Source organism: Pelodiscus sinensis, chromosome 12 (genome assembly GCF_049634645.1).
Source record: "Pelodiscus sinensis isolate JC-2024 chromosome 12, ASM4963464v1, whole genome shotgun sequence".
Lineage (NCBI taxonomy): Eukaryota > Metazoa > Chordata > Testudines > Trionychidae > Pelodiscus > Pelodiscus sinensis.
In genome coordinates, this window is record NC_134722.1 from 27403793 (window position 1) to 28539888 (window position 1136096).

A 1136096-nucleotide genomic window follows, 5' to 3' on the forward strand; every position below is an offset into this window, starting at 1 on the left:
CAACACTCCCAACTCTTTTTAGGGCTAAAGAATGAATCACCTTTCTAATAAATTATATCTATCAATGTGACATTATGTAACTTCATGTATTGCAGCCCAATTTTAATGAATGGGTTTTGAATTAATTTGTTAATCTGTTAAGAATCACCTTTGGGGGAATCTGTTATTGTAACTTTTTTTGTAACTTTTTTATATATTGTAACTGAAACCCCATTGTAACTAAAATAACTCCATATTGTAATTGAAACTCCATTTCAAACTTTCTGCCATACTGCCTTATCTCTGTTTAAAATTAGGTGTGTGCCTAATGTGAGTGTGTATGTGTAAAGGAGTCAATCCCCAAAGCCAGTCTGTCTGGACAACCTGCTGTCTACACCACCTTGATGGTCGAAAAGCAACATGAGGGAGTGCTGCAAAAGGGCACACCCAAGAAAGAAAGGCAAAAGCCCCATGAAAAAAAATCAAAGTACCATCTGCCATTGACTTATGACTCATGGTCATACAGCATCCTGGGGAATGGAACAGGGCAGACTCTATAGTCTAAATTCTAAAACATTTAAAACATATAAAAAGATGGGTGCAAAATTATAGAATTGGGTCTTTCAGATCTATAATCATCCTCCAAGAGCATTAGCACACACTGAAATTACCCAGCACTTCTCGGGTCTAGACCACCTGGCCAATGGAATAGCATGGACAACTGAGGATACGTCTACGTTGCATGCCTCCGGTATCCCAAAATAGCTACCCCGAGTCTACACAAGCTGCTCAGTATTTTGAAATATTTTTCAAAATAATGGGCACACTATTTTGCCATCCAGGTAAACCTTGTTGCACGAGGGCTAAGGGATAGCTCGAAATAGCACGATATTCAAAAATTTGGTGCTGTGTAGATGTGCCAAATTTCAAAATAAGCTACTTTGAAATAGATTCAAAATAAGGTAGCATAAATTGCATAGCTCAAATTGCATATGTTAGTTCAAGTTTAGAGTGCTGTGTAGATACATCCCGAGGCTGGTAATTATATCCCATCTGTAGAACTGTGTGTATGAGTGTGTATGTATAGTGGAAGCAAAATGCAGGACAATGTAGCACTTTAAAGACTAACAAGATGGTTTATTAGATGATGAGCTTTCGTGGGCCAGACCCACTTCATCAGATCAAATAGTGGAAGAAAGTAGTCACAACCATATATACCAAAGGATACAATTAAAAAAAATGAACAAATATGAAAAGGACAAATCACATTGCAGAACAGAAGGGGGATGCGGGGGGGTGGGAAGGGGGAGGAAGGAAGGTAAGTGTCTGTGAATTGCTGATATTAAAGGTAGGGAGAGTGGGATGTTTGTGAGTTAATGGTATTACAGGTGATAATTGGGGAAACTGTCTTGGTAATGGGTGATTGTAGTAGCTAGGGATAGTAAATGAGTTTTGCCTTCACAGTACATGTGGTATATTGCTTATCCCCCAAATAAGATTCTGCTAGCTGTATTTCTACAAGTCTGACATCTGTATCCCTAATATCTGTTTCTTTTTCTTTCACTTCATGCATCTGATGGAGTGAGTTGCAACTCACAAAAGCTTATACCATAATAAAATAAGGTGTCTTTAAGGTGCCACTGGACTCCTTGTTACAATTATTTGCCTCATTCCCATTGATGCTAATGGAAACTGCATGCTTCAGTCAATTCATGTAAATCTAGAATATCCCAAAATGTGGTGGGTGGAATTTGCTTGGACTTTTGTATTTACTATAAACAGAAAATGGATCTGAACTCTACAATTCTGCTAGCATTGGTTTTATGAACTCTCTAGCACAAATCTATTATAATAACACTTCAGCTTCTATAAAAGGCTTTCATCTCCATATGCTCATCAAGTGTAAACATCCTGTCAAATAACTGGAAACAAGTTTAAAGACTGAATGATTGTCCTAGATTCCCTGTCTATGGTAGAGCCAAGAACAGAGCACAGGTCTCACAGTGCCCACTTCTATACTTTAATATTTCCTCTGGAATTAATTAAAACCATGTTTTATGGACTTTGCATACATATTTTAAATTAGGGTCTGATTCAAAATACATTGAAGTCAATGAAAATCTTAAGGTTATAAATAGTTATAAATTGTGGATTTAGATTTATAGCTATGACTGCCGCCTTGTAAATTTCATTGCCAGGTATAATTGTGAGCTTACTGCTGATCTTTTGTTTCTGATGCATAATGGACTACTTACATTGTTCTTATATTTTTATCTTTTAATAATTCTGAGTAGGTTTTCTTGTGATATGGTAAGGATCCTAGGTTTATTTTGCTTTGATGAGAGAAAATAAAGAGACACTGAGCTACAGTATTATTCAATACAAATCAAATGATGATACAGGTTTTCTTAATTTACCTTAAATATAATATGTTCATCAATTTAGATTGAAAAGTAAACATTTGAGACACATGAGATCAGCTGAATGCAAATATTAACGTAATTAGATGTACTCCGTGATATTATACGTGTTAAAAATTCTTTCCTTATAATCACTGACATTTGGAATAAACAACAGGTGACTTCCTGGGCTTGGTCAGACATATTTGTTTCAACAACAGAGTGTGTCAATATTTATTTGATTCCCATTTACTGTACTTTCAACTGGTAAAATATTAACAACGTAAGGTTTGGGGTTCAACCATCAGTAATTTGGAGCAAAGCTGGAGAGTACCAAACATATCTAAAAACCTTTGTACAGTACAGGCACATGCTCAGTAAGCACAAATAATTGCATGCAGACTGAGCATCAACTTCCAGAAAATAAGACCCTTTCACTTAAAGTTTTATGCCAGATCTGAAATAAAAGAAAGTTGGATCTAATGTTTTAAACAGAGGCTGGGAATCACAGCTCTTGGTTTCCATCTCACCATGTAACTGGCTTGCTGCATATCCTATGACAACTTATTTTGCTTCTCTTTGCCTCAATATATAGGAAATAATGTAATTTTTTTTCACTGAAAAACAACTCACACCGTAAGGAACATTGTGGAAACAGCTTTCATATGAAACAATTCATAACAAAGGTTATACAGACTGGAAGTGAGAGTCAGACCCTCACTTGGTGCAAACTGCACAGCTCCATTAGCTGCCACAGAAACATTAAAGGGGAGTAGAATAACAAAAAAAGAAGAAAGCTGGACCTTTGTATATAATACCTGCCAATAAGCCTGGGAAACTGCCCTTTTACATCCTCTATTCTATAAAGCAGGAGTGGGCAATAATTTTTGACTGGAGACCACTCCAAGATTTTGGAAAGTGGTTGAGGGCCACATTCTTTCATGATAATAATGGAGAAGGTGCCGGTTTGGGGATGGAGGTTGGGTGGCGAAGAGAGCTTGGGGTAAGGGATTGGGTTCCAAGAGGGAGAATGGAGTCTAGGAGAGAGTTTGGGTGAAGGAGGTAGTTGTGACATAGTGCAAGGGTTTGGGATGTGACCTAGGATGAGAGGGGATTGTGATCTGGGGCAAGAGATTGGGGTGCCAGATCTGGGAGGGGGTATGGATGCAAGAGTGAGGCAAAGGGTTTGACTATCTTGAGTGGAGGGGCAGAGGGTTGATGAAGAGATGGGCTGGGGTGCCAGAGTCAGGCTCCAGCCAGGAAACTTACCAGCCAGCAGTCAAACAAGCCTGCCAGCCTGCAGAACTAAGGCTTACAAAGCTTAAAATGTTTCCCAGCCAGCCAGCCTGCCTGCCCCGCCATATGTTTGTATGAATAACTGAGCCAAGGAGTGAGGGTGTGGTTCTTCTTGGCTGCCTGTTATTCAGACAGGCTACTCCCATTGGCCAGTTTTCTGGCCAGAAATCAGCCAATGGGATTGTGCTGGGGGCAGGGGCCACTCCTGCAGCTTTCCCCCATTCCGTCCAGTTTTTAAACAGAAATGGGTCTAGCAGCCATGTTTCTGAGAGGTGTGCGGAGCTGTAAGGCAAGCCAGGGAGCCTGTCTGGGGCTCCCTGCTGCCTCTGTGGATCAGATCTGGTGGCTTGGCAGGCCGGATTCAGCCCGCAGGCTGGATTTTGCCCTGGCCTGTTATAAGGCATGATTCATCCTCTCTGCGAGGATAAACAGAGAATTAAAATATTTGTTCCCATATAACACATAGTAGAGATGAATAGATAATGGGGTAAATATTGTCCAACAAAAGCCAGATAAAATATTCATAAGTAATAATTCACCTGGATCTGATGCACAGACATTTCCCCAAGGTTCCACTGTCTGCATGTTCATTTGTCTCTGCCCCCATGAGAACTCTAAACTTCTAATAATTCTTTCTCCCTTTATTTCCTTTTTGTCTTGATATAAAGTTTCCAGATCGATTTCTTCTTGCTGATGATAAATCTGTGTTGAAAACACATCTAACCCACCAGGGAAACAAGGTTGCCTATTTCTTTTGTAGTTTTTGTTGTTTTTCTTTCTCTGTGGTTAGTATTGGAGCTATAAACTAATGAATCATGTCAATGATTTAATCTCCTAAAAGGTGTTGATTTTCCTTGTGGGAAAAAAGCCTTTCTTCATTACACCTTTTCATCTTATTGGTATCTCTGCATGGAAAAAAAACCAAGAGTTAAATTAAATTGGGAGGGATCATTCTAACCTGATTTTGACAGTAACTACAGTCGTAAAGCCTTTTAAGGTTAAAAGTGAATTCATAGACAGACACACAGCAGTTTCATTCTGACAGGATTATAACTACCTTATCATCATGAGACATACTTGGGATTTGGTGTGGGAGGGATTGATGTCAGAGCCTGCACTTGTTTGCATTTGCAGTGGACTGCATCTGCTACATTGAATATATTTATCCCAATTGGCTGTTATGTCCTTTCCCTTGTTGTCTTCTGTGCTTTTTATTTTTAATGTCTCTCTGATGTCTATACTGGAACATGGTGTTTTCCCCTTAGCCAGATCCAGCTTCAGTGTTCATCTCATATTTTGATGCTTGTCAATGTTTCTGCAAAAAAAATCCAGTCAAGCTGTCTTAGCCCTGAAACTTCCTCAAACATAAAACACATCTCTCTAACCAACTTCCTCACTGTCTTTTCTCAGTGTAATTCATTCTGCTTATGTATTACTCCTTGGGTAACACAGTACTGTCTGAATTCAAAGTGTCCTTGTTTTTTTTCAATATTCCCTATCTTTCCCCACGTCAAGTGTGATCAATGCATTTTTGTCAGCTCTATAAGCTTCACACAAAATCTTTACCCTCCTAGCCTGTCACTCACTCTCCTTCCTGTTTCACGTAAAAGAGAAAATGTGAAAGCCCAGACCATAAATTCTTGAGCCTTCCAAGTGCACATAAAAATAATAACACTAAATAGAACTGGCATGCCGTCTCTTAGTACAATGTGGCACAGGGAGATCTGAAGCACTAGATAGAGCTTTTTACATTATGTCAAGTTAAGTTGAGCTGAATTTTATAAAATCATGAAGGTGGATTGAGAAAACAATATATAGGGTAAAATCATGTATTAATAGTATAATAGTTATGTCTCAGCCTTGCGAGAAAGCATGGATAAAGCTAATTGAACTATTGATTGGAAACAAAAGGATCTTGTTTCAGAATAGGCCAGCATTCCACGAGTCAACTCTCTCTAACTTCTCTAAATCCATCTTGTGTTGCCAATGCACTCATGCTTATCTGAAATTAGCATGCTGCCATTCTAACATACAGACATATGCATTAACAAGCCAAAAAAAAAAAAAAGCAAATGTGAGCACAACCTGATCTCACTCAGTACTGCGAACCACAGTTCCGGAAAACAATATCCATGGAATATCCATGGACAGCTTAGGAACATACAAGTCTGAAGGAAAGAACATTTTCCATGCCTGCTTAGAGCTGGAAAGTCTCTGAATTTCAACTCTTGATGCTACAAACAGAGAAGATACATTTTCAGTGAAGCTGGCAGGGGAGAGCATATTAAATATCTGTTCATGAGCAGTTCTCTGTGGAAAAAGAGCCTGCTAGTTTGGGGAAATAAAAATGTGGAAATCAGAATGAGTTTGTAGCTCATTTCTGGAGAATACCAACTACAGAATGAAAGGACTTGTTTCAGAATTGCACGTGAATGTTGGAATTCCTGGTTTGCTGGTTACACTGTATTGTCAGTTCTGCTTCTTAGAATGCTTAGAATCACAGAATCATAGGATCAGAAGGGACTGCAAGGGTGATCTAGTCTAACCTCCTGCCAAGTTGATGCAGAATTTGTGTCTGAACCATCCAAGACAGATGGCTATCAGTCTCCTTTTGAAAGCCTCCGGTAAAGATGGTTTCACAACTTCTCCGGGCAGTCTGTTCTATTGTCCTACTGTTCCCACAATGAAAGAGCTTTTCCAGATATTTCATCTGAATCTGCTATACTGTAGTTTGAACCCATTGTCTCTTTCCTGCCCTCTGTGGCAAAAAAGAACAACGTTTCTCCATCTTTTTTACAGCAGCCTTTCAAGTATCTGAAGCCCCTATTAGTCTTCTCTTTTCCAAACTCAACATATCCAGTTCCTTCAGCCTTTGCTTATATGGATGGCTTGCATTCCATCCCTTTAATCATCTTTGTTACTTGCCTCTGGATCCTTTCCAGTTTCTCTATATCCAAAGGCAATTGGTCAGGTGGGACCTAGGGGGTCACCAACCCTGTGACCACCTCCCCTCTAGGGAAGGTCCTGGTCAACCCAGGTCCACCTTAGGCCCCGCCTCACCTTTCCTCTGCTCCACCTCTTCCCCACTCTTTCCTCACCCTCTCTACCCCCGCCCTGCCTCTTCCACCAGCCTAGGTAGCCCAGGGAACCAGTGGTGCTGGTGATAGCAGCAAGAGTCCTCAGCTCCCCTACACACTCACCAGCAGCAGCAGCGTAAGCTGAGCAAGGCCGCCCCAGATGCTTTGCTCTACTGACCACATTGCTCCGCTTCCTGTCAGGGAGTGTAGGGCAGCTCCCATCACTTCCCCCAGAGCAGCACAGCCGGAACAGCAAAACAGCTGGGGCCGCCTTTCTCCAGTTCCCCTGCCACTGCTGGTAATTACGGGGAGCGGGGCGGGATATAGACAGGCTGACATGAAGGGGGCATGAGAGGTCACATGAATCCAAATGGCAATGGTGGGAGAAGCCAGCCAGCATCTGGCACCCCCCACCACTAGTACCCCTGCCAGATCCTGGCTAGTCCCTCCCGCCCTTGCCATTTGGATGCATGTGACCCCTTGTGCCCCCTTCATGTCACCCCGTCTATATCCTTTCTATAAATTGGTGAACAAAATTGAACACAATATTCCAGCTAAGGCCTAACCAGTCCCAGGTTGTGCAATACTATTATTCCCCCATGACTTGTATACCATGTCTCTGTTAATGCAACCTAAAGTTACATTTGTGGGTTGGAGTAGGGGGTGTTTGGGATGTTTGCTTGTTTTTGTTTATTTGTTTGCTTGCTTGCTATGGTATCTCATTGCTGGCTCCTATTGTGGTTGTGATCCAACATAACTCCAAGATTCCTCTCAGCAGTGCTGATGCCACGCCAGTTTCCCCACGTTCTGTATTTGTGCATTTGTTTTTTCTTTTCATAATGAATGTTCTATACCAGGGCTATTCAACATGTGGCCCATTTGTTTGCGGCCCCTGGGTAGGAGCCAAATCAAAAAAGTAGTCAATATAATGGTCTTCTGTTGATATGAGTTTTAGTAGTGAAATTCCTGGACTGTCATTGCTCATTAAAAGTGCTGTCATATGGGTGGAAATTGGGTAAATATTGCATTTTATTAATATCAGCGGAACTGACTTAAATGTGGCCTGTGTGTTGTGTAGTCTTGCCTTAATCTTTGTACTCATGCCCATCAGTGTGAAAGAAGCTATTAGCATATATTTGCATATATATTTGCATGTATATGCAACCACACTTAAGTTGCGGCCCTTGGCATGTGCTGAGAGTATCACTGTGGTCCCTGGGGCTTCCAAAGTTTAGTAGCCCTGCTCTGTAGATTGCTCTGGTAGCTTTGCAGGTATTTCCCAGCTCCTCCTTCCCTCCCCACTTTTTAAAGATGGGCACCATATTAGCCCTTCTCCAGTCTTTTGAACCTCTCCTGCCATGCATGAGTTCACAAATATTGTTGCCAATGACTCTGAGATTTCTTCAGCTAATTCCTTCTATACCCTCAGGTGAATAGTATCCAGTGCCACTGATTTGAATTCATTCAATTGGTCAGACGATTTCTGATGTCTTCTTTACTTATCCCACTCTGCAACCCTTCCCCTTTATTGTCTACTACAATTTCCCTAGTCATCCAATCACATGGGTCTATGATTCATAAGACTAGATCAGTGGTTCTCAACCAGTGGTTCTTATACCCTTGGAGGCAAGCAGAGGTTTTCCAAGGGCTACATCAACTCATCTAGATATTTGCCCAATTTTTACAAAAGCACTAGGGTTATAAAGTAAAAAGTAAAACTTAAAGTATAAAGTAAAACTTCATATAAACAATCACTTGTTTATTCTGCTCTATATAAAATACATTGAAATCTAAGTACAATATTTATATTCCATTCTAAGTTCTCTCCCACACAGGAGCTCAGGGGTGTGGCAGGGACAGGCCCCTCATTCCGTCATCCCCAACCCAGGCCTGCTCCATACTTGCCATGGATAGGGGAGAGATGCCCTGCCCTTATATCCATCCCAGCTGTTTCTTGGACCTGCCACAGCCAGGGAGACAGGCACCCCCCCCCCCCCCCCCAATACCCATGCAGACTATCCTGGATGTACCACAGCCACGGAATACCATCCGTGGGATATTTAAATCCCGGGCTTCATTTGCAAGTTCGAATGCCTACATTAGCCACTCTAGTTTGAACTAGGGGACTAGTGTAGACATACCCTCAGAGTTAATGTCTGTCATCTCCGACATCTTACCTGAAAGTTGGTTTTCTAAATGTTTTGGTTTAATTTTACTCCTACTCTGAAAAATATTAATCAAAATAGTATTTAAGACAAATCAGAGCTTTCTTGAAGATGGAATTATTGATAGACAGCCATTAAAACAACCAAACAAAACAGAGGGAATCTCATGAGCATGGAATTTGATAGAATTCTCCCCATCTCAGCTTGTAACATAAGAACCCTGTGCCTTTGAATGTGAAGAGCATTATACTCCTGATAGGCTCTTTCCCTTTAACTGAACACAGTTGGACTTCTACTTTGTTATATGCAAAATAGAACCTTGCCAAATCATGAACATGAGAATGGATCTGAGAGCTTGCAGATGCCAAGACCAATGAGATTATGCTGCTGTGGCTATGCCAGAATCTGAACTAGCATGGGTGATTTCATACTCCCAGAAAGTACAGGAGGACATACCATGTCACCTCTTCACCGTACCCTGACTTTATTAACGCATTGTAACAGGACTAGGAGGACACTTGTAAATGGTCAGTGGTGCTCATATTGTTGCCCACTCCCAACTCCCACCAGTCTGCAGATTACTGGGGTTCTACTGTATATTTGTTCAATGCTGAATTTAAAAAAAATTGTGTGCATTTGCATGCTCATTAAACAGTAAGATTCAGTAATCTGTGTTGGGTCCCCTTGCTTGCAGCACAGATCAGAGAGGTTCTACTTCCCTACACATGTGAGAGTGAGAAAAATAATATTTTAAATTAAAAGAAATCATGCTATTTGTCTAGAATGATGGGAAAGCATCAAACAAAAACACCTGAATACATGTGGAAGTGAAACACTGATTTTCCAAAGTGAAAAAAAATATTAGGAAATGAGTATGACAGAATTCAATTTCCCCACACTCATTTAATTAGGACCAGATTTATCTAATAAAAGCTTTCCATTTATTTAGTTGAAAAATCTATGCATACGTTCTTTCAAGCAGCTCAAAAACCTTCTTTGTTTGCCACTGACAAAGAAAATGCTTTCTCCAGTACTGAACTCTTATTATTCTCTGTTGTTAGCATATACAAGAAGAAAGCTGTCACCTGTCTGCACAATCTGAAATGGGGCTATTAACATGCTACAACTGAAAAGTTGCTTTTATATAAGAAAAGACTTTCTGCACTGTGTCTGTATCTTCTGTAAGAAATGTTACAAATAATACCACCAGTTACATTTCAATGCTGTCACCAACAGACGGCCTAGTATGGTCCAGACTCTAGTCACATCCAGAGTTTAGAACACCATGTCAGTTAGTTCCAATTAGAGATGTTTTGCATTTTCACTGTTTCAGATTCCTGTATTTGGAATCCATTGAATAGACAGAATAGCCAACAGCTGATGCTAAATGAAGAGGTTTATAGAAAGTTTTGCTCCTTGAGATCCTCTATTTCAGAAATAATACGACATCTTGGTCTATTAGAGGTGTGCATAGAATATGTATGAATAATTTGATGTCATCTTTTTCTTTTTTATAATTGCTTTTGAATAGACTGTGAGTGTCAAAAGTACTGGTTATTCAAAATTAGTTACTTAATCATTTCTGCATATTATTCTTGGGTATTGCTCAGTTGCAAAGAGACAGTTGTGGTAACCACTTGAAAATCAAAGTGGCTTGACTGGTTATGTAACTTACATAGTGTGTCTCACTAAACAGTGAACAGATTGAATGTGTTTGTGATTACAAATTCAGAATTCCTGTCCTGTAAATATTCTACAATATTCACATAAAATGTGCTTGTGTCAATAAATGCTCTTACTGGCAAACTCACTAATACATTCACAGTGAACAAAAAAAAGGAACACAAACTGTCAAAATTGATTCATTTAAAAGTTCAAATGATTAATAATGAGATCTTTTGTAGTTTTCTCCCAGCTATAAAAAAAAAACCATAAACTGGCCACAGCTGTAATATAAGTTTCATAAGGTATCAATGCCTTTTAGTGGCAATAATTTAACAAAGAGCATCAAAATGCCCTCATAAAACATTTGTGACAAAGGTTAGAAGAACCCACCACTCTGGACTTATTTTCCATTTGATTCTAGAGTGTCTATTTTTTAAACTTGGAACTCTGGAGACTTTTGAAGTAGCCCAAATTTGGCAACTTTCAGAGAATGCTGCAAAAAATATCAGCTTAATAGACTCAGGTTTGGTTTCTTAGATGATGTAATGGCTGGGTGGCTACCTATCAAGTTACGTAAGTGGAACTGGATTAATGTTGTTGAAGTTTAATTCATAGCTGTCTTTGGTGTTCATTTGAAAATTAAATAAATAAATTTCAAAGCAAATGGCTAAGTGGCTCTTTTATTGTTTGTTTATCCATTTCCAGTGGTAAACTCTATTTTATATGAGTTTGTTACATTGAGAGAGTCTAGTTTTCAAAAAGAGATCAGTGTCCAAAAGCTCTAACTGGGAACAGTAGGAACAATGGCAGCATCTGGGTCCTGAGCCCTTTTGAAAATCTGGACTTGAGTTTATTGTGAACTGTGAAGTATAGTTGTAAGTTATATTGTTCTGCATTTGTCTGAACCTATATTCGATTGTGTGCTGCCTGAAAGCCTTTCTATCTGAATTTTAACTGTGCTAAAAATATTAACCCTTGAATTTCAATGTTTCATAGTGATGAGGGCTTGAAAGTAGCTATGTTAATAGAAATACACATTACAGACAGCTAATTCTACTATATATTTGAGAGAGTTCGTAAGTCTGTCTGTGTATTTGTTAAAGAAATCTTCCTAAATGTTAAGAGCTAGGACCACCACATTAGGTATACAGCGTCTTTTTATTCTAAATTAAAGCAAGATAAGGGTTTGGTTGTTTCAGGAAAATGGGTTGTGCCTAGAATGGGATTATGTCTCATAAAACCATACAGAAAAGAGGCACAATTACCAGGCAAGTAAAAGGAGCTGGATGGGTGTACACCATTCCCCTCATGGGACTGCTGCAGCCCTCAGTTTCCCAACCCGACACCCTTGAGCAGGGACAGAAGCTCCCTCCCTGTTCATACGGGAACATTGCTTGCTGTTCCCCTTTGTGAGGGAGCAAGGAAAAAGTGCACAAATTTGCTGCATTCCTCGCTCTTCCGGTAGCGTAATATTTCAGTAATCACCAGTCCCTAATAATTTGATATACAGAAACAATCACTATAATTTTACAATAAAAATGTCCAATAAAACAACATAACCAGGAAAATGTTACTACAATGTACACATGAAACAATTAAAATACACATTAAGTTTCCAGTTTGTCACAAAAGACCTTAATGTTCTTGTCATTCAGATGCCTGTAAGAATCCATCATATATGTCACTAAAACCTATTTTTATTTCTAAGCTGACAGAAATGTAAGAAGTAAATAAACAGCAGGAAAAGTGAAAAGTAAATTGCATTTTTAAAAAAATTGTTCAGGTTTAACTGGACTTGTGAACAGAGTAATTGATGAGAATAGCTTCGCATGTAGACACTATTACAGAATAAGACACTATCACCAAATAATGAGAATAGCTTCGCAAGTGGAATAATTATTTTTAAATAAAATCATTTTTATTCTAAATATTTTATGCTAATATTTAGATGGGGAGCTATTCTGGTCAATTTCCCCTTAGTGGAAAGCTAGCTAGTAATCCAAGCTATTATTAGTCACATAAGAAAGGAAATGTGCTTAAAATATGTTTTAAATTGCCCATAACTATACTATTAATGCACATCAGTAGAGCCCTGCATAGCTGCTTCAGATCCCTAGATAGTGGAGCTGATACCCGCAAAGGGCTCTCCCCCACCCCAGACAAGGCAGAGGTAGGGGTGCCAGGGCAGGGAAAGAATGCAACAAGCTCTATCCTAAATCTCCCTGCAGGAAGGGCTGAATGCCAGCCCTCCCTGACTCTCCTACCCCCTCCACCTGGTGAGCACTGACCTGCAGAGCCCTAGCCCCCAGTCCCTACTTTCATGCTGCCTGCCTCTTCCCAGAATGACCCTGCCCCCTAATCACTCGTCTGTGCTCCCTCCTCCTCCCCTTCAGATGGTTTGCTGTGTGTATGCAAGAAAAATCCAGATTGTGGGTTGTGGATAGGATGATGAGTGATTTTCAAAAATATCAAAATATTCAAAATTTCAAAAATATTCAATCAAAAAATCATGGAAGTTTTTGAAATATTCAGGACTTGGAGGAATGAAAATGCCTTGAAATTTTTGAATTTTTTAAAATAAATGTTATTTTTCAACCAGATATAATAAACTAGACCTTGAGGGTTTAGAAAGAATTTGTTCCCAAGTCTTAATCTAAGGAATCTACAATTCAGTCCTTTCTCAAACAATTAAGAAAGATTCTGTACTTCCTTTGCCTTTCTCCCCATTTTTGCCATGCTTCTTAACTCATCCTAGAGCGGTGTTTCTCGTCCAGAGGTACGAGTACCCTTAGGGGTTCCCCTTGAGAAGTCCGGGGGATATGTCAACACAACTGAAATTTGGAGAAAACTGAAGTTGGTTTTACATTTACAGTTTTATTATTTGTGTACTTTTTACAGCCAAAAATGTCATTGCTCGCCCAGCTCTGAGTGTGTCTGAAAAATGTAGGTATCGGAGGTACTTTTTTTTTTAAGGGGTACTTTATGAAAAAAAGGTTGAGAAACACTGCTCCAGATGATTGGCAGTATATATTCTAGAATAAAACAAAGTTGTTTTCCCAACAATTGATTGGTATTATTAAAGGAAAAAAAGCAGTGTGTATCGGTAACAGGTAAGGTAATACAGTTTAAAACACACTACACATGGGAGACAACCTTTCCATTTACAGGAAAATGAGAAAGTGTTTGTAATCTTTATTAGCAAAATCTGCCAATCTGAGAATGCTGACCATCTTGCGTGTTTTTGTTCTTACTTCAGGCAACATTATGCTTTAAAAAACCTCTATGCTCAGCAAAAAATGTGAAGTGATACTTCACTTTTCTAGGAAAAATCTTTCATAGCTGTGGCCATTATATCTCTTTAGACTGTTAGTACTAAGAGAGAATCAGGACATAATCAAGATGGGAACCAGTGAGAATCTCAAAAAACTGACTGCAAGTTGCACACTACAGAAACCTCTTGAAATGTGCACTGATCTAGCTGCACAATATGAAAATCAAGGTATGTATGATGAGTTTAAGAATACAAAAAATCCTTCTCTTTTCCTTATAACCAAGAATCTAGTTTTCTCTTCTTCATACCTTTGTGCTGTCTCCCTGTATTTCATGCCAAATGGCATAATCAGCTGAAATTATCAATTGGCTTGATCTCAATGGAAAATTCCCATTGGTGCTAATGAAAATAGGAGCCAAGCAGGCCCATTATCAAGTAATAATCTTGATTAAAACAATTTTATTTATAAATTCATCAAATTTAATTTCAGAGGGGACTATTACATCATCTTGTTTAAACTTATGTATATCACAGGCCATTTTATGTCACCCCAGAGCCCCTGTATTGAACTCAACAACTCATATTTAATTAAAATATAAATTGGTGTTTTGCTAAAGCATACCGTCAAGAAAATCATTTCAGTCTTCATTTGAAAATAAAGCAGTGGAGAAACCACCATTGCTTTGGTAGTTTGTTTCACAGTCAGTCATTTTCACCATTAAAAATGTATCCCTTATTTCTAAAGTGTATTTGTCTGTCTTCAGTTTCCAGCCCTTAGTTCTTCTTAGACTTTTCCATTCTAGAGCGTACATCTTTTAAAATAAGCTTTTCCAGAAGATATCTTCCAGAAAAGATTATTTTGAAATAGAGCATCCACACTACAGGGAAGCCTCAAAATTCGTCAGCGGCAGGCTCCCCTAATGTGGGCGCTCTATCTCAACTTAGAGCCCCAGGAGGCACTGAGGACGAAAAACTTTAGAATGGCCCTGGTGAGGACTATTTCAACATAGCAGCAGTGGAGCGTCCACACACATCCTCTTCCGAAAAAGCTTTTTTGGAAGAGGCCTTATTCCTCGTGGAATGAGGTTTACCAATGTTGGGAAAAGCTCTCTGTAATTTCAATTTTCTTTCAAAATAACGCATTTGCAGTGTGAATGCTAGTATTGTTTTTCCAGAATAATGGCCATTATTCTGGGGAAATGGTGCAATGTAGATGCACTATAGATTAAAGATTCCATTGATACCTGACGGGGAAGCCAACAGACTTGCCTGGTTCCAGGACAAGGTGGGAGAGGCTCAACTCCGTGCTCCCAGCAGGGGCAGAGCCTTGGGCAGAAGGGTTGGGGCTGGGAGCAGCCAGTCCTCATGCTGCCCAGAGTATACCACACTACAGCCCTCCAATGGAGCCCTGAGAGCCACCCAGAGTGTGCCACAAAGTGCTCCTGCAGTGATTTAAAAGGCCTGGAGTTTCAGTTGCCACTGCCACAGTAGCAGTGGCGGCCAGGAGCCCCAGACCTTTTAGAATCATTTCCCCATCTTTCAGCGGGCCTGATACCTGGCTTTTCTCCCTATAAAGGTACTCTTACACCATAATCAATCTCTTAGGCTATGTCTACACTACAGAGTTTTTTCGGAAAAATGGCTGTTTTTCTGAAAAAACTTCACTTACATCCACACTGCAATCACATTCTTTGGAAAGAAAATGAAAAGAATGGAGGGGGGTTTCCGCCTGAGGAAGATGCCTTTTTCCAAAAGAGTGTGTGTGGACAGGGAAGAGGGTTTTCTTTCAAAAGAGGCCTTCAGGAAAAAGCACAGGTGCCCTGGTGGCCACTCCATCCAAAGTAATCATAACTTTATAGTTCCTGTCTCCTGTCCCCTCTTAAAGCTGCAGGCACCCAGGACAAACCTTGTGGCAGGAAGCCCGCCCTGGGAGCAGCACCTGACTGCGCAGCTTTCCCTGCTACCCAGAAATTCAGCAATGGCCGAGCCACAAGCCCCCCGCAACTCCCCTGGCCTTCACAGGAAGCAGCTCCAGGGCTCCCTGGACCCACCCAGGGGGACCAAGAGGTGGGCACCCTCCTGGTCTAGAGTGGAGATCTTGTCCCCCCTTGAGCTATGGGGCAAGGAAGAGACACTGCAGGATCTCTGCTCCAAGCAGCGTAATACCTACATTTTTGGGTGCATGGTTGGTGGAGCCTTGCTTCCACCCCGGACCTTGCTTCCCCTGATATCTATATGAATAGCTTGCTCTTCAGTGTCAGTGCAATTGCTTTTGAAATGTGTTATTGCAAATTTTATTTTATATTGCATAAATATCTTTTTTATAAAAAAAACTAGAAGATTTACCCAGTGTCGCTCAGGTCCTTAACTCAATTATTTATTTATTTTTGGTGGGGATGGGGTTGGAAAATAAAATGAAAATGTACATGCTTATTTAAATCATTGCTCTGGGGTGGGGATAAGGATGAAGGGTTCAGTATGCAAGCTGACCTGGGGAGAGAGGAGTACCCAGGAGTACTTTAGCAGCTTAGGACCAGGTGCCTCTCCATTGCTGCTGCAGTTCTACTGGGCACAATTACACAAGGGATTCATGCCCTCAGCTGGGGGAAGTCCAGATTCATCTGCCCGCTCTGCTCCCCAGCCAGAGTGAGAAATGCAGCAAACTGTGCACTTTCCCAACGCTCCTTGATGAAGGGGAACAGCCAGCAATGTTCCCATATGAATCGGGAGGAGCATTTGCCCTCTGCCCTTTCTAAAGAGTGCTAGGGAGGGGAGGAGAGGGGAGAGGAGAGGCTGAGGGCTGGGGTAGTCCTGGGAGGGCACTCCCCATCCAGTCCCTCTCGCATGCCAGGTGATTCTGTCTCTTTTCTGTATAGTTTTATGAGAAGCAATTCTATTCCAGTCACATCCTAATTTACTAGCACAACCAAACTCTTAGCTTGCTTTAAGTTATGATGAGGAATCTGTATAGTGAATTTCAAAGGAATTTGGCTGTCCTATCTCTTGTCATTTAGATAAACTCATTCAAATATGTAATAGAAGACAGTTATGTATGCAATGTGCAATCATGGTTGAATTGTAGGAGGAATAAGTGCCTCCAATAATTCTCTTTGGCCATACACTGCTTACTTTAATTACAAAGATTGTCCCACTAAAGTCAAAGGGACAAAAGCTAATCTTTGAAAAGTGTGTAACTCTCACTGACTGAAAGCGAGGTTGTAAGCACGTATCTTAGGGCAGTGGAACAACTCACATGAGTTAGATGAGTAGGATTTCACCCATTGCAAGCACAGATACATTCAATCATAGTTGACTTCAGTAGATGTTGTGGGTTCTCTAAAGCAGTCACATTCATTTCAGTGAGAGCTGGATTGGACACTTAAACAGACAGTGCTGTCTAAAACATTTCCAATTACAATATGTTTTGTAACAAAGTGCAATGTAAAACTAATTGTCAAATAAAAAGTGTTTTGCAAACAATAATTGCTCCTGGTTTCCCGAAGTGTCAGCTCTGGAATTTTTTATTTCCTTTCTTCCTGGTTTATTTTCTCTTTTGTGTACAAATAAATCATTTTTGCACATTTTCCTTTTTCATTGCCAGAGAAATTGGAAGGGCTTTAGCAAGGTATATTGTATGGGGAAATGACCAAAAGTGTTAGTTCAATGTCATATTTCAAACACCTTTTCAGTGGCTACTTAAATCACTAGCCTTGTATAAACAGAGTTGCTGGCAATTCAAAAGCCCTTGAAAAGATTGTTCCATGTTGCTATTTGACAGTATTGAAGAGCAAACAAATTAAGTATTGTGAAAGAGTTAAAACAGGAGAAAAAGTCACATACCCCAGAATTTGACAAGCTTTTTTTCTGGGCACATTAACTATTCTTTGAAGAAATTTGCTTACTGGCTACCTAACTTTTGTGGATAGCTGGATATGTTGCCTGTATAGAATAGAAGGGACTGGGGTTCCAAGATAAAGGCAATGACAGGGTGCATCTACACAGCAGCGCTAGCTCAAACTAAACTATGCAAGTTGAGCTATGCAAATAGCACAGCTTATTTCAAGATAGTCTATTTCGAAATTTGGTGCTGTCTACACAATGCCAAATTTTGAAATAACCAGCTATTCCAAAACATCCCTTACTTCTCCTGGAATGAGTTTTACAAGGAGGTGGGACTAGGTGGCTTGCTGTTAAGATGCAGTATAGCTATTTTGGGGTACCCCGGTATCCTGAAATAGCCTTTCACTGTAGATATAGCTACAGGGGGACCACAGTGTGTCTAATGAAACTCGCTGTCATTCCCCCCACACTAACCAGCACCATGGGATGCTAGTAAGGTCGGGGTCGGCTTTAAAAGTGTGTGAGGCCAGGAATCTGAAGGGAACCTGTCTGGGCAGCGTCTGGCCGGTGCTTTTCTATAGCTCAGGTGGCGGGTGCCCCAAGCAAGACCCATGAAAGGGGTTTGACTTTAGAAAGTCTTGAGCATCTGCCCCCTCTAAAACCATGCGTCAAGTGCCTCAGGCTGGCACCTACCGTCCCTAGCGACTCCCGAAAGCCGGGGCCGGCCCCTGGCTGCACTAGGGCGTGGAAGAGACATAGGAGGGGCTGGCATGTGAGGCGCAGGCAACCCAGCCTCAGGCCCAGCGGCTCGGCTGCTTCCCGCCCCCGCCAGTCCCCGCCTCTCCCCACCCCCTGGCCGGCCGGGGCCCCGCGCCCAGGGGAGGGGCCGGGGGACGCAGCCCGCCCCGGAGTTCCTCCGGAGTGGCTCCGGCTCGGTGCGCAGAGCGCGACTCGCCCTCCAAGCAGACGGCGCCCAGCGAGTGGCTGCCCGCCCGACGGGCAGGGATGGCGCGTCCCTGAGCCCCTTCCGCGCCCTCCGCCCAGCGCAGCAGCCATGCCCGGAGACCTGCCCGGGCTCAACCTCTCCAGCCGCTCGGGCGCGGGGCAGCTGCTTCAGCACCACGGCCAGTTCTCCGCCGGCCTCTCGGCGCTGCTGGCCGCGCTCATGGGGCTGCTGGTGGTGGCCACCGTGCTGGGCAACGCCCTGGTCATCCTGGCCTTCGGGGTGGACCGCAGCCTCCGCACGCAGGGCAACTTCTTCTTCCTCAACCTGGCCCTGGCCGACCTGCTAGTGGGTGAGTTCTGCGGCAGCCGGGCGGGCCGCTGGGGACGGCCAGGGGCATGGCCCGGGCCAGGCTGAGCGCGCGGGGGGCGCGGCGGCGCCCCCAGGACCGGGCAGCACCGGGCCCAGGTGGGTCTGTCCTCGGGCTGGACCAGGCTAATTCCCCCGCGTTAGCAGCTGCTTCAGCACCACGGCCAGTTCCCCGCTGGGCGCTGCTGGCCGCGCTCGTGGGGCTGCTGGGGGGGAGCAGGGCTAGCGAGGGCCCGAGCCCGCCTTTCCCGAGGTCATAGGGACCCAGGCTGGGTCCCGCACCGCGGGCCTGCCCCGCGTTCATCCCCGCTGAGCTCTCTGTCCGCAGGTGGCTTCTGCATCCCCCTCTACATCCCCTACGTGCTGACGGGCGAGTGGAAGTTCGGGAAGGGCTTGTGCAAGCTGTGGCTGGTGGTGGATTACCTGGTGTGCACCGCCTCCGTCTTCAACATCGTCCTGATCAGCTTCGACAGGTTCATCTCCGTGACCCAGGCGGTAAGGGACAGAGCCTGCTCGCCTCAGCCCCGGCCGGGACTGGGGCTCTGCAGCCGCGGCGGTGGGACCCGCTCACACATGCCAGGAGAATGGGGGCGGGGGGTTGAGACTGTGGTGGGTCGGCACGGTCCACAGCCCGGCTGCCTGACAAGTGCGCTCCAGGGGCCGGGCGCGACTCAGCCAAACGAAGCGAGAGGTCGGTAGGGTTGGGGCTCCAGTTTAGCGGGAACTGATCTGTAAGAGGTCGCGGGAGAGTTGCTGCGCGTCCTGGCTAGTCTGACTCGGTACAGAAACTAGAGTTGAGTAGACCACGAGAGGTACAGTCACAGCCACAAAGCAGCAGCAGAATTTGCCCGTGAAAGGCAAACCACAACTGTTAATTAACGGGCACAGCAGGCATGTCTTTCATTTACAGCAAGTCCAGAGCCAGTATAGGATTACAACTCAATCGCTGACCCCCACGTCTTTTAGCAGTTAGGCAGTCAGTGAAACAGCCGTTGTTTCAGAGCAAGCGTTTTGCGGAGACTGCAGCGCACAAAGTGCAAGCTCTGAGTTTGTTCTTTATCTTTCATGTCATTGACTTTGGCTCGCAGTAAGATTTCCTAAAATATTGATTTTAATATTCCCTGTTACTGGTTAGAGACTGCTGCAATAATGCCTGGCGGGAAGACATACAGCATCCACTAATTTTGGTGATCAGAACCTGTCATCCCAAAATTAAACTCTACATACTTTCCAGACAGTTTAGTGTTTATGAAGGTGTTCTACTAACTCAGTTCCTGTTAGAAACGTAATTTACTTAACTAATGCCACAGGATCAAATATAATAATCAAGACATCAACCTATATTCCTACCATATCCCACAAGCAGGCACAATCCCTGGAAGGGAGGACTTGCACTACTAGAACATTCTTTGTGGCTCATTTCCTCCAGAACTCATGTTTTGTGCAATTCACAATAACCTTAAGGAACCACACAAAGTGCAATTTTTTGTCCACTGAACACCCACAAGCAAGCAAGGTGTTGCTTGGGAGGGTGTTTATTTTACTAAATAGTGGGTATTGGAAAGAGTGTGGCAAGGAGGGCTTTTGTTTGTTAGTGTGTGTAGGAAAAAAGGTTCATTTTCATAAGTGTTTCTCCCCTCTTCCCCCCCCCAAAAAAAAAACCCAATATAAACAAGAAAAGAAAATAAAGGAATCTTTAATACTGTAGCTAATCTACTGAATTGTTCTAGGGAGCATGCATATAATTTGTTACTTTTCTTATTGCTTTAGGTGAACTACAGAGCTCAGAAAGGGATGACTAGAAATGCCATATTGAAGATGATAATTGTATGGATTGCAGCTTTTCTTCTCTATGGCCCAGCCATCATCAGTTGGGAGTATATTGCTCAAAAAAGTATCCTCCCTGAAGGAGAGTGCTATGCTGAATTCTTCTACAATTGGTATTTCCTAATGATTGCTTCTACTGTTGAATTCTTTACACCTTTCATTAGTGTTACATACTTCAACTTAAGTATTTACATCAACATTAGGAAGCGCACTCCCCCAAGAAATGAAATCCTAGCCCCTGGTCAAGAGGACTGTGAAATGAGTTTTCAAGGGAAAAAAAGGGAGCATATATTTTTTGTAAAACCTACTGCTAGACAGAGCGATAAGAAAAAGAGAACAAGTAGCCTTTCACCTTCTCGACCCTGTGGTTCAAGACTAAGCCTACATAAACTTGATAGCCAGTCCTTAGATTTTAATGTTGGTCAAGATTTACCACCCTTACAGGTAGATGTTGAGACTAAACAACTGAGGGGCAGTTTTTACAAAGCTATAGAAAATGTTTGCAACACCACAAGGAGAACAGATATTGCCAGCAGCATGGCAAACAGAGTTAGACTTTCCCGGGACAAACGAGTAGCTAAGTCTTTAGCCATTATTGTCTGTGTGTTTGGTTTGTGTTGGGCTCCTTATACACTTCTGATGATCATTAGAGCAGCTTGTCATGGGCAATGTGTGCATCATTCTCTCTATGAGATTTCATTTTGGCTGTTGTGGCTGAACTCAGCCATTAATCCTGTTTTATACCCACTGTGCCACATGAGTTTTAGAAAAGCTTTTATAAAACTACTGTGTCCTGGTAAAGCTAAAATTCATCCCCATATTTTTATGTAAAAAAAAAGCAAGCTTTTTATGAGAGAAACACTACTTCTAAAAGGAACCTACTCATGATGGATTGGTGTAGGACCATGAATTTGGACTACTACTGGTTACTCTTAAGTCAGTGTAAGCTTAAGAGATCAATTAAAATACACAGAGAAAGATACCAATGCTAAAGCACTACAACAAGAAAATAACTAAGTTTTTCCATTCAAAGCAGAATGACATGCAAAAAAGGCAAAGTGGCATTTCTATTAAAAGTGACATAAGAGATCCCAAAGTCTTTCACCTTTAATACTTTCAGGTGTTAATATATTAGGATTTTTATGTAACCTCAGAGTGTAGATGACTTCTGCAGGCCACAAAGTACAAACAATAAATATACTGCAAGAATCAAAGTTAAAATCTAACTTGAAATTGATTCAATTTACAGTATTTACTGTAAAATCTCAAGTATAATGCACCCCAATGTATGACGACTTTGGAAGCTTAGCATAATGAAAAAATCTGAACTCCTATTTATAATGCGCCCTGGGGTTTGAAGCCATCAAGCTTAGCAGCCCCACAACTTCTGCCAACAGATGGCTGTCCCACAGCCAGGAGCAGATCTGCCAACACCAAGCCCAGCCTCATCCACTTCCTGGAGACGGCCCCGGGCTGCAGGAGAGTGGGAGGGAGGGACACACTGCTCCCACCTGCAGGCTCACCCTGGAGGTTCTGGCTGCACAGCCTCTTCCCTCCCTAGTGCTCGCTGAGCTTGCGCACGCTGTGGGGACCCGAGTACAGCCTGAAGGAGCACCGGGCAGGCAGCGAACCAGGGCACTGCCGCCTGGCAGTGCCGCCGGCTCCTCACCTTGTCCAGGAGCCTGGTGGGGCAGCAACCCCCGCACCGCGCTGCAGTGGGAAAGTTTCCAGGCACAGCCTAAAGGAGCACTGGGCAGGCAGCGAGCCAGGGCACTACCAAAATAAAGCTTTAAAAAAACCCAACACCTATGTATAATGCGCACCCCGACTGACCCAAAAAAAGTCGGAAAAAAGTGCGCATTATACTCGAGATTTTACAGTATCCATTCAGTGATTCATCCCTCAATTTACAAATTTTATAAAGTTTAACCTAAGTTATACATGCATTTTATCAATGTGTAAGCAATATTATACCGCCAAATTACTAAATATACAATTACACACTAGAGATGATCCAAGTGTCTGTCCCTCAGCTGAACTGAGTTTCATATAGGAGCAGAATATGGTGTTTTATAGAGTATGATACCATACTTTCTTGGTCTTGCTTGTATATAATGCCATAGTTAAAAAAAACAGCAGCCTACCTATTTTATACCTGTGCATGTCTATAAAACAGTTAACTGAATGAATTCACAACAATCACAAATGAATAAAATATATTTGTTAAGTAACTGGAAGGTTTAACAACTATTAACAAGGGAGGGATATATAGAAATGTGTACTGCTCCAAATATGAATGTTGTTAATGTGGGCTTATTACTGTTGAAGGAAGAGATCAGCAGAAGGAAGAAAAATATGAACTAGTAAGGGTCTAAGTTTAATTTTTCATTTGTGACCAGTCTGTTCAGTCAGGCATTTCAACAATGGCTATTAGGATCATAGTTGCAGAGAAATATAAAGGCATGCTCCAATTATGTGTGGTAGCACAGAAGTATATTTTTCAACTATTAATCCACATGGGCATCTTTTTTTAATCCATGAACAGTGCTTACAATCTTATGTTTTTATGCATATCACTATCCACAATCATTGTTTCAACTAAAAATTAGTATTAAATTAAATTGCAAAGTTTTAAGTCTAGCCATGTGTCTACACTAGAAAATTATTTTGAATTTACTACATTCGACTTATGGATTCCCAATTTAACAGTTTCAAACTTGTGTGTCCTGAAACTTATGAAAGGTGCTATTTCTTAACTTCCAGGAGAACATCTCTGCCACACACACACACACACACACACACACACACACACACACAATGATCTTCCTTTGCATTGTTTTGCAACCACTTCCTCATTCAAAGCAGACAAAAATTTAGTTGGTTAATAATTGTATTTGTCCATTACATAGCAGACAATCAGCTGTTATGACCCATCTTGTGTTACATGCAGGCTGTGAACCACTGTTTTGAAATGTTACTTTGTAAAACTTCTATTAAAATAAATTGAAAAGACTTGTGTAAGCATCATAAAATAGATGATTTCCTTAATATTCATAGCAGCATCCTGGCTCCAGCATATATACAAACTTACTATAAAAGATGACTCACTAAACTTTTTAGAGTGGAGACTCGTTAGAGATATGGAGAAGCTAAGTTTATACCTTTCTAGCATAATAGCAATCTGCAGAATAGTTCGTAGAAAGAAAGACCGAAAGATGCCAACAGTAAACTTTTCAGCTGGCATATCTAGCAATTTGCAAACTGTGAATCTATTGCAAATGTTAAAGCATAGTGTACAGCATCTTTTTCAGAGATCCACTATTACTACAATTAATAAAGGCACCATCACCATAACATATAATGTGCTGTATTGAACCAGTTGCTTGGATCATCAGATTTCTAGGTATTCTCCACCAGCATTTACATGTCAACACGGACTTCTATAGTCATTGCCCATACGGGTTCCCTTCTATTTGTACGTAACACATACAATAGAGTTTTATTCGTTATTAGTCCTTTAGCGGAGTTAGGACCAGGCAAGACACAGCGTTTAGCCAACTGTTTTCAGTGGTAGAATTCTTCTGCAGAATGAGATCAGCAAGCTCCAATTTTGTGAGACTCCCATCCCTTACTAGATGGAATGTTTTGGCTGAAAGCAATTTCCTTTAGATCCATGGAGAGCTAAGGGGGTTATTATATGACAGATCTCAAAATTTTCGTTACACACACACTGGCCCCAACACCATTCAGCCAGATGCTAGTAAGTGAACATATGAGTATTTGGCTGAATTCTGATGTTAGGTAGCCGTTTTGTAATCCATCTGCATTCACTGGAACACCAAATGTACCCCTCTCCCATTAATCTGAGTTAGATAATTAGATTTTATGACACCACCTATAATTCAAGAAATTTATTTATTGTAAGAAATATTAAATCCAACAAACATTAGACATAAAACCAGAGTTAATAGCAACTTTATTGTTCTGATGGTGCAAAATCAGGATACTGAATAAACTTGTGTAATGCATTTTCCCCTAAATTTACAATAATGGTTATACATATACTCTATAGATCACAATTTCTCTATTTTTTAATACTATTTGGAACAAAATTATCTCGATAAATACGCCCTGTGCACAGTACTGGCCCCTCACTGAATGTCACAGAGCCCTAATATGCAAAATATAACTTTTGTTTCTGAGCATGGTGTTTTAAAACTCTCCAAACATGCATTAATATATTCTAGTTTTTAGGGAAAATATTACACTTAGACTTAACTTGCACTAAAAGAAAAGCTCAAGCAGAATCCAACCAACAATAGCCCCCAAAATCATATGTTCTATTAAAGAAAAAAACAGAAATCAGATTACTTTGAGATGGATAGCTACTGCCAGATTAAAGTTCCATAGTGCTACAGAAGCGACAATGAACATGGACTGAAAAAGATAGGCTAGCACTTGGAATAAAAGAGCCCTAACATGTCACAATTTTAAACAAACAAGTCCAGTCATGCTAATTCATGATCCAATCAATAGCTGCTGGTCCAATCTGAACACCTTTTAAATTTGCTAACATATTAAATGTAAGTGTTTGGAAGTGCTGAACTGAACACATCACATTTAAATGTATTGTAACTTAACTTGGCATTTCTGAAAGGCACAGTCTATTAAATCTATCGTAATAAAAAGACAGTGTAAATGGAAGGACAGAAATAAGTACAGTGTGTGCATGTCTGTGCAAGTTTATCTTCTTTAAAGAACAAGACCTTCGTAAATTGGCCCTTCAGATTCTGGTGATTCCCTCCTCAAACGCAGGTGCTCCAGTGTGTTATGAAAATGTTTGTTAATTTGTTCTGTTTCTTCAGTAGATTCAAGGTTTGGAAGGTCTTCTCGTATCTTTTGTATGAGCTGATTCAAAACCTGAATTGTCACCTATAATAAATATATATATATACAGCTATTTGTAAATGACAACTCTGCACATTTAAACAAATCTTAGTTCTTTTCACCCACAGACTTGCCTCCAAGCAAAATTAGAGCACAAGAGTCGTAGTCTCGCAGCTCTACCACAAATTTGTGTGACAACATCCTTATTGCCTCCATTTACCCATCTTTAATATAGGTACAATACTTCTTACCTCATGTGAGTCTGCAAAGACTAATTCATCAATGTTAAAATACTTCAAAATCCTTTGTAAAAAAATCATAGAAATGAATAAACTTGGCACTATTAACCTTAGAATTAGAACAGCTTCCATTATAAATACATGCTTCAGGGACTGCTTTATCTCTATATTACAATTATTTAGCATATAGTTATAGGTAAATGTGAAAATTTATTTTCTCAACAAGATTTACTGTGAGCATCAATGCAGGTTTGGCAAGGCAGAGGAAAGCACTTCAAATATATCACGCAGAAAAAAAAATAGGACCTCGGAAACTGAGTTTTGAAGTTGTGCATCTTGGAAGGGCATGTTAAATACAAAGCAGCCTCTGAAGTATATTAACCACTGAAACCTAATTAGGCAATAAACCCCTGCAATCTTATTTCACAGTAGCATTATCAGGAAACATACAAGTGCTGAAGTTACCCCAGACTCTTTACCCAAATCACATACCTTATTGCATCTGAAATCCATTTTCATTAAGTACAATGACATGTTCCCTCTAACATTTTCTGTCCTTGGACAGGTTGAAATTTCTTATGTGCACCACCAATATTAAGGTAGTGTGTGTGTGGATTAGGGATGTAAGCAACTAATCGACTATCCAATAAGCAAACACTTATCCACTAGCTGACACAATAGTCGACTACTAGTTGTAGATGTAGTTAGGTCAACCTACTCTTCACTATGAAAAATAATAGAGAGGTAGCCATGTTAGTCTGATCTTAGTAAAACAAAAGGAAAAAAATAGAATAGAGTTCTATAGAATTCTTTCAGTGATCTAGCTACTCTCTCTCAGGGAAATCAACTACCTACATCAACCAAGAATCCCCTTCTGTCAGTATAGGAAAGTCTACACCATAGCAGCACAGCTCTTCCCCCACAACCCACACCAAGCAGCTAGGAGACAAATGGCAACTGTATTAATTTAGAAAAGGGGGGGATATCTTTCACATACACAAAACTGATTCACTACTTCGTCAAAAGGACCAAGAAAAGGCAATATCAAATAAGTAGTGTTGTGGGATGCAATCAACTCATGTCACTAGGACAGCTGAGCATAAAGTCTAATGTAAGGAACAAACTTCAAAATAGGACTATTTTCAAGACAATCCTATGGTTCTATAAGAGATCTTCACTTACCGCATCATTTTCCTTTTCATAAAAATAGATATATCTGTTCAGAATTTCTATAAAAAGCTGAACTTGGAGTGAAGGATCCATGCACTGATTTGCTATCTTTAAAGCTTTTTTCAAGCATTCCATCACTCTCTTTCCTCCATGAAGCTAGAGAAAATAAAGTGTTATATGTAAGCCTCTAACATTCCAACCAATACCTGAGCAGCAAACAGTCAAACACACCTGTGTATCAAGAATCTTGCTCACTTGGAGCACAGGGACATGCAAAAACTTACCTAAATTCACTATCCTAGTAAGAGCATTCAAGCACTCCTTGAAATTTAACCATGAACGCACCCAATACTTATTTCATGTGGCAAAAGTTTTCATTGTTAAATCTATTTTGAGTTTTTACTATACTAAACTTTCTGAAAGATTCACTATTTTGGCAGAAGTTTGTTGTGTGATCTTTGCAGAAAGGAGCCTTTAAAATTTAATTTGAGAAAAATCCCTTCAGCAACAGATTAAAAAGGTTCAATTTTTCCCTTTTAAAAATCTGATTACAATGTTTCTACCTATGACACAGGACTGCTTTGAGTTTGAAAAAAATTAGTTTGGAATCCACTTGGTCATTTTGAAAGTTACCTGCATAATAACTTCAGTAAACCTATAAACAAGACATTTCAATATGTGGCTAATTTATTATTCATTTCAACTTGCATTCAATAGTTTTTTTCCTATTCAAATTAGTCAACACTGGGTCTGTCCTTAAATGCATGCTTTTCAAAAACTGCACTATTCAGCTGTTTATAGTTAGAGCTTATTTTATTTACTTTGTCGTTCTCATCAAGCCAAGTTTTAGGAAAGTCAAATTTAGTTGTTTTGTAATAGATGCTTTTTTTTTTGTTAACTGATGATCCTGTCATCCTCTGTCTGAGACAGGAGAAAAAAAAATATGATCACATCAAGACTTCCTTAAAGCACATGTGTACGGAAAAAGCAGCACACATTTTAAACATTGACTTAAGCATTTCTTAATAGTGCAAACTTAGTATTGCATCAGTTGCTTGTGTACTATTTTACACACGGTCTTCTAGCATCATGCACTCAGTATAGATATAGTCAGATCTAAGTATTTCAGTTGCTGTGATTTTGAACCTATATGAACCTTATGAAGCTGTTTTACATTTACTTCTATCTTTCTGTAGTGTTTTCTCTACTGCATTTTAAAAGTTTAATATGTAAATGACAACCTTCAATTAAACCTACAGCACATGTATGAAACCAAAAACACTCCTAAAAAAGGAGTCAGACATCCAAACTGTGGAAAGATACGTCACATTTTTTGTGAATATGCCCCCCGTACCTCCTCTCCATTTTTGTCAGTGTTTCGGCCAGACCAAAACAGATGGGCACAAGTGCTTACAGCCCGGCACTGGTCTGGCTTCTTAAGAAGCTTTGAAGCTGCCAGTGCACATTGAGTCCTCAAAGGCTCATGGTTCTCCTCACTGAAGCATTTCATCCTTTCAAACGTTCCAATTATCAAGGTGATTGCAGCCAGCTGTGCTTTTGAATCACTGATTTCATCTTCATACAGAGAGAATGCCTAATGCAACAAAAGAGATTAAACAAAATTACAATTATTGTTCTTTATACCAATATTAGCAAAGGCAATGTAAGTGTATTCTAAAGGCTCTGGAATTCTGCACAGTTTTAGGCTGAATACTTAGTAAACAGGATAGATGAATTCTTGTGTTGTTAGAAGCAAGTCAGAAACAGGAAAAAGCCTGTACACAAAAAAAGCGCAAACCTGTTTTAAGAAGCCACCTACCAAAACAAAAAAATCCAGTAGCCTACTATAAAAATCTTTAAAATCCTCTCAGAAGCTTTAGTAAAGCTTTGTTTAGCCTTCAATTGAAATGGCTGCTTTAAGACAAGGCACTTCCTATTAGAGATGGCCCTTGGTGTAGATTCCACACTATAACCAGAATGTGAAATGATTCAGGGGTAGATAAAGCCAATGAAGGATAAGTTAGTGATCCAAGGTAATAAAGCCCACTAGTATGTATGTCCAGCATAAACATATTTGTAAAGTACCAATGCAAGTGTCTCATAAGGCATGAAGAAAATGCCCTCTTTTTTAAAAAAAACCTGCTCACATACACGCCCACACACACCTGACTATGGTCTCAATTTCATGGAACAAGAATCTATAAGTGACTTTTTAAAAATCCTACACCACCCACAACTAGAAAGTTAAACATAGCACATGTTCCATGTCTCAACTGTCCAGACTTGGCTTTGGAGACACAAGGCAATGTGGGGGAGGGCACATCTTTCAAAAGGTTATCAGCTAGGGAGACAGAGGTGTTAAGTAGAAGGAACAGGTTGACCTTTACACTGTTTTCCAGTAATCTGGTCAAATGTGAAGTAAGCTTAACCCAAGGAGTTACTTAACACAGATCTATTAAATAAATGAGGTTGACTTTCAGATAAAAGAATTGTTTAATGTAAGTTTTGAGAATTTTAGCAAGACCCAGCATTGCAACTTCTGAAGCTTACTGTAAACATCTTGAGGTTACATGAGACAGGCAGCTGGAGCTTTGAACTAAGCCTAGAAATTCTGCTGAAGTAACATTTAAGATCAGAAGAAGCCACATTCTCCAATGAAAGGAATGGTGATACAGCAAGTGGCATTGCTGTGCTCCAGAAGTTGTGACACTGAAGCACTTGTTCAGGCAGGGAGAAGCTAGACTTAATATGTGTCTTAAAAACAAGAATCACACCTTCAGTGATTTTGCAGTTAAATATCAGATTTAATTTCATAACCAAACTAGCTAAATCAAGTTTTTAAAGCAATGCAGGTGAAGAAAAATATTCTGAAACGTTACCTGGGACATAAATTCATAGGCCACTGTTTCATGGTTTTCAAAACCAATTTCTCCAGCAGCCAGTGCTCCTTGGAGAAAGAGCCGCAGAGGCAGCTCTGCTAATTCTGCCTTGATCAAAGCACTGATGGTCTGATGTGCAAACGAGAAGATCTTCTGGCATTTCTTTTCCCATTTGTCATCCTAACAGAAAGAAGGTTAAGTCAAAGCTTGGACTAAACCATTGCAACAGCAAGAAGGGTAAGACTCAGGAGAACAAAATAATCAAAACATGCTTATTCTCTTCCTCTCTCAACTGATCTCAGAAAGCAGAATGATTGATCACATTAGAGTAGGTTGCCACACAAAATTTGACTGCACTACTGTGAAAGACCATTAAGAATTCTAGACCAGGACATAGACAACCTTCAAGTTCAAAAGTAGCACAAAATATCACCTTCCCCATTCTGGAGCTTCACTTTCAGAAATATACACCCAATTTTAGCACGCAGTTACCATGATTATACTTAAGCAAGCCAGCCCAACCACGCAAAGGGGCATTTGCACATGATCCTGTAAACAGGGGTCACTATAAAATACAATCTTTAGTACATAAGAGATTTTGATGCTCACCCGGAAAACATTTTGATGAGGAATGTATTAACATCTCTAATACCAATTAGCATATAAAGTGTAGAACAAACATTTTTGCTAGTTTTCAAGGGGCCAGATTGGAGTGAACTCTACAGAATTCTGAGAGTAACTACCACAATCTGAGAAAAATTATTTGCCTTCAAAAGGCCTAACATTTTTAAAGATAGCTTATTTTAATTTTATGCACTTTTAGAGCTACAGATATCTAGCTTGATTTTCAGTAGCAATTTCACTTAAGTCACCTGAAGTATGCTCCCTTAATAATTAGCTGCATGATATAACATTGAAGTCAGCCACCTTTATTCTCAGAACATAATCTAGAACTATCCAAGCTTCTATCCAATTTTTGTTTCATAAAATGTTGGGCAAACAGTATTAGATGGGAACCTGAATGGGGGGGGGGGGGGGGGGAGACAAAAAAAAACCTTCTCTTGATTGCATGAGAAATTGATTTGCTATATATAAATCTATCCAGACAGAGAGTTTGTGTCTGCTCATTCAAGAATTCCTCCTAAATGGTAAGAGCCAGGCCTACAAAATTTACTATGCAGCTTCCTCTTAACTTTAAGGAAGACAAGGGTTTGGTTGTGCCAGGGCTGTGATTGTTTCTCATAAAAAGGAAAAAGGAGGGGTTTACTAGTAGGGATAGAGTTATAGTGTATAATGATCACAGAGAGGCAGCAGTGGCCAGATATGGGGATTGGGACAGCCTTTGGGGCAGTAGGCGGCAAGAACGGAGAAAGGGACAGCTTCCTACTATATATTTCAGCAAGTTGGTCTGTCTGTCCACCCCCAGCCAGGGAATATGCACCCCACCTCTAGCTGTGCCTGCTGCAGCAGCAGCAATGGAAAGGTGCTTCTCACCTGGCTACAAGTTGCTGTTATGACAAGAGAGCTGGGGTTGTCCTCTCTCAGTGGAGAAGCCTGTATACTAAACCTCTGATCCCCAGCCCACCCCAAAGCAATGGATTTAAATGAGGAAAAACGAATTATTTCAGTCAAGGACCTGAGCAATGCCAGGTAAATCCTCTAGTATTTAATATCTGCTTTAAAAAGATGAAGAATTCAGATTTTTAATTCCCGGTATGAAATTTTTAACTACACAAACTTTAGCCAAACAGAAGGCATTTTTAGAGGGCAGGACTAGCATCAAGTTCACAAAATGTCCATAACTCACCACTTTGGAATTCTCCTTATAGCGAAAGGCAAGCTGATACGCAGCAAAAACCAAGGGAGCAAGTGTGAAACGAATACGTTGGTTCCCTCCAGCGCCAAAGTGTTTCCTGGCAGTGTTTAAAATCTAAAATGAAAGCACTCAAATTATTTTCATAAATCTAAAGATATTTCCATGTTTGCCTTTTGGACCATGTAATATCTTGTGCTTTTAAGCATTAGGGAACTCTTTTCAAGGAATCAATACAAACTGGCTTTAGATTTCTCAGATCAAATCACTAATAAATACCCTCAAAAGGTACACCTGAAGAGATTCCAGAGAGCAATTTAAAATGTTAATTAAAAAACGTGAACATACTTGCACAGCTGTACTGAATGTGCAGTCCCTTCTGACAAGACTGCTGATTCGAATGAGTATTAAGAGTTGAGAATCCAAGGTTGTGAGCATGTTTTAAGTACAACACATACATAAGCTTAAAGAGTGGGATCAGAAAACAGCTTGCATATTCATACAGAAAGCAGTTTTGACTGCATATTGAGAATTACTTTCAGGTTGCTTTTCTTGTATGTAGTTTTTGTATAGAACTCCAATCCTAAACATTTGTAGATTACTTTCCATTTCTTGAAGTGCTGATAATTGCTTAAGGTGTCAATATTTTCACAGCCAGATCACTCAATACTAAGGATACGTCTACACAGAAGCGTTTTTTCCAGAATAACTGACGTTATTCTGTAGTAACATAGTATAAGCATCTATACTACAAGCCTTATTTCAAAATAATGTCGCGCTAGAGGACTTCTTACTCTGACTCACTGTAACCCTCATTTCACAAGGAGTAAGGGAAATTGAAGGAAGAATGTTCTTCCCTCAACTTCCTGCTGTATAATCAGCGTCAAAAGCCGAATTAAGCTATTTTGACATAAGTTATGCAATTAATGTCACAAAAGCTGTGTATCTAAATTCAACTTTAGCTCTGCTGTGTAGACATATGCTAGGTGTCATTGTCAGTCTCAGAAGTTGACCCAGAAGTTGACCCTGGAATTGTGCAGGATCATTTTGTGGCCTCATCTTCTTTGCAAGAATTGTTTGATTTGAGGTTAGTAACTCAAGATAGAGAGCCCAAGTTGCAAACTCTCAGCATACAGAACTATTGGATAAGCAGCTGCTGAAATTCTAATGAATTGTGTCCTGTAGTTGCATCCCTGCTGCATTATATACTTCAAGCATCAGGAGCAACAGAACTTCAATCCACACACAAACTGACCAGCTACAGTAAAACTCCATTGGTCCGGCATCTGACGGTCCGGCACTCCTGATGGTCCGGCACCATAAGGAACCCAGAAGTGCTCCGCAACCGGACCATTGGAGCTGCTCTGCCCCCGGCTTCCCCTATTCAGCAGCTGCTAAAACTGACCAGCAGCTGAATCGGGGAAGCCGGAGGCAGAGCAGCTGGGGCGCTGCCGGGTAGGTCCCCTAGTGCTGCCCCTGGGGACTGCAGGACCAACCCAGCAGCACCCTAGGCGTCCTGATTCAGCCGCTGCTGAAATTGACCAGCAGCTGATTCCAGGAAGCCCGAGGCAGAGCTGCTCTGCCTCAGGCTTCCTGGAGTCAGCTCTTGGTCAATTTCAGCAGCGGCTGACTTGGGGACACCTGAGGCAGAGCAGCTGGGGTGCTGCTGGGTTGGTCCCGCACGGCCGCTCCTCAGCGCTACTGGATCAACCCGACAGCACCCCAGCTGCTCTGCCCCAGGCATCCCCAAGTCAGCCGCTGCTGAAATTGACCAAGAGCTGACTCCAGGAAGCCTGAGGCAGAGCTGCTCTGCCCCGGGCTTCCCTGCCTCAGGCGTCCCCAAGTCAGACATTGCTGATACTGATCAGCAGCTGACTCCAGGAAGCCCGAAGCAGAGTTGCTCTGCCCCGGGCTTCCTGGAGTCAGCTCTTGGTCAATTTCAGTAGCTGCTGACTTGGGGACGCCTGAGGCAGAGCAGCTGGGGTGCTGCCGGGTTGATCCAGTAGCGCCAAGGAGCGGCGCTGCGGGACCAACCCAGCAGCACCCCAGCTGCTCTGCCCCAGGCGTCCCCAAGAGCAGCTAGGGTGCTGCCTGGTTGGTCTCGCCACGCCAAGGGTCGGCATTACCCCGACCAACCTGGCAGCACTCCAGCTGCTCTGCCCCAGGCATCTCCGATTCAGCTGCTGCTGGTCAGTTTCAGCAGCGGCTGAATCAGGGACGCCGGGGGCAGAGCCGGACTATCGGAAGGGGGGGCTATGAGGGGTCTGGGGTGGCACCCCCCCCACCCCAGACCCCTCATAGCCCCTCCTTCTGATAGTCCGGCATATCTGATAATCCGGCACCCCCTGGGTCCCAAAGGTGCCGGATTATCGGAAGTTTACTATAGTTAAGGTTAAAGCACCACTACACTCTGAAATGGTGTGTGTACAAGAGTAAGAACAACATTTGATCTATACCTTGAGTTAACACTGTAGTGAAGACAAACATCAACCTGGCATTACAACAGAAAGACAAGATACTATTCAAGAATGGTTATTTCCTTTTAACAACTACAAAAGCTTTTTCATTTTGCTCTTAGCCTGAGTCCAAGTCCGCTGGTCTGGGTTAACTGTGGTATAGACATATCTTTCATCTTTTCATGACCATCCTCATACTGTGACCAGCAGAAAAACTAAAAAATAAACCGTCATAAGAAAAAAAATTGTTCTAGTTAAAGATGATCATTTGTCAACTCAATATGTTTCAATGTACCTAATGAAGGAGAATACTGAAAGTATAAAGCAAGGTTAGCTATCAGAAAGACGACAAATAAAACCTGACTGGTTAATATCCTCAAGGGGAAGAGCTTATACTGTTGAAGCTTTCTAGAACTTTTGAAGAAAGAAACTCAGGATCTCTTTTTATTTTAAAATAAACTTGTAGCGCCACATCTACTCTCTGTATCTGTGTCATGGTAATTACCATAACTGTAATTAACTAATCAACTAGTCAACAGATTTTCCATTGATAAAATGGGATAAGCAGGGGAGCCGCAGCATGGTTAGCGTCCAGCCCCACTGAAATGCAGCACGGAACTTGGGATCAACTGGGGAGTCCCCAGCTGATCCCAGGTTCCACGGAAATGCTGCATGGAGCCCAGAATCAGCTGGGGAGGCCCCACGCAGCATTTCAAAGTGGCAGTGCAGCACAGAGCCTGGGGACAGTGGGGGACTCTGTGTCCCCCGCTGACCCCAGGCTCCATGCTGCACTGAAATGCACAAGAGTCCCTGTTGGGGACTCTTGTACATTTCAAAGCTGGCACACTGCATGCAATCCGAAGTTAGCAGGACTTCCCGCTTGCCCCGGCTGCACGTGGAATTCCACATTCCTCCACATTTCTTCCCACTGGGGCTCTTGTACATTTCAAAGGAGGAATGCAGAAGTGCGTATCGACTAGTCAATGGAAATTCCATCGACTACTCAACTAGTAAAATAACCGATAGTTAACATCCCTATTTGAAAAGCATAGTCACAGTGTCTGGGAATAGGCACGAGTTGGCCATCAGCTGATTCCTGGCTCACACCTGTTCCCCGCTACTCTTCTGTCCCATGCAGAGACAGTGCTGGGGAGAACCAGCTTTTAAGTTCTTTAACAGATCCTATTGTAACTGGAAACTGAAGTGATATTTTAAAATCACAATGCATTTTTAAAAAAAATATTAAAAATTGTTGCTAAGCCCCATTGAGGGCTTAGAACTAACGTGTCAAAGTTACTCTAGCCACTGAGCTCTCAGTATGCCATAACCCTAATATGATTTTGCAGAATTTGACATAAGCTGTTTTCAGTACAAGAGATGAATTCATATATTACATGCAACAAATTATCAGCATCCCTGACTATCTCATGAGGCACTGAGTAGTTCTTCCCTACAATTCAAGGAAATGCTGATTATGTAAGTTTCCTTGATGTGCATCAATAAGTCATTAACCTCTCTGGCCCTTAATTCTCTGTATTCTTTCTAACAGCTTTGGAAAAAAGCAATTTACAGATCAAAAAAAAGAAGCTATTTTAAAGAAGTGCTTCAAGGACTACTTTATTGGTCAGTGTGATCGAGGACAAATTTTTAGAGGAGGAAGAAAGGATTACCTATATTTAAGATTTCAGCTTCAGTTAAAGTGGACTGAAAAGTGTTTAGTGCAAATCATTCAATTAATGAAAAGTTTAGTGAAATCAATCCAATTGTATCCTAAAAACATTTATATTGATATATGAATTATATTGTTTTCTGTTATCAAGTCTTATCTGGCGGCTTCTTAAAAGCATAAAAAATTACCTTTAAAGGCTCAAAGCCAAGGTCACTTGAAACCTATCAGAGATAAGATCTAGCAACATCTAGAAACCAGCATTTTTACCTCAGCCTCCTGAAGACTTTTCCTGGTTATTCCCCATGCTTCTGCTTCCTACAGTTTATCTTTTTCCAGCTCCTCTAATTACAGCAGAGGGTACACTGGTAAAAGTGGGTTAGTGCCATTGTTTAACATGTATATTTGACACTCATCCCTGCCCAACTAACATTAAGACAGTGAATTAGTGAAGAGAAAGATACAGTTAAAACACTATTTCCTATACTAGAGGAGAATTCTTCCCTCCTGGAAATTAAAAAAAAAAAAAGCCTCAAGCTTTAGCAGCTATAGAGGCTTGACACTATAATAGTGGCGGCCTTCTGTAAAAAGTTTTTAGGTGTACAAGTTAACACCACACAGGGTCAATTAATATAGGTTGCAATACCTCCCTCCAGGCATATAAGTTTGTCAGTCCTATATACAGGCATTGCTAACATGTGTTTTTAAAGTCTCTCACTAGAAAGAGTAGGTGCGAAAACAGAAAAGATAAATGAGAACCACACCACAATGTCCCAAAATAAGACCAAGCCATCATCTAAGGCAGTGTTTCTCACAGTAGTCCACAAAACCACTTTGAGAAACCTGCCAACTGGCCACACCATGTGTTCACTTACTGGTGCAGCAGTCACAGGTGCCAATGGGAGCCATAAGGCTCTGTGGCTGCAGTGTCACTGATCTAAGGATATGTTCTGCTTCTCTCCTGGAGCATGACTATTCAAGGTAAAGGTAGAGTCCTCCCAGTTGACTATACAGCCAATCAATATTAAATATACTGTTATTCAGAGAAAGTAGCCAATTCACAAGAAAGCTCTATTCCTTGACTGGATCAGCTTCTGCCACTGACACTTAAAAATGGAATCCTTTTCTCCAAAAGTGTTATGGGAAGTTCAGTTCAAGACTTCATGTGCTGGACATGATCGTTACTTTTCTATACTATCCTGGTCCATCTATAGGGATGTAAGCCACTGGTAGGCTTGTGAGTGAAGGAGCTGTGCATTGTCTAGCTACAGCCACAAGCTACTTACCAGATCAAGATCACAGCCAGAGTATTGATAGTCTTTTTTAAAAACCCATGACTTTATGTAGTATTTTTCAGCCACATATTTAAAAGCATTTCAGGAAAAGCAGGTTAAGTACCATTAGCTCCATTTTACTAACAAGGAAACTGAGGCACATATTGCAACACTTTAATGAAATAGCAAAAGAAAAAGCAGCATGTAATTTTTTTTCCCCCAAACACACTTACTCTTAAAACCTCAGACAAAATCCTAAAGTACCCTTTTAGTATAATCCAGCATTCTACCTTCGGCCTAAAGCTCAGAATGAAAACTAAAGCTGATCATAGAATAGAAGAATTGAAAGGAACCCCAAGAGGTCATCAAGTTCAGTCCCCTGCACTCATGGGCAGGACCAAGCACCATCTAGACCATCCCTGACAGGTGTTTGTCTAACCTACTGTTAAAAACCTCCAATTATGGAGATTCCACAATCTCCCTAGGCAATTTATTACAGCTTTTAATGTACTCCAGATTCAGTTTACTGCTTACTAGCTACATGGCTTTATTAAATAAAACTGCTGAGTAGAAACACCACACCACTTGAATCATCTGTACCAATTCACATGCCACTGTACAAGCAAAAATAAATCAAGAGATTATTACCTTTTTGCCTATCTCTTATATTAATGGTATTTCATACACACAAAGGTAAAGAGCATTATTGTTGCAAGTTGGAGCATTCATAAGTTTCCTGGGCAGTTTTATTGACAACCACATGGCTCATCAGTAGATTTATATGGCTTTATATGGCTAGCACAGTGTTTTTTAAACTGTGTACTGTGGCAGACTGTTGTGCAGCGAGGCAGTCGGAGGTGTGCCAACAGAACAACAGAGTTCAAAATGGCCACCCTTAAAGGGGCAAGAGACCTTCCCCCCTCCCCCAGTAACTCCTCTCCCCCAAATCTTTTTTTTTTGGGGGGGGGGGGGGGGGGCCTCAACAAAAAATCCTTGGTGTTCCTCATTTAAAAAAATTGTTTGGTTTTCCTAGGTTTTAAAAATTTTAAGAAACACTGGGCTAGCAGATACCACTACCACTTGAACTAGTTGAGAAAACTGGCCAAGAAGGCCAATCTACTACACGTAAGCAAGCTAACAGAGGGAGAGAAGATGCACATTTTGTTAGTGGGTTTTACAAATACTGATCGCAGAAGATTGAGGAAACTCAGGAAATCAGGGCTCCAGACCAATTTCTGGGAGCATGCACTAGTCAACTACTTTGTTTCCTGTTTTAAAATTTAAGAACACTGCTTATGTCTATATTTATAGTAAATGTCTAACCCATACAGATTTGGCAATATTGCAGGTTGCCTATGACTAGGATGGCTCAAGGAAATATATTCTCCAATTGCCTCTACGTGAATGTATACCCAGCATACACTTGCACATGCAAGATGGTGCACAACGTATCTTCAATTTCAAAAACAACACTGAAGGCCACTTCAGACGAGCTGGACTATATGATAGAAATATTAACAGTTGTAAATCACTCTTGGACTTGCACAGCACCACGTTTCACACAAGTCAATTTGCATATGGGGAAATGTAAGTGCTCTGCACTCTAATCCGTTTTAACACACACTAAGAACAAAAAATTAGTACCCTTGCTTCTAGCTGCATTAAAATGCACCTTATGAACAAGTGATATTCTAATCACAGGTGGCATTCTGAAGAGCATGTGACAGTATTAAAAGCATACCAGATACTGTTGATCGGGGTCATCGGAACGTAGAAGATGAATAAATCTTCCCACAAGGCTCTGCTCATCAGCAAAGTCTTCAGGGTCAGGGTCTTCAGCAGGCTGATCTGGTTGGTCCTGGATCAGTGTTGATACCAGATTCATAATTGCATCAACCTGTAAGGAAGGCAAAACAAAACACATCCAGCCACCTTAGGCTCTTAATTACTCTTTAAAATAGTACTATAATCAGCATCCAAAGCACACTGGGAAAAGAGAGACCATTATTGTTTTAAAATTCCTTTGTTTATTTAGTTTAGCCTGCTCTGAAGCATGCCCCTCATAATACAATATCATTCCCTGTGCATGAACAGCTCTCATCTCTTCAAATGTGTAAGGCACGGCAAAAAAACTTGTTTAAACACCTTTGATTAAAACCAACAAAATCAGTGACAGCTAGAGAAACTATGTAATCACCCCCCTTCCTCAACTCCCACTCAGTAATTAGGAGATTTCCTCTGATCACATCTTGGAGGCCAAGATGCAATGCACCAGGGAGATGCATGAAGCTGAACTAGATCATTTTGGAGGGGAGCATAATTTGGTCAAGAAAATCATGTGCTAATTAAATTGTTAGACTGCAGTTTTGAAAAACACACATATACCCCCAAACCCAACAGGTCAATTAGTGTTAGTTTCCAAGGCATCACATACACACAGAAAAATCATTAGAAATACTGAAAGTTGTGGTGGTTAATATTTAGCTGTATTCTTTCATACCTGTTCTTGGGAGACAATTTCTGTGTTATAATCCAGTACATTGCTAAGCACGTAGCAACTCATGCTTTTTCTGGACTCATAATCAAAGTACTCGAAGAGCGGATGGAAGTGCTTTAGTTTCAGAACGGTCAAAATATTGTTGTAGGTATCAACTGGGATCTTTAAAAGTCTAGTTAGCTCTTTTGAAACAGCACTACTTGTTGCTATACTAGAATATAAACATTAAAAACAAAGTTAAATTCAGTCCACATATAAAAAGGAATCAATTCCACCGTACCTAAGCATGGGGAGCAAGGTTTCTCCATAGATTGCCTATTTACCAGCAAGGAAGAGAGAACTTCAGAAGCAGTATTTGAAACCCCAACACTATGACCTGAGCTAACAAAGCAGAAGCATCTGGTTCAATTTAGTATGCCTCAGATAATAGGAACACAAGAATGCAAATACATGTAATTTTTAGAAATTAAGATCTGTTGACTTTAATACTGTATAGTATGAAGTGTTTCTTCAACTCTAGGAAGAGCTGCACTGGTTTATGTTCTTCAGAAACCAAAAGACAACCTTGAAGATCATATCACAGATCTTTCGGGAATAAGCCAGCATTCCTACAATGCAACTTGAATGCTGTTCACCAGGGATGTCTTACGAAAGAACTGAATTGTGTATCCAAGATAAAGGTCAGCACCAATTAACAACCTAATTTATTCAGGGTCTCTTTGCTACTTGGTCTTCATCAGTAATTTCAGAAGGTCTAGACTGCATTTAGACACCCATAGTCGACCCTTACCAACTGACTTGGGCCAAGGGGCTGCTAAATTGCAGAACCCCTTTAGGCTCTGAGATCCCAACTTATTAGGAGGACCCCAGAGCCCAGGCTCCAGCCCAAGTTCAAATGTCTACACTGCAAATGAACAGTCCACTTAGCCTGAGCCCCATAAGCTGGGTGTCTAACTGCACTGTAGACAAACCCTTAAAGGACAATAATTACCTTTAAAGAGTGAGGTCTTCATTGACCCTTAGAATACTATCTTACAATCTAGCAAATAAACAAATACTTAAGGTAACATCAAATTCCTTTTTCGGTAGGGGGCTGGATAATGTGGTTTTAAAAAGCTAAACACGGTTGCTTCCAGGAAAAATACCATGCATCATAAGAAAATTAGTGTTCACTTACTGCTCCAGATTAAGTTTATTAAAGATTTCCACAGTTGTCTCCAACACTTTATCAACATAGTCAACACGATCTGGATAGCATTTCATAGCTAGGTTAATGAGCGATACTTGCAATGACACCACATCCTCAGAAGGCATATCTTGTCTAGACTGAAATTTGAGACCGCACAAGTTAGAGTTGAGAGAAACTACTAATTCTTTATAAAGACCAACTTTGTATCTTATATTCAGAACACACCTGTATAACAGTGGCCACCTGCTGTGAAAAGATGTCAAAAAGCTTAATATCTGCTGGGATCCCTGGTCCATCTTCACGGTGAGCAAACAGAGCTAACCTGTGAACAGGGAAAGAAGCTCATTTACATTAGATTCTCTATTTTAGGGAGACAAAGCATTAAATGAACAGAGAGATGAAGTCATGTACTTAGACCCGGTGTATTAATACCTACCCGATATGAGTTGGAAGTTGTGACAGAAGTCAGAAAGCACAGCTGACTGCATAGTAAACTAGCCCCAAGAGAAAAAATAAACTGAAGGAAAGGAATGAGAAGCCTCCAGTATGTTTCTGAATTCATGTTCCTAAACACAGAGCATATATCTTCACCTCTGCAAAGGACAGTTGCAGTGGTCATATCTGATGTAGCCACAATTATTTCATGTTATTTTCTGAGTAAACATTTACTACATCTCTGTACTGGTCTCAAGAAAAAGGTGAATTGAAGATAAAGAAATATTGACAGTTAGCTGTATGCTCATGAAAAAAAAATTGTATCAGCAAGTCCAGGACCTCCACTGCTTACACATGGCAAAATTATGGAGAAAAGACTATGGTTGGAAGCAGTGATCAATTTCTTTCAGTGTTATGGAGAGAATGCACAGCTGCTGAGAATGCAAGCAAGACTGGAGGGGATGTTCATCTGTTTTGTGTGTCTCAATCAGCTAGAACTATGCACAGCAGTTACAATTATAGGAAACCATTCATGCTCACAGCACTGTTTCAATATCTAAAAAGTTACAAGGGAGAACAGGATGTGTTAGAGGGGGAAAAATACATTTTGAAAGAACAGGAAGCCAATAACATTTGCTTGGATGTTCCATAATACAGACTGCCAAGCTCCAAGCAATGGCATTTAATTCCTTTCTAACCACAGTGCCTTAAGTGTTCTTCCCCTGCCTCAACAGAAGCCTTCATAAAAAAACAAACCCACGACCACACAACACATCCTCACTGAGTGGAACCAGCTTTAAACAAGTTACTCATCTGCAGTACTTGTAATGTCTGGAACAGGATTTCTAAGTTTGCTGAGATAATAGAATGGGCAGATGAGAAAGAGAATGGCAAACTCGCCTGTTTCCCAATCTGGGGAAGGGAGAACGGCCCCAATGATTTAGTGTAGAGTTTCTAAGTCTATATGAGCCAGGATCAACCCATCCTCACACTTCACAGAGGTAAGCCAAAACATCTTCCCTTCCTGTTCATACACTGGCCACAAGGTAGCTGGCAATAACTGTAGAATATATTATGACAGGGGTGGCCAACCTATTCTGGGAAAAGAGCCAAGATACCAGTGGATCCAGCACAAAGAGCTGGGGCAAAGTGTTATGGGTTTTTTTTTGTTGGTTGGGTTTTTTTGGCTCAACAAGACTGTCCCTTTAAAAGGAGCCCCCAGTCGCGTATGGCCACATCAGGCTCCCGCCAGCTGACGCCATCTTTAGTTCTACATCTTTAATGGCCACGCCAGATGACTCCCTTGCCCAGGTCAGCACAGGAGGAGGGAAGCGTTTTTGGGGGACACACGGGAGGCTTAAGAGCCACTGGGGGGGGGGGGCGTGCCTCATGAGCCACACCCTGGGGGAGGGGGAAGAGCCACATGCGGCTCACAAGCCTCGGGGTGGCCACAGCTGTATTATGCACAGTCAAGAATCAGAGCAAAGAAACAGTCTGACTGCACAGGACACAATATCCTGGCCAGGACCAAAACAGAAGGCAGCATTTTTCTGTACACTGTGGACAGAGACAATGATAAGTCAAGAACCACCCCAAAACTACAAACCAACTTGACCATTCATGGGAAAAAACCCCAGAGGGTTCTTTAAGTACAGTGGTAAGATTTTTTAAAAATAGATAACTAAAGTGTTGGGGGTTTTTTTTTGGGGGGGGAGGAGGTGTTGTTTTGTTTTTTTAAAACAAGGCAGCTCTTCTAAAAACAGAAGTAAAGCTTTGCTGGTAAACCATGAAGTTAAGAACAAGAGATACTTGTACCTCAATGTTATGAAGAGAAGAAGGAATTAGTTTTTGCATATTTTGTAGGTCATCATTTTGCACATAAAAACAAAGTATTAGATTTTACAAAGGCTCCAAACAAGAGACTGCACAGATAGTTTCTGACATGCAGCCACTCTGAAGTAGCTGCTACTATGTTTCATGACTTCACATAATCACAATAATTAAGAGCTCTTAAGTTCATTAATTTGTTTCCGCAGAGACAGACCAAAAAAAAAATCCCTCAATTAGATTCACAAGTCACCAATTCTCCAGGATGGAAATTGCAAAATTAAAAAAAGAGCAGGCACAGTTAGTTCTTTAAATAATTTATCTATGATGAAAGAAATTAATATAGGCAACATGAGGCTAGCACATGCTTATCTAGTAACATGAACTCATTAAAGACCAATTATTCATGAATTATAATTGAAACTAAAATGTGGAAGATACAAAAATAATGAATTAAATCAAACTGCAGGAGAAATCAAAGAAACAAAAAACTACCACACCCTCCACTGCTTGTGTTTCAGATACTTAGTAATGTAAATTATATTTAGTTGATATTTATTCCAAGTAAATCCTTCCTCATACTCACCTGTCAATTAAAGCAATGATAATGTTTTTCACATTGACATTTTGGTGTAATTCTGCACAGGCTCGAAGAAAAGGGTTCAGGGTCTGGAGATGAAATTCATCTGGGAAAACCTAAAACCCACATCAAGAATGATCAAGATTCACAGCAGGATACAATGTTACTCACTCATCTCTCTGGATAAAACTGCTAATAGTTTAAAGACTATAGCTGCATGATAACTGCACTTTACGCTATGCAAGAGAAGTGTTGATGTCACTTCATGGCAACAGACAAAAAGCAAAGAAGTGGACTGGCCATGAAATGTAGATGAGAACTGCACAGCTCACAAGCAAAACTGTTATCCCTCGTTTTTACTGCAGACATGCCCGCCCTGAATAAATTACAAAACTTCATAACAGAAAATGAAGAGGAGAGAGGAGGAAATGGGATACACCAGCTGCATCTTTAAGAATCATACACAGCTTTCCTCACAAGCTGCAGACTCAGCAATCAAAACCTGCTGCTAGTAACAGAAGATTAAGAGGGCAGCATATGGGAAAAAGGTCAAGCCAGTACACGATCCTCCCAAAACTACGAAACAAGAACTGTTAAATTGCCTATGAGAAAGGAGTGACAGAAGCTATGGCTCTATTAAAAGAATGAAATCTGGAAAATTAAGTGGCCTAATGCTCAAGAAGCAGCATGCAGATTTATCCAGTTGACCAAGATGCACATTTTGACTAAGGATGTTAAGAGGCAGGTAAATGGCTAATTGTGTAGTTGATACAATTTGTATCGACTACACGATCAGATGATAAGGGAAGGTGCTCAGACCCAGCTCATGCTAGGTCCAGGAGTTACCCTGCTGCAGTTTAAATGTAGTAGGAGTCAGGTGGCTCTTACTACATTTAAAATGCAAAGCTGCAGCAGGGGTAGGTCCTGGACCTGGGGCTAGGAACCCCCGCAAACACAGGCTGCTCCAGCAGCAATCCCTGGCCACAGGATGTAGAGCAATCTCTCCACCCCCACACCTGTACTGCTGCCTCTGACAGAGTGGAGGGCAGGTAGCACCTAGGAGACTGTGCTGGGGGGAACTGGCTTTTAAGCCAGCCTTCCCTAGCACCAATGCCCCTCCCCCAGCTGCCTCTGATGCATTCCCCCTTTGCTGCCTCTGTAAGTAGTCAACTGTACTACCTGATAACTACTCAACTACTTGCTTACACCCTTAGTTTTGACAGCTATTATACTTTGTGTTGAAGTACTACTGCAGGGGTGGGGATCCTGAGGCCCAGGAGGGGGTGGCCCCAGGCTTGTCTGGATCCAGCCCCTGGGGCTCCCCCCAGCATTGGAGAGCCCACAATGGCACTCCACTCCCCTGCAATCTCCCCACAGGGCTGGAGCACACAATCTACTAACCAGGGCACCCCCCCAGCTCTGGTGTGCAAGGGGAATGTCTCTCACCTTGTCAATCAGTGAGGGCTTTGTTTGGTTTTCTTTTTTCCTTTGCTTCTCACTTGTATGGCCCCCCAACTGATTTTTCTATGGGCCGGTGGTCCCCGATCCAAAAAAAAAAAAAAAAAAAAAAAAAGGTTCCCTACCCCTGTACTACAGTATTTAAAAACTTCTTCCCAGTGTCAATGATATGAACTAAAACAGAAACCCAGGGAAATTTAGTTAAGCAATTGACTTTTTTTAAAAAAAAATATTAATGCCCTACCCCCTTCACTTGCCACCAAACCAACCAAACAAAAACAAAAAAAATCAGGCCAACCATAGCACACATTTTACAAGCTATTTTTATTTTTAAAAAATATTGTCACCCAACAACTGTCAAATGAAGCTACTTTTGTGCCTTTCTGCAGCTTACCTGAATAATACATTCCATGAGATACTCCTGTGCTAGAGCATCTCTGCAGTTTACTACTTGCTCCAATATTCCAGGCAAAACAATCTGTAAAGAAAGAAGTTGCAATATTTTCCCTGTTAACTCTCGAGTTCCACAAATCTTGAATGCGATTTTTAAAGTGTTAGAAAGTTTGTCTTCCTATGCATGTACAAAATTTAGAATTTAAGAGCAACTGTCAGATCCACTATCACTAGTCAAATATTGATCTCAATCACAACTATATACAGACACTAAAATAATAATGAATGAAATTAGCGAATTCCATTCTTAGTGAAAACACACAATGACATTTTTTAAAAACAGGTTCATGCACGTGCTCACTTGCCATCTCTCACTCACCCCCTTCACTCAGCAGATTACAAATGGGTATTTCCATTTTAAATAAATAACTGTCCTCAGTGGCATTTGCCATGGTTGATACTAAGCATGTCTCTTACTTTAGACCAATAGTTCTTAAACTTTTGTATTGGTGACCCCTTTCACACAGCAAGACTCTGAATGCAACTCCCCTTATAAGCTTTCAAAAAGAACACACACAAATACATTTAACGCTATTAGAAATACTGGGGTTAAAGTGGAATTTGAGGATGGAAGCTGACTGCTTGTAACTTTTTGCAAACCTCTCAAAAGGTTATAGCACCCATTTTGAGAACCCCTGGTTTAAACTATCCAGATAAAAGAAGGGACATTTCAAATTTTTAAATCGTTTGGTTTCACTGGTTTCTTGAATGCTTTGAAAGGCATCATTTCATTGATCTTTTTGACTCCTTTCCTTGCATACGTGCATTGCATGTATACATATAAAGGGAACAAGTACTAACTAGCACACAGATTAGGGGACTGAGAGACAGAACTTCAAAGCTGAATGGTCAGTTCTGCCACCAACTGTGTGATTCTGTGCATATTGCTCTGTGTTGTTGCAACTCTTAATTAAATAAATCCACTTATAGGTAGATTACCTAATGGAACATTATGAGGTTTTATTAGTGTGTTGAGAACTTCAACTAAATAGCTACAGAGCCACCAAACATTGATTTTTATGAAGCTATAACAACTTTCAGAGACAATGGAACTCTTGATTTATGTTTCATTCATCTGGTAAATATGGACACAGTTCAGTGTTAGATGAAAAATCTCACCTGTTTATATCTCTCCACATTAACACCTTCCAGCTGACTAAGGCGAACCAAGTTTGTTCCCACTAGGATTCTCAGTTCCTGCCTTTCCCGCTCCCTCTTTTCTCGATCTCGACTGTGTCCTTGGTGCTGCATTCGCACCCAGAGTTTGTTCATCTCAGCAAAGTTCAGAAGCACAAAGTCCATGGAATCACTGATGTCGCCAGTGGTTTCTTCACTGAAATTAGGTCAGTGGTTAAAAATAAGGAAGTTTTGGCATTAATCATAGAAGGGTTTTTTTGGGGGGGGAGGGACAGAGTTTCAAAACTAGGATACATGTTACAACCTCCCTTTGAAAAGGGAAAGACATTTTCACCATGAATTTTAAAGTGAGATTAGTTTTAGGAGAATGTGGTTGTATTCTCTTACATCAACCACCCAAATAAAATAGAGATTCAATCTACACTGGCATTTGAAAAATGTCAGAAAAAACTGGGATGGGCAAGTCAGTAGCAGACTACTATAGATGTTTTGTTTACTTTATCCCCATCCACAGTGATCAGAAAGCATGTTGTATATCAGAGATATATTTACAAACAAAGTATTCTCTACTCTATAAAGTTCATAGTCTACACGTTCAAAATGAGAGCCCATTTTATCCTCAATTCCTCTTTTAAGAGTAAAAAACATAAAAAGCTTACATTCCAATCTTAAAAGCAATAAATTGGCTGTTATTGACCAAGTTCTACAAGTATCTTTGGAAAGCCTGAAAGAGGTGGTTATGTTAATTTTAGTGAAAAATGAAGTTATGTTGGTTGTAACCAATGAGATCATTTTCAATCTTTATTTATGTTGATGAATTGGGGGGGGGGGGGGGGCGGGGAGAGATTGACCATGCATACACAGCATCTCTTAAGATCACATTCCAGGAATTAATCCATCAGATCTTCACGAGAGAGGACTTGCATAGTCTGCCCCCAAAAAATAAAAACATAAAAAATAAAAATCTGTTCAACATATGCACCTATTTCAAGCCTTACAAGACAATAGAGAATAAACATTCAGGTATTCCTTCGCTGCACTTGCATCACATTTCTCTTACTCTGTCTGTTCGCCTTCATCTGGTAAGATATTCCTGGTACACTGAAGAAGGTAGTTTCGAAGAAACAAGCCTCTTAGAGGATGCTGGACACCACGGCACATTTCTACCAGATCTTTCAAGATATCTTTCCTGGACTGAGGAAAGGACTTTACATAGACAACACCTACTGTTATCAGCAGATAGCTAAGTTAACAAAAACAAAAAACAAAGAAATTTTGATTAAAATGATACATTAAGTATTAAATTAGAAAAAAGATGTATTGATATATGAATACATTATGGTAGCCTGTTCACAAGTAGGTCTGTCCCTCATCTCATAAGATACTTGTAAAGAATGAGAAGGAATTCAATGATTTATAGTGGGTATGGAAAGAAAATCTTTCATCTAAATTTGGGCAGTAACAAACGCTATTATACATGTTGCACCTCTGAAAACTGGTATTCCCTAGTGTCGGACCACTGATGCTCCTGGACCAGAGAGCCCGGGAGCCTGATGGCAGGCAGGCCAGCAGCCCTGCTGGGACTGGGGACAGTGCAGTGGGAGGAGCTCCACAGGAGTACTGGGGCAGGGGACCAGAGGATCCTGGTAGGCCACAGCAGTACTGAGGCCAGGGAACCTCAAGTTCCCACGGCAGAGCGGGATCGGGATCCGGAGAAGTCTGAATGCCCATGGCAGTACAGGGTTGGGGAAATTAACTACACGCAGCAGCACTGGCCAGGGCTGGAGAACCCCAGCTACCTATGGCAGCCAGGGAGAGGTTAGAGAAAGCCAGAAACAGGGGCCCAGCTGGCTCAGCCGATGGCAGGGAACACCTCTGGCAAATTTTATCGTTCGGGACCAGTGAGATCCCGACAGTGCCAGACCAGGGAGGTCCAACTTGTAATACTTTATAAATTAAAAAAATATTGTACAAACATTAATTAGTGCTCATAATGTACATCCCTGCTTGACTGGTGGGTAAGAATTACCTCCCATTTACAATAGTGAAACTAAGAAAAGTGATGTGCCTTGCTCAAGGCCATAGAATAGTCTAGTTGCAAATTAGGAATGAAATTCAGGTCCTTTTAACTCCCCAGCCCTGTACTCACTTGAAGCATTACTGTCCTTCTATGTTCTATTTAACACCAACAAGGAGACGTGAGGATTTACTACCATAAAACATTAACACAACTATGGGACCACTGTTTATGATTTTCAAGCACCCACAATTCCCATTGTCTTGGAAGGGAACTTCAAATACAGAAGACTCTGCATGAGCACAGGGCTCCACCCACAAAGAGTTGCTAGCAGGATCAGAAACTAAATTAACAAGAGATTAAGGAATGCTATATATTTAGGGCAATTAATGAAGCTAAAACTTAAAGTCTCAAGTGTACTGCATCTGATTTCAGTTACTGAATCACTGTATACATTGACCGCCTACCCTTCTTACCTGTCTCTTAAGAGAAGTACAGGTCTAAAAATCAGAAATTTACTTCTAACTATTCAAGAAAGGGAAGTGGAATTCTTAAACTCAAGTTCTTCTAGCCCCGTGTGATATTTGCTTTTTAATATTAGTTTTTCGATACTGAGTTTGTTGTGAATTGATTTAAGAGCTTTTAATAAGAAGATACTATTAAAAAGGAATTATACAGAGAGATTCCACAGTTCTCTCTCAAAAAGAATGTAAAATATATTCTATTGTCCCCTAACTTTTAAAGTGCTTTTTTATTCCTTGGACCAATAACTGAACATAAGCAGCTGAGAAATGAAATGATTCATTTATGGGGCATATATGGCCAGATCCTCAGCTGTGTGCAAATTGATACCAGCTAAGATTTGGCACTTAGCATGTCAATTATGACTACTAAGATTAGTGAGAGATATCTGGAAGAAGAGCTAAATAAAAAACAGATTTATATTAGAGTAAGCAAAACTTTTTTTTTTTGCACTATTTCACTAAGTTGTTTATAAAAATCAAGTACTTGAGTGGAAGAATCCAATTACTAGTTTCAGAAGCTGCACTTGTAGCCTTGAAAAAACCACCAGTAATTGGGAGCTCCTGCATTACTAGATACAGAGATTTTCTTTAGGGTACTATGAATTCCTGCTCTAAAGCAGGAGACAAGAACACAAAATCCAAGACAAGACTTGCCCCCAAGCCAGAAGTTTTAGAAAACATCATTTATTAGTAAATAAAGTTAAAGCACTCATTTACTTACAGTCTTGGGATAATATTTCCAGCATACTGTACTAGTTCATAAAGATCCGCCACTTTCCTTCCCTTGGCAAATTCATCTGTTAGATATACCTCTAAGTAATGTAACTCATCAGAAATAGCCATATCTTTTCCCTTATGGTTAAGGATTAAACATTATTACCACCGCCACAAGTATGCCTGGCTATTTACTGAACAGTACCAAAGAGCTTACAATCAAAAGCAGACAGAAGCAGTAAGAGTCAAACACAGAGAATTAAGTATATTTCTCAGAGCATTTCTCAGAGCATTTACAAGCTGAAATATTTTGAGGAGAAAGATGTTCAAATCTGCGTGGAGAGAAGAGTGAATACTGGGGGCCAAAGCAGTGCAGTAGGTGGTAGATGCAAAGACACAAAGGGGAAAATAAAGAGTGACAGGGAAGAGCAAAGGTCATGGCTTTCACAGAGAGGTCTTGCCAACCTAAGCAGTATAGAAAGTAGGGATATTAGATGCTGTGTAACTGAATAGTTGTGTAACTGCATGTAATCACTAAGATTTCATGCGGTTACACAACTATTCAATTGTCCCCGGGGCAGGGCTGGCAGCCAGTGCACTCCCAGCCCCACTGCCTGCTGCCATTCCTCTTGACCTCCCTCCCCCCATGGCAGGAGATGCTGACACTTGGCACCTCTGCCTCTGTATCAGAAGCAGAAGCGCAGGGTGGCAAGTGGAGCTGATCCACGAGGGGAGCCAGTTGAAAACTAGCTCCCGTCGTGGACCAGATGCCTGTTGCCCTGTGCTGCTACCTCTGATACAGGGGCAGCAGCACCAAGTGGCAGCAACCCCTGCCCATGGTGGACCGAGCTCCCCATAGACAGGGGCTGCTCTGTGGGATGCTCTTCACAGCAGCCTCCCCTGCCCCCCCAAACTCCCTGAGTTGCTGCCTCTATTAGAGGCAGCAGTGTGGAAGGGGGAGGGGAGGAAAGGAGGCAGCACTGTGGAGCTACGGAGCTAGTACGGGGGTGGGGGGGAGGGGGCGGGACAGATTTTAAGCTGACTCCCCCAGCACAGGTTCCTGCCCGCTCCCCCATCCCCCACTGCCTATGTAGGAGGCAGCAAGGGAGACCAGGAGAGGCAAGTTCACAGAGCCAGTATACAAGGGGAGCCTGCCTGAAAGATGGCTCCCCACACATTGGCTCCAGTTTGCCCCCCTCACCTTCCACACTGCTGCTTCTCTCAGAAGCAGCGGAAGGGTGGGGGCCAGCTTTTAAGCTAGCTCATCACAGACACCAGCTCCCACCCCTTGCTGCTTCTGACAGATAGCAAGAGCAGGGAAGGGGAAGAAATGCAAGAGCAAGAGGAGGATAAATGTGTGTAGTTGACAAGATTAACTGATAAACCCAGGCTTATTGGTTAATCGTGTTGTCATCTACATAATGACATCCCTAATGGAGAGGGAAAGCTTCTGCATGTCAACAGCATGCCCACTGCGGCTGTGTCTACACCGGCGCGATCTTGCACCAAAGCCGCCACTCTTGCGCAAAAACTTGCTGCCTGTCTACACTGGCCATGTGTTCTTGAGCAAGTAAACTGACATTCTACTGTATAAAATCAGGGCTTCTTGCGCAAGAACTCTGATGCTCCCACTCAGGAATAAGCCCTCTTGTGCAACCGTTCTTGCACAAGAGGCCACTGTAGACAGGCAACATGAATTTCTTGCGCAAGAAAGCCCAATAGTTAAAATGGCCATCAGAGCATCTACACTTGCATGGATGCTCTTCCGCAAAAGCACATGCCAGCGTAAACGCTCTCTTCTGGAAGAGTTTTTGCACAAGAAGCTGCCAGTGTAGATGAAGCCTGCGTGAAAAGTTATTAGATGTTCCCTCAATTGATATAATCACATCAAAGGAAAGTAATGCTCTAGCCTCTCAGCTTTTAGAAACAAGAAGCTGAAGCACACAGGAGCCAAAAAAGACAGCTAATGTCTTCAGTATGTTCTTGTGGAGTAGACATGATTTATGTACTGATCTTAAAAGAGACTCCCTAGCTATCTGGACAAAACTAGGAACTCCATAGTTCTATCTCCCAGCCCCACTGGCATTAATAAAAACTACAATAGTGTCATACAGGATCTTTAAGGGATAGATCTATGGAGTCCTGAAGTGATAATGGATTACTTAATATTATACATCAAGAATTAATGATCTCTTACAGTGAATCAGAGTGTTTCCTTCTTCAGAATATCTGAATAGAGAGCAGTTCTAGCAGAAATAAAGAAAACTAATAAAACACTTAGGAGGAAGAGGCCAAAGGGATAACATGTTACTATTAGGCACACAACTACACAGATTCCAGTACACAATACTGGAATATTTTCCCCTCAACCATTCAAAAGATACAGAGTTCATAATAGCTCTTGGGAGATAGCATAGACGTCCGCAGCTCACCAAGCATGTTGGAGGCATGTTTCAGAGCATCCATGAGCTTGTTTTTGTCCTAGACAGTGAGTAAGAACAAACATAAGCAGTGATCACTTGTAATTCCCCAGCCTACATAAGTGCAGTTTGATTTCTGAAGCAAGTTAATTTTCTATAATACATTAAAAACAATTTAGAGAAAACTCAAGTGGGGTAAATTAATTATTTTTTTTTACCTCAAATCCAATTTTAAGTAACCTGTTTACCACCTACACAGAGAAGTACTAAATGCTTAACAAGATAATGACGGTAAGTTTTGTTCTGAGTCTCTTTCTATGGCAATGTAGTATACCTGGGCTAATACATGAAATACTGACGAAACAGAGAAACAGCTTTTTATTTACATTAGTGTGGAAATCCTTCCCTCCCCACTTCTCCAAACACACATGATCCCACACTGGAGATCAAAGCAAGACAACTTTACAACTTTTTAAAATTCTACAAATCCACCTCTGCTTTCCAGCTAGTGACAAAGCCTAGATAAAAATATCAGGCAACTCACATTATTAGTGGAAAACTGAAAGAATTTGGATAAGATTCTCCAGTCCCCCCTCATGACAAAAATAAAAATACAGCATTTTATGGAAAGTCACATTTTATTAGTTTGTCAAGAACAAGGGGCATATTTAGAGAATTCCAAATAATTATCTAGATGATGAACCTAAACACTTTTTGTACAAATCCCTATAAAAACAGGACATGGTGGGTAGGTATAAAGTCTTATGTCCACAGAGTTTATGTGCATAGGATTTCAAAATGTTTTAATAGAGAGCCAAGTTCTACTTTAAGCAATAATGATTAAGTCTAGTTTGACGTCTCTGTGGGCTGTTCTTGGAGATGTCCAACACATCAAGATATAAACAGAGAAAATTCATAATTCTGCTAGTGCTACTGTCCATCCTTTTTGGCTGCAAGCACATAATAGTTGTCTGAGAACTACTATGAAGTTTCATAGACTCAAAGCATTTCACACTCATTTTAAATTCAGCTTTAAGTTTTATTCATTCTTTTGGAGATAAAGCTGAATTCCTCCCATATGCTAGGTTTAGTGCTGTTGATGTTCATCTTCCCTCCAACTATATCTTCAAGTTTCATCCAGCAGAGGTAGCGATGAAGGGAGATCTCTGTGCAATATCATCCATTACTGCTTTGTACAGTAAACTTCCGATAATCTGGCACCTTTAGGACCCAGGGGGTGCCAGATTATCAGATATGCCGGACTATCAGAAGGGAGGGCTATGAGGGGTCTGGAGTGGGGTGGGAGGAGATGCCACTCCAGACCCCTCATAGCCCCCCCTTACGATAGTCCGGCTCTGCCCCAGGCATCCCTGATTCAGCCGCTGCTGGTCAGTTTCAGCAGCAGCTGAATCGGGGATGCCTGCAATAGAGCAGCTGGGGTGCTGCCGGGTTGGTCCCGCAGCACAGAGGGGTGGCGCTACCGGACCAACCCCGCAGCACCCCATCTGCTCTGCCCCAGGCGTCCGGATTCAGCCTGCTGCTGAAACTGACCAGCAGCGTCAGTTTCAGCAGTGGCTGAATCCCAACGCCTGGGGCAAAGCAGCTGGGGTGCTGCCGGGTTGGTCCTGTAGCGCCGCCCCTCGGCGCTGCGGGACCAACCCAGCAGCACTCTAGCTGCTCTGCCCCAGGGGTCCCCAAGAGCAGCTGGGGTGCTGCCGGGTTGGTCCCACAGCCCCGAGGGGCAGCGCTACGAGACCAACCTGGCAGCACCCCAGCTGCTCTGCTCCCGGCTTCCCCGATTCAGCTGCTGGTCAGTTTCAGCAGCAGCTGAATGGGGGAAGCCTGTCCGGCTGCCCCAGAACTTCCGGGTTCCTGATGGTGCCGGACCATCAGGAGTCCCGGAGCATTGGATGCTGGACTAATGGAGTTTTACTGTATTCATAGTACTATCCACCCTCCACCCCGTGGCATGCCATCTCTGAGGATGTGGCCTTGGAGATTAATGGGTAGGGCCTGGTGTGGCAGTGGTTGGGCCCCCTCACACTGCCTGTGGCTCCCTTGAAGGCTGTAGTTGTAATGATGTTACATCACGGGTCTCAAACTCACGGCCTGCGGACCAGCCCTGGCCGGAGAAGTTGCACAATGTGGCCCAAGAGGCCCCACCCTGAGCACAATCCCACTGGATGATTTCTGGCCAGAAACCAGAAAATGGGAGCTGCTTGCTGGAATAACAGGCAGCCAAGAAGAACCACACCCCCTCTCCTCGGCTCGTTTATTCAATGAAGCACATGGCCAGGCAAGCAGGCAGGCTGGCAGGGAAACGTTTTAAGCTCTGCAAGCATTAGCTCTGCAGGTAGGCAGGCACGTTTGGCAGCTGGCAGGGAAATCTCTTGGCCACAGCATGTTTCTGGCACCTCAGCCCTTTCTTGCCCCAACTCTCTGCCCCCCCCCCCCCCCCACTCAACATACCCAAACCCTCTGTCCCCCTCTTGCACCTACACCCCCTTCCAGATCTGGCATCCCAATCTCCTGCCCCAGATCACAATCCCCTCCAACCCTAGGTCACATCCCAAAACCCTGTACTCCAGTACCCTGTCCTAGGTCACAACCACCTCCTTCTGCCAAACTCCCTTCCAGACTCCAGTCTCTCCTGCACCCCAATTCCTTACCCCAAGCTCCCTTCTGCACTCAACCTACATCTCAGACCCCGCATTGCCTCCATTAATATAACAGAAGAGCACGGCTCTCAACCACTTTCCAAAATCTGGGAGTGGCCACCCATCAAAAAATATGTCCACCCTCTAGCATAACAGCACACAGAGGACTGCCATGCTGAGAATACAGTCAGCAAAATTTCACTGGAAGGAAGAGATGTGAAAGCACTGTGGAAAAACACTCAACATACTGAAAGCAAGTGAAACACATGAGGTGTTCTTCCCATGTCATGGTCTACTTAGTTTCACAAAGAAGGAAAAAGCTGCATTACAAACCTTTGTGAAGGTTTAATATAAAAAAAGAGTTGCCAGGTTGTAGGCACTTGCAGATTTCCACATAAGAATATCATCTATTCCCTCATTAGTTGCATGGAACAGCAGGTACGCTGACACGGTTACATTTTGCTGAGGAAAACCAAGCCAGTAAAACTTCTGGCCTAAGAAATTGGAAAAATATTCCTTCTGTTGATTTCAGCAAGCAGTAGCATTAAAAAGTGATGCAGTTTCAGCTTTTGCTAGAAGTGTCATTTCTATTGGATATGAGGTGTTTGCCAGCAACCTTCATAGCATGCTCATTTTTTCGACAAGAGAGTCAGTCAAAACTGGTGTACTCAAAGCAGATTATGCTTCTGAGTGAATCCAGTCAACTTTACAATGAATCACACTGCAGCTCATGAGGGGGGAAAGAAAATTTCATCCAGCTTTAAGAAATTCCATTCCACTATCTAAAAAAAACAAACAAAAAACCCCACACAACTTACCAAGCATCTCTTCATCTGGAAAGACTGGACCTTTACAGCCTGAATAGCTTCATCCAGGAGCTTCTCCTGCTCATCTTGAGGAGACTGCTGTGTTGTTGGCTAAGGGAAGAAAGAAAAGGGAAAAAAATGCCAAGTGTAACTATTTATGGTTCTTGTCAAAACTGGATTCTTATTTTGACCATGAATGTCCTCTGGGCTTCTACAAACAGAAAAATATTTCTGAATTGGGATTTATCACAGTCCTTCACTTAGGGATTGTCTGCAATTCTGAGACTATGCTGGCACAGATATGCTGGTATAGGCCAGTGAACCAAACTGAAACAGGTGCAGAAAGGCTAACTAAGATAACCAGAAAAATGGAAAAATCTACCTTATGAGTAGGCATTATCAAATTCACAGACATGAAAAATGTGTCATTAATCCAAAATCTATTCTGTGTGTGTTTTCACCATTATTATTATACAGGATTCACAGAGAAGACAATGTTTCCTAAATTGTAGGTCCTGACACCAAAGTGAGTTGCAAAGGGGTCACATGATTACTGTAGGGGGGGTCACATTGCCACCCTTACTTCTGCATTGCATCCAGAACTGGGCAGCAGGAAAGGAACAGCTGTCGGTGAGTCACTCAGCTCTGAAGGCAGCACCCAGCCAGCAGCAATGCGAAAGTAAGGGTGGCAACACCAGACCATGCCACTTTTGCAGAACCGCCTTCAGGGCTGGGCAGCCAGGGAGTGGCAGATGCTGACTAAGGGCTCATCTCTACAGGCAGCAGTACAAAAGTAAAGGTGGCTATCCCATGCCATGCTTACTTCTACGCTGCTGCTGGCAATGGCTCGGTCTTCAGAGCTGGGCTCCTGACCAACAGCTGCCACTCTCCAGCTGCCCAGCTCTGAAGGCAAGGCTGCCATCAGCAGCAGTGCAGAAAGGTAGCAATCCTAAGATCTCCCCATACACACCCAACTCCTTTCTGGGTCAGGATGGCTACAATTACAACACTGTTCAATTGCAGATTTAAAAAGTTCACAGCATGAAATGTACTATTTTGTTTTAAAAAACCTATGACTATGAAACTGACCAAAATGGACCATGAATATGGTAGAGCTCTACTCATGAGAGGAGACCCAAAGACCTTGGGTTGTTCAACCTAAGCTAAAAAGTCTGAGAGGAGACAGGATTGTTCTCTATAAACAGATAAGAGAAATAAATCCTCTCCCTCCCTGGTATTTATTTAAGTTTATATCCAACTGTTCTTGTGTCCACACTGGTACTAAACTGTCCATCAACAAATTTAGGCTTGAAATTAGACAAAAGGTTTCTTATCAAAGGAATATAGCTCTTGAGCAATTTTCCAAAGGGAGTAGGTGGGGTAAAAAAATGGCTTCAAGATTGAGTGTGATACGTTTATGAAGGGGATGTGTAAGACTGTCTACGATGGCATACAAGGCAATCTGCAACTGCTAGCAGATATTTGCAATGGCTGATGATCGGACACCAGACGGGAATGGCACTGAGTTATTACAGAGAACTCAATCCAATAGCCAGACCCTTGGGAAACTGTTCACAAGCTCAAGATCTAACAATGACATATTTGGGACAGGAAGGAATTTTCATCTGGTTGGACTGGCAAACACCTCAAGGGGTTTTGCCTTCTTTTCTGATGTATGAAGCATGGTTGATTTGCAGGTTTAAAATAGTGTAAATCAGGGGTGGCCAACTTGCAGCTCTTTGATTACAAAAATGCAGCTCCTGCAAGTACCGCTCAGCCCAGCCACTCTGCGCAAGGTGCACCAGCACCTACTTATGGCTGGGCTGCTCTGAGCCACATTCCAGCACAAGCTCACGGCCAGGCCGCTCTGCGCACACGCCCCAGCCAGCACATGCACAGCCCCTGCCAGCCCCGGAGCATCTTGTGTTGCTTCCCCCGACACAACTCCCACTGCCCCAGCACCTCCTTATGGCCAGGCTGCTCTGTGCTGCATTCACACCCCAGCCAGCACATGCTCAAGGCCAGATGCTCAGCACATGCGCCCAGGGCCTGGAGGGAGACACGCATGGCGGTAGCAGCGGCTCTGGGACTCAGGCATAAGGTTGGGGGGGGGGGGGGGGAGGAGTGTTCCTGGCTCTGGGGGAAGGGAGTAGGAATCCCACGACTGCATGCCCACTCAAACTTCAGGAAGCATGCAGCTGTCATGGGGAGCAGAGTAAGAGCATACACTTTCTGAGAAGTTGAAGCAGACATTCTCTCCCAGGAGACAGACAGACAGACACACTCACTATGCAGGCAGGGGGAAAGAAGTCCCCAGCTGAGCGACTGACCCAGCATTTCAGGAAGTGTGCCAGCTGTTTAGAGAGGCGGGGAAGAGCAGCCTGTGCACTTCCTGAGATCTGGGATTCCCATGTACCGGCCAAGCTGTCCCGGTCTCCTCCCCATTGCCAGACCTGCCTTCCCCCCCCCCCCCCCCCGAGCACCCTGCCACCTGCCCCAGCAGCACCCATCAGCAGAGTTGGGGCTTGCGGGCCGGGGGGGGGGGGGAATTGAGGGGTTGGTTTTTTGCATCTCACTTGTGGCCCCAACTAACTTTTCTGTTGGTCAGTGATCCTTGACTCAAAACAGGTTCCCTGCCCCTCTCATAAAGGCAGACAATGCTGAAACATGTTGTGTTTGACATGTAAAAAGGAAGCCTGGACAACAAGCCCCCAACTGGGGCCAAGCCCCCCATCTGGCTGCAGCATCATAACACTCTTCCACCCCATCCCGGACCCCAAACCTGAGCCTATCATACACTGGAATACCGTCCTGAAAACTCTCATTCCAAAAACTCTTGCACTCCCACATCCACAAGCCTGCATCTTGCTCAGCACCCCAACCCTCCATCTGACCCCATTATTCTCCATCCTGGAGCCCCCTCCCCAAACCAGCATCCCCCTTATCTACTTTCTCTTGCACCCAAATCCCCTCTCAGAGCTTGCACCTCTTACCCCTTGACACACCCAAATCCTTCATTCCCAACCCAGAGCCTGCACCTCCTGTTTCAACCCAGTGAGAGTGTCTCTTGTCCAAAATGTCCTGTAATGTTATTTTTATCACTATATTTTGTGTAATACACACACACACACACACACACACACACACACACACACACACACACACACACACACAGTGCTTTCTTTGTGATGGTACGCCCCGGACCAGCATCCTGGCACCTATTTCCCTTGCATAACTTTAATGAATTGCATTCCCTTCGGGAGTACCAGTTGGGGAAATGCAGGTATTAATGCGTGCCCCCAGTGCGGCACTTTTTGGGGGGAGGGAGGCAGGGGCTCAACCACTCCCCTCCTCCCCCCCACCCACCCATGGCTCTTCTCACTTTATCCACTGCTATTTTGTCTCTTTGTCTCTACCAGATTGGCCACCCCGGATGTAAATGGTGGAGAGACTGCAATTTGAAGTCTTTAAATCTTTTCAGTAACTAAGCCAGAGTTTAGGGGTCCATGATGGGGGGGGGAGGGGAGGGAAGAACAGCAGAAGGTAAGGTTCTGTGGCCCACAATGTGAAGGATAACAGATTAAGTGATCATGATAGTGCCTTTTAACTTTGAAGTCTATAAATCTGTGAGCACAAATAGCAGCCTACACCAACATAAGGAGATTTTTGTTTTATGCAGGAACTAGGGATGTTAAATTTAGTTTAATCAACTAATAACTAGTTGATGGATTTTCTATTGACTCATCGATAAGTAGGGGAGCCGCAGCAGGGTTAGCTCCTGGGCCGGATACTAACTCTGCTGAGGCTCTGCCTTTTAAAATGTATTAAGAGTCTACTGGCTCTTCATACATTTAAAAGGCTAAAGAGCAGCAGGGGGGACCCAGCATGAGCCAGGAATCAGCTGTCACAGCTTGCACCAGGTCCCGCCCCGCTGCACTTCTGATTTTTAAACGTATTAACAGTCGGCAAGAATCAGCTGATTCCTGGTTCACACCCAGTTCCCGCTATAACCCCTGCCACTCCTGCGCCCTGCAGAGACGGTGCTGGGAGGAGCCAGCTTTTAAGCCATCTCCCCCCAGCACCGGCTCCTGCTCCCCACATTGCAGCAAGGTGGGTAGGGGAAGCAAGTAGTCAAGGGACTAGTCGATTATCCAATAAGATTTTGCTTATTAGATAATTGACTAGTCACTTCCCTCCCACATAGGAACACTACTTCCCTGAGCAAAGCTGGCTATATTGATGGAAGCTCTACTGTTTGGTGGGTTCTCTCACAGATGTAACTGTGTAATATAGTGCAACTTTTCAGTGTAGAACAGACCTTAGAATAAGCCCGTGGAAGTTTTACCTTCTTCACATGCCCACATCTGAGAGGTAGTCATTACACTGAGGAGGTAGTAAAACAGAGCTCTGGTTGAGTAACACCACCAAATCACCTGCCAAAAGGAACATGTGGTTTTGCCTGCTTTGTTAGGCCTCCCCTTATGCATTGTGATGTCCATTTTTTTCCAGCCATAGGCTTTTTTAAAGGTAACAACAGGCCAGTGATCTACTGTTGTGAGATGGGAAACAGCCTTACATGAGTTGGCTGCTTTTAAAAGAAAAGTAGACTGATCAAGTGCTAAAAAAGATTTTTACTTTTGCCGCACCAGAAGACTCTTTAGGGTTCTACTATTACATGTAATACACAAATGAATAGCACTTTTCCTTGTCAAATTTAAGTTCCACTCAGAGATGTGATTTTCTCCATGGCACAATATTGCCTATGCAACTTGGAACTAGGGATGTTAAAAAGCAGTTAATCAGGTAACCGCATAATCACTGAAAATAACTATAAAATTGCTGAAAATTTCAGTACCCATACGCTCTGAAGTATAAGCTTTGAATGGCAGTGTCCACAGCACAGTCGGTGCGGATTCAGAGGCAGCAGAACAGGGCAGCAGCCAGCTCCTGGTGCATTAATGGCTCCCAGCAAAATACAACGTTTCAAAAACACATTACGGTACAATCTGCCTAGTGAACAACCTCCATCTCTCCTCCCTCAACTGCAGGACAAGGATTTTGCCTCAAGAATGATCAGTGGAGTAGAAGTGTCCATTGACTAAGAGCTTCCTTCAGAAGTGAAGCCACCTGTAGTTGGTGCAGCAACACCCACTCTCACAAACCTGATCCGTGTACAAGTTAGGAGTGCTTCTAAACAGGGAAGAAAAACACAAAAAGTATGTTGCTACATTAATATTAGCATTCGCCATAATCTTACAGCTATAGCCACATATAACCTTCTTCACCTTGTAAAAGTGAGTCCAGCTCAGAACAGAGGAAGAGTTTTGGGTTATGTAGGGCCATTTTTGGAGGTACTGCCAGCACAATGGAAGAACATCCACCCACTTTACTTCTCCACAGCAAAGCCATTGGATACAATGGAAACAAGCCTAATGTTCACCTAAGACAAGCAGGTGCTGGGCGCTTTGTGAAACAAACATTTGGCCAGAATAAAGCATGGCAAGGCTATTGGCTGCACCCCTACTGCCATCCACGACACATTCAGAGGTAGCGTATGGCTGCTCCCCTCTCCAGAGCATTAAGATCAAAGACGCACTCAAAATCACAGCATTTGTCTCTGTGCAGAATTACAAGCTGTTACTAAGGATGTGACAATCCCATTTTAATAGGTAAGCAGTTAAAGTTTAAGTGGTTAACCTATTAAATGGGACCTGCGGGACTGGAGCAGCTCCTACCTGTTAAGAGTAACAGGCAAGCCTCACCGTAAAGGATGAGGTTACAGGTGTCATTAGAATGTTCAGCTCCTTCAGTAAGTGACCCCAAAATATGTTTCTCCTGTGTTCTATTACTTCTGTTCTCCTGCTTTATAGCTCTTAGCCCTGATGAATCCAGTACGCTTCAGCTTTTAAACTAATTTAGGTCCTTCTCATGGATTTAGATGCCAGACAGCCTTCAGAAACTGTTCACAGTCTAAGCAGAGACCAAACAATCTTTTCACTGACACCAACATTAATAGGATTGTGCCATATCCATGGAGACACAGAAATTCACTGTATCAGTAATGTGCAGTCAAGATGACACACTTAAATTACAGTATCACAAGCACATCCACCGCAAGGAAACAGATACAAGTACGTACTCCATAACTCTACCTCAAATAAAGTCTTTTTCTTTGCCCACACACTAAGCAGGGGACTGGAGACAACACTCCAGCCACAAGGAAGCTGTAAGGCTAGGAGACTTGCAACAAAGCTAAAGTGCCAGCACACCCCTAGTTCCACAGGCCAGCAGGAGGAAGCAGCTCAGCAAGGCAGCACAGAGAAGTTCCATCCCTGTGCTCGCTTACAGAGGTCAACCCTGTCGCTCCAATTGTCCACTATTCCTAGCCAATGGAAGTGGTGGCAAGGATGGTACCTGCAAGTGCAGGGTGATGTGGAGCCATCTGTGATCCCCAGAAGCTGTGCCAAGTAGGTGCCCTACTCCCAATGCCTCCCACCTAGACTCTCACCCCTATTCCCCCAGCCCATTCCCTGGCAGCCTGCTCCAGCACACTGAATAACTCATTTTTGGGCCCCACCTCTGAGCTTCAAGGGGGCCTCAATCTACTAGCCCCAGTTCCTCAGAAAAGTTAATCCAGCTCTAAGCCTGATGCACTCCAGCACATGAAGGAAGGGAGAGTGGGGGTGGTGAGTAAGGGGAGTGAGGTGAGTGTCTTTTTTCTACATCTCAATTGGGGACCTCATCTGTTAGGGGCTTCTCTCTCTCTCACTTAGGGTCAGGTCAGTGAGGGGTAGGGAGAGTTGTGCATGATTCTCACTTGTGTGGCCCCAACTCATTTTTCTGTGGTATGGTGGACCTGACCAAGAAGATTCCCCATCCCTGTTTTAGGATAAAGCCTCATTTCATTCACATACGAGTAAGCCTTAGTTTTGATTATGTAAGATTTTTACCCAAATTCTGTGCCTATAGACAGTTTTAAACAAGGCATTGCCATCTCTAAGCACAGAATGCATGCTGGTGTAACATCTATCCATAGCTTGGTCCTGGCCCAGGTCCTTGAACAAAGCAGCATGACACAAACTACAAAACACAAACAATCGAATTTGTTTAAGGAACAAGACATACGTAATTGCAAGAACTCCTATTTTCCTCCCTCACTCAAGTGTTTGGGTATAAAAACCACATAATTATCTTCACTCCTTTCAGCTGAAAAAGGAAAAAACAAATTATGTACTAGTTACAAAAATGTAGTGCTTAAGTGTATAGTGCTAAAACAACAGCTGCAGAGGGATATGGCTGGGCTGCCTATACAAAAGAAAGCACATGAAAAACTACATTCAAATAATCACATTCAAAAGTATATATTTGATGCCATCACAATTTCTTGCTAACATTATAGTTCTATTGTTTTCTTATACTAACACATGAGTTATTTTATTTTAAAAGACAGACCATGGTGAAAATCACTTCCCAGCACAGTCAAGTTACTACTACTATTCAACTTATAATGTCATCAAAATTAATTTACAGTCAGAGATTCACATCACATTTTATGCCCATTCCCAAACTGAAGAACAAAGATTACTCCCCAGGGTATAGTGCAGTCTCCAGTACTAAAGAAAGATGATGATGTAGTACTAGCAAGTGCACTAAAGAAAGGCACTTCTTTAGTGTGATTAACACCTAGGTCCTGTTCATGCTGAAAGGAAAACCTATACTAGCGATCACTATGTTTAAATATGGGATGTTGCAGTGGTATAGCGAGGTAGGAGGATGGTAAGTGACTCAGGTGCGCAGAACAGAGGAGGGAGGAGACAACAGAGCAGGTCAGATTTCCCTTGAAGAGACAAAGCGTGGTTCCTCTCAAACTTACCCAGGCGCAGCCAGTACACTCACTCTGTGTCAGTCATACACTCCCAGTCTGTGCCACACTATCTCTGTGCCCCACACAGTCACATACACACTGCCACACACACTTAATCTTTGTTACAAAGTCTGTTTCACGCACAAAGCAACTCTTTCATACTCACACACACTCAGCCTCTCTCTGTAGCCCCCACCCATTCTGGGGGGCCAAGAGCTGGCTCACAATCACAACCAAGATCAAGGTTTGGTTATACCAGAAAAACCAGAAGTGCTGGGAATAGGACTGTTTTCCGTAACATGGAAAGGGAAGAGCTGTTTGGAGGGACACTCTAATCACAGTGGCCACTGGGAACAGTGAGGCCCCAGGGGAAAAGCTGTAATGCAGAATGACCACTGAGAGCTGCCCTACCACCAACGGAGTGGGCAGTAGGGCTGGGGCTTCGCCATCATGCCGGTCATGAGACTGAGTAAGTGGGAAACCCCTGCCCAGGAGAAAGGGGCAGCGAAGAGGAAGACAGCCCCCACGGGCACTCAGGGACAAACTGGTGGATGGGGTGTAAAACCCTTGCTGCCCTGGTCTGCCCCCAAGGAGAAGCCAGACGCCACCTGTCGCATGCCCTGACCCTCCCCCTTCTCCCAAACTCCTGCCCTGACTCCTGCACTCCCATTCCCATCCTGAGCCCCTGCTCACCACCCAACCCTCATTCTTGCACCCCCACCTCACATTTCCAAGTCCTTGCCCTGACTCCTGCACCCCCTACATTGCCAGCCCCCTGCTCTGAAGGATCTGGGCAACATCAGGTAAGTCTTCTAGTGAAAAGTTCCAGAGAGAGTTGGTTGTGGAAAGCAAATGAGTGGAGACTGTCCTTCAGAGATTGCAAATTTAGGGCAGGTTGTTCATAAGAAAATACAGCCAATCAGGAAAGTATTGAGTTATTTTCTCAGCCAAGCTCATCCCTCTTTGTATTGCCCATGTCCAGTGATGCCTTCCAGATAGATGTCCCTTGATCATCTGATGGCATCAAACATGTACTGCTGCATCAGCTGACATAGCATTGACCAATTCCACATTTGCTCAACCCTCACTTGTTTCGGTTCCCAAATACCTAGCACTCCAACGATCAGTGCATGAGCATGGTAGACCCTGGCTTTCAAGATACTGTACACAAGGATGTATTTCTCTAGTTTTTGAGATCAGGCACCACGGAATGACTGGGTCCTGTTCTCAAAGGGCACTGCTGTGACATCCTCCATGATGATATCCTTCCCAGCCTCACTGGTGACGACTATGCCCGGTTGCAGTTGGCTGTGCATTGTGGAAATGCTGGAGTTCATAATCTTCCCCAGAGGTAGTAGGATGGCTCTGACAAGTTGATCTGGACGGCACCGTATCACAGCAGCCAGGCTCTGGAGCGGGGCTTTCAGCTACACAAGATATGGCATCACATCTCATTGGCATCACCACGTTTCTTGCATCACTTGTCCCAATTCCCATTGCAGATGGCTCTGGATGCAGTTGAGCCAGGCCTGTTAAACAAACCTTCAGTTGGCAAGTCAGGTGAAGCTGCCCCGGGGAGCAAGTAGTTGCCAGTGTTTCACTTGCATGTCATCACAAACCCTTTTGTCCTGGTCCAGCTTCTGTTTCAGGTTTTCTATGTACTGGCACTGGATGGCATCTTCCACGGTTCTCTCTTGCTTGGTTCTGATTCTCAAAGTAATGAATGTGCACTCTGTGTGCGTCACCTATGGTACTAGGACTCCCAGCTCCTAGCATTCCTAGCACTATGTCCAGCAGCAGCTGATAAGCTTCTCCAATCATGTAAAATTGCTAGCACTAGACCAGAGTGACGCAAAGTCTCCCTCCCTCTTCCGATTCATCTTCCAGATCAACTCCCTCTGTTATTGTAGTGTCTGTTCTACAGCAGCATAGCTGCAGCACCCGTGGAGAACATGTCCTAAATACACATTTTGAACTAGTCTCCAAATGATCATATACTGTTTCTCAAGTTCCATACATACTTTTCCACTGCCTGACTAGGTAGCATTTTTTTTGTCCTTGCATGTTCATGATTGTCATAATGGTCACTATCTAGTATATATTTGACTGATAGTGTCAGTCTGTCCATTAAGAACTCCGCAACGGTAAGAGCTAGAACCACCAAATTCTGTAGGCAGCTTCCTCTTATCAAAACAAAGCAAGGTCAGGTTCTGGTTGTCAGGAAACTGATGCCTGGAATGGGTTTGCTTTGCATAAAACTATACAGAATGACAAGACAGGTGAAAGGGGCTGGTGGGTGGCATCCCTGCCCCCCCTCCCCCCAGGCACCCTTCAGGGAGGGCTGAAGCTCCCTCTTCCCTCCCAATTCATCTGGAAACATTGCTGGCTGTTCACCCACGGGGAAGTGCACAGTTTGCTAGATTCCCTCACTCTAGCTGTGGAGGTGGGGGGGAGAGTAGAGAAAGAGAAAAAGAGAGAGACAGACAGACGAACCTGCACCTGCCCCACTCAGGTGGCATGCACACCTCCCCTGGCTGTCACCAACGTAGTTGTCATGGAGAGACATTTCTCCCTCCGCCCCAAGCTGCTGTGGTAAGGACTACCCCAACCCTCTCTTTCCCCAGGGAAGCCTGCATACTGAACCCCTTCCTCCTAGCTCCACCAATTATTTAAAGGAAGGAAAACAAATTAAGTTAAGAATCAGAGCAATTCCAGCTAAATCTACTAGTGAATTTATAAAAGAAAGTTATGAGCATTCTCTCCTTTCTAAATTACTGGTGTGTATTTTGTTAGTTTTGTCACTGAGGGCGTACAATACAATCACCTTTTCAACCTGCATCTACTACAGGTAGCATTCAGGGAGTCAAACGAATTAGAGAGTCATCCTGAATAGGAAGGATATAAATGATTACACAAACACACTACAGATGAATCTAAGGACAACTTACTGTGTACTTGATTTTTAGCAGACTGTTTGGCATAAGCAGATTAGTGGAAAGCGTGATGAGCTACTGAATGATCCAGAAAAGGTAGGTCAGGAACATCAGCTCTCTCTCTCCCATATAACACAAGAGTAACAGAATATTCAGTGGGGAATTTTAAGTGTAGCATTCACTGCCACAAGAAGCCACTAATGTCAATAAGCTAACAAGATTCAAAACATGATTGGCTATTTATTTGGCTATTAAGAATATCTATAGTTAACACAATTTTACCGAAGTGATAGTAAACCATTTGATTTAAGGCTTAAACCAATCTCCAAATATTAGGGATCGTAAAGGGGAGCAGATTATCCCATATCTTCCTACTGCAGAATTCTTACACTTTCTCTGAACCCTATTAAAATAGTATACTCAACTAGATGAAAATCAGATCTGATCTAGCATGGCACTTCTAGCAGGGATGTGAATGTGTACCCATGGTACACCATTAATCAATGAGCCTGGGCATTACCCAATGAGCTCCTGGTTACATGAAGCTCCACCTGCCTCATTCCATGCTGCTGCATCTTTATCCCATAAGGCAGGGGAGGGGGGGAGGAGAAAGAGGGGGAAGAGACAAGCGGAGCACTGGATCCCACAGAGTTGCCTGCCTCATATGCTGCTGCCTCTGATAAATGCATTTTAACATCCCTACTTCCTAGGTGCTAAAAATATAAGAAAGGTTGTAAGAACTTGCAACTATTCAGTTAACAACTACCACAATGCATTTTTAGAAGGATAGAGATAAGATTAAACATTGAACTTCATGTTGTCATCGCCTTACTTGACTATTTAGCCACACAATGCCAAATCCTGTTTTTTCCCCTCTTTTGCAAAGTTTCAGAGCTAAACAGCTTTTACTTTACAAGATGTGTGGTAAGTAAGAGAAGATATTTGCCTCATTCACTGCATGCCATCACTAGTTTTTTCCATATCTCCTTGTCAAATTTCAGGTTTGGCTCCCTAGTTGTTCCAACAGTAAGGCTGTCTGAAAACTAGGGCTGTAAGTGACTAGTCAGCTACCCGATAAGCTTAGGCTTATCAGGTAGTCAAGTTACTATTCAACTACAGGCAGTCCCCGGGTTACATGGATCCAACTTACATCAGATCCCTACTTACAAACGGGGTGAGGCAACTCCGCACTAGCTGCTTTTCCCCCTAGCAGACCAGGGAGACGCGAAGCTAGCGCCCCACCCAGCAGACCAGGGAGACGCGGAGCGGCTTTTCTCAGCAGACACCTCAGCTTGAGAATAAAGGACTGAGGGAAGTGAGGTGTGGGAGAATAAAACTGAGCTCTGGAGAAATGTTTGGCTAGAGTTTCCCCTACAATATGTACCAGTTCCGACTTACATACAAATTCAACTTAAGAACAAACCTACAGTCCCTATCTTGTACATAACCCAGGGACTGCTTGTAGTTGCTTCCCCCCATCCCTTGCGCATTGGGGAACCCAGGGGCACAGGGCAGGGAGAGCCAGCTTAAAAGCCAGCTCCCCCCTGCATTCTCTCTGCAGGGATGGCAGGGAAGGCAGAGGTGCAGCCAAGAATATGGGGTGAGCGGAGACTGCGCTGGGTCACAACTGCTGCACCGCCATCCTGAGGCACAGCAGTCAGGATCTGGGGCTAGAAGGTACTGCTTGAGTCCCCCCTTGCTCCGGGTTCTCCACTGCACCTCTTCCTTTTAAATGCTGTAAAAACCCTGCAGGCAGCTCTTACTACATTTAAAAGGCAGAGGCACAGCAGGGATAGCGAGTGCCCCGCCCCACCCCACCACCCCTTATCCACTACTCATTACTTGATTAATCAAAATTTAACATCCCTACTGAAAACAAGACTAAACTTAACAATGCTTTTAGTATCCGTGTCCTTCAAATGCTGAACTGTTTTTGATCAAACTATGCCAAAGAAAATTCAGTTTTAGTTAGAGACCTAGACTGCAAGTGATCAGCCTAAACAAATAATTGAGTGATTGTAGAGAGCACATTGGAATGAGAACAGTAGTGCCATCCTAATCATACCTTAAGTATTACCAATACTTTTACTGTGCCACTCCTGCTACTAGCAAGCAGCACTTAAAACTTCAACCACGAAAGCATTATTAGGGAACCACAATGATAAAATACATACATCCAAAGTACATTCAAATATTTTGTTGTCAAATTCAACAGTACCTAGATAATTATTAGTGGATTAGTGGTTATAATGTGCACTGACAATTTACATGTTAGTCAAGAAACTCAGAAAGATTTATGAACATGCATTAACCCCAAGGAGGACAGCAAACATTCTTCTGCCCATTTCACAGATAGGCAAAGAAATAATGGGCCACATTTTCTCCTTAAACATCTTTGCATCAAAGTTAGCCACTGTAGTTTCAGGAGATTCCCTACATTTCCACAGCAACCTAGCTAAGGACTGAACTGGACCAGACCCAGTAACATCAAGATAAAGGAACGTCAGCCTTAACAACACCAACACCAACACCACCACCACCCACCCACCCACACACACCCCACCACGCTTAGAGATTACTGCGCCTCATCCAAAGCATAAACAAGGTCTCAGCCTCCACACAAGCGAGCTCAGCGCCTCCAGCTACAGGCTGAGCAGAGCACGGTGAAGGGAACGAGCTGCCTAATGCAACAGTGACATTGCCGCAGGAGAGGGGCAGTTACACGCTAGCCCTTGCCGTGGTTTGCCCAGCAGCGGTGCCTGAGCACGGATAACGTTTTACGGCACTTGCCCGTGCCCAGGGCACGCGGACACCGACCGCCCCTGCACAGGAACCGCCCTACCCCCCACTCCCGCGGCGCAGACCCCTCCCGGATCATCCTACCCCGCAGAGAGGGGGCCTGTGGGCGAGACCGCCCCTCCCACCTGGGAGCCCGGGCCCTGAACGATAAGGCGCCTGCCCCTCACCCCAGCGCAGCAAGGCCAACCGCCTCCCCCGGGCCGGGCCCGGCCCCACGCAGCGCTGCAGCCCCCGCCTGCAGCCCGCGGCCCGCCTGAGCCTCGAGCCGCCACCTCCCAGCCCAGCTCCTGGCTCGCAGCCCAGCCCCGCTCACCATGATCGCCTGCAACCCGCGGCCAGCACCAGCCCTAGCCCAGCCAGCGTCCCTCAGTCATGTGACTCCGCAGCCCCCTCTGCAAGCCCCGCCTCGCCACCACAGCGGTCCCTCGTCATTGGCCGCCTCCGAGGAAGTCAAAGGATCAAGGCTGATTGGTTCTCAGTGAACCACGATTGACGCGCGGGGCAGCCAATCCGCTTCAGGAACGCTCCCCGCCAAGGCGGGGGCTCACCCCCCCGCGCTGGGCGCGCACGTCGCGCTTTCCAGACACGAGCGGAAAGGGCGGGGCCAGCTGTGGCGGGCGGCGCGCGGGCATGCAGCCCATGGAGCCCGGCGTGATCCAACGGCTGGCCCCCAAGCTGGGCATCGCTGAGCCTGGAGTCCTCAGGTAGCGGGCGCTGGGCACGTGACCCCAGTGCCCGGCCCGGCCCGGCCCCAGCGCCCGCGCGCCCCCTGAGTGTCCTGGGCTGGAATGGGAGCCCGGGGCTGTAGCCCGTTCCCGTCGTCCCCAGCGAGGGGGCGGGTTAGCGCTGCGTCCCGGAGGTGGCGGGGTTGTGGGGAGGGGGGACAGGTCCCTGTGTGAGGGGAAGTCCCTTGGGAGCGACGGGAGCCAGCCTGTTAAATAGTACCGGGGATGTTAGCCTGGCGCGTTTACACTGTAATTACACTAATTCGGAGCGGCGCGATTCGATTGGTCTTTATCACGTCAGCAGGCCTGGGTTTGTTTTTAAATAAAAACGCTTAGACTGTGACAGTGGCACAAAATTATGCGTTTTAAGCTTGGTTTAGATTAAGTTTTCACAGTTGCAAGAAATTATGCTGGGATCACCTGGGTCAGACAGTCACTTAATGACAGGAGGAGTTGATTCAAAAAATGAAAGCTTCTGTAACCATTGGAAAACATTGGCAGCATCACATATCACAATATCCAAAGTAAATCAAATGGAAGTTATCAAGCAGCATTTTTCATACAGCCATCTGGAAATGTTGATTGTTGGTGGAAATGTGTTCAGTCAATTTGCATGTGTACAAAAACCAAAACCTGTTTTCACTTGTTTTAAACTTTTTTTAAAAATCACTACAAAACTTTATTTTAAAATTGATCTTTATTCATCGTAAGTGAAATCAATGTTTACCAATAAAATGCAGTCCTTCCCAAGCCCAGTTTTAAAACTTAACTTCATGGTCTACATCATGACAGCTCTTCCATTAATGCAAGGGACTGGACTTGATGACCTCTTGAGGTCCCTTCCAGTCCTCTGATTCTATGATTAGTAGATCTCAATATGCTTTATAAAGGTTCAATACTTTCCCATCTGTAAAATGGAGATAAGACAGAGTAATGTCTGACTGAGTCTGTAGAGAGCCTGGTATTTATATCTCTGATGTGTCAAATGCCCTATTTATTTCAGTGAATGATAACTTAAAGATGACTAATAGCAGGGGTGGGGAAATACCCGCTCATAGGCCAATCCAGTCTCCAGGGTTAGCCCATAGCAAGCCCCCACAGTACATATTTACCTGCCGCAGCTTCTATTGGCCACAGATCTCTGCTTCCAGACAATGAAAGCTGTGATTGCCTGTACCCAAGGAGGCTCTGGTCAATATAGCAGCAGCAGCCCACCAGGGGATAACCCTGGTGAACCGCTGCTGTTTTATTGCCCACCCCTGAATAACAGTGTTGAAATTTAAAATATCTGACTGGTCAGAACATTTAAGAATGAGGAAGAAGTATGCTACTATGACAATAAACATGTTGGCTACGTCTACACTGCAGGCTTTTTGTGCAAGAACAGCCATTCTTACGCAAGAACTTGCAGAGAATCTACACTGCACGCATGTTCTTGCGCAAGTAAATTTATAGTAAAGCATCAGAAGAGAAGGCTTCTTGCGCTAGAGTTATTCCTCTCCCAGAGAGCTCTTGTGCAAAAAGGCAGTGTGGACAGGCAATAGGGGTTTCTTGCACAAAAAAACCCTATGGCTAAAATGGCCATCAGAGCTTTCTTGTTTAAGAGAGTGTCCACACTGCCATGGATGCTCTGGCACAAGCACATCTCTTGTGCAAAAGTACATGACAGTGTGGACGTGCTCTTGCGCAAGACCTTTTACACAAGAACTCTTGCACAAAATAGTTCTTGTGCAAGAAGCCTGCAGTGTAGACGTAGCCATTATGTCTAAACAGACCACAAAACCTCACTAACCCACTCATAGACCCCAACCTCTGGCTAAGTTACTGAAGTCCTCAAATCATGGCTTAAAGACTTCAAGTTACAAAGAGTCAACCATTTGCACTAGTTTAAACCTTCAAGTGACCAGTGTCCCATGCTGCAGAGAGAGCCTCCTCCCCTCCCCCAGAAAAAGAAAAAAGCAGGGTCTACCAATCTGACCTAGTAGAGAATTCCTTCCTGACCAATGTTCCCTTGTTTTTTTTTTCATCCATGTGCAAAATCATTTGATGTGCACCACGGCATATGTGAATGTGCACCACCAGTAGAAACAAAACCTATTTGTGGAGTTCTCCTAATCAGCTAGACAGTATTTTAATCTCTCCTGAGCAGCTGCACGATCACACAGCCTGGAGGAACACCGTTCCTGACCCCCAGAATATGATGATAAGTTAGACCTTGAGCATGTGGGTAAGACCCACCAGCTAGATACCTGGGAAAGAATGTTTGTTGCCAAGTTTTAAAGAAAGTCATACTGCTGAACTGATGGAAGTCATTGGCTAAGCACATGGAATCAGAATTTGTTGAAGTGCTAAATCAGCTTTTCACAGCTGTAATTTCTGTTTTCTTCATTTCCGTTTATTGAACTAGTTTAATTCAATAATGAGTGCATTTTAAAGCTAAGACACCAGTTGGGAATTAAGCAGGAAAGCTTTTTTGCTCTTCCAATCTCTGAATGAAAATGAACTGAGAACATCAGGTCTTGTAATTCTAAAGTCTTGAAGGACATAGTGACCAGCAATGTCAGTTAAAGTAACTATGGATAATTCTTCCTTTATTTACCGTAATAAGTTTTCAATGCAAAACAGTTTTGATAAAAGTTCTGGACACACAAATTTGTTAGTTTTACTTAATAAAAACATTGAAAATGCTGGTTTTGTGCAACTTTAGCTGTTCTGAATTTCTGTTCAAATATAATTTGACCCAATCACAAGTAAAAATGTATCACAATTTAATTTGAAATGAGACAGTTCATGCATAGAGTGGCCCTGAAATAACGAGGGGCATGAATTATAACAGATTTAGTTACTTCAGTTCCAGTTTGTGAGTAGACTAGTCTGTCTAGTCTGTTCATATCCCCCTCTCCTCCCTCAAAATAAAAGGTTCTTTAGATTATAGCCAGCTGGCAGAGTTAGAATAAAGATGAATTGTTGCTCTAACTTAATTATGAAGTGGCTCAAAGTTCTGCATGTGTGTAATGGTTATTATTGTTAAATCAAAGTGTGTGTGTGTGTGTGTGTGTGTGTGTGTGTGTGTGTGTGTGTGTGTGTGTGTGTTTTCCCCTGTTACATTTGATTATCATAAGATCTATGATTAAACCCAGTCTCTTGACATTCCTCCATTGCATAATCCAGGTGAAGGGGTATATTTTAAATGCTACTCAAAATTACTTTTAATTTGTTTTAACTAATGTTTACCGTTATCCATAGGCTACAGGATGCTACAGCACATACAATTATGCAAACCAAGCTGCTAGTGCTTCCAGACACATGTCACTGACATCCCATTTATCTCAATCTTGATTTAAAGCAGACAGTCCTGGATGTGCGTGTTTTAATTCTTGCAGATGTAAATGCCACAAATCTGTAACCTCGGTGGTATTAACAAATGGTATTTTGTGTGTGCTCATGTGGGGATGTTTTACAGAAAAGCAGAAGAATATATGCGACTGTCGCAGGTGAAGTGTACAGGATTATTGGCTCAGATGACAGCAACAAGCAATGCGGTGATGTGCCTGGAACTAGCAGCTGGCTATATGCAACATCCAGTGGACAAAGTAGGATACGATACATGACACAGTTCTTTGTTTGTTCTTCCTAACCCTTGCTAATGCCAATAAAACTCCCATAGTGTTCGGTGTATATCAGTGGTTCCCAACCTGTGGTCCGGGTCCATGGAAAGTTTAAAACAGAAATTAAAATAAATGTACAGAGCTTTTCATAGCTAGCACATCCTTCAACTCACATTGCTTCCTACAGCTCGGGAAGCAGCGTTGGCTGAGGGACATAATAGCTGCCAGCAAGGAGCCTCTCAGCTCCCAGCCATGGGAGCACAGCTTAGAGGTTCCATCCCAGCACCTAGCAAGTCCCTCAGCCCGAGCTGCTTCCTAAGTGGGCTGAGGGACATGGCTCGAGAAGCATTGCGGGCTGAGGGACATGGCTCGAGAAGCATTGCGGGCTGAGGGACGTGGCTCGAGAAGCAGTGCAGACTGGGGACGTGCAGGCTGCAGGCACAGCTATATTGTTTGGGGGGGGGTCCATGCAATTTTAATAGATTGAAAAGGAGTCCTTATGCTCATAAAGGTTGGGAGCCACTGGTGTATATGATGAGGCAGCAAGGAAAGACTACTAAATTCCTGTTTTTCACCATATGGACCAGTCTACAATACAGATGCAACAGTATAGTCAATTAACCAATAAGCCAAAGTTTATCAGTTAATACTATAGACTACACGCATCCTCCTGCTAGTACATTTTTTAGTAGGCTGGCCAGCAGCCTGGTTCAGTCTGGGACCTACCCCTGCTGCGGGTCTGCATTTAAATTGTATTTGGACCCAGGCGGGCAGGCAGCTGGCTCAGTTCTGGCTTGCACTGTGTCCGGGAGCTCAGAACCTCTCCCCACCCCCAGACAGGGGCTGCTGCTACCCGGCACTGCTGCTTCTGTATCAGAGGCAGCAACACAGGGCAACAAATAGCTGGTCCATGAGGGGAGCTGGGTTTTAAACTGGCTCCACTCGCAAACCAGCTCCCGCCTGGCACCTAGAGTGGCAGGGGGCTTCTCGGGAGTGGGGCTGGAGTACACTGGCTGGTTGCCCCACTCCCATGGACTATAGAATAGTCGAGTAACTGATAAGAATTCACGAGGTTAATGGACTATTCGATTAACCGATATTTAACATGCCTAGTCTGCAACTGGGTCCTTCCAACAATCCAGTGTTGTTCCATTTTTCATCAGAGATTAACAATGGAAAATTAGACTAGAGTCTCCCTTACATTCTGGTGTGAATTGACTTCTGCTACCCCTGACTGAGGGTTCTATAAGGGTGGCAAACCATAAGTCTGTATGCTCATTTATTGTGCAAAGTGATGCAAGGAGGCTCTTAAAGCTACCAGAAGGGAGCGATGATTTTACATATATCCGTCTGCCTCCTGGAAGCCTGTGGAATGTCAAGCAAGACATTGTTCCCACCATCCCCAAAAACCAAAAGGACAGAAGATATAGCTGATTTTTCATATAATCTTTAGTAGATTCCTCCTCCGTACATGAGGGAAGTTTCCATTGCTAGATTCTGATGAGTAGTACTGACTTTTCATACAAATGCTCACTGATCCTGGTATCTTAGCTCTCTAAAAGGCAGTTAAAAGGGCCAAGTCATTTTCCAAACAGCCTCACCATTGTAACTTCTAAAGGTACCTCTCTGTTGAAATGTGGAGTTCCTTTGCCAATGTGTATTTTTTCCTTTTAGGCTCAAATTTGTAACAGATGTAACCAAAGAGCAAACAATAACAAAACTATTTAAAACAAAATAGAAGATGGCTTAACTAACCTATTCTACTTAGATAAAATACCAGAAGAGAAATTCTGCTTACACGTGTGGTTTTGTTTTGTTTTGTTTTGTTTTGGCAAAGAACTACTTAGTTAAACTCTCCGGTTTAAACAAGAGGACTTACCAGAGCTGTATGAAGTCTTTTGAATGTTTGCTAGGTTTGAACTCCAATCTGGGAATCCGAGATCTTGCGGTACAGTTCTGCTGTATGGAGGCAGTGAATACCGCTTCAACAATACTGCAAAGGTATGGCATGTAACCTTTTATTGACATCAATTCTATTAAGGGGGAAATGCATTCTTTGTGTTTACATAAGACGGCTCTTTAAGTGTTAAAAGCCTGATTTTCAGAGTTACTGAGCTCCCATTGATTCAGTGAGTGTTGAGTGGTAAACACTTCTGAAAATTAGACCATTTATTTAGAAACCTATGTGTGAAAAATTTAAACTACAGGCAGTCCCCGGGTTACGTACAAGATAGGGACTGTAGGTTTGTTCTTAAGTTGAATTTGTATGTAAGTCGGAACTGGTACATATTGTAGAGGAAACTCTAGCCAAACATTTCTCCAGAGCTCAGTTTTATTCTCCCACACCTCACTTCCCTCAGTGCTTTATTCTCAAGCTGAGGTGTCTGCTGAGAAAAGCCGCTCCACGTCTCCCTGGTCTGCTGGAGGGGGGGGCACTAGCTTCGCGTCTCCCTGGTCTGCTGGGGGGAAGCAGCTAGTGCGGGGTTGCCTCACCCCGTTTGTAAGTAGGGATCTGATGTAAGTCGGATCCATGTAACCCGGGGACTGCCTGTATCTGGGAACGAACTACAGGATTCCTGACTCCGACTTAAGTTTCCTACCCATGCTGACTCTTATTTGATCCTGTCTGTAGCCCTTCTTCAGTCAACTCTGCAATTCCATGAGATACATACTGTGCAAAAGAAATTACATGTCTAGAGAAATGTAACTATTCAAAAGTTATTGCTTTTTTTTTTTTTTTTTTTTTTTTGAAGCTGTTGAGTAAAAAACTTTACAAGATTAAGAGTCCTTTCACATAAAACCCTTTTCCCTGTGTAATATCCACATAAGCAATTATGGAGAAAAGGGGAGAATAATGGAGAAAAGGGGAAGCCAACACTAATGGATATCTATCAGAAAATAGAAATAGAAAATTGATCAAGGGACACAAGGAGAAATCTATTGCCAGCCGAATTAAGGAGGTTTTTTTTTAAATATATTAGGAACAAAAGGAATCCTAACTATGAGTTTGGTCCATTGGAAAATGGTAAAATCATCAACAATAATGCAGCAAAGGCAGAAGTGTTCAATAAATATTTGTTCTGTATTTGGGAAGTGGGAACAGATTATGTAGTCATACCTTCTACTTAGCATATGTGCTACATGCCAGTGTTTAACTTCTTGCTGAGCTACTAGTGGAATAAAAAGCTATATCATATATAGGGCCCTACCAAATTCACAGTTCATTTTCATAGGATTATAAAAATGGTACATTTTGCCTATTTAAATCCGAAATGTCATGGTGTTGTAATTGTAGGGGACCTGGCACAAAAAGGAGTCATATGAGGGTTGCATGTTTATTGTGGGGTGGGGGGGGGGGGGGAGGAAGAGTTGTGGTATTGCTATCCTTATGTCTGTGCAGCTGGCAGCAGCAGCATTGCCTTTAGAACTGGGAAGCTGGAGAGTGGCAGCTGCTGGTCAGGAATTGAGCTCTGAAGGTAGGGCCTTCGCCAGCAGCAGCACAGAAATAAGGATGGTAGGTCATAGAATGGTGTTACTACCTTTACCTCTATGCTACAGAGCTGGCCCTCAGTCAGCAGCAGCTGCCATTCTCTGGCCACCCAGCTCTGAAAGCAGCAGTACAGAAGTAAAGGTGACACGGGTATGCTGTTCCCACCTCAACTTCTGTGCTGATTCTAGCAGGGCGCTGTCTTCAGAGCTGGGCACCCTGCCAAAATTACAGCCACTGCTCTCTGAAGGCAGCGCACAAGTACAGGTAGCAATACCGTGACTCTCCTAAAATAACCTTGTGATCCCCATGTAAATCCCTTTTGGATCAGAATCTCCTGTGGGAGAAACACTGGTCTCCCCCATGAAATCTGTATAGTATAGGGTAAAAGCACGTAGAAGGCCAGATTTCACAGGAGAACACCAGATTCACGGTCTGTGACACATTTTGCATGGCTGTGAATTTGGTAGGGATTCATATGACATGACAAAAGCAGCATGGATCAGGTTTCATATTGCACTCCCCCATCAGAACCCGGCCTGAGCTAGAAAAATTATTGATCCAACCAGCATACCAAATGTGTGGCCACCAAAGGTAGCATATAACAAGAATTCAGCACCAAATTTGATCCCCTGACTGGACCATGTACCATTTTGTTTAAAAAATGTAGAATTAACATGTTACACTTCAAATGGATTAACAGCTAGCTAACTGATAGGTTTCAAAATGTAATTGTAAACAGGAAAACATTATCAAGTAGGTGGGTTTTCAGTAGGTCCCACAGGGATCTGTTTTTCACCTTTGCTTTATAACTTTTTTATTAATGGCCTGGAAGAAAACAAAATCATCCATGATAAAGTATGCGGATGACACCGATAAAAGGAATGTTAAATAAGGAAGCGAACAAGTCAGTAACACAGAGCAATCTGGATCACTTGGTAAACTGGGTGCAAGCACACGCATTTTAATAAGGCTAAATGTAAATGCAGAAGTCTAGGAATAAAGTAGGCAAGACTTACATGATGGGAACTGTGTCCTGGGAAGCGTGATGCTGAAAAAGATATAGGGGTCATGGTGGCTAGTCAGCTGAGTTCCCAGCATTACACTGTGGCCAAAAGGACTAATACAATCTTTGGATGCTTAAAGGAATAGAGAGAAAATTTTACTTCTTTATTTGGCACTGGTATAGCTGCTGCTGGAACACTGTGCCCAGTGTTCAGTGTGGTGCCCACAATTCAAAAAGGACGATCAAAACTTGGTGCTCAAAGAAGAGCCATGAGAATGATTAAAGGACTAGGAAGCCTGCCTTCTAGTGGCAGGCACATGGAGCTCAATCTATTTACGTTAACAAAAGAAGGTTAAAGGGTATCTTGACTAGGGATGTTAGCATATAATTGAACAGTCGTGTAATCGCATAAAATATTATCAGTTAGACTATTATCAGAAGACTATTCGTTAATCCTCTGGAGCAGAGGCAGCAGTGCAGAGTGGCAGGTGGAAGCTTGTCCACAAGGGGAGTCAGTTTAAAAACCAGCTCTCCTCGTGGACAGGTTGCATGCCGCCCTGTACTGCTGCCTCTAATACAGAGGCAGCCATCCCTGTCCGTGGGGTGTCCGAGCTCCCCGCGGACACAGGTTGCTTCACGACAGTATCCCCAACCCTCCCACCGGCCCTGCGTTGCTGCCTCTGATAGAGCAGTGGGGGAGGGCAAGTGGCATGGTGGAGCTGTTGCTGTAGGGAACCAGCTTTTAAGCCAGCTCCCCCCAGCACGCACTTCTGCCTGCCTACCCCTCTCCCCCGCTGCTGCCTTTCTATGAGGCAGCGGGGGGGGGGGGGGGAGGGCAGGCAGGCAGATACACAGGAGTTGATATGCACGGGGAGCTGGCTTGAAAGCCTGTTCCCCACGCATATTTGCATCTGCCTGCCCCCCTCACCCTCTCCATCATAGGCGGGGGCAGGGAGCAGGTGAATCCGGTGCTCATGGGGAGCCTGCTTGAAGCCAGCTCTTCAAGGGCACCGGCTCTCCTCCCCACCCCCATCCTCCATGCTACTTCTGACACAGTGCCTGTAGTCAATAGATTAACCAGTAAGCCTAGGTCTGGATGGTGGTTGGGTGCAGAAGAGAATTTGAGGTAAGAGACTGGGGTAAGATATGCATGAAAGGGGCTGGGGTCTGAGAGGAAGCTTGGGTGAAGGAGGGGGTTGTGACCTGAGACAGGGACTTGGGGTGCAGGGTCCAGGAGGGGGTATGGGTGCAGGAGAGGAGTCTGACCTGGAGGAGGAGTGTAGGAGGAGGTGCAAGGTCTGGGAGAAAGTTGAGGTGTGGAAGGGGTTGAGGTGCCTGAGGCAGGCTCTGGCTGGGAGGTGCTTACTTAAGCAGCTCCCAGTCAGCAGCCCAGTGAGTTCCTTAGGCAGGTTTCACTCAAAGTAGCTGGCTGTTCCATGTGGCTCTCTGCTCGGGGTGGGAGGGAGGGCGGGCAGGGAATAGTCCTTACCCCCAGCACAACCTTTTAGCTCCTGTTGGCTGGAACAGAGAGATTGTGCTGTTCCATGAAGCTTTGCCCCCTCCCACGCACGGTGAGCCACAGAGAGGAGTCAGCCACTTCGAATGGTGCGGAGCTGCTAAGTGAGTCACTGCTAAGTGAGTCAGGCTGGATTAAAAGGCTTTTCAGGACAGATCTTGCCCATCCTTGGACTAAATAATCATAGTGATCCCATCAGGCCTTGGAATCTATGAATCCTGGGCTACATAGAACAGTCTTCACTTATGTCGCTGGCATTTTTCATGGCTGCATCATATTTAAAGATTAAGGCTATTGAAACTTATCTATAGATATTTCCTTGTATAAACAATACACCTTTCTTTCTGACAACAATAGATTTAAAATAAATGATCTGTTAGGCTGTTTCAGTAATCAAGTTCGCAGACTTTGTTTTGAAGCAAACTAGCTGTGACACTGCTGCTTTCTTTTAGGTATGAATCCAGTCTCTCAGAAGTGCAACAGATGGATCTTGATTTATCAAAACCCTTGTTCACAACAGCTGCATTGTTCACAGCCTGCAGGTATGCTCTTCATGCGGTTACATGCTGGGTGACATTATATGCTTGGATTTCCCCCCACTCAGGCTTGCTAGAGATGTTAAAGAAAGTTTTCACAAGTGTGAAATTGCTGTTACAATATAAACAGCTGCTCCATTCTCCAGTATTCTTTAATATCCCAAAGCACCTCTAGGTGGTCAAATGTATCTTGTAGCAGTACTCTCAAAACCCCAGAAAATCTTGACAGCCTGCTAAGGCTAATGTCTTCCTTGTAATGAAGTATTGAACTTAGATTGTGTTTTTCCTTGGAGAAAGAAAATGTTAAACACCTAAACTGGTAGCCCAAGGACATATCACAACACCCTACCTCCCATCCAGACCCCCACCATCACCCTTCCTGCACCTCCATCCATATCCCTCTCCCTGGCATCCCCATCCTGCACACAGAACCTCTTATGTTTGGCCTCACCGCAGAGCCTAGGAGGGGCGGGGCTAAAAAAATCTAACCCCAGAACCCCAAAAGAGTTAATCTGCCTGTGGGAAGCCCTGAACCTTGGTCCTCCCTAAACCCTATTCCACCCCTACCTCTTCCCTTGGGGCTGGAGTACAAGGGGAGTGATGTGTCTCAGCAGGGGGTCACATCAGTGAGGGTTGGGGCTTTTGTTTTTTTGGGGGTGGTTGCTTCTCACATTTGTGTCCCCCCCTCCCCCCCAACTGATTTTTCCTGAATAAGTGGCCCCCCACCAAAAAAAAGGTTCCCCACTCCTGCCATAAATAAAGACAATGTTGAAACCTTTTGTTTTGGACATAAATTAGTATTTTACTTTAACAAATTTCATTTTACATATAGTTAAAGCATTTAATCTGTTTAATTATTTTGATTTTTTTATTAATAATATTTACTTTCTTAACGGTTATATATGCCCCTTATGCTATAGCTTCAGTAGCCTAATATGAACAATTAGTATTTAAGGTATTTAGAAATAAGTGAAGGCATTTTGTCATTATGGGTGATTGGCTGATGGTCCACGTAAAGATTTGCATTGAGCAGGGTAAGCAATTGGCTAAAAAGCTTGAGAGCCACTGCTGCACATGAATCTTCTTCCAATCTGTGTGTTGTACAATTTAGAAATCTTATGAACCAGTGTGGTGTTGGGGGGTAATGTGCAATTTGTCAGATTAGCTTTCAAAATGAACATCTGTCTGTGGAGTGAGTCACATTTGGCTTATTGCAGGAGTAAGATTGTTTATCCAGTGTTCTGGGCAAATTACAACTTTCATCCCATTTAAATTTCCCCTCGTAATTTCAGGAGGGTGTGACATTTTTCACTTTTTGTTTCAAATTGTTAAATACATTTAAGATTAATTGATCATCACGGCTTCTCTGTAAGGCAGATGGGCATGGCTTATTTCAGGGGAAACTGAGGCAGGGAGGAAGTATCTTGAGCAAGATTACACTGTTGCCGAGTTGTTCTATAATTCTGGAATTCCAGGCTCCTGCTTTCTGCTTATTCCCCCCAAGCAGCGCTACATATAAATGTGTTGATCAACCAGCATTCTGTATGTTTGAATGTTCCTTCCTTCAGAAAATAAACTAACCTCCTGTTTTAGGTGCTTGAAACTAAAAGTGGATAAGAAGAAAATGGTGGATACCTCTGGAGTGAAGAAGGCAATATTCGATCGGCTCTGTGGCCAGCTGGAGGTGATTGGCCAGCAGATCAGCAGTAAGTGTTCAGCATGTGCTCTGGAAGGCAGGTGAAATAGCCACATTGTTGGGTCTCACTGGGCAACATCCTTCTCTCTTTGCTCCCTTTCTGACAGTGGTCATTTAAATGGTCTCCTCTGCTCATTTAATTTCAGCTATTCTCTTTGTGCTGGCTGCTCTGCCCACTCTTGTCTTCTTCAGTCCAGTCTCTGATTGCTGCCTGTCTCAGTCCTCAGGGATGTCATGTCAGTCTGTCATCTTTTTTCCCTGACACAAGAGCCATCGCTGACTCCTCCCTTGTGCTTGCCCCACACATGGGAGCAATCCAAACTGATGGCTCTTCCTCTGTAATGTCTCAAGCACTGGCCTTTTCTTTACTGCCTCACAGCTAAACCCTCTTCTCCTGCCTTGAATAGTGCAGCTGCTACCTCTGACTCACTTCCATTCAATTTTATGCAGTATGCAACCGCCAAGGTCACCTTTCTTGTGTGTCACAGAGCCCTTGTTAGAAGCCCTCTGTCTCATCCTTCTCCAGTCATCAAGGTGGTGTCCTCACCTTTCTTGCATAATGCTGCCCCATCCCAGCTTGTGCGCTTTTTCCTCATACTCCACCATTGACGCCTTCAAAGCCCACACTCTGCCATTGCGTCTCCTACCATAGTGCTCATCATGCAGAGAATGCCCAACCTGAACACATCCATAAAGCCTCTGCCCTCTCCTCCTTGAAACCCCTTCAAACCACATCTGTTGCTGCTTCTACAAGAAATTAGCCCAGTGCTGAAACAGCTAGGAACGGCTCAGATTATTCTTTTAAAGCCGCCCTCTGTTGCTGCCTTCAGCTGGGAAGCTTGCCAGGGAAGATATTGTTCTTGTTTGTGTGGCTTGCACCCAGCCCATTGCAGATGCTGCTGTAATACAAATACTTTGATTGAAGTGATGGAGAAATGGGAAACAAGGGAGAGTCCTGCCAGAGTTATCAGTAAGGGTAGAGGGAAGTGGAGGTGGAGACGACATAAAGGTATTCATGTCACCTATCAGGTGCTCTACTACCCCAACATCCATCCAAAATTAAATACATAAAGCAGCTTTCTCTTCTTTAAAAGGAGACTGTGCTTCATTGGCTCCTCAGCCAGCCCAAAGTCAGACGACCTTGTTGGGGTACATGCAAAAGGAAGAAGGTAAGTTGTATCTTAACTATGAAATTAAGTTGTTTTCTTCTGCAGTTGCCTAATAACGGTTTAGCTAGATAACTTTGTTATATATAGTCCAGTATGGCTTGAGGCTCTTTTCTCAATAACCCACTCCTTCCACATATGGCCAGATGTTGGAAATTCTAAGAGGGCCTATTGCAGTGGTCCCCAAATTGTGGCATGAAGGAGTATTAAGTATGGCATGTGTTTGTGCCCAGGCCAGCCCTCTAGGGTGGGGCACGGGGAAGGAGGGCCACCCAGTCCACTCTACCCAATCCAGCCACAGCCCCATTTTGCCCACTTCTCTGACCCTGGCCACAACTCCACTCCACCCTGTCCCCAGGCCAGCTCCACCCCCGCCGCAGCTCCATTCCATCTCCTGCCCCACTCCCAGACCAGCTCTGCTCCAGCCTGCCCCTCCCTCTGCTCTGCCCTCCACTCCATATACAGCTCCACTCTGCCCTGTGCTCTGCCCCGCAGCCTAACTCTGCCCCCCTTCCCTCTCTGCCCCAAGCCAAGCACTGCCTCTGTCCCACATTTCTTCCCCATCTCCAGCTCTGCCATAAGCCCAAGCTTCTCTGCTTAGGAAGTTTTAACTGTGCAGCAATGGAGGTGTGGGCATGGATGGAGAAATTCTGTTTCTGGTAAGGAAGGGGGCATGACTGGAGAAGCTTTGGGCATCACTGCCCTTTTGGAAGCACCAGTGCAGTTTTGTGGAGCAAGTCTATTGGAACTAGGGTGGCCTTTGCCACTCAAACAAGGATAAATAAATACAGGTAGGTGTTAAACAAAACTATAGCTTGATTTTAAAAAAATTGATAGCCTGTGCATGAAATACACTCGCATGTGTACATTCCAGGGGTCTGAGACTTGACATTAGGTGGTCTCCTTAAGCAAAATACTGAACATGAGGGAGTGTGTCCTGAAAGCTTTTTTTTCCTGCCCCTATAGACCATGAACATGAAATTGCAACCCCTTGCAAGCGAAAGAAAAGTGAAACTGAAGCAAAACAAGATTATGAAGAATGGAAAAAGAGAATCCTGGAAAATGCTGCTAACGCAAAAGTGGCTAGTGTCTGACTTCAGTCCCTGGAGTGCCACCGAGCAATGTCCGTGCCTCTAGTTTGTAATGTTAAATTCTTCTTCACACTGGTTCAACTCAGCATGAGAATTGATGGATGGTAACCAGCACTCTTCTTTGACTGGCAAGGATTTAAGTTGTTAAGCCTGTCATTTTACTATGAGGGACCTGCATTATGGTGACACACTTGAAGAACATAGTTGGCTGAAGTTTAAAAGTTGGTCCAGTGATACCTTCCTCTCGACCAGTGCAGACCTCAACTCTAAAACATGGAGTAGATGCGCTACTTTTAAGCAACAAACAGGCCAAGTAATGGTGCAGTATTAAATGATCTCTGAGAAGGCTGCACAGCCTTGAATTCTGAACTGAAGCTTAAGTCATGGTTACTAAAGTCTAGGGGCTGGGTCTACCCAGGAGGAAACAACTTGTCATCGGCAAAACAAAACTGAGAAGTCAGACTGTTAAACTTTTTTATAGCCGTATATCTGATTAAATAAAGTTTTTACTGTTATATGGAACATAAATTTTTTTTAACAAACAAAGATTCTTTTTCTACATCTTGATCTTTGGTTTAAGAATTTTTACATGGTTCTAGGATTGCTTCTTTGACCTGATTATCACTTTCATTGTATAAATACCACCAGAATCAAAATCAGAATAGGTTTAAAGAAACTTCCTGTACTTAGTTGAAAAATTTCCTTTCATCAAGTAATAAGGTCTACAGATCACGACAAGAGATACTTCAGTCTGCTTGCAGCTTGGGAACAGACTCAACAGCAGAAGAATGCCTGGTCTCCTGACGCTGTCTCCATTGGAGACCACTTCCACAGCCAGCATATTTCATTTTTTTTCCTCCTACAATAGATTATGCTTTGATGAGAGAGCACAAGTTTATCCTCTGGCAAAGCATGGGGTTCACTTCTAACAGAATAAACCTAAATCTTTAGTACCTTAGAGACTAGCAAAAATATATGTATAGTATGAGCTTTCATGGGCAAAACCCACTTCTTCAGATGAGATGATCTTGAGTGGAGAAAAAAAAATTCCCTCAGAATAAGAAGGGAGAGAGGAAAAAAATTACGTGTCAATTGTAGACCTGATGCTAATGAGGCTAATTGAGTGGGCTTGAAGTGTCCCATTCTTAGCTTTTGATGTCAATAGGGTGTTGAATATATATATGTTAACCAATTCAAGTCTTTGTTCAAACCAAATAAGACAGTGTCAATTTTGCAGAGGTCAATACTGTCCAGTTTGGCCAATATATATGGTGAGCATTGATGGCATATAGCACATTAGAGGATGTGCAGTTGTATGAGCCCCTAATGTGGTGGCTTATGTGATTAGGTCCTGTGATGGTGTCACTAGTGTGGACAGTTGGCCCACAAGGCAAGCCCAACAAGGAAAATAAAAGAACACCACGGATCATCACCTACAGCTCCCACCTCAAACCCCTTCAGCCTATCCTGGAAAATGATCCCTCACTCTCACAGGCCTTGGGAGACAAATGCCAGAACAGGACATACACTGAGCAGTCTCAACTCCTTAAGAATTGCATTAAAATGAGATTCCAGAACTTTTCTAAATCAGATTTCATAATATGGAAGGAGAGTTCAAATTCTGGTGTAAAGGGCTCACCAATGCTGCCTTATATATTAGACCAATTACTGTATTTCAGACTCGAGAGGCTAATTACATTCATTTGAGCTTTATTAATATTAATTTCATAACTGCATACTAACAAAGTAATTATTTACCATGCAATGTCACTGGGAAGAGAACATGTGAACAAATATAGGCCTTCATAGAAGGTGAATCTATTGTCAGGATTCTTTCATGTAACTTTTGTTGCACTCTGACATAATGCCAAAAGTGCTGCACAAGTCCAGTCTATCTGGAAAAGAAGGGAGAAGTTCTAGAACTCTAAAGCTAGACAAACTTAATATTAAGATCTTTGGAGGCTGGTAGCATCAACCCTGTTAGGCAATTTTTAAGCTAAGACTAAATGGGAATATAATTGTGATTTGATTAGGCTCTTACTGTGTGGGTTTAAGCAGCTACAGTTAGTGATAAATTATTTTAATAAGCTCACAGAGTGGTACGGCCTCTAGGTTAACAAAGGAAACCATGCCAGCCTCCTCTACAAAAGTGCCTGATAAACACTAAGAAAACACGATTGGTACTGAGCCTGAATTATACAAAGTGAATGTAACTTTAGAAGAATTGGGGGGGAGGGGAAATCTTTGGTTCTCAAACATTAACCTTTTTTTCCACAATACTTATTTTTGTTTTTAAACAATCAGAAAAGGGATAACAGCTCCCATGTGAACAAAACAAAGTCAAAGGCTGGCAATTCACTGATCCTCCCCTCACAGCAGCCGAGTAGAAAAAGAAAAACAGTTCATCAGTTGCAAAGCAGTAGCTTTTCTGATACACTTCATGACATTTGGAAAAAGTGTTGAACTAAATTACCAGCTTAAAAACTAAGTGTTCATGTCCCAGCTACAGAGAAGGCTTGATGTGTTTAAAATGAACACCCTGATGCTCACACCCAGGAGGAGCAAATAAAATAATTTTGGTTCCTGAGGAGGAGGGGACAACCAGCTCTACAGTTTTGCATCCCCCTGACAGTCATCGCAATTGTTTCTCATTTGTGGCAGTTGAACCTAGATTCATACCTATGTAAAGAGCTATTTAATCATATTTGACCTCTTATAATGATATAGCAATAGGGAACAATCTGCACCAGGTTATATATACTTCCAAAAGCAGTAGGTTTTGTTTTATTGAATAAGGTGGAAGACACTTTGTCTTTCTACTCTACTTGCCATGCATTACTGTGAAGCTTTTGTGCAAAAAAAAAAAAAAAAGTGGATGAAGGGGGAGGCAGAAAAATTGAACTCTTTTAGAAGAAATGTATAAAAACTTCTACCTCAGTTTTGTCCTTGGGTATTTTTCTTTGAGGAACAATTATCGCCAGGGGAAATGGAGCACTATTACCCTCCAAATCTATCATCACTGTGGTAATGCCCTGATAGTACAGCACTTCATTAACACAGAAATTCTTCAGGTATCCCACTAAGTAGTTGCTGCTATAATCCATGCTTTGGATTCATATGAATAATCAGATGTCAAAAAGAAATGGGCCCACTCACAGAACTTAGCTGCTATTTATGAGCATATTGAAAGTATAAATGGAGTTCTATCAGAATAGAACTATGGAAAACTCTGTTTTATAAAGATTAATAAAATTCATTCTATGTTGTTGTGCTCTGAGGCAGTTCTGATACCTAAACACACTCATGATACATAACATGAGGATGACAGTAGTGGCAGAAGAAGAGAGAAAAACATCCAGTTCTTTTCTCTCTGCTTCATCTCTAGCTCTAAGGCCTATAGGTCTTCTGCAACAGCTTATGCAAGGTTGACAGACATGCTCGGAAACCTCCTCAGCCGATTGGCAGCAGCTACCACGTAGAAATGTTTCTGTGAACCAAACAGAAAAACTTAAAAGTGAGTATAATTGAGCACAAGCATACTTTGTGATTAATAAGGTACTCTGAACAGTAAATGCTGATTTTTTTTCTAGCTCCCAGACCTCTGCACTGAATATTATACAACACAGCCTTGTGTTTTGTCACTCCAGTACTTTCCACAAAATAAAGACAGGCTAATACAACTATGCCAACTGAAAACTAGTGGAGTTGAAAGTTCATGACGTTTTGGGGATACATTTGTAGCCGTAGTGAAATTGGGGAACTAATCAGCACCGGTTCTCACAATTTCTGTCACACCTGTCAGCCTTGGGGAAACCAGTTAGGTCTAAGTATACCTCCATTCTTCTGCAGCTCCTAATTAAGTCAAGGTTGTATTTATAATAACATAGTCCCCTTCCTCACAGGGGTGTCCTGTAAATAAACACTCATAGGAACAGCCATAATGAATCAAATAAGTTAATCTCTTGGGATATGTCTATACTAGCTCGTTAATTCGAGCTAGGTAGGTAAATCAGGCAATCGGAGTTGCAAATGAAGCCCAGGATTTAAATATCCCGGGCTTTATTTGCATGTTCCCGTTCGGCATTTTTAAATCCCCCTTAGTTTGAACAAACTGCCCGCGGCTACACGCAGCAGTTTAAAGTTAATCTGAACTAAGTCCTTAATTCAGATTAACTGTTACACCTCATTCCTTAACGAGCTAGTGTAGACATACCCTTGTTTCTGGATAATAGCTCATTTATTACCAGCTCACATGCAACAGACATTAATTACAGAACTTTAGGACCCCAAAGTGTCCACATGGTCAAAGGAAAAGCAGCTATCTATGATTAGTGTCGTGTTAACAATGCTGGAGGAGTGCTATTTCAATCTTCTCCATAGAGAATACTCTGTAGCTGTAAAACCGTGTTTATATAATGAATAAAAGGCTGTGTAGCTCTCTTAGCAAATGTATAATAGACTAGCTTGAGATAAAGACATTTTTTAAATGCAACAAATACCAGTAATTGTGGAGCCTGGCCAAATAAAGGGTCTAACTCATTAGCAAATTTTTGTTACTCTCAGGTGTGTCTAGGCCTGACAGGGTTTTGTCAACAAAAGTTGCCATTTGTCGACAAAACTATACCTGCGTCTACACTACCACTGCATTCTGTCGACAGTAAGTCGACAGAACGCGGCAGTTTTGTTGACTGCGGTAAACCTCGTTTTACAAGGAATAACGCCTTTTTTTGAAAGTACTCTTTCGAAAAAAGGCGCTATTGCATGCAAACTGCCTTTTCCACAGAACTAGTTGTAGTCTAGATGCTCTTTTTCAACAGAAGCTTTATCAACAGTATGTGTTGACAATGCCTCTGTCGAAAAAGGCGTGAAGTCTAGACATAGCCTCACTTGTGAGTAAAAACTGGCTTGGATTTCATCTTCTTCCTATAGATTAAATGTTCTGGAGTTGTGTCCCTCCTTTGCAGAATATGATTATTGATCACCTTTTATAGAAATTCCTCCATATTTACTAAAAATGGTTCCAGAATTAGCATGAGCTTAATTGTGGTCCTGAAAGTATGTCATTTTCCATCTGGCTGGATGGTGATACAAGAAGGTCAAGTAACTTCCCCCAAGGTTGTACAGTGGAAGAGCGACCCAAAATGAATTTGAACCTAGATTTTTCTTAGTCCTAGACTTTTGTATTGAATACTACACTAAATAGCCTTCTGTTATGTCATTCTAATACTTCATATACATTGAAGGCAGGCTAATGCAACTATGTCAATTGAAAAGTAATTGCTTTTGCTTAAAAGGTTACATGTTTAATATCAAATAGTGTCTGAAGTTTCTAAATCTCTGAAATTTTACGTGTTCTTTTTTTGAAAGAACAATCGGAAATGAGAATAAAAATTTAGGATCCCAGTACGTAAACTCAGAGATGCCATGACTTAAAAGGGGAAGTGAACACTCAAATCTATAACTGCCAAAATAATTCCCACTTTCAAATTGAAGGAAAGATCTCCACATTTAGAAGAGACCATGACAAAGAAGGATTAAGGGCTCTGCCTCATTAAATTCAGGGGTGGGCAAGAGAGCTTCTATGGGCCGAATCTGGCCCGCAAAATGGGTTGATCTGCCTCACTGCCACTCCCCCACCCCCAGGCCAATCAAGACCTGGGAATAAGGGAGTACAGCTGGTGGTTCACTCTAGGTGCTGCACATCCCTTACAGAGTGGAGGCAAGGGGCAAGAGACTTCGCACACTCTCCCACTCCCAGGCCTGATTGGCCTGGGGGTAGGAGGGGAGCACACAAAATCTCCCCCTGCCCTTCAAGGGGCACACGACATTTAGAGTGAATCTCCAGCTGTTCAGAACAGCTGGCGGTTATCTCTAGGCTCTGGGGGGTGGGGAACAAAGACTTTACGTGCTCCCTCTGTCTCCAGGCCAATTGGTCTGTGGGCAGGGGAACACGGAAGTATCCTGGCCCTGCTCCTTCTGCCTGAGATCCTAAACTTTCTGCTGTGGCCTGGGGCCACTTCAAAAATCTGTGAAGTGGCTCCCCTTCTAAAATTATTGCACACCCCGATAAACTAGTACAATCACTCTTCTTTGGAAATAAAGGTGACAGACTTTGTGTATTTACCTTCCATTTTCTATGAGCCACGTAATGCTGTAGCAGCAACTGTGACTTCAGTCGAAGCTTGGATTTCTTGGCTTTGCCTGGTAGATCATTTAACCACTCGTGTTTCAGACACTGGGCTGCGCTCATCCTGCAACTGGAAAATAAAATTTGTAAAGTGCTATGATGTAACTGTTGCTGCCGATATTATGATTTACACGGAATCCCCTAGTCTGCTTGCAATGGAACACTTTGGCTGCTCTTCATTCATATCACAAGTGAAAGGCTGTTTTTTCTAAATGAAAATAAAAAATAAACATACAAAAAAGATGGAGGAAGGCCCTTTAAAGCTGCCAATAAGCTCAGTGCAGAGAAGCTGTATGAAAAGCAATTCTCACTTCTTCTCTCCAGAAGGGACTAAATGGTGCTTGAGAGGAGTGTCAGGTTCTTCTGTGTTTGGGTTTATACCTGAGTATTGGGTAGCCTTGTTGCTCTATTATTTGGAAGTCATTTTGGAATGTGAACGGTAGAATACAAGACATTTTTGTAGGTCTGTGCCAACATCATCAAAGAACACAGATACTAACTTGTGGTGGTTTTAGTCCATCTCCCCTGACAATGCAAGAACCTTCCTTACTGTTTATTTAAGGAGTCACACCAATGCCTACAGAAATCAATTAACACTAATGAGAACATCTAAGCATGAACAAAAGGTATGGCTTTCAAGTCATCCTCCTTGAAACTGACTGGAAATGTATAGGTTCTGTTTCAGATTCAATTAGCTGCACATAGCTTGCCTTTGGGATCAGTACTTTGGAGATGTGACAACCAAAAGGCTGATTTTTAACTGAAACATAATTTAATTGCAATATAATAGCTACAGTATGTAGACAATCAATAAGAGGCTCAATAGATCACTTCCACGGGCCTCTGAAAACACATAGAGTGCAAGAAAATCCTGGGTTTTGTCTTTTTGTGGGTCATTTGTGCTTTTTTTTCTCCCCCAAAATTTGGACTTGCATGTGAATAAACAGAGCTAAGTCCTGCCTTTGGCTCAGTTGCCACTCAAGGAAAAAGATGTTAACAAAACTGATGGGGTGCGTCTAGACTGGCAAGATTTTGCGCAAAAGCAAATGCTTTTGCGCAAAAACTTGCCAGCTGTCTACACTGGCCGCTTGAATTTGCGCAAGAGCACCGACTTTGTAATGTACAAAATCAGTGCTTCTTGCGCAAATACTTTCACGCTCCCGCTCGGGAAAAAGCCCTCTTGCGCAAGAATACTTGAGCAAGAGGGCCAGTGTAGACAGAGAAGAACTGTTTTGTGCAAAAAAGCCCCGATGGCTAAAATGGCGATCGGGGCTTTCTTGCACAAAATCATGTCTAGACTGGCCATGGATGATTTTGCGCAAAAGCACTTTTTGCACAAAAGCATCCGTGTCAATCTAGACACGCTTTTGTGGAAATAATTTTAACGGAAAAACTTTTCCGTTAAAAGTATTTCCGCAAAATCACGCCAGTCTAGACGCAGCCATGTTTAGCAGCCTTGCACAAAATGAGAGCAGCCAGCCAGAAACCCTCCTAGTGAACAAAAATGTGTTAAGAGTTAGGACAAGCCGTTGCACCAGGACATCCCCAGCTGTCTCTAGAGGGCAGGGTTTGCTGTAGATAGACTATGTCTCCTCTTTCTTCAAGAAAGTGAGAGACTTACAGCCTGCCACTGTGGCTAGTGAGCAGCTGGCAGATCCAACAAGTATCTGATTCCCTCTGCTCTCTGACTCCCACCTCCCTTCCTTTTCCTTCCCTCCCCTTCCCCTCTCTTATTTATTTTGGGCATGCACATCCTAAACTCATAACTCTGGTCATCTGAAGAAGCGGGCTGTGCCCACTAAAGCTCATGATACCATCTACATGTTTTGTTAGTCTATAAAGTGCTACCAGATCATTTATTGTTTTTTTTTCTGTAACAGACTAATTCGGCTACCCCCTGAAGTCTGGAAAAAGTTAGTGTTCTAAGGGCTCCTGTCAGCAATTTTCCCCTAGAACAGTATGAAACATTCCCATTACTGTTAGGAGATGTCACTGAACACATGTTCATCAAGGGAAGACTAAGCCCCTGTGTCTTTATTTGGCATCAGTATTTGACAAGCTGGGCCACATTCTGTCCTGCAAAACAATGGGTACAGCTCCCTTTGACTTCAATGAGAGCTGAGCATATGGCTACAAGAGTAGAATTAAGCGTCAAGTGATTATTTGTACCTGTCTAATATACAGATGGGCTGTGTCTACATTGGCACGATCTTGCGCCAAAGCGGCCACTTTTGCGCAAAAACATGCTGCCTGTCTACACTGGCAGGGAGTTCTTGCGCAAGAACACTGATGTTCTAATGTGTGAAATCAGTGCTTCTTGCGCAAGAACTATGATGCTCCAGCTCAGAAATAAGCCCTCTTGCGCAACTGTTCTTGCGCAAGAGGCCAGTGTAGACAGGCAACATGAATTTCTTGCACAAGAAAGCCCGATGACTAAAATGGCCATGGGAGCTTTCTTGCGCAGGAGAGCATCTACACTGGCACAGATGCTCTTGCGCAAAAGCACATCTCTTGTGCAAAGGCACATGCCAGTGTAGATGCTCTCTTACGCAAATACTTAACGCAAGAACTCTTGCGTTAAAGAATATTTGCGCAAGATCATGCCAATGTAGACGTAGCCATGGCATTTGGATTGGGAATTATGTAGCATTCTAAACTGCAACTGCTACTTATCACTCTTTGTATTTTCAGAGATACGTTTGCAGTTTGCATTAATGCTTATAAAAAAGCCAAAGTGAAGACAGAACTAGCTCCTGGACATATGTGAAAGGTTCTTCTTAAAATAATATAAATGATTCCACATTTCCTGCACTTCACTTTCCCTGCAACAGACCCAGTCACTTGGAGATATTTTATCGTGTTTAAAATACACTGACATTTTTATTTTTAAAATGAGGTTTGTGTCACTGCTGAACTGCCTGGTACACACAACATGGCAGAAGAAAAGTCATAGTACTAACTTCCGTCATGGGCTACCATACATACATTTAGCCAGGAAGGATTTATTCTAAGTGGTAGGACTGCAGTGGCAAACATGAAAAAAATACCTCTTCTCCTTCACAAGCAGTTTGGAAATGAAGTCTTTTGCCTCTTCTGAGAGTTGTTCAAATGCTTCTGCATCAAAATCCCAGCTGCAGTTCACTATGTAATTCATTGTCTCTGCATCTGTTTCTCCTAGGAATGGCGATAAGCCACTGAGCCTTTAAGAGAGAGAGAAAGAGAGAGATGGGCAGCTAATAATAGGAAATGTATTTTTCCTATGTATCCTCACTGTGCTCCCCACTGCTTCAGAATTAGGGTTACCAGATTGTTTCAAAAAAATACCAGACACACTTGATCTCAGATCGGGGGGGAGGGGGAGGAAAAACCGGTCAGGAGGGGAGCGGGGCTGGCTGGGGGAGATCGGGGGAAGTGGGGGAGAACCAGCCGGCGGGAAGCAGGGCTGGTCGGGAGGAACCGGCCGAAGGGAATGGGGCTGGCCGGGGGGGGGAGGTGGTCAGGGGGAATGGGGCTGACTGGGAGGGGAGCGGGGGGGGGGAACTGTCCTGTCCTGCATGTGGTCCCGGCAGGGTGCACGGGCGAGTCTGGCCCTGGGGATTCCATCCCACCCCAGCCCCGCCCCTCTCCTCTCTACTGTGTAGTTGCATACTGCCTAGCTGTTAGACACACTCATGCAGTGTGAGCGTGTCTACCAGCCACGTAGTATGCAATTACTTACTGATACTCATGATAATAATAAAAATTACTTAATTAGAAAATACCGGACATTTACATGTCTGGTATTTTCTCAATCTGTTTCAGAAAGCTCAAATACCGGACTGTCCGGTTCAAAACTGGACACCTGGCAACCCTATATAGAATCACAGCAGTCACACAGAAAAGTGGATTCCAGCTAGATACTGTCTCAAAGGCCCATGCCATTCTTAGGATTTTGAGGGCCCTGAACAATACTATTATACTGGTTTCCCAAGGCCCAATGAAAGCTGGGGGGAGGGACAGTTTTTTAGAGCTGCAATTTTATAATCTTCAGCACACACTAATGAAATATTTTTAAAGCATGTTTTAAACAAAGGTCCTATTGACAAACAGTAAATTCAGAAACTGACAGTATATACCTGGGGTTGGCAAATGCCTGTTACATGGCTTCATTGCCACTTGAACAGCTCTTTCATGGGTTCATTGTTAAGCTAATAGGTCCGGCAACCTTTTTCACTTTTAAGTCAACTAGATCCTTTCCCAAGGAAGCAGAGCCACAGTACAGGGATAGGAAGAGGCAGATAGGTGGTCAGTAAGACCTAGTGGTACCCCATATTTTCAGGTGCCCAACACAACTGCATATTCTGTGTATGGGTAAGGGCAGCACTGCAAAAGCCAGTGCAACATCTGCTGTGGTAGGGCTTGGGTACCTGGCTTATTCTGTAACTACTTGGGCCAGTAGGGTTGGGAGCATGGAAGAGCAATAAAACTCAGCAATGGGGAAGGAATGCTTCACATCACCCACTTGCAACTCACTCAGCTAAGACTAGGGTCAGAGTTAATGGATGCCCAAGGAATTGAATTCAGTAGGATGCTCAATTGCTTCATGCTCAACTGTTTTATCAGACAGGAACAGAACTGCGTGCTTACCTGCCTAAAGCTAAGCATGCACACAAGGGCTTTGCTGAATTGAGGCCTAAATCCAGATTTATTCAGGATTAAAATACTATTTGAACAATACAATATTTTCTTCAATTAGTCTCTAAGCCCAGATCTGTTTCTTCTATAATTTATGACTGGATTCACGTACAATTTTTTTCTGGCTTCTACGTAAACTTAAATACAAAATGACCTAGATCATGGAAGACAACTACAAAAAATGTTGTGATGTTGTGCAGGTGGACAGCTTGTAAAGATGAGCCATCCGTGGCCCACTACCTAAATTCCAGGTAAGAAATTTTCATACCGGATATGGCTGTGAAGTGAATTTTTCAGGCCCAAGGAGTAAGTCTACACAAAGCAGGAATAACTCCCCTGCTTTGAGGGCAACAGTCCTGGTCTGTTGAGAGCAGAAGTTCTGTTAAGTTTCAGGTCATTACACCATGTCTGAGTAAATGTAATTTTATTTGTTTTGTTTTTATTAACTAACTGGACAGCGAGAAGGTAAAAGAAAACAGGAGGTTAAGTATTTAGATGAAAAGATTCATTGTTTTTGGGGTATTTAAAGTTGTGTGGCAGTGATATCTCCTTTCATTGGCTCTCTCTTTTGGGAAATGAAGTGAGTGCAATAAGGAAGACACACTCCCTAGATGGGAATCTCTGAGTCGGCTGCATTCCAGCTCTGCAAATACCTTCCACTGGCCTTTCTTACAGAGCCATGACCCACACAGAGGCTTACTCACAGCATGTACGTGATGACGCCTACACTCCACATGTCAGTTGGGAACGAAACAAAGTCATAGTTCACCACTTCGGGAGCCAAGAATTCAGGAGTGCCAAAATTAACTTTCAGCTTCTCACGAGGTTTGTACCTTCATCAGAAACAAGAAGGGGCATCAGCACTGCAGCGACTAAGAACATGCACTGCACACCAGCAAAAAGAACAGTCACATTGTCCATACTACAGCAAAACTGGACAGGTACATTCTATAGCTAAAACTTTAAAGATGCAGAATGTCAGCCCTTGCATCCCCACAGAGAGATTTATACATATATATGTGTATCATTCACAGCACTTCCATTCAGTTTGACCAAATGCTTAAATGAAGCAACCATTTAAATCTGAACAGAATCAAAGAAACTAAATTATTTGTTTTGACTTTTTGAATTTAGTGAATCACGCTTATGATGCATATTCTAACTTTGGCATTCTGCTTCAAATCAGAAAGCCACAGTTAAAAACTGCTCATTATCCATCATTTAATTTTACTAAATTAGGTAAGTGCCTAGAAAAAGCCTGTGAAAGACTCATGATAATAAAAATAAAAATGAAATAAATAAAAATAAAAATAGGTGCCACTAACAGTTGCATGATTACATATTAGACATCAAGAACGCTAACAGAAAAAACAGTAGGAGAGCAGTTTACCTTCTTGGATACACAGTTATAGATACACTAGCACATAAAGAAGTATATATATAATACTTTTCCTGCAGAACAACAGAGTGACATCATCACGTCACTCTGTATGCCGCCTGCCTCCCCTCTCTCTTCCCCCTCCCCTTTCCTCAGTGCGCAGCTGCCGCATGGAGTCTGCAAGGCCTCAAAGTGGCTCTCTGCTCACCCAGCGGGCAGCGGGACAGCAGGGGGCTTGCGAGGCCTCAGGACACTCCTCCCGGAAGCCGGGGCAGAGCCAGGCCTGACATGCCACAGCTGGGAGAGGGGGGAGATTAGGGTTAGGTCACAGCTGGGCGGGGAGGAGGGGGAAGAGGGGAAGGAAAAAGGGCCCAAGCTGGTGGGGCCAGAGAGGAGAGGAGAAGGGGCCTAGGCTGGCGTGGCCAGGGGAGGGAGAAGGGGCCTGGGCTAGCAGGAGGGGAAGAGAGAAGGGGCCCAGAGTGGCACAGCCACAGCCTGGCCCTCCTCAGTGACTGGGGGGAGAGGGGTTGTCCAGTGTAGCAAGCAGAGGGAGCAGCCCCCTAGTGTGTGTGTGGATAGAGGTAGATCTATCCCTACCAGTGTTCCCTCTAAGCTGTGTGGCAGCACAGCTTCACAGGTGATTAATCAGCCCCAGTCAGTCAGCTCCATGAACAGAGCCCTGAGCCTCTGACTGGGTGGGGCTGATTAATCACCTGTGAACAGAGGTGGATATAGGGCAGGGCGAGTGGGGTGGCCACCCCGGGCCCAGTGCATGCACCGTGTCAAAGAGGGGGCCCCACGAAATTGTGCTGCCCTTGGCCCCGCAAAATCGTCATCTGCCCCTGCCTGTGAATCTGTGCTGTCCAGCGGCGTAGAGGGAACACTGATCCCTACGGGTATGTCTACACTACCCCCCTAGTTCGAACTAGCGGGGTAATGTAGGCATACCGCACTTGCAAATGAAGCCCGGGATTTGAATTTCCCGGGCTTCATTTGCATAAGCGGGGAGCCGCCATTTTTAAAACCCCGCTGGTTCAAACCCTGTGCAGCGCGGCTACACAGGGCTCGAACTAGGTAGTTCGAACTAGGCTTCCTATTCCGAACTACCGGTACACCTCGTTCCACCTATTCCGAACTACCGGTACACCTCATTTCACGAGAAGTAACGGTAGTTCGAACTAGGAAGCCTAGTTCGAACTACCTAGTTCGTGCCCCATGTAGCCGCGCTGCACGGGGTTCAAACGAGCGGGGTTTTAAAAATGGCGGCGCCCCGCTTATGCAAATAAAGCCCGGGAAATTCAAATCCCGGGCTTCATTTGCAAGTGCAGTATGCCTACATTACCCCGCTAGTTCGAACTAGCGGGGTAGTGTAGACATACCCTATGTCTTTAAAGTGCCACAGGATTCCTCCTTGTTTTCACAGATACACACTAACATGACTACCCCTCTGAGATAGGATCACCTGCCATTTTTTTCTGCAAGCTGCTGTATGCCCCTTTTTGGTGATATGGCTCATAAAATCAATCCAACTCACAGGAATAGGGGTGGATGAAACAACAGGCTGGGGGCCTGCATTATAGTACAATTTCTTTTTTGGTTTTCTGCATTATAGTAGAAAAAAATCCAATTGGAATAGCTAACATTCAGGGCACATCTAACCAATTTCCATCACTTTTCTCACTCAAATGTCTGGCACAAGTTCTAAACAAATCATCAAACTAGAGAGACAAGGTGAGTGGGGTATTATCTTGCACATGACCAATTTCTGTTGGTGAGAGAAAGAAATTCCAACCCCAATCCCCAAATTGGCATATACACAGCTTAATACATGTTTCAAGTACATGGGAGTGTAACCTACATGCACCCCTGTGGCAACAAGCTTTCCACAAAGAAAGGGCAGCTTTAAACTCTTCCTGGGCTCCAGAGGAGACTCCCGAGTAGATGTTGTCCAACAGATGCACTGAATCAACTTCAATTTTAAAGCAAGTTTGTAGATAATTTGCTCAGCAGGATCCCAAACCATAATTCATTGTGTAAAAATGTTCAGGTCACAGAGTTAAGAGCACAGTATAAATACCTAGATGTAATCCTGAGAATGGATCATTATTTGATTTTAGTAACCAGCAGGATGGTTTTACTGTAACTGAAAGATGTTAATAATGTGCTATTTAATATAAGGAAGGGCACAATCTTGCAGGCATCTCTCAGGAATAACTCCAATTAAAATTAATGGGAATTTTGTCAATGTAATGAGTAAGATCAGGCTATAAATAGTGGTTGTTTTTAAAACACTATTTCTTGAAGGGCTACTACCTTTAATAAAACTTTTCTATTAGGAACCTCTTTCCCTAAAGCTCTAGTTTTATCTGTGTATATTTATTATTATTTTTATAGAGTCCTTTAAATAAAAAGCTCCATGAGCTGAAATACATTAGTTTGTATGAGGACCCAACAATGTTTAGACAATAAATTTTGGCTAAATATTATTATTATACTACCATAAGATGTTGCTTTTCTTCTCTGGAGGGACTAACTCATCATGCTCACACCTCAGTACCTCCTGTTTTCACTCAAATATCCTTTTCACCTTTTCCATGAGCTCAGAGGATCAGACTTGATAGTTGCTTATGCTTCCCCCACCATATTCTTATTTTTTCTGCATATACAACTCAGTATCCTTGTTTCTGGTCATTGCAAATATGTAACAATAGTTATAATGAAGTTATAATGAAGAGGAAAAAGATGAATTCTTGACATAATCCACTAGGATGAAAACATTGTTTATATCACTAAATCAGTTACAGAAAACTCTGTAGGGGTCTGAAAAGAAATCAAAATCCTTGAAAAATGAAAGAATAGCACATGGATTGAGATGTAATTTTTCATAAAATTTCCATTGGCACCACAGCTACATGTCCTCTGATCAAAGCAAGGCTAATGCTGATAATATTTCATAAGGTGAAACATAAAAGGTCAAAAATTTATTTCATAACTGTTCAGTGAAATCCTGGTTCCACTGAAGTTGATGGAAATTTTGCCATTAATTGCAATGGAGCCAAGATTTTTCCTACTGGCTTTCCTCCAATTTAGTGCAAGTAAGGGCAAAATATAGCTACAATGTTAACAACAAGGTCTGTCAAGCCCCTGAGGACCTTCAAAGAAAAATGGGTCTGAGTTTTCATTTAAGTTGGAGTAGTCAGAATATAAGCAATTCTGCAAGAGAACTGGGTCAGCATAGAATTGATGTAAGCCATGACCTGTTTTTACCTAATCAAATCACCACTCTCTATAGGAACAAGTTAATATTTCCTTAGGATTCAACTATTATTCTGTTATTACAAAATTGTGGTCACTTTACATTGTAATGCCAGAATCTCAAAAGGGCTCTGCTCCTTTTAGATGTTGTTTCATATTAACTGGATAGAAAGACTTTTTCCCAGATTACATGGCTATTTTGCAGAGACCTTCGCTATGGTATGGGACCCATACTCATACCCAGGATATCACTGGCCCTTTACAAATTATAAGTAACAGCTCTGCTGTCCCCTCCTAGTCCTGGGGAAAGTATGTGACATGACAATCGGAATACTTCCCCCACATGCCTAGTATTAAGTAAAACACCTGTGCACACATGGGAACAACAAGGACTCCCTCTGTTCACGTCCACATGAGAGTTGCTAGATCCCATACTATCTGGCCGATGTAAATGGCCAATGTAAAAACTGGACCCCGGCTCACATATGATGCTGTCTATATGTTGCACAGCCTTTAAATACTGAACCATGTTAAACCAGAGCAATAGAATGTGAGCATTGGTGCATCTCTTGCTCGACTCACATTCATGGGAGTTCGACAAAGAAAACATTAGTCAATTCTCCTGTTGGTTCCTCTCCCTGCTCTTGCAGGAGTGTTCTAAAGCATTTGCTAGTAATCTGTGGCCTTCCTACAACTCAGTATTCCTCACTGTTTGGGTCAGGCTGAACATGCCTTCTCCTCCCATTAATTGCATTCCATTACTCCAGATTCCATCGCTGTTTCCTAGACCAGCTAATTCCTTCCTTGCTGTTTACACTCTAAATATGCATAAGTGGTTGTGGATCACCTTAGCTATCCTTTAGCCAAGTTGTCCATATTAATCTTTTTCACCTTTCTTCTTAAGTTTAGTACCCTGATCCTTTTTATTGCTCTGCTCTCAGTTTCCACCAATTAAACAACATCTTTCTGGAAATATGAAAACAATATTCCAGGTGCAATTGTAACCACCACCAAGGTGGATTTGAACCTGCGATCTGGGGAGCTGACTCTAGGAGCCTCTACCCTCTGAGCTAAAAGCCAGCTCTCTTCTAGCCCATGCTGTAGAGGTCTCTTGATCTTAACTGTTGCAGTGGTCTAAGGTGCTACTTGCAGTATTCAATAACCACACTAGGTGTATGTGGGTTATACAATCACACAATAATTACTGCCCTGCTTTGTGATATCTTGGTAAAGGTGCTGGAACTGAGGCTGTGGGTGTGGGGTGGGGTGGGGTGGGGTGGGTGGGTGGGGGGGTGGGGGAGAGGTTGCCATCACATATAGGATTTATAGTTTGATCCCATGTTTCACAGCACCTCCACAATAAACATTGTTTCAGCATCCCTGTACCTTGGTGAATAAAGGCCAAAACGGCATTCTCCATATTGTGTCCATTTCAGATTGTAAACTCACGGCTCATTTCCTAAACACACACACCCTTACCCCCATCCGTGAGAAGCAGATACTATGTCAGATGAGGCTATGGGGAGAGAGCTGATCCATTGTATTCCTCTTCCAAATGGGATAGTTTTGTCAGGCATTTTATTTTGCGGACAACCATCTGTCTCAGGGGTTTTACACTGAGGCCCACCTCTGTAGAATCTGAGTACTTTCAATATAAAATCAATAGCAAAGGTGATGTCTCCCTAATGGACTTCATAGAGTCGCTAGAGTAAAACCTCTATTTGAGGTATTACTGTGAGTAAATTAGAAAACTAGTACAACATTAGCTGGCAAAATATCTTCAGAAAAGACAACATGACTGTTAGCATGCTAAGATGCAAATTCATGCCTGAAGGAGTGTATTTGCTTTGCTCATTCATATTTCAAAATCACTTTAGAGTCACTGAAATGTGTGAACAAATATATCACAAGAATGAAAGAAAAATAGTCAATGTATTCTGAGTGGCTCATAACTGAACCGTCTTACCTCCTCGCTAAACCAAAGTCAATAATTTTAATCTGGTTTCCAGTGTGATTTATACATAATATGTTTTCAGGCTAGAAAAAGAAAAGAGTATATTTTTAGTTAAATAAATGACAGTAAAATTGCACATGAAACACACTAAGAAAATTAGCCAAAAGTATTACCTGAAGTGCAAAGATATAAACAGTTTTAGGGAAAGATTTTTAAAACAATGCTAGATTACATCTTTGATGGTTCACAGCAGTGGACGTATCAATCACATACAGTACATCAATCTCACCTTCATGTGATTAACTACAATGGTGGCTATACTTTTCCCATTCATTTCCTAACATTCTGTTCTATCCTAGTACCATGTGCAGAATTCCATTATAGGGTTGCAAATATATATTTGAGACCAATTGTTGTGAAGGTCAGCATAGTCCATGGTCTGGCTATGCTAACTGGGGACAAAAGAGTGTTTGGAGCACTTGTGTTGGAAAAACAATTCTACAAATCTAGTTGGGAATGCTACACATAGATCACTTGTTGAAATAGTCCTTTTATTTTCACCCATTTTAAGAGGAGAAAATCAATGATGTGGCAAAAGAAGCAGGGGAAAATATTCAGAGGTCTATTGAGATCATTTTTCCCCTCAGTTTGTTATTACTATGTAAGGGTGATTTGGGAGACCCTACTATTCTCCTAACTGACTCAGTAAAATGTGTGGGCTTGGCTCTCTCCTGCAGGGATTTCATTCCTTACTGCTGCCATGGGAAGTAACTATTCTTCCCACATTTAGCTGTAGCAGAGGTATCACATAACATAATTTAAAGGGGTCCTTTTTAAGGGAGGAATGAATGGACATCTTTGCATGGAATGGTTTAGCAAGCCAAGTGGCAGACACTTGTAATACTAGGTTTATCCAAGAAGTGCAGTATTTGAGAGACCAGAATGCAAACAAGGAATGAGCCTATTACAGCTAAATTGCTTTTCCATCAAAATTAACTTTTTATGTTCTTTTTTGAGACATTTCAGTTTCATTTTTCAAAGCATTAAGGAAGAGTTTCTGAGAAATCACCTAGCTATGTATGACTGAGTACCTCACAAGACCAGGTTCTCAATCTAATTATTATAATTATTATAAATATTACAGTTATTTAACATGTGGTTGAGGCATTTGGCAAATTTTCTACTGAAGCAGTTTTTGTAAAGAAAATTGGATTTTCAATTAAACAAAATTGTCAATGGAAGTGGCTCCTTTTTGCAAAAAAAAAATCAGCTTTTCACTGAAATATCAAAAACGATGTAAAAGATTTTCAAGTTTGGGGTTTTTCAACAACAAAACACATATTTTTCTACAAACCAAAACACCCACAATACTTTCCAACCAGCTACAAGTACAATAACAACTGTGCACCAACCACATATGGCTACCATTGTGCTCGACACTTTATAAACATGTAGAGAATGACAGTCCCTATGCACAAAGAAATAGTGGAGAATTGACCCCAATGCATGTTATTTTACAATGGCTCAGCTCCAGGAAGTCAGCAGGAGACATAGATAAGGATGAACATGAGAAGAAGCAAAAGTAATACAGTAATACAAATGTAGAGGGACAGAGAAAAGATTAAACTTTAAAGAAAGATCTGTAATTACTTACCTTCAGATCTAAATGGAGAATATACTGCTGATGTATGTAGTGGACTCCTTCACATATTTGTTTGGTGAAAAGGATTGCATCCATCTCAGTTAGATGGTAATTTTCATCTGTGATTCGGTCAAATAATTCACCACCATCAACACTAACATATTGACAAAAAAATGTGAATAAAATACACATATTCCTCATTAGATTGGGCATTAGATATCAAGGCACACTGGAAAATCCCTCTAGGTCCCTATCTGCATCTTTAGAAATATAGCCCTTTACTTCTGTTCTGACCCCATGAGGTTCCCGGGGCCCTATGGGGAAGTAAGAATAGGACCTCTGTACCCTTCCAAGCATGTTGTAAGAGATGACTAAAGAGGGTTGGGCATGGGGCTAGCAACCCCATCCTGTAAGAACAAACATATTCTACAAAAACATCAACAATTTCAATGAATAGCAAGCCAGCCTTCCTTGACTAAAAAAAGGCCCTTGAAGAGGGATTACGATGCAGGGCAGCCAAACCCAAAAGGAAGAACAGTTGGAGAAGAGACCTGGATGTGAATGTGCGGAAAACGGGCAAAAGCTGGAGAGAATTAGAAAAGGTGGCTCAAGACAGAGAGACTTGGAAAGAAATTATTGATGGCCTATGCTCCTATAGGAGCTAAGGGCAAAGAAGAAGAAGATCTCTGTCCTGCTACTGTTTTCCACACTACCTCTTGTTCATTCAGCCTGTGGTGTCTCCAAATTACTAGTGGTGCTCACTGCTAGTGGTGCAGAGGCAGCTCCTGACTTTTGGAGCAGCATTAATGAACCTTTCTGTCAAAATTAGTCCTTTTCATTTCTAACTTCTCCAAAACCCACACAGTTTTCTCTCTTTTGCTTCTCTCGGGTTCCTTCTCTCTCAGCTATTTTCTGTTTAACTCTTGTATCTTTGTATAATGTGCTAGATACATTTCATACAGAAAATGCAGCTGTGTTGTATGTATGGGCCAGACCTCCACTAACGAAAAGTAAAACATACTGACACTTTTCTCTTAAAAACAGACCAGTATGAAATCCTTGTGCTCTCTGGGATACAGCTAGTAATCTTACCACTGGTTTAATATTGGCAACTATTTCATTAACTCTTAAAGAGAGTTTGTTTCTAAATGCACATTTTTTTCTTTAGAAAATGAAAGAATCTTTCATTCAAGTTACAAAACACTCAGGCTACGTCTACACTGGCACCCTTTTCCAGAAATGCTTAAAACGGAACAGTTTTTCCGTTATAAGTATTTCCGGAAAAGCGCGTCTACATTGGCAGGATGCTTTTCCGGAAAAGCACTTTTTCCGGAAAAGCGTCCATACCAATGTAGACGCGCTTTTCCGCAAAAAGGCCCCGATCGTCATTTTCGCGATCGGTGCTTTTTTGTGGAAAAGACTAATGTGCTGTCTACACTGGCCCTTTTCTGGAACAGTTTTCCTGGAAAAGGACTTTTGCCCGAACGGGAGCAGCATAGTTTTTCCGGAAAAACAATGACGATTTTACATTAGATCATCATTGCTTTTCCGTAAAAGCAAGCGGCCAGTGTAGACAGCTCGCAGCTTATTCCAGAAATGCGGCTGCTTTTCCTGAATAAGTGGCCCAGTGTAGACACAGCCTCATAGTATCCCCCTCCCCCCCCATCCCATTTCTACTACTGGCTTGAGCAACCACTGAGTTCAAAAGAACTGACAATTCCCCATATCATTGTAACTTACTATTCCATGATCAAGGTGAGGTTGTTCTTGCATTCAAAAGCATCATAAAGCTGGATCAGATTCACATGGTTTAACTGATTCATTATGTTTATTTCATTTTTCACTTCCTCCTGAAACATCACAAACAGGAAGATAAAGCTGTAAATAGCAAAAAGCAAATGCTCCTATTGGAGCATGATCATGAACACTTTTGATTTTGTTATATTTGATACAATGTTCAATGGGAAAATACTTTACCAAGGAAAGGGAAATGTGGGTGTTTTTAATTAGCCAGATTTACAGTGTCTACCCATAGAGATTCATAAAATGATAGTTACCCTTTCCTTTGCTCCTTTCGCTTTTATTATTTTGGCTGCCAGATTAAGACCCGTTGACAACTCTGTGCACTTGTGAACTTGACCAAAGCGCCCCCTGTTGGTACAGAGAAATACATGGTAAAATGGGCTAGAGTAACTTGTTGTAGAAGACTTTCAAGCAACTATTCTTATCATTGATTAAAAATAGCCTGGTACAAAGTGAACAGAATCAGATGATCAGTAGCATGAATCTCCTCTTGCTCCCAGCTTATAAAGGATTAGTTTAATCTTTCCAGCCAGTTGTTCAATTCTTACATTAAAATATTATGCCCCATTTGTATTACTACATTACACAATGACGTGGTAACTTGCTGATATTCTTTGTCGGTTCTGTAACTGTACACTGCTAGTGTCCTTCAGTGATACATTAGTGGAGAATATTAACAAAGATATTTCTGGTCTGATCTCATAACTTTTTAAATAACGTTAAAGCCAATAAGTACAGGGCATGATGTAAATTGTCTCCTGCCTCACCTATACATGCTGAGATCTCTAGAAATGATTTTTAAGAACCATCTCTTCTGCAATTGCATCACCATCAGGCCTAAGCCTATTAGGCCATATTTGTACTTAACTCCATTTGGAAATCATAGTCTCCCAAATAACCAATAAGGGAAGAAAAGTTTAAAGACTGAAGAGAAGTGCTGACCTCATGAGTGAAACCCAGATTCAAAGTCAACATAAGGGTAATTTGAAAATTCAGCCATTAATAACCTGTAATGTGTTGTTCAGCTCTGAAAAACAATTCTAGAAACAACATAAAGGTGTTCTGCATTCAGCAACTCTATGTCAAATCTAATCATTGTACCAATAATGGCCTCGTCTTTTGAAAAAAAAAAAACACCCTCTTCCCCACCCACACATTCCTTTTTCCAAAAGAGCTCTTTCGAAAAAAGGCTTCTTCCTCGTAGAAACTGGTTTACCACTTTTGGAAAAACCCCTGCATTCTTTCAACTTTCTGTCAAAAGAATGCAATTGCAGTGTGGACGTAAGTGTAGTTTTTCCAGAAAAACTTTGCAGTGTAGACATACCCTCAGTGTTCTGTACTGTTATTTAGCTCTAATTTAGCCCTAGATGTCTGCTAAGAGCCCAGTAAGCAGTGGAAGTGTTAGTAATGCTGCTAGACAATATTGACCTCTCATGGTTCAGCAAAATCTCTGGTTCAGCACCCATCAGGTCCTGAGGCTGCCAGACGAGAGAGGTTCAACCTGTATTTTGAAGTCAGCGATTCTCACACATCCCTGGGAAGTTTTCTCCATTGGTCAAACTGCAAGACTGGACAGGATTATGAAGTTATCTGCCAAGTCTGAAATGGTGACTATACAGAGTAGGTAGAACAACACAAATTATAGAAAACTTCAGCGAGCATGAAAGAGAGCTGAAAAAGAGAGAAGAGACCAAGAGATTTTCTTTGAAAATCTGGTCCCACAAGCAAGAGAAGCCAAAAAGGAGGTAAACTGTTATTTGCAAGCCTGATGGGACATTGACAGTTTTGTTTTTATTAAACATTGGGCCACTTTCCAGAGGGAAAGAAGGGCTCTATGAATGGCATGTCCTGCATTTCTCAGAGAGAAGGCATTATAGTCCTCATGGACAGAAACCAGCTGGAGCAGCAAGAAAGATGTTAAAAACCACAATAGAGGTGCTATGGCAGCAAATACATTACAAATTTAAACTCAGTGAGTTGTGAACAATTGAACTACTGGCACAAAGAACGTGAAGAGAAGAACATTTTCAGATGCTTAGATACCACTGCTGGAGACTCGATTACAAGCAAGAGCAATGGGAAATTCTCAGTGATGTGAAGAAATGTCATATAACTGCCATTACTGATTCTCAGGGAGACAAGGGTAAAAATCACAGGTTATAACCAATATTCACTTTAAACTTTTCCATCCATGTGTGGAACACATTTTTTATGTGTAGTGAGGCATGTACAAATGTGCATCACCAGTAGAAAAAAAACTAGCTGTGGGCACTCTGCTAATCAGCTAGGCAGCATTTGAATCTCTCCTGAATAGCCACTCAAGGGCACAGCTTACAAGGAACACTGGTAATAACAGTGGTTCCCAACTGGCGGGCCACAGACTGGTGCTGGGCCATGAAACTCTGGCATGCTGCCTAGCCACACCCATGCCTTCATGATTGGCTCAGCAGGACTCTAGAACAAGGCCCAGTCTGCTCAGAAAACCCCCTTCTCCTCTCCCCAGGGAGATTGTCTCTTCTCCCTGCGCCCAGCTCTGCGTTGGCTTCTCTGCATGACACTGCCTTGATGCAGGGAATGCTGCCCAAACCCAGGGGCAAGAGGGCCCCCCCAAGGGCAGGCCTGCAGCATAGTGGGTTGCTTGCTAGGACCCAGCAGCAGCAACAGGCAGGAGTTCTGGGATCCAGTGCTGGGCTCGACCCCTCAGCAGGAAGCCACCTGCTCGTGGTGATGCTAGGGCCAGGCTCTGGGCCAGAACCCCGAGTCCCGGTTGGGGCTGCTGCTGGGCTCCCAGAACCCAGGCTGCAGCCAGGAGAGGGAATCTCCAGCAGGGCCAGTCTCACTGCTCGCTAGGAGCCTCTCCAAGGGCAGCAAGCCCCTGTTTGGCCCAGCGCCTACCCCAGTGTGGGCAGCACTTGGGGAGAAGGTAAGAGAGACCCCTTGCACCTCCGGGGGAGGGTTTGGACCCAGGCTGCTCCCAGTGGAAGTGGCTGTGATCTCTGCCAGGGACCCAGGGAAGCTGCTGCCAACTCCCAGCATGTGGGGGGCAAGGGGAGCCAGCCTTGGAGGGGGATCAGCAGGGGGATGAAGAGGGGCAGGGGCAGATAAGGGGGGTGAGGAGGAACAGGGATGTTTAAGGGGGACAGGAGGGGGATGCAGGAGGCACTGATGGGAGGTTGGGGGGATTTAGGGGAGACTTATGAGGCAGATGGGAGCAAGGGTGCAATGGAGGGAAACTCTGAGAGGGGTTACAGGGAAGGAAAGGGGGGATATAGGGAGGTGCTGTGGGAGCAAGAGCATACTGTCTGGGGAACGGAGAGACACAGGGCAGGAGTTGTACAGAAGGGAAGGGGGAGATACAATGGCAGCTGCCCCACAGCATGTGGCAGGAGGCGGAGAGGGCAGAAGTGACTGGTTGTAGCACTTGGGGGCACCAGCTCCCATGCCTTGGACAAAATTTCAGTTGCTAAATAGGGTGCCTCACATACCTCCTGCCCCTGTGGGTCGTCCTGCCCCCCTCTCCCCATCTGTGCAGGCACCAGTCGCCCCTGGGAGAAGGGCTGCCCTACGCAGCAGCCAGAGGGGAATTCTTTCTGTGAATTTTTTTTTAGTGTTGTAGATATCTGAAAACTCTGATCTATTACGACATGTATTGTGTGTGTACAGATGCAATGTAAAATAACACACGACCTCTTAAAATTAATTAACATAATGATATGCAGATATGCAAATAAAATTTTATCGGTCCACCAAAAGTTTGTGAATGGGTTTGCCAGTCCGCAGTATGAAAAAGGGTGGGAACCACTGCTCTATAGGAAGGACAGAGTGGGCAAAAGAGGGCAGGCGGCTGGCTCTCTAGACTGAAGACACCATTATCAAAGTTATTGATAAAGCAGAAACACGGGATCTTGAATGCATATGGATCAATATGCTAATTAACAAAACCCAGGAAGAGTTACTGGTGGAGGTCTGTTATAAACCACCAAGCCAAACCAGAGAACAGGATAAGCACCAAGGCTGAAAGCCACTGTGGGCCTTAGGGCAAGGTGGGGTGGGGAACACCACACCCCCTGGAGAGACAGGGCCTTGTGTGGATAGGGCAGAGCTGGGGGAGGCAGCATTCAGCACCACCCAGACCGTGGCGCATCCTCCTTCCCAGCCGTCAGAACTATGTGGAGCAGCGCTATGGTGCTCCAGCAGCAATTCAAAGGGGCCCAGGTTCTGGCTGCTGCCACAGCAGCTGGGAACCCCAGGCCCCTTTGAATCACCAGGCCCTGGAGCAACTGCCTCTTTCTCCCCCTCCCCACCCGTCAGCAGGCCTGAGGATAAGTTACTGCTTAAGTACTTGTCCATAATGTGTAGAAAGAAACATCATGTTGTTATGGGGAACATCAATTTGGCAGAATATTCTGGAACAATTTTTATAGTGAGGGTGCTGACAACCACTGACCCAAACTGTAAACCCTGTATATAATGGAAACCACTTCAAGCCAGGGGTTTCTGTAACACCCCCTTCCCTGCACTCCTACTTCTTGCACCTATGCCTAGAAGTAAAAAGTCATCATTAGAATTTCCAAAATTAATAGATGATTATTTTCTGACATAACAGATATTGCACCCTCCACGAGGTAATTCTAAGTTGGATGTCATTATGCGGGATAAAGATGAATCAATCACTGCATTTGAAGCTGATGGCAGACTAGGGACTAGTGATCACGACCTGATTATATTCATTAAGGGAAGACAAAGAATAGTCTGGTGCTTCAAAAGAGAAGTTTTCCCAAATTTGAGAAAAAGATTAATGAAACTGATCAGGAGGAAAAGTTTAGACACACAAATGGGAATGAAAACTGGAAGTTCTTTAGGAAGAGTTTATTTTACTGGATGGCCAAAAATCCATGATTCCACAATCAAGTAAGGGGAGAACTTTGGCTAGAAGCTCGTCCAGGTTCCATGGTGAAGTAAGGGCCACAGTTATAAATAAAAAAGCAATGTAAAACAAGTGTAAAAGAGGAGAAACAGATAGCTCTAAATATAAATGATACGTTATGAAATATAGAAAATTAATAAGGAAGCCACAAATGCCAGAATCAATGGGTGGCAGGAGTAAGGACCAGCTGAAGGAGTTTTTTATTAACACAAAAAATCCTAGCAATAATATAGACCCAATACTAGATGCAGAGGGTAAAATTCTTAATAATGATGCAGAAAAGATAGAAGTATTTGATAAATATTTCTGTTGTATTTAGAAAGAAGCAAGATGATGTTCTCTTTTACATAATGATCATAAAGTATCTTTCAGTCCATCAGTAACTAAGGAGGATGTTGGACAACAGCAATTAAAATAGACATTTTTAAATCAGCAGATCTGGATAATTTGCACAGAAGTCCTAAAATAGTTGACACAAGAGATCTCCAGCCCATGCCATTAATGTTTAATAAATCTTGGAATAGTGGGAAATTCCTGAAGGCTGGAAAGGTGATAATAGCTGTGCCATTATCCAAGAAAAAGCAAGCAGGATGACTCAGGTAATTACATGCAAATTAACCTGATATCAGTCCTTGGTAAAACAATAAAAAGATGGTACATGATTCAAGTAATAAAAATTAATGGACAAAAAATGTAATTAATGCCAGTCAACATGGTTTTATGAAAACAGGCTTTATCAAACAAAGCTTATTTCATTCTTTGAGATTCTAAATTTGGTGGATAAAAGTAACTGTTTAGATGTAATACAGTTAGACTTTTATAAGGCAAATGACTTAGCACTGCATGACATGCTGATTAAAAAATTAGTTCCTTGCAATACTAATAGTTCACACTTTCAATGGAGTGAGACCTAGCTAGCTCCCAAGCATTTCTAGAGGAATTCAGTAGTAGGCCAAGACTATTCAATATTTTCATCAATAATCTTGAAGCAAATAGAAAAATCACTGCTCATAAAATGTTTGGATGGCAAAGATTGGTGGGGTGGTACATAACAACGAGAGCACAGCACTCACACAGACACACTGTCTGGATCACTGGTGTCCAGTCACGCAAATGCATTTTGATACATCCAAATGCAAAGTTACACATACAGGAACAAGAAAGGCAGGCCATACACACTGAATAGGGGACTGTGTACTGGAAAGGAGTGATTGAAAAGGAGTTAGGGGTTCTAGTGAACAAGCAACTCGATTTGAGTGCCCAATGTGATTCAATGTCAAAAAGAGCTAATGTGATCCTTTGATGTATAAACATGGGAGTTGTGAGGAAGGAGGTGATTTCACTACTGTCTATAGCACTGGTGAGACCAATACTGAAATACTGCATGCAGTTCTGGTGTCCATGTTTTTTAAAAAACGTGAAAAAAATTGGAGAATAAAGGCTTAGGAGTTTGATCTGTTGAAGCTTAGCAAACAGAAGATTGAGGGGTAATTTGATTACAGTACATAGCTACCTTCGCAAGAAGAAGACATCGGGCATTAAAGGGCAGGTTGGGCTAGCAGAAAATGGAATAACAAATTGCAGTGTCTGGAAGCTAAAACTGGACATTCCAATTAGAAAAAAGGCACACCATTTGAACTATGAGGGTGATTAATCATTGAAACAAACTACCAAGGGAAGTAGCGGCTTCTCCATCTCTTGATAGCTTTAGATCAAGACTGGATGTCTCTCTGGAAGATATGCTTTAGTCAAACAACAGTTACTGCACTCCATATGGGTGAAATGTAAAGGCCTGTGGTATACAGATTGGAGCTGATGATCTCATAATCTGTTCTGGCCTTAAACTTTATGAATATATGTGTTTATCTGGTCACCTATGACCTGCATACTACAGATGTTGCCAAGAGCATCCAATGACAACTATGTATTTGTAGATATTCTGTGGGCAATTGATAACTATAAACATCAATCTCTCTTTTTCTGTGTATTTCAGCTCCTGCAGAGTTGTTGCTAATTGCACCATTCACAGCACAGCATTAAAGAGTGACAGGCTTACCCTCCTAACACTTCATGCCGACACACCGAGTAGCACGTGGTCACATCTGTTTGTTTGATGCTCACTATGCGATGTTCGAAAGGAGCAGGAGGGGGAGGGCTGTCATCTATACAGGAGACAGTTCATTCATTGATTTGGTTTTCCACAAATCACTGCACATTTCTTTCAGCATCCCCACCCCCATTTTTTTCACTCCCTAGGATACAGCTGTATCAAGATGTCAGCCAAGGGCAATCGAATAGGATAGCTAACTATAAACAGACTAGTAGCACCTTGGAAGTGGGAGTATGTCTTTTGACACCTCATTCATTCTACATCTCAACAAAAGTAACGTTCATCATGAACCCACCACCTCAGATATCACTGTCGCTCAGAGAGTCCCCCAAAACCAATCTGACCACTGAGAATGGCACAACCATCGCTTTCTGGAGCAGATGCAAACACAAATGTGATTCTCCCCCGTAATAGAGTTGTTCAGCACAGCTGTGGGGAAGCAGCGTGGATGGGGAAGTATTAGAGGGCAGCCCAAGCACTCAGGATAACTTAGGTCCAGCCAGGCAATTGTTAACAATTTGCTTTTACCAACATTCACAGCAGAATTTAATAAGGCTTCCGTCTTTCACCTCTCCTCTTTATTAGATCCCCCATCCAGAAAAGCACTTGAGCGTATGAATAGCCTCATTGTCTCCAGAGTAGTAGGAGTGAGGCACCTATCAACTCACAACCAGTACTCATTTAGTATCAGGCGAATGCCTCTCTGAGTAGCCACAATTACTGCCATTATCATTGGTTGTAATCAGTTCCAGGGGAGCTGTCCCAATAAAGTTGCTCCTCCAATTTTGCCTGACCCAAATAAAGGCCAAATCCTGAATTCAATTCATGTGTAGAACACCCTTTGACATCACTGGGCATTCTTTGTGCAAATCTAGGGAGAGTCTGGGCCATAGGTACCACTGATTAATTGAATACATGCTCATGGTAAAACAGCTGCACAGTGCATATTACACCTTCAATTCCATTTGTGCATATTTGTGCAGATTTGCATATTTGTCCATTTGTGCATCTTTGCACCCATCAGCCACTACAGTAGAACCCAAATCTTGATCAGCATGTCTGTGGGGGCATGCGCCATCCATTGAAGGCAAAGACTACTCCTGTTCTTGCAGCAACTGGAGAAGTGCTGCCCAGAAAGAGGCTTATGGCCAGTGGGTATAGTGAGGGCCAAGATGAGACCTTTGCTGCAATATTTTACACTCTCTTTGCCTGCTATTATTATTGCCTGGTTTGCACACCCCTTATCTAATGTTCTAATAAAAACTTTTATTCAAAGAAACAAGCTTTAAAAGTATCTCTCCTTTCTCAAATACATACATTTAATCTCATTTTATTTTAAACAGATTATTATTCCCAGACTGCCTTTAAGTAGAATCCAAAAGAACATTTATTCTGAGACTGCCACTGAACAGGAACATTAGAATAAAAAGTCCCATGAATTTGAATACAATTGTTATCTGATGTAGTCAAGTGTATGGTTGGTTCCTGAATAAAAGCTCTCAAACTATGAAGATAGCACTAATGAGCATTATTTTATCTATTATAGTGCATTATATATAGAGGTAGACTAGAATTCTTGGTGTAAAAGTCTTCAGGTATAATTGTGAGCTACTTACCAATAATTACTTCATCCTGCTTGACAAATGCTTTGCTGGCTTCTACTGATGTACTGTTTTCTGGAGTCTTTCCCATACATTGATTTGCATGGTTTCCTTTTTGTCCTGCATATGCGCTTTCTAATTTCGCACATTCTAATTCAGATCTATCATCCTTTGTAGATTCTTTCATTGCCCTTGCTGTTTCTTCCTGGCTTTTCACTGTGGTTCCAACATCTTTTTTGGTATCCTTTTCAGTTGTACTTTGAGAGGACATAGACTTGCAATTTAGCTCTGATCTCTCAAGGGACTTTTTATCAGTCGAGACTTTATTCAACAGCATCTGTGGCTTCCCTAGTTTGGGTGCCTGTTCGTTTTGTTTATTAACAAGCTTTACCCCTTTTACTTCTGGAATAGGGTCAGTTCTGGCATTTGGGTGGCATGGGTTATGTTTAAATTTGTCAGTCAGATGTTTAACTCTTTCAGCTTCTAATGGTGACGAGAAAGCAGATTTTACTTTGGAACTTGTACCTCCATGATCACGTAGGCTTCCTTCGTTGGCCACTTCAATCTTTTGTTGGGTGTCAGTCATCTGCACATTGATGGAAATCCTGCAGAGCAAACATTTCCCTTTTATGCAGATCAATAGCCTTGCTAGATTAGCAGAAAATGTTTGTACACTTTGTTTAAATTCCAGTTCTGTAATAATTTCCCTACTACAAATGTCAGATACTGGCATTGCTATGAATAAAAAGCAAATGCAATACTTCAGCAATACTTATATTGAACATATACAACTACAACATATTGAAGAGCCTCCATTCCCAGAAAAATCTTATTTGAATAGTTATTTTAACATGCTAGATTGTACAGATGTCTGCCCTCTGCTGGACACAAATATTTCATACCCAAGGCTCAAATTTTGTCATGGATATTTAAAAAAAAATCACAGACAGATCTTGGGCAATAAACAAAAATTCACAGAAGCCTGTGACCTGTCCATGTCTATTACTAAAAATATCTGACAAACGGGAGGGAGGAGAGTCCAGCAGCCACAGCTGCTGGAGGCTCTGGAGTCCCCTTGCCACCTGCCACGGCTGGGCAGTTGTGCAAAGCGGGGCTGGGAAGCTATGGGATCCCCTTGAGGTCCACCATGGCTGGGAGGTTGAGGTCCCCTTGCCATCTGTGGGGGCTGAGAACTCCAGGGTCCCCCTGCTGTAGTCAGGATCTGGGAGCTGCTGGGGGCCTGCCACCAACTGCAGCTGAGAGCTGCAGGCTGCATGCTGACAGTTCCAGCCCTGGGGCACAAAAAGCCCCAGCAGTCTCTGTAATCTCCCTGACATAATCTTAGCCTTAATCATACCTACTCCAGCATTAACCAGAGTCACTGGGTGGGAAGCCTTTGTATTTAGTATTAAACATTGTGGCTGGATTTTTAGAATTATGCGCTAGTTCTTAAAAACCGGGGAGGGTATGTTCTTGGCCCTCTGCCATTAGCTGAGAGCTGAAGTATGAGAATCTGCTTTAGGAATGTAATAAGTGTAGCCAGTTAAACGATTAACCGATAAATAAATGATTAGCAAACCTCCTATGCCCTCCCAGCTCTGCCAGTAAATTTTTTAGTGGGCTGGCTGGCAGCCTTGCTCAGTCCCAGCTCATGCTGAGTCCCTCAAGGCACCCCCTCTGTGGATCAGGACTGAGTCAGGCTGCCAGCCCACAGGCTCTTAAATGACTTTGCGTGCAGAGCCACAGCAGGGTTAGCTCCCGGACCTGGCACAAGCCGGGACTGAGTGCTTGCAGTGCTAACCCTTATCGATTAATCGTGTAGTCAACAAATTTTGTTGATTACATGATTAATGAATTACACGCTTCATTACAGATTAGCATCCCTAATCTGCCTTCCTCGGGCATGATAGAATATTACTCTTCTAACAGTCTGCTATTGAAAATGTTATGTTTTAAACCTAGGGTTCTTTTCACTCCTCTGTTTTGTTAATATTATTTCCTTTAACATTCCTGCCACTGGGAACTTTTAAACATTGTCATTAAGTTTATGTTGTCTGGAGATAATTGAATTATAAAGAACCTGCTATATTCTGAAGTTCTGGCAGAGATATTCATATAAATAATAAACTTAGTAACAACAGTAATAGATCAGGCTCTTCAAGGGAAATTTTGGAATCCCTGTAATTGGGTTTTTTTAAGAATACCTTGGACAAATACCTGTCAGAAATGGGTTAGGTATACTTAATCCTTCCTCACCACTGGGGTGCGGTTTAGATGCCCTCTGATGGTCTCTTCCTGCCATACATTTCTATGTGTACTGCTATTGACTTTAATGGGGCTTCTGGACATCAGTAAGAGCTATGAAGTTGGGCCCTAAGGATTATAAAATTATAAGCAGAGAATGTCTCTGGTATTTAGAAAAGGAAACACCTATCTAGTGTCCTCAAATGTGTTGTACCTTCTGTAACAAAAATGTTGGAGAAAAAAAAACTTTTTCTACCTTTTGCCTAACTAGTCTGTAATTCTGTTCTCACTTTTAGCATCTCACTGTCATTAGAAGCATGATCCCTTTATAATGTATTGAGAATCTGTAGTTCAGTGGTATTGAGCTAAGTAGTCGGCAGATGCCAGCTTAGACCAAACACAGCTATGACTATCTAGAGAAGTCTAAACTTGGCAGGGAATTCTGGGCATTTCTCTAACAATTCCAGGCATTGGAACTCTTGTCTTTTTTATGTCTCTGTACAGACCTATTGACGTCGGTGAGAGCTGCACTCGTGTAACTGAACATAGAATCTGGCCCACTTATTCAGACTTCACATATAAAAAATATCTATATAGGCACTCTGACCAAACAACTCCATGAACAAAGTGTAGGAAGAGTCATGTTCTTTTCACATTGTTATTTATGAATAAAAATGCAGAATAAGTTTTAAAACTGATTTTAAATTAAATTTTGTGTGACATTTTTATATCAAACCAATACAGTTCCTATATACTTTAGACAGTTCTTGTGTTCAAGGGAGAGGTGGGTCTGCTTTGGAATTGTGCTGGAATAATGTCTCTGCAATATTCTTTTACTTAGCCACACAACTGGTTATGACAATGCAAGCTCCCCCTATTCTTCCCTGCTACATCCTTACTCTGGACCACAGCTCAACGTTTATTCTAAGGGTGGCAATTACTGCCATTTGCAGTGGTGGTTTTTCACATGTGGAGCTGTATGTCGTGATAAATAGACCAAGACCACTTCCATTCAGTTTGTTAATGTGGTTCTTCAGTCCCCATATGCTTGTATTACATTCATTTGGGAATACTCCAGTACCTCAAAATACCTGTAAATTGCATAAATAACTAAAGACTACCTAGAGAATAAAGTGCCTGTCTTTTATTTAAGGCACCAGAATGCATTCAAATCCTTTATGTTAAAAGGAACATATTCAAATGCACGCATACAAAAAAGCAGGCATTTTTTTGTCTGTGTTCAAATGCTGATTTGTGCACCTGCACATTGGAATAACTCTGTATTCACAAAAATACATAGGAGCCTACACTGAACATGCACGAAACTTTCAGAGGGATAGCCGAGTTAGTCTGTAACTGGAAAAACTTAAAAAACAACAAATAGTCTTGTAGCACCTTAGAGACTAACAAAAATGTAGATGGCATCATGAGCTTTTGTGAGCATAACCCACTTCTTCAGATGAATGGTCATGCATGGACATGTTTTAATAATTGGACCTCCATTTTCATTATTTTCCACAATATAATTGCAGGTTAAATCACAGAACTTTTCTAAAGTCCTAACTTAATAAAAAGCACAAAAAAGTTGTCAGATACTAAATATATCATATGTTAAAAAGATAAAAAGCTACATTAGAAAGATAAATGTCTGCTTACATCTTTGGATGGCCAATATTTAAAATTGGTTGGGTGATGTGCTTGCAGACCTAACCAAAAATATTGACTTGTTCTGAGGTGGGCAACGGACTATTACACATTGGATTGAACAAGCTGCCTGAGCCCTGAAATTTTTATCAATTCTATCCTCAGTCAATTGCAGACTTTTCTTGCAGATCTATTAAGCCTCGTATATGATATTTATAGAAATATCCATTTATAAAGAAGTCAGCCATTTACAAGGTTCAATGAAATGAGACACAATTAGAGCAAACCCATTTCAAATCTTCTTGACTCAGAACAGATATGTAAGATTAATGATTAGCACTTACCTAGCACTTTCTATCTACAAACATTATCTTTGCATACATTTATAAGCCACAAAGCAGGCTCCAATTCTTCCTCAGATTGGCAGTTTACGTAGTTCCCTATGCTCCTTTTCTAACATGGCTTTTTTTCTACTGTATCACATAAGAGCAAGACTGAATAGCCCTGTTAATAATTTGCCTGTTTTTAACACTTGAAATGTTTCAGATCACATAGCCAATTACTAACTAGATCATTACCTTGTGCATATTGCTTCATGCTCTGTTCTGGATACAGACTTTGACATTGATGGCACAGCTTCCGTGGGTATAGCGGTGAGTGCAGCGGGTTTGTTTTCACTGTCTTTTGATTTCTGATTAACAGATTTTCTGTGATGTTCTTCCAGTCCTGATGCTCTGTCCATATCAGTTGCTTCAGCAGTAACATTCTTGTTCCCCCTAGAGCCATGATTTATGAAGGGAAGACTGCTGTTTGGAATCAAAGCTTTCATTCCAGTGTCTTTTTGTGGTTGGTGATTCTTAGCACTATTTGTTTTGCCAGAACCTGCCATTGTTTGCGGCTGCATTGTCCTTTCTTTAACTTGCAGACTGGAGTCAACTTTGGAGACTACAGCATCGAAAGAGTTTACAGTTTCACCTGCTCCATTTTTTTCATCCAACTTTCCTTCTGTTTTGGGCTCTAAATAAGAAATAGTATTATTCATAATGTCACAGCCTTTCTTTGATACAAAAAAAATATTGCATAGTGGTATAGGTTGCAAAAAATAGGGAAGTTGCTGGGAATATTGGGTATCAAAACCTACCATCATAGTAAAACTAGGAAATGATGCGCATGTGAAAGGGCTAAAAGTCGCACAAAAAATACTTAAGCTTATTAGAAACATATTTGACATTTCTGACACCAGCACATGCAGGTTAATACATTACGTACTTGCATTGCTAGCTTTTCAGCAACAGTAAAAACAGAAGCTGGATTTTTGAATAACTAAAAAAACAAGTCGATTAAAGAGAGACAAAATGGGTGAGGTGATTAATATATTTTATTGGCCCAACTTCAGTTGGTGGAAGGGATGAGCTTTCGAACTCCGCAAAGCCCTTTCTCAGCTCTGGGGAAGGTAACCAGTGTCCAGGCTAAACACAAGGTAGGACAGGTTGTTAAGCATACACATGTTGTGGGGGATGACTTAAAATGACATAGGTAATTACCACTTCTGCAGCCCTAGGGCCACCTGACTGACCTGAGGAAGAGCTCTGCAAAGATCAAAAGGTCCCCCTTCTACCAACAGGAGTCGATGCAAAAAAAGACATTATTTCACCTGCCCTGTCTCTCTCAGACCATGGTACCAAGAGAATCACAACAACACTACAAACAGAACATTGTAAGAGTCAATTGAAGGGCATTCAAGACTGACATGTGGGTCAACATGACACGTGGTTCAGACTCTGAAATCCCAATAGGCTCACCCATCCCAGTATCCATACTCTAGGGAGAAACACTGACGTTGCAAAGTGGGACGCAGAGCTCTGGGAGACACTGACTCTGAGCCCTCCATCTCTTCCTGGAGTTTCTTGACCCCATTGGAGCTATTCCAATAATAGCAACTGTTTTTAATTATTAATGACGGTGCATATAAAGTAAGGGCAGTGTAGAAAAAAAATTACTTCCATTTCCTCCAAGTTTTACTTGTGCAGGCCCTGGAAATCAATGTGATTTTTGTTCAATTTTCAGTCTGTTTAACACTCAGCCCAAGCCCACTGTTGGTGCTTTTGAGTGAGAATTCTGAACAGCACATTCTTTAGTATTTGTTAATTTTTAAGTCAAGAATCCAAGGCAATTTTTGGTCTTGCTCGAAAGGAGTCTCTGGTGACAGATGTGGAGAAGACTCTACCTGACTACTGTTCCCAGTCACATTCACCACCCGTGAACTCCATTGATGGCAACGGATACAATGGATGACAGAAAGGTATGAGGTCTGAATCTGTTTTCTAACCCCACCCCCTCTGACTTGTTGATATCTTCACTGGTCACATGAGAAATTCCCAGTTCAAAACCAAATCTGTATTTCTGCTTCTTCATATGCCTTTTTCCTCTATGATTCTACAAATTTTTCATGTGTTCTTGCAATTGTATCCTTAGTATTTTCCAAACATACATTGCTCTTTTAATTAAACTAAATACAACTGCAAAAGCAACGAAATACAGCATTACCAAACAAAAGTAATGGTTGCTATTCATTTTAATAAAGTACTACTGTTGGATTTGGTTTGGGGGTAGGGTGTAGTTTGTTGGTTTTTTTGTGCTGGTATTAAACATCCAACAAACATTTTTCTGAGTACTTGATAGATCCTGGTACTTAGTCACAACTGGCTAATTCAAAAGAACCTACACATATAGGAAAATATTTGATCTTTTCTTTCTAAGCTATTTCAGATCCCCAGCAGATATGTTTATCATACATACAGGCTTACATATACCTTCCAAAGACTTCTTGCTTTCAGCCTGGGCTCCTCTGTTGCTAGGAACATGCTTTGGTTTTGCACCCTTCTCTTCAGGCTTATCTTTCGTCTAAAAATACATTGAATGCACAATTAATTGTCAAGATTAAATATGTCCATTTCTCATTGGGTCTGTCTAATTCTTTGCCAGTGGAGGCAGTTACATGCTATGAATCTGGCAGTAACAACTCAGCTTCATTGCATTCTCAGTGTGTTACTGCTTCTCTATTTCCCCCACTGCGAGGCTTCCTGGGGGTTCCAGGATTATGAGGCATTTCTCTACAATCTGCCCTTTGCATGAGGAAGTCTTGCTTGGGTCAACTTTCCAACTCTGCTAGCAATCCCCGCTAGTTTTCGCAGGCCCTACTGTCAGGCTACAAGTTAGCAATTGCTACACTCCAACCCTAATGCTCTCTGAATGTCTCCCTTGAGTATCCAGCCCCAGTCCACTGGACATTCACAGAATTTAGATTTAGTGCCTCAAAAGAAACACCACACTTTATTGCCACATCGTCTCTTTGTGACAAACAACCTTTCTTTTGGGAAACCAACATGCTGTGAGCTTGCCTTCTAAGCGAAGGATTCAGTGTGAACAATCCTTTTTCTTTTTTCATAAACAGCACACTCTCCTGCTGTTGGGTTTCATCTTGCAGTTTTTAGTCTCTCATTTCCCCTGTGGCTCAGAATACAAATAGGTATACATTGTGATTCATTCAGTATACGCTACACAAACAACCAGATAGGGAAACAGGTGTCCATTACTTCTTGCCTGAAAGGAACAGTTCCAAAATATGTCACCTCCTGAAGACCTGCCTAAATTCCAAGACCTACAGACAGCATGTTTTAGAGTGGACACATAATTTCTCAATATTATCCATGCATACATTACCAATGATTGCTTTCAGTAGCCACCACATATGCCACCATCCTGTAAAGTATTATGAATATATCTGACTCTATTATATTCCCCGTGTCCTAAGCTAGTTGACATCAAGGGCTCCCTGAGTCACAGCCACAAATTTTAAAAATCTTTTTTCTAAAGCAAAATCTTGTAGAATAACAAATTAACTCATAGGTCTCAAAACATGTTACTTCCCAAGACTATGTCCAGGGTGATTTTTTTTCTTCAATACACAGTTCTACCACATATTTTTAAATATAAGACAGGGGAGGCACAAGATGAAGGAAATATTCATCTCTCCTGGCTACTTGTGGAGAGACAACAGCACAGCTTTACATATTTCATGTTGTTTTACCCAGTAACATCTAAAAGCATCCTCCATTCATTGAGCCACAGTGAATTCACATAGACAGGTGGCTATCCTATTGGGTGCCAGTCTTGCCAAACATTCTCCCATGTGCTCCATCCCATTGATCTGAATCCTGGGTACTAACAAATCTGGATCCAAATCTTTTTTGGCTTGGGTTCATCTCTTTCTCTGGTTGAGGAGAGATCAATCTCAAGTGGGGAATGTGTGTTAAATGCTTTCTGGGTGATACACAATCCTTTCTGTAACAAATGACTCATTGGAACTACGTCCACATCCATGTTCATCCTATCTGTAATATTTAGACAATGATTATGCAGAACACAGGAAAACCACAAAAAGTAGTGAAAAGATATGTATTGGTGGGGAAGATACTAATATTTGAGTCAGAGAAAAGTTAATTTAGAGCAGAGAATTGGTCTCTACTCCTACCCTACTCAACTACTGAATGTGGCAACAAGCAAGGGTTTCTGAACCACCTTAATATTCATATATCCTAGTACATGCCTTTTGAAAATTAGATCTCATTAATATTAGTGTAAGGGGTTATGGTGCTATGAGTGTTGACCTTGTATGCTCCAATGTTGCCTTATAGTATAATAAGCATTATTTTCCTCCCCCTTTCCCTCCCCCCGCTCCACACTAAAAAAGTGTTTAAATGTCATTGTCACTTTTAATTAAAATGCTCAGTATGACTGTGACAACGGTGACATTGTGGAGATTTTTATTCTTGTTGAATCCCCATCCACAAGAGTCTGGAGTGAACCACACACTCCAGCACTGCTTTGTAAGTTAAAAGTCAGATGTTTGAGACTGAAGCTTTCAATTCAGATATAAAATTCAATTTTATGAATTTGAGGCCAACCCTGCAAAGTCTCACACACAAACTGTCCTGCAGAAGTCACTGCATCCTATTTTTGTTTCAATAAACAGCTGCTTACAAAAATAAAAATGTAAGACATTCCCCCTTCATTGAGTCATAAATTCTATGTCCAGAAAGGACCATTGTGATCTTCTAGTTTGATCATCTACACAACAGAGACCAAAACAACTTCCCCAAAATAATTCCATCTTTTAGAAAAACATCCAATCTTGATTTTTAAAAGTTTCAGTTGATAGAGAGTCTAATGGTTAATTGGTTCCAACAGTTAATTACCCTCACCAGTAAAATAAAATGTATACCTTACTTTCAGTACCTTTCTCTACTAAATTGCAGAGCCAGTTATCAAATATTTGTTCCACATGTAAGTACTAATACATTGTAATCAGGTTACTCCTAAACCTTCTCTTAGTTCTGCTAATTAGGTTGAGCTCATTGAATTCATCATTAGAAGGCAAGTTTTCTAATCCTTTAATCATTCTTCTGGCTCTTCTCTGAACCCCCTCCAATTTTTCAACATCAGTCCTGAACACGTACCACACTGGCTAGATTTCTAGAACCACTGCTCTAGTATAAGAGCACTATTATAACAAGATGGGCAGGAAACAGAAACAAGCAAGTAATTGGTTCTTTTTATTTGCAACTATAATGTAATAAAGCCTTCTGGAACCCTTTAGATTTTAAATTAAATTTGTTATATGCCAGTTTTATAAAGTTTACAGCAACAAATAAATGAATGGGTGTTGTTGGTTAATTGTTAGTCATTAAGCTACCCACCTGGCCAACATGTATTTGCTTTCGTATAGTCCACTATAACCACATATGAGCTGTCTCTTGTGCATCACACATCTTTACTGCCTTTTTACAAATCCCTCCTAAAATATCTCTTTCAGAGAATCTAGCAAATAAAGAAATTTTAAAACTAGTTTACTATTCTGAAGTTGTTCTTTACCTGGTTATCTAGTGTACTATGTACCGGTTTGTCCAATTTGTAGAATAAGGCCTATGAGGCAGGATCCTATCTGTCTCCAGGTATCACATAGTATTGCAGGTGATGGTAATAATCATATCTTTAAAAGCGGCGAGGAGTCCTGTGGCATGCATCTGACAAAGTGGGTCTTTGCCCACAAAAGCTTATGCTCCTACACTTCAGTTAGTCTATAAGGTGCCACAGGACTCCTCACCGCTTTTGCAGATTCAGACTAACACGGCTACCCCTCTGATACTTTACATATCTTTAAAGCACATCAATATTTAGAAAGCTTTTTTCATGTCTGCTATTATTGTAACACATTTAAGATGGAACAGATTGCAAGTCCAGTACCATATTAATATCTGACAGGAATTTTCAGTGATCTCAACCCAGTTCCCACTAGAAATTTAATAGACACACACAGATCTCAAAATCTGGTTCAAATGTCAGTCTCCAAAAGAACAGTGGTTCTGCATATCTGTACAGAGATGGACTGTTACAGTTGTATCTGAAAATCTGCACAACAGCCTCCTGATCTATGCTGAGATGTATTACAGTCTTGTTTTTGGAAGAAGTCAAATGCACATTCCACCCATATATTTTACTTATTGTTTTTTTCAAGTTATTTTGATTTGTTTGCCAATATATCATTCAAAGAGTACTCAAATAAGTCCTTTGCAAGAAAAGTAATTCCTAATGAAATAATGTTTTACATCCCTCTTTTTTCCCCTCCCTTGATATGAGACAATGTCTCACATATGCCTCATTGTGTAACTTATTCTTTGTTTCCCTGGAATGGACACAAACAGTAATGAATGATGGCAAACAAGACTCAACATTACAACAGCAGATAAGTCATTATAGGTGCCAGCTCATCTTAAAAAAAAGGCCAATGGCTTTAAAAATAACCTGCTGACACTAGAAACTATTTCCCACACATTATCCTTCATAATTAACAAATGGTTATGAGTTCATGTCCTGCACTCACAGCCCTATTGCTCTGATGGCTGGATGAAATCAATAAAGCTGCAGAGATGTAATTGGGCCCTTGTTCCATTGAAGTCATTGAAACTGTCTGAACATAAATGAGGGAAGATTTTGGCCCTCAATGCCTAAATTGTCTTGGTCCACCATAAAACAGAATCCCAGTAACTTCTAGGGTTTCCAGATAGTTTCACAAAAAATACCGAACATGGGGGAGGGGAGGGGAGGAAAATTGGCTGAGCAGAAAAAAAAAGGCACACACAAAAAAAAGAGTCACAGCGCCTTTAAATCTCCACGCTCCTCCTGCCCCCACCAGATGCGGCATGGGAAGAATGTCCCTAGTGGCCTTCCATCTGAGAAAAACAGAAAATACCAGACATTTTACATGTCTGGTATTTTCTGGGGAGTTTTACCGGACAGAAGCTGCAAATACCATACTGTCCGGGCCAATACCAGACACCTGGCAACCCTAGTCACTTCACGGTACGTTAATTATTTTTTATTCTCATTCTAGAGCTGGATTCCAAAAGCATCTTGAATGTCATTGACATGAGCGTAACAGACAGCAAATTTTGGCCCTTAAATTGTCAACGTCTCAGTACAGAGATCTAGTCTTTACACCTGTTTGAAATCATCCTAGCATGTTTTCTACACTATACCATTCATTCTTATGCCTAATGCTGAGAGAAGAAAGTCTGAATACACACATTCATTATGTAAGAAATTAATGGGAAAGCATAGAGCCTTTCTCCTTAACAAGACAAGGATCATGAACAATAAAATAAAACCAACCTCCACTAGGATTTCAACCAGACTCCCTTTCTTCCAAGGTACAATGCCTCTCAGAATGAAATCCACTACTTGAGAATTTTTGAATGTCTCTCCCACAAATGCAATGACTTTATCCACAGTATCAAACATTTTTTCTATCTCTTCCAGCCTCTCCCTATGTTTTAAAGCATCTTGTTGTGCAGCTCTCATCAGCTTCAACATTTCTGAGCACACACTTTGGGTCTCAGATGGGTGAATATTGTCCCCAGGTTTTAGGCCTCTTTTTGTTGTCTCAGTCTGAGCAGCAGTTGCTTGGGATGCTGTTAGCTTGTCAATGTTCTTTCCAATGTCATCAATGCCTCGGTTCACTTTTTGTAGTGTGCCATTCAGGCCTTCTTGGAAACTCAACAATTTATCTACCTTTTCATTCAAAAGATTCAATTTTTTGTCCAACGTGCTTAAGTTGTTCCGTCTTGCAGGGTGCAACCTAGCCACTGCATTTCCAGCCCCCTCTGCATATTCCATGTTATCCTCAGACATTCTGCCCAGACAACAAGTCAATGGCAGCACAAATTTGATTGGCTCCTCATTAAAGGTGTAAATTAGAGGATGATTCTCTGAAAGCTCCTCTTCCTTAGTCACTTCCTTACCCTACAACCAAGGATGAATTCTTTGGCTTATTAGAGATGAGAGGAGCGCGTCATTGGTCAGCCATTGTGTGAAAAGGTTTCATTTTTGTGTTATCTGTTCCTTACTATGTGCTTTCAAAGAGGGAGTTAATTTGGCAAGGGACTGTTTTTTCTTGGGCCCCCTTGACGTCACAAAACCATTTAAAATTCTTTCTTGAGAGGCTGTTGATAAGCAAGCTTCTTAACAATTGACGATGCCCACAGCAGACCTCTTTGGGGAGGGTGGGGGAGCAGGGAGAATTTTATGCCAAACTTTGTTTTATGCTGTTGAAAAATACCCTTTAAAATATTTCTCTTTTGCTGCAGCAGAGAAGTATAAAAGTGAATTTAGCTGTATTGTGCTAAGGTTGGGGAGATTTTAGCTGGGTAGTGCTTGTGCATAACACCCTGCACAGACGTAAGTTGTGCTCTTTAGGTTGGCTGGCACTTGGACTTAAAAATAGAGCACAATGACAATGATCTGAAATACGTATCTGGCACCAGCACGTCTCTGTCAACTGAAACATCTAAAATTAAATTCTTTCTACAGTGCCATGAAAGTGCACAGTATAAAAAAACCCTACAGTGAGGCATGTCACAATTGCTTTCATAATTGGCAGCAACATAATTAGTCAGGAGTGCTTTATAAAGTGTTTGCTATTGATGCTTTTTTTTTTCTGTGTTGACATCGCAAAACCAGCAATTAGAAGAGAAACATCTGCTTAGGTTCATGGATAGCACCCCCACTCCACCACAGCAGTGCTGAGCTCCTCACAAATAACGAGTTTAACCTCACAGCAGCCCTGTGAGAAATGGAACTACAATTATTCCAGAGTCACAGATGAGGAACTGAGGCACCAACAGCTTAAGCAACAGAGGAAGTGCAAGGAAAAAAGCATTAACCAAACCCAGATCTCCTCAATCTCAGTTTTGTGTGTCAGAGTAACCTTTTCTCTTTTGATACACGAGTTCTGGTCTTTCACACCAACCAATGCTCTATTATCCTTGGGCCTGACCCCAAGGATAATAGAGCAACATAATTCCATTAAAATCATTGAGGCTGGAAGTGCTTAAAACCATTTCAGATATGACTTGGGGAAGAGGGGACAAGGGATAATCTTTTAGGTGAATTAATTTTTTCATGAGAGGTCTTTTTGGAAAGTAAACTCTTCTATTTATCTACAGGAAAGATAAACCAGGAGCAATAACAATAGATGCATCCCCAACTATCTTAACAACATGACACAACCTGTGTTATGGAGGGATCCCCTGTTCAAGTAAGAAAGTAAGTCCATGTGATATGGTGTGTTTGTGATGTCCACTAGGACCTGTAGATACCACAGAAGGATTTTCTGCCAGATAGCCTGGGCTGGATTGAACACCAAGGCTATGTCTAGACTACATGGCTCCTTTCGACAGAGCCATGTAAAATAGTTTATTCGGCATAGTCAAAGAAGTGGGGATTTAAATAATCCCCACTTCATTAAAATAAAAATAGCCGCCGTGCTGTGATGACAATCAGCTGATCCAGTCTAGACACAGCGCGGTCGACAAAGGAAGTCTTTGTTGACCGCTCCGGTATGCCTCCTTTGTCGACCGCACTGCATCTAGACTGCCGCACTGTGCCGGATCAGCTGATCGTCGGCACAGTGCGGCGGCCATTTTTATTTTAATGAAGCGGGGATTATTTACATCCCCACTTCTTTGACTATGCCGAATAAACTATTTTACATGGTTCCGTCGACGGAGCCATGTAGTCTAGACATAGCCCAGAATAAGACATTGTGTGAACGTGCTCCTTTGAAAGTCTATGGGAGTTTTACTATTGATTTCAGCAGTCAGGATTTTACTGTTTCCAGTCCTGATCAAGCTGCTCCCACCCCACACACATTATTTTTTCACTGTAGTCTGCAATGATATGGAATAAGGCAACAATTTAGTATGTAATGGAGTTTTCCCCTGAATCGCATGAGCGCCTCACTGTTTGACAAAGGTCTCAGTCTCTGACATCATGAGGCACGGCAAATCAGAAAAGCAATAAAGTCTAGCTTAGCGGCACAAAGAAATTTGCACAGCACAGTGCATTCCTATAGTATGTTTGACTTCAGTTAGTGATGTCAACATCGCACTTGCAAGAGGACACCTAGGCTACGTCTACACTGCGGCACTATTTTGGGATACTGGAGGTATCCTGAAATAACTATCCCATGTCTTAACAGTGCACCCATTATTTCAAAATATAATGGGCTTGCTATTCTGACATCCCTATAAACTTCATTCCATGAGGATTAAGGGATATTTCAGAATAGTAGGTTATTTTGAAATTTGGTGCTGTGTAGACAGCGCCAAATTAGAAATAAACTATTTCAAAATTGACTTGACATAAGCTACACAATTTGCATAGCTCAAATTGCATAGTTTATTTCGAGTTACGGGCACAGTGTAGATGCACCCTTACAATTTAAAATGAGGGTAATAATTAGAGTGAAATAACTGCAGAGGAAGTTGGAATTTTACTGACTATGGTATATTTTTCTATGACTAATCAGTCAGATTCCAGAATCACCTACTTTCCAATCAAACCCACCTTTTGAATTCACTTTAAATATTTATGATGTGAAAATTTCATCTCCCAATATGAGTCAAGTCAGTTTCCAAGAGCAATTAAAATGGATGTTTAAAATGATACACTATAAAGTACCTACAAATCTAATTATGAGATTGTTTTAATTTAGTGATAGTGCAAGAAAAATTTATTCTATGGTGAAAAAAACAAAAATAGGACTTACAGGTATACACACCATCAACTCCCAATGCCATTAACTGAAGTTACATAACAAAAGAGTTTGCAATTCTATTTGTTAATGTAATCATGCTGTTCAAGCAACAGAGCCTCAGAAAATCAAAGCCCAAACCGTAACTTAATCATCACATTTAAATGTTGTCATATTGATTTTCGTGTCTTTATTATTTTTTTTTTTAAATAACCAAAGACTGGAAAGAGAACATAATGATTAATGAACAAAGTTGTTTTGTTCACGGGTCAAAGAAAAAAGCAATTAAGTTCAATACCATACTCCCAGCAGACATTTTTACTGTTACTAGATAAAAACACACAGAAGTAAGAAAAGCTTCTTCTTTTGTTCAAATAAGGGGTTGCTATAGTTCCCTTAACTGAGGTGACATTAAAGTTACCAATGGAAGTATGATTTAGCTCCAATCTAAAGTAAATACTGTGACAGAGCTCCTTAGCCACGATGGTGGGTCCCACGCTTTTGGGTAGATTGGTCATCTCAGAGGCTCACAGCAGCTCTTGGTTTAGACTCTTTCCTTAGGGTGCAAACTGTACACTTATTTAGCTACTTTCACCATTGGCTATCACAGCACAGGGGAGAGAGAAGAGAACAAATTCCATAATCTCTGCTGCCCCTCACTGTGGTTTAGGGACAGAACAGACCCTTTTCCAAATTGGTCTTTCTCCAATGGTGCATCCCACTATCCAGATCAACTCTCCCATGGTGAATAGGGAGTTGGAGATGGAGGAAACCCCGTCCTGTCCTCTACTCTGGATTCCAGCCTATGGACCCTGTGATAGCAGCTATCTATAATGTCACCAGTATTAGCTGCATGACAGCTACAATTCCCTGTGCCATTTTCCCAGCCATTGGCCCTTCTTCCTGGTATCTAAGGGTATGTCTACACTACCACCCTAGTTCGAACTAGGGTGGTAATGTAGGCAACCGGAGTTGCAAATGAAGCCCGGGATTTGAATTTCCCGGGCTTCATTTGCATATTGCCGGGCGCCACCATATTGCATAGGCTTCCTATTCCGAACTACCGTTACTCCTTGTTCCACGGCACGAGGAGTAACGGTAGTTCGGAATAGGAAGCCTAGTCCGAACTACCTAGTCCGTGCCGCGTGTAGCCGCGCGGCACGGAGTCCGCACTAGCGGACATTTAAAAATGGCGGTGCCCGGCAATATGCAAATGAAGCCCAGGAAATTCAAATCCTGGGCTTCATTTGCAACTCCGGTTGCCTACATTACCACCTTAGTTCGAACTAGGGTGGTAGTGTAGACATACCCTAACAGTGATTGTTCCTCCAAGACTTTCCATGGCATCTTCTCATCACCATCTCCAGCCCCTAAGCACACAGTGAACTAATGTAACACCAACAGGCAGAACCAAACTAGGGACCTCGAGCTTAGCACATGAGCCTCTGCCAGTGCAGCCATAAAGCCAGCCAGCTAAGGCTATTGGACATACTCATTCTTTCTCTCTTCCTGAAGAACGGCTCTTGCACAAGAGGTGGTTTTTGAGCATAAAGGAGCTGTCTACACACCTCCTTTTTGTGCAAAAGCCTCTTGTGCAAAAGCAGCTGCTAATTACTTATCAAATGAAGCGTGGCGAAATTCCACACTGCACTTCATTTGTATAAGCTTTTCTGGAAGAAGACTACAGTGTAGACGTAGCCTGTAAGTGATCTCAATGCAACCACATGAGACAGTGAAGCACACCCAATAGGTGTGTGGATTGTACTAGCAGAAGGGAAACATTTTTAACCAATACCAGCTGGTTCTTAATTGGCTCCACGTGCCCTGATCAGCCTATCTGAAGTGGTTCTAGAAAGTTCCTGATTCACTTCAGGTGTCTTAATTGGCCTGTCTGCCTTAATTGATTCTGGCAAATTCCTGCTGGATTAGCCCTTTTTATTTTACCCAAGAAAAGGAAACTCATTTAATCTGGAGCTAATATCTTTCCCCCCACTTCTCTCCTATGTCCCTCAATGCCTTCCCTAGTGGGCACTGTCCAGGACTCTCTGCTCAGTGTCCCCTTCCGGTTCCTTTGTTTTGGCACTTGACCTTCACACCTAGCCCTGTTTTTCTTTCTGTTTGTCTCTGGTAATCAATTGGATTCCATGGTTCAGTGGATCCTCTCCGTAGGCTGGGGGAGAGTCCTTCAGATGTGGGTGGGTGCTTCCTGGTGTCCAATAGGTCTACTTTCCTGTATCCCTCAATGCCTTCAAGGAGCAGTAGGTGCTGCCCAGGGCTCTCTTCCTGGTATCCACTTCTAGTTCCCTTGTTTTGACCCTTTGACTGTCACACTTGCCCCTGTTTTTCTTTTATTTTGTCCCAAGTAGTCATGTGAATTCCTGGGCTCAGTTTATCCTCCCCATAGGCTGGGGAGGATCCTTTACTGTGGGAGGGCTTATGCCCACCCACTTCCCAGAGCCTAAAAAGATTACTTTCCTATAGCCATCTGGCCTGACCCTATCACAACACATACTGTATCTCAGAAAATTATGGAGGTTCCCAAACAGTGAGGGCACGTCTACACAGCAGCATTATTTCAAAATAATTTTGAAATAACAGGCATCTTATTTCGAATTCTGTAACCCTGCTTTTACGAGACATAATGCCTATTTTGAAATAATTATTTCCAAATTGGGTGTGTGTAGACAGGGAAGCTGTGGTTATTTTGGAATAAGTGGCCTCCAGGGATTCCCACAGGTGCCCATATGCATCAGAACTCATTCCCCTTCCCCTGCAGCTCTTAAAGCCACAGCCACAGGGGAAGAGTCTTGTGGCACAAAACAGGTCCTGCTAACCCTGTGCCACACTGCTGCGCCCAGATCTGCTTTCCCTTCTGCCAAGGCAGACCCCAGCACACCTCTTGAGTCCTCCACAGCCGCTAGCACTGCTGCAGGAAGCTCCCAAGCCCCTGCCCAGGGGCAAAGGAGGCAGGTCCCATCCTAGACCGGTGCAGAGATTCTGGATCTCATTGAGACATGAGGAGATGAGGTCAACCTCCATGATCTCCATACCAGGTGCAGGAACACCAAGATCTATGGCCAGATGGCCAAAGGCCTGGGCCAAAGGGGCCACATTCACACTCAGGAGCAGGTGTGCATGAAAGTCAAGTTGCTCAGGCAGGCTTATACTAAGGCCAGGGAGCGCAGCACTAGCTCAGGGTTAGCACCCCAGACTTGCCCCTACTTTGACCAGCTCCAATGCTGGGAGGGGTGTCAGTCCCTCCCCTCCCTTGTTGCAGACTCTGGGCTGGAGATACCCAGTGTCACCCTCCCGGAGGGCAGGCCTGTGGCCGAGGAGGAGGAGAACAAGGAAGATCAGGCCAGTGAAGCCACAATGCCCACCAGCCAGAAAGCTCAGCCAGTCCCTGGAGCCAGTACCACCCTCCTAGGATGTTGCCCATGGATCGGACGAAGCCAGAGAAGGCCCATCAGGTGAGCTCCATTTCTTTCTCTAGACATACACGAGGGGAGGTGGCAGGCAGTGAGGGCTGCATGCTCCTTGCTCCGCCTTCCCATTGCACAGCAGCCTGTACACATGGATGCACGTGGAGTGCCAGTCCAGAGCTTGAGGACCCTGGTGCTCCTGCTCACAGGGTTTCTGGAGAGGCCTGCTTTACTCTCAACTCCCTGGTGGGACACCTTCCCACCACAAGGCACCACACTAAGGAGGATGGGGTCAGCGACACACACACACACGCAGCAGTGCTGCACACAGCACACAGGCATGCCTACTTCTTTGGGGCAGCATGTGCTCCGGGCTGTGCTGTATGAGCAGCATGTGAAGAGAGGAGAGGTTGTGTCCCACAGGGAGCTGAGAGTCCAGATTCTACAGTGCCACAAGGGCAGCCTGAAAAAAGTGTACCAGTAGGTGCATCATGAGGTTCAGGAGCTGGAGACTGGTTGGAGGCAGGTCTGGTTCCATGGCAGAAGTGTTGTGATATCCACAAGGGCAACCAGAACAGGCAGTGAAAAGGCTTTGCTGTCCCGCAAAGAAGTAAGTAAAGGAGAGGCGCCTGAGTCAGAACTGTACAGGGCCTTTAAGCACGAGCCTCAGGGCCTTTAAGCACAGCTACGGGAAATGTGTGCTGATTTGATGACCTGCTCAAAGTGCTTCGAGGGGGCTTTAAATGCGATTGAGGAGCCAATCAGTGTAGATGATCTATTTCAAAAGGGGTCAGCGCTATTTTGATGGGCATTTTGAAATAAGCTATTTCGAAATAAGCTATTCAAAATAAGCTATTTCAGAGTTTTTATTCCAAAACAATGCTGCTGTGTAGACATACTCTGACTGAATAATTAAAATGACTGAGATCTAATATAAAATGCTATTTCTGTAACCCAATCATTTATTTATTCGGTAAAGCAGTCCCAACTTCATTTAAACATATATGAGATTTTGAACATAAAAATTCTATCCAGCCTAGTAACTCTGCCCATGTGTTAAATATTTTAGACGCTATGAATTAAACACATTTATGCAGCAGACTTCCAGCAAAACACATTTCCAGATTATATTCTATCCAGCGTACAGTTTTGATTAGAAATTTCCTTACAGATAACACTTAACACTGTACTATTACGTAAGAAAGCACTAAAGCTTTCAGCATGCCATTGTTTTAATATATTTAACTCAGACAATAATACTTGTGTTGTGAGGGATTTTTGTAAGAATTGTAGTTATGTATTGTTATTTGGAAGTGAATGGATTTTAAATCATAAGACTCCATTTTGAGAGAACAGACTCCATTTTGAAAGGTGCCTGATAGGTTAGGCAGAGCTAGGTCAATCTGGCTGTAACTGGATTTTGCCACCACAAGCTCCTCAAACATTCTTTTACCTCAGGAATTGTGTGCCACAGGGCTGTCAGTCATGGGAACTTTCACGCCACTGAGTTAATAAAAGCCCTGCACCTGTCAGTCAAACTCAGTGTCTCTGCCCCTCAACCCATCTGACTCCTCAGGCAGCCCAGGCCTCTAGCACTGAGGAATTCCATCAGTGCTATAGTGAAGGAACAAGACAGAACTATGTAGCACTTTAAAGACTAACAAGATGATTTATTAGGTGATGAGATTACTAGGAATGGTCAGTCTGGCTGAAATGGCAAGACAAGATCAAGCACACGTATTCCTGTTCATCCAGAAATATAATTTATGCCATCATGTGCCTAAAGCGTCCATCTGCTATGTACATTGGACAAACTTCTCAGACAAAGAATCAATGCACACAAAACAGACATAAGACTCTCTCAGGGTATGTCTACACTACAAAGTTAGTTCGAACTAATGGACGTTAGTTTGAACTAACTTTAATAGGCGCTACACTAGTGCTCCGCTAGTTCGAATTTAATTCGAACTAGCGGAGCGCTTAGTTCGAACTAGGAAAACCTCATTTTACAAGGATTAAGCCTAGTTCGAACTAGCTAGTTAGAATTAAGGGGTGTGTAGCCCCTTAATTCGAACTAGTGGGAGGCTAGCCCTCCCCAGGTTTCCCTGGTGGCCACTCTGGCCAACACCAGGGAAACTCGTCTGCCCCCCTCCCGGCCCCGGACCCCTTAAAGGGGCACGGGCTGGCTACGGTGCCCGTGCCAGGTGCAAGCCTGCCAGCACCCAGCCAGCAGACCCTGCACCTGGCACGGATCGAGCCACCCACCTGATGCCCTCCAGCCCTCCCCCTCTTCCCGGGACCAGGCTGGCGGCTCCTGGGAGCTTGCCCGGGACCGCAAGAGGTGGGCACCCGCCTGGGCTAGTGCGGACATTGTGGACCTCGTCCACGACCTCCGCACTAGGCACAGGAAAGTGGCTGGCTAGGGTAGGAGAGCTGCCAGCCTGGCCACCCAGGAGCAGGTGTGCATGAAAATCAAGGTGGTCCACTGAGACCCCCGACCCTGAGCCCTGAGCTTACAATGGCTGTCCTGGGTCAGACCAAAGGTCCATCTAGCCCAGTAGCCTGTCTGCCGACAGCGGCCAACCCTAGGGACCCTGGAGGGGATGAACCGAAGACAGTGACCAAGCCATTTGTCTCGTGCCATCCCTCTCCAGCCTTCCACAAACCTTGGGCAGGGACACCACTCCTAGCCCCTAGCTAATACCACTCCATGGACCCAACCTCCATGACTTGATCTCACTTCCAGTTCTAGCCTTCACAGCCTCCTGCAGCAAGGAGTTCCACCCGTTGACTCTTCGCTTTGTGAAGAACAACTTTCTGTTACTAGTTTGAAGCCTGCTACCCATTCCTTTCCTTTGGTGTCCTCTAGTCCTTCTTTATGGGAACTAATGAAGAACTTTTCTGTATGCACCCTCTCCACCCAACTCCTGCTTTTAGAGACCTCTATCCTGTCCCCCCTCCGTCTCCTCTTTTCTAAGCTGAAAAGTCCCAGTCTCTTTAGCCTCTCTTCATATGGGACCTGTTCCCAACCCCTGATCATTTTAGTTGCCCTTCCCTCTCCCAGCCTCTCTCTTCCCCTCTCCCACCTCCTTTTCCCAGTCTCCCCCAGTTTTGTTCAATAAAGACAGATTCCATTTTTGAACACAATTGTCCTTTATTTTGTACATCAAGAAGAGGGGCTAGGGAAGGGTAAGTGGAAGGAGGTGAGGGAGGAATGGGGTATGCGCCCCCGATGGGGAGGACTGGGCTGGCTCTGCGGGCTTCTGGGGGTGGAAGCTCTCCTGCAGCCCCCCAATTGCCCCCTCTCCCCAGATGGCAGCCTGCGGCAAGTGCAGCCGGGCTGATGGCTGAGTGCTGTGATGTGCCCAGTGTGGGTACTCCGGGCAATCCAAGCCAGGACTGCTTTGCAAGCGGGACACCCCTGAGAACTGTCTGTCTGGGGTGGGGGTCGGGACCCTTTAAGCACAGCCCTCGGCTAGCCTGAGACAGCATCTCCACGCTCTAAGTCCTCCTCTGATGCTCTGCCGGCACTGCTTCCGGCCATCCTTAAGCCTGGTTCAGGGTCCACTTAATGTGGACATGCTAGTTCGAATTAGCAAAATGCTAATTCGAACTAGTTTTTTAGTCTGTATCCGTTAGTTCAAATTAGCTTAGTTCGAATTAACTAATTCAAACTAAGTTAGTTCGAATTAACGTTGTAGTGTAGACGTACCCTCACAGAGAGAAACCTGTTGCTTGCCATTTCAGCCAGACTGACCATTCCCTCAATGACCTTAAAACATGCATATTACTTCAAAGAGATTTTAACACCAGACTTCAAAGAGAAGCTTCAGAATTGTCATTCATGCTTAAATTTGACACTTTATGTATGGGTCTCAACAAAGATTCTAATTATCTCACCCATTACGAAGATAGCTTCCCCAATTATCACCCCTAATGTCATTACCTCACAGACACTAACCTTTCCGTCACCCCCACTCTGTTCTAAAATTTGATTTGTCAATTTCATATGTGTTCATTTTTTGATTGTATCACTTTGGTATATATGGTTGTGCCAATTTTCTTCCACAAATTGATCTGAGGAAGTGGGACTGGCCCATGAAAGCTCATCACCTATTAAACCATCTTGTTAGTCTTTAAAGTGCTACATAGTCCTGTATTTTGTTTCAGCTAGACCAGACTAACATGGCTGCATCTCTATCACTATAGTGAAGGAAGGTGCGTATGTATACTTACCGTCACAGGATCCAGTTCTCACCTATCTCTCTGCTGGGATCTCCCTGGTGTTCCTCCTAACGAGCTTTCAAATAGCTCAGCCTTTGAGGTCCCAGGCTTCACATTGTACTTCACTTCCATTGACACCATAATATAAACTTCCTCATTGTCCGGGGTTTGTACTATCATTCTTTTCTTCCTTTTACCACCTGGGATATTGTGGGTTCTAGGCTTCATGCCTGACTAATAGTTCCTGTACTATGGTTTAAGGTGTTATACTTTATGGATGTTGGCTGTTTATTATTGATTGTTTAATCATTTTCCCCATTTTCCCTAATTATTGTTAATTATCCCTCAATACATGTGTTAACTTATTTTAGTGTCTGTTTTTAATTTACACTAATTGGGTAAAAGCCTTGCCTGTGATTGATATGGTATTTGCCAGGAGGCTTGAACTTCTGAGACAGGGATAACCCAGACTCAGGGTTTGCTTCATTTTTATAGTTGCCTTTGTCCCTGAGTAACACTCAAAAATGGAGGTCTAGGGGGATCCAGACACGTGCCATTACATACCTGCCTTTTTGCATAAGTACACATAATTGCATACACATAAGTGCACAAAAACTTATACTTGCATTATCACAGACTCCTGATAGGGGAGGAGGTTGGAGAACATGGGGCAAAAGCAGAATTTGTTGGATAACTTCAGAGTGAAAGCAGAATTTCTACCGTACAGTGAGAAATTTAAAATGTCTGTCATGTCAGAGCTATTGAATTCAGCTCAGTCGATCAATGTAAGAGCATCATACATGCAGTAGATTCAGTAGGTAACAGCACATCCAGGTCTGAAATTATTTTTCAAAAAACTATATGCACAAATTGAATTAAAAATTTATGAAAAAAGAAAATGAATTGAACCAATGGATTTGACTGACTATTTTTGTCTTTGGAAGGACAACATGTTCAGGCACTGGTAGGACTCCTTCATTCTTTCAATCAGAATGACAATATTTTTTATTCAGAAATTTGGTTCAGTGCTGATTTTTGCATGTGGCTTCAGTTCAGCTAGGAAGCACTCACTTCCACTAAGGCCATGTGTACAGTACACTTTTGTCAGAATACCTCTTGTTGCTCAGGAGTATGAAAATACAGAGCCATGAGCAATGCAAGTTACACAGACAGAAGTGCCAGTGTGGACCGTGCTAGGTCAATAGACAAGCTTCTCTTACCAACACAGCTACTGCCACTTGTAGTCGTGGTTTTATGTCAGTGGGAGAGCTCTCTCCCACTAGCATAGAGCAGCTACACAAGCAATCTCACAGAGGCACAGCTGTGTCATTTGTCAACTCACTAGTGCAGACATTAAAAAAAAACTTCAACACATTTTTTAAAGATAAAATTAAATCACTGTACTTCATATTGTAAAGCATTACATGACCATTTTTTGGAAAGTGCAGGTACTATCAAAGGCTGAGTTATAGTTAATTAAAAACTCACTTTGCCATTGGCAGGGTCCACTGCTAAATAGAAATAATATTTTTCTTTAAAAAATTGCCATTATATGATGACAACCCTCCCCCAAAGTGACTCATCTTAAAGTGACATACTAATGATTAACAATGATGAAGAGTCCAGTACTTGTGTATTGTAGTTCCCTGCTTACCTGCAAGTCAAGTATATGACCAGCAGTGAACCAAACTGCTTCACCAGTGTGCTGTACCTTAACCCAGAAGAACTATTTAACTTCCTGCTCGTACCTGCCATCCTGATCAGCCTCTAATGACATTTGTCCTGAAAGGCAACAAGTGAGCACCATGATTTTGCAGAGTAGCCTCTGACCTCCTTCCATTAAAAGCTGAACTAAAAAGACCTTTACGGTACTTTCTAAAGATTTCCATGTCAAAACCACTTTCTTGGAAGTGGCAGTCAGGTAGAACAACTGAATGGGAAGAAACCATGGAGCCTGAGGATACCAAAGATATTCCTGTTCTCTAGGGGGTATCAGAACCTATGCCATTTTGGTTTTGGCCATACACTAAACTAAGCCTTCCAATAAGGAATGAACAGGGTCATATGTAGACAGAGCAAAAATTCAGCCCCAACAGAGACCAATGAGCAGCCATCAGATTATTTTAACTTTAATTCATTATTGACAGGGGCTGACTAATTAATTAATTTAGTTCAATAATTATTAGGAACTGTGGACACTTTTGGGAGAGGGGGAGCCTATACAGGAAGGATGGGCTCACCTAAACCAGGGTGGAACCAGACTGCTGGCACTAAACATTAAAAAGGCCATAGAGCAGTTTTTAAACTAAAAGATGGGGGAAAGCCGATTGGTGCGGAGATGCACATAAATCGGACGGAGACTTCTCTTAGAGGAGAATCCATTGATAGAGATTCTCTAAGCTGTAGTCAGAAAGAGAGGAGGGGAGAGGACAAACCATGGGCCAGAGCAGACAAACATATAAAGGAATCCAATGCATCAGGGAAGGGCAGACAAATAAGCAATGGCAAATTTTTAAAGTGCTTCTACACAAATGCTAGGAGTCTGATTAATAAGATAGGTGAACTAGAGTACCTCGTATTAAAGGAGGAGATTGACATAATAGGCATCACTGAAACCTGGTGGAATGAGGAAAATCTGTGGGACACAAGGTTACCGGGATATAAAATATATCAGAAGGATAGATCAGGCCGGGTGGGTGGCGGAGTGGCACTGTATGTGAAGGATAATGTAGAATCAAATGAAATAAAAATATTAAATGAATCAACATGTTCAATAGAATCGCTATGGATAGTAATTCCATGCTCCAATAATAAGAAATTAGCAGTAGGGATATATTACTGACCACCTGACCAGGACAGCGACACTGACATTGAAATGCTGAGGGAGATTAGAGAGGCTACCAAAATAAAGAACTCTATAATAATGGGGGATTTTAATTATCCCCATATTGACTGGGTACATGTCACCTCAGGAAGAGAAGCAGAGATAAAATTTCTCAATGGCTTAAATGACTGCTTCTTGGAGCAGCTGATACAGGAACCCACAAGGGGAGAAGCAATTCTCTATTTAGTCCTGAGTGGAGCACAGGATCAGGTCCCGGAGATAACCGTTACAGGACCGCTTGGGAATAGTGACCATAATATAATAACATTTAACATTGCTGTGGTGGGAAAAACACCTCAGCAGTCCGGCACCCTGGCATTTAATTTAAAAAATGGGAATTACACAAAAATGAGGAGGTTAGTTAAACGGAAATTAAAAGGCACAATGACTAGAGCCAAATCCCTGCAAGCTGCATGGAAAAGTTTTAAAGACATCATAATAGAGGCCCAACTTAAATGTATACCCCAAATTAAAAAACATAGCAAGAGACCTAAAAAAGAGTCACCCACCGTAGCTTAACTACCATGTAAAACAAGCAGTGAGGGACAAAAAAGCATCTTTAAGAAGTGGAAGTCCAATCCTAGTGAGATAAATAGAAAGGAACATAAACACTGTCAAATCAAGTGTAAAAATGTAATAAGAAAGGCAAAAAAAGATTTTGAGGAACAGCTAGCAAAAAACTCAAAAAGAAATAACAAACTGTTTTTTAAGTACATTAAAAGCAGGAAGCCTGCTAAAAAACCTGTGGGTCCCCTAGACGATTGAGATATAAAAGGAGCAATCAAGGACAATAAAACCATTGCGGATAAACTAAATGATTTCTTTGCTTCAGTCTTCACGGCTGAGGACATTAGGGAGATTCCCAAATCTGCACTGTCCTTTCTGGGTGATGAATCTGAGGAACTGTCCTGGATTGAAGTGTCATTAGAGGAGGTTTTGGAACAAATAGAAAAACTTAATGTTAACAAATCTCCAGGACCGGATGACATTCATCCAAGGGTTCTAAAAGAACTCAAATGGGAAACTGCTGAACTATTATTAGTGGTTTGTAACCTTTCCTTTAAATGGGCTTCCGTACCTAATGACCGGAAGGTAGCCAACGTGACACCAATATTTAAAAAGGGCTCTTGAGGCGATCCTGGCAATTACAGACCAGTAAGTCTAACTTCAGTACCGGGCAAATTAGTCGAAACAATAGTAAAGAATAAAATTGTGAGGCAAGTAGAAGAACATAATTTGTTGAACAAAAGTCAACATGGTTTCTGTAAAGGGAAATCCTGTCTTACTAATCTATTAGAGTTCTTTGAAGGGGTTAATAAACATGCAGGCAAGGGGGATCCTGTAGATATAGTATACTTAGATTTTCAGAAAGCCTTTGACAAGGTCCCTCACCAAAGGCTCTTGTGTAAATTACATGGCCATGGGATAAGAGGGAAGGTCCTTTCTTGGATTGAGAACTGGTTAAAAGACAGGAAACAAAGAGTAGGAATAAATGGTACATTTTCAGAATGGAGAGGGGTAACTAGTGGTGTCCCCCAAAAGTCAGTCCTGGGACCAATCCTTTTCAACTTATTCATAAATGATCTGGAGAAAGGGGTAAGCAGTGAGGTGATAAAGTTTGCAGATGATACCAAACTGTTTAGGATAAGTCAAGACAGAAGCAGACTGTGAGGGACTCCAAAAAGATCTCACTAAATTGAGTGTTTAGGCAACAAAATGGCAAATGAAATTTAACGTGGATAAGTGTAAAGTAATGCACATTGGGAAAAATAACCCCAACTATACATACAGCATGATGGGGGCTAATTTGGCTACGACAAATCAGGAAAGAAATCTTGGAGTTATCGTGGGTAGTTCTCTGAAAACATCCACGCAGTGTGCAGCGGCGGTCAAAAAGGCAAATAGGATGCTAGGAATTATTAAGAAAGGGATAGAAAATAAGACACAGAATATCTTACTGCCCCTGTATAAAACTATGGTATGCCCACATCTTGAATACTGTGTATAGATGTGGTCTCCTCACCTCAAAAAAAGATATTTTGGTCTTGGAAAAGATTCAGAAAAGGGCAACTAAAATGATTAGGGGTTTGGAATGGGTCCCATATGGAGAGAGGTTAAAGCGACTGGGACTTTTCAGTTTAGAAAAGAGGAGGCTGAGGGGGGATATGATAAAATCATGAGTGGTATGGAGAGGGCGGATAAAGAATGAAATTAATAGGTAGCAGGTTTAAAACTAATAAAAGAAAGTTCTTCTTCACACAGCGCATAGTCAACCTGTGGAACTCCTTGCCGGAGGAGGCTGTGAAGGCTAGGACTTTAAAGTTTAGAGTTTAAAGAGAAGCTAAATAATTTCATGGAGGTTAGGTCCATAAAAGGCTATTAGCCAGGGGATAGAAATGGTGTCCCTGGCCTCTGTTTGTCAGAGGCTAGAGACGGATGGCAGGAGACAAATCGCTTGATCATTGTCTTCGGTCTACCTTCTCTGGGGCACCTGGTGCTGGCCACTGTCAGCAGACAGGCTACTGGGCTAGATGGACCTTTGGTCAGACTCAGTATGGCCATTCTTATGTTCTTATGTTCTTATGATTTAAACCAACAGTCTAACAATAAAAGGATTTTTATGACATTACCAATCATCAGAGCAGTAGTGGACAACCTGCAGCCCATCGAGGTTCTATATGCATCCCACACAATCCTCCTTTGTTCCCTCCCCTCGCACTTCTTGTACACTGAGGGCCCTGCACTTACCTACTCCTCACCCTCCCTCCCAGAATTTCCAGGGTTCTGTGAATCTTCTGATTCCCAGAACTCCAGAAATGCTGGGTAGGCAGGGAGGAAAAGGGACGGGGCATGGTTGGGGAAGGAGACAGGGAAAAGTCCAGGTGGGGGTTTGAGGGACGGGGGGGAGTGGGCCCTGTAGTTCAGAGGAGAGTCAAGGAGCCTTTGACAAATAAAGCAAGGGTACATGTGAGGTGCGTGCTAATTGCACACAACATTGTGAAAGCCATGGGCTCTCTCTGATTATTTATGTTACTTTTGCCAGCAATTTAAATTTGCCCCCAATAATGGCTAACTTTGTGTGGAAAAGGCATGATAAAGAAGGAAAATCAAGTGCAATGTATTTAATCTTGTTCTTGTGGTCATGGTTAGTGCATGTGCCCAATTTCAATCTTGCAGCCCACCAAGATGAAGGAGGACCACTTATGCGGCCCACTCACTAGCCTTTGTTTCCAACTGCTGCATCAGAGCCATCCTGGTATGATACACTCTAAGTATTTTGTAATGCACTCATGCATAAGGTGAAGTCTGACTTTCTCTAGTTATGTCTCTTTAATCTATGTGGAACACAAGGCTTTCACTGCTGGCTCGCATCTTTGAAGTCTTAGCTTCTACCTATGTCATTTTAATAGCTTTCAGTTCTGTTTCTGTTAGCTGTGGCCATTGCTATGCCTTTCCAAACAAATGAACCTTAAGTGTAATGATACTAGGTGCTGGCCCATCTAGGTACATATATTATCTCAGAATCATTAACAATATTTTAAAATAAATGCGTTATTTGGAAGCTCCTGAAAATTAAGATTATCTTAACAGTTGATTTATGATGTCTTGACTACACGTAAATCTACAGGAGGTGATTAGATATTTCTAAATAACACTGTTTAGCATTTTTCACACATGACTGAAAAATATATTCTAATGCTTTCCTCTAGGTTATTTTGCTCTCAGAATATGACCCGCCTGTTCCTGGGTCATATTCACTGACTTTGCTCTAGAGGTTATTCTCACACAGGAGTCCAATATCAACAGCAAGCTGGAGGAGTAATGTATCTTTCATTTTCAGCTTTTTCATTTTTTTCCAGACAGCTGCACTAATATTCACTGAAAAAATTCAAGACAGCATGTAATGTTCTTTTTCAGTTGGATACATTTATATTCTCCTGCATTTTCACATTTCAGTTACATTGTCATTCAAGTGAATCTCGTCTGAAACAGGAATGTAAAAATGACACTGTTGGGTTCCAGCATTTATTATTTTCCAGTGACTCCATATCAGATGTGGTCAGTTTACAGTTTATATCAAAAAAATACCTAATCAAACTGGCAGCCATGCAAATTCAATCTGGGAATTATAAGGTGATCTGGGTTCTTTTCTAGCTCATAACTAATAAGAATTCTGCCAGCTACATTAAGGCCTCTGTCACCTCTATGACAACCTGTTGTGCCTTTGTGGGTTTGCAAAGGTGTAACTAATTGGAAGCCATTAAACACTGCTACTGGTCATGCACAAGAAGAAATATGATACTTCTCAATCCAGTCACTCTGCAGAAAGGCCAACAGAAGTAAAAGCAATGAAAGCTTATGCTGGTCACTGAAGGCCTTGTATGCACACAGAGAGCATGTCTGTTGAGTAAGAAGGTTAGTTATATTTAGATGGTTACTTTTCAGAATAAAATAAACACTTAAATATCTAAGGATACGTCTAGACTACAGGCTTCTTTCGAAAGAAGCTTTTTCGGAAGAGATCTTCTGAAAAACTTCTTCCAAAAGAGAGCATCCACACTTAAAAAGCGCATCGAAAAAGCAATCTGCTTTTTCAAAAGAGAGCGTCCACACTGATTGGACACTCTCTTGCATGTAAGCTGTAATTACTATGGGCAGAATGGCCACTAGGGTACTTGTGCTTTTTCCTGGAGTCCTCTTCTTTCAAAAAAACTCCCTCTTCTGCGTCCACACACACCGTTTTCTGAAAGAGCTATTTTGTTGAGTGATTAGGCAAAAAAATGTCAAATGAAGTTTAATACGGATGCACATTGGAAAAAATAACCCCAACTATACATATAATATGATGGGGGCTAATTTGGCTACGACAAGTCAGGAAAGAGATCTTGGAGTTATCGTGGATAGTTCTCTGAAAACGTCCACGCAATGTGCTGCGGCGGTCAAAACGGCATATAGAATGTTAGGAATTATTTAGGAAGGGATAGAAAATAAGACACAAAATATCTTACTGCCCCTGTATAAAACTATGGTATGCCCACATCTTGAGTACTGTGTACAGATGTGGTCTCCTCACCTCAAAAAAGATATTTTGGCCTTGGAAAAGATTCAGAAAAGGGCAACTAAAAGGATCAGGGGCTTGAAACAGGTCCCACATGAGGAGTGGCTAAAGTGACTGGGACTTTTCAGTTTGGAAAAGAGGAGGCTGAGGGGGGATATGATAGAGATATATAAAATCATGAGTGGTGTGGAGAGGGTGAATAAAGAAAAGTTATTCATTAGTTCCCATAATATAAGGACTAGAGGACATCAAGTGAAATTAATAGGTAGCAGGTTTAAAACTAATAAAAGAAAGTTCTTCTTCACACAGCGCATAGTCAACCTGTGGAACTCCTTGCCGGAGGAGGCTGTGAAGGCTAGAACTATAACAGAGTTTAAAGAGAAGCTAGATAAATTAATGGAGGTTAGGTCCATAAAAGGCTATTAGCAAGGGGGTAGGAATGGTGTCCCTGGCCTCTGTTTGTCAGAGGCTGGAGACAGATGGCACGAGACAAATCACTTGATCATTGTCTTTGGTCCACTCCCTCTGGGGCACCTGGCATTGGCCACTGTCAGCAGACAGGCTACTGGGCTAGATGGACCTTTGGTCTGACCCAGTACGGCCATTCTTATGTTCTTATGAAAAGGCATTCTTCCTCGTAGAATAAGATTTACCAATGTCGGAAAAACCATGCTGTTTTTTCAATTTTCTTTAGAAAGAACGCAATTGCAATGTGGACATAGTTGACGTTTTTTTGGAAAAATGGCCATTTTTCTAAAAAAAACTTCTGTAGTCTAGATGCACCCTTTGTGTTGCTCCAAGCCCATGGAAGTTAATGCAAAAACTTTCACAGACTTAAACGAGCTTTGGATCAGATCACTGAGAAAGGTCTCCAAATTGCCAACAACATATTAATCACTAAAATGGCTAGAAACAACCAGATTTGCATTGCATTTGGTATTATGACATTTTTACCTTCTTATCTGGAGAAAACAACTAGGTACAGTAGACTTCCGATAATCCGGAATCTATGGGACCTAGGTGGTGCCGGATTATCAAATATGCCAGACTATCAGGAGGTACTATAAACTGGTTATATATATATATATATACTGTATGTATTATATACTCTATATAAAGTGTTCTTAACCCTTTTTATTGTACATACTGTATACAGTATACTGTGATATTTTAGTTTTTTTAAGCCTTTTTTATCCTTTTAGCTCAGTTCAGCTGCTGCCGCTGTTACCTTGTGACTCATTTTTTGTCGAAGCTCACTCACTAGGCTCTTGCCATTTATGATGCCGGACTATCAGGAGTGCCAGACTATTGGATGCCGGACTATTGGAGTTTTACTGTATCTGCATTTCATCTTATATGCACATTTAAATTCAGAAAGTTTAAAATCAAGCTCATTAGTGTTTGAATTTAATACTGCTCTATGCAATTTTTCTAGAAAGTGACATGGATCGTCCTATGTGACATCTCCATTACAGGATGTATGCAACCACAATCTTCTGTCAATCTGTTTGTGGCAATGTTTCCAATATTTAGCAAACTCTACACTACAGGCAGGTTTTATCGGTTCCAAGACAGCTGTTGACACATTACTATGTGAATACACTATCTGAATCATGATTCTTTCTTATCCATTTGGGGTTTTTCTAGTAAAGGTAGAAGGTAGAAGGAATTGCTACAGCATCACCAGATCCTCTTCCAACTATAGTTCCTGAGAAATCTCTGTAACCACTTCGATACACAATTTGATGTAAGTTTAAATTTCTGAAGTGTACATGCGTTCTGGGTACTTAATCTGAGACATTCAGGGCCTGATTTTCAGAAATAATGACCAACACTGACCACTTCTACTGACCTCCAAATCAGGTTCATTATGTGTCTCAAGTTGAGCACTAAAAATGGAAGCTCCCAAAGTTAGTGCCCAATTTTGAAAACTTGAAAATGTTATACTTCAATTCATGGTGCAAACTCTAATATCAGACCACTCTAATGCCAGACTCTACATCCTATTAGGTTAATAATGTGCTCAATATCACCCATAAAATGGTGGGCGTATTCAAATGGTTACTTCTCATAATTGGACTATACTTGGGAGTGCTAGTACATGGTTCTGGAAAAGCTTCCCAATAGACTCATTTTAATATGGAGGTTAATTCCAAGCTGCACCATAACTTGAGCAATCTTGTATCAGATTGCCTCTTCTTCAATTTCCATCCAGCACATAGAAGTGCCATTTGGCATTACTACTGTAGCTTTTTTTATTTTAACTTGAGTCTTTGATACAGAAATGCATGAATTTTACTCTTCTCCCCAATAACCAGAGTATCTATATACTACTGAAACCACAGAGGAAGTGTCTCAAACTTGTCATCTCTTCTATAATGATTTTTTTTTATTCTGTGGCATGTTCATATTCTGGCTTAGAGCTTCATGGCAATTTGATCAGACATCATTCACAAGTACAGGAATAGTTGATCAATTGGGGCTTAGTCTCAATAGTGCATGAGTAACAAACTGTAAAGAGGGTTGGGAGTAAGAGGCTTAACACGGGTGGATTTTGCAAGCTTCTCCCTAGCACAGAGAAAAAACCCTTGAGCCACTGACTATCACCATCAGTGAAGGTTAAAAAGTCTGGTATTGTATCTGCTTTGAAATACAAAATGCTGTATCTATTCCTGAGGACCGGGAAATGTTCTGGCGTTAATTTCACAATCATTTTGAGCAAGTAAAAACAAAAAGAATAAAGTCATAGAAAATATAACAATGGTATCTTTAGAAAAAAACAAACACATCCACCAGTCTCCTACCTTTACCATACCAACAGCAGGGAAGGCAGTGCCTAGGATGTTGCTCAGATGCTCTAAAAACCTTTGGCCATGACATGGGCTTTGAATTAGAGCTCCAGTGATATGTGTCGGAGCATCACAATTCTTTTATTCATTCCCATTTGACGTTATTATCTGACTGAAGTTGAACAACAAATACTATCAGTTAAAACAGAAACCCCTATTAAAGACGAGTCATTGTGGGACATATTATCACAGTTTACAGGAGAGAGTATTGAAACACACAGCTCTAACCCTACAGAAATGTCTCTAAATAGGAAGGGCAGCTGAACTGTCTACAGAATGGATCAAAACAAGAATGGCAACTTGTGCAACCAAGAACACAGGGTCAAGTTCAAGGAACCAGGAAGTAGGACAGAAACAGAGTGACTGAGAGTGCAGGTATGATAGTCTAGTGCATATGCAACATGAAAGACATAAAGAAATATTCCAGCAGTGGTATGAGGAGTGGGGGAAACGGAACCATTTTGAAGTATTGCAGCTCTCCCAGAGGCTATGTGTACACTACAGGGTTTTTGCGCAAAAACAGCTGTTTTTGCACAAGAAAATGTACAGTAAAGCGGCAGAACAGAGAGCTTTTGCAGTGTAGGTATACCTCTTTCTACAAGGAATAACTTCTTTTTGCGCATGAGTTCTTGAGCAAAAAGGTGTATGTGGACGCTAAACAGGGGTTTCTTGAGCAAAAAGAGCCTATCAGAAAAAGCACAGGTGCACTGATGGCTATTCTGTGAATGACAATCAGAACTTTCTTGCACAAGAGTGTCCATGCAGTGTGGATGCTCTCTTGCTCAAAAGCACATCGCTTTTGCGATGCGCTTTTGAGGTGTGGACATGCTTTTGTGCAAGATCTCTTCCGCAGAAAGCTTCTTGAGCAAAAACCCTGCAGTGTAGACAAAGCCAGAAAGGAAAAAACAGCAGTACATCCAGTGATGAAGGATACAGGAGGAGGAGCAGGAGGAGAGCACCAATCCATGGCTGCTCCAGGGCTGGAGCAGAGAAGTGGTCAAGCACTCCACATCTAGAGGGGAAGTCGGTGCCTAAGGGCAGGGCCTCAGAGAAGGGGCAGGGCAGGGGCAGAGACTTGGGGAAAAGGCAAGGAAGCCCAAGCCCAACTATTCTTTATAAAGAATAGTTCAGTGTTTGGAACCTGGAGTTCTCATGTTATTACCTTGCTGGCAGTACATACAAACATTTTTCACTGCACATCTATGTGCAGTAGCAAGAATTTGCAGGTGCTTTGTAAACACACTCTGGTGCTGTAAATCCTATCATAACACATTGGTCACAACAATCCTCTGAGCTGTCCACTTATTTGAGCTGCAGTTAGGCAAACTACAACACACTAAGTTAGAAAGAGACAGTCTTTTGACAGTTAGACACCAACAGTAAGCTTGATCCTGTAACCACTGAAGTCAATTGCAAAACCCGCACTGGCTTCAACATGTGTCAGAGCAGACCCAAAAGTTACAAGCTACTGTGTATTGTATTGGCTGAGATCCGGTTAGCATTAATATCAATCTATGGGTCAAATCCTACCTTCAGATCAGTTCTCATTCACTGTAATAAAACCTGTGTGCATAAATCCAAGGGCAGAGGCTGGCACTGTGTTTCCCACGTAGGTTTGTTGTGTGGGGGAATGGAGTCTATTAACCTTTCCCCATATGCAGAAATACCTTATAGCATCTCATGAATTCAAGTGTGAAAGTCCTTAAATCAATGACTGTAGGGGAGTATGACTTTAGATTACCAGTGGTCCTGAGTGATGTAGTCAAGTCTTCTACAGACAAAAAAATCAATTTACTTTGATTCTTGGTTCAGTTTAGGATGCATGAAAGGCATGATAACAATACCTAGCAGTGGTATAGTTCTTCCATCTGCAGCATTCAATTAATTTTAAAACAGAAGTAAGTATTATTATCCCAGTTCTAGGGACGCGGAAACTAAAGCACAAAAGTGGTGAAGATCACCCAGCAGTCCAGTGCCACAACTGGGGATAGAATGCAGGTATCCTGAATCCAAGCCTGTGATTTGTCCACTATACCACCCTGCCTATAAGCAACAAAAATCCAAACAACAAAAAAATCTCAGGAAAGCATATCACTGCATCTCCAGAATTTAACTTTTACTCAGCACAAACCTATGTGCAATTTCCTTCGATAAATAAAAACCTAGATTATACCGGCCTCCACTAACATATTTCACATTACATATTAACTTCAGAAACATACAACTTAATTCCTCCAAAATCTAGCTTAATTTAATTGCATTTCTTTTTGATGAAGTAATTTTTAAAACACATGGGCTGCGTCTAGATTGGCATGATTTTCTGGAAATGCTTTTAACTGAAAAGTTTTCCATTAAAAGTATTTTTGGAAAAAAGCGTCTAGATTGGCACAGATGCTTTTCTGCAAAAGCACTTTTTGCAGAAAAGCGTTCGTGCCAATCTAGATGCGCTTTTCTGCAAAAAAGCCCCGATCGCCATTTTCGCGATCGGGGCTTTTTTGCGGAAAACAAATCTGAGCTGTCTACACTTTTGCCTGAACAGGAGCAGAATAGTATTTCCGCAAGAAGCACTGATTTCTTACAGTAGGAAGTCAGTGCTTTTGCAGAAATTCAAGCGGCCAGTGTAGACAGCTGGCAAGTTTTTCCGGAAAAGCAGCTGATTTTCCAGAAAAACTGACCAGTCTAGACACAGCCTGCATCTTTAATGTAGTGTCATTGTTCAACATGTATTTTACTGAAAGAGAAATCAAAACAAGACTATTAACAGAAAATTATCTCAAATATTACCATGGACAAGTTAAAGATAGTCATTCCTCATGAAAAAACAATTAGGTAGTTTATGCCATTAAAATAAAGGGCAAATTCCACTTTCAGTTACTTGGGGTAATTCTTCTAGCTCTTTAGCAATTAAGAACACCAAATCCTCTTTGTCATTCTTTGATTATTAAGTGACTCAATGACAAAAACATTTCACAATAACTCTGGCTACATTAAAATCATTATTCATTATACACAGTCAGTGGATTCCCTTAAGATCTTCATGGAAAATCTTGATTCCCTTACAGTCAATGGAAGTTTTGCCATTGACTTAAATAGGGTCGTAATTTGTCCTCCAGTATTAAACATATATATGCTATTTGTAATATTTACTTTATTTAGGTTAGGGTATTCTCTCAAATGTCATGTCACCTGCTGAAACAGTTAACTGAGATACATGAAATATTTTAAAAAATGTTTTCTGAAGGAAATTATTTGGGCAAAATAAATGAATTACTTCTTCCAAATAGTCTGAAGAAATGTCCAAAATGATTCTAGATTCTGTTAGATTTCCATATAAACAGTAACCCCTGCAATGTTTTAGAGAGTTTCTTAAATATATATATATATAATCTGTACATTCTATTTCCATTCTGAGGACGATAGGGATATTTTCAGTGAAAGAGACACTGACTGACTATGCATGGAGATAGCACTATCAATATAATCATTTTTACTATAAAATGTTTCAAGTATAAAAACCCATGCAAACTAAAATACTATTTTCCCATTCACTTCCTTCTATTATAATAATCTAAGTGTTACATGTAACTGTAGAGCTAGTATTGAGAGGCAGCATAGTCCAATGGAGAGGTTATTGGACTGGGAGTCAGGTACGTTTGTTCCACTTCCAGCTCTACCATCAACCTCCTGTGTGACCTTGGCAAGTCATTTCAACACACTGTGCCCACTCCTCTCACCTTTGGTCTGACCTGCCTATTTAGATGGCAAGCTATTTAGGGCAGGAACTGCTTCTTCCTACAGTGTTCGTACAGTACCTAATACAGTGAGGCCCTGATCTCAGTTAAGAGGTACACATTTTGCAGACATTCAATATGTGACATTCAAGTTAACCATTCCCTTTTAACAGCATGACAAATAAGCAGACACAATTTGGCTGCTTATAAAATTGCCCCAGTAAGAGCCTGATTGTGCTCTTATTTAATTCCAAGGTAAAACCATTCTTTGATTTCAGCTGAAATAAGGGGCCAGGTCCACTCACTGTTACTGACAAGCTTGCCTCAATTTATGAGTATTTAGCTTATACTAAGGGGGGAAAACCCTCAATCATGATGCCTACCAAGTCTGTGATTAGTTTATCTTTTCCCTCACGCGATTATGTCAGGCTCTTGTAACTTTTTGCAAATGTGTTTAGGTTTTATGAGAAACTTCTTTACTCTAAAATCTCAGACATTTCTGACATCCATTCTAAAACAAATCACACCCACATAATTTCATGGCTTCTCAGCATATGCTTGTTACTTAGATCTTTGCAACATATACAGTATCTCAGCGCTATTCCCATGGACTTCAGTGAGAGTCATTCCTATAAAACGATTGCAGTGTTTGGAAGATAGTGTCAGACTTACACACGACTTAAGAAAATGACCATCCCGGTGGTGACTAATGTTACTTCAAAACTAAATTTAAAAAATTTAAAAGTCCCTTACCGTAAATCTTTTTATGTAATCAGAGACACAAAATCCTCCCATGCTCAAACGAAGGGATCTGTGCAGTGAAGATTCCTGATACAAAGTTCCCATTTTTTTCTCCTGTATGGCAGCAACCCAGGTAGCCTAAAGCCTTTTACTGAATTTAGCAAAGCCTTCTTGGATCTTGCTAGAATTCTGTGTGTGTGATAAACTAAGCAGTTCATCTTATCTAACACTACACCAGGCATTTCAATCATTTCACTTCCTTATCTGTAGTACTAGGTTCTATCTGTATCCTTACAGCTCATTTCCTGAATCACCGACAAGAGCGGAAACAAACTCAGCAGAAGACAATGGCCAAAATCACTTGAAGTCAGTCAAGAGTCTTCTCTAGACTTTTCTGTCAGTGTTATTTGTCTCCCTTATTTATGTCCAATTTAATTTTTTGTTCATATATTTAAGAAATGCAATTTTGGTTCCAACTGTCATTCACTGGCTTTGTTCCCACATTCAGTGAAGGCCACTAATGCAGCATTCACATCAATGTGATTATGTCAGTATATGTGAACATTTTGCTCTCAGATTTTAGAAGGCAACAAATGTGATAGGACTTGAGGAAAGAAGGGTAAATGGTCAACCTCTATTACTCACAGAATTCCTCACACAGGTAGATGCACCTGTATACCTGGTTTCCATAATTTAACACCTGTGCTCAAACAAGTATAAATTTGCACCTGCAAAATCCCTCTTGATCAATGGGTTTTACAGGTATACATTAACATGGAATTGCACACAGGTGATGAACAATTTAAAGCGCATTGAACCCATAAAGCATGATCCTCTATGCATCACGCAATTTTGTGCACACATAGCTGGTGCCCCATAAAGGCTCATTTAAACATTTTCCCCAAAACTGAAGTGACAAGTCCATTTAAACTAATACACACAGGCTGAACCCCCAGTATTAGGCCCCAGTAAATGACTGCACCTATATTTTGTCTTAGTAAGAATTTAATAAAATTTTAGATGGCAAGTTTTTTGGAGAAAGGACTGGTCTTTTTCATGTTTTTGAACAGTGCTCACACAATGATCCTGATGGGTCCTATGAATATTACTGTTTCATAAATGTTAAAATGCCTCTACTGCCACATTTTCATATAAAGAAAAAAAGGCATTAGAAGACCTGAAAAGAGAAGTAAGTTCTGCAGAAGTAATGACTGAATTCTACATCCCGTTCTCTTCTGTACTGTGGCTTCCTTTCCCCCCATTAATGCAATAAATGATAGTAACTTTATTAGCTCTTTGATAATAAGATAGTCACTTATTAAAGTTTTAGCTCTTTGTAAACAGTTAACTCCAGTTGGATGAGTGTGTTGTAAGAAACAACTTGCCTTAGATTATGCCAGGAAAGAGTAAAGTAGGATCCTGATAAACAAAGTGACAGTCTTTCACTTAGGGCTAGTGACTCCAGTGGAGATGCATGAGTGTCACTGAATGCAGCTTTTGGAATTAGCACAAGCTATGACTTCACTGACAAAAAAAGACGTGTTTTACTGTGGATAATTGATGCGTGTTAGCTATCCCACTGTAAAAACATAGCGTAGAAAAGGCACTGTACTTTTATCATGAGGACAACCATAGGTGGTGGAAATCATCTAACTAGCTTGTGGTAAAATTTAGAATTTTCCAGTGTGGTAACTATTGTGCATTACAGGCAGTCCCCGAGTTACGCGGATCCGACTTATGTCGGATCCGCAGTTACGAACGGGGCTTTTCTCGCCCCGGAGGACGGGAGCGGCGGGACACCCAGATGCGCCGCGGTCTGCCGCCCCCGTCCTCCGGGGCAAGAAAAACTGCTCCCAGTCTCCCTGGTCTGCAGGGAGACAGGGAGCGAAGCCTTGGAGCACGCCCGCAGTGGGACAACCCGGGCGCGCTTGAGCTGTCCCCCTGCGGGCGTGCTCCAAGGCTTTGCTCCCCGTCTCCCGACCAGCAGACCAGGGAGATGGGGAGCAAAGCCTCGGAGCACGCCTGCAGTGGGACAGCCGCGGCACGCCTGGGCTGTCCCGTTGGGGGCGTGCTCCAAGGCTTTGCTCCCTGTCTCCCTGAAGACCAGCAGACCAGGGAGATGGGGAGCAAAGCCTCGGAGCACGCCAGCAGTGGGACAGCCCCAGCGCGCCTGGACTGTCCCACTGCCCGCATGCTCTGCGGCTTTACTCCGTGTCTCCCAGGTCAGCAGACCAGGGAGATGGAGCAAAGCCATGGAGGACCTGGCCGGTCCCGCCACCCCCGTCTCCCTGGTCTGCTGGGGGGGTGCAGCTAGTGCCCCTCTTCCCCAGCAGAGCAGGCTTTTCTTGCCTACCCGTGGGGTAGAGCAGCTGGGGGCTGCCAGGTTGGTCCCGCAGCGCTGCTCCGGACCAACCCGGCAGCACCCCAGCTGCTCTGCCCCAGGCGTCCTGATTCAGCCGCTGCTGGTCAGTTTCAGCAGCAGCTGAATCAGGACGCCTGGGGCAGAGCAGCTGAGGTGCTGCTGGGTTGCTCCAGTAGCGCCGAGGAGCTGCGCTACTGGAGCAACCCAGCAGCACCCCAGCTGCTCTGCTCCAGGCGTCCCCAAGTCAGCCGCCGCGGAAACTGACCAGCGGCTGACTACAGGAAGCCCGAGGCAGAGTTGCTCTGCCCCAGGCTTCCTGGAATCAGCCGCTGATCAGTTTCAGCAGCAGATGACTTGGGGACGCCTGGGTTTCTTAAGTTGAATCTGTATGTAAGTCAGAACTGGCGTCCAGATTCAGCCGTGGTTGAAACTGATCAGTTTCAGCAGCGGCGGACGCCAGTTCCGACTTACATACAGATTCAACTTAAGAACAAACCTACAGTCCCTATCTTGTACAAAACCCGGGGACTGCCTGTAGTTATCTCACTGTATTAAAAATCACCTTAGCATCAGGGCAGTGAACAGGTGAAGGAATGATAATTGTGTGTTTAAAACCAAGGGATGAACTGGTCCAGATTGCTCGATATGCTCAAAGAACCACTGCATGCCTTGAAATGGTCTATATTTTGACCTTGCTAGGTATGTTTTTCAATTGGGCTCAGCTATGTCAGAATACAGACCTTTTTTAAAAATTCAGGTGAAGGGGACAGAGGAGACTGCAACTGGAGAAATCTTCTTAGGGCTTCAGATGGTGTAATATAAGCTCATTTACAATACAGCATCTTGACTTGTGATCCAGGCAGCTTACTCCTGATTTAATCACGCACCCTAAGAGTTAGGAAATACTGGCTTTGTCTTTGGATCTTTCATAGACTGTGTGACTTTGTACTTTATCTCTGTGCCTCGTTTTTCTCATTTGTAAATCTGGGTTATTAATACCTTCCTATCTCACAGGAATGTTTACAAAGCTTCTGGAAATCCCGGGATTTAGTATCTATTAGTATTATACATTATTCTTATTACTATGATTACAGATAGCACTAGGCTAAAAACTCAGAACTGAAACACCACCAAATTTCAGGAGCTTCAAAACCCAAACCAGAACCCAAGTACATATTTTGCAATTTGGGAAAAATCCAGCTCTTAGTCCTCTGCTCTATGGACCCTAGGATAGCACACTCAGCAACATTACTTATATTTGCTCAAATAAGCCTCAAAGTATGCTGACCCACCTCCAGTGTCTGTTGCCAGACACCACTAGGCACTCAGGAGCCAAGGAGTTCAATACAGCCCTTTTCTAGATCTTAGGAAAGTGACAGATCACAACTTTCATAACTTACAGGTATCTAGTGCAGGTTCTCATTTGATAGGGGGCCCAGCTCCCTGATATATCAGGGCTAGGAGTGGATTTAGGAGAAGGCATGACATTAAAAAGTTGGGGGGATAGGATTGAGGCTCCTAATGTCTGGTTCAGTGATGAAACACCCCCTTTTCTTGCCCTACTAGCCCTCATATTAAGAGAGGGCAGTTGGATCCCAGAAATGGGCTAGCAACAGCTGTAGGGAGGTAGGGGACAGTGACTGATGGCATACCCCTACCTAGTAGAATTGACTATGGAAGGAATGATAACATGCACGTATGAGTTGTGTAGGATAGTTCCCAGAGGAGTTAAGTTAATAAATCTGCATCCTAGTTAAGCTACATCCCTTGAATCTTGTGTTTCTTCACATATGTCCAGGACAAATGCATGATGCTTTGTTCCTGATTGGGTCCACTGAGAAAAGGTTCCCTGCATCTACACAGGAGAGGACAAGGTTTTCTTCATACAAGGCAAGTTGTGTTCTATAGCATCACAAACGATACACAAGGAAAATTAAAACACAAGTAATTTTGAGAGGGTACAAACAATTGCATTGTTACTCTGTATTTTACAAAGAGATTATATTACTTAATGTGGCACCAAAAGCATGTGGAGCATGTAAGCATCAAGCCAACTGGGCAAGCTTGCACAACAAAGAGAATCCGTTAGGAAATTTGGCAGAGAGACTGGAACAAGCAGTGTTCAGCCTGCAACCTTCCATTAGCAGATCTAAATACGGACGGGTAGCGTAAAATGACACCTTACTGCGGTATTTTTATTAATAATTAAGAATATAATTATGATGGTCAGATCCACCAGATTTCCACTCTCTCCTTTTTAACATTTGTAAAGATGGAACATGAACCTTACTTTTCACCTTCTATTTGGCTCCTGTGATTCAGACTGTTGAATACTTTATACAAGGATGCTAAAAGCAATTAACAAAGGAAGAGATATAACAAAAGAAAATCAAATGAACCAGTTTTGTCAGACAAACATTTCCTTTTAACATGTTGTTTGAGATCAGCTAACAGGATAACAGACTCTGGACCACATTTCTCTCTCAGTTACACCTATATAAATCCACAGTAACTTGTCTTGACTTACACCAGTATAAATGAGAACAGAAGCAGCAATCAAAGGTAGCTATTCTAAGAGTTTAATTGCAAAAAGCCACTATTTTAAATGAATTGTTCAGCGTGCAGCTAGACAGTATGTCTAGAATAAATGCAAAGTTATTATAAAAATAATGACAGTGGACTAAAACCTTGATGTGTTGCATACAAGTTCCTACTACTATGTGAAATATGAAAACAAAAGTGACAAAGAAAAATCTAGTTATTACTCTAAAAATATGCGGCCTTCAGCTTTCCAAGATGCAAATAGACTCTGCTATTCTTAAACTCTGCAACTTATTTATTTCATACAAGATATCAGATATTTTCTTCTGTTGTTGAAATATGCGGACATTGGTTATCTGAATTAGGACATGCAGACCGAAAATTAAAACAGGACAAAAAAATAGATTAGGGGGGTTTTTTATTTTTAAGAGCCAGATGCTCTGGGGTGCTTAGTAAGCAAATCCCACTGAAGACCATGAGAAATGAAAGAGAATTCCACATATGTTGACAATGTGCTCAGTGCTCCATGGAGTGATCAGAAGCTATGGTCCCTGTCTCAAAGAATTTATAATCTATTATCATTCTTTATCTACAGCAAGTTTTAATTAATTGTAATTCAGAGAGCATATAACTTACTTTCTTGGAAAGAAATATACAAGAACAAGTTTCCATTCTTTTGCCCATATTCTGTCTCACAATTCAAGGTACGGACCATGGGCAGGTGAGCTTTCCCCCCAGCCCAAAAACTCAAGCAGTGATAAATTCTCTGAAGCGCATATCAAATTCAGCTTCCAAATCCTAACGCCACTTACCCTTTCATTCTGCTTACATCCATGCAGACTAGAATTGGATACCAACATATAGCAGCGTTACCAGGACAGACCCAAGGAAACTCAAACTGGTGCAACAAATGAAGAACTGTGCAGCAAAAAAACTTTAAAAAAAAAAAAAAAGAGGGAAGGAGAGAGAGAGGGTACCAGTATCTGGTCAGAGCAACGACTCAGGAGGTTGTGAAAAGTTTTTGCAGATGACACAAGCTCTAAGAGCAAATGATTCCTGGATGTCAGAGTCTCACTATGAGCATATTTCTATAGCTACTTCACTCAGAATGGATTAATGTTAAAGGTCAGGTCTGAAAGCGTCCCCAACTAATTAATATTTATTTTACACCGCGGATCCCCTTACATAAGGAACTCTTCCCTCAGGGCAGAAGACTCACATTTTATTCCATTTTTAAACCTGCAGTACCCTGCTGTATTTGCTAAACAAAGAAAACACATTAAATAGTGACAGCTTCAGTGGAGCTGCTTCTATTTAAGTAGCTGATACTTATGCAGATTTCTCCTGGTGTAACTATTAGCTCATGCAACTTTACACCAGAGGTGAATTTGTCTTGTAGCCTACTAATAGTTGCTGGCAGTTCTCATTCTTGAATTACTTTGCCAGTGCTCTGGATGCCAAAATGGCATTATGTCTGCAGCTAAGTAAATTAGGGAAAGCCCCTCAAGTTAAAAAAATTAACTCCAAGCATGCAAGCCATAAAAGCAGATCAAAAGCATCATAAAGGCCATATTTTCACACCTACTTTGCTCTAATTAAACATGTGCAGCGACTTATACATGTTGCAAAGCAGACTTTACAAAGCATTTCCTGCCCATATGGCCACGGAGAGACTTCTGGAAGCAGAACCAGTGCAATTTCACTGAGCAAGGATGGAGGGCAGAATTTAGGAAACCATGGCTCAGTTCTGTGTCGCCAAATGGCACACAGCCCTACTCTGTAGGAGTAGTCCTCACAGCAGCAGGTAGAGGACTAAAGGCAAATGAGATCAGGGCAGGCTAGGGAAACAGAAATGACTTGAGAGGGGTAAGGCCAAATATTATGCCACTGCAATTCTCTCATCCTCCACTCTATAGCAGAAATACAGATGCTATCAGCTCAGGTTTTTTAGGTGGTGGACGGGTGATGTTGGTTTGTTTTTTAAATCAGTCCATTATTAGTGACTGCTGAAGAAAAAATTATTTAAAAAAATAAAAGGTTTTCCCCCTTTCTACGAGTGCTGTTCAAGTGTAAACTTGGAATAGTGCTATGTATTATGTGTCTCATTGATTGTAATGCAATTTGTTGGACCAGGTACATTCTGGGAACTGTATGTTATTAGATGACCTGCTGCTTGTATTCTGAGGTTAAGTCACAGCATTTACAGTATGTGTTCTGGTCCTGCTACCCCAGGTGAAATCAGGGAGGATAGTATACTCTGACCACACATTGATCAGGACCCAGGTATGATAGGCAGGCCAAGCAGCTGCTTTCAGCTGTCACCTGTGTGGAGCTGTAAAAAGTGACACCAAAAGCTGTTCCGATGTGTTCAGTACAGCATATGAAAAAAGGGGCAAAGACCTTTATAGATTGGGTAAGGTTTACTGAAAAAGATTCAGTGCATTGTGGGCCTGGGGGTGGAGGACTATTGAAACTTTATTCCCATCCACACTGCAAATTGGCATGGGGATAGGGCTGTGCCACAATCTAATCTAAGGCATATACTTACCCACAGCCCTCAGGCATGCGAGTTTACTTACCTTCAGACATATGCTTATGAGGTATAAGTCTGGATAATAGTGTGGTACTGTGCAATTACATGCTTGGACATTCAAAGTCATCAGTGTAGATGTGGCAAAGTATGTTATTTCTAGGGTTATCAATTAATCACAATTAACTCAAAAATTAATCAGATTTAAAAAATTAATTGTGATTAATTGCTGTTTGAATTGCACTTTTAAACAATAATCATAGCACGCTAGAACTGGAAGGAAACTCGAGAGGTCATCAAGTCCAGTCTCCTGCCCTCATGTCAGGAGTAAGCACCATCTAGATCAGGGTTACTCAACTTTGGAAGCCCGAGGGCCACAATGATACTCTCAGCACACGCCGAGGGCCGCAACTTAAATGTGGTTACATATACATGCAAATATATATATGCAAATAGCTTCTTTCACACAATGCCCTGGCGCTCCGGGCACCTCCTCCATGGAGGCTAGAAACGCTGACACCCTGTACAGGCAGTCCCCGGGTTACATACAAGATAGGGACTGTAGGTTTGTTCTTAAGTTGAATCTGTATGTAAGTCGGAACTGGCGTCAGCCGCTGCTGAAACTGATCAGTTTCAACCACGGCTGAATCTGGACGCCAGTTCTGACTTACATACAGATTCAGCTTAAGAAACCCAGGCGTCCCCAAGTCATCTGCTGCTGAAACTGATCAGCGGCTGATTCCAGGAAGCCTGGGGCAGAGCAACTCTGCCTCGGGCTTCCTGTAGTCAGCCGCTGGTCAGTTTCCGCAGCGGCTGACTTGGGGATGCCTGGGGCAGAGCAGCTGGGGTGCTGCTGGGTTGCTCCAGTAGCGCGGCTCCTCGGCGCTACTGGAGCAACCCAGCAGCACCTCAGCTGCTCTGCCCCAGGCGTCCTGATTCAGCCGCTGCTGAAACTGACCAGCAGCGGCTGAATCAGGACGCCTGGGGCAGAGCAGCTGGGGTGCTGCCGGGATGGTCCGGAGCGGCGCTGCAGGACCAACCCGGCAGCCCCCAACTGCTCTACCCCACGGGTAGGTAAGAAAAGCCTGGTCTTCGGGGGGGGGCACTAGCTGCACCCCCCCCCCGCCAGCAGACCATGGAGACGGGGGTGGCGGGACCGCCCAAGTCCTCCACGGCTTTGCTCCGCCTCCCTGGTCTGCTGACCTGGGAGACGCGGAGCAAAGCCGCAGAGCACGCGGTCAGCGGGACAATCCAGGCGCGCCGCGGATGTCTCACTGCTGGCATGCTCCGAAGCTTTGCTCCCCATCTCTCTGGTCTGCTGGTCGGGAGATGGGGAGCAAAGCCACAGAGCACGCCCGCAGGGAGACAGCTCAAGCGCACCCGGGCTGTCCCGCTGCGGGCATGCTCCAAGGCTTTGCTCCGCATCTCCCTGAAGACCAGGGAGACGGGGAGCAGCTTTTCTCGCCCCGGAGTACGGGAGCGGCGGACCGCGGCGCATCTGGGCGTCCCGCCGCTCCCATCCTCCGGGGCGAGAAAAGCCCCGTTCGTAACTGCAGATCCGACATAAGTCGGATCCACATAACTCGGGGACTGCCTGTACCTGTCTGTTCCAGCCAGCCATCTGCTAGCGTCTCTCAGTGCTCACCCTGCCTGGGAGATGCCTCGCTGTTGTGGAGCGTGTTCCCAGTGGAGGCCATGTTCAAAGGATCCCACCCGTGGGCTGCATGTTGAGTAGCCCTGACCTAGATCATCCCTGACAGATGTCTATCTAACCTGCTCTTAAATATCTCCAGTGATGGAGTTTCTACAACCTCCCTAGACAATTTATTCCAGTTTTTAATCATCCTGACAGGAAGTTCTTGTCCTATCATTAAAACAGCAATACTGGGTCAGAGCAAAGATCCATCTAGCCCAGTATCCTGTCTGCCCACAGTGACCAATACCAGATGCCCCAGAGGGAGGGAACACAACAGGTAATAATAATGTGATCCCTCTCCTGTTAACCATTTCCAGACAAACAGAGGCTGGGAACACCATTCCTATCCATTCTGGCTAATAGTCATTCATGGACCTAACTTCCATGAATCTATCTAGCTCTTTTTTGAACCCTGTTAAAAGTCCTGGTCTTCACCACATCCTCTGGCAAGGAGTTCCACAGGTTGACTGTGTGCTGAGTGAGGAAAAACTTCCTTTTGTTTGTTTTAAACCTGCTGCCTGTTAATTTCATTTGGTGACCCCCCTAGTTCTTATACCGTGGGAATGAGTAAATAATTTTTCCTTATTCACTTTTTCCACATCAGTCAAGATTTTATAGACCTCTATCATATCCCCCTTAGTCCTCTCTTTTCTAAGCTGAAAAGTCCAAGTCTTTTTAATCCTTCTTCATATGAGACTCATTCCAAACCCCTAATCGTTTTTGTTGCCCTTTTCTGAACCTTTTCTAATGCCAATATAACTTTTTTGAGATGAGGCTAAGGAGAACAAATTTTCTCCCTCCTTCTAACACCCTTTTAGATGCTTGAAAACTGCTATCACGTCCCCTCTCACTTTTCTCTTTTCTAAACTAAACAAGCCCTATTCTTTCACTCTTCCCTCATAGGTCATGTTTTCTAGACCTTGAATCATTTTTGTTACTCTTCTCTGAACCTTCCCCAATTTCTCCACATTTTTCTTGAAATGTGGTGCCCAGAACTGGACACAATACTTCAGCTGAGGCCTAATCAGTGCAGAGTAAAGCAATAGAATTATTTCTTATGTCTTGCTCATAACACTCTTGTTAATGCATCCCAGAATCATGTTTGCTTTTTTTTTAAAACAGTGTCATACTGTTGACTCATATTTAGCTTGTGGTCCACTATGATCCCTAGATCCCTTTCTGCAGTACTCCTTGCTAGACAGTGGCTTCCCAGTCTGTATGTAAGCTTTCTGTATATTCTATATAATATAATAACTGAAATATTTTAGATGTGCAGATTTTCAAATATATTGATTTCCATTAGAAACAGCATACAAAGTGAACACTGCTCACTTTATATTAATATTGATTACAAATATTTTCAGTGTAAAAATTATGAATAAAAGAAATACAGGTTGGATCTCCCAAAACTTGGACTCTCTGGTCTGGCAACATCCATGGTCCAGTAGGACCACAGATGTTCCTAAACCAGAGAATCCTGACTAGGAGCTACAGTAGCAAGAGAGCTGGTGGCTGGGAGCCTAGTGGGGCTGAGGCTGGGACCAGGGCTGGAGCCCCTGTAGTGCAACGAAGGTCACGGCAGACACAGCAGTGAGGCTGGGACTAGCGATGAGTCAGCCCCAGAAGAAGGGATGGGGTGGCAATGCAGCAGCCCCAATAGTAGGGCTGAGCCAGGGATGTGGCAGCTGCAGAAGCACTGGTAGCGAGGCTGGGGCTGCAGCAGCACTGTAGCCTGGCAAGGGGTGGCTGGGGCTGGCAGCTGAGGGCTGCAGGGCCAGTAGCAGGGGACCTCCTCTGATCTGGCAAATTCCCTCATTCGGGACGGGTCAGGTCCCGAGGGTGCTGGACTAGAGAGGTCCAACGTGTAGTATTTTTCAATTCTCGTCATACAAGCACTCTTTATAGTTAAAGTGCAACTCACAAATGTAGATTTTTTTTTATGTAACGGCGCTCAGTTCTATTTCTTCTTTAGCCAATTGCTAAGACCCAAATACATTTGTTTACATTTATAGGAGATAATGATGCTCATTTATTTACAATCTCTCCAGAAAGTGAGACTGGGCATTTGCATGGCACTTTTGTAGTCAACATTGCAAGGCATTTATGTGCCAGACATGCTAAACATTTGTATGCCCCTTCATGCTTTTACCGCCATTTTAGAGGACATGCTTCCAGGCTCATGACACTGGTTAAAAATACGTCCATTAAATTTGTGACTGAATTCCTTAGGACAAAACTGCATGTCTTCTGTTCTGTTTTATCTGCATTCTGCCATATATTTCATATTATAGCACTTTCAGCTGATGATCCAGAAGGTGTTGTTCATTTTAAGAATACTTTCACTGCAGATCTGACAAACTACAGAGAAGGACCAATGTAAGAGTTTTATAGCTACAGAACTCAATCCAAGGTTTAAAAATCAGAACTGTCTTCCAAAATCCAAGGGGGACAAGGTGTGAAGCATGCTTACAAAGGTCAATGCAGAAACTACAGAACCCAAACCACCAAAAAAGAAAATCAGCCTTCTGCTAGTGGCATCTAACTCAGGTGATGAAAATGAACATGTATTGGTCCACACTGCTTGGATCGCTATCAAGTACAACCTGTTATCAACATGGACAAATGTCCCCAGAATGGTGGTTGAAGCATGAAGGGACATATGAATCTTTAGTGCATCTGGTACATAAATATTCTGCGATACCAGCTAGAAGAGGGCCATGAAAAACACTTGTGCTCACTTTCAGGTGATATTATAAACAAAAAACAGGCAGCGTTATCTCCTGAAAATATAAACAAACTTGTTTGTCCAAGCGATTGGCTGAACAAGAAGTAGGACTGAGTGGACTTGTAGGCTCTAAAGTTTTACATTGTTTCATTTTTTGATGCAGTTATTTTTGTACATAATTCTATATTTGTAAGTTTGCATTACAGTACTTTTAAGTGAACTGTTTTTTATAGTGCAAACATTTGTAGTAAAAACATGTGTAGTAAAAATACATATAATGTGAGCATTGTCCACTTTGTATTCAGTATTGTAAAAAAATCAATATATATGAAAATGTAGAAAATATCAAAAAATAAATGGTATTCTATTATTCTTGAATATCACAATTAATTGTGCAATTAATTTTAAACACTTGAGAGCCATAGTTATTTCCTGTAATCCATGTAACCTGGACAAATTATAAAATAGCCAGTTATTTTTGAATGTCACAAGCTATGGAAACTTCACTTGCCCCTGTAAAATATGAAACTAAACAAAATCTGTGATACACCAAAAACAAAATAACGTGTCCCACAGTGAAAGGATAGAGACCAGCCTTTTCACATGCTATGATATTTTAGATCAAAGTGCAGCTGCTCTTCCTGGCCTTGTAGCAGGTTTTTCTAGTGATAGTAAAGAAGAAAGGGAAATGAACCAGTTGTCATTGATGTATAATACATTTTCTCAGACTCTCAACTCTCACTTGGACTACCCTGTTCCTCATTAGCTAATTATTTAATTGACACAGTCTTCTTTGACTCTGGCCAGAATAACAGCCTCCACAGCAATATACTTGTTAATGAGTTCCTCTATCTCAAACAGTCGATCAACCAGAGAACCAGTAGTTCTTGTGAATGAGATGCACAGAAGAATGTGTGAAATGCCAAAGTTTGTGCAAAGCTGTAGGTGTCGGTAGAATTAGCTTCATTAATCTCTTTACATTTGAAGCTGAACTTTAGAATCGTACATACTAGGTGTGCAGAAAGATACACAGTCTCACATCCTTGACTACCAGTTATAAGGTATTTAAATGAGTAAGAAGATACATGGTTTAGAGGAATGCAGAAGATACTAATGAGGAAAGCTGGCTGTCTTTCCTGTCACGTTACAGTCTCCTCACCAATCTAGCGCCCACACGATTGCTGTCTGGCTTTTTCTAAGACTGGACTATTGAAATGAGAAATTGTATCTCCTCAGAATGGAACAAGGCAGCAGAAAAGGTGATATCTAATTTTCCTGGCTCTGCATCCACAGCGGAGGTGTAAAGTCATTCATTTCCTTTGCAGGATAGACCATAGGAGAAGGTGTGATACGCCGTGTTATGGCTGGAGTAGTGTGTAATTGATTTTGGTACTGTAGGGCAGCTGGATATCTATTCAAAGGAGAACATCGTTAACTTTGTTCACTCTAGTCCTTGGAAAACTTCCTAGCAAGCTGTGTTTTTTCGCTCTAAACTGTGAGAAGTATTTAGGGATCCATTTTAATTAAGATGAGCACTTCTTGGCTCCCCATGGGTGGTGTGTGGTCATCCCAGCCACCTGTGAGATGCTGAAGCTGCATTAACTTATCTGTAGCCTTCTCTGCACAGGGGAAGTCCCTTTTGGGGGGCATAGGATGCTCAAAAGACAATGGTACTCAAGAAAGCTTAGACTGTTCAGTGGCTAGGAGCCAACAAATGTGGGAAGTCCTGGAGATATTAGGAAGACACAGTATCTCCATCCAGATGGACACAGTATCGCCACTCAGATTACATAGGGTTTTGGGAAGGAACTGCTGCTCAATCTATAGGGAAGAACCCTGCCTTCCTTTCAACTCATTCTATCCTGCCCATCCCTAATTATTTCCTCCAAAATCTCATAGGATTTCCTCTCTTCCCAAATATCCCTCTTCTATTTGTCCTTCTGAGTTCCTTCTGACAACCCTCCTCCCTCCAAACATACTTCTGCCTGTAGTAAGTTGAGGGTCAGTAACATGGAGTCAGCAGGCCTAAATAGAGGCCTGTAACATGAAAATAGCAACGAGCCTGCAATCTAATGAACAAGACTTTGGTTCAATAACCGGAGCCAAGAAAGAGGCCCTACTGATAACTGTGTAATTGTGTAAGTTAGGTCGAGCATGGAAGGACACAGGAAGGCACTGGGTACAAACTGTAAGCCAAAGGGAAGTAACGGAACATCTTAATAAGAAATGTCTTGGTACAAAGACTCCCTAAAAACTAATGCACATACTGACCTAGGTTCAGGACCAGGTCGGAATTGGCATCATGAAGGATAGTAAGTAAGCCCCCCTTCTGTAAGGTGAGGGGTCATAACTAGGCAACGGAGGGTGGTAACCTGGTATGTAAAGAAATGATGTAAGTTGTTTGTACCTGTCTATAAAAGGACACCGCAGAGGGTGCTCTCCAGCCGACCTTGGGGGGGGTGCACTAGGCACCTGAACGGCAGGTGTCATTGCCTAAACTTACAGAATACATAGTAGCTTAACTTTGACTAACTGCTGTTAATATCTGTTATATGGCAATAGGCCTGCCCGGTGTTGGTACCTTGTCAACGTGGACCATGGTGCCCAGTGGTGTAACATTGTACTGATCTCTGTTACCAACTGGTAGAGCTTCGCATTTGACAATAAACCTGCTTGATTGATTTCAAACCTTGCCTGCATCTGTCGTTTCCGGGGCCTCTCAGAGATCTCCTGTGTTGACCAAAGTGCACGGGGTCTAACACTCTAGATAAAGGGAGTACCAATTGTTAAGCGCGCAGCTGAAAGTTTATCATCACCGACGGAGTAGAGATCCTGTCAGGAGCGCGCCAGGACGACCCTGACCAGACGACGCTGACACTGAGAAGTTCAGACCACCGAAGGTACCGAGGTACGAAGACACTGAGGTACGACACTGCCATAGAGACCTCTGAAATGTACATATTGTGGCCCCTGCTACTCCACCTTACCCGAAGTCCCCACTTGTCTCAGCATCCTTCATCTTCCCATCTCTTCCCCCTTACATTTTCCTGATCTCCTCTCATCATCTGCCTTCACACTGCAAGTTCACCCTAGCTCTTGGGTCTACCCCAAATCATCCCAGAATGGTTCTCTCAGTTCTCCATATCAATTCGTCCTTGATCTCACCTTGCCTCTTTCTCCCAAGCTCCTGACTACTGTCTGGTCCCCTCTTCACACCCCAGCTCTCACTCATCCCCCACTCTATTCCACACAGCTCTCCCCTTATGCCCTCTGTCTCTCTAGTTCCCCAGAACCCCTACTACATAAGGAAATTCCACAGCAAGTCATCCTGGCAAACAGTGAGAACTGACCCCATGAAATCCCACAATCACTCATTTTATTTAGACACAGAGATATCTCAATAGCTGTTACACAGTTTTAATCTCTCCATAGCCCTTCAAGTCAAAGTGTTTGCTTTAAGAGTTGCTGAGGTCATAAAACAAAGAACTAAGTAACAAACAATTAATATTCCCTTTAAAATACCATAAACTGATGCAAAGTAATCCCAAAACCAACCACTGAACAACAGCAAAGAAAACGAACAACTAGAAATTGGAAGAAAGCAAGCATGGTAAGAAAGGTGGTAGGAACATGACAAATAGCATAAAGTAATAATTACAGCTCAAGAAAAACAAATTAGTATTATACCTCATACTTTCAATTAGTTACTAATTGAAACTAACTTTCAATAATCTCTCTTGATATATTATTAGTGCCCCATTTTTGTAATTTTCCCCAAATTCTAAATTTTCAAAGTCATTTGGTAACCAAGACGTTTAAGTGATCTTAGATGATCAAAATGAAATATTTTTCCCTTACCCTTTCCATTTAAAGTGTTTTTTTACTTTTAATATTTTAAAAATTAGACTTTTCATAAAGTTCTCTCATATCAAATTTCAAACATCTAATAAAATTAGTAGAAATTAACAGTTTCACACACCACATTCTCCAATGTGTAATTGCCACCAGTTTTGATCTGTGCAAATGCAAACATCCCGGTTACCAAGTAACAAAGTATCTCTCTAGCTGGTAGATAGCACAGTGAATGTTGTAAGCAATATGACACAAGTTGCCAGCTTCATAATTTGGCCAGTGCCAAGACATGTAAGCTAAACATTTTGGTTATCATGCCTTTTAGATCTTTGTAAAACAAATGGGAGTGACAATGACAGACAAATACATTGGCTTGTGACCAAACACCTGGTTAATTCTTCAGCCCTCTGGGGAAGGCTTCTTCCATATCAGGACTGCTACTGAGTATTACTGAGGATTAACATATCCCTGAATATTTAGTTGTGTCCACTACACTTCCCCTAATTTTCACCTTCTAACCAAACTCCTCTTCACTGCTTTCTAGCTGCCAATTTTATATGCTTCTATCTATTTAAATTGTAGGGTCATAGCATGAAAAAACAGTTATACAGTCAAGTATCAATGTACTTTTTTTAAAAATTAAAAAGCAAACAATGTCCCACCCTGACAAATCAAAAAATACCAATTTTGGCCAATTTTTTCACGCTAGTTTTCAAGAGATGAAAATTCACCCTGAGTAAAACTAATGGATCAAGGGACCTAAATCAGTCCTGGTGTGATTAAATCTATTACACAAATACAGCCAAAAAGGGGTTTAATGACCTCTTCGAAGATGCGGTTAGTAGATGCAAGCAAAATCTACCTCACGGCCTAATGGGAGTCTAGTTTGGAATCAATAAACTGGCTTAATCAGAGTTAAAGAAACTAGGTTTAGTCCCACACACACAAAAAATCACAAGCAGATGTTCTGGTAAAGCAACAGTTCCTAGGGGCACAACACAGGAGAAATCTGATGTAAAGAAGAGCCATACATCTCATGTCTAAAATGACACATCCAGGAAATGAGAACTTGCTTCTCCAGATAAAGCAGAGATCCCCAAATACCCCACCCCCAGCTCTGCTCTGGTCCTGCCCCCAGCTGTGTCCCCTGCTCCCATCCTTGTCCCCAAACTCAGTGCAGCTCTGTTCCTAACACAGGGCCAAATCTGGAGGCAAGGCTGGGAATAGAGCCACACCTGGTGGAGGCCTGGCTGCTGGCCCTCACCACAGCCTGGCTGTGGCTCCACACCTGCCTGCAACCTTTGCCCCAGCAAAACCCTGTTCCTGGCCCCTGACTCATCCCCAGCTGCAGCCCTAGCACCCTACTACCCAGAGTCATGGCCCAGCTTCCAATCATGGCTGCGTGGGCAGTGCAGGAGGAGCTGACAGGCATGGGGGGGGGGGGGGTGCAATCTTCAAAAGTTTGGGAACCACTGAGGAAGATTCCCATTGTTTCCTTTAATGTTAAAAGCTCTCTGTATCACCAGAACAAGACCCTCCATTAAGACCATGTACACCTACAGGCCTTTCCCAGTAGCTAGGGTTGCCAGGTGTCTGGTATTCACCCGGACAGTCCGGTATTTTCGCCTCCTGTCCGGTAAAAAATTCAGAGAATACCAGACACCTGAGATGTCCGGTATTTTCTGAAATTTTCCCTGACCAAGAGGCGAAAATGCTGGCAGCTGGCAACCCTACAAACACTCAGCGCCCAACCTCCCCTTCCACCCCCCAAGTCCCCAACAACCTCAGCCCTGGTTGTGTGCCAGAGGACCTAGTTCCTATCATGCTGTTTTATTTTTAAAAACTTTTTTTTTGGCTTAAAGTCCTTGGAGTCCTTTCTTTTTTTTCTTTTTCTTTTTTTCTGAATAATTTTGGTTCTCTTTTCTTTTCCTTTCAACAGAATTTTTTCCTATTGTTTGTTTTTGGGTATTTTTGTGGGGGAGGGTGTTCAGTATTTTTGTTTCGACCATCTGGCAACCCTACCAGTAGCTGCTAGTAACAGAGGTTAAGAACCTTTCAAATTGCAGGTGGGCTGGATCCAGACTCTGAAATCTGTGCCCCTTCACATTTCTGAGACTTGGTAACTAGATTTAAATCCCTGAGCCCACATGCTATTGCCTTCATCAGGAAGCCAGTTGGCAATATAGCTGCACAGCAGAAGGTGGGAGCTGAGTTCATTAGACTAATAACTCTTCAAATTACTCAGAAGATTTGTGTACCAACTAATCTAAATCCTAATTTGTCTGATATCTGAAAGCTGAACCATTGCTAAAACCTAATCTGAATTCACATTTGAACTCCACTTCCTTGTCTTATCCATAATTGTAATGTTTGCATTTTTTCTGCAGTTATCCAAAGCATAGAAGTTACTTAGATAAAACTAACAATAATATCACTCCATAATTTGTAACCCTAGAATTGACATTGTTAGGAAAGAAAAGCAGTATCTCTTGAAAAACAAAACAGTAATTTTTTCCAGCTGCCTTCTCTTCAGCAACTAGTCCAACAGACACATCACATAGCAATAACACATCAAGATTTAGCACAAGTTAATCATTGTTTGAATATAATATAATCTATATTTTAATTCATTTCTGTTTGACATATAGCTATGTGTATTCCTGTAAAGAACAGGAGTAGTTTCCTAAGAATGCAGAGGGTAATTGTATATGCAGGATTTTCACTTTACTCTGTTATAAAGATACTAAGATACTCTCAGTTTAATTTCACTTATTTTTAAGTTGTTGACTTGCAGTCTGCCCAAATTGCTTAGTGGGTTTTAAAAAACAAGCTTAGCATTTCAAACTACATTCCTTTAACTGTAGACATTGAGTAATTTTAATGAAAGCCCCAGCTGTCGCAAAACTATGTACAATAGACAGCTGTTCTTTCTTTCAACAGTTTCTTATGTTCATGTGTTATAATTTCAGTCACCCCTTGTGTTAAAGAAACAAACAATTGACATTATGAGTGTGACACATGGTGCAGCTACTCAACACAGATTAACATTCTCCTGTACCCAATGTATCTTTTGTGACAAAGCTATAGCTGTAATTCATGAACAATGCTATGAGTAAGGATAAAACTAACTTATCTCTCTAGAAATTCTGATTGTTAATAGAAATATATCTTTAAATGTTTTAATTTTTTAAGAAAACCAAACTACTTTAACAAAAAAGTTACCTTCCAATTTAGTGTGACCATAGTAAAGTGCTGCGAGGGCCATAAACAGCAGTAATGGACCTGCTGATGGCACAGTAGCATTCATTGCAAGGACTGGTAGTACAAGATGGCCCAAATAAATAATTGTTTATTCTCAGAGCATGAGAGAGACAAGGTAGGCATTTCATCTGCCTTGTCTCTCTCAAAGAAATATCTGGAATTGAGAATGAACTCTCTTCTATTCTTCAGGTTGGAGAAGCATGGAGAGAGCTTACACAATCAGGTTTTGTCTACACTACTTTTTTTGTGGAAGAGGCAGTGCAAATGAGGCGCTCATTAGCATTTTCTCGCACTTCATTTGCATAGTCTCTTCCGATCCTTTTTGCGCAAGGCTTTTGAGCAAAAATAAGCAGTGTGGACGTGTCCATTTTGCGCAAAAAACCCTTTTTGCGCAAGAACGTTTTGCCTCTATTTTATCTATAAATAAAATAAAACTGTGCTAGTGCTGTCAACTGGTACCTTTTCTTCAAGAACTATAACCCAGGTGTTCAGATCATTTTTTCTCTCACACTGGACCTGCTTCTGGTGGTGCCCAGTATAACTGGTTGGAACGTTTTAAACTAAATTAATTTTTGCCAAAACATGCCGTTCCATCAAAGCCGAAACTTTTCACAGAGACATAGTGGTTCTGGTGATGTTTTCGCTGGGCAGGTTGAGAGCAAGCACGCACACCTTGAATGTCAGAGACACAAGTACCAGTCCCTACTTTGCTTGGTTCAGTGATCTGAAATGAAAAAAACTCTTCTCAAAATCAGACAACAGAGCAGGGAGTTAAACATGGCTGTCTCATATCCCAGGCCAATGCCTTAGCCCCAAACTATAGCTACACAGATATGCACATCTCTCCCTCCCTACATTGAAAATAGGCATGTGAAAGTGTAACGGATTACATGGTTAACCAATGAACCTAGGTTCATTGGTTAATGTGCATGGTTACATGGAACTGCCCCCCATCCTATCCTGCTACCTCCGTATCAAAGGCAGCAGCACGGGAGCAAGAGGGGAAGCAGGCAGGAGCCGGTGCATGCAGGGAGCTGGATTTTCAGTGGATATATGATTAGATAATTATATGCATTTTAACATCCCTAATTGAAAAGCTCAGATTTTGTTCCAAAAGAGAGACTGACAATTCAATTTTTGCAAAAATTTGCAACAAATTGTGGTTTTGTTCCACTGCAGAAGGATAAAAAATTTCAAAACCTCAAGAATTGCCATAAAATAGAATCATCGTCCACTAGTCAGCTCTCATGCTCAGCACAAGTAATGGTCATTCTCAATAGAAGACATGGGTGTTCCTTCCTTTCTAGGACTAGGCCCAATAGGAAGCCACACCAAAAAATAAATATAAAATATTTTAAAATAAAGTATTAAAGGCTAAGGAGAAGTGAGACAGAAACAATTGCACAAGAATATGGCATTAAAGACAGCGAAGGGTCTTTGCAAGGAAGACAGCACTGAGCCTCTGGACCCTAATTATCACTTTTAGTAGCATAAGCCCTGGATTAAAAAATTGTGGCCCTCTCCCTACTTGTGGATAAACTGAATAGGTGGCAGAGGAAAAGCGGAAGGAGATTGAAAAATAAACCTATGATTATAGTACAGTTGCAGGCTCAAATCTGCGTGCAAATATGTTTGCTCAAATTAGATCTTACATTTTTCTAACCACTTCAGTCTTTGGGGAGTGGCCTGTGTCTTGCCTGCTGTCTGAGTGGCATTGATTGCCTTCTAGTTGGGGTCCAGATCTAGTTTCAACAACAAACAACTACATTAAGCAACACTTTGTTAAAAAAAAAAAAGCAGCAGAAAAAAACCTGACCTTTTCTCATGGTAATTATTGTATTTATGGATTGTAGTCAGCTCCATCTATATTTCATAATGCCAGACACAAAATATGGTACATATTCCTGAGATATCTAAGCATTATTGGAGGAAATTAGTCAAGTCTCAACATGTGCTGCTTCATAATGATGGAAGCAAACAATTAGTCATTAGAGTAGTCAGAAGCCATGTTCAAAGTAGACAAGTCAAAGTTAAGACAGAAACAAAGTCATCCTCTTGGATATCATCTTTGATGTTCTGCTATCCCTATATGCTTGAAACGTGCCAGGATGTTTAATGTGAATTCTAAAGAGGAAGGAAGAGCAGAACACTGCAGTCAAACTCAGCTGTGTGGATGTGAAAGGAGAATTTGCCCGAAAATAGCCTGAAAACTTAAGAAAGTAAATGGAATCTATACAGTCTAAATAAAAGTACTTATAGAGCATTGATAGTGGAAAAGTAATTACACACAGAGAGAATGAAACAAAATGCTTTAACGTTCCATATACTAGTTTAGTGAAAGGAAACCTTCACAATGTGATGTAAGGCATAATTAATTACCTGAAGCGGGGAATATGAAGTAACCAGCCATGTAAATTCACCAGCCTTAGTGAGGGATCATAGGAAAAAATAGTACTGCTGTGCCATTTTGGGAAAGATGGATAGGGTTTTTTTCTGTTTGTTTTGTTTTTTAAAAGAGGAAGTTAGTCTAAAAACCCTGAGTGAAGAAATTAAAACCCTCAGACACAGTGTACAGAAAACGTAATGAAATATAACTGAATCGCAGAAAGCAAATCAAAACAAAGCAGGAAGGCAAGAAAAAGCAGCACTGTAAAGTGATACAAGATCTAGACTAAAAACAACGAGGAACTTCAGAGGGAGTTGGGGACCTAGTAAAACGAAGAGAATGGACAGCATGACAGATTAAATTCAGTGCAGATAAAAATGAGGTATTACAAGTTCAAATTACTAGTTTGAACTACATACAGATTCCTGAATTCTGAGTTCTTTGAAACTACAGTGATGCCCATGCCTTTTCCCTAAGTGGACATTAAACATTTCTGCTCAATGCACAGTAATAGTCATAACATCTAATTTACTTTTTTGAAAATGATGGGATAAAAAAAATAAGCCATCATAACAGATATGGCAATTTCTTCCAATATTTTTGGGAGCTGTACTATATGAACTTTATATATCATTGTGGGCCAAGGACTGTATGTAATTCCATGAAGGTGGATGACCGCAGATCATTCAGAAACAAAGAACTATGGAGAGGTAGAGGTAAATTCATGCTAATTATAACACCTCTAGAGAAGTACCACCCTCACTTCAAAAGGGCTTGCCTATACTTGTTCAAGCTGGATTCAAGAGAACAACAAAGAAAGAACTTTTGGATAAATAGCCTGAGTTTAAACAGAATCAGAGTCTTCTTTCTGATCTAACAAGCTAGCAGGATCTCCTGTCCATGAAGTGTCTGAGTCCTTCCTAGGAAGGGTTGGAAGGATTTGGACCTATTGAGGTCCTATAAGACTGATGGGTGACTTCTGGTAAGCTTTTAGCATGTGCATAGAAACTTTTATTTTTATATATGTTGTCTCTATTGTAGGCAGACCTCCTGGAAATAGTAATCAATAATGTAAATATGTCAATTATAAGAATTGTATGTTTATTTGATAATGTTAAATGAAATTTCTGGGCTGTTCATGAAAAACAAAATGGAGTCTGTATATCAGGTGACCTCAGAGCAGGAAGGGTTTCTCCTCCTCAGAGTGGTAAACAAGAACTGGCACCGACTGGAGTTTCCCACCTTTTTCCATTTACCTCAGAACTGGTCCCCGCTGAGGAGTCACATGGTAAAAATCACCTCAGGGGTTTCCCGCCCTCGAGGCTTTGTAAGTCCGGACACAGCCCATAAGGGGGGCTGTCCATCTGAGTGGCAATGCTTGCATGGGTTGTCAGCTCTCTCCTGAAACCACAGAGGGATCTGTTCCAGCTGCAAACCAGTCAGAGGAAGAGAAGAGGACATCCCATACGCTACCTACCATCAGCACCAGGATCATCTACCTGCAGTCCTTTCCAGGGTTCTTGTACCATCTGTGAGGGACTCCCCAGCCTTCCCTCCTGCAGGCTCTCAATCAGCCCAAAGGTTGCGGGTCCTGGGCAACACAGCTCTGGCTCAGCCACTCCAATCCAGAAGAGTAAAGTAACCATTTGTATTTAGGGTATAACTTACATTTATTTCTGTGCAGTCCTGTTGAGACATTAAGGGTCCTGGTAATTGTTTTACTGTTCATTTCCACTGTTTTGTTAAATGTTATTAGTGTCAGGTCTCTTCCCAGTTTTCCCCTTGATATTGTATAAAATCCCTACTACAGTTTCCTTTTGTTTTCACTCTTACCTTGAGTCTGTTTTTATCAGCCTAATTCACAGGTGATAGACCCTGAGGGAGGGGGCGGATCTCTTTTCTTTTGACTGGGGGTTCACTAACAGGTTATATTTGAATGTTATCCAGGCCCCAGGGATAATACTATAACATTTTCAACATAAGAATAAGGGCTAAAGGCTGTGCAGTACCTTATGACTCTGGTCATCTGCAGAAGTGGGCTGTGCCCACGAAAGCTCATGATACCATCTACATGTTTTGTTAGTCTATAAAGTGCTACCAGACCATTTGTTGTTTTTTTAAGTTTATCCTGTACAGATTAATTCGGCTACCCCCTGAAGCTTATAACTGCTGGCATTTATATTGTTCATAGTAGTCATGATAGACCACAGAAGGAACACAGATGTAGATTGGGTAAATACTTTCCTTTGGGACCTAAACCAAGTTTGTAGCAACATCATAGAATCTAGGTTTCTTGATTTTAAATTTTGTCTCCTCACCATGAGACCACCCTAGCATGTGAAATATTTTCTGTTTTCTGGATCTGTCCTATTTTCAACTCCTTTCCTATTATAACACAAGCTAATGAGTAGATGTTTGTGAGAATAAAACAAAATATCTCTTAGCATCTGCATTTGTAAGCCCTTTTTGAAAGTTAGAAATGCACTCCTTTTATCTGTGATATTGATGGTCAGCAGACAATAGACATGAGCAATGATTGTCTAGTCAGGTATATCTACATTGAAATAAAACACCAGTGGCTGGCCTATGTCAGCTGACTCAGGCTCATGCTTCAGGGCTATAAAATTGCAGGATAGTTGTCTGGGCTCGGGCAGGGTCCCTTAGCCCAAGCTCTAGATTGCAATGAGCCTGAATTGGCTGACAAAGGCCACCTGCAGTTTTATTGCAGTGTAGACAGACCCTCTGTGACATAACATCACTGAAACAGTTGGTGACAGTCACTCATTTTCAGTTTGGAAAGCCACTAATAATTCCCATTTGCAGTATTTCCAGCTCTAAAACTTACAGCTGAGATAAGCAAGTGTTGTTTTTTTAATGAACATTTTTAGTGAACTTGCACTGAAAAAGCAAGCAAGCTAAAATAATTATGTCTAGTTCTAGTAGCAAGTATCCATGGATTTGCATTACTTTTCTAGAATTATGCTGCCATCTAGCAACAGAATAAGGTATATGCAAAGAAATCATGAACTCAAATTGGAATTGTGGATCCATTCTACTTGATATTATAACACAGTAATACTGTAATATCTCTAGGAACATAAGGCAAAAAGGGCCAGATTTCAAAAAGGTATTTAGGCATTCTTCCATTCAATATTGAAATGCCCAACTGAAAATTGGGCAGAGATTGAGTGAGGCATTGTGCTGTTATCTATATGTCCTAAACATCTCTGTCTGGGAGTCTGCTTGTTCAGGAACTCTTCCTAAATGGTAAGAGCTAGGGCCATGAAATTTGGTATGCAGCTTCCTCTTATCCTAACTTAAAGCAAGGTCAGGGTTTGATTATGCCAAGAAAATGGGCAGTGCCAGGAATGGGACTGTTTTCCATAAAATGGAAAGGGAGGGGCACAAAGAGGAGGGATGTGATACTGAGAGTGGCTCCTGGGGGTCCACAAGACCACAAGTGAAAGCTGTACTGCAGACACACCACTGGTGGCAGCCCACCCCAAGAGAGTGGCCAGCAAGGATGGGGTTCCGCCATGTTGCCGGCTACCAGACTGGATAAGTAGCCCCCCCTGCTCCAAACCCATTCTTCTTTTCCCTTCCCTCAACCCCAGCCCCTGCCCCTGGGATGCAGTGCCAGAGGTAGAGAGAGAAAAGGCCCCTGGTGGCTGTAGGGGGCTGGGAGCAGACAGAAGGCCCTTGGTGCCCGGAGGCAGACAGAAGGTCCATGGAAGCCAGGAAGGCTGAAGGAGAAAGAAGGCCTGTACTGGCCAGGGGGTTGGGGGAAGAGATAAGGCCTGTACCAGCGAGGGGGAGATTCCCCACCCAGAGCCCCTCCTTACTACCCAACTCTCACAGTCTCCTGCCCTGCCCCCCCCCCAAATTCCCAAGGCTCTGCCCTGACTCCTACACCTCCCCCTGCCCCCCTCCCCCACACACATTGTCAGCTCCCTGCCCTGAAGTCTTCTAGTACTTTTATAAATCTAAGCCAAAATGTCTTATTTTAAAGCACATAAAGGTATAATATTGGTTTGGATTTCAGAGTTTGGTCTAACTTTTCAATTACACTGTAATAGTTTGGAACAGAAAAAGATCAATAACTAACTGAGTAATGGTAAGTGAAGGAATTAAAGGAGATGTTAAAACAATGTTTTCCATGACAAGTTTGGCAGCGACCATACCTACTTAAATTGGCTTAGCTGAACATCACAGCAAAAGGGAGATAATCAATGGAAACACGTTAAACTAATATTATTATACTAGAATACTTTTTGGAGTTTGATAGATGGAATAGTATTAAAATGTTTTCCATTCCTGTTAATGCTCTTACCACAGGAATATTTATTGATGTAATACTATACTTAAAGCAAAGACTTTAAGTATTAAGTATATTATATATTATATTCGTACTCCCAATTTGTTACAACATGTATTTATTATCTTATATAAATATAACAGCATTGAAGTCACAAAAAGAATTCTATTAAGAGTAAAAAGAACTATTCATTTTAAAGGGCAAAACAAAGAACTTCATTTAATAATGTTAGCATATTATAAGAAAATAAACATTTTTCTCTCAGTGGGAATGAGGACCACAATAGAATGAAAGAGAATTAACTCAAACTGGGTTCAAAAAGTAGACAATTATAAAAATAAACTGAAGTCCAATAGAAATCCTTCCATTTTTAATTCAAATTAATTAGTTAAGGCTTTTCTATAGCAACTACAACCAAAGTATAGAATCGGAAAGTGAAATGCACTGTAATCAAAAGTGAAACTAACTTAATGAAGATGAGTTGTCCAAACTAGAACAAAAAGTTAGAAGTGGTGAAAAATAAACTGAATATACAAAATTGCAGATTTAATTATATGTTAATCTAAATTCTCGACATTTAACGGCTATGTGACCTTGAGCAAATCACTTAATCTCTATGCCTGTATCCCAATTTGTAAACTTGGTGTTACAAATTGAGGTGTTTTAAGGATGAATTTGCATTCTGTAAAGTGTTTTGCCCATGGACAATACTAAGTAGTATTTTCATCCTTACTGTGAAATAAATATATGAGTTTGGATAAAAAAACTGTTGCCTTAAAGATCAGGGTATGCTCAGTGGAAAGAGGATCATTCTTAAATTAGCACTGTCATCATTAACCTGTCCTGAAGATGGCTTTACTTGGAGATCTATGATTTAAATTACAGGTCATTGCTGATTCTTTGTCAAATAACACTCTCTACTGAAGTGAGGATTTAACATTTATTTAGTAACTGTATAAAGATAAGAAACAAAAAACAATCCAAAAGGGCAAAGTTTCTTAGATTTCGAACAGAACATTTAACAGTCAGGAAAGATGGTTCTTTATTTATTTTGGTCACTGATATGATCAATGCTACTGACATCAAGATAAGAATACATAGCACTATTATATAAACCAATAATTAAAATGACTTATATAACAAAAAATATTCGGGTCATCTAAAGAAGTGAGCTGTGCCCACAAAAGCTCAGGATACCATCTACATGTTTTGTTAGTCTATAAAGTGCTACCAGACCATTTGTTGTTACATAACAACAGTGATTCATAGGTTTCATACACTCTCACTCAGAGAGATATGTCTTTGTACAAAAAAAAAAAAAAAATCTAAATCTAACAAAAAGGGAGGTTAAAGACAAGGCAAATAAAGTATTTCCTGTTTTCTGCTCCAAGCTATAATTGCACTGTAAGTATTTTCTGAAGTAGAAACAGAAAAAACAGTCACTTTTTTAAAGAGTCAAATCAACTCATTCAATGATTTGCAAAAAAGTGAGAACAAAGAAAATTTCTTGCAAGCTTGAGGGGCTAAGACATCAGCTATATGACTCGCCAATAGTCCAATGACATAATCATGTGAACAGACGAAAAATGGGATAAAGTGTGAATTTCTAGTTTCATATTACACCCCATAGGGCCCACAACATGTTTGTTTGTTAATGATTTTCCAATGTAACAAAACACAATGACAACCTCAATAAATAATTCTGGTGTTCTTAGACATTCAAACTATTTTCCAGAATGAAAAAAATATTGTATCAAATACAGCTTTAAATGAGCTTTTATGCCAGGTTATTTGAACAGACTATTGATATAGCTGCCCTAAATGTGGTGAGATTTCATGAGCAAATTCATAATGCATAATTTAACAGACTAACTTCCTCCACTTTGTAATTAAACCTTTTTCTTTTTAATTCCTTAATTATGAATAGTTTTGTGAGCATCTTACATACACTGCATGTACTGTCCATTACTCTGTCTGGTCAGGTAAATTACATAGCATTGCTACAGCTTTCCAATTAGACGAGAATTCAACAATAATGGGCAACCTATGCTAGTGAGTGGGCCGTCTAAGTGGCCCTTCATCTCAGTGGTTTGCAAGATTGTTGTAACCAAGATGGTCTCCAGGGATAGGGTAGTTTTGCTAACTGCATTCACAGAATTTGTGGGGTGTACCAATTGAACCGTCGCAGCACTTTGGATGTAGAGGGCGCTCACAGCTCTCATTGCATTGTACGCAATCAACATGCACCTCATTTCATGTGCCCTTGCTTCAATTGTGTGTCACTTTTGTAACACTGATAGGAAAAAAACTATGCAAATGAAAACCATAAGAATCTGGCAACCCTGTATGTGGGCAACAGTAAACAAAATAATGTCTCACACAAAGGGCCACAGATTGCCCACCACTGATTTGAAATGTTCTCGTATTTAGTAGTATATGGACAAACTTGAATGATCTGTACAATTTGACAGCCATGCACCATTATGTCTCACTTTACTGTGGCCAGTGCATGGACATCACAATTCTGGTTAGTAAGATTTTGTAGTTTCTTGGAATGAGAAGAAGTAATGCATACATTCTTGCAGTTCCTATTCGATTACTCACTAGTCTGTCAAGATGCCAGATAACTGAATGAACAGAGCTTAGTCTCCAGCACTGGTTTCATTGTAAGCACACATACTTTCACTTGTATTTGCAGCTAGCGATGATACCTACACTAAGCAATCTTACTGAGAGCGCTTGAGAATTTAATAGGCCACAGCTGAAACTATTAAAGCTTTAATTTGTGATGTGTGTCAATTTTTCAGTTTTCAGGTTTTTTTATTTTATAACACAAGAAGCTTAAGATTAGGTCATTTTTAAGGATTTCTGACACATCTAGACAACCTATGGCCCACGGTCTGTATGTGGCCCATCTGGGTTGTGTGTGCAGTCCAGGCACCTCTCCTCTGTCTTCTCCCCTCATACTTCTCACATGCTGGGGGCCCTGCACATACCTATTCCTCTCCCTCTCTCCCAGCACTTCCAGAGTACCATGAATAATAATCCTGTGAGTTCTTGCAAGATTGTGGGCTATGTTGTTATTATTGATGACAACACGATTCCCTGTAAGCTGCAAGCTCTTTCAGCCGTTTTCTAACCTCTGCTCAGAAGTTCAAAGGTCCCACACAGCAGGGAACTCAGCTGTTTTGTGGGGGGAGGAACCTCTCACTGGCAAGTAGCTAAATGAAGCTAGCTACTTGATTGAATTGAGCTCATTGAGAGCCAGTAAAAATGGAGATAAGGAGACAATTAGTGGCTGGGAAGATGGGGAGTAATTAATTAGCTGATGAGTTAGAGGGGAGGAAAGTTTAGAGCATCCCTCTTCAGGAGTAAGAGAGAAGTAGCTATGTTAGTCTTTAAAGTGCTAGATATTTTTTCCTTTTGTTTTACCAAGATCAGACTAACAAGATAGGTGATTAATAATAATACTAAAACTATCTTGTTAGTTTTTAAAGAGTTAGATATTTTTTCCTCTTCAGGAGGAGAGAGAAGCAGAAACTCAGTACTCTCAAGCTTCCTGGGAAGGGGAAGGTAAGGGGCTGGCTGCATGGTTTATGTTGGGAAAAGAGAGAGTTTGTGGGTGCTGGCATCTGTGCAGTGAGGTGGAGGCAGGGGCAGTTTGTTTGGGATGTCTGACTAGCTGCAGTCCTCTCTGTCTGACTGGGTTGCCGGGGAGCAGGGTGTAAGGGAAGCATGTGTATGCCAGGACATTTGCATGATTGCATTTCAAACAAAGTTTGCATAAGGTGTTAACAGCTTAAGATAAGAAAAAAGATTCTTTTAACTGAACTGTTGTGGAGTGTTGCAAATATCTAAAACTCTGAACTTAATGTTTTTTTAAAAATCTGTGTTACTAGTTAATACACGGTATATTGTATTACATTAAGGCCAGATCTTTGCTATTTGGTAGAGTTGTGGCTGTTATGCATTAGAAGCTGCAAGTACTAGCTTGACCTGTTAGAAAGGTGGATATGTACTCTAAGGGTAGTGGATTTTTTTTTATTTAATCATATTAAATATTGTATGCATTGCTCCATGTTAAATATCCCTTGTTTTAATATTTTCTTCCACACATATGGACTGCTTATAATCATGTGTGTTTTGTTTGCATTGGTGATGCACATCCACCCACACACAACCTCAATATGGGTGGCACACAAACTTAAACCTGCCCAAAAGAAAATTCAACCTGCACAAGGAAAGAAAATGTTAGAGGGAACGCATGATACTGAGTTATTGATTGTCATCTAATCTCATCTGAAAAGAACAGATTATACCAGACACAATCAGTCCCTTCACACATTCTCAAGATGCTGCTAAGGCAACAAATGCCAGATGAATGATTAAGTCCTCAACATTTCCTTTGTACTCTGCAAACTAATACTGTATAGCAATATATCAGACAGCATTAAATTAGTGAATAGCATTCAGCCTAATTGCATTGAATGAAATTAAAGGATAATTCACTTTTGTTTTGTGTGTTGCCATTTAAAAACTGTAGACAGTAAATAAAATGCTGAGGAAAATTTTAGACTCCTAGATTAATCCAAAGAATTCTGCTTCCAGGACCTTATTGTTTCTCTCATTGTTTTAAGAGACAATTGTGGCAATGCTTCCATTTACTTTCACCTGAAAAAAAATCTGTTTTTAATATGAAAATGAAGCTAAAATATCCATAACTAAAGAACACAAGAAATACAAATCTGGGTATTTAGTATTTTCTGAAGATTCAGGAGGAGGACCTATAACACTACACTGGAAGAAGAGATGTACTTCTCAGAAGTAGATGTTTTCTGTTAAGTCAGTTATTTTAAATAAACAGTTACATTTAAAAGACATTGCATTTCCCCCTTTTTCTTCCTCATTATTTGGCAGTCACTGGCCTTAGGTTATTCTATGATGATTACTACTTTGATTACTTCAATGCATTTAGATTGCAATGCACTTTAAAGTGCATTTGCTTCAGCTACCAGCCCTAACAGTCATCCTATCATATGGAATTCTGTTCTGCCAGTCTCTCTCTCACTCTCCTTACCACTTGTCATCTGTTACCGTACATTTAGATTTGGAAAGCAGAAAAACCACATGTTAAAAGTGAAGAACATTGTCTTGTTTGTGATTACAGTATAGATAAGCAGGTTGTGTTCTTATCCATACCCTCCTTTAAAAGGAACACCACCATTTTATAACAAACAATTTACTATTAATTTTCTGGTTTTTCCACTTACACTTCCATTTCACCTCCTCCTTGTGGTTCAATCGAACTTACGTTAACATACTTTTTCCCTTTGAATCATGTACTGATATTAAAAAAACATCAGCAGAATTTGGAAATGCTTTTTGTTAATAAATCTTTGCTCCCCTGCATTGACTAGTTCTACAGCAAGGCTCATTAGCTGTTCTTTGGTATAAAATAATAGTGAAATTTTATTTAAAAAGCATTTTGGTAACTTTCTCTGAGACTAACAATATTGAGAGGTCTAATCTGAGATCTAAGATATTTGACTGTATCCCTGGAAGTATCATCTTCAGTAACACTGAATGAAAGGTGCAAAAAAATTGAAGAGTTATTTAACATTTCACAAAGACTGTCACAGGTGGCAGACAGTCAATTTACTAGCTATGTTACTCCTGCAGCAATTCTGCACCAAAACATTTTGTGCAGAATATTTTCAAATTCTGCAAAATTCTGCATTTTATTTGTCAAAATAACACAATCACACCAGTTTCAATTATTTTTGGTCATTTATTTCAAAATACCTTGTCAGCAAGTGTGTCTGTAACAATTCAGACAAAAGATTCGGGTTGTTTGTTTTTTTTTAAACAAATAGATTCCTTAGTAGGCATATTAATACAGAATTCTGAGTAATAATTCATTTGTTACAATACAATTCCATATTTTCCACGCCCCTTAGAACCAGTGTCAAGGCTTAGGAGAATCAGAAGATATGGAGGAGCTGAAAAAAGGCAATTGGTGGGAAGGAGCCTGGGTATGAACTTGGGAGTGTTGTTGCGTGTGGGTGGGAGGAGTATAGAACAGGTTTTTTTTGGTGGTAGGGGGAAAAGGAATTGTTAGGAAGCTTCCCCCATACAGACCGTGAGCCTCTCCAAGTCAGGCATAGCTGCCCTGTCCCCATGTATCCTTGCACTCCTGTCAACATGTCCCTCCACCCCCATACCAATTCTCTCCACTAAATACTAATTCCCCATCTCTATGGGGCCCTGCACTCCCTACTCAGCCACCTTGTCCTTAGGCCCCGGCACCCTCTCTACCGATCACCATGTGGTCCTGCACATCCGCTAACATTCAAACCCTGCTCTAGCCTATCCTCCTCCATTAGTCCTTATGACCCCCTATCTAACTCCACAGCAGCTCCACGTCTGTCTTCACATAGCCCATCTCCTGACCTAGCTTGACAGGTGTTCTGAAGAAAGCAGACTCTTTTCCTTCCCTAGCTGGCCAGAAGCTGCTGCTCTGTTCTAGTGCCACACCACCTGCAGCTGGGCAAAAGGCAAAACTGCAGCATCTTTCCAGCAAAAGTTTTTTTTCTGCTAAACCGTTAAATGTGTAGCTCATTAATTAAGCATGTGCTCAGTGGTACAGAATTCTCCTAGGTGTACTATGTGTGAAATATGAGCTGCAACTACTCATGTTGCACTGTAATATTTCAGTGAAACAGTCTGTACTCAAATATCAATATAAATTGGATGTTTGCCCAAAATCTATTTTTGACTCTCAAGTTCATAGACTTTAAGGCCAGAATGGACCATCACAATCATCTAGTCTGACTTCCTGCAACCTCAGCCACCTGCTCCTATAATAGACTCCTAACCTCTGGCTGGGTTACTGAAACCCTCAAAGACTTAAAGAGAATCCACCATTTACACTCGTTTAAATCTGCAAGTGACCCAGGCCCTACTCTGCAGAAGAAGGGGGAAAAAAAATCTGCCCCAGGACAAAATTCCTTCACAATCCCAGATATGGCAATCAGACCCTGAGCATGCTCACAAGACCCAGCAACAGCCTAACACCTGGGAAAGAATTCTCTGTAATCATTAGGATCCTTCCCATCTAGTGTTTATCACTAGCCATTGGGGATATTTTCTGCTAGCGGTTGCAGATTGGCTTTGAGACTGAGCTTCATAAATTTATTCAGGGGATGGTATGATGAGACCATGTACAATGATATGTTGCCAGTTTGATTTTTTTGTCCCCATACTCCACTTGTAAGGCTGCTCCAGAACTTCATGTCTCTGACAGTTTGAAACATTCCTCTAATTTGAAGCCTAAAATTATTAATAGTAGTTTATATCCATTTGTTCTTGTGTCAACATTAGTGCTTAACATGATTAGTTTCTACAGATTCATGTGGATCAACATTCAGATGTGAAAGTTACAGCTAGAAACTGAGCAGTCAAATGACTGACTAAATTATATTTTTATACTCTGGTAAAAGATACCAGCTTACGATAAGAGTGATTCTGTTCATTCCAGAATGCAGTGTTGTAGTAGCAGTGTTGGTCCTAGGATATTAAACACACAAGGTAGAAGTTGGTCCAATAAAAATTACCACCTCACCCACCTTGTCTTGGTTCAATCTAGACATACAAATGAAAGAGAATCTAGTGGTTTGCCTGCACCACAGAATACCTATACTCTCCTCAGCAATAGCAAGAAAGGTGAAAGGGTGAAAGATCAGTACAGTGGCACCAGAACAAGGGAGGCCACAGTGCCATAGCTCTCCCACTTTTTAGAAGTGGATGGGCCTGTCCTGTCCACATTTCCCTACAGCGGACCTTGCCTCCTTTTCCTTCTTCCCCCTGAGACCTTATTCCCTGGCCAGACCAGCAGCTGGTGGAGTCTGATTGCTTTTGGCCCCGCCCCACTTTAGGTAAGGGAAGTGCCTCTGGAGAAATGGGTGGCACTTTGGGAGAAAAGGTGGAACAGGACCTAAGGGACACCTGGCCCCTTGTCTTCTATCCCCCCAGCATACGCACACACTTTTGGGAAGGCTTCAATGCCCTAGGATCTTTACTAATTAAAGGAAATGCAGCTGACAGTTACCTGGTACAAATGGTTTCTTTAGGACTTCAGCTGCTTAATTCTGCCAAATTTAAGGAGTCAAGCCCACAAAGGCATATCCAGGATAAAAAGAAAATACTATATAAAGTGAACCCAGTACTAAGGAGAGTTCATATGGAACATGAGTCACCATGCAAGGTGATCCTGAGAAACCCTGCATGCTAATCCCTACTATACCACATTTATAAAATGAAGAACCAGATCCACTGATCAAAATAACTGTCCAGAACCATCTTCAAAAAGCATAGTGCTTCTATCAAAAGGAGAATAAGATCAAGACACCTTAAATAAGTCCTGTACAAATGTACTAGCCAATTCAATAAAGTATCAGAATATCAATTTATTAAAAGGTAAGATGAACTATACAGAAGTAAACTGTAATATAGCTGAAAAATCTGAAATATATTTAATTTTAAAAAGAAAATCATTCTTTCAGAAAATATTTAAAATATTGCATTTCTGGGCAGCAAATCTAATGAAGTGCTCTGGAAATGGTGCATTCTCTCTGTGCATTAGTCTTCAAGGTATAAAAGAACTAAAATGCTGACAACATTGCTTCTTGCTGATGTGTAGACACACAAGTCTGTGAGCTCCAAACCAGCAGCACAGATTTAACAGAGAAAGCTATGATCCTGGTTGATGAACATGCCTCCTGGGAGTCCATGACACCTTGGAAATATGCTAGTCATACTGCATACAATTACATCAGATTGTGCTGATAAGTTAGAGAATAAGTCTTTGATTGATAATTTTTCTGTTTATTTCTGCCAAGGCCACTGAAAACACGAAAGCCTTTTCATCTGAAAGGTTAGCATACATGTCAACTTCTTTTTCTTGTTTCTCTGTAGAAGAAGAAGAAAAGTCATTATGAAACAAAAGCTTTTCTCTAGCTCCTGTATCAGAAGTTTGTACATCAGTTACGCAGCTGTTAAATTATTATAATATAGGACAACACATAAGTAATGAAAAGTTGTATTCAAAACAATCAGCTCCCATCAGAAAAAAAAGCTGCAGAATCAACCATCTGAAAATAAGGCAAGTCTACACTGTCACTTTACTGTGAAAACACACACACGTGTCCAACTGCTGCAAGTTAAAGTGTCAGAGTAAACATGCTCCCAGCACCGTTAAGCCATCTCCATAAGGGGACAGGCTAACTAGAGTACTATGAGAGTTCTCTCCCAGCATTCCTACTGAAGCCATACCACCACATTCAAGAACAGCCATTGGCTGCACTTGAAACCTTCAAGTGTAGACAAAGCCTTAGATTCAAAAACCTAGTCTTCAGTGAAGTTGACTCAGTACCTTCCCTTGCAACAAACCCCGTTGCCAGCTTTGTCCACATATTCATTCTGCTGATACCATTATTGGACCTAACCAAGTGAGTTATAAGATCAAGAACACATATTCCTGTGCATCCAGAAATATAATCTATGCTATCGTGTGCCGAAAGTGTCCGTCTGCTATGTACATTGGACAAACATCTCAGACACTTCGCCAAAGGATTAATGCCCACAAAACAGATATCAGACAAGATCACAAAGAGAAAACAGTTTCTTGCCATTTTAACCAGAAAGGACACTCTCTCAATGACTTAACCACCTGCATTCTGCTACAAAGACCTTTTACATCTGCACTTGAAAGGGAATCCTCTGAACTGTCATTCATGTTAAAATTCGACACTTTACAAAAAGGACTTAAACATTTGAACTATCTCACCCATTACCAAGACAGTTTCCCCAATTATCACCTCTAATACCATTAACTCACAAACATCCCACTCTCCCTACCTCTAATATCATCAATTCACAGACACTTACCTTCCTTCCTTCCTCCCTCCCCCCCCCCCCCCCCCCCGCATCCTCCTCCTGTTCTGCAATGTGATTTGTCCTTTTCATATTTGTTCATTTTTTTAATTGTATCCTTTGGTATATATGGTTGTGACTATTTTCTTCCACTATTTGATCTGAGGAAGTGGGTCTGGCCCACGAAAGCTCATCATCTAATAAACCATCTTGTTAGTCTTTAAAGTGCTACATTGTCCTGCATTTTGCTTTAACATCATATGGAAGATTCTTAGCACACAATTAGGAGAGTAGCTAATGTAGCTAATGGTGCCTAATGCTTCTTCCTCCAAATGAAAGGCAACTCTTTACACTTTGCACTGAAATAGCACCTTTCAGCAGAGGACATAAAAATGTATTGCAAAATGAAGGCTTCCATACCTGTAAGAAATAGGATAGTCCTTTCCCTATGGCATAGGTCCAAAGGGGGCGGTGGAAGGGAGGCAGTCCCGCGGGAGCTGGTATGTGCGGGACCTAGCTTAAAAGCCAACTCTCCGTGTGCTCCTGCCTGCCCCACACACACTGCTGCCTCTGATACAGAGGCAATAGCATGCTGAGGTGAAGTGGGATACTGTGTATTATTGTTAAGGCTAACCCATGAGACCAGGCTCATTGGTTAACCATGAACACGTTTACACTCACATCCATAGTTCACAGTGAAAATGACAGTGAGGGCAAATCCTTAAACACCAAGATTTGGCCCTCAGTGGCTGAACATTATACATTTTGTGAAAAGCTATTTAGCAACCTCAAACCACTTATAAAACTATGCTTCCCACATTCACTGGACAGCAGCTTGCTTAGTGAGGTATTTGAAATATTAAAAACCAGCACAGCTGTTCTAATGCAAAGCTATGAGAAGGCTGTTTTAGTTAAGTATGGAAATTTGAAACCCATTCAATCTTGGGAATACAAGTCACTTGGGCAATGTCCAGATTTACCACTTCAGAGATGCATCTGGTATTTGATTTAGCAGGTTTAGGAAGGACCCATTAAATCAAACATGGAGAGCAAAGTCAGGAGTTAAGAACCATAGATATGCCAACAGCTCTTCCTTCCACACACTCTCCCCCATAAAGCTTTGGAGGAGCAATTTTCTCTCTTCCTACCTTAATTCCTTGCTCCCCCACCCCCATTTATAAAATGACAGATCACAGGAACACCCCAACTATTTTTGTATACTGTTCAAGAAAAAAAGGACTGTAAGTGCTAATTATTCTGTATGAAACACTTTGCAAAGTTCTGGCTCAAAGCTATTTTTTTTCCCCTGTATCACATTACGCTAAGCAAATGAGCTCAGCCATCTAAAATTGTCAGAAAAGCTTTTTGGGGTTTCTTCCAACTCCTTTTCACAAAGCATGGCAGGAGATTTGGAGTATTAGAAATATATAAAGTAAAATGTACTCCCTTTTCTCCATGAACATTCACTTGGAATTCAAAAGATTAACAAATTAATTTTACTAAATTACTGTCATCTATTCACAAGCTTCTTAACCAAGCAAACTTATTTTCCAAAATGTTTTCAAATGAATAGCTATTCCCAGGGGCTACGTCTACACTGCAGGCTTCTTGCGCAAGAAGCTTTTTGCAGAAGAGTTCTTCTGCAAAAACGTCTTGTGCAAGAGCGCGTCCACACTACAAAATTGGAAAAGTGCATTGGAAAAGCGCATTGGAAAAGCAATGCGTTTTTGTGCAAGAGTGTGTCCAAACTGCATGGACGCTCTTTCGCAAGAAAGTTCTGATTGCCATTAACAGAATGGCCACCAAGGCACCTGTGCTTCTTTTGATAGGCTGTTTTTGTGCAAAAAAACCCATTTCCCATCCACACACACCTTTTTGCCAATAGCTCTTGCACAAAAAGGAGTTATTCCTCATAGAAAGAGGAATACCTATATCGCAAAAACCTCTCTTTTGTTGATTCACTGTAAATTTTCTTGAGCAAAAATGCACTTGAGGTGTGCACGCTCCACAAGTTTTTGCACAAAAATGGCCTTTTTTGTGCAAAAACTCTGCAGCGTAGACATAGCCATGGAAATATAGTTCTGAAGAACTTAACTGAAAAATATTGCTAGATGATGCTACCATGCAGCAGTATCAATCATTAACGCAGAACTAGTAAGCTACAGTCATTCTTACTGCAGTTTCATCTTTCTCAGCTGTAACTATTGCTCATTTTATAGCTGGTTGAACTTTTCCAACGTGCTATGCATAGCCTCTGATTTAGAAAAACATCTATTAAAACCTTCCTCATCTGAAGTCAGTCTGACTCAGTTCTCTATTATTCACATTTGAGACTTCTCTGCAGGCACGCACAACTATTTTTGTAAGACACCAGAAATGAGAAGTCTTTTGCTGCTAAAATAGAAGATTACACATATCGGTATTTCAGCAACAAAACAAAAAAAAAGAGAACAAAATAACAACCTCTATCCTAGCTAATACAGGTTGAACCTCTCTTGTCTGGGACTCTTTGGTCCAGCAACATCTGAGGTCTGGTAGGACCACAGATGTTACTAGACCAGAGAGCCCCTGCCACAGAGGTTGAGTGTGGCTGGGGGCAGAGCTGCTCCAGTGATCTGGGGGCCATGAACCCCAGGAGCAACTGCCACCTTGCATGCAGGGCCAGGAAACCCCAGAGCAGCTGCCCTCCCCCCCACATGCAGGGTTAGAGGCAGGGAGCAGAGCTTCGAGAGTGGGCTGGGGGCAGCAGAGCCAGGCAACTGGGCCAGAGGAGGTCAGGAATCCGGGTTGTCCTGGGGTAGCAGCCAGGAGGGGAGCCATAGGAAAGCTTGGACGCCTAACCAGCCCTGTCTGGCAAATTCCCTTGCTTGGGACCACTCCAGTCCCAAGGATACCGGACCAAGGAGGTTCAACTTGTAGTTACCATTTAGTGAGGGGTGAAAACTGAGTAGGCCTACCACACCACCTCAGTAGCAACCTGAAAAGTTTTTTAAAATGCGAAGAAACATATCAATCACACAATTAGCAGGGTCAAGCAAACACAAAAAATGGCCTGCCATTTCTAGAATCAAAACTAGTGAGTTTTGGATAAGGAAATAAAAAGCCACCAGTAAAAATCACTATGAAAAAGAAGTTATTTTGTTTTACAGTGAAGACAAAATATTTTAGTTTGAAAAGACCTAAAATGATCTATTGTATAATATGGATAAATGTTCACTTTTATTTCCCCCTCCAAAAACTCAGATAAAAGATTTTGAAGTTACAACAGCACAGAAAAACAGCTCAACATGGTAAACTTCTTAAAGTTCTCTTTAAATTTCATTAATTTTAAATTAAAGTTATGGATGTATGGAAAAATTTGTTCTTTCTTCCCTAAGTCCTTAAAACTGTATGCCAAACTTCAGGATGACATTTATATGGCCCAATTAAAATCCTCTAAAAATAAAAGGTTAAAAAGAATTAGGGATGTTAGCAACTAATCGACTCTCCAATAAGCAAATGCTTATCGGATAGTCGAGTATCGACTCAACTAGTCACGCCCCTCCCTCCCTTGTGGCTTCCATCAGAGAGAGGCAGCAAAGCGGGGAGCAGGAGCCAGTGCTGATATGCCACAGTACTACTTGTTTTTAAAGTTATGAACTAACACGGCTACGCCTCTGAGATTTACTTCTGTCCAACTGCTCCTTAGCAATTCTGACTTTTTTATTGCAATTAATCAGAGAACTAAATTGTTATTGAGGAATATAAAGAGTTGGTATGTGTTTTGCTCAAACATAGGAAATACTATAAAACCATAATACCAATTCATTTGGCACCCTCTTATCTTAAGTACTATGTGAAACAGGAGAACTAGCTGTGAAATGCTTTACAGTCTACACTCTCAGTATTAAGGAGTGTGAGAATCTCTGACATAGCCCAGTATCCTACTTCTAACAGTGACTTACACCTGTTGCGTCAGAGAAAAATGAAACCAAACCACTGTCAGATGTGTAAAGGTTGATCAGAGACAGAGGAAGAAGGAGGAAATCATCTCTGACCCCTGCAGACAATTGGTTTATGCCTACGAGAGACCTTTTCAAAAGCAAATATCTGAAACAGTTCTTGCTTCCACAAAGAAAATGAGTTAGCCTTCCCATACATAACAATGTTGCTCTGGACAGAAAAACTAAGTCTCTACAGCATGAGACACTTCTTCCTCCTCATAGACTCTCAAACTTTAAAGGTCAAAAGGGACCATCATGATCAGGGTTTGACAAAGAATGCAATCTACTCACCCGTGGAAAGTAGATTACAACCCGGAAGAGCTGGGTTTGGGAGATCTGCGCATGTGCAGATCGCCGGACAGCACGGCTGGCGAGCCCGGATCATGATTATATTTTAGTCTGACCTCCTGCACCCTGCAGGCCACAGAACTTCACCCACCCACTCCTGTAATTGACCCCTAATCTCTAGCAGAGTTTGACATCCTCAAATCATGATTTACAAATTCACATTACAGGGAATATGCAGTTTACCTTAGTTTACATAAGACTACGTCTACACTTCACCCCTTACAATGGCACAGCTGTGCCACTGCAGACACCCTGTTGGCCACTCTTTGTCACTGAGGGTTCTCTTGGAAACAAAACAAAACCATCCCAAAGGAGGGGTGGTAGCTTATCACCAGGAGAGGTTCTCCTGCCACTAAAGCACGGTCTATACATGTGCATATCATCACTATTACTTTTGTCATCTGGGGCAAGAGGGTGGTTTCACACTCCTGAGCAACACAAGTTTTAACAATGAAAGGGCAATTTAGACAAAGCCTAGAACATGTCACCAGTTGAGTTAATGCCAGCACACCATTAAAAAAATTAAAATAACTTCCCCCAACGAGGTTTTGTAATTCTCATACCTCTTTCTTCCTCATGCTTTTTGGCTGAGACACTCTTAGGTCTTCCTCTTCCCCGTCTGTTATGGTCTGAGTGGCTGTTAGATCTGGACCTTTTTCTGTTTTCTAAGTCTTTATTTACTGCTGAATTTATCTTCTCTCTCTTAACTCTCTCTGTTCGTCTCCTTTTGGCCTCACTCTTGTTTTCTGTATAAATGAATAAAGAGAACGTTTTAGGGTTACTTTTATGTCTTTTGAGTCACTTAGTCTCAGGTTTTTTCCCCATCCCACCTCTTTCCTTAGATCTCTTAACAAGAACGATGAATTGCCTGCACAGTAAGTCACCTCTCAAGCAGCTCACAACATGTGACTGAATATGCACAACATTCTCTGAGCAGAGTTGAGCAAGTTGTTCGAGGCAAAGGCATGGGCATACCCCATTTTTTTTATCACAAGGATCAAATCAAAATTGTGATGACATTCACATAGCATTTTACAACAAATAAGCAGCATCTATAAGCCATACAGTGCATAGGAAATGTTTAGCTCTTTCACTAACTACACAGATCACAGTTTTCAAGTGTTCCTGGTGCACCACTTCTGGTAACTGCTCTCATGCCAGGTTTTCCAAATTATTATCAAGAGATGAATAAAGAGACAAACACTAAATCTTCATATTTGTGTTTTTGTTTTGCCATCACTCCTGAAACCATTCTCATATTATAAAATTCAATGTACGACACCATTTAATCTGTACATTCAGTATTTACTACAGCAACACCTAGGCTCCAACTACTATCACTACAGCAACACCTAGGCTCCAACTACTATCAAAGGCCCATTCTATTAGGGGCTCTACAGACACACATATGGCGCTGCTAGTGCAGAAGATAATCTAAGCCCATGGTCACCAACCCGTCAATCACAATCGACTGGTCGATCAGGAAGGCCCGTGGGGTCTCCCTATTTTCCCCCACCCCCAAGAAGCCCCACTACCTACCTCCAGCGACAATGGAGGTAGCATCAGCTTCCAGCGGGGTGGATGGAAGTCCCGCAGCTGCGCACCACTTCCAGGGTTTCAGGAAGTGCGCTGGCTGCTCCCCATCCCCCAAACAGCCAGCACGGTACCTGAAAGGCCAGGTCTGTGGCTTGCCGGGGACATCCCCTGGGGGGGAGGAGGGGAAGGCCTGAGCCAGGACATCCTTCCCCTGCGGGGCGGGGGAGGGGTAGAAATCCCGGGAGGAGGCACATGTGGGGACTCCCTGTTCCCTGCCCCCCACCAACAACCTGTCCCCTACCGCAGCACCCACTGGCACCCTGTCCCCTGCTTCAGCACCCACTGGCACCTTGTCCCCTGCCCCAGCACTCACTGGCACCCTTCCCCAGTACCATGTCCCCTGCGTCCACCAGCACAGTTGGGGCTACATTAGTGAGGCTTGTGGGTTGTGGAGGAGGTTTTTTTTTTTTTTTTTTTTTTTTTTTGGTCTCTCACTTGTGTGGCCCCAACTGACTTCTCTGTGGGTCAATGACCCCCTGACTCAAAACAGATTCCCCACCCTTCTCATAAATAAAGACAATGCTGAAACTTTTTGTGTTTGACATATTTTATTTAAAAATGAAGCCTGGCCAACATACCCCAATTGGGGCCAAGCCCCCATCTGGCCGCAGCATCATTACACTCCAACCCTCTGCCTAGAGTTCCCTCCCCGAACCAGTATCCCCTGCTCCACCTCCTCCTGCATCCAAATTCCCTCCCAGAGCTTGCCCCTCTCACCCCTTCCCACACCCAAATCCTTCATTCCCACTCCAGAGCCCACACATCCTCTCTCAACCCAGGGAGGGTATGGCTAGACTACAAGTGTGTTTCTGGGATACCAGAGGTATCCCTGAAAAACTCTTCCACGTCCAGGGATGTGCTGGTTCTTCCACTTTTTTTAGTGGAAGAGCAAACATGCTCTTTCGGCAACCCCTGTATTCCTCGTTCCACGAGGAATAAGGAGCCTTCCAAAAGAAGGGTTTTTTTTACATTTGGCCCAGTCTAGACCGGCCAAATGTTGGAAAAACCTCTTCCTGCAAGAAGAATCGAAAAAAAAGCAGCAGTGTAGCTGTACCCTGAGAGTGTATAAGGGCTGGGGATAGCAAGTGATGGAGAAGAGAACAAAGAGGGCAGGGCTTCAAGGAAGGGGTGTGGTCTTAGGGAAGGGATAGGGTAGATCTTGGCTTGTTCTGACATTTAAAAACTGAGCCTGGGCGTAAAAAGGTTGGAGACCACTGATCTAAGCCAACAGGAAAGTGCACTCCTGTCAATTACTCCAGCCCCTGTGAGTAGTGGCAGCTATGTTGGCGAGAGAAGTGCTTATGTTACTGTAACTTATGTTGCTCAGGGGGATGGCTTACACACACCTCTTGGTGAGGGAACTTATTCCAATGTAATGTGTAAGTCAGTGCATACACAGCTTTAGTCAAGCTGCCTTTACACTTCTCACAGGCCAGTTTTGGGGGAAAGCTTCCAAATTTTGCACCTGAGAATTTTTGGTATTTACCTTTGGACCTGGTTCTATTACTTTCCTTGTGTCCCCACCTTCCAATTAGCTATAGACTGGGCATATGCCACAACTAGATGGCTCGATATAGTTTGTGACTATATTAGACAGGAGAACAAGACGCATTCACTTTCACACTGGAAGTACACAAGAGCCTTGCATAATCATCATAAAGCCTTTAACATATATAACTTGGTTAGGAACTAGTTTAATTAATCAACCATTAGCTAAACAATGGAAGGCAATTGCTGTTTTTTCCAGAACAAGTTCCACAGTTATTTCCCCACTGCTTCCACACTGCAAATCAACGTCTGACATCACCACTTTATTTTTTCCTACAGTTGACAACTGTAACGTTTTCTCATCAGATTAAATTAAGATACTCTCTAAGCTGATCCTTTGAATCTTGTAAGTCAAGAAATTCTACAATTCTAAATCAGATACTTTTGGGATTTTCCCTCAAGGGGATTTGTTCTGAGTAATGACCTATTAATGGTGGACAAAGCATTAATACAAATATAAGAGAGAAAATGAATCATGCTAGAAAGCATATCTGACTGATTCCTTTTGTATACATCTACAGAAAGATTTGCATTTAAGATAGTTTATTTTACCACATACTTTAAAGAGATGAACATTTTAATAGCTTTCAAAATATCATTTGTTACACAAAGTATTAAATGACATGCTGCTATTTCAGGACGGAGTAAATAAAATCAATATAATATTTAAAACATTAATAAAACAAGCTTCAGTCATCAAATACTATGAAATCTGGCTTCTTTGGACATTTATCTTCAAAGTAGGATTAACAGAAAGCTTTCTTTAGGCAGTTATATTTTCATGGTGATTAAGCAAGCAGCTACAGGATAAACAATGAATAAAATGTCCACTAACACCCCTATACAGGAAGCAAGGCTGTAAAAACACCACTTTTTGTCTTAGTTTGTGGAAGATTAACTTACATTCAAAGTTTCCCTTTCCTGACTGCATAAAAGAAAGAAGTGACAAAAGTCACAGTTTATAACACAAGAGGCCACATGCTCTTCATTTTTTCCCCAAAGCAGAAATATGAAAGGGAAAGCCCCTCAGTAACGTTTACCTGCAGTTGGTGGTGATTTCTCAGCACGTTTGGCATGCAAGAGCTTTCGACTAATAAATATGTAGCCACAAGGACATGATTTACATGCAACAGGAACCTGAAAGCAAAGGGGAAAAATACGATTTTGAAGTATCACAAGAGTTTTTCTGTTCCAAATATAAGCATGTGCTCTCCAAGATAGTCATCACATTTTGTTTCATCATTAAAGTTCCATAGTAGGTGTAGAAGTTATAAATGCAATTGCGGTGGAACTAAGCGCTCAGAATCCTCATTCAATTCAGCCCTGATATTTACTAGCAATAAGTTTAAAAATGTGAGGGGTGCAGGGTAGGGATGTAAAAGGTTAGAATGTAACCCCCTCCCTGCGGATTACATGCTGGCTTCAGGAGCTGTTGGCCCCCTTCCCTTGGCAGAGCCCACAGCAAAGCCTCCCCTGGAGCAGGGCTGGCAGCAGCCCTCGTGGTCCCTGCTCCTGGAGAGTGGCTTCACTGAGGCTGCAAAGCTACTTCCCCGGGAGCATGGCTAGCAGCAGCCCTGGACCCGTTCCTGGGGAAGCTTCGCTGTGGGCTATGAAGTACAAAGCTTATTTATGCTGCATTGCCCGCAGCGCACGTAACTGCTTTTATTTATAGTGGTTACACAATTACATTAACTGCATTTGTACTTCTTTAGTGCAGGGTACATTATAGAAGTATACTTTAGGATGTCACATATGTTTGGTATTAGTGCTCTGTCCCTCCAGACCCTTAGAAAGAAGGGGATATTGCGGAGCAATGCCAAATAGAAGCAGGCTGGGTAAATTCTAGAGGAAAACCTGCACTACCCCTATCTGGCAGAACAATGCTTGCAATGTGGAAGAATTGATGAGACTGTTCTAGAACACTTGGGACAAAAGCATATTCTTTCCTTATTTAAAAGAAGTTAACAAAAATTCTTTCTTTGAACAATTAAAAAAAAACCACACACATAAAAGTTACCAAAGCTCTACATCTACATTAAGCATTTTGCAAACCATGGCTTTAAAAGGCAACAAGGAATGCATTGTGCTGCTCTGTTTTGATAGGTAAAGGACTAAAAAACAGAAAAAACTAAACAAAGATTTGGAACAAACAGAACAATGTTAATGCAGGACAGTACAGAACACTCTCCCCTCCTCCCCCTCCAAAAAAGGCATAACCATATCAAAAACATTGAGACAAGTAGCTTCAGGTTTGCTGCTGTTTATTAAGATCATGCAATAATGAAAGTGTAACTCAAATTTACTGTTTACTCTTTACCAGACGCACAGGAAACCAATTTAATTATTTTAGTAGAAGAAACGCCACAAACTGGTACATTCTAAGGAAAACTTTCTTGCTATACAGACCATGCAAACTGTGTTATTGATTTCTGTAGTACAGATATATTTTCTGTGTTTTGCTTCACAGGTTTAAAAGGACATCATATTTAACAAAAGCATTTTTTCATAACCAAAACTTGAAGCATTCACAATGCAATTTAAAACAGTTCATTGCAATGCAAAAATGAGAAGTCTTGTGGCACCTTACAGACTCTCAGATTGATTAGGGCATTCACTTTAATGGGTAAAACCTACTTCATCAGATGAATTGGAGTGGAAATTACAGAAACAGGAGTATATATAAAAGGAAGAAGTTGCTTGTGTGAATTAAGCTACTTAAGTCAGTTTGGAAGTGGGTCATTCACAGCATTTGGTGTGGAGATGTGACTATCTAGAGTAGGGAAACCCATTACAAAGGCCATTTCTCCTCTGGATATCCACATCTCCACTTCAAATTGAATGACTCACTTCCAGTACTGGCAGCCAGCAGGGGAGGGAGGAAGGCAGTGGCAGCCAGCAGCCCCAAGCAGGGAGAGAGGGGGCACAGAAAGGGATCCTGCCTAATCTGTCAACTGGTTAAATTTAAGGTTTAACAGGTTAACTGATTAACCAAGATTTTACATCCCTACCAAAGAAAAGACTACATCTTCATTTCATAAGCTCAATGCCAGACAAATGTGCTGCAAAACAAAAACAAACTACTATATTTATTTTTAAATATAGATGAATGATTGGTATTTGAAGTTATAATTAAAGTGGCATAGAACTTCCCTTCTACCCTGTTTATTACTTTCAACTATCTTGATAGTCACCTTTTCAGACTCAGTCTTTGCCTAACAAACTATGGGGAAAGGGGAGGAAGGAAGGCAGGAGAGCTTAAAGGGCAAACAATACCAGACAATTTTGAATATAAATACAGGTTGAATTTTTACATAGTCACTCTTCCAACAAATGCAGGGTCCACATCTTTGAAAAGAAAATGCTATAAAATGTAAAATATGGGTTAAAATGTTGTGAATGCCTACTAATAACAGGCAGTGATCTTCTCGCAGTAATAGTAAGAGTTTGCAGGATCATACCCACCTATTCTTCTATGCAAGATTTTCATTTAAATCATTTGCACAACCCATGAAAAATTAATGTTCTTTATTTCATGCTAATAACACCATGTGCCTTGGGCTCCTTGATTTACTTAACTACATGGTTTGATGTTGTTTTCACTGTGAATGTGAAGATTGAACCAGTAAGCCCTACCCTTAACAGGTTAAGGTTAACCAGTGAGGCTGGCACAGCTCCCTGCTTGCCATGGGCAAGCCATGGGCTCCAGCCTGTGGAAGGCCTGCCGCAGACAGGGACTGCTCCATCCGATTGAGATGCCGGACCAGCCCCTGTGTATGGCAGCGGGGGTAGGGAGGGATTTCCAGCCCAATAGTGGGTGGGACCACCCTGACAGCCCCCTTTAATTAGTTAACCAGTTAAACAATATGTTTAACTGGTTGGCCAATTAAATGGGATTTTACATTTCTAGTTTTAACACCATATACGGTGAGTGGTTCTAAGTGAGCTCTTACACTTAAGCTGTATTCAGTAGGTATGTAAAATTTCAATTAGCTAATTGAATAGTCAATGCAATTTGCATCAACTATTCGATTAGTCAATAAGGGAGTCTCCGCCTGTGAAGTATAGCAACAGCCCCGTGCTCCCTGTGGCGTTTCAAAGTGGCAGCCCTGTTTGGAGCCCAGGGTTAGCTGGGTCTCTGAGTTACCAGCTGACCCCAGGCTCCATACAAGGCTGCTGCTTTGAAATGCTGCAGAAAGCCTGGCATCAGGCTCCACGTGGCGTTTCAAAGCAGCAGTGCTGCATGGAGCCAGAGTCAGCAGGAGAGACCCCAGCTGACCCAAGGCTGCATGCGCCGTTTCAAAGCAACAGATCACACAGCCCGGGCTCCCAGATGGCTCCAGGATGCACCTGGCATTTCAAAGCAGCAGAGCCACATGGAGCCTAGCCCCGGGTCCAAGCAGCACTGCCACTTTTAATGTGGCTCCTCCTCTCCCCTGCCCTTGCTGCCTCTTTCTGATGGAGGCAGCGGGAGGGGGGGGAGCAATTAGTCAGCTAGTTGTTCACATCCTTAGTATGCAGTTAATATACTAAAATCACCTCAAGAGTTTGAGTTAAACTATTTCCGTGGAAGTTCTCCACACACATTATTGGTAGCACAAAATTCTGATCATGTTCCTCAACACCCCTGTTCCGAGAGAATTTCAGAATTCATACTACAGTCTGACTACCCATCAATGCCCCAACGTGAGAACTTACTCTATAGAAGGAACAAAAAACAGGACTATGTAGCACTTTAAAGACTAACAAGATGGTTTAATAGGTGATGAACTTTCATGGGCCAGACCCACTTCTTCAGATCAAATAGTGGGTCTGGCCCACGAAAGCTCATCACCTATTAAACCATCTTGTTAGTCTTTGAAGTGCTACATAGTCCTGTTTTTTGTTTCAGCTACACCAGACTAACACGGCTACATTTCTATCACTATTCTATAGAAGGACTGACAGATAATCATGGGTGACTATTCTGGGAAATTTATATAATCTAGCCACTTACATCAAAAGCTGTCTGTTCCAATAATGTTAAAGCAAGAATTTAGTTTCTTCTACTGTGTGGCACAAGAATCCCAGGGAAAAATAATCAGGCCACACTAGAAGCCTTTGTGCTGGGACAGCACATATGCATGTAATTCCATGCTAGCAGCAGGAAGAGCTACTAGTACAGAAATTCTATTCAGATATATGCATACTAGGGATATCAATGCGTAGTCAACCATATGATTAACCGATAAGCCTAGGCTTCTCAGTTAATCTTGTCAACTACATGCATTTCCTTCCACCCTTTCTGGCTCTTCTGTATCAGAGGTGGCAGGGGGAGGCAAGAGCTGGTACTAGAGGGAGCTGGCGTAAAAGCCAGTTCCTCCCAGCACCCACTTCACAGTGCTGCCTGCCCTCTCCCTCCCACACCACCGGCATTGCTGACTATCAGAGGCAGCAATTGAGGGGAGGAGGGGACGCTGCCACGAAGCAACTTCTGTGCACCGCAAGCCTGGGATCACCGGGGATCTAGGCAGCAGCTGATACAGAGGCTGATAGAGAGGCAGCAGCATCGGGTGGCAGGGGGCTCACCGGGAGTGGGGCCAGAATACACTGGCTGCCAGCACCCCTAGGACTATCAAATACTCGTGTAACCAATAAGTATTCATGCGGTTACACAAGTATTCAATTACCGATACCTAACATCCCTAATGCATACCATTTACTTTAGGCTGAATGAGCAGAATGAATTAGCAGCACCTTTAAAAACAACAATTTTACTTGCTCGCTCTGTATCATCAGCTCCGATATTTTTATTCATTTTAATTTCTTCTTTTATCACCCAGGATGAGATCTAAGAAGAACTTGCTACTCTCACCCTCCAAAATAATGTCAATTTAAACATATAAGCATTTGCAATGGATAATATTTAAAAAAAATTAACAACACTATTGTAAAAATTATATAATACACAGGTTGAAGAGTGACTTTACACCTAGGTATTGTGCTTAGCTTACCCAAATGCATAAAACATATTTATCTTCTGATTCTTAAACCAAGGTTATTGCAGATTGTGTAGTATATTTTATGTTAATACATTTACCAATACAGTTTAGATACTAGAATCCCAATATTCAAGTACATCACTCATGAAAAGTTATATAGAGTTGGTTATAGAAAGCAAATCTAATTTGTAGATTTAATAAGTTGTAGATTTTCCTTCAGTAATTAAGCATTTAGGATAGATTGTCCTTCAGTAAATATAATCCACCAGATAAGTATTTCAGTTACTTTCCGATTTCACCTAACATGAAAGCATATCCCCCAAAGCCTAGCTTTCCACACAAATATAGAGGATGAACAGAAATGCCTTACAACTAATATAAGTCTATTGCAAGTAGAAGCCAGGCAAGAATAAGCAAATCAACATTTTATGTCAAGCTAAGGATGTTAAATTTAGATTAATCAACTAATTGAATAGTCGATGCAATTTGCATCGACTATTCGATTAGTCCATAAGGGCGTCTCTGCCTTTGAAATGTAGCAAGAGTCCTGCTGGCTCTGGCTACTTTCCCAAGGCAGAAGCACTGCAAGGAGCATGGGGCCAGGGGGAGACCCAAGCAGTCTCCTGCTGGCCCTGTGCTCCCTGCTTGTGCTTTGCTTTTGAAATGTACAAGAGCCAGGGGCTTCTCAAAAGCAAAGCGCGAGCAGGGAGCCAGCAGGGGACTGCTTGGGTCCCCCGCTGGCCTCATGCTCCCATCTTTGAAATGTAGCAAGAGCCCCTACATTTCAAAAGGTGGAAACACTGCCAGTTCCCTACTGCACCCCTGCTTCCCTCCCCCTGCCCCGCCCAGAGATGGCAGTACCAACTCCTGCTCCCCCCTTGCTGTCTTTCTCCGATAGAGGCAGTAGGGGTTGAAGAAAGCTTCTAGTTGAGTCACTAGTCGACTATCCGATAAGCACATGCTTATAATTTATAAAAGTTTATTTATTTTATTTATTAAAGGCAGAACACATCTGGTAATAGACAAATATTTTTAGAGTTGTACAGCATGTAATATTAAACAAACATTTTTCAATAAGTTAAAATTACTTTGAGGTGAATGTTCCAGTGTAGTGCTGTGCCATTTTCCTGTGAATTATGAGACTGAAAATGACTAGTCATTTTCATTGTTCAAAATTAGTGATACATAAACGATAAATAGCATAAAGTTAGTTAAAAATAAAATTATTAATATACAATTTGATTGTTTTTGCTATGTAATTTTTAATGCTGTTGCAATAGTCCATCCACATGGCAATACACCAGTAACAGCTTATCAACACGTGGAGCAGCAGCTCACAAAACTCCCTACAGATTTGACTCACACCACATTAGCAGCTAGGACTCCTGTGTCACTTTAAAGACCAATACATTTATTAGGGCATAAGCTTTTGTGGGATGATGCATCTAACAAAATGAGGTACAGCCCATAAAAGCTTATGCCCTCATAAATGTGTTAGCCTTTTAGATGCCACAGACTCCTTGTTGTTGTCACTGAAACTATCACAGCTACATCTCTGACACCACACTCGAAAGTGTTCTGATTAAGGTCCAAACCTGGTAAACTGCAGCAAAGGGAGAGACAATTACTCAATCAGTATCACACATTTGCTATTATGATTCCAAAGGTAAAGTTGTATTTTAATCCATTTATTAACCCAACAAATACAGCAATTACTCGTTTAACAAGTGCCTGCTTAACACATTTTCGCAATAGCACAATTTTTTATTTTAAGGAAAGTTTTTCAAATAACACAACCTTCCTCGAAATAACACGAAAATAATCAAGTCGCAGACTACTTTGCGCGGTGGTTTAGGTTGGTGAAAACAAAGATAATACGCATGAGCGGATGAATACACGTGGTCACAGTGCTCCTCCACTCACTCACGTTTATCTTTGTGTTTTAACAAACAGCAGCGACTTGTGTTGCTAGTTATTTTGTGTTGCTAGATAACTAATGTTGATGACCCAGCACCAACAAAAAATTGATTTTGCCACCACCACCTGAAACGCAACCCCCACCTTTTCCATTATTTTTAATGGGAAAATTGACCTCGCATAGCACGTTTCCGCTTAACACAAACATTTTCAGAAACGCATCTATTGTGTTAAATGAGAAATTACTGTACTAATACCGTCCGCATAATTCTATAGTGCTAATAAATGTCTCAAAACATTCCGACTGGATTCCAAACAAAGACTAGACAGGCAAAGGCCATATTGCACTTGAACACTGGCTCAGAATTAAGCAATGTTTATAAGAGTTCTATTTTAAATTCAGGAAGCTAGCTTATCTTTTTTCACAACTTGAATACATCTGAGCCAAAGAGAAACTTCCTGAATTAACCTTGTAAAGGTTCAACACCCAGGCAATGCTGTAACTCCAGAAAATCAAGTACTAGCTATCAAGAAGTAGAGAGTGGACTGAAGCAACAGAGGGCATTAAAAGCACTATGTTCAGTTAGGCAGTGGTGTAGTGACACACAACACACAGCCAAGGAAAGTGAAAGCAGCCTATGGAAATGGGCTCTGACCTTCTGAATCCAGTCCAACTAAGAGGGCTGAATAAGCACACTGAACATACCTCGTGCCACGCAAGGACAGGGCAAAGCAGACTTTCAATGGGATTTCTGAATGATGATGAATTAGGAAGTTAGAAGCCATTACTGAATAATAAATAAGAGTTTTGTTAAGAAAGCTGAACCACGAGATTCTTGTGGTATGAGAAGCCTTTTCCCCCCACCACCTAACCTGCATTGCGTTACTAACATTTTCATGCTGTCTTGCACTTCCACAGAAAAACATTCTGTAACGGTACAAAAAAGTTTTTTCAACCTCTCTTCTCCAGCCTCACTGTAACCCCCAGCTCTCCTCGGGTCTCCTCAAAGCCATTCGTCAGAGCTCCCAGAGCACAGCACTCCAGAGAGCTAGCAAAGTAAAGGCATGCCCCTTCCCAAAACAACCTTGCAACTCCCAGAATGGGCTTTTATTAATTAAATAGAAGCGAACAGAGGGTTGCAAAGGTGAGTCTCTCCTCCCCTCCCACCCCGTGGAGGGGCACGTGCAGGGTGCTGCAGAACTTTGGGATGGAGAAAGCAACTCTGCCCAGGCTTGGCCTTCAGTGGGGCTGAGCTGGTCCGGCTCAGTGCCCCATGCCCAGCAGGGGCCTCACCTGCTGGTCGCACTCCGGACAGGACTTGGTGGCCATCTTCACTTTCTTGGCCCTACTCGAGGACATGCTCTTTGCTGCTGCTGCTACTGCGGGAAGGGTGGGGGGGGGGAGAGTGACTGCCGGCCGGCTGGCCGGCGGCCCCGCCCCCGAGAGACGCGATGGAACGCGGAGCTGGCCGGCCTGGCGCGCGCCACACACCTCACGCGGCCGCCCGGAGCAAGTACACGCTCGCTCTCGCCTCGCCCGCGCGACCTCAGGACCCAGCTCGCGCCCGAGCCCGCGCCCACTGCCGCGAATTCGGCCCCAACGCGCCACCGCGTCACTCTCCCCGCCGTCACCAAGCCCCGCCCCTTCCGAACGCAGCGGCAGGGCGGGATGTAGCGAGACACCGCCCAGGGAAGGGATTGGCCGGCGGCCTCAGGCAAGCGGGCCTCGGGCGGGGAGGGTTGGTGGCGACTGTTACCGGGTGAGGGGGACAGCGAAGGCTGAGCCCGGGCACGCGCGGGCTGGTCCCCCCCCCCCATGCCCCATCTGGTTGCGGGTTCCGCGCCGGGCCCGGGAGGCCGCCTTGGGGCCGGGGTGAAGAGCCCACGCTCCGCCGCCGCCCCCTTCGCTCGGCTCCCGGCCGCCGCCGCCCACTAAGAGGGCCCCGCTCGGAACAGGAGCGCTCCGGACATTTGCCGCTCCTGGCGCTGTGGGGAGCTCCCTTGGGAGGGCTCCCGCGTGGGGCTGCAGGCGCCGGGGACTTGTGGTAGCCCCGCTCCTGAGGAGCCCGCTGCCGCTCTGCGCTGCTGCCTCGGAAGCAGCCGCAGCGGCCCGGGCTGCCAGGTGGAAGCTGGTCCGCGGGGGGAGTCGGTTTACAGGCCAGCTTCCCTTGTGGATAGGCTGAGACAGGCCGCGGCGTGAGGTGGCAGCCACCCCTGTCCAGGCTGAGGGAGAGCGCTTAGCTGCCTGCCTGGCTCCTAATACACTCTAGGTCCCAGACTTGGCCTGAGCCAGGCTGCTAAAAAAAAATGACTGGGCGTGTGTGTAAATGTACGGGCTGCCTCTGCACTGCCAACTGGACCTTTAGGGGCTCTGTGGGCATTGCCAAACAGAGCTGCCAGGATCCCTTTTCAACCGAGTGTTCTGGTTGAAAACCAGACTCCTGGCAACCCACCTTATGGCTCCAAAATCACTGCTGCAACGTGCTCAGCACAAAGCAGAGGGAGAGAACAGAGCACTGGAGCTGGGGTCTGTAGCCAAAGAGAATTTCAGAGCTGACAAATAGGGTCTATAACCTAGCCTTATTGGGTAGTCCAATTGACTACTTGCTCTTCTTCTCTTCCCCCCCCTCCCCCCATCAGAGGCAGCAAGGGGGGGGGGGGGGAAGGAGGCTCTGGTGCTGCCTTTTCCCTCTGGGTCCCCTACTGCTGCAGCTCTGGCTTTTAAATATACTAAGAGGATTAGCTGGCCGGGGCTACTTAGTCCTGGCTAATGCCGCACAAGGAGCTAACCTTGTTGCAGCGCTGCAGTTTAAATATAGTAAAATATGGGCTGCTGTGTTCCTGGTTCCTACTACATTTAAACTGGAAAGCTGCAGCTGGGGTAGCTAGAGTCCCCCCTTATCAACTAATTAAGTAGTTGATGAAAATTCCATCAATTTCTTCATTAGCTGATTAATCACAATTTGAGATCCCTACTCATAAGTATCATTGTAAAATTTCTTTTTCATGTAGCTAGCTCCTGTAGTTGTTCAGGAAGGTGTGGAATTGGAACTAGGAAACTGGGTCACCAAGAAGATTGTTTTCTAAAGTGGCTGAAGCAAAATTATTTAGAAAAATCAAAGCACTGTTTTTATAAAACCATCAGTGCTAAGGGTTATCTCTTCTGATCAATGTTACAAGCAATGTTACTCAAGGATTGTCACAGTTGGCATCTTTCTTTACCAGTTGAGTGTCCCATATATAAGCAGCAGTCATAAAAAGACAGAAATTAAAATATAACCTTACTCTTATTTCCAGTGTTTTAAAGTAAAGGCTAACTATGAATAAGAAGAACTGGAGTAATAAAATGGAATTGGAGTTACAGACACATCTTACTGAATTAGAATATATTTTACATTCAGCAAAAACATTTTTACAGTGAGATTTTAAAACAGATACTATACAAGTCATTTGTATCAGGAAATCCAGAAGAAGAAAACTCTGGGGGTGAGAAATTTTTTGTTTTGCTCAATTTTGTTTTAGTTTGATGTTTGTTTATGTTTGGGTACCTAGTGCTTCAACCTCAGTCATGCACATACATGCTATTATACACTTGCAAATTCAAAATAGTTTCTTCTAATCCATTTCAGTCTTTTTTTTCTAACTAATGTGTTTGGTATCTTTGCCAAAGATACCAAAGTTTGATTTTTTTTCCTGTTAATGTCCAGCAACTTGTTTTTATACATTAGCATTTTCTTCTCTCTTTTTTTTTTTTTAAAGGGGAGAAATATAGGTAACTAGCAAGTGAGGCTCATCATTGATTGGGCTAAATCATTTTGTGTAGATTACACTTTTAGGAAAGTTCAAGAAATTAAATATGTAACAATTTTTTTAAGGGAAATACAAGAACAGTTTTAAATATGTAAAATTTCAACTTCAAACATAATTCATTTTATTGAATAATACCATATATAGTAAATTGGAATCAGAAACTTGTAAAGCTTCCATTACTCTTTCCTTAGCTAATTTGAATTATTTTGTGATTTGTAACAGTAAAAATTTTCTTTGTTAAAATGACAGTTGAATAGGTGACTCAGTTTTAATTTTATTAGCAAATATTTATGAACGCTAATCATAATAGTAATGACTTTTTTCTAATGAAAAATAAAATTATGTAAACCTTTCAGCATATTATTGTGAAAAAGTAGTATTTTAGCTAATTTAAGTGGCAGGATTGTTTATGCAAAATTTGGTATCTATTGGTCAGGGGTGGGGAACCTTTTTTGGGTCGGGGGCTGTTGACCCACAGAAAAATCAGTCGGGGGCCACACACAAATGATAAGTAAAGCAAGAAGCCCCTGACTGAGAAGAAGAAAGACATTTCCCACATTCCCCTTGCACACCAGAGTCTAGAGGGGCCCATGCTTGTAGATTTTTATGTGGATGGGCGGCAGGGGGCTGGAGCGCCAGCACAGGCTCCCCAATGTTGCCCCTCAAGGCCTGGATCCATGCAAGCAAGCTGGGGGCCGGATCCAGCACCCAGGCCTGAGGTTCCACACCCCGAGGTAGATAATTGTGAATTATGACTTTAGTTTGCACAAACAGCAACAAACACACTCTCCAAAATATATAACACTTTTTTATACCATAATATAAACTTGTTGCTGACCAAATTTCTTTTTTAATAGACTTTCTAAAATAATGACATAAATTTAAATATTTCATGTTTGAAAATTTATTTTAAGAAATGGCTTTGTCTGAATCTATTGAATTGTAAAGGGCATTTTTCCCTAAAAATGGTTTATAGGTGAGATCAACCTCTGGAGAGAAAAAAGAGGATAATAGTGGACAGTACTGACAACCTTAAGTATAGCCTTGGATGAACTCTCTAAAGGGAAAGGGGAGAAAAAGGGTCTTTGGAAAATTCATTTTGAAGATTATTGTTTAAGACAGACTGAAGTAGAGCTGCCAACGATATTAAAGAATTGTACTGGGACTGAAATGTTTCCACATGGGTGGAAGTCCATGTATTATAAGGCTGGCTCTGCACACAATGCAACACAAGACATTTGAAGTTACATCTCTGTTTTGGACTAATTAATTTTGTATTGTCTAGATAAAGACACTGAAGAAAATCTTATGATAAAAGGTGATCTTACTAAGAATCGTATCTGTGTTTTTCTTTGAGGCAGAGAAACATAGGGCAAACTGGAGGATATACTTTTTAAAAGCCAGTCTCTTATTATTGCTAATTTATTGCTCAGTTTAAGTTGATGCAGTCATTTAGTTCCTGGTGGAAAAGAATAGGGAGTGAGGTATTTACCAAGACAGCAAAGTTTGTTTTTTCCACTAGTCAAAAAGATACTATTCTTTCTTCAGCCAAAACTTTATGCTCCAATAAATCTGTTAGTCTTTAAGGTGCCACAGGACTTCTCGTTGTTCATGCAGATTCAGACTAACACGGGTACCCCTCTGATACCTGATTATAAAATCATAGATCTGGAAGAGACCTCAGGAGGTCATCAAGTCCAGCCCCTGCTCAAGGCAGGACCAATCCCAACTAAATCAACCCAGCCAGGGCTTTGTGAAGCCTAGACTTAAAAACCTCTAGGGTTGGAGATTCCACCACCTCCTTAGGTAACCCATTCTAGTGCTTCACCACCCTCCTACTGAAATAGTTTCTCCTAATATCCATCTTAGACCTCTCACTGTTTATTGGTTCCTATTAATGGTTAAACTCAGGGCTGGGGGCAGTCGGTAGGTCAGCAGCCAGGAGCAACTGGCAGCCTCATGGTTATTGATTACATGGTTACTAATTTATAATATTTTACATCCCTAGGTATAACCAAACATTGCTTTAAGTTATGATAAGAGGAAGCTGTTGATCAGACAGGCAAACTCTCTCCAATATATACAGGCAGTCCCTGGGTTACGTACAAGATAGGGACTGTAGGTTTGTTCTTAAGTTGAATTTGTATGTAAGTCGAAACTGGTGCATTTTGTAGGGGAAACTCTGGCCAAACATTTCTCCAGAGCTCAGTTTTATTCTCCCACGCCTCACTTCCCTCAGTCCTTTATTCTCAAGCTTAGGTGTCAGCTGAGAAAAGCCGCTCCGCGTCTCCCTGGTCTGCTGGGGGCGGCGCTAGCTTCGCGTCTCCCTGGTCTGCTGGGGGGAAGCAGCTAGTGCGGGGTTGCCTCACCCCGTTTGTAAGTAGGGATCTGATGTAAGTCGGATCCATGTAACCCGGGGACTGCCTGTAGTAGATTGATTGATTGATTTATATAGCAGAATTTTTTTGTTTTACAAGATTTCAGAGTCTTTAATAAAAACAATGGAGTGTCCTGCTTTGCATTAATCTAGTGGAGAATAAAAATCTATTAAAATATCATTCCTTTTCTGTTAGAAGAAAGCATTAGTGAATGACATACAAGATGCTGATAATGTTCAGTTTATGGTTCAACTATATTGTTACAAGCAAAACAAAAAATTGTTTCTCTACATGTAAAGCTGCTAGTATTTTTTAGGCAATTATTAATTACTGAGATCATCTGAATAATACATGTAGTTTTCAAACATTTTCATTACTTTCTGGCTTTCTTCCCTTTTTATGATTGTTTCCCTTAATATACTCAACTGTTTAACTTTCAAAGAGAGTGTCTTGTTTGATACATGGTCTAGCAGATGCTGTCTACAGCTAAGACAGCTCTAAGGTCTAAAAGTCAAATATAACGAAGACAACTCTAAGCTTTGAAGTCAAATATTTATTTTGCACCATGTCATATAGCAGCCATGGGCTCAGTCCAGCAGCCAGAATGACACTAAGGACATCCCCGAAGGTTTCAGAACCTTTAGTCTTCAATAGGATTTAATTAATGGCACGCAACATCTCAGTGGAAATGCTAGGCCCTTTGATAGATTAAGACTGATATGAGAAGTGCTTTACAAGAAGTTGAAATAGAAAGTGAAAACGTGATGACACCTTTTTCATCTCATTTCACATTTTGTATGAAAAGTCTTTTTATCCTTGCCTGTTCTTCATGGCTACATCTAGACTGGCATGATTTTCCACTAATGCTTTTAACAGAAAAGTTTTTCCGTTAAAAGCATTTGCGGAAAGAGCGTCTAGATTGGCACGGATGCTTTTCTGCAAAAGCACTTTTTGCGGAAAAGCGTCTGTGCCAATCTAGACGCAGTTTTGCGCAAGAAAGCCCCGATCGCCATTTTCACCATCAGGGCTTTTTTGCGCAAAACAGTTTTTAGCTATCTACACTGGCCCTCATGCACAAAAACATTTCTGGAAAAGGGCTTTTGCCCGAACGGGAACATCAAAGCATTTGCACAAGAAGCACTGATTTCAGACAGTAGAACGTCAGTGCTTTTGCGCAAAATCAAGCGGCCAGTGTAGACAGCTGGCAAGTTTTTGCGCAAAAGCGGCCACTTTTGTGGAAAACTTGCTAGTCTAAACGCAGCCAATGTGTGTCTAGTATTTAGAAAGCATGGCATAATAAAGGTGTTTGGGGATTTAGAATTTTTCCTACCTTTGATTTATTAGAATGCTTTTATATAGAAATTTATTAAAGAAGCTTTTGCTACACTACAGAATCTCCCAAGATTAAAAGTACTGAGAACAAGAAAAATCTAATTATAAGATTAAATTATCTAATCCACAGGTTAGGAAGAAGAACCACAATATACATTTAAATAAAAAATGCCACTTTCCCCTTCCCAGCCAGCTTCGGCATTGTGCTCATAGCGAGAGGTCGACAGGAGAAACGCTCCCATTGACTTCCCTTATTCCTCATGAGGAGAAGTAGTTCTGGCATCGATGGGGGCGCCCACAGTGTTTGATTCCATGGGTCCTAACTAGACCTGCCAGATCGACCACCACAGCATCAATCTTCTCTGTAGTCTAATGTGGCAAAACAGTAATTCACCTGGCAGTGGGTTGAAACCCACAGCTATGAGATTAAAGGGCAGTTACAGTTTTCTCCTAACCCTCACTTTGAAGGGAAGGAGTATGGAGGAAAGGGAAGGGGTCAGTTATCCTTTTCATACCCCTAACCACTGCTAATGAATCACAGTTTTGAAGGAGATTAACTCTTCGCCTGCTTCATTCCCCAGCTTCCTGGTGTCCCGGAGAGATTCCCCTTCCTTGCTGTTTCCCATGTCAATACAGGAAGTGGGCTTATTTCTGGACTAGGGATAGACATTTCCCAGGGGCTCTAAGTATCCCCCACATTTAAGCTAACGGGACATGCACATTCTTGACATTTCTGTAAATCAGGCCACTTGATCAGATGCCTAAATACAGATTTTGAGGCCTAACAGAAGGTTTGTTATAATACTTGGTGTAAGTGTCTCCATGGCTGTGTCTACACTTATTCTGGAAAAGCAGCCACTTTTCCAGAATAACTTGCCAGCTGTCTACACTGGCCGCTTGCTTTTCCGGAAAGCAATGACGATCTACTGTAAAATTGTCAGTGTTTTTCCAGAAAAACTATGCTGCTCCCTTTCGGGCAAAAGTCCTATTCTGGAAAAGGGCCAGTGTAGACAGCACAGTAGTCTTTTCCGCAAAAAAGCCCCGATCGTGAAAATGACGATCAGGGCTTTTTTCCGGAAAAGCACGTCTACATTGGCCATTGACGATTTTCCGGAAAAAGTGCTTTTCTGGAAAAGCATCCTGCCAATGTAGATGCGCTTTTTCCGGAAATACTTGTAACGGAAAACTGTTCCGTTTTAAGCATTTCCGGAAAAGGGTGCCAGTGTAGACGTAGCCCATGTGTCCTCATTTCACAGGGTATCATTTGTTACCATTAATAAAGCACTTTCCCATTCTTGTTTGGAAAACAAACAAACAAAAACAAAATGAGGAAGAACGGCTCATGCTCAAGAGGGTGTTTTTGCGCAAATAGGAGCTGTGTAGATGGCTTCTTTTTGCACAAAAGCCTCTTACGCAAAAACAGTCCCTAACTAATTATGCAAATGAAGTGTGGCAATATGCTAATCCATGCTTCATTTGCATAGGCTTTTGCACAACAGGGATGCAGTGTGATGTAGCCCTGGAGAGAAAGAGGAGGAAGAAGTCTAGGAGACAGGAGCACGGGGCCCTATTATTAGCAGGGGCACAGAGCTCTTCTGGTTTTGGGCCAGGGAGAGTGCATTCCTCTAGCTCTGGGGCTGCACTGGGGGCACAGAATGTGTCTTTCAAAAAGCGGTCAAATTTTTATTCCTGCATAAGCAAGTGTGTCAGACAGTCAGACTATGCACTCTGACAAGTCCCTGAGAAGGATGAAACAGCCCCAGAGAGCAGAAATAGCTCTGATGGTAACCCAGAGCAGGATGGGCGCTAAAGAAGAAAGAGAGGAAGCAGCCCAAGGAAAAAGAAATGTAAATTAATAAACATGTTAATTTACAAGTCAGTACAGCATTTTATAACATCTTAGAGGTATGCTTTCTGTATTTTTAGATTAGTTGGTATTTATTCATTTAGAAAATAGTACATAATACTCATACCTGTGTCAAACTTCAGATGCAATAGCAGTACATTAGGAATGGTAAGACACGTGGGCTGCGTCTACATTGGCCCCTTTTCCGGAAGGGGCATGGTAATTTTTGAAATCGCAATACGGAAATGCGCGGGGGATTTAAATATCCCCCGCGGCATTTAAATAAAAATGTCCGCCGCTTTTTTCCGGCTTTTAGAAAAGCCGGAAAAGAGCGTCTACACTGGCCCCGATCCTCCGGAAAAAAGCCCTTTTCCGGAGGATCTTATTCCTTCGAAGTAGGAATAAGATCCTCCGGAAAAGGGCTTTTTTCCGGAGGATCGGGGCCAGTGTAGACGCTCTTTTCCGGCTTTTCTAAAAGCCGGAAAAAAGCGGCGGACATTTTTATTTAAATGCCGCGGGGGATATTTAAATCCCCCGCGCATTTCCGTATTGCGATTTCAAAAATTACCATGCCCCTTCCGGAAAAGGGGCCAATGTAGACGAGCCCACAGAGAGAGAGAGAGAGGAACTTATATTTTATTAAACTAAATTGCCCCAAGAAGCCAGCAATTCAAAAGGGCCCAGGGCTCTTAGCCACTGCTGCCACTACTGCAGCATTTGCAGAGGCCAGAGCCCTGGGCAGTGCTAAGGACTGGCAGAGGGACGTAGCATGGTCCAAGCAGCAATGAGGGCTGGTTGCTCCCAGTCCCATCCCTTCAGAAGAATAAAAGAAATATCCCTATTCACATAAACCATGTGCTTTGCCGGGACCCTTCTGCCATCTGCTCTCATATCCCAACAAGGGCATGGAAAGCAGAGGACATCTCTACCTCTGTTTATCTACTTCTATGAGAGCAAAAGATACTGAATCAATGTTGGTTGTGTAATAGAACTGCCATAGTACTGTTCAAGAATTAGATTTTAATTTACTTCTTAACTTCTTATTTTCTCACAATATACCAGTAAAGCATTTGTCTTGGTCACTTGGGCATGGGCTGAGTGCCATCTTTAAATGGTAGATGGAGAAATAGAGTATTCTATGATTTTAGGATTCATCAGTATGCTTATCTCCACTCACCTTGGTGGTGTGGATAAATCTCTGTAACATTTCCATATAACCATATATCATTCTCATATAACTTTGTATTAAGAGAAAGTTTGTAAGTCCTTTTATATATATAGATCTTGTCCTTTTAGATATATCTTTATGTTAAACCTTCTTATAGAATCCCTTGTATTAAGAGAAACTTTGTATCCAGTCTTTTCCATAGAAACTTTGTATCAAGCTCTTTATGTTATAGGTCTTAGGAATAGTTAAGGTAAAGAAAAATGTCTTTTTCTAGGAGTAGAATAGATCTCTCCCCTTTCATGGATTGTCCTGTTGTAATGAATGAGGTGTGAATGGAGAAGCCTTGAAAGGTTAGCACCTCCAGCAGCAGTTGCAAGGGTGGAGAAGGGCTGGGAGCCAGATCAAAGACAATACCTGTGAAGTGAGCTCATTGAAAAGAAGACTGGATATATAGATGGCTTTGGGAGTTAAGCAGCAAGTGCCTGCCCTTGAAAGGACTCTCTTTGAAGTAGCATTAAAAAAGGTGAGGTGATGACTAACTGGCTACATGAGAAGGATAAATATGAGGCATGTTGCAGAGGGACCCTGGGTTTTCCTCTTGTCAGCATTGGAGCATTGATCCAGATTGGCAGAAGCCCAGCTCCACCCCTCTCCCATCTAACTCACCTGGTCAGTGCAGTTAGGGGGAGCAACTATTGGTAACAACAAGACAGAGTGTGCGTGTGTGTGTGTGAGAGAATACATGAGTGTAAAAGTATTGATTGATCTATGTAAGCTCAATAAATGTGGCATGTTGCCTTATCCCCCTGAAAAAGATCCCAGGTGCTTCTTTTAAGCACAACAGTGGGACTGGCTAGACTGCTGGAGAGTTTCCAACAGGTCTTGGTTAACAACATGGTTGATGTATGTGTTCCCCTCCTCCTTTTGATTCATTGCAAGATTGTGCCTGTCTTAAATGCCTCTTCTATATCCATAGTCGTCTTCAAGGTGCCAGTCCACCACTGGAAAACATGGCAAACAGCAGGTTTTCAGGCAACATTGATTTCTTCCTGCTTCCCTAGCCTTGTGATATCCCTACTACAGTTCTTCCTCTTTCACACAGCACTGCTGATGATTGCTGTTGTAGTCTTTTTCCTGTGACAGTTTGTAGCCTTATCTTTACTGCTTTTACAATACTATGATAAAACTTGTTCAAAGTATGTGTTGTGAAGTATCATTTGAAAACTCATAATCTACTGATCATTATTGTCTTGGTAAAATGTGTGTGGCAACTTTTACATACAAAGTTATAAGATTCCACTTTGTGGCATTGCTGGGACATGCTCCAAGTTTAGAAAAGCAAGTACAGACCACTTGTCAGGTATCAACAAAATTAACTGAACAATCACCTGGTTAAGTGGCCAATTTTTGGCAGGAAGAAAGATGTGAGAAAGAAATTTACTTCTTGGCAGACAAACTTGCTGTCACCTGAACCCCACTGGAGATGATTCTCAAGAAAAAAAGATATAAAAATGAAGAACAGGGACCCAAAATTACCTCTCTTCCCTCTTTTCTACTCTCAACATCAACATTTGAAAGATTAAGGAAGGCTTATTGAACTGAGACACCTCAGGAGATCACAGACTCCAACCCCCTCTGCCCAAATCAGGACCAACCCTAACTAAATCATCCCAACCAGGGCTTTGTCAAGCCACAACTTAAAAACCTCCAGCGATGGAGACTCTACCACCTCCCTAGGTAAACCATTCAAGTGCTTCACCACCCTCCTAGTAAAATAGCTTTTCCTTATATCCAACCTAGACCTCCCCCAACTTGAGACCAGTGCACCTTGTTCTGCCATCTGTTACTACTGGGAACAGCCTCTCTCCATCCTCTTGGGAACCTCCCTTCAGGTAGTTAAATCCCCCCTTCATGCCCTGAACATGCCCAAATCCCACAGCCTCTCCTCATAAGTCTTGCGCTCCAGCCCCCAATCATTTATGTTGCCCTCCACTGGACTTTCTCCAATGAGTCCATATCCTTTCTGTAATGAGGAGCTGCAGCCCAGTCGGGCTCTGGGAAGGGATCCTCCCCCTCTGGGTCAGTGGGCAGCCACTTTGCCCCACTACATGTTCAGTTTCTCTAGGGGAATCAATTGTGCTGGGTTTTGGCTTCAGGTCAGTCCACAGCCACAGATAGCAGGCCCAGTCCTGGGTTCAGGGCAGGGCAACAAACAATTCAGTTTGCAATCACTAGACCAGGGGGTGGGCAAAAGGGCCTTCATGGGCTGGATGCAGCCCGCGGAGGTCCTGCTGCTCCCCCACCCCCAGGCCAATTAGGGCCTGGGGGCAGGGGAGCGCCCAAAGCCTTCTCCGCTCTTCTCCCACCCTGTGAGCAGGGAAGTGCACTGCGCTGCAAGTAGGGGAGTGGAGAAGGCGTCGCATGCTCCCCGCACCCAGGCCTTAATTGGCCTGAGGGTGGAGGAGCGCACGAAGCCTCCTCCCGCCCTTCCAGGAGCACGTGGTGCTTCGAAGCGCTGCTCGCAGGGCAGGGTGGGAGAGTGAAGAAGGCTGTGTGCACTCCCCAGATCCCAGGCCAGTCAGGGACTGGGGGCGGGGGGACTGCATGAAGCTTCCTTCAAAGTGACACATGCTCCTTGCAGGGTGGGAGGAGGCTTCCCGTGCTCCCCGGGCCCTGATTGGCCTGGGAGTGGGGAAGCGTGCCAAGCCTCTTCCATGGCATGGGTGCCTAGTGGGAAGAGGTAGCCCTGCCCCCTTACCATTTAGGCACCACCCATTCCTGTTTAGGACCAACCTCTTCTGGGGTGGGCCAGGGCTACTTCAAGAACTTTTGAAGTGGACCCCAGGCAAAAATTATTGCCCACCCCTGCACTAGATATAGGCCCTGGTCCAGGGCAGGGCTACAAACAAACAGTTCATGGATAGCAGTCACTAGGCCCAGGGCAAGGCAACAAACAGTTCACAGTTCCAAACTGAAGCAACCCCAGTCATATCCCCTTGCTTGGGTAGAGGTCTGACAAATGCAGGCTGTCATTGGACAGCCAAGGTGGAGACTGCCACCCAGGAGTGAGGTGGCAAAGGGGATGCAGGCCCACCCACTCCACTGGATCCTAGCTTAGGGCCCTAACAGCAGCAGAGCGGGAATCCTGACTGCAACATGCTGACCCTGGCTCTGCCTCAGCCAGACTACTGGCAGCTATCCCTAAGCAGTTCTTCCAGACCATAGTCCAACTGTGGGTGGCAGTCTGGGCTGGTCCTCAGTTTCCCAAAGGTCCCGCTCCCTGTTTGGGAGTGCAGGAAAGGCCTCTGGTTCCTCTGGTGGCTGACTGGCCTTTTATAGTCCTAGTTCCACCACCTCACTTCTAGTCAGGAGGTATGCTGGGGCCAGGCACTACCCACCAGGGCTTTAGGAGGGGTTCCTCCCCTTATGGGTCAGTGGGTGCCTACTCCACCCCACTACAGGGGCTCAGAACTGGATGCAGTACTCCAGATGTGGCCTCACCAGTGCCGAATAAAGGGGAATAATCACTTGTCTAGATCTGCTGGCAGTGCTTCTCTTAATGCATCCTAATATGCCATTAGCCTTCTTGGCTATAAGGGCACACTGTTGACTCATACACTTCTCATCCACTGTAATCTCCAGGTCTTTTTCTGCTGAACTGCTGCCTAGCCTGACTCAGTTCCAGGTGCACCTGACTTTTTTGATAAGCTGGGTATTTGTGCTCCTACCAGCTGCTCAGCTAGCAAGAACAAATAGGACCAATGCTCATTTCTGTTAAAAAAGTCAGGATGGTTAGACCAAGCTTAAAAATGGGATATATGGTCTCCCTATCTCCAGGCAAGTGGTCCTGAGGGAGCCCAGACCCTAGCCTCACTGGTCGCAGCACTCCCAAGAAGCTGGAGTGATTCCCTGGCACCAGCCCTGCCTGGACTCACTGCTAGCTGTCTGATAGGTGCAGTCACCTCCCAGTAGGGCTGATGAGTGCAGCTAGGGAGTGAGGCGTGCGGGAGTGGGTCAGGGTGAGAGGTGTTGGGCAGTGGGGGAGCTTTGGGTATTTTGAGTTCTAGTGGTGGGTCCTGGGGAGACAGGGAAAGTTTTGTGTGCTGTGTTGCTGTGTAGTTTGGGGTCTGTGTGGGATATTGTGTAGTTATGGGACTGCCAGGAAGGGCACTAGGAGTGAGAGAGATGTGTGTGTCTTGGGGCACTGAGGATTGAGGGTTGTGTATGAGATACTGAGCAGTTGTAGGGGTGGGCTTGGCCATAGTGGTGGAGCTGTGGGGAGTGGGTGCTGGGCAGGAGTGGTGGTTTGCAGCGTGTTGTGCATTTGTGGCAGAGGACTTTGAGGGGCACTGGGCATAGCAGGTTCAGGAGTGCTGGGCATAGGAGGTCAGGGAATATTGTGAGGGACGGACAATGTGGCACACAAGGGCCAACCCCTGAGCAGAAGGAGCATGCTGGCAGCATAAGGCTGGGTGGGCCAGTGTATATCTGGCAACTGCTTGTTTGTAAACAGTGCTGTCATACGGTATGTCTACACTACAGTGTTATTTTGAAATAACTTATTTCGAATTAACTATTTTGAAATAAGATATTTCAAAATAACGCGTCTACACACAAAATGCATTTTGAAATAGCGTTTTGCTATTTCGAAATAGCACGTCTTCACTGAGTGGATGCTGAATCGCATTTAAGGCCGGCCAGAACCAGGTCTGGCAGGGCATCAGGTCAGGAGTTACTTTGTGTGGCTGCTACCTGAGGCTATCTGAGGCCTGTGCTTAAAAGGACCCTCCCCCCCGGACAGCTGGTTCTCAGCTTTCCCTGCTTGCTTGCCTACCTCCACGAGAGACAGCAAAGCATTTTGTCTCTGTGTGCTCTGGTTGCCCTCACTCGGGACACCACAGCACTCTGCCACATGGAAACAGGGCTGCCCTTGGGCACTCTGGTGCTTCTCGTGGACATGTTGTTGCAAGACTGGCTGTACTTTCTGCAGGCTGCCATCCAGGAGGTCCATCAGGTATCCAGGCGGCCCTGCGGGAGAGCTTCCACTCTGAGGAGCACTAAGAGCCTCTCTGGTTTGCCCCCATTGGGGGCTTGTGCCTCATTCCTCCTTCACATCCTTCCACTTACCCCTCTCTAGCCCCCCTTCTTGATGTCAAACAAAATACATGTATTTTCATGAACACAAACGCTCTTTATTTAACAAAACTGGGGGGCGGAGGGGGCAATGAAACTGGACACTGCGGAAAGGAGGTGGGAGAGGGGAGAAGAGAGGGTGGGAGAGGGGAGGGGGAACCTGGGAGGAGGGAGCTGGAAGGGGGAAGCAAGGGGAAGAAGGGGGAGCAGAAGCTCAGGGCTCAGGATCTCGCCAGACCTACTTTATTTTCATGTAAACCTGCCCCTGGGTTCACATGTGGCCTTTGGTGGCCACGCTGGCAGCTATCCTCTGTCTAGTGTGGAGATCATGGATGTTGAGGGCATCCCCCCCAAACCTGAATAAGGCGCCCACCTTCTCTGGACCCTGGCAGGCTTCTGGGAGCTGGCAGACTGCTCCTGGTTGTGGTTTTAAGTAAAAAGTTCGGAAATGTGGCTAGTCCCAGGGAGGCGCAGAAACAGGCAAACTATTACTAAATATCTTTTAAACTTTTATTAGAATACTTCCAATTATAGTTTTTCTTTATTAGTCTCTTACATGCGTGGCTGCCAAATAACTATTAGTTGGAGCAATAAGCAAAGTGCAATACAATAAATTAAAATTCCCTGAGCTTTTTCTAAGTCCCAATAGTTGTCAATAAGGGACCAGGATTATCAACAGTTATGTTTACATCAATCTTACTCATAAGTCTAATTATTTATCTAAAACTCTTAACAATACTACTTAACAAAACTCTTAACTAAGTTTAGATAGCAATACTCACACTTAAAAAAAACCACAAAGTACAACAGCAACAACAGCATAGCTGGTATACGTTACGCTCTACAGGAACTCTGGTTCGGTGAGCGGGAGGTGGCCTTCGGGTGATCAGTCCTTGGGCCTGGCTCGTATTCTGCCATCCAATGTTTATTCGGGATTCCTCAATTTGATATAGGAGGGATAGCTGTTTTATAGAGAGCTTTTGTGCACTTTTTGTGATAGGCTAGCAGACCCGGTCTGTTAAGTGACAGGAGTAAGGGGGTGAGATGGTTTCCTGTTTTTCCTTTTCTGCCTTATCCAGGCATGGCATAGTCAGCACAACCAGCATGAACTTTACAGGTCTGGTTTTGGTTCCTGTTCGTCGCTGACCTTTAAGTTACATAGTGTAAGGGTTTTCATCAGGGGGAAGTTGACCTTTTGCTTGGATAGCAATACGCGCGAGAGGCCTGGCCAGCAAAGAGCCTGCTTCCACACTGGGGAGTGGTGGAGGGCTGGCTGCCAGTGGCTTGCTGGCTCATGTTTTGGGGCCACTGGGTATGGGGCAGTGACTGTTGGCTCTGGGCTGGCAGGTTTGGAGCTGTGGCCAGAGTCAACCCCTTTAAGGACTCTGGGGAAGGGGAGGGGAGGAGTGTTCTTGGTTGAGGCTGGAGTGGCCACCAGGGCACCCTGGGAAGGCTGGAGGCCTCCTATTTCAATATAAGTGTCCACACAGCACTTATTTCGAAATAGCTATTTCAAATTTGGCGTTATTCCTCGTGGAATGAGGTTTACCAAATTCGAAATAAGCACTCCGCTATTAATTTCAAAATAGCGGTTTGGCTGTGTAGACGCTAGTAAAGTTATTTTGAAATAATGGCTGTTATTTCGAAATAACTTTGCTGTGTAGACACACCCATACTGGGCTGGGAAGAATAGAGCTGCCCTTGCCATGCTTCATTGCTCTTGGCTGGCCCCTTGCTCCGGTGACTGACCTACCTACACTATGCTCCATTGCTCTCATGGGGGCCCACAAAAGGTTAATCCAGATCTGTTTCTGTAGTTAATAAATGTGTTTTATTGTTCTATTTAAACCAGTGTGAGTTTGGGTTGAAGTGTTCGGGAAACTGCACTTGATAAGATTTCTGCATATTATTTTCTATTAATAAAATTGCATACTTTCTATAAGCTTGTATTGTCCAGAACGAACCAGCTGTGCAGAACAAGACACACATTTCTGGAAATAAGTTTGAGACTAGGAATTTGCTGATGACACTGCAATACAATTCAGAAGTGGCTGGCGCTAAGCACTCATAACCCATCTTGGAGTAATTTACACGTTAGAAGCTATATGTGAACAAGGCCAGGAGTGGTTGCTCTCACAGCACGGCCATGTAAAAGGTACTCCACATTGTAAATTGAAGGGCTCACAGCTTTTCAATAGTCCAGACTGTTCCTTAGGGAATGTGACAGGCTGCATCATCTGTGAAATCTATTTATTGATGCCTACATTTCTATATGTTCCATAGCTGTGCTTGCATAGCTTTTTCTCAACACAGGTCGAGGAAACCTATTCTTCTTGCCTGCTCCAGGCAGGAGTGCATCTTTTCATATGCATGCAGTCATAGTGAGTTGGACATGGCACAAGTGAGCTGCTTGGTTCACTTACCAAAGGCATTTTAAAAAATATGGATTTTTTAAGAAGCATAGACCAATGATCTCTGGTAAAAGTGTGATCAGAGCAATCATGTTGCAGAGATTGGGGCATTGGGGGACAATGTCTTTAGAACTGTTAGGGTCAATACAGGCCCTATAGTGTCTAGACTCACACTGTGCCAATCAAAGTAAGTCAATCATCCATTTTAGGGAGGTGGCTTTACTGTCTTGCCGTAATAGGGATGTTTATATCAGCCAGAGACAAATGTGAGCATGGACATGTGTATAAATGCATGCCATCTTATGTTGACCTAACTTTGTAGTGTAGACTAGGTCTTAGTGACAGCAACAGACCATGCACGCAGTTTTCATGAATGATGCTATGCAAAGCAATGTTGCATTATTTCTGTAAAACACCATTGTTGTTAATGTTTAAACAAAATGGGAAATTATTTTGTATTCCATCTCTTCTGGGTTTAGAGTCAGTAAACAATAAGAGATGGAACTAATGAACCGCACATTTACAGCCTGATTAAAAGCCATTGAAATCAATAAGAATCTTTTCCATTGACTTTGGAGCAGCAGAACTGTAAGGCGCCTAATGTTCTGAATGGCACTCTGCTCACATTCATCATGTTCCAAGATGTCATCAATGGTGGCATCCCACAGGAGGATGTCTTCTTTCCCATTTGTGCTGCTTGTCCAATAAAGAACCAGTATTCTCAGTAAAGACAGTTATCAAAGCATTGTGCTCTATTCGTTAAGATTTAAAAAAATAAAATAAACCTTAAAAACATTTCCAATCTGGAGTACGCTTAATGACTCAGTAATGCAAATTGAGTTTAAATACTTTATTTAAACATCTTCTTTAAATTAAATTTGTTAATTTGTAAAAGCATTAATTTAATCACTATTTTATTTAGTGCATGTATTTAAATACAGAAGAGCATGACATACATAAATGCTAAACTATCTATATACCATTATTTTAAGCATGTGATTTGAACTATACAGCTCTTTATAGTATTTGGTAGAGGCCATCATATGACAGCATGTACTAGATGTGGCTGGCTATTCTGCACATCAAGGCTTTTTTCTAAAATTCACTGTCCAGTCTGATATAGTTATTTATGTGTTGTTGCTGTTTGATCTTTCCATCTAAGCACCAGTTTAAAATGTTATTCTTTAGCTTCTTTTAACTTCAAGAGAAACAAATTATGTCTCTTACCAATATGAATATATGGAGGAATAAAGGAATCAATGTAGAATGACCCTTTGTTAACCACCACTTCCACTTACTCCTCTATATGCTCTACCAAGGAAACTTATGTTCATATGATTTCCACAGAGTACACAAATTGCTGGTCATGCCAGTCAGTCACATGCTGACCAATCTGCAAAAAGCAGTTACAGCTGACATACATTGAATTTGAGTGACTTGCCCAAGATCACAAATCAAGTCAGTACTGACTACCAGGGTGAATGTCTGATTCAACCTGTCACTGTAGTTTTGTCATGACTCATTAACATCAAGAGAGTCAGAATTTCAAACCAAGACCACATATTTGATAGACAACACCACCTCTCCTAAGATAAAAGGTTTATATTTAAAAATACATTAATAAGGATGTATTATAGGTAGATGAAGATATATTTATAATCTTAAATTATAATCCCAACACTTTCTCCTATAGTATAAAATTTTATAATTAAATCTAAAGGAATTTTAAGATCTTTTTACTATTCCTTTAATTTTTTGATATTTTGCTTTTCTCATCTTGGAGAATAAAATGAAGCTCTTTGTTTTCACATCATGTACATTCAAGTACAAATTATTTTCACTGTCAGGTTAACAAGCCCTATTCCAATGCTATAGTGCATGTTACAAATATAGAAGATAGTATTTATTATTTTAAAATCACCTACTGGAATTTTAAACATTTGAAACATTTCAATTTGTTTGATGAAAGGTATTTTAAGTCACTTTTTATTTTTATGCATCAAATTTGACCTTACTGTCTTTCAATTTCAAACCTTTTATTTTATAAAGTTATATTAATTCAGGAACAAACTATTAATACTTGGATTTTTTTCATGAATAGTCAAAAGCAAGCTTCAAGAAATGTTCATTTTTGGCTATGTTAGTAAGTTACTGCTTCAAAGGAATGTTATCAAAGCCAGCTAAAGGTGAACCCTGCTCTTTCAAAAAAATAAAAATAAAAAAATAAAAAAAGCATTATCATACTTTTAAAAGTCATTCTCCGGTATGGAAGAGGCCATCAGCCTGAACAAGACAGGCAGTAATTATCTTGAAACATGAATTTTTGTTTGGACAACCAAATAAAACCTACTTCCCAGGAATCTGAATTCCTAACACATGGTGCTCCTCTGGTCTCTTGTTGATTTTGGTTTTTGTGGGGGAAAAGCAAAGACTGTGCTTGTTAATCCTAACCTCATAGAGAATGCAAACAAAGATTATAAAAAGTGTACAAAAGAACACAGCTAAATAAGGATTGGAGGAGTGAGTGTATTGTAGGGATGTGATAAGGATCTCAAGGAGGAGAGTACAGATACAAAGAGAGTCTTTGCAGTGCATAAAGAATGAACCAAAAGAAAATTTAAGCTTACAAAATTACATTGCACATAAAACTAAATAGCCCTGGTGATGTGGAGAGAGTGAGAGAATGAATTAACAGATACCTCTATCCTATGGGACAGGGGCAGCAAAGGCAACTAAGGCAAAAAAAAAAAAATCCCTCTTCCCCAGGAGCTTGGAAAGAAGGCTGTAATCCATACCTCTGAGCCAGGACAAATGAGAAAAGGCCTCCTACCATAGCCTGGAGAGGGACCAAAGAGGAGACCACATGCATATACACACCTGTCCACTTCCCTCTAGAAAGCTCTTTCCTACTCTTGCTCCCCATGAAGTAAAGTGACATAACTCGAGCTAAGAAAAGAATCTTGCCCTTTCCATCAGCTAGGAAGAATAAGGAGAAAGAAATATTTTTGGTATTTTTGCTGCAGTTTCATAGCTAGGGGGTGCTAATCTCTGAGAAAATACCAGAATGGCAAAATGAGTGCAACAAATTATATGGCTAGTGTTTCCTGGAGCACCTACTGTAATTAAACGTTTGTTTAACCTATGAGCTGGCTAATCAGCAGCAGCACCAGACAGCTGTGGTGATATATAGATGAAACAAGAAAAACTAGAAAGTCAAATTAAAATTGAAATTTCAAGGAGATAGGAAACAAAGGCAGGAGAGAGAGGATCTGTTTTAACCAAATGGACAGGGACAAAAATCAGCAAAACAACATAATTGAAAGAAAAGAAAGAAGTAGCATTAGGGTTTTAGGAGCCAAGACTTGTGAAGACTATTCCAGCTTCATTAGACTTGTTTTGTAATTTAAGCTCTTATTATCTCAGTTTCCATATCTGTGAACTGGGAATAATACTCTCTGCCAGCTGGAAGCTATTTAAAGGGCTGGCAGAGATCCGGGTTGCAATAGGACAGTTACCTATAAGAATTTTCAAGTTACTTTCACCCCTGCTTACCCTTAAAGTCTGTGTAGCTCAACGAACATCTGTAAGGAGCATTGAGACTTTCAGGTGACAAATGCTAAATAATGGTTTTTCTAAAATGTTCAGCTGCTGCCTTACTCGGTCCTTGGTACAGGATGATGCAGCAAAGGCTAGCAACCAGCCTTCAAACCTGGGGGCTGTACCAGCTCTCCTGGAGGATACTGGCTAGCTATGCTGTTTTTCTCTAATGAGTGATGGCAGAAAGGAAATAGCTCCATTATTTATTCAGCAGCTCCCACTTTTACTTAATACTCTACGGCATCTTTAACATGATTCGCCTCCCTCCACCCTTCGATTGCTTTGCAGCCGACAGCCGAGACAATGAAGATACATGATGTACCCGGCCGTGCTTTGACGGAACTCTGGGTATGGTAGTTTTCTGGCCCATCACCTGATGCTGCGGAGAGTTTGTAAGAACTACAAACCCCACCAGACCGCGCGACTGCGCCCTGGCTGGTGCAAGCTCTATTACTTTTGCATGCTGAGAAAGCGGGCTACTAGTAGCAGGGATCTGTGCGTGCGTCGGCTGCAGCTCTCAGCTGAATAGCTTTCCCCGGGACCCTGCCAAAGTATTAATGCAGATATCTTTTTTGTTTTTATTTTTTCCAAAGGTTGTGGCAATGGTGGGATTTATTGATCATCTGATGGCATTGCAGCCTTGCAAGATCAGTTGTGCCTACTGCAATTAAGTTTCCAGAATCTGGATGTGGGGGAGACTGCAGAGAACTGAGCATGCACTTGTAACTGCCTGTCCACCGGAATCTCTTCTGGTCACACCTTGTGTGTGTGAAATTGTTACCACTTCCAATTTGTAAAAATAATTTATTATTCTTTGGAAGCGGCTACGCGCCAGGAGCATGCATCGGTTCGCAGTGCTTGCCAAGCAGACTGCGGCAAGCTCGGGCTGTAAAGGGCCAGGGTCCTGCAGGAATGGAAGGAGAGACGTGGCTTTGCGGTGCATTGCCTCGCTGGCGGCGGAGAAACAACACCGGCAGCGCTTTACCCAGCTTACTCGCTCGGGGAGAGAAGGACTCGTGCGTTGGAACAGCGCTGCCAAGGCCTCTGCGGTGAAAATCAGCGAGAAGACGAGCAGGGAGAAAATCCTGACGCTGGAGTCCATGAACCCGCAGGTCAAGGCGGTGGAATACGCCGTGCGGGGCCCCATTGTGCTGAAAGCGGGTGAGATCGAGAAGGAGCTGCGGAAGGTGAGGCGCGTGGCGCGAGGGGGTGGAGCGCTCGGGCTGGCTCCCGACAACTTCCCTGCAGGGCTGGGCGCCCAGCAGCGGGGCAGATGGGCGCGCCCCTGCCCTGTTCGTCTGGCCATTCTGCCGGGCGCTGCTCGCTGCGCGCCGGGGCCAAGCCCCGAACACTCCCCCGCTGCAGCGGCTCCTCCTTGGGGCTGGGGAACCCAGCGCGGAGAGCACGTTCCTGCCCGGCCCCTCCTGCACCGCTCGGGAAGCGGCGGCAGAGCTAGCAAAATAGAACGTGGCAAATGTCGGACCCTCCCGGTGCTGTCCCTAGCGCCCCGCGTCCCCTAAAGTTTTAGGAAATGGTTTTGTAGCCACGTCTAGAGAAAGTGCAAGTGGGAGTTGGTGAAGTTGTGTCTAAGCGGGCAGTCTGGGTAAGAGTGATACTGAAAACAGGTGTTGTTTTACCTCTGTTAGACTCCGACTTTTAAACTTAACTAATTTTCGCCATTTACCACTTTGTGTCAGCAGCTGAGTTCGGGTCCTGAATGAATCCAAGTTTTTGTCATCACCCATTTTGGTTTTTCTGTAACTTCAAAATATCTAGCTTAATGTAGCTCTCAGACAATACAAATCAATATTCAATTAACTGTCATTGTCCTTTTAAATCTTAATTGTGGTAGTGTGGCATTTATATGCACAAGTGTTCATAATCGTTAAAAAACTAGTCAGGCCTCTTTGGGGATGGGGGGGAAGACGGCAAATTCTCTCTCCGGGAACATTTGTTACCATTTATTGTGTGCACATGTCAACTGATGTATACACTGCAACAATAATCTTTACTTTTCTGCCTCTACCACTCCTTGGTTTAATCCAGTGCTCCTTTGTGTTTACACAAAAAAGTAGTTGTTATACAGTGGGTGCACTTGAAATATTTACTCTGATTTTAGAGCTACTATATCTTTAAGTTGTGTTTCCTGTTTTAAATATAGGGAATATTTCTGCCAAATATGTTCTTTCTAGAACTGAAAAGGTGTTAACTGGGTCTGCTGTACTTCTCATAGTTTTGAATAAAGTCCCTGCTACTTCCCCTTTTTTTGCCCAAACTGCGGTTGTTAAGGCACTGTCTCCACTGTACCTTATGTCAGCACAATTTGTCAGAGGTGTGAGTAAACCAACTCCCTGGGCAACACAAGTTACAGGTCATGAATTACAGACTAACTTGGCTACCCCTCTGAAGCATAAGTTACACTGACATAGAGCTGTCCAAACCAGTACTTATGTGGCTAGGGGAGCCTCAGCTAACTGCTCATGGGAGTTGAAGTAGTTAAAGCCATCTGAAGTGCTCTCTCCCATTAGCTTAGAGAGACTACATTACAGAGCATACAACACCACAGCTGGACCAAAGTAAGCTCTCTAGTGTAGCAACTAGCCATAGCTTTAGACTCAAATCTTCTAAAGTGATCATGGAGGTTGTGTGGCTTCACATTTATGTATTTTATTTATTCATTCATTCATTCAGATATGCCCAATGTGAGACTTTGGGTCTGAATATTTGGGAGTTGTGAATCATTCATGCATCTGAAGACCAGCTCAGAGGGTTCCAAATTAGATACCAATATCAGTCTTTGCTTTTGAAAACTTTGACCGTGACACTTTGGCCTCAGATTCCTCATTTATAGACTCTCTACTGAGGTTAAAAACATTTTAGTGATTTAGGCATGGTTTATTACTAGCAGTGTGTACAATGCAGTTTTCCTGATCAGTGTGAAGACTTTTATAATGTATGACATATAATTCCAACTTGAGGAAAAGTTCTGAATAGCTTCCTTGAACAGAACCTGGGCTAATAAAATATATTACCTCTGGTTTTGGTTTGTGGAGGATCTCAGTGAGGAGCCTTGCGAAGACTGACTGGTAAATATGTGTAGAAGAATATTGTAGAAGGACTAAATGCAACATATAATTGCATACTTTGCCTCTCCACATTATTTGGTTTGTTGCTGTTGTGGAGATGATCAATTCAGAGAAGTTGAGCTTTGCACAAATCATTTTTCTGTGTGTAATTCGGTAAAGCTAAAGAGAAACTTTTCAAAAGCCCCTTAAATGTAAACTGTCACTTAGTGATGGAGGGAGCTATAAGAGAGTTTTTAAGACTGTGGTATTGTTTAGGGATGTCAGTGTATAGACGTTTACATGATTAACTGACAAGTCTGTGCTCATTGGTTATTCAAAACTAGTACACGTAACCCCTCCCTCCCTTGCTGCCTCTATTAGAGGCAGCAAGTGGGGAAGGCATGAGCTAGTGCCTGGGGGGGCTGGCTGGCTGCATGCCAGTTCCTGCCTGTCCCCTCCCTGTGCTGTTGCCTTTGTATCCGAGGCACCAGTGCAGGGAGGGTGGGGCAGCGGAGGCTGTCAAAGAACAGTCTCTGTCTGCGGCAGGTCTGGGCTCTCTATGGACAGAAGCTGCTCCGTGACGTGGTGAAGCAGCCTATATCCACCCGGAGCTTGGGCCCCCTGCAGACAGGGGCTGCTGCTGCCCTGTGCTGCTGCCTCTGTAATAGAGGCAGCAGGGTGGAGTAGAAGGGGGCTTCCCGGGAGTGGGGCATGTAGCACTCTGGCTGCCGGCCCTGCCCCTGGGACCATTTTAGTAACCATGTAACCGATAACATTTGTTGTGGCTACACGATTACTAAAAAAACCCACGTTATCTAACATCCCTTGTATTGTTTGCTTGTTTTTAATTTCACATCTAAATTGAAATGAGTCCCATATGAAGAGAGACTAAAGAGACTAGGACTTTTGAGCTTAGAAAAGAGGAGACTAAAGAGGTATATGACTAAAGGGGTATGATAGAGGTATATAAAATCATGAGTGGTGTGGAAAAAGTGAATAAAGAAAAGTTATTTACTTGTTTCCATAATATAAGAACTAAGGGCCACCAAATGAAACCAATGGGCAGCAGGTTTAAAACAAATAAAAGGAAGTTCTTTTGCACACAGCACACAGTCAACCTGTGGAACTCCTTGCCTGAGGAGGTTGTGAAGGCTAGAACTATAACAGGATTTAAAAAAGAGATAGATAAATTCATGGAGGTTAAATCCAGTAATGACAATTAGCCAGGATGGGTAAGGAATGGTGTCCCTAACCTCTGTTTGTCAGAGGTTGGAGATGGATGTCAGGAGAGAGATCGCTTGATCATTACCTGTTTGGTTCAGTCCCTCTGGGGCACCTGGCATTGGCCACTGTCGGCAGAAAGGATACTGGGCTGGATGGACCTTTGGTTTGACCCAGTATGGCCATTCTTATGTTCTTATGTGATGATTTCTCCACCTCTTATGGATTTTGCTTCCTCTGTGGATGTCATTTCTCCCATGCATTACATTTAAAAACTTTTCTTGAGGATTGCTCTCCAAGGGTACGTCTAGACTACAGGGTTTTGTTGACGGAAGTTTTGTCGACAGATACTGTCGACAAAACTTCTGTCGACATAGAGCGTATAGACACATTCAGTTCTGTCGACAAAGCAAGCTGCTTTGTCGACAAAACCCTGTAGTCTAGACGCAACCCTACAGGCAATAACATCTTCTGTCGACAGAACTCTGTCAACAGAAGGTGTTATGCCTCGCAAAATGAGGTTTACCAGCGTCGACAAAACAGCTGAGTTCTGTCGACATTATGTCGACAGAACTCAGCGGTAGTGTAGACGCAGGTATAGTTTTGTGGACAAAAGTCCACTTTTGTCGACAAAACTCGGTAGTCTAGACACAACCCTATACTCACTTGTGGTGTTGTCACTGTCACTTTGTCATGCAATGAAACTCCATGCTAGCTATGATTTTAGGAACAAAATATAAACACTTTTCCAGCATAGTCTTTGACTGTTTATTTTGTTGTCCTTTGCCTTGATTATGGTTGGAAAAAGCCTTTTTGTGTAACCTGGAAAACAGATTGCATCCACAATACACAAGCAACCTAACTGGCCTTAGGGGGTAATCTTTTGAGAGTCCTTTGATAACATAAGAAAACATCACTGCTAATGGTTTTTATAAAATGGTATTTTTAGCTGTTTGGTTTCTGCTTATGTGTCAGTTTTTTCCGTGTAAAAAAACTAGGTTTTTCTTTCCCAAAACAGCAGAAGGGACTATTATCAATGGCCATTTGTATTTAGGTCCACATGACTATGCACTGTCTGAAGACAAACAAAGCAAACATAGTTTACTGAGCCAACTAATGGCCAGTGGGAAGAGATAGGAGGAGGAGATGTGAGAAAGCTGAGTGAATGTATCTGCAAAGAATGTTCTGAACCACCTAAATATGAAAAAGCAGCTGCACTCAACGTTTTCCCCTCTCGCTGCACTCCTTCTTGCCTTGAATCCTTAATAGCTTTCTGGGAAGCACAATTATACTTTGAACATCTGTTCTTTAAACAAAATCCCAGCTAGTAGAATGCTATTCTATATAAGCAGTGGGTTGCTTTTCATGAAAAGAATGATAAAATCCAAGTATTATAATTTATAGCCGAAATATCTTGTGTCAGGTGTCTATTCTAAGTCTATATTGGACTGCAGTTTTGTCTATATGTGGTTGGATAACTCTCAGTTCTGTTTCCTTTTCACAAAAAACAGACAGTATGTGTTCTGGCCAATTTTAGTGGCATGGCTGAGGAAAATTGGCTAATCCATATTGCGGACAGAAGTGATGGTGGAGATTAAAAAGCTCAGAGGATGTGGCATATGGAGTGTCTACGCTCTTTGTTAAAAGGGTTCCCAACCCCTTGTCAGTGAGGTGCATACCCCCAGAAGTTGGGAGAAGTAAGTTGTAGATGTTGAAGGCCTTCCTCTGAAAGTACACTGTTTCCTGCCCTGAAATTCCAACCTACCAGAGGGACTAGTAAAAGAAGGATCTCCGTTAATCTCAGTTGTCACAATGGCACTAAAATAGAGAAGGGATTTACAGTGTAGCCAGGACCCAAATCATGGAAATTTTATCTTGTAGCTGGTCAGAAAATGAGGTATTTCCTGTGGATAATGTTGGTCAATTGGAAAATCTTCTATTTGAAGATACTATTGCAGTGTCTCATGAGAGCTGTATTTCACGTGCCTCATGGCCCATTTCTCTCTATGGCTTTGTCCTCCTGGCTGACATTTCTTATGATGCAACACCTTCTTCTCCTTTTGCTAAGTCACCATGGTGTATCATGGGAGACAGCCCACATGGGGAACTCAGACCATAAAGAACTGGGAAATAAAGCACCCAGATTACAAAACCCCTGAGAGATCATGGTGGCATCTCTGAACAAAAATTCAGTTTTCAGTAAAAGTTTTCTGAGGCATAGGCACTGACTTCCCCTCTAATTGGGGAGGGGAGATGCTTGACTCACCCTCTGCCCCCATTCCACTCCTTCCCTCAAGCCCTCCCTCTCTTTCCCTGGGCTTCCTGACTGCTGCAACGCAGCTGTATGTGGTGCTCTGGAAGTGGTAGGAGGGTCAGTGGATTGAAGGAAACTGTGAGGAGAGGAACAGAGTGGGGGCTTGGCTGCTGGTGCGTAGTCGGCACCCACTTATTTTTCCCCATAGGTGCACCAGTCCCAGAGCACCCACAAAGTGGGTGCTTAAGTTCTGGGGTGTACAGTTTTTCAACAAAAGTAAAAATATTTTGCAAAACCCACAATTTTTGCACCAAAACAAAGTCTTTTAGTCAAAAACCAAATTAACATTTCAGCAAAGTCATTTTCTAGAGATTAAAAATATGATTTTTTTCCCACTGGATTCCAGTATAAACCTTACAGTTCACGTATAGTATGCTCCACCTGCACAACTAAGCAAGCAATCTTATTCTATTCTAGCTGGTGTTGTAAAGTGACCTTCAGAACAAGACTTACCTATATTACAGCGGTTCTCAAGCTTTTTGGGCTCCGGAGCCCTTTACATGCATAAAAATTTCTGTGGAGCCCCAGTGGTCCACTGATTGTGTGTATTGTACCTATCGATGTTGGCCGCATTAGATTTTCACATTTTGTGAAATGTTGAACATATATTTATCAACTCGTGTGTTTTATTCATAAATAATAACAATCACATCATTTACTTATACAATACTTTTTTATTCAGATTTTAAAACACAACATTTTTTATAAGAAAAATTACTGCATTTTGCCCAAAATGTTGCTATATTTAGTTTTGGTTGAAGCATATGAAGAAAATCCAGCCTCGCACAGATAAGTAGTGGCAAATGGAAGGAGTATTTTAACAGCTTTCTTCGATAACTGTGGATATTCTCCTCTGATACGGCACCAAAATTCCAGACGTGGTAGTTTCTCAAAGGTTGCTTGTATTGAGGAATCCAAAATTGTGTAAATGAAAATTTTGTACTCTGTTATAGTGAATTCTCCTGGCCTTTCCCTAACTATGAACGGATTTTTAACCGATGAATCATTTTTCAATTTCTCGTCTTGGTCATCTGGGAAATAAGGCTTGACCGAGTTATATATATCTTCCAAATGTTGATGAATTTCGTCACACAACATCAACATATCACATTCTTCAATGTCGCCATCAATCTTGTGAAAGAAGTCCTTAAGTTTTGGGAAGCTGTCAAGTTCATGGTGGCGGATGCAAGTGGTCCAAAATTCCAATTTCCTCTTAAAAGCTCGAATTTTGTCATTGGCTGTGAACACTGTTACCTGTATTCCTTGAAGTGACAGATTCACTTTGTTTATTTTTGTGAAAATGTCTGTCTGCTAAGTATCCAAGCCGGAACAACCATAGCTTGTCTGTCAGTCGTTCTTCCAGGTCAAACCGGTATTCCATGAAGAGAGCAGCCAGTTCAGCCCGCAGCTCAAACAGTTGCACAAGGGTTTTCCCTTGAGACAGCCATCACACTTTGGCATGAAGTTGTAAGGCTTTATGAATGTTTCCCATGTCGTCGCACAAAACATTGAAAAGCTGTGTTTTCAGGGGTCTAGATTTAACAAAATGTATTATTTTTACAGCCTCGTCAAGGACATTTCTGAGCGAGACTGGCATTTTTTTTACTGCGAGTGCTTGGCAGTGAAGAATGCAATGGTGTTAATTGAATCCGTTTGAGGTGATTCTCTATTATGCTTTGAAGGTTTTCCAGTTTGTCAACCTCACAGAGCCCCTGGAGATGTCTCGCGGAGCCCTGGGGCTCCGTGGAACAGTTTGAGAAACACTGCTATATTACATTGCAGGAGAAACTTAAAAATATAAACCCACTCCAGTGTTCATATAGGAGGGAGTTCAAGAAAAAATCATTTATTTAAATTATCAAAAATAAATCAAAACCTCTTCAATCAAGAATTGAGGGAAAATGGTGTAGCTCTGAAATGAAGTAATGATACTACAAAGCACTGAGGATACCACTGGCTGTTGTGTCAGAAAAGTACAATAAAATAAAATGTCAAAAAAGTACAATAAAATGAAGACACAGTGGATTCCTGTCCCGGTCAGATTGCCAAAGTATAAAATAAAAAGCCTCTCCTACAGGCAATGTGTGCTGCTTCATGTGCCAATATGAAATGTAATTGGACTGAAAAAATTGAGATTGTTGGTCATCTTTTAATAACTATGGCATAGTTTATATTAGAGAGATGTTGGAACCTCTTATGGAAAAGAAGATGGTTAGAGAGGAGGGAGACTACTTTGAACACATCCACGTCTGAAGAATGAGGAGTAGTCATGAATATGGATGTGCCAATTTTTGAGGCTTGGTGCAAAGTTCATAGCTGCACTTTGGCTTTTTGACAAGGGGAAGATTAAGCAGTACATGGTGATGGTATAGTGATTGGAGGAGGCAGAATAGGAGGATTCTTTTTTATTGCCCCTTTTTAGTGCTGATTTTAAAATGGATTTTAATAAGATATTATGGTAATATTTTAAAATAAAAAATTAAACAATATATTGAAGAGCAAAATATTTGTTGTAGAAATACATACATATTGTTGACCGCTCCTACATTTCAAATCAACACATTATTGGGATAGAATTTTCCTGGATCAGTTACAAAAATTGATTTAATATAAATGCCATTGTATTCTGAGGGATTGAGCTCAAAATACTTCAGCTGCTGAGAGAGTTTCATCATTGCCACTACCCAAGAACTCTTATTTGCAATATTTGTAGGAAGCAGGTTCAGATGAGGATGACTAAAGTTCATCCCATTGAACGGCACAATAGGATCTGTAATCACTCATCTCTGAATAGTGTTCCATCTTCTGAGCACTCAGTACAATGTGCTCCATTTTAATGCTATTTTATTGCCACTATCAAGCAATTGCCAATGTACTTCTCCCAGCCTCAAATACACCTCCCTAGTAAGTTTCAGTGCTCCTTTGTAAATCTTTAATGTTCATTAAAAATGTTATTTCAGTTCAGGAATTAAGTACCAACTCCCCTCCATGTCTCGTGTCATCCATTGTTTTTTTTCTTGTGAATTCACCATCTTGCTATTTGTTTAAACCCCAACTTTTCCTTTTTTTAGTTGCTAAATGTGAGTTACTGTACTTAAAACCTACATACATTCTTTTTTAGAGTGAAGGAATGGGCTTTCTACTACTAACCCAACATCTCTAATATTCTGTTAATTGTGTGAAAGCGGTCACCTTCCAGTGCCAAACCAATTAAAAACCTTTCAGTAATCTCTTAAAAGCCCACACATTACGTTCCTTTTGATTTGTAATTTTTAAAGCCTCCAGGTTTCATCTATATTGTGCCTTAATAGTAGCAAATGGGATAAAGAAATAATATTCTTTCTGTTTTTAATTGTTGAACAGACATCACTGGCTTCCTTTTTTCTTCTCCTCTCTTATTCCGAGATCACTTTTGATCAACGACAAAGCTTTGGGATGGGGACCACATAGCTCAAGAGACTGTTAAATCTTAAATCTTTTCATTTGTGAGATGTTGGTTTGGGTTAGTAGCATTGGTGTGCACACAGGGTGTGCCGGGTGTGCCTAGGCACACCCTAATGCAGGGACGGACTGGCCCGGTGGGACGGAGCCACTGGGCTCCGCACCCCTGCACGGGAGCCAGTAGGGGAGCCGGCAAGGTGGCCAGCAAGCTGACCCTGGCTGGGGAAGGTACCGGGCAGGGGAAGGGAAGCCGTCAAGCCAAGTTGCAGCGTCGGGAGGAGCTGGGGCTGCGCCAGGGGTGGGGTCACACGCAGTGCACTGGAGGGGGTGGTGCCATATCGGCGTGGTGTTGCAGCGCCGTTTTTAAAAACAGCCAAGCCGTGGATTGTGGAAGGAGACACGCTGAGTAGGGTGTGGGGAGCACAGCCTGGCTAGAGGCGGGGCGGCAGCTGGGCCGGGGCTGTGAACGCCGAGCAGCCCAGCTCCAGGTCCGATATGTGGTCTGGCGCCTGGGCTGTGGTGACTTCTGGGGTCCAATCGCAGCAGACTTCAGCCCTGCAAACTGTAAGGCAGAAGGTAGGCGAGGGGAGGGGAGGGTAAGGGGGAAAAATAGGAAAAAGGGGTGGGAGAGGAAGGGGCTTGTGCTGATGGAAGGGGGGCAGGTCAGGAAAAGAAAGGGGAAGGCACCAAGGGACAGGGTGGAGGAGAGACAAATGCGGGGGTGGTGGTGGTAAGTGGAGACAATGAGGAAAAGGGCAGGAGCCAGGAGGGGAGGTGTCAGTGGGAGGGGGACAGGGTGATGCTGGGAGAGGAGAGAGTAAGGGCATTGGAGGCTAGAGGGGGGGAGGTGCTGGGAGAAGGCTTGAAAGAAGGGGTGGGCATGAGGAAGGTGGGGATGGAGAAAGGCATGTGTGAGGGCACAGGGGCATGATGGGAACGGGGGAGGAGGTTGGTGAGGGGGTGAGTATCAGGGGAAAAGAGGGCAAAGGGGGCAGGGGCAGTGAGGGAAGGGGGAGGCACTGGGAAGGTGCAGGTGCTAGGGGATTCTGGGGGTGAAGCAGAAGGGCAGACACCTGCAGGGGAGGGACCAGCACCAGAGAGAGGCAGGGCGGGTGTGTAGAGGGAGGTGTTAGGAGAGGGGATGAGGAGAGGTAGCTCCCATGATCAGAGTGGGGCTACTGGAGGAGTGGGTGCAGAAGGGAGAGAAGGGCTGGTGGAGGGGGGCAGTTCTCAGGAAGGCTGAGGGCAGTGAGAAGGCGGAGGGGGGAAGGCATCAGGACAGCAGAGGAGGGTGAGGTGTTGGGGGCAGCAGGCACCAGGGTAGCTGATGGAGCAAGCGGAGGAGACCTGGCAGCAGAGGGAAAAGGTAGACATTTATAAGATATTCATTAATAACTTGGGTGCCACAGTGGCACATCCAAACAAGCCACATGAACTCAGTACTGGTGCACAACACAAAATTCATTCTGCTCATGGGAGCAGACTCTTAGAGGGAACACTTCCCCCAGCCTCTCCGCCCCCGAGTTAATGTCACACACATTGGGTTAATGCAATTGCAGAATAGTTGCATGCGGGAGGCTTGGTGGGGCCAAACTAATCCCTGTTGGTAGGAGGATGGTGGGAAAAGTCGATGGGGGATGGGGAAATCACGTGACACCTTTTACTTCGGGTCATGTGTCCATCTTGCCCCGAGAGTGTTGCCTCCAGAGGTGTGGCTAATGGGGGGGTCAGGGGTGTGGCTAATGGGGGGTCAAAGAGTACATTTAAAAAAAATTCTTTGGGTGCACACCCTAATGAAATGTGCTGCGTACGCCTGTGGTTAGTAGCGATTGCAAGTAGCTACCCTCCACTGAATGTTCATTGGCTAATATGAAATAAGCAAGTCCATATCCCAGTAAATGTGTCCCCATCACAAAAACACCAGCCTCTTTGGCATTAACTGGTAGGCAAAGAACTAAATGGGTCTGGAGATTGATGTGTTTTTGAGAGAGAAGATCTACAGGTTAGAATTGAAACCTATAATCTGGTATCTTCTAAAGCGACACTGTCAAATTAAGTCATACATTATATGCAAATAAAAACAATTTTTAAAAAATTGTATGCAAATGACTTTCTTTATATGTTGTCCGTAACAACTTATATTGGTTCAAATTAAAATTTTATATTAATTTTACTTTCCACTATTTAAGCCATTGGTTTACTTTTTGCACTTATCTCTGCTTGGACTATAGCAGTGATGAAATCATTTTCACTTTAATAGTCCTAATTTCAAGTTTCATGTGCTGTAGTGTTTGGATTAAAAATACTGGTGGGAGTGTTTGTTTGGTCACGCCTCCTTTTTTTCCTTTGAGGTTTTTAAATTGCATAGAAACATCTCTTCTGACTTACTAGCCAATATTAAGGCTAAAGATGACTTGACAGTGGCCTGGAGCTATGGAAAGTTACAAAAAGAAACAGGTTAGACCCTGACATGCAGCAATATGATTTGACATACATGAAAAACCACAAATGATACTTGATTTATTAATCACACCCAAAACCAAGAGGGCTAATTTAATATGAAAAGTGATGTCTAGCTTAGTATGTCCTAAGCGGGGCGGGGTGGAGGGAGCGATAGTCTGACATCTCCTGGGAGATAGCTGTTGACCAAGCAGGACAGTCAGAATGGTTCTTCCTCATTTGCCCGGCATATTATATAATAGGAAGATATAGTAGTGAAATCTTGCTTTCTGTAACAGTGGTGAAAACAGATGCAGATTAGGATGAGAAAGCTGAATCATTTTATGATTTTGGCAAACATTCTTTCTTTGATGTTTTTCTGCATAAAATCACATTGTTAGTGAAGAGAATGTTATGCCGTGTGCGGTTAGTTTTTTAATTTGTGTAGATTACTTATTTCCCCTGTTTTGATAGGGAAGTGGAAAAACATTTTTCAGAAGCAGATGCAACTTTTAGAAAAGTCCCCTAAAATTCTAATTTATTTTTCAAGGGTAATTGCAAAAGGCCAGGGCATATTGTAATATATTCCTGTTGTTTAGTTTAGCCACTGGTTCTTAGTGCCACCAAATACCTCAGGCTAGTCCAGGCGACATTAGGGATAGAAAATCCTGTTTAAAATGTGAATGGATTAAACTATATGTTTAACCGTTTAATCAGGCCACTGTGCCACGGGTGGGGGCCGCTCTGGCCGGGCTAGATGCCAGTTAGCTGATTACCCATTTACATCCCTAGGGGACATTAAAGCTCATCATTGCTATTTTTCAAGTTAGAATTCAAACTCCTCATTCTTCTTCCCAATCATTTACAGTTCTTGTCATCTTGAATTATACATGCATAACACAGACTTAAAGCTATGCTCTGTGGTAAGCAGGTCAGGTTTATTTTGCTGCCAAGAGCTGGTTTAATAACCAAACATTACAATGCTAATTCAGGCCTTGAAGTTCCTATTAGGTGCCCAAGGCTGGTGCTTTTAGATTATTTTAAAAAAAAATGTACTTAGCTTCTGGGATATCCAACTCATTTATGGTGAATTTTTTTTGGTCTTCTCTGCACATTAATTACATAGTCTTCTCTTATTTGTGCAACCCACAAGACAGACAGGCTTCAGACAGGCTTGGTTTATGTAAGGAATTTTAAAAAAATAGTTCCCTAATGTGGGCATAGCCGGAGAGCTGAGACCTGAGATGAAGATGAAGGTGAAACAGTGAGAAATAGTTATGAATGAGCCAAGAATGAAAATAAATAGCATTTTCTGATCTGGTTTCTTAAAGGGTTAGTGGGGATTTCAATCAAAAGAGGAGAGCCCTGGGGGAAAATGAGGCAAACTGAACATATTCCAAAGGAGATGAGACACAGACTGGGAAAAGGGAGTGTTTAACAGGGATGTTGAAATATTTTGTCTCCAGGTTGCTAGTTGAAATCCAGTCCAAAAGATAGCAACTGAAATTTACTGCCTGTAATAATTTCAGTCCTCTCCAGTCCTAGCCCTTATCCCTCTTGCTGACAATCTCAACAGATGGGCCAGTGAGTGTGTCTTTCATCCAAAGATTTGAGGTGAAGCACTTGGACACTTGCACAGTTTATGGTGTTCAGTGGTTCTTAATCTCTCCCTGTACCCTCATTTGCTCTCTCTCCCCTCAGTCTTCAGTACCCTGAGCTGTCAATGCAGCATCTATTTCAAGACCTTGACTTGCACAACTTTGTCACTTTCTTCATTTTTTTTAAAAAAGGGAGGAGGGAACCTTGAAGGAGAAATAGAAAAGATTACAGTTGTTTTGTGTAAATTCATTCCTATTTCTGACATTCCTCTGAAAAATTCCCACTGCTCTGTTTACTCCAGAATGAGGAAAGGTGAGGGCGTGTGTGGCAGACACGTTCCAACGAATTGATGCTTTTTGTTGGTTAACTTACTAGGGCTCTATCTTTACTGCTAAAGAAAGGTAGTTTTTTTTTACTGTGCATTAGCCACCCAGTTGTGAAATCCCAGTGGAGACAGAGCTCTATAGCTTTACCATAATATAGGCTAGGTCATGAGCTAGTCATGGGTAAGGCCAGGAGAGGGTATAGTGCTGACCTTGCCTAGATATCTCACAGTAAAAATTACAGGTATCTTGTCTCTGCTGGGATTTTACAGTGAGAGAACTATTATGCTTAAAACCCAAACCAACTCCCCTCCCCACCTTTTGGACATGGAAATCATAGCCTAGATTTAAGGGGCAGGTACCGTACTTTAGCGAATATAACCCGCGGGTTATACAAAGTTTTACTCCCCTTCCCCCCGTCAGCCGACGGTCAGGGCAGTGAGTGGTGTGTGTGTGTGTGTGTGTGTGTGTGTGTGTGTGTGTGTGTGTGTGTGTGTGTGTGTGTGTGTGTGTGTGTGTGTGTGTGTGTGTGCGCGCGTGCGCGCGCGCTATACACCCGAGACTTCAACTGCTGAGACCGGGGTCCCTTGCAGCGGGCAACCTGGAGGAGGTTGACGAGCGCCCCAATTCTGCCAACTGATGGTCAGGGCAGTGAGTGGTGTGTGTGTGTGTATACTATACACCCGAGACTTCAACTGCTGAGACCGGGGTCCCTTGCATGGGCAACCTGGAAGAGGTTGACGGGCGCCCCAATAAGTTTACAGGGAGAGCTTATTAGACTTCAGATTTTAGCTGCTAGAATCCGTGATTCCTTCGCAGCGGGCAGCCTGGGGGAGGCTGAGAAGTGCCCCAATGGATCTGCCACCTGGGAGTGACACAAATCCAAACGCCCAAGCTCTCCCTATATCTGTCCCTTAAGACCGGCTGAAGTTCTTTTAAATTGTGCCTGGTTCTGTTACGGCAACTGAAGGAGTCAGGTTAAAGCTTAAACAGTTACTATTTTATTGTTACAGGGTAAACTTAGTTGTTAAATGCTACTGCTGTGTTACAGATAACACAGCCACTACAAAGGACAGGACAGAAATTACACTAAGAAGTCACTTATAGGTACCATGAAACCCCTTTGGTTCTCTGAGCTCTTATTAAATGCATGCAAAATAGACACCTAGCAGGTATATATACTCACCCCTGCGTTCCAGACTTGGCGTGGCCAGCATCTTTTTCTCAATCCCTCGGGAAGAAGTAGGGCGAGGTTGAGCGTCCCACAGACCTCGGGAGACAATCAATACCTGCCAGCAGGTATAGATGATTGGAGCTCAAATGGGGTGGGCTTCTGAACCTCTTTTTATACCCCTTGGGTCATGTAGGCTTCTTCCTGGTCTCAAGTGGCCAATTAGGAAAAATGGCTTTGAACACCAAGTTTCCCACGAAGGGTGCAAAGCATAATTTACACCTGGGAAAATGCAGACATTGGGCACCTCTGGTATGTGATGGGCGAAGATTCCTCTCCTGGGACAGTGCAGGCGTGTCAATTACTGGTACTAGCCATCAGGGCGACAGGAGGTCCCGGGTCGTCAGCTAGCCCATTTACTGTCTGGTTTCTGTTTATGGTAGAATCAGGGACAGGCAGCACACCTGCGTTCCCAGGGCATCAAAGGCTGACTGCCTTTCTCTTTCTCTCTGGGGGGGAGGGGCGGAAACCAAGATGGGGTTCATGTCTGGCTACACCCCCCGACAAGTTATACTCGTCTGCGTGTAATACAGGTTGTTTTTTTTACTGAAAGGAAGATAAGACTGACTCTTACTTGAGAGAAGCAGCATATTTTAATTTAATAATAGGGGCAGTTATATTAAAATACATTAAAATTAATTAGTTTACTGTGCAACTAGTAAAAGAATAAGTTTAAAAAGTTTAAAATACAACTTAAAAACACTGGAGGAATAAATTAATAAAGCGGTGTGGTTCAAAGGGGTTCTATACCAGCGATAAGGGTTGTAGCCTGCTCAGTGCTACTTAGCGGCTCATTAACACTTGATTACAGGTGCTTTGCATTAACAATACCCGCAGTCCATCTCGCGCTGACTATACATGTGCGTGGGGTATATAAGACTTTTTTTACTCAATCGGGGAAAACCGCGGGTTATACTGAGGTGCGGGTAATACTAGTGCGCGGGTTATATGCACTAATTTACGGTAGTACAGGCAGTCCCCGGGTTACGTACAAGATAGGGACTGTAGGTTTGTTCTTAAGTTGAATTTGTATGTAAGTCGGAACTGGTACATATTGTAGGGGAAACTCTAGCCAAACATTTCTCCAGAGCTCAGTTTTATTCTCCCACACCTCACTTCCCTCAGTCCTTTATTCTCAAGCTGAGGTGTCTGCTGAGAAAAGCCGCTCCGCGTCTCCCTGGTCTGCTGTGGAGGGGGGGGAGCGCTAGCTTCGCGTCTCCCTGGTCTGCTGGGGGGGAGGGGGAACGCTAGCTTCGCGTCTCCCTGGTCTGCTGGGGGGGAAGCAGCTAGTGCGGGTTGCCTCACCCCGTTTGTAAGTAGGGATCCGATGTAAGTCGGATCCATGTAACCCGGGGACTGCCTGCATATTTACATTTCTGCAGTTCAGGCCCTTCATGCCATGAGATTGGATAGACCCCATTACGTTAATCTCTTCCCCTCCCCCCTTTAAAATCTAAGATGGGAGCCCTTGCCTCACATGAGGAAAGGTTAGTCTCTTGTACTTCACTACATGGAGAAGTGGCTTCTGTATACCTCCTTTTTTTTAAAAAAACAAGGAATGTGGTAACATTCATGGATGAAAAGCGGGGAAAGCTGCATGGCTTTTTGTGTGTTGATCATTTGTCTTGTTTGTCAGGAAGCTTCTGTTCCAGTTTTGTTAATATATGGGTGGGGAGTGGTTACATGGTTCCTTTTGAACTGTGTTTTACAGCTCAGAACAAGCAGGCAAAATTCCATCCTCCAACACAGTGAACCAAATCCAGCCTTGTTGTAAGCTAGAGCAACTGCTACCACTGTCAACTGAAGTTTTGGCTACATTTGCCACAGTTGATTTTGGCCATTTCTTTGTGCCTTTTTGTATTCATTTGATTTTTAGTTTAAAATTACAGGTGGCCTTTGTTCTCAGTGGACCTCCATCTTATTTGAAGAATGCATATTTAGTCAGAAATGATACTTGATGCTGAGGAACAGAAATGAATGCAATTCAGATACAATAAAACTACTGAACCCTAAAAATCAGATTTTGAATTATGAGGGATCTGTAATTCATTCCAAGCACTTCTCCTGACAGCATTAATAAACCGAGAAGGCTCTCTTGACAAGCAAAAAGGGCGTGTCTTTTAAATTGTTTTGGCTTAATATTTTGAAAAACACATTCTTTGAGTCTATTGCATGCACCTAAGGTAAGACCTTCCAGCTGTGTCTTGCCTCTACTTGCTCAGTTCCAAAGGAAGCTTGAATGTTATTTGCCTGAATGGCATCATCTGCAATAACAGAAATTGACAAAGATCTCACCCATGGCCATCATTGTTACCTTTTACTACATCCAGTCTTTCTGTTGCTATCCATTGACTTCTTGATAAAGAAATGTAATAGTAAGTCCTGTTCAGAACACTGGAGGCAAACAAAAGAAGGCAGTCACATTGCCTGGTCCTACTGATCAATGCAGTTAGTGCTCCCTCCCCCTTCTTTTTTCTTTCTTTTTCTTTTAAAGAGAGCTCTGATTACAAGCTCGTGTTCAAGTGCTTTCCCTCTAGTCTGATAATTAGGGGTTTGGAACAGCTCCCATGTGAAGAGATTAGGGGTTTGGACGGATCCCATATGAAGGATTAAAAAGACTTGGACTTTTCAGCTTAGAAAAGAGGAGACTAAGGGGGGATATGATAGAGGTCTGTAAAATCATGACTGGTATGGAAAAAGTGAATAAGGAAGAGTTATTTACTTATTCCCACAATAAAAGAACTAGGGGTCACCAAACGAAATTAATAGGCAGCAGGTCTAAAACAAACCAAAGAAAGTTTTTCTTCACTCAGTGCACAGTCAAGCTGTGGAACTCCTTGCTAGAGGATGCAGTGAAGGCTAGAACTTTAACAGGGTTCAAAAAAGAGCTAGATAAATTCATAGAGGTTAGGTCCATCAATGGCTATTAGCCAGGATAGGTAGAAATGGTGTCCCTAGCCTCTGTTTCTCTGGAGGTGGGTGACAGGGGAGGGATCACATGAGGATTATCTGTTGTGATCCCTCCCTCTGGAGCACTGGTATTGGCCACTGTCAGCAGACAGGATACTGGACTGGATGGACCATTGCTCTAACTCAGTATGGCCGTTCTTATGTTTTTATGTTCTAGTCTCATAGTGGATTCAGTTCCTCACATGAGAAGTATGGCTAGAAAAAAACAGCCAGTTTTTTAGATTTCATAGATCAAGCATTTTAAATGCTAGTGCTGTTACTATTAACATTAGTCAGTACCTAAAATTTCCAGTCAAGGTCACGTTGTCCTAGTATCTGTGCAAACACATAATAGAGTATGACACATTTTCTAGCCATAGAGCTTGCAGTCTAACTAGACAAGACACAAACATTAATAAGGAGGCATAAACAAGTTGTCAAAAGAACTAAACTTGTTTAACATTTTTTCTATTTTTTCCTCAAGTCATTCTGCTTCTCCTCCCTTCCCTCTTTCCTGTTCAGGTACTCCAGCCAACCCTGCTGAGCCCAAAACCCCTCCTTTCATCCTGCCTACCTGTCTGATGTAGTTTCAGGTCCTGTTTGGAGAGGAAGAAGGGGGTACGAAAGAAATTACAGACTGGTTAGAAATGTATAAAGGCTTTGTTGTGGGGGATCTCAAGGTACAGAGGGAGCATTATGGTCTCCCATTGCATCATCTGGCTTCTCTTTCCTCATGGCCTACCATCAGATTCTAGAACTATTCTTTTATCTCAGATTATATTAAGGGATAGATGTGTAAGACTTTTGTTGCATTTGGGCAGGGTGAGAAGTGCAGGTGGCTATGTCTGTGCAATTTAAGATTAACTGTGTTCTGGTGTATTAGACTACTTGTTTCTGGTCATTTGCAGTATGCCCCTGCAAATATAGCTGCAATAGATGCAAAACCCTGAACCCAAATGCTCAGTGTGGCTCTCAGCTTGGTTCTTTATGAGGCCTGTTTAAAGCTGGCTGTGGCTGAGCTAGGTTCTTATTATGACCTGGGGCTTCACTGATTACTCAGAAAAGAAGTGTTAGAGTGAGAAGTGTGTAGTTGGCATTATGACTGAGCTGGAGAGTGTGGGTGGGCCAGATGGAAGTGAAATCCATTTAAAAAGTGAATTGCAACCTTGGTATCTACTAACGTCTCCATTTAAACTTGATTTCACCATGATTTTAGCCCTATCCATAGAGGCTGGATCAAGCTTTAGCTAAAACAGGGGTCTCAAATGCCCGGCCTATGGGCCATCACTCGCTGGGGCAATTGTGCAGTCTGTCCCGATGGGCTGGGGAGGGTTGTCCATTCCCATTCCCCAAGCCTCACCCCTTCCCCCCATTGTCCTGCCCTTTCTCCCTCATGGCAGTTCATCCCCTGACGATGCGGCTTTGGGGATCACCAAGGAAACCTGGTGCAATGCAGCAACAGCAGCAGCAGGTGGACCCTCTGCATACCCTGTGGCAGCAGGAGCCATAGGGAAGGGGGGGAGGCTTGGTGAACAGTAAGACAGCCCCTCCGCCCCCCCCCCCCGCCAAGATTCTTGGGACAGATTTTGCATAATTGCTGCAGTGGGGGATGGCTTGGGTGCCTGGGAGTTTGACACTCCTGACCTAAAACCCTATTGGATCATGATAGAATCTAGCAACTATTCCTAATTCTGTTTTTCATAGCGCAGGAAAGGTTCTCTTTAACTTTCAGGCATTGTTGGTAGCAGGGTTCTTTAAACTTGGGTCAACACCTGTATCAACAAAGCCTGGAAATATTTATAAAATATTTCTAAAGTCATAAGAAAATAAGAAGGACCATACTGGGTCAGACCAAAGGTCCATCCAGCCCAGTATCCTGTCTGCCGACAGTGGCCAATGCCAGGAGCCCCAGAGGGAGTGAACCAAACAGGTTATGATCAAGCGCTCTTTCTCCTGCCATCTATCTCTACCCTCTGACAAACAGAGGCTAGGGACACCATTCCTTACCCATCCTGGCTAAAAGCCATTAATGGACTTAACCTCCATGAATTTATCTAGTTCTCTTTTAAACCCTGTTATAATCCTAGTCTTCACAACCTCCTCAGGCAAGAAGTTCCACAGGTTGACTGTACGCTGTATGCAAAAGAGCTTCCTTTTATTTGTTTTAAACCTGCTGCCCATTAATTTCATTTGGTGACCCCCTAGTTCTTATATTATGGTAACAAGTAAATAACTTTTCCTCCTAAACTGGTATGTAATCACCTGAAATTTGTGCTTAAAGTATTTCTTTTACTAGAGTTTGTACTTACTATACAAGTGTAACAATAAGGTGTTTTACCCAAACCATTAAGGATCTGTGTCATCACCTGTCATGTGCCGTGGGTGCTTCCGTGTTTGCAGCGTTGATTCAGAGCCCTGATACTATGCAGAAAGCACAGTGACGTCAGCATGGCTTCTATCAGCCTGGTTACTTCTTGCAGTGAGAGACCAAGAACCTTTCCAGTTCTGAGTCTCCCCAAAACCATTTTCCTGGCAGTGTACATTCTCTTACTGGATGCTGAAGTTAAGTTTGCTACACCCACAGAGACAGATCATGCAGCCTGTTAATTTTAAGGATGTTAGATAAGGTGTAATTGAACTGACATGTAACTGTATAAAAATGTTAGCGGTTTAAAAACCAGCTTCCTGTGCAGACCAGCTCCTGCCTGCTGCCCCACGCTGAGCACAGGGTGGCAGCAGCCCCTGTCTGTGGGATGCCAAAGCTCAGACCCCCCCCCACGGACAGGGCCTGCTGCTGCGGTGGGCCTCGACACGCAGTTGTCAGAGGCTGCTCCATGGGATGCACAGCAGCCTCTGTTCCCAGGGAGCTCGGACCCCTTGTGGCAGGGGCACGATAGAGACAGCAGCACAGGGGGAGTAAGGCAGGAGCCAGTGCTGAGGACGAGCTGGTGCTGTGGAAGGCAGCAAGGGAGGCAGACAGGTCCAGGAAGCCAGCACACGTAGAGAGCTGTCTTGAAAGCTGGCTCCTCGTGTGTATCGGCTCCCTCCTGCCCCCCTTGCCTATCAGAGGCAGCAGCATGAGGGGCAGGGGAAGGTGGCTCTGGTGCTCGTGGGGGCTGGCTTTAAAGCTTACTTCCCATGGGCACCAGCTGCCTCCCCCCTCCATGTAACTCGTGTCATCGTCTACACATTGATATCCAATTTAGCCAAGGACTTCACCCTTCACTTTAATGTACAAAACTGAGATAGTTTTGTATTAAAATAAGAATGTTTATTAACAAAGATCTATCTATCTAATCAGAGATTTCTGTCTGTCTGTGGGTACATTTGTTCAAGAACTCCTCCTAAATGGTAAGAGGCTAGGGGCACCAAATTTGGTATGCAACTTCCTCTTCTAACTGAAAGCAAAGTCAGGGTTTGGTTGTGCCAGGCAGGAATGGCCTGAGGCCGGCTGCGGCAGCTGGCGCCCCAGGCAGAGTGTGTGATCGGAGCCCCCGCCTGCAGGGCCGTCAATGGCCTGACATCATCGGCGGGTGTCCCGGGTGCCCCCGTGATGTCATCATCGGGCGACCCGGGCAACAGCACCCTAGGCGGCAGCCGAGTCTGCCTGTAAGCCACAGGCTGCCCCTGGTGCCAGGACAACCAGAAGTTCCAGGAAAAGGACTGTTTTCTATAACATGGAAAGGGAGGGGCTGTTTGGAGGGACATAGTACTGAGAGTGAGGAAAGCGAGCCCACGGAGGAGGGCTATCCTGCGTAGTGGCCATTGGGGACAGCTGTACCACCATGGGAGTGGCCATCAGGGCAGGGACTCGGCCATATTGCATGCCAGCACACCAGGTAATTAGCTTCCCTGCCCCAAAACCTTCACCCCGCCCCTGCTTCTGGCCCTTGACTGCAGTCTGGTCCTTGACCACAGTGCCAACTGGGCACAGATTTATGTGGGGTTCTAGTCCTTTTGAGGCTGTGAACCTGGGTCCTGTGGAAAGTCCCTGTGATGAGCCTTTCCAGGGCTGATCTGATCTGGTCTGTGTCTGTATCTGTATTAATCTGCTGTGAACACAGTGCTGGAGGGGGCGGGAGAGCCAAGCTCAGCAGGACAACGGGCTGGGATGTCCCAAAAGACAAGTAGGGGTGGGCTCAGTGCCGTCTTTAGCCCACCTGCCGGGGGCACCGCGAGGCAGAAAGGGAGGCGAGTGGAGCAGGGAGTGCCGAGGCTGCAGGGCTGGGGCTACGCAACAGGGTGGAGAGCTGTGGGCTGGAGGAGGCAGGGTTGGGGCTCCCAGGTGAAGGCGGCAGAGGGGATGGAAGGTGGTTCTGCACCACCTGCCCTCCTCCGAAGCAGGAAAACAGTGCCCCAGAGCAAGCCCTCCCCTTCTCCCACAGCTACCGCACCCTAGCCCAGCTCCAGCCTGCCTCCAGCAGTCAGTTCTTTGCCTTTATTTATACTTCCCAAAGTCTACTGTCTTCATTTCAAGAGCCTGGAAGTTTTCCTGGGGATGCAGGATCCATCCCCCATCATGATCACTAAAATGTTTTTCCCTGCTCATTGAGTTCTGTGCCTTACATTGCAGATGTACCTTTTGTTGTCCTCTGATGTGTTGTTACCTGGTTCAATTTACATTGTAGACATAGGAAAGGAGGCAAAATAACATTCCTTTGTGTAGGGCAGGCTGCGTTTATGTGTTACTTGCAGAGTATCTTTTAACAACATATTTTCACTAGACATTGATAATTATTTATAAATCACTCCTACATATATTATGTGATAATACTAATGGCCTGCATGTTACTGGTTGCATATGACATCTTAAGTGTAACTTTTTATAAAAACAAGGTGTTGGGTCAATGAAAGTGTCAGACCTAATGGGAGTTATTTTATGTGTGCCCTTTGCCATTGGTATTGAGGGCCTCCTAGGATCATAGCAGTTTAAGGGACATTTTTCCTTAACTAAGCATAACCACTGTTCTATCTTCATGTTTGTTTGTTCATTAGTGGTAAAAGAGGGAAAAAATGTAAGGGCCTCAAATTGCACCTGTACCCAGAAATACACACACATACCCATTCAAATTCATCTTTTGCATTTATATTGCAATTGTGTGGGTAAAATTAGAGGCATGTGTTGAAAATGTGTCTTGTTTTTCCTTTGCAAAATGCTTTGAGATCTGTTGATGGAAAATGTAGTGAAAAGTTACATATTACTAATTTATTATTATTGAATTATAAGAAATAAACTATACCAATGTTAACACCTTTACATCAGTCTAACTCTGCCGCTATTCTGTTGTTGTACTGCTTTAATTATATCTGTTTTTAAACTAATGCAGTTAAGTGGTAAAATAAAAACAGATTATAGAAACACTTGGTCTACTTCAGAACTAACAGTGCATTGTGAATTGTCTCACTTCAGGGAATCAAAAAGCCTTTTACTGAGGTCATTAAGGCTAACATTGGTGATGCACATGCAATGGGACAGCAGCCCATCACCTTCCTTCGTCAGGTAATGGTTTTATAAAACAATATTGTTTCTATATCTGGTATAGCCATGGTGTTAGCCAGTAGCCATATGTGGCTATTTGGTCGTTTGAGTATGGCTAGTTAGTGGCTACAGTTTCAGAACTGGTTGGACACCATGACTCTATGGAATATCACACAATTTCAGACCCTGTGATTTTCTGGAGAAACTTGTTGCAGCTAAGTGCTTGATTGCCCCCAATATGACAGTAATGCACAACAACCCAATTGTTTTATCACTATTATCAGTTGTGCTTTATAGCCTATGCATGTTTCATGTTTGTTTGCTTGCTTGTGTGAACGGATGGATTTTATTTGTATACATACACAGGGTGTGATACATGGAGCTGCCAGTATAGCTTCTCCAGTAGTGCCTTTATCATCAAAATGCTAATAGTTTGCCTTCTAGTAGTCCCCACTGTGGCTCTCTTTTGCATGTGAGCCTAGTCTAGAGTATTCTTTCTCCCTGTTTTACGCCCCTGAAATGTCCCAGCCTGCTCTCACCTGCTACTTTACTCACATTTTCAGCCAGCAAACCAGTTATTGGTAATATAGGTAAGGGAAAAATAGACTGTTTTAAAATCAACAGTGTTCTTTTAGGGCCTTGCTTTTCTAAAGTGTGTACAAACAGTATGCATCCAATTACATGTGCCTGATTTATGTGTTCAAATATTGCTTTTGAGCCTGCTGACTAAATATTTGCATATGCATGAGGGAAATGAAATGCATAGCAGATCTCAGTTTACAGCAGTCAGTCTTAGCAGGTACAATTTCAGTTGCATGCATCTTTTAAGGTCCTTAATATCTTAACATGTCTGGGCTAGTTTTGAAGAATGCTTGGATGCTAAATACATGGGTTCTGTTGTAGAAACTATACCAAAGCAAGAACAACTGAATACTTGTAGCTACAATACATTTTTAAAGAACATCTTATGCATTTACGCATGTAAAATCCTCAAATTCCATTTTATTTATGAATATTATGGCATCACTCGAAGGTCCCAATTGGAATCAGGGCCACATTGTATAGTTGCTGTACAAACACAGATGATAAAAGCAGTGTGGCTCACAATTTTTTATATATATATATATACAATTTTTTAAAAGTCCATTTAGCAAACTCCATTACCTTTCATAAAGATACAACTCATTATAGCAAATTAACTTTGATCAGCTAAAATATCAAATAACAGCTCTGAGCTCAGGGTCCCTTCTCCCTGTGATACACATACATGCATTAATTCTACTTCCATTGCTGCCCAGCAAGAATACTATGACTTATCTATGTCATCGTGGCGAATGAATGCAAAATGAGACAGAGATTGAAACAAATGGAAGCTCCTTTCAGCAGGGACCTCTTGATTTCCCTCACAGTGGCTTAAATTTTCTTCACCACAGTTTATTTCTTTTAGCGCAGGGCTCTGCTTTGACCCTCTGCTCTCCCTTCATTTTTTATTTAAATATTTTTAGCAATTTCATATTGGTAAAATAAAGATGCAAAAGTTATTTGAGAGACCTGTGATAGGGCTGGGACTCAGGAGACTGAGGTTCTTTTCCCACTTCTTCCTCAGACTTTCTGTGTGACCTTGGACAAGTCATCTTCTGTTCTGATCCTTATATTTAAACTGGTGCTAGAAATAACTATTCCTTCAGTCCTTTTTCTATTGAGATTGTACATTTCTCAGAACAGGAATCTCTTGATATCTGATTATACAGTGTTTAGCCCAGTGGGGCCCCAATCTCGATCAACTGTATTACAACAAGAAAAAAAGACATTTGCTGCTCTCAGTATTTTTAATTGGGTTCCAAACTCTGATGGCAAATATTTACATTATTATGTTTTGGAGAGAAGGGAGAATATATATATATATATATATATATATATATATATATATATATATATATATATATATATATATATATATAGAAGATCAAGAGTTTGAGACCTAATTTATTTATATTCTTTAGCTTACTTTCATATTAACAACTTCAAAATAGCTAGTGGCAATGAGCAGTCAATAGCAATAGTCAGTTTACAAAGATTTTCTTGATACTGTAGGTGGTTGCACTTTGTACATACCCAAACTTGTTGGACAGCCCAAGCTTTCCTGAAGACTCTAAGAAGAGAGCCAGACGGATCTTGCAAGGGTGTGGCGGGAATAGCTTAGGTAAGATGTTTATTTGCATAATTTGTTTGTAATTATAGATCTGTTATTTCCTGTTTTACCATCTTAAGACTGTGCAGTTATGGGCCTTTTAGAAAGGATATAATTATATGAATGTGGGCGAGGAGGTAGTGGTCTGTGGAATGGTGTATGTGGAGGTGTTTACAGCATTCTCTACTATCAAGGTAGGGTTGAAACTGAAAATGGTAGGCAACCACTGGTGTTTGTTGTTGAGAAGTCAAGCAGTAAGCAAACTTCTCAGCAAGACGCTTACTATAAATACATTTCTAGGTAACCCGTTACAAAGTTCCCTGTCCTTTATAATGCAGAGCAGCAGCAGGGGAAGTGGAGGTTGTGCTGACTAACCAGAGACCTTCCAGAGACCAGGGACTGCCCCAGTAACAGCTCTGGCTTCCCCATCCTTTATAATGCAAAAACTTATAAAACAACAAATAGTTTAGTAGCACTTTAAAGACTAACAAAACATGTAGATGGTATCATGAGCTACTCAGGTCATCTGAAGAAGTGGGCTGTGCCCATGAAAGCTCATGATACCATCTACATGTTTTGTTAGTCTTTAAAGTGCTACTAAACTATTTGTTGTGTTTTAAGTTTTTCCTGTTACAGGCTCCCCCTCTGAAACTTTATAATGTAGAATGGCGAGGGGGAAGGGGAGAAGGCTGTGACTAATCAATAGTGCAAACCGATACATTTCTGTCAACTAACCGCTTACATCTCTAATTGGCACAGCTGCGTTCTCCAGTCAAACTGTTCAGTTTCAAAGATCTTGAGGCATTTCTTTGAGTGTATATTGTTAGGGATTTCTGTCATTACAATAGTTTACATTAAAATGAAAAGGAATCATGCACAGTCTTTGTTTACAGTGTTAGAGTTTATGTAATTATTAAAATTAATTTTCCTCAAGATGTCAGTAGTGGGGTGTTGTACCTATTGGAAAAAAGTTTGAGAGCCTGTGGTCTAAGGTGTATAAATTGCATGTCCACATGGTTGAAAAATGTATTCTGCCATTATCCATATAGTCATCTTAATGATGGCTGCAATCAACCATGTTTGCAAGATAAAGTATCCCTAAGAACATACTCAGGTTCCAAAATAGTTGTCTTCAGCCTACTGTCCAATATATATTTACCTATTGAGGGGGACAGGTCCTTTTTGTCCATCCAGCAACTTAGCCCCTTGATTGTATCTGGGAGCTCCTATTTGAGTTACTACTCTAAATATAGTGCTTTAGCCACGGGGTAGTATTGCACAGTACCTGAACAATCTGACAGACCTGATAAACTCCTTTCCAATATGAAAAGAGACTAGGGGTGACATTTCAAAGTACATATTAGGGTAACTGATGCATCTCCTAATTTTTGTGATTGCAGTGCCTCGTTGTTGTGGTAGTCGGTCCTATAAAATTGAATATAATTAGTGGTTTGGTTAGCAGTCAGGCACATTCAGAGGAAGTCAAACAATTCATCCAGTGTCAGTTCAGCTTTCATTTTTATCTTTTTGTTTACACATAGTTCATAAGTTCATCTTTTTTTGTATTGGTTTTTATGTGGTCATGTGAACTGGTCTGAGCACTTCCTAGTGGTTCATGGAGAAGAGTTTGGACGTATGGTGCTGGCTCTCCTTATTTCAACTTTTAAATTGCAGTAAAATAAAAATACTTGAGTCCTTTTCTATTAGGGGTCTCTCAATCTCTTTTAAACGGTGAGCCACACTACAAAAAATAATAGCGAACCCATGAATTAAACTGACCTTTTTGTACAACATGCCTATGCCTATGTCTAAACCACAAGCTGTGGAAACAGTTGTTCTGTTCTGTGGCTCATAGGTTGCAGTCATGGAGGTCGCAGAAGTCATGGCCATGGCTTCCAGGGATCTCTGGGACTTCAGCTTGCAGTGGTCGTGAGCTGTAGAGTACCCTGGCAGGGAGCCCAACAGTTTCCCAGCTGCTGCAGGTAGCAGGGGCACCCTACAGCCCTTGCCTGCCACTGGTGGTAAAGGAACCCCGTAGCTCCTGCTCCCGTGACCTGCAGGGGAACCTCCAAGCTCCTATAGCAGGGGCCCCTGCAGTTCCCAGCTGTGGGCAGTGAGGGAACTGGCGCTCCCACACCCAACCCACGGTGGACGACCCCAGACCAGCAAACAGTATGAGGACCTGCAGACCCTATTACGTCAGATATTTTTAGCAAGTCACTGATGGGTCACAGATTCCATCAGTTTCTCTTTATTGCCTGTGACTTGTTCATGATTTTTATTTAAAATATCCATGGCAAAATCTTAGCCCTACTGAGGGGTAGCAACAAGGCTAGTTCAGCTCTGTTATATACTACAGAGAAGCTGATGCTGCACAGAAATAATACTTAGTATAACCCCCACACCTAGTGTGGTTACTGAGTACTGCAAGTGGGACCTAGACCACTGCAACAGTTAAGATCAAAGAGACCTCTACAGCATGGGCTGGGAGCCAGCTGGCTTTTAGCTCAGAGGGTAGAGGCTCCTATAGTCAGCTCCTGAGGTCCCAGGTTCAAATCCCGCCTTGGTGGTCATTACATTAGCACACACAATACTTCATGGGCTCGTCTACATTGGCCCCTTTTCCGGAAGGAGCATGTTAATTTCAGCGATCGTAATAGGGAAATCCGCGGGGGATTTAAATATCCCCCGCGGCATTTAAATAAAAATGTCCGCCGCTTTTTTCCGGCTTTTAGAAAAGCCGGAAAAGAGCGTCTACACTGGCCCCGATCCTCCGGAAAAAGCGCCCTTTTCCGGAGGATCTTATTCCTACTTTGGACGGGGATCTTTCGGAAAATAAAGCCTTTTCCGAAAGATCCCTTATTCCTGATTTTAAGAGGAATGGTTTATTAGGTGATGTGCTTTTGTGGGCCAGACCCACTTCCTCAGATCAAATTGTGGAAGAAAAGATGTTAGCGTACTGTGGGGCCATCCATGTTCTTTATGGCTGACTTAGAACAACGTTTCCTCAGATCCTGTCCCCTTTTATCCCTTCTCTACTTACGCTACATCGATGACATCTTCATGATCTGGACCCATGGCCAAGAAACACTGGAGACATTCCACAGAGATTTTAACAACCTACACCCCACCATCAATCCCAGCCTGGACCATTCTACACGAGAGATCCATTTCCTGGATATCACAGTACAATTCACCAATGGTAAATTAGACACCACTCTCTACAGAAAACCCACCGACTCGTACAGTTACCTACATGCCTCCAGTTCCCATCCAGAACACACCATACGATCCATCGTCTATAGCCAAGCCCTTCGATACAACCGCATCTGCTCTAATCCCACTGACAGAGACCAGAAACTCCAGGATCTTTACCAAGCATTTATAAACCTCAATTACCCACCCGGAGAAATAAAAAAACAAATTGAAAGAGCCAGACAAATACCCGGAAATCATCTACTTCAAGACAGACCCAAGAAAACCAACAATAGAACACCACATGTCATCACCTGCAGCCCCCAACTTAAACCCGTCCAATACATTATCAATAAACTACAACCTATATTGGAACAGGATACTAAACTCCGAGAGGCTATGGGAGACAGACCCATAGTCTCCTATAGACAACCACCTAACCTCAAGATGATTCTTACCAACAACCACAGCACATACCACACTAATACCAACCCTGGTTTCCCTTGCAACAAACCCCGTTGCCAGCTTTGTCCACATATTCACTCTGCTGATGCCATTATCGGACCTAACCAATTCAGTTATAAGATCAAGAACACATATTCCTGCTCATCCAGAAATATAATTTATGCTATCATGTGCCGACAGTGTCCGTCTGCTGTGTACATTGGACAAACGTCTCAGACACTTCGCCAAAGCATCAATGCACACAAAACAGATATTAGACAGGATCACAAAGAAAAAACCGTTTCTTGCCATTTCAGCCAGAAAGAGCATTGTCTCAATGACTTGATTACCTGCATCCTGCTTCAAAGACATTTTAACACCAGACTTGAAAGAGAATCCTCTGAACTGTCATTCATGCTTAAATTTAACGCTTTACGCCAAGGTCTCAACAAAGATGCTAATTATCTTACCCATTATAAAGATAGCTTCCCCAATTATCACCTCTAATATCATTAGCTCACAGACATTTACCTCCCCCCTCATCCTCCCTCTGTTCTGAAATTTGATTTGTCCTTTTCATATGTGTTCACTTTTTTTTTTATTGTATCCCTTCGGTATATATGGTCATGCCAATTTTCTTCCACGATTTGATCTGAGGAAGTGGGTCTGGCCCATGAAAGCTCATCACCTAATAAACCATCTTGTTAGTCTCTAAAGTGCTACATAGTCCTGTTTTTTGTTTCAGCTAGAGTAGACTAACACGGCTACATTTCTATTATGTGGATAAACAGACATTCTGTACTTTACAGACTGGAATGTACTTCTGTAGTATTGTAAGTGGTAATGAGCAACTATCCTTCTGATTAACTGTAACAATCTCTCTCTATATATAAATTTATTTTCTTGCGGGACAACAGAGTGACATCATTACATCACTCTGTGTCCCCTGGAGCCAAGTGCCACTCACTCCCAGCCTGGCCCTCCTCAGGGCTCACGTGGAGAGCTGGGGCTGCCTGTGGCCACGGCCTAGCCCTCCCCTCCCCAGCAGGTGGGGACAGGCATGGCCACAGTCTGACCTTCCCCAGTGGCTGGGGGGGAAGGAGGGTGGAGAGCCGGGGCTGGCACAGTCTTGGCCTGCCCCCCCTCCCCCAGGCACTGGGCAGAGAGCCGGGGCTGGTGCGCTGCAGCTCAGCCATCAGGGGAGTACTGGGGCCAGCTCGGGTAGGGAGCAGGAGCCAGGGTCCGGCCTTCCCTGGCAGCAGGGGAGCGGGGAAGACCTGGGGCTGGCCAGGGGAAGGAGATCTGGGGCCATCGGGAAAGCGGGGGGGTGGGAGAACTGGGGCAGCCTGGCCCACTGAGACCCCGTACCTCCAACCTGCTCCTGCCCCCTCCCCTTGGCCGGACACCTACCCCCAGAGTGAGGGGAGTTGGCAAGCATAGTGAGCAGGTCGTGCAGCTCCCTAGTAAATGTATAAAAACTGGCAGCATATATGGAAAAAGTGTGACGGTCATGTATGTGTTTTCAAAATAGTGCACCAGTCACCAATCTGATTAGCCCCCCAAACGGCCCACTGTGAATATTTGTCTAAGATGAGGTGTGTACATTTTCTGACTGGGAGCTGTCATTACCATAGTGCTAAGCGTTCAGCATTTCTTGTTTTTTGTAAACATAGCACTTCCTCACATACTTTTATGACGGGGTGGGCAATAAAACAGCAGCAGTTCACCAGAGTTAGCCCCTGGTAGGCCGCTTCCACTATATTTACCTGCACCTCCACAGGTACAGGTGATTGCACTCCCATTGGCCAGGAATGGTGATCCGCAGCCAACAGGAGCTGTGATCCCTGTACCTGCAGATCCCCCATACTTGCAGGTAAATACATTAGTGTGGGGGCCACCAGGGGTTAACACTGGCACACCGGATCCGGCCCGTGGGCCGGTGCTTATCCACCCTGGTGGTGCTTTGTGGTGTGATGAACTGTGTTAAAATTATAGCTACAATAAAACTGGTGTCTTGAACAGGCTTGGCAGACCAACATGGAAATTGCCAAACTGTATTTTAAAATCAGTTTAGCTATATCAGGACCAATGATTCTAATTCTCTAAGGGTATGTCTACACAGCAAAGTTATTTCGAAATAACTTTCCTAGCATCTACACAGCCAAACCACTATTTCGAAATAAATTCGAAATAGCGGAGGGCTTATTTCAAAAGTGGTAAACCTCATTCCACAAGGAATAACGCCAATTTCAAAATTGCTATTTCGAAATAAGCGGTGTATAGACACTTATTTTGAAATAGGGGGCCTCAAGCCTTTCCCAGGGTGCCCTGGTGGCCACTCTGGGCACAACCAAGAAAACGCCTCTCTTCCCCGCCTACCCACAGCCCTTAAAGGGGGTAGACTCTGGCCACTGTGCCTGTGCCAGCTCCAAGCCTGACAGCCCAGAGCCAGCAGTCACTGCACCTGACCCAGTGGCCCCAGCATGAGCCAGGCAGCCTGTGCCAGCCAGCCCTCCACCACTCCCCAGGACCAGTCTGCCAGCTCCCAGGAGCCTGCAGGGGCTGGAAAAGGTGGCGCCTGCCTGGTCCAGTGCAGAGATCAGGGACCTAATTCAGGTTTGGGGGGATGCTTCCAACGTCCATGATCTCTGCACTAAATGGAGGAACGCAACTGTCTACAGGCGGATGGCTGCCAGCCTGGCCACCACAGGCCACATGCGAACCCAGGAGTAGGTTCGCATGAAAATAAAGGAGCTGCGGCAGGCGTATGCCAGGGCCACGGGGGCAGCTCCCAACCAGGGGCAGACCCAGCCACTGCCCCTATTTTGATGCCATGGAGCGCATCCTGGGGGGCAGGATGGTCTGTGCCCCCCCAGGTGGTCATCGACCCTGGGGCAGAGCTTGCTGCATCCTGCTGCTCCAGCCCCTGCTGCCTCTCCAGCTACCGCTCCTCCTTCCACTCCTTCTCTCCCTCCCGCTTCTTCCTCCCCACACCCCCAGGGATGCCGAGGCCCCTGCACCTGCGGAGCTGGGAGACAGTTGGGCTGGCGAGAACCCCAGCCCTGAGCGTCTCCTCCCCCTTCCTCCCCTGGCCACCCCCTGCCAGCTCCCTCCTCCCAGGTTTCCCCCTCCCCTCTCCCACCTCCCCTCTTCCACCTTCTTTCCCCAGTCTCACCTCAGGTTCATTCCCCCCCACCCCAGTTTTGCTCAAGAAAGAGGCTTTGTTGTAATGAACACACGTGTCTTTTATTGTATAGCAGGAAGGGGGGTTAGGGAAGGGTAAGTGCAAGGACGTGAGGGAGGAATGAGGCACAAGCCCCCAGTGGGGCACACCAGGGAGACTGTTACTACCTGCAGAACGTGCTGCCAGGCTCGCAGCAACACATCCAGGAGAAGCACCCAAGTGCCCAGGGGCGGTTCTGGCTCCATGCTGCAGAGTTCTGTGGTGTCCTGAGTGAGGGCAACGAGAGCACGCAGAGAAAAAAATGTTTTGCTGTCCCTCAGCGAGGTAGGCAAGCAAGCAGGGAAACCTGAGAACTGGCTTTCCGGGGGTGTCCCTTTAAGCACAAGTCTCAGATACCTTGTGTGGCTGCTGCCTGAGGCTAACTCCTGACCTGATGCCCTGCCAGAACTGGTTCCGGCCAGCCTTAAATACGATTCAGCGTCCTATCAGTGTGGATGCACTATTTTGAAATAGCAAAATGCTATTTCGAAATGCATTTTGTGTCTAGACGCGTTATTTAAAAATAAGATATTTCAAAATAGCTATTTCAAAATAAGATATTTCAAAATAACGCTGTAGTGTAGACATACTCTAACATTTTCCGTTGTTGCTACAATTGTAGGGAGACTTCAGGGTTGTTGGTAATTTATAATAGCTGTTGACTTACCTTGCTCAAAGTAGGTATAAATTACATGGTAGTTAAGAATGTTGTTTGCAGTGCATTGTGGGTGAAACCAAATAATTGCTACACTCTTGAATGAACTCTCACAGAAAAACAATAGAAACAAAAACCAAAACCCACCATATTGTCCCTTAGGTGAAGGTTTTCACAATCCTTAAAGGAAACCTTCACCACACCCTCAGAAGGTGAGCCACGTCCACCTACATCCATCAATCTACCTAAAGCCAAAAATGTCCTGCAGCTTCATGGCATGGTGCTAAATTAGCTGTGCACTTGTCACTTCAGCCTCCATCAGCCCTAGGCCTTATACCTTGAATTTATGTTGCAGTTTGCTGCAGGTTTATTTTTGTGCATACTTAGCAATGGCATTTATAAAACTCAATGCACTGCCTTTTTAAGACTGTTACAGCTATGATTCTAAACTGCTTCAGAAACTTGTGTACCATAATCTTACACAGCACTTTTGGTCACCCTGGCTGCTTCTGCTACAATTGAAAAGCGATTTAGATTGGAAAGCAGTATGATTGTGTGCTGCCACAGTATAAGCTGAAATGAAACTCTTACAAGTTTCAGAATGTTTTAAAAACCCTTTATGTTATTATTCCATTCAGACAGGTTCCATCCATCCTCTTGTTATTTAAACAGCAGATCCTTTTTTAAAATTAAATTGGTTGACTTTTTAGGTGACTTGGATTGGGTGAGGATTAAAGGGAAGAATTGGGTTGCTACTTCTATGGCAAGGCAAACTTTTAGATAATTTGTATTGGCAATCCAATGTCTTCGTATTTATTTTGTCTTTCAGAAATATTTATTTCAGGTTTGCAGCCCTGGCTGTGTTTCTCTTACAATGCTGTGAATGTATTATTTCATTTTCTGCTTTAGAAAATTGCTGTACTGGGAAAATAATAAAACTCTCATATATCCAAACTACCTCATACACCACAAACTTTGGAATTTTAATGCCCAAAAATGGGCATTTAAGGATTTACGATTGTGTACATTTGAATATCTGCTCATGTTCTCTATTTCTCACAGGATCATACAGCGCCAGTCAAGGTGTAAATTGCATCCGTGAAGATGTTGCTGCGTACATTGAAAGACGAGATGGAGGAGTTCCTGCAGATCCAGACAATATATACCTTACTACAGGAGCTAGTGATGGAATTTTTGTAAGTGTTAAAAGTTAATGTGTGTATGTATATATTTTGCGCATAAATAAACTCTGTAGTACATTAGACGTATCCCTTAAGAAATATAGTCCTATAGAGCATGATTCTGATCTTCTTTTGCACAATTGTATGTCTGATCTATCACATACTCCAGTGTTTCTGATCTGACTTTCATTCTCACATAACTGACCAATGTAAGAGACAGGATTTCAGAAACTCCATGGACACTAAAATCTTTATAAAGACATCTAAAGCATTTTATGTGCCTAAATATGGATGTAGGCAACTAGCATTAGCTGTCTTAGGTAGAAAAATTTGCCATACAGGATTAAGAGTTTGGCTATACTGGATATGCACTGCTGCAGTGATTCACTGAAAAACACTTCTGCGGAAGAGAGGGGTATCCTGTTGTCATACATAACCCACTTTTGCAAGAGGCAGTAGCTAATAGCTGTATATGTTGGATGCTAGGTCATCTTAACTGTGCCACTCAGGGTATGGATTTTTCACACTCCTGAGCAATGTAGTTAAGCCATCTTAAATCTCCAGTATAGCCCAGCCTAAAATATGTAGACACTAAGTCTTAGAAAATGTTGCTTGAGCCCCACAGACTGAGAATTCTTGGAGAGCCATTGCTCTTATTGAATACTTTAAGAAAACCATGTGTTAGGTAGAGTCAGTGAAACCTGCACTAAGGGTCACCTTCAATTAGCCAGCCTCCTTATATTAAGCATTTCACTTTAAAATGTTCCCAAAGCAGTTTTTGTTTGTTCTTCAGCTGAAGATCATCTCTACTAGATAACTAGTATATGTTGATTCTTTGCATGCTTACTGAAGATAGATGTCCTCCCGTTTGCTTTGCTGTAGCTCTATTTTTACTTTTTTATGTAGTTTGTAAATCATTTTCTGAAATTATATCTTGTGGCATAGTCTAGTATTTCAATTCTCTGCTTTACAGCAGTTTCATTGATTCACCCTGAGTAATGGGTTCCCTGGACTTTGCAATTCCAAGAGCTCTCTTGGCAGTGTCATCACGTTTTTTCATAAAACTTTCTCAGATATAATGCATCTCTATGTATATTTTAGAGGTTTGTCTGTCAGTGTGTCTATCTGTCTGTGTCTGTCTGCAAGTTCATTTGTTCAAAAACTTCTAAAGGACAAGAGCTAGGACCACCAACTTTGGTATTCAGCTTATCCTTACTTAAATCAAGGTCAGGGTTTGGTTGTGCCAGGAAAATAGGAAGTGCCAGGAATGGGACTGTTTTCCATAACATGGAAAGAGAGGGGCACAAAAAGGAGAGACATGAAACTGAGAGTGGCCACTGGGGGGCACCGAGCCCACAAGTGAGAGCGATATGCAGAGTGACCACTGGGGTTAGCCATACCCCCGAGAGAGTGACCAGCAGGGCTGAGGCTTTGCCATTTTACGTGCCACCAAACTGGATAAGTGGCCCCACTTAGGAGCCCCGTCCCCCAAGAGAGGCCAGGGGCAGGAACCATGGCCCGGCCCCAGACAGGCTGCAGGTATGCAAGCTAAGGGGGTGGGGCCACTGCAGGCTGGGGCAGCCCCTGGCCTCCTGCCCTCCTTTCAGACAGCCTGTAGACCAGCGACAGCTGCTGGAGCCTGTTCCCCCTCAATCCCTTGGATAGGCCACGGGTAGCTCCTGGAGCCCTGGCCCCCGGGAGGAGTTGCCATCCAGGGAGTGTGGCACTGGCTACCAAAGCAGCACCACCCTCACCCCCATGGGTGGCCCCAGTAAGCTCTGCCCCCCAGCATCTCAGCCCCTTGCCCTGAGTCCTGTACCCCCACCCATTGTCCTGAGCTTCTATTCCATGTCCTCATTTCAGTGCCCCCATTCTCTGCCTTCACTTCTTTACCCCCATACCTTTCCCTAGACCTCCCACCCCCTGCCCTAACTCTGGCACCCTCCACCTCCTGTCCTAAGGCCCCTCCACATGGAACCCTGTGTCCTCAGCCCCCCAACCCCTGCCTTCACTCAAGTATCCTCCATCCTCTTCCCTAAGTCTCCCAATTCTCCTAGCTCCGTGCCCTGACCTCTGCACCTCCACCCCCTCACCTGACCTGAACCTCCTCACCAAACCCTGGGCCCCCACACCCTGCTCTCGTTCCAGCACCCTCCACCCCAAGGACACTAAGTAGCAAGTAAATGACTAATCGTGTACTTGATACAATTTGTATCGAGTGCACAGTTAGTCAATAAGGGGCTGCTGCGGCTCTGTAATGTGCAAGCAGCCTGGCTTCTACTACATTTAAACTGCAGAGCTGCAGTGGGGGTAGGTCTGGGGCCTGGTGCAAGACGGATCCAAACCACTGGCCTCTGCCTTTTAAATGTGCGGCTCTTACAACATTTAAAAGGCAGAGCCACAGTGCTGCTACGCCTCTGCCTCCCTGATCCTCTACTCCCGCACCGTGGAGATGGTGCTGGGGGTAACCAGCTTTTAAACCGGCTCCCCCTGGCACCAGCTCCTGCTTCGCTCCCATCTAGGTGCCTCTGATATAGAGGCAGCAAGGTGGGAGGGAAATGTGAGTGGTCTACTCAACTACCCAGTAAGTCTAGGCTTATTGAGTTGTCGAATAATCAACTACTCTTTTACATCCCTACTCCACCTCCTGTCATGAGCACTCCCAGCCCACTGCCTTCACTCCTGCACCCACCCCCTTATTAGCTAAATTGCAAATACCGTCTGTCAACAAGTTCTATTTGTTGTTTAAATCACTTTCCTTCCCATATTAATAAAAACTTATTTTTCCTTCATTTTTTAAAAATACAATAATTTAACTAAAGCATGTACATTTTCCTTTTATTTTCCACACAAACCCCGAAACCCATTACTTCACTTAAAGATCCGAGCAACACTGAGTGCATCTGCGTAGTACAGCCATACTTGGTTATAGCAGTACTGCGTTTGTGGCGTCTTTTGAATTTGCCAGTGAATAAGCTGTAGTTAATGGGTTTCAGCTCCAGCTGGCAGTTACAGCATGAGGGCAGTTGTTGGTTATTTTTAAAGAACTCTTGGTGTTGTATTGTGGCATTGTTAAGTTCTGTGTAATTTTTGTTATAAAAGTCCTTAACGTTCTCTCTCTCTAACGGTGTGAAATGTAGAACTACTAGTGTCACTGTCATAAAGGCTTGTTGTGACTTTGTACCTCTTTAACTGAAATTTGCCAAGGGCCTTGAATTCCATAGAGCAGAAGAAAGTCACACAGCAAGTTTTTTCTAGCAGAATATACTCTAAATTGTTCTGTCATCTTTTCTTCTTCTTCGTCTTCTTTTAATTCCTCAACTTTCCCAGACTATTCTAAAGATTCTGGTCTCAGGAGGAGGGAAATCCCGAACTGGAGTGATGATCCCAATCCCACAATACCCCTTGTATTCAGCAGCCATATCTGAACTAGATGCCATTCAAGTGAACTATTACCTGGATGAAGAGAATTGCTGGGCACTAGATGTGAATGAACTTCGTCGTTCCTTGAATGAAGCCAAAGCCTACTGTAATCCAAAGGTCCTTTGCATCATCAACCCAGGAAATCCCACTGGTCTGTAATTGTTTCATTTAAACGTTTCAAAATTTATTTTGTTCACCCCCCTCTTTTTTTTTTACTGTACATTTTTAGGGTTTGCTTGTGACTTATTAGATATGTATGGCCAAGTTTCAGTGATAAAATTAGGGATTTCTACCATATGAACAATTTGTCACCCTGAAACTTAGTTAGACATGTTTTAATTTACTGAAATAATTTACCAGCTAAGCCAGCAAGCCTAACCTCAGAGAACTTATTTCAAGTTTAAGTATTTTGTGAGAGGTTTGGGCATACCTCATGTGTGAGAGGTTTTTCACACATGTAAAAGAATGTGTGAACTGTAGTAAAAAACATATATAAAGAAGACTAATTTGTTGACAAGTCTGAAAATTAACATCTCATAAATTCACTGTTGTCTTCTATAATTTAGACAATATACCTGAAGCGTTTGTGGCTGAGGATTTCCCCTCCCTCATCATATTGTGTAGCGTATATAAGGGATTGTAATGAGTTTTATGTCCCACCTTCCATCGTTTTTTTTTTTTTATTTTTATTTTTTATTTAACGGAAAGAGGGACAACTTATTGAAAAGGTAGTAACCTTCCTGGTTTTAGACCGAAAGACTTTACATGTTCTCTATTAATTAACCTGAATTGCAATTTTTCTTCTCTCATTTTAAATTATAGGTCAGGTTCAAAGTAGAAAGTGTATCGAAGATGTTATACATTTTGCTTGGGAGGAACAACTCTTTCTTCTGGCTGATGAGGTAGTAGAGCATTAAAACTACATACCTTTTTGAAGTGAACACACCTTGAGTACAGCAAAAACACTAAGTGCTCTAGTATCAGAGGGGTAGCCGTGTTAGTCTGAATCTGCATAAACAACAAGAAGTCCTGTGGCACCTTATAGACTAACAGATTTATTGGAGCATAAGCTTTTGTGGGCAAAGACCCACTTCGTCAGGTTTGACGAAGTGAGTCTTTGCCCACAAAAGCTTATCTTGCAATAAATCTGTTAATCTATAAGGTGCCACAGGATTTCTCGTTGTTTACTAAGTGCTCCTGGTGGGGCTGCCAGTGGGCGGGATGTGCTGAGAGTGGTGGTGGGGAGATGATCAGGGCTGGTGATTGGGTGGAAGTGAGACGGGTTCCAAGCTGGGTGGTTTTCAGGGTGGGTGGGTTGCACCTTGTTAAACTAAAACAAGATACTAAAACAAGGTCATGCACCTTGTTAATCATTCCTTGTTTTAGTATCTTTTCTTACATAACAATTTAATATTTATTTTTATACATACATACATACATTTTGTAGTAACCAAGGGCTGCCATGGTGGCACACATTCTAACTAGCGCACCTGATGTCAATATTGGTGCACAAAACAAAACTCACTCTGCTCATGGATGGAAAATGTTAGAGGGAACACTGTTCTTGACCTACACAATACTGGCTGACAACCATCGGTTTAGATAATTTAAAGGAGAGAAACTGGAGCACAGGTGCCATGGGGATTGGGAATTGAGTACGCAGATTAAAAAACAGAAAAAGTTATGGAAAAGCAGAGTTCAGTACTCTTCTTGCAAGGCCTACTCAATTAAATATAGGACAAACCAGGGCTGGGCAATTGCCTGTCAGCAGGTCAGGTCTGGCCTGCCAAGCACTTTGATCCAGCCAACAGCAGCTTCCGGTTCCGCCACTAATGCATTGCTTGGGAGCCACTGGGTAGGCGTGAGCCTTTTCAATTGCTGCTATTTAAAGGGCTCGCGCCTTCTGGGTGGCTGCCAGGCAATGCGGTAGGAACCGCCCAGAAAGCATGAGCCATTTAAATAGCAGCAATTGAAAAGGCTCGGGCCTCCCCATTAGTGGCAGAGCCTGGGAAGCGCGAGCCCTTCAGTTGCTTCCATTTAAAGGGCTTGTGTCTGCCAAGTGGCTGCCAGGCCACGTGGTAACAGTCATTCAGAAAGCTCAGGTCCTTTAAATTGTTGCTATTTATAGGGCTCACAACTCCTGAAGCTGGAGCCAGGAGCCTTTTAAATAGCAGCAGTTGAAAGGGCTCCTGGCCCCCAGGCCAATCGAGACCAGGGAACAGGGGAGCGCACAAAGTCTCTTCACCCTGCAAGGGGCACATGGTACTAGAGCGAACGGCCAGCTGTTCAAAACTCTCTCTAGGCGCTGCTCGCCCCTTGCAGGGCTAAGGTGGTGGTGGGGGCTAAGACTTCACGTGTTCCCCCACCTGCAGGCCAATCAGGATTGGTAGGCTGTGAAGTCTCCTGGCCCCATCCCTTCCACCGGAGGCCCCGCCCCTTCTGGGGCAGCCCACGACCACTTCAGAAATTCCAAAATTCCTTCAAAAATTATTGCCCACCCCTGGTATAAGCTATATTATACATTTTTGTGCTTGAAGTAATTGTAACAAATTTCTGTTTTGTAAATGCTTTTAAGCTTTCTTTAGAGACTTCTGTTCTGTGTAACATGCTGTCATTTATTCACATTTGGACATAGTGTAATTCTCTTATTGTGTAGGTTTATCAAGATAACGTTTATTCAGAAGAATGTCAGTTTCATTCCTTCAAAAAGGTTCTGTATGAGATGGGTCCAGAGTACTACAACAACGTAGAGCTAGCATCTTTCCATTCCACCTCCAAGGGATACATGGGCGAGTACGTCCATCTTCATTTCTTTATTGTATCACCCCGGCATAGTATTTAGTAGAGTAGCCTCCTCTTGTCAAGCAAGCATAGTGCACTGTCATCTTGTGTCTTCTGTTACCGTTACTGAACAACTAGTAAATAAGGAAAATGCAGTTTATATATGGAACCTGACTTATGGGCTAGTCCAGTGGTTTTGCAGACTTTTTATTTAGTGGAGTACTTGCTCAAAAAGAGAGCACCTATCGCAGACTTGCCTCCCCTCCAGGCCTACACTAATACGTTTGCAAAATAGTTACGTGTGCACAGTGGGGTGACAGACTCACTGGGCCCCTGGGGAAGGTGGGGAGAGGCCCCTGCTCCATGCCCTCAGGCAGAAGGGATGAGCTGGGAGCAGCCAGCCCTCAATGCTGCCCAGACTGCAGTTCCTCCCTTCCCTCCTCTAGACCTCCAAGCTGCTCAGAGTCCACTGTGCAGCACTCCAGGAGTGATTTAAAGGGCCCGAGGCTCCAGCCACAGCTGGGGTGGCTGGGAGCGCTAGGCCCTTTTGTATTGCCAGGCCCTGGGGAAAATGCCCCACCACCACCACCATCAGCGGGTCTGCATATGCAGCCTACTATGGACAGCACAATGGACCTCTGGTCTACTGACCAGTTGAAGATTGACTGGATCAGCCTGATTCTATAGAGGGGGTGGATATATGTGTTTGTTTCTTTTTTGGAGGTGCCGGGGGATAAGAGTAGGGGAGAGAAATGCCAGTTTCCTGATCAGCTTCTGCTGTATGCTCCACTCTGAAGAATAAACATCCATGGCTGTGTCTAGACTGCATCCCTTTTCAGTAAAGGGGATGCAAATTAGACACATCGCAATTGCAAATGAAGCGGAGATTTAAAAAAGGAATAAAGGATCTTTCGGAAAAGGCTTTATTTTCCGAAAGATCCCCGTCTAGACTGGCGCTTTTTTCCAGCAAAGCCCCGAGCCGGAAAAAAGTGGCACCCATGTTTATGCAAATGAAGCGGGGGGGGATTTAAATCCCCGCTTCATTTGCAATTGCGATGTGTCTAATTTGCATCCCCTTTACAGAAAAGGGATGCAGTCTAGACATAGCCCATGTGTATAGCTAGACTAACCCCACACTGAAGCTGCATTGATTAATAGCTAAACCTCACACCCATTGCTTTATTCACTGGTTTGCAGCTTACCCAATACAAAAGGGCTGTGTTTAGACTGGCCAGTTTTTCCGGAAAATCAGCCGCTTTTCCGGAAAAACTTGCAGGCTGTCTACACTGGCCGCTTGAATTTCTGCAAAAGCACTGACTTCCTACTGTAAGAAATCAGTGCTTCTTGCGGAAATACTATTCTGCTCCTGTTCAGGCAAAAGTCCCTTTTGTGCAAAGCTTTTGTGCAAAGGGGCCAGTGTAAACAGCTCAGATTTGTTTTGCGCAAAAAAACCCCGATCGTGAAAATGGCGATTGGGGCTTTTTTGCGGAAAAGCGCGTCTAGATTGGCACGGACGCTTTTCCGCAAAAAGTGCTTTTGCCGAAAAGCGTCTGTGCCATTCTAGACGCTCTGTTCCGAAAATGCTTTTAATGGAAAACTTGTCCGTTAAAAGCATTTCTGGAAAATCATGCCAATCTAGACGCAGCCAAGATGTTTACAAATGCAGGTTACATGTATTGGTGCTAAGCAAGACACTATAATTAATATCAGATGGATGCTCCCTCTTTTTCCTTTTTTGGAGTTGTTTTCAGTAATTAATATTCCAGATTATATTTATTTTTATCTCTCTCTCTCTCTCTCTCTCTCTCTGTGTCTACTGTATCCTCAGGTGCGGCTACCGAGGGGGTTATATGGAGGTGATTAACTTGCATCCGGAGATTAAAGGACAACTAGTTAAACTTCTCTCTGTTCGCCTCTGTCCTCCAGTCTCTGGACAGGCGGCTATGGATATTGTAGTGAATCCTCCAGTACCTGGGGAAGAATCTTATAAACAGTTCATCAAGGTCAGCTCTAACATGATTTGTAGTTTTCTTACCCTGTCCCATTTATATTACATGGTGTGATGAAAATATACAGAAAGATACCAACCCTCTCAACCTTCCTTATGATAGAGCCCTACAACAACACTGGCCAACAGGACTATAGTAATTTCAAATACTCTTTGTATTAGCAGCTTAACAATCTTTGTTAAAGAGCCACAGCACTTCCATCACATGCTTGTGGCTTTTCACTGAAGTCATCTTCTTTTAAAAATATCTTTTCCCCCCTGTGGCTTCCGTGGCAAATGAGGGCATCTGCTCAGTGAAGCTGGTTTCTGTGAAAAAGAGCACAGGAGAAATTCAGCTACTAAATGAGAGTGATTATATAAGCGAAGATATATAATACCTTTATATACTGAATTCTTATTTGAACAAAGAATAGAATCTTCTAATTTGTGCTAGGGATGTAAGTGACTAATCGATCAGTCGACTGTCCAATGAGCAAAAGCTTATCAGATCATCAACACACTAGTCGACTAGTCACTTCCCTCCCTTGTTGTCTTTATCACAAAGAGATAGTAAGCGGGGAAGAGGAGGGGGGGTTGGAGGGACCCAGCTTAAAAGCCGGTTCCCTCCAGTTCCAGCTCCATGGGAGGGGGCAGGGGCGCAGCAACGGCTGACTTTGAAATGTTGTACATTTCAAAGGGGAAGCACCCACATGGAGCTTGGGGCCAGCGCAGGACACTGAGTCCTCTGCTGAGCCCAGGCTCCATGTGGCGCTTCCACTTTGAAATGCACAAGAGCCCCCACTGCGGATTCTTGCACATTTCAAAGTGGAAGCTCCCGCGTAGAGCCTGGGGTCAGCAGGACTCCTCCCTGGCCCCGGGCTTCATGGCACGTTCAAACTTTTAAAAGGCAGAACGTGGACGTTATTATTGAATAGTTGATGGAAATCTCATTGACTATTCGAGTAGTTAATTAATTGACATTTAATATCCCTAATTTGTCCAAATGCTCAACCAAATTCAGCTCCTGGAGTTAAAAATGGATAAATGTGGCCCACTATTTTAAAAAGAAAGGGTTTTCACATTATATGCAAAGTCAATCCTTCCGTTAGGAGTATTAGAGATCTTTCCAACAACATATGAGTAGCTGGTCTTAGTAGTTTTAGTGAATGTCTGTGTGTACTTTAAAGTATTTTTAAAGACCGCTCTTTTTAGCTCAGGGTTGGGCAAATACTGGCCTGCAGCCTGGATCTGGATCACCAGGGTTAGCTCTTGGCAGGCTGCTGCTGATATATTTAGCTGCGCCTCCCAGGTCTGGGCGATTGCAGCTCTTGTTGGCCATGAGTTGCAATATTTGGCCAATGGGAGCTGTGGGAAGCGGCGTCCTGATCTGCGCTGCTTCCCACAGCTCCCATGGGCTAGGAATGTCAATCCGTGGCCAACAAGTGCTACAATCGCCCATATTTGTGGAGGTGTAGGTAAATATAGTGGTGGCAGCCTGCCAGGGGCTAACCATGGCAAACTGCCACCATTTTAATTGCCCAGCCCTGTTTTAGCTCCTAACTACTGCCTGTTGGGTGGCCTGAATAGCGCAATATATTAATTAGACAACCCTGTTTTGCCTTAGGATCACCAGCCCACATTGACGATGACTGAAAGTCATCATCATCTGAAGAATGCTATTGAGCGAGCTTTTGAAAGGAGTTTCGCAGTGTTGTTCCAAATGGACAAGTGTTCCCCTCACAAAGGCTACAGTCGTCACCCTTGTAGGTAGTCTCGGCAGAAGTGCCACAAACTGAATGAATTTGGGGACTGAACTACTCTCTCATCCCTGGAAATTGTTTTTTCCAGGTCATACTTGAGGCGTATTGAAAATATAGTTTGAAAAGGTTGACCTACTTATTCTGTGTATAAATAGAGAATTCCAGGAATGTCCCCCCAGAAGTATTGTTTCAGAACTCTTCACAAATGCTCAATTCACAATGGCACTTCCTTAAAAATATCACCTCTCCCCCACACATTTCCACTGGACTAGAGCTCGCACTTGAATTCTGGGCCTTGCAAGGCTAGTGTCTGTAGCAGTGACTTAGTATCTGCTTTGCTACACATGCAGAACTCCCTCTTGGCCACAGAACCCAAGAAGATCCAGGGTTTTGGGGCATTTTGATTGTGTAGCACATATCTGCAGAAAATGGCACTGAAATTAAAATGGTTTTATTCTGTGGGGGGAAAAATTATATATGACAAAACTAGCCCAGGCTAGAACCCTGTTAAACCTTTAGGTTTGCATCCAGTGTTGCACCACAGTGATAGGAAATACATACTCTTTTGTCATTTTCCTGCAGCAGGTATTTAAGATGGAGTATGCTAGATTTGACTGCTCCATTATGATTGACATCACTTGGTCCATTGCCGTTTGTCTAGAGTGTTTGTTATATAGTCTTATTTAACTCTCATCTAGTAAGGAGTGAGTTTAAGAAAACTTTGTTGAACTAACTTACTATCACAATTAGTTATTTAAGAAACAATTCAACCCTTTTCTATTCCCCTTCCCCTCCTTTTTTTAACAGGAAAAGGAGTCTGTTTTGAACAATCTTGCCCAAAAAGCCAAGCTAACAGAAGATATGTTTAATAAAGTGCCAGGAATTCATTGCAATCCACTTCAAGGAGCTATGTATGCTTTCCCAAGGATATTTATACCTTCCAAAGCCATTGAGGCAGCAAAGGTCAATCAGCCTTTGTCTTCTTATTCTGTTACTGGTTGCTATCAATGAGGAATTTGTATATCTTAGAATAAAACAAGTGCTTTCCAGCTACAAGGACTGACTATTGCAAAGAGATTAATTCACTAATAAACATGTGGCACCTTAATTTTCTAATTTATTTCTGATTGGGGCTTAGGTATGCTCTCAGCTAAACAAATGCAAATTTTAATTGGCTTTAATAGGTATACCTGTGTTACTGAGACCAAAAATGGAGTTTTTTGTGAGCGGTCTGATCTGAAATAATGTCTCTGAATCATGCCTATAGCTTTGACAGGTTGATTTGACTAACTTAAAATATAAGAATTTCCTCCAAATTATTATTAAGATGATTTACTACTCAGCAGATGTTTTGGGAAAATCCAATGTGAATGTCTATGGGTATGTCTACATTACCCCCCTAGTTCGAACTAGGGGCGGGTAATGTAGTCATACGGAGTTGCAAATGAAGCCCGGGATTTGAATTTCCCGGGCTTCATTTGCATAAAGCCAGCCGGCACCATTTTTAAATGCCGGATAGTTCGGACCCCATGCCGCGCGGCTACACGCGGCACGGACTAGCTAGTTCGGATTAGGATTCAAATCCCGGGCTTCATTTGCAACTCCGTATGACTACATTACCCCCCTTAGTTTGAACTAGGGGAGTAGTGTAGACATATCCTATGTATCTGTATTCTGGGCAATATTATAAGAATGGGAATGTATGAGTTAATTCATCACATATTAAAATATCTTTAATCTGTTAGACACTTTGGTAAAATTATTTATAACACCAAAAAATCTGTTGCTAGAAATCTCAAGGGTGCAGTCAATCAAAGAAGGGAATAATTATGTAAAAACAGAGTAATTGGCTAATTCTGTTCTGCTGAACCCTGGGATCCTCCAGTGGGGAGTGGATTCATTTCACCACCAGTGGGAGTTACTGTTAATCCATTTAGTGAAGAAAATGTTGTAAGCAGTCAGAAAATGCAAGAGAAATATTTTGAAAGAAAAATGAACATAAGAAGTGTATCTTGTGCAGTATGATTTCATGTTATAATCTGAAAATGAAGAATTACTCCAAAATTCCAACTCTTCTCAGGCTCATAAAATGGCACCTGATTTATTCTACTGTATGAAACTTTTGGAAGAGACTGGAATCTGTGTGGTACCTGGCAGTGGATTTGGCCAAAGAGAAGGAAGTTACCACTTCAGGTGCAGTATCTGTTGAATAGCAAATTACAGTGTATTGTGAGAATCAACTTTTTACAGTCTCTCTTTACTAAATAAATAAACTGTTAATACGTTTATGCAGTGTAGACGCGCGACAAGTTTTGCGCAAGAACAACTGTTCTTGCACAAAAAGCCTGCAGTTTAGACGTAGCCTGTGAGAGTGACTTGGGGTAAGCAGTACCTCAGCTTATTTCAAATTTGGATCGCAGGGCTGCCAGATCAAGCTGCTGGCAGGCCTGCTCCACTACTTAACGTGTTCGTTGCCACAGAGCCTTGTAGCTCCCATTGGCTGTGGTTCTCCAGGTCAGCCAAAACCACAATATGGTATGTACACTGTAACTGTAGCTGTAACATAAATGCAGAAAATAACAAAATCCTTTTCAAAGTGGATTGCAGGAAGTTAAAGTTCTACCTACCTTCTCTGCACCATTTGGAAACTATATCTGGTGTGTGTGTGTCTCTTTCTGGTTTCCATTTCTTAAATTAATGATGTTTATTACAAATGTATCGTATCCAATGTTTTACACTACCGTTTTTCTCCTCTTTCCCAGAATGACCATTCTCCCTCCAGTAGAGAAGCTGAAGATTGTACTGGAGAAAGTGAAAGACTTCCACATACAGTTTCTTGAAGAATATGCATGAAAAAGATGCAGAGTCCTTGCTCCCCCCTCCCCCAAAGCAAATATAGAAAATGAACAAATGTGAGCTGAGAATGAGCTGTTCATCTAGTTGATTGAATTACTACAGATTGAGCCCATATGTGGGTAAAACTTACACTTCTTCCTGAACAATTAAACCTAATATCTGGTGTGGAAGATATTGCTACCTTTTAATGTTTTGGAGAGGCGGTTGGGAGGGGGAATGTCTAGCAGACTACTTTGTGCCTTGATTGGAAATTATATTCTTGATTTACACTTCTGGCCTAGTTGAGGAGGAAAGTCACCTATGAAAACTATTCATATCATCACCTTTTACAAAGTAGAATTGCAGATAGCCTACATTTGCTTAGAAATATCCATTTCCCCTCTTAGATTTTACCCCCCAAATCCTAAAATGTACATTCTGGGTGTGGTTGGATTGTTGTTGGTTATGAGAATACACTAAAGCTGTTACCCAGATCTGATCAAACTGGCAGCTGTTAGAATGTTCATAAAAATCTTTTGCAGATCATTTTGTGTGGCTAAGTTCTATTGCATTTGAACTTTATATTATTTCTAAATAAAATCTGAGTGGACCATCACCAGTTCTGAAGGCAGAGACAGTGCATACAATATATTGTGTTTTTTCAGTCTTGGTTTATTAAGTTGAAACTCGGTTAATTATGATGACAAGCTAGTTTATCTACACACAATTCAAAATAAAGTAGACCAGTATTAGAGAACAATAGCATTGAGTATTTCCATCTCATAACCACTTTATTCAGAAAACAATAAATCTGAGGAGACGGTCCACGTATGCCATTTGTGTATATTGCCTATTGTAAGCAACCATCTTCAGAGCCAATGTGAACACTGTTAAGTCTTAAAAATGATAAGGTCCAGCACAAAAATAGTTAAAATTGCAGCACCTCTTGATCTTTGGACAATGATTCTTTGGATGATTAGTTATGGGAGTAAGACTCTTTCATTTTTCTGGTTATTGGTTTGAATCTAGCCCAACGCTGTAAAGACTAAAAGAAGCTTCCATCAGACAAATGTTTATATGTAGCTTAAAGGAAATGAATTGTTGGTTTCAGTTTTGTTCCTAGCAGAAGTGTCCATAGCATATAAACTACTATTTCCGACATCTTCAGCAGGGAGGGTAAAGGCTGAATGGACATGAAGGTTTTGGCACTCTGAACTCCAGAGAGGGTTCTTCCAGAACAGGATGAGGTACGATGGCACAGTATTACGGAGATGCTGGCTCTGATTGTGCCATTCTCATTTAGCAGACAAACATACAAAAACAGTTAGGCTGTCAGTTTGGCACCTTTTGTCAGCACATACACACAACCGAAAACTCCCACTACCAGTCATGGAGGTACTAAGTCACCGTGGCAAGTTTTGCATGAGTACTTTGTATAGATCACACTTTAGCAACAGCATCTCATGTATTCACATCATTAATTTAGAACTTAGGAGTAAATTAGAAATCTTATTTGCTTACTACCATTGTTTCATTGGGGTTTTTTGTTTTGCTTTTTAATACCTGGCTCAGCATGTGGTGCTAATAAAGAAGTTACAGTTTTGGAAGTTGACTCGAGTACAGGGATGTGTCAGTCTAGAGCAGTGGTCTCTAACCTTTTTAACCACAAGATCACTTTTTTAATTTAAGTGCAATGTAAGATCTACCTCAAACCCAAATACCCTTGCCCCACTTCCTTCCTGCCCCTTCTCTGAGGCCTCACCCTGCTCAGTCCTTCCTCCCCTATCCTAACGCACTTTCACGAGGGTTGGTGTGCAGGCTCTGGTCTTGGGCCAAGGAGTTTGGATTATGGGAGGGGCTCTAGGCTTAGCTCAGGATGGGGGATTGGGGTCCAGGAGGGGCTTCAGAGTGCAATCTCTAGGAAGGCATTTGGGTGCATGGGGACTCATGTCTGAGGCAGGATGCTGGGTGTTGGAGAAGATTCAGGGCTGGGACAGGGATTCAGGAAGCAGGCTCTGGCTGGGCACCGTTTAACAGATGGCTGCTGGGTGGTGAAGCAATGGGATTAAGGCAGGCTTACTCCTGCCCTGGCCTTGCACCACTCCTGAAAACAGCTGGCATGTACAGCCGTGGCTCCATGGTGCCATGTGCTGCCCCTCGTCTACAGCACTGAGCCCACAGCTTCTACTGGCCACCATTTCCCATTACTGATCAATGAGAGCTGCAGGAGTGGTGTCTGCAGGCAAGGACAGCATGTGGAGACCCCCTGCTCTGCCTTTCTCAGGGGCTGCAGGGACATGCCAGCTATGTCCAGCAACAGCAGTTACCACAGGGATAATGACTCGAGCCACAACAGTTTAGTCATTTTAGAACTCACTACTCAAAGAATTAAATTTAAGCATGAGAGAAATGAAAATAATGAAATGCACAGACCAGTCAAAAACCTAAAATACCCCACTTTCCAGGCAGTAAAAGAATTAACAACCCCCCACGTATGTGTTGGGTCTGGAGATGAAATGAGAGAGAGAGAGAGAGAGAAAAAAAATGACAGCGACACACACAGGGTGTGAGAGTGACAGAGATTTTCATTGCCAAGCTCCCTCCATCCTCTTCTCTCTATGTGGAGATGGGGGGGGGGGGGAGAGACACCCTAACATCAGAGCCCCCATCCTTTTCCCTCCCACACTCTGCACAGCAAGCAAGAGGCTCCCAGAGGGGCAGCTCCAAGGCAGAGGGCAGGAGCAGCATGATAGTGGGTGGAGGGGCAGCACATGATAGCTTCCTGGCCAAACCAGTCAGGATCACCTGTCAGAGGCTTCAAGATCTACCAGTAGATCCCAACCTATGGGGGAGGGTGTCCACTGGTTGAGTGTATTAAGGATAAAGATAATTATTTGCTACATATCTTACAACAGCATTTACTGGCCTTTACAGTAGTATTGGAACAGACTGCACTTAGGAACTGTGAAAATGTCAAAAACATGCCCTATAGGGAATGAATCAGTGGCCTCCTTTCAATGTCTAGTGGACGGATGTCCACAATGCAACCTCAGTCAAAAATGGTACGCTGGTGGGCAGTGTTGTCAAAGAGTCCTGGAGACTAAACTAAACTTTTACCTTTGGAGAGATGTTCATTATATCACTGGGAGGGTAGTCTGGGAACACTTGTGTTGCTATGCATGGATAAACAAAACACTTCATTTACCAGCTCTCTGGCACTTTTCATAAGTTCTAACAACAGAACAGAAATTTAAAAATAAAAATGCAAGAGGCCAAAACATTCACATTTAAAGAAAAAAAATACTAAAATTATCAAAGAAATTACACTTTTTTGCTGTTGGAATTAGTCTCCAAGTCAAATCTGATTTGGGGCTCGCTGCTTGGAAGTGGCTGCCAAAAAAAACATGTCTGAAAATTCTACAGTCTAATAAAAGGAAGTTAGTATATTTTTTTACACTTTTGTAACAGCAGCAGCTTTTCATGGAGTAGAATTTGTAGTCTAAACAGACCAATAGATTTTATATTTACCTTGTGTTTACACATGATATTCCTAAAAACAATTCAAGGTTTACAATATACAGGAGACATTCTATATGGGTGTTGAAAGCTGCTTTTTCCCCCAGTCAGAGCAGCAATCCTTACAGGTAACTTTTAAATCAAAGATACTGATCAAATTTGAGTTTTCTAAACATCATATGATGGTGCCTTTTATGTTTCTGACACTGCAAGGGAGAATATATGTTTTGTTTTGTTTTGATACATCTCCTAGAGAAGGGTGTGGGGTTTCTACTGTTGATCCACAATATTAGTATGTACTGTGGTAAGCTACAGTTTACAGATATGTTTTTGTGAGACATACCTAAAAATCTAAGAAGCAAAGGCATATATTTTCATTGTATTCAATGTTTGTTTAATAGACAATCTACTTTTTAATGCATGTTTCTAGGTTTGGTTTATCTACAGGTGCTCCTTAATACTGTACTAAGATTACCTTAGATGTATCCAAGACTTCAGAACAATAAAATAGATGTAAAAGTTGTAGTAGTACTTAATCTTCTGGGTCATTTGAAACCAAATGTCCAGTTTGTATGGTGAAATATTTATTAACTACGTAGGCTCACTATATAATATAATAAATCATTACATCAACATAATGTATGGTTGATTTCATACTTCTTCCAGTACATCATTCAGTGCATTTGTCATTAACATCAGTTAACAGAGTTCCCTCTTTCCCATGCACATAAAGCAGCAATGCACTCCTCTAGATTGCCTGAATTCATTCAAAACGGAAGGGGGCTGATATCAGAGGATGGGACTGAAGTCAATTGGTATGCAAAATTGTGCTCATTGATAGGAGAAAAAAATCTATACAAGAATTTTTTTAAATACCTTTTTGAAATACAAGACCTGGACAGCATTTTATTACATATAAAACTGAAAGAAGCAAGAGGAGGATCCTGCCCAGCTTCTCAGTGACTTCTGGTTACACTAAGTGCTGTTCCTGGAGCTGGAGGGAAAAAAAGGGGGGCTAGATCCTGTCGAGTTGGTAGAAGGCTCCAAGATGTCTTTTCTCCTCCTTAGGCACAAATCCAGCCCTTATTTCCCTAAATACTTACATGTAAGTCAGGCAATGACGTTTTAGTTTGCTATGATCTATAGCAGTGTTTCTCAACCAGTGGTACGAGTACCCTTAGGAACACTTGAGAAAAGTCTGAGGGGTACATCAACACAACTTAAATTTGGAGAAAGCTGAATTTTTAAGTTTTACAGTGTTTTATTATTTTTGTACTTTTTACACCCAAAAATTTTATCGCCCGCCTGGCTACGATTAAGTTGTTTAAACAAATGTGTTGCAATGGTAGAAAAAAAAAATTGTGTCTGAAAACTAGTTACTGGGGGTATTGTAATTTTTTTAAAGGGGTACTTTATAAAAAAAAAGGTTGAGAAACACGAAGCTCTTCTTAGAAATGATGTAACGACTTTTGAAGTAGAAATTATGCTTATCTATTTGTAGTGGAGTAGCATAACAGCACTCTGTTTCTAATTAAATGAATTTTTGAGCAAGCAGTTCAAACCATCATGTAGTTAGATGACGAAGCTTTGAAAGAAAAAAAATCCCTGCCTTGATCATACACTATAATGCGATAGAAAGGATTTCCTTCTCCTGTACAGGGACTATGTATTCCTTTCTAAAGGGTACAGCTACACTGCAGGCTTATTTTGGAAAAAGCAATTCTGGAATAGATAATTTTGAAATAGAGCCTCCACACTACAGGAAAGCTTCAAAATTAGTCAGAGGCAGACTCCCCTAATGTGGCTGCACTATCTTGATTTAGAGCCCCAGGAGGCACTGGGGAGGAATAACTTAGAATGGTCCTAATGAGCTATTTTGGAAGAGGCATTATTCCTCGGAGAATGAGGTTTACTAACGTTGGAAAAAGCCCTCTTATTTTGATTTTCTTTCAAAATTACACAGTTGCTGGCTGGATGCTAGTATTGCTTTTCCGGAATAACGGCACAGTGTAGATGCACCCTTAATCCTTGCTCTAAAGAACCTATAAGCATGCTGTTAACCACATGGTATAGTCCAGCATGTTAACACATAACAGTTCTCTATTTTCCTTTCTCCTATTTTGCTGAATACAGAGAAAGCTGCCCTTACGGCTGCAGATGGAAGTCTATGAGTGTTGTAAGATGTATTAAGTCAAAGAGGGTAAGGGGGAAGCAAAATGCAGGACAATGTAGCACTTTAAAGACTAACAAGATGGTTTATTAGATGATGAGCTTTCGTGGGCCAGACCCACTTCCTCAGATCAAATAGTGGAAGAAAGTAGTCACAACCATATATACCAAAGGATACAATTAAAAAAAAATGAACAAATATGAAAAGGACAAATCACATTGCAGAACAGGAGGGGGATGCGGGGGAGGGGGGAGGAAGGAAGGTAAGTGTCTGTGAATTGATGATGATAGAGGTAGGGAGAGTGGGATGTTTGTGAGTTAATGGTATTAGAGGTGATAATTGGGGAAACTATCGGGGTAAGGGGGGAAAGAACTAGGTTAACATGTTTGAATGAGACCATTAGCTGGGTCCCAGATTCATACCATTAAATGAACACGTGTCCAGGCACACACCTTTCTTTACATTACATTAAAATATAAAGGGCGGGGCGGGCGAATGATCCTCTCCTAGCCCGGGGGCAGCGGGTTGATTCCCAGCGTGATCCCTCCTCTCGGCCCCGGCAGGGGGCGCTCCCCAGGGCCGAGCGAGCCCCGCGGCCCGGCGTGGGCGCGTCCCGCCCCGCGGCTATAAGCGGGCGGCGGGCGGCCGGGCGGGGTGCTCGCAGCCATGCCGCCCAAGAAGTGCGCTGCCGCGGGCAAGAAGCGCAGCGCCGACTCCGGGGTGGAGACGGGCCGGGCCGCGCTGGCCCAGGAGCAGAAGGGCCAGCGGATCGGCCTCTTCCTCCGGGGCTTCGACCAGCAGGGTGAGGCGGCGGGCGGGACACGGGCTGCACAATGTTGGTGCCCTGCCCGTCCCCAGCCTCATCCCGCCTGTGGCTCTGGGATGGCGCTAGGGGGCAGATCCTGGGCTGGGGCAGGGGTGCAGGCTGTGAGCTGGGACTGGGGTGCAGGTGGGGGCGCAGGCTTTGGGAGGGGGTCTGAATTGCAGGCTCTGGGCTAGGGCAGGAGACTGGGGTGCAGGAGGGGGTGGGGGTGCAGGTTTTGGGAGGGGGTCTGGATTGCAGGCTCTGGGCTAGGGCAGGAGACTGGGGTGCAGGAGGGGGTGGGGGTGCAGGTTTTGGGAGGGGGTCTGGATTGCAGGCTGTGGGCTGGGGACTGGAGTGCGGGAGACTGGGGTGGGGGTGCAGGTTTTGGGAGCAGGTCTGAATTGCAGGCTGTGGGCTGGGGCAGAGGGTGAGGGGTTAAGGGCTGTGGGCTCTGGGAAGGAGTTAAGGGGCTGCAGAAGGGCATTTGGAGGGGTTGGGAGTACAGGCTCTGGGAGAGAGGGATGGGGATGGGGGTGGGGTTGTGGCACTTACCCGGGACACCCCCCTATGGCAGTGGCTAGTAGGATGAGGGGGATTTTTGTGTTCTGCTGTCTGCAGGCACTATCCTGCTGCTTCCCATTGGCTCTTAGGGTGGGGGCAGCAGGCAGCTGTCCCCTCCCACACAGGGACCACAGTGATATGCCAGCGGCTGCTCTAGCCGGGCTGTTTTAGATAGCCTGGGGCAGCAGGTGGGCTAGGGGATGCACTAGGAGGAGTGGAGGGCAGCAGTCTGGTGGTTACTGAGTCTGGGCTCCTGATACCAATTAATTGGTAATACGAAGAGGGGTAATTATCACTTACCAAGTGAATCCTTGCTTTTGTTGTGGGATGCTGCCTGTTGTATTCGCTCAATGCCCCACTTCCTATCTTCCACTTGAAGTGGAGGTACGTAGCAAAGAAAAACATTATTTCCCGTTAGACTGTACTACTTACATTTTTGGCTTGTTGTCTTTATCATCCTGTCCTATACTTAATTCACTAAGGCTGGTGCTTTAAAAGGGGAAAATGGAGAGAAACTTGCAGGAGAGACTCCATGATAAATGGAAACTCATTTAAAAAAAAACACCAAAAAACCTAAAGCTTGTGGGCCCTAATAAATGAAGTTTGGATTTATGCAAAGAGACTGTGGGTAATGGGCATTAGCATCTTCATAGAATTAATGTCTGTTCATCTTGTTAAGAATGTGGAAACTTCAGTCTGCATTTTAAACCTAATAATTGGTTTACAGACTACCTTGTTAAACTTCGATTGGGATAACTGTTGTCTGCAGAACTAACAAATGTGCATTTACATTTGATTTCTAACTACATGAATTATAATCAATATTTAGTTCAAAAAGAAAACCTCATGTGACATTGGTCCGGATATTTAAGATTCCTATTGATGTTGTCACAGGAAATTGAACTAGAAATGTAATTGAACTAGACTTTTTGGAACTATTTTATTAAAAGTCAACAGAGCCCTTCTAATATTTACTGATCAGTTGCACTGAAATGGACAAGGAAATGGCTGCTGAAGTCTACATTTGATCAGATGAGTCTGGCAATTCAAACAGCTTTGCAATACAATAAAAAGGCACTTTTGTAAATTCACGTCTTATTAAAGGTTAACTTTTGATATTGTAAAGTGCCTGACAAGGCACCGAATGGCTAACTGCCATTGAGAAATAGTTTTCCAAAGATGCTAAACTAGGTTAAGTTGCTGGACAGCCATAGATTTGTGCAGCACATTTGAAAAATCAATCCTTAAGTTTGTGGGTGTGACTCTACAAATTGGTTTGCTAGCTCAAATGAGGTAATGATAGCTTCATATCCATGGGTATCTGCATCCATGGATGTGGATGCAGATATCTGTGGCTCACTTTTGTGGATACCAATTTTGAATCTATGCAGACCTCTATTATTCCTTTAAATAAAAGAATACATTAATAACACTTCAGGTCACTAAATCAAATTTTAGGCAATCTTTCCTTCCCTCTATTTAAGGGCTAGTCTAGGGCTCTTCTCTCCAGGAAAATCATTTTTAATGTCTAAAGCACTGGACTAGAACTTAGATATGTTTTCAGTTTCTGTGTAACCTTGGGGAAGGCAGATAATAATCTCTTCTTTCATCTATCTGTAAAATAGGATGGTATTTTTGTACCTTTCAGGGGTGTCCTGAGGCCTAATTATTAACAGAGACGCTTGACAATTAAGATGATGAGGTCATCTAAAGATAATGTTTTAAAATGTTGAACTGTTGACCAGTTTGAGAACTGACCGATTCTAGGAACATGTGACACTAGATAATTCATAGTCTACTTGGTATTACATTTAACTTCTAATCAAACTGACTGATCCCTGTAAATCATGATCTTAACTTGGCCTAGAACAAACATGCCATCCAAAAGGCAAACTATTAATCTACTTGGCAGTGCTTTGTACACTTAGTAACAGGGGTCTTTTTTTTTTCTTTTTTTAAGCCAAAGAGAATCTTCAAGAAATGAAGAAAGAAATTGATTCACTTTTGCAAACTGCTGAGAAAGCGTTTAGAGTGGAGTTGCTGAAGATGCCAGTTGCTGTCAGAAAAATGAAAAGAAAAGACTTGCTTAGTAAGTGTGGGTTTTCTTGGAATGCACGCAGCATGCATAACACTACTTTCATGTCGTAAGTGTAGCTGTGCACCTCCTTGTAGACTGTTTGCCATTGGCTTTTGATAAGCTACTTTGTTGATTGACTTCACATGTTAAATTTTAATTGTGATGCAATCATTAAGAATAGAACTTATGATCAGCTGGTGTGACTGTGCATCACAGGCTCTAGAACGTCACCTAATAATTCCTGCAACCCACCCAGAACTTCTGGGTGGCTTTCTATATATTAGAGCAGTGGTCTCCAACCTTTTTAAGCATGAGATCACTTCTTGAATTTAAGTGCAATCCAAGAGCTACCTGAAATCCAAATACCCTTGCCCTGCCTCTTTTGTGCCCCTTCTCCGAGGCCCCACCCCTGCTTGCTCAGTCCTCCCTCATTTTCACCAGGGGCAGAGGCTTGGGCTGCAGGCTCTGGCCTTAGATTAAGGGATCTGGATTGTTAGAGGGGCTCTGAGCTGAGCCTGGGGCAGGCAGTTGGCGTGCCAGAAGGGGTTTGGAGGCAGGGATGCTCAGGACGAGGGCAGGGGCTTGTGGTCTGGGGGGGAGGGGGGGAATCATGACTGGGGTAAGGTTTTAGGATGTGGGCACTAGCTGGGCACTGCTTACCTCAGGTGGCTGCTGGGTGATCGTGCAGTGGGGCTAAGGCAGTCTCACCCCTGTCCTGGCCCTGCAGCACTCCCTAAAGCAGCCAGCAAACTCCATTCCCAGTCCTGTTGTGCCCCCTCTCCGCTCTGTGGAGATAGGATGGAGAGGGGACACCTTGTGACATCAGCGTTCCCTCCTCTCCCTCTCCTGCCCTGCACAGCAAGCAGGAGGCTCCTGAGGGAACAACTCCAAGGCAAAGGGTAGGAAATGTGCAGCAGTCTTGTGGGGTGGCAGGTGAAGTGCTGGGCTTGATAACCTATTGGCCAAACCAGTCAGGATCACCTGTCAGAGGCACCAAGATCTAACAGTAGATCCTGATCTACTGGTTGGTGAACACTGTATTAGACGCTTTTTGGATTTGAAGCCTCTAAGCAATGGAACGCCTTATGCTATTAAGTCTTTTCACCATGTTAGTAATTAGGTTTAAGACTATTTTGATCCCAGCTTGCACTTGCAAAATAATAGAAGCAGTTCAATCTGTGATAGCCAACAGCAGTTATTTGCTGCTATTAGAATATTGGTTTCAGAAGTTTCTCTTCCAAAGTGAAATTCTTGTAGGGGACCAAATTAAGACCAAAATGGGAAGTGCTTATTGAATCTAGGGTTAATCAAAGTGGATTTAGATGCTTCGCTTCTGTCAAAATTTTAGTGTAAAATAGTTAACTGTGACAAGTGCCTTAAATACAAGCTGCCCTTCCCTTTCAGTTACGAACATGTCTTGTGGGACTATATTTAGCTCCTCCAGAGATGTCAGCACCCTAGAGCTATCAGCACCCTAGAGTAGTAAGGAAAGCTAGTATCTGAGCTGTCAGACTTCATTTCATGATTGAATTCTTAAGGGCTTGTTCATATGTTGAATTAGTGTGAGGTATTTGGGGGTATAAATCTACAGTGCACAAGCTTGCTGCCTACTAACTGTCCATGCGGACGTTGTTGCCATGTACTAAAAGTTCCTTAGCCTGGTGTACTTTGACCTATTCCTATGCAGCATCAGAGCCCACATGGATGGGGAGAGCATGGCATACTAGTGCTCTGTAGATTCACGTTCCAGCTTGCTTATGCATTCATTGAGTTGAGACAAGCTTTTACCTTCTTTCTTACAAGACTAAAATTGTACAAATGACATACTAACCCAGGCCAGAGCAATTTCTTGCGACACTTGTGCACCATAATTTTGTCTCCAGCTGTATCACTTGGTCTATTCCAGGCTCTCTCCATCTAGAACAGTGGTTCTGAAACTGTTGGTCAGGACCCCAGAGTAGGTTGGGTCCAATGTTCCTTGCAAGCGGTGAGATTGGGGGGCCACCCAGGAGAGATCCAAATGCTGGTCAGCTGATTAGCACAGCGCCCATAGCATCATGTGTTTCTACTGGTGATGCATAGTCACAATGCCTTCATGCATGTAACAACATTTATTCAAAATATGAATTGAATAAATTAAAGGAAACATTGGTCAGGACACCATTTTAATAGGGTTGCCTGGACTGACTTGCTGGGACTCAGGGCTGAAGTCTGATCACCACTGCCCTACACGGAAAAGTTGAAGCCCGAGGGTTTTAGCCCTTGGTAGCAGGACTCAGGTTACAGGCCCCCAGTCTTGGGCAGAGAAGCTCAGGCCTTGGCCCCACCCCTATCCCCCGGGATCATTAATGTTACCTAATTTCACTGGAGACAAGCCCAGGGTTACACTTACATTTATTTATTCAGTGCTGCTATTGGATCAAGCAATAAGGGAATGGAACTCTTTTGGAACACACATTCAGACTAAGGATGTTAAGTATTGGGTAACTGACTAATTACATTTTGCATTGAATATTTGATTAGTCTATAGGGTGCCTCCACCTTTGAAGTGCAGCAAGAGCCCTAGAGATTCACCAGCAGATCCTGGGCTGCACGTGGCATTTCAAAGTGGCAGCATCGCGTGGAGCCTGGGGTCTGGCCCCAGGCTTCAAGCATCTCTGCCACTTTGAAGTACTCCTACTTCCCCCTTGCTGCCTTTCTTTGATAGAGGTGGGGGGGGAAGCGACTAGTCGTTCACATCCCTAATTCAGACACTTATGCACGCGACTAGTTGTGCAGAGAGAGCAGAAGAAGCCAAACGTGGTGGGTCCAGTGTGCCTGCCTGCAATCACCAATGTGGGTTAGCTAGCTGATTGTACAACCCATGGTCTGCATGCTCTCTCTTTATTGAGCTGGGCAGCCCCTGTCACAGACACTGAGTTCTTGCTCTGTCTCTCTCACCGAGAGGCCCACCCAGACTTCATTTTCCTCATGCATATTAATTCCTTCCCATCTTCGCTGCCCCTCCATTTCTTATCTTTCTCATGTGCAAGCGAAGATTACATCAGACCCCACCTAGCCCCTAGCTTCTCTCTGTAGCCTTGCAGTTCCTCTCTACAAAGGCGTAGATGTTACCCTACACACGCCATTTACACTACCCACTCATTCCTCTGTCACAGGATAGACTGTTACAGCGCTTAAAGATTGTACTGTACTAGCAATAGCTGGAAGTTACAGAACTTGAAACATTACATGAAAGTTACATGGCTTACAATAAAACTACATGTCAGATTCTATTGTAAGACATAACCTGGAACAGAGTTACGTGGCTTACAATAGCTGAGAGCTGCCTGACTTGCAATGGCTTAAACTGACATGACTTCTAATACGAAAAGATAAATGTCTTACATTCACATTATACTGGATTGGGTGGAGGCTTTACACAAGTGTCGTAATTTTTGTTGTAAAAAGGGGTTCTGGTGCAATGAAGTTTGAGAATCCAACCTAGAAATGCATAGACCCTAGTTAAACAAATAGTAGTTACTATAAACAGGGTACTTTTTTTTTTTCTTCTGTTGCAGACCTGCAAGGAGGAGAGGAAGCCGCTGTTGTAGCTGCTGCTGTTGTAGCGGTAAGTGTTTGTAAATTGTAGCAGAAATTTTAAATATGGAAAGTCTCTTAAATCCTTACCAATGACATAAAGAAATCTTAAAAGGAACATTCTTTTCTATTAGCTTATTTTAAGGGAAAAAAGCCAAACCAAAAAAATGGCAGGGCACAATGGCCTATAATAGTGAAAGTGACCCTTTTAGAGTAACTTACAGATATTATTGACTAGGGATGTGAAAGTGTAAATGGTTAACTGATGAGCCTGCACCCTCCCTTGTATATATGAAACTGTTGAAGTTTTCAGCAGTTAGGTGTTTACCTAAATACATGCATTTTAACAACCCTATTGTTGAGAGAACTTCAAGTTTAGTTATTCACTCGTATCTTGTCTTGTGCATGTGGCTGAAAATGGCTTTGCTAAGCATAATTTTTCCCTCTATGCTGGAAAATTTCTGAAGATATCTTGTATCCATTTTCTTTACAAACTCAGTCACCTTCTCCCTAGGTTAACGAATACATATCTTGGGGAAGTTTACTGATTGTATAGCTCTCCGTTTTATTTAAATATCTTATAGAATGACTGCTCTGTAGAGGACATTCCAAATACCAAAGTGGTGAGAAACTGCAGCAGAAAAGGTGAATAAATTCTTGTTGGGGACTTTAGTATCTGATTTTTTTTAAAGAAATTATTATATATATTTAATGACGGGAAAAGTAGTATTGTTAGGATTCTCTTTGGTACACTGACTGTATAATTTACTATAGTAAAGCCTGCATAAGAACAGCCATACTGGGTCAGACCAAAGTCCATATAGCTCAGCATTCTTTCTTTCAATAGTGGTCAATGCTATGTGTTGTAGAGGTGATCTATTCCCAGTTTTTGGCAAACAGATGCTAAGGACATCATGCCTGCTTAGCTTGGGTAATAGCCATTGCTGGACCTGTCTTCCATGAACTTACCTCGTTCATGTTTTTTTGTTTTGGGTTTTTAATTTAAACCATTTTAGCCTTGGCTTTCAATCTTTTTTGGCAAAGAGTTCCACAAATTGACTGCATTGTGTGGAAAAAATAATTCCTTTCATTTGTTTTAAACCTGCTGCCTATTCATTTCATTTGAGGACTCTAGCGCTTCATGTACTTTCTCTGCATCAGCCATGATTTTATAGAACTCAATTTTATCTTTTCCAAACTAAAAAAGTCTCTTTTAAAAAGTCCCAATAGATATTAGGGAGTGGAGGAAGAGAGGTGGAGTGGTACAACATGGCACTGGGCATTGAGTAAAATCTGCTCATCTTCTGCTATATATTTGAGAGAGTGTCTGTCTGTCCAGGAGTCTGTTCAAAAACTCGTAAATGGTAAGAGCTAGGGACACCAAATGTGATATGCAGCTTCCTCTCATCATAACTTAGTGAGGCAGGGGTTTGATTGTGCCAGGACAATGGAATGTGCCTGGAATGCAGTTGTTTCTCATAAAATGGAAAGGGAAGGCTCTGCTAGCAGGGATAGTTATACTGAGTAATGACCATGGGGAGCAGCAAGGGGTCAGATGGGGACCAGGACATCTATAACCCCATTGGGGTTGAAGGGATGGAGAAAAGGACTATTCTATACGAGTGTGTCTGTCCTGCAGCCTCCCCTAACAGCATGCTGCTGCAGCCAGAGACAGGTGTCTCACCTGGCTCCAAGCTGCTGCTGCTGAGAGGGCTGGGCTTGTCCACTCCCTGGGGCTGCCTGCACACTGAACCCCTCATCCCAGCCCCACCTTAGAGCAGTTATTTAAATGAAGAAAAACAAAACTTATTTCAGTGAAGGCCCTGAGCAATGCCGGGTAAATCCTCTGTGTTCCCTTTATTGTAAAACGAGGTGAAATAGGTTTCCTGAGGTCACACAAGTCAGAGGCAGAGCTGAGTGTAGAATGCAAGTCTCTTGGAGTCTCATTCCAATCCCCTATTTTATGAGCCATTCTGTGAGAATTAGCAATCCCTGTGGACTTCTTGTAGTCCTTCTCTTCAAAGGAAACAGGCAGATGCTCAAAAGATGAGTAGGAGTTTAAATTACAAACTCTCTAAACCTCATGACTCTTAGTATGGGGGAAAGATGCTGACTTTATGGATTATGACAACAATTGGTACCTCACTAACTCCTTTGTCCTCTGCCTCTACAGGTGTTAGTGGGCCACTTCACCCTGTATGGTGTCTTAAAATATGTGCATGCCAACTTGTGCTGAACTTTGTCTGACTTAGTATTTAGCTGTGGTGCTCCTAGTACCTTTCCAAGTCTTGAGCTCTGGATGGCTTAAAACCTTATTTCTCTCAGCTTTTATTAGACCAATTTTTGTTATGGTCTCACCTGCCTTGTCTCTCAAAGAAATAGTTTACTCTTTAATCTCAGAACAGGCACTGTAGGAAGGGTGCACCTCTGTCAGTGCACTGAACCTTCTTCAGAGGCGGTCACCTTTAAGGGTGACTTGATATTCTTCCCTCCCAGCATGTCATTGAGGGTGGTCATCCATATGTCATAGCTATGATGGTGGGTACAGGTGAATTCCACTTAAGCACTGAACTGAGTGCCAAATGTCTATCAAATGGTGAATCAATTGCTACTTGTCTACTAACAGTCAATATATAGCTAAATACATTTGTTGTGTGTCCATTGCTGGAGCTATTAACGTTCCCTGTATTTCTATTCCTGTTTGGGTTTTTTTTAGTTAAAGTAACTACAATTGTTGAATATAAAGATGAGGAGACTGTGCCTGCCAAGAAAGCTTCTCAAAAGGTAAGTTTTCAAGGAAAACTTCCTCAGCTTCTAGGACAGATCTCAGCAGATCCTTGGCCAGTTGCCTGCTTTCCATCTTAAAATAAACTATTGAATTTGTTTATTAAAAAAAATCTCTTGAACTATTCTTAATTCAGAATTGGTTGCAGTTCAATATTCTTATCTTAATAAATTAGTTTATATAAATTCCTTTTGTGAACTAGTTTGGTAGTAAACAGATAACGAATTAATAAAAGTGTACAGCAGTCATTGGCTATGAATTCAGTGCTGTTTTTCTTAAGTCTTCTCCTGAAATCGAGTAACTCTGGTGGTAGTTTACCCTGCTGAATCATTAGGAGATATGTGGGACTTCAAAGTCCAAACCTGGTTTTTGTTTTGGTTATGTTTCAACAGGGGAAAAAAAATGCCCACCTTGTGTTGAGTAGTTACCTTGCCATATTTGAGTAAATTGTTTGTTTGTTTTTAGAGACCAAAAGTAAGAACAAGCATTGCATCTGCCTCAGTTTACCAGTCTTAACTCACTTTTGCTCTGTGGCTTACAAATTTTGGCTGAGCACTGTGACATGGGTACACCCACACTCCCATCCATCCAGCAGAGACTTGATCAGTAGTACAAGCATGTGGGTAGATGTGCCAAAATGGCTCTTTCAAAAAAGTGTTGTGTGGTGTACGGCACTGTTAGGACAAGACAGACAAGTAAACAATAAACATTTTACAATGGAGCCATAACATGGGGATTTCATGTGCCTCAGTTTACTCATCTAAACAGTAGCCTATTCACCAGGCTATTAGAAGGTTTAAGTCTTCTTCATCAGTCTGTCTTACTATATTGTCATTTATTCTAACAATGCTTAACTTTGTTTTTTAAGGTATCTAAAACAAAATCACTCACTACTTTAGCATCTGGCATACACGTAAACAATAACCACACTCTTTCTAGGTAAGAACATGACCTTCAGTAACTCTTGTAATTAATCTAGACTGAGTGGATTTTCAAATAAATTGCAGTGTGACTTTTTTTTAAAGTGCTAAGAATAAAGAACTTAACAAACGTTATCCAAGTTAGACTTCCAGTTATATACTCTACTGCAGTAAATTGAATCTGATGATTCACCCCTTAAAATGGTGTGGCTGCTAAAGGAACATAGCGCAAATCATTTGACTGTATATACTGATGCAACCAATTGTGTGTGTGTGTGTGTGTGTGTGTGTGTGTGTGTGTGTGTGTGTGTGTGTGTGTGTGTGTGCGCGCAATATAAAAATATCTAGTTAATGTTTAATTGAAGACCGCATGTAATGGAGGAAAGTAGCCTTTAGTAAGTAGTAATCTGAAATGCTTCTTTTAACAAGAACAGTAACCTGTAGAGTAATACTTCTTGCCAATCTTAACTGTAGAAAAGGAATTGGGATTTGCATGAGTATTTGTGTATTGGAATTTCTATTTGAGCTACTTACAGCAAAATCTGCTTTTTCTTTGAGGAACTGAGGTCTCCAGACAAATTGGCATAAAAATCTGTGCAATTGTTCTTTTTAAGAATCTGAAATATGTCTACTAGCTTAATCTACACTGTTTGTCTTCCTTTATTGAGGTGTACTCCAGATGTTGAATCAACTCAAACTGTACAGGAGAGAATGAGAGAGCCTAAACCTAGTTAAGCTGTGTCTATACTTGCAGAGGTTTTTGTACTGTCAGTTTAACCTGTGATAGGGAACCAGTAAAAGATGCATTGGCTTAGGTATTCGCTTACTTCTGTGGGCATCGATGAATATTCACATTTGCAGCACTTCCGTTGCTGATGCAAGCAGCACCTTTAGGGCAGCCTATCCCAAAGTGCACCTCTCTCCATTTTGACAATAGGTCTTGTGGAAAGGGGGTGGAGTGTAATCGCAGGGCATCCTGAATCTCTACCCAGACCTCTCTGGGGGTTCCAAAAAGAGCTAGATAAATTCATGGAGGATAGGTCCATGAATAGCTATTAGCCAGGATGACTAGGAATGGTATCCCTAGCCTCTGTCAGGGAATGGGTGATGGGGAGGGATCCCTTGACCACCTGTTCTGTTCACTCCCTCTGGGGCATCTGGCTGTGGCCACAGTTGGAAGGCAGGATACTGGGCTAGATGGACCTTTGGTCTGAGCCAGAATGGTGGCAGTTAAGTTCACTAAACACTGATCAGCTCCAGTAGTTCTGCATGGCTGCAAATAGGGGATCGTTTGCTCTATGGAACAGGCATTGTCACCTGGCTAGATAAGTGAGCATTTGGCAAGAAAATAGGAAGGGGAGTTTCAAAGTTGCTTGGGATTTACAGGGGGAGGGACAGATATCCATGAACCTAGCATCAGGCAGAGGTGTTGGCTGGAGTGGTCACTTGAACACTGGGCCATCTTGCAGAGGCGAAAAGCTGTAAAAGAGCAAGACCTGGTTATCACTGGTAAGAGCTGTACACTTCTTGTAGAGGTGGCTTTCTTTTTTGCAGTGAAACTTCTGAGTCACTGCAAAAAGCCTTTGGCAAGTGGTCACTTCCACAGTTTTTGTGCAAAAGGACTTTTTTGCTTTAAATGACAAGTGTAGACATGCCCTAAGTGATATGGATTCCTAATTTAGGATTACAGATAATGTTCTGGTCTACAGAACTGACCTGGTAAAACTAGTCAGCTCTAGGCAAAACCTCTTTGTCAGTCTCAAGTATGTGGCTTTTCCCTACATTTCAGTAGCATTTTGCTCACATCAGCTCTCCTGAAGTGAACTCAATTCTGTGTTTGTGAAGGGCTTTAATAGCTATCTTGAAATCAAACTTCATGGGCCCATGAGAGGAGGATCCAAAATTGGAAGTACCCATTCTCTGGCTCAGGTGTGGCTTCTCAAGAATTCTCATGGGAACTGATCTTAGGAAAAACTCACTCCTCTTTTGATTAAAAACTGCCAGGAGGCTGAATAGGAATCTCAGCTTAACTGTGTCAAGGTCACAGTCCTTTCTCAGACACAAACGATCCTGTATTGCTTCTACAGGCAGTCCCCGGGTTACGTACAAGATAGGGACTGTAGGTTTGTTCTTAAGTTGAATCTGTATGTAAGTCGGAACTGGCGTCCAGATTCAGCCGCTGCTGAAACTGACCAGTGCTGACTACAGGAAGCCCGAGGCAGAGTTGCTCTGCCCCGGGCTTCCTGGAATCAGCCGCTGATCAGTTTCAACAGGCTGAATCTGGACGCCAGTTCCGACTTACATACAGATTCAACTTAAGAACCCCAGGCGTCCCCAAGTCAGCTGCTGCTGAAACTGATCAGCGGCTGATTCCAGGAAGCCCGGGGCAGAGCAACTTTGCCTCGGGCTTCCTGTAGTCAGCGCTGGTCAGTTTCAGCTGCAGCTGACTTGGGGACGCCTGGGGCAGAGCAGCTGGGGTGCTGCTGGGTTGCTCCAGTAGCGCGGCTCCTCGGCACTACTGGACCATCCCAGCAGCACCCAAGCTGCTCTGCCCCAGGCGTCCTGATTCAGCCGCTGCTGGTCAGTTTCAGCAGCGGCTGAATCAGGACGCCTGGGGCAGAGCAGCTGGGGTGCTGCCGGGTTGGTCCAGTAGCGCCCAGAGCAGCTGCTCTACCACAGGCGTCCGGAGAAAAGCCTGGTCTGCTGCGCGGGGGCGCACTAGCTGCACCCCCCCCCCCCCCCCAGCAGACCAGGGAGACGCAGGTGGCAGACCGAGACGCACCGCGGTCCCGCTTCCTGGGTCCTTCGCAGCTTTGCTTCCCCCCCCAGCAGACCAGGGAGGCGCAGAGCAGCTTTTCTCTCCTCGGGAGGACGCGGGCAGCGGGACCGCGGCGCATCTGGGCGTCCCGCCGCTCCCGTCCTCCGGGGTGAGAAAAACCCCGTTCGTAATTGCGGATCCGACATAAGTCGGATCCACGTAACTCGGGGACTTCCTGTATTTGAAACCAACTCTATACTTGCATGGGCTAGATTCTGGTGGATGAAACTTTGCTGTGTAGAGGAATTCACCTTTTCAGTGCCCTCTTAAACACTAGAGAACTAAAGTACCGTACACTCTTCTACTTATGACATTTAAAATGTCTGCTTTGTAACTGGTACACTCTAGACTAAAAGCTGTGTGCTGTGTAAAAGCAAATGCTGTTTTTCTGGCAGATCTGCATGTTCTACTCCAAACGTGAGACACATTAAGGCTCTTCCATCTGATCGTACAGCTGCAAACTATAAATCTGCTCCACGGGTTTCTAGAAGGTAAAGCTTTTAGGTCATAGAATGACTGATCTCTTAAATTCTTATTACCACCCATATCTGGATTCCACCTAAGGAATGCTCCTTTGAATGAGACAATGCGAAGATCTTTTTAAGTACGGTGTCTGCCACTTCAGGAATATAGGAAAAGGGTCATGGAGGGGAACCTGAAGTGGGTGACTGATGTGGATATGTGCAACTAAACTCTTGTGCCAAAATTCTAGCGGTATGGCTGTGCTTTTGTAGTTAAGGCTACCTTCTGAAGCCAGCTTAATGGAGCACAAGCTACTAACTTTGTCTGCATGTGTTGACTTGGCTTACAGAAACAATACAGTTTAGAAACTAGCTTTCAGGGCTCTAATATAACTGAAATAATTTTGTTTGTTGAAAGTACTTTCAACATTTAGTGTGAATTCAAACAAGTATGTCTAGCCAGATAAACTATATAGTATAGCTGAGCTGGAAAGGTTCAAAAACTGGTAATTGTGAACTTATTTCTGGCAGACAACCTGCTAAAGTGATATCCTTTACATTGAGGCTACATCTACACTACGAGGCTCTTGCAGAAGAGCAAATGCAAATAGACCATGTGTCGTGCTCTCATTTGCATTTCTTCTTTCTTTCCCTTTTGCGCAAAAAAGCATTGTGTAGACTGCACTTTTTTGTGCAAAAACCTCCTTTTGCACGAGCTGTTTTCTCATTTTTTGAGACTGGCTCTTGCGCAAAAGGGGTTTTTGTGCAAAAAAGCGCTATCCACACAGCACTTCTTTGCACGAAAGGAAATGCAAATGAGAATGTGACACTTGCAAATGGAGCGCTCATTTGCATTTGCTCTTCTGCAAGAGGCTCATAGTGCAGACATAGCCTACGACAGCTCAAATAAGTCCTGAAGCCACACAGTGGTTCATAGCACAATGGCTTAATAGCAGGCCAGTGTAATGCTAAGAATCTTGTTTTTCAGGTTAAAGAAACCCAAAGTATCCTACTTTCTCTCAAATATTGCACCTTGTCTCTGACTGTTACTTGTGGTGCCAATAAACACTTACAGCATTAAGATGTTTGGGTTTTCTTTAGTGTTGATTCCAAACAGCTTGTAGAATAAAGTAGAAAATGAAGCTTTTCTCATGAAGTGCATATGTGAATCTGGCTGTTACTAAATCATGCAGGCCCTAATGGCTGGCACACATGAAAAGGCAATTTATTATCAGTGAAACTTATCATATTCTATTTCTAGACTAGCACAAATGGCGGTCTCAAGAACTGTACCTATGAGAGACAGAGTCCAACCCATGTCACTAAGAAGTAACTCAGTGCCTCGGGAAAAAGCTGTTCCATTTGTTAACATACCTCTGACTGATGGGAAGGTAGTACACCAACTTTTTAGTTTCACCTGCTTTAGATCAATATGTTTCTTGCAGATATATAAAAGGCGCATTTGGAAAATGTGTTATCTGTTTTTGCTAGCAAAATGGCATTTCAAAATCATAACTTTCTGAAGTAGCCACTTAACTTTCTGTATTGCTTTAGTGCCATTCTAATACATGACTTATAACAAGATTCTAACACTGGAATATATGATAGTCTCTAGGTATCATGCCAATGAATGTACTCATCAGCATTGGTGATGTGAAATAAGCATTTGATATATTTTCACTGGGCTGCACACTCTAAAGTAACTGAACTAAACACTCTGCAAATAACTTGGGCTACTGAAACTCTGTGAAACACTTGTTTCAGCCTGTACTACGGCTGACTTTGAAACATGGGATTCTGGCTGTGACAGCTGATGGATATTGGTTAGCTAATAAGAATGATATCTCTGTGCTCTTGGTGTGCTGAAAACTCTTGTTTCTTGAATTAACTACTTGACCAGTAGTAACACTAGTTTAATGGGTCATTAGCTTATGATTGATATTTATGAACATTAAAGCCAATGATGAATTAGAAGACGACATGCAGACTTTAACACTTTTTGGGCAGAATGTTCTTTGAGCCAGTAAAGCTGTTACAGATATTGAGTGGAGGTGTATATTTAAGGAAAATGGATATAGTGATTCATATAAAACATACTGAATAGCCTTATCTCTAACTTTCTGATTTATGCTTAGACTCTCTGTTCTGCTAATGAAGACCTTCATAACATCAATGTTGAGTTGCTTAATGATGACACAGTTCAACATATTCATAATCTAGTGGTAAGTTTAAAGAACCAGAAACTTGTAAGCATTCTATAGGCTAATGGCACTGAAGTCCTGGTACTTAGCCTTCAAATCTAAGGAACAAACAATTTCTAGTAAGGGAGAAAAGTTTCAAGTTTAAACTACTTGAAATAGCACTTTTTTCCTTACTAGAAATAGACTTTGTATAGGACTAATTTTATTCAGTCCTAACAGCGACCTTTCAAAGAAAGGGCAGAAGTCTTCCTTCTCCCCTGTGTACCCTGATCTGAGAAGACACTGTTAGTGAGAAGAACAGTGTCTCAATCTGCAGAATTAAAACCAAGACAACTGAGTTTCACATCCTATACAAGCCCTCTAGTCTACATCAATCTGCATAAAAACTATAGGGGTCCCATCAAATCTGTACTTACTTTGGATTCTTCCTCCTCCTACTATACTCTCTCCTGGACACCCCTACTAATTCTTTGCCAACTAGTGGCTCTCCAAGAGGTTATTGTGATGGGCACTCTTAAGATTTAACTACTGTTAGCAATAACTAATATATCCATAGGTAGTGAGTATTACGTAGAAAAGTGACCAATATTATAATGGGTGAGACCTTACTTTAAATTATATGAATTGTAGCAGGCTGAAGATTTGGCAGCTACAATATAGCATTCTCTCTGCCTGTATTGCAATCAGGGTGGGGAAGTGTGTCTAAAGCTAAATACTAGGCAGCAGCGGAGATGCTCTGCCTCCTCTGCTAATCTGTGCTATATCCTACTATTGAAGACTTGCTTGTCAGTTTTGCTGTCTTGCAGAGTTGAAACAACTCTAGTTTTAATATTTGCCAGCGAGGTTGGTCTAAAATAGCTTTCTTTCCCTCCCAGAGCCAGTTGACTGTTTTATGTGGGAAAGCGACAGTTAAACCAAGTTAACGGAGTCTACATGGAAAATCTCATTTTCTCAATTGCACAGAATATTTTTATAAAAATTACTGTTTGTCTGTTTTTTAAATATTTACATAGCACTTAATATATTTTAATAAAAGTTTAATACTGCATATTAAACTTTTGTCTCGAAAGACTTAATGAACACATATTGACTGTAAAATTAGTATGTTTTACAAGCTCAAAGCCATGTTACCAGTTGCTTCCTTAACTGAAATTTAAGACTGTTTTCTACTCATGTTAGTTTAATGAAAGGATAATTTTATATCCTTTCCAGATTGCTCATTTATTTTTGATCCCCTGTGATCAGTAAATTATACATAAGAATATAAAATAAAATACATCTGTTACATCAGAAGCTATTTTCCCATCATTCTGGTGGTAGACTGCATCAGTGCTAAGCACCATTTAAAAATCATGTAAAGTGACAAATTGGTCTAAACAGGTTTAAAAGTGAGTTTGTAGCAGTCTCATTTGTAACTTGTATGCTGCGAAGTAGGTAGAGAATATAATGTAGAGGGGGTAGAATCACTCTAAAAATCTTAGGCGATCTTGGTATTTTATTTTTTTAGTCTAACTCTTAATCATGTGCCTAAGACCAGGCAAAAAAGCTTAAAGTCTTGCCTATCTGAGGAGTTTAGATCAAATTTAGCTGCATAAGGTTGGGGGCAGGAGGGGAAGGTGTGAGTCCACACTACCAAGGCCATTCTGTCAACTTTAAGGGCCACTGAAGTTGATTTTTGGATACTCCTGCTTTTACGAGGAGTAATGCAAACTTTGATCTTCCATGGATGAACTTATGGTAGCGTAGACCCAGCGTTGCCATGGTCCGGGTTCTTGCACTCTGGGAGGCATCCCACAGTGCCCTGCTCTTGCCAGAACTTGCACCTCTACTACTCCAAGAGAATAGGAAAAGCACCAGGAAAGTTTGAATTTCATTTCCCATGTGACCAGCATTGTTAGTACATCTCAGAGTAGGCAGCACACCTGAGTAGGCCATGAGCTCCAGTTCCCTGGGGCGCAGAGTGTCAGCATGGAGTACAGAGGAGATCTTGGACCTCATGGAAGTGTGTGTGGGGGAGGAATCTGTTCTTTTGGAAGTCAAAAAACAGCAAAAGAAACACCAATATCTCTGCAAAGTGCCTGGTGGAGCAAGGATGCTCCAGGGATGCCCAGCAGTGACGAGTTAAAGGAGCTGAGACCATCCTATTTTATCACAAAACAAAGGAGGCAAATGGATGGTCTGGGGCATTACCACAAACATGCTGCTTCTACAACCAACTGCATGCAATTCTGTGTGGGGGACCCATCCAGCTTCCCAAGCCAGGTCATGGAGTCTGTCCAAGATGCAGAGGGCAGCAACATGGAGGGGAAGGAGAATGGCCAGCCAATGAGCATCAAGAGCCAAGAATTTTTCATCACTTGGGAGCCAATCCCCTCCTCCCAGGCCATCTCCCAATCAAGCACTGATCCTGGGGAAGGCGCTTCTGGTGCATTCACAATTTTTCCTTGCTACAAGGCAGTTGGGTGTGATGTCTGGCACACTCTGTGCCTACACAGCATGTGAGGGCCAAGTAGAAGCTATTAATGTGTCTGGAGGAGGAGTGGGAATCCTCCCTACCTGTCTCATAAAGCTCTTATAGGAACTATTTGATCCTTCTCTCAAGGTTTCTGGAGAGGCCACCTTATTCCATCCTCCATGGCAGGACACCTTCCCATGCCAAGCCAGCAGTAAGTGGTCTGGTGTCATTGCAGCACAAAGCATAAGGCCCAGGTTTCTGGCCACATTCAGTTAGTATCAGCTCCCTATCACTCTGATTCAGAGAAGACTGATATTTCGCATGACAACCTGGAGAAAGGAGGATGGGAAGCTATTAACTGCTGCCTCTGCTGCTATTGTGGCTTCAGCCTCCCTCTCCCATCCCACAGGCACGTGGGTAGGATGGAGGGAGAAAGTAGCACACTCCTGGGGAAGAGGGGTGTGATGGACACCGAGGAGGAAAAGTGTGAGAGCCTCCACCCTGCGCCCATCCTGACTGCAGGATTGTGCCTTGACAGGTCCCTTACTCTGCCTGCCTCCAAATGGCCCCTTGAACTCTGTTGTGTACTTGTTGTAGAGTGGCTGCTTTAAAGCATAACTTCGGCCATACACAGACACATCTCTATTGTCTCTATAGGGCCCTTTGCTGTATGTTAAGAGTGCAGCCTAAAACCTAATGTAGTGTGTACCCTTGTAACTCTGTTACAGCAGGGAACTTGCTAGGCACTGCTCCAGCAGTTTTCTGGCTCTCACAAATCCGCAGGTGAAAACCGACAAGGGAAGACATGTTTAAGGAGCAAATGGAGGGGAGGAATACATGCCTGGAGCAGATGTGCATGGACTGACAGGGTGAGATAGCAGAGCATGCAGGGAACTGCAAGCCAGGCAACAGGAGCCGGTCTTTTCCTCCTTGACAGCGGTGATGGAGTGTCTGGCTGCCTGCCTAGAGAATACCCTTCCCCTGCCGAAACTTCCTCCTCTCTTCACCCTATTGCATAGTTTCTAGCCCCAAGACACAAGGGGGGGGGGGGGGGAGAGAGGAAGATCAAGGGCAGCCTCACACTCAACCTCCAGGGCCTTGGGAGGCAAAAGGCTGTCCTCCTCTTTCTGGTTCTCTTCTTCCCCCTTGCTCTGCATGGTCTCTGAACAAGGCTCTGCAGTGCTTGTATTGCAGTGGTGGGGTGAGGGGTTGCAGGCAAACACACTGAAGGCAGGGACAGCACCTGGAGAGCAACATGCATGTCTCTGAACTGGCCATTCATAAAGCTTTCTTTCAAGGTCTCTCTGACTTGTGCTGTGCTCTTGTGGTGATCACCCTGGGGTCTGGCTGCTACAACTGTCTAGGCACTCTGCCTCAGGCCCCCATCCCGCTGGGTAACTTCCCCCTGGCACTCTTGTATATTATGGAGCACACAGCAGGATGCCGCTACAAAAGGAAAGTTGCGTTCATTGAGGTCCAACCTAGTCAGACTCCTAAAACTTTCCTTTAAAAGTCCAGAAGCACATTCAACCACCATTCTGCACTTGCTCAGTCTGTAGCTGAACTGTTCTGTAGTGGGCTGCCTGTGTATGGCTTTATGGGCACAAGGGGTAGCCTGTGTTGCCAAAGATCGCTATTGGTATTTACACCTCTCCAATTCTAATTTTCCTATCTTGCGGGGGGGGGGGGGGGGGGAGCAGGAGGAGGAGGAGGAGAGGAGTTCCAGCATGCATCTCCTAAAGCTATGCATGCCATGCACCTTTCCTGACCATCCCATGATGTCAGTGAAACAGCCCTTGTGGTCCACCACTGCCTGTGCACCCTGGAGAAGTATTGCAAGCTTCCACAGGACAACTGCCCCATGCTTCAGCATGGTCTCATTTGGGAGTCCTTCAGCTTCAGGCCAGGGGAAAGCCATTCACACAGTTCGATGAAAGTGGCCTTGTGCATTTGGAAGTTTTGCAGCCACTGCTGATCATCCCGTACCTGCAGCACTATGCTCTCCCACTACTCTGGTGCCAGAAAAGGGAGTTTACTCACCTTGTGCAGTAACTGGTGTTCTTCAAGGTGGGGGTGTCTGTGGGTGCTCCACAACCTACCCCTCCCCCCTGCTTTGGAAATGTAACACCTTCCACAGTGGAGAAGGAACTGATGCAACAGTTGATGCCCCATGTGCATCGGCATGTTTGCTCCGGCACTGTGGCGCATGCACGATGCCACCCTGGGAGTACTGCTGCCAAAAAGTTGTGATACAGAAGCATTAAACACCTAGAAACGAGTGTCCAGAGGGACACTCCTCAAAGAACCAGCATTCCACTGTGTCCAGAAAATTGCTTGCCAGCTGCATTTCAATCAGTGCAAGGGCTTATCTGAACAGCGTGTCGACGGGATCCTGAGATTTGTGCTCGTCCTTTTCCTGGCAGAATGACATGTATATTCTCTGGAAATATTGACCATTAGCTGTACCACGATAGACCTCAACCTCACAATGGTTTGATGCAAAATGGGATCCATGCTTGGGCTGCTATGGTGTCTGTGTGGATTACCAGGGCCAAAAGGGCTGCAAGAAACCTGTTTCCCATTGGTCTCAAACAAGGGGGGGAAGAAAGTTGATGAGTGCATTATGCATTACATGAATCCAGGACTAACCACTGCACAGTTTTGGTCCCAGTATTCACCAGGAGCATAACCCAGAATGAAAGCGGAACAGGTACTGAGGGATAGCTACCCACAGTGCATTGCTCTCAAAGTCAATGGCAGTCTGTCTCATGGATATGTGCTACTTTGAACTACACTGAATTCTTATGCACAGTGGGGACATGGACCTTGGACTTTGCAAAATCAGGTGACTAGCAATCAACCTTAATAGATTTGACCTTAGCTCATAGTGTAGCAGGTCAAGAATAAAGTAGACCAGTGGTCCCCAACATGGTGCCCATGGGTGCCATGGCGCCCGCCAGGGCATTCATGGGTGCCTGCCGACAACCTGGGCCGGCCCCGCCCCGGGCGCACGGGAGGCGCGGGCTCCAGGCGCGCGACACGCACTGGCGCTGGGTGCGTGGTGCTCGGGCGGCCCCAGCCCCGGGGCACATGCGGGCGCTCGGGCGCGTGGTGCTCGAGCGGCGCCAGTGCCGGCCCCAGGCACGTGGCTCGGGTGGCAGCACCGGCCCCGGGCCCACGGCATAAGGCGCTCAGGCGGCCCTAGCCCCGGCCCATGGGCACACTCCAGCGCCAGATGCAAGGGCATCCCAGTCCCCTGGCATGCCCCCGGATACGCGGCCCCGCCCCCAGGCGCCCGGCGCGTGAGTGGCCCCCATCTCCCGGGTGCCTGGCGCGTGAGTGGCCCCACCTCCCGGGCGCCCGGGAGCCTCTAAAGGTTGAGGACCACTGAAGTAGACAAACCTTCTGAACAGTTATTTGACAATCTAGGTGTTAAAACTTTACACTTGAGTTGACTTTCAACCCATCCCCCCAGTAGGCTGTCCTGTCATGCCCATTGACGTCTGGAGCATAATTTATTGAAGTGTAGATCATACTAGCTAAACGATAATATTGTTTCTCACAATAATCTAAGCTGCTGAGGTATCTTGGGTGCAAGGACAAACTGGGGCTCAACACAAGGGTCTGTTGAGAGGGGCTGCAGCCTAGTCAGTGTTATGATAACTCTTGACTCGTTTACACCTCCCTTTTCTTTTTAGCAACAGTCTGTGCTATCTTTTTAGGCTGGTTTCCCTGAAATGTACACTTACGTTGCATGTTTGCCACAGTGAGTCCTTAACTGCAGTAGATACAGGTTTAAGAATGATGAGAGGCAAAGGTGTGCTGCTAGATTAACTTTTTAAAATGAGGGGATTTTCCTAGTATCCTACCTCTGATCTCTCTTTCCTCTTGTAGCAATTAGGAATGGAAAGGCTGAGTTAGTGTCTCTGTAACTTCAGGATCTGGTCTCATGATCCTTTATCTCTTGCAAGAGCGTGGGACATTTGTCTCCTTCATAGTGCAGCTTTTGGTGGTTCTCCATCACTAGTCACCCTTTCCCAGTAGACTGTCTACTAAAAAGGCATCTACTGTGTCTGTTTTTTCCCTTCGCGTTACGGCTCCAATTAAAGAAATTAGAATTTTACACTGCAGAAAGTAAACATGAAAATAAGGCAATTATCATTTAAGGGTAACAATGCTTCCAGACTCTCAAACCATAACGAAGGAGAATGTAATGTTGGGAAGATAAGGAAAATATATAAAAATGTCTTAGCCTGGATGTGATTACCATGGTATCAGGGGGAAGAGTTTATAACTTACTATTAAGGTTGATGTTCTCCTCCAGAGCCTGAGTAAAATTTGCAAGCGGTTCATCCTTGGTCAAACTTCCTAGAGTTAGTCATGACTCTTTGTATTACCGTTTCACTCCTTCTAAGAGTTTTCTTACACCTTTTGAGGGCTGTTTTCAGTTTGAGGGCTGATGGAGACTTTCCTGATGCGCCCTGGATGTGGTTGCTCCTACTCTGGAAATAAATGAGGAATAATTCCAAGTGCAGACAAGACCTAAAGTAAAAGTGGGTGAACTCTTTTGGAAGTCAGAGTTTTGGTACTTGTAATCTGCCAAAACAATGCTACAGTTATTGAGTACCCTATTCAATACAGGTACAAACCAAAAGTCCCATGTCCTGGCTTGCAAGATGCTCCACAGGACAATCTAAGTCAGTGTTTTTCAACCTTTTTTTATAAAGTACCCCTTTAAAAAAAATAAGTCCCCCCCAGTCTAACCCAATGCCCTCCCCCCCCACACAGCCAAGCACCTCCAGCCCCCCTCCCCACTCCAACCCAATGCACCCACCCGCTCCCCCAGAGCCAGGCACCTCCCAGATTCGTTTAACAACACCCTGGGTCTCACTGGAGCCACGCACTTCTCCCTCCAGGCTCTAGGGCATGTGCAGAGTGGCATGAACTGTCCAGGCGCGTGGCTCCCAAAGACAGACGACGGCAGGTGCTGCTGCCCTCTCCCCGAATCCCGGACATTTTTTGTGTTTTAAAAAAGCTGGCTGGGTGGCAATTTAACATGGAAAAATGAGGCCATGTCTGGAAAAACGGGACCAATAGTAACCCTGCCTTTGAAGTGCCCCCTCCCGCCCCTGCCTCAGTAGCTTGTTTGCAGGGAGCAAGTGGCCTGCCAGTGCTGGGCTCACCATGTGGGGCTGTGCGCTCCCACCTTAGCCTAGCACCCCCCCCCCCCCCCCCCCCCCGCTGTGGCGGCCGGGGGTAACTGTTCCCCTGTGGCCACCTCCCCCACTCCTTTTTGCTATGCCTCTGGCCAAACCCGCCCTCCCCAACTTGGAACTGCCCTGGGTCTCACTGGAGCCATCGCAGCTGCGCGTGTCTCCCTCCAGGTGCTGGGGCATGTGCATTAAGTGGTTGTTTGTGTCCAGGCATGTGGCTCTGAACATTGTTTGACAGGCACATGCCACTGCCCCCTCTCTGATCCCCTTTGCAGGGCAAAACCCCAGACATTTTTTGCCAAATTTCACTTGTGTTGACGTACCTCCCCGACTTCTCTTGCGTACCATCGGTTGAGAAACACTGATCTAAGCCATGTCAATGCCACCTCCACAAGAAGCGTAGAGCCAACAAGAGATGATGTAAGTAAGTTGGGGTGCAGCTTTCCTTGTAGCTGTTCTACAGCTGTAGGAGTCCTGACATACTATCACACATCTTGCTACTAATTTCAGAAGTGCTGGACTTCCTTTCTTTGAAAGTTCTCCAATCCAGAAATCACAGCTCTATTTTACATGGTGTTGATAGGGCAATGCAGTAAGATGAAGAGGAAGATCGATTAAAATCATTTTCATAGCGGGGTGGGAAAGGAGTTAAAGTGAATAGCTAGGACAGTTCATTTTGGATCAGTCTTGGTAACCTCCTAGGTGCTCAAATATGGCAGTGATATACAGTGTACATGAATAAAATAACTACCCCCTTTCCCAGAATAATGGTGAAAGTTTCTTTTCAAGTTGAATTAAGTCCCTCTGTATTTGGCAGCAACACTCTAAGTCCTAGTGTGCACTAGGAATATTGATCAGAATCATTTTCTGCCTCAGGAGTGTGAAAAATCCATATGCCTGAGACATAGCTGATGTAAATTGTTAGTGCAAATGCTAGATCAACAGAAGAAGTCTTCTATTGGCACAGGTGCCTTTTGGGGAGGTAGATTGCCTATAGTTGATGGAAGAAGCCCTTATGTTGGTGTAAGTAAATCTATTACTGAAGGGTTGTTATGGTCTATGCTTACTGACTGTATGTGGCAGCTGGGCAAGATTAATAACTTGGCATCAATGGTCAGTAGGTATCTAAAATTAACACACTGCCCTCCAGGCTGTTTAATCATAGTGGAGCCAAATAATTCTGAAGAATCAAATTAAATGGCATTGTCCCAATAAGCTTGATGAAGTATTCTACAGCCCTTAGTGTCTCCCCTCAACCTATTTCTTTTGCAAGTCATTACCAAAACCCATATAAGCAAAATGCTGCTCAACTGTTGCTAGGGAAATATGTTTACACATTTATGCATGATGTACTCAAACAAGCTAAGGCATGTGTTACAAACAAGCACTGCTGGGAGAGAAGCTGTAGGGAAGAGTCAAGTGCAGGCCAGTGCATTCCACATAGCCTGCTAATTTAAACTAACCATCATGAGAATTACTCATACTTCCCTTTCTACTTTAGCAACCACAATGATCAATACCTATTCAATTGCATGGGTGGGACTCTAGACACTTGAATTGTGGTTTTGTTCTTTCCTTGTGCTGATTATTTTAATTATGCGGCATTATCTTGGTTCCAGTGAGCGAGCATAACATCACTAACATGAAACAAACAGCATGAGCAACATCTTTAGAATTAGGAAGATGATTATTATAACTCACTGTAAGTGCCTTGATGGAAATACAAGAGTACAGTAAGGACCAAAGGAACTGCTTTGTCCTGTCCTACTTTTCTCATCACTCCTTCAGAGTATACTGTGGAGAATCCTTCCCCCCAGTGTTTTTGTAAGAGAAGTTTCTACAAGGGTATTACATGTCTTCTTGCAGTAGTCATTCAGAAATACCAATTCAACCACCATTTCTACTCTAGCTGTCTAAAGTAACATCTCAGCCTGACATCTCCTCATGGAAGGCTAGCTGTCATCTATGAGAAGATATCATGGATGTGCACTCAACATAGCTAAAAGTGGAATCTTTCTCCCGCTTCCTATTAATCACCATGCTCTTGCCTGTCACATGGGTGTCATCTTTCACTTGAATGACTCTAGCACCTTGCATCTGGACTGAGTCTTAGTCTTACTGTTTCTTTCTACATAGCCCATGTCGTCTTAGTCACACAGCCAGAAATCTTGCCCAAGCTCTGATCTTACAGCTTGATTACTGCAACCTCCTCCTTACTGACCATGACAAATAAAGTCTAACTCTGGCTCATGTCCATTCAGCATGATGCTGCAAAGATTAATTTCCCTAAGCAGACATTCTGACTACATCACACCTGTCTGCATTGCTCCACTAGTTTCCTCCATCTCTGTTGCATAAAACAAACTGCTTGTCTTTAAAGGTCATGCTATCTGTCATCTTCCTGTTATTGAGGTGTTGACTCCTACCTCTGACCTGCAGCATTAGCCCCCATCACATTTTCAAACAAGCACTTCCATGCTCCTATTGACCTTGGGAGTTCCCTCTAAACATCTGCAAAACTAATTATTCTTTGCCCTTCTCAGTAATGGCTACACTAAAACAGCTTGCTGTTATGTTGAGATACTGTCTGTCTAGCTCTTTTGAAATCAGTCCCTGCTGCCAGGAACATAAATGCATTTGTAGTAGCTTAGCATAGTTCACTCCTGGTCTTTGTACAGAACTCTTGACTACTAAGCTTCATTTATTGATATTACCAATCACAAACTTTAATTTATTCCACTGTATCCGTTACATTTTACTTTACCTCTGTCCACATGAAGACTGTTCTGCAAGTAAAAGTGATACACACTGAAAGTGTTAGAAGGGGAATTGTTTTAATTTTCATCAGGTGATTCAGATGCTTCCCTCCTTCCCACCCTTACAGAAATGGAGACTACAGCCTAGTTGTAGCAGTGTCAGTCTAAGGGTATTAGATACAAGATGAGTGAGGTAATATCTTTTATTGGCCTAGGTTAAAATGTGTAATTAACCATTTCACTGCTGAAATTTTCAGCAGTTACATAATTACATGAGGGGCAGCAGCCAGCTCCCTAGGAGCCACTGTGCGCTTGCCACCTCAACCCTAGGGAGCCAGCTGCTGCCTCTGATACAAAGACAGCAGCATGGGGCTGGCCACAGGCAGCTCCCTGGGAGCCACATGTAATCATTTGGGTAACGGGTAAGCTCATGCTTAGCACTTTCCCATTTAAATGGCTACACGCTTACATCCCTATACTGAACCATCTTCTGTTGATAAGATTACATCTATACTTATGTGCCAGAGATTGAGCTTCTGGAGCTCAATTTAGAGGGTCTAGTTAAAACCCGCTAAAATCAAATGCTGAGGGGACCTCCAGTCGGCACCATTACTCCTCACAATCACAAGGACAAAAGGAAATCGATGGGAGAGTTTGCTCCCGTCAACCTTCCACTATGAATATGGTGCCAAACTACATTATTTACATAGCTGGAGTTACATATGTGAAGCTGAACTTCTGGGTCTAGTGTAACCCATGTCTAAGACAGACAGGCTACGTCTACACTGGCAGCTTCTTGTGCAAGAACAGCCGTTCTTCCGCAAAAACTTGCCGGCTGTCTACACTGCATGCCTGCGTCTAGACTGGCAAGCTTTTCAGCAAAAGCAGTTGCTTTTGCACAAAAACTTGCCAGCTGTCTACACTGGCCGCTTGATTTTGCGCAAAAGCACTGACGTTCTACTGTCTGAAATCAGTGCTTTTTGCGCAAATGCTTTGACGTTCCCGTTCAGGCAAAAGCCCTTTTTGGGAAATGTTTTTGTGCAAGAGGGCCAGTGTAGACAGCTAAAAACTGTTTTGCGCAAAAAAGCACCGATGGTAAAATGGCGATTGGGGCTTTCTTGCGCAAAACCGCGTCTAGATTGGCACGGACGCTTTTCCGCAAAAAGTGCTTTTGCAGAAAAGCGTCCGTGCCAATCTAGACGCTCTTTTCCGCAAATGCTTTTAACGGAAGAACCTAGAGTGTTCTTCCAGAAGTAAATTTACAGTACAGCATTGTAAAACAAGGCTTCTTCCAGAAGAGTTATTCTTCTCCCCATGAGAAATATGCCATCTTGTGCAAGAGCTCTTCCAGAAGAGGGCAGTGTAGACAGGCAGCATGAATTTCTTAAGCAAGAAGCCACTATGGTGAAAATGGCCATTAGAGCTTTTTTGTGAAAGAGAGCGTCCATACTACCATGGATGCTCTTGTGCAAAAGCACATGGCAGTGTAGATGCTCTCTTGTGGAAGAGTTTTTGCACAAGAACTCTTCCGTCAAAGAGTTCTTGCACAAGAAGCTGCCAGTGTAGACATAACCACAAGTTGTGGTGCCCCACAAAGCTCTACTTCAGGTCTAGGAAAGATATTTGTTTCACAGATAAATACAAGGTGGAACTAATAGTTTAGCAGAAGTAGGTAATACATGGTGCAAGGACTTATGAGAGGAGCTAGACTAGATGACTATATACATTGTCTTCAGGTCTTGGTCTGAAGTTCTTGAAAGTTACCCATCTTCAATTCTGGAAGAAAATCAAAGCCCTGTTGCTAAAGGACAGCAGATCAAAGACACATCCCAAGAGTTGTGTTCCAGTTTCCATATTACATAAGAACGGCCGGACTGGGTCAGACCAAAGGTCCATCTAGCCCAGTAGCCTTTCTGCCAACAGTGGCCAGCACCAGGTGCCCCAGAGAGGGTGGACTGAAGACAATGATCAAGCGATTTGTCTCCTGCCATCCATCTCCAGCCTCTGACAAACAGAGGTGAGGGACACCATTTCTATCCCCTGGCTAATAGCCTTTTATGGACCTAACCTCCATGAAATTATCTAGCTTCTCTTTAAAACTCTGTTATAGTCCTAGCCTTCACAGCTGCCTCTGGCAAGGAGTTCCACAGGTTGACTACACGCTGTGTGAAGAACTTTCTTTTATTAGTTTTAAACCTGCTACCTTTAATTTCATTTGGTGTCCTCTAGTTCTATTAGGGAAACTAATAACTTTTCTTTATCCACCCTCTCCACACCACTCATGATTTTATAGACCTCTATCATCTCCCCCCTCAGTCTCCTCTTTTCTAAACTGAAAAGTCCAAGTCACTTTAACCTCTCTTCATAAGGGACCCGTTCCAAACCTCTAATCATTTTAGTTGCCCCTTTTCTGAACCCTTTCCAAGGCCAAAATATCTTTGAGGAGAGACCACATCTGTACACAGTATTCAAGATGTGGGCGTACCATAGTTTTATACAGGGGCGGCAAGATATTCTGTCTTATTTTCTATCCGTTTCTTAATTCCTAGCATCCTATTTGCCTTTTTGACCACCACTGCACACTGTGTGGAAGTTTTCAGAGAACTATCCACGATAACTCCCAAGATCTCTTTCCTGATTTGTCGTAGCCAAATTAGCCCCCATTATACTGTATGTATAGTTGGGGTTATTTTTCCCGATGTGCATTACTTTACGCTTATCCACATTAAATTTCATTTGCCATTTTGTTGCCCAATCTCAGTTTGGTGAGATCTTTTTGGAGTCCCTCACAGTCTGCTTCTGTCTTGACTATCCTAAACAGTTTGGTATCATCCACAAACTTCACCACCTCACTGCTTACCCCTTTCTCCAGATCATTTATGAATAAGTTGGAAAGGATTGGTCCCAGGACTGACTTTTGGGGGATACCACTAGTTACCCCTCTCCATTCTGAAAATGTACCATTTATTCCTACCCTTTGTTTCCTGTCTTTTAACCAGTTCTCAATCCAAGAAAGGACCTTCCCTCTTATCCCATGGCCATGTAATTTACACAAGAGCCTTTGGTGAGGCACCTTGTCAAAGGCTTTCTGAAAATCTAAGTATTCTATATCTACTGGATTCCCCTTGTTTGCATGCTTGTTAACCCCTTCAAAGAACTCTAATAGATTAGTAAAACATGATTTCCCTTCACAGAAACCATGTTGACTTTTGTCCAACAAATTATGTTCTTCATGCCTCACAATTTTATTCTTTACTATTGTTTCAATTAATTTGCCCGGTACTGAAGTTAGACTTACCGGTCTGTAATTGCCAGGATCGCCTCAAGAGCCCTTTTTAAATATTGGTGTCATGTTGGCTACCTTCCAGTCTTTAGGTACGGAAGCCGATTTAAAGGATAGGTTACAAACCACAGATAACAGTTCAGCAGTTTTCCATTTGAGTTCTTTTAGAACCCTTGGATGAATGCTATCCGGTTCCGGAGATTTGTTAACATTAAGTTTTTCTATTTGTTCCAAAACCTCCTCTGACACTTCAATCCGGGATAGTTCCTCAGATTCATCACCCGCAAAGGACGGTGCAGATTTGGGAATCTCCCTAACGTCCTCAGCCATGAAGACTGAAGCAAAGAAATCATTTAGTTTCTCCGCAATGGCTAATCGTCCTTGATTGCTCCTTTTATCTCTATCGTCTAGGGGACCCACAGGTTTTTAGCAGGCTTCCTGCTTCTAATGTACTTAAACATTTTATTTCTTTGAGAGTTTTTTGCTAGTTGTTCCTCAATTTTTTTTGCTTTTATTACATTTTTACACTTGATTTGACAGTGTTTATGTTCCTTTCTATTTATCTCACTAGGATATTAGGCAAGAGCTGTGAAACTTTCAAAGTCTTAACTTTGAAAATGAGCAGGATTTAGTTTTGGATGTCAAAGCTCTTTCCTGGCATTTTCATATTGAGGTGTGAAATCTTTTCACATTTAAGATTTAGAAGATGGAATTGTACTGAAAGATCAGTCTGCACAAATGTTAAATTCAAAAATACTTGATTAATAAGGAAAGCTGCATATGAAGGTATTAGTATTTGAACACTTAATTTTCTTAAATGAGTTTTCACTTGATTATGAACTCTAGAGCAGAGATGAAAGTTATACAGCATTTAGTCAAGTACAAGAATACCATTGTACTAGTACTTCTAGTATAGTATAACAAATACAAAGGAACTAGCCAAGTAGAATAGTGTATCCTTTTAGATAAATAAAAGTGTGACAAGGGGAAGGGAGTATATTATACACCAACGGCTTTTATTTACTTTCGGAAACCTCACAAGATGGTAAAAAACTTTTACAACCACTTCTAATTTAATCTTCCGTTGTTCCCAGTCAGCTCTAAACCCACTATGTGTAAAGCCCATTTATTTACCATGCATCTAAAATGATAGATACAGGCTATGAAATTCTTTATTCTATTTGTAGCAGCTTACGCAGGTGCAGCCAAATACCAAGCCTCAGGACAAGTTGTACACAAACTTTACAATGTAGAATTTGAATTTAAAATATGAAACTTAAAATCTACACAACTGGTAAAAATCAAGCACAGATACGAGGACTGAAACTTAAAACCCATGTGAAAAGGAGTCTCGTCTTCCTTTCAAGTGCTTTATTCTGCTACAGAACAGTCAAAATGAAGATGTAAGCTTTGTGGTTAGTTTAAATTATACACTCTGTAGATACTATAGACCAATTTAAAAGTTACACATACAGCAATAGATGTCCATCGGTTCATCTGGATTGCTTATACAATCCAGCTGGATTGCTGAAAACAAGTCAGGCAAAACTGGAAAGAATCCTTGTGCAACTTTTTAGACAAATGTTTACTGATGGGCACACTGTACCCCAGGTCCATGATGAGTGCTTTCTTCATCAGAACTATCATTGTAGGCTTCACGCCTCTGGCCACCACCTGATCCACGAGTAGTATCGAATTCCTGAAGATCCACTTCTTCTGTATCACCAATTACACTGGGAACTTCTGGTCTAGCTGGCAGAAGATCTTCAAGTTCCTGCCAATAAACGGAGTACCGTTAATGTTGTGTGAGAAAGCACATGTCGATATTTGGCATATCTCCCCTTCATTCTTAGACCATCTCTGCATGATTAAGTTGCACCAATTTAACTAAAGGTGTGTTTTAAAGCCAGTTGCAAGTCCCATTAGGGACATTCATGTTTGATAACTGTGTAAGACTCTTAAGATTGCTAATCTGTTAGGTTAAAATTAAACAGGTTTGCAGCACTAATTTGCATTGGTTAAAATCAGTCCTCTAACTGGTCCAACTTTCTCATATCGATAAGGTCATAGGAAGCAAGAAATGAAAATCAAATCAAAACAACAGCTGCCTTCTTGTCTTCTCAATATAGTAGCTATTACAAGAAGTTTTCAAGCACTTTTTTATTATCCCCCTTCCCACAATCTTACAGGAGGGTTGCTGTTCAAGAGCTTTTTTTAATATAAACTGACATTTAAATGGAAGGTTTTAAAATCACTTGTGCACTGTAAATTATACTGAAAGAACAATTTGGCTGTACTCAAATCCAAAAAAACTACTGGAAAGGAAGTGTGTGGGCACAAAACAATTAGCCCTTAAGACACCACATATCAAAACATTTTTGACCAAACAGAAGGAATACTCACTGAGAGTTTTTCTGGGCTAATCCAGTTATTTTCAGGAAACTGCACATCAAACTTTATGTAAAGATCTCCTTTTTCAAAGGGATTGCGATATTGTGGCATTCCTTCACCTCGAACTACACGAATACAACCTATAGTAAGAAAAGACAAAAAGACTTATCAGTTTAAGGTAGCCTGTTCTGTAACAGCTTTCCATCTGATGAAGTCATATCCCTGCATTTCTGCAACAAAGGCTGCAAGTTACAAGAGCATGAGAAGAATTTGATACAACAGTTCAAATGTATCCAAATAAGTTCTTGTATAAAAATCAAGATTACCTGGTTCAATTACTTTTCCAGGAGGATATTTTACCATAATCTGACGTCCATCCAAGTGTTTAAATGTGAACTGAAATCCACACAGTGCTTCAACAAGTCCTATCTTATGTGTCATGTGCAAGTCATTTCCATCCCTCTGGAAGACCTAAGAATGAGACATTTATCATCACCATCTGCATTCTATTACTTATTATTGCCAGTTATCCACCTACCCACACCTTGGTTTCCCCAACAGTTCACTATTGTTATATCCCCACAAAAAAAGTCAAAAGTACTCTATTTAGTTCTGCTTACAGAAGTCTTTGGATACAATGAAGTGTTTCTTAATACAATCCTGCAGTAATAAACTCCATGGCTGCGTCTAGACTGGCAAGTTTGGAAAACTGGAAAAACTTGCCAGCTATCTACACTGGCCGCTTGACTTTCCGCAAGAACACTGACGATCTCATGTAAGATTGTCAGTGTTTTTGCAGAAATACTATGCTGCTCCTGTTCGGGCAAAAGCCCTCTTGTGCAAATGCTTTTGCGCAAGAGGGCCAGTGTAGACAACGCAGTATTGTTTTGCGCAAAAAAGCCCCGATTGCGAAAATGGCTATAGGGGCTTTCTTGTGCAAATCTGCATCTAGATTGGCACGGACACTTTTCTGCAAAAAGTGCTTTTGCGGAAAAGCATTTCCGTTAAAAGCATTTGTGGAAAATCATGCCAGTCTAGATGTAGCCAACAAGTTATAAAATCACTGCCTTTAAAAATTAGCACTTGTAAAGGATAAAACTCCACATAATTGTTTTCCACAATTAAGCAGGTTCTAAAAGATGCATATTGTGCAACATGCAATAATGTATAGATGTTTACTTCTGTGATTTTGGTTCCATATTCATTAGAAGCAAACCAGTGCTGTATAACTCTACAACAGACTATTTTCCTGACTGAAAGATCTAAAGACAAAAATCACAACAGTGGAGACCAGGAAATAAAATTATACATTAAAGACTATTTCACTTAGCCTCAAAATGTTCATATTAAAGCTGGCTGTTGATACTGTCACTATTTTCCCAATTAAACAAAAACAAACAAACAAAAAATGGGGGAAGGGCACAAACCTGTTTCAGATAGTTGTATTCTACTGGACAGTTCAGTTTTTGCACCCTCTGTCTGGTAAAAAAATTCAGAAAATACCAAACATGTGCAATGTCCGGTATTTTCTGTTTTTCCGGCTGGGCGCCGGACAGAGGCCTGGCGGTGGCGGGGAGAGTGGCTAGGAGGCAGGGCCACGATCAGCACTGGGAGCTTGTGGTAGCATGCAAAAGCTTGGCTGGGGCAGTGGCTGAGAGCCCTCAGCTGACTGCATCTGAGGAGGAGTGACGCCCTGGGGAGGAGAAGCGCCATCCCTGCTCTTGAGCACTGTTCAAACGCATTGTGGCGCCATAGTCCAGGAGAGAAGCCTGCAGGTGCTTTGTAGTTGCCTTTAGGAGCCTTCCACGGGCTCTCAGCCAAAACTGACTTGCATTGAATTTCTGCTTCTTCCCACTGGGACACCCAAAAACCTGGCTATGGGGGAAGTCACCTTCCTACCCATGGTCATGCCACTCCCCTCCCCCCCCCCGCTATTGCCTCGGGAGCTGCCTCTCTCCACCTTTGGTAGCAGGCGGGTGCCTTGAAGAGCAAGTTCTGCTGCCTCCCCCTTTGTTCCCAAGCTTGGTGGCTCTTGGTAGTAGCCACACAGGATGTGTGTTCGGTGTGGGTGGGTTTTTTTGTTTTTGTGGGGGGGGGGGGGGGGGGGGGGCTCAACAAATTTTTAGCCCGGGCATTCGGTATTTTTTGGGAGACCATCTGGCAACCCTATCTATTGCATAGACCTGAAGTTCACTACTTGCTTGCAGAGACACACAGATATTTAGTGTAACAGCATATAAAACTTGGTTCATGATTTCATCCTCAAAGTTGTTCTTTCACAGCTAGAAGAGACTTGAATAAAGGTTTTTTCATCCAGCATTAATGTCTGTGCTTGAAAATAAAATATGGCAACAGTTCTATGCTGATTTGTGAGAAGACAAGTTTCTCCCCATCAGCAAGTAGTTTTTGGAACCAGGAAATACATCTCCACTGGCATATCAAACATGACAACAATTGTAATAGTTTCATGCTACCTGTGGCCTCAAATACATTCAGATAAAAGTCATTCTCAGCTGCTAAACCAAATTTAACAACCTGCCAATGTCTTAGTTTTTCCCATCCAAATGCATTTAGCTGCAAGGCTTTTACTTAGAGTCAAATGGCAACAGGAGACCTTTCCTCAAGCTTTTAAGTACATGGAAGTTTTGGTATCAAAATGATTTAATGTTTGAGGAAAAACTTAAACCACAACAAATAGTCTAGTAGCACCTTAAAGACTAACAAAATATGTAGATGGTATCATGAGCTTTCATGGGCATAACCCACTTCTTCAGATGACCTACAGAATTACTAGTAAACATGGTCGTAGCAAAAAAGAAAAGTCCACAGTGTTTTATCATATAGGACAGTACCATAGTAGACCTAGCTAGATCAAAAAAAAGGCCAAGACTGAGATGGCCCCTGCTTCAAATTTCTAACCTGTCATTTCTGCTAGTGGTACCTGAGACTTCAAGTCACACTATTTCTCCTTGTAGCCTCTCTTTCCGTTCACCCAAAAGACAGCCAAGAAATTGGGAGAAGCACAAAAGTTACAATTGAGCACATAGGGAAACCATACCAACAGCTGTAGGAGAAACTGGGTCAAGTGCTTTGATGTTGGAGTGCAACTGCAGCATGAATCATTTTGAAGATTTTTCAGATACCTCTATTTCAGTTTTTAATTCAAAGCTTTCGTACATATGAACTTAGTCATTGTCCAGTATTTCATTAATCAAATTCTAAATTCACAATACTGAATTGTGTATATGGAATACCAGAAAAGAAACAGCTTGCATTCTACAGTTTCCCAAAGTAGTTTCACATGCTGTTATCATAATACTGAACCATCACTTATTTTACTGCACCTACTATTCTGAATTTTACCAAAAATAGTTACTATATTAAAGCATGGAAACATTCTCCTGGATTTTACTGTATACTGCAACTTTCTTAATTCACATGTTCAAAAAATTTAGCGAAGTGTGTCAGAATGAATTTCATAGTACTTAGTTCAAAATAATATTCTCCAAAGTACCTAGTATATAGAAAATATGTCAAGATAAAATAAAAAATGCAATTAGCCAAATTTAAATGTCTACAGTTTAGACCGAAACGAAGAGCAGTCCTATGATCAGTGCAACATCAACATGACCATGCTACTTATCTGGGTTAATATTTCCAAACCCATTTGTCACGCTTCCTAGGTCAAACAGAAGCATAACAGTTTACAGCTAGTGAAGATTAAGGGAGAATTCCCCATTTTCATCAACAGCCTTTGGGGGAAACAGCTAGCTTTAGACTCAAGTTTTACTTACTGCATGCCAGGGCTGAAGCAGGTGCATAACAAGGACTGTATATTCATAGTGGTAAGTATTGGCAAGGGTCACCCTGCTTCTGTTAAGAGAGTAACTTCTGACCATATTGACACAGTGGGATTCTTGGTGTGCTCCTCTCCAGGTCTACAGACAAAGCCTTCTAACTCAGCATTTCTCAAATTGGAGTCCGGAAGGGAACTCCAGGGTTTTCTGCAGGTCCCACTGATCAACTCTTCCCCCCTCCAGAGGCTAAGGCAGGCTCCCTATCTGCCCTGGTTCAGCTCTTAGGGTACGTCTAGACTACATACCTCTGGCACCAGAGGCATGTATATTAGACTACCCAACATAGGAAAATGAAGCGGCAATTTAAATAATCGCTGCTTCATTTAAATTTAAATGGCTGCCGCGCTGAGCCGATCGGCTGTTTGTCGGCTCAGCGTGGTAGTCTGCACACTCCGCGGTTGACATCAAAGGCATCCCTCCTGGGATGAGGCATACCTGGGAGGTCGACAAATGCCTTTGATGTCCACCGCGGAGTGTCCAGACTACTACGCTGAGCCAACAAACAGCTGATCGGCTCAGCATGGCAGCCATTTAAATTTCAATGAAGCGACGATTATTTAAATTGCCGCTTCATTTTCCTATGCTGGGTAGTCTAATCTACATGCCTCTGTCGCCAGAGGCATGTACTCTAGACGTACCCCTAGAAGTAGCTGCCAGGTCCCTGCTACCCCTAGGTGATTGGGTAGCCAGAGAGCTGTGTGCTGCACCTGCAGCTCCCACTGGCCAGGAACCGTGGACCAATGGGTGCTATAGGGTCTGTACGTGTAAGCATGTGGGCAGCTCTTAGGGGAGGCAGGGAACTGGTGGCTGCTTCCAGGGAGCTTGTACCCCAAGCCCTTCCCCCTGCCTGTACTACAAATCTCTCATCTCTAGCCTCATCCCAGAGCCTGTACCTCCATAGGCAGAGCCCTCTTCCTTCACACTAGAGATGTGAAGAAGCATATAATTCATTAATTGTGTAGTTGACAAAAATTTTGTTGACTACATGATTAATTGATAAGGGGTAGCACAGCTACCACTTAATTCCAGCTCCTGCCTGTCTGGCAACTTCCCCTAGTGCAGCTCTGCACAAGCACTACAGAGCTGCAATGGGGGTTGATGCTGAGTCTTGGCACTAAGAGTTAGCAACTAAGAGTTAGCAATGGGGGTTGATGCTGAGTCTTGGCTCATCCCAGCTTGCACAGGGGCCCGGCAGCTACCCCCAGTGCGGCTCTGCACTACAAGCACTAAGAGCCAGTTCAGAGGTTGATGCTGGGTCCCGGTGTGAGCAGGGACCGAGCCAGCTTATCAGCTGGACAAAATTTACTTGCAGGTGTGTGGCGTGTAGTTGATAATGTTAAAGCATAAGCACCTGTTTATTGGTTAATCTATTAGTCAACTACACTATTACATCCCTACCCCACACACTCCTCCATCACCCAACCCAGAGTCCCCTCACATACTCCAACCCTCTCATCCCTGGCCATTACCTTAAAGCCAACACCCCAACACTCTTGCCCCAACCAAGTGAAAGCGAGCAAGGGTGGGGAGATCAAGCAACAGAGGAAGAGAGGGATAGAGTGAGTACAGGTAGGTCTCAGTGAAGGGGTGAGGCAGAGGATTCATGAAAAATTTTAAATCAAAATGGGGATCCTCAGGTTGCTAACATTTCCCAACTGCTGTTTTAGCTCAAAATTATAGCAGTTACCGCTAGGAACAAGCTGTACATGTGTGAATTCAGTTTCGATCTCAAAATGTTCACTTAAAATAATATAGGCAATCACTAGATTGTCTGTACTCTATCCTCCAGTTAGAAATATTTAAGGAGTATTAAAAAACCCATCAACTTTACTTTACCTATCAAGTCAAGTTACCTCATTCTCCTTTTCCTGGAGTAGGAGGACAATGTCTCCCGGTTCCACTCCTGGGGCCTGATCTGCTTCTCCAGTAAAGGTAATCCTCTGCCCATGTTTCATGCCTTTATCTACATGGACTTCAAGAATCTTTACTTCTTTGATCACCTTCTTCCCTTCACATTTTTTACAACGGTCTTTTTCATTAATAACTTCACCTAGAGAGAGAGGATTGTTAGTTTTTCAATGCCTGAGGATACAGTCCCACCCCACTTTTTTACTGTACATTGGGAATGTGTTCAAGAGACCAAATCCCAAATCGCTTTGGAAGAATTTTTTGCTTTTAGTGTTGTGTCCTATTGTATAGGATATACTTTTAAAGGGCAGATATTTAATAAGGAACTGCCTTGATTAGAGTAGAATAACCAGAAAGTACTAGGTAACTATCTTGTACAATTCTATCACTTCAGATGCCAGTACAGTTCCTACTAAGCCATAGTTCCATGAAACATAAGTGTACAGAACATTAGAATGTATCAGATGTGTCCAGTTCTACTACTAGAACTATGCATTTACATTAAATTGGGCAAAGTACAAAGTAGCTAAAAAAACCTGGAAACCATACGGTATTTCAATTCTTTGGTAAAAAGTTTGGTTAAAAACGTAAGAGCAAAAACCAAGTTTTTATTGAGGCTCAGCACTCAGAATTTTCAGCTATTACATCATCAAGAGTATAAGCACAAGATTTCAGACAAATTAGTGTTGTGTAAATTAAGAGCCAGGAAATATATTTAAGACAGAGGATGTTTAATTTATTACCACAGATGTGCCCAGAATAGGGAAAGTACTGTAGAATGTAACACTATTATTGCCATCTTTCAGAAAGTGAACAATTTAAATACTGTATGGAATTCAACATTTGTTTCAGAAGAAATAAACTGATAATATTTCGGGAACCTGAGAAGATTGGATAAAAATAATCAGTGATTTAAAAAATAAAATTAATTTAAAAATTATTTAAAATTAAATTTGAGATGACACGTAAATTTAGGCCTAAATTTATTATCATTTCAAATAATTTAAAATAAAAAAATATTAAGCAGTGCATATTTGATACCTAGTTTGAAGGAAAGCTTGGTTTTCTTCTTGTAAACTATGAATAAAATTAGGTGAAAGGAAGAAATGTACTAGTTCGAAAATTTTGAAGGATACTTCTGGACCTATAATTCAGTTATTAGCTACAGATAATACTTCCTTTGTTTAATGAATAATTTTAATGCAAAACTGCTTCTGTAAGTTTTTGTTACATTTCCAGCATACTGCAGGTAATGTTATTTAATAAAACCATTTAACATATTCAACTGAATTCAAATGTTCATCTAGACAAAAAATACAAGTAAAAAATTAATTTAGGAAATGAGATGATCATTCACCATTTTTTAAAATCATAAAAATGTTAGCATTGAATTCAAATTTGTATGTGAAGCTTCCTAATTGCTTCAGTGTACACATACAGTACGCACACGTGCTGGTTAACCAGAAGCAACACCCAATTTAATGTCAAGGCTATATATATTTGCCGAACCAATGTGTTGCAGTGATTACAAATACATGACAATCACACTCTATTTAGGAAAAATAATTCAAATGAACAAATGTAAAACTTTAAGCCTGATACAGAGCGTCCCCTCTATAAGTCACCCCGCTATACAACCGTTCCACACTAAAGTCGTTGACATTTGTAGGAACTGATGCATGATAAGTCCTCCAATTCCCTGCTATAGTGTGAAACACTCCCCCTAATTTGCTTAAATGGAAGTCATGCATGGGAAAAAAATTCCCTGCTTTAAGTTGTTTTGCTATAAGTTTTTTGGACGTATCTTGGACTTATAGTGAGGATGGCTTGTAATTTAAAAATCAGTATATTCTGATGAGTTAAATTTATCTCATAACAGTAAAATTTTTGTAGTGTAATGCAGCTAAACACTGAGGTAAGCATATCCAAATATTTCCAAGCAGTAGCACTTGCTATTCAGGTTCCAATAATCCCTCAAGCAGACTGCAAACTTTGCCAAATTGTGTTTGTTCTGATATACAAAAAAATCTCACAGACTGAGATCAAACTGCACTAAATTACAAACAAAATCTAATTCAAAGATACTCCAGGTTAGATGAGTTGTGACCGTTTACTACTGAACCTAGATTCTAACCACTTTCAACATTTTTAAAAGTACAGCACACAGTTGGCTTACCTTCTCCATTGCAATCAGAGCACACAGACTGCATCTGTTGAACCATCCCAGGAGCCAGCTGTCTGATCATGATACGCACACCTCTACCTCGACAAGCACTACACTTCTGAACAGCTCCGGACTTCCCACCTTGACTAAATTGGAAAGTGCCAGTTAGATTAAAATTGAAGTTATTTTGAGAAATGTGGAAAATAAAAACCAAATTTAAGTTTTACATCTCCAATTCCATTGACAGTGTCAGTTGCAGTTAGGCTAATCACTAAGATACAGAGGATGTTTTTTCACGGTTTCACAAAGAGCACCATCAATTGCATTATAGGTTAGATTTTTATATCTTTTATTTTGGTGATTTTGCTTCAGTACTTCAACCTGTTCCTAGCTTACATGTGAAGAACTACACTTCCTGCTAGATACCAGGGAAGTTAAATATAGTTTTGATCAACTAATTGACTAGTAGATGGATTTTTCCATCGACTAGTTGATAAGCAGGGGAGCTACAGTGGGGTTAGCTCTTGATCCCCGCAGCAGCTCTGCACAGCAAGGGGGACCCCAGCGCGAGCTGGGACAGCTGACTTGCGCTGGGTGTGTCTGCTGAGCTTCTGATTTTTAAATGTATTAAGATCGGACAGGCTCTTAATACATATAAAGGGCTAAAGCACAGCAGGGGGGACCTGGCGCAAGCCAGAAATCAGCTGGCCTGGCTCACGCCCGGTCCTCCCCACTGCACAACAGCTCTTTACATGTATTGAGAGCTTGCTGATTCTTAATACATTTAAAAAGCAGAGTCGCAGCCTCTGGGACCTGGCGCAAGCTGGGAATCAGCTTGCACCAGGTCTCCACTACTTCCCTGCGGAGACAATGCTGCAGGGGAGGGTGGGAGCTTCTCACAGCACTGGCTCCTGCTCCCCCGCTTTGCTGCCTCTGCTAGAAGCAGCAAGGGGGGCAGGAGCGACTAGTCAAGGAACTAGTTGACTATCTGATAAGCTTTTGCTTATTGGATAGTTGACTTGTCACTTACATCCCTACTAGATATCAATTTAAAGTAACAGTTTAATGCATTTAAGAGTAAGAAAGCAGTCAAAAATTTTAGCACTGTTAATGAAAATTATTGAACTTACCCATTACATGAACTACAAAGGACATTCTTGCTAAGCTGTAGTTTAGTTGTCTTTCCATTATATAGATCTTCTAAAGACACTCTAGAAAATAAAATAAGTTCTCCAGTATTAGTGTTCCAATAATTACTTTGGGATAAAGTGACTTTAACAGTCTAGCTTACGTATAAGCCACTATCTAACAGGGATGTTGAAATGCATTTAATTGTGTAACTGCTGAAAAGTTCAGCGGTTATATGCGGGGTGCAGGTACTTCCATGGGTGCAGGTAGGTGTAGGAATACTAGCTCTCACCTAACCCCACCAGTGTGTGGGTGGGTGGGTTGGGGAGAGGAGGGGAGGTAGCTCTCTGGGAGCCAGTGTGTGCAGGGAGCTGGCTTTTAAGCCACATTTCTCCTCCCCCACTCCCTTGAATACCAGGAGCCTGTATGTAACCATGAACGTTAACTGATGAGCCTGGGCTCATCAGTTAACCATGTACATGGCTACACTTTCACATCCCTACTAAGACAATTTTTGGTAAAACTTAAAAAAGTCACAGCAAACTTGACCCTTGTTTACACATTGTTCTTGGGAAAAAACACACACAGAAAAGATGTTAAACACGAAGTTTTTGAACAAGTAAAATTCTATATACTGACATTGTATCAAAAGCTACAATAAGATAAGCTGTAATTAAAAATACAGAATCCTCCTCTTTCATGATTTTAAAACAGACTTTGAAGAACAGTTTCAGACCTGGAGAAATCTCATTTAAAAACAATGCACCTGAAAACATACATACTTCAAGGAAAAGCTCTAAATTAATCAGAAGCCAAGCTGAAGTTAGCTGTCTAGCAGAGGCCAACAGGAAACAAATTAGTTTAGTCTTCTGAAGAATTAACAAGGAATTTACAAGCTATCTAAAACAAGTCTCTCAGATGCAATACAATTCCTACCAGTTCTGAATAATAGTTATAGTTTAATATTTTCCTTAGGAATTCACACTAGGAGTTTGTTTTATTTCCACTGGAACAGTGTTGTGTTGCTATATTATGGTATGTTCCCATGACCACATCAGCAGTAAGATTTACTAACATTGGACTACAAGATATCTAATGCATGAGAAAAAAACTGGATTGTTCTTTTAACTTTACAGTTTAGCTACTTAAAAGTAGCTGTCTAAAAAAATGTGTGTGTGTATATATTTGTGGGTTGGGACACAAGTTCAGTGTTACATTTTAAGTCACAGAAAAACAGATTTAGGGTTTTTTTTTTTTTTTTTAAATCAAACATTTTTTAATTACCAACAAGTAGGATATCTGAAGAGGAGTTGTTGCAACTGATTTGCTGGCAGTAATTTCTGCTGTACATAATTAATGGAAAATAATCAGAAACATGCCCTTGTTCCCATGCTGGTCCCAGGGTAAGAATATAAATACCTTAAAACCTAACTCCACAACATACTAACAGCTCTATTTCCCAAAAACATTGAACTAGTGAATACTAAGTAATTTCATGCATTCTGAAGGTCAGAACATTTGACTAATTATGTTAATACAACCAGGGAAAATAATTCTAATCAATCTGTTATTAACAGTGATGAATGGGGCTGCAGAAATTCCTATCAATAGAGGATCCCCCCAGCCCCCCAAAAAAACCATCCATAGACTCCCAGTGGAATGAAAAACAGTCATTATCAAATCTAAGGGAGCCAATTTTCCATAGACCAAACTTCTAGTTTTGAATAAAACATTCAGGTTGGATGATCAGAGATTATTAGGAGGCTGGAAGGCTAACAGATCCCACTGTACAACTTTAGGCCATTTATGTTCAAATAATTAAAGCAGTTTGTGTAAACCAGTCAAGAATACGCAAGATTTAAATGTTTATAAAAATAAGCAGGGTTTACACACTAATAAAATATGTATCTTAACACTTGAAGTTTCAGCCACATATATTCTTCTAAAACACAATTTCTAAATGCAAACTTTTAGAGCAGGAAGATCGGTTTCTTTTAACTGTTGTGGAAATCTAGAAGTAACTCTTTTCAATGAATTTGAGTTGGTTGTGCCCACACAAAAACAGACTTTGAATGAACTGACACCCACTAGAGCATCAACAATTAGCAGACCATGTTCACCTTCACTGTATCTTTTCAGAAATTTAAGGGAGAAGAATTACAGTATCAAAATACTCACTTAAGTGGATGCATCATATCTTCTCCTCTTCTTCTACCATTGCGACTTCTGCTCTGACTACCCATGAAACTGAACAATCCACCACCAAAAATGTGGGAGAAAATATCGTCCATTCCACCACTTCCACTGCTGCCTTCTCGAAGGCCCTGTTCTCCATATCGATCATATAATTCACGTTTCTCAGGATTTGACAGAACTTCATAAGCAAAGCTTATTTCTTTGAACTGAAAAAGCAGTCAAGAAAAAATCCCTTAAGTTATTTACACACCCAAAAACAGATTTACTTTGAAGGTGTTCCACAAAGGAAATACCAGCATAGCGCCACTTCATCCTTTCTTGCACAAGGTAGTGCACAACCCTAAAAAAAAAAAATCTTCCACATCAGAACATTCCATTGCAATCTACATTTTGTCCTTTAGAACAGGTAGATTTGGCTGTGCTTGCATGCTTCCAACTTTTCTCCTGTTTTACCATGACAGACTAGGCTGGCCACAGATAGAAGCTTATTTGTGGCAGCAGCCCCTATCCACGTGCGGGGTGGGTGAGCTACCTGCAAACAGAGGCTGCTCCACCTCTCACGGACAGAGGCTGGTCCAGCAGCAGCCCCTGTCTACAGGAAGATCAGATCCCCTGCACACCAGCCTGTCCACAGTGAGCTCGGGCTGCCACAGACAGAGGCAGCAGCGCAGGGAGGTGGTGGCACCCCGGAGCTGGTGCTGGGGGAAACCGGCTTTTAAACTGGCTCCTGCCTCTCCCCCCTCCCCCCCGCCCTTGCTGCCTTTGTAGAATACAGCGTAGGGAGGAGGGGGAAAGAGGCAGGTTCACACTGCAGGCACACACACAGAGCCAAAAGCTGGCTCCCCACAAGTACTGGGAGGAAGATCTGGTGTTCACGGGAGCCGGCTTAAAGCCAGCTCCTCAGTGCATGTAGTAGATAATATTAACCAATAAGCCAAGGCTTATCGGTTAATCGTGTAGTGGACTACATTCCTAATCTTTACCTACAAGGCCTTGTCAGGACTAGGATTTAAGTGTGTTACTATATTAGCTAACAGTTAAGTATTAATATTACTCTTAAAATTGTGATCCAGACAAGGTCTAAGATCTTGTCTTGATGGACGAAAAAGGATAATCATGTTAGCTTAACAACTTAAAGAAACACTCACCAGTTATAGTCCACTTGGCTAACTAACATGGCTTCAGATGTTAATTTCTTTAATTATTAAGAGGGCTTTTCCATCGTGTTAATCCACCACATTTGAGACATCATTGAAACATCTCTCTCTCTAGACAGGTCATTTAACGGAGCCCTGAATATCCAATCTAGTTTACCTTGAAGGTGACAAGCATTTTGTTTGCATCTCTTTCAAACACCTCCACTTCCATCTCTTATGAATAGAAAACACTTGATCTGCAAAACTTCTGCCTTATTTTCAGGCCCATCCTAAACATTCACTTCTCCCATGTTGCCTCAAAGCCACACCCAGCTGACTCCAGGTGGTGAATAGAGGCTTTTGTTTACTATCCAATAACTCATTTTGATGTTACTTTGTCCGAGGCCCCATTTGTCTCATCTACTTCAGAGACTGTTTCATAAAGTAGAGCAGTGATCTCCAAATTTTTAATATCTAAGATCTACCCAGCCCCTTCCCCCAAAGCTCCACCCACTCGACCCCCCCCATTTAATCTGGCTGGTGTAGGGGCTGGGGGTTCAGAAGGGAAAAGGGTTGCAGGCTCTAAGATCATTTGCCCAAGCCTAGATTCCCTCCTACACCCAAACTCTTTCCCAGACCTTGCACTCCTCATTCCTGCCTCTACAACACTTTGGTGCAGGGGAGCTCCAAGCTGGGGCACAGTGTCAGGTGCAGGATAGGGCAAGGGCTGTAGGCTCTAGGAGGGAGTTTGTGTGCAGGCTCAGGGCTCACACTGGAGGCAGGGTGCAGACTGCCGCTGGAAAGTACTTACAACAGGTGGTAGCAAACAGGGCTCTGCCTGGCCCCACTCTGCTCATGGAAATTGGCAGAGTGCAGGCACCCTCTGTGTGCAACCACTGAGGCTGGGAAGAGGTTTTCATGTGCTGCGCTGCTGCCGGTTCCCACAATTGGTGCCCCCAATGGCCAATTCTCAGCCAACAGAAGCTGCTTGGAATGTGCTAGGGGCAAGGGCAGCATGAAGCTGCGCCCCCCAGGGCTGCAGAGATTGCCTGCACTCAGCCAACAGGCTGCTTCCAGTAGCAGATGGGGCCAGGCAGAGGCAGCCTACCTGAGGTTTACAACTGACTGGCAGAGGCTCCAGGATCTACCAGTTGATCGAGATTGACAGGTTGGTGACCAGTGAGCTAGATCATCATTTCTTTGGGTCACTCTTTTTGTTACTGCGTATGCAAGTCCTAAGACAATAGTGCCCCGAGTCTCCTTATGATGCCCCTAGATTCAATGGCAAAACAAATAAATACATTTCAAGATTAAAAAAAGAAGCTTACTTTGTCTCCTGCATTTGGATTCTTATCAGGGTGGTACTCCTTGGCCAGCTTTCTGTATGCCTAATTGACAAAAAAAAAAAAAAAAAAAAAAAAAATTACGAAAGTGATTAAGTCTGTGATGGATTCCAGGTTTCAAAATACATCAGGTTGATTAACTGAACCTGTACTTGTTAAAGAATGATATAAAGGTCTCTTGTAAATGTGCAACCAGCACCTATTTAAGTCAATACTGCAAGATTAGAATTTGGCCATAAAGCAAAAGTCCATTAGAATAAAACAAATGAGTTTAGTCCATTTATACCTCCAAAATAAAATCAAGTACCTGATGTTTTATTTTACTGCAGGAGAGGGCAATCATTTTAATGGGAGGCTACCCCAAGATTTTGGTAAGTGGTCAAGGGCCACACTTCTGCAGAGAGGGTGCGGGGTCTGGGATGGAGGTTGGGTTCAGAAGGGAGCTTAGGGTAGGAGCCTGGGGTGGAGAGGGTGTGGGGTTTGAGAAGGAGTTTGGGTGAAGAAGGTGGTTGTGATATGGGTAGGGCTTGGGGTGCAGGATTCAGAAGGAGGTACGGATATAGAAGAGGATTCTGATCTGGAGGAGGAGGGGGTTTCAGGGTGTGGGAGGGAGTTGTGCCCTAGGAGAAGGGGATGCAGAGGGTTTGAGTGGTAACCTGGGGCAGAGGAATGGGGTGCAAGATCAAGGAGGGGGTATGGGTGCAGGAGAGGGGTCTGGCCTGGGGGAGGGATGTAGGAGCAGCTGCAGGGTCAGGGAGGAAGTTATGACCTGGAGCAGGTGGTGAAAGAGGGTAGAGTGTTGGCGACCTGGTGGTTGGAGGAGAGGGGGAGTGGAGTGCCAGAGGCAGGCTCTGGCTGGGAGGCTCTTACTTAGGTGGCTCCCAGCCAGCAGCCCTGCAGGAACCTAAAAACTGCCTATCTGCTGCATCTCCAGACTGGTATGCTGCCCCTACCCCCGGCAAAATCTCAGCTCCTATTGGGCAGAAACTAGTTCCAGTAAGGAAGCTATAGGCTGGATCCAGCCTTCGGGCGACATCTTGCCCTGCCCTGTTTTACTGAGTTAACAACTACCCATTTGTTGATTTGGCACATTAATGCATGCACAGAGTAAATGAAGTACTACAAAAACTAGCATTTAACTGTTGATTTTCTGTATTCTGGTTCAGGTATTACACTGAACTAAACCATTTCTCTGTACAGCATTCACTACTGACAAAACTAATTTCCATATGTGAACAAGGGCCGAGGATTATCATTAGCTAGAAGGAATGGATTCACATACCATAGTTATTAAACCATCATGTTGAATACAAATCATCCCCTGATTTGACATGTCCCTCAGGAGTCCATCAACATATTCATAACAAAATGGCTGCCTCAGGTTCTCACCCAAACCAATCAATCCATCCATCCACACTGACAGTTTCTTCATTTTCTTCCATATATAACTCTCCGGGAAGATTTAGCTACACTTTGAATTAAGTACATCGACAGAAGTACGTGGACTCTAGTCTTATAACTCAATTGTTCTGTGACAGTATCACAAGAAAGTAAAGTAAGGACTGTAAGTGGTTTTCAAACTGCTTCTTTCTGTTTGTACACTTCTGGATGTACCTAAGCAACAATATTTCTATGCAGCTTAGCATAACGTACTTTCCTGTGACCACTTCATAGTGGTGGAGCTGAATTTAGTTGGAAAGTTTTCACTACGTTGTCTCAAATCAGTTACTTGTGATGTAGAGGGAAGACTTCTCAAGAACAAGAAAAAGCAGAGTATTGAGAAGGGTTTACACATGGTTTTTCATTTCTACAGTATAGTAGTATTACATAAAGTCTCCACATCATTTTCAACTGACCTATTTACCCAAAATGCTGCATTTGAACAATATTTGTATTATTTTCATTGAAAACAAAGTTCTATAGATAGAACACACCTTCTTTTGTGTAGGGATAACTAGAATGATGTTGGTTTATAATTACAAACCCATCTTTTCACTACATAATTACAAAATAATCTGCATTCATGCATGTAAACAAGGGATAGGAATGTTTACTGTAAAATTTAGCCACAGTAACAACACAGAACCCCGATTATAACCTAGTGTATTCTAGAATACACTGAAAAACTGCAAAATTCCCAGGTCCTGCCAACACTGAGTATGCCAACATACTGCGTGAACACTTATTTGGGTGAGTTGTATGTGACATAAGCAAAACCAAACTTTTATTCTGGCTTATAAGAATGTCCATGTAAGGGTTATACTGGTATAGTTATCAGTTAAAAAACAAACACACAAACACACACACTTTAGCTCATACTACTTCCTGTTTAGACAAATCTTTGGCCAGGGATGTGGCTATACTGCAGCTAAGAGCAAGCATTCCGGCCTGGGGAGACAGACTCACTAGTGCAGGGGTGGCCAACCTGTTACGGACAAAGAGCCAAAATAGTTGTGGATACAGCGCAAAGAGCTGAGGGAAAAAAGTTGTTGAGCAAAACAGACAGACAGAAACATGCTGCCCCTTTCAGGGCCGAGAGTGTGGGAGCCGCAATTTCTTCTTTGAAGAGCCGCATGTGGCTCACGAGCTGCGGGTTGGCCACTCCTGCGCTAGTGTGAAGATAGCTGTGTGGACATAGCTACTTGAGCCCAACCAACCTCTTAGGTCTGAGCTTGGGTGGCTAGCCTGAGTTTTGCTGGAGCCACAACTGCCAGACTGCTGTTTTTAGCATGCCAGTTTGAGCCTCACTACTTTGCTCCCAGCTGCAATGCAGACATACCCTAGAGCCCAAATCCTACAAGTAAATATGCACCACAGCAGTCCACATTTAGCTGAATGGAATTACTCAAATACCCAGTTATTTTCAGATAAGTATTTTCAGGATCTGGGCCTATATTAGCATTCTACTGCAGCCCTAGAAGATAAAAAAAAATAGTACTTAGTACAAATTAATACGGATCAAAAATAGCTTTGCCATCTCATCAGCATCATAATGATAAAACTGTTTTGCTTCGATTTGTTTTAATTTTTCCTTTCTGCTTTGGTGTAAGGACTAGACATCAGATTAAAAGTGTCTCCCTATATTGTCTCAGTTTCATTAGAGTAGCTTGTAAGTATGTTACAAAAGAACGGCCATACTGGGCCAGACCAATGGTCCATCTAGCCCGGTAGCCTGACTGCTTATAGTGGTCAATACCAGATGCCCCAGAGGGAGGGACCACAACAGCTAAACCTTACATGATCCCTCTCCGTCATCCATTTCCAGACAAACAATAGGCTAGGGACACCTTTCCTACCCATCCTGGCTAATAGCCATTGATGGATTTAACCTCCATGAACTTACCTAGTTCTTTTTTGAACCCTGTTAAAGTCCTAGCCATCACTACATCCTCTGGCAAGGAGTTCCAGAGGTTGACTATGCCCTGAGTGGGAAAAAAAAACCTTCCTTTTGTTTGTTTAAACCTGTTCCCTATTAATTTCATGTGGTGACCCCCTACTTCTTATATTGTGGGAATAAGTAAATAACTTTTCCTTATTCACTTTTTCCATACCAGTCATGATTTTATAGACCTCGATCATACTCTCCCACCCTTAGTCTTCTCTTTTCTAAGCTGAAAAGCCCAAGTCTTTTTAACCTCTCTTCATATGGGACCTGTTCCAAACCCCTAATCATTTTTGTTAGCCATTTCTGAACCTTTTCCAATGCCAATATATCTTTTTTGAGATGAGGCAATCACATCTGTATGCAGTATTCAAGTGGTAGGCATACCCTGGGTTTATATAGAGGCAATATGATATCCTTTGTCTTATTCTCTATCCCTTTCTAAATGACTCCTAACATTGTTTGCTTTTTTTTGACTGCTGCTATACATTGAGTAGATGTTTTCAGAGAATTATCCACAATGACTCCAAGATATCTCTCTTGAGTAGTTGTAGCCAAATTAACCCCCATCAAATTTTTATGCATAGACAGGATAATTTTTTCTAATGTGCATTACTTCGCATTTATCAACATTAAAATTAATTTCCCATTTTGTTGTCCTATCACTTAGTCTGGTGACGTCTTTTTGAATCTTTTCACAGTCTGCTTTGGTCTTAAATATCTTGAGCAGTTTGGTATTATCTACAAATTTTGCCACCTCACTGTTTACCCCTTTCTCTTAAAACCCCCCCCCACAAAAACAAACAAAACAAAAAAACACCTTAAAAAGCAATGAATAGCCTTTAAGATGCTATTAGACTAACAAAACATAACTTACTAACAAGTGGATGATGCCCATGAAAGCTCATGATACCATCAACATGTTTTGTTAGTCTTTAAGGTGCTACTAGACTATTTTTTTTAAGTTTTTCTACTTACAGACTAACTTGACTACCCCTCTGAACCCTTTCTCTAGATCATTTATAAATACATTGAATAGGATTGGTCCCAGGACAGACCCTTGGGGACACCACTAGTTCTCTCTCTCCACACTGAAAACTTACCATTTATTCCTATCTTTTGTTTCCTGTCTTTTAACCAGTTATCAATCCATGAAAGGACCTTCCCTCATATCCCTTGACAACTTACTTTGCTTAAGAGCATTTAGTGAGGGATCTTGTCAAAGGCTTTCTGGAAATCTAAGTACACTATATCCACTGGATCCCCCTTGTTCACATGCTCGTTGACTCCCTCAAAGAACTCTAGCAGATTAGTAAGGCATGATTTTTCTTTACAGAAACCATGTTGACTTTTCCCCAACAAATTATGTTCAGCTACGTGTCTGATAATTTTATTCTGTATTATAGTTTCAACTAATTTGCTTGGTACTGACATTAGAATTACACGTTCTCAGTATTTAGACACCCAGTTAGGTCCAAATTAATTAACGAGAGATTACGTGCTTGGCACTGAGAGATAGCTGGCAACTTTACCATTAACTATTTAAGTATACTTTGGACTATGTACTTGTTTTGTTTTATAGGTATTAAACAATTGCGTTTCCAAGACCACCATTCATACAACAAACAAGATGCCCCAAACAAGGTTTCTTTCTGTAGACAGTATGATCATACTTGGCTGCCATCATTTCATAGCTTCCTTTTATCAACACGTATTGGACATATAGTTTCATAACAATTAATGCCCACCCCAAACAAATTTGGCTATCACGTGCAGATACCTAGTTCACTGCAGCAGCACCACCATTATTCCAAGGGATCACAGGCGGTGACCAGTAAATACCTAACCAAGGCTATGATGTACTTTTAAGTGCTAGGTGATGCAGTTGGGAAGTGGGTAAGGAGTGGCTGGCATACTAGAAGATTAATACAACCAATACACGTTTAGAGGTCAGTGATGGGTATAGGGTAATGAGGATCCCAAAACACTGGGCTCTAATGCTCAGCTTCCTTGTTTATTTTCCCTAGGTGCTTTCAGCTTGGGAAAGACCAGCTCCACAGGGACGGGCCGGGGAGACCCAAAGGGGGCCCATGCTGCTGCAGTCAGACAATGGCAGTGGCTGGAACGCCACTTTCAGCAGGTTTCAGGGCTGAAGCCTCCAATCGCGATGGGATCGGCCCCCAGGGCACCACGGAGAGCAGGCGACGCTCCCTCAGCGCACGGGGCACGCAGTGAGGAGACACGCGCAGGCGGCTCCGGGCAGGGAACCCGGTCGACCCCCTCACGTTAGGCGGAGACCCCCCCCCCCCAGCGCCCGGCCAGGATCCCCTCCCCCACCCGCGGCCCCGCTCCCTCCAGCGCCTCCCCGCGGCCTACTCGCCTTCCCCGGCGCCGGCCAGGCAGGCCCCAAGCGGCTTCGCGGCGCGGCCTCGCCTGGAAGCCGCTTGGGGCCTTCCGCTCGGCCTGACCCCCGCCAGCCCGGCCCGGGGCCTCCCCGCCTCATCGTGACCTCCCGGCTGCCCAAGCGGGGCCTGCCCGGCGCGGCGCCTCCCCGGCCGGTACCTTCTTCAGCTCGTTGTCGGAGGCCCCGGGCGGCACCCCCAGGATGTCGTAGAGCTTGGTGTCGGCCACGTTCGCCATGGCGCAGGGACGGGGCGGGCTGGCGGCGCGCGCGGGACAGGCCGAGGGGGCAGCGGGGCCGGCAGCGAGGACGAGACCGGGACCAGAATGAGAGAGGCCGCCGCGGCGTCACCCACGCACGCGCGACGTCACCGCGCCGCCCGACGCCACCATTCGCCTTCTGCGGCAGAGCCCCGCCCCTGCGTGTCCTTCGGGCGCACGCCCCCCGAGCGGGGAGGGGCGCCGGCCGCCCGAGGCCACGCCCCCTCCCCGCGTTGGCCCTGGGCCCGGCTCGCGGAGCAAAGTTGGGGGAGGGCGGTGCTCTGCCTCGCTGCTGCACTTCCCTCCCTTGCTTTGCACAGAACAGGTCGGGCCAAAGGTCCACCTAGCCCAGTAGCCTGCCTGTCAGCAGTGGCCAATGCCAGGTGCCCCAGAGGGAGTGAACAGAACAGCAAAATACAGGACTATGTAGCACTTTAAAGACTAACAAGATGGTTTATTAGATGATGAGCTTTCGTGGGCCAGACCCACTTCCTCAGATCAAATAGTGGAAGAAAATAGTCACAACCATATATACCAAAGGATACAATAAAAAAAATGAACAAATATGAAAAGGACAAATCACATTGCAGAACAGAAGGGGGATGCAGGGGGGTGGGGGTGGGAAGGGGGAGGAAGGAAGGTAAGTGTCTGTGAATTGCTGATATTAAAGGTAGGGAGAGTGGGATGTTTGTGAGTTAATGGTATTACAGGTGATAATTGGGGAAACTGTCTTGGTAATGGGTGAGAAAGTTCAAAGACTTGTTAAGTCCTTGTTGGCAAGTGTCGAATTTTAACATGAATGACAGTTCAGAGGATTCCCTTTCAAGTGCAGATGTAAAAGGTCTTTGTAGCAGAATGCGGGTGGCTAAGTCATTTAGAGAGTGTCCTTTCTGGTTAAAGTGGCAAGAAACTGTTTTCTCTTTGTGATCTTGTCTGATATCTGTTTTGTGGGCATTAATCCTTTGGCGAAGTGTCTGAGATGTTTGTCCAATGTACATAGCAGACGGACACTTTCGGCACATGAACAGAACAGGTAATGGTCAAGCGATCCCTCTCCTGCCATCCCTTTCCAGCCTCTGACAAACACAGGTTAGGGGGGCACCACTCCGGCCCACCCTGGCTAATAGCCATTAGTGAACCTAACTTCCATGAATTTATCTAGCTCTTTTTTTTAACCCTCTTAAAGTCCTGGTCTTCACAACATCCTCAGGCAAGGAGTTCCACAGGTTGACTGTACACTCTGTGAAGAGAAACTTCCTTTTTTTTTTTTGTTTTAAACCTGCTGCCTATTAATTTCATTTGGTGACCTTTAGTTCTTATGGGAACCAGTAAATAACTTTTCCTTATTCACTTTGTCCATATCTGTCATGATTTTGTAAACCCATAGTCTCCTTTTTTCTCTACTGAAAAGCCCCAGTCTTTTTAATCTCTCTGTATATGGCATCCATTCCAAGCCCCTAAAATTTTTTTGCCCTTTTCTGAACCTGTTCCAATGCCAATATAGCTTGCTTTTTTTGAGATGAGACGATCACATTTGTATACAGTATTCAAGATGTGGGCACACCATGGATTTTTAAGGCAATAAGATATTTTCTGTCCCTTTTAAAGTTATTCCTAACATTCTCTTTGCTTTTTTGCCGGCTGCTGCACATCGAGTGGATGTTTTCCAGGCCTGTACGCAGGGTGTGTGCAAAAGGTGCAAAAGCACTCTCCTATGCTCCCCCAAGTAAGCATGATCCAGCTATTCATGGAAAGGGAGTGGCATGCTACCTGAGCCTCCTTCCCCCATGCTCTGGCTGGCTGGGGGAAGGCTGGGGCTGATTTCCCTGCTTACTTGGGAAACCATGGGAGGGGGGTGTATTTAAACTCTTGCAGTCCACATTTACAAAAAAATCACCCCCACACAAATTCCTGTGTACAGGCCTGTTTTCAGAGAACTATCCACAGTGACTCTAAGATCTCTCTCTTGAGTGGTAATAGTGATAGAAATGTAGCCGTGTTAGTCTGATTTAGCTGAAACAAAAAACAGGACTATGTAGCACTTTAAAGACTAACAAGATGAGGTGATGAGCTTTCTTGGGCCAGACCCACTTCCTCAGATCAAATAGTGGAAGAAAATTGTCACAACCATATATACCAAAGGATACAATTAAAAAAATGAACACATCTGAACATATTTCCTTTTCATATGTGTTCATTTTTTAATTGTGTCCTTTGATATATATGGTTGTGACAATTTTCTTCCACTATTTGATCTGAGGAAGTGGGTCTGGCCCACGAAAGCTCATCACCTAATAAACCATCTTGTTAGTCTTTAAAGTGCTACATAGTCCTGTTTTTTGTTTGAGTGGTAATAGCTAAATTAGTCCCCATCATTTTGTATGTATAGTTGGGATTATTTTTTTCCAATGTGCATTACTTTGCATTTAACAACATTAAAATTCATTTGCCATTTTTTTCCCCTAGGGACTGTTTTAGTTGAAAATGCATTTCTCAAGCTTTTCCCTTTCTATACAACATTACCCATATTCACCCAGCCCCGTTTGCTTCCTTCCACAGCTTCAGAAGCTTTATTTGAGTTTCCCCTGAGATTTGTTTTGATTTACCTCTGCCCCACATAGGCTGGGTGTCCTCTCACAATAAATAACCAGCCTGAAAATTGCTGAGTCATGGAGCAGAGGTTCTAGGAAACTCTCTGTAATGTTAAAAAACGAAACTAATATCACTTCTGCTTTTTTTAAAAAAAATCTTCATTATAGTTAGGTTGTGTTCGTGCAGTTTGTGTCTTGATCATGCATTTTAAAGGAAGGGGTCACTTGTTAGGCTTTTAGTAAGTTGAACGCTATACAGTAGTTACTGTGTTATGTGTGAATAAGTGGTAAACAATGCCTGCTATTCTCGGGACTTTTCTGAGTTAACTAGCTTATTCTGGCACATGAAACACAATTTAGAATGGGGTTTAATCATGATATTTGAAACCAGATCTGAGCTTTTCCAGAGTAAAGAGGGTTTGGATAGGATGTTGATACACATGCATTTTACAAAGATAGGTCAGTCTCTCCTGCATTGTGGTCCAAATTTCTCCAAAATACAAGAAGCGTATGCATCACTACATACATATTATAAATAATTATATTGGATTATTATTATTTGGACCAGTGGATTTAATTTTTTTGGCTCTAAGATGTACTTACTGCTTTAGAAACATCTTGCTAATATTTTGGTAATTACAATAACACATTTGTTTTGGCACCTTGTGGAAACATTAGGCATTATGTGAGGCTGCACTGGCCCATAGGGGCACAGAGTAATCTCCTGTGTGGTTCTTGGCCCAAGCCAGCCAGATCTTTATATATATATATATATATATATATATATATATATATATATATATATATATATATATATATATAAAGGTTTAGGAGGAGATCCTGGTTGTATTTAATAATAAGAGACTTCTCTCTTTAAATCTTGCATAAAGAGCAGCCTCTCACCCTTCTGCCCAGGTGAACCCCTTTAACTATTAACAAATATAGTATCATAAGCTTTTGTGGGCAAAATCCACTTCCTCAGATGAGATGAGAGGAAATCTCTAAGGTGCCTTAGGACTACTCATTGTTTTTAAAGTTACAGACTAACACAGCTACCTGTCTGAGCTCTTTGCCTACATGTGCCTCATTAAAGTGCTCTAGAATGCAGTATACATAGTTTCAGGATAGGGAGGCAATTGTCTTCATGCATTTATGCAGAAAGAATAAATCTTCCCCACTCTGTTGCTGTCCAAGTACTTCTGAGCCTTGTGAAGAATGATCTACCTGCTATAGGTGAGTCATGGTAGCACTCAGAAGATGCACTGCCCTCCTATGCCGACATTTTAATTGCTAAATGGGATGCACCTCTGCCCAGCCCTTCCTGTACCCCTTCCTGTTGCAGGCACCAGTCACCCCTGCCATTAGCCCTTCTCTTGCTCAAGATTTGGGGGAAGAGAGTTGGTTAAAACTTGGAGTTCAACCAGTGTGAAACCTGAGGTGAAAATGTTCCCACTGATACTGCCTGTACTGCCTGGAAAGATCACACAGTGACAGATACTTGAAAGTGAGGCTGATGGTAGCTTTGGTGAGGGGGACAAAAAGTAAAGAGAGGCCTGTTAATGCACATTTGAAAGAGACATGCTTCTGCCTAAAGGTATTTCCCTTCTCCACCTGTATGTCAGCCCACCATTCTGCAGACTATGCATTTTCTTTCCTGAGAGACCCTTGTTGCCTCAATCCAGTGCCGCATTATGCTATGTATAACCAAAAATGTTAAACTACCACATAACCCACCAGAAAATACATAAAGTAAGAAAATAATGTTGAAAGATGAAAGTGTTCTGAGCCTGCTTTGAAATAGAGTAAAGAATCAACAGCCAGGATGAGTTAGGTTTTACCAAACCGAGATAATATAAGCAAAGGTCAAATACTGAGAAATAGAAAAGAAGGATTTCCTTCTCTGGCATTATTGCCAGCATCTATCCATCCAGTATCTAGGTAAAATATAAGCCATGAAAATATACCCCTTATATTTACCCCTTTTTTTGGTTCTGTTTCTATCCATCCCTTCTGTCATCATGTTCCTTCCATCTTCTCCTTCTCAACCACCCCGACAAATTGATAGTAAACAAAAGTAATAATGTACTGGAAGGGAATTGCATTTAAAACTTCAGCAGCTGCTACATCAAGTAGCTGAGGAATTAGTATTATCTTTAAAAGAAATAATATAGTCTTTATTACTACCAAATATGTTGTTTTCTCTAGGTTGTTTATTACTACCAATTTTTTAAGTTTTTCCAGTTACAGACTAATTCAGCTACCCCTCTGAAGCTTTCAAATATATTGTGTATAGCAAGATTTAGTTAAAGTGAATGATACAATTCAAATCTCTTTCAGCTGTTATTTTGGGCTGCCTGCAGACTATAGGTAGATGCACTTTTTTAAATTAAAGATGAGATTCCCATTTCATCATGTGACTCCAGAAGCTACTTATGCCTTAATCTGACCTTGGTTAGTACCCAGATGATCTTGCCTGGATTTCTGTCTGAGCCCATTGACTGGGAAGAACTTTGTGAATGTAGAGTGTATGATGTGAAGGCTCAAGTGCTATGAACACGATGATCTATAAGAATCACTTTTGCAATTATATATTGCACTGTTGAGTGTCACTGATGTGGATTAAGAAGCTCTCTGAAGTGAGGGTTCACAACACATAGCACTTTGCAGGATGCATCCATCATCTTGGAGGATCCCTAAGTGGTGGCATGATAAGGGCCTAATGAATAAAGGACTGTTTTCATGAGATAAATTATTTGCAATGAATGTTTCAACTAGCCTTGTTGGATGTCTGGATGGTCGGATCCCCATAGCGCTTTAAACCCTGTATCAAGTTCATTTGCATTTTCCTTCGCACGGTTTACATTACCAATGTGGATTATACTTATCAAAAAGTCTTAAATAAGGTTATGGTGGGAACTAAATAACATTTTAGTTTATTAAGACTTACAGTATGAAACAACTGAAAACACTAGTAATAGATCTAACAAGACTCAAAATTATCCATGCAAAATTTTTGTATTTTTTTAAGTTATCACGTCGAGCAGTTTTAAATGGGATTTTCTCTTAATCACTTTTCTGTATAAACTCTGTTCTTTTATCTTTTCAGAGTTTGCAACAACAACCTTTTCCTTTTGTTAAGGAAATCCACTAGCATTCCCACACTATATAAACATTTGAATGGTAAGTACCCAATCTTTTAATGTTTTCAAAAGGTTGTGATTACACTTGTCTGCAGCTTTGGACCACTGTATTTTAACCTAATGTCCTGTAGGTCCAATTGCAACTTTTTCCTTTTAATTTTAAGTAGGGGTATGTGATGTGGCATCTGCCCTGCACTGGCCCAGCAAGGGTAAAACTCAGCCCTGGGAGAGGGCTGCAGATTGTGGAGCTGAGGCACTTATCAGCCAATTAGGGCCCATCCGAGGGATGTATAAATGAGGGCTCCCGGAAGGGAGGAAAGAGACACTCCTGTTCCAGATGTGGAGCAGGAGGGACCTGGCTGCCAGGGAAGCTAGAGAGCAGGGCATGTGGCCTGTGGGCCAGATCCGGCCTTCCTAACATTTAGATCCGGCCCTTGGACTACATCTGGCCACTTTGTATTTATATATTTCCTGCTGCCCATGTCACTGAATTTCCAGGCAGTGTCTCGGGCAGCAGGATCCTATTTAAATGGCTCAAGGCTGCTGAATACAGCACTACCCTGGCAGGGTAGTACAACCCCAGGCAGCTGCTTGGCAATGCGGTAGTGGCAGGGCTGGAAGCCGTTAGCTGTGTTTTTAATTCAAAATCTCCAGCCCCAGACAACTCTATGGGAAGGCTAGTCCCCAGGCCTGCCACTTTTGTCCCAGGCCCCACCCCTTCTGGGGTGGAGCCAGTCCGCAACACGTACCAAAATTCATTAAGTGGCCTCCTTGTGAAAACTATTGCTCACATCTGCTGTAGAGGCTTCCTGACACAGAGTAGGGCTGGGGAAAGGCAGGCATGCAGCACTGGAGAGCGTTGGCCAGGCAAATTCCCAGACTAAGGTCTTGCTCTCAAGGCCTGAGCATACTAGGGCTCCAGGGAGGCAGCAGGTCCAACCCCTTGCCAATGATGCGTGGCCATTTCAGACTGCAGTTTGCCACTGAGGCAGGAGCCAGATGATGACTGGCAGCAGGGTCACTGAGGCAAGGTGAATACAGGGGATTTGGGGTTCTTTGAGGAGGACCCAAAAGTGTGGGGGCACTGTGGGAGGGCAGTACCCTGAAGGAGGGGGTCCACAGTCCGGGAGGGACACAAGTCCTGATACGAGGTAGAGAATAGACAAACAGGTAAAGCAGGTGAGACTCTGTCCAGAAGGGGGTGCGGAGTTGAGCTAATTCCCATGTGACAAGCAGGCGGCACGATGGTAGTGAGTCACACTGTGTTACAGGGTATCACTGTTTCCATCCCTAAAAGAAGAATTTTAGATTGTCATCAGATGCTCAGTTTTGAAGTATATAGAAACTCAGTGCAAATACATGGCCCCTGATTTGCATGTGGACAAATACCAGAGTTACATAAATATTAGAGTTTGCAGACGTGGACTCCTGTATCAGCAGAACACAATAATGCTTGCCTTTTTTTTAATGTACACTTTTGAAAATCTATGCTATTCGATACTGTATTTTGTAGACCATAAACTAGTTAAACTATGAAAGGAGATATTCTCATTGTTTACTACTCCTGAGGTTTATTTTGTTTATTGTTTAAAATCTAGCTGAAAGCATATTCTGAACAAATAATTTTCTGTGTTCCAGAGAAGCAAATCAAGGATATTTTCCAATGATAAAAGGGAGTGTCAGCAATAATGACATTTCACATGTATCTAGCTTCATGTCACAGCTATATAATACTGTATCAACTGTAGCTACATTGATGTTTGCAGTGTTGTAACTGTTGATCCCAGTATATTAGAGAAACGTTGATCCCAGTATATTAGAGACGCCGCTTTGCTCAGCGTCTCCCTGTTCTGCTGGGGGGGGGGGGACGCAGCTAGTGCCCCCCCCCCAGCAGACCAGGGAGACGTGGAGCAAAGCCCGGGGCCTAGGGTAGAGCAGGTGGGGTGCTGCCGGTTGGTCCCGCAGCACCGCTCCTTGGCGCTACTGGACCAACCCGGCAGCACCCCAGCTGCTCTGCCCCAGGCGTCCTGATTCAGCCACTGCTGATCAGTTTCTGCAGCGGCTGAATCAGGACGCCTGGGGCAGAGCAGCTGGGGTGCTGCTGGGTTGGTCCAGTAGCTCCGAGGAGCGGCCGCGCTACTGGACCAGCCCAGCAGCACCCGAGCTGCTCTGCCCCAGGCGTCCCCAAGTCAGCCGCTGCTGAAACTGACCAGCGGCTGACTACAGGAAGCCCGAGGCAGAGTTGCTCTGCCCCGGGCTTCCTGGAATCAGCTGCTGATCAGTTTCAGCAGCAGCTGACTTGGGGACGCCTGGGGTTCTTAAGTTGAATCTGTATGTAAGTCAGAACTGGCGTCCAGATTCAGCCGCTGTTGAAACTGATCAGTTTCAGCAGCGGCTGAATCTGGATACCAGTTCCGACTTACATACAGATTCAACTTAAGAACAAACCTACAGTCCCTATCTTGTACTTAACCCGGGGACTTCCTGTAGTCTGGGCACAGCCCGTTTAATATTGGGGTATTTTTCCATTGGTACAGTTTTCCAGAACACAAGTGTGCTTTCCTTTAGAAAAGACTTCACTCTATTGTCCTCTGACAGCTCAGTCATCTCAGTCTGAGAAGCTGCTTTATCTGTGACTAATGGGGCTTTCAAACAGTCAGCCTCTGCAGTGAAAGGGTGGACCAAGAATCTTATCTGTGGCCTTTTCAATTGTAGATCATAGAATCTTTCCATGAAACTATCCTGAAGTTTTTCGTGTGGTGGTTTTTTTCAAGGCTTCAGCTGCTTGTTAACATTTCCCTGCATTTAACAATGAGGGAAAAAGCGTTAGTTCCTGCCTTTGAAGTTGTACTTTGAACAGCTTGAGTTTTTTGACAAATGCAAATACACTTTGCACCAGGTCAGGCAGCATCTTCAATTTTCCTTGTAGGTCTAAGTTGAGTCTGTCCAGATGATGCAGCATGTCCACCAGAAATGCCAAATCTAAAACCCAGTGTGGATCTGAGAACTCGGGATATTCTTTATGCTTCTCTTCCATGAACAGTTTCACAGCGTCCAAAAGTTCAAAAAAACGAAACAGCACTTGGCCCTTTGAAAGCCACCTTACAGTACAGTGCAGTGGCAGGTCTCCTGGAAGATCTTGGTCAAGCTCAGAAATTATATTCTTGAATTGTCTGTAGTTAAGAGCATCTGTGCGAATATACCTGACAATTTCTAGCACAGTTTCATTACATGGTCTAAATTCAGGTTTTTAGACACCAGTTGCTCCCAATGGATGTTGCAGTGAAACATCCAGAACTCAGGGAACCTGTCATCAGCTCTACATAGCCCCACAAGTCCATTCACAGATCCAATCATAGACAGCGCCCCATCCATTGCTATTGCTGCAAGTTTCGGTAAAGGCAGATTTGTTTTTGCAAACACTTCCATCAGTGTTTCTTTCACATCAGTGCCGCAGATTCTGTATTTTAATGGTACAGTATCTGGGAGTTCTTCGTTGATTACACAATCCTCTGTACAAATATTGCCAATTGAGGTTTGTCCTGTACATCATAAGACTCATCCAGTGCAATACTGAGGTACTCACATTTCTGAAGATCTGAATACAAATGTGATTTAAGTGCATCATTTATGTCAGATATTCTGTGTTTGATTGTGTGGCGTAAGAGTTGAAGGCCTGAAACCATTCTTTTTAGATTGTCATTTTCTGGAGACAAGATGGAAACAACATCTACAAGGCATTTTTTTAACAAACTCGCCTTCGTTGTAAGATTTTTTAGTGCGGGCAATGAGTCAAGTGTAACTTTCTGAGAATGCTTGGAAAATTTACGGAACCCTCCAGTCTGTTTTTCTATTTGACTTTTCCAAGTTTTAGTTTGTGATTGCGAAGTTCAGTACCTTTTGGAAATTCCCAATCGATGTTAGCATAGTGTGTTATGAAATGGCGCTGGAGATTTGGACACTTGAAATGTGCTAACAAAGTCTGGCATATCAGACAGAGTGGTTTGCCATTGCATTCAATGAAAAAATATGAATTTTCCCACTCTGTTAAGAATGTTCTATGTTCTTTATATTTGTGCTTATTTTTACATTTTCCTTCCATATTGAAAGAGGATTACCACATGCTGCAAATTATAAAGAAAATATCAGACACTGCTAAACATCTCACCAACAAAATGTGTTCCCCTCTCTGTTCCCTTCCTCTCCATCATTAGCTGTCCCCAGCCCTTGCTCACTCTCACTGGGTTGAAACAGAAGGGCTACATCTAGACTGGCATGATTTTCTGCAAATGCTTTTAACGGAAAAGTTTTTCCGTTAAAAGCATTTGCAGAAAAGAGCATCTAGATTGGCACAGATGCTTTTGCGCAAAAGCACTTTTTGCGGAAAAGCATCCATGCCAATCTAGACGCGGTTTTGCACAAGAAAGCCCGATCGCCATTTTCGCCATTGAGGCTTTTTTGCGCAAAACAATTTTTAGCTGTCTACACTGGCCCTCTTGCGCAAAAGCATTTGCGCAAAAACACTGACAATCTTACATTAGATCGTCAGTGTTCTTGCGCAAATTCAAGAGGCCAATGTAGACAGCTGGCAAGTTTAGCCGCTTTTGCGGAAAAACTTGCCAGTCTAGACGCAGCGAAGGTGTGGGCTCTCGGGTGGGAATGAAGGATTTGAATGTGGGAAGGGGTGAGAGGTGCAAGCTCTGGGAGGGAATTTGGGTGCAGGAGGAAGTAGAGAAGGGGATGCTGGCTCAGGGAGGGCGCTCCAGGCTAGAGGGTATTGGGGTCAGGTGGAGTGTTGTGGATGTGAGGGTGCAGGAGTTTGGGTTGGGGTGTACAAGTGGCTCAGGGCAGAGAGGCTTGGTGTATGCTGGGCTCAGGACACAGATTTACGGTGTGTGGATGGTGCAAGAGTGTTGTGGCAGAAGACTGAGGATGTGAGAAGCTCAGGACAAGTGGTTCCAATGTATGATAGGCTCAGTTTTGGGGTCTCTGTGTGTGGTGTGTATGTGTTTGTGTGTGCGCGCGCAAGAGTGTTATGATGCTGCGGCCAGATGAGGGCTTGGCCCAAATTGGGAGCTTTTTGGCCAGGCTTCATTTTTAAATAAAATATGTCCAACACAAAATGTTTCAGTGTTGTCTTTATTTATGAGAAGGGCAGGGAACCTGTTTTGAGTCAGGGGTCACTGACCCACAGAAAAATTAGTTGAGGCCACACAAGTGAGATGCAAAAAAACCCAAACAAAACAAAAAACAAAAAAAACCTCCAACCCCCCCCCCAAGCCTCTCTAATATGGCCCCAGCTGAAACACCTCACTCCCCTGGCACTCCAGCCCCAGGCCAGATGAACTCTTCTGGGGTTCCAGGGTTAGTGGAATTTGTGGGCCCCTTTACAATCTGAGGCGGGGCAAATGAGGGATCTAGTGTGTGGGACAAGGCTTCCAGTGAGTGGGATAGGGATGGGGGTGCAGAATCTGGGTGGAAAAAAGGGTACAGGAGCAAGCTGGGGATAGATGTCTGGCCAGGAGGGAGGGGGCAGGAGCAGGGTGCTGGTGGGAGTCTGGCCAGGGGGCAGAAGCAGGGTGCTATTGGGGCTTTGGCCAGGGGGCAGGGTACTCGTGGGGATCTCGCAAGGGGGAGGGGACAGGGACAGCTCGGTACCTGGGGATCCCAGGTCTCAGGAAGCGTGTGGGCTGCTCTTCCACTCCACTCCCCTAAACAGTGAGGCCGTGTCTAGACTGCATCCCTTTTCCGGAAAAGGGATGCAAATTAGACACATCGCAATTGCAAATGAAGCGGGGATTTAAATCCCACCCGCTTCATTTGCATAAAAATGGCTGCCACTTTTTTCCTGCTCGGAGCTTTGCCAGAAAAAAGCGCCAGTCTAGATGCGGATCTTTCAGAAAATAAAGCCTTTTCCGAAAGATCCCTTATTCCTCTTAAAATAAGGAATAAGGGATCTTTCGGAAAAGGCTTTATTTTCCAAAAGATCCGAGTCTAGACTGGCGCTTTTTTCTGGCAAAGCTCCGAGCCGGGAAAAAGCGGCAGCCATTTTTATGCAAATGAAGCGGGGGGCGGGGATTTAAATCCCCGCTTCATTTGTAATTGCGATGTGTCTAATTTGCATCCCTTTTACGGAAAAGGGATGCAGTCTAGACACAGCCTGAGTGTGCTTCCTGAAATGCTGGGTCTGTTGCTCTGCCAGGGACTTCCTTCCCTCTGGTGTGTGTGTGTGAGAGTGTGTGTGTGTTTGTGTCCCAGGACTGTGCACCAGGTCCAACTTCTCAGGAAGTGTGCACTCTTCCTCTGCTCCCCATGACAGCTGCGTGCTTCCTGAGAAGTTGAGGCTGGCATGCAGTCCTGGGCCTCCTATTCCCCCCCACCCCCGTGCAGGCAAGCAACAGGGGGAAAAGTCCCCGGTGTCGTGACAGACTCGGCATTTCGGAAGCGCATCAGCTAATTAGAGGAGGGGAAAAGCAGCCCGCACACTTCCTGAGACACAGGCCCTATCTTGTAGCTGCGGGAATTCTTCCTCCCCCACCCCCTGCTGGAAGCCGGCATGCTACCTCCATTTTCGCTGGAGGTAGCATCAACGTAGGCTTCTTCTTGGAGGTGGGAGGGAATGAGGGGGGGCTGGAACGCCTCGTGATCAACTGGTCATGCCCCTGCAATTGACCAGTTGATCACGATAAACAAGTTGGTGACCACAGCTCTAACCCAATCTCCCTCCTTTCCCCCAGAGCCAGGCACCCCCGTCCCTGTTCTAGCACAATCCCCATCCCCTTCCCCAGAGCCGGGCACCCCCCAATCTCCCTCCCCTCCCCTAGAGCCAGGCACCTGCCCCCCCCACCAACCTAATGCCTGGGTCCCAGAGCTGCTACCACCACGTCTCCCTCCAAGTGCTGGGGTATGTGCGCTGAGCAGCCAACCTTGAACATGTGCTGGCTGGGACACCGTGTGCAGAGTGGCAGGCCCTAAGCATGCGCTGTAATGCGGTGCAGAGTGGCCTGGCCGTGAGCAGGCACTGGGGTGCCTTGTGCAGAGCGGCCTGGCCGTGAGCAGGCTTTCGGGCGCCTTGCGCAGAGTGGCCTGCCCGTGAGCAGGCTCTCAGGTGCATGCACAGAGAGGCCTGGCTGTGAGCAGGTGCTGGGGCATCTTGTGCAAAGCGGCTGGCCTGAGCGGTACCAGCAAGAGCTGCATTTTTTTAATCAAAGAGCTGCATGCATCTTGTGAGCTGCGGGTTGGCCACCCCGATAAATTTGATAAAGCATACTTGGTTGCTAGGCGTTATAGAGCAACTGAGAAAAGAGCAGATTAAAACACAGAAAAATGGTCTCTCTGGCACATCTTAGGTATAGTGAATGGGGGAGAGGGAGGCACATAGATTTCACACACAGATATTTAATCAAACAGCAAAATTAAAAAAAATACCCTGATCGCGACTAAACATACATTTCTCAGTCTACTCACAATCTGTACTGATCCATACTTTAAAGCCCAATCCATTCCCATGCCCAATATTTTTTGTAATTCCGTTTGATTACTTTATCTTGCTTCCTCCAGATCCTAACTTAAAACTCACATGAAGAGAGCAGGCAGCAGGTAAATATATTTACAATTTACATTTTGGCAATGTATCCCATTGGGTCTTCTGGCTCCCTGCCAACACCCTTAGTTTAACCCTTTAGTCACAGAGTGCTTGGCAGCACTCCTCCTATCCATCACAATGGGTTATGTCAGGGTACATGGTTATACGTTAGTCCTACACAATATGGTTCTACAAGACATTCTGCAGCCCTTAAGAATCGGTATTGTTATACAAGTAGTTTGCATGTATTGTCATATTCAGTGATAGTAAGATAATAGCAATGTATGCTTTAGATAACATCAAAATATATTTTTTTACAATTAAGGGTAGGTCCTTATCTACATAACTTTATAAAAATAGCAGACAGACTCTTCTTAAATCAGTACAGCCTGCAAATTCCAAATATTTTTATGTATTATATGGTACAAAAACTACAAATATGCTCAGAGTGTCTTTTGACTACAGACTTTTGCTTTAATTTCAGACATAGAAGTAGGGGAAAATGCAGAAAGTATGTCAGCTGAGGCTAAATATTTCCCAAACAGTACCATTTTGAGATGATAGCTGCATTATCAATAGCAGACACTTTCTGCTAATTTTGGTCAAAATTAAACTTTCTGTGAAATATAACCCTTTTTGTAATTTTTTAACAGATTGGATGTCTGATGTTTAAACATTATGTGATATCGGAAAATTCAGCTAGAGATGTATATACGGGCCAAATTTCAGAAAAGCCTCTTACGACAAAACTGAGCACAATTTGCGTACCTTTTGCCGAAAAAAGCGGCAGTCTAGACATAGCCTTAATGTGCACAGTTACACGCAATGCTCCCCCTCCCGCTGCTTGCACCAGCTCCCAGGGAACCAACTGACCCCTCATGTTGCTGCCTCTGATACCGAGGCAGCAGTGTGGTGGGGGGAGCAGGTGGGAGCCAGTGCACATGGGGAGCCAGCTTAAAAGCTGTTTCCTTGTGCGTGCCAGCTCCTGGGGAGTTGCTTCCCCCCACCATGTAAACGTACAATTGCTGAAATTTTCTGTATAAATGCATTTTAACATCCCTACTTTCAGCATCTCCAGTCACCCTGGTGCTGACCATCAGATATGTGCCTCATGAAGTAACAATCACATTTTCTAGCTGATGGCACCGCTTAGTGCCCAAAATGGATTCAGGCTGGTGGACTAAAATAATATGCAGAAAAGTGGATAGATGCTCCTTGGTGGTAATGGGGTCCTGTGACTATACACATTAGAGATGCCTTTTACAATATTTTTTGTACCAGTCTACAGGACTTCCCAGGCTCAGTTTACAGAGCGTTTTTCTAACCAAAAAGGAATTTCTTACTGCTGGGGGATGGGAGTGGAGGGGAAAATTCAAGGCAAACACAAAATATTTCATGATTTTGAAAGATCCCAATTTATTGCTGCTTTCACGTGCATGGTTGTACTGCTAGAACATTCTTCATAACGTTTGCTGATAGGGTATGAGAAATTAGTAACCAATTTATTAGAAATTGAAAGACATCAGTTAGTAATTAGGAACCATTCAAATCTTTTGTCATGAAACTTTTCCGAGGCGTACTGTCTGTCAAAATCCTCGGACTTCGGTATTCTTTATTGATAATGTAGTTAAGGCCCAAACAGTTTACTTAAATTTATGTAATTCAGGGAATTCAGTCAGTTCCAGACTATTGTCAGGAAAAGTTGCTTTACTGGTTTGTGAAAATGAGCAGAGAGCATTTTTGCTGTCTTCCTTCAGTCACAAAGCAACAGTTTTGACTTCTAGTGTTTTATTATTTTCTGGTGAGATGATCCAATAAAAGTCCTATATTAGATACTGAGCTCCATGTACTGCTACCTTAATGTAGTGTATAGTAACTTTGTAAGACAGTTCTACTCTGAGACAGTTGAAGACAGGGGCCGCATTTCTCTAACCAATTGAGAAGCTGTGCCCTAAAGGGCAAGTGAAGGCTCATACTTGAATTCTTTATAAGCTTATTGAACCACCACTGCCCTCCTGCCCCACACCTTATTGTCATTATTTGTGTTAGCTCTAAAGGTTACATTGTGAGTGGGACTTCAGCAGGAGCAAGACTGTATCCCATGCCAATTTTGGTACCAACCTCAACAGGAGCAGGAGCTGACACTTTAAGGTGTGTTTCCTGGGTTTGCAGAAGTTCAGAAATACTTTTTAATAACTAATATTAGAATGAGAATAAGGGTACATCTAAACTACATCCCTTTTTCAATAAAGGGATGTAAATGAGATGCATCGAAATTGTAAATGAAGCTGGGATTTTAATTTCCTGTGCTTCATTTACATAATGGTGGCCAAAAGCCGCTTTTCAAAAAAAAAAAAAAAAAACGCAGTCAAGACGGGGATCTTTTGACAGAACTGCCCCATTTTGATCCTGTAACAGGATCTTTTGAAATGGGGCATTTCTGTCGAACGATCCCCGTCTTGACTGTGGTTTGTTTTTTTTGTTTTTTGAAAAGTGGATTTTTGGAAAAAAGCTGTGGCTGCCATTATGCAAATGAAGTGCAGGAAATTCAAATCCCAGCTTCATTTACAATTTCGATATGTCTCATTTACATCACTTTATCAAAAAAGGGATGTAGTTTAGATGTACCCTAAATGATCTGCCATTTATTTAATAGTATGGGCCAGGTATCTAAAGCATTAAAAGTTACCCCCTTTCTCTTAATTGCCCCCATACCTCATAGCCTTTGGGAGCAATACATAACTTATTTTAAAAATCTTTACTACTAACCCTCCAGGTAAAACAAAATAAGCCTGCTGGTATTCTTTATAATTTAAAAATGGACTGGTTCACACATCTATTCCCTTTGTTTTCTCTGAAAACAGAAAAAAATAACAGAGTTAACTTGTGTGTATATCCTCACGCTTTTACTGGACTAATGAAAGTCATTTTTAACCTATAGTGCATTAAAAAAGCCAGAACATAAAGTCTGGTTTCTACTTTAATGACCTTCTCGGCAGTTCCAGAGGGAAAAGGCCTGCAGCAGAAATAAAATAAACCCTGTTTCCCCACCAACACACAACACAATAAACTTTAATAAGGTCAGATAGCTCTCTTTTCAAATAGGTAACACAGCTTGGTTTTCAGACCCATAGTTTGTTGCATTCTTCATTTCAATGGATGAGAAAAGACGACTGAGGGGATGCAATGAAATGGTTCTTTCAGAAGGTCAGGGATTTAGGAGATTTGCTGTCTACAACAGGCTGGTTTCATTCACTGTCAATGCTGCCAATGATGAGTTTTGAAAATTCTTATTCTAAAGCAGTGATGGTCTGTGATCCGGGATATTTTTAGGACCATTTAGGCAGAAGAAAGTGCTCTGGGGGATTTTCCCCAATCATTGCCTCTGCTGGATGTTGGACGTGTTAATTTTAAAACCCTAAAAATGATCCTCTTTTCACTACAGTATTATAGTGGCTGCAGTCTGGGCCATGCCATGACGTGTAGGAAGGGTAGATGAGCCCAGAAAGAAGATGACAAAGGTTTCCTTTTCTTGCTAACAAGACTTCTGCCTCATAGTTAACCTGCAGCCAGGCGCATTAACAGGGTTGCAAGCTAATCTGTTTGTTTTAGTTGCTGCTGGTCAGGCAAAGAAGTTTCCTTTCTCCTTTGTTTCACAAGTCTTAAGACTGCCCAGCGGCATTTTGGTAGCTGGTGTTCCTGATCATAGGCCTCGTCTCCCACATTTGCCTCCTAGGCCATGGGATAATTTCAGCCAAAGCTGAGGCCCTACACATATACCTGAAGCTCCCACCAATCTCCTGGCCCTGCACCCTCTAAACTTGGTTAACTGTTTGGCTCGGTTACCATTTTTGCTTGAGATCCTGCTAAACTGGAGACCTATTCTTGTGGAGTCCACTCAGAGTTCCTTATGTCTTCTGGATTCCTATGGCCTGAGCATGGTGGTCCTCTGTGTGGGCCATCTTTGTGGGCCAGAACATCTGGATTCCCTAGTTACAGTTCTCAAGGCAACAGAAGTGAATGCTGGGGGGCAGGCACCATAAAGAAATGCTACACCTCATTCCCTGCAGTTAAAGTGCAGCCAAGCCCCTAAGCTTCCAGCAGTTAGTTTCATTATCACGAGAAAAGAGATCCCAAAAGACTAGATAAAATACGAGTAAAAATATCAGCCCTCCTAAACAGTGGTAATGTATCTCCCCCACCCCTTCCTCCATTTCTAAGGCTTAGCCAGAGGACTCAGTTTGAGGAAAAGCTGCCCACTGTCACTCTAATTAGGAAATGCTCCACAAAGGGTGAGGGTGGTCTTTGTTCATGGATTTCTGAAGCTGGTGATGTGACACTGTTTAAAGTGAGTAATTACTATAAACCATATATGTGTGATAATGGTTGGTAATATTTCCTCACACTTATCTTATTCAAGTCTGTTGCCTCACAGTGATGGGTAGGGATGTCAGCATATAGTCAAGTAAACAATTAACTGATAAGCCTAGTTTTATCATAGAATCATAGGACTGGAAGGGACCTCGAGAGGTCATCGAGTCCAGCCCTCCACCCTCAAGGCAGGACCAAGCTCCGTCTACACCATCCCTGACAGATGTCTATCTAACCTGTTCTTAAATATCTCCAGAGAGGGAGATTCCACCACCTCCCTTGGCAATTTATTCCAATATTTGACCACCCTGACAATTAGGAATTTTTTCCTAATGTCCAATCTAAACCTCCCTTGCTGCACTTTAAGCCCATTACTCCTTGTCCTGTCCTCAGTAACCAAGAGGAACAAATTTTCTCCTTCCTCCTTGTGACACCCTTTTAGATATTTGAAAACCGCTATCATGTCCCCCCTTAATCTTCTTTTTTCCAAACTAAACAAGCCCAGTTCATGAAGCCTGGCTTCATAGGTCATGTTCTCTAGACCTTTAATCATTCTTGTCGCTCTTCTCTGTACCCTTTCCAATTTCTCCACATCTTTCTTGAAATGTGGCGCCCAGAACTGGACACAGTACTCCAGCTGAGGCCTAACTAGTGCAGAGTAGAGCGGCAGAATGACTTCACGAGTTTTGCTTACAACACACCTGTTGATACAACCTAGAATCATATTTGCTTTTTTTGCAGCAGCATCACACTGTTGACTCATATTCAACCTGTGGTCCACTATGACCCCTAGATCCCTTTCCGCCATGCTCCTTCCTAGACAGTCGCTTCCCATCTTGTATGTATGGAACTGATTGTTCCTTCCTAAGTGGAGCACTTTGCATTTCTCTTTATTAAATTTCATCCTGTTTACCTCTGACCATTTCTCTAACTTGCTAAGGTAATTTTGAATTATGTCCCTATCCTCCAAAGAAGTTGCAACCCCACCCAGTTTGGTATCATCTGCAAACTTAATAAGCGTACTCTCTATCCCAATATCTACATCATTGATGAAGATATTGAACAGTACGGGTCCCAAAACAGACCCTTGCGGAACTCCACTTGTTATCCCTTTCCAGCAGGATTTAGCACCGTTAACAACAACTCTCTGACTACGGTTATCCAGCCAATTATGCACCAACCTTATCGTGGCCCTATCTAAGTTATATTTGCCTAGTTTATCAATAAATTATCAGTTAATCCTGTCGACTACACCCATTCCCCCATCTTGCTGCCTCAGTATCAGAGGCAGCAAGGGGTGGGGAGAGCGGAAGCCTGTGTTCGTGAGGAGCTGGCTTTAAGCAGGCTCCCCATGAGCACTGGATCTGCCTCCTCCCCCACCCACACTGCTGCCTCTGATAGAGAGGTGGCAGCACAGAGAATGAGGGGGGCAGGCCGGAGCCAATACATGTGGGGTTGCCATCTTTAAAGCCAGCTCCCCATGCATATCGACTCCTGTGGACCTGCCTTCCCCCCCCCTTCTTGCTTTCTACAGAGGCGGGGGAGGAAGGGGCAGGCAGAAGCCAGTGCTAGGGGAGCTAGCTTAAAAGCTGGTTCCCCGCAGCACCAGCTCTAGTGAGCCTCTATTAGAGGCAGCAGTGTGGGGTGGGGGTGGAGGGCAGGGGAAGCTGCCACGAAGCAGCCTCTGTCCACAGAGGTCCAAACTCCCCACGGACAGAGGCTGCTGCTACCCCATTCTGCTGCCTCTGTATCAGCCAGTCCATGAGGGGAGCAGGTTTATAAACTGGCTCCCCCTCATGGACCAGCTCCCGCCTGCCATTCCACGCTGTTGTATTTGATAGAGAAGCAATGGCCTGGGTGGCAGGGGGCTCCCCAGGAGTGGGACCGTAGCGCACTGGTTGTTGGCCCCACCCTCGGGGACTATCAAATAGTCGTGGAACTGATAATAATTTGTGCAGTTATACAACTATTCAATTACATGGTATCTAACATCCTTAGTGATGGGCTCTTATCTCCCCTTTACTATCATGCTTTTCTTTTCTCCCTGTCTTTCTTCTCTTGTCACAAAAAGGGTGACTTTCCCTCTGTCTGTAGTCTTGAAACTGACTTGAGGGAAAAGCTGAATCAGAAAATACTGTAATTTGCTCTTTGATTTTTATCTAGATGGTGGTTGTCAGTGTTCCCTTGGTCTTGCCACTAGATGGAGCTTTTGTTTGCTAAATAATTTTCTACGCACTTGTGTGTGTGCACACACCCTTTCATATCAAAAAAGAGGGAAAGCTCAGAAATTATTTATCTGATGAAATTCAGTATTCTGATATTTTTGGCATAACTGATAAATTGTCTCTGCAGTAATTTTAAATCCCTCCCCGGCAGCCCACATACACCTAAGAATGAAATTTCCTCTTTTACCACAAATTAACTCTGTAGTCATTCCACTGAAATCAGTGGGATTTCTCTTTGTTTAGTAAAGTGAATCAGGCCCATGCTGACTGGCCAAGTAGCTCGGGCAGTACATTACATTGCACCATGCAGAAAGCCTGTGTTTAGGTGCAATCCATCATTCACGCCTTTGAGCTGGAATGGACAATAGCAGCAAGAAGAATAAGGTCAGAACTTCAAAGAAATCTAAAGAATACAAGCTAGACCCCCTATAGCTAAAATGTAGAAGGAGAAATTTTTTTTACTGAATGTCAAAAGATTTGAACCGGGGATCCGCAATTGACTGATGGATCTTTGGTTTATATTTTGCAATAAAACACAAATTCAGAAATGTGCAGGTGCAGTAGCATACTGTACAAGGGTGCCACACTTTGGGTATCATTGGTTAAGCTGCTGATGCTTTATATATTTTGTTTTAGTTTAGTACCCGGTGAAATGTAACTAGGGATGATGTTTCAAGAGTGTAACCAGAGCATACAACATCCCATCCCCAGAGAGCTTTGTTAGACCCTATTCTTATACAGGTTGCACCTCCCAAATCCAGGATTCTGTCATCTAGCAACATCCGGGGTCTGGCATAATGCTCCTGGATGAGACAGCCCCAGAGCAGGAGGGCCAGAAGCTGGGAGTCTGGTGCAGCGCTGCGAGTTTGCTAGCATTGGGGCTGTAGCAGCCTGGGCGGAGCACGATTGGGGCTGTCTGCCACTCAGTAGTGGGCCCGGGACCACAGCAGCCCACGAGGGGAAGCCTGAGAGGCTGCCGGGTCACAGCAGCCTGGGTGGCAGTGGCAGCGGCAGCAGTGTGAGTGGAGCTGCCTGCTGTCCAGCAGCAGGGCCAGGCATGGAGCCACAGCAGCCTGGGAGGGGAAACCAGCTGCGGCAGCCAGGCATAATCAGCACGCCTGAGGCCATGTGCCACCTGGCAGTGGCGTTGGGGCTGTGGCCGCCCGATTGAGCAATGTTCAGCAGTGGGGCTGGAGCTGCCTGGCTGGCCAGCAGCAGAACCAGGGCTGGGGCTGGCCTGTAGGCAGCCCAGTGGGGCTGAAGGAGCCAGCAGTGGGGAGGAGCAGCAGGCTGAGAGACTGGTGTCAGGGGCCTCCCGTGTCCAGCAAATTCCCTCATCTGGGACTGGTCAGGTCCCAAGGGTGTTGGACAAGAGAGGTCCAACCTGAACACACAAAACTTTGCTCCTCTTTAATTCCAATTCAGTCACTTTGGGAGCAGGGGGAAGATTTGTCAGCCACTGTCACTTGAGCAGAAAAAACTAACATCTAGGGCAGGGGGGGCAACTCCAAGTTTCTGGTAAGTGGTCAAGGGCCGCATTTGGTGCAGGCTCTGGGACAGAGTTTGGGTGCAGAAAGGAGCTCTCAGGGTAGAGTGCAGGAGGTCAGGTCTGGGGAGGGGCGGTTTGGGTGCAGGAATCGATTCTGATTGGGGGAGGGGTGTACGAGTGGGTGCAGGATCTGGGAGGGAGTTGTGACTAGGGGCAGGAGTGCAAAGGGTTTGGGTTGTGACCTGGGGGAGGGAGGTAGGATGAGGGAGGGTGTGTGGTGCCAGGTGCAGGCTTTGGTTGAGAGGCGCTTACCCCAGGTAGCTCCTGGCCAGCAGCCCAGTGGGACTCTCTGGTAGGCTCCCTACTTGCTGCACTGTGCACGCAGCTCAAAGCCACCAGCTGCTGGGGCCATGTGCATCTGTGTGCAGCATGACATAGGAGGCGGGGGGGGGTTCAGCAAGTTGCTTTTAAGCACAGCTCAGGCAGGTCAAACCCCCCCACACACTCATGGGGCGCATGCTGTTCAGAGAAGCACAGGCTAGCCCCAGAATCCAGCGACTTTGAGTGATGTGTGGGGCGCTAGGCTCCCACTGAGCCATGCGACACTGGTGGCCCAGATGAGTGTGGTGGGCTGGATCTGAAGCTTTGGCAGGCTGGATTTGGCCCGTGGGCTGTATTTTGCCCACCTCTGATCTAGGGGATAAGGAAAGCCCCTAAGAGGAAGAGTTTAGGCTTTTGCAACTTAAAGGGCTACATTGGGCGCTACTCGTTCAGGGTCAGTGTGCCTAAACTCAAACCCATCAATCAGAACACATCAAACCAGTCTCTATTCCATCTACGCCTGTCTTTGATTACAGAAATCCCAAATTTCCTTCCTGCTTAGAATGCTGCTCTCATGCTCTGTTTTTTGGAGGCAGGAGGTTGTCAGAATTTGAGGAGACTCCCAAAGTCAGGCTGGGAAAAGCCATAGCCCGGGCAGCCAGTAGGCACCTCAGGGAGTTGGCAAATCCTGAATGGAGAAGAGAGAGGTCCTGGATGTTTTTCTTTGCATAAGATTGGCCCTTCTAAAAGAGGCATATTTCTTGAGGGATTCTGTTACTTTATTTCCCCTTGATAGTGAACCTGAACCTTTCTGTAGACTTTATTCCAGGGCCAATACAGGCAATGAATAGTTTAGCCCCATAGAGCTTCCGCAACTACAACTGCTCTAAACATTTTAAAGCAAGAATAAATGAGTCAGGAGGATTATCACATATGGGGAAGGATTATGGCAGCTAACATGCATATGAATCACATTCTAATTCCTTTGGCTGCGTGTTGTGGTGTTTTGAGGTTTATTTTCCCCTGGTTAAAAACCAAGAGGCACATTAAAAATTAAGGAATGAAATATCCATTCCCCAAAAAGGAGAAAGATTTATCAACGGTTTCATTACAAGGTGGATGAAACCTTGCTGCTAGTTGTAGAAACATCCTCTACCAGCTGGTTGAGCTACTGTGAGAATGAAGACTGGTTCCATTCTGCCATCCTAGTGTCTGGGGAAATACCTTTTGAAGGGCCTCTGACTTTAATTACATAAAGGGGAGTGCGAAGGGTCTGGTGAATGGAAGGCTGGGATAGAAAGTAAATTTCACACTGAGAACTAAAAGCTTTGACCCAGGCAGAGAGGCCGACAGACTTGCCAGGCTCCTGGGCAAGGTGGAGGGGCGGCTTCATGCACTTGGAAGGGACAGGGCTGGAGGCAGCCAGGCCTTCAGCACTGCCTGGAGTGCACTGCGCTGGCTCTCCTACCTCAGCAAGCCCCCAGAGCTACACGTCACTCCAGTGGTGATTTAAAGGGCCCAGGGCTCTGGCCATGGCAATGGCTAGGAGTCCTGTGTCCTTTCAATCACTGGGCCATGGGACAACTGCCTCCTTTTCCCCCTCCCTTCCCTGTTGGTGGGCCTGGGCACAGGAGACCCAAGCTCAGAAATGATGCTAGTTTGCTAGACCACAGACAGAATTTGGTTTGTGAGCTAGTGAGGCAGGTGTGAGAAATGAGAGAGAAATGGTCCTACAGGTTGGACCTCTCTGGTCCGGCACCCTGGGGAGTTTGCTGGACCAAGGCAGGTCAATTCCATCCCTCTGCTGATGGAATTACAGGCTTTCCTGGGGTCCATAAGCAGACCCCATGGAGCTTCCTTGCCCCCAATCTGTAGTAGCCCCAGAAAAAAAAATGGCAGGGGGCAGGGCGGGCGGACGAGAACACCACTTTCTGGAAAGTAAAGTTTGGGATCATAGAATTCAAGGAGCTACAGAGTTCTGCTCTTTCTGTTAGGATACTGAGCAACCAGCTTGAAAATAACGTTTCTTGCAAGTGTTATTTCTGAAGTTGTTAGTAAAACTAGTTGATCTTAATGTGCCACTAAATTTTATCATATCAAGAGTGATCTAAAAAAAAAACCAGTTTGAAACACAATAAATGCAGTATAATAGCCTTTTTACTCTTCTCTCCATATTGAGTAATGGCTTGTAAATATTTTCTGTTTTCAAGGAAAAACAATGTAATTCCTTAATTGTCGATATCAGTCTTATTTGTTGCTGACTTTTTACCTCACAGTTAAACTAATTATGGCTTTTGATTTATCACCGATAGATCCCTGACAAAGAGGAACAACCAGTATTGTCTGTATGAATCGGGGCAGGAGGCGGAAAGGGACGACTTCAGCCCCCTTCCCTAAAGGGTGCCTCGGGAGGTGGGAGGCTTGGGGCTGGGTCAGTCTCATATGGGGGTGGTACCACCCACCGCCTTCCTTTCAGCTGCCTTGTGATTCTGTCTGTCTTCTATATGGTTTTATGAGAAGCAATCACATTCCAGCCACATTCCATTTTCTTGGCACAACCAGCCCTTTATCTTGCTTTGTTATGATAGGATGCTGTACACTGAATTTGGTGGTCCTAGCTCTTACCATTTATGAAAAGTTCTTGGACAGACAACAGACACTTTCTCAAATAAATAAATAAATAAATAAATAAATAAATATGCATAAAGAAGACTGGGCGAATCCAAACATTGCAGTTGTAATTTCAAAAATTCTAATGAAACAGTATCTTTTATCTAGGTGCTCAACCAGCAAAGGACTATGATCAGTGTCATTGAGACTTGAGTGCCTGAGATGTAAATACATTATCAATCTTCCTCAACAGAATGGTGCAGCTGGACTTGTGGAAGGAATTATTAAGAACACAATAATTGTTTGCCTATGTCTAAACTCAAGATTTTAACCCTTAGTAACTCCATTTAAATCATTGTGGTAGTGTCCACTGGGGTCAGTGGTGAACTTTCAATTTAAAATCTACCTTTTGGAGTATCATTACATGATGACGAGCAATCTACTGAGCACATTTTGGTTCATACATAAGCAGGTTAGTGAGGTCACACTAGATGCATTATAATTGCAAAGGGCTTGGGGTGTTATGTTCAGTCAGTCAAAAAGAAAGTTATCTTAGTTGATCCAATGAGCTAGAAAACTCTCTGCATTTTATAATTCTCTCTGGGATTGCTACAAGATGAGGAGGAAATTCAAGGACTAGTCTTTCATCCCTAGTAGTTTGTCAGCTGAAACCTGACTGAAGTGAATTCTGTGATTGAACTTTAGCTTTGATGGCCCTTTTTAAATATCCTGAACCACATAAGTTTGTCAGATGTTTTAAACTCTATGCAAGAAAAGTGTACAACTGGTGTAGCAGACAAGTTATAGATCAGGCCCTTACCTATGCATATAGAACTGTGAGGAAGGATCCTGGTTAGCCCACAGATTGTTGCTTTTTATCTGCATTGCAATTAATTTATTACCTTATTAAACTTTAATATAGGCTGGCTGCTAATGTAACAGGAAAAACAACAGAGTGCCAACAGCCTCTAATTCATTCAGTTCTATTAGTTAAAACCAAAAACAATCACATTTAATCAACAAGCTGATTTTGTTCAGTCAATGCAATTACTGTACATGGATTTGGCACACAGTCAATTAACACAGCAGCTGGCCTACAATGACTGTATTGATAATCTCTCAAATAAGATGCCCTGGCAGAGGTAAGGCCTCATAACAATAAGTATACTGCTTCCAGATGGTGAAATGAGTAATGAGCCCAGATGCCCTCCAGCACTGCTGAAGATTGCAAAAGCTGTACCTTCAGCATTGAGCTTTTTTCAACTGGGGGAACCTATGGACAGTATTAGCTAAATGCTTCTAAAAGGAAGCATCTAAGCTAATAATATGTGACACAGAAAGGTTATAGACAGGCCCTGGTATAATCCCTCTCCTTCCCGGCAGTTCCACTGCCAGTATCAAGCTAACAGGGCAAAGAGCTTAGCTGCAGTGCAGCATCAAAGTGAGGAAAATCAAATAATTTCATCCTCTTGCTGGCAGAGTCTGTGGCAAAAGACGTGTGATGTGACTAGGAGAGATCAGTGGAAGAAGGTAGAGCTCTGTGTGGAGACAAAATTTGTATCCACATCCACAAAAATGATCCACGGATATCTGCATTCACATCTACCAATGCGGCTACCTACCGATATAAAGTGGATATCTGTGAATTTGCAGCATTCTAGAAGAAGGAACTGTCCCTGATGAAATGTTTTAATATTTCTTAGGCAAGGAAATTTATAAGTTCAGAGAATTTTATTAAAAATGGTAGCAAAAAATCAGAGGGTATTTTTCTGATAAATATTTGCTCACCTTCAGTGCTCACTATAAAGTGAAAACCTTGCAAGTTGGCGGAGGTGCCGGTCCAAGCTTCCCTACACATATACAGTACTTGCCAGTACTACAGGCAGTCCCCGGGTTACGTACAAGATAGGGACTGTAGGTTTGTTCTTAAGTTGAATTTGTATGTAAGTCGGAACTGGTACATATTGTAGGGTAAACTCTAGCCAAACATTTTTTTTAGTTTTGGATAGCATAGGGAAAGGTTAACTCCCCTCTAATGTTTGTTTTGCTGTCTGTTCCCCTGTTCAGAAGATTTCACATCTATTTCTGTCCCTGTGACAAACTCAGGACTAAAGGAGTAACTCATCAAATACCAAACAGCTCTGCACCATGCTTTGAGCTAATAGCTTTATTTCCACACACCACCCAGGGTTCTAGGAGGAGGGTCCTTTTTTTGCTAACACAATGAGGCCAGCACTTTGTTTGTTTTGGTGGAGTCTTTGTTTGCCCAGGGAGCCCAGCATGTATAGGGGGAGGAGGGGCGGAGAGGCTGCTTTTGTCTGCTGTTCCGCAGCCTGTTGCTCAGGGGAGGGGGCAGCCTGTTGCTGGCAGGGGGAGAGGGGGGAGGCGTGCAGGATGCGAGGCCGCGGGGGCAGGGGGGGGCAGCGGGCGTGGGGAGGCACTTTTCCTCTGCCCCGCAGCTCTGCGGGATCCCTGTCCCTGTGGCCAGCTGCTGCAGGCAGAGGCCAGTTGGAGCCGGCCGAAGAGGAGGAGGAGGTGGATTCTAGGACCCAGGTGAGCGAGCCCCGGGGACGCTGCTGCGCTCCGGGAGCCCGGCATGTATAGAGGGGAGGAGGGGCAGAGAGGCTGCTTTTGTCTGTTCGGCAGCCTGTTGCTCAGGGGAGGGGGCAGCCTGTTGCTGGCAGGGGGGTGGGGGGGGCAGCGGGCGTGGGGAGGCACTTTTCCTCTGCCCGGCAGCTCTGCGGGACCCCAGTCGGAGCCGGCCCGAGGAGGAGGAGGATCCTAGGACCCAGGTGAGCGAGCCCCGGGAATGCTGCTGCGCATGTGTGGGAGTTGCCTCACCCCGTTCGTATCTAGGGATCCGACGTAAGTCGGATCCACGTAAGTCGGGGACTGCCTGTACTTCGCTGGTCTGCAATAACTTTGCTTTCCTAGTTTTGTGCATGTGCTGAGCAGGGATAACATATGCATAGAGTTCTGCATTGATACAAATTTTGTATATACATCCACATCCATATCCACAAAAATGAGACACTGATATCTGCATCCACATCCGGAGATGTGGATATCAGCTGGTATTTGCAGATTTGCATGGCTCTACCTATACAACCAACTTGCAGTGGTTCTAAAATGTGGGCCAGATTTAGGGGTTCCAGTCTAGGTTATCTTACATCTCCTGAATTAATATACTAATGAATTTGCCAGCTGTTCAAAGAGTACTTGTTCAAATGGTTTTTAGAGTGATTCAGTAGTAAGAAGACTTGAGGCTTTCTAAAGTATAAACTAACATCTCCCCATCAGATTCTTGGGTTTACTAGAAAGGAAAGAGAGCATAGGGAGACTGTTCCATCTGTGCAATAGCAAGAGAGAATTCTAAACTCAGTGCTTATTAGAGCCAAGATGGATAAAAAATGGATGATTCTTAAAAATAATATTTTTATAAGATAAATTAGATACAGGTTTATTTTTTTGTAAAATGTGCATATTTTAAATTTGAAACTGACAGCCTGTGCTAAGCTCTACATTTAGTATAATGTATTTAATATCATTTAAATTAAACTTGAATTATAATACTAAGCAATACATGTTTACTGCCAAGTTTTAAAGAAAGTCAAACAATGGAGCTGTTAGAAATCACTGACTGAGCGCCTGGAACTAGAGTTTGTTGAATGCTAAAATAGCTTTTGATAGCAGTGATCTTTGCAGACAGAATATTTTCTTAATTTTAATTTATTCAGCTAGTTCAGTTCAATAATGACTTCATTCCAAGTTAAGAAATCAACTGAGAGCTGAAAAAGCAGGAAAGTTTTTCTCTCTGCTATGCATAAAGACCATGTATGAGAGGATAAGATCTATTAGCTCTAAAATTTTGAAGAACCTGGTGACGAGAAAATAATCAATTCACTAATTACAGTTAAGGCTTCATTTCTTTTAATTTAATTTTAAATTTAAAACATGCTTTAGTAAACTTTTTGATAACTTTTTTCTTGTGTATCAAACATATTTAAGGTAGTTTAGATTGATAAAATATTTAAAATGCTGGGTTTGTGCATTTTTAATTTTATTTGAATTTCAATGCAAATGTTTACTACCACACATTCTTAAAATAAGTAGTCTAGTAAGAAGAAATGTATCATTCACCATTTTGTAACATAATAAAAATGTAAAAATCAAAAATCTGAGTGCATGTTTGTTATTCAATTGCTTAAATAAACATGTATAGCTATAGTGCAGGGATGGGCAATAAAAAACAGCAGCCTGCAGAGTTAGTCCCTGGTGGGCTGCTGATGCTATGTTTACGTGCGCCTCCCTCTGCAGGTATTGGAGGAACACAGCTCTTGTGGGCCAAATTCATTGTTCACAGCCAATGGGAACAGCAGGAAGCATTGTGAACCAGGACAATGCAAAACAAGTGCAAACCATGATTAAAATCAATTATTTAGATCAAGGGGTTTCTTGCTTACTGTTTAAAATCATGATTACAATCAGTAATTTAAATCTTTTTAATATAAATCCAATCTTTACCCTGAGTTGATGAGAAATGACTGTCAGTGTAATAAAAGTCACAGAGTTTAGGCAGAAGGGATCACCAAAGCATCTAGTCTGACCTCTCGTGTATCACAGGCTTCCAATACTCAGCACCTGCACACTAAAGCTAAAAACCAGGAAAATGACAATAAGGAGAAACCCTTAAATCCTAAATATTCTGGCTTGTCTGGAGCTATTCCTTTTAAAGCAGACCCATTGTATTGAATAGAGTTCAAGTACTGGGGTGATGTACAGGCTACGGCAGCAGAGGGGAGGTTCGAGCAGCCCCTGGCAAAATGAGAAGTGATATACGTTTAAAGTAAAGGCTCGTGTGAGGTGCACGCTGATTGCACACAACATTGTGAGAGCCGTGGGCTCCCTCTGCTTCTTTACATTACTTTTGCTGGCAATTTAATTTGCCTCTAATAATGAATCACTTTGTGTTGAAAAGGAACAATAAGGAGAATCAAGTGTGATGTCTTTAATCTTATTCCTGGAGTCCTGTTTAATGTTCATGCCGGATTTCAATCTTGTGTCCCACTTGGGTGAAGGAGGGGCACTCATGCGGACCACTCACTAGCCTTGGTTGCCCATTGTTGGAGCATAAAAGCTCCCTTAGTTCCTTTTATGCCTACTGTGGTTTAAATCACCAGTCAAAATTCAGTACACAAACTTCACGAAAACAAAATGAAAATGGCCATGTCAGGTTTAAATCCACCCAGAAATCAAATTAAAATGAATCAATAACAGATGGCTCTAAAATGTGCCAGCCATCTTGCATTAGCCACTTTCATAGCACACAGATGCATACTTATATACCTCAGCTTGCTCTAGGATGCTCTGGGACTCCAGTCAAGAAATACCAGGAATGTGCCTTTTATGAACTCTAATAATACTGAACATTTTAACTAAAAATATAATTAAAATTTGTGAAAACTAAAATTCATATTATATAAATGAAGGCTTTCCATCAATACTGTCCTATGAATCACTAAACTTAAAATGCTATGTCTCCCACAGCAATAAGCTGCTTTTCTCTTAAATTATTCTATATATTAAGTATTTATGCTATTCCTGGCAGGAGGGATCTGTGTTTACAATATACACTACTTTAAGGCTTGTTAATAGTCTTAATTATAGAGTCTGCTTTCCTCTCATAAAAAAGGCAGACTTAATTATAGGGCCAGATTGTGAAAAGTGATATAACTACCTCTCTGTTTTTTCCCATACATGTTTTTTTTAACCATGCTGCTTATTTCACTTATAAATAGATACTGTCAGCTCTGTGCATAAGTAATTAATCTTTTGCTTAAGTGTAAAACAGTTTTGGACATTTAAAAATCTCAATGTATTCCATTTCAATATATTATGATATGCCCCTATTTTGTAAAATCTTTCAAGCAATGTACAGTTCAAATGTTACTTGATCATTGTTGTATTAATTGTATTAATCTTAAAAAATTAAGGAACTCTGAAAAACAAAAAACCTAAGCTATGGTGCTTTATCATCTGTTCACAGAAATAACTTGGAAACAAATCATCACACAGACAGCAAAGCCATGGAGAAAATTCATTAATAGATCATATTTTATATAATTTGAAAAAGGGCATTAGCAGAGTGAGTCTTTCCCATACACTGCTATATTGACCTGTAGATAAATATTACAAAAGGTTTATACACAGCTCCTGGCTACTGCTTACATTTGGGGAATCTGCTTTCCTCTCATAAAAAGGGAAAAAGCTGAGCTTGATTCTTTTCTTTTGTCAATAAAATAGGGGTTTAAAATAGGGGAGAGGGAGGGAGGCACATGCCCAGCACTACAATGTGTATTATGTTCTTGGTCTTGTACTGAGGGAAATAGAATAATCTTTACATCAAACATTTTGTTGTTTGGGTATAAAATGGACAGCTGAGGGGGCAATTCAACTCTCCCAGACCCAAACAATTGCAATGCTTATTCTGTGTTACTAATAATTGTAAACTGTTTTTTGCTTTTCTATGTTTCAAAAACCCTTTATCTAGCAAATTTAGCTCTGCCAGATGGGACAGAAGACATGGTCACCTCCAGCAGCAAAGTATTTAGGGCCTAAAAATTGCATATTCAAAAGTGTGTGTGTGACTATATGCTGAATTTACATTATTTATATTATTACTGCAATTGTTCCTGCAAACCTGATGTAAATAATACTCATTATTAATTTAAACATATTTAAATGAGTGAAGATTAAGCGACTATAATGATCAGATTGAGTTTTCCCTGAATGTTACATTTTGTCTTCAAATACTATGGAATAGTCATTCATTCTTAGTAGTTGTGCTTTATACCTTTAAGGTGAAATTCATTCCTAAGCAGAAAGTTAGCTCAAAATTTATGCACCACTTAAATCCAACATAAGCTCTGTATATTACATGTGCCTTATTCTGGCAGCCTGCAAAGGACCTGATTCTGCCAATCTTAATTTGAAGTCAGTGAGCTCCTTGAGATGTAAAGTATTACTTTATGTGAATAAAGGTGACAGATTCAGACTCTATAGATGATTTCACATTAAGTCTGTTAAGATTTTTAGTAGCATACACCATACAACTAAATGATGCCTATAGATGTCAATTATTCCCTGAATGAATTCCACATAAAGCAACCATGACAGACCATACTGAGCTAGGTAGATATCACATAGAAAATAGTTGCAACTAGTATCTGTCCCCAATATCCATAAATTCATTATAGTTTATGAGCCTTTACATATAACTTAGCCTGTCTATGCCCACATAAGAGGTAAAAATCATTATGTCCTAGGGCTAATAAACAGACTTATATGGGATTTACAATACGAGATCAGATCTCTGGTCCGTCTAGCCCAGTGTTTCATCTCTGACAGTAGCCAGCACCCAATACTACAGAGGTAGGTAGCTGTGAAAAACCCGATAATAGGCAGATGTGGGATAATGAAAAGAGTAATTATAATCTCAATTATAATTGCTCAAAATCTCTTTCTCAGGGTTGCACTACAAGAGCTTCTCTTTCTGTCTCTTTGGCTTTCTGCTTCTCTGCAGTTGTTTCCAGCTCACACACAAAAAGATGCACAGCTGCAATCAAATCAATACACAGCCTGCATTAGCACTTGGTCCTGCAGAGAAACTCCTTAGACCTCTTGGCTCATCCACTCCCCAATTCTTACATATGGGTCTAGTCTATGGGAGATAGCACTGTTTGAGCTATCATTAAATGAAGGACATTTAATTGTTCCCTCATTTAGCTTGAACAGAAGGTGGCTCTCAAGCTCAACAGCTGCAGTGAGATAGTGTGATTGCCTACAAATTAAAACATGCTTGTGGAGAGCTACCCAACCTTACTAACTGTTAAGAATATAATCAGTGACATTTTTGATTTACTACTTATCTCCCTCCCCTCATAGTTTGTCAAGCTGCAGTTAGGGCCAAACTAGAATTAATTCAATTAAAATAGAATTTTAATATTGTTTTATGTAAATAAAACTACCTTAAATGTGTTGCATATGCAATGAAAAATAACCTTATCAAAACATGACTTACATTTAAAATTAATTAATTTCTTAAACTAAGGCAATATTAACTGTAGTTAATGAACCAATGGTTTTTTATCACTATGGGTCAGATTTTCAAAGATATTTAGGTGCTTAAAAATAAAAGTTGGTGCCTAGTGGGATTTTCAGAAGCACTTAATGAGTTTACATGTCTAATTTTCTTTCCATTTAACTTCTTCAGGTGTTCTTTAAAATCTCACTAGATCATAGAAGCATAGAGCTGGAAGAGACCTCAGGAGGTCATCAAGTCCAGTCCCCCTGCCCAAGCTAGGACCAATCCCAACTGAATCAACCCATCTGGGGCTTTGTCAAGCCTAGACTTAAAAACCTCTAGGGATGGAGATTCCACCACCTCCCTAGGTAACCTATTCCAGTGCTTCACTACCCTCCTAGTGAAATAGTTTTTCCTAATATCCAACCTAGACCTTTCCAACTGTAACTTGAGACCATTGATCCTTGTTCTGCCATCTGTCACTACTCTGAACAGCCTTTCTCCATCCTCTTTTGAACCTCCCTGCAGGAAGTTTAAGGTTGCAATCAAATCCCCCCTCATTCTTCTCTTCTTCAGACTAAACAAACCCAAATCTTTCAGTCTCTCCTCATAGATCATGTGCTCCAGTCCCCTAATCATTTTGGTCGCCCTCCGCTGGACCCTCTCTAATGCGTCCACATCCTTTCTATAGTAGGGGGCCCAGAATTGGACACAATATTCTATATGTAGAAGAGCTGAATAAAGGGGAATAATCACTTCTCTGGATCTGCTGGCTATGCTCCTCCTAATGAACCCCAATATGCCATTAGCCTTCTTGGCTACAAGGGCATACTGTTGACTCATATCCAGCTTCTCATCCACTGTAATCCCCAGGTCCTTTTCTGCAGAACTGCTACTTAGCCATTCAGTCCCCAGCCTGTAACAATGCTTGGGACTCTTCCATCCCAAGTGCAGGACTCTACACTTGTCCTTGTTGAACCTCATCAGATTTCTTTTGGCCCAATCCTCTAATCTGTCCAGGTCACTCTGGACCCTATCCCTGCCCTCCAGTGTATCTACCTTCCCCCCTACCTTAGTGTCATCTGCAAACTTGCTGAGGATGCAATCCATCCCCTTATCCAGGTCATTAATAAAGATGTTGAACAAAACCAGTCCAAGAACAGATCCTTGGAGCACTCCACTAGAAACCAACCGCCAACCTGACATTGAGCTGTTGATCACTACCCGTTGGGCTCGACAGTCTAGCCAGCTTTCTATCCATCTTACAGTCCATTTATCCAATCCATATTCCCTTAACTTGCTGGCAAGAATATTGTGGGAGACCTTATCAAAAGCTTTGCTAAAGTCAAGGTATATCACATCCACTGACTTTCCCATATCTACAGAGTCAGTTACCTCATCATAGAAGCTAATCAGATTGTTCAGGTACAACTTACCCTTCATGAATCCATGTTGACTATTCCTGATCACTTTCCTCTCTTCTAAGTGCTTCAGAATGGATTCCTTGAGGATCCCCTCCATGATTTTTCCAGGGACTGAGGTAAGGCTGACTGGTCTGTAGTTTCCTGCATTGTCCTTCTTCCCTTTTTTAAAGATGGGCACTGCATTTGCTTTTTTTCCAGTCAACCGGGATCTCTCCCGATCTCCACGAGTTTTCAAAGATAATGGCCAAAGGCTCCACAATGACACTTGCCAACTCCCTCAGTACCCTCGAATGCATTAAATCTGGGCCCATGGATTTGTGTATGTTTAGCTTTTCTAAATAGTTCCTAACTTGTTCTTTCCCCACCAAGAGCTGACCACTTCCTTCCCATACTGTGTTGCCTAGTTCATTTGTCTGGGACCTGACCTTGCCTATCTGCATCTTCAGGTGCCTAAATAGCTTTGGAAATCTGATCCCATATCCTTCAAATTTTTAGAATTAATAGATCTCATCCTCTTCCAACTGATCTTTATTCCCAGATTGGAGAAGCTTTTCAACTACCAACCAGTGTCTCAATTTTGAACAAACTTGCCCAAATGAAGAAAATGTTGTCTCTGCATCTGTTAATTAAACTGAAATTCAAAATAATTAAGACAAAAACTTTTCTGCACAAAACAAACTAAAAGTACTTGCAGTTGGAAAAATATAAATACCAGTGCTGGCTCTGTTGTAAAGACTTAATGCAGTGTATATGATATTGTGACATATTTATAAAGCTTGAGTTGACTTCAATAGATAAAAGACAGTTCTGTACATAATTTAAAAAGCAGCCACCTTTAACACACTGACATTTGGAGGAGGACTCAGTGTGCTATTTTTTTTAATGTATTTAAATTATTTCAATAAAACTAAGTCTAGGCCTTGAAATAAATTTTAAATGGAAAATCTGTTTTTAAAAATAACATTTTATTTATTTTTAAAAATTAAATATTTTAAAATCATGGATTTTTATCCATTCTGGCATCACTTTATACTATTGAACTAAATCTGCAAGTGCTTTTAATTACCTTACATCAAGGCCTTCAGAGAGCATTTCTTATGGTTAGCTATGTGTGCCTGAGTTTACTTGATAAAACTTAGTATGGTTCCCTACATGTTGTTCTTTCTGCAAGTCTTCTCAGTATTTTTTCATATGAAATAAAAAGAACTATACAGGCAATTCAGCAGTTTTATAGGGCATAGAAAGAGATTGAGAGTTCGCTTACTGAGGTTCCAGAAACAAAAACAAAAGTTTGCATTAGCCTCCCCAACCAGAAATTCTATACTTGGGCAACTGCAATTTATTTTGTATGGAAATGGTAACATTTTATAGACACTCAAAACCAAAGTGCCCCAGAGGTAGGAAGAGAAGGAACATACTGTATACCTATCTTTTTTTATTCTTTCCAAACTAATTTGTTGTGAAGACACTTAGCTCCCTCAGGAGGTCACACAAGAGGCTATTAAAGGACCACTCTGCAAATATGAACTAGAAGACAATTGAGAACACTGGCACTGTGGCAGAATTCTCACTGCATACCTGAATATTCAGACTAACAGGTTTTCACATAGGACTGGAGAGGGATGACAACTATCTGTTGGTCTTTGGAGAGATTTTCCAAGGCAATATCCACTGATGTTAGAGCAGCTCAGAATTAAATTGTAATCTGCTGTCTCGGGATTTCTATTTGTACCTACAAATCAGACACTTCCCTGACATAGTCTCAGAAAGGTAACCCAGAAACTAGGGACATAACCAATTAGTAGAAACATGACAGTGGCCTAACCCAAGTAAGCTCCTCTCTTGTACAGCTTGTGCAAACCTCCCAGATGTATACTTAAGGTTTTTACATTTTAGATCTGAAATCAATGGCACAAAGCACTCAAATATCCTTTTGAAGCCTCCATTTGCAAGAATTACAGATGGAATAGTTGGTGTTATATAGACTGCACAATTCTTTAATGCTGACCAAAATGAATCCAGATCTACATTGAAGATGCTCTAAATATGATTAAAAGCAATGAGTAGTCCTGTGGCACGGCACCTATCTATCTATCTATCTTGTTAGTCTCTAAGGTGCCACAGGACTACACAATTGTTTTTAAAGTTGCAGATTAACATGGCTACCCCTCTGAGACTTTTAAATATGATTATTATTTTCACCTGTCCTTTGCTTATGGAGCTGCCATTACAAACACTGAATCACCAATTCATATGTTCCAAGTTGGCAATTGACTTAGTTTTGAATCCTATATTATATATTATACCAACAGGATTAATTCTCTGGTACTGATCTAAGAGCACAGAACTGTACTGGTTCAACCCCGGGTTTGGGAATACTGGTGTTTTTTGGCCCAACTAGTCCATGGGGCAGCTATGGGCCAGTTGGCCTCTAGCATGTCTAGTGATGGCTCCAGTAACCTATGATGGCATCGTTCTGCCTTATCTCCTCTACCACCACACTTGCTCCAGAACAACACTTGAGCTTGGGAATGCTAGGAACATGTAGCAGAGGTGAGATAGGACATCTAGAAAATCTGCAATGCAAGATGAATCCCTGGCTACCCCGATTAAGGGAGCTTTCCAACTGCTTTGCATTGACTATGCAATGTACTACAGGGCTGAGAATCTTACCCAAAGACTATGCTGGGCAAAAACCAAACAACTGACCCTTTTTAATCTACTGATTTACTACCATTGCCCCACACAGATAGCATTGTGAAAACTAAACCTATCCTACTCTACACAACAGCAAAGGGAATCAACACACCCAAAGAATGCATCTATAAACTGTGAGTTGCATATATAAATATTTTAGGAGTACAATGCATGGTAAATTAATTGATTGCCACTCTAGAATTTAGATACACTTGACTTATGTCCATGGTAATTTGTCTAATGCCCAAAATGTTGTTAGCTCATCATTACATTTTTAATGAAGATTAGATGGATACGCAGAAAAAATTATTTATATTTTAATTACTATGTTAAATGTTATCAAATCATATAAAGAATGTAACTAAAAAACCAATACTGAGTATTATATGAGGTAATACAGTTTTCCTTTTCAGCACTATGAGTTGCTCTTCTTTCACTTATTTTGAGTGTCCTCAAAATAAAATTTGGGAGAGGGGAAAACAGTCAGCCTAAGAAAAGCAAATGTGACAAAGTATCTGGTATCAGACCACTCTCCCATTTCTATAGGATTTTTCATGGGAACAATTGGAAGCAGCACTTACGACAGAGTAAGACCAAATAATATTTTAAAGCATGTATTACATCAGTGAGGCTAAATCCAGAGATATTGATTCAGTTTTTTACTCAGCAAAACTCCCATTGGCTTCACTTGAAATTTTGCCTAATTGAATAAACACTGAGCCAGCACTTCGACATTTGGCACATGGGCTTTTAGACTGCATGTAGAATTAACAAGCCAGTCAACTGGGATAACTTCTGTCATCACTCTCATCTTTGTGACCACAATGACATTACTGGTATCACATGGCCCACTGATCTGATGCTTCATGGGAAGCATACGTCAAAAGGTGAGATACTAAAGAAGCAAATCATAGTGGGTTGTGTTCACCCCGATGTAACTTCACTGGTTTCAGTAGTGTCACAGAGGGGATGACTTTTACTCATTTTACCCAAAATGTTACTTTCAGCTGAGGTCATTTATGTCTTTAAGGCATCGGCCCACAGTGGGGCAGGGTAGAGCTACAATGGTAGGAGCTCCAGGAGGCATGCATGAGGTTGCAGAGGTGTTGGCAAAGAAAGCTTCTTCAAAGTTTCTCCCCCACTTTGGTCACTTGCCTAGGTGCTATTCACTGCTTTACCCTGAATAGAGAGCGGAAAAGTCCTTTGAGTCAAGGACATCCCTGTAGAGTTTTGTATGAGTAGCACCAGACAAGGGATACAATTGTGCTGCTGAACGGGAAGATGCCTCTGGAGTTCTCCCCGTACAAAGTGATGTGCTCACTGATCCTGGCTCCAGCGAGCATTCTGGCAGGGGTCTTCTTCCCAAGCAGCCTGATGCCTGGTATGACAGCAATCTGACTATGGGTGAAAGCGTATTAGGTCTGATTGTTCTAAATGGAAAACAAATAATAGTTTGTAAGCAGAAGTGCCTGATAGGGAGAATCACAGATTTATGACTTTGGATACGTCTAGACTACAAAGAAAAGTCGGAAAAAGAGATGCAAATTGCAAAACCATAATTTGTGTATCTTTTTCCGCTTTTCTTTCAAAAGAGACTTTTCTGAAATTTGGTGCATCTACATGGTGCCAAATTTTGGAAAAACCTGCTCTTTCGAGCCATCCCTTCTTCCTCGTACAACAAGGTCTTCAGGGATGGCGAAAGAACGCATCTGCTTTTCTGAAATTTTTTTCGGTAAAGCGGATGCTTTCCTTGGACACGGCATTGCTTTTCTGGGATACCAGAAGTGCTGCAGTCTAGATGTAGCCTTAGTAAACAACAAAGCTCAGAGATGATTGCAAAGGAGAATATCACCACTACCAAAAGAAAGAGCCCAGAAATATATCCAGTCCTCAGAGAGAGACTTGTCAGCCTTTAACTTAAGAAAAATCATAGAAAGACTGATGTTATGACAAGAGGACAAAGTAGGCTGTTATACGGTTTGCAGATGTTTAAGCCTTACCATGGCAGCAGTGGCATGTTGATAGTGGTGACCATCACACTGCCAGCGAGAGCATATAAATGTAATTTAAAAAAAATTCAGGAAAGCAGAACCTGGATGTTGAGAAAAATAAGACTTAATATAATGCAGCTCCAAATAGGATTTTCAATTGCTGCCATCGTTATATGAAACCGATCCAAAAAACAATGGAGAAAATACAAACCAGAGTAATGGATCATATGTATGACACTGTTGACTTGCACAAAAGTAGTTTCCATTTTATGAGCCTAACAGTCACAAGACTGGAATCAGTCAAGTAGATCATTAGACAGAAGCCACTCTCAAAGCCATACTATAGCTCCTAGAAAATCTTTGTTTAAGAAGATCATTATATTGGCTGGTAACAAGATAGTAAACATCCTTGGATGTTTGTAAATTACTACTGCCACCATCACCGCAGTTAGAGAACCCTGTTTTGAGAACGGGAGACATCACACTACCAAGGAATGCAGGTGTTTGCACAAGGTCTCACCCAACATTATCCATCTCCACATTAGAATCAGAGGTGGAAGAACTGACACATCAACACAAAAGGTAATTTTCTAACCTAGCTCATTAAGTGGAATTCACACTGATCGCTACAATAAAAACACTGCACTTAATAGCTCCATCCACTGATGATCTTCAACCATGCACAGTATGAACACCAATACATAAAACGACAGTCTGTAAAACAGGCATTTGTGCACAGATGGGGAAAAGTTAAGTGACCTTTGCAAAATCACATAGCCAGTTGGGTAATGCTGGGATTATATCCAGATATTCTCAGTGCTCTTGTTATGAGAAAACACTCACATATACAATATTTCAGCAACCAGGAATAACCAAGGTATACAAACACCTCAGCCTCACACCCTCCCAACATGTCTCTTGCACCCAACATGGTGTTATCAGATAGCTACACTGACTATGCATGCCAGAAACTTCCCATATGTCAGGAGACTTTCCAAACGAAGGCCTTATGGTAGCTTTTCAGCTAATTTATGCCAGGACAATCAGTGTAAAGTGGCTGCAGAACAAAGATGAATTAGAGTCATAGTAATTAACTCACAAACATCCCACTCTCCCTACCTCTAATATCATCAATTCACAGACACTTACCTTCCTTCCTCCCCCCCCCCCCCCCGCATCCCCCTCCTGTTCTGCAATGTGATTTGTCCTTTTCATAATTGTTCATTTTTTTAAATTGTATCCTTTGGTATATATGGTTGTGACTATTTTCTTCCACTATTTGATCTGAGGAAGTGGGTCTGGCCCACGAAAGCTCATCATCTAATAAACCATCTTGTTAGTCTTTAAAGTGCTACATCGTCCTGCATTTTGCTTCAGTCATAGTAACTGTGTCATTCCTGAAAAGTAAATCTGTAACAAAACCTTATGTTTTTTGAGTCACCACGTTTTCTTTTTTTCTATTATATACACGTCTACATTAAAAAAAAAACAGAATACCTAAGGCAAGAGCTTTAAATATCTGTCTTATTGTCTTAAGAAGGGTAAATTGGTGATAAAAATGGAGTTTAAGAAGGATGCATTATAATCTTAGTGCTACAAGAAATGAGCAAACAGAAAGAATAAACCACAGGCAGGGATCAGTGGGAAAAAATGAGGACAGGCTTAAAATTTGCAATGCAAGAAACAAAAGAATGTGAAATATTGCAAAGGATATTTAGAGATGATAGAACAATTTAGAGATGAGACAAATAAGAAAAGTCTGAAATTAGAAACATACAAAATAACGAACGGCAGACAATGGAATTCAACTCTACTGGTTTTTCACTCTTGTAATACAAAAATAGGCGACACTGACTGAAATCAGAAGGTACCAAATTTAAAATTGATGGAAAGAAACAAATTTTAACACAACGTGTAGAACTCATTGCCATATTGAGGGTAATATGCTGATAGGATTTTAAATTTTTTTAATACAGATAATGAAAACATCCACGTCTACAAAAGACATCATTGGATTTCAGACATCAACCATATTAACAAAAGAAAGAAGTAATCCAATAAAATTTAGAAACTAGGTTTTCCTCCATTTTTTTTTCTTCTGGAAAATAATTCACAAAATCAGCTTTCTGGTACAACCGAGAGTCTTGAAAAGGGACACTTTCTAGTTTTTTTTAAATCTTAAAAATCCAGTCTTCTAAAGGTCAACATAGTGGGATACAAAATCTTAATATAACATAGACATATTAAGCATATATACTATTACCTCTGTAAACCACAATATGATTACAAAAACATTAAGGGAATTCAATATTTAATGAAAAGGAAAATAGCTCCCTGTAATTTAAAATAACTTACTTGCAGTGAACTCATTTGGTAGCAGACAAAGCTGCTAAATTAAAGAGATATTCATAGAAGGCTACCATTTCAATTTGTAGGCATAAATGTGTGCAATCACAGTGGGAATCTAGCCAATTTTTGTAATTAATAGAGAGATTTCTCATTAATTAAATATTAATTACATAGATTTTCCTAGCAGGATAAAGATTTAGACCGCAGAAGTTGTTCTTAGGAAGTTTTAATTTTCAAGTCATGGGACTCAGATTATTTGCTAATAAAAGCAAATATTCATCATGAAAGGTAGGGATGGATTGCTAAATATATTGTAACCCTAGCTTTTGGCAGCCCTAAAAATAAGACACTCCAAAGGAAATACATGTTTTAAAATAAAATTTTGTAAATAATAAACAACAAATGTCCCGGATCTCCAAATTTGGCAGCAGCCCTACTCTCTTTATTTAGTGTGTACACAGATCTGCTTTCCTTGGGTAATAATGTTCACTTTCAGTTGTAACACAGTCAAAATAATGCTGGTTTTTGGAAGATACTTTTGCAAGAAGAGAGGGATCGCAGAAGCATGCACCTGGAATTGTGTGTGAAGTCTTGATAAAAACCCAGCATGGGAGTAAGATAAACATATATTGGCAAAGTAGATATATGATCTTAACTGCTAATCTGCTAATCATTAATCTGCCCTTTTAAAGCTTTGCAAATCCTATTATGATTTAAGATGAAAATATGTCCACTTCTTCCAATACTGAGTAAAACTACAGAGCTTCTTATCCACAGTTCAGCTACCAGTCAAAATGCTCATGACAGTAATAACATTGAATAAGCTTTCAAGGATTTCTATTATTTCCTGCATTAACCTGAACCATTTTAACATACAATCCATTTTTATAACACAAATATATACAATGTTTTGAGAGGCCTTTGTTATTTAATAAAACAGCTGTAGACACAGGATTGTCTTACAGGTGAAGACAGATAAATAGTAACCCGGTACCCAGCCACTAGCAGCAGTGTGGCAATTTTGAGAATGAAGATCTAGTATAAAACATTCTTTTGCATCACCTGTGGTGCTGCATGCGTGATGTGGACATGTGTCCACTAGGAGCCACAGTGAATGACCATGAGATGAAGTGGGAATTTTCTGTAATATTTATACGATGCTTGAGTGTATCTCAATTTCCTTTATGTTGCTTGGTCACCAATGGGTGGGAAAGGACAGCATGTTTTCTGCGTATAAGGGGGAATGTCACCTTGTCTGAAGCTTGAATGGGTCACTTCAAAAATGACTGGAGAGGCATGAAGTAGGGAATAAGAGTTAGCCACTAGGAGGAGTCGGGGATCTTGCCTGGAGTCTGACCCAGGAGGTTAGGCTAACCCCTGGTCTACACTAGGGCGTTATTTCGAAATAAACCCCGTTAGGCCAAATTTATAAATGGAGCGTACCAAGCCCGTTATTTCAAAATAATGGGCCGCTTATTTAGAAATCTGTACTCCTGCTTTTCTCGGGGAATAACACTAATTTCAAAGTAGTTTATTTAGAAATAATGTTAGTATGGATGCTCTGGTGCTGCTATTTTGAAATAATGGGCTGACGGAGGCTTCTTGCAGCTGCAGCTCTGACTGTTCTGGCCACATCTGGCATCTCAGGTTGGCACTCACATCCCCATCCTGGCCCCTAACCACCGTGCCTTGGACTTTATCAACAGGAGGGGGTACTTCACCAGGGTGCTGCAGGCCCTCGGCAGTCACCAGGGGCGCTTCACCAGCTTCAACGCAGGATGGTCGGGAAAGACGCACGACACTTAGGTTGGACATTAGGAAAAACTTCCTAACTGTCAGGGTGGTTAAACACTGGAATAAGTTGCCTAGGGAGGTTGTGGAATTTCCAACTCTGGAGATATTTAAGAGCAGGTTAGATAGACATCTGTCAGGGATGGTATAGATGGTACTGGGTCCTGCCATGAGGGCGGGGGACTGGACTCGATGATCTCTCGAGGTCCTGTCCAGGTCTAGTGTTCTGTGATTCTATGATCTTCTCTGCTCCCCTCCTCCTGCAGAGCTTAAAAGTCCTGGGAGCAGGAGAAGGGTTTCTCACACATAGCCAGCTTTCAACCCCAGCATGGACCGCAGGCCCTGCTCACCCAGGTCCTGATGCTCCTGCTGCTGCGCATGCCCCTCAATCCCCTGGGCACCACAGAAAAACGCTTCTGGCAGCAGGAGATTGTGGTGGGATCACATCGTCCTGCAGGGATGGGATGACCAGCAGTTGCAGCTGGAAACTTCTGCATGTAGAAAGTCACCTTCCTCGAACTCTGCGAATGGCTCGCCCCTGCCCTCAGGTGACAGGACACCTGCATGCGACCAGCCATTCCCATGCAGAAACGTGTGTGGCCATTGCCCTCTGGAAGCTCGCCACACCAGACAGCTACCGCTCTTTTGGGATCCAGTTCAGCATGGGGAAATCTACAGCTAGGGCTGTGCTCCTGTAGATAGCGAAGGCCATCAACCTTGTGGGTCGTCACTCGGGGGAATGTGAACACCATTTACAGCTTTGCTGCCATGGGCTTCACCAACTGGGGGCAGGCATAGATGGCACTCACATCCCCATCCTGGCCCCCAGCCACCGTGCCTTGGACTTTATCAACAGGAGGGGGTACTTCACCAGGGTGCTGCAAGCCCTCAGCGATTACAAGGAGCGCTTCACTGACATCCACGCAGGCTGGTCAGGAAAGGCGCACGATGCCCGCAACTTCCGGAACTCCTGCCTATTCTGAAAGATGCACACCGGCATTTTTTTCCCTAAGCCAGGACAACAGCCATTTCATGCCATCCACCAAAACTTACTGATGTGGCTTTGTTTCTTTAGCAAAAGTTGGGACTGCAGAAGTGAAATCATCACAAAATATATTCCTCTTTCACACTTAGGTCCTACACATAATATAGGTGTGATCAGCAGTGAGCCCATACTACAAATTTGGATTAGGTCAAGGTCTGGATTTTGAAAATGCCCTTACCTTGCTTTAAGTTATGATAATAGGAAGCTGCATACCATATTTGTTGATCCTAGTTTTTACTGTTTAGGAGGAGTTCTTGAACAAACGGACAGACAGACAGACTCACTCGCTTGCTCACAAATCCTCTCAAATATATAGTAAATTTTATTACAATATTTTCACTGTGAAAATGATAGAAGAAATAGTATTTTTCAATTCAAGTACTCATACAAGTACTTTAGTGCAATCTCTGTATCATCAAAGTGAAATTTACAAATGGAAATTTTTTTCTTACAAAACTGCACTAAAAAAACTAGTGTGAAACTTTAGAGACTGCAGACCCACTCAGTTCTAATTCTTGTTCCGCTAATTTCTAAGACAAATTTATTCACCAGCATTGCAAGATATTTATGTGCCAGATATGCTAAATATGAATATGTCCCTTCAAGCTTCAGCCACCCTTCCAGAGGAAATGTTTCCATGTTCATGACACTTATGAAAAAATAATGCATTAATTAAATTTGTGACTGAAGTCTTTGGGGGAGAATTGTATGTCTCATGCTCTGTTTTACCCACATTCTGCCATGTATGTCATGTTATAGCAGTCTTGGATGTTGACCCAGCAGATGATATTCTTTTTAAGAACACTTTCACTATAAAAGGTACCAATGTGAAATTTCTAAAGACAACTACCGCACTCAAACCAATGTTTAAGAATCTGAAGTGCCTTCCAAAATCTGAGAGGGATGTGAGGTACGAGGTGTGCGGCACGTATTTAGACATCTTAAAAGAGCCACATTCCAATGCAGAAATTACAGGACCCGGACCACCAAAAAAGAAAATCAATCTTCTGCTGGTGCCATCTGATTCAGATTATGAAAATAAACGTACATTGGATCCACACGGCTTTAGATCATTATCGGGCAGAACCTTTCAGCAATGCAAATGCATGTCCTCTGAAATGATGGTTGAAGGGACATATGAATCTTTTTTACACCTAGCACATAAATGCCTTGCAAAGCTGGCTACAACAGTGCCATCCAAACACCAGCTCTCACTTTCTGGTGCATTGTAAACAAAGAGGCAGCATTATCTTCTCAAAATGTAAAACTTGCTGAGCAACTGTCTGAATAAAAGTAGGACCAAGTGGACTCTCAGACTCTAAAGTTTTACATTGTTTTATTTCTGAAAGCTGGGGTTTTTGGTCTTAATTATATATTTATAAGTTCAACTTTCTTGATAAAGAGAATGAATGCTCTACAGTCTTATAATGGGGGAATTGAAAAATATTATATATTTTGTTTAGCACAGTGCAAATATTTGTAATTAAAAAATAAATATAAAGTGAGCACTGTTCACTCTGTGTATTCTGTGTTGTAACTGAAATCAATGTATTTGAAAATGTAGAAAATACCCAAAGTATTTAAATAAATGGTAACTTATTATTGTTTAATAGTGTGATTAATCACACCATTGATTGTGATTAATTTTTTAAATCAGTTGGCAGCCCTTGAATGTAGCATTAAGCCTGAAATGAAATGTTTAATTACATTGTTTTAATAGTCTAATACCTGGGACTTCACATATTTATTGTCTTTATAACCTGAAAACCCAATAAAAGAGTCACTGTGGGTAGAAATAAGACCCACTCAATTTAGCAGCGTTGTTTATGTTGTAGGGAGAAAGGGAAAGTGACGGGAGGTTCTTGTCTATTTAAGGATCATTATGTAGCTAGTGAGCTGTCCTTAAATGCTTCTCGAGCCAAATACACTAAAAGTGAGAAATTGGCTCAAAATAAATTGCAGAGACATAGACTTTATTTTAATTAGCTAATTGGTAAATAGCTGAACTGAACTTCTCTTTTTTTTTTCAGTAATCGAAGTCCTTGGTTAGCCATGTTATTTCTAAACTTCCATAAGCTAATAGGCTATATTTGAGGGAACCTTGTCAAACAAAGCTTATTTCTAAGTAAATAGCTTTAAAAACATAAACCGTTTCTGTTCTGATAAGAGGTTCTTTTTTTCTGTTGGACCTTGGAATCTGTCTAGTTTTCTTCTCTGGAATTCAGTACTTATTTTAGAATGATTAGGTCAGAAATTCAGCATGTTGTGCTTCTTGCAATGTGTTCGCTTCATAGAGTGGGCCTTAATTTGCTTACAGATATTTCATTTGATGCAGAGCACAAAATTCAATCCCAGTGTAATTTCACTGCTCACAATCAAAACCCTACTCAGTCTCTGTTAAGAAATTTGTCAATCAAATAGGGCAAATGCCTACATATCTTTTTAAATGAGAGCAGGAGTTATTTACGCAGAGAACCAGCATCTATCATACCTAGCATTTAAACCTTCCAATTAAAATACCTGACAGAAAGCAAAGTCATTAATAATTTTTTGGACAGGAATTTTTTTCCAAAGTACTTATTCAAGTATGTTATAGCAGTGCATACATTTACAGAAAACCCATCTCTGCCTAGGAAGCAAATTCATTTAATTGGCCAAATTCGTCCCTGACATAACATCTGAGAATTTACATGGGAGATCATGCATATTTAAGTTATCTTTCCATGCCCTCATTTACATTCTTGCATATTTATAAAATTAGAACAGTTGGTATTTAACTGAAGCATTGTGTTTAAAATGAGTCATTACATTTCCTTTTTTCCAGTTCATGGCATCTCTTTGGGTCCTAACTTTGGCTCCCACTGACTCCAGAGTGAGCATGCAGCGCGATGCTTTCTGCTTGAGGCTATCTTTACTGATATAATCCCCAAGACTCCTGTCATTCCACAAGGAGACAGGGCAAGGGCAGACCAGAGAAAGAGGCTGTTCCTCATCTCCACCTACTTCTGCATGTGGCATCAGTACCTTTTCCGGGAGATTGCACATGGAGGTGCTACTGCATACTCTGAAAACAGAGGAAAATATGCAGTTTCAGACATGCATCTGACAAAGTGGATCTTTGCCCATGAAAGCTTATGATCCAATAAATCTGTTAGTCTATAAGGTGCCCCAGGACTTCTCATTGTTTATGCACATTCAGACTAACACGGGTACCCCTCTGATACTTTTCTTCTCCCAGCAATTTTAGGGCATTTTTGCCCCATACTATTGTTTTGTTTTCTTCTGTGCCTCCCAGTGCAGAGGAGTGCCAATGTTACCACTATTTGAATTGTGCCATGTTGAGACTTCACTGATATGACTATTTTGCTGTCTGCTCCTCCACAGGAGTTTACAGAACCCAGCAATTATAACAACATGAAAACACTTGGGATAAATGTGACAAAATGGGAACTGCTAATGGCATTGCCAACAACTGAGGATTCCAGATAATCTTGTAATTATAATGTCTGCTTAATGGCTATCCAAGAAACCATTATGAAGACGGTAACAGCAGGTGGCAAATACCCACAGCAGGTATCTGGATTGATTTTTTTTAAAAGGAGGAGCTTGTGAAGTAGAGAATTATCTTCTTTACTTTTTGGTTTTGCTTCAGGGTTGGAGTTCCTTGTTTTACCATAGTATTTATTGTGCTATGACAGGGCTGTAATTTTATGTACTTGCTATAAAACCAGAAGCTGAATTTAGAACAGATTTACATTGTACCCTTCTGATGAACTGTGACTCAGGAACCTACTTAAGAATTAGTGCCAATAGGCACTGGATGCTAGAGTTCACCTCTATGCTGCTGTTATGCTTATAAGAAGCAGACCGGATCTTTATAGGGGAAAAGGCAATACGCTGTGTTTATTAAGAATACAATAGTAAAGCAGCTAGCATATGCTTACATAGACAAAGACATGTGCACTATCCCACTAATTGATGTTATATTTACCAGTCCATAGTCCGTATCTCTCTGGTGGCTAACCAGATTGGTCACAAATAGGAAAGACCAAGGCTCTACTGGTCCAGACCGATGCTCCAGAATCTTGGCAAGACATACCCCAAAACTGTGATAAAATAGCCTCTTTTTATAGCAGTTTTCCTTCATCGGGACCAGTAAATTTTGCACCATCAAGCTGAACTCAGTCACTGTTTGCCGAGTGTTTGTTTTCTGAAATTGTTCTTATAGCACAACTATCTTGTCCCATTTGATAGGTGCTCACTTTATCTTTTAGAGTCTTCAATCTGCCCTTCATCCGCAAAGCGCTAGGGATATATAGCAATCTCCTGGCCCTTTTGCATCTGTCCTCAGCTTCTCCCTAGAACATCTGATCAGCTGATGGTTTTCATTCTTATCTTCTAACACATATTCCTCATTCACACACAGAACAGAATTGATTTATTTGTTATTCAGACATAATATTAATATTTTAAGCCGGAACATCAAATTACAATTTAAAGAAAACAATCATCATACCCTTTTACTTATTTCACAATACTAATTTTAAAACTTAAAGCAAAAACCATAAGGATCTATTCCTGCCTTGGAATCGGCTTCAAAATTCTGGCTAGTGCACCTTTACCAATGGCACGGTAAGGGTTCTTTCTGGTTTCAGAAAGGGTGGCTGGCAGGGTATAACAAATCATAATCCTAAAATACATCAATACATTTAATACCTAAACTACTAAATTATTATTTTTCTTATTCTAATATATACATAACCTAAAATAGGTGGTATTTCTGTGAGTAAAACATCTTTACTACACTTCTCAAATACATTGTGGAATTGATCCTCAGCTCCAGACACATTCCTCTAAGTCACTCATCCAAGAGAAGAAAGGAAGGCAAAGGGGACATTATGGCACTTTTATATCCTCTGTTACTGGGGTCTAAGTTACAGCAGCCACTCATGCCAGCTATGACATGAACTGAGGATTACTGGAATGCAGCACCAGAGCCCTGAAACATCTCCTGTGTTCGAGACCGTAGGGACGGTAATGAGAATGAACACAAAAGCTCTACCTCGCCCCAGGGAGTCCTACATGTGACTGAAGTGGATCCTCCACTAATTGGGTAAGAAGCTTTACACAGGGGCCATAGTGAGGCTCAAGATTTGGGCTTGTATGTTCAGAATTGAAATCAGATTAAATACAAAGCCAGGAAGCTTGAATGTATCCAACCCCATAGCAGGGGGAGATCACAGAATCTTAACAACCCTGGCACCATGTCAAGGACTGTACAGTCAAAAGAATTAACTGCTCATTTACTCCTTTACCAAAACCTTTGGTACAAATACCCACCCCCCAACATTCTGGGCTCTGATACTCCAGTCACTTGGGTTACATCTACACTGCAGCACTATTTCATGTTTTTTGAGTGCTCCCGTTATGTCGAAATATAACAGGCTCGCCATTCCTATGTTCCTGTAAACCTCATTCCACAAGGAGTAAGGGACGTTTTGGAATAACGATTATTTCAAAATAAGTGCTGTGTCGACAGCTCCAAATTTTGAAATAAGCTATTTTGAAATTAACTCGAAATAAGCTATGCAATTTGCGTAGCTCAAATTGTGTAACTTATTTCGAGCTCCAGGTGCAGTGCAGCTGCACCCTTACAGTACAGGATCTCAAACTTCACTGCACTATCATAACCAGTCGCATAAGCAGCTTCAAAGTAGCTATTATTAAGACAGCACTGAAAGCATACGTGGTGCATTGCAGACAAAAACAGTCTGCTGCCTAAATAGATAATGAGGAGACAAGAGATGCAAAATGGAATGAACCCAAAGTATATGAGATGCGGCCAGCAGCTCATTAGCAATGAGTATTTGGTTTGCTTTTTTCATTTATTATTTTTAAAAAGAGAGGCAGCGTCTAGAATTTTTATGCTACTCTGGAAGAAATGTGCTTTCAAGTGTGACTTGGAGGAAAAGGCAGGACACATGGCAGACAGACTCAGGGAGGACTAGGGATGTAAAAACTTGGTTAAAAAGTTAACCGGTTAACTGGTGGGCCCAGCCGAGTTGGAGCAGCACCCTGCCTGCTGGTTGACCCTTTTCATCCCTAGGGAGAACATACCATAATCACCATCCGCTCAGAAGCAAAAAGATACAAAAATCTTCATCCTCTGGGATATTCAGTTGGTCTGAATTTTTTGTTTAAATAGAGAAAGTGAATTTTTCCTTTGTTATCTTTTAACTTGTATCTTTTTATTTTGTTTTATAAGATTTGAAAGATAACAGTACACACAATCTCAAGAGACAAGGTGGGTGAGGTATTATCTTTTATTGGGCCAACTTATGTTGGTGAAAAGGACAAGCTTCTTGAAGAACTCTCTGTAGCTCAAAAGTGTGTCTCTTTCACTCATGGAACTTGGTTCAATAAAAGATATCCATTATCTCTCTACTATGCTGGGACCAACACACCAACAATAATACTGCAAAACCACATTATCTAAAACCAGACAAAAGGCAGGCAGGTGCTAAATAAGCTTCCCCTGCAAGCTAGCTGTGCTCATGCATCTTCAATCTGGATCTGCAACATCCACATTATTATAGATCCCAGAGCTCTGATACAGAGCTGCCGACCGTACAAGCAGAGACTGCCAATTACACAAGACTGTTCCAAACAACCAAATGATTTTGTGATGTGAGCAAATATTTTTCCCTGCTAGGAACAAGGATGTATAAGCCAGCCAAATCCACATTCTTTTGTGACATAGATTTGACCTCACATTTCTAGAGTGAAAAGCCAGGACACTGAGACACTGAACTCTCATCAAACAAATGTTAATGTGTAAGACGGAATGAAGTGCTGTTGCTCTGAAAATTCTAGAATGATAACACTGGAGGGTTGCAGAGGTCAACACAGTATGCAGATTTTGCATCTTTGAGCTAGCTATCGAGTGACATGGGGTCGCACTGAGGTCCACGTAGCACCAAGTCAGCTCAGAGGGTGTGTCTAAACTACATGGCTCCGTCGATGGAGCCATGTAGATTAGGCTGATCGGCAAAGGGAAATGAAGCCGCGATTTAAATAATCGCGGCTTCATTTAAATTTAAATGGCTGCTGCACTGAGCCGACAAACAGCCGATCAGCTGTTTGTCGGCTCAGCGCACTAGTCTGGACGCTTCCGCGCCGACCTGAAAGCCCTTTATCGACCTCCCCATTATGCCTCGTAGGAGGAGGTTTACTGGGGAGGTCGATAAAGGGCTTTCATGTCTACAGGGGAGTGTCCAGACTAGCGCGCTGAGCCGACAAACAGCTGATCAGCTGTTTGTCAGCTCAGCGCGGCAGCCATTTAAATTTTAATGAAGCTGCGATTATTTAAATCGTGGCTTCATTTCCCTTTGCTGAACAAACAAATCTACATGGCTCCGTCGACGGAGCCATGTAGTCTAGACATACCCAGAGAAATGGCAAAGAGAAGAAAGAGGTTTGGAAAACCAAGAGAATCACCTAAAAGAAGCAGGAGAAATCTGTTAGACATCAGTCCTTTGGGAGCCCTAGAGAAAGCAGCAGTTTCTCGGAGTTGAGACAAGGAGCGAAGGACAGACAGGAAGTCAGTCAGATTGCCCAGAGAAATATTTAATGTGGGAAAAGATGACAAGTCAATTACTTTCACTTGCAGTTAGCATTTTAGGCAATGTTATGGACCAGTTAGTGCAGCCTTATGCACTAGAATAAGGAATATTAGTTTACTTTAGAAGATTAGTTTATTTTACTAGAATTCTCCTGTTTAGTATGGATCTGAGGATTTAATTTTCAAATAATTGTGCAAATTCACATAAAAATGTGCTTGCAGTTGCCTAAATTTACCTGTATAGTTACTGCCATTGTTTAGTGCTTATTCTCACAGTGACCAATTGGGGCATTTGTGCATGAAATCACATATGCAAATAAGGCTTGCATACACATATGCATGCCTAAAGTTTTAAAAATCAGGGTCCTGTTTTGTTTCTTTGCTTGATATTGTACACAAGACTCAGGCATGGCATAGGCTGAGGGCCCTAGAACTAACCAATGTCATGTTATTGCTTTAGGGCACAATTTATTAGTCAGACAGAATACTCAGGAGTAACACCAAAACAAAGCAATTCCCCTGCCTTGCATGGACTGCAGTCCCTAGAGGCTTTTCTCTGACTTTTGTCTATGTTTATTGGAGGAAGGACAATAGACCTTTCCCATAAATCCCCTTCTGGGTCATGTGGCAGGTACACAATCATTAATCACACATTTATATACACATGTAATATTTTTTGCTCTCACCTGCATGCAAGTAATAGAAGCATAAACTATCTGCAGACAAACTGAGCAGAATACGCAAATAAGGATTGTTTGTGTAAATTATTTCAGTTTCTTACACAAAGTGAGTTGGCATTTACAAAATGCATGCCACGAATAGAGATCATATTTGAATTTTTGACCCTAAGATCTTTCAGACATAGTTTGTTCTTTTACTTAGGGTTGCCAGGTGTCCAGTATTGAACCAGACAGCCCGGTATTTGCGGCATGTGTCCGTTAAAAAAAAACAGAAAATACCAGACATGTAAAATTCCTGCTGAGACTTCCTTGAAGCCATGCTGCCAAGGAAACAATGGGACCAATGCTCTGAGGCATGTGCCAGGTTGGGGGTGGCTTTTCAGGGGAGAATCAAACCTGAGCTCCCAACATGACAAACATCCTCACAAAGACTTCTGTTTTGAATGTTCTTACCCTATGCCTTTCCCAAAAGATGATCAGGCCATCTACTATCAAAACCAACTTGGAAGTACAATTAGAATTGGGTCAAGTCAACATCCCAACCTGTTTTTCGGATGCACCCAGGATTGCAGTGCACCCACCACATCATCATCTTCCCTCAGCCAGCTCTGAAGTTCCTCCTTCCAATGAGTCCAAACTAGGGAAGTGAACGACTCATTGACCGATAAGCAAATACTTATGGGATAGTCGTCAGGCTAGTTGACTAGTCACTTCCCGCCACCTTGCTGTCTCTGTCAGAATGAGGCAGCAAAGGTTGGGAAGCGGACGGGGTACTTCAAAGCGGCAGTGCCACATGGAGTCTGGGGCCAGACCCTGGGCTCTGTACAGGGCTGCCATTTTGAAACATCGCATGCAGCCCATGTGGTGTTTCAAAGTGGCAGCACTGCGTGGAGCCTGGGATCAGGTGGGGACTCTCCCACTGACCTTTGGCTCTGTGCAGCACTGCCACCTTGAAATACTGCGGGCAGCCTGAAGACATCCCAGCTGGCCCCGGGCTCCCTGTGATGTTTCAAAGCAGCAACACCACTCGGAGCCTGGAGTCAGCAGAGGAGTCCTCAGCTGATCCCAGGCTCCACACTGTGCTGCCTCTTTGAAACACCACAAGGAGCCTGATGCCAGTCTCCCCACAGCATTTCAAAGTGGAAGTGCCACATGGAGCCTTGGGTCAGCAGGGGAGTCCCCAGCTGATCCTGGGTTCCACGCGGCTCTTTCCCTTTGAAATATAACAACAGCCCTAGGGCTTTTGCTACACTTCAAAGGTGGAGGTGCCCTATCGACGAACCGAATAGTCGATGCAAAATGCATCGACTATTCGATTAGTAAATTACTCAATATTTAACATACATTAATAAATTACTCAATATTTCACAGAGATGTCCAAACATCTTCAACTTTCTGCTACTCCATTAAACATGTAGCTGTAGCTTCTCTCCTGTGCCAACTAGCCACCATTGCAACTATGAGAGTTGTGCTAGAAGGGGTCTCCCTGCATCTCTGACTTCCCCTGTTATGGTCTGCTCATCACTCCTAAAGAGCAGGCTCAACATCGCCTACCCCTAGTCTAGGGTTTTGGATCTTGTTCATTAATGCCACCATGGATACAATAACAGGGTCTAAAACAAAACCCACCACATTCATGTTCTTCCTCAAAGACAACTTGCATTTACCAAGATCAAAGGAGAGTTCTACTGACTGAAACTTGTTGTTCTCAGCCACTCAAGATTTGAGATTGCAGTGGAAAATGATCATCTTCATCAACACACTGGAGAAGGTCAGCAAATGGCAGACAAACCTTTGCATAAATGTAACTGCAAAAGCATTACCTATTTTCCTTTTCCTTCTAAGTGGTAGGAATATTTTGTTTGTTTTCATTGGGGGGAGTCAGGTGTGTTTCTGGGAAGGGCAGAATAATTGCACTAATTATAAATATTAATAGTTAGAATTGGCTTACAACGTGAAGGCTTTGAACTGTGAACGAAAAATGCCTCCTGTTGTTTGAGTCCCATTGTGTTCAGGGAAACAGGACTTTTTATTACAAAGAATGTACATAGAGGATTGGATCACAGAAATAGCTAATCCTTATCAATTTCTCTTAATAGAAGCCCAATGTAAGGCCCACAAAATTGGTTAACCTCTCAGGCCAAGTAGGGAGTAAAAATAAAAAACAAATACAACATCTGAATAAATGTATGTTAATCTAATTGCATAAATAAAAGTGTACAGATATAGCCTCCTGGTTAGCAAAAGTACCTAATTTAGTGTGACGCTTAGATAAGCTGCAAATCAACATATTTTGTTGGTTACACCAATGAGAATGAGCCTTTCCTTAGGAATATAAAAAGGACAAATGCAAACCCAAGATTAAAATTAATAATTCAAATAAAGATAATTTAAATTGCTTTAATTTAAATCCGCTCTGGATGATATATGTACTTGAGGTATTATTCCTCTCATTGTTCCCTGGTGTGAATTGATTTGAAGTCCTTTCACCCTTTCATTTAGTTGTTCTGCGGAGATTTGCAAAGATCCTTTGATTCCTGAAAATGTCCATTATTGTGGTCTAATTTAAGAAATCTTGGAGATCAGATCATTGAGTTTTACACATAACTTGACTGAGTTCTGATATGGGCCTATTCATTTAGATGGATGAGTTTTGATACCATAGACAGCATTTATCTTCAGAAAGGATTCCATAGTGTGTTCAGAAAGTTATTTCTGTGGTGTAATGCTTGGGTATGAAAAACTAGCACATGAAATAAAGGTCGTAAAATAATTTAGCTTGGAGCTTATTGAGACATTGCTTAGAAGGCCTGCTGCATTATATGACCTCCCAAGTTGAATCCCTTACATTTTTGTTTAGTTCTCTGTGGTTTTTTTTTATTATTGAACCCTTTTTACTTTCCTAGAACAAGAGCACAGCTACAAAAGTGATTCATCTTACTGCACCTCCATCTACAGACTTTTTTTGAGTGTGATCTTGTCCATATTGTTTATCTTTTGTACATTCAGTGCTTGAGCTACTTTCCTTTGTGTAGGATTTTCTTTTGTGCAGCTACATTAAACTGATAGTCCATGAGTGATCCTTTTATTGGAATAATTGAATATAGGAAAGACAAGTTCCCTGAATCACAGCCCCTTAACAAATCTAGGAAAAACAGAGAGTGAATTGTGCAGGATGTTATCTCAGTTTCCATTGGTTTGAACATCTACTAGGTTCAAGACCTTGATAAGGAAGAATAATACCTTAATAACTATGGCCGTGTCCAGACTCAGGGGTTTTTTCGGGAAAAGTAGCCTTTTCCCGAAAAAACTTCCCCTGCGTCCAGACTCAAGCCACGTTCTTTCGAAATTATTTCGAAAGAACGCGGCTTTTCTTTCGATGGCGGTAAACCTCGTTTCACGAGGAAGAACGCCTTCTTTCGAAAGTTCCTCTTTCGAAAGAAGGCGTTCTTCAATGTAAAGAGGCCGTCTTCGAAAGAGAGCATCCAGACTCGCTGGGTGCTCTCTTTCGAAAAAGTGGATTTCTCTTTCGAAAGATCCGCCTGCAGTCTAGACGCGATCTTTTGAAAGAGGCTCTTTCGAAAGATGCTTTCGAAAGAGCCTCTTTCGAAAGAAGCCTGCAGTCTAGACATAGCCTAAGGGTATGTCTACACTTGCAGCCTATTTCGGAGTAGGGCTGCAAATGCAGGCATTCGGAGTTGCAAATCAAACCCAGGATTTAAATATCCTGCGCTTGACTTGCATCTTCCCGGCTGAGCGCCATTTTTGAAATTTACAAGCCCGGAATAACTGCCCACGTCTACTCGCGGCAGTGAAACAGGCGTTTGAAACAAAGCCCTATTTCGAACTACCTGTTAAACCTCATTGCAGGAGGAATAACAGGTAGTTCAAAATAGGATTTTATTTCGAACACCCGTTTCACTGCCGCATGTAGACGCGGGCAGTTATTCCGGGCTTGTAAATTTCAAAAATGGTGCCTGGCCGGGAAGATGCAAATCAAGTGCAGGATATTTAAATCCCAGGCTTGATTTGCAATTCCGAATGCCTGCATTTGCATCCCTATTCCGAAATAGGCTGCAAGTGTAGACATACCCTAACTTTCAGGGAAGTTTCTTCTTTATCGCACATTTGTTCTTTATTTACACCTCAGTCCTTAAAATTGAGGTCCTGTGGCACTTTTGAGACTAACAAATAAATATATGGTATCATGAGCTTTTGTGGGCAAACTCACTTCTTTAGATTCCACTGAAGCTCATCTGAAGAAGTGCATTTTGCCCAGGAAAGCTATGTATAGTTTTGCTGGTCTCTAAGGTGCCACAAGACTACTCGTTTTTAAAGTTACAAACTAACATGGCTACCCCTCTGAGATTCTTCAATCCGTGTTTTTAATTCTGATTGACAGAGTCTTTGGTCACTGTAATCCGAAAGGAGCACACTGGTCTCTTGTTATTTATTAATCTCCTCACAATTCTCCTTTCACCTGTGGTATCTCTTAATGTAACTAAGTGGAAAGATATGAATTCAGAGCTCAATATGTTGAGCTATTTTTCTGTGTTTCCCAAGCTTTGCTAAGAGAATAGTTCTTAGACTTGGAGCATTTTCTGTTTTCAATACAAAGGATCACCTAGAATTTCTTGGATTTTCTGTGTTGTTGCTAAAAGAAAAATCTTATTTTATGTAGAATTTAATTAAATAGGACTTCCCATAGGAGTTGTCCTCACATCTGAGGGTAGAATTTGGACCTAACTATCTAACAGACTTACATGATGTTTCTAGCATTCCTGTAGCATCTGTGAAATAGTAATAGAAATGTAGCCATGTTAGTCTGGTGTAGCTGAAGCAAAATGCAGGACTATGTAGCACTTTAAAGACTAACAAGATGGTTTATTAGATGATGAGCTTTCGTGGGCCAGACCCACTTCTGTGAGCCTCACAATCTTTCACATATTTATCCTCCTTATATAACTTTGAAACTTCCATTTTTCGTGGAAGCATAGAGGTACAGAGGATAAGTGACTTGCCCAAGGTCACATAAAGAGCATGCAGTGGATCAGGGAATTGGACTTGGGTCTCTTAAATCTCAGTCAAGTGCTCTGTACACTGGACCATCCTTGCATTGATTGCATTGGAGCTTGACTGCACTTTGATTAAACCCATAGCCTTTTTCACTTGCTGTTTTCTTTAGATGCCGTGGTGCAGCAGTGTAATGTTACTGAAAGAGCAATGAAACCTGAGTTCTGATTCCAGCACTGACATATACTTATTGTGTGATCTTTAAAAAGTCTTTGCCTCAGTTTCCCCATCTGTAATATGGGAGTGATCATACTAGTTTTACCTTAAAGGTGGATTGCAGGGGAGCTGACAGAATTGTTGGGCTTATGGGCAAGGTTGGGGCGGGAGGAGGCAGGGTCTCAGGCAGAAGGGGTGGGTCTGGGGGCTAGGCTCTCACCCCAGCTCTTCAGCACTGCCTGGAGCACATGGCCTAGGCCTCCAGCAGCGATTTAAAGGTCCCAGGGCTCTGGCTGCCTCTGTTGATGCAGTAGTGCTGGTGGCCTGAGCCTTCTTGAATTGCAGGATCCCAGGGGAGTTGCCCCCTCCCTCCATCAGTGGGCCTGGTGGATTATGAAGCTTAATGGGTTAGAGCTCACTTCCTCATGCAGTTTCACTGAGAGCAATGGAGAGCAATGGGGGGAATACTCATGAACATATCTGCTCAACCGTATATGAAAAATCATAATAAAACCCTAGAGTGTATGAAGCATGTTGAGCTCCTCCACCGGAAGGTGCTATAGAAGTATTACAGGTTGGACCTCCCTGTCCAGTGCCATCAGGACCTGAGCCGTCTTGGACCAGGGAGTTGGCCAGATCAGAGGCGACCAATGCTCCACTGCTGGCTGCCCTGCTGCCAGCTACTCTCCCTGGGGCTCTCAAAACTGGGGTGCCCCACCCTCCCACTGCCCCACTAACTCTGACCCAGCTGAGGTTCCCCACCTGTTGTCACTGGGGGTTCCTCAGCCAGAGCCACCCGGCTGCCACCTGCCTCACTGCCACGGAATGGCTCCATTGCCCCCGGGGGGTTCCTGGCCAAGGCCACTGAACTCGCTGCTGCTGGGAGGTTCCCCTGCTGCGGCTGGGAGTCCCAGCTACCGTTTGGCCCTGCTGCCGGGGTTCCCAGGATGCTGTGTAGCCCTGCTGCCACCGGGGAGATCATAGGGTTTCCCAGCTGGGGCCACTCCAGCCGCTTGACCCCACTGATGCCGGGGGTTCTCTGGCTGGGACAGACATTCCCAGAGCCGTCTGGCCAGGCTGTCACCAGGGTTCCCCTGCCTAGCTGCTGCCAGACCAGCCAGTACTCCGCAAATCCTGCTCTCCCAGGGCTCTTTGGTCCGGCAACATCTATGGCCTTCAACCTGAATTATGATTATTATGTACCCCACATGTGAACATTTTAATCACCTTTCATTATTAATTCTTCCATCAATAGCAATGAATGCAGCACAGGGGTTGGAGAATTAAGGGCGCATCTTGCATTGCATGTGCTATAATGCTACGTGAACTGCTTTCTTCTTTTACTACCTTGTTCCTCAAATGTACATGGTATGGGAGACCATTAGAAACCTTTCATATGCTAACCGAGTCACCTGTAGAGCCCTGCAAATCCACAGCTACGCACTGGTGCAGCAGTGTGATATTATATTTGCAGGTATCTATGGACCGTTTTTACAGATGCAGATACAAATTTTGTATCTGCTCCCAGCTCTGTTAATCTGCCATTTTATTAAAGTATGTCTGTTGTCAAACCTCCTGTTGAAAGGATTGGGGGAGCATCTATTTATTTTAGAACGTCTGGTCTCTCTTTTCCTCTTTCTCACATTCAGAGTAAAAATGCATTTATAACCTTTTGAGCTTCCCATCCTGTCATGGCTCAGAATGATCAAAAATGGAGCTTGCAGCCTTTGATCTCTCTCTCTATCTCCCTTCCTGATTCTGTATCCGCCAGGTATAAATGAAGTCTCTGTTTCCATTTTCTGTAATTTTCTGCCTAGTTTTCATCAAAGCTGACATCTCCTAGAGGCTTTAAACAAGCTATTATTTTGGTGATGTTTTTTCTAAAAACATGTCATAGGTTTTGTTTCATCAAGAAATGGTTTGGGTGCATTTATCTTGTACAGCTCTGTAACTCTGGCCTTGCAAATTGCCTTCTCCCGGACATTGTTCCTTTCACTTTCCACCTGTACACGAGTCACTGTTCATATGCAGACAGCATTTTTCAAGCTCATAATACACAATTCCGAAGCATTGGTACCTCATGCTTTTGTGACAGTTGCTCTAAGCGCCACATCTTATCTGGGGCTTTCTCAAGAAACCTTGGGAACGGTCTCTTCCAGTATGGAACTTAGGTTTCTCCAGATTTCAATTTCATGATGAGACTTGAGATCACAAGTTTGAGGTTTGGAAGAGCTCAACCTCCATGATGAGACCGAGCTTACTTAATTAAATGGGAGTTGGGCACCAACTGTTAGAGCAGCGAGTGGGCCGCATGAGTGAGGTAGCTTTGCTAACTGCACTCGTGCACCTAAAATTTGCAGGATGTACCCATTGAACTGTAGCAGTGCTTTGACGGGCTCACATGGTCAATGTTGTGTGCAATCGGCGTGCCCTTCGCTTTGCATGCCCTTGCTTTGTGTGTGTGACATGTTAGCAATACCAGTAGGAAAACCACCAAGGTGCCTGGAAACCAGCAGAATCTGGGAGCCCTACATGTGGGCAAAGGGAACCAGAATGTTTCATGAGCCACCCGTAGGCTCCCCATGCCACACAGGCTGCCCCCCTCTGTGTGGAAGTATTACTCTTATGAACTAATGTTGCCTGGGGAAGTTTGGAACCACTGTCTTAATAGACAATAAATAACAGATATTGCCCTGAACCAAAACTTTAAACTCAAACATTCTTAGATCTGGGGACATACTAATCTAGATTAGAACTTTCCAGTGAATACTGAAGCAAGATTATGATCACACATACGTTCCTGCAAAAGATGTGAATGGTTAACCAGTATACATCACCTTTAATGGATGGTGCGTTCCAGTTAACTGGTGGGGGCAGGAGCACCTGCCTGCGGTGGGGAAAGGTGGGGGACTCCATGCAGCTGGGCTGGAGCAGCCCCTCCATCTGCCCATCCCTTTAAACCAGTTAACTGGTTAAACATTACATTTAGCTGGTTAACCAATTAAACAGGATGTTGCATCCCTAGCTCCCGCAGTATTTGCTGCACACTATCGTAGAGTTTGGTTCCAATGATCTATGCAGCAGAAGCAGATTTCACTCTAAGTTAAAAACAAGCTAACAGACATAAAATAGCTTGTATAAATAGAATGCACAGGCCTACCATCCCCAACATCTTCAGTCCAAGGCTGGTACTGACCTGTTCCTTTCTTTTTGTGTTTGTAGCTGCTTAAATAAAATTCACAATTGATGTAAAGCCACGCTGGTGCTTCACAGGGTGTCTTGTCTGCCTTCCCCTTCCTCCTTATGGGTATGTCTACACTACCCCGCTAGTTCGAACTAGCGGGGTAATGTATGCATACCGCACTTGCTAATGAAGCCCGGGATTTGAATTTCCCGGGCTTCATTAGCATAAGCGGGGAGCCGCCATTTTTAAATCCCCGCTGCTTCGAACCCCTACCCCTTCGAACTACCTAGTTCGAGCCCCGTGTAGCCGCGCTACACGGGGTTCGAAGCAGCGGGGATTTAAAAATGGCGGCTCCCCGCTTATGCTAATGAAGCCCGGGAAATTCAAATCCCGGGCTTCATTAGCAAGTGCGGTATGCATACATTACCCCGCTAGTTCGAACTAGCGGGGTAGTGTAGACATACCCTATTTTACTCTTCACCAATTCCTGCTGCCCTGCCCTTTCTGGAGCTTCCTCCTCTTTAAAAAAACAAAGGGAATTTGTTTATCTTTTTGTAGGCTACATTTCCAGCTCCTCCTCCTTTCAGTGTGACGAGCGTTTCATCTGTTTTCTGTGGCACCACCGAAGCATTATTTTCGATAGGGACAATGGGGCATGTGCACACCTTTCAGTGGGAGGAGTGGTGCCTCAAGGAGTTCACCATTGCCCTCTTTCTACCAGGAAAGAGCCGCTTAAACTTGGCATCTGAACTCCATGAGGCACCTATTGTCAGACACTGCTGATGGCTATGCTGAATCCTCACCAGGTCACTCTGAAAACAGGCCTGTGCTAGTTCGCACCTCCAACTTTTGAGGCTGCTCTGTCCTCCTATGGGACACTTGTGCTATATCTACACTGGCAGCTTCTTGCACCATAAATATGCAAATGAGGTTAAGCGTGGAATATCGCCGAGCTTCATTTGCATACCTAATGAGCCACCATTTTTGCAGACGAGGCACTTGCACCAGAAGGAGCATCTACACTGCCCCTTCTTGCACAAGAAAACCCTTCTTGCGCAATGCCGCTATGCTGATTATTTTCAGGAATAACAGCATTGCGCAAGAGGGGTTTTCTTGCGCAAGAAGGGGCAGTGTAGATGCTCCTTCTGGTGCAATAGCCTCTACTGTAAAAATGGTGGCTCATTAGGTAGCAAATGAGGCTTGGAGATATTCCATGCTTAGCCTCATTTGCATGTTTCTGGTGCAAGAAGCCGCCAGTGTAGACATAGCTTTGGTGGCCTGTGAGTTGTGTGCCAATGAAACTTCCCTCTGGGCAGGCTTTTTGCCGGTGCATGTATTGTTCCCTTTACTACTGGTTCTAAATGTACAGTACTGCCATTTAATCAAATATGCCCTTACTTTTCATAGTAAGAGATGTGGGCAAAGGAGGAAGAATAGACTTAGACAGGATAGAAGACTTTTCTGTTTTTATGCCTTAGTATCCCTCTAACATTTTCTTTTTCCTGGATCATTTGTCCTAGCCTTGGTTGTAAAGGAATCCCATCATCTTTCTTACTGTTTTCTTTGTTTTTGACTGAACTTCTTCAATCTAATGGAAAGAGCTTGTGTTGATTGAATCCTACATTTTTTTCCCCTGCTGGAATCTGTCAGTTGTGACCTTGACATCTAAGTTAGTAATATGTGGCAGGCTCCCATCACAGCATCAGTAAAGGCGCTGAGTAGCAAAGTCTTTGTCCCATTTCCTGCCACCCGCACCTTGCCACATGGTAGAAAGCTTTTTGTAGCAGAAAGGAGTGAGGAAGTGACAGCACTTACCCCAGTGACAGAAGCACATCCTCTGGTATGTTACCAGAAAAGAACTGTTTTTATACATATGGGGAATTATATTTTTGTCCTACTTTTCCGTTGGTGTCAGTAAAGCGGGGAAAGTTATTTTGAACATGCTCCCAAATTCACCATTTCCCCCTTTGTGTTTTTCTTTGGTACTGAAATAGTGTTGGGTAGTCCAAGATCAGTGTGTTTCTGAGGATAATTTTTTTAAATGATGTGAATGCTCTTTCCAGGAGCATGAGACATACTAAAACTGGCGAAAACAAGTAGAATCCTTAAGCATTTCTAATGTAATGTGTGAAAGGAGGCCTGCATTGCTCAGGAAATGTCAAGTGCTGTCAAATGATTTGTAAAGTACAGGGTATGTACACAGTGACAGTTAACATTTTAACACTGCATCTTGAAAACATAATTATGACTTTTCGTGTGGGACCAAACATCTGCTTTAAATGTCAGCACAACAATAAATCTAGCATTTTGAGATTAGGTTTAAAATATGAATCAAAGCTGTAAACACAATGGCTTTAAAATGTTCTCTTCGCATGAGAAATTTGCAACCAAATGCTTCATTGTACTATGCCATTTAGTGGTGCTGTTTATAAAGTGTGTTGTTACATATGGACAAAATGAAAATAACCATGAAATCTAAGCTGAGCAATGTGTTTAATATTATTTATATGGTAGTAAATGAGTATGAAGAAAATAACTGAATGTACAAAAACAAATGAGATCATTTGTTGTTTCATCTAAGAATATTATTATTACTAGCCCAAGGTCACAGAGTGAGTCAGTGGCCGAATGGGCAGTAAACCCCAACTCTCCATACAGCAAGTATGGTGCCCTAATCGAATAGATCTTGGCTACCTCCATCCAGCTCTGTTCAACCAGAGCTACCTTGTGATATGTTTGCAGGACAGCTTTTATAGATCAATTCTGTTGTGCACACAGAGCTGAATTTGAAACAGATGCACCCTTTGCTTAAAAACAATGCACCCGCCTGCTGGGCGGATAGAGGTGAATTTCTAGACTTCATTGATGTTACAGAATTCCTGGGGGGGTCACCCTCACTGTCCATTCACTCACTCGGTGCTGTGGGTAGGTGCCAGTAATTCCATGAGCTTCACAATGCGTCACAATGTATCCGTCCTGTCTGTCCCCTGCTTATTGCCACAGGGGAGCCCAAGGTTGTGAGGTGCCTCACTTCTACCGGCCAGTTGTATGAAGAAAGTCCTATCTGTGCTCCCCTCCACGCCTATGCAGGCTGCAGCCCCTGAGCCTTCCCAGCATCTCCCTGGAGTGCTCAGCCCCTGGTCAAGTGGACACTGCCAGTGTTGACAGATTTGCTGCTCCAAAGAAGCCGTATACCCCAGCTTGCCAGCTACATTGGAGATCTCTGCTCTGCTGCCCACACAGCCCTATGAAATAAAACTGTAAGATGCATTCTAGAACTGAGACTGATTTCACTAGATACTTTCATGTGTTATAAAGCCAAGCTCCTCCAAAGTCCTTCCAGCATTGTACAGCCAGTTCACCTGAGATTCTTCCAGTCAGGAGACAAGTCACATGGTCAGTTTGTCTCTTCAGTGTCTGTCTGTTCCCCTAAATTATAGCAGAACAATCCAGTTCCCTTAGTCATAAATAAGATGCCTTCTTGCAGGTTGTGTTTTCCTGTATGTTCTTTTCATAGCTATTCCCCCATCTCTGAATCAGCTTCTGGCTCAGTCTGTAAATAGGCCTCATAGCCAGGCTTGCTGATAAGAGCGGGCAAAAGGGGCAGTTGCCCCGGGGCCCAGCAGTTCAAAAGGGCCCAGGGATCCTGGTTGCTGCTACTGTGGGAGCAGCCAGAGACCCAGACCCTTTAAATCACTGCTAGAGCATTGGGCAGCATGGAAGGGCTGGTGAGGGGAAGCTAGCCCTAGTCCCGCCTCTCTGCCTGTAGCCCTGCCTTTTCCAGCAGCGTGTAGCCACTGGAGTGTAGTGCAGCATGCTCCAGGGGCCTCTGAGGGCAGGCTGGGGGTGTGTGGTGCAATTCCTGCCGCACCCCTTCTAAGAGTGCAGCCATCCCCCACCTTTATCAGGGGCCCGGTGATTCTGCTGGCCATCCCACCCTAATCAGAGTTGACACATTTCCCCGTGTGTTTGAAAAGATGGGTTATCCAAACTGACCTGCTGGGTTATTAATTTCCTGGATATTCAACTATGTCAGCCTTTAATTCAGACAATAGACTGTTTACAAAACATTGTTACTTCCTTCAGGAGGACATTTGTATCTCCTTTGGCAGATTTCACACTGTTAAGAGAATGTCTGTTCTGACTTCCCCCAGCAGTAGCTGTGGCTGTGGATTTTAGGCACTTAAAGGAATCCCTGCTTCAGAACTTACTTTCATTCCTGTTAGAAAATACATTACAAGAGATTGAAAAAGGGTTAATCTATCTATATACTTTTAGAAATGTGCATCTGTCTGTTTGTCTAACTGTGAGTCCATTTGTTCAATAACTCGTCTTAAATGGTAAGAGTTAGGACCACCAAATTTGGTAGGCAGCTTCCTCTTCTCATAACTTACAGCAAGGTCTGGATTTGGTTGTGCCAGGAAAATGGGAAGTGCCTGGAATGGCGTACCATGAAAAGGGAGGGGGCTGTTTGGAGGGCTGCTATACTGCAGAGTGACCACTGGGGGCAGTGAGCATGGGGGAGAGCTATACTGCAGACTGACCATTGGGGGAAGATGCACCAGCAAGAGATGCACTTTTAAGCCAGCTCCCCCCAGCACTGGCTCCTGCTCCCCCCTTGCGGCCTCTGATATAGAGGCAGCAAGTGTGGGGCAAGGGAAATGTGAATAGTCTTCTTGACTATCCAATAAGCCGAGGCATATCGGATAGTGGACTATTCGACTGCTCTTTTACATTCCTAGTGTGCAGCCCCCCGCTCCTCCCCATCACCATTCCATGGACAAGCTGGTGGGCAGGGTGTGTGGTCCCACTCCACTCCTGGCCAGCTCTGGGAGAAGCTGGTGGGCAGAGTGAACAGCCCCTCCCACCTTGGGGATTAGCTGACAGGCATGGTGCCTCCCCCCACCCAAACACACTGTCTAGGGCCATCCCTGGGGAGAAGCTGGTGGCGACTCCCATCCATTTCTCTGAAGCTCCCTGTCTTCCTCCCCTCAATCCACTGCCCTGACACCGGCGCCTCTTTACCCCCTTCCTTGAACCTCTCCTCAGTCCCTGACCCTGACTTCTTTCCCCTCACGCCTCCAGTCTCCTGTCCTCCCCAAGGCCCTGCCCTGACTCCAACATCTCTCACACCACCTTCATCCACTCATGTAACCCTCATTTCATGAGGAGTAAGGGAAGTCGAAGGAAGAGCATTCTTCCTTCAACTTCCTGCTGTGTAGACAGTGCCAAAAGCCGAAATAAGCTATTTCAACTTCAGCTCTGCAATTGATGTAGCTGAAGTTACGTATCTTAATTCGACTTTTGCCCTGCTGCGTAGACGTGCTCTTGGAGGGCAGGATCAGACTTTGGCAGAATAAAAGCTAGCAGCTGTGTGGGATCTGCAAGTTGGCCCTGTCTCCTCTCTGGGGATGGGACTGGTGTGGAAGGCAGCTAATGGCCTGATCCTTCCCTCTAGCTGTATGGGCTTGTTAAGTACACCATGATCCAGGACAAGTGAGAGTGTTGGCCTCTGCTCAGATAAGCAAGGAGCAGAGACAGGAAAACTCTGTTATGGGTAGCAAAGACATCAGACCTGTTCCCAGGGACAGCAGGAAGCTAAGAGCAACCAGGCTTGGGTAGAAAACTGAATCTGATATTTATGTTCTGTTTTTTGAGATATCTATAATGTCAAACTCCATGCAGAGAAAAGTTTAGTCATATACATCATAGGTAGACGTCATTGGATGCAACATCCTACTTGGTCACATGGACTTATTTATTTAAATCTCTTTTTAAGAACAGAAAGTCAAAGGAAGTAATTTATCTATAGAAGAAGACTTGTCTAGGACTATGGTGACTAGATGTTCCTATTTTGTAGAGACAGTCCTGATATTTGGGGCTTTATCTTATATAGACTCTTATTTCCTTTCACCCCCTGTCCCAATTTTCACAATTGCTATCTGGTCACCCTATCTATAACTGCAAGGAAAATACTTTTCAAAATATGTGATCCTGGTGTCTCATCCCTTCATCTTTTCTAAATAACATCAAAATCCCAAATGACATCAATTCTTCAGTCGCGTGTCACTAAATAAAACCTTTCAATGGCATCAATATAAGAAAATTAGTTCGTTAGATGGCTGATAAACTCCACTGATAACAAATGTGGCAAACATTGCTGTAAAACAGTGCAGTGTTTCAATGACACTGAAGTTATTTGAGCTGTAGCAAAAGAAGCCTGCAATTTCCAATTTTCAGCTTTATATTGATGCTAGTAAGACTTAGAGGAGTATTGCCTTGGGTTATAACTACAATTGGATTTTTCACCTCTTTCATGGTGTCATTGTGTGGCTATCTGCTCAGATAGGTTTGTAATTTAAACTTCTCCCTCAAATGCAACTATGCTCCAGCTGAAAGGGTTCTACACAGTAGAAATAAACCACAAGATTAGAAGTGGCATTTTGCTCACACAGCCTTCCTGTGGCTGCTGGGAAAAAGAGAACCTTGTTTAATTTGGTTTGCTGAATTGCCCCTTCAGTGAGGAATGCTGCAGTGCTGGACATTAGCTATTAATAGTGAGACAAGGTCTTCCTTTAAGAAATCAATAAACACATCTAACCTTAATAATTGGGTCTGCTTGGTAATCAATACGGGCACTTACATAATGTATTACTGCTCATGACAGCAGTGCGGATGGCCAAACTTGTCTGGAAATCTCTGAGCGTGGGTGTGGATTCTAGTTGGAGAGTACTTTTTGTTATGCTCTATGCAGCTACTCTCTGACCCTAACGCTCACAAAGGGCCCAGTTCTTCTCTCAAAGTCAATAAAAGTTTTGCCAGTGATTTCAGTAAGAGCAGGAACTAGGTACTATTGCTATAAGTGTAATACACAATACAGTAAATACTGAATAAAATTACCATAAAAAGAAAACAACCATTTTAGAATAATAAGAAAAGAGAGATCACAGAGCTAGAATGAAAGATGCAAGTGTGACACTATGCCCCCATATTTTTTTAATGGAAATTTTTTTGAATATGTATAACTCAAATATACCTTAAGCAAAATGGGGCAAGTGATTTATCATTCAAGAACTTGTAATCCCCTGAATGTGCATATTTTCTTTGTGTGCATGTATCTTTCTTGTATGTGAAGTTAGAAGTATGAAATGTAAACCTGTCTATTAATCAAAGTCTTTGAGAAAGCCAGGAGTGGTACTTAATAGCCCGGTGCTCAAGGCAAATGATCTGTGGTGAATAGTTTTGTTTTTCCTGTAAACGTATACTGTAGTTGATTCAATCAAGACATGTGACCATCCCACCTTGTTCTGGAATCCATCTTGAATCTGGTATTTTTCCAGTAGGGTGATGAGAATAGAACAAAGACCTCCTGCCCTGGGGAAATTCTATTTAAGGAATGGGAAGCAAACAATGATTGTCTTCAGTTGGCTTCACAGACTACTCCCCATCACAAGAGGACACATGAAGAGACCTTGAAATAAAGAACTCTAATGGATGGGGGAGAGTAGCTAGGCCCACGTCAGAAAAATTTCAGCTCTGGCCTGAAAGACTTCACCTGAAATAAAGAATAGGGTGAGAAATTATTATTTGTAACAATTCCTTTAGTGTATTTGGCTTAGCTGGCATGTTTTGTTTCTTTTAGCTTAGTAACTTACTTTGATTTGCCTGTCATCACTTACAACCACTTAAATCCTCCTTTTTATACTTAATAAAATAACCATAATTTATTATGAGACCCAGTGTAAATAATTGTTACTAGAGTGAGGATGGAGAACAGCAGCTGTGCATCTCTCTCTTTAATTGATAAAGAAAGCTGATTCTATGAGCTTTCTCTGTGTAAAACTTTTTTTATACAAAGTCAGATGGATTTATTTGGGGTTTTGGTCCCTATAGGGGGCTGTGCTCCTGGGTGCTTGCAGGTCCCTGTAACTGAGCCCTGCCAGAGCTGAGCTGTTTGCATTGCTTTGCTGGGGAGCTGTTACCTCAATTCTGTGCCTTTTCTGAGGGAGACCAGAGCTTCTGGCTCAGCAGAACAGAGGGCACCCTAGAGACAGGTAGGAAGGCTCAGTATTATGCTCAGCACAGTGGGTGACAGTCTCAAGGGGATCTCTGTGGCCCAACCTGTCTCAGAAGAGATCAGTTCCTCCTAAACTTTTAGGAAGTGCCCAGTGTAGCCATTTTTTATTTTCTGTGGTGTTTGTGTGTCAGTGACTGCGCTCTTTCATCATGGCTGTGTCACACAGTAGCCTCTTTGAAACTTGTCCTCTTTATGAATACCCAAGGCAAAACAAATATCCGTTTAAATGTCTGAGGAAAAACACCAACTTTCATACCAAATACATCTTGGAGTGGATGCCTGCAGTGCAGAACTATCCCACTCCTTTGCCATTTCTTGGTCACATTTGCACCTCCCATTTAGTTTCCAGACGTGTTCTGCCCCACTGATGTTCTTTTACCATCAGCGTTTTGAATATTACGGTAGCACTCAAAATACAGTGCAAGATTTGTATTTTCCTTCTAGCTGAAAGGCACCATACTGTACATTCTTCTCTAATTATACTCTCCAGTCACAAAAACTTCATCTGTTAATTACATGGATCTACGAAAGATCATCAGTTGTGTACAACAGCACTGGACTAATCAACCCAATTTCTGTTCTCACTTGCTGCGTTTAAATATGGGGTTAGTTCTGACTAACATTGGTTTGAATGAAGTCAAAGTCAGGCTGATTATCTCTACTTCTACTGGAAAAATAGAGTTCTCTCTGGACATACTTTTTCTTAGCAGTCCACCACAATCATTAATATTCTTTATGGAATGTCTTTATTACTACTTATTTTTCCTCCTTTGCTAAAAATTTACAAATATTGATCTACTGCAGAGCTTATTTTTCCATCTCCTCACCCTTTACTTGTCTGTCAGGGTTCTAACACTTTTAATTTTCACATTGCTGTTGCTTGAAGCTATTAAATGCTGCACATACAGGCATTATCCTCTTGGAGATGCCAGTGATGTAAATTAGCTAGGATAGCGATAGTTTCTAAAAGCTCTTATGCTCAACAGGGCATGTGCTGCCCTGGGAAGGTGTCATTTCTTAACTCACTAAAGACAGTTAGCGTTGCCATTTGTGATATAATTCATGTGCATCATTGCATTATCCCAGTATGACACACAGAGTATGTCGTGTCCTATTGCTTAAGTGACAGCAATTATGATGATACAGAGTTCATTTTAGGACTCTATGTAGTGTTGTTTTCTGGTTATTGCAATCTAAAAAAAGGGTAAAAAAATCTGTAAACGTTGTGTTTCTATTGGTGTATTCATATATTAGAAGATTTACCTGGTGTGGCTCAGTTCTTAACTCAGGGCTGAGCATAATATGGCCCAGGGGCCGGATCCAGCCTGCCAAGCCACAGGACCCAGCCCGTGGATGCAACGGAGAGCCTCAGGCAGACTCCCAGCTTGCCCCACGGACCCCCCCCCCCCCACTGCTTAGAAAAGCGGCTGCCACTGCTGTTGCGCTTTCTCAGCTGTGAGCTCAGGGCAGAGGGAGTGGTGCTTACGCGTTTCTCCCATCCCCAGCACAATCCCATTGGCTGATTTCTGGCTAATGGGAGCTGCCTGTTTGAAGAACAAGCGTGTGTGAAGCACCACTCTCCCCTCCCCTCAGGCTCTTAGTCACCAATGCACATGGCCCCTGCAGGGGTGGGGCAGGCAGGCTGCCAGAGAAACATGCTGGACTGCTGGCCGGGAGTCACCCAGGTAAGTCTCCTTTCCAGAGCCTGCCTCTGGTACCCCAGCCCTTCCCTCCCCCAACCCTCTGCCACCCCACATAACCCATACCCTCTTTCCCCCTCCTGATCCCATGCCCCCTCCCATACCCTGGACCCCAATTCTCTGTCCAAGGTCACAACCTCTTCCTGTTCTAGGTCATATCCCAAACCCCTGCACCCCAATACCCTGCCCAAGGTCACAACAGCCTCCTTCACCCAAACTCCCTTCCAGACCACACCCCCCTCCTGCATCCCAAATCTTTACCTCAAGCTCCCTTCTGCACCCAATCTCCATCCCAGACTCCATACTTCCTCCATTCATATCATGTAAGAGTGCAGCCCTTGACCACTTTCCAAAATCATGGAGTGGCCCCCATCAAAAATTATTGCCTACCCCTGGCTTAACAATTAATTTTTGTTTTTTGTTTAAATCACTGCTCTGGAGTGGGGCTGGGGATGAGGGGTTCAGTACGCAGGCTGCCCCAGGGACAAGACTACCCCAGCCCTCTGTCACTGCAGCAGCTTGGGGCCAGGTGAGAAGCGCCTCTCCATGGTCACTGCAGCTTCAGCAGGCACAGCCAGGGGAGGGAAGTACATGTCCCCCAACTGGGGCAGATCTAGGTTAGTCTGCCTCCTGTATTCCGCAGCCAGATTGAGGGAATGGAGCAAACTGTGCAATTTCCCCTCACTTTCTGATGAAGGGGAACAGCCAGTGACATTCCCATATGTGGCTTGGGCCTGGGGCTGAAGCAGTTCAGGATGGCAGAGGAAGCACACCCCCATCCTGCGCCCTTCAGCTGCTTGGTGACTGTTTCTCTTCTGCATGGTTTAAGGCGGGGGAGAGGGGAAGAGGAGGAAAGGGAGGAACTTTCATCCACCGCCTCCTCCCCGCCATCCTTACAAACAAACCCTTACCTTGCATTAAGTTAAAAGAAGCTGCATACCGAATTTGGTGGTCCTAGTTCTTACTATTTAGGAGGAGTTCTTGAACAAATGTATGGACAGACAGACTCGCTCACAAACTCTCTTAAATACATACAAATGTTTTTGATATTCAAATAGTTCAGTTTGAACAGCTGTTAGCAAGAATGGAACAAGAGCCATTTTTCTTAGCTTACTTTCAGATTTGTTTTATACATTTCATTTCTGTCCCTTTTTCTGCAAACTGTAGCACCGGATCCTTGTGTTTGACTGAGCTACACAAAGCTCTAGGAGGAGGTTAAAGTCGTTTCAAGTAACTTTTGTGACCTTTGAATGTGGAGGCCAGTCTGTACTGGTCCTTGTCATGGTACAAATCAGAGCAGGCTTCTCTGAGAAATGCCAGCTACTTGCAACCCTGTCAAGGTCTTTCCAGCTACCTGGGATCACCAGGGTTGGGGATAGTCTGCTCCCTTAACACACCTGCTTCACTGAGGGTGGTATAGAACAACTCTGTTGGCTGTGTGCAATTAGAATAATAGAATCGTAGAATCGTAGAACACTAGAACTGGAAAGAACCTCGAGAGATCATCGATTCCAGATTTCTCAGCACAGAAGGTATACAGAAGGGGCCAGTTCAGCTGGCCTTACTGCTCCTTTGTGCCACCATAGCAGCATAAAGCAGCTGGAGTAGAGCAAAGACTAAAGGGTAACATTTTGAACAGCGCCTAAGTGACTTAGGGTGTGTCTAGACTACATCCCTCTGTTGGCAGAGGGATGTAAATGAAGCATTTCGAAAGTGCAAATGAAGCCGGGATCTAAATATCCTGTGCTTCATTTGCATATTCACGTAATGGCACTCTTTCAAAAAAGCGCTCTTTCAAAATTGAAACCGCAGTCTAGACGCGGTACTTTAAAAAACGGGGCACTTTTTTTAAAGATCCCGTAAACCTTCAGGTTTACAGGATCTTTCGAAAAAGCATCCCATTTTTGAAAGTACCGCGTCTAGACTGCGGTTTTAATTTCAAAATAGTGCTTTTTTGAAAGAGTGCCATTACGTGAATATACAAATGAAGCACGGGCTATTTAAATCTCAGCTTCATTTGCACTTTCGAAGTGCTTCATTTACATACCTCTGCCAACAGAGGGATGTAGTCTAGACATAGCCTTAGAGGGAAATACCTAAATCCCTTTTGAAAAGGGGCTTTTAAACTCCTAAGTCATGTAGGGGATTTTGAAAAATTCTACTTACAACAATAAAAAGCAAAAGAAGGAAGGGGAAACAGGAGTATTATGAAAACAACACTGATGATATTTCTGATCAGCTTTTATTTTATGACTCTTTAAAATAAAAACATCTTCAGACAGAAAAATTTCTCTCTCATTAAGCTGCACTGAATCTTGGTAGAATCTAGTAACATGCTGCACTTATATAGAATCTTCTATCTGATTATCTCAGAGACCTCGACACGTATTTATTACATTAATCACCCTACGTTCCCTGAGGTAGGTAGGTAGGAGGGTATGATTATTGAAATAGAACTCAAAGTGTATGCATCACTCTATGTTTTATTTTACACCTGGAGAAACAGAGACAGAGAGTACGGGGCCTAAGGGAATTAAGAACCAAAATATCAATAAAAATCAATGAGAATATCTTAACCACAGTGATTAAGTGACTTGTGCAAGGTCACGTGAGAAATATGTCAGAGATAGCATTAACACTTCAGATCTTCTCTCTCCCATTCCTGAGTCTTCACTACGAGATCACTCTTCTTTCCAAATAATTATATAGAAGTTTACAGACCTATTGCAATCAACATTTCTGGATGTGTGCTTGTTGTGTATAGCACAGGTATAAGGCATTTTTACATGACAGAATAGAATATCTGTGTAAGTTACATGACTGTGGTACAGATTTGTATCTCTCAAGTAAATGATACACAATGATTAGATCTGTGTCCCTGTTCCTGGCTTGCATCACCTCTCCTCTTTCTGACCCTTGTTACTCTTTTTCTACTGTATTTATTTCTGTATTATAAAAATGAATTATTTGTCTTAATGAAGGATGTTTCAAAGTTTGAAATATTGTATGTCTCACTTATAGACATCCAGTCCTTTTTGCATCAGCCAGATAACTTTACCGTGATTAAAAGAATGTATTGAATATGAATTAACAGGTCAATTATTCTATTCTGCATGGTTCTCCATTTACCAAACACATCGTCTGCTTGATTCTCCATCTGTTCATGCAAAAGTGTGAACAACATTCAGAACATGATCACAGAACAGTGTAGACATAAGCCATTTCAAGAAGGCAAAGGCATTCCCAAATATGGAATGTACACTGTTAGGGACATTCAAGTAGGAATAAGAAATCCTCTGGAAAAGGGCTTATTTTCTGGAGAATCGTGTCTAGACTGGTGCTTTTCTCCGGCTTATCCCCAAGCCGGAAAAAAGCGGCAGCCATGTAAATGCAAATGCCGCGGGGGATATTTAAATCCCCCGCAGATTTGCAATTCCAAAGTGTCACATTAGCATCCCTTTTCCGGAAAGGGATGCCAATGTAGACACAGCCTTACAGTCCTCAAATAAAATGCAGCAAATATCTGTGTTCTGTCAGTGATAAAGGACCAGCTATTAACAAGAGAAAAGGTGTACTTAATAAATACTCTCTTTTCTTTAAAAAGTTCTGGTTTCCATCTCTTTCTAGGGGAGAGATCCTTTCTTTCAGGCCTTTTGGACCTTCTTTTATTTCATTACACCTAAATAGATGGAAAATGGTTTCAGATGAAAAATATCCAATTTCTTACAGATGTGGCAGACTTGACTGAAGTTTATTTTCTTTAATATGTCTTTTTTGATCCTCTGAAAAGCAATATGTAAGTGCAAAATAATAATATTAATATATGTTATTTTTACCAAGGAGCAACATTACTGAGCAACTAGAGAAGAGGTAGGAAATCAATACCCTCAGGAATTGTATTCTGGAATTAGCTGTTGATTTACTGTGAGACCTTGGACACACCCGGTAGCCTTTTGTCTCATTTTGCATAGCTATAAAATAGTGATGATAATTCATTCCTAACTTGCAGGAGTATTGTTAGTTTTTAATATTTAGAAATAAGGTCCTGTAAACTTTTTGAAGACTACACTGTTGTGTATGGGAGAGGGAATGTTTGAAAAGTACATGCAGGATTCGATTTTCAACCATGGCCCTTTGTAAACATAGGCTTGCCAAGTTTATACAGATTGAACCTCTCTAGTGTGACACCCTCGGGACCTGACTGGTACCAAACCAGAGAATTTCCCAGACCATATAGGAGGTCACTATTGTCTGGCAATATTACCAACATTTACACTGCTTACGGGGCTCTTAGAAGACCTTTAGGGGTAAATTAGAGCTAAATAACAGCACAGAACACTGAGATCCAAGACTGGTGGCTGTAAACAAATTTTATGGGACTGCAGGAAACTTGTCTACAACTAAAATCCTGACGGACCACAGATGTTGCTGCACCAGAGGGTGCCAGAGTAGAGGGTTTCAACCTGTGATCACACAGAACTGAACACCCCAGCCCTGCCCCTTCCCTGAGCTCCCCCATCATTCTTCCCCACCCTTACTTACTTTCACCAAGCTGGGGAAGGGGCTGGGATACAGAAAAGGATGCAGAGTTTTGGAAAGACTTATTATGGCTCCCTGGAAGCAGCCACCAGGTCCTAGGCGCTTGGGTAGCAGGGATGGTCTGCATGCTATTCTCTTGCCTGCTGGTGCCATGCACAGCTCCCACTGGTCATGGACCTGTCACTGGGAGCTGCAAGGGCCACATCTGTAGGCATGAGGGCAGCACATGGAACCTCCCTGGCTGCTTAGGGTACGCAGGGACTTGGCAGCTGTTTCTAGAAGCTGGAGAGAGCCAGACCAGGTAGGGAACCTGCCTTAGCCCCAGACCCCCAATGGCACCACGGATGTTCCAGTCAGAAAACAGACATCTGGAAACTCTATGTAAACAGCAGAGCCAATCATCGCAGGGGGAGCATTGAGAAGCATTCTGCCTCATAGAGGAAAAATGTATCCTGAGCTCCCTAGCTTCATAATGGGGAGAGTAATTTGGTACAGTCATTTTGAAGAGTGCAGAATACTCCTCCCTGCATGACTGGCCAGTTTTACTAGCTGGATTCTTGTGAGAGAGGAAGGAAACTGAGTCAGGTTTCCATGCCACCTGCTCCTTGCTCCATATTTGATGAGCTGCTCATCTGGGGAACAACTTAGTCTCAAGCCTTATGCAAACCTTAGCAAAAAGGCTGCCATTTTGGGCATCCCTCATGTTAGCTGCACAACAGGGTATCCTTCCTCCTACTGTGTGGACACATCTACATCCCTCTGTCTTCCTTCTGGACTTTGACATAGGGTTTCCCAGAGAAAGAGTTCTGAAACATTATATAAAATAGGAGCTTTATAAAAATAATGGGTCTATTTCTATTTTCAGATGCACCAATGTAAATCTGAAGTAAATCCTTTACACCAGCCAACCTGAGAGTAAAATTTGGCCCAATGTTCTTTTAGAAACATCTTGGGCACGTCTAAACTACATTACTCTGTCAAAAGAGGACTGCAAATGAAGCACAGATTTAAATATCCCACACTTCATTTGCATATTTGTGTCCAAGCGCTTTTTCGAAAAAGGGATTTTCGAAAGTGAAAGCTCAGTATAGATGGGGTACTTTCGGGAAAAAAACCCTTTTTCGAAAGAACCCATACTCCTCATTTTTTCAGGAGTACAGGTTCTTTCGAAAAAGTTTTTTTTTAAGAACTGCGTCTAGACTGCACTTTCACTTTCAAAAAATTCTTTTTCAAAAAAGCGCTCAGACACGAATATGCAAAGGAAGCATGGGATATTTAAATCCACGCTTCATTTGCACTTTCAATTTGCTTCATTTACATTCTCTCTTTCAACAGAGGAATGTAGTCTAGACATAGCCCTTGTCTTCACATTTTCAAACAGTTTAGCATTAAAGAAAATTCACCTATATTCAGGTAATACTAGTTTTATGGCCAAAATAGTATCTCTTGAAGTTTCCTTTTTCTGTCCCATGGTCCAAAAAAGGTAAGCACCTTTATTTTCACGGATCTATTTAGCATTTTTTGGAAAAAGTTTGGAACTACCACTAGAACTTACTCGTCTGAGGAAGTAGGTTTTGCCCACAAAAGCTCATGATATTATATGGCTAGATATACACTAGGGGATAAGTTCGAATTAAGATACACAACTCCAGCTACGTTAATTGCGTAACTTGAGTTGAATTATCTTAAATCGAATTTTGGTGCGATCCACACTGCAGGAAATTGAAGGGAGCACACTCTCCCTTTGACTTCCCTCACACCTCATAGGAGCAGGACTACTGGTGTCGATGGGAGTGCTGTCTCAGTTCGAATTAGCGTGTCTTCACTAGATCCACTAATTCAAACCACGGAAGATTGATTGTGGCAGCTTCAATCTTCTCTGTGCTGTAGACCTGGCCTAAGGTGCTACAGGACTACTCATTGTTGATAATTATGAGGTTTACTATACATGCTATACTGAACATTTTAAAACTTCATTTTGGTTTGGCCTACACCTAAAAATTAGATCAGTCTAGTTACATCTAGTTACTTAACCCCCACTGTAGATGAACATATACAATTCTTCTGTTGACCTAGCTACCATCTAGATTAACCATATTGATGGAGAAACCTCTTTTGCCAGGGTATGTCTACACTGCAAAGTTAATTCAAAATAACAGCTGTTATTTCGAATTAACTTTAATAGCGTCTATACATGCAAACCGCTATTTCAAATTTAATTCGAAATAGCAGACCCCTTAATTCCAATTTGGTAAACCTCATTCTGCGAGGAGTAACGCCAAATTCGAAATAGCTATTTTGAATTAAGTGCTCTGTAGATACTTAATTCGAAATAGGGGGCCGCCAGCCCTTCTCAGGGAGCCCTGGTGGCCACTCTGGGCACAACCAGGAAAACTTACTCTCCTCTCCCCCAACCCCGGAGCCATTAAAGGGGTAGACCCTGGCCACAGCACCTGTGCCAGCTCCAAGCCTGCCAGCCCAGAGCCAACAGTGGCCACCGAGGCCCTTGATCCAGTGGCCCCAAAACATGAGTCAGCAAGCCACTGGCAGCCAGCCCTCCACTGTTCCCCAGGAGCAGTCTGTCAGCTCTCAGGAGCCTGACAGGGGCTGGAGAAGGTGGGCGCCTTCCTGGTCCAGGGTGGAAATCATGGACCTTATTCAGGCTTGGGGGGGGTGCCCCCAACGTCCATGATCTCTGCACTAGATGGAGGAACGTGGCCGTCTATGGCAGGATAGATGCCAGCCTGGCCACCAAAGGTCACATGCAAACCCAGGAGCAGGTTTTCATGAAAATCAAGTTGGTCTGGCGAGATCCCCAACCCTGAGTTTCCCCTTCCCCTTCTTCCCCTTGCTTCCCCCTTCCAGTTCCCTCCTCTCCTCCTCTCTTCAACCCTCTCTTTTCCCCTCTCCCACCTCCATTTCCCAGTCTCCCCAGAGGTTCGTCCCTCCCCCCCACTTTTGTTCAATAAACCCAGTTTCTATTTTTGAACATACGTGTCTTTTATTTGACATCAGGAAAGGGGGCCAGGGAGGAGTAAGTGGAAGGACGTGAGGGAGGAACGAAGCACGAGCCCCTGGTGCAGAGGACTGGGGAGGCTCTGAGGGCTCCTCGGGGTGGATGCTCTCCCTCAGGTCCTCCTGGATCCTGACAGCCACCTGATGGACCCTCCGGATGGCGGCCTGCAGCAAGTGCAGCCGGGCTGATGGCAACGACCCCATGAGACGCACCAGCATGCCCAGGGGCAGTTCTGGCTCCATGTCGCCGAGTGCTGTGGTGTCCCAAGTTCAGGCACTCAGGGCACTCCAAGACAGGACTGCTTTGCTGTCCCTCATCGAGGTAGACAAGCAAGCGGGGAATCCTGAGAACTGTCTGTCTGGGGTGGGGGTAGGGTCCCTTTAAGCACGGAGCTTAGTTAGCCTCAGGCAGCAGCCCCACACACTAAGTCCTAGCCTCATGCCCTGCTGGCACTGGTTCCGGCCAGCCTTAACTTCGGTTCAGGGTCCACTCAGTGTGGACGTGCTATTTCGAAATAGCAAAACGCTATTTTAAAATAATTTTTGTGTATAGATGTGTTATTTCGAATTAGCTTAATTTGAATTAACTAATTAAGGGTAGACATACCCTCAGGGTAGATTGGTGTCCATGCTACTGCTGTGCAACTGTAGCCACTGTATTGTAGACATATTCTTTTGGTTAAAAATGATGTTCTTTTAAGGTCTGAATAATCTGCTTGTTACACATCTATGATGACCCTTAAAGGATCTGGACACCTGTTTAATGTTTATAAAAATATTTACATTGTTTTATATCTTCAACGTACTGTGCAGACATTTTAAATAACAAAAACTTCACACTCCTAACAAGTGTAAGGGTTGTTATTCCAATTTGTAGACAAAGAAACTGATACCGGAAGCTGCCCAAGCTCTCACAGTATGGCAGCGTGAGAGCTGGGATTTGAATGCTCAACCTTGTGATCATTCCTGCCTTTCTCTTAGGCTATGTCTAGATTGTAGCCTTCTTCCGGAAAAGCTTATGCAAATGTAGCACGGCATGGAATATCACTGCACTTCGTTTGCATAATTAATTAGCCCCTTTTGCACAAGAGGCTTTTATAGATGGCTCCGTTTTGTGCAAAAATCCCCTCTTGTGCAAAAGCCATTCTTCCTTATTTTCTCAGGAAAAATGGCTTTTGTACAAGAAGGGGTTTTTGTGCAAAAAGGAGCAGTCTACACAGCTCCTTTTTGCGGAAAAGCCTCTTACGCAAAAGCGGCTTCTAATTAAGTATGTAAATGAAGCACGGCGATATTCCACTCCATGCTTTATTTGCATAAGCTTTTCCAGAAGAAGGATACAGTGTAGACATAGCCTTACTGATGAGCTTTCTTATGGAGAAAAAGAATGAGAGAAAAGATGACTGAGGTATTAGTGGAATAAAAATTGCTTTATGGACTTCTAGCTGCCCTCGGCCAAGGGGATCACAGTTTTTTATCTATATTGTTTTGATCACCTTTGAGTAAAATGTGTGTGTGTGGTGAGGGATTGGTTTCTTTTAATAAGGCAAAGCTCTAATGCAGGGATTGGTGTAGGGAAAGAAGTGTGCATGGAGACAAGACTGGAGAACCTTATCACTGACACCCCAAGGAATTGGTGATAAAGATATTTTCCTTCAGCAACTAGAGGAACATTTCATTGGGGGTGGATATATGATTCTCATGAAGCAGAAGGCGAGGAAGATGGCCTCAGCAGTGTCAGCTGAATTGTAGTGAGATAAAGCTTGGGAATCTGTGGAATCTGAATAAAGAAAACTGAGTTAAAGACCTTAAGGTTTGTCCGATGAGAAGTAAAAGCAATATGATTTTATTTCTGCCTATAAAGTTAGCATATAGATTTTGAAATCCACTTGGAATTAAGTAAAATGGAAAGATACACTTTTTTTTCTGATTATTTGGGTATCTGTTCCTGTCTTCCTACAAACCTTTTCCTGTCTCGCTCCTTATCTCTAACCTCTTTGCCCTCATACCTCTTGGGAACTACATGGTTGTGGCTTTCAAAGATGTTTTCCAACTGTTATACAATGTATGACTCAAACCTTCTATTTTATGAAATGATGTGACATGTCCATACATGCCGTGCTAAGTTCTCTTCAGGGCATTTGCCAAGCAGGCTTTGTGGTCCCTTTGGGTAAGTCTACACAGCAGCATTATTTTGAAATAACATAGTCCACATCTACACAGCAGGCAGTTTTTCTGAAATAATGCTGAAATGCTGTCAAGCTGGAGGACTTCTTACTCCGACTCCTGTAACCGTCATTATATGAGCAGTAAGGGAAGTCAGAGGAAGAGTGCTCTATTTCGATATGAGTGCTGTGCAGACACTCCCAATTTCAAAATAAGCTATTTCGAAATAAGCTACACAATTGATGTAGCTCAATTTGCATGGCTTATTTCGAGTTAAGCCCTGCTGTGTAGGCAGACCCTTTGTGATGCCAGAACATCGCAAAGGAGCCATAGCAGGGCAAAGACTCTGGCCCAGGAGGTCTGTTCCCACTTTGCAATGAGGTAAATCACTTCAACTCCCTGAGCTTCAGCTTCTCCAGCTGTAAGATAGATATTAACATGCTTACCCTTCTTTATTAAAGCACCTGGGGAGTCGCAGATGAAAAACATTATGCAAATGCTAAATATTATTCTTATTATATATTAAGTTACACTGTTGGTTTTTAAAAAGGGAAAAATCTCTCCCAAGTAATGCAGATAGTGTGGCTCAGGGGAAATCATGGTGATGATGATGAAGTTAAGGTTGTCAGTAAGTAGCCTGTCTTAATGCAGGTCTGGGCTATTCCTAGCAATTTTTTACCGCACTCCAAATTTGTTGGTTTGCTATTAATAGATTGTAGGCCTGATTAGCAAAAGCAACTTATGGTTCTATTACACCTTAGAGACTAACAAAAAATATGCAACCAGGAGGATTTTGTATGTGACAGTACCTGTCAGAGAAGATAGGATGGCACCCTATAGCCATTTAAACATTTGGGTAGTATATCATGGGATGAGAGCTTTAATAACTGTTGACTGGCCAAACCAATACTATATTTATCTGAATAGTTGTAAAAAAATGCTTTGTGGCTCTTTGCTAAATTAATGTTTTTCTTTTAGTAATGCTTATCTTTTTATTCGTTTTTTGCAAGCATGTCACATCATTTTAGTAGGCATGCAGAGAGCATAATTGCATATGTTACAGTAACTGTTCCACTTTAAAAAAATTAGTGTTAAAATATTTCAGCAGCACATGGTGTTTGTGGTAAAGTTGTATCTTGTACTTCTGAAAATAAATTGACTATATTTCTTATAGTATATCCTATACTATCTATTTTATTTCTTCCTGGTTCTTTGTCATATTTCTCCACCCTGCCATTGGTGTGCAGACGTGGGAGGGAATTAACTGATCTTAGCATTTGTCCGAGAGTGCCAGTTGTTGTGCACCGAGTTAAAAAAAGGCTGGATTGATGATAATGATGGCAATTGTTTTGCAGTAGCACCTGGGAACCAGTCATTGCGCTAGGTGCTGTACACACACAGAACAAAAACACAGTTTCTTTCCTGATGTTAGTTCTTTATCAACCAGGAAAGGATTAAGACAGTATTTCTCAGGACCCCTCTAGAGCAGTGAGTTGGCAGTAGGAGGCAACTGTTTGCTGCCAGCATAGGTCACCGGGAGGAGGCAGAACACACTGGATTGATGGCATTTCTTTAATTTTTTCCAGTTGTGTCATTATACGACCAAGAGACGGGGAGATGGTGAGTCAGCCAGGATGCCTAAAGGGTCAGAGTTTTGGCAGATCTAAGTTTTTAATATAGTCTGAAAGAATCCCTGCTTTTAATGAGGTTCCACTTGGGTCACCTTTCCCTGGTTCTCGCTAATCTCATCCCATTTTTGGCTCTAAAGCACTCTCTTTGGCTGGGTAGCCCATATGAATGACCAAGTGGTCTAGGGCAGATGGTCTCTGAACCATACACATCATTGCATATCAACCTTCTCGAGCTGAGGGCAGTAAGAAATGCTTGTGCATATTTTGCGGCCAGAATTCTCAGTCGTACAGTCCGCATCCTGACGGACAACATCTCCACGATGTTTTATATAAACAGACAAGGTGGCGCCCACTCCCACTCCCTATGCACAGAAGCTATCTGCCTATGAAACTGGTGAATTCACAACCAGATCACACTTGTAGCATTTTACCTACCTAGGGCCAGCATCACCAAAGCGGATTCCCTGAGCTGCAACTTCACCATGGACCACGAATGGAAATTACATACAGAGGTCACCAACTCAATATTTGACCAATGGGGTAGCCATCAATAGACCTCTTCACTTCTTCCCAGAATACAAAATGCCCCTGATTCTGCTCCTGAGTGGGACTTGGCAAACACTCCCTACGAGATACATTTCTGATCAAATGGACAGCCCCTCTGCATTATGCTTTTCCCCCTATGCCTCTTATTCCCAAAGTCCTACACAAAATCCACATGGATTGGGCTCTTGTCATCCTGATAGAGTAGAGCAGGGGTGGGCAAAGGCCTCTAAGCGGGCTGGATTCAGCCCGCCTAAGGCTTTGATGTAGCCCACAAGGCAGTTCCAGGAGGTGCCTTGAAGCCAGAGATGCGCAAGCCCTTTCAGCAGCTTCTATTTAAAGGGCTCGCATTTGCTGGGCAGCTGTGTTGCCTGGCAGCCACCTAGCAGGTGCAAGCTCTTTAAACAGAAGCAATTGAAAGGGTTCACAACTCTCGGTCCCACTGGCCCGTTGCCTGGCAGCTGCCTGGGAGTCATGAGCCCTTTCAACTGCTTCTCTTCAAAGAGCTTGTGCCTGCTGGGCATCTGCCAGACAACAGGTTAGCAGTGACAACAGGAGCTGAGAGCTGTGTTATGTGAATCCTAAGTCTCCACCCCAGACAACTCTGGGAGGATGCTAGGTCCTACCCTCCCATCTGGTCCAGATCCCTTCCATTGGCCAGAAGTCAGGGGGCAGGGACCCTACGCCAAGCAAAGCTCCTGGTAGGGTAGCTCTCAACCCCGTCCCTTGCACCCACGGCCCCACCCCTTCCGGGCTGGCCTGCAGCCACTTCCTAAATTTGTGAAGTGGCCCTCCCCCATCAAAAATTATTGCCCACCCCTGTAGTAGAGGATTCTTGAACTCTACTGTTGTAAAAGGAAAAGGAAGGGCCAAATCTTTCTCATATGACTCAGGAATGGTTACTGGTAAACTTCTAATGTGTTAGGTTGCTTAGACTGTAATTGAGTGCAGAATTTAGTGTTAGCTGTTTCCATTGTGCCATGTTTGGACTGTATAGGAAATTCTTCCCTGAAGTAAATTGTGCAAGATCTTAGGCAGTAGGTACATCTTATTCTGCTGACCCAGTGAATGCCTGAGTAATGGCTGAACAGGATTTACATTCCCAAAACAGATTATTCATGCATCACCTCAAAAAATCAAGCTAGCTGCTGTAATCTGTCAATCATTCTTGTGAATGACATGCTGATATAAACTATTGATGAATTCTTCATCCTTGGCTAGCATTCAGACTAGGTTTATTGTCTGTGGTGAAAGAGGTGCTTCTTTTTCACAGGTTTGAACTGCTTTCTGAAATGATGTAGCTGGGTCTGGCTTGCATTCTGTTGTTGGATGTACCTTTGGTTGAATGCTGCAACCAACCATCTGCCTACTATGCAACAGGCATGTGAGAAAATAATACAGGTATGAAGGACAAAAGTCACAGCAGAGTTCTTGATAGAGAGTGTATTTTAATTAACTTGTTCGGTACTTAAGCAGTGCAGATTCAGTAACATGAAGCTTTTCCTTTTACTCTTTAATCCTGGTTGATAATTATTATGCTAATAGATTTTTTTTAAGAGCCAGTATTTTTTTTATATAAATCTTTCTGGTTAAAACGAATCATTTAAGAACAAGATATCAAAGAGCATAGCTGGCAGCAATCTTACAGAGATCTTACAGAGTTCTGGTTCCGGTAAGCCCCAAAGGCCATATTAAGATTAAAAAAAAGGTGCTAGACCACATTAAATGTAAAAAGTGTCCATAGCAGCAGTTCAGTGAAGGCTGCTATTCTACTGTTTCCCAGCCCTAACTTCTGTTTTGAGCCACAACTCATTGTTTAAAAGGAATACAGCAGCAGCTAACACTTCTCACCAAGGAGACCCTGCTGCTTTTTTTCCCCTAGCTGCCTCTCCTAGTGACAGCTCTTTTCAAACTTGTTTAGTTCACAGACACAGGGCTTGATCTTTCAGTTGGGAGCTGAGGGGGCCCTGTATCTCATTGGAGACATTGCACATCTCACAGGATTAGGCATTGCCTTTCTGTGTCTGTGGTGTCAGATATCCTATGTAGTGATTGACGTAACTGGATCCACTTAAGTGTTCCGTAAATGCTTCTCAACTGATCAGCAGCTACAAGGCTTTACAATTATTAATAATTAATAAATTATACACCCTTTCCACTGTTCAGCTTTTCAAATACTTGAAATGTGGCTCAGCATCTGAAGTTCTGAAAACTGAGCTCCTCTCTGATAAAATAACCACAGAGTAAGAGCTACATGGGTGTAAGCCTTCCCCTTCAAAGAGCCCAAGGTACATAAACATATTGTACAGCTCACAAAGCAGCCCTAACCTACCACACTGCTTGGAAGAAAGCAAATCCAAGAAAGGAAGAGGAGGAGGGGGAGAAAAACCGACACCCGTTTTTAGGTGGCATTCTGATGCCATCTCCCTTCCTAGATGGATTTGATGGCCACACAAAGGGGCACAGGGAGCTAATTGTGTGGCACCAAAAGGATCTGTGAGGAATCATGGCTCCAAGTCTATGGAGAGCTAAATAGTCCTTATCTACATGAGAAAATTTGGTTGGTTTAATTACATGGGGGAGAGGGGGAGTTTGAAAAATCCACGACCCTGAGCGAGGTAGTTAAGCCGACTTAAGTCCCCATGTAGATAATGAAGAACTCTTCCTTCAACTAGTTACTGCCTCTTGAGGTGGTGGATTACTTACTCGGAAGAATCCCTCCCATTGGCATAGGCAGTATCTATACTGAAGCACTACAGCTTTGATACTGACTCGATTTAAGTGTAGACAAGCTCATAGAGTTTACTGCTCTGCCCTTCTCTGCTACTACAGGTAATTAAGGATGTTAAATAGTGACTAATTGATTAATCAGTTAGTCAATAGGGCAATTCTGCCTTTGAAGTGGGGCCGTTGCTACACTTCAAAGGCGAAAGTGCTGCGTGTAGCCTGGGATCCGCTGGGGACTCCAGGCTCCCCGCAGTGTTTCAAAGTGGCAGTGCTGCATGGAGCCTGGGGTCAGTGGAGGACATCCCAGCTGGCCTCAGGCTGCATGCAGCGTTTCAAAGCAGCAGCGCCGTGTGGAGCCCAGGGTCTGGCCCCAGGCTTCAAGTGGTGCTGCCGCTTTGAAGTATCTCCTCCTCTACCCCCTTGCTGCCTCTTTCTGATAGAGGCACCAAGGGGGGAAAGCGACTAGTCTACTAGCATGTCAACTATCTGAAAAGCATTTACTTATCGGATTGTTGACTAGTCCTTCACATCCCTATAGCTGATTTTACTTCCAAGGTGCAGGTGGCCCTTGCTCTGTGTTTACTCACCACTGACTACAGTGGACTCTGTGTTAGCCTCTAGCACTCCCTTCCAAGAGATGGTAGTTGAATCCATATTTTTAACAGAATTATGACTTTGGTTATTTCTGCTATGGCTACCCAAGGCTTATAGGCAAGGTTGTCAATCAGTTAACTGATTGCAATAAATATCGGTTTTGTAATTCAGATGTCTGAATAATTCATTCCTTTAGACATACAAGGGTGGGTCATGACCTGCGGGGGTCTTAGGTAAAATTCTCCATTGACTTCAATGAGGAATTCTCCCTGAGTGAAGCCTGCACTATCTGGCTCTGCTTAAATTCACATATGTAGTTTTCTTAGAAAGAAGATGATGAATCTGGAAATACTTTTTTAGTCTGTTCCCCATTATTCTTCACAAAAGAAGCAAAATCTTGCAGGCTGCTTTTTAACTTCAGCTTCTGTATCTCATGATGTTGCTAAGGAACAGTTAGTTGCCTTTAGTCATGTTTCCTTAGGGGAAAAAAGGTTATTGAAAAGGAAGTGTCTTTGTGTTTTTGTTTCTCTTGTTGTTGGGCATTAGCATTCACCTACTGTACTGCACTAGCTCTGCTGAAATGTTGTCATTAATTCCTCCTGGTGCTACGCATTTGGCATTCTGCCTAAATGCAGCAATGTGTGGAAGTGCAGACTTCAGTGACAAACCAGCTATATAAATCAACATTTGAAAACAGGGCTTTTATAAATACAATCATAAACAGTGCACAATACTTTAAATCAACCTGACCTTTTTGTGTGTAGGTTTTTGTGACTGAGAAATGCATACATTCGCTTTCACAAAAGGCTTTCCCTTTTTATTTGAGCTGATGTCAAGACTACAACAAAGTCATTTTAAATGTCAACATATAGAATGAATTCTTGTATGTGTTATAAAAAAAATTCTGGAAATTTCACTTTACTAGTTTTATAAAATACTATATTTACCAAACACAACTGCCTGACTCCAATTCCACCGTGATGAGCAAAACCGCAGGCTTTCAAAGCTTGCAGCATTGATCACTGCTCCTGAATCTTTAAAAAAAAAAAAAAAAAAAAAAAAGGTGCAACTCAGCTTTCTGTTATCACTGCATTATTCTAACCAGTTTAGAATCTTGATTGTTAGCATACAAGTGCCTGGGAGAAAGTCATAACTCCTGGGCTAGAAACTGGATTTTTTTAAAGCCCTACATGAAATTATTTCATGCCCAAGATACTTTTTAATTAATTTTTGATTCATTTGATATTTACATAGATCTCCTATATTGTCATTGTGGCTTGTGAAGTTCCATTCACAATCAGCAGTAAATGTTATGAGGACTAGAGAAGATTTTAAAAGGCCTGTGCCATTTCTGTTCCCTCTAGTATGAGCAAAAGGAACAGAATGTCTTTGCTCTACCAAATTTATTTGTTTTCTATCACAACAAGAAAAATAAAAATGATTTGGCTTCACCCTGATGCCCTGACCTAATCCATTGGCTTATTAAACATATAGCAGACCCACGGAACAAGTGCTAATGGGTATGTACCCACCCTTCACTTTAACTACAAATTTCACGACCATGTTTTGAGACCTGGGATTTATTTATTAAGAATCTGTTTTTTATCCAGCTAGATGTTTTTCATGGGTCTTTCTTCCCCCACAAATCAATCTTTGAATCATCTATTCAGGTATTAATCCAACAGTAATTGAGACTGTCTTTATCTGGTATCTGGGATGGTGTTCTGAAATCTGAATATGAGTACTATGGCTTTTAAATAAACACCTGAAAAGCTGTGGCTGTGATGTGTTAAGGGAAGAGTGTACCAGAACAGGGGTTACGGCTTGTGAGCGCAATCCATGACTTTTTAACATGTATATCTTGAATCTGTCTTCAACCACTGCCCATCCTTCCAGGTCAGATGGAGGAGTAATGTGTAGGTAGAGATGGGTATAGGGGGACTGGTGTTGTGCAGGAGCCTTTGGCCTGGCCAGAATAAGGGTATAATGTAATACTTCAAGCTTAGAGAAATTATCAGAACGTGTGTTTTCGAGTCCAGGGAATGGAAATTCAGAGAGCCTGCATGTTGCTCGTTAGCTTTATAACTGTTGGCAGCATTGTTAGCCTCAAGCATTCAAATTTCTTGTCAGACTTCAAAGTACAAGATTATTTTAAAATTATGAATATTATAAAAATGATAGGTGTTTTATTTTTTATATTAGCTCTAGGTTTTCAGTGTCTTTTAAGAGGAGGCTTTCTTCCTTCGAATTATACAAGAGCATTTCAGATTCAACCAAAATAACACACACAGATGTTGGGCCTTTTTTGTAACTGCTGCATGGGGGATCCATTAACCCTCTACTAAGCCAAGAGAGGTGGGAGCTGTATTCCCTTTCCTTTCCTTCTCCCTCATCACTGTCATTCATCTCTCCCTTTCCCACCTACTCTTCTGCCACACTGAATTCTTCTTCTATGTTCCCCCTGCTTTGTTCCTAGCCCATCCTTTACATTCACAAACTTCCATGTTTTTTCCCCTTTTACCTTTCCCTGGATACTATTCCTCACATTCCCCTCTGGCCCCCTTAGGGTATGTCTACACTACAGAGTTAGTTCAAACTAACGGACATTAGTTCAAACCAACTTTCATAGGCGCTACACTAGCACTCCGCTAGTTCGAACTTAATTCGAACTAGCGGAGCTCTTAGTTCGAACTAGGTAATCCTCATTTTACGAGGATTAAGCCTAGTTCGAACTAGCTAGTTCGAATTAAGGGGTGTGTAGCCCCTTAATTCAAACTAGTGGGAGGCTAGCCCTCCCCAGGTTTCCCTGGTGGCCACTCTGGCCAACACCAGGGAAACTCTATTGCCCCCCTCCCGGCCCCGGACCCCTTAAAGGGGCATGGGCTGGCTACGGTGCCCGTGCCAGGTGCAAGCCTGCCAGCACCCAGCCAGCAGACCCTGCACCTGGCACGGCTCGAGCCAGCCACCCGATGCCTCCCAGCCCTCCCCTTCTTCCCGGGACCAGGCTGGTGGCTCCCGGGAGCTTGCCTGGGACCGCAAGAGGTGGGCACCCGCCTGGGCTAGTGCGGACATCATGGACTTCGTCCACGATCTCTGCACTAGGCACAGGAAAGTGGCCGTCTAGGGCAGGAGAGCTGCCAGCCTGGCCACCCAGGAGCAGGTGTGCATGAAAATCAAGGGGGTCCAGTGAGACCCCTGACCCTGAGCTTACAATGGCCGTCCTGGGTCAGACCAAAGGTCCATCTAGCCCAGTAGCCTGTCTGCCGACAGCGGCCAACCCTAGGGACCTTGGAGGGGATGGGCCGAAGACAGTGACCAAGCCATTTGTCTCGTGCCATCCCTCTCCAGCCTTCCACAAACCTTGGGCAGGGACACCACTCCTACCCCCCGGCTAATAGCACTCCATGGACCCAACCTCCATGACTTGATCTCACGTCCCTTTAAATTCTGTTCCAGTTCTAGCCTTCACAGCCTCCTGCAGCAAGGAGTTCCACAGGTAGACTCTTTGCTTTGTGAAGAAGAACTTTCTGTTACTAGTTTGAAGCCTGCTACCCATTCCTTTCCTTTGGTGTCCTCTCTTCCTTCTTTATGGGAACTAATGAAGAACTTTTCTGAATGCACCCTCTCCACCCAACTCCTGCTTTTAGAGACCTCTATCCTGTCCCCCCCCCTCCGTCTCCTCTTTCTAAGCTGAAAAGTCCCAGTCTCTTTAGCCTGTCTTCATATGGGTCCTGTTCCCAACCCCTGATCATTGTAGTTGCCCTCCCCTCTCCCAGCCTCTCTCTTCCCCTCTCCCACCTCCTTTTCCCAGTCTTCCCCAGTTTTGTTCAATAAAGACAGATTCCATTTTTGAACACAATTGTCCTTTATTTTGTACATCAGGAAGGGGGGCTAGGGAAGGGTAAGTGGAAGGAGGTGAGGGAGGAATGGGGTACGAGCCCCCGATGGGGAGGACTGGGCTGGCTCTGCGGGCTTCTGGGGGTGGAAGCTCTCCTGCAGCCCCCCAATTGTCCCCTCTCCCCAGATGGCAGCCTGCGGCAAGTGCAGCCAGGGTGATGGCCGAGTGCTGTGATGTGCCCAGTGTGGGCACTCCGGGCACTCCAAGCCAGGACTGCTTTGCAAGCAGGGCACCCCTGAGAACTGTCTGTCCGGGGTGGGGGTCGGGTCCCTTTAAGCGCAGCCCTGGGCTAGCCTGAGACAGCATCTCCACGCTCTAAGTCCTCCTCTTATGCCCTGCCGGCACTGCTTCCGGCCATCCTTAAGCCTGGTTCAGGGTCCACTTAATGTGGACATGCTAGTTCGAATTAGCAAAACGCTAATTCGAACTAGTTTTTAGTTCTAGACGCGTTAGTTCGAATTAGCGCTGTAGTGTAGACATACCCTGAGTTCCCTCTGCTCCGTGTCTTTCTGGCAGGATAGAGTGTGAGCTATTTTCAGACCCTTTAGAACTGACCCAGCTAAGACACAGCAGTTCTAAAGTTGAAGTAAAACCTGAGAGAACTGCTTCTAAAATGTGACTCAATTGAAGTGGTTTTTGGAAACAACCCTTTTGGGTCAGACTGAGTTTTCAGGAGCAGAGCTAAAGTAACCTGGCCTATAACAGTAAAGAGAAATGCCATGTGTCTACCATCTTTTCAGACTGATGCAAGTCTCCACTCTCTGAGTATTCCTGGAGGACTGTGGGTGAGGGGGCAGTACTTGCTGCTTCCTTCACTCCTTGCTCCAGAAGTGCGGTGCAAAGAGGGTTGAACAGGAAGAGAATCTGGCCTCATGCATTTATGTATCTATTATAGGCAGTAGTTAAGCAACAACTTGTAGATACAATCCCCCTTATAGTTATGGAAGAGGAGCCAGGAGTTATACCTGACTGCATATGGGGCAGCAGTCAACCAAAACCCAGCATCTGTTAACATTTATCTTGGAATGTGTATGTACCTGTTTGTAGGTTTGTCACTGCACTTTGCTTTCCCTGTTCAGATCTGGCCCGTAAACAGTATGCATTTCTTTGATTAAAATCACTAGTAGAAATGACACATTGATAATAGAAAAACATACATAGACATCAGGTCTTTGCTTTGTTTGTCTCCAAGCTTGACTGTACAGGATCAAATAGGCTTACGGAAATTAAGCTGTTTTATCTGCTGTATTTTGGATTATCAACAGTGGCTGGATAAAGAATAACACATTGAGAATTCAGAAATTATTGTTGTTAGTAGTGATATATAAAGGCAGATGGGAAACAGATTTAGTTAAGCTGATTCTACAAAATGGAGTGAAGCAAACGAAACCGAATGAAAATAGCCTTTCACTTTCATGGATAGACTGATCTCCTACTACATACAAACTACATAGTGTACTGGACTCCTTTTTTTTCTGCATTTATCCACTTTAGCAACAGTTAGGGGAGAGAAAAGATCATCACAAAAGCAAAACCTTGTAGCTCTCTCTCTCTCTGTATTACAAGCTCACAAACTGATGACAAATAATCACATTCAAAGTAGGAATAGACAGATGAGAGTTTTTTATAGATACATGTATATAGTATTAAAATATGTAAATTACTTAACTGTTCCAACGGGTCACATTTAGAACATGTAAAACTTGTGTAGAGTTTATTAGAGACTAGAAACTTTTATTTGGCAAAAGCATGGTTTCATTTGCTGACGCATGGATGTGTGTCAAAACCATATGAGCGAAAGTGTCTTTGTCTAAATTTTGGCTTGAGTGCATCTGAATCTGATAAGTAGGGTTGAAAATAAAGGAGGATCAAAGTTGAATAAAATATTTGCTTGAGGCCTTCTGAACTGAAGTCTGAATTTCACACTGCTCTAGTCCCAACTTTGTTCTGGCTTGTCAGGTACCAGGAAGAATCACTACTTGGATGTTTGTGGAACATATAATCATTAGAGAATGTATGTGTCATAGCACTTTATCTAAATAGGAAAGTTGAGCAATCCATCAGTGACACAATGTATGACTTAAAAGAATAAATGTGTTTTAGAATACAGTGTCTTTTCCTTGAGTGAACAGAAGCTGTACTGCTGATATATAGAGGGGACTCTCTTAACTGTCCAGATGGATAAAATGTGCTTTTCAGCACATAGGAATGATGTGAATTTTGGCATGAATGTTGTTAAAGAATATTTTTGTATGCAAATGATAGTTTTTCCATCACTTTTGGTTTGGAGTGTGTTGAAGGCATTTGACAATATGGATACTGGTCCCTTGTACTTAGTATACAGGAAGAATGTGGTCTTCATATTGTAAAGAATGACTCACACTTTTACCTTGTACTAATTAAGATTTCTGTGGTCCTGGAAATGCTGCAGCATTTAAGAGCCAATCTCTGTGTCAAATTGGAGTTAATCCTGTGGCACTTCAGCATCAGTGTCATGATGAATCATAGCTATACACTTCCCTGTACCCCTTTCAGTGGATGACTGCTGAATGTCTGGAGAAACATTCGTATTTGGCCAAATGATGACCCTGTTTGTACATGACACACATACGGAGGAGAAAAAAAAATAGTGCAGGCACAGGTAAAGAGGAGAGAGGGTGAGAATAGTAATTATGGGATCTTAGAGCTCTTAAACACCCAGAAAGTTGCTTTTCTACTAAAGCCAAAAGCAGCTTCTGAAATGCTTATTGTTAACTACCTCTAAGTCTAAAATCTTAACCCAAGAAGGTGGATTCTCTTTTCCAAGGGCTGTTCTCAGCATTCTGAAGGATACCACCCAATCTCCGCACTTAACATTTTTCTTTAGTGCTAGTGTTTTGTTTCATGAGAAATTGAATTCAGGATGATATAAATACTGTTATTTTCTTAAGACAGCTGAAAATCATAGAGATAACATTTCAATGAATATCTGCACACTTTCATTTACTGTCAGTCTATGTTAAGTAAATTAAGCCCAATTGCATTGCATTGCTTTGATAGCTTGACAAATACCATTTCTAACCAATGTTCTCATTCTTGGGTTCAGTATCAACTTCAACCTACTTGTAACAAGCCAAACAGAGAATTAGTGTTCCTAACAAAATAAACCTCCATTGCAATAAGGGGACAGAAATAATAGTTTTATTCCCCACCATCAAATTGTACCCTATCAGGATTAAAAGACAGTACTGTTGTTATCACCACATTATGGTTTGATCCCGCTTCCACTGGAATCAGGGGTAGATTCTCCATTAACTCTAGAGGAAAGCTGGAGACACTCTAAGGCCCAGATTCTATTGTTTTGTTGTGCTGTTTTGAATCAGAAATGGGGATGAATAGGGGAATAATGTGACTTTGTCACCTTTGCAGCTCCCTGCTTCAGGACCCAGTTCATTTTTTGTTTGGAAAGTTACAGCAGGATGCTCATAGGCATAAGGGTCTGGAAATGGAAAGACATTCATGCACTTCAGGATGACCTTTAGGAGAAGTCACTTCTCCTCCAGATGGGTATTTTGGGATGTCTTCACAACTAGTCTCTGCTGTCAGAGTGGTACAAAGCCATCAGCCTATAGGGGAGACGTTCACATATAGCCAAAATAATTTGACATGCTGCTGCAACCCTTGTTTACATAAATAATCCTTAGTCATGTCATTAATTCTCATTTAAAAATCAGACTGCTTGGTGATGGTTTGGTTCCCAAATGGCCCTATCATGCCATTGACCATTGCAAAGTATTTCTTACTGCAGAAAATGGAGAAGCCAGTTAATAATTTTGTTGGATTTTATGAAAAAGCTCAGAAAAATATCTTCAAAAAATTTCAGTGAGAATTGGGTTTTTTTGGGGGAGAAAAAGGGTTTTGGCACAAATTTATTTAACTAATGATGGGATAGGACCTTAAAAGTCTGCTGCTGCAAACTGCTCAGCAAGTTCTTTCAAAGGGCCAAATGCCCTTTAATCTCTGCAGTCAATGGGAGCTGAAGCCACACAATTCTTTTGTATACTTTACACATTATGCTCTAAGCACGATAGTAGCATTTTGCTTCTCACTTACCCTTACCGGAAGCCAGCAATTACAATTGCAGTTTGTTTTAATCTTAAAAAGGAAAAAGTCTGTTTTACATACATTCCCAGCAACTGATATGTCCTTGTAGTGCAGAAACCTCCAGTAACTGAATTAAATTTCATTGCAGATTGCAGTCAGCACAACAAAAAAAAACTTATGATAATTTGTCTTTATGTACATTTCTTAATACAGGATATGTCCAGTAACAGAGTTGTAAGGTCACATTTAGTGAAATAGTAACAGTTCCTGTAAACAAACAAAAACAAAAAGTAAACCCAAACAAATCATGGATTAAAATGGCTAATGCATGTCATTAAGTATTCTTTACAAGTTACAATGTGCACACCACTCACTGACTGTTGTTATTCAGTGCTGCTAATGGGGACACTGAAAGAGGCTCACTGTACAGGCGTTGCATCTTGATTTAATAAACAGTTTGTATAGTATCAAATTATATCAAAAGTCTAAAAAAACCCATGAGAACTGTTATTTTACAAGCTGTCTTGTGCTGAAAAAACAAAACGAGTTCTAACCTGCAGTTTAAAAAAAAGTTTTGAAGTAGGCAATTTTGCAGCATGGAAATAAGTGCTAGAAAAATGTGATAGTCTCAAGTAAGAAGCCTTAAGTAAGAAGCCTTAAAAGGCTCTTTCAGTTATTTTCAGATTTCTCTTTGTCCCCAGGGCCTTTTCATACACCTTAGTTATCACATAGATCTCAAAGTGTAACATATAGCAGGTTTCATTCTGTACTTTTCATGCAATTAAGATACCAACTGATACTATCAATCATGGATTTCAACAGGGGGAATACAGGATTAGGATCACTACAGGAGACAAATGTACAAAACACTCAATGGAGTTTCTTTATGCAAGTAGTAGGAAAAAAACCCAGAGGTTTAATTACAGATCTATGAAATCAATGGAATTGCATGGCTGTAACATGTCAGAATTTGGCCCACCCTATACTTTTGAAAACTGACATCTTCCTGAAAGAAGCCATTGTGTAAAGTCAGTGTCTAAAAATCGAAAGACATACTTGTGAATTACTTAAATTTTATCCACAAGTTGAAAAGACGATACACAGCCGGTTCCCAACTTACGAATGAGTTACATACCAAACACTTGGTCGTAATTCGATCTGTTCGTAAGTCGGACCCCATTCATTTAAAGACGGCCACGCTGTTTGTAAGCGTGGATCGCATTCGTAACTCTGGGACTGGCTGTAATGCGCTTAATGGGAGTTGGTCGTAACTACGAACGGTCGTAAGTTGATGCGTTCGTAACTTGGGGACTGGCTGTATTCCAAAAAATGTTAAAATGAATATAGCTAAGATAAAACACTAACTATTAAAAGACAATAGACTATTTCACTTATTTCTCACAGAACACTGTATAAGGGAGCCAATAATTAAAAGGCAGTAATAGAAAAACTAGTCAAGATGCAACAGATGGATGCAGCATAACTTGTCTTAATTGGCACTTGCCATAGTAACTCTAGCTGCAATTTGATAAGTATGATAAGACATCTGTGTCAAAATATGTAAGCTCATTAAAACTATTGGTCTGAAAACTATTTAAGAAAGTGAAAGGAAAAATAATTCTAAAGGGAGGGAAGAAAAATCTAGTCATTTTTAGATTTAGAAAAAATATTTTTAATAGTTCCATGCAAAACCTTCTGGCTTGTTGTTCAACCAAAGTGGCCATTGCAACGGTTATTGGTTATGAAGATTTTTCTTTTAAAAAATGAACTGGATACAGTAAGCTAAAAAGTGTGTATACCTATACACACTACATATGGTATATTTTTATATATACACATTGTGTGTCAGATATACACATACCAATTTCACCTTTAGCAGGAGACTAAAAGTCAATGGATAATGAGCCTTGTGCAGTATCCTCTCGTCCTCTCACATAAATTTCACAAGGAATCTCCTCCATCACCCTGTCTTCTATTACCTGCTCAGGGCAGTCATGGGCCTGTTTAAATGTGTAACTACTTTTCTTGAAGGTGCTATTAAATGTTTTCATCGGCTGAGGCTGTGCAAAATCATTGCGGAAAGGAAGTTCCATGGAACTGAGGTTGGTCCTGCTTTGTTTTATACAGGAGGCTTGAGAGCCACAGTGATGGTCATGAATACATCTTGAAGCAGTAGAGGAACGTCTCATTTTCTGATAGTTCTCAAGTTCTTCAGATAAGTCAGCCAAGTCTGTAGAAATCTCTTTATCCCTTAAGGAGAACAGTTCATAATGTGGAGGATCAAATACTTCTTGGAAGCCAGTTTTATTAAAAGCAGTTTTGCAAGCCATAACCTTTTTGCGAGGCTGCTTTACTTGCACCAGAATTGAAATTATGAGAAGAACCAAAACTATCCCTGAAGTAATTCCGATGATGGTTCCATGAGTTTTGGTGATTTGTTCAAACAGTCCAGTTTTTCTCTTCTCTGGAAAAAAAAAAAAGAGAGAGAAAGGGTGGGCTTTTGAGTCTGTCTACAATAGCTGATCAAAAATAATTTGGTAAAATTTTAGTTTTGACTTTGTATGTAAAGATTTAAGTTAATGAGAAGTGTAAATGGCAGAGCAGGTCATATTCTGTGATGTCACTCATGTGTGTGCAAATGTTTATTAATTAAGAATAGGCTTCTTAATGGACACTGAGATCCCTAGGAGTCAGAGCAGAATTTGGCCCTGTATGTTTGAAGTATTAGTCCTTCCTCAGATGAAACTCACTAGTCGGAATTAAGTTTTGTTTCACAAGAGCCGAGCAAAGACTGTAGAACTGAGCTAATTTCACAGTGTGCAATTTCTGACAAGTTTTCCATGCTCTGCCCTCAGATAAATGTGTGCAGTTTTCCCTGAGATTCACACAAACATTGAAGAGCAGTATATGGCTCTATTTTTAGGAAAGAAGTTATATTAGAACATTAATGAATGTATAAGTTTTGTGGGCTTTTCCATATTAAAATCAGCACAGCGTTTCAGCTTTCAGCAGTAGAAAACCTTCAGAGGCTGGTGGGACCCCTCTAATTCAGCCACATACCTACTTTGTTGAGGTGTGAGTTCCTTCCTGACCCTTGTGGTAATGAGTTTACATTCTGAAATCTAAAATTTGATTAAACTGCATATCATTACTTTATTTTGCATAACTACAAATGCTCATATACAAAGGGCCCAGGTCTACTCCCATTGTTGCCAATGGCAAAATTCTCATTTTAATGGAGGAAAAATCAGGCCCCAAACTTAGTCCTTTAAAATAACAACAAAATCAATATACAAAAATCCCACCATACTCTTTATCTTGACTCCACTAAATGGCTTCGTGACTGGACTGAACAGTACCTACATATTGAGTTGCAAGTTATTTAACAGGCCATGATGTCATAAGATCAGTTAAAAATTACTTGATAGCAGCTCCTATGAAAGTACAGAAGATGGCAGTATCTGCTTACAGCAGGTTTCCCACACTTTTAGAGACAAGCCTCAAAGGGAAGCAGAGCTAAATCTGCAAAATAACGAGGAGTACACAGAAGTCACCTACTTCAGGACAGGCTCAACAAGAAAATAACAGAATACTCCTGCTTAGTCCCATCAATCCCAGGTAAAATCCCTCCAGTGGATCATTGACAATCTATAACATATCCTGGAAAATGATCCCTCGCTCTCACGGACCTTGGAAGAGAGCTGGTCCATGGCTATAGACAGCCCTCCCCCACCAACCTCAACCAAATTCTCACCAGCAACCACACACTTACCCAGGAACCTATTCCTGCAACAAACTCCATTGCCAATTCTGTACACATCTATTCAAGTAACACCATCACAGGACTGAACCACATAAGCCACACCATCGTGGCTCATCTACTTGCACATATGCCAGCAAAGTCCTTCTGCCCTGTATATTAGCCAAACTGGACAGTCTGTGCCTCACGGATAAATGGACACAAATCAGATATCAAGAAAGGCAACATACATAAAGTATTCTCCTAGTGGTTTAATCTTCCTGGACATTCAGTAATGGATTACAAAAAAAACCAAAAAACAAAAACCCCACCCAAACAACAAAAAATGTTTCAAAACCGGCCTACAAAGAGAAACAGCAGAGCTGCAATTCACTTTCAAATTCAATACAATCAAATTAGGACTAACTAAGGATTTAGATTTGTAATCTCACTACAAAGGCAATTTACTCCTCTCTTTTATATTCACACCACTCCATCAGCTGCTGTGAGTAAGCCATATCCACCCTGACTGAATTAGCCTGGTTAACACTGGTTCTCCACTTGTATAAGAAAGGAAGGGATATATTTATCTAGTACTTTTAATATAATACATACACACACCTGCCTTTGTTATTTCCATTCCAATTCATCCGATGAAGGGGGGGTTTCCCACAAAAGCTTGTGCCCTAATAAATGTTAATCTCTAAGGTGCCACTTTTAGAGACAAATGTTTTGCTCTGGAAGAAGTACATGTCCCTGAATGACTAAAAGATGTGTATGAATAGAACATAATATTCATTAGAAAACAGTAAAAATATTTATTACATTTTGGGTTTTCTTTTGAGGGTGGGAGAGGTGATGTTAGGTACAAACAATTCTGTTCATGTCTAAAGCTAAAATGAACCATAATGGCCAATTTAGTACACATGTAAATGCTGAGCATGGTAGCATCAATTTGTTGCCATATATTTAATAAATAAGTCTCACACAGTGCACTGGGTTTATAAAGGATTCTAGGAAAGGTGCATATTTCAGAAAACAATCTTCAGTTAAGGCAAACATTTCAGAAACCCCTTTCTGTTGGGAATGTGTACAATACTAGCATAGACAGTGCTTCAGATGGAGCAGGCTTTATGATGGAAACTTGCAAGTGACTAATTAGTTTTGTTAATTAGAATAAATAAAACAAATATTCTGTGAAAAGATACATTTTAGCTTGGTAATTACATTTTCACACTAACAAAGGGGACTCTTTCAAAAAACAAGGATTTTCCTGCACAAGGCATCAAGATTTAGGAATGGACAGTAACAGTAGAAACCAGGCAAATACAGTAGGCTAGTGCTCTGTTTACAGTTTAAAATACCCTTTGTGAAGGGCATGAGATATTTCAACTATAGGGCAGGTACATCCTTCAACCCTGCTCATGGACTTCTTCATTTTTAATTAAATAGCTGTCTTCCACACATTTGCAAGAAAAGACATTTTATTAATGTTTTTCTTAAATGAAAGGCAAACTGACCATCCTGGTCATTAAGGTTGTGTGTTGAACTATATTCACCTTTGCAGTGATTTTCATCCCAAGGGTATGCACAGTTTTGAATGCCATTGCAGACCAAAGAATTATTGATGCACATGTTGCTATGGCAAAAGTAAGTGCTGCCTGAGCATGGAGCTGCAGGAGAAAAGAAAAAACAAGTTAAGGGTGGTTGCCAAGCTCTCAGAGTGCACAAAGTCTGTGAAGAAACTTTGCATTACTCAAAATACATATTTATTTCTTCACTTACTGATTTGAATATTTCAAATGAAGTGTGTTTTCCTGCATGTCACTTAAGTAGTTTACTATATGCCTATTGGGGTTGCTTTTAGATGCACAACAGACACTATAATCAAAACATTGCTGATCAAATTGGCTACCATAAGAGTCATATATTGGTTGGTCTCCAAATGCACATGATGGAGAAAGTTTATATAGTCTGAGTGTCTGTCATAAAGCATTATATTGCATTCTGAATTACCTACTGATTATATTACACTGGTGACCAAAATGTGCCATATGCTTTCCAAACACACAGGACATCAGTTTCTTCACTGAAGAGTATATTTTCCTCCAGTACAGAACGTCATGGAGGCATTGTGATTTACAGATGAACGCAACATGAACATGACACATTCCTGCTCGGAAACTCTAAAAATCTAAGAGATGCTGTGTAGGTCAGAGGCAGCTAAAGTTCCTACCCATCTTCCAGCAGATATTCAGTATTTCCAAAACCTTGGCTGTTACATGGAGGTAAAATTCCAGTTCCTGGAGACTTTTGGAGGAAACAAGTTCCTCAGTGGAGGACCTTTCCCTAAAAACTCCTCTCTTCACGCCTCAGGAATTCAAATCTTGGTATTTTCAAATAGACTATCCTTGCTGCCATCAGCCATTGAGACAGTCCATAGGAAGAGAGATATAAGCTTGGCCTGAAGCCCTGTAGGGCTTTGTATATTAAAGGAGACATCATGAATAGAATCCAAAATCAACCAAAAAGCTGGTACAAAAAATGTATTACATTGGTAACAATGTAGTAGCAATCAGCCCTCCTACAGTGCATTCCCCCGAGCTCAAAGTGCATTACAGACATTTAGGAATGGCTATCATATGGGCACCAGTAGTGTAAGCACAATAACACACCTGCAACCTGGGACTTCATGGCTGTTGCTATATTGTACTCAGCAGCCATTTGGAACTTCATGGTGAAAGAGGTGAACTGCTCATGAACATGCCCTATTTATTAGCAATAATAGAAGGTGCATGGGAGACAAGCCTTTAGTTGGCAGCTGTTTATGTACAGAAAACTGAAGAAATAAATACTATGCAGTCTCTCTAAAGAGAATTTAAAATTTCTTTATATTACATGCCCTTGATATTAGATCAATGTCAAAGCATCCATTTTCAGTATATATGTAGCATAGTCTTTCTGCTGCAGGACATTGCTTTTGATTTTCTATTCAATATACAGTGTTCCATTTCTCTACATCAATAATGTAGTATTTACACACGAGAGATTTCTGTATTGCTCAAAGTCAGTTATATACCAGTAGATTTGCGTACTGTTAGGATAGAAGTGTACAGCTGACAAGTTCTTACTCTGTCCAGGAGAAGATAATGGTTCAAGGTTCTGATTTTTTCTATTTTCATGTTATCAATCGATTGCTATATATTGGTAAGTATAGAGCCTCTGTTTGTAGCCTCAATTCTTTGGATCATAAAGCTTTTGTCCTACATAATTTAGGAATCTCCTAGAATATGCATATGTTATCCAATTTTTATCTTAGTAATTTCAATATTTCTAAATATCATTATAATTGTTTCATGTACCCAGGACCGGATTAAGGGGGGCGGGGGGCTAGCCGGGCAGCTGCCTGGGGCGCCAACTTATGAGGGGGTGCATGATTGAAGTTGTAAGGGGTGCTGCACGCCTGGGGGCGGAGCCATGCATGTGCTACGTGCCCAGGGCCGGGCTGTGCATGCGCCGTGTGCCTGCTGTTCGGGGTGCAACTATGGCTCGGTCCGGCACTGAATGTACCTTCCTTGCTTGGGTGTTGTAAAAATGTAAATATTTGGAAAGTTTGAGGTCCTTTGAAGAACAGTATCTTTAGCGTTATTAATTCATGAGAAGTTGTGGAGAAGCACTGTATGAATTAACAATGAGAGGCCTAAGGCAGTAGAGGAGGGAGGGAACTTTTGAGGCATTGCTTTTTCAAACGAACTTCCACTTTTTCATTTAACTTCTTTTCACTATTTAGTTTGAACTCAGAGATGCAAAAGAGGTGAGCCTTCATCCAGCATCCAAATAAATGGTCAAATTCTCAAGAAAGCTTTGCTCCCATTAGATTAATAAATTACGGCCAGTTTGTTCTCAGGGAGAATTGGAATGGGAGCTCAAAGGTGATGCTGAATCCTGAGCTTTTTTGAAAATCTGGCCATTCATTTACTTTAAGTGCCAATAGGGAAGAATAAGGTCCTCAGGTTTTTTGCCTGATCAAACTCTGATTACTTTTTTAAACTACGGTAGAACCTCAGCATTACAAACACCAGAGGTATGAACTGACCAGTCAGCCAAACATTACATTTGGAGAGAGAAGAATGCAATCCAGTAGCAGCAGGAGTGACCCTATGTCTAAACTGCAGGCTTCTTTCACAAGAAGCTTTTCCGGAAGAGAGCTTCCGGAAAAACTTTTCGAAAGTGAGTGTCAGCACAGCAAAAGCGCATTGAAAAAGTGATCTGCTTTTTCAAAAGATAGCATCCATTCAGTGTGGACGCTATCTCACATTTAAGCTGTGATTACTATGGATGGAGTGGCCACCAGGGCACCTGTGTTTTTCCTCTTCCCTCTTCTTTCAAAAGAACTCCCTCTTCCCCATCCACATATGCCTTTTCCTGAAACAGCTCTTTCGGAAAAAGGCTTCTTCCTCATAGAAAGAGGTTTACTGTTGTCGGAAAAACCCCTCCGTTCTTTTGACTTTTTGTGGAAAAAATGTGATTACAGTGTGGACGTAAGTGAAGTTTTTCTGGAAAACCGGCCATTTTCCCAAAAAACCTCTGCAGTGTAGACATACCTCCTCTCCCACCAAAACCGAATACAGTATCATACTATGTTAAATTTAATCTGTTCAAAAATAAATGGAAAGTTTTTTTTTGTAATTTTGACAAGGCAGGGAAACCATTTCTGTGCTTGTTTAATTTAAATTAAGAAGGAGTAGCACAAACAGAAAAGGATCTTAAGTGATTCAGCCTGAGAAACGGGTGTTTATCCAGCATTTTGTGTAGCATGTATAAAGAAAAAAATATGCCAATTAGTGTGGAAATGTTGGAGACACGGATCAAAGCTAACATGATTAAGAATCTTTGACTGAAAGCACAGCTGTATAGAAGAACTGGCTAGATTTTTCTTAACTTAAGAAACAAGGTATAAAATTGATTGCCTATTCCTGCAAGATGTAATTTCTGGAAAGCCAAAGAAACAGTAGTTGTTGGGTAGAACAAATGTGGAATGAACAGCTATGGGACATAGGATCAAACCAGGAATTTGATGAAAGCTGGTTTTGGTTTTTCGGTAGTACTTTCTCTGTAGCCATGTCATTTTGAGGTTCATTGTTAGGTATGAAATTTGACTGTTTGAAATATATCTGGGTAACATTTAAAAACATTTTTTCCTTCCCTAGATTCTTTTGTAAAAGATTTTGGTTTTGAAATATGTGCATTACCAAGAACTGAGAATTTGAATCCTGGCAAAAGAATCTAAACTCTTTATTCTTCCACATAGCTCGTTTGAGTACCATACAGTTTACTGCAAATGGAGAAGAGGGAGAATCTTTTGAATGAAAATTTAAAAATTGAGGTTGTGTGGACACTGAAGATGAACACATATGAAAAGGACAAATCACATTTCAGAACAGAAGGGGGAAGGAAGGTAAATGCATGTGAGTTACATTAATTAATTACATTCATGTTACAGACATTAGACAGGATCACAAAGAAAAAACAGTTTCTTGCCATTTCAACCAGAAAGGACACTGTCTCAATGACCTAATCACATGCATCTTACTTCAGAAGACTTTCAAATCTGCACTTGAAAGGGAATCCTCTGAACTGGCATTCATGATAAAATTCGACACTCTCTGCGGGGGACTGAACAAAGACCCCAACTACCTTACCCATTACAAAGATAGCTTCCCCAATTATCACCTCTAATACCATTAACTCACAGACATCTATCCTTCCCCACCTCTAATATCATTAACGCACAGGCATTTACCTTCCTTCCCCCCCCCCGCATCCCCCTTCTGTTCTGAAATGTGATTTGTCCTTTTCATATGTGTTCATTTTTTTTTAATTATATCCTTTGATATATATGGTTGTGACTATTTTCTTCCACTATTTGATCTGAGGAAGTGGGTCTGGCCCACAAAAGCTCATCATCTAATAAACCATCTTGTTAGTCTTTAAAGTGCTACATAGTCCTGTATTTTGTTTACTAAAAGAGGATGTTGTCTGGGTATTTGTTTGTGTACTGAATATTGTAATGAAAATGCCTTCTGTCCCTTTCACAAACTTAAGCCCAGATTGTGACTTGGGTGGTAAATAGCCATCTAACCTCTTGGAAGCTAAAAGAATTATGCCTCAGAAAGTTCAGTCCCCCTCTCTTAGCTTCCTGATGTTAAGATGAAGTTTTTCTGCACCCACTCAGCTTCATGGAGTGGTACAGAGAAGAAGTAAGGCTTTGACTTCTCTCTGTTGCCTCTTCCATTCCAAGAGGAGGTTTGCAAGTATCACATCTATCTGGATGAAAGGCATGTGTGCACTTCCTGCATCACTTATATAGGAAACTTGTCAAGAAGGGAAAGAAAGGGGCCAAGAATTGGGAAGCTCCTTGCAACCTCCCTTTGCTGCACAAGGGGAAAGAGCCAACTAGCCCCATCAATATTTTCTCTTTTGTAATAGAGAAGTATTAAATGTGGTGCTGGTAGCACCACCTATTTAGGTTGCCCAACATTTCCCATTGTAGGGCTCTGTTTTCAGTAGTATCTAACTGCAAAACAAACCATCTGGGCTGAAGTTTTTTATGCTGTGTGTCTGCCATAGGCTGAATTTTTTGAAATGTCAGCCAAAATGGTTTGGCTGGTTCCAAGAACATGACTAGGTAAAATATATAATTTGTTAAGTTTTTGAGATTTGAAATGCTCCAGTATTCCCATACCTTGGAACAAAGTGCTGGCTGACAAGTCTTTGAAAAACACAGACCCAATTCATACATACTCAGTAGAAACTTAGATTAAGGCTACGTCTACACTGGCCCCTTCTCCGGAAGAGGCATGCTAATTTAGAACTTTGGAATAGGGAAATCCGCGGGGGATTTAAATAAACATGGCCGCCACTTTTTTTCCGGCTTGGGGAAAAGCCGGAAAAAAGCATCTAGACTGGCGTGATCCTCCGGAATAAAGCCCTTTTCTGAAGGATCTCTTATTCCTACTTACAAGTAGGAATAAGAGATCCTCCGGAAAAGGGCTTTATTCCGGAGGATTGCGCCAGTCTAGATGCTTTTTTCCGGCTTTTCCCCAAGCCGGAAAAAAGCGGCGGCCATGTTTATTTAAATCCCACGGGGGATATTTAAATCCCTGTGGATTTCCCTATTCCAAAGTTCTAAATTAGCTTGCCTCTTCCGGAGAAGGGGCCAGTGTATACGTAGCCTAACAGTTTAAGTTTCTAAAGGTTCTGTCCTTACTGGGCATGCTTACAACTCCTAGCTTCTAGTACAGGGGTAGGCAAAAGGGCCTCCCCGGACCGGATCCGGCCCACCAAGCAAGTTGATCAGGCCTGGGGAAGCCCTGTTGCAAACCCCACCTCCATGTCAATTAGGGTCTGGGGGCAGGGGGAAGCACGCAAAGTCTCCTCCCACCCTGCCCCCGCCCCACAAGCAGTGCACTGCGTGTTCCTGGCAGCGCGGGAGAAGACTTTGTGCATTTCCCCTGTCCTCAGACCCCTGATTGGTTTGGGGGCAGGGAGAGCACGTGAAGTCTCCTCCTACCCTGCAAAGGGCTCAGCATTTAAAGTCAGCTGCTAGCTGCTGCTCAGCTGGCTGTTGACTCTAAGCAGGGCACTCCCTTGCAGGGTGGGCAGGGAGCAAGAGACTTCACGTGCTTCCTCTTCCCAGGCCCTGATGGACCTGAGGGCAGCAGGGGCAAGAATGTGAAGTCTCCTCCCACTGCCAGGGGCACAGGTAACTAGAGCTGGCGGTTCTCTCTGCGGGAGGTAAAGACTTTGCGCACTCTCCCACCCCCAGACCAATCAGGGTCTGTGGGTGGGGAAGCATGGAAGTATCCTGGCCTCGCCCCTTCTGCCTAAGGCCCCACCCCTTCCAGGGCAGCCCAGGGCCACTTCAAAAATTTCTAAAGTGGCCCCCGGTCAAAAATTGTTGCCCAGTCCTGTTCTAGTAGCTGACTGGACTGCATATGCACCATTTCCACAGTGTGACTGAGGATTCTTCAGTCCAAGGCTATGGGGGAAACTGGACTTTCCTGGTAATTGCTGCTTCTGGCTTCAAAGCAGTCAGCTACTAGAACTGAAGGCAGGGAGCCATAAGAACACTGCTACACATAACTACATTGAAATAATGTTATTAAGGTTATAAAACCAAGCACTCAAAAGATAGGAAATTCCAGAATATAAGTTTCCTGTGCACAATACAATCTTTAATTACAAAGATCACCCTATTTTTTTCCATAAGACCTCTTCTCTGGGGTTGTATAAGAGTTGTGCTGTTAATAAAAAAAAAAGAAAGGCTTTTTGCTGTAGAAGCATCTTTCTCGATTGTTGAAGAAGTTGGAAGATATGTAGTGAATGAAGAGGAAACTGCAGTAAAAGAAAGGAGGGTTTTGTGGTTAAGGGAAACAACATGCCATCCTGGTGAACTGGATTTGATCTCTTCTTGTGTGATGCTATCATATAAGCCAGAACTATTCACAGAGAGGTCAGTAATTAAGAATTCATTTTCTGGATGCCCCACTTGCGGTCCTGGGGCCTAATTTACAGAAGTGCTGCACATTCACAGCTGCAACTGAAGTAAATGAAAGCTGTGCGTGAGTAAGTGCTTTATAATGTTAAGCACTCTTTAAAAAAATCTGCTCTCAGAATTAGTGGCTATTTTGACCTTCATCTCAGCGCCTCAGTTCCCCATCTGCAGAATGTGAAACATGCTATGCCTTCTCTTCCCAGAGGCGTTCTGAAGATAATTATTTGTAAAATACTCAGACACTATAGTGATGAGCACCACAGAAGAATTCATGAAGAAATAAACTGAAGTAATAAGGCTTAGAGCCACATATTGAACACTGAGGAGAACACAATATTGAGATATAATAATTAAGGGAGCACCAGCCACTGCACTGAATAAGTCAAAGCACCTGTGGAAAAAAAATTTAATCAATTACGATTATACATATGCACAATTAGGCTAAATTCAGGTGTCACAGGCAACCTTACTTCTGGCATTTCCTTATTTTTGAGTGTTTGACTCTGCAAACTTATTAAGGTTCTTTTAATGTAAGTAGTTGTGATTATATATTATACAAAGGAAGAAACCAAAACACATTCTATTTCAGCTCACCCGTTAGCTGACTTATACTATTTCAGTCACATCTGCAATGGGTAGGCGTGAACTGAATATGTCATGTAGAATTAGTTCATTTATGTAAACCTCTTCAGAAATATTGATTTATTTCATGGATGGATTCATACAATTACAAATCAGTAGTTAGGTAGAAGAGGAAAAAATGTGCTCAATGATCTGAGTAAAGAATAAGCACATAATTTCACTATTTTGAGCACTGAAGTTTGCTTATAACAAGAATATATTAAAAATGAAAATATGTTTTAAAAAATACACAAAATGCTCTGTTTCCTTGGCATTTTATTTTGACTCACCTTTCTCCTTTTCCTGTGGCATCAAACCTCAAGCTGGGAGACATGAATAGTTGTTCTTGCCTATTTTTTACAGATCTCCTTTTGGCAATGATTTTTTGATTTTCTCTTATAAAGAAAAAAGTCTAAACAGATATCTGTATACCTGTTCATCATTTTAGCTTGTTGGGAAAGCAAGAATGGAATAAAAATCAATAGCCTCACCAGAGCTACCATTATTATTCATCATTGTAGCGGAGGAAGAAATAAACTGAAAAAAAGCTTTTGTAATTTTGATTAGCAACCAGTACTTCGAAGTGATAGTTATAGAAAAGGAATGTTAAAGTATGAAAAGTGTACTAAAACCCTAGACAAGCTTCTGCAATATCAATAGTTATTTTTTAATTTCATATCCATAAAGTAGCAGTATCATATTGTACTTCAAATTAACCAAAGATTATTTTATGGCAAGTAAATTTGAATACAACTTGAATTCTTTTTTATGAAACTGTGATAAAACACACTCATTTAAATTTTTTTTTTAAGAAACCCAATCCTGTAAGATGTTGAACAGAATCATTTCCAGGATGAGGCAAAGTAACAGTTGCATTGCCAATTAATTTTGCTTTTTTTTTTTTAAACACCCAAACCTATACAATTTCTATTATTCAGGTCACATTTGCTGTAAAATCAACATTAGGAAAAATGCAAGAATGTTTGCACTGGAGTGACATAGCAGGCATAGAGTCTGAAAGCTTTGCACTAGCTTTCCTATATTGGTCTTCCAACATATCTCATGCCTGCTCTACGGTTCCATGCTCAGACCTCTCCTATAGTGACCCTGCCAACTGTTTCAAATTATGTGGCGTGATATGGATATGTATACACATGGGAATAGATTAAAGCTATAAAACTCAGCCATATCTGGGGTAAAGTACACAGAAGGGGTAGCATATTAAACTATTAAATGCAGTCCCACATAAAATGTCCTTTTAAATAATAAGCCTTGTGAGCATCATTAACTTTTGAATACAAAATTCATACAAAATCTCAGAACAGCGTTCACAGTTCTTGTCTTAACCTATGGAGTCCTTGACAGATTGGGACCTGACTCATTCAAAGGCTGCCTCACCACCCACAGGCAACATAGCAGGGGGAATATAGATTTACATGATTATGTGCTGGGGCAGAGAATTCTCAGTAGCATGACCCTAGCTATGCAACTCCTGGTAAGAAAAGGCTTGGAGTCTGAGATTGACTATTACTAGGTTCAGATATAAGGCAGACCTTTATAAGAGAATCTTTCCCCAGGAACAGTGCCCATGAACATTAAAGTGAGTACTTTGTTCTCTCTGAATTGAGAGAATTGTGTGAATTGAGAAGCAACATTTTTTGTTATGCTTGGTGCTCTGCTCATAACACAAAGCTGATGCTTTTTCTTAAATACATGCAGTACTTGGACACTAAGATAACAACTGAGAATGTACTTACGATCAACAAATGAAGTGAACAACATTCTGAATCTGCTGAGTCTGCTACCCTCATCTGCCCACATCCGTATAACTCCTGTTCCAGTCCGCAGCATCACATCATTTGCTACTGTGCTGCAAAACTTTGCCTTCAGGTTTTCAATGGAACTGCTTCCATCATACACAGCTACAAAGTTTCTCTTGCATTCATTTGAGTGCTCCATTTGGTAGTCCAGGAATCTCAAATAAATCTATTTAAAACAAACCCCCACAACCTTTAAGAAAATTAAAGCAGAAATCTTAGCAATAAAGACTGCAGAATTTTTCTTAGTCTCCTAGTGGACCCTGATTACAGTATTCTGTCCTCCTTATAGAATCATGGAACTCCCAGTTTACAAACTCTTGTTGGATGCTTACAATTACATAACCCATGAATCCCTCACAAAATGGCATGTCATTATGGAATATTATTTGTGATTATTTTTATCCTAAGTATCATTAAATGACAGTAAATTTTAATTGGAATGTTCTTGTTTTACCTCTCTAAGCTTACAGGAAAAGCCAAGCTAATAATACAAAATGGTACAGGCTATAGAATGCATGCAAGGACTATACATGAAGAATGCAAGGATTTATCAGAATTTTGGGAAAGGCCTTTTCCTGTAGTGGGTTTCTGAACTTCAGAATGACAGATTTAAAGAACAAAGCAAAACAGAGAAATCTAGTTGAAGAGGCCCTAAAGTAAAAAGTAAGGAAGCAAAAGTCCTTACTCTCAGCATGGAGGCTATTTAATGAATCATAGCAGAGTCACTGAAGGCACAAACAACCCAACTAAAGCAGGAACACAAAACAAAAACAAAAACAAAACAAACTAGGGTTAAAGGGCAAGATTCAAGAGGCCATGTGAGCCAAACTGGTATCCCTCAGAGGCTTGGAAATCCAACTCAAAGACAAGTGTGAAGCCCATATATTACAGCAGACCATACACAACCATGAATTTAGGAAGACTAAGGTGCCATTTGAAGTGCAAATAGACAAATATAAAGCTATTTGCTTTTTGATGCAAGGGAACAACTGAGAGACTTGAGTTAACCTCTATTTGATGGGGGAGAAGGGGTTAGAAATAAGCTTCTCATATGGGCAAGCTATTTCAGAACAGCCCACTCCAGGTTGCCAGCTTTCTCCAAGTCTTCTACTGTGACAGACAGTTTACTGGACTCAGATCCATGCTTTGATCTGGTAAAACAATCTTACTTTTCCTAAAATGAGTTTGACATGATTAAGTAAAGAAAAAAAACTCAGTGGTTTCCGTTTTCATATAAATGTATTACATTTTTATGTTAGAATGACAATACTGTGGGGGAGGGATTCTCAAATATACTTAAGTGAGAGTCAGTACAATTTGTGCTCCTTACATATGATTTATATGGTTTATGGATGATGTTTTCAAAAGCACTAAACTGAAGAGCCTATCTCAGAGACATAGTAAGCAGCAAGCCAGGGTATGACTGTACACAGGCCCACTGACAGGGGGTGGGCAAAGGGGACTGTTGCCAGGACCTGGCAATTCAGCAGCAGTGGCCAGAGCCCCAGACCCTTTAAATCGCTGCTAAAGCATACTGCAGGGCCCTAGACAGCGATGGGGAGGGTGGAGTGGTACTCCAAATGGCACTATGGGTAGGATGCCCCCACCCCACCCTTCTGGGAGCATAGAACCACTTCCACTCCTCTCCCCCCAACCCTCTACCCCAGGCCCTGGCAAGGATGCTGACTCACCTGAATGTAAAGGACACTAATTTGCCATGCATTAAGTTGATATGTGGACCCTGCCACTGAAAGTTCTATAGTGTCCTTTGATGAACGGAAAAGATGTCTATGTGCACTACAAAATATTTAGTTAATTAATTACAATTAATAGGTAACTGCTTTTGCTGTTGTACGTATCTTGGATTCTGCTATTTCTACTCCAACTTATCTGATGAAGTGGGTTTTACCCACAAAAACTCATGATCCTATATATTTTTGTTAGTCCTGAAGTGCCACAGGATTACTCATTTTTAAAGTTACAGACTAACATAGCTACCCTTCTGAAAATTTTTAGTGTATGTCTACACTTCAGTAAAGCACCAATGGCTGACCTTTGTGAGCGGCCTTGGGTTTGGAGTATGAGGCTATAAAATTGCCATGCAGATTTCAGGCTTGGGTTGGAGCCTGTGCTTTGTGGATCTCTTTTTGTGCTGCAATTTTATAGTTCTATGACCTGAGTCAGCTGACACAGTTGAAGGTGTCTAGTTGAAGGTGTCTTCTTGGAATCTAGACATACCCTTAGTACAGAGCAGCAAGGCCCACAGGCAACTTAATGGATAGCAGGCTAGTACATATTCTCCCTAGTAGTTCCACTACCCCAAGGCATTGTACCTACCAATGTCCTCCATAGTCAAGAGGCTGGAAGTATGTCCCTTACACACCATGTCTGTGTCTACATTGGCACCCTTTTCCGGAAAAGGGATGCTAATGAGACCAGTCGGAATTGCAAATGCCGCGGAGGATTTAAATATCCCCCGCGGCATTTGCATGAACATGGCTGCCGCTTTTTTCCGGCTCGGGGTTTTGCCGGAGAAAAGCGCCAGTCTAGACGGGATCTTGCGGAAAATAAGCCCTTTTCCGGAAGATCCCTTATTCCTACTGGTCTCATTAGCATCCCTTTTCCGGAAAAGGGTGCCAATGTAGACACAGCCCATATGTTTGAAAGCTAGGTTGTCATCTGATATTATTTTTCCCCTTCATCTGAGAAAATACTCTAATAGTTTACAGCTGAATCTTTATTCACTTGCTTCAGTCTGCACCAAGTATTGCAGATTGTGGCGTACCATTTACACGAGTGTTTGTTTTCCTGTCTCCATTATTACTGCACCTTAGCTTTTGTTGACTTCATACCTCCCTGAAGTCAAAGAGTTGCAGCTGATCAACATTTATCCTGAAATATACAACTCTTATAACTATTGCTTAATTGTATTTTTACTCCTGGTGTGGATCTATAAGGAAAGGAATACAACATTAATAGTCAATCTAACACTCATATTGCACCCTTGCTGTGTACACAAATCTAGGGCACAATTTTACCAAAAAGTTTCAACTAGTGAAAGATACATCATGTTTTAGGCACTAATGAGAATAATTTTAAGGATTTCTGCAGCCTGCAGATAAGATAATAGTATCAGGGACTTCCTCTTTAGAATGCTGATTAATTTTCTGAATCCCTGAAGGCTGTCCAGAATTTCAATGATGCACAAATTTTGTTTAGTCTTCCATCACTCTCAATTTTCAGATTCATTTTTATTACAAAAAAAATCTAATTTGAGAAATTGAAAAAAATCTTTCCCCTCCATAAAAGGATAAAACACCCATGGCTGCACTATCTGACTGTTCAATTTTGAACAAAGTCACAGCCCTGTCAAAAATGGAACTCAGGAGACCGATTATAGAGTGTGTGAACTGCAATCATTTAGGAAGATAATCTAATCTCAATAACCACTCAGCTACAGAACTGGCTTCAAGCAACATTTAATAATATTTATTAAACTAATTTAGGCATGGAACACTAAATAGAAAACAAATAATTTTTTTGTAAAATTATTTTTAGAAGGACTTCTATAACTCATTCTAGAAAAGAGCTCTAAGTCACTCTCTCAAAACATGCAATAAAGTTTTTATTTTGCTATAGTTAGATCTATAGATACCTTACTCTTTGGTGCTGGTTCAGGTACAGATTGGACTTCCCTGGGCCACCACCCTTTCCCTACATTTTTCCCTTACCTCATTCGATTTTATATTGTATTGTATGATAAGCAGACATAGAAAGACATGTGACACAAGCAGCTATTACTTAGCCTATAAGAACTGTAGTTCAAGATGTAGTCAGTGTGAATTCCAGAGTAGATGTGCTTGAGGATTATTTCAAAGTGCAAATGGAGGATGAGTTGTGAGAGACACACTGCCTACATTATCTCAAAGAACCACAATTATTGTTTGGTAATTAACTGTTCTTTCTTTTTAGAGTATGTGAAAGCCTGGACCCCCACTGTAGATGACTTAAGCAGTATCCCTTTTCCCCTCAGGGTGAAGTCACTGCTGCATCCCTTGAATAGCAAGTGTTATACTGCTTTCTTGAATTGGGCATCTGACCTGACAACTAAATCCAACGTCTAACATTTCACAACAGCCAGTGGTTTTCACCACATCACTACTTTGCAGATAAGTTTCTGATACAGATACATTTCTGAAGCAGGTGGAGTGAGTGTTGATGTTTGGTGGGTGAGGTACACCAGCTGGATAACAGTGAGATTCAAAATTCAGTGTAAGGCATTTTGATTAGATTACCTTGTCTATAGCCAGTAAGATGGGACAATGGTCTGATTGCTTCGTTACATTGACAAGACTAAACCAAAGTTCTGCACACATCTAGTGTGTGGCTTTTCTCTCAGTGCTGTGTGTGGTTTTGGGGAGAAGACAAATAGATGGGTTGACTTGGTTTAAATGAAAATCTAAGACCACTGTGAGAATGAATTTTGAGGATGTCTTAGTAGCATCACTTTGCTCTGAAAAGTGGAGTTGGGTGGTGTCTAACCATAAGCTCACTTACTCTGCAGACTGAAGTCATAACTATAAGCAAGACAATCTTCTGAGTGAAGTGTTGCAAGGTGCATGTTGTGGGCTCAAAGTGACTCTCGTGGACTGATCTAGCAAGTGTAGCATGAGCCAAATGTACCCAGATTTTAAATCTGGAAGAAAAGGGCATACATGGAATATGCCTCTCTGAGATGTGGATTGCGTCTATGCAAAACAGGCATTAGCCTTAATGGACATCGCTCAGTTGCATGATGGGCAGGGTTTGAAGTCCACCATGAAGCATGGCAGTTGGCACAATGTACTTTGCCCCACTGCATAGGATTTAAATAAACTTCCATGTTTTGGAAGTGTGAAGATAAGATTTCTTTATAAATTTGGTGGAAGTAATCTTGAGAGAATTGCAACTTGGACAGTCACTGGGTTCTGTCTCATTGCCATGTTGGCTATGAGAGTGAGGAAGGATCACAGCCACTCTATCCTTTATGCCTCTTATGGGAGGACAAGGAGGCAGAGGGCATGTGCTTGACCCTGACTGCTACTGCTATTCAAAGAATCCAGTCTTGTGTGCATTAGCCACACTCCTCCATGCTGACATATACTTGGAGAAGAATCTAAGAAATAGTTACTTTTTGTTAGTGCCTAAGATAGTAAAATTGTAGTGACACGCTCATACATAGTAATCTATAAAATGGATATATAAGACTCCCACACACTACAAATGTGACCATTTCAGAAAGGAAGTTCAATAGTGGTGTCCGAGGCAGAACATCAGAAATGGCTGCCCGTCGCAGGGAGCCATAGCCTGTAATACCTCTGAGGCTGGTATAGGGAGCTCTGTCTGTGAGGTGGAGTGTTTTCCATATAAGGGCATGTAAATTAATAATCTTCCCCTGCTCGCTCCACCCATTGCAGTAACAGATCAGCCAGTGGGCTGACTGGTGCTCAGGCCTGCTACTCCACCCACTGCAGCAAAAACCAACCTATGGGGTGATAAGTTCACAGGCAATAAAACAGGCAGGCAGCCCCTCTCTCACTGGGGATTCGCATTGAGTGAACGCCTGGCCTGATCACCCAGACGCCTTGCACCCCCCGCTCTTGAGACTTACTGAGCGTACTCCGAGTTGGTCGACCCAAGTGGAGACAGTTTATGAGCGTGTGACCGGTACTTGTGTTCCTGCTGACTCCAGAACTGGTATAACACCCCCCTCCCCCACCATCATCCCTATCCTAATTGATTTTTTAGTTGTCCTTATTGCTTGCCAAGTGACAGTGGCTAAAAAGTTACTAAGTTAGTTTATAAATAGTTGTGGTTTAGGTTTTTTACTGTTTCCTTGTATAAAGTTGTGTAAATAATCAGCCCTATGGACAATACCAGTGTTAATTCAACTGTTCCTAACCCCTGGGCAGTTATTGGGAATTATTGTGATTTAGAAAAGCCTCAGGGAATTGTTTTGTGTTGTCTGGCAATTTGTTTAATTTTTGTTCTGATGATTGTCTGGCGCCATCAAAATAAAATCAGTTTGTGCTTTTTGAAACCCCTAGTTGTGGTCTCATCCTTTCCGGCATCCCTTCGAACCTCGTGTATTACGGGGACTGACAAGTGGTATATGTCTGAGTTAGCAGGACTGATCCTTTTCTTCCCAAATCCCATGGTGAAGTTCCCACTGACTTTAACTGGAGTGGAATAGGACTCTGTTTCTATATACAGACTCCAGTTCTGTACACACAGGTATAGAGGTTAATATTTAGATATCCAAGTACAGGCAGTCCCCGGGTTACGTACAAGATAGGGACTGTAGGTTTGTTCTTAAGTTGAATCTGTATGTAAGTCGGAACTGGCATCCAGATTCAGCCACTGCTGAAACTGATCAGTTTCAACAGCGGCTGACTCTGGACACCAGTTCCGACTTACATACAGATTCAACTTAAGAACCCCAGGCGTCCCCAAGTCAGCTGCTGCTGAAACTGATCAGCAGCTGATTCCAGGAAGCCCGGGGCAGAGCAACTCTGCCTCGGGCTTCCTGTAGTCAGCCGCTGGTCAGTTTCAGCAGCGGCTAACTTGGGAATACCTGGGGCAGAGCAGCTCGGGTGCTGCTGGGCTGGTCCAGTAGCGCGGCCACTCCTCGGCGCTACTGGACTAACCCAGCAGCACCCCAGCTGCTCTGCCCCAGGCATCCTGATTCAGCCACTGCTGAAACTGATCAGCAGCGGCTGAATCAGGACTCCTGGGGCAGAGTAGCTGGGGTGCTGCCGGGTTGGTCCAGTAGCGCCAAGGAGCGGTGCTGCGGGACCAACCGTCAGCGCCCCACCTGCTCTACCACAGGCCCCGGGCTTTGCTCCACATCTCCCTGGTCTGCTGGGGGGGGGGGCACTAGCTGCGTGCCCCCCAGCAGACCAGGGAGACGTGGAGCAAAGCGGCGGAGGACCCGGGCCGGACCCGCGGGCTTCCAGATCAGCTGGAAGCGCCGCGGTCCGGCCCGGGTCCTGCGCGGCTTTGCTCAGCTTCTCCTGGTCTGCAGACCAGGGAGACACTGAGCAAAGCCGCGCAGGACCCGGGGCCGGACCTGCGGCGCTTCCAGCTGATCTGGAAGCGGCCGCGGGTCCGGCCCGGGTCCTGTGCCGCTTTGCTCCCCGTCTCCCTGGTCTGCTGGCTCCCGCAGCAGACCAGGGAGACGGGGAGCAGCTTTTCTCGCCCCGGAGGAGGCGGGCGGCGGGACCAGGCGTCCTGCCGCTCCAGTCCTCCAGGGCGAGAAAATCCCTGTTCGTAACTGCGGATCCGACATAAGTCGGATCCGCGTAACTCGGGGACTGCCTGTAACTGATTTTGCTCACTTATCAGGTGACGGACATCCTAAGATTATTTGTCTGCAGCTAACTACACTCATTAAACTTGAGGTCAAGTTGAAGGCCCTTTAAACATGTGACCCATAAAATTATCAAAGTGGCTGAACATTTTAAATTTCAGGCTATGGAAAAGTAGCTGCATTACTATGGATTTGCAATTAGAAACTTGTTTCTGAAATAAATTTGTCTTAATTTTCTTAAATGCCAATAGCTAAATAAATGAAAGTGAAACATTTTGTAAATAATTACTTATGACCATTCTTTATCACTAATGAGCTGGAAGCCCATTATATATCAAATGATACAAATGAACTTACCTTAGCATTTGGAGTAGCCTTAATGGTCCATATGCAGTCAATTGCTTGTCCAGGTTTTGTTTTCTCTTCTTGTTCTACTTGACTGGACCGTACTATTCCATCAGCTCCTGAAAGCTCAAACTGGCAATCTAGAAAGGACATACAACTTGCTGTCAAATGCAAGATAAGATTGATTACAAATTTAATGTACAAATAAATTGTTATTTTAATACTAGACCTGGGATGGGATTTAAAATACCTCCTAGGTAAGTGAAGTCTGGATCTGCAACAGAAGAAACCACAAGTCATTGGGGCTAGCAACTGAGAGTCACTTCAAGATTTAAAACAATCTAGAGACAATATTTTCTAATACACCAGAAAATACCATATGCTAGAACATAAATTTAATCAGTGGAAAAAAGATGATCCTCATGTTACCTGATGTTGGAGTCCATGAAAACTGACTGTACCTTGCTAAGATGGCTAAATATTTCTAATATAATAGAGGTGGTGAAAACCACACTAGAATTTCCTTTCAATTTTGTACTTCTACCTAATCTGCACTGATAGATCCCTGTACTGGATAGCACTGAAATCAGAAAAGCTCCACAAGGGCACATGAGTTTACCTGTGCACATCAGACTTCAGGATCAACAGGTATATAAGTAACTCTATATAGCCTAAGTGGGAGAGGTTTACTAGTGCAATCTGATGTTTTGGAATTACTAGTGTACTCAGGTACATTTCAACAAAAGGTAAACAAGCAACAAGGACCAACATTTCACTGGTAGTCACGTACATTGATCTAATTAGAGCCCTGCACGGATATAAAATTGGTATCCTAAATGAGCCGCGGATATCATTGAAAGCAGGGTTTGGCCCAAAACGAGCATGTAGCATTGCATGTACAAGCAATCACATTTTCATGAGGAGTTTAGTTTTTTTTGCACATACACTTACCCCTCAACAGGTGAGCCTTGCAGGTTACATGTACCTTTGCTGCACAGGAAAAAACCTGAATTTTTGTATACCAGTGCTCCAGTACACCAACAATTACACAAATGATGTGAACAAATGCTAATCTGCCTATTATTATTGTGTCGTGTTTGCCCATGCAATGGCTGCATGTCCATAGTGGACCAAATCTTGGCCCCACTGGACTCAAGCTGCAGGATTTGGATCTTTGTGTAACCCTTTATCTATAAAAAGGGATTTACAGTTTATAAAAAAAAGCATAAATCCTGAGCTGACAAATATTCAAGATGGTTCAGAAAACTCCATCCTTAGCCTGCTTTCATTTAGGTACACAGTCCGGCATCTATGTTCACTATGTTGAAATCTCTGTAAGTCAGAATTTCAACCGCCTTTCTGAATTCACTCTCCTGTGTGAACCTAACTCAAGCATTTAGTGTCATTTAAGTATTTTGTGAGCCTCAATTTCTTTTTCTGTTTTTTTGTTCATTGGCACTGGTACTTAATATATGTTAAACATCTTGTGAGAATGGAAAAGAAACAAAATGTAACTGTTCTTTCACAGCCATTACAGTCAACCACAAAAAATAAATATCTGTATTATAAATCTGCCACACAAGCACGAGCCTTTCTAGCATTAAGCTAACTTGGTTATGAAAATGACATATTGGTTAAATTGCTCTGAAAATTAGCTTGGCACACATATCAGTACAAACCCTACAGGAACATTTTAGCACATCCCACACAGTTCCCAAAGGGTTAGTGACCCATGCTAATCCAAACAATTTGAGAGACTAAATCCATAGCAGAGTGCAAACATTTCTGTTGAATACTTGCACTAATATATAATAATATTGTCCTATGATTCTGGAGGTGGAGGCATGTCTTAGAAAGAGCAGGAACATAAAACAGTTACACTTGTGTATACAACATTTGCAGTAATAGGTGACATTTATAGATTGCTTTTTGTCCCAAAGGATCCTAAAATGCTTATAACTGTATTTGTACATTATCTAAAATACAGCCAGCTGGAGTATAGCATTCTGCACAAGGACATCAGGTCAAATCCTCTCACCAAAAGTGCCATAGGAGCTTTAGTATCCTCACAGAGCAGACCTAAGCTCATTAAAAGCAAACAAAACAAACTCCCTGAGGTTGCAACCAAAATATTCCTCCTCTAACCCTAATAACCTGCTTAGTGTTTAATGTGCCTCAGCAGAATGAAGAGCTGAATCAACACTCTCAGGATTTGAATTCATGGTTCCAGAGAAACTAGGTATTTCAAAAGCTGATGCTTAGCCCAGTTAAGCCATTTCCTCCAACTTTCCATGCCTGAGATTATACTCCAATTGATACATTTAGAACCAGATTCTGTCTCTAGTGAGAGGCACACAGCTCAGGATCAAAGAGGGTGCAGGGAAGATGCACTGTCACAAGGAGATGGCAGAATCCATATTCTTGAGCTCGAATGCAAGCTGCACGCTGCAGTAATCCTGTCACTTAATAGGGAAGGGGAGGGGACTATGGCCCACTGCACATAGATTGAGATACTGGTCTGATACCTGCACTTAGGGAATACAAACTACACATTAAAGATGTGGCAAGTAGGAGCATGCATCTCCTAGCACCTTCAGAAACATTGTCTCATCATGGCAGCTGCCTTATCAACATAGTCCTAGCTTTTGATTAATATGATGGATATTGAAGACTGTAGCACAATTTAAATGCAAACACTTGCTACTCTTTTAAGCCATATTAAATTTTTTTATCGTTTTCGGTTTCTTAAACCATGTTTGAGAAGCTATTTTCAAGACTGAGTTAGCTTAAAGCTAGTGACCATGTATAGAATCCTGTGTGTATACAAAATGTGTCTGCATCCCTATTGTACCTGCAAAAATGAGCAGCCAATATCTGCACTGATCTCCACGGATTTGGATACGAAGTGGATATCTGAACATTCGCAGGGCTCCAAATGTGTGGTAATTAAAACTCTTACCGTTTTTAGAATTGTTAGTATAGGCTGTATACAAAGGCTGTGAATCAGCAACTATGCTCTTTTGTTTCCACTTCTTTAACACGATTTACAATTGGTAGTGTAGATAGGGCAAGGAACTAATGCCTTCCTCGGCATGTTGTCCTCTTTAGGAAAAAAAAACATATTTACACTATTTTACAAATGTTCTTTTTACTTCACAGATTTAAAAGGCCCTAGAAAAGACCACCAATTCACCAACTCAGGCACCTTCTGAATGTGGAATTTTGATCAAATATTAAGAACTCCTTAGTTCTTAATGAAACATATGAAAATGTGTCAGTCTTTATTATGAAGCTTTGAAATTACCAATAGTGATAGATGGTTACCAATTTTAATTGTGTTTAAATACACTCTGTAACCAGTTTTCAGTAGTTAGTAGGCCAGTCAATTCAGTATTTCTTAAAAACAAAACAAAACAAAACCCCACACGAAACAGGTTTAGTCTACATCACAATCTAAAGCAGCGTTTCTTAAACTGTGTTCCCAGGCACACTGGTGTGCCACGAGGCAGTCAGAGGTGTGCTGTGGAGAACAACAGAATTCAAAATGGCTTTCCTTATAGGGGCAGGTGACTTTTTTCCCCTCAATAACTTTTCCCTGACCCATTTCTTTTCTCAATAACTCTCCCCCCCCCAACAAAAAATCCTTGGTATTCCTCATTAAAAAAAATTGTTTCGTGTTCCTCGGTCTTAAAATGTTTAACACTGATCTAAAGGTCCTAAATCTGTCAGGTGCTATGCAACCACTGTGATGTGTTGAGCATCCTTCACCCCCAGAATGGTTATGCGGAGGATTCTTAGGGCATTCCTTCAGTACTGTTCTAGCCTCTATGCTAAAAATACTGAAATGGTAGCAGACTGGCTGCTAATGTTTTTGACATCACATCATGCTAACATAGATAAAATGGTGGAGTACATTGCCAGCAGGAGGTTTATATTAAGATTCCTACTGCTACAGCTAGAGCTATAGTGGTCATAGAGCAACTGTGGGGAGAATTCTCTAAAATCCTCAGCACTGACCTCTTTACTTGGAAAACTAGGGACTGTAAATTGCCCCTAGTTTGGATTCCCCAGCTTTAGCAGCAGAGGAATCTGTAAAGTTGACAGTGCTAAGATGTTTTTAGCCACCATGTTATCTAACTCTGCTCACAGCTATTCCAATAATCATGAAATACAGCTCCAAATTGCCTGTACAGATGCACCTGATGAGTTCATAGGAGTATAGGGAACTGTGTCCCTCAAAGCATCTCACCAGTACTGAGCCCTAACTGCTGCAAAATGACCATTTAAAGTCTTGAATTTGAACCTTTAGATTAGTTTGAAATTCTGAGCAAACAACAACAACTAGCAATGTAAGCAGCTACTGAATAAATAGCTTTACCTGGTATAAATGAGTATTTTGCTTGAAATCCCTCTCCTTCTAGCTCCTCATCTGAAGTAAACTTTATCCACATAAACCTCCCTGTTGATCTAATTAGTGCAGGACTTTTCAGACCACAGTAGCGATCGATGAGAGGAGAAAAACCAAAAGGCCCATCTCGAACTTCAAGATGATCAAATCGACATTCAAATGAGGGTTCTATGTAATAAGGTTCATCAAAGGTCAACTCAATTCTTTGGCGTGGAGCAGCTACAACACAATAAAATTTTCAGCATAGTATTAATCAATAAATAGGATGTGTAAAACACAGTGAAATGAGATCCACATGGTGCAACCTGGGATCCTAGCCTGGACTGTCTCTCTCAATGCTTTGCTAGTGACAAGCAGCAAACCTCTCCTGGAGCTGTTATTACTCAGCACAACAACATGTGGAACCTCACATAGAGCTAGATTGCATGAATGCTCCCCAAGCCACTCACGAATCATACAGAGGAAGTGAGCAACCAAATCCCTCCGGCTCCCAGCCTTGTTCCTCAAGAATATGCCATTTTGCACTGCTAAAGAAAAGCAGAGCAATTTTATTAACTGGTTCACCACTTCAGATATACACCAGTCTTTGTAAACCTGAGCAGATTTATCAAACACTTCAAGGAACTTCATTGATAAGGTTAAATTCTATCTTTTGTAGTCCACAAGCCAGTTTTACTGTTTAAGTGATTGTAAATGATAGGCACAAAAATCAGAGTGGTTACCAAAAGCAAAGAAAATATAAGCACGCAGTCTAAAGGCTCAACCCTATTAGACTGGGCAACATTTAGACTAAGCAGCTTTTTCTCTTTCCACTGGATGGTGTAATTCATTGTACAGTTTGGACCTTCCTAGTCTGGCTCCCTCAGGACCTGACCAGTCCTGAAAGAGGGGATTTGCCAAACCAGGAGAGGTCTCTTCCCTCATGACCCATGCTGCCCCTGGGCTTGGGATCCAGCCTGGTCCAACTGCTACCAGTCTACAGTCCCAGCCCCTGACTCCTGATATGTGCCCAGACAGGACTGCCTGGGCGGGAGCTCCCTGGCTGCTACAACCGGGGCCAGAGTCAGAGCTCACTGCCTGCCGCTGGAGCTGCACAGCTGGGGCTGAAACTCCCTAGCAGTCACTGGAGGGAGCTTGCTGGACACTGCTGGAGCACCATGGCTGGAACTGGAGCTCCACAGCCACTGCCAGTTCCACTAACGCCAGGCTGGAGCTCCACGTTTCCTAGGACTCTACTATGCCACCCGCTCCTCCTGACATAGGGCTCTGGGAAGAGTCACTGCCCCCCACATTGCTTCCTATGCAAGTCCTCCCTGTTCCTGGGCTCTGTGGTCCAGGAACATTCGTGGTCCTATCAGACTACAGATGTTGCTGTACCAGAGAGTCCTGGTTTAGGGGGTACAACATGTGCACAGGTTTCACCCTTGAAGCTTAGTCCAGTCTCCCCTGTTGGAGTCTTCAGTTTTTCCTCTGAATTCTTGTTGGCTGCAGTGTAGGTAGGCAGGTCAGGAGGTAGAGGAGAAAGCAAAACATGGCACTATTGTGTTATGTTTTATACCTTAGGTCCACATGCTTGGAGAACATAAGTCCAGGCATGTCTGTCAGGCATTGCAGAGGCCTCAGTGTGGAGCAGGGTGTCTCCTGTGAGTGAGTAATTGAAGTGTAACTCCTCTGCTGGACAATGGCTGGTGACGTCTGTTGAGCACCGACACAGGTATTGGTTACCTCCCTTATCACTGTCTCTGGAGTGCTAGTATCTGAGCATATTCCTAACCTACAGCATACTTTGTGACAATGGGTACGTCTAGACTACATGCCTCTGGCGACAGAGGCATGTAGATTAGGCTACCCGACAGAGTAAAATGAAGTGGCGATTTAAATAATCGCCGCTTCATTTAAATTTACATGGCTGCCGCGTTGAGCCGACAAACAGCTGATCAGCTGTTTGTCGGCTCAGCGTGATAGTCTGGACGCTCCCCTGCCGACATCAAAGGGAGCTGTCGACAACCCAGGTATGCCTCCTGGGATGAGGCATACCTGGGTTGTCGACAGCTCCCTTTGATGTCGGCAGGGGAGCGTCCAGACTATCGCGCTGAGCCGACAAACAGCTGATCAGCTGTTTGTCGGCTCAACGCGGCAGCCATGTAAATTTAAATGAAGCGGCGATTATTTAAATCGCCACTTCATTTTACTCTGTCGGGTAGCCTAATCTACATGCCTCTGTCGCCAGAGGCATGTAGTCTAGACGTACCCAATGATACACAGATTTCCTAACTTCATATTTCATATTTATAATGATATACATATTTAGACGCTACAGTAGGTTTCAAGAGATCATAACGTCTCTCATGATACCTTACCCTAAGTTTGCAAAAGAACAGGCTATATGACAGTCAGATGTGTTTCAACCTGCTGATATAGGTGAGGTATGAAGTCAGTACTGAGGTTCTATGTGACACAGAAGTGGATGAACATGGGGATATATGCTACATTTTTGAAGTATTGAAGATGGCAGAGTCCCTTTTGAAATGCATTTAGTACTGTAGATGATACAACAGTGGCAAGAAAAGCTGAAAACCTCTCCTTTAACACTTATTATTTCTGTACTTTCAAGTATTTGGGTGGGACCAAATACATCTCTAGCTGTCACTAAAAAACCTCTCACTCTCAGAGGTCTTGGGGGAAGGTCAATTCTCGCCTACAGACAACCCCCTAACCTCAAACAAATTCTTTCCAGTAACCACAAAACATACCTCCATAATAATCATCCAGGAACTCACCCCTGCAATACGCCCCATTGCAACTTTGCCCACACATCTACACTTGCAATTTCATCACTGGACTCAACCACATCACCCACCAAATCAGAGGTTCATTTAACTGTATATCCACTAATTTGATCTGTGTCATCAAATGCCAGCAATGCCCACTGCAACGTATACAGGCAGTCCCCGGGTTACGTGGATCCGACTTATGTCGGATCCATACTTACGAACGGGGCTTTTCTCACCCCGGAGGATGCGGGCGGCGGGACCGCCCAGACATGCCGCGGTCCCACCGCCCGCGTCCTCCAAGGTGAGAAAAGCTGCTCCACATCTCCCTGGTCTGCTGCGGGGGGGGGGGAAGAGGGGGGAGAGGCCAGCAGACCAGGGAGACGCGGAGCAAAGCCGCAGAGGACCCGGGCGGCGGGACTGCCCAGACGCGCTGCAGTCCCACCGCCCGCGTCCTCCGCATCTCCCTGGTCTGCTGGGGGCCCCCAGGCGGTGGGAGACGTGGAGCAAAGCCACGGCCCCCAGGCGGTGGGAGTCGCGGAGCAAAGCCACGGAGGACACGGGCGGCGGGACCGCGGCGCGTCTCGGTCCCACCGCCCGTGTCTCCCTGGTCTGCTGGGGGAGGGGGGCGCAGCTAGTGCCCCACCCAGCAGACCAGGCTTTTCTCGCGGACGCCTGGGGCAGAGCAGCTGGGGCGCTGCCGGTTGGTCCCGCAGCGCCACTCCTCGGCGGTACTGGACCAACCCGGCAGCACCCCAGCTGCTCTGCCCCAGGCGTCCCCAAGTCAGCCGCTGCTGAAACTGACCAGCGGCTGACTACAGGAAGCCCGAGGCAGAGTTGCTCTGCCCTGGGCTTCCTGGAATCAGCCGCTGATCAGTTTCAGCAGCAGCTGACTTGGGGACGCCTGGGGTAGAGCAGCTGGGGTGCTGCCGGGTTGGTCCCCGCAGCGCCCGGCGCTGCGGGGACCTACCCGACAGTGCCCCAGCTGCTCTGTCCCAGGCGTCCAGATTCAGCTGCTGTTGAAACTGATCAGCAGCTGGTCAGTTTCAGCAGAAGCTGAATCTGGACGCCAGTTCCGACTTACATACACATTCAGCTTAAGAACAAACCTACAGTCCCTATCTTGTACGTAACTCGGGGACTGCCTGTATTGGCCAAACTGGACAGTCTCTACAGGAAAGAATTAATGGACACAAATCAGATATCTGAAAAGGTAACACACAGAAACCTGCTGGAGAACACTTTAGCCTGCCCAGGCACTCATTAATGGATCTCCAAGTCACCGTTTTGTTTCAGGCCAATTCCACAAGCCAAATACACAGAGAAGGATTGGAACTTAACTTTAATTTTTTAATTCAAGTTTAATTCTTATGCAAACGGTATGAACAGAGATATTGGCTGGCTCGCACACTACCTTCCACATCCTAATGACTTAACCAATCAATCAACCAATGGATATGCTAATTGTTCTTATCAGCCTCTTGTAACTATTTGAACGGTCTACTCACTGTCTCTCTTTTTTCTTCCCCCCCCTTCTTTTTTCTCTTTTTTCTGTCCTTTTCCTCCTCGCTCTTTCCCTTATTTATTCTTGGATCTGGACTTCTAATACTCCTGTCATCTGAAGAAGTGGGTTGTGCCCACGAAAGCGCATGCTATCATTTACATTTTGTTCTATTTGTTGTTTAAGTTTTTCCTATCACTAAATAAACATGAATTAACAAAATAAAACCCTTCAGCGTTCCAGAAATGTATAGTAACTGTTTTGCAGCCCAATTGCGTCCCCTTCTTACTCAGCTCAATATCTGCAGAAGTTAATCAATATATTATCAATTTTGCCCAAGTCATATTGCTTAATATAACAGAATAGTACAACAGTTCTACTTCTACACTTTCAACAGTAACAATACAATACACCAACGAAGGAAGAGGATGTTAGTACCTTCTAAAATGTAGATACACTCTTGGTTTGGTGGGTACAAGCTAGGATAGTTTGGTGAAGCAAAATGACCTCCATTGCTTGTCCGAACCCAGTTGTCACACTGGGTAGATGGTATATGGTTCACTCCAATATTCTGCCCACCTTTAAAAAGAAAAAAACCCCACATGTACTATAAACGTCAAATAAAATTTAACAATAAAAACCACCTACTTGAACAGTATACCCTAGAGCAGTAGTTCCAACCTTCTATACTGGGGACTTACAAACCCATTCACCTTTTGTTGGACCAGTAACATTTTATTTGCATATTTATTATGCAAATAATGAATATAAAATCAACTGGTACTGGTTTGCCAAAATATGGACTCCAGCCCCATCATACACTCCAAACCTGACTCCCACATCCCCCCACATTATGTTATTCAGCCGCCCGCCAGGCGGGCTTGACCACTGGAACAGGCCTCAGCTGCCACATGGCCACAGCAGATCCGAGTCCCCCCACACTCGCCATGCAGCAGGTCTTGGCCCTCTATCAGAGCAGGCTCTGACCTCCCCATCACATGACAGGTCCCAGGCCCCCTGCCAGAGCAGGCCCCCAGTCCCCTTCTGGAGCAAACCCCGCCCCCCCCCCCCCGCCACATGGCTGTGGCAGGCCTGGTTCCCAGATCTAGCTGCAGCACGCTCAGCTGCTAGCCGCCCCTCTCACTCTGCTGCTGCCTAGGAAAGTGGGTGGGAAGGGAATTCCCTTACGGGGAATCCCAGCAATTGGGCTAATTAAAAGCTGGGGGTGTGGTCTGGCAATGTGCCAAAGCCCAGCAGGCAGGGGTTTGCAGCCTGCTGCCAGTCCACAGACTGGTGGTTGGGAACCGCTGCCTTCGGGTGTGGCACTAACTCAAAAGGAAGAGATAGCTTGCACGGATCTTCTTATACTAGCCAGCTGCCCCTATTTATGGGGATTTTATTTCTGTAAAAAGCACATTATAATTTATAGGAATGACACATCTGGACCACTATTTTGGAATATCAAACCTGAATAATTACTACTGACGCGTGGTAGGGAACTTGGGATGAGAGTTAGAAACTTGAGAACATTCTTTTCTCGTCAGTCACCATGGCATGCAACACTGTTTTACACCTTTATAATGAACTAAAATGCTACAGAAAAAACATACTCAATGCTATCACCAAATCCTCTCGCACCACTCACTTGAAAATTTGACCCATTGAAGTTAAATGGCAAGGCTTAGCAGGACTGGACCCCTGATTCTTTTTATTCACATTACTGCTGTTGGTCTGATTCACCAATGCACTCGAGCACATGCACTTGAATTAAGCCCTTCTTCTTCAGAATGTGGTTCATTACAACAATTACACTGTTTAAAATAATTACTGGTAAACATGTTAGCATTAATGAAACAAGTAATATTGCATTAGCATCCAGAGGCCCTTGTCAGGAACAGAGATCTATATAGAGCCTGTGGTGTCCAGCCAGTTCTGAAGCAGTAGCCACTATAGTAGCCTCTGCTCTCATGAACTAGCCACACTCAAGCAGCCAAATAGCCACATTTGGCTAGTGGCTAGCATGTTGGACAGCATGGGATAGACATATAGAAACTATAATCCTTGCCCAGAGATTAATTGGTTTGATAAATTAAGACATCATACCAGATCACTCCCGGGCACCATCCGTACAAAGGGGCTTCTCCCATTACAGATTTTCCTGCCATCTGTCCACCATTTTAACATGATGGATATTCCTTGGTGGAGTTTAAGATGTGCAGGTTTGCAAAGGGTAGTTCAGGAAAACTGGCTTCTGCTAGATTCTCCCATTCTAATAGTGGAAACAACCATAATGCACTTATGCAACTTTCTCTTATACAATGAAGAACTGGGCCTTTGAGATGGGGTTTCATGGTGAAAGGAATTCCGAGAAGCTTCTAGAGGATCCCCCCCTCCCAAAATAAACATGCATTTTAGGAGAGTTCTGGATCTCTTGAGTAGGACTATCTGCAAAGAAGAAATTCTGCAAGTGTCAACTGAAGTGAGTGTTCTCTCTACTATGTAGGTTATTCCAACATAAGAGAGAGTCACTGGCTTGTAAAACTATTTATCTATTCCCCACCCCCAAAAAGGGATGGTCTCTTAACATTTTTGGGGAAATCATAGAAAATTAGAACTGGAAGGGACCTCAATACTCACAGCAGGACCAAACACCCTAGATAATCCCTGACAGGTTCCACAACCTCCCTAGGCAATTTATTCCAGTGCTTAACCATGCTGATAGTTAGGAAGTTTTTCCTAATGTCCAACCGAAACCTCCCTTGTGCAATTTAAGCTCATTGCTTCTTGTCAGACAGTAAGAATAATTTTTCTCCCTCCTCCTTATAACATCCTTGTTGATACTTGATAGCTGCTATCATGCCTCCTTTCACTTTTGTCTTTTCCAAACTAAACAAACCCAGTTCTTTGAGTCTTCCCTCAGAGGTCATGTATTCTAGTTCTTTTAATCATTTTTGTTGCTCTTCTCTGGACCGTCTCCATTTCTCCACAGCTTTCCTGAAACATGGTGCACAGAACTGGACACAATACTCCAGTTGAGGCCTAATCAGTACAGAGCAGAGTGGAAGAATAACTTCTTGTGTCTTGCTCATGATACTCCTGTTAATGCATATCAGAATAATGTTTGCTTTTTTTGCAACAGTGTCACATTGTTGACTCATAGCTTGTGGTCCACTACGACAGCTACATCTCTTTCTTCAGTGCTCCTTCTTAGACAGTCACTTCCCATTTTTTATGTGAGAAGCGAATTATTCCTCCTTAAGTGGAGTACTTTGCATTTGTCTTTATTGAATTTTATCCTATTTACCTCAGATCATTTCTCTAATTAGTCCAGATCATTTTTAATTATAAGAGCATCCTCCAAAGTTCTTGCAACCTCTCCCAGCTTGGTATCATCTGCAAACTTTATAAAGGTACTCTTTTGCAGACCTATACAAAATCTGGAAAGGCTTTCTGACATAGGCAGAAAATGTTTTTTTCCTTATCTGTAAAGGCTGAACTGATCAGGATATGAAAAAGATAACTGAAAATAACAAATTTTTTATTTGCATTAAGAGTTGTATTCACTCTCTCTATATATAAGAAGACTGAAGTAAATCTTAGTACAGGCAGTCCCCGGGTTACGTACAAGATAGGGACTGTAGGTTTGTTCTTAAGTTGAATTTGTATGTAAGTCGGAACTGGTACATATTGTAGGGGAAACTCTAGCCAAACATTTTTTTTAGTTTTGGATAGTATAGGGAAAGGTTAACTCCCCTCTAATGTTTGTTTTGCTGTCTGTTCCCCTGTTCAGAAGATTTCACATCTATTTCTGTCCCTGTGACAAACTCAGGACTAAAGGAGTAACTCATCAAATACCAAACAGCTCTGCACCATGCTTTGAGCTAATAGCTTTATTTCCACACACCACCCAGGGTTCTAGGAGGAGGGTCCTTTTTTTGCTAAACACAATGAGGCCAGCACTTTGTTTGTTTTGGTGGAGTCTTTGTTTGCCCAGGGAGCCCAGCATGTATAGGGGGAGGAGGGGCGGAGAGGCTGCTTTTGTCTGCTGTTCGGCAACCTGTTGCTCAGGGGAGGGGGCAGCCTGTTGCTGGCAGGGGGGAGGGGGGAGGCGTGCAGGATGCGAGGCCGCGGGGGGGGGGGGGGGGGGCAGCGGGCGTGGGGAGGCACTTTTCCTCTGCCCGGCAGCTCTGCGGGATCCCTGTCCCTGTGGCCAGCTGCTGCAGGCAGAGGCCAGTTGGAGCCGGCCGAAGAGGAGGAGGAGGTGGATTCTAGGACCCAGGTGAGCGAGCCCCGGGGACGCTGCTGTGCTCCAGGACATGTATAGAGGGGAGGAGGGGCAGAGAGGCTGCTTTTGTCTCTTCTGCAGCCTGTTGCTCAGGGGAGGGGGCAGCCTGTTGCTTGCAGGGGGAGGCACTTTTCCTCTGCCCGGCAGCTCTGCGGGACCCCAGTCGGAGCCGGCCCGAGGAGGAGGAGGATCCTAGGACCCAGGTGAGCGAGCCCGGGAATGCTGCTGCGCATGTGCGGGAGTTGCCTCACCCTGTTCGTATCTAGGGATCCCACGTAAGTCGGATCCATGTAAGTCGGGGACTGCCTGTAAATACTACGAGTGTCAGTAAAATACATGAACCAGAAAGAATGTCTGTTTTCCTATATCCATCTGGCTTACTTTTTTAAAATTACAAAACTTTTAAATTTCTTTGAAAGAAAATCTTGTCAGCACTGTACCTTGTGTCTTCTGTGCCACAGCAATCCCTTCCACTACAAGGATTGTTATTAATAGCACTGGTGAGAGAAACAATACAGGTAAGACATCAATAATGGAACCAAAAGTCATTTTCTGCAGTACTTACTCATGCAACATCCAAATGAATCCAAATCACCACAGACAAGATACATATGAAAAGCAAATCAGTGATTTTAATTCTTAGGAAACTCAGTGCTTATGAGAAGTAGTGCTGGATTTACAGTCCTGAAGATTGAAGTCCTCTAGCTACTTAATAGCGTTGCCCCTTTTTGACCCAAAGAAGCAGCTACTCGAAATTCTGCTAGGTAATTATGCTCCAGATAGAAGTAGAAACTGAAGGCATATGGTATTTTCTTTCACAAAATCTTATTTACAAGGATGCAAAATCCTTTATAAAATCCTGCTCCTCAGAATGCAGGGGGAGCCAAGAACAAAAGCAGCAGCTTCTTAGCTCACAAACCTTAAGCCTCTGTTGCCGATATCAGACCCATAGCGCTCTATCCAACTCTCCCCAGGTTATTGTGTTTACAAGCTACAGCTCGGCTTTCTTGTCTCATTCTGTTTGTCTGTTCTCATTCTGTTTTCTCTAAGACTACGTCTAGACTGCAGGCTTCTTTCGTAAGAAAGCTTTTCCAGAAGAGATCTTCTGAAAAAACTTCTTCCAAAAGAGAGCATCCACACTGCCAAAGCGCACTGAAAAAGCAATCTCTTTTTCGATAGATAGCATCTACACCGAATGGACGCTGTCTTGCATTTAAGCTGTCATTATTATGGATGGAGTAGCCACCAGGCCACCTGTGCTTTTTCCTCTTTCCTCTTCTTTCAAAAGAACTCCCTCTTCCCCGTCCACAGATGCCTTTTTCCGAACAAGCTCTTTTGGAAAAAGGTTTCTTCCTCATAGAAAGAGGTTTAACAATGTTGGAAAAACCCCTCTGTTCTTTTGATTTTTTTCCCCCCAAAGAATACGATTGCAGTGTGGACGTAAGAGACGTTATTTTAGAAAAACAGCCATTTTTCTGAAAACTCTGTAGTATAGATATAGCCCCCCCCCCCCCACACACACACACACACACACACACCCTTAGTAGCTATGGACTAGTTTCTGGGAAGTCGCTAAGGGTATGTCTATACTGCAAAGAAAAGTCTGTAGCACCAATTCACCTCTGCTTTGTTGTTTTTAGCTTCACAATCATGTAGATGTTCCCACTCCAACTGGTGCTTGGGCTCCGACACCTTCTGTTGATTTCATAGTCCAGGCGCCAACCGGAGTGGGAACATCTACATTACTATTTAAGTCCTGCAGCTCATGAGCCCACCTCAGTTGACCAAGGCCCAAGAGTCAGTGTTCCAGGTTTTCTTTGACTTGTTACACACATAGCCTAATAGGCCTGTTTCGGGTATGGCACCCTACCTGTTTTACAATTAAATTAAGTACCCAATTGCTCACTCTCTGGAACAAGGTTTCACTCAACAATAGGGTCAGCTCAGATAGCAATAGCTCAGGCTTCCGATATGGACTTGCCAATGTATTTCATTACTAAGCTTGAGAACCACTTTTAAGAGTGAGAAAGTAGCTTAGGATATGTCTATACTACGCAGCTTTTAGTGACAAGGCTGTGTTGACACAACCCTGTCACTAAAAGTTGGCATGTGTAAATGCTTTATATTGGCACTTTTGCTGACAAAATACTTCCACCCACAACAAGCAGATTTCACTTTGTCAGCAGAAAAGCGATCCTACTGACAAAGCAGCATTAACATGTCCACTTGCTGCAGCAAAATCTTGTTCATTTTGGCTGGGGAGTGCGTTTATGCACCCATGAAGGACAAAAGTTGTATCGAGCAACTGCAAGAGTAGACACAGCCTTAGTTTCTATGTCTATTCAAATCTCACATCTGTGAGGAAACTTCCAATAAAGGTATCAGTTGTGGTGGCAGACTCATGAGTCCTTTAGGAATTGCACAAAAGCTATCATGTCTACATCCTGATTATGTTACAGAATTGTACTTTTACAAGTAATTATAGCAACTTGCAGCAGTGACTCAGATACATGTTTACTGACCTAGTTTATATAAATCCATTTAACATGTCCACATACATTTCTCTCTCCAACCACTGCAGTACTATTGTATTTTTGTACCAATACCACAGGTCCTTGAAAAGGTCTTCATGGGAACAGCAATCATCTCTAGACAGGGGCAGATGACCGTTTTGTGGGGCTCGGGCAGCATAACTCCGCGGGGCCCCCCTTTTGCCACAGCGCATGTGCGGGGCTTTTTTAAGCGCGGGGCCCGGGGCGGCCGCCCCGTTCTCCCTGCCCTATATCCGCCCCTATCTCTAGAGAAGTTATTTTTGAAAATGGTAACAGTATACAATTATAAGATAGATATTTTGAAAAGTATCAGCACCACGCAGCATTTCAAACTGTGAAGAGCCCGGGGTTAGCAGGGGACTCCTGTACATTTCAAAGCTGGCACGCCCACGTGGAGCCTGGAGTTAATGGGACTTCCTGCTGGCCCCGAGCTGCACACAGAGTTCTGAATTCCTCCTTTCAAAGGAAGAATGCAGAAGTGCCTATCGACAAGTTGATGGAAATTCCATCGACTACTTGACTAGTAAATTACTTGATATTTAACATCCTTATCATCATCATCATCAACCTCAGTAGAATTAACCATGTATCAGTGCTGCTTGAAGAGGTGGCATTACTGTGTCACTGTAATGGGGACTTACATCAGTGGCAGACAAGTTTCAGCTTAGACATGTGCTACAACTAGGTTGACACATCGCAGCTTATGTCAAACTAACTTTGTAGCATGGATCTGGCCTCAGTCCTAACCCTGTGTGGTAGTTCAGTCAGCCAAGGCATAATTTCACAATTGTAGAACAATGAATTGCATTTCCTCTGAAGACTGTCAACTTTCAAAATCATGAGATTCTCCCCACCACCTTCATGTCAGCATACTAGCAGCTGAGTGGGTCACACTGAAACAGCATTTCCTCCTAAACTGAGAGCCTTGTAGAAAGCAGTTATTAGCTTTGAGCTCCTAGACATGATCAAGGTGGGCTTGCATTGGCATGTAAGCTAGGGAGTACTAGACCATATTCACACAGATATCACCTTAATGTTTGCACAGGTGCACTATTTTGGGCATCACTGTATTATGTCCCCCAAAGCCTCATTATAGATTCTGACTTTATTCAGTGTTATATGCATCTCTGTGCTTCACTTATTACTTCACATAAAGCCTTAAAATACAGAAATACCTGCCTTTCCTCACAGACAATAGTTTTCTCCCCTGCTGGGCTGGACCATTATTGTAAGTTACCTTGCGTGTCCCAACTGATTCATGAATCTTTCAAATAAGGGTAACATTCCTACAGGCATCTCTGTCTTCCGTGGATTAATTCAGCTTTCAAATTCCCATGTGTAAGGTGATTCTACATTTTCATTAAGATTAATCTATAACAAATATAATTTTCCAGCAGACGGTATCCCATCTGTTACAGATGATAATAGCTCTACATCACGACCAATCTGCCTTGGACTTGGAAGAGGACTTCTAGAGAAGAGAGTGTAGAGCTCATTACTGATCTCCAGAGCCAAGTTTTTCCATTTGTTAATTATTTTAAAAAATAAATTCTCTCACACACAAAAAAAGCTATATTTTTGACATCTTAGTTTTCAGAGTCTGAGTTGTCTATTTAACAGTATTTACTACCTCTTGTATAAGACAAATTCTATTCAATTTTCTTATTATTTGGGTCTTTTTTTGTAATATATTTTTAAATTGTGAAACTCAAGGACATGTAAAAACTCTACAAAAAGACTAATGATAATTCATATTTTTGTTTCAGAGATATATTGAACTCTAATCTATTACAATATTTTCCCAAAAGAAGCTTGATCGCTGCTATAAAATTATCTTGATTTTGATCTGTTTTTTCCTATGTTGTCTTTAGGAGAAGGAATGCTAAACTGAACTTGGCTTGTGTCTCTGAATCAAGTGCAATTCCATGATTCCATGTTAATAATGTTTCCATGTTGTGCTACTGAATTTATGGTCTCCACTAAAAAATGCAGCATGTCTGAGCTTCTGATAGCTGTATCCTTCCTTACCAGTCTCAGAGAAATCAATTTACCCCAGTTTTTATAGCTTTGTGATGTTTTCTACTATGCAAAAACTGGACCAATTTTTTCAAACAGAATGAATTACAGATAAATTAGGGAAAAAAATACAGACTTTTCATGATAACCTAATTCAGTATTTCAGACAGCTAGATTCTCTCTTTATAGATAAAGATATCTACTATGGTTGTCATTTCTGTTATACACCTTCCTCCAACCTTTAAAAAAGATTCGGGGGTGTCAGTTTATTTCAGTGGTACCTATTCAGAGCCTCACATGCATTCTGAATGAAGACAAAACCAGGCTCTATATTTCAGTGCCACTATTCAGCGATTTCCTTTCTCTAAAGGGCGCTGTTACAGAAACAAACCTCCTGGAGGATTTAAAAAGTCTGATTGGTTTTCACTACAGCTCATGCTGATTCTATAAATAGTTGACAGCTCTCTGTGCATGTGCCTGTAAGAGAACAGGGCACATATCCTGCAGAACAGCATGAATAAGTAGCAGATAAGCAGGCAATTACAGCAGAAAAGTAGGTTAGATCAGGGTTTTCAAACTTTGAGCTGAGCCCTCCCTTTGAGTTCCAATTTTGGGTTGCATTATCCTCCTGATCTCCGGATAAAACAGACCCACTGCCAGGGTGGCCCACAAACATAAGTTGGGTGGATGCGGCTCTTCCTTCCCAAGCCTCACATAATATTTCCCTATGCCCTTTTAGAGGGATGCACCCCACAGTTCAAAAGTCTCTGAACTACATAGACATGTTTGTTTATATTTAATGTAGGGCCACACTTCCTCTTTCCATTCATTCCTTAGCCCTCCCTCTTCTCTTTTCTGCTTACCTTTTTCCTTTTTACCCCTATTCCTTCCTTTTCTTGATATCAGGGATTCTCAATCTTTGCAGATATTTACAAGGTTTCCTTTGACTGTTTCTCCTACCTCTGGTAATAATATGATAAGGGAGAAGGGGGTCTCAGAAATGGAACTGCATCAGCATCTGGTAAGTTCCAGTTCTCTACCTGGGCTCCACAGCCCCCTGGGGATTTGCGAGCTGTTTTTTTTTTTTTTTTTTTGGCGAAGCAGGGTCAGTGTCAGACTGGCCTGGGCCCAAGTCAGAAGCCCCAAGGCTACCCCGTCTGCAGGGCAGAAGCCCAAACCCCCTTCTCCTCTCAGGCCCTGGAATCTTTATAGCATTTTGGAGGGACCACAGAAAGAAAAGTGTTGAGAACTGATGCTCCATGGTATGGATAATATAGCTATGAAGAAGCTATGAAGCGTAACTGTCTTGCTGGAAGTGGGGAAAGTCAGAGGGTGCACAAGATGAGAAACAACAAAATCATGCAGAAACTATTTTATCCTTTTGTAGTTTCAGTGTTACCTACAGAAAGCCATATTTTGTGCACAATTGATATGTTTTTAAGGTAACATAGGAATCATGTGTTCCAAAGCCTCACCACCTTCTTGACAGTCTTGTCAGACGTCAAATGCTAATCAGGACCATGCCAATCAGTAAATGGATTGGTGAAGGGTATCCTTCAGAGAAACTCCAGCTTGCTGTTGGAAAGGGCATTGGTGAAGTAGATATTCCTGAACTAGTCTCCCAGGATGGCATTTAGGGGCACAAGAATTTGGAGAGCTGAAGATGTCTTGACTACTTTCATTAAAGGTCTCATGGCATCTTCAAAAAAAAAAAAAAAAACACAACAACAACAACAACAACATAAAAAAAAGAGTTAATCTGGTTATCTTGATTAGAATGTCATGATTTAAATTCAAATTTATCTGACTAAAGTGCCCTGCTTTTGAAATATAACAATATTATTCCTTTCTTCCTTTTTAAAAACCTATTAAATAGAGTTGCTGTGCACCAGTAACAGCTGCATTTCAGTGTGATTGCAAAATGAATTTGTTATGGTGTATAATACCAAATTCTACTCTGATGCATATTGTAGAAGCGTGTAACTATCTTCAAATATTGGCTGTATCTGACTAGTGCATATTATTAGTCTTGCCACACCAATTCAACACCACATTAAAAAAAAGGGACAAAAACTAATCCTGTAGATCTGTGCAGAGAATCGAATTTGGTTGTGGGAGACCTATTGGAAGAAGCTATGGGATGGGAGGCAGCTGGGATGGGAGGCAGCTGGTTTAGGGCATGCTCCTGAGAACCCTTCAGACCTTCGGTCAGTAAAAGTAAGGGAAATTAATGCAGAAGTGATGCTGTTTCAAAGTAGCTCCATGATATGTAGACCCCAAAAGAGGCTGCTGGAGAAATCAGTGGCAGCATAGGCACTTCCCACACTTCCATTGGGAAGAAATGATTGCAAAGACACTTCCATTACTACTATGCATGGATGTAGCATTTGCTGCAAATCTCACTTCCGTGGTTGTGAAAGGCCATGTTGCCTGCTCTTTCTACAGCAAGAGTCATGCCATTACCAAAGGCAACGACAAAGTAATTTTAATATTTAAGTACATCAGAAGTAGAAAGCCTGATAAATAACCAGTGGGGGGCCACTGGATGATTGAGTTACTAAAAGAGAATTCAAAGATGATAAGGTCATTGTGGAGAAACTATATGAATTCTTTGCTTTGGTCTTCATGGCTGAGGATGTTAGGGAGATTTCCAAACCTGAGCCATTCTTTAAGGCAACAATTCTAAGGAACTGTCCCAGATTGAGGTTTCATGAGAGGAGGTTTTGGAACAAACTGATAAACTTAACAGTTACAGCTCACTGGAACCACATGGCATTCACCCAAGAGTTCTGAAAGAACACAAATGTGAAATTGCTGAACTATTAACTGTGGTTTGTAACCTATCCTTTAAATCAGCTTCTTTACCTAACGACTGGAAGACAGCTAATGTGATGCCAATATTTAAAAAGAGCTCTAGAGGCAATCTTGGCAATTACAGACCAGTAAGTCTAACATCAGTACCAGGCAAATCAGTTGAACCTATAGTAAAGAATACAATTGTCAGACACATAGATGAACATAATTTGTTGGGGAAAAGTCAACATGGTTTCTGTAAAGGGAAATCACGCCTTACTAATCTACTAGAGCTCTTTGAGGGGGTCAGCAAGCCTGTGAACAAGGGGGATCCAGTAGATATAGTGTATTTAGATTTCCGGAAAGCCTTTGACTTTCCAAAGGCTATTAAGGAAAGTAAGTTGTTATGGGATAAGAAGGCCCTTTCGTGGACTGATAACTAGTTAAGAGACAGGAAACAAAGGATAGGAATAAATGGTCAGTTTTCAGACTAGGGAGTGGTAACTATTGATGTCCCCTAAGGATCTGTCCTGGGACCAATCATATTCAACTTATTGATAAATGATCTGGAGAAAGGGGTAAACAGAGAGGTGGCAAAATCTGCAGATGACACTAAATTGCTCAAGATAGTTAAAAACAAAGCAGACAGTGAAGAGCTTCAAAAAGATCTCATAAAACTAGATGACTGGGCAACAAAATGGGAAATGAGCTTTTATGTTGATAAATGCAAAGTAATGCACATTGGAAAAAAATAATCTCATTTATACATACAAAATGATGGGGACTAATTTAGCTATAACCACTCAAGAGACAGATCTTGGAGTCATTGAGGATAGTTCTCTGAAAACATCTATTCAATATGCAGTGGCAGTCAGAAAAAGCAAACAATGTTAGGAATCATTTAAAAAGGGATAGAGAATAAGACAAAGGATATCATATTGCCTCTATATAAATCCAAGGTACGCCCACATCTTGAATACTGCATATAAATGTGGTTGCCTCATCTCAAAAAAGATATATTGTACTGGAAAAAGTTCAGAAATGGGCAACAAAAATGATGAGGGGGTTTGGAGTAAGTGCCATATGAAGAAAGATTAAAAAGACTGGCACTTTTCATCTTAGAAAAGAGGAGACTACGGGGGGATATGACAGAGGTCTATAAAATCATGACAGGTATGGAGAAAGTGAATAAGGAAAAGTTATGTATTTGTTCCCATAACATATGAACTAGGGGGTCATCAAATTAAATTAATATGTAGCAGGCTTAAAAAAAAACAAAAGGAAGGTTTTTTTCATACAGTGGACAGTCAACCTATGGAACTCTTCGCCAGAGGATGTCATGAAGACAAGGACTTTAACAGGGTTCAAAACAGATCTAGATAAGTTCATGGAGGTTAGAGGTCTACCAATGCTTATTAGCCAGAATGGGTAGGAATGGTGTCCCTAGCCTCTGTCTGTCAGGGGCTGGAAATGGGTGATAAAAGAGGGATCGCTTGGTGATTGCCTGTTCTGTTCACTCCCTCAGAGACATCTGACATTAACAACTGTCAAAAGACAGGATACTGGAGTAGCTGGACCTTTGGTCTGACCCAGCATGGGCACTCTTATATTATGTTTTTAGGTTCTAATTTTGCAATTTTTTTTTATAAAGAGGCATGACTGTAAGCTTTTATTCTGTTTTCTTAACATCATCACTTCCATGGAATAATTTATCCACTATAGCTTTAGGATTCTTCAGCAGCAAAGGGATTATGATAAATATATAGTCATTATTACTACTCAGGTTTTTTAAATAGTCCTGTGTTGTGTTAAAATATTCATCTGAAACCATAAAAAATGCATTGTTTGTGCATCTGTATGGGAGGGTGTTAAATGGCTTTGTTGCTGACACTATGAATCATTTTAGAAAATATATAAGATGAAAAATAAAATACTAGTTTCTTTATTGAAATCTCAGTTTTGCTCTAAAATAGATTGCAAGACTAAACTGAGTACTGAAGTACTTTGCTTAAAAAGAGTTATGAGTGCTTTGGCCACTTGATTTGACATATGCCTGTACCTATCTGATGAGAAACCTCCTGATCTACAGGCACAGTTCTGCTCTTAAATTTGCATGGCAGATCTCACCTCTACTCTTTTTGTGTGCTCTGGGGATCTGTACATACAGAGAGAGCAAAGAACAGAGATGTGACTCTACCATGTGGCTGAGAGCAGCATCTAACATCAGTGATGTCAACAAGAGATCTGCACATGCAGGGAAAGCTAAATATCAAACTTCAAAGCAACCATGCAGACCTGAGAAACAGCAAAGAAAAATTGTATTTTTAAAATAAACACAGGGTCACTTAAAGAGTATTATATATAAACAGTGGTCCTCAGGATCCCAGGGAAAAGGGTGATACGGACTTTGTTTATTTCAGAATTCAGTTTTATCTCCATACTATATCTACTGACTTCAGAAGTACCAGATTCACATATAACCCAAAAACACAGTAAAAGGGAGATCATACATGTTTCAGAGAGTAGCAGACATCCTGACAGGACTCTCTGTAAGAGACAGCAAATAGCACATCCTTGAGCCTAATGGAAACTACTACTCCCTTTTTGGGAGCAAATCCTTTTACATATGCATAAATCTAGGTAAACTGTTCTGTGAAACTAATATTAATCCTAGCATGCTGTAATGTAATTGCTAAAAGGACTCTCATAGCATATGTATCTATTGATTTTCTGTATTCGTCCGACATTAATTTTAGCTGTTAAAGTAGTGGGGACATTTGCTGCACCCTATCTTGTCTCCTAGTAGTAGCTTCTAGAAGCCCTAACTATCATCTGTCCCAAGGTACTATGCACTGTACAGATACCCAGTAAGACAGTCTCTACCCTGGAGAGAATACAGTCTAAACAGAGAATAGTACAGGGAAAATTAAACTGACAGTGTGGAATTTGATGAACAGACATCTTAAACAGAGGGTCATCTCTCTTTCTTTGAGAAAGTTGATTTGCACACAAATGGCCTGATTCAGGCTATGTCTAGTTCATAAAATGGATAAGTGGTAACATCTTGGGTAGTGATAATTCTCACTCCTTTGCTGTCTATTGCTGGCATCTTTGAACTTGTTAGTGGGTCAAAGGAACATTGAACCCATACTGTTGCTTTTTCATATGTTCTCAAAGCTACTGGTTGTGATGAAAGTCACAGCAGATTATCAGTTACACCTCCCCATGATCACACTGATTCTTGTTGTTAACATAATGCAGGTTCTCCATTTTTGTGGTCTCAGTGTACTGCAGGAGGTTGAATGAATAGTTGTTGAAGCTGGTGGATAGACTTTACCCCATATGCAAAATGCTCCAATAGTTTAAAATAGGTTTTTATGATGCACAGCTTTGTGTGGCAAGGGAATTACAGAATATAGTAGTAGTTGTGCAGGTGGGAACCAGAGGAAGATAAATCTTAGCTTGTCACCATCAGTCATTTCTGCTCAGAGCATGCCAATCAAATTACCAAACTTGTTTATTTTATTTTATTTTATTTTATTTTATTTTATTTTATTTTATTTTATTTTATTTTATTTTATTTTAATGCTGTATATCAAATGTGAACTTCAGGAAGCTTGGAAAGCTGCTAGTATTTTTCCAAAATGCAAACTTCAGCAAGAATAAGTGCCAATGAGATGTCATGTTGCAGGCACATGTCATTCGAGCCGTTTCTAGGATGATTCCTCTCTCAAGATTGCTAGAGAAGCAAGTGGACACTCAGAGATTTGCACTGAAAGCAAGTTAACCGGTTTCAGGGAGAAAATACAGTTCTCCCAATCTCCTTTACTCAAAACTAGAGGCAGATCAAGTTGTACCTGAAAGAGTAGTCTAATTCACATTTCTAACAGTCACCTCCAGGTTTCCTCTAAAGGGCCAGCAACATTTCTCATGCACTTCTTACCCAGAAATACACAAGCAACTGTAATGTGCCTTGTTATTTCAGTCAATCCAGATCATGTTTATCCTTGACACATTTCTGGGTACATCTGCAAGCATCTTCTCTGCTGGAAAGAACATGGGCTCTTCTTTGTGAAAGCATTTTTGTTCATTGGTTCTTCAGTCTGCCTATGGCAGTGAGCTGCTGGGAAGGCTTCATGTACATGATGTGCTGGCAAAGGGCCTCCAGAAAATCACTTGTTAAAATTGTGCCGTCAGATTAAAGAGCTATCTGTGTGGCTTCCTTGCTGTTGACAGAGTTTACTAGCTCTCTGGCTATTGCTAGAGAGGACTTATTCCTGGGATTCCTAAAAATGCTTCTGAAGAGCATATGTTTGATTTATGATATACAGCTGGATTAGAGCAGATGTACCAAATGACAGGTATTTAAAGACTAACAATGGCTAGCTGCATCCTCAAACTTTATTTACTTTCAATATAGTCAATACGTTTTTCAGGGGAGAAATACTTTAACATGTTTCCAGCAAAACCATGTGAATATATATGTTTGGCAAGTGCTATTGCCTCCCACTTTTTTTTTTAGAACACAAAATTTGCCTAAATAGAAAAACAAATGATTTTTTCCAGTCCCCAGCTCCTCCTCTCCGTGAGCAGACACTGGTCCTGGTTCTTGGGTTTTATGGGCAAAGGAGGGAATGTGTTACAGGCACTTATTAAAACATGGGTAGCCCCTCTCTGCCACATATCAGAGGAGGGACACACAGGGTCTGTCTGTAATAACCAGGAACTGGAGAGGATTATAGAAACAGTTGTATAAATAGGAAAAATCTTCACAAAAATATAGTTTTTTTTGCTGAAAAATTCATTTTTAATTTTTATTTATATTTTACCCATTCCAAATAAGATAGTCTTCAAATCTTAAGATTGAGTACCCATAGTTGCTGTTAATACATCAAAACAGACCAGTTACATGGTATTCTATTTAACTCTGCAGGTGCTTTGAGAAGAGCAAATTGGTGGGAAGTTACACTCCTCCATACAAAGCAGCAGCAAGGCTATTTATAAGGCTCCCATCCCGATAGTATTTAGGGCACCAGATATAAAAAGAGCATGTTTTATTCCAAGATAACCATACCCTGAATTACATGCATCATTTCCTTAAAAGAGATGATTCTGTAAATTAGATTTTGCAATTTTAAGAACAATGATACAGTTTTCGGTAATAACTATCTTCTACTGCACTTAGCCACACATTTGTGATAGGTGAAGACTAGACAGACAGATTGAGAAGCTGCATTTTTTAATCCTTCTGTAACGTCTCTCTTCATAAAATTAATTGGGGAAAGAAATAGAAAATCAGGGATTTTTCATTAGTTAAGTGGTTATTTTGACTACATATTTCAAAGTCTCCCTTAGTATTGATGCTAAATCATCTCAGTTCTCACTGTAATTCTGGGGGCCATGGATCAGCATTCATGTCACATTCCACACTAGCCGGCCTGGGCCAGGTTGGAAGCTAATAATCCAAAAAGTGGACCAAATTCAATGATGAATGCTGGTCATGTGCCCCCTGAGGCACATTGTGCATATGCTGAGAAGACTACAATTTTTCAACCAAGTCACACATTTAACTTTCTAAAAATATAAAAATAGTTTCGCTGTAAGATTTTTAAAAAGTGCCTGTGCAGTCTTAGAGAAATTAGTAAATCAAAAAACCCTAAAATTAACTTAAACTACTTTAACAGAGAGCAGTGTTCTTCACATACTTTCAAGTTTACAAGTGTGTGAACAACAAGAGTGCAAAATGAACATTACCAGGCACATGCTGGCACAAATAAAGCTGCTTCTAAGGCCCAATCCTGTAATTCATTCATATCTGAATTCTCCTGCTGCTGAACTCAATGGGAGCTGCTTGGTACTCAGCATTTTAAGCATTGCTGCTGAGATCATATACAGTTCTCATATATTAGTTAAAAATAAAGTTCTTATAGTTCTGTGGCTGCTCTCATTCTGAAGTTTCCTTCATTTAACTTCATTGGGCCCGTGTAGCTTTTACTTTGGTTTATAACTGGACAAACAACAGCCTCTATATTTTTAAAAATTCTTTTGTCTCCTAACTTCAACTTCATTGGCTCATTATAGCACCTTTTGAATCGAAAAGCAACTAGGTGGGGTTATTTTACAATAAAGCATTAAATCTGTTTGAGGAATTAGGAACTAACAATTATGCAAGAATGCAAATGATGGGCAGGAGAGATTGGCAATGGTAATTATTCTGATGTGGCGTTAAGGTCTATGGTCTTGCAGCCTGCCAGAGAGATTGATGTTAAATAATGTACATCATTGGAAAGCAGGGAATGCTCTTACTTCTAGCTTTGCTGTTTGAGAAATATCTGACCAGAAAAATTTCTGGAGCCCTCTGGTTAGCAGGCTTTTTCCCATAATATTCCAGGATTTAAATTTATCATGCGTCTATCAATTCCTAATCTTGTCAGTATTTACTTTTGGATTTTTTTACTTTGTTTGTAGAGAGTGTGTGGGAATGGGGGGGGAGGAGGGAGAAAGAGATGCATGGGCTGGACAAGGGAACAAAACCAGTCATTCTTCTTCCTTTCAGGGAAAATAAGAGATGCACTAAAGAGAGATATTATTCAGATACAGGTTCTGAAAGATGAAGGAAGCATAACCTTATGTATAAAAAGTGGCTTACTTCTCCCTCCTATATGCTACTTATGTTTCTTACACCTGGCCAACTATGTTCCACAAACTGCATGCCAATCCACACAGTTATAGCAGAGTGTTTGAAGATCTCATTGAGATATGGGGAGGGGAAAGCATGTCACTTTCTCAAGCTAGTGGAGTATATAGGCTCTCAGATAAAAATCACATTGGGAATTGTACTATGGTTGCTCACACAGAAATAATGTGCATCACTAAGAAAACAGATTGGCTGGGCTCCACGTTAGCAAAGACTGCAATGGTCAAAACATTAGCAGTATCCTGCTCTACCATTTCTTCCAGTAAGTATTGACTATCACTTTGGTAGAGCAGGATGACAGCAAATTAATACTAGCTGCTCCAACATACATAAGAAGAATCTTTAAATCTTTTACTCAGTATTGTGTGCAAGTGGCATTAAAAATCAAAATTTTGGGGTTATTTAGGTCATAGTCTGCAACTGTGCTTTACTCGTGGGCTGTGTCTACACTGGCATGAATTTCCAGAAATGCTTAAAACGGAATACTATTCCGTTTTCAGATTTTCCGGAAAAGGAGTGTCTACATTGGCAGGCTGCTTTTCCAAAAAAGCCCTTTTTCCGGAAGAGCGTCTGTGGCCAATGTAGATGCGCTTTTCCGGAAAAGAGCCCCGATCGCCATTTTCGCGATTGGGGCTTTTTTCCAAAAAAGACTACTGGGCTGTCTACACTGGCCCTTTTCCGGAACAGTGTTCCGGAATAAGGACTTATGCCCGAGCAGGAGCAGAATAGTTTTTCCGGAATAGCGGCTGATTTTGTACAGTAGAGCATCGTTGCTTTTCCGGAAATTCAAGGGCCAGTGTAGACAGCTCGCAGCTTATTCCGGAAAAGCGGCTGATTTTCCGGAATAAGTGGCCCAGTGTAGACACAGCCATAGTGAAGGAAGTCCATACAGTAACTCTGAACAATCAGAATAAGGTAATAACTAAAAACTGAATGATGATCCTGATTCTGTTCTCAGATTTGCAACCCAAAATATATTCCTCATGCTTGACAGTAGAATACTTGTATATTTCACAACACTAGGATCCAAAGAGCAAAATGCTCCTGAATGTTAGAGAGACTGATTTGCCAGACCAATACACTCAGATCTAATGGAAGATACTAGTGATTAATATATGAACAAAACAGGACTCTCCCTCAATTTCAATAGTCAGGAATTCTCACCAATGCAAGTAAATATCTTGCAAGCTTCCAAATTTCCTTACAACACGCAACTTGAAATATTAAACGATTAATTTGAAAAATGTTCATAATAGTTCACTTAAAAATCAAAACTAGGTGTCTGTTTATAGGAACCACATTTTTACTTTGTATCAGATATAATAGTCTGGCTATAGAAAGATTTCTTGTGGAGAGGACAGAAGAGAACATATGATTTTAAATAATCAGTGGCTATTTCTGGAGTCTGGGATGAATGGAGTATTTAAAATTAAGAGCTCACTAACATTTCAATTATTTGTACAGTTTATGTATTTGAACTGAGGATATTCAAGTCACAGATATCAAATAAAACAAACTCACAAAAGAAACCAAAAACTATCTTAAGGAAATTTTAACTCAATCTACTGGAGACTATGAAGCATGGTTATAGAAGAGATTGTAGACATACAGACATTTCTTAGCAGACAGTTTACACCCACACACACAAATATACAGTAGCACAGCTACTCAACACATGCAGGATTAATTGCACTTGGAGACTATAATTCAAGCAGCATTTATCCCAACTGTACTGTTGGAATACAACTGTCTTTTGGAGAGAATTTAAAAAAAAATTGTAGATTAAGCACACCTTACTCTCCTTTGATATCTAGCAACAGCAAAATATTAATGTAATCATTAAAGAAAATACATTACATTAAAAATAAATCATAATATTTGCAATATACACTTAGATGTAGAGGAAAAGTAAACAAGAAATCATTTCATTTTATTTTGCCAAAACAACTCTGTAGTGTAATATAATGGACTGAATGAGCTACGGATGCATTTTGGGTTTAAAGTTGACTTTTTTTGCAACTTTCATACCACAGAAAATCATCACTACACAAGAGATACTGCAGGTGAAAAGCAGTATTTGCCTTTGTGTTTAATGCTGTTTCATGTGAGCTAGGTGTCCTAAACAGTATTTCCTATCAGAATGTTCTATCATTTAAATAAAGGATCAAAGGCACCCTGATAGTTCAAATTAGATATTTCTACAAAAGAAATTTGTTCCCAATGCAACAAATTATGTGTGAGACACAAAGTTAACCATCAAGTCTGGCTTCATATAAAATAAACCTTCCTCCCCACTGTCAAAGTATGCAAGCCAATCTATCACAAGATGCTCAGAGAAGAAGCCTGGTACTAACCCTTTACCTGTGAACATGGATGAGTAAAACTGAAGAGAAAGCCAAAACAAAGGTGGATCAGGAGGCAGGCAGGTCTGGGTAGTTTGAGACACTCTATTAATTCTGTATTATTTTGCTAAAAGCAGATCTCCATGTGCCTAACAAGAATGATAAATAGCTGACCACAGCCACACACCCCTTATGGGAGTATTAGTAGCAACGAGTAATTTAGAGGCAGAAGGAGAAATATAGAGCTCTTGATTTTCCTCAGAGCCACTGTGCATTTCAGTAGTCACTGTTACTGGGACCCTCCTTCTTGTCACCCCAAACCCACTTCCTTAGCCGAATAAGAACAGGCAGCATCTGGCAAGGCTTCTGGATAGGACCCTTTCCTGTTTTCATATAGCCACGTATTCAGAAGTGGTCGCCCCTTTAGGGTTCGGGGCACCCAAGCTCCGACATCAGGGCCGATTTTCAGAGCTACTGAATACCCAGAGCCGCCCCAAGCTTCACCCGGAACTGCAGGCACTCAGCACCCCGAAAAGCCAGGCTCTGGAGTCTCCCTCCAGCCCCGGGCACTCAACATCAATAGCCATTGGGCTGGGGGTGCCCGGAGTGCTCAGCTCTCCGTCCACCTGGGCTCAAGACGAAGCCTCAGCCCCACCTAGCTGCCTGGCTCCGAAGACAGGGGGTTAACCAAACGCTCGGGCACTGTCCAGCGCCTGGAGCAGGGTCCTGCTTTAGCAGCCGCCCAAACCTGAACGCTGCTCCCCAAGAGGCGCAGGGTGGAAGGGGGGGCGCAGCCCGGACAGCGAAGGGAGAGGGCGCCGTCGCCGCCCGCCCCCCGCCAGCAGAGCACCTACCTTCCAGCACCGAGCAGAGTTTGTCCAGGGCCATCTTCTCTCTCGCGCGGAGCGGGGGCGGCACGTCCCTGCCGCTCCTGGCCCAGGACCGAGCGCCGGGGCGGCAGCGAGTCAGAGGCGAGGCATAGCCACGTCCGCCACAACCGGGAGCGCCCGAGCGCAACGGCGGCTCCCGCGCCCGCTGCCGTCCGGCGGGGGAGCAGCTGGGCGGGCTCAGGTCTCCCCCCTGGCCATGCCCGGCGCCCCGGGCTCAGGGGAGCCGCCCCTGCATCGCCCAGCGGAAGGGAGCGATGGGGAGCGCTCCGCTAGCAGCACGCTCAGCCAAACCCCTCCGAGCCTGGAGCCTTCGCGTCCGCCGCGTTCAGTCCCATCTAGCGGGGGGCGTGGGTGGGGGGCTGCCCGCTTCCCCCACCCCAGGCAGCAGGGAGGAGCCGCGACCGTCGCCCGGGGAGCGCTGCTCCGCCACGGCGGCTCCCAGCTCGGCTGCCGCTCACTGAAGCTCATTTAAGATGTGGGGGGGTGTTCGCGGGAACAAGCCGCTTGTACGCATGTGCCCTCCCCCCGCAGCCTCGCCAGCGGGGCCGCTCCCCGCCGGGGCAGAGGGCGCCTCAGGCAGCGCTGAGGAGAGCAGCGTGAGGGGCGGGAACGGGGGAAGGCGGCAAACTGCCCCGGGGACCGGGCCCAGCCCCGCGGCGCGCACACGGGCCGGTGTAACGGTAACGGCAACGGCGCTACACCGGCAGCGCTGCCGCCGCTCCCAGGGATTCCCCTTCCCTGACGAGGACCGGGGGAGCCCGGTCGCTAGGCACCCGGGGATGGGAGCGCGCGCTGTGATCCGGGGCCGGTTCCCCGTCGCTTGGGAGGCCCTTTCCTCCCCGCCCCGTGGCTGGGGTCCCCGCGAAGCCCAGGGCCGTGACCGTTCAGGGTGGAGCAAGAGCGGCTTCCCAGAGAAACCGCGTCAGCTCTTCGGGGAGGCAGCGTGTGGCGGGCTCTGCTGCGCGCCCCGCTCCCTGCTGCTGCCGGCGGCGTCGGGGCCGAGGGGAGCCCCGCGCACGCTGGGGTCTGACGGGGGGTGACAGCGGAAATGGAGCTATTCATGTACACGAAGTTAATCAACGGGCGCGCTGCCTGGCTCCCCGCTCGAGGCTGACCCATCACCTCGAGTAGGCGTGCGAGGGGACGGTAGGGAAGGGGGAGAATAATCTCTTCAGCTGACCAAGGAGCTAGGGATGCAGGGCGGGGACATGGCCGTGGCCCCGGCAGGTCGTCGACTCAAAGCTAAGCCAGGAGCGAGACCTGCCTGGTGTCCCCGAACTTGGCCTTGTTTCGTGAGCACAACGAACGCGTGTCCGGTCCAGGCTCGTTTGGAAACCAACAATGGAGACTCGAAAGGGCACGTAGCGGAGGGTCAGAGTGCTAGCAGACTGTAAGCACGCTTAATGGGGGCCCTGGAGTATTCTCGGGTGAGCAGCTGTGCGGCACAATTCCATTCATGTAGTCCTTTCCACCTTCTTCAAATGTCACAAGTGAAATGAACTGGGGTGTCTCATCCTAGTTGTTCATAATGGACGTTTGCCTTCATTTCAGAAGCACCATACTGGTTGATGCGCTTTACAATCCTTGGTCAGGATCCCCAAGTTGCAAAATAACAGGGGTCACAGGTACGTGGAGAACCTTGCCTCAAAAGTTACTAGTTGCTGCAAGTTTTCTTTTACTTTTATGAACATAGCATACCCCCCCTTTTCACCAGAATAGCTGTTAGATTCTAACCTCAGAGATTCACCTCTACTGCTACATATCCATGCAAACTTGCTACTATATTTTATAATATATCAGAATGTGATATGTATATCAGGTTTTAGCTTAGCATCTGGTCCCCTTAAATAAAAAAACAAAAATAGCATTATCCATTCCTAAAGACTGTTTAGGAATATTTGCATCTCCCCCCTCCCCCAGCAGTAACAAAGGCAGCGGTGTATAGTGCTGTAATTCTAAACTTCAAAGTAGTCAATAGAACCCTATCATTGGTCCCTTCTTGCCTTTCATCTGTTCCAGTACCTTATGCTGCAATTTGGAAGGGACTCCAGAGCTAATAAATCAAACAAACTGATTGTAAATTAGATGGACATTTACAAGTGTTGTATTTTACATAATTTGTATATAGCAGTTCATTAGGTATAGACAAACATAATAGATTTAGTTCTCACAAGATGTTTAATTTTTCTGATGTTTTGATTAATATTTTATTAGAAAGTCAGGATTTCATGTTAGGAAAGATCAGAGCCTTCCTTCAGATTATCAGATAAATGTTTCAATGTGTTTCAGTTAACCTGATAGTGTCATTTATAGCTGATTAAGTAGGAAGGGCTGTAACAGTCACTGAGTGGTAAACCAGTCAGGAATAATACAGAAGTGCTTACAAAGTGGTAGCAGTGCAGTAGGTGGCACTCTTCCTACTGATCAGTATTGCTCCATTGTCCAGCATAGAGGTGATGGTCACTGTACTATCGGAGGGGCCATTTGATTAGATTTAAAATTATAATCCTGATGGTTTCTGGTCATTAAAGATTCCAGATGAATGGTATGGGAATAGAGTTGTTAAACTTGGTACACTGATTAAATTTTAAATCACATCAGAAGCATGCTGAATAGTAGACAAATGCCTGTTTGTTATTAATCATCAATATTTTATAGCCAGTAGACAGATTTTTTATCACATTTCAGGTTCTAAGGATATTCTGTTTTTAATGTTAGGCACACACAAAAACAGGTGTTAATTTTAGAGAGATGGACAGCAGTTGGGAACTTGGTTACTGATGCAGAACTACTTTGTTGTCTGAAGGCTTATCTGACAGACTTAAGTGGCTTCTTTGAAATTTCTTAGTAATATACAGCTTCCAAATGAAAGCTGTTGGAAAACACAAGGGCCTCTATCTGCTACCGTAATGTAAACATTTAATTTCATGTTGAAAGTGCAGAGTTACATATACCACAAGTTAGCCAAGTTCCTAAGTCACAGAGAGGACTCTAGCAATCCTTAAAAAGATCACCAGACACCTGGTGATCACCAGGGCCTCGGTATGCCCATGTGAATGCTCTCTCTCACACAAAGCTTCACATAAGATGGTTGCTCCTTGCCTACACACATACATGGCCAGAACTGTACCTGAGAACAAACACTGACACTTCCGGTTGATCTCATTAGAGAGCAAGAATCCCTTACTTTCTATTTTACATGGGTTGAGCTGAGTCAATCATCCTTTATGGCTGAACTAGAAGATTTACCCAGCCTTGTTTGGGTCCTTAACTGAATGATTTTTTTTTCATTTAAATCATTGCTGTGGGGTGGGGCTGGGGCTGAGTAGTTCAGCATGCAGGCTGCCCCAAGGAGAAAGGACTAGCAACTTGGGACCAGGTGAGAAGTGCCTTTTTATTCCCCTCCTCCCCCTCCCCCCCGGACAGCTACCACCACAAGATTGGCAATGGATGGACCTGGCACCCTGGGAACAAAAGACAGATAAGGGGGGCCCAGAATGTAAGGAGGTTGGAGGCTCCTCCACTGGTACAGTGGATAAGGTACCTGCCTTCAAAGCCAGAAGTCAAGGGCTCAAGCCACAATCCAATATGGGGTCACCCAACAACAGCTTGGCAATGGATGCACCTGGCACCCTTGGGACATAGGACAGATAAGACTCATCTTGTACAGTAACAGAGGTTCTTTAAGATGGTTGTCCCTGCGGGTGCTCCATCTTAGGGGTTTGGGGCACCGCTACACACCTAGTCAGAGATTCACAGCAGCAGTGCCCTCCAGTAGGCTGTGCATGCAAAACAGATGGCATGCACAGTGTGCTACTACACATGTGCTACCAATCACCTTGGCATTTCAAAGCAGCAGTGCTGCATGGAGCCCAGGATCAGCTGGGGAGACCCCAACTGATCCTGGGCTCCAGGTGGCACTGCCCCCTTGAAATGCCACTGCAGCATTTCAAAGAAGCAGCACTGCTCTATCGAATAGTCAATGCAAAAATGCATCAACTACTCAATTAGTCAATTACACAATACTTAACATCCTTAGTATGAACCACCACTGATGTGGCCACTGCCATATGGCCTAGAAACTGAAGACAGGACCTGGCTGGAACTTGTGGGTTGGTTTGAAGCAGTGCAATAAGGTCCTTGATGAACTGGAATTTCTGTTGTGGGAGAGAAGCTATTGCCCAAGGACAGTTGAGGTGAGCCCCGATAAAGTCCATAGTCTGGGCTGGTTGTACTTTGCACTTAGGCAGATTTATCTGTAGCTCAAGGGTCTGGAACCAAGCCCTGGTTAAGGAGGCATCATGGGCTTCTTGACTTATGGTTGACTTCATCAGGCAGTCCTTAAGGTAGGGGAATATAGACACCCCCTGTTTGCAGAGGAATGCAACATCCAATGTGAGCACCTTGGAAAAAACCCTGGTTGTTGTGGAGAGTCTGAATGGCGACTTGTTGCCCAGAGCAAATCTTAGGAATTTTCAATGTGCTGGATGGATGGATACATGAAAGTACACATCCTGGAGGCTGAAAGTCAGTAACCAGCCCCCCTTGTTAAAGGCTGGTATTATAGTGGATATGGTGACCATCTTGAAGCCTTGAGGCCATATGTGACAGTTGACCCTTCTGAGATCAAGAACTGGTCTCCCTCCTCCTGACCTCTTTGTTGTGAGGAAGTAGTGTGCCCATGTAGTGCTGGAATACAGGTTCTATGGCTCCTAGATGAAGATGTTTGATCTCTGTGAGATGGGTCCCTGAAGGATAGGGAAGGTGGATGGGGAAAAAGGAGTAGAAGAGAAAGGGATGCGGTATCCACCCTTCACAATGTTCAACACCCAATTATTGGTCATAATGGAGGACCATTGATGGTAGAAAGGTAGTAGGCGATGGCAAAATAGGTGGTGGGACTTAGGTTGCCTTAGATGAGGGGGTGTTATTGGACTCTTGACCTGATATTCAAAATGTTTGTCTCAAGATTGAGGGCTGGGAGGTAGAGTGATAGTCAGGGGTCTGCCTCCATCTACTTTGGTGTTGCCTTTTATTGTCAAAGTGCTTCTGAGCTTGAGTAAAAGGCGAAGGCTTATAGCGCCATGTAAAATATCTACTCTGTTTGTGCTTTGTTGCAGGGAAGTGGATGCCGAGAGTTTTTAGTGTTGCCTGCGAATACTTGTGGGAATGGAGTGACACACTCGGTGGTGTCTGCAAATAATTTTGAGCCTGGAAGGGAAGGTCTTTGAGCATTGTCTGTACTTCATAGGGAAAGCAGGCTACATGAAGCCATGATAATCTTATCACGACAGCGGTCGCAATGGATCGTGATGATGTGTTGGATGCGTCCAGGGTCACTTGTAGGGCTATGGGTGAGATTAGAGTGCCCTCATTTGTATTGGCTTTGAACTGTTCTCTTTTGTCATCAGAAAGGCTGTTGATAAAGTGTGAAAGTTGCTTGAAGATGTGATTGGCATGTAGTTGGATATACACAGCTGTAAAAATGTGGAGGAATATTCCTTTCAACCCATGAGGTCTGGGCACTTCCATTCCTTATCATACAGTGTGATCCTAGCTGCACACTGTTTTCCCCTCTGGCTGACACCACTAAAGAGTTGGGGAAGGGTAGGCAAACAGGAAATCAGCACCCTTCAGTGCAACATAGTATTTACGGTCAGATCTTCTGCAGACCAGTGGGATTGTTGCTAGTGTCTGCCAGATGATCTTGGCAGGATCCACGAGCACCGGGTCCATTGGTAAGGCCAGTTTATTAGCTGGGGAAGCATGTAGTATGTTGATCAATTTATGTTGCATTTCAGGGAGACTCTCCAGGGAGACCTCCAGAATGTCCGCCAACCTCTTGTATAGTTCTTGGAAGGAGTAGAAATCATCTGCTGCCGTGGGGAGAGAGGGCATTAAGATGTCGTCCGGGGAGGACGACAATATATAAGTTGGAGGGTGAGAAAATACAGAAGATCCCTCATCACTCAAGGCTGGGTCATCTTCCTTTCAGTAGGCTGACCTGTCCAGAGATGGCAGGGATGTTGCTGTAGATGGTGCTGCTGGAGTTGACTGAGGTTGCATCTGCTGTGGTTACTGGGCTCGGTATGATGCCCAGAGGTGCCAGTAAGGCCAGTTGGGTGGGAGTGGCACAGGAGGTGGCAACCATTGAGGTAGTTGTCATTGCAGTGCTATTTGCTCCTGCTGTTGCTGTGGATGCTTTGGAGAAGAGTGCCTTGAGGTGTGGGTGCCAACCAAGAGCTTGTCGTCCTTGTCATTCAACAGAAGTGTTGCCGAGCCTGATGGAGTTGAGATTGGGAACCTGCCTGATATGGCTGTGCCGTTGGTGCTGAACAACAGGGTTGTGGGCACTGAAGTTACTCTGAGCTCCTCCGAAGTAGTGAAAGAGAGCAGTGTCAGGGCAGGGTGTTAACTGCCACAATCTGTGGTGCCGATAGTGCCACATAGGAAATCGTTGGTACCACCTGCCTAGGTGCTGATAATGCCATGTGAGGCTTAGTCTTCGATGCCAACGGTGCCTCAGCCAAAGCTGATTTGTCCTTTGCTTTCATCGGTACTGAGATGGATACAGATGATGCCAGTGGTGCCAATGTAGACTTAGCCATAGGTGCTAATGGTGCCATGTGAAGCTTAGCTGACGGTGCCTCAGCCGAAGCTGATTGGACTTTTCTTTCATTGGTATCGAGACAGGTACAGATACTGCCGGTGATGGTCATTTAGATGTAGGCTTTTCTAGCACCTTGGTGCCTGTCTTGGTGAGGTCCTTAGACCCCTGGGGAACCGTCTGTGTCAGACAGTTCCAGTACCTCCCTATCTGGTGCTCTGGGAGAGGTCAGTGCAGAAGCTATTTTGGTGCTTGTCCCCATTTCTTTGAGGGGGAGTCACCCCTACCTGAAGAATGTGATCTCTTCTTGGATTGCTCAGAGGAAGAGTCTCTCATGCTCGAGCCCGCTGGAGCCAGCTTCTCGGACATGGTAAGGGGAGAGGGCTGCTGAGATGGGGTAGAGTGCTCCGGGTCCAAGGCTGGCCTCACCATATTCTCAAGGGAGAGAAGTTTGTGTTGCAGTTCCCTTGCATTGTGCATATAAGCCGTTAGCTGCTAACAGTGTTGGCACTGGGCGGTGGTGTGTGCCTGCCGCAAACACCGTGCACACTGGGAGTGCATGGAGACAGGAACTGAGATCCTGCAGGAGAGGCAGTGTTTGAATGCTGAGGAACCAGGCATCCCAGGGAGAAAAAATTGTCTAAGGCTGAAAGACAGCCTTAACAGGTACAAAAAAGTCTCTCTTTTTAAAAAAAGTAATTAAATGTAACTAGAAAAAACTACTACTAACTGAACACTATCACTAACACTATACTGACGGATAAGAACAAGATCAAATTTGAAAAACTGTTGTAAAGCTGGAGAGCAACTGTGGTTCTGACTGATGCCAGCGGTGGCAGAGAAGGAACTGAGGGGATGTTTGGCTGCACATGTGAGGCAGTGGCACCATGCATGCCGTCTGCTTCGCATATGCAGACTACCAAAGGATACTGCTACTGTATATCTCCAACTAGGTACGCACTGGTGCCCAAAACAGCTAAGGTGGGGCACACACAGGGATACTCCTCAAAGAAGAACTGAGCACTTTTCCCTGGCTCCCTGATAAAGGGCAACAGCCAGCAATGTTCCCATACAAATCAGGGAGGGGAAAGTGTCAGGGAGGGGATGCCCGGGAGCAGAGGCAGTCCCAGATGGAGGAGAAGGATGCCTCAGCCAGCTCTTTTCACCTGCCTGGTGAGTCTGTCTTTTTTGTACAGTTTTATGAGAAGCAATCCCATTCCAGGAACATCCTATTTTCCTTGCACAAGCAAACCTTTATCTTGCTTTAAGTTATGATAAGAGGAAGCTGTATACAGGCAGTCCCCGGGTTACGTACAGGATAGGGACTGTAGGTTTGTTCTTAAGTTGAATCAGTTTCAACAGCGGCTGAATCTGGATGCCAGTTCCGACTTACATACAGATTCAACTTAAGAACCCCAGGCATCCCCAAGTCAGCTGCTGCTGAAACTGATCAGCGGCTGATTCCAGGAAGCCCGGGGCAGGGGCTTCCTGTAGTCAGCCACTGGTCAGTTTCAGCAGCGGCTGACTTGGGGACGCCTGGGGCAGAGCAGCTGGGGTGCTGCCGGGTTGGTCCAGTAGTGCCCAGAGCGGCGCTACGGGACCAACCGGCAGCGCCCCAGCTGCTGTACCACAGGCGTCCGGAGCAAAGCCGCGGAGCACGGGGGCAGCGGGACAGCCCAGACGCGCCGTGGCTGTCCTGCTGCCCTCGGGCTCCGTGGCTTTGCTTTGCTTTGCTCTCCCTCTCCCTGGCCTGAAGACCAGGGAGACGGGGAGCAAAGCAGAGCAAAGCCGCGGAGCACGCGGGCAGCGGATCCGACGTCTGCAGACCAGGGAGACGGGGAGCAAAGCAGAGTAAATCCGCGGAGCACGCGGGCAGCGGACAGCCCAGATGCGTCTGGGCTGTCCGCTTCCCGCGTGCTCCGCCACTTTGCTTCCTCTCCCTGGTCTGCTGGAGACCAGGGAGACGGGCCCCGTTCGTAACTGCGGATCCGACATAAGTCGGATCCGTGTAACTCGGGGACTGCCTGTATTGAATTTGGTGGTCCTAACTCTTACTGTTTAGGAGGAGTTTTTGAACAGACAGATTCACAGACAATCAAACTCACTCAAATATAGGTGTTAAGTATCAGAGGGGTAGCCGTGTTAGTCTGAATCTGCAAAAGCGACGAGGAGTCCTGTGGCACCTTATAGACTAACTGAAGTGTAGGAGCATAAGCTTTCGTGGGCAAAGACCCACTTCGTCAGATGCATCGCATGCATCTGACGAAGTGGGTCTTTGCCCACGAAAGCTTATGCTCCTACACTTCAGTTAGTTTATAAGGTGCCACAGGACTCCTCGTCAAAAATAGGTAAAATCTACAGAAAGATGCGTACTTTTCTACATCTGAAGGCAATCATTCCCTTCTCCTCAGCAAATCATGTGTCACTGATTACATATGCCTTGGGCACAGAATGAGCCCAACTCCTTCTCAGCCTAGCTCGTGAAATTTGGACCAGAATGTAGAAACAAAGGTTAGTTTATGGGATCATATATAGTTAACATCATACCTTGTACTGAAGGCAGGTATTTATGAATGCATATATCAAACTAATAATTATGGTTATAATTTTTTAAGAGACATGAAAATTGTATTAACCCACCATTTTATCCAAATGTATAGCCCCCAAATAATTTATACTCCCAAATAATACCCCCTGAAGGAAAAACGGGGCACTGGGTACAATTAGTTGTTGGGGAGAATTAACTGTGCAATTTAATTCTTGGAGATGAGAACAATGAAGACATTTATTTCAACAACCATTTGTCAGCTGGCTAGTTGCCAGTTCCTGTATAGGTGAGATTTCACATTGAAGAAGCCCCCAACTAGCATTGCTCATCACAACTGTGTATTGTGGATGTGTTCTGAAAATGTATGCAGTTATAACAAATTCTCACCACCCAGTTACTGTGAAGAGCACTTTGAAATTCATGTTCCAATTACAGTGGCACTCTTGAGTTTACTGTTAGTGATGGCAATCTTGCTGAAAATTTTTGTTTTTGACTCCTGCAATATAGATAGTCTAAGTAAAGTACTAAACATTTTACAGCATTTAATGCTACCTAAAATACTTACAATGTACTGTTTCTTATTGTTATAGGCAAAGCTGTATATTGCAACTAGAATCTGTTGCATAATTAAGTTTTTATTAGAAAAGCTTCTTGTCTGTTTACAAAGAGAACTTTAAAAACATAATCAGAGTATAAACTGATGCTATGTTGGATTACTGGGTGTGCAAAGTATCCTGAAACAAGACGTATGAGAGGCTGGAACTGACCCATTCAACTCATTGAATCGTTCACTCAGAAACTGATCACGTGGGAGATGTCTGATTATTATACATACACACACACACACACACAAGTAATTGGTACCAGTGAAAGCTTCATGGATTGGTAGAACTATATCATAGACTATATATCTTCTTGTATGAATATCTTATTTTTAAGTGTCATGACATGACAACTAAATTATTCCAACAAGATTTATGTTTAATTAGTTTAGCCTGTTTTCCTCACTGGTCCTCTAATACCAGCTCAATGTTGACAGGTGAATATAGTGTCAGAGATTAATAGGTGACAACAGGTTATGGGGCAGTGACTGCTCACACAATGAAATAGACCAATGAGGCTACAATGTAAAGATAGCACCAACAATATTCTAACAGTTTTCACTTAAGCAACGAACATGCTTGATTTAGTAAACATTTATTATGAATGCATATTAACAGATATAAATACACAGTGAATCATATAAATGCAGATTTTAAGAATAAACAAAAACTGTATTACATAAAATAAAACCATGATTGTTTTCAGGGAACACATTTTACCATTGCTACAATCTAATTTGTATGATGGAAAGCTATCAACATTTTGACTATACAGAGCTGAGCTTCTCTTCAGACATAATCATCACACTCTTCCTATAGACTTTGGGCACAGTAGTATGACATGCTCTCATGTAAGAAGTTTACATTAAGTCCTTAATGTGCATCATAGAATATCTTAGCCCTTAATCATGGCTTCGGGGTAGAAATAAGCAGATCAAACATAGGACTTAACCCCAGTTTCCCTGATAGGTTTATCTTTAAGTTTCTCCCCAAGAAAATCAAATTCAATTCATAATCTCAATGGCCAATTGTTTTCATAATTCAATTTAAGTATAGTCACATTGATACGCATCAGTACTCAAGAAAATTCTTCTCATCGCATCCATTCTAGGATGGCATAGTTCTCATATTTTGGATTATGATGATTATTTTTGTATAAACTTAAGTTGTTTTTTAAAAAATTGGAATGTATATACATCAACAGTAAAGATGTACAATTATTGGTTATTTGGTGTTAGCTTTGTAGATTTGTTTTAGTCCTTTAGTAAGTAAATGCTCATCTAACTATCGCATGTAAGGACTAAAACAAAGGAAAAAATATTTAGACATTTTAGATCAAATACCCCCCGAGTTCAGCCATAGTAATTAATGTAGAATGTCTCATCTGATAATCTGCTTGAGGTTCATTTATTGAAATGTAATTTAAATTGCAGAAATGTGTAAATGACAAGACTAATTCAGCTGGCACTAAAGGATTCTGCTTACTGAAATACTAACTTTATTTACACGTGACTTCTTATCCATCAAATATTGTACTGGAAGAAGCGGCAGCATGTAAACATTGGAACACATGCAATATGATCCCTTACTAAGAAAAATAAATTGACAGCGTTATTAAAGGCCAATAACTGCCAGTATATACAAACTGTTTACTGAAAGCTCATACAAGACATTCAGGTCTGATTTAATGCTTTTAAAATAAATACCAAAGAATGCAACATTTACAAATAACTCACTAATAAAACACCACTTCCCAGATTTCTTCTTACAATTTGGAATTTCATATTTTGATTAAGCAAATGGGTAGCAGCTCCTTCACAGATCTTAAGGCATATCACATAGCATCAAAATGGAACCGATGGGCTTCTTGTCGTTTCTCTCTGTCATCTGCTTTCTGAAAAAATAAACCATATCACTTTATAGAATACAAGTGACAGCATATCACACACCTTTCATTCTAATAAAACATTAGTTGTCAAATGCCACAGAATGGCTGGTTTTTCCAACTCTGTCATTCAACAGAAGACAGAAAGCTAACTAACTGCCTCAACAATTAATACTTAATAGGTGACAGTTTATAATGGCAATAATTGGCTCAAAATTGGCTGCTGCAGTTAATGATAAGCTTTTTTAGTATTAATGACCAATGCTTTGGGTTATATTCTAATGTATTTTTTCCCAAGGATTATTGCTTAATTAGTTAAATGAAAAATGTTTCTTTGTGTACTTTTGTCATCTGCATTATGAAAGAAGATAAATATGATGAAGAATGGTGAATTGGCTCAAACAACCACAAGTGGTCCCAGCTCTGTTGTAATTTAAGAGTCTCTTAAACTTACGGTTAGCAAAACCAAAATTGGCAAATTGGGCAAAACAGACAGTAAAAGTCAACCAAGTGTAATAATTCAACCAATAACAATATTAAGAACTAGTGATTCTTAACCATAATCATAGGGGGTTCCACTTTGTTTGTAGGCATACACATGTGTATAAAAAGTGAATAACTGGGAACATAAATACATTTCTTTCCTTATTTGGGCGCTATATATGCAGAGCTGTCAAAACAACAGTGTGACTGGTATGAGTGCATTTGGATAAAACAAGAATATTCATCTTGGACCTATATCTTTATGGCCTTTAATTACATGTAATAATCTTCCATGTAGTTTATTCCCTCTCTCCAGCTCAGAATATTTTGCTATGCACTTCTTTCCAAAGTTTACTAATTTTGGATGAATTTTATTGGAAACTGATATGATGCTAATGTGAGAAATAAATTTTTGTTTCTCTGAAGTTAGAGTCCTCACAGCATTTCTAATATATGCACAAGCAGACAATGAATCACTATCTGATTTGCAAAATTCTACCTGTTTGCCAAGGCCAATATTTTTTAAGAGCCAGGAAAATATTGTTGTTTGTCACCATCATGGCATAGGTACGTGCCCGAGTGGATACCCTTTCACTACTGTACTAAATAGCTATGCTATATCTACCTTATGTTTATAATTAAAGCTAATTTGTGGAAATCATGCTATTTGTATTGTGTTCTACTGGGTTTTGCTTTTTTAGTCTTCTGTGACAGGTTTATAGTTCTCAGTGTAGTTAAAACCCCCTCATTTTAAACATAAATTCCATGTTTTCTCTTTCATGAATTCTGAAAGTGTTAAAGACTATCTCTGACTTGACAATAATAATACTGATTGGTAACTTTCAAAGCACTGTCTATGTAAACTGATTAATTCCAATATGGCATCATGTCCATTTATAAAGATGGGGAAAACAAAGCAACATGTCTGAATGACTTGCTAAATGGTCACACTGCAGGGCAAAGGAAGTGTTAGAACTCAGGATTTCCAAAGGTTCATGGTTATCTGACACCTATCTGAATGTCAAGTAAAAAATGCAGTAATTTTATTTGACAGCTGTGATTATTGTATGCTAGGTAGCAGCATTTACTGGCCATCCTGCCACTTGAATATTATTGTGAATTGAGAGTAGTTAAGAAAAGCGGGAACATACTTTTCTTTTGTGACATGAAAGAATCCTCTCAAAATACATCTTCAAATCAATGGATTTCTATATGCTGTCGTGTATTGCAGCTATATATCACAAAACAGCCAATATGTCCATGGCAAAATCCTGTACTGTCTTAAGTACTCACGTCAATACAGTCAGTGAGGACAGAAAAACATATCCTTTTTATGTTTTCTTTCTCTATGAACTACCGGCAGAATTTAAGAAGGGTAAGCTGGGGGTTTACATTTAATTTTATTTCCAGACTCATATTATTCCTTTAAACTCTGATCAAAGGCTGAGAGTGCAAGATGTTCAAGATATTCATCCTGGATATGAAATGAAAAAATTCCATTTAGTTATGAATTATGGTTTATCCTGAACTACCAGCACTTGTCTATGTTACTGCTAACTTTTAATTTATAACTTGGAATTAAAACTAAATACCAAATATTTGTTTTTAAGGTTTCAATGAATCCTAAATTGTCCTAATTTTGTGGACAGAAAGAAAATCTGATATTAGTCAGGCATGAGAGTTATTATTATAGATGGATTAATGCAGTTAAAACTCCTCAAAACTCTTTAAACTGAAAATCACTGTTCAGAACAACATACCATAGGGCAGTGGTCCCCAACGCGGTGCCCGCGGGCGCCACGGCGCCTGCTGGGGCATTCGTGGGCGCCCGCCGACAACCTGGGCCGGCCCCGCGCACGGGAGGCGTCGGCCCCAGGCGTGCGACATGCACCGGCGCTGGGTGCGCGGCGCTTGGGTGGCCCCAGCCCTGGGACACATGCGGGCGCATGGTGCTCGAGCGGTGCCGGTGCCGGCCCCAGGCTCGGGCGGCAGCGCCGGCCCTGGGCCCACGGCACAAAGCGTTCGGGCGGCCCCAGCCCCGGCTCTAGGGCAGCCCCAGCCCCGGCTCTAGGGCGGCCCCAGCCCCGGCCCTAGGGCACACGCTGGCGCCAGGTGCAAGGGCATCCCAGTCCCCTGGTGTGCCCCTGGGCACCCGGCGCGTGAGTGGCCTCCACCTCCCGGGCGCCCAGCACGTGAGTGGCCCCCACCTCCCGGGTGCCCGGGAGCCTCTAAAGGTTGGGGACCACTGCCACAGGGCATATCTACTATGTATTTGAAAGAGATTGTAAGCGAGTGAGTCTGTCTGTTTATTCAAGAACTCCTCCTAAACTGTAAGGGCTAGGACCACAAAATTTGCTATGCAGCTTCTTCTTAGGATAACTTAAAACAAGGTAAGGTGTTCTTGAGCAGGGGTGGGTGTTTGAAGCCCTCCTGCCCCATGCATAAGGGGATGCATAAAATCAAACAAAAACAACAACAAAAAAGACAATCACCAGGCAAGTGAAAGAGACTGGCTGGCGGCACCCCCTCCAGAACTACTGAAACCCTCATCTCCAGACCCACCCCAGAGCAATGATTTAAATGAAGAAAAAACAACAATTAATTGAATTAAGGACCAATCACCGCCAGGTAAATCTACAGATTGGACCTCCCTAGTCTGGCACCCTCGGGAACTAACCAGTCCCAAACTACAGATTTTGCCAGACCAGGGGAGGTCAATTCCGGCCCATCTGCTAATATACTCCAGGCTCTCCCAGGGTCCAGCAGCAAACCCATCGAGGCTCAATTCCCCCACCTGGCTCCTCTATTAGCTGTTCTGGCTCCCATCCTGGCTGCTGGGCTCCCTGGCTCCGGGCCGTTGGCCCTGGCAGCCAAGTAGGCTCTGTGCCCAGGCTAGGCTGCGCTGCCAGGTTTGATCCTGGCCTTGGCCACCGGGCGGGCTCCACGCCCCCAGACAGGCTGCGCTGCTAGTCCCACTGCTGCCCGGGCTCCACACTCCCATCTGGGGTCCATTGTCGGACCCATCCTCTGGGCTCTGCGCTGCTGGCTCCTTGCCCCCAGGCTGACTCCACTGCCAGTCCCAGCACTGGACTCCTGGCTCCTCTCCTGCTGTTGCCAAACAAGAGAGGCCTGGACCATGGAAGTTCAACCTGAAGTTTGAAATATTAGGAAGTTTAAAGTATTGTAAAGACACAGCTAGAAAATTTCCATGTAATTAAGCTTACCTTTTCTTGCCAGTGCAATATGCCAATTATGGCCAAGATAAAAACGCAGACACCAATTAGGGCAATTGCTGTGAGTAGCACGATGTTACTTGGGGTCAGGTACAGCTTGGCACTCCAGCTACATAGGAGAAGCAAAAGAAACAACAGTAACTCTTCATTAGCAGAGAGAGGAGATTCAACAGAGAGCATGTTTAAAAAAATATAAATGAAGCAAGACAACCCATGACTTGGTCTACAAAAGCCAGGGCTTTACGGAAATATCTCTCCTAATGTTTACTTACAAATATAGGATTTAATATCATTACTATTTTCAAGTAATGCCATTTCTAAATTCAGTGTCTATTGAACTACTTACAAAAGTGCTATGGTTAGCTTCAGGGACTCACTATTTCATTGAAGCACTCCTTAATGTGGCACTTCTTTTGCAGTGGACAAGGAAGGGAGCAAAATAAAATGTACGGATATGTCTCCACTCAACCATGCCTGAGACTTAGGTGGAAGGAAAAGAACAGGGAAACAGTCCACCTGGCATACTGCCTCTTCCATCAAGAAAGCCCATTAGTTGCATTACAGCACTGCAGGTGACATAGGCAGCAGTCATTGTGCATTTCCATCAGTCATCTGCATATTTTCGCTGTTCACAAATTAATGCTGCATTAAGTTTTTCTCAATGCCTGCATAAGCCTCAGAGAAGAACCCACTGCACAGGCACGGCAAGGGCAGCCAATAACAGCTGTGCTTCTGCGGGGGGAAAAAAAGGGAGCCAGGCAGTATCGTGGAGAGTCAACACACTGTAGAGTAGTGCTTTATTTCCTTGCAGATAGAGAAATGGGGGTTCAGTAAGGAATGCAAGCCTTGCTTCCTGTCTCCTCCGCAAAACCCCTGTATTTGGAGGGGAAATGTAGAAAGAAATCTGCCTATAAACTTTGTGGAGTTTCCTGAGTGCTCTTCGTTTTCCTCTATCAAGGAATGATGTGGCCTTATTAACAGCAAATACAAAAATAGTAACAAATTCAGTTTCTGTGACAAACATCTTTACCTTCTCCACACTATGAGGGTGTATGAAGAGAAAGTGATTTAGCCTCTTGAATCGGTTATATTCCACTTTTTGTCATTGGGAATTCATAACAATTTAAAAACTGTAGTAGGTACCTTATACACAGTATGCTACAGACCATGAAACTGGGAAGTCTTCACATCAAAATAATTTTTATGATTTATAAAAAAGAAGTTTAGGATCCAGAATGTTTACTTTTGAGCTGTGGCATAGTTCTGAGGCATTAAAAACTAAGTTAAAAAATATAGCTTTACTTGTTTCAGATAATCAGATGTGCCAGTGTAGCATGGTGTTTTATGAAAACCAACCCTATTGATAATAGGAAGTTAATAAGTAAGATGCCAACACTCTTGGAAAAGGCTGAAAAACAACTATAGCCAATCAAATGTCATCTCATTCTTTGCTTGAAATACAAATGGTTTGATATTGATTTTACTTAAGTATTTCAGCAAAATTAGCTGCAAGTGTCTTATTTGTGGAGTTGGGATATAATGCTTTCAAACTGCAAATATAAAATGTTAGCATTTTCGATTACTGACACATTAGGTACCATCTACAGAATTTCTGTAAAAACAGATGAATCCACAAGGAACTGCGTCTCTCCCTATCCTACAGCTCTCCAGCACCTTTCCATTAAGGGACAATTTACCTGCCTCCCTGATGCCCTTTTCTGACTTTGTCTATGGGAGGGAGAAGTCCAGATTTGCAGTACACTTAGTTTAATCCATAAATTGGGTGTATAGTTAATTGCTGTTTGTTAGTTAGATTTTATGGATTAAATCAAATCTACTGACCAATGAGTTCAGTTTCTGTAGTCAATAAATCTTGAAACAGACTGAAAAATGAATTCAATATGTATTTTATTTATAAATGAATTTGGAGAAAAAAATACTTGGAAACATAAAGAGGCAAATAAAAGTGATTAATAGGTTGGTTGTAGCTGAAAATGGTACAATAGAATCCATAAAAAATATCAAAGGCCATGAGAGTGCATCCAAATTACTTATTGCTTATTTGGAAAACTGTACCCTGGCATTACTTTCAAAGTACACTTTGTCAGTAAGTTTTTATTTTTAAACAAGCTTTTTATTTATTTTTTGGGGTTTTTTTTGGTATTTGAATCACTATTTTTGGAGTTGCATGCAGGTACATTCTGGCTGGCCATTCAGCAATATACTTAAAAATGTGACAAATATTAAGTAGTATCCCAGGGTATGTCTACACTACCACCCTAGTTCGAACTAGGGTGGTTAATGTAGGCAACCGAAGTTGCAAACGAAGCCCGGGATTTAAATATCCTGGGCTTCATTTGCATCTTGCCGGGCGCCGCCATTTTTAAAGCCCCGGTAGTTCGGACTCCGTGCCCGCGGCTACACGCGGCACGGAGTAGGTAGTTCGGATTAGGCTCTCTAATCCGAACTACGGGTACACCTCGTTCCACGAGGAGTGACAGTAGTTTGGATTAGGCTCTCTACCTACTCCGTGCCACGTGCAGCCGCGGGCATGGAGTCCGAACTACTGGGGCTTTAAAAATGGTGGCGCCCGGCAAGATGCAAATGAAGCCCGGGATATTTAAATCCCGGGCTTCATTTGCAACTTCGGTTGCCTACATTAACCACACTAGTTCGAACTAGGGTGGTAGTGTAGACATACCCCCACTGATTTAAATGGATTAATCTAGTCTGACTTCATGCATAACATGAACAGTCCATAGCATTTCACCCAATAATTCCCAAATCAATTTCAATTGTTTGCACCAGAAGATGATCTTTTAGAAAAATATCTTAGGCTACGTCTACACTACAAGGTTATTTCAAAAGAACTCCTGAAATAACAATTTCAAAATAGCCTGTCCATGCTACAGGGAAGCCTCAGGAATGTAACCCTGACATACAGCCCCAGGAAGCACTGGGGATTGATTACTTTGAATGACTCTGTGGAGTAGTTATTTTGAAATAACAGCGGCTGAGCATCCACACTAATGCTATTTCAAAATAGGTGTTATTCCTCGTAAATTCAAGGATTATTATTTCAAAATAACAAGCCTGTTATTTTGAAATAACATGCTTTCTGTGTGGATGCTCACCTTGTTATTTTGAAATAATGGTAGTTATTTTGAAATAATTCTGTAGTGTAGACATGCCCTTAGTGTTCTGTAAGACAGGCTATCTTTCAAAAGAGAGACGATCAGTTTTACTTACAAGTTAGAAGGCTTTATGCAGAAATCACTGGAGAAGTTCTATCACTTGTATTATACAAGCTGTAATGGCCCCTTCTGTCTTTAAAAATCTATGACTCTTTCCAGACCTCCTACTACAGGAATACTCACATGCTTAAACTTAGACAAGTGCTTAATTATCTTAGTATCTTGCTGAACTAAGGACCATTTGCATCAACTGCTCAATATTCTCCCACTGGAGTATTAAAAAAAGCACTTGTGAATTGGGTTGCCCAGAATCACCAGCAGGCTAGTGTCAGAGCTGGAAATGAAATTCAGCCCTTCCGAGTTCCAGTCTAGTGCTATATTAGGACACACTGCATTGACTCAAGAAGCAGGTAATTTACCTGACTTCTTATTCTGGCACCATCTATAGGCTAGTCAGTAAGCATGAACCAATTTTAAAATAGTTCCTAGAGCAGGTTATAAAATTAAAGAGCAGGCCAAATAGATCATAGAGGTTTCCTTGAGAAGATTCCATGGCACAATTATACATTTTTTTTAAATAAAAAGGGCAAAGTGCCTTTCATATAATAGATTGTGTTCCCTGATCAGTCCATTAAAATTTAAGTCAGACAAAACTGCTAATATATAATGAATATTTAGTATCTTAACCATAATAATATATTATAGAAAGCATAGATAGAAAGAAAAATGGATCCTTTTAATACGTGAAGTACACATAGGCCTAATCCCACGCTCATCATCCAAAGTACCCAGCACTAAGAGGATGTTCAGACCCAATATGTCTCAGGCTTGTCTCAGATTTTAATTCTTGGGTTGAGGGGACTTTAGCTAGACACAAGTCCTGCACCTGAAGTGGGGCTATTATTGGTGCACATGTGCTTTTCAAATGCACAGATTTATCTTTGGAACCTTATGAGGATGATTACATATCAAACAGCATTTTAAAATATTTCTCTGTTGATGCATGCAGCTACTCTGGAAATGGGGGTAACTCCTGAGTAACAGCCTTTCCCCCCTAGATTAACCTTTGTCTGTTCTCGACTCATTGTGCTTCACTCTGAAATTTTGGTCCTTAGAGTCTGGGCTTTTTTCCAATATTAAAAAATGTTTTGGCTTTAAGAGTAAGGGAAAGGAGATTTTATTATGTAGAAGCGCTAGGGAGAAGAATCTGAAGAGACGGGTCAAATTTGGCAGAAAAGGGAGATGTTAACCTCCACTCGCAATTGCAGAATAGCTGTATATTTCAGCTAAAATGATTATCAGTGCAATAGTAAAGTGTAAACCTATACATTTTCATTAGGAGTCAAAGTTAAAAACCCCACTGAGATGAATTAAGCAGTTCTCTAGTCACAGAACGAGGATTCGCTTGGACTTTTGAGAAAATATGGAAATACTACTTGAGGATTTAAGAAATCTGCAAAGGACTTAAATACAAATTGGAATTATACTCCATATATTTCCCAAGGATATAAAAAGATATATATAGAAAAGAAGAGATGATTTTTTAAAAGTGGTTTATTTTTAGTTTAGGAATATCAAGTATGTCAAGTCCGGTCTTCCCTTATTTTTGTGGAGAATAACCTTCATATGTCAGAACAAGTGCATTGTGCCCCACCCACTTAACTGAAGGCAAAAGTACAGAGGAATGCACTTTAATCTGTATGCTTGAATCTGTTTGATTCTTCCTTTCTCCAAAACGTCAGTCACTGAAGTTCTATAAGAAAGTTTTAAACAGCCTCACTAAAAGCCTCTTTTTCTCAGCTGTTCATCTTCTCCTTTCCTGACTCATGATATCATTTCATTTGTTCTCCCCATCAAAACCTTGTCTACACTAAGAATTCCATGTTAGTAAAATAAGCATCAATATCACATGCTGGATACAACTTTGTCAAGAGCGAACGCTTAAGTGCCAGGGCTCAAGCAAGCACTTTTTTTAACTTTTATAACTGACAAGAAGCCCAGAGGTGTCGAGGCTATGATTTACAAAGTCCAGAGGTGTCCGTGGAGCTCAGCCTTGGCATATATTAAACATTGGAAATACCTTTAGAACACAGTGGACCCACATTTCTAATGAATCCCTAAGTCTAATAGATACTCCTTACTCACTACCCAGAGTACTCCAGCTACATTGCTGACATAAAATAAATAAAAAACGTTCCGGCCTTCTTTATTTACCACATACACAAAAGCTCTCCTTCCCCCCCTTTTTTCTTTTTGCAGGTCAGAAAGCCTGGCCTTATGACAGGCTGGATTAGGGATGTTAGCGAGTAGCTGACTACTCAACTACTTGCTCCCCTGACCCCCTTGCCGCCTCCGTATCAGAAGCATCAAAGGGGGAGGGGGATAGGCATAAAAGCCGGTTCCCCCCAGCACTGTCTCTGTGGTGCCGCTTCCCTGCCTCACTGCCTCTATCAGAGGGAGCAGAGGTGGGGAAACGGGAGGCTGCTGCAAAACAGCCTCTGCCCGCAGTGGACCAAGGTTGCTTTTGCAACAGCCCCTGGGATCCCAGCGGGGAGCTGGTTTCCCCCCATGGACAGGGGCTACTGTTGCCAAGAAGCCCCTGTTCGCGGTGGCCCAGGCTGACCATGCACAGGGGCTTCTGGACTCGGCGCAAGCCAGGACCGAACAGTCTCAGCTTATACTGGTCCGGGATGCTGTGCGTCTTCATTTAAAATGCAGAGACGCAGCGCAGGTGGCTCCCAAAACTGGCACAAACTGGGACTGCTCAGTCCTGGCTCGAGCCAGCTTAGGGAGCTACCCCCGCTGCAGCTCTGCAGAGTGGTCCTATTGACTAATTGTGTAGTGGATACAAATCGTATCCACTACACGATTAGCCAGATAAGCACAATTTAACATGTTTAGGCTGGATGCTCTTGGCTTCCAATGAAGGCAGTGAAATTTGGGGTAGCTGGCATGTTATTAGATTGGTTCAACCCTTGGATTGATTATGGAGGTGTACCAGAATATAGCATGAAAAAGGAACAACATATTTTTAAAGGTAATTTTCTTAGGGTATGTCTAGACTGAAGTCATTGGGCATGACTTGATCTTGAGTGGGCATTCCGAAGCTGTCTTTAATCTAGCTATCTTAGATCGCAGAGAAATTAAGCTCTCACAGAATCCTGAGTAATTACTTGTAGGGCCAGTTTGAACTAAAGCACATGCTGGTGCAGCTTCAATTCTTTTGGGACCTAAAGTAGCTTGATTAAAGCTAGCTCACGTATGTCAACTTGAACTGCAATCATACCCTGAAAGTGCAATACAGAGATAACTTTAGGAAGTGTCTCTATGGATTGAAAGTTTTCAGTATGCATATTTCTCCTGTTTTCATGTAATCTCCAATTTTGTGTTCCACCTGTTGTCATTCTACAGTGTCTATATCTCCATGTGTTTTCCCTATGAGAAAACTAAACTCAATACTTTGAAAGTAAGAGGGGTAGGCAAATACCAGCCTGCAGGCCAAATCCGATTTGCCAGGGTTACCTTCTGGTGGACCAGTGCCGCTATATTACTTGGACCTCTACAGGTATGGGTGCTTGCGGCTCTCATTTACCACAGATCACCATTCCTGGCCAAGCAGAGCTGTGGGAAGCGGTGTCTCATACCTGCATAAGCACAGGTAAATATTGCTGCGCTGGCCTGCCATTTTATTGCCCACTCCTGATTAAGAAAGTGATCGTATAGGGGGAACCTTTACAATATATAGGCTAGAATATTAAATCTTATTCACCTGGCTCATGTGATTTTTGTGCTTAATTTTTCATCTCTTTGTATATTTGACTCTACAGTAAAGTTATAATGCTGAAATTGTGATACACTGGAAATGTATAAAATGTTTATGCTAATATCTGTATAGTCAATAATTTAAAGAAAAATACCAATATTACCATAGCATGAAGTGCACAATATATTTTATATTTGACTGGCCTGATCCACAGAAGCAAATAAAGCTGTATGCTTATTTAAAATAATCTGTCATATAGATGAGTGCATATGTAAACACATTTAACTTTATTTTGTACATATACATATTCTCTCTCCACCCGGCTCCTCCCTTACAATTTAGCAATGGTCACAAAAGAACACATCTATAATATATCAAGAGTAACATACTGATAATATATCAAATAAGACTTACAATATAGAATTAAGATAAACTTTATTAAGTTAAAACTGTCTGAATTAGAGTACATACATTGTGTAAAATATGCAATTGTATATTACTTTTGCACTGTATGTCCTCTAGTAGGGGAAGAGTGGATGCTAATATACTTCTTTTCCTGGAACCAGATAAAGAGTTTTTGGACAAACACCTGGTTTTAAACTGGCTCAGGGTCTTCTACCTAATACTGCAAATGGACAGGGTTCCAGGATCTCTGGTTCAAGGAGGGCCACAATCCTTTTTGAAGGGTTTGTAGGACAGGACTCTATGGCTACGTTTAGACAGGAGGATACTGGAAGTAAGCTGAAATAGCAATTCCGCATCTTTAAATGCACCCATTAATTTGAAATATATTTCGAAATAATGGGCATGCTATTCTGGTGTCCCTGTAACCTCTGTTAAGGGACATGTCAGGAATAGTACTTTATTTAAAAATTTGGTGCTGTGTAGACAGCGCCAAATTTCGAGATAAGGGTGCTGTGTAGATGCATCTTATGAAGCCTCATAAGACTACATAATTGTTCTGAGTTGAAGCTGTGCTGACTTGTACCCACACATAATCCCCTTAGATGGAGGTCTGAAGGACTGCTCCTGCCACAGAATACATTTTAGGATTGGAGCTAACTCTGGTAAGCTTACGAGCATGTGTGTAGGCTCTTTTCTTGTTTTTAATATGTTTTCTCTGGAATGCTTTTTACCTCAAGAATAAAGTAGGCTTGCCTAGGAAGTGCTCTAACAATTACATCTATCAGTCTCTGAGGAGAAAGCAAGCAGGTGTGCCTGGGCAGCCTCACTCTCCTGGGAATAACACAGTCAAGGCAGGGAATGGTGCAGCCTGGAAATAACACAGGCAAAAGGGACAGAGAAACATGTCTGCACTAAGAGAGGTGACAGCCGGAAACCTACTGTAGCTGTCCTTGATAGACAACAGAGGATAATAGAAATGTAGTTGTCTTGAACGGACACACCACTTGCTGAATATGCTAATCTAGTCTTCAGATACGCAAATATAACTAGGCTGCACATAAAAAACAAAGACTTTTTCTGTTAGCATTCTTATTCTTAAAGTTTGACTATAGTCATTCCACCATCATTCATTAATATCTCATGATAAATAATTACAGTTCTGCATCCACAGTATCATTTGCAAAAATCTACCTGCAACTATGATATTACCTTCGAGGAACGTTGTGTGGATATGGAATGACAATAAGTTGGGAGTTCGGGATGATAGCTGTCCATTCCTGTTTTCTTACAGACTGAAAGAAGAAATGAATTTTTATCCACTTCTTACAAATTAATAAAAAATGTAAATATTCTGAACTTTTCTGAGTAATGTTAGATAGCAAAACCAAACAAAACCCCTCAAAGTATTAATTTTCCAGGAGACATGAAAGAATAGTGATAATTCTCTAATACTAATATAAAGATTTTTATACTGAGAGATCCCAAAGCAATTTACAAATCGAATAAAAACTATAGACAAAGATAAATTTCCTCCACCACTGAAATACTGCCATCTCTCAGGAGAAACATGGCTATGTTTAAAAGCACACACTAGTACTGCAGTAACAGAAGAATACTATATTTAAGTAATTTGGTAGGGAAATGTTATATAGGCAGAATTTAATATTCCAAATGAAGTCAGGACATTGGAGTTAAAAATCTTCCCCAGCAGAACTGTTCCGTTTGCACCATGCTGGTAAAGAGCTCAATATCAACTCAGAGGGAAAAAGGTGACTGAACAGGAGACATATATAATTTTCCTGCCCACCCTGGAATTCTTAGTGTTGCCCAACCAAGTACTGAGCCATGTGAGCCTCATCTACTTTGGGAGATCTGATGGCATTATAGTATAAAATAGTGTGAATGCTGGCATATCTGGAATCTCAAAGCAAATTGAAATGTTTATATTTAATATAAACCAACTATTTTCTTATGTAAAGAACACTTCTGTGTTTTTCTATTGAGTGGTATTTTTGTTTTACTGTTTATTTTAGAGACTAATGATGGATACAACATGCTGAAGAACATGAACACGTAGTTTTCAGCAAGCCATTTTCAATATCAATGAAAAATGTTTCTTTATAATTTTGACTCTGAAAGACAGCAGTGCTAAGAACAGTACCCAAAGCTTAGCAGGAAAAGGAAATGCTAGAAAAAAAAATAGTTTACCCACAGTAAATCTCAACTTACCTTTTCTCCTAAAGGACGAGGAATGCCAACATACAAGTGATCGAGGAAATTAGCACTGCGTCCCAAACCAAGCACATTGTACGGCAGCTGGAGAGAGAAATGAGCTGACTGGCTAAGTTGTCCAGCTGGAATTTAATTTGAAAAAGAAGCTGTAGTGAATGTACAAGTTAAGATATTCATTGAACTAGCATCTTTTAAAAATTATAAGTGAGAGATTCTGAAATTCCAAATAATTCAACATTGAGAATAAACTAAAATGATCTGTATTTCTGGAGATATCTCCCCTTTGTGGAATTGGAACTTCTAGAATTTTTTGAGCAAATTTAGAACTGATTAGCTATGTATAAATGAGTGTAGTCTTGCTATATGCTAGAGTACTTTTTCATTCCCAGTGACTGCAACATGTGCACCTCACAGGCCACGTCCTTAGTGTACTACATCATTAGCTGTAATAAAAAATGATTCCACTAACAGTTTCAAAATTAGCTATCAAATGCATACTATGGACTAATTTTTCCCTGATTTAATTCTGAGTTACATTAATTTCAGTCAGGAAAGAAACTGACTTCACTGATAACAGATAATTATAAACAACTGAAAACAAAGAACTGTTGTCTGTTAATTAAAACCAGGAAAAGGATACATATTTATATTAGCTAGTTTTAGATTCCTTAACATCACATGATCTCCACATACATAACTTACTGCATTTTAATACAGTTTCTTACAATCTTTTCATCTTCTGCAGTATATACTAAATTGGATCAAGTGTGTGGATTCTTTGTTTTCTAAAACGCTTCTTATTAAAGGATTTGCTTATTGTTGCAGGAACAAGATAAACAATAAAAGCACTTCAGTCCTGGATAACAGAAATAATTTCAGCCTAGAAGCTGGGACTTGCTAGTGACAATATGAGGTAAATTTTCAAAGCAGTAAGAAATAGTTATTTTCACAATATTTTTTTTTCAAAACAGGACTTTGAGTGTCAAATTTTTGCACTGCTTTGACGTGCTCTGATATCTTCATTTAAAATATAATGTCTCATATTAGGCAACAAGACCTGACAGGATGTTAACTGTGGGTGGAATAATTCACAGTTTGTACATTAGAGTAGGAGGCCACAGGCTGACTTCTGTCTGTGCAACTCGGCATGAATTATTATAACATACTTCAATCCCTACAGTCCCTCCTTAGGTAAAATAAACATACTCCACCATCAAAAGAAGTAATTACAGCCGGTCCCCGAGTTACAAACGAGTTATGGACCAAACACTTGGCCGTAACTCGAAGTATTCATAACTCAGATCCCATTGAGTTACATGGCGACTGCGCTGTTCGTAAGCACGGACTGCGTTCGTAACTCGGGGACTGCATTTACGACCGCTTTGGTCGTAAGTGGAGGTGGTCGTGAGTCGGAGACTGGCTGTATTGGCAGGAGGGTAAGACTCAAGAGCAAAGATATCAAGATACACTGACATGTTTTCTATTTTCACTTTATGAATTCTGAAATACTATTGACTTTATGACCCCACAATGTACAAAGCCATTGAGCACTTTCATTTTATTTTCAGTTTGTATTGGTCTATCACTCTAACTTGGTCTGTAATAGAAGAATTACTCCCTGTTTAGCAATGGTTTAGCTGCATCCCCTGTTGACATGAGTTGTCAGCAGTATGTAATTTTACTAGAATGGACAAGACTTCCCTTGCTTATACTATGATGGGGCAATGCCTCGGGCTCTGACCTTGCATGTGAGTGGTACTGATGAACTCAACTTTATTACATTCTCAACTCAATTACTTACATGCTTAAAGCTAAACACACGGATACATTTTGTGTGGACGTGAAGGACTAGAAAGGAACCAGCCTATCTCTGAAAAACATGTTTTCAAATAAACAACTACTTTTGTTTCTGATTTTAGTGCAAAATATAGCTATGTTCGGGGGTGTGGGGTGGAAAAAGACTGGATGAGAATCTGTTTGATTTAAATGACCTTGGTTTTGAATCCAAGGTGTGGAAATTTCACAGGAGCTGTCAGCAGCATCAGAACTTCTCCAGTTAAAGGCAGATGGTAAGCACAGCCCAAGTCAAGATGCTGAAACACAACATAATTTGCATACAAGCACAGAAAAGTGAGACACTTTCTCCACTTGGGGAAACCAAATTTTTGGGGGCTCAGCTGAAGAGCAGCCAGTCTTTGCAGTTTGCTCCATGTAGCACCAAGATGATATATCTGCTAGTTTTACTGCTGCTTAAGCAGCAACGACTTTGACAGTCAATTCTGAGCTTCTATTTTGCAACTAAATATGTATGAAAGGTAGAATCCAACAACAGCATGGTGCCTAAGGGCACATCTATACAGCATGGCTAAACTCAAAATAAGCTACGCAACTTGAGCCACACTAATTGAGTAGCTTAAGTCAAAATAGCTTATTTCAACTTTTGGCACAGTCTACATATCAGTTATTTTGAGACAGAGCACTTTTCCCCGGACTTCTCTTACTCCTTGTAGGAGGATTACAAGAGTCGGTATAAGCAGTCTGGCAGCTCGACATTATTTCAAAATAATTGCTTGTGTGTAGATATGGACTATGTTATTTTGGAATAAACATCAGTTATTTTGAAATAATGCTGCTGTGTAGATGTAGCCTAAGGGACCTCTGCTACATGATGGAGAGAGGAGGACAGACTCGCAATTTCCCTGCAGATCCTGCAGTTTGGGCAGGGCATCACTGGTTCTGTTTGCAAGGCTGAAAAACAAAAACCTCCAAATATCCAGGGTCTTGTTACCATTAATACTTTATCTTTAACTTCTGTTCTGTTGTCTTACAGCTTATTTGCGTGTAAGGTTTGGATTAGGGATGTTACTGGTTAACCAGCAAGCTTACTGGTAACCAGTTAACCAGCAGCACGACCAGGCTGTGGCAGCCCCCTAATCGATGAGGACTGGAGGGCTGCTCCAGCTCGGCCGAGCCCACTACACTATGTGCTGAGAGTGCTCCAGCTCAGCTGGATGTGCTGCTCCAGGGGTGGGGAACACTCCAGCCTGGCAGGAGCAGCCTTCTACCTGCTGTATGGCCCAGCTCGAGCTGCCTGCAGTACAGTGGAGTCAGCTGGGCTGGAGCAGTCTCCCACCTGCACCAGCCCGGCTTGGCCCCCTGCCCAAGGGATCCCAGCTAATTAGTTAATGGGTTTAACGGGGCATTAAAAGACATTCAATAAGGCAATCATGTAACTGCTAAGAAACAGCAGTTACATGGTTCCACATACTGTGGGCTCTGCAGTATAAAGCTTAAATAAGCTTCACGCTGCAGAGCCCACAACAAAGCCATCTCCCCAGAGGTGGGGCAGAGTTTAACCGATAGCATTAACTGATAAGTATCAGCTTATTGGTTAATCAGTTAAACGTTCACATCCCTAGTTAAATGTAACATTTAACATGTTAACTGATTAAATGGGATTTTACATCCTTAGTTTGCATTACATTGCACAAGGGCATAGAACTGATTGAACTCAAGTGATAACCTCATATTTAAGATGCTAAGGTGCTATGACCTTTTCTTAGACAGCTGTGAGCTCCCAGCTATCATTTCACACTTACCTGGGTTAAGTGTGCAATTTGTGGAGTGTAAAAATTATCTTAACTACTAATAGAAGACTTACCCAGGGTTCCCTGGGTTCTTTAGTAGATGGGACTGGTAGTGTGAGGGTGCAGGAGTCATGGCAGGGCCAAGGAATCTGGGGAGCTCAGGGCAAGAGGCTGGAGGCATGGGGGGGGGGGGTCAGGAGTTAAGATGGGAGGTTGAAGGAGGACCTAGGACAGGGGAGGTGTGCGTGTGGGGGAGCCAGGGTGGGAGGGGCCACACAAGCTGTCCTCGCCAGCATTCCCAGTCCTGGTCCAGAAGGTGGGAGGCCATACAGGCTGGCTCTCCCGGAGCCCAGTCCAAGGGCAGGAGGAGGCCCAGAAAGGTTGTCCCTAACAACGTTCTCCGGACTGCACAGCTGTCCTTGCCAGTAGAGAAGGGGGCCATGCAGGCTGGCTAGGGGGAAAAGGGGAGGGGGTGTGCTGGCTGGGCCGGCAGTGCTGGGAAGGGACAGGCTGTGGCTCCGCTGGGGATGGGAGAGTTGTTGGCTACTATGGATTTCCCCCCCAGTTTTGTGGGTCTCCTCCCTTCTTTCTCCAGTGCTGTGGCCAAGAACCAGGGGGGAGGGTTTTGGGACTGGGGTCCACTTACCCTGTCCAGTGGCCACCAAGATGGCAAGCCCCACCCTCAGCTGGCCACTTTTGCTGGGGCAGCTGCCCCCAGTGGTCAGTCTGCAGTATAGCATCCCTCTGATCAGGGTCTCCCTTTCCATGTGCATAGAATCATAGAATACTAGAACTGGAAGGGACCTTGAGAGATCATTAAGTCCAGTCTCCTGTCCTTGCAGAAGGAGCATGCATTATCTATATCATCCCCGACAGATGTCTATCTAACCTGCTCTTAAATATCTCCAGTGACAGAGATTCTACAACCTCTCTAGGCAATTTATTCTAGAGCTTAATCCTCCTGACAGTTAGGAATTTTTTCCTAATGTCAAATCTAAATCTTCCTTGATGAAATTTAAGCCCATTGTTTCTTGTCCTATCATCAGGTGATAAGGAGAATATTTTTTTCTCCCTTCTCCTTGTAATACCCTTCATATCCCATCTCAGTCTTCTCTCTTCCAAATTAAACAAGTCCAGTTCTTTCAGTCTCCCCCCACAAGTCATATTTTCTATATCTTTAATATTCTAGTTGCTCTTTGCACTTTGCCAGTTTCTCCACATTTTTCTTGAAATGTGGTGCCCAGAACTGGTCACAATTCTCCAGTTGAGGCCTAATCAGCTCAGTGTAGAGGGGAAGAATGACTTCTTGTGTCTTGCTCACAAAACTACTGTTAATGCATCCCAGAATGATGTTTGCTTTTTTTGCAACATCATCACACTGTTGGCTCATATTTAGCTTGTGGTCCACTATTACCCCTAGATCCCTTCCTAGACAGTCACTTCTCATTCTGTATGTGTGAAACTGTTCCTCCCTAAAAGGAGTACTTTGCATTTGTCCTTATTGAACTTCATCCTGTTTATCTCAGACCATTTCTCCAGTTTGTCCAGATCATTTTGAATTATGACCCTATCCTCCAAAGCACTTGCAACCTCTCCCAGCTTGGTAACATCTGCAAACAGAATATTCTCTCTGCCATCATATAAATCAGGGATGGACAAAAGGACCACTTTGAGTGCCATGTACTCCTGGCAGAGCAGGAGGAGACTTTATGTGCTCCCTCATCCCCAAACCCTGACTGGCCTGGAGACGGGAGGAGCACATTAAGTTTGCTCTGCCCTACCCCACCCTGCCAGGAGCATGTAGCACTTCAAAGTGTTGCACGCTCCTTGCAGGGTGAGGGTATGGTGGAGGAAAACTTTGCGTGCTCCTCCCACCACCAAGCCAATCAGGGCTTTGGGGCGGGGGAGCGTGTGAAGTCTCCTCCCACCCTGCCAGAAGTGCAGGGCACTTCAAAGTGCCATGTGCTTCTGGCAGGGTGGAGAAAACTGTGTGTCCTTCCCCCACCTCCAGGCCCTAATTGTACTGTGCATTTAGTATAATCTGCAAACAGAATATTCTCTATGCCATCATATAAATCGGGGTGAACAAAAGGGCCACTTTGAAGTGCTGTGTGCTCCTGGCAGGGCAGGAGGAGACTTCACATGCTCCCCTGCCCCCAAACCAGGGGCACGGGTGCTTAGTGGGAATGGGGGTGTGACAAATTCCCTTGGTAGCTCCCTGGGATTCTGCGCTTCTTGGCGGTTACTTGAGTGCCTCAGAGACTCATGGAGCCCCCTTTGTTGCCCTGGGATTTTCCTAGAGACAAAGGTCCCTGCTTACCAAGTCATTCTCATCACAGGCCAGTCCTTGGGGTTCAGCATTTCCTTACTCTGCTCTCCAGCTCTCCTTTGTGTGCCTTCCAAAAACTCCCCTCTGCTGCCTGGGAGGAATCCTTTTATAGGAACCCTGGAGGCCTTAATTGGCAGCAGGTGCTTAATTAACCCCAACTGCAAGCTGCCTCCTAAGTAGGACTCTATTTTCTACCCTGGATGCTAGGCTGTGTTCAGGTGAAGCTAATTTGGAAACAAGAAAGCATTAACTCACCTTCCATTATGGCTGCTTTCTATAAGAGTTTTGCAGTTTGCAGGCTGTGGTCTGTCACAGGAGGCAAAGGGCTCCCTTGCCCCCAGACCAGTCGTGGTCTATGGGTGGGGAAGCCCGGAAGCATTCTGGCCCCGCCCCTTCTGGGGCAGCCCACAGCCACTTCAACATTTTTTGAAGTGGTCCTCAGCCAAAAATTGTTGCCCACCCCTAATCTAACCAGATGATGAAGATATTGAACAGAACTGGTCGAAAAACGGGTCCTTCTAGAATCCCCTATGTTACGCCCTTCCAGCATGACCGTGAACCATTGACAACTACTCTCTGAGAATGGTTATCCACCCACCTTGGAGTAGCCCATCTACATTGTATTTCCCTAGTTTATTGATAAGAGGGTCACGAGAGACTGTATCAAATGCTTTATTAAAGACTAGGTATACCATGACTACTGCTTTCCCCTTATATACAAAGTTTGTTATCCTATCAAAGAAAACTAAAAAGTAGGTTTGACATGATTTGTTCTTGATAAATTCATGCTGATTGTTACTAATCACCTTATCTTCCAAATGTTTGCATTCCTTAAATAAGAAATTAAGCTGAGTGATCTGTAGGTTTCCTGGGTTGTCTTTATTTCCCTTTTTATAGCTGGACACTGTTTTTGCCTTTTTCCAGTCTTCTGGAATCACTCCTGTCTTCCAAGACTTCTCAAAGATGATTGCTAATGGCTCAGATACTTTCTCAATCAGCTCCTTGAGTATAATAAGATGCATTTCATCAGGCCCTTGTGACTTGAAGACATCTAACTTTTCCAAGTAATTCTTGTTCTTTTCCTATGTTAACTTCTGAACCAACTGATTTTCACTGGCATTCACTACATTAGAAGTCCAATTGCCACCAACCTTCTTGGTGTTATAGAAAACAATCCTATTTCAGGCAGATCCTATTTTCCTTGCACAACCAAACCCTGATCTTGCTTTAAGTTAGGAAAAGAGGAAGCTGCATACCAAATATAGTGGTCCTAGCTCTTACAGCTGAGGAGGAGTTCTTGAACAAACAGACTCACAGATGGAGGGACAAAGATAGACAGATGCAGATTTCTAAAATATACAAATAGATAATGAACCTGCATTTTTGTATTCTTGGTTGGGAATCACAATTTTTTGCAGAGGTGAAAAGTATCAGGCAAAAATTGCAATTAACTCTACAGCAGTATGGATGAATGAATTATAATATTTATCAAGGATACAACAATAAATAAAAACAATATTAAAATGGTTCTAAATAAGGTAACCGCATATAAGTTCTTCTTTAATATGACAAATGGATACACAGGCTGAGAAAAAAAGAAAATGATTATTTTAAATGATCAGACTTTTTCAAACTTAGTTTGTCAAACAGGAATGAAAAATTATTGGCTTTCCCCCATCTAAATGTGGTATGGGCAGACAATTAGGGCCCTGTAATAGCAGCTGCCTATATAAGTCCCCAACACCTACTATAAGACAGCTCCAAGACCCTTGGGTTTCTTCCCCACACCTTCCCCAACACTTTCTTTCTCTCTGGTTTGTCCTCCTAGTGTCCACTTGTGTTTTTTTCCTTCTATTTCCAGTGGCATTTTCCTTTGTCCTCTCAATTACACATGCATACCGCCGACAGTAGGCAAACTCTTTTTATAGCCAGTGTCAATGGGTTTTCCTTAATTAAATCCAGATGTCCTACTCAGCCTAGGCTGGCCTGACTCTGCAGCCCTGGTCAATTAGCCCCAGGTGTTCAACTGCCCCGATTGCCTCTGCTGGTTCTAGACCAGCTCCTCCCTGTTACCCTGGGAACAGAGATTTCCTCAATCTGAGGCTTTCTTATAGCCTTTTGATCTGACCCTGTAACACCCTAAATACAAAAGTGAAGATTTTATTATTGGAATGCATTATAGCAGCACCAATGAAAAAATAACAGGGAATCTGCATGAGATGTAATACAAATGCTACAAATACAACTTATTTCCTTTCTTCAGTAAGTCAGACTTGCCAGTACATACTGAGGTCAACTATGTCAGACTCGGGTCGAAGGATGTGAGAACACAAGGGAATGCAGTGAAAAAAAATCAATAAAATACCCAATCTTAGATCTTTCTGATTTAGAGCATAGTTGTGTTCTCAAATCTAACAACTGGACATTTTCCCAAAACGCAAGCAAGGCTAACTCAATATTTTCAAGGACTATGGCTTTATCTCAGTATTTCTGTACTTACAAATCCACTGCTTTCAATTAAATAAACTACAGGACATGCCAAAAATGTAGCAACAGTGACTAATGTGTATTTGATGGCAGGATCTTCTACAGTCTCACATGAATAGGTGACATGATCTTGCATTTGGGATTTTAGAAAACATCAGAGTGATTTACAGTGAAACCTTTGTTATCTGGCACTCTGTTAACCAGAAAACTTAACCGGCATTGCCCCCAGCCACAATACTGTCACATCTTCAGTCACACAGGCCTGACTTGGTTTACCATGATTGGCTTAACAATTTTTTTTATTTAAGAAGTGCTAATCATCTTGAACTCAAAGTAGAATTGTGAGACCAACTGCCTCACACTACAAAACTACCAATATTAAAAACTTGAGTTTTACTATTATTGTCCATTGGTTTTTCTTCCTAGGTTGATGGGATCCTCAGATAACCAGAATTTTTAGATAACCGGAATGCCCTAATCCCCAAGCGTGCCAGATACATTACTACAGTAAAACCTGTGTAAGTAAATAAATGCATAATCTACTATAATTTGAATATTATTTGAATATATATTTCACACTATTGACATGAACTGGGGCACTGTGTTAATATTAAGGACAAATATTTTGTTTATAACTTCTAAATTGCAATTTTTTCACTCACTATTAAGAATATTGCTTAATGGTAATTTTCCTTTTGATCCCCTTTGATTTACTAGCAGCTAAAGAAATGTGTCCACACAAAAACACACACATACAACAATATATAACAAAATGTGTGTAACATATAACATTATATTACAAACTTCTGGGGAAAGGGACTTCAGTTTGCTTTATGAATGATTTAGGAACAACACTGACAGGTGTCAGAGAAACCAGCACCAACCTCTCTCCTCTGTCAGATGGCAAAGGACTCTGAAGATGGTATAAAATGGAGCAGGCTGCATAGCTCCGACCACCTTTTAATTTGCAGACCTGCAGTAGGGTTTGGTCCCAGTGTGAGCCAGGACTGAGCTGGGATGCCTTCCTCTCTTGAGTAATTGAGTGGCAGATAAAAATTATATAGAGTATTAGATTACTAAAATAACCTAATTTTAACATCCTTACCCAGAACACACCCTGGATCCTTCCTTATTCAGGGCTCCAGCTCAGAAGAGGCTGAGAATTCTATGATCTTGAATAGGATCTCTAAGAGGTTATCACTGAAATAAAGCTAAGATCTCACTCACTTTCAGTAAAGGCCTTTATATGAACAGAAGATGCGCTGGTTTAACTTAGATCATTTTAGTTAAATCAGTGCAACTTAGGTATAGACTCTTATATCAGTTTATAACTTGTTTTATAGGTTTAGTTTACACCTGTAAATTTAGGCCTTACCTACACATGTAAGCTGCTCTAGTATAACTTAAACTGATATTTAAACCAGTCCAAATAATTATTTTGGTTTAAGAGTATTTATTATTTAGATTTAAATTAAACCTGTTCCCAATGATTTAAGCTAAATCAAAAAAGGCACTCAAAGAAGTGCTGATATTGGGGATCAGTAGTTCAATTATCAGTTTAAATTCACACCTTAGTTTATATTAATGCAATTTGGTTTAAACAAACTTTTACTGACACAAGAACACAAAGTTGCGTTGATTTACTAAACCAGTGTTAAAAAATCATACCATTGTTCTATTGGTACAACTCTGCAGGCCTGAAGAACAACAGGGACTATTACCTGGAAGGAGGTGCTGGTAGAATTATATACCTACAATTATAACTAACAAAAAAAATTAAAAATCTCCTGTTGCTTTTTCTAATTAATCTGGCCTTTCTCTAACTCTCCAGCTCTATCCCTTTCTTTCTGTTTCTCTTACTCCATTTTCCTGCCCTTCTACTTGCCTTTCACTCACTATGTATTCTCTGACTCTTTCTCCATGCCATCTCCATGTTTTACACACAATCTCTCTCCTTCAAACTCTTCTTTTTTTGTGTTCTTACTCCAATTCAACCTCTAGACGTTTTCTCTGACTCATTTCTTTTGCTTAAATGAGGGTTGATGCCAGGCTCGCGCTGTCCACTTCTCTTAAAAGCTAACCTGACCTTTTATGGGAATTGTCAGCCTCTCTTGATGGAGTTTTCTGCAGTGCAGGATACCTGTGAAAATGAAGGGGCTCCAAATTCCTTTAAATGCACATTTAAGTCACTACAGTGAGATACTCTGGACCAACCAGAAAACTAAGGGAGGAATGGGAAAGCTCTTTACCGGGAACATCTGAATGATCAGAGACAGCAGCTACAAAACCAAAACCAACAAATCAACCTCAAATCACTATGTATATTAAGAATCTGTAAATACCTTTAAGTTGGGAATCCTTTGTGGATCTGGTCATGGTGCAACAGAAATGAGGACTTGTCTACACAGTTTCTAAACAGATTTAATTAAATTTGTGCACACTGACTTAGGCAACATCTAGACTGAAGACATCTTCCAGAAAAACTTTTTCCAAAAGAGCACGTCCACATTAGCTAAACAAATTGAAAAAGTGATCTGCTTTTTCGAAAGGTAGCGTCCAGACTGACTGGATGCGCTCTCCCATAAAAGGCCACCCAGAACCACTTCAGGCAGGGCTTTAGGTCACCAGTTGCTTCTGAGTGCTGGTGCTAGAGCGTAGCAGAGACATGTGCTTAAAGGAACCCACCTAGAGAGCTGTTTCTTTGCTTCTGCTGTGTGCTTGCCTACCTCTTCGAGGGACAGCAAAGCTCTCGCAGTATCTGCAGTGGTTGCCCAGCTTTTTTGGATGCTACAGCTTTTTTTCTTTGTGCCATGGAGCTGGAGCTGCCCCATAGCATGCGATGGCCCCACACAGCCATGCTGCAGTTTCTGTGGCACTTTGTGCGGCTGTCTTCCTGTTCCTGACTGAGCTCGACCCTGAGCTCATTCTGGGGACCCTCTCTCTGGGTGTGGGAGCAACACCCTTGCAACCACAACCCACTGTGGAGAGGTGTATCTGGAGGCTGGACATTAGTTCAACGGTGGGATGAACAGCAGTGGCTCCACTTCTGAATGCAGAAGGCCACCTTTTTGGAGCTGACTGAAAAAACTCTGGAGTGTAGACATACCCTCAGTTATCACTAGAGACCCCTTTTGCTGATACTTAGAGCCCAGCACATTTGGGGCCATATGCTTTATACCCACAGCTCATTTTTGTGGATATAACTGTGGATGCAGATACAAGTTCTGTATCAGCTCAGGATTCTACTGATATTATTTCAGATAAGAGGACCCTACATTCATAGGCGGCAAGTTATATGGGCTCATGGTGCCCTTGCTCCAGCAATATTCAGATCCGGGGGGCCTGCTCCACCAATATTTGGAGCTGGATCTCTCCCCTAGCCCTACCTCGAGCGGGCCCCAGCCCCCACGTGCCGCCCCCCCCCGGGGGTGCAGGAGACTATCCGAGGGAGCGCATGCCGCTGTACAACAGCTGAGCGTGGAGATGCCAGGTTCGCAAGATATCCGAGGGAGCAGGGACTCTGCTCAGAGAAGAGGCTGGGTTGGGATTTTTTTTCCTCCTCTGGTTTGAATGTGCGTCTGTCCCTCCGGCTTATTTTAGCAATCCCCACCCCTCCCCAACTTGGGAATAATCCTCATGCTCAGGGGCCAGCTGCACTTGTTGTCAGGCTGGCTTTCGTAGTTTTGATGTGTAAACACTTGGTGCCAGCCTGGCGTGGGAGGCTTTGGGCTCTGTTCAGCCCTGAGCCAGAGCCGCGGTGTTCTGGCTGGGAGATGCTGCACCCTTCAATTCCTGATCTGTAATTGAATTAATTCTATATCACAGGCATGTAGGAAGGATGAATATATTAAAGATTATATGGCACTCAGGTACTATGTTAATGGGTGCCATACAAGTACCTAAAATCAATTTAGTTTAATTAGTTTAAAAAAACCCAATGTAAGCTAAACTGATTTAAGGTATTAAGTCTATAAAAGGCGTGTTCACTGATATAACTAATCATTCTATAAGGTTTCACAGTAATGTATTTAAAACCTTGTTTAATTTCACCAATATTAAATTCTACAGTACTTCTCAGAAAGGAAATTGAGATACCGTAATATTATGATATTTAGCATTGAAAAGAGAACTGTTATGGGGAGAATTGACTGGGATATTTAGTATTATGTGAAAACTGGAACTGAGCAGGCCCTCCTTTTTTTACTCTGTTCCATCATATAAAAATGAAATGCTAGTTAAAATTTAATGCTAGTTAAAATTAATAAAAGGAAATACCACACACAACTTGTCATCAGCTTTAAGGTGGCTAGAAAATCAGATAATGTAGCTGGATTTTTAAATGTTGGATAATTTTATGGCTCATAACATTTGTCTTTACGCAAGCTAAAATTAGGGTAATCAATTTTTTTTGCTTCAAGGTGGAAATTGATCATGTGCAAAGATCAGGAAGGATGTTTTCCTCTGCACAGTATTGAAGAAGTGGCTAATACATTATGTTTTCTTTTGCTTTCCTCTAAGAGCAGCAGACATTAACTAATACTGGAACCAGGATACAGGACTTAATGAATTAATGATACAGTTTAGCATGTCCTTATTTTTTTAAGCCATTGACAACTCTCCTGATTTTAAAAGCAGCTTACACAAGTTTGTAGGTTGCAAATACTACATGTGTTGCGTTTAAATCCCCTATAAGATTTATATATTAGATTCATAAAGAATCTGGTAGTCACGTTGTATTTTATTTGCATATTCTCTTTGTTTGTGCTTAGAATCACAAACTGTTTGTTTAAAAGGATAAATGTGTGAAATTGAGTGATATGGACGCAAGAACTTGGATCAATAAAGATCAAAAAGTAAATAAAGTCGAATGATTGAAAGTATTGATGTAGTTAGCTGTTAAGAGCTTTTTGCAGTTTTGAATTATTCACAGTGGGTGTTGCTTGTCCAATTAAAATATGTGAGATTTTAATTAGATCTAAAAGTTGATTTTTTTTAAAAGTACGGCAATATTCCTATAGTATGCTCAGATGCATCTCTTCAGCTCTATTGGCCTTATCCTAAACCTAGGCCACTCTCCATTCCTAAAGGTTATGAACATGCCACTCATACTTCAGGCATGGAGATTGGGCCAAGCAATCTCTTCTGAGATATACATGGCTGCTGCTTCATGAATAAGCAAGAAAGATGTAGAAAATGCCTGTCCTGGACCCAGTATCTTAGAGTGGCTTCACCATACTTTTTAGCTTTCTGTTCAGCTTCATCACATAGGTCATCAGCATGTCTACAAAAAGTGCCAAGCTATTATTTATGTAAATTAGAAATTCTGTGATTATGAAAGCAGCAGGTTGAAATTTGTTACTTATTAAAATTGCACAATAGTGAAATATTCCTTTGTCAATTAAAGATTAAGTGTCAGACATAAAACCAAATAACTTGCTTGCAGATAGTAAACTATACAAATAATACAAAATACACATTCTCACTTTACAATGTTACAGAAAGTAGCCTGAAAAGGTTACTCAGTCCACAGATTATTGGGCAAGAGCTACTAGTGCAACAAATTACTCTAAAACAACAGGCCGCCAATAAAATTGACACAGATTCAAAGACTAATAAAGAAAGAGGGTAGAGTATACAAGAAGTAAGAAAAATCTGTTGCGGTTATACAATATAATTTGTAAAAAATTATTTGTAAATAACCTTTAGTACTAAGTGTGAGCATTGTATATTGCTGGTGTTATATTTTCTCCTTTGCTATCTGCTTTAAGGGACCGATTACTTTTTTAAACTGAGAATATCAACAATTTCAAGCACTCAACAATCTTTTGAATAAGGCCAAAATCAAAACACCACCTTAAGATGTCAGATTGTAATTCAGTTTTTTGTTTTTGCTTTTTTTCAACTTTGGGGGAAGCTGCCAAGCCCTAATTTGTGAGTGTGATAATCTCAGGTTCTAATAGGGTTGGCCAGGTGTCCGGTATTGACCCGGAAAGTCTGGTATTTTCACCTCCTGTCCAGTAAAAAAATTCAGAAAATACCAGCTCCCGGCCTCCCCACCCCCGGGTCCGAGCACTCTCAGCTCCCTGCCCCCGGAATCCCTGCTTACCTGGTTCCACAGGGAAGCTAAGTTCTGGCTTGAACAAGAACACAAAATGGCTGCTGGCAAAAAGCCTAAAGACCAAGGGGAAGTAATGCCTTCCCTGGGTCTTAGTGCTCAACCGCTCCCCTGTTCCTATACCTATTCTAACTCTGCACTGACTTGGAAAGGGGCCGTGATGTTTTATTATTTATTTATTTGCTTAAGTCTCAGAGTCCTTTTTTTAAAATCCTCAATGACTTTGGTCCTCTCCCTCTCCCCCCCCCAACAGAATTTTTTACCCCAGTGTTTTTTTTTGGGTGGGAGGGAGAGGGGGGAGAGAGTGTTCAGTATTTTTGGTTCAACCATCTGGCAACCCTAGGTTCTAAATAAATCCTTAAATGCACAGAGTAGGGCTTGCTGCTTACTCATAAGGGTGTTTCACCAACTTTCTTCTATCTGCTGAACTACGTAATTCACCTTGCTTGCTCCATTCCAAACACACTTTCCCCAAGTTTCATAACAATTATATTTTCTTCCATTCCCTCTGTCTTCCTCCTGTTCCCAATAAATCCATCACAGTTTGTCTCCTGCTCCCCAAAGTCCTCTGACACCTCAGTACTCTGTCTAGTTTCCTAACACACTTTTTTCTCTGCTGCCTCTACAATCTCACAGACAGCTCCTCAATAGCCATTGTCCTTAGTCTGACACTCACACAAGGACTAAAAGGCTACCATTTTTTTTTTGAGGACAGCTTGTTGCTTCAGTCCCATTGATAGTCTTGGGATATGGTGGCCATCTTGGAAAAAACTCCACACAATTTTAGAAACATCATTATGCTCACCATAAATTAGCAAGCACAGGAAATGCAGGAGCTATGGTTGTCAGTTATATCAAACCATCCTGACAGACTTCTTTGATCAGAAAAGAAGCCTTGTGGATAAGGGGAAAGCAGTATATGTGGTATACCTAGACTTTAGTAAAGCATTTGATATAGTCTCATATGACCTTCTCATTAATAAACTAAGGAAATACAATGTAGATGGGGCTACAACAAGGTAGTTGCAAACCTGTTTGGATAACTACTCTCAGGAACTGTTACTAATGGTTCATTGCCTTGCTGGAAGGGCATAACCAGTGGGGTTCCACAGAGATCAGTTCTGGGACCTGTTCTGTTCAATAGATTCATCAATGATTCAGATAATGGCATAAAGAGTACTCTTATAAAGTTTGTGGATGAATCCAAGCTGGGAGGGGATGCAAATACCTTTGGTGGATAGGATTATATATCAGAATGATCTGGAGAAATGATCTGAGGATGAAATAAAGGAGACATGCAAAATACTCCACTTAGGAAGGAAAAATCAGTTTTACATATACAAAACGGGAAATGACTATCTAGAAAGGAGTACTGTAGAGAAAGATCAAGGGGTAACAGTGGACCACAAGCTAAAAAGTAAAAGTGTGACACTTGCAAAAAAGCAAACATCATTCTGGTATGTATTAACAGCATGTTATAAGCAGGACATGAGAAGTAATTCTTCCACTGTACTTTGCGTTGAATAGGCCTCAAGAGTATTGTGTGTCCAGTTCTGGGTTCCACATTTCAGGAAAGATGTGGAGAAATTGGAGAAAGTCCAGAGAAGAGCAACAAAAATGATTAAAGGTCTAGAAAATGTGAGCTATGAGGGAAGATTGAAAAATTGTATTTGTTTAGTCTGGAAAAGAGAAGACCAAAAGGGGAGATTCAACAGCATTCACGTACCTAAAAGGTTGTTATAATGAAGAGAGAGACAAATTGTTCCCCTTAATCTTTGATGATAGGAAATGCAGCAATGGGCTTAAACTGCAGCAAGAGAGGTTTAGGTTTGACATTAGGAAACTGTAAAGGTATAGAAGCACTGGAAAAAATTACCTAGGGAAGTTGTGGAATCTCCATCACTGGAGAATTTTCAGAGCACATTATAAGAGCACATTAGCCAAAAACACTGGTCAGTAGGTCTAGATCAGGGCTCAGCAAAATACGGCTCACAGGCTGGATTAATTCCACCTATCTGATTAGCAGACTGTGCCAAAAGTGCATGCTCAGTTGCTTACTTCCCACATCTTGCTCCCTTCTGCAGCCAAGCTGCTGCCAGTACCCTCCTACTACTTGTGCAGAGGGAGGGGAAGAAAGGAGAGTGCTGAAGTCTTGGTGTCCCTCTGCCTCTGTACCTCATCTCTGCAGAGCAGGGATTGGGGAGAGGGACACATACAATGGAGCTACTCCAGTCTGAAGTATGGTGAGTGACTGAGATGGTGAATGACTCCTGTCTTAAGAGGCAGGGAACTGTTTCTAAGATTTCTTCAGCAGCCAGCTCTCTCACACACACTTAAACTCCTCTCCTATCTCACCATATGCTGCATCTTTGCAGAACTGGGAAAGAGGGAGACAAAAGAGAAGGACAGCTTTTCCTGTCTTAAAGAATGGCATCTCAGAAACTTACCGGCTGTGTCTAGACTGGCCACTTGACTTTCTGCAAAAGCACTGACGATCTCATGTAAGATTGTTAGTGCTTTTGCGGAAATACTATGCTGCTCCCGTTCGGGCAAAAGTCTTTTTCCGAAAAACTTTTGCGCAAAAGGGCCAGTGTAGACAGCAGAGATTTGTTTTCCGCAAAAAAGCCCTGATCGCAAAAATGGCGATTGGGGCTTTTTTGCGGAAAAGCGCGTCTAGATTGGCCATGGACGCTTTTCCACAAAAATTGCTTTTGTGAAAAAGCGTCCTGCCAATCTAGATGCGCTTTTCCGAAAATGCTTTTAACGGAAAACTTTTCCGTTAAAAGCATTTCCAGAAAATCATGCCAGTATAGACGTAGCCACCCAGTAGCAGCAATAGTAGCACTGCATGGCAGGGGAAGGAAGGAGATACCAGCCCCACCTCTCCCTGCCCCCACTCCTCCTGCCTTTTCCCAGCCCCAAAGCAGCGAGAAGCAGCATCAGATGGGTTGGAGCTGCCCAGACTGCACCTTCCCTGCTGCTGGTGAGTGAATGAAGCAAGCAAGGGTGTGGGGGAGGTGTGTACTGCTGGCACTGGCCCAGCCCTTCTGCCTTAGGGGGAATATGTGGAGTGCATATGCACCCCCATGCATCACCTATGGCTGCTAGCAAACACACACACACACACACACACACACACACACACACACACACACACACACACACAGACTGTGCCACACACCTAGTCTGTGCCACACAAACACTCCCAGTTTCTGTGCCACACACACACACACAAAGTCTCTTTAGTCCTTAGTTCCATCTCTTCTGCCTGAGGCCTTGCACAGCAATTTGCTCTAAACGGTGCTTGCTCGGTCCTCCTGCTATGAGTGCAGGGGACTTGACTTGATGACCTCTAAAGGTTCTTTCCAGTCCTATATTTCTATGATCATAAATATGAAAGTATTGTTCTTGGTTGGTTAAGAAATATAATTATTTCAGTGTAAGTACACCACACCATAAATCATTGGGTATAGTAATTGAAATCAGTATAAAAAAGGCTAACTGCATTTATATTTAAAAGCAATGTTTTGTATTTTTCTTTTAAACAGAACTGATTCAGTGTGATATTGGATTATTAAACTAGTCTAGTTGAACCTACATAAATGAAAGTATAGTTTATAGTAGGTACATATATTGTGCAATCACAATTTAGGAAAGCCAATTTAGTTAAACATTAGGGCTATGTCTAGACTGGACTGTTTTTCCGGAAAATCAGCCGCTTTTCCAGAAAAACTTGCCAGCTGTCTACACTGGCCGCTTTAATTTCCGCAAAAGCACTGACTTCCTACTGTAAGAAATCAGTGCTTCTTGCGGAAATACTATTCTGCTCCCGTTTAGGCAGAAGTCCCTTTTGCGCAAAGCTTTTGCACAAAAGGGCCAGTGTAGACAGCTCAGATTTGTTTTCCGCAAAAAAGCCCCGATCACGAAAATGGCGCTCGGGGCTTTTTTGCAGAAAAGTGCGTCTAGATTGGCACGGACGCTTTTCCGCAAAAAGTACTTTTGCGGAAAAGCGTCTATGCCAATCTAGACGCTCTGTTCTGAAAATTATTTTAACAGAAAACTTTTCCGTTAAAAGCATTTCCGGAAAATCATGCCAATCTAGACGCAGCCCAATAGAGTAGAATGTGAGAGTTGACTACACGGCTATTAGAATGCTTGATCCATCCTCCAGTATCCCAAAATAGCAAAATACACCAATGCATTAATGTCTCTTTTTAAGTACCATTCTTCTAATTTTTAATTTAAAATGGAACAAATCATTGGTCATCAACTTGGCATGAGGCACTGCCAATTGCCATTAAGGACTAAACATTGTCACCGTAGGAAAAGAGCAGAAATGTCTAACTTCAGATTTAAGAGAAAGGGGAAATGCTTGTGCTGTTTGTGTAGAAGAAGAGGGTGATTAGGACCTCAAAATCTATAGTCATTTCTTAAAATATTAGGCTTCGATGACTAACTGAAGCAACATTGATTGAAATATTTTCTTCCTTTTGAAGCTATAATTTAAACAGGACTCCCATAGTTCTTGATATTAGAAATAAAAGCTCTGTTTAAGAGATCAGACCTTCATTTGACTAACAGAAAAAGTCAAGATGCATTAAGGGTCGCCAAACTTTTAGTATTGTCCTGGAATCTCCAGGAATGAAAGATTTTTTTAATTAAAGATTGTAACGAGATGAAATCTCCAGGATATGTCCAACCAAAATTCAGAATTAAAAAATTGGAAGGAAACTTAAGAGGTCATCAAGTCCAGTCCCTTAACACATGGTAGGACCAAGCACCATGCAGACCACTCCTGACAAATGTTTGTCTAACTTGCTCTTAAATATATCCATTGATGGAGATTTCACAACATCCTTAGCCAATTTATTAGTTTACCCACCCTAACAGGAATTTTGTTCTAATGTCCAATGTAAACTTCCCTTGCAGCAGTTTGAACTCACTGCTTCTTGTCGTATAATCAGCTGTTAAGGAGAATAATTTTTCTCCCTCCTCCCTGTAACAAACTTTTTGGTATCTGATTACTGCTTTCATGTCCCCTCTCAGCCTTCTCTTTTCCAGATTAAACAAACCCAGTTCTTTCAGTCTTCCCTCAGAGGCCATGTTTTCTAGACCTTAAATCATTCTTGTTGCTCTTCTCTGGACCTTCTCCACATCTTTTCTGAAATGTGGCTCCTACAACAGGACACAATACTCCAGCTGAAGCCTAATCAATGCAGAACGGAGTGGAAAAATTACCGTAAAACTGTGAGTATAATGCACACCTACCTTTTAAACGTCAGAATCCTGGAATAAACTGAACTCTTATCTATAATGCGCACCCCGACTTTGCCGAATTTTGTCTTGCCTTTTTGTACTGCTGGGTAATCACGCGTGAGTGCACGAGTATATAGTGCGTGGCGTTTCCATGCTCTCTTTGGGATGCCATGAGTTGTCAGCGATCTTATACGACTGCTGAAAAACTTAAAGTTGTTAGCTATGCTGAAGCTCATGGCAACAGAGCTGCCAGCTGTGAATTTAATGGCATATGGAGTCTAACATTTGACTTTGGAGATGGCAGAAAGAGCACCTGCAAGCGCTGCCTCAGATGAAGATGGCTGAGCGAGGTAAAAGCGCTGCATATCCTGAGTTGGAGGCCAAGCTGGTTGAATGGATTGCTGAGTGTAGACAGTAAGGCGGTGGTATTAGCATTGCGGAGGTTAGAATGAAGGCTTTGACCACTGCCAAAACGTGCGCTAACACAGCCGGGTTTAAAGCTTTGTATGGCTGGGACTATCGGTTAATGAATCGCCATGGCCTATCGGTCCGACACCGAACAACAATCGCACAGAAGCTACCCATGGACTCAGACACCAAGTTACTACAGTTCCAAAAGTTTATCATAAAACTACACAAGCAGAACTGCTATGACCCTTCATTAATTGGTAACGCAGATCAGACACCATTAAATTTAGATAATCCCTACGACAGAACGCTTGAAGTGAAAGGTGCCAAGACCGTCTCCATTGCTATCATAGGCCATGAAAAGTCTAGGTTTACTGTAATGCTTGTTTGTATGGCCGACAGAAAGAAGTTGCCTCCTGATATTGTGTTCAAGTGCAAGACAATACCAAAGAATGTTATATTCCCGAACACCGTTCACGTGCGTGTTCACCCTAAAGGCTGGATTGACGAAGCTTTAATGCTTGATTAACTGCGGAGGAACCGCCAAATGAAAACTTAAAAAAAAACCTCCTATGGATAATGTGCACTTTGAAGCTAAAAAAAACAGGGAAAAAGTGCACATTATACTCGCCATTTTACGGTACTTCTCATGTCTTGTTTACAACACTACTGCTAATGCATTCCAGAAAATGCTTGATTTTTCTTCTACAGTTTTATACAGTTAACTCATATTTAATTTCTCCGGTTTGTCCAGATCACTTTGAAATATAATCCTATCCTCCAAAACACTTGTGACCCCTCCCAGCTTGTCATGATGAGCAAATGGTGTCATAATAATAACCTACCTTTTTGTTTAAAGTCTATTAATAAACATTAAGCTTGACTAAAAGCTTAACATTATAGTAACATGTAGCTTTTGAACTAAAATGTGAAAGAATCTCTATATCAAGGAACTGAAAATGAGTTGAATGCACTTTGGTAAATACAATATGTTGTGACGATTTACACACAATCTCCTCTTTGAGATACTATATTTTGCTCTTTATTTATAAAATATTACATTTGGCAAAGGCTGTGTTACATTTACCAAAATGCTAATTGACCAAAGATGTTTGTTTGAAATCATTTATCAATAACACATACCCAAACAGCGTCGAGTTTTAAGAATTATCTTTTTTTCACTTGTTGACAAGACAGATGGCTTTTCTAGTAGCTATGATCCACCATGTAGAATGCAGCATCAGCTCAGTTGCCTATAGGCCTAAACAGTCTTGTGTAATATGTATATCACCATTCTGCTTTTTACATTCAAGACAGGACATTTAACCTTATGTACACATATAAATGAATAAATATCTACGAGGGCTGTCAATTGAAACACAATTAACATTAATTTATTTAATGTGTTAACCATAGACCTCTGGGCAGGGAGAGAGGCATCAGCAGCGAGGAACCTTGCAGTGCCTGATCAGGTGAAGTAACCTAAGCCATGACTGGAAGGCGGGAAAGGAAAACAGGACAGAGGAAGAATAGGCTCACATCCTGGCTACTGCAGAAAGGCAGGGATCCTGATCTTTGTGCCTCTTCCTCTCAACCCTTAGTGCCATGCTTCATTGTCCCTGGCCATTCAGTTACTCCCAAGAGCCACTTCCATCCACCCTGGCACCATTCCCCATTATTCCAGGATGCCCCCCTTGTTCCACGGACTGACTTTGCCCACCCTCCTGCACCAGGCCCCATTGTTTCAGGCCAGCTTCTTGCTCTTGGAATGACTGCCCCCACTGTGCTGTACTCCATTGTCCCTGGCCAGCCACTCCCTCCAAGGACCACCTTACCACACCCCCATTATTATATCCCATTGTCCCTGGTCAGTCATGCTCTCCTGGGACCCCCCTCCTGTTGCATAATATCTGACTGGCCTCTTGCTCTAGGGACTGACCCTCCCCCCATGCTGTGCTCCATTGTCCCCAGCTGGTCCCTCACTTTGGGGACTGATCCTTCCCCATGCTGTGTCCCAATGACCCAGTTGGCTCATGCTCTGGGAAGTAACTTATAGAGAAGGAGCCTTGCAAGCTCAGCCTACATGCACCAACCTTTCCTCCTCTGCCGTATGTAGGGTCCCTAAGAAAAATCCACTCTCTGTTGCAAACAACGGCTCACTCGGCTGAATGGATCCTACCAAGGTCAGCAAAAGGAGTTTAATTGCACTGTTTAACTGTGCTATTAAAATGCTATTAAACACAATTTTTAAATAGCTCAGTAAGCCCTGATATCATACATGCAGTGGAAATAACACAAAGCTAGTTCAGACAATGGTGTCAAAATTGCAGCTACACAGGCTCCTACCCCAGCTCACCCTTATATGCTGAAATCCTATCATGGTTTACTGCTCCCTCTCTAGTGCTCCATGGCACCCTGCAGTGTTTCTTTCAATTTTCAGGGTGGTGAGCTATTAAAAGTTAACAATAAATACATAACATTGATTTGTGTGTGCTTTTCAATAGGGTGACAAAAACTTGACCTTGAAGTTTAAAAGGATGTGCAGGGAGTGGGGGAGGAAGATTTTCCTTGCTTTGAATTGTAAAAAAATTGCCAGGCTCCCTGCATGCCTTTTTTGACCCCTCTAAGGGTTTGTGACCAACTGACTGAGAAAGACTTGTGTAGGAGCATGAGCTTTGTTCTGAGTTCAGAGCTTTGCAGTAATGATAACTTCTGCTCTCTGGGGAAGCAGGATATGGCCCCCTTTATTTCAATCCTATCTGGAATAAGTCACTGGTTCTCTTGTTCACCTGCCCTATAATAAACCCTATCCAAATTCATTTCACAGACCCAACAATTGGGGCAGCAATTTCTTTTTCTCACCTTTTTGAGATGAGTCACCTCACATACGCTGGCATGACAGGACAATTTGGGGCAGATAAAAGAGGTGGTGGTATGAGAACAAGAATCAATGTTTCTATATATTTAACTTACAAATTTAATATTTGCAGTATTGCAAACCGCCTGATATTTGGTGTCTTTCTTACACCCCTGGCTTTAATTTTTTTAAAAACTTTTAAATCCAATGATTGCTGAGAAAAATTGCAAAGTATATCCATTAAAAAGCTTAACTACAAAACCAAAGAATTACAAATGTATTTATATTATAATCTTATGACTTTTTGAGGCTTGTCTTTTATGATATTTTAGTTTTTAGGGATGGCAGAATTGAATTGGATATCAGAAATTAAAATAAGCTGCCCAATCAAAGTATAATACAAAATTCTCTCTCAATAAAAACACAGCAACACTCATAAGATAATGGTCCAAAGGACAAATGTTTATCGAATAAAGATGGATATATAATAAAAAACCATGCACATGCTCCTTTCACTGTAGCTGCACAACTATGAATAAGAAAGATATCACTTCTCTTAGAAACACAGGTTAATGAAGAAAAAGCTACCCACATAATCAGACATAATATGAAAATGTGATTCTCTATGTCCCCATATTTAATATTCAGTTATAAATTTAGTTTATTCTATCTTAAATCTCAGCCTGCTATTTTACTTATAGACTCTCTCACCCACATTTTTAATGTATTCTAAGGGAATACTGCAGTGTCATCAGTTATCAAAATATAGCATTATATTTCATCACGGTTGTTTAGTATGCACTGGCATACAATGTTTATGTTTAAGTATGTTAGAAAAATGGCTGCAACAAATTTGTATGCAGCTCACAGTCCAACTACAACGATAAACATAAGGATACAATGCAGCAGTAACATAATAGAGGCAATCCAAGTTGTGCACGTCCAGGAGGGTCACAGACACTGTCTCAACAATACGTAAAAGATTAGTTTGCCACTAAAGGTTTAAACTCCAACAAAATATAAAAACTTGGAGGAGTAAAGGTACCCAGAAGATAGTGCTAAGCCTGGATAAAGGGCATTGTACTGAAAAGTTACCTCTGTGTGAAGAGTTGGGGTGATGTCTTGTACTCTTTTCTCATTGTCAGAATGTGCCAGAGGGTTTACAGATAACAGAATTTAATCCTGATCAGTCATCTTTATGTGAATTCTTACCACGCTTCCTCAGTAATGGGACACAGCAAGATGAGGAAAATCTATAGATAAACTTTCGGCAGCCATAATCAGGGTCTTGACCAGTTGCAGGTGGAGTATGTATGTTAAATCTCATCATTTGCAGGGCACACTCTTGGGCATATAGTTATTAATGGTAATATTGAAGTAATCCTCTTTTCTGTAGTCATGGACAGTAGATGGACGGACCAATTGAAATACAAACTTGTAGATTAAGCAGATGCTTAGAAACAGGTTACTTTAAATTATAGGATCAAAATAAGAAAAACCTATTAGAGCATGGAGTTCATTTGTTCTCTGTACAGGGATTAGTCACAAGTCACTGACTCCATTTACATGAGAAAATTATACAAGTTTAAGTATCTGCAGGATCAAAGGACCTATCTTTGTTTAAAAGCCTAATCATCTGCTGATCCCGGTCCCTGAGATTGATCATCTTTTTGTTTAGAAATGAATTCCAGCTGTGGTTCTCTGGAAATTTTATATTAATTTTAAACTCAAAAACTATGTTGAAAGGTCAAATTAGAGCTTTAATACAAGACATTTTAACAGAAAGGAAAAAAGAAAATTCACAATAAAGGTTAAAATGTACAAAATACCCTCCCATCCTAGGGCACAACAAAGAGCATTCAAATCATGTCATGGTGAGATTCCATTGGGTCAAGCATTTTAGGAACCAGACGGAATTTGAGAATTTCTTAATGGCACCTACAGTGAGAGAGCCCAGGCGGATAAGAAATTTGTATCCACATCCAATCCATTATCTGCAAAAATGTTCTGCGGATATCCACAGGTTTGCAGGGGTTTAGATATAAAATCTGGATCCACATTTATCTGAAGATATAAAGTGTATATTTAGGGATACTTAAGGTACAGTGCACAAAAGAACAACAACTTTGAGGTCTTTGTACATTTCATGAATGTATTCATTCTGGTTAATCCATACTTGTTAATTTATAAGGACCTGAATTTATTCATGACATTTTAGAAACACATTAGTATCTGTTTTGGAGAAAATTACTTTAAATAACTCACTGATAATTAAAACAAATGCTTTAAAAACCTATATTCCCCTGTACAGAAGACCAAAGAGATGAATATTGGGGTTTCTACCTTTTACATCTTGCGTAAGTGACATGCACATTTTTAAATCAGAAGCAGAACTGTTAAATATGATAAGTAACATATGCAAAAGTAGTAGTGTACAAGAAATTTTTTAGCAGTACTGGTTCTAGCACCTTATCTGCCGTATCTAATTAAATCACTGAGCAAACATTTAAAAATAAAAATGTAAAGGAAAGGCAGCTGTTTCATTCAGCATAAACATTTTCTGATATACCAAAATTGATAATTAAACTTGTCAGACAGAAGGCAGCTTGTTAAATAATCCCAACGATTTAAAATAGTGAGGAAAAACATGCAAACTAAAAAAGAGAAACTTCCTGTTCCCCATCAAAAAAAATTCAGAGAGATTGTGTGTCATATTAACTACTTTTACCATATCATGCATTATCTGAGCTAGACTGTGCACTCCTTGGGGCCGTAGCATAGTCTGATTTACTCTACAGAACACTGTGCAAATCAATGTATAAATAAGATAATGCTTACACATCAGAAATATGTCAATTATCAATAAAACAAATGTCACTACTGGTATAGCATCTGTTTTTCTGTGCAGCAAAGTAAGTAATGGGTATTCTTTTCTGTCAGTGGAGCCAGTATGAATCATTTGGAGCAAAAGCAGCATAATCATTCAGAACGTTAAACATCTACATGAAAAGCTCACTTCACTAACCTCAACAAATAATATCTTAGTTTCCCCATAGTAAGCAGGATTGAAAGTGGATCTGAAATGTTTCTCATAAAAAATGTGCTATCAGTGTTTGGAAAACTTGGGTTGATCATACAGATACCTGTTTCCATTTTTAGCCATTTAGAATTAGTAGCAATAATAGCTTTCTAAGAATAAAATAACTGGTTTTTTTTTAAATCCAAACAACTGAAAACCTCCACTCCCTCAAAAAATCCTTTACTCAGGCAATCTGCAAACTGAGTTTTCTTTATAATTTTCTAGTAAAACTCACTAATTTCCTGCCATGTAATTAAAATGTTAATTTTTACTATATAATATTACTTTTAAAGACTGGGGCTTAAAAGTGTTACTGTATTAAATAATTCAGCTACCCAATCAATCATTTAACTTTAGTATATAAAAAGAGAGATTATTACTGATTTTACTGAAATTTTAAATTCAGTGCCTAAGTGACAATGTATTGAATGAATGCATTACATTTAAAAGGCTAATTCACATTATCATATACCATGCTCTATTTATGAGAAAAGCAGAGATCAAACAAAATTCCTCAATCATTTATACTTAATCACACGTTAACTGTTGAAAAGACGTAAGTGGATGCTGAATATCTGAATATGTTGCTTAGGTTCAACCTATCAAATGATTGCATGTAGGAGTGCTTTTAGACTACATCCAAAATGTTAAGTGCTTTTTACTGCTAGACAGTACTTTTACCAAAGATTTCTGCAGATGACTTCAAGTTAACATCAAGCAAAAGCACTCATTATGCAAAACCATTAATAAAAACACCCTCCTCTTTCTTTAGATGGTTAGCTTTACTGAATGCACCTTCTTTTTTTCAGAACCGTTGCAATTTACTTCGTGCTCTGCTTCAGCTCTAGCATACTGAAAGATGACTTGCATTGTAGCTTACAATTTTATTAGTAAGCTGCAAAACAATGATAATCCATGAAAGCATGAAAATTCAGAGTTAAGGCTGAAAATCCAAGGGAATATTCATCCACATCCTATGTATGTATTGTGTGGCCAATGTCTATTTAAAAAAAAAAGTAAGCTGGATTCTGTGCAGTAACTTGCTTATTGTCTAAACAGACATTTCCTGCATCAATTCACTCCAGAATAAAGAAAGGTCATAAAGCAAGATATTATCCAGCATTCCTATTAACATCAGAGAAATTGATGGTTTTTGTTTTTAAATTGTAGTGGCTAAGGAAAACAACAGTCAAAATTTTCCAGGCTCAGAAAAAGATATAGAACATTACAATGCAAGAAATAGTTTTGTTTTTTAAACCTACATTACATAGAAATGGATTTTATGGATTAAGTTGAGTCTACCTTTGAACAGGACACAAGGAGATCCCTCAATTGAATGAGTGTGGGCCATGCAAAATTCTGCTTTCTGTGCCCCTGATAAGAAACTGCTGAGGGTGTCTACAAATAGAGTGGCACTAGACTTATCAAAGCATGGTGAGGACTATCATCCCTCCCATTATATTCCATAACAGCAGAACTATGCTGGCATAGCAGGAGTCTTTGTCACACCATCTTAGTGTACTGGGACTACTCAGACCCATACTCCTCTAATGTTTTCTGAGTAGCTAAGCTTTTCATCTTTGTTTATGATGTTAATTTACAGACTTGCTTGCATATTAACCAAGCAGTAGTTTCTGTACCTGCCATTCCTGAAAGAGTGCATCGTGAGGTCAAATAGTATGATCTTTAGCAGACACCTAGCAAACGTGGCAAATATTTTTTTCACTTTATTATTTGTTTCAAATGGGTTCTAAAATTATTTAAAAAAAAACCATTCACTTAAAGCAAATCCTCTTCTTGAAAGCTTAGTCCTGAACTAAGAGCAAAGCAGAGTCAAAAGAAAATGGAAAGTTTCATACAATATGACTACTACACAACCAATGGAAGATCCCTGCAAATCCATGGATATCTACTTTGTATCTGTGGTATCCTCATCCGTGGATGTGGATGTTATCAGCTCATTTTTGCGGCTATGGATGTGGATACAAATTTTATATCTAGAACCCTGGAAATATGCAGATAGCCACGGGCATCCACATCTGTAGATGTTAATGATGGTATTGGTGATTCATTTTTGCAGATAAAGATGTGGAAACAAATTTTGTATCTTTGCAGGGCTCCACCAATAGAAACTTAGCCACTTCTCTTTACAGAATATATTAATCACAAATTCTGCTTTTAACTATGCTATTTTGTGGATCATAAAGCATCTTTTAGCAAGGACTATACAAATAGAGGGTGTGACTACACAGCACTCTAAACTTGAAATAAGATATGCAATTTGCGTTATTTCAAAACAGCTTGTTTTGAAATTTGGCGGGCCTATACAGTGTCAAATTTTGAAATAACATGATATTTCGAGACATCCCTTAACCTTCATGGAATGAGGGTTACCAGGATTCTGGCTGTTATTTCAAAAAATATTTCAAAATAGTGGGTGGCTTGTGTAGACACGGGGTAGCTATAGGGCATGTAGTGCAGACGTACCCAGAAACGGATCAAATGTATTTTTACAAGCTTGTTGTTCTTTTTTGCAGACATGAAGAATCACAATACATATATTAAAATACTGGACTAGAATCCATTCTGTAAGTAAAAACAATGGAATGGGGGGAGGGGGGTTCCAGCCCACAAAAGCTTATGCTCAAATACATTTGTTAGTCTTCGAGGACTCATTGTTTTTTGCTGAATCAGACTGACATGGCTATCCCTCTTAATTCTGCAAGAAACATTTAATGACGTAAATGTTTATCAGTTTATCTATAGTTTCCATTATCTTCACTATTTTTTAAAAACAAAAATAATTCAAAATATTTTAGCATTTTGAATCAATGTAGTAGGCTATATACTTGCTAGATGGATAGATAATTAAAAAATCTTTACACAGCTCTTCACAAGCAATATCCTCCCTTTCATATCATTCTACTTGACAGTTTAGTACCATCAACTAGTGCTCATAAACGATACTTTATTGCTTGAGTTGCTTTCTGATTGGCTGTTATATTATGATCACGTTCCAAGTGTCTATGTCGTCTAAGATAATAAGAATCTGTAGATCAGTAACTCTGTTCAGAGGATCAATTACTGTACTGTACAAGTAAGGAAGATACTCCTGAAAATAGCACAGAACAAAGTTTAGTTACAGTTTTATGGCTACATAACAGCTTCAGAAAACTTGGCTGTGATATGTTCACACAGGAACTATATATCCTCAAAAATCAATTAAAGTTGTAGAAACTCATCAAAAACAATACTATAAGTTATCATATGGGATCACCATAATGGCAAAATACACTTTTAATTCAGTTCTGTTATTCTTTAATACTACCATCCAGAAGAGGATATTTCATGACTGGGTAAAGTTTCACATCTGGTGAAGGTTTATGTATGTTGCAATATAGCAGTATTAGTAGACATAGGGACATATTCATGTCACTGTACAAGACACTGGTAACTAGACCTTATTTGGACTATGTACAATACTAGTCAGCCTTATTCAAGACTGATGAATTCAAAGTATAACAGTCCCAGAGAAGAGCTACTAGGTTGAACAAGGGAACGGACAGTTTATCTTTTGAGAAGACTAAAAGAACTTGGTTTCTTTAGCTGGGCAAAACAAAGGCTGAGAGGGGATATGATTACCCTCTACAATGTGTAAGGGAGTGTAAAGAAGAGTGAGGATCTGGAATAATTTCCCAATGGGAACTGTGGAAGGAAACAACCTAGTTAATTTTATGATAGAGCTTGATAAATTAATGACTGGGATTGTATGAAGGCTGTCTGAAATGATGAAAAAATGGTTATCTATCTTTTGTAACTGCTTTTCTTTGAGATGTGTTACTCATGTCCATTCCATTTAGGTATACATGCACTGCGTGCACAACTGTCTAAATTTTCCCCTTAGCGTTACCCGGTGGGCCAGCTGTCTCCTGGAGTGGTGCCTCCATGGTGGCGCATATAGACCCCTTCTGGCCTTCTGTCCCACTCCCCCGTTCCTTGCTGGAACTTTCCGACAAAAGGGTGGTAGGCAGGATTTGGAATGAACACAAGGAACACATCTCAAACAACAACAGTTATGAAAGGTAGGTAACAGGTTTTTTTTATGTGAATGATTGCTCTTGTTCATTCCATTTAGGTGAATCCCAAGCCATACTAAAAGAGGTGGGATCAGAAACTAATTAGAAATGGACTGCAACACAGCTCTACCAAATGCTGCAACCCTAGCGTCCTGGGAGATGGCATAGTGGTTGGTGAACAGGTGAAGACCAGGTTGCTGTCCTGCATATATGCAGAGTGGGCACCTGTACCACAAAAGCCAATGAAGAAGCTTGGGCTCTAGCAGAGTGGGCCATAAATGCTAGCACTGACATCATACAAAGTCATAACATGTCCTAATACAGGTCATGCTTAAAAGCTGGCTCCCCACAAGCACCAGCTTCCACCTCCTCCACCCCTGCCCGTCGTGCTAATACACGTACATGCCGACATGTGGCCCAGCAGCCTCATACAATTTCTTGCCATTGTAATAGGGGAGAAATGCAGGCGTATTATGAGGTCTTTTATGGCCAGGAATCAAGATCTGGAGGGGAAGGTCCTGGCCTGTGTGGCATCCAGCAAAACCCTGGCCTGGGTGGCATCCTGCTGCATGGGAATGAGGATGGACTTGTCCTTGTTCAACATGAGCCCCAAGTAGAGGAATGTAGCCCTCACCAATTCTATGTGTTCAGACACTTGTGTGTCTAATTTTCCCTTGATTAGTCAGTTGTCCAGGTATGGGAACACCTGGACCCAACACTTTCTGAGGAAGACAGCCATGAGTGCATGCATTTCATGAACTCTCGAGGCTGTGGAAAGTCCAAATGAAAGCACTGCAAACTGGTATTGAGAATGGGCAATCATAAAACAAAAGAAACATCTGTGAGCAGGAGTGATTGATATAAGAAAGTACACATTTTTCAGATAAAGGACAGGATACCAGCCCCCTGGATCGAGGGAACGAAAAATGGAAGCCAGGGTTATGATCCTGAATTTTGTCTTTTTTATAAAGGCATTCAGACCGCTGAGGTCCATTATGGGCTGAATCTTGCCTGAACCCTTTGGATTTCAGGATTAGGAAATATTGGGAGTATATTCCTTTGTGCTGGAATTTTGGAGGAACCTCCCCTACTGCCCCAGTGCCAGGAGTGACTGCACCTCCTGCTTGAGAAGATGCTCATGAGAAGGGTCTATGAGGAGGGACAGGCAAGAGGATTGGGAGGATGAGAGGGAGCAGAAAGAAATAGAATATTCTGCTTCCACCGTGTCTAGGGTCCAGGGGTCCGACATAATCTGTGCTCAGGCACAATGGAATAGGGACAGTCGATTGATGAAGAGAAGATGATCTGCAGGAAGTACTGTAATGCTGTCCCCAGGAGCACCCTCAACCCCCCCAATTTGGGGTCTTAGTCCTTATTGGAGGGCCCTGTACACTGGTCAGAAGAGGACCTCAAGTGTCTCCTCCTATTCCTGCCATTGTAATTTTTATCTCTGAACTTACTGAAGTCCTGCCTAGGCCCTGGTTGACACACACTGGGGTCTAAAGGGCCTCCTGTGTGGGGATGGAGTGTGGATGTCTAGGGATTTAAGAGTCCTTCAGGCTATGTAATTGAATCTGTTTGGTCTGAGAAAAGGCTTGACCCCGCAGAGAGTAGGTCTTGAATTGTGTTCAGGACCTCAGGTAGGATGCCAGATACATGCAGCCACAAGTTCCTGTGCATATCTATGGCTATAGTTCATGTTGCAGAATCAGCTGAGTCCACTGTAGCCTGCAGGGCTGTGTGAGAGACGACCTTGCCTTCATCAGCCAACACCCTGAACTCCTGATGGACATTGGAAGGGAGAAGCTGCTTAAATTTGCTTAGGGCCAGCCAGGTTGTAGGCATATGCACTGACCACTGCTTGCTGATTCACAATGCAAAGCTATAGGCTTCCTGTGCCATAGGCTTTAGTAAGTAAAACCTCCTAAATTCCTTGGCCTTTGGGGTTGGCCCAGGCTGATGCTATCTTTCTCTCTGGTTTGCAGGCTACATCATGAGAGTATCTGGAGGAACATGTGTGAACAGATGTTCGTGGTTCCTTTGAGTCTGTGGTTCTCAACTGGTGGTCCATGGTGACTTTTTCGGTGTTCCACAGGAACATTGTCCAAAGTCACACGGCGTGAGCAGGCACCGCTGTTAGGCTGTTTTACGCCGTTTTCACAAACACGTGTCACGTCATCCATAGTGTCACCTAGGACGCAACCGTGTTGTGTTGCCAGTAACTTCCGTCTGAAGCTCTGAGCGTCAGTGTAGCTGCCGCCATCGTACTGAGCGGTTGCTGTGTCGTTCGACCTGTGCCACATGTGCTGGAGGTGGTCCACGAAAATTTTTTGATTGGCCTGGTGGTCCGTCGACTGAAAGGAGTTGAGAACCACTGCTTTGAGTAATGAAATAATGGCACTCCACCCCTCTAGCTGCCAGAGGAATAGAAGCCAGGGTTTGCCACAGCACCTTGGTTGTGTTAGCCACAGTCTTAAGTGGCAGAGCCATGCCAGAGGCACCCATAGCTGTCAGAAGGTCCACCATTGGTTTGGACTCCTCTAACACCTCCTTTGCCTGTACCCCAGGTTTTGGGCCAGCCTCATCAGTGTCCATGGCTCAGAGAGAAGTTGATATGCTCATCACTGCCTTGTTAGATGATGACAAAAAAGATTCATTGAGGGTGGGGGCTTTTACCTTAGGCTCCTGCAGCACTTATCCCACCACTTGAGTGAACTGTTGGGTGGTTGGGGCCTGTGAGGTTTCTGAGATCTTGCCATTGAGAGGAGGGAGAGGATTAGCCCTTTGTAGACTGTGCCTGGCCTCTGATCTGGGGACCCAAAAGTGGTGTGGCAGATGGGGCCTCTTGGGTGGCCAAGTAGACTGACAGTGCCCAAGATATCAGTGGATCCTGATGATAGACCCATGGCGTCCAGAAGGGCCACTGCATGGGAGGTTGCCATTGGGGTGGCCATATCATCTATAGCGGCTATGGGGGCAGTGCCGCAGTGCCAGAAGCAGTGCCGACACCTAGAGTGGTGCCCTGTTGTCCTAGACTGCAGCAGACTCCGCTTCTGACCCAGAAGAATATTCAGAGATGGAGGAGGGTGGTGTTGAAGAAGTTGGTGTCAGGGAATGGTGCCACAAGGAGTGACGCAACATTGCCACTGGTTTGCTTCTATGTCTCACCATCAGCAGAGGTGGCAATGGCACCACTAATGTTGCTGGTGCTGGAACTGACGACGTAGATGAGTCTGGTGCTGAGAGTAGAGTCGGTGGCCGAGATTGACTCTGGCCCCTCTCTTTAGGTGCATAGCTTTCAGCAGTGCCAATGACACAGAGGCACGAGCATCCACTTGGCATGCCAGCTTTGGTGCCAGACCAGGCGACAACTTGATAATGTCCCTAGCAGCCTCGAACATCTCAGGGGTGGATGGCTGGTCAATGACCTCCATCAGCACTTCTTCCAATTCTGGTGAGTTGACATGCATTGGCTTGACTGTTCTCAGAGCAGTGGGAGCAGACACAGGTGTCATAGTAGCAGCAGCATTAGAGTGTCTTACCTGGGGATACAGTTGGGCTGCGTGCTATGAAGGAGAGTGGCCTGTGTGCCAGGAAGGAGAATGGCTCCTCTCTGCTCTTTGTTTCTTATGTGGCACCAGGGACTGAGATAGGAGCTGCCCACTGGTACTGGGTCTTGACATTGGCAATGGCCTTCTTGGTGCCAAAGGTTCCTGTACCAAGGTCGGAGCACTATTGATGGCAGTTGGTGATTCAGATACCGTGGTTGACTGCGGTTGAAGTGCTGCTTCCATATGGAGATGTTTCAAGCGGGTGTCTCTCTCCTTCTTGGTGCTTAGATGTACACAGTGTAGCAGTAGTAGTTGGTGCTATCTTACAGGTGGAATGTTTCAATGCTATAGTGTCCTGCTTGTGTGGCACCAAAGGTTTCAGTATTGCAGCATGCTTATTGACCTTCTTCTCTGTTGAGCCTAGAGCCTGGATGCAGGATTGGTACCAAGAATGTTAGGTATCTCATCTGTACTTACAGTGGAATGTGAGGTTCCCACTACAGTCTTGTTCCTTTTTGAGGTCAACACTTTCTGTGGAGGATGACTCCGTTTGCTCTGGGTCGTACCTCTGGATTTCCTTTGGGTAGATCAAGGGAACCTGACAAATTTGACAGGGCACTGTGTTTACTCAGCAAACATCATCTAGAGGTGTCTCCTGGCCTGGATGTGAAGCTCCTAAATTTTCTTGCTCCACCTTTAATAGTAGTGCACAGGGAGCACTTTTGTGACATATGAGATTTTCTCAAGCAGCAGATACCCCAGGAATGCCTGTTGTTGACTGGGATGGTCTCCCAGCAAGAGATTCACCACTTGTAGCATGAAGAGCCTGGTATACCCAGGGGAAATAGAATCTAACAGGGGAAAGCCCTTCTCCCCAAAGGGGAAGGAATTTGAAAGACCCTCAAAATAAAAAGTAAATAAAATAACTAAAGAAAAAAAAGCATCTAAAGAAGGGTAACTCGGCTAAGTGACTTCAAAAGTAAGGAACAGTCATGTTCCATCTCAGGCTGAATCAGTTAAGGGGAATCCGAGGGTAGTTCCCCTGAGCAGCCCCATGTAGCCTCCACTGGTTGACAAGGAAGATATCTTTGATTAAAGCTGAAAAATGTGTGTGCATACCTGAAGTGGAGCTCCCCTAGGGACAATATTCTAAGAAGAACTAAAAATATTTTTTGAGATTCTTTAATGAAAAATGTTTTAATTTATTAAACCAACATGGTTAAAAAATACATTCTGGCTGAGTGTTTCAATTAGTTAAATATTATACCCTAAGTATAGAATATTTATTATAATCTCATTTAAATATATATCCATTTATAGTATTACCTAATTTGCAATGTTGATTTGTTAGCCTGAGTTTGTGCTGACTGTATTAAGCAACAGAAAAATCAGAGCTGTGACTGAATAAACAACTGATCTAAATTAGTATAATTAAATATACAAAAATATTATGTTGTGGTATATATTTGATTTATAGCAATTTTATAGTACACCTCATCCTCCCAATGGAGAAAAAACTGCTCTTTTGGTAGCTTTTGCTGATCTTTTTTTCTCCTCAGCAAATACACAACGGTTTGGTAAAGAAAGAAGAAGTTACTCACCCTGTAAAATAACGATTGTTCTTCGAGATGTGCCCCGTGGTTGCTCCACTCTAGGTGTCGGGTCCTGTCCCGGCGCTGTGAATCAGAGAGCTATCAGAGCCGTGGTCCGCCAGACCGCGCATGCGTGGCTGCCAGAGGCGGCGTTCGCGCCTTTGATGTGTTGCGCACGGTCCGGCTTGCTCAATTCCTCTCAACTGCTCCCTGAAATGAGAAAAATGAAAAATTCCGGAGCGGGGAGGAAAGGCGGGTCATGGAGCACCCACGGGGCACATCTCAAAGAACAATCATTACTTCACAGGGTGAGTAACTTCTTCTTCGAGTGGCCCCGTGGGTGCTCCACTCTAGGTGACTTCGTAGCAGTACTCGAACATTAGAGCGCTCTGGAATTAAGGTTTTTGAATATGGGAAAGGACTGCCGTAGCCACTGAGGAATCGGCAGCAAATTGGTTTACTATAGCGTAATGCCTCAAAGGTAGAATGCGAGGACCATGTTGCTGCTCAACAAATGTCTCAGAATGGAACACCTCTGAGAAAAGCTGTAGTCATGGCAACTGCTCTCGTAGAATGGGCCTGAGGTGAACACAGAAGGGGTTTGTTATGTATGGAGTAACAGGTTGTAATACACGACACTATTAATCTTGCAATCCATTGGGAAGTTACTGGTTGTCCCTTGGATCGATCCTCTAATGATACTATTAGGCGGTCCGATTTCCTAAAGTGTTGTGTTCTTTTGATATAAAAAGCTAATGCCCTCCTCACATCGAGTGTGTGCAACAGTGTGTCTTCCCTCGAAGCATGAGGCTTGGGATAGAAAGAGGGAAGAACAACTGGCTCGTTGATGTGGAAATCCGAACAAACTTTTGGAACAAATGCTGGATGAGATCTCAACGTTACCGACTCCTTAGTAAACACCGCATAAGGAGGTGATAACATGAATGCAGCTATTTCACTCATTCTGCGAGTTGATGTAGTGGCAAGAAGAAAAAGCAATTTTGCGGTTAGAAGCTGTAATGGTATCGTAGCCAAGGATTCAAAGGGGGGGGCGTGTCAGAGAATCCAGAACGAAGTCTTAATTCCAAGAAGGTGGTAGTGGTCATCGTGGTGGGTTGAGGTTCGTAAGTCCCTTCAGAAACCTCTTTGTGATGGGATGAGCAAATACAGAGAACCCATCCTGACTCTGATGAAAAGCACTAATTGCTGCTACATGCACTTGCAGCGAGGCTATTGCAAGGCCTATGTCGTGGAGGTGCAAAATGTAATCAAGTATCTGGGATATTCCTGCAATGTGAGCATCACTGCCACACCATGCTTCAAATCTGGCCCACTTGGCGAGGTTGGTCTTTCGAGTGGAGTCTTTTCTGCTGTGTATTAATACTTGCTTGACTCTCTGTGAGCATGAGCGTTCGACCGGATTGAACCATCGAGCATCCACGCCGTGAGGTGTAATGTTTCGGGTTTCAGATGAGAAAGGGAGCCGTTGTCCTGAGTCAAGAGGTCTGGAAGCAGAGGAAGGGTGTACAGTGTCCTAATAGACATCTGGTGGAGTATTGAATACCAAGGCCACCGTGGCCAAGCTGGGGCTTTGAGGATTACTCGAGCCCTTTCTATAGTGATCTTTTCCAGGATCCTGGAAACTAGGACGATCGGGGGAAAGGCGTATAGTAGTGATGTTCCCCAATTGTGAAGAAAAGCATCTCCCAAGGAGTGGTGTCTGAATCTTGCCCTGGAGCAATAATTGGGGCACTTGGCGTTGGCAGCAGTAGCAAACAGATCTATTGAGGAGAACCCCCATTGGGCGAAAATACCATGCAGAATGTCTGTGCGAAGTTCCTACTCGTGGTTGTGGGGAAACAGCCTGCTGATCGAGTCCGCAATAGTATTCTGGACACCTGGCAAATAGGTGGCTGTCAGGACGGTATTGATGTGGATACACCACTTCCACAAGTGCATCGCTTCTATATAGAGGGATAGGGATCGAGCTCCTCTCTGTCTACGTAGTACATGGTGGCAATATTGTCCGTAAGGATTCTGACGGTCGTGTTCCTTATATGGGACTGAAAATGCTGACATGCATGATGCACTGCTCTTAACTCGAGTATGTTGATATGTAAAAGCATCTCCTGTGGATACCAGCGACCTTGAACCGTCATGTTGTCCATATGCACTCCCCAGCCAGTAAGGGATGCATCCGTTGTTATTTGCTTCAATGGTTGTGGACGGTGAAAAGGAATGCCCGCCATAAAATTGGTCGACTTGGTCCACCACTGCAGGGATTGTTGTACATGTGATGGTATGTTGTACATGTGATGGAATGCGGTCCCTCACCGAAGTGTATATTGTAGTCAGCCAGTGCTGAAGGCAGCGAAAATGTAACCTTGCATTTTGAAAAATAGTTGTTGAGGCAGCCACGTGTTCCAGTAGTTGTAATGACACTCTGACGGGAATCGTCGGGGCTTATGTCAGCGTGTGAACAAGATCTCGAATGGTGGCGAAACGTTCGGCAGGTAAGTAAGCGCGTGCTGTTCTCGAGTGGAGCCTCGCCCCTATGAAGCTCAGATCTTGTGTAGGTTCTAGCGAGGATTTCTGCATGTTTATGAGTAGACCCAGAGAGTGAAAAACCTGAGAGGCTGTTGTCACCATGTTTTTGGCCTCTGAATATGTTAGGCCTTTTATGAGGCAATCGTCCAAGTATGGGAAAATTGTCACTCCCAGTCTGTGCAAGTGGGCAGCTACTACCACTGAGGTTTTGGTGAAAACTCTGAGTGCGCATGCCAAGCCGAAAGGTAGTACTCTGTACTGGAAATGTTCTCGACCTAGCTGGAAACGGAGAAAACGCCTGTGTGCCACATGGATTGCTATGTGGAAGTAGGCGTCTTGCAGGTTGAGGACTGAAAACCAGTCCCTCTTGTTCAACGACGGAATGATGGCATTTAGGGTCACCATCTTGAAGTGATGTTTCCTGAGGTAGCGGTTTAACTTGCGTAGGTCCAAAATGGGTCTCCATCCTCCTGTCTTCTTTGGGGTAAGGAAGTACCAGGAATAAAATCCTTTCCCCCGAAACTGACATGGTACCCTCTCTATTGCACCAATATTAAGAAGGAGCTGAACTTCTTGCTTCAGCAAATACTCGTAAGAGGGGTCCCTGAAAAGGGACGGGGTAGGAGGGGGGCTGGGGGGAATGGATAGAAAGGGGATGGAGAGACCTGACTATACCAGCTCTAGTACACACTTGTCGCGGTGATATTGGACCAGTGAAGGAGGTACTGTTTTAAGCGACGTTGAAACAGGTGTAAAGAGTTCTGTGATACATTGAACGTGGGAGTCATGCTTGCGTCCTCAATGGGAAAGTCAAATTTGCTGCTTAGCTGCAGATTGATTGGATGAACGGTTTGTTTTAGATCTCTTACGTTGAGGATGCTGCCGGAGGTGCTGATTGTCTTGGGGACGTGATTGATTCTTATTGAATGCATAATCGTACCTCCGTTGGAAAGGATAGTAGCGCTTACGTTTATAGGGAGGTGTGTACATTCCCAAGGTACGTAAAGTGGTACGGGAGTCTTTGCCAGAATGAAGAACTTCATCGGTGTTACTTGAAGAGCTTTTGTTTATCAAAGGGTAGGTCTTCCATTTTATTCTGAAGCTCCCGTGGGGCTCCAGCGGATGATAACCGGGAAGGCCACATCCATGGCCATTTGCAAAGTAGTATTACAGGATATATATACTTCTTGGACTATGGCCTTCAGTAAGGGTTTCTTGGCATCAGGAAGATATTGTAGTAGCTCTGTAAGTTGTGAGTAGTTATCAAAATTGTGGTTAGAAAGGTGGGCCATATAGTTTGCAATTCGTAACAATAACGTAATCGAAGAGTAAACCTTTCTTCCAAAAACGTCCAATTTTTATTATCCTTGTCTTGGATTGTATTCTTATATTGAGGAGCCTTAGCCCTCTGCTGTACTGCATCAACTACAAGGGAGGGGTTGAGGGTGGTTGAAAAGGAAATCCAGTCCTTTAGCGGGTACAAAATACTTCCTATCAACCCTCTTACTAGTTGGGGCAGTCGATGTAGGGGTCTGCCATATTTCGTCTGCCACTTCCATGATGACCTCATCGATAGGGAGGGCAATTTTTGCCCGTTGTTGTTGCCGCAAATTCTTCAAAAGACGATGTTTCTTCATGGGAACGTCCGTTAATTGTATTTCCTGTGTGTTTGCAACCCTTTTGAATAGATCCTGGAACTGCTTCAGGTCATCCAAGGGAGAGACGTCACCTGGAATCATTTCTTCATCCGGTGACGACGAGGAACAGTCAGCTGGAGAAATGTGTGGCTGAGGATCTTCTGCCTTGGACAGTTGGCCCTCTTCTGGTTCTGAGTGATCCTGATGGATGGTTAAGTTTTCTGATGGAGGCAATGAAAACAATTGCTGTGGACGCTCAGGTAAGTGTTGCACACCGGGTGATGGACGGGTACATGAAGAACCCCTATAAGATAGGGTAGCGTGTCCAGGGTGGGGGCGGTCATATTCAGCCCTATGGTAGCGCCCATAGTAATGGTCAGACCATGCTGGCAAGGAGTATCTGAAGGATCTTGAACTGCGGGTGTAGTAGATCCACTGCAGCAACTGCCTAGGTGATCTATGCCTTGGTGACCTCCTGGGGGACCAAGAACACGATGGGGAGTGTCTTGTTTCTATATAGACAGTGTCCCCATGGGAAGGTCCTCTAAGCAACTTGCGAAGATGGAGAAAGGCTATAGTCCTGGTGCCTTCAGTACCTGAGTGGAGAAGGAGATGGTCCTGGAGAGAAGGTAGGCAACGGGGGAAGCGACCTGTAAGTTTCTTTTCCCGCAGCTTTGCAAGGCAGTGAAGCCTTGTCAATTTCATCTGCTGGTGGAGAGCTCAGTGCCGAATGTGGCTGCAGTGCTGCTGTATCTCCACATGGGGTTGGCGTTGGCGGTGCAAGGAAGAGCCCAGTGCCAGCAGATCGGACAATGCCAGCAGTGCCTCATGGGAGACTTGCTGGCTTGGCACCGAGGGGTTTAAAAACGCCGCAGCCGGCGCTGCTTGGGCAGCCGTTGGTGGTGCTGGCTTTTGCGCTCCTGCCGATGCCGGCTTCTGCGCGGTTGTTGGAGCCAGTGCTCCTGCCCCTTGCGATCCCGGCTCAGGCGATCTCCTTGCTCTAGGAGCCCGTTGCTGTCCTGGGGCAGCTGTCCCAGATGCCTTGTCAGGGCATCGCATTTTGGTGGTGGTTGGCAGTGATCGAGCTGGGGACACCTTAGTCTTTTTCGTAACGGCTTTCCCGGGAGACGCTGTTGTGCCAGAGGCAAGGATGGCATCGGACTCTAGCGCCTTTCCATAAAGAATCAGCTTCAAGTGCAAGTCCCGATCCTTTCGTGCCCTCGCCATGAGTTTGCTGCAGTGGGTGCATTTTTGGGGGACATGCATCTCACCCAAGCACCTGACACAAGAATCATGGCCGTCAGATGCCGGCATGGGTTCCCGGCAGACTGAGTACTTCTTGAAACCGGGGGACGCTGGCATACTGAAGCAGCGGGAAGAGAGAAATTGACTATGTACAATCTCTCCTATGCTCATCCCCCTAACTTGTTGCGCTGAGACTCAGGCCGCTTTTTTTTTTTTAAACAGATAGCCGCAGAGACTGTCCAAAGTCTGTAGATTTTTTTTTTTTTTAAAGAACCTGTACATTTAATGAAGAAGTAAGGAAGGATAGAGTTCTGAAACTATTTACAAATGTGAAGGCTCTGAGAGAAAACCGTTGGAAATGAAACTGACAAGAAGGAGCTCTCGTCTGTGACTGATGGTGGCTGAGAGGAACTGAGCAAGCCGGACTGAGCGCAACACAACAAAGGCGCGAACGCCGCCTCTGGCATCCACGCATGCATGGTCCGGTGGACCATGGCTCTGATAGCTCTCCGATTCGCGGCGCTGGGACGGTACCCGACACCTAGAGTGGAGCACCCATGGGGCCACTCGAAGAAGAAAGGAGAGTTACTTATTCTTAGTTCTCTGAAAATTAGTCGTAAGGTTATCCAGTAAAGGCTTTGTTATCTAGCATATTGGGAGAATAGGGTGTGCCAGTAAGTCAAAATCCAGTTAGCTAAGAGAGGAGTTAAGGCGCACAAGGGGGTACGGAATCTAGGGTTGTGGAAGGAGACTTGGAGCAGAGGTTGGGGTTCAGGAGTGATTTTGAGGTGCTAAATCTGGGTAGCACTCACCATGGGTGTCTCCCTGCAAACGGCGATATGTCCTTGGCTGCTTATACACAGAGGTTTAGCTAGGAAGCTCAGCGCACTGCCTCCATGTGCAGCTCACATTGGCTGTGGTTCTTGGCAAATGTGAGCTGCAAAGCCAGAGCTCAGGGAGGGATGGGGTCAGCATACAGAGCTCCTATGGCTACTCCTTTGTTTAGGGGAAGCAGGAACAAGTCACTGCATCTGGGGAGCCACACAGAGCCAGTTAGGGAGTTTGCTGGCCCCAAGCCAATGAAGCTATCAACCAGAGTGTGTCAATGAATATTAGAAATGGCAGTTTATAGAGCCTTCTGGTTTGTAAAATGCAGAGAACACAGCTTTTACTGTATATTCCTTGGTTACATGTCCTCTGTCACTTAATGAAGAAACTGATTCATCGCTCAGTACGTAAAGACTTTTTACCTCAGTGCACCAATATTGATGTAGTCCTGCAGTAAGCCTCAATGCACATCAAGAAGCAAATATACTACACTTCACAGGATAACTGTTAGTTTCTTTATTATTTGGGTCCTGACCTCACCAATGCAGTGACCTAACTTTAATGATGTAATCTAGGGATAATGTCAAAGATCTCAGTTGGCAATTAATTCTTAAAAAGGAAAGGATTATAAATAGGTTCACATTTCCGGAGACTAGAAGGCTAATCTCACATAATAAAACAGATATATTGGACAACAAAAAGTATTTTATTAATAACTGAAGGAGGTAGCTTATAGTGGACTCCAGTCCTTCAACTTCACTTCCATGTTTCTGTGCAAGAGATTGAGATATACACACAACAAAAAGACTAGTAAAACACATGGCCAGATGTAAGTACAGTACCTGCCAAGCTGTTTTCAGAAAAGATTTGCAAAAAAAAAAAAATGTTTTTCTAAAGAAAACATTCAGATTTTAAGCACCCAAGACCAAAAATGTTTGTTGGTAACAAAACAGAGTGAAACTGCCAATCATTATATAATTTATATCTTAGCATTATCTTAACAGTACAGGCAGTCCCCGGGTTACGTACAAGATAGGGACTGTAGGTTTGTTCTTAAGTTGAATCTGTATGTAAGTCGGAACTGGCGTCCAGATTCAGCCGCTGCTGAAACTGATCAGTTTCAACAGCGGCTGAATCTGGACGCCAGTTCTGACTTACATACAGATTCAACTTAAGAACCCCAGGCATCCCCAAGTCAGCTGCTGCTGAAACTGATCAGCGGCTGATTCCAGGAAGCCCGGGGCAGGGGCTTCCTATAGTCAGCCACTGGTCAGTTTCAGCAGCGTCTGACTTGGGGACGCCTGGGGAAGAGCAGCTGGGGTGCTGCTGGGTTGGTCCAGTAGCGCTGCCGCTCCTCGGCGCTACTGGACCAACCCAGCAGCACCCAAGCTGCTCTGCCCCAGGCGTCCTGATTCAGCCGCTGCTGAAACTGATCAGCGGCTGATTCCAGGAAGCCCGGGGCAGAGCAGCTGGGGTGCTGCCGGGTTGGTCCAGTAGCGCCCAGAGCGGTGCTACGGGACCAACCGGCAGCGCCCCAGCTGCTGTACCACAGGCGTCCGGAGCAAAGCCGCAGAGCACGGAGGCAGCGGGACAGCCCAGACTCGCCGTGGCTGTCCTGCTGCCCTCGGGCTCCGTGGCTTTGCTCTGCTTTGCTCCCCGTCCCCCTGGTCTGCAGACCAGGGGGACGGGGAGCAAAGCGGCGGAACACGCGGGCAGCGGACAGCCCAGACGCATCTGGGCTGTCTGCTGCCCGCGTGCTCCACGGCTTTGCTCTGCTTTGCTTCCTCTCCCTGGTCTGCTGGAGACCAGGGAGAGGGAGGGCCCCATTCGTAACTGCGGATCCGACGTAAGTCGGATCTGTGTAACTCGGGGACTGCCTGTATATAACTTAATACCTCCAACTTCCAAGTCCTATACTTGCTTCCAAGTAATGCAAGCACAGAAGACAGATATCCACACACCAATATGACAAAGTGAGATGAATAAAGCAGTCCAGTGTGAAATAAAGTAACACAGATGATGCAACATTCAATTTTCTAAAAAAATGGTGCTGAGCCAAAACGGGTTTAAAGAAAAGTAAGGGAACTCTATATTAAAGATTTACCAGTGCCTTTAAGTGTTACTGATAAGAGGTGGCCTGCAATTCAGAGAGCTTTGATAAGCCTCTCCAGTTTTAAAACTTCAAAGAGGGCAACAATTAGAGGTACAAGTTGTTAGTAAATTAGAAATTATCCCCTTAGGGCATCATCTGATTTTAATATAGTGTGTTTGTGTACAATTAAATTTAAAAAGTGTCTGAAATCATCATGGAGTTCTGAATGTTTCTGGCAGAATTTAAGAGCCCTTTGTAGATTCAGGTCATGAAACTTGCTTTGCAGTAAAGAAGATGGGAAATGAAAACCACTGGCAGAATGATTTACTAGTTAACATGAATTTCTACTATGTATTAGGAAGGAATTTTGGATTATCATGAAATATTATTTCATCTAATAAAAAATGTAGGCCAACATTAAAAAAAAAATTGCCTAAAGTTAGACACCTAAATCTATATCTAACTATTTAGGAAAACAAACTGCCATACTGTATCACATCAGTGGTCCATTTATCCCAGGATCCCAGATAGTGTTTCAGAGGTAGGTGCAAGAAATCCCACAGTAGAATACTATGAAATGACCTGCCCACAGAAAAAGTTTCTTTCTCTATACATTAGTGGCTGATATGTACCTTTTGGCATAATGATTTATTCAGATCATAAACTATTTTTTAACTCTGTCTTTTGAAAGGCTGGATGTTCTCTTGATCCATACTAATGTCTATGTCCTTTCTAAAAGTTTACTATGTACTTTGTCACAATGAGAAAATGAATTCCACAGGTTAATTATATGCTATGTAATAAAGTATAATTTTTTATCAGCTTTAAATTTGTCGTCTTGCTTATGTATGTCTCCTTAGTCTGGCATTCAATTAAAGAGTAAATAGAAGTACCTATTTTACCTTCTTTATAAATTACCATTTTATTATACTCATATCCACATTGATTATACCCATATGAACATCCTTGCTTTTAAATTGTCCCTATTTTCCAATCTTTTTTCATGCAGAAGTTTCTGACACCTATGAAACTCGTTCTTCTACTCCTATATCATTTCTGAGTTAGGATAACCAGAACTGAACACAGTATTCCAGTCAAGGGCATACCACTTATTTGTATAATAATACCTGCAGCATTATCACTTATTCCTATTAAATCCTAATATTTTGTTTAATTTAAACTGCTACACAGTTTTTTATAGACTCATAGACTTTAAGGTCAGAAGGGACCATTATGAGCATCTAGTCTGACCCCCTGCACAATGCAGGCCACAGAATCTCACCCACCCACTCCTAGAATAATCCTCTCACCTATATCTCAGATATTGAAGCCTTCAAATAGTTTGAAGACCCCAAGATGCAGAGAATCCTCCAGCTGTGATCTGTACCCCATGCTACAGAGGAAGGCGAAAAACCTCCAGGGCCTCTGCCAATCTACCCTGGAGGAAAATTCCTTTCCGACCCCAAATACCAGCCAGACACCCAGAAAGTTCTCTATAGTAACTCCTGTCATCCCTCCATTGACCTATTTACCACTGATAATGAATGGTCAATTAGTTACCAAGATCATATTATCTCATCAAACCATCCCGTTCATAAACCCATCTAGTTTAATCTTGAAGCCAGATAGATCTTTTGCCCCCACTACTTCCCCACTACTTGGAAGGCTGTTCCAGAGCCTCACTCCTCTAATGGTTAGAAACCTTTTTAATGATGTGTCCATAATGACACTTACATCTTTTTCCTAATTGGTTACAGTTAATTTGGAACCTGCTAATGTGACTTAAATGAGATATATAAGTACATATCCCATAAGAAAAATCAAGCCCCTTATTTAGGCAGCTAGATATGGATTTACATGGTTAACTTTAGACAACCAATTTTACAAATTTGACATTAGCAGACAGTTACATCAATCACCATCTCTAAAACTCAAGCACCCTAAAAGATGCACTGAACAGTATCAGTAAAAAGCCCCACACACAATATATATTTTCTCATACATGTAGAAACTAACTAAAACTATTTTATTTGGTAAGTAGCATGCATATGGTTTCCACAAAAATAAAGATTCTTACTGAAAGTTTCAAGTCCAATGCTACCTCTTAGAAAACATGACTACAATATAATAGGTAGAAAACTTAATTTGTTACAGCTTCAGATCATGAAAGACTGAAATTTTGACAAATGAACTCTTTATTACTCTGTCGAGCACTCAGATTTTGACAGAACCTGGAAGCTATTCAAATTTTATTTCCATAGTACAAGTAAAAGGATGTGATTACAATGGTCACAATAAATATGCAAGATGAAAAATGAATGGAAAACATACTGTATTTGTGCCTTGTATAGTGGAAGAACTCCTCAGGAACAAACTGACACATTTAATTTTTTAGTTAATGTTTTGTAATGTCCCATAGGCTGCTGATTATGTTCAGAAAGTTCATAATTACATGTATTAAAAAATGAATCCTAATCTTACCTGAACCATTTTTCAGATATCCATTTGCATCTACAGTTGTGTACATGATGTAAGGTCCTGGCTGATTCACACCAAAGGGCTGCAATGCAAAAATGAAATTAAGCATCCAAACTTATATTAAACTTTTTTCAAGTCTAGGGATTAGTGCAGCTGAGACAACAAAATATAACTAAAAGCAAACTTCTGTTGGTTCATTGTTTAGATTGTATCTTAGATGTGGATTATTTTATTTTTAGTATTATATCAGAGTAGAAGATAACTCATTTTCAGACTATGCTAATCGCTTTGCTATCCATAAATAATGATAATCCAGTTAATTTCTAAACACACTTTTTAAAATGCTTTATTGTAAAAATATTTTTATTATACACTTGATCAAAAGTGATAATGTGTAGAAGGGTTCACTCTGTCAAGTGCTCCATTCATCATAGCATCTTTTGTTGTGGTTGATTTGACTAAATGCAGTCAAATGAAACAATGAATCCAGTCAGTTTCATGGAAAAGCAAACTTTGGGGAACATTCTGCATAATTTTCAGATACCTGTTTTCTGCATCATTGACTAAAAGTAAGTGTTTCCAGTACCGATGCTGATTCATCACCTATTACAAATGTAAAGGTGATGGTTGACTTCTACCTGACAGTTAGATAGGACCGTAGAAACTAGTCACAGAACTTAAATGAGCTGATCATCTATGGTTTGACAATCTGATTAGAATCATGATAGAAATGTAGCCGTGTTAGTCTGCAAAATGCAGGACAATGTAGCACTTTAAAGACTAACAAGATGGTTTATTAGATGATGAGCTTTCGTGGGCCAGACCCACTTCCTCAGATCAAATAGTGGAAGAAAATAAAACCCACCGACTCATACAGTTACCTACATGCTTCCAGCTCCCATCCAGAACACACCACACGATCCATCGTCTATAGCCAAGCCCTTCGATACAACCGCATCTGCTCTAATCCCACTGACAGAGACCAGAAGCTTCAGGATCTCTACCAAGCATTTATAAACCTCAACTACCCACCCGGAGAAATAAAAAAGCAAATTGAAAGAGCCAGATGAATACCTAGAAACCATCTACTTCAAGACAGACCCAAGAAAACCAACAATAGAACACCACTTGTCATCACCTACAACCCCCAACTTAAACCTGTCCAACACATTATCAAGAAACTACAGCCTATACTGAACAGGATACCATACTCCAAGAGGCTCTGGGAGACAGACCCATAGTCTCCTATAGACAACCACCTAACCTCAAGATGATTCTTACCAACAACCACAGGACATACCACACTAATACCAACCCTGGTACCTTCCCTTGCAACAAACCCTGTTGCCAGCTTTGTCCACATATTCATTCTGCTGATACCATTATTGGACCTAACCAAGTGAGTTATAAGATCAAGAACACATATTCCTGCGCATCCAGAAATATAATTTATGCTATCATGTGCCGAAAGTGTCCGTCTGCTATGTACATTGGACAAACATCTCAGACACTTGGCCAAAGGATTAATGCCCACAAAACAGATATCAGACAAGATCACAAAGAAAAACCAGTTTCTTGCCATTTTAACCAGAAAGGACACTCTCTCAATGACTTAACCACCTGCATTCTGCTACAAAGACCTTTTACATCTGCACTTGAAAGGGAATCCTCTGAAATGTCATTCATGTTAAAATTCGACACTCTCCGGGAAGGAATGAACAAATACGCAAACTATCTTACCCATTACAAAGATAGCTTTCCCAATTATCACCTCTAATACCATTAACTCACAGACATCGCACTCTCTCCACCTCTAATATCATCAATTCACAGACACTTACCTTCCTTCCTTCCCCCCTCCTGTATCCCCCTCCTGTTCTGAAATGTGATTTGTCCTTTTCATATGTGTTCATTTTTTTAAATTGTATCCTTTGGTATATATGGTTGTGACTATTTTCTTCCACTATTTGATCTGCGGAAGTGGGTCTGGCCCACGAAAGCTCATCATCTAATAAACCATCTTGTTAGTCTTTAAAGTGCTACATTGTCCTCCATTTTGCTTATGGTACCATGGAGTTGTTTGGTGAGGAAGAAGGAGGAAGGGCTAATGAAGGTGTTGCTCCCAGTGCAAGGGGATCAAGATGAACTGGCTAAGAAGGGATGGCATCAAACTGTGCCTCTCCCGAAAGAGATGGCTCAGGATGATAAACTGCAACATGGACTGGATGATTTTTTTTCATTTTTTGAGGAGTACAGGATCTTTCAAAAAATTGCTCCATTGTAGGAAAAAACACGTTTAAACCGCGGTTTCAGTTTCAGAATGGTGCTCGCTCGAAACAGCGCCAGAATGTGATTATGCAAATGAAGCGTGGGATATTTAAATCCCCGCTTCATTTGCGCTTCTGATGTGTCTAATTTACATCCCTCTGTCGACAGAGGGGTGTAGTTTAGACATACCTTAGGTACCGGATCAGGAGCCCTTAGTCCCTTTATCTGAAAGTAGAACGTAATTTTTTTTTTAATGAAATTATATGAAGTAATTTAAATTTAAATGAAATTTAAATGAAGTTCTGTTTTTATAATGCCAAAAATTAAAAAAAGAGGGATTAATTATAAAGAATGTTCTTGTTCAGAACTACACAGTATTTAGTCAAGTTTCCAAAAGTATAAAAACCATATGATCTGGTTTGAAGGACGGCCATTTAAAATTTATGTATGGGTACTGACATTTTTTTCAGTACTATCTGTGGTTCTAAGGCAAAGACAAAGACAGTCTCTATTATAAAGAAAAGGTTTTGAAGTAGAAATCAATACGACAACCATATTTCTAGGGATTTAAAATGATTTTAAAAAGTGAACGTAAGCCAGAGGGGGAGAGTACAGGCATAGTGAACTTTTTCTATCTTTTTTTCTATCTATCAATACAGTTGTGTTATCTGCTAAGTTTTGGGAGGAGAAGATAAAGGATACAAAGAGCCATTCAAATCATGTGAAAGTAAAAAAAAAAAGTAAAAAAAAAAGGAAAAAGATAAATGGGAGGCAAATGTTTCAACTGCAATAGAGCCTTTAGGGATTGAATAACTCAGATCTATCTAAAAAGCAGATTCATAAATTAGACCTGATGATTTTCAAATTGATTTCTTAAAATGCAAGTTCAGGTTAATTTTTAGGCTAATCTGACAATATAGCTATTTTTGCAAACAGGCTTGGGGAGTTCAGTAAACTTTATTAAACTGTTCTAGCTGAGCTAAAACTTATTAAAAGTTTGTCCACATGGGAAGAAAAACATGAGGGCACTGATGTGGTATCATTAGTCCACAACTTTATTCACTTATAGTATCTGGGAGTACCTAACAACAAATTGTTCACTGCAGGAAAGAAACGGTTGAGTCCCTGCTGTTCAAGATGCAGGTGTCTCCCTTCCTCAGCCCCTTTAAAATGTGTTGAGAAACAGAGGAACGTTGGCTTCCTGCTGATGAGATGTAGGAGCCTCAACCCCTCCCCCCGTCCCTTACTGTGTCGTCCCCTTACTCAAGCTCCAAGCTTCCAGTCTGTGACAAGGTGTATCTACCCCGCACCGAAGAGCAGGGAGTTGCTTTGGCCCCGCTGAAATGGCTCCACTCCCACAACACTGCTGGGCACACTCACAAGCGAAGCAGGGTATAAAAGGCTTACTTTAGGACTAGGCCTTCAGGGCTGTATATACCCTGATAGAGGGAACTGTGCTTTGAACTAGGCCTGTAGGACGTATATACCCCGATAGAGGGACGTTAGCTATGAACTGAGTCTGCAGACTGTTTGCCCTGGAAAAAGGGGGCAGTGACTCGAACTTTGGGGACTGCTGGAATGTCGAGGGGGCTTGCTCCTCAACACAGTCCTTTTCCAATTCATTTTATCCAATAACCATATCCCATCTATGTTGAGTACTTGCACTGGACATCCACTACAAGTTTTACATGTTAAGTTGGTACAATTATAACCTAGGAGTGAACAAACTGTGGCTCTTCTACTGTTGGAGTGCAGCTCCTGGAGGCCTCCACCAACCAGAATGGGGCTGGGGGCTAGGGGATGAAGAAGCTTGGGATCTCTGCTTTGCAACAGGATGGTGTCATAGGGGCTTTTGCACAGTATGTATGGGGTTTTGTGGATTCTGCCCTGGAAGGCACACCTGCCCAGGGATTAGGGGTTCAGGAGGAGAGGGTCTGAAGCTCCAATCCTCATCCCTTGACAGGCATCCCCTGGCTCTTGAACTTCTGTAGCTTGTCATAGGGGCTCAGAGGGTCAATAGTCTGCTCACTCCGTTATAACTTCAATCCCTTATTTCATCCCACTGAGTCCCAGACCATGTGTGGGAAAGACAAAAAAAACTCACCCTACCTGGGCCAATTTAGTAGTAAAGGCAAAACTCTTTCCTAGCCCCCAAGGAAGAGAGACAACTAGCATAATACCCATAGCAGGTGAAATAGGGAACTCAGTTCTTCTGTCAAGTACAGAGCTGGCTGGGTGCTGTCATCCTACTCCTCGTAAAATTGGCCTTTACAGGGCTGCATGGAGTATTAATTTCTACCCATCTTCTGGTCAGTAGAAAATGCAGTAATCTTGTTCTAATGTCATCCCAAATGGTCCCCACAAGCTGTAAATAAACACTTAAAGGGGCAATTTCCCTTCTCTTTCAGCTATCTGGTCAAAGACAAAATCATATAATCGTTGCAGTGGGCACATTTAAGTTGCTATTTAAGGCGCTATTATTATAGTGTTAGTAAAAGATCTTCAGTTTTTCATACATAGGGGGATTTACATCCCGTTTGACAGGCATGAAAATTATTGTTAATAACCAAAAAAAATTATACTCTTTTAGGGTGAATAATTAATTTCCTGGAAAGTTAGAAATGCAATAAAGCAACAGACTACGAATTCAAAGGAGCTGAAAATTACCTCCTTCTGAAAATTCAGAGCCAGTGTTTAATGTGTTCTCAGACTTCTCTAATGTAAAAGATTTGTCTGAAACTGTATGTACAAATAGTAGCTTAAAATTATTAGCATTATTACTATTGTTATATTTACACAATAAATACTACTTGATAAAAAGATCTTTGCCAAATGCCAGTGTGCAAAATTTAAAAAATGTAATGCTTAATGTTGTATTATGAGGGACAATAGAAGGTATTAAAGTAATTGTAGAAAACTTAAAGGGATTTGTGGATCATTATATAATAAATGGTGACAAGTGAGTTTGGAGAAGGAATGAGAAACACTTTTGAATTATCCATCACATTTGCATATACAGGAAAGGAACTCAAGAAATACTTTTAAGAGAGGCAGATGAGAAGATTGGTTTTTTACTATGTTGAGTTTAAGCTGATGCACTTACATTCAGCAAGAGATCTCAGAGAGATAACTTCAGATGTATGATTGAACAGAAAAAGGGAGATTTAGCAGTGATCTACACTTAGGGCTTGTCTTTACAACTGCGCTACATCAGCACTGCTGCATCAATGTAGACACTGGTTTTTAAATCAGTACAACTTATGTTATTCAGAAGTAGGTTTTTTCCACACCTGTGAGTCACATAAGTTACACTGATTTAAGTGGTAGTGTAGATTAAGCCCAGAGACATTAGCTGAAGTCACAAAAATAAGGCATGGGGGAGGGGAGCATGACCAAAACCTGAGGAAAATATATGGACAGTATGGGTGTGAGAAGTAGACACATTAAGGAAATATTTGATGCAGAGATGAGAGATGAATATAAAAGGTGAGTTTCATGATGATATTTTCATATAGGTTACTTATACTGTAGCAAACAGCTTCCTAATTTTTGGTAGGGGAATTATATTTACATTCAAAACAGGGCCTGGGTTCCCGTATCAGCCATTGGAAGAGTGGCATAGATCATGCAGTGGAGAGTGCTGGGACAGTTTGCTTCAAAGGACTTGTAATGCTCTAGAAGGGGGAATACACTTTAATATGACCTAGCCAGAGAGCTAAACTCTGAAGAGGACAGTACTTCCACTCCTCACACATGACAGGCCATGGAGTAACGGAGGAGAATGAAAAGCTGCATAGCCACAGGAATGGGCATTAGACCAAGTGGCAGAGCGAAATCCCCAGCCAAAAGGAGATGCCACTGAACAGTGACTAGGGCAGATCCTGACACAGTGACACTGAGTAATTTGTATCACAGGGGTAGCCGTATTAGTCTGAATCTGCAACAGTGGCAAGGAGTCCTGTGGCACCTTATAGACATGACATGCATCTGACGAAGTGCATCTTTGCCCACGAAAGCTTATGCTCCAACACTTCGGTTAGTCTATAAGGTGCCACAGGACTCCTTGCCACTTGAGTAATTAGCTTGCCCCAACATCTGTTTATTAATGTTCACTTCTGATGTAATCCCTTTTTTTTTTAATTCCTTTATCTGGCTTTTTAATATTATCAGAATAGTTTGCTATTTCCCATCACAAAACGCCTTCACAATAAATAGTTCTAAGTAGAAAGCTGGTTCCATATGAAGTAATTTCTTGAGTCCTGCATCTACCAGTATTATCAATATTTTGTCAAAATGAAATTCTTGTACATTATATAAACCCCAATTATTTTTTAAAAATGTTAATTTTACTTTCTTCCAGCTCCTCTTCCAGACTTGCTTGTACTATGAATATAAAAAAATGCCAACCAAAAATAGTTGAGCGGGTGGCTACTAGTGATGACTGATTTGAATTGTTTATTGTCTTAAAAAGTTTGCGGATTTAGATGTAGGCAGTCATGGGAATCAGATGTAATTGTTAATGTTATCCCATCTCTTCTGTTTCCATTCATTTTTATCCACTTGTGTTCTGTGTCTTCAGACAGACTGTAAATTCTTTCAAGCTGTGGCTGTTTCTTGTGTGTCTGTACTGCAATCAGGACAAAGGGGCCCCAGTCAGACTGGGTCCTCTACACACTAATTTTATTCACAATGTAAATAATTATACTCACTGTTATTTTACTAGGACAGTCATTAGAACAGAGGCCACTAAGAACTGTGGAAAAACAGAAAATGGGTTTGTAGTTATTATATTGTCAAACAATTTCACAGTAAGCATTACCTCTCTCTGAAATCTATTAGTATATGGCATCAATTCAAGTTATTCTACATAGAAGCTTGCCTCTCTTGTAAAATAGTTAATGAAGAGAATAAACTGCTGTAGTATAACTTACATTAACATTTAAAAGACTATTGATCCATTTAAATTATGCTTATTTGCAGAAGTTAATTTGCTAATCACTGCTCTATTACATTTATTACCTGATTGGTTAGTGTAGTTCCAAAGATAGATTTGCTATTTAAAAAAAATGCAAACAAATTAAAATGTATACTAAAAATAGCTGCATTATATATTTTCTTATTATCATTTATTTCAAGGACTTGTGATACTCCTACAGTTTACTTTTTTTTTTTTGGCTGAAAAAGGAGTCAGCAAATTTTAAGGCAGTAATAAAACTGTTTATATTTATGAAGAATTATAGCATGACTTCCGAGGAAAAATGCATAACAATCATTCTCTGATTATGTTTAAACCTTACTAGATTAAATAAACATTATCACTTAAATATTTAATTAAAGGGAGGACATGAAAGCAATCTGATGCATAATCCAATGTGTTCTGTCACATCACCTTGCACAAATAAAAAAAAGTGTCCTGAGAGCACACAATGGATCATTTTGATTGGAGAAGACTAAGGCCATGACTACACTAGGAAATTATTTCAAAATTATTAAATGCAACTTAAGAACTTCCGATTTAACAAATTTGAACTTGCATGTCCTTACTATGAAACCATCTAAATTAATCCAAGGCAGGTTTCATTAATGTGGATGTGCTATCTCGGACTCAGAGCCCCTGGAAGCACTCTGAGGAGCCACAGGAGGCCTCCCAGAGGTCAATTAGTTTGACTTAGTGGCACCAGAGCATCCACACTATTGTTATTTCAAACTTACAAGTTTGGAATTAGCATTATTCCTGATGAAAAGCACAAGTACAGCATTCAAATTCTGCGGCCTGTAATTCCAAAAAATGGGCTTGGTAGTGCCCATTCGAACTTGAGCAGTTTATTTTGGACTAAGGTTCAAGTGTAGACCAGAGTTAAGACACTGCCACCTCCTTTACCCTGTCATTTCTGGATAGCCCTTGAACAGGGGATGTTATCTGTCCGGCTGTCTATTCATATAATGGTTCCTTCAACACTGAGATTCACACAAAATACATGCAGCTTTTACTCAAGTGCCTGTTAATGCATTAAAATATAACTTCTTATAATTTCCTTTAATACAAATGAAAGTCTGTCTCTGAGATTTCAAATGGCTGCAGATTTTCATCTGTCATTTCATGCATGAATGGGGTGTATGTGAGTGCAAGCTCTAGAACTGAGAACCTTTGAAGTGAGAACATCACACTTACAATGTACAGATAATTAACAGATGTGCATTTCTCTAGTACTATAAACCGATAAAAGATAAACTCCAATTAATTAATTAATTAATTAATTAATTAATGTGGTGTCAATATCTAAAAGCAGAAGGTAAATGAGTTGTACTTTCCATATTTTTTGAGAGAAAGAGAGCTGAAAGGAGGCCATCTTACGATGGGGAAGCCCAAAAAACACTGTGAAACACAACTAAAGCCATATCTCCACTGTGAGGAATGACATTGTTATGATGGTCTAACTCAAAGTACAGATGCAGCCTACAGCAGCAGAAGAGGTTTTTCTGTTGCTATAGAAACACAGACTCCCTGACTGACAGTAGCTTCTTCCATTGACTTGAGGGTTAGGCTGGCATAGCTAAATATCTCAGTGGTGTGGATACAACAAGACTCTGCAGGATCTGTGAATCTGAGTGACAAGTGATAGTATTTTCCCTCAAATCAAGCATCCCTACAATTTCTTCTTTCTCTTCCCTCTATTCAACAAACATAACCACATCCTTCTCTAAGCTGTGATTAACCAACTAACCTCTTCCAAGCCCCTAGCCAGGCTCTAAGAAAAGTCATACCCAAGCTGAATGAAAGTCATAAAGCTATACGTCATCTACAGACAGCATTGGCCTCACCTACCACCTCATACATAATATACTGAACAGGAGAAGATTACACTGTTGCCAAATGCTTCTTTCACAAAAAGAAACAGAAAGGTCTTTCTCTGCACTTGGGATTAACATTCAAAATTTGTTTCAGAAAATGACACGAAAGAAAACAATTTCTTAGGATCAACACCAAGAATGTATGCCATCCCGATCAAATTATTTCTGGATTACTCTACTGTCTCTGAAATCCATCATCCAATAGGGGAGCCGACTGGAACCTTGGGCAAGGTCGGGGGTGAGGACAGCTCTATGACCCTGGAAGGGATAGGGCTTCAGGCAGAAGGCACAGGGGTATGGGGGTACTGGGCCCTCTCAGAGCTGTCCAGATCTCACCACGCCCTCTGCCCACCAGCCCTCAGTACTGCCTACAGCATGCCACCCAGGCTCTAGTGGCGATTTATAGCTGTGGAAGTGGTACTGGCTGGAGCCCCAGGACATTCTGAATTGCTGGGCCCTAGGGTAGCTGCTCCTTTTGCTCTCCCCCATCTCCCGCTGGCAGGCCTGACATCCAAGATCCAAGTGCAGGGGTCTGCCCATGCACCAAAGCTGTCTGGTATAGAGGGGACCAAAGGAGAGGGAACATTCTCTTACCTCTGAATTCAGATTTATTGGACCCTTCATGTTGTAGGGGTTAATTGTGGAAGAACTCTGTACGTCTGAAGTATAGGGGTGGTGAGGCCTGCATTCCCCCCCACCCCATTCCCTGCTACTGATGAGCCAGAAGCAAGCCTCTAGGAACATATGCCACTGTAGCAAGAATGAATTGTAGATAAGGGCAGGAACACAACAATCCTGTTTACCAAATGTACTGATCATGTAAACAAAGTCAAAGGACAAGCAGTACAGCTGAGCCATACTGTAACAAGCGATGAGTAACCCTCGGAAACTTCCTAACTGCAAGACAGGGTAAAAACATGTATATAAGCTACACAATGGTATGGCAATTTGGACCTCACCGATGGGCTTTGGTACCGGTGCCTCAGAAGCCTACATGATCTCCCGCTTCATCTGCAGCTGAAACGGGGTCCCCAGCTTGCATAAGCGATGTAAGACACTGCTTTTCGTGTCATGAGAATGGACAGCATTTTACAGTTCTAAGAAAACCAACTTTCAACTTCATGGTTGATCTCTCTTCCTCTTCTCTCTGAAAGTATCTTGCCTACTCTCCACCTCCTCATCCAAGGGAATTTTGAGGCTTGGCATGTTTTCAATGAAACATCAGTTACAAGTTCTATCAAATAAAAAAATTCTGCAAACTATCCTGGCCTCTGTCCCCAAGGTCATCACAATTTCTCTCAAAGCAGATTGTATTATTGTTGTCTTTCTGGTTGCACCCAAACATCATAAGGGAGGAAAAATGTAAGTTAGATGTGAATAATACCTAAAATGAATAAATATGTATATAGTAGAGGCATTTAAAGTCTCAGGTACAACTCCTCTCATTACTATGCATCCTGCACTCTGTGAGAACAGCAGTGATTTTTCAGGTGCAGACATCACACATATCTTACAAAAAGTCTGTAAGGCTCCTACAAGGTCTTACCATTCATACTTCTTCTAATACTGTGGAGTTGATATCTTGATCCATGCTGATGCAGTGTTTGATAGAAGGGTTTTACGGAATATATGGCCCCAGTTACCCTTAAATTCCTTTTCAATTCTACATGGGTAAATTAAATCCTTCTCCCTCCTTCCCTAGGGATGATTTACTACTTTCTAATTCACAATGTGAAGACTGTATGACATGGAAGAGACTAAAAGAGGGAACATTTTCTTACTTGTGAATTCAGGTATCAGGATTCTTCATGTCAGACAATCTCAGAAGATCGCAATATATCCAGAATTGCTTCTCCCCTGCCCCCCGAACTCTTGTTTACTTGTTAAGTAGTTAAAATGGAACAGGGAGTTCCTCTGGGAAATCTTTTAATTTAATTTGAAGTTTTGCTGTGTATGTTTCTAACTGAATAAAACTATTAATTTTTTCATCTTTAGAAACTATTATTCCACAGACTTCTGGCTGAGTGGTGGTCCTAAGCCCATGATACCTGGCTAGCCTCCATTTGCCACGGAGATAGGGAATGCCCCACTATGGAGAATGTCCAACATGAAGGGGCCTAAAATAGAAATTCAGTCTAGACAGAATTTTCCCTATCTAGCTTATGGACTCTAACTAGCCAATTTTTATAATGAGGAAAAGTAGTGTGGTCTAATAGTCAGTGAAGACTAGGAGCACGAGTTCTGGGGGGAATGGAAGCCAGCTTCTCTATAGCCTCTTCAATTGTCTCCATGTGGACCACACCCACAGGCCAGCGAGGGGCCTAGTTGTGCCGCAGCCTGCATGGACCTTGCTCATTGCTGTTGGGAGTCAAGTTTAACATCAGTTCTCTCCATTGTACTGGTATGGACTTAGCTCACAAGTCAGCCGGGAGGTCTGAGTTCCTGTAGCTTGCTGTCTCTGCAATTTCTGAGTGGGGGGAAAAGTAAGAAAGAAGCAATACTGACCCTCAACTCCTTCTCAGAAAGTGAAACGTTTTAAAGTTTAGCAATTCTGAAGGGAAAACTTCAGAAGCTAATGAATCTTAAACATTTTGTGAAAATTCTGCTACAAAGGAAAAGAAGGAGTCTGTTGCATGTGCCATTTGGAGAAAGAAAATTCTAGAGAGTTCTTCCTAAGGGGCAAGCCTCGGCCCAGGCTCAGAGTGAAGATGTGATTTGTCATGGACATGGGGAATGTTCCGCTGTGAAGACTGTCTGACATGGAGAGTACAGCAAATATGATTTTAAGATGTTGTTGGTCAAAATTTGTGTTTAATATACTTGATAATATCTTTTTAAATGCAGATAACAGAATTAATTAAAATAAAAAGGAAACAATTCTGAAACAATAAATAACCTGTTAGAGTTCTGTACAGTACTTAGAATTCTTCAACTGCAACAGTCCCCTCTATTTTTAAGGCTTATTTTTGATACTCTAATACAACTATGTCTTTCTTTTCTAGCATTATCATACTTAGTATAATAGTTAAGGTATTCACACTGCTGTCATGAAGTTCCATTGTTATATGATTTTATGGTGATCACTTACCAATAACTTTAACAAAATAAGCATCTGCTTCAAAGTTATTCTTTAATGTGTGAATGGCAAAGTCACCGTTGAAATAGCCTTTGCTTAGTACAATGATATCTAAGATTCCCTGTGAGGAAAAGAGTAAAAGGTTAGGATAAATTAGCAAAATAAAGAACATCTTAAGTAGCGCAAGTATACATCCTCTTAGAGATTTCTTAATTTATATGCTTAATGAGATTTATAAAACCACAAACAACTTTAATTTTATATTAAGATTCTAAATCACCTCGATTAAATAATTACATGTAACAAAATGGAATAAGTTTGCGTCTCCAACCACTCATCCCAAGTCAGAAGAGGTATTAAAACCCCTTTTAGAGTTCTGAACAACTTTTCCCCTTGATATTCCCACTCCTCAAAGCAATGTGCACTTTGGACAGCTGAAAAGGACTTCCTCTGAAGCCCAATGGTTGCAGGACAGTGCATCTTGAAAAGGTTGAAGTCGATGGTGGAAAAGGTGAGTGACTTCTTGTTCCATCACTGTAAGGACTTGCTGCATGCCCTTGAGCGAACCATCAAACTTGCTGCTTGGAGTTTTGTTGATTGCCCCTACAGGATGGTTGAGGTTGTCTACGTTGTGGGCATTGTCTCGCATGCATTTGGTCTATGGGTCACTGCTGCTGCTGTTGTCTTTGATAGGGGTAATTGTACCTCCTCCGGTATGGGTAGTATCTCTTGCATCGAAAGGGGGGGTGTATACATCCCCGGGGTGCAGAGCGTAGACTGGGAAACTTTTCCGGAGTGGAGGACCTCATCCATCTTTTCTGCTAACTTGTTTTTGTCAAAGGGGAGGTCTTCTACTTTTGTGTGAAGCTCCTTTGGAACTGCTGCGGAAATAAGCCAAGATGAGCGCCTCATCGCTATTGCAGTTGCAGTCATGCAGGCTGCTTGTGTCTGCCACATCCAGCGAGATGTGCAAGCTCGCTCTTGCCGCTGCAAAACCCTCCTGCACTAGGGACTTTAAGGCTGTGTCCAGACTCAGGGTTTTTTTCGAAAAAAGTAGCCTTTTTTCGAAAAAACTTCACCTGCATCTAGACTGCAGCCGCGTTCTTTCAAAATTAAATCAAAAGAATGTGGCTTTTCTTTCGACGGCGGTAAACCTCCTTTCACGAGGAAGAACGCCTTTTTTCAAAAGTGCTCTTTCGAAAAAAGGTGTTCTTGAATGCCAACAGGGCTTTTTAGAAAGAAAGCATCCAGACGCACTCGCTGCTTTCTTTCGAAAAAGCGGCTTGCTTTTTCGAAAGTTCCGCATGCAGTCTAGACGCTCTCTTTCGAAAGAGGCTTTTTCGAAAGTATCTTTCGAAAAAGCCTCTTTCGAAAGAGGCTTGCAGTCTAGACATAGCCTAAGAGGGGACGTTTGCTTTCTGGCAGGTATTGAAGAAGCTGTGCTATCTTTTCATAATTGTCAAAGTTGTGATTCGATAACAAGGCGGCATAATTAGAAATACATAGGAGCAGGGTTGCAGAGGAGTATACTTTCTTGCTGAATATGTCTAGCTTTTTGACATCTGGTGTTGTCTTATACTGCAGTGTTTTGGCCCGCTGTTGTGCTGCGTCTACCACCAGTGAATTCGGCTGTAGGTGGTTAAAGAGGAATTCTAGATTCTTGGAAGGGACAAAATATTTCTTGTCCGCTCTCCTGCAGGTTGGTGGCACTGAAGCTGGTGTCTGCCAGATGATGTCTGTCACTTCCATAATGGCTTCATCAATAGGGATGGCAACTTTCGCGCTCTGCCTTAGGTGCAAATTTTTCAGCAGTCGATGCGGTTTCATTTGTGCTTCTGTTATCTTTATTTCCTGGGACTGGGACACATGCTTGAAGAGGTCCTGAAACTGTTTGAAGTCGTCTGGCAGAGATGTGTCAGCTGGGAAAAACCCCTCATCCGGCGAAGAGGATGAATGGTCAGGAATTGGATTTTCAGTCTGCTGGTCCTCCGCTTCTGACAACTGTCCATCTTCCAAGTCCAACTGTTGTGTTGTGACTCCTGTGCTGCGTGTTGGAGAAGACAGGTGATGACTATGGTGTTGCTGTGGCGGAGAGTGCCCTGCTGTCGGTGGGTTGTTATGTGACGATTGTTGGTGCGCATGGTGATGGGAGTGTGAACATAACGAGTATGGAGAACCATGGCGATGATCATAATATTGATCCAATGGGTGAAGCGACGAACACCTGGGTAACCTACAACTGGTATGTCGCCTCTTGTAGGTGGCACGTAAAGAATAGTGATAGTATGGTGACCACCTATATGGTGGAGAGTAGGATCGGTGCCTGTAGTAGTCGCTATAGCCTGGGTGTCCATATGGGGAATAGTGTCTCTAATAGGACTGCTGTCTTGGGCTGTGGTGCCGGTAGGTATGGTGCAAAGGTGACACATACATTGGAGGAGAAGGGGAAGGACCTGGTGAAAATCTTGGAGAAGGAGAGTGGAGGGGCCTCTATCGTTGTAACAGATGCCTTCGCCGGAGGCTCTGCTTCTATCAATGCCATCTCCGGCTCCTGCTCCGGTGTTTGAGTAAGTTGTGGCACCGCTGTATTTGCCAGCGCTGGGACTGTTTGTAACGCAAGAGTACCACATGGCGCCGGCAATGGTGCTTGCTGCTTTGCCTGAGCCGGGAGAATTCCTTCCAGTGCCACCGCCGTCTGCGTGGTTAGCTGTTGCTCTGGTGCCGTTTGCGGAGTTGAACGGAGCAGTGCTGGCGCCCTTGTAGTGCAGGCGCTGCTTGTTGCCCCCGAGGCTGCTTTTGGTGCCGAAGAGGCTCTTTCGGATGCCGCTGCCTTCTTCGCTTTTGTCCCTAACCCAGGTACTGAGGATCGCGGGACAGAGCCAGAGGACCCTGGCTTATCTCCCGCTGTCCTGTTAGGCGGGAGCGATTTGGCAGGGAAGAACTTTTTTCTTTTATCTGCTAGCGGTTCAGGGGAAGAGACCCTTCTTTTCTGGGTCCCCCCAAGTTGGCCAGCATTCAAAGTACTGGGGTCTAGTGCCTTGTCCAGAAGGAGCATCTTGAGGTGAATTTCCCTGTCTCGATGATTGCGGGTTGTCATTTTTGAGCAGTGCCCGCATTTTTGGGTAACGTGGTTTCCCCCTAAACAGCGTATACACGCTGAATGCCCATCTGAAACTGGCATGGGCTCACTGCATAGGGCACAATTTTTAAAACCTGGAGATCCAGGCATGACTGGGTTAAAGTTTTTCTGTTAAATTCCTGGAGGCTAAGCTGTTAGTCAGTTACAGGAGGGAGCCTCAGTTACAGGAGGGAGCCAAGGGAAGCTGAGGTTTCAAGGAAGTGCTAACAAGTTTCTTTTCCTCTTTTCCTCTTTTTTTTTAAATAGATAAGAGAAGAATAGTGAAGAAAGGGGCTAACTATTTACAATTAACTAATTATAGATCCCCTGAAGGGAAGGAGAATTGCTGAAGGGATGAGAGAATCGAAGCTTCTTCTGTGGCCAGGGACAGTTGAGAAAAACTGACAGGTAAGCCGGGTGCACGTGAAGATCAAAGGTGCGAACGGTGTGTGCTGCATACCATCCATGCGTGGCCCGGCTGAATACAGCTATGCAAAGCCTCCCAGCTGCGGCGCCAGGACTAGCCCGACACCATGAGTTGAGCACCCATGGGGACCACTCGAAGAATCTGTAGTTTCCTCAAGAAGTCAGTGGTGTCTCAAAGACATCTAGAAGTGCTGTTAGAATAGGGCCCGAGGAGTGAATCAACACAGTCAGATAATCCTGCTGTCAGGATGCCTATGCCTGAGATGATGGGATGTCTGGGATTTCCAGGCTTATGGAATTTAGGTAGCAGACAGAATACTCCTAAAGTTAAAAACCAACAAATAGTAGCACTTTAAAGACTAACAAAACTAGTTGGGGATCAGGGAGTGTGTTTGGGTAGATTTAGTCCTGAGCTGTAGCAGGGAGTTTATTGAGCAGATGGTGTAGTTTATTTTGGTATTTTTCTGTAGGATCAGAGGAAAGACACCTGTAGAATGTGATGTGAGTTGTCTGGAGCCTTCTGTTCATAATCTGACCTGTTCATGACGGCTATTGCACCCCTTTAGTCAGTCTCTTTGATTATAATGTTTGAGTTGTTTTTGAGGCTTACTTCAGAACTGACTTGTTAGTCTAAAATTTACGATTTCAAAAGACAGTTTTTTAAATTAGGTTTTTCTTAGAAACCTATGTTCATAAATAACTCTTGGTAAGTTTTGAGTAAGTCCACATTATGGTTTAAAGGGCATTTTATCTCAAGGCGGTTGTTACGTCTGATTCCTGACTGCTACTCTTTGCTATTTAGGTATAATTACAATGAAAGCATCAACTGATTTTTTTTAAAAATCCATTACAACTAACAAATTACATGTAAGTGTCTCTGACTGAAATAAGATTTGTTTTCTAAGAGACTGTCTCAAAGGCCAGGTCTACAGTAGGAGTTTAGGTGAAATGTAGCCACATAAAATCAATTTCTAAATGAGTCCACACTGCTGAACCCGTTCCGTTGACCTTAAGGGCCACTGAAGTTGATTCCTTTTCACAAGGAGTAATGCAAAATTCGACCTTGCATTGTCAAATTCACAGTAGTGTAGACCCAGCATTGAAAAAGTTGAGGTTCTTGCCTACGGGAGGTACCCCACAGTCCGCTCTGCCCAGAATTTGCACCTCTTCTGCTCTCCAGGTGAACAGGAAAAACCCTGGGAAAGTTTGAATTTAATTTCCCATGTGGCCAGTGTAGTATTCTTCCAGGAAGTGGAGTGTAGCAGACACAGAGGAGGGAAACCATGTGAGCCATTGCTCTGTCCCCGCAGTCCTGCTTCCCTCCCAATGGGATCCAGCCAGTGGGAGCTGCTTAGGGCCATGCTTTCAAGCATGTGCAATCTGTGAAGCCCCTCCGCCCCAGAAAGGGCATGTGGTGCAGACACAGACATGGCCCCAGCAACTACCCGCTTTGAGTGGCATACAGGACATGGCAGTCAGGGAACCTGCCGAAGGGTTGTGCTGCACGGCTGGCCAGGAGCCACCTAGGGAAAGCACCTCCAGGCCAGAACCTGCACCTGGCACCTTACCTCCTTCCTCCCTCCCTCAAACTCCCTGCCGTAGGTCACAAACCCCTTCTTCCCCAGGTCACAGCCCAAACCCCTGCACCCCTGTCTCAAGTTACAACACCCTCCCAGACCCTGCACTCCCTCCTACAGCCTTCCCACAGGTCAGGTTCCTCTCCTACAACCAACTCTCCTCCCAGGCACTGCATCTCCTCCCACAGCTTTCCCACAGGTCAGATTCCTCTCCTGCAGCCAACTCTCCTCCCAGACACTAAATCTCCTTCTGCACCCCAATCCTCAGCCTCATGTTACACTCTCTTCCGTCACCCAAATTTCCTCCCAGACCTTACACCCCTTCACCAAAATTCCCTCCCAGACCCCCACACCACCTTCTGCACCCCAACATAGAAGAGTGAGGCCCTTGACCACTTACAGATTCTTGGAGTGGCTCCCCATCAAAAATTATTGCCCAGTCCTGGATTACATATTAATATTAGTTGCCAAATTCTCTTAATGCAGCAATAAATTATTTTTCAATCAACAAAATTATAAATCTTTGGGTATTGTGATTAAATAGCCATAGAATAAACAGCCTTTTGTTTTAACTCTAGTGATAATGATATCAAAGGGCTGCTAACCCCCTTTTTAGTATAAATGTAAAATGTACACCAAAAAAAGTAACATGAATCTCTTTCAAGGTATTTGTTTCACTCAGTCTATCAAGCTGGAAGCTCTTTCATAAATTTCTAATGGTTACTCTTCAGTTTTAAAGGATTTGTTTTAATTAACTCATTAGCTTTTATTAGCTTGTTAGATTTTCCAGTCAAATACTAAGTAGTATGTTAGTGTGAAAGTTCAAATAGGAACAGGCGGATGGCAATAAAAGGCAGAAACACAGTAAAGTGTGCTCAACTTACATCTTCATAAATGTCAAAGAAGGTTGCCACCACAGCATCTTTGATTTGATTTAGATCAGAGAGTTCCCAGTAGACTTTAAACATACGATGTACACTTCTGCAGCTTGCATTGTTACACGGGACATTCTCTAATAAAAAGGCCTGCTGATTGCTGTGAAAGAAAATAGGCATTTAATAGCTTATCTCATATAAAGAAAGAATTTGTATATCATATTTCACCTGTAATCTCTGATACTTAAATATTTATAACTTCATACCTCTTGACGAGCAACTATAATAAAAAGAAGCTAACAATTGGTGGATACTTTACATTTATGTACAATAGATATTGTACAATAGATATTGTACATAATAGCCAAAATCACAGTAATCATGCCACTCTGGTCTATCCCAGTGAATTAAAGTAGACAAACACGACCTAATCAATAGGGATTATTTTACTAACCAGTCCCCTCAAAAACAACTTATTTTGTTTTATTCCTGGAGCAGAGGTCATTTGTACTAAATTAATTTAATGATTAAAGAGAATGTGAATTATTGTAATTCTCAATAATGTCCAGCCCAACTTAAAGCATTTCCTTTAATAAAAATGTAAATGAAATACTACCTAAATAAAGAAAATGAGCCTCTACCCTTGTATCAATATATCAATGACTTCATGAATAAAATTACTCAATGTTAAGGATTTTTTTTAGTAAATTCAAATAGTTACACTAATTTCCTAATCAATACATTTTCCATTATTATTTTAAAACAATAACTTTAATAAACCAATGGTACAATAACAAAAAAGATATAAAAATAACCTGAAATTAAACATTTGCTAACCTCCAAAAAGACAAATAATACAATTACGTTGTGACAGTACAACAAGGAGAACAAAACCTGGTGTAGTGGTGCTGTAACTCAATCCAGCAGGGAATGGATTACAGATAAAACAGAGTATGATTGGGCAGTCCCAGCCAATCAGGGCCAAGCTGGGCCCTATAAAAGACTGCATGGGCTTAGAAGTGCTCACTCTTGCTCCAGCTGTGGAGCATGAAGGACCTTCTTGGGAAGCTGCACAGGGTATCTGAAACAAAGCAGGCAAAGCTGGGAAGTTCTTAGCCTGATCCAAGTCCCATGGTGCAGGCCTAATCCAGAGGCCTGAGGGACACTAAGGCTGCAGGGAGGCAGCCAGGGCAGACGAAGGTAGCAGGTCCACAAGCCCCTTACCAATGACGAGTGGCCATTTTAGACTTCAGTTTGTCCCTGAGGCAGGGCTAGATGATGGCTGGCAGTGAGTCACTGAGGCAAGATGGGTATAAAAGGACTGGTGTTTCTTGGGAAGGGGACTGCTTTAAGGCAATACCATGAGCTTGAATGGACACAGGACCTAAAGAAGCATAGAAGACAGATAACTGATAGCAAAACACTGGTTGTCAGAGGATGCTCCACGGCTGAAGGGGGAAGAGGGAAAAATGAGTTTTGGGGAAAGATTTTGCAAGCTGATGATCCCAAAACAGATTTAAATGCTACAATTGCAATGGATAAGATGAATGTTCTGAAGTGCTACGGTTTGTTACACTGCAATTATCCCCCTCCCCCGTCTTCCCTTATTTATTCTTGGATCTGGACTTTTAATACTCCAGTCATCTGAAGAAGTGGGTTGAGCCCATGAAAGCTTATGATACCATCTACATATTTTGTTAGTCTTTAAGGTGCTGCTAGATTATTTGTTGTTTTTAAAGTGTTTCCAGTTACAGACTACCCCTCTGAAACTTACAGCAAGTTTGTGACAAGTCCAATTTCTTATTTTAATGATATTTGGTGGCTTTACTATCACAAAACAAACCTTCTGAGTCTGCCAAAGAACAGAAGTCCTGAAATGGCAAAATGATATCTCTGAAAGTCCACACTTAAAAAGGGGGGGGGGGGGGGGTCAGTAGAGGGGATAGAAATCAGCACACTATAAGTTACACTAATTTTTAAAAAAGAAAAGAGAATACATAATAATTAAATAGAAATACTGATAAAAAGCAAAGCAATCTAAGCCCACCAATCAAAGGACTCTTATTTGGGACTGCCACATTACCCTTAGTATGCTATACATAACATGAGAAAAAACATTTAATTCTCCAGGAAGTGCTGAGTATGCAGATTGGTATAAATAACTTATTTACCACCTGTGTGACATTATTCCAAACAATTTATGAAGTACAGTCAAGTGAATGTAATGTTTAGTGTAATGTGACCTTCCAGAAAAAGGCTGTATATTACTACAAAGCTAAACTAAACAGGGTGAGGCATGGCTTAAAAAAATCATCCAAGAAGGATATTCTGATTTGTGTCCACCTCAAGCTTATTTTAATATATTTTTTGGGAAATAATAGTAAATATCCACTGCTCAGTTCCTCACATGCACCTGACTGTGTGTCATTCTATGAACCTTATTCTGTGTACTTTACAATGACTGACTGTTAGTTGTATCTAAAAGAAATCTGAATGACTATTATGTAGATACAAATACATATATTGATCTTTATCTTTTATATTTATTCAATTTCAGGCTGCCCCATCTAATCTGTATATTAAGGAATATTTCTATTTTACCCTACATTTGCCCTGTAGCGTAAATAATAATGAACTACTAAGAAACATTTTATTGAATTTGTTTCAAGTAATAGTGATGCAAAGGATCGTACTGCATGTTACAAATGTAGTATTTTGTACAACAAAGAATACCACGAAAACACCTTAAAATATAGTGTTCTGTATCTTTATCTATTTATTGATCATCTGCTTTGAATATGGATAGTCGTGTTCAATTTCCTAGTTGTACACTTTATGGCCACAGACTGCTATTCACAGGTAAGGCCCACACATATGGATGTATAATAAAATGAGAATATAATATTTGTCAGTGTAAATGCTTAAGTTACTACTTTGTTCAAATGCACTATATACTTGGAAAATAATTTGTTAGGTTTTATGTTTATAGTTTAATACCCATTTGCCATGCTTTTGGTATATTACATGAAAAATGTGTTGAAAATAACTGCTTACCATTAATTTTATTACAGTTTAGAAAAAACACCTAATAATTTACAGGTGCATATAGAGTACTTAAATTAGTTTAGCGACTCTAATAATATTGAAAAGACAGTACAAAAAACTGAATACATTAGAACAAAACTGAAGAGGTTAACTTTTGTATAGTAACTTGATTTAAAGCTTCTTACCTATTTATTATAATCTGAATAGAGGAAACTCCAAGAATTTAAATACAACCCTATTCAAAAGAGAGAAGATAGATGCATTTGTGTTGCCTAGATTGGAATTCTAATCTGCAGCTTCTGATTCAAGTATTTAAGTAAATCATCCTTCATAGTCAGAAAACCACATAGCAGTCTATTTGAATTAAATCTCTTCTACTATAAGGGTTTTTTAGCTTAAAAGGCAAACTTGGGATCAAAAAACAAGTGTGTCTATTTAAATATATTAATGCTGTCAATGTTACAAGGCTGTTATTCAAAATCAGTAGGATGTGGCCGAAGATGAAATAGCACGATCTTATTCCAGATATAAAAACTAGGGATGTTAGATAGCAGGTAATAGAACAGTCAAATAACCTCATGAATTATTGGTTACTAAAGTATTCTATATAATCTTGGGGCAGGGTTGGCAACCAGTGCACTCCAGCCCCACTCCTGGGGAGCCCCCTGCCATCGTGTGCTGCTTCTCTATCAGAGGCAGTAGCGTGGGGTGCCAGGCGGGAGCTGGTCTGTGGGGGGAGCCAGTTTAAAAACCAGCTCTCTCATGGCCCAGCTGCCTGTCACCCCATGCTGCTGCCTCTGATACATGGACCCACAGACAGAAGGTGCTGTGGGGGGAGGAGGCCTGCCATGAAGCAGCCTGTCCGGCAGCAGTCCATGTCCATGGGGGGTCCCAGCTACCCATGGACGAAGGCTGCTCCAGCCTCTGTCTGCAGAGAGCTCTGATCCCCTGTAACCTGGGACTGCTGCCTGCCATGGACAGAGGCTGCTTGTAGCCAGACAAGAACCGCCCTGTAACATCCTTCTTTGCTTGCCTGGAGCATACAGGGCACACAGAGCAGTAAGATCCTTGACAGAAGGCCCAGATATGCAGGCTGCTGTGACCCTGGATGGCTGTAAACAGAGATAAGCCAATTGCTGACCAAGAGGCTGAGGAGTGCCCTTGACTGAAACCTATATTGATACTAACACACACTGTCCGGGGGGAGGAATCTCCTGCCCAGTAAAAAAATGTCCAATACTCACAATTTAGTTATCTCTCTTGCAAGTGTAAATTAAGTTGAAACTCCCTTGTAAGAACTGGCGTCACAAAGACGGACCAACACAATTTGGCATCTTAAATAAGAAAGAGGATATGGGCCCCTGTGGGTATAAAGATGGGTCCAGCAGCACGCTTACTCTGAGCGTCAATCTACTATTTATCTGCTGGTTGGGTTAGGTGATTGGCCTCCTGAGGTTCCATGAGGACACCCACCTCGTATTCGTCTTTCCTAGGAATTGAGGAACTGGCCCTGGCCTGATACGCTGGAGTTGAGAGGCACAGAAGGGGGTAAAAATTGTACCTGGATGTGTCCTTTGTCTTAAGTGTACAAATAGTCTTAGAGCTCTTTAAAGATTAAGCTGTCACTTGGTACCATTATTTCTATTTTCTATCTTTATTTTCTTTGTAACCATTTTTAAGATCTATATTTGCTAGTAGTTAAGAAATAGAGCAATAGCCATTGTAACCATATGAAGCTTGTTTAATAAACCTGTAACTGTTTAAGCTTTAACCTGACTCCTTCAGTTGCTGTAACAGAACCAAGCACAATTTAAAAGAACTTCAGCCGGTCATAAGGGACAGATACAGGCAGAGCTAGGCATTTGGATCGTGTCGCTTCCAGAGGACAGATCCGTAGAGGCATCTCTCAGTCTTCCCTAGGCTGCCCACTGTGAAGGGATCCTGTATCCTAGCAGTTAAAATCTGAGATGTAATAAGCTCTTCCTATAAACCCCGGAGCGTCTGTCAGCCTGTTGGCTGCCCTCCATGAAGGGATCCCGATCCTAGAGGACAAAGACACAGACGTTAAACTCCTTGGGGCCTTGTGTCCCAGCAGTTGAAGACTCAGGTGTAACACACACACACACACACACACACACACACACACACACACACACACACACACACCCTGACCATCGGCTGACACTGCTGCATAGGATAGGATGAGGAGCAGCCTTTGTTTGCAGGGAGCTTGGACCCATCCCCACTGACGGGCTGCTGCTGTGAAGCAGCCTCTGCCCATGGTGGGTCCAGGCTCGCCACGGACAGAGGCTGGTCTGCAGGACGCGGAGCAGTCTCTGCCTCAGCGAGCTCGGACCCACCGCAGGCAGAGGCTGCTTTGTGGCAGCCTCCCCTGTGCCCATCTCCCATGTTGCTGCCTCTGATACAGACAGCAGAGGCAGGGGGCAGGCAGCAAGGTGGAGCCGGTATGGGGATGGGACGGGACGGGACGGGCTTTAAGCCAGTTCCCTCCAGCACTGGGTCCTGTTTTGTCCCTCTCTTGCTGCCTTGGGAGGGGGAGGAAGGAAATACGAGTAGTCAAGAAGATTAATTGATAAGTCTAGGCTTATTGGTTAATCATATACTCAACTACTTGTTTAGATCTCTAATGAAAACACTTGTAGCTATTTATTATTTTTCTTCTTATTCACTTTGAAGGAAAGTAATCAAAGTAATCTCTGGTGATCTCAAAACATATAATATTTCTACTCCAATGCTTTGTAAAGAATTGCAAAAAAAATCCATGCTGAACTATTTTTTCAGAAGGATATTAAATTCATATAATAATTTTTTAAACTTTATTATTCCATGTCAGAAGGCCAATATTGTAGATTAGCATGGCCTCAAATGAATACAATGCTGTATGCCTCTTTAAATTCTCTTAAGTTACAATATCATAGTAATTAAAACTTGGGCTTCCAGAACTCTAGCCCAGACTCAAGTCAAAGGTTTACAAAAAAGCTGTTATCACTTCATCATAGTAATCAATTACTGAAATTAGATCTGCAGAGGTTGTATTAGAATTATAAGAAAATAATGAAATAGCTTGGTCCAAATAGAGGGCTCTTTAGTAACTGGCTTAAGTTTCCATTTTTGTTTTATTTCAAGCAAAGTTTTAAAATTTAATTCTTACGGTTCATGTGAATTCCAGGAGTTCTATGAGCAAATGATGAATTTACTTAAATCTGTCTAAAACCATGAATTAATAACATAAGCAAAAGTAAAATGTGACAGTGATTTTAGGCCTTCAGAAAATGCTAGAACACCGTTTCTGTGATACTTATGCATATAGTAAATATGCTGCATTTTTCCAATTACTGTATTTCTCAGCTCTTAAATTAGCATCTATGCTGTCCCAGCTACATTTTCTACTCTTCAAACCCTTTTTTCTGACAAGTCTGAGAAAACCACCCTGCTCTTTGAGGCCTATTTTGCACTAGAGCAGAAGATTGAAGTAAGATACACAACTCCAGCTATGTAAATGATGCAGCTGGGATCGATGTATCGTACATCATGTTTCCAAACCATCCACACAACAGGAAGCCGACAAGAGCAAACACTCCCATCGACTTGGCTTCCCTTACTCCTCACGAGGAGCAGGACAACCAGTGCCTTTGGTGCTCTCTGAGTTCGACTGAGTGGGAAGATCGTCTTAGGCAACAACGATCTTCCACATTCTGTAGTCATGCCCTGAGTTCCTCTCATCTTTCCTCAGAGCTGCCTGTCAGCATGCCCATCTGCAATTTTAGATTGTAGGTCAGACTGTGTAATGTTCAGTTGGTAATGTTCATTTACTAATCGGAGCTGTAGAAGTGGCCTCATTTCTTCTTCCCAGCTCTGTAGCAGATGTGAACAACAGATTGTGGCAGAGCACAATACTGAGAGGAGACATGGAGAGAAAGGATGCTAGAGGAAGAGGAAAGGAGGGGTAGAGGAAGAGAGAAGGAAGAAAGTATTGCATAGTAATGAACTAGGAAAATGGAGGTCCCTTTTCATTTCTCTCCTCCCCCCAAACCGTTATACACACCATCACTACCAAACAAAACTTTATCTGCACCCGGCAAGCCAGTGGTCAACAATCTTGTTTTGTAAGTTCAAAAATCTAGTCATTATAAAAAAGCAGTAAGCAAAGGCAATAAAAAACAGGTTAAAATAAAAAGAAAAGTCTCTGACTCCAACATTGGTGAAGCTTAGCCGCATCGTTATTAGGATGCTTTTTGGTGATGCACACCAAAAAATGTACAATTCTAGACTTTCCCCCATATGCTGGGAAAACAAAGGATCCTTGATAAATGACACAAAGCATCAGAGGGGGTGTATTTTAGGAGATACGAAGTCTGCAAAAGCCAAATTAATTTCTTGAAAGCTTATCTACAAAACTCTTGCCATCTTTACAAGCAACTTAAATCTATCTCAGCTACCATCATTCATCAATGTCCCAATTCACTCAGTTCTATGATTAATGGATAGTATACTAGACACACTTCCACCATGTATTCTAATGTCCTTAAATATATAAATTGACCATCCACCTGAAATCTGTCCAATGTGAAGATGAATAAAAATTTAGATGCAATAATGAAAGTTGTGGAATGAAAGGCTGCTGTGTTAATGATGCTCTAATACCAATTAAAACTATAGTTGATATTAGCCAGGGAAGTAGAAATCCAAATTTCACCGAAAATGTTTGGGTACTGGGTGTTCCATAAAGACAAGGAACTTTCCAGTGTAACCATGTATTTATTCAGTAATGAGTTATTAAATTAGCTTTTTTTGTTTAAATAGCTTGTTTCTAAAAACACTCCAGTCTAACACCATATTTGCTATATTAATTTTTTTGCAGTCCTCTAGGTGCCAGACTAGTAAATGATAATATCCCACACAGATCTGTTTTTTCTTTCTCCTGCTAAAGTTAGATTTTTATAATATTCAGATACACAAACTGTGATAAAGAAAAAGTATAGACTTGACATTTGTTATACTTTTTTTAAAAAGGCATAAAAATAATTGTTATTCCCTACTTTTGGACTTAAAGTGAATCCTTGTATACACTACAACTGTCCCTTTGTACTACTTGTCATATGCACCAAAATAATGAAGAAAAATGTTAATTGGAGGCATGGCAGGGAAATATTTTGACATCTGTATAAGTGATAGGACATTTTGGGACATTGTTATCAGAGACCTCTTTGTATCCTTTTTTCTTCCATTTTTGAACATTTTTCAATTACTGTCTTCCAATTCTTGTAAACAAATTTTGAAGGTTTACTATCAATATTTTTCATTGTCAATGGCTCAAAAAGTGCATCTAACTAATCTAACTGGCAAAAAGATAAAAATACGAAAGAAAAAAATACAGCCAACTCAAGGAACTGAGTGGCAAGCACATGGTTTCTTATAATGTTTGAACAGTTGGTATCATAAGAGAGCATGTGTGCAGTTCAAATGATCAAAGCTTTCAAGAGAGTTTTGGTATGTGGCTTGTGTAGGCACATATAAAAGTTGGAGCTTTCAGACAATACTCAAAAGAATAATTACTGGTTTGGTTATTTCACCCTGTTTTAAAATTGATTTTTGTTTGAAGCACAGACATCTGCATTCTAGCTTTTATTGCCTTCCTGAATCTTTTTTCTTCACTTCCTGCATTTTAAATAGGTTGACAACTCTAAAATTATCTTTAATTAAGCAGCTGTGTACAATTATGTCTTAAAAGTCAGAACAAATTGTTTCTCTGAAAAGTAACTTACTTTCTTAACATTTTCAGTTAGCACTGAATATATGATCTGTAATAAAAGGACTACAATTGTCTTAGTACAACCTTAATACCCCATACCAATAAGAATAATACCAGTTGTTTCTTTTGGCTCCTGCAGTTAATGTTTTCCTTGATTTCTGGGTCTTCTCTGATTATGGTGTTTAATGGCCTTGTCCTTCATTTATTTTCTTAAGAGCTGTACTGATGTTGCAATTATAGCATCAAGAAACACACATTATATTTGAAAGAATAATGATACTTATACCACACACTGAAACACAGAGTCAAAGAATACACATTAACACATTCAGGATGAATGTGTCCAAGAAGAAAACCCACTAACGAAAGCTCTAACACCTTTCTTTACCAACAGAAACTCCCCACAATTATATACATTGAATAAAAAAATTCCAATTACCTAGCCTGACAGCTGAAAATTTAATTCAGATTTCTCCTATCAAAATGTTCCAGGGAAAAGATCTAGACAATATAATATAGATGTTTTCTGGGTAGCATGTTAACAAAAATTAGTGTTAAAGAGACATATATACAACTTAATATACTCCTGTATCTTCTTTAACATCAACAGTGAAACCTTCATCGCACACGTCAATGGGATTTTTGCCATCAATGTTGAGATGAGGCCAGTATTTCACCCAAAATACACAAAATATTTGCAGAACTTCCTGCCCCGCCAGTATCAATGTTTACTGACTTCTTAAAATGCCAAACTATTATTCAATATATTAAAATCTATTGGAGTCTTTGATTTACTACTGTTCATATCAAACTGAATACACACTGTGTATGTATAAGCCCTGATAAAGACAAACACTTAAACTCCAGGGGCTAGCCAAGTTAGTCTGTACAGGATAAACTTAAAAAAAACAACAACCAAAAAACCAAATAGTCTGGTAGCACTTTAAAGATTAACAAAACATGTAGCTGGTACCACATGCTTAAATTATTTGGTTAATAAAGATGTCTTTTCTTAATCAGAACCAGGAAGTGGAAGTATTTCAAATGTAACGTTTGGACTTCTGAACTACAAATAGAAAAAATACTAAATGATTTTAAATAATTAGAACCAGTACTTCTGATGGTAGTACTTCTGATGGATCAGATCATGAATTCACATAGCAAAAGATTTACAATATCATTCTAGGATAGGAGACTTAAAAACAAAGCAGTGGGACAAACTGACAGGTCATATTGATAAAGGGTAAATTGAGAGAGTGGGACAAACCTATAGTACAGATTAGAAACTTTCAGAGAATGGAGCTATTTTATTATGATTGTGTAGTACCTAGACCAATAGGATCATGATCTCAGACTGGTTCTGTAGACACTACAGTAAAACATATTCCTCCCCTCAAACGGATAGAAAGCATCATCAAATAACACCATCTGTAATATTATACTGAGAGTTGACATAGATGCTAATAATTTATATATACACTGCAGCACTAAAATAATAGGGTAAAGCAACACACTGAAAGATGACACTCAGGAAAGATTCCATTTATATACATTCTAGGTGTTCTTTTATTTGCAGAATAACAAAATTTACAGAAGCATTTCGTGTACCCAATATGATATTACCCTTAGAAAAATATTTTATGCATTCCTCCTACAAAGAATCAACTGATCAGAGATGCAGTAAGTAGGAGTTTTAACCTGACCTATGAAATCAGCTTGGATTTTGTCTGCAGCAAAACAACATTTTCAATTTTTTTCTTGAAACAACCAGTTGAACATCAGAACAGGATAGATGTAAATGATAAAAATGTGAAGCAGTATCAAAAACATCTTTTCCAAGAAGGTAGACTATCCAGAAGACTCCCTGTGTGTGCACGCGCATGCACACATATATCTTTGCATGAATTTTAAAGAGGACTAAGAAGAGCTCTACTGAGGAATACTGCTATGTAGCTTGCTGTGCTTGATACTGTGGAGAAGATGTGCACTTCTACTCTATAGTGCCTATCATATGAGGATATCAGAAAAGTTTTAAAACATTTAGCCATGATAATCAGATTATGTGTAACTGATGTGCCTCACATATCTGAGCCTATGTGGCAAGTTATACACATGGGCTACGTCTACACTAGCCCCATAAAACGGAATAGTCATGCAAAGCAGGTAAGTCAGAACAGGGAAATCCGCGGGGGATTTAAATAAACATGTCCGCCGCTTTTTTTCCGGCTTGGGGAAAGTAGGAATAAGAGATCCTCCGGAAAAAGGCTTTATTCCGGAGGATCGCGCCAGTCTAGACGCTTTTTTCCGGCTTTTCCCCAAGCCGGAAAAAAAGCGGCGGACATGTTTATTTAAATCCGCGGGGGATATTTAAATCCCCCGCGGATTTCCCTATTCTGACTTACCTGCTTTGCATGACTATATTCCGTTTTATGGGGCCAGTGTAGACGTAGCCATGAAGTTGTACAAATGATGAAACTGAAAACCAAATTCATAGAGAGAGCCTGTGGTAGTTTTGATAATAGAATCCAGTTCACACACACTGACTTTTAGTGACAGGGCTGAATTGACACGTTCATCGCTAAAAGCTGCATAGAATAAACATACTATTAGTCTTGGTCTTTTTAATTATAAGATCATACTTCGTCAAATAGTATGGGAAAAGAAGCCAATACACTTTTGAGCTAGTAAACCTACTAACTGAAAACTGAACAACAGGGTTCTACAGAAATTAATTCAGATAATTAGAGCTGATTTGTATTGATCTATTACTCCTAGTCGCACATATGACAATTTATAAGCTTATGAGGTGAGTATACTAGAAAGAATACTTGACTATACCTTATGATTTATCTCAGATTGGTAACTAAATCATGAATGGCCAGCCAATAATTAGTGAAAGGCACGTTCCTAAAGATACAACACAATTCTGAGCTTCCTGCATTCTGAACATATTAAAATTATCAGAACTTTAAAAAACGCTTTTATTGTGTTCAGCATTTGTTATAAGTCAGGGAGCAAACTCATAGTATCATGCACATTAATCAAATTTTGATTATTCCTCATTTAGAAGAGTAGAGTGGAAGAATTACTTCTTGTGTCTTGCTTATAATAATCCCTGCTAATACAACCCAGATGCTTTTTTCTGCAATAGTATTATATTGATGACTCTTATTTAGTTTGTGATCCACTATAAATCCCAGATCCTTTTCTTCAATACTTCCTTCTAAGCAGCCATATCTCATTTTGTGCTTGTGCTGTGTGGACTATTCTTCCCAAGTACATTATTTTGTATTTGTTCTAACTGAATATCATCCTATTTATTTCAGGCCATTTCTCCAGTTTGTCAAGATAATTTTCCAAAGTGCTTGCAATCCTTCCCAACTTGGTATCATGCACAAACTTTACAGCTGTACCCTCTCTGGCATTATCTATATAATTTATGAAGATATTGAAAAGAACTTTTCTACGGACTATTGGTAACTACTGTGTGCTTTTCCAACCTGTGGTGCACCCAAATTATAGTAGGTTCATCTAGGCTACATTTCTCCACTTTATGACAAAGTCATGTGAGGCAGTATCAAAAGCCTTACTGAATTAAACATATATTACATTTAATGCTTCTCCCCATCTGCAAGGCTTGTTACGCTATCAAAGAAGGGTATTAGATTGGTTTGACATGTTTTGTTCTGACAAATCCCTGTTGACTATTACTTATTATCTTTGCGTGTCTACAAATTGATCAACTCTGCTCCACTATCTTTCTAGGCACCAAAGTTAAGATGACTGAACTATAATTCCCTGGACTGTTCTTAGTTGCCTTTTTATAGATAGATACTATATTTACCTTTGACCAGTCTTCTGTGATTTTCTCCTGTCATTCACAAATTCTTAGAAATGCTAATGGCTCAGAGATCTCTTCATCCAGTTTAAGTATTCTTAAGAATTGGTTTGCAAAGACAATAATGTAGAACAAAGAGGTGCCTACTCATTTGTCTTGATTACAAACCCCTGGACACGTCATAAGATCATGTCTAGACATCTTGTAATAGCAAACAAAACTACATTATATGCTAACTTTTGATTGTTTATATCCTCTCATCTAACTTTCATCTTGGTTCTTATTAATATCATCAACATTCAGTACTATTTCTAAGATAAATTACCACATTTAAGAACTTATTTTATTATGCAGCTTATAGTAACGGAAAAACAACAACAAAGTCAGTTTTATGTAAGATGGGGAACAAGAGTAAAAAAAACATTGTGAGGGAGGTGGGCTAGCTGCTGTTGTTTATCTTGTATAATGCAATATGTAATAATTATCAGGGCTCGACAATTATAAGACAGCACAGCTGCACAGCACGGTCAGCACATGCGCAGCGTGGTCTGTGCATGTGCAGCATGCTGAACCGCACGGCTGGTGAGCAGGGCTTGCCGCCGCTAGGCGAGCCCTGATAATTATCGTAGAAAAATGTAATTTGCTTATATAACCTTTGCTATGTTCTAAGCATAGATATGTTTTTAACCTTTATCAGGGTACATATGTAAAAGGGTTGGTGACTCTTTTAGAGTTCCAAGACAACATTTATCCACATCACAGAATCAACTGCGTTTAATATCACAAGAAATCTCTAATCCAGGGGTGGGGAACCTATCCAGCCTCTGATGCTCAGGTCCCTCCCCAGCATTGGGGAGCCCAGTCTGGTGCCCCAGCCTCTCAAATTGCCTTGCTGGGAGCTGGAGTGCACAAAATCTATGAGGCTGGGTCCCCCTAGGCCAGGGTTTCCCAACCTATGGGTCAGGATCAAAATATGGATCGCCATTACATTTCAAAAGGGTTGCCAAGTGTCTCCCCAGGTAGCTCTGCCCTACCTCCTCCCCCTGTTTTTGAATTGGCTTGGGTCACTAAGTCTTTTAGAATTGTCAAAATGGGTCCCCATCTGGAAAAGGTTGGGAATTGCTGCCCTAGGCTCTGGTGTGCTAGCGGAATGTGGGGAGTCTCTCTCCTTCTCAGTCGGGGGCCACAGTAAGGGTTTTTCCCCCCACTTCTCACTTGTGTGCAGCCCCCAACTATTTTTCTGTGGGACAGTGGCCCCCAACCCAAAAAAAGATTCCCCACACCTGCTATAATCAATAGAAACACAAGACTAGATCGCTAAGGCTAGTCTATATGGCAATGATCTATCAGAGAATCTTTTTCCGATACTTTATTCAGAACAGGCTTTTCTGAAATTTGGCCCATCTACACTGGGTCAAATTTCAGAAAAGCCTCCTCTTTTGGAAGAGCCCTTCTTCCTCATGGGAGGAGGAAGACAGGGCTTCCGAAAAAGCATGTCTGTTCTTCTGGGGAAAAAAAAAAAAAAAAAAAAGCAGAAGAGCAGACATGTTCCCTGGACGCGGCAGAGTTTTTCCAGGATACTATCCTGAAAAAACCCAATAGTGTAGACATAGCCTTGGAAACTACAGTTGAGACCAGGGCTGGCCTTAGGGAAAATGGCGCCCTGAGAAAACTTGCATTTTGGTACTCCTGCCCTCCCTACCCTGAGTATGGCCCCCTCTTTCCCTTGGAAGCTGCCCAGCACCTTGCTCCCCTGAGTGCAGGGCTATTGTTTCTTCCCCTTGCAAAGGGAGTTGTCACAGTATTTCTTGGCCAAGTCCTTCCTTTAAGAGCTACAGGGGGAATGGATTATATTAGATTAAATATTTCCCCCAAGATATGACACACAAAAGGCAGGCTGCTGTTTTTGAATGGCATCAGATTGTGAAATGAAACAGTGGGTAAAAAAACCTGAGCAGGTCACTCGTCCTTCAGTGGGTTCTTCCTTCAAAGTCTGAGTTGCTACACAGAAGCTCCCTTGTCCCTTATGCCTGGTGTTTGGCCTGAAGCTCATGGTGAGCTCCATGCTATCATATTGGGGCTGCATCTTGCCTGAGCCCATGGCCCTCCTGCAGTCCTGACTCACCAGGAGTGCCATTTCAGATTGTGGTGGGACTGAGAAAGGCAACTTTAACTGTGACACCAGAGGATACTTAGGCACCTGATCTCTCAAGGTTTTTTTTTTGGTAAGTAACTTAGAAATTAGATGATTTCACAGTACATACAAATCCTGAAATATTTCCATCAGTAATAATACATTATTTCCAGATAGGGAAAGTAAGAAAAATGCTGCTTGAGCACTAGTTAGAATTAAAATTCAGTGATATAAACTTCTGAATTGGGCTTGTTACAAATAGACAAGTGAATGAATAGTCAAATCAACAAATCATGTCTGGTGTTAGGATATTAATTTTGTATATTTTGACATGTGATATAGTGGTTTTCTCTGTTTTATTGTAGTCATGTTGGTGCCTGGATGAGAGCCACAAGATGAGTGAAGTAATATATTTAATTGGACCAAATATGGTTGGTGCAGGGCTGGTCTTTCCATGAGGCGAACTGAGGTGGCCACCTCAGGTGCCAGACTGTGTGTTTGTGTGTGTGGTGGGGGGAGGCACCACTGGGACCCAGAGTGTAGAAAATTGTGTCTGCTGCTGGTGCATATGCGCATATGGGGGGCGTCATTTGAAGTCCCCGCCTCAGGTGCCAAAATGTTGTGGGCCAGCCGTGGGTTGGTGATAGAGATAACCTTTAGAACTCCTCAGAGTTCCTACTTACACTAGGAACCTGATTCACTTGCAGAGCATGAAGAAGGTTTGCAGGTTAAGATGGGAGCAAAGAAAATTTTCTTATTCTTAATCTTGATGCAACAACAACACTGTGCCCAACATCTTTGACAAGGCCCTCTGACCTGAGGAATTTTAGCATTCTGATGAGTACAACTTGTAGTGAAAACAAACAAAACCTCAGGTTGTGAACAGTGATCAAGAGTTGAATGAAATGTACGTATTTTAGCCAGCCAGCCAGATACCATCCCCTATGACTCATTTCTCTCTTCTATTAGTATGGGACACATGGAAAGACTGATTTCAGAAACATTAACTTACCTCCTCTGCACCCACCCACCTGCTCCACATTATATACACCCAGATAGAAAGGTTGCTCCAAATCCCAACTAGCCAAAACACAGAGAGAAGCTACACACACGCACACACGCATGCACACACACACGCACACGCGCGCGCACACTCACTCACTCTCTCCTTCAATCTCCACCAAACTCAGCTGTCCATCCCGAGCCTCTTCCAGCACAGCCTGCCCCACCCACTCCCCACAGGGTTTCTACAGGGAGTGCCTCTCCCCATCCCCAACTCGGGCAGCCACCCTGCTGCTGCTCCCGCCAGAGCAGAGGATTTACCTGAGATGAGTGCTTTTGTCCTCTCTGACTCTGGCTGAGCTGGCTCCTGTGTTTCTCCTCCTCCTTAGCTGGCTGGCCCTAGGTAAGGTCACGTGAAACTATTCATGTGCCCTCATCAGCACATTGCCCTGGGCAGCCGCCCTGGTCGCGCAGGTCTAGGGCCGGCAGTGGTTGAGACTAATGGTGCATTGTCAGGGCAGGTATATGTGGAAGAAGGCTAGAAGTACAATTTAGGCTAGGGCCACTGCCACATCAGTCAAAGAGCAATTTCAAAACAGGAAAACAATATGGTTAATTTTCTTAGGCCTGGTCTATGCTTGAAAGTTTTACTAGCATAGCTATGTCAGTTAGAGTTGGGATATCTTTATTGACATTGATATACTGGTGAAAAACTTAATGTAGATGCAATTTGGGGATCGTTCATACTAATATATCTGTATTCACACTGGAGGGTTTTGCTGGTATGCCAGTGTAATAATACATATCAGGAAAACTTTCCTAGTGAGAGAAGGCCTTACTGTTCTCCCCTCTTCTTAACTTTTAGTTCTTTTCTTCAATCTCTAATGACATTTGTAAAATTTTACTAGAATAGCAAAACACAGACAAAAGCAGAGAGGCAAGCTCTGCTATAAACAACTCACTATACATTATGCCCACTTCACATTGTGGAAAAATAATTCTAATATAAAATAAGTGAGGGCAAGGCAGGTGACAAGCAGAACGTACAGCATGTATCGCAGTTGCCTTATATGTTCTTCATTACTCAGAATGAAAGACTTACTAAACCATCTACTCTGCTCTCCAGGGAAAGGAATGTGCACAAAAACTGAAATATGGCACAACCATCAACATGCTTAATTGAAGGTACTTCCAATTCTTGGTGAAGAGGGGTGTATCTGAAAGCCTTCTCCCACCTTCACTAGTAAATTGAGTCTTTTTCACACCTACTTGCTCCCGTTATCTCTAGAGACACAATGTGCTCACTGTTTTTTTCTCTTTCATGCTTTCCTTCCCTTTTCCCCCACATTCTCTTCCATTTGTTTGTTCCTACAACACTAAGATCATGTGTGTTTCTTCCCCAAGCTCATTCTGGCACTTCTCTTAATCAAAAGAAAGCTACAAAACCTGCCACTTCTTAATTTTTATCCTAAAAATTAAATTACAAAATGTGAGAAGTTAATTATTATTGATTCCTTTAAAACAATATAATTTTCTTTTCTTTTGTCCTTTTGTTCCAACAATCATAACATTGAGATAAATTACAGACTAGAACTCTACAAGACTTCTGTTTAATTATTTGATTTGCATAGATTCTAGTTCCTTGAGATTTGCAGGTTCTTGTGAAACGCTGAAAAGCAAACTAAGATGTTACACTCTCTTTCTTGCTTAAAATTCTCTGTAAGCAGGTTGGCTTAAAATGCTTGACTCAATTTTGGGCTTGAGCAAGAGCAACAGAGAGAGATAAGAGAATGGTGCTGCACGCAGTGGGAAACTTGTTGTCTAGTGCAGATCATAGGTGTTTTGGGGAATAAATTTAGAGAGGTAAATGTGCAAGCACAATCATCCCTCTCTCTTCAACAGACACTTGATAGTGGAACAAAATAAAATACAGGACTATGTAGCACTTTAAAGACTAACACGATGGTTTATTAGGTAATGAGCTTTCATGGGCCAGACCCACTTCCTCAGCTCACGGATACATTTCTATCACTATTCTACTGATCGTGGAGTGAGAAGATTTTGGGACACAGTAATTGTTGGGGATTTTCAATACTAGGCATACTAGGTTACTTTAACACTGAAATTTGAATGCCACAAAGCTAATTTTTGACCCTACTTATCCTTGCTCAGTGAAGTATCTCTCTATTAAAAGATCCAACCAAGTCTACCTGCTTAAGTACTGAATTGTTTGTAATAGCACAAGACATTTCCTGCCTCTCAAAAGAAAGAAGTTACCTTTGTTGGCACTTTTTTTTTTATTCATAGAAAACAGGAATTGCAATACCACGTCAATCTAATCCAGCATCCCAACCCTAACTGTGATCAGCACTAGAAGCTTCAGAAAAGGTTTCAAGAAAGCATATAGCTGTAGAATAATCAGTTGCCAATGCAAGTCTCATTCCATGTACTAATATAGTTAGAGACTGGTTTAAGTGCTGAAGCCTGAGGTTTTATATCCGTCCCCTCAAAATTTCTAAGTATTAACTATGTCATCTCTGGATAGTCTTGTTATCCATATAAATGTCCAATACCAATTTCAACTCTACCAAATTCTTAGCCGAATGACATCCATTTGCAATGATTTCCACAGCTGAATTATGCAATGTGAAAGCAATGCTTCCTTTATCAGTTTTGAATTTGCTCTCAACCAATTACACAGGGAGATCAGAAATTCTTGATCTACAGGCAGTCCCCGGGTTACATGGATCCGACTTACATCAGATCCCTACTTACAAACGGGTTGAGGCAACCCTGCACTAGTTGCTTCCCCCCAGCAGACCAGGGAGACGCGGAGCGGCTTTTCTCAGCAGACACCTCAGCTTGAGAATAAAGGACTGAGGGAAGTGAGGTGTGGGAGAATAAAACTGAGCTCTGGAGAAATGTTTGGCTAGAGTTTCCCCTACAATATGTACCAGTTCCGACTTACATACAAATTCAACTTAAGAACAAACCTACAGTCCCTATCTTGTACGTAACCCGGGGACTGCCTGTACTTTAATTCCTTCCATTTAAATATTTTTATTACAATCCTTATTCAACTCCACACTAATGTAAACAATCCCATTCTTTACAATTTCTCTTGATACAAAAGTTTTCCAATATGCCTAGAAATTGTCGTCACCTTCCTCTAACTCCCCCCGCATCTAGAAATCCAAGAGATGAAATTGCTAAGTAAATTTCCTCTCGTATCAAAGGATTTTTTTTTTATCATGGATGAATTTCAGGTGTGACACCAACTTCTCAGAAGTATTAAAAAGACTATTTTATATGCATCTTTAAATTAAGACTTTTTAGTACAGAATATTCTCTCTTCCTCACAGGCTATATTATTTACATTCTTACTTAACTCTCAACTGCAAGTCCTCTGGTTTTGTGCAAACACGCATGTATCAGAAGAGACATTTTTATTTGTAAATGTATTTTTACATAATGAGGACAAATATTAATTTAACAGGAATTCTAATGATAGCATTTGTCACATAAAAAGCTATATGTAGGCCTGCAGGGGTTAAATTTGTATTCCTCTAGGCCAGCCATGAGCCCCGCTGGCAAAAGTACTAGGTGTTTATCAGACAGCCTTCATCAGCCACAACTCCCTATGCTTGCTAGCTGAGAGTCGAGTATGGGATAAATAACATGACCTCGGCTCTCAGCCCCGTGGGAACATTGACAGTGGCATTGGGCCAACTCGTGCACACTTGGTAAACAGCTAAAGTATAAGATCACGGGGAATCCCACCCCTCTTGGAGTCACACCAGGGACCTAGACCTTGAAGGGTGCCTCGGGTCCTCCAGCTGGAGCCACGTCCACTGCGGCCTGGTGCGAGGTGATTGGAATGGGACTCCCCGCAGAACTGAAGGGGTGTAAGCATTTCCAAGTGCCTGTTACTCTTTCATGCATTGCTCTGCCTATGCTTATTGCAGTAGCTGTGTAACCATCTGGCAGTATTAAGCATGTAATAGTAGTGATGTAATGAGATTAATAAAAGCAACTATCCCTCTATCCCTAATTGACTCTGTCTTGAAGCAAATCCACAATCCTGTTGGGCCATAGCCCTGTGAGTTGACAGGATTACAAATACATGAACAATTGGGAACTTGATCAGCCCCTATTAATGTAATTCTTGAATACCCTATAATCATGGAAGTCATGGATTCCATGACTTCTCCAGCGACCAAGTGTGGTTGATCCCAAGGCTGCCCAAGCAGCTAGCTCCGAAGTCAACTGCCAGCCGTACCAGCCACTGCTGGAGTGGCCCCGCAGCCAGTCACGCTGACCTCTCCTTGGGCAGCTCTGGGTTGCTGGCTCTAGAAACCGGCAGAGCAATTTAGTCAGAGATATTTCTAGTAGAGGACATGGACAGGCCACGGGCCCAAATTTTTTGATCATTGCATGTGACCTGTCCGTGATTTTACTAGAAATTCCCATGACTAAATTGCAGCCTCACCTATAGCCCTTACGTTAATCTACTGGTGCTCAAAGCAGGAAGCAGTTTTTACATGGTGTGACTGGAGTGGATGAGAAAAGGGGATGTAAAAGAGAGAAGCAGGCAGTTGCTGCTGGGATCTGGAGCAGAAAGGACCACATGCCTTGCTGACTAAGGGAACTTCAGCACAGTGGACAGCAAGTTGGAGCAGGACCCATGTAAGTGGGAAACCAACCCCCTCTCTCTATGTGCCTTGTTTTTTTAAAGCTATCAAGAAGCAAAATTAAAATATTTTCAGTAACTCCTGGGATGACTAAATTCCTATCAAATTAATGTTTTAAAAATAATCAACTACTACACATTAACCAAAATATTTACCTTCTTAAAGTATGATTTTATAAAACAATTTGATTAACATTGCTCTCCCTTCTCTTACACTAAAAGCAGTAGTAGATACATGCCTTGTTTCCAACAACAGTTTCTAAGTAATGTTCTGCAACAGACTGACTTATTTGCCTGAAAACACCAACATCCAAACTTATACACTGTAATATTTGTACTTCATCTGGAGGAAAGAAGTCAAACTACATAAGCAGAGTTTGCAGTGACTCACCATTTGCACTTGGAGACTCATGGAAGCTGCTAATATCTATCCAGCATTTGCTATGGCTTATTGAGAGGCGGTATGTACATAATCTATGAAGTGATATTTTAAGAGGAAGAAACTCAATCCATGTTGTGCTGTGTATTCTGGACCAGTCTTTTGCTTAGAAGCAATACAGATGCAGTGTCAGGTGTTACAGGCCCTTTATCTCTAGAATGGTTCAATACCAATTAAACCACTGCTATCCCACACAAAATATGTAACATTTGAGATTAAATTTTTAAAATTTTATTTGCTTAATATTTTATTTAAATTTTGTAAGACAGAATGCTCACATGCAGAAAGGTCTGTCAGGTACACATTGGCTGTGTCTAGACTGCACCCTCTTTGTGGAAAAGGGATGCAGATTAGCCACAGCGCAATTGCAAATGAAGCGGGGATTTAAATCTTCCCTGCTTCATTTGCATAAACATGGCTGCCGCTTTTTTCTGGCTCGGGGCTTTGCAGGAGAAAAGCGCCAGTCTAGACGAGGATCTTTTGGAAAATAAAGCCTTTTCCGAAAGATCCCTTATTCCTGATTTCCACAAAAGGTGTGCAGTCTAGACACAGCCGTTATGTTTTTGAGAGGTTTTCACTTTACTCATGTCTTGTCTTTCCGCATAAAAGGCCTATTTGAAGAGAGTAGAAGAGACAGTACAGCACTACTGAGCCCTAATCCAGAGCTAGACCTCAGTGGGAACTATGGAAGAAAGAGGAAGCAAAATTTTAAATTTAGAGCACCATTTCCTTTTAAGGAGAAGGTCTATTCTTGACTGTCTGCAACAAGGTCTAATGCTGGCATGGCACACCATTATCTATGGTTCAGCCTTTATATATTGATGCCTGAGCATAATATAGGATCATACAGTGGATATGGATAGCATAACAATAATACAGTACTGTAGTTTGTAGTATGCACAGATAAAAATTAAGGTAAGTAACACGGAAGGAAGAAAAATATATAGCCTTATTGATCTGTAGCACATAAGACACTTGAATAGAACTCCCAAACTGAATGATTTTGTATGGACTCAAAATCTTAAAATATGTGCAGTGAAATTTCAAAAACACAGCATTGACATTTTGAAAATATGTTCAGAAAATGTTTAAAGAACCAAAGCTGCATTTTCTATTATAATCACTGACTTTTAAAAAGGCACTCTATGAAAAACAAGCAGGACCACCCAATGTCAAATTAGGTTAACTGCTACATTAAAAGGGATAATTCAATTAAAATTCTTCTTATTACATATAGTTAGGAGTCTAATTGATACGTGTCCCTCCTTAACAGCTTAACTTTTCTGATCTATAGGAAGTAAAATATTTCTCTTCAGTACTGTAGGTTTCCATAAATATAAATTTTTAAAATGCTTAAGTTTAATAATTTTCCATATTTTAGTATTTTGTTTTATTCACCTTTTTTAAAAGAAAAAGGCTTCTGTCTTGTGCAGTAAAATGGGATTAACAGAAAAAGCAATGATTGGCAAGACAGGAGTGGAAGCCTGTGAATTTCCTACTTGTTTCAAAGGGAGACTTTTCAGTACTTTAAATTAATGGAATGTTTGACCATTTAGTGAGGAACTCTGCCACATTATTAACTGAGTCTTTAAAAAAACAGCAACTTGATATGAAATCCTGATTAAAGAATGTCATCTACTTTATTATACATACATTTGTGGGCTGAGGCCCCTTTGACAGATGGCATGGGATATTACTTGGCTTCCAAAAAGAGATGAAATGACAGAATGCTACAATAGGGAATATAAGATTGTTCATTAACAGTTCTTTTAAAATAGGTTTTGGCCTCTGTGTGCACTGCTGATACTGAAATGTTGGCATTGCACAATGATTTACTACTGACTCATACTAAGGAAACCATTAAACTAATTAATATTTCTCTTTATATGCAAAATACCTTTTTAGGACTAAAAAGGATGAAAAAGGCATGTACAAGCAATAATACAATGAAGTCTGATATTTAAAACAATAAAACCGTAGCATCTTACAAACCATTTTTCAACTAATACATTTATTCTCAATTTCTGTTGGAGCTGCAAAGTAAAATGCTTAGTATGCAATAATGACTATTACATTTAATTATAAATTCTGTATTACAGACTCATTCAATAATCATTTTTCAGGGGAAACAATTGGATGGCAAAATTCTGTTCTGGGTAGCAACTTCAAAGAAAAAAAAATTGCCTCAGGAGATAGACTGGAGACTGAACGGACTTCAGTAAATTGCAAATATAAATTGCTTTGGTTGCTAAGGGTCTCTATCCATTAAAGAAGCATTTTATATGTTAAGTTAAATATGCAGGACTTCACGGATTCACGCAGAAAACTTGGATTAAAAGCAACTCATTTACATTTAGGCAGGTGTTAAGATTTTCACAGAACAATTAATGGTGGTAAGAATTCTTTTTGATCGCTGAAAAACTAACCTATTCTGGGGAAACTAGCATTTTACTAAAAATATGTTCATCACTGTCTCATACAATGAGTATGGTGATTTTATAATCTTCTGCAACACACTAATGAAATATTTTTAAAGCAAAATTTAAACTAACCTTCTTTAGACTAACAAAGTAAATTCAGAAACCTGGGGCTGGCACATGCCTGTGAAATGGTTTCACCTGAATGGCTCAATGTTCTGCTAATAGGTCTGGCAGGCTTTTTTGCTACCAAGTTAAATAGATACTCTCTGGAGGAAGCAGAGCCACACAACAAGTACTGTATGAGAACAGGTCATTGGATATTAAGATCCAGTGATGGCCCAAATTTTCAGAGTTCCCATGCAGCTGTGTATTCTGCAGATGAGTAAAGATTAGGGCTGTGAACTGTACCTGTGTGAATGGGTAATTGATGAGTCTGGACTGTCTGTTAATCTTCAAAGTTACAAGCAGCATCACCCCTGTCTCTGAGTGCTGCTGCTTCTGTATCGGAGGCAGCAGTGCAGGGAAGGAGGGGCAGGTGAGAGCTTTTGAGCCAGCTCCCCACATGCTCCTGACTCTCTATGTGTATCTGATACAAAGGCAGCAGCATAGGGTATGGGGTGGGGCAGCATGTGGCTTTTAAGCTGGCTCCCTGTGCATACTGACTCCCACTTGCACCCTCTCCCCAGCTGCCTCTATATCAGGGGCAGGTGACTCTCTGGGAGCTGGTGCTCATGAGGAGCTGGCTTGAAAGGTGGTTTCTGCCCCCCAATCTCTGCTGCCTCTGATACAGAGACAGTGGGGAGGGGGCATGCAGCTCTCCCTGTGTACCAGCTCCTGGAGAGCCTCCTCCTCCCATGTCAGCCTGTAACCACTGAAAATCTCACCAAGGGAATGCTTTACGATGGTATCACAAAAACTATTGAGCCTTCAGTAGGCTGTGCTGATTTTCTTTTAACTTAGCTGTGTCAGGCTGTGTTAAGTGAGAGATTCACTCCCAATTGTGGGCCAAGGAGATACTGGTCTAAGGCCTGTGCTAAAACACAGTATGAAGGCTGCAAAAAGCAACGTTGGTCTGGAATGTCTGTGTTGCAGTTTCTCGGTACAAAGTCTGGTCTTAGTAGTCCTGAAATACATGGAGTATCAGGCTAATGGCATCGAGAAGCCAAATGAGCCTGAAGTATCTCTCCTTTCTAGTGTGTGGAGTTAAGGTTCAGCAAACGGAACACAAGACTCCTAAGTAGGTCATGACCTGCAGTCAGAAGCACTGTATGTTGGCATTGATCTATGGTATGACTGCTGGACAGGAGTACTAACTCTTCAAGCCCTTGCAGGGCTGAGTGTTCAGTATGGTCGAGGTCTCAGGGCCAAAGGATCATAGACTTTAAAGTCAGAAGGAGCCATCACAAAAATTTAGTCTGGCCTCCTGTACAATTGCAGGTCACAGAGCCTCACCCACCCACTCTTATAATATACCTTTCAATGTTGTGTCATCCACAAATTTTATTAGTGCACATTCACTTTTTGTGCCAAAGTCAGTTTATTTAAAAAAAAAAAAAAAAAAAAAAAAGATTCTGGAGAAAATCCACTAGTAACTTCCTTCCAGCATCACAATTCACCTTCCAGTATTTTGGAATGGGGGATGACTGACTACACTAAACTATCAGACACTATAATATTTACAAGAAATCATTAAGCTAGAGAAAAGAGAAGTTCCAGCATAAGGACACGGAGGAGAATTCAGTTCTGTTATGCAGCTGCAGCAAAGGAACTGAGGTATTTGGAAGGGGTGCTTCCTTACACAGCCTATGTCTACACTATGGGGGTTTTCTGGGATACCAGAGGTATCCTGGAAAAACTCTGCCGTGTCCAGGGAATGTGTCTGCTTTTCCGGAAGCCCTGTATCCCTCCTCCCATGAGGAAGAAGGGGTCTTCTGAAAGAGGATGCTTTTCTGAAATTTGGCCCAGTGTAGACAGGCTAAATTTCGGAAATGCCTCTTTTGAAAAAATTATCGGAAAAAGGTTTCCAAATTGCAAAGCGCAATTTGCATACCTTTTTCCGATAGATCAGGGTAATGAAGACATAGCCCTAGTCTAGGGTGATGACATCATCCTCAAGTGAGATTTCTTGTACACAACAATGAAGACAAGTTTTCAAGAGCTTCTTAGTATTAGGGATTCTATAAGTAGGAAAACACAGAGACCTTCAAAGAACAGCCTATGATTAATTATATTGCAATACAGAAGAAATATGGTTACTAAGCTGTAAAAATGTCCATGAGAAATTAAAAATGTATTTTTCCATAGATTTCAGATTCATTTTTATATTAATTGAAAATAAAATAGCCTAATTCAGAAAAAAATGCCTTTCCTATAAGTCTGTTTCCATTGGAGATTGGGTGTCAATGCCTTTTCAACAGTCTCAGGGGATCTGCAGTAAGGAAATGGTAATACCTTTCCTTGGCAGGAAAAATATGCTGTTGTATTTTAATTAAATTCACCTACTGATTTGCAATACACAGTAACAAATGCTATATTACACTACAGCATATTACACTATGGCATTAAGGAAAAATTCATTCCTGCTTATTATATGAAAATACTGCATGAAAATAAGTCTTCACAACATTTTAGTTGCTCTATGCTTTTAAAATGTATTTATTAATTACACGTAAGTTTATATAATGGAAAAGCATCAGCACAATTTAAGGCCTTATCCTCTAAACTTATTCTTCCCCACTGTTTAGATCTATCTCCTCCCTTGCATTATGTCAGAAGTGAGACCATAAACTCTTCCTAAGAAGGATCTTTCCTTTTAGTTTGTTTTGTAATGTACAGCATGATTTTGGGCAGTGTAATAGTAATAATAATTCTGCTCAATTGTATTAACGAATGTTCAATGGAAGGATTTTGTGAAAAGGGGTAAAACAATGTACTGATTGAACCTCTCTAGTCCAGCATTCTCTGTTCTAGCAACATCTGTGGGTCCGGCATGATTTTAGTTGGCTGGATGTCTGCTGATCAGGGGTATGGCCATATTTCCTGTGGTTCCATAAAGATTGTTTACAGCTATCAATCCTGGCGCTTACTGTATTGTACTGGTATTTATTTCTAATTCACCCTAAATGTCTTTTAAGAACCTAGTAAGGCGTGGAAGTGTTGGTAATGCTGCTAGGCAACACTGACCTCCTGTGGTTTGGCAAATTCTCAGGTTTGGCACCTGTCAGGTCCTGAGGGTGCCGGACTGTGGAGGTTCAACCTGTACTTTTCTCAAATGTTCCCAGAAATGGCTAAACCATTTTTTCTTGAAAAAAATCAACCTGAAGAAGACATGGAATTTTCCAGGCATGGAAAATTTATATACAAAAGCTTTAAATATGGCAAAGTTATCTGCACTTGAATAATGGGAATGGAATGACATTTTTTCCCCCTGGTGAAACGCTTTCGGACAAAAAAAATTGGGTTTACCAAAAATAGTAAGGAAATCAATGCCCAATTCACTGAACTGATTCAGTAAAATAAATACACTTACGAATAAAAAAAAATTGCAGTGTTCTGACATTTTTTAAAATGAAACACTTTATTTAATGTGAAATGACTTCTCATTATGAAATTTACTTCATTTTATTTTCAATAAAAAGCAAATCTCAAAAAAGTTCAAATGTTTCACTTCTGGTAAACTAAAACATTTGGTTTAATCAAATATTTTTCCCCACACTTTTAATAAGGACAGAAAACAGAAAAAAGAATTGTTCACATAGCTCCACTTAAAACAAGGTTTAAAACACATACACCTGTAATTATTATAATGAATACTCTTTGAAACTACTATTGGTGGACATAACTTTTGAATATGGTAGATAACAAAATGGATGGATTTTTAAAAATTTGAAGTACTTGCAAATACTAGTATTCTACTGGCCTTTACAGCAGGCTGACATAGGACTAAATATAGTCTTACCTGAGACATTCAATAACATGCATTTTTAAAATTCCTTTTAACATAGATTAGATTTCATGACTCTCTCAATAATCTGAGTTTATGGAGCTTTTAAAATGTGTATTGTAGGGATTTTTGAAAGTATTACAGGGACTTTGAGATGCTTTTTTCTTCTCTAGTACTACGATAATACAGAGAACTAAACAATTGAGTGTGAGAGATACTACAGATATTTTAGAAAGTGATGACAGCAGATGTATTTGGAAAGTAGTTTGGGAAGGAAAGATTTTTGTATCACCTATCCAAAGTGCTTGAAGAGATGGATGGTGAGATGATAATGCAAACTAACAATTGTCTGTGCATGCAGCATCTAGGGTCTCTTTCTGACTGTATACTTGAAACTACTTTATGGTGTAAAGAGCTACTGATTTGTATGAAATTGATTCTTGCTTCCTGTTTCTTTCTAATCTTTTTGTTGTGTGATCAAACATACAATAATTAGGTAAAATTATGTGCTTTATATATTAAAACTTATTATTAAAACCTGAAGTACATATATGCAAGAAGTAAATATGTACTAAGTACAACAATTGAATTAGAACGTAAGAGACTGGGCATAATGTCTTCTGGAGTACTATGTGCCAGCTCAGACATCTTCAGCAGGTGCAGACTACTAAAATCCAGTGAACTGGGCTCTTGTTAATACTACATAGTCATGCTGCTATGGCTGTGTGGGTCATATTGAGACAGCATCCTTGTAACAAAGAACTGGAAATACTGAGCAGAGAATTGCACGACAACCATAATAAAATGTATTTACAGTCTTTGACATTAAAAGAAATGCCTGAACACCTTCTTGAGGGTGACACAAGTGCCTAAGGGGCAGGGACACACCAACAGAAAAAGGCTTTGTCAGTTTGCTATTAGCAGTGTCAAAATAAAAAGGGAGGAGAAGATTCAAACTACAGATCTAAGGAGAACCAGAAGGGATATTTGCCAGACCAAATCTAGTTTATCTTCCAGTATTCGAAGATGAAGACAGGAAAGGGAACTGCTAGTTGTTTAAGGAAGCAATCAGTGAAGTGGGCTCAAAGGCTTTCAGAGAAGCTTTAGTTGATATGAACTGAAATCTACCAGTATTGAATAGTGCTGTTGTTTCCTCTGGAGCACAATATGGATGAAATATCCAAATGAACAAATAAATATAAGCAACTTGCCAATACAAGTGATGGAGTCTTAAGAATATGGGAAGATATTTTGTTATAGCACCACACTCCACACAGACAACATAGGTAGAGCTGATAAAGAACAAGGAAAATTGTTGAGATGGCTTGAACGTACAGAACAAGGACAAAGCCATAAAACCTCAGCACCATCAGAAACAAATGACAGAAAGAAACTAGACTGCTGAACTTCAAAGACTGGAAAAGGAGCTGAGGTTTCCACAAGTCATAATGGAGAGTGAACACAAATTTACACCGTGATCAGGTGCTCACTGAGAATCATGCAGGTGATGGAAGCTACAGTATGAGCAATTCATCAGACTTACAAAGTGCAAGTTCAAGAAAAGCTTGTAGGTATTCAAAAATAAATTTATACCCTAAGAGTTTCCCAGTTCCAACCTCACACAGAGTTATTTTTCCAATTGTAAAACAAAAAATAATTGTATTGCATTTATTTCAGGGCCGACTTTAATTAAGCTTGGAACATACTCAACTACTGTCAATATAACAGATACCTTTGAATCAACTGCTTCTTCAAAGGTACAAGATTTCTTGGTGATTGAGAATGCTGGATCAAAAAGCCCCTTTACTGCTCTTAACTTCTCTGTGCATGTATACATTTTGAGCCACAATCTGGCCCTATGCCACTATGTAGTTTACATTTTTCATGCAAAATTTAAACCTTTAAAAGGGAAAATGCTTAATAATTATAAATAACTATTCATTTTTATGAAGAAGAATAAGATGATCTAAGATTAAAACAATTTCTAAACAATGTAATTCTAAAAATTGCATGAACTGATATTTGGATACATGCTTTGAAAATATTTTTATTTTTGGCTTCATAAATACTATACCTTCCAGAAGTATTTCTCAGTATGGCAAGTGCATCTGGGTAACCATCCATATTATAATCTCCAATATGAAGAGTAATTGGAATAGAAAGTTCATCTGAGGATTGATTGTTTTTATATGGTACAAAACCCCAGAGTGTGTCCTTATTTCTAAAGTCTTGCAACACTGGTATCCACTGAAAAAAATAAAAAAATAGCTGTAGTTAGAAGTGTGTTTTGCATGTTAAAGTATTGATGCTATTAAACAGATCATCATTTTCACATCTACTACTGTTCTGATGTCCTATAGCTCTTTTCATCACGGAATTCAAAACCCTTTGAACATTCCTGTGAGGGATGGTATTAATATATAAGGATAACTTAATCTGCCTCTGGAGTGGAAAAGACTAGCTGTTTGGGCCTGAGTCCGCTTCTGCGAGACGTTAAGACCACTCTCAATTCCTTCACTGGAGTCAAAAGGAATTGAGGACAGTCAGTATCTTTGACTAAGGATTAAAGGCACACAGCAGCCTAACATACTAATATTTAGGCTACAAAATGAGGATTATTATTGTTGCATTTACTAGAACCAGTTGAGGGACTGTTAATTCTCTGGGACAGGGTATATGACTTAAGTTATGTTCCTTAGAATGCTGTTTAAATTTATGACACTACATAAACCTTTACAATAATTATATGAAGTATAATTCCATTATCTGATATGAAGCCAAGTTATCATGGTTAACAACCATAGTTTAGTGAAAAATTCCATGGAAACTTTAATGTTCATTAATCATTTTACACTTCATTTAAAAGACAGCACCCCCAGCAGAACATAATAGTATCACCCTAATGGAGCTTTAGCATCATGACCTACAGCATATAGGTATTTCTTAAATATCTCTAATCCTGGCTTTCCTAATCTGGTGAGTCCTGAGGAGATAAATACACAAAAGAACAGTATGGTTGCAAGTCATAAATTATATTGTTGCTCTTAAAATATAGGTCTGGAACCATTACAACATCCAGGAAACTCAATGGCCCTGACCTTGTCTATTAAAAATTTCTGTGGTGTTGGGGAATCGCAGGTACTGTAGTGCCTGTAGAGTGTAATTGACTCAACATCACTTCATTCTTGCAGCACATTCTGTAGAAGTTGCGTGGAAATGTAGCTGAGAGAAGCAAGTGTAACAGGAGTTCTGTTGCATGCCAATTATCCCTGGATGCTGGAATGGTCCCTTGGGACTGCCATCAGACACACCTTCTCGGCAGTTCTAAGGTAATTCATATTTGCAACAGAACCAAATGAGTTTTAAGACTGAGAGAAAGCATAAAAGGGACAGATGTTTTTGTCTTGCCACCAGCAAAACTCAATACGGCCCAAGGAATAGACCTTAGATTTTGTTGTTTTGTTATTGTTTCTGAATAGAAAATGTATACACATACCATTTACTAAAACTGCACTATTATGAAGATATATAACATCATTTATGACTGCCTAAATAAAAGAGTGAAAAAAAATGGAAATCAATAAGTAGATTCCTCAGTTTTTGTTTTTCAAAAAACTGTTTAGCCTCCATATGCCCATTTGTTTTGATAAATATTTCTTTGGTTATTATAAGCAGCAAGACTTTTTTGAAACATCTAGGACAATAACTCTGAAAATGAGAAATAGACTGTCAGTTTTATGGGAATTATATGTGTACACCAAATAAGTAACAGTATCTATACGCAGAACACCTCACTGAAAAGAAACATAAAAAACAACCAATAGTCTTGTAGCACCTTAAAGACTAACAAAAATACAGATGGTATCATGAGCTTTCGTGGGTACAACCCACTTCTTCAGATGAATGGAGTTATTAAAAGTACAGTTTCTCAATACAGTAAAATCTGTGTTACCCAGCACACTCAGGGATTAGGACGTTCCAGTTATCTAAAAATCACGGTTATCTGAGAGTCTCTTTTTGGAGCTGTGACCCCCGCGCTACAGGGGTTGCCAGGTGCCCAGCCCAGCTCCTGGCTGGCTGGATCATAGCGGTGTGCTGCCAAGCTGAGCCCAGCCTCGTGCTGGCCGGATCAAATTGCTGGACCATGCCAAGAACCTTGGAAATTTGCCGGTTTCTAAAGTTTTCCAGATAGTTAAGTGCTGGATAGCACAGGTTTTACTGTAAATAGGGGCTTGGAGAGGGTGAGGTGGGGAGAAAGGAAAAAAAAGGGAAAGACCTCAAAAAAGAATGAGTATGCCTTAAAAACAAAACACAAAATCAATGAAGCAGATAATAAAAAAGACTTAGTTCTTCAATTCTTTTGTTAATTTCCACCATATGGCATCATTGGTACTACATTGTCCTAAAACAATTACACATTCAAACATTTTACATGCTTTAATTTATTCTATTTATTTTTTCATGGAATATGAATCTATAGGCAGGTCAGGCTGGTCGTTGTCTGGACAAAGTAATTTTGCATAGATTACACTTATAGGAAATTTCAAGAAATTAAATAAAAGAATTCTATTACATAAATGAATATGCTTGCAAAAGGGAAGTAAAAACTGTTTAAATTTCTAGGATTTCAACTTTAAACAGTATTTGTTTAATTGAATAATTAACACACATAGTAAATTTAAATCAGAAACTTGTAAACTGTCCATTACACTTTCCGTAACTAATCTGAATTATTTTGCAATTTGTAACATGAAAAATTTGTAGGGCTGTCAAGTGATTAAAACGTTAATCCTGCCCCTTTGAAACGCTGTGGCGGCGTTTCAAAGGGGCAGCACTGCGGGAGCCCAGGATTAGCTGGAGTCCCCAGCTGACCCTGGACTCTGTGAAGTGCTGCCCCTTTGAAGCACCACCCCGGTGCCTCAAAGGGGCAGCACATTAGGAGCCGGGGATCAGCTGGAGTGCCCAGCTGATCCCTGGTTCCGTGTTGCGCTGCCTCTTTGAAGCACCGCCATGGAGCAGCGCTGCATGGAGCCTAGGGTCAGCTGGAGACTCCAGCTGATCCCTGGCTCCTAATGCCCTGCCCCTCTGAAGTGCCAGAGCGGCGCTTCGAAGGGGTAGTGCAGCATTAATGCCTGTGATTAACGTGTTAAAAAAATTAACGCGTTAATCCTTTCTTGAGTTAATCGCAGGCGTTAACGCATATCAATTAACAGCCCTAAAATTTTTCTTTGCACTAAAATGAGAGTTGAATAGGCAACTTGATTTTAATTTTGTTAGCAAATATTTTTTATGAACTCTAATCATAATAGTCATGATTTGTTTCCGATAAACAAAAATAATTATTTAAACCTTTCACCCAGCATATTCTGGTGTAAAAAGTGGTGCATGCAGCTAATTTAAGTGGAAGGGTTGTTTATGCAAAATTTGGCATCTGTAGGAAATTGTGAAATATTTGTTTATTTTGCATAAACTAAGCCACAAACTCTTCAAAATAGAAGAATTTTAAATAAAATTTAAAAATAAATACTGTATATCTATCTATCTACCTACACACACACACACACACACACACACACACACACACACACACACATATATTTAAAAGGGGTAAACAGGACAGTGGTTTATTCCAAGAAAGAAAACGGGTTTCCTTATAAGGGATGTTCTGTTTTCCTATATATGAGCAACTGTAAATGACAAAATGTGTATGCTCTGAAAAAACAGGAAGATTTATTTTGGAGACTGTTTTTCTAGAGCAAACTATGTTCCTAGGCTAAGAGATGCTGACTGAAAATCATGTTCTTATCAGTGTCATGCTTACTATTGGCTACCTAGGCAAGCAACATCCGGAGACAGAAGAACCCAAATGGATTTACAAGAAATTTCAGTTTAACAAATGTGCATTTTCCAATCTGCTCTACTTCAACACCTGAATCTCATTTTCAAACGTGACTTAGCATCCAATAAATAAATAAAATAAATAAATAAATAAATAAATAAATAAATAAAAGCCATTGTCCAGGTGTGTAAATGATGCAAAACATTGTTGAAAATTTAGCCTCAAATATTTTGCTGCTTGTGATAAATGACATCCTTTAAAAACAGATTATTTAACCAGGATACCTCAAATATTTCTCTCTTTTCCATATGATCTATGCCAATGAATAGTTTACAGTAAAACAATTCATGTATTTAATAAGTACAAGAGATTAAATACTCACTTAATGAATTTACCCTGAATTTTCCAATTTTCCAACTCAAAACTGGCATCTAAAAAGCACCAAGGCAACTACACTGCTTAGTTCAAGCATCATTTTGGATTGGTGGTATGATACTGGTAAACCAGTGCTACTTCAGGCCAAGACTATAGGCAAGGGGTCTCAAACTTAAAGCCCATGGGCAATGCTCAGCCGGAACAATTGTGCAATCCATCCTGGGAGTCTCAACCAGGAAGGGGAAGGGGGAAAGGGAAGTCTATTGCTGACCCCCCAAGCCTCATCCCCTCATGGCAACTGTCCAGTTCTCTCCCCACTATGGCACCCATTCCCCGGGGACACAGTCTCAGGAATTACTGGAGGGGGTGGTGTGGCCGCATTCGTTCCTTCTCTCTCTGGAACTTCTGGTGGACAGGGTGCCATGGGGGACAGAGAGCATAGCGGTGATAAGAAGGAGACCACTTGGTTGGGGGACGTGAACTAACAGCTCCCTCCCCCTGGCACTCCTGGACCAGATTTCATAACTGCTCTGGCCAGGAATGGCTCATGGGCTGCGAGTTTGAGGCCTCTGCTGTAGCTATCAGCTAACAACTGACTAACTCATAGAGGGAAACCAAACTAGGTCACTGTATGTTAGTTTTGTTAAAAAAGGTATTAGTCTTATAAGAATGTGGTTAATATTTTGATTATTAAATTTTATAATGTACTGCATGCACTTATCTCACTTGTAATGTCTGTATTCCATGCTATTAGGAAATATTTAAGTTTTGCTTTCAAGGTTAGAAAATGGTTTCGCTGATGTTGTGAACCCAGGCACAGGAATCATTTCCCTTTTCCCACTATCCATCTAAGAGGACTATCATAAATTAAGTTGGACATTATAAGAGAATAAGGGGGCTGCCCCCCTGCTTGCTACACTCGCCAAACCCCATCTTGGATAGGGAGGGCCCACGGCTGAGGCCACGCTCTCTTTCGCCTCCCCTCCACTGCTGGAGAGGGCTGGGCCGAAGCCGTAGTAGCCCTGGCCCTCCCCTGGTAAGGGGAGGGCCAGGGCCGCAGATGGCCCCAGCTCCCCATGGGATCCTGGGGAGGGCAGGCTGGGAGTGATTGGGGCTTGGCTCCTGTGGATGCAACATGATGTGATGATGTCATTCTGTTATCCAACAAGAAATTTATATCTATATATAATACTACTCACACTCAGTCCATGGTAAATATTTTTCCTTCTTCCTTTAAGGATCTATAGATGGCATTCTATCAAGAACACAAATTTCAGCCAATTATTAAAGAAAACATTTTTTCTATTTATGACAACCTAATGTGACAAAAAGATTGTTTTGGATTTTTTCCTGGGTTGCCTTTCTTATTCTCTATGTTAAACATGGTATTCAGTTTTGTTTCTGGAAATGGAAGCTCAGAATACCTGATTCTGTCCTGGTTTAGATAAGTAGATGGTACTTTTTTGACAAGTCGCATCAGCACAGGTTGGCAGTAAATGCTCAGTTTGCCCATCCCCATCTGCCAAAAAAAGGGGGAAAAAACAACTTCATCAGCTTACTACTATTTGCAAAACCAAATGTTCTTCAAACAGAAGATTAAATCAACTGTGCATACATTATAGTCTGTAGAAATCTTGATAAAATATAAAAATTAGATAAGTGTCAAGAAAAATCAGAATATTTGACATACTTAATCTTGTCAACATGTCATCTAGTTTGACTTTTGTTTGAAGGTGCAAATACATTTCTCTTTGTTAAAGGAATTTAATTTTGAGCCATTATGCAGTTTCAAACCTTAAATGTAAAAGTACATTTTAACAGAATGAATAAAAGAGTAATTGACATTGTCCTTGTGGTTTGCTTTTGAGAACGGCTGGTTTATACAACAGTCCATTTTGACAAAAATGCATTTCATTTTTTAAGTGATTTGTGCTGTGGAGGGAGCACTGGACAGACAGACATGCAAAAGCTTTTGTATATCTAAACACCTGCGGGGGGGTGGGTGGGAGGGAGAGTACTCAAGTTACCTAGTTACAACAGACAGCTGCTCTTTGACCTCTTGCACAAAGTAAGTCTGTATTCACATAGTTCAAGAAAGTCACTTTTAGCACATTTGAGCCATACATTTCCAAGCATGTAAAAAAAAATTATCCCTATTTTACATATTTAAATGAAGATTATATAACTGCCCTATGAAAGTTACCATGAGATCTAGAGGCTAAATTGAGCAAATAGTGTAGCATGTAAATATGTGTACAGAACTCCAGATAGCTATCTTACAGACTTACAAGACAGAAACTTTACAAAGGCATACCACTTATACTTCCTTGGTGCTGGCAGAATGAGCTGTAAGAATTTGGAGCATGAACATCCAACTAACAGAACATGTTTCAATGCATAGTCTAATTCACTAAGACAATTGCTTTCTGCTGATCTTCAAAAGACTGCTGACTCCCAGACATCCTAATCGTACCCAAATAAAAACTCAAGGTGCACAGTAAAATACCTGTTAAATACTACAACATTATTTACAAACTGGAGCCTGATAAATCTAAGAATGTAAAAAATTAAGAGAATTTAGCTATTTGACTGACCATAAATCATATTGCTACAGATGTAATTTAATATGCATAAAAAAAAACCAATTCTAATAATTGAATTACATCTCTTTACAAAAACCTAAACATCTTTACATCTATGGGTACGTCTAGACTACAGGGTTTTGTCGACAGAAGTTTTGTCGACAGATACTGTCGACAAAGTTGTCGACAAAGAGCGTCTAGACTACATCCAGTTCTGTCGACAAAGCAAGCTGCTTTGTCGACATAACAGTGTGGACGCAAAGGACAGTGTAGATGCAATAATGCCTTCTATCGACAGAACTCTGTCAACAAAAGGCGTTATTCCTCGTAGAATGAGGTTTACATACGTCGACAAAACTGCTGAATTTTGTCGATGTTATGTCGACATAACTCAAAGGCAGTGTGGACGCAGGTATAGTTCTGTCGACAAAAGTGGACTTTTGTCGACAAAACCCTGCAGTCTAGACACACCCTTAGAGATGAATAGATACAAATGGTAGCAAGTGCTGGAGCCTTTCATTATGTAATTAAGATTATTTAGCTGGAAATATTCTTTATTAAGAAAATATTTAATAGAATAGCAGTCTGGGAAGGATTTATTTACATATTTACCTCACCAGTGCCATATTTTAATCATGCATGAAAAGTTTATATTTACATTTTCAAATAAGTAAATAGAGTTCTCCATAGGGCAGCAAAAGGATTGTCCTGGATGTGCAGAAAGAAAGACAAAACACCAGTAATGTGGTTTAACTAGGCTATAATTTTGTTCACTTACTTCAACTGAAAACTATCTAGCAGTTAAGTTTTATGGGAAGCCCTCCTTCATGATAGAAAGCTGCTATTAGCACCACTTCTCACAGGGCCCCAGGCCACGGCTGGGACCCCATTGCCATCCTCTCATATACAGTTGGATCTGTTCTACATATTGGGAGCTCCAACCCCATACACCCCAGCTTCCTTAGGAGAAAGCAACCTTCTAAGTACACTTCCAATTACAGTTTATCTGGGAACATACATCTCACATGCCACCTGGAGGTGCTAGCAATCAGCATGGCTGCCTCCCCTTACCCCAAGCCTGGTTTTCATCTAGTTAGCAATTCTCTCCTTGGCTTCAGCCAAAAATATATCCACTACGATCAGACAGAAATACCAACCATCTTGCCTGAATAAGTCAGGGAATTAAGTATGATATCTTTTGGGACATCCCCAATCCTTCCTGGTTATGCACAAATTTAGGCACTTTCTGATTCACTCATCTGGCATGGTCAACCTCAGGAGGCCGGATGGTTCCCAAGTATACCTTCTATTGAAGCATTTCATACCAGTTCACAATTAGTCTTAGGAAAAGGTTTTAGATCTGCCCTACATCTCTTTTTGCCCATTTACAAGATCCCAATCTGTTTTATCTCAGGTGTATAATTATTATTTCAGATGAGTGTTTCATGGCTTTTAATCTGTCATTTTAAAATAATAAGTATAACACAATAAGATTTTATATCCATTATTTCTGAACCCCATAGTCACCAGAGAGAACGTGGGAAAAGGAAGGTGTAGTGCTCCAGAAATTTGTAATGTGAAGTGTAAAAGGAAATTCTATTGAGAGTGGCTTAGTTAAGGGGGAAATTCTGAGAAAAAATATAATTTTCTGCACACAGGAATCTGTTTATATACAGGATTTGGAGAGGGTGTAAGATTAGGCTTTATCATTCTAAGAAAAAAGCAAAGCAGAAGAACAACATTCCATAATGGCTACTAATGTTTGGACCATATCCCCCCAAATATCTTTTAGTGCATGGGAGGAGAGAGGGAAGCAAAATAACCCAAAAACCTAATATTCTACTAAAGTACAAAATGTACACATACAAAAAACCCACTCCAAAACAAAATAAAATCTATCCCTCCTCCTCACCTCAAATCAAATAAAAAGTGTTTTCACATGAACAAGATTAAATATACATGCAATAATACATAGGACACACAGTGAAGACTTTAATTTCCTTTCACATTTATTACACAAAAATGATTATAGCTCTAGAAAACAGGACCTGTGAGAGAAGACTGAAAGAATTGGAATTGTATAGTTTGTAAAAGAGAAGACTGAGACCGGACAAGACAGCAGCTTTCAAATACCTGAAAGGGTGTTAAAAAGAGAAGGGAGAAAAAATTATACTCTTTAACTTCTGATAACAGGAAAAGAAGCAATGGGCTTAAACTACAGCAAGGGAAGTTTAAGTTGGGCATTAGGAAAAACTTCCTGTCAGAGTGGTTAAACACTGGAAACAATTGCCTAGGGAAGTTGTGGAATCTCTATCATTGGAGATCTTTTTTTTTTTTTTTTCTCAACAAAAAATCTTTGGTGTTCTTCATAAAAAAAAAAATTGTCTGGTGTTCCTTGGTCTTAAAAAGTTTAAGAAACACTGATCTAGATGAGCGTTTCCCAATCCCTGATCCACTGCCAGGCTGCAGCTCTCTGGCTGTCAGGCCATGATGGCTTTGAGGGCTAGGGTACACTGCTTCTGCTGGGAGAGGCGTGTCCTGTCCTGCCTCTCAGCTAACCAGCACTGGGCTGGGGCAGAGTCTCTTCCTGGACATGGAACAGCACTGCGCTGCATGGTGGGAGGGCTACACAGAGCCCAGCACAGCAACTTTAGGGCAGCCATGACCTGAACTAGGCAAGGAGGCAGGGAATGCACTGTGGGCTTCGGGGACAGAGCTAGTGCTGGGGACATCTGAGGAAAGGGCTAGTTCTAGGAAGCTCTAAAGGATGGGGGACTCTAAAAGGCAGAGGGTTTACATTGGGGACCACTGGGGCATCTGGGGTGAGGAGCTGGCACGGGGGGGGGGCTATGTGGATGGGGCTAATATTGGGGACTGGGGCAGGCACTGGGGAATACGGTGGGGGGGCTCTAAGTGGTGGGGCGACTAGCACTGGAACGGTTGGGTGCAGGAGTCTGGGGTCAGTGTCTGGCACTGGGGGGTAGTGGAGGGGTGAGGCGTTCTAGGGGGCTAGAGCTGGCTCTGGGGCCGGGGCTCTTGGCAAGCTGGTAACATTTTATTTGCATAATGAATATGCAAACATGCAACTAAAATGTTACTGCTCTGCCAAAAATTTCCTGGTCCTTGGTGTGATGGGGGGACTCACCCCCGCACTAGCGGACGCGGGATCCGCAGCCCCGCGCGGAGTGTCAGCTGGCGCCGGGAAGCCAGTGCCGCGCGGCGGGGCAGCCAGCAGGGTCGGGGGAAGCCGGCACGGCTGGCAGGCATGCGCCCGGCAGTCCAGAGGCTAGCGGGCGGGTTTTAGGACCCAGGAAGCCGGCGGCGGCCCCGGGAAGGTCAGGGGCCGGAGGAACGCCGAGCGGGGAATTTAAAAGCGGGGAGGTGAGCAGAGAGGAGGGGAGATTCTGCTCTCAGCCTCCTCCGCAGGACCGACCGCGAGACCAGCTGGGGGCACAGCCAGGAGAGGACGCGGAGGGAAGGCGACCGATGCGGGCGGCCAGGGCGGCACGGAGAGAGCCGATGGGGAGCCCTGCAGTAGTGGCGTCGACGGACCAGCCAGCGATCCGGAGCAGCGGCGCAGCGGACAGGGCGCAAAAGGAAGACTCCGGTGGGATTGGCGGGGACGCGAGGAAAGGACTGTTAGGAGTGGACCGTGGGAACAGCGCATTAGAAGCCGGGGGCAGGAAAGGGTCGGGGTAGTGACCCTCGAATGGCAGGGTACCCCAGGGCCCCTAGCAGGCCACCCGGTTACACTCGGTATAAAAAAAGGTTGGGAATCACTAACCTAGATTGGGGTGGGAAACCTTTTTGGGGTTGGGGTCCTCATGTTCCCCTCTCACATCAGAGCCTAGAAAGGCCCCGGCTAGTAGATTTTGTGCGCGCCAGCCCCACTGGGGATGGAGAGGATTGGAGCACCAGCATGGGCTCTCCAGTGCTGGAGTGGGAGCCCTGAGCCTCAGGGGCTGGATCCAGGCAAGCTGGGCCGCATCTGGTCCACGGGCCTTAGGTTCCCCACCTATGATCTAGATGGTGTGTGTCCTGTCGTGAGGGCAGGGGATTGGACTTGATGAACTCTCAAGGGTCCTTCCAGTTCCATAATTCTATGATTTAAGACAGTGTGAATTGAATCAACACTGTGTCCTATATGTTCCTTGAATTAAAATAACTAATGGAAAAAAGAAAACCAGAAAAATGCTTGTTTTAAATTGTTAGACACGCATTTTTAATTACTGGACACTAGCCAGAACTAGAAACTTAGATCTTAATCTCTTCTAATTTTTTTGTTTGGGGGACTGGCAACCGTCTGCTGATACATTTTGGTTGTCTCATTAAAATTTGAAGGTATTTTTATTGGTGTTTGATTCTAGTTTTGAAATCATCAAAATTTCATCCAATGAGATTTCAATCCAAAACTGAAAAAAAAGCTCAGTCTGAGTTGTAGCTTTAATTCATTTTGGAGCCCCAATTTTAACCTAAACATTTTATTGATTTGAAATGCACTATGTTCTGTCCACTATTTTAACTTGAATATGAAAGACTAATCTTAGCCCTTCACAATACTGTTCCCTAATTCACGATACAGTTTTAACCCTTAGTGTCGAGATACAGGTACAATTTTACATAAAAGAATGGCCACACATACATATCATTTGCAAATGCATGCTTATCTAAATTATAAGTATGTTAAACTTTGATTAATCAGCTAATTGAGTAGTCATGGAATTTCCCCACTGTGCCTCTGCCTTTTCAACTCAAGTAGTCCCTCCTCACCCCAAGGCAAACTAAGCAAATGTTGAAAGGGACAGAACCAAGATGAGCAAGAAAAATAGGATGAACTTGGAATAAGACTGTTTCTCAATAAACCTTACAGAAAAAAAAAGAGATAAAACAGAAGTGTGGAGTTACAGTTTTGGTACTACCAGGCAATGTCACACAAATCTGATTGTTCATGACAAATGTTCACACTTGCACTGAAGTGGCTCAAATCTTTTCATTTTACCCTAACGTTAGACTTGAGAGGAAAATAACCATGTCTGATGTTAGAGTTAGAAAAGGAAAGTTATAAAGTTTATAATCTACTATAAAAACAAAACACAATATTACTGTAGCCTAAACATACCATATTCTAAACCAAAACCAAACAATTTCCAGAAAATACTTCCTAGTCACTTTTATTAGATTCACTGCTCTGCTGGTGTCTAGCATCCCAGTAACTTATACATCTTAATTTAGGCATAGTCCTGTCAGCTAAATTATAATGGTGACACAAGGATCTGTGTGATTTCCTCTGTAACAGCAAAGAAATTGCTGCACCATCTATTTTATTTTTTCCCCTTGATGCTGTAGCAAAAGATAGTCATTCAGCATTGGCATAAACTCTTGTAATATAACTGAAATCCTGTCCATTCCCCTGAACTTAACATTGGCATGTGACATCCTTTAATTTCAATGGGTTTACACAAGGGTAAATGAAAAGAAATTTGGTCCAAAATGATGTGTGGTTCCACAGAAACCCTGCCTCAGTGTAAAGATGCCTTAAGTGCTTTCCAATCTGTACCCAGAATAAAGTTGGACACTTCTGGAAATCACACTATGTGATCATATAACTGAAGTCTAGGTCATAAAGCACACACACAGTGGGCCACAGATGAGGTTAAGAGGAACAAAGTTAGGTCTTCCTTGGGAACTTTAGGAGCTATGATCACAATTCTTTTACTTTAAGTACGTACTTGGACTAGTTACACCTCAATCTTACTTTTGCCTCTCAAGTTCACACCTTTCTGAAATACCTGAGTGATTACTATTCACAACCTATTCCAAATATGTTAGTTGAAAGCAAAAATTTTTGGCATCTGCTTAAAAAACAAAAGAAAACAAAAAACCACGCAACAACTAGGGGGCTGTGCCCTCTGCTCACTGCACTCACCAACCCCACTCTTGTCAGGGGGTAGGGGGAGTAAGCAACCCCATCTCTCCCCCGGGTCACTGGGGAGGGCCAGGTTACAGCCATGCCAGCCTGAGCCGCTGCTTCTCTCTCCCCCTGTGGTCAGCCTGGGCCCCTTCTCTCCTGCAGTCAGCCTGGGCCCCTTCTCCCTTCCCCCTCCCACTGCCACCACCACCAGCCCAGGCCCCTTCTCCCTCCTCCTCCCAGCCCCTGCCACACCAGCCCAGGCTCCTTCTCTCTCCCGTACTGTGCCAGCCTAGGCCCCCTTCTCCTTCCTCCCCCTGGTCCAGCCAGCCCAGGCCTTCCTTCTCCCTGACCCCTTCTCCCTCCCCCCCCCAGCCCTTTTTCACCCCCTCAATCCTAATACACACCCTGCCGGATGCAGTGCACACCAGACCCAGCTCTAACTAACGGCTGGGGAGGCGCAGGGGTACTTGTCCGCCCCATGTGAGGCGCAGGTAGTGCCATGTGCACACAGTGTTCTGCAGCCTGCTAATATGGGGAAAGCAGAAGCATGGCGGGACTGTTGTCCTGACCTCTCCCCCAGGCAGTCCCACTTACACTGCTCACTGCTTCAGCATCGCCCACAGAGTCCAGAGCAACCTGTCTGCCTGCCGAGAGAGAAGGGAAGGAACAGACAGGTTGGTGAAGCAGCTCCCACAGGTGGCTCGGGGTGCTCTGGCAGCTGCGGTAAATGAAGCCTCTAGTGAGGGGGTAAGTGTCCGTGGAGGCAGATGGACTCCAGAGAGTTGGGCACTGTTCTCCGACTCCCCAAGAGCCTGGTGGCGGGAGAGCCCCCAAGAGCCCATTGCTGGCACATAAGTCTGGCTGGGAGCTCCTCCCCTAGCGCCTGTCCCCAGGCTGCTGTCCTGAGCATCATACCCTCCCTGCACCCTGCCCTGGACCATCATGGCTGCAATGTGGGGTCTGCCAGCTACTGTGCCACGTTTCTTGGCACTGAAAGCCCTGTGGGGTGGGGGTGGAGGAAGGGAAGTAGGGACTTGATTTAAAATCTCAATTCCAAGTGGTGAGGGGAAGCAGTGAGGTCAGGATCAAGCTGGGAGAGAGGGAAGAGGGAGAGAAGGAGGAGGCATCATGACACCATTGTCATCCACGGGAAAAACTTTTTTGTATATAGACACACTAAACAAACACAAGTCGAATTGGACTACAACGTAATTGCAGCTGGTATCTTAGATACGGCAAAATAGTCTTTCCCTGAGAACCTTCTGTTCTCTTTGTCCTTATGGATATAGATTCTAAAAAAAACCCTGTTTTGTGCTGCCTAGCTCACATCTCACAAATAGCAAAGAATACAAATATACCCTTCTCTAAGTTCTTTACAGAGATGTGAAAGAAAGAAAAATTCCCCCAAGTACCAGAACGAAAGCTGGTTGTTCTCCTGTATGCAAGAAAGACTATGCATTTGGTTCTGAAAGTCATAGATATGGACGTGTTATTTCCATTTAACTGCAGCTATTTTAATACAGTTTTATATATATTAGGTCAGATTTATTGTACTCTGTATATGGTTTAGTCTCATTTTTCTAAACCCTGACACTTTGTACACTAGCTTCATCCTCCTTCACTTTCTAAAATTTTAAGAACCTTAAAAAAAAATTGAGGTAAAAATCTTGTGACAATGCATCAAAAAGGGACCACCCACAGTACTGAGCTTTATATTCAGACAAAATACACGTTAGTGGTTGCTGATTATCTTAAATCTTTTTTCTAAAACTGTATACGAGATGTGAATTTCAACATCTCAAGCAGATGTAAAGAGCTTTTATGGCTGTCTCAAGGAACTCCAGGCATTACAGAACTCCATGGCTTTCTTGTCTTTAGCAGAAAATCATTTCTGCTTCTCTAAAGTCCCTGACTACATCTTTCCAAGGAAACTGTACTAGCATCCTGATAGCAGGGACAGCATTTAACCACTGCTCAACTGAGAGCTGCAAACAAGAGTTCTCTGAGCAGCAAGGGCAAGGCCTAACAACTAACCTTGTGCCATAGCTGAAATGGTGAGATTTTAAAGGAACAGAAAATTAACTGTAACTTAAAAAAGAAGAAAAGAAGGGATGCACGTATAAAAAGATAGATATAGGACATGAGTTTCTGCTAAACAGGCTAGATTTAGTTTGACCATTGCTGAAACAGATGGCACAAGCCTATCTGCATAACATGAAACATCCAATGTTCTACATGTAGCTGACCACTTCGGGTTGCCAGGTCTCCAGTTTTCGGCTGGAAAACCTGATTAAGAAGGGATCCTAGAAGCAATGCACATCAGAGCTCCCTTCTAGTCTTTGCATTGCACAGCTTCCAGGAAACAGCCAGCATGTTTGGCTAGGCTTAGGGTTAGCTAAGTGATTCCACGTATTGCTGTCACCCTCCAACTCCACTTGCAGGCACAACTCCCATTGGCCAGGGCAGGGCAATGAACAAATTAGCAAGAATTATGAGCTTTCAGCAGGTAGCTGTTGAGGGGTTATGGCACACATCTTCCCACTGCTGCTGGACCTCTTCCCATTGCGCGCCTTTTGTAGCGAGGCTTGAACCATGCTGTGTGCCTCTGTGGCCTGTCGCCAACATTGCTGTCATTCAGGGATTCCCATCTTGGAGTGTTGGGAATAGGGTTGCTGGAGTGGAAGGGAGATGAACAGGACTACCCTTCTCAGGATAGGATGACCATATTTCCCTATGCCAAGTATGGGATACCTGATAAAATTGTTCTGATTTAAGTGGGTTCAACAGCAATCAGTCCGCACAAACATTCAAAATAGCATTAAATTCACCGAGCCCCCATCCCCATAAGGATGTACGCAACACTGAGTAAATCCTCTAACTAATAGGTAAAAAATTGAAAATATATATTTACAATTAAGTGGTTACTGCTGTTTAAAAGCACCTGCCTTGTCCTCAGCTTGCTGTCCTCCACAGTGTAATGCTTCTTGTGGACTGTATTTGTCACGCAAATCAATTTTTCAAAGGATCCACTTGTTTTTTAGCAATTTGCCATAAAATGTAGCAGTCTAGGTCAAAATTCACTCTCAGAAACAGAATATCCTTCCGTTGAGATGTGATTTTTTGTTAGGTGACCAAACTGTATTCATTACCAAAACAACATGTTTGAAGGGGCTGTGGTGCCCAGCAAACACAAAATGAACTCAATGGCCTTTGCCGGATCTGAGTATTCTATTGTTTTATCGTCCCTCTTTTGAAAAACATTCCACCGCCTTTCAGAAATGGGGGTTTTCTGAGTGTTCCAGTCAGACATGTGACAGGATAGGATTATGCAGTTGTGCATTTGTCCGTTTGTCAAAAAATTGGTTCTTATCTATTCTCATCTCATCTAGGGTTGGAATTCAGTGTGGGAAGAGCCACTGAGGATCAACATTTCAGCCCCAGAGCAGGTGCCAGGGCCCAAGGGGTCCAAAAAGGCCACTGCGGATGTGGGGGCCAGGTTTGCTGTGGATGGTCGCGGCGGTGTCGGGAATGGGACCCGTGAGTCGAGGACGCCCCCGAGGACCCTGAACGGATGGAAGTTGCGTCCGAGTCTGACGAGTAATCGGACTCCGGCCAGGGCGGAGCCGATGAAGAGTGCGGGGAAAACCTAGCCATGGACTCTGGCTTGCCCGCATGAGTACGGCGGGGACGGACGAGTTGCGGCACCGGGGGACCCATGCCCGGTGCTGGGAGACTTGACGCCGCTGGATGCGGCACCAGGGTGCCGATGCCCGGTGCCAGGAGAGACATCGCCAGCAGTTGCGACACCAGGGTGCCCAGGCCCGGTGCCGGAAGAGTAGACGCCTCTGGTTGCGGAACCGGGGTGCTGATGCCCGGTGCCGGGAGAGAAGTCGCCAGCAGTTGCGGCACCTGGGTGCCCAGGCCCGGTGTCGGAAGAGTAGATGCTGCTGGTTGCGGTACCGGGGTGCCGAGGCCCGGTGCCGAGAGAGTGGCCGCCAGCAGTTGCGGCACCGGGGTGCTTAGGTCCGGTGCCGCGACTGTTGTTGCTGACTGTGGCACTGGGGTGCTTAGGCCTTGCGCCGGCAGGAACGGTGTCGATAGCCGCGGTACTGGGGTGCCCAGGCCCGGTGCCGGGAGAGTTATTGCTGGCGTACGCGGTACCGGGGGACCCAGGCCTGGTACCGGACACGGCGCTGTGGGAGCAGCTGATGGCTGGGGCGCTGGCGAAGACCACAGGGTCGGTGCCGGCGTTTGTGTCGGCGCGGAGATGGACGCCGATTCCAGGAGGCCAGGTGCCGTGGAAGAGAGCGGTGCCAAAGTGGACACCACATGGCTGTGAGAGTACAGCACCAGAGCCGCCAAACGAGGGGCTGGCAAGGAACTCTGCTGCGCTGAGGGTCGAGCGCGGCCCGAAGCTGAACGGGGCTGGTGACCTGGCGTCGAAAGCCGTGTCGTGGTAGCGATCGGTACTGACCCCACATGGGATGGTCCCGACGCATAAGTCGCCTTAGCATGCCAACCCGGGCCATGCAGAGGCAAGGCTGTAGCCAACTCAGCCTCTGGCGAGGGCAACCTCGACCCTTCCGTCTCAACTGACGACGGGAGGGAGGTAGTGAGGCTAATAAGGTCCTGCGCCACTTCAAATGTGTCCGGCGTGGATGGACGGTGAGAAGGCAGGCGCCCGGACTATCAAGACCTCCTTGCCGACTGTGGCGCACCACAGCCCATGTGTGTACCGGTGAGCCGGCACCGCAGTACCTGACCGAGGTAGTCATCTTTGAAGGGGACCTTCCGCAGGACTTCTTCACCCTCTTGGATGGTGGAAAGTGAGACCGGTGCTGGGATCTCGACACGGACGCGCAGTGCCGGTGAGGGGCCTCACGCATGGACGCCGGTGTTCTGTGCACCGTAGGCTGTTCCGGCGGCACCGGTTGTAGCGCTGTCTCCATGAGGAGAAGTTTTAGGCGGGAAACCCTTTCCCTCCTCGTGCGGGGCTTAAAAGACTCTGGGTATGTCTACACTACAGCACTAATTCGAACTAACTTAGTTCAAATTAACTAATTCGAATTAAGCTAATTCGAACTAGTGCATCTAGACCTAAAAACTAGTTTGAATTAGCATTTTGCTAATTCGAACTAGCATGTCCACATTGAGTGGACCCTGAACCGAGGTTAAGGATGGCCGGAAGCAGTGCCGGCAGGGCATCAGATTAGGACTTAGAGCGTGGAGCTGCTGTCTCAGGCTAGCCGAGGGCTGTGCTTACAGGGAACTGACCCCCACCCCGCACAGACAGTTCTCAGGGGTTCCCCGCTCGCTTGTCTAACTCGATGAGGGACAGCAAAGCAGTCCTGGCTTGGAGTGCCCTGAATGCCCACACTCGGCACATCACAGCACTCGGCCATCAGCCCGGCTGCACTTGCTGCAGGCTGCCATCCGGGGGGGGGAGGGTCAATCGGGGGGCTCCAGGACAGCTTCCACCCCAAGGAGCCCGCAGAGCCACCCCAGTCCTCCCCATCGGGGGCTTGTACCCCATTCCTCCCTCACCTCCTTCCACTTACCCCTCCCTAGCCCCCCTTCCTGATGTAAAAAATAAAGGACATGTGTTCAAAAATAGAAACTCTCTTTATTTAACAAAACTGGCGGGGAGGGGGATTAACCTCTGGGGAGACTGGGAAAAGGAGGCTGGAAAGGGGAAGAGAGAGGGTGGGAGAGGGGATGGGGAAACCTGGGAGGAGGTAGCTGGAAGGGGGAAGCCAGGGGAAGAAGGAGGAGGGGAAATATCAAACTATGGTATGCCATATCTTCAGTAGTGTGTACTTATGTGGTCTCCTTACCCCAGAAAAAAGATGTTTTGGCCTTGGAAAAGGTTCAGAAAAGGGCAACTAAAATGATAAGGGGTTTGGAACAGGTCCCATATGAAGAGAGGCTAAACAGACTGGGACTTCTCAGCTTAGAAAAGACGAGACTGAGGGGGATATGATAGAGGTCTATAAAATCATGAGTGGTGTGGAGAGGGTGCATAAAGAAAAGTTCTTCATTTGTTCCCATAATAGAAGGACTAGAAGACGCCAAATGAAATGAATGGGTAGCAGGCTTCAAACTAATAACAGAAAGTTCTTCTTCACAAAGCAAATAGTCAACCTGTGGAACTCCTTGCCGCAGGAGGCTGTGAAGGCTAGAACTAGAACAGAGTTTAAAGAGAAGTTAGATAAAGTCATGGAGGTTGGGTCCATGGAGTGCTATTAGCCAGGGGGTAGAAATGGTGTCCCTGGCCTCTGTTTGTGGAAGGCTGGAGATGGATGGCACGAGACAAATGGCTTGGTCACTGTCTTCAGTCCATCCCCTCCAGGGTACCTAGTGTGGGCCACTGTCGGCAGACAGGCTACTGGCCTAGATGGACCTTTGGTCTGACCCAGTACGGCCATTCTTATGTTTTTATGTTCTAAGCTCAGGGTCGGTGGTCTCACTGGACCACCTTGATTTTCATGCAAACCTGGTCCTGGGTGGCCAGGCTGGCAACTATCCTGCCCTAGACGGCCACTTTCCTGTGCCTAGTGTGGAGGTCGTAGATGAGGTCCATGATGTCCGCAGTAGACCAGGCGGGCGCCCGCCTCTTGCATGCCTCGGGCAGGCTCTTGGGAGCCGCCAGCCTGGTCTCGGGAAGAGGCGGAGGGCTGGGTGGCAGCGGGTGGCTGGCTTGTGCTGTGCCAGGTGCAGGGTCTGTTTAATTGTACAGTTTTGTTTAAAATCTTTTTCGCTGGTAAGGTGAAGGGAACTTGAATCACAAAATCCATCTCCCACATTCAAACTATTACAGCTCCCGGCCTTCTCCTGATGCCTGTTTGTGCCTTGCAGTGAAAATGAACAAATGAGGTTTCAGGAGCTGTGAACAACAGAGGGAGGGAGGGTTGGATGAGTAAGTGAGTGAGTGTCTAGGGCAGTGGTCCCCAACCTTTTCAGGTTGTCGGGCGCCAGGGGGCGGGGCCGTTCGCCCGCCGGGCACCAGGGGGCGGGGACACTTGCCCGCCCGGGGGCGGCCCCCCCATAGCCACGCGCCCGGGGCCGGCGCCCCCCCCCCCGTAAGCGCCGCGTGCCCGGAGGCGGGGCCGGCGCCAGGGCACGTGCGGCGCCCCCAGGGGCGGGGCCAAGGCCGGCGTAGGCAAGGGCACGCGCGGTGCCCGCAGGGCCAGGGCCGGGGCCGGGGGCAGGACCGGCCATGCGCCCGGGGCTGGCACCTGCCGCACGCCCAGGGGCAGGGCCAGCCGCGATTGCTCCGCGGGCGCATGTGAAGAGCCCGGCGGGCGCCATGGTGCCCGCAGGCACCGGGTTGGGGACCACGGGTCTAGGGCCTCAGAAATGGGTGGGACATGAGTATTTGGTTTTCTACATTTATAAAGTTGGCAACCTTAAGCTGATGGTTGTGATAAACTGTACCACTACTATCTTTGCTAGTAATAAAAACACAAGGAAAAGCAAAATGCTGAGTACTGTGCTTCTGAATTTTGGTTAAGGGATGTTTTGTTATCAATGTTGGTGAGATCAGACTGTTGAACAAGAAAAAACAGACAAGGGCCATATACTGTATCACCATGAGCTTACTGCTTGCAAGAAAGCAAAAAAATTCACAATTGTGCCAATCCACCTAGCACTATGGAAAAAATAAGTCATGTCAAATTTTTAAAGATGATATTTTTCGTTGTTCCAGCAACTTACACCAAAGTGGCAAATGAGGAGAAAACAGAGAACATCTTCCAGGAGCAGCCACTGATCTGGAACAAAAAAATCACAACTCATGGGCAAAAATCATATTCTTTATGTAGACAAGTAAAAAGTTATTTCAAAAGAGTACGGAGAAAAAAAAGTTAGGGTCCCTATTTTCTTCTCTGCCTATGCTGGTGGAGCATGCAAGGACATAAGGGATCCCTACTGAGAAATGTAAAAGAGAGGATGGAGGGAAATGCAGTATCCATGACATAAGCTGCAGCTCTTCCCTTTCCATCAAAGTAACACCTCCACAGAGATCAGGACGTGTATAGGTGGGTAGCAGAAAGCTGCTTTATGTGGCCTTTTTCCTTTCCAGAAGATGAACCAAGAAGTTAATTCTGATCTGGGCAGCATTATTTTGCTTTTATTCTTGCCTTGTGCTGAGCTACTCTAGAGGAGAACCTGATGGCTTCTAGATAAAGTGGCTAGAGAGTTAATTTATAGAAATATATCTCATGCCAGTGCTTTAGGACTGGAAAAAACTGGCTGCCATTTCAAAGGAAAGAAGTTTTTGTGGATCTTGCAGGAGGAAAGATGGTTTTAAGGGAATGAAGGTTTTAATGGAATTTAAGGCATGCAGAAGAGAAAGAGCAACATAAGATTAGGAGGTGGGTACTCTGGAAGAAAGTGAGACATCCAGGAAGGAAGGAATGGGGAATTTTGGGTAGGAATTTAGAGTCCATTTCTCCCCGAAGTTCACCCAATCCACTTTATAGGAGTCTCTCACCCCCACCTCCATGCTGCTCTCATAATTCCCCCCACCTTCTGAAGGTGGACAAAGAAACCGGATGGGGAGGTGGAATGTAGTACAGTGTGTGGGAGAGCATGAATTATTTCCATAAGCATTTTAGAATACTGAAAGCAAACCCCTTCAACCTACTAGTACAATTATTGCTGTGACTGCAAGTGTCAATTATTTTAAGGGAAAACTCTTTATGAGAATATTTTGTCAAAGAAATGGTAGACATTCACAAAGGTAAGGTTATACAGAAATAAGAAAGTGTCAAGTAAAGTAAGTTTAAAAGCTTAACACTGTGTTGTGGCCTACAGAAAAAGCAAAGATTAAATGTATTTTCAAAACACACACTTCCACGTTGAATCAGTGATTCTGAAACCTGAGTAGTTACCAGCTTGAAAGGTCTCTGCACAATGCCATGACATTTGAAGTGCACCTGTCTTCATGTCCCTAAAACTACTTATCATTTCTTCCTTAATACCACACAGAATTGCAGGATAAAGCCTTTTACATCTTTTAATTCAGGACAATTCCTCCAAGATGTACAAGGTTTCAAACATAAAAGTGTTTCAGCTGGCAACAGGGAAACAGATACCTCCTAGTCACAGAATACCTCCTAGTCACAGCATTTTACTTGGTGCAATTGTATAAAGGGACATATATGTGGTAAAAGAGCACAGTTGTAATAAAAATGTATCTTACACATATCAATACCATGTGTGTGATTAGAAACCTTTTAAAACCTACTATATAGAGATGTAAATACAAAACTGAAGCCACAACTCCATAATACGATTCTTTGGGCCAGCAGTCCTCAATCCATGTGGTGTGCCTCTTTTTAGGGGCAAAGAACAACATGAGGTGGGGCCTGGATCAACCTCCACAGAGGGCAGGGAGGAAATGTCACCCAGCTTTGATCCTGATTATTGGCCCAGTGCCAGGAGGAATCCTGGCAGCTTGCCCTGCGCTGCACATGGGCCACGCTGAGCTGCAGGCCACAGCCCCAGGCCTCAGGTGAGGCCCTGGCCTCAATCTCCTTATCAATATCTACATACCCTGTTCCTGAAGCTGAAGCCCCACTCTGGACTTCATGGGGGGACCACGTGCAAAAATAAGGGGAGGCACAAGATAAAGTTTGGAAACCCTACCTTAGGCATACAAAACAAGGATAATAAAATTTAGATTTTTCACTGTATAGGCTTATCATTTACCTCTCATGCAAAATGTAACAGACATGTTGGGTTAAGGACAGAGTTAAATTTATTTAGAGAATCTCAAACATGCATTTCCATACTTTATGATTTGTTTACATTTAAGTATAATTAACTTTGAATATCCATGCCAATTTTTTTATTTTCTCCAAAATCATTCTTCGATGTTTTCTCCTACAAGTAACTGTAATCCCAAAACCATGTTTAACAATCAAATATAAAAGAATATCTAATACCCTTACTTCCTTTAGAATGAATCATAGATATCTCATGAAAGCCTCTGATAACATGAGAGTAACAACTGAAGGATTAATCATTTTTGCTATAGCAACCACTGAATTGTAATTACCATAGTGACAAGGGGAGAGAAGAAAAAAAATAATGAAGAGCTCTTTCTTATTTGGCTGACAAAGTGCTCCAAAGAAGAGTAGAATTCTCTAGTGCACAGCTCTTCTGAGCTTAATCACTACAGATGCCATTTATAGAAACTTTATGTGCCAAAGTATTTTGGATTTTTATTTTTCTTTATTTTTCCTGAGGTCTAGTATATTTCTGATTATGCATTTGCATGCCTCTTTTGCATGCACAACATTGATAACCCTTATTATCGGAGGAATTTGACCTCAGAAATATTGCTAGAACAGTATATGGGCATAGTTGTTATTAAGGCTAAATGTGAATATCTATGATGGTTAGTTATATTAATGATGCATGGTACAAATTTTGCATTAAACAGAATGGTCTCTGCTCTCAATAGCCACTAAGGATGTAGTCGACTATCTGATAAGCAAATGCATTTGCTTATTGGATAGTATTTTGACTAGTTGACTAGTCCATATCCTCCCCCTTTGCTGCCGAGGAAGCAAAGGGGAGGGGGGGATACTTCAAAGTGGCAGCGTTGCACAGTGGTGCTGCCACTTTGAAACCCCCAGGCGGCTTTTCAAAGGGGCAGTCGCTGCACAGCTGATCTGCAGATCAGCTGTGCAGGCCTCCCCTTTAAAATGCCACCTGTGTGCCTTTCAAAGGGGCAGCCATGGAGCCTGGGATCAGCTGGAGAGTCCACAACTGATCCCGGGCTCCCCGTGGCATTTCCCCAGAACCTGGGACTCCCCAGATGATCCGGGGAGTCCACAACTGACCCTGGGCTCTCCAGCTGGGGAGTCCACAACTGACCCCGGGCTCCTAGCGGCATGCAGTGTAGGGCACTGGGGACTCTTGTGCATTTCAAAGCAGGCACCCTTGTGCAGCCCAGAGCCAGCGGAACTCACTGCAGAGTTCTGCATTTCTCCTTTGAAATGGAGGAGTATGTGGAAGGAGGAATGTGGAAGTGCCTATTGAAATTCTATTGACTAGTTAATTAACCACATTTTAACATCCTTAACAGCCACTTCTATAGTTTTTACTTATCCTTTGCATCAATAGCTCAATTTAAGCATGGGGAACTTATTCTAGAACTGCCTGTGTAATAACTCAACAAAAGTCCTTTTAAAGATGTTTCTCTTTTGTAATAGTTAAGGATATCTACATATATGCATTTAGAATTCATGCGCATGGAAGGGGTAATGTACAGAAATTATGTCTATGTCCATACATATTTGGAGACAGGAAATCAAAAAAACTTATTAACCTTCTGTATCTGTTGTTCTTTGGACCTTTGAGATGAATTGCACATGTTAATTCCAGTCTAGGTATGTGTGCACCCCAACCACAGTCGCCAGAAAGTTTTCCCTCAATGGTACTCATTGGGGCAGCTCTAGCACCCTCGGATAACCCACACCTATAGCAAACGAATTGAGCTGACCCCACTCTCCCCTCAGTTCCATCTTTCTGGAAAACTCTGATGTAGAGGGGAAGGAGCACAGGACATTGAGTGCACATGTGCAACGTCTCAAAAAACAACAGCTGGAAGGTTAGTAACTTTTTTTCTTCTGATAGTGATTACACAATTTTATTCATTCTAGGTGACTGCCAAGTAACTGAATAGATGGACGAATTGGAATTTATTCTACTAGAGAGCAACACCTCCTGCTCACTACACTCGCCAACCCCTTTCTCTGAGGGGCATGCAGCCCCGGCTTTCTCCCCTGGCTGCCAGAAGGGCCATGCTGAGGCGTAACAGCTCTGGCCTGCCCCGGCTCTCACGCCCCAGCCACTGACCCCACCCCCAGCCACCAGGAGAAAGGTTGGGGCTAGGGTTGGCCCAGTTCCCTTCTTCTGGCACTGGGGAGTTAGGTCAGGCTGAGGCTGGCTCAGCTCTCTTTCTCTGGCCACTAGGGGGCTGGGACAGGCTGAGGCTGTGGGTGGCTCGGCTTTCTTCCTAGGGTCGCTGTGGAGCTGGGCTGAGCCAAGGCAGGGCTGGCTCTCTCCTGGCTGCCGGGAGGGGCTGGGTCAAGGCTCTTCCTCCCACTCCCTGCCAGCACAGGGGGGGGGGGGTGGGTGGGTCCAAAGCAGTCCCAGCCCTGGCTCTTCCCTCCCCCAGGATCTGACCCTAAGGCCACCCAGGCCCCAAAGTTCCCCTTCTCCGAAGCTGCCAACAAGGGCGAGGTTGTGCCTGGCTCTCTCCCTGGAAACCAGGGGAAGGAGGTCTGCTCTGAGGCTTCACCAGGCCCTGTGCTCTCTCTCCAGCTGCTGGAGGGGGGGGGGGGGGGGACTGTTCAGAGGCCTCGCTGGGCCCCACCCTCTCCCCTCGGCTGCCAGGGGGGTGGCAGGGATGCTCCGAGGCCTCACCAGGCAGGGTGGTGGGAGAAAGGGGAGGGAGGGAGGAGGCAGGTGGGACACAGAGTGACACACTGTCATCCAACAGGAAACGTTTATTTTATATATATATAGAATACCAAGTAATGTTATAGTAGAAGGAGAACATGTGCAAAAATGACCAAGTTGCTGTTTTATAAGTGTCCTGAATAGAGATCTGTGCTAAGAATGCCAAGGAGGATGAATGCAACCTTGTGGAATGAGCAGTCAGTAGAGATGTTAGATACCAGGTAACTGAACAGTTGAGTGACCACATGAATTCTTATTGGTTTCTTGACTATTCTATAGACCCCAGGGGCAGGGCCAGCAGCCAGTATGCTCTGGTCCCACTCCTGAGGAGCCCCCACCATCCCTCTGTATCAGGCTGTTCAAAAAACAGCTCCCCACACAGATTGGCTGCCTGCCACCCCTGCACTGCTGCCTCTGAAACAGCAGTTCCTGTCTACAGGGGGTTAAAGCTGCTGCGGGAGGTGGTGGGGTAGGAGAGAGGGGAGGCTGCCATGAAGAGTTGACTATAATAGAGTTTAAAGAGAAGCTAGATAATTTCATGGAGGTTAGGTCCATAAAAGGCTATTAGCCAGGGGATAAAATGGTGTCCTTGGCCTCTGTTTGTCAGAGGCTGGAGAGAGATGGCAGGAGACAAATTGCTTGATCATTGTCTTTGGTCCACCCTTTCTGGGGCACCTGGTGCTGGCCACTGTCGGTAGACAGGATACTGGGCTAGAAAGACCTTTGGTCTGACCCAGTACGGCCGTTCTTATGAAGCAGCCTCTGTCTGTGGTGGCCCTGGTGGCTGCGGACAGAGGCTGTTGTGGCAGTAGTCCCTGTCCATGGGAGGTCTAAACTCCCTATGGACAGAGGCTAGTCTTGGTTTGCGGGGAGTTTGGACCCCCCCACAGACAACGGCTAATGCCAGGGACCAGCCTTTGTCCGTGATGGGCCCATGCTTGCTGTAGACAGAGGCCGCTCTGTGGAAGGCTGAGTAGCCTCTGGCTGCAGGGAGCTCGGGCAGCAGCATAGAGGATGGGGAGTAGAGGCAGCACCGTGGAGCCGGTGCTGGTGGAACCAGCTTTTAAGCTGGCTCCCTCCAGAATGGACTCCTGCTTCCCCCCTTGTTGCTTCTGATACAGGGTATGTCCAGGCTTATCGGTTAATCATAGAGTCAACTACATGTTGACATCTCTAGCAGTCAAGTCAGATGGAGCAAAATACCTGCCTGAACCTAACAAGTGTGAACACATGAAATAATTGAGGATATAATTGTCTTAGAAGAGACTGGTAGACCCTTCATCCTGTCAGTTACAGCTATGAACACGTGAGTAGACCTTTGCAATTGTTTGTTCTGTGCAGAAACCTAAGATTAATGTCTAATATGTGAAGACGTTGCTCATTCCAATCTGAATGAGACTTTTGGTAGAAGACAGGTAGATAGATTGCCTGACTGGCAGAAAAGCTCAAACATCTTTCTGGAGAAATTTGGGGTGAGGATGCAAATACATCTTAAACAAGACTATGTATGGATACTCTTATGTAACAGCACAAAGTTTCAAGACATCTTTCGGCTAAAATGACGACAAGTAAGAGAAGGAGACCCATAATAAGCACATCATGAAAAGTTCAAATGTTGGTCACACAGCTTTGATAAGACTAAGGTTAGGTCCCGGTCATACAGAAGCTCTCTCACTTAAGTATAACCTTGCTAGACCTTTGAGGAATCAAATTATTGAAAAAAAATGGACTGGTTATCCAACTGAGGGTGGAAAGCTGATACTGTTGCAAGATGAACCTTGCTAGAGAACAAAAAAACAGTCATGTAGCACTTCAAAGACTAACAAGATGGTTTATTAGGTGATGAGCTTTCATGGGGCAGACCCACTTCTTCAAATCATATTATCTGAAGAAGTGGGTCTGGCCCACGAAAGCTCATCACCTAATAAACCATCTTGTTAGTCTTTGAAGTGCTACATGACTGTTTTTTTGTTTTACCAAGATCAGACTAACACAGCTTCTTCTCTGTTACTTTTCATCTTGCTAGAGAAGACTGCTACCTCTGCTGTTTTAGGTGCAATAAATGTTCAAGCATGGGCAAAACTCCATGATGAGATTTCCAATCAGAGAACCACTTCTACTTCAAGAGATAGTAGAAAGCACTCCATCAAGGGTATCTAAGAAAATCTGATGAACTTGTTCTGGGATAGCCTGCTCTCTGGGCTTTAGCCATGAATCGTCCAGCCCCGGTGCTATTTAGGGCAGTGAAAGGGTCAGGGAAGGAGAATATTCAACTGGAGAAGAGGAAAATGATCACACAGTTGTTATCCTCCTTCCAGATGACGTTGTGGTAGCCTCTTGCACTGAGGATACCTCTCTGAGGAAGGGAACTGCAGTTATTAGGAAAAGGTAGGTTTACTAATGGGGAATTCAATCATTAGAAACAAACAGAACTTGGTTTGCAATCACTGGGAGAACTTATGGTGACTTGCCTGTTTAGTGCAAGGTTGTGGATCTCTCAAGAAATCTAGATGGAGTTACGTGTAGGGTTGGGGAGGAGCTGGTAGCTGTACATGTAGGTACCAATAATATATGGAAGCGTAGGAGAGAGGTCTTGGAGGCCAAATTTAGGCTTCTAGGAAAGAGATTCAAATTCAGGATCTCAATGGTAGCATTATCTGAAATGCCTCCAGTTACACGCGCAAGGCTAGGTAGATAGGCAGAACTGCAAAGTCTCAATGCAAAGATAAGACAATGGTGTAGGGAGGAGGGGTTTAGATTTATTAGGAACTGGGGAAATTTTTGGAAAAGGTGGAGCCTATACAGGTAGGATGAGCTCTATCTAAACCAAAATGGAACCAGATGGCTGGCACTTTAAATTAAAAAGGGCGTGGAGCAGTTTTAAACCAAGGGATGGGGAAAAGCTGACAGATATGGAAGAGCACATGGATCAGACTGAGACATATCTTAGAGTAGCATCTATTGTTAGAGATTCTCTATGTTCTAGGAAGGAGGAGAGGATGAAAGATGATCAAATATGGGTAAGATCAGATGAGAAACAGTCAAATGAAAAAGAGTGTCATTCAATTACATCAGGAAATGGCAGATTGCTAAATAGTGACAAATTTTAAGTGCTTATACACAAACAGTAGAAGTCTAAATAATAAGATGGGTGAAAGTTCTTTGAGATGTGCGTCCCTATGGGTGCTCCACTGTAGGTGTCAGGTCTTCCTGGTGCTGCAAATCAGTTTTCCATAGCAGTAGCCAGCTGGGACATGGTAGTGGTGCCTACTATGCAAGAAGACTCATTTCACTCTGTCAGAGCAGAGTGTTTCAGTCTCCTGAAACTAGTGAGGAGCTAAGCTGTTAAATGTAGGAGGATGAGGATGCAGGAGGGTCTGCCTGTCCTGCAACAGTAGATGTGGATGGCATTGGAGGTGCCAAAGGGGGAGGGGGTCAAAGAGACATTCAAAGAGACTGGGAAACCATGTCTGCCCAGGCCAGATGGGGGCTATCAGAATTATTTGAGTGCAGTCCCTCCTGATCTTCTCACGGACTCTGGGAATGAGTGGGATCAGAGGGAAGGCGTAGTAGAGGTGACCTTTCCAAGGAATCAGGAAAGCATTACCTAGGGAACTGCATCCCAAACCCACTCTGGAACAATAATCTGGACATATGGCACTGTTACAAGAGGCAAAGAGGTCAATTTGAGGAAATTCCCATTTTCAAAATATGGGTCTGAGAACTTGGTGATCCCACGCATGGTCTATGGCGAAATGTGTGCCACCGTGTTGTTGATTCTTTGCAGGTAAGAAGCACTGTTGTTGGCAATACACCAAAACTAAAGACAGACAGCTTTCATGCACAATGAACAGCATCAGGCACCGCCTTGATGATTGATAGAATACATGGTCATTATATTTTCTGTCAGTATTCTGACTGGGCGATTGGCGATATGCACTCCAAAGTGCTTGCAAGCCTTGGAAACTGCCCCAAGCTCCATGAGGTTTATGTATAAAGTTGTTTCATGATCAGACCACCGACACTGAATAAAAAAGCCTTCTAAATGTGCTCCCCAACCTATCATGGACTTGTCAGTTGGGATCTGTGCCAACAGCTGATCATGCTGGAAAGGTACCCCTGCTAACAGACAGACTGGGGTAGTCACCCCTTGAGAGAGGATATGACATCCGGGTATGGGAGACGTACTTGTGAACTCAATGTTTTGAGGGAATGTAAACAGAGGCAGCGGAGGTGACGTGTAACCAGCCAGCGCCAGTGATGGCTGGGAGCTGGGCGGAGGGGGCCAAGAGCCCGCCTCAGCAGGGGTGGCACTGACAGACCAGCAGGGGGAGCAGCTGGGATTGGTCCTGCCTAGAGCAGGGGGCCGGACTTGATGACCTTCTGGGGTCTCTTCCAGTTCTATGATAAGGGGATGGTTTGATGAGATAACATGATCTTGGTAACTAATTGACCATTCATTATCAGTTGGAAATAGGTCAATGGAGGGATGATAGGAGTTGCTATAGGGAACTTTCTGGATGTCTGGCTGGTGAGTCTTGCCCACATGCTCAGGGTTTAGCTGACTGCCATATTTGGGGTCAGGAAGGAATTTTCCTCCAGGGTAGATTGGCAGAGGCCCTGGAGGTTTTTCGCCTTCCTCTGTAGCATTGGGCACAGATCACAGCTGGAGGAGACTCTGCATGTGGGGGCCTTCAAAGTATTTGAAGGCTTCAATATCTGAGATATAGGTGAGAGGATTATTCTAAGAGGGGTGGGTGAGATTCTGTGGCCTGCACTGTGCAGGGGGTCAGACTAGATGATCATAATGGTCCCTTCTGACCTTAAAGTCTATGAGTCTATGAGATGCTGGAGGCAGCAAAAGTGTAAATGAGTCATCAGCTGTAAGCATGTAAGAACTGATACTGAAGGACTTGTGGTAATTATACTGATGAGATCTTGTATTGCCTGGAATCTCTGAGTTGGTAGACAGGCACAAGCCATGAGAGAACTGAGGCGAGTACCGATGAGCTCTAGAGACTGTGTCGTCTGAAAAGTAGACTTTTGGTCATTGATAATGAGACTTAGGGATCAGAATAGGCCTCTTGCAGTAGATGATGTATGGAGAGTCTCCTCCCGAGACGCACATTTTATGAGGCAGTCATCAAGATAAGGGAAAATTATGACACCTTGCACTATTGATTTCAACACTGGTCTCTTATTGTCCAGTAAATGCTCCATCAATACCATTAGCCTGGAGTAATTATCGAAGTCATGACTGGCAAGGAGGGCAGAATAATTAGCTCTGCATAATTAGAGCATGGAAGACTAACACATTTTTCTCCCAATGAGGTCCATGCATTTATAAATGATTTGGAGAAAGGGGAAAACAGTGAGGTGGAAAAATTTGCAGGTGATACTAAACTGCTCAAGAGAGTTAAGACCAAAGCAGACTGTGAAGAACTTCAAAAGGATCTAATAAAACTAGGTGACTGGGCAACAAAATGGCAAACAGATATTAATGTTGATAAATGCAAAATAATCCCAACTATTCATACAATATGATGGGGACTAATTTAGCTATTACCATTTAATGTGCAGCAGCAGCAGTCAAAAAAGCAAACAATGCTAGGAATCATTAAAAAAGAGATAACGAGTACAACACAGAATATTTTATTGCCTTTGTATAACTCATGTTATGCTCACATCTTGAATACTATGTACAGATGTGGTTGCCTCATCTCAAAAAAGATATGGTTTTGAAAAAGGTTCAGAAAAGGGCAACAAATGACTGGAAGTCTGGAATGGGTGCCATATGAAGAGAGATTAAAATACTGGGACTTTTCAGATTAGAAAAGAGGAACCCAAGGGAGGATATGATAGAGGGCTATAAAATCATGACTGCTATCGAGAGAGTGATTAAGGAAAAGTTGTTTACTTGTTCCCATAATACAAAAATGAGGAAGTCACCAAATGAAATTAAAAGGTAGCAGGTTAAAAACCAAAAAAAGGAAGTATTTCTTCATTCAGTGCACAGTCAACTTGTAGAATTTCTTGCCAGAGGATGTAGTGAAGACCAGGGCTTTAACAGGGTTAAAAAAAAGCTAGATAAATTCATGGAGGATAGGTCCATTAATGGCTATTAGCCAGGATGGGCAGCAATGCTGTCCCCAACCTGTTTGTAATAGGCTGGAAATGGGTGACAGGAGAAGGGATCACTTGATCATTACCTGTTCTGTTCACTCCCGCTGGCACATCTGGCATTGGCTGCTGCTGGAAGACAGGATACTTTTGGTCTGGCCCAGTATGGCTGTTCTTATGCAGAAAAGCTGTACACTTACTTATTTGAATGTCCTTTGTTTGTTTGTTTGTTTGAAAATACAACAGAGCTTTGGATGCAGAAAGTTTTTTTCCCCGCTCATTTTTACACTTAAGATGTAGTTAGTCTTAATTTATAATTGGGATAAAATCTAATTATATTTTTTTCTTGTGAATTTTACCATCACACAGACTAGTATATTTCACAAATCTGATAGATGTAGCTTCATTCTGTTTTATGGATAATACTGTATTATGAAATAAAGCAATTTGTATTACTGATTTTCATTTCTAATGTACAGTAGCAAGAGAATTTTGCTAAGTGTGAAACTTTTTATATAACAAATTAAGAAGTATTTGTATATCAGAAACCATAAATAAATCAAATAATAAATGAATGTTACAAAAATATTTCCATTTCAGTACAGCAAATTAAAAGTGGCAGTGGTAACAAGTTGCCATCTTTGTTATTTGATAAGAGAGATAACAAAAAGGACTACTGTAAATTCTCAGCTTTGATTAGGGCAGCATATACTACTCCACCATATTTATAAGAGATCCAAAATGCTAGGATGCACAAGGGAATGCTTCTCAGATTTCAACCCCATATTAAATAAGGAAAGCAACTGACACTCAAGATCAGGGCTTCACAAACATATACCCTTTATCTTTCTTATATTTTTAAGTTTCACTGCTTCTAAAAATTTACTCTAGGTTAAAGCTCTACTTTTTCTATAGTTCACAGAACTTGCACATGTTTTAGAAATTTTATTCGAATGCCACTCCCTTAAAAAAAAAATCACCCAAACCTACCATTTGTTTTTATTTGAATTATGCAACTTTATCCCATCCAAACTGAACTAACAGATTAGACATTCTTGATATTCTTGAATTTTAATACAGGTATTTGAAAAATTCCTTCAATTTACACAACTTAAATTCTAAACATTCTTACCACCATAATACTATAATATCAATTTCAATAAGAGGAAAAAAATGAAACTACAGACTATTTTACTTTGAAAAAGAACTATTGTGTATCTACAATAACTTTTTCTAATTTTTTTTTTACAGCATTACTTCATAATCATGGTTCAAATTATCAGAAGCTGAAGCTATCCCCCAACCTCCTCTGAAGATACTTTTCACTTACAGTAGCCCCAATTTCTCACTACAACAAAGAGAATATGAAAATCATCAGGTTTTTTTAATAGTAATTAGAACCAAATTTTGCACTTATACTGTGGTTTAACATCCAACATCTAAATTTTGATTGTTCACTCAAGAAGTTAGATGAACATACTTATTATAATTCCTAAAACATATGCTCACAAAATCAGGAATATTTAAGAATATTGAAGATACCAGATATCCTGGGATCCAAGTTAACTTAAATGTCTGTCAACTATGACAATGTTTCTACAATTATGATGCATCCTTTGGCCATAGTAAGTCACTTCTGTTAACTATAGCACATGGTGAAAAGAAATCCTATTTCAGATTGTTCCTCTGGATTTACATCTTTCAAAAGAAATCTGACATCTTTTCTGCCTATTAATATTCAGGCCACTAATCAAAACCATCTGCCATATCCATCACGGCAATACAAAATGGGGAAAGAATGGATAAAAATTTTTTGGAATATTTTGAGGTTCTGTTCTTTCTTTCAAATTACATGCAATATCCAAATGTTTGTAGATGGCCTAAATTTATATTAAAACTTGAATTTTTTAAATGATTTTTGCACAATAAATTACATAAAATTTCTTAATATAACCTGGAACTATAATTTAACTCTATTTTACTTGGTTATACTATATATAAATCTTGTATTCAGCAGCTACCTCACAGATCAGCAAAGTTCAGTCACCCAGGAGAGGTGCTCTTTAAAGGTCAAATGAAATTGTGCTAAAATATGGAGGATATTTTAAAGTATCAGCATAAGAGAGAAATAGTTTGGTGCTAGTATTGGCTTTCTTCTTACTCCCTCATGAACATTACTAAATTTAAAACAAAAATTACTGACCCACAAAGTAGATCAACCATGTCACAACATTTAAATAAGGGCTCGATCTTGTGAATACTCAATAATGAGGGTAAAGCTAACTATCACAAGTAAATCCATTACTGTGCAGTCGTGTTTGCAGAATCGGGCCCATAAAACTGCTAGTTACTGTGATGGGGCAAATCATATCTAAAGAAATTATCTAGTTCCAGAGAATAACTCATGAATGTATCCTATTTTATATACATTACCTGAATCACTGATTTAAAATTGATAGCATTGGCACTGTAGTATTTAAGGTTATGACAGAGAATAAATAACATTTTAGTATAAAGTCAAAAAACAACAAGGTGTTAAAATAAAAACTTGTTAAATCTATGGTTGTTGAATGTGAAAACTGGTATCAAACGGATAACTAGCTGAAATACCTCTCAGTGTATTCGAAAATAAAATAATAACAATAATAATTATATGATTATATATGATTACACTTAAATCTTGTAATGTGAGACCTAAAGAAAGTTAAATTAGGTGAAATGTCAGAATAGTGTCTTCAAGGAAAATTTTGATTAACAAAAATAAAATTAATTTTAACAATTTCCTTTGGGCTGTTAAAATATACACACAAAAATCCATGCATTTGCAAATAGATTATTAGCAAAAGGAAAAATCTGAATTAATTTGTTTCTAAAAGTGAAAAAGGATGTATATACAATTTTTTCCCTTTGTTCTACAGCTTTCTGAAACAAATGCTAATTAAAAACATCAAGAATGTTGATGTTTCATTAATCTTTATAGAAATCATTGATATTATTTTACAGTTTCCTCCTAGTTTCTCATACATCCTTCTAGTTTCTCAATTTATGGACACTTAAGTAGAGAATGTCTTTTGAATAAATTATTTCTTAAGAAAACAATTACATGCTAAATACAGCAGCGCTTTTAAAAAAGCGATAACGAAGAGCAATGTGAATGTTTGTATTATTTCTATTTGGTTATTACTTATAGCGACATTCAGCGACATCGTGCAAATTCCAGCTACATAAGTGCAGTTAGCAAAATTACTCTACCCCAGAAGATTTTCTTGGTTATGACCATCTTGCGACATGCTGAGATGAAGGAGGATCACTCATGTGGCTCACTGACTAGCCGAGGTGGCCCATCACTGTTCTAGAGCGTACACCTCTGCCTTCCAACACTCCTGCATACCCCATTGCAGTGTTTCTTAAACAGTTGTTTCCGTGAACAACTCCCAGGTGTGCCACAACCTCTTCTTTGTTTTTGTCACTTCTTTGTTTTTGTCTTTTTTTTTTGGTCTGATGACAATTTTTTTTTAAAGAAATTTTTTATAGGTGTTGCACATAAAAAAATATTATTGTTTGGTGTTCCGTGGTCTCAAAAAGTTTAAGAAACACTGCCCTATTGGTTCTCTAAGTTTTGACCCTTTTACCCTCACATCTGTTCCTGGTTATTTGCCTTTTTTGTCTCCTGAACTCAGTTGAGTCCTGGCTTCAGTAGCTCCTACATAGGGTGGGGAGTGGCTTTTAGCTGTGGGCAGGTTTGCACCCACCCACAACCAGGTACTCAATAGGACCACTTTCTTGATGAAGGGGTGAACCACTTAATAAATTTGCACTGCTAATGTTGAGCAGTGAAAGACAGTATATTCCTGAGGTACAATGCTGGGAGCTGGGGGATTTGGTTGATGTTTTTCTCTGTATGATTCATGAGTGGCTCTGGGAGCATTCATGCAGTCTAGCTGGGTGCAGGGATCCACACTGTGTTAAGCTGAGCAATCACAGCACCAGGAGAGGTTTGCTGTTTGTTACTAGCAAAGCACTGAGAGAAACAGCCGAGGCTGGAGAGTTAAGCAGGCACAGCAGTCCCACAGTGTCAGCCTGCACCCCTGGGATCCCCTCACATGGAGAACTTAAAAAAAAAAAACTTTTCACTTTATTTAGGTATCTGAAGGAAAGCAAAACTTTGTGAAAATCTGACCAAAGAAATAGAGGGTTATGAAGACTTGCCATCTGCAAGCTTACATTGCTTTGAGCCATTTCATTTTTTAAGTGAAATACTGAGGAATATAATCTCATCCCAAATAAACTACCTATGTTTATATTGAAAACAGTTTATATGTACTTAACCTTAAACATGTGAATAGTCCACTGATGTAAATGGTTAGGCTTGCACAGCAACAAGGAGGTACAGGTCTGAGATTATGAACTAAAATAGCCACTTCCAAATTATCAAATCCTTCCGCATACACAATACTCACTGACCTCATCAGTTTTTCTACATATAGAAGAAAAGAAAAGAATAAAGGAACATAATATATGTATTTACATAACTATGATGCCTACAAAGGAACCACTGCAATCTGTTGGATAAATATATAACATGCTTAAACTAATCTAGAAAAAAATATAACTAATCAATAAAAAAGGAAATTCAAGTGTCAAGTAGTTTTGGAGGGGAGGAAAGAAGAAACTCACCAAAATCTGCAAACACTGATTGTCCAACAACTATCACGTCTTCAGGCTTTTGCTTTATGTCTGTGGCTTTGGAGAAATTCCCATCCTATCAAATACAATAAATATACAACATAAAAATTACATTAATGAACTGCAAACAAGCCAATGAAAATTTGAAGTGTATACTAAAGACTAAAAATAGCTTCTAAAAAGGATTAATGAGTGAAACAAGCCTTACTTAGTATTAATGTAAACATAAAAATTATCTTCCAGATTATTTTGATTAATAGAGTAATAAGTTGTCTCACTTCATTACATTGTTTTGAATATTTAGATACCTTTATCATATGGCTATGCCAATGCAATAACCAAATCTTTTCCTACAAACCGTTCTAAATGTGGATATTACTACTTACTCTTGTTGACTTCCATAAAAGTCCATGCAAGACTAAGTATCTGCACACCAGATTAGTGTGGAGGATGAGGCTTTAGTGTTCTAAACAACACAATTTTTCCTAGTTAAATGACCTTTTCCCCCACTCAAGAATCCTTTTTAGAAGTTATTTGTAGTCTTTGGTATATTGAGATCTCTATTGTTAGTTTGTAAATTTTTCATATTTTGAAGACTGTCCATATTTTTCTAATTCATACACTATTAAGGATCATAGACTTTGCTCCCTAGATGAGGTTTCTTTAAGGATAGTTTTCTTTTGCCCTTTAATTATAGCTATTTTTTTCTTCAAGTATAATCTGTAACTAATAGTGGCTTAGAGGACAAATTAATCAATATACTGTATTGCAAAACCCCAATGATTTCCCCAGCACTGTTAAAAACTCACATTGTTTTATCTATAAGCAGTTCCAACAGAATTATCTTACTGCAGCACTGACTTTGATATCCTTACAGATGCTAGCCATCTCATTGCAGTTAAGTAGAGGTGGGGAATCTCAGTGTGCAGGGGCTGGATGTGGCCCCCCAGTTTGCCTGGATCCAGCACCTGAAGCTCGGGATACCCCTTTCCCCCAAGTACTGGGGAGCCTGTGCTGGCACTCCAGCTACGTCACTGCCCCACAATGGGGCTTTAGCACACAAAATCTACTAGGCTAGGCTCTCTAAGCTGTGATGTGGGAGGGGAATGTGGAGAATGTCCTTCTTTTCAGTTGAGGGCCACGTCAATGAGAGATTTTTTTTTTGTTCTCGCTTGTATGTAGCCCGACTGACTTTTCTGTGTATCAGTGGGCCCTGTTCCAAAAAAGGTTCTCCACCCGTGAAGTACTAGTTCCTATGTCAAGTGGCCAGAAAAGAAAGACTAAGGCCAGTACCTATAAAGCATTTTATAGTAGATCAAGCAAAGAACAGACTTTGTTTCAGAGCAAGTTTTAATTCTGAATAATTTTTATCTTGATTAAGAAACATGTACCCTTGAACCTCTGGGAAATCGGGTATGCTGGATTTAAGATTTAGCTGGGCTAGGGAGTATACTGCAAGGGTTGGGGTGTGAGGGATGTGTGTGTGGGTAAGGGACTTAACTGGTGCCCTACTCCCAAAGGCACATGTGTCTTCGCCCCCTGCATCGATCCCAGATATCACCTCCACCACTATGGGAGAAGCAGGGAAAAGCTGCAGGGAAAGTGTGTCACTGTGCTGTTATTTCCCTAGTTAGGACACCTGAAGTAAGGCGGTTCAAGGGCATTCTGTGTTAAAGTCTCTGAAGGATTCAGTATCCAAACTGTACTTCTTGACTTGAGTAAATTTTAGATTTTACGTTTGAGACCCCTATAAATGCTGCATGTGGTATTTATTTATGTGGGAGTTAGAGTGCAGACATTTGCACTAGAACATGAAATAACCTGCCAAACACTGAATTCTTGTCACCTCTGATCCCCTGATGACAGAGACGGAAATGTATTTCAGATTAGAAAGAAGAAAAAGAAAAAGCCCCTGAAACAGTAAAATTCATGTTTCTGGATTACTCTAATTCTACTCAAAGACTTCAGTTATTGAATGTAAGTTTTCAATAACCTTGATGCCAAAAGTTATAATTTATCCAATAAACCTTAGAAAGCAATCTCTAAAAACATTTGCATGGACTTCACTAATGAAAACATTTTAAATTATATGTATTTTTCATACAATTATAAATCCATATCCCCCATCATCTAGAACAGAAGACAATGTATGTGATAATAATTACAAATACTTATTTACTGGAAATTTCATTACACGTAAAATAATTATTTTCACTTTTGACATATCTTAATGCCATGAAACTGTTTATTTCAACTTAAACAAAAAACAGGACTGTGTAGCACTTTAAAGACTAACAAGATGGTTTAATAGGTGATGAGCTTTCATGGGCCAGACCCACTTCCTCAGATCAAATAGTGGAAGAAAATTGTCACAACCATGTATACCAAAGGATACAATTTAAAAAAATGAACACATATGAAAAGGACAAATCAAATTTCAGAACAGAAGGGGGATGGAGCTGGGGGAAGAGGGGAGGGAGGTAAATGTCTGTGAGTTAATGATATTAGAGGTGATAATTGGGGAAGCTATCTTTGTAATGGGTAAGATAATTAGCGTCTTTATTCAAATTTGCGTGTCAAGTGTCGAATTACAGACAACCACCTAACCTCAAGATGATTCTTACCAACAACCACAGGACATACCACACTAATACCAACCCTGGTACCTTCCCTTGCAACAAACCATGTTGCCAGCTTTGTCCACATATTCATTCTGCTGATACCATTATTGGACCTAACCAAGTGAGTTATAAGATCAAGAACACATATTCCTGCGCATCCAGAAATATAATTTATGCAATCATGTGCCGAAAGTGTCCGTCCGCTATGTACACTGGACAAACATCTCAGACACTTCGCCAAAGGATCAATGCCCACAAAACAGATATCAGACAGGATCACAAAGAAAAAACAGTTTCTTGCCATTTCAACCAGAAAGGACATTGTCTCAATGACTTGATTACCTGCATCCTGCTTCAAAGACCTTTTAAGACTTCACTTCAAAGAGAATCCTCTGAACTGTCATTCATGCTTAAATTCGACACTTTACACGCAAATTTGAATAAAGACGCTAATTATCTTACCCATTACAAAGATAGCTTCCCCAATTATCACCTCTAATATCATTAGCTCACAGACATTTACCTCCCCCCCTTTCCCTCCCTCCTTCTGTTCTGAAATTTGATTTGTCCTTTTCATATGTGTTCATTTTTTAAATTGTATCCTTTGGTATATATGGTTGTGACAATTTTCTTCCACTATTTGATCTGAGGAAGAGGGTCTGGCCCATGAAAGCTCATCACCTATTAAACCATCTTGTTAGTCTTTAAAGTGCTATACACTCCTGTTTTTTGTTTCAGCTGCACCAGACTAACACGGCTACATTTCTACCTTTATTTCAACTTGAGACTCTTGTATTTATTATGAATTTTATTCCATTAGCCATTCAACAGTGGATGTTGATTTTTAGGTAGGAGGAAAGGAGGTCCCTCTTTCTGTAAGTAACTTCTAAATAGCATTTTTCTTGTCTAAAACTTTGTAGTCTGTAGCCTTCTGAAATCCATAAAACAACACAGAACTGGTCCACAATGTAAGTAATTCAGAACCAATCTTTTACTGGACTGGATAATTCCATCAAAGCATGGGAATGTGCTTAAAATGACATTTATTAAATATGCTATATAGCTCTGTATGTAGAGATGGCAAATTGAATTATGAGTATATAAATCCACTTAAGAAGTCTAGTGACACCAAAAAAAATGTGAGGGAAAAGTTCCAATGGTTTGTATAGTCATCAGAACATTGAGATGGAATTATAGCTCTCAAATGATTTTTCCCATCCTCTTTGGAGATGCTGTTTCTAAAGTGCACTAATGTGCACATTAATTGATCAGTGTAGAGCCTACTGGTGCACATAAGTTTTCTTAATGTACTTCAACATAGTATTTTTTCAAGCAGCACCATATTAATCCACACCACTAGACTCTATATAGCCCAATTAACATGTAACATGTTACATGCTTTTGAAATCACAGTCTTAGGGTACATCTGCACAGCAACATTATTTTAGAATAACTAGCATTATTTCAAATAACTTAGTCTGCATCTACACAGTAGACAGTTATTTCGAAATAATGTTGAAATACTATCAAGCTGGAGGACTTCTCATCTGACTCCTGTAACACTCACTGTATGAGGAGTAAGGGAAGTTGGAGGAAGACTGCTCTATTTCAAAATAAGTACTGCGTAGATGCTCTCAATTTTGAAATAAGCTACACAATTGATGTAGCTTAATTGGAGTTGCTTATTTCGAGTTAGATGCACCCTTATAGAGCACATTACCCCACCACTCTGATATCATGGTCAAGTTACAACTGATCTCTGCTTCAATTGTCTCCCTTATAAAACAAAGCTAATCAGACTTTATGTATTGTTGCACAGTTTAGCTCAGTAATTTAGAAAGCATTTTGTACAACTTGTTTTGACATACTGTAATCTAAATTTTAAGATTTTTTTATTAATGATGAGCAGGTTTGTTGAAAAAAAATCAAAGTATTACAACAGGAACCAGACATAAAACAAAGGAATATAGCAGACCTATATGCACTAGTTATAGGCTATCGTAAATCTACATATTATAAATTAATGATTTTTTTATTTTAAGTGTTTAAATAGTTTATTGCCCCTCATCTTTCCTGAAAAAGTTCAATTAATTTAATATATGCAGTGAATAATGCTATTTTTCTTAATTCTTTTATTCTCATCTGCCAAATTTCTACAGCTGACATGTTTTTGCACTCACAATGAAAATATATACTGGTTTAAGTCACAAAGAAAGTCCAGACATCGCAGAAGGAGAAGAAAAGGTTTAAATCAACTGATTGTATACTATGCCACTGTACTCAGTGAAGTCTTTTAAGAAAGCTTGTAATGTTCTGAACTTGATAGCCATTATGGGAGATGTATACAGACGATGGATTATGAATTTATGTGTTTGTGTATGCAGAAAACTGTGCTCAAAGTTCAGCTCCATTGCACGGGAAGTGTGGTGAGTAGCCAGTCATAGAGGGACACCCGCCAAGCCAATTATTTACTTGAAACCTATCCAGTGCCCATCCATTGTCCAAGTCAGGGAAAGACAATTAAAGTATATTAGAATTAATGAAAAGATGCCGAGACATCCCCAGAATTTCCCCACTTTGAATTACATGAGTCACCGTGACACGGGAGGGGAGAGAGTGGGGGAGAGAATCAGTTGACACTAAAAAATCCCCACCTTGGAAGCATGATCTGTCATTCAAAATCTGAGCAACAGTTTCTATGTGGGAAGCTGCCCATGAATACCAAATCATCCCTATAACAAGGAGAGCATTCCAAGAAACTGTTCAATGCAAATAGGTAACTTGTAGTAGAATAGAGATTTTATCTATTGTGGGAGTCTAAAGCCTAAAGTTACATCTATGCTTATTTTATGTGCAACTTGCATATGTTTACTTTCCCTTACTATTTCATCATTAAATCTGTGATGTTTCTCTTAAATAAACTTTGTTTTTATCCCAAGTAGATCTGGTGTGTGAACTGCAGTGTGTGTCAAAGCAAACTGATAACAGGGGAATTGGTTTCACATCTTTGTTTGGGGGAAGGGAGGGAAAGAAAGGGATGACGAACCAGAGAAGAATGCCTTCAGTATATGATATTTAAGAACTCAGGAAGACTGATGTAGGGAGACTTGGAATGGAAGGGCTGTTGCTGTTACCTTGCAAAGAATAACTAGACTGGTGTCTGGGATATGAACCACAGATGTGCAGCACCAAGGTACAGAGCAGGCCATGACAGAATCTTTTACTGTGGTGTTCTGGTGTTCCCCAAAATGTCAGAGTACCCGTGTTTAAATTACAGGACATTTTCCTAATACTATACTGATAGAAATTTGTGGTGGTGGTGGTAACAATATCCTTAAGATAGATTAGATAGCTATCACCGTGGTTTTCAAACTGGGATGTATGTTCCTCTGGAAAAAATTCTGCAATGGCAAATACCACATTTTATTATTTTCAAATTGTGGAGCACGGAGGAACATTTCAGAAGGCGCGAGAGTCAATTTCAATGTTTGAAGCTGAGCTCCTGTTCTGAGTTACAATTTTTGATCATACCTACGGCTGCCACATGGTTTCAACAAAAATACCAAACTCTTCTCCCCCCCCCCCCCCAAGTTGAGACCAAAGTTATTGAGTAAAAAAACCCCCCCAAAACCAAAAAAACCCAAACACCCATACCCCAAGAGCATGGCCCCTTTAACTGCGTGTAGAGTCTCAGAAAGAGAAGAGGTTGCTTCCCCTTGCTCAGATCTTTAGCTTTTTTGCCAACGGCCATCTTGTTTTCTTGGTTGAGCAAGAAGGGAGCTTCCCTGCAGAACCAGGTAAGCAGGGGATCTGGGGGGAGGGAGGGAAGAGGGGGCTGGGACCAGTTGCTGAGTGTGTCGTATGGTTACCAGGTGTGCAGTATTTTTGTCTCCTGGCAGGGAAAAAAACAGAAAATACGGAATATTTTGGGTGTCTGGAATTAAAAAATTTTTTTTTTACTGGACAGGAGGTGAAAATACCGGACACCTGGCAACCCTAATCACACCCATTCCCCCAACCCAGACAGGCTGTATGGTCTACTGAAGCGAATTGAATATGAAGGTAGTACTTCGTCCCTGAGTCTTGCCGGGCTGGCCCAAGCCACCTGGGATTAATTCTTTCTCCTCAAATGTTCCTCTCTGTTCTCCTGGGATGTTGGGGCACAATTGAGAAACCTCTACAAGCTGCTGCTAAATGGAATGCATAAATCTGAATAAGCATGTGCCCCTGTGTGCCCACCTCCTCTGCCACCTCTGCATTTTCTGCAGGTAAGGAAAATGGCATGCATTCTATACCAAAAACTGCATTGAAATATACCCTAGGTCAGGGCTACTCAACTTTGGAAGCTCCTTAGGCCACAATGATACTCACAGCACAAGCTGAGGGTCGCAGCTTAAGTGTGGTTGCATATACATGCAAATAGCTTATTTCACACTGATGGGGATGGATACACAGATAAAGGAAAGACTACACAACCCACAGGCCCCATTCAAGTCAGTTCTGCTGATATTAATCAAATGTAATATTTACCTGATTTCCATCCACATGATAGCACTTCTAATGATCAATGACACTCCAGGAATGTAACTACTAAAATGCATATCAACAGAAGACCACTGACTCCTCTTTTGTTTTGGCTCCTACCTGCAGGATGCAGTGTTGAGCCCTGTGTAAACCCAAACCGCACCACGGGCTGCAAACAAACGGGCCACAGGCTGTGTGTTGAGTAGCCCTGCCCTAGGTGCATAAAAGCATACTTTTATACTTCCCATTAAGGACTTAAAGGAGCATATATTGTTCTCTATATAATTATTGATATTACAGGAAAAACTAATGATAAGTAATATGAAGTAATGTTAAAGATGCAGTCTTGATCAACCATTGCAGGTCTCTCCATTTTACTTTTTTTTGACTTAAAGCAAAAGTAATTATTGTTAGATGAAGAGGGTGAATATCTTTATTCTAATAATTTTGATGCAAAGCTGTTAAAAATATACTATACAATAAATGTAAGTGTTAGTTTATCAGTGTGTCCTCCCATACTAATGTACATGTTAAGCAAGGCATCCATAAAAAGTTTTGTAAAAAAATTCAATGTAATACATATATTGTACTTAACACTTTATAGATTTCTTACTCAGCATCTATTACAGCCTTAATTTACAACTATAAAAGTGACCTCTGATTGATTTGGTAGAATGGCTGCAGCACATACATGTTGCAGTACAGAAAGATAAGATTTTAGTATTAACTCAGTAATAATCCTGAATCTAGATTCTAACTTTTATACTAATATTCTTTAATGCTGTTCTGGAAAAGTAAAGGTGTGAGAAACAACCTCCTCAAAGTACTCAGTACAAGGGGCTTTCCTGGCATAAATAAAACCCTGTGTAGATACAAAATTTGCATCTGCATCTGCAAAAATGATCTGTGGATATCCATGTTCACATCCACAGATGCGAATATCTGTGGAAATAAGGTGGACATCCACAAATTTGCTGGATTCTAGATACGGCTGCAGATATAAATTTTGTATGTACAAAAATGAGCCACAGATATCTACATCCACACCAAAGAATGCAGATACAGTGGATATAAAGCAGATATGAAGCAGATTTGCAAGGCTCTAGACTCTATTGTGGTACTGTTCCAAGTTTTAGTTATAGGGTCAGGGTTGGATGGCACGGAATTGCAGCTATTTTCTGCTTTTTAAGGTCTACAGGGCAAACAGGAAGCACAGAACAGCATTAGAGCAGCTTTGAAGCTGCTATAATTTACGAGGGGACCGACAGAGGACTGAACATCTTCAGAATATGGGGCTATATTGCCATCAGACAGAACAGGAGTAATTTCAATATCTCTTCCTAAATAAAGCATGACGGCCAGGATATTATTTGATCCATTAAGATCCCAACTAAAGAGTAACTTTTTAGTAAAAATAGCTTAACATTTGCAGATATTCAGACAACTTGCAGTAATGGTAGAAAAGTGAAAGGAGAAGTGCAACTATGGTTGTTTTAAATCAGGGGTGGGGAACCTCTTCTGGGTCAGGGGCGGCTGACCCCCAGAAAAATCAGTTAGGGGCTGCACACAAGTGAGAAGCCCCAGAATGACAAGGAGAAAGACACTCCCCACAGTGCCCTGGCACACCAGATCCTAGAGGGGCTTAGGTTAGTAGATTTTATGTGCTACACTCCTGGGGGTGGGTGGCTGTGGTGCTGGAACATCCAGCCCCAGGGCCTGAGGTTCTCCACCCGTTTTAAACATTACGTTGTTTAATTCGTTCTGAAACATAAAAGTAGGCATAAAATGTATAGCTATCAAAATAACTAAGAACACCTGCATTGTTCAAAGCTATGAGACAGCATCATCATCTCCTCAGACGTTTCTATCAAAAAAAATTATTTCTCTGTTTAGATGTTTTCACATAATTCTTGAAGTCTCTATTGTTACCAGAATTGATTCCCAATTTAATTTTCTACTCATCCACGCTCAGCAAAATGCCTGAATTGCATTTTTTTTTTAAATCTCAGACTACCTAATGGCTTTTTCTTAATTGTTACAAGCCAACCGAATCATAGCTTTTAATATAGAGACATCTTGAAAGGAGATAGTCAAGAAATGGCCTTCTTGCCTAGAAAGATTAATTCCTTTTGTTTGTTTTTCCTTTTTTTTCAAAATACTATGAATTATGGGAGTTTCTTGACTATAATCTATACAACATGTTCCATAGGGTATATTGCATCATCTAAATCTCTCTCGCTCATAAAAGTCTTTTATTTCTGCCCTGAAATCTTTTTAGCCACATTTAAAACAAACTAAAAATATCCAAGCCTGGAGGCAACAAGGAAAAATTACTTCTTTGAAAAGCTCTTTCCCCATAAACCATCATGCTGACAAAGTAAATGACAGTAACCTCTTACAACAGCTGACACCACAACAGGCGCCCTGTTAACATGTGCATTAGGGCAGATTGATTGGTTTAATTGGCAGTCATGCTAACATCCTGCAGAGGAACTGATGCTGAGTGAATCATTTCCTCCAGCAATATTCAGCAGTTTGAATGCAACAGTGCAGCTACGATCTCTTATCAACTCTGTTTATTCTTGAAATCAGTATCAGGTGACTTCTTTGTTTTACATTTCTTAAAATTATGTTTTGCATAAGACGATTGCTTTATTTTACTCCTTACCTTATTTACCCATGTTTCAAACTGAATTTGTTGGGAACTTGATAATGTTGTAAGGAACAAATCTGGAAAGACAAACAAAAGAATATAAAATTTAATATATTATTATACTCATGTACTCTTAATTCTAAATATATTCATTTATTTAATAACATAGTGGTTTTTTAATGTATAAATAAATGGATCAAAACAACATAAATAAAGAGCTTGTTTTCAGCCCTGGGCCTCTACTGACACAACTGTGTGAAAATACATACTTTTGGTATACTAATGCCTGTTTAATAATAAAACATAATGCTTAACTGGTTAATCGATTAAGGGGGGATGGAAGAGAGCCATGGACAAGCACTGCTCCAGCCAGGAGGTCAAAGCAGCCCCTGCCTGTGGCAGGGGATGGGGAGGCGCAGGCCCATCACAAACAGGGGCTGCTCTGGCCAGCTGGAACCAGTAAGCCTCACCCATTAACCATTCAAATCCTTAGTATAAATGTACATAAACAAAAATATATACAAATAAAAAGGATGTACACAAAGCAGTAAGTGCTAGAAAGTCACATCTGTACAAGCGAGGAATTATGAAATTACTAGTTAGGGAAAAGAACTAAAGTCTCAAAATGAAAGAAAATATCACACAGAAATGATCATGTCCTAAACATCATTGTGTTTTTCTAGCTTCTCTGGCAGCAAAATTGGGTCTCCAGTGATTAGTTAAAATATTAAAAGACATTTTTCATCATAACATTATTGCTAACAGAAGAATCTATACTTTTGATTAGCAGTATTTTGGGAAGATTTCACGAGAAGGGAAACCGGAGAAGAGGAGGAGAAAGGGAAGCAAAGAAAGGATTTTAGAAAGAATGGTGACGGACCAAGTACTGAATGTTCTTAACCTTTTAAAAACCCAATTGCCTTTGTGCAACCTGATAGCCTATTTTGTCCCTCCCTTTTCCCATTTAATATTTTAAATTTAAAATAGCAAAATTAATTGACTACTTCTGTAAAAGAGTTCCATTACTGCGCTCCAGTGCTCAATATTCAGGCTATGATACAACTGTTCCTTTGCCAGCAATAAAAATCCTCAAAGTATTCCCATTACAGCAGTGGTCACCAACCAGTAGATCGGGATCTACTAGTAGATCTTGGAGTCTCTGACAGGTGATCCTGACAGGTTCGGCCAAGGGGCTATCAAGTGCCAGCACTTCATTGCCCCTCCACGTACTGCTGTGCTTCTCTTGCCCTTTGTCTTGGAGCGGTCCCCTCAGAAGCCTCCTACTAGCTGGGCAGGGGAGAGAGAGGAGGATTCTGATGTCTAGGTGCTCCCTCTCCCACTCTGTATCCTATCTCCACAGAGCAGAGAAGGGGCACAACAGGACTTGGGATGGAGTTTTCTGGCTGATTTTGGGAGTGGTGAAAGGACAGGGAAGGGGTGAGGCTTAGTCTCACTGCACCACCAACCAGGAGCCACCTGAGGTAAGCAGAGCCCAGCTGGAGCCCACATTCTGAAACCCTACCGCAGTCATGAACCCCCTCCTGCACTCCATGCCCCTGCCCTAGCCCCAAACACCCCTGCATGCAAACACCCTCCTAGAGCCTGCAACTAGAACCCCCTCCAGGATCCTGAATACCTGCCCCAAGCTCAGCTCAGAGCCCCTCTCACACTTCAATCCTTTAACCCAAGTTCAGAGCCTGCACCCCCAACCCTCTGCCCCAGACTGATAAAAGTGAGGGAAGACGGAGTGAGCAGGGGGCAGGGCTTCAGAGAAGGGGCACAATGAAGGCGGGGCAAGGGTATTTGGGTGTGACGTACATCTTAGATTGCACTTAAATTCAAAGAGTGATCTTGTGCTTAAAAAGGTTGGAGACCACTGCCATTACAGGAATACCTTTTTCCAATATCAACCTGAAGAAACAGAAGGAACATTAAGTCACATTAAGGGTAAGTGTCCTGCTCTATTACATCTTTTTTAAACCTGAAAACTTCACAATTTTACTCTCTATATCTAGATCCTTAAAAATATCCAGTTCCAGAACATAAGAATGGCTATACCGGGTCAGACCAAAGGTCCAAGACCAATATCTTGTCTTCCAACAGTGGCCAATGCCAGATGCCCCAGAGGGAGGGAAGAGAATAGGTAATGATCATGTGATCCCTCTCTTGTCATCCATTTCCAGCCTTTGACAAACAAAGGCTAGGAACGCCATTTCTACCTATTCTGGCTAATAGCCATTGATGGACCTATCCTCCAGGATTTATCTGGTTCTTTTTTGAACCCTGTGAAAGTCCTGGTCTTCACAGTCTCCTCTAGAAAGGAGTTGCACTGGTTGACTGGGGCCTGCATGAAGAAAAACTTCCTTGGTTTGTTTTAAACCTGCTATCTATTACTTTCATTTGATGACCCCTAGTTCTTATGTTATAGGTACAAGTAAATAACTTTTCCTTATTCACTTTTTCCACACCAGTCATGATTTTATAGATCTCTCTCATATCCCCCCTTCGTCTCCTCTTTTCCAAAATGAAAAGTCACAGTCTTTTTAATCTCTCTTCATATGGGACCCGTTCCAAACCCCTATTTATTTTTTTCCCCATTTCTGAACATTTTCCAGTGCCAACATATCTTTTTTGAGACCACATCTGTATGCAGAATTCAAGATGTGGACGTAGCATAGTTCTATTTAGAGGCAATAAGCTATTCTGTTTTACTCTCTATCCCTTTTTAAATGATTCATAATATTTTGTTTGCTCCTGTGATTGCCGCTGCACATTGAGTGGACGTTTTCAGAGAATTGCCCACAATGACTCCAAGTAAGAATCTTGCTCTTGCGTAGTTATAGCTAAATTAGTCCCCATCATGTTGTATGTATAGTTGGGATTATTTTTTCCAATGTGCATTACTTTACATTTATCAACCTTAAATTTCATTTGTCATTTTGTTGCCCAATCACTTAGTTTGGTGAGATCTTTTTGAAGCTCTTCACAGTCTGTTTTGGTCTTAACTATCTTGAGCAGTTTAGTACAATCTGCAAATTTTTCTACCTCACGGTTTACCCCTTTTTCCAGATCATTTTGTTTATTAGGACTGTTCCCAGTACGGACCCTTCGGAGACACCATGAGTTACTTCTCTCCATTCTGAAAACTTACTATTTATTCCTACCTTTTGTTCCCTGTCTTTTAACCAGTTATCAATCCATGAGAGGACCTTCCCTCTTATCCCATGACAACTTATTTTGCTTAACTGCCTATTGTGAGGAACCTTTTCAAAGGCTTTCTGGAAATCTAAGTACGCTATACTTACACTAGGCCCCACATTCAAGAAAGATGTGGAGAAACTGGAGAAGGTCCAGAGAAGAACAACAAAAATGATTAAAGGTCTAGAAAACATGACCTATGCAAGAAGATTGAAATAAATGGGTTTGTTTAGTCTGGAAAAGAGAAGAGTGAGAGGGAACATGGTAAACATTTTCAAGAAATTAAAAAGTTGTTACAAGGAGAACAATTATTCTCTTTAACCTCTGATGACTGGACAAGAAGTAATAAATTGCCTAGACTATAGAATCTCCATCATTGGAGATATTCAAGAACAGAGTAGACAAACACCCTGATTATCTAGTTGGTGTCCGGTCCTGCCATGAGTGCATGGGACTGCTCTTCATAACCTATCCAAGGTCCCTTCCAGTTCTAATTTTTTATGATTTTCCCCAAAATGTTAAGAGACCATACCATTTTTGGGTTTGAGAAAGAGACAAATGGTTTTACAAGCCACTGTCTTTCTCTTATGTTGGAATACCCTACATAGGAGAGAGAAAACTCACTTGAGTTGACACTTGCAGAATTTCTTCTTCTGCAAAGAAAAGACTGATGGTCCCACTCCCAAGATCCAGAACTCTCCCAAAATTCTTGTTTATTTTTTTGGGGGGGGGACGACCCTCTAGAAGCTTCATTTTTACCGTGGAACCACTCTTAAAGGCCCAGTTCTCCACTGTATAAGGGAAAGTTGTGTATTATGGTTGTTTCTACTGTTAGACTGGAAGAATCTAGCAGAAGCCAGTGTTCCTGCCCTACCATTTCAAAACCTGAACATTTTAAACTCCACCAAGGAATATCCATGCTGTTAAAATGGTGGACAGATGGCAAGCAAATCAGTAATGGGAGAGGCCCCTTTGTAGGCATGGCTCCAGGGAATGATCTGGTGTGGTATCTTAATTTATCAAGCCAATTAATCTCTAGGCAGGGATGATACTTTTCTGTAAGTCTATCTCGTGCTGTCCAACATGCTAGCTGCTAGTCACTAACCACATGTGGCTATTTGGTCAGTTGAGTGTGGCTAGTTCACTAGAGCAGTCGCTGCAGTAGCCACAATAGTTTCAGAACTGGCTGGACACCACAGACTCTATATAGATCTCTGTTCCTGACTAGGGCCTCTGGATGCTAATGCAATATTACTTGTTTTATTAATGCTAACATGTTTACCAGTAATTATTTTAAACAGTGTAATTGTTGTAATGAACCACATTCCGAAGAAGAAGGGCTTAATTCAATTGCATGTGCTCGAGTGCATTCCTGAATCAGACCAACAGCAGTAATGTGAATAAAAAGAATCAGGGGTCCAGTCCTGCTAAGTCTTGCCATTTAACTTCAATGGGTCAAATTTTCAAGTGAGTGGTGCGAGAGGATTTGTTTTTTTCTGTAGCATTTTAGTTCATTGTAAAGGTGTAAAACAGTGTTGCATGCCACGGTGACTGATGAGAAAAGAATGTTCTCCAGTTTCTAACTCTCATCCCGAGTTCCCTACCACGCGTCAGTAGTAACTATTCAGGTTTAATATTCCAAAATGGTGGTTCAGATGTGTCATTCCTGTAAATTATAATGTGCTTTTTACAGAAATAAAATCCCCATAAATAGGGACAGCTAGCTAGCATAAGAGGATCTGCACAAGATATCTCTTCTTTTTGACAGTCAGTGCCACACCCTAAGGCAGCAATTCCTACCCGCCAGTCTGCAGACTGGCAGCAGGCTGAGAACCTCTGCCTGCTGGGCAATAGCACATTGTGAAACCACGCACCCAGATTTTAATTAGCTCTGCTGCTGGGGTTCCCCATAAGGGATTCCCCTTCCCACCCACTTTCCCACAAAGCAGCAGGGTAAGTGGAGCAGCTGGCATCCAGGTGTGTAGTAGCTGGAGCTGCAGCCTCACTGTGACCCTAGTTCCAACTCCAGCATTTGCTATCTGGCCTGGCTGGCGGGGCCACGTGGTGACTGGCTGCAGTGCTGGGGAAGAGAGGGGGATGGCAGCTGAGGCAGGTTGGATACACATCTATCAGGGATGATCTAGATGGTGCTTGGTCCTGCCGTGAGGGCAGGGAACTGAATTTGATGATCTCTCAAAGTCCCTTCCTGTTCTAGCGTTCTATGATTGTATGTGTATCAAGAATGTAAGACTTATGAATGGGTGATCTTCTGAAACTGTAACTTACGATTAACTTTTAATAATCAATGCTTCTTCCCAATTAGAACTTCTAAAATATATATTTAAAAATATCAGCAAAGATAATCTAATTAAGCATCCCAGGTAAAGTAAGATGCATTTTAGCTTTAAAGCCATCCTAGTAGCTTCTTTTACTATGTTAGCATAATCATAACTATGACAATTTTACTCAGTGCATATAAATGGAAGGCCTTAAAGTGATAATTTGCCTTATTTGAATTTTAAAGGTGTATTAATCTTTGTGCATTTTAAAGTGAAATAATCAGGACTGCTGCATAAAAAGGTGATGTCACAAGGACTTCTTTTTTCTTTTTTTTACATTTACTTATTGTAGCTTAGGAAACAGAATTTGAACTTGTCAGTATTGTTCCTGGTTGACTGCTTGCAGCTTCGCAGGAGGACCTGCTGAACTACATTTGAGCAGAAACATTCCTCCACCATCTGCCACAGAGCAACCACAACTTGAGGTAGAGTGATGGCAGGTTCAGGTAAGGAAGGTGGCTTTGGTGAGGAGAGAGCCATTCCGGGTAGAGTGACATGGGCCACGGGGCACACCACGTTGTACACCAATTCTGATGAGGCCACGACACTGGTGTGGATGAGAATGATATTGGCACAGTACTGTTTTCCACAAAAAAGCCCCGATGGCGAAAATGGCGATCGGGGCTTTTTTGCGGTAAAGCGCGTCTAGATTGGCCAGGGACGCTTTTCCGCAAAAAGTGCTTTTGCGGAAAAGTGTCCATGCCAATCTAGACGCTTTTTTCTGAAAATGCTTTTAACGGAAACCTTTTCCCTTAAAAGCATTTCTGGAAAATCATGCCAGTCTAGATGTAGCCTGGCGGTGTTGTCTTTGAAGATTCAGAACACTCCATCTGCCAGGTGAAAGAGGAAGACCTTCTATGCCTGGTGAAATGCCTGTAGAAAGCTGATATTTGTATAAAGGGGTCCTTCTTGGGTGGTCCACATAACTTGGGTCCAGAGATCACCGAAATGGGCAGCCCATCCCAGGTCCGACATGTCTTATACCAATTTGAGGGAGCGGGGAAGGGCTTCAAGTGCTAGAAGAGCCTCCAGAAAGTTTTTGGAGCTCATCCGGCAAGAGAGTTGAGGACCAGAGCCAGGACCATCACCACGTCTCCAGGAAGTATTTGGAGGGCGTATGGACCGACAACAGCCACTGCACATGCAACGCCTGGAAAATTTTACCACGTAAATGGATGCCCTCATGTACCTAAGCAGCTGAAGACATACCCTGGCTGTAGCGTTTGGTGACATGCTCAGGAGAGCCACATTGTCTGAAGGTAGGAAGACCCTCACTTCTATAAACCCTATTCGTAGAATGAGCACTAACTGACTTTTCTGTGTTTATCAGCAAGCCAATGTGGTGGCAGAGAATAAAATGCATGTGCCTGAAGTCCTTGGAGCAGATGCTCTTGACAAGCCAATCATCCAGGTAAAGATAGATCTGCACCCTTTGTTGTGTGAGAGGGGTTGTTACCACCAAGTTACATATAGTAAAAACCCAAAGAGCAGTAGCAAGGCCAAATGGGAGGACTGCAAACTGGTAGTGATCTGCCCCCACCACAAGCTACAGAAAGCATCTATGACCCTAAAAAATGGCAATGTGAAAGTAAGCGTCCTTGAGATAAAGAGCAGCGTACAAATCTCCCAGATCAAGGGAGGAGATGATAGAGGCCAAGAACACCATATATAAGTTCAGCCTCACACCAGGTAACAGTTCAGGCCATGCAAGTCAAGAATGGGCTGGAGCCCATCCCTTCGCCATGGGGCTGGGTAGGAATAAGGGAACTTGTATCCCTTCACCAAAATGAAGTATTTCCTTTTTTCCCTTTTGGACATGGGGAGAACGGAGGAGGGCATTTCCCACAAAGCTGTGGTGATGCTGGCCAGCCCATCAGGGAGGGGTAAGGTCATCCTGATTGGGGCTGTCTGTCTCAACACCACAAAGAGGATATCCTCCATTTGGAGGTTCAGGTTGGTGGCCAACTGCTTAATGATGTCCTGGTGTGCCCAGATGTCATCCCCCCTACCTTGGAGCGGGTAACCCAATGGCTTCAACCGGAGAAGAGGAGGCCTGCGCTGGGGGAGCCCCCTTGAGGCCGGAACCTGCATCTCAACCTCCTGCTCCCTGGGAAGCTTTGGGAGCTGGGAGGCATTTAGCGGAGGCAGTCAATGGTGCTCTTAGCACACTGGCTACTAAGCTTGGGACTTGGGATGGTATGGAAAGCCCCCATGGACTCCTGGGGTACCACTGGGTTCCAGACCTGCAGCTACTAAGCTGTCTAAGGGCTTAACTGCGGTACCAGAGGCGTACCTTAGTGGAATAACTGAGGCTTGGTCCAAAGCCATGCTAGCAGAGAACCTGGTGCTGGGGAACCAGGAGCAGGGGCTGGTATTGGTGTGGTACCGCATGCTGGCAACTGACACCAGAACCTGGGATGTGGAGGAGTGTCATTCATTACGGGATCTATGAAGGCAACAATGGCTGTCTGTCTCATAATGGACTTGGGAATGATTGCAGGACCAGTGCCGATCAGCCAATAAAATGGTGCTTCGAAGTCCAACAGGACCACCAACCCCTGCGCTCTTCAGGGATATGTTGCAAGGAGTTATGAGGTGGGGAGTGGTGCCGGTGCAGTATTTAGTGCCATGTCAGAGACCTCTCCTTCGAATGGTGCTTGGACTATGGACCATGCTAGTCCCAAACACACTGGCCATACAGGGAGGCGCATGACACAGGAAATCCGCACCAAAATACTGGGGAGTCCAGTCTGTTGTCCTCGAGGCCTGAGGCTCCGCCAGAGACTAGGCCAGGCTGAGGGCTCTGTGGCTCTCATCACAAAGAGGTGAGACCTTTGACAGAGAGGGAACAGCATCCCTGCAAAAACCTGTGTGGTGCCACGGCCAACTTTCTCTTATAGCACAGTCCCACAACTACAGGGGGTGGACACCACCAGCATTAACAAGATGGTCTAGGCCACCTGCAACACCTCCAGCATTGACAGCATCCAGAGCTGTTCAATGCTTCTCCACGATTGGGCTAGGGAGCAAGGAGATCCACTCTGTGACGGGATCTGAGGCATCTGCTGAACAAAAGCAGGAGAGTCCATCCACATTGACATTTTGGATCTTTCTTTATTAGGCCTCAGAGACTTGCCTTTGCCCTGCCTAGATCTGCATGGGGCCAGTGTGCGATGCCATGAGGCCAGTGGCACAGGGGCACCGTGCACCAAGGTGCTGGTGCTCAGTGCTGAGTCTCAGTGTGCATGCACCAGAGGTCAGGTGGATTCCATTGGAAGTCCTGAGAGGAATGTCCTCCTTTTTAGTGCGAGGTTTAGAGAATTTGCAAATGTGGCACTGATCACTTCTATGAAGTCTCTCAATCACAGTGAGGGTTACTCACTGGCAGTGCCCTTACAACGGCGACATAACTTGAAGCCCAGGGAACAGGGCATGAAACCTGAGGCTATGTTTCTATGGGATATACACTAACTACTTAGAATAGTAAACTGACTAACAAAAGAAATTATTAACAAGGAAAACAAAATCCAGTAGGGAAATGCACACCAGCTAACACTGAAACCTGCAGGCTCCAAGCACTGTCACTGGCAGCAAGACGCAACTGAGGTGGAGGGGGCCAGAGGTAGGGATATTAAAAAAAAAAAAAGTTAAAAATGCAACCGTTTAACCATTAAAAACCCTAGAGAAATGTGGGGTGCTGCAGAATTTGCAGTGCTCTGGTCAACCTGCGACTCACGAGCAGCATGCAGCTCTTCACCCCGGAAAGTGCGGCTCGTGAAGCCCCCTCCATAGCACATGAAACCGCCCCATGTGCCCCTACAAACCCCCCCACCCACCCCAGATCCTCTGTGCTCACCAGGTGCAAGGGAGTCATTCAGTGCGGCAAGATGGCATTGGCTGATGGGAGCCTGATGTGGCCAAAAAGCCTAACCCACGGTTTTTAAAGGGGCAGCATTTTTTTTCCTCAACAACTCTGGCTGGTGGGGAGCTCTCCTCCCACCCACCCTTTTTCTTTTGCTCAATAATTCTGGTGCGGCTCTTCACATTTTTTCCGCCGCTGTTACGGCTCTCTTCATTTAATGGGTTGGCCACTCCTGCAGTATACAGTTTATACTGCAGAGCGTGCAGCATGGGGTGTGTGACGGGGAGAACAGGCCCCGCACTGCAGGGCCGGGAGTAGCCCAGGCCCAGCTGGCGGAGAGCTGCTCCCAGCAGAGGCCAGGTATAAAGGCAGAGGGAGCCCAGCAGGCAAGAAAACAGCTGGGTGAGAGAGGAGACCAGGCCAGGCCAGGCCAGTGTTTTTGCAGCTGCTGGGACCAGAGCCGCTGCCAGTGCTGGATCCTGACACCAAGGAAGCGGACCCCGACCCTGGGAGACCGGAACGTACCCACAACCCCAGCAGGTACTGCCTCAGAGGCCAATGGGCCCCCGGGGAACCGGGGCGTGGTAGGAAGCAGCCCAGGGCAAAGGAGGCAAAGTTTGGCTCGGCGTGTATTGGCCGGATTCCCCGCCGAGTCGGCAGGAGCCATAGACCCTGCCTAAAGGGCCCTGGGCTGGGACCCGGTGGAGAGGGAGGGCCCGGGTCCCCCTACCATGCAGGCCCCCCCCTGGATAACCAGGCCTGGGGCCGGGAGAGGCTCCTCAGAGGGACTAGGCCTTTGATACCGTATATCCCCTGATAGAGGGCCTGGACTTTGTGTCGAGACATTGATACTGTATATCCCCTGATAGAGAGGCCTGGACTTTGTGTCGAGACATTGATACCGTATATCCCCGGATAGAGGGGCCTGCACTTTTGGGGACTTTAGGGGTGCGGTATAGGCCCGGGCTGAGATGCGGGTCAGTATAAGGGGGTCAACAGCCCCCGTCAGGGGTGTACCCCCTGACAGGGTGCCATCTAGCTCCCTGGGAACAGGTCCTGGAGCTTGTTTGGAACCGTAACAGAAATGGATAAGCTGATGTTATCTGTTTAAAGGGTTACACTCGTACATCCCTGCTCAGAGGCATCCTATATAGCATGGCTTGTGTGTGCCATTCTAGGAAGCATCTGAACTGGCACCAATGCATGTGATGAGCACATCCAAACTACAGTTATGTGAATGAGTAATCACTCAACAAAGAAAAGAGGTTTACAGGCTTAAAACCACACATTAATACGTATGCTAGCTAAAACTGCTAGCTAAAACTGCAAGCGAAGTAATAGATCTGCTAGTTAAAACTGCAACAGTAAATCCATATTATATACTGAGAGAAAGTTAAAAGCCCTTCCTATTAAATAAAAGACTAAATGAATGTAATTCTCTTTGGCAAAAAATATTGTTTTCGCGTTGCAAATACAGAGGGTTTTTTTTTCTCAAACTCAGAAAACAAATTAAACCAGTATGTTCGGCATACTTCCTTTTGTCCTGCAGCTTCTCATCCAATGAAGAGATAAGATTTTAGTCTGGGATCAACCTTTTCTTTCTTTCTTGAGAACTAGTATATAATACTATAGCTTGGCCCACTACTGATATGAGTTATAACTACGGGGAGTTATCAGGAAGGAGAAAGCGCAAATGGAATTGCGACTGGCTAAGGATGTGAAGGATAACACGAAAGGTTTCTACAGGCATGTTAACAAGAAGAAGGTAATCAGAGAGGGTGTGCGGCCCCTAATGGATGAAGGAGGATTTTGGATTAGATTGGGTTTGAACATCATTTACTGCCATGTTAGTTTGTATTATTTTCTCTAGTATTTGTAATTTAGAATACATGTCTTGCCTTTTACTAAATGTTTGTAAAGAGCAGAAGTGTGGTGAATTAATTTTTTCTAATGTAAAAGTCAATAAAGACTTTTAAAAAAGCTTAATCCTGATGCAATTTAAATTAGTCATTATACACTACTCAAAATATAATTGCATAATGGGACCAGATGTGTGCTATTGGAAACTACTGTAACACTAGGTGGCAAATTAAAAATAAAAAAAGAATCTGTATCTAAGATTCATGATGATAGGACCAGAATGAAAAAACTACCAGAAAAAAATTGAAAATACAATGGCTAACATGTCACTTAGCTTAATGATAAAAAACAAAACACAGATGTCAGCTATCTGGTATGTGGGAGGAATAAATCTAGGGATTAAATTTGAGACAAACTACAAAAAGCTAATGCAAAGATGGTAATTTAAAATGTCTGAATTGTTCACTATGTAAAATGAAAGTGTGGAGATGAGTAGTTACAAATTCTTTTTTTCAGCTACTGTAGTACACTGAGAGGGCTGGTTTTAATTTTTGGAAGTTTCAAGAAATTTTGGGCAAAATGTGTGGTTTGCACAGAAATCATGAGTAGCATATGGCCTTATGTAAATAACTCTGATTTATTCAGAACTTTACCAGTCAATTCAGTATCATTCAGCAAAATCAATCAATCCATCCATCCTCAATCTTAGGCCCAGAACTACATCTACCTTTTGTTTTAGATCTTCTCCCAGAAACATGTTTTGTGCTGCACAGTTCTCTTCTGGACAATACAAATATATTATGAGTACATCTTGTTGTTCCAAATGAAGTTTTTCCAACACTTCAATTTAAGACCAGTGGATTAAGTAACAATACAAGATTTGAAAACAAAATTCTTATCACATTCTCTCAGCAGTCCTACTGAACAAACTTCTGCGGTCAAGAAGACCCCCATTTTCAGTTTAGTGGTTGCTTTCGCTGGCTATGTCAAAACTATACCCCTCTGTCAGCAGAGGGATGTAAATTAGACGTATCAAAAGTGAAGCCAGGATTTAAATACCCCACACTTCATTTGCAGAACGGCGGCAGCTGCTTTTTTCCGAAACGGGGCTTTTTGAAAAAAAAAAAAAACACCCAGCAGTTTAGATGGGGCATTTTCAACAGAAATGCCCTGTTTCAAAAGATCCTGTGCTCCTTAAACTTTCGATACATCTAATTTACATCCCTCTGCTGACAGAGGGGTGTAGTTTAGATGTAGCCGCTGTTCCTTCAGGTGCAATGAATCAGTGGATGGGAGGTTTCCCTCCTTGTTACAGTGTCAGAATGCCCCTCTTAGAAAACATTTCTGGGTGACAGGAAAAATCAACACAGAACATTGTTCCCTGCTGCTTTTTCTTCACCTGTTAGAGTGTCTTTTATTGTCCTATCTGCTTGATGATCAATGTAAATCAAGCAAAGAACACGTTCCTTTTTTTTGACTACCTCAATATGGAACAGCGACGAGGAGTCCTGTGGCACCTTATAGACTAACTGAAGTGTAGGAGCATAAGCTTTCGTGGGCAAAGACCCACTTCGTCAGACGCATGCATCTGACGAAGTGGGTCTTTGCCCACGAAAGCTTATGCTCCTACACTTCAGTTAGTCTATAAGGTGCCACAGGACTCCTCGTCGCTTTTGCAGATTCAGACTAACACGGCTACCCCTCTGTTACTTGTCAATATGGAACATGTGTTAAGAACACTATAGGATGGACTCATAACTTCACATACAATGTTGCCACACATTTTATCAGGACAACCACCAGCAAATGATGAATTTTCAAATACCTCACAAAGCACACTTGGTAATCAGATATAGACAGAGTGCATTCTGTCATAAACAGTGAATGCTTTATGGTTTACTTGAAAGTTACTGTATGATTTAAAGTTAACACTCTCAAAACCATTAGCGACAAAGAATTTCATACCTGAATCATAATTTTAGGCTATATGCAAAGATGGTACGCATTTAGTGACCTGAATTCAGTCAACAGACCAGCATTTCACATCATTTGGGAATGCAATTCAGTCGATTATTTTTGCGGATTCGCAGAGAACTAAAACAACTTGAAGGTCCAAAGCAAGTAAAAAGGAATTACAGCAATGAAAAGGAATTAATTTTACACTGTCTCTGACAATCCCAAGAATGAAATTTTTTTGTCTGAAACATGAGAATTCTATAGAAGATGATCCCTTGGAATGCTAATTTATATAAAGAAATTTGTATGTGCTCAGAGTTGCAGCTGTTTCCCTGTTTCTAGATAAGACAATAAAAGCCTGCTAAGCAAAACTGTGCCATCAGTTCCAATAACTGTCTTTAGGCTACCTACAGTAAAACTCCAGTGGTCTGGCATCCAATGGTCCGGCACTCCTGATGGTCCAGCACCATCTGGAACCCGGAAGTGCTCTGGGCAGCTGGACAATTGGAGCTGCTCTGCCCCCGGCTTCCCTGATTCAGCCGCTGCTGAAACTGACCAGTGGCTGACTCTGGGAAGCCCGGGGCAGAGCAGCTGGGGTGCTGCCAGGTTGGTCCTGTAGCAGCGGGACCAACCTGGCAGCACCCGAGCTGCTCTGCCCCAGACTTCCCCAAGTCAGCCGCTGCTGAAACTGACAAGCGGCTAACTCTGGGAAGCCTGGGGCAGAGTATGCTGTGCCCCAGGCTTCCCAGAGTCAGCTGTTGGTCAGTTTCAGCAGCGGCTAACTTGGGGAAGTCTGGGGCAGAGCAGCTGGGGTGCTGCGGGGTTGGTCCCGCAGCACCAAGGGGCGCATCCCCCCCACTCCACCCCAGACCCCTCATAGCCCCCCCTTCCTATATTCCTGTATATCTAATAATCCGGCACCCTCTGGGTCCTAAAGGTGCCAGATTATCAGAAGTATAATTAGGATGCTCTAAATATATTAACAGGGAGTTGGTGAGAGAGACTCAGTACAGGATCAATAATCCCAGCTGAATAAACAATTTTCATCTATTCATTCTTTCTTTGATCCCTCTATTTTAAGGCTATGTCTATATTATAATTTAGGTCAGCAGAATTAGTTTTGTTTAGGAGTTTGAAGGAACCTCCCCCTCGCTGAGCCCCATTAAGTGCCAGTATGGACAGCACTATGCCAACAGGAGAGCTTGTCATTTGTGGAGGTGGTTTTATTATGTTAATAGGAGAGCTGTCATCTTCACTAAGTAATCCGCAGAGGCTGTATATGTAAACATAGCTTTAAAAGTAGCAGCAAGGTCAGCAGGTCTTTTGCCTCCTAGACCCTGACTATCACACTGAAATCTTGCATGCTTCTCGTTCTTCCTTACGTACAGAAATATATGACTGAAGGGGAAGCCTTCAGACATGTATTATTTAATAATTTTGGGAGGGGCACTATTAAGTTCTCTAATATTGTTGATGAAGTCTACTGAAGGGAAAGAGACGTGGACAGACGTATGCCAGTATGAACAGCTCATATTTGGGCTTCAGAATTTTGGAGAACTATTAATATTAGTACATATTACTCAGACATGCATACGCATCTAAGGATTTAAACTGTAGTGATCTTGTTTAAAACTGACAATTTTGCCTCATTGTTTGCAGTGTCAACTAAACAACATATCTACTTAAATACCTAGCCTAGAACAAACCCAAAAGACTAATTCACTATTAACTGAAATTTTGCTCCTCCATATCATATATTGGTAGTTTTTCTAAAAATACTAGCATGTGCACATATGTCTTTTAGTCTGAAAAGCACAAAAAATTAAGTATTTGGCACTAGTTAAAATACTCTATTCAAATGCTGATGGATTTAATGACAGTAGACATTAGTGGGAATATTTATAGTCTAAGATTGGATAATCAACAAATGAAAGCTCATGTATATTAACTATCTAAATTTTATAGAAATGACATTCAACTACTACACTACATAGAAATGAGATTCTGGATACTCTGAAAAAAATGTCACTCCAGATGCAGGCAGATGTGCTGTAATACATGTTTTCCACATTCTAATCTAATGGCTGGAATTAAGGAAAGCATTACATTCTGAAATGGAGGCTTACTACACAAACACATGTAAAGCAGACGATAAATCGTCAGGCCTATGTTTTTTTCTTTTTTATTATTGGTTTAACAAGCAGCATTCAATATAGTCATGAAATTGATGGGAAAATTAAATTAAATTCAGAAGGTTGGAGTAAATTAGGTGAACAAAAAGTAAGTAAGTATTAAAAGAAGTATAGAATTGAACACACCAACCAACACATTTTTATCACAGAATGAGGTTGTAGTAATCTCTGCCAACAGAAAAACGTGATCTTGAATAGTGGCCTGTGTGAATAAAATAATGTGGCTCTGCACCTGTCAGAATCAACCAGCAATCTGACCAGTGATCGGCTAGTTATCTTTTACCAGAATCTGCAAAAGCAAGCAGTTTCATGAGGGTTAGCAAGTGGGGGGGAGGAGAAAAGGGGGGGGGAGGAGAAGTGGGGGAGGGAGCAGACAGAGTGCAGATGAGCAAGGCAAGGTCAGGATTTTGCAGGGAAGAGGCAGTGTGAGAGGAGGGATTGAAGGTAAAGAGCTATACAGAAGTGGAGTTTTGAGAAAGGGCATCATTTGGAGGGGGTTAAAAAGAAGGGATGTCACGTCTTGTGCTACTCCTCAGGGCGCAGGGGCAATGACACCCAGCAACAGTACTTTTGTATCACAGTTGAGAAAATGGGAGGAGAGCCAGGTCCCCAACTGCTCCAATCCTGGTGGCACGAAGCGGGCCTTGCTGCACAGGAGTTCAGAGCGTGGCCAATGGTGCCAGGGTAAGCCACTGTGGATACAGTGGTGCTGCCTGAGGAGCTTGAACTCAGAATGGGAAAGCAGAGCAGCCAGTAGGTACTGGACAGAGCTAATTCCTACAGGCTGCCCAACCCCAGCCACTGACTTCTAGCCCTACGAATAATGCTGTGGGCTAGGAACCGCCCACAGGTAAAGCCCAATGCCACAGTATCTGTATCCACTCCACTATCCACAAAAATAGTCTGAAAATATAAAGAGAATAAGCGTGGATTCATAGAATTCTGAGCGTGACCCGTTTTACTCTACAGCTACGTCTAGACTGCTCCCTCTCATGCCTAAAATATGCAAATGAGGCAAAACAGTGAATATCGCCGTGCTTCATTTGCATACTTAATGAGCCACCATTTTTGCACAAGGGGCTTTTGTGCAAAAAGGAGCCGTGTAGACAGCTCCTTTTTGCGCAAACCTGCCCTCTTGTGCAAGAGTCATTCTGTCGCTCCCTCCCCCCCCCCCCCCGCCCCCAGGAAGAATGGCTCTTGTGCAAGAGGGAACTTTTGCGCAAAAGCCCCTTGAGCAAAATGGTGGCTAATTAAGTATGCAAATGAGGCACGGTGATATTCACCTCTTCACCTCATTCACTTTTTTTTTGCACAAGAGTGGACAGTCTAGACATAGCCTACATCTTCACTTGTACAAAAACAAGGGGCATGAGTAAGGGTGTGTCTAGACTACAACCCTCTGTACGCAGAGGGATGTAAATGAAGCACTTTGAAAGTACAAATGAAGCAGGGATTTAAATATCCCGTGGTTCATTTGCATAATCATGTAACGGCACTCTTTCAGAAAAGCGCTATTTCGAAACTGAAACCGCAGTCTAGACGTGGTTCCTTTGAAACTGGGGTGCTTTTCCGAAAGATCCTGTAAAAACTCATGTCCCCTTGTTTTTGTACAAGTGAAGTACATGTCTTGTTTCTATTTTACTCTGGTGGCAGATTCATTTAAAATTAACCCATCTTTAACAGCAATAATCAATTCATAGGCATGCCCAACTATGTTCTTCCTTCCCTCAATCAGATAAAGGGAACAGTTTCCACTTCTCTGAACTATCATTTCAAGCTGCCCAAGTGACGGTGGAGGAAGACAGTACTGCAATGGTTTAAATTCATTTCATATTTAGGAGGCTGTGTCACAGCTATAAAGCACTGAAAGGTTTTTTTTGCTTGTTGTTTGAAATCTAAACAGATTATAGAATACAGCTCTGTACTCTTCGTACACTCTTTTTGGGTGTATGTTGATCTCCTGGCAGCAGAAATCTTAAAAATTAAACGCATATTTTTCTGGTGACGGCTCTGAGGGTCTTTCAAAGAGTAATCTAAGAGGAGTTTTTGTTAAATTGTGTATTGTGTGGTGCTCTTTTCAATTGTTTGAGTGTAGTGCTGGGTCCATAATTAGAGAGAAATTAAAATCACCAACATTTCAAACTTTTGGGTACACCAGAAATAATTTAATACATTTCTTCATTAAATGCGAGTATCTAAATTAGATGTATTTATTGGCACATACAGTCTCAATCTGGTTCACATTTACTGATGTGTTTGTTATTCTAATAAGCTACAATTTAATTCTAATTCTAAGTGTGAAACACTTACTCTAAAGGAATAAATCTCAAGTAACTGTCAGTTAGCAACACAAAAGACACTAGATTGTTAACTACCCTGAAAATGAAGACACAAAAAGTTTCATAATTTGATCACATATAGAATTTACAGTACACTAAGAGAGGAACATGTTACTGATTTACTTGTAGCAAGTTAAAAGTAACACATTTATCATTACTGGAATTTCATGTACAGTAAAACTCCATTAGTCCGGCATCCAATGCTCCGGGAGTCCTGATGGTCCGGCACCATCAGGAACCCGGAAGTGCTGGGGCAGCGGACAGGCTTCCCCCATTCAGCTGCTGCTGAAACTGACCAGCAGCTGAATCGGGGAAGCCGGAAGCAGAGCAGCTGGGGTGCTGCCGGGTTGGTCCCGTAGCGCTGCCCCTTGGGGCTGCGGGACCAACCCGGCAGCACCCCAGCTGCTCTTGGGGATGCCTGGGGCAGAGCAGCTGGAGTGCTGCTGGGTTGGTCCCGAGCTCTGCCCCGGGCTTCCCAGAATCAGCCGCTGATCTGTTTCAGCAGTGGCTGAATGGGGGACCGCTGGGGTCCTGCCGAGTTGGACCCGCAGCGCCGTCCTTTGGCGCTGCGGGACCAACCCGGCAGCACTCCAGCTGCTCTGCCCTAGGCATCCCCAAGAGCAGCTGGGGTGCTGCCGGGTTGGTCCCACAGCCCCGAGGAGCAGCGCTACAGGACCAACCGGGTAGTACCCCAGCTGCTCTGTCCCAAGCATCCCCAAGAGCAGCTGGAGTGCTGCTGGGTTGGTGCCGTAGCACCGCCCCTCGGCGCTGCGGGACCAACCCGGCAGCACCCCAGCTGCTCTATTGCAGGCATCCCCGATTCAGCTGTTGCTGAAACTGACCAGCAGTGGCTGAATCAGGGACGCCTGGGGCAGAGCCGGACTATCGTAAGGGGGGGCCATGAGGGGTCTGGGGTGGCATCCCCTTCCACCCCACTCCAGACCCTTCATAGCCCCCCCTTCTGATAGTCCAGCATATCTGATAATCCGGCACCCCTTGGGTCCTAAAGGTGACGGATTATCGGAAGTTTACTGTACATGCATATACTCAACGCAAGCACAAGCTTTTGAATTTACTACACAAATAAAAAATTAATATATGTTTATAGCAGGTATGTTAGAATTACGCGAAGTACATAACTAAAGAGTGTTCAGAATACTACATGCTTTCCTTCAATTCTTATTATTCCTTTTACTTGTCTCAATATATCAGCATAAGATCCAATGTCACTCTCAGTCAATATACATTCACACTTGGAAGGGCGAGTTCTGTTGGACAATTCCTACTGTCTATAAAAAACAGCAGGATGTGCCATGGTTAGTATTCAAGAGCTCTGCAGGGAGGAAGTAAACCCCATTCCATCTTTCCTCAGCAATTCCTCAAATAGCAACCTTTTAACTGCATAGAAGGCTTTTCTCTTAAATGGATACATGCATGTATTCCTTTCATTGTATCTCCACTAATATATGTCTTAGTTTAGAACACTATTTGCTTTTTAATTTTCAAAATTGCTATAAAAGGAAAAATTAAATGTCATAGGCTAAAACAGATTTTGAAATGAGGTGTTGGACTGATCTGTTTTAGAATGAGGATTATTTATTTGAAGTGGTTTTTTTTTCCTGAATGGCATATATATGTGTCTTGTGGAGGCTTGTAAATGTGCAAATTTGATTAATTTAATTTAGACATTACTTGCATATAAATATATAATTAAGTTAATTTCTTGGATTCAGTGGGCTATGGGAAGCAGATCAACACCTGAATCTAGGACACGCCTGGGCAAAATACAGTGCACGGGCTGCATCCGGCCTGCCAAGCTACTGGATCTGGCCCATGGAGGCAGTGGGGAGCCCCAAGCAGGCTTCCCAGTTTGTCCCACAGCCCCACGCAGTGCGCAGAAATGCAGCTGGCAGGGCTCCATTTCTGTTTTAAAAGTGGAGGGGGGGGGGGAATTTTAGGAGTCTCCCCGCACCCAGCACATTCCCATTGGCCAGTTTCTGGCACTAACCAGCCAATGGGAGCTGCTTGTTGAAATAAGAGGTAGCTAAAAAGAATCACACCTCCTCTCCTAGGCTCAGTTATTCATGATGCACATGGCCCAGCAAGCAGGCAGGCAGACTGGGAAACATTTTAACCTCTGCAAGCAGGAGGCTAATTTGGCAGCTGGCAAGTAAGTCTCTTGGCCACAGCCCTTTCCTGCCCCAACTCACTGCCCCCTTCCCCACTCAACATACCCAAACCCTCTGTCCTCCCTCTTACATCCATACTCCCTCCCAGATCTGGCACCCTCATTTCCTGCCCCAGATCACAATCCCCTGTTACCTGAGGTCACATCCCAAACCCCTGCACTCCAGTCCCCTCCTCCAAGTCACAACTACCTGCTTCATCCCAACTCCCTCCAAGACTCCAGTCTCTCTCCTACACTCCAGTCCCTTACCCCAAGCTCCCTTCTGCACCCAACCTCCATTCCAGACCCTGCATCTCCTCCATTAATACCATGGAAGAGTGCAGCCCTCAACCACTTTCCATAATCTTGTTGTGCCCTTCCCATCCCGGCAAAAATTATTGCCCACCCCGATCTAGCATCTGCAGCCCACCATGGTTGGCACTTTATGCACAAGTAATAAAGACAGTCCTTGCCCTGAAGAATTCCCATCCTTAATGTATACTGAGACACAATATGTAGATCAAAAATAAGAGTGAAATGGGGAGGGGGAGTGGAGGAAGATAATGTAACTGTGAAGCTATTATGATTAATGTAACTACCATTAAGCTCCACACAATAATTGCCTACCTGTTTGTGTCAACTATTAATCAAAATTCCTGTTTAGTCAGATATTTTCTTTTGATTAAATTTATTTTAAAGTTGCATTCACAGAAATACATTAAAAGAACATTAAGATTTTGAAGTCTACAACTCAAGTTCAGAAATGCCAAAATGAAGGTTGCCTGTACAACCTTAATTCAGTCCCTAAAAGCAAATGCCTTAGGACAGACTTATATGTCCACAGATTAGCTTCTTCATAGGGCACCTGAATCATTCAGTGTCCAGAACAGACCTGTTCCAGGAGTGAATCAGGGTTATGCCATCGGGACTATTGTCTGTAGCACTCATTTCATTTAACACACAAATTGGAAGGTGTGTAAGGCTTTGATTTCATGATTAAGGCAGACTAAGGCTGCCCTACAGAATTGTATTTTAACCTGTTTCTGTCAGAGTTACTATTTGATGGCAATTCATGTAAACCAAAAACTTTTCACAGGTGGACATTAACCATGTTCCTTGTTTTCTGCATGTCTAACTTGATGCAGTAGAGTCCCATTACAGAAGTGCTGAGCACTCAGAAGTGCATATGAAGTCAAAAGAATCTATAGTGTGAACACAGATAGTGCTATGCCAAGTTTAAGGTGCTTGTGGTCTCAAATTGGGAACCCAAAATTAGTGGTTACTTCTGACAATCTATATCTCTCACTTTACAGTTGTAAAATGGGAGAACAGTAGTGACTCGTTACATGGGGGTGTTAAGAAAATGATTTCATTAATATTTCTGAATCACTCATACTGCAGTGATGCGCATAATGGGAAGCCAATAGGAAATTAAGAATTCTGTCTTCAGGCAAGATCTAAATAGCATGCTGCTAATGAAACCTAGAGCAACACACTCAACGAGGGAAAAAGATATTTAATAGCTGCTCATTACATGAGTACTGAATGAGAGAGAGGTCCTGTAGAAAAAATAGTATGTGACCATGTCAGCAGAGGTCATATTGTCTATGTACAAGGGGCTTGAATCAAGTTAGCATAGGCAAATTTAATTCTGGCATTTCCTAAATTTAAAGAGCTTAACTTAACTTTAATACAGTAATGTTCTGAGAATTTTTGGCATGGGATTTCCTAGATTTTAGGAAAGCAAACTGAAAAAAATTCTAACCAAGTGGTATCAAACTAAGACACATATTGATCACTGGTGCAGTTAGAATCTTCAGACCCATTACACAGACCTCTGTCCCTGGAGGTAACTGCATAGCATCCACCTCTTGTAAGTGCCACTTCCAGCTGAGTGTGCCTAGGGCCTTAAAATAGTCCTAGCCTGGCACTGTCCCATATCTCCAGGGCTTCCTCTCAATAGTTCTGCCCTTTTGGTCTAGTCTGGCTCCAGCTGGGCCACTTAGTAGTTCAATTTCCCTTCTGGGAAATGTATGACTCTAGGTCAGGCTACGGCTACACTGACTTTTTTTGTGCTCTCATTTGCATATCTTCTTTGGATTCTTTTTGCGGGAGCTTTTTTTTCTGATAAATGGCCCTGTCTACACATGGCTTTTTGTCAGCAAAACATCTTCTGCAAAAAGAATCGGAAGATATGCAAATGAGCGTGATTTGCATATCCTCTTCTGCAAAAAAAAAAAAAAAAAAAAAAGGCAGTGTAGCCATAGCATCAGTTTCCCGGTGGTTTCTGGAGAGGGACCCAGACCTGCACACTACTCCAGGTCTCAGCCCAGAGACCCTAAAAATAGCAGTCACATGCTACCATGTTCCTTTAACTAAAATGCTTTTAGTTCCTTAGCACAATTTTCCACAGCCCCAGACTTTGCTAAAGCTTCACCTTACCATTAGGGCTCATCTAAGTTCAGGCTCAATAGACAGATCAGGCTCTTCTTTGCTTCCCTGGACAACAATGAAGCAATTGCCAGCTAGTAGCACCATCTGCACTTCTCTAGCTCCAGAAAGCAACTGTTTCTGGCTCCGCACCTCTTTGTATACAGCCTTCCTTGGTGCGGACTGGCTACTCTATGCAGCTTTCTGATCTGCTGCTTCCACTGCAGCTGCTCCAGACCAGTGTTTCTCAACCAGTAGTACAAGTACCCTTAGGGGTACTCGACAGAAGTCTGGGGGGGGGGGGGGGTAAATCAACACAATGGAAATTTGGAGAAAACTGAATTTTTGTTTTAAGTTTTACAGCTTTTTATTATTTTTTAACTTGTTACACTGAAAAATTTCACCACCCATCTGGCTACAATTAAGTTGTTTAAAAAATGTGTTGCAACAGTAGAAAAAAAAATGTGTGTGTCTGTAAACTGTAGGTACCGGCAGTATTTATAATTTTTTTTGTAAAGGGGCACTTTATAAAAAAAGGTTAAGAAACACTGCTCTCAACTGCATGAAAGACTCCTCTATTGCTTCTTTCCTGGTATGTGTGTGGCAGGTTCAGAAAGGGTCTCTGGGCTCAGTCCTCCTTGTCACAGAGAGCAAACAAGTCTTCTTTTTCAGGAACATCTTCGTGACCAATTTCAGTTCCCTGTTCTAAAGAATGGGCTGTTAGGGGTTAAAGTCTGATAACTAAAGTGACCGAGGGGAAAAAATTCCATCAGCCTGAGGCAGGCACCCACATGGAAAATTTCACCCCGAGCATTTTTAGAGTTTTGAAAGGCTATATGCAACTGAAAACAGGACCTCACAATGGGAAATGTCAGGCAATCTCAATAATAGGCACTGTTACCAGTCCCAGCTACAATATTCTATTTCCAGTAGAAAAAGACAGGCAAGGGAAAAAAGGACAAAATTCACTTCTTAGTTCAGTTACCTTCTAATTATCCTTGTAATTTTTTCCTGGTATTTCTTTGCATGTTATAAAAGAAGAATGCTATTTATAGATTAAGATGCGTGTTCATTTCGCTAATGATCAACTTGACCTTTCTTTTTAATGTCAAAGGGCTTAATAAGAGAAATGAAACCCTTAGCACTGCAAGACCTTAAAAAAAATATCCATGGTACCAAATGAGAAGTTATTTGTTAAATGCTTGATTTTAAAATCCAGATCGTTTTACCAATCCACAACATATGTAGGGTGATGATTTAACTTTGACTATCCTCAGACTGTCTCAAAATACAACAGAATTAAAATCTTGCTCAGTGTCCCTTTTCAGGATAAAGCTCATGCCACTGAGTGAATACATTTGCAAACAACACACATACAATTTTTTAATTTGTGCGCGCAAATCAGGTACATATGCACATTCAAATGTAATTATACATAGTATCTAATTGGCCTACCTGGCTATTTGTTGATGTACTCCAAGTTTATGGATGCATATTAAGAACACACAAACATTTGCACATAATTTCATGTACCCAACTAAAATTCCACCCCTCAAGCTATAGTTTTGTATCTATTAAGTGCCTTTGTAAAGCTTTCTCCCAAACTGCAAAACTCAAACGATGTCATAAAGTATTAAAACTAGATAGCAAAATTATTTCCTGATTAAAACTTCCACTAAAGATTGCCATATTAGAGAAACCAAAAGAGCAGTTAAATTTAGGAACACATTTTCTGCTCTAGCAAAACCTGAATTGTGACCCAAAAGTCTTTCTTTGCTCAAAACTTATTTTACATTAACAACTGCTTGAGTTAATAAAATATTAAAATTAGCTATTTATTTCTTTAGCATCATAGGATAATATCAACTTGGGTGAATATTTTGGAATAAATAATTTTACTGGAAAGTTTTGCCTTTTTAAACATAAGTTTTCCATAAAAACATTGTATGCTGCATAGTGAATTGATTTAAATAAACTGAAACTATGATTTAACACCAGCAAAACTTAACCTTGATTTAAATCTGTTTTCCATTTTTTACTTATTTTTCTTAGGAAAGATTCATTCTCATTAGTTGGTAACCATTGAAACATTCCAATTTACACATCAGAATAAACTTCACACAAAATGTAAGTACTTTTTGCTGCTACCCTATATCTATAAATATGTATTCAATCATATAGTTTAAAATACATTAATTCAAATTCTTAATAGGTTTTATTGTTTGGAAAATGGTGAGTTTTCTTAGTTTTTGTTATTTATGTCAAGCTACAGTTGGATTGAAATTGGAACTAAATTAACATATACAAGAACAGCATTTTTAAAATTAGTTTTGTTTGGCTAATAAATATTTTAACTGGACACAAAGTAAACTGATTCAGTAAGCAAAAGGAAATTTTATAATAAATTTAGCTGATTGTTTGTCATCAACATTTCATGTAAGACTTCAAAGTAGACCTCATTCTCACACCTAATTTTTATTCAGATTGGAAAACAAGCTCTTCTGCTTTTTCAACTCCCAATCATTTACTCAACTTTGCAATAACTAGTCACTCAGCTAACTTGTTGAATTAACGGAAATGAAGAAAATACCTTCTGCAACATTAGACAATGCTACTATTATAAAAAACTGGATTCAACAAACTCTGGTTCCAGGTACATAGCCAGTGATTTCCATCAACTGACCTTAAACTTGAAATTTCAGCAACAAACATTTGTTGCTCAAATAGCTGTATTTTTATGTAATTTAAATTATAATCAATATAGAAAGCTCAGGCCTTGGAATATCTTGTCATACAATTAATTTTAATACTAATCTAATTTTAATTTAAATTAACCCACTCCAGCTTGCCAAATAATTTCTGAAAGTAATTTTTGACCCTTAACTCCTTTGTGAGCCATTTGTTGAAAGGAGAATTACAGAATCCTGGGCTGGAAGAGACCTCAGAAGGTCATCAAGTCCAACCCTCTGTCCAAAGCAGAACAAACACCAACTAAACCATCCCAGCCAGGGTTTTGTCAAGCTGAAACTTAAAAACCTTTACAGATGGAGATTCCACCAGCTACCTAGGTAACCCATTTCAGTACTTCACCATCCTCCTAATGAAATAGTTTTTTCTAATATCAAACCTACTGAGCACAGCCTTTCTCCATCCTGTTTGGAACCTCCCTTCAGGAAATTGAAAGCTGCTTTCAGATATCTAAAAGGGTGTCATAAGGAGGAGGGAGAAAACTTGTTCATCTTGGCCTCTGAGGATAGAACAAGAAGCAATGGGCTTAAACTGCAGCAAGGGAGGTTTAGGTTGGACATTAGGAAAAAGTTCCTAACTGTCAGGGTGGTCAAACACTGGAATAAATTGCCCAGGGAGGTTGTAGAATCCCCATCTCTGGAGATATTTAAGAGTAGGTTAGATAAATGTCTATCAAGGATGGTCTACACAGTATTTGGTCCTGCCATGGGGGCAGGGGACTGGACTCGATGACCTCTCGAGGTCCCTTCCAGTCCTAGTATTCTATGATTCTATGATTAAATCCGCCCCTCACTCTTCTCTTCTGTAGACAAAGTAAGCCCAAATCCCTCAGCCTCTCCTTGTAGCTCTTGTGCTCCAGCACCCTAACTTGAGATTCAGATTATAACTGGTTAAGTGGCTACTTTCTATGACCTACGAAGATTAATATAAATTGTATTAACTTGGATTCAATAGCATATATACTTATAAATGTGCAATTAGCTTTCCATGAATATTCTGCAATATTTACTTAGAAGTAGATGTTTGATTAAGTGTTCCCTCTAGAAACCATTAGCTGAAGTATTCTTGGAAAATAAAAAGGACAGACAGAGCCCAAGAAAATTCTTCAAAAAAAAAAAAAAAAAAAAAAAAAAAAAAAAACCATTTGCAGTTATTTTTAATATCTAATACATCTAGAGTTACTGAGGATTTCAGAATACATAAAAATTTCAAAAGCTTAAAATTTTAACATTGACATTACCACAAGTATAAATCCTACATCAATGATACTCAGACCTTAATGGCTCAGGAGCTAACTGAGTGATCAATATTATCCAGAAGAGCCAGAGTGGTATGAAGTCATTCTTTTTATTTACTAAATATTTAAAAAGTATGATAGGAAATATTTAGAGTGTGTGCACACCTGTGTATTACACACTTTATTTACACATTAGCCTCTTGTCTCTGTCCTCAGATTGAGGACATTGCATAATTCTCCTTCAAAGCATCTCCTCTCCAGCTTCCCCAGCCACTTCCTTTGGGAACCCTTTCAGGAGCTTTCTGTGCAGTTCTTCCCCTTACCTCCCTGGGCTGAAATGGGTTCATAGACAGCAGTCCTTCCCCTGTTGCTATTTTGCCTTTTGTAATGCCCAGGAACTGTCCCTTAAGCACAAGTGAGCAGACGGCAAGTAATCATCACAGGCTCACTGGACTCTGCTCCCCCTTTAAGTTGCCACTCATTCGTTGACAAACCTCTAGACCTGTGGTGTCCAACACGCTAGCCACTAGGCACAACTGGCTGGTTGAGTATGGCTAGTTCGCTAAAGCAGTACTGCTTCGGAACTGGTTAGACACCACGGCTCTAGACTCTTCTAGTTCTCTATACATCTCCAGGCACTGGCTTTAAAACTCTAAGGCTACGTTTAGACTACATCTCTTTTTCGTAAAAGGGATGTAAATTAGACATATCGCAATTGCTAATGAAGCGGGGATTTAAATCTCCCCCGCTTCATTAGCATAAAAATGGCTTCCGCTTTTTTTCGTCACGGAGCTTTCATAGAGGAATAACGGATCTTTCGGAAAAGGCTATTTTCTGCAAGATCAGCGTCTAGCCTGGCACTTTTCTCTGGCAAAGCTCCGTGCCGGAACAAAGCGGCACCCATTTTTATGCTAATGAAGCAGGGGAGACTTAAATCCCTGCTTCATTAGCAATTACGATACGTCTAATTTACATCCCTTTTACGAAAAAGGGATGTAGTCTAGACGTAGCCTACAAGTTAGAGTTCATGGGAGGAAAGAAATAACTTTAAATGGTTAGCCACATACATTCTATTCACATAGAAAATGCCATAATTCCTTACTCTGGCCACCTAGTCTTGAAACAATAGCCAAAGAAAGATCTGAAGACTAAACAGTAAAAAAATCATTGCAAGAATAAGGTAGCTAGTTATAAATGTCCTTAAAAGCACTGCTCTGTAAACATCCGGACTACGGTAAATTTACACTCCAGGGTCCTTACAGCAGCAGCATGTGAAGTACAGCCACTCCCCGACTTATGAACAAACCGACTTACGACCATCTGTACTTATGACCAACCTCCCATTAACCCCATAATAATATTTTTGAGTTGAGAATCATGTATGTCAAGTTTTTCGAACAGCGCAGGCAGCGCGTTTAAGGGTATTTCCAACTTACGACCAAATCGAGTTACGACCAAGTGTTCGGAATGTAACCCGTTCGTAAGTGAGGGACTGCCTGTATATACACTGCATGCTCCCATATCATTGCATACCAAAGCAATGATTATCTAGGGTCCAACTAATGCATTAAACTTTCATGCCTTGATATCAGGTGGATTATATTCATGCTCAAAAGCCGGTTTCAACTATACAAAACCATACAACATTGTCAGATTTCTTCCCCATTATATTTTATCAGCCCATTCCTTGAAAAGGGTGAGAGTGTGTGTCTAACTATCTGATTGAAAACTTTGGATAAACAACTTCCTTTGCCCACGAGTGCTTCAGCATTACCTGCAAATATCTTGATGCTTTCCTAAAGACTGTGCATCCTAAGACATATAGTATACTTTTCCTTTCTCGATCTGGCATTAGAACTATTCAGTATTTCTTTGCCTGACCTTGTAACATTGCTCATGAGTGTGAAAGGAGTGTGAATGTGTCGAGATAAGATTCAAAATTATATTGCTTAGAACCAGATGGCCAGAGAAGGGGAGTGAGCGAGAGTGGGCAAAGGCCAGAACACGAGACAAACTGGCTGCAGAGAAGCCATCTATAACAATCCATGTGTACCCTACTCACAAGAGGATTGGCAGATTGACAAACCTTGAAGCGGAGCGGGCACCCCCAAATTGATTAGAGAATGAGCCTTCAAGAGATGTTTGGGAACGATTGATATCAACAAGATAACATTCTGGTCACAAGCTGACAGAGCGGAATCCATGGATTTCAACAAGAGAAAAGGATTATAAAAGCAAGGTGCTTTGCTATGGAACTTTGGGTTCATCTGCCACTGTCTTGAGAGGAGTGTTGGATTGATTGACTGACAAGGCCCTGCTCCCCCCTGTGCTCAATCTAGCTGGCCACTAGATTGACGCAGACTCTGGACTGGTAACTATGATATCAACTGTGTATGCATGATGGTTTGTGTGTGAGTGATTGAAAAGCATATGCAACTGTTGTATTCGCAATAAATGCGGCATACTGCCTTTTCCCCCATAAAAGATCTCATGTGCTTTGTTTAAGCATAACACCTGTTTGCTTTTTTGACCGCCGCTGCACACTGTGTGGATGTCTTCAGAGAACTATCCATGATGATTCCAAGATCTCTTTCCTGATTAGGTATAGTTAAATTAGCCCCCATCATATTGTATGTATAAGTGGGGTTATTTTTTCCAATGTGCATTACTTTACATTTGTCCACATTAAATTTCACTTGCCATTTTGTTGCCCAATTACTTAGTTTCGTGAGACATTTTGAAGTTCTTCACGGTCTGCTTTGGTCTTAACTACCTTGAGCAGTTTAGTATCATGTGCAAACTTTGCCACCTTACTATTTACTTCTTTCTTCAGATCATTTATGAAAGTAACACGCACTTAAAGGAAGGGGGCACATGAAGTGAGATCTAGGCTGACTGTACACAACATTAACTGTGAGAGCTGCGTGCTTCCTCTGCATTCAAAGTGCTGCTATGGTTCAGTTGGTGCACCCCACAAAATTCTAGATACAAAAGAACAGCTGGCAACACTGAGAGCCATTCATGCAACCCACTCACTAGTGTAGGCTGCCCATCGCTAAGGAAAAGGGCTGGGGCTTTTTTTTTTTTTAAACAAGAAAGTTGTAAGGCAGCGTGGTTCTAGGTGGTGGTTCATAAAGTGACGCACACCAGAGAAAGAAGTCCTAACATCACTTTTACCTTTTGAAAATTGAAAACAATATTTTTAAAAGCAAAAAGTAATGGAAGGTATTCCCCCTCCTGTTTCTGCTAGTGCTAGTCATATACAGGGCCACCTTGAGCTGAATCTCGCTGTCCCTGCTGGGAGTGTGTGTGTCCCTGCTGAAGTGAGAGGGGAGTCACAGGCATGAACACAATACACCACCACAATTTACACAAAAAGTTAAAAAGCATGTCTAGACTGGAACCCAGGAGATTTGGATTTGATTTTCAGCTCTGCCACAGAATTCTAGTATAGCCCAGGGAAAGTCACATCACCTCTCTATGCCTCACTTCCTGTCATGAACTTTCTCCATCCTTTATAAAAAGTGGTTTATGGAGATGAATATGCATAACTTGGAGATGCTTTATGCAAAACTCAATTTTAAAGCTATAATCTGATGAATCCATGTATCCTATTTCTGTGCATGTATTCTTGTATGTGATGTTAAAAATATGATGTGTGGATCTGTTTATAGTTCTAAATGTGCTAACGAGGGCCATTGCTGATGCTCTGCATCTTAATGACCCAATACTCAAACCAACGACCTGTGAATAGTCGTTTGTCCAACAAGCCCACTGGCTGATCCTAAAATGACATGTGATCACGCCTCTTGGTTCTGGAATCCTTCTGGAACCTGGTATTTTTCCATGCATTTGGAGGTTGCTGAACAAAGGATTCCCTCTTCAGCTAGCCTATGAACCTGCTTAGCCTGAGTAAAGATCTATAGAAGAAGCTATTGACCTAGGCCAGAGTAAAGATCAACTCTGACAAAGCTTTTTAGTGAAGAACGGCTATTTAGGATGAGAATTTGCATGTAACCAGTTTCTTAGTGGAGTAGAACTAGCAAAGTGTTTCTGGATCATTTTTATTTAGTAACTTATTTTGATCTGTTTCCACTTGCAACTTAAATCCTACTTTAGGTACTTAATAATACTACAGGCAGTCCCCGGGTTACGTACAAGATAGGGACTCTACGTTTGTTCTTAAGTTGAATTTGTATGTAAGTCGGAACTGGCATCCAGATTCAGCCGCTGTTGAAACTGACCAGCAGCGGCTGAATCAGACACGCCTGGGGCAGAGCAGCTGGGGTGCTGCTGGGTTGGTCCCGCAGCGCCGCTCCTCGGCGCTACTGGACCAACCCGGCAGCACCCCAGCTGCTGTACCCCAGGTGTCCCCAAGTCAGCCGCTGCTGAAACTGATCAGCGGCTGATTCCAGGAAGCTCAGGGCAGAGCAGCTCTGCTTCGGGCTTCCTGTAGTCAGCCGCTGATCAGTTTCAGCAGCGGCTGAATTGGACACGCCTGGGGCAGAGCAGCTGGGGTGCTGCTGGGTTGGTCCAGTAGCGCCGCACCTCGGCGCTGTGGGAGCGACCCGGCAGCCCCCCAGCTGCTCTACCCCAGGCGCCAGCGAGAAAAGCCTGGTCTGCTGGGGGAGGGGGGGGCGCACTAGCTGCGCCCTCCCGCCACCCCCCAGCAGACCAGGGAGACACGGAGTGGCTTTTCTCGCCGCAGAGGATGCGGGCAGCAGGACCGCGGCGCGTCTCGGCGGTCCCGCTGCCCGCGTCCTCCCTGGCGAGAAAAGCCGCTCCGCGTCTCCCTGGTCTGCTGGGGGGGAAGTGCCCCCCGTGCCACCGGAGGCGTCGACAGTGGGGGAGACACCCCGCACTAGCGGCCCCCCCGGTTCGTAACTAGGGGTCCGACTTAAGTCGGACCCACGTAATCTGGAGTCTGCCTGTAATTAAAAAAACCCAACACACCTTTGATTTCTTATCAAGCCCAGTGTAAATAATTATTACCTATGGTGGGTGGAGGGACGAGCAATCACTCTGCATAGCTCTCTGATAAAGCGGGCAAACCTTATGAGCTTCTTCTTTCTATGTAAAACTTTTACTCAAAGTAAGATGGATTTATTTTGGTTCCTATTGGGGGTTGGTTTCTTGGGTGCTGAATCCTTATAGCTGAGCCCTCATGGAGCTAAACCGGTTCATTGTCTGCATTGCTCTGCAGGGAGGCGGTTATCCCAACTCTGAATTGGCTGGGGGAGATCATTTTCTTTGACCCCAAGATCTTGACAGTAGGGACTATTTTCTAGGTACATAGTCCTTAACACAAAAAGAGTCCCAGTCTCAGTTGTGGTTTCTAATACTGTCAAACATTTAGTTTGCATTTGTTTAAGCATAAGATTGCATTTCTACTTATTTTAACTGATGGGAACAATGCAAAGAATTATATTCTTCTCCTAATCACAACAGTTGAATGCTGTTAGTTCATTGGATGAAAATCTCTAGATTCTCTGGTATGCCATTTTTATTGTATGACCCATATGATCCTCACTAGTAGAACGTCCTTTTTCAGAAATTTCACCAGAATTCAGTGGTCTTCAAGGGACAGTCTAAGTTTGCTTCATCAGAGTAACCTCTTAAAAAAAAAAAAAAAAGTAGTGGAAAAGAGCTGCTGGACCCAGTGCACGCAAAGACTGAGCAAGCCCAGCTCAGTCTCAGCATGTGCCGGGTCCAGGAGTTACCCCTGCTGAGGCTCTGCAATTTAAACATAGTAGGAGCTGGGCTACTTGTGTGTCCAGCTCTTAGTACATATGAACGGCAGAGCTGCAGTCAGGTTAGCTCCTTCTGAGTGCCTTTCCTTATTGACTAATCATGTAGTCGATACAAATAGTATTGACTACATGATTACTCAGTTACCCACTTCTTACCATCCTTAATCTGTACTTCAATGCAAGATTATCTGACTTCAAGTAAACATGTATGCAGAACTATTACAAATACTGGATCACAGTGCAACATGTTCAAGATACATTTGTAGCCTATGTTTTTCCAGAATTTTCATCAGCAGCAATTACACGCACAAAAAGTTAAGACCAGCTTTTACTTTATTTCAAATACATTACTTAAAATTTCTCCCAAGCAGTGTTCCTGAGTTATCCTTAAGGATATGAAGCAATGCAAAGAATTGGGTACTATCATTTATTTACAACTATACTGCTGTCATTTATTTGAAAATTTGTACTTACTTCAAACTCATTCCCAATACATACACAGCACCTAGAGAATTTCTATACAGAAAGGACATTTTAAAACATAAAATATATTTCTGCTGAATTCAAGGTTGTTCAGTCAGAAAATAAATAGTTCAAAGACAAGGCATAATGCTGAAATATTGAGATGATTACATTAGATGAGATTATTTAAGTGTACCAGCATTATAAGTAGATATCTTCCTGAGAAAGGTTAGTTTTATCTTTATTTGTGATTATGTTAATATGTTCTAGATTCATAAAATCCTTATACAGTTAGCATTTTGTGACGTGCTGTTCATTATAAAACACACCTTAAGGAACATGATGATCGAACAATTTAACTATTGCCAGAGCAGAAGTATTGCATTATAAATCCCTAGTTTGGGGGTGACTTACTATATTGAGAGTATGAAAATTAATTAGGCAGAAACTCAGCACAAAGGTTATTGTCCAACAGAGGATTTTTTTTTTAGTCCCACATATTTTACATGTGTTAAACTGTTCATAGTGATAGAGTAGTCAAAAACAGTTCAGCTAAATCAATTGTTTTGGATGCATATGCTGTGAAAGGAAGTACTGAGTATTCTAGTTCATGATACCATCTACATGTTTTAGCTACCAGACTATTTCTTGTTTTTTAAATTTATCCTATACAAACTAACTTGGCTATCCCCTGAAACTTAAAAAAAAAAAAAAAAAAAAAGTATCAGAAAGGGCTTTTAAAGTATGTGGGGAAGTAGAAGATAAGGCATTTCAGCATTTTTTAAAAAATTAAGAGCAGATCATATACCTTTGTTTTATCGGTATGTCATTTAATCATATCAAAGCAGCACACAACAACCCCAATTAGGGTCCTGGCTCCATTGTGGTAGATGCAGGTCTAACCTCCCTGGGCCAGCACCCTCGGGACCTCACCGTCCTGGATGAGGGAATTTTCTGGACAACAGGAGGACCCCTGACACCAGCCTCTCAGCCTGCTGCCCCTTCCCATTGCCAGATCCTTTGACCGGGCTGGGCTGTCTGCTGGCCAGCCCCAGCCCTACTGCTGGCCTGGTGTCATACTGCCCAATCAGGTTGCAGCAATCCCAGCCCCGCTGCCGGATGGCACAAGGCCCTAGCCGTGCTGATTCTGCCAGGCTGCTGTGGTCCTGGCCAGCTTTCTCTCCTGGGCTGCTGCAGCCACAGCCTCAGTCCTTCTGCCACCACTGCCCCACCATTACCTCTCAGGCTGCAGTGGCCCCAGCCAAGCTTCCTCTCCTTGGCTGCCGTGGTCCCAGATTGCACTCTTCTGCTGCCCAGATTGGTAGCCGTGGGGCCACAGCAGGTCTCGCAGGGCTATTGGCCCTCCTGCTCTGAGAATCTCTCATCCAGGAACATCTGTGGTCATGCTGGACCACAGATGTTGCCAAACCAAAGAGGTGCAACCTGTACTAAACAAACATGTAAGAAGTGGAGCCATTTACAAGAAGCTTAACATTTTAGATCAACTTGATTAAAACACTTAACTCTCCCGCATGTACTTCAACACCAGAATGAACTTCAGAGTTGAGAGAGCTCTGCAAATCTGCAGATATACACATATCAAATTTGCAAATTGATGTGGATCCAGATTTAATATCTAAAAGCCACATATTTGTAAGGTATCTACTTTATAGCCATGAACGTGGATATCCGTGGACCAAGTCTGCAGATTGGATGCCTTACCCAGATACATTTCACACAAGAGGGGAAAGAGCGAGTTTTTAAAGAGTCAAGCAGCTCAAGATGAGCCTTTTATTTCCCAAGGGTCTTTTCCCTCCTCCCACTCTCCTATGAGAGTGGGATGGATGTCACCAAAGCTCCTCTTACTCTGCCCATCCCCAGTAGCACTCACCCAGAGAAAAATCTGAGAAGGAGAAAACATGAGGCTGGAAGCTGGGCTTGAACTGATGTGTGAGTGTGGGGAGAGAACTAATTTCTGGGCAGGAGATGGGCAAGAGCTCGTGCAACAGGGGCCAAAAATCAAATTTCTTAAAAATATTGGAAAGTGGGCAATACTAAATTGTCTCTGACACTAAGTGGTGGAGTTAAAGAATATTAGAAAACATTAAAAAGTCAAATTTTTCTCATGATTTTGTGAGGGCTGATTCATGATTTTGTTATTAAGAGGGTCCCCTGACTCACGACTTTCATTTCTTGTGCTGGGCAACACCGTAAAAGTCAAACTTGTGTTACCACATATGTATGTCATTTCTATTATTTCACACGAATAATCCATCTTCTTTAAACTAGGCAACATCAATAAGATCGCAAAATACAAAAAAGTTAGGAAATGCCAGGATTAACATGCCTGTGCAACTGCTTATGTGACCTCGCTGTGTATATACACATTATGATAAAATACTAAATTATAAAATCCCACACTGCATCCAACCATGTGGTTTCCTAGATTTTTTTAAAAAGTTTGTTTTCAATTCGTATAATATTGACATCCAGATGATCAGCAGGATTCAAACCTTTAGCTCCATTGCATAAACCTGTATCATTTGAGCAAAGAGACTAACTAATAGTTAAAATAGGTTTTCATCTTCTACTACAGCAGTTGTGCTGCTATATGGACTTCTGTATAGCTGCTCCATGAACAGCAGGAGATAACTCTCCTGTCAGCATAATTAAGCCATCCCTAAGGAGCAGCAGTAGCTGTGTCAGCCAGAGGGAGTCTCGCACTGACATAGCACTCTCCACACTGGCATTTTTAATCGGTTAAACTTTTGTCAGACAGGAATATGTTTTTTTTCCCCCACATCCCTGACCAATAAAAGCACTAGTGTAGACAAAGCCTGGTTCTCAGTTTCAGTTTCCTACATCAATCACTCAGTACTAGTCTCCTCCAGGTCTTCATCTCGTGACAATCTCTCCCAGCTCCTCATACCCGTGGCTCCCTCTTTCTTTGTTTCAAGCACACCCAATATGAACAGAATCTTAATTTGCAAAACACTAAAAATTAAGTTGATTATAAGTTCTCTATTCAGAAATGGAGGAAGAATGTACATGTGAAGCAGTCATTTATGTTATCTCCCATGCATCACTGTTAGAACACCCTGAAATAGAGAGATTATAAAATGGAACCGATAAAGAAATATTAATGGAACCTCTGTGCAACGTGATACATATAAATTGAGTATCCAATGCATTTTTGATTGATAATAAACATGAAAATAAGCTTTTTAAAATAAAACATCTATATTTCAAGTATCAAGATAAGGGAAAGCCCACAACAGAGTAGTTCACATCCCTATTATAAAGTGCCCAGTGTAAAATCTTGTGTAGTAAACAACTAGTCAACTATCTGATAAGCAAATGCTTATTGGATAGTTGACACACTAGTCGACTAGTCGCTTCCCCCACCCTATTAGAAAGAGGTAGCAAGAGCGGGGAGAGGGATGATTCAAAGAGGTAGCGCAACGTGGAACCTGGAGTCAGATGTCAGACTCCCCACAGCGTTTTAAAGTGGCAGCGCCACATGGAGCCTTGGGTCAGCTGGCTGCAAGCTGCACGCAGTGTTTCAAAGCAGTAGCGCAACATGGAGCCCAGGGTCCTGCCTTGGCTCCATGCAGTGCTGCCGCTTTGAAACACCTCCCCCCTTCTTTCCCTTCCCCTTGCTGCCTCTTTCTGATAGAAAGAGGCAACAAGGGGGAGGGGGAAAGCGATGCAAATTGCATCAACTATTTGATAAGCCAATTAATCTAAATTTAACATCCCTACCTCATAACGCATGAGCTATACAGCCATATTCATAAATCACAGACTTTATTATGCCTATATTGGGAATGTAAAGGGTTTGCCACTTACCCAGTAAGCATCACCCTTACTGGCATGTTTACCAGGGTAATCCGTTAACTGGCAGCCCAGCCAGTCTGGAGCGGGAGGCTGCTCCAGCTTGCTTGGGCCCACCACGCTATGCCGTGGATGAGGGGCCAGTCCGGGACCAGCCCCGCATTGCATCATGGACAGGGGCCACTCCAGCCCAGTCAGGCCTGCGGGATCCTGGTTAACCAGTTAAACGTAATATTAAACCAGTTCACTTAACGTTATTTTACATCCCTAGTCTATATTAAAATTAATGTGGGTTAAGTCATTCCAGTCTCATGAGAGATGTGATTATATTAAAGTTTCCCTTTTAAAAGGCAAAAAGTATATTATTTTTGTCAGAGATGGTAACAATGAAGGAGGTGGTAACTAATATTTCAAGTACCTGCACAAAACAAAGCAGAGATACTGTTTCTCTTCATCTTGCCATTACAGTGCACAAATTTAACCAAATATTTACTGTTAAAGCAGCACCTATTGTATCACCACAGAACAAGAAATGTGGTTTTTAACAGTGGTCACTACATTATCTAGAGTTAGCAGTAGTTAGAACATAGGTAGACAGGTAGGAAGAGAAGAAAACAAAGTAGGTAGGTGTGATGATTAGGGAACATATTTTTAAAAAGCTTTACTATCATTATTCAAATTGGCAGTCATTTTGAAAGAAACAGAAACATTTAATTTACAGAAGTCAGTGCATTAGAAAACCCATAAGTTTAATAAGAACACTTTCTGAACAACCAACACTTCCTGGAATGTCTTTTGAAAAAAATGTCTTTAGAAAGAAAGCAAACAAGTCCAGAAATGTTTTTAAACTTGTTATTGATAATATAACAGCAGTAAATTAAATTAAAATAAAATTACAAGTAAAGAGTTACTTTAAAAAGATCAACTAATATTAATAAGGCATCCATTAAACTGAATATAGTCTTTTACATTTCTTTTAATCATGTATTCATTCTTTCCTGTCAGCCAATTCAGAACTCTACTGCTCGTTATTCCTGAATACACAAGATGTTTTAAATGCAACACTTGTTAAATTAAATAAAACTTTACAATATTTGTGACTTACCTGCAGTGAAATCTCTATTCAAATCTATAAATGCATGAGAATGTGGTATGTACATTTTACTCTTCATATCCATTGCAGGATGCCATGATAAATTCCTGAGACACAAAGAAAACAAAGCTATTCTTATGTGTTTACAATTTAGGGCTTGTCAACCTGGACAGTATCCTCTTAAAAAGACATTATTTCTAGCTTTTTGTAGCAATATTTCACTAATATCCAGTTTTATTATAGGCCTCATAATATACGGAGTAATTCTTGACAACATTTACATAACATGCTGCCAATGCCATAGCTTATGTGGTACTTTTAAATTTGTTGCTTATAATACCTGGCTATCTAAACAATCTTGATTCAGACTAAGCAAAGAATTACAAATATCTAAAAGAAATGGAGCACAGTTTCAGCAGTCTTACCATTTTTTTAAAAATACTTTTATTGCTCTCATATCCTGTTTTAATTAAATTATTTTGTCAATCTTACCTTGGTAGCATTTCTGAAAAATCAACAAAAATAGAAATAAGCATGCTCTTTAAAGCAGTTTATGCCTTCTATTACCTCAGAGAAGTAGTCGTGTTATGTTTAAGCAAATCTGTTTGTCTAAAGAACTGGAGTTTCCACAGAATAATTAATATAGCTTAATTAAGCAATACACCTGATAGCTACTACAATATCTATGTAGTAAAATATTATAAGTATTCTGAGGCAGGTAGGAGTACTCTGCATAAGAATCCTTAACAAGAAATGTAATGGGATTCACTGCACTACCAAGAAGCCTTCCAGGTAACTGAGGAGCCACTGATTTCAAAATTAGTAGATTTGCTAATTGCAATGTTCATTTATTTTAAAATTTCTCATATAGAATTATGACTATCTTACAACAACACTAATGCAATGCTTCACTAAAAATGAGGCAGTCAAACAGTATTTTACAGCCATGAGTGATGAAAGCACAGTGAATAAGGAGATCTGCATTTTGGTCCTAGATCTGTCAGACTTCCTTGGTTATCTTAGTCACATCACAACCTTTATGTTCTACAGTTTAATTTCTAAAATGGGGATAATCCTTAACTAGCTCCCAGCCAGCAGTGTTGAGCAGTTTCATTAACTAATCTTTATCAACTGCTTGAGGAGTCTCATGTGAAATCGGGCTGTAAAAGCAAAGTATAATTATATCTCCAAATGTTACCAGATTATAGTGCTCTTTATTTGAAATCTATTCTATTTGTTGTTGAGAAATATTAAGTTTTTCATAACAATTTTAGAAAGTCTCTCAGTCTACCACAGTTAAGATTAAAAGCCAAAATGTAAAGCAATTAAGCAGCTGTGTTAAATTGGTAGTTATAAACAGAAGAGCGACATATATCCAAATTGTATAACATTTGTCATTATGACATCCTTTAATAATTGCTTAACTCTGCCTCGGGATATTAATTTTAGAATTTCAACAAAAAGAGTTCAGAGAGCATAAGCTACAGTAAACCACTATCTGCACAGTAGCTCTTGTTAGTAGCTTGCACCCTTAATTTACCAATTCTCTACATGCACTGTACATCCTCCCTTGCTCTGCAGTGGCCACACAAATACAACCAATCCTCCTTCCCTGATCCTGAGTAAAAGGTACACCATGAGTTGAACATCTTTTCTTTTACCAAGTGGTTATAATAATTCTCTACACTCAGAAGACACACTCTTTATTAACCAAGTCCCCATATCACAGCCCTCTGAAGAAATCAAGTATTAGGTCTCTCTCAATTCTACCACATTTTATAGGCAAAATACAAGTTACACAAGACTTATTCTTGAAGGAGATGTGGAGAGAACCTGGTTCTCTAATATGAGGAACTCAAGTCTCTTTCATTTAGCCATACTAGACTGAATCCACTACACCTACATAGGTTGATTATGCAATCTGTAAAATGGAACTACTTTTACCCAATTAACTAACTGGTGAAATTATATAACCCATACTGAAGTCAAATAATGGAGTTAACGGTAATAACAGATACATGAACAAGCTTAATTTTGTTAACTTTCTAGTTCCGAGTGCCTGTTGTGACAACTTTAGCATTCCTTTAACAGATTTTAGCATAGTTATATTAAAGTAGAATAAGAGGTTTCAAGAACAAAAAAGTTACCTTATGTGAATGGCTTTCAACTAATTTTAATCAGATATTTTCAGTTTAATTATTGGAAATATTCAGAGAGACTAAGGGTATGTCTACATAGCAACATTATTTCAAAATAACTAGTGTTATTTTGAAATAACTTAGTCTGCGTCTACACAGCAGGTGGTTATTTCGAAATAATGTCGAAATGCTGTCTAGGTGGAGGACTTCTTACTCCGACTCCTGTAACCCTCATTGTACGAGTAAAGGAAATCGGACGAAGAGTGCTCTATTTCGAAAAAGTGTTGTGTAGACGCTCCCAATTTCAATTTCAAAATAAGCTTGGAGCAGCCAATTCTGGAATCCACAAGAGAAGATGCAATTCATGATTCAGTCCTAAGTGGAGCACAGCATCTGGTCAAAAGATGAATATAGCTGAACTGCTTGGTAATAGTGATCATAATATAATTAAATTTAACATCACTGTGATGGAGAAAATACCACAGCTGTCCAACACTGTTGTATCTAATTTCAAAAAGGAGGACTACATGAAAATTAGGAAGTGAAATTATTCAAATCACCTCCCAGACTCACCTATCTTCTTCAATCTATAAGGATGATTTTGTATTTGTATAGCTACTCTGGTGGTAACAGTTACAAATCAGAGCAAAGGTGATCCACTATTCTTCAAGGTCAGATAAATATAATAAAAAGAGAAAAAACAGACTACATATACTGAAATGTTTTGATGAAAATATAGTGTTTATGTCAATCTTCTAAAAAGCTGCTCTACCCACAGATCATACTTCTTTCAAGTGGAAAAACTACAAAGAAATAATTCAACAGAACTAGAGAAAATAACTGCTCTTCACTACATTTCTGCTCTTTCATGATGCAGTTTGTTTAATTAGGCAGACTTATTTCCAAGTATTTATTAAAATGTCCACATTACTATCCTGGGTCATGTTTTCCATCAAAGAAATATACAAAAATATGTTCATGCTTTCAAGTTCCAGCATGACAAGCCTTTGAAAGGACAGTGTTTGAAAAATGAGCTTTTTTCATATACACAAAAGTCTTAACTTTTATACTTGGTAAAAATCCAACTCCATGTATTTCTGACAATGTATGAAGGATTTTAGTAGTGATGTAGTTATTTCAAAAGCTCTAATTAGGTTTTCCCCAAAACCCAATATAGGTTTCATTTTCTAGAAATATATAATTAAAAGATCAACATATATCAGTATCCAAAGAGCATCTCCTACAGATTTAAGATTTAATTATGAAACTTTGAAACAAAAATATCAACCTGCCCAATTAAAAACAAACATATACTGAAATTATATTCCAGAACATTTACTTCTAGAGAACTATAAAACAAGTAAGAAAATGAAGAACTGCTGAAATTTCCATTAAAAGCCTATGCATTTTCCATTTAAAAAACTGAACATTTGGAGCTGTAAGAAAATAGAACAAAACTATATTTTCCAAACATTATCACATATGGATTATATTATGACCTATAACATTCAACCTTCTTTTGAGCTATTAATATATTTCCTTATATCAGTAAATTATTATAAATATTTCTTCAGAGAACATTAACTGTGCTGTTCTCCTAGAAAGCTGATAAAATCTTTCAATATAATCACTGCAAGGTTAGACTTACTGTCATGAATATCCTGGGAGAGTTTGCAGGCATTGTTCCATGCATCACATATTTAAATAAAAGTCATCTTGATAAAATTCAAGTGGAGATTAATGGCCATCACTCTTAGAAGTGCATAAGAACTTCCAATTATACATTTGCAAGATTTAAAAATAAAAATATTGTTTCCAGTCGTATATGGTAATTCTTTGTTTATTTAAAAAAAAAAGAGGTATAAACCTTCAAATAACCCTCTAATAAAGGGAAACGTTCTTATTGTAAATGGTATTGAAATGAAGCTAGTAGTAAATGTGTTACAGATTTGCTGATTTACAGACTCTCATGGTCGGTCTCTGACAACAATTTACCAGATTAGTATCAAGAATAAAAAAATCTTTAATTAAACATTGCTTAAGGTCCAGGAAGATATAAGTTAGAAAAGCTGATGTTCTGTTTCTATGGAAACAGAGGTATAATCTGATTGACTTCTCTAGTTCTAATGGGCTTCTCTTGACACAACCGCTAAAAAATGCCCCCAGGGAAATTCAAACAGTTCACAACAAACCATTTCTTTTAAAGTGATGAACATCAGTTTTGATTACACTCTTCCTCTCTGCCCCCCCAAAATCCCAGCTATCAGAGACTAACAATCTAGATTTATATGTAGCAAACATCATTGCACATTTTCTCATTAGTACAAAGTACTAAATAGATAATACTACAAGTACTAGTTAAAACAGTAGTTTCCGAACTTTTCGGCATCACACCTCCTTCTTGATTTTTGAGAAACCCTCATGCCCCCCGCCAATAACAGCAAAACTTGTTGAGGGGAGGAAAAAAAAAAAAAAAAAAGGGAACTGACCAGGGCCAAAAAACAAAAATAGCAGCACAAATTAGGGGGGAGGATTGACCGGGGTGGGGTGGGTGTGTTTGTGTGCGGGGGGAGAAGGCCCCCACCTTCTCCCTGGAATTCGGGAATTTCTTCATGCCCACCAGTTTGAAAACCTATGAGTTAAAAGGTGCAACCTATGAGTTAAAAGGTGTATTCTGAGACTCAAAACTACTATTCATTATTTGGAATTTAATTTAAGCAGATGTTACTAAAAAACAGAGCTGTAAAGAGGAAAAGGGGGATATACCAGTACAATGATTTAACAGTAATGCACAGTTGATCTGAGAGCACAGTCCTACAGGGTAACTTGCCCTGACTGCCTAATGAAATTGATAGAAATTGAAATGACTCAATATTACAGATGACCAAACCTAAAGATACACATATTAGTACATGAGTACCTAAATCAAAGTGCTCACATAGATTTGTAAAGACAACCAAATTTGAAAATTGTTTCAGCCTTTTTCTTTTTAAAGGTTTTGAAATGTTTTCACAGCTAATCTAGCTGTGAAAGTGTGAAATGTATTCACTTCTACTTTTACAAACCAAGCTGCTATCTATGTTCAGATTCTAGAGTCTTGTTTAGCAGGGTTTTTTTTCCCCTTCACTGGTAATAAGTCAGGCCAGGGAGGTATATTCTCTGCACAGGGAAGCAACGTAACAGGGGGAGAATACAGTTTGATTTTCCAATGTTTACAAATTCATATCAATTAAAAGAAAAGGAAAGAGTGTAAATTCTGAGTTGCAGCATAATTGCCTAATACAGAGATCCCTATTCTATAAAGAAGTGGTGGGCAACCTATGACCTATCAGGGTTCTGTGTGTGGTCCATAAGACCTTTTGTTTGCCGCTGCCCAAATGCAGAGTTGCCAGATTCTGATGGTATTACTCAAATGACATGCATGTAAACAAGGATGAGATACCCTTTTTGGGCCCAGGGCTGCTGACCCACAAAAAAAAAAAAAAAAAAAAAAAATCTGTTGGGGGCCACACACAAGTCAGAAACAAAACAAAACCCCATCTAAAGCTGGGTCACCGGAAGTGAGATGCATGCTGACTGCACACAACGTTGACCCTGAGAGCAGTGACCATGAAAGCACATGGTTTCACTGGCACATCCTGCAAATTCTAAGTAGTTAGCATAACTACCCTATCCTGGGAGACAATCTTGTGGCCCACTGAAATGAAAGAGGGCCACTTAAGTGGCCCACTCACTAGCCTCGGTTGACCATCGCTGCTATACAAATTTCAGACTTTCTATCTTCAATTATGTTCCTCTATCTAGAAACCAAAAAGTATGTTTCACATACAATTTGCTAAAATTTATGATATGTATGCAATATATACCCTACTTAATTATTCATAGAAGGGTCATATTAGTAACTCAGAATGACTTCAATTTTTATCCCTGGAAAGTTCAAGTAGGTGTTACCAGCTGAAGTGATCTTTTTCTTCTCCAAGTAGGATTCATAGCACTTTTCAAGTGTGAAAAATTTGTGAACTGCTCCTCCATTGTGTGAAGTTGCAGAACCAGGCCCATGTTTAAATTATCTGATAGCATATACTGTGCCAAAAAGGATTTTGCTCTAAATTCCGAAAGAAAAATACTGCAGTTCTTTACTATTAGTTTTCTTAGCTAAGTTCACATTCTAACTTCTCCTATATGAAATGTATTGTTAATACTGTCTCTATTTGATGTAGATGCATGTTCTTTTACACTGTTTTAATGTACAGGCAGTCCCCGAGTTAGGCGGATCCGACTTATGTCGGATCCGCACTTACGAACGGGGCTTTCTTACCCCGGAGCTCGCAGGCAGCGGGACCGCCCAGAGCATAGCGGTCCCGCCACCTCGACCTCCGGGGCGAGAAAAGCTGCTCCGGGTGCCGCATCTCCGCCTCCCGGCTTTGGACCAGGTGTCCCTGGTCTGCTGGAGACGGTCCCCAGCAGACCAGAGGCACCGGGAGCAAAGCGGCAGCGGCGGCGGAGGCCCGCACCTCTGAGGCTTTGCCAGAGCAAAGCCTCAGAGGCGCGGGACCCCTCCGCCTCCCCGGCTTTGCTCCCGGTGTGCCTGGTCTGCTAGAGACGGTCCCCAGCAGACCAGAGGCACCGGGAGCAAAGTGGCAGCGGCGGCGGAGTCCCGCTGCCGCTGCGGCTTTGTTCCCCGTGTCCCTGGTCTTCTGGGGAGGGCGGGGGGCGCAGCTAGTGCCCTCCCCCCCCCCTGCAGACCAGGGAGACGTGGAGCAAAGCCCCGGGCCTGTGGTAGAGTAGGTGGGGCGCTGCCGGTTGGTGCCGCAGCACGGCTCCTTGGTGCTACTGGACCAACCCGGCAGCACCCCAGCTGCTCTGCCCCAGGCGTCCCAAGTCAGCCGCTGCTGAAACTGACCAGTGGCTGACTACAGGAAGCCCCTGCCCAGGGCTTCCTGGAATCAGCCGCTGATCAGTTTCAGCAGCAGCTGACTTGGGGATGCCTGGGGTTCTTAAGTTGAATCTGTATGCAAGTCAGAACTGGCGTCCAGATTCAGCCGCTGTTGAAACTCATCAGTTTCAGCAGCGGCTGAATCTGGATGCCAGTTCCGACTTACATACAGATTCAACTTAAGAACAAACCTACAGTCCCTATCTTGTACGTAACCCGGGGATTGCCTGTATTAGCCAAGTCTACAACGTATTTTAAGCACCTCAACAAAAGTCCTTGGCTTTAGGTATAACCAGAAATCGCAGACAATTTTTACATCTTCATTCCAGAATTCACTAGCAAGTACTGTATTAAAATCAGCTTTTGCTGAAAAAGTTTGATATTCTGTTCCACTGTTCTTGAAAACTGCAGTTATACCGATACAAGAAAGCTTTTATTTTCTCACTGCTGCTCTAATTCTGAAGAAAAATGCATCTCTCTTCCTTGCTAGATATCTGCTTCCTTTAGGATAGATCCTTTTTCAGGTATCTAAAAGGCTGTCATAAAGAGGAGGGAGAAAACTTGTTCATCTTGGCCTCTGAGGATAGAACAAGAAGCAATGGGCTTAAACCGCAGCAATGGAGGTTTAGGTTGGACATTAGGAAAGAGTTCCTAACTGTCAGGGTAGTCAAACTCTGGAATAAATTGCCCAGGGAGGTTGTGGAATCCCCATCTCTGGAGATATTTAAGAGTAGATTAAGATAAATGTCTATCAGGGATGGTCTAGACAGTATTTGGTCCTGCCATGGGGGCAGGGGACTGGACTCGATGACCTCTCGAGGTCCCTTCCAGTCCTAGTATTCTCTCATTTTATGATCTTCACTTATAGCTAGGAGTATGTTTCCCAGGCTGAGATGTAATACTTGAAATAGCTCTTATAGAACTAGAGTAAAAATCTGTGTTATCCAGCTCACCTGGGGATTAGGGCATGCTGCTGGTCACCTAAAAATTCTGGTTATCTGAGGGGCAGCAGGCAGGAGTCATGCAGGGCCTATGGGGGCGGGGAGGCGCCATGGGAGCCATGCGGGGGTCGGGATGTGGCCTGTTGGGGGGGGGCACGAACCACGGGGGGGTGGGCCGAGATGCAGCCTGGGAAGGGGGGTGTGTGGTAGCAGGGGGGTGGGAGGTTGAGATGACTGGGGTGGCCTGCGGGGGGGAGGGAGGGGGGAAGCAGTGGTGGGCTAGGCTGTCGGGGTTGCTAGGAGCTGTTGCAGGAGCCAAGATGCTTGCTTCCGGCTGCCGTTTGCCTCTCCCCCAGATACATGCTGCACACTTGTCTGAGGAGCACTTAAAGGGCCAGTTTCCTTTTTTTTGTTTTGCTTTTCCCGGCATCAGAAATTTGCCAGTTTCTACAGTTTCCGGATGCTTAAGTTCCAGATAATGCAGGTTTTACCGTAGCACACTAAATATAGAGGATAACAGGGAGGAATGGGAAAGGAAGAAAGAAGCTAGTTATCCCAAATAGCTTTTGAAATAACCACCCCTGAATTCATGAGGAATAACGCCTGTTTAGAAATTGCTAGTTTGAAATAGGGTTAGCATGGACACTCATCTGCTGTTATTTCAAAGTACAGTAAAACTCCATTGGTCCGGCATCTGATGGTCCGGCACTCCTGATGGTCCGGCAGCATCAGGAACCCGGAAGTGCGCTGGGCAGCCAGACCATTGGAACTACTCTGCCCCCGGCTTCCCCAATTCAGTCGCTGCTGAAACTGACCAGCGGCTGAATCGGGGATGCCGGGGGCAGAGCAGCTGGGGTGCTGCCTGGTAGGTCCCATGGCGCTGCCCCTCGGGGCTGTGGGACCAACCTGGCAGTACCCCAGGTGTCCCCATTCAGCCGCTGCTGAAACTGACCAGCGGCTGACTCCGGGAAGCCTGGGGCAGAGCAGCTCTGCCTCGGGCTTCCTAGAATCAGCCACTGATCCATTTCAGTAGCAGCTGACTTGGGGACGCCTGGAGCAGAGCAGCTGGGGTGCTGTCGGGTTTGTCCAGTAGCACCTCCCCTCGGCGCTGCAGGACCAACCTGGCAGCACCCCAGCTGCTCTGCCCCAGGCGTCCCCAAGAGCAGCTGGGGTGCTGCCGGGTTGGTCTGGCAGCGCCAAGGTGCGGCGCTATCAGACCAACCTGGCAGCACTCCAGCTACTCTGCTGCAGGCGTCCCCGATTCAGCCGCTGCTGAAACTGACCAGCAGCGGCTGAATCGGGGTTGCCTGGGGCAGAGCCGGACTATCGGAAGGGGGGGCTATGAGGGGTCTGTGGTGGCATCCTCCCCACACCACCCCAGACTCCTCATAGCCCCCTCTTCCGATAGTCCGGCATATCTGATAATCCGGCACCCCCTGGGTCCCAAAGGTGCCGGATTATCGTAAGTTTACTGTAACTATGCCCCAGAGCCATTCGAAGTAATAACTCTCCAGTGCTTTCTGGAACTCTAAGTCGAGTTAGCGTGTCCACATTAAGGAAGCCCGCCTTGGATTAATTATGAGGCTTCCCTGCAGTGTCGACATTCTATTTTGAAATAGTTGTTTTGGGAGTTACTATTTCCAGGGCTTGCCGAAACGTGGCGAGCCCTGCTCGCCAGCTGCGCTGTCCGGCGATCTGTGCCCGAACCCAGCTCTTCCGGATTGCAATCTACTCGCCATGAGCGAGTAGATTGTATTATTTGTCAAGCCCTATTTCAAAATAACTTATTTCAAAATAATCTTGTAGTGTAGTCATAGCCCTAGACCTAATAGTTGCTCCAAGCAGCTACATTTTACTACATCAACTATACTATAACAACAGGTGCTATAGAAAACCCTTAAAAAAAAGCTTAGTGAACAGTCTTTGGGGAACTAAAGCAAGTTTTCTTTGCAGCAAACATAAGATTAGCAAAGAGATAATAGAATCATAGAATACTAGGACTGGAAGGGACCTTGAGAGGTCATCTAATCCAGTCCCCTGCCTTTATGATAGAACCAAATACTGTCTAGACCATCCCTGATAGACATTTATCTAACTTACTCTTAAATATCTCCAGAGATGGAGATTCCACAACCTCCCTGGGCAATTTATTCCAGTGTTTGACTACCCTGATAGTTAGGAACTTTTGCCTAATGTCCAACCTAAACCTCCTTTGCTGCAGTTTAAGCCCATTGCTTCTTGTTCTATCCTCAGAGGCTAAGATGAACAAGTTCTGTCCCTCCTCCTTGTGACACCCTTTTAGATACCTGAAAACAGCTATCATGTCCCCTCTCAATCTTATCTTTTCCAAACTAAACAAGCCCAATTCTTTCAGTCTTCCTTCATAGATCATGTTCTCTAGACCTTTAATCATTCTTGTTGCTCTTTTCTGGACCCTCTCCAATTTCTCCACATCCTTCTTTTAAATGCCGTGCCCAGAACTGGACACAATACTCCAACTGAGGCCTAACCAGCGCAGAGTAGAGTGGAAGAATGACTTCTCATGCCTTGCTCACAATACACGTGTTAATGCATCCCAGAATCACGTTTGCTTTTTTTGCAACAGCATGACGCTTCTGACTCATTCAGCTTGTGGTCCACTATAATCCCTAGATCCCTTTCTTCTGTACTTCTTCCTAAATAGTCGCTTCCCATTCTGTATGTGTGAAACTGATTGTTCCTCCGTAAGTGGAGCATTTTGCATTTGTCTTTATTAAACTTCATCCTGTTTACCTCAGACCATTTCTCCAATTTGTCCAGATCATTTTGAATTATGACCCTATCCTCCAGAGCAGTCGCAATCCCTCCCAGCTTGGTATCATCTGCAAACTTAATAAGCGTACTTTCTATGCCAATATCTAAATTGTTGATGAAGATATTCAACAGAGACGGTCCCAAAACAGACCCATGCAGAACCCCACTTGTTATACCTTTCCAGCAGGATTGTGAACCGTTAATAACTACTCTCTGATTACGGTTATCCAGCCAGTTATGCACCCACCTTATAGTAGCCCCATCTAAGTTGTATTTGCCTAGTTTATTCATAAGAATATAATGCAAGACCATATCAAATGCCAGATCCACCGCTTCTCCCTTATCTACAAGATTCGTTATCCTATCAAAGAAAGCTATCAGATTGGTTTGACATGATATACACCATAACTGAATAAATATGGAAATGGTAACTTAACTTCAACACTTACATTCTCTTCATCTCAGCACAACCTCATAACAGTATATAAAACAAGTCAAATAAACAAGTCAGCCTATAGGCTGTCTGGGGGGGCCAGGCTGCGGACGGAAGGGGCTGCCCTCCTGTCATCAACTGCCTACTGTGGTCTACAGGCTGTGTGGGATGGCGGATAGCTGTCTGCAGGCTGTCTGGGGAGAGGCAGGCTCTGGGGGCTATGAACTCCTCCAGCGGGTCCCCCCTCCACATGTCCTGCAGGCTCCATGTTTGGAGCAGGAGGGCTCTTTACCTCATCTGGAGGCAGGCAAAATGGTGGAGCCCCAGTCTTGCTGGCCACTCTTTGTGCTGCAGCTGTTCCTAGTGGCCACTTTCAGTATTGTGTCCCTCTCCTCTGTGCCCTTCCCTTTTGCATTGCTCCACTATCTGCCCCCTCCCTTTTCATGTTATCAAAAACAGTCTCATTCCCACAACTTCCCATGTTCCAGGCACAACCAACCCCTGACCATTGTTTAAGTTGAGTAAGAGGAAGCTGCATACCAAATTTGGTGGTCCTAGCTCTTACGGGTCAAAGGAGTTATTGAACAAACAGAAAAACAAATGTACAGCTAAACAGACGTACTCTAAAATATATACACTCCAACAGTAATTGCTGTGAACAAAGACCAACAGCATTCACTCAGTTAAAAGTTGTTCCAAAAGATTCAGGCAATACTATACCTGGAACTAATTTCACCTTTGCAGGATAATCTATCATTAACCTCTGAACCAGTCAAGTGTGCCTCTGTATACTATATATATATATATATATATATATATATATATATATATATACACACACACACACACACACACACACACACACACCTCTCACACTTTTGGCCTCAACCTGAACACATGTAAAATACTACAGTCTATTTGGAGTTATACAAACATACAAGAATCAAAAAGGGACTCTGGCATCTATGTTCTATTGTAATAAAAATAAATGAAACTGAATTTACTTCTATTGTACACATAATAGTTGCAAGAAACCACCATGTAGTTTCTCATATCAGTCAATACTTATTGAAGCTTTAGATTATTGAAAGCACCATAGAATTTCTAGTTTATTACAGAAAAATACACAAAAAATAGTGTGTCATAGTGTAAACAAAACATTGCCCCTAAAGATATCAAAAGGAGAGGGTCAAAACAAAAGCTCCATGTCTGTATACCACCCCCTCAACATGGAGATTTCATGAACACAGACAACAGAATTAGGTGTGCCAACTTATATAAACATCTATGGTGTGTGCTAATAAATAAGTATTTGAACTTACCTGCCTATTAATATCTGGGGCCCATCTGACTCATTTGTGACACCAAAAACATCAGGAATTAAATCACCATTGAAGCTGAAAACATAAAAACAAGCTATGTCAGCTTATCCTTCATTGAAGTTTATTATAAATCATCCCTTTCTATTTGGGACTCCTTAGGAACTGAATAACTTTATTCTGTGCTGTCTCCTCTGAAGATTCAGTTCTAGTCAGGACTACAGTAGAAACTCAGATATTTACATCAAAGTTACAAACTTACCAGTCAATCACACACCTCAACTGAATCTGCAATTATGCAATTTGGTAACAGCAGAGAGAAAAAAGCAAATACAGTGTAGTACTGTGTTAACATGAATTACTAAAAGAAACAAAGGGAAAGTTAAAATAAAGGTCTGAATCTAAGAAAATGTTTTTCTGCTTGCTTAATTTAAATTAAAAAAACGTTACTATGCAAAAGAAAAATGCTGCTTTTGAAGTGTCAAGTGGAATAAAGTCAATGCTCAGTTGTAAACTTTTGAATGAGTAACCCATAATGTTCTGTTCAGAGTTATGAACATTATAAAGTTATGAACAACCTCCATCACGCCCAACATATTCACAACTCAAATTCTACTGTAGCCGGATGCAGGTTTCTCAGAAACAGATCTCATTTCTTAAATTGTGTCAAGTGTCAAGACAGAGCTCTTCCAACTATTTAACAAGAAACATATGTAGCTATTAACCTTTAAGTTTCTTCATTTCAAATCTGAGACAGCACAAAGTGATTTGAGTGTAAAACAAGTTATTCAAGCTTGGAAAAAAATTGATTCAAGGCTAAGTCCCCTTCTATGATTCCATCTGATTGTTCAACATGGCCACAATTGCTCCACTAAGTAGATCTATTACTATTATTTATTAACTATTTCCCAGTCACTATTCTTCTAGCAGATCTCTCCACCAACCCCCTTAAACCTGCTACTTTGACAATCTCCTCACAAGTCCCATCACTTGTGGTAGCCTCCTTGCATCTCCTAGGTCAATGCTGACTTTTAACCTTACCTATAACATGGTCTGAAATAAACAGCCTCAGCAAACATGAGATTTTAATTTACCAAACAGTAGGCCTGTGCAGAAGGGTTGCTTATTTGAGGTTACAAAGATGACATAAGCAGTATGAGAAACACATGGAATGTGATTATATATCTACTTTATAAATATTATATGTTTCGTCTACAGGTTATATTCTAGCTCCACTGGAGATAGTACAGGAATTTCCTGCAGGAACTCAAATTATTTGATGGAGACGAGGATAATTAATGTGAATCAGTAGCCTTCTACCAAGTCTAGAGAGGTCTCCACCCTGAGGAAAAGGTATAAACTGTTCTGACATGGGCGAAGGCACCTGGGCAAACAGAGAACTGTATTTAAGTGACAACATGAAGAGTTCACTGTCACTGCATCCAAGAACTGACACGAGACTATGACAAGAGATACAGACCTCAAGAGATGACCTTGAGTAGTACTAAAGCTATCAGTGTCCTATATAGTAGACAAGCATTAACTAGTAAGCATTCTTGTAAGCTGTTTGTTATTTTCTCTGTAATGCTTTTGTTTTGAATAAATACTTGGTTTTTTGAATACTGATGGCCAATTTGTTAATCCCCAAGAGACCAGAAGTGAAGCTGGAGAATTAGGCTGTGTCTAGACTGCAGGGATTTTTCAAAAAAAGTAGCCTTTTGTCGAAAAAACTTCACTTGTGTCTAGACTACAGCCACGTTCTTTCGAAATTAAATCGAAAGAACGCGGCTTTTCTTTCGACGGCGGTACTCCTCATTTCACGAGGAAGAATGCCTTTTTTCGAAAGTGCTCTTTTGAAAAAAAAAAAAACCAGGACTATGTAGCACTTTAAAGACTAACAAGATGGTTTATTAGGTGATGAGCTTTCCTGGGCCAGACCCACTTCCTCAGATCAGTGGGTCTGGCCCACAAAAGCTCATCACCTAATAAACCATCTTGTTAGTCTTTAATGTGCTACATAGTCCTGGTTTTTGATTCAGCTATACCAGACTAACACGGCTACATTTCTATCACTTTCGAAAAAAGGCGTTCTTGAATGCAAACAGGGCTTTTTCGAAAGAGAGCATCCAGACTTCCTGGGTGCTCTCTTTCGAAAAAGCAGCTTGCTTTTTTGAAAGTACTGCTTGCAGTCTAAATGCTCTTTTTCAAAAGAGGCTTTTTCAAAAGTACCTTTTGAAAAAGCCTCTTTTGAAAGAGGCTTGCAGTCTAGACGTAGCCTTTGAAATACATTTACTAAGGTGATCACAATAAATTACCTCGGTTAGAGGCACAAAAAACTTAAACAATGAATAGTCTTCTAGCATTTTATAGACTAACCAAAAAAATATACAGAGGCAGAGAGACATGATAATCTGGCTTCAGGAAAGGTAACAATCTGCAGCCTGGGTGATTTCATGTGTGTTTTTAATACATTTTAGACTTAAGATATTTGGTGTTTCAATTGGACGTTGTTACACAAAAAATATTTTTAATATTTAACTTGTAAAGTGTTTAATGTTTATGTTTCAATTTACTTCTGTAAATTTTGTTCAAGATAAAATACCATAAATACTTACTCCATAATTAGTGGCTCATCACGAAAAGTTTTATTTAACACAGTCTTCCGATTAGAAACTGAAAAAAGAGAGAAAGCATTCACTTAAGTTGCACATATTTTATGACATTAAGACATCCTGCTATCTTTATAATAATGCAGTTTTGTAATTTTAGATCTTCAAAAGCTATTTAGAGACTTAGTTTGTTGGCTATTGTATACATTACCAAAAACAAGCTAGGCTTCAGCACAAACAATATAATAGACTGCTTTGAGAGCTCCATGTACATTCTAATTGCTCGGCTGAAGAGGAAAGGCAATTCAGCCACCCAATTCTGCAACATGACATTCTATAACCATATGGGCTCAACAAAATTATTAACAAAAATCTATTTCTACCGAGGTCAGCAATCTTATAAATTAATATAAATAAATTTATATTTATAATTTTATATGTAAATAAATATTAATAAAACAGATTGAAGCATGTGAAAATGTGGATAATGAGCATTATCTGAACCTGTTGGGACAAAAGAGTGTCCTGATTTAACATTTGCACAAAATGTACCTGAGAAGTGCTTTTTTGTATAATTTAAGACTTTAGCACAACTTACATTGGAAAAGGTACATTATCAATGAGGAGACTACATGTAAGTGTAAACTTATCTGGGTACCCTGCACTGTTCCCCCACGGATCTCTCAAACCCTATATATATATATCTGTCGCTGGCATACTTCTGTGCATCCCAGCTGAAAGCAGGCAGTTATGTTTACAGCCCTATCAATTTCACACCCATGAAAATGCATCATGGAGTGTGAAATAAGCCCTTCCCCATGTCATCTGATGTTTCCTTGTTCCTAGGAGCAAGACAGGATGTCTCTTCCCTGCAAAATGCTGTGGGAGTGGGAGGTGACCAAACCAGACTTACCCTGGATGCTTGCTTCCCACTGCTTTGGGATGCTGTCTGGGACTGGGAAAGAGCCTGAGGTTTCTGAAGCTGGAAGAGACTTTTCAGAAGGCATTTCCCCTGTGCTGCTGTGAGCGCCCCATCAAAGGGGTCTTCCTAGATCCAACTGGGTAATGGAGGGACAGAACTTGTCCATCTCTTGCATAACTACTTGGGGTAAGGAGAGACTAGACAGAACCCCCTGAGTGACTCCCCAGGCTGCAGGACAGTCAGGGACTGAATATCAGCCTGAAGTTTTCTGCAACTGAGTGTGAAAAAGGGGTGCAGTACTTGCAGCTGTGCAGAAAGAGAGCAAGTATTTTCCCTCCCAAGCCAGTTGGGATGTGAACAAGTAACTGGTTAATTGGTAACCTTATTGGGTGAGGCTTACCAGTTAGCTTGGTGGCCGGGAGCAGCTCCATACCTGCGCTGCCTGCCACAGGTAGAGGGGCTGCCCCAGCACCAGAGGAGCTGTGAGCCTACCGGTGGCACTTCCTGCCCCAGGAAGGGGAGGAGAGAACTGGGAGCCTGCCAGTGGCAGCCCTCAACCCAAGCGCCAGTGGTGGCGGGAGCCAGAAACTTACTAGCGACCGCCTCCAACTCCAACCCCAGGGAAAGGATCGGGGAGCGGATTGGAGGGGGAGAAAGAGATCCAGAAGCCTGTGGGCAGCCCCTACCCTAGTACCGGAGATGGGGAAGGAAGGGAGCTGGCAATCTGCTGGCAGCAGCCTCCAGCCCCAGATTGGGGTGGGAAAACGGTGAACTTGCCAGCAGCAGCCCCAGGCCCAGTGCTGGTTGGTGGGGGTGGGGTTGGGGAGCTAGGAGCCTGTTGCCAGCAGCCCCCAGCCTTGGACTAGTGCTGGGATCCTGCTTAGTCTGTTAATGAGTTAAACATTAGATTAACCTAATGTTTGACCAATTAACTGATTAATCAGGATTATATATCTCTAGTTAGGAGTAAAAACAAGGAGCTCTTAGCCTGGTTTCTCCCAATATTACAGATAAGACAAGACACTACTTCCTGGAACCACCTGTGGTTGCAGGAATCTTTGCTGTTTCTGCCCTCAGAGTCTAGCAGTAAAAGCAGCAGAGAAACGGCTATCCCGTGATCTTCTTACAACAGGTTTGGGACCCACCTCCCAATCTCCTTTTGGGTTGGGATACTATGATTATAAGACCATGAAATTTCAGGTTTGAACAGCTGAAAACATGAAATTTATCTATTTTCAAATTATATGGCTGTGAAATTGGCCATAATAGACCATGAATTTGGTAGGGCCCTAGTTACATTGTTTCCCTTCACCCCCTCACTTCCATCATCTTCCATCTTCTGGTCCCCATTTCCTGAGTGTGCACTTATACACCTTCTATCTTGGGTAGGTATATAACCTCTACACGAACACTATTTAATATTTCTCATTCTCCAAGCTCTCAAGGTCCTCTGAATACCCTTTCAGCCAGCTGGCAAAGAGACTTGCATCTTTCTATTTATGTCTCTCTCCATGTCCACTCTTCATATTCTTCCCAAATACCCTGGTCATCTCATGTCCCTCCCTGGATATGCTCCAATGCATTTCCCCAATCTGCTACTTCACAATTGTTTCTCCACTCCCTTTCCCCCCACCGCTCTGACTCAGCCAGACAGCAGCAGTACCTGAAGTCAGTAGTAGCTCGATTTATACTTCACAAATATTTTAATATTGATTGTTAAACACTGCCTTTAATATACTTCGACTGGCCTTCCCATCCCTCTCAAACCATCCCCCTAAAAGCTCTTCTCAGCAAGGTCAACAAAAATTGAGTAACTTGAAATTTCTAAACCAAACCATTTTATTAAAAGTCATGAGCCCAAAAATGTTAGAATAATGTTAACAAATGAAAGAGGTATATTTTCACATTATCCTCTTTCTTACCCATCTTGCCCTGAAAAACTTTAGCTTAGGATATAAATATAGTAGGGAGGGGCAGAGGCAGCAAAAAGGGGAAAAAGTCATGTTTATACTAAGAAACTAGCTCCAGCTTGAACTATGAGCTTCCTCCATAACAAAGAATCAGATTTTTTTTACCTTTATACCCACCGCAGTTCTACTACAAAATTTAATACACATGTAAAACTGTATATCTGCTATAGAGGCTTGATCAGTGTTTCTGTTATAAACACAATAGTTATATTGTCCAGTAAGTTATAATTAGCTGACTGGATAATGGTTATATTATGGTTAATATTTTTTATTACTAATACCTAACCATAACACTAACTTACCTAATGTTTGATTGTGTCCCCAGAAAATAGTAACCGATAGTTCATCAGTGACATGATTTTGTGGTCGTGTTGTCAAGAGAACATCCATTTGTGAATCACCATCATAATCTCCAGGAACCACACTTGTTATAATGACATCCTGTTTTCTACAATTATAAAATTACACATTTACATGTACAAAAGAATGTGTGATTAATATCAGTGGGCCCCTAAAATACTGTACAATCATCGTCTACTAATGTATATACTTTTTGCAATTTTTTTTTAAGATGGAAGTTTTAATAATAAACCTTGGCAGACAAACATTCTCCAATCCTATCCTGTACACCACTGATGGACAGCCATTGCGGTTCTACATGTGGCCTGGTAGGCATTTTGTTTACCATTGCCCATGTGCAAGGCTTGCCAGATTCCACTGGTTTCCATCCACATAGTTTATTTCCTACTCGTATTACTAAAGTGACATGTACATAAAGGACACGCGAAGTGAGGTGTATGCTGACGGCACACAACACTGACTGTAAGAGCCATTATCTCCCTCTGCATCTAATCAAAGAATTGCTATGGTTTAGTTGGCACACACCACAAATTCTAGGTTTGCAAGCATAGTTAGAAAAACTACCCTATTCTGGAAGAGACCACCTTGCTTATGACAATCTTGCAGCCCGCTGAGATAGAGAACGACCACTCATATGGCCCACTCACTAACGTAAGTTGCCCATCACTGCTATACACTCTTCTCACACTATGCATTGCCTGAAAAACCTTAGTAGTCCCATATTGACTTATCACCGCTGGACCTTAAAAGCCACATTTGAGACACAAGGAAACATTCTAGTTTGATCCTAGTAGCTAGTTCATAAATTATGATGTCTTAAGTAGTAGGAAATAGAGCTGTATATTGGGGCTTCAGAAAATGCAATCCTTTCTTCTTTGCTGTGTCTTTTTCCATATTATTTTTTGTTTTCTTCTCTTCTTTTGGCCCACACACACACACATTGTTCATTGAATATCTGGGCTTTGTTTCCATCAATAAATGAGAACATGAATGTTCTTGCCCCACTAATAGTAACGTGTGTCTACTCAGTGTCAATTTGTTCAAACATATACAGTAAACTTCCGATAATCCGGCACCTTTAGGACCCAGGGGGTGCCGGATTATCAGATGTGCCGGACTATCAGAAGGGGGCGGGGGCTATGAGGGGTCTGGAGTGGGGTGGGAGGGGATGCCACCCCAGACCCCTCATAGCCCCCCCCTTCCGATAGTCCGGCTCTGCCCCAGGCATCCCTGATTCAGCCGCTGCTGGTCAGTTTCAGCAGCAGCTGAATCGGGGATGCCTGCAATAGAGCAGCTGGGGTGCTGCCCTGTTGGTCCCGCAGCGCCGAAGGGCGGCACTACGGCACCAACCCAGCAGCACTCCAGCTGCTCTTGGGGACGCCTGGGACAGAGCAGCTGGGGTGCTGCTTGGTTGGTCCCGTAGTGCTGCCCCTCGGGGCTGCGGGACCAACCCGGCAGCACCCCAGCTGCTCTTGGGGACGCCTGGGGCAGAGCAGCTGGAGTGCTGCCGGGTTGGTCCCGCAGCGCCTAATGACGGCGCTGCGGGACTAACCCGGCAGGACCCCAGCTGCTCTGCCCCAGGGGTCCCCGATTCAGCCGCTGCTCTTCCCGGGGCTTCCTGGAATCAGCCGCTGACTTGGGAACCCCTGGGGCAGAGCAGCTGGGGTCCTGCTGGGTTGGTCCCGCAGCGCCAAGGGGCGGTGCTACGAGACCAACCCCGCAGCACCCCAGCTGCTCTGCCCCAGGCGTCTGGATTCAGCCTGCTGGTGAAACTGGTCAGTTTCAGCAGCAGCTGAATCCCGACGCCTGGGGCAAAGCAGCTGGGGTGCTACCGGGTTGGTCCCGTAGCGCTGCCCCTCGGCGCTGCGGGACCAACCCGGCAGCACCCCAGCTGCTCTGCCCCAGGGGTCCCCGATTCAACCCGGCAGCACTCCATCTGCTCTGCCCCAGGCGTCCCCAAGAGCAGGTGGGGTGCTGCCGGCTTGGTCCCGCAGCCCCGAGGGGTAGCGCTACGAGACCAACCCGTCAGCACCCCAGCTGCTCTGCTCCCGGCTTCCCCGATTCAGCTGCTGGTCAGTTTCAGCAGCAGCTGAATGGAGGAAGCCTGTCCGGCTGCCCCAGCACTTCCGGGTTCCTGATGGTGCCAGACCATCAGGAGTCCCAGAGCATTGGATGCCGGACTAATGGAGTTTTACTGTATACAGTTATATACACACATGCACGTATGAAAGATGTATAGAAGCAGGGCTTGACAATCTATTGAATTTACTCGCCCTGGAGAGTAGATTTCAGCCCGGCGCCCCGTTTACCGGCGGCTCTTGAGCGTCCGCAATGCGGGGCTGGCAAGCGGCTTTCGCCGCCGTTCACCAAACCCTGTATATAAGGATATTCAGTTTTCTGTGCACACAGTAGGTGGGCATTTGCACAGGAACTGAAAATCAGGCCTATATTTTGCATTACTTATGTGAAGCTGAGATTTTCTTCTAAGGTGTAATTTCTGTAAAAAATTACAAAGTTCTTATTTCCCCATCTTCTCTCAGGGAATATATAAAATATAAGCAGGAGTGCAAATACACCAAATGGCTTTTCACAACATGATTCAGCATGCTTCTTTTTTAAGTTTGAATAGTATGGACAAACTGAATTAAACAGACAAAAAACGATCCAGAAAGAATCCTAATGATGCTGCCACTAGATCTAGTTTCCAATTCAGTAATCTTAACAGAAGTGAAAGCTTCTATTCCATCACCATTAAAATATTATGTATCAGTGCTTACTTCATTGACAAATGGACTTTGGGTTTGAAATATGGCTCCTTTTGGTCTGCCAGAAAGATATGTAACTCATTGCCTAAAAAGAAAGCAAATACATAGCATTAAATTAATGAGCAAATCCTATTTAGCAAAGATTTTATGATGATGAATATATAACAAGCTATGAGTGAGATGATTTGCACCTCCAAATATAATTGCTCCTCACAGCCAAGGAAGAAGAAATGTTCAAAGGGTCCATTGTGACCAAGTCTCGTTTCCTTTTGCTTTAAAAGAGATAGAACTGGAATAGTCTCTCTCATTATATCTCAAAATGTCCTGCAGGATGTTGGCCCCCCTCAGCCTCCACAGACTCAGAAACAGAAGTGGCGGCCATGGCTCGGGGTCCCCTCTTTCGGGGTGCTCTGGGCTCCACAGTGGCCCCCCAGCTTCCCTTCAGGAGGGTTGGGGGCAGCAGCTGCCTTCAGCCCCACTTTTACTTCCGGGTCCGGGGCCTCTACGTTCCACAACCCAGTGGGGAACCGCCACTGCCACCTGCCTTGCACTCCAGCTTCATTCTTGTGTCCTCCCCTCAAGAACAGAGCATCAGTGCTGGCTTCCTGTAGGGGCAGGAGAGAACAAAGCCCCAAGGCTCTGCGCCGGATCTAGTTTGGGGACGCATGCGCACGGCTGTGGGGAGGTGAGCCACCAGGACGCCTTGGCTATCCAGGGGTGGGGTGCTACAAAGTTTGCCTCTGAAGCTAAGTTGAGCCCCTGCAAGAGCTCCATGGCCAGGCCAGCCACACACACTGAGAATCTTGGCTTTTGTTGTCATGTGATTCTCTCCCCTGCTACTCTTCGCTGGACCTGGGCCCTTCACGGAGGGAAGGGAAGGCACTGGAGAAACAGGATAACAAGCAAACCCCATATGTGGGGCAGAGATTACAGCACCAGCCCGCAGGAGCCAAAAAGGAAAGTTCTCTCCCGAGCAAAGAGTCTCTGTGGCCCGAGGCTCCCCTGCATTCACTACTCCTAGAGGGGACCAGCCACGTCTCCCGAGCCACCTTCTGCAGGCTGGGGATGGAGCCTTCCATGGAGAAGGGAGACCCCCCCCCAACCCAGCAGTTGTCACCCCTCGCCCCCTTTCATTTGCACAGATGCAGCTGCCACCTGGCTCTAGCAATCCACGTGTGCTCCCGAGGCACTGGCTCCCTCCCTCTCCCAAGCTGGCCAGACATCCTGCCTCCAGCCAACTCCTGCCCCCTCTACTCTGGCCAAACAAAACACTCCGCCCCCAGCCCGCTCCTGCACCCTCCCTCTAGCCACACACCCTGCCCCTAGCCTGCTCCTATACCCTCCCTCCTGGACAGACACCCAGCCCCAAGCCTGCTCCTGACCTCTTCCTCCAGCCAGACACCCTGTCCATTTAGGGCTCAGCCCCCATCTGGCCACAGGAAAGGCTGATGGCAGCTCCCTTCCTGCTGTGGCATGGGGAGCCCCCTAGGAACTCTAAAATAAAATTTGCTTATATATATATATATAAAAACAATCCAACTAGATTTTAAAACTAATTAACTTCTTTGGTATTTCTATTGTTTATTTGGTAACAATTTTCTGAAGAGTTGAATGAGCAGAACATGATTACAGTTATTTGCAGTGCAAAAAACTTATAGATGAAGGAGAAAAAAAAACTTTTTAACATGGCAATTTGGCATCCGCAAGACCCACTGAAATATGATTAGAAAATTATGTATTTTGACATTTCTGTGTATCCACTGTAGAGATGCAAAAGGTAACGGCTGGAACAGCTCTCCGCCTGCTGTGGCAAGAGGCTGCTCCAACTGTCCCCCCTGTAATCGGTTACAACTGGTTAAACACTACGTTTTACATCCCTAATCCATTGTCAATGTCCTTTTTTAGCAGGGAAACAAGTCTTTCATCTCAACATCAGTAGCCTGATTCTCATGTAAATATGGAACAGTGATTGCATATTGTTACAATTTGACAGCTGATGTGTGGTCTGAATGAAACTGAACTCCAGCAGGTGGACTTTCCAATCTTAATTTATTATATAATTTGACACCAAGAGCTCATTTATACTAGAATCCCAAAGCGTATCAAAAGGCCAAGCTGAACGGAAAGTGACTTACCATATGCTCTTCAGAGGTGCTTCTCCCTACAATAGGGTAACTTATTAGCATATTGCCATAAGTAAGCTTGCCCAGTCAAAATCCCCATTTTAAGTTTTCTGTCTTCACAATGAGTGATTTAGTTTATTTCACAATCATTAAATGTATTTAAAAATAAAAATGATCTTCCAGTATTTAATAATATTTTAAAATTTGTAAACAAATGTGTTGTCATAAATAGGAGCTGTTAAGGAGAGTATGACTTCTCTGAAGAGTGAGGAAAGGATTAAGCAACTAGAGATGCACCTAGGGAGAGGGTTCAGGCAGTCAGCCAATAAAAATGCAGATAGGGATTTCAAATCAGGAGAGAAGGGTTTTTCTTTCTCTCTTCTTTGTTTGAGATCAGAGCAGTTTCTCTCAGGTATTCAGAGAGATGTGAGACGGGTTCTGTGATGTTCATGAGGGATGGCCAGCAGCCTGGGGACTAGAGGAGTTAACTATGTCCCCTGTACCTAGCCAGGCATCTGATCAGCCATTGGTAAGGCAGGTAGGGATTTAAAACGGAGACAAAGGAATTTTGGGATTTTCCGTCCTTTGTCTCGGAGCCAGTTTGCTCTCTAGATACTGAGGGAGACAGAGGACATCTCTCTCTCTCTCCAAGAAAAAGACTCTTCATAATGCGTAAGTAGGGTAAAGTCTAGATAAATCCGTCAGGTTTTATTGTTTTCTGGTTTGGGATTTTGGATCTGATGTCTGTGCTGTTAGAAATGGTTTTTCCTCTCTTTTGCAACTAAGTTTTGGCCTATGGGGGAATCCTCCATGAGTATATTAATTTGGTGGCTTTTACCATATAGCCATTCCAACTATGCTTGTAACTGAGGTATTGTTTTAATAATAAAAGTTCCTTTTTTTAAAAAAATTTATCCTGGTATTCATTTCTGTGTCCTGGAACATCTGTCTGGATATCTGCATGCCTCTGACTGAGGGACAGCAACCACAGACTGCAGCTTGTATTTTCTCTTTTCTTTCCCAAACTCTTTGGGGTTTCTCAGAGGTTTTTAGGGAGGAGGTTTCCCAAGTGACCTCTTCTCTGGTTTTTTTTCCTTGTGATACTTGGGGTGGTACCAGTGGGTTTTTTTTTACTTTTTTTATTTCCCAAAGTCTGGGTGTTAGGATTTTGGGGGAAGTTTTGTACCAAAGCCTGTAGAGATCAGGTTTTGGGGTGTTTTTGCAGGCCCCCGCTTCTGCATTCATTGTGCCAGAGTGGGGAACAGCCTATGACAGGTTCTCTTTCCAAGAACAGACTTCTTGAAATGTGTAAGTAGGGAAAAGTTTAGATAGTCCGTCAGGTTTTATTGTTTTCCTTGTCTTGAAATTATGTCTGAGGTGGCTAATTGTTTTTCTATTTTGTAACTAAGGATTACAGTCCAGGGACTTTCCCTGAGTCTATGTCACTTCATGGCTATCTAACACCTAGTTATTTACTATGCTTGCAACAGCAGTTTTGTTTTGATTAACCAGTATTGGTTGACTGTTGTGTCCTTAAGTTTATGTGCCTAGTTACCCGGGCAGAATCCATTGTTTTCTGTGGACTCCCTCTGTTTGTTTTCCCAACTCCAAGCAAAACAGAGGTTGGGGGCTGGAGGGAGAGCTTTACCTTAGGGATGGGATTCCCAAGTGATCTCTTCCCTAGAAAAGGTTTTTTTATATTTTCCTTTACTCACTTGGGTGGTGGCAGCGGGTTCCTTTTGGGTCTCAGGGAAACTGAGGCTAGACAAGTTTGTCTCTGAGAAGTTACTGAGGTAGATTCTTACAGAGTTTATTCTGTTAGCTGATTTCCATCTCTACACTCGACATGTCAGGTTGGGGAATAGAGCCATGACATGTGTCTAAAGAGTTCTTTCAGGAAAGGTACCGTACAAGGTTTCAAGCCTCAGAGGAGAAAGGCAAAAAGGATCACCACCTGAAATTTCTTCTATGCCTTAGGAAAGTCAAAAGAATCACAGAGAGTGGAAAGGAACTTGAGAGATCATCTAGTCCAGTCCCTTGATGTAGACCATCACTGTCACGTGTTCATATAACTGTCTCAAACATTTCCAACGATGGAGATTCTACAACTTTCTTGGGCCATTTATTCCAATGCTTAACTTCCAGACAGTAAGTTTTTCCTAATGTCCAACTTCCCTCTCTTTCTACAATTTAAGCCTATTGCTTTTTGTCCTATCTTCAGAGGTTAGAGAACAATTTTTCTCTCTGCTTCTTGTAACAACCTCTTATGTACTTGAAAAGTTATATCCTCCTCCAGGCTTCTCTTGTCTAGGGATGTAAAAAATTGGATAAATGAACAACAGATGCAATCTGCATCCAGTATTTGATTAGTCGATAAGGGAGCCTCTGCCTTTGAAGGGCTGTTGCTACACTTCTAAGGTGAAAGCGCTGCGGGGAACACAGGCCAATGGGGGACTTAAGTAGTTCCCCAATGGCCCCATGCTCCCTGAGGTGTTTCAAAGCTGACTCCTCAGCTGATCCTGAGCTCCATGCAGTGCTGCTGTTTTGAAATGCTGCAGGGAGCACAGTCTTTATGTGGCATTTCAAAGCGGCCATGCCGAGTGGAGCCTGGGGTCTGCCATTTGGAAGCACCTCCTCCTCTTCCTTCCCCCCTTGCTACCTCTTTCTGATAGAGGCAGCAAGGGGGGAAGGGGAGCATCTAGTTGACTGGCATGTTGACTATCCGATAAGCATTTGCTTGTCCATTAGTCGTTCGCATTTCTACTCTTGTCTAGACTAAACAAACTTCTCCCCCCACAATCTTCCCGCATAGATCAGGTTTTCTAGACTTTAATAATTTTTTTCATCTTCTCTGGACTTTGTCCAGTTAGTCTACTTATTTCCTGAAATGTGACATCCAAAACTCGACAATACTCAGGCTAAAGCTTAATCAGTGTGGGGTAGAATGGAAGAACTAGTTTTTGCACCTGACTTAGAAAACGACTGCTAATACCTCCCAGAATGCTTTTTTGCAGCACTGTTGACGTATACTTAGCCTGTGATCTATTATGTCACACAGATCCTTCTCCACAACACTCCTTTCTAGGCAGTCAATTCCCATTTTGTAGATGTGAAACTGACTGTTCTGTCCTAACTAGGGTACTTTGCATTTGTCTTTATTGAATTTCATCCTAGTTACTTCAGACCATTTTGCCAGTTTATCCAGATAATTTTGAATTTTAATCCTCTCCTCAAAAGTACTTAAAACCACTCCCAAATTGGTATAATCCAAAAATTTGATAAGTACACTCTCTTATATACATTACATAAATCACAGGAGATACCTAACAGAACCCAAACGGATCCCTGCAGAATCACATTCAATGTGTCCTTCCAGCTTGATTTCGAATCACTTCTCTCTGGGAACGGTTTTCCAACCACTTATGCACCCACTTTACAATAGCTCCATCTAGGTTTAAGTACCTTTGTTTCTTTCTGAGAAGATCATGTGGGGTAGTATCAAAAGCTTTAAAATATACCACATCTACTGCTTTCCCCTGTTCACAAAGCTTGTTATCCTGTCAAAGAAAACTATTAGATTGGCTTGGCGGGATTTGTTCTTGACAACTTCACGCTGACTGCTCTGCCCCCAGCTTCCTGGAGTCAGCGACTGATCAGTTTCAGCAGCAGTGGCTGAATCTCAAGCCTGGGACAGAACAGCTGGGCTGCCAGGTAGGTTTCTGCAGGACCAACCCAGCAGCACCCTAGCTGCTCTACCCCAGGGTCCACAACAAAAGCCTGGTCTGCTGGGGGGGTGGGAGGAAGCGCACTAGCTGCGCCCCCCCCAGCAGACCAGGGGCACGGGGAGCAAAGCCGCAGCGGCGGCGGGGTGCCGCGCCTCTGAGGCTTTGCTCTGGCAAAGCCTCAGAGGCGCGGGACCTGCCGCCGCTGCAGCTTTGCTCCCCGTGCCCCTGGTCTACTGGGGACCGTCTCCAGCAGACCAGGGACACCGGGAGCAAAGCCGGGGAGGCGGAGGCTTTGCTCCCGGTGTCCCTGGTCTGCTGGAGATGGTCCACAGCAGACCAGGGGCACCCAGAGCAGCTTTTCTCGCCCCGTAGGTCAAGGTGGTGGGACCGCTGCGCTCTGGGCGGTCCTGCTGCCTGCGAGCTCTGGGGTGAGAAAGCCCCGTTCGTAAGTGCGGCTCCGACATAAGTCGGAGCCACGTAACTCGGGGACTGCCTGTATAATGCTGATTGTAGGGTAAAGCCACAACCATTAAATGGCTTCTTTTAGAACAGAAGCAGCTGACAATACAATATTATCCAAAAGTCTCCTAGTGACACAAACGTCAATATTGTGTCACAGAGAAGGCCTTGGTCAAAGGACTTTTCTTAACAGTTGCTCTTTTGTGACTATCACAGACAAAGTTAGGCATTAACCTGTGTTAGCATTAATATTTAAGAGTTCCACCCTCTATTTTGTCCCCTATTACGTTATGTACTTTTGAATGATGGGCCTGCGCTTGTCCCATTCCGCTGCTACGGTGCTCACAGACCAGAGGCAGGTGCTTTAGGAGAAGACGATCCATGGCACACCAGGCGTTTCAATAATCAGTGGACTGTGCCCCATCTCCGCTGCTGAGGAGGCGCCCCGTCCGACTGCCCTCAACTGCTAGGGACACCCATGTCCTCCCGCCCGCGCTCGCCCCCGCGGGACCCTGCCCCTCCCGCACTTACCGCCCCTCAGCACGAATAGGTCCGTCTGCTTATCCGAGTTGAAATCCCCGAAAGCCGCCAGGGTCCCGAAGGCCTCAGCCCCGAAGAGCTGGGCGGTGACGTTCTGCAGCCCCCAGCCAGCCCTCAGCAGCCCCAGGAGCAAGCAGAGCCCGAACAGGTAGCAGCGCCCCATCCTCCCACCCACTGCCAGCCGGCTGCAGCCGCCGACAGCATCACTTACGGCCATGAGGGAGGGGCCGTCACAATCCTCCCCTTCATTTCCGGGACTGACCAGACTTCTTTACGACAGTGTCGCGACCCTCCCGTCTAGATAGCAGAGAGAGGGCAGTTGGTTATCTACTCGGCTGCTCGCGCTGCAGCAGGCGCGCGCGGGGCCGAGCCGGGGAGAGGGAGTAGCGTAGCGTAGCCCTGGATCTTCCGCGCGATGGCGTCGCACCTGGCAGACGTGAGCTGGAGGATGTTGGAGCTGCGAGCCCGCTCCAAGCGCTCAGGTCTGACCCTTTCGCCTGGATGGGGAGGGGGCTGCGGGGTCTGTTTGCTTGCGCCCAGGCTGAGAGAACGCGGCTCGCCTTGTCCTCGCCTTCACCTCGCAGCTGTTCCTCTAAACGGGCCCCGCTCTCTCCCCCTCGCCTCAGCTGTGGCTGTCACTATCTCCGCCTGGCCTGGGCCTCCGCTAGCTTCGCAGGTCACTCGGAGTAGCTCGGTGGAGATCAAGTCACAAGCGCTGCTGCTGCTGCTGCTCTGCATGGTTGTCTCCTCACCTTACGCCTGACAAAGTCTGAGAGAAAGTTTGAGGCTTGTTCAGGGCTATGGGTACTCGCATTCTCTAGCCCTCTGCCCTTGCTTTCATGATAGCTGACCGAAATGTAGGACCCCGTTCTCTGTCGATCAAATTTAGATCCCTTTTTAAAGCGCGAGTCTTAACTTGTTTGTTTCTTTTTCTATCTTCACACCTTACATAATAAAACTCAAATTTGTAGCGGATCTCATTTGTTGGGGAAAACATTTCTTGGGTTAAAATTAAGGTGATTTCAAGGGTCTGATACTCTGCTGATGCATAACTTGTTTGAGACATTTTAAAATCATGATTTTTAAAATGACATTAAGGAGGCATTTACATTTCAAGGAAGCTCAGTTCAGCACGTGTTGTAGATGAAACTTCAGCTTCAGGCATCATTGTGTTTGACAAGCCATTGAACAGTAATGAATTCTGACATCTCCAATATGTTCTTACATCAAAGTCATGCGTTTTTGTCTAATTTTGGTGAGAACCACAGATTAGACTAGCATCTCATTCCCCTATAACGAAAAATCTTTGGTTTACTTAATTTATTGCCATTAACACAAAATAGTTTGTATTTATTTGTTACAATCTAAAAATTGCTCCGCATAAACTAATGCTCCATGTAACCCAAAAAGTTAGGTTATGTAAAAGTTTGTCTGTAGCTATGTATTTATAGACATCATTAAGATAGTTACTAAAGATCTCACCTTTTAGTGCTGCCCTTGCTGTACTATTTAATTAAACTTACACAATATGCAACACAATTTTTAACGTAGCATAACTCTACAATGTTTCCATCTAAAAGAAAAATGCATAATTTAGCATATATTTGATTACAAAATAAATAAAACTACTTGTGTTTATTTAAAAGGCGATTAAAATTGTTTACACAAATTACATATTTAAATGGAATATTCAGTGTACAACTTTAGTTTATAGTCATAAGTGTGAGACTCAAGTCTTAGAGTATCCCTGCCAAGAAAATGAAATTAAAATTCCCATTCTTGTACATTCTTCAATTATATGTTAAAAGTTTGAAAGTGAATTTTTGCCAACAAAAAGTTAAGTACTGAATTAAATAATTGATTACAGTTGTGTTGGTAGGACTGTACTGCAAGAACTAGGCTATACTTGTAATCTGATCTGTACAGAACCTCCCTGACTCCAGCAGGATTCTATATGTGTAAAAAGAACTGTCGGCACAGATTCATCTTCAGGATCAGGGCCTAGTTTTCAACATCAGTTATATGAAAACTATAGCCTGCTTTTGCATGATTCCGCACCAAATAGAGGAGACATCAATTCAAAGAATTACTATTCTTAGCATTATAATCATGATATAGTACTGCAGAAGGAAACCAGCTTGTAAATTACTTGTAGCCTAAAGAGCAGAGGGTTGCAATAGCTGGTTAACTGTGTATTGCTTGATTTGTTTTAGCACAAATATTTAATAGTTGCTATTAATGGAGGAAAAAATGCTTTTATTTTGGATCAAGGCATGGGCGGTGGATAACACAGGCCAGGGAAGCTGAGCTTTCCCAAAAATTCCTCTGTGGCCCTCCCCAGGCTTTTCCAGTAGACCCCCCCTTCTTCTTGCCCGTGACCTGTATCTCTTGCCCTGTAGTCAGGCCCTAGGCTCAGGAGAACTGGCCTATGGTCCATAACTCTAGGCAGCTGGCACTAGTGCTTGTGCCACTCAGGACCCCAGTAGTCAGAGTAAGGGCCTGGGCCTGGCAGCTGCAGGGGGGCTCTGGACTTGGATGGATGAAAGAGGGAAGGTGGAACCTTTGTCAGAAGGGGCAGGTGGGGCTGACCTACCCAAGCCAATAGCTGAGTACATTTATGAATTAAGGATTTATTTAATCCTGGAGCAGAAAATGCTGTGGGTTTAATTCTGCACATAATGATGTCAGTGTCAAAACTCTCATTGACTTCAGTTGTGCAAGATTAGGTCATAGAAAAGATAAATATTCAAAATACTGTTACATAATAGGGATGTTAAATGTTGTGCATCAATTTTTAGTTCCACAGTTACTAAAATACTACCTGGGGGGTGGAGCCAGCAGCCAGTACATTCCTGGACCCAGTTCTGGGGAGCCCCCTGCTACCCTGCACTGTTGTCTCTGAGCACGGGTGGGAACATTCCCTGTCAGTGGGGGGCCCAAGTTCCCCATGGACATACTGCTTCTCCCCGGGCTGCCTCTGTGGGAGGCAGCAATGGGGAGGGGAAAGCAGCTCTGTGGAGCCAGAACACAGGGAGAGCCAATTTAAATGCCAATTCCCTACATGTACTGGCTCCCACCTGCTCATCTTCTTCACTGTTGCTTCTGATTGAGAGGCAGCAATGTGGTAGGGGTGCAGGTGAGTCCAGGAGAGCTGGCTCCCACCTCTTCCCTCTTGTTGCCTTTGATACAGAAGCAGCAAGTTGGGGCAAGAGAGGTTGCATGTAGTTGTTTGGGTTAATCTATAAGCCTAGGCTTATCAGTTAATCATTTAAATGACTATAAACTGACATCCCTATTATCTGGTAACTAGAAATTTTACTGCAAAATAAAATATAATTACTTTACTGTAATATTCAGTATGGATAGATTATGGGTCCTGTTTCTTTGTTAGATGTTTATTAAAATTAAGGCTCAAGAACGTCAAATTTTAGGGTATAAAAGGGAAAACATAAATAATAATTAACCTTAATTATCCCCATGATTGTCCAGAGCATCATGTTAATAACTCTACTAACAATGTTTTCACTTAATTTAATGCTAATTGCTTCTAACCCTCACTGGACAGTTTTGAAAATTGCTGTAGTTTAGCCTGAGACGTTTCTGATTAGCTTCATCAGTTGAAATGGCCCATTCGGACGCTGACAGAGCCTGCTCTGCATATACTTTCTCAAGACTTGGTAAGTGCGTGATCTTTCATTTTTTATGTTTTTGTGTCTTCTCTTTTGAAATTGTGATTGCTTGTTGCTGCTTTTTTGCAATCGTAGCGTGTTTCTTTGGTACTTGCATTTCTTTTATTTATAATTTTTAACACAAAATTTAGGCCAAAACCTTGAGCTTTTTGTGGAGAAAGCATTCCAATTCTGGAATCTCTAATTTTCAGAAACAAAAAAATCTAATAGGGATTTTTTTTCTGTGCATTTGTGTTGTGTATTATGTATCACTTATTTCATGGTGACAGTCTTGGTTATTAATTTTTTAATGGCAGTTAAGTCAATGGTGCTATTAGAACATTGTTTAGCTTCCTTCTTTGGTGTTAACAAATAGCTTGTTTTTTTTCCTTGAACATATCTCATGTAGCTCTGTTAAGGTTTGTCTATACTTTTGACAGTAATTTTGACAGTAAATTTGGATTTTGATACAATGTGTATTTAGAGCACAATATCTATTTACAAACAAGTCTATTTGTGGATATTCTTATTCCAGAAAAAAAGTGTCTTTTCCAGTTTAGCTTAGTCTACTAGATATTATACTGCTAGCATATATTTTCAGTGGTGACTGTCAGGTTTCAACTGAAAGGCTTTCAGCTGTCCACTGTAAGGCTCGCAAAAGAAGAACCACTTAAGCTTCTGTTGTACAGGTTGGACCTCCTTGGTCCAGCACCCTCCAGACCTGACTGGTCCCGGATAAGGGATTTTGTCAGACCAGGGAAGATAATTTCTTGCCCTTGCCTAGCCATGGCCTCGCTACCAGCTTCCCACCGGCTTTCCCCTGCTGCCAGACCCTCTGCACGCTGGGCCCCTGGCTCCATCATGGCAGTCCCGCCTCCAGCACACACAGCCGCAGTGCTGCGCTCCCGGCTTGGCAGGGCAGTCCCCTCCTGGGGCCCCACTTGGGCTTTAACCTCGGTTGGCTGCCCTGCTGCCTCCCAGCCTCACTGGGCAGCTCCGCAGGCAGCAGCAGGGCTGCTGGGCTTTTTGCTATGCTGTTGGGCAAAAGCCCCACTCTTGGGTTCCTGGCCCCACCACCAGGCAGCGCCATGGTCAGGCTCCCAGCTCCACAGGACAACTGCTCTGTCTCCTATTCCCTCCAGGCAGCTGCACTGCTTGGCGGTAGCAGGGCTACTGGGTTCCCAGTTGTGCTGCCAGGTGGCCCGCTGCTTCCCACTCTCACTGGGCTGTTTTCCTTCTGCACCCCCTACTCCCTGCAGTGTTGGCACCAGGTGGTAGTCCTACTGCTGGGCTACCATTTCACTGCCATAGGACAACCCTGCTACTACTGAGCTCTAGCCCCTCTGTAGGGCTCCCAGTGACCAGCCCTCCACCAGGACTCTCTGGTCCTTGGACATCTGTGGACCTACTGGATCACAGAGTCCTAGTTAAGAGAGATTTTCCTATTCCTTTGTATGTTAAAGTTACTGCTTGAGTTCTTCCCTGTGCCGAAAATCTCTCTTTCTACCTGCTTAATTTGTATAGTAGCTTAACATTTCATACTGGTAACTAAACAGATTTGTAGTACCAGTTAAAAGCTAATGTCCTGTAGTATCAGGTTGAGGAACACCAGCATAAAATACTGATATTTTGAATGTCCAAAATAATTTTCTGTTTGCTCTGTAACAATTGCAAGACGTGTTTGGAAAATGCCCATAAATAAACTCCTGAATGTATATTTAATTGTTACATGTTTTTACTGTTATATGTCATTAGTTAGAGAAAGTTCTGAAATCCTGTGGTGAAGTCCAAGTTCAGTGGATTACATAAACTGTTTCTTTTATTTGAGAAGATTAAGAGACTTAGAAAAAGGAAGTTTGGAGTTGTTTCCTCGGTCTTGTAAAACAGCGTTTCCCAAACTATGGGCCGCGGGAAAAAAATACTGGGCCTCAGCATGCCTGGTGGCTGCCGGCAAGGCCGGCCTTAGACCGATTCGGGCCCCGCACCCCTGAACCCGGAAGTGTCGGCAAGATACAGAGCCGGGGGCCCTGCTCCACCGATACGTAGAGCTGGGTCTCTCCCCCGGCTCTGTCTGGCGCGGGCGCGGGTCCCCTGTGCCGGCCCCGCGCGTCCTCCCACCTGTCAGCCGACGGTCAGGGCAGTGAGTGGTGTGTGTGTGTGTGTGTGTGTGTGTGTGTGTGTGTGTGTGTGTGTGTGTGTACTATACACCCCGAGACTTCAACTGCTGAGACCGGTGTCCCTTGCAGTGGGCAACCTGGAAGAGGTTGATGGGCGCCCCAATAAGTGTACAGGAAGAGCTTATTACACTTCAGATTTTAACTGCTAGAATCTGTGATTCCTTCGCAGCAGGCAGCCTCGGGAAGGCTGAGAAGTACCCCAGCGGATTTTGCCACCTGGGTGTGACACAAATCCAAACGCCCAAGCTCTCCCTGTATCTGTCCCTAATGACCGGCTGAAGTTCTTTTTAAATTGTGCCTGATTCTGTTACAGCAACTGAAGGAGTCAGGTTAAAACTTAAACATTTACAGGTTTATTGAGGAAGCTTAGAAATCATACGGTTGCAATTGCTATTGTTCTATTTCTTAACTGCTGACATATATATATATATATATATATATATATATATATATATATATATATATAGAAAAAATGGTTACAAAGAAGATCAAGATAGGAAATAGAAAATAATGGTAACAAATGACAGCTTAAGCTTTAAAGAGCTCTATTCTATGCATGCACTATAACAAAAGGACACATACAGGTACAATTTTTACCCCCTTCTGCGTCACTCGATCCCAGTATGTCAGGCCAGGATCGGTCCCTCAATTCCTCGGAAAGATGAAAATACGAGGTGAGCGTCCCCATGGAACCTCGGGAGGTCAAACACCTAACCCAACCAGCAGGTAGAGGGCAGATTGACACTCAAAAGAGAGTGTGTTGCTGTACCACCTTATATATCCGTTGGGTCACGTATTTTCTCTTTCTTATCTATAATGCCAAATGGTGCTGGTCTGTTTTTTGTGAGACCAGTTCTTACAAGAGAGTTGTAAACTTAATTTATACTTGTAAGAGAGAGTTGAGAGGATTAAATTGGAAGTACTGGACATTCTTTTTCTCAGTGGGAAATTCCTCTCCCAGGGACGGCTGTGTATTCGAATCAACATGGGTGCCAGCCGGGCACTTCTTGCAGCCTCGAGCTCAGTTTATTTCCTTAATCGTTACTCAGTCAGAGAAACTCACATATCCTGGTCTCGCATCAAAGCAGATCAAAGCTTAATGGCTATGCCGATTTTCTTATTGTTCCTTCTCTGCCCTGTATACAGATATCTCAGAGGGCAAGCAAGATTGTTTGAGATGGGATGGGGGCTGCCGGCTACACCACCCTGCCCCCAGACCACCCCGCCGTGCGCAGCTCCTCCTCACTGCCTGCTGCTGCCCATGTGCGGCGTTGCACGTGGGCGGGGAGGACGCCTGGGCGTGATGTGACGTCACGGCCTGGGATTTTAAAAGTCTTCGGAGGCACGTGGCGGGGCCATGCAGCCTTCGGCGGCCTCCGGCCCCACAATGTGGAAGGCAGAAGTTAGGGAACGGGCTTGGGAGGAGGCGACAGCTGCAGTGGCAGGCTTGCGCGGAGAGAAAGGAGTGGAAGGCAAAGGGGCTTGGGAGGGGAAGGCACCAAGGGACAGGGTGCAGGAGAGAGAGACAAATGCCAGGGGGCCAAGTGCAGACAATGAGGGAAAATTCAGGAGGGGAGGTGTCAGTGGGAGGAAGGACAGGGTGATGCTGGGAGAGGAGAGGGGAAGGGCAGTGGGGGCTGGAGGAGGTGGTGCTGGGAGAAGGCTTGAAAGAAGGGGTGGGCATGAGAGAGGTGGGGATGGAGCAAGTCATGTGTGAGAGCACAGAGGGGCAGGAGTGGATGGGGCAGAGAGTGCTGAGGGGGTGGGTATCAGGGAAAGAGAGGGCAAAGGGGGCAGGGCAGTAAGGGAAGGGGGAGGCACCAGGAGGGTGCAGGGCTAAGGGAAGGTGCATGTGCCAGGAGATTCTGGGGTGAGGAGGAGGGGAGAGCTAGCCACTGGAAGCAGCACTGGACGGGGGAATTGGGGCAGGCTGGGGAGATTGGGGGGCTGGTGGAAGCAGGGCTGCCGGGGGGTGCAAGGTTGGGGGTAGGGAGCTGGCCGGGGAAGATGAGGGGGGGGGGGGGGAGAAGAAGCAGCCGCCGGAAGGAGGGCTGGATGCGGGCAGTGGGGCTGGCCAAGGGAGATTGGGAAGAGAAGCAGGAGGGACCTGGCTGCCCGGGAGGGGGTTGGGGGAAGTGGGGCTGGCCAGAGGCACAGCGGGCGGAGTAGGGGGAAGGAATGAATCGGCCTGTGGGGAGTGGGACTGACCCAGCCATATGTAGATCTTGGGATGCTGCCCCTGTTTCCCCCCCCTCCCCCGCAAAGCACAAAGCATGAGTTAGTCCAGCCCGGGGATTCTATTGTCTGCCCCCCTCCCCACACACACACACACCCCCTTGAGTAGTTGCGAACTGTCTGGCTGGTAGACACACTCATGCAGCCTGAGCACATTTACTAGCCAGGCAGTTCGAAACTACAAACTAATACATCTAGTAATAATACAACTTACCTAATGAGAAAATACCAGACATGTTATATGTCTGGTATTTTCTCAGTTTGTTTTTTATGTGTTTATATTTTTGGGCTGCAAAAAGCAGTATTGGGGAAAAAAAGGGTTCCTACTAAAGTAAAAAGTTTGGGAAACCCTGGTCTAACCAGCTTTCTGTCTGTATTACAGTCCATTTATCCAGTCCTTAACTTGCTGGCAAGAATATTGTGAGTGACTGTATCAAAAGCTTTGCTAAAGCTGGCACTGGGGGTTTTGTGAGGACCAGAAACAATTTATTTGAATATTCATCATTTGATTAATGAATATGCAAATGAACATTACTGGTCCTCCAAAAGTTCATGAATGTATTTACTGGTCCCCAAGTCAAAAAGTTTGGGAACCCCTGTTGTAAAATGTATGTGTGTGTATAGGAGTGACAGTAGAGGTCCTAAAAGGTTTAACACCAGTAAAACAAGGGATCATTGGCAAAAGTTACCTTAATTTCTTGAAACAGCACAATGGACATTTATATTTGAACAATATTATATATTGCAAATCTTGCAAATTCCAAAAATCTGAATTGTTTTCAAGGTCAACACTGTTTCTTTTATAACGGCATACTGTGAGGTGCAAACTGACAAAGTGTATTGCGTGTTTTCCTCATGGTGTAATTATATGCATACACATATAAAATTAGTTTATTACAAAAGGCAATTTACAAGTTCAGTCCCTGTAAAACACTTGTAATTTTTTTTAAACTGGTTCCTCTAACTAAACTCTGAATGGAATTTAAAAAACTCCTTTTTTTTCCCTGGGAAAAGGTAATTATGAGTTCTCCTAAGTTAGTAATTGCAGTTTGTATTCTCCCAGGTTAGTAGTTAAAATTGTTTGCAATTTTAGTTGGTAATTTGCTGCTTCTCATTACTGAAATATTTATTTTGGGAACGATGAAAAGCTAATTCAGATAACTTTGCAAACAAGAATTCTTTGCAGTAATAGCCCAATATTACCCTTATAGATTAAACATATATTTAAATTACTGTGAAAACTAGGCTGCTTGTCTTAAAACTTTGCTTTCAAGCTTCAGCTATTTGGGCAAGTCAGGTATTCTAGTATATTCTATTTACCTATTTTACGGTTGCTTATCCTTTATTTTAATATATTTTTCCACGCCTATGAACTATTTAATATACATATTTATATCTATAGTTTTTGTTTGTACTGGTGGGTGCACATCCACACGCTATCTCAATATTGGTGTTGCATATAAGAAAATTCAACCTGCCCAAGGATGGAAGATCTTAGAGGGAATACTGCTTCTGACTAAAACAAAGAGTGCTTAAATTAGTAAACCCCTCGTATACATTCATATAGAATGTTTCACTGGAATGATTGGCTTGGAATATGTTTCTGACTTGAAAAGGTTATAATACGTTTATCTTTCCAGGCCAAATTATTGCAATGTGCTTTTGTTCTTTTCATGTATTAATAATTAATACTTAGCACGTGTAATACAGATATATTAGCTCATAGAGGTTTTTTTGGATGAATATGTGGCTAACAATAAATATTCATCACTTAAAAATTTATTCAAGTCTTGTTTAATCTCATAGTTTTTGATTCAATGAACGTGCATTGAGGGTAAAATTTTTATTTTGTGATGGAAGTGTGGGGACAAATTAGAAAAGATTGCACAGATATTGTCAGATTAAATTAGGAAAACATGAGAGCTAAAGAATGGGTAGAGGTTTATATAGTACAGTACTGTACTAAATTGCAGGTGTGACATGGCATTAAATATACTGATATGAATGACATAACTGAGATACTTAATGCAAGATGCCTAATATAAGATATGAAAGATTGGAATGTTTGTGATTTACTGAATATGATTACCTTATTTGTATGCAAGTATCATTTCTGTTTCTGAAGTTAGAAATAAGGGCTGTAGATTTATATTACAAATGTGTTCATGCTGGGTGAAGCCTACTACTGGTCCTTCCGATACAACAATGAAAAGCTCCACAGTGCTGGTGGCCCATCAGCAAGAGACCATGGCTTGTAAAAGAGCATAGTCTTCCTGTGAACGTGAGGGTCAGCCTCTGACATATGTCTACAAAAGCCCTACAGAGACATGTGACCACTTCACCACATACCAGAACCCATCTTGAATTCTGTACTTTTCCACAAGAAGTTGGGGGAGGGGAGACTAGAAAACAGTTGCAGGTATTTAAGAAAAAAAAAAGATACTATGAATTGTGGAGCCTAATTCTGTGGATCCATATTTGAAGATCATTAATGTCTCATTCTAGCTGTTAAATAAAAGTGGTTAAAATCATGTCAGTGCTACACAGTGGGCCCAGCCAGGCTGGAGCTCCCTCCAGCTGGGATCCTGCAACGCAAGCAGTGGGCTGCTCCGGGCCGGTGGTTAACTGCTTACCCGATAAACATCACCCTTTAAGGGAAATGCTTACTGGGTAACCGGTTAACCCTTTACATCCCTAATAAAGAATTCTAGCTACTGTATATAAAACTGTATGTTGGATGAACACATGCTTCCATGAGTAAAGATTTAAATGAATCAAATGAAGTGCTTTCAACTTTGACAAGGCCCATTTGAACCTAGTGTTGATAATAAAGTACAGGCCAAATCTCATTGGTCCGGCACTCTCAGGACCTGAGCCATCCCGGATGAGGGAATTTGCCAGATGAGGGAAGGTCCCCTGCCTCCGGTCCTCTCAGCCTGCCGCCCCTACCTGCTGCCGGCTCCTTTGGCCTCTCTGCTGGCCGAGTGACACAGTTGCCCCAATCCTGCTGTCATTGCTACTGCTCCAGCCCCACTGCCGGCACACAGTCTTGCTGCTGGCTGGCACACAGCCCAATCGGGCTGCCGACCTGCCAGGGCCCCAGATGGGCTTCCTCTACTGGGGTGCCATGTCCTGGCCTTACTGCCAGCTAGGCTGCTGCAGCTCTGTCCCCACTGCTGGGTCGGCACTCAGCCCCATTCGGGCTGCTGTGGCACAACTCCACTGCCAGGCCAGCATGCATGGGCTGCCTCTGATCCACTACCACAGCCCTGCTACTGCTGCTGGTCTGCTGAGCTCCTGGCCCTGCTACTACCAGTCTCCCTTCTGCAGTACTCTCAGTTCTGGCCCTTCTGCCCTTGGGCTCTTTTTTTCTTTCAGACCACAGATGTTGATGGATGAGAGAGTCCCAGTATAGGGAGATGCAACCTGTAGAAAATGTGTTGATCTTTCACAGAAATGGATTGGATGATGTGATGTAGGGGTAGGCAATAATTTTTGATGGCGAGCCTCTCCAAGAATTCGGAAAGTGGTCTAAGGTCGCACTCTTCCATGATACTAAGGAGAAGGTACAGGGTCTGGGATGGGGGTTGCATGCAGAAGGAAGCTTGGGGTAATGGATTGGGGTACAGGAGGGAGTTGGGGTGAAGGAGGGAGAGGGGGCTATGGGTGCAGGGGCAGAGGATATGGGTTATGTGGGATATGGTTGCAGGAGGGGAGCAGAGGGCTTGGATTATGTGGGGTATAGTGATACGGAGAGACGGAGCTGGGGCGTCAGAGACCTACTTTGGTTGGGAGACTTACCTGGGTGACTGGCAGTGAGCAGCCCAGCGGGTTTCTCAGGCAGGCTCCCTGCCTGTCCCTGCACAGGCTGCAGGGGCCATGTGTGTCTGTGAATAGCTAGGATCCCGAGGGAAGAGGAAGAAGGGTACTCTGCACACGGAAACTGGCCAATGGGATTGTGCTGGGGGTAGGGGCAGCGAGTGAAGCAGCTTGGCAGGCTGTATTTGGCCCAGCCCTGATCTAATATATCATTTATGTATCTAACTTCCATGATTCCACAAACTAGATCCCTACATCTGAAGCATTAACTCCTTGTGTTAGTGCCATTTTTAATCATTACATGTAGGAGTAATACTACGAAAAATTCTGTTTTTTCCAATAGGGATGTAAAAGATTAACGGGTTAACCAGTTATCAGATAAGCAGGTGGCTTATTGTCCTGCTTACCAGATAACTGGTTAACCGACCTGGCTGTCTGGACACTGCCTATGATGGGGCCAGGGCAGCTCCTGCCATCCAAGGCTACAGCAGGGCCGGGAGCGGGGCTGGGGCCAGAGCCAGAGCAGCGTTCACCTCCTGAGGCTGTAGCGGGGATAGGGCTGGGGCAGCTCCCGCTGCCCATGACCGGAGCATCTCCCCTACCTCCCCCCAGGGTTGGAGCAGCCACTGCTTTTGGGCCCAGAAGAGCCCCCAGAGCCAGGGCTGTGGCCAGAGCAGACCCTCCCCCAGCCACAGCCCATCATGCCTTGGAGAGGGGAGAGGCTGCTCCATTGTTAGCTGCTTAAACCTGGCATTTAACTGGTTAACATATTAAACATTAATTAACATCCCTATTTCCAGTCAGAAAATCTATCCTTATTAATTTAGCTGCAAAAGGCTTTGCAATAGGACCAGAGCTATGATGTTTAAAGCAACTTTGCACTGTTATATTACTTCATTATGTTTTAGAGATTGAAAGAGCATATTTGTGTAGAGAGAGGCAAGTGGCTCTGCCCTCAAGTGTTTAGGGCTGAACCAACACACCAGGTGATGTTCCTTGCACCTGTTATTGGGCTGATACAGAATATGTCTCCCTTTATTTCCTCCCTGCAATAGCAGTCACAGTCTGCCTACTGGCCCCATCCACATCCATAACCTTCTCCCCGCACAAGTTAAGAAATATTTCAAGTCCCAAGGATACCAGGGATGGATGGGAAAAATGCAGTTGGTGTTATGTGCTTTCAGAAACCATTGCTCGTTCTAAAAGCAGCAAAACTCACAATATAGGTAACTAGTAGATAAAACATTTTATGGATTGGCCCACTTGCAGAAAAATGAAAGAGTTCAAGTAAGAATGCAGGCATTTGCCACTGCCCAGTGATTAAATAGCCCTTTCTCCTCTCCCTTTGCCCCCATAACCTTGACCTGCTTCAGCCTTATGATTAGATTTCTATAACAGCTGCTAACAGCAGTTAATACTGCTGACTGCAAAGTTAAAAAAAGAATGAGTGTACATGCTCTCAAAAGCATATGTTGATAAGGGAGATTGAGTGTTCCCAGTAACAGACCTTGGTAAACAAGTGTGAAGAGTTGAGACAAAAGCATTGCACAATTGCCAGATTACAATGTCACCCTTCACAGCACAGACCTAACCCAAAGATAAGCCAGTGGATGGGCCCTGTTACCTATTATGTGATTCGGCACAGGAAACAGCTGGATGCACAGGCAGATGTCATCCTGTGGATCCTTGCTGTTCAAAGATGAATACCCCATGTGATACCCCTGTTTCACTTGAGAACTGAGAACCAAGCTCAGTATGTACAGTAAAACTCCGATAGTCCGGCATCCAGCTGTTCGGCACTCCCGATACTCCGGCATCAAAATGCCAAGCGCTCCTGACCAGCTGATTAAAAAGCCTGCCGCTCAGCGCATGTGCTGGCTGTAACCACAGAGCATAAGGTTGGGAAGAGGCGGGGGAGTGGGATCTTGTTACAGTATGGAGAAGAGCATTTTGCTTCAGCAAAGGGGAAACAGGAGGAAGAGGGAGGGGGAGGAGGATTAGGTTACAGCATGGAGGAGAGAGACGAGAGAGGAAAGGGAAGGGGAGAAGGAGGGAGATTGTGTCCTGGCCAGTTGTTAAGCCATGCAGCTGTATCGGACCTCATGATTCTCCAGCAAATCTGATAATCCGGCATCACTTAGGTCCAAAAGGTGCTGGATTATCGGAAGTCTACTGTACTATGCTATGCCCTTATTCTCGGGGTCAAGTTGGACACATGACCAGAAGTAAAAGTACCCCCTTCTAAGAACTTTTTCCACCATCCTCCTGCCCATAGGGGATGAGTTCGGCCCCCCACCGAACCTTCTCTTCGCTGCTGCTGGTCTCTCCCCTGCAGTTGTCTGCCCTTCTGCTTCACCCCCAGAATCCTCGGGCACCTAAACCTTCCCTTACTCCTGCATCCTCCTGGTGCTTCCTCCTTCCCTCACTGCCCCTACCCCTTTGCCCTCTTTCTTCCTGATGCCCATCTCCTCACCAACCTCTGCCCCAGTTTCTCTCATGCCCCTCTGAGTCCTCACACGACTTGCTCCATCCCTGCCTTCCTCATTCCCACCCCTCCTTTCAACCCTTCTCCTAGCACCTCTACCTCCCCTTGCTTCCTCTTGCCCCAATTCCCTTCCCCTCTCCTCTCCCAGCATCACCCTGTCCCCCCACCCTCCCACCCCCACTGACACCTCCTCTCCCTCCTCCTGCCCTATTCCTCATTGTCTCCACTTGGCCCCCTGGCATGTCTCTTCTCCACCTTGTCCCATGGTGCCTTCCCCTTTCTTTTCCTGACCTGCCCCCCTCCCCTCAGCACAAGCCCCTTCCTCTCCCACTCCCTTTCCCCTAGATCTCTCTGAGCCCCTCTTCCACCTTTTGCCTTCCAGTTTGCGGGGCTGGAGTCTGTGGTTGGGCCCCAGAAGTCCCCGCAGACATGGCCCCAGCTGCTTCCAAGGTAGGAGCTCTTGCCGGGACTGGAGCTGGGCCGCCCTGTGGTGCTAATGTTAGTGCTGCATTCCAGTCCCCGCACCAGCTTTGGCTCCCATTAGGAGGAGCGCGGGGGTGGGGGGAGAGAAAGCCCCCATGCTCTCAGATCTGGCTTGCAGAGTGTGGCAGAGCAAGCACTGCCGCTCCCCCAGCGGAGTTGGAGGGGGCGGGGAGAGAAAGGGCTGTGCACAGAGCATGCCGGCAGAGCCTGAACATACCCCGCTCTGCAGCGCTCCAGCTCGGACTCCAACATCAGCTCCCAGGAGTGGCTCACTGGCTCTGACTAGCGCCCCTCCTACTCCAGCAGCGGTGGTGGCCACCTGTGAATGGAGGAAGTGGCGTGGCCAGACTGGCGGCCACGCACAGCAGAGGCTGTCCTGCAGCAGGAGGGAAGGGCCACGCAGTGCTGGGGGCTTGCCGGATGGTGACGTGCTGCATGGGAGGTTGGAGCTCTGGACACTGCGCTCCACTGGTAGCAGCCCTGGCTGCCTGCGCAAAGCACCAAGGGAGCCACTTAGGTGCTGGGTGGAGGCTGGGAGTTACTGCTGCACCACGCTAGCACTGGGTGTCTTTAAATCCTTTACTGTCCCGGAAAAAAGGGACGTATGGTTACCATAGCGCCATGGCACACCTCAGACTGCCTCGTGCCACAGAACACTGTTAAAGAAACGCTGATGTAGATGGTATCATGAGCTTTTGTGGGCACAGCCATCTGAAGAAGTGGGCTGTGCTGACGAAAGCTCATGATGCCATCTACATTTTTTGTTGGTCTTTAAAGTGCTACCTGATTATTTGTTGTTTTTTAAGTATTTCCTTTTCAGTTTAGGCATTCACTTGCTCCATTTGGTTGGTAAAGTATTAGGGTGTGGCTGCCTTCAGTGGCCTCCTTATTGGCTGGAAATCCCATACTCTGAAATCTATTTATTATTTCTGGAATTCTTCTAACAGAAATCCCCCATTAGTCTTTTGGTGTTAATTGCCTTGGGGAATCTACACAACCACCACTCTGGCAGAAGGCTTTTCAACTCCAAAATGAAATGCAAAAGAGAGAGCACATGACCTATGCACATGAAACCATGCTGTTTCTTATGCACCAGTATTGGTCTACTCTTTGGTACACTGTCACAGTGTAAGATGCAGCAGCGTGACGGGGGAGGGGAGACAGCTCTGTGAAGCTGGTGCTGGGGGTAGATGACTTTTAAACTGGTTCCCGCAAGCACCTGCTCCCACCTTCCACACCCCCACCCCTATGGGAGGGAGTATGAAGGCACGTGTGAAGAACTGGCTTGAAAGCCAGTTCCCTGCATGTGTCGGCTCCTGTCTCTTCTCCCCCCTCCCCCCCCCCATGTGCTGCTGCCTCTAATAGAGAAGCAATAATGCAGGAGGCCCTGCAGCTTTGCGGGAGCAGATACGTGTGGGGAGCCATCTTCAAAACTGCTGCTTGCTGTGTGTACTAGCTTCTGCTTGCCCCCATCACTCTCTATCGGAGGCAGCAGCCCAGAGATGGGGGGAGGAGGGAGAGAAGGCAGTTCCATGAGAGCTGGTGCTCATGGGGAGCCAGCTTAAAAGTGGGAGGGATGATATGCATTGGCTCCCGCCTCCCTCCCCCTTACTATCTGATATAGAGGCAGCAAGAGGGGGAGTACATGCAATCATTTGGATTAACAGATAAGCCTATGCTTATCGGTTAATTGTTTAAATGACTATATGCTCATATCCCTAGTATCCATTGAGCTGAATAACTTCTTATTTATCCTCAAGGTCAGCTGTCTTTGGTGTGTCAAAAAGTTAGCATCGTAGGGCTAGAAGAGACCTCAAGAGGTCATTGAATCCAGCCCCTTGCTCAAAGCAGGACCAATTCCAACTACATCAACCCAGCCAGCGCTTTGTCAAGCTGAGACTTAAAAACCTCTAGAGATGGAGATTCCATCTCCCTAGTTAATCCATTCCAGTACTTCAGTACCCTTCTAGTGAGAGAGTTTTTCCTAATATCCAACTTAGATCTCCCCCACTGTAACTTGAGACTATTGCTCCTTGTTCTGCCATCTGTCACTACTGAGAACAGCCTCTCTCCATCCTCTTTGGAATCTCCCTTCAGGAAGTTGAAAGCTCCTATCAAATCCCCCCTCACTCTTCTCTTCTGCAGACTAAATAAGCCCAAATACTTTAGCATCTCTTCATAGGTGGTGTGCTCCAGCCCCTTTATCATTTTGGTTGCCCTCCGCTGGACCATTTCCAATGCGTCCACTTCCAATGCGTCCACATCCTTTCTATAGTGGGGGGACCCAAAACTGGACACAGTACTCCAGATGTGGCCTCACCAGAGCCGGTAAAGGAGAATTATCACTTCTCTATTCTATCACATCTGCTGGCAGTGCTCCTCCTAATGCACCCTAACGTTCCATTTGCCTTCTTGGCTACAAGGGCACACTGTTGACTCATATCCAGCTTCTCATCCACTGTAATCCCCAGGTCCTTTTCTGCCAAACTGCTGCTATTCGGTTCCCAGCCTGTAACAATGCTTGGGATTCTTTCATCCCAAGTGCAGGACTCTACACTTGTCCTTGTTGATCCTTGTTGAAAGTTGTGCTCAAATTCCATCCAGTCTTAAACTAATTGCTCGCTTGATTGCATAATCATTTGTTCCACAGTAAGGATCAGGAGCGGTACCAGATCATCATCTACTTTGGCGGTGGGAATTGAGATCAGGATCTGTAATTACCATGTGAAAATGGGACAGTACCAACAATACATACACAATAAAATGTCTCCCTGTGATGCTTCCTGTAAAATGGTAGCACTCAAATTGAAAAAGCATCAGTAGTGTGGATCTCGGTATATTCATGTACACAGTGTTACACCTGTGTTTAGTACAGCATAAGTGGACGGTTGATATTAGTAAAGAGAGCATACATGGTCAAATAACTGACTAGGTGGGCCAGGGCAGATGTAAAGAAAAAATCCATTCTCATACTTAACTGAGTTTCCTTCCCCTTTATAAGGCTTATCTGTGCTCACCTAGCAAATGTGGCTAGATTGTGGCAGTCTCAAACAGGTCGTAGCTTGCAACATGTCTGGAGACCCATGCCACATATCATTCTTCTCCTCATTGGCGTCCTTGATGTTCAAATGTCTCTGGCTCCTCTGAGGTAGTCACAGGGGTCTGAAAAGTTCCTTTGCTTTCACACAGCACTGGAGCTGATCTCTGCCTTACCTTTTACTTGCCTACCCCTTGCAGTCTGTAGATGTCTATCTTTCTGTGATTGGTCCATTGCTGGTATTGCATAACTTTTCTTCACATGCCCAGGAGATCAATGTCTCCTGTAGACCTCAGGCAGAAGCATGTCTGGTGCCTGGAACTGGTATGATTGGTTGGGCAGCTGCACACAGTAAAGGTGAGCTGCTAGCTGTGCTTGCTAAGGAGGAAAATCAGGAAAAGGCATTTAAAAAAATCTACAGATAGTTTTAAAGAGGATGGTAGTCTGCAGTTCATAATTCTGACCTGGGCAGTCATTGCCACAAGGATTGGGGCATTGTGGAACAGCTGCTGGAGGACTATTAGTGTTCATAGAATCATAGAATAATAGGACTGGAAGGGACCTCGAGAGGTCATCGAGTCCAGCCCCCCGCCCTCAAGGCAGGACCAAGCTCCGTCTACACCATCCCTGACAGATGTCTATCTAACCTGTTCTTAAATATCTCCAGAGAGAGAGATTCCACCACCTCCCTTGGCAATTTATTCCAATATTTGACCACCCTGACAGTTAGGAATTTTTTCCTAATGTCCAATCTAAACCTCCCCTGCTGCACTTTAAGCCCATTACTTCTTGTCCTGTCCTCAGAAACGAAGAGGAACAAATTTTCTCCTTCCTTCTTGTGACACCCTTTTAGATATTTGAAAACCGCTATCATGTTCCCCCTTAATCTTCTTTTTTCCAAACTAAACAAGCCCAGTTCATGAAGCCTGGCTTCATAGGTCATGTTCTCTAAACCTTTAATCATTCTTGTCGCTCTTCTCTGTACCCTTTCCAATTTCTCCACATCTTTCTTGAAATGTGGCGCCCAGAACTGGACACAGTACTCCAGCTGAGGCCTAACTAGTGCAGAGTAGAGCGGCAGAATGACTTCACGAGTTTTGCTTACAACACACCTGTTGATATAACCTAGAATCATATTTGCTTTTTTTGCAACAGCATCACACTGTTGACTCATATTCAACTTGTGGTCCACTGTGACCCCTAGATCCCTTTCCGCCATGCTCCTTCCTAGACAGTCGCTTCCCATCTTGTATGTATGGAACTGATTGTTCCTTCCTAAGTGGAGCACTTTGCATTTCTCTTTATTAAACCTCATCCTGTTTACCTCTGACCATTTCTCTAACTTGCTAAGGTCATTTTGAATTATGTCCCTATCCTCCAAAGAAGTTGCAACCCCACCCAGTTTGGTATCATCTGCAAACTTAATAAACGTACTCTCTATCCCAATATCTACATCATTGATGAAGTTATTGAACAGTACGGGTCCCAAAACAGACCCTTGAGGAACTCCACTTGTTATCCCTTTCCAGCAGGATTTAGAACCGTTAACAACAACGTGTTGACCCAGTTCACACGTTATCCACACTTGCACTGTGTTAACATCAGTAGATCGAATATAAAGCCACTGTGTTTGGAGAAATAGTTTGCTGTGTTCCTGTAATGGGGTACTAACATCAGCTGCTTAGGGTGCATTTGGAGGAGCTATTGCCAGCAGATCTAGAGAAGTGATTATTCCCCTTTATTTGGCCCTGGTGAGTATTGTGGAGTATTGTGTTGAATTCTGCCCGCCCCCCCCTCCCCCCATTACAGAAAGGATGTGGAAACATTGGAGAGAATCCAGCGGATGGCAACAAAAGTGATTAGGGGGCTGGAGCACATGACTTACGAGGAGAGGCTAAGGAATTTGGGTTTATTTAATCTACAGAAGAGAAAAATGAGGGGGGCGGGAGGTTATACCAGCCTTTTATTATTTGAAGGGCCGTTCCAAAGAGGATGGAGAGAGGCTGTTCTCAGTAGTGACAGATGGCAGAACAAGGAACAATAGTCCCAAGTTACAGTGGGGGAAGTCTAGTTTGGATATTAGGAAAAACTGTTTTACTAGGTGGGTGATGAAGCACAGGAGTGGGTTACTTAGGGAGATGGTGGAATCTCCATCCCTAGAGGTTTTTAAGTCTCGGCTTGGCAAAACCCTTTCTAGGATGATTTAATTGGGGTTGCTCTTGCTTTGGGAAGGGGGTTGGGCTCGATGACCTTTTGAGGTCTTTTCTAGCCTCATAATTCTATGATGCCAGATTTGAACACAGACACCTGCACAAATGAATTGCAAGGTGACTTTTGTTGACCTACCTTTTTTAGTGTAGAGGAGGAGCTCACAATAGCACACACTATCCTCCTATGCCTTCTGATGGGCTTTTGTACACCAAGAAATTGAATGGCATAACTATCATGGTAAAATTCCCCATCCGGAATAGATGTGCTCATAAAGGGAATTATACAGGTTGAATTTCCCTGGTCAAGCACCCCCGGGACTTGGGTAGTCTCAGATGAGGGATTTTGCTGGACCAGGGGAGGTCATTTCTGCCCCTCTGGCAGTGCTGGCCCAGCCACCAGTCTCCCAGCCAACTCCCCCCTGCCACTCATCCTGCTGCCCTACTGGCCCCACCAGGCAACCCTGCTGCCAGTAGCCCAGAATATGGATATAAGCGACTAGTTGACTACCTGATAAGCATATGCTTATCGGGTAGTCAAGTAGTGACTCAACTAGTCAGGTCTCACCCCCCTCGTTGCCTCTATCAGAGAGAGGCAGCAGGTGGAGCGGAAGGGGCTGGAGCTGGCGCTGTGGGAGCTGGCTTAAAAGCTGGTTCCCAACAGCACCGTCTCCACAGGGGAGGCAGAGGCGTAGCAGGGGGACTGTGCGTGAGCCAGGAATCAGCTGATTCCCGGTTCACGCCCAGTCCCAGATACTGCACTTCTGCTTTTTAAGTGTATTAAGACCTGCCCCGAAATTCCATCAGCTACTTGATTAGCCGATTAAATGCAATTTAACATCACTAGCCCAGAGGGCTCCCAGCTCCCAACACTCTACCAGGACTCTTTGGTCCTGGAACATCTCTGCTTGCTGGACCAGAGACTGCCAGTTTAGAGGGGTTCAACCTGTAATGGTATTATACTGAGAATTATGCGGGTATAATGAATAGAACTGTATTGGTATATTGAAATAATCTCTGTTGTGTGAACAAGCAGTAAGACAACAATTCTGCCATTCTTTGCCATGACATGCCTGCCTCTTCCCCTGGCCAGCTCCTCTTGTAGAGCTTCTGAAACATCTAGTCTGCAAGTTGAGGATGTGTATTGTGAAAAGATTGACTGTTACTGAGTATCTTGTAAAATGGTAAATTAAGTGGGTATTAACAGAACTACAGGATATGTGTTTAGATTAATATCACTTTGTGATATATGACAAAAACATGTATTTCATCATTGCATTTACATAATTAAGACTAAAAAAAACTCAGGCCACAATTTTGTTGTGGAAACTACAGATTTCAACGTACACACTACATAATTGCTGCAAGTTTGATTGCTGTTGTGCCTCTTTGCTTGGGGTCACAAACTCACTCCGATCTAGCCCAGCTACCACTACCTTATAGTAGAGGGTTGACTGGGCCAAATTGGAGCAAGTGGTACTGTGACCTGACGCACAGGGTTGCAGTGCCACTCGAAGAGAAGTGGGGTTATTGTTCTGTTGTATGGAACTTGAACTCACTGTACCGAAGCTGTAACTTTCAGGTTGTGACTTCTGAACCAAAAAAATCCTTTTCAGATCTGGACTTCAGTTTTGCATTAGCTGGGAATGATTTTGCTAGTGCTATACGACACTGATGTTGTGGCTAATACCCAGCGTATATGTTGATTTGTTTAGAAACTAGATTCTTCTCTTGTCACCTATGTATCTTAATGACAGTTGAGCAGTATTATGTTATAGAAAGGCTAATAGGCTATCAGAGGCTGAGCATTCAATATTGTATTATGGAATGCAAGAGTAGTTACAGTATAAAGTATATATTTATTCCTTGTCAACAAACTAAATGCCTCTAATATAAATTATCTTGCTAGAATATGACAAAATTAATTAAGATGATTCGAAAATGCTGTGATCGATTCTGACTAGCTTGCTTTTTATTGAATTAGAAAATATGTGGAACATTTTGTCAGTGTCTTGTTTTATGCATTTTGAATTTTAAGGTATCTTTTACGGTCTCTAATTAGAAATATTGTTACCTGTATTTAGCAATGAATTTAAAGTTGATTTTCACTAAACAGCGAAACTGGTGTGGGAAAGAGGGAAAGTTTTAAAGCAAAAAGCACATATTTGCCATTATCATCTGTGTTCCCTTGTCTGTAATAAAACGATTTGATCTTTCGAAACCTGGATTCGCTTCCAGTTTGATTTTTGCAGAAGGGTGGTTATCCTAATTTTTACTATACCAGTTTGTTGCCTTGGAATTAATTGTGATACTGATTAAGAATAGTTTTACTTTAGAATTTGTTCAGCAAAAAAACTCTAGCTATAATTTGTTCAGATAATGTATACATTGTTCATTCAGATATCTTTAAAAGTGAGCAAGAACTGCCTAAGAAAATCATATGAAAATTGAATGGATTTTTGTTAGTCCTACATATATAATTATTTCTCCCATATGAGTACTTTCTAAGAGTAAAACTGTTATGCTGTAATCATATGGACATGTTATCACTTGTGCTTTCTAATTCACATGATTCCTATAGTGTATTAATAAAAATTGAGAAGTTTTACATTTATTTCTATTGCTAAAATGTCACATACTTAACTTTAACACTATTAATTGCATGTAGGGTTCTGAAACTTTCAAGCTTGTTTATTGTTCAACCTAAACCTTTTTCTGCATACTCTTTTTATATGTTCAATTTTTTAAATAAAAATTAAATATATTACTTTGCAATGGTAACTTTGTTTTGTTTCTTTGCTGACCCCAGAGGATCACAAATTGTCGGGTGAGTACACCTATTAGAACACTATCTGATCCTTTTGGAATTTGAAAATCCTTGCAATATATGCTGTTAGGTAAAACTTCTTCAATGGATTTTAAAATTGATTCTATTTCAGTAAAATTATTTGACATATGATTTATAATAGAATATTCCTATGGTGAGCATGTGAAAAATTACATAAAAAGCTGGGTTACTTTGCACATACTTATATGGAAAGAGAGTGAATCCTTTTTTCCAATATGAAGACTGTGTTTTAGACTTAAACACGTAGAAATGACTAGTATAGATATATCACTTGATACTACCTAGAATTATTAAAATAATATTATTGTCTAATGTTGTTTTATTTCTACCTTGTAACATAATCACTGTTGCAGATCACAGCTCTTCACTTGTGTTCTAGTTGTCAATAATCTTCCAAGAGTCAGACAACTATGCTTGAAAATTAATTAACACATGTTAACTCCACATTATTTTTAAACCTTTAATAGACAAAGCTAACTACTATACCAGTTTTTTAGTCTTTATTTAATGTCAAGTGATCTTTCAGGGACCATTTTATATGTGTACAGGAACAGGATAAAGAGGGAAAGCACAGTTGAAAGCACTAGGGAGAAGAGAGGAGGAGAAAAAAATGAAGCAAATAAATATTCGATTTTACGTTATTAGAATTTTGGCATTTCAGTGGAAGCCATATTTGGCCTTTAATGATTGTGTGGGTAAACTCATGCTTTCTATTATATTGAAATACAGCTAGAGTTTTATTTATTAAAAAAAAATCGGTCTGTATAACAATAAGGTGACCACCTTAGAAATGCAAAAAAACTTGCACTCATGCTCCTCAAAGCAAAACTGTGATTAAACGTAACCAACCACAAGGCACCTCCACAACTGCCCCCTTCAACAGCCATTGTGTTCGGACTCTAAATACTACCATATAAATAGGGTAAACACCTATTTGTTAGCATGTTTTGCCAGCCCATCTTTGTATTCTGCATCTTTTAGTTATTTGTCACTGAATGTACACTTTCTGATGCAAACTTTTTCCCCCCCAGGGTGTAGTAGGTAGGATCAGTCACACCAGGGGTAGGGAACCTTTTTAAGGTTGGAGGCAACTGTCCCACAGAAAAATCAGAGGGCCGCACACAAGTGAGAAGCAAAAAACAACAACAAAAAAGGAAAAACATACTCTCCACATTTTCCTCGTACACTAGAGCCAGGGGGCCCCAGGCTATTAGATTTTGTGTGCTCCACCCCTTCAGAGAGAAAGAGAGCTGGAGTACAGCACAGGCTCTGCAATCCCGAGATTTGGGGGCTGGATCTAGGCAAGCTGGGGGGACGCATCCAGCCCCTAGACCTTAGGTTCCCCACCGCTGAGTTACACCACATCACCTTGATCTTCCATTATTTAATATGCGTCTTGTGTCTTCTCACTGTCACATGACACTCACAAGTGCTCTCTCTCAGGGCCCTTACATCTTATTGGATGGAGAGCTTCAGTTTTCAACAGTTTTCATCTGTTATCTCTTCACCTGCAGAAGTAGGAACTTTGAAGCATCTTTAATTAGATCAGAAACTTTTAACATTAGTTATCCCAGTTTGTTGTGGTGATTATGCAAATCTTTAGACACACACAAAGTTAAAAGGTAGATTACATTACTTTTCTGGCAACTGACAAATCCATTAAAACAAATAGAATAAAACAGCCACACCAGTCAGATATTGGACAGAAGTTAATCCTGTGTACTAGCCACAGTGTTTGAACAGTTCATTATTTTCTGTGTTGCCAGCATATTTGTAATAGTATAGGAAAAAAACTTGACATGTTTATATTTGCTGGGTGGGTATAATGAACAGTGATTACCTATCAAACTTCCATTCATCCTTTCTTTGTGATATCTATTGTGGAGCAAGCAAAGATGATGCAAATAAAAATGCTCAAGTCTATCAACAGGGAATTGTTTTGTTGCAGGCTATTCTGACCACAGCTTTTATGCAAGAAGCCATCTTGGCTGGAACCATTTTGCAGCAGCAAGTGCTCAATAAGATAACAGGAGCTTTGTTCAGAGGATGCAATTATTGTGATATTCTATGTTAGCTAACATAATTCACTTTAAAAATAGTTGGTGTTTGATTTGGGAATTATACTTCAGGGCTGGTTGTACCCTTGAACTTTAACTGAGCTGGGGCAAAGGATTCTTTCTAAAAGTATGGGGAGGAAGCATAAGGCCTCTTCCCTTCCAGTTCTCTTTAAAAGTGAAGGAAACAGCAAGGAGTCCTCAAACAGGATTAATTAAAGCTTGGGACAAGGTTGACTTCCATTATCTTTAATGGATGCATAATTAATTTAGCTTAATTTTGAGTCATTGCAAGTGCAAGCTGAATATGTAAATGTGTAAATGTATATTGCCTTGACTTCAGTTTCCAGGTGTGTGTGTGGTATTTTGTTTTTGTTTTTTTGTTTTTTGTTTTTTAAACACTGGCCATTGAATGGCACTATCTCCAGCAGCTACCAGTGCTTCCCACTACTTCAATAATCATCTCCAGTTTTCACCACTTCAATGAAGTTAAGCATTCAGATTTGGTATGAAATGGAGAGGATTTGGGGGGACTCACCAGGGATCTAGTATTGAGAAAGTAATACATTAGTATTAATAGAAGTCACTGATGACCAACTTGAAGAAAATTGAAATTTCTAGTAGAGCTGTTCATAGCAGGTTGTGGAGGTCTTTATTAGAGCTCATTGAAATGGGAGTCAAGGTGTTGATGTTAAGTCAACATTTTCCTGCATACTGCAGGAAGAAAGCCAAGCCCCAGGAATATGGTTTATATAGCCTGCACTTTATACACCCTCACTGTTACTAAATATAAACCCTGTTGCAGTAGGGATGCAGGTTAAGTATTTGCTTTGGACTAGAAAGGCACACCTGCAAATCATACAAAGATAGACAGAGGAGGAGTTCAAAGGAAGGAACTGTAGTCTGCTGGGAGCAGTACTGAGAGAGAAACTGGCTGTTGTATTTTCTGGCTCTAAAGAGAGTTTGGCAACCATCAGAGTCTCTGTCCTTGAGGAAGGGAGGACACAGATTCCCCAAGCTAAGAAGGGGAATGAAACCAAGACTTGTTCTGGATATCACATGAGCTGTGAAGGAGATGGAGGCCTTGGAAGTATCACACTGTGATATTTCCAAGGCCTCCTGATGTAAGAGAGGCCAACAAACTGCCCATGTGTTTTCTTTTCTTTCTTTTCATTCATACTTTGATTTAACCTAGTTTTGCTGACACACCACCTTTATTTGCTTGACCTTGGGCCCTGAGAGAGGAATAAACAGCCAGAAAGTCTTATACAAAGGATTGAGCTTTTACTCACTAGGGAAACATACCTTCTGTGCCTGCTCTGGTGGGTCTAATTAGACCAACGTGCTTGTGGTCCCCGCATGGCTCCTGAAGGGTGTGAACTGCCGAGGACAGATTCATGACTATGATGCATTTGAGCATTATCTGGCAATAATTCATTCTGTGCAGGTCTGCTTTCTTTCCAGCATCTGTGTGTCAGCCTCCCCTAGTGTTAATCTGATTCCAGCACACTGCTGGACATGACTGATCTCCACATATGATGGTTATGAGGGGAAGAGAGGGTGATTCTTTGTTCTACCAGACATTGGGAACCACAGTCTGATTCTTTACCTTATTTATAAGATGCTCTGTCCTAATCAGCTTCCAGTTCATGTTTATTGAATGATTACATGCACTGAGTACCTGCTAAATTGCAACAACAAGAACTTTACAATTTATTCTATTTACTTGGTCCATAGGTTACTGAAAGGAAGGTGAGAAAACTCACATAGTCCAGCCAATCAGATAGTGAGGCTACCTATATAACTCCCTTGCCCTTCTTGTCAGGCCAGAGCAGATGAACTCTACTGCCCTGAGGAAGCAGGAAACAAGGACTCAGCTTCCCCCACTGTGAGCTGCCTGCCTTCCAAAGGCAGGACCCAACACCCTCCTCAAGGAAAAAATTAAAAAGGAAATTCATGGGACATTAGATATCCCCATGTGACTCTACCATCTGTCACAGTGACTTTGTATCACTAGTTGCTGGTCTGGGTTAAAAGCAATATGCTAAAGGAGAAAGGATTTATATTCTAGAACTAGCCAATTAGCCCGTCATAAAACAGCCAACAATAAAAGGGAACAGGCAACAGCACCCCCCAGAGGGAACAGCCAGCATTTTGGCGTTAGACTCACAGACACTGGGCTACTATATATATATATATATATATATATATATATATATATATATATATGATATGATATGATGATGATTCTCCTGTACCAGACTATACTGGAAATGAGTATGAAAGTGATGGCATACTGTAGCATGATTTAAGATAGTGGATTTTACAGTATAAACAGTACAAAGACATTAACTGTTCATGTGATTATTTTTAAATGTACAGTTTGCTTGGCAGAGCAATTGAAAATTTCACATGGTAATTATTTTCACTCTGCAGATATTCAGTTACATTTTAAGCTAGTTTTTCTAATATTAAAGTTGTTTTCTTTATTTGTGAGTAGCAGCAATATTACTGAGAAGTCATAATTTAAGACACCATTGGAAAAGAAGCTCAATGAGTGATGATAAAAATGTATGCTCTTGTTCTAATAGTGCTGCAGTCATTTAAGGAGTAAATTTCTTTTTCTGACTTGTAAATCAGTTTGAGGGTGTTCTAAGACAGCGGTTCTCACCTACCCGTCCACGCCCATTGCTAAGCAGCAGACCTCTGACTGCCAGGCTGCAGCAGCTCTAGGGGCTGGGGCTGGGGCACATGGCTCCTGCTGCACCTGTTGGGAGAAGTGTTTTCTGCACCGCCTCTCAGCCAGCCATCACTGGGCAGGGGCGGGGTCTCTTCCCAGACACAGAAGAACGCTTTGCTGCATGGCAGGAGAGCTGCATGGAGCCTAGCACAGCAGCCTTAGAGCAGCTGTGACCCGAGAAGCAATGGTCTGCTGGGAGGCTGTGCTGGGCTACATGGAGTGGGGGGGTAGGCAAGCATTGGGGGTTCAGGGGCAGGGCTAGTGCTGGGGAGCTCTGGCACTGGGGTGCTTTGGAGGCAAAGCTAATGCTGAGGTGCTCTGGGGTTGGGGCTAGTACTAGGAAGTTCTATGGGGTCGGGAGGCTCTAAGAGGTGGAGGCCTAACACTGGGGGGGGGCTCTAGGGTGGGGAGCTGATACGGGGGAGTTATAGGGGCAGGGATGGTGGGGGGATTATGGGAGCAGGGCTGGCACTGGGGGGCTCTGAGGATGGGGCTAATATTGGGGACTGGCATTGGAGAGGGCTCTAGGGAGTTGGGTGTAGTGGGACTTGGGAAACAGGAGACTGGCACTGGAGTGTGTGGTGGTGGTGGTGAGGCTCTAGGGGGTGGGGGCTGGCATTGAGGCATTTAGGATATGGGCTGGCACTGGGTGCAGGGGACTCTGGGGTCAGTGGTTGGCACTGGGGGGTAGTGGAGGGGTGGGAGGATCTAGGGAGTTAGGGTGGCTATGAGGGTTGGAGCTTTTGGCGGACCAGTAATATTTTATTTGCATATTCATTGTTTGCACAATGAATAGGCAAATAAAATGTTGCCGGTCTGCCTGAAGTTTGTAAATGGGTTTGTCAGTCTGCGGTATAAAACAGGTTGGGAACCACTGCTCTAAGATTTGTAGCAATAGAAAAATTAATTTGGCTATTCTGAATTATTCATTTCTAGAACACATTTTGTATTATATTTGTTTAAAATATTACAGAATTGTTTTAAATTCTAATCTACCAGCAGGTACATTTGTTCTAGTCATGTGATTCATTTGGCAATCTTTATTGCTACTTTTTCATATTAATATGCAAGATTGTATTTCACACATACATGTTCATTATGCACACCTCCATTGGGGTGATTTTTAATTAGAATAATGTTGTATTCATAGTAAATGAATAGCAGCATTGCTCATAGGTAAAGTACAGATCAGATTTTATCAATATGCGGGGACATCAGGTTTGTAGAATTTTTGGTGGTTCCCAGAACAGGTCCAAGTCCCTCCCTCCCCTGCACCTGCCTAAGGGTTTTGGGAGGGTAGGGGTATGGGCTCTGGGAGGGAATTTGGATGGTGGGAGAGGGCTTGGGTGTGCAGGCTCTGGGGTGTGGCAGACAGCAGGTATGCAGGCTACAGGAGGGAGATTTGGGGCAGGAGGAGGTGCAAGTGGTGAAGGGGGTGCAGGTGTGTTGCTTACCTGGGGTGGTTCCTGTAAGTGATCTGCACTCCCTTCCCCCCCTTTGGCAGCAGCTTCTAGGCAGGAGGCTGAGGGATCTCAGCACACTGCTGCCCGCAGGCACTGCCCCCACAGGGCTGTGGCTGCAGGGGTGGAGGCAGTGCTCAGAAACACACACATCATGTCCAGGGGCTATAGCAATGTGCCAGCAGCCATTCAGCAGTGGCATGAAGTGAGCAGGAAACTACTTTAGCCCCACTTTGCTGTCAGTGAGGGCCTTTGGCCCTTTTAAATCACCCGGGGGTGTTACCCGCACAAATTTCTCTATCCCTTCCACACTGTAGGGACACACACCTTTACCCAGTTCCTAGGGCTCATGCTGAAACCCTGTGAATTTACACACCCATCCTTACCCATTCCTAGGGCTCAGGGTATAACTTCCTGCAGGTTGGCAGGATCTTTAGCCACTGAAAGAGCCTCACACAGTATTATCCTTATCCTCTATTTATTGACAATTCCCAAACAAGCAGAATACACATGCTAAGCACACAGTGTCATGCTCACCAATCCTGAAAAAGGCAGGCATACTTCCCCTGTTGACCAGGCAATATCAGTCTCTCTGGTCTTAGTCTGTGTCTCAGAGGTGAGTTTTTCTTTCCAGGTCTTCCCCCTTCTCCTGGTCTTCTTCCAGCCTTTTCTTCCTTCTGTTACTTCTGATCTTCTTCTTCCTGATCTCCTTCTTGGACTTGGACCCCAGTTTATATAATGAAACCTGAGTCTTGCTTAGCTATACCTTAACCAATTATTTTAGTATAATTTTACTAACCAATCATACCCCACCACCTTAATTGATTTACACCTAGCAAAATTAGTTATACAAGACAGAAACAGTTACAAACCAGAGATTACACAGTCAACAATAGGACAGTGTCATAGAATGAGGATTCCACAATATTCTCTATTGATAAGCAGTTTCTTGCCAGACAGAATGGTGTTACTTAAGTTTTCTTTACCCATCTTGGAATCTGTTTTTTTATCTGGTGATAGTGGGGGAGCTATCAGGGCAAAGTCCCCTCCTCACAGCCTGGTGTGACACTTTTCAATATGGTTTAGATAGATGTGAGCATGTGACTCCAGGCCTTACAGTAATGGCTGCTACTCTTCAGTCTGGCTGCAGAAGGCGGCTTTGGTTCAGGCCTAGGATAGGCCTTTCAACATGGCTACAGAAAAGCCATATTGTTACAGGGGCAATAGGCAGGACTGGAGCTGTATCAGTAGAGGTGAATGGGGGCAGCAGGCAGTGCTAGAGCAGAGCCCCAGTCCCAAACTTTGATAGAGCCAGGCTCTTAGGCCTGGAATATTCCTGGTGCTTGGGTAAACGATAGAATGCATTTTTAGTGGCATTCTTCCCTGTACCCCCCTTCCCCTTACCACCGTGGTCACCAACCAGTAGATCGCGATCTACCGGTAGATCTCGGAGGCTCTAAGAGTAGCTCTTGAGCCCTCTCTGAACTGCGCACCTGCACGCAGTACATTTACATTAGATTTCCTCATTTGAGGAGCAGCTACTCACGGAGCAACAGCACAGGTGAGTAGCTGCGAGGAATGGTGGGAATATTTTTTTTAAAGTAGCAGTATAAGGATTGGGGATAGCAAGTGATGGAGAGGAGGAGAATAGAGAGGGTGGAGCTTGAAGGAAGGGGCGGGGCGGTAGATCTTGGCTTGGTCTGTCATTTAAAAAGTGATCTTGGGTGTAAAGAGGTTGGAGACCACTGCCTTACCATAATCACAGTGTTAAGTAAAAGGGAGTGTGTCATTTGTTCTCTTGAACTCAGCTCCTGCAATAGGGCATAGAAATCTGTGGAGGAAAGAATCTAAATTCTTTTGATGTGTTTCAATTATTCTGTAGCTCTAGGTCAGAAAGCTGGTGGCCTAAACAACACCTGTCTTTGTTAGTCTGTTTAATTAAAGGAGATTGCAATAGACACAGAATTAAAATTACAAGATACGTAATGTAAAATAAAAAGCAGCTACTACTGAGTAATTTGTGTATGTCCTAAGAGACTTTAACTTGAACATAACATCCTTGGACTTGTGACTTTTCTATGGACATTTACAACTTCTTTCATTTTTTTTTTTAATTGACTCAGATTTTAGTTTTTTCAAATCCTGTTTATCATGATGCATAACAAATACGTACGTAATTTTTTATTTAAAAAAATTTTAAGTTTGGGATTTTGTTTTGTAATTTCTAATCAGTCACTGGTAAAGTAATTCAGAAGTGTTTTAAACGTAGTAGTTTCTATTTATACATGCAGGTTTTTTTAAGTTTATTTTTTGTGGTTAGTGTTGTTCACTGTTCTCCCCCCCCTCCCCCCATTTCATCCTAATTAAGGGTATGTCTAGACTACATGCCTCTGTTGCCAGAGGCATGTAGATTAGGCTACCAGACATAGGAAAATGAAGCTGCGATTTAAATAATCGCTGCTTCATTTAAATTTACATGGCTGCTGCGCTGAGCCGACAGTCTGGACGCACAGGTGTCGACATCAAAGGTATTTGTCGACCACCCAGGTATGCCTCCTGGGATGAGGTATACCTGGGTGGTCGACAAATACCTTTGATGTCGCCACCCGTGCGTCCAGACTATCGCGCTGAGCTGACCAACAGCTGATCAGCTGTTGGTCGGCTCAGCGCGGCAGCCATGTAAATTTAAATTAAGCGGCGATTATTTAAATCGCCGCTTCGTTTTCCTATGTCTGGTAGCCTAATCTACATGCCTCTGGCGACAGAGGCATGTAGTCTAGACGTACCCTAAGTGAGACTTACAACCATTCTATGCATATAGTTGTCAAAATGTTTAGATTTGTTTACTTCAAGTATCCTTGACGCATTATTTTTGGAATGTCTTGACCTTCAAGGGTTATGTTTCCTATTAATTTATTCACGTGTTTCTAGTTTGCTTTCTATCCTTAATATTATGATGTGGTGGTAGGTGAGTCATAGTCAAATTGCGTGGTTCTGTACAGACCTCAGGATTATATCTTAATATGAATTTTAAATATGGGCAGTGTATAGTGCATGGTAACAATTCAGTGAATAAACAGTAAAAAGTAAAACCATCCTCAATTATATTGGTTGGAGAAGTACAAGTTGTTTTCATAGCACTGAGCAGAAATGTGCCATTTGACTTTATCGCAAGTGCCAGTTCTGCTGTAAGAAAATAATAGAAATCTACATTTCAGACTACTTGACCTCCAACTTTGTGTAGGTATAGAGATCAGTCAGAGGGTAGAATGTTGCCTGCTGATTCATCAATACCATTTTGTGCAGCACTTTTGGATTCTTTGGGCCTGAGGTAATGTACTAATCAGATACGAGCTGCCTTTATCTTGAGATATATCTGAGGACTAAGTGGAATGACAGAAGGACTTTTCATCTTAAAGTATTAAGTTCTTTCTTCAATTTTAGATTTTAAATCATAGTTTACTATATATTTGATAGAATCATAGAATAATAGGACTGGAAGGGACCTCGAGAGGTCGAGTCCAGCCCCCCGCCCTCAAGCCAGGAACAAGCTCCGTCTACACCATCCCTGACAGATGTCTATCTAACCTGTTCTTAAATATCTTCAGAGACGGAGATTCCACCACCTCCCTTGGCAATTTATTCCAATATTTGACCACCCTGACAGTTAGGAATTTTTTCCTAATGTAGAACCTAAACTTCCCCTGCTGCACTTTAAGCCCATTACTCCTTGTCCTGTCCGCAGAAACCAAGAGGAACAAATTTTCTCCTTCCTCCTTGTGACACCCTTTTAGATATTTGAAAACCGCTATCATGTCCCCCCTTAATCTTCTTTTTTCCAAACTAAACAAGCCCAGTTCATGAAGCCTGGCTTCATAAGTCATGTTCTCTAAACCTTTAATCATTCTTGTCGCTCTTCTCTGTACCGTTTCCAATTTCTCCACATCTTTCTTGAAATGTGGCGCCCAGAACTGGACACAGTACTCCAGCTGAGGCCTAACTAGTGCAGAGTAGAGCGGCAGAATGACTTCACGAGTTTTGCTTACAACACACCTGTTGATACAACCTAGAATCATATTTGCTTTTTTGGCAACAGCATCACACTGTTGACTCATATTCAACTTGTGGTCCACTATGACCCCTAGATCCCTTTCTGCCATGCTCCTTCCTAGACAGTCGCTTCCCATCTTGTATGTATGGAACTGATTGTTCCTTCCTAAGTGGAGCACTTTGCATTTCTCTTTATTAAACCTCATCCTGTTTACCTCTGACCATTTCTCTAACTTGCTAAGGTCATTTTGAATTATGTCCCTATCTTCCAAAGAAGTTGCAACCCCACCCAGTTTGGTATCATCTGCAAACTTAATAAGCGTACTCTCTATCCCAATATCTACATCATTGATGAAGATATTGAACAGTACGGGTCCCAAAACAGACCCTTGAGGAACTCCACTTGTTATCCCTTTCCAGCAGGATTTAGCACCGTTAACAACAACTCTCTGACTACGGTTATTCAGCCAATTATGCACCCACCTTATCGTGGCCCTATCTAAGTTATATTTGCCTAGTTTATCAATAAGAATATCATGCGAGACCATATCAAATGCCTTACTAAAGTCTAGGTATATGACATCCACCGCTTCTCCCTTATCCACAAGGAGTTTGTGTGTCTGTTAGGGATATTGACATGTACTTGCATACATGGTTAATCCATAAGCCTCAGCTCGTTGGTTAATCCTCATGGTTACACCCACCCCTGCCTCTATATCAGAGGCAGCAGCGGGAGGGAGGAGGGGTGCGAACCGGTGCATGTGGGGAGCCAGCTTTTAAGCCAGCTCCCACAGAGCAGCATGCCCCTCTCCCTCCATTGTCTTCCGCAGAGGCAGCAGGAGAGGGGACAGGCGGGAGCCGGTGCTTGTGTGGAGCTGACTTAAAAGCAGGCTCTTGGCAAGCACCGACTCCCATGGAGCTGCCTCTGCCTCCTGCCCCCCTTCTGTCACCTCCCCGGCTGCTGCCTGGGCAGGTGAGAGATGGTACGTGTGGGGAGGCAGGTCCCCATGCATGCCAGCTCCAGTGGAGTCACCTGCCTCCTCCTCGTACTGCTTCCCACAAAGAGAGCAGTGTAGGAGGACAGGCAGAAGCCAGTGCTTGGGGGGGCCAGCTGCCAACCCGTGCTGCTGCCTCTCGTGGAGAGGCAGCAGTGCGGGGGAGGAGCAGGTGGAAGTTGGTAAATGTGAGAAGCTGACTTTCAGGCCTGCTCCCGTGGGGCTACCTGACCCCTTCCCCCCCCCCCCCCGCCGTATCGGAGGCAGCAGTGCGGAGTGGGTGGGAGGCAGACAGGAGCCGTCTCCCAATGAGGACCAGTTCCCGCCTGTCCCCTTGCATGTAAATGTGTAATTGCTGAAATTTTCAGCAGTTACATGTTTACAAAAATAAATATTTAACATCCCTACCATTTGTCTGTGTGGCTGTCCCGCCACATGTGCATCAGCTTGTTCAATAACTACTCCTAAATAATAAAAGCTAGAACCACCAAATTTGGTATGCAGCTTCCTTATATCATAACTTAAAACAAGTTCAGAGTTTGCTTGTGCCAGGACATTGGGATGTGTGTGGAATGGAATTTTTTCATCATACGGAAAGGGAGAGCTGTGATACTCCCAAATGACCACAGGGGTCCAACAAGCATGGGGGACAGCTATATTCCTGTATGACCATGGGGGGCAGCAAGCGAACTAGCACTGATCAGCAGCTGCTGTGTGGGCTGCATGGCCTCTGACACCCTGGCCTAGCCTGGGCAAACAGCAGCCTGTCCATATGGGCTGGCCACCACCACTACTACCTCCAGGCTGACTGCTGCTGCTGCCCCACCCCTTCCAGCCGGCCTGTGCTGCTGGCTCTGCTAGTGGCAGACCAGGCTGGCCCCCAGCATCTCCTGCCCTGCTCTCCCTCACATCTCCCAACCTTCTTTTCCAATTACTCACCCTTTTCCCCCCATCCCTTGCTCTGAGCACCACCCCCTCCTTTGGCTTCTCCATCTCCCAACTGCCCCTTGCCCTGAGTCCCTTTTCACTCCCCACCCTAACTCCAGCTCCCTGCACACCTCTGAACCTTCTCTCCCTGAGCCCCCCAGACCTCCAGCCCCTGCTCTGAGGGACAAGAGCAATACCAAGTAAATCTACTAATTTATTTTAAACTAGAAACTAATATGATAGATCATCCATCACTGTGTCTCTTTTTAGGAAAATGGCTGCTAGGCAACTCTGCAAATGTCAGTTGTAGCTAAACATTTTATATCTTATGTATCACAGTGGACAAGTGGAAGTACTTCTTACCATTTGAACTTTTGTTTGCCTGCTCAGAATGGGTCAGTTATACTTCTTAGTGCCTCTTTTGCCCTATTTGTTATAGGGATGTTAGCATATAGTCATGTAAATGATTAATCCATAAGCCTGATACAGAGGCAGCAACATGACATGGCAGGGGGCTCCCTGGGAGTGGGGCCAGAAGCTCACTGGCAGCCGGCCCTGCCCCAAGCGACCATCGAATAATGTTGTAACGTCTAAGATTTTTGTGTGGTTATACAATTATTAAATTAAACGACATCTGACATCCCTAATTTGTTACAGGGACTAAACTTCTTTTTTCTGAAACTCTGTGTGTTAGCAAATTACTGATCAAAGTTCTGAGAATCAGTAAGAAACAGAACTATATTAGTGATTAAAAACTTGACTAATTAAAAAATGAATTGGTTAGTTTTGCATTGAAGTAATCTTTTCTTGAAATAATATACCTGTAATTCATCTATGTGGGCTGTAAAGACTAGGGATATAAGTGACTAATAAGCATAAGCTTATCGGATAGTCGAGTAGTGACTCAACTAGTCATTTTCCCCCATCAGAAAGAGGCAGCAAGGGGGGAGCAGGAGCCAGTGCTGGCAGGGGGGTGGGCAGGGACGTAGTGAGGAAACAGCATGAGCAGGGGCTGAAGCAATGCCTGCTCGCACCGGCTTCCACTGTGGTGTTTCGGCCTTTGAAATGTGCAAAAGCCCCACAGGACTCTAGTACATTTCAAAAGCAGAAGTGCTGCAGGGAGGATGGGGCCAGTGGAAAATCACAGATAAATAAATTCTTTACTTCTGTCTTCACGGCTGAGGATATTGAGGAGCTTTCCAAACCTGAGCCATTCTTTTTAGGTGAAAAATCCTGAGGAATTGTCCCAAATTGAGGTGTCATGAGAGGAGGTTTTGCAACAAATTGGTAAACTTAACAGTAACAAGTCACCGGGACCAGAAGGCATTCACCCAAGAATTCCAAAAGCACTTAAATGGGAAATTGCTGAACTATTAACTGTGGTTTGTAACCTATCCTTTAAATCAGCTTCCGTACCTAATGACTGAAAGATAGCTAATGTGACGCCAATATTTAAAAAGAGCTCTTGAGGCAATCCTGGTAATTACAGACCGGTAAGTCTAACGTCAGTACCCGGCAAATTAGTTGAAACCATAGTAAAGAATACAATTGTCAGACGCATAAATGAAAATAATTTGTTGGTGAAAAGTCAACATGGTTTCTGTAAAGGGAAATCGTGCCTTACTAATCTGCTAGAGTTCTTTGAGGGGGTCAACAAACAAGTGGACAAGGAAGATCCAGTAGATATAGTATACTTAGATTTCCAGAAAGCCTTTGACAAGGTCCCTCACCAAAGGCTTTTAAGCAAAGTAAGTTATCATGGGATAAGAAGGAGGGTCCTTCCGTGGATTGATAACTAGTTAAGACAGGAAACAAAGGGTAGGAATAAATGGTAAATTTTCCAAATGGCAAGAGTTCACTAGTGAGGTTCCCCAAGGATCTGTCCTGGGACTAATCCTGTTCAACTTATTTATAAATGATCTGGAGAAGAGGGTAAACAGTGAAGTGGGAAAATTTGCAGATTCTACTAAAGTGCTCACGATAGTTAAGACCAAAGCAGACAGTGAAGAGCTTCAAAAAGATCTCAGAAAACTAAGTGAGCGGGCAACAAAATGGCAAATGAAATTTAATGTTGATAAATGTAAAGTAATGCGCACTGGAAAAAATAATCCCGACTATATATACAATATAATGGGGACTTATTTAGCTACAACTGCTCAAGAGAGAGTGCTTGGAGTCATTGTGGAAAGTTCTCTGAAAACATCCACTCAGTGTGCAGCTGCAATCAAAAAAGCACTTTTGCCCACTTCTGATGCAGATCCTACTTTAATTTTTAAGATTGGAGATGAGGGGAAAGAGTACATTTCAGTACAGGTTGAGCCTTTCTAGTCCAGCACACCCTGATAGAGCAATACGCATGATCCGGCATGGTTTTAGTTAGCCACATGTCCACTTACCATGGATGTGGCCAAGTTTCTAGTGTTCTGATAATGTTTGTTTACAGCCACCAGTCCAGGGTCTCAGTGTTCTGTGCTTGTATGTAGCTCTAATTTACCCCCTAAATGTCTTCAAAGAGCCCAGTAAACAGTGGAAGTGAAGGATCAGCAGTGGAAATGCTGCTAGAAAATATTGACCTCCAGTGGTTTGGAAAATTCTGTTGTTTGGCACTAGTCAGTTCCTGAGGGTGGTGGACTAGACAGCTTCCACATATTCTAAGAGGTATCAAGCTTTTCCCATAATTTCGAAGAGAAAGACAATGAGACCTACAATGCTCAGTGTTGGAACGGAAAATTAAAGGCTCTTTGAGGAGGAAGGGAATAGTCTCACTGGCATACAAAATTAGGTCAAGGTCATATCTATCATATGGATATAGATACAAAAATTAAATTATGGTGGTTTCAATCAGGATAAGGTGAATTTATTTTCTGACGCAGCACCTTCAGTTGGTAGCATCGAAGTGTTTTTTGAGTAGAACATCCTCCATTTTCTCCAGAGTTGATACATGCCCCCAGTTCCATAAATGCATACTAGTTAATCTCAGTAAGTCCTCAGTTATTTATTAAATGGAAAATATGCCATGTATAGATTTTATGGTTTTAACCTCATAACCACTTGGTCTACACAGAAGCTTTACTGAAGAACTTTTAACTTTAAAACTAAATGGAAGCATAAGTAAATTATTGGGTGTTCATGGTCTACTGGTATTTTAAGCATATGGTGCTTCCATAAATAACAAGAATACATTAATTCTAGCTCTCTTTAGAAGGAAGACACTTCAGTGCCTGAGCTTATGAAATGGTCACTCCTGAAGCAGTGTAATTGTGTTAATGTGCAAAGTTACATTGGTGTGCAATTTCTTTTTAAAATGGTTTTCATTTAATACTGAAGCTTGTGTTGAACATGTAGGTAAACTAGTTCTGAAGAAAACCTCCTAGAATATATGGGTTTCTTGTCCTTTCATCACCTCTTCTAACTGCCTGGGTTAAAATTGTGTAGCACCCAAAGAAATAGAACAGCTGAAGGCTTTTCCAGAATGGAATTATGCAGCTCAAATCTCACAAGTTCAGATTTCTAATAATTTAATGGTGTCTCTTACCCTGTAGGCCAGGCGTGGGCAAAAGGGTCTCTGCAGGCTGGATTCAGCCCACGGAGGCCTTGCTGCTCCCCTGCCTCCAGGCCTTAATTGGCTGGGAGTGGGGGTGTGAGCGAAGCCTCCTCCCACCTTGGGGCAGAGGGGAGAAGGCTTCGGGCACTCCCCTGCCCCCAGGCCTTAATTTGCTTGGGTTGAAAGCATGCAAAGCCTTCTCCTGCCCTGCGAGCAGCACACGCTGCTCACAAGAACCTCATTCTGCTCGCAGGAGCCAGGGGTGGGAGTGGAGGAGGCTTGACACGGTCCCCATTCTCAGGCCAATCAGGCCCTGGGGACGGGGCGGGGGGGGGGAGGGAAGGGGAGAAGCTGCATGAAGCTTCCTTCCTTCTCTCTGCTCTGGCCCTGCGAATAGCCTGTGGCACTTCAGAGTGCCACAGGCCCCTCGCAGGGCGGGAGGAGGCTTTGGGTGCTCCCCAGGCCCTGATTGGCCTGAGGATGGGGAAGCATGGCAAACCTCTTCCAGGGCATGGGTGCCTAGTGGGAAGGGGGGCATAGGGGCTCTCCCACCCCCAGACCAATCATGGTCTGGGGGGTGGGGTAGCCCCGCCCCTTCCTGTTTATGCTCCGCGCTACTTCAACAATTTTTGAAATGGCTTCTGGGAAGAAATTATTGCCCACGCCTGCTGTTGGCATTCAGAAAGTGGATGCTGAAGCAGCCTCTTCATGGGGAATCTGGGTTTCCTGAAGTCAAGGGCTGCTCCAGTTGGGTTAGATAAGCCCCAGCTTGCGGCAGAAGGGAGAAGGAGAACGCTCCAGCCAGGCCTTGGCAGGCAGAGGGCCCTTCTAGCCCAATAGGATTGGAGCACACCCTTCTTCTCCCCCTTTTTAATCAGTTAACTGATTAAACATAATATTTAACTGGTTACCCAATAGAACAGGTTTTTACATCTCTATCTAATGGGTTCAGTATTGGACAATCATGTAAAATCAACTGGATTATAATAAAAATAAAATAAAAATTGTAAATCAGTTGAAACTGACCAAAGTGTTGTGTTTGTATCATAAAAATTTGTGCAGAAAAAAAGCATGAGTATTTTTAAATAATATTCCTATAACAATTTATGGAAATAATTTTGATGTTGATTACTGTGTTTTAATTAAGATTTTGTGATTTCTTTCTTTAGGCTCTGTTTATGAACCACTTAAAAGCATTAACCTTCCAAGACCAGAGGGAGAAAGTCTGTTGGATAAATTGGATCATTATTACAGAATTGGTAAGCAAAGGGAACTCTTTCTGTATTAATTAAAAAAATATTTGAAACGCAACTTGTTAATTCCTCCACTTCCATAAAATTAATATCTATATGAAAAAAGTATAGTGAATTAATTTAGATGTCCTGTATCTTTCTCTCCAAAATATCTCTTTCTACAAATATTTATGGAAATTGTGCAGAGCCATTGCAGCTGTGGGAGAGGTATCTGGATTCTGTTGTTATGGTTAAGTTACGAATCACCTCACTGAATTGATATTAGCTCACAGGCTAGTCATTTAGCTTAATGAAGGGTCAGTATATATTTGTAACTTCTGTCAGGCCAGGCCCTGTTACCTGCATAATGAGTGAATACATAAAAATTGTAACATTGGCCAGGGTATATTCTGGACTGTTGAACATCTGTGTCCTCTCATTTCTTTTTCACTTCTTTGCCAAGAGAGCAACCACTCCTCACCTGCTCATACACAGCTTCAAGCATGCATATTACTCCTAGCTGTACTGCAAAAATGCTACAGCCAGACACCCTTGAATTACACTGCAGAGCAACACCATCATATTCTAAGTCCTCGACTTCACTCCCAAAATGTACATTTTGTTCAGCCCAGTCCCGTCCTGGACAATACAAGCTCATGTATAGTCTGTTATTTTATTAATAGAAAATGATAGGCATACATACTGTGATCTCAAATGGAGTTTCACAAATTCTTCATTTGGAATTAATTTAAATGTCCTGTATCTTTCTCTCCAAAATATCTATTTATACAAATTTATGAAAAAAAAATAAAAAACAAAATTATTAACTGTGATTACAAGTGATGGGGCATAAATATCAGAATTGTTTACAAAAAGTAAAAGGTAAAATGCACATAACACCTAAGTTAACAAGTCAGGTCTTTCAAAGCAAAATTCTTTCACCACATATTTTAGCAGTTTTACTGGTTGAATTAATTTCTGACAGGGTCGTCTCTCCCCAGTCTAATGATGTTTCCTTTATCCTTGAAGTGTTGCGATGTTATGAAAGAGATGGAGAGACCTTTTGGGGGCATTTGTTCCCCTTTCTTAGAAAATCATCTCCAGTTAGATTCAAGACACTGCATGTCTGTGGGGGATGGGACCCCCTCCCCTCCAAGCTCTTTCTTCGCTGGAAATACAGTTTTCTCCCTACCCTTTGTCTCTGAGGAACTGGTTTGTGCTTGCTGTTCTAAATTTTGAACATGTTTCAGCAATGCCATACAGTAGAATTTTATAACTACACACAATTTTGTCACACTTTGGCAACCAGGACAGTAATGATCAGCAAATTATGAGTTTTCAAATTGTACCTCACAAAGCATAGTTTGTACAGTATGTATTATAGTCTTGAAAAAAGGGTGAATATAAGGATAAAATCTGATACAGGAATATGTAAGTACCATAAAACACAGTATATAGTGTTTCTCAGATGCTGCCTCTGATGTTATAAAAAGAAATGTTGCTAAAGTAGTAGAAGCTTCAAAATTTGGGTTGATGGTATTTGGGTTAAAATAAACAATAATTAAAACTAGATGTATCATGCATTCTGAATTCATTTTTTAGCCTTATTTCATTCTCTTGCTCTGAGCTAACAGTGTAAAAATTGGCAGCAAAACTTGGAAATGTTTAAAGATTTCATTAAAAATAACTCCTGATTTTTTTAGGAGGTGAAATTAGTACATACAGCAGAAGTCAAATATGTTGTTCAGGTCAATATATAGTTTTAAACCATCTAGAGTAAGATAGGTTGTTGTTTCTTCTTAGTGGCCTGTAATGTATTTGTTTTCTTTATTTTTAAAAAGCTACATTTCTTATGATTGTTAAATTAAATTGAACCAGCCTGTAAAGAGAGGAACATTTGGGACACATTTTAAGATAGCATCATATCACTTCTGTAATTTTCCTTGGTGGTAATCAGTGATTTTTTTGGACTGAATGAGAACTCAAACTACGTGTACTAAGCAAAGCTTTGAGAATTCAGGGTTTTTTAAATAGATTTTTCTATAGCAAAAAATAAAACTGCCAAAGTCCTTAGCCATTTCCCTAGTTCTTTTCAATGACTAGTTCATTAAGAGATCAGAACACAGTATGGAGTTCAAAAAGCAGGAAAGCTTCTTTTCCTCTTCAGTGTGTGAAGAAAACTGAGATCTAATAGTTCTAAAATCTTGAAGAACGTGTTCTCCCAAAACAGTCACTTCAGTTTACTAACTACAGATAATAGTTCATAGTTCAATGAATTAGTTTTAAATGCAAAATGTGTTTTTGATAAATTTCTTGGTATTTTTGTAGCATCAGTTAAATTTTACTTAGCTGATACAAATATTAAATATTTTATACATTTTTAATTTAATTAGAATTTTCATTAGGGATGTTAACTAGTTGGTAAACTGTTTAACTGAGAAGCAATTGCTCCTCTGTTAACGGTCCCCCTACACCCACCTCCCTGCATGCTTTGCATTTAAAACTTGGACCGGCAGGCTAGCTCAGTCCCAATCTGCTGGTCTGATTTTTAAATGAAGAACATGCAGGGGAACTGCTTGCCATCCTACACTATTGCCTCTGATACAGAGACACCAGTGCAGAGCTGCAGGTGGGAGCCAGTCTGTGTGGGGTGCTGGTTTAAAAACCGGTTCCTGCCTGCTACCTGCACTACTGCCTTTGTCCGGAGGGGCCCTGAGCTTGCCACAGAGGTTACTCCATGGGGTGCCAGAGCAGCCTCTATCTTTAGAGAGCTCAGGGGTCCCCACAGATAGGGCTGCTGCCACCCTGCTGCCTCCAGATATAGAGGCATTAATGCGTAGTAGTAGGGGGCTCTCCAGTTGTGGGGCCAGGAGTCAGGAGTACACTGACTGCCAGCCCTGCCGTGTGGCAGGGGGACATTTTAGTAACCTCTAAGAATTATTGCGGTTACATGATTACTAAAATAAACAATTTCTAACATCCCTAATTTTGAATAAAAATATTAATCTGCATTTAGTAAATGAGAAATTCATCTCTGTAACGAAGTAAAAATTTCTGAATAAAGTTAATTAGGCTTTATAGTTGCATTAAGAATTGGGTATAGCTATAGATTATCCTCCTGAGTAGTAAAAAGAAATTTAGTATAAAGGCCATATTAAGTGACAAATCTACATGTTTTAATGGTTGCCAACTAGTGAGAAATCAGCCTTTCTTTAGGAAAATAATCAAAAATACAAATGCAAAACAAGATGAAAATTGCTGACTTATCAAGTTTTCCTACTAGCTGATTTAAATCAGGATTAAAATTGCGATTTAAATCCCAATTCTAATCCTGATTTAAATCAACCTACTCCACACATCACTTTGGTTTAAATCAATCCACGCTGCACAACACAGTTTTGAACTTTCACTTGAAGTCAATAATATTATGTTTTTGTTAAATGTTGAATTCATTTTGAATAATAATCTGTTCTAATAACTTAAAATAGTTTCTTAAATCTATTTTAATGTAAATATGAAACCCGAGCCGCATACTCAGGGCTAGTCCTTCATGCTGCTTGCCAAGCTGCAGTTATGTTCCAGTTTAAGCGAGCTAGTTAACTGACAGCTATGGCAGGTATATTCCCTTGATTTAGGAATCCCATTTTTGTGCATCTCAGTATACAAGTTATGTACATCTCTAACTGTTTTGTTGTAGTACTGGACAGAATGATGCCAATATTTACTAATACAAATGGCCTTATTGTATTTTTATAACATATGGGACGTAGGTCAGTTTTTAAATGTTGAAGTACTTTTGATTATCCATTTTTCAGGGTCTTGTAAATTTAATTATTTATCTCTTTTTTTCTAGTTAAATATGTGATCCACTTTAGAAAGGTATAATGTTATCAAGAAATAGCTATAAAAATTCCTCGTTTGTTTTTTATAATCAAGTCTTGGTTGTGCAATTCACTGTTTGAAGTTTTAAGTTTAATCATTCATTGGTACAGTACAGTAAACAAAAAAGTTGTCAGCCTGAAAAGGAGAGATGATACTATATTCAACCTTATGATATACCTTGAAACAAAATTTTCTGGTTCATCTACGTATTACTGTTTTGTAGGTTCATTACATTTTTTCTTTCCTATGGAGTGGATGACAGTTCAATTTACTTTTAAGAGTTGGCAATGGCAAATCTGTGCTATTTACCATTCATGTACTTTAGGCTCTATGTATGCTGCAGCCAGTCTTCTGTTTTAGCTGAAAATGTATTGTTGAATTCAATACATTCTGGCATAAGCTATATTGACTGTTTTGCTGCTAGCAAAATGATTTGTCAAATAATACTAAGTCACCGAAGGATATTATGCAGTGTACTAAGTTTTAAATCCAAAATTAAAATGAATCTACAATTTCGATAATTTCTGAAAGATAGTAATTTATAGATGCCGGAATACATGATTGCACATTCTGGAAAAGTACATTTTCTTAAGGAATAAATTATTTTATAAGTGCCATGATCAAAGAAATTAAACCAAATTTTGAAACTTTCAGTTATTCACAAGATTTTTGAATCTTCACAATTCAGTGGGATTAATCATTTAAACATATTAGATATTACTTTATTTTTCTTAAATCCCTTGTTGATGCTTGAATAGAATATTTACATATTTTGTGTGTGTTGGAGTACTCAGAAAAGTTTAAATGAGTTCAGTAGCTGCAGATTCTTTAATTTTACTTTTATGGATATCAGTGTGCGATGGGATAGACCAGGCCCTGGACACCACTGTTGGAGGACTCTGTCCCAGAAAAGGACCATAGAGAAGTTCTCTAGGAAGCTAGAGCAGCTGCAGGAGAAACCAGCCAATCAAAGGCCAGGAAGGCCTATAAGAGGCTTCAGGACCAGAGTCATCTCAGTGAATTCAGAGATGTGAAGAGGTGTTGACTGGGTGAGGGAGTGGCAGCACCATGGGGAGACCTATGGTGAGACTGATGGACTGAGATAAAGCTCAGGAAATTGTCTCCAAGAGGGGGAGCTCTGAATGCACCACTTCCATCCAGAGTGGAGAAGTAGACTCAGAGGGACTCTGAGCTGCTCCATGCTAGAGGTGTACCCCAGAAGGGATTTATGATCAGCCCAGTTTGCGCGCACACCGTGTGAAGGAGGGCTAAATAGCCAGAAAGGCTGGCATACTAAGTGAGTGTGGTCATAAACACTCAGCCAGACAAGGGAGTTCATGGGAGATGAGTGCTGCTTTATTACACAGTGTAACACTTATTTGGTGAAATTTGTAATTTCACATGTTAGTAAGGTTTGTTTGGTTTTTTTGTTTTGTTTTGTTGTTTTTTTTATTTTTTGTATGATGCTAAGCTTTTACACTTCCCGTTTCCTTTTATTTACTAAAATGGGTTGCTATTTCTCTTTTCTGGACTTCTTCCTGGATAGTAGTTACTGAGCACTCTTACCTTGGAAAGAATTCAGAAAGTGATCTCATCACCACTTGCACTCACTTTTTAGAGTGTTCTTTCAGTGCTTTCCTGATACATATGAACTAAGTTCATCAGGTTGCATGTGAGAGAGAAATATGGAAAAAATGAAGCATTTGTGATAAGAATAAAAGGAGTAACTATAGCCACGAGCAAATTGCTTATACAATCCATTATAGTTTCCACTGGACAAAAGGGATTTTTTTTCAACTCTGTCTGTCCCTGAAATCTCTTGGGCACAAATCAAAACACTGTAAACTTTTTATTTAAATGATTTTAAAAATTGTTGTGGGCATGCAAGCAAATGCAAACTATTAAAGTGGCCTTGAATTCAGATCCGTCTCATATAAATAGGCTGTGATATAGCCATAAGCTATTTTTTAATCATAAAAGCTGCCATGAATACACATTTGTCGGAATGTTAGTGATAGGGGAGTTTGGTAAAAGCCATGATGTGTATGCGTGTAGAAAAATTGCCTTTTTTTAATCTTTGAATTTTTCGTGCTTGTTTTTATTTCCATTGTGTGGTTCTCTGTTATAGATCAGGATCACAAGATATACAACCTCTCCTTCCACCTGATAAGCTTTATTTGGGTTTAGAGGAAACTGAAATCTTAAAAAGATGTATTTTTCTTTGCAGTCAAGTCAACGGTGTTACTCTATCAAAGTCCAACTACTGGTCTCTTTCCCACAAAAACGTTTGGTGACAACCAGAAAGCAAAGGTGCAAGACAGTCTTTACTGTGCTGCATGTGCTTGGGCATTAGCACTTGCATACAGGTAAATTGTTTTTCTGCTGATTTGTAAAGCCTTTTAATAATTATTCAATATTTGGATTTTAAGGTGTTGAATACCATAAATACATCTAAATGAGAGAGATCCTTTATCAAAAAGTGTTTTGTAATTCCATGGAAATGGACCAATGTATAAGAATCATGGTATAAATGTGCATATTTTGATTTCAATAAGAGTATTGCTTGACTTTCATCAGTTAGAAAATTTTTCTTTTAAATACAGCTCTTTTTAAAATATTTTGTCTTGTTAAGCATCTTTTTAAATTTTCACTGTCATGGATGTTCTGAGGCAGTATGATTAAGACCTATTGTCAAAAAATTTTATGGTAGGAAGCAGTATTCAAAGAAATACTACTCCCTGACTAACTGTAAAATCTGATAAAGCTAGCTAGAGGCTTGAGAGTAGTTGCCAGTGGGAGCAATTCAATTGAGTCCTACCAAACAAACTGAGATTTGAAAATGAAAGAGAATGATTTTTGATGGGAAAGAGGCCAAAAAGTATCATAGCAATCCAACCATAAATCATCAGTTCCGTAAAGGAGAGAGTATAACTGTGTCTTCCCTGTCCCAAATTTGGGCTTTTTTATAAGGTTGGGCCTCCCAAAACTGGAACTCTCTGGTCCGTTAACATCTGTGGTCTATGGCAGAACCTTGGCTGTTCCTGGACCAGGGAGTCCTAGCTGGAAACCCCAGTGGCAGGGCTGGGGTTGAGACCAGGGCTCTAGTAGCGCATCCAGAGCCGTGGCAGGCCAGGTAGCGGGGTTGACGATGTGACAGCTCTGGTGGCTGAATTGGGGTCAGGGACACAGCAGCCTGGGCTGCTGGGGTTAGGGATGTTAAATTGCAGTTAATCATCTCATCGAGTAGTTGATAGAATTTCCATCAACTATTTGGTTAGTCGATAAGGTGGGAGTGCTTGCTACTCCGTTGTGGCTCTGCAATATAAATATAGTAGGAGCTGGGGGTACAGCAGGAGCCTGGCAGGCTCTTACTACATTTATAATGCAGAGCCACAGCATTCTGGGAATGGGAGGTGAAGGTAGAACTGCAGCATCCCAGAGCTAGCCTCTGCCCCACCTCACCACGAAGACACTGCTGGGGAAAACTGGCTTTCAAGCTGGCTCCCCCCAGCACCAGCTCCTGCTTCCTACACTTCCTTGCATCCCTAATTGAGGCCACAGCAGCATGGAAGCCTGGCTGGGTTGGCGGGGGAGGAGGCGGGCTGGTAGCTGGGGACCTCCCCAGTCCAACAAATTCCCTCATTAGGAATTGGTCCGGTCCCGAGGGTGGTGGATCAGAGAGCAGTAAATTTATTCTTATCAGCAAATAAGTCTGAATACTTTTGGGGATTACATCTGTATATTTGCTGAGTAAAAAGGCTACATTTTAAAAATATCGTCCACTCCCACACTGTATATCAGGGGTATGGGGCAAGGGAAACCTCTACTATATGTGGCAGTGTCTTAGTACAGTTAATAGATCATCATCACAGCAGCATGTCTTCCAAGGCTTCAGAATGTGACAAAGGATACACTCAGCACATATTTCTTTGGAGACCAGCAGTCAGAAATAGATTTCAGCATAGACTTCCAAATAGACTTGCTTGCAACAGTAAATTGAAGATATGCTGTTTTGCTCCTGAGACCGTCACTGACTTCTGGGGGATGTCTTTCATCTTCATTGGTCATTGGATCTACTGTACGTATTCCCACTGACTCCTCTAATAGCCAAAGTTTTACCCAAAATTTTAAAAGACAAACCTAGAGTTCTCCTGATAGTTCTAACCTAGCATACACAAATATGCTTTTCTTATCTAATACTGCTGGTCATGTGCTCAGTTATCACACTTTTCATGATCACTGATTTTCATCTCATCTCCCAGGAAGACCCTTCACTCCAACCTCCGAATGTTCATCTTAAAGCATATGTGGTCAATGCTCATAGGATTAGAAACAACTTGGTCAGAGGCAGTAAAAAGAATGTGATTGCACATCAGACTTACTACACTTGCTATGAAAAGTTGACAATATTTGTCTGTTGGTGTGACTTTAAACCTATTCCATCAATAACATCTTTGTTGCCAGAAATACTCAACTATATACCAGTGGTAACAAAGCTTGGGGCTATTGCCGATCTCCATTAGAGTTCAACTGGCAGCCATCATGGCTTTCCATTCTGCAGTAGAAGCTTATTCTGTTTTTGCACACCCTGTGACAGTGAAGTTCCTCAACAGGCTTGAAAATCTCTTTCCACCAGTCAGGTGTTCTGCTTCACTTTGAAGCCTCAGGCTGGTTCTTAAATGCCACCCATGACCACAATATAAACCACTGACTACCAGCTCACTTTTCCATGCAGTGAAAACTGCATTCCTGATAGCTATCTGTCAAGGTTGTTCCCCACGCTAGTACTTTGAGTGCAAAAGGTGTGGGCGTGCCAGATACCCTTTAAAATAACTCTGTCACTTATGGCTTCTGATAAGAACTCTGATAAGAACTCACTTACGGCAGTCTGGATGCTCTCTTTCAAAAAGGCCTGGTTTGCATTCAAGAGCGCCTTGTTTCGAAAGAGCTTTTTCGAAAGAAGACTTTCTTCCTCATAAAATGAGGTTTACCGCTGTGGGAAAAAACACCATGTTCTTTTGACTTAATTTTGAAAGAACGTGGTGGCAGTCGAGACACAAGTGAAGTTTTTTTTTAAAAAAGGTCATTTTTCAAAAAAACCCTGTAGTCTAGACATAGACCTAGAGTGGATCATCTGTAAGGACACTAGTAGAAAAGGAAGAAATGTTTACTCACCCTGCACAATAACTCTAATTCTTCGAGATGTTTGTCTGTATGGGTGCTTCACAACACATCTCCCTTCCTCTGTGCTCTTGCGTTCTCTGATATATGGCTTGAGGATAAAGAAGAAACTGAAGGCAGTTCACCTATGCAGTGCTGTATAACTGGACAGGGCCGAAGATCAAAATCCTCCAATCAAAGTTCAGGGGTTGCGAGGACACCAAGAATGGAGCACCCATACGAACATGTTTCAAAGAATTTTGTTTACTGCAAAGGGTAAGTAACCATTTCTTCAAAATGAAGCCAAGTTTGGACAATTAGTTATTCCATCATTGAGACTCTGAATCATCCCTGTCCAGATGGAATTATTTCTGAGTGACCTGAAGTAGAATGGACATGTGCAATCATGCAAAGAAAAAGAAGTCACAGAAGACCTGCCAATGGGGGTAGCAAAAGTGGCAACTTCCCCGAGGTCCAAAGGGGCCCAGAATTCCTGACCACCACTATTGTGGCAGTGGCAGTGGCCACTCCGGACGGTGATGAGGAAGGAGCGCACTCTGGGTAGTCCTTAGGGCTGGCTGCTCCAACACTTCTGCCCGAGACCCTGCCTCTGGCCTAGTGACCCAGCAAATCTGTTGGTTTGCCTGAGTCACAGAGCAGGTAGTAATTGTTTTTTTCATTACTTGACATTGTTTTAGTCTACACTTTTCCTAGTCCAACAGCATTTAAATGCTGTATCTTCCTTGTTCTGTGTTGACACAACTCTTCTGCCTTGTGTTTTTATTGATTTCTGGAAGAGAAGAATAAGTCTCTAAATATGACTGAACACTGTTTAAAGCCAGTTTAAAAACCAGCTCCCCTTGTGGACCAACTGCCTATTGCCCTGTGCTGCTGCCTCTCATAAAGCCTCTGTCTAGAGGTGGGGCTGAGCTCCTGAACCTGGTTCAAATCAGAACTGAGCTGGGCTGCTTGCCCGCATGGCTCTAATAAACTTTAAATGCAGAACCACAGTGGTGGTAGGTCCTGGACCCAGCACAAGCCAGGACTGAGCCAGGCTGCTAGCTAGCCTGCTAAAAAATTTACTGGTAGGGTGGGAGGGAAGGATGGATGTAATCTACACTATTAACCTATAAGCTTTTGCTTATCAGTTAATTGATTACAGTATTATATTCCTGCCTCTGGTCTGGGTTTGCCAGCACATCGTATATTAGCTGGCCAGAGGTCAGGCCAATGAAATTAAGATCTGTTAAGTTGATACACTTGCCTGTAAACCAATGAAGAGGTAGAAAAACAGTCTCTTCTTTTCAGGTGAGAATTTCTATAGTTTAAAAATACTGCACTGATCTGCCCTATGAACTCATTGGAAGGGAAGGTTTGTCTGACAAAATTTTCAGAAGTTATATTTGCCAATTTTTCCATGCAACAAAAATAAAAGGAATCGCTTTAGGAACCACTTTGGCTTAATTTTGTGCTAACAAGTTTACACTGACATAAAACATGCCATAATAGCAGCCTTCTTAGTGTGTGTAAAGTTAGCCCTATCTTCACCACTCCTTGCTCCCTCTTTTGGTATTTAATATAGGATGATTGTTCCTAATAGTTCATTTACAATTATTGCAGAGCTATTATATTAATTTTACCACCCAATTACAGAGAGGGACTACTGAACTGGAATTGGTTCACAATTTTGACACTGTCAACCTGGGCTTGAATAAAGATATTAACCGGTTAACTCATTACAAAGGCAGTTTCCTCTGCCTTTGACATTTGGCATTTTCACATGAAAAGCTATGAATGTGACACATCCAAGCCTACTTAATTAGCTTCATTAATACACGTCCTACAATTGTCAGATAATTGCTTTTGCTGTTATATATGCCTCAGATTCTGTTATTTCCACTCCAGCTCATCTGACGAAGTGGGTTTTACCCACAAATGCTCATGATCCTATATATTTGTTAGTTTCTAAAGTGCCACAGGACTACTCGTTGCTATTGCATTATTGTTATTTCCAATTTATGGGCTGAAATGGGTAGAGTGTATTTGTTGCTGAGTAGTTGCTAGAATAAGTCAAAACTGGAAATGTTATGCTTTCATTTAGATTGTTTTGAAACTTACGTTAAAATTTTGAAAAAATAGAATTACTTAAAACCAGAAGTTTTAATTGGGGATTAAGGCACTTAAAATATGTTCAAATTCTAATTTCCCAGAAATGGAAAGGATAGTTTAATTAGGTAATTCCACATATAGGTAAAAGTGTAGTTCAGCCAAAGGCAAAATACCTGGTGAGAGAATATTACCAGGAGGATGTTATGGGCTGCAAAATACATCTTCGGACACCAGCAAACCTTTGTTTTCGGGTGTTTGCAAGGGTATCTGGTGATTGGGATTAAGGCATATGACATCTGGAACTCTTTAATTTTCTTTAATCGGTTGTAATTTTTTCTCTAAAAGTATTCACTGTTGTGGCATGTTCATCTCCCTGTTTTCAACTGATAACAGATGGTTAAGAGTCAATCAAATTTATAAAGTTGAGAACAGAGCAGAGAGATGAGGTTCTTTGGATAAGGATTAGTTACTGTTGTGCTGTTTACATAACCTAAGAGCACATTGTTTAAGAAGAAAATCACTTGTAGCATTGAGTGATTTATATTATCTTGTAGTCTTGTTGAGTGTTGCCTAATCACTGAAAAAGCTGTGATTTACTTCATTGTAATTTTGACCATGACTGTGTCCTGCGATAAGAAAAGTTTAAGAACACAAACTGAAAGAATTATAATGTCCCAATTAATAAGTCTGGAAACACCAGTTTAGGTTTAGTGACTGTTAATAGTAACTGTATTGTCATAGGTTGAACCTCTCTATTCTGGCACCCTTGTGACCCAGGTTGTTAGAAGACATGTAGGGGTAAATTAGACCTACATAACAGCACAGAACACCGAGAGCCAGGAGTGGTGGCTATAAATAAACTTTATGGGACCATGGGAAACTTGGACATACCTGTGAATAGTAATAGAGATGTAGCCGTGTTAGTCTGGTCTTGCTGAAACAGAAGACAGGACTATGCAGCACTTTAAAGACTAACAAGATGGCTTGTTAGTCTTTAAAGTGCTGCATAGTCCTGTCTTTTGTTTCACTATGAGTAGTGGACATCTGATTAACTAAAAGCTTGTCAGACAATAGATGTTTCCACACCAGAGAGTTCTGGACTGAAGTGGTTCAACCTGTAGTTCTTCTTAAATTGGCATATAAATCCTGCAGACTCAGTAAAAGAACTTTATAAATAAATTAGCTATACAGAAATATCTACGTTTGATGCATCTTTTGTCAGTCCTTTCATCTGACTTCTTGCAATGAGGATTTGGGCTGAATACTTTTCTAAAATTCCAGTTCTCTAACTTTTATAAGTATAGCTTCATTTCTAAATTTCTGTTTTTGGAACTAAAGTAATCGCTTACTGAAACTTGAAAAGACATTCAGTTTTTGAAATATTTCAGGCATTGAAAACCTAGAATAGCCCCAAAACCTGGGAAAATCATCATAATTAAACATTTAAAAACGTTTTTCATTCCCATAAGATTATGTAAGCAGCTTTTTAATTTTCACTTAACAGGAACATTAGAACTATCTTATGAGCTCCCTGTTACACTAACCTATATAGAGGTTACAACATCGATTACTGTAACATGTTTGCTACTATTGTATAAATAGTAATTTCAAAATATTGTGAATTGGTAGGGAGAAGAATGGATACAGGTACCCTCTAAATTGCAACTTCTCTTCATATAGACGTCTCTACTGAATTACAAAAGGATGAGATAAAAATAGTAACAAAAATAATTCAGAAGAGAATGTTTTCTCAAGTTTCAGTCAGGGGAGTCTTCATTTGAGGTTATTGGGCTTTCTTGTCCACCCTTTGCCACTTAGTGAAAGGTAAGTTTGGCATCCCATTTTATTTAGAATTTTTGAGGTGTTCATCTGATAGCGATAATTTAATGTTGAGTCCCAGGATTGGGTAGCAAGAGGCTATAATCAATGCCTGTATGAACTCCTCTCCAAATTTTACCCAAATCTTAGTCTTCTGTTGCTCATATCCTTCCTTCCCAATCCTAAATTGTTTGAATAGCAGCCAAGGTAAGTGAGCAATATTTAACTGTAGTTAATTTATAATATGATATGAAGGATTGTGGGAGTCGTTGCTTCTCCATGTTTAGTATTCTGTACAGTACTAAGCAAGATGGTGCTAGTTGAAAAATAATGTATTTGTGAGATGGGAAGAATGACATGAGGATAATGAAAAATTTACTCTCTCCTAACAGCCAGCATCACATAAAAAGAAGATAATCATTTTTGTCAGCACAATTCTATTATATTTTCAGTTGGAGAGCTAATTATAATTCATTATAATACAGGGAATTTTTGTTCCAGTGCAGATGATCTAGTAGGTGGATAAAAATACGGGTTAGATTTTTATCCTTCCTTAATCTATATAATTTATTGGTCAAAATCGTACATCTCTATCTCTATGGCTTTACTTGAAAGATTTAAATTTGTTTGACACCTCAAAACTGCTATTTTGGTCTTTTGTAATAGTTCATGTTACAGGCATACTTTTACATATACTATTTTTTATGACGACTCCCTAATTACTCATGGTGCTTGCAAATAAAAATTCAATATTCTTGACCAGCGTAGCATTACTCCAGGATTTGATTTTAATTAGCAGCTGAAATGGCTGCATGTAAAAATTGTGAAGTGTAATTTCAGTCTTACGTTTTAAACATATTATGAAAGCTAGCAATAAAGGTAGTAATTAAGAGCATTAAAAATACTAAAAGAGTGTCATCATGTTCTTCCTATTATCCAGTTGTATTGAAGGAGTACCTTACATCTTCCTTTTTATTTAATCTTTTAATCCCCTTGCAAATGAAGCAGGAATATTTGGAAGGATGGAAGAAACAGATATTGTAAAGGAAAGGAAGGATTGACACAGTAGTGATGAATACTTCTCGTTTACAGTAGCTATCAGACAAACAAAGCGGGGTGGTGAGAAAAGAAGTGACACAGATCTTGCTATAGTGATTTAAAGTCTTTGCTTGCTGATATCTGAACACGTAGGCTACGTCTACATTGGCAAGATTTTGCGCAATGAGTACTTGTGCAAGAACACTGATGTTCTAATGTATAAAATTAGTGCTTCTTGTGCAAATACTCTGATGCTCACGCTCAGGGATAAAACCTCTTGCACAACTGTTCTTGCACAAGAGGCCAGTGTAGACTGGCAACATCAATTTCTTGCGCAAGAAAGCCTGATGTTTAAAATGGCCATCAGAGCTTTCTTGCGCAAGAGAGCATCTACACTGGCACATCTTTTGCGCAAAGGCACATGCCGGTGTAGATGCTCTCTTACTCAAATACTCTAATGCAAAAACTCTTGTGTTAAAGAGTATTTGTGCAAAATCTTGCCTATGTAGACGTAGCCATACAGTATGATACTTGGGATTGTTTTTTGTACTGTGTGAGAAGGAGAGGTAACAAAAATATTAGTGATAAAGTGGTGTTCTATTAGTAAAATTTTATTTCTTCTGTCAGAACAGAGTTCTGGCCCTTTAATTGCATAACCAGTTTAGTGTGGGCATTCTTTGCTCTCAAGAGTCCCAGGGCTGTGACAAAATAGGTGTGATAAGTCAGAACTGAGTCTCTGTATGGGGAAGATGGCACAGTTCTTGCATTAATGTTATTGCCCTGGGTTCTCCGAAAAGCTGCTGTTCACTTAGGTTTCTTTAGAACATTTTTAGGAAAAATAAAAACTTTTGTAGTGTAACCCCCCCCCCCCCCCAGGGAACATGAGTTAAACTCAGTAGCACTTGTCACTCACCTGCTTACTGTGTTATACAAGATGAACCTCCCAAATCTGGGCCTCTCTGGTCCGGCAATATCCGTAGTCCAGCATGGATATTGATAGACCAAAGAGCCCCAGGAGCGGGAGCCAGCCAAGAGAACATGGAGTTTACTGAGTCTTGGGTGGGCCAACAGCAGCTAGGCAGGGGAATCCTGGCTTCAGCAGGGCTAGGAGCCATCCATGAGCTTCCCCGCTGTCGGGGAACCCCAGTGTAAGTGAGGACAGGCAGCCAGAGAGCCCCTGGCAGCGGGTCCGGCAGTGGCCAGGGAACCCTGGGAAATCCTCAGCGGCAGCAGGACCAAGCCACAGCAGTGGGGCCGGTAGCAGCCCGGGGTTGGGAAACCCTGATGAACCACCAGAGGTAGCGGAGCTGGTGGTGGCTCTGGCTGGGGAATCCCTGGGATTTCCCAACACAGCTGGCGGGCAGCAGGGTGGGAGTCTCACCAGGCTAGCTTTAGCAGGGCAGTGGCGGGGCAGAGAGCTGAAACCTTGGGAGCCCTATGGAGAGGAGCTGTCAGCAGATCAGCCAGCAAGGGAGCCTTGACCTTCCATAATCCGGGATGGCTCAGGTCCGAGGGTGTCAGACCTGGGAGGTCCAACCTGTGCTTAGTTTTTAGATAAAAGTCTGTTGCAAACTACACAGTGAACATGTATTCTGTGTTTATTTTTGTGGTCTTATTCTTGAGGGAGCTTGCCTTTTCCTCACTTGAGTTTTGTAAATTAAGGCTTGTATTTCACTTTTGGTACATGTATTTGGGTATGTCTACACTACCCCGCTAGTTCAAACTAGTGGGGTAATGTAGGCATACCGCACTTGCAAATGAAGCCCGGGATTTGAATTTCCCGGGCTTCATTTGCCTAAGCGGGGAGCCGCCATTTTTAAAACCCCGCTGGTTCGAACCCCGTGCAGCGCGGCTACACGGGGCTCGAACTAGGTAGTTCGGACTAGGCTTCCTATTCCGAACTACCGGTACACTGGTGTACCGGTAGTTCGGAATAGGAAGCCTAGTCCGAACTACCTAGTTCGAGCCCCGTGTAGCCGCGCTGCACGGGGTTCGAACCAGCGGGGTTTTAAAAATGGCGGCTCCCCGCTTAGGCAAATGAAGCCCGGGAAATTCAAATCCCGGGCTTCATTTGCAAGTGCGGTATGCCTACATTACCCTCCTAGATCAACTAGGAGGGTAGTGTAGACATACCCTTTGTATGTAGGCAGCAGTACTATTTAAAAAGCCTCCAAATGCTATGTTTTCAATCCATGACTTGAATATTAAAGACACTCCAGTGTTTATTGATTATCACTATGGTAAGCAGAATTACAGCTCACCTGCCTAGTACATGCTTCTCTACAATACACTGCTACCGTTGTGACTCATTCCCCATGGCAATACTCTCTCATTTGCAAACAGTGCAATAATCTTTAAACTTGCCACAATTAATTAGTGATAACTATGCTTAGCTAATTAATCAAATATGTAAATACTTACAGATGTACTGCATGCCATATTTGTAGTAGAGCCCCATTATTTGTGGTGCTCTATAAAATATTGGAAAATACTCCCCTTGATTGAAAAAGCTAAAACATTAGAAAGAGAGCGGGGAAAGTGTTATGATGTATCAGCAAAATGGTTAAAGTAATGCATGCAAATAAATAAAATTTTAATTTAAAACATTTGTTACGTATGAATTTTTGTAATATATTAAAATAATTGTTTAAACCATTTGAATTCATAGCATACCCATGTTAAGAGAGAGGTTTCTTAACATACGTAGCATCTGGTTGGCATATCATTGTAATGCACTATTATAACTTTTCAGAATATAACATGTAACCGATTATATCAGTGATAAGAATTTTGTAAAATTTAAAAATTAAGTTGCTGAATTTAAAGACATTCCAGTTAGTTTAAAGAGAGCATATATTTTCCTCTTGTAAACAGCTGGGAAATTTTTCCTTTTGTTTTGTTTTATTCTGTTTTGAAAGAAGGAGAAAAAATCCTACACTGAGAAATTTGCAGGCAAATTTGTAGCTCACAATTCTTGGCATTATGGAATAGCATAAACTGAAAAATGTGGATTGAATCATGGAAAGACTGACAGGGTTCTATGTATACTAACAGTAATGGGTGTTGCTGTAACAGTGTTTAAGTATGTAGTTAAATAATTATCAAAAGTACTACTGACCTTCTATTTTAATGCATTTCCAGTTAATTTCATGGGTTCTCTCTCTCACCCAGGCGCATTGATGATGATAAGGGAAGGACACATGAGTTGGAGCATTCTGCCATAAAATGTATGCGAGGAATTCTCTACTGCTATATGCGCCAAGCGGATAAGGTAAAAATACTGCTGTGTGGACACAAGCAGTCACTTAACTTTAAAGCAGTAATTTAACTAGGAGCTGTAACATCTCCTGTAGATAAATACAGATAAAATTTAAAAGGGCAACATAATAATGGGATGCAATCCAGCTAAGGATGGACTACTCCCATTTTCTAGGCCTAGCCATGTGCAATTTAAGAAGAATTTCATCCTGTATATAAATGGTGGACTGTACTTCAAAATTGCCTTTTTAAAATTACTATTAAAATTTGAACACATGATTGGCAGCCCTCTATCTGAAACATTAGTGATACAGTCGGTATAGTAGTCCTAATAAATACACTCCAAGCAAGCTTCTGGCAGTCTTTGTTACTGATTTAATCAGTCATAACAATGAGTAATGTTTCTGGGATTTGTTGCTGGATGTTCAGAACATCAGCAGCTCCCTTTGGAATCAGTGGGAATGGTGAGTGCTTAGAATGTTTCAAAATCAGGCCATTAACTTAATGATTTTTCTATGGAAGGTTGTGGGATTATGGGAGCTCCTTCCCTTCCTGACCTCAGAAATCTAGAGAAAAGAATCTTTCAACACTAGGTGAATTTCATGTTTTAAGAGCAAGGTATCTCTGTTTTTGAAGAGATGCTAGAACTTTTTTGGTCAGCTATCCAACAGATCATTGAGTATACTGGTCATCACTTCTCTACCTTTTTATGGCTTAATTTTACATTGTAAGAAGTAGGTACTTGTCGGGGGGCTCGCCGCTGTCTTGGGGTTGCCACCCCCATCCGGGGCCTAGTTCAGCCCGTCTGGGCCTAGCCCTCAAAGTACAATGCCCCTCTCTTAGGGGAAATACAGCCCACTGGCCTAGTTCCAAAGTACAATGCCCCTCTCTTAGGGGAAATGCGGCCTCCCGGCCTAGTCCACAGTTTGCAGGCCCAGAGGTCTAGTCCACAGTTCAGTGTCTGTTACTCCGGTCCCCACTTGCCAGGGTCTCGGGCAGCAGGAGTAGGGGGGCCCGGGCCCTCCCTCTCCACCAGGCCCCGACCCAGGGCCCTAGTAGTGGCGGGTGGTTCCCACCACTGGCTCGGCGGGGGCTCCTCCCCGCAACGCCCCGAGCCCTCAGGGGCTTCTACAGCTCCCTGCCCTGGGTCGCTTCCTACCCCCTGCTCTCGGCCTGCCGCGGTCCCACCTGTTGGCGTCGGTCGACTGGCTGTAGTGGTACTCCCCCTGGCAGCCGCAGAGTTGGTGGAGTCCGGTCCGGTGCTCGGGTCACGGGGGGTCGGTCGGCGGCTCCGGCGTTGGGGCTGAGCCCAGCGGAGGCCCGGCAGCAGCACCCTCAGCTCCCTCGGCAACTCCCTCTCTGGCCAGGGGTTGCTAGCTCCAGCTCGGGTCACAGTCTGCCCCTTCTGAGCAGGCCAGTAGCCTTTTGTACCTTGGCTCCCTTTGGAGCATGCCCGGTAGGGCTGCGTGGGTGGGGCCTTCTCCGACCCCGGCCCCAGGTGGTTTCCCTGGGCTTGAGTGCGGGGCGGGGCTGCCCCGTCACAGTACTAAAGGAAGACCATCAGTATACTCATTCCATGATCTTTCTGTTCTCAAACCCTAGATATTCTGGGATCATAATTGGCTTTTTCCCCTCTGTAATTAAGATTGCTAGAGAATATCTTGAAATTACAGAATTTTGTGTAATTACATTATTAGTGGTGAGGTTGGTCTCGGTGTGTCACCCTGTGTGCATATGTCTGAAGTAGGGGAAAAGTTAGCCAAGGAGAGTGGATGAGTTAAAGGGACTCTGTCAATTTGAAAATAACATTTTTCTGAAAATTTGTGCTTATTATTTTATTATTCCATGTAACCCGTACGATGAATATAACTGAAAAAGAATACAGAAGAAAGTTCTTTCTTTTCATTGTGTTTATTTTAACATTTAACAGTACTTAGTGCATAGTCAATTTCACTGTTTTGTTTGATGGTTAATTGTGCTTAACATCTTATACTCTAGAGTCTAGCATATAGTGACATCACTGATGTGTACTGCTTTGTGGGACACTACATTTTACTCTGTCTCTGAGATCTGCAGGAAGGTATAAATCAGTAATACAACAGAAGAGTTGTTGCTTTTTTCCATGTTTGGGATCAAAGGAATTATCTCTTTTCCTAGTTCCTGCATGGTGCTGGAAAGCAAAAGGAACTGAGATGCCACTTAGTGAGCTCTCTTTTTCAATATAGATCCTGTACAATGCCGAGGGAGCAATAGGAGCCTAAAAGTGAAGAGACCCTTTCACTCCTTAAATGCCTATTGAGATCCCAGGTAGCAACTGAAACCGGGGGTGGGGATACTCATTTTTTCTATCTTCAATTCTTGGTATAGGGCTGAGAAATGGGAGTTCTTCTTTGAGAGGCATTCCTGGGAGTGCTCCACATTAGGTGCTGAGCATCCCTCTGCCTCTGGATGGATTTTTGCCTAGCAGTGCATTAGAGGGCCACGCATGTGCAGTGTGCTGAGTGCGCGGGCTTCCCCTGGTACCTACGTGCATGCGTGCTTCCCCCCCTTTCAGTTCCTTTCTACTGTCCTTGGCTGCGGATGGAACTCTACAGTGCTCTCTCCTCTCCTCAGAATTAATTCGCTAGATTAGATAGTTAGTCATTAATAGTTAGTTCTCTGTTCTTATTGTTATGGTTAGTCAGGGTTAGTGTTAGTTTAAAAAAAAAAAAAAAAAGAGGCAGCAGCTCTGGTCTCGAACTGCCGCCAGAGCCATACGCTAGCATGAGCTCACCTGGCTTCAAACGCTGCATGCTCTGCAGTGACGTGATGCCTGCCTCTGACGGGAATGACAACTGCGTCAAATGCCTGGGGAACTCTCACTCACAGAGAGACTACCCCCACTGCGCCAAGATAAAAGCACGAACGCACAAAGATAAGGAGCTCAAACTCAAAATGCTCCACACAAATAATGGCAAGCGACATGCCACTGACTCGAGCTCTGGGCAGAGTAATATATATAACAAAGATAAGCTTAAGCCCTTTAAGAGAAGGGCAAGCTCGTTGTCTCAGCAACCCATAAGGAGGCACTCAGAGGGGGAAAAAAGTCAGACCACTCAGATAAGAACCATCTGAGTACGTTACTTCAGGCGAACAGCATAATAAGCCAAGGAGCGCTGCAAATGCTGCCCTCAAAAGGGCAACAGGCCACTCCGTGCCTGCCTCAGATACCCTGGTATCGCTGACCATTACGGCAGTTCCACCAGTACCTCAGACTCTCACGACGGCACCCAGAGAAGGGATAGAACAGCCATTCGGTACTGCTCCTCCCCCTCCCCCTCGATTGCTGGGGGTGACATCTGTCCCTCTCAGCTCTGTGGAAACAGTGGGCTCCTCTCAGCTAGCGCAGCCGCCTGCACCACACACTCCCCTCGTTACCTACAGGGAGAACAAAGATTTACAGATTGCCTCAACGCTTCACTCCCCTATTTTGAGCGAATAGAGGTGCCTTCATTCGCTACTCTCCGATTAATTAGATCCACCCTTCCCCCTCTCAGAAGAAGAGGGAGAGGAATTGGCTGCCTTCTCACTTCATCTGTCCCCTTACTCAGAAGGGTCAGCAATGTTTCTCAGTCAGATGCAGCCAGATCTCCTCGGAGCGCAAATGACTCACTGGGCTCCTTATCTGTGGATACTCCGGGCCATGGCATACCCCCCACAGTGGCAAATGTGGAATCAATTCCCACAACAACACACAAAGAGATCGTTTAAAACCAAACATATCAACAAGCCTCCTTCACTCTCGACCGAATCTCCTCACAGAAACATTCGGGAGCATGTGAATGAGAACTAATATTCCCCAATGTCAACGGCAGAATCTTGATCTAAACAAGATCACTATCTGACACTGAAGAGGCAATTCTACCTCCATATTCTAACACCTCAGAGGACATCTCCTCCTTCCAAGATCTCTTTAAAAGAGTTGCACAAGATTTAAATATTCCCATAGAGGAAGTACAGGATACTCCCCATGAGCTTATTAACATCCTGCAAGCGAGTGCATCTTCAAATATCGCTCTTCCTATCATCCCAGCCATTCTACAACTCACAAAAACTTAATGTAAAACACCTGCCTCGATTTCCCCCCCACAAGTAAAAAGGTGGATCAAAAGTACTATGTGCCTCCTAGGGGATCTGAATTTCTCTTTATACATCCTCCTCCACGCTCCCTGGTGGCGGATGCTGCACAACAAAGAAATAAGCAGCAAAATCGCTCAACCCCATCAGACAAAGAGAATAAAAGAGTAGACTCATTTGGCAAAAAGGTGTCTGCCTCAGCCACGCTCTAGTTGAGGGTAGCAAATTATTCAGTGCTGCTCAGTAAATATGACTACAAAAATTACATGAGACTGAACACGTTTATTGAGAATCTCCCTGAAAGCAAAAAATCACATTTCAAAGCAATTGTCTCTGAGGGACAGACAATTTCTCGTATAGCGCTGCAAGCTGCTCTTGATGCAGCATACACAGCCACAAGAGCTACAGCCACAGTGGCTACAGCCGCTGTGAGGCGAGCCTCTTGAAATAACTCCTCGGCTTTTCTTCAACAACTCCAACCAGCAGGAGAAGACTTTCCCTTTGAAGGGGAAAACCTCTTCTCCATGAAGACTAATGAAGTTTTTCAATCCATGAAAAATTCCAGAGCGATTCTCCGATTTCTAGGAATCCAAACACCTGCAACAAGAACCAGACAATATAGGTACCAACCATATCACAGACCAATGCGCCCACAACCCCTATATCAATATCACAGACGAGAACACACCTTTACCAGCAGGGGGGTCGAAACAGGCAACAGAGGGTGACAGTCGCAGGTCCAACCGTCCACCTCAATCGAATAAGCAAATTTGAAATTACAGTCAAGAGACCGAAAACCAGATCACCCACCTCAGAACTTCAGAATCTTTCTAAACTATTTCAATCTCGTCTGTTCCCATTCCTACGCCAATGGAAATTAATTACCTCAGATAAAATGGATTTTGCAAACCATCTCATTAGAGTACACCATCCCCTTTTTCTCCCTTCCCCCCTTCCTACTCACCTACCTCATCCCTCTTCAGGGACCCATCTCACGAGGTCATATTAGAACAGGAGGTAGACCACCTGCTAGAATTAGGAGCCATAGAGTCTGTTCCACGGCAATTTCACAGAACAGGATTTTATTCCCATTATTTTCTCATAGAAAAGATGACTGGCAGTTGGAGACCTATTCTAGATCTCAGATCCCTGAACAGATACATAAAAAAACACCATTATCCCAGCTCTAGAGACTGGCAACTGGTTTTCCCCTCTCGACTTACAGGATGCGTACCTCCACATATCTATTAGACCCTCTCAGACTTTTCTCCGTTTTACTTAAGGTCCATACCATTTTGAGTATACGGTTCTGCCCTTCAGACTCTCCACAGCTCCGAGAGTATTTTCCAAGATGTTAGCAGCAGTCACCGCCCATCTCAGGAGACAAGGGGTCACCATATACCCCTGCCTGGATGACTGCCTAATCAAAGCAAGGTCCAGACATGAGTGCCACCATCACACTCACATGGTCCTAAGCTGCTTTCATTCTCTCAGACTCCTGGTAAACCAACTCAAATCAATGCTTACACCCTCACAATCCATCCAATTTATTGGGACCAACCTCAACTTTGTCAGAGCCTGAGCATCCCTCCCTGCCGACAGATTCACTCGCATTAGTTACCTGGCACAGTCTCTCCAAGACATGCCGACAGTCACCGTGCTCGACTGCCTGCAACTTCTGGGACATATGGCCTATATTCCTTAAACTGAGTTTTTTCAAAGCAGTCATGTAAATTTCTTCTTCCTCCTCCTGCTATTCTCATTTTTCCTTCACAGCTTTAATCTGTACTCTAGATTTCTAAGCCTATTTGTCATCTTCTCTACTTTTTCCTTTATTTCCTTCTGTTTTTCTTTCTGTTTCTTCTCTTGATTCTTAGTGTAGATCAGATCAGCAGATGTGCAGCCATTCTAATAAAGATACACTAATCAATATAGCTCCACTGAAGCCAAATTACACTAGCTGAGCCTCTGGCCCATAGTTTATATCCATGCACTCAAATAGCATTTTTAGAATCTTTTTCTATATTCTATTTCTAGAATTTTTTTCATAAAAGTTATGGGGGGGGAACGACTTGTTTTTTCTTTCCTTTGCCATCTCTTTAGGCCCTGCTTTCAGTTTCCTTTCTATCTATCTATCTATCTATCTATCTATCTATCTATCTATCTGTCTGTCTGTCTGTCTGTCTGTCTATCTGTCTATCTGTCTATCTATCTATCTATCTATCTTGCTTTCTCCCTCCCTCCCTCTCTTCTTCCCTCAGTTTTACAGCTTTTTATGAATGCGCACCCCATGTCATCTTAACCACATCTTAACTACTAAAAAAATATTTGGTTTCTTTATTTTCAGAAAATAAAGTAGGCAAGTAGTATTCAGAGTGAAAGATAAGGCACATTGTGATCTGGTTCCAAAGATGGATATCAGAAGTATAGATGCTTATGAAATTTTGGGGATCACCCAGGCCAGTAAGGATATCTGTCACCATCTGGTAACTTTGGATGACTTAATGCTGTGATCTGTGGCTCAGAATCCTGAAACTAGGAGCCAGCCCACAAATTTAATGGTCTCATTCTGCCTACAATTATCCTAGTTACTGTTTGCAAGTCGATCCCAACAGTTCTTCCAATCCTAAGTCTTCCCAAATCAATCCATATTGAGTTTTAAACTTTCAGACACTCAAACTTTTCCCCTCTGGTTCATCACTGCAAAGGTGTGAAAATAGCCCCCAATTATCAGTTCATTTTAGGGGACATACTCCACATAGTTTCACACCATAGTCCTAATTTGGATAAAAATAAAACTAATTTATTTGAAAAAATAAAATCACAGATTCAAAGATGAAACAATAAGGAGAAGCAAATATGTAAAGGTTACACAGAAAATAAAGATAAAGGTGCAACCTCTGGCTTTACATTTCTATATTAGATTAATATAGAAATGTATAGATTATATTAGATTAATTCCCTTTTCTAAATACAAGGTATCTGATATTTCTAAACTGTTTCCCAATGCACTCTATGTAATGAAGGGGGATCCAGTGTTTCATGGGCAGTTTCCCATTTAGAGTCTATCCCTCAATTTCTATATTTAAAAAACCTCAGACTCAAGCCTGCTTTTGAAAGGCTTTTTTCTTTCCTAGCGTGGACTTGTGGTTATTCAAAATGGGGTGGGGGGGTGGGTAGGAGAGGGATTTCCTGTAGCCTCATTGTCTTCCCATTAACTCTAATGGTACACCATTATTTTTTCCTGGTTAAGACACCAGATGGGTATTTGAATCTGGGTGTGTGTAAAGAACTGGCTTTGGAAGGTGCCTTCTCTGTAATTGATTCCTCACCGTGTTGTGACGTGATGCTGCTGGTGTATCAGCTACATTTACAGTTTTCTGCATATATACATTGATATCTATAACTTTGATGCACATCCTACAATTAGTCAAGTTCAGTACATTAAATGCATCTATAAAATACCTTATTTGACATACTATAAATCAGGGGTTCCCAAACTTTTTGACACAGGGACCAGTAAATCCATTCACGAGCTTTTGGAGGACCGGTACAGTCATATTAGCCAGTGTAAGCAAAGTTTTTGATATAGTCACCCACAATATTCTTGTCCGCAAGTTAAGGGAATATGGATTGGATAAATGGACTGTAAGATGAATAGAAAGCTGGCTAGATCAGGGTTTTCCAAACTTTACTTTAGTTGGAACCCATTTTTTTTTAGTACTGTTTTTTGCAGCCCAAAAATATAAACACATATAAAAAAGAATTTAAATTAAATAAATTTTCAGTGTTTTACCCGGCTGCATCCTCGATCCAGCCTGGGCCAGGGCTTAGGGGACCCAGCGCTGCATGGACACTCCAGGAGGCAGGAGCAGATTGAGGGTAGGGTATCTGGCTAGGAGGAAAGGTGCAAGGAGGGGTAGGGTTGCTAGGTGTCCAGTTTTGTACCAGATAGTCCGATATTTGAGGCTTCTGTCCGGGAAACAAATTGAGAAAATACCGGACATATAAAATGTCCAGTATTTTCTAATTAGGTACATTTTATTATTATCAGGTGTATCAGTCCTTATCTGCGATCTGGCTGTCTGGTAGATGTGCTCAGGCTGTGTGAGTTTGTCTACCTGCCAGGCAGTTTGCAACTGCTTGAGGGAGGGAATGCGGGGGCGGGGGGGACAAAATGGAATTCCCGGGGCTGGACTCACGTGTGTGCCCAGGTCTGCATGTGCCCAGGTCAGTCCCACTCCCCCCACCCTTCTCTTCCCGATCTCCTCAGTCCAGCCCTGCTGCCCCCATCCAGCCCTACTTCTAGCGGCCGGATCCCCCAGACCCCCACCGATCTCCCCTGGACAGCACCGCTCCCGTGATGACCCCCCCGTCCAGCCCTGCTTCCCCCGTCCAGCCCTGCTTTCCCCGTCCAGCCCTGCTTCCGGCAGCTGGTTCTCCCCTCCTCCTCCCTATCTCCCCTGTCCGCAGGATAGCCCCACTACCCCAACCCTGATTCCGCCCTCCCGCCAGCCCCGAGCTCCGTGGGACAGCCCTGCTGCCCCCAACCCTGCTTCCCAGTGGCCGGTTCCCCCTCTCTTCCCCCCGCCCACATCTCCTCCCAGCCCACCCCTCTCTGCTCCCCTCCCGGAAGCCACGCTGAGGCCCGGTATTTTTTTCCCATGGCCCGGTACCAGGCCGCGGCCCATAGTTTGGGAAATGCTGCTATAAATCATAATAATAGTGTATAAGATCAGTTGATTCAGTTGCTTATTTCGGAGGGATTCAACCCCCCCGTTCTCCCCTTTGGGTGTCTGAGCCCTGATTATCTTGGTACTGTTGCAGAAGGAGGAGTATAAACTTTGATTTTATGAGTATGTTCAAACCCATGAATTCAGAATGACTGTGATACGGTTCAGTATATTTTTCCATAGCTCACTACCTTTTTGAGTGCAATAAAGAGTCTTTAGTCCTGCAGTTGGTTTAGCTAATAGGTGCTGGGATGTACTTTTTTTAAAAAAAAGTCATGTAGACTTGAAGTAAAGATAAACCATATGCGTAGTATTCTGTATGATAATTAGACAAGTGTTTACACAGATCTATATTTTAGTCTTTCTCAGTCAGGGTAAGAAATGCTGAATGTTTTCTTTTGTTTTATACTGTTTCTATGGTTTTGCATTTTATTCCCAGAAACCATGCCCCATTAATCTCTAAAGTTTAAAAGTTTGGGGTTGTTTGTTTTTTTGGTTTGTTAGGGTGGGTTTTTTTGATTAAATTTTAAATTAGTCTTTTTAGATGCATCAGAACTCAAAGCACAGTCATGCAATTTTCTTTGCATATCTTTAATCATCATATAATACTTGCGATTTCTTTCGTGTAGTGATTATATGTAAATTCTCACGTTGTGTTCCTGTATGTACTGAAGAAAAATGCAAATGTTAAAACCATCATAATGTCAGTTGAAGCTGTTGTTTAGTTAACTAGATAAGATCTGCACATTTTTTATCAGTATTGGATGAAAAAGACGCATTTCGATATAATCAATATACCTCAGTCTGAAGCAACCAAAAAAGTACATGTAAGACCTTGTTTGTTTTTTTTTAAAGTAGTACATTTCTTGCTGCTGTGCAAGTAAAGAATGCTGTAGACATTTATTTTTTCACTGACTTTCTTTTCCAAGAGAATTTATTTATTTTTAAAACATCTGTCTGCTTTAAACCTCTTCTTTTGGTGATGATGTACTATTGTATCAAGGCTAGTAAAGATTGATTCTTTGAGGCGATTCTTTGCTTTTTTTTCATCTTTTATGCTAAAAATGCCCCCAGTAACATTGAAAAAACACACCAGTAATTAAATCTTTATGTAATTACTTTAAGGAAAAAAATTAAGAAAATCTTAGGAATAATGGAAGGAAGGGCAAACTTGTGTTTTAAAAAAGTGTGAAGATCTCAGAAATGATAGTTTATAATGATGCAGTAGTAGTATAGGAAAAAAATAAAATCATACAGTGAAATCATAGAATGAGATCCTTCATCAGGAGAGGAAAATGTGCATAAAAAAACTTTTTTTCAGTCTCCAGAATACCTAGACAAATAGAACGTAGCAGAAACCATTGTTTGACGTGTCGTCCTCATAGTTGATATCATGTGACCTGCATCTGACGAAGTGGGTTTTTGCCCACGAAAGCTTATGCTCCTACACTTCAGTTAGTCTATAAGGTGCCACAGGACTCCTCGTCGCTCTTATCAAGTAGTAGCAATAGAAAGGAAATTTTAATGATTGAATTTGTATGCAATGTTTTCTTGGTGTTCACAGTAGAGAAACTCTTTAATTAAGAAACCAAAGAGTACAGAATGAAATTACATATGTAAAGAAGACATTATTGTTGTATTAAACTGAACAATTCTATCATCTCAAGGAAAAAATAATATAAAATGGAGTCAAATATTACTTAGTTACTTAGTGCTAATTCACATAAACTTTATCCATTATTAATTGAGAAATAGATTGGCATATATATGCATGACACCTTAAAATAAGCTATCATTGATTATGAATTTGTCTTGGGGGTGTATTTATAATCAATTTTTCATGTTTTTTAAATTGCCTCTAGGTTCAACATTTTAAGCAAGATCCTAGACCATCCAAATGCCTTCATTCTGTTTTCAATGCATATACTGGAGATGAAGTCTTTTCCCACGAGGAATATGGCCATCTTCAGGTAAAAAAACCAAACCATTTCCTTTAAATGTGATTGCAGGACTGCATACTTCTATGTAATATTACTATTGAATCAAATGCTTTTTCACGATGGATGCTTCTTTATAGTCTAATAAGACTTATAGAATTCATAAATTGAGATGTCTGCTGTAAAATGTATTGAATGGATCAAACTATTTTGAAATTTAATTCCAAGTTCTATGTATCCTTTTCAGAAAATATCAATTTTTTTTTCTGAGCAGGACAAATGATTTTCAATAAATAACTCAACTTTAAAAAAAATAGTTTCTGCACTTGCTGTATTATAAATACATTGAAAAATTGCAATACTCTGATGTTGGATGCTATATTTTTATTAACGTTCCCAGCCATATTTTCTAGAAAGCTGAAAAGTTTTAATTAATAATAAAGATGTAAAGGGCGCTGCCAGATGCTATTTTATTTTTTTTTAATTTGTTGTTCTCCATTGTCTGTGATGCTTTCTCTATGTTTATTTTTTGCCCTTTTCCATTTGACATATTGATATGCCTTCTGCTGCATAACTATGATGTTTCTTATGTAACTCGCAGCAAATTAATTTAATTTGTGCTTCATTACCATCCTTATTTATAATAGAAGAGGCTGGCACAACTCTAAGAACAGTGCTGCTGCTTCCAAAACAGCAGAGCTAAAACCAAAGCACAAAATATTGTCTAGTTAATTAAGAGTGGTGGTTATGCTGGGAATTATTTAATTCCTTGGTGTCAATATGGCTAAATTATTCCCTTCATAAAATATACATGTTTAGGAGTCAGACAGCTCTGTTAAAGAAATTCTTGCACATCATTTCATAGATGGAGTATTATGCTCCAGTCTGCTGCTGGATGAAACATGCTAAGCATACACTTTTCTCTGATGATAATCTTTAGATATTACATGGCTCTTGGGAAATCTGAATAATCGTGAGGAAATGGTAGTGGCCTGGTATTCTAAGTGTCTGTTCCTCCAAACAATAGCACTTCTTCTGGATTTGTGTTGGTGTAGCTTCTCTAGTTGGTAGCTGCCATGAAAAACACATACACAAAAAATGGGGATGTGGGATATAATTCTGACTAGGACAGCGTACTGTTTTGTGACAAAATCCTTGTCAATTTGCAAGGGAACAATGCCATAGAGAGACAGAAGCCCTCTTCTCCACCTCTAGTAATTCTCTTCCATAGTGTGGTACTTCAGCATCATGGAATGGAATTACAGGGATGGGGAGAGACCATTGTTGCAAAATCCCTATGGCCTCCTGGCCCTCATCCTCTTTCCCAGTCCATTATGACTGTGTTAGGCTATGTTAGAACATGGGAGCAATAGACAGCAATAGAATCTTAAAATGTAAGTAAAATAAAACTGAAAACATATGATACATATAAAGAGTGCAGTTAATATGATATGTCTTCAAATCTTTTGGAAATATCTGGGAACTGTGAGAGACAGTGTTCTACCAGTCTTTTCTGATATACTTAACACTTTAGTTCTGTTATTCTGTTCTGTCTCACTAGTTGGTGGCCTGAAAACAATAGAATCTTAAAACATTTTGGATTGCAAGGATATTTTAAAATGTGTTTTGTTTTTTTTTCAAAAATGAAGGAAGGTCATATTTTGGGTCCAGACTATTTCTCTAAATCCGACAACTGAAGTTAAAGCTTGTTTTAATTTCATAAAGCAAGTTACTGATTAATATGAACACTTTAAAGTGACTAATTTTGTGTCTGAAACACCAATTTTATATGAATCCTATATTATTAGAGAATGGTATATCATGCTGCTGTTCTTTTTGCTTCATTGATGTTTCAGATATTCTGGTGAAATGGTACTTGTGAATGCTGAGAGAGTTGATAATCTAATAGTCTATTAGTGATTTGTCTCACAAGACCACAATTCATTTTTTCATGAATGTAACTTAATCATATGCTGATTAGTTGATTAAAATTAATACTTCTCTCCAGGTGGTTGCATTAATGCTTTATTTGTTAGGATTTAACTGTTTTCCTATTACGCAGAGTACTGTTTAAACTACTACAAGTTGAACGTCTTTAGTCCCGCCCCCTCTAGACCTGAGTGGTGCCAACCAGAGAATTTGTTGAACCACGGGAAGTCAATATTGTCTAGTAGCATTATCAACTTTTCCACTGCTTATTGGTCTGTTCGAAGACATTTAGGGGTAAATTAGAACTAAATAACAGCACAGAACACTGAGAGCTAGGTCTGGTGGCTATAAACAAATTGTATGGGACTGTGGGAAATTTGGCTACACTCATAAGTGGACATCCAGCTAACTGAAATCATGTTTGACCACGGATATTGCTGGACCAGAGTGGACTAGAGAGGTTCATCCTGTACTTGCTTCTTCTAGTGCTTCACTTTTCCATAACCTTGTCATTTACATACATTTGAAATGGCTTGTCACAGGTGGTCAAATCAGTATTCCCAAGCAAAAATGTTTTAATATCACAATTTTCAGATCAATCTTTAAATACAAATATTGCTAAAGCAGTTGTTTAAAACACTTTTTGCTACAATTCTCCTGATCAGTGTCCCATATCAGTACCATTAAATTATGTGTAATACTACAAATCATAAAATGTCTTAGGAACATAACCATGTCATAGCACAAAAGCTCTCTCCTGTATATCTAAAATCACATTTTTCGTTTGAAAATGAACAGGTCTGCTATGACTCCCTGAAAGTAAAGTATACTTTTTTTCACTGCAGATAAATGCTGTGTCACTGTTCCTCCTCTACCTGGTTGAGATGATATCCTCAGGACTGCAAATTATCTACAATACAGATGAGGTATTAATTAAATTCCAACATTAATCAATTATGCATATTAAAGATGAATAGTAGTTTAACCATAAAATTGAGTTAACTTCTTATGTTTAGGTAATTGGTCATCTAGAGATTCATCAACACGCCGCTTATTTTTTAATGATTGTCATATTGAAGATGAGCTGAATATATAAAAAATAAGTGGTAAAATGGCACAGCTACAAAAAGAGCATTTTAACATGATCTGACATACAGTTCAAAAAGTTTAAAAATGTATGGAAACCATAAGAATAAAAGATATACCATTTTCTTCTGGGATAGTTATTTTATTCTGTTCTATTACCCTCTTCAGCAGCTTAAAGACAAGTTAATATTTTAGTAATCTTTTTTTCTGCATCACTTTATGCCCCATCCCTTAGCAAATCTTCAAGGTACATGCCTAAAAAAATCTAATTATTGTAAACCACAAGTATAGCGTCAGTTATTATAGTGAAAATTTTTCCTATTTTGGAAATGAGTTAGTGCACTAAAATAAAAAAATCAAACACAAAAGTTGGGGGAAAAAAAGGAAATGTAGAGAAACTCTGTACAGTAGTATGTTTAAACAAAATGTGAAGTGTTCAATAAGCTTTGATAAGAAAATGTCAGGAATGAAATAAACCCCCCTCAGAATTCAGTTGTTCCTGTAGCACAGGTTAAGCATAAGTGGGAATGACTCACTGAAACATGTAGGGTTGCCAAGTGTCTGGTATTGACCCAGACAGTCCGGTATTTTTGCCTCCTGTCCGGTAAAAAAATATTCAGAAAATACCAGACACCTGGCAACCCTACTTACACACTCAGCAACCAGGCCCAATCCCCCAGATACCCTGCCAGGCCCTCCCGGACCCCTCACTCCTTATCTTACCTGGCTCTGCAGTGGCTTGTCTTGTGGCTGAAACAGAAAAAACAAAATGGCCGCTGGCAAAAAAAAAAAAAGCCTCCTCTTGGACAATGCTGGGTTTATTTTATTTTATTGCTTAATAACTGCTGTCGGGTTTTGTTTGTTTTTTGCCCAACGACTTTGGTCTCCCCTCCGCCCCTTTTTTTTCCTCAACAGAATTTTTTTCCGGGTGTTTTTTTGCCGGGAGCGAGGGGTGTTCGGTATTTTTGGTTAATCCATCTGGCAATCCTAGAAACACGACAGTAGAACTTATTTGAAGTCAATAGTAACATAAATGTGGATGGATTATATTCAATACATTTAATAGAAGGTTTAAATAAAAGTAACACAGTTATATCAGACAAGTATCTTAATATCTGAGCTTGAAAGCAGCACTCATAGCTTTTGAGCTATTAATAACTTTAGGGTATGTCTATACTGGCAACTGAATGACAAAGCTTTCGTTGTTCAGGAGTGCATAACACCCTTCCCCGCCCCAATTGACCAGAGCTTTGCCATGGCAAATATTAGGCTTTGTCTATGCTGGCAGGCTTTGTCAAGGTAAAGTGTCTTTTGTCGACAAAGCTGCATGACTTGGTTCACACTATAATATGACTTTTGTCATGAAAAATGGCATTTATATCAACAAAAATTTCCAGCTTCAGGATGGACATTTTCTTTTCCCTTCCCTTTGTGGTCAGTAAACATTCAGTGCAGACATCTCTAGACGTTTTGTCTCTGATTCTGGCTTCCAGGAAGTGGCCCACAATTCCTCAGAAGCCTCTCTGGTCAACAGTTTGAACTTTGCTGCCCTGTAGCAGATGATCAGCTACCCACCCCAATTCATTGCAGTCCCTGTGAAATTTAAATCTCACTTCCTGCTGCCTAAGCACCTGCCTTTTTACGCGTCCATGGACTGGTTCAGCACACAGTGACTTTATGGCTTCTTCCCAGGTGCCCATGCCTAGTCATCACTTCAAATGCTTCCCCACTTGGACTGCCACAGTGCTGTTGGATCTGAACAGTGTATAGAGAGGAGTTTGTTCAGTCCCAGCTGTGAGTGACCTGTAGGAATGGAGATTTGTGTGGGCACATTTCTCAATTCTTGTGTGAAAAGGAGTAGGAGTGGGACAGTCAGTGGTTCATAATGAATGTTAAAGAATTCCAACAAACCTATCATAAGGCCTGAACCAATGCTCTGGTGCTTCATCAAAGATCTGCCATTTCTCTAAGGAGCCGTATGCTATCCGTGGCGGTGACCCCACTTTCAACATCAAGAGCCCCATGAATACTTCAGTACATGGAGGACCTTACCCCAAGGATGAAATTGTAGATGAGAAAGTTGAGGTAGACAAGAACTAGGGGCTTTTCTTGGGGCCACCAAGTGTGTCTGGCAGCCAGGAAATGTTCTCCACTGCTGACGGATGTAACCAGCCTGAGCAACCACTGTCGAGGGACCAGTAAGCAGGGGATGAGATGCAGGGTCAGTGGCTGTGGTTTCTGGAGTGTAGGGCTAAGAGCATGGAAGAGTGGAAGCTTGTTTTACTTAGAGAAATAGAGCTAGCAGAATCTTATTTGGGGGATAAGGCAATGTGCCATGTTTATTGTGAATGCAGAATTCATTTGCTGTCCCTAGCTACTCAAATTATCCACCACATATACATACATTCATGCACGCAGTCCAACAGATGGGATATAATTATCATCCTCAGTTGCTCATGCTAGTCCACTGCCCAGGTAGTCTAGAGTAGGGATGTTAGAGATCAGTTATGTTAGTAGTCATGTAGCCAAAACAATTTTTAGCATGATTTTTAAACATGATTATTTTAATGCTCCTTTTCCCCTTCCCCCCCAAGCCAAGGCATCTGTATCAGAAGTAGCAGCATGGGGTGGCTGGTGCAGCTGGTCTGCACAAACTGGCCACCTGCCATCCTGCTCTGCTGCTTCGGATACAGGCAGCAGCATATGGTGACAGCAGTCCCTATCTACAGCGAGCCCTAGCTTATCGGTTGACTGTTGAAATGATTGTATGCTAACATCTCTGATCTAGACATGAGGGGGGAGCCTGATTATGCCTGTGTGCACCAGTGCTCCTGAAAGATGATTGTAGAACTGAAGACCTAATCCTGTAGTTTTGCACTCATCTTTTTATGTTTTAGTCTGTGGATCATGCTGTCCCATTACCCCAGGACACTATATGACAATGTGTCATCAGTTAGCAGATGGGACTTGGATCTTCTTTTTTTGATGGGGCTTTTTTGTCTCTTTCTTGGATGAGTTCTTTTGCAGGGCTCACCTGCATTGTTCTTTGGACCTCAAGGCTGTGCTTGCGGCTGGTTGCTTAGACAGGCTGGTTTCAATGATTGATTCCATTGCACACACAACCACATTCACACTTCTAAATGAGATTACAACCAAACACCTAACTTTAAACAGATTCTGCAAAAGCAGTTCTTAACAGGTTACTAAAAAATTAATCCAAAAGTGGTTAACTCTGTTCCATGTGTAAAATTCCATTAACAAAAAAATTGATCCAAAGTTCATGAAGTTACATAACGTTATATTGGTAGAAATAATTCATTAAAAGGACAATTTCATTCTTCACCCCTGTAAGCTTGGCTATGTTTCTGTGAGCAGCACATATGCCTGTATAGTTAATCAATATGGTCAAGCTCTTTGATTTCAATGGAATCTGCCAAAGAGGATATCAAAACTTTTTAAGAGGTGCTTGTAAATTTTCTGCAGATCCCTTGGAAAGCAGCTTTGTCACCTCCCTCATTGTAGGACATTAGCCCATACCATTCATCAGTCATTTGTGCAGAAATGAAAGCAAAAATAGGTGGGCTGCTTATGGAGCAGGACAGTAGCCACAAACCAGAAGAAGTTGTGCCCTGGTTTCCTTCCTTACCCTGAGCTGGGAGATGTCTGGCAGGGTCAGTAAGGGTGATTAATTATAGGAACAAACTGCCAGAGGAAGTGGTGAATATTCCATGTCTTGATATTTTCATATCAAGGCTGGATATGTTTCTGAAAGATATGCTTCAGGAAATAAGATATTGAGCTCAGTATGGAATAACTGGGTGAAGTATAATGTTCTAGGGTATATAGGAGGTCATACTAACTAACATGATCTCTTCAGGCCTTTAATGCTAAGAGTTGGAGGATTATGTTGCTCACTCTCTCACTGATTAACTGAGTGACTTCAATCAAGTCTGCATCTCAGTTTCCCATCTATAAAATCCTTTGTTATTGATGTTCACCAATTATTCCCTAAGAAAAATCTGTTTTTGAGAGAGAGAGCATTTCATTTTTACTAGTTTTCACCCAAAGTTTGACTTTTTGGGGGGGATCTTGGAATTTTCACCAGGGAAGTGGATGGGGCCACACTGAAGGACCAGAATAGTGAGCAGGGGCTTTGTCCAGTAAGTGGGCCTGTACTTATGGGTTGCAGTCTTCTTCTCCCCTCCTGACCTTGTTCTTTCAGTGCTGCCCTGACTGTTGCCTTTGCACAGTGTGGGAGCAAGATGGGCAGAGAGACAAGTCCTAGTAGCCGAGACTGCTTGACTGCTACAGTGTGTCCCCTCCCCATCCCATCAAAGAAAGTCCTCTCCTAACCCTAGCATTTCAATATGGGAGCAGACAGGGCTGTGCTGAAGGTTCAGATTTTGGAGGGATCTCAGTTTGGTCAGTCTCTATTACCACTATTCTTTCATTTAAGTTTTGAATAAGAAACAATAAATTCCAAAGAAATTAAAATACAGAACTAGAAAAGGCTTTATTTACGTATAGTATGCCCAAACTTCACACAGTTATTATAGAGAGAAATCAGTTGTTTGTGATAATGATTACTGTAATAGAAAAGCTTTTAAATAATTATTCCTCTTTGTCATGTTCATATACAGTGCAGTAGGGGTGACTGATGTTTCTGCCACTGCTGTGCTAGTTGGAGGCAGGAAAATCGGCCCATTCCAGTTTATGGAAACTTAAGAGAGAAATAATTTTGTTTCAATTACATATATATTAAGGCAGTAATTTAGTCAACTACTTAAATGGTGAGCCAGATGATAAACTCCTCAACTTAGAATAAGGAGAAGATATGAATATGGAATTAGGACCTATCACTTGAGTAAAAGTACAGAGGACAGTCAGTTGGTTAACAAGTGGAAAGGCACCAGGTGTGGATAACATCCCAATGAAAATCTTGAAGGTAAACTCGAGGAACACTGTAGACATTTTTGGGCCTCTTACAAAGGATATGGGAAGAATGAAAAGTACCACACAAATAGAAAAGTGGTCATGTATTGAGATTGCCAAAGAAGAGACTGCAGACAGTGCTACAGCTGGAAGGGACATCTGATTGCTGTTTTCCCCAAGTCAAATAAACTAAAGCAAGAGGTTTTAAGGCTAAGATAAGAATAGGCAGGATTTTGGTAGGAAAAGTCATGCATAAGTTACATAGCAATAGAATCGTTCACATAGATCACAGCATCAGAGAACTGTTGGTTGAATGGCAAGTCACCACTTTACATGAATTTCATAGACTTCCAAAATCTCAAAGGCTAAAAGTATGAGTCTCCAAGGTGACACAGGACAACTCATAGATTTCCAAGTCTTTGATACAGTGGATAGAAGAGTCTTCTGGAGTCTGCTGTGGCACTATGGAATCCCTTAGAAATATGTGATTATTCAGAGCTTGTATGAAAATATGACATGCCAAGTCATACAAAACAGTGAGCTGACTCAAGGCTGGTCTACACTGGGAATTTAAATTGACATGGAGGCTATGTTTGTTGAGGGTGTAAAAATCCACACTTGAAGGACAAAAAGTCTGTGGTACAGCTTGCTTGCTCTGTAACTGTGACAATATATAATATTTGTTGATTTAGTAGTTAGAGAGTAATTGTCAGGTTTTGATTTCTGAAGTCAGATTTGGGCAAAAGAGTCTTGACTCGCGTCCCATATCAGGTATGAAGTTAGAATTCCAGATTACAGTGCTTTAGTTTGTAGAAAGCTGGAATGCTGTTAAAGTTGCAAAGCTGTTAAAGCTTTTATTTTTGGAGCTTTGATATTATCAGCACTAGCAGAGAGTGCTATCAACTAATTTAGCATACCTCAGTGTTACTTATAGAAAAAGACCACAGGCATGGTTTAGTGAGAGAGGCATGTGGCTGGGTTTGTTGCTTCAAGGCACAATCCTAATGAGTCCCACAAATTGCACAAGTACATTACCATAAAAATACCCAGTAGCAAGGAGCAGTTCAGTCAACAGCAGGAGGTTTTTGCAGTCCCCTCAGCTACCAAAAGGGTTAAGGCAATGTATCTTGACTTTTACAGACTAAAACAGATAGCTGGGATAAAAAACTTAAAAGTTTGACATTTGTGTACCTCCACTTCTTCCTATGATCTTGTACAGAACTTCCCTATTCTTTGTTCTGTCAAACCATCTTGTACTAGATAGGGGTGTGTTTGCTCTAACCCTTTAATATATATTTATGTAAATATCTAGTGCCAATTACACTAGCAACAATTTGACCAAGTTGTCATGGGGTGCCCTGGTCATGTCACTCAGTCCCCTTCTCTGCTTCCGTTTTCCTCCCACCCGGCCGTCCCGTCCTGCTGGATCATGAGGTTCTGCCACTCCCTGGTTGTCCCAGTGATACCCCGAGCAGGGAGGTAAGGGGGGTCCGGGCCCTCCCTCTCTCCAGACCCCAGCCCAGGGCCCTAAGGTGGGGGAGAATATTCCCTCACCTGGATGATGGGGCTACGTGCCGCAACTCATCAGCCTGCAGGCTCCTGTTTTGAACCCGCCTTGGGCTACTTTCTCACCCCCACTCACCAGGGTGCTTCATGTGCTGCTTCCTTGAGGCCCTGAGCCCCCTCATCCGGTGCTCTGGCTGGCCTCCCCTATCCGAGTGCTCCTGCTGCCTTTATATTGGGGAGGATGCTGCCCCTCCCTCCTAGGATGCCTGCTCCGGCGTTCACCAGGACAGCTCCTCCCCCCTTCCTACTGCCCCCGCCCCCAGTGTCCTTCCCCATGCCAATGTCGGTGTGCATCGGGGCCTCACCTGGGGCATTAGCGGGGGCACCGGCCCCACTGTTGTCTGTGCAGCGCACACCAGCTGCCGCCATGGTCCCTCCCAGGGCGGGGGAAGCCTCCCCCGATGCATCCGCGGGAGTGCTGGCCAAGCTGCCAGCTGGGTGGTGCACTCCTACCGCAGCCGCTGCTTCCCTCGTGGCGGGGAAAGCCGCTCTGTGCCTCTCCACCCCCCGGGGGGGGGGAGGAGCCCGGTTAGTACGGGGTTGCACCACCCCGTCCCACAAGTTCATGTATGGAACAGTGAACATGTAAGCATTTATTTTAATACATGGCCTAACTTTTTGGTTCCTAACCTTTGGTTCAGGCCTCATAATTGTTTTTTTTTTTTTCAGGAAAGTAGCAAAATGGTTAGTTTATTTAGCTATTAAGTATTGTAGTTGGAGGAAAGCTTCTGTGTTTTACCTTCATTCGTATAATAAATGGAGCAGTGTTGTAGACCAATAACCCTTTCTTTGGTGTCGATTACGATTCTAATTTTTTTTCTTGGACATCTTTTGTTTGTCTACAGTATTCATCATATTATTCCAATATTTAATGTTCTTTCTTTTATAAATAATTTTGTCTGTATTTTAAAATATAATAATAATATATTTTAGAAAGCTAATCTTTATATTTACAGATGTAACAAACCATTGTCAAAATGAAACATGTTGATTTGCAATTATATGCAACTTGTAAATCCACGGTATTTTGGAATTAATACTTTGCTGCAAAACTTTTTCTAGACTGTCTAAAGAACTGGAGAACTATTTTGTTATGTTAGTCAAACCTTCCAAATGTATATTTTATTAAAACACTAGAAGATTTACCCAACATTGATGGGGTCCTTAACTCAATTTAATATTTTTTTTAAATAAAATGAAAATGTATATGATTCATTTAAATTATTGCTGTGGGGTGGGGCTGGGTGATGAGGGGTTCTCTTAACTCATGCAGGCTCTCCTGCGGGGGAGAGGACTACCACATCTCTCTCTTAACTCAGCATTTTAGGGCCAGGTGAGAAGCACCTCTCCATGGCCACTGCAGTTGCAGTGGGTACGAGCGGGGGAGATCCAGATTCGTCTACGCACTGCGTTCCCCAGTCAAAGTGAAGAATTCAGGAAACTGTGTACTTTCCCCTTGCTCTGTGACAAAGGAGAACAGCAATGTTCCTTTATGAATCAGCTAAGGGAGCTTCACTGCGTCCCCCCCACCTAATCCTTCCTAAAGGGCACCAGGGGGTTGGAGGCTCCGGGCTGAAGCAGTCTGGACAGGGTAGGGGAGAATTTCCAGCCCTTTCACCTGCCTGGTGATTGTCTCCTTTCTGTATGGTTTTATGAGAAACAATCCCATTCTAGGCACATTCAAACCCTTACCTTGCTTAAAATTATGAGGAGGAATTTCTATATCAAATTTGGTGGTCCTGCCTCTTACTGTTGAGGAGGAGTTCTGAACAGACATCCAGACAAACTCAAATATATAGTAGATGTGCAGCACTTGGGAGGAAAGTATGAGATTTTATAGCCATATGTTGGCTATACTTATGTTTGACTAAGTTTAATATGTCTATATATGTTTAAACGTATATAAGTAAGTGGATTTATCCTGTCCCTAATTCAACATATGTATACGGGATACTGGGCTAAACTTAAATCATTCCCACAGGTTACCTTTATTGCTGAGATAATAATACAATATAATCCTCAAAGCACCTTTCTTCTGAGGTTGGCTTTTCTTTCTCTGCAAAACTCCTGTTCCTGCTCCTATTTTCTTCTGTATTAGGGTACAAGACACATTGTTTTATGCTCCTGGTATAGTAGGAGCCATCTGCTTTGACCTAAGGCTGTTATGAGCAGTAACTGCACTAATCTGGAAGGTACTAATACCTGATATCAATATGCAAGCTAAAGAGCTCTGCTTTTCCATGCATAATCTTAGAATATGGCATCCTATTAGAACATACTTTATGAGGTAGGTTATAGCTATAAAAATATTGTAGGACAATTGTATTGTATTGTAATATTGCCTTGCGTAGCTTTTTCCACTTCTTTTTTCAGAAGAGGCTTTTCCAACATTTGGACTGTCTACGCTAGGCCAAATGTTGGAAACCTCCTCTCTCCCTTTTCAGAACATCCCTTCTTCCTCATAAAACTAGGTTTACAGGGATGCCAAAAAAGCATGTCGACTCTTCCCAAAAAGATTTCAGAAGAGCAGACGCGTTTCCTAGACACGGCAGAGTTTTTCCTCTTGAAAAAACTCTGCAGTATAGACATAGCCATTGTGTAAATGAGTAAAGATGAGACTAGTTTCCTAGTGATGCAATCACCAACATAAGTGTGTTCTCCCTTTAGATGGTTTCAAATAACTCAAGTGTGATATTGTTTGCTTTCTGACACAAAAAGCCAAAGGCGATGAATACTGATACATTTGTTTGGAAAAATACATTTTAATGATATTTGACACATAGCTAAATTCACTGATATTTAGCTGTTCTCTCATCCCAGCTTGTTTTGAAAAAAGTATTACTAGGATACACTATCTCTCTCTTTTTTTTTCATTTTCAACAGCATATACTATTCAAGCAAATGCTGAAGAATCTGTAGCACTATGAGTAGTAACTGAGAAATGAAATGCAATTATTTTCTCCAATTCAGGCTTCTTTTTTTGTTTTCCTTGCTTCTGACATGCCCTCTGGCTTCAGAGTTTCACTTCTTGGACTAAAAGTAATCTGATACTTTTCTTTTGCTGCAAGCCCTGGACTCTGTTTCCATCTTTCCCTGCCATTCTTTCCTGCATTATTAGCAACCATTAGCCATTTGATAATCTCTCCTAATTCCCAGTTCACCATCTGAAGGGAAGGCTTCCTGCATCAGCGAGACACACATGCATGCACGCACACAGAAAACAGTTGTCTTGCTTCCAGCCCTAAACCCTCAGAGAAAAGTGTCTGGTGAGGTACAGGGAAGGCTCAAAGGATGAAGTGGGGATCTGGCACAAAATAGAACAGCTAAATTGGGAAGAGGAGTGCGTCGAACCTTTACTGCTTCTGCATTACTTTTCAGGAAAGGCTCCTCTGCTATTGCTAGTGGCTAATAGTCCTGGCTCTAGTGCCTTGGAATCAGTCATTCCTTCAGCTCAAAGATTGCATCAGTTAGCCTTTTTGAGGTCATCTTGAAACCTGGGTGGACATTACTTTTTAGAAATTGTGATACTTCTCTAATAAATAATTTTAAGGGACAGTATTAAACTAATCTTGGTATATTTACTATTACACTTTTAAGCAAGTAAAATTGTTGGGTTTTTTATTTTATTTTTCTTCCTCTGTACTGATTATAAGCAGATGGCTCAATTTTCTTTTGCTGACATAAAATGAGATGCTAGCATAGTGGCAAAATTTTGTTCCTGGTCGCTGAGGAGATGGAAACTGTCAACAGTACCATTCTTCAGTAACATCAATGGCAACATTTTCTCTCCTCCGGCATGAGTGAGAATTAAGGAAACCTGCAGCAATGTGATCTGCTCCCACTGCCAAGAAAAATATCAGCAAAGTTTTGATTCTGTATATTCTACATATTGGAATGTATAGGTTTCATCTTTAATCCCCCTCCATTCCTTTTATTTACCTTTTAATGATTCTCTACTACCTAAACATAAGACAGGAAAATAGCATCTTCATCTTCATCCTTCTCTTTGTTACCATGAAGCAATAAAAGTGAAAGGGAGAGGAAAAAAGGTGTCAGTTACCAAGAGCTTCACACTTGCTCATATGCTCCTGAGACAAGAAGCCAACAAAATCATAACCACTCCTCCTTCTGCTACCCAGTGGAGTTAACAATTGTAAAGTTAGATTGCTGGAGGTGGAAAATAGCTAGGCCATTTTTGTTTCTGAAACCATGCACATCTTCAGGAAGAGTTAAACATGACCACAGTGGTTACTTATAGTGTCTTTGGGATGAAAAATAAGACTTATCTCTTCTCCCTAACTTTCCTAAGATCAAAAAACACTACTCTATGGAACATTTGAAGCAAATTTGTTTACCTTCTTGGGTTTAGTTAATTTCATGAGACTCAGATACCACAGTGATAAAGATACAATCAGAACCAAAGTAGAGAGAATCCATGATTGTGATTTAATGTCACCTGTATCTATAAATATTTTCCTACTTTTTCCAGTGGATTTTCATAATCTGAGAAAAGAATAAATTATTGCATTCTTTTTAGTTTCATGACAGATTGTGCTGCATATTTTTGTATTGAGGTAACATTACAGAATTCGTTTTATGTCTGAGCTGTGTTAGAATGAGCTGTTAGGGACAAAACCAATGTTTCTGTGCCATAAGTTTTTATTTTAAGTGTAACTTACTGGGCTTAATTTTGTCTGGTTCCTAAAAGTTATTTTTGATACAGTTCTTTTAAAATTCAAAGTCTTAGATTACTTTTTTTTCTTGCTTTTTTTTTCACTGATGTTCTGGCATTTGATTTTAAATATCCAATTATTTGCATGCCTAGTTTCATTAGGGTTTTATATAAATTAAGTTACCACGGTTTTGGGAAGTGTTTTTTAACATATTTGATGAAAACTGGCTTTATAAAAAGAAGAGGCTTCAACTTGAGAACACCATACTTAATGAAAAAATAAAACCTAGTTGGGTAGTAAGTACAGTTGTGAAGCCTGTAAGCCATAACATTTTTTTAAAAAAAAATACAAATATGAAATTTTGGCATATTTGATTACCCCTTGAGGTTGTTCATGTTTTTGGTTTTTTTTTTTCCTCACAGGTGTCCTTCATTCAAAACCTGGTCTTTTGTGTGGAAAGAGCATACCGAGTGCCTGACTTTGGTGTCTGGGAAAGAGGCAGTAAATACAACAATGGCAGCACAGAACTGCATTCAAGGTATTTGACAAAATTCTTAGTGCTTTTGTTTATGTACATGCATGTAATATGAATGCAGAGAATTCAGGAAATGTATCGAAATAGAAATAACTAAAGTAGAAGCCAGCAGCCTTTCCAAAGTGGCATGCCAAGATTTAGCCCTCCTGCCCTGGGCTTTGCTCTGGCTTTTCCTGTGGGGAGGGGAGGAGCAGTGTACGCACGCTTTCCTGCAAGTCAGGTCTGGCATGGAGCCTCGGGATTTACTCTCTCACTCCTGCAGGAAGCCGCTGCTGGTTCCAATCTTGCGCATGGGCTCCCTGTTGCAAGTGGTGGGGAGTGAGGGGAAGCCCATTTATTGTATGTACCACACAAGATCATTTTGCGTGCCACTTATGGCACACGTGCTGTACGTTGCCAACCCCTGAACTAAAGCAATGTTCTCACTTCTAAAAATGTACAGGTTGAACTCTCTAGTTTGACAACGTCAATGGTCTGGCATGATTATAGTTAGCTGGATATTTTCTTATCATGAGTGTGTCCACATTTCCCATGATTCTGTAAGATTTGTTTACAGGTACCAATCCTAGCTCTTAGTGTTCTGTGCTGTTACTTAGCTCCAAATTATCCCCAAATGTCTTTTAAGAGACCACTAAGCAGAGTAAGTGCTGGTAGTGCTCCTAAGCATAAGTATGTATTTTATACTTTATCTACTTTTTTTCTTGTGCCAATACAGTAAAATTATCTAGCAATACTAACACTTTGTTATGGAGAGAGCAAATAAGCGATGGGTAGGCATAGGTTTATATAGGGTGTATCAGTACAGTCATACGTTGTTGAGCAGCATTGTAAGAGTTATTCCATTGATTTGCCTCGGTGAAATAAAAATAGAGACCCCCACTCACTACAATATTGAGCTCCCATGGTTGGGCAAATTCTCTCGTTCATCACTGATCAGGTCCTGAGGGTGCTGGATTATAGAGATTCAACGTATGTTATAGCTAGAGTGAAATTAGTGCTCATGAAATATGCCGGACTGAGGCCTTCTGGAGACTGAAGTCTATACCTCATGAAAATATGAACACAGTGTTATATCTAGATTATATGTGTGTATAACCAGTAAGTTATTTGTGCACCCAAATTGCTGTAATTGCAGTTGTATGTGCATTTTTACTAACACTTACCCGAAGCTGCCGCCTCATGTATGGAGCAATTAAAGCACATGATTTGGCAGTCTAAGATTCCCAATACCACACCATTTTTATCTGGAAGGATCAGTTCTATGAAAGGTGGGAAACTATAACACAGACCCTGTTTGTGGGCCATTGTATGAACACTGGATCCTTTGGGTGCATCTGGTATTGGAACTGTGGCATCATTCCCTGCCTCTCCTCTTTCTCCCAAAGACCTACACCCTGGCCAGATACCAGAGCCAGACCCAGGTAAAAGCGTTCTAGAGAACCCGAGAGCTGCCATCAGCCTGTTGTTCCCTGTCCCTGGAGTGCCCCACAGCTGGTGGCTTGTACCATGCCCTAGCTCTGACTTCTATCCTGGCCAGGGTGTGGGGCCACAAGAGAAAGAAGAGAGGGAGCAGAGCCTTTAGGTGAGGGGGAACTAAGGTCATCCCAGCGCCTCCAACCAGGAAGGGTCTGGCACTGCTAGCAGAGTCTGTGCCTTATGGCAGGGAAGCTTATCACTGTCAGCTCCCCCACCACAAAGTGCAACCACTGTTGCCACTGCTTTGTGTGTGATGACCAAGGCTAATACATCCATATTAAAAAGCAAGCATGCCCTTCTACTTTTAAAAGGGTTCCCAGTGATCTTTGTGCCCAGGGTCCCAATAAATCTGAATCTGTCTCTGATCCATTGAAGAACTCAAAGCACACTCCTGCTGACAGAACTAGATTCTGCAACATATTGAGCAGAACATGCTGTAACATATTGAGCTTGGCCCCCAGAGGACAGGGGCTGCTACCATGAAGCATACTCTGCCATAGTGGGCCCATGCTTACCGTGGACAGAGGCTGCTTCAGGAGATGTGGAGCAGCCATTGTCCATGGGGAGCTCGGACCCCGGAGACAGGGATTGCTTTGTGGCAGCCTCCCCCCACCCCTGCTGAAGGGAAAGGGGGACAGGCAGCACCGCAGAACTGTTGCTTGGGAGGGAACCAGCTTTTAAGCTGGCTCCCCCCAGCATTGGCACTTGCGCCTTTCTCTCCCCCCACTTGCTGCCTCAGATATGAACTTTGACCTGTACTTCTGAAAGTTGATGACTCCACACAGTCTCCCTGTCCTGGCCTCCATCATTCCTTCCCTGCATCTGAGAGACTGGTATGCTGCTCTTGATTTGAAGGACGTATTTCTACATAGCAATCTTGTCAGGACACAGATGCTTCCTGTGGTTTACAGTGGGCCATGGCCACTGCCTGTTTGTAGTTCTCCCATTTGGCTTGGTATCTGCACTGAAGAGTGTTCACCAGGTGCACATCAGTGGTCACTGCTTACCTGAGTCACAGCAAGGTGTCCATACCAGGAAGTCTGGCTTGTCAAAAGCTGCTTCAGGTCCCAAATCCAGAGGCAGCACTCACTTATGTAGTATGCTGTGCCAGGCTCTGCATGCAGCCCCTCCAGCAATGGCTGGCTTTGACCTACCCCCAATCTAGGGATCACCTGGACAAGCTCATCACCTTTCCCCTAGCTGTTTTCATCTTATTAAAGTAGTGGACCAGGAGTGAAAATGTCCTGCAAAAAATCCTCTTTGGCCATTTCATTCCTTCTGTCTACTTGGTGTTGGAGACCTCAGCTGAAGTGCACTCCTTGGAGGAATGTGGTCCTTGTAGGAGGTGACATTACATATAACCATCAGAGAGCACAGGGAAATTTGATTGACATGCGGAGGCTTCCTGCATTAGCTGTCAGGCAATGCGGTGAGAGTCCTAGTGATAGAATCATGGAACACTAGAACTGGAAGGGACCTTGAGAGGTCATCAAGTCCAGTCCCCTGCCCTCATGGCACGACCCAGTACCTTCTAGGCCATACCTGAAAGATGTCTATTTAACCTGCTCTTAAATGGATATTCCACAACTTCCCTAGGCAACTTACTCCAATGTTTAACCTTCCCAACAGGAAGTTTTTCCTAATGTCCAACCTAAACCTCCCTTGCTGCAGTTTAAGCTCATTGCTTATTGTCCTATCCTCACAGGCCAAGGAGAACAATTTTTCTCCCTCTTCCTTGTGACACCCTTTTAAGATACCTGATCTATATAGCTTGAATGTTTCACATCAGCAGGCAAAGAGGAACATGCTTGTTGCCTCTCTGCAAAGAGGCCCTCCACATCTGGGATTTCTGCATCTGCCACAACATTCATCTGGAAACTTGTCATCGTCTCAATGTCAGGAATGCACAGACAGCTGCAGCGGCACAGGAGTCAGCAAACAGAGCTGTAAACAGGGGAGTTTGAGTGGGAGTTTGTAAGGGGAGTTGGGATTTTGGGACTCATTTGGGGTTTGTTTTTGCCATGGGGGAGGTATTTTGGTTTGTTTTTGTGTTTGCCAGATTAACAGGATTTAGGTGTGAAGGCTGATTAACACAGAGGTAGCAGTGGCCATGACCGAAGCAGTAGAGAACACAAGGAGGATGATTGGATGTGGTAGCTGGGGTATGTACATGATCCTGGAGGGGGTACCTGAAAGTAGTTTTATTTGCATGAAGTGCGGCCTGATAGAGCTGATGGAAGAAAAGATCCGAGGATTGGAGATGTAGGTGGAAACTTTGGTTGAGTTTAGAAGGCGGTTTGAGCAGATGATGGAGCAAAGGCATAAGGTGGCTGAAGGGGAAAGCTTAGACCTGCAGATGGAAGCCGGATCAAAGGCCTCTGAGGGGGGACTGCTGGGCGAAGAAAATGGACAGTGGAAGCATGTGACTAAGAGAATGAGGCAGAGGGAAAAGATGGGCCAGTGAAGGAGAAATTGAACTCAAGAACAGGTATGCGGAGTTGGAGAATGAAGATGTGGTACAGCAGATAGCCACTGAAGGTGGCAGGGCAAGGAAGAAGAGAAGAGTGGTTAGTCCCATAGATAAAGGGGAAGAGTCGATGGAGACAAACTCCAATAATGAGCACCAGGAGGGATATAGTATGGGTTGAAGAGAATTACAAGGGAAAATAGAAATGGAAAGGATTTGCAGCCAGAGGAAACAAGAGATAGACCAGAGAATCGCTCTGTGACCAGGAAAAGGCAGGTCTATGTGATTGGGGACTCCTTATTGAAAAGAATAGACAGGCTTGTAACTAGAGCTGATCCAGAGAATAGAAGGATGTGCTGTCTGCCAGGTGCTAAGATATGGGATGTGAAACTGAGGTTGAAGAGGATAATAAAGGGAGAGGGAAAGAATCCATTGATCATCCTTCATGTTGGAACAAATGATATGGCTAGATTCTTGCTGAAACGAATCAAGAGAGACTATGCCAGTCTGGGGAAGATGCTTAAGGAAATGGAGGCTCAGGTGATCTTCAGTGGGATTCTGCCTGTCCTAGAGAAGGGCAACTAAGGTGTGACAAGATTAGGATTCTCAACAGGTGGCTCAGGCAGTGGTGCTATAAGGAGGCCTTTGGGATGTATGGCCACTGAAAGGCATTCACGGACAGAGGACTGTTCTCTTGGGATGGACTTCACCTAAGTAGGGAGGGAAATAGACTTCTAGGATGGAGGCTGGCACAACTGATTAAGAGAGCTTTAAACTAGGAATTTGGGGGGGATGGTTGGGAGATGTCCAGGTAATCTCTACGCCAGATTTTAGCATTGAGAGGGAGGAAAACAAAGAAAGAAAGTATATAGTTGGGGTAGGAGAATGGACATAAGGAGGAAGGGTAGAGTGGATACTAGTCTAATAGGTTATATTGGAGGTACAATGTCCATGCCAAATTGGGTAAAGAATGTGAATGAGGCCAAACAGCAAAACTTAAGATGTTTGTACACCAATGTGAGGAGCCTAGGTAACAAAATGGAGGAACTAGAGCTACTGGTCCAGGAAGTGAAACCAGATATTATAGGAATAACAGAAACATGGTGAAATACTAGGCATGACTGGAGTACAGGTATTGAAGGGTATGTGCAATTTAGGAAAGACAGAAATAAAGGTAAAGGTGGTGGAGTAGCACTGTGTATCAATGATGAGGTAGATTGTAAAGAAATAAAGTGATGGAATGGAGAAGACAGAGTTTGTCTGGGCAAAAATCACGTTGGGGAAGAAAACTATTAGTTCCTCCCCTGGGATAGTGCTTGGGGTGTACTATAGACCATCGGGATCTAATTTGGATATGGATAGAGACCTGTTTAATGTATTTAATGAAGTAAATACTAATGGAAACTGCGTAATCGTGGGAGACTTCAACTTTCCAGATATAGACTGGAGAACAAATGCTAATAATAATAATAGGGCTCAGGTTTTCCTAGATGTGATAGCTGATGAATTCCTTCATCAAGTAGTTACTGAACCAACAAGGGGGAGATGCCATTTTAGATTTGGTTTTGTGAGTAGTGAGGACCTCATAGAAGAAATGGTTGTAGGAGACAACCTTGGTTCGAGCGATCATGAGCTAATTCAGTTCAAACTAAATGGAAGGATAAACAAAAATAAATCTGAGACTAGGGTTTTTGATTTCAAAAGGTCTAACTTTAATAAATTAAGGAAATTAGTTAGGGAAATGGATTGGACTAAAGAATTTATGGATCTTGAGGTGGAGGAGGCCTGGGATTATTTTAAGTTAAAGTTGCAAAAGCTATCAGAAGCCTGTATCCCAAGAAAGGGGAACATTTATTGGCATGTGTTTTAGACAAAGCTGGATGAGCAAGCATCTCAGAGAGGTGATTAAGAAAAAGCAGAAACTTCTTGTCTAAGATTTTGATTAGTAATTAGCAATGAAGTGCAAATGTTAGTGCCTGTTTTCCATTCGTTCATTAAGGTTATGGGACAGATGTAGCAATTTAAAGCTGTATTTATTGACATTTTTAGTAAACACAGTTAGCTTCCTTGTCATACCAGTATCATTAGGGAATACAAATGTTAGTTAAACTAATAAAGGGTGTGTCTAGACTACAGGGTTTTGTCGACAAAACTATACCTGAGTCTACACTCCCGCTGAGTTCTGTCGACATAACGTTGACAGAACTCAGCAGTTTTGTCGATGGCTATAAACCTCATTCTACAAGGAATAACACCTTTTGTCGACAGAGTTCTGTCGACAGAAGGTGTTACTGCATCTACACTGTCCTTTGCGTCTACACTGTCATGTCGACAGAGCAGCTTGTCGACAGAACTGGATGTAGTCTAGATGCTCTTTGTTGACAAAAGCTTTGTCGACAATGTCTGTCGACAAAACTTCTGTCGACAAAAGCCTGTGGTCTAGACGTACCCGAAGACGTGAAATCAAGCCAAAAAAATTAGATCCAGGTCCTGAATACTCCATCTCTCAAGAATGATTTATTCAGGATTTTGTTTTGAGGGCATCTATTGGTAGGATATATTTACAATGGGAATAAGTTAGACTGTGTTCCTACAGTGTGTTAATCTTGTATTCTTGTCCACGCTAAAGGGAAAATAGAAGAAAAAGTTCCTTAGGCATTATGACCAGAGCTGTATATTTTAAAAGAACATATTTCTTCACAAGATTAATTAATAGCGTTTGTAATGTAAAAATGACCCAAACGAAACTAACATTACATGCCTAATAGTGGAAGCTCTGTTACATTGTTTTTCTGATTTCTCCAACAGGGTGCAATTACTATTTAAAGATTCAACTAAAATGTCTGGTATTTAATAGCATTCTTAATGTACATAATCTTACACTGCTTACTGCTTTGAATAGTTTTTCATTATCTTAAGACATATTAGCATTTTTCCTCTTTACTTCGCTGTTGTAAAATCTGCAAAAGATAAGGAAGATGACAAATGCATGGCATTTATAGCTGTCCTTAACATACAATGATGGAAGGCTCTAATAAACAATTAACATGAAGGAATATTTATTATATGATGGGGAAATGAAATCAGCATTTCAGTTACAAGATACTATTATTTTCATTTGCAAGCAGTTGTGTCACTAGTGAACACTAAAAATATTGAATAAGTAAAGATAGAAAATACTGATGAGCTACAATCAGTCCTGATTGCTTACCAAGAATATTGAGTGAGCAAGTTAAAGAAAGGTATATTAAAATTCACTCTGGAGGAATCCATATTTATGTATACTCTGTCAGCCTCCTCTCCATATAACATCCAAAAAACATGATTTAACTAAAGTTTCATGCTTATTTCAGTTAAACAGGTTGCTATTTCATAACTCTGAAGCAATGAGTTCAGCTTACTAGAGGTTGTACCTCCCTCATCCAGCACCCTCAGGACCTTAGCCAGGACCCAGGTGCACAGCCCCACAAGAGCACACAGAGACCTATAGCTGCTGGGCTGCACTCTCAGCACTGCCACTGGCCACAGGACTGGACTCTGCAGTCACCCTGCCTCTTCCCTTGAGAGTCTCCTGTTGCTGCTTCTCTCCTTCCCATCCTAAGTTAAAGCACTGTATATATGAGTGCAGGGAAGGAGTTACTAAACATAGGGCCCAACTTCTTTCTCTTCCCTCCAGACCACAGATGTTCCTGGACTATAGAAGTCTCGACTTTAGCGGTCGAAGCTGTATTTCATTGTATTATTGGGGTAACAATCATAGAATCCTGGAGCTAGAAGAGACCTCAGGAGGTCATTGAGTCCAGCCCACTGCCCAAAGCAAGACCAACTAAATCATTCCAGCCAGGGCTTTAAGATGGGACTTGAAAACCTCTAGGGTTGGGGAGATTCTGCCACCTCCCTAAGTAACCCATTCCAGTACTTTAACACCCTCCTAGTGAAATAGTTTTTTCCTAATATCCAACCTAGATCTCCCCCACTGTAACTTGAGACCATTGTTCCTTGTTCTGCCATCTGTCACGACTATGAACAGCTTCTCTCCATCCTCTTTGGAACTTCCCTTCGGAAGTTGAAGGCTGCTATCAAATCCTCCCTCACTTCTCTTCTGCAGACTAAATAAGCCCTAATCCCTCAGCCTCTTGTCATAGGTCTTGTACTCCAGCCCCCTAATCATTTTGGTTGCCCTCTGCTGCATCCTCTCCAATGCGTCCATATCCTTTCTATAGCGGGGGGGCCCAGAACTGACCTACCACTCCAGATATGACCTCACAGTGCCAAATAAAGGGGAATCATAATTTCTCTAGATCTGCTGAAAATGCTCCTCCTGATGCACCCTAATATGCCATTAGCCTTGGCTACAAGAGCACAGTTAACTCATATCCAGCTCTCATCCACTGTACTTTTCTGCTGAACAGCTACTTAGCCAGTCGGTCCCCAGCCTGTAATATTGCTTGGGATTCTTTCGTCCCAAGTGTAGGACTCTGCACTTGTCCTTGTTGAACCTCATCAGATTTCTTTAGGCCCAATCCTCCAATTTGTCTAAGTCACTCTGGACTCTATTCCTGCCCTCCAACATATCTGCCTTTCCCTTTAGCTAAGTGTCATCCGCAAACTTGCTGAGGGTGCAATCCATCCCCTCATCCAGGTCATTAATAAAGATGTTTAACAAAATAAGACCTAGAACCAATCCTTGGGGCACTCCATTTGAAACCAATCGCCAACCAGACATCAAGCTGTTGATCGCTACCTATTGGTCCCGACAATCTAGCCACCAATAACTTATTAATTATCAAAACATTTAAACACCAAAAGAGTTTACCAGCTTTTATAGCAGCTGCTCCAAGCAGAGTTTTTTTAGCTATCATAATTAGCTTTCCCTTGTTGAACCAATTAGAATTAAATCCCACAAGCACTATTTCTGGCAATATTTCTGAACGGAAGACTGAAGTTTTATAACCCTGTTGGTGTTGGTTTAAAAAAAAAAGATACATCCTTAAATCCATATTTATGGAATTGCTGGTAATGAAAACAGGGTAACAGAAATAATGTATGCAAAATATAGTGTGTATATATAATACTGCATCTAGACATGTTTCCCCTTTCATTCTTTTGAAATTATTTTCTGTATAGTTATAACAAGTTCCTCTGACAAGGATCTCACTTTATTTTTAAATTTTCTTATATTGAATAACCATAAATAATAGTGATTAATTTACAAGGAAAAACTTGAATCTGTATAAATCCCAGACAGACTTCTATAATGAAATGCTTGTGACACTGCACAAGTAAGGTTCAATATATAGCTTATCCACACTTGTATCTCTTTTGAAATATTGTGCATAATCAGATAATTTGTTAGCTGTGGCTAATGTAACCATTTAAAAATAACATCTGTTCAATGTCAGAAAAATGGGTCTTACCACTGATTCATCTTCTTAAGTAGTATTTTTCCACTTAGCCAAATGTTCCCTTTCAAGTTGCTCTTATAATTCTGACATTAGATTTTTTTTTTATAAAATATAAAATCCTGGCAGTGATTAATTGTACTTCATCTACAGCAGGGGCTGATGCCAAAATAATTTATCTCTAGAGGTATTCCTCAAAGTCATGAATTTCTTTGTGTTAAGGTCACTCTCATGGTATTTGTGTGTGAGATATGGAAGGGGGTGTACTCGTATATAAACTTATTTACTAGTTTGTTAATATTGCCTTAATCCAGGGGTCACAAATCGTTTCAAACCAAAGAGCCAAACTACAAAAAAATTCAGAACAAGTGGTCAACAAAGAGCTGAATAAGAATGCCAATTTGTATAACTTAAAATATACAGCTTAATATTAATTGACATTATTAATTATAGCACAAATGAAACATTGTACTCGCAGACTTTAATTGGACTTCTGCTGCTGCCATCTTTTCACACTGTTCTTAGAAGTTTACATCATAACTGGTCAAATCCAGCTTCATGTGTGCATTCATTCTGTTTTCTCTCAATCTTATGGCAGGGGGCTGGTGATGTGGGAGTGCAGGGGGGTTATGGCAGGAGTCTGGGGATGTGGGGGTCCGTGAGTTTGTGTGGTATGAGGGGGTTAGGGCAGGGCATTCAGGTGTGTGATGGGCTCAGGCTTGATGGTGGAGGTGGGGGTGCAGGATTGTTACGACGCTGAAGCCAGATGGGTGCTGGGCCCCAATTGCTGCCTTGTTGGCCAGGCTTCATTTTTAAATCAAGTAAAATATTATGTCCAGCATAAAAGGATTCAACATTGTCTTTATTTATGGCGGGTTGGGGAACCTTTTTTGAATCAGGGCCCCTGACCCACAGAAAAATCAGTTGGGGGCCACACAAATGAACAGCAAAAAAACCAAAAAACCATCCCCAAATTCCCAACTCACTGATGTGACCCCCAACTGAAATACCTCATTCCCCTGGTGCTCCAGCCCCATAGTGGGAGGAGGGCCACAGAGGACTGAGGTTCAAGGTCTCAGGCCAGATTTACTCTTCGGAGGTTACCAGGTTAGTGGATTTTGTGCCCCCCCCCTCCCCCCAAGCTCTGGGTTGGGGCCAAAAATGAAATATTAAGTGTGAAGGACAGGACCGCCAATGGGTGGAATAAGGATGGGAGTTCGGGATCTGGGCAGGAATTGGGTTGTAGGAAGGGATGAGGTTGCAAGGTCTGACCAGCAGCCAAGCTGCTGGGGGCAAGAGTGGTCTGGGGGCTGGCTGCCTGGCCAGGGGACAGAGAGTAGGTTGGATTTATTAAGGCCAGGGATCAGAGGAAATTTTGGATAGGGGGCAGACTGACAGGCCAGAGGGCTGAGGGCAAGAGGTGTCTAGCTGGGGGCAGAGGACCGGGGGTATTTTGGCCAGGGGGCTGAGGATATGGAGAGATTCTGTCCAGGGAGGATTTTGGCCAAGAGGTTGGGGGCAGGCCATCTGTCTAGGAGCAGGATGAGTGGAGCTGTGTGTCTGGGCATGGGGAGGGGCACTTGTTTGGTGTTGTGCCACACAGCAAGCAACATGTAACATGCCTCCCGCTGCTCCCATTTGCTGGTAGGAAGCCTTTGAGAAGGGTTGGCAGGGGAGGTCTACAGGAATCATGCCTTGAGGGAACAAATTAGCAGTATGCAGAGAGCCATCTTTGGTTCCTGGTTTCCCCCACATGGGGGCATGAGAAAATGCTATCGCACCAAGCCATGGTTAGCTCTGCTTGTTCCCCACATGCCAGATCTGGGATACCCTTAGGGCTCCCCCTTCCTTCCCTCTCCTCCCCCCTCCCCTTGCGTTCCAGTCTTGCAGGGGCCGTAAGGCTCTAGCGTCAGCCCTGGCTTCCTGCTGTGGGGGGAGCAAGGAGGGGCTGAGTTGGGGCACCAGAGGAGCCATATTTGGCTCATGAGACATAGGTGGCTGACCCCTGCCTTAATCCTTCTCATTATCCTTGATAGGAGCTCTTTCTTACCAACGTTGTCTCTTGCACCATGGTAGTGACATGGCAGGGGCAAGATTAGAAAGGCAAAGGCACAAAATGAGATCAAACTAGCTACAGGCATAAAGGGAAACAAGAAGACCTTTTATAAATACATTAAAAGCAAGAGGAAGACCAAGGACAGGGTAGGCCCACTGCTTAGTGAGGAGGGAGAAGCAGTAACAGGAAACTTGGAAATGGCAGAGATGCTCAATGACTGCTTTGTTTCGGTCTTCACCGAGAAGTCTGGAGGTGTGCCTAACGTAGTGAATACAAGCAGAGAGAGGGTAAGTTTAGAAGATAGGATACACAAAGAATAAGTTAAAAATCACTTAGGAAAGTTAGATGTCAGCAAGTCACCAGGTCCTGATGAAATGCATCCCAGGATACTCAAGGAGCTGATAGAGGAGGTATCTGAGCCTTTAGCTATGATTTTTGAAAAATCATGGCAGACAGGGGAGATTCCAGAAGACTGGAAAAGGGCAAATATTGTGCCCATCTATAAAAAGGGGAATAAGAACAACCCAGGAAACTATAGACCGGTCAGTTTAACGTCTGTCCCAGGGAAGATAATGGAGCGAGTAATTAAGGAAATCATATGCAAACACTTGGAAGGTAATAAAGTGATAGGGAATAGCCAGCATGGGTTTGTGAAGAACAAGTCATGCCAAACTAATCTGATAGCTTTCTTTGATAGGATAACGAGCCTTGTGGATAAGGGAGAAGCGGTGGATGTCATATACCTAGACTTTAGTAAGGCATTTGATACGGTCTCGCATGATATTCTTATTGATAAACTAGGCAAATATAACTTAGATAGGGCAACGATAAGGTGGGTGCATAATTGGCTGGATAACCGTAGTCAGAGAGTTGTTGTTAACGGTGCTAAATCCTGCTGGAAAGGGATAACAAGTGGAGTTCCTCAAGGGTCTGTTTTGGGACCCGTACTGTTCAATATCTTCATCAATGATGTAGCTATTGGGATAGAGAGTACGCTTATTAAGTTTGCAGATGATACCAAACTGGGTGGGGTTGCAACTTCTTTGGAGGATAGGGACATAATTCAAAATGACCTTAGCAAGTTAGAGAAATGGTCAGAGGTAAACAGGATGAGGTTTAATAAAGAGTAATGCAAAGTGCTCCACTTAGGAAGGAACAATTAGTTCCATATATACAAGATGGGAAGCGACTGTCTAGGAAGGAGCATGGCGGAAAGGGATCTAGGGGTCATAGTGGACCACAAGTTGAATATGAGTCAACAGTGTGATGCTGTTGCAAAAAAAGCAAATATGATTCTAGGTTGTATCAACAGGTGTGTTGTAAGCAAAACTCGTGAAGTCATTCTGCCGCTCTACTCTGCACTAGTTAGGCCTCAGCTGGAGTACTGTGTCCACTTCTGGGCGCCATATTTCAAGAAAGATGTGGAGAAATTGGAAAGGGTACAGAGAAGAGCGACAAGAATGATTAAAGGTCTAGAGAACATGACCTATGAAGCCAGGCTTCATGAACTGGGCTTGTTTAGTTTGGAGAAAAGAAGATTAAGGGGGGACATGATAGCGGTTTTCAAATATCTAAAAGGGTGTCACAAGGAGGAAGGAGAAAATTTGTTCCTCTTGGTTTCTGAAGACAGGACAAGGAGTAATGGGCTTAAAGTGCAGCAGGGGAGGTTTAGATTGGACATTAGGAAAAAATTCCTAACTGTCAGGGTGGTCAAATATTGGAATAAATTGCCAAGGGAGGTGGTGGAATCTCCCTCTCTGGAGATATTTAAGAACAGGTTAGATAGACATCTGTCAGGGATGGTGTAGACGGAGCTTGGTCCTGCCTTGAGGGCGGGGGGCTGGACTCGATGACCTCTCGAGGTCCCTTCCAGTCCTATGATTCTATGAACTTCACACGGACGGTAGACTTAGAATCATAGGGCTGGTAGAGACGTCAGGAGGTCATCGAGTCCAGCCCCCTGCCCAAAGCAGGACCAATCCCAACTAAATCCAGCCAGCCAGGGCTTTGTCAAGCCGAGACTTAAAAACCTCTAGGGATGGAGATCCCACCACTTCTGTAGGTAACCCATTCCAGTACTGACTGTGAGGAGGGGGTTGATACTGAGATTCTCAGCAGTGGCAATGAGTTCATGTATGAAGAGCTTTTTCTGTCTCTCCTTTCCCTGGAAAGGGAAGTGAACTGATTGTGATCACCATTTTTATAGGAAGGTGAGGCTTTTACTACTTTCCTATGGTACTTTCACTTCCTTGGGCATGGAGACTTTGTCTTCCAGAATATTCTTGAATTCTGCTCCCCTTTATACCCTATGACATATCACTTTCATCTTGCCTTGATGACCGTTTTTTGGTTTTGCTTCTTACAAGCATGCTTGCACCTTGACAGATTTATGTCTGGTGCATCCTTGTGTGCAACTGAATCCTTCCTTAATACTTATTTCTTTCAGTTTGCCTCTCGTCACTGCCCTCCACCCTTTCTCTTGTGCCACATTCCTTCAATTTCAGCCACTTTTTAAACAAACCAACAAGATGCATAGATAACAACAATTTTAAAAACTCCACCAAAATCCATCCCTATGTCACAATATCTTGCGATTCTCATCCCCCGTGTTCTTTCTCCTATTCCTTAATCATCTTTCTTTTTAAATAATGACATCTTATGCTTAAAGAGGGTACTGTCATTTTATAATGAACTCTGAAAACACTGTGCATGCTTATAACATGTAAATATATAAATCAATAAATGCACATGATTATGAATTAGAGTTGGACAGAGACTTGAAAGTGAAAACAAGCAGTTGAGATTAGATGCTGGAGAAGGTAAGAGGAAACTAGTAAAGACATTTAAGAGGAGGATATGCTTAGAAAATTAGCAAGATCATGTCAGCAAATGATCTTGGAGGCAGTATGTTAGATTGCTTATGATGTAGGGACAAGTAAGGAGAAAGGTGACAGATAACACTAGATAAAAGATACCCAAGGATAGTGGTGAAAGGACACTGTCATTTTGATTGACATTTTAAACATATACAAGCAGTCACTCATTGAAGAAAATAAGAGGACTCCATTTCATTAGGCAGCAGGAGTTAATCTAGGTTCATGTACTTTCATTGTGGCCACAGATGTGATTTGTAAGCAGTCTGTCTAAAATGGTCTTCCTAGTTTGTGTAGTATCTATTCATAGTCTATAATAAAACTGTCATTAATCTGCCAGTTTAATATTTTACTTTTTATAAGCCCTGTGAATTTTAAAATGCTGAGGTTTGGGCAGTTATACTAATGTCAAACCATTTTTGTCTATATGAACGGTTTAGCTCATTATTATTCCAATATAGTGGACACATTTGAAGTTCTGTTCCATGTAGTTTAGTAGCATATATTTTAAAAGAATAGTGCAGTGATGGTGCCTTTTTTGGCATTCCTCTGCTTATGGTGAGGTTTCTGATTCACCACATTTCTAGCAGTAGATAGCTATTAGTTTTTTTGCTTTAAGACTTACATAAAAATGTTAATTATTAGAGAGTATTAAAGTATAAAGTGTGATAATGAAAATGAGCCTGCTCACTAAATTTTGAAAAAATAACAGTCATCATACTCCAATAGTAAAAAAGTCTTTTATCTCTTCATGATGTATTCAAATCTCAGATAAATCTGTCAAAAGACTGTAGATTTGTATTAGACCATCTTAAACTTTTTTCTTAAAAAATGTTCAACACAAAAAATGTGCTAGCTAGAAGAAAATGCTGCTGCTGCGGCTTCTGTGCTAAATGATCCCTGAAAGCATAAGATTATATACAGGTTGGACCTCCTTGATATGGCACCCTTGGGACCTGACGGCTCCCAGATGAGGAATTTTGCCAGACCAGGGAAGGTCATTTCTTGGCTCCCCCAGCCATGATCTTACTGCCAGTCTTCTACCAGTGTCTACCTGCTGTCAGGCCCTTCACACACAGGGTTCTTGGCCCCACCGTGGCAGCCCCTCCGCAAGCACACACAACCACAGAGCTAGACTCCCAGCTCAATGGGGCAGCCCCCCTGATGGGGTCCAGCTGCTCTACAGGGCAACAGCTTTGCTTGGGCTTCAGCCTCGGTTGGCAGCCCCCCTGCTTCCCAGCCTCACTTTTCAGCTCTGCTGGGAGGTAGCAGGACTGCCAGATTTTTTGCTGTGCTACCAAGCAAAATCCCCACTGCCAGGCAGCCCCGTGGTCAGGTTCCCGGCTCCATGGGGCAGCCGTACTGCCTCGTAGTCCCTCTATACAGCTGAGCCGCTGGGCAGTAGAGGGGCTGCCAGGCTCCTGGTTACGCTGTGGGGTGGCCCCCTGCCTCCCGATCTTGCCATGCAGTTTGGCATCTGTACTCCAGCCCCACTTCCTTCCGCCCTCCCACCCCCACTTCCCACAGTGTTGGCACTGGGCAGCCGTCTTACTGCTGGGCTCCCGGTTTCGCTGCCACTGCTACCCTTCGGCTTTTGCCCCCCCTGTAGGGCTCCCAGCAACTAGCCCTCCACTGGGACTCTTGGCCTGAGACATCAGTGGTCCTACCAGACCAGGGATATTGCACAGGGAGTCCTGTTTGAGAGATTGAACCTGTACAATGAAAAACTGGAAACTACATATAGGCCACATGATATTACAATATATGCTTTGTGAATCATACTTTAGCAAAACTTTGATTTAAAAGTATATAATTTAGAAAGGCTTATACATTTTAATTTGGTTTGCAATCTGTATTTAGAAAATTGTAGAATTGTAAAATTGTAGAATTTGTAAACAGATGGTTCCTTTTTTATCTCTTCAGTTGTTTACATATATTGTAAAAATGTCACAAGTTGATTAAAATTTGGTAATATTTTCATGTGAGTTTTAACTAGCTACCAACAAATATAAAGAAAATCTAATGTCATAGTGAACTATTTCCTCTGACTCCTAGAACAATAATCCTAGTTTCCTAGTACCTCTTCTGCATGAAATGGTCATGGACACGAGAGAGAACACTTATAAAATTATGTGCTACTATGTTTATTGTGTAATGGGAAGCATGGACAGTTAAAGGTGGAACCTGGGCAACAAGCTCTGTGCTAATTATCGCATGTCAACTGTCATCTGTCTAGCTACCTAATCATAACCCATAAAAATATAAAAACGAACATCCAAAATTAGATTGATACCTAATAGCAAAACCATTATCTTGTAATGCCAGACCAAGTTTGCTGGCTGTTTTAATTATATGAGAGGTGGAATTCCAGTGGAAGATGCAGCCTGTGAAAAAAACGCATTTTTTCTGTTAAGTAGGTGGACATTCTTTAAGAAATGTTGGTCTCGTTTCCTGTAACAGTAGACCTTTTTCTATGCAACAGATAAGGTGACCAGATAGTTATTTGATCAGAGGTTTCTTTTGTCAAGTTCAGTGTCTGAGAGCTGAGTGTACAGAAATTCTGTAGAAAATAAACCTGCTATTCTGCTAGAAAGGCCTTGAAACACAGAATGCTGAATGTCTAACTGCAAACACATTTTTTTCCAAATGATGGTTTCTGTCCTCTAAACACAAAGTGAAAACTGAAAAGAGAAATTCTGGAAAATAAACAGTCTACTGTATCATCATTCATTAGCTTAAGGTTGAAACACAAAATACTAAGCAAGAAGAGATCCTACTTCTTAGAGAAACCACAAGTGTTGATTTGTTAAGTTCCAGGTTTTAAGCATGACAGATATGTTTTTCTTTTTTCCCCTCAGCTCTGTTGGGTTAGCAAAAGCAGCTCTAGAAGCGATTAATGGATTCAACCTCTTCGGCAATCAGGTAATGAAAAAATGTATTAGTTCATTCTATATTTTTAATTAACAGCTTCTTTTTAACAAATTATTTTCAACCTACATTAATGGATGTGTAAAATTAATGTAACAAAATCAGTTCAATTTCCCAAATGGTAAATTAAATTGTTACTTTTTCAGGTACAGAGTGGTAATTGAATAAAAGATTAGTCCTTATATGTAGCAAGTTTTATTTCTCTTTTCAGTTGTGTGTGTCTTTTTAAAAAAAAAAAAAAAAAAAAAAAAGATTGAAATGTCTACAACTTATTCTACTTCCCTATCATCTTTGGTCAAGAGTGTAAAAAAATCCTATTGTTTATGTAATCTATGTACTGTCATTTCTATTTTGAATTGCATGTAGGTTGCACATCATTTGAATCTTCTCTATTACCAGCCTTGCACATGTCTGTTTATTTGGTTTTATTATTTGATTTCATTTTGGGTTTCTCCCCTACTTCTCAAATACATTAAAAACCATTTTAAAAAGTAATTCTTTTATCAGACTTCATTTTTTCCAGACATTCTCAAAAACTTTGGATATAGGTCTTTAGATGTATTATACAACACAGTTCTGGAGTCAAAAGTATTCATTCAAAACTGATGACCCTGAAAAGGTGGGGAGTGGAGGAAATTTTGTTTTTGCACCGTTAAACATTGTCAGTCATTGGGGAAAGTATACATTGTTGTTGTATAGAGAGGTGAACAGTGCCATACGTGCACCAATAACCAAGTTCCAAGAGCAAAGCAAGTGACTTTTGGCAAAAAAGTGAGCATAGAAGCAGAGCTGTGACATTAAAACATTGAAATTATTTTCAACTTCCTCCCACTTACTCTTTTTTTCAAGTTTTCATTCTTTCACGTCTCAGGCAGTTTTTTGTCTTATTCTTTTTTCAGAAATGAAGGTATTAATGGATGGAATATTTTAGTTTTGCAAATTCCCCTTTTAGTGTTAAAAATTATTGAAAACTTGATTTTGAAAATATTAAATTTTTCCTCCTACAGCCACTAAATTAAAACTTTTCCTGATATACAATAGTTCATTGAAAGTGATCCTTGAAATTTTAAATAATTTTATGTGACCATATGTACTCAAAGTAGCAGTGATCTAATTAAAAATCAACATCTGGAGAAATATATCTATATACGCTGTACACGGAATGAAAACATAAAAAACTTGAGGACTGACTGAGTCTGGGAATCTTATTAAAACATCATTCTTGATGTTTTTGGCTTTTTTTTTTTTAATAAACATATTGGTATTTTTCTGTTGCCTCAAGTCAGAGACAAAGCTGACTTGCAGAGTGACTATGTGAAAGTTTAAAATCCTGCTTTAAGATATAGCTAAATTAGATTCCCATGGTAAATCCAGGGTAAGGGATCAGGACGAATTTTATACAGTAACCAAAGAAAAGCCTTTCTTCATATTGTCTTAACTAAAGAGCATAGAGACTTGGGCATTTTTTTGTAAGTCACCTTTATTTAGACTTGCAAATCCAATGCTGAGTCATTTCACTGACATAGTGCTAAGTGAGCTAATGGTTGCTACTATTTCCTTACTTGTATTATTGTAATGCTTAGGAGCCTGAGTTATAGAATAGGATCCAATTGCTAGATGATATGCAAGTACAGAATAAGAAGACAGGCCTTACCCCCGAACAGCTGACAATCTAATTATGGAACAAGAGAGAACAAATGAATACAGACAAGCTGGAATACATGAAAACAATGACAATGTTTTCTACTGTAGACAAAGCAGACATGGTGGTGGTAGACAGATGAAGGGATATAACCGAGAAGCCAGGTGAACCATGAGATGAGTGTAAACATATTATTTCCACATTCCATGTTCATGACTGTTCAACCTCTGGGAGAGATGGGAGGAGTAGGGAAGAAATATGAATCAACAGATTCATGCCACTATGAAAGCGCTAAGAGGGAAGAGGAGGAGTAGGAAGTGTGGGACTCCAGTGCCCCAATGCGTGAGAGATGTGGGGGAAGAGTGCATAGGGGGAGTTCATATGCCTCTGTTGGAACTCCAGTGGTCTGCTAGCTGTAGGAAGCTCACCACTGGGAATCATCAGAGTTCCTTGGAGGGTGTGCACCTGCATGGCCATGCACAAAAAATCTCCCACCTCCTTTGCAGAGTTGGGCAGCAGCACTCACCTTCCTGCTGGAAGGTGAGCGGTGCGGCAGGCAGCTGCTCCTGTGGGCCGAGGCCACCCAGCAGGTAGCTGCTCTGGCTGCTTCAGCAGGTGGCTGCTCCGATGGCCAAGGCCACGCAGTGGGAGGCTGCTCTGGTGACTGGGGCTGAATGACACGGCATTAATGTACTGTAATGCCAGAAAAAGAACCATTTCCCTGGCAGCCTCCAGGGATCACAGGATCTTTGAAAGTGTAAATGTTGTTATATTCCACTTAAAATGCATCAGGGCATACTGCCTTGAAAGGTTGCAATGAAAAAGTGGATTGCTGTTTGTAGTAATTGTAGATGATTCCTTTCAATGGTGCATTATTTTTTAAATCTTCCTTTGATACACCCAACAACGCTTAGCAGGCATCGAGGACTTTTTGTTCCTTGATATGAAAGTGCTTTAGAAACTTGATCTATTTAAGCCTCACAGCCATTTTGCCAGACCAATGTAATTATACCCATTTTAGAAGTGGGTAAAACAAGGCACAAAGCTTAAATAACCTAGGGAATCAGCAGCAGTGTTGGGAATAGAATCCAGGAATTCTAATGCTCCATTCTTGCTCTAATTGCATATTGCATATGTTGTTATTTTAGCATCAAAGATATTTTCTAAGATTTTTTTATAAGTTCACAATCAATAGCTTATCTTTTGAATAGTCACTGTATTTGTACAGCTTGCAGGTGAATATCAGAAATGTTCACTGCAGAATATTGCTTTATAAATGGTATAACATCTGCGTTGCAAATATGCTAGCTCTGTGTCACATCCTTCAATCAGTGGTTAGCATGTGCGGTCTTAGGGCCAGGTTCCGAATACATTCAACTTACATTTGACCCTAGAGAGAAGAAGTGAATCATTACTATAAGTGCCTTTTATCTAATAAAGAATGTCTAAGATAGTCTTTTCTCCACCCTCTGCAGTATATGAATGCCGGAGTTGGTGCAACCACTTTATGACTAAGTAAATTGCTAAACTAAGTAAATTGCTCCTCCCTCTTGTAATGCCCAGGAATTTAATATTCTATTTCCTGCTTGCAGTCTGGTGTGAATAGGTATCTTTACATGTTCCTACATGACCATGGCTGCCTATCACACAAATGCAAAATGCTGTCAGTTGGATCTAATCAATATATGGGGAGCAGAGTCTGTGCAGTCCTTTGCACATGTTTTGGTGAGTGCTACTGTGCTTTCTCTTAATCAATAAAAGCAAAGATTGATAAAGGATTGGTCCATAGGAATTGGGATATATATAGGCACATTTCTTGAAGTTTGTCCAAAGATAAAGCAGCTGAGGAAGGCATACCAAATGGGAAAGGTGGCAAACCATTGCTCTAGTGCTGCACCTAAGACCTGCCATTTCTATAAGGAGGTGAATGCACCCCTCCTCCACTACCAAGAGTGATGTAGATAGTTCGGAGGGCATAGGCTCCCTTTCCGCTGCCCATAACACAGAGGGGCTACGTCTAGACTAGCATGATTTTCCGCACATGCTTTTAATGGAAAAGTTTTCCATTAAAAGCATTTTCGGAACAGAGCGTCTAGATTGGCACGGACACTTTTCTGCAAAAGCACTTTTTGTGGAAAAGCGTCCGTGCCAATCTAGATGCGCTTTTCCGCAAAAAAGCCGGAAAACAAATCTGAGCTGTCTACACTGGCCCTTTTGCACAAAAGCTTTGCGCAAAAGTGACTTTTACCTGAACGGGAGCAGAAGAGTATTTCTGCAAAAAGCACTGATTTCTTACAGTAGGAAGTCAGTGCTTTTGCGGAAATTCAAGCAGCCAGTGTAGACAGCTGGCAAGTTTTTCCGGAAAAGCGGCTGATTTTCCAGAAAAACTGGCCAGTCTAGACACAGCCAGGATGAAATTATTGATGAAGAAGTTGAGTTAGACGAGGCTGTGGAGGTTGAGTTAGATGAGGCTGTGGAGCTCTCTGCGGGTTTGTCCAGTTTCGCAGACAGCAAGGAACTTTTCTCCACTTCTGGAGCCAATCTCTGCAGTTGATCTCTGGGGAGCAGGAAGTGGGAGATGAGATGCAGGATAATTGATTGTGTCTTGCAGAGTCCAGAGGTTAGTGTAAGGTACAGAAAAATGGGAGGTTGGCTGTGTTTCTGTGATCTGGACACTGTCCTGTGTACCCCCAATTGGCATGGCCAAACAGGGTGTTGAAATCTCAAAGGAATCCTCCAGAGTTCTCCAGGAAAGTTTCCTGGAGATACGTGTTACTCCTGTGCTGCAGGTTCCATGGGTGCTTCAGTAGATGTGTCCTTGGGGTATACGCCACACACTTCTTCTGCTGATCATCTCTAGCATATAAGAAAGAGGACAAGATGCAGCAAAGAAGTCCTATTCAGTGAGGTGCTGCATCTTGGAACAAAAGGAGTGCTGTGAAACCAAAAAGCAGAAAAGAGAATGAAACATTTCAAAGGACGAAACTTAACAGATGATAAAAGTAATGAAGAAGTAAACAGACATGTTCAAGGGCTCAACCTGCACTACACCACATCCACACTTCATTGTCAAGCAACCCATCTTCTACACCCACAGGTTTTTTTCCATTTTTTGGTATGCCTCAGTTTCCCCTTCACTCCACTTTCTCTCACAACTTTAGCAATGATATCGGGACGTACACAGTTTTGATGTTTCGCCTTCTCTAAGTCTCTCCTTTGCACATATTTTGGTGAGTGCTACTGTGCTTTCTCTTAATCAATAAAGGCAAAGTTTGATAAAGGAAAATAGTTTTTGTGTTCCACAAATTCACATAGAAATCACTTTGATTCCAGATACAGGCTTTTAAAAAAAATCCTTTTCTTATTTCCCATTCACCAGGGAAGCAACTCCAAAACAGATGTATATTAGTGCCCCTCTTTAAATTGTGAAGGCTTTGAAGAAGCATTTTGATAAACTGCAGCCTTCCGGGCTCATCTGGCTGCTCAAACTCGTCAGCCAAGTGTTCTGCCTCAGGTCTCCATTCCTGAGCAAATATTTCACCTTTCTAGTCACGCAGATTATTCAAAGTGCAGCATGCAGCGATGACCATGGAAATATTATCCTCTTTTAAGGTGTAACCTGCCATAGAGGTATCTCCAGCATGCCTGTAATCTTCCAACGACACATTCGACTGCCATATCACATCTGCTTTATCCTGTGGTTCAAATGCTTGTTAATGCTGAGTAAGGTTGCAAGAGAGAGGGTTGTGAGGGGATATGCTGGGTCTCCCAGCATTACTGCATGTATTTCTATATTCCTCAGTAGTGTAATCTTGTGGCCTGGAAAGAAAGTTCCTGCCTACAGTTTTCTGTACAGGCCAGTGTTCCTGACGATGCATACAACATGACCTTTTCCAGACCACTTCACGTTGATGTCTGAAATACCCATGGTGGTCCACAAGCACCTATAACACCATGATTAAGTACCCCTTCCTATTAATGTACTCAATTGCAAGGTGGTATGGAGGTAAAATTGGAGTGTGCGTGCCATTTACCTCCACGCTAGCTAGGGAAGCCTATCTCTGCAAAGGCATCCATTAACTCATACATATTTCCAAGAGTTGCAGTCCTCTGTAGCGGAGTGTGATTTATTGCCCCTCACACTTTTCCAGTAGTGTAGCCCTAACAGTAGATTTTCCCACTCCAAATTGATTTGTGACCAACAGGTAGTAATTCAGAGTCACCAGTTTCTAGATAGCAGTTGCCACACACTTCTCTATGTAGAGGGGCAGCTCTCATTCTGGTGTTCTTACACCATAGGTCTGGGGTTCAGCTCAGCATAGAGCTCCAGAAAGGCTGTTTTATACATCATAACATTCAGTAGCCACTGGTCTTCCTCCTACACCTGCTGACAATGCAATCCCATCAATCAATGCTGGTTTACCTAGCCCAAAAGTGGACTACCCTATGCAGCTGTTTTTTGAATGCTAAGTTGCTACTGTCTTTATCTTGCAGAATGTTGGGCACCTGTGAGTATTGCTGTCTCTCTTATTTCATAATAAACTGCACTGCCATGCATGATGTCCTCACAACACTTAACAGAGCATAGGAGACAAGTATGGGTATCCGTCCTATCTCATTGCAGATGCTGAACTGCCAAAAAAGAATGGCAGTTGAAAAAAATTGTGCAAAAAGAAGTTGGAAACCACTGGAGGGCTGGAACACACAGCAGTATGTGATTCAGTGTTCCCAAGGAGCACCATGTTCCATGTTGTCTTTCTATAACCCCTAACAGAAGATGTCTGCAGACACTGTAGGATACATACCCACGGTGCATTGCTCATGCTGTCAGTGATGGTGCTCCAATGTGGACATGGTTTGTTGACAGAGGAAGCAAGTGTGAACAGAATTTTGATTTCACAATTTTGGTTTAATCAGTTTTTTTTCAGTGTCCCCATGAATTTCATCACAAAATTTTGTAGTGTAGATAATCCTTTACTGTACTTAGTTTTAGTCTTAGCATAGTTCATGTAACTTAGCTTTCTCCCTGCCTCCGTGAGTCTCTCTCTACAGATAAAAATACTCCCAGAGCTCTTGGGTTTAAAAACCGTATCTTCTGCTCCCACTCTTTCTTCGTGATCCATGAGCTCTAATGTTGCCTCTGTTTTCTAGGAGAGGCACGTATCTCAGTTAAGCCCTGCAGTCATCCCACTGCAGTAGAGTGCCCCTCAACTGATTGACCCTTTCTACTTGACAGTGTTAGGATCCATGCAATACCTATGGTAGACCACCTGGATCAGTCCATTGTACCTCTTTTGTGTGACATCTACTGGCTCTATCAGAGCATGAGGAAGAGGGGATAAATCTGGATCCACATGTATCCACATGTGATTTGTCTTCCTCGTAAGAGGAGGCAGTTGCCCCACATATGGCACTCTTGCCTGACAATCATAGGCAATATCAGGAGCTTCTGCAGAGAATGAAGAATGACCTAGATTCTACTAGAAGTCCAGAATACTCAATATCAGCACCTTGAGATGTTACAACCTCTTGGCCTGCCATTAGGAGGGGGTCAAGTGAATATCCCCTCACTTCCTGCTAAATGTGAGATTTGCAGGAGACCAACATTATGTGTGCGTACCCCCTTAACATGCAGGAGTATGGCTTTGTCTGTACAAATTTATTATCACCCAGCAAGTGTTACAAAGAGCTGCTTACCCTCATTCTCTGTGAGATTTCAGAGGCACCTTGATGGCCACAACCTTTCTCTACAGTAAATCTTTGGGGATATATGTCTAGAACCCTGAAAATCTATGGATATCCACTCCCATATCCATAGATATGTGCATGTTTGTAGAGCATGACAAGCACCCTGCCCCAACCACGCTCCTCTGTATGACCCTGCTCCCCAGCTCCTGGTGGGGTAAAGCTGGGCAAGCACCTCAACCATGCTCTTCTGTAGGAGCACCCCAATCCGGCTCAACACTAGGAGCTCCTAGTGGGGCGGAGTGGGACAAGCACCTTCCCTGAGCACACTCCTCTACCTTGGTACCAACTCTGTATGAACACCTGTCAGGTAGAGCAGGACAAGCACCTCTAGGATGCACACCCACCCATACATATGCTCTTCCTGAGACTGTGGCACTAGGAGATCATTTGCTGTTGCTCTTCTCATACCCATTACCTATAGACAGACCTTAAGAGTTTCTTGGCATATTGATTGGAGGCCTGCATATGCAGCATGGAAGCCTTAGAGGGCTTGTCAGGATGCCTACTCGTCCACCAGAGGCCTTAGGCTCATGAAAAATGAGCTTAATGTCTGCATGGGAAAGATAGTTTGGGAGTCCACTGAATTTCCTAAGGATTGTGGGGTTTGGGAAGAGACGTATATGCCTCTAAAACAGGAGGCAGATGGGCTCACTTCAAACTGCTGCCCATGTAATGGGGCTTTCTGAGACACATTAACCTCTGTTCATCCCTCCACAAAAGCCAGAATAGATTTGCTAGTCATCTGACAAGTGTAAATTGGCAGCCTAAAAAGCAGGAGTGGGCTTTTTGCCCCTATGGAATGTGGCACAGCTTAAATGGACTAATAGTCTTCTAAGGGGAGAAGAAATCAGATTAGGTTTTTTTCTTTGCTAAAAGCAAATTTTTCCCCCAGTGCAAGTATTGAATGAGTTTTTGTATCTAAAGACGTGAATTCCATCTTCTAACCTAAACTTTCCTTGAATAATGAAGACCAAATAATGTTCAAACACAATTATTTGAAATAAAAACGGCTAAATCTAGAAGCAATAAAGGACAAGGAATTTCTTAGACAGAATGCCATTTTTAGTTGTTGTGGTTAGTGGCTAGATACGATGGTGATGGATGTGTTAGATGTAATTAAAGATGAAGCAAAAAGGTGCTTTGGGGGGGGTGGGGTTTCAAGTAAGTAGATATACATATTTTTCTGTTACAGAAACTTTTCATACACTCTCAAGATTTGTTTTAAACTTCAACATGCAATGTCATATCTGACAATTGGTAACTACATCTTTCGTATACATCTCCTCTCTCTGCATGTGTTCATGTAGATGCAGACACCGACTTTTTTTTAAATTATGATATTTATTTTTATTCCCTGAAGTCTTTCACACCATCAGCAGCTTAAGTGCAAAATCTTTCTGGAAGGGCTAGATAGCTTCATCTTTCCAAAGATCCTTCGGTCTGATGGTGTTAGTATAGTTGCAAGTGCATGCAGGTTTCTCTCAAGATGCCCAGCAGGATTTCACAAATTGACAGGAACACAGTTGAAAATGAAATATAGAAGCTGTCTCTTCTTGTGCATGACTTGATTTAAGGAATAAATGCAAAAATGTGCTGGTTATTTCCAAGATGAAAAGAAATATAAACTCAAGACACTGGTGTTCAAAATAGCATTATCTGATTATCCAAGTATACAAAGTATTTTCTCCATTTTAAGTACTCTATCATAGCTTTTAATTTAGTTAAAAAAACAAAAACAAAATGGGTGCTTGAAATCTTTTTCTCCTGTAGCTAAATGACTAGCTTTGCCAGTTCAACTCTCTCTTCCTGTCTGTTCAACTTGGCTTGCATATAGTTGTGAAAGGGACAGTTGGGTTAAAAACATCACAATTGTATTTTCAGATTCTATTTATCAGGAAGGTTTTTTTCCAATTGTGAAGTTTCAATTTATCTTCAGTTTCCTGCTAAGAGAATACTTTGAGTACATAGCAAAGTTGTTGCTATCATAGTGCTGTGATGTTCTTCTGCCACAGTTCAACATAAAGGCAGCTGCTACAATGTGTATTCTGAAGTCATTGGCTAAACTGAGCTCCAACAGGCTATATAAATTAATGTGTACCCACTGAAGTCAATAGAGCTACACTAATTTACACCAACTGAGGATCTGGACCTTGGAGCAAATATGTTCTGAATTGTTTTAATTAATGGATTACACTCGTGTATTAAGGTTGCATCTTTCTGACCACTATTCTACTAAAGATAGCTTGAATAAGCCTGTAGCAGGTGTGACAGGATCCTTCCCTTCCTTTCCATTTCCTCCCAATAAGACTCGACAACCAGAGCCACCCCTACCATAGGACAATTACTCATACTGAGGCTAGCCATGGGGCCTAGGGCAATCTGGGAGATTCCATCAGGGGACCGGCATGGGGCGGCAGCACGACTTGGCACTTGCATATTCACCAACAGTGGGAGGAGACACAGCAAGGAGAGGAATGCAGCAGCCTTCTCCACTCTGCTGACACTCCGTTGGGTCACTCTGCTTCACCATGGCAATTGACCTGGCCTCAGCCTGCTGCATTTCATTCCCCTGAGTGATACAGAACTCTGATAATGGTGGGGGGGGGGGGGGGGGCAGGCTGCCACCTGTTTCCTCATGGCATCTAGCCTCCCCAGCAGGGTTGCCAGGTGTCCGGTACTCACTTGGACAGTCCTGTATGTTCGGCTCCTGCCCGGTAAAAAAAAATTCAGAGAATACTGGACACATGAGATGTCCTGTATTTTCTGAATTTTTCCCCAGCTAGGAGGTGAAAATGCTGGGCACCTAGCAACCCTACACACATTCAACCCCCTCCCCCACCCCATGCCCCGAGTCCCCCTCTGGCTCCCAACACCAGCCCCCATGCTTACCTGGTTTGCAAGGCTGCTGCCACAAAATGGCTGCTGGCCAAAAGACCTAGGGGAAGGTCTTTTTTTGCTCAACAACTTTGGTCCCTCCCCTCCCCCCCACTTTTTCCCCTCCCTTCAACAGAATTCTTTCCCGGTGCGTTTTGGTGTGCGGGGGTGTGGTTTGGTATTTTTGTTTCAACCATCTGGCAGTCCTACTCCCCAGTAATCCACCCAGTCATGTAGCTCGGGGGCGGGAGCTTTGAGCAAGAGTTACAGTGGGGGCAAGAGGGAGCAAATCATGGTGAGAGTTTGGGGGAAGGAATGAACGGGGCAGAGCAGGGGCAAAAAGAGGAGGGACATGAGGCAGAGAGGGATTTTGTCCTAGCTCCACACCCTCATCCTCTATGGATGGCACTACCAACAGCACTTCCTTTTGTCATGAAAAGGTTGACTATAACAGCCTATCCTTTTCTCTTGTATGGGAGAGGCTCACCAGTTGTGCCTCCCTTGTTATTGATCAGCCATCATTTTTTATTGATCTCATTAGATGGTTTCATGGAGCAAGGAAACCCTTGTGTGGGTCACATTTACAAGTTTGAATTACATTGGTGTTGAGTATTCAAACACTGGTAGGAGTGTTTCTAGACCAGATTAGCTACATGGTTTGGGTGAGAGATTGATATTTTGTTTTGATTTTGGGAGAGGGAGGAAAGACAAACATTTTTAAATCTCTTTAAAAAGGAAACTAAATGTTGGGATGTAAAAAATGGATATTTTCTGTTCCCATATGCATCAAAAAGCTTTGTCATCTCCCTTATGGAAATGCTGCTCACAGTCATGTGTCTGGTATTTAAATAAAGCTTTGTTATGACTTTTACTTACTGTTCTCTATCTTTGATAAAAGGAATGTTTCACTGAGATCTGTAGCAAATCATGTGAAAAAGTTATTTAAAAGGCTAAACTGTCAGTTTGTATCACAATACTAAGCTAGTACAATGATAAACTGGTATAGTATTATTATAGCAAACAGTTTTTTATAACAACAAATCAGTAATTGCCTTTTGATTCCTTTTATAAAAGGAAAATGATTTTTGAAATATCACTTGAAAGCAATGTGAAGGAAGAGGACACTGCTTATTTTAAAACAACCTCTTTTGCAAAGAACTGCTGCATATTGTAACATTCTTTTGGCAGCACTCTACAGAAGGACGAATATGACATGCTTAACAGTGCTGGTACCCAAAAATATTTCAAAATTTTCAATGGATCATAAAGTAGCTTCTAAAAATCTCTCCTTCACATGTTGGTAGAAATGATTGAAATACCTTCTTTGTGCAATACACATTTCTTAGTAATAGTCACAGAATGTTGTTATATGTGCTATAGGAGTCTTTAGCATTGACAGCATGTTCTAGAAGAGGCAGTCATGTAGCCTTTCTTTTATTAAAAACAGTTGAAAAGTCTTCTAAGATAAACCAGCTGTGAATCTAAGGAGTAGATAAATTAATATTTATTTGTACATTTCACCTTGGAAAAATTCATTTGACTCAGGTCTTTTGACTCAGGTCCTTTTATCACTTCAATAAATATTTGTTGGAATGAAGGTTTTTGAGCTTTAATTCCATCATCTCATATAATTAAATCTGACAATATAAACAACGAGGTGAGTGAAGTCACAGGGAGTTCTGTCATTGTCTTCCCTTGGGCCATAGATTTTACCCTAAGGCCCCAGACTTATAGTCAGATACATTCTGGTGGACCTTTGGACTCAAAACTCAGCCCTAAGTGGCCCATGTTATTTGGTGGTAAACTCCATTTCATGTATTTGTCAAAAATTGAAATTAGTGAAATTATATTCCTCTTGTAAACCTTATATTTTACAACTTAAGATCCAAAAATGACCATTAAATTTAAGTATTGGAATATTTGGGCCACGTGTAAGGAATGTTTTGTTTTGGGATCTTTCATTCAAGTGAAAGACAGTGGGTTGTTCTCTCCAATTTTGGCTAAGGGTTGTTTTTTAAAGACCCTTTACCTTTTAACTTTAACCATTAAATCTGCTGCTTTCACCAGTCTTTTTTGAATTGTTACTGATTGTAATAGAAGATGTAATTAATGTTACCTTAGTTAAATAGTCCAAACAGTAGTTACTAGAAATGAAGAGGAAAGATTTTTGTGATCTTAGATTGTGCTCTTGCTATTAATTTCTGCCAACTCTATTTAATTTCTTTATTAATATTATGTTTCATATTCTATTTAAAGGGCTGCTCTTGGTCTGTTATATTTGTGGATCTTGATGCCCATAATCGAAACAGACAAACTCTCTGTTCATTGCTACCCCGAGAATCGAGATCTCATGTAAGTAGTTTGGTGGAATCCAGTTTAAAAGAATACTGAGAAAATAAATTGGTAGGAGTTCTTAGCTTTATTACCATTTTAATATCCATTTTGATAAAAGATAGGAACTTGTTGGTTGGGAAGAAATTAGATTCTACTGTTTAAATATTACTGCAGAATAAGAGTCGTCTCTGCAATAGAATTATTATGGCCAACCTCTCTTTAACTTAATAATAATCAGAACAAGGTGAAAACAGCAAGCTAAATAATTTAAAACAAAAAAAATCTGTTGGTCTATGAATAAGCTAGGTCAAGAGAGGCATTTAAAAGGCTTATGAGTCTCATGGATAGTGTGGTTATTTTCTTCCACTTTGTACTCTATATAGTGACTGGAATCTCTGCAATGTTAAAAGATTTTGTTTGTTTGTTTCATAGTAAAACCCAGTGCCTGAGATATTTGGCTTCTAATACAAATGAAATCCCATATTCAGATTATTAGAAAGTATATTCGGTTTGCTTTGTATTTGACTGCTTACACAGGGGAATTTCTGACATCTCTGGATTTACCACTTGTAAGCTTCCTCTGCTCCCTGTGGCTTCCTCCACTTTTGCTTCTTGCCACACCCTATAATCTCCAAGACCCTTCCCTCCTGTCAGGAATTGATGGCAGACTGCTCCCCCTTCTGTCCTTAGCTTCTTAGCTTTATAGAATCCCTGCCTGTTCCTCCCAGATAAGCATTGTTGCCTAAAGCCTCCGCCCAAGCTATTGCTTGATTTACACACAAAATTTCTGGAAATGCATTATACTGTAAGGTCCTGCCAACACATGACATAGAGAATGACAAAACCTTGTCAATGACTACATTGCTATGAACATGGTTTAAGGGGGGGAAGTTGTCTTCTAAGTTAGTGTTTCTCAACCTTTTTTTTTTTTAATAAAGTACCCCCGTTTTCAGAAAAAATTGTAAGTACTCCCAGAGCCTAGTTTTCAGACACACAATTTTTTCTACTATTGCAACACAGTTGTTTAAACAACTTAATCGTAGCCGAGCAGACGATGAAATTTTTGGGTGTAAAAAGTACACAAATAATAAAGCTTTGTAAAAGGTAAAACAAAAATTCAGTTTTCTCCAAATTTCAGTTGTGTTGATGTACCCTCCAGACTTCTCTCGAGTACCTCAAGGGTACTCGTACTACTGGTTGAGAAATACTGTTCTAAGTCAACAAATGGTCTGATAGCACTTTATAGACTAACAAAACATGTAGAGGGTATCCTGAGCTTTCATGGGCACAGCTCACTTCTTCAGATGACTGGAGTTCTAAGTCATTTTATTACTGATGATTAAGATGGAAATTGTTCTCAGTCAGCTGCTGTGCTCTGGAAGGCATCTTTGTAACCACTGAGCTTTGAAGTTTTGTACTTGTCTCTTTGTAACTTTCAACTACCTTGCCTTTTACAGTCTGCCCCTTGTTGTGAGATTGTTGAGCTTTGAAACTTTGTAACTCTCATACACTTTGCTTTATAAGTTCAGAAACCTACTGTAAGCTTGGTGATTGTTGAGCCTTGCAACTTTGTAATCTTTGTAACTCTCAACCACTTTGCTTTTAACTTGCTGTAAGATGCATGCACCCTGGGGGTGGGAGGAGGATGTGTGGCACCACAGATCGGAGATCTCAAAGCTGTTGTCTGCTGGACTGTGCATGCGCGGCCGCCATCTTGCACGGTTCAGCTCCTGCCAGTTCCTCCTAACCGTCTTCGGGTGCGTACGGAGAAACAGCTCCCTCTCTCGTTGTTCGTCAGAACCTAAAAGGAGATAATTTCAACCTTTTTGTAAATATTATATTTCTTTAGTCTTCAATAGTTAGTTACTTAATAGTTTGTTCTTTTAAAAAAAAAGTTTTTTCTTCTTATAGTAGTTAGTAATTAAGACAGACACAATGCCTGGCTCCCCAGGCTTCAAGAAATGTGTGGCATGTAAAGACTCCATGCCTGTCTCAGATGGCCACTCCACCTGTATAAAATGTCTCGGTGAGGAGCACATCCCACAAAAGTGCACCCACTGTTTAAAACTGAGGGCCAGGGCTTGCAGAGATAGCGAAATGCATCTCAAGATGTTGTTTGACAAAAGCCCTTTGGCCGCAGTCCGAGCCTCCCATGCACCCACCCCACCTCGTACCAACCAAGGCGGCGTACAAGAAGAAGTTTCCATCACGTCCCGTTCTCTGCCACCTAGAGTGAGCACGACGGACCAGCCAGGGACCTCTGGGCTCACGGTCTCCCGCAAGGCGGAGAACCACAAACAGCCTCGTAGTGTGTCCACGTCTAGTTTATCAGACAGCTCGGCACACTGGCCCGAATGGGCTCCAGCGCCATCGGTGCCATCTCCTTCACAGCCGCTCCAAGCGCCACCGGCACCCACACTGACAGTCTCGGCACCGACTCCCTCAGCACCAGGAGCTACGGGCCCAACTTCATCATTGGCGCCGGCGGCCTCTGCACCGAGCGCTACGGCACCGCCTATAGCCTTGGCACTGTTGAATGCAGAGCCCACTGACACATCGGCATCGAAAACTACGGCACCGACTCTGCCTTAGGCACAGACAACTGCGGTACGAGCACCACCTCTCCCCAGGGCACCCTCTGGCTCAGCCTCTGCTAAATAGATACCTATGTGTGCGGAACGCAGTCCTCCACGCTCTCCATCATCTATGAGGTCAGTCTCATCTGCATCTCCTATCCAAGCCCACGGTAGATTCAGGGAGAGAACGCACAGACTATCTTCTCTGTCCCCAAGTCCTGGGCCAGAGGTTTTCTCGCCTGAGCCTCTTTCACCGCCCATATGCTCGCCTCGTGTATTCCGCGATCCTTCCCCCGCAAGATACCGAACTGACGCTGCTTCACCTCACCATCGACATCCTTATTATCGATATTACTCTCCATCTCCATCCTATTCCAGGAGGCACTCCAGGTCTCCGAGGTCTCTATCATATCATAGAAACTCGTACTACGGACATCGTTACTCACATCACCGTCATTACTCACCTTACCACGATGACAGATGGCGCTGACACTACACTTCCAGGGACGGATCTCTACGCTCACCTCCTCATTCTACAGCTAGATCGCTGTCACATTCTCCTCCACTGCCCCTGCCACCTAGGAGTTTATCCGTCTCCCCACGGTCAGACAGACCACCGACGCCTTCAGGGGTTCAGGCTACGACAGTGGAGACCGTTGATGTCAGCACTGGCCACCCCTCTGACACAGAGGACTCTCACCGCCAGTCCCCCACAGAGGTAGAATCATCATCCCCTGATGATGCGGTGTTTCACGGGGACTCTTCGCCTTCGGACGACATCAAGGATTTTCAGGAACTCTTCAAAAGGGTTGCCGAGAACCAGAACGTCCGGTTAGCAGAGGTGCAGCAGAAACAACACCATTTACTGAGGAATCTTCATCCTTCTCACTCCTCAAAAGTTGCCCTTCCATTGGACGCTGCCGTCCTCGAAATAGATGATGGCATTTGGCAAACACCCTCGATCCCACCCACCAACAAAAGGCAGACAAAGTTTTTTTGTTCCGGCCAACGGCATGTAGTTCTTACTTAACTACCTGCTTCCGAAGTCCTTGGTGCTTGATACTGCCCAACAGAGGTCCGAAGCACCCCACCATAAGATCACCCCAGGGGATAAGGACATCAAAAGGCTGGACCTATTTGGCAGAAAAGTTTACTCGTCCGCCACATTATCACTCTGTATGGTGAACTATTCGGCCTTGCTGGCAAATCACACCTTTGATAATGTCGCCAAACTTGTCCCCCTCCTCGACCACCTTCCAGACTCCAAATGCCAGATATTGAAAGCGGTGATACAGGAAAGTTTCACGTCCGCCCGTTTAGCTCTCCATATTGCACTGGACTCAGATGATACAGCAGCCCACACCATGGCCACATCCATCATGATGCGCAGGGCATCATGGCTCCACATAGCGGCAGCTCCAAAGGAAATCCAATCAAAAATCGAGGATTTGCCATTCGATCGGCAGAATTTGTTTGGGGACAAAACAGACCAGGTACTACACTCTGGCAAAGACACGCGCACTGCACTAAGGACTCCAGGTATGTACACTCCGCCCTTTAGACGGAGACGCTACACGCCATACCAGAGGCAGAGATAGCGCCTCTAAGCACAACCCCAGGGAAGGCAATATGAGACCCAAAGAGGTTGCCAACGCTCCCAGAGGCATCACCCACAAAACCAGAGACCAGCTCACCAACAGGCTTGACAGGAGTGTCGAGGGACTGTGAACCATCCAGTTGCTACCTACTCATCACGTCACCAAAGCGCTCTTCCTCCATCGTTTGAGGCCCTACCAACACCATTGGGCCATAATAACATCGGACCGATGGGTCATGCAGCTAATAACATCTGTCTGTCTGATTCCATTCCTATCACTCCCCCCCCACTACCACTTCCTTCCCTTTCCTCTTCAGGGACCCATCTCACAAGTCTCTTCTCGCTCATGAGGTAGATAATCTACTCAGTATGGGAGCAATAGAGAGGGTCCCAGAAGCCTTCCATGGCAGGGGCTTTTACTCCCACTATTTTCTGATGGAGGAAAAGTCAGGAGGGTGGAGGCCCATACTTGATCTTTGGCAACTGAATCGATACATACGCAAACAGCACTTCAAGATGGTAACATTACCAACAATCATACCATCCCTAGAACAGAATGATTAGTTTGCGTCCCTCGATCTGCAGGATGCCTATTTTCACATCGCCATCCATCCTGCACACAGGCGTTTCTTCTGCTTCCTGGTGGGCACAGCCCACTACCGATACAAGGTCCTTCCCTTTGGCCTATCCTCAGCCCCGAGGGTCTTCTCCAAAATGCTTATGGAAGTGGCAGCCTTTCTTCATCAATTAGGAATTATCATCTTTCCCTATCTAGACGATTGCCTCATCAGAGCACGCTTGTTCAAAGAAACCAAGTGGGCGGTTACCACAATGACGCTCGTGTTCGATACACTGGGGCTCATAATCAACACCCAGAAATCTTCACTGACTCCTCCACAGTCTATACAGTTCATAGGAGCTCATCTCGACTCCACAACAGCTCGAGCCTACTTACTTCAACAGATTTCAGTCCATTCAAGATCTAGCGCAAGTGATAAACACAAGCCCTACAGTACCTGTCCTCACGTGTCTACAACTTTAAGGACACGTGGCTTCCATGACGTATGTCGTAGCCAACGCGCGGCTCCACCTCTGCTGCCTCCAGCACTGGGTGTCCAGAATATACACACCAGGCAAACACAATGTGCACAGGACGGTAGTGGTTCCTGTCATGGTCAAATGATCTCTTATTTGGTGGACCATTTCTGGCAACGTGCGGGCTAGTATCCCCTTTCACAACCCAAGCTTCAGCTCACAACAGACGCTTCGTTACTGGGTTGGGAAGCACACATGCAAGGCAGCCAAGTTCAGGGACGGTGGTCTCCCGAGGAGTCCCTCCTCCACATAAATCTGTTGGAGTTACAGGCCGTCGCAAATGCCTGCAAGCACGTCCTTCCCCTCCTTCACAATCAAGTTGCAACAGTGTTCACGGACAACGCTACTGCCGTCTACTGCATAAACAAGCAGGGAGGAGCATGCTCTCACTCCCTGTGCACAGAGGCGATCCGTCTCTGGACCTTTTGCAACCAGCACGGTGTGACCATCACCACTGCCTGTTTACCAGGAAAGGACAATACCATGGCAGAGGCGTTGAGCAGAAGGTTCACTTGCCAGCACGAGTGAGATACATCCAAACATCATACATACCATCTTCACCAGGTGGTTGGACGCCTGTGCCACCCTTCCATCGATCTTTTTGTCACACAGTACAACACAAAACGTGCGTGGTATTGTTCACTAGCAGAAATCGGCCTACACTCAATAGGAGACACCGTCTTCTTCAGTTGGAAAGGGAGTCTACTTTATGTATTCCCTCCCATTCCATTAATAACGAGAGTATTGGAGAAGATGCTCCTAGACGAGGCAACGGTAATTCTAATAGTTCCATTCTGGCGTTGCCAGGTTTGGTTTCCTTAGCTGTATCAACTGTCTTCTCATCCCCTGTTCCATCTTCCGGACTGTCCAGATCTTCTGTCACAAGGTCACTGCCGAATACTGCACCCGCAACCACACCGCCTCGCCCTTCATTCCTGGCTGCTAGTTGGTTCAAACAAACAGAAATGAATTGTTCTCAAGATGTTAAGAATGTTCTCTTAAACAGCAGATAATCTTCCACACGAGTAACTTACCTGCACAAATGGCACAGATTCCAACAATGGTGCATGTCCATAAAGTGCCCTGCACCACTACCCCATTGCCTTCCATACTGGAATACATCCTACATCTTAAACAAGCTGGTCTCACCTTATCGCTCAAAGTCCACCTGACGGCTATTACAGCATTTCATCAACCAATTGACGGATTCACCCCGTTTTCTCACCCAACCACAAAGAGATTCTTGAAAGCCCTTATCAATCTCTTTCCCGAGCACAGGCGTCCTCCAGAACCCTGGAACTTAGAATTGGTCCTAGACACATTGATGCAACCTCCCTTTTAACCGTTAGCCACATGTGATTTCAATACCCTATCGATAAAAGTGATTTTTCTTGTGGCTATTACCTCTGCGAGGAGGGTAGGAGAATTGGCAGCCCTCTCAGCCAATCCAGCATACATTATTTTTACTCCTCAGGCGGTTATCCTTCGTCCCCAACCATCCTTTTTATCAAAGTTAATTCCGCCTTCCACGTAAACAAGCCCATTATATTGCCAGTCTTCTACCCAAAACCTCAGACCGCCAAGCAAGACTGCACTCTCTAGATGTTCATAGAGCCCTCGTGCTTTATATCAAGAGAACTAGGGAAACACGTAACTCTCAGCACTTGTTCATTTCCTTGGACGCTCACTCAAAGGGCTCCCCTCGTCATCTCCTGCATAGCCCGCTGCTACGAGCTAAGGAGTAAGCCAGTTCCTCAGACTATTACAGCCCACTCTATGAGAGAAGTAGCCTCTTCTGTGGCCTTCCTCAAAGGAGTTCCCCTGAAAGACATTTGCTGAGCGGCTACCTGGTCCTCAGACTTTACATTTGCTAAACACTATGCTTTTCAGAATATTCTTCTAACAGACGCAACCATAGCCTCCGCAGTGCTAGCCACGGCAGTAACCCACTAACTCTGAACCCGCCGCCTTCATCCAGGCTACTGCTGTGAAATCAACCACAGTGGAGCACCCACGGGGATACTACCCGAAGAAGAAGAATTTACTCACCTTGTGCAGTAACGATTGTTTCAAGGTGTGTGTTCCCATGGGTGCTCCACGACCCGCCCTCTTCCCCTCTTCGGAGTCTGTTCTTTCTGTCTTTCAGACGTCGACTCTTAGGAGGAACTGGCGGGAGCTGGACCACACAACAGAAAATGGCACGAAAAGCCGCAAGATGGCCACCGCACATGCGCGGTCCAGCAGACAACATCTTTGAGATCTCCGATCTGCAGCGCCGGGATGGGCCCGACACCCACAGTGGTGCACCCATGGGGACACACACCTCAAAGAACCATCGTTACTCTACAAGGTGAGTAGCTTCTTCTTTTTTTATTTTTAAATCTTTCTTGTATTATTTTCCAGAGTAGTAAAGTGAGAGCATCAGATCCATAATCTAAGAACATATTTTTTTCTTACATTCTTGTTTCAGATTTCATTGGATGGGTTAAGCTATCTTTGCTTATGAACGAAATGGTTTTTATAAGATATGAAGAGAAATTATTTTTTTTTCTAGAACACTGATGCAGCACTTCTACCCTGCATTAGTTATCCTGCATTTGCTGTGGATGATGATGCTTTGTACAGTCAAACACTTGATAAGATTGTTAGAAAACTGAAAGGAAAATATGGGTTCAAACGATTTTTGAGAGATGGTTACAGAACGTCACTGGAGGACAAAAATCGGCGTTACTATAAACCAGCAGAAATAAAGGTAATGGAATACACTAATGGAACACACAATATGCTTAGGATGTCCACTGTTCTTATATAGTTTTCTCATTTCAAGAATTTTAACTAGCTGTATAAGAGCATCTTTTAGGTTGACACTCATGAGACATAATCTGATCCTTGTGTATGTTTTTTTTCAACCAAATTCTTAAATGTTAATTTGGCAATGATAGGCTCCATAGGGTTTTCTAAAAGGAGGTTTGTTCTTACTGACAAAGCTACATTTGTCCTGCTTGTTGCACTCCATCTATAATGGATTCTTCTAGGCAACTACCATCTTTAAGTGAGTTAATAGCTTTATCATATGTCTTAATTTTTTCCAGTGATGTACCTACATGCTGAGAAATCAGGCTAATAGGACACAAAATCAGGCTTCCACGGGAGGCTAAAGAGTCCATATTACTAAGTCAGATATTTTTAAAATGTTTTCTCCCTGTAACCTTTCCATAGTGGGTACATGTGGCATATTGGGGGGGGGGGGGGGGGGTGTATGCATGTACATACAGTACATATATATGCACACTAACGGGTGAGGGTATTCTTTCATTTTATATAATATGAAAGCAACGTAGTTGGGCTATACTTTAAGGATGTTAAATATCGACTATTTGACTAATTGACTAGTCAATGCATTTTGCATTGACTATTCGATTAGTCGATAGGGTGAAAGTATCGCATGGAGCCCAGGATCAGCTAGGGAGTCCAGCTGATCCTGGGTTCCACGCAGCACTGTCACTTGGAAATGCTGCAAGGAGCCTGATACCCAGGTCCCTGCAGCGTTTCAAAGCAGCATCGCCGTGTGCAACCCAGGGTCAGTAGGGGTGTCCCCAGCTGATCACGGGCTCCGTGCAGAGCTGCCACACAAGTTTGACACGGGCTCCTCATGGAGTTTCAAAGCATTAGTGCCTCATGGAGACCAGGGTCAGTGGGAAAGCCCCCGCTGATCCAGGGCTCCACGCAGTGCTGCTGCTGCTTGGAAGTACCCTCTCTACTCTCTCCCTCCTTGCTGCCTCTTTCTGTCAGAGGCAGCAAGAGGGGGGGAAGTAACAACGGGAGGGGAAGCAACTAGTCAACTAGCGAGTTGACTGTCCGATAAGCTTATCGGACAGTCAACTAGTCCTTCACATACTACTCTACTTAGGGCTGTTATCGGCTGTTATAACGTATCTCTAGAAAAAATATAATCAAAATGCTTAAATAAATTTGTCTTTATAAGAATCTGAAAAGATCGTTATAAACTATGTCTCTCTGTCTTTAAAAAACAGAAGCAAAGTAATAATATTGTACAAATATCGATCACCATAATTTTGAATTACTTCTGGCCTTTGTGGTCTAATTCTGGTTTTACTTAAACTTTTAGGATTTATTTGATGTGGAGTCAGAACATTGTATTAGTTGTTCTAGATCATATTCTTTTCACAAGGTTGCAGTGAAAATATGAACTCCCGAGAATGAGAAAGTTTCAGTTGTTTAGCAGGAAACAAAAAACTGCAAAAACTTTGTGGTGTTAGTTTAAACAGCATTGTGCAATCCAGTAGACTGAAAATATGTTATGGTCTTTACACGTCGTGTTCTAAGAAAATGTTAAGTCAGCAGCTTAATCATTGATTGATTTATTTGGTGATAAATGTGCTTATATTTAAATTCAGTTATCAGCTGGTTTCACATAACAAATAGGCAAGTTATTTATCATTTAATTTAATTTCACAGCTGACTACAGTCTGAGACTATTAAAAACAGTTTCACTGTTTTTAAGTATTGCTGTATCAGTAAAGGTTGTCTGAATGAAAATTCAATTTTTCCTTTAAATACTTTCAGATGTGTCTTAATAAATAAAAAATATTTTGCTCAGAATATAATTTAGAGTATGTAATAGGGATGTTAAAGTGCGTTTAATTATATAATCATGTAACTGCTGAAACTGTCATGTAACTGGTTACATGTGGGGGTTGGGCATGTGGGAAGCCGGGGGGAGCCAGTGCACACAAGCTTTAAGATAGCACCCCATGAGCACTGGCTACCATCTACCCCTTCCACCTGTGCTGCTGCTGATACAGAGTGGTAGGCAGTTCCATGGAAGCTGGTACGCATGGGGAGCCAGTTTACAGGAAGTCCCCGACTTACGCGGATCCGACTTATGTCGGATCCGCACTTACGAACGGGGCTTTCTCGCCCCAGAGGTCGAGGTGGCGGATTGCTACCTGCGAGCTCCGGGGCGAGAGAGCCCCGTTCGTAAGCTGCTCCAGTGCCCCTGGTCTGCTGGAGACCGTCTCCAGCAGACCAGGGGCACCAGGCGGGTTCCCGCGCTTCTGAGGCTTTGCCAGAGCAAAGCCTCAGAGGTGCAGGACCCCCCCGCGGCTGCGGCTTCAGTCCCGGTGCCTGTGGTCTGCTGGGGACCGTCCCCAGCAGACCACAGGCACCGGGACTGAAGCTGCAGCCGCGGCAGGGTCCCGCGCCTCTGAGACTTTGCCAGAGCAAAGCCTCAGAGGTGCGGCACCCCGCTGCCGCTGTGGCTCTGCTCCCCGTGTCCCTGGTCTGCTGGGGGGGGGGGGGCGCGCAGCTAGTGTGCCCCCCCCCCAGCAGACCAGGCTTTTGTTTTGGACCCTGGGGCAGAGCAGATGAGGTGCTGCTGGGTTGGTCCAGTAGCACCGAGGAGCGGCGCTACTGGAGCAACCCAGCAGCACCCCAGCTGCTCTGCCCCAGGCGTCCCCAAGTCAGCTTCTGCTGAAACTGACCAGCGCTGACTACAGGAAGCCCGAGGCAGAGTTGCTCTGCCCCGGGCTTCCTGGAATCAGCTGCTGATCAGTTTCAGCAGCAGCTGACTTGGGGACACCTGGGGTTCTTAAGTTGATTCTGTATGTAAGTCAGAACTGGCGGTCAGTTTCAGCAGCGGCTGAATCTGGACGCCAGTTCCGACTTACATACAGATTGAACTTAAGAACAAACGTACAGTCCCTATCTTGTACGTAACCCGGAGACTGCCTGTAAAAGCCTTAGCTTGTTGGTTAACTGTGTAAATGGTTACACTTCCACATCCCTATTATGAAAGTTTATTAATTATTGTTAAAAGCTCAATAAGCCTCATTAAATAAGAACTATGATATGTGTTTTAAAATGAAGAGCTAATATACTAAAAATATTTTGTAATATATTTTTAAACGAAGGATAAAATTATTTGAATGCATTTCTTTTAAACTAAATGTTGAATGTCTTTTTTTATTATTTTTAGCTGTTTGATGGGATTGAGTGTGAATTTCCTCTGTTTTTTATTTTCATGATGATTGATGGTAAGTTTGTCTCAACACTAGTGCTTGATAGAGATATTAGAGACTGGTTCTTAGAATACAGAAATGAAATTGTTTTCCTAGCCTACAAGAGTAAACTGTCTTTCAGTAATATAAATGTCTCATTGATAAGTTTGCTTCATGAGTCAAATGCAATGTATTATTTCATATATTGAACTGTTTCTTTGCATAAAAATCAAAGCTACAAGTAACAGTCACTTAATAATGATGCATAGTTCAAAGACACAGTACAGAACTCTAAAAATTCAGATCTGCTTCAGTCTTTAATTAAACCTGTGGGAGCTGGTTAGCCTTTCCCTCTCTAGGAGTCACCTCACTTAATCCATGTCTGAAGATGCGTCCCATTAACCTTCTTCCTTACACCTATCATCGATCATTCTTGCTTTCCATAGGCTACTAGGGATTCCACCATCACTTGTGATTCACTGTGGTGCCTGGCTATATTTGTTAGAATTTGGTACCGTGCATTTTCTCTTTTAAATTGCACCTGAGGTACACCAAACCCCAGTGTTTCCCATCAGTATTAGGTTTCAAAAGTCTCTGCTATAAAATGCAGTTAGGATGGTTGGTGTCTTCACCATCTTGTCACTCTAAAAATAAGTTCTTAATCTGCATGGAGAAAAATTGTTCTTTCCAAATTTCTTGTTTTCTGTAATATTAAATGCATGTTGTGATGAAAACAAACATGGGTTAACAATGAAAAGAGAAAGACCATGGAAGGCCAGAGTAATCTTCATCCAACTGCAACTCACGAAAATGTATATAATACCTTTTCCACTTATAAAAGAAACAAATGGAGAAAATCAATGATCAGAAAAAGCATTAGGCTGAAAGATATGGCACAAACAAGATTTTCAAATTTTAAACTTATTAAAACTTATTACACCATTTCCTGATACAGTGGTAGAAGCCATTGTGGGATAAAATATTGGTCAGAATTACCATCACCAAGAAAGTTTTACCATGTGGGAGGAAAAAAAAACTTAATCTCCTACTCCCCACACCTAAAGTTAATACAAAATTTGAAATATGTACAAAGAAACTAATAAAATTGGAAAGGTAAAATGAAATTCCTGAAGAAAGAATGAATTACCCCATCACACTGGTTCTGTGGAAGCAGTTTCTCATCACAAGATCCTCCCCTCCCCCATCTACAGAGGAAATTATTTAATTAGGAGTTCTCTGAGCTATGTGGCTTGATAGGAATACCTGTTGTGAAATGCATTCATTGTTAACAGATTCTTGCAGTCAGTTACTGATAATTTATTTTTTAAATCATATCAATGAAATTCTTCGGTGTACTTCTAAAATAAGAATGATACAGTTCCCAATAAATACACATATTGTGCACATCAACAATAATTAATTTTGGCTTAAAAAGTTTTGCTATTTATATCATGAAGTAATTCAGGTTTTTCAATATTTTACTCCTATACATGTCAGATTTTCTGTTGTGTGTCAGATGACAACTTTCTAATGTTTGAAATTGGGAGGAGTGAGATTCTGAAAATTATAGAGTCTGGAATTAGAAAATGCAAAACTATTAACATTAACAGGAGCTCTCTCTCTGATTTCCCATGTGTCACACCTCATTATTTATCCTTTAATGGATGCTATTTGGTACAAATGGCAAATGAATTTTCACATGCATCTTTGAGAGGATTTTTTTCCTAACAGTCTGGCAATAAAAATATTTTGGAAATAAATGCTGTCAAAATACAGTAAAACTCCAATTGTCTGACATCCAGTGGTCCGGCACTCCTGATAGTCCGACACCAACTGGAACCCAACAATTGGAGCTGCCCAGAGGTGGCGGCAGAGAGGGGTGAGAGGCAGGCAGCTGTTTAAGGCGGGTGGGGGAGGCGAACACTCCGCTTTGTTGCAGGGAGGTGGTGGAAGCCCCGTGCAACCGGCTTGCAAGCGGGGAAACTCAGCCGCTGACTTGTAAGTAGTGGCGGTGGAGAGGGGGCGAGAGGCAGGCAGCATTCCCCGATGAACCCCACCCATTTTAAACAGTTGCCTGCTTCTCGCCCCCTTGCCGCTGCCGCCGCTTGCAAGCCGGCTGCATGGGGCTTCCACTGCCTCCCCGCAACAAGGCAGAGGGTTCTCCCCTCCCCGCGCCGTTCCCCACTGACCCCTCCCCCCCACACAGTGCTGGTCCCGGGAGACCTGTCACAGCACCCTGCCGGAGTACCTCCTAATACTCCGGCATATCTGATAATCTGGCACCTCCTGTTTCCCAAGGGTGCCTGATTATCGGAAGTCTACTGTATTCCATTTCTTTGTCCTGACAACATAGTGTTCCAAAGTATGTTGATGAGGTCATTGTTATATACTTTCAATGTGGGTGGGATTTTTTTGCAAATTCTTTTTCCTTGTACAAATCTTCACCTGCTGAAATTTGCAGTTTTGTTTTCTATTGCATTTATTTCTTCTTAGTCATTCTTAAATATTCTATAGTGAAACCTTTGTTATCTGGCACTCTGTTAACCAGAAAACTTTGTGAACCAGCATTGCCCCCAAACACAGTACTGTCACATCTTCAGGCACACAGGCCTGGCTTGGTTTACCATGATTGGCTTAACAGTTTTTATTTAAGAAGTACTAATTATCTTTAACTCAAAATAGAAATGTGAGACCAACTGACTCACACTACAAAACTACAAATATTAAAAACTTGAGTTTTACTATTATTGTCCATTGGTTTTTCCTAGGTTGATGGGACCCTCAGATAACCAGAATTTTTAGATAACTGGAACATCCTAATCCCCGAGCGTGCCAGAGAACACAGATTTTACTATATATACTTAGGAATATTCCAAAATATATGGAAATATATTTTCTAATATATTTTCTTTCCCTTAAGAATTGTAAAATGGGGTGAAAAGGAAAAAAAAGCTTTCTTAATAGTACACTTAAAGAATATGAAGATTAAGTTTAAACTTCTGTTCCAAGTCCTGATATAATTGGAATGGCCAGTTAATTGTGTATTGGAATGCTTAAAACACACCGTGATGAAATTTTTTGAGTTCAGGAAAGTGTGAATTAATAACTTTATAATGTTTATATGTTTAATGAAAATATATTTACATTTTATCAAAGCATCTTACAATTGGATAATTGGACAAATCATAGAGTGGAGAAAGGGATTGGGCTAGACAAGCCAGTTTCATTATTGGGAATTGTCATACCTGTTTTCTGCTATTTCTCAGTTATTTTTTGAAAACAACAGAAAGCCTTCACAATGAGAGTATAAGGAGAACCCGATGGCAGAACAGAGGAGCATATATAGTATGTTATGGCAATTTGATAATTGCCTGTTAATATTCATCAAGAGAATCATCTTTAGAGCTCCAGAGTAGCACTGGAGTATATTAAAAGAGTTTAGCACATCCCTAATTCCCTCTGCTTTTTCTATCTGGTAAACTGCCTCCGAGCCCCTTCAAGACACCATTTTACCCCTTCCATGTTAAGGTTAGTTGATTCTGTGCTGGGTTTGGTCACACAGAACTCCTAGAGACTGTCATGCGACAGGCTGATTATACCACAGAGCCCACCTACCTGTCCTCTGGGGCACTCCACTACCTTGTCTTGCTGAGCCAGAACTTCTGGCTCCCATAGCAAAGGCACAAAGTTGGGGGTTACAGCCCACAGCAGAGCAACACAAGACACAGAGAGCATTTCACTTACAGCGACTTGACACAATACCCAGGTGCACATCCCGAGTGAGACCAGAATTCCACGTAAGTCCATCTTATTCTGCATAAAAATTTTATACAGAGCAAGCTCATAAGTTGTTTGCTCCCTTTATCAATGAAAAAGAGAGAGATGCATAGCTATTGTCTTTTCTTTCCCAGGTAACAGTTATTCACACTGGGTTTAATAATAAAAAAAAATATTTTATTAAATATAAAAAGTAGGATTTGAGCATGGCTACAGAGCCTTTAGATAAACAAACTGAAGTAGCCCATTAGCAACTTTCTCAAAGTGAGCCAAAGGCCTACTTTGAGAAATACTGATTTAAGTGGCTGCAAGTGATAACAGAAGGAGCAGAGTAAGTTACTAAGCAAAATAAAATAAAACATGCCAGGCTAAGCATAATACTCAAAGAAATGTGTTACATGCAGTTTCTTATTCTAATAGTAGTTCCAGTCATCTTTTTTCACAAGCTAGGCAGCCTCCTAGCTTGGGCTCAGTTCTTTCTCCAGTTCCAACAGTCATCTTGGTGTTGTGCAGGGTGGTGTCTTGGCACCTGCCAACTCCCTATTGTCTGGTTCACTGCCTATAAATAGATGTTGCCCAAGGCAGGAATCCTTTGTGTTCAGCTTCAACCCTTTCACGTCGCCATGGAAAATTACCACATCCAAAATGAGTTCCAGCATCCGGTGACCTAGCCACATATTTGGCAGAACCAATCCAAGTCCAGGCTTAACTGAAGAACAAGGCTATTCACAGAACATTGTCTTGAGCAAGGTCTCTCAAAGATGTGCAGTAACTTGGCACCACAACTGCTTAATGAGCACTGCCCAACCCGAAGCTCTGGGCTCCACCCATAGAGCTGCCTGGCTGGGGGAGGGGCAATTCTCCCTCAGCTGCAGCAGCAGCAGCAACAGCAATTGCTTCCTGCTGAGGACAGAGCAGTGAATCTCTCCCAGCCAGTAGGAACATGTCCCCTCCCCCAGGCAGCCAGGTTTACCTGTGGAGATTTGAGCCCCTGACTGGGCAGGGTTCATTAAGCAGCTGTGGGAACATGCTACCATGTAGCTTATGGGGAACCTTGGTCTTAAGTACTTTTAAGTTCCTTGTGTACTATTAATGGCCATCATTAGAACATCTAGATATGTAAACAGACTTACACTTCATATTTCTTCATATACTTCAGATACAGGAATTATACATGCACACAAATAGAATATAGACATTCAGTGGATTACAAGCTTTTCATAAAGCATTTTCAAGTTAGGAATATTCATGTTCCAAAATATATTTCCATAACACTATGGAGGTGCAACATCTCACATTCCTCCTAACTTTGCTCTTGGTATTGAAGATACTGTGCCTGTATACAATTTTTTGCATGGGATTTTCAAAGGGGAATTATAGGTTTTAGGCACTTAAGATCTATTGAAATTCAGTGGCAGTTGGGCACATAATTTTCAGGTATCAGAAAAGTCCAGTCTGAAGACCTAGAGCTTGCTCAGGAAAGATGGGATTGCTCAGAACACAATATAAAGTCTACTTCAAGAATACTTGCTCTCTAGCTTTATTATAGGTTGGACTTCCCTGGTCTGGCACCCTCAGGACCTGATGAGGGATTTTGCCGGACCAAGGAAAGTCATTTCTGCCCCCCTGTTGCTAAGCTCCTCCCTAGCCAGCCTCACTGCCAGCTTCCCAGCTGGCTTCCCGCTGCCATTGGCTCTCAACACAGGGCTCCCATACCCATTATGGCAGCCCCATCACCACAAGCACGGTCCTTCTGCCAGGCTTCTGGCCCCACGGAGCAGCCCTCTGGTAGAGTCCAGGTACACTCCTGGATGGCAGCCCGCTTGAGCTTCACCCTCATTGGGCAGACCCGCTGCCTCCCAGCTCACCAGGCACCTCTCTGCCAGATGGAAGCAGGACTGCCAGGCTCTTTGCTGTGCCACTCAGCAGCCCCACTCCTTAGTTCCTGACCCTACCACCAGGCAGCCCCGCAGTTAGGCTCCCGGCCCAACTGGGCAGTCCACTTCATCCCAGTCCCACTGCACAGGTGCGCTGCTGGGTGGCCCTGCTGCCATGTCCCTGGCCCTACCACTGGGCAACTCCACTGCCTCCCCATCTCGCTGGGCAGTTTTGCTGGTAGGCAGCAGCCCCACTGCTGGGCTCCAGCCTGCTGGGCAGCCCCACTGCCTCTTGGCCTCCCTGCACCTCCTGATGGCAGTGTTGCCACCAGGCAGCAGCCCTGTTACTGGGCTTTTGGTTTCGCTGCCACAGGGCAGCCCTTACTAGATTCCAGCCTTCTGCTGGGCTCTCACCTACCAGCACTTCATGGGACTCTCTGGTCCTAGAACAGTTAAGAGAGAGGTTTAACCTGTATTATGTTGCTCTTATGATGTTTACGTTAAATGTGTGGTTGTCTTATTCCAATTTTTAGTGGACACGTACCATTTAAAAAAAATTACATCTGGCGCTTCCAACTTCCTTCTTGGCATATATACCATAGCAACTTTAATATTATCTTCACTAGTATCTTGCTCTTAGCCCTTGTCTGTGAGGAAAAAATGGCACTCATACTGAATGGGGTGCCTATTTCTGTAGGTTATAATGATATAACTGTATTGGTTTAATTCATAACTTAGGTGGGGGAGAGGGGCCTTTTCTACATAGACAAGGCCTTAGAGTGCTCCCTTGCTCCCAAGGATTGAAACATAATGGCAGACCATCATGGGGACTCTTTCTTTGTTACTTCCCTGTGCTATATTCATTCTGCAGATAACTCATTAGAGTCCAATTATCAAGGGTGTCAGTATATACCTTTTTATCATCACCAAATCCACATGTAAAAAAGTATTTCATTAATTGAATTTTAATTGGTTACTTGTAGGAATTTTTAGAGGAAATTCTGAACAAGTAAAGGAGTATCAGCAGCTTCTGGATCCTTTGCTTCAACAGTCAGTTGAAGGTAATGTATAATAGTTTCAAGGCACTGTAGGTTCCTTTGAGTTATCTTAACTTATAAAAAGTGTACTTCTATTTTATACATTTTAGTGGAAATACTGTAGCAGATCAAAGCAGCAAGAAGCGAATATGTGAGAGGAATGTTTCACTGTAAATATTAATAGAAAACCTAATTCATTTCTTCTATAAAATCACATCTGAACAGAAAGGAGTTCAATATCTGGAAAAAGAAATGATGGTAGTTTACAATATGATTTCTAAATAAACCCCTCATTTAAATCATTTCATTCCTTAGGGTATGTCTACACTACCCTCCTAGTTCGAACTAGGAGGGTAATGTATGCATACCGCACTTGCTAATGAAGCCCGGGATTTGAATTTCCCGGGCTTCATTAGCATAAGCGGGGAGCCGCCATTTTTAAATCCCCGCTGCTTCGAACCCCGTGTAGCGCGGCTACACGGGGCTCGAACTAGGTAGTTCGGACTAGGGTGCCTATTCCGAACTACCGGTACACCTCGTTTCACGAGGAGTAACGGTAGTTCGGAATAGGACCCTAGTCCGAACTACCTAGTTCGAGCCCCGTGTAGCCGCGCTACACGGGGTTCGAAGCAGCGGGGATTTAAAAATGGCGGCTCCCCGCTTATGCTAATGAAGCCCGGGAAATTCAAATCCCGGGCTTCATTAGCAAGTGCGGTATGCATACATTACCCCGCTAGTTCGAACTAGCGGGGTAGTGTAGACATACCCCTAGAGATTATAGTGACTACACTTGGAAATTTTATTCACTAATATTCCCAGTATCAGAATATACCACTCTTCATACAAATATATGTAAATCTTTTAAGCATTCATTGGTTCTCAGCTTTAACAGCAGTGGGCCTTAAAAATTGTTCAGTAGTTGGATATAATACAGTTTGTATTTTTGACCTAGCCTTCTGTGAAAATAACAGTATTTTAGAATTGATTTTAATGTTATGTCTTCTAAATCACTTGTACTATAGTTTTAGTGGAACTGATGTATTATAAAGTAGACAGGTGGACTAAATTGGTGGCTCTACACAATGAATAAAGAGGCCACAGATGAAATGAGAATGACAAATAGATCCCAATAGAGTTTAAAATATTGATAGTCCAAGCCTAAAATTTTGAGTTTTGTTGAATATGTTTTGTTAATATTCAGTGGCAGTATCATAATTAATTAGGTGAATCCAAGGTGCAATTATTGCTAGTTGATAACTTTTGTTTTTGTCTATACAACTAGTAATATGCAAGAATCTTCTAGTCTTTCTTTTTAACTGAGTCATTTGCTCATGGGAATTTAAGAATTGTTGTACCACATCAGACCACAATGCAAGTCTTGTTACCTTATTGATCATCATCTTTTCCAGATCATTAATTTATATCTTGAGCAATACAATCTTAAGGGAGAATCTTATGGTGCTGAAGTGTTAACCTTTTTTCATCACCATTTATAAGATGGCAAAATTTGCAGATGATGCAAAATTATTCAAGATAGTGAAGTCACAGGCAGACCGTGAAGAGATACAGAAGAGTCTCTCAAAACTAGGTGACTGAGCAACAAAATGGCAGATGAAATTCAGTGTTGATAAATGAAAAGTAATGCACACTGGAAAACATAATTTTAACTATCCAAATAAAATGATGGTTTCTTAATCAGCTGTTACCACTCAAGAAAGACATCTTAGAGTCACTGTAGATAGTTCTTTGAAAACATCCACTCAGTGTGCAGTGGCAGTCAAAAAAACCAAATTTTGGTAATAATTAAGTAAGGGTTTGATAATAAAACAGAAAATATCATGGTGTCTCTGTATAATTACATGGTATGCCCACATCTGGAACACTGTGTGTATATGTGGTTGCTTCATCTCCAAAAAAGATGTACTGGACTGGGAAAGGTTCAGTAAAGGGCAACAAAAATGATTAGGGTTATGGAATGGCTTCTCTATGAGGAGCTGGGACTTTTCAACTTGGAAATGAGATGATTAAGGGGGAATATGATTGAGGTATATAAAATCATGACTAGCATAGAGAAAGTAGATAAGGAAGTACTATTGATCCCTTCTCATAATGTAATAATTAGGGGTCACCACATGAAATTAACAGGCAGCTGGTATAAAACAAACAAACGGAAGTATTTCTTCATACAACATACAATCTTGTGTGGAACTCTTAGCCCGATGATGTTGTGACTAATAGTTTTCCAAAAAAGAACTAGATAAATTCATCGAGGATAGGTCCATCAGTTATTAGCTAGAATGAACAGGGATATTATCCCTAACCTCAGTTTGCCAGAAGCTGGGAATGAACAACAGGGAATGGATCACTTGATGATTACCTGTTCCGTTCATTCCCTCTGGGACACCAGGTACTGATCACTGTTGGAAGACAAAATACTGGGTTAGATGGGACTTTGGTCTCACCCATTATGGTCATTCGTATACAATTTTATACAACTTAAAGCAGATTTTTTTATTAAATTTTTAACTTTTCATATATGTTCACTGCAAACTTAAAATGTACATGATTTATTATAAAACTTTTTCACATTGAAAAAATCTGCTTACCTTAATGATTTTCCCTCACAAAATTGGATCTAATTTTGAGTTTGTAAAGAAAGGCAAAAAGGCTCTTTATTTTCAAGTTACTTTGATTGTGACTACTTGGCTCACTTCTAGGCAGCATACATTTTTTTCTGCTATCTATAAATAAATGGGCTTAATAGAATATTAAACAGACAGTACATTTGTTCAGTACAGAAATCATATGAAAATGATGTTCAGTCATAAATAAAGTACTTGTTAATACCATCTTCAGTCTGTATTGATTGTTGCTTGGAAGGATAATACAATGCTGGCAACCTTTCAGTTCAAACAGATTATCAGTCCATATTTTATCCACTTTAAACTCATTTCAGTTTTATAGGGGAAATAGTGTGATTTATTTACTTCATGAATTTATTTTAAAATTATACAGGATATCCTGTTGTACCCAAATATTATTATGTGCCAGCTGACTTCGTTGAATTAGAAAAGAAAAATCCTGGTAGTCAGAAACGATTTCCTAGCAACAGTGGATGTGATGGAAAGCTTTTCTTGTGGGGACAGGCACTGTACATCATTGCAAAACTCCTAGGTGAGTAGAACTGGATAAAACTAGATTTAAACCATGTTTATCACACATCTGAATGTTAGCAATTAAACCTGTATTTCTTGTCACCATTTTTCTTAAACCAGTATACATATTCAGATTTAAGTTTTGAATGACTGGGTATTGTGTGTGTGTGTGTGTGTGTGTGTGTGTGTGTGTGTGTGTGTGTGTGTGTGTGTGTGTAAAAATAATTAAAAATCAATCACTACTCATACTTTGATAGATATGTGTAATTAAGTTCTGGAATAGCCTTTCAATGGGAGTAATAGGGACCAAAAAAAAAAAAAAAAACCAACCCCTTAATGGCTTCAAGACCAAGTTTGATAAGTTTATGGAGGGAATAATATGATGAGACTATCTACTACTGCAGTGTTCCTTTGTCTCATGTTACTTCATGTGTGAAACACTGTTGGCTTCAAAAGTTTCAGGCTTTCCTGTCCTCTTCAATACAGTTTCCCATCATTCAGTCATTAACCTTTGCTTTCACTCCCTTGACAGCTTTATAAAATATCCTACTCCATTAAAATTATGTTCCATACCAAGAATGCCTATAGTAAAATTTGAAGGTTGTACAATTAAGTGCTCAAGCTATGAAATGCCAGATTTAAGGCTTAATATGCCAATGCCTGGCCTAACCTCCAAACTGTTGAGGTTAGGTTACCACTGAGACTTACATAATGATTAGACTAATTAGTCATTTTCAGTAAGATTGAGAAAGTTGTCACTCCTGATAAATCGACTGGAATAAAAAGTCAAGGATCCCACAAGTGAATAAAGTGTGGTAATAAAATAAGGGAGGGTTATTTATGAAAATGAAATTCATATCAACTTTCAAATACTTTTCAGTATTGGACAGTGCATTAGTAGATATCTTCACGGAGGATTGGTCTTATGGACACATTCCCTCACAACCTACCACTTATGATCCCAGTTGATAATGCAGTATCTCTTTGACCAAAGCTGAAAAATGTATGTGATTCCTTCTAATGAAGCAATAAATCTGCTAGCCCAGATGAGACTATACTTGAACACCAGTCCACTTCCTCTCAACAAATCAGAGCTAAGCTTGCTTCCAGTTAAATAAATGTTATATGCTGTTTATTGTGTAGCATATTTGGTGTTTTAAACTAATGATGGTTATTTAGTACTGGACTTCTAGCTATGTCTAACAATTGTTCTTTCAATCACTGATCAGTTTAAATACAAATGTAAGCTAAACTGGACTTCTAGCTATGTCTAACAATTGTGCTTTCAATCACTGATCAGTTTAAATACAAATGTAAGCTAAACTGAAAGTAGCATAGAGTGACACTTTCTACATGGTTCTTGCTTTTCCAGAATCATCAAGCTAAAAGGTCATTGATTTCAGAATAGGTTAATTTATGGCTTGACAATGTCTGTAAGTGATTCTGTTCAGCATTACAAATATGAATGTACATGTTGTTAAGTGCACGTTTGCTTATCCTAGGCATCAGTAAATCAGTAGTTTTATAAGTATTTAGATATTGTGCATATCTTAACACATTGTAGATGACTATTCAGGAGTATTTTCATTTAAAAAATCAGTGTATGTTTTTTATTGCTGCTGCATTTTTTGATGTTAGCTGATATAACCAGAATATTTGTTTTCTTTTTTTAATCACTAATTAATTTCCTGATAGTCAAAATGCCATAGTGCTTTTCAAGATCCTGTACAAATTATTGGCTTATTCATGAATATATTAAAAGTAAAATATGACCCATCTGTAGCATACACCTAAGGAAGATTTGTTTCATAATGTAGACTGCTTCACATGTAAATTGAAATTATAAATGCTGACCTAAATAAGTGCTACAAATGCCTTAACTATTTTAACTAAATAGATTACTCTTGTTTTCTTTCTATAGAACTAATGCATATTTCTTCCTATAGGATTGATGCTTAGCAATAGCTGGCATTAAAATCATTTTTATTTTTACATTTTGAGTATTATTTTCTTTTCAGTTCCTACATCATTTAATTCAAGACAAGTATTTGCAGTTTGTACTCGAAGTGACTGGCGCGTGCGCTCTTTCTTTCACTCACTCGCTCACTATCTCTCTCTCACAGAGACTCTCTCTCTCTCTCTCTCTCTCTCTCTCTCTCTCAACACATTAATGTAGACATATAAACAATGAGACCTCCACATTTACCTATATGGCGATGTGTGTAACACAACTTTATTAACCAATGGAGAACCATTTCACAAACTACTATTAAGGCTGTACCAGTGCAGATTTCAGTTGGTCACCAGTGGCCCTAGGATCTACAAACTTTAGGACAGGTTTGAAGGCAGTGTCCTCCCTGCACCTTTCAGGCCTGTCCAGTGACCATGGCTAGAAACTATAGTCCAAACCCTTGCTTCTACTTCAACAAAGGGAGCAGAGCTTGAAATGGCTTTTTGCAGTTGTGAAACAAGCAGCAGCAGCAACTTGCAACCGTCTGTAGGTGAGAAATGATCAGCTGTCCCATCATGACCCTTTTCTGTCCAATGGAGCAGGAACAGATGGGGCAGATTCCCAGAGGGCATCCCATAGCACAGGAAATGTTGGAGAAGTAGAAACAAGAGAAAAGCAGCACGCTCCCCCTCTCCCTGGCGCACACAGTGCAGCCATCAGAAAAGGAGAAGAGGAGGACAGGGATATGTATGATAGTGCCCGAGCAGCTTCTGGATGAGATGTCCTTGGGGATAAGGGTGTCTCCCTTTGTCCCAGGGCCATCAAAGACACACTCCAGCTAATGTGGTGAGCACTAATTTGCATGTTCTGTTTCCTGTACTCGCCAGAAGTTCACCTGGTTATTTTTTGCTTTTAACTTTTCACATCTTTGTTCATAAATCTATACTTAGCAGTGATCAGCAGTGTAGTAACATCAGTTGATTAGGGCAAGAGTTCTCAAACTTTGTGATACTGCAACCCCCCTCTAAGCTGATTATGACCCCTCTCTAAGTTGATCACGACCCCCCGGGGGGTCGGGACCCACAGTTAGAGAAACAAGGTATTAGGGCATAATTGGTGGGTAGTAGGTTTTTTTTAATAGGGATTGAGTAATTATAACATGATCTACATTCCTGGAGAATGATAAAAAACATTTCCATGTCAATTCTTCTCAAGTAGGTAAAGAATATATGAATAACTAATTGAGAATACTTATAAAACTCAATACTGGAAATATAATACTATAAAACCAAACTAGAATAATTAAAGAAAACAAACTTCCTTAAATATTTCTAACAACAAAGCTATTTCCTGTAAGTTGTCTGTACATAGCTTTTAATTGAGTTTCCCCCATTAATTTCTTCCAAGTTACTTATAATCAAAATAAATAAGATACAAGGGAATGTAGATGGATACAGCTCTTGATAGTGTTGAAACCTATGCAAGATCTACTTACTTACATAGCCAATCTACATAATTCCTCCTACAACACACTGATGAAATAAGGAAAAGAACCCAGAACTGCATTCCATATTGGCCTACATTTATTTTCGTCTTCATTTGGGAGACACAGCATTTCAGAATATACATTGCTTTTAAATGTCCTATTTCTAAGAAAAATAAAGTAGTATGCTTTGCAGTATCAGATGTTGTGGCACACATTTGGTTATCTGGGCAGAGAATTTACTGGTTGAGACCAATGTTTCTATAGTCAAAAGTTTTTGACATGGACTGGATTTGAGAAATATGACTATACTGTAATTGTAACCATATATTCTTTTATCTATCTTTGCTACCCATTCCACTTTTCCATTGGTGGATTGGAAGTACCATTAGTTGTTGTTATAGTTATGTATATATTTTCAGTCATTCATATTTTATCTTACCTACTTGAGAACAAGTGACATGCAAATATAATATATATTATTCACCTTTAGCGTGACTCCTGTTATGATTACTCAGTTTGTGTACTGATTTTAATTTAAACAAATATAAAATTGTTGTAAATTTTAGTGTTTTTTCATTCTTCAAATATAAAAGCAGTGAGAAATGCAGGCTTACATTTTCAATGTTAATGTTATTTTTAAACTTTATCTTGAGCATTCAATACATGTCTAATTATAATGAAAATTAATGTTCTTCGAGTGATGTCCCCATGCATGCTCTACTGTAGGTGCTGGGCTCGTTCCCGGCGCCGCAGATCGGAGACTTTTCCATAGCGGTATTCAGCTGGACTGTACATGTGTAAAGGGCATCTTGCAGTGTTCGCGCTCTTTTGCATAGGCGTGCGGTCCAGCTGCTGCCAGTTCCTCTCAACCACCTCAGGCTGCAGACAGAATGATCTGGTCACTCCACCCCTTTCCTCATTCGTGAGAGTATCAAACTTGTTCATTGTTATTGACTGTTTTATTTATATATTTGTGTGTGTGTGTGTGTGTGTGTGTGTGTGTGTGTGTGTGTGTGTGTGTGTAGAGAGAGTTTGTAGTTACTTATTCAGTTTTAAACCTTTTGTTGGTTCAAAAAAAAAAACTCTTTGTTCTTCTGATGTATATAGTTTTTATAACATCTTCATAATTAGATAGAAAATACCTTAACCATTTCCCAAAATTGAGAACTTTGTTTAAAAAAGAAAAGCCTTAAAATGCCCAGCTCCCCGGGTTTCAAGAGGTGCAAGACATGTTGCGAGGCCATACCCACTTCTGACAGGCACTCTGCCTGTATTCGCTGGCAAGGCGCACATCCTACAGAAGTGCCCTCACTGTAGTAAATTAATAGTGAGGGTCCACTGAGATAGGGAAATGAGACTCCAGATGATACTCTTCGATAAGGCTCTCCAGCCTGCTGAATCAGATTCCTCAGCCCCTTCAGATCAACTGGCTCAGAAACGTAGGGCCTCATCTCCCACTGCCGTTCCACCCAGGAAAGTCAGGGCTCTGCCTGCAAGATCTCTGCCTGCTACATCGCAGAGCAGATTGAGCACTGGGGATAAGCCTGGCACGTTTGGCACTGTTGTCTCCCTCTATAAGGCACTTTTGACTTCTAAAACTAAAAAGTCGACAACTACGGTGCTGGTGCCACGCACACCGATGGAACCAAGACCAACCTAGGCTCCGTTAGACCTGACAAACAAATCTCCAGCACCAATAAACAAGTCAGTGCTGCATTCCTCATCAGCACTGCTGGCTCCGGGCTTGCAACCGCCTGCACCAAGTTCACAGGCAGACAGTGCGGCACCGAGGAAATTGTTATAAAAAACACCTCGGCACGGAAGCCCTATGCCCCATTCACTGTCGCCAACTTTTTCTCCGTCACCATCGCTGGCACCGAGATTGCCAACACTTGAATCTCACCCTGCAGAGCATCAGAGATCTCCTCACTCCGCGCACCGGAGACTACCATCTCCATTCCTTAGGGCACCGAGGAATCATGCCCATTCCTCTCACCACTGCTTCTCTGTCCCCTCATCGCCTTATTCCAGGATCTCATGCACCCGATCTTACTCAACACAATAACCGCGGGCAGCGCACTGGGAAGACTATAATCATGCCCATCTGGAAAGACGTTTGCCCCTCCACAGGGCATACTATCACCATGACTATTACCGGCATTACTCACCTCACCGTTATTCCTATCATTATAGATCTAGGTCTAGGGGAAGGTCTTTATGTGAGTGTGAATCCTCTAGACAGTCACCTGCCCAAGCAGCCTACCCCTGAGTTCAGCAAACTGTATTTCCACAGCTGCAATGGTTGGAGCCAGAAGAGAAGCAAGATTTGCATACGGAAAAACAGCCACCCGACATCTCTCCAACTGACCAATCCTCCTCTTCATCTGATGAGGCTGTTATTCCAAGAAACATCTCCCCTCCTGATGACCTCAGACAATTTCAAGAGCTCTTCTAGAGGGTGGCAGGAAGTCAGGATGTGCAGTTGGCAGCAATACAGGAGAATCAACATTGTCTCCTCAAGAATCTCCAACCAACACACAGCGCTAAGATTGCCATCCCACTGAATGAAGCCATACTTGAGGTCACAGACAAAATATGGCAAATACTTGCCTCTGCTCCACCCACTAGTAAAAAGGCGGATAAGAAGTACTTCGTGTCACCTTAAAGGGGTGTAATTTTTATTTACCCACCCCCAGCCCAACTCCCTAGTTATCGACGCAGCACAACAGAGATCAAAAACACCACAATCCAAAAACCAGATAGCTGATAGGGACAGCAAGAAGTTGGATTTATTTGGCAGGAAAGTATACACATCTGCTAAGCTAACTATGCTGCGCACTTGTCAAACCACAATTTTGATAATTATATGAAATTGACATCACTCATGGACCATCTCCCTCAGTCAAAGAGGCCCATTTTGCAATCTGTTGTCTAAGAAGGATATACCTCCGCCAGAGCAGGATTGCAAATAGGGATGGACGTGACAGATACAGCAGCCCGTTCTACTGTTACTGCAGTGGTGATGAGATGGACCTCTTACCTCCAAGCAGCAGGAGTCCCCAGAGACCTGCAGAATCAAGTGGAGGACTTACCATTTGATAAAAACAAACTATTTGCTGAGAAGACAGACACTGTGGTACACTCCAGCAAGGATTCGTGTACTACCTTGCACACTTTGAGGATGTACACTCCCCGTATAGAAGACAGCTTTATACCCCTTACCAAAGACGTTATGATTACGGTTTGTTACCAGATTTGCCCAATACTCTGGGGTATGCTCATTTATCAGGGTTACCCTTATGGGACTGGGGGAAGGTTAACAGTTCTATCAGTGTGCTGTTGGTGCTTACTTGGGCTCTCATATGGAGCTGAATTCTCCCTGCTGCCAATTCCCCCTCCCACTGGAGCTCTCCTGCAGGAACTAGGTTCCTCAGGATGGGGTTCTTACCACCTTGGCAACACACACAGACACTCACACCCACTAACAGAGCACGTCTGAGAGGACTGGGTACTCAGCACTCACAAGCTGACCCCTTCATATGTCCCTGGACTCAGCTGGCTGGGTTTCACAGCTATGTCACACTGCACCCTCATGTGCCTTTGGACTCCGTGGGCTGGATTAAACAGCACTTTAAGCTGCCATCCTCATAAGCCCCCAGGTTCAGCACCCCCTATCCCCACTTTCACACCACAGTCATTCACTGGTAAACCACACGATGAGCAAACCCCACAGGATTTTAGGCACTACAGGGATCTTTTGCTTGGGTACAAGAAGCGTTGCTGCAGAGCGAATGGGGAAGCCAAAACAACACCCCTTAAGGAAGAGTGAGCAAAAGAGAAAGAAAGAGAGAGAAGCAACCAGCTTAACAATGAAAGTGATTTATTTCTGAGTAGTGAATAGATATCAAACAGTTACAATATTAAATCTAACAATTACAATATTAAATCTAAATTGAAACTGATTACAAAAGTTAGGTAACCATATAACAGTTTATACAGGGCAGGGTCAGGAGTCTATGCTTAGAGAGATAGTTGAGAGAAAGAGAGAGAGAGAGAGAGAGACCTCACCACTCCACGGAGCTTGCACTGATCGGGGTTCCCAGATGATGATGGTAGCCGGGGGTCCAGAGGGCAGGAGAAAAGCAGGACAGAGCCCCCAGCACGATCAGACAGGAGATGAAGAAGTCTCAATGGAACTGATGCAGTTTAAGTCCAGGTATCAGAACAGTTTTCTTGGGGCAAGGATAGGAGTTTTATAGAGATAGTTCAAAGAGAAAGAGGAGAGACAATAGAGACTGATCACACCTGGTTATGGGTGATGTTCCTTGAACGAGCTCACAATGCAACTTGGCAGTTTCAGTATTTTAGATGTCAATAGGATCGTTACTAGAATTGGTCTGATAATGACTAATTTGGGTGTGAGCAAGCTTAGGTTCATTAGCATCTGGAGCAGGGATTTCCCATCAGGCAGTGCTTCTCTGCTTTCGGTGTCCCATAGTTCAGTGCGGTTCCTGCCTTGGAAGAGCTGCTCTCCATTCTGTATGCTAATGAGATGTCCCTCTGTTCCATCTTTAATGCAAATGAGGCTGGGGTGTTTCCTTAATTGTATCACCCTTGTCTGAAGCAGTTTAGGTGTGTCTTCCCCGGCCTTTACATTGCTTTCTCTTTGATTCTAGCAGAGGCCTGAGGGAGGGGGATGGTTTTCCATGAATGTCACTCCCTGACTCTCCAAGAGCACAAGGCTGACAGGCGACCATGTTCTGGTTCCCCAAGAATCACAGAGCTGGTGGGTAACAGGTTATAACAGACAACATTGGCAAAACCCAACAATGGGGCTTTGATTAGTCCCACACCCGAAAGAGACCTCAGACATGCCGTAATCAGAATAACCGCGCGCAATCCCAGCCTGCCATCAAGCAGCAGGTTTAACTCCTCAGTCAAGAGCATCCAAACCATTGCACACAGTGAGCAGGATCACCGTACCACCCACATATTTCACCATCGTCTCCAACCCTTTTACCATCAATGGATCGTCATCACTACTGACAAATGGGTTGTAGAGATAATTCAGTCCAGCTACACAATACTTTTTCTCTCCATCCCCCACCACGACCCCACCCACTCCATCCCTCTTCAGGGACCCTTCTCATGAAAACTTGCTGCGCATCGAGGTCAACAATCTACTCTCCATAGGTGCAGTAGAAAGAGTTCCAGACGAGTTCAAAGGGAGAGGGTTTTACTCCTTCTATTTCCTCACACGAAAAAAGATGGGTGGGTGAAGACCAATACTGTATCTCAGGAAGCTAAACAGATATCTCCAGAAACAATTATTCAAAGTGGTGACTCTTTCCTCTATAATACTTGCACTAGATCACAACGACTGGTTTGCTGCTCTCGATTTTAAGACGCATATTTTCATATTACAATTCATCCCGCACACAGGCGGTTCCTTCGGTTTACGGTTGGCATAGACTGTTTCCAGTACCGAGATTTACCCTTCGGTCTATTCACTGCCTCCAGCATATTCTCAAAAACTCTGGCAGTAGTTGTGGTGCACCTGAGTCGACAGGGAGTAATTATATTTCCCTACCTCAACGATTGTTTGCTGAAGGGCTGTTCAGTGGCTGAGACATCTGGCATGGTGGTTATCACCAGACTCACTTTCGATTTTCTGGGGTTATTAGTCAACGAATACAACTCAACTTTCCAACCTACTCGGGAGCTGAAATTTATTGGCGCCCGATTAGACGCCACTACAGCAAGGGCATATCTGCCCCTTCAAAGAGTTCAAGCCATTCAAAACTTGATAAATGTTATATGATACACCCCTACTATGCAGGTAATCACTTGTCTAAAACTCATGGGCCATATGGTGGCTACAACATATGTAGTCCGACACACCAGACTGCATTTCCGCAGCCTACAACACTGGCTAGCATCTGTATACAGCCACACAAAGCACTATGTGATACCTCCGACTTCGGTCCTGCACTCCCTCAAGTGGTGGACAGAGCACAAAAATCTTCTCACTCATGTCCCCTTTTGTCAACAACAGCACTCATGCTATATCACCACAGAAGCCTCCCTCATAGGTTGTGGAGTGCACATGGATGCCATGTTGGTCCAGGGCCTGTGGTCGCCTCAGGAAACTTTGTTCCATATAAATCTTCTAGAACTCAGAGAGGTCTTCAACACATGCTGGCACTTCCACAACCATATTTGCAATATGTCAGTCAAGATTCTCACAGACAACATCGCAACAATGTACTACATCAATCATCGGGGCAGAGCACATTCTCGCTCCCTATGTGTAGAAGCAATCCGACTTCGGAATTGGTGCATTCAAAACAACATCACACTTGTGGCATCTTACTTACCTGGAGTCAGCAACCTTACCGCGGATTTCCTGAGCAGGCACTTCACACTGGATCACAAATGGGAGTTCCATGATGGAGTCCTTCATCTCCTCTTCCGTTGTTGGGGGACGCCCCTCATAGACCTTTTTGCGACCTATCACAACAAAAAGTGCCATTATTACTGCTCCAGAGATCCCTTCACGGTACATTTCTACTCAGTTGGAATGGGCCTCTTCTGTACACCTTTCCTCCCACGGTCCTTATCCCCAAAGTCCCAGAGAAGGTCAAAGTGGGCAAGGCCACCATGATATTAGTGACACCCACGTGGGCACGCCAACCTTGGTTTCCCTTCTTCCAGCGACTGTCACCATGCAGTCCTTACCCCCTTCCGATTATCCCAGACCTCCTCACCCAGAACCGGAGGTCCTTGCTTCTTCCCCAAGTGCACACCCTACAACTCACAGCATGGCTCCTAGTTGGCTAAGTGCATCCAAAGACCTCTGCTCCACACAGGTCAAGGACATACTGATCCACAGTAGAAGACAGAACACCCAAAATACTTACCTTTCCAAATGGCATAGGTTCGCCTCCTGGTGCTCCATAGATGATATAGACCCTCATTCAACTTCTCTCCATTTCATCCTTGACTATATCCTGCACCTGAAACAGACAGGTTTGGCTTTATCTTCTCTAAAAGTGCATCTCACTGCAATCGCTGCCTTCAGACTACCCATTGATCACACCTCAGTGTTTGCCCATCCCATGACCAAGAGATTCATCAGAGGCCTTACAAATCTAAACTCTCCTAGAAAACCTGTCCCCTCACCATGGAACCTAGACATAGTACTTGAGGCTTTAACCGTACCACCTTTTGAACTACTGGCTACAGTTTCCTAACAAATAAGGTCTTTCTTCTTGCCATCACATGGGCCTGCAGATTCAGCGAAATATCAGCTCTCATGGCAGTGCCTCCATATGCGATCTTTAATAAGGATGGGGTAGTTTTGAGACACCATCCAGCCTTCATTCCCAAAATCTGCTCAGAATTCCATGTCAATGAGCCAATTATCTTTTTACCCTAAACCACACACCTCACGGCATGAAGCATTGCTCCACACCCTGGATGTCCATAGGGCACTTGCTTTTTATACAGAACGGACTAAACCATTTAGAAAAAAGGGCCAAGTGATAGTCTCACTTGTTGAGTGATCTAAGGGTGAGCCAATATCATCTCAACGTGTGTTCAAAATCATAACTTCGTACATAGCCAAATGTTACTTTGTGCGACGTGTACCTCTCTCAGCGCAACCTAGAGCTCTCTCTACCAGAGCTATGGCAACCTCAACAGCCTTCCTCCAGGCGTCTCCTTTAGGGACATCTGCAGAGGAACCACCTGGTCATCCCATGACACGTTTGTTAAATACTACGAGATCCAGCATTGGTAGCTTTCAGATGCTTCAGTAGCATCTGCAGTACTCTCAACAACCAAATAGGGACTCTTGAGTCCTGCCTTCCTGTAAGTTAAGGGTACTGCTATTCAGTCACCTACAGTGGAGCACCAATTGGGACATCACTTGAAAAGAAAGTGAATTTACTCACCTTGGTGCAGTAACTGTTGTTCTTCAAGATGTGTGGTCTCCGTGGGTGCTCCACTACCCGCCCTCCTCCCCGCATCGGAGTCTCTTCTTATATCTTCAAATTGTGAGGCAGATTTGAGGAACTGGTGGGAGCTGGACCACGCACCTGTGCAAAAGAGCGCGAATGCCGTGATATGCCCTCCGCCCATGTACGGTCCGTCTGAATACCGCTATGGAAAAGTCTCCGATCTGCAGTGCCGGGGCCAGCACCTACAGTGGAGTACCCATGGGGGGATACATCTCGAAGAATGACAGTTATTGCACTAAGGTGAGTAACTTCTCTTTTTATTATTTTCCAGTCCAAGGTGGCATGCTTAGAATAACACAACTTTTTAAAATATGCAGAAGGTTTTCTGGGAAGGAAGAATGATGTGGGTGGCATAAGAGCAAGGAGCTTGGGAAAGGAAGATCTTGAGAAGTTTGTATTAGCTCAAAACTCTAGCAGATATACAAGCCTTTAAAAATTGAATATCATTATTAGTATTGCACTGAATTTCCATTCTTGTATTCTGCCTCTCTTATAGCAGTTGCTGTCTTGCCTATTCAATCAAGATTCCCAGTCCCTGAGAAGGCAATAGGGAGAGAAGCACTATCAAAGCTGCTGTTTTGTTCTTGAAAACGTTATCCATTTTATCATCAGATTGAACCTCTGTAATCCGGCACTCCCTGGTTTGGCAACATCCGTGGTCCAGCATTATTTTAGTTATCAGATGTCCACATATCATGGGTGTGGTCAAGTTTCTCATAACCCCAGAAAGTTTGTTTACATCCACTAATCCTGACTCTGTGTTCTGTGCTGTTATTTAGCTCTCATAAACCCCTAAATGTCTTCTAAAGCAGTGTTTCTCAACCTTTTTTTTTTATAAACTGCCCCTTTAAAATATGTATAAGTACCCCAGGTACCTACAATTTTCAGACACACACAATTTTTTTCTACCATTGCAACACATTTGTTTAAACAACTTAATCGTAGGCAGGTGGGTGATGAAATTTTTGGGTGTAAAAAGTACAAAAATAATAAAGTGCTATAAAACACAAGACAAAAATTCAGTTTTCTCCAAATTTCAGTTGTGTTGATGAATCCCCCAGACTTCTCTCGAGTACCCCAAAGCTACTCATACCACTGGTTGTTTTAAAGAGCCCCGTAAACAGTGGAAGTGGTGGAAATTCTGCTAGACCATATTTATTTCCCATGGTTCAACAAATTCTGTGTTTTGGCATCAGCCAGGTCCCGAGGTTGCCAGACTAGAAAGGTTCTACCTGAGCTTTACAATAACACCTATGTAACATCTGTAAAATATTGCATCATAAAATCATAGTGTTCTGATTGGTTTTTAGGCAAAGATCTGAAAATCAAACTTTTCTTCAGCTTTCTGAGAACTCTTGCTTCTGTCTTGTACAGGATGTTCCGCAGGGCTACTCAACATGCGGCTCGTTTCTTTGCCTCCCACAGTGCAGTTTGGGTTTACGTGGGGCTTAACACGCAGCACCGGGTGGGATCCTTTGAACATGGCCTCCACTGGGAACATGCTCCACAATGGCGGGTCAATATACTGGTCTTCTGTTGATACGCATTTTAGTAGTTAAATTCCTGGACTGTCATTGCTCATTAAAAGTGCTGTCATATGGGTGGAAATTGGGTAAATATTTCATTTTATTGATATCAGCAGAACTGACTTAAATGGGGACTGCATGTTGTGTAGTCTTGCCTTAATCTTTGTACTGATGTCCATCAGTGTGAAAGAAACTATCTGCATGTATTTACGTATATATTTGTATGTATATGCAACTACGCTTACGTTGCGCCCCTCAGCATGTCCTGTGAGTATCATTGAGGCCCCCAGTGCTTCCAACGTTGAGTAGGCCTGATGTACTGGGTCAGATCCCTGTGCCTGATGGGCCCCCATTGCGTGCAGGGAGGAACTGCTTAGCTGCAGGGATCCATGATAACAGAATTCTTAGGTCAGCTCAAGGCTTCTCATTGAAGAATAACAGTGTATGCATAGGGTGTTCATTCTTTCCCTTTTCTAATTCAGATTTGTTACTTTATACATCTCTCCTTAGTTGGTGCCATGATTGAATATGAGTAGCATTCAGATTCAGTTTTATGTGGTTAATTGACTTGAAGGGCATTAAAGATGAAGTAGACTAGGGATGTTAACTATTGTTTATTTGTGTAAATGTGTAACCACTGGAAATTTTAGTGGGGGCAGGCAACTCCATGGGAGCCAGCTTTCAGCTTCTGCCTCCCCAGAATTTCCCTTCCCCAACCCTCTGCCCCCTCTCCACATACCCAAATCCTCTGCCCTCCTCCTGTACCCATATCCCCTCCCAGATCCGGCACCCCAGTCTCCTGCCCCAGATCACAGTTCCTCCCGCTCTAGCTCACAACCCTAACCTCTGCATCCCTCCAATTCCCTGCTGTAGGTCACAATCCAGTCTCCTGCATCCAGTCCAGTGCTCCAGGTCACAACTGTTTCTTTCACCCAAACTCCCTCCCTTAACCCCAACCTCTCTTCTGCACCCAACCTCCATCCCAGACCCCCCACCTCCTCCATTAATATAATGGAAGAGTGTTGCCCTCGACCACTTTCCAAATTCTTAGAGTGTCTTCCCATTAAAAATTATTGGCTACCGATGTGTAATATGATGGATTGATCACTAACAATTATATGCAAGTGTTCAGCGTGAATCGTCTCTGTTTGATTGGGCAGATGAGTAACATAATATTGGATGAATGCGAATATTTTTGCACAGATATCTTACCTGAAAGCATATTTGATTTCAACTTCTCTACTCATAGTTTTGAAGCTCACTGATTTATGTCATGTCTTTCTTTTCCTGTGAGTTAATAAAAGGTTCAGCTCCAAGAAATGAGAGCATAATCCCCACTTACCATTAATAAAATTACTTTGCACCCTTCCTCTCCTTTATTGTGTATTGACATTCAGGTCCATGTTGATATCAGTTGTATACATCTGTTTTTCTAAACATTGTTATGTGGTTGGTTAAACGTGTGTGTGTTTTTGGTCACAATTTTAATTATGAAAGGAGCCCCAAATGGTATTGGTACTTTATGGCTTGTCACTTACCTCAAACATAAGGATAGACTCAGGAACAAATACAGCTGTAGGATGCTTTGGGGGATTTAAGACATGGGAAGAGATTTTTGTTATTGAGAGAGGATTTAAGGTAATGCTTGGTCACTTTGCATAAGGAAAGAGTTGATTTCAGTTGGTAGTTGATCACCTTTTTTTAAAGAGATTTTCAAAATAGGGCGCAAAGCTATTATTTCTATGCTATGTTTCTATATTTATGTATGTATATTAATGGTTTGCATATATTGGAAATATAATATGTTATCTTGAACATGCTCAGACTCTTTAACAGTGTTTCATGTGGTTTACTTTCAGTTGATGGGTTAGTAAATCCCAAAGAGATTGACCCAGTAGGGCGTTACATACCTCCACAAGATCAGCGAAATGTTAGCATGAGATACTCAAATCAGGTAAGCACATGTTTATTTTAATTTGTTAGGTGACATAAGAACAAAAATTAATTTAAAATATTTTCTTTAAAAACAACCTTGTTATGTCAAAATTCAGGTAATTTTCAAAATTAAATGCATATTTTGGAGTCTTATATTTATTTTTAAAGCAATTTCCAGTAAAAATCCTTCTGAGTAGTGGATTATTGATTTTCTTTCAGATTTTATATGTCTGCTCTTGGACAGAAACTGAGACTAACTAGCCATATAAAATGTAAACCTGATGAAATCTTGCTTTTGATGAGAAGTATGTTCTATGTGAACTCTTAGGTGTGGTAGTATGATTTGGTAGTGTGGACAGGAATTATGATTGTCATATGCAATATCTATTTCTGGACCTAAGTTATGATATAAGCAAGAAGCCCATGACGTAGAAAGCACATTAGACCTAAATTGTGTGGTAATCAAAGATGTCCACGGTCTTGCACGCTATGAGAGGTGCACAGGGAGGTAGAGAAAGACCTGTTCTTCCCTACTGCCAGATGAACTTTGGCTGTAAGAGTATAAAAGATTTTCTATATTGAATTCCTAAGATATGCAGGCATTCAGTTCTCTTTGATACATATAGGCATGACTAGTCTAGACTGGCTTGATTTTCCGCAAATGCTTTTAACGGAAAAGTTTTCTGTTAAAAGCATTTGCGGAAAAGAGCATCTAGATTGGCACAGATGCTTTTCCGCTAAAGCACTTTTTGCGGAAAAGCGTCTGTGACAATCTAGATTCGCTTTTCCGCAAAAAAGCCCCGATCGCCATTTTCGCGATCGGGGCTTTTTTTACGCAAAACAAATCTGAGCTGTCTACACTGGCCCTTTTGCACAAAAGCTTTGCGCAAAAGGACTTTTTCCCGAACGGGAGCAGCGTAGCATTTCCACAAGAAGCACTGATTTCAGACAGTAGGAAGTCAGTGTTCTTGTGGAAATTCGAGCGGACAGTGTAGACAGCTGGCAAGTTTTTCCGCAAAAGCACTTGCTTTTGCGGAAAATCTTGCCAGTCTAGACACAGCCATAGACTGTATATCTGCTATATACACATTCCTCTGCCAGGCACATAGACCTCCTTAGATTTACAAAAGATAACCCTGACTCTGGAGGACCTTGGGAGCAAGGCTTAGTGTGGCACACTGTTAAATAATGGGCCTTGGTATCTGATAGGGAAGGAGCAGCCAACTAATTTTTTGCTGTGTTCTGCATGTTTTGTTTGTTGCATCTTACTGTTTTTTCAAAGGTCTTGATCCACGTATGAAAAAAGTAAGATACCTAATACAGTAAACTTCCGATAATCAGGCACCCTTAGGACCCAGGGGGTGCCGGATTATCAGATATGCCGGACTATCGGAAGGGGGGGCTATGAGGGGTCTGGCCGAGACCCCTCATAGCCCCCCCTTCCAATAGTCCGGCTCTGCCCCGGGCGTCCCTGATTCAGCTGCTGCTGGTCAGTTTCAGCAGCAGCTGAATCGGTGACGCCTGCAGCAGAGCAGCTGGAGTGCTGCCAGGTTCGTCCAACCTTGGTACTGCGAGACCTACCCGGCAGCACCCCAGTTGCTCTGCCTCAGGTGTACCCAAGTTAGCTGCTGCTATAACTGACCAGTAGCTGATTCCATGAAGCCCGGGGCAGAGCAGCTCTGCCTCGGGCTTCCTGGAGTCAGCCGCTGATCAGTTTCAGCAGCGGCTGAATCGGGGACAGCTGGGGTGCTGCCGGGTTGGTCCCGCAGCGGCGAGGGGTAGCACTACAGGAGCTACCCAGCAACACTCCAGCTGCTCTGCCCCCGACTTTCCCGATTCAGCCGCTGGTCAGTTTTAGCAGCAGCTGAATCGGGGAAGCTGGGGGCAGAGCAGCTCCAATGGTCTGGCTGCCCGGAGCACTTCTGGGTTCCTAATGGTGCCGGATCATCAGGAGTACTGGACCATCAGATGCCTGACCATTGGAGTTTTACTGTACTTTGTTATTAGTATTTAAATCAGTATCAGTATTTAAATCCTTGTTTGGCTGCTAGGATGATTGTAAGGAGTGAGGGTATGTCTGCAATACCAAGTTTTGACAACAAGTTTTGTACAACCAAAAGTCAATAAAACAACAATCACTAGTGGGTGTTCACCCTTGGCTCTTTGTCACCAGATCATGCCCATATTGGGGGCACCATCATCAACAGTATATGCAGTGCACTGTGCGTATGTATCCCAAAGTGCCTTGTTGTGGGAAGGCAAAGCTGATCCCTGTGCTTCTTGGGATTCCCTTCCCACTGGATTTTTGTTAACCATAAAAGGAGAGGAAAAGAAAAAAGCCTCTCATGGGGGTAAAAGCATTTTGTTACCAACAGAAGTCACATTGCAGTGTGAATGCTCTTACTGTTTTGTTGCCAAAAGGCAGTTTTTGGTGACAAAATTTGGTAGTGTTGTGGCTTCTGGGAAAAGATGGAATAATATGGGTATTTCTCTTTCTCTCTCCATGCATATCTATATAATACATAGAGACACAGGATGTAAAATCCTGTTTAATTGATTAACTGGTTAAATGGAATATTTACATTTGGGGTCCTGGGATGCCCAAGCAGCCCCTACCTGTAGTTTGTTTTCTCTCTCTCTCTCTCTCTCTCTCTCTCTCTCTCTCTCTCTCTCTCTCTCTCTCTCTTCCCCCCCCCCTCCCCACATTCTTTAAAAATTACTTATTCTAGAAATATAAAATTGCTCCTGCTTCATGTAGTTTTACTGCTCCTTGTTTTTCTTTTAGTTTGTTTAATGTCAACTTCAGGTTAACTAAATAGCATATACATTGATGGGGTTTTTTTTACTATAATAATACACAATTTTCCCTGGTTCTCCAATTAAAATAATGTAGATAGTTCTGTCACAGAATTAGCTTGACGTAACGCATCTTATATCAAGCTAGCTTTATAAGCATCTACATTATAGCATTAGTTGTGACAAAGTGGGGGTTGTTAACTTCACCTGCACTAGAGACCTAGCACTTAGGTCAAATGATGTTAGAGTGACATAGTGTGTTGCATCGCCTCTCAGCTCCTCATAGAACAACAGGCCAGGCTGTCAATGTCTGGCAGTTGGTGCAAATGCTACTGGAGAGGACGCACATCATTAGCAGAAGTAGTATAGTATGGACATGGAAAACTCTCATTAGTTATTGTGATGAATATATATTGGGCTAACATAGGCTGACTTAAATCTGTAGTACAGGTAAGGATGTAGGTCAAGCAGCAATTAATTCAGGAAAGTTCTATGGCCTGTGGTATATAGGAGAATAGACGTAGATTATTGCAATTGTCTGTTTTGACCTTTCTGTAGAAGTAGAAAACATTTCTGAAATTGATCCAACAGATATTTTTTTAGAATTTTGATGCAACCTTTTAAATATTATTTTTCCAGCTTGGACAATATTTGTCATATTTGAATAAACAATGTAGGATTAAGACTTACATAAACATATTTCTTTCCTCAAAGGCAGTTCATAGTTTTCACATGCGTTTCTTATAATTGAGTGCTGATATTTTTAGACAAAATGCTGTAAAGACTTTTTAAAATCTTTTTTTTTAATTAAGCGTCATAAATTTGAAATGTTCAATAAATGGAACAAAATCAACCCTTCCCATGTGAGTTGATAAAAGGAATATTTAATGTCTGTCTATTGTATAATGTAAAATATGTTTATGGTTTTCAAAATGGGGTGCCTCAGCTTTGGAAGTCTAAATTTCATCCTTTCAGCCTGACAGAAGCCAGAAGGTTGCATATAATTTGAATATAAATTTATTTTTCCTTAAAAACAAGTGAAGACAACTGTAATATTTGGGTGTATTTGTCCCTTGCATGTTAGCAAATATTTCATGATTTCACAGTAATATAAACATGTTACATAAGTTGATCAGCTTAGTTCCATTCCTCTAGTTGCAGATCCTTGCAACCATGTATTAGCCAAATACGAGAGCAAAATTAATTTCCTTTTGTAATTTCCTGTAGTGTAAATGTAGGTTCTAAAACATCAGTATATTTAAAATAATAAAAAGCACACAATCTAAGCTAGATTCACTACAAAAGTGATTACAAACAATAATTTCTCACCCTGAATATCATTCAGATAGATATTTGGCCTTTCCAAAGACTTTTAGCCTGGGTTCAGTAGTTTTTACCCTTGCCAGTTAAATTTCTTTTGTTTAGAGGTGTTTTCAAGTATCTCTTTAGGGTGGAGAGGCAACAGTGAAGCAAGCTGAAGGCCATCATTGTTTTCCTCCTCCATCTTACATAGAATTTCCATAAGACAGGAAACCTTTGTTTAATTCCCCTCATCTCATTGTGGAAGAATTCAGCAGTCCAGAATACAGGTCAGTATCAGATGACCAGATCACCTATATCTGTCGTTCATGAGTCAGTAATATTATGAAAGATCGGCAGGAAGACTAAAATTTTTTCATTGACTCATAAATAGCTATTCCTTCCCTCCTTCCCCCTCATCCCACCTTCTGTACTAAATCTGATTTGTCAGTTTAATAATGTGTTCACTTTTTTTCATTGTATTCTTTTGGTATATATGGTTATGCCAGTTCTCTTTCAGAATATGATCTGAGGAAGTTGGTCTGGCCCACGAAAGCTCATCACCTATTAAACCATCAATTTAAGAACATAGGGCAGACACTGCCATTGTAGATATTTTTAGGGCTAATCTACACTTAAAAGTATAGCTATACCAGCAAAATTCTTCTGATGCTCAGAGACCACTTACTCCAATACAAATGTGCTTTTGATTGTATAGCTTACACTGGTTCAGCATTTTTTGTGCCAGCTAGTTATGTCTAAACTGGGGCTTTTGCCAGCCTGGAAATGTCACTGCCCCACCCAAGTCCGCATTCTTATACCAGCAAAAGTTTCCACTGTAGATGTATCTTATTTCAGTTTAGGATTCATATGTTTGAGTAGAACTTATACCTAATGTTAGTTCACTTCAGCTATACCAAAGAAACTCTTAAATCAAAATGAGCTCCCCACAGGGCAGTGTACTGGTTAAATAACATCAGTTTAAATACACATTTTAGGTGAAAGCAGTGCAACATTTTCCTCTACAAATCTACTGGATATTTTAAAGAGTTTGTCTGTATGTCTGTTCAAGAACTCCTCCTAAACTATAAGAGCTAAGATTACCAAATTGGGTATACAGCTTCATCTTATAATAACGTATAGCAACATAAGAGTTTAGTTGTGCCAGGAAAATTTGGGATGTGACTGCTTCTCAAAAAACCGAACAGGGCTCTGCTACAGGCTGCTACACTAAGCACCAAACAGTCAGGAAGGTGAATGGGGCTGGCTAGGGTCACTCCTTTCCCCCCATCTGGGACTTCTCCAACCCTGAGCCTCCCACCTCCCAAATGCCTTTCAGGGACAGCTGGGGGGGGGGGGGCTAAAGCTTGCTGTTCCCCTTCTTCGTTATCAGGGAGCGAACGTGCAGTTTGCTACATTCTTTTCCCTCTAGCTGGGGAGGGTGGGGGGCAGATGATATGTGCACTTTACTCTCACTCCTTGAACAACAAGCAGCTTCATTCCTTGTCACACAGATGCCATACACATACACCGCTGCTTTTTTCCTTATTTTTTGAAAAGTACAGTTGTTTAAATAAAGCATGAACATTTTCATTTTATTTAAAAAAAATGAGTTGTCAAGTAACACTGGGTATATCTGTTAGTAGAGTATAAATTTGTGAATGTGTTACACACACACACACACACACACACACACACACACACACACACACACACACACACACACACACACACACACACACACACACACACACACCCCTGCTGTTTGACCTAAATTATGTAGGGAAATGTTTGTATTGTAATGTAAGTCTTCTACAGTGTGTTGCTATGAAGACAGGCTAAACAGATATAATCAGATCTGAGATTGTATACAGAAATGTTGCATTGTTTAAATGTCAGTTACACAGAGATGGCTGAGAAACCATATTGTAGTACAATTATTAAGTTTTCAGAAACATTTTTCATCCAGCTTCGGGATGAAACACGGTTTTTTAGAAATTTTCACAGAACTAAAAACCTATTTTTCCCTGAAACACCTAATTGTAGTACTCCCAAAACAAATTGTGCTACCCAAAGCCTCAGCTGCCTAGCAGGTGGGCTGCAGCAGAGCCAGGAACCCTAGAAAGCCCTGGCTGCTGTGAACTGAAATTGACATAATTCCTATTAGTTGTATGACTGCTATTCAGTAGTGGGTAAAAGAATGAAAAGAATTAAGAATTATATCAGTTTCAGTCTGAAGCTCTATGGCAGCTAGCCTGGTAGTCCGTCAGGGAGACTCAAAGGTCTGGGAGAACTGGCTGTCAAGTTCCAGGGCTTCTGACATGACCTGGCAGGAAGACAGGCAAGTTTCCAGCAGTAAAGTGTCAAAAGTAAACTGTTTCTGCAAAAAAAATTAGATTTTGACAAATGGAAAAATTCAGATGGAAAATTGTTTATTTCAATGTTTTCCTACTATCTGTATCTATGCTAGGTATGTTACTGGTTAACTGGCAGCCCATCCAGACTGGAACATCCCTCTGCCTGATGCAGGCAGGGAGCTGCTCCATCCCAGCCAGGCCCACCATGGTTCAGGCTGGGGACTCATCAACCCAGCCAGATTCACCATGCTGTGGCAAGGGCTAGGGGCACTCCAGTCCAGCCAGGCTGGAACATCATCCTGCCTGCCCATGGCATGGATTGGCCTGGCCCACCCGGAGCAGCCCCCTGCCAGTGACATGGTGTGGTGGGCCCTGCCCAGATGGAGGAGGTCCCCATGCATTGGGACAGGCTGGAGCAGCCTGCAGCGTGAATGGGGGACAACTCCAGCCCAGCAGGGTCCACCATGTAGGTGGCAGGGAGCTGTGGAAGTGCCCCCCTCAGCCCATGGGATCCTGTTTAAACTGTTAACTGATTAAATGGGATTCTAAATCAGTAATCTGTGCAATTGTATGTAAATGAGCTCTTTTTAATGAAGACAAGAGCATGTAAAGTATGAAGCAGGTGATAAAAAACACATTCTGAAGCTTACATTTTTGCAGAGACATTCCCTTAATCCAGAGTAACTTTTATTTTCTTATTGTGCGTTGTGTTTTGCAGAAGAAATTGTAAACCATTTATTAGATATTGACATAAACTATTATGTGGAGATAAAGGCTAATGGGTGCCTTGTGCAAATGAATGAGTATCTTGCTTGCAAAGCATTCCTTTTATTGGTTTATCCAATACAGTAGACTTCTGATAATCCGGCACCTTTGGGACCTAGGTGGTGCAGGATTATCGGATATGCCGGAATATCGGGAGGTACTCCGGCAGGGGGCTGTGACGAGTCTGCTGGGACCCGGACTGCATCTGGGAGGTGGGCGGGGAAAGGCACAGCCACAGGCGAACCCTCCGCCGTTTTGCAGGAAAGCGAGGGAAGCCCCGCGCAGCTGCCAGCGTCAGGCCAGCTGGGGAAACCCAGCCACTGGCTTGCAAGCAGCAGCAGAAGAGAGGGGGTGAGAGCTAAGTCCCTGAACTTGCCCCATTCCGGCTGCGCTCAGCTCCGCGATGCCACCGGGAGTTTCCGGGAGGGGAGCAGGCTCCCCACCCCCGTGACTGCAGTAGTTATCGCCGAGCAGGGGAGTGAGGGGCAGCGCTGCGGGACCAACCCGGCAGCATCCCAGCTGCTCTGCTCCACCGCTTCCCCAAGTCCACCGCTCGTCAGTTTTGGCAGCGGCAGCAGGGGACTTGGGGAAGCAGCAGAGCAGAGCAACTGGGGTGCTGCTGGGTTGGTCCTGCAGCGCCGCCCCTTCCCTCCCCCCTGCAAAACGGTGGAGAGTTCACCCCTTGCTGCGCCGTTCCCCACCCACCCCCTGGCTGGACACAGTACACATCCCGGCAGACCCGTCACAGGGGTATAATCCCCTACTCCTCTTCTTCCCTTCCCTTTCTCAGCCACGAGCGCCCATAGGACTCACAGCAGCGCCAATTGTCCGGCTGGCCGGAGCACTTCCGGGTTCCAGTTGGTGCCGGGCTATCGGGAGTGCCAGATCACTGGATGCTGGACAATTGGAGTTTTACTGTACTATTTACAACCACCCAGTATCCTTATCATTTCCTGTAGCCTAGGCAGTCTCAATGCCTGGATGCTAGCTGATTATCCATGAATGTAACTTCCATTGTTCACATTTCAGCATTCATGCTATGTTAATGAAAGATAATGGAAGCTCAGAGACTTCATTTATTTCCAGCATCAGCTGTTGTTCATACTTGATGATGTTCTTTTAGAAAAACTGTAAACTGCTAATGGTATGTATGGAGTTGTCAGGTGTTTTACTGGGCACCCTAACTCCTGCTACCAGGAGTTACATTCTACAGTGAATTGTGCAGCACTAAAGTTGGGTTCATTTAGTTAGCATAAGAATTGCCTCTTGCTTTACAGCCATTGTTAATTTGCATAAATTCTTCACTACCTTGATTCTCCCTTATGTTCTTTTTTATAGCTGTTCTTTTGTCATCTCCCTTGTAAACTACTTCTTTCTGGAGCCAGTATTTTCTGATGGTCATAGATGAACAGTATTGAAAATCTAGAAAGGATTTGTTCTACAAACCAGTGGAACATATTTCATGACTCAGCAAAAAAAATCTCTGTTAATTTTTCAAGTGCAGGGAGAACCACTGACTGGGATTAGGAAGAAATGTTCTCATTTCCAAGTTGTTCCATTACACAATTTTTTTCTCCTCATTTGGAGCATCTGGTATTATAAACAATTAGAGATGAGATGACCAAACTAAGTGGACCATTCTTCTGTTCCCTTATAGTAATTCTTGTGTTCCCATGCAGTCCTCAAGAATTTCTCATAGCGACTAGCGGTATTGTAATTGACATTGTGCCTAGTGCAAGCAAGCTAGTAGTGACACCTGTCGTTACGATTGCCTGATGTTTCTCAGAATAATACTGTTTGCAGTTGTTTATCACTGTGGCGAACTTGAACTATTGGGCTGAAAGTTTTCATGCCCGGTGTCTCCCTCAAGATGTATTTGTTTTAGAAAATCTCATCAAAAACAGTTCAATTGTTTCTGAGAACAAAATTAGGGATTAGTATATTTGAAGCAGATGAATGAAATTTGGCATGGTGTGGCCTTTGTATCAGGAATGTGCCTTTTGCTGTTCGTGATAATCTGTCTAAATTTGGCCACATTAAAAACCTTTGAAATTTGCAGTTTTCACATGCTCAGAAGATACTCAATAGAGATAGACTCTTCAGTGAAATCAGCTAAAAGTATGTACCAGCTTGGGTCAGAACAGGTATAACCTGCAATTGCAGTTCTGGGCTGCTATGTAATGTGCCTGATCCAGGCACCTGAATATGAGAGCAGGTAGGCTGCTTCTCCTGTGCTGGGTCCAGGTCCAGGCAGGGTGAAGGAGGAAACTGACTCAAATGCAGAGAGATCAAGAGCAGGCTTACACTTAAAATGTTGCAGGTTTACACTTAAAATGTTGCAGCTGCACTGCTCCAGACCTTCAGAGGAGACTCTGGTTATTGCGATGGCAAGGCTACTTCTATCATCCTAAGTTTGCCACTTCCCCAAGGAGAAGTAGCTGTGCTGGTAGGAGAAGCCATCCCATCAGTATAGCATGCATAGTTTACATTGGGAATGAGATCACTATAACTATGTCACTCAAGAGTGTGAATTTCTTACATTCCTGAGCAATGTAGCTACACCAACCTAATTTCTTAATGTAAAACAGGCCTTGAGGGATGAATTGGGACTGGAGGCTAGAGGAAACGGAAATTTGGACTGGGAGTTGGGTGAGAAGGAGATTAACACTGACTGGCTGGAAGAGGAGATTGGGTCTTGGGCGCTGGAAGGGGTGGACTCTAACAAGCTGGGCAGGGAGATTGGGATCTGGAGAAGGAAATGGGGATGGATTTGAGAGTTGCTAGGTTGTAGGGAGAGAGACTGAGCAAGGAAACGAGGAACAAAAAGCTTTTGGCCATGTAGGAGGAGATGAGGGAAGATGCATGTGATAGAGGCAGGTTGTGGGGAACACTGGCATTAGCTGGCAAGAGACTGAGATAAGGAACGGGATGGGATCAGATACAGAAATTGGAGGATGAGTTTGGGAAAGAATATGGGAAGATGGAGTCAGTTGAGAAAATTAATGTGGATTGAAGTTCGGGAAAGGAGTGGGAAAGGTGAATCATTTGAGGAGAGGTAGTTTGAGCCTTGTCTACACTACAGGGTTTTGTTGAACAAGTCACACTGAGTCTCAGAACCCAGTACAATTCCATAGTTTGTGGATGGTCACACAGTGATTCAGTCAGTGAAATATGTCCCCAGTATGTGATATTGACAATGAGAGCAGTGCACTGTGGGTAGTTATCCCACTGTGTTACTCATCACCTTCTGGAGTTCTGAGAAGGTGAAGTGGATCGCTCTACCCAACTGGTACATGAAGGATCACACTGCAGGGTCATGCAGTGCGAAAGATACCATTTTGAGAGCAAAAGGTGCCTGAAGGCTGTTCCAACTCCACTGTACCTCTGATGAAGGGACAGAGAGGAGACTGGGCAATGAGACTAAAGCTGGGAATGAGAAAGAGAGATGGGTACTGTGGAAGGGGAATCTGAAGAAGATGAAGATGTGCTGGGTAAAGAGAATGACTGGGATCAGAGGACTGGGGAGTGGCACCTGGGATTGGCTTAGGGTATGAGGAGAACGGGATTGGGACCAGGAGTCAGGTTAGAGGGAAGAGGGCAGAAATGGGTCATTCACAAGCAAGGAGAAATGTCAGAATGAATACATTTTGAGTGCTTGGACTTTGTTGGCTTAATAATGTTCTTTTAGCAGTTTTTTTGTGTGAGATTCTGAAGGTAAACCTTGCATATAAATGAGTTTCTAAGGCATTCTCAGTTTAGCTAGAGAATATTAAATAACCGTGTTTCCATATCTGGTGCTAATGCATATATTTCACAAACTACAAGGCTGGAGAGCATTTGTCTCTGGTGAGACTTGTACCAGCCCTTGTCCCTGGGAGACTCATAGCACCAATGCCTCCCTAAAGCTCCTATGTCCTCGTGGACACTTCAGCAGGGGGAGAGGTGCAGGCAATAGAGAAGTAAGTGACTAGTCAACTGTCCAGTAAGTATATGCTTATCAGATAGTCAATTAATGACTCAACTAGTGGCTTTCCCCTTCTCCTTGCTGCCGCTGTCTTAAAAGCCAGCTCCCTATCCCAGCACCATCTTCATGGGGGGGGCAGAGGCATAGTGGGGGGATCAAGCGCAAGCTGGGAATTCCATTGACTTGTTGATTCGCTGATTAAATTTCATTTAACATCCCTCACAGGCAATGCCCCTGTCTCCAGCTGAGTAGAGGGACTCTGCTCCAAACACCTTCCCCAGCGACCCCTGACTTTGTGCCTGGCCTGGGGCTGCTATACTCTGCCCAACAGTTACCTGTGATGCGGAATGAGTGTCTCTGTCCTTCTCCCTTGGCACCTCCCTCCACATCTCCAGCATGTTTCAGGCTTACTTGGCTGCTCTCCCCAGCAGGCCAGGAGTGGAGGGAGTAGGATGGAGACACTTCTCATGTTAGGTGTGGGTGACCATTCAGAATTGCTGCCCCTTTGCAGACCAGTGGCTGTCTGCAAGAAAGCCCGGCTGGGGGAAGTGGCAGTAGCTGCTCCCTCTCAATCCCAACTGCCAGGGACAAGGGCTGAACGAGCCATAGCCCCCCAGTCCTCCACACATGCTTGTCTCCTTTGCCTAGAAACCAGTTCTGGACTGTCACTGCCTCCCCACCCAGGCTCACTTGCAGAAAGTGACCCTGAGCAGAATCGGTGTGAGAAGCTACTCTGTACTGTCTCTTCAGCTTCCCTCTCCCCCGCTGCTGGGGGAGGAGCTGAGCAAGATGGAAGTGCTGGGGTGGGGTGGAAGAACTCAGCAGGACAGGCCCTCCCTCTCCTGCCAGCAGGCAGAGAAGAAATCTGGGATGGGGGGTGGCAGTTAACACCACATACCTCGTCCCCCTCTTTGTGTGTCTCTGTCAGTTGTTGGTCTTTTTTGTTGTTGTTTTTTTGTTGGCTTTTCTGTTCAGTATTTCACATCTGCTCAGACAGTTATTCTGAATATTTGATTATGCCATTTTTATCTAATGTAGCTCAATTTATGCAAAATCAGCATGCAACTATTTAGTGCTCACTTTGTGGTAAAAATGAATAAAAATGGAATATGAAACTAGAATATAACACATTTCACTTAATTATGTCATCAAAATCAAAAAGCAGGTTATTTCCTTATCATGTCTTGTTCCTTTTCCCCACAACTAAAGAAAATGCATGAAGTAATTTCATTTTCTTTAAAAAAAATATTTCAGAACATTAGGCAACTTATACTGATCGATTTTCTTTGAATCCAAATTCAGTTTTAAAAAAGAGTAGTTTTATTCATTATTATTCCATTATCAATAAAACAACTTAATTAGACCTAAGTCTTGTTCCACAAAGATTTAGATAAGAGACCATTGTAATTGCTATATATACAAACCTGCTTTGTGTTCAGTATCTCAGAAACAGATTTCTTGAGAGAGGATACTTTATAACTGTAGATCAAATAAAGTGGTCTAAATACAGGAAACTAATGAATTGTCTCTAATACAATTTTGTGGTACCTGTGGATAAATGCTAATGTTTCAGTGGGGATCACTATATATTGCCTCTGCAGAGGATCACTGGTGGAAATGGCGATTATCTGTGTGCAACTCTGCAACCATCCAGAAAGCAGTGACCATGTAGTTCATGAAAGTACCTTAAATTTTTTACAGGTACTGTTGTCTCAGCGCAGAGGGTTGGGAGGGTGCAATATAACAGTACCTGTAAGAAATTTAAGTATGGGGCAGAGTGAAGGGGGCTCATAGCAGGAGGTTGGGGGGAGTATTGGGAGGAGGTTGAGTGTGTGGCAGATGCTGGATTCAGAGTTCGGGTTGTGAGGAAGGCCCAGGGAAGAGAGTCGGGGAGCTGGGTGTGTATAGAAGAGTGCAGTAGTCAAGGTTGGGGGATATAAGGAGTAAATCAAGGTAGAGGGTTGGGGTGTGGTAGGGTGCAGGAATCAGAGGTGGGGAATCATGAGGAGGAGCTCATGGCAGAGGATTGAGCTGGAGGAATGAGGAGGAGCTCATGGCAGGAGGCTTGGGGTGGTTTATGAGTTGGGGTTGAATGGAGCTCCAGGCAGAGGGTTAGGGTTGGGGTGGAGTGGTGTAGGAATTGGAACAGGGGGTTGGGTTGTGTGAGAGGAATGCGAGGGGGATAACAGAGGGAAGCCCACAGCATGGGCCCCTCTACCCTTCCCCACACCAGCCAGGAGAGAGCGGAATGTATGCAGGCTATGAGCTTTCCTCTCTCTCACTGACAATGACTGAAGGAGAGCAGGAAGCAACAATCAGCATCTGTAAGAATCCCGGAGCTTCATCCTTCTCTGCCCCCATTAAATGATCCCGGGGGGAGCATTTGGAACTAGGTGAATCTTGGACTGGTGTGGCGTATACCCCCTTTTATCTGTCTGCTGCTTAGTGCATCAGACTGTGGGAAAGTCCCGGGAGCCTGGCTGGAAATGTGGCTGCCTATGGTGGAGTGCCCAGCTAGCTCTTGCTGGAGCAATGCACTGTGGTGTACTGCTTTACTTTCACCTCTACTCTGATGAATACAGACTTTCAGTGAAAGGCTATACAAAAGACCGCAGACCCAATTTTTTCTCTTTGAATTATCGGTGAAGGACCAGGGGGACGGGGAGCAAAGCAGAGCAAAGCCGCGGAGCCCGAGGGCAGCAAGACAGCCACAGCACGTCTGGGCTGTCCCACTGCCCCCGTGCTCCATGGCTTTGCTCCGGACGCCTGTGGTACAGCAGCTGGGGCGCTGCCGGTTGGTCCCGTAGCGCTGCTCTGGGCGCTACTGGACCAACCCAGCAGCACCCCAGCTGCTCTGCCCCAGGCGTCCTGATTCAGCCACTGCTGGTCAGTTTCAGCAGCGGCTGAATCAGGACGCCTGGGGCAGAGCAGTTTGGGTGCTGCTGGGTTGGTCCAGCGGCGGCGCTACTGGACCAACCCAGCAGCACCCCAGCTGCTCTGCTCCAGGCGTCCCCAAGTCAGCCGCTGCTGAAACTGACCAGTGGCTGACTACAGGAAGCCCCTGCCCCGGGCTTCTTGGAATCAGCCGCTGATCAGTTTCAGCAGCAGCTGACTTGGGGATGCCTGGGGTTCTTAAGTTGAATCTGTATGTAAGTCAGAACGGGCGTCCATATTCAGCCACTGTTGAAACTGATCGGTTTCAGCAGCGGCTGAATCTGGATGCCAGTTCCGACTTACATACAGATTCAACTTAAGAACAAACCTACAGTCCCTATCTTGTACGTAACCCGGGGACTGCCTGTATGTTAGTTTGTGTTACTGTGACTAACTCCAAGTAAAAAAAACTAAAGAAAAAATCCTATGAAAGCAAAAGAGTTTAAGAAATTAATTTTAATTATCCAGTATAGCATGTCTTGAAAGGCTTTCTATTAGTTTATTTTTTCTTCAGTATTAAAATTAAGGATGTGTTAGTAAACATATTTAACCTTCATAGTTACATGCAAGGCTCGCCCCTCCCCCTCCCACAATGTTGCCTCTGTATCAGAGGCAGCAGTGAAGGGGGGGAAAGAGGAGCAAGAGGGAACTGGTGCTTGTGGGGATCCCACTTTTAAGCAAGCTCACCATGAGTGCTGGCTCTCCTGGAGCCCCCTGCCCTGTGCTGCTGCCTCTATATTGGAGCCAGCAGAGGGGGTAGGGAAGGAGACGACTTTTAAGATGGCTCTCTGTGCATACAGGCTCTCACAGACCTGCCTGCCCCCGTGTATGCCTTTCAGCATTAAAAAAAAAAAACCCAACAACACTTTTTAACACCCCAAATTAAAATCACAAATTAATAAATTAATAAGATATATTCAGTTTTTTTCTTTCCAGGATGTCTGGGAATCCCTTGGATACACATCTTACACTTTAATAGATGCCTGATATTTTGGAGTTATTTGTGTCTAGCCCACATGCTATCTGTGTGTTTGAATCCTTTGCTTGATGAAGAATTATAAAGAAATTCATGGGCAATGTACTGAAGGAGCTCTTCCTTCCAGTTTACTAGGGTAATGAAGTTGATGCATAGTTCAGTGCTCTATGCTGTGTGTTTCACATGCAATATATGAACTTCTTTTCTAATTTCTTTTTTGAAAACTTTTAAAATTTGTTTAGAATTCATCATGCCTATATAGTAGCTTACATTAAGTATGATATTCTTTTTAAAGGAGCTCTACTGTAGTGAAACATTGACTGTCCTTTAGCTAGCAGGATTTACAAATGAAGCCTAATGACCACAAATTACTGTTACTTGAGGAATTGAAAGCAAAATGTTATTAAATCCTCAACATACACTTTTCCCTTAGGTTCCAAGCATTAGCGTTGCATTGCAGATAAACTGTATTTTATGATAACTTATTTTAAATTGTGGCATGAAAATTTAGTCTCTGAAGATTCTAAGACCGACAGTATGTTATATAGTATATGAAAATATGGTCTGGTTAAGTGTTTTATAAATGATTGCTTTGTGATCTAGATTGCAGACGTTAGTTGTCATTATAGCTAAATCTAACTCACTCTTCTTAAAGCCTACTGAATCTGTTAGAACAAAACAACAGTCTTGTATGTTACAGAATGCGTGTGGAGCATAATGAGCAATTATAGTAACGGTTGTGTTAAAAGTGCTTTGCTACAAAAATATAACACTAATATATTCCCATAGTGTATATAGCAAAAAAGTACAGTAGTAGTTTGATCTCCTAATTAATCCCTAAACATTTTATTTTTTTTATATTGCAGCAAAATGTCTATTTGTATAACATAATGTGAAATCACCAACAAAGAGTTAGTCCACTTCACAAATGAGGATTTTTACTTTGTGTTCCAAGTTAGAAACAAGAATGACATAGCAACCAGGGTAGTTATGGTTAGTGCTAATATTTTCATGCATACCCCCTATTTTGCTTTATAGTGACATGGTCATTATTTCATGTTCTCTGTTGGACCTCATTTCCCATTCGAGAACTTAATTGTACATTTTTATCATGTGTACTGTACTTTTTCATAGGTATAATGTAGGACATTCACATGCATTGTCAATAACTGTTCTGAAGTAATTTTTTTCAAAAGCTTGTTTAGTCCCCTTTTGTGCCTACTGTACCAAATTTGATGCAGCCGAGTGTTGATTATTATGTTCCATTTTTGGAATGAGATGGACCAAATTCTGGTGATCAGATATATTAATGATCTGTCATATCAAGATTTTCCCTTTGCAGTATATGAAAGCTGATATTTTCCTGCTTTGTTTATACCATGCAGCTGTAAAAATCAAGCGTAATTATACCGATCTACTGTGAACAATTAAGCTACTGATCAAGAGTGCCTGCAAAACTTTAATTACAGAGGTTCTCTAATCTGAACAATCACAGCGAGAATACTCTTTTTGATTTGGGGTGTTGGTATTTTGATTGGAGACTCATGCTGCCATTACTAATATTCAGCAGAAGGTATTAAAAATGCCACTTCTTGCTTGAATCACTTGGTAATTTTATTTTCAAGACTGCATATAATTCTCGATAAAGAATCAGCACAGATTACACTAATGATAGATAGACAAGGATTTCTAAAATAAATAAAATCTGGATTATGATCATGTTTGTGTATACCACTTAACTTTTATGGCATTAGAAGAATTCTCTACTATGCTAATCAGATCAAGAGAAGTGTTGGAAAAAGTGAACAAATAAAAAATTTTAAATCTAATTCATCAGTGGTATAACTCGATTGACTAGACCATGTAGGTATTTGAGAGTTAGGGAAGAGATTTTGTTTTGGTTTTTAATTATGTAAACCATTTTAGGATATGGTCTATCTAATTTGATATGTTAAAAGATAAGTATCAATATTAGACATTACTTTCAGGATTCTATCTAAATTAGTAGTTAATCTTTGTAGAGAGATGCTCAGAACACTGAGTATTTATTTTGTAATAGCATACATTAAAATTTCACAGAAGTCTTGGTGTGAAGTTCTCTGGATATCTTAATTAATTAAAACAATTAGCTTTTACAAGGTAAGTGAAACTTAAGTAATGATTTAAAAAAATTCTACCTCTAATAAATGTACAAACAGCATTCTTTTGCCTTTGTGGATAATTTGTCCTTCGTCCAGGAAATGCTACATACAGTATCTGTCACAGAACATCTGGCTATTGTATTTAAGATGTGATCTGTACTCCAAAACCAAATACTCTTAACTTCCTTCATTTTTTGGGCCTGCCTCTATTGTAAATGTTTGCTCTAGTGCAGGTTTTACATAAACCTTTATCATAGCTAAATATCTTGAATACAGAAGCAAAATTTGACTTCTTTAAATCTTTTCTTGCTCTGACTCTAATTTGGGGAATCTTGTAATTTTAGGCACGTTCCTGTTTCCATTTAGCTATACTGTTTGTTCAGAATACTCAGTGCTGTAGTGAAAACATGAAATATTACATATTTTTGAGTTTGAGACACTTCTGAAAGCATGAACCAGCAAAATTCTGAAAGTGATACATAATTTATGCCCAGTACTATCTGAGTACTCGATATTCTGGGATGCAGCTCAGACTACGGATGTAATAGTGTAGTTGATTAACCGATAAGCAAAAGCTCATAGGTTAATGCTATAGACTGCACACATTTTCCCTCCTCCTGCCAGTAAATTTTTTAGCAGGCTGGCCAGAAGCCCAGCTCAGTCCTGGCTTGCAGTGGGTCCAGGACCTATCCCTGCTGCAGCTCTGCATTTAAAGCGTATTAGGAGCTGGACAGGCAGGTGGCCCAGCTCAGTTCCAACTCACACTGGGTCCAGGAGCATACCTCCAGGAGCAGACCTCCCCACCTCAGACAAGGGCTGCTGCCTCCCTGCACTGCTGCCTCTTTATCAGAGGCAACAGCACAGGGCGACAGGCAGCCAGTCCGCGAGGGGAGCTGGTTTTTAAATCGTCTCCCTTCGCAGACCAGCTTCTGCCTGGCACCCTGCTGATACAGAGGCAGCAACACAGAATGGCAAGGGGCTCCTTGGGAGTGAGGCACACTAGCTGCTGGCCCTGCCACTGGGGACTATAGAATAGTTGAGTAACCGATAAGAATTCACGAGGTTACTCGACTATCCAGTTAACCAATATTTAACATCCCTAGTTCAGACCAGGAGGAGGCTATGTTACCTGTGCAATAGGTAGTTGGGTTCCTCATAATGATTTATTACTGTAGCTCTGTAACAGAGTTGAGATGGATTGTCATAGCAGCATCTCCTGGTGGAATTAGCTAGAGGAATTAGCTCCAACCCTCACAAGATACCCTCTTTTAGCTGGTATCTCACCCGTTGTTGCTATTTGCTCTGTGCATCATTTCTACTGTCTGGTGCTGGATCAGTGTCATTACCTAGATTGTAGTGTCCTCTTAGGACATTGCCTTCCAGCAGTGCCCACTGCTTTGGTCTTTTGCCCCCTTCTAGGGATGGGTCAGCAGTCCTCAGTCTTTACACCTACCACTGTGGCCAACTGCAGCCCCAAAGTTTAACCCCTTGCCTCAGGGGCAAGACACAGTCTAGATAGGTCATGCTCCTTGGTGGCATAATGGTGCAAGGGGAAAACCCAGACCTGCCCAGGATTCTCTAGTCCAGCCCTTCTTCACTCCTCCTTTGCCTCTCTCTCTTGTTCCTGGGTCATTCTCTCTAAGTTATTCTCTATGGGCATGTCTACACTATAGAGTAATTTCAAAATAATGTGAGTATTTTGAAATAACAAGGCAAGCGTCCACACAGCAAGCACGTTATTTTGAAATAACAGGCTTGCTATAGCAAAATAATATCTCATTCTACAAGGAATAATACCTATTTCAAAATTGCTATTTCAAAATAGGGTGAGTGTGGATGCTTATCTGTGCTCATTTTGAAATAATTGCCCTCCAGAGCTTCTGACCGCTTCTCCGGTGGCCACTCTGTTTAAATCTCTCAAAACTCTATAGCGTCCTTTCTTCTGCAGAGTTTAAAGCTGCAGGCAGAAGGGAAAGGGTTTGTGGCATGATATGAGCCCTACTAGCACTGTGCCATACATCACCACCCTGCTCTGCATTCCCTGCTGCCATGAGTGACCCCAGCACTCCCTCCAAGCCCCCCATGGCTGCAAGCACACCGGCAGCCAGCTTGGATGCTCCCGGCCACGGGCAAAAAAGGGTACCATCCTGGACTGGTGTGGAGACCCTGGATCTCTCAGAGGTCTGGGGCGAGGTGCAGAGATCCTGCAGGTTTGACTCCAGGCACAGGAATTCAGATGTCTACAGCCAGATGGCCGCCAAACTAGCCCAGAAGAGGCACACCCGCATGCTGGACCAGGTGCAGATGAAAATTAAGGAATTGTGGCAGGCCTACATCAAGGCCAGGGAACAAAGTTCATGCTCTGAAGTGGCCCCTCAGACCTGCCACTATTATGAACAGCTAGATAGGAACGTGGAAGGGGTTGCTGGTTCCTGAACACACGAGCATCATGCGCCTTCCCTGACCACCTAAAGTAAATGTCTGTGAACCATCCCCGATAGTCCACGAGGGCCTGCGGCACCATTGAAAAGTACCCCTTCCTATTGCTGAAGTCCGAGGCACAGTGGTTAGGGGCCAGGATGGGGATGTGCGTGCTGTCAGTGGTTCCCATACAACTGGAGAAGCCTATGGCAGCAAAGCTAGTGATGATGGCCTCCCCATCTCCCAGGATGATGACCCAGCACAGCAGGATGGCATCAATGGCCTTCACCGCCTATAGAATTATAGAAACCTAAAATTACAGGGTTGCCAGAGCCCTTGGGAATTCCCTGAGTCCAACCCCCTTCCCACACCTGCAGCAACTCCAACTACCCCATCCCTACTAGGGCTTTGTCATGCCGGGACTGCAAAACCTTTAAGTATGGAGATTTCACCCTCCTTGCTAGGGAACCCCATTGCAGTGCTTCACCACCTCATAGGACAATAGTAAGATAGTCAAACCTGCATGAGCACATCCCCAACAGTCATTCTCCCCAGGCCAAACTGATTCCCAATGGAGCGGTAGCTATCCAGAGTGGTGAGCATTCAGTGGGCAATGGCAACACATTTCTGAAGGGGGTTGGTGGGTTTCATCTGGGTGTCCCATCTTCAGGGCAAGCCACTTGTAGAGTTCCCAAGAAGGTGTGAGCAAGACACAAGAAGTCATTCTTCCACTTTACTCTGCACTGACTAGACCTCAGCTGGAGCTTTGTGTCCAGTTCTGGGCACCACATTTCAAGAAAGATATGGTGTAATTGGAGAAGGTCCAGAAAAGAGCAACAAAAATGATTAAAGGTCTAGAAAACATGACCTATGAGGGAAGGCTGAAGAAACTGGGCTTTTTTAGTTTGGAAAAGAGAAGATTGAGAGGGGGCATGATGGCAGTTTTCAGGTCACAGAGAGGAGAGGGAAAAATTGTTCTCGTTGGCCTCTGATGATCGCACAAGAAGCAATGAGCTTAAACTGCAGCAAAGGAGGTTTAGGTTGGATATTAGGAAAAACTTCCTAACTGTCAGCATGGTTAAACACTGGAATAAATTGTGTAGACAGGTTGTGGAATGTCCATCACTGGAGATAATCAGGGTCCTACTGTGAAGGCAGGCTACTGGACTTGATGATCTCTCGAGGTCCCTTCCATTTCTAGTATTATATGATTCTATCCAGAAGTTCTGGAGCCACTGCAGGTCATCCCAGTGCTCCATGATGATGTGATCCCACCAGTTGGAACTGGTCTCCCAGCACCAGAAGCCGTGGTGTACATTGTGCAGGAGAGGATGGATGGGTATGTGGTCCAGGAGGAGCACCCAGGCCTGGATGAGGAGGACTCCCATACCAGGCTGGTCATTGTCCTCCTGCAGCAGGTCCAGCTCCATGTTGGAAGTGCTATAGCATCTGCAAGGGCAACCAGAGCATGTGGTGTGAATTTTCTGTCCCTCAAGGAGGTAGGCAATGAAGAAGAGTCTGAGACACGGCTGTGGAAAAGAGCCCTTTTAAGCGCAAGCCTCAGGAAGCAACTACAGGAAGTCACTGCTGTCCAATGCCCTGCCCAGAGTGTTTCCAGGGAGCTTTAAATCTGATTCAGGTTCCAATCACTGTGGACACTCTATTTCAATAGAAATCTGTACTGTTTTGGTAGGGTTTTGTAGTATGGACGTTCTATTTAGAAACAATTATTTATAGAGTGGTGGTTGTTTCAAAATAAGAGTGTAGTGTAGACATAACCTAAAATCCTCACCCTTGTATCAAGGCCCCCAGTCAGGTAGGCATCCAGCTATGGTGTATCTCCCGTTCCCCTGAGCCTACCCACCATTGCTTTCTTGAAGTGCTTCTCCCTTGCTGGGAACCAGTCCTGGTCAGGATCCAACTGCCCTCTGCTCTGCTGAGCAGCTCTTTATAACAGGCTGTTGCAGCAAACCACCCTCTGATTGGCTTCTTATAAGCCCTTTCATTATTGGGCATGGCTTTGCACAAGATTCCTCCAGTGTGCTTTAAGCCTTTCCCTGCAGGAGTGGGGCAGCTGCCCCATAAAGATCCCACCTGGACAGCTCATAAAAACAGCCTTCCAGCTTGCAGATAACAGCCTGGGTATCTGTGTATAGCTACCAGCCATACATCAGTCACATTCTGTCTTCTACCAGCTTTAGTTACTATGTGCTGGGTGTCATGGCCATGAGGGGTTGGCCAGCAGCCTGGGGACTAAGGGGTTAACTATGTCTCCTGTATGTAGCCAGGTAGTGGTCAGCCAACAGAAATGCAGGTAGAGATTTCAAATTGAGACAAAGGAATTTTGGGGGTATTCCTGTTCTTTGTCTCTGAGCCAGTTTTGCTCTCTAGATACTGAGGGAGACAGAAGAAATTTTTCTCTCCAAGAAAAAGATTCTTCATAATATTTAAGTAGGATAAAGTCTAGATAAATCCATCAGGTTTTATTGTTGTCTGGTTTGGGCATTTGGGTCTGATGTCTGTGGGGTTAGAAATGGTTTTTCCTCTCTTTTGCAACTAAGTCTTGGCCCATGAGGGAATCCTCCATGAGTATATTAATTGGTGGCTCTTGCCATCTAGTCGTTCCAACTATACTTGTAACTGGGGTATTGTTTTGATAATTTAAGTTCTTTCTTTTTTTATTTAACCTGGTATTGATGAATTTTTATGTCCTGGTTTTACTTGAAGGCTGAGATTTCCCAAGTGGTCTCTTCCCTGGTTTTCTTACCGTTACTTGGGTGGTGGCAGCGGGTTTTTTTATGGTTTTTATTTCCCAAAATCCAGGTGTTAGGATTTTGGGAGATGTTTTTGTACCAAAGTCTGTAGAGATCAGGTTTGGGATTGCTTTTGCGGGTCCCCACTTCTGCATTCATCATGCCAGAGTGGGGAACAGCCTTGATATGGGTGATCCCAACACTCTCCAAGTCCTAGATTTTTTTCCAAAATGTGTTTTCTGTACTGCACAGCCTTCTTCTGAATACACCAGTTATGTTAGGTCTCTTGCTCCGTAAGGGGATCAGTATATAGCAGTTTGCTACCCTAAATGGAATTACCCACACCATTCTCAACACTGGAATAGTTTGAAATTAATGAAAGAATAAAAGAAATTAATTTAGCTACAAGAAGATAGATTTTAAGTGAGTACAAGTATAAGGCATTAGTCATAAATGGTTACTAGAGAAATTAAGATAAAATGGTTCCTAATATTAAAACTTAGCAAACTATACTTGGTTCAAGGTGAAACCCTTACTACATGTTTCCAGTAAGATTACTGATAAAATTCTCCAGCTGTGATACACTCCCAAAGTCCAAGTGCTGTTTTTTTTTTTTGTCTATTTATGTAAAAAAGAGAGAGATGCATAGAGAGGGGTAACTTTGGGTGGCTTTCCTCTCATTTTTATAGTTGTCACTCTTTTATATGCATTTTTCCTGAGGATTAGCCCTAGATAAAGTTCATTCCTACTATGAGGACTAGGGATGTTAAATTTTGATTAATTGACTAATCGAATAGTCAGTGCAATTTGCATTGACAATTCATTTAGTCAATAAGGGGCCCTCCACCTTTGAAATGTAGCAGCAGCCCCAGGGCTGTTGCTACACTTCAAAGGCAAAAGCACTGAGGAGAGCACAGGGCTAATGGGGGAGTCTCCCACAAGCCCAGTGATCTATGCAGCATTTCAAAGCAGCAGTGCCGTGGGGAGCCTGGGGTCAGCTGGGACTCCCCCGCTGACCGTGGGCTCCCTGCAGCGCTTCCACTTTGAAGCACCACAGCGAGCCCGGTGTCAGGCTCTTTGTGGCATTTCGAAGCGGCAGTGCCCCACGGAGCCCCAGACCAACTGGGGATTCCCCCATTGACCCTGGACTCGAAGTGGCACTGCTATAGCCACTTTGAAACACTCCTGGGAGCTTAGTGCTAGGCTCCTTGTGGCATTTCAAAGCGGCAGTGCCCTGTGGAGCCCAGGATCAGCTGGGGACTCCCACCACTGACCCTGGGTTCCATGCGGCGCTATCTCTTTGAAATGCCATGGGGAACCCAGCATCAGGTTCCCCATGGCGTTTCAAAGTGGCAGCACTGCACGGAGCCGGGGGACAACAGGGGAGTCCCTGGATGATCCCAGGCTCCACATGGTGCTGCTGCTTTGATGGTTCCTCCCTCCCCCCGCTGCCTGTTTCTGATAGAGACAGCGGGGGAGGGGGAGGAACAACTAGTCGACTACTGTGTTGACTATCTGATAAGCATTTGCTTATCAGATAGTTGACTACTCAACTAGTCATTCACATCCCTAATTTGGACAGAGACAAGGAACATGATAGTAAAAGAGATTCCATGCTGTTATTGTTTGCTAAAATGCAGATCTGTTTGTTCCTGTCTCTCTTGCTTGTCAAATAGTGGCCACTTGATAGGTGATTGTCCACTGACTTGGATTACAGCTGTCTAGAGGCATCAGGTTGTGTCTTTGCCTTTAAGGAACTGATTTACTGGTTCATTAAGCACATTTCAGACCTAATTTTAGCTTATGTTCATAACTTTACATATTTTGCACCATGGTATTATTGAGCAGCAAGTTACTAGTTTTCAAATAATATCTCACAAGATATATTTTGTGCAAAAATTATTACAGTGGAGTGTAGGGTATGAATATAGGGGCATGCTGACATTCACATTATTCAGCTTTGAGTATGAGTAGTTAATGCTACAGTGCCCAACAGTTTTTGAGGAGGATTGATAAATGGCTTTATTTCATTAATGTTTTACCTGAATATTCTGTTTACAGTATGGTGTGGCACACTCTAGATCTATAACTTTATATGTTCTTCCAGGCTTTGGCACATTAAAAAGAAAAGGCATTTATTTCCTTTCTTTTTAATATATAGTGTTGTGTGAGTAATGCACTCTATTGAGTTTCTCACCTTATTTTATGAAAATCTATGTAAGTTTCACACAACCAGGTCCTCTAAAATAAAAATGACTGAAGCAGTAAGTCACTTAGAAAAAGATTGCAGCACATACTTTTTGATAAAGTACTTCATCAGGTGCAGTAATCCATGAAAATCCTGCGTAACAGTATAGATTAACATGAGAAATGGGGGGGTCTGCAGTTTATTTTTAATCAACTCCCTTTTTTGTCCTAGACATTATTTTTTAGAGTTTTGTACTAACATTTTATAGCTGTTTCTTTGAGTGTCATCAATCTGATTATTCAGCCAACTCATACGCACTGTCATTTGGAAATAGAGAATTCTAGTTAGAACCTGCTTTCTTCCGTCTTTCATTTCAGCTAGTCTCAGTCTCTGTGATCAAACAACCTCAATCTCTTACATGATATTGATAGAAGTAGAGAGCAAAGCAACTCCATAAAACAAGATCATAAGTTTACAGAGGCCTGTTATACTATCTTCTCTTCTAAGAAAGAGCTTTTTTTCCCTGGTTTTAATAGCTTTACTAACAGTATTTAGTCAATAGGAACTCCCAGACTAGGACACTGTTTTGTTATTAAGGTGTTACGTTATTTAAATTTCCAACAGGTTATCCTGGCTCCCATAGTGCATATTGTAAAACTCACATTGGAAAAAACCCATAATTGTTTTGCGTGCTTAAAAATTTTATGTTATAGTGCTTCTACAGCTTCTAGTAGAATTATTCATGCACATTTTAGGGCAAATACACCAGGATTTACTTTTGTGAATAAAACAAATATGACTTGATTTGAAGGAGTCTTAAATGCTTGACCAGTGTTTGGGTTTTTTGTTTGTTTTACTTTAAAAACTTAAAATCAGAAGTAATTATAGTACATTTTGGATGTAGGAAATTTTTCAAGTTAATGTAATTTTTACTTAATTTTTGCTATGCCAATTCTATTTCATTTACCTTCAAATTGTTAACATTTAAATTCCAAGTGAGGGTTTTTTATACAAGTAAAACTTCTGTTACAGCGGTCCATCTTGTAAATAGCACTATATTTGCTTCTGCTAAATGCATCACAGCACTTCTCCTATTCTTTCCTCCATTTCCCTGTCTCTTCCCCCCCCAAAATTAGAAGGTATATATGTAGAGTACATTGAATGCTATCACAGAAATGATTGAGAATAACACAGACATCTTATATCTTAGCCAGTGAAGTATGTTGCCACTTAGAAAAAAGTATGAAATCCTATTCCCAGTCACTGATTTTACTGGAATCAGAATTTTTCCCAAACTGTTTAATTGAATACAATTTGCATCTTTTTTTCTTACTAAAATATTGTCATTCCTTTTGTTTGTAATAATCTAATTAATTAAAATATTATAAATATTGCCATCCTTTTGAAATGTGCATTATATCTTTCATACAATAATACAGGTAGCGTAGCAACTGTCTAGTCAAAAATATTTCAGATTAAAATATTTAAATTATCAGCTTGCATGTGATTGGGTTGGGTGCTCACACGTGTATTGTGATTCGTTCTGAACAAGTCTATACAGTATATCAAAATAATACTCTGATATAGTAGGCATAAGGGGGAAAATATCAAAAGCATCAAAAGTATAGCCTTTATTTTTTCTGGGATACATACTTAAATATTTTTTACTACATATAGAAATTTTTAAATAAATCTCATAGATGGTTTTCTTTACAAAAATATAAATGGTGACAAAAGAAGAATCTGTTCAATATGCATCATTCAAAATATCATTGACAGTACAGCCTCTAACTTAGTTGTGAGATTTATGACTTTTAGGTCTGTGGTGACCATGTTTCATTACTATGTCTACACAGTCAAATTGATTAGCAGGCAGTGGAAAGCAAGGAGCAGCAAGGCACTGAGTTGATTCCGATCTTGTCTATGAACAGTTTAAATACTGTTAATGTCCTTGTTCCTGTTGAGATGACAAACTCTTCTCAGTTAGCAATGCTAATAAAAGTTTGTTTCCTCTTATTGATTTTAGGGGCCGTTAGAAAATGATTTGGTAGTCCATGTGGCACTGATAGCAGAAAGTCAGCGGTAAGACATTTAATTTTATTAAAAATTTCTGTTTTAAGAAAGAATTAAATGTGACTTTGATCTAGAGTTTGGTACAGGTTTTTAAAGATGTATGAATGAGAATATGAATTCAGATTTAAATTGGTATGATATTGATGTTATTGCTTCATCATTGATTACTACCCAAGACCATTAGAAAAATCAGACTGTATTTATGCTGTGATTAAATCCCTGCATTTATTTTGTTTAGTCTGCAGGTTTTTCTGAACACGTATGGAATCCAGACTCAGACTCCACAGCAGGTGGAACCTATTCAGATATGGGCTCAACAGGAACTTGTCAAAGTAAGATAATATGCATTGAAGACTTACCTATGCATTGTTTCTTTTTTATTATTTTAAAAATCAATTTCTTATTAGCTGACAACCAGACTTACGCTTACTTATGTTGCAATTTGATTGGGAGGATAGAGGGTGCCACTGCAGGAGCTCAGACTACAAAGGCTTCTACTGTCCCCTTCTCCTATAGTCATAAAGTTGAACAGTGAATACCTGGATCCCATTTACCTCGGGGAACTGGCCATTTTAGTTATTATCTACACTGGAAACTCGCTATTTGGGGTGCCAGAAATTAGAATGGTCACGGCCACCCACACTGATTGGCACAGACTTGCCGAGCACCCGGACAAGGTATGGGGGCCTCCATGCTCCCACAAGGGGCTGAGGTGGGGGCGGCCAGCACAGCCCAGACTGCACCACACGAGACTCTGGCATCTAGATTCAAGCCTTCAAATCATGAAGATATTGCCATCCCCTGCAATTTGTCCATCATCCATATAACTTATGCCCAGTGTATTGGACGTCACTATGTGTGATCATTGAGCCCCTGCCTCCATGATTATCTTGGCAGTCTTGGTTCACATTAGGGATATAATAGTGTTGTCAATTAACTGGTAAGCAGAAGCTTATAGGTTAATGCTATAAGAGGACACACATTTTCCCCCCTTTCCCCTTGCCACTAAATTTTTTAGCAGGCTGGCGAGCAGCCCGGCTCAGTCCTGTCTTGCACTGAGTCTGGGATCTACCCCTGCTGCAGCTCTGCATTTAAAATATATTAGGAGCCAGGCGGATAGGCAGCCCTGCTCAATTCTAGCTTGTGTCAGGTCCAGGAGCTCAGCCCCCACTTTGGACAGGGCTGCTGTCACCCTGTGCTGCTGCCTCCATATCAGAGGCAGCAACATGTCATGCAGGATGATAGGCAGCCGGTCCATGAGGGGAACTGGTTTTTAAACTGGCTCCCCTCATGGACCAGTTCCCACCTGGCACCTTGCCCTTCTGCCTCTATTATACTGGCTGCCGGCCCCACTCTAGGGATTATAGAATAGTCAAGTAACTGATAAGAATTCATGAAGTTAATTGACTATTCAATTAACTGATATTTGAAATCGCTAGTTAACATTTTTATGGGCTTTGTCATCACAGGCTGGTTTGACAGGTCCATGCCATTTGTCTAGTGAGCCTCTCTGACCAAACCAGTTTCATGCATAGTCATTACTCCATAATCAATTCCAAATCCCTCTGAATCCTAACTCTCAAATTTTGTCTATTGCTAGCCTCAAGATCACTTTTATAACAGATTAACACAGCTATCCTTCTGAAATTTTTTATCACAATAAATAACCAGTGGATGCAGGGGAGCCGTAAGCTGATTCCACAACATGGCTATTCTGCCCTACCACTGAAGGCAGACGGTTTTAGCCTTGAGTCTTGGTTGCGTTACATCTTCTGACCTCATTGTTGTTTTGTGTGCCCCATTCACAATGGAGTTCCTGAAGACCCAGAGATTAACCCTCCTCACAATTTCTCCTGCAGTTACAGCTAACAAAGTTAATTCAGAACCACGATGTGCCCCAGCAACCTATTGGTAGGGTGAACATATGTCCTGTAACAATCTGATTTCCAATGCTTGATTGCTTGGACCGTCCAGAAGTTGAAATCCTCTGATCCAGTACATGTCATTGCCCCAAAACTAATTTGCCAAAATTTGCCAAACTGAGATATAAGTAAGCTAATGCCGCCTTTATGTCCACAGCAAACTGATACCTGCTCAGGTAGCAGCCATCCCCGGGAATGCATAATGGATCTGTTTTCTGGTCCTGTATATTTTAAAAGGCTTTGATGGCATTCACAGGTTTACCTATTCATCTGCATATTCCTTATCTCTACCGTGGCCCTTTTTCCTGCTTGATTGGTTTTTTGATACTTCAGTCAGTTTCAGTGACATTGCTCCTGCGTAAATTGCACATCTAGTAATTCTAATTCAAAGCTAGAGCAGTAAAAGAACCCCCAAAAAGGCCATAACAAATGCTACTTTAAATAGAACTGCTTACACCCTATAGTTGCATACTCGAATAAAGCTTCCTATCAGTATGGTTATGTGGATCCTGTCTTCCTCCCTGAACCATCATCTTTGGAACATCCTTCTAAAATTGTCCTTATAAAAATAAAAATCACCTTCATACTCCAGCAAGTGCTGCTAGCCTCCAGCAAAACTTGATGCCAGCAAGGTGATCCTATATTGTGGGTGAAAGCTAGCAAATGGTGCACTAAAGGCACTGCATTACTTACCACCTACAACTTCAAGACAGACCCAAAAGAGAAAATAACAGAACCCCTCTTGTTATTACCTATAGTCCACAACTCAGACCCCTCCAACACATTATACATAATCTACAACCCATCTTGGAAAATGATTCCTCATTCTCAGAGGCCTTGGGACAAAAGCCTATTCTTGCTTTCAGACAACCCCCTAACCTGAAACGAATCCTTCCGGGTAACCATACCATACAACCACATCATAAGCCTCCAGGAACCCAGCCCTGCAACCAAAAACAATGTCAACTTTGCCCACATATCTGTACTAGTGAATTCATCATTGGAGCCAACAACATAAGCCACCAAATCAAAAGGTCATTTGACTGCACATCCAGTAATTTGATCTATGCCATCAAATGCCAGCAGTGTCCCACTACTATATATATATTGGACAAACTGGACAGGCTCTGCGGGAAAGAATCAATGGACACAAATCAGATATACGTAAAGGAAACATACAGAAATCTATTGGGGAGCACGTCAGTCTTCCACATCACACTTTAAAAGACCTCCAAATAGCTGTCTTGTCATAAACCAGTTCTACAAGCCAGATCCCACAGGGAAGCATTGGAATTAGAGTTCATCCGGAAATTCAATTCACATACTAATGGACTCAATCCTGATGAAAGTTGGTTGGGACACTACCAATTTAACAGCCATTGAAGGTGCAAACAACTTTTTGTGTAGTATCTTTCCTGACTTGGGTCTGTCCATTGACTTCGATTCTTATCTGCTTCAGTTTAACTACCCAATCTTCAGATACTTACTGATTCTCTCTGTCTCCCCCACTCCTTTCTCTTCCCTCCTCCCTCTCCTTCCCCTCTCCTATTTATTTTGGGTGTACACATCCTAAACTCATAACTCCAGTCATCTGAAGAAGTAGGCTGTGCCCACGAAAGCTCATAATACCATCTACATGTTTTATAGTAATAGAGATGTAGCCGTGTTAGTCTGGTCTTGCTGAAGCAAAAGACAGGACTATGCAGCACTTGAAAGAGTAACAAGATGGTTTATTAGGTGATGAGCTTTCGTGGGCCAGACCCACTTCCTCAGATCAAATGTTTTGTAAGTCTATAAAGTGCTACCAGACCTTTTTTTTTTTTTTTTTTTTTTTTTTAACTACCTGCAGTTCAGGGATGGAGCAGAAACAATGGAATCCTTCCCTAAATCAAAAGTCAGATCCCTCCTGCCTGCTCCAGGCTGTCCTGGGACTTGCAGCTAACATCGATATGGGAGACTGTCTCGTCTGTAGGATGGTTGGGGCAGCTGCTGCAGTCCCCCCTCCCACTCCCCGAGCATGGGGCCTAAAGAGGCCACCCTGAACCATCCTATGGATGGATCGACTCAGGCTACAGCATATGACTTATGAGAAGCTGACAGAACTGAGCTTATTTGGTTTGAAGAAGAAACAAGTGGGGGGAATTTGATAGCAGCCTTCAACTACTTGTGGGGGTGTTCCTAAGATGATGGAGTCATGCTGTTCTGAATGGTGACAGATGATAGAACAAGAAGCAATGATCTCAAGATGTAGTGGGGGAGGTCTAGGTTGAATTTGGAAAAATTATTTGACCAAGAAGGTGGCGAAGCACATAATGGGTTGCCTAGGGAAGTAGTAAAATCTCCATCATTAGAGATTTTTTTTAAGGCCAGCCTTGACAAAGCCCTGGCTAGGATGATTTATCTGGGATTGACCCTGCTTGGAGTAGGAAGTTGGACTATATCTGTGGTGTCCAACACGCTCGCCATTAGTTACATGTAGCTATTTGGCCAGTTGAGTGTGGCTATTTGGCTTGAACAATGTGGCTGTTTGGTTGGTCGAATCTGGCTAGTTCGCTATAGCAATAGCCACTATAATGGCTACTGCTTCAGAACTGGTTGGACACCACAAGACTAGATGATCTGAGGTCTCTTGCATCCCGAATTGTCTGTGGTTCTATGAATTAATTCTTCCCTTTTGAAACCTGTTGAATGGGAGTCACCTACTCACTATCTGTTGCCAGAATCCTGGTTCTGCCATCAGTAGACATCGTCTCTCCTGGCTGTAGTGGTTGTTTCTTGCTTCTGCTCCTTGATCCTTCCCATGGCTCAGAAGGCTCCCCCACACCTGTGCCCAGCCAGCACTCTATTCCAATGGAAAGGTCTCTGCCAGCTTCTGCTAGCTTGCAGATATGCAAATTCTGTTACTTAGGGTATGTCTACACTAGCCATTTTTAAATTCTCCGTAGTTCGAACTACCTGCCCGCAGCTACCCGCAGCACGGGCTAGGCAGTTCGAATTAAAGCTCCTAATTCAAACTACCATCTAGATGCAGTTCTTTCAGGAAAAAAAAAAAACCTTTTTCAGTAGATCCTGTACTCCTCATTTTTTTGAGGAGTACAGGATCTTTCAAAAAAGGTTTTTTTCCCTGAAAGAACCTCGTCTAGACAGCAGTTTCACTTTCGAAATACCCTTTTTCAAAAGACCGCTGTGACGCGATTATGGAAATGAAGCATGGGATATTTAAATCCTTGCTTCATTTGCACTTTCAATTTGCCTAATTTACATCCGTCTTTCAACAGAGGGATGTACAGGCAGTCCCCGGGTTATGTACAAGATAGGGACTATAGGTTTGTTCTTAAGTTGAATTTGTATGTAAGTCGGAACTGGCTCCAGATTCAGCCGCTGCTGCTGAAACTGACCAGCGGCTGACTACAGGAAGCTGGAGGCAGAATTGCTCTGCCCCCAGCTTCCTGGAATCAGCCACTGATCAGTTTCAACAGCGACTGAATCTCGAGCCTGGGACAGAACAGCTGGGCTGCCAGGTAGGTCCCTGCAGGACCAACCCGGCAGCACCCCAGCTGCTCTACCCCAGGGTCCACAACAAAAGCCTGGTCTGCTGGGGGAGGGGGGGCATTAGCTGCTGGCAAAGCCTCAGAGGCGTGGAAGGCCTCTGCTGCGGCTTTGCTCCGGGTGTCCCTGGTCTGCTGGAGACGGTCCCCAGCAGACCAGAGGCACCGGGAGCAAAGCCCGCGCCGCTGCTGCGGCTTTGCTCCCGGTGTCCCTGGTCTGCTGGAGACGGTCCCCAGCAGACCAGGGACACCCGGAGCAAAGCCGGGGAGGCGGAGGGGTCCTGCGCCTCCCCAGCTTTGCCAGAGCCTCCGAGCTCCGGGGCAACATAAGTCGGATCCGCGTAACTCGGGGACTGCCTGTAGTTTAGACATACCCCTCAGAACTGTGGAATTTTGTCTTTCTTCTTTTTTTTCTCTTCTAATAATGTCTTTTCTCTTATGTTTTCTTATCTTTCTCCCTTCTTGCCTTCATTTTCTTTTCCTTCTTCTTTCAGCATACTTGCTGAATATTTTGATACATGATAATGTATAAATTATTTACCACTTTAAATGCAATTTAAATTAATGCATTTTATATTATAATGGACTTTTTATTGTTTTTGAAAATGTTCTGCTAAAAACAATCATAAATGGTAATTTAAAGTCATTTTCTCAATTCCACTATAACTGTCTTTATTTTTCAGATAGTTCAATTTGATTATTAACATTATTCAAAATAGTCAATTACAGAATTATAAACTAGCCTAGCCACCAGTGATAACATATTAAAGCTAAAGATTCTAAACTGTGGGGCTGTGTCCCAAGAAAGAGTATTTATGAAAGGATAAAGTGAAGAGGAGATATGAAAATAGAAATGTAAGAAGTGTGTAAGGAGGGGCAGAAAGACAATAGTAACAAGCATATAAGAGGAAGATGAGGTAGATAGTAGGAATGCTGAGGATGGAGAAATTCAGACAAGTAGAATTAGAAAACAGATGGTACAAGAGAGCAGCAGGAGAGGAGAATAGACTAAGTGATAGCAAAATCAAAGAATACAAAAACAGATGGCAGAGGAGTCCACTTCAGCTTTTTATAAAGGACTCTAGAATCTGGATATCCATTATCACTCCAGGTTTTTACAGAAATATTCCACTATCGTTAACTCTTGCTGCACTGCATTGATCCAACCTGTTAGGGAAGTTAACTTGAAAAAACTTCCTTTAGTGAATTGGACTTGAAATATTTATTGGAAATGAGCCAGTGTTCTGATGTTTTGAGCTAGGAGTGTATGGTTGGTAGATAAAATGTTGGCTAGCTTGTTTCCAAAAATAAATTAACAAGACTAAATCTGAATTGATTAATTTTGTGGACTATTTTTGTTTCTTTGTCTGAACTGTAGTGGATGAAGCAGGAGATGTATTAGTGGAAGATAGAGGATAATAACATATTACTACAGTTTAAAAACAGAATCTTCAAAGAAATATGAGGTATTATAAGATTATTAGCATTCTGTTTTTATTAGTAGGAACAGTTCTTTTATAAGTAAAATATTATAGTGTTCTAGGGCAGTAGAGCTCCATCTAGTGTTACATTATAATGTGTTTTGTTCTTGTCATTCATATGGTCACGGTACTATATAACAATAAGCTGATTAACATGAATGGCAGCTTTTGATTTATGTTATGTGCAGATACAGTATTACATTTATTGATATTTTTTTACATTAAATGTCATTTCCGGTCTTTTCCGACTTCAATATATTCAGATTGGATTGGATACTAATGGTGATAGGGGACAGTTTGTTCATGTCATTGTAGCAGTGTGATTGACAATTGAGTATCACTGTGTACAGCTTTGTAATGAGTAAAAATAGCCTTTGTGCTACACACACAATTTTAAAAAAATGCTAAAGTCAAACTGACTTCAAGGCCAACTCACATTATACCTAATGTGTAGAAAATGGATGCACAGGTCAAGGAAGTGGGATGTTTTTTCTTAGTAAAAAAGAAAAACTCTTCCCATCAGTTTGATAAATAGCTAGAGCCCCATGCCTATTACCTTGTCTCCCATCAGCCTCATTGATTTCATTAGACGAATAGGGTAGCCCTCAGCAGGTTCTAATCCAGTAGTCATCAACCAGTAGATTGGGATCTAGTGGTAGATCTTGAAGCCTCTAACAGGTGATCCTGACTGGTTTGTCCCCATGGCTATCAAGTGCTGGCACTTCAGCTGCCCTTTCCCCCCTGGTGCTCATCTCTTGCCCCTTTGCCTTGGAGATGTCCCATGGAGCCTCCTGCTTTCTGTGCAGGGCAGGGGAGGAAGGGAGGGACACTGATGTCAAGATGTCCCCTCTTCCACTCTCTATCCTTTGTCCACAAAGCAGAGAGGGGGCACAACAGGACTTGGGATGGAGTTTGCTGGCTGCTTTAGGGAGTGGGCCAGGGCAAGGGGGAGCCTGCCTTAGCCCCACTGCACTACCAACCAGGAGCTACCAGCAGTGCCCAGCTGGAAGCCACATCCCAAACTCCTACCCTAGTCATGAACCCTCCTGCTCTCCAAACCCTCCTAGCCCCGAACACCCCTGCATCAAAACGCCATCTCGGAGCCTGCATCTAGAACCCCTTCCTACATCCCAACTGCCTGCCCCAAGAGCAGCTCAGAGCCCCCCTCACACGCCAGATCCCTTAATCCAAGACCAGAGCCTGCACCCCAACGTTCTGCCCCAGCCTGGTGAAAGTGAGTGAGGATGGGCAAGAGAGGGAGGATGGAGTGAGCAGGAACGGGGCCTTGGAGAAAGGGGTAAGGGTATTTATATTTGAGGTAGATCTTGGATTGCATCTAAATTCAAAAAGTGATCTTGTGCTCAAAAAGGTTGGAGACCACTGTTCTAGTCCATGACTTTCTTTCCCTAGTTATTAGCACTCCTTTTCTCACTTGATAGTTGTACAGTTTTTGGGTGGAATTTTTAGTTTGTTACTTTTTGCAGCAAGTTGCCTTTTTTATGTGCTGTACAACCAGTAAACATAGGGTTCTGCAGTCTTGTGAGGTTCAAAAAGCAGTGGATGATTTGGTCTAGATAGAATTGTTTGTGTTAATGAGACTTCATTGTTTTAGAACAGAATGAGGCAAATTACAGCCTGATGCTTTTATTGTATTCTACATGGTTAGTCAGTGAAAATATTATTAAAGGTTAAGATTTAAATAATCTATATGTATCCTTTTAATAATTTTTTTGCCTTCTTACTTATCAAAACACTGGGCTAAAGTCAAATCCTTGAGCTGCACATTTAGTCAAGTTTTATCTGGGTTTTTTATTTCAGTTTTTCCTGAGTCCATCACTGTGATATGGATGTACATCTAAAAAAAATAGGAACAATTGTAAAGGTTTTATATTTATGTTCTCCTCCAAAAAAAAAGAAAAAAAAAAGAAATGTTTCTGGGGATGTTTATTACTGGAGGTAAAAACAAAAAGACCTGGACTTTGTATAATTAGTTGGCTTTACAATGTCACAATTGCTATTTTTTCAGGCTTACTTTCATTTGGGGATTAATGACAAAGTGGGATTATCTGGACGGCCTGACAGACCTATTGGATGCCTTGGAACATCAAAGGTCATTGCAAGAAGTGAATGATTTGTATTATTTTTATTAGTATATACATTAGACAAATTTGGGATTATTCTGTGAAGACAGAATACAATTTAAATTGTTGATTTTACTGAATGTTGTAATCTTATTTTCTGCATGTAAATCTTCTTATTGGTTATTATAAAATGTTTTGTATACTTTATAAATCTGTTAAGGACAAAGAATGAGCTATGTCACTGTTAAATTATTTCACACTTTACCTAAGCACCTAATTACAGTAATACTCACCCAAGATAAGATTGATCATGATAGGGTTGAATTACTGTGATTAAAAAAGAATGTGGATTTGCTCAATTATAAGAACAAGAATTTTTAAAATCAGATTTTTTAGTTACAAATATTTTTTACAGATCATTATTACGTTGACACTGCAATATTGAATCTGTGGTTTCATTTTCTAACCTATGTCAATACTAGAAGACTTACCAGAGTAATCAGGGTGTAAGGCTAGGGCTGGAGGGGTGCAGGAGTCAGGGAAGGAGCTTGGAGATGTGGAGGATGCAGGAGTCAGAGTTAGGGAGTGAGGAGGATCTCAGAGCAGGGGATTGGAAAATGTTGGGGGCTCAGGGTAGGGGCTGTAGCCCACAGCCGCAACATAGCCTGCCCAGCAGCTGCAGCCCAGGGCCAGCCTAGCCAATGGCTGCTCTCCAGGGATGGGCGGGGGGGTGGCGCATGGCCCAGCAGGAGGCTGGGGCTGCCCCACTGTGATCATTCTGGGGTATAACTGTCCTTGCTACCACACCTCTTCCTTTTTGATAAGAAACAGTTGCATTCCACACATATCTCATTGTCCTGGCACAACCAAATCCTGACCTTGCTTTAAGTTATGATAAGAAGAAACTGCCTACCAAATTTGATGGCCTTAGCTCTTACCATGTAGGAAGAGTTTTGAATGAACAAAGTCTCATAGACGGACCAACACAGACAGGCACACAAATATATAGTAGATGAGTTCCGTATATTTTTAAGAAATGGGTAATGTTAGCTTTTTCGCCCTACAGATTTATCGAATACTAGGAAAGACTGTTGTTTGCTACCCAATCATTTTTGATCTAAGTGACTTTTACATGTCTCAGGATGTTATGCTGTTGATTGATGACATTAAGGTATTTATCTGTGTTTTTCTTTCACAACCTGATTAAATAAATCCCATATAAAAATAAATGGAGTGGGTCTAAAGATTTGATGAAATGTAGGATTGAGCAGGGGAGATGAAAAGTATATAGTCAATGTACCTTACTATATAAAGTAAATAAACTAAGTTATGGTGGGAAGAACGATGCAAATGTTAGCATTAATATACTATTAGATCAGCACAGAGCCTATGCTGTGGCAGAAAGCCAACTATAAGAGAGGGTGAGAATGTAATGGCACAATATATGCTGTGCAACCCCCTCTTTTCCCAAGCAACTGGCAAAGTGCAGACCCCAAGGCAAACACATGACTGGGGTAAGGGATGTGGCCAGTTCACTTAAGGGCTGCTTTGTTTGAAAGCCTCATCTGGTGGCACTTCTTTGGAGCCCTGTCCACAAACTAAATTCGCCTTCCTTGGGTGAATACCAATTAAAGGCAGCAGTGCAGATTAGATCTATGTGACTAACTGATTGTGCAGTTTGCAGCAAGGACCGGACTCTGGCTGTGTCCTCTCCCAAATCGGTGTGCTAGGCATCAGCCATTAGGGTCATTTGTCTCTCTGGTCTGTTGAATAGTTAATAATTTATGTAAAGTGGAACTGCATCAACAGGAGAAACCCTAGAACATTGGTTCCCAAATTTTTTTATTCTGGGGACCAGTGTTCCCTCTAAGCTGTGCAGCAGCACAGCTTCACAGGTGATTAATCAGCCCCACCCAGTCTGAGGCTCAGGGCTGCCACGCAACTTAGAAGGAACACTGCTGGGCATCAGCAAAACCATTCACAAACTTTTGGCAGACTGGGAACATTGTATTTGCATATTCATTATGAAAATAAAATGTTACCGTTCTGCCAAAAGCCCCAGCCCCAAGAGCTCCTCAGTGCCAGCCCTAACCCCTAGAGCCCCCCAGCCCTCCACTGTCCCCCAACACCAGCCACTGACCCCAGAGTCCCCTGCACCCAAACCCCCCCCCAAGTGCCAGCCTCCCATCCGCAGAGCCTCTCAGCAGAGCCTCCCACCCCCAGAACTCCCTGTGCCTGCCCGCCTCCCTCACCTAGCTCTGCACTGCCTCCCAGACACCACCTGAGCACTGCTGCCTGGGTCACGGATGCTCTATGGCTGCCATGCTGAGCTCCGTGTGGCTTTTCTGCCACGCAGCAAAGTGCTCTTCCATGTCTGGGAAGAGACCCCGCCCTCTGCCCAGCACTGGTTGGCTGAGAGGTGGGGCAGGACACGCCTCTCCCAACAGCTGGGGCTGGAGCCATGTACCCCAGCAGGTTGTGGACCGGTGGTTGGGAGCCACTGCCCTAGAATACCTTATAGCCCTATTGGCGGGGCCTTCATCTGTGAGTTCAAGACAGGCAGAGTAGGGGTTGAATCTAGGTCTTCCACATCCCAGGTGAGTGCTCTAACCATGGAGCTATCAGGTATCCGGCCACCGTTACCCTTTCATCAGTTTTGAAAATGGCATCTAATACCCATCATAAATCTATCCTAAAATTTTTTTCGTGAGCCTAATCAGTGAGTTTATGTCAAGGAGGTGAATAGTTTCAGTGGATCTGAAACCACATTTTTTTACAAATATTCTATTTGAAAAAAAATTTCAACCAGTCCTAGTGCTCACACCACTTGCCCTACTCCCCCAGCTTCAGAGTGAAATGACCTGGGTTGCAGCACCTACTTCTGGAATATGAAAGGTGCCAATTATCTCCTCTGTGCTTTCACTCCTGATTCATTTCCGAATCCTTTTTATACATATCAGTAGATCTAATCCAATATTTCATTCTGCTCAGACTGGTGACATGGTTAGTTTGTGGCTACCTATAATGAGAGCAATGTTATCATAAAGGTGTGGCTATGAAGCATCTGAAAATTGTTTACATTCTACATAATGCTTACATTCTGTGGAATTGATTAATGGTTTGAGATTTGTAATCTGTTGGATTTAAAGTAGTACCTTTTATTTTAGGTTGTTTGTTATTGTTACAAAGTATTGTACTTTTATCTTTCCTGGCATAATCTCATATACCTTTATGTCTGTCTAGAATGCATTGCAGTTCATTAAACAATATTGGAAAATGCATGGTCGTCCCCTGTTCCTCGTGCTTATCCGTGAGGATAACATAAGGTATGGAATACATATGAAGATCATTATTTGTAATGAGATTTTTCATATTTTTAATATTCATGTTTGTTTTTAAAATTATAGGGGAAGCAGATTCAATCCAATATTAGATATGCTGGCAGCCTTTAAAAAGGGAGTTGTTGGAGGAGTCAAGGTTCATGTTGATAGAGTGCAGGTATTTTTTTTTCTAAATGTTACATTCATACTCTGGCAGTAGTCTGTGTTAGTCCATGAATTGTTATTTCTATAGACATTTTATTATATCAAAATTCTTTAGTTCTCATGTGACTTTTCAATATCTCACTGAGTGTAATAAAATTAAACATGAGATAAAGTCATGAGTTCTGCTTCTTTTTAAAGCCCTTTGTTCACTTTCAGGACAGTATAAATCATGCTTTCTCTAAGCAGAAGCTCAAGGCTTTGATATTTACCACAAAAGGCCTTTGAATATGGCTGGGAGTCTTTTATTTTTTACTCCCAGCCATCTGTCTTATGGGATTTATCACCAAAGGGGGCAAGCCCTTGATATCAAGAGTTAGGGGCTCTATTTGGGGCAGGGAAAGGTATGTTTCATTTGTTAACTAAAGTTAAAATTCTAGTTAGTTTTAATACATTGGCTGTTCAAAACAAACCTTAATGGGAAGACTTAAGTTTTACCTCAACAAGCGAACATGTTAAAATTACAAAAGGAGCTTTTCTAGCTCTAACAGTAAAATAAATGCTTTCAATTATGATTTAAATAAACTTTTTTTAAATTTCAGCTGTCAAACCTAGTTCACATAATCTCTGACTATTGTAAATTAGGGTTCCTGATGCAAATGTCATTGCCATCCATTCGAAGAGCTACCTACAGGCTCCAGGGGACTTTTGATACTTACCTGTAATGCCTCCTTTTTATTATTTTGTATTTTATTAAATTGATATATTATTACAAGAAACATTTATCAAAAATTATCTACACAGCTTGCTTTTAGATTATTTTACATATTGTACTATTTCAAAGACCTCAGCAAGTCATTGTTCCCATCCACATCCCATTTCTTTCCACGAAGAGTCTTTAAATAATTAAGAATCATTTTAGAACTGTTTTCTGTACTTGGCAATCACTGCTGCTGCTGTTGTCTTGCCTTACTCACGAAGAGTGCAAAAACATTTCAGTAACCCTTTTTGCTGCTTTGGCTTGAGGATGGTTTCATCAAGATTGTGTTGTTCTATATCTTGGTAGAAGGGGTCTTCCCCTTATTCATCATTTTGCATACCCATTGCTCACTTGTTTCAATTCATGTCACTTCCTATGTGCATATCTATCATTTGCAACTTACGCCTTTCACATTTGTCACTTTTCTGTGCATCAACTGGCAGCCTGACCACCAGCAGCCCTATGATCCCACTGATCAACTCTTCCTCCTCCCTCCCAGCACCTCCTGCATGCCGCAGAGCAGCTGTTCAATAGAATGCAGCTGGTGTTTAGGGGTAAAATTAACAATTGCTGATTAAAAGTCTAACAAATAATTTAAGCCTCCCAACCCTACAAATAATTTAAAGTTTCTTCCATTGTTCTTAATAATTTTTACTTTCATTGTCTGTAACGGCTTTGTCATCAGCTGCTTTCCAGAGGATTATATATGTCAAAAAGTGATAGGAAGACATCAGTAATGCAAACTAAAAAAAATGCTTGATTTTGTTAAGCATTTTCATAGTCAACTCTTACTGTCGTATTTGATCATAAATTTTAAAATGAAAACTGAGTTTACAAGTTCATGGGACACAAATCCATGGGTTTTTTCTCCTATTGACAACTATCAATACAAAATGCTTTTTAAGAAACGCTCTTAAAACTACTTTATTAGAACAGATTTCCTCTGCAACTATATACATGTGAAATTCATATGAATATTCAATGAATTATTTGCAATCAGTAAAAAAGTATACTGAAATATTAGTGACAGAAGCTTAACATTTGTTATAAGAAAGACAGAGAGCACATATTTGTGTGTAGTATAACCCTGGGGCTTCCCCTCCCTTGGCACAGGCTGCTGGGACAAAACTGCTTCCCTACCCCATGCATCTCTGAAGCTGTTAGGGAAGAAAAGCCTCAAGTGATTTCTGGAACTGGGAAGCTTGGTCCCTAGCTGTCTGGGCTGGGGCTGGCTGCCACAAGGAAAAAAAATCCTTGCTTTTAAGTTGTTTCGCTATAAGTCCAAGTTTTTTGGAACGTATCTTGAATTTATAGTGAGGACGGCCTATATATCAAAATACAGTAGTTGATCAATTCCTGTTCAGTAATCAGCAGTTTATATTGATCTTAGAATTGATATGTGTAGTGTACAGACTAATACCATCTTGCTGAGTGCTTTTTGTTTTTTTTCTCCCCCCAGACATTAATATCTGGAGCAGTCGTTGAACAACTTGACTTTCTAAGAATTGGTGAATCAGAAGAGTAAGGATATGAGGGAGATTTAATTATAGTGTTTTTCACAATTAAAATATCTTCTGAGCTGTGGACAATTAAAGAATTATTTTTTTAGGGCTCCCGAATTCAAGGGTTTTGAGGAGCTGGAACTTCCAAAACATTCGAAAGTCAAGAGACAAACTAGTACACCAAATGCCTCAGAACTTGAACAGCAACCAGATGTGAATATTAATGACTGGAAAAACAAATCAACTTATGAGATTCTTCAGAAACTGAATGTAAGAAAATTGGATAAATAGTTGTATAATTATACCGTACCAAATTCATGCCCATGAAAAATGTGTCGCAGACCATGAAAATGGTCTCTCCTTGTGAAATCTGTTGTTTATACTTTTATCCTATACTATACAGATTTCACAGCGGAGACCAGTGTTTCTCAAGCTGGGGGGTCCTAATCCAAAAGATAATTGCAAGTGGATCACAAGGTTATTTTAGAAGGTTCATGATATTGTCACCCTTACTTCTGCTCTGCCTTCAGAGCTGGGTGACTAGAAAGGGGCAGCTGTTGACCAAGAGCTGAACTCTGAAGGCAGCACCACTCTTAGCAGTGCAGGTAAAGGTGTGATATCCTATCATGCCCCCGTGCTCCTGCACTGCTTCCTTCAGAACTAGGCCACCGGAGAGTAGCAGCTGCTGACTGAGGGACCACCTCTGCATGAGGGCAATATTTACTAGCAATTTTCCATCCTTCCTTTTCTAAAATTCATATTATTTTTTGGCAGTACCTGAAATGTTCTAACAAGGGAGAGATGTTGTGTTTCTTATAAATAAATATCTCAAATCTAGACTGTAGCTCCAAAAACATTTGAATGATTGAAATTCTCTAAGACTGTTGAACTTTTAGTGACTTTTGATTGTAAGATAAAATATCAAAGTTTCAATTGGGCATTTTTCCTGTGCCAAAAACCAACAATGAATGAGTATTTCACCTTTCAACATTCTGTCTCAAGCTACGTCTAGACTGCCACTTTTTTTTGGAAAAAGGTATGCAGATTGCGGAGTGCAATTTACATACCTTTTTCCAATTGTTTTTTCAGAAGAGGCTTTTCTGAAATTTGGCCTGTCTTCACTGGGCCAAATTTTGGAAAAACCTCCTCTTTCAGAAGAGCCCTTTTTCCTGGTGAAACAAGGAGTACAGGGCTTCTGAAAGAGTGCATCTGCTCTCCCACAAAAAATGTTGGAAGAACAAACACGTTCCCTGGATGTGGCAGAGTTTTTCCGGGTTACCTCTTGGGTATCCCAGAAAAACTCCATAGTCTAGACATAGCCTCAGTGGGGACTTGAAAAGCTTATCTTGTCAATTAGTCATCTCATTACAAGCATTGGTTTGCAAATGGCACAGACCAAGGACATAAGACTGGAATGATCTTTTTGAACTGAAGGTTGCAACTTTATTGAACCTTGATATATCTCCTAAAAGCAGTCATTCTAAAGTAGCAGTAAAAAGAGCGTTAACAAACTCTATGCCACTGTTTCCTTGGAAGAGATAGAAAATAAAGATAGAGATGATGATATAACTGGGTATCAGAAGGGTCCAGATCTGGTAAGGTCCTGAGAGCCCTCAACTCCCACTGACAACCTAATACTAACTATTTGGTTATTATTATAGGGGGGGCAAATTAAGATTTGGAGTTTGGAGGGCAGACTTTCTCCCTGAAAGTTGTGGTGCTGCATAGTACTGCTCAAACAACTGTCTTCTGGTTTTGTGTGAAAGTTGCAATAACAGTGATGCCTTTTGCTAATGATCTAAATCTGAAAATTGTTCTTTTTAGGACTGCAATTGCCTAGCAAGTCAAGCAATTCTTTTGAGTATTTTGCTCAAACGGGAAGGACCGAATTTCATTACCAAGGAAGGTAGGTTATCCTTTCATGTGACTATTCTAAATACTGAATTAGAAGAGGCAGTGTTCTGTATAGTTCTAATGAATATGAATAATGGACATGCATACAAAATGTCATGTAGCTATTTTCTTCTCTATTAAAGCAGTTTCTGTTTTAAATGGAAAATGCACACTAATATATCATACAGTAGAATGAGCTGTTAAATCTATTAACTCTTCTAAATTGTTTGCATGCAGCATTTTGCCTATTCATAATTCTGGGCAAATAATTTTTGTCAGAAATGATTTGATTTTTGCATAAGAAAATGAAGCTGAAGACAGGTTGTGCGTGCCTGTGTCTCTTAGCCTGAAACATATCAGGAATCTTACATTGATGGTTTTGTTTTATTTTACGTATTTTGTGAAATGAGATTTTATTTCAAAATATTATGTATAGAAATTATTCTACTTGAGTTTTACATCAGAATTTTGTATTAAAATACAGGCATGAAATACACATAAGACATTACAAAAATAAGCTAATAATAATCCAGTACTGCTAACCTAGATAGTGCTATATTGGGACCAGTTCTGCTTCCTTAAGGAAGCAAATAGATAGAGGAAATAGGGGTTGGGAAGTGATTCTATCTATAGCACTATACGGCCCATGGTGTGAGCTTTATGTACCATGCAGACTGCTTTTTATCCCTGAACCATATACATGCATCCCAGAGAAAGAGGAGATGGAATCAGGCCTACACCATACGTTCAGTATTGCTGTATAAAAAATATTCTGGAAAGTTCTAAAAAAACACAAGATGCTTCATTATGTTTTATTTTTTAAACTTTGTTATTTTTATATAAAATATAAACAAATAACAAAACAAAGTACAGTAAAATTCCGATAGTCCGGCATCCAACTGTTCAGCACTCCCGATACTCCGGCATCAAAATGCCAAGCGCTCCTGACAGTCTGATTTAAAAAAGCCTGCCGCTCAGCACATGTATTGGCTGTAACCAGATGGAGCATGGGGGAGGGAGATCATGTTACAGTATGGAGAAGAACGTTTTGCTTCAGCAAAGGGGAAACGGGAGGGGTGGGAGAGGAGGATCAAGTTACAGCACGGAGGAGAGAGACTGAAGAGGAAAGGGGAGGAGAGAGGGAGGGAGATTGTGTCCTGGCCAGCTGTTAAGCCGTGCACCTGTACCGGACCACCTGATTCTCCGGCAAATCTGATAATCCAGCACCACCTAGGTCCAAAAGGTGCCAGATTATCGGAAGTCTACTGTACATAGTCTTGTGTCCTAGAAATATCAAAGCTAACAAAAATCAATGTTTGTTATTTATAAAGTCTGGAAAAACAAAAGCAAGCATGCAAACAAGAACCCTTAACCCACAGAGGTCATGCAGGGCATTAGTTTCTAAAATAACTAAATAGATAAATAAGTGAGAACATAACTTTTTAGCATGAGAGACTAATGTATACTAAGCCTTAAAAGTATGCAGGAGTTTCACGTGTGATCAGACACTCTCATATTTCTTACATCTAATAGAATCATTGGGAATCATTTTTTCCTTTAGTGAAGTAGAGATGTCAATAAGCTAGTCAGTGTATGAGAAAGGAATTGCAGATGTCCATTTTCTCAAAATAACACTTTTGGCCACTAAAATAATTACTGCAGACAATTTCTTAAAGTTAACTGGCAATACCAACTCATCCAGAACCCCTAAAATATACAACCTTGAAGCATCAAAAAGAACAACTCTTAAAAGTTTTTGAGAAAGTATTAAACGCGGTATTGATTAGTATAAAAGATGTGTGGAGGATTGATTAATTGTATTATAAAAACCTGTTTCAATGTAATACTAGGATTTTGTGAATCCACTGTATCCAGACACCTGGTCTACTTCTGAATATCAGGGAAGCATGCTCCCACCACTCCAAATAGCCTGGAAAGTACTTTGTTGTTGGTTAGACACTTCAGTAGCTTTCTGTAGTCATTACTTTGAATATACAGTACTGTGCTCTAATGAAAAATGTTCTTAAGGAATCTCCCACATTCAAAATTAGACCAAAAACAACAACCTCACTTTCTTGATCCTCCAGTTCATAATTAACCAAGCACCCATCTGGGGATGTCTGAGCTTAATGAAATTTCTGCATTGCCCTCTTATCAAATAGTACTATGATGTGCAAATCAGAGGTCTCATCCAATATGAAGTAGTAGATGATTTTAACTTTATTAACTGCTGATCTTGCATTAAACAGTATGAATAATTGACAAGAGTCCCTGCCAGTCAATTTTTACACCATGCCATACGAGCAGTGAGACTGACCTTAAACGCTGACTGTTCATTCTACATAATAAATGTTTTCTTCCTGATTAACTTCAACTTCCTACCACATAATGATTTGAAGGACTTAAGTACTTCCACTTGATAGGCCCAGTGCTTTCAGATTAGGAATGTGACCAGGTAGCCAGTTTAACTGGTGTCCAGGAGCAGCCCCACCACCTGTGGTGTGCTGAGAGCCCTGTGGGGGAGCAGAGGTAGCCAAGACTGGGAGCCCTGCCAGCTGGAGGCCATTCCAGTCCTCCACCTGGGATCCTGCTTAATTGGTTAACCAGATACATGTTTGTTTATCATAATTTTTAACTGGTTAACTGATTAATCAGGGTGGGGGGGGGGAGATAGCTCAGTGGTTTGAGCATTGGCCTGCTAAACCCAGGGCTGTGAATTCAATCCTTGAGGGGGCCATTTAGGGATCTGGGGCAAATCTGACAGGGATGATACTTGGTCCTACCATAAGGGCAGGGGACTGGACTCGATGACCTCTCAAGGTCCCTTCCAGTTCTATGAGATAGGTATATCTCCAGATATTTACATCTTTTCTTCAGATCTACATATCTATAAACTATAATCTTGCAGTTTGACTCTCTCATGCACCCCCCATATTCCCTTTTGAAGTGATGTTGCTGCTATACCTGGGGTGTACAAATAAGTGTATCCCACCTATGAATTTTAAATATAATGGATACAATAATTACCCATTTAACACATGCCCGCTTAACACATTTTCGCAATAGCACGATTTTTTTTAGGGAACTTTTTTGAATAACACGACCATCCCCAAAATAACACGAAAATAATCAAGTGGTGGACTACTTTGTGCAGTGGCATAAGTTGATGAAAACAGTGTTAATACACATGAGCAGATGAACACATATGGTCACAGCACTCCTCCACTCGCTCGTGTTTATCTTCGTGTTTTAACAAACCGCGGCGACTTGGGTCGCTAGATATCTAATGTTGATGTTGATGACCGACAACCAACAAAAAATTGACTTTGCTACCACCACCTAAAACGCAACCCCCACATTTTCCATTATTTTTAATGGGAAAATTGACCCCGCATAGCACGTTTTCACTTAGCACTAACATTTTCAGAAATGCATCTATAGTATTAAATGAGGAATTACTGTATTTCAAGCTCAAGGGATTGAATGGTTATCAGTATTCACTGTGATTTCACATCCTGTGGTCCCTCAGTATAACTCTCGGTTCTCAATCCTTTGCCACTGAGGCTAAATTTGTGCAGCAGAGCCTGTGATACTGGAGAAATATGACATAGGAAACTAAGAAGTGCAATACTGTATAATAATGCATACTTAATTATTACAACTGCTTCTGCACTCCTTGTGTATTTGACAAACTTCACTGTCTGGAAGTTTTTACCAATGCCTATTTTTTTCTGTTTAATCTTAGGAGATCCTTTAAAGTAATCACCCAAAAAGAAAGTCATTGCAAAATAAGCCAATGATTCACATTTAGGAAAAGTTACTATTCACTTAGCAACAGAAAAGAAACCCACTGTTTATTTTTTATATTACATTTAATTGTAACTGACTGTTCATATAAGCATTATAAAACATTTGATTTATTGAGTTTTCTTACGGTCTCCCAACAGGTTTGACTAAAATTAGTCAGTCACCCGAGTGGTATCACAGGACACAGATGGTGATTAGGTGGCATGTTAAATTTAAATTCTAAAGTTAAACATGTATTTAAGTGCTTTACTGAATCTGGTCCAAAATGAACTAATGTCGTTATCAAACTTACTTTATTGTTGCTGAATAAAAGTCACTGCATCTTTTTTTCATGTGCTTAGGTACTGTTTCTGACCATATTGAAAGAATCTATAGGCGAGCGGGCAGCAAAAAACTCTGGTTTGTATTTCATATGTTCATTTTTGTTTTTAAATGTTGCATTTCAGCCTGTTTAAAAAGCATAAAAGGTCAGATTGTTAGATAATATAAAAAAGCATAGCTCACCTGACTTCAGTTCAGCTATACCAGCTGAAAATCCACCTCATATTTCTTAACATAGAGAAGCAAATGGAATTTATTAATATGTGATGTATTTGTTCCTGTCACAAGTATATCGCAAAGCAAATGGCTCAGTGGCCAGTGTGGTAAACATGCTTCTTTACAAATGGGTTTGTAGCCATCTGAAGGACACATTAATATAAATTGTGATTGTCAACATTGTCTCTTTAAATCTGGGTGATCAACATTACTTATAAATACAAATAAAATTAAATAGAATTAGTAATGTAATTGACATGATCATATTTTCGAGAGTATGTTACAATGCTATAAAATTATGGCTTTCAGTAGCAAAGTTCAAAAATTAAATTAATAACAAAATTAGATACAGTTAGACAGTTTACTGCCTGTTGTTTCTGAAGTCATTTAGGTTAAAGATGGCTTTGCTTTCCCAGCCCTTTTAAAATTATTTTGGTAAAGTGTAATATTTACATGTAGTTTGGGTAATTGCTGTAAGACTATTCTAACTGAATTACTAGATTTCTATTCAGTTTTCTATATATAAAACAAGATTTGAGCTTAAGATGAAACCCATTCTCAGCTTGTTAATATTATTTATCAATAAGGTGTTTAGATATTAACCACATAAATTGATTTCAATTTTTTAGTTTTAGCCTGTTAATAAAGTGAAATAAACCTCTGGCTACTTATATGCTAAATTTTGTTGTTGATATTTTGAATACTTGTAAAACTAAAATATATAAAGTCTTATTTCTCATTTCTCTCTTATGATTGTCATATGACATACCTAGGTTGATGGTACGCTACAGTGCTGCATTTACACAGAAATTTGCTTCCTCTATAGCCCCACATATTACTACTTTGCTGGTACATGGGAAACAGGTAAAGTGCACAGAGGTCTTAAATGGTGCTGCTTGAGATTTGTTGCCTTAATTGCATTTTGATGGATCAGCTAATGCAGTTTTAAAATGCTTTGCTCTTGATCTTTGGAGTGCACAACTGAAGTCAGTGTCAATTTGGTTGATGGATTTGTACTAACTTTATTGAATATTATAACTTGTTCATTAACTCCCTTGATAAATTATTATTTGCAGCTACAAACCTCACGCAAGAAAATCTTAAACGTAGCTTATACAGTTTTCATTTTGGCATGAAATTATGATATATAAAATTAAACATTCACTTTTTTAATAGTTATAGCACCATGTCCATCTAGTTATTTTTAAAATTTGCAGCCAGTTTTAAACCTAGCACTTTACATGATTCTCTTTTTTCATTGCTTGCATATAAAAATATAGCCTGTAGGCAAAAATTATCAAAAATGTTAATTCAATGTGTGTTGCATGTGCTGTACTTACTCTCACAACAAAAATCTTTGCCTACTCCTTCAGTATAACTTTCTGAATTAAATGCTTTATTTCCTTTGCAAAGATTAAATACTGTATGCTTGAAAATTTCTAAATCTTTCCAGAATAAACTAAAATGTCTATCAAAGAGAAATTTTCCACTAATTACGAATTGGTGGCAAACAAAAACAGATATTCCTTTATAGAACAAATAATTATAACATGGTGTTTTCTTAACATGTTGTGAGAGAAAAGAAAGCCAGTTTATTATTTGCAGTTCCTAGTTTAATGAATTCTAACTGTTCCCAACACAGCCATTATTCTAAACTTTATTGATTAATAAAAATCCAGGATTTATCTAAAAAAAACCTTATGAAGTGACATTTCAAAAACAAATGTATGTATTTTCGTAGTTAATCATTTGGGATTTATCAAATGTGATGACAATTCAAACACATTATAGAATTCATTAAACCAGCATTTGATATCCAGTGGGATTGCTCTGTTTTCTACCCTCAGGTCTGTTGTGCGCTTCGCAGCAAGCCTTTTAGGTAAACTAGTGGACAGCCTTGCACCATCTATTACTAATGTTTTAGTTCAGGGTAAACAGGTAAGTCTGCATTTTTCAGAATTGCATTCAATGATAATCAAGAGAAAAATCTGTATAGGCTCTTTCATTTTGTAGGTCTCATATACTTTAAAAAGTACAAGACTAAAAAATACTTGTTAAATAATTAAAGAACTGAGTAAAATAAAAATTGCTAAATTTCATGTACTGCATATACTTGTGCTAAGACGTATGCATAACTAATGAAGTTGAGAGTAACATCGAGTAGATAGTTGAACAGCCAGAGCTAGATGGGAAAGAAATGAGAGAGATGCTGCAATTAAAGGTAAGGGGGAATGTATGAGAAGATATTTGTATACAAAAGGGCATTGAAGCAAGTAGTAAAACATTATTTAAAGAAAGTATATAGAGAACTTAATAAGCTAAAAGGGTAGTTAGTACATTTTGCACTGAGAGTAGCCACTCAATAGGGAATTTTTCACCATTTATGTTTTTCTCTCTGTATGCCTCTGCCCTAGTCCTAGGCCCTAATTTGTTCTATTGTTTGCCCTCCTGGCACAAAAGTAATTACAGTATGATTATAAAAAGTTTCTTTTGATTAGAAAAAAATACATATTGGAGACTTATGGCAGTTTTAATATCCAAACATTCCAAACAAGAAGGGCTGGAAGCATGCTTCTGGTGCTGTGTAGAAAAGTCAATGTGCATGCTGAGTGGTTTGCAGTTGCTTATTTTCACTTTTTCGATTAACCAGGCTTGATCAAAACTTTTATAATGTAACATTTTTAAACGTCAGGAATGATGTTGTGTGTTGCTCTGTTTTACTTACAGTAGATGAGAAATGTAAAAATTTATTCATTAAATGGTTTTTTCTTTTGGCTAATTAGTCTAATAGCTTAATTATTCTAGCTTTTAAAATTCTAATTCAGTTTTGTACACATGAAAAAAAGAACATGGTAACAAGAATCATGTTTCCTAATTTTAAGGAAAGCTTTCTAGAAAGCTTTGACAAGGGAAAGGAAAGAACTATCTAGAAAATTATCAATCATGCATTCATGTTATCTAAACTGTGCCAAAATAAAGTGATGGCCAAGGAAGGTCACCTTAAAGTAGTGGACCAGTTACTCTTAGTAGTTAGTTGACACCATAATATATTTTGCCATGAATTCAGTTTTAATACTACCAGAGAAACCTTAGAATATAAAATCTAACTTTTATAATTATCATTTATTTTTCCTATTTCCCCCCCCTCACACACACACATTGTTGCTAATATATTCTTAGGTGACTCTTGGAGCTTTTGGCCATGAAGAAGAAGTTATTTCTAATCCCTTGTCTCCAGGAGAGATTAAGAACATCATCTACGACAAATGTAATTTGCAGGATGAGAGGGAAGCTGTAATTCAGCAAGAACTTGTCATTCACATTGGCTGGATCATCTCAAACTCACCTGAACTATTCAGTGGCATGTTAAAAATACGAGTTGGGTCAGTAACATATCTGATTCTGATATTATTATTATTATTATTATTATTATTGTAGCTATGAGATGCTGTAGCGAAAATCAGGGCCTTGATATGCTAGTGATTTTTATAAGCAAATACACTGAAGGGTTTATTTATTCATTATATTTTGCATTTAGTTTTCATTTATTTTATACTTCATTTAATGTAACATGCATTCTGCTGTACTAATATTTCCAGCAAAATTGGAATTACTAGTCTCATAAATATCATATACAAGTTCTTTTCCAGAAAATAGATTTGTCTTTTCAGCCTAATCCTCAGTTCATTCAACAGGATGTAGTTCTGCTGTATCAACTATATTAAAACATTTTCTATCACATAAGTTTTGTAAGATTCACATTACTACGCCAAGCAGTATACACTGAGCAGTATAATGAATATTATTTCTATACAGTGTTACATGATGGAGTCCCTTCATTAGATGTAAGCAAAGCTTTTGAAGTGAAGGCTGTTTTCCAAGATTTTATGTTGCTGTTTTCTATCTTTAGTAGTTTCTGCTTGACTGCTGATTTACCTTTTTTAGCTGTAATTTATATTCTTTTTGTTGGACAACATCTTCATCCTCAGAATTACTAATTTTGTCCTGAAGCTTCTTAGATTTCATGAAAAAAAAATCCAAGAACAATGCAACAATGAATAGTGTGCAGCACCTTAGAGACTACCAAAAAATGTAGGTGGTATCATGAGCTTTTGGGAGCATAACCCACTTCTTCACATGAAAGCTCATGATACCACCTACATTTTTTGGTAGTCTCTAAGGTGCTGCAGGACTATTCGTTATTTAAAAAAAAAATCAGTTACAGACTAACATGGCTACCCCTTTGAAACTTAGATTTCATGTGAACTATCTACTTAATATATTCTAAAAATAGGTCCTCTTATGTTTTATTTCTGCTGTTCTGCATTCAGTGAATACTTTGGATGAGAAGCATTACTTCTTTTCTTTACTCTGTCAGTAAGGATAAAATATAACCCTAGTATCATGTAAAATTATATTTACGTGCAGTAGAAGAGCATTGTCGTGGGGGAAAAAAAGCTTCAGCCTTCTTATTTCTTCAAATGATTGCACATGTAATTCCACTCTTTGGGTTGGTGCATCCAGCACACAACAGGCAGTTAGAAACTGCCTTAGTGGGATCTGTTGGGCAACTTGGGTTCATTCTGCTGCCCCATTCTGGCAAGGGAAGGGTTAAAAGGCTGGAGAGAGCCTGCATGAACCTAGGCAATTAGCTGCCTTGTAAGATGGGAAAATGGAGTTCTGCGCACTGCTGAAGGGCAGCTGCCACAGACCAAAGGGCAGCACACTCCATAAACTGAGCTAATTACCAGCAGGGAATGCTGTAGAGGTGAGAGAACTTGCTCGGGGTGAGAAAAGACCTCCCAAGTTCTCTCTTACAACTTGAAAGGGTCATTGGAACTCTGTTTTATTCAAAACTATTTGACTCAGCTTTTATGAACTCTGTGCATGTGTGCACCAGCGAGCAGCAGCAACAGTTAGTAGAATAGATTCTAACATCACCCTACTCCCCATTTGCAACTTCTACTTCATCCTCTCCAGACAAAACAATTTCATGCAGCACAGCTGCATCTCTTGATGATTTTAAGGTTTATCAGAAGTTGTTAAAGAAAGTGGCTCTAGGCTTACGTCTATTAGTCCTCATTTTGCCTGGATGACATTTTATCATTAGCGGGTCCCTCAGTACTCTAGCGGGAACTAGAACTCATGTGAGTGCTTTATGGCATACTCTGTGCTCTTTGCCCCTGAAAAGGGTAGAAAGCCTTTTGGCTAAGATCATATTTTGTACTGGCCTAAAAGTTTGAGTAACATTTTATTCACCCACCTCTGGGTTCATTAGTCATCACAGGACCTAAAAAGAGACGGTGGTTACCCCCCCAACCAAAAGATGCTAAGAGGCTAGACCTGTTTGACAGTAGATTTGCAGCTACATGTTGCTAACGAATAGGCCCTTTTGAGTTGATACAATTTTAATTTGTGGGTCTCCATGGAAAAGTTCGAAGAGCTACTTCTGGAGAATCCAAGTGAGGAGTTCTCTTCCCAGTTCAATGGGAAAAGATGTTATAAGAATTTCACTGCATGCAAGACTGGATGCAGCTAAAACCAGGGCCTACAGAAGCCATGAGCAGATCATCCTGGCTGAAATCTTCTGGTCTTTCTTATGAAACCCAGAGTTGACTCTAGAATGTTCCAGGGATCTTTTCTGTTCTCCGACAAGATGTACAACAAGCTCCATGGACTGACGGACACCTGCTCCTATTAGGATGTACTTACCAGCCAGAGCAGACACCTTTTCCTCAGCATGACCTATCAAAAAAAGATTTACAAGTCCGGACTAACTGCCCGCGTCTACATGCTGCAGGGACCTGGTAGTTTGAAATAAAGCCCTAGTTCGAACTAGCTGTTATTCCTCCTGGAATGAGGTTTAACAGGTAGTTCGAACTAGGGCTTTATTTTGAACTACTGGGTCCCTGCCACATGTAGACGCGGGCAGTTAGTCTGGACTTGTAAATTTCAAAAAATGGCAACCGGCCAGGAAGATGCAAATCAAGCGCGGGATATTTAAATCCCGGGCTTGATTTGCAAATTCAAATGCCTACGTTAGCCTCCCTAGTTGGAACTAGGGGGCTAGTGTAGACATACCCTTAGATAGTTGGCTTGTCAAAGGCCACTCCAAACAACAGGCACAGAACAATGTTCCCCTGATCCAGTCAGCATTTAATAGACTACTTATTATATCAGGAACACCATGGAATAGTAGATAATTCAACATTTAATGTGTCAGTACTGTTGTACAACAAAGAAAATTTTTCTTCTCCCCAGTATAGAAGATAGAGTTTGTAGGGGCTGTAATGGCCTCATCTCTAGCCATCACCTTTTCCACATTCAAGGTTCCAGGCAATTTGATCAGTGATTATGGATTTGAAGGCTCACTTGGTCACAACAGCACAAAACTATTTGAGGCTTCTGGATAACAGGGCCTCTTGCACCCATGTGGTTCAACATGCCAAACTGCAACTCAGCAGGCTATCATCAGTCTCCAGGATAGATTCCATAACCAATGCCTATTTACTGATATGATCAGTCAGGTTCCTAGATTTTTTTTTCTACCAGTCCCACTCATTTACAAGGTATTATTAAAGATAAGACAGGACCAGGCCAGAGTCATACCAGTACCTTCAGCATGGGTCTGTCAGCACTGTTCTCCACTCAGCTGGTGCTTTTGGTGAAGGCTGCAATTTCACTTTCACGAGAATCAACCCTAATATCCTGCCATTATGGTCAGCTGCCCCATCTACGCCTACAATCCCTTCATTTAATTGCAGGATAGGAGAAGAATAGAGAATAGGCTTGCTAAAAAGATGTTCAAGAGGTCTTGCCAAAGGTGAAAAGCCTACAAGAGCTACTCTACCTTGCTAAATGGAGATATTTTCCCATCTGGTCTCAATCGTATGGGATATCAGTGACCAGTTCTTCAGGTCAACATATTCTGACTACTTATTATATCAGAAATGGCAAGTCTTGGCAAAATAATTCCACTGCAGTACGTTTGGCTACTATTTCAGCATCCATCCTTAAATGGATGATTTTTCTATTTTCTCCAATAACATGTTCATAAGGTGCCAAGATCCTGTTCCCTGTGGGTTCTAAACTTAATAAGACTTGTGAGTCCCTGTTTGAATCATTGGCTACTTGATTGTTGCTGCATCTGTCAATGAAGGTGGCATTTTTTGGTAGTCATTACTTTGGCCAGAAGAGTAGGGGACTTGGAAGCATTAAGGTAAGCATGTACAGTCTTTGGTTTACCTACATCCTCATCTGAATTTCATCCGAAAGGTGCTTTTCTCTTTCCACATCACCCAGCAGATTTATTCTACCCAAAACTACATATGACCAAAGAGAGAGAATGTTTGCATATCCTGGATATCAGAAGAGCCTTGGCATTTTACCTGGACAGAACCAGTAAGGTTCAGCCAGGACAGATGAAGAGGTTGGTCTCCATGAAAGAATCTTCTAGGATTCCATCTTGCATGTTCATGTGTTGTGACTTGGCTAATGTCACTCGACACCATCACAGCTCATTGAAGGTCAGAATCTGTTACAGTGGCTTTTCTAGCAGAATTTCTAATTGCAGACATGTACAGAGCAGCAATCTGATCCTTGGTCCACATGTTTGCCGCCCGTTAAACTGTGGATCTAAACTGCAGAGACAATGCTAGAGTGGGTTAAGTTGTTCTGCAGTCTTTATTTAAATTAGACTCTGATCCTGCCTCCTTTCTAGCAGTTTGTGAATCTGCTGGAGTGGAATTCATGTCTACAATCATTCATTCAAAGAAAAAAACAGTTACTAACTTGTTACATAACTGTTCTTCAAGATGTACTATTGCACATGTCCATTTCATGACCTATTCCTGTACCCCTCTTTATTGGAGTCATGGCAATGAAGAACTGATGGGACTTGGGATGTGTCTGATATTTATACTATGCTGAGGCTGAGGGTAGCAGGGGGGACCTCAAGCAGTCCAACAGGTACTGCTGATGAAAGAAGTTTCCAATAACCGTGCACTGGACACATGAACACCAAATGTGAGAATGGACATGTGCAATACATCTTGAAAAACAACAGTTATGGAACAGGTTAGGAACTTTTTTCCAAAATGTATTTTAGAATTTCATGTTGTCAGATCTTTCTTATTATCTGGACAGAACAAAGCTGTTCAGAAACTCTCCTGGGCTATGTCTAGACTGCAAGCCTCTTTCGAAAGAGGCTCTTTCGAAAGATACTTTCGAAAGAGCGCGTCTAGACTGCACGCGGAATTTTGAAAAAGCAAGTCTGGATGCTCTCTTTCTAAAAAGCCTGTTTGCTGTCAAGAACGCCTTCTTTCGAAAGAGCACTTTCGAAAGAAGGCGTTCTTCCTCGTGGAATTAGGTTTACCACCTTCGAAAGAAAAGCCGCATTCTTTCGATTTAATTTCGAAAGAACGCGGCCGCAGTCTAGACGCAGGTGAAGTTTTTTCGAAAAAAGGCTACTTTTTTCGAAAAAAACCCTGAGTCTGGACACAGCCCTAGATTGTTCATAGCATTTGTTGATATAATGATATGCCAAACAATATTCACTCAAAGATTGTCAAAATGGGTCTCTGATTATGCAAAGATATGCTACATGATGGCCTACTATCAAGACTGTTTAGGACTTATTCCAATAGAGCCTAGCTGCCTTTGCTGCCTCATTGTAGGAGATCCCTATTTTGGAGATTTGAAAAGCAACTATCTGGAGTATAATTCACTCCTTCACTCCTTATTATTCCTTGGTATAGGGCTCCAGATATGATGCCCACTTTAGCACAGCTGTCCTGCAGTCACTGTTTCAATAGGCTTTGAGTACCCATTTCCATGATGAGTTACTGTTTGTGAGTCACCCAAAGAGGAATGGAAAACCTGTCTTATGAAAGGAGACTCAAGGAACTTGGCTTGTTTACCTTAACCAAAAGAAAGCTGAGGGGAGAAATGATTGCTCTCTTTAAATATATTAGAGGGATAAATGCCAGGGAGAGAGAGGAATTATTTAAACTCAATACCAATGTGGACACAAGAGCAAATGGATATAAGCTGGCTATTAGGAAGTTTAGACTCGAAATTAGGCGAAGGTTTCTAACCATCAGAAGAGTGATGTTCTGGAACAAAATACAGGACTATGTAGCACTTTAAAGACTAACAAGATGGTTTATTAGATGATGAGCTTTCGTGGGCCAGACCCACTTCCTCAGATCAAATAATGGAAGAAAATAGTCACAACCATATATACCAAAGGATACAATTTTAAAAAAATGAACACACATGAAAAGGACAAATCACATTACAGAACAGAAGGGGGACGTGGGGGTGGGGGGAAGGAAGGTGAATGCCTGTGAGTTAATGATATTAGAGGTGGGGAAGGGGAAATGTCTGTGAGTTAATAGTATTAGAGGTGATAATTGAGGAAGCTATCTTTGTAATGGGTGAGATAATTGGAGGCTTTGTTAATTCCCCTGCGGAGAGTGTCGAATTTTAGCATGCATGCCAGTTCAGAGGATTCCCTTTCAAGTGCAGATTTGAATGTCTTCTGCAATGTGATTTGTCCTTTTCATATTTGTTCATTTTTTTTAATTGTATCCTTTGGTATATATGGTTGTGACTACTTTCTTCCACTATTTGATCTGAGGAAGTGGGTCTGGCCCACGAAAGCTCATCATCTAATAAACCATCTTGTTAGTCTTTAAAGTGCTACATTGTCCTGCATTTTGCTTCAACTACCCCAGACTAACACGGCTACATTTCTATCACTATTCTGAAGTAGGATGCAGGTTAGCAGGTCATTCAGACAGTGTCCTTTCTGGTTGAAATGACAAGCAACTGTTTTTTCTTTGTGATCCTGTCTAATGTCTGTTTTGTGGGCATTGATTCTTTGGCGAAGTGTCTGAGACGTTTGTCCAATGTACATAGCAGACGGACACTTTCGGCACATGATAGCATAGATTATATTTCTGGAGGCGCAGGAATATGTGTTCTTGATCTTATAACTCAGCCTTCCAAGGGAAGTAGTGGGGGTAAAATACCTATCTGGCTTCAAGATTAAGCTAAATGGGTTTATGAAGGGGATGGTTTGATGAGGTAACATAATCTTGGCAATTAATTGACCTTTCACTATCAGTGGTAAATAGGCCAATGGTGGGAAGATAGGACTTGCTATAGAGAACTTTTTTCTGGGTGTCTGGCTCATGAGTCTTGCCCACATGCTCAGGGTTCAGCTGATTGCCATATTTGGGGTTGGGAAGGAATTTTCCTCCACGGTAGATTGGCAGAGGCCCTGGAGGTTTTTTGCCTTCCTCTGTAGCATGGGGCATGGGTCACTAGCGGGAGGATTCTCTGCATCTTGGGGTCTTTGAACCATCGTTTCAAGGACTTCTATATCTGAGATATAGGTGAGAAGATTATTCTAGCAGTGGGTGGGTGAGATTCTGTGGCCTGCATTGTGCAGGGGGTCAGACTAGATGATCAAAATGGTCCCTTCTGACCTTAAAGTCTATGAGTCTATATGTAGACACTCATTCAAAGAAGAAAGAGTGGTTTGTTACCCTGCAATAATTATGGTTCTTTGAGATGTTTGTACATGTGTATTCTACAACACAGCCTCTTTCCCCACTATGATGGAGTTTCTAGCAATCTACATTCTGTTTTAGTGAAAGAACTGGATAACAACTGCAGATGCCCTGCCTTTTCTGACCTCAGCCACAGAGCACCAGAGGGTGTGCCAGGGTGCAGATTACTGAAAAGGTTATGATTTTATTTGCCTGGAGCATGTGTACACCAGAAGAGGAATACATGTCAGCAACACATCTTGAAGACCACAGTTACTGTAGAGTAGGTAACTGTTCTTTGGTAGAAATTCTAGCAGGATTGTAACAGAAAGTATATGTATAATTTGCAAGGTATCCATGGCCAGTAGCTGTGTTTTCATGTCAACTCATCTTTAGTCACACCAAAACAATGGTTTTATTAACAATACCCATTTCATAGTCACTCAAGTGCAACAGTTTTTTCCATTATAAAACATTCTTTCTACAGTTTCTGCTTATTACTCACCCCCGAATCTTCTGTAAACCAATCCCAGTGTACTAATGTACCTCCCTGTTCCAAATTTCATTCTATAGATTTCATTTCATTTCACTAGTGTCATTCACTTCAATAAGTAAAATTAAACTTCTCTCAGAAATTGTATTCTAGTCTGATAATGATTTGATTTGGTGTTTCATTATTGATTTGTAGTCTGGCTTTCATGTTGAAAAAGATCAAGTTCCTGACAGACCCATTACGGTTAAGACCTCCAATTACCTGCTTTCTACCCAAGCTCTGTCACTCAGGTTTTAATAAGAGATACCTCTAAAGATTATTTTATCAGCCATTTTTCATGTCCATTTTTATACTGTCAGGACAAGTCATATAAGGAATTACAAACAAAATACCCTGTCAGTGAATGAACTATTGATGCCTTAACTGATCACAGTGAACTGATTCCGAAGGTAATACTGTATTTTAATAACAGGACAATCACATTGCTTTGCCCAGGCAAATAAAATAGATGCAATTGATACTTTGAACTTATAATCCACTAAAAGCAATGTCTACAGGTATGCTTCTGACTTTTGATATGAAAGTTGAGGAAATTATAGCAATTTACATGACTAAATCTATCTTACTATTCGTTAATCATCAAATAATGTGGCTGACTGAATCATCATTATTCAAGTACAGTATGCATACTTTCAAATGACTATGTTTTCAGTGTTAATATATCTTGTATAAAAAACAGGTTCCTTTCATGTCGGTGACACCTGTTTGACTTTCTCTAAGCACTGAGAAATGGAGCACATCTCTCTCATAGAGTTAAAATATTAAGCTCTTGGATGCATGGTGATTTTTAAAGTTAAACTTCAAATATTTATTCAGAAACTTTGTTGAACATCATAAATCACCAACTTACATGTATTTGTTACTTAAAAGTCAATATATTTTAATAGTTGAAAATCACGTAGGCTGCCATATATCCTGACTTTGAGTCCCTTGCCATACTTGATGACATAACTAGCTCAGAAGAGAAGCAGAAAAATGTTCGTGGCTCTGACTAAAGTCTTAACTACCATCTGTGTTTTCAGGGTGCTACTAAGGACTTGGCCTGAAAGTGAAGGAGGAATGAATATGTATTCTGAATAAAATATTTGAAAGTGCATTTGTATTTTTGAAGTCAATGTTTCCCATAAGATGAGGCATGTCCAGATGACTACCCTTGGTGTAGAGGCACATACATGCTTCACAGTTGTTTTCCAAAATCTCAAAATTTATTTGTTCAAAAAGTCTCTAGTTATTGTTCTAGAGAGAACTTTCAGAACACGAAGTAAGAGTGTAAGTGATGCAATGCAATAACATCTGCATGAGTTTGTAGAGTCTGAAACAGTAGTTCTGAAATGTGAATTATAATTGGAATGTGCTTTGATAATGATGAAATTTTAAATGTCAGCATTAACTACATCTTGATTCATCAAAGCATGTAAGAGACAATATGATTCATCTCATTTTGAAGTTCTACATCAACCTTTCCCAAACTTGGGGTGGTGGGATGAGGAGCAATAAGGACTGGTTTTGGAAGATTGATAAAAAGATGTATACAGTAGGATGTCTTGACTTTCAGCAGTGCATGGTAGAATTGCAGAATTGGGGTATGTAAATAGTTTCATTTTTCTGAAGCAGCGACTCAGCATTCTGAAGTTTCATAAACAGCGATTCAGTCCGCATGCATACATTAACTAGTAATGATTTTGGGTCTTAAATGGGGAAACTGCAAAGCTTTTCAGTTTGCACTGTGGAATCACCCTTAAAACAGAGGCAAACATGAGTTTGTCTTTATTTATTTGAATTAATAACTTATAATTTTGACTACTGTGAGGGGAGGAAGTTGAGACTGCAAGTTGTAAAAAAAGAAGATTCCAGTATACCAATCTGCTAATCGTTTGCTGAAGATGGTAACATACAGCTCATGTAGAATGCACCTGTCTTTGCACAATGTATGAGTAGACATTACGCACGGATTCTCAATCTTGTTCTTCTTTTTTGCACTAGTCAAGGGATGTAAAGGGGAGTAGAAAATAGCTGCAATTATCAAATTTTAGTTCTTCAAGTGGCCCCATGGGTGCTCCACTCCAGGTGTCGGGTCCGTCCCAGCGCCACTGATTGGGAGATTTTGTAGCCATATCGGGCTGGACCACGCATGCTCCCTGCGCCTGCTGGTCATTCGCACCCTTTCTAACATGCGCGGTTCGCCCCTCCTCCCCGCCAGTTCCTCTCAACCGTTCTCGGTTGCTGACGGGAGCTAGCGATCTCTCTTCGGTCGCTTACCATTTTCTCTGAATAAAAAACGTGTAAATAGTTAAAAATTTTAGTGTTAGTTGTTAGTTTTGGTTTAGTTAGTCTTCAAAAAAAAAAGGAAAAGAAAAAAGATCGTTTTGGTCAGTTACGCGCTGGAGCATTTTTTCTCATCAGTTTCACCACCATGTCTGGATCACCCAGCTTCAAGCGGTGTGCTCAGTGTAAAGAGGCAATACCCGCTTCTGACGGACATGCACTCTACATTCGTTGCCTGGGGGAGTCTCATGTCACTAGTAAGTGTGCCCACTGCTGTAGGTTAACACTGAGGGCAAGAAGAGACAGAGACTTTACGCCTGAAGCTCCTGCTATGTGATAAGGCTCTTCAGCCATCACACACTCCATAGCAGGAGTCACCGCAACCCCCAAAATGAAGGGCATTATCCCCTGCGGCAGTGGCAGCAAAGAAGAAAAAAGCCTCCCCTGCCCACTCCCTGCCAGCAGTTCCTCTGCCTCAGATAATCCAGGAAGCCCAGGGTTCGCAAGAAAGCCAGTCGGCAGCCAACTCAGTTTCACGGCCTCGATCTGATAAGCCGGGCAAGCCACGCACAGCATCTGCCCCGCCACTAGCCTCCCCTCTCCATAGGGAACACAAGCAGGTGTCAACCCCTTCGGGGAGCAAGTGGCCCCAGCTAACAGCACCGATGGAGGGGGCACCGTCCTCGAAACACCGGGACACACAAGGTTCAGCCCCGGAATCGGCAGTCCGGTCGGTCACGGAGACGGTGCCGCTTACGGCTCCGCAAGACCGAGTGCCCTCCGCACCAGACAGGAGACGGCACTGGAAAAGCCCTGCACCGCAAGGCGTGGACCCGGCACCGGCAATTCAGCCGACACCGGCAGCAATCAGCAGTTCCGCTGCACAACCGGTGCCGCGAGAATTACCCTGCTCGGCACTGAGAGCGCTCTCGCACTCTACTCAGCAGGCTATATCAACACTGCCAACAGGCTCTCCCCCCTCCCATGACTCAGACTCTCCATCAGTGGAGGAGATCTATCGGAGCATAATAGGGGACTCCTTAGTTGTGAAGGGACACTCATCATCAGTCCCTTCAAAAGCAGATAGGAAGTCGGTCCCTAGGGATCATTCACTGTCTCCTCCTATGCTTTCAGCAGACCCTTCCCCACCCTATTATCCAGTATCAGGAAGGGGACCTTACCCTCCAAGGCATAGATCTTTGCGTTCCCTGCGACGAAGATCTCACCATTATTACAGATATGCACCTCGTTCTCCCAGTTACTCCCCTCCAAGATTTCACCATTCTAGACATGGGAGTAGATACGCTTCCAGAAGGTCATCTCCTGATTATGACTATCGTTATCACAGGAGTTATTACACAGGGAGGAAGGACAGGTCACAGTCCCATTCTTATTCGTGTTGCTGCCGCCAGTCCGCTTATAGACGCTGCTCGCCACCTGTCTCGGACCACCAACCACTGCAGTAACCCGGACCCCCTCCTTGTGCACCTTCTGTGTCGGTCCTGTCAGAACCTGAAGAGGGTCAAAACTCAGACACGAATGAGTGGATGCCACAAGCTTCCCCGCAGGATGCCCAGTCGTCTTCTCCCGATGACGCAGTTTTTGCAATGGACACCTCACCACCAGATGATACCTGAGAGTTTCAGAACCTCTTCAAGAGAGTGGCACAATCATAGGAGGTTCAGTTAGTGGAGGTGCAAGCAAAACACTGTATGTTACTAAAGAACTTGCATCCCAGACAACAATCTAAGGTGGCTCTACCGCTCTGCTAGACGAGGCGATCCTGGAGCCAGCCACAGAAATTTGGAATATGCCGGCTTCCACTACTCCATCATGTAAGCGAGCAGAGAAAAGATATTTTATATCTTCAAAGGGCGCTGAGTTCCCTTTTACTCATCCTCAACCAAACTCGCTAGTGGTGGATGCAGCTTTGCAGAGGGCAAAAAACCCGCAAGTGAGGAATTCAGCAGCAGACAAAGATGCAAAGAGACTGGACATATTCAGAAGAAAAGTGTACTCCTCCTCAACACTTCTCCTCCGTATCGCAAATTACGCAGCCTTACTTTCTAATCATAGTTTTGACAACATCTCAAAGTTATCAGAAATTGCTCAGAGAATTTCCGAAACCGACAAAATACTCCTCCGTTCTATACTACAGAAGGGATATGCATGTGCCAGAGCGGGTTTGCAAATTGCCATGGATGTGGCAGACACAGCGGCTCGAACAATTGCAACAGCAGTTTCTATGAGAAGAGCTTCATGGCTTGTGACCGCTGCTGTACCGAAAGAGTTACAATCCAAGGTCGAGGATCTTCCATTCAACAGGATTAAGTTGTTTGCGGAGAAAACGGACGAGGTGCTCCACACGGGTAAAGATTCCCAAGTCACCTTACGTACACTCAGGATGTACATTCCACTTTTCCACCGTGTTATTTCCCATTCCAAAGATGTTATGAGTACTAGTTTTGTAGACAGCAAAACAGTCCATATGAGCCAAACCGGTCCAAGCAGAGGACACAGCACAGACGCCCTCAGTCATCTAAGGCGAATAACGCAATGATACCCAAACAGCAGGTTTGACTCCCAGGTCGAGGGCACGCCAAACATTCCTGTTCTAGTCAGAGACACCAACCCCATTTTTCAACATTGGCTGCGACCCTACTACCATCAGTGGGTTGCCATATCATTGGACAGATGGGTCCTGGAAATGATAAAATCCGGACTCACCATCCCATTCACATCCCTTTCCCCCCTCCACCCCTCCCACCCTGTCCCTTTTCAGGGACCCTTCTCACAAGGCCCTCTTACAACAGGAGGCCTATCACCTGTTACGAATTGGAGCGATAGAAAGGGTCCCGGACTTCTTCAGGGGAAAAGGGTTCTATTCGAGATACTTCCTAACTCAAAAGAAATCGGGGTTGGAGACCCATACTCGATCTACAAGGGTTAAACCATTATCTGTGGAAGCAGCAATTCAAAATGGTGACTCTGACTACGATCATTCCTTCTCTGGACACCAATGACTGGTTCGCGGCCCTCGACCTCCAGGATGCCTGTTTTCACATAGCCATACACCCTGTGCACACGCGATTCCTGCGATTTGTTATAAGCAACGAGCATTTTCAGTATTGCGTCCTTCCGTTTGGGTTGGCTTCGGCTCCAAGAGTTTTCTCAAAGACCCTCGCTGTAGTCACCGCCCACCTTCATCGCCTCGGAGTCATCATATTCCCTTATCTAGATGACTGTCTCATAAAGGGAACATCACGACAGGAGACGACACAGATGCTTTCAATAGTCAGAGACACTTTCAACTCACTGGGGCCGATAGTAAACGAGCAAAAGTCCACGTTAGTTCCAACACAGAACATAAAGTTCATAGGAGCAGTTCTCATTTCTCGTGCGGCGAGAGTGTATGTGCCGGGGGACAGATTCCAGGCAATAAAAGATCTGGTCAATCTTCTCTACAAAACTGCAACAGTCTCAGCGCATACTTGCCTACGCCTGCTTGGCCACATGGCTGCAGCCACCTTCGTCGTCCCGCAAGCACGTCTCCATCTACGGAATCTACAGCACTGGCTGTCAACGGTATATGTCCCCACAAGACACGACATACACAAGTTAGTTACTCCTCCATCCCACATGCACAGCTCCCGCCGATGGTGGATGAACCCATCAAACATCCTTATGGGAGTACCGTTTCACCAAGCTCAGCCATCGGTTCAGTTAACATCGGATGCTTCTCTCATTGGGTGGGGTGCTCACATGGGTGAGGAGCGTATCCAGGGATGATGGTCTCACGCCGAAAGATGCCTTCACATCAACCAACTAGAGTTACGAGCGATCTTTCTAGCATGCAAACACTTCCTCCCCAGTCTGAGAGGCAAAAAAGTCAGGGTATTGACAGACAACGTAGCAGCAATGTATTATATAAACAGACAGGGAGGAGCAAGTTCACGCTCCCTATGCGCCGAAGCAGTACGGTACTGGAATTGGTGCAGACAGAACAACATAATCATAACAGCGTCGTACTTACCTGGCATAGCCAATGTCATTGCCGATTCCCTCAGCAGACGCTTCCCCACAGACCACGAATGGGAGGTGAGGCAGGATGTACTTCAGAAGATCTTCCGCAGATGGGGAATGCCCCCGGTAGATCTTTTTGCAACATCCGTCAACAAAAAGTGTTGCCTTTTTTGCTCCAGAGCAGGAATCGGCAAAGTATCTCTCGGCGATGCACTCCTATAAATTGAAAAAAATTGCTCCTGTTCGCTTCTCCGCCAACAGTCCTCATTCCCAGAACATTACAGAAAATCAGGACGGAGAGGGTGACGGTAATTTTAATAGCACCAGCTTGGCCAAGGCAAGCATAGTATACGTTCTTACACAAAATGTCGCTGCAACCACCATGGCCTCTGCCCTTGTACCGAGATCTCCTCTCTCAAGACCAGGGATCTCTCCTTCATCCCAAACTAGAAACATTGCATTTGACGGCGTGGTTCCTGACTGGCTTAGACTAGATGAAAAGCTTTGTTCAGATCAGATCAGGTCAGGTCCATATTGATACATAGTAGAAAGACATCTATGCGAAATACTTACCTAGCTAAATGGCGCAGATACTACGACTGGTGCCTCCAGAATAACGTTCAACCATTGTCTTCTCCTCTACACCAAATTCTCAAATACATTCTTCACTTGCGAAACTTGAAACTTTCTCTAGCATCCCTCAGAGTTCACTTGGCAGCCATCAGTGCCTTCCATTACCCAATACAGGGTTCTTCAGTGTTCTCTCACCCGACGACTAGACGTTTCCTCAAAGGCATGATTAATATAAGCCCACCTCGAAGGCCACCTCTGCTGTCGTGGGACCTCGACCTGGTACTTGACACAATTATGTATCCTCTATTCGAGCCTCTAGCATCTGTACCCTTACAGATGTTAACCATGAAGACCATCTTCTTGCTTGCAGTTACATCAGCACATAGAGTTAGTGAGCTAGGGGCGATAATGGCAAATCCTCCTTTTACTTCTTTCTCAAAGGAGTCGGTGACTTTACGATTGCACCTAGCGTTCATACCCAAGGTCTCTTCGTCATTTCATATCAATGAACCAATCATCCTGCCTTCCTTTTACCCTAAGCCACATGCCTCAACGAAGGAGGCCCTGCTGCATACGCTGGATGTAAGGCGTGCTCTTTCCTTTTACATACAGAACCTGACAGTGGAGACAAACAGATAGACTCTTGATATCAACGGCTCACCGATCTAAGGGAGCTGCACTCTCCACTCAGCACATTACCAAGCTTATCACCTTTGCATTACCACATGCCATTCCATTCAGGGTAGACCCTTGTCTTCTCAGCCACGAGCGCACTCAACCAGGGGCAGTGGCGACATCTACTGCCTTCGCCAGAGGAGTTCCATTAGCAGACATTTGCAGGGCAGCCACATGGGCTTCCAGCTCTACATTTATGAGACATTACGCTATAGTGCAAAAATGTGCAGCGGACCATGCAGTCGCTTCTGCAGTCCTTTCCGCAGTAAAACCTCATTGATCCGGAGCGCTCCTTGTTCCAACTACTTCTATAGTCACCTGGAGTGGAGCACACACGGGGCCACTCGAAGAACAAGAGGTTACTCACCTTGTGTAGTAACGATGGTTCTTCGAGATGGGCCCCGTGGGTGCTCCACGTCCCGCCCTCCTCCCCGCTCCGGGGTTTTTTCTCTCTCTTTCTCGTTTCAGAAACCAGACAGTGAGAGGAACTGGAGGGGGGGCCGAACCGCACACATTAGCAAGGGTGCAAATGACCAGCAGGCGCAGGGAGCATGCACGGTCCAGCCCGATATGGCTATGAAATCTCCCGATCAGTGGCACCGGGATGGACCCGACACCTGGAATGGAGCACCCACGGGGCCCATCTGGAAGAACCGTCGTTACTACACAAGGTGAATAACCTCTTCTTCCCTCTCATGTAGGAGGAACTTCAGCAACCTATAGATTACCCCTTTACCACTTCCTCCTTCAGGCTCAGCATAAAGCTTATGATTGGTATGGGGAATGACCCTGCTCAAGATCATCTGCACAGTTATAAGTCACAAGTTACCAAGTGGTTCCTTGGGAATAACTGTCAGATGATGGAGTACTCAGCAGCTTCTCGCTGGCACAGAACCAGCCAGAGAATTCAGAAGTTATAAATAGTTTCCTTTCCAGTTTCCTGATATAACACGACACTCTGTTTCGAAAACCAAAACTATGTTTCCTTATGAATTATTATTAGTATTCCTCTGAAATAAAACAATCTAAAGGCATAGGTGCACAAATGGAGCATCAGAGCTACATATCAAAAGGTGAGCACCATTAGCAGGGCTTGACAAACAGCGGTGAAACCTACTCGCCAGCCCCTCACTGTGCATGCGCAAGACCCACATTGCGCATGTGTGCACCACCAGTGAACGGGGTGACCGGCTAAAATCTACTCACCACGGGCAAGTAGATTCAGTGATTTGTCGAGCCCTGGCCATTAGTAATATGTCTTTTTGATTCACAGTCAGTTATTGGCTGGACTGAATTTACGAGCATATGAAAAATCAGTCTGTCTTAAATTTCTCTGTAATGAAGGCTTCTGATTGACTAAGATTTTTGGTTTATGTCCAAAGTAAGTGTCTATATCATAGATCAATTAAGATGGGTTGCATCATACCAGGTTGTCAAGCTTCAAGAAGCATGACAATTGGTACATCTTTCTCCAATAACAGGTTGTCAACTATGTGCCAAAAATCCTCTGTGAGGTTTGACAATAACAGACATTATATCTAGTAGAGAAAATAATCTTTTTTAAAAAGTACTTTTAAGAGACATTCTACTAAGTGCTAACTCTTGAATACTTGTTATATACTGTATATTGTCCTGTTTATGTATGTAGATATAGCTAACAGAACTAGTTGGAAGAAGGTTGCTCTTTTGTTATTTATCCGTAAGATCTGTATATTGTATTGTGAAGGACATTACACAAGTTTTAAACCTTTAATAGAAAATGTTTTAAAATTAAAATGGTATATGTATGACAGCATTTCGTTTGTGAGAGACCCGAACATAGTTTCAGAATTTTCACTTAGTCTCAACATTGTTTTATATATGTATGTGTGTGTGTGTGTGTGTGTGTGTGTGATTTAGTCACCAAAATTTAATAAACTGTGAGTACCACAATTATATAATGACTTTTTTTTTAAAAGTCAGTTTACAAAAGTAGGATTGTCTAATAATTAATCAACGCATGCAGTTGACTCAAAAACTAAATACTATTTAAAATTAATCACAATTTATTGCACTGTTAAACAATTGCATACCAATTGAAATTTATTACAAATATTTTAGATGTTTTTCTACATTTTCAAATCTACTGATTTCAATTGCAGCACAGAATACAAAGTGTACAGTGCTCAATTAATATTGTTTTATTGCAAATATTTGCAGTGTAAAAATGATGAACAAAAAAATAGTATTTTGCAGTACACCTTGTACAGGTACTTTAGTGCCATCTCTTTATCATTAAAGTGAAACTCCCAAATGTAGGTGTTTTTGTTACATAAATTAACTCAAAAACAAAACAATGTAAAACTTTAGAGCATATAAGTCCACTCAGTCCTACTTCTTGTTCTGCCAGTTAAGACAAAAAAGTTGTTTACATTTACAGGAGATAATGCTCCTCACTTATTTACAGTGTTTCCTGGTAGTAAAAACATGTGTTTGTATGACACTTTTGTAACATTGCAAGGTATTTGTGTGCCAGATACGCTAAGCATTTGTATGCCGCCTCTTGCTTTGGTTATTGTTCCAGAGGAAGTGCTTCCATGCTGACGATGACTCTTAAAAAATGTGTGAACTCCTTGGGGGAGAATTGTATGTCTCCTCTGTTTCACCAGCATTCTGCCAAATATTTCATGTTATATCAGTCTTGGATGATGACCCAGCACTTGTTGTTCATTTTAAGAACACTTTCACTGCAGAGTTGACAAAACACAAAGAAAGATTATGAAAATTAACATGCTTTGAATTAATATGGAGCAGAACCCATCCTCAGCATGTCCACATCCTCTGGAATGGTTGTTGAAAGCAAGAAGAGACACAGTAATCTTTTTAGTGATAGAAATGTAGCCGTGTTAGTCTGGTGTAGCTAAAATAAAATACAGGACTATGTAGCACTTTAAAGACTAACAAGATGGTTTATTAGATGATGAGCTTTTATGGGCCAGACCCACTTCCTCAGATCAAATAGTGGAAGAAAATAGTCACAGCCATATATGCCAAAGGATACAATTTAAAAAAAAAGTGAACACATATGAAAAGGACAAATCACATTTCAGAACAGAAGGGGGATGGGGGGGGGGGGGAGGAAGGTGAATGCCTGTGAGTTAATGATATTAGAGGTGGGGAAGGGTAGATGTCTGTGAGTTAATAGTGTTAGAGGTGATAATTAGGGAAGCTATCTTTGTAATGGGTAAGATAGCTGAACAAAGACTCCAGCTATCTTACCCATTACAAAGATAGCTTCCCTAATTATCACCTCTAACACTATTAATTGTATTCTTTGGTATATATGGCTGTGACTATTTTCTTCCACTATTTGATCTGAGGAAGTGGGTCTGGCCCACGAAAGCTCATCATCTAATAAACCATCTTGTTAGTCTTTAAAGTGCTACATAGTCCTGTATTTTGTTTTAGTAATCTTTTTAGTATATCTTAGACATAAATATTTTGCAATACTGGCTATTACCATGCCATGAGACTTCCTGTTCTCACTTTCAGGTGACCTTATAAACAAAAAGCAACCATCAGCATTATCTCTTCCAAATGTTAACAACGTTATTTGAATAATTAGTTGAACAAAAGATAGGACTGAATGGACTTGTAGGCAGTGTGATTAACTGCTCATCAGCGAAAGTCAAGAGATATACGCAAGCAAAATAAGCAAGTCCTAGGTTTCCAGATACAACTTTTTCTTCTGTTTACAATTTATTCTCCTTTACCACTGTGAATTTTCTTCCAATAAGAGATTATATAGCCTATTCTCACATTGCCTGATGGTTTCTCGTTTTCCCCCTTCTGCACCATTCCTTGATTCCCAATCAGGCCTTATACTGCAAAGCAATGTAGAATATAGGTCCAGCTATAGGAGCCTTGCTGGCATCATAGAAATACTAGATACTATTATCTGTGAAATTACAAAGATTTAAGACTTGTGAATGTGTATAAATAGACTGGCTACCATTAAATAATGTCCTTTGAGGTTATGTTGTATTCTAAACAAAGTAATATGTGTGAAAGTTGAATATAGTAGAGAAAGGTGAATCTTGAAGAAATACTTGCTATAAATAGACGTTAGGTATATTTTATCTTCCCTTCATTCCTTTGCTAGGTTAACCGGACAGAGACTCAGAATCTAAGCCCTATAGCTACTTTTATTGAGTATAATTTAATGGAATGCCTTGAGGGCCAGAGCTAGTCAAATTTTTTGTAATTTCTGACAGCAAGTAACCATGTGCTGAAGAAGCTATGCTTAATAAGAAAAGAGGGTAGCTGAATAATCCAGCTTCTCAGATTGACTTAGCAATACAGTGTTTTTTCGTTATTCAGTTAAGACTGTAGAACTTAATTGTTTCTGTCAGATGTAAATGGAACCATTTTCCATCTCCTTTCTAATAGTTTACAAATTCTGTTTCCCTCAGACGTAAGGTTAATTGTTAAAGAGAAAAGGTCATTGATTTCATAATTATTTTAATCAAATCACAATAGTAAATAATTTTAAGTATTAACTGTTTTAATATAGGACAGGTAATGATTTTTTTCCCAGTGATGGTCAGTGATACAAGAGGAAATTAATGGGGCAAGCATATATTTCATGTAAATGACACATATAGTACCAAACCCATCTCCTAAAACTATATAATACTAGTTTCAGTTTGCATCACACGTGTAAAGTGGACTGTGGGAATTTGAACAAACTTCATCTCAAAGTAAAACTGGTATAATAGCATCTTATTGACCTAGTTATTGATGGATCTCTTTATAGCCCAAATGTACATAAAAAGGATCTATTTGGGTTGTGAAGGGATATGTAGCAGACTGTATAATTATTTTAGGAATTTGCACTTTTCTTGTCTTTGAGTAAAAATCACATGTTCTATAATCCAGAACCCTGTACACGTGTGTACACGTACACTCTCTCTCTTAAACTCAAAATTTCCAGCTGTCTATCTAGGTAAAGGAGAGACCTATGTTGTTAAAAAGTTCTGTTTAATAGATTTCAAAGGGTATCTGTATCTGTAATGTCCTATAAATACGTATTTTCCTTCTTATATTTCAGATGGATTATCCATGCTATGAAGTATGAACTAAAAATCCGTGCTGGGGATATGCCACCCATGGATTTATACCAGCTGTCACCTAGTGAAGTGAAGCAGCTTCTGTTGGATATTCTTCAGCCACAGCAGCAAGGGAGGTAATGAGATCTGTGTTTGTATCTCTGCTGCTATTCATTATAGATTGATTGCATAATCTGTGTATTTCTAAAATAATTTGTATGCATCTTAAATCACCAAGTGTCTGCAATCAATAATGTTTGTCATACTTTATGTATCCAGAAGGTTGTGATGACACGCATTGATTTGTTTGTTCTTTTAGTTGTCTGTGATTTTCCTGATTTTTTTTTTCTACATGTCTAAAAACCTGCCCTATTGCCCATAATCCTTGCATGAAACTTTACAATATAGTAATATTTGATACTATAGACATCTAATGCATAGGATTTTTCTAATTTAGCCTACCACTAAGAACCAAACATCACCCCAAACTAGTTACTTAAGGAATTTGCATTAGAGTGGAGTTTCTATGCTACTCGTTGACCTCTTCCTTCCTAGCTGTCAAAATCCCATGTCTCCTCAGCATGCTCAAGCTCAGACAGATTGTCTGGCATCTACCATCTCTTTCAAGGCTGCTGCACTGGCTTTTATTAGATGCCAGAAAGAGCATTTTTAGTTGGTGAATCACAAATAAGCAAGATACATGCAAAGGGCATTATCTCCATACTGATCACAAACTGATATGGAAGACAGAGGACCAAAATTTCCACTTGAAAGCTATGTGTGTTAAGTTTAAACTTTTGCATTAAGGTTTGCTTATACTGCTGATAAATTCCATAGTCCTCCTGGGCCATAGGGGTGGCAGTTTTCCCTGTCAGTAAATGAGAGAGATACCATGCATTCAATTCTCAGTTCACCTCTAAACCATGTAAAAATACATCCATGTTATTCCAATACCAGTAAAAAGATAACCATTTAAAATCTGTGCTGCCTAAGGCTGATGTTCAGTGTCTTGTCCCATTTACAAAATGATATACAGTACACTGACTGTGCAGTAGCTCCAGGTCCAATTCATATCTTCATAGTCTCTCTCACATCCTGCTCATAGAATACTAGAATAGTAGAACTGGAAGGGACGTTGAGAGGTCATCAAGTCCAGTCCTCTGACTTTGTGGCAGGACCAAGCATCATATTTTCTAGACCTTTAATCATTTCTTGTTGCTTTTCTCTGGACCTTCTCCAGTTTCTCCACATCTTTCCTGAAATATGTTGCCCAGAACTGGACACAATACTTCAGCCGAGGCCTAATTAGTGCAGAGTAGAGGGGAAGAATTAGTTCTTGTGTCTTTCTTGCTCAAGTACTTCTGTTAATACATCCCAGAATGATCTTGGCTTTTTTTGCAATAGTGTCACACTGATGACTCATATTCAGTACTCCATCCTAGACAATTACTTCCCATTTTGTGTGTGTGAAACTGATTGTTCCTCCCTAAGGACTTTTCTACACTACAGAGAAAATCGATGCTTCTGCAGTCAATTTTCCTGGGTTCAAATTAGAGGGTCTAGTGAAGACCCGCTAATTCAATTGAGAGGGCGCTTCCATTGGCACTGGTAGTCCTGCTTCTCATGAAGAGTAAGGGACTACAGCTACATGATTATCATGGCTGGATTTAAGTCAACTTTTCCCTTTAGTGTGAACCGGTCCCAAGTGGACTACTTTGCATTTATCCTTGTTGAACTTCAGCCTCTTTACCTCAGACCATTTCTCCAGTTTGTCCAGATGATTTTGAATTATGACCCTATCCTCCAAAGCACTTGCAACCCCACCCAGCATGATGGTATTTGCAAACATGATAAGCGTACCTTATGCCAGAGGCCAGCAACCTTTCAGAGGTGGCATACCGAGATTTAACTTGTTCACTTGTGTTTATGGGCCTGCATGCTGTTGATGGTTTTTAAAGTTAATAATGGTCCTATTTACAGCAACTTAATTAATAAATAAAGATGCAGAGCTTACCATTTTAGTAACACAAGATTTTAAAAAATCATTATCAGAGTTTTAGATATCCGCAAAACTCCAAAAAAATCGTTTAAAAGAATCTTTTTCTTTCTTACTTTGGGATACACAGGCTTAATTCTTGGCTGCATCACAGATTGTTTGAGTGAGTTCAGGTAAGCCCCCAAGGGTACATCTACACTATAGCTGGAGGTGTAAGTTAAAGCTCAGGAGACATAGAGTCCACTTAGATTGAGCTAGTCTGCCGAGGGTAGGTTTGTACTGTAGTTAAAAACTCGCTGCTATAAAGTGTGGAGCACACACACTTCCAATAGCACTAAGGGGAGCTGAAGATGCACCCTACTGTCTGAATGCAACACTGAGCTGGTTGAAATTTTTAAAGCTTTTTTTTTTTTTCTTTTCGGGAGCAGTAAAGGACTCTTTTCTAAAACAAAACTGTCTCATCCCAAACTGTTGACATTTTCAAAATGGTTACTCTTATGTAAAAATGTTATGCCTGTTCACTAACACAAACTTCCAAGTCTTTTATAACTAGTTAGCGCCAGTTTTTGGAGCGGCTTTTTGTAAAGGAAAAATTTCACTAACTTCTTTGGGGACAGGGAAAATAGAGAAGATGTAGGACATTTTGAAAAAGGGGGAAAAAATTAAAAAATGGGTCCATTTGGCACACTTTGAAATGAAAATGAATTCATAAGTTAATACTTTGGTTTTCCCCTCTGTGAAAAGAGGTGGGCATATTTCAGCCAGTTCTGGTAACGGAGGGTATGTCTACACTATCACCCTAGTTCGAACTAGGGTGGTTAATGTAGGCAACCGGAATTGCAAATGAAGCCCGGGATTTGAAATTCCCGGACTTCATTTGCATATTGCCGGGCGCAGCAATTTTTAAATGTCTGCTAGTTCGGACTCCGTGCCCGCGGCTACACGCGGCACGAACTAGGTAGTTCGGATTAGGTAGTTCCACGAGGTGTACCGGTAGTTCGGAATAGGAAGCCTAATCCAAACTACCTAGTTCGTGCCGCGTGTAGCCGCGGGCACGGAGTCCAAACTAGCGGACATTTAAAAATGGCGGCGCCAGGCAATATGCAAATGAAGCCCGGGAATTTCAAATCCCGGGCTTCATTTGCAATTCCGGTTGCCTACATTAACCATCCTAGTTCGAACTAGGGTGGTAGTGTAGACATACCCATAGGGAAAAATCATGAGTTGTGCTTTTGATGACAGTTCCCATCAGGGCCTTTAGCTTTGTTTTTTAGATCTAGAGCCAGATATACAGAGGCATTTGGATGCCAGAAGAGACAGATGGGTGCCTTACCTGCTTTTCACTACCGAGAACCCCACATGTCTCACTCACATTAAATGTCAAATGAAAACAAATGCAATTCCCATTAGGCACCTATCTGTCTCTTTAGGTGTTTGTAAATCTAAGCCATTAACACCTCCTTATCTTGCTGCTTCATTTCAAGCACAGAGCAGCTCCCTTTAGCAGCTGCTTGACAATGCCCCACCCTCTGCCAATCAGCTGAACTCCCTACCTGTGCTAGCTGTCTTTGAGGCTCAAGTGACAGTGCAGGCTCCATGCTGTATGGGGGAGGGGCGGGACTGAGCTCCTGCCTGCATGCCACTGAAGATCAGCTCTCATGCCACTGATGACACGTGCCGTAGGTTGCCAACCCCTGCTCTATGCCATTATTTAAAGGAACAGAACTGGTCCCAAAACTAACCCCTGTGGAACCCACTTGTTATGATTGTGAACCACTAATAACTACTTTCTGAGAACAGTTATCTAACCAATTATGCAGCCACCTTATAGTAACCTCATCTACATTGTATTTCTCTAGATTATTGATAAGTAGGTCTTGTGAGGTTGTATCAAATGCTTTACTAAAGTCTAGGTAAACCACATCTACTACTTCCTCGTATCCCCAAGACTACTTCTGCTATCAGAGAGGACTATCAGATTGCTTTGATAGGATTTGTTCTTGACAAATCCATGCTGTTACTAATCACCTTAACATCCACATGTTTGCAGATGCATGCCTTAATTATTTGCTCCATTATCTTTCCTGGCAGAGAAGTTATGTTGACTGGTCTGTAGTGTCTTGGGTTGTCCTTATTTCCCTTTTTATAGATGGGCACTATATTTTCCCATTTTTAGTCTTCTGGAATCTATCCCATCTTCCATGACTTTTCAAAGATGATATGCTTCCTCAATCAGTTCCTTGAGTATTGTAGGATGTGTTCCATCACACCGTGGTAATTTGAAGAAGTAATTTTAATTTGTTCTTTTCCTATTTCAACTTTTGAACTTACCCAATTTTCACTGTCATTCACTATATTAGGCATCAAATCGCCACCAACCTTCTTGGTGAAAATCGACACAAAGAAGTTGTTAAGTACCTCTGCAATTTCTACATTTTCTGTTATTGTTTCTCCCTCTTAATTGAGCAATAGGTGTATGTCTTCCTCTTGCTTCTAATATATTTGTAAATTGTTTTCTTGTTACTCTTATGACTCTACCTAGATTGAGCTCATTTTGTGCCTTTGCCTTTGTAATTTTGCACCTACATATTTGTAGTGTTTGTTTATATTCATCCTTTGCACTTTTTTACTAGTTTTCACTTTTTGTAGGACTCCTTTTTTATTTTTTAGATCATTCAAGATCTTCTGAGTAAGTGTAGCGGTCTCTTGCCATACTTCTTGTCTTTTCTACGCAGTGGAATAGTTTGCTTTTGCATCCTTAATAATGAAAAACTGCCAACTGTCTTCAGTTGTTTTCCCTCTTCGGCAAGGTCCCATGGGAAGCAAGTCTATCAGCTCCCTGGGTTTACTAATGTAAGTCTTCTTGCTATCTAATATCTTTACTTCGCTGTTCCCCCTTCTACCATTCCTTAGAATAATTAACTCTATGATTTCATGATCACTTTCACCCAAGCTGTCTTTCACTTTCAAATTCTTAACCAGTTCCTCCCTATTTGTTAAAATCAAATCTAGAACAACCTTGCCCAGTACCTTTTTTCACCTTCTGAAATAAAAAAAAAATTGTCTCAAATACATTCCAAGAACTTGTTGGATAATCTGTGCCCTGCTGTGTTGTTTTTCTAACAGATGTCTGGATAGTTGAAGTCCCCCATCACTACCAAGTCCTGTGCTACAGATGATTTTGTTAGTTTTTTAAAAAGCCTCCTCTCTCTCTTCTTCCTGATTACAAGGTCTGTAGTAGATCCCTCCCATGATAATCAACCTCTTTTTTTAACCCCTTTTAATCTAACCCAGAGACTCTCAACAAGTCTATCCCCTGTTTCCATCTTAGCTTCAGTCCAAGTGTATACATTTTTAATATAAAAGGCAACATCTCCTTTTTTCTCTGCTTATTCTTCCTGAGCAAGCTGTACCCTGCTATACCAATATTCCAATCATGTGTATTATCCCACCAAGTCTCTGTGATACCAAAAATGTGATAGTTGTGTTTAACTAGCATTTCAAGTTCTTCATACTTTTTGCATTTGTATGTAGACAGTATGAATTTGTGTATCTTCTTCCAATCGCTTTTTTTGAAATAACTGTTCTTTGTAAAAAATGAGGTTTACAAGTTCTTTCGAAAAAGGGTTTTTTTCTAGAAAAAAACATGTCTAGACTTTCTTTTTCGAAAGAACCTCTTTCGAAAAAGCGATCGCAAGAAGATATGCAAATTCACACCAAATTTGCATATCTTCTTTCAAAAGTGAAAGCAAGTGTAGATGTGCCCTGGAACATGCCTTATGGTCAAGGAAGCCAAAGCCCTCCTGGCAACACCATCTTTGCAGACAGGCATGTTCACCTGCATCTGGCCGGTGCTTCTTCCTATGACCAGAAGAAGAAAACAGCACCTGCATCCCATACCCCTTAACTAGTATACCCAGAGTCCTGTAGTCACTTTTGATCTGCTCAAGATCACACATTGCAGTGTCATTAGTGCCCACATGGATGAGTAGCATGGGGTAGTAGTCAGAGGGCCAAATAATCCTCCACAATCCTTCTGTAGCATCTTGGGTACAGGACTCTGGCTAGCAGCATCCCTCCTGGAATGTTGTGTCAGGGCAACAGATGGGTGCCTCTGTCCTCCTCAGAAGAAAGTCTCCATCCACCACTGTCCTATGTTTCCTCCTCACAGTGGTGGCTACAGACCAGTGTTGAGGGATACCTGGCTTCTCCTCCTCCCTCACCTTAGGGGATGATTCCTTACCTCCAAGGCAGCATAATGGTTCTCCAGAACCACAGTGGATGGGTTGAGAGTATGTGAGAGAACTGCTTGCCGCCAGAAGTAAGCAGCTGCCAGTGTCCCTCCTGAGACAACCATCTCCTACTCTACTACTACTACTACTTGTCAGTAGTCCTTTATAGCAGGATAGTGTCCTCAGCTTTAGATGTCTCCACATGAATACTCTGGAGGAATTCTTCATGGGTATGGATGCGCCTCAGCCTAGCCATTTCCTCCTGTAGCTCTCCACCTACTTCCTGAAAGATTCCATCAGCAGCCACCTTTCACATTGGATGGTCTCCCCAGCCTAGATTTCTGTAAGTTGGTAATGCGAGTCAGTCTCTGCAAAACCATACCATGACCATGATCAGGTGGCTACTGGTGGAGGATGCAGGAGCAGTGTTGGCACAAGTTATGTGGCCCTTCCTAACCATACTGGCTGTACTAGGACTCCCTCTCAAACTCTCCTGTTAACGACCACCTGGTCACAAGCTCCCCTGGTCGTGTAGTCTCTGGCTTTTAAGGGCTTCTCTCCTAGGTCAGCCCTACCCCCTCATTAACCACACAGTGGAAGGGTGATCACTAGGCTGATTGAAGCTGATCAAGAGAAGAAAGACTCAAATGCTCTCAAACACACAATCCCAACTGGCACAATAACTGAAATAACTGCAGTCACCTGAAACAGTTGAAAATGTAAACAACAGTCAAGCAAATACACTCACCCCAAAATTAGTACTCACACCTTATATGTTCCACAGGGGGATATCCTTCTCTCCTTCTCAGACTCTCCTGTTAACACGGTTGTGCTGTTTCTTACTCATGCTGGCACAGCACCAGCTTAGTTTCTTCCAGTTGAAGCTTTTCCTCTGCTATACTGCTGATTCAGGGAACTTTTTATAGCATTTGGTTGTTTCTTCAGTCACTGTGTACATCCTCTACACCTCCCTCTGGGATCTTGTCATCTTCAGACTGTCTTAGCTCTGGCCTCTGTTTCCTTGACCTCTGCTGGACTACCAGTGAACTGCGTGTTCTTCACAAGTCCTTACCCAATTCTGAACCACAATTCCTTTTCTGATCATTTGTGTACGTACAGCAGGCCAACCGTGGGGGTTTTTTTCAGCTCTTTAGAGTTTAGCTTCCTTTCACTCACAACTCTTCCAGCTCATCTTTCCTGAGTCATTTTCATAACTCGGGGTTTTTTTTTCTTTTCTGACTGCTTCCCAGAAATATAGGTAATTTTTTCTCTTGGTTTTCCCTCTACAATACTTGTTTTTATTGCTGTTGTCACTTACTGGAAATCCTCCTTGTCATGATCCCATATACAACCACCCACGTCAGAGTTAGCCACATATCTGTTCCCTTGAGTGTACCCCCTCAGGTATCAGGCATCCTGTCTTACCATAGTTTCATAATTCTGCCTCTCTTACACTCCAGGACCTGCTCTAGTACCCTGTGTATTCACCGTTCTTACTCTTCATGTTCTCTTTTGAAGTCGGTGATGTTATGCTTATAAGAAGCACATGGGATCTTTTTATGGGGGATAAGGCAACATGCCACATTTATTGATAATATAACAAAGTAACATATGCATTTACACACACACTGATGGAATAGTTACCAGTCTGTTGCTCTGCCTAACCTGTTGGCCAGATAGGTCAGGTGCAAGGAAGGAGCTGGGTTCCTGTCAGTCCGGACTGATGCTGCTCATGGTCTTGCTTAGAAGGACAGAACCCAAAGAACCATACAAGACACCCCATCTTTTATAGGATTTTCCTTCCATGCAAGTCTATGCATTTTGCCTTGTCAGGCCTTAGTCAGTCCTTCAGCATCACAATCAGTCATCCTACGACATATGCTTATTGGGAAGTTGTTCTCAGTGTCATCTGATATCAGTATGCTGATGATCCCTCAAGGGTGTTGTCTTTCTGGCAGAGTTGTGATTGGTTCCCTATCAAGGAGTGCTTGCCTCTAGCTTCAGGGTTTGTCAGTCTGCCCGGGTAGTCTGTTTTCAGTGTGCTTTGATTGTTATTTGGTGCTTCTGAGTCTCCAGCCCCTCCTCTGACCATTTGAGCATGCAGTGGCCTTCACACTTATCTCTCCTAAAACATTCTCTCTCTCATTCACACAAACACACTTACAGAATTGCAGCGTGGAACAAAGGGATACTTCTAGTCACTTTAACAAAGTTACATAGTCTTTCAACATTAAACTTCTTTCTGTCTACTACAGGGTCTTATCTAACACTAACATCACTATGCATTACAATATTCCATCCTTTCACTTTAACATGCTAACGTCAAACAGAGCTGGAGCTATCAAAGCTGCCTGGCCCTGAGTGAAGCCTACATCTTGTATTTAAGTTTAATCCAAACTTTTGCTATAACACACATTTATTATAACTGACTTATTAGTTACAAAATTCCAATGCCAGTGCTACAATGATCAGTGGTGAATATAGTGATCCAGACGTCGGTCTCTGTCACTTTGTATAATGACCAAAGTTTTTTTCTTGTTGTTGTTTTAGCAGTAGTTAAAAAATCTTTGACAAGAAGGATTTTGAGACAGTTTACATAGATGCCTCTTATACCATTCCCAGATGGTAACCTAAGTACATCTGACTTCTTCAGACATCCCCAGCAAAGTGTGTTTCATTCTGGCTCCCTCAGACAACTGACTCACTTCCCTTGAGAGCAAGACTCTTTTGATCTCGCCCACAGTCCCTTTGAACTTCTATATTCAGGGCCCTTTTCCTGTCCTGATCCAATTCAGTTTTGTAGGTTGGCTGGAGAGGAAGCAAACATAATCAGAACTAATAAATATATAGTCCATCTACCTTGTCCATCGGGCCAACCCAGAGCAATCCACTAGCCAAGCTGTAATGGGCTTTGTCCCTTTCTGACTCCTTTTGACAGATCCATGTTGAGAACAGGCAGCCTTTATCTCCAGACATACTGTGGTGGGTTCACCAAGCCACCTACCCAAAGCACTGATCATTCAGTCATTAGAGCTTCCATTACGCTTCTGGAACCTCTGTCGGTCTCAGTCAGTTTCAGCCAGTTCTTAAAGATTCATCCATTACAGCTCGGACAGCACCTCATGTCCCCTATGCTGCCCCAAAAAACAGGCTTAACTCTTTTTCTTCCACTAGTAGTACTGCAAAGCATAGAGAGGAACTGAGACACACTTCGGATTCATAAGCATATTACAGAAAATTCCCATTTTGTCACACCTACCATATTTCCTTAGCAGGCCTACCTGTGTTTGGCACTTCCCAGAAACTCCCCTTTGGGAATATAACAATACAGCAACTCCAGAGTACTTCTTGCAAAAAAAAAAAAATATATATTATTTATTTACACATTGGAACATAAAATCAGAGCATAAAGTCATTCCAGCATTTGGGAACAGAACACTATCTGTTTCCCTCCAGATCAGTCTGTCTGATGCTCACAGCTTAGGTACTTTACCAGTTTAAATCTTTTGCTCCTGATTTCCACCCAAAGCCCCAGCATGACTGGAGGGAGGCTTCACAGGGCTTGTTCCCATACGTTCTTGTGACTAGAATTATCTAAAACCGTTGCTTGCCTTCCCGCAGATTTGTATAGCCAGCCAGAATTAAATAAACTCTTTGACCCCCAGATGCCTACCAGCATCATAGTAATCATATAAACAGGTATATATAATATTCATAACAGCAGTACAGATATCACTTATGTTCTTGACAGAAAGTAAAGGTAACTGAAACTGGTGGCTATTCTGTTACACTGCTCAAACACTCAAATGTTGTAAGGTAGGAGTGTATCTTCAATGGAAAGGTTAAGGTGGTAATACATCTTCTAACAGCCTAATGGGACCTACTCTTTTAACTATAGAAAACTATTTAGCACAGAACTAATTAAAAGTTAAATTGTCTACACAAATTGGTGTGGTAAATAATTCATAACATTTAGTTTGCTGATTTCTTGGCACCAGTGTCTGGCCATGTATATGGTTAGACATAATGCTCTCCTAAAAATACTAGTTAATTTTTAATAAAACATCTCTATTGTTGAGCTGAGAGATAAAGTATGAAATAAGGCACTTATCCTAACAACCTAGTATGGTTTCTCAGAAAAGCCTTCTCCGTGCAGATCAGAGAGCTTGCACAAACTCTTGCTGCATGGAAAAAGATTTTCTCCTTCAGACAGAAGAGCTCTGAGGACTACTGCTGCAGGAAACAATTTTTTCAGTTAAATAAAAGTAACTATGAAATATTCCTACACAGTATTCAAGATGTGGGCGTACCATAGTTTTATACAGGGGCAGTAAGATATTCTGTGTCTTATTTTCTATCCCTTTCTTAATAATTCTTAGCATCCTATTTGCCTTTTTGACCGCCGCTGCACACTGTGTGGAAGTTTTCAGAGAACTGTCCACGATAACTCCAAGATCTCTTTCCTGATTTGTCATAGCCAGATTAGCCCCCATCATACTGTACGTATAGTTGGGGTTATTTTTCCCCAATGTGCATTACTTTACACTTATCCACATTAAATTTCATTTGCCATTTTGTTGCCCAATCACTCAGTTTGGTGAGATCTTTTTCGAGTCCCTCACAGTCTGCTTCTGTCTTGACTATCCTAAACAGTTTGGTATCATCCGCAAACTTTACCACCGCCAGTTTTCAGTTTTGTTTCCAGTCTTGCAGTATCTTAAAATCACCACTCTAGAAGTCATGTTTCTGTGTAAGAACCGCAGCTTTCCTTTATTGTTGTACAGAAAAGCTTGAAGATGTGATCCACTAAAGGCTCAAACAGAATCCTAAATTTATTATAATTTAAAATCTCATGATTAAGATGATCTCATAATTTTGGAGGATCTGCGTCATGATTTTTCAATGCTTGTGCATAGCAAAATTGTATTACACTAGTCTTGTAAACCCTTATGGTTTTTGGTTTAATTTACAGTAGAATCAACTTCCCTAATGTAGCTCTAGTAATTTCATTAAAATTACAAATGCTGTAAAGCATGGACATTTGGGATGAAGCACCTACAAAATTTCAGCTTACCAACTTCAAAAAAATTGTATTTCATTTAAATTACAAGATGCAAAAATGTCTCTGTAACTTAATATACTTTTTGTACTCTTAGTAGGAATTGAACTATTTAATATGAAAGCTGCACTAGCACCATAAATTGTATTACTTACAGAAGAGGGATAATAAAGGAAATATTTATACTGTAGAAGTGCTAGCCTGAATCATAGTATCTTCTTTATGCAACATATATACATTTTGGTGCTGTGCATATGTGCCTAACAAATTATATCTCTGGTAAATTAAATGTAAAATTTGTTATCCTTTAAAATGTGTATATTTTCTTATACATAATAGGTGTGCTGTAAAATTCTTCCCTAGTTCCTGGTAACTTTGACTTTAGTGGAGTTACAGCAGAGTTTAATTTGACCTTTGTCCTGTCTTGTATTCTAGTTAAATCAATTTAAGTGTTAATTTTTTAGGCCATTTAATAGGTTACCATCCCACAGTTAAGTATGTCACTACAGCCTCTAAATCCTGATTATTGGCTTGCTTTTGTTCTCTTTAGGGTCTGTTTTTATTTTTATCTGAAATATTTATCAGGAAAAAGCAACACATACTCTGTTTGCATCATTGATGGATATTTATTGTTATTGCTTACCCTAATGGCTTAATTAATCAACAGAGAAAGCTATTCTGAATCTGAAACAGATTGTTTTCTCTAGCCCTTAAGTTATTTTGTTTTGTCCACAGATGTTGGCTTAACAGACGTCAAATAGATGGTTCTCTGAATCGAACTCCCCATGGTTTCTATGACAGGGTGTGGCAAATCTTGGAGAGAACCCCTAATGGTGTAATAGTAGCAGAAAAATATTTACCACAGGTAAAAAGAAAATATTTAGAGACATGCACAGTAGTTTTAAACTACTGAATGCCCTGCCATTGTATTTTTTCCTCTGTTCATGGAGTATGTGTTACAGATAACAAAGAATTCCAAGTATAAAATAACATATTGGACATACAAAGTCTTCTTCCAGCACTGTATATAAGAAGATTTAAATTTACTATTTGCTTGTAACTGCAATGAAAATATTTTAATATTCTGAAGGGGCAGGGAATCTCAAACAAAACTCCTAAACAGAATACTGTTATCATTGACTAGAAATTTGCTTCTCTTTGATCTAATGTAGTCCAGATTGTTAATGTTGGATAAATAATCCGCAACAAATAATCTAACCAATTCTATTAGAACATGCTTTTGGTTGAAATCAAAGGGTTACAAATAATGAAATGCTGTGTATATCATTTCTTTTTTTAGCAGCCAACACTATCTGATATGACTATGTATGAGATGAATTTTTCCCTTCTCGTTGAAGACATGTTGCAAAATATTGACCAGCCTGAATACAGACAAATTATTGTAGAGGTCAGTACCATATGATTAAGAGAAGTTTTATATACATTACTTCTTTGTAACAGTTTTGAAAAGAGTAACTGAACCCCATAAAGAATTAAATTAACAGAAGGGGTATAAAGTCACAGAAAAAGCACTTCAGATCAAAACTACAGTTTTTAGGACACTGTCTCCATGATTGTTGTGATTTATGTTAAACAGGTTCACATTAGTGTATTCGGATAATGCATTTTAAGATGTTGGAGTCCCCACATGACACCAAACAAAGTAAACAGTGGTCGTTGTGGCAGAGCTCTATGCCCATGGGTCCTGCACTTCTGGCAGACAGTGTTCAACCTCAGAGGCTCACTGTGAGCCTCCACATAGGCAAGGGCCACAGCCTACTGAGCCATAGTCATCACAGACTAGTCCAGAGTATGGGGTGAAACCCCTCTATAGTCCTGGTCTCCCTATCCAGGGACAGACTTCATAGTGGTGTGGGAAAGGTTGGGGGAAACCCAGGCCCAACCACTACTCTGAGTTCTGGCGCAGAGACCCTAAAGCAGCAGCAACAGATAGGATTTATTCAACTCCTAGTCTGGCAACTATTTCCCTGGGCCACTTCCTGAAATGATCCCTCCCATTACCTTTCCTTTGGTACCTGAGCAGCCTATCCTGCTCTTCTGCAGCACTCTGACTTACTTGCAGTTCATAGCTCTCACTCAGACACCTCTTAACTCTCAGCTCTTTGGCTCCTTCCCTCCTCCTTTCACACCTGAACTAACAGAAGAGGAGCCCCTTTAAACCACTCTCAACTGACTTTTGATTGGCCTCAGATGTTCTGATTAGCCTGACTCCCTTGGTTCTGGAAGGCTCCTATAATTGGTTCCAGGTGTTCTAACTGGCCTGATTGTCCAGTCTGCTTCTGGAAAGTTCCTGCTGGTTCTAGGCCAGCTCCTGCCAGTTTGCCCAGGGAACAGAGACCTGCTTCATCTAGGGCTGACATATCTCCCTTTCAGTACTCCCCTGTAACCATCTGGCCTGATTCTGTCATGCCAGAGTTAATAATGCTAGGCTAAAGGAGCATCAGACTTTTAAACAAAAGATAATTCTAACATAACACTTTATACATAGGGTTGCCAGGTGTCCAGTTTTCACCCGGACAAGCCAGTATTTGTGGCCTCTGTACGGTAAAAACAAAAAAAAAAAACCCAGAAAATACCGCCGTGTTCGGTATTTTGTGTGAAAGTATCTGGCAACTCTATTTATACAGCCCCTAGCTTAAGCCAGGAGATCCTTTCTTCAAAGCCCAATTGTCCTAAACACCACTGCCACCTGACAGACAACTACTTTCCCTCCTGTCTCTATTGAACAGTCCAAAGAGCAACACTTGCCCCCAATTAATCAACAGTATTTAACCAATAGCTTCCTCTAGTGTTACCATACCTACCTATCAAAGTGAGGCAACAGACAATCTTACTACCCTGTTATGTACCATTCCACCATGATTCTGTCTCTGGATATTCCCCCACAGTTAGAAGTTCAAAACTGTTTTGATCATGCCCAACAATCAATGGCATGTTGAGTATAACGCACCTTGCAGCTGAAAGATATGATCTAGAATCACCAAGGTCTCAATTAATCAACATGCACTCCTTCACCAATTGCTATTCATACTGTTAAGGCCTGTGTGCCAATCATGCAGATCAGTTATTCCCATTTCAAGTGCTGTTTCAGCTGCAAGGAATTCAGGATCCCTTGGCTTTTAGTTGATTAATGTGTCTTCTATTTACAAATTCTTGCCCTTACCTATTCTCTAGTACTGGTTGTTTGCTCAGATTATTATAATCTTTTGACTGTTCTGTTTACTTCATCAGTTTCAAACTTGTATTTTACATAAAATTCTGCTTTTTCTATAGTATACAGTGTTATAATGAAGATGTTTCTTCAGAAATCCCCTTATGGCTTAAATCAAGCATAACTTTGTGTTGATAAAGGCATCTTTTACATAACCTGTTTTTAAACTGGCCTAAAATTCAAGATGTTTATTATTTTTTTTCTATTCTAGTTGTTAATGGTTATATCTGTTATTTTGGAGAGAACCCCTGAATTAGAGTTCCAGGGTAAAGTAGATTTGGACAAATTGGTGAAAGAAGCATTTAATTATTTCCAGAAAGATGAGACCAGGCTAAAAGGAGTTGAAAAGCAAGTGAGTAAAATATTCACTTCATGTAAAATTTACAGTTCTCAAAGACAGAATTTGTTAACAAATGTTAAATGTGTGTGACAGAAAATAAAACAGACCTATAGAACTCCCACATGGAATCAATGAGATTTAAGTATTATGTAATATGAGAGGTTTCTGGTGGGAGGGGTGTCTTGTAGCACCTGTAATCAACAGAGATGCATATTTTAAAGTTCTTGAGGACTATGCAACCAGCCCACAAATACACTTGAATGAAAGTGTGCCTACATTACTGTATGTTAGAATGATATAGCTAAACTTGGAATAACCTGAATATTCTTAGAAAAAGTTGGTGTCTTAAAATGAAATGTATTCTCTTTGATAGGAGAATAAGAAGGTAAGTGGTAATGGTGGTATCTAAATAGATTCAGGATATGATTTTTAAAAACGGCCTGAAGTGAGGGTTCTAAATCCATACTTAGCCACCTAAATAAGTGTCCAGATACAGGCAGTCCCCGAGTTACGCGGATCCGACTTATGTCGTATCCGCAGTTACGAACGGGGCTTTTCTCGCCCTGGAGGACAGGAGCGGCGGGACGCCCAGATGAGCCGCAGTCCCGCCCCCCGCGTTCTCCGGGGCGAGAAAAGCTGCTCCCCGTCTCCCTGGTCTGCTGGTCAGACCAGGGAGACGGGGAGCAAAGCCTCGGAGGACGTCCGCAGCGGGACAGCTGCGGCGCGTCTGGGCTGTCCCACTGCGGGCGTCCTCTGCAGCTTTGCTCCACGTCTCCCCGGTCTGCTGGGGGGAGGGGGGGGTGCAGCTAGTGCCCCCTCTCCCCCAGCAGACCAGGCTTTTCTGCCCACAACACCTGGGGTAGAGCAGCTGGGGAGCTGCTGGGTTGGTCCCGCAGCGCCGCTCCTCGGCGCTACTGGACCAACCCGGCAGCACCCCAGCTGCTCTGCCCTAGGCGTCCTGATTCAGCTGCTGCTGGTCAGTTTCAGCAGCGGCTGAATCAGGACGCCTGGGGCAGAGCAGCTGGGGTGCTGCTGGGTTGCTCCAGTAGCGCCGAGGAGCGGCGCTACTGGAGCAACCCAGCAGCACCCCAGCTGCTCTGCCCCAGGCGACCCCAAGTCAGCCGCTGCTGAAACTGATCAGCGGCTGACTACAGTAGGCCCGAGGCAGAGTTGCTCTGCCCCCGGCTTCCTGGAATCAGCCGCTGATCAGTTTCAGCAGCAGCTGACTTGGGGATGCCTGGGGTTCTTAAGTTGAATCTGTATGTAAGTCAGAACTGGCATCCAGATTCAGCCGCTGTTGAAACTGATCAGTTTCAGCAGCGGCTGACGCCAGTTCCGACTTACATACAGATTCAACTTAAGAACAAACCTACAGTCCCTACGTAACCCGGGGACTGCCTGTACTCTGAATGCTAAGTACACAGGAACTTCTACTGAGCTTAACAAGAACATTAAAACAAATTCAGTTTTGCATCTGAAGTGTCTATCCATTCATTATTGGTCCTAGAGCAGGTGATTATTATCTACTGAGCTGTTTTTCCATCAGTAGTTTAGGAAACAGCACTGGTTTCTAATTAACCACCAATCACTAAACAGTTTAAAAGATGTTCCAATATGGTATACAAGTCTTTCTTCTGGAATGGCCTCTCTACATTCCTGCTTACAGAATTTGATGTCTCTAGCAGTGAACTATAGAATTGTATATCAAAGTTCTGACTGCTGGGGAAGGACAGTAATGTGCTAATACTGAGATTACATCACTGGCTTCATCTACATAAGGAAGAGTATCACTGACCATCTCAGTTCCTTCCTCACCCACTGCAGAGAGCTGAACTGAACTACCTCTCATATACATGAGTTAATTAGCCTGTCATTGTATAATTCGTCGTTAGTTCCTTATAGTATAGTTAGTTGTTGCAGCTGCTTGCATCAGATTATCCTCAAATTTGGGTTCTGAACCCTGTTGGTGTTTTAAAAGAGGTGATGCTTCCTATCTTTCCAGGGATAGATGCACATATTCAGTGTCTTGGTGTGAGACTCCCAAACACACCAATCTGCCTCACCTTCACACCTTGGAAAGAGAGATAGTTAAGACTGGAGGTGCATTTGGCTTTTTTGAGCTTTCAGCTAAGACATCCTCAAACTCCCAAGAGTTTCAAGATGTGCTGTTTTGCTAAGGCTTTCTGTGAGGAGATATGAGATGCATTTTGATGCCCAGCCTCAATGCCATCTTTGATGCTGACCATCCAGAAGGCAAATATTTAGTGAAACAATCTACCATTCATTGCTGCAGGGTTAATCAGAACCAAGTGCTACAAACTATTCCCCTGGTGCCTTTAGTTAGCACTATCTACATAGTCATTGAGTGTCAGGCTTCTGAATCTTCTCACACCCATTTCAGGGAAGAGAATTGACAAGGGGAAAACTGGAATGTGAAAACAGGTCTAAAGAGAAAGTAGGCATTGTTTTCCTTGAACAATGCATATCACTTTTGTAGTCTCCTTACTAGTCCCAGTGCTGCTACGGATAAATATATGCAATATGGATTGTTGGGTTTTTTTCACAAAACTAAGGCATACTCTAAGATTTCTAAGGAAGTCTTTAAGCAGTCGAACATGTATGTATCATACCTTCAGAAAAATCTTAGATTTTAAAATCCTATTTGGCAACTAATTGCACAAATGAGTGTGTCATACAAAATGACTGATAATGTTAATGAGAATTTCATTTTCAACTATAAAATGGTTTCAGTTAATTTACTCTTTACCTCTGATTAAACTTGATTCTTCTTAACCAACACTTCAGTAGAAAAATACCGTTTTTTTGTGTTTGTTTTTATAGGATGACATGACTTCATTTTATAACACTCCCCCCATGGGAAAAAGAGGAACATGCAGTTACTTGACTAAAGCTGTGATGAATTTATTGTTGGAAGGGGAAGTGAAACCAAGTAGTGATGATCCCTGTACCATTAGCTAAAGTTCAGAAAGAAAGATAGAAACCATTGCTTATTTAAGTTTGTGTAGTTTTGCATGTGATGTTTAATTCTTATTTTGAAGAGTAGCCATAGGCAGTACTATAAATCTGCACGATCCTTCATTGTGATAAGCAGAATTGCTTAGGGTAGAAAATGCCACAACTGATTATTTGGCTGTAAAAATAAATGTATTTAATCAAGAAAAAAAATCTAACAGCAATCAGCAGTCTTCACTTAAATGTCAAAATAGTGTGCTGACTGAAAATTATGCATGAAGCATGACATGCAGTTCATGTTAAATGAGCCTTAGGAGATTTAAACAAAAAGTTGGCTGGGCCTGTATTTTTGGTTATACAATTGTTTTAAAACAAACGATTCACTTCATTATTTATGTAATTTTGAACTAACAGTTTATGCAACATTTATTACCGCTCTCTTCCATTTGTACTGTTATTCATTATAAAACATTTATTCTAAATGCTGAGTGAAATACAGTCAGATTTTTTTAAAAATCAGAGAATAAATTTGAACTAATGGCTAGCACACAAAATAGATTATGAAACTTAACATAAAGGATAGAATGGCTTTGTATTTGGTCATCTTACTGAAAATGGAAGTAAAAACAAATTCTGCACAAAATATTTTCTTTACAATTCAGTTTAATTGATATAATGGTATGAGAATTGTTTAGGGTTTTAATGGGTTAGTCATAACCTGGCTTCAGACTGAAGACTGCCAGAAAATGAATACAAAATATGTAGAATTGCTTTTTATATTTTAAATAAATATTGTAGCTAGCCACTTCTTCAAAAGTTTATATGACATTTATAAATATATACTGAAAACATTAGTTAATATGGAATGGAAATGTTTTAAATGTATTTAATTGAAATTAATATTGGGAAGATGAATGAAGAGAGAGTTTCATTAAATATAAGTGTTTGGCAAGTTCTTTCCTTATTAATGGTTTGTCTCCAATTTCTCAAGATTACTGTAGAATCTACAGATTCTAAATAACAAAACTTTTTTCATCCGATCCAGATCCCTTTTGCTTTTATGAAGATTGGATGAAGCCTTGTTGAGCATATATAATCAAAACAACTGTTGTGACAATAAAATATGTTAATCTGATAGACAGTTTTGCATAGCATTTGTAAATTTAATGAATAGCTGTCCATTGCAAGTATTAAATCCTTTTGGAACCATATGGTGAGTAGAGAAAGGATCTTTCTCTAACTGGTCTGCAGAATTAAAAAAATGGAAAAAGTCTTGTTTTGAGTCTAAAAAATAAGTGTCATTGGCCTTTTATTTGAAAAATATTTAAACACCTGCAAGACAAGTTAAGTAAAATATGAACACATTTATCAGAACATTTTAAATTAGATTTAAGTTTTACAGCTTATGACCTCACAATGACAAATTCAGCAAAGGCATGTTTGTTCTACGTGCACCAGCTGTTGCAAATCACTGAATGAACAGTAGTTTCTGTTATATTACTTAGCCCTCATTACAAGTAATTTTTATTTAATCACTGTGATGCTATCAGAGTCCTACAATGTCCCATTCAACTATCATAATTTTTTTTCATGAACCAAATTTTTCCTAAAGTGTTTAAAAACTATAAGAACATGAGAAAGGCCATACTGGGTCAGGCCAAAGGTCGATTTAGCCCAGTATCTTGTCTTGATAATGGCCAATGCCAGGTGCCCCAGAGGGAATGAACAGAAGAGGTAATCATCATAAATTCATGGAGGTTAGGTCCATTAAAACTTATTAGCCAGGGTGGGTAGAAATGATGCCCCTAGCTTCTGTTTGTCAGAAGCTGGAAATGGATAACAGAAAAGGGATCACTTGATGATTACCTATTCTGTTCCCTCTATCTGAGGCATCTGTCATTGGCCACTGTTGTATTACAGGATACTGGGTTAGATAGACCTTTGGTCTAACGCAGTATGGGCATTTTTATGTTATGTAACTTATCCATCCCCTGTCGCCCATTCCAAGCTTCAGACATACAGAGGCTAAGGACACTATTCTTGCCCATCCTGGCTAATAGCCATTGATGGACCTATTCTCTATGAATGTATCTCGCTCTTTCTTAAACCTTGTTAAAGTCCTGGTCTTCACAATATCCTCTGGCCAGGAGCTCCACAGGTTGACTGTGCATTCTGTGAAGAAATGTTTCCTTTTGTTTGTTTAAAACCTGTTATCTACTAATTTCATTTGAAATCTCCTAGTTCTTATGTTATGGGAACAAGTAAATAACTTTTCCACACCAGTCATGATTTTATAAATTCCAAGCTGAAAAGTCATATGGCAGCCATTCTATACCCCTAATCATTTTGTTGCCCTTTTCTGAAATACGAAATGCTGTTAGGTGAATATCACAGTGAATTCTCAGCACATTGAGTAGTATCCTGCCAAGATGATTTTCAGAGTCTGGAATGTGGAAACAACTTGTTGCTGTGATTCTGCCATCAGGAGACAGTCATGTAGGTAGGGAAAGACTTTGTGTCCGTAACATCTCATGTGGGTCGCTACTACCATGAGTACCTCTGAGCATACTCTTCATGCCATCTCAATACTGAATGGAAAGACCTTAAACTAGTAATGCTGGTGTCCCAATATGAAGCAGAGGAGCTTCCTGTGATTTGCATGGCTATCTACATGGAAGTATATGTCTTCCATGTCAAGAGCCATGAACCAAGCTCCTGTTGGAGAGACAAAGGGAGTGATTGATGCGTGTTATCATTCAAAACTTCAAATTTCTGATAAATGTGTTTAATAGATGATGAACTAAGATGGATCTCCACCATTGCCCTTCTTTGGGATAAGAAAGTATGGTGAGTTAGAAGCCTTTCCCTTGCTATCAGGAAGGGAGGAACCTGTGTTGCACCCTGGAGGAGCAGGGCTTCCTCTTCCTATTGAAAAATCAGTTGATGGGTGGGATTTTCCAAAGGGGTTCGGGTGGGAGAGCAATAAGTAAGAAAGGAGAGAAACTCTATTGAGTATTTATCGTGAATGATCTCCAGTAACCAGCTCTGCATAGTGATATTTCTCATACTGTGAGCAAATTGGGCAAGACAGTCTCTGAAGATGATGGGTGAGTGAAATGGTTGGCAACAGAAGCAGTTCATGGGTCTCAAATTGCAGGTCAAAGAGGACCTTTGGCCTGCAGGTGGGGGAAGGGTCAAGAAAGTGGCAATAGCAGGAAATTGGGGTCTCTGGAACATCCGGCACTTCCACGGGTCTCTGGGTGCTGGTAGTAGTGAGAGGCCCTGGTTGAAGGGGCTAACTCTAGGACTTGTGCCAGGGAGAGGAGATTCCCAGTGATCTCAGGATCAACCTCAACTCTTTCAGAAAGTGCAGGGCCTCATCCATTTTCTCACAGAAGAGGTTGGCCTCATTGAAAGGGAGGTCACTGATGGTATTTTGGCCTTTCTGGGGCAACCAGAAGGTTGCAGCCCTGCACATCACAAGGCTGGTGACTTGTGAGCAGGAAGCAGTGTCAGCTACATCCACCAAAGTCTTGAGGGCCACATTTGCCACTAAGCTCTCTTCATCTACAAAGATGTGAAACTGAGCATGGTTGTTTGTAGGGAACTTGTCCTTGAACTCTGCTCGCCTGTTGTGCATGTTTAAATCATACTTGGCTAATAGATCCTGATAGTTTAGGATGTGGACCTTTCTGTCCAGAAGACCCAGTCATTTGGAGGACTCTTCAGGTGCAGTGGATTTCTGTGGTTGTTGTGTTTTCTGTGGCCCCCTGGACCACCAATGAATTGGGGACCAGGTGTGTGAATAAAATAATCAGCCTCGTTAACCAGCTCTGAGTAGCATGCCTTGGACTCTTTGGAGTGGGAGCACAGGAATCTGGCATGTGCCACAATGTCCAGGCCAGTTCCAGGATGGCCTTGTCTATTGGGAAAGCCACCCTGGAAAATCTTTGTGATGAGAAAATATCCTGGAGTTGACGATGTGGGTCCTGAACTTCTTCCAAGGAAATCTGCAGATCTCCAGCCATTTTCTACAACAGTTCCTGACGCTGCCAGTGATCATCTGGGGGAAAGTGTGAGAAGGATGATTACCTCACTGGTGATGAGGAAACTCCAGTTGGGACAGTTAGTGCTCAAAGTATCAACTTAATGACTTCCCTTGTACAGAAGTGGTGCGGAAGAGATATGGGGAATCTGGCAGTGCTCTGTCCAAGGACTCCATGGAGTTAGATGGCAGTTCTGTTAGAAGCAGCTTTACAGTGGGTACCCAGAGGGCTGGAGTGTAGCATACAAGAGAGGGACAGCTGAAGCAGCAACATGAGTTCCTCCTCTGGTGTGGAAATGTCATGAAGGCAGGATCAGGCCTGAGAATTGGAGACTACAGACATGGCAGAATCACCTCCTCTGCTGCAAAAGGACGCTATGCATCCAGGATCAATTATGGGGTTTGTCCTTAGGCTTTAGTGCTGGTGGCTCCACATCATGGAAGATGCTTGGAGAAGTGCTCACGGTCAGCAGCAGTTGATGCATAGGAGAGAGGGGTCCCTCTGGCCACAATCCAAGTTCATTTTGTGCCTTATTGTCTCTATCAGGTACTTTGGGAAGTGAAGCTCACAGGCCTCTGGTTCTGGACAGGAAGGACTTAGCACTCTTTGCCAAGATGTGCACCTCACAGTAGAGGCACTGTGGATGCACATCACTGATGGAGAAAGGAAAAGGACAGGAAACATAGTTCTTGTAGTTCAGGATCCTGGGCATAATCCCTAGGTGGTGAGGATTGAGTCCCCTGCCAGGGAAGGTATATACTATTACGTCAGGCCATGCAGTGGTAAGAAGAAACTGGAGTGGCATGAACCTTCACTGCTTCTTATATGCTCAAAGACATGCACTATGCACATGCAGGTCAGCAGACACTGCTTGGAACCCTTACAGACTTAGATGCATGGTGTGTATGTGCATACACATGTGGAATACAAATTGGGATCGTCACTCAAAGACTCCTCTTTCAGTTTGATAGTTTCTGAGCCACTGGGATCCTGCTGACCAGTGTCATTTTTAATGCCACCTACTTGTACAGAGGCTTAATCACACACATCTCCAGCTTGCAGTTTTAGTTTAAATTGAAATAAAATGTGAATGTTTAAATAGCAAAGTTTTCCTTTTGCTTGTTGCACTGCAGAGTTGCTAATTTTGCAACTTGTTTGACTAGTTGGCGACTATTTTGACTGATTCACTCATAATCCACTCGTTCAAAACAATTTTGCCTGCTAGAAAGAGTTTCAAGCTATCCAATTTTAATCAGAATCTTTCAATTCAAGGGATATTTTTTGTAGATGGCAGGAAATGCTTTTACTCATACAAACTCCTTGGATGACAGTCTGTGAAAAAGGATTCTGTTTTCCCTCATAACCTTCAAACCAATACAATTTACACATTTTATAAAATAGTAATTGAAGTGATTTTTCAATTTCTACAGAGTAAGGATAAGCAACTAGACTGAGGCAAATACCAAAAACCATCAGAGTCAGCACTTGTGTAAGAAGCTCTGTTGTATACTAGAAGAACAGTCCCATTAATCTTATCTAATCCTTCTGGAATAGCAACAGAAAAGGAGTCTGCTGCCATAAATAGCTTCTGGTTTTGGAGTGCTTTACCATACTATAGATCGGTGTCTAAGTACTGTGGCAATTGAATTATGGTTTTAAAGATTGCACCACAGGCAACCGGAGAAGCAACTAAATAGTGAAAAACCTTCAATTCTATCTTTTCAATGGTAATGCTTTAGTATTTTATAAAATGAACTGCACTGAAAGCCCCAGAGGTTTAAATCCTCTATTTACCCACAAATCAGATAAATCAAGCCCTGCACAGATAAAGTTTGTATTCGCATCTGTATCCATAAAAATGAACCACGGTTATCTGCACTGACATCTGATGTGAGTACCTGCGGAGATAAAGCAGATATCTGCAAATGTGCGTGGTTCTAGATACAAAATTTGTATTGACATTCTCATTGACATCTGTGGATGCCAATATTCATTGATATAAAGCCAATATCTGCAGATTTGCAGGGCTCTACAAATAAATCAAAGATCTGCTAGTTCAAGCTTTCCTACAAGGTACTGTCAATGTACCTCAGTCTTCACATGATGACCACCTTATTGATGAAATATTAGATATATCACCATTGTCAGTCCTTCCCTTCTCTACTGAAAATACCAACAAAACCGCCAGTAGTTATGACATGATTTGGGATGTAGGCACTAACCAGCAGGAACCAGTTTGAGAATCTGTTACTCTCTATGCAGGTCAGTGAAAAGCTTTTAATTAGTAACATGATACGTTAGCCTCAAGGTTTTGTAGCATAGGTCAATTAGGGCACAAGCAGGGCAAAAGCAACTTCGCAACTTGAGCTATGTTAATTGCGTAGCTTAAGTTGAAATAGCTTAGTTGGGCTTTTGGCGCTGTCTACACAGCAGGAAGTCCGAGGTAGAGCACTCTTCCTCCAACTTCCCTTACTTCTCATAAAATGAGGGTTACAGGAGTCAGAATAAGAAGTCCTCCAGTTTGACATTATTTTGACATTATGTCAAAACAGCTTGCTGTGTAGATGCAAATGATGTTATTTCGGAATAACGCTGCTATGTAAACATGCCCCTTAGACAAGCCTACAAAAATACAGATTAATTCCTCTGTCCTTTCTTGAATATGAACATTTGTATTTCTTTGATGTGAAAAATCAGTTCTCTTATGAGACTTCCCAGTTCTTCTATTTCCAGATGACTTGGAAACACCACAAGAACAGATTCTTCTCAGGATCTTTTTTTGTGTTTCTACTTCCCCTTCCAGACATATATAAAAAATAATTTTACCAATTTTTTTAAAGCACTTCCAAGATTTGTATCATTTCAAACATGAACTAAAGGTTCAGGTTGGTTCTTATATTACCTAAATTGCTTTGCTAGTCACAGTAATGAATTTTTTGATCACTAACTCACTGGGTCAGATTAGAAACCGTAAATTAAAAGATGAAAGGCTCAACAGCTATTTTCCAACTCTTAACCTTTCTAGTTCCTTTTCAAAGTCCTGTAAAATCTTAAGGCAATCTCTTGCCCTTGTTTCATGCATGCAATTTCCATTAATATCAATGAGAGTTGTGGGCATAGATTAAGGGCATGATTATGCCCTTCATCTCCAATTAGAGGTCATAGTTTTATCCTGTAAAAAATTGCAATAAAATGAATCTCTGTGATTCAGAGCACCTTGTGCTACCAAAGATTTTTCAAGTTTAATCTGCTTTTTGAGTAATGCAGCGGCACTCAAAGAAAGTTACAAAGGTTCATCTACAGCCCAAGCATCTGAATTAGCTGCATACTACTAAGTAGGTTTGTCGAGGAGTTCTCCTTTTGGCCAGCTCTAATCTCCTGTAACTGATGTTCTTTTAGATGTTTTGCTCATATCCATTCCACTCCACGTGTACATGCCCTGAGTACAGTCACCAGAAATCTTTCCCTCAGTGGTACCTGTTGGGAAAGCTCGAGTACTCTTTTATGCTGCATGCTCATAGCACTAGTGTAAAGGGCCCAGCTGACGCCAGATCACTTTAGTTCCTTGTTTCTGGAAGACCACAAGGCATAGCGGGACGAGGGAAGGTTGTGGAGTGGACATGTGCAATACATCTTAAGTAGTTTCACGAAGTTGCTAACCACTTTTTGTCTTTCAAGCAATTGCACATGTGCATTCCACTCCGGGTGACTCCCAAGCAGTTGTATAGGCAGAGGGATCAAACAGGACAGCTCAAACAACTCTGGCATCATCTCTGAACCTCTGAGTGAAAGTGAAATGAGAGAAAAATGAGTGCATCAATGACCAGGATGCTGCTTTACAAATGGATTGGATAGAGATCTGTGCTACAAATGCTGTTGAGGATGCTAGTGACCTTGTAAAAGGCACCATTAGAATAACCAGTGACAGAAACCCGATTGGACTGTGAAACAGGGTGGACTAGGCCCTGATGGAGGATGGAGGCCACAGGAGCAAGGTCCTCCAAGCAAAATAGAGTGGTGGCCTCAGCAGCAGTCAATCAGGGTGCAAGAGGGCAATATAAAGATGCTCCTGGACCAGGGCCTGGCAGTTCCTTGCTGGAGTTTGAACCAGGCAGACCTGAGGGCAATTGGAAATTGGGTAAATATTTCATTTTATTAATATCAGCAGAACTGACTTAAATGGGGCCTGTGCATTGTGTAGTCTTGCCTTCATCTTTGTATTCATGCCCGTCAGTGTGGAAGAAGCTATTTGCATATATATTTGCATGAATATACAGCCACACTTAAGTTGTGGCCCTTGGCATGTGCTGTGAGTATCACTGTGGCCCTTGCGGCTTCCAAAGTTGAGTAGTTCTGCTGTAATCCTGGGCAGAGTCCAGGGAGAACTCGACAACAAGGCCCGAGAGAAAAGGGCTGGACAGAGCAGCTTCCCAGGGAATGTGACAGCAACTGACTTCTTTGATACGTGACAGGTAACTGCTACTTACAGGGTCCCTAAGTCGGGACCCAGAGGAGTGGGCAGGCCTGGGTTCACCCCAACCCCTAACAGCCACAATAGGGGGTAAGAAGAACCCTGATCTCAGGCCACATAATGGACACTTCCTGTCCCGCAGACAACCAGGCAGAGAGACTACAAGACTCCCCTCGGCACAGAGGGGTGGTTACAAGCGGGGTGGTGACCTTTACAGACTGTAACAAAACCAAATGCATAATTTAATCTAGGATAAAATTTGTCTGCAAAGAGACTGAGAGCACCTGACTGCCACCACAAGGAACAGTTGGGTGGACTTTCTGAATGGTTTAGTCAGTTCTATGTGGAAAGGTAGGGGCTCACTTAACATTCAATGAGTGATGTTATTGCTCCTCTGTATTTGCATATGACTTTGAGTAAAAAAAATGAAGATGGATTGCCTGATTGTTATGAAATTGGACACCGCTTTCAGTAGGAACCTGGGATGAAGATGTAACTGCACCTTGACTCTAAAGAACATTGTGTAAGGAAGAGCTAAAGTGAAGATCTGAGATCCTCCTGGCCAAAGTGATGGTCACTAACAATTGTAATTGTAACCCCTCTAGTTGGTTGCTGTGCAGGGAGAGCATTTTCTGTTGTGCTGGGTTGCAAGTACACTTATCTGGTACACTGATAATATCCCTGGTGTAGCTCCCTGTGAAGCCCAGTGTGGGCCTCATGGAATTTGAGGCTGGGCTGTTGGTCCAAATCTGTGTGGCAGTCAGAGCCATGCGGTGAGGTGTAGCTCCCAGTCCCAGCTTCCTGCCACAAGGCTTGTTCTGGGTGCCTGCAGCTTTAAGAGCTGCCAGGAGACAAAACTATAGATTGCTGATTAGTTTGGATGGAGTGGCTACCAGGGCACCTGTATTATTTCCTGGAGGCCTCTTCTTTCAAAAAAACACCCTCTTCTGCGTCCACACATGCCTTTTTCAGAAAAAGGCTGCTTCTTCATAGAAAGAGGTTTACCACTGTTGAAAAAAACCCCTCCGTTCTTTTGACTTTGTCAAAAGAACGCAATAGCAGTGTGGACGTAAGTATTGTTTTTCTGGAAAAATGCTGTAGTGTAGACATACCCTGAGAGTCCTGAGGACTGCAGCCAGGAGCTTCTTGATACCAAACTGGGTGGGGTTGCGACTTCCTTGGAGGATAGGGACATAATTCAAAATGACCTTAGCAAGTTAGAGAAATGGTCAGAGGTAAACAGGATGAGGTTTAATAAAGAGAAATGCAAAGTGCTCCACTTAGGAAGGAACAATCAGTTCCATACATACAAGATGGGAAGCGACTGTCTAGGAAGGAGCATGGCAGAAAGGGATCTTGGGGTCATAGTGGACCACAAGTTGAATATGAGTCAACAGTGTGATGCTGTTGCAAAAAAAGCAAATATGATTCTAGGTTGTATCAACAGGTGTGTTGTAAGCAAAACTCGTGAAGTCATTCTGCCGCTCTACTCTGCACTAGTTAGGCCTCAGCTGGAGTACTGTGTCCAGTTCTGGGCGCCACATTTCAAGAAAGATGTGGAGAAATTGGAAAGGGTACAGAGAAGAGCGACAACAATGATTAAAGGTCTAGAGAACATGACCTATGAAGCCAGGCTTCATGAACTGGGCTTGTTTAGTTTGGAAAAAAGAAGATTAAGGGGGGACATGATAGCGGTTTTCAAATATCTAAAAGGGTGTCACAAGGAGGAAGGAGAAAATTTGTTCCTCTTGGTTTCTGAGGACAGGACAAGGAGTAATGGGCTTAAAGTGCAGCAGGGGAGGTTTAGATTGGACATTAGGAAAAAATTCCTAACTGTCAGGGTGGTCAAATATTGGAATAAATTGCCAAGGGAGGTGGTGGAATCTCCCTCTCTGGAGATATTTAAGAACAGGTTAGATAGACATCTGTCAGGGATGGTGTAGACGGAGCTTGGTCCTGCCTTGAGGGCGGGGGGCTGGACTCGATGACCTCTTGAGGTTCCTTCCAGTCCTATGATTCTATGATTCTATAGCAGCTACTGAAGCCATGGACACTTCTGTTGAATCAGCTGCATCCAACACAATTTGCAATGAGGTCATCACTGAGTTACCCTCTTCCACCAGGTAGCAAAACTCTTGGTTGGCCTTTTAAGGAAGCAAGTTGTTGAACTTCAGTATGGAGTCCCACGTGTTGAAATTATATCTGCCTCATCGGAGGAGGAGGGAGCCCACACTGGCTGAGGACACTTTTTCCCTTTCTGTCTTGACAAATTCCCCTTAGGCCAGCTTTTGAATTTCAGTGCTGGGTTTAGTACTCTTGTCTGGATTGGCTGCAGTTCAATGGGGCTTTGGTGTCCTTCAGACCAAGGCATCAAACAGGAGAGCTTCAAGTAAGCTCCTGGAGTGGGTGGAAACCTCCACAGATTCCAAAAGGGTCAAGGTACAGACATAGGTCCCCAATGATGGTCAGACCTCACACTCAATGGTACCCCTGTGCCTGAGTCCATGTAAGGGTAGCAGTGTCTTGGGGATTGACTCTTCAGACAAGAGGAGTAAAACTCAACTTCTGACTCAGATTATGATGAGTCTCTGCCGACCTCAGAGGTGTGATTCCCACCAGTACTGGAAACGGGTGCTGTGTCAAAGACACCCCCACTGCAACCATCGTAGCCATTTTTTTCTTTTGATGCTACCAAAGGGCCTGATGGCAAATGGTTGTTTGAAGCAACAGGCTCCATCGAGCCTGACAGCACCAATTCCGCTGACTTCTGTACCACCGAAGAAACTGGTACTGGAGGAAACTTATTGCAGGAGATACAGGGCTTTAAGCCTGGTGGCTGAGGCATGTGTTGGCACCTGGTAATGGACAAAAATTCCACTGACTCTTTTAAACAAAAATCTTCACTAAACCCGAGTAAACTGACTAAAACTATTTACAGCTAGCTATGTAGAGCTATTTAACAGGGAAGGCCACTGTGAGAGCTTACCAAAGCAAGAATAGCAGTTCCAGCAACTGTAAATTGAAGTTGCTAGTGTGAAAAGTTAAAGGTAAGTTGGAGATAGACTGTTTGTAAAACAAGAGTCTCAGACATGATTCAGGGTATGTTAGTATTATGTTTTGGTTATAACTGGTTTAAGCAAGGTTTTTAATGTGTTTTTGAGAAACATGAAAGTTTTATTAAAATGCTATCTGTACAGATCACATGAGAAGGACATTGGTGCAGTTAATTCAAATAATGTGTAATGTAAAGAACCAATGAGACAGTGAAAGAAATATAATTATGGTAAAGGGCAGTTTAATGTTAATCAGTATTATTATGGAGTATAAAAAGAGTAGCTTTGCTAGATTGTAGAAGAGTTTCAATTACTATGAAAAAGGTGCTGTTAGGTTCCGGGATTATAAGGCTTTATTTCACTCTGTCAGGGGACTGATCTATCCTTTCATCTCTGATTGTGAGTGTAATAGTAGACTTTGTGTAAGCAGTAATTACATGTCTGGCTGCTTACCTAATATTTTTCCTTTAAAAAAAGAGTTTGGATGCATCATTCAAAGTGTTGCCTACTGGTCCTTTATTAAATACATGTTCTGTAACCAATCCAAAGGCTCAAACATGAAAGCTAAGTTGGGTTTTACTGCACCCTTACCTTTAATATTAATTGGGAACATTTCAACATAAAGGTTACAACATTAAGTCTGACCATGCATCTACATACTCCCACACTCAGCCTCTGTTCTGTTGAAGATTTTCAAGGAATGCCACAATGGGAAAGATTTTGTGTGTGGCTACTGTGTACCCAAATCCCTTTATTAAAATGCTTCATTTTCCCTATCCTGACCTTAGCTGACTAGCATGGAAAGAAACCTATTTAAGTTAATTTTGTTTACTTTTTAGCTTGTGAAATAGTCCGTTGATCTGTTCTATCAATCAATAGGGCAAGAATTGTGTTTCAAGTCTTTTTTAAAAATGTGACTGAAAACAACTGAGTAAATCTCCTGCAAATTCTCTGTAAGCAAAACAAAAAAAAATGAGCTATCCTTCACACACTTTCTTTTATCCCTGCAAATTTTCTAAAATGATTGTGTCTCAAAGGGACATCCATTGCAGTTTCCCTTCAACTCTATTCAGAGTTTAAGGCCAGAAGAGAGATCATCTAGTCTGACCTATATATCACAGGCCACAAAATTTCACCTACCTATCTCTGTATTGAGCCTAGTAATTTGTATCTGACTAAAGCGTATCTTCCAGAAAGCATCCAGTCTTGATTTGAAGATATTGAGTCCAGAGAAAATCGATGCAAGATATGCAACTCCCACTACTTGAATTGCTTAGGTGGTATCGAGTACCTCGCATTGATTTTCTGGGGCAGCCTCACAGTTCGGAGGTTGATGGGAGAAATTCTTCTCTTGAATTCCCTTATTCCTCATGAATAAGGAGCACTGGGGCATTTGACAGAAGTGCCTTCAGTATTCAATTTAGTAGGTCTTTTCCAGACTTCCTAAATCGAATCCAGGAAGATCCATCACCAGTGTGTCAATCCTCCAGTAAGTGGAGACAGGCCTAAGAGATGGAGAATTCACCACTTCCCTTGGTAGCTTGTTTGAATGGTTAATCACCCTCACTGCTGTACACAAAGTACATTAAACATCCCTTAAGAAGAGACCTCTCATGGTCTGTGCACACAAGGTATAAAAAGCATCCCTGTAGAGCAGCTTGTCTCAAAATAAAAACCTGTGCAGCTGATCTGAAGAGTATTTTTGCTAGATAAATACTTGTGTGCACTGCTGTTGCACTTTTGTCTAAGACACCATATTCCACTTCTCATCTCTCTGAACAGGAGGCATCACTCATTCCTTATGTTTTATTCATGTACAGTGGTAACTGGATCTGAGCATATTCTCCAATAGGTTTCTCAGCCACAGCATTTGATGATTTGTCACATTTTCGATATCTGACCTTTACAGGTTTTTTTCCCCCAAGATTATGGTATTTTAAAAATTTCCCTTTTCTTATTCATGCCTCTTAGGCCATGTCTACACTGCGGAGCTATTTTGGGATAGTTCAAATTGTGTAGCTTATTTCAAGCTACGGGTGCAATGTAGATGCACCCTAGCAGAAGGGATCTCTCCAAATGGGCCTACATGGGAGAAGGGGATAGAAAAATCTCATAAAGGAAAAAAGATTGTAATGCAATAGCTGTGCATGTGAAAGAGGGTGTATGCAGTGTGCAGTATGCAGACTGTAACTGCCTACCTTTTCTGCAGCACATGGATTGGAAAGGGAGAGAGGTTGCCTTAAAATGCACTTGGATGGATATCTTGGTATTGACACTGGCCTATATAGAAATGTGGCATGGATGGAAAGAATGGAATCATTTTTGGTTCAGCATATATATAATAAAAACAAAGCAATGCCCTATGTATTTCTGACCTAAAGAAAGCCTATGTGATTCAAATGTAGCCGTGTCAGTCTGGGGTAGCTGAAGCAAAATGCAGGACAATGTAGCACTTTAAAGACTAACAAGATGGTTTATTAGATGATGAGCTTTCGTGGGCCAGACCCACTTCCTCAGATCAAATAGTGGAAGAAAGTAGTCACAACCATATATACCAAAGGATACAATTAAAAAAATGAACAAATATGAAAAGGACAAATCACATTGCAGAACAGGAGGGGCATGCGGGGGGGGGGGGGGAAGGAAGGAAGGAAGGGAAGTGTCTGTGAATTGAATTCACAGACATTTCCCTTCCTTCCTTCCTTCCCCTCCCCCCCCTGCATGCCCCTCCTGTTCTGCAATGTGATTTGTCCTTTTCATATTTGTTCATTTTTTTAATTGTATCCTTTGGTATATATGGTTGTGACTACTTTCTTCCACTATTTGATCTGAGGAAGTGGGTCTGGCCCACGAAAGCTCATCATCTAATAAACCATCTTGTTAGTCTTTAAAGTGCTACATTGTCCTGCATTTTGCTATGTGATTCAATGATCTTTTTTTGGAAATAATGCTTGGCAATGGAGAAAGCGATTATATTCCAGTAATAAACTATGCCAAGAGTTAAACAGAACTTGTATTGATATCTGAATGATTTCTAGTTCTATTCTAAATCAAGGTAGACCAAATTATGAAGAGGTTCTAAATTTGGCATCCTATGTCTTGGTACTTGAGAAGCAGAATACTTACTTAATGAAGCCTGTCTGGATTTATTTATTCTGATTCATGCTGAAAGGTATGAGTTTGTAGATATCATGCTTGAAATGCTAAATGGGAGAAGTAACCAAGCAACTATGAAAAATATTTGTTTGGTGATCTGAGGTTTTTTGCATGTGTGTCTGTGTAATATTACAGTAGGATGGAAATCACTGCCTTAGAAGGGCTGAACTTTGGAAAACACACTGGTAAGCACTGCCCTCTGAACTATCAGTTTCCTCAAGTGTAAAATGGAAAGCAGTGGTACTTGTAGTGCTTCACTTGAGCGCTGAAACCTTTAATATATTAATGTTACAGTTATTTTAAAACCCTTATGAGAAATGGTGCATACTAGAGCAGTGGTTCTCAACCAAGAGAATATGCACTGTTTGGGGTAGGCAGAGGTCTTCTAAGGAGTGCAGCAAATCATCTAGAAATTGCCTAGTTTTACAATATGCTATGTGAATAAGCACAAGAAAAGTCAACACAAACTAAAATTTAATTCAAATAGACCCAGGCAATTGCGGCGGTCCCAGAAAAACGGGCATGTCTACACCCCAACCCATTCTACCCATCCAGTCCACCTGCTGAGAAATAAAAAAGGCCTTGGTGCTGCTATTCTGCTCTCTGGCAGGAGAAGTGGGTGGGAGAGCGGAAGAACAGCAGGTGGAAGGAGTAGGAAGTGGCCCCACTTGCTTGGATCTATGGTCCCACAAAAGTTTAATCCACTTATGCATTCAATGGCTTGTTCACACTGGTCTGTATACTGAAATGTAAGTGCAATATTTATATTCCAGTTGGTTTACCCTATAACTATGGTAAAAATGAGAACATATGCAATTTTTCAGTAACAATGTGATATGACACTTTGTACTTTTATGTCTGATTTTGTAAGCAAGTAGTTTTTAAATTAGGTAAACATGGCTGGGAGGTGGCATACACAAGACAAATCTAACGTCTGAAATGGGAACAGTCGTCTGGAAAGGTTTGAGAGCCACTGAGGTAGAGGACAACTACAGAAAAGTGCCCATATGAATAGAGCGTGAAGAGAAGGTTTAGTTATGGTCTTCAGACATTTGACAAAGTTACTCATCCATCAGAGAAAGTAGAAAGTTTTTTATTAATTTTTATTTTTAAGAGGACTTTGGATTGTTGAAAAATAAAAAGATATTTCCGAGGGCTGAAGGAAAGAAGAGATCATGGCCCTGGGTGAGGGCAGAACTATCAAGATAAATCACATGCAACTACGTCCAGGCCTATGTATTCACGGTCATTTCTAGCTAATGTTTTCGTAAGTGAGGAGGCTTGTTAATATCTATAGAGTTCTGCATTTCATTCATTTTCAAATAAATAATTTACTGTTTAATACTTAAAATTATCCTTACCATGCATCTAATCTTAAAAAGGTGCAGTTTTTTCTTCTGAAGAATAGTTTTGCTGCGGAGAGGGAGGAGGAAGGGATAGGTGAATCAGGAATATGCACGCACACAGTGCTGGAGGAGGCATCTTAATTTTATGGGTACTGTTTTCATCATTGCTTTTTCCCGAGAGTGGTATAAAAATTCCATTAGAACCCTGCTAAGTTCCCACAAACCATGGACAGACTTGTAAATATCTCTGTCTTTTTTCTTTGTATATATCCTTATTATTCACTAGTCTTCTCCCTTCCACTTCTAGCCTGATAGGTATATCTCCTATATTATTTATCTCCTAGAGCTGGAAGGGACCTTGAAAGGTCATCAAGGCCAGTCCCCTGCCCTTACAGCAGGACCAAGTAACATCCCTGACAGATTTACCCAAGATCCCTGAATGGCCTCCTCAAAGATTGAACTTGCAACCCTGCGTTTAACCAGTCAGTGCTCAAACCATTGAGCTAGCCCTAGCTGTGAGCTATTCCATCACTTTCTATTTTTGTAGTGATTTCTCCTTCCAACTCACCATAGCAGGCCGTGATTATACAATGACTTTGGCACTTGCTTACCTTGGTAAACTGAGAATAGCCTTACTGACTTCAGTAAGGCTACACAAAATGAGTGAATGCTTATGTATGAATATAAATCTTGGACTCGGGCCTTGGCTTCTTAATTTTCTTAGCTGTTTTTCACCTTGGTTTGCTTTTTCCCATCCCTCCATGTGAAAGCGAGCATTCTTTTCCTACTCTACCGGCCTGATTATAGATTCTTCTTGAGTCAGCTGTACATAGCATAAGCTTTTGTGGGCAAAACCCAATTAAACCGCTTCAAGTCAGCATCTCTAGTCCCAGCAACTATGGCAGGCAGCAGCAGGGTGGAGGCAGCTGCTGGAGAGGGAAGTGTACAGTGAGTGAAATTAGCAAGCACAGGCAGGCAGGGATTGCAGCCTCGCCATTGGGAGAGAGGGGCTGACTAGTGTTTCAGGAGGGAGGAGCACAGTAAGAGAGTAACGGCAAGTGGGCTGGGGGGAGAGGGAGGAGAAGGGGCACACATGGGACACAAACCTCTGAAGATGGGTGCAGAAGAAAAATGTAGTGGCCTTTGCACTAAATAAAACAACTTGGATATATTAAGTGTTTTTCTCTTTTTTCTAAAGCAGGTTTTATAATAAAGGTACATACTTAATGTCCATTGCTTGAGAGCCATGCTGCATAATGTTCTGATAATGTCGGATTCACAGGTAAGCTGGTTTGGGCCAGATGAGAGTTATGTGGCTTTTACACACTCGGAAGTATGTTCTGGTTTGAGTATTGCCTTTGTTCTTACTAGGGATGTGAAGGACTCATTGACTGATAGGCAAATGCTTATTGGATAGTCAACATGCTACTTAACTAGTCACTCCCCCCCCCCTCCTCTTTGCTGCCTCTATCAGAAAGAGGCAGCAAAGGGAGTGGAAGAGGAGGGGGTACTTCAAAGCGGCAGCACCATTTGAAACTTGGGGCCAGACCCCGGGCTCCATGCAGCGCTGCCACTTTGAAACACCGTGGGGGGGGCCAGATGTCAGGCTCCTCCCAGCATTTCAAATCAGCAGCACTAGGTCTAGCCCAGGATCAGCTGGAATCCCAACTGATACCAAGCTCCTCGTGGCACTTTCGCCTTTGAAGTGTAGTCACAGCGCTAGGGCTGTTGCTACACTTCAAAGATGGACTCGCCCTATCAACTAATTGAATAGTTGATGCAAAATGCACCAACTGTTTGATTAATCAGTTAGTCAGTATTTAACATCCTTAGTTCTTACAGTGACTTTTTTTGGTCACAGCAGAGTCTATTTATGGATGAAAGACAAGGCCTTCCACAAACTCAGCACCACTTATTTATCAATCCTCGACCCTGCCACTTCAGCCCCTACCTTTCTGGGAGCACAGACCTTCCCTCCTATCACACACAGACACCTTGCTCAAAGGCCCGTGGAGGCTGTTGGCTCCGCTGCCTTTCTCATCCAACTCTTACATATTTGAGTCTTATGTTATTAGACAGTCTCCTCTTCTGCTGTTCCCAACCCGACCATGTTTGTGGATATCATACATGTTGGACCTGCAGATCCTGCTGCTATTTTATTGGCCTTTCCTGCCTTCAGATTAGTTTTACTTTTTTCATTTAACAGACTCATCATTTGATTTATTTTATTTTACAGTCAAAGACCTGAAAATGTTATGTTTGGAAAGATAGCACAGTTAGAAATGTTATTTTCTCCCCAGAAGAAAGAAATCTTCTGTGAATGAATTGGAATGAAATATCTCTGACAAGCCTCGAAATCTCCAAATATAAATTATTTAAAACCTACCAGACTTCTTAGTTTTTAAATTCCTGCTAAAAAGGTGGGGGAGAGGAATTTCTTAAAATAGTTTGTCTTTAAATTTACATGAGACAGAAGATCTCATTTGGATTCTTCCCCTTGTCCCAATCTGACAAAAAAGTGAACCAACTTTACCTCCTTCTTTCCTGGAAACATAATCACCATGGTTATGAGAATTCTACCATATGAATAATATACTTAAGAGTAACTCAGCCAACTGAAACATTGTAGATATTGATGTTCTATAACAATATGCATTTGACAGCTTAATCAGACAGTATAGTATTTACACTAAAGGGTGAGCAAACTATTAAAATACAAAAATATTTCATACTTTCCTGTGATCATAACCGATGCTACAGTAGTAAGTAGGGGAGGAATAGTACTGTATCTACACGTCAGATTGCCAAGCACAATTCAAATATGTTGTTATTTGTGCAGTGATAATGACCAGGGTCCCCAATCAGGGCTCAATCCCCAGTAGTTGGTACAGTACAAACACACAGTACAATGTGCTTCCCCAAAGAACTTGGATTTATGATGTATACAGTTCAGAGAGATTCTCCTGTTGCTTATTCCAATCCATGTAAATAGTTTGTCCACATCAGTATTTTAAATCCAACTTGCATCTGTTTCTATTTAACTCAGCTGCCTTTTCTACAACTGCATTGTCTCTGTTTTTGCTCTTGTTAAGCTGATGTTCACAGATCAGTGAATGTCACAGCGTAACTGGCACATCAAGGTAAAAACAATTTTTAAGAATCCTCCTCATCAGCAGTAAGGCCTGGGATGTTTTACTTAGACTGCCATGGGTTTGAAAATATTTATAGAAGCTCTAGCTCTGGCTGAACTTAAACCCTGATTATGCTCTAGAATGAACTTACACAGGAAAACAATACAAGACTAATCCACCACATCACCTATGGGAGGGCACTGTTCACAAAGCAGTCATTCTCCATGTGATTTAGCTGTTCTCATCCTGAAAGTAAACCTGTACACCACTTTCAAAAGACAAGCCTTGCAACTTAAATTCTAAGTGTCTTAGATTTTGTCTACACTACCAAGTTGTGTCGCCAAAAACTAGCTTATAGTGATAAAACAGTGAGCACATTCCCATGGCAATGTGACTTTTGCCAGGGAAAAACACCCATTTTTGGTGACACAACTTCCAGAGACTTTTTTCTTTTCCCCTCCCTTTACTGTGGACTAAGAGCCAGTGTAGCCATTCCTGTTTGTTTAGTAGATAGAACTAGCTTGTGCCGGTATCTGAGCATATCTGCCCTGATGGCTTTTCTCAGTATTTTGATCTCTGCTGCCCTGCAGGCATGTGCCTCTCCCCTTTCAAAGCTCAGGGAAGTATCTGACAGCTGTGTGTGCTCCTCTGTTTGGGGAACAAACAAATCATTGGAATGCTCCTTTTCTGCCCTAAACTGGAAAGACAGTGCTAGGCAGACTGCTGTTGCAGGTAGAAGAGGTAAGGCTGCTGTACTATTTTGACATAGAAAGGTCTTGAGGCTGTGGGAGAACTGAGGGGGAATTCCAAGATATGATTCCTGCCGTCCCATAACACTGCATTGTGGGATACATACAGTGCATTGCTCACACTGTTGCTAATGTTGCACCCCAGTGTGGATAAGATCTGTTGACTGAGGGAGCAAGTGTGCACACCCACTGTTGATTTTTGCATGTCAATGTTCGTTCCATTGACAAAATTTTGTAGTGTAGACATACCCGTAGACCAGGGGTGGGCAATAATTTTCCCAGGAGGGCCACTTCATGAATTTTGGTACATGGTTGTGAGCCAGCTCCCAGCCCCCCAGAAGGGGCGGAGCCTCGAGCACAAAGGGTTGGGACTGGGAGCTACTGAGAGAGATTAAGACAGTGTGTGTGAGTGAAAGAGTTGCTTTGCGTGTGACAGAGACTGTGACAGATTAAGTGTGTGTGGCAGTGTGTATGTGACTGTGTGTGGCACAGAGACAGGGTGGCACAGACTGGGGGTATATGACAGTGACACAGAGTTAGTGTGCTGGCTGCGCCTGGGTAAGTTTCTGAGAGGAGCCACGCTCTGTCTCTTCAGGGAAAATCTGACCTGCTCTGTTGTCTCCTCCCTCCTCTGTTCTACGCACCTGAGTCACTTATCATCCATGCTTCAGATTGGAGCAGCCCTGCTGTGTGTCTCCTTCTCTCTGATCCCTGCTCAAACATCAGCACTCCCCTCTCCTTCCCTATTCTGCACAGCTAGCAGGAGAATTCTGGGAGCAGCTTGGGTGCAGGATAAAGCCAGGTGAGGAGAGGAGCAGCTGAATACTCTCTGCCAGCTGTAAATCTGCTAATCAGCTGGGCAGGCTGGAGAGAAATACTTGGCAGGAGCAGATAAGGTGTGACGGCGCGTTGGGGGTTCCCCGTCTCCTGCACCCCGAAATGGCACAAACAGACTGCACCAGCCAGTGGAATTGAGGGTGGTTTATTGCTCCTCCAGCACAGCGCAGCACAGATGTAATCTGGTTACAGGAACTGGGGCTAAGAGGCCTCAGTGCCCCCTCTTGAGATAGGGGAGTCCCAGCCCCCTCCCCAGCTCCTTATTCCCTGCCTTCCAGATAGGAACTAACTAACCCTCTTCCAGCCCTGCCCCCCAGCCAGGGCAGCATCCACCTTCCTTTGTTCCTCTCCATGGGGGGTGTCTGGCCACTGGTTCAACAAGTTTGGCATTACCTCTGCCTAGTGAGGTTTTCCCTGCTGGGTCTTGCTCCAGACAGCAGGGGTCACCACAGCCCAGCAAGTACCCCCACTACGTCACATAAGGCCCCGGGCCTGATTGTCCCCACCCCTACTTTAGACATGAAAAAACCATGGGAGTAATAAAAACAATGGATCTGTGTCTTCTTACAGCGATTTGTAACCCCTTAATCCGCCCCCACCTTTTTGTCCTATGTCAACAGGAGTATTAACAAGCCATTTCATCTTGGATAGTCCTTTAGCACAAGTAGTTAGTACATATTTTAAACAATCTTGTTTGCTCTTATATTTAACTATGACATGCTTAGTTTGTTTCCCCTGGACTTGAAAAAGAGCTCTCCAAAGCTCATCTGTCTCACCAACAGAAGTTGGTCCAATAAAAGATAGTATCTCACCCTTCGTCTCTAGTTTTTACAAGTGGCAGATTATTTTGTATGGCTTAGAGAACCTCAAATGTGGATCTGTACGAGCTTGTGGAACGCTGCCTGCTTAGAAAACTCCATTATTTCTTGCTTTTAAATGTTCACCAGGTGTAGGGGAGGCACTTTGTCTCACCCCATGGATAGACAGAAAGCAGAAGAGTGAAAACCAGGCCTAGGGATCTTCTTTGGTGGACTGGGCACATAGACTGTAAAGTGGTAGGTGCCTCCTGCCAGGTACTATGCAGTGTTCCTGTGGCACTGTGTCTTGGTATTTTTTAGATAAATATGTTTTTGAATATGAATAGGCATATCTTGAATATGCTTTATGCAAATTGGGGCATGTAATCTTCTCCTTAGAGAGCTTGTAATCTGCTGAATGTGTATAGTCTACTTGCATGCATTTGTCATTCTTGCATATGAAGTTAGAATTATGAAATATAAGCCCATTTATATGAGATCACAGGGACAATGTGTATGGGGGGGCATGAGAAGGCATGTGCCCAAATGCTGTGAAATGGCAGGGCAAGGGGCTGGCCAGAAGCCAGTGAGGCCAGAGGGCATCCAGGGCAACTAGCACAGCAAAGGTCCACCCCTCAATCTCCCGCTCACTGGAAGCAGCTGGGGAAGTAGAGCAACCTGGCCCCCGCTCCTCTGTTTTCCTGCCCATGTCATTCAGGGGAGGGAGCCTGTCTGCCTCTGCACTCACTGGTAGGAAGTGGAATGATGTGGCCAGACAAGCTGAGTGAACTGGGGCTACTTTGCTCCACTTCTCCTGGTGCTGCTGGTGAGTTTCAGAGGGTCTGGACCTCCACTGTATGCCCTGAGGGTGCATCATTTGAGTGAGGTACATGGGAGAAGATGCAGAGTGTGGGCAGAGCAAGGGCAGGGAATAAGTGAGGTCGGAGCGGAGCAGAGGTGGGGAGAAATGGGGCCTGGTGCCAAGGGGTTTGTCCTGACCCTTCCCCAGAGTGGGGGGAGCAGTCACATGACCATTGCCCCCAGCCCGTGTTCCCCTCACCAGTTGCCCCAGTGTGACAATGCCACCTGGTGCTGGACACCATTTTTAATTTTGTACTTTTTCAAAAAGATGAGAACTGAACAAAGACTTCCCACCCTGGACAAATTCTATACAAGGAATGGGAAGCAAACAGTGGTGGTTTGCTGGTCCCCATCCTGAAAGGATACATGAAGTGACCTGGAAGCAAAAGAACTCTAAACACCAGGGAGGAGGGGGAATGAACTGCTGAACCCAGGTCAGAAAGATCAGCTCCAGCCTGAAAAAGACTTAACCTGAAATAAGAACAAGGGTGAGAAATTATGATTTATATCAATTTATCTTAGTGTAATAGGCTTAGCAGGTATGTTTTGTTTTATTTTAGCATAGTAACTTATTCGATCTGTCTGTTATCACTTGCACCCTTTTTAATCCTCCATTTTATTCTTAATAAAACTACTTTTGTTTATTATTAAACCCAGTTAAATCATTGGGTACGTCTAGACTGCAGGCTTCTTTCGGAAGAAGCTTTTCTTGAAGATATCTTCAGAAAAAAGTTCTGAAAGAGAGCGTCCACGTGCCAAAGTACACTGAAAAAGTGATCTGCTTTTTTGAAAGGTAGCCTCCACACTGAATGGACGCTATCTTGCATTTAAGCTGTGATTACTATGGACAAAGTGGCCACCAGGGCACCTGTGCTTTTTCCTCTTCTTTCGAAAAAATTCTTCCCTGTGCACACACGCCTTTCTCCAAAAGAGCTCTTTTGGAAAAGGCATTCTTCCTCATAGAATGAGCTTTACCAATGTTGGAAAAACCCCTCCATTCTTTCAATTGTCTTTCAAAAGAATGCAATAGCCATGTGGATGTACATGAAGTTTATTCAGAAAAACGACTGTTTTTCTGAAAGAAACCTGCAGTCTAGATGCACCCATTGTTACCTGGAGGAAGCAACAGCAGTGCCTCTCTCTCTTTCGTTGCTACAGGCAAACTTTATGAGCTTGCTCTGTGTAAAACTTTTATAGTGTAAGATGGATTTACTTGGGCTTTTGATCTCATTGAGGCTTTGCAGCAGGATGTTGTGCTAAGTCCCTGTGTCTGAGCCTTCCCAAAGCTGAGCTGTTTTCAGTGTCTCTGCTGTGGGAGGTAACCATAGTCCTCCCTAAGGTGCTACTGGGTGGTTTTAAATGGATCCAGCATCCAATTGAGTGTGGACGCTCTATTTCGAAATAGCTCCATGCTATTTCGATGGGCATTTGCTGTGTAGATGCGCTATTTCAAAATAAGCTATTTCGGAGTATTTCCTCTGAAATAGCTTATTCCAAAATAAGTGTGCAGTGTAGACCTGCCCTAAAAGATCTCTGTGACACAACCTGGCACAGTCCCTTCATTTTTCTTCTTGTGACTGGAGGACCCGATTGCCTGAAACCAAGTTTAAAATAAGTCTCTTCCATGTCCTTCCCTCTTTCTTGACTCTGTTCGTTTATTTATTCATTCCCTTGGCAAAAACGTACTCTCCCTCCTAATTCATTCAGTACACAAGTTTTATCATCTCCTTCCCTCAGTATCTCGGCCACTATCCACACCCTCCTCAAGCCCTTCCTAATGTTTGCTCTGAGAACAGAGGAAGCCATTTTCCATTTCCCACTGCCGCTGTTCCTGGCTATTTGAACCAGAAAATAATTTCCTTATGTAGCAGGCAATCCATATGGCTGAATAACCATATGGCCGTTAGTGTCCTCTGATCCCATTGTCTTTTGGGAGTTGCAGGTGCTTAGCACCTCACAAAATGGGCCCAATCTGGTTGCAACATAGAACAACTTGTCATTCATAGGGAGGAGAAAGGCAATAAAGGAAGTAGCTGCCTAAAATGGAAGAATCAATAAAATCTCCCATATAGGCCCCTGAAGATTGAGTAAAAGATGATTACTAACCTTTTCATAAGTGTTGTTTTTCAATATATGATGCTCATGTCCATTCCAACAGAGGTGTGCACATGCTACATGCACTGTTGCCTGAAGACTTTTTCCTTTAGTGGCATCTGTCAGGTCAACTCTAGTGCCTCCAGGGTCTCCATAGCCACCTGCCGATCTACCATCTCATCAGCTCCTTCTTGCTGGCAAGGGGTAGCTGGACAGTAGTGGAATGGACACAAGCAACACATCTCAAAGAGCAACAGTTACAGAAAGTTTAGTAAAGTCTTTGAGTGCTTGCTCATGTCCGTTCCACTACAGAGGATTTCCAAACAGTCAATCAGGTGGTGGGACTGGAGTTTCCATGAGACAAGGACTGAAGCTGTGTCCCAGGCTAATCACTTCTCCCCTGTTGAGTAAGGGCTTAATGAGCCATGGGCATGCAGATGGAAGACCTTGCAGACATCTAAGACCAAACATGAGCCATGAATGCAGCTGATGAACCCTGCAATCTCACAAAGTGCGCTGTTAAACGTGGGGCAGCCACCTTCACCAGGTCATGCAGATGCAGGACATTTTGCAGGAAGATATCCTCTGTGCCAAGACTGAGTTGCCTCGCATCCTTTCAGCAATGGCAACGAATAGCACTGAGTGGACTTGTGAAGAGGTTTGTTCCTCTCTACATAAGAGTCACTCAGTGGCCTGTTCTGGCAGCATGCCACATACTGTTTGAAGCCTTGAGTCCAAGGCATGCCCCAAGGCCCACACAGGACAGCCCTGCAGGGTAGGTGATATCCAGAAAACTATTTACTAACTACTGCTTTACTTATGCTAACTATTTACACTTATCAACCATCTAGCTACAGAGGGAAAACCGCTATGTGGATCACTTGCTAAGCAAAAGATAAGAGCGTTCCAGCAACTGCCACAGACAGAAAGAAGGAATAGAGCAGGCAGAGGCGTTTTATATATGATGGTGGATTTTTTTTTAACTTTCTCATTGGGGCAGGAGTATCAGTTTGATTGATACATTGTCCAAAAGCAAACTTTTGAAATGCAAGTACATAGCTAATACTAATACAATGCAGATATGTGCATACAAATGGCATAATCATAATTAATGAATTACAATTTTCTCATAGACACTTTATTTCATACACTTGGTACAAGATTTGTTGCAAGCACATAAGAGTGATTGCAACAATGATCTGAATAGTCATATTTCAATTAAAGAACATTACACATGGTACATCATGGGAGATGTATTCTAGTCAGGAAAAAAACAATGTTTGTGTCAATGTTCTGTTGTCAATCCAACATTTGATGGAAATCAAAATGTTCACAAGGTGCAATCTAGGCCTTAATGTGGACATAGGTTAGCAACTATTTATGCGAACAGCTTTACACTTATCTGACAGTATGATGCCTTTAGTGGCATGATTACTAATGTTAAAAGCTGTCATTGCTACAATTAGCAAGATTTAGAGCACAGGATCTTTGTGTAGTTCTCTAGCACATTGAGTATTTTATGATTCCCCAATCAATGAACAACATGTTCTTAGCATTGTGTTCAAGTGTTCTCATGCTGGGGGTGTACTTCTTGAGGAAGAGTGGAGGTAGCACTATTGTTTCACCAATGAAGGAAAACAACTTTGCAGCAAACAGTGAAATGGAAGTATACATAGTAAAACTGGTATGTGCAGGCTGCTCTTGCAAGGATTTGGTCAGCATGGAATCATGTTTTATTCAGGATTATTCTGATAAATCTTGGCAACAGTGAATGTAAAAACAATTTAGTTGCAGCTGTTCAGACACCAAGTTGTGAAAGGGAGAAAGTGGTTGTTTATGCTCCATGGTTGGAATCTTCATATTGATAAATGGCTCATGAATAATGCCATGCAGGCAGTCCTTTAATTATGTCCCCCCTGTATTCTAAACATCTGCTAGGATTGTGATACACACAGTAGCTTTGCTGAACGAAGCCTGTGCCTTCAAACCTCCTATGTGCTATGGTCTTTGTCTTGCTATCCACAGTAGCTGGTCATATGGGCTTTTGAACAAAAGAGGGTGAAATGTCCTCTCATGGAGGACGCAATCCAAAGGTCACTGAAGACAATAGAAAAACTTCCATTTGTTTCTATGTATGAGGAGATTGAGCCCTTGCACGGAATTAAGCCTTTTAGTGTGTCAGTTTCTTTTTTACTTTGTGTTTCTTTTGGTCATCTAACATGGAAGGAGATGCAACAAAGTCAGTCCAACAGTGGTGCCTAGAAATGAGAAAAGCACCCAACGTACAAATGGCAGACCTCCCCACAGTGGCTACTAAACCACTTGCCAGATGGAGGTTGGAGTATATTCTGCTCCCTAGCTAGCCTGAGAGCACAGCATTGCCTCTTTGGTTCTCCACAATGAGTGCACCAGCCTTAAACAGGCTACTCCAGACTGAGCGACTGTGGGCAAGATTTTCCCTGAACTTCTTGAGACCAGGGCTGGCTTTAGGAAGTGTGGGGCCCAATTCGAACTGTTTTGGCAGGGCCCCCCGCCTTTCCCCACCCAGGATTTTTTGTTGAGCAAAAAAAACACAACCACACACAAATATCACATCAAGTAGATCTGGTCAAAATGTATATCTAAATAATTGAACATTTAAAAAAAAAAAGGCATCCTTTATTATGCAAAATTTTACACAAAATTAAATCAGTTGCCTTAAGTGTAGGTCAAATATTTTCAATTGCAAACTATCAAATTTTTTCAATAAAGTTTAAAGTTTCATTTTTAAAAAGTTACCAGAGAGCATTGCAGTTTTCTGTTACATTGATTTACTTTTGAAATAGCAAAAATGGAGTCTTTGTTAAGAAAGTGTCAGTTCTGTGGTCAAATTCCAGTCCTTAGTGATTTCAGTACCAATGATTTCACTAGGTAATATGGTACCTCACCCTATTGCCTCCTTTGCACTGCCCTTCAACACACTGCCTGCATGTTGAGTCCAAGCGATCACTCAAGCGATCACTAAGACAAGACAAGGACTCTCAACTGATTCTAGGCAGCTCTGCCTTTAAACAGTGGATGTAAAGTGTCAGATATAATTGAGGACTCCCAAATAGACTACACCACCAGAAATAAAACCTGTTTCCATCTTCTGTGACTTTCACTTAGATGTGACTCACTATCCTCTGCTTAGTGTTCAAGTTATGGAAGACCCTAAGCCAGGTCATATTAAGTTCAGGTCTTTTAATCATACAATATGGATAACAACTTTTCATTCTCCCAGCTCCAAGTCTTAAATGAATTTCAACCCAAAAGAGCCAAAATTGATCACCTTGAGACAGCAAGTGTGTCTACTGATCTCTGTGGCAAAGTAAGTTGTCTATATAAATAAGGTCTGCTTGTGAAGCCTTTTCCTACAGTTGATTAACAGATGGCAGTAGATAGCTCATTCAGACCACTGGCTGATAATAGTTAGTCACCCTGACCAGACATTAACCATAGTCAGAGACTCACCCTACTCTCCATTGTCTCTATGATTCTCTGATGACCTGTGACAAAAAAGGAGGGTGGAAAAGGAAACTGAAGGGAGAGACCCCTCTAAATTCACCAAACAAAGAGCAATATTGCCAACCCAAAAATCACAAGGAACGCCTACACAAAGTTATGAGAATGGTCGACAGATCATAAAACATGTTGGATTTTTATTGGCCTTTTGTTTCTTGAGTACTTAGGGTTCATGTTTTAAAGCTTTCCTCCTTAGCTGTAAGGCCCAGAAGTATAGAGAGTTTTTTTAAATGAAAGCTGAGATTCCTACATAATCAATTGACTCCAGGCCTTTAGAAAAACACCAAATGTTTTGAAACTCGTGGTAAAAAAATGGAGGAATTCTTGTGAGCCCATGCCTTGCCCACAGTATAAATTAAAAAAAAAAACAGTATCTTCTCCACTAAACATCGTAATGAGATACTGCAAATGGTAAACTGAATTCAACAGCTCATGATATGAACAGGTATCAACCTAGTTTTTCATATTTGAGATGGGTTACCAGGAATCATACATGACAATAGGAAATCTTTCCACTCTCAAGTCAGCATATTCACAAAGCACCTATAATTTTGATCCATGCATTTATTGGATAGTGAGAGATAGTGGAGGGGAATTAGTGTAGATAAATGTTCAAATAAAAAAAAGCCTGAAGGAATTAGGACTAGGATCCTACATCTCACGTTCAGAACTGACTAGGACACTTATGACCAGATTTTCAAAGGTGTGTAAAGATCAGATAGATATCTTTGAAGATCTGAGTTGGCAACTGTCTCTTAGGAGCTTAATTACCTTTGAATATCTGAGCTTAGATTTCCAAGTCCAATTTTCAAAAATGACTAGTCACTCAAGTGCTTTTGAAAATTTTAACTGGGGGCCTAAGGAGAAAAATAGACAAAAGGCAGGAGATATGGTATTCCTTTTAAAAACGTGACATCTATTTTTAACTAAATTTTATATTATTTTTCTCCCAAGGGTAACTGACCCCCTTTGACCCCCTCACTACGCCACTGCCCCCCCCTCTTGCAGATCTATCATCTTATGCATGTGCAAGATCTGAGAGAGCCATCCCATGAATCTGCAGTTAGTGTCTGTGGTGCCTGCTTCTGGGTGGTGTCTCAATGCTGCCACTTTCACCTCCAAAGAGGGGGCTTCCCAAAGCAGGTCCTTGTTGCAGACCCCCAAGGCATCCACAGGTCTACTCTCCTTTCAATGGGCCCACTTCCCAGGGCTCATTGATTTTTGGATTTGGCTTCCATCCCCTCTCCAACCCCCATGAGAACTACTGTTTCCTCCTAACTTAGGAAAAGAATAAATAGGAGGATTGGAAATTAACCCAGCCAGTCTCACATCCCCTAGGCAGGGAATGAGCCATCTACATTAGGCCCCAGCTGGAGTATCATGTCCAGTTCTGGGCATCACATTTCAGGAAATTTGGAGAAACTGGAGAAAGTCCAGAAAAGATCAACACAAATGATGAAAGGTCTAGAGAACATGAGATATGAGGCAAGACTGAAGAAATTGGCTTTGTTTACCTTGGAAAAGAGAAGACCGAAAAGGGACATGAGAGCCGATTTCAAGTATCTAAAAGAATATCATAAGGAGGAGGAAGAAAAATTGTTCTGCTTGGCCTCTGAGGTTAGGATGAGAAGCAATGGGCTTAAATTGCGGATATTTAAGACCAGGTTAGACAAACACCTGTCAGGGATGAGCTAGGACAACTCAACTTTGGAAGCCCCAGGGGCCACACTGATACTTACAGAACATGTTGAGGGCCTCAACTTAAGTGTGGTTGCATATGCAAGCAAATATATACAAATAGCTTCTCTCACACTGACAAGCATGAATACAAAGATTAAGGCAAGACTACACAACACACAGGCCCCATTTAAGTCAGTTCTGTTGATATTAATAAAATGCAATATTTACCCGATTTCTACTCGTGACAGCACTTTTCATGAGCAATGACAGTCCAAGAATTTAACTACTGAAACACATATCAACAGAAGATCATTACATTGACTACTTTTGTTTTGACTCTCACTCGCCGGCCACGTGTTGATCCCCACATGAATCCAAACTGCAGCATGGGGCGCAAACAAACTGGCTGTGGGCAGCATACCATGTTGTTAATATATATTTTATAAACCTTTACCTTTTCTCTCTGCTGCCATGTCTCCTCTTCTTGCTCCATCATCTTCCCTTGTGCCTACTGCCCCCCAACTCCTCACCCTCCTCTGCTGTCCTGACTCCTGCCCTTCTCACTGCCCTCAGCCCTCCTGTGACCTGCCCCCCTCCACCAGCCCTTCTCTCCCCACTGTGCCCACTCCTCCAGTAGCCCCACTCTGATCAGGTGAGTTACCCCTCCTCATCCCCTCTCCTAACACCTCCCTCTACACACCTGCCCTGCCTCTCTTCTCTGGTGCTGGTCCCTCCCCTGCAGGTGTCCACCCTTCTGCTTCACCCCCAGAATCCCCTGGCACCTGCACCTTCTCTTAGTCCTGCACCCTCCTGATGCTCCCCCTTGCCTCACTGCCACTGCCCCTTTGCCCTTTTTCTCTGATGCCCATCCCCTCACCACCCTGTGCCCCATTCCCCTCCTGCCCCTCCATGCCCTCACACGTCTTGCTCCATCCCCACCTTTCTCATGGCCACCCCTTCTTTCAAGCCTTCTCCCAGCACCTACCCCTCTAGCCCCCAGTGCCCTTCCCCTCTCCTCTCCCCACATCACCCTGTCCCACTCCCACTGACAGCTCCCCTCCTGCCCTTTCCCTCATTGTCTGTACTTGGCCCCCGGCATGTGTCTCACCTCCACCCTGCCTCTTGGTGCCTTCCACTTTCTTCTCCCTCCCCCTCTGCAAAAGCCTCTTCCTCTCTCCCCTCTCCTCTCTGTACAAGCCCCTTAATCTCCCACCCCATCCAAGCCCCTGCCCCTGCCCCTGCCACTGCTCCCGCTCCCCTACCTTCTGCCGGGCCAGTCTGTGAACTGTGTGCACCGCGGCGGCAGCAGCATGGCACTTTTCAGTTTTAAAATCCCGGGCATCTCCCCGCCCGCCTGCGAATGGCACGCACAGCAGGAGCAGCCGGCAGCGTGCGCAGGTAAGGGTGGGGAGGAGCCGAGCAAAGCTGAGGGAGCCAACTTCCGGCTGCAGGGGTGCGGGGGCCCCTTACATGCGGGGCCCGATTCGGCCGAATCAGCTGAATCGGCTTGAGGCCGGCCCTGCTTGAGACCTTGCTTGACCGTGCTGGTGGATAGGAGTTTTGGCATTTCTTGGCATCGCGGGTGGTTCTTAAGTCAGGAGGAGAGGATCGAAGAGGATAAAGTCTGGGCCAGATCAGACGAAAAACATTCACATGAAAAAGAATCTGACATCAGAAAAGGGCAGACAAATAAACAGTGACAAGTTTTTAAAGTGCTTGTACACAAATGCTAGAAGTCTAAAAAATAAGATGGGTGAACTGGAGTGCCTCATGTTAACGGAGGACACTGGTATAACAGGCATCACAGAAACCTGGTGGAGTGAGGACAATCAATGGGACACAATCATTCTGGGGTACAAAATATATCAGAAGGACAGAACAGGTTGTGCAGGTGGGGGTGTGGCACTATATGTGAAAGAAAATTTAGGATCAAATGAAGTAAAAATTTTAAATGAATCAACATGTTCCATAGAATTGCTATGGATAGTAATTCTCTGCTCTAATAAGAATATAACCATAGGGATCTATTATCAGCCACCTGACCAGGACAGTAATAGTGACTATGAAATGCTAAGGGAGATTAGAGAGGCTATCAAAATAAAGAACTCAATAATAGTGGGGGATTTCAACTATCCCCATGTTGACTGGGTACGTGTCACCTCAGGACAAGATGCAGAGACAACATTTCTTGATACCTTAAATGACTGCTTCTTGGAGCAGCTGGCATAGGAACCCAGAAAGGGAGAGGTAATTCTTGATTTAGTCCTGAGTGGCATGCAGGATCTGGTCCAAGAGGTAACTATAACAGGACCACTTGAAAATAGTGACCATAAAATAATAACATTTAACGTTCCTGTGGTGGGAAGAACACCTCAGCAACCCAACACTGTGGCATTTAATTTCAAAAAGGGGAACTATGCAAAAATGAGAAGGTTAGTTAAACAGAAATTAAAAGATACAGTGACCAAAGTAAAATCCGTGCAAGCTGCATGGACACTTTTCAAAGACACCATAATAGAGGCCCAACTTAAATGTATATCCCAAGTTAAAAAACATAGTAGAAGAACTAAAAAAAGAGCTACTGTGGCTTGGCTCAACCATGTAAAAGAAGCAGTGAGAGATAAAAAGACTTCTTTTTAAAAGTGGAAGTCAAATCCCAGTGAGGTAAATAGAAAGGAGCATAAACACAGCCAAATTAAGTGTAAAAATGTAATAAGAAAAGCCAAAAAGCTGTTTGAAGAACAGCTAGCCAAAAACTCAAAATGTAATAAAATGGTTTTTAAGTACACAAGAAGCAGGAAGCCTGCTAAACAACCAGGCTGTGTCTACACTGGCATGAATTTCCGGAAATGCTTAAAACAGAATAGTTTTCGTTATAAGTATTTCTGGAAAAAGAGAGTCTACATTGGCAGGCTGCTTTTCTGGAAAAGGCCTTTTTCTGGAAAAGCATCTGTGGCCAATGTAGACGCGCTTTTCCGGAAAACAGCCCCGATCGTCATTTTCACCATCGGGGCTTTTTTCCGGAAAAGACTACTGGGCTGTCTACACTGGCCCTTTTCCGGAACAGTGTTCCGGAATAAGGACTTATGCTCAAGCGGGAGCAGCGTAGCTTTTCCGGAATAGCGGCTGATTTTGTACAGTAGAGCATCGTTGCTTTTCCGGAAATTCAAGGGTCAGTGTAGACAGCTCGCAGCTTATTCTGGAAAAGCGGCTGATTTTCCGGAATAAGTGGCCCAGTGTAGACACAGCCCCAGTGGGGCCCCTGGACGATTGAGATGCAAAAGAAGCACTTAAAGATAATAAAGTCATTGCGGAGAAACTAAATGAATTCTTTGCTTCAATCTTCGTGGCTGAGGATGTTAGAGAGATTCCCAAACCTGACCCGTCCTTTGTAGGTGACAAATTTGAGGACTTGTCACAGATTGAAGTGTCAGAGGAGGTTTTGGAATTAATTGATAAACTTAACAGTCACCAGGACTAGATGGCATTCACCCAAGAGTTCTGAAAGAACTCAAATGTGAAATTGCGGAACTATTAACTATAGTTTGTAAACAATGACTGGAAGATAGCTAATATAACGCCAATATTTAAAAAGGGCTCTAGAGGAGATCCCGGCAATTACAGACTGGTAAGTCTAACATCAGTACCAAGCAAATGAGTTGAAACAATAGTAAAGAATAAAATTGTCAGACACATAGATGAACATAATTTGTTGGGGAAAAGTCAACATGGTTTCTGTAAAGGGAAATCATGTCTTACTAATCTATTAGAGTTCTTTGAAGGGGTCAACAAAAATGGACAAGGGGGATCCAGTAGATATAGTGTACTTAGATTTCTAGAAAGTCTTTGACAATGTCCCTCATCAAAGTCTCTTATGTAAATTAAGTTGTCATTGAATAAGAGGGAAGATCCTTTCATGGACTAAGAACTGGTTAAAATATAGGAAACAAAGGGTAGGAATAAATGGTAAATTTTCAGAATGGAGAAGGATAACTAATGGTGTTCCCCAAGGGTCAGTCCTAGGACCAATCCTATTCAACTTATTCATAAATGATCTGGAGAAAGGGATAAACGGGGAGGTGGCAAAGTTTGCAGATGATACTAAACTGCTCAAGGTAGTTAAGGCCAAAGCAGACTGTGAAGAACTTCAAAAAGATCTCACCAAACTAAGTGTCTGGGCAACAAAATGACAAATGAAATTTAATGTGGATAAATGTAAAGTAATGCACATTGGAAAAAATAACTCCAACTATACATATATGATATGATGGGGGCTAATTTAGCTACAACTAATCAAGAAAGAAATCTTGGAGTCATCGTGGATAGTTCTCTGAAGACGTCCACGCAGTGTGCAGCGGCAGTCAAAAAAGCAAACAGGGTGTTAGGAATCATTAAAAAAGGGATAGAGAATAAGACGGAGAATATCTTATTGCACTTGGGAAAGCAGCAGGCAATAATAGGATAATTTCTGGAGCTCCTCAAGGCACGTAGGAAGGAAGCTTGAGAGAGATATCTATGCACTCCTCTGTGCCTGTTGGGATTAAAGCCACATACAGCAGGATTTGAAAAATGCAAAGATATTTTAACCCGTATAAAAATAGAGTTCAGAACTGGATGCTCCATTATAATCTTATTATTGCCTCCTGCTTTCCCAAGTGCAATCTGTAATCTCTTCTTCTGCTTCAGGTGTTGATATTTAGTCCAACTCCTGCATCACTGGAAACTGGGGAATGGGACCTAAGGCAGTATCACAGAAAATGGCATCCTTTAATAGAACTGTTTGCAATGCTGAGTTCATCAGTCAAGACGAAGCCATCTTTTGTTTTCAGGTGCGCAGTCTTTTTACAAAAGTAGACCAAGTGCCTGCTTAATTCCATTTTAGGTAACACAATGCTCACTGGTTTCTAAGATGAACTGATTCTTTTTGCAGCTGTCTGACTCATATTTCTGGGCACATTCTCTGGTGACATTTTGAATGGCAGCTTTAGCCTCTTTAAACCTGAGAGTTCTGAGCTTGGTTGGTTGTGTAGTAAGTTGAGGGTCAGTAACATGGAGTCAGCAGGCCTAAGGCCTGTAACATGAAAACAGCAACAGGCCTGCAATCTAGCAAGCAAGACTTTGGTTCAGTAACTCAGATACTCATAACTGTGTAATTGTTTAAGTTAGGACACAGGGAGGCATGGAGAACAGACTGTAAGCCAAAAGAGAGTAACAGAACATCTTAAGGAATGTCCTGGTACAAAAACTCCCTAAACACGAATGCACATACCGACCTAGGTTCAGGACCCAGGTCGAAATTGACAGCATGAAGGATAGTAAGTAAGCCCCCCTTCCATAAGGTGAGGGGTGGTATCTAAGCAACAGAGGGTGGTAACCTGTACGTAAATAAACGATGTAAGTTGTTTGTATCTGTCTATAAAAGGACACCACAAAAGGTGCTCTCTGGCCGACCTTGGGGGCGCATTAGGCGCCTGAACGGCAGGTGTCATTGCCTGAACTTACAGTAGCTTAACTTTGACTAACTGCTGTTAATATCTCTTATATGGCAATAGGCCTGCTCGGTGTTGGTACCTTGTCAACGCTGGCCATAGTGCCCAGTGGTGTAACATTGTACTGATCTCTGTTACCAACTAGTAGAGCTTCGCATTTGACAATAAACCTGCTCAACTGATTTCAAACCTTGCCTGCATCTGTTGTTTCTGGGGCCTCTCAGAGATCTCGCGTTGACCCAAGTGCACGGGGTCTAATACTCTAGATAAAGGGAGTACCGATTGTTATGCAGGCAGCCGAAAGTTTATCATCACCGACGGAGTAGAGGTCTTGTCAGGAGCGCGCCAGGACGACCCTGACCAGACGACGCTGACACTGACAGTCCAGACCACTGAAGGTACCGAGGTACGAAGACACCGAGTTATGACAGGTTGTTGAAATAGAATTTAGCGAACTTGCTTTTCTTTTTCTGTAAATGGGTGTTTTGGTTCTTCAGTTTACATGTGACGTGCCATGCACTGAGAATAATTTCTTGACAGCAAGTCCAACACCATGTATCCTTGGTTCATTGTCAGGTTTCCCAGATCAGGAGAAGTGGCAATTTATTTGATCTAGTGATCCAATTTCTGAAACGCTTGTCTCACTGAGGGCTGTAATACCAATTCTTAATCGATGTAATTCTCCACTATGTGTGTTCTCCGAAGTTCATAGTTCAAGTCCGGTTAACATAGTGCAGTCATTCCAACAAGCAATGATTAATTTAGGGCTAGGAAAGAAGGTAGAAGAAAGCTTTCTTTAGTCTTCCTTAAATAGGGCTGCTTGGACATCCAAGCCACTGCTGAATGCTTGGGTCATTCCCCATTAGAATGAGTGACCATCGAGCCCAGACCCTTAACACACACCTAGACAGAATGAAGGGGTTGCCATGGTCTCTTCACTTTCTCTCTCAGCAAAAACTATAGAACTCCAATAGCAAAACAAAGGTTGAGATGATTGTTACAGGCTTGCTGCTGCTTGTAACCGGAACACCACTCCAAACGGAAGAAAGCACTTGCCTTCTGTCGGCAACTGTGCTTTTTCTGGATTGGTACAGTCTAGGTAGTGTGGGCCAACAACATTCTGATTCATCTGCTTTTCTAGGGTGTTAACCAGCACCTTTCACTCACCATTGCATTGCTGGCTGCACTGTGTAAGCTTCCAGTGGCGAATCCCAGGAGGAGGACAAGCCAGGCCCCACACTTTGTACTTGTATTACAGCTAACACAATGGGATGAGGTTCTGACTGGAACCTCTATGCACTACTGTGCCATAAAAATAATATAGACTTCAATCCCTGCTACCCGGAAGTAGCAACACATTTCTGTGATGGGAGTACCGTACTGTGTAGTTTTGATGGATTGATAAGATCAATGAGCTAGAAGTATATGGCCCAAATTCTCTCCTAGTGTAAATTGACAAAGCTCCATTGATTTTCATGCATCTGTGCCATTATGTTTATATTATTATTCTTAATTCAAAACAGTGCATGAATGTAAAGATGTATTTTATATACCTACAAAATGAATTTATACCTGATGTTTGACATAATATACTTTGCCATTGGTGTGTGCGCATTTCAATGGAAAAACTAACTACTTTTAAGTCAAATAACCTGAAAGAAAAATAGGATAAAAAAGAGACTTTTTTCCCTTTCTTCCTCTAAAATGCTCAGAGATCCTCACTGCAAACATTTATCTCTAAAATTATTTTAAGAGAATAAAATATATCTTAACCAGTGAAGCCTATGAGTATAATTTTCCATTATAAATGAAAATGCTAAGAAGCCATAACATAAAAGTAATAACCTACCATTAGTAAATGTGATGAAAAATGATAGCACATTTGTCATACTTTAATGATAAATAGGTGTAGACATTTACAGTACGTTAGTATATGATTAGAAAAAATACTTTAATAAGTCCAGTACAATATAAATCAATATATTGAGAGCATTTACCTGGAAGTTTTTAAATGTCAATGTACAATAGAAAAAGTCTTTTAAAAAGGGTCAGGGAGATGCAGCAATCAGATACTTGCAACATAATTAAGTAAATTGCACCTTGGTATTTTATCCAGTCATGTCGGAGGAAATGATTCAAAATCAATCAAGAAAATGACACTTTTGAGTGGATTGTTCTATAGTCATGATCGGCAGTCTTCTCATTAAATGTATTTCACTTTTCCTAGAAGTGAGATGCTCTTAAGTTCCTTTGATGAACCTACAACTAGTAGCATGGGAGGAAAAAATGAAGGGAGCAGAAAGGTGCACCATAGTGGCAGAGCATATGCTGTGAGTAGTGGGATATTGTTGAAAGCATGGGAGAATTGCTTCTCTTGCTGATCTGGGTAAACTGCTTTCCCCTACAACTCCTCTCTTGCTTGGTTGCTGCAATGGGAAAAGGAGTTCCCTCCTTAGCAGCCAAGGAGAAGTACAATTTACCTAACCCAGGGAGAGGAAGGGGAGTTCCCTTGCACTGATAGCAGAGGCAGGGGAGTTCCTCTGTACTTTCACCTATGATTGAGAGTAGGCAATTGAAAGGGGTGTTATGTGTTCCCTCCCATTTTCTATACCTTTAGCCTTTCTAAGCAGCATGCTTTGAATGGTAGGAGCAATAAAGCACTAACTGGTCATTTCTAGCTGTGCTTATTGTTTTTAGATATTAAATATGAGAACAGATGAAGAATACAAGATATAGAAAAAGCATTTGTGGTGAGTGAACTTATCTTCCCCATGAAGTAAGAGTGAGCTCCTAAAAAGTTTACCGGGGATTTTCTCTTGGCGCAGTTAACAAACATTGCTCATTAAACAAAACAGAATAATTTTTGCCTTAATCTGTTTAAAGAGGGTAGTAAAAATACAGTCGGTGTTAAGAAAATATAGACACAGGTAAGCTAAAGAGAACGTACAGGAGACCCTTGTGATTTGCGGAATTGCTATTTGCAGTTCCATGCTGCCAGGGGGGTGGGTCCCTGACAGGGGTCGCGGCCCCCTTCTACTGGCCCGTGCCTCGGTCCAGGCCCTTCTCTCAGGGCATATACAGTACCCAAAGTCTCAAAAGTCCTGGCCCCTCTCTCAGGGCATATACGGTATTAGAGGCCTAGCCGCTCGGAGAAGCCTCTCCTCGCCCGGGGTTTGATTATCCTGGGCAGGGGGAATGGGTCGTAGGGGGACCCGGGCCCTCCCTCTCCACCAGGTCCCAGCCCAGGGCCCTTTAGGCAGGGCCTATGGCTCCTGCCGGCTCAGCGGGGAATCCGGCCGATACACGCTGAGCCAAACTTTGTATCCTTTGCCCTGGGCTGCTTCCTACCATGCCCCGGTTCCCCTGGGCCCATTCGCCTCTGAGGCCGTACCTGCCGGGGTTGTGGGCGTGCTCCTGCCACCCTGGGTCGGCGGCTGCTTTCTCTGTGTCAGGGTCAGGTACGGGCAGTGACTCTGGTCTCAGCGGCTGCAGAAACACTGGCCCGGCCTGGTCTACCCCCTCATCCTGCGGTCTCCTTGACTGCAGGGCTCCCTCTGCTTTTATACCCGGCCTCTGCTGGGAGCATGCCCAGCAGGGTCGGAGGGGCGGGGCCTTCTCAGCCAGCTGGGCCTGGGCTACCCCCTGTCCGTCAGTGCAGGGCCTGTCCACCCCATCACACATGCGTTCTTGGGTCTCTTGTCCAGCCTGAGAGGAAATGGTGCCAGGTGCCGGGAGCTGACAGAAACCCCAGTGAGTTCTCTGTGGTGAGTGTGGGAGCTGCAGAGAGCTCACTGTGGAAGCCAGGAGCCACGGCCCTCAGTGTTTGCAAATTCTGCCACTTGCAGTGGATGCAGGAACAGAACAACCTCAAAGTAGCCTGTTTCCTAAAGACAACAGACAACGAATGATAGTGTGAAGCCTGACCGGCCATATATGGCTGGCCACTGGTGAATATTTTCAGTGATGACAATGGAGCCAGGAAAAGAGATAGAAAGAAGTGACCCAAACAAGGGAAAAATTGTAAAGTTTGATAAAACTGCTTGTAATTCAACTTTCCCATTAATGAGTACACAGTGAAATGATAGAGGGAAAAAAACAGTTGGAGACCCCACGTCCAAGCATGTGACAAAAACTTCTTAGACAATGCTAATAGTAATTGGAAAAGATGTCATGTTTCCTTACACTTTTTTTAGTAATATAGGTCTAAAACTGCATGTGCCTACCCTGTTATAGGAAAATATGGCTACCAAGAAGTAACGTCAATCCCAGAAGATTGTTCTAAAAAGCAGAGAAAATACAATCCAGTGTATTACCAATGAGAGACAGGAATACAACACATAATATCTAAGATCATTCTCTGAGTTAATGCTAGAGGCTAAAAAATAACTTCTGATTCCACTGAGTGAGGCTGGTATGCTCTAAATGGAGAAATATCAAACTTCACCTTCCTTGAAAGTAGGAATAAGAGATCCTCCGGAAAAGGGCTTTATTCCGGAGGATCGCGCCAGTCTAGATGCTTTTTTTCCGGCTTTTCCCCAAGCCAGAAAAAAAGCGGCGGACATGTTTGTTTAAATCCGCGGGGGATATTTAAATCCCCCACGGATTTCCCTATGCTGACTTACCTGATTTGCATCCTTTTCCGGAATTTGTGGCCAGTCTAGACGTAGCCTGAGTGAGAGGGGTACAGTAGGAAATCATGAAAAAGCAACAGGTAACTTGTCTTAGACAAGGGATTTTACTTATGCAGAAGTGAGGTTGCTAAGGTTGTCTTTTTGTTATTTATTATGTAACTTGTATATGTTTGTTTTGCTCTCCTTTACTATTCAAACTTTGAACTTGTTTTTCTTCTATTAAATAAATCTTTTGTTTATTTCTACCCCAAAAAGATCTCAGATGTGCAAACTGGGTAGAGAATGTGCACCAAAGTAAGCTGATAACCAGGAGGTTGGTTTCACATCTTCACAGGGGACTAAGAGCTCAGGAAGGATGGATTTGGGGAGTCTTGGGACTGGAAGGACTGTTGGAGTCACCTGGCAAGGAGTGAATAGGCTAGACAAAACCTGGGCGAGATCTTGTGCTTGTGAGAAGGCTATAAGTGTCAGAACTCTGATCCATAGCAACAAAGCATAAAGGTTACAGAACAGTTGAGGTGACGAAAACCCTTACTGAGTTGGATCAAAACCAGCCAGGTCAAAACCTCCTTACAGTAACTGATTCTTCAAGTTGTTTTAGTCACTATGTATCCTAGTATAGGTGTGCTTAAGCCTCATGATCCCAAGACTACTGTTTTTTTAATGAGGAGTGTTTGTTGTGGTCACATGTGCATTCTGCACTTCTTTGTTCCCTCCATAAGAAGCAATGAAGAGCACAGCAGCCCCAAAGCTTCATCAGTTCCTTTGCAATTCAAAGATTACATTTCTGCAGGCTCTGAAAAGTAAGGCTGGAGTGTGGATTGTGAGATCCACACTGAATACTATATTTCAAAGAACCACAATTATTTTGGGGTAAGTAACCATTGTTCAAATATGTACCAGGATAGATCCCATTGTAGGTAACTGACAAGCAGCATCCTCTCTGGTACTCGTGAGGATTCCAGGCTATATTGGTTAAACAGAGTTTGGAAGTACTATTTTTCTACTCTGACTGTCATATCAAGTGCAAAAAGTGTAACAAAGATCAGTGGTCACTCCTCATGGCTCTTATATAACATAGCTGCTGGCATCTTTCTGAATCAGGCTGAGAACCTGTTTCCCAGTTGAGTGTGCCTAGACATTCAGAGAAAGAGAGAGAGGGAAGCTCGCCAGCTGGCTGAAAACTGTAGAAAATACACTGTGTGATCCACTTCAAAATTCTATGAGACAAAATAACTTGGCCTTTAGATGCACCAGATACACATGGGTGGGGTGGAGGGGGGAACAAGCCTGAAAGACTTAGTCCTGTTGAGATATTAAAACAGGGTTCTGTAGATGTCCAGAATTTGGAGTTTCTTTCTTCCCGGTGAAAAGTGTGGCTTCGGAATGAAGATTAGTAAGGTAAGAGACTAGCTCAGGTGGAATTCTGATTCCAATTTAGGGATAAACTTTATAGCATAGTTTCCTCACCACCATGTCCCTGTGGAAGGATATGTAAGGCAACTGGGTCAGAGCTCACTGACTCTGTGTTGATGTGATGACGATGGGGAAGACTGCCTTGATTGTGAAGTGATATAGTGAGCACTACAAGCTAGGTTCAAAGGGTGGCTCAATACTCGGTAGGAGGACAACAGAGAAGTCCTACATAAGAATTGGTTCTCTAGCTAGAGGGCAGAAATAAAAGCCTTTGAGGCATCTCGATACTCTATGGTATGAGACAAAATGTTAGTCTCAGAACATGGCGCACAGATGTTGCTTTTAGTTGGATAGTGTGAGAGCTGAATTCTAGTCCTGCTTGTTTCAGGAGATTTATATCAACCAGAATCTTCAGTACTGGGTCTTGTACTTGATTCAAGTTGTTTTGATCAGCCTATTTTGGAAAATCTTTTTCACTTTGAGGATTGAATCTTCTTGGTAGAGAGGAATTATCTGATCCTGTAGAGAGAAGTTGGATGCTATCTGACCATGGTTCTGAAATATTATGTTTGTACAGGTAGGAAAGCATAAATGAGGTTGGATTTATATGAAAGTAGATCTGTCAGACAACAGTGTCTTGGCTAGTAGGGAGCTATCATGATCATACAATTATAGAACTGGAAGGAACCTTCAGCATCTTCAAGTTCAGTCCCATGCACTCATGTCAGGACCAAGCACCATCTAGACCATCCCTGACAGGTATTTATCCAATCTGCTCTGTGAAGGTGGGCCACAATGACATCAGTAGGCATTTGGGGGTATTCTGTACTGATACCAGGGACTGGCAGGTTTTCGACTAAATTGGTATCACTATTGAGAGGTCAATGACTTGAGAGGGGATAGTCTCTGCTAGATGCTGGAGAAAAGTTGTATCCTTGACATGGGAATGCCAACAAGTAAGGCACTGTTGGTATGCACTTGTCCACAGGAATCCACACTAACAAAGACCTCAGGAATCACCATTGCTTGGCATCACATGATTCCAAGGTCACAGCCACTTTTTACATTACCTTTTATTTACTGTATTGTTCCAAGAAGACCCCCAGTTCAGCAAAGTATTTAAGCATGTACTTAAGACCGTCTTTATTCAGCAAAGCAATTAAAGTGTACTTATCTTTAAGCATGAGCTTACATCCCATTAGAGTAAATGGAACTAAAGCGGGTGCTTGAATGCTCTGCCAAATAAGAATCATCAAGCTACACTGTTCTTTTAGCAACCAGCAGGAGCCATTAAAAGGTTGGAATAATTTTCTTTGCTATGTTCAATGTACCTGAAAATAGATGTAATGATGTTAGGTAACATAACAGCAGGTTGCCTGTTATAAACTAGAAAATGTATTTTCACATTCTTTCACTTTATTTTTTTGTAATTAAGTCACACCAAAATGCACAGTTATTCATGCAGATACAACTGAATCCATGCTGGATTGCTGTCTTTTTCTCTCTCCCCACCTTTTATTAGCAGCAAGCTTGATATCATGTTGACATATTTAAATATCCCCTTATCAGGCATTTATTACTGAGAAGCCATCAAACTGGGGAGATTTTAACTGGGGAAGTTTTACTGCAAAATACTTATTTCCAAAAGGGTGATACCCACATTTTACATTCCTTTTAAGGCTGTTTTTCAGGTATCTCAATCACAGAGAAGCAACTTTTTGTCAGGCAGATCACCTGTACCTGTGGATGGTCGACAAACAAAACGTCTCCCCACCTGCCAGCGGATTACTCTGATGGGCCGCGTACTAAAGGTTGCTTACCCCATTTGATTGGGTGGCAGAACAGAGAGTAGTGCTCAAGAAGGACTGTCTGTGACTCCATGATAAGACTGCTGTAGTGTGTTAGAAGTTCACACTACTGCAGCTCTGATATTGCAGTAAGGATTTTACCTTTAGCCAAGTGTGCTTGTTTAGTATTAGCTACTAGGAAGTATTGTATGTTTATTTATCCTGTAACCATTTCTGACTTTAATACCCAATCTTTGAATTCATGGAAAACTTCTCTCTTTGTAGCTAAATAAATGTGCTTTATTTTTAATCTGAACTCATCTAGTTTTGTGTTTAAACTGAACTGTTTGGTATCTCCAGTTCAAGTAGCAAACCATTGAATATTGACCCTCTACAGGGGCAACGGACTGTTAATACTTGAACTGTCCAGAAGATGGGTGGATGGTGCAAAATACATGTTTTGGGGAATATTTAGGACTGGGAGTGTGTTGGGGTCACCCTGCAAGTAAGTAACTCAAGCTATGTCTCCACTTGCCACACTGGAGATTGATCTTTTGGTGTTCGATACAGTGGGTCTTGTTAAGACCCACTAAATGGAAAACTGAACGCGGCTCCAGTTGGCACTAGTACTCCTTGTAGGTGTGAGGATTAAGGGAAGTTAATTGTAGCATTTGCTCCAGTCAATCTCCTATTGAGAAAATGGCACCAAGCTTGGCTTAAGGTAAGCCAACTCTAGCTACGTATTTTATGTGGCTGGAGTTGTGTTGCTTAACCTGACCTCCCGGGTCTAGTGTGGACCTGGCCTGAGTCTGGTGGCAGCCAGCGTCTGACTGGAGTGTTGCTGACAGGCTCCTAGGATCAGAGCTGCTGGACCAGGGCTACACCTACACACAGATGCTCAGGGCCTGATGTGCATGCTGGCAAGTTCTTTCTGGGCAGCCAGGTTGGGAGCTACAGCAGCAGAGCATTGTGAGGCACCCAGGATTTTGGGGCTTGTGATGACACACATTATCCCTTGCTGGTCTGGACTACACCCCAGAATGTGACATTCCCTATTTAGCAAAGCATTTTGGCATGTACCTAAATCCTCGTGAAGGGATTTAAGCACATGCCTAGGTATGCAAGTGCTTACGTGCTTTGCTGAATAGGGATGAATTACTCAAACGTGGGCCTAAAGAAGAGGCTGAGTAAAAGACAAATGTTATTTGCTAAGTTGGAAAATAAGCCTATTTGTCCTTGACCCAGTAAAATGAACTGCATGCTCTCCTATATGTGCTACAGGGTACTGAATGTTGCACTTTCTGAAGATAAATTGTATTTCTGCAAAATTCATAAATGAACAACTTAAGAACATTCTCACAAAATAATTTATCACATTCTTTTTACACAAAACAGCACTAGTGCAATGTGACATTAATGGGCTGCCTTCCATTTGGAAAAGTATGACGTGTAAACACAACGGCAAAAAGAAAAATGGCAGGACATACACAGTTAATGTGTTTTGGAAATCCACCAAATGCTCCTAAGTGCAAAGACATACAGATGTGTAAGTAAAGCGAAACAAAACTACTTCTTAATGATGCACTAAGAAGAAGCATTTAGAGTTATCATCTCTTTACATTCAGGTTACTACTGCTTGCTTAATGGGTCCTTTTGTTATAGTCTTAGTGCTATGAGCCTCAAGGGTTTAAATACAACTGAAATGAATGGTTACCTGAGCTGTTTTATTTCCACTTTCAGTGAGGCTTTTCGCTTTATATATTCTGTCTTTATTTCCCTTTCTTTTCATTGACCAAACATGAAAGCACATAAAATGTGTAGCTCAACAAGTTGTTAACGGTTTAATTCTGCATGTTTGCCTTCGTTCCCTAGGGTATTTCTTCTAGATTATGTCTCCACTAGATTTGGTGGGGGGGAGAGGGTTATGGGGAGATCTCCCACCCAGGCACTATCTCCAGTTTTTTATTTCTACTACCATAGCACTTAAGAGTCTTAATCATGGACCAGGACTCCACTGTGCTACATGTTAAATCATGGTTTTATATTCTCCAGCACTACTGTATGCTTGCAAGCATAGAAGAAACACCTGAAAACTGACAAGTGATTCGGATGTTTAAATTCTTAAAACCCAGCAAGAGATAGGATTTTCAGTGGAGGCTTGAGTGATATATTTAATTTATTTTAGAAAGAATCCCCAGCCACAGCCCCTAGATGTAGCAACGAGTCCCGACCTAGTTACTGATACTGACATGTGGCAGAAGGGTGACTGTATTGCTTATAGCTGGTACGGAAGACACGAACAATATCCATCCAAATACCTAGACTTCCCCTAGGCCCAGTCACTTGCCTTTTGTCTACAGATCACCAAACACATTGCACAGATAGATGTTGTTAATCTGGATTGTATAGCTGCTCTAATACATTCTGGTTTTGAAATTCTTTGGATTTAATCATATTCACTAGGACAGATCTGCTTCAGATTTGGGTTGGATTTATCCTATTATTAATAGTCCCCAAACTGGCAATGTCAACGTAAGTAATGTATTTAATCCTCCTTGTGCTCTCTGGTTCCAACACCGCACATATCCTAGGCAATTCTGCATCACAGACTATGAAATATAGCAAATAGCTTATCAATTCAGTGTTAAGAAAAATAAAACTAATTGTAAATGAGCAATTATTTTTTATTTCCTTGGTGACGCCACAGAATGGGTAGGAAAGATTGCATAGTATGTATAGTACTCCACATGATATAACATCACTAGCTCTGAGGTTCCTCTTTGCATCCTGTGTATGAATAATTTCTTGCAACACTTCTGATGGCAGTGCTGTGAAGAATTGTATGATCTTTTATGCAGTGTGCATGTGTGATGTTAAGGTTTTATGTCTTTGGTTGGCAGCAGTTAACACTAGTAACAGAACAGTCAACATTATTTTTTAGAAGCCACTTTGAATATTTATTCACTTTCTCTTGTATCTATGATCACTTTGAAGTAAGATTTCTGCTGAAAAGTTTCACAGTATACAGGCATTTTACATTCATGCAGTCATTCTACATTATGAAGGCAAATGAAGGCAGAGCCATTGCAATTATGGACAAGATTGACTATTAGAAGAAAGCCCCCTGGAGAAACTGAATAGCATTCTACACATTAAATCAAATGAGTAGCTATTAACATCAGTTGTAAACAATTTACACTGTGCTGTTGCTGCTGTCTTGCCATATTCCCTTAAGAACTCAATGTGAATTTCAACTTACCTTGTTAATTAATTTGAGAAAGGAAATGTTCTTAAAATCTGCTGCCATAACTAGAATGAGATGGTGTATTAAAAATCCATTTTATGAAAGCATGCCATGTAAGCAGCAACTCTTTCTTTGTATGAAATAAGTATAAATTGTGGACACTGAAAATGATCGTTACTGATGCTTGTAGTTTAAAATAAAAGCGATCAGCAGGTTTGGATCTGGCAAACTTTGGTGAATGATTATTCATGAACAAATGCTGCAAATGTCTAACTCTCTCTACTGTATGTAGGTTATTCTTTAGTTATAAGTAATTCTGTATCTAATGTTCTGTGTTGTTTATTAATGATCTCCTTTGGAGAAAACATTCCTTTTATTCATTTTTGTTGCCTTCTCAAAAATAGACATATTTGGGACCATTTCAGATGTGGATATTCACTTCACATTGAAATAGTACTGGCACTTCTTGAATAAATTAAGTGCCACAAGATGCTGTGTGCAATATGAAATTTCACCTTCATAGTAAAGGAGAGGCAGTGTGGAAAGCAGAGTGAAAATTCAGATCTCAGATATGGGCTTCCAAAGCCCCATGAAGTAGAATCCATACCTTTAGGGAGCTACCCTTTCAGCAACCTCTTGACTTACACGGCTGCAATTCTGCAGTCCTTCCAGAAATGTTAGATTGTATCTAACGTGCCTGTGCTCAAAAGATAACAAAAATAGGACAAGGTTAAAGGAAAATGGTTAGTCCTGCCTGGCATTTATTTGAATATATCTGCCTCACATTGGTGCATCAGGAGCACATACTGTATTTCAAGTACTTGATAGCTAGAACAAACAATGCATAGGCACCTCCTCAGCTAGATGTAGAGTTCCTGAGGAGCTGCCTGCTGGTCTACAGGTTAATTTCTTTCCAAATACTAAACTAGGCATTCTGATATGATGGGGATCTGTGACTCGCTGTAGGCAATCTTGTGGCCAGAAACCAACGAATTATTTATCTTTGTGACACACATTATTGGTAATGACTTTTTAAAAGAAACTCCAGTAAATACTAATTACTAATATGTTAAAATATTATTTTAACAAATGCTTTGAGAACACTTTGTCTGAGATGCTATAATGTAGTAGAAATTGCTTACTAGGTTGGAGTGGGGATTGCATCATTTTTGCTGTCTGGTACACATTTGAACATCGCCTACAGCATCTCTCATTCTGGTTTGCTGAATGAGGCATGCCATAGTCAAGAAGCTTGCTGGAAATCAAAGCAGACTGTGAAGAGCTTCAAAAAAGATCTCACCAAACTAAGTGATTCAGCAATAAAATGGCAAATGAAATTTAATGTTGATAAATATAAAGTAATGCACATTGGAAAAAATATTCCCAACTATATGATGGAGTATAATTTGGCTACAACTACTCATGAGAGATATCTTGGAGTCATTGTGGATAGTTTTCTGAGAACATCCACACAGTGTGCAGCGGCAGTCAAAAAAGCAAATAGAATGTTAGGAGTCATTAAAAAAGGGATAAAGAATAAGACAGAGAATATCTTATTGCCTCTATATAAAAGCATGGTACTCCCACATCTTGTATACTGCATGCAGATGTGGTCGCCTCATCTAAAAAAAGATATATTGGCATTGGAAAAGGTTCAGAAAAGGGCAACAAAAATTATTAGGGGTTTGGAACAGGTTCCATATGAAGAGAGATTAAAAATACTTGGACTTTTCAGCTTAGTAAAGAAGAGACTAAGGGAGGATATGATAGAGGTCTATGAAATCATGACTGATATGGAAAAAGTGAATAAGGAAAAGTTACTCCCACAGTATAGGAAGTAGGGGTCACCAAATGAAATTAATAGGCAGCAGGTTTTAAAAAAACAAAAGGAAGTTTTTCTTCACTCAATGCAGTCAACCTGTGGATCTCTTTGCCAGAGGATGTGGTGAAGGCTAGAACTTGAATAGGGTTAAAAAAAAAAAAAGAGCTAGATAGATTCATGGAGGTCGGTCTCTCAACGGCTATTAGCCATGATGGGTAGGAATCGTATCCCTAGCCACTGTTTCTCTGGAGGTGGGTGACTGGGAAGGGATCATGTGAGGATTACCTGTTGAGATCTCTCCTCTGGGGCATCTGGTATTGGCCACTGTTGGCAGACAGGATACTGGGCTAGATGGACCTTTGGTCTGACCTAGTATGGTCATTCTTATGTTCTTAAACAGGCTTTAAGGTCACTGACAAGAACGCGGTCTTACAAAATGCTGCAAACCTACTGGCAAAGCATTGCCATATACATTGGTTTAGACGTGTACAACAATAGTAAATTATGCATTGCATGTAAATTATGCACTGTACTTTTAAATGTTGTTCTTTTTATTACTGTAGCCCACAGGAGCCCTCAATCAGGATCTGAGACTAATTGTTCTAGATGCTTTACAAACACGCAGAAGAAGACTGTCCCTGCTCCAGTGAGGTTACAAACTAGGATTTCAATTCAGGAAAACACTTAAATAGATGGTTCAAGCCCAGTGATGTCTGTGAAACTTAAGGACACTTAAACTTAAAATTAAGCACCTGATCAAGCATCCTTCCTGAAAAAGAATGTTTTCCTGAAGTGGAACCTCAAAACCACCAAGACCTGACAGATGGCTAAGGGGGAAGATAGTAATACGAACACAAGGGTACACAATACCCTTAGAGACTTTGCAGGTATTGCTTTAAATTAAACAAGATAATTGAACAAGAGAAATGAATTACTAAAAAGCCTCACAAGCAAAATGGATTCAAACAATGTGTGTAACCACTGACCACTGCTTAGCAGGGAGATAAGGGTGACCACACCCCCACATGGGTCCTCCCTGTGCCACCCATAGCCTGGAGGGAGGGCCCTGTCTCTTCCTGCGCCCCTCCCACTCATGCTTCACCTCTTCTTACCCCTGCCTATCCATGGTCTAACTCTTTCCCTGAGCCCTGCACCTCCTACACTCCTGCCCCTTTTCCATCCATTGTCTCCAGCCTACTCTCCTGAGTGACAGGGGCCTGGCACTGGCAACAGGGGTTACCCTCCCGCCCCACATACACACACCCCTCCACAGTAGGGGGAAGCAGAGCAACCCAGTCCCCTGCTGTACTTCCCCCAGCCCCCAGCTGTTGCTCAGAGGAGGGATTAGGGGGAAAGAGTGAAGCTGCCCCCTCACACTCTCCAGTGGTGGAAGCTCAGCAACACAGCTGGAAGCAGGGGGAGCAGAGTTGGGTCCATCTGCTTCCCACTGCTGCCAATGAGTGTGGGAGAGTGGCCCCTGCTTCTGGTGCCAGGCCCCCCGCTAATCCCCTGGGTCCTGTGAGGCCCCCAAAGCACAGGGCCCAAAACAGCTCTTCCTGCTGATTGCTGGCCCCTTCTCCCTCACCCCCATGGCACTGGGGGGTGTACGACCCTGTGTGCTCCCACATGAATCATCCCTGTGTATAACTATGAGGGTATGGGGTGTATGGGAGAGGTGAGTGATTTAAACTGCCACACTCCTTGAGTGGTTCTTTTCCTCTCTGGTCCTCACTGTGCACTCTGTCCTTGCCTGTGGCTCCAAGAAGCTGCAAGTCTGCAACAGTGGCCATGTTCTGGTAAACTACCTCATCAGGCAGACTAAACTGGGTGAGGGTAACCGCAAGTGTGGAAGCTGATGGTGATTTAGGGATTGCTCTCACAAGCATGCAAAGACTGTTCTGGTTGCTAGGGTGGAAGAGACTATATATTGGTGCAATGGCTTGAAAAGCACTGCAGCAGTGTATTGAGAAAGGCGAAAGGCATGATGGGGCACTGGAGAAGTCATGGCTATCCACTTCAACTAAAGAAGCCTTCTGTTTAGCAGCCTGTGTGCCACTGGGCCAAGCTTTAGCAGCTGAGCAAATGGGATTGTCCCGGTGTAATGACTCTGCCATTTTAATGAACATCACGCAAGCATCAATCAAGCGCATCTCTCTTCAAAAGTCCTGTGGTAATGGGGGAGTGGCAAAGTGACAGGTGAAGATAATTACTGGCAGCTGTAGCCAGAAGCCTGCACACAGGATCCCGGGAATATTCTTTGCCTATCCCTGACACTAGGGCATCAGGGAAAAGAGGCAATACCTCAGGTGACAGAGCAGCCCTTTCTAGGATTGCACTGCCTGAAAAGGGGCCTGAAACACTGCCTGTCTAAATTAAATTAAAACTGGCCAGTTTATCACAACTGTTGGCTCAACCTCAACACAGTTGAAAACCAAAGATAACTGAAAAAGCATTAAAGATTGCTGCCTGGAACTTCAGGACTATGAGAGACAAAGATAATACTGCTCGGTTTCAAAGAACAGCTCTTCGGTCACAACAGCTAGTCTGGTCTGACATTGACATTGCAGTGCTCAGTGAAACTAGATTGGTAGACAAGGGCATTATTACAGAACCAGCTGGGAGTTGCACCTTCTTTTGGAAGGGAAAAGAACCACAGAAAAAATAGAATCCATGGAGTGGGAATAGCCATCAAGACCAAAAGCTTGCAATTTCTTTAAGACTATCCAGTAGGCATCAATAAAAGACTCAGGAAACTGGTTACGGCTAACTTAGTCAAAATTAACTACCGTCATCACTGCCTATGTGCTCAACTTAACAGGCCCTGATGATGCTAAGGAACAGTTGTACTCTGATCTGTCATCAAGGCTATGTCTACATGTCATGCTTCTTGCACAAGAGCGCATCCACACTGCAAAAGCACATCGAAAAAGCATTGCACATTTGCAAAAGAGATGTCAGACTGCATGGATGCTCTCTTGAAAGTAAATTCTGATTGCTATTTACAGAATGGCCACCAGGTCACCAGTGCTTTTTTCAATTGCCCCTTTTTGTGCAAAAAAATCCTGTTTTCTGTACACAAACACACACACCTTTTTGCACAAGAGCTTTGCGCAAAAAGGAGTTATTCCTCATAGAAGAAGGAATACCTACACCGGAAAAAAAAAACCTGTTCTTTCATTCTATTTGCGCAAAAACACACTTGAGGTGTGGACAAGTCAACACCACAAAGTGACAAGCCAATCATCCTAGGAGATTTTAATGCAAGAATAAGTAAAGATAACTGGCAAGGTGTCACTGGAAAGAATGGCCCTGGAAAAATTAATGAAAATCGCCTCTTGCTCCTAAGCAAGTGTGCCTGACAATTACAATATCATAGACAAATCTAATATTACATGGATGCACCGCAGATCCAAACACCAGCATTTAATAGACTACATCATTGTCCAATAATGTAACACAAGGGATGTCAGGATCACCAGGGCCATGTGCAGAACAGAATGTTGAGCAGATCATAGAATCATTACATCAATACTGAACCTATGCATCCCACCCACATTCCTGAAGCACCCCAAAACAATCAAGATGTCCCATGATGTTGCTAAATTAAGCCATGCATGCTATCGAGACAAGTTACTAAGTGCATTAGAAACCAACCTTAGTGATAACCCTGTGTCATGGGAGGAATTCAGACACATAGTACAAAAAACTGCAACTAATGTTCTTGGGTTGAAGAAAAGGGCGCCCTGAGATTAGTTTGATGAAAATGAGAAAATCACCACACTCTGGAACGAAAAAAAAAAGGAGGGTTTTACAAATCAGGCAAAATTATATTCATTCAACCTCTGAGAGACTGATTCAAATATCTGCAAAGCAAGGCACAAAGATACCTGCACTTGATATAAGGATAAACGGTGGAAAAGGTAGCAGAAGACACTCAAATGTATACGGAAACAAATGAAACAAAGGTGGTCTTTGATTCTGTGAAGCTAGTCTATGGACTTTCAAAGGTGGGCACAGGTTAGCTCATATTGGCAGAACAGTATGAAAGACAAACATGGCATGGAACACAGATGGGCTGAACAATGACTAAATAAACCAGTCTCAATTGAAACAAGTGTTATTTATTTACCTTAAAAACCTATTCAGCACCACCATGATTCACCACCCTCACTAGAAGATATAGACAAGGCAATCAGTAAGATGAGCTCAGGAAGGTCCTTGGGCTAAGATATTTCTGTTGGCAATTCCATAGATCTCTGTGTCCAAAGATGGTAACAGCAATCCAGAAGATCATACTGACATCTGGGACAATGAGGAAATGTCACAAGACTTCTAAGATGCCACAATTGTTCCTTTATTTAAAAATAAAGGCAGCAACATGGTCTGGGATGACTACCATGGGATTTCTCTCCTAGCGGTCATTGGAAAAATCTTTGCTTGTGTCCTCCTGAATTGACTGGTTTCATTTATCTCAGAAGCCAGGCTTCCTGAGACTCGGTGTGGAGTCAGACCTGGTTCTAGCAAACAGAAGAAAAACAAAGAACAAGATATGGATCTGTTTAGTGTTGCCACTGAACTGCCAAAAGCATGTTACACTGAATAAAGAAGGGTTACGGATGATTCACAGCAAACATGGTGGCCCACCAAAACAGGTAAATATCACACATTTATTTCATGAGGGGGTTGCAAGATCAGATACTTTTTAATTGAGATTTCACTGACTCCTTTTCCATTTCCAAATGAGTCAAACAATGCTGTGTTCTTGCCCCTGTGCTGTTATGTGATAAATAAGCTCAGCAGAGACATATAGATCACATACAGACAATGTAATATGGCTTAAGGCAGAAACAAAAGTAACAGCACTATTAATAAGAGAAACACACTTTGCAGAGGATTGTGTCTTCCCAGCACACACCGAACGAGATCGCTAAAGCATTGTAAATTGCTTTGTTAAAGTCTCAAAGTTGTTTGGCCTCATAATCAGCCTGGAGAAAACTATAGTTTTGTATCAGTCATCTTCACCACTCCTGAGTCATATCCCCTACCATGTCCATTAGTGGACTCCAACTAAAGCAAGTTGACAGTTTTAGCTGTCTTGCCAGCAATATCTTCAATGATGGATCTTCTGACAAAGAGCTCCCAAACAGGATACAGAAGGCTTCTCAGTCATTAGGGAGCAATGTAACAAAGTCCTGAAATTCCCCAACAATCCTCTCAATAAAAATAAAATGTCATAATGCTTTTGTGCTCACCTTTCTCCTCGAAGACTGTGAGATCATACAAATGGCATATCAAACAGTGGAGGCATTCCATATATGATGTCTCTGTATCATTATAGGGATCGGTTGGTGGGACAAAATGACCAGCCTTGAAGGCTCTCTAAGGGTGTGTCTAGACTACATGCCTCCTTCGACGGAGGCATGTAGATTAGCCAGATCGGAAGAGGGAAATGAAGCCGCGATTAAAATAATCGCGGCTTCATTTAAATTTAAATGGCTGCCCCGATCTGCCGATCAGCTGTTTGTCGGCAGATCGGGGGAGTCTGGACGCGATGCCCCGACAAAGAAGCCTTTCTTCATCGACACAGGTAAGCCTCGTGAAACCAGGCTTACCTGTGTCGATGAAGAAAGGCTTCTTTGTCGGGGCATCGCGTCCAGACTCCCCCGATCTGCCGACAAACAGCTGATCGGCAGATCGGGGCAGCCATTTAAATTTAAATGAAGCCGCGATTATTTTAATCGCGGCTTCATTTCCCTCTTCCAATCTGGCTAATCTACATGCCTCCGTCGAAGGAGGCATGTAGTCTAGACACACCCTAAATGTCAAATGCTATCCTGATAAATGCTCAACTATAGTGGGTTGGACACACCATTGACTCCCCAGAAAAATTTTCTATGGAGAATTGGCACAAGGATATTAGAATCAAGGTTGCTCCAGAAAGGGCTGCAAGGATATTATAAAGAACAGCATATAATTTGGTGCAATAAAACTGGATGATCTTGAGAAGGCTGAGTTAAATAGATCAAATGGCAACACACAATACTCAGAGATTTCTAAGCCTTTATAGAAGATAGAAATAATTGATAGCTGCTGGGGAAAAGCATTATACTACCGCTATGGGTACCAAGATGCTCACCAAAGACTCTATTTGACCGATATGCTCACAAGCATGCACATCATGCTTTGGACTTCAGAGTCACTCCAGAATCCACAGAAAGGGAAAGCTTGAAAATGTCATTGTCTATCTACACACACAGAGCTATATATGTAGATAATGATTATTTTGAAAGAGAATTCATGATCAGAATATGAGGATAAGCATCAAGTTACTTTGAGAGCAATGATATGAAAACCACAATGTAGTAATAGCAAAGAATATAGTAATGTCCATATTAAAACTGAGCATCAGTGTAAGTATTATTTCCAAAATCAGAATGAACTTAGTCTACATGCACTGCATGTAGCTAATAAAAAATGTGCCTCTCTCCTGACAAAGCTAATCCTAAGAATCTTCCAAGATCTGACTTTAATCTGTGTTCATGCAGCCAAAATCTTTTCCCTGATCATCTTGTGCCTTGACTAAAGTAATATTTTCTCTGGCTTTCCCATCCGATTCAATTTTATTCAAAATTCTATTACTAAAATACACTTTCTGTCTCTTTGCTTTTACAGTGGCAGTCTCCTCTATAAGTCTTTCCAGTTGTTTCCCTTCTCCTACCACATTAAGCACACACTCCTTGTCCTTACTTTCAAAACACTCCACAATCTAGTCTCCCCCTCTAGCCAAGTTTTTATTTATACCAAAGGCAATACTTTGCCAGTGATGCATGTTGATTGCTTAGTCTCTGCTTCTTTGGCAAGTACTTTTATGCTTTTCTTCCTTATGAAGCTCCTAGTCAAAAAACACCTAGCTACGATCTTAACCTCTTTCAAGGTCCGTCTCAAAACTCACCTCCTATAATGAAACAATAAATTACAACCTGGTAACAGTCCATCAGGTGGCTGGTTGCAATCTCTGCAACTGATTAATAGGATAGGTGCATTCTTAGACATTTATATTGCCCTGTTTCACCTGCCCTCCTTTCACCCCACATGTGATTATTTGTACACATTGTCTTTTAGACTGAACTTTTTGGGGCAAGTACTATCATATTCTATATGTTTATACACTGTATTGGACAATGTGACCTTGCCCTGGCTGACCTTTAAGTGCTATCCCAAAACAAACAACATATAACAACATAATTATATGTTACAGAGTAGAGTGTTACCTCTGACATATTTAGGGTGGCTGCATTCCTCATAAATGCCTTTACAATTAGCCCTGAAATTCTGTGTGATCCCAGAGACCAAGGATTCCCTTATGTCTTTATGAATATCAGTGAGATTGGGGTATCCTTCACGGGCAAAGGATATCTACTAAAGGTGATTTTTCCTCCCAAGTTCAAGACTGGAAAATAGCAACCCTCAGAAAGAACATCAAAAATGTTTCAGTGCCCCTCAGAGTTTCGCTGCTATATTATGATGTGATTACTTAAAAGGACATATTTCCCCCAAACCACAGGGAATGAAGATCAATTCCAAATATCCCTAGCAGCAGCATTTATCATTGATAGTGCATAGATTCCATTTCGCTGGGATCTACAGCCATGGCTGCAAACTCAGTGGCCAGGCACCAACACTGGCTAAAACCCTGCCAAGAAGATAGTTATTAAAACCAAGTTCATCAGGACTCAGCTTCTCAGCCTTCCACCACGTCCTGGTCTGGGGTCCAGGCAGTGGCAGTACTGGCTGCCACTGGGGATCTGGCCCACAATATGCTGACATATTCTAGAATGTTCTGAAATCGGCCTGACAGTCATCGGCTTCCCCTGGACCACTGCCTACCTCCCCCTCAGAATCTACCTGGCTCCTCGCTGGCTGCTGGTTCTCAGGAACGTGGTAGTCTGAACCCGTGGGCAGGGCACCGTCTCCTTTCCAGAGCAAGGGCCCAGCAGTCTGGGCCAGTCCTCAGCCTCTGCAAAGTCCTCAGGGCCCTCCTAGCTTGAGAGCTCAGGGCAGGCCTCTGCTTCCTCTGGTGGCTGAGGCCCTACAGAGCTCCTGGGCTGGGCTTTTATCCTACCTGCCCCTCCTCTTGGCCTCCATGGAGCAGGATCTCATTCGGCCCACCTGGAGGGAGGTTCTTCCCCCCTCAGGATCAGTGAGTGGGCATCTCTGCTTACTACAAATAAAAATACAGATAATTTAGTTTCCATCTGGTTGAGCCACATAAATGAAACACTGCACACAAACGGACTTTCTAAGCCATAAATAGACAGACAACTACAAGTCATCTCTGAAAACTGAAGTTCTGTCACTGGTGTCCAGGTGGACCTACAGGCATACAGTGTAAGTTTTACACTTTGAAATTAAAGTTTATTCCCCCATATACTTTTAAATTACTCATAAACCTTGAGATCAAATATATCTGGTAAGAAAACACCATGCCAAGTTTTGTTTTGTTTTTGTTTGAGGGAGAGGGGGAATAAATCTTTATTCTAATGTAACTCATTCTAGAATAAGCCTTCTCCCCCCTCAGATTGCTGGCTCTTTGAAGGTGCTTATTATTAGAGAAGCTTCTTTCAGCTGTCACCTGTATTTCGGAGGCCAGGCTCATCAAAGGGAGGAGTTGATTTTTTGTAAAATTGTAATGAATAAATAGCATTCCCACTCATCAAGTGCCTAATTCCTGAGGTTAATGAATAGTGGCAGTGATAATTGTACCTGTCTATAATTATAGGTAGCTACTTCATAAATATTGAATTGTGCTGTTATCTACATACAGTATGTGCCTGTTTTAATTCCAAAAGCATTTTCTCATCAGGATAATGATGCATCCCTAATATGCCGCCAAATGGCTATAGGCCAAGAACCTTAGCACTTGTGGGAGAACCAGTAAGTACTTTGTACGTTTTTGCTGAGTAAAAAGCCAATAGCTGGGGCTCTACCATTAAAAAGTGCCCTTTGTGACCCCATGTCCAGGCCTGGTTTTATTTTACCCAAGGCAGTATTGTCAATAAATCACTTCATTTAGGCCTTTGTTACCCTAGAATTTTATATGCCTGCATATGCCCCAGAAGTTGACTGTACGCCAGTCAGCCATTTTGTATGGTTAGCGCTGCCAGCTGAACAACAAATATCACCTAATCTTAGGCCTTTGTAAAACAAGGTCAGACAGCTGCATACTTGCAGTTTGTTAATCAGAATGGGAAGATGGGACAGAAAGTAATGGAAGAGAGCGAATGAATAGCGACTTCGTTTTAGGTGCCTCTAATATATTATTGTTTTGGCTAGAAAGACTAGAACTATTTTGAGATAATGAGTAGTTGGTTGAAATTAGGAGAATTAGTGACCTAACAGAGATTATGCTGAACCACTAGGAGACACTATAGATTATGTGCTTTGTTAAAGATCACTATTAATGATTAGGTTATAGTAAATACCTTGGAACAGTCTCAGGGAGTTTTTCATAGGGCAAGAGGTGGACATCTGAACTGTGTATCAGCTGGATGAAAAGAGGGCCCCTGGAAACCCAGCAGGCATTCATGCAAAACCATCCCAGATTGTGGGTAACTATATCTGGGATGCAGAGCCAGCCCAAGATACAGGCTGACCAGTCTACCGCTCGGGTTGCCCCATGCACCGCCTGGGGGTGGCACTGTGCATGTGCTGCGCGCCCAGGGGTGGAGGGCGCTGCATGCCTGGGGGCGGGGCCATGCATGCACCGGGCGCCCAGGGCGGGGGGGGGCGCCGCATGCCTAGGGGTGGGGCCACGCATGCATCACATTCCCGGGGGCGGCTCTGCGCTCCCGGGGCCCAGCATGCACGAATGGCTCGAGCCGACCTGCTGGGATGCCCTACACCTATTGCATGTGTGTGTCGGTGCTTACTAGCTAATAATTAGCAGTTTAAGATAAGAACATGTTCACTTGTATCAATCTTTTATTTGACAGAAGCACTGTCTTCTCATCGAGTTATTCTTGACACCATTTGGAGAGAAACAGTTAAGTTTCCGCTATGCTGGGTTGTGAAAAACCCAGGATAACACTTAAAGATGCTTAATTATGCTAGATCTAACTCTTACAGGAATGACACTATAGAATAAAAAATGACATGGCATTGTATCAGCAAATTATTAATATGACAGCAAAATAAGCACCCTGGGTAAGTCAGTGAATTTTTCTTCTATAGGGTTTGGACCTTAGTCTATGGAAATACTGGATACATGGTTAGTACATTTCTTCTATTTACAAAAACTAGTGACTGAGAGGGACCAGTGCCATCACTAAGAAACGCATTTTCATTTTTAAATTTTAACTAATTATTTCTTTTTTTCCAGCACAGATATCTTACAGCAAATGTGCAGCAGCCCTTCAGCCTACCACATCCACTTGTATTTTGGGACTGCAGTGCAGGGTAGCTCATGTAAATGGTCAGGGAGACATCTGTTTAACAGGCATGATATAGCAGAGCTATACTCCCTCTTAGTTTGTCTGAATACCGTATTAATTTGGTAACTTCCATGCAACATATAACCATGTCATTGTTGCGGGTAATTAGATATTATATACCACATAATTACACAGGTTGTAGAGAGCTATTTTCTTTAAATACATTCAAATAAATGGTTATCGTGAGACCTATATCAAATATTGTTGAAGAGACTAATATTTTTGTCTTGTTAACGAGATATAAGAAAATAAGAACATCTGTGATAGAATGTACCAACCTTGCTCTGGCACTGTGGGGGTTAAGCCTAGCTACCTGGCTGAGAATGCCCCAGCCCCACAGCCCAGAGGGGCATGCTCCAGCTGGAGGCCAGGTATAAAGGCCTATGGAGGAGCTCAGTCTGGGCTAACCACCGATGAGAAAGGAGGTTCTGCAGGAGTTCCCGAAGGAGAAGTATAGGTGCACCCAGATGCCATCGCCAGTCAGCAGGGAACCGCAGCAGAAGCCCCTGGCCTGGAGGACAGAGATGGAGAAGACTATGCAGGAGAGACTGGTAGGAAGTAGCCCATGGCAGGGATTTACACGTTGGGAGCTCCGCATTGTTGGTAGGATTCCCTCCCTGCTGACAGCGCCCTGGGTTGGGTCCCGACGGAGAGGGCAGGCCCGGATCCCCTTACGCATTCCTCAATAAGCCTATGAGAGGTGCTACCTTTCCCGTTACTATTGACTCTGGCTTCTAGGCCCCACTTCCTGTGGGAAGGGAGCTTTATTATTGACTCTAGCTGCTAGGCCATGATGTCCGGGATGAAGGGAGCTTTTCTTTTGACTCTGGTTGCTAAGCCATGCTGCCCTGTGGAAAGGGAGTGTTACTATTGACTCTGGCTGCTAGGCCATGCTGCCCTGTGGGAAGGGAGCCTTTCTAAGGACTCTGGCCTCTAGGCCTGGCTACCCTGCTGAGAGAGGCTGTTACTGTGATATGGGCCACTAGCCTGACTGCCTTGATGAGAAAGGGAATTACTGTTGATTTTGGCCATTAGGATTCACGTGGGGTTGAGTACCATTCAAGAGGCCATAGAGGCCCAATGCCAGCCCCTCAGAGGGAATGGGCAGGCTTACCCCACAAGAGTATCGCACAGTATTTTATTTTTCATTCCTCCTTGAACATATTTCTGAAACTCTTCTGCTATGCATTTACAACTAGCCCAGATTGTTCCCTTTGATCATGTTTACTTTAATGTCACTTTGGCAGTGTTGGCCAAGGAACTAAAAGATAATCATTCCCTTTCAAAATAGAACTTACTGTTGCAAAATGAGTTATGCTTTCTTCATAACACGGACTCTCTAAGCCAGTACTGCCAGCTTCTGGGTCCGTTCCACTAACTTAACTGAGCATTGAACCAAGCCCTCTGTGACAGGCTGAAGTCATTGGTGTTCAAGTTGTTGTCCCAGCTGCATGAATTTCTCTAAAGCCCTTTGCATTGTTAATGGAGCGTCACTAAAGGATCATGTTTTGAGTTGGCACTTGGCTAAATAGGGATATACTATCATTGATAATTTGTGAAGACGTGCTGCTACCCCAGATAGGTTCTTTTAGAACGTTGTGGGTGCGAATGATAGGCCAAATGGAAATACCTTCTATTGAAAATATAGAAATACCTTCTATTGGTACAGAGTGAATCTCAGAAACTTCCTGTTGCGTGGTTGGATTATGATATGGAAATAAGCGTTTTGTACATAAAGGGTCAAGAACCAGTCTCCCTTGTATAGAGATGGTATTGCTACTAATGTGACCATCTTGAATCATTATGTGTTTACATATCTCTTGAGTGAACTCAAATCTAGAATGGGTCTCCATCCTCTGTTGTTTTTTGGCATCAGGAAGTATTTGGAGCCGAAACCCTTTCCTCAGTGCTGATTAGGAATGGATTCTAGAGCATCAAGTTTTAGAAGGTGATTTTTATCCTGGTATAATAGATGCTTGTGAGAGAACTTGCTGAAAAGGTATGGGAAGGGAGGTAAAGTGGATTGAATAACCATTAGAGATGATATTCAGTACCCACTTGTCTGGATGTTATCTTTTCCTAATTTTCTTAAAAAAAGAACAAGGCAGTATTTGAAAGGATGTAAATGATTCAAATTTTGCAGCAATTGGTGTTGGGAGTGGACCGGGAGAAGCAAGCCCAGATCTCTGTCCCTTCTGCCTGAGACCCCACTCCTGTCATCCATGGCCCCCATGGAAGCCAAGCCTTCTCCCACTGTATGGCTAGAGCCCCCCCAAGAACTGAGGGGCTATGATCCCCACTCCCCAAGCATAGGAGGCTCATGCCCTTCCCCACACAGCCTTTCCCAGTCTGGGGTCAGAGTATGGGTGGGATCACCCAGGCAGTTTAGTAAAGGCATGCCTTCCCCTGCCTCTTACACCTGTCGCCCATGGCTTGGGGCCTGAACCAATGCATCAAAAATGATGTTTCAACATTTATGATTGTGAAGTTTAGGGCATTATCATTCTTCATTTTTATATCCCTCATCTCTTCCATTGGGTATTACAGCATCTCTGGGATGGAGAGAACTGAGTTGGCCAGTGTCTTTGTCATGTTTAAGTTTTACTGTATTTTCCCCTGCAGGTGTGTAGATCCCCAGAGAACATGACATGGCTTTTGTGCCTTTTAGAGTCTGTTTTTTCCACAAAGAGTTTGGATCCATTAAGTGGAAGGTCCTCCACATTTGTCTGGACCTCTCTTGGGAGGCCAGAAAGCTGAAAGCACAAAGGTTTCCTCATTATCACTCCTGTTGATATGGAGCATTCAGCTGGATCAGCAGCATCTAGCATAGTCTATAACGATGTCCTCGTCAGAAGCTGGTCTCTGAAATAGCTTTGTACTGCTCTCTTTGATCATTTGGGAGCTGTTCAATAAAGGTACAGAGTTTCATATAATTGATGTGACTGTAATTCATCATAAGGACCTGATAATTAGCAATTCCAAATTGTAGAGTTGCTGATGAGTATGATTTCCTGCCAAATAAGTCCAGTCATGTCCAGTCCTTCATGTAGGGTGCTATTTTAGAGTGATGCTGTCTGCCCTATTCATTTACAGCATCTACCACAAGGGAACTGGAACATAGATGGGAAAAGCCCATATCTTTAGAGGGGACGTAATATTCTTCATCTGTCCTTTTTGCATGCTGGCAGTATTGTGGCTGGAGCTTGACAGGTAGTTTTGGCTGGGTCTAGTGGGGCCTCCTTGACAGGGAGTGCTATATGAGCTGATGAGGGGGACATATGCAGGATGTCAAGCAGCTTGTGTTGCAATTTCTTTACTGCTTCAAGGGAGATCTGAAGTGGCAAGGGAATCAATGGTACTTGTAGTATTTTGTGGTCCAACAAATGGCCAGAAGATGATGCTCTTGTTTTTTGTGTATTGGAGGACCTTGGTACCAAGGTTCTCCTTGTTCCCAGCGGTGCCATTTTAGAGGAGCTACTGCAATTTCTACCACTTCTTTCCTCTGATTGTACCAATGTCTTTGAGCTATGCTCTTCAGGTCTTTAGGCTTACTGGTGGTACAGGTACTTGAGGGGCCTATAGCTTCATGGGCACCCAGTTACAATTCGCTAAGTACTGTGGTGGATGATCGTGCCAGGGATCTCTTCTTCCTAGTCGGTTCTTTAGTCTGGAAGGTTTCTGAGAGGAATCACCAGATTTTCTCTTTGAAGTCACTTGAGAATGATGTCCCAAGTATTTTGATGATTATGTCACAAACTGTTCTTTCTGAAGGCTCCCAGGTCGGAGTCTGGTCTAAGTGCACTTTCTATCATGAAGAGTCTTATGAAATATTACCACTAATTATTATTTGTATTACACTAGCACCAAGAGGCCCCAAACAGACTTATACAACTTTGTTAGGAATTGTATAAATGCATAAGAAGAGGCACCATCTATTCAAAAAATCCTGCACTCTTATTTGAAATTCCTGTGCTCATATAGTGCCCCGGTGTTTTTATATTATATACTGCAGAGTTATATGGTTGTGACTTAACAGGTGTGTTGTGTGGCTACATGGGTCCCAATGCCAAGTTCTTTGAGGGACCAGGAATTAAGTGTTTTGAGAGTTGTATTTATTTTAAATATTTAAATATGCATCCCTCTGATTGTTACTGAGTGCCTAGGTATAAACTATTTTAAATTCAGCTGACCAATGTCAACTAAAATGACATATTTGAAAAAAAAAAAACACCCACCCTCATTAGGACTACAGTAAAGAAAATCCAAAACTTCATGTATTAATAGTCAGGACAATTTGAATTTTAAACCCTCTCCAACTTGGTTTATTCAGAGCATTGTCTCAAGTGCAACAGTTTGTGAATTTTTATTTCAAAGTTCACAAATGTCTTGTGAGATGAGCTGAGACTTAATTTTTTTATATTAATCCAACAGATAACATTTTAGTCTTGTTAGAGAACAATAGATTATTTGGAGTCTATTCTCATTATTGCAAACTGCTGCCATGCTAGTGCTTTATAAACAATTTATAATGTGCTGACAGGAGATGGATCTGCGAATGGAAGGCTCAGAAAGAAAGTATCTCTTCTGTGCAATGTATAGAATCTTTGGTGTTTGACTATATAAATAAACTAGTCATGTTATTTGTAACACAACTAAGACATACACTGCACATATTGTAGGACACAATACTATAGTTCACAGAGGCAAAACTTTATATCTTAGGTCTTGATCCAGCAATGAGTTCTTTGCAGGCAGGTTTCTGTTTTGGTGCAGAGTCCTACTGAAACCTATGGGACTGTGCATGAGGCACGAATCCACCCATAAGGAGGTCCTTGCAGGACAGAGACCTTTGTTAGCCCTGTATAACACTGAGTTGATATGAAAGAATAAATGTTATTTGTAAGACATGAGCAGTGCCTAAGAATAATTCCTGAATCTGTTCTTTAGTTTCTGCTGCGTTTCTGGGAACATAAAAATGGCCATACTGGCTCAGTTTTCCAACAGTGGCCTGTGCCAAGTATCCTAGATAGAATTAAGAGAACAGGCAATCATCAAGTGATGCATTCACCGTTGCTCATTTCCAACTTCTGGCAGAGGCTAGGGACACCATCCCTCCTCAACTTGCCCAATAGCCATTAATGAACCTATTTTCCCTGAATGTATCTAAAATTTTAAAAATCCTGTTACAGTCTTGGCCTTCACAACATTCTCTGGCAAAGAGTTCCACAGATTGACCGACTGTGCATTGTGTGAAGAAACACTTGCTTTCATTTTAAATCTGCTGCCTATTAATTTCATTTAGTGACCTCTGGTTCTTGTGTTATGGGAAAGAGTACATAGCAGTTCCTTATCTGCTTTCCTTATCCACGCCACTCATGATTTTATAGACCTCAATCACACCCTCCTTAGTCATCTCCCAATCTTAACTCTTGGTGCATTTCATCTGTATCTCATATATGGATCTTTAAATGGAATTAGATTGTATTATTCAGAACTACCTCTTACTAAAAAAATGTTTAAGGTAATATTATTTTGCAAAAAAGTAGATTCTCTGATTAAAAACAACTCCTTATGCAAAACAGCATCATCACAGAGAGGTTATTCACCTTGAAGTAACTGGCACTCTGAGATGTGTCCCCCTATGGGTGCTCCATTTCAGGTGCATATGCACCCTGATCCTTTGATAGGAAACTGTGTAGCAATGCCTCTTCTGCCTGCTCAGGGGCCCTACATATCCTTGTGTCTCTTACCTCAGGCTATATGGGGCTGCAAGGTGAACTCCACTCAGTTCCTTCTCTAACACAAAGTCAAACAGAGAAAATTCCCAAGCACAGGAGAGGAGGGCTGGTAATTGAGCCCCCAGAGGGGATGAATCTTGAAGAACTCCAGTTATTGCTCAAAGAAAGTGACACATCCTCTCTCTTTCAATTTTGTTCTCTGGTTGCACCAGTTCAGGTGAATCTCCAGTAGTAATCCCTTAGGGTATGTCTAGACTACATGGCTCGGTCACCAGAGTCATGTAGATTAGTTTACTAGACATACCCAAATGAAGCGGCGATTTAAATAATCGCCGCTTCATTTAAATTAAAATGGCTGCCACTCTGAGCCCATCAGCTGTTTGTCGGCTCAGCGCACTAGTCTGGACGCTCCACGGTCAACATCAAAGGCATTTGTCAACCGCCCCGTTATGCCTCGTGGGATGAGGTTTACCGGGACAGTTGACAAATGCCTTTGATGTCGACCGCGGAGCATCTAGACTAGCGTGCTGAGCCACCAAACAGCTGATCAGCTCAGCACGGCAGCCATTTTAATTTAAATGAAGTGGCGATTATTTAAATCGCCGCTTTATTTGGGTATGTCTAATAAACTAATCTACATGGCTCTGGCGACAGAGCCATGTAGTCTAGATATACCCAGAAAGAGGTGGGCATTTCAGAAGAAGAAATTGTGCCATTTGTTGCAGCATCTGATCTTGGAGCGAGAACCAAAGAACCACAGGTGGGAAATGTATGCATTAAGGACTATGTTGGAGCCTTGCAGATTTCACCAACTAGCAGTTCTTCACTAGATTGTGATGTTGTAAAATGCAGTCACTCATGGGGAGGTGGAACCTCAGTGGAACCATAATAAGACTTGCAGAGATCAATTTAAAAACTCTGAGTGGATATAGAGGCTAGGTCCCTTACACCTACCTGCAATAGAAGCAAAGAGTCTAAGGATTTTCCTGGATGGCCTAATTCTGATGTTTCATGAGCTGGTTAAGAGCAAAGTTGAGATCCCAAAGTGGTGTAGGGGATCCCAAATGCAGAGAAAGATTCATACGGTCTTTTAAGAATATCATTGTAGGTGAATAAGCGAATATGGAGACAATTGACTCAAGGAAGATTGTCTCATTGCTACTGCTATGGAAACAGACCTGGCTGCAGTGACTGCTGTATCAAGTGACACCTGCAAATGTGCCTTTCCTAAGAGCTGAACTTCCTGTATTATGGTGCTAAACTGTTCTAGATGTTCCTGTGACAAATGGTCAATCATAGCATTAAACCTCTCATAGTTCAAGCTGTCATCTGTTGAAATCAGGCCCTGGTAATTAGGTATCCTGAACTGTAATGTTGCTGAAAAGTAGCTTTTATGATGTTTCTGGTCCTTATTATATAAGTTGGCTATTGGGAAATGTTGCCTGTCCCTTTCATGGACTGTGTCCATGACCAGAGAATTTGATGCAAGTTAAGAAAATAAAAATTCAGAATCCCTGGCAGCTGGGAGTGACTGGTGGGGGGTAGTGCACTGATCAGGCTAGTGGCCAGGAGAGTAGCTCCATGAGAGCCCTACACCTGACCTCCCCTGGTCCAGAAAACACCCTTCTTTGGGACCGACCATTCATGTCCTGAGGGTGCCGGACCAGGGAGGTACAACCTTTATCATAATACATCCAGGGTACTTAGTATAAAAGCATGTTTATTAGATGACAAAGTATATGAATTGTAAATTTTCACAAAAATTATGTAAAAGATTTACTTTTTTCCTAAATAAGTCTTACACACTAGTATATACTAAAACTTGTAGCTATTTTGTCTGGGAAATGGTCCTTGAAGCTTTTTGTTGATAGCCACAGACAAAATGTACAAGAGAGAATTCTAACAGATCTGCAGCTGTGTACCATTATCACTCTAGTTTCCATAGAAACGGGCATCAGATCAGCAAAAAAAAAAAGTAATTGAAAGTTTTAAAATGGTGATTATTTTAAATCGCTCTTTTTCATAGAAATAGTGGCTAGCAGCAGAATTTTTAGAACTCTTTTTTTCATCTGTAGCTGCAGGATGAGTGAGTGAGGAACAGCATCTACAGACACGGAAGTGCTAAAATTTATGGTAGACTAATTCTGAAAAAAAAAATCAATTTTACCTTTTCAGGGCTAATGACAATTCATTGGGGGGAGACAAAATGTTGGTAAAGTATTTCTAGCAAAAAATGATTATTTGCTACGATTGATTTTTTTTTTTTGTGGAACATATATATATTTTAAAATAGATACTTTCTTTTTATCGTTTTCTTAATAATAAAAATATGCTTTGAAAGTATGTTAATTGTTTTTATGATCTTGATGTTACACTGCAAGATTAAGGTACTATGTCAAAGTTGCTAAATTCCAAAGTCTTGCTTGTAGCTCACAGTTATTTTTATGGTACACATATCATGTCACTCTTCTTCTCTATGATCTATTATATATGCTGACTGATTAAAATGTGCTTGGTAGACTTTAAAATGGAATAAGGCATTAATGTGGAAAGGAGTCAGCAATTCATGATGTGAGCTGTTGAATTTAAATGAATTACAGACTGAAGTAGTTCAGCACATTAGTTCCTGAATTTAGTTTTGTAACCTAGAAACCTTCTCCACAATAGTCCCATCACCTTTTACATTACCAGTTGCTGATTGCTTTACAGCTGTTGTTACAGATAGCCAGGGAATACCAAGAAGCACACACGGGTAATTTATCTAAAATGGAACCCTAGATTTGTAAATGGGGAATTCTCCGTCCTCCACACAGGAGTTTCTGATTTTCACAACATAAAACGCAATGAGAGGAAAACGAAAAGCCAGTCAGACGGTGATACCTTCTTACAAAATGTGTTTCATACAAATGTAGTAATAGTGATAATCAGTAACATGCAAGCCTAGCATGATGGGCTTCTACCACCATTTAATATGAAATGTATGGAGTTGACTGTATTCTATTGCAGTGTATGGATAGTAAGAACTAAAGAGTACAAGTCAGATTAATATATCATATATGATCTAGGCAATACTGCATTATTTTCGCTATTGCTTCTACACATGGTACAACTTATTTTGGATCAGAATAAAAATTATAAAATTTGTGAACAAAATTGTGTCAATTTTACCATACACTGTGGAAGTAAAATCATATCTAGTGTAAAAGAGTGTCTGTCTATCTATCTATCTATCTATCTTCAGTGTAAAAATGAGTGAATCTACCGTATAGTTTTGTCAAGTATTTATGTGCGATCGAGAACAACCCACGTTGATATCAGAGACCAGAAGTTATCATGGATGATGAAGTTTTAAAAAGTACCAGAACTTTAACTGAATATGAACACTTTCAGGTAGCTTCTACAATATCTGATTCCAGGTGAAACTAGAAGTGATAAAGCCAAACCACACTTTGGGAGATGATCTCGGTATGTGCCACGACAGGAACATGACTAAAACATAAAACGTTGGAATTGTCATGTGCAAATCTCTGAAGCATATTGAAGGCATTCTATGCCTGAGAGTTCAGTTAATCATTGTGGCTACGGCTACACTACATGCTTTGCCAAAAGAGGTAATGCAAATGAAGCATGGATTAGCATTTTCTCGCACTTCATTTGCATACTTTCATTCCATTTTTGTGCAAGGGGTTTTTGCACAAAAAAGAACAGCGTGGACATTTCCTTTTTGTGCAATACCCCTTTTTGTACAAGATAATAATGCCTCTCCCACTCGGCAAAGCATGTAGTGTAGCTGTAGCCTTTGTGTAGTGCGCCATATGCTCTAACGCTCTCTGAATAGCTGGATGACCATTGCTTATGTATTTCTTTTGATGATCATTTACCACATCACATACCACTTGTGCTGAACTGTTCATTGATATGCTGTTTTTCTGTTTATACCTGCCCTGTTTTTTTGGTTGAGTAACATGATAGGGAGTTAGACTATTTAGCTAGATACTGTTCCTCATTGTTCCAGAGACTCTTCTGCATCCCTGGATATGCCACTTAACTTCCATATGCCCATTTAATTCTCTGTAATTGTATGTAGAGTTGTTCTAGCCAAGTTGAAAGCATGCCTCTCTCAACAACAGAAGATGGTTCAATATAAGAAATGACCTCACTCACCTTGCCTCTCTAATTATCTCTAAGACCTAGATAACATATGCTTCCCACAGGTTTAATGGTTGCAAAGTGTTTTGATATCCTTTAGAAGGTGCTATAAAATATAAAGAAGTATAAAAGTAGTATTTTTCCTTAGCTTGTATATTAAATAGTTAATTATTGACTAATGACTCATTGTAATTAATAGTAATTCTGCCCTGATTTCTTGGGCACAATTAATCCCCCAAGCAAATAATTTGCATACTACATTGAGACTATCACCATATTCACTGTTTTTAATGGAATGTTCCCTGTGCTATTCAGTGAATCCCTCCAAAGACAATATGTAACCTATATTGTGTGTCACTATATCCCATGTTCTTCATAGATGTTCTAATATGATTATAGCATAACCAGGGTATGTTTTGATTAAGATAAGACATGTGAGTTATCATTGGTGAAGTTATGGTTTACTGGATAGCATTATCCTATTTGTATGTGTCACGGAATAGACTCACCATCATGGCACCTTCAGCTGGTTGACTTGGGGAATTAGCTTGTTGTTTCGTTGGGCGCCTTCCTCCAGCTGGAATCTCCCCATGTTCCTCTTTAAGCATGGCGTCTTTTTCAGGACACTTCCCTCCAGCAGTGCCCACTCCAGTCTCTCTGCGCCCCCTTCTGGGGGGAGGGGCATTTACTCCACTGTATACTCCAGGGTCCTCCCTTCTCCCAGGGACCCCCAGTTCTTCTCCCAGGGAACACCCAGTTCCCCTGCACCTATCTTGCCTCAGGGACCCACTGCTAGTCTTCATCTAGCCCCTGCCTCCAGGGCAGACTGCAGTCTGTAAGGGCTACTCATCACTGGCAAAGGGGTGTGGACCTGTTGCCCTTCCCTACCATGGCTGCCTCTTGCAGCCCTGCCTACCATGGCTGCCTCTCGCAGTCCCAATAGCTTTAGGCCTTCCAGCCTGGGGGCTTAGTTGGGCAGAGCCTCCCCAGCCCTGCCTTCCTTCCCCAGCACTGCTCTACCTCCAGGAAGCCTCCTGCTTCCTTGGCAGTCAGGTCCCTACTGCTCTCCAGCCAGAGCAGCAGTCAGTTCTCCCTTCCCTCCAGGAGTCCCTCTTTATATAGTCCCCAGCTGGGCCCTCATTTGCAGAGCTGCCTCAACCGGGGCTTCACTATCAGCCTTCACTCAGGGCTGGGGTTCTGCCCTTAAAGGGCCAGTGCAGGGCAAACGCCCTGTCACAGTATGCATGTATCATTTTTGTATCCAAAGTTAGGAATATTAACTATACACCTGTACTACAAAGTATTTGCATTTGGGCAACATCCACCTGTTAAAATGTAGTCAGTCTGGCTGGCTAACTGGGAACATATCAAAGGATCATTAGGGAGAATGATTTGTCTTTGAAAATGCTAATCTCCCACCATCTTGGGATATGCTGCAAATAGCCTTTAATTCATGGCTGCTTGGGCACTGCAAGGTCATGTGATTAAGTCACCTGGTACTGGATTCCATGATGGATTACCAATATTTTTCCACCCAGCCAGGGAGAGGACAGGAGGAGGAGCCACACTGAAAAACAAATCGTTCGTGTGTGGAGAGAAGCAGTGAGACCAGGCTGGAAAACGTGTTGGGACTGTGAAAGTCTCAGAGGAGTAGCCATGTTAGTCTGTAACTTTAAAAACAATGAGTAGTCTGTGGTGCCTTAGGCTACGTCTAGACTGCAAGCCTCTTTCGAAAAAGAGCATATAGATTGCAACCAGTACTATCGAAAAAGCAAACCGCTTTTTCGAAAGAGTGCACCCAGGCAGTCTGGATGCTGTCTTTCAAAAAAGCACAGTTTGCATTATATAGCACCTTTTTTCAAAAGAGCACTTTTGAAAAAAGGCATTCTTTCTCATAAAACGAGGTTTTCCATCGTCCAAAAAAACTGCTGCATTCTTTCAATTTACCTTCGAAAGAATGCGGCAGTAGTCTAGACGCAGGGGAAGTTTTTTTGAAAAAACCTGTTGTCTAGACACACCCTTTGAGACTAACAAAAATATATATAGTATCATGAGCTTTCCTGGCAAAACCCACTTCCTCGGACAAGCTTGAATGGAGAAAAAAAGGGAGACCTTCAGAATATATAACAGAAAAAGAAGAGAGAATGGGAAAAAACAGCTTTCCTTACTTTCAATGTAACCGGGTGGCCTGATAGGGGCCTTGGAGTCCCCTCCAGTTCGAGGGCCACTACCCCGATCCTTCCCTGTCCCCGGCTTCTAATGCGCCGTCCCCACGGTCCACTACTGACAGTCTCTTTCTCACGTCCTCGCCACTCCCACCGGAGGCTTCTTCTGGTGCCCCGTCCACTGCACCGCTGCTCCGGGTCGCTGGCTGGTCCGGCACTGCCCCTACCGCAGGGCTTCCCGTCAGCCCTCTCCGGGCCGCCTCGGCTGCCCGCATCGGTCGCCTCCTCACCAGGTCCTCTCCGGGCTGGGTCCCCAGCTGGTCTCGCGGTCCGTCCTGTGGAGGAGGCTGAGAGCAGAATCTCCCCTGCTCTCCGCTTGCCTCCCCCCCGCCTGTCTCTCCCCACTTTTAAACTCCCTGCTCGGCGTTCCTCCTGCCCCCGCCCTTCCTGGGGTCGCCACCGTCTCCCTGGGTCCTACATCCCCCCCGCTAGCCTCTCGCCTGTTGGGCGCATGTGCGCCCGCCATGTTGGTTTCCCCCGATCCTGCTGGCCGCCCTGCCACGCTGCGCCGGCTTCCCGGCGCCCACTGATCTTCCGCGCGGGGCCCGGGGTTGTGGATCCCGCGTCCGTTAGTGCGGGGGTGAGTCCCCCCGTCACATTCAATACCCCATTAACATCAAAAGCTAAGTGTGGGACATTTCCATCCCACTCAATTACCCTCATTAGCACCAGCGCTACTATTAGCATTTTTCCCACTCTCTCTTTTTCTCTGTTATAATTCTGAGGGTCCCCTTTTTTTCCAGGCAAGATCATCTGAGAAAGTGGGTTTTTTCCACAAAAACTCATGATACTCTGTTAATCTCTAAGGTGCCACAGGACTACTCATTGTTTTTGGCCTGTGAAAGAAATACCCAGACTTTTAAGATGCAAGCAAGAGCCAAGTACCTTCAAAAAGCTCTGAAATCTGCTTAAAACGACATTTAGGGTGAGAAATTACTGCTTATGACCAGTTTCTTTAATATCTAAGCTTATGTTGCATTTTGGTTTTATTTGCTGGGTAATCTATTCTGATCTGTTTGCTATCCCTTATAATCACTTCAAATCTGTATTTTGTAGTTAATAACCTTGTTTTTTGTTTTCTCTTGAACTAGCTGGGAGCCAAAAGCTGTGCATATTTTTCTCCACATTGAGGGAGGGAACAAATTTCACAAGCTTACACTATAGAGTTCTCTGTACAGTGCAAGACAGCACAATTTTGGTATGGCACTCCAGAAGGGATGTGCACTTGTATGCTGAGCAATTCCTTAACAGAAGCCTTCCCATGCAGTGCCGATTTCAGTGTCTGTGTTTTTGCCATGGGATGTATCCCTACCTATGTGTGTGCTGAACTGAGGCTTAGGGCCTGGCTCAGCAGGATAGTGTAAGGGAGCTCAGGCTGGTAGAATAGGCAGGTTCAGTGGTACCCCACTGTATCAGGTGGCACCCTGGAGGGAAGGGCACCCCATCACACACTGAGGTTATCCTTAAATGTTACCATTTTCTCTTATAAGAATACTTCATGTATAGTTAACTAGCAGATTTACTTGGTATTGCTTGAGCCCTTAACTCAATTCAGGGTTTTTTTAAAATAAAAGGAATATGTACATGCTTTGTTGAAATGATTGTACTGATCAAAGTTAGTGTTATTTTTATGAAGTTAATTTTTATTTCAGAGTTCTTAAAAAAGGGATTATCCACATATAAAATTTTCATTTTGTTTTTTAATATTTTTTTTAATGGAATTCCATCAAGCGCATTTTCTTTTTCATTCCTATAAAGCAGTGGTGGGCAATAAAATGGTGGCAGTTCACCACTCCTGAGACATTCACCTGTATCTCCACAGGTGCAGGAGATTGCAGTGCCCGTTAGCCAGGAACAGCAATCTGCAGCCAATGCGAGTAGGCAACCTGTGAACCCCTGTACCTGCAAAGGCTCAGGTAAATACAGTGTGTGGGGGCCCAGCGGGGCCTAACCGTGGCAGACTGGATGTGGACTATGGGCTAGTAGTTGCCTACTTCTGCTATAAACTCTTATCATTTGTTATACAGGCAGTCCCCGAGTTATGCGGATCCGACTTATGTCGGATCCGCAGTTACGAACGGGGTTTTTCTCGCCCCCGAGGACCGGAGCGGCGGGACGCCCAGATGCGCCACGGTCCCGCTGCCCGCGTCCTCCAGGGCGAGAAAAGCTGCTATCCAGCCAGAGCAGCAGTCAGTTCGCCCCCCCTCCCCCCCAGCAGACCAGGGAGACGTTGAGCAAAGCCGCGGAGCATGCGGGCAGCGGGACAGCCCAGACGCGCCGCGGCTGTCCCGCTGCCCGCGTGCTCCGCAGCTTTGCTCCCCATCTCCCTGGTCTGCTGGTCTCCAGCAGGTCTCTAGCAGGTATAAAGGGCTATAGTTAATTTGATTTCCGGTAACTTTTTTTCCCTAGTTTTCAAACCTTAAGCATTGATTTTGCTGTGACAAAACAGAGTGCTACTCTAAATTACTCGATTTTATCTCTTTTCAGTACTGTTTGAGAAGCAATCCTAATCCAGGTTCATCCTATTTTTGTGTCTCATCTTGGTTCAATTTCTTTCAACAGACACTCAGTTATGTCTATTTTGAGGACCATACTTGATCTGGTGAAACTTTGTCTTTTGTGTTTGGTTTAATGAGAAGCAGTTGCATTCCAGGCACATCCTGTTTTCCTGGCACAACCAAACCCTCACGTTGCTTTAAGTTATGATTAGAAGAAGCTGTATATTGAATTTGGTGCTCCTAGCTCTTTCTGTGTAAGAGAAGTTTTTGATCAGACAGACAAACTCTCTCTCTCTCTCTCTCTCTCTCTCTCTCTCTCTCGTAGATGTTATTTCTTTCTGGAACTATTATTTAGAGCTATGGGTATGGTTTTAAGAATTATTAGATGCAAACTGCTTATTTTATTGTACCAGCCTCACATTATTTTGAACACAGTTCCTTTACAAAAATTAAACCTAAACAATGGTATGCATAATATGAACAGTAGCTTAAACTATTCTGTTAGACTTTTCTGATCCAAGTCACCTATGGAAGTCCAAATAATTTATTTTAGAACAACAATCTTGCAGTCTTCTTTGTGACAGTTAACTACTGTGGACTTTGGATTTGTTCCTTGTCAAAACATCATTCTAAATAAATGGCTGCTATATATAGTACCATTTTGAGATGTGCTTATACCAATGGTGGGCGACCCTGTGGCCCGGAGACCACATGCAACCCGTTGGGGTTCCATGCGTGGCTTGCAAGACGTTTTGCAACACGTAGGGTTGCCAGATTCCACTGGTTTCCATCTGTGTAGTTTTTTTTTCCTATTGGTATTACTAAAGTGATGCACACACAAAGCAAGGACACATGAAGTGAGGTGCATGCCTCTGGTTCAGTCAGTACACCTCACAAATTCTGCCTATTCTCAAGGCAAATTTGTAATGAGGATACAGATGAAAAGAGGGCCTCAGAGCAGGTAATTTGGATTCTTTTTCCTATACAATTATGAATTTATTGGCAAGGAATGACTTGGATGCACAATTAGGAAAATAATTAACAGATTGCTGCTGATGACCTCTTTAGTTCTGAATTGAAGGAAATGGCAAAACTATCTTAGCGGTAGTTCTCTAAATTGCAGATAGGGCCTGAGTAGGATCAGGAACTGAAGCTGACTTGTGAAATGTGACATTAAAAGCTGTTGAAAATCTACGTAAAAATGACTAACGTGTCTATCAGAGCAAATTGTATATGGCCAGTATGAATGGCTACAAGACAATACTGTTCTGGTTTTACATTAATTTAATATTAAATGTGGTTACATTTTTTTTGACAGTCACTGTTTTCGTATTAAAATAGTCTCTCTCCAGTGATACCAGATAATTAACAGACATAGCCCTTGAGCTGTAATCTGAGTGAACTGAAAAAGACTGTACGCCTGAAATAGCTTAGCTTTTAAAATGTTGGCACAGGTTCTGAGCACTAGATTCTCTCCAAGAATAATCACATACAGTTACACTTTGTACAATACAGGTGTGGACAATCAGTATGCACTGGAACAGAGCTGGGTTTATTGTTAAAGTATGGGAGGATCAAACGGTACAGTAAAGACAGAAAAGGCCTGGGCAAATGCAAGGATTATTTATTTGATTATTGTTTTAAAAATGAATGCCTTCAGCAATAGCATTCAGCTTCAGTAATAATTAGGTCAAGTGTTCCAAATCTATTTTAAGGGGGAGGGATGTTCTTTGTTTGTTTTTGTATGAAAGCATTTTTGTCTTCCAAAGAGGTAATCAGTTAATGTTGTGGACAGTTCAGCAATTAATTGGGTACATCTTCAAAGTATTGAATCACTGAATGTCCACCCTTCTCAACAGTAGCTGTTTTATTCAAGTAGCAAAAAGCTTCTTGTTTTGGAAGCATATAAATGTACTTTATAATTAAAGTTGGCTAGAAGAATAGTGCAGTTACAGAAATCATAATGTGGCAGTAAAGATACTTTCGCTGCTTGGGGATTCCATGCTGCCATGGGTTTCTCAGCTATTTAAAAGCAGATGAGAAGGAAAAATAAGACTGATTCAAGATAAATGTAAAAGAGAGAGACTCCTGGAAATATTCATTTTCTGCTCCTCTTCTAGGTGACTCACCTGTGGGAGATGAGGTGTGTGTCAACCCTATAGATGACTGAATCATAGGTTTGGAAGAGACCTCAGTAAGTTGCGTCCAACTCCCTGCTAAAAGCAGGACCAACCCCAACTAAATCATCCCAGCCAGGGCTTTGTTAAGCTCGGACATAAAAACGTCTACAGAGAGAAATTCCACCACTTCCCTAGGTAACCCATTCCAGTGTTTCACCACCCTCCTAGTGAAATAGCTTTTTCCTAATATCCAACCTAGACCTCCACCACTGCAACTTGAGACCATTGCCCCTTGTTCTGCCATCCGTCACGACTGAGAACAGCTTCTTTTTGAAACCCCCTTTGAAGGCTGCTGTCTTAGAGGAAGTTTCCTAAATAGTAGCTAGGGCCTCAGTAGGATCATAGGGTATGTCTACACTACAGCACTAATTCGAACTAACTTAATTCGAATTAGTTAATTCGAACTAAGCTAATTCGAATTAGTGCATCTAGACTTAAAAACTAATTCGAATTAGCGTTTTGCTAATTTGAAATAGCATGTCCACATTGAGTGGACCCTGAACCGAAGTTAAGGCTGGCCAGAACCAGTGCCAGCAGGGCATCAGGTTAGGACTTAGAGTGTGGAGCTGCTGCCTCAGGCTAGCCGAGGGCTGTGCTTAAAGGGACCTGACCCCCACCCCGGACAGATAGTTCTCAGGGGTTCCCCGCTTGCTTGTCTACCTCGATGAGGGACAGCAAAGCAGTCCTGGCTTGGAGTGCCCTGAGTGCCCACACTCGGCACATCACAGCACTCGGCCATCAGCCCAGCTGCACTTGCCGCAGGCTGCCATCTGGGGGGATCAATCAGGGGGCTGTCAGGATCCAGGAGGCCCTGCAGGAGAGCTTCCACCACGAGGAACCCGCAGAGCCACCCCGGTCCTCCCCATCGGGGGCTCGTGCCACATTCCTCCCTCACCTCTTTCCAGTTACCCTTCCCTAGCCCCCCTTCCTGATGTAAAAAATAAAGGACACGTGTGTTTAAAAATAGAAACTCTCTTTATTTAACAAAACCGGGGGGGGGGGGGGGGGTTGATTAACCTCTGGGGAGACAGGGAAAAGGAGGTGGGAGAGGGGAAGAGAGAGGGGAGAGAGAAACCTGGGAGGAGGGAGCTGGAAGGGGGAAGCCAGGAGAAGAAAGAGGAGGGGAAGTATAAAACTATGGTACGCCATATCTTCAGTACTGTGTACAGATGTGGTCTGCTCACCTCAAAAAAGATATTTTGGCCTTGGAAAGGGTTCAGAAAAGGGCAACTACAATGATTAGGGGTTTGGAAAAGGTCCCATATGAAGAGAGGCTGAAGAGACTGGGACTTTTCAGCTTAGAAAAGAGGATACTGAGGGGGGATATGATAGAGGTCTATAAAAGCATGAGTGGTTTGGAGAGGGTGAATAAAGAAAAGTTCTCATTAGTTCTCATAATAGAAGGACTAGAAGACACCAAATGAAGTGAATGGACAGCAGGTTTAAAACTAATAAGCGAAAGTTCTTCTTCACACAGCACATAGTCAACCTGTAGAACTCCTTGCCACAGGAGGCTGTGAAGGCTAGAACTAGAACAGAGTTTAAAGAGAAGTTAGATAAATTCATGGAGGTTGGGTCCATGGAGTGCTATTAGCCAGGGGGTAGGTATGGTGTCCCTGGCCTCTGTTTGAGGAAGGCTGGAGATGGATGGCACGAGAAAAATCACTTGGTCATTGTCTTCGGTCCATCCCCTCTGGGGTACCTGGTGGTGGCTTCTGTCGGCAGACAGGCTACTGGCCTAGATGGACCTTTGGTCTGACCCAGTACGGCCGTTCTTATGTTTTTATGTTCTAAGCTCAGGGCTCAGAGTCGGGGGTCTCACTGGAACAACTTGATTTTCATGCAAACCTGCTCCTGGGTTCGCATGTGGCCTTTGGTGGCCAGGCTGGCAGCTATCCTGCCCTAGACGGCCGCACTCCTGTGCCTAGTACAGAAGTCGTGGACGTTGGAGGCCTCCCCCCAAACCTCAATGAGGTCCACGATCTCCACACTAGACCAAGCAGGCGCCTGCCTCTTGCGGCCCCAGCCAGGCTCCTGGGAGCTGCCAGCCTGGTCCTGGGAAGAGGCGGAGGGCTGGGTGGCAGCGGGTGGCTGGCTCATGCCGTGCCAGGTGCACTGTAGTCAGATTGTCCCCCTTTAAGGGCTCTGGGGCCGGGAGGGGGGCTGAAGAGTTTCCCTGGTTGTGCCAAGAGTGGCCACCAGGGCAAGCTAGGAAGGGCTAGTCTCCAACTAGTTCAAATTAAGTGGCTTCACAGCCCTCAATTCGAACTACTTAATTCGAACTAGGCGTTAGTCCTCGTAGAATGAGGTTTACCTAGTTCGAATTAAGCGCTCCGCTAGTTCGATTTAAATTCAAACTAGCGGTTTGCATGTATAGCTGCTATTAGTTATACATATACGGCTGTTAGTTTGAATTAACTGTGTAGTGTAGACATACCTATGCTGATATCAAATCCCCCCTCATTTTTCTATTCTTCAGGCTAAACAAGCCCTAATCCCTCAGCCTTTCCTAATAAGTCATGTGCTCCAGCCCCCTGATAATTTTTGTTATCCTTAGCTGAACTCTCTCTAATGCATAGGTTCCCAAACTGGGGGTGTGTGCCCCCCTGAGGGGGGGGGGCATGAAGAAATTCTGGTGGATGGGGGGGAGTGAGGCTCTAAGAAAGAGCCCGGTCTGTATAGTAAAAAAATTCAGAAAATACCATGTGAAATGTCCAGTATTTTCTGTTTTTTTCTGGCTTGGGCATCCTGGCTCATTTTTTTTGGGGGGGGGGGGGGGGGCGGAATTTCTCAAAAATCAAAAAGGGGGAGTGATGCTGTTCTTGTTTCTTCTTTTGGTTAGGATCCTGAACTTGATTATCTCATGATCACTGTTGCCCAAGGTGCTACCCACACATACTTCCTCTACCAATTCTTCCCTTTTTGTGAGCAGCAGGTTGAGTTGAGCATAGCCGCTGGTTGATTCCTTCAGCTCTTGTGCCAGGAAGTTGTCTCCAACATTCTCCAAAATCTTCCTGGATTGTCTGTATACTGCTGTATTGGTCTCCTAGCAGATGTCTGGGTGACTGAGGTTCACTGTGAGAACCAGGACCTGTGATTTGGAAGTTTCTGTTAGCTGTCTGAAGAAAGCCTCATAAACCTCATCTACCTGATTGAATGGTCTATAGCAGACACTCCCCTACGACATCACCCTTGTTGCTCCTGCCTCTAAACTTAACCCGAAGATTCTCAACAGGCTTTCCCCATGTTTTATATTGGAGCTTTGAGCAATCATACTGCTTTCTTATATACAGGGCAACTCCTCCACTTTTTCTCCCCCTCCTGTCCTTCTTGAACAGCTTATACCCTTCCATGACAGTGCTCCAAGCATGTGATTATTCTCACCAAGTCTCTGTTATTTCAATTACATCATAGTTCTTTGACTGTGCTTGGCGTTCCAATTCTTCCTGCTTGTTTCCCAGGCTTCTTGTGTTTGTATACAGGCACCTAAGATAACTAGCTGATTGCCCTAATTTCTCAGTATGAATCGGAGTCCTCTTCTGTTGCACCCTTCTCTTTGTGTTTCTTCCTGGTATCCCATTTACATGGCTTAGGTCACTGTCACCCGAGGAACCTAGTTTAAAGCCCTCCTCCCTAGGTTTGCAAGCCTTTCTGTAAATACGCTCTTCCCTCTCTTGATTAGGTGGATCCCATCTCTTCCTAGCAATCGTCCTGTCTGGGACAGCATTCTGTGGTCTAAAAATCCAAAGCCCTCTCTCTGTTTCCACCTGTGCAACGACAAATTTACTTCCAAAATTAGATGATCCCTATTTGGGCCTTTTCCTTCAACAGAGAATGTTTTCATATTAGTCTTTACACTATATTCTCTGTGTTTCTTAGCACGCCACATGTTGTTAAGTTAATAACAGGCTCCAGTGCACACTTGTGATGACTACACATTTTCAGAATAATCTGTATGCATTTTAAGTGATTCCATCAATAAGATTAATGAGAGGGATCCAGAACATTGCCAAGTATATTGTATGAAAGGACTAATTACTTTTTTCATTTTTACCACTGATAAAGATCATATATGGAGCCAATTTTTTTTAAAACAAAGTAAGTGTACAATGGATGTGCTTGGGTTTGCTTGAATAAGCTATTAGCTGAGTTGCTGATTTGTCTACCTGTTTTCTGTCAGGAATGTTAAATATTAAGAGAGTTAAGAGAAGTGTTATCTAAAATGTGATAGCTTGCATCAGAGGTTGCCTGTAATAGAAAGTCTCATCAGGGAGAATCAAATTGATATTATTTGAAAATCTGGAGTCACAGAAAACAAGAAGCAGTATTATTCACTCAGAACTGAAAATGACAACTTAGTAATACACATGTTGGTGCTAGGGTGGGTCAAACTAAATCAGAAAAAAGAAATCAAACCAAAATTGCACACATGCGCGCAACCAAACCATTTTTTAGTTTCAGGGGAAAAAATTACATCAGCAACTTTTCATCTTTCTGACAATTATTGAATCACAGGTTCCTCCTATTCTTCAGGCAACTTTACAAGACACTATCATAGACTCCCTTCCCTGTAACATTCTAGCATGCCTCAATATCCTTCTGTTTGTCCTACACAGTTCCATTAGCATTCCCAATTTCTCTTCTTTTCAGTGGCTGTTGTTTTCACCTTAATGATGCAGTATAGCCTTTTCAACTCATCATCACCTTCTTATAGGCCCCTAACCCTTTGCCTTTTTGTTCTTTATTTTTTGCTATGAAATACTTATTGCACTTTATTTTATGCCGTGTTAGAGATGTTTTGGTCTCCAGATATTAGAGAAACAAGCTTGGTGAAGTAAAAACAATTTTTTTTATCAACATCTGTTGGTGAGAGAGACAAACTTTTGAGTTTACAAATAGCTCTTCTTCAGGTCTAGGATACATTTCTAAGACCTGAAGAAGAGCTCAGTGTAAACTTGAAAGTTTCTCTCTCTCACCCACAAAAGTTGGTCTAATAAAAATATTACTTCACTCACCTTGCACTTTATTTTGATATTTATGAAGGTACAACTTGGAGTTCTGCTTAATTGATTTTCCAGGGGCAACAGTTACCAGAGCGCAAATGGTTGAAAAAAATATAAGATTGGCCTATATTACATGACGGACCAGATGCAAATAACCCACTGTTTATCTTTCTATGTTAAATGATGTAAGACAGAAAACTGTTGAACATTTGAAAATGTCTGTTTAAATGTTTTGGAAGATTCAGAAGAGATTCTTGAAGAGTGGAAAATATATGCCTAAAAAAAAAAGGACTAAGAGACTAATTAGTAAATTCTACTAACAAGTGAATCTGATGTCTATTATAGGGAAAATCTTTGAAATGTCTCAAGAGATATGGTGGGAAAACACCTGGAAAGCCCAGATTAAATAAGAATACTCAGTATGGATACATGTAGAGGACATCATGCATAACTTACATGCTGCAGTTCACTGAAGCACACCTCTCAGCCTGTAAACATGTCCATATGTAATACACGTCATTTACATGTGACAAATAGCCCAAATGTGTAACACCTGATTTGTTCCACAGTGAAACACAATTGTCAGATTTTTTAATAAAAAATATCGATCCCCCCTCTCCCCCCAAAAATGGGAAAAAATTTTGTTGAGGAAGAAATAGGGGGAGATCAAAGCTGTTGAGCAAAAAAAAAAAAAAAAAAAAGAAAGAAAGAAAAAAGGACCCTGAGAGTTGTTAAAAAAAAAAAAAAAAGCATAGCCCCTTTAAGAAACACTTTGCTTTTAAGGCTTTTTGCCCCTAATAGGCTGCCATCTTGCTTCCCTGCACCAGGCTGGACAGCTCCCCTGTGGAACCCAGTAAGCACCCGAGATTTTTGCCTCCTGGACGGGAAAAAATCAGAAAATACCAGACATTTTAGGTGTCCGGTATTTTCTGAATTTTTTTTACTGGACAGGAGGTGAAAATATCAGACTGTCCAGTTCAATTCTGGACACCTGGCAATTCTACGAGGCAAAACAACTCAGCCAGTTATCCAGTCTGCAAAAGGCTGTGTCTCTTTCCAATCAATCAACCTGGGACAGATCACAAAACAAGCTATTTTGACTTGCACAGTGTTTATACTTTAAAATTACAATATATATATAAGTTGTGGCACAATCCACAACAAAACTTGGGTCCCAAAAAACCAAAATATTTTACTCTTAAGCAGAGGGATGGAGAGAACTTGTAAAGCTGCTCAACACATATATACCATTGCTCACCTGCCACAATTAATACAAAGCCTACATCCTACAATTATACACCATTTCCTGCACACATCACCTCTTCCTTCCTTTCCCAGGTAGCTAATGCAAGCTGTGGACTCCCCCTTTCTGCTGTACCTCTGCCGCTCTGCTGGGGTCCAGAGATTCCCAATTGCTCTGGTGGTTTCATGTCTGAGACCGAGGGCTACTCTTCCTTCCAAAATGCAGAGTCAAGCATGGAGTAAGAGCTGTCCTGGAGCCAACAGAGGAATTCAGGTAGGGGAGGAGTAAAAAGAGAAGGGACTGATAACAAAGAAGAGTAAAGGGAGAAGTGAGCAGAGTTGAATCTTTCTGCTAATTCCTTCACCAACCCTTTTCCTCTTCGTTCCTTTTCTGAAATCTCTTGTTGGCTATTAGGCAGCTCTCTCACTCCCCCACCATCTCTCTTTCTCTGCTGCTTGGAGAGGAGGAAGGGCAGAGAGGGCAGAGCTGTGGGTTAGTAGCCCTTGTCATGTCAAACACTCCTGAGAATTCAGTGCTCCAAGATGGGAGGCTGACCCACTCCAAGGCACAGTGCGGTCAGTGTGGTGGTCAGTGTGGAGGTTAGAAAACTGGCTGAAAGCAAAAGATAGATAAAAGCTATGGGTAAAAATTCTCAGAGTGGCAAGGGGTTATTTTTGTATCTTAGATACCAGTTTTAGGTTATCTGCTGTTAATAATTATATGTGGCAAATAGATAAAATGATAATAGATCCCAGTGACAATTCCACTAATTTAAACCTTAGTGTCTCTTCTTTCTATGTCTGGTGTTCAGTGATGACAGAGGAGCAGACTGAAAGCAAGACACAAAACTTTACAGACACTGAAATTGGAGATCCCCCAAAGGAGTTATACTGTTACAGGATTTTAAAAGATTCACATGTAGTTAAATGGCCAGTAAGTTGCAAATACAGCTCATTTATATAAAATATGAAATAATACAGGAGCAAGGAACTAAGCTAGGAAATATGTGCTGTTTTGGGATTCTCATCTAGCACACTGATTGCAGAAGGTATTTAGCAGGTTACTACAGAAACAAAAAATTAATTAAAAAAATCAACCTAGTGCACAGACTATATGCAACTGTGCAAGTAACTTAAAATTTCTTACGGGTACTGTCCTATTGCAACCCAGGTCCCTGCCAGCTCTTTAAATAGCTCCCTGCTGGCTTTTGCTAAAGCTCAGTCAGCTCTTGCCAGAGTTGTGCACCAATGTGCACCCGCTTACTGTTACCTCTGATTGTTAGACTCAGTCTAGAATTTAGTTTGCTTTCCTGGCCATTATTTCATAGAAAGGATGTTATTGATTTGGCAAAGATACCATTCACAGAAATAAAAATGGCCCCAGGTCTGGAGAATCTAAGTTCTAAGTATAGGTATTGTTTTTTTTTTATTCTCACTAAACAGAGGAGACTTGAAGGATCATGCAAGAATAAAAAGGGGAAAATTCAGCATGAAATAATGTTTCAGAAAAGTGACTTAGTGGCAGATAGAGGATGGCTTATGTCATTTTCAGATCTACCACTTCCCAAATCTGCACTATTTGGAGATACACTATGCCATTTTGACCACTCAGTTCAGAAGCATCGCTTTCAGAAGTACCAGTTTACCACAGTGTTTGAATACTTTGAAGACTGTGTAATGAACGATAAATAAGGAACTTGATCTAACAATTGATAAATTAGTATTAAATAGGAATTTCTGGAAGATCAATAATAAAAAGGTAATAAAGGTAATAAACTGCTGAGGAAGATGATTAAAAAGAATACAAAAGACAACTTTATTTCTTCATTGGGAAGGTGAAAAAGCAGTAAACTACAGTAAAGGGAGATACCCTAAAAATGGGCTAGCACTCTGGGCTTTGCCTTTTGCTTACCTAATATTCCTTGTACAGTAAACTTCCGATAATCTGGCACCTTTAGGACCCAGGGGGTGCCGGATTATCAGATATGCCGGACTATCAGAAGGGGGGGCTATGAGGGGTCTGGAGTGGGGTGGGAGGGGATGCCACCCCAGGCCCCTCATAGCCCCCGCCTTACGATAGTCCGGCTCTGCCCCAGGCGTCCCTGATTCAGCTGCAGCTGGTCAGTTTCAGCAGCAGCTGAATCGGGGATGCCTGCAATAGAGCAGCTGGGGTGCTGCCGGGTTGGTCCCGCAGTGCTGAGGGGCGGCGCTACGGCACCAACCCAGCAGCACTCCAGCTGCTCTTGGGGACGCCTGGGACAGAGCAGCTGGGGTACTGCCCGGTTGGTCCTGTAGCGCTGCCCCTCGGGGCTGCGGGACCAACCCGGCAGGACCCCAGCTACTCTGCCGCAGAGGTCCCCGATTCAGCCGCTGCTGAAACAGATCAGCAGCTGATTCCAGGAAGCCCCGGGCAGATCAGCTCGTCCTTTGGCGCTGCGAGACCAACCCGGTAGCACTCCAGCTGCTCTGCCCCAGGCGTCCCCAAGAGCAGCTGGGGTGCTGCTGGGTTGGTCCTGCAGCCCCGAGGGGCAGTGCTACGAGACCAACCCGGCAGCACCCCAGCTGCTCTGCTCCCGGCTTCCCTCATTCAGCTGCTGGTCAGTTTCAGCAGCAGCTGAATGGGGGAAGCCTGTCCGGCTGCCCCAGCACTTCCGGGTTCCTGATGGTGCTGGACCATCAGGAGTCCCGGAGCATTGGATGCCGGACTAATGGAGTTTTACTGTACTTTTATGAATCTTAGATAATAAAAGCTCGTGTACCAGAAAGAGAGTAGATGGAGAAGTATGGGACAGATTTAGGGTTTATTCATGCCAGAAAATTTTGCTGCTTTAATTAAAGAAGGCGGACTAGTGTATCTGTAGAGACACAAGTTGGCTGTAGTGATATATTTTATTGGATCAACTTCCATTGGCGAAAGAGACAAGCTGTTGAGCTACACAGAGCTCTTCTTGAGGTCTTAGTATTGTGATTGGAGTTGTACTGGTAAAGCATATTATAGTCCAGGAAGTAGAATGGGCCATGCCAATATAAATCAGTTTTAAATTGGTATAACTGGATTTTTTATCAGTATTTTGCCAGCACCGTGAAAATTGCTGTTTATTCTTTTCTTGGTTTGAAAAAAGGTTGAGACTTAAAACAATTCCAGTTGACGCATCATGTCCAAAAGCATCAGTCATGTCCTATTATATAACATAATAGGACTGACATGATCCAACATAACATGACAGAACTAACTAGTCAGCTGTGAAATTAGAAAGAATGGTTTTCTCAAAACTTGCAGTGACATGAAACATTGTTTTAAAGAAAACAAAAAGAGGCTGCTTTGAAAAAGCAAAGAGAAACTGTCATAAATATAACAAACAAATTGACACGTGAATTATGTAAATAGAGTATTTCCTATATCAGCGCATTTCAGCAGTTCTGTATAAATCCTTCCTCTCAAATCAGTTAGCATACTTTTGTTTTACTTGTTTTTAATAATTTTTCATAGCAGAATATGTATGAATATAGCAATCTGACGATAGTATCCACTTCTACCAGAGACTTAAAGCTTGATTATGAGTTTATTTATATTTGTTTTATACTGTTGTATAACTCTAAGAACTTCAGTAATTTGTCAAAGTGTAAGGATTCTGAATAAGAACCCTATGGCCAATTTTTTTTCAGGAGTGGGGAGGAGGAGAGGCCTCAGGCCTTCAAGTCTACATTAATACGCAGAATTCCTTGGCATTAGAGGTTTGAAGCTGGTATGAAGACACAGAAATGTACATTTCATTTGAAATTGTAGTATGCATGTCTTTGCACATGCAGATAAGTATGTATACACTTTCAGAATGATTCAATCTGTCAAAATCCTCTTGGAAAAAATGGGGAGATTAAAATATTTGTTTTCTGATTCATTCTAAACGTATCCCATGTGAATTTGATGTGACTGTATCTATGAGTGAGGAGTAATAATGTGAAAGTCAATTAGAATGTGTAACAGTCACATAAGAAATTCAGTCCACTCAGAACATAGGAATCCATAGGCATAAAAACAAACAAAAATTAAGAGCCAAAAGTTAAAAAGAAATGAGGAAAAATCCACAGAAAACTAACAAGAGTTAAAATAGGGAGTAAACACCAACAGACAAAAATTAAAATAAGAGACAGTGGCAACCAGTTATTAGGTTGAAGCAATAATAAGATTATGCTTTGTTTTTAGAAAAGACCTACTAGTGAACATGCCATTTTCTACATCACTCTCAGATATTCTCCTTCAAAAATCTCTAAAATTTGAATGTACGTTCTTTGTGTAATTTTGATGCCCAACTCAGCAGTATCGTTTATACAAACATCAGTTTTCCTACAATGTTTAGATTCCTTTCCAAATCTGATCAAATTGCCCATAAAGACATGGATGGACTAATTGTTCTTCAACACCACTGTGTGTTACCCACACAAAAGGAAACTTGTGTAACTCAAAGAGACAAAAGTTTTTGGGATTGTATTTGAATGCAAAATTTAGTCCAATTTTTGGAGCTGTAACAAGAGAGTACTTTTAAGTTCTTTAATACTTTCAACTTCATGTACATAATTAGATTTATGACCCTGCTGTCGACTGATGTGTGTCAGTGTTCCATTCACAATACAGGTCATCTTTGCCATAAGTCCAAGATATGTTCCAAAAAACTTGGATTTATAGTGAAACAACTTAACGTGGGCTTCCCCCCCTCCCCATGGCTAACTTCCATTTGTGCAAATTGGGGGTGTGGGAGATCTTGCGCGGCTTAAGAGCAGGGAATGGGAGGACTTACACTGCATCAGTTCCTATAAGCATCAATAATTTTAGTGTGGATGTATACTGGAGCAACTTATAGTAGGGACACCCTGTAGTCTATAGAGATAACTTTCCATACCCATGTCCTTTCAGGGTTTTCTTATTCTGAACTTGAATAGTAAAAACCTGGTTTAATATAATTTCATCAAAATAATCTTTGATCTAATTCACATAAGCTTCCACTGATGCTTAAATGCTTGACATAAACATACCTTTCATGCGGTGGTGATCTCTGAAAGCTGCACAATTTTTAATGTTTCATTTTGATAGAACTTACAGATACAGTCCCAATTAGCAGGTCTGGACAAACTGTTCTATAAATATTCAGATCTGCTGAATCAAACATGAACTTGAATATTTCAGTTTTGGATTTTGCAGAGGCAATGTTGTGACAACAGCCCAGAAGATCAAGTGCTCTAGGAATCTGCCTGCAGGGTGAGGGTTACATGAGGGCAAGCTGTATGTAGCTCTTTCTCCTCATGGTCTGGCTCTTCTGGGGCTGCAAACTTCATGAATGACCAGAACTCTTCTGCTGTCCAGGAACTGAAAACTCTCAGCACTGACTCTCTGGGGCCTGATCTATGCTACAAAATTAGGATATCTAAATCAACTTATGTTGACCTAGTTGTGCATGGGTCTACATCCAAGTATGTCTCCCGTCGTCCTAAAGACTTTGTTACAGAGACACAATAAATCCATCTCCCTAAATGACACAGCAGTTTGACTGACCTACTCAAGTCAATGCAATGCAAGTGTAGACATTGCATTAGGTGTATTGACTCTAGTATGTCTAAACTATGTTTTTTTTGAAAGAGGATATGCAAATTCCATGGGAATCTTAAAAGAGGATCTTTTGAAAGTGAAAGTAGTCTGAACGCTTTTTTTTTTCAGGAAAAAAACCCTTTTTTGAAAAAAAACGCATAAACCCCATTTTTTTAAGGAAGAGCAGGGTTTTTTTTTCAAAAAAGGGCATATTTTCCAAAAAAAGTGTCCAGACTACTCTCACTTTTGAAAGAGGATCTTTCAAAAGTGAGATCAGAAGATATGCAAAATCCTGTGGAATTTGCATATCCTCTTTTGAAAATTCTACGTAGTCGAGACATAGCCTTATAGTCTTCCAGACGTTGTTCCACAATGAATGCCCCTATCTTCAACTGTGATTGCTCTGGTTGCCAAGGATCACTCTAATTGCCAAGGATCACACAAACCAGAAGCCTGTGCCCACCTTAAGCCTCCTAGATGTTTCTGTATTGCTTTTTCCTAATCTTCCATGTTGACAAGCGCATTCGGTGAGCATCTGACTATGTCAGCTCCACCCACAGAAATGCTTCTACTTGGACCAGGAAAGAATTCTCTTCAAGCTGTTCAGAGAAGAGACTACACAAACACAGCTCAAAATCAGCCAATGAAACATAAACATCTACATTCAGATTGCACACAAGATTCTGGAACTGGGACATGACAGGTATGAGCAGCGGTGCCACATAAAAGCAAATGAACTTTGGCAGGCATCTGAGAAGGCAAAGGAGGTTAAATCTGGTGCTGCCATATAAACCTGCAGCATCTACAACAAACTGCTTAGTATGGACTCGAAGGACCTGTTTTGGGACTGGCTCTGCTCAATATCTTCGTCAACGATTGAGATATTGGCATAGAAAGTATGCCTATTTAGTCGCAACCCCTCCCAGCTTGGTATCATCTGCAAACTTATCTGGAGGATAGGGTCATAATTCAAAATGATCTGGACAAACTGGAGAAATGGCCTGAGGTAAACAGGATGAAGTTTAATAAAGACAAATGCAAAGTGCTCCACTTAGGAAGGAACAATCCATTTCACACATACAGAACGGGAAGCGACTGTCTAGGAAGGAGTACAGCAGAAAGGGATCTAGGGGTTATAGTGGACCACAAGCTGAATATGAGTCAGCAGCGTGATGCTGTTGCAAAAAAAGCAAACATGATTCCAGGATGCATTAACAGGTGTGTTCTGAGCAAGACACGAGAAGTCATTCTTCTGCTCTACTCTGCGCTAGTTAGGCCTCAGTTGGAGTATTGTGTCCAGTTCTGGGCACCGCATTTCAAGAAGGATGTGGAGAAATTGGAGAGGGTCCAGAGAAGAGCAACAAGAATGATTAAAGGTCTAGAGAACATGATTTATGAAGGAAGACTGAAAGAATTGGGCTTGTTTAGTTTGGAAAAGATAAGATTTAGAGGGGATATGATAGCGGTTTTCAGATATCTGAAAGAGTGTTACAAGGAGGAAGAAGAAAACTTGTTCTGCCTGGCCTCTGAAGATAGAACAAGAAGCAATGGGCTTAAACTGCAGCAAGGGAGGTTTAAGTTGGACATTAGGGCTACATCTACACTGGCACCCTTTTCCGGAAATGCTTAAAACAGAACAGTTTTCCGTTATAAGTATTTCCAAAAAAAGAGTGTCTACATTGGCAGGATGCTTTTCCGGAAAAGCCCTTTTTCCAGAAAAGCGTCCGTGGCCAATGTAGACGCGCTTTTCCGGAAAAAAGCCCCGATTGTCATTTTGGCGATCGGGGCTTTTTTGCGGAAAAGACTACTGGGCTGTCTACACTGGCCCTTTTCCGGAACAGTTTTTTCGGAAAAGGACTTTTGCCCGAGCGGGAGCAGCATAGTTTTTCCGGAAAAACACTGACAATTTTACAGTAGATCGTCAGTGCTTTTCCGGAAATTCAAGGGGCCAGTGTAGACAGCTCGCAGCTTATTCTGGAAAAGCGGCTGCTTTTCCGGAATAAGTGGCCCAGTTTAGACACAGCCTTCGAAAAAGTTCCTGTCAGGGTAGTCAGACACTGGAATAAATTGCCCAGGGAGGTTGTGGAATCTCTATCTCTGGAGATATTTAAGAGTAGGTTAGATAAATGTCTATCAGGGATGGTCTAGACAGTATTTGGTCCTGCCATGAGGGTAGGGGACTGGACTCGATGACCTCTCGAGGTCCCTTCCAGTCCTAGTATTCTATGATTCTATGACCTTCTGCCCACAGCTAGAATTTTCACATCAGCCTGAAATGAAGACCCCTACAGTGAGAAAGAGGAAAGGGAGGAGTGATGGGGAAGAGCTGCAAACCTGGCTGGTGAGTCAGGAGCTGTTTGAAATTCTGCTGGAATCCAGCCAGTCCTGGAAGGTGAGCACAGATGAGTCCACTGATAAAGGGAAGGGAGTCTGTGTAAGTGCTTGCACATATTATCACTCTGAGAGGCCGCTAGTTCCAAATGGCAGAGAGCTCACCCTACCATAAGTCACATGAGGACTGACAGGCTCATTGACCCAGTGCACCATTATAATAATCTGTATCCAAAAACTGCCATGTAAGACAATGGTTCTTAACCTTTGCACTCTACTGTACCCCTTTTAGGAGTCCGATATGTCTTATATTCTCCAAAGTTTCACCTCACAGTACTTGCTTACACAATCAGAAAAATACAAATGTGTCACAGTATGCTAGTACTGAATCATTGCTTACTTCTCATTTTAACCTTAGAATTAAACATAAGTAAATTTGAATATAAATATTATACTTATGTGTCAGTATATAATATTATAGAGAACAGTGTAAACAAGCCATTGTCTGTATTTACTTAGCTTGTGCTTTTTACGTAGACTGTTGTAAAACTAGGCTAATATCAAGATATTATCCATGAGGTACATCAACTGTTCAATCTAATCTTTTCCATGTATGGAATACATTTTTACAAACACTAGCTACAAAAAAAATCAGTGAATGTACAGTATCTACAGAGCCCTGCGTGGATACAAAATTTACATCAGCAGCCACATCTGCAGAAATGATCAACAGATATCTGCATTCATATTCACAGATGCAGACTCCTGTGGCTATCAAGCAGATATCTGCAAATTTGCAGGGTTCTAGATACAAAATTAGATTATAAATTAGATTAATCTAATTAGATGAAAAATTAGCAAAAATGAGTGGCAGATATCTGTGGATGTGCAGTGCTCTAAGAATCTGCTGCCACTGAGGTGTCTGTTCTTAAGAGACATGTGTAACTCTCATGTAAGAGCGACGAGGAGTCCTGTGGCACCTTATAGACTAACTGGAGTGTAGGAGCATAAGCTTTCGTGGGCAAAGACCCACTTCGTCAGATGCATGCATCTGACGAAGTGGGTCTTCGCCCACGAAAGCTTATGCTCCTACACTTCAGTTAGTCTATAAGGTGCCACAGGACTCCTCGTCGCTTTTGCAGATTCAGACTAACACGGCTACCCCTCTGATACTTGATCTCATGTAAGAATTAATGCAAGGTAAACATGCACCAAGCAAGAGGTGTGAATACACATCTGTACCTTTCATGTCATATTTTATTGATAAATCATATAAAATATTGTATATAAATTGAAAATTAGTGGCTTAGTTCAGATGACATAAGAATTTACGTGAAAATTTGCTCCAAACTCACATGAATCTTCGAGGTTAACATTTTTCTTCTGATTATTTTCCAGTTTCTCACACTTCTGCACCTCCTAGTTCCATTAGAAAGGTCTTGCACAAAATTTTCAGCCTGCCTAACCAGAAATAGAAGGCACCAGACAAACAAGATCTTTCTACCTAAACTGTCAACTGGTATAGCATATCCAAGAGAGTCAGGTAAGTTCAGAATTTTTTGGAGTGTAACTCTTTTTTCTTTTTAAGCAATTTCAATCCAATAAAGTATCATGAAATTTGAAAGATTAAGCTGATTTTGACAACACACCTTCATAAATATCTAGATGGGCTATTATTTTGGCTATGCTTCTGGGTTATTACCAGTAAAGTGCACAGCTCTGTTGCTTCCATATGTGCCTCTCTCTGCCTTCACTAAAGCACAGTAACTCAATATTAATAAAAAGACCAGGAATATTTTTCAGCCTTTGTGTATATAAAGCATGGATACAGAAACACACAGTATTCTTACTTTAATTCAAACCACCATCCATTTACTAAATTAATGTAACTTACATTACTGACCAATAAACCTTTCCACGTGTTTGTAAGAATTACATGCATACTAGAAGAATACCACCACATTAAGGCCACCTTATTAAATAATGATTATTCCATGTATGGATTCAACATCTTTTATAAAGGTCAGACATATCATAGAATCAAAGGATTGGAAGAGACCCCTGGAGGTCTTTGAGTCTAACCTCTTGCTAAAAGCAGGACCAACCCCAACTAAATCATCCCAGCCAGGGCTTTGTCAAGCCGGGACTTGAAAACCTCCAAGGACAGAGATTCCAGCACCTCCCTAGGTAACTCATTCCACCCTCCTCATAAAATTGTTTTTCCCCTAAAAACTATATGTTTGTTTCAAACTAATAAGTCATTTTTCTTACCCACCTAGTCCTCCAATACCTAATTTGTATCCTCAAATTACAAATCATACCATGGTAGCATATCTTAAATCCAGATTTCAGATCTCATTACAATAATTATAATTTTTCTGATAATGTAATTTCTGTTGTGACAAACAAAAATACTTTAAAACCTGACTTGAAAAATCAAACTATGAATATTATAAAATGGCTTTATGTATATAATTTAATTAGCAAGGAAAACTCTCCCTTCTTTTCATTAAAGCAGCATCCGCCAAAAATGATCAGTGCACTGAAACTTGCAAATGAGAACAGATATCTGGAGATTCAAAATAAACATGTAACTGAGTTTATATTTGCTATGGTCATGGCAGTAATATTTTCTCTAATATTATTATATTGTGCTTAATAATGCAATAACTTTCATCTACCAAGTATGCTGAAGTTATCCCCTCTAGTACGGGGGAGGACCAAACTGGATCCTGTAAACTAGCAGGGGCTGCTATGATTTGGGTTGGGGTTCAGTCTTATCCTCTAAAATTATGTTTACACCATTGTCCTCATCGGGCTTCATGCAGATGACAGCAGCTTATGCATAACTCCATAGGAAGGTCACCAGTGATGATACTAAAGGATGTGCTGAATCAGCACATTTTTGATGTCTTACTACTTCTTGTTCACTGGTCAGGACTGTCCACTCTGAAGGTGCGTTGCATGGTGCATGGAGCTAGGGTTGAGGATACCTTCCAGTACTCGGAGCCCAAATCTTCCATGACATCTCTACATTTTCATGTTTGGCCGGTAGAGGATCCACTCCTTCACTCATGGGCCAATCAGTCTGGAATTTCCTCCATAAATCACTGCTGATCTTAAAATCATCTGCCTTACAAATTTACTCTTCTCCCTTTAGTTTCCTCATTACTAGGACTCCTATTCTCCCTGAAATAACATCACTCTGTATTTTTTTTACACAGCCAATATATCTTTTACTTTTGGGGGTAGGAAGGCAAAGTTTTTCAAAAATGAGAAGTGACGATTTGGTTTTGTTCTGAGAAACTGCACTAAAGAACCTTTGAACGTGGTGTTTTCAGGAGTAACACAATCCCAAGAAATCATCACTCCCTTGTAGAGGTGGACTCAATAGGCAACCTATCTAAAGAAAGCCTCTGATTCAAATGCTGAAAGTGAAACAAGTAGTTAGCATATCTGTGCCCAACGTGTTACTGTGGGGCTCACTGTGTCTCCCTTCCCACTTCTACTTCTGTCTGGACCCAAAGAAGAAAATGGTGCTCATTGTCCAAAGCATTCCTTTTGGCAAATGCTCTCTCCCTTTTATCCTGCCTTCTCTAATCAATTTACTTAGTAGTCAGTCTCTGTGTCACACATACTGCATCCAGAGAAGCTCAAATATGGAACAACATAGCATCATGATATTTTGATGATAGATTAGACATATATGTGAGAGCAGGGAAACTTTTTTTTTTAAAAAAGGTTCCCCGGAAACACTATGCAGCAACAATGTTTAAATGTTGTGGGATTAATTCCTTAAACAGGAATAATACTCTGTCTAGTCTGATTTCATTATTCCATATTTTCACTCAAACATTTTTTTGTCTTAATACAAAGAATCTAAAAGCACAGGTCCAATATTTGGTTTGTGCTGAAAAAAATGGTTTTAAAAGTATAGATGACAATAGTCATCATGGATTTTTAACAGCAAAGCAATTAAAACACATTGTGAACATGAACATTTGCTAATATTGGATGCCTTCAGCCACTCCGTGATTTTTATATTGGTATCAATTAGAATTTGTCAGCATTTGATTGGCATGACTTTTGAAAGATGCTTGATGCATATTGCATCTCATCAAATAACCGCTGAAATCAATGAAAAGACTGACTTCAGTGGGTTTTGCATCAGGCCCATTGTTTATTAGGAATGCACTGGGCAAATGGTAGTAATCTCTGGAAGCTGGAATGGAGTCGTTAACTTAATCTGATTATCTTTAAATCGTATACTACATCAGAGCTTGGGTTTTTTTTTCTGCTTTTGAAAGACTATAGCTATATTACTTCTCTCATTTTTGCAACCTAGTTTTTTAGCTGCTCATTTCAGCACTCTGCTACATAAACAAAAATACCAAAGCAATCAAGGTAATATCAGCAAGATGTTTTTGCCTGTAGGAAAATAATTTTCTAAAATTAATTAGAGCTTTGTTTGACTGCATCACTCTCATCCTTCACTCTGTAAGGTTCTTAAATCAGGATATTTATAACCAAGTAATAGCCTGCTGTTAAGATTTTTTTTTTCTCTGAGCCTAAAGCAAGTCTCTGTGAACATGTGTGCACAAAGGAAAACTGGACATTTTCTGCACAACACAGAAGCTATAGATTTTATTTCTAACCCTCAAAAGAATTAAGTGAGTAGCAGAGTTCCCCACAGCTAGCATACAAATCTCCTCAAAATGCCTCTAAAGGAAGAGATATCTATCTATAATATTTATAGACTACTGTTTGGATCTCTGGAAGGATTTTTACAGGCTTCTTCTCTTAAAAACCGTTTGAATAATTCAAAATCAAATATTACAAAAACAAAACTGTTACAAAGGATATGGTGCATAATTCTTAATTATTTAAAACCTAATAATTACCAATGCTCCACATCTCGGTAGTTTTATCAGAAAATAGGTTTCATGGAATAGGATCATATAAGATTTAAAACACGGGGTAAGTTTTGAAAACACCAAGTAGAATATTTGGGATTGAATGCCTTTGACAAAACAATGAGTTCTGTTTATCTTATAAGTGGCATGTATTAAAAATATTTCATTAACGGTGTTTGATTTTGAGCTCATTACAATTCTGGACTGGTACTAAATAGCCATAGAACTTTCAAGCTTAGAATTACTACTTAAGCAGTACTCTCAAGAGTAATTGTTGCAAAATGTGATAAGGCAGAGAACTATTTTGTATTCTTACATAAGGGAAAACTCCTAAATGTTGTTTATATTTGTGCTAGCTTGATGAGAGCTAGTGCAACTATGTGTATGCAAGCAGGGAAGTCTCGCCCCCAGTTCATAGAATACATGTAGCTTTAGACATGTGAGACCTGGGTGAACGAACATCTAAACATGTTTATGTGGGTGTAATGAGGTGTCCTCCCCATGCAAGGCCTAAAAGGGTAAATTAGGCCATTTAACCTATAGGTTGCCCCTGGAGGAAAGTCATAGCGTACTAAGGCCTAACTGACGGATGAAATCCAGCTGAGCCAGTTTATAAAGCCAGGAAGCTGGCAACTGAGAGGGGGCTGTAGGCAAGTAGTTTGCAGTCATTCCTTGGAAGTGTGGTTGGGACTGCAAAGGCAGTAACCTACAGTTATTTTCTGAAAGAGGGGAGTTTGTTTTGACAAACCCAGAGGAGTGGGGAGATCCAGAAGGGCACGGAAGGGGCCCAGGGAAAGGGAGTAAAGTTGAGGAGGGACTAGACATTGGCTCCTGACAATAGAGTTCCGGGCTGGAATAGAGGGTGGGCCCAGTTACTAAGGAACTGGCATCAGAGGGCAATGAATTGGAAGACTACGAAAGAAAGACTTTGATTCCCAGGAAGGGGGAAACATGCATAATGACCTGGTCACAGGGCAAAGTCATTAGTCATTATATGTATCCTTGGGAACAGTGCAAGCTAGAGCCTCTGGTAAATTTGTTCTATAGATGTTATCTTAGGCAGTTAAAGGGGTGGGGGCTTCTTCTAGTACCATAAGAGTTCCCTTGGAATGGACCTGAAGCAGGCTGCATGTGGGGAAGGTCTACCAGAACATTTGCATGGTTACATTTCAAACAAAGGTTACATAGATGTTAATGGCTTAAGGCACAAAAGAAAAAGATCCTTTTAACAGAATTTTTTTGGGTGTTGCAGATATCTAAAATTCTGATTGTAATGATTTTTTTAAAAAACCCTGTGTTACTGTAAACTGGTAAATCCTGGCATACTGTATTGCATTAAGGCCAGATCTTTGCTATCTGGTAGAGTTCTGGCTTTTGTGAGTCAGAAGTACTAGGTGTGATGCTAGCTGTTTAGTAGGATGAAACCTTATTTGCAAGAGCTTTGAAACATGCATCTGTCTGTTAGAAAGGATGATAATACATGTGCTCCAAAGTCTCAGGGTATGTCTACACTACAAAATTAATTTGAAATAACAGCTGTTATTTCAAATTAACTTTAATAGCGTCTACACAGCCAAGCTGCTATTTCAAAATAAATTCAAAACAGTGGAGCACTTATTTCGAATTTGGTAAACCTGATTCTACGAGGAGTTACACAAAATTTGAAATAGCTATTTCGAATTAAGTGCTGTGTAGACACTTAATTCGAAATAAGGGGCCTCCAGCCCTTCTCAGGAAGCCATGGTGGCCACTCTGGGCACAACCAGGAAAACTTACTCTCCTCTCCCCCAGCCCCGGAGACATAAAAGGGGTAGACCCTGGCCACAGTGCCTGTGCCAGCTCCAAGCCTGCCAGCCCAGAGCCAGCATCGGCCACCGAGGCCCCTGACCTAGTGGCCCCAAAACATGAGCTAGCAAGCCACTGGCAGCCAGCCCTCCACCGCTCCCCAGGAGCAGTCTGCCAGCTCCCAGGAACCTGAAAGGGGCTGGAGAAGGCGAGTGCCGTCCTGGTACAGGGTGGAGATCATGGACCTTATTCAGGTTTGGGGGATGCCCCCAACTCCATGATCTCAGCCCTAGACGGAGGAACACAGCCATCTATGGCGCCAGCCTGGCCACCAAAGGCCACATACGAATCCAGGAGCAGGTTTGCATGAAAGTCAGGTTGGTCCGGCAAGACCCCCACCTTGAGCCCTGAGCTTCCCATCCCACTTCTTCCCCTTGCTTCCCCCTTCCAGCTCCCTCCTCCCAGGTTTCCCCCTCCCCTCTCCAACCCTCTCTCTTCTCCTCTCCCACCTCCTTTTCCCAGTCTCCCCAGAAGTCCAGCCACCCCCCAGTTTTGTTCAATAAACCCAGTTTCTATTTTTGAACATATGTGTCTTTTATTTGACATCAGGAAGGGGGGCCAGGGAGGAGTAAGTGGAAGGACATGAGGGAGGAATGGGGCACGAGCCCCGGTGGAGAGGACCGGGGAGGCTCTGAGGGCTCCTCGGGGTGGATGCTCTTCCTCAGGGCCTCCTGGATCCTGACAGCCCCCCCGATAAGCCCCCTGGATGACAGCCTGCAGCAAGTGCAGTCGGGCTGATGGCAACGACCCCATGAGATGCACCAGCATGCCCAGGGGCAGCTCTGGCTCCAAGTGGCCGAGTGCTGCGATGTCCCGAGTTCGGGCACTCGGGCACTCCAAGACAGGACTGCTTTGCTGTCCCTCATCGAGGTAGACAAGCAAGTGGGGAACCCTGAGAATTGTCTGTCCGGGGTGGGGGTAGGGTGCCTGTAAGCACGGAGCTCAGTTAGCCTCAGGCAGAAGCCTCACACACTAAGTCCTAAACTGATGCCCTACCGCCACTGGTTCCGGCCAGCTTTCACTTCGGTTCAGAGTCCACTCAGTGTGGATGCACTATTTTGAAATAGCAAAATGCTATTTCGAAATAGTTTTATTTCAAAATAGTTTTTGTGTATAGTTTAGCTTAATTCGAATTAACTATTTTGAATTAAGTTAATTAGAAATAGCACTGTAGTGTAGACATACACTCAGAGGGGTAGCTGTGTTACTCTGTAACTAAAAAAACTTAAACAACAATGGTCCTGTAGCATTTTAGGGTGCATCTACACTGTACCCTTACCTCGAAATAAGCTATGCCATTTGCACTACACAAATTGTGTTGCTTATTTCAAAGTAATTTTGAAATGAAGCGCTGTTCCAAATAGTTCCTTAACCCTCGTGGAATGAAGGTTACAGGGATGCCAGGATAGCGCACCCATTATTTTGAAATCTATTTTGAAATAATGGGCTGCTTTAAGGATGCAGAATAGCTATTTCAGAATATTTCCACTATCCTGAAATAGCTCCGCAGTGTAGACGTAGCCTTAGAGACTAACAAATATATAAATAGTATCAAGAGCTTTCATGGGGACCACCCACTTCTTCAGTCAAGGGTCATGTTAATTTTCTTTTTATTTGATTTGATATTAAATAATCATAAGCATTGCTCCTTGTTAATTATCCCTTGTTTTAATATAGTTCCTTTCACACCTATGGATTATTTAAAATACATATTTATATCTATGGCTTTTGTTTGTACTGGTGGGTGCACATCCACACACTACCTCAATATTGGTGTTGCACATGAGACATTTCAACCTGCCCAAAAGAAAATTCAACCCGCCCAAAGATCGAAAATCTTTGAGGGAACACTGCCCCTGCCACATGCATATGGGTCCAGCATATGGGTCTAAACACACTAGCTGAACGACTGTCCAGCAGGGGGAGCCTGACTAGGGCTATGAGAGCTGGATTTGATGTGATGAGCCAGAATTGAAAAGAACAAAGCCATTACTAATTCCTTCAGTCATCTAGTTCCCCATCAGCAAACAATTTGTAAAAGCTAAGTGTACTCAAGTTTCCATGTTAGGTAAGTTTAATTAAAGTGTCAAAAACCAAAACACCTACATCAGTCCTGGAGAAGTCACAGGTGCTAATCACCAGTGATGGACGGGCTAAGATGGTTCAGGGCTACAGAATGGTATGCAGGCACTACAGTGCGGCAATAGGACCGGTCTACTGGTCACAGAACAGAGTAAAAATAATTATAGACCTCCTGTAAGTATAGTCACCAACTGCTTGATAGTGTTCAAAGGAATGCCAGAAATAGTGTCTCACGGGTATTCCAATTCTTCACTTCATTCCTTCTCAACTTAGGCTTCTTAAAAGTAGTTGATTTTTCATTGATAAAGAATCCTGGATGTATTTTTTAATAATAAAAAAAGCATCCTAAACATGTCTTTTTGGACTATCTCCACTGATAAGGACAAATACAAGTCTCACTACCGGTATTTCCACTAGTGCCCTCTCTGATGAAGATACAGACACTGCTTCTTTATGGTGCATGACTTTCCTCCCACCCTTCATCTGAAAACAAAGCTCAATGAAGTGACCCTGTTCTGAAATAATCCTTCATTTTAGTAGCAATATTGGTTCTCATGCTTTCAAAATGTAAATGTAAAGCTGGATCTATGCCTGTGATAGTAACTTGCACTCCTATTCTTCGTTAAAATAGTCTCAAGTTGAACGTGTAAACATCAGCAATCCTGTGACCTTTCAAGACATTATTCACCTAGGCATAGTGAGTGATTAAAAAAAAAAAGAGTATTGCAGATCTAATCAGTAAGCTAGTTATTATGGAGTACAAGCTACCCTAGGGGCCTGATGACACTCACTGACCTTGACAACTTGAATGAGGATATAAAGTTTTTAAATGACTAGGAGATGGACTACTAAGCATGTAGGCTGCTGAAGACTGACAATGCTAATCAGTTCCAAGTTATGGGGGAAAATGTATAATATTTTTGAGGATAGGGATACTTGATTTGTTTTTCTGTTTTCACATTAAAGTAGTAAAATAAATGTTCATCCTTGGTTTCATTCAATTCTATTTGCTTTAATATAATTGTCTGTTCAGATCCACTGATGTTGAAAATTGCATTTGTCCTGATCAGAATAGGTAGTCGGGGAGCAGGGGGGGGGGGGGGGAGAAAGAGAATTCCAAAAGGCATACAGCTTTAATCCAAATAAACTCAGTTTATTATTTTTAAACTGATAAATCTTATAAATTCCCGGGAAAAGGCAATAATGTATTTTTAGTTGTTCCAAACTGTTTGTTTATAAAAGAACGTATTACATGCAAGTCCTGGAAGTTTAGGAAGTTTTGTTTACTTGGAGTACTACATTTGTCCTACAGTGCTGAAGATGTCACAGGCCCAAAACTATATGGTGCACTTTCAACCATGGGCTTCTTCTTGTTCTCCGCAGAGAAGTGGTCATGAAACCATATGCCTGTCCAGGTGATAAAATGTCTCTTGCACCACTATACCTCGTGCAACATTATAATTTTTATTGTAGTAGTCATGGTTGTGGACCAAGAACCTAATGTGCTAAGAGCAGTATTCCCTGTCAGCTGAGCAGTTGGGTGACTGCCCATGAGAAATTCAGATGCTGCCCAGCTGATTAGCAGAGCTCCCACAGCCAGCAGCATGTGTGTCTACTGGTGGTGCACATCCACACATAACAAAATTTATTCCTCCTGTGGATGGAAAAATTTAGAGGGAACATTGACTAAGAACATTACAACAGAGAGTCATTTTCTGATTGCCATACATGACTTTATTCTTCAACAAATGAGGGTGAGAGTTTCAGAAGGATTATGTCAGAAAAACACAAAAGGCATTTTTTCCATAGTTCCATCTTTCTATTGATTTTCTTGGCTACAAATGTGTTTTGTGTTGAAGTGGTGTTCTCTTATCTTATTTCTAACACCATTATTATTATTCATGTGGTTATTTAAACAGCTTGTACTGTGTCAACAGTTCAGTTTTCTTTTTAATAAAATATTTGCTACGAGGAATGCAATGCTACCTATAGGAGGAACTACTTCAATATTCATATTAAACCAAATCCTATAGGGCTTTAATAACTCCTGTGATTTGTTTATGGTTGAATTCATATTATGGAAATAGAAAAAATGTAATGACATTCAAGTCATACTGTGTTCAATTTGTAATAAAAAAGTTTCCTAAGGCTAAATCAGTTACTCTATTAAAGTAGTTCAAGTGGAAAAATAAATCGCTTAGATGTAAGCAAAAGAAACTCATTGTTTAGTTGACTTGCAGAAGGTGTGTTAATCCTTGTTTTGCATAAGTATTGTTTAGCAAATGATTGCCCCACATGACCATTTGATTTTCAAGAGCATGCCCCTATTTCTCCTTAGGATAGATTCAGTTGCAAAGAGTCACATGAAAAATTCATGCACTGTCAGCTTACCTCTACATATAAAAGCTTTCCTTTTGTTAAAGGATTTCAAACTTCATAATATTTGCAGTAAATCATTTCAAAAGCTTATTAATAAGGAAAATAAGGATTTCTCCCTGGGCTTCTTTGACATCACCCTTAAATAGTACTATCCTATTTCTTGCCTTTAATTGTTCACAAATATTTTACATGAGAATTTATTAACTCTCTGGCCTGAAATAACTCTCTCAGCTTTGACTAATTATTTCAATTTAATTTGACTGGGATCCATTGTTTTCATTATCTTAAACTGAAACATGCGGCATAGGCTATGCGTGGGAAGATCTTGAAATTAAAACCTGTGTCTCCAATTGAAGACTTCCTCTGTAGTAATCTAAGGCACAGCAGGCATACACTATCACAAGATGACTTGAATCTCACTGGGGAAAGAGTAATGAAGGTTCCTAAACATGGATTGGAGATTCAGAGTTAAGCTGATTCAGAACAAGCAGTTTTCATTCTCATCCCATCTATTTTGGCACTTTCCACCCTGAAAGGCCAGTGGAACTTTCATTCCTGAAAAAAATGTGCAGCTCACTTTTGTGAAACCATACAGTTACTTTCTGTGTAACACTATTCATTCAAGAATTATCACCAAAAGCTTTTAAATTCAGATTGTCTCTCAGAAATGTACAAGTGCAGTGGAAAATAAGGAGACCAGAATGTCAAACAAGGTAAGAATCAGTCTAACTGTGGGTAAAAGCTAAGGGAAGGTTGGGAGCAGGTAGGCAGAAAATTGAGCAATTTGCACGAGGGACAATGAAATAGAAGATGAACTCTGCATCAGGAAAGGAAAACTATATATTGACTTTGTGAAGTTTGCATTTTATCAGCGATTAACAAAATGATATGTGAACTGATTTTAAATCCATGTCCACATACCAGATTCTGATGCACACTGAGTAGCACCAGGTTCCACAACTATTGCTATTGATTACATAAGAACATAACATAAGAACGGCCGTACTGGGTCAGACCAAAGGTCCATCTAGCCCAGTATCCTGTCTGCCGACAGTGGCCAGCACCAGGTGCCCCAGAGAGGATGGACCGAAGACAATGATCAAGAGATTTGTCTCCTGCCATCCCTCTCCAGCCTCTGACAAACAGAGGCCAAGGACACCATTTTATCCCCTGGCTAATAGCCTTTTATGGACCTAACCTCCATGAATTTATCCAGCTTCTCTTTAAACTCTATTATAGTCCTAGCCTTCACAGCCTCCTCTGGCAAGGAGTTCCACAGGTTGACTATGCGCTGTGTGAAGAACTTTCTTTTATTAGTTTTAAACTTGTTACCTATTAATTTCATTTGGTGTCCTCTAGTTCTTCTATTATGGGAACTAATAAATAACTTTTCTTTATCAGCCCTCTCCACACCACTCATGATTTTATAGACCTCTATCATATCCCCCCTCAGTCTCCTCTTTTCTAAACTGAAAAGTCCCATTTGCTTTAACCTCTCCTCATATGGGACCCGTTCCAAACTCCTAATCATTTTAGTTGCGCTTTTCTGAACCCTTTCCAAGGCCAAAATATCTTTTTTGAGGTGAGGAGACCGCATCTGTACACAGTATTCAAGATGTGGACGAACCATAGTTTTATACAAGGGCAGTAAGATATTCTGGGTCTTATTTTCTATCCCTTTCCTAATAATTCCTAGCATCCTATTTGCCTTTTTGACCGCCGCTGCACTCTGTGTGGAAGTTTTCAGAGAACTGTCCATGATAACTCCCAAGATCTCTTTCCTGATTTGTCGTAGCCAAATTAGCCCCCATCATACTGTACGTATAGTTGGGGTTATTTTTCCCAATGTGCATTACTTTACACTTATCCACATTAAATTTCATTTGCCATTTTGCTGCCCAATCACTCAGTTTGGTGAGATCTTCTTGGAGTCCCTCACAGTCTGCTTCTGTCTTGACTATCCTAAACAGTTTGGTATCATCTGCAAACTTTACTACCTCACTGATTACCCCTTTCTCCAGATCATTTATGAATACATTGAAAAGGATTGGTCCCAGGACTGAGCCTTGGGGTACACCACTAGTTACCCCTCTCCAATCTGAAAATTTACCATTTATTCCTACCCTTTGTTTCCTGTCTTTTAACCAGTTCTCAATCCAAGAAAGGACCTTCCCTCTTATCCCATGGCCATGTAATTTACACAAGAGCTTTTGGTGAGGGAGCTTGTCAAAGGCTTTCTGAAAATCCAAGTATACTATATCTACTGGATCCCCCTTGTCCGCATGTTTGTTAACCCCTTCAAAGAACTCTAATAGATTAGTAAGACAGGATTTCCCTTTACAGAAACCATGTTGACTTTTGTCCAACAAATTATGTTCTTCTACATGCTTCACAATTTTATTCTTTACTATTGTTTCGACTAATTTGCCCGGTACTGAAGTTAGACTTACCGGTCTGTAATTGCCAGGATCACCTCTAGAGCCCTTTTTAAATATTGGTGTCACGTTGGCTACCTTCCAGTCATTAGGTACGGAAGCTGATTTAAAGGATAGGTTACAAACCACAGATAATAGCTCAGCAATTTCCCATTTAAATTCTTTTAGAACCCTTGGATGAATGCCATCCGGTCCCGGAGATTTGTTAACATTAAGTTTTTCTATTTGTTCCAAAACCTCCTCTAATGACACTTCAATCCGGGACAGTTCCTCAGATTCATCACCCACAAAGGACGGTGTAGATTCAGGAATCTCCCCAACGTCCTCAGCCGTGAAGACTGAAGCGAAGAAATCATTTAGTTTCTCCGCAATGGCTTTATCATCCTTGATTGCTCCTTTTATAGCTCGATCATCTAGGGGACCCACAGGTTTTTTAGCAGGCTTCCTGCTTCTACTGTACTTAAAAAACATTTTGTTATTTCTTTTTGAGTTTTTGGCTAGCTGTTACTCAAAATCTTTTTTTGCTTTTCTTATTACATGTTTACACTTGATTTGACAGTGTTTATGTTCCTTTCTATTTATCTCACTAGGATTGGACTTCCACTTCTTAAAAGATACCTTTTTGTCCCTCACTGCTTCTTTTACATGGTGGTTAAGCCACGGTGACACTTTTTTAGGTCTCTTGATATGTTTTTTAATTTGGGGTATACATTTAAGTTGGGCCTCTATTATGGTGTCTTTGAAAAGTTTCCATGCAGCTTTCAGGGATTTGGCTCTAGTCACTGTGCCTTTTAATTTCTGTTTAACTAACCTACTCATTTTTGTGTAATTCCCCTTTTTGAAATTGAATGCCAGGGTGCTGGACTGCTGAGGTGTTCTTCCCACCACAGGAATGTTGAATGTTATTATATTATGGTCACTATTCCCAAGCGGTCCTGTAACGGTTATATCCTGGACCTGATCCTGCACTCCACTCAGGACTAAATCGAGAATTGCCTCTCCCCTTGTGGGTTCCTGCACTAGCTGCTCCAAGAAGCAGTCATTTAAGCCATTGAGAAATTTTATCTCCGCTTCTCTTCCTGAGGTGACATGTATCCAGTCAATATGGGGGTAATTTAAATCCCCCATTATTATAGAGTTCCTTATTTTGGTAGCCTCTCTAATCTCCCTCAGCATTTCTAATCTCCCTCAGCATTTCTAATTCAAATAGGACTACTCATGGAGTAAAAACTGCTCATATAAGGGTACCAGAATCATTCTATTAGTTGAGGGAATCAACTGATTTGGTAACAAATTATTACATCCTCATTTGTATTTTACAGTATCTAGTCCTACTTGGACCTGTTCATGATTAGGGCCTCTAGACACTATCGTAACATAAATATTTAATAACAGAGGCTGGAACATTCCCTTTTATTTATAAAGAGAAATATCAACTATAATGCAGAAAAAAGTTGTGAATATGCTTTTAAATTAATCAAAACTATCATTAATTTCTGATCAAACTTGCTAGCTTAGCTTAGTATGAGAAAAAGAGGAAATTGCACACACATCCCTCTAAAGTGTGGGGCAGCATAGCTTCACCAGAGATTAATCAGCCCCACCCAGTCAGTCAGCTCCATGCCCTGAGCTTCTGATGTGGTGAGGCTGATTAATCACCTGTGAAGCTGTGCTGTTATGCAGCTTAGAGGGAACACTGCACACAACCCATCATAATTTTCCATAAATATATCAAATATTCTAAACGAGAGGACTTTTAGTCTTCATTTTTAAGGAATTAAAAGGCAGGCTCCTGGACATGGCTTGCATGTCCCTGTGACCCCTATGCAGAGAGACCATGAAGCTCTACATGCTTCACACAGGCACTGCCCCTTCCGTATACTTTCTAATTTACAGAATCCTCAGTTCATCCATTTGAGAGTGAAGTCTGTACTCATTGCTTTCTTCTAATAGAAATGTGATACCCCCTCCCTCCACCGCAAACTGGAAAAGCGTCTAACTTCCACAGGCTGAGTGCACACCCACCTCGCCGTCCATCTAGAAGTGAGAGAACAAAGGGAAAGGTATTTCCATCACAAGAGAGTAATGCAATGTTTTTGTATTTTTATTTATTTTAGAAATGTGTGTCTGTCCATCTGTGAGTCCTTTTGTTCAAGAACGCCTCCTAAATGGTAAGAGCTAGGGTCACCACATTTAGTAGGCAGCTTCCTCTTATCATAACTTAAAGCAAGGCCAGGATGTGGTTGTGCCAGAATAATGGAATGTGCCTAGAATGGGATTGCTTCTCATAAAATGGAAAGAGAGGGGTCTGGTAGGAGGGAGTTATATTGCAGAAGGACCACAGAGAGGCAGCAAGGGGCCAGAGATGGGGACTGAGACAGCTATAACCCCATTGGGGCAGCAGGAGTGGAAAAAGGAACAGTTCTCTACTATATATTTCAGAGAATTTCTCTGTTTGTATATCTGTCCCTCAATTGGGGAACATGTACCCGTCCCACAGCTGTGCTCATTGCAGCTGCAGCGAGAGGGCTGGGGTTGTCTTCTCTCCCCAGGGCAGCCTGCATATTGAACCCCTCATTTCCAGCCCCATCTCAGAACAATTACTTAAATGAAGAAAAACAAAAACTTTTTTGAGTTAAGAACCCAAGCAATGCTGGGTAAATCTTCTAATAAGGTAATACAATCACTTCTTTCCATCAGTAAGAAGCATCTGACAGAAGAATTGACACCTCCAAAAGGAAGAGCAGCGAGGTCCCTGCACAGTACCAGGATCTGTGTGTGATAGTCTCTGTATATAAAATTGTGGTGCACAGCTACAAAGACTAAACAGCCTCCATTTTGGAAGGCTAGGGTGTGGAGAACAGACTGGACTGCAGCTGATTGCTGTTTGCCAGGGATGTTCATTTGTGTGTTGTTCATTGACAAACAAAAAATTTAAATAACACAGTTAATGTTTCCCCCGTGCCTCCTGCCCTTTGAGAACACAGAATTCAGCTGAACTCAAACTCAAAACTAGAAAATGAAGCGTTAAAGCAACACAAGCCTAAATCCCTGACAAGCAGAAAACATGTTAGTGTTCAAGCCTCCCTCTCTGGCAACACAATCTTTTCCCTGCCCCATGGAGAGGATAACAATGCTTACATCGTCCCTGTTCCCTGGTCAAAAAATGAAATGTCAGCAGTTCTGCCTATGCAGCTGAGAGGTGCACATTTCTACTCTATCCTGGGGGAAACACCTCTGTTTGGCAGGCAAGGGGAAAACAACCCATCAGGGCTGCTGCTGGAAGCAAATCATGCTCTCTATCCCTTTGCTTTAGCACGTACCATACGTACAGGAGGCAAATGGGACAAGTGGGAGGGCTCTGGTATCTGTTCCTTCCCTGCACCCTTTTCCCTGGCCTGTGAGTGGGGGTAAAAAGCTCCAGGAAATACAAATGAAGCAAAGGTGAGCTAGGATGAACAACCTATGTGGGATAAGAATTAGGGTGGGCAGAAGTGGTGTGGGGGCTGCATTAACGGAGATAAAGAGGCAGAATAGACATGCTATTACTTTCATTTCTGTAGAAAATGGCAGGACCCACAAAATCTTTAAGGCCCCTTTCAGTACTATCCATTTGTGAGGAAGGAGGGGTATAATTGTAAGTAGACCTAAAGAAAGGCTAGGACAAAGTATGGTAATTGGCTTGTGTTCCACAGATTTGAATTGCAGCATTTATCCTTATATACTTCTGCTGTTATTCACTGTGTTAAGTGCAGCTTCATTGAATGATGGATTAGTTAGAGCATTCTGGCAGAGATGTTCCTAAGAATGATGAGTCACCTGTACCGTATAAAGTCAAATATACCCTCATGGCAATACTGATTTGTGTATGTGTTTTAGTACAGGCATACAATAGTAGCTCTTTGCTATAGCAACTGTCAGCAGGCGTACATGGCATTGGTCTGTAGGGCTTAGTGAATGGTAGATGGAAGCGATGTTTCAGAAGGAATTCTCAGGGTAAAGGTGAAGGGCAGATACAAACCACTCCCAGATTTGCAATGCAAAACATGTGTAGTGGGTGCTGTGTTTCAGTACTGGCTAATTCCTGTTTCCAACACCTGACCTAAATCCCTGTTTGCCTTACCAAATAGAAAGGATTAAAGTTATGTCTGAATGACAGTTATGGTGCTGTAGCTGTGCTGTAGCATAGAGATGTCACAGACAACCAAAGGTTTTTTTTTTTTCCATTGCTATAGTTTAATTCTCTCTGGGATGCGGTAACTGGGTTGGTAGGAAGAATACTGCCATCATCCGATCTACATCTATAATAAGGATTTAGGCTGTTTAAGTTTCTCAAGGTTGTGATTTTTTTCAGAAGTTTTCACACACCTAAGCAAAGTAGTTGGGTGAAACTAAATTTTAAATGTAAGCAGGCCTTAGATTGTGCTCATGTGTTCTGTAGCATAAAGGTAGAATGCTAGTACATGCACTATTGGTGTGTTCGAGCATTAGAGAGGTTGGCATGTACCTTAACTCTGTATTTCCTGCTTTTCAGAAGATAGTGTTTAGCTGAATTCAGTTTTCTGGAAGCACATATGGCACCACTGTATGACTGTAGTTCTGCATTAGTGAATGTCCTACGGTTTTTTTGTTTTATCATTTTGTGGCAGATAATTATCACATAGGTTTGCAGGTGTAACTGACGATGGGTAAAGGATGCTATATGGTTCCCATGAAACCATCTCCATAGCTGAATCTCTTGATCCCATATCAGCTCCGTCAGGAAGCAGGGCCTCCTCCTCCTCCTCTCCGAAGAGAATATAGAAGGGGTCCCTCCGCTACTGCCTGTAATCAACCATGTCAGGTTATAGCAGAGATTACGTTTCCTTTACCTACTCCAAACAGCCTGATGCCTTTGTCTTTAAAACCAAAAAGTGAGCTGTATTCTAGGGTGGACCTTTGCAGGCTTTGTCCTTTCCCAAAGCACAACAGCTACAACACTTTGTCCAGTTGTGTGTAGAGCACACTTTTTTCATGCCCTGAGATTCTGTCCCATCACCCACCTCCAGATCTTCACCAAGTCAGGGGCATTGCAAGGGGCGGGCGGGGGGGGGGGGGGAGGCAGTTGTTCCCAGCTGCCATGCTAGGGGGGGCAAAAATTTAACCCTCTTCCACTCCCTCTGTCATCTCTCAGCTCGCCTGCTCCTCCTCTGCCCGCCACTGTGGGCTGGAGCCTCCTCCCTGCCTCTCCGCCCCCAGCCCGACCCTCCTCCATCTCTGCCGGCGGATTAGTGCATGCGGGGGTGTCAGCCGATGGTCAGGGCTGTGTGTGTGTGTGTGTGTGTGTGTGTTACACCCGAGTCTTCAACTGCTGGGACACAAGGCCCTGTCGCAGTGGGCAGTCTAGGAGAGACTGACAGGCACCCCGAGGAGTTTAACGTCCATGTCTTTGTCCACTAGGATCAGGATCCCTTCGCGGAGGGCAGCCAACAGGCTGACAGATGCCCCAGAGTTTATAGGAAGAGCTTATTACATCTCAGATATTAACTGCTAGGATACAGGATCCCTTCGCAGTGGGCAGCCTAGGGAAGACTGAGAGATGCCCCTATGGCTCTGTCCTCTGGAAGCAACATGATCCAAATGCCCAGCTCTGCCTGTATCTGTCCCTTATGACCGGCTGAAGTTCTTTTAAATTGTGCTTGGTTTTGTTACAGCAACTGAAGGAGTCAGGTTAAAGCTTAAACAGTTACAGGTTTATTAAAGAAGCTTATAAATCATATGGTTACAATGGCTATTGCTCTATTTCTTAACTACTAGCAAATATAGATCTTAAAAATTGTTACAAAGAAAATAAAGATAGAAAATAGAAATAATGGTACCAAGTGACAGCTTAATCTTTAAAGAGCTCTAAGTCTATGTGTACACTTATAACAAAGGACCACATCCAGGTACAATTTTTACCCCCTTCTGTGCCTCTTGACTCCAGTGTATCAGGCCAGGGTCGGTCCCTCAATTCCTAGGAAAGACGAATACGAGGTGGGCATCCCCGTGGAACCTCGGGAGGTCAAACACCTAAACCAACCAGCAGACAGATGGTAGATTGAAACTCAGAGTAAGTGTGCTGCTGGACCCATCTTTATACCCATGGGGGCTCGTATCCTCTTTCTTATCTAAGATGCCAAATTGTGTTGGTCCGTCTTTGTGATGCCAGTTCTTATAAGCAAGTTTCAAGTTAATTTACACTTGCAAGAGAGATAACTAAATAGTGAGTACTGGACATTTTTTTACTGGGTGGGAGATTCCTTCCCCCGGACAGTGTGTGTTTGTATCAATATGGGTTTCAGTCAAGGGCACTCCTTGGCAGCCTCTTGGTCAGCAATTGGCGTATCTCTGTTTACAGCCATCCAGGGTCACAGCAGCCTGCATATCCGGGCCTTCTGTCAAGTATCTTACTGCTCTGTGTGCCCTGTAAGCAAAGATGGATGTTACAGGGGTTCCTGTCTGGCTACAGGGGGCCCAGCCCCAAACTGGAGTGGGTGGGGGAAGACATGGTACAAGTCCCCCTCCCCCAGGGTTGGGCTCAGCTGTGTGCCAGGTTCAGGGCCCCTCCGCATGGTGCCGGGGGACAGAAGGGAGCTCAAATTTTGCCTTTGTCCCCAGGTACATAACATCCTCACTACGCCTCTGCACCAAGTTACTGTTCAGTATAAGACTTACAATTTAGTGAAAATGGTTAAAAAGTAAAAAATATAACAAAGTCTTGGTTTTGGAGATCAGGAAGTTGTTGCGATTAATGAGGGAGGCTGCCTAGTTGGCTTTGAAAATGCCAAAGGTTCAGATAGGGTTAGCCAGTTTGCCAGCTACTTGAATTTCTTTCTTTCAGGTTCTCAAAACATAGCGAATTCAGGCTTAGCTGATTATGAATGAACTCTTTTCACACGTTTACAACTTGCTGTAGAAGCTACTGCTGTTTTAACTTGTACATTTGTGGTGTTTACACTAATAGTAACTAATAATGAATGTTTTCTGAGCTGCTGTGTTCTCACAGATAGTTGCCCTCCCTTGCCCTGTTGTCTCTTCATGGCAAATTAATCCCAGGCTATACCTTTTCAGGCCCTGGTCCAGCAAAGCACTTAAGCATATGTTTATAGTTAAGCACTTGAGTGTTTTATTGAAATAAACAGGACTGTTTATGATCATAATGTTAAACATGGGTTTTAGTTCTTTGCTGAATTGGAGCTTTAATGAGTCATTTACTTGAAAATTAATTATCACAGAGTTTCATACAACTTGTCACTTGGATTATTCTGTCAATTTTTTAATGAAACGCCTACAGCAAGTTTTTCTGAGCCAAAATCCAGTCTTGCTAAATGCCTCTTTTAATCTCGGCTAATATATCTCATATATAACAAATTCATTACTCTGGGAAATATAACTGAGTAATTTAGGGATCACAATGCTACAAAGCAGACTAGGCCAGCACACTGAGAGGACATATGTCAAGGCTATCCAGGGTCATAATCAAACAAAAGAAAAAAAGGAACAACATTCAAACAGTATTAAAGGTGACTATATGATGTTGTCATTTGCACTAAGAGCAGGCTAGCTCCACCTCCCTAATGGTTTTAATGGCATATGAAAGTCTATAATTTAACTTGCTTGAGCATGTGATCATTCAAAAGCAAGCAAATTATGCAAATAAGAAGAATATTATTAAAAATGTACTAATTTGAGGCTTCTAAGAAAACGGGTACAGCTCGTAAGTGTTATATTCTCATTATCACACACAATAGAACATGACACAAAGTAGAAACAAAGCAGCTTGCACAAGCACAATATTTCTCATCAATTCACTGGGGAAAACACTTGCCAGCTTAACTGAGTGGATCCTAATAAAAAAAATTAGAGATAAAAAGAAAAAAAGGGGTCACTAGTGAAAAGAACACTTACAAAATCAAGTGCTTTCTTATTATTTCACATGAAACATAGAAACCCAAAACCTAATTAAAGATGGCCCTGCCTTCATAAGTACTCCATTCCTCAGTGCAAAACTAATTCAGGGAGACTCTTTGTAGCCTTTAAAAATAGCTAATTTACTTGAAGACCTAAAATTAACATTTATGACTGTATCATTATAATAAATAAGTAGAAAACTACAGTTTATTACAGGTTATTGCATCTACATAAAATAAGACCATAAATATCCACTATGCAAAACTATGAGCTTGAAATGGTACACCAGTATTATTGCTCATATCTGAAATATTGCTCATTGGTTTTCCAGTAGGAATCTTACTTTAAAAAATATATTTCTCTATACCAGATTCTGAGCAAAATATTTCATTTTTTAAATTTTGAGTCTGTCATATTTAGTAGTACATTAGTGAAAAATTTCATAAGACACTGTTAGTTTACTGAGAATTGTTGCAAGTATTTGAATGTTTATGCAGATTTTCAAAAATAAATAGAAAATTATTATTTTAGGAAGATAAAGTAATCCCAGAAAAAAGCAAAAATTTTTTGTTTCCTAGTTTTGCTTTCTTGGCTTATGCTATTGTACAAGTACTGTGGTGTTATTTCAGTATTAATGACTACTTGCCTTAGTGTTCTTTTTGTGTGAATTAATAAGAAAAATATATGAAGAGTTACAAGCCCTTTTCCTTAATTACCCTCGTGGAGTGAGGACAATATGGTATTTTCAGATTTAAATGCATTCAGGAAGCTTTTGTGTTCAGTTGGATTCCTTTGAGTGAGATAAGTCAGTTATGTAAGTACTGTCGAAAATATTTATGCATCAATTGTCCATTAATATTGTTTATTAATATCAAGCCAAGAAGGTTATTTGTAGTTGTTTTCTATTGGTAACTACCAGTCTAGTAAGGCCCACCGATCATGACTTTAGACATCTGTAACTTCTAGCCCATGGTGATTGGAAAAACGGGGAAAATAAATCATTTCTGTTTTGTTGTATGACCGAGTCATATATTTCTGCATGCAAATCTTGTTTTTAAAATTATTTCTTCCTACTAACAAGGATCAGAACACATATCTGTTATAAAATACAAAGTGTTTTTTCCCTAGGGGCACGCTGACATAATGTAACATAAAATATTTGGATATGTATATGGAAAGTGAATTGATTCAGGAATACATCTTGAAGTATATATTAGTTACTCTTCAAGGGATCCATCTCTAACATGTAGTGATACCCACTTTACTTGCAGTTATGGTGACTATTCACTGTAATGGCATGCTGTGTGTACCAACTCCCTACAGCTGTAATTTTAGTTTTTGTTGCTGCTGCTGAGGCAGAGTTAATATTCTGGTGGTTACCTGTGAATGTGTGTAACCTTTGTGAAAATGCAGTTGCAGTGATGCTTTCCAGGCGTATTCATCAACTTAGGAATGTCATGCCCTTAGTGTGAAGCAGTCTTGCCTGATGTTTGCTGTAGCTCTGCTCCCTGAAACAATAGTCTCTGGCCACAGAGGAATGTTGACTTCCAGGTAGGGTTGCCAGATACTTTCACAAAAAATCCCGAACATGGCAGGGAAAAAAATTGGTTGCAAAAAAACAAAACAAAAAAAGTTGTTGAGCAACAAAAAACAACAACAAAGGCACTGCACCTTTAAATCCAGACACAGCAGGGAAAGAATGTCCCTGCGGGCCTTCCATTCGTGTATTTTCTGTTTTTTTTTTTTTTTTTTTTTACTGGACGGGCCACAAATACCAGACTCTCCCGGTGAAAACCAAACACCTGGCAACCCTACTTCCAGGTCCCATAGACCTCACCCTCTCATGCATGCTAGGGACAGACACACACTAAAGCATGAGCCACTCTGCCAGTGTCCCCCTGTGTACTGTCCAGCCCCTTTCACTGGACTGTTACAGAAATAACCAGGAAAGCTGTTTCAGAGAAACAGTGTATGCAAAGCTTGGCTGGCGTAACTCAGGATTAGGCCATTTAGGATAACATAGCACTGGAATCTACTTACAGTAAAAACAAATATAATTTTAATTGCAAAGAATAAGATTTAAGAGAGAGGGTACATCTACACTACAGCGCTAATTCGAACTAATTTAGTTCGAATTAGTTAATTCAAACTAAGCTAATTCGAACTAACGCATCTAGAACTAAAAACTAGTTCGAATTAGCGTTTTGCTAATTCGAACTAGCGCGTCCACGTTAAGTGGACCCTGAACCAGGCTTAAGGATGGCCGGAAGCAGTGCCGGCAGGGCATCAGAGGAGGACTTAGAGCGTGGAGATGCTGTCTCAGGCTAGCCGAGGGCTGTGCTTAAAGGGTCCCGACCCCCACCCCGGACAGACAGTTCTCAGGGGTGCTCCGCTTGCAAAGCAGTCCTGGCTTGAAGTGCCCGGAGTACCCACACTGGGCACATCACAGCACTCGGCCATCAGACCGGCTGCACTTGCCACAGGCTGCCATCTGGGGAGAGGGGACAATTGGGGGGGCTGCAGGAGAGCTTCCACCCCCAGAAGCCCGCAGAGCCAGCCCAGTCCTCCCCATCGGGGGCGCGTACCCCATTCCTCCCTCACCTCCTTCCACTTACCCTTCCCTAGCCCCTCTTCTTGATGTACAAAATAAAGGACAATTGTGTTCAAAAATGGAATCTGTCTTTATTGAACAAAACTGGGGGAGACTGGGAAAAGGAGGTGGGAGAGGGGAAGAGAGAGGGTGGGAGAGGGGAGGGCAACTAAAATGATCAGGGGTTGGGAACAGGTCCCATATGAAGAGAGGTTAAAGAGACTGGGACTTTTCAGCTTAGAAAAGAGGAGACGGAGGGGGGACAGGATTGAGGTCTCTAAAAGCAGGAATTGGGTGGAGAGGGTGCATACAGAAAAGTTCTTCATTAGTTCCCATAAAGAAGGACTAGAGGACACCAAAGGAAAGGAATGGGTAGCAGGCTTCAAACTAGTAACAGAAAGTTGTTCTTCACAAAGCAAAGAGTCAACCTGTGGAACTCCTTGCTGCAGGAGGCTGTGAAGGCTAGAACTAGAACAGAGTTTAAAGGGATGTGAGATCAAGTCATGGAGGGTGGGTCCATGGAGTGCTCTTAGCCAGGGGGTAGGAGTGGTGTCCCTGCCCAAGGTTTGTGGAAGGCTGGAGAGGGATGGCACGAGACAAATGGCTTGGTCACTGTCTTCGGTCCATCCCCTCCAGGGTCCTTAGGGTTGGCTGCTGTCGGCAGACAGGCTACTGGGCTAGACGGACCTTTGGTCTGACCCAGTACGGCCATTGTAAGCTCAGGGCTCAGGGTCGGGGGTCTCAGTGGACCACCTTGATTTTCATGCACACCTGCTCCTGGGTGGCCAGGCTGGCAGCTCTCCTGCCCTAGACGGCCACTTTCCTGTGCCTAGTGCGGAGATCATGGACGAGGTCCAAGATGTCCGCACTAGCCCAGGCGGGTGCCCGCCTCTTGCGGTCCTGGGCAAGCTCCCGGGAGCCGCCAGCCTGGTCCCGGGAAGAGGGGAAGGGCTGGGGGGCATCGGGTGGGTGGCTCGAGCCGTGCCAGGTGCAGGGTCTGCTGGCTGGGTGCTGGCAGGCTTGCACCTGGCACGGGCACCGTAGCCAGCCTGTGCCCCTTTAAGAGGTCCGGGGCCGGGAGGGGGGCAGACGAGTTTCCCTGGTGTTGGCCAGAGTGGCCACCAGGGAAACCTGGGGAGGGCTAGCCTCCCACTAGTTCGAATTAAGGGACTACACAGCCCTTAATTCGAACTAGTAAATTCGAACTAGGCTTAATCCTCGTGGAATGAGGATTACCTAGTTCGAACTAAGCGCTCCGTTAGTTCGAATTAAATTAGAACTAACGGAGCGCTAGTGTAGCGCCTATGAAAGTTAGTTCGAACTAACTTTGTAGTGTAGACATACCCAGAGAGAGTAAGGATAATACCAGATTACATGACACATAAAAAGAATAACATGATTCTTAAAGTCGAAATATTAACAAGCTGAAATCTTGTATGAAACTGTTTTTCACTTACAGCAATCTCCCAGCATCACTAGCCTTTCATGTCCAGGATCCGCCTTTCATGTCCAGGATCCAACTTTCATGATTGCAAAACTCACTGTCCTTTTGTTTTCTCAGTAAAGGATAAGAGGGCAGGGGAACTCCTTCCTTCCTTTTATCTCAATAAACCTCTCAAGTACCCCTTCTGTTGTGTACCCTCAGAGAACTCTTCTCTCCCATTATTGTTCTCTAATGTTCTCTACCCCTATTGAGTTCACATGCTCCTGTTGACCTATTTTTCTTGTGTTCGCGTAATTTGCATGTGACAGAGAGAGGTCTCCTGTTTAAGGGAAAAAACTCCCAACTCTGACTAGCTTTATAGGTGCAGGTAAGAGTTGCTGGTAAAGAGCACTGAACTTTTTGCGGTTGGCACTGAGATGTTCTTAAAGTCACAACAACCTTAACTATGAATTTCCTGTCTTCCTTAATGTTCCCTTTAAGCTATCCATTTTCTAGTTCTGGTACATTCTCTGCTATTATCTATCTTTCTTATTATTCATGATAATATGAGATGTTTCTAAGGAAGAAAGGTCTCTCCTCTGCTATCCATGAGATGTCAGGTATAATTAAGACAAATGATTGGTGAATAGAAGCCATAAAGGAAATAAGTCTCTCATATTTAATTCTTACACTGAGTTTCTTTTTATATTGATATATTGAAGGTTGTTCTTTTTAATGTGTTTGCAGATTTGGACTAATTATCCAGCAATCATTGCATGGTCATAAATCATTTTTCATCCTAATAATGTTCTCTATACCTTCTTGACAGATGCTTCATCAATGTTCCTAGATAAGGTCTTGCAAAAAAACAGAATACTTTAACATCCATGTTCAAACTGTCTTGGGCAGGGTATGTTTTAAAATTTAAATCAGTACAGTCAGTATCTTATTTGTCTTATGGACAAATGTAACTTGACATTTTCCCCCATGTCATCATCAGCAACATATTTCATATCAGGCATTTTGACTTTCTTTAGGATTTTTCCTGATGGGCTTTAGGTATGGGATACTGGCTTTTGTCAGTGCCTGACCTGCACATTTTTTTTCTTATTACCATTGCAGCAAAGTTGTTGCCTTTCTCCATCCCATGGGTAATAGACAAATCTGATTTTAATTAAACAGTTCAGCTCAGATCCAAATTTCTGTGAAGCTCTCTCTGATAGATTCATATCCAATATGCTGTTGTCTATATACATGGGATGTGTAAATCTACATGTATAACATCTAACCTCTAAATTTACATCATCTGACTTACACCATCTTTTCTGCTTTACTTCTGGTTAGACTACCAGGTATCTAAGGTCACTACTGCAGCTATACTGGCAAACCTGACCAGTTAGAAAGTGCATGCTATCCCAGAGGCCATGGAGTCAAACTGCATAGAATAATCTTAGATTAGCTGTCAGGGCTATTTCATAAATTTTCTTTTTTCCCATGGCTTAAGTATCTGCCCTGTGGGTTTTCTTTGAGGGTCTCATTGTTTTAGTTGAGATACTGTGAAGGCAATGCCATTATCAGGATAGCATTGGTCAAGGTACTTAGCATCCTGAAAGCATCCTGACATGTCCTGTAAATGGACTGAATTTTCTCCTGAGTGGGCACAATTTTAACTTTATTTTTTGATTGTTCTCAAATGGACTAATGTATAGGCCATTTCCTAGACAAGGAAAGATGCCTTTAGGGGAATCTGTATCAGGGAGGAGGCTTGCTAGAGATCCAAAAGGGTGGGGATCTGCACCATGAAAAACGCATTGCCATTGTGATTCGTACTTGTAACAAGCACCCTGGCCCTATAACCCAGACAACTATCCAAGGGACAAGGTTTAGGTAATTAATCCATCTTCCTTAAAATTCTTTAGGGACAAAGAATAAATTGTGTAATGAAACACTATCTGAATTTCATATCCTGAAATAGTTAATACTATTGACCTCAATTCTACCCTCTCCAAAATCACTTAGGTCCAGGGAAGAGCAGCTGTTACACAACTTCAGAGGAGGCTGGCAGTGTTCCCTGTAAGCTGAGTGTTTGGGCTGCCGCCCAGGGGAAAGTCAAATGCTGCCCAGCTGATTAGCAGAGTGCCCACAGCCTCCCACAGCTGATAGCATGTGTTTCTATTGGCAGTGCACATATGCACATGCCTGGGTACACATAACAAAATGTATGCCACACATAGGTGGAAAAATTAGAGGGAACACTGATCGCTGGACTTCATTTTTCTAGATTTCATAGAAAATGACATGTAAAGATTACTGCTTTGTCATTTATTTTATGAATATTCTTCAGAAGCAAGCTGATCAATGTCCAATTTCATTATGCCAAAAAGCAGTAAACTTTTATGTAACATTGCATTTTATCCTATATATTGGGGATAGGTAATGGGGAACTGTGGGCCAAATCCAAACTGCCAAATGCTTTTGAATGGGCCCCTAAATCATTTTATTTACTCATTATTATTAATTATTATTATGGTCTCTGTAGATTGGACCTTGACTATACTTTGTCCAAGAAATATGGGCTCTGCTATGTTGCTGGGCTCCATTTATTGCAAATTGTTGGTGGAATTTTTTTATCTTGCTGTGCTTTAATATTTTATTTCTAAAAAAAGGAAGCATTTTGCTTTCTTTGTTTCTTTTCATATGCAACAGGAGCACACATTAAATGAAAGCAATGCATTCTCTATTATGTTACAGATTCATGACCTAAATACATTGAGTAGATTCATTTACAGTACATAACCTTTACAATGTACATTGTCATGAATATCTGTTAATAATTTCAATTTCAGTGACATTTTAATGGATATAGTTCCCAACGGATCCAATTACGTGTGGATACCAGATTTGTTTGTTAATATAAAATATGTAGCTTGCTCTCTGTCTCTCTTAATAGAGGGAGATGCTGCTATGTGCCAGTGTAACAGTTTCACTGGCACAAGTGTGGGATAGCTACATTACTCAATTAGGATCTGATCTTATATGGTCCTCAAACTCCTTGTGAAATATTTGAAGATTTCTTAATGTTATGCAGATTATCCAGCACAATGGCTTATATACCAATACATACCATCAGGTATTGGGGTGGGGGAGAAACCATTTTAGAAGGTAATTATCATTTAAAAAATTCTTTCCAGTATAATTCCACCTGTGAACAGAGCTATCCTTACCCATACGCAGAATACACAGTTGCATAGAGCACCTGAACATTTGAGGCACCACTGGGTGTTGGTGTCCATCCTCCTGCCTCTTCTTATCCCTGTGCTGTAGTTCTGCTTCCTCTGGAGAGGATCTGGTTAACGTAAAATGAAAAAGCCTGCCAAACCTATTAGCTGAACCTGTGAAAAAGCCATTCAAGTGGTAATGAAACCATTTAATGGGCATTTGCCAGTCCCTGTCAGTTTTAGAATTTACTGTAAAAATAAGTAGTCCTGTGGCACCTTAGAGACTAAAAAACATTATAATATATATACACAGGAGAAGGTATGCACAGTACATATCTTTAAAAAGAGGAACAAAGAGGACCTGGGGAATTACAGACCAATCAGCTCATATCCCTGGAAATATACTGGAACAAGTTATTATACAGTATGTTACAAAGAGGATAGTGATCAATTGTTCACAATGTCCACTAGAGAGAGGACAAGAAGTAAGTATTACAGTCTGCAGCAATGGAGATGTAGGTTAGATGTAGTGAAAAATGTTCTGGCTGTAAGTAGGTTTAAGTACTGGAATAGGCATTGAAGACAGGTTGCAGAATTCATATCTCTGGAGGTTTTTTTAAGCATAGGTTAGACAAACACCTGTGAGGGATGGTTTGAATATACTTGGTCTTACCTCAAGATGAGAGGAAGGGGATGGGCTAGTTGGCCTCAGGCAGTCAGTAGCCCTGTCTAGGTTATATTTCCCTAGATTATTGATAAGAATGTCATGCAAGACAGTATCAAATGCATTACTAAAGTCTAGCTATATCACATCCACTACTTCTCTGTTATCCACAAGCCTTGTTGTCTTGTCAAAGAAAGCTATCAGATTGATTTGACATGATTTGTTCTTTACAAATCCATGCTGATAGTTACCTATCACCTTATTATCTTCCAGATGTTTGCAGATGAAGTCTTTAATTACTTGCTCCATTATCTTCCCTAGCAAAGAAATTAAGTTGACCGGTCTGTAGTTTCCTGGGATGTACTTATTTCTCTTTTTATAGATGGGCAGGATCACATAATCTACTAGTGAAACACCTGACACATGTCTAGGCTCCCTCATATCACTAAGTCATTATAATCAACAGATTATTGCATGCAGATGGTTGCTTCTGATGCCATAAGAATGGCTATACTGGATCATCCCAGTGGCCAATCTAGCCCAGGATCTTGTTCCAACAGTGGCCAGTGCCATGCTGGTCAGAGAAAATGAACAGAGAAATGAACATTGTGTCCCTCCTTACTACTCCTGATTCATTCCCACATTGTCCACTCCTGCATCTTGGCTAATAGTCAATGATAGACCTCTCCTCCATGAACTTATCTAATACTTTTTTGAACCTAGTTACAGTTTTGGCCTTCACGGCATCCCCTGGCAAAGAGTTCCAAAGGTAGGCTGTGTGTTATGTGATGGTACTTCCTTATGTTTGTTTTAAACCTGCTGACTTATTTTAATGTGGTGACCCCTGGTTCCTGTGTTATGTGAAAGAATAAGTAACACTTTGTGAATGATGCGGAAGAAGTGAATAACAATTTTATAGACTTGATCATATTCCTCTCCCCCTGTAGTTGTTTCTTTTCCAAGCTGAAAAGTCCCAGCCTTTTTAATCTCTCCACATATGGAAGGTGTTCCATATTCCAGTCACTTTTGTTGCCCTTCTCTATTCTGTTTTAAATTCTAATATATAATTTTTTTGAGATGGGGTTAGGAGAACTGCATGGAATGTTTAAGTTCTGGGTGTACCACGACAGGGGCATTATGATATTTGCCTTTTATTATCTTTCCCTTTCCTAATGGTTCCTAACACTGTTAACTTTTTTGACTGCTGCTGCACATTTGAGCAGATGCGCTCTCCACAATGACTCCAAAAGCTTATTTGTATAGAAACAACTAATTTTGATCCCATCATTTAGAATTTACAGTTGTGATTATGTTTTCCACTGTGCATTACTTTGCATTTATCTAGTTAGAATTTCATTTTTCCGTTTTGTTGCCCAGTTACCCCTTTTAGCGAGATCTCTTTGTAACTCAGTGATCAGCTTTTGACTTATCAGTGACCCCAGTTGTGAATTACCTGGGGTGTTGACCTGAACATGCCTATAGTACATACTGAAGTGACACATGTTTTTCTGCTCATATAGACCAAGCTGGCAGGTAGTAGGAGGGACAGGAACACAGTCTCTTGTCAATTAATTTGTGGTAACTATAGGATATTGCTACTAAATTTAAAATGTATTGTGTCATGTAATCCTCTTCTTCTCTTCTCTTCGTTGTTTTATCAATTACATATCAATTTCTCCTTCACAGTTCCCATTTGGTGCTATGGACACAGGAGGTGGAACTGTAGCATTGTGGCATATGAAGTATTCTGTATTCTTCCAATAACAGTAACATATGGGTATATTTATTGAATGTCATTCTGTCAAAAAACATGGAGAGAGAGGATGCAGTAATAGCATGCATACTACTTCCTTTGACATTAACTCAAATACATCATAGAGACTGAGGGTAGAATATGGCTCCAACACTGAAATCCCTTTTCATCCCCACTGTATACTGGGATACAACTTGGATTTCCAGACAGTGGATAACTAGACACATTCAGTGTATTTTAGCGTCTAGGCATGATGACAAGAACTGAAAGTTTGAGTCTTATTTATGAAGTTTCTTCTCTATATGGACATATTTTTGTGCCTTAATGTGATCAGTATTATTTTATCTAATGCATACAGTTATTGTTACAGATGTAAAGACATAAGTATTGAAGGAAAATAACATTTAGCATAATTTCTAATTATCTCATTCGAGCTCTTTGTTTAAAGACATTTGTCAAAACAGCTAGAAAGCTGAATAGACAAAGAATACATCTGAGCTGAATTGATGCAGCAAGCATGTTGATTACAATTAACTGAGTTTGTTGTTAGCATATATTAAATGTAACCTGCAGCTGAAAAATGAGGTAGTAGGAGCTGGGTTTTTTTGTGTGTCAATAGCTGTATACTTGAAATATACTGAGTTTTTTTCTCTGGTGTACAAAGAAAGGGATTATTACTTTCCCATATGGAGCAGATTATCTTGTGGGAATAAAATGCTTATAATATAAGGGGTTTGTGTGTGTGTGTGTGTGTGTGTGTGTGTGTGCGTGTGTGTGTGTGTGTGTGTGAGAGAGAGAGAGAGAGAGATTTTAATCACTATTTTGCAACAATTATCTTTCCAGTTATGGTTTTAATGCTGGAGGATTATCATAGAATGTAAGAGATGAACTGTTCAATGCATGGTAATGAGTCTGAAGACTGAGATGTATCAAAGATGAGGCCCTACAGTCAGATTTCCTGCCAAAATAATTGCTTCTGAGCTGGAGAGTTTGGCTAAGTAATTCGATCACAGAGGTCCCCCTGGGGCTCTGATCCAGTGTGCTGATCATGCCACTCAGCTCACCTGTCTGCCCTTTGGGGCACCCCACCACGCTGTCCTGTTGGACCAGATGCTCTGGTTTCCTCCATCAAAGGCACAGAGTTAGGGGAAAAACCCCGCCAGCAGAAAAACACAGATGCAGAACCAGCTCATCTCTGGAAGAGCTCAGCTATCGGGCCTTGACAGCACCCAGGAACCCAGCCCCCAAAAGGACCAAAATCCCAAATAAATCTGACTTACTCTGTATAAAAGTCTTACTCAGAGAAAGCTCATAAGGTTAGCTCTTTTTATCAATGAAGGAAAGATATGCACAACTGTTGCTGCCCTCACCGCCAATAACAATTATTTACGCTGAATTTGATGATAAACAAGTGGTTTTTATGAAGTATAAAAAATAGAATTTAAATGATTGCAACTGAAAATAGACAGATCAAAGCAAGTAATTAAGGTAAAATACACCAGCTAATCTTCATACAATAAGAGAGAGTGTGTCCTGCCATGAGGGTCAGGGACTGGACTTGATAACCTCTTGAAGTTCTGTCCAGTTCTAGTACTCTAGAACTCCTTGTCAGAGGATGTTGTGGAGGCCACAGCTTTAATAGGGTTCAAAAAAGAGCCAGATAAATTCCTGGCAGTTAGGTCCATCAGTGGCTGTTAGCCAGGATGGTTAGGAATGGTGTCCCTAGCCTCTGTTTGTCAGATGCTGGAAATGGATGACAGGTGAGGGATCACTTGATCTTTATCTGTTCACTCTCTCTGGGGCATCTAGCATTGGCCACTGTTGAAAGATAGGATACTGGGCTACATGGACCTTTGGTCTGACCCGGAATGGCCGTTCTTATGTTCTTATGATTCTATGATAGATCATAGTGCTCACTGTAGTTCTTCCTCCAGGTCAGGTAAAATCCTTCAGGACAGAGTTGATCTTTTTTTTCTAGCCTCAGTCTACAGACTTATTTAGAGTTCTTTGTTTTCCAGTTTCTTCATGTGTATCTGTAGTGGGTTGGAGTAGCCACACACTGATCCCAAAGGGGAGGCGCCCCTCCCAGAGCCTTGGTGGGCTGCACCTGGTTTTAATGATCCACTTGGGTGGAAGCCAGGGGGTGAGGTCAGCAAGATAAAAAGCCTGCCAGCAAGGCCAATAAAAGCCTAGCCACTGAAGGAGCCAGAAGTCTCCCCTGCACACTGAGGAGACGAGCTAAGGCCCGGAGAGATGCACAACTGGCATGGGCCACCGGGCCCCCCTGCTGTACAGTGACCCAGTGGGAATGCGGGCCATACCAGACTTCCCAGAGATCCTGCAAGCTGCTGAGGAGTGGCAGCTGGACCTGGATCCCTTTAGCTCCCCTGAGAGACCTACCGGACATCCAGGTACGTGCTGAGGGGGAGAAGGGAAGTGACCCAGGGAATAGCACAGATGCATAAATGCCCAGGTCAGTGTGTTTTGGGCTGAAGCCCCTGCTGACCCAGGGCTGGCCTTAGGCTGATTCGACCAATTTGGTCGAATTGGGCCTTGCGCCCAAGGGGGTCCCGTGACCCTGAACCTGGAAGTGCCAGGGAGTTACAGAGCCAGGGGCCCTGTTCCACCACTATGTGGAGCTGGGTCTCTCCCCCGGCTCTGCCGGGAGTGGACCCCGCCCACCGGCCCCAGAGCGTCCCCCTCAGCCCCGGATCATCCCTGCTGTTCGCGGCTCCTCCTTGCCGCCTGCTGCTGCCCATGTGTGGCATTGCCTATGGGTGGGGAGGACGCCCGGGCGTGACATGACATCATGGCCCAGGATTTTTAAAAGTCCTGGGAGGCACATTGTGTGGCCTCTCTGGCTCCGGGTTCGGCCTCTGGGGCCTGAGCACAGACTCCGGCCCCACAATGTGGAAGGCAGAAGGTAGGGAACGGGCTTGAGCAGGGGTAGCGGGAAGGGGCTTGGGTGGAGGCAGAGGTGGGGGGGGAGAGGAGGCGGCGACAGGGGGGTTTGGGTGGGGGTGGAGGTGAGGGGGAGGGATTTGGGTGGAGGGGGACGGGGAAAGGAGCTTGGGCGGGGGTGGAGGCAGAGGGGTGGAAGGAGAAGGGGCTTGGGCAGGGGGAGGGGAAGGCACCAAGAGACAGGGTGCAGGGGAGACAAATGGCAGGGGGCCAAGTACAGACAATGAGGGAAAGGGCAGGAGGGAAGGTGTCAGTGGGAGGGGGGACAGGGTGATGCTGGGAGAGGAGAGGGGAAGGTCATTGGAGGCTAGAGGGAGAGGTGCTGGGCGAAGGCTTGAAAGAAGGGGTGGGCATGAGAAAGGTGGGGATGGAGCAAGCCATGTGTGAGGGCACAGAGGGGAATGGGGCACAGGGTGGTGAAGGGGTGGGCATCAGGGAAAAAGAGGGCAAAGGGGGCAGGAGCAGTAAGGGAAGGGGGAGGCAGCAGGAGGGTGCAGGGCTAAGGGAAGGTGCAGGTTCCAGAGGATTCTGGGGTGAAGCAGAAGGGCAGACACCAGCCGGGGAGGGACCAGCACCAGAGGAAAGAGGCAGGGCAGGTGTGTAGAGGGAGGTGTTAGAAGAGGGGTAGCTCACATGATCAGAGTGGGGCTACTGGAGGAGTGGGCATAGTGGGGAGAAAAGGGCTGGTGGAGGGGGGCAGGTTGCAGGAGCGCTGAGGGCAGCGAGAAGGGCAGGAGTCAGGACAGCAGAGGAGGGTGAGGAGTTGGGGGGCAGCAGGCACCAGGGGAGATGATGGAGCAAGAAGAGGAGACATGGCACCAGAGAGAAAAGGTAAAGGTTTATAAAATATTCATTAATAACTTGGTATGCTGCCCATGTCCAGTTTGTTTGTGCCCCGTGGTGCAGTTTGGATTTATGTGGGGATCAACATGTGGCCGGCGAGTGGGAGCCGAAACAAAAAAGTAGTCAATGTAATGATCTTCTGCTGATATGTGTTTCAATAGTTAAATTCTTGGACTGTCATTGCTCATGAAAAGTGCTGTCACATGGGTAGAAATCGGGTAAATATTGCATTTTATTAATATCAACAGAACTGACTTAAATGGGGCCTGTGTGTTATGTAGTCTTGCCTTAATTTTTGTATTCATGCCTGTCAGTGTGAGAGAAGCTATTTGTATATATTTGCTTGCATATGCAACCACACTTAAGTTGAGGCCCTCAGCATGTTCTGTAAGTATCAGTGTGGCCCCTAGGGCTTCTAAAGTTGAGTTGTCCTAGCTCATCCCTGACAGGTGTCTGTCTAACCTGGTCTTAAATATCTCCAGTGATGGAGATTCTGCAGTCTCACTAGGCTATTTATTCAGTGTTTAACCACCTTGACAGGGAGGAAGTTTTTCCTAATGTCCAACCTAGCCTCCCTTGCTGCAATTTAAGCCCATTGCTTCTCATCCAAACCTCAGAGGCCAAGCAGAACAATTTTTCTTCCTCCTTATGATACTCTTTTAGATACTAGAAAGCTGCTCTCATGTCCCTTTTTGGTCTTCTCTTTTCTAAGGTAAACAAGGCCAATTTCTTCAGCCGTGCCTCATATCTCATGTTCTCTAGACCTTTCATCGTTTGTGTTGATCTTCTCTGGACTTTCTTCAGTTTCTCTATGTTTCCTGAAATGTGATGCCCAGAACTGGACATGATATTCCAGCTGGGGCCTAATGTAGATGTCTCATTCCCTGCCTAGGGGATGTGAGACTGGCTGGGTTAATTTCCAATACTCCTGTTTATTTTTTTCCTAAGTTAGGAGGGCACAGTAGTTTTGATGGGGGTTGGAGAGAGGATGGAAGCCAGATCCAAGATCAATGAGCCTTGGGAAGTGGGCCCATTGAAAGGAGACTGGACCTGTGGGTGCCTTGGGGGTCTGCAACAAGGGCCTGCTTTGGGAAGCCCCCTCTTTGGAGGTGAATGTGGCAGCATTGAGATACCACCCAGAAGCAGGCACCACAGACACTAACTGCAGATTCGTGGGATGGCTCTCTCAGATCTTGCACATGCATAAGATGATAGATCTGCAGGAGGTGGGGGGGCAGTGGTGTAGTGAGGGGGCCGGAGGGGTCAGTTGCCCGGGGGAGAAAAATAATATAAAATTTAGTTAAAAATAGATGTCACGTTTTTAAAAGGAATACCATAGAGATATGGTCTCTGCCTTTTGTCTATTTTTGTCTCTTTAGGCCCCCAGTTAAAATTTTCAAAAGCACTTGAGTGATTGAAGTCATTTTTGAAAATTGGACTTGGAAATCTAAGCTCAGATTTTCAAAGGTAATTAAGCTCGTAAAGAGACAGTTGCCAACTCGGATCTTCAAAGATATCTATCTGATCTTTACACACCTTTGAAAATCTGGTCATAAGCATCCTAGTCAGTTCTGAACGTGAGATGTAGGAGCCCAGTCCTAATTCTTTCAGGCTTTTTTTTTTATTTGAACATTTATCTACGCTAATTCCCCTCCTTTCTCTTTCAGTATCCAATAAATGCATGGATCAAAATTATAGGTGCTTTGTGAATATGCTGACTTGAGAGTGGAAAGATTTCCTATTTTCATGTATGATTCCTGGTAACCCATCTCAAATATGAAAAATTAGGTCGATACTTGTTTATATCACGAGCTGTTGAATTCAGTTCACCATTTACAGTATCTCATTACGATGTTTAGTGGAGAAAATATTGTTGTTGTTTTTTATTTATACTGTGGGCAAGGCATGGGCTCACAAGAATTCCTCCATTGTTTTACCATGAGTTTCAAAACATTTGGTGTTTTTCTAAAGGCCTGGAGTCAATTGATTATGTAGGAATCTCAGCTTTCATTTAAAAAAAAAAGTTCTCTATACTTCTGGGCCTTACAGCTAAGGAGGAGAACTTTAAAACATGAACCCTAAATACTCAAGAAACAAAAGGCCACTTAAGGCAACTGATTTAATTTTGTGTCAAATTTTGCATAATAAAGGACGGCATTTTTAAAAAAAATGTTCAACTATATTGATATAAATTTTGATCAGATCTACTTCTGATGTGATATTCATGTGTGGTTGTGGTCTGTTGTGTGGGTGGTGTGCTCAGCAAAAAACCTTGGGGGAGGGAGGGGCACTGCCAAAACAGTTCGATTTGGGCCCCGCACTTCCTAAAGCCGGCCCTGCCGGCAGCAGTCTATATTGCTGTTTCTAGGGCCCTCTACTTACCCTTAAAGTAAGGAATAAGGGATCTTTCAGAAAAGGCTTTATTTTCTGAAAGATCCCCGTCTAGACTGGTGCTTTTTTCCAGCAAAGCTCCGAGCCAGAAAAAAGCGGCAGCCATGTTTATGCAAATGAAGCAGGGGGGATTTAAATCCCCGCTTCATTTGCAATTGCGATGTGTCTAATTTGCATCCCTTTTTCGGAAAAGGGATTCAGTCTAGACACTGCCAATGTGAAAAGAGAGTCAACCCTACAGTAGTCAGCTTTATGTCTTGAGACCCTGGCAATCAATGTAGCACCAACTGAGGCATAATCAAGTCCTCTTTGTACATGCATCCCTTCTTTCTGAGCTATGCTAAGCACAGAAGGGCTTCCCTGAAGATTAGGTCCATGAAAACTTCCCATAAATATTCTTCATTCAAAACTTACTCAGTTCCAATTAAATTATTAACAGTAAATCCTGCACTTGTGCTTGGTAGGAATTAAACTGTTATACTTAAAAAATGTTGGCATATTAATAAATTTACACTTTTGATTAAACTAGTGTGAAGTCTTTACATAAAAATGATTTTGTAAACCTCAGTTACAAAACATCACATACATAGTTCCCTAAAGAGGTCACATAGAATTTTTGTGGTTTTAATAGTCATCGTCTTTTGTTTTCCATTCCATTAGATATTCTAATGCATCCAGAAATGCTGATGGGGAAAAATGCCTCTGAATGATATTGGAAATAAGTATCTGGAAATTAGAATCTGTATCTTCGTACACTTGCTGCATACAAAAGAGGCAAAAACTAAAAAGGGAGCTGTGTATTAATACATATGCATGTGTATGAATACATGTTTAAAATATAAACATGCATACTTATTTAAAGGAGTCTTATACAAAATAATTTACTTATATCCTATTTTGTATTATTATACACTGATTGTACATCAGTCTTAGAAGTGACTAAGATTTTTTTCCCTGAATGCTGTTCTAAGAGGAGATTTAGGAAATAAAACTAACAAATGAAGGTAATAATTAATAGAATTGTCTGTTAATTCTGATGATGATTATATTTCAGATAGGAGGTTCTTTGTGCATTACACATTCAGAAAAATGCTTGTGCTCTACAGCTGGTGCATGAACCTCTAGACAACAAATGTCTGGAATGGTTAGCTTTTTCCTTTACATTATTCCCTGTTACACACCAGAACTTATGCAATTGTACTGCCGATAACTGATGCAGAGAAAGTGTTATGCCTTTTTAATTTGCTTTGCCTGATGTTTTAAACTCAGCTTGAGATGCAGGTACAGACGTTAGATGAAGGAAAGAGATTTGGTTTGGTTTGGCTTTTACCAATACAGCTTAAAACCAATTAACAGTCAGCCAAGTGACTGAGCATGGCATGGTTTCAAGGTCATTTTCTTAGTCAGGTATCTGTTTGACAAGCAATTTGATTGTTCCCTTCTCCCATTTCCAGAGAATTTGTTTGTCCCTGAAAAGTTGGTTCCCAGAGCAATTGTTCCAGCAATGGCATGTGTCAGTGTCTTATCATTGTCAGGGTTTCTCTGTATGAAAATGTTTAGTCTTACTGCTTTTCTAGAAGAGGCAGCTGATATTAGTGGCCGATAGCATAAAAATAGTGGAAGGCTGGAAAAATAAGATTAGAAAATCAAATTATATGATCAGTACATTTGTCTACTCACAGTCAGCCAAATTCAGTCTTGGTATGACTCCTTTGACTTTAGTAGTCTTACACCAGGTAGATCCATTAACATTTTCTTAATGCCCCTTTCCCCTTCAGTATACATTTGTCTTACAGCATTGTTAATATTATAAAGGAGTACAAAGATCAGTGAGGGAGAAGAAAGAAGATGTCTCACAAATGTAGTTATCAGAAAGCAGTGACCTTTCAGGATTATAGCATGCCACTGTTATCAAGGTTATGTCAGAAATTCCATAACATGTCCTTTGTTTTTAAAGATTACTTGTAACTTGGTTGTAGGGTATTATTATTTATGTTCAGCTATAGTTGTGCATGATACTTAACCCACATAGGTCTTGGTTCTTGGGACTGGCTGAGCAATCTTCAGTGCATGAGGCTGGTAGAATGGAGGGAAAAACTTTGCTAGGCCTCCTTTTCATTTCCTGAATCCTGGAGCTATTCAGTGGCTGATTAAACTCCCAGAGTAACCCTAAGGCCTGTACAACCCTCCTGACTCTCTACTAGGAGTAACCAGAATGCAGTAGGGTTGCCAGATGTCCAATTTTCAACGGGAACATCTTGTTGAAAACGGAATGTGGCAGCATCCAGTCAGCCACAGTAACTGGACTCCACCACTGAGGGACAGGAAGAGCAGCAGCTGTGGCTGGAGCCAACCAACTCCTGATGAAGAGCAGTGGCAGGTTTCTGGACCAGGCTCCAAGAGGTACGTGTCACTGCCTCAGGAGGTGGGACCCTTCTGCCCACCCCCCCTTCCTGCACCTCCATGCCTCAATTGTCCTTGCTCTGGCCTCTTGCTCTGGGGATTGACTCCTCCCTGCCCTGGACCCTTACTCTGGAGACTGGGCCCCCACCTCCACCCCATTCTTCCCCAACTGGGTAGGCGGGCAGCCTCTGCACTAGCTCCTCCCATCCTGGCAATATAGGCAGTAGGGGCAGTGGAGAGTGAGAGACCCAAGGATGGGGCAGAAGAGTGAGCAGGGGCAGGGTCTCAGGGGAACAGGTGTGGCAGGGGGTGGGGTCTGGGTGTTTGGTTTTCCACAATTAGAAAGGATTGTGGTATCCTCTGGCTACATCCCTATTTTACCATCAGCATATTGAGGGTGGTCACGGTCAGATAACAGAGATGGTTATTGATCACTTCACACTATCCAAGGATTTCTCTACACCAGGGGAATCTCCAGATATCCGGCATCTCGGGCAAACTTTGCAATGCTTGGATAACATAGAATAATAATGTTTATTACCTAGTGCCTAAGAGCTCCAGTCATGGGCTTGGCACCATAAAGGTAAACACAAAGATGGTCCCATCCCAAAAAGCATACAGTCTAAGCATGCAACAATCAACAATACATACATTAAGTTGTCGTTGGATAAGAGGGTAGATCCTTTCATGGACTGAGAACGGGTTAAAAGACAGGAAACAAAGGGTAGGAATAAATGATAAATGTTCAGAATGGAGAGGGGTAACTAGTAGTGTTCCCCAAGGGTCAGTCCTAGGACTAATCCTATTCAACTTATTCATAAGTGATCTGGAGAAAGGGGTAAACAGGGAGGTGGCAAAGTTTGCAGACGATACTAAACTGCTCAAGGTAGCTAAGACCAAAGCAGACTGTGAAGAACTTCAAAAAGATCTCACCAAACTAAGTAACTGGGCAACAAAATGGCAAATTAAATTTAATGTGGATAAATGTAAAGTAACACGCATTGGGGGAAAAATAACCCCAATTATACATATAATATAATGGGGGCTAATTTAGCTACAACTAATCAGGAAAGAGATCTTGGAGTCATTTTGGATAGTTCTCTGAAGACATCCACGCAGTGTGCAGTGGCAGTCAAAAAATCAAACAGGATGTTAGGCATCATTAAAAAAGGGATAGAGAATAAGACAGAGGACCTTATTGCCCTTATATAAATTCACGGTATGCCCACATCTGGAATATTGCATATAGATGTGGTCTCATCTCGAAAGAGATATACTGGCATTAGAAAAGGCTCAGAGAAGGGCAACTAAAATGGTTAGAGATTTGGAATGGATCCCATATGAGGAGAGATTAAAGAGACTGGGACTTTTCAGCTTGGAAAAGAGGAGACAAAGGGTGGATATGATAGAGGTCTATAAAATCATGAGTGGTGTGGAGAAAGTGAATAAGGAAAAGTTATTTACTTGTTCCCATAATATAAGAACTAGGGGCCACCAAATGAAACTAATGGCAGCAGGTTTAGAACAAATAAAGGAAAGTTCTTCTTCTCACAGCGCATAGTCAATCTGTGGAACTCCTTGCCTGAGGAGGTTGTGAAGACTAGGACTATAACACAGTTTAAAAGAGAACTAGATAAATTCATGGAGGTTAAGTCCATAAATGGCTATTAGCCAGGATGGGTAAGGAATGGTGTCCCTAGCCTCTGTTTGTCAGAGGGTGGAGATGGATGGCAGGAGAGGGATCGCTTGATCATTACCTGTTTGATTCACTCCCTCTAGGGCACCTGGCATTGGCCACTGTCGGCAGAAAGGATACTGGGCTGGATGGACCTTTGGTCTGACCCAGTATGGCCCTTCTTATGTTCTTAATCAGCAACAGATAGAGAAACTCAGATGGATCAAAATGACACAATATTGGCCAGCATGATGGGCAGTGTGGTGTCTGCGCAGCTGTGGTCCAAACATTGTCAATGTTTTTGCTTTAGTTAGCATCATAGAAAGGAGAGTTTTTGAGGAGGGATTTGAAAGAGGATGACTGAGCTCCTCTCAAGCCTTGGAAGAGCACATTTGCTTATCTGAAAATGTAACAAGCAGCAATGGAAGCTGGCCTGACTGCAGGTGGGAGCTGGCATTTTGAAATGGAGATGTGATAGCTAGGCTGGGGATAGACAACAGAGGGTATTGAAAGTGTGGACAGGGCTGAAGGACCTGGCCTATACGTGGAATAGAAGAGATCTCTGTCCAGAATAATTTATAATCTAAATAAATCTACAGTGAAAGACAGCTTTTAAGATGTTAGGCTGACAATAGTAATTTATTTTAGTTGGACATAATGCTAGAGTATTTACTCGGTGTTGCTTTGTGCAGGAGTCAGGGCAGGAACTTGGAAATGTGAGGGGATTAGGGAAGGGGCTGGAGGTGTGGGAGTCAGGATTGTGGGGTGAGAAGGCTCGGTGGGGGTGCAGGAGTCAGGACAGAGGGTTGGGAGGTGTGGGGGGCTCAGGGGTGAAAGGGAAGGGGACAGGGGTTAGGACAAGGGGTGGGGGCAGCTGGCAGCTGCTTCCTAGAGCTGGCCTGGGGAACTGTCCCCAACTGCTGACTGTTCCATAACTGTCCAAGGTTGTTGGGGGCAGCGAGGGCATGCTTGCTTGCTGCTTCCTCTGTGGTCATTCTGGAGTATAACTGTCCCTGCTATCACAGCCCTCCATTTTCATTTGATGAGAAACGATCACACTCCATGCACATCTCATTGTCCTGGCACAAACAAACCCTGACCTTGCTTTAAGTTATGATAAGAGGAAGTTGCATACCAAATTTGGTGATCTTAGCTCTTACCAGTTAGGAGGAGTTCTTGAACAAACAGACTCACTGACAGACAGAGACAGACACTCTCTCTCTCTTAAATATATAGTACATACAGCCACATGGTGATAAGTGTAATATAAATAAATGTTTGAATCTAGAAGACAATATTGAAACTTTGTATTTCTAATTCAGTTCCCCTTGAAGGAATTATAAGATCAACCCTTCAGTATATCCCTACAGGAAACACTTCTAAATAATCTAGAAAGTTTCATATTACTGTGCCCCTTCTATTATTGATGGTTTCATACTAGTGCTGCAATATCAAGACATGTTTTCACTCTCTACTTAACCTTTTCATTTTTAGTTGTGTTGGCGTAACTCCTGAATTTTTTCAACATCTGCTAGAATATTTTTAGTGACCATGCAATAGCACTCCTGAAATCTCTTGGCATTTTCTGAAGGAAAAAAAAAGGATTTGGTGTCCTTGAAACAAGAACCCCATGTTATAGTATGTTAACATTATCAGATGTTAGTTTTTTGCCATTTAAAAATTTACGCTTTGGGCTGTCTATAGCGTAACCCAGGCACTCCTGGGCCATACACAGAGGTGTGTGGGTTTTTTCTTATCCAGGAGATTTTAGTTCTAACAATAAATACATTTTGTTACACTCACTAAAATAAATTTACATTCACAATGGAAAACCCGATACTGCAGACCTGACAATTGATGCTATCAATCTCCAGTGCCGCATTAATAAAGAATGGCAAGGATAGTGCTGGTTTATTGGGCTCTCAAATAGAAACTGTGGATGAAACTTAGTTTTCATAGCTCCAAGCATCAGCTCTGCTACATTTATTTTTCATTTTATCCTCTTTTGCTCCTGTGGGCAGATGTCATAAGGCAGATTCTGATCTCAATTAAAGTGATGTAAATGTACTTCCATGGGGTTACTGCACTTTACACAGCTGAAACAAAGTTCACAATGTGGCCCATTATCTTCACATTGCCCCCTTTCATGCTGTTAACATTTTTCTGTTTGACCAAACATCTGATGCTTTTAGGTGGGTGCATAGGTGGTAATTTGGGGCAGGGAGAAAGAGAGAGCAGTTGATATATGACATAACTGAGAGGGGATCTATTGTAGGAGTAAATTATCTGGCCAGAAAGCCTCCATACTTGGGAAGCCCATCTCCAGGCCTGCCAACGGGGGAGGGAGAGGCAAAGGAGGCAGTTGCCCAAGGTCCTGCCACTGTTACTACGGCAGCAGTGGCAGCTGCTGGACCCCCAGGCCCTTTAAATTGTTGCCAGAGTGCCATGCACTCCAGGTGACTCTGAGGGGGATGGCCCAGTGCCATGGTCTAGGCAGCACTGAGGGCTGGCTGCTGAGCCCCACCGCATCTGCCTGAAGTCCCACCTGTTCTGGGGGCACAGAGTGTGGGTGCCCACACACCTTGCCTGGGGACCTGCAGAAGCGGTTGGCTCTCCTACCCATCTCCAAGGCACAGACTGCAGAAAGAAGCATGCTGGTAAGGATACAAGTTCTCTGCCTATCCAGCCAGAGAGGAAGGCTGGTATGTCCTAAGAAATTGTGAAAGTGGACCCAGCAAAGGAACAGGAAAAGATTACTTTGCTTTGACTTGAGGTGAGGGTGGAATAGGGCTGAAAAAAGCCTTGTCTCCAGGTACCATCCAGGACTAGCATGTCAAATATTCTCCTAAATATGCCCCACAGAGACTGCATGTAGCGAGCCTGTGTTTCTATTGCATCTATGGCACTACAAAGGACAATTAATATTTTGTTGGTATTTGACAAACATGAATGATTCAAGGTGCCGATTCCTTGACTATATTTTCTGTTATTTCTGTCTATATACAGTTAATCTGCTGTAGGTAGCTGCATTAATATTTATAAGCAAGCACTCCAGTGCCAAAAAAGAAGAGCTGTTAGTGGCGTAAGTAATGCAAATGGCTAATGCTGATGATTGTCAAAGAGCAGAATGGAAATAGTGCTTTTGTTTTCACTGTCTGGGCTCTGCAATGCAGTATGAAGTCATCTTTTCTCGTCACCAGACTGACATTAAAAATTGGTTAATTTGACAATTTATTGTTGCTACAATCTTTAGACACAAAGCAATTGAATTTGGATTTGATTATTTTTAATTATAACCCGGGAGTAATCTGAGGACATTTTTAAACTGAAATTTAATTAGGAGTGGGAAAGATGTTCGTTAAAGTCTTCCCTATCTGTGAAACGCAGCCTGGTGCACACGGAATTTCAGGGTTTTCCCATTTCATTTGGCACACTGAGACTCGGGCCATGTCTAGATTGCGGGCAGTACAGCGCCACAGCACCAAAGCTATGGTGATGTAATGATTCTGCGATAACCTTATAGTGCAGACCCACATTGTAGTGACAAAAGGGGTATTTACATCACTGTATGGATTTCACCTGGAGTGGCAACAGCTAGGCATTTTTGCATTAACCTAGTTGCACCTATTCGAGAGATTTGGTTGATATAATTACAGCGCTCAGGGGAATAGGTTATTTTTTACACCTCTGAATGCTGTCCAGGCTCATTGGCAGGGAGGGAGGCAAAGGGGGCAGTTGCAGTGGTGTCAGACAGAGCTCCAGGCCCTTTTGAATTGATGCCAGAGCACTGGAGCCCCAGTCGGGTGCTCCACAGGGCTTCTAGGGGGAACCACCACCACAGCCCATGCCCTTTTTGCCCAGGGCCCCCCTTTTGTGGCCACTCTTTGCCCCTGGGGCCTGCAGTGGCTGTTGGCCCCTCTGAAGCTGTATCTATCTTATCCAAGTTTTAAGTGTAGACAAAGCTTTGCTAATGAAAGTTGCCTATGTACGACCTTCCCATGCCTCTGTGGAGATTCAATGGTTGCTATTGTGCTTTCTTAAACAGCTGTTAAAACTCAGCCTCCTATCTGAACTCTAGATAGACAGAAATAAATTAGGTTATATAAGAAATCATTTTATTGGCATTAAAATCTCCAAGTAACACAAATAGGAGTTTCTGGGAACAAGTACTGGCAGTTTATGAATCATGAAGAGTGGAGCGATATATGAAAATTAATACACAAGTTCAATTCAATGTTAAATATTGTTAAATTGGTGCAAGGATTGAGTAACAGTAATTCTGATATTCCTTTCACTTACTTTGGTGTAAATCAGAAGTAACTCCTGTGAGGTCCATAGAGCTACCATGACGTAAATGAATGTGAATTGAGAGACAGTGTTGATAGGATCTGTTACATTTGAAATTACATACTAATTCTCCAGAGTTTTGGATGATTTTGAGGCAGGAATTACTTTTTATGTTGTTGTGCCTCTTCTCAGTTGCTCTTTCTAAGAAATGTCTCTTTAACCCTGCCTGCCCTATTTGTAATCTCCTTTGAAATGGTTCTAAGTGTTGGAAATCAGGGGGCACATGAAGGAATCAGTGTTCAGAAGAGTCCATCTAAGCCAGTGTTTCTTAAACTTTTTAAGACCGAGGAACACCAAACAAACATTTTTTTTATGAGGAATACCAAGAATTCTTTGTTGGGGGGAAGTTATTGAGGAAAAAAAGTTGCCTGCCCCTTTAAGGGCAGCCATTTTTTAACACTGTTGTTCTCTGCGACACACCTCTGACTGCCTCATGGTACAACGTGTAACACAGTTTAAAAAACATTGATCGAAGATCTAAAACCAGTGGCTCAAGGGAGTGCTACAAATTCTGGAGTTTGTCCAATTACAATTCTTCATGTAAATCATCCTTTACTAGAAATGCAAAATGTATTATCAGGAATGTACAGATTTTAGTGGTATATAATCTGTAATTTTCCAGTGGGGAGTGGAAGTGAGATGCTGTATTCTGACTTTGTGGCTGTGTTTTCTTTATTGTTTGGAAAAGAAGTAGGAAATACGCTGCAGGAAAATCGGAATGCCAGACCCCCCTCTACCCTCAGTTCCTTCTTGCTGCCAGTGATGGTGCTTGGAACTGCATTGCTACAGCTCTAGGGCCTGGTCTACACTAGACCAGGCAGGTCGTCTTGAGGTATACCATACACAAAATACATAGGTGGATTTGGGTTACTTCAAGCTGAGCTACCACAGTGTCTACACTGCAAGTGCCTGATGAGAGCACGTGCTCCCATCAGAGGAGTAAGGGAAGAATGAGCAGAATGAGGAGTACAGGATGCTTGCGGGGGCTTCCTTCATTGTTTGGTTTGGGGGTTTACACTAAACCTGCAAAATTGACTGCTAGAAGATCAAACTCTGGAGGGTCATGCCCTAACTGTCCTGTTTCCTTAGCGTTGTTGGTTATTTGATCTGTGAATACTTTCCCTCTAGTTGTCTGTTGTTGTCGTTTAGATTAATTTTTAAGTCCGTTTAGAGAGATTGTCTTGGATAGGTCATATGCCAGTCCCCAGGCTTTAAGTGGTGTCTTACTTACTGCAAGCCTATGCCTGTTAGCAACCCTCACAAAGATTGTTTATAGTGCTGAGGAGAAGCATGGATTAGCGATAAGTGCCGTATTTATAAATACTTTCAGACATGTACCAAGAAAGTGAAGGACATTTGTTTAAAGGTTCTCCTCTCGGAGTTGGCTCCAGAATACAACCAGTGCTTGAATTAGGCACTGATCTCTCTACAGGCTGGGAGAGACTCGCTGCTCTGCCCTCAACAGGGAGCTGCTGCTGTAGCTAAGGAAGAATTATCCCTCCCCTACCCATGCCAGAATGGACTCATTAAGCAGCTGTGGAGGTATGCTGCCACACAACTTAGAGGGAACCATGGTCTTCACTAGACTGACTTAATCAACTGCTGGTGGATTGATCTTAAGAGTGCCAGTTCGGGCTTGACTGTGTATGTTAGCCTCAGTACTGATGAAGTTCCTCTTCTGTCTTGCTTAAAAGATACATCGCAAACTAAGCCTAAGGTGATACGGGTTTGGGTTTATGTCATTGTTTCTGAAAATAGTACAGATGTCCTGAAATAGCAAAGATTGCAAATCTATAAAGCCTGGTTTTTGATGTTCTGCAATAAATGGAAATGTTCGAATTTGCAGAACTTCAGCTCTCATGTCTTCTCTTAGTAGCTGTCACCAACCCCAGAATTTCCTAATTGAATAGACATGTCCACTGACTGATACATTTATTGCAGTCTCCTTCCCAGGACAAGAAGTTTTTGTAAGTGCTAGATCTGTAGTCAGTGGGAAGACGGCCATTGATTCCAGTGAAGGATTGGACAATCTAATCCATATACTAAGCCCTGTGAAAACTAGCACTTTACAGATAGAAGACAATATGAAAAGAACACTGGACCAACAACAGTCACATTGTTTGCATTAATAGGCCAGCATATTTTTAGTGCTAGAATAGAATTCAGCTTTTGGGAGAAAAACATAGAATTGGAAGTGGGTCATTAGGGGTGTGTCTAGACTACATGCCTCCTTCGACGGAGGCATGTAGATTAGCCAGATCGGAAGAGGGAAATGAAGCCGCGATTAAAATAATCGCGGCTTCATTTAAATTTAAATGGCTGCCCCGATCTGCCGATCAGCTGTTTGTCGGCAGATCGGGGGAGTCTGGACGCGATGCCCCGACAAAGAAGCCTTTCTTCATCGACACAGGTAAGCCTGGTTTCACGAGGCTTACCTGTGTCGATGAAGAAAGGCTTCTTTGTCGGGGCATCGCGTCCAGACTCCCCCGATCTGCCGACAAACAGCTGATCGGCAGATCGGGGCAGCCATTTAAATTTAAATGAAGCCGCGATTATTTTAATCGCGGCTTCATTTCCCTCTTCCGATCTGGCTAATCTACATGCCTCCGTCGAAGGAGGCATGTAGTCTAGACACACCCTAGGTGGCACAGTCATTCAGAGATGGAGTGGGACCTATATTCAGACTGTCCTCACATGCCTCATATTATCAGGCTGTGCTAATGCTTCCAGGAGTGACATGGGCTATGATAAGATGTATCACATAGTAAGTGTTAAGAAAGAGAGGTCTTGACCTTGAGGAGCTGATAGACTGGTAGCAATGAGAAGATACCGATTGTGAAGAGAAACTGGAACACAGTTTGGCTGCTAACAAAAGGGGTGTACAATTGGAAAACAACTGGGAAGCAATTTTCCACCATAGGGCTATTTGACAGAAAAATTGAGTAAAGTACGCCTGTTGGAGACATTACTACATGAACTCTGTACTATTGAAACTGCTTCTGTTGGTGACTCAAAGTGGAGATTAACTACTCTTCGCTTCCTATGTCATTTCATGGCTGAGATTTGATTTTTAGCCCAAGTTTATAGAGGCATTTCTTTGTACTGTCAGGTTTTTATTGAACTCACTCTTTCTTACATCTTTCTCATCTTTCCGTAATCTCTTTTAGAACACTTGCAGTACAGCACCGAGTTAGCATAATGAATGTTTTGAACATGCTGCACTTTCAGGAAAGAATTTTGCCTTTAAGACATCTACATAGGTGTCCAATAATCTCTCTTTAAATATAACATTTTTTTCCTGCGGGATGACAAAGTGAAATAATCGCGTCAGTGTCAACAAACTGGGGACAGGCAAAGCCAAAGCAGAAGGAGCCTCATGGGCAGCGTGGTCCACAGTAGCAGGACATGGCAAGCTTCTTGATCACCCTGCTGGCGGCTTCTTCGCTCCTGCCTCTCCACCCAGTCCCCTCAATCATCAGCTCAGCCCCCTGCAAGACTGGAGCTGGAACACCAATTTCCTGTGCAGTGAGAGGGGATCCAAGCCCCAAGCCTCCCCACTGGACCCGGCTTGCCAGCTACACCTGCTGCTGTTTCCCTTCCCCCTGCACCAGCTGAAAAGCATCCCACTCCCCTGCAGCCAGCACTGCCCCACCCCGAGCATGGCCCCCAACTCAACAGCTAGCCCAGCTCACAGGGGCTGCTGCTTTCCTGCCCCTGGGCCGGCCAGGGCTCACACAGCTGGGAAGCCGTGTGCGAGCTGGGGCAGCAGGGAATGGGGGGACAAGGGAAGAAGTGGAAAAGAAACCAAGGAATGGGGGAAAGGAGGAGAAAGAAAGAAGGGACTAAGGGAAGGAAAAGTGGAACAATGGGAAAACTAAACAAGGGAGGAAAGCAAGAAGAGGCAAAGGAAGGGGAATGGAAGGGGGTGATCTGCAGTTGAAATAATGGGTGCAGTGTCTCTCCCCCCCCCCCCCGGAGGGCACTCTTTTGGGACACTGAGAAACATGTCCCGTTGTTAGTGTCACAGTGCGATTAGGACATTTCAGGCATGCGAGCCAAGAAGCAGGCTGGAAACTGGTCAGCCATGTGCCTCTTTGTTCCCCCAGCTGTGGCGCTGTAGGGGCCCCGGCGTGAGTCCTGTCCCGCCCCTGCCACACGCGCGTACAGGAAAGGTTCATGATGCCACTCACGGCCTCTGTAGTGAGCAGCACCCCGGAGGCGGTGCAATTCTACCATGAGAAAATGCTTCCAGCGAGCTTCAGCAGCAGGGAGCCACTTGATGGCACTTAGCAAATCCCAAATAAAGAATAAGTCAATTTCCTACCTGACTGTGACATTGCAGAGTTGATTGCTATGTAAATACAGGGCAGATTTTCGCTTGAGTTGGGAGTGGAGCTCCAGGAAAAGGATGTGTGCACACTGCAGCCTGCATTGCATGGATGTCCAGCCTGTGTTTGTGCCCTGCTTCTCCAGTAACTTCAGGACACTGTTGGCTGAGACAGGCTGCTTGTTGTGCCCTGGGGTTTCAGAAAAAGAAGCTCTCTGTGCCTTGTTGCAGCAGTTCTGTGCCTCTCATCTGCATGGTGGTGCTGCCAGCTAACCTAGAGGGGCTGGCCAGCGAAGTGGGCAGCAGGCACAGCTCCCTAGTGTGCTCTAGCATTTTTATGTTAAACAAGCAAGCATGTGAATGGAATGAAAAGAATATTATTATGGATTTAGCCCTAAAGATCCCCAAAAGACAATAAGCCAGATCCTTTATCTTAATGCCACCTTTATGTTGCCAGTGGTGAAATATGATGGAACAGCACCAGGGAACTGACAGGGCCAGTGTACGTAACAGGAGCCTTGAAATTCCTCTGAGTTGTGCTGGGGGCTAGTTTGACACCCTACCCCCTCCTCCCAGCAGCTCCAGGGGTCAGGGAATTCAAAGGTAGCATATAGCCACACTTGTAGCAACTCATTCTTTGCAGGATTAGAGACAAATTATCAAATTCTATTGCAAACTCTGCAGAAAAGGACTAGACTGTAACAAAATCCTGCTAGATTTGTGAATCTGCCACTCCAGTCCAGGCGAAACTTCATTGGTGACTAGAGGTAGTTGCAATATTGACCTCATTGGTTCATTGGCTTTGACTCTTTCCTGTTCAGTGTCTGTGAACCAATCATGACTTTTATGTATTTGTCATTGTAATTGTTCGAGGAGTAGTTTTGATGAATGTGTTTGGACCTATGGATTTGTTTGGTGTACTTAGCAAAGTACTATCTATCTATTTGATGGTCTTCGTGACTAAGATACCTTATCCATGTTTTCTGTTTCACAAATAGATGGTCAAACTTTACCAATAGCAACAAAATCAAAAGAAGCCATTAGATGTGAGTGTGGGAAACATTTTAAAGTGAGAGAGACAGATGAGGTAAGTGAGCCTTGGAAATTTTAGAACACTTTCCATCTCTTGGCGGAAAGGGATCTAGGGGTCATAGTGGACCACAAGTTGAATATGAGTCAACAGTGTGATGCTGTTGCAAAAAAAGCAAATATGATTTTAGGTTGTATCAACAGGTGTCTTGTAAGCAAAACTCGTGAAGTCATTCTGCCGCTCTACTCTGCACTAGTTAGGCCTCAGCTGGAGTACTGTGTCCAGTTCTGGGCGCCACATTTCAAGAAAGATGTGGAGAAATTGGAAAGGGTACAGAGAAGAGCAACAAGAATGATTAAAGGTTTAGAGAACATGACCTATGAAGCCAGGCTTCATGAACTGGGCTTGTTTAGTTTGGAAAAAAGAAGATTAAGGGGGGACATGATAGCGGTTTTCAAATATCTAAAAGGGTGTCACAAGGAGGAAGGAGAAAATGTGTTCCTCTTGGTTTCTGAGGACAGGACAAGGAGTAATGGGCTTAAAGTGCAGCAGGGGAGGTTTAGATTGGACATTAGGAAAAAATTCCTAACTGTCAGGGTGGTCAAATATTGGAATAAATTGCCAAGGGAGGTGGTGGAATCTCCCTCTCTGGAGATATTTAAGAACAGGTTAGATAGACATCTGTCAGGGATGGTGTAGACAGAGCTTGGTCCTGCCTTGAGGGCGGGGGGCTGGACTCGATGACCTCTCGAGGTCCCTTCCAGTCCTATGATTCTATGATTCTTCCTATCCTCTTCTGCATTAAGGCCATAAGGTTTGGGTACATATATGGACACCAAAATTGTTTGTTTTGTTTTTGACAGAGAGAAGGGGAGGGAAAAGACAGATTTAGTAGCTATTCGGATTATTCTGTGTCCAGTTTTCTCTTGTCACATTCCTACCAAATGCTACAATTTTGTCTATATGATGAGTGGCTGGGGGAGCTTTCCTGATACGACCAGTTGCACTCCATCCTGTGTGAATGCACTTACTCATGTATGGCTATTCTGACTTATGTGCAAATGTCCATACTCACATGGATAAATGTCCTCCTCACAGGTTAACAGGAACAAAATGAATTGCATGAACATTCACAGAAAAATGAGGATATTAGCATGGCTGGATTGTGCTGCACATCAGAATTAGTCAACAAGTTCACAGAAACAATTTCCCACAGCTTGCTCAGCTAAGCCCATGACCTTTGAGACAAAGAATTTATAGGGTCCAAGTTCAGTCCTGCCATTACCTGACAGATATTCATTAACGTTGGAGCTGCGCCTGCTGACTCTAGAGCTGAATTTAGCCTCAATTTTAGCCTGGGGCAAAGCTTAATTTGAGCAAAAACATTTAACATGGGCATAAACGAGGGCTGTCATGACTGTTCTTTTTTGTTACTTGCTAAATACTACTTAATTTTACTATTAGGCACTCTATGAATGACAAGAGGGGCTCTTGGATTTGAGGAGGGAGTTAGCCAGGGAGAATTGGAAAGAAGGAATCCTAGCACAAGGAGGAAGCTGGTAGGAAGGCTGAAGGGAAGCAGGAAAAAAGTATATGAGGAATAGGATGGTGGTGAGAATAGATGTCAAATAATGAGGGGGGAAAGAGCCTGCCTATCTATATAACTATGTGGTGTATAGAATAACTGACAAAATAGAAAATTAGTTGTTCAAATGGTCATATACAAAACATCTTCCTGCATGTTTGGATGGTGCTCAGAGAAAGGGATGCTGCCTTTTCAGTCGAAGGACTTTTCTACGTAGAAAAAGTACACTAGTAGATGTGAGTGTAATAGGATATAGTGATACTATTAGTACCTTCTATGAAGACAGCCTTATTCTGAAGTCTTTAGGGGTTTTTCAGTTTAACTTCTATAGCTTTGGAAGATTAGTTAATGCCTATTACGCCCGCTAGTGTGTAGGACAGCAATAAAGGTTCTCCATTTTTATCTGTCTTTGGCCATTTTCTCCAATGTGTCCCAGTTGTAATTCGTTCTCTTCATGTCTGCCTCAACAGTACACTGCCATGTTGTCTTGAGTCTCCCATGTTTCCATCGTCATTCAGGCGTCCAGTGAAGTGCTATCTTTACAATGTCATCTGCCTCCCTTCTCATCACGTGCCCTATCCATCTCCAGCGTCTTCTCATAATGTTAGTGGTCATGTCCTCCTGGTGACATCACAGGAGCTTTGGAAGGGGTTTAAGCTAAATTGAAAAAAGCTGCATGTACCAGAGTGAGTGTCCATATATAGGGCAGGCCTGGGCAAAACACCCTCTGCAAGCTGAATCCAGCCTGCCAAGCCACTGGATCTGGCCTGCGGATGCAGCAGGGAGCCTCAGGCAGACTCCCCTGCTTGCCCCGCCCCTGCATGCCTCTCAAAAAAGCGGCTGCTGGCCCGTTTATGTTCCACAAACTCTGAGCTGGGGGGAGCAGGGAGTGGTGCTTCAGGCACTGCTCCTGCCCCCAGCACAATCCCATTGGCTGGTTTCTGGGCAATAGGACCTGCCTGTTTGAAGAATAGGCAGTGCACAAAGCATCATCCACCCCTCCCTTCAGGCTCTTGTTCACAGAGCACATGGACCCTGCAGCCTGTGCAGGGGTGGAGCAGGCTTCTGCCCAAGAAACAAGTTGGGCAGGTAATTCTCTTGGCTAGAGCCTGTACCAGAGTGAGTACAGAGTGGCACCACAGCCCCTCCCTCTGTCGTCCCCCCCACCCTCCTACTCCGCATAACCTCTACTTCCCTCCGGAGCCATATCCCCTCCCAAACCCTGCACCCCAATTCTGTGACTTAGATCACAACCCTCTCCTCAGCTAGGTCACAACCCAAACCCCTGTACCCCAATCCTGTGCCCCCAGGACACAACTGCCTGCTTCATCCAAATTCCCTCACAGGCCCTCTTACATGTGAATCACTTATTCCAGGGGTAGGCAAAACAGCCTCTGCAGGCTGGATCCAGCCTGCCAAGCTGGTTGATCTGGTCTGTGACTGCCCTGCCATTCCACCCTCTCCTCCAGTTGAGACCTGGGGACGGGGAGTGTGCAAAATGTTTTCCCCCTGCCAGGGGCATGTGGCACCAGAGGGAACTGCCAGCTGTTCAAAACAGCTGGTGGCTCCCTCTAGGCAACATGCGCCTCTGGCAGGGTGGGGGTAGGGGGTGAGAGACTTCATGTGCTCCAAGGCCCTTATAGGCCTGGGGACGGGTGGAGCATATGAGAGTCTCTTCCTGCCTTCAGGGGTATGTGGAGCCTAGAGTGAACCAACAGCTGTTCAAAACAGCTGGCTGCTCTCTCTAGAGGCAGGATGACACTACAAGCTTTTTCCAGAAATGGAAACGCAAATGGAGTGCTCATTTGCAAATGTTGCACTCTCATTTGCATTTTCTCTTCTGATCCTTTTTTGCGGAAGAGGTTTTTGCTCAAGAAAGCGCTATATAGACGGTGCCTTTTTGCGCCAAACCCCCCTTTTGCATAAGAGCCCTTCTTCCTCAAAAACCTCTTCTGCAAAAAGGATCAGAAGAGAAAATGCAAACGAGAATGCGACATATGCAAATGAGCACTCTTTTTGCATTTTCTCTTCTGGAAAAAGCTTGTGGTGTAGCCATAGCCTGTGTGCTATGGGTTGGGGGGGGCAAAGACTTCACGTGCTCCTCCCACCCCAGGCCTATCCGGGTCTGTGGGCTGGGGAACATGGGAAGCCTCCTGGTTCCACACCTTCTGCCCAAGGCCCTACCCCTTCCGGGGTGGCCCACAACCTCTTCAGAAATTTGTGAAGTGGCCCCCTTCAAAAATTATTGCCCACCCCTGATATAGGTAGTTAAATTGGTGTAGTGTAGCATGGTCAACTCACTGCTGCAGCGCTCCCTGCTGGTCATGCTAGGAATTAGCTTGGTCCATTGGAATGCACTACCTTCTGGCTCCTGGCTCTTACCCACTATCTGTTCCTTTCTCCCCCATGTCTCTGTGGATCTGTGTCACTCCCTAGACTGCAGTGTCCTCTTCAGGATATTGCTCTCTGTCAGTGCCCACCACTCCAATCTCTCCAGCAGTCCTCAGCCTCACACCTATCACCGGGGGAACTTCAGCTCCAAAGTTTAGCCCTTTGCTTCAGAGGCAAACAGCAATTTGTAAAGACCATGTTTGTGGTGGCTAGGTGTGGTACAAGGGGGAAGGGTGGGGCCCAGATCTGCCCCCTAAGGCACCCTCAAGTGGCAGCCATTTCCTGCCCTCCTTCTCTCCCTTTGACTGCTCCTGGGCCATGTCCATGATCCTTGTACCTTGTTGGCCCTTGTCTCAAAGCTGCAGCCTGGCAGGCATCAAACTGGAGCCTCTCTCTTTTTCTTTCTGCTCCCCTGAGCCTGCCCAACACTGCTCCACCCAAGATGTTTCTTCCTGGGATCTGGTCCTTCACCCTCACTGGTCAGGATCCAACTGCCCTCTGCTTTGCTGAGCAGCTCTTTATGCCAGGGCTGCCTCAGCAAGCCACACTTTGATTGGCTTCCTATAAGCCTCTCTCTGATTGGAGAGGTTTGTGCAGGCTCACTCTAGCCTGCTTCTAATCCCCTCCCTTGTAAACAGCTCAAACAGCCTTCTAATCCCCATCCCTTTACGTATAACTATATGGATTTAACTCTATCAACATAATTATATGGCTATAAGAGGTCTAACTTTCTTATATAGACAAGCCCTGAGCAATGCTGAAGGTATGAGTCACATGTGAGCAGTGCACCATGTGAGACATTTTCTTTAGAACGCGTTTCTGTGTTTCACAGGTGACTTTATTGCTCAGAACCACATCTTTCTGCTAAAGGACATTTGGGAATTTGTCTAGACAAAGAAACCAGGTTAATACACAATGGGACAGATTGTTACGCATAAAGGGTACACATGTTGTAGGAGTCCACTTAAAATGAAGAGGGCTGTGAAAACTGGCATTTGTAGGACAATGGAGGGTTAATAGGCAGCAGGGTGTGTTACAATTATTACATGGCTTTTATGAGTTTTAAAAATGAATTGCTGATACATTTTCCTTGGTGGGAAAAGGGTGGCAAGGGGATGACGGTGAGTTAGCAAAATCTGTAAGGTATCGTTGAAGTTTAGCCATACAGATAATTATATCAAAATATAAAACCTTTTGGCTATATCTATACTACACTTCTTTTTCCTTCAAACAATCCATAAATAAATTCAATTCAATTCAGAAGTGAATTTCTCTGATTAAAATGGTTATGAAATCAAAGAAAATAGGCCAGTAACTGAAAGGAAAAAGAATGAATGGCTCCCTATTTTCTGACCATTGCACCAATATTAGAAAAGCTTCCCTTTTGTTTGTTGTACTGTTTTGGGAATATCCCTGAGCCTGTTCCATGCTGGCACATCCACCCATCTCTGCACTTCAGTGAACATCTCCGATTAGACGCACCATTCTAGATAAAGAAACTTCCTGTTTTCAGAAACTCAGCGGAACTCTTCGTTTCCTCCCAGTGTTGCTTTTTGAACCTTATCTTTCTCTCAAATATACCTCATTCTGGTTTTCTGTCTCTCCTTCACTTTTGTTCTGAGACTTTTGTGCATGAAGTTGATCTGTTCCTATTAACTCACTAGGCTTACACAAGCACTTAAATCTTCCTTTTCCTTTCTTGTATTGGGCACTGGCTTTGTAGTGCTGAGCTTTGTGCTGATATGATGATATCAGTGTGCACAGCCAAGACTGGCAGCTTTCCTAGAGATCTTTTATGGGAAGTTGACCCACTAATGGCTCAAGGTGCAATGTGGAAACAGTTCCTCTTCTCTTCCTGATGCACATTTCTAGGGGAAGAGAGGCTGGCCCATGCCACTCAGCAAGGGGGAAATGTTTACACAAATGCCTTTATTCTACCTAAATTCAGGGAGTATGAGAAATGAGCAAGGTGGACTTTGTAGACCTGGACATAGCTTATTGCAACTCCATCATAAAGTATACAACTTTATCCATCATCTTGGAATATTAATATCATTAGATGATCCTTCTGTTTTACTCATGGAAAGAATTAGTGAGCCTGTTAGATAATGATGAGGTTTTGACTTTCTGTAGTCTATATTTTCCTAAATACTTCCATACTTAAATTAATATTGACTACTTTTATGGGTCTCCAAGTAACACTTTTGAACTCAAAGTGCTGTGTATCTATATACTTATACAGCATCCATACAGCCACAACATTTGAGAGCCTGCACTTAAGACACTTGCATGTTTGTTTGCAAGCAATATTACAGATATTAATGTTTAACTTTTGAATGAAGTAATGGACACCAGTGGAAATACAAGCTTGTATTTGTAAAGTTTGGAGGTAGATGAAAAGAGGAATATATTGGAGGTTACAATAATTCCATTCACACTGAGGAAGTCAGGAAACTACCTGGTATGCTAATGTTGCATGGTAAAATATACACAGAAATTTTCTGTGACTTTATTATATGTGCATAGGTATGTAAACATGGAGTTCAGGATTAACAAATGCGGCCATATACTGTTATGGTGGGAGCAGTTTTCCATGAATATTGTCCTTCAAATGAGGTAAAATACTTTAAGACCCAACCCAGACAGGATGGCTCTTTGTAAACAGATAGCAGCTTAGCTATCAAATACCTACCCTTCCTGGAAATAACTGATCACCTCTATGCTCAAAAATCCTAGAACATTTTTAATATTTTAATTAGTTATATCTTGATATCTATATCATAAGCTTAAGCCTGAAAAATGTAAAAATGTTACTTGTTTGTAGATAAAAGGGGGAAAGCACATATATTTCAGAAGAGTCATTCAAAGTAATGAGCATATAAATCTCCTCTGTCTTTCACTTAAATTAAACAATGTGCCAGGTGAACTGATGTAATGAGACCACTTTTTAAAGGAAGTAAATAATGCTATGCCTCCAGAGTTGATCACTGAAACTATTTTTATGCACAATTAACCTGGCTTGCAAGATGTATTTAGTGCGTGTTAAACAAAAAACAAGATTTCCTAATGAAAAACTATCATAGGGAATCAGTATTGGATCCTGCAGCATTTGTGGGCTGTTCTGGAAAGAACAGCCTCCCCAACTTCAATTCTTTACAGTGAAATCTAATGCACTGTTTTTCAACTGTGTGCCATTCCTGTTTGCATGAGCTCTCTCATATCAGAATTACTCCCATTAAAATCAGAGCTATTTCATCAGACCAAAAACCCCCCCTAGATATGACTGTGCTGCACATTGCTTAAATTGTTGTTCCCATTTAGTATTCAATACTAAGTTTGATTTTATCATTAAAGTGAGCTGTGTGTTGCCTTAGTCATTTGGAACAAAGCATGAAGTCCATTCTGAGAGTCAGAGGGAAAATCAATGTGAGAGCACAAAAGCATCCAAGCTCAAACAGATATATATCCCCTTCCCAGCTATATTTTGAATTGTTTCCTTTTGTTTTAGATGCTGCAGTTTACTGGCTGAAAGACATAAGTGGCCTGGGATCTTGGGAATTGAGGTGCTTAGTAAGTTTGTTTTTTAAATTCTGTTGTTAGCCAGCTGTTCTGTCTTTTATGCTTTAACTTAACTGTGAAATGTCTAAAAGCCATGTTGACTATGGTATATCACGCACTTAAGAAACCAGATTGCTAGGGTGGTAGTGGCAATATATCCGGGGAAAAGTGTGAGCAAGTGACCTATTTGCATATAGGCCATTTATGTCTTAGAGCCATCTGGTCACTAGCAACTATTCATTATTTCTCTCTTGTAACATGGGTGCATCTCTATATTTCTTGAGGTCACAACAAGGAAAAAAACACTAGCTGTCATGAGTCATCCAAAACATCCCCCATAGTTATTTGAAGTGGCTAAACTAAGTGTAGCTCTCAGGAAAATATTACACAAGCTCTTTAAAAAAACCCTGAAATTCAAATGTTTCCTACTTATTATCCGTATTCTATGCAAAGAAAAGAACAATGCTAATTCATTAGGTAAAGAACAATTATGTGATGAGTCACTAAATAACTGTCATTTAGTTGCAGTCTGTATATGCAGAAGGGTCGGGGAGAATCAAACGTTTGGAGTCAAATTCAGATGCTTATCGAAATTTTTGAGGGCTGTCATTGAGAGCCTTTTCTCTATGGGTACGTCTAGACTACAGGGTTTTGTCGAAAGAAGTTTTGTCGACAGATACTGTCGACAAAGCTTCTGTCGACAAAGAGCATCTAGACTACATCCAGTTCTATCGACAAAGCAAGCCGCTTTGTCGACATAACAGTGTGGACACAAAGGACAGTGTAGATGCAATAATGCTTTCTATCGACAGAACTCTGTCAACAAAAGGTGTTATTCCTCATAGAATGAAGTTTACATATGTCAACAAAACTGCTGAGTTTTGTCGATGTTATGTCGACATAACTCAAAGGCAGTGTGGACGCAGGTATAGTTTTGTCGACAAAAGTGGACTTTTATCGACAAAACCCTGTAGTCTAGACACACCCTATGTTAAGGCAGCTCTTTCCTTTCCTTTCTCTGGTGTTCGAATTGGTTCATATTTCCAATTGAACTAAACTTTACCCTTTCTAGATTAACTGAAATCCAAATGAAAGTCCAGGCTTTTGTTCATTCTCTCCCTTGGTCCCAGCCCTTTCCTCAGGAGTCTGTGTCCATTTTCAAAATGTCTCACTCTTGATGTAGCAGAGACCACTCCCACTCAGCGTCCGGCACAGCAGAAGAAGAACTTCTGCTATCCCTGTTCCAGATATGTCAGTCCTGAGCCCTGGATAACAAAGTAGGCATGAGTTCTGAGATCTCCCTGCGCTACTTTTCTCCCACAGTTTCTTCCTTTGGTAGTGCTCTAATCCATTACGTTCCTCCTGGGAAACAAGGAGTTGTCTATGTCTACATCCCTGTCTAGTGACAGATGTCTCATTAGGTACTTTACAAAGCATCTGGATGTTTCTTAGGTCCCTCCTGCTCCCTTTGATTGGTGCTAAACTCTAGTGGTTCCCAACCTTTTTAATACCACGGACCGGCAAACCCATTCACAAAATTTTGGAAGACCGGTAATTTTTTATTTTCATATGTGCATATTCATTATGCAAATAGAATTTACCAGTTTGCCAAAAGCCCCCATCCCCAGAGTTGCTGCAAAGAGCCGGCTTCAGCTCCGCCAGCTCCTGGCTCCTTAAGGCTTAGAGCCCCCACCCTCAGACCCCCCAGTGCCAGCTTCCTGTTTCCAGATCCCCACTGCACCCACCCCACCCTAGCTCCCCCAGTTCCCAATATTAGCTCCACATCCAGAGTCCCCCAGTGCCAGCTCCCCACCTGGATGCCCCAGTGCTCCCCAGTTCAGCCCCCCACCTCTTAGAGCCCCCCACCCTTTAAGACAAACCGTAAGCCTCCTGAAGGATGGGCAGAGAGAGCTGGGAGAGGGGAAGGAGGCTGCTTGGAGTGACCCAGGGATGCAGGCATTTGGGTGGAAGGTGGCAGGCCCCAGAGCGTGGGAGGGGGGAGGGTTGCACAGGGATGAATAGCTCAGCGTTTTCCCAGCTGCACCCCCCAGTGGTGGTGCTGTGTGGGAGAATTGTGCCACCAGACTCTGACCCTGTATCAGACCCAGCGGCTCCTGGGGCTCCCCTGCTGTCCAGGGCAGGGCAGGGCACAGGTGCGGTGGCCGGTAGATGGGGAGGCCCCTGCCAACCCTTCATGGTGTGGCCTGGTGGGATCTGTGCTTAGTACATGTGATGTGGCTCCAGCCTCCTCCTCAATGCTGGAGGTTTATTCTGTGGCAGCTATCTGTGCACAGGGGCCTTGGGCCGTCTGTGAGCCGCACCCCTCCCTGCCCACTGATATGACCCCCTCCTCACCTCACTCCTCAACTCTAGCTCTGGGCCCAGCTGGGGCCGTGGGAGTAGCCGCTGCCTGACACGCAACTCACAGCTCCAGCCCTGGGGAAGGTCTGAAGCTAGGGCCAGGGCTGCATGGTGGCAACCCAGCTGATCCTGAGGCGGGGCAGCTGCGAGCCATATGGCCCCACCCCAACGTAGCTGGGTGGGCCTCAAATTCTTGGTGCGCACTGCTCAGGGCACATGTTAGAGGGAACACTGCTGTGCTCCCCATCCACCGACTACACTGCTGCACTGCCCAGCTGGGGTTGTGACCAGGCAGTATGCTGCGACCGGGCAGGCAGGGGACCTGCTAGAGGACCTGCTTCCTGTACTGAGCAAAGTGAGCTCCTTATGCAGTGTCTCCGCAATGATGTCTACAAGTCCAAGCAACCCTACCGTCCCTATGTGTCTTGTTGCTAGAGTTGCCAATTTAGTTGTATGTATTCCTGGAGGTTGCACCACCAGACTTAATCTTTAATTAAAGATTAACCTTTAAGGAGATTCCAGGTGAATCCTGAAGGGTTGGCCATCTTACTTGTTGCTGGAACTATGGTTGCCCCTGGGATCATCTTTTTGGGTAGCTGTCCTAGGAAATGTGTAAGTGTACTCTATATACACTGCCAGCTGCAATGTTCTATGGTCTCCGGATCATCCTGGATGTTCAGGGTTTTTGTACCTCAGAAGTGGCAACCCTACCAGGAACAGAAGATAGTGCTGGACTATAAACAGGCCTTAAAAAACCAGTGCATCCTGTTACAAAACTCCAGAAGACCATGTGGCTTTTGTAGTCCTCCTCTCCTGCACACACGCACTGACTCAGCCCAATAAGTTGATACCTGGAGTAGTTTATTTGAAATCCTGGACGCTTGGGAAGCAATATTCCTCTAACTTTTTCTGTCCGTGCGTGGAATAAATTTTATGTGCGCCGAGGCATATGTGGATGTGTACCATCAGTAAAAACACATGCTGCTGTCTGTGGGCACTCTGCTAATCATCTGGGAGGCATTTGAATATCTCCTGGGTTGCCCCCTCAAGTACTCAGCTGACATGAGAACAAAATGCTACCGCTTCAAATAGGCGAGGGGATGAAGATCAAGAATCAGTTAAAAGATGGGAAACAACAAATGGTAAAACAAAGGCTCCTTAAAGTGATGTGTAGGGTAAGCAGACTGATGCTCTCTCCTCCTGCCCCTACAACACCCTCAGGGTCTCTTATTCAAAGGCAAAGGTTTGCCCAAAGTTCTGTACTATTTCAAAAGGTGTGTTTGTGGCCGGGGAAAAGGTAATCAGAAGAGAAGGCAAGCTATGATTGCCTGAAACGATTAAATTCTAATTCAGATAATGAAAAAATCCAGATGGCTTTATAAAGCATCAGGAATTGATGTGATGCAGTAAAAGAAAAATGATCTAAACAAAAAATAATTTGTACTTGTAAAATATTCCTGGACATTAAGTCAACTATCACATTCTTCAAAAGAGAATACAGAATCTGAAGCTGTGACAAGTGTTTCTACACAGCACAGAAAGTGACAGATGTAGGTGCTTATTTCTAAATTCTTCTGGAATATAAAGGAATGAGGGTTGTTTTCCTGCTGGGCAACAGCTCAGTTGACTCCTTGTTGCTCTGCTAGTCTCTGCTTTCAGAAAAAAAGAAAAAATCCAACTTTGTTCAAACATGAAATAAAAATAAATGAAAGAGATCTTTTCTCTTGGCAAAGCTATCCTACATAATCATCAGCTTGCTCTGGACAGTTAAGCTTGACAGCATTTCAGTGGTTTCAATTTATGCATCTTTAGAGAGGTCTTGCACTTACTACATTCCTAACCATCTACAACCTGTCCTGGAAAATGATCCCTCTCTCTCACAGGCTTTGGGAGACAGGCCAATCCTCGCCTACATACAACCCCCTAACCTGAAACAAATTCTTTCCAGCAATCATGCATCACACCTCAAACATACTCACCCAAGAACTTACCCCTGCAATAAATTCCATTGCCAGCTCTGTCCACATATCCATACAAACAAAACCATCACAGGACCTAACCATTAAGCCAATATACCAAAGACTCATACAACTGCACATCCTGTAATGTAATAGATGCCATCAAGTGCCAGCAGTGCCCCTCTGCAGTGTATATTGGACAAACTGGACAGTCTCTATGACAAAGGATTAATGGACACAAGTCAGATATTCAAAATGGTAACACACAGGAACCTGTTGAAGAACATTTTAACTCGCCCAGGCTCTCACTAATGGATCTAAGGCTACGTCTACGCTGCACAGTTATTTCAGAATAAGCTATTCCGGAATAGTTATTCCGAAATAGCTTATTTTGAAATAACACATCTACAAGGATTCCCTAATGTAGATATGCTATCACAATTTAGAGCCCCAAGGAGAAATAACTTAGAATGGCCATGGCGAGGGGCTATTTCAAAATAGCAGAATGAAGCAGAATACACAGCCCCTATTCTGAAATAACTATTTTGGAATAGGCATTATTCTTCAAAGAATGAGGTTTACAGAAGTTGGACTAAGCCAACTGTTGTTTTGAAATTATTTCAAAATAACGGAAGTGCTATGTAGACACTCACATAGTTATTTGGAATAACAACCGTTATTCTGAAATAACTTTGCTGTGTAGACAAACCCTAAGTGACTATCTTCTTACAAAGCAATTTCAGAAACCAGCCAGGGAGAGAAACTGCAGAACTTGCCCTCATATGGAAATCTGATATAAGGATTGAACAAAGACATGAACTGGATGGGCCATTATATTCAACACCCAAATGACATCAAAAGCTATGTATTGGGCACTTACAACCCTCTCTATTAGCCTCATTTAGCACTATCATTGACAGGTTTTTTTCTTCCTCCTTCCTCTCTTGCCTCTTTTTCTGCTTTACATTTTTGAGGGTTCTGTGCCTCTTGTTCTACTCATCTGAAGAAGTGGGATGTGCCCATGAAAACTCATGATACTATCTATATTTTTGTTAGTCTCTTAGGTGCTACAGGACCACTTGTTTTTTAAGTGTTTTTTAATTTACAGACTAACATGGCTGCCCCTTTGACACTTTTACATTCTTACAGTTTGCACGATTGCATGTCCTATTTTCCTCCAAATTTAACTCATTAGTTTCATATGAGGAAGGGGGGGGGGAGAGAGGGAGAGGACACAAGAAGAAGAGGTAAGTGTAATTTGATCAGACATCCAGATGTTCTCTTTCTCTTACTCAAGTCCAACAATGGGTTCTGCTAGGCGGTAAGAGTTGGGTAAGCTGGGCAAGGTAAGTGGAGCTGTCCCTAGTGGTTCTGGTGCCCTATGCAAGGGGCTGCTCAGGGTGGAGGAGTTGTGGGGGCAGAAGCAGGGCAGCTGTGCAGGGAGACATCAGGGTCTGGGCCTGCTCCTCCCACTCACCTGTAGTGATGGGAAAGGGAGTGATTCACACCCACCTGCCTGGCTCCCAATCACATTACTTGGGAGAAGAGGTTTGGGAAAAGGAATAGAAAGGCCAAGGGGAAGGGGAGCAGGGGATTTTCCCAGGCCCTGCACCCTCCTAGCAATGACTCTGCTGGTCACAGTTCGCAGGGAGCCTGACGGAGGTATAGGACTGGTTGTGGGAGCTCGCAATGCTGCATACTGCGACACACAGCTACCTAGGGCACCACAACATTTGAGTGCAGCTATGTGTTTTGTGCAGTGGTAGGGTCAGCCTTGTGGGTAAGCTATCAGAACAGTAACATGCAGCAAAAGGAATGAGTGTGAATGACTGCATAAAAATATACACTATAGCTGTGTAATGTTACATTGAATACACAAAGTTGTTGCAGCTGTGTTGGGCCCAGAATATTAAACAGGCAAAGTGAATGAGGTAATACCTCTTAGTGGAGCAATGTCCGTTGGTGAAAGAAACAAGCTTGATCATTCATATATTCAAAGTTAGAAATATGAAGTATAAACCTGTTTTACTAATCTAAACATGCTAAATGAGGGCCAGTAAGGGTTTTTCAGGAACTTGATGGCTCATGCATAAGGAAAATGATCAGTAAATGGGGTTGTTTTTCCTAGGAGCCAGCCAGTAGGAGGGGCTTAGGACCTGTGTTTAGGTCTCCTGATGCTGGAACCCATCTTGGACGTTGTACTTCTACACTGAAAATGTGAGAAAGTTTAAACTGAACACAAAGGATTCCTGCCTTTTGCAAAATCTGTATACAGGTGGAAAGCCAAACAGTAGAGGAGCTGCCAGGTATCCGGGCACCCCTGCTAACCACCCAGGATGACTGCAAGAATCATCTCAGACTGAATGGGGGAAGGATCAGGCTGAGGGGCTTTCCAGCTTGTGGAAAAAAAGATGATTAGAAATACGGTTAAGGTAAGGTATTGCAATTAACAAGATTCTTAGTGTATTGGGCTTAGCTGGCATTTTTTAAAAAAAAATTTGTTTGGTAACCCACATTGTTCTATCTGCTGTCTTTTATAACTATTCAAATCCTATTTTTATACTTAATAAAATCACTTTTGCTTATTAATAAGCCCAGTATAAATATGTGTTACTTGGAGTGGGGTTGTGCATATTTCTCTTTCATTGGTAAAGAGGGTGAATATTTTATGAGCTTGCTCTGTATGAAACTTTCGACAGACTAAGACAGATTTATCTGGGCTTCTGGTCCTATGGGGGCTGTGTATTTGGATCATGTGGCAAGTCCCTTTGACTGAGCCCTCCCAGAGCTGAGCTGACCTTTTCTCTGTGCTGGGGCTGCAGGGCCTGAGTCAGTAGTGGGTGCTGCAAAGAACAAGTAGGTATTTCAGCACATCAAATGACAGTCTCAAGAGGATCTCTGTGACTGAGCCTGTCACATCATGGTTCATTCTCCCTCCTTCCCCTGATCATTCTTGTTACCTAGAAAAATGCAACCCAGCAATCTAATTGTGCAACCTATATTTTTGACTGTTTCTATTATGAACTATGCAGTAGTGCCTGAAAACTAGTCCAATTTGATTTTATGCTTAGTTGTTTGCAGATTTTAATGAAGCGCCTGTAATATCATTGTATTCAGCGAGGGACTTTAAGAAGCTTGAGGAAATGTATACACAAAAGAACAAAGATGAATTGTATTCAATGGACTGTTACCTTTTGCTTGTATCCTAATGAAAAATGACAGTCTTACTTGAAATTTCAGTCCCTTGTGCCCTTTTTACTTTAAAACACTAATTTATCTCCTACTTGAATGTTTCTAGAACTCTGTGCCATTTGTCTTATAGAAGACAATGAAAGGTGCTTATTATTTGGATGAGTTTATAAACCATGTAGCTTTTAATAAATAACAGTACTCTATGGAATATGACAAAAGTGGATGTTCAGGAAGCTTATATGATACTTGCTTATGAATCCTTATCTGTTTATCTAGGACACATATATGGCTTGCATTGCCATAGCATTAGAGTGCTTCCGAATCCTTAATGTGTTTATCCTCACAATAACCTCACAGTTATCCCCATTTCTGCAGAAGAGAAATAGAAGCCTGGAAAGGCTAGGTGACTTGCCCAGTGGTCATGCTGTAAGTATGGTGCATCAGGGACTAGAATGTATGCCTCCCAACTCCTAAGCCTTACCCAATGGACCTTTCTTCCTCTTGTTACCCAGTTGGAATGCAGGGAGATTACCTGAGCTACCTGTGGTATTCTGACCTTGAAATATTGTTCTAGAAATACAAGTCCTAATTTGTGTCAGAGTCCAGCCTACAGGAGTGGTGTGTTGCATTAAGCCTTTAGATGCCAGTCCTGCAAATGCTTCTGCATGTCTTTAACTTTACACATGTGAATAGTTCTACTGATTTCAGCAAGCCTAATTATATATGTGAAGTTCAACACATGCAAAACTGTTAACAACATCAGGATCATAGTGTTATTCAATGTACTGTGTACCAAAAGAGCACTGTGAATGGATACCATAACTTATATATAGAAATACACTGACTGCCTGTCAAAAGACATGAGCTTAGGAGCACTGTAGCATAAGGATTTGGGTTGTACAATAAACATGGTGTTTCCCTAGGACATCCAGCTCTCAGAGCAGAGGCATGTCTTTTATCCAAGTGGAGAGAAGTAATGGGAACTCCATCAATAAAATGATTTGAGCCTAACAACATCTGCCACAGGAAATCACTTGGTTTAAGGATTGTACGCTTTCTGATTTTTACTTGTGACAACTTGTCTATCCAATTGAATGTTTTCCAAAAGGCAGTGAAAAACCTCAGTCAGAAAGCAGGTCCCAATATTGGAACACTCTAACTATTTTATTTGAAATCCTAGATATGCATCCTTCTCTCTCCAGACTCTTTGCTGTCCATTAAGAGAGCACTGCTGCTCACTAGGGAAATGTACTGCTGCCAGAATCATACAACTTATCACTTGATCTGCATCCCTCAACTCTTCTGTATTCTGCTAGTTTAATTTATGTGAGTTGAAAAACCAATTTTTGCTGGCAAACCTTACTGTCCACTATTGGTGAAAGTCTAAAGCTCTTCTGACCAAATGTTTGTGTGTGGCTTTTTTTAGCATTGAAAAGGTGTATGGGGAGAGGGCAATATGAGGGAAAAAATGAGACCTGTGGTAAGATCTGTGAATTTTCCTTGCTACATCTAACATTTATTAATGGAGTATCTTCATTTTCACAAATTAGTAAAATTCCCTATTTATTTGTTGCAAAATAAAGGCTCAATTCTTCTTTCATTGTGTCCAGTGTTGCTAAGTTGAAGCCCAATGAAGTCTGAGTTTTGTTTCTTGTATCTTTGGAAACAGGATCTGGCCCTACCTGCTGTAAGCTTAGTGAGACCCAGGGAAATTCACGTTGCATTCCATAGACATTTTAGTTCAGTTATAACTAAGCAATCATAAAGAAATAAAGACTGTAATGGGGCCTTGTTTATATTTTATTCTGGCATGAAAGGAGGGCATGGGGAAACATGGATTTCACCAAGCATATCTGCCTTCCCCATATAGGAGAGAGAGATGCTATGTGTATCCTGCCCCCAAGAGCGGGTGGGACAGCTTTGAGCTTTTCTGGGTGGGAAGAAAAATACTGTCTGAGCTGTCATTCTTCAAGGGAGGAGCTGACAACTGTGCCTCATTAGGAAAATAAACCTTTAAATGAAATTTATTGTTATCAGCAGACCATGATTCCATGTGAGATCAGACTATGCCCAGATTCTAGGCCAAAAGGACATTTGCCCACAAAATTTGGATCTGAAGACAGAGAGAGTGAGAATTCCACTATCAGCTGTAGAACTGCTGGTATAGAGTCCCCTAGGTGTTCAGTAATGTTCCTGACTTAACAACTCTTGGTGATATTCCATACATAGAGCTGTACTGTGCTTGGGTGTGAAGTCTGTATCAGATGTACCCAGAGACCATGGTGTGGCTGCCCATATACCTTTCATCCCATAATAATTCATTGCAGCACTCTTGTTAGCGTATGATGGATATTTAAAGTAACGCAAATTGAGAGACACTGTGGGTAATTCAGTATACTTTCTATCTAAAGACTCAATATTATCATATATCTTCCTTCTGAGCATTTTCCACTCATTCTCTTCACTTCTTGCTTGCTTGTTTGCTTGCAACAGTTTTAAAATTCACATTACTGCTGCTTTCAGACTATCTGCCTCCTGAGCATGGAGTCTGTTATTCCAAAAATACCTCTTCCTGAGTGCATGATTTATGATCTTACAAAAGGGAAGATGGTGATTTCAGGACTGCAGGATCAGTGTCGACACAGACACCCCAATTAAATATGTCAATATAAATAAAAATATTTGCATACCATGACAACTGGCATCACCAATTTAAAAATATTTGCAATGTCTTATTTGCACAGAGCCTTGATGGGAAGCTAAGCAATGTAATAGTGGGGTTTTTTTTTTGTGCCTGCCTTCACTCATTGATATTAGCATTGTTTAGCATGCTTTACAGTATCCAGGAATCACATGTACACAGGTGGGTTCATCTGGCTATGCCACGCAATAGCTTTCTTCCTTACTGGCTTGCTTCCCAAAATGGTATCACCAGGGTGATTAGCCAGATGGGAGCCTACACAGATGCATACTTGGAATATGTAGTTGCTATATAATAGTTACAATGTAAGAACAGAACTAAGCCGTGTATATATAGCATGTATTTTATATATTTGTTTTTTCCTAAGTATTTTTAATATTAAACTCTCGCCCTATCATTCTCTTGCTATAGCCAAGTAATGCAACTACCCTCTATAAATGCCCAATAATAACTTTTGGATTCATGGGCAGATGATCTGCTGGCCCCGCCTTCATAGCTCTTAGTCTTAGCTTTCTAAAAACTAGGGAGTCCCATTGGAGCCGGGCTCCACACACAGAGCGAGACCAGAACCTCCCAGTAAATCTTGGCTGCTCTTTTTCAAGGGAAACCATATTTGCTCTGTATCTGGGGCCCTGGTTCCTATGGAGTATGTGTCAGGATTTAGCAGCTTTACAGTAGTAAATATTTCTGAAGCTTCTTGATCATCTTCTTACTTGTACACATGACCCTCAAAATCAAGATTAGCTGTTGCTTTCATTGGTATTTCGCCAGCATAGTACATGCTCTGGTTTTCCAATTTCACTTTTACTAAATCAGCAGCATATGGTTTGTTAGTCCCTGGTAAAGAGCTACTGCACAGTGCAGCTGTGGCAACATCACCTGTCAATTGTGCTTTAATCACATCCCTTGCAAATCAGGAAATATTTAAATATAATGCTAAATGTAAGTATTTGGAATCAGTAATCCAAGTCCTTTGTATTCATTCAGTTGTCTGAATTTGTTTACAGTTTAAATCTGATATCTGTTAAATAGCCATAGAAGTCTAACAACATTGAATAAATGCTAGTTAAATAAAGAGCAGTTATGGGTTTTTATTATTTATATAGTCGGCTAAGGGCTTACAAAGGAAAGACCATTGGGCCAGATTTTCGGGGGTATAAATTGTCATACTCTGTTGACTTCAGTACAGCTGCATTGGTTTACACCACTTGCGGATTTGACCCATTGTCCATGCCTCAGAATTTACAATCTAAGGCTCTGATCCTGCAAAAACTGTTGGGCATAGTGTTTGCCTTCATAAGTAATCTTGTGGAAGGTGTTAATATGGGATTAAGGATTCAGAAAGCATGATGGCCTATCTGGTAGACTTTTTCACATGAAATAGACTGATGTTCAGTATAAGCTGTGTGGCTACTCATTAAAAAAAAAAAACAAAAAAAACAAATGTTGTGTAGCTAATTAGCAGAGCACCCAGAGCTAGGTTTTTTGTTTCTACTAGTGGTATACATTCACACTTGATGCACATAAAAAATTATTTCACACATGGATGGAAAAAATCTGCAGATGGATGGAAAAGATTAGAGGGAACATTGGTCTAATGGGTAAGTTATTGACTTATGGAAGCAGAAGTAATGTTTGGGGAACAATATTTGATTTAAAAAAAAGAGAGAGATTGTGGGAGGGTTGTTTTGGGATGAGGGTTTTTTGGGATTGTTGGGGTTTTTTTTTAATCCCAAGTATTTTCACAAGGCTTTGGAAGAAATTCACATTGACAAATTTACCTCAGGAAGAAATAATTTATCGTAAAGATTATGTAACTCACACTTCCTTTAATCTTATTACCTTTTTGTTTTCCTTAGCTGAACTTCTCCATCTGGGAAGCCCCTGAATACTATGTGTTAAGCCAGGGTGGGCAAGAGGTGGCCAGCAGGCTGTATCCAACCTGCGAAGCCGTTCGGATCTGGCTCCTGGCCACCTTGCTGGGACCTTTAGGCACAGAGCAGCTGCAGCCACTTTAAAGGCTGGATGATTTCTGCTTTGCACACTGGGGAGGGAAGAGGGAGGCTTCCTGCACTGCCCCGCCTCACAGCAAAATCTCTAGGTTCCCATTGACCAGTTTCTGACCAATAGGAGTTGAAAAATTTTGCTACGGTTGGGCACTGTGTGAAGCCTCCCTTCTCCCTGCTGCCCTCCATGCCCAGAGCAGAGCCACATGGAGCAGTCATCTGATCAGCCTGGGACTGCAGGAGACATCCCATCTCAAATTCCTGCAGGGCTGTTGGCTGGGAACTGTCTAGGTAAGCTTCTCCCAGCCAGAGCCTGCCTCTAGCACCCCACCCTCTCTACTGCCCCAGGCCACTACCCAAACCCTGTGTACCCCTTTCACCACTTCTCCCAGGTCACAATTCTCTTCCAGACCCTGTGCCCCTTCCTAGAGCTCCTCCTGCAGGCCAGGATCATGTCCTGCACTCATAATCCCTCCTGGACCCTGCCACAGATCACAACCCCCATCCTTCACCCAAACATCCTCTCAGACCCCATACCCTCTCCTACATCCCAGTCCTCTACCTCAAGCTCCCTTCTGCATGCAACCTCTATCTCAGACCCCACACCTCCTCCACAGAAGTGCAGCCCTTGACTAAATACCAAAATCTTGGAGTCCCCTCCCTTAAAAATTATTGCCCACCCCTGGGTTAAGCAATATGTGCTATAATGGGACTTTGTGGGAACAACGCTTGATTGCCCAACCTAACCACTGTGCTTCAATGCAACTGTTAATTTCTGTTAATATAGTGGGTTTTATATGGAATAAATAGATGTTATATATATACATACTACATTATGGAATATATATACATAGCTATAAACAAGCTATTTTTGATAAACTATAAAAGATATACTTTGACTTCTGGAGAATCTGGATATTTAATTTTATATTATAAAAGTATGAAGTTTTTATTGCTTTCCAAGTAGCAAAAAGGGCAGTATTTTTAATAAAATCTCCATAGAATGAACCTTCTCATGCATGAAATATTTATCATTTACAAACTTTAGAAGATTATTTTTTCCTTTAGGAAATCATGTGTCTCTTCGTTGGAATGCACATTATTGTCAAAAAGTATGTTACTGTTCACTGAGTACTTGTTTTTATCATATTCCTTTCCCATTAAATATTCAAGTTTGGCATGTCACAAAGGCAAATGCCACTTCCGTAGCTAATGTTGTCAGATGCTAGAGAAGTGGCTGAAGCAAAGTAATAAAAAATGCAGCATTAATGTCCTTTCTCTTTTGATAACCAAAAAGCACAAGTTTAGTGCAAGAGTCAGGCATGGCAAATTCAGCCTCTCTGGATATTTCTAATTAGCAGTGTGATAATTAGGTTCGGATAGCTTAGAGCTGGAAGATGGCAGTGGTTGTTTTTCCAGGGCTGCACAAGGTGTCTTCTACTTTTTCCATCCTAAAGCAATGCTTTGTGGGCCTGATCCAAAGCCCATTCATATCAGTGGAAAGATTTTTCTCAACTTCAGAAGGCTTTGGCTCAAGCCCTAATTCTGTAACTATACATAAGAATATTTGTTTCTGTACAGTAGGAGGAAAATAATATGTAACACTGCATCTTCATAGTACAGTAGACTTCCGATAATCCAGCACCCTTGGGACCAAGGGGGTGCCAGATTATCAGATATGCTGGAGTATCAGGAGGTACTCCGGCAGGGTGCTGTGATGGATCTCCCAGGACCCACACAGCGTGGGGGAGTTGGCGGGGAATGGCGTGGAGAAGAGCGAACCCTTCGCTGTGTTGCGGGGAGGGAGTGGAAGCCCCATACAACTGGCTTGCAAGCGGCGGCGGCAGAGAGGAGACGAGACGTGAGGCAGGTAGCTGTTTAAGGTGGGTGGGGGGTGTCGGCAGGGAACTGTGATGCAAGGGGCAGTGTTCCCTGCTGACTCCCCTCCCCCCGCCCCCGCCTTAAACAGCTGCCTGCCTCTTGCCCCCTCTCTACCGCTGCCACTGGGCAGCTCTAATTGTCCGGCTGGCCGGAGCACTTCCGAGTTTCAGTTGATGCCGGACTATCAGGAGTGCTGGACCACTGGATGCCGGACAATTGGAGTTTTACTGTACTTTGAGACCATTAAGAAACACATTCTGGTGCCTAGAGGGAAGATGCTACTCAAAATGAGCATGGTTTATGGAATATAGTCTTTATTAATTCAAGGCTCAGTCTGTATCCCTTACTCACACAGAGTAGATGCCATTCCCTAGTCCTAGTTCTCACGGGCTACATCTACACTGCACAGTTATTTCGGAATAAGCTATTCCAGAATAGTTATTCTGAAATAGCTTATTTCAAAATAGCACGTCTACACTGCAGGGAAGCCTCAAAAGTAGTCCGAGGCAGGCTTCCCTAATGCAGATGTGCTATCTCAGTTTAGAGCCCCAGGAGGAATAAGTTAGACTGGCCCTAGTGAGGGGCTATTTTGAAATAGCAGCAAGGGAGTGTCTCCACATGCATTATTTCAAAATAGCTATTTCAGAATAGGTGCTATTCTTAATAGAATGAGGTTTACAGAAATCAGAATAAGCCATCCGTTATTTCAAAATTATTGCTTACATAGTCATTTCAGAATAATGGCCCAAATTCTGAAATAACTTTGCTGTGTAGACACACGCAAGGAGTCCAGAATATCATCGAAGTCTTACAACCTGACTAGTCACCAGACTATTACTAAAATTCTAAAGCGAGATTTTCAGATATATATACCAGGTTTTAAATAAGTCAGTTTTAAATCCATCTGTATTTTATGTAGCAGAAAACACTGACAACTGTATCCAATGGCATTTCCTACATATCAGATCTCAATTGGTGTGTAGTTTCTCAGAAAAGTATAAGGAATTAAAAGAAAAACAAGAATGAACAGTTGTATCTGAATGGAATAAGCGTGTGCTTCTGTTTCAGGGTTTTATGAGCTATTTATGAAAATAGGATTCTGTTCTGAATGTAACACAGCCAATTTCTTAAATCCACTAAACCAGTCTGACATTGGTTGGGAAGGTATGATTGAAATAAACGAAATGATATGAAAGGAGTCTGCCTCTGTCACAGCAACAAAAATACATAAGGCAAACTAAACTCAAATGGTTGGGTTATTTATAATTTATTTACAAATATGTACCTAATTTTTGTATGCAGTTACTGAAATTGTACAATTCCATACGTACTTCTTTTATACTCAGATCTCAAATGTCCATCCTTTTACCTAAACAATTTTCAGTTTTAATTTTTAGAATTTAAGGCCCAGTGTAAGGAGAACATGTCCATTATACGCAGTGGACTAAGATATTTGGGACCTTTTCTCACACTCATCAGATGAGATTATTTCCCCTTCATGCCAAAAAAAAAAAAAAGGTATTACAGGTTGAATCTCTCTTGCCCGGCACCCTCAGGGCCTGACCCGTCCCAAATGAGGGAATTTGCCAGATATGGGGAGGTCCCTGTCACTGGCCTCCCAGGTTGGTCCTTGTCCCTGTGGTTGGCTCTGCTCCAGCCCACTGCCACTGGGTGCCAGCCTGCAGGGCTTAGACTTGGAGCTCCCCTGCCTGCTGGAGTTCCCCAGCCTCTGTGGCCCTGCTTCTTCTCTTTTGACCGGGAATCCCTGCTGGGGACGGGGCTTGCCTGTCCTGCAGCTGCCCTGCTGGCTAGAGCTCCTCAGGGATGGAGCTTGCTGGCTGCTCTGCTTTGGCCTCTCACTGGTCCCATTGCTAGCTCTCCAGCCTCCATGGTCCTGCCTCTCCCCTGCCTGACTGGGGCTCCCCACGGACAGGGTTCACACTCCCAGGTGCCAGGGCTCTGATCCAGCAACATCCGTGGTCCTGCTGGACCATGGATGTTGCCAGACCAGAGAATCCTGTATTTCGGAGGTTTAACCTGTACATGAGTTATGTCCGCTGGGCGTGAAAGAGTGGTAATTATCCCCTACTCCTCCAAGATTATGATGATTTAGTTACTTGGCTTTGCACATTCTTTCTGATCCTACAGGCCATTTTCAATAAGGCATCCTTTAAACACTTTGCACGTGCTTTTTTACACACTATGAGTAGCCCACACCCCTGAAATCAATAGGGCTAATCACAATGTGTACAGTTAAGTATGTGAGTAAGTCTTTGTGATCAGGCACTAATGGCAGTGTTACTTAGCAATTCAAAACAGCTGTTAGTAGAATTAGGTACAAAATCAGATTCCATTCTCACTTACACATGAGTAAATTAGGACTAATTCCATTCTCAATAAAGTAATGGGTATAAATGAAAGGCTTACAGCAATTTTCCCTCTAATCTTTTCCATTCATATGCAGATTTTTTCTATCCATGTGCAGAATAAATTTTATGTGCAGCAAGGCATGTGCAAATGTGCACCACTGTTAGCAGAAATAATTCCTAGCTGTGGGTGCTCTGCTAATCAGTTGGGCAGCATATGAATCTCTCCTGAGTAGCTGCACACAGCTTACAGGGAACACTGGCTTACAGTATCATTCCCTGTGTTCAGTGAGTTAAATATCCATTGAAATCCAGGAGTCAGGTGATATCTTCACTTGGAACAATATCTAAAAATGTACCTGAGCTTGAAGTTTCCATAAATATGGAAAACAAATTCTTCTCTGAAGAACCAGATTCCATTGTACCCCCTTGGGCCAATTGTAAAATGCAAAAATAGCTTCTCCACTAAAGCACTTTAAAAATCTTTCCATTTGGCACAGATATATATATATATATATATATATATATATAGATGCTTCTTAATGGGAGAGTAAAGGGCTTCCCAGCTTTCCTACATGGCTGAAAATATTTAAAGGGACACAATTAATATTCTATTGTAGATTGTATCATTCCTTGTATATAGATCACAAGAGTGGAATGTAGGCTTTTTATATCAATTTGGAAAGATTGATCTAGGTTGGAAAAGCATCAAGGTTAGAACTGTTTCATACCTTTATACTTTTTGCTATTACATATTTACTACATGTAAAGGTCACGTTGAAAATATTTATTCATAGATAACTGAAGGTATTTTTAAAATTAACTGCCATTGAATTTTATTTAGCCTGATCAAATGTGTAAATTTCCAAACAACTTTACCTAAACTACAGTATAAATGTTAATACCAGGATACCTGTCAATGGAGAAATTTATTTTACAATAATGTGGCATTTTTCAGTAGAAATCACCCTGCGAGATAGATAGTATGTTAAGTCTTTCTCAAAAGTTTCCAGAGAATACTTTTCCAGTCTCAGTGGATCGATTAAAATAATGCATCATTCCTCAACACATACACTGTATTTCATGGGCCAAATTCTGTTTTCAGTTACACCTGTATAAAACAGGTGTAAATGAATGGAAAAACTCTCTATATATCATTCCTTTTATTTAAAAAATGGAGTAGCTCCATTGGGTCTGCTAGAGCAGTGTTTCTCAACCAGTGGTATGAGTACCCTTAGGGGTACTTGAGAGAAGTCTGGGGGTACATCAACACAACTGAAATTTGAAGAAAACTGAATTTTTGTTTTAAGTTTTACAGCGCTTTATTATTTTTGTACTTTTTACACCCCAAAATTTCATTGCCCGCCTAGCTACAATTAAGTTGTTTAAACAAATGTGTTGTCACGGTAGAAAAAATTTTGTGTTTCTGAAAAGTGTAGGTACTGGGTGGTACTTATAATTTTTTTAATGGAGTACTTTATAAAAAAAAAAGTTGAGAAACACTGTGCTTGAGTGTAACCTGAGTGCAGAATCTGTGCCAAGCACAGTGCTTGTATTTAGGAGCCATTCATTATTTTAATTGTTTTGATATCTCTTCTCTTTTTATCTCTGCTGCTCTATCAGTGTAGGAGAAAACCATCTTCTCCAATCACTCTGTTTTCTTCCTTTAACTAGTAAATTGCTCTCAGGGTCTTACCTAGTGGACAGAACAAAAACAGTGGAATTACTCCAGATATACCCTGTATTTGACACAGTGTATGAAAGCCCTTTCAGAGAAAATCAGGATCTTTAGGATAGTTTGCTCATCTAGCAAGCTACTGTTCTTATTGTGAATGCTTTAGTAACAGGATAATAGAAATTGTAACTCTGTTACTAAAGGGGCTGATTGCTGAACATGAAAAAATGTTAACAATTTCTCACCCTTGTATTCCCCAAGACAAAATATAGATATGTCCACACTATTACATTTTGTTGAGGATACTGATGTTGACACACAGAAGTCACCAAAAAAAGTCACCAGAGCCTGTTTATGCTCATTCCCTCAGTCGACAACTTGTGTCCACATTTTTGGCTCACTGTTGACAGCGGGAGCAATGCACTGTGGGTACGTATCCAACAGAGTCTGGCAACACCATCAATCACTAGGTGTTGTGGAGCCACAGAACAGAGTGAGGCATATTGGGACCTTGCAAAATGTTGCATCAGGCACCACTTTGTTCAGGGGCTTCTAGCGTGTTTCCAGCTGCCATTCTCTGCTGTGCATTCTGGCATCTGCAGCAAGAAAGAATGGATCCCACACTTCTCTTTCATGGTCCGTTAACTGTTGTGAGGGCCTCACACATAGTAGCAGAGATCATCTTGCAGTTACTGACAAAGGAAGATAACTCAGAGGAGCTTGACGGTGTGCATAGTATAGACAGCAGCAACCTGTCATTGCATTTGGCAGCCACAGAGCAGCTGCATAGGGATCAGCACTTTAGGACTAAGGAAACCGGCACTGATTGGAGGGATCACATTCTCATGCAGGTGTGAAGTGATGCGCAGTGGCTAAAGAATTTAATCCTTAAATAAGTGGGCTGCCTATGAAGCTGGGCAAAGCCCACAACCCTAGAAAAGTTGGGTCCTGGTTCACCTTGCTTACCATGAGCAGGGAGATGTCTGCCAGGATGACACCTGCCTGTGGAGAAGCTTGGCATAATTAGGACTACATTAGACACTCCCTCTGCCTCTGGAAATTTCCATTACATGCATCTGATGAAGTGGGTCTCTGCCCATGAAAACTTATGTTCCAACACTTTGGTTAGTCTATAAGGTGCCATAGGACTCCTCGCCGCTTTTGTCTTGGATCTGGCTCCCAGAACTTCTCCACCCTTGCAACTGCTGCTGGAGGTGCTCACCTTTCATTCTCCATTCACACCTCATTCATTTCAACAGGACAATTAAGGAAAGGAGAGAGCTCAAAAGACATTTTTTCTTACAAGATCTATATATATAAAAAGGAAAGTTTTTCTTAATACAATGTTATAGGAGAAATGTTACAGAGATTCTAAGAACACTTAACAAAGATATATCTAAAAGGACAAGATCTTAATACAAAATTATATGAGAATGATAATATTATAGAGATTTAACCACAATGACAGGATTATTCAAACACATGATATTTCGGGGCAAAGCTAAATGATGAAAATGTAGCTTAACAAATGCACCTCATCCCACTCAAGGTGTTGACCAAATACAATGCAACTGGCATTATTGTTTAAAAATGTGTCTTTGAAAAGACTTTGCTGTATGCTTACATTCTGATAGGCTACGTCTAGACTACATCCTTTTTTCAGAAAAGGGATTTAAATTAGACATATCGCAATTGCTAATAAAGCGGGGATTTAAATCTCCCGTGCTTCATTAGCATAAAAATGGCTACTGCTTTTTTTCGGCACGGAGCTTTGCCGGAGAAAAGCACCAGTTTAGATGCTGATCTTTCGGAAAATAAAGCCTTTTCCAAAAGATATCTTATCTCTCTTGAAATAAGGGATAAGGAATCTTTCGGAAAAGGCTTTATTTTCCGAAAGATCAGCATCTAGACTGGCGCTTTTCTCCGGCAAAGCTCCGTGCCAAAAAAAAGTGGAAGCCATTTTTATGCTAATGAAGCGGGGGAGATTTAAATCCCCGCTTCATTAGCAATTGCGATACATCTAATTTACATCCCTTTTCCGAAAAAGGGTTGTAGTCTAGACGTAGCCGTAATGTTTAATTAGAAGTTCTGAGCTCTCTCTGAACATAACATAAGAAATAAAAATGGTCTGAGTCAGACCAAAGGTCCATCTAGCCCAGTATCCTGTCTACTAACAGTGGCCAATGCCAGATGCCCCAGACGGAGTGAACAGAAAGAAGTAATCATGTGATCCCTCTCCTGTTATCCATTTCCAGCCCCTGACAAACAGAGACTAGGGACACCATTCCTACCCATCCTGGTTAATAGCCATTGATGGACCTAACCGTCATGAATTTATCTAGTCCTTTTTTGAACCCTGTTAAAGTTCTGGTCTTCATGACATCATCTGGCAAGGAGCTCCACATGTTGACTGTGCACTGTGTAAAGAAAACCTTCCTTTTGTTTGTTTTAAACCTGCTGCCTATTAATTTCATTTGGTGACCCCTAGTTCCTATGTTATGGGAACAAGTAAATAACTTTTCCTTATTCACTTTGTCCATACCTATCATGGTTTTATAGAGCTCTATTATATCCCCCCCCCCCCTTAGTCTTCTCTTTTCTAAGCTGACAAGGCTTCATAGGCTCTTTTCATGTGGCACCCGCTCCAAACCCCTAATCATTTTTGTTGCCCTTTTTTTGAACCTTTTCCAATGCTAATAAATCTTTTTTGAGATAAGATGACACTGTTCAAGATGTGGGCATATCATGGATTTATATAGAAGCAATAAGATACTCTCTGTCTTATTCTCTATCCCTTTTTAAATGATTTCTAACATTCTGTTTGTTTGTTTTTTGACTGCCGCTGCTATTCCTTTCTCTTTGGCTTCTGCTGCTTTCCTTCTCCTCTCAAACTCTGTTTTTAAACAATGACTCCATATACTGTTAGCTACTCCTCCTGCCCCCTCTTTTTCTTTTGTTTTCTTCCTTTTCTTTAAAGAGCACATTGTCTGTATTCCAATATGTGGTCATGCTGAAGATTCAGTTTGGGATAGAATTTGTCTTAACTGAATAGTCTTGCCTTTTTTTTTTAAAGAACTTATTATTTTGTCAGGTTTTGTGGCTTAACACTAGCATGTGAAAGATTACACTTTGCTTTGATCTTTATAATATGCATGCAGTGACACAATGATCTTCTCACAGGAGATGTTTGCATCAAGATGTTATTTTAACAGATGGACTTCTCATTAGATATTCACATCACATGCACTGTCACCTTTGGCTCAAGACTAAAATTTGATTCTAGCTGCAGATAATTACTCTTGGACTACCCAAGACCCTCAGATCAAAGATCAGCACTCAAAACATACCAGATCCTCCTCCTCCTCCTCTATCACTCCCTTTGGCATTGTTGAAAACACTAGTAAAATATGCTGCATTTCTCATCCATTAACATCTATACAGTTTCACATAAAAGTTTATGTATAGATTAAAAATGCAGAAATGCATAAATTTGGAATCTGTCTGACTCGGTGAACAGAGCACTCGACTGCAAGTCAGAAGGCTATTTTTGACTCTGGCTTTGGGAAGATCATTTTTCTGTGTCTTTATTCCTGTCCCAGAACGGGACAATTCATTATTGTAATATATTGCAAGATGTAGGACTAGCAAAAAACATGAATTTGTTCCATTCTCAGAGTTGGAAATTCAAATCCAAATTGTTGGTCAAGTCTTCATGAAGAAAGCACAGTTTATTTCATAAGTCATAACTGCATAGCTGCCCGAATCAAATTCATATTTATAGATTTATGAATGTAAGAACGGCCATACTGGGTCAGACCAAAATTCTTTTTTGAACCCTGTTAAAGTCCTGGTCTTCACAACACATGGAAATTTGGATACAAGTGGGTACATGTAGAGCCAAAATTTCAAATATGGGCAATTAGGCATGTAAATCCCCATTTTGTCTTTCAAGGATCTGTTTTAAGTATTGCAGTTAGAGGCTGGAATATCCCAGTCAAGTGCCTGTGGTTGAAAGCTGAGCCTTAAGTCACTTTTTGCTATTTGTTGTTGAGGCTGACCTGTGTGAAGGTTATATGTGTGAATGGAGTGTGGGCCTGGTGGCACTGTGAGTTATAGGATGATCATTTTAGAAATGTTCAGAGCGGAAAGGAGTGTCATTTTAAGCAGGTTGGTTAGAATCTTTTTTGGAGTGGCTGTGTTCCATGGTGAATGGAAGGAAAGATTCTCTTGAGAAGTTGGGGACAACATTATTGCAATAAGGCTGAAACAATCCCTGACATTAACTTTTCCTGGTGCTCATTAACTTCTTTATTAATAGGTCTCCCTTTTGTACCCACCCTTGATTGGTCTAACTCCTCCTCCTTTTCCCTGTGGATTAGGCTTTTCTGATCATACAACTGTTTACTTAATAAAGGGGGAAAGTCCCGTAGTTATACCGAAATTTCCTTGTCACTAGCCTCTGCATCTCATTCCTTCCTTCTTTCCAAGTCAGCTTTCCTTGTCCCTACCTATTCACCCATCCCAAAATGACACAGTTGATCTACTAGACAGTTATATCCCTTCCCTCATTCTCCCTATAATCCAGATTGGAGCTACACATACCATTTGAACTTTCCCTGCAAACAAAACATTAATCTTAACACTATTTTAATGTGTTCCTAGGCTATGACTAACATTTAACTCTTTATAAATAGTACAGTCCTAGAAGAATGATGTCCCAGGCTTGTCTGGACCTAAGGCAGGGGTGAGGAACCTTTTCAAACCAAAGAGCCAAACTACATCAAAATTGAGAACAAGCAGTCAACAAAGAACCATATGAGAATGCCCATTTGTTTGACTGAAAATATACAACTTACTATTATTGATAATTGACATGATGATTAATAGCATAAATGAAATATTATACTCACCGACTTTATTTAACGGGACATCTACTGCTGCATCTTTTTGCACATTTCTTTAAAGTTTACATCGTAACTGGTCAAATTCAGGAACTGCACACATTCAAGTTATGTGAGTAATTATGCATTTTTAAAATTTTGAATTTATTTTTAAAAGTTGCATGTATTTTGGAAATGACAAAAGAGCCATATTTGGTGTGAGAGATATACATTGCAGACCCCTGACCTAAGGCATGAGCCTGTAATGAAAGCTGAGTCGTTCTTCTCATTAAATAAATAACTCACTCTTTTGGTGTGTTTGCGGCTACAAAAGGGTAACATCTCCATCTTCCAGGTAGAGAGGCAGTCCCAGTTTATGATCTTAGTTAGGCTTGAGGTTACTCTTTACAATCTAGCATCATAATAAAGTTCTGGCTTATAATTACGTTAGTTATTATGAAAAATATATCTATTTGTTCTTTAAATCTTGGTTTAATTTTTTATTTCTGTTTGTATTATAGCCCATTGCTAGTGAAGATAAATTTGATTTTGTGTTTTGTTTTGCCCTGTCATATGGAGAATTTAATTTTTAAAAAGTCTCTGTATACTCAGTGTATTAGGGGAGAGGTGTGCAAACGGCATCTACATGTACTGTCTTCAAAGTGTGCTAGCCAGTATTATATGGGGACCCAAGGGAAATGTAGCAGCTTAAAAATAAGGGTTAATTTGGTGGGAGTTACAATCCAACTTATTTTATTCCGTTTATCCCACATTAAATTTCATTGTGCAGCTTGCTGATTAGCTGTGGTCTAATTGTACCTGAGAGGCACAGTGTTGTACAGTGGGCCATATATCCTTCTTTTCTGTGCTTTTGCTATCTCCCTTTGGTATGGCTTACACTCCGAGGGGCACTGAAAAAAGGGATTGCTCTGTACTGCACTCCTTCCACCCTTGTTACAGGACCAGGCAGCATCTGGCCCTTAGGAATTAGAGGATCTAACATGCAATGTGGCTGATAAATCCTTAGATCATCCTAATTATGCCCTAAGTGTGAGATAATCAAACCTGGTGTTGTGCCCACCTCCAGAGAGGAGGCAGATACTAAAGATGCTTCTTTGCCACTTCATTATCACCTCCACAGTTTTTAGGAAAGCTCTGTGGATGTCTCTCTGTTGCTATAGAAACACTTGTTCTTGCTTATCTTTGTTTCTCTGGTAACAATCCCCTACTTTCTTGCAGCACTCACGTTCTCTGTTATTGCTATAGTCCCTACTGTGATTTAAGTTACATGCTAATTACTCATGTTGGGTCATCCCATACATTCAGGCTTATAGATTCTTCCTTGTCCTATGGGTTACAGGACAGCTTGTTTGGTATTTCAGAAACTACTGAGACAAGAATAGGAAAACTTACTTGCTACAGTTTACAAATGAGTGTGGCAGTAAAGCTATTAAGAGCTAGATTTCACAACGTATTGCTTCTTGTGTCATTTGGGTCTAGGATTCACTTAGGAGACTAGTCTGACATGGGCCAGAGTGACTAGAAGCCTTTAGGAGTTGTATACTTGAGGTATGGTTATTTGGGATTTCATGAGAACATCCAGACATATGCCCTGAGTTCCTGCAACCCCGGGTACGTCTAAACTACATGCCTCCGTCGACGGAGGCATGTAGATTATCCAGATCGGCAGAGGGAAATGAAGCCGCGATTAAAATAATCGCGGCTTCATTTAAATTTAAATGGCTGCCCCGCTCTGCCGATCAGCTGTTTGTCGGCAGATCGGGGCAGTCTGGACGCGACGCGCCGACAAAGAAGCCTTTCTTGATCGGCACAGGTAAACCTGGTTTCAAGAGGCATACCTGTGCCGATCAAGAAAGGCTTCTTTGTCGGCGCGTCGCGTCCAGACTGCCCCGATCTGCCGACAAACAGCTGATCGGCAGAGCGGGGCAGCCATTTAAATTTAAATGAAGCCGCGATTATTTTAATCGCGGCTTCATTTCCCTCTGCCGATCTGGATAATCTACATGCCTCCGTCGACGGAGGCATGTAGTCTAGACACACCCTCCATGAGAATTGGCAACCAAAACTGAAGCCTTAGGGTCTGGGTTTCCATGATGGGTATTTAAAAACAAAACAAAACAAAAACTGGCCATATTAGACTAAATGTGAAGATAACAGGGTTATTGCTCTAAACAGGGACTATTGTCAATATTTGTAGAGGGTTACAACTAATGTTTTTCATGGTGCTCTCCAAGGTGCTGAATATTCAATCCACTGAAATGCTGCTCATGTCCTTTATTGTTAGAAACATTGGACCAGATAATCAAGTGTTTGTGTTGCTTTTCTATATTAGAGTCACCAACAGAATCTGACTTTATAGCTGGTCTAAGGAGCTACAAGAGAGTAACTGCACTTGATGGAGATACTCAGGTGGTAAGAAGTCAGTGTAGAGAGGCCTATCTCACCCACCTCTGAGACTGGTAGAAAAGGCACACCTGGGGATTCCTTACATTCCCACCCTCAGTTCCTAGCTGCCTGTGGCAGAAGGTATAACACTGGGGGGAAAGCCTTGAAAAATGCAATGATAAATGAAAAAGTGAGCTTTGTGCATTTCTTTCCTATCCTTTGCTGTACATGAGGGTAAGGTGCACAGGGTTTAAAAGGAGAAGGAATGTGATTTGAATATGGTTAGAGTTAGTGCGGGCCAAACTCTTCAAGATGAACTGAAATTTGATTAGTCTATAAAGTTCTCATGAATTTTAGATAAGAAATTCATTAAAGAATTATTATGAATAAATTAGTAACTTAAAAGAATCTGGAGGAATTTTTTCCTTTGGGTAGCAGACATTTTAGTGCCCTTACATCTCTTAATTAGCTTGCATTTTATGGACTTCATATTTAGGTGACCATTGTTAATGTTTATGAAAGTCATTTGTATTCATTTCATTGTTCTATTCTCTGAATTTAGCACAATGTCCTGAAAATAAAATACAACCTACTCTTTATGTTCCTATAGAGAAAGGGATGTTTACCTTCATGTAATTCGTTGGACTGTGAATCTTTTGAGAGATGAAACCACTATTTTTAATGTTTACACATAGTTTCTGTTTTAGCTCTTTTTTAATTTATGGGTGGATCAATAATTCATATTTATATAATTTTGCCTCACTGCTCAGTTTATCATTTAACAATTTTATCTGATTTAAGAGTAATATGCTATCTCTAATATCAAATCAACTTTGGTACCCATCGTATATGTAATAAAATACATGTAATGTAATTGTGTAAGATAAGAGTTTGTGAATTGACTTATTTAATTTACACAAAGTAATTACTTTATTTTCTCCATTATCAGTGTTGTCTATGCGTCTGTATTGGATCTGTGTCCTGTACAATTACATAGACTGAATGATGTTATGAAGAAAAAGATAAGAAATGAACAAATAAGAGTAGCTACATTTGTTGCTAAAATAGAGAGATGCTACAAGACAATTGAAAACCAGTCATGCCAGACATTTTGGCTACACATTTGTATTGAAGTGAGTGTTACTACTTGGAGCAATAAGGATTACTTGCATAAATTTAGCAGGATTGTGTCGCTTTTAAGTTTTATATGTATTACTTTAAGACAATAAACTTAAAAACAAAAACTGGTCTGGTAGCACTTTATAGACTAACAAAACATGTAGATGGTATCATGAGCTTTCGTGGGCACAGCCCACTTCTTCAGATGACCGGAGTCGTCTTCGAGGTGAGTCACATCTGCTTATTAACTCAATATTGGTGTACATCAGAAAATTCATTCCCTTCATTTTTTTCCCCACTCATGTAGAATATTGGCCAGGAGTCTTCTGGAATTGGGCTCTTGTGGTTAAATCAGGAGACCAGCCACTACAAGCCCAGCAGAGCAGAGGGGCTAAGGCAGACTCCTCCCTGCCCTGACCCTGGCCCTGTACCATTCACGGAAGCAGCGGGCATGTAGCTGCAGCCTGTGGGGACAGGGAATCATGGCCAATGAGAGGTGAGGGGGCAGTGCCTGTGGATGGTGAGAGAGAGGGGGTAGTGCACAGAGTCACCTGGTCCTCTTCCTAAGAGCCACTAATGGACATGCCAGCCACTTTTGGGAGTGGCACAGGGCCTACATGGGGGTGAGTCTGCCTTAGGCCCACTGTGCCACTGCTGGGGAGCCACCTAAGGTAAGTGGTGTCTAGCCAGATCCTGAACCCCTGCCCCAGCCCTGAGCCCATCTTGCACTCCAACCCCCTGCCCCAAGTTCAGCTCAGAGCCCCTCCCCTGATCTGACCTCCTTGGCCAAAGGCCAGAGCCTGCACCCTCTCCTGAACTGCAAACTCCTGCCCCGGACCAGAGAAAGGGAGTGAGGATGCAGGAGGGAGGAGATATGGAATGAGCAGGACGGGGCCTCAGAGAAAAGATGGGCAGGGTGAGATCTTAGAGGATGGGTAGGGGAGGAGGTGGGGCACAAGTATCTGGGTTTGAGGTAGATCTTGGATAGCATTTAAATTCAAAAAGTGATCTTGTGCTTTAAAAGGCTGGAGACCATTGGTTTAACAGAACAGAAAGTAGAAGAGGTCAGCATATCTGCAGCTTTGTAATATTCAATCAGATTTATTTCCTTATAAATTATAACATTCTTCTGTCATTGCAAAGAGCAGGCATTCCCTTCTTATTCTGCATGCTGCACGGTACAGTATTTACCTGCTGTTGTGAATTACCTCTGAGCATATATTTTTGGGTCATCATGGCCTACCTACTTTTCCATGCCACCAGTCTTAAGTGACATTGATTTATTACATAGCAAATCATGGGAAGATGTTCTGTCAGCAGGTACGGCCCAAATACATCTTGGCTGTGTCTAGACTGGCAAGTTTTTCCGCAAAATCATCTGCTTTTGCGGAAAAACTTGCCAGCTGTCTACACTCACCACTTGAATTTCCACAAAAGCACTGACGATCTCATGTAAGATTGTCAGTGCTTTTGCGGAAATACTACGCGGCTCCCGTTCGGGCAAAAGTCTTTTTCCGAAAAACTTTTGCACAAAAGGGCCAGTATGAGATAGACAGCAGAGATTTGTTTTCCGCAAAAAAGCCCCGATCGTGAAAATGGCGATTGGGGCTTTTTTGCGGAAAAGCGCGTCTAGATTGGCCACGGCCGCTTTTCCGCAAAAAGTGCTTTTGCAGAAAAGCGTCCTGCCAATCTAGACACACTTTTCTGAAAATGCTTTTAACGGAAAACTTTTCTGTTAAAAGCATTTCCGGAAAATCATGCCAGTGTAGACGTAGCCCTAAAGTTGTATGTTTGCTCTTCAGTGAGCAAAAGTAGCAGAAATCTTTGTGAAGTCCCTGGGTGCTGCAGATGACATCTCCATGATGTGAGCTAGAGGAGTGGAGTGTGGCCTGGTGCATGTGTACTTACAGATCTCCTGGGCCAAGCCCATTATTTTTCCCTCTACAAGCTAATGGTGACTGCAGCCCTTCTGAATGGACTTTCTGGCTAGCAGGGACTGAGGAGTCCCTCTCTCAGGCCTGAGATACTTTTACTTTGAGCAAAGCCCTTATACTGAGGTTTGCTTCCATTACCCAGGTTCTGTTCTTAAGTGCAGATGAATTTAAGTTGCTCTTTTTACAAAAGCAGCCAAAGATGCAATGCCTGAAAATGCTACAGTGAGTCATGAGAAGACACTTTACAGCCCACTGTGTATTTTAGAGCATATGCAAATCACCCTATTCATATTGCCACAACTTCAGCCCTTACTAAAAGCAAGATCAGAGCATAGCTATTGAGTGAGACAGATGAGTCTCAAAACGCCACTTCCATGATTTTGAATCAGAAGGACAATTAAACTCAGCAATCTCTCCCAGGAATATATTTGCCTGCTCAGTCCAATCCAAGTATCTTAAACATGCCCTGGAGTACTGTTTCTGAGCGCAGACCATGTAAAACAGTATTTTTTTTAAAAGAGACATTTGTATATTGCAAGAGACTCCTACAAAAAGGTGCAGTTGTCACAGTGGTTCATATGAATTTTGAAAAATTTGGAGACAGACTTAGAATTTAAAGCACTTTATGAAATGCATTCTTTTAAATAACAGGGTCAGTGGGGCCTGGATTTCACTCTGCATCTTCCTGTAAGCATCTGTAATGACTTCTCCTTTTCTCCATTCTCATCAATGTGCTTGTTTGTATGACAAAAATTTATGTTTACTTGAGGAGATTAAAAAAAATTGGCTTGATAAGGCTCCTTTACACTGTTCTAGAGACAGATACAGGGGTCTTACAGTGGGGGCAGAAATAACTTATGACCACTTTAAGGTCTCCTTACATAGAGGATATAACAAGTTCTTAGTCCAATGAGAATCAATTTCATATTTCTTTATCTGATCCTTATGGAGCAGGATATTGTAGGCTCCTTATTGAGAGATCTCTTTTATACAATGAACTGTCGAATACTTACCAAGATACACTTGTGCACATATTTCAGATTTCTGATTTCACAAATATCACATCTGTCCCTATCCATAACAAGGTTTTACTGTATCCTCTGGTGGGTTCCAAGCTTACATATATCAACTGGCTTGAAATCTCTTTGGATTTTAGGGTTGTTTCAATTATGCAAGTGTTGTTGTGAAGTACACTGCACGGTCCTTGCTGTCTGCAGTTAGAAGTCCCAGTTTATAAAGAATAATGGCTTTATCCATTGGAAATGTTGCTGCACTTAGCACAAAAAAAGTGTTGTTTTCCCCCATTACCCATATAGATTTTAAAGCCAAGTGACACAAGTAATTTCTAAGCATAATAGTGTGATTTTTGCAGACTGCCTTTCTTCAGAAGGGGCAGCAAGCAGGAATATATAAGCAAATTGAAATGCTGCTATTGGCCATGGACCATGGTACTCAGTATACAAGTCATATAAACAAATACTATATGTGGAACTGCCATGAAAAGCAATTTAAAGACCATATGGAAGATATTTCTCCCTAATTTCTTTTTAATGATAGTAATTTCAAAGTACCATGTAATATTGAGTTGTCACATATATCTATCACCACACTTCCTTTTCTCTGATGTTCTGGGTTGGAAAAACCCATTTTTTTCTCTGAGCAGTCATCAGAAAAAATCACAAATCCACATTGCTGAACTCTCAGCCCATCTCTGGTTTATTTTCATTACTTATGGGGTACCATTTCAGATTGGGGGAAACAGCTTTAACCACAATTCCATTTCAGGGGCGGCTAAGTTTTTTTCAGTTAATAACTTAGAAATTAGCTGATAGGAGCACTGTCCCTAATTCCTATATTAAGAAAGAAAAAATAACGCACCAATGAAAGCCATATTTTTTTATTTAAATGTAGAACAATAAACAAATCTTGAATTCTCAGTTTTGGAGCCTTAACACAGATATCAGAAACACAAGTTCGATACTTAGTATACTATCTTTAGTAGAGATAAATACACTCTGCTTACCCCAGTAATTATTGTTGGTTTTCAAATGTCTTATGGTCCAAATTGTGAAGAGGAAAATGAGATACTTAATTTCTTCCAGGAATGTTTAAAAGTAAATAGATTACTGAAAAGAAAAACACTCATAAAAATAGTTGAGGATTTCTATTGAATCTATTATCCACAGTCACTTAAACAAAAAGCAGTAGCCCCAAAGTAGCCCAATCTATTTATTTAAACAACTTTTATTGCTACAATATACCTCTAAAAAGAACCACTATTAAAGTATGATTAAATGATAGAGGTTAGCAACATAGACCTATAACAAACAGATTTTGTCAGCCCAATTTTTACTTAGGTTTATATGCTCTGAATGGTTTATGCAAATAGTTCTGAATAAATATTAAGAATTGGAAGGTGGTTCTAGTATGTTACTATAAGGATGTTTATTCTCTCACCTCCATGATATTCACTGAAGGTATACAAGTTTTTGAGACTGCCACCCTCACAAATACTGAAGATTAAGTGACCAGGAGCTCTAAGATTACCTACCTGTTGGAAGAGAATGACATATAGCACAGCAGACACATAGCTGTAAAATGGCTGGCTGCTTATATCAGTATTTGTTTGTATGTGCATATGTAAAGGACCAACAACTCCTCCTCCTGGGAAAAACTCCTAGAACTGAAAAGTGCAACTGCTACCCTCCTGGCTCGACGGTCAGGGCAGTGAGTCCCTTATGACCGGCTGAAGTTCTTTTAAATTGTGCTTGGTTCTGTTACAGCAACTGAAGGAGTCAGGTTAAAGCTTAAACAGTTACTATTTTATTGTTACAGGGTAAACTTAGTTGTTAAATGCTACTGCTGTGTTACAGATAACACGGCCACTACAAAGGACAGGACAGAAATTAGACTAATAAGTCACTTACAGGTACCATGAAACCCTTTTGGTTCTCTGAGCTCTTATTAAATGCATGCAAAATAGACACCTAGCAGGCTCACCTCTGTGTTCCAGGCTTGGCGTGGCCAGCATCTTTCTCTCAATCCCTCGGGAAGAAGTAGGGCGAGGGAGACAATCAATACCTGCCAGCAGGTATAGATGATTGGAGCTCAAATGGGGTGGGCTACTAAACCCTCTTTATGCCCCTTGGGTCACGTAAGCTTCTTCCTGGTCTCAAGTGGCCAATTAGGAAAAATGGCTTTGAACACCAAATTTCCCACAAAGGGCGCAAAGCATAATTCACACCTGGGAAAATGCAGACAATGGGCACCTCTGGTATACGATGGGCGAAGATTCCTCTTCTGGGACAGTGCAGGCGTGTCAATTACTGGTACTAGCCATCAGGACGGCGGGAGGCCCCGGGTCATCAGCTAGCCCATTTACTGTCTGGTTTCTGTTCATGGTAGAGTCAGGGACAGGCAGCACACCTGTGTTCCCAGGGCATCAAAGGCTGACTGCCTTTCTCTTGCTCTCTGGGGGGGGGGGGGGGAACCAAGATGGGGTTCATGTCTGGCTACAATATTTCAGTCTGTATTTCCCTCCTGGGAACCTGGCCCAAAGCTCATTGTAGGCAAAGGAAAGACTCTCACACAGGCCTGTGGGCAAAGGAGACAATTGCCCAGGGACCTGGCATTTCAAAGGGGCCTGGATCTCCCGACTGCCACTGCTGCTACTGGAGCCCCAGACCCTTTTGAAGTGTCTCTGAAGCACTGTGCTGGGCTCTCCACATTGTTCCAGGTGGGGTCCGGGTGGAGCTAAGGGCTGAATGCGCTCAGCCCTGCCCCTTGTGCCTGAGGCCCCACCCCTTCCATGGGCACAGAACCAGCCTCCTCCCTTACTTTGTCCCCTGGCTTGTGGTGGCTGTTGGCCTCGCTGGTCTCACGGATAAGTGGCACCAAATGGCCAGCCTGGGGTATTGCCATTCCCCCCAGAATTGGAGAGTTGGAAAAAATGGGAAAGTTCTAAGTGTAATTTAAGCAATGCTTGTGGTGTGACGCCTCATCTTTATTTCTTGGCAACTGGGAAAGATCCCAGCTGGTCATTCTTTAGCTCTGCTGCTTGTGCAGCGAAGCACTGAAAAATCCACAGCTGCATTGACCTGAACGTGCCTGGGCAGCAGCCCCTGCCCCCGACCTGAGCAGCTCTGTGTGTATTGGTGTCACAAGGGGCTTGCTCTTCCCAGCCTTTGCAACAGATCAACATGTGCAGGTAAGGGGAGATCATGATGAAAGCTGCTGCAATCATCTTCTGACCTAAGCACAGTGTACCTTCCCCACCACTCCCTGATCCTGCTTGTTTCAATGCGTCTGAAAGAAGTGCTGCAGAAGCTCCCAGCCCTGCCATTGGATATGCCGGATACACCTCTACATCCTTACTGGGAGAGCAAAGAATTGCCAGCTCTGAGGGACAGCAGGGCAAGAAGAGGGAGCTTCTGAAGCACTTCCTTTGCAAGCCATGTGGCTGAGGGGGGAGGGGAAGAGGAACAGCAGAAGAGGTAGCTTTTGGCTGGCTCGAGTGCAGAGAAGAGTAAGCCGAGGGAGGCAAGCAGCATGACTGCTCACCTTTGTGCTTTGCCATTTGCTGCTGCAGCAACTTTGTTCTTGCCCATCAGGAGATGGAACCAGTATCTCAGCACTCTGATTCCAACACAGCTACTCCTGAGTTTAGCTAGGAGTTTGCATGGGCTGGGCCTTTTGTTCAGCTTGGTAAGCCTGCACTTCTCTCACTCCTGTGAAGTGGGGGAAGGAGTAAGCAATGCAAACAGGCCCATCAATGTGGGATGAAAGGGGGAAATTTCCTGGGGCCCTGGTGATTCAAAAGAGCTTGGGGCTCACAGCCATCGACACTGCTAATGCAGCAGTGGCAGCAGCCAGAACCTTGTACCCTTTAAATCACCGCTGGAGTGTGGAGTTGCGCGCTCAGAGCGGCTCTGAGGGCTGGAGGGGGATGAACTATGGTCCAGGCAGTGCTAAGGGAAGGCTGTCTTAGCTCTACCCTTTCTGCCTGAGGCCCCACCCCATCCTGGAACATAGAGCCTGTACTCCCACACTCTCCCCAGGGCTTGCAGAGGCCTTCTGTTTTCCTGAATGCAGACTGCCTGCATTACTCTCACTCCAGGCTAATGAGGGGAGGCAGGAGACAGCATCCTGGTATGGCAGAACACTTATGGGGAGCGGGAGAGCTGCCTCCTTCAGCCCCCCCTGCTCCGCCGGCACAAAGATGCCAGAACATATCTGGAGCAGGCCAGCAGGGAATTCTTAAGCCAGTATGCCTGTTTACTGTGAGTTTTACTGCCCTGAGGGTCCACAAATCATTTACAGTAACTAACTTCACTTTTAATGATGATAGTTCACTAAGTAATATGGCTCTTCATATCTCATGAAGTCCCTCATGATGGTTTCCACTGTATAAATTAGTGACTTTCAACCAGGAATATATGTACCCTTGGGGGTACATAGAAGTCTTCATGGTTTCATAACAATCTATCTAAAATGCACTCGCAAAGCCAATACAAGCTAACATTTCATACAATGACTTGTTCATACTACTAAAATACTACACACTGAATGTAAATACAATATTAAATTATATTCCAGTTGATTTAATTTATACTTATATGGTAAAATAAAAAACTAAGCAATTTTTCAGTGATGTTGTGCTGTGACACTTATATTTTTATATCTGGTTTTGTAAGCAAGTAATTTTTAAATGAGGTGAACATTGGGGTTGTACAAGACAAATCAGAGTCCTGAAAAGAGTACAGTGTTCTGGAAAAGGTTGAGAGCCACTGGTATAAATCATTCAACAGAGTGGTGATTTCCTTTGTGGAAGAATCTTAGAGAATGTAAGTGATTAAATCAAAAGGATTCTACATAAATTAATTGTGAATCTATAGAAATTGCTCTAAAACCCAAAGAATGGCATCCTTTCTGTAAAATGTATGTCAGGGTATAAAATTATAGACTATTATACTCTGCTATACAATTCAATGTTAGTAGGATTTTTCTAGAATGGTTTCCTTTCTATTGTATATTGTTTCTAATCTCTTTCCTTGTCCCATGGTGACTTCAGAGTACAGAACAGATTTCTTTGTTAATCAACACTGGAAAAGAAGACCCCTGTGTTCTACACATTATATGTCATCTTCTTTAATTTTAAAATCATATTCAGGGAAGAGGCATCAAAACAATCTTTTAAACCAATTAAATTCCTAGACAATACAAGGCATATTTCTGTAACAAGTAGCAAACTGAAAGCATAAGTCATTATCAAAGACAGACTGTCAGTCGCTTAGGTTTATAGGACTTGTAATATAACAAGTACTGACATCATTGCAGATTGGAGTCTGAAATAGATTTTTTTTTTAAATGCGAGGATTTCTTATGATGGAACAAGCCTATACCGAGGCACTTGACTTATAGAAAAAAAAGGTTGCTAAAGATTTAACATAGTGGGTATTTGGGTATATCTCCAGAGGGCTTAATTAACTATCTTTTAACCTTTTTATTTTTAAATCTCTAATTCTGCAATTTGATCCACATGGGTGGACATATGGTTAGGTACAGAGCACCATGTACTGTGGTGAGATTCTGTAGGGAATGAGGGGCTCATACATCTGGATCCGATTGCAGGGTCAGGGCCTATTGATGAGTCTGAAATATGTTGAAAGAACGTGGCTTGCAGAAGCCAATTGGCATCACTGACAATGACATGAGTGAGATGCAAATCTATTAATGATACTGACTGCAGCTTGTGTGGGAGAAAAATCAAATAACCCCAATTGTGTCTAAGAGAGGACTGTGCAGGAAATCAAAACTCTCTAAAAGAAAACTGCTGTAAGGGTTAAAAGTTTTCTAGGCCTCTTTCCCTGTAACAGAGAGAAATCATCTTAACTCTAATCAAGACCATTACAATGCCTCCTATCTCAACTTCATGAAGACTCCTAGTCTGTCACAATTTGTTGTGTAAACCCTTATCTTTATCACAATTTGCCTTGTAAACCCCTCGCTCAGGTTCTCATGTGCCTTTGTACTGTAAACTTACTTCTAGCATACTTGGTGTAAACAGAAACCTCTCAGAGTACTTCTGCTGAGACTTTGATATGTTAAAGAAAACAATCAACAACTAAACTGTCTGAACATACTGTATAAAGGATCCCTGAACCTGTCTCTCAGGGCTGCTGCTGCTCTCACTCTGGTAGCTGTCAGCCTGCATGCATGCATAATAAAGTTTTCCTTCTAGATTTCTCTCCTGCCTCACTGCTTTGACCTCAGGCCTCGGACCCTTCTGGGGACACTGTACCCCAGGGGAGTGAGATTTCCCCAACACTTGTTTGTAATTACGTATCAACATAGAGTTGGATATTTTTCAAGGGCACTTAGTGTTCACTTAGCCCTTCTCTCATTCAAGTTGAATGCCGCCACTGATGTCATTGGTAAAAGTGAGACAAATGTTTTTTGGAAATTTCATCCTTTATGTTCTGTTTAAAATCTATAAGGAATGACCAGAAGTGTGAATCAAAAAGGAAAAAACAAAGATAATTTTTAAAAATTAACTCATTGGTTTGCTAAGCATGTATGTTAGGGCAGGACCTTACAGGGAATTATTTTGAAATTCAGTTAAGATCTATATGACTATGTCTAGATTGAGGCTTCTTTCAGAAGAAGCTTTTCCAGAAGAGATCTTGCGGAAAAACTTCTTCCGAATGAAAGCATCCACACTGCCAAAGTGAATTGAAAAAGCTATCTGCTTTTTTGAAAAATAGCGTCCACACTGAACAGATGATATCTTTCATTTAAGCTGTGATTACAATGGATGGAGTGGCCACCAGGGCACTGGTATCTTTTCCTCTTTCCTCTTCTTTCAAAAGAACTCCTTTTTCCCTGTCCACACACACCTTTTTCTGAAGAGCTCTTTCAGAAAAAGGCTTCTTCCTCATAGAAAGAGATTTACCAATGTTGGAAAACCCCCTCTGTTCTTTCCATTTTTTTTTGAAAGAACATGATTACAGTGTGAACATAAGTGAAGATTTTTTTTGAAAAATGGCCATTTTTCAAAAAAAACCCTCTGCAGTGTAGACATACCCTATGTTTGGCTTTCTCATTAGGTTTCGTTGATAGACAATCAGCAGAAATTCAATCTAACCTGAGACCTCCAGCTGTGATTCATTTGATTTAATGTTTTGAAAGAGACTTCTTATCTGACAGGGATGATTTTAAAATCCAAATAAGAGCAATTGAATCAGTCAAGTTTGGGTCTCAAGGTTGCAATCACTTTAAAAAGCCAACCATAGCATTAAAACAGCTGAAGTAAAATTACTTGTGCTGAGTTTAATGCTGGTCTTTTAATACATTTTTGTCTTGCTTCTTAGGAAAAAATTAAACCAGGAAAATAGCATTAATAGTGAGCAAATATCCCTATATCTTTACTAAGGATGCATATCCCTGTATCTTTACTAATCTCTCTAAAATTGTACTTCTCTGATTCTATCAATGGTAGCCTACTGTAAAGTGTTCCTATTAAGCTTTATGACTATATATTGTAGTGTGTGTGTGAGGGCGGGCGGGGGAGGGATGTTTAAGGCCAGAAGAGACACTAGATCATCTAATCCAGTGTTTCTGAAACTTTTGAAGACCGAGGAACACCAAACACTAATTTAATTTTATGAGGAACACCAAGGATTTTTGGTTGAACAACAAAAAAAAGTTCAACTGCCCCTTTAAGGGCAGCCATTCTGAAATCTGTTATTCTCTGTAGCACACCTCCAATAGCCTCACAGCACACCGGTGTGCCATAGAACACAATTTAAGAAACACTGATCTAATCTGATCTCCTGTGTAGCACTGACCAGCAGCACCACCTCACACCCACATCCCAGCAACTAAAAATAAGCTAAATAAAACATTACCACCCACAAGAGATTAATCTATAATGTGACACAAGCAGAGAGCAGGCAGGGCCAACATTCCTTGGTGCCTGAAACCTCTGAAATGGCTGGTAATTAGTGAGAGAGATCCTGATAATCCTGACAAGTGACCCACAATCCCTGTTGCAGAGGAAGAGGAAGAATCTCTCTACCCCACCATCACTGCCAATCTGATGTGGGGGGAAATTCCTTCCCAGCCCTACGTAGGGCAATTGGAGCCTGAGTATCTGTACAAGCGCCAGTCATCTGAGCAAATGAGAGAGAGAATGCTCAGTGTCCTGTCAGAGCACTGGCTCAGCCCATGCAATGCCTCTTGTCCAACTGTGACCATCTCTGATGCTTCAGAGGAAAGATACTTATCTCCCCACCCACCAACCCAGAATACATTGGGTGCGTTTAGCTTGCCCTGACTTTATGCAGCCTGGAGGTCACTCAGGGTATGTCTACACTACCCTCCTATTTCGAAATAGGAGGGTAATGTAGGCATACTGCAATTGCAAATGAAGCCCGGGATTTGAATTTCCCGGGCTTCATTTGCATAAGCGGGGCGCCGCCATTTTTAAATCCCCGCTGGTTCGAACCCCGTGCCGCGTGGCCACACGCAGCACGAACTAGGTAGTTCAAACTAGGCTTCATAGTTCGAACTACCGTTACTCCTCATTCCACGAGGAGTAACGGTAGTTCGAAATAGGAAGCCTAGTTCAAACTACCTAGTTCGTGCTGCGTGTGGCCGCGCGGCACGGGGTTCGAACCAGCGGGGATTTAAAAATGGCGGCGCCCCGCTTATGCAAATGAAGCCCGGGAAATTCAAATCCCGGGCTTCTTTTGCAATTGCGGTATGCCTACATTACCCTCCTATTTCGAAATAGGAGGGTAGTGTAGACATACCCTCAGTATTCCCAGTTCACACAAGCTCCCTAAAACTCAATGAAAATACCAACCCCTCCTCCAAACAATTCACAATCCACCTCATATCAGGCCCTAGAAACCTCTGGCCTACTTAAGTCTTTGTATTCAGAGGTCTGCTGCCTCACTCTCTTCCTCCATCAGATTTATAAGAAAACAGACATCATAGGAATTGGATATGACCTTCTCATAGCTGCTGGTGTGTTAACACCTATTATTTATTTACCTGTCAGGGAAATGTTGAAGAGGAGAAGGAGCGGACTACAGTAGTACAAGGATAATGTAGTTGTTAATGCTTCCACGACTGGTTTTATAATTAAAACCTTCTCTATTGTGGGAAGATAATCTGCATGCATACTGGTTTATTTCATCAGAAAATAAGTCATCACAGTGCAAACTTTATAGAGTGCTAATTCTACCACCTTTTACCCAGTAAACCTCTTTCCTTGCTGTTGGTCTGCAACATTTACTTTGTCTGGAATATTCTCCTGTCCACTTTTTATCAGATTCCTTCTAGTTTATATTACCTGTAGATAAATATTATCTCTAGAGTATCTCATGTTATAGTGGTTTTACTCATTTGTAGATCTGTATGCCTTTCTAAAAGATTATTGTAACCTACTTTTTTAGGTAATACATTTTTATTATAAATAGTGTTTGACAAAGTTGATAGTAGTCTCTGGTGATTCCCTGTAACAGCAACCATATGGAACTGTAATTTCAAAGTCCCACAGATCTCATTTAGTTTTATGCTGTTGGATTACATGTCAAAGTTGTCTTTGTGCCATCTGTAAGATTTCTTACACTCTGAATGGCTTTACTCTAGATTCTGTTATCTAGAGATTCATTCTTTACATCAGTTACCAAGATTAGATTCCTTGTTAAAAGATACTGTACAGCTTAATTTATTCCCCCATCTCTAGTCCTGCAGACAGGGTTCTGGAATTTATGTGAAAATCAGAGAGTCTCCAGAGATGAGTTAACAACCAAGTAAGTGAATTTGATAAAAAGGAGCAATTTAGTTATTTTAACTCCAGAACATGTGGGTGGGTGGGAAGAGAGGAAATGTCATTCTGGCCTATTCCAGTGCAGCACTATAGTAGAAGTTCACTTCCCCTTACTGCATAATTGCTTGACTTTCTCCATCTGTGGCAGTTCATTCTCAATGGGATAGAACTAAAAGTAAGATCATCATTAACTAGGGAAAAATGATGGAAAAAGAAGGGCAATCAAATAATCTCAAAAAGCCTAATGAACTTTTTGCCTTTTACTTTGCCTTTAGGAAGTGAAAATGAAGTGTTTGTCGAAGTCAAGTGAGTCTCAGCTAATTTTTTGGTTTTGCCCAATTAACCAGTCTTTTATTAAATGTTTAGGAAGTTTTGGAGGAAGGAAGAATACCTCTGGGTGCTTAGAAAACTTTCAGGAAAGTGTTATTTCTTTTTTACAATGGCTTGTGAAGAGTTCTGGAGTAAAAGGTCCTGCGCCAGTCTTCCTTTATAAGTTCTCGGAACCAGGGCCGGCTCTAAGCACCAGCAAATCAAGCACGTGCTTGGGGCGGCACATTTCCAGGGGTGGCATTTCCAGGTAAGCAGCTGCTCCACTGATTTTAAAGGACCACAGGAGCTCGGCTCTGGCTGCATGTCCCCAGGAGCTGGTTGCAGAACGTGGCACGGCCAGGCTCCACACCGCCCCATCAGCTCCAGTCCTGCCACGGCCCTGGCCCCCTTCGCCGGGAAGAGACGGCTCCCTGCCAGCTGCCCAGCTCGCTGCGCCCACCCTGCCCCACCCCACACCCCTCTGGCTTTGTGCTGCCTGTTCCCTGTGTTGCCCCTGTGCCCTGCACCCTACTCCCCTGCACTCCGGTCTCCCTGTGACTCTCTGGATCTGCGCCACCCTTGCACCCCATACCCTGCTCCCCCTGAGCCCTGTGCCCCTCTGGCTCTGCGCCACCTGTTCCCTGTGCCACCCCATGCACTATGGTCCCCATGCCCCTCTGGCTCTGTGCCCCCTCTGCACCCCACAGACCCTTTTCCCTGCACCCCTCTGGGTCTGTGCCCCCATTCTCCATGCTGCCCCTGGACTCAGATCCCTCTGCCCCTCCCAATCCCCTTGTCCCATTCCCCATGTCTCCCCTGTACCCCCACACAGTTCCCTGCACCCCTCTAGCTCTGTGCACCCCAGCATCCCAGTCCCCCTGCTTCCCCCAGTCCCCATGCCCCTCTGGTTTTGTGCCTCCTATTCCCCACAGTGAATCCTGTTCCCCATGCCCCTCTGGTTCTGCGCTGTCCCTGCACCCTGCTCCCCCTGTGGGTCGGGAGTGAGGGGCGCTTGTCCATAGGGAGGGGCTGGACAGGGAAAGGAAAAGGCTGCTGTGACCCAGCAGTGAGTGAAAGGGGAGGGGGAGTTTACTTGAAGCGCCTTTGCCTTTATGGAAAAAAATAATTACAATTATATTTGCTATTTATAGGGCTAAAATGCCGGGACGAAAACAAAAAAATTGCAAAGTGCAAACGTGTAAAAGCCAACAAAAAAAGGGCTTTTACAAAAAAAATTTTGCTTGGTGCGGCACAAAACCTAGAGCCGGCCCTGCTCAGAAAAGGTATGGTTCAGGAAGTGGCAATAAATCTGCTCTAAATATCCAATTCAATGCATCTTAAAACTCTCCGGAGGTGAAAACATAGATTAGCATGTTTCCAGGCAAATTAAATCCCTGGTCTTTCTGCTGAGACACTAGAAAAGGGGTCATTTGTGAGAGTGGGTTTTGTAATATGTATGCCTGTGCAGCAGGGACAGGTGTGAGACCGCAAGCTCATTTAATGGGAGCCAATGAGCAGCTGCCGGCTGGGGAAGATTTTTGGTCCCTATCAACCTTGTTTCTATGTGAAATGCTAATCTGCAAGTTACCATCTATCCCATAAGCCACACAGTGTGTTGGAAGAGGACTGGTATCTGAAAGAATGGAATAAAGATTTTTTTCCTCCCAAAAAATACTTGAAAATCCCTTCAAGGTTTCACAAAACAATGGTAGCTAGCCCAAAGGTGCTAACAATTGCCAGCACATGCTCATGTCAGTAGGGGTAGAAACTCAGACTTCTGACTTGAAAAACACTCTGCTAATACCATTATTGGACCTAACCAACTGAGTTATAAGATCAAGAACACATATTCCTGTGCATCCAGAAATATAATCTATGCTATCATGTGCCGAAAGTGTCCGTCTGCTATGTACATTTGACAAACGTCTCAGACACTTCGCCAAAGAATCAATGGCCACAAAACAGATATTAGACAGGATCACAAAGAAAAAACAGTTTCTTGCCATTTCAACCAGAAAGGGCATTGTCTCAACTACTTGATTACCTGCATCCTGCTTCAAAGACCTTTTAACACCAGACTTGAAAGAGAATCCTCTGAACAGTCATTCATGCTTAAATTCGACACTTTACACCTCCGTCTAAACAAAGACATTAATTATCTTACCCATTACAAAGATAGCCTCCCCAATTATCACTGCTAATAGCATTAGCTCACAGACATTTACCTCCCCCTGTCATTCCCCTTCTATTCTGAAATTTGATTTGTCCTTTTCAGATGTGTTCTTTTTTTTTATTGTATACTTTGGTATATATGGTTGTGCCAATTTTCTTCCACAATTTGATCTGAGGAAGTGGGTCTTGCCCACGAAAGCTCATCACCTAATAAACCATCTTGTTAGTCTTTAAAGTGCTACATAGTCCTGTCTTTTGTTTCAGCTACACCAAACTAACACGGCTACATTTCTATCATCAGTCTTGTAGTTTGCCTTATGGATAAGAAGAGATGGGCTTGGCCGCAGTGAATGCAGATTATTTTACTGGACATGCACAGCTTTTTGTTTTCTAGTTTTGTGCGTCTGTCTAAACTCGTCCTGCGGTGCTCAGTATCACACAATGTATCCCTAACAGAGCAGTCCCAGCCCATCGGAAGTGCTAAGCATGAATATTTTATACCCCCAACATAATGAAAAGCAAATGGGGGGGCCCCCTTGAGCTACCTGGGTCCCTGTGCCATTGTTTACCCTGCTTATGCCTAGTGCTGAATCTGCTCCCTAAATCCTGGCCTGGGCCATGCAATCATAAAAAGGGCAGCTCCTGCTAGTTCATGCCTCTGATGTGGTTATTTTATTTAAGGTCACAATGTACTTGAAACTGAAGAGGACAGAAAATCATGGAATCGTAGGACTGGAAGGGACCTCAAGAGATTATTTTATGGCAGGACATTATTTTTTAATCTAAATCAGCTCTGACAATTTATTCCAGTTTTTAACCACCCTGATATTTAGGAAGTTTTTCCTAATGTCCAACCTAAATCTTCCTTGCTGTAATTTAAGCCCATTCCCTCTCGTGCTATCCTCAGAGGTTAAGGAGAACAAATTTTTCTCTTCTCCTTTTAACAACCTTTTATGTACTTGAAAACTGGTATCATGTCCCGGCTGTCTTCTCTTCTCCAGACTAAACAAACCCATTTTTGCAATCTTCTCTCCTAGGTCATGTTTAGGTCATGTCTACACCTTAAATCTTTTCTGTTGCTTTTTTTCTGGACTTTATAGATTTGTCCGCATCTTCCCTGAAATGTGGTGCCCAGAATTGGACACAGTACTCCAGCTGAGTCCTAATCAACACCAAGTAGAGAGAAAGATAAACTTCTTGTGTTTACAATGCTCCTGGTAGTATATCTCAGAATCATGTTTGCTTTGTCTTGCAACAGTGTTACACTGATGACTCACATTAGCTTGTGATCCATTATCACTATTGCAGACCATTGCACTGTTCTTTCTGCTTATGTTATATCCTCTCCCTCCCACTCTGTGTCTATTTTCTCTGTTTAGATTGTGAGCATTTTGGATCAGGAAATGTCTCTTACTCTCTGCTTGTCTGGTACTACAATGCTGCCTGTAGTGACTCCAGAGAATAAGTATCAACCTCAGGGCAAATTGTGAAGAACCAGAGCACAAACCCCAAATTAGTTGTGAGTTCTATTGGTTGCAAGAAATAAAATGCCTTTCCATGGCTATCTCCCATAAATGCCACATTGCTTTTGAAGGGACAATTTCCCAGTGGAACTCCCATTCGAAACAGGAAGATGCTGAATGTACCATCCACTGTTAGTGCTAACATTCGCAGTGAAGAGGCTAAAACATCTCATCATGCTAGAATGGTGTTCATTTTCTGCATTGCCATAAAAAGAATTTGGTTTGATTTTTCCAGTTTGATCCTCCTGTTCTGAAGTCTAAGAATGCAGTAGAAACCCTATTTAACTCAGGAGTGTTGTTTCCTGCCAGTTAAAGCATGGTATTAAGGCTTATCAGGAAGATCCTAATGCAAGGTCCAAGAAGATGAGGCTATTCAGGTGTGGGAGGATATAATCATGATTCAGTGGGAAGCATGAACCCTTTGAAAGGGAAATTAACCTTTTCTCCAGCACTTGAAAGATGTGACTGTTCTTCAATTGTATATATTCATCCCAGATCTTTTTGAGAAGCTTATTCGTGCCTTTATTTCCCCTAGATTAAATTACTGCAATGCTCTGCTTGCTCATATACCAAGTAGCTTGATGATTAATATTCTGCTTGTGCAGAATTCTACTGTGAGGGTAGTATTTCATGCAAGAAAGCACAGGCATATTTTTGCAATCTCTGTGCCT

At 42.3% G+C, this 1136096-nt stretch overlaps 11 protein-coding genes and 2 long non-coding RNA genes across 38 annotated transcripts; 6 read left to right on the forward strand and 7 right to left on the reverse strand.

Annotated features, from left to right (window-relative positions):
• The first annotated feature begins 18722 nt into the window (after positions 1-18722).
• LOC102449592 (histamine H3 receptor-like) lies at positions 18723-21689 on the forward strand. The gene is made up of 3 exons (XM_075940191.1): positions 18723-18987; positions 19333-19499; positions 20775-21689. Exons 1-3 carry the CDS (start codon positions 18747-18749, stop codon positions 21660-21662), a joined length of 1296 nt encoding a protein of 431 aa, XP_075796306.1. The 5' UTR covers positions 18723-18746; the 3' UTR covers positions 21663-21689.
• Positions 21690-24790: 3101 nt separating this feature from the next.
• On the reverse strand, positions 24791-69985 carry VPS35 (VPS35 retromer complex component). Of its 2 annotated transcripts, none has more exons than XM_006121197.4 (17): positions 69839-69985; positions 55942-56040; positions 52431-52527; positions 50054-50129; positions 47852-48034; positions 46774-46987; positions 45596-45679; positions 43750-43859; positions 41127-41223; positions 40890-41038; positions 39716-39923; positions 38957-39112; positions 31814-31936; positions 30007-30186; positions 28482-28721; positions 27140-27283; positions 24791-25763 (listed from the first exon to the last, which is right to left on the reverse strand). In XM_006121197.4, the coding sequence occupies exons 1-17, from the start codon at positions 69839-69841 to the stop codon at positions 25584-25586; spliced, it is 2343 nt and encodes a 780-aa protein (XP_006121259.1). In that variant the 5' UTR covers positions 69842-69985; the 3' UTR covers positions 24791-25583. The 2 variants fall into 2 exon arrangements, with proteins under 2 accessions (XP_006121259.1, XP_006121258.1); XM_006121196.4 differs by having other exon boundaries at positions 50054-50177; positions 69839-69984.
• A 111-nt stretch (positions 69986-70096) lies between these two features.
• ORC6 (origin recognition complex subunit 6) lies at positions 70097-84871 on the forward strand. Of its 2 annotated transcripts, none has more exons than XM_006121195.4 (7): positions 70097-70229; positions 73714-73843; positions 75696-75859; positions 80320-80409; positions 81997-82109; positions 83194-83268; positions 84232-84871. In XM_006121195.4, the coding sequence occupies exons 1-7, from the start codon at positions 70156-70158 to the stop codon at positions 84357-84359; spliced, it is 774 nt and encodes a 257-aa protein (XP_006121257.1). In that variant the 5' UTR covers positions 70097-70155; the 3' UTR covers positions 84360-84871. The 2 variants fall into 2 exon arrangements, with proteins under 2 accessions (XP_006121257.1, XP_075796305.1); XM_075940190.1 differs by lacking the exon at positions 70097-70229 and adding an exon at positions 70427-70560.
• A 133-nt stretch (positions 84872-85004) lies between these two features.
• MYLK3 (myosin light chain kinase 3) lies at positions 85005-157911 on the reverse strand. 2 transcript variants are annotated; one of them, XM_006121194.4, is made up of 13 exons: positions 157553-157911; positions 120589-120679; positions 118354-118792; positions 113903-114492; positions 112233-112338; positions 105504-105597; positions 105187-105296; positions 103459-103600; positions 101817-101887; positions 95922-96050; positions 93591-93743; positions 90481-90613; positions 85005-87843 (listed from the first exon to the last, which is right to left on the reverse strand). In XM_006121194.4, the coding sequence occupies exons 1-13, from the start codon at positions 157598-157600 to the stop codon at positions 87772-87774; spliced, it is 2178 nt and encodes a 725-aa protein (XP_006121256.1). In that variant the 5' UTR covers positions 157601-157911; the 3' UTR covers positions 85005-87771. The 2 variants fall into 2 exon arrangements, with proteins under 2 accessions (XP_006121256.1, XP_006121254.1); XM_006121192.4 differs by lacking the exon at positions 157553-157911 and adding an exon at positions 125507-126958.
• Positions 157912-185955: 28044 nt separating this feature from the next.
• Positions 185956-204393, reverse strand: C12H16orf87 (chromosome 12 C16orf87 homolog). Its single transcript, XM_006121191.2, has 4 exons — positions 204100-204393; positions 195951-196047; positions 192330-192512; positions 185956-186472 (listed from the first exon to the last, which is right to left on the reverse strand). Exons 1-4 carry the CDS (start codon positions 204163-204165, stop codon positions 186354-186356), a joined length of 465 nt encoding a protein of 154 aa, XP_006121253.2. The 5' UTR covers positions 204166-204393; the 3' UTR covers positions 185956-186353.
• Position 204394: 1 nt separating this feature from the next.
• On the forward strand, positions 204395-275187 carry GPT2 (glutamic--pyruvic transaminase 2). 4 transcript variants are annotated; one of them, XM_075940195.1, is made up of 13 exons: positions 204402-204520; positions 206103-206291; positions 225074-225667; positions 248473-248562; positions 250636-250744; positions 259312-259445; positions 262761-263004; positions 263676-263755; positions 265510-265646; positions 267463-267637; positions 270189-270344; positions 271462-271574; positions 272144-275187. In XM_075940195.1, the coding sequence occupies exons 3-13, from the start codon at positions 225320-225322 to the stop codon at positions 272232-272234; spliced, it is 1677 nt and encodes a 558-aa protein (XP_075796310.1). In that variant the 5' UTR covers positions 204402-204520; positions 206103-206291; positions 225074-225319; the 3' UTR covers positions 272235-275187. The 4 variants fall into 4 exon arrangements, with proteins under 4 accessions (XP_075796309.1, XP_075796310.1, XP_075796307.1 ...); XM_075940194.1 differs by lacking the exon at positions 206103-206291 and having other exon boundaries at positions 204395-204520; XM_075940192.1 differs by lacking the exon at positions 204402-204520 and having other exon boundaries at positions 205476-206291.
• A 3257-nt stretch (positions 275188-278444) lies between these two features.
• On the forward strand, positions 278445-356657 carry LOC102449365 (borealin-2-like). 4 transcript variants are annotated; one of them, XM_075940201.1, is made up of 11 exons: positions 278446-278704; positions 281229-281357; positions 284906-284955; positions 285509-285569; positions 287641-287708; positions 288578-288648; positions 291843-291938; positions 293170-293299; positions 294044-294130; positions 335680-335753; positions 354483-356657. In XM_075940201.1, the coding sequence occupies exons 1-10, from the start codon at positions 278569-278571 to the stop codon at positions 335722-335724; spliced, it is 873 nt and encodes a 290-aa protein (XP_075796316.1). In that variant the 5' UTR covers positions 278446-278568; the 3' UTR covers positions 335725-335753; positions 354483-356657. The 4 variants fall into 4 exon arrangements, with proteins under 4 accessions (XP_075796313.1, XP_075796316.1, XP_075796315.1 ...); XM_075940200.1 differs by lacking the exon at positions 354483-356657 and adding an exon at positions 338643-340002; XM_075940198.1 differs by lacking the exons at positions 335680-335753; positions 354483-356657 and adding an exon at positions 307533-309365 and having other exon boundaries at positions 278445-278704.
• On the reverse strand, positions 308812-330094 carry DNAJA2 (DnaJ heat shock protein family (Hsp40) member A2). The gene is made up of 9 exons (XM_075940197.1): positions 329884-330094; positions 323925-323984; positions 321443-321666; positions 319267-319347; positions 318149-318282; positions 315918-316114; positions 310534-310678; positions 310220-310347; positions 308812-309590 (listed from the first exon to the last, which is right to left on the reverse strand). Exons 1-9 carry the CDS (start codon positions 329959-329961, stop codon positions 309402-309404), a joined length of 1236 nt encoding a protein of 411 aa, XP_075796312.1. The 5' UTR covers positions 329962-330094; the 3' UTR covers positions 308812-309401.
• A 66896-nt stretch (positions 356658-423553) lies between the features above and the next one.
• NETO2 (neuropilin and tolloid like 2) lies at positions 423554-477128 on the reverse strand. 9 transcript variants are annotated; one of them, XM_075940209.1, is made up of 10 exons: positions 476028-477125; positions 459214-459270; positions 454927-455067; positions 450187-450435; positions 446038-446082; positions 445821-445948; positions 438053-438281; positions 428638-428790; positions 425358-425842; positions 423554-423645 (listed from the first exon to the last, which is right to left on the reverse strand). In XM_075940209.1, exons 1-10 carry the CDS (start codon positions 476059-476061, stop codon positions 423625-423627), a joined length of 1542 nt encoding a protein of 513 aa, XP_075796324.1. In that variant the 5' UTR covers positions 476062-477125; the 3' UTR covers positions 423554-423624. The 9 variants fall into 9 exon arrangements, with proteins under 9 accessions (XP_075796324.1, XP_075796320.1, XP_075796321.1 ...); XM_075940205.1 differs by having other exon boundaries at positions 425240-425842; positions 476028-476963; XM_075940206.1 differs by having other exon boundaries at positions 423554-425842; positions 446059-446082.
• Positions 477129-486399: 9271 nt separating this feature from the next.
• ITFG1 (integrin alpha FG-GAP repeat containing 1) lies at positions 486400-706276 on the reverse strand. Of its 2 annotated transcripts, none has more exons than XM_075940203.1 (18): positions 706152-706276; positions 699106-699178; positions 696271-696416; positions 693083-693140; positions 690471-690545; positions 677920-678014; positions 640456-640517; positions 630634-630718; positions 600294-600388; positions 594730-594902; positions 565381-565531; positions 559388-559496; positions 554157-554200; positions 547183-547261; positions 501013-501137; positions 499993-500075; positions 491413-491530; positions 486400-487714 (listed from the first exon to the last, which is right to left on the reverse strand). In XM_075940203.1, exons 2-18 carry the CDS (start codon positions 699108-699110, stop codon positions 487655-487657), a joined length of 1563 nt encoding a protein of 520 aa, XP_075796318.1. In that variant the 5' UTR covers positions 699111-699178; positions 706152-706276; the 3' UTR covers positions 486400-487654. The 2 variants fall into 2 exon arrangements, with proteins under 2 accessions (XP_075796318.1, XP_006121246.2); XM_006121184.4 differs by lacking the exon at positions 706152-706276 and adding an exon at positions 705932-706143.
• Positions 641714-646509, forward strand: LOC142831078 (uncharacterized). Its single transcript, XR_012906709.1, has 3 exons — positions 641714-641921; positions 642306-642387; positions 646270-646509. It is a non-coding gene; the product is annotated as an uncharacterized LOC142831078 (long non-coding RNA).
• A 3-nt stretch (positions 706277-706279) lies between the features above and the next one.
• PHKB (phosphorylase kinase regulatory subunit beta) lies at positions 706280-944905 on the forward strand. 8 transcript variants are annotated; one of them, XM_006121182.4, is made up of 33 exons: positions 706280-706422; positions 709506-709617; positions 728861-728878; positions 745839-745928; positions 752011-752149; positions 763080-763179; positions 773878-773985; positions 776727-776807; positions 788561-788676; positions 805806-805869; positions 818396-818491; positions 826296-826493; positions 829740-829797; positions 836399-836476; positions 839468-839626; positions 854451-854545; positions 881147-881202; positions 881432-881525; positions 890171-890254; positions 891292-891396; positions 893469-893551; positions 893633-893723; positions 895927-895988; positions 896077-896239; positions 897794-897875; positions 902011-902068; positions 904054-904144; positions 905387-905589; positions 925941-926075; positions 937961-938090; positions 938526-938633; positions 940669-940809; positions 943639-944905. In XM_006121182.4, exons 2-33 carry the CDS (start codon positions 709563-709565, stop codon positions 943774-943776), a joined length of 3279 nt encoding a protein of 1092 aa, XP_006121244.1. In that variant the 5' UTR covers positions 706280-706422; positions 709506-709562; the 3' UTR covers positions 943777-944905. The 8 variants fall into 8 exon arrangements, with proteins under 8 accessions (XP_006121244.1, XP_006121241.1, XP_006121240.1 ...); XM_006121179.4 differs by lacking the exon at positions 904054-904144 and adding an exon at positions 902980-903070 and having other exon boundaries at positions 709549-709617; XM_006121178.4 differs by having other exon boundaries at positions 709549-709617.
• On the reverse strand, positions 901993-939425 carry LOC112545486 (uncharacterized). The gene is made up of 3 exons (XR_012906710.1): positions 939303-939425; positions 935448-935513; positions 901993-902116 (listed from the first exon to the last, which is right to left on the reverse strand). It is a non-coding gene; the product is annotated as an uncharacterized LOC112545486 (long non-coding RNA).
• Positions 944906-1136096: the final 191191 nt, after the last annotated feature.

Excerpts from the sequence above, each read along its gene's own strand:
- LOC102449592 (XM_075940191.1), top strand. The coding sequence starts at position 18,747 with ATGCCCGGAGACCTGCCCGGGCTCAACCTCTCCAGCCGCTCGGGCGCG. Across the intron at positions 18,988-19,332 it reads CCTGGCCGACCTGCTAGTGG|GTGGCTTCTGCATCCCCCTC; the intron begins GTGAGTTCTGCG and ends CTCTGTCCGCAG. Across the intron at positions 19,500-20,774 it reads TCATCTCCGTGACCCAGGCG|GTGAACTACAGAGCTCAGAA; the intron begins GTAAGGGACAGA and ends TTATTGCTTTAG.
- VPS35 (XM_006121196.4), bottom strand. Across the intron at positions 41,039-41,126 it reads AGGTGGCCACTGTTATACAG|TCTAGACAAGATATGCCTTC; the intron begins GTGTGTTCTGAA and ends CTCAAATTTCAG. Across the intron at positions 39,924-40,889 it reads AATAAACTTAATCTGGAGCA|TATAGCAACAAGTAGTGCTG; the intron begins GTAAGTGAACAC and ends TTTATATTCTAG.
- ORC6 (XM_006121195.4), top strand. The coding sequence starts at position 70,156 with ATGCAGCCCATGGAGCCCGGCGTGATCCAACGGCTGGCCCCCAAGCTG. Across the intron at positions 73,844-75,695 it reads TGCAACATCCAGTGGACAAA|AACTACTTAGTTAAACTCTC; the intron begins GTAGGATACGAT and ends GTTTTGGCAAAG. Across the intron at positions 83,269-84,231 it reads GTACATGCAAAAGGAAGAAG|ACCATGAACATGAAATTGCA; the intron begins GTAAGTTGTATC and ends CTGCCCCTATAG.
- MYLK3 (XM_006121192.4), bottom strand. The coding sequence starts at position 126,025 with ATGTCTGAGGATAACATGGAATATGCAGAGGGGGCTGGAAATGCAGTG. Across the intron at positions 103,601-105,186 it reads CTCACCTTGATCATGGAATA|TGTTGATGGTGGTGAATTAT; the intron begins GTAAGTTACAAT and ends TCAATATGTTAG. Across the intron at positions 101,888-103,458 it reads TTCTCCATTTAGATCTGAAG|CCTGAAAACATATTATGTAT; the intron begins GTAAGTAATTAC and ends TTCTTTTTCTAG.
- C12H16orf87 (XM_006121191.2), bottom strand. The coding sequence starts at position 204,165 with ATGTCCTCGAGTAGGGCCAAGAAAGTGAAGATGGCCACCAAGTCCTGT. Across the intron at positions 196,048-204,099 it reads GTCCGGAGTGCGACCAGCAG|GTTCCTGTTGCATGTAAATC; the intron begins GTGAGGCCCCTG and ends CTTTGCTTTCAG. Across the intron at positions 192,513-195,950 it reads GAAATCACCACCAACTGCAG|AAAACAAGAGTGAGGCCAAA; the intron begins GTAAACGTTACT and ends TCATTTATACAG.
- GPT2 (XM_075940194.1), top strand. The coding sequence starts at position 225,320 with ATGCATCGGTTCGCAGTGCTTGCCAAGCAGACTGCGGCAAGCTCGGGC. Across the intron at positions 250,745-259,311 it reads GTGTGGCGGGAATAGCTTAG|GATCATACAGCGCCAGTCAA; the intron begins GTAAGATGTTTA and ends TATTTCTCACAG. Across the intron at positions 263,756-265,509 it reads TCTTTCTTCTGGCTGATGAG|GTTTATCAAGATAACGTTTA; the intron begins GTAGTAGAGCAT and ends CTTATTGTGTAG.
- LOC102449365 (XM_075940198.1), top strand. The coding sequence starts at position 278,569 with ATGCCGCCCAAGAAGTGCGCTGCCGCGGGCAAGAAGCGCAGCGCCGAC. Across the intron at positions 285,570-287,640 it reads GAGAAACTGCAGCAGAAAAG|TTAAAGTAACTACAATTGTT; the intron begins GTGAATAAATTC and ends GGTTTTTTTTAG. Across the intron at positions 288,649-291,842 it reads AATAACCACACTCTTTCTAG|ATCTGCATGTTCTACTCCAA; the intron begins GTAAGAACATGA and ends TTTTTCTGGCAG.
- DNAJA2 (XM_075940197.1), bottom strand. The coding sequence starts at position 329,961 with ATGGCGAACGTGGCCGACACCAAGCTCTACGACATCCTGGGGGTGCCG. Across the intron at positions 321,667-323,924 it reads ATCCAAATGCAGGAGACAAA|TTCAAAGAAATAAGCTTTGC; the intron begins GTAAGCTTCTTT and ends CTGCTTTTTCAG. Across the intron at positions 310,348-310,533 it reads TGGAAAAGTAATTGAACCAG|GTTGTATTCGTGTAGTTCGA; the intron begins GTAATCTTGATT and ends TTCTTACTATAG.
- NETO2 (XM_075940205.1), bottom strand. The coding sequence starts at position 476,061 with ATGGCCCTGGACAAACTCTGCTCGGTGCTGGAAG. Across the intron at positions 438,282-445,820 it reads AGGCTACTCCAAATGCTAAG|ATTTATTTGAGATTCCTGGA; the intron begins GTAAGTTCATTT and ends TGTTTTAAATAG. Across the intron at positions 425,843-428,637 it reads CAACCTTAATGACCAGGATG|AGAAGAGAAAAACTGGACTG; the intron begins GTCAGTTTGCCT and ends TTTTTTTTCCAG.
- ITFG1 (XM_006121184.4), bottom strand. The coding sequence starts at position 706,103 with ATGGGGCGCTGCTACCTGTTCGGGCTCTGCTTGCTCCTGGGGCTGCTG. Across the intron at positions 699,179-705,931 it reads CCTATTCGTGCTGAGGGGCG|GCAATGAGTTACATATCTTT; the intron begins GTAAGTGCGGGA and ends CTTTCTTTTTAG. Across the intron at positions 487,715-491,412 it reads TATTGCACTGGCAAGAAAAG|AAAGCAGATGACAGAGAGAA; the intron begins GTAAGCTTAATT and ends TTATTTTTTCAG.
- PHKB (XM_006121179.4), top strand. The coding sequence starts at position 706,356 with ATGGCGTCGCACCTGGCAGACGTGAGCTGGAGGATGTTGGAGCTGCGA. Across the intron at positions 826,494-829,739 it reads ATAAACCAGCAGAAATAAAG|CTGTTTGATGGGATTGAGTG; the intron begins GTAATGGAATAC and ends TATTATTTTTAG. Across the intron at positions 903,071-905,386 it reads TGCTGGTACATGGGAAACAG|GTGACTCTTGGAGCTTTTGG; the intron begins GTAAAGTGCACA and ends ATATATTCTTAG.